We start from the raw sequence: 1,153,433 nt of genomic DNA, 5'->3' as shown, positions 1-1,153,433 counted from the left end.
CCAGTCCACCATGGTGGCAAAGGTGTGATGGCAAGAGCCTGAGGCTGCATTCTCACTTCAGAGTAGATCAGGAACCAAAAGGAAAGATTAATCAAGGTGATCAGCTTTCTTTCTTTCTTTTTTGTGTTCAGCCTGGGAACTCAGCCAGGCTGAGGGTGGGGTTGATCCTCTCAGTTCTGTCTGGAAATACCCACACCTGAATATGCCTCACTAATGCCCAAGGGAGTTTTAGCCAATCAAGTTGACTAAATAATGCATATCTTTAAAGTTTAGATTCTTTATAGAGTGGAGTGTGTGTGTGTGTGTGTGTGTGTGTGTGTGTGTGTGTGTGTGTGTGTGTGTGTGTGTGTGTGTGTGAAAGCTTTGAAAGATGAGCAGTGAGAAACAAAAACCACTTCAGTCAGCACCTATATTCTATTAAGGCAATTAATCAAACACATACTTTGTCAACTTCCCCTTGGTTTATTTTGTTTTATGACTCTATTATTATTTCATCAACACAATAAAATGAATTAATCTCCATCATGTACAAAACGCTTGGGTGACAGACTAAAGGAACTTAGCTGCCTGTGCCTATCTTGGGGCCCCAATCAATCATCATGCAGATTGAATTATTTTTAACTGTGATGCATTCATTAGTCCTTATTGGAAACATTTTAATGCATTATAGGATTTCCTATACTGTTGGAATTCAGATCTGTCACTCAGCATGAACTTACTCAGCAGCTCCAGTGCCATGCATTAGCGGCCACCTCTAATAGAATATGAAAATTTTATATTCATATCAGAAACTGATAATGAAATAAGCTACACTGACATGCAATCTTGTAACTGATTTGAGAAAGGCACACTTGGAAACTTAGAAGGATTTTTCAAATCTAGAAATAATACAAGAGGAAACCTTTGGATTTTTAAGAGGATAATATACAACTTGGATGGATGAATTTACTGTTAATATTGATAACCCAGTAGGTGGTGGGTGATTCCAAGGAAATAGCATTTTTCTAGATACCACGTGGCTGGTGCATATATGAACTTATAGAGACTGTGACTGCATATGTAAACCTACACAAGTTCAAGTCAGACAAGTTCTGAGAATGGGGAAGAGGTAGTAGGCACAAAAAACCACCCCTTGTCAAGAAGCTATTCACACTGATGGTTGCTGAGAGAAGGAAAATCCATCTTTTTCCCACTAGAGCGGCACTGGGTACACTCTGGAGCAGAACCAACGCTAAGGAGTAGTTGGCCAACAGAAAACATACTGCATGTTTTTTTGTGCTATTTTGGGGGGTTCGTTTTGTTCTTAAGAGTCAGAAAGAACATAAATTTGGGCGCCTGAGAAAAGTCAGTTTCTGGAAGGAGTTGATAGAGAAGAAAGAATATAATTAAATACATATTGCAGGTAAAAATTAAAAAAAAACTACAAAAAGAAGATGGTTATACATGCATTCACAAAGGATTTCATTAATGTTCATTTCTTGAGGTTTCTCAGATGAGTGAGTTTTTTTTTTTTCGAAGAAATTCAGAGCAAGAATCATCCTGCAAATGACAGATGCTCATGAAAATATCTATACTAAAATGTAATACTGAGCATCAATTAGGATATGAACAAAAATTAGTCTCTGAAACCCTGGAGAGCGTCAAAACATGTGCCTGTTGACAATGTGCTTTAATCTAGTTAAGAGCTTCCTTTTGCAAGTTTTACTTGTGAATGGTTCTTTTCCCTGCATGTACATCTGTGCACTGCATATGGGCTTTGTGCATGTGGAGGCCAGAAGAGGGTACCAGATCCCCAGGATCTAGTGTTATACACAGTTATGAACCACCATATGGGTGCTGGAAATTTGACTTGGGTCCTTTGGAAGAACATCAAAGTGCTCTAAACTGTTGATCCATTTCATTTCTTCAGCCCCATTTGAGATGATTCTCATGAAAATCAAGTAAAGTTAATATTAAGTCAGTATATGAAAAGTTCCTGAATATTGGATAGGGAATGAACCATTAATCAAACACAGAAAAGGAAGAGTGGGAATGCAGTGTGTGCTTAAGGGATTCTATAGATCCATGCATCATCACACATATCCAGAAGTTAAGATGAAAACTACTGCAATCTTAACAAAGTGTTGTGCAAGGATTTATAAGTGGTTTTACACATGGTCCCATCTCTTGTAGGATTAAATGTTAATCTTAGACATTCTACTAAACATTACCCTGTATGAAAATCCTAGTTGCAAGAAACATGATATTTCTTAGTTCTTCTTTTAAATAACCCTGTTTGTTCTAGGAAAACTTTGGACCACTAGTCTGGTCCATGTGTCATCTTGGATCAATTACCTTATTTTAGCGAGCTTCAACTTTCCCATATGAATAAGAGGGGAGTTAGATGTTCTTTCAGATTCATTGTATGTTTTAGCATCTTTGTGATATGTACAGAACTGGTATCAGAAAGCCCTGCTTGACCCACTTTTTGATTCATGGATCTGTCTTTAGCATTGTTTAGCACAAGGTATTCATCCATGCTGCCAGGACAGAGTATGAAGTAAAGAGAAATGGCTTATTCTGGTTAATTATTTAGGTGTAAATAATTAATATTCTTTGCATTTTACTATCAACTTGAAGTTGTTGGATGCCAAGTGACATTAATGAAGAAGAAGCATCATGAGATTAGAGGAAAAGATGCCAATAAAACATTTTCTGTGTACAGCCAAGTAGAATAAGGGGACAGAGGGTTAGATAAAAGGAGGGACAGTGATATAGTACTTCAGTTCTCACATTTCTAAAGAAATACTATAATTGAGAATTCTCTGCACGGATTTATCCCATGATAAATTCATGTTGTTGAGAAACAGTCAATAACAGCAATATTCACTGTGCACCGTATAGCTCATTATGAAACAGAAGCGTTTGGTTTTGTTTTATTTTCCCCAAAATTAACCCTCTGCAGAAAAGAGCCATGTGAAAGTGGCAGCAAGGAGAACTCCTCTGAAAAGAAGTGCTTTCCTGTAAAATGCCTTAGAAAGGCTAGTAGCTGGCTCTGGCACTCAGAAAGTGAAAATGAACCTATGACACACTACAGAGGTTCTCAAAACTAAAGACGTGCACTTAAGAATGAAGTGTGCTGAATGCTTCATGTACAATTGAGTCTAGACTAGAATGTATCTAGCACAGAGCTGACTGGCAGAGAAATGTCACATTATCAGGACAACAGAAATCTGTGCTGGGCCTTTATGTCATCAAATAATAAAAGATTAAAGGGCTGCCTTAGAAAGAAAAGCACTTACACATATATACCCATATATCCACATGTATCCATGTGCAGTGAAATTGGGTACCCAATTTTCCTGAAGTGGTTATCTCTATGATTATGATGTGTAAATAAGAGATCTTAAATAATTTTTGAATCTCTAGTAATGAAATATACTTTCATCCCAAAAGTTGTTATAATGATAAGCCTAGGTGAACTAGGGTAACTATTTATCTTTAACCAAACCATGTTGTCAAGTGCTTTATACACATTATGATAATACATATAACCTACTGACATAGTCAAACTTATCACAATTCAGAATAAGAAATATAGGACTCAAGAAGTCAGAGACCTCTACTCAAGTTTTACATTCACCAGGAGCATGAGCCATCTCTCCATGATTACAAATAGTGTGAGGCATTGCTACACCATTAGTAAGGGTAATGGCAGCAACAATAATACAAGACTGAACTTGAGAAGCTGAGAAGACAATGTTTCATGCCAATAAAGGTGAGAGAAATTGTCCCAAAGATGTATGTTCTTTTAGCAAGTTGCCATATTTTGGAAAGGCTATCCTGTGTCTACATTACTATCAAGGGTGCAAGACACAGCACACTGATAAAGAGACGTTTGATAGCAGGACACTGAGGTATGGAAAAGACATAGATCAATGGAATAAAGACCCCACCATCAGGCTGTATAACATTAACATGCATGAGTTTTGTATATGAAAAATGCAACCTCTTGTTTTAAATGAGAAAGGAGCTGTTACTCATAAATAGAGACAGAAAAAATGAGTAGTAATTTGGAGAAATATAAGGCCTAGGTTCACATTAGAGAATAAATTTTAAATGGATTGCATATCTAAAAGCAAGAAACATGATCATGTAAGTACCGTCGTAAAACATGGCTGTTTTTTCTTCAATAATATCACAGAAAAAAAGTTACTTAAGTATGATCAGAAATTTAAAGATAATATAAGAGTGATGAACGTGATTGTGTACTACATTTTAATGAGAGTCTCTAAATCTCACTATCCACAAACTGAAAAGTGCCCCAGGAAACTTGGAGAAAGTATTTGAACTTGACTCCATAATAGTGTTCACCCCAATGACATGTGCATTTATAAAACTCTTACAAATGAAAGCAAAACGACCAAAATCTTGATAGAAAAATGAGGGAATGCAGAAACAGACCCTTCACAAAATAAAAGATAGCTAGCCTTAAATATGTAAGTATATATTACATATCACTTGTAATTGCATAAAAGCAAATCAAAATTATATTCAAAGTATCACCTATCAGACTGGCAAAATGTTTTTTCAAATCTGACTGTATTCTGGTGTGAGGTTTTGTGAACAAACTGTTATATTTTTGTGGAAATGCAAAACTAAGTAAACCAAATGATAGCAAATATGTGGAAGACTGGTTCACTCCTACATTACTTACAGGAGTGTAAAGTAGTATAGCTACTTGGAGAAACATTTTGGTGGCTTTTTTTAAACCATTACCTACTCTTGTGCTTCTGGGCTCCTCCCACATAAATAAAACATCCCTTTTCCCCTCCATTTATAAACACACACACAGTGAGAAAGAGCAAAAGAGCAAAAGAGCAACATTTCTTCAAATTCCAGTCAACATCAGAAATTCATAGTGATATAATACCATCAAAAGGAAAGAGCAAAATATATATATTATTTTGTGTGTGTGTACATGCATGTGTGTATATAAATGTACATGCACACATATACATAGATAGAGAGAAAGAAAAATGACCTAGTTGATGCCATGTAGCTTCTGAAACTCCTAAGAAAACAAAGTGCTGGAGGAATCTTTTGTTTGACATTCGGTTTTGATTGCTGTTGTTTGCACGAAGTGCATTACCCTTGTTTTTCTTCTAAAGAGGTGATGAATCCATGGGAACTCCCAGTTAAACTCAGTGTGCTGGCTGGTTGCCAGGAGGGAATGACTATGACACCAGAGTTTGAAACTTTGTAAGTTTAGCAAAGATATTTTTTAGCAAAGTATTTTTGCTAATCTCATGTGACACATTTCTTCAAATTCCAGTCCACACCAGAAATTCATAGTGATATAATACCATCAAAAGGAAGACACAGGAAGACTACAGGTGACATGATTGTCTGCATTCAACATCTAAGAAGTCTACAAAATAAATACAAGTAATGAACCTGTAATGAATTCAGATACATTACAGGGAACATGATAAACATACAGAAGTAAATCAATAAGAGGTCAATATGCTAGCACTAAACTGTGAACACTCTGGCTAAAAGCTCACTGAAATCTATGAGCTCAAGAAACAAATAAGTGAAAATTTAAAATAAACTAAGTCTGTAATTTGTATGCTGACAACCTACAGTGTTGACGAATGAAGCAAAAAGATACATGTTGGAAGTCTCAATGTTATGAAGCTTTCTATTCTCCCCCAAACTAATATCCAAGTTTACTATAATGCCTACCAGAACACTAGCAAAATACTTCATAGATTTTAACTTGACTATTCTAGATTTCATATAGAGATGCAAAGGGAATTAGATAGAGAAAGCTACTTTGGAAGAGCGTTAAAAACAGCAGTAGCAGCAAAATCTATACATGTTGTCGAAGGATAGAGTCATCAAAGGGATAAAATGGAGGACTCAGGACTAGTCCTACACTAAAATGACAACCAATTTTTGGCTATGTGAAAATGCATTTTAATGAAAGACTTCCTTGCTCAGAAGAGATGGAATGACAGACAATTAATGTCAAACTGTTATTATACCACAGACAACCTGCTAACCCCAAATGACTTATGGACTTCAACTAAATACATACACATTTCTGTACTCAGTATTCTGGAGCAGAGATGTGAATTTAAGCTACATAGTAAATACAAGTCCAGGCCTGGCTACCTAGCTATATCCAGTCAAATATGTATTCATATGTATATAAGTATACATATATACATACATATGTATTTGTTCTGGTGTCTAGAATATGTAAACAACTCTCAAGAATGCAAAGGTAAAATACTCTTAATAGAAAATGGGCAAAAGACACAAACAGATGTCTTACTGAAAATGTACTCATGAAATAAGCCTAGTAATAATTGGTGTACAACTCAGTCATAGGGTATTTGCCTGACAAGTGTAAGACTATAGGTGAGATCCTCAATATGCAAAACAAATAAACACAAACAAAAAGCACAAAAAGAAAAACATTTAAACTATACCTAGTGATGATTTTCATCTTTTTAATTGTATTTGTTTGTGGTTGTGAGTGTGGGTGTATGTGTCCTACATCACACATGTGGAGGTTAAAGGTCAACTTTGTGAAGTTTGTTCTCTTCTTCTGCTTTGGCCCATTTTCTGGGGAGACTGTGTCTAGGTTGCCAGGCTTACACTGCAAACACCTTTACCTGCTCAGACATCTCAAGGGTCCCATAAAGAAACTTAAAACTACAAAGAGCTGTTATTACATGTCTGTCACTAAAGAATGGTGAGAATAGTCAATGCTGTGAATAGATGAAAATAGAGGCTCTCTCCTAGTATACATGTCAGAATGTGGATGGTACAGCCACTTTGAGCAGCAGTTTGACCCAAGTGCTTTTCCACTTGGGGACACTTCTTTCATATACATACAAATGGATGCACATAGCAGAGCTTTTATAAGGACATTTGTGTCAGTTTGATTCTTTAAGGCCCAGGGAAAACATTATTGAGCTGACAAAATCATGGACAGTATAAGTGCTTTCATGTTGGTTAAGATGCAGATAGGTGGGAAGATGTGGGCATAAGAGGGCAAAGGCAGGGGTGCTTGGATTCAAAGAATGTCCCGTATCCTGGTTGTATCAAATGCCAGCATCCTGGTGGTCCCTGGAATTTGGAGATACTGCAGAACTGAATGAAGTTAAGGTTTTTTTAGGGAAACTATGATGTCTAAGAAAGAAGAAAAAAAACAACAAACAAAACCAAAACCTTTGTCTTAGATCTAATCTCAAACCAGAAAAAATATAGTGAAGTTTGAAGGTTATAGGTTAGATGATTTTAACACCCATTTCCTGATTTGGAAGAATCTGTGTGAAAGTTACAGGACTTTATGGGTGCAGCTTTCTACCTTCCTGTGAGTTTAACAATTTTCTAAAATAAAAGTATAAGAAAATTCAAATGTCTGTGAATTATAAATTGTGTTAGACAAATTGATGAGAAAATAGACTTGTTTCATATTGCTTGATGTTTTCCTTTTTATTGTTCTCAGTGTGGCAGACTTAGTGGCAGAGATGGCAAGTGACCATGGAGGTCAATTAAAAGTGAGGAGTGGCCATCTGAACTTTTGTTTTCATTAGTTATGTATATTGTTTCATTTTATTACATAGTCATGTATGATACATTATACATACAACAAAGAATCATGTTTTGAAACAAGTTTTGTAAGCTCATAAACATTTTGAACTAAGATCTACTACAATGTGCAGCCCCTTTCTACCTATTCAAGAGGTTGTCTTTTCTTAAAAAAGGAAACGTTCCAACCAAGTAGGGGGCTGCTGTGACAGGAGAAGGCTGTGGCCTTTTAGTATCTCCTGGCCTGACAGTAGGAGAATCAGGTCCCCTCCACCTGTCATCCCTCCACTTTGGTTTCATTTATTTTTCCATCCTGCTTCTCAGTTCCAGGGCAACAGCAGCTAAAGCTATTCCATCTCCAGCTGCAGTCAGAGCGGCATAAATATTAGTGATAATTGTATGGTACAGTAATTGCAAATAGTGGTGATTAATTCTTACAATAATAGCTGTCCTAAGAACAATTGATTTCCCTTCCAGCCATGCCCAGGTTTCCCATGAGAAAGCTTTCAAACAGTTATTATTTTTAGTTTAAACTTTAGGGAGAAAAGGGAAGTTGAAAAGAATCATGATTACTTTGGAGTTGTCAGCACTGGTTCTTCATTTGTAGGAGGGGCAAGGGCATCCACGTGTCTGCATGTAAAAGGAATGACCGTGCTCACCAGAAAAATCAGTCTGATTCAGAAAGTAGCAAAAGCCACCACTTGCCAAGTGTGGTTCACACAAGCATGGCCACAAAAGTTTCCTTAACATTGAGATGACCAAGTGAAGGAAATTCTTACCTATGCACTAATTTCCTTTTGTGCAAGTCTTATCCAGTATTTTTTGTGTGTTTGTTTATTTTTCGATACAGGGTTTCTCTGTGGCTTTTGGAGGCTGTCCTGGAACTAGCTCTTGTGGACCAGGCTGGTCTCGAACTCACAGAGATCCACCTGCCTCTGCCTCCCGAGTGCTGGGATTAAAGGCGTGCCAGTATTTTTGAAGTCTTTATGATGTAGCTATCTAAGTAACATCTTCATTTAATGTTTGCTAATGGATAGGAATATGAGGTGGTAAGTTGCCTCATTCAGACCATTGAAGGAGTGTTGGAACTGGAATTTATGATTAGGTAGTCACAACTGATATTTTTACAATCCAATTGAGAAGCTAGACTAAAATTTTAGGGCTAGTTGCTTCCTCCCTTTCCCCCGCTGCACAGCTCCCTACTTTTTGACTAATCCCCTATTTGCCAATACCATATACACTGTATCATCCTGGCTTCAGTACTCAGTGAATGCCTTTCAATTCATAGGCAAGTTTAACTGTGTTTAAAAGCCACTGAACAGGAGGACACAATTTATTAATTAGCTGTGGTCAAATCTTATCATCAAAGAGAATCATTGAGTTTTCAGTAGTATGTATTTGAATACATAAGTCAGTGTTCAGGGAATATTAGCCTTCTATCTATCCTTATGTACCTGTGCTTACAAAAAGAAAGATATTCAGAAGGGAAACTTGTTTTCCTCGGGTTCTTTAAGACTAAAGATACCATGAAGGCAAATGTCCTATGTCCCTTTTATCCCTCTATTTTATCGGCTAGTGCATTGTTGGGTACAACACTTACAACACTGAGCTGAGGTTGCTGCTCTTATTTTTGTTTCATAGCTCAGGTGAGCATAGAACTTGCCATCCTCCTGCCTCAGCCTTTTGAATGCTGGCCACAATTACAGGCATGCTTCAGTGTTCCTTGTTCAATCTCAATAAATGTTGAATGAGCACATGAATGGAGCATGTGCTCATATTTTCCCCAGATGTTTCAGGATTACTGATGCTGGGATATCAGCATGGGACTGATCCAGACCCCAGGAACATGGGTTTCAGTGAGGAGAACTCGGAAATCTACGGGACTTCCTGTATTAGTTCAGTACTTATCTCTAGCATAGGTATGGATTTTGGGAGCCCAATCCACATACAGGGATACTCCCTGAGTCAAGACACATGGGGTGGGCCTAGGCCCTATCTCAAAGGATATGATAGACTCTGATGACCCCCTATGGAAGGCCTCACCCTCCCTGGGGAGCAGAAAGGTTATGTGATAGATAGGGTTTTAGTTGGGGGGGGTGGTAGGGGAGGAGGGGAGGGAGTTGGAACTTGGATTTACATGTAAAACAATCTTGTTTCTTTTTTTTTGGTTTTTCGAGACAGGGTTTCCCTGTGGTTTTGGAGGCTCTCCTGGAACTAGCTCTTGTAGACCAGGCTGGTCTCGAACACACAGAGACCCGCCTGCCTCTGCCTCCTGAGTGTTGGGATTAAAGGCATGCGCCACCACTGCCCAGCCTTGTTTCTAATTCAAATAAAAAATAAAATACTTAAAAAAAACAAAAAAAATTTAAAAAGGATTAAAAAAAAAGCCTCAGGATTATCGATGCTGGATTTCTTGGCTGCCATACTAATCTTACAGAACTATATGCCCCAGGAAGAGAGGGTTTTGACTTCTATCAATTACCTACCATTGCATTTTGAAGATGTTTGTTATTTCAGTTTCTCAGTGTTGAGAACATTTGGGGTCTTTCTGAGGGGAGCTTGTTGGGAAGTAGGGGCTCGGTGGGAAGAAGGGAGACAAAGAAAAAAGACAATGAGAGGGACATGATCAAAGTACATTTTATATGTGTATATATATATGAGAGAGATAGATCATATATGTTAAACTATGAGTGAATAAATTTTTGAAAGTGACTCTGTATGGTTGAAGTCTTAGGGTTTTATGCCAAGAGTCAGGGATGTTGGACAACGCTAATGTTTGCTAAGGATCAAGAGGAGCTAGAAGTTGTACGTCCAATTCATATGGCTTTGAATAGGTCAGTTCCTTGCTTCTGCTTCTATACCATATGAGCTTCTGTAAACCTCACAGCATGCCTTTTTCTGTGATAAGTAGTCTGAAAAAGATAGAGGTCTTGGGTAAGCAGCAAGACACACAAAATAGTAGCATCAGCCTTTCATTGCATAATCTTGAAATGTTAAGTCATGAGTATTGGCCATAAAGACTGACATAAAACAATGGATAATGTAGTCACCACAGAAGAATGAGTGTCTGGAGGAAGCAGGGCCATCTTGGAATCTAGCTACCATAAAATGATGAAACATCTCAGACTGTTCTCTATTTCAGGGATATGTGGCATGTTGCTGTCAAATCATTTCAGGGTGAGAACGGTGCTCTTTTAAAAGAACAGAACCATCTCAAGTTTGAGAGCCTCTATAGCCAACCTTATACATAACTCTGTTTACCACTCATCTTAAATGTAAGATTGGGGAGTGTCAAGGACAATTAGTAAGTAAACAACAGAAGGAGTCTAATATTGTATTGGAGAGATGGTTCAGTGATTAAGACTGCTTACTTCTCTTATAGAAGATCTGGGTTCACTTCCTAGTATCCACATGGGATGGCTCACAATGTCCTGTAACTCCAACTCCAGGGACCTAACACTCTTTTTACAGATTCCATAGATACTGCACCAATATACACACACAACACACACCCATACACATAATTAAAAACATAAAAATAAAATCTTTTTAGAAACAAGGGTAATATAGAGATGAGACAGGGAGATAAGAAAACCAACTCAGTGAGACAGAAATATTCGATCAACTACCAAGCTTTGGTTTCCTCTGAGCAGGGACAGCTTCCACTTCCATCAGGAGGTGAGAGGACCAGCTTGGCAGTGTGAAACAGGTAGTAAGGGAGGTTGGTACATTAGTAGGGTGAGTTTATAACTTGTGGTCCAAACCAGGACACTGTTTAGAACAAAACTAGGTGCTATTAATAACTATGCCAAGATAACACTCACAAACTGTGGATGTCCAATATTACCTTAAACATATTCACCCTGGAAATTAGAGCTATTTATTTTGGGCCACTTTTACTACGAGGAACTTAGAATAGGTGAGTTTTGTAAACAATGCCTTGAAACTTGCTTTTTATGCTGTCCACATGACTATCTTATCCATGAAAAATAAGAGAGCATAGGATGAAGCAGGCATCACAGTGAGCTGTCTCCTGACAAAAACATAGCCTTTTGGGGGAGGATTGATTTCTAAAGATGTTGTCTAAGAATTCAGGCTTCTCTCAAGGAAATTACCCATCATTAGGGATTTGAGAAAATCCTTTACTGCAATTTCCCTTATATGAGTAGCACATAGAAGATCTGTTTAATTTTGCAAAACTTCCTTTCGTATGCATCTAATTAAAATATCTTTTTAGTCCATCATGTTGTGTTCATGTTAATTGAATAGAACAAAATTTAATGGCTCTCTATTAGATTTTCCTATTTAATGTCATAGGCATCCATTGATTTTTTTAATTAGAGATTTTTGTTAATGGATTTTCACAAATTAAAGTCTGCCTAATAACTAGCATTTCTCTGGACGCTCTCTGGATACTTGCTGGGAATTTGGCAAGACCACATGAGTGCATATTGGAGAGCGTGCCTTTTCAATGTTAGCTTCCTACAGAAGTCTAAAATGCAATTAGAAATCCTGCTGATAAACTTTGTTGCTCCATGGCTTTTTCCTTCTCTTGCAAATAATCACAAGCTACTTACAGAGAAACTGTATAAATAGTAACATTCACTTGCACCCAAACACTGACTATCTGGCCTCCTTCATGGGAGCCCGAGTGAGTTGTCATAACTCTGGGTGGAAAGCCACATGACTCATTTTCTGGCTACACTGATGATAAGGAATTGTAGCAGGCTCTGTTTTGGGCCACCAACCAGACCCCAAATAAAGACATGGATTCTTATCAGTAATAAATGCTAGGCCTTCTATTATGCTTGTCCCACCAGCTCTTATAATTTAATTTAACCTGTTTCTCTTCATCTGCATTTGGCCTCAGGTCTTTTTACCTTTCTTTGATTTTGTGTGTGTTACTTTTCCTGTTTCTTCTGTGTCTAGCTGGCTGGCAGCTACCTGACTGATTGGACCTGGGTTTCTCCATCCCTTTTTCCTTCATCTCTCTTCTCAAGCCTAGATTTCTCCTCTTATTTATTTTCTTTGCCTACCAGCCCCGCCTATCCCTTCACTGCCTGCCTATTGGCCATTTAGGTTTGTATTAGGCCTATTAGGTATCTTAGGCAGGTAAAGCAACATATTTTTACACTGTCAAACAAATGCAGCATAAACAAATATAGCACATCTTTACATAGTTAAAGTAATATTCTGCAATATAAACACATATAACACATCTTTATGTAATTAAAGTAATATTCCACAATATTTCCCCCTCTTGTCTCAATAAAAAGGTTTTACATAATAAAACTATATACAAAAGGGAGAAGAGGAGGGATGAGGAGGACAGGAGAGAGCAGAAAGGTTGAGTTGGGGGAAGAATAGACGAGAGCAAGATAAGAGATACCATAATAGAGGGAGACATTATAGATTTAAAGAGAATTCAGGCACTAGGGAAATGTCTGGAGAGCTACAAAGATGACACCAACTAACAATCTATGCAACAGAGGAGAGGCTACTTTAAATGCCCTCCCCTGATAATGAGATTGAAGACTAAATTATATCCCATCCTATAGCCTGCATCCAGCAGCTGGTGGAAGTAGAAGCAGACACCCACAGCTAAACACTGAACTGAACTGGAATCCAGTTGCAGAGAGGAGTGATGAGCAAAGGGGTAAAGACCAGGCAGGTGAAACCCACAGAAATAGCTGACCTGAACAAGGGAAAGCTGTTGGTTCCCAGACTGATAGCTGGGATACCAGCATGGGACCGATCCAGACCCCAGGAACATAGGTGTCAGTGAGGGGACCTTAGAAATCTATGGGTCCCTTGTAGTAGATCAGTACATATCCCTAGCATAGGAATCGTCTTTGGGAGCCCATCCCATATAGAAGGATACTCCCTGAGCCTAGACACATGGGATGGGTCTAGGCCCTTTCCCAAAGGCTATGACAGACACAGAAGACCCCCTATGAAAGGCCTCACCCTCCCTGGTGAGCAGAAAGGGTATGGATAGGTAGGGTATTAGTTGGGGGGGCAGGGGTGGAGGGGAGGGAGAGGGAACTGGAATTGACATGTAAAACAATCTTGCTTCTAATTCAAATAAAAATTCAAAAAAACTATATACAATAAGAACAATTATCAATTCAGAATTATATTTACAATATGTAGTCCATTTGTATTTGGAAAATTCAGAGAAAATACTCCATTACATATCCTATTTTGATGAGTCCAAACTTTTGTACCTAATCTACCTTCTATCATAACTAAGGAAAACTGTAACTATAGATGTAAATAGACATTTCCTGTCCTGATCACCCGGTCCCAAATAACCAGAAGCTCCTTCCTTCCTTCCTTCCTTCCTTCCTTCCTTCCTTCCTTCCTTCCTTCCTTCCTTCCTTTTTAATGTACTTACTTTGACAGGAAATGAGCTCACATTTCTGTTGGGACCCATTGTTATTGACTCTATTCTATTTTGACTTAAGGCCAGAGAGTTCAAACCTATTCTTGCTCCTCAGGGCTAAACAACAGTAACTTAAACAAGAGCAGAAACTTATGTGTAGCATGTTATAACAAAAATAACCATAAATTTGAATCAATACACAAAAATTTGTACTAATGTATTTGAGAATAGTTGCTTTTAAGTTTAAAATAGATTTAATAATCTACCCTTTTATCCTATGATTTCCCATATTCCCCTATTTCTTTTCATAAAGAGATTCATTAATCTAACCTCCCTTGCTTAAGTTTCTTCCCTGCCATGATCAATAACAATTTGCACCCCCCAAATGATGACAAATATCCCTTACCCACTGAATGACCAAACCCTACCCACCCCACTTCTTGGGAATGTGAGTGTTGAGTTCCCTAGACTGTTTCCTGTTGTCTGAGGGTGATGACATTTTTCGGGGACCCTGAGCAAATTGAGATAATGGTCAAGTCTTGGGAAAATTTGTATCATTTGTTGTCCAATCTCAGAACTATTCCCATGCAGAGGAATCAGCATATATGTCACCTGTATGGTAGTCTTTCTGGTTTATTTGTTTATGTCTGTAGCCAAGATTTTCAGGTGCCCCCTGATCAAACCTCATCTCTATTAACCTGGAAGGAATCCACAGCCATTTGTTTCCCAACAAAAGCATATTCTCTTCCTCAATGCAATACCTTTGCTGGCTTTCATTTTTAAAGTTAAGACATCCTAAAATATCTAGGTTGGTTTTTCAGCCTCCCTTTTACAATACCATGTCTCTCAGCATCTGCTGTTCATTTATCAGCATTCAAAAAATTCAAAGTCAATGCTATAATTAAATAAAAATGTGCCTGAAGAGAGAAAGATGCCACGTGACAGAGTTCAGGTGGAGGGGTTTTTTTATTAGGGAAAGAGATCATAAAAAAAGGGAAAGGAAAAGGGAGGAGACCAGCCTCCAGGGACAGGAGAAGTGTGAAAGAGGAGAGGCAGAGAGAGAGACACAGAGAGAGAGACAGACAGACACAGAGAGACAGACACAGAGAGACAGACACAGAGAGACAGACACGGAGACACACGGAGAGACATGGAGAGACACGGAGGAGGGAAAGACACGGAGGAGGGAGAGACAGGGAAACATGGAGGGGGGAGAGACTGAGGAGGATGGGAGGTGGGCAGGGCCCTTTTTAAAGGGAACATAGTGAGTCTACACAGGTGATGCTCTTGGGCTGCAGCTGAGGGCATACTCTGTCAGAACTCCAAGGACAGGCCAATATTAGATGCCTGAATACTAACAACAGGACCCAACTTCCTGTGTATTTCCCAACTTTATGAGGCTTTTTTCCTTATATTACCTCAATCCCTTTTTAAATACTTCCTTATTTTTAAACTATTTTTGCCTATGACTGTCTATACCCATTCCTTTTCTTTCTTAAGCCTGTACACATTTTAAGCACATGGTACCTGTTTAGAGGGGGTTTTTGTTCCATTTAGACCCATCTTTACTGCATGTCTCTAGCCTTTTCGGACTGTTTGAGCCAAACCTGAAATTACTAAGCAGCATTTAGGCCCTCTGACTCCAATGTAGCTCTGCCCCCTCCTTGGGTCCCTGAAAGCTGAGCCTTGAGCCCCTTTAAGAGTTTAACTAGGTGCTGTATTTAACCACCCCAGCTCTAGGAGGCTGGTGCCCATACTGTGGCAGGCAGAAGGAAAGAAGAAAGATGCTAAAGACATTGATTCTGTTAGAATTGAACTGATGACTAGAGAGATTTAAGCAATATCGATGAAAATGGAGAAACAAGGCTAGTGGGTGACTTCTGTAGCCATTTTTGGAATTTTCCATGGCCATAGGAAAATAAAAGCCTTTTATCCTGGCCTATAATATGGGAGTGATGGCTAACAGGGAAGGGGAGAATATAGGAGCAGTGAATTATGTTTCATGTTTCTTATAGAATAGACTTGGCATACAAGTGATAGGAAGGTCCTGTGTATTCCCAGAGGAGATACAGAGAAATTGAGAGCAATGATGGATAAGACAAAGCCTGATTCAGGAAAAGATGCAATTCTGACTGAGACCTTAAGAGGCCAATGACAATGACACTAACACTCTTCAGAGCTTAGATACTGCTTTGGGCATCAACGGTACTAGAAGAGAAAACTAAAATGGTTTGGTTACCTCAAATAGATACCCAGGAATGATATAGAGGAAACCTAGGTAATGTATAGATCTTCCTTATGCTCCTCAACTAACATGAAACCTGAGTTTCCCTCTGACATCAAGAAGCCACTTAGATGAAATACAATGGGATTAAATCTAAAAGACTAACCAATCTTAGTGGCAGCTACCTTTACTTCTTCACCAGTTACACTTGGGAAAATGACTTTCCATAGAATGAGGATGAAACCTGGAGGAATAATTTACATATTACAGAAAAGATAACAAAATTATTATCGGAAAAACCCCAGCAGGGTGGGGTTTGTCGCAAGAAATCTCTTGTGTAAAGTAAAATGATACTAATATCATTTTTTTTTTACATTTAAGTTGTTTCTTGAGAACACATGGAATCATAGTACATGGCTGCATGGTTTTGTGTGTTCCTTTCAACAAGCTAAAATCCCTTGGACTTGAGAGCTATAATGCAGATAGTTTGCATGTAACTCTGGCTTGGTTCACAACTGAGCACAGTGGGTGCCTAAGAATACTTGTCGAAAGCTGCCTTGGGTTCCAAAGAAAGAGAATGCACCTCTCTAGAATTTTCTCACAGCCAATTAAAGAAAAGATAATTTCACACTGTATGGAGTTCTTTTTGGATCCATATCCTTCCCTCACAGCTGTTTCCCTGCTGAGAACTGGCTGGGGAATCAGAATTGGGCTCATTGCAGCCTCCTCTGACTGTGTTTAACCCAGGGAGCAGCTTGAAAACAAGACAGGCCAATTAGTAGTGCATCTAATTTTTGTAATTTCCAAAACCTTCCATCACAGTGAGTCTATTATAGGAAAATTAACCTGTAGTGGCTGAAATCATTCTGTGTGGAGTTTAGCCACGGGCAGAAAACAAAACTGAGATTCACACAAGAAGCTCAGAGCTCTCCCTTTCAAACGACTGTGAGAAAAGTCAGCCAAAATGGGAAAACTTTGTTATTTCACTGACTCTCCCAATGCTTTGGATGGCTGGGGACAAGCATAAGCAAGGGAGGCCACACAATGGGATTGGCTTGGAGGTACTGTTTGTTACTCAGTGGGCTTGAGCAAATGGGCATGGAGGAAGAGAATCAGATAAAGTGAGAATGAAAATATCTTCTACAGCAAAATCTGGTCCAGGAAGGGTCATAATTGAATATTTCAATGGATGAATAAATATTTGAGGTTGGTGTCTGATAATGTAGTTGATACACTCTTAGAGTCAAGGGTAATATTATTCTTTAATAAATCAGATTTTAAGTTAAACGTTGGTGATATATACTGTTGCTATTTTTGTTTAAATTACATTTATTTATTGTGTGTGCATACATGTGTGTATGTGTGCATGCATACGTTGTGTGTGTGTGAGAGAGAGTGTGTGTTTGTGTGCATGCCATAATACTTACCTTGTGGTCTGAGAACAGCTTTTGGAAGGGTGGGAGTTCTATCCCTCCACTGTGTGAGTTCCAGTCACCTAAGTCAGTTCATCAGGCTTGGAAGCTGGCACCTATACTCACTAAAGTTATCTCTCTACACAAGTTATTATTCTTTATTAAGAGAGAGTAGTAACTGATGAAATTATTGTACAAATCTGTGATACCAGGGGCTGGAGAGATGGCTCAGAGGTTAAGAGCACTGGCTGTTCTTCCAGAGGTCCTGAGTTCAATTCCCAGCAACCACATGATGGCTCACAACTATCTGTAATGAAAACTGCTGCAAGGATATATGCATACAGAACACTGTCTACATAATAAACAAATAAATCTAAAATAATCTGTGATACTTATTTTTTAAAGCAGCCCATTCTGTGACAGCTCACTAGGAAAAAGGAAGATCTCAGTAATGAGCAAAACCTCTGATGAGTCCATCTTGAGACAGCCATGGGGAGTATATCCTTCTCTTCTCACCAGAGCTTCAGTTGTGGGGACATGGTACTTTCTTCAATCCTGTCAGCTTGTCTCTACTGAGTAGCCTTCTCAGTGAAACCCAGTGACTAAACACGATCTTTTGTTTTGGGGCTATAGCCAATGATTAATGAGAATCTTTATAAATGAAAGCATGAAAATAGTTCTGGGAGAATGCATTCTGGGTACCCATAGTCATGTGTGGAGATAGGACACACAACAGTTTATAGAATTCACAATTTCTTTCTAGAATTCATGAAGCAGGACATTAAAAAGTACAGATTTTCAACTTCAATGGGCACTCAAAGGCACTGAAGAACTGGTATTTGCTTCAGTACTGGCAAGTGAACTCTGACCTTCATGAACACTAGGCAAATGTTCTACAGAGCTACACCCACAACCAGAACGGCATTGGAACAAAGCAGCTTTGGATACAGAAGGTCTGTTATAGGTCTGGGTTATGTGTTGTGAGCACACTTAAAGGTGGTGATGCTGCTGCTGGCTCACACTCCACAGCTAGCAAAGAATGAGCCAGTGCCACACTCACTCAGAATCCAAAATTAACCTGAGAGAGCTCAGTCTCTCTACACCCTTCCTTGCTGTCTGTGTAAGTAACATAAATGTCAACTAAAGTGCACTCAACTCAAGTTGCAAACAGTTGTGGTTCTTCATGGGAGTTGTGGTTCTGTGTGGGAGTGAAAACTAAACACACCCTTTACCAAGTGGTGAGGAGTTCTGGGATCCTGATTTAGGATAAGATCAGCTGGAGGTCTGATGTTCAGGAATGTGGTTTTGCCTTTTAAAAGGCACTGGTAGAATGCTACTGAGATGGGTCTTAGTCAGAGGCCTGTCAGAAAATGCTTCTAAGTGGCTTTTCTAAGAAGAGCAAATAGTTATCCCTTTCTAATTTGTCTTTACTCAAAGTTTTCACACAGTGTCATGTATTTTAGCCTGTGAACAAGTACTTCAGTATTGTCAAGCCTTATATCCAGGTTCTGACAGAAAAACATAAACATGCAGCAGGGCTGATCATCCTGCTGGATCAATAGGATCAGCTAAGCTACAGACATGTGATCAAGGACTGGGAGTTGCAAATCAGAGTCCTTTTCTGAAAGAATTAGAGCACGAATCACTCCATGAAAACAATTTTAGTTAGTAAATCCAGACAGCTGGGACTTATTAAATGAGCATTCAAAGGCTATACCTTTGTTGTGAGTTATACCTTGTGAGTGACCATTGATGATTACGATGATGATTGATGATGATGGTGATGATGCAAAGAAAACTGGTCTGAAGAAAAATTAAATTGACCTCAATATTATTCAGAAATAAACTCCATGATTCACAGAAAACTTCATGTATTATGATTAGATGATTGTATCTCATGCCTGTATGTTTACCTCAAATAACAGATTATGGGGCTTGGATTGTAACTCAGTAGTAGAATACTTGCTCACAGTATGAAGGCCTAGGCTTGATGGTCATTAATTCAAAACAGTAAAATAAAACAAGAAAAATATACAAGATGGTAAAACAGCAAAAAAAATGGTTTAGACATAGTTATTGTCTAAAGCTTTAGACTTGGTGTTATGATAAAGCACATGGGAGACCTTGGTGGATTCCATGGTTGGTGACGTTGACTGAGGCAGAGGGACAAACATGCCAGGCAGGCAGAGCTTAGTGAGAAGTTTTACTAGAAAGGGGAGGGAAGGAGGAAGGAAAGAGAAAAAGGTAAAGAGACACAGAAACAGAGAGGACAGAATAGAAGAGGGAGACTGGGGAACAGTGGGAAAGAGAGTGGGAAAGAGAGCATAAGCAGGTGGGGGTTCTCTTTCTTTTAAAGGGTTCCTTTGCAACCGCATGCAGACCAGTAGTCAGGGAATCCTGGGCTGATCAGAAGACGGACTGAGTGCATTCTGCCAGGTGACAGGAGCAGGCCAGCATAATGCCTGAATCCTCACACTTGTAAAGGGAATTCTATCAGCGACCAGATAGACCACAGCTAATACTCTAGGTCTGCAGGTGCTTTGTTGCTATTCTTTAGTGATTAGAAAACTGTGTGGAGAAACCTCATGGAACTAAGAAGAAAAGGAGAGGGAGAAAAAGGGGGGGAGGAAAAGGTAAGCATGGTGGGCCATACCTATACATTTATAATACCAAGGCATGAGGTCACCAGTGCACACCCAGCTTTGGCTACATAGTGAGCATCTAAGAATGGGGGAAGGTGGGTGGGAAGACAGACAGGAAGGAGGAGATATACTGGTTATAAATTTAAAGTATGTTCAACAAGACACTGCAGAAAAACAAATTTAAAAATATAACACATTACTCCTAAAAATTTAAGAGATACAGTCTCCACAGAGCAAGAGATAATAAAGCATAAGATTGATATTTCATATGAAAAGGAGGCTTGCTGAGAACTACATGTAATTTTGAAAATGGAAAATTAAAGGAGAATTTTTAAAAGCTACAACTGTAACAGCAGATTTAATGTCATCCTCAAAGAGATTATTTGAACATATGAATTAAATCAGAGTGATGGAGGCAAACTTGAAAATAATTCAGAATTCCCCCAAAATAAAAATAAAAATAAAAATGAGGCGATTTATATTGAAGAGAAAGAATAGCATCCTTATGAATAGACAACTGGTGTTTGTGAGGATGAGAACAAATCAAAGAGGAGCAGTAATTTTAAGATGGTATAGACAAAATCTCTCTGACACTGAATCAAATCACAGTCATGAAAATTAAAAATATTCCGGAAGTACATGTGCCAATATAAATAGAAGACTACCTTCCACATTAAACCTACAGAAAATTTTTTGCTTCAAAGCATAAAGAAACCTCCAAATTCTATATTTACTATTTTTGTAGCTGAACAAAGTGCTCCAAAACTTAAACCAGTAGCCACATTCTAATACCCAAATTCTAGGAGTTTGGGGTTTGGGAGTGATGATGGAGCAAGTGCATGAAGACAATGAATGACCTGCATTTATTAACCTTCATCAACTGTGAGGACATATCTTAATGACAACTACTGCAGAGAGAAGAAAGAGGACCTGAAGTTCTGGAGGCAGAAAGACAGAGAACTGAGCAGGGGTTTCTATGGGACCCCAAGGAAGGATCAAGGATCTTTACTATTGTTTTTGTTTTTTACATGGAATATGGGGGAGCAGAATGGGACTTTGTGCTTTGTCATTTCTTGGATGCAAAAGTTAGGAGACTTTTATCCATCATTGCTACTTGCTGGAAATTCAAGTTTCATATAAAATGAAGTAGTCATCAGTTTAGTTCTTGCATTTGACAGCTAGAAGATGAATGATTGGAAGCTGGAATCACCTGAAAGCTTTGTTAGTTATACATCTGACACTTCAAGAGACTGTGAGAGAATGGACAGCAGGCTAGACTCTGGGCTGTTGGTGGGGCATGGCTTCCTCACAACATGGCAGCCTCAGGATGGTTAGACTTTCGTATACCACAAATTGAGGTCCAAGTGTTGGGTTTCTGAGTCAAGTAAAGGGAAATTCCATTTCCTTCTGTGAGCTATTTTTGGGTGCTATGTAGTTGAGCTCCTACTATATCTTAGGGCTCCCATAAGTCATAAGCCTAGATGGACTCTGAGAGGAACAGGATGCCCAACTTTTGAATGAAGAATATCAAAGAATGTGTGACCTTTTGAAAAAGAACCTAAAGTAGCAATTTCAATTAATAATTATTACAAAAGGTCTCTGACTAAAGATGGGGTTAAATCTCAACAAAGCCACTAAAAATGGAAAACACACTTTAATGTTGAATGTTACTGAATATTGTTGACTTTGCAACACAGCACACCATTGATAGGGAATGTCCTTCTGTGTATATATTTATCTTATTGGTTGTTGAATAAAGCACTGTTGGCCAATAGGGAAGCAAGATAGGTGGGACTAGGAGTCGAGGAGAATTCTGGGAAATGTAGTAAAGATAAGTCACCACGTGATCCAGGCAGGAAGTGACATACCAGGCAGACTCAGAATATAAGCAGAGACAAGCCAGGAAATCACTCTTTTCTACTCTCTCTTCTCTGTGGAGATGCTGGGAAGATGCGACGTAGACCCCAACAGAGTAAGAGGCCTGGACCTTATCTCCAGTAAGATAAGGCCACTTGGAAATACTTACATTATTAGAAACAGGTTAATAATTAAGAATGATCTAACAAGTAAGAAGCCCTAGACATTGGCCAGAAGCACAGTAACAGAGTTTCTGTGTGTTTTTTGGGGGCTGGAAAATTGGCAATGGGACCCAGGTGGGAATCCCATAACACACCATTGTTTCTCCTTGTCAACATGGGCCCAAGTAGGAGCTTCACTTCATTGATACTGCCCAGAACTGCTAGGGAGTATCACACTGTATGTTGACAACATGAATTAAAGGCTCAACTCATAATTTGAAGTCTGGTTTCGACTGACTACATAGTTCCCTTACAGCATTATAAAGGAAAAAAAATCCTAAGTTGAAACATTTCATGAAATATACATATGTTTTAATGAATGGAAAATATTATTCCTACTTAAGTAGAAATCCTAGATATTTGTGAAATTGCAGCCCCAAGAGTTGGGTATGACATCTACGTCAAGTCCAGGTAACCATGAAACTTCTTAAGTATGGCAAGTATGGCATGTACTTTCTTTCCTATAGAAGATTTTTGAACTCTTCTTAATGATATACTCAGTAGCCAAACACTGCCGGGTTAGGTATGAGATACTGTGGATAGTCCCCTTCAAAATAGGACAAAGGTAGCTTACATAGCAATCACAGTTCCATACCAGTTAAAGAGTGAGCTGTAAATGAATTGATTATTCTCTAAACAGGGCTCTGTTATAATCTTTGGAAGTTGTATTAAGAATCTGTCAAGAGACAGAACACACACACACACACACACACACACACACAGAGAGAGAGAGAGAGAGAGAGAGAGAGAGAGAGAGAGAGAGAGAGAGACAGAGACAGAGAGAGACAGAGAGAGAGAGAGAGAGAGACAGAGAGAAAGAAAGAGAGAGGATATATATATATATATATATATATATATATATATATATATATATATGGAAGGGAGAGAGAGACAGAGAGAGACACAGAATTGTTATATATATGTGGACTGGAAAGTTCAATATCTACAAAACAAAGGAATAAATGTTGTGGTATTGAGTGCATGGGCAATCTAAAGATAGAACTTATTGCTTGGGGGGGGGTTATTTAAAAAAGATTTGTTTTTTGTTTTTCTCTTGAGAGTTTCAACTGATTGGAGACAGCCTCCCCTAAACTGTAGAAGTTAATACTCTTTCCTCATGAACAGCAGATTTGTGTTCTTCACATACAAAAGAAATATCACATCCTCTTCCAGACTGGTACTTGACTGAGAACTGGGACATCATCTCTAGTGGATACATAAAATTAATTAGCACGTTGTACTTCTGTCTCTCATTTCTAACCCGAGTCATCCTTTCTCCAAGAAAAGTTTACACATGAATTGTCTTACAGGAGAGATGCAGAAATTTACATATGTTTTAGGTTTTACATTGCTTGCCCTCCTGTCTCTGTTGGGTTTTCCTTTCCCTGTAGTGTAAAAGCTAACTATTGAAAGAAAGTATTCTCTGCACTATTCTACGTGTGCAGCCTGAGTGAACTGATTCCATCCTCATAATAACAGTATGTGTAAGAATAGTTACTATCGCTTTAGGGAAGAAAACTAAGGGGAATGGGGAGTACCCAATAACACCAAACAGCCCTGTTCAGCAGAGATAGGCTTGTACAGACTTGTAGGAACTACTCAGTATTTGATACATGTGAATGAATGTTCCCATAAAGGGCAAGCACAGTTTCTCTCAGTCCACAGTGACAGAACAGTAATGCTTTCATTTTTTTAAAACAATGTTTAATGAATGTGGCATGAAACAGACATGTATCATCTCTAGTTAGAACTTTTGAAAATGCCACAGAAGAGAGAGCTTGGTGAGCTGTGGGTTGTCTTGCCAGGTGATGCCTGGGGAGGGATAGCCAAAGATGGAACCCTCAAATAGCCGAATGAAGATTCTTGGCAGTTTCCAAATGCTGTTGTGAGTTGTTTATTAGTGCATTTTCATATCCAGGTCACTGGACATTCCCCTGCATTGTCAGTGGAGTTTTAAAAAAGTAATTGCACACCAGGAAGGAGAAAGTGCTGACCTTTAAAGAGGATTTCTGTCCTTTGACTTTCTCTCTTGTTGGACACACCCCCTTTGATTTCTCTGTTCATCCTTTTCATTGTTCCCTATTCTATTTGTTGTAAAAAAAATTAGAAAGACATATTATTTTCTTTTTCTTATTTCCCCAAACCTGACACTAGAGCATGACTAAGTCAAGCATAAAGGAACAAACAGACAAGAGAGGAAACACAGGTATGGTGGGAAGTCAGAGATCTTCAGACCTGCCCCAGATTCCAAAGCATGTTCTCACTGCTTGGTTGGCCAGATATGAGGCCAGATCTGATCCTGCTAACTAGTCATTTGTCTGGACATATGTGACAAACCATTGCTGCTTTAGATCCAGATTAGGTATATGAAAGAATGTCCAGAAAGTATCTGCCAGAAAAGGGAATGGATTCAGGCTAATATTTGGTTTCTTGGAGAGGGCATGGAAAAAGTCAGAGAGCAAGTATGTTTGTGTAAGATCAAATATATGAGACAGAATAAAAAATTAGGAAGATATAAGTCTGATCCAGGGACTATCAGGGTTGACACACTTGCTTGGACACATCTGCAAATATTCCTCACCTTCCATTTCCTCAGCATTGCTTCTTGCTAGCCCCTCTATATAAACTGGAAGCCAATGCTGAGCCAGCATGTGTGTGATGATGTACTGTGGAACTCTCCTGAGGGTTATCATTTGGAATGAATCAAGCTGGAATACTTGGGAAAACAGCAACTAAATGCCACATGGAAAGTTGCTGCCTAATTATCCCAGGAATACTGATCAGCTTGCCAGATGCAAATTTTGTATTTGAGATTTTTATTGAATTTTGTAAGTCAAAGGATGGGGCTTTCTACCTTGATGGGTTGTGGCTGATTAACTACAGAAGCACAGGTGGGTAACAACTGGTCAACTCCCTTCTGCATTCAATTAGAATCCTCCTGCTTCCCAGCTGTGTTAATTTTTCAAACAGTTTATTCCATCACTGTGGCCATGGGGCTCATTGCACTGAGGAAGAAATGAAGATAAAAATAGATAGAAGACTAGAGGATGATAAGTTAAAAATGTTGGGCAAGACAATCTCCATGAAGACTGTGTTGTTGAGTCTGGATGTGGGGCAGAATGTCAGTGATTTTCAAATGTGCATATTTTACAGCATTCCGTGTGCATCCATGTGTATGCATGCCCACTGTATACATACATTGCACATATGTACACATACTTCCTTTTCTTTTTTAGTCTGCAGTATTTTATTCTCTTTTTCTACCCTTTAAAGAAATGTGCAAACGCTGGTTGCAAACCAGTTAGAACTCAATTACAAGTCTTGATCCTCAATTAAAATTTTAGGAAAGAAAGAAAAAGTTGTTCCGGCTCCTGGTATTTCCAAGCTTCATTAAAACCCCACGTGAGTGATGGAAACTGTTCTCTAACAATACCTGCAGCCCCAAGTGCTAATTAGAAAGGGTCAGGCTAGAATCAGATAACACAGCAGGACAGAGACAGCAGCAAGAATGTGCAGCAGTATTTGCTGAGGAGGCAACCCTGGCAGCAGAAAGTGATCCCTGGCAAGTGCATTAGGTCTAAAATGATACCAGCTTCCAAGGGTATTCTACTCCACAAATGTAACTGCTGGCTCTGCTTGTAAGACTCCTGGGCGTGAATCCCCTCCCTATCATCCTGCCAAGGCCCTGAGACCAGTAGGGTTCTTGGGAGGAGAGGCGACCCTATGTTCCATGCCAGCCATGGCTATTAATTTTCTCACCACCAGGCTGAGTTAGGCACCATTACTTTTCATGACATCCTTTTACTTTAGTCAAATGTGCGGTACAGTTTCTGGCTTGTCAGCCACCATGCATCTATTGTCAAGAATAGTCATCAATTACTCTAGAGCTCAAAACAATGTTAAATACTCTAGATAATGATAACATTCAGGAAAGTGATAAACTCCCAGAAAAAGAGGAGGCATGGTGAAGAAATGAAGGGAGAGAGGTAGAATAGTACAGCACATGAAAGTATTTGGATGGATGCCTTCGTATTAGAACATGGAGTCAAATATATCACTGCGTCTAACATCCCTTAAGAAGAGATGGTACTTGATCTTACTTGGATGAATGGGGCTTTTGGGAGGCTGACCTACATTTCCTGATGTGAGTGGGTGGGAAGGACTCAAAATCACTTGGGCTAAAGAATGTCCTTTCCCTGATATTCACATAGGCAAATCACACTTGGCATCCCAGAAGTCACAGCAGTTCAGCCTCATTTGGCATTGTACTCCTACACTCAGAATGCTTCTGGAAGCACAAGGAAGCATCTGAAAGAAACACATTTCATGAGAAATTTTCTAGAATAGCTGCTTTGTTAGACAATCAATTCCATTTGGCACTAAGATTGAGGTGGAGAAAGGGAGGGAGGGAGGGAGGGAGGGAGGGAGGGAGGGAGAGAGAGAGAGAGAGAGAGAGAGAGAGAGAGAGAGAGAGAGAGAGAGAGAGAGAGAGATGGAAATTGGTAGGAAGACTTAAGATACATCACAGAAGGAGGCAAAAAAACCTAAGATGCTTGCTTAAGGATAATGAGGGCTACAGGCTTGATTAAAAATCCATGCTTCACATTGCTGCTTCTGCCCCTTCCCTCCTCCCCTCTCCTGCGTATCACTATTCGTGCTGCATCCACACCTGACAGATTTGGACTTTGTTCCTCATTGGCTCAGACATGACCTCTTTTCACAGGGTTCATCTCTGTGAGCTCTCTATAAAATCAACTTGGTGTTTTATGATTGTTACTTAGTGTTTCATGTAAGAAAGTTTTCTATTTATCAGGAGAAACTGCTTTTTTTTTTTTTTTTTTTTTTTTTCCTGAGGTTTGGGAAATGCTCCCTGGAAGAGGAACCCTTTGCCAGGTGCTAATTGCATTCCTATTGTATTTTGCCTTCCTGTTTCCCTCACTAGGGGAGAGAGAGGAAGGGAGGTGGGGGGCATTTGAAGATAATTGAACAAGGTGAAAATGAATGCTCATTAAATTCCAGAATACAGGAGGGCTCATTTCATAGGAGAGGGCCGTAAATATGACTTTTAATGAAGTTATGACATGGCGGCCAATAAAAGTCATTTACTCTGCAGTATTACAGTTAATTATACACAGCTGGAGCCATTTATGGCTTGTCCCTTGTTAACTTTGCCTGCCTGCATGTTAACCCTTGCAGCATGAAGTCAGCCAGGAAGAAGGCAGTTTTACAATATTCTCATTATTTCTTAAAGTAATTCCAATCACAGCCACAGGTTTCAACCTTCATTTCTAGAAACGTGGCTATCCTGAAAGCAAAGGAACCCTGCTTTGAGTCATTCTTTGTCCTAGAGTAGGAAAGGGTAGCCTTACTCACTGACCAAAAACTGTTATAGTGTCTGTTAGGTTGTGATTCTTGTTACTTAATTTTCTCTCTTCAGCTTTCAACCTCACCATGTACAGTACTCAGTAGTGGCTTCTGTGTTACCCTTCTACCTCTGTCTACATTGTGACAAAATGCCTGAGGGGGAAAAGATAATTTTGACTCCTGGACACTTGGCTCAATTGTTATGTTCTTACTTTGGAGTAGAACCTTGTAGGAGAGAACCCATGTTGAAACAAAGCAGCTAACATCAGGTTAGCCGAGAAACAGAGATAAAGGAAGGGGTTAGGGATAATATATAACCCTTGCAGTCATAGCTGCAGTCACCTATTTCCTATAACTGGCTCCTTCTGTGAATAGCCCCTAATACTATGAGCTGAACAGTGAGTTAGTCCATTGATAAGGTTAGAGGCCTTGTGATTCATGAACCTTTTAACAGCTCTGGCTCTGAACATGGTTGCCCTAGGAAATAAGCATATAGTAAATGAGCCTCTAGGGATCTTCTAGACAGACTGAGGAGGCCATATCAGTACTACACAAGCATTTTTCTCAAGCCCACTCTGGATCTTAGGATGAACTATCGTGTATGGGGATGACAATCTTGCAGGGTCCGTTTTTGAATTATTTTTGGCTTATAAACTCTGTGCTGCTACATGGGCCTAGCTCAAAGGCTAAGCAAGCTATGAGAACCAAGCCAGGAGGTAGCACTCCTCCTTGGCCTCTGTGTCAGTTTCTACCTTCTGGTTCCTGCCCTGAGTTCTTGCCCTGAATTCTTTGGGTGGTGGATTTATAAGCCATAAAGGAGAAAGCAATTCTTTCCTCCCAAGTTGCTTTTGATCAAAGTGTTTTATCACAACAATACAAATTCCAAGACTGTAATCACATATTCCTACATGTGGTTCAAACCTAAACAAGACAACTCTTTCAAATAGATTAAAAAAAAAAAGAAATTTCCCCCACTTGACCAAGATTTCAATATTCAATTTAACATACAATTTGCAGATTTTTCTGAGCATGACTCAGGAATATCTTTGTCTAACTCTGGAGAGTAAACATTAAAACATATTACATTTGATGGACAGAGGGGAGGAACAGAATTCTTTATGTGTTCAATGCTCTGGGTTTTTAGGCAAACCTCTGTCAACTCAGAAAAAGACAAGCTGTGCTGACAATGGAAGACTGTTAGAATAAGAAACACAGTTGTGCTAATGCATACCAGACATAAAGAAACGGTCAAGAAAATGCCCTCCTTCAATACACTCTTGGTAAGTAAAAGCAGGATTATTATACCTGGATATTCATTTATGCAATACAGCCCTTGAATTAGACATGATTGCTAGCTATAGCTTAAAACTTAACATCATGTGTCCTTCTGATTTTTCCTCAAATAAATAAAAGATTTATACCAAACTGCATATTCTATATGGAATGCCATCTTAGTTTTCATTTCTGAAATTTCTGCTTTGAATTTACATAGATTATCACAGTTTTCATAGACTATTTAAGGTTAAAAACTTACATAATATACAACTAATTGAATTATAATCATTAGTGTCTTCCTAAAGGGTACTTATTTGTGAACCACAGACAATACTTCAAAGTGTCGGGGATTGTTTCTAACACTTGTTCTGCCTGAATGAATTCAAACATCACTTCCTTAATGAAATGTCTTGGTGCATATGTAACAATGTTGTTCTTTCACTTCAAGTGCCAATTCATTGTGGGAAAGTTATTTTGAGTTTTATGTTATGTATGTTAAAGTATGAAGCAAGCTCTCCCAGGAACTGATAATTATCCCATTTTTTCCAGGATCTCCTAAATATGCTGTTGCTTCCAGACAGCAGGAAGTAATTTTAACAACATGACACCCACATTCCCAAGAGGTGGAGTGGACAGTTTTTGGTAATTCAGTGGGTTATGGATATTTGTCATCATTTAGGGTGGTTGGTTACATGTTGTTATTGGTAATGGTAAGGATAAAAGCTGAACAAAGGAGATTAGATTCAGGGATATTGATCTGGAAAACATGGGGGGCATATAGAAATGATAGGATAACAGGGTAGATTATTGAATCTACTTATAAATCAAAAAAGCAACTACTAGTCTTAAATATTTTATATTGTATGGATTTTTGTATATTGATACAAATTTGAGATTATTTTGTTATAGTGCATATGTTTCCACTCTTAAGATAATTTTGTATATTGATATGAATTTAAGGGTATTATTTTTAGAACATACTGTATATAAATTTCTACTCTTGTTTAAAGTATTTTACCTATTCAGCTTATTTAACAGCATAGTGTAAGTTTCTAGTCCTAGAAAGTTATTACAAACTATTTAGGATAATAAAGAAATGCAGGCTATTAGTTACTCACCTATTACAATCAAATGGTCAAACAGAGATATATTTTAGATAGAAAAGTGGTCTTCAAGTACCTCAGAGAGCTACAGAATATAGCACTTAAGATGTTTTAATAACATAAGGTCTTTTTTTTTATGACAATGAGACATGCCTACTTCTGGCAGCACTGATCTACTTCAGAGAAGATGACCGACAACGAAGAAACTCCATATGGAGGTTACTTTCTTCATGGCAAAATTTAGCCACTAGGCAAGAAACTGTCCTAGCCTTGACTGCTGACAATATGCTGTCCAAATTGGATAAGCAGGACACACAAAAGAAGGTGAGTGCCAAACTTTACCAAGACAAGGCAGGACAGTACTTCAAAAGTCCTGCTTCACAGAAAAGTATGTCAGATATTCTAGTCCTGGAGGCTAAAGATGGATGCCCCAAAGTTACAGAGGAATCTTGGGTGAATATAAGGTAGCCAGCTGTTTCTGTCATTTAATTTTTGGAAGTTGTTTGCTCTGCATTTCTGTTTACTCAGGTAATTTTATATTTTTGTCATGTCTCTGATGGAGTTGAGTTTCAGAAAGAAACTTCTAAAAGAGGTGTAAAGTGTATAAGATTGAAAGACATAAAAAGATAGTTTGTGGTTGGTAATGCAAGTTAGGATAGAAAGTGAATTAGGCACAACACTTTTTGACTTACCAAGATAGGATAGATAATGAAATATTTTCTTTCTATTTGTCAAATGCAAATGGGCTGGGTATTATTAATATAATTCTTGCCTGTATATATTTGTATATAAGTTGCACTTATTGTATATAGTTTTACTATATTAAATCCTTCTCTTTTTACTTAGACAAAAGGGGGAAATGTGTGATATTTTCATTGTGTTCTGACAGATAAAGCTTGTGTGAAATTAGAGGGCTAGCCACTAGTTAAGCATATAGGTCTGGAAGTCTGGAGAGAGAATAGAAAGGAAATGATAAGGCAGGACAGAGACAGGATCTCATCCCTTTTGGGAGAGAAGAATGGAAGAAATAGAAAGGGACTGTGACTCTCTCTGTTTCTTTGATCTTTCAAGTTTTTTCCTGGCTATCTGACTCCTGGTTTTTATTGATATGATTAACTAGATTTATGTTTTAAAAGTATTTATAGTTTTGCTCAAAATACATATTTATAGGTATGTTGAAATTATTACACAAAGGAAATTTGTAAATGATGAACAAATTGAAAAAATTATTTTGTCAGTTGTGACAACACACATCAAAAATCATTAATGACTATATTACTTTGACAAAGGAATGTACTGCACAGGCTCAGATATTTGAAAACTTGGTCTCCAGTTGGTGGCAATGTCTAGGGACATGCAAGTAGTGTGGTAATGCTAGAAAAAGCATCAGTAGGGGCAAGGTTTCAAGCTTCTCCCCATTTTCAAGTTTTCTTTGTCTGCTTTGTGGTTGCATTTGAAGGTATGAGCTCTTAGCCTCCTGGTCTGGCTACCATGCTGGCCAACTCTGTTGAATTCTTAACCTCTTGGAACACTAAGACAAAGTAACCTCTGTCTCTATAAGTTGCTTTTGTTTATAGCATTTTATTATATACAAAGGCATTGTGTGTAATTTGTATATAGTAACCATCATGAAACATATGTTTATAAAGACTGTAATTTAACTTGTGTGTGATACTTTGTTGATTTTCAACAGGCTCAGTTTTATTTTAATTGAGCTATACTTTATAAATGGCCCATTGTAAATATATAATTTAATGACTTTTCGAAATGCATACTCATGCAAGTTTTTCCCATAAGCAAGAGGTTATCTCCAGTGATTTCCCCCCCAAATCCTTGTGCCCCTATGCAGCAATTATCTGGACTACCTGGCTGTAGGTAACTGCTGATAGGCTTCTGAACTATGGGTTTCTCATTCTTGTCTAGAATTTCATCTGTTTTGGTTGATACAGCATGCAGTATTCTATGTCTTGACTTTTGTTACAGAGCATAGTTTGAATTTTGGGATGTATCTAATTGTTTTCTCATTAAGTAGTAGTAGTAGTAGTAGTAGTAGTAGTAGTAGTAGTAGTAGTATCAGAACATACTGATATGGAAGTATGTTCTTTCTCCTCTTGATGGGCTTTTTAATTGTTAACGATTTTGTTTGCCTTAAATAAACATTCACTGGGAATTTAATCCAAGTCTTTAAGTCTTGTGGTAAAGACTGTTTTAAGTTGCCAAAAATGTAATTGGGTGTGAGTGTGTTGGTCTTCTTCTTCTTCTTCTTCTTCTTCTTCTTCTTCTTCTTCTTCTTCTTCTTCTTCTTCTTCTTCTTCTTCTTCTTCTTCTTCTCTCTTCCTCTTCCTCTTCCTCTTCTTCTTCCTCTTCTTCTTCTTCTTCCTCTTCCCTTCCCCTTCCTCCTCCTCTTCCTCTCCCTCCTCCTCCTCCTCTTCTTCTTCTTCCCCTTCCCTTCCCCTTCCTCCTCCTCCTCCTCTTCCTCCTCCTCCTCCTCTTCCTCTTCTTTTTTGTTCCTTTTAGGGGAAAAACTTATAATACATGAATGAGTATAGCCATTGTGTATTTTTTGCATCAGACTCTCATTGTGTCAAGCATCATGAAGTAGTTACATGTTATATTATCCCACAAAGGGTTCTACTAATGTTCGTTTCTTCATTGTTGGTTACTGAGATGAACCAACTGCAACCATTAGGTTTTACTATCAATGATTTTACTATCAAGTGATTCCTGATTTGCCCTCAGGACTCTGCCACAAACTTAAGGTTAGAAGTGACCTTTTATAGAAGAAACTTCACAACAATCATAGCTTCTTTAACAATATACACTAGATACTTTGACACCTGAGTGTAGTAAATACTCTGATGCTTCAAGATGCTGTCTTCACCAATTTAGGCTCTCTTGAATAGACTAACAAAAGATATGGCTATTTTTTGTTTAGCTAGTTGGTGTGTTTTGAAACAGTAGGTGGGTGGAGAGGAAGGAGGTAGGGGGAGAAGAAGGAAAGGGGGGAGGAGAACAAGAGGCCTGAGAGAGGGGAGGGATAGAGTAGGACAAGAAAGGAGATGCCTTGATAGAGGGAGACAGTACAGGTATGTAGAGAGGTCTGGCACAGGGGAAATGTTAGGGGATCCACAGGGATGACCCCAACTAAGAATCCAAGCAGAGATTGGTAGAGAAAATGCTATTGATGCACTTCCCTATAATGAGATTAGTGTCTTCCTTGGTTACCATTCCTAAAGCCTTCATCCAGCAGCTGTTCGAAGCAGAGACAGGCACCCACAGCTGAGTACTGAACCATACCCCTGGAATCCAATTGTGGAGAGGGAGGAGGGATGAGCAAAGAAGCCAAGACTGTGCTGCAGAAACCCGAAGAAACAGTTGACCTGACCTAGTGAGAGCATGGAGACCCTAGTCATAAAGCTGCAGAAACAGCATTGGACTGAACCAAGCCCTCTGAATGCGGGTGCCAGCTAGGAGGCCAAGACAGTCTATGGGACCTCTAACAGTGGAGCCAGTCTTTATCTCTAGAGCACAAATAGATTTTGGGAGCCCATTCCCTATGAAGGGATACTATTGCGGCCCAGATATAGCAAGGAGAGCCTAGGCTCTCCCCCAAACCATATGACAGACTTTGAAGGTACCTGGTGGAGGGCTTCACTATCCCTGGGGAGGAGTTTGGGGATGGGTTGGGGGGGTTGGTGGGGAACATGGGAGGATGGAAGGGTGAGGGATTGGAGGGGATGGATATGTAAATATGAGTAGTAATTAAAGAATTTAAATAAAAATAAAGTAAAAAAAAAGAAAAAAAGAAACAGTGTCTCACCCTGTAGCAAAGGCTATTCTTGATGTTGGTGATCTTTCTATCTCATCCTCCTGCATACTGGGGTTACAGACATACCTGGTAGAGATACAAATTCTACTTTTCTCTGCTTTAGACTCAATGACCAGGAAACTTTCAGCCTCCAGATGTAGGTGACAAGTTGACACAAAGCTTCAAAGAGTAAGAAAGACAGTTTATTGGACAGCTTCTATCAAAGCATTCCCAGGTCACTTTTCCTGTTACTTTTATCCACCTTGCTTTAGTTTCTCTAATCTAATTAAAGAAATGTCTTGGGGCAGTTCTATCACACTTGTTTTTAGTGATCATAAAGGTCAGGAAGAGCTTTCAATAAGGGAAGAATTAGAACCTGCCTGGACTAACTATAAAACTGATCCTAGAAAGCATTTCCTTCCAACCAGGTGTGTGAACACTGTCCTGTCAGATATACATGTCCTGCTAGCTGATGGAATAGGCATAGAAATCAAGGGGAATCAAACTACTTAGGCAGAATGTCTGGTGGTGTTCTTTTGTTTAAGTTAGAAACACGCTAGATGGAACCAGTGCGATGGAACATGAACCAGGAGATACATTAATCATAGAATTTATTACAGGTGTGTGTGAGGGGAGTGAGAGGGGGAGAAGAGAGAGAGAGGAAGGGAGAGAGAGAGAGAGACAGAGACAGAGACAGAGATGAAGAGAGTAAGAGGAAGAGAGCAAAGGGGAAGGGACAAACGTGGAGCTGCTCACTTAAAAGGGGAAACATGCACATGCCTGCTGAGTCCTTATACAGCTCCATAACTAGTGATGTAGTCATGACATGGCCACACAACACAGGTCTCTTTGAGCTGCCTAAGAATCTGCCTGAATGTTGTGTGCATGTCCTACCCATTGTCAGGGTCTGGTGTCAGCATAAGGCCGAGGTTCCAACATCTGGGATGCTAGCTATAATCCTTACAATCCTTTGAAACAACTGTCACACTGTCATTAGCTTAAGCAGTGGTGACTTGAACACCCCCTCCCTAAGTGGAGCTCTTCATATCTTTCCATTTTACATCCTGACCTAATACTTCCTATCCTTATGATGATTTCTAAGGGAAACTAAATTGTTCTTTGATTTAGGAGGCTATCGATCTTCACAGAGGTGCAGTGTGAATGCCAACACATGAACACTCTATTCAGTGACTAGAAAAGGAAGCTGATTGCCCTTCTCAGACTCAGGAGAAATGGTGTTATGTGGAATCTGCAGTAAATGCAGAAAAACCCTGATACTGACCCCAGCCCTCAGATCACCTTGCCAGTGCTTTGTGTTCATGGCTCCCCAATTTTTAGGACCTGGCATCTCCCTGCTAGAGAGCTGCCTAAGCTGTCAGAATTACATGACTGTGGAACTGAAGAGCCTAGCTGATTATGTCCTTCCAATGGCAATTCTTCATTCCTGATTTCATCTGCAGCTACAAGGGCTCCCAATCCCCATCTGGGCAATTCTGAACAGTATCTTCCTTCATTTGGAACACTTCTTTGAAGGATTGAAGTAAGTCGAATCTGGACCTTAAGTTCATCTCCCTCACTTGCTTTCTCTCAGTCATTTCCAGGTCTCCCTTACTCATTATCCTGACTGCTTTTTCCAGGACTATTTAATCATGTCACATTAAGACAGTATCTCCCTATCCCTGCTTCAATTCTTATCACCCCAGCTTCCCTAGAATCTGACTTCATTATTCTTCCCTGTTCCATGGTCCAGTGTCAGCTCCTTCTTGAAAGAGGAGATGGTTCAGCTTTTCTGTCCTCTCCAGTATCCTCAGATATAATCATTTCATGTCCAAGGAAAGGCCAGGTTTTACTGATTTCAGATAATGAAAGATGGAATCTGGATCCAGGTTGGGAGAAGCAACTTCATCAAGTCTAATTCAGTCTTTCCACATAAAAATTGTATAGAGATTAAATTGCCCCCAAAGATGTCTAAAAACTAGCTCCTGTGAACAGAGAAAACCTCTCTTTTTTCTCTATTTTGAAACACCAAGAGAGAGCACAGCCTAGCTTTATATGGTGAAAAACCATGTTTATAAAGACGTGTTTAATCCTGGTCCTGGAGAGAAAACAAAACAAAAATATGGCATTATAAACTTACATGACTTTCACCAAACCTTGATTTGTAGCTGACAAATGCATAGAGTCCATTTTGATCCCTTTATGTCCATTATGAGTATGGACTGGAGGCATATGTGTTTCTTCATGGTGAAGTAAAGAGTTGTTTTTGTACCACCACTGGAATTCAAAACCTTAATGGAGAAACTGCTGAGTGATAGGGAAGAATTATGTACAGACACACTGAGGAGTGGAGTATCTTAAAAATAGCTTTTTTCCCCCTTCATGTTTTTGGTGCACTAACAAAGTGAAAGTCATTCTGACCACTAATCCTCAGGGTATAAAAGTTGTATTTTTACCAATATGAAAGATTGGGTTGAAACAGTGCCAACCCCTACCAGTTAATCTGAAAATTATAGAGATGCTAATAAATCTAATCCTGAAAACAATTTATTTTATTTTCAAAAGTCCCCTGCCAGCTCCCAATATTGTCCATAAATAGCTTTTACTAAGATAATCTGATTAAGATTTTACTATAGTTTCAGAAGAAATACATATCCCCTGTTCTTATCACCAGTAAGACAAGCATTTCAAACTGCGGGTCCCCCAACCCACACTCACAGTTTGGGAGAGGATTTCACTAATCAACCCAATTTTCAATAGGCTAATCTCTTGCCCTTCATGGAAGCTAGCCATGGCCAAGAGTTATTGTCCCCCACTCAAAAGAAGTAAGTAGAAAGCATCATGTGAAACTTCCAAGAAAACTTGCAAGAGAGAGACTAGTTGGTGGTGTCCCTTTCATTTTTACTTCCTTCCTTTGTGGTTGGATTATAGATGCTTGCACTGTATGGCCATGACTCTGCCCTATGGTGGCAATCGAAAGAGGACATATAGGATGTCAGAGATGTCACACTTAATAGACAGGAAATGTGAGCTGGTGCTTGATGATTTTGTGGAGAGAAAATGAACCCCTCGAATGTGCCACCATTTAATTTTGCTTTGCATTTGAATTTCTTTTTTCCCACAGCAGAACATATATTTCTTATCCATATAGCCAGATACTATTTGTTCAACCTTTGCTCTGCTGCTGTGGTTTGAACATGGCTTGTTCCCTAGGAAACATTATTGAAGCTTAGCCACACCAGTGTGGTAGTGGAGGGCTTAGTAGAAGGTGTTAGGCTCAGGGAGGCAGAATCCTTGTGAGTGAATAAATACCATTGTCCAGGGACTGGTTACAGTGAGAGCAGGTTGGTGTGAAGCAAGCTTACCCTGTAGGTTCTTCTCTACACATGCTCCATGTTTCTACTGATCTCTACCATAATTTCATGGGGCAGGAATCCATAATTAGAAGCTAAACATGTGTTTTAGGACCTCCTGAAACAATTATCCAAACAATTTTCTGTATATATTATGTAGTCCTAGGTATTCAATAAGATCAATAGAAAATAGGCTAGGAATCTAGAGTCTTAAAAAGTTATGCATTCTTTATCTACCTCTGCCCAATATAATACCCATCGGCATTTCCATGCTTCATGTCATATAATGAAAATAATGTACTGAGAAATAGTAGAGTCTTTAAATCTCTACAGTCCATAATTCTGACACCCACATCAGGTTGATTTCTATGTGTCAACACATTCTTTTGCATAATGGCATCATGGAAGGGAGGGATCAACAGAATTTATTTTAGGAAAATATTCTTTTATATAAACACAGTTTTTAAACTATATTTTAATGGTAAAAGAATGGTAGACCAGATAGCCACCTGGAGAACAAAGGTTAAGCTTTGCAACTGAAATAAGAGTGGCTTAAAATAAGAATTATGGTGCCTCCCTAAACACTATGCTTCTATGCAATATTTTCCCTTGTTTCTCACTTTCTTCAAAATCCCATGCATCTTTCAAACATTTTTATCTCACTAGTCCTGTTCATGTTTGCCTCTGTTTCTAGAATTAACTCCTTACAATAGCTGGTGTCTGTATTTAGGTGATATTGATATGGGAGGATTAGTCAGGAGTATTTCTTTCAACATTTGTGGATAATGGGACCAGGAAAAAGGCCAAGAGCTTAAAGTTCTGCAAGTGTTCACTCAAATGCAGAATCTGAGGAAATTATTCTGTGGCTGCTGTGCCATGCAGGAGAGCCCCGTGCTTCAACATAGGCAGTTTGATATGCCGTCTGTTCTGAGGAGCCTGGATTACTCCATCTGTTCCTGGCTTTCAGAAACCTGAAGTGAAGAAAATAACAGGAAAAAAAAAACTATGAAAAACGACCCTGGTTCTGGAATTGCAATAAGTCAGCATGAATTCCTGAATTGTCTCTGCTGTCCAGATGCAGAAACCCTGGGCTTTCCTGTTGAGAGAAAGAGAGAGGCAACATCCAGAGTTTGCTCTGAGGATTTTGATTTTATTCTATTTTTATATAATACTTTGTATTTATACTTTGGAAATTTTATACATGCATATAATATATTTTGATCATATCCATCCACACATCTCCCCTATAACTCTGCTGAATCTTCTATCATGGCCCCATTGCAAAGTCATGGCCTCCCTCCCTCCTTGCCTTCCTTCCTTCCTTCCTTCCTTCCTTCCTTCCTTCCTTCCTTCCTTCCTTCCTTTCTTCCTTCCTTCCTTCCTTCCTTTCTTTTTTCCTTCCTTTCTCACTCACTGTCTTCCTCCCTCCTTCCCTCTCCCTCCCTCTCTTCCCACTCCCTCCTTCCTTCTCTTCCACATTTCCTTCTTTCTTTTCTTTCTTACTCATTAGTCAGTTAGTGCAGTTAAAATATGGGTGTGGAGCTAGAGCATGGATAACCTACTGGTGGACATGCCCCAAAGAAAAGTTACTCTTCCTTCTCCGCCAGCCATCAACTGCTAATACTCTTCAGTTCTTAAGGCCTCATCTCTCGCACACCCCTGCTGGCCTTCTGGTTGGCTTGATCCTGTGCTGGTTACCACAGCTGCTGTGAGGTCATGAATACAATAGTAGTTGTCATGTCCAGAAGACATTTCACAGGACTCTTCTACACCCACCAACTCTTAATTTCTTCTGTCTCCCTTTTCATATGTTCTCCAAATCTTTGGCAAGTGATGAAGGGGATGGCCCAGATGCCCTATTTAGGACTGAGCACTCACAATCAGTTATTCTCAGGACAGGGACTTGTTATAAATCTCTGTGTTAACTGTTGTCTACAGCAAAAAAGCTCTGCTCAAGATTGACCACAACATGAATATATGGGTATAAATATTTACCCAAGATGTTTAACTATATGACCATTTAGCAAAGCAACAATAGCATGCTCCTTACTGAGGCCTATGACCTCTCCAGCCATGAACTTTTGATTAGATTAATAGTACTAGGCATGAATTCCCTTCTGTGGAAGTGGCCTTGAATATAATCAGAAAGCAGCTGCCCCCAATGATAGTCATGCCACTATTGCACCACTGGGCACATCTTGCCTGGGAAGTTTGGTATTATACAAGATGCAGATTTGAGTAAACCCACTGATAACTTTTCTCCTCCAGTGGGCCGCCATAGCACCCTTTAGCAATATGAAATCCAGAAAGATGACTGGTAGTTTCCAGGTCAATTTTACCTTGAGTTCTCCATACCCTGCAACCAAAATGTGTAGTGCCTTCTGCAATAATGTCTCACTATCTAGCTATCTATGATGGGCAATCAAGATCGACTGCATGACCTTTATGTTGTCCATTTACCTTGCAGAAAGATTTTTCCCTGCTCAGACTTGTCTAAACTAATACAGACTTAAGATTATGAATTATCATTAGAGATATTTCCCAGTCTTTCTGATGTGTTGCACATTTGTCAGAGAAAAGGTAGATTTTACCTTTGTTTGTTTCTCTCCTTTCTTACTGGCAGTAGAGATGATAGAAGCTCATTTTTATGTTCAGTGATAATCTCAGTTTTATACAGGAATGTCAGTTCTAGGCTCCTATCCAGTCTCCAGTCACCTGAATTTGAAGCTCTGAAGTCCTTGCAGGTGATGATCCATGGGTACCTGTTGCATAGTAAGCACTCTGTTAAAATCTCTGTCTCTGTCTCTGTCTCTCTCTTCCTCTCTGTCTGTCTCTCTCTGTCTCTGTCTCTCTTTGTGTATGTGTGCATGTGTGTGTATAGAATTTATAGAATGAGTTGGTAAATAACCATGGGTTCTATGCTTATTTTCTATTGTTGAAACAGATAACCAAAGACTTCATCATGTACATCTATAGAAATTTATTTTGGTTTAGATGGCAGACCTAATCCTCAGTGGGTTTGAATCCAGGCACAGACAGGACTTGATTCTTTCAGAATGCTTTAGGGAAGAGGCTATTTACCTATAATTTCCAAATTCTTGATGTTTGTGGTCCTCTTCCATAGTTTTAAAGCCAATGACTATTTAGAAGTTGGGAAAGAGAAAGGCAAATGTAATGCCTCATGTTCTTTTAGTGTCCTCTCCCCACCTCTCCTTTCCACCTCATCTCTTTTCCTGACGCCATACAAAATACACAGATTCCAAGATACAAGCTCTCAGAGAATTTAGGAGGACAAAGAAATATCATTTACAAGAGTCAAGCAGCTTCTTGAGTCAGTGAAAAAAGTCAGGGAATTAAATAGGTGATTTTCAGAAATTCTGAGTGCGAAAGATATGGTAGGAGTCAGAGGCTTAACAATTATATGGGTTGTAGAAACAAGATCCAGTTGAATTGGAGGTTTTATGCTAATCACAATTGTAGGGAAACTTACAGTATTTTAAACAAAGAGCTGTCCACATATTCAATACACTGACCTTACTTACTAGTAGAAATTACATAATATTTATTAGACCTTAAGCTATCTTAAGTTTATCTTTTTGTCTCAACTTTCCACCTCTGTATTTCCACCTACTAGATCACACAGACTGTTCCACATCATGGTGATTTTGAAATGTACACAGAAGAGGAAGAAGCCTTACAGGACGGAGTCACAAAATGAATTTAATTTGCCTTTCTGTTATCTAAGTGAGATGACCATCTTTAAGAGGAAAAAAATGCACCTGTAATGTACCTTGTTCTATACTTTACACTACGAAGTTTCCAGAACTTGATAATGCTAGCTGAGCATACCCAGAATTATTCCTGGCCAGTTTTTAACTTTTCAAATGTTTCATGGCCTTGAGCAAGAATGCCCAAAGTCCATATGCCACCTTCTTAATTTCTGACCTCAGATTGAACATGCTCAGGAATGAATCTACTACACACAAACCTTGCTATATGAAAGTGTATGGGTACTCCAAATGAAATCCTCACACTGTCTTTACTCAGGGAGGGCATCACTTTTGAAATAGCTATATGTCCTATGTCCTCCTTACCTGCTGTAGGCAATACATCTTTCCCCACCCTTCTGTGACTTGCAATTGCATTCAAATGCAAATCTGCCATATTTACTCATACTGCAGGGTCTTTTGCAGGTGGCATCTGAACATGTATGTACACTGGGCATATTTGTGATCCCCTTGGTTTTTCTGACTGAGTTTGCTCAGAAAGTACATTATATAGAATATACATCTTTACACCATAGTCAATGTTATAACTTCTAGGAATGAACCTGCCCATTCTCTTAGGGGATAAATAATTCACTCAATCCCTTTATCTTCATCTGGACCCTGTCCCAGGGATGAAAGCCAGGACTATGCTTTTGGGATTCCCCAGCAGCCATCATACATCACAGGCTGTAAACTCAAAGAGCTCTATGTAAACTAGGCTACAAGCTTTCTCTGTTGATTTGGTGAAAGAAAAGAACCTTCCTTTCTTTCTCCTCAAGGATAAAATGACACAAATAAGCTACCACCTATCCCCAGTCAGCCTCTTTTCCCTTTTTCATTTTGATTACCCTCATTCCCTTGCATGTTAGTAAGGAATTTCATAGTAAACTTAACCCTGCTCTCTACAATTATCTAGTTCCATGCAGTGGTCTCACAATTCATTTTGGTACCTGATATTCATAATCTCAAACTATGCATTAATTATTTTTGCTACTTCATTGTAGGAATATGAGGAAGCTTATAGGAAGTCTACTACAGTTGTACTTTGAGTCTATGAATTTAACTGGTTGCCCATGTTTAGAAATTCCTTAATGTTTTAAAGACAGTTCTTAACCAAACAGAATGTCTTTCTTTCATCTTACATTTCCCTCTGTTTGTTAGTGTCTGTGTACATCTGAATTTAATTTTGGCTTAGTGCTTTTGGTGATTCATCAAGCTTGGTCTGTTAAATTCCCAGTTTGGCTTGAAAGCAAGTAAACAAAATCCCCAAGTACCTGTTCCCAGGTAGAACGGAGACCCCATGAGCATGGGAGACACAGGCAGTGACTTTTGTGAACATCTTGGTGAGTTGGTGTGTGCTTCCTGTGAACTTACAACATGGAGACTTTCATAGTGGCAATAAAAAGCCTGAAACAGCCTCATTTTCCTCCTCTTCCTCAGACAAAATGTCCCCAAGCACTTCACCTAATTAACTTGGAACTTGCTGGCTGTGGAGATATTTTTCCTTTCCTTTAACTGCTAATGAAGTCTAGAATCTCAAAGTTTCTTTTTTCCTAGAGTCTTGTAATCATTAATTATGAGCCCTGTATTCTCCTTGTTATTTTGAACTTTATCAAGTGCACAGTAGAACTTACCCCCTTCCCATCTAGAACCAACTCCCAATTTCCTAATTTTTTCTGCCAGCTCATTCAGGACTAATAGGGACATCAATAAAACTAGAAATGATTATGAAAACAGATAAATGTATTTGGGGACATGAGGACAAATTTGAGAGCATAATATATCATTGCTTCAGAAAAATACAAGCCCACATATCCCTTACTGTTTGAGACATAGTAATCTGAATGTTGCAGAGCAGAAACATCATTCAAGTGTAAGACACAGAAAATAATTAATTCAGATGCATGACGGATACATGGTTCAGCATTCACATACTCATGTATTTAACTAGTATTATTGAGCCAGCTTTTATGGGTCAAGTACGTGCTTGACACCAAACAGGCAAAATGAGCAAGCGTATGATGAAGATTGTTTGCTTTTGAAAATATTCTTGCTATGTAGCCCTCATTGGCCTTGAAGTAGCCACCTTCTTGACTTAACTTACATAGTGATAGCACTATAGGAGTATGCTTCCACAGCTATTTGGGTATCTCTGGCTTCATCTCAGTGATCACATACTGCTTTTGAGGTAAGTTGGGTGTCCCTGAGTTGCTCAGGCAAAGAAATCAGTATTTTTATCTGTATTTGTGTCACATGGGCTTTTTCTGGTTTGAAAATGTGTTGTTGCCAAATTTTCTTACTAAAGAAAAGGGGTTGTACTAGTGGACATATTAATGCATGGTGAAATACAGTTATTTTGCAAATACATGAAGTAAAATTGAAGACAAACACAGCAAAAATCTCAATGACATGTAATAGATTAGTATTTCCTTTAGATATTCTTTAGTCCTTGTCATTAGAATTACTAAGAAACACAAAGCTGGGCTCTACTCACAGAGATTTTCAAGCTGTCTCTGTGTTATAAGGTTTAAATAATGCATTGCTCATCTTTAAATTTCATAAATACCCCTGATAGACTTTAGAGACAGGAAATATTAAACACCTCCAATCTGGATTTAGGGTAGCTTATGGTGTATTAAACAACCAGCACCCACTTCCTGTTAATTCTGTACTATTATTTCATAGGACATCTGGGAGGTCATAAATGAAGATATTTCAATGAAACTTGTTTAGTTAGACATTTAGTTTTTTTCCCTCTGTGTTGCTTCAGTACATACAACAGTTCTTTGTAATTTGAGAACTGGAACTTTCCCATGCCAGTCATGTGTGTGTGTGCACTTTCTCTCAAATGACCATCACATTATATCTGTGTTCTGAGATATGAAAATGATCTTCCCTTAAGGAGGAGCCTCTAAGGACATGCTGTCATGTGTAACCTGCAACATATTTTCTGACTGGCACATTTTACTTGCCATGTCCTTTGAAGTATGAACATGAAAGTAGAAAATAAGATATAAAAAGCAGCATTAGCAAATAATTCAAATATGTCATTAAAAAATTAGCTATGTTCTGGAATTCAGAGTATTACTTTTTTAGGTTGCTTATCCAGGATCCATCTCCTCTCTAAGTTGTGCCATTTTTAATGTTTGTTTTTGGTTCATTTTTGTTGATATCACAAGGTGAGACAAACAGCTACATTTCCCTTTATATATTACAGGAAATTAGTTCATTAAAATATAATTTATTTAAAGATGTGAGGAGGGAAAAAATACATCCAACAAGATCATAAGACATTTTAAACCCAGAAGTTGTAACTCTGAGAACAAGACTTTCCCTGAGTGAACTGGGAGGGCTTACTCAACTTGAGTCACATCTGATTAGTCAGATAAGAATAACAGCATCTTTGTGGGTCAGAATATGATTTTGAAAAGCTTACCAGTGAGATTCTCATGAAAATGTTATTTGGACCTATTTGAAGGATCTGTTGCATTATGAAGAATTGGTTTTTTTTAAACATCTTGAAAGTATAATGGAGCTAGAATGGTAGAACAGAAGCCAGCCTGGCCAGTATTTCACTGGCAAAGCTTCATAGGCACTGTACATCTTCCTGATAAAAACCGTATGTGTTTCTATTGAATTACATTTATGTTGTCAGGTACTATACTAAGTATTACTCAATAACCAGTAGTGAGTCAAAACCACCATATTACCCTGGAGTAAATGATCCTTGGGTGACCTGCTATACAGTACCTCAGTAGAACATTAAAAAGACATCCTACTTATCTTTGTACCTGACTCATATTTTGAACCACATTTTTCTTAGAAGTAAAGATAACAGTTTCAAAGTAGCATACCCTAGAAGCTTTGAAGACAGATTTCACGTGGCTTTGATGAGACCACAGTTGTTCTCATTGTATGGCTATAAAGATGAATAAATGTGCTGTTGAAACCAGGAATCTATCACAACTTTCCAATATGGAAACCTTCTGACTCTCCTTGGGCAAAGTAAGTTTGTGTCTCAGAAAATTTAAACTTCCAAGTTCCTTAAAACCAGCTTTAATTGCTTTTCTACTCTCTTGATCATGGTCCATGCTATTTCCTATTTTGGAGAAGTAGCAATAGCAATATTTGAGTCAAACTGGAATGCTTCTCTGTGGCCACTTGTGGGATTCCTTCCACATTCTTCTCTCATGAACCTCTCCTTGGGCATTCAGAAATCCAGGAAATAATGAACATTCCTTCCAGTTCTTTGACAAAGGAAGGGGTAATTTTTTTTCCAAATACTTCAGCAGCATTTATTTTTTAGGTAGGGGAAGTAAACCTTGTTTGCAAGTTGCCCAGCTCCTTGAAGATAGGGCTGACAAAGTGAATCCTGTTGTTGACATTGTGTTTCTGTACCGTCTCCTTGAGATTACTTAGAAGTCAGAGAAGTCCTTAAACATATGTTCCTCTCATACTGAGGGAATCACTTGATATTGGGGTCACCTCTACAGAATGCAGATATTGAATTTAGGGAATATTTTGAAGTGGGGTAACAAACTTGAAATCTATTTTCTAGTAAAAGATAAAGAAAATAGAGAATCAAACCTTTTGGAACAGAGTCAAAGCCGAGTCTTAATGTTGCCAGTCTGCAGGTGTGTTATTACATCTCATGGTGGCATTGTAATTTTCTCCAATTTGCTAACGAAGACTAATTATCCAAATAATTCAGTCTGACTATCTCCTCTTGACCACTGCAAAATCTCCCTGCTGTTCCTCAAAGCTCTGTTTGTTCCCCATTTCTTCCCCTGTTTTAAACCCCTCACTGTTTTGAGTGCCTTTTATTTAAAGAGAAATTGGATACCTACTGTGTAAATTTCTGCAGGGAGTCTTTTAATGTAGACTGTTGCAATTTTCTTCAGGAATATGCTAATAATTGCAATGGCTAGGGACTTGGACTTTGTTATCTACAGAGGAAGAATTATGTAGAAAAAAGAAAACCTCAACTTTCTATACCAATAAAGAGAAAAAGAGTAACAAGGTGGGGATGATGAAATTATTTGTAAAATACAGGCTAGAAATAGTCATGCACCAGCAGTTAGCAATTGTGGCCACTGGTCTTCATGCAGTCTCCTAGGAGAAGCCAACCAGAAGGGAAGAGAGTGAATTTTGTTCCCATGGGGCAACAAGGTAGAATTCAGCCATCTATAGCCATGGCAACTGTCATATTACAATTCCTGGGAGCAGAAATGTGATACAGTGTCCTTTGTTGTTGTGTTTGAATGGCAACTGCACCTTCCGAAAACACTGGTTGTAATTGGCATAAGGAGTTGTGTTTTATGCTTTTTCTTAGGTGAAAAGTTCAAAGGTAAATATCGTAGTCATTCCTCAGGGAAGAAATATCCTGGAAGTAAATGTATTTATCTAAGAATCAATTTGCAGTGAAATGATGTGTTCACATAAGGAAGAGCCCCATCCTCCAGTCACTTCATAAGTGAGGCTCTTAAATGAACCTAGCATTCTCTGTACTCCAAACTCATTTCTAAGCAGGAAGTCAATGGCCACAGGTTGCCCTTGGACTGACCTTTTGGCACAAAATTCTGAGCACACAGTCACATCAAAAACTTATTTCAACCAATATAAAAGGGAAAAAAGGTTCTTTTTCAGAATCTAACTGTGCAATGAGACAAAATGATTATTTGCAGATGCTGATGTAAAAATTGAGGTGTTGAAAGGGGAGGAGTACCCTGGCAGGACCTAGAAATTTTTCCATTCCAAGCTTATGGGTTTAGGTTGGTCTTTTGGAATTCTGGTTTTGATGTTGCTGCAAGATTTGTTTATTTTCCCCCTATGACCAACTAAAATGTAACATGACCTCTGTTGGGCTATGATTTTATTTAATTAGGGAAACTTTTCCTCTCTAATTTCTTAAATAACCCTGTGTTGATTAAGAAGTATGTTGATCAGGGCTGGGAAAATGATTGAGTCAATACAGTGATTGTATTGCAAGCCTGATGACCTCAATTCCAATACAAGGCACCCATGGGAAAGTCAATAATCCCAGTGCTGGGGTAGCAGAGACAGATCTTTAGAGCTTGCTGGTCAACCATCTAGATTCAAGGAGAAAATCTATCTTTCAAAACAAGGTGGAAGTTATTGAAAATGCTTGGTATCAACCACTGACTGCCACATACATAGTGCACAGTGCACATACACCTCTGCACAGGAACACATATGCATACAACACACACATGCACACACACACACACACACACACACACACACACACACACACACACACACAGTGTTCAGTTTCTAAGTCTTTGTGTAATTTCATTGGCTGTATATTTCTGCTTTTATTCTACCATCATTTGATAAGATATAAGAAATTTTTAACTTAAAAAACAAAAAAACAAAACTAAACAAAAAATCGGTTCCAGGAGTTATGTGTGTTAATTCCTCTTATTTTGTTGATTTTGTGGTATTTGTTATTCCTTTACTTCTCTTTTGCTTAGCTACTATTCTAATGTAGTTTATTCTTTCCCAGAGTCTCATAGATTTTTAGAAAACATTTTCTCACCAGTTTTATGACTCTTTCCTGAGTCTTATGTAGAGATGATTCAGTGATAATGAACTTCTTTAGTCTGTTTTTGTCATGGAAATTATTTTTGTCCTTAAATTGTGATGGGCTGTTTTGCCATCTATACTAGTTTGCCTTGCAATTGTTGATTTTCAGAGCTTGAAATACAAACCCTCTTGGCCTTTGAAATATCCATGGAGAAATATGCCCTTAAAATATGTACCCTTAGGAACATACCCTTTTCCTGGATTTACATTTCTTGCTTACAACTTTCAATGAATTTTATTCATTCCATGTGTTTAATATTTTGACTATAATTTGGTATGAAGAGGTGCATATTTTGGGCATGTCTTTTTGTTTCTAAATATCTCCTATAAGTTGTATGAGACTATCTTTCTCTCAATTATAGAAAATTACTTCTATGATTATATTAAAATATTTTATATGCCTTTATCTTGAATTTCTTCTATATCCATGATTTGTCAATTTGTTTCTTTCTATAGGTTACATACACTTTGAGTGTTCTAGTGATACCTTCATATTAATTTATTTTTGTCATTGTCTAACTGTTTCAATTCTTCTGTCTTATCTTCAGTCCCCAATATTATGTATCCCCCTGATCATTTCTATAGGTAAGGATTTCCATGAAACTTTGTCTTACTGAATTTTTTTTGTTTTAGTATTTCAATTACCATTTTTTAGTATTTCTAACTCTTTATGAATTTCATTCTCACATCGTATGTTGAGTTCATTTTAAATTCAGTGTTTGTAGGAATTATCTCAGTACTTTGTGCATTTTTTGATAACTTGGAACATATTTATAATCATTCTTTTGAATCCTTGTATTCTCCCTGCCAGTGGAAATGGTTGCAATGTTGAAGGGAATCTAGGTTTCAGTATAGATAAGAAATATTTCTCAGCAAGACCTTTTTATTGCTACTCTGTGTTCAGTTCCCAATATTTTCTAAATGTAAAATATTGTCCACAAAAAATAATCATTGTCGTAGGCCCACTAGTAACAGTCATATTACTCTTTCAGCTTGTTAGAGACTGAGATATTATTTTTCTAGATTGATAAATAGTTTATACTATGTATGGAATTGTTTTGCTTCCCTTAAGTTCTGATCATTACTTGATGTTGATTGACTTTATTTTTAATTTCTAGTAATATGACTGGTTTTAAGTGGTCTTTTGTAGCCTTTTTATTTGTCTCACTATTGATAAGTTTGGACATTCTTGTGAGAAATGCTTAGCAACATGCCCTGTCCTGTGAATCATTGTCCCAAGACTGTTTATTCTCAACCCATTTTTTCCTCAAGGTACTGCAACAATTGTTCTCTCTAAATCTATTGTCCATACATGTTATATGTCTCTAGGCTCACTGTTATGTTTTCATTTCATTTTGTGTTTTCCCATAACAGTATTGTATATATCTTAATATCCATTAGAGCAAATCTCATTCCTTTGCCCTTTTAATAGAGTTTCTCACCATTTTTGTAACATTAATCTTTTCAAATAAGATTGCTAAACTCTTCCCACCTCTGTTGTTATTTTGATTAGAATTGAATTACAATGCTGGAACAATTTGATGAGAATTCACATTCCTAAAACTATTTTTTCTTATTAATGTGCAGAACGTGCATGTACTATGGTTCCTATTTATTAAATGCTTTGAAAAAAGCATTCTCCAATATAATTTCCAAAATGCAAATTTTGTACATGAACTGCTTAGTTCCCTCCTAGTTTACCTTCTTTGTATTTGAAACCAATTTAAGAGACAAGTTTTAGTAATTACTTTCGTAAACGCACCCAATTGCAATTTTTTTCTTTGTAAGTAAATGGATTCTTCAGAATTGCTTCAGTTTCATAGAAAACGTGGATAGCACATAGTGTTCTCATAAATATTATACCCAATTTCCTCTATCATTCATTTCCTACATTATTATAATATGAAATTGTAATTAATGAACTTATACTGATAAATTACTATTAACTGGAAATCGGACTTTATTAAAATTCCCATAGATTTTACCCAACCTGATCTGTCAGTTTTAGGACTGCACTAGGGTGCCACATTGCATCTAGTCATTGCCTTTTTGACAGTCCAACTGGCCCTGAAATTTTCTAAGAGTTTGCTTTTTTGTTGACCTTGGCAGTTTTGAAGTTTATTGTTAGGGATTTTGTGAAGGAATCAATTAATATTTGTTTGGTATTTTTCTTGTTCCAGTGAGGAGTTTAGGGAAATGGGATCACAAAGTAAAGGACCATTTTTAACCCTTTGTATCAAAGCTGCATTGTTTGGAATTCAACTTGTGTCCCCTGTCTAAGGCAGTGCCCAGGAGAGTTCACTACTATAAAGTCACATTTCCCAGCCACATTCCCATGCCATACTTTCTGTAATAATATGCAGAGTATGATCCATAAATCCTCCACAGGAGGGAGTAACTATGCACACCCTAAGCCTGAGGCAATGAGAGATGTGCTCTGCCTTGAGGGTGAGGTAGATACATGAACTAGTTAGAATTCTGAACAAGTTCGTCTCCCTCCATTTATTTATTTGTTTAACCATTTTCTTACTGTAACCTTACTGACTGCTTGATTTCTGCTTTTAGTTAATCTAAAGCTTCTGTCTTCTATTGCAGTGTTTTTGGCTCTTGGAACTTGGTTGTCTACCATGTCCTTCTGACATACCCCATCAGTGCCACCTTTTAAAACCATTGTTTCTGCTTGAGTATGGTCTTGGCAATGGACTACTCAAAGATATTGATTGACAGTCAGCTACTGAGATAAAATCTTTTAGTAATTCAAATAATTTGTTTTTTCCCCCATAACCATGTTACCTACAAATAATGGCAGGTTATGTTTCTTTCAGATGATTAGAAATCTTCTACCCTTAACTTTTCTTGTTTGCTTGTTTTCACTTCAGTAGGACCTCCAGTGTGATTCTAAGCTGAAGTGATAATGAGCACAGTTGACTTTCTTGTTAGTGCAGGTAACAAATATATTGTTTTACTGTTGAGTATGTTGTTTTCCTGTTTCTTTCTAAATGCCCTTCACCTGGCTTAGAAGATTTCCTTCTAGCCTTAGTTTGCTGCCTATAAAACAGTGTGGCTGGGAAAAGTGTTGGAGTCAGTGTCAAACCAATGCCTCAAGGGACCTGGGAGTCCTTGGCTAAGAGATGCTGGTGCAGGCTCCTTCTTTGACATGTTGGTCTGTCTTTGGGGGCTACAAAGCAAGAGAAGGCCCACAGGCAAATTTGACAGGTCTAGCCGGAGTATGCAAAGGGGAACATGAGGGTATGTGATCATCAATTTTATCTGCTGCAATGCAGAGCTTCCATTTTGTTACTTTGCTATACATAAATACTGAGTTCATTTAGGAAAGGGTATCAGTTGATTGATGTCTTAGGTTTTCTGCTGCAATATGGTGCTTTTGGTGAGTAAATTGTTAATTGGTCTGTAGTTATTACATGATCTTATATTCTTTGGATGAACATGTTTAAACATTTTCTGATGGGGGAAGTCCTTCTGTGTATATGTTTGTCTTATTGGTTGATAAATAAAGCATTTTTGGCCAATAGGAAAGCAAGATAGGAGGGTCTAGGAGTCAAGGATGATTTTGGGAAAGGTAGTACAGAGGAGAGTCGCCATGTGATCCCAGCAAGATAGGACACTAATGCTGGTATCCTCGATAAGTCTTTATAAAATTATAGATTAATGGTTATGGTTGATAATTAAGACAGAGCTTGCATATAAATCCTAGTCATTGGCCATGAAGAGAGGGAGGAATGAAGAACGAAGGGGTCTGTACCAGGTTGGAGAAACCCACAGAAACAGTTGGCCTGAAAAAGGGAAAGCATGTCGACCCCAGATACTCTTTGGGAGGCCAGTACGGGACTAATCAGCCCCATCGGGGATGGCCCTGCACTCCTGGGAGCCTCCGGAGGTGGACTGGCTTTTTGCCCTGTTGTATGTGGGGGACTTCGAGAGCCCATCCCACTTGAAGGGATGCACTCTGTCTCTGAACACATGGGGAGGGTCCCAGGCCCAGCACAGGAAGATTTGGTGGACTTGGTGGAGCCCCGGTTGGGGGCCCTACCCTGCCTGGGGAGTGGTGGGTGGATAGGTGGGGGGTAGGTTGGAGGTGGGGGAGAAGGAATGGGGGTAAGGGGAGGGAGAAGGAGAGGGAGAGGGGAATTATATGTGAAACAAGCCTGTTCCCTAACTTGAATTAATAAAAAAAAAAAGAAGATTGTACTTAATATAAGACTCTGTGTGTTATTTTGGGGCCCTAATGTGGCAGTGGAAATCAGGTGGCTGGTGGAAAGACTTATTGTTACAATTTTCACATCTGTATTTATAGAATGAGGTCAGTTATTTGTGGTCGTTTTCATATCACATGTTTTAGGTTTTGTATCAAGCTTATAGCAAGTCCAACCTTACTGTTAGGACTGGTACATTTTAAGTTCATGACCATTGCAGCCATTTAGTGTTTTCCTTATGTCCTGAAGATAGTGACATGCATAATTGCATTGGGCTAAGATGTCTTATGGATATGGGTGATAGGATCTGAAGTCATCATATAGGCATTAGACCCAAAAGCATCAGTGTGAAAGAACATGTACCTGTGATGATGATTTTTTAAAAAAGAATGTGTGGTTAGTTAGATGTTGATATCTTTTTCTTTAGAGAATCTATTCTTATTTAAAATTTCTTTCTCATAAAGCTCTAAATTTTTGGAGCTAGGGACATTGGCTCAGCAGTTAAGAATGCTTTCTCTGCAATCAGGAAAACAAGACTTTAGATACCAGCACCCACGTAACCAGCTGGATGTATTAGGCAGGGTTCTCCAAAGGACCAAAATGGTAAAAGAGCAAACAGATACAAAGCCAATTTTCTTTCATCCATGTTCTCTTATCTGGTCTACTACCATAGGTGCTGCCCACAATTTAGGTGGATCTTCTTGTTTCAAATAATCTGTTCAAGGAAAGACCTCACAGGAATATCTAGCAATGTTTAGTAAACTAGATGCAGTCAAGTCAATGACCAAAGCCATCACATCTGGGATGCCTCAAAACATCTCTAACCCCAATTCAGGGGGTGAAGACAGGAAGACCACCAAGGCTTGTGGATTTCTTTCTAGCCTTGCTGAAGAAAGTTTTGGATTAATGGAGAGATCTTGTCTCAATGGAATAGATGGAGAATGATAGAAGAGGACAATGGGCATCCTTTTCTGGCTTCCTGGATTGTATACAGGTATGCACACCTGAAGACACATATCCATAAAAAATGGATTTTTAAAAAATTTAAATAATCTTCCAAATTGATGTGGGACCACTTATTTCCTTGCTTTTTCCAAACCCAAACCTACATCATCACTCACCCTTTTAAATTATTACTGTAATTTAAAATTGTCTGATGAACAAGTACATGTGACACACTGAGCCATGCCAAACACTTTCTGGGGACAGTGTGCGCCATGTGCTCTTTGGCCTTAAACCAGCTGCTGAGTGTCCATATGGGGTGCCACCATGCATAAAGCACACTCATCCCTACAGCTCTACTTAGGGCACACTCACAGTGACAGTACTGTTAGTTAGCACAAGGGCACACTTGCCTGCTGTTGTGTTCCATAATCTTACTTTGATTTGTACTCAAGAATCTGTCCTTCTAATAATTGACCAGACTCTAAGGTATCTGTCTCATCCTGCAGACACTTAGAAACCTCCATTGCCTTGAAAGATGTAATGCTCAGAAAACTGTGCTCAAAGGGATGCACCAAAGCATATCTCAAGAAGAAAAGGGGTGGGGTGTGTCTCAAAGCACTGGCTGGTGGTATATGACACAAATAGGATTTATTCTGGCATACTCAGTTTCTTCCTTCTCTAGGTTATATAAAAGAGAACACATGTGTGTAACCTTCTTGGCACTGGTCTCTAAGAATGCTGAGACAAAGCTCTACCATGGATACAGAGATAGGAGGGAACTCGAAGGCAAAGAGAGACAGAGTGTATTGTTACAGAGCTGACTGCAGTTGTCTAAGGGGTTGATAATTCATTTCCTGGCATGAAAAAAAAAAGAATTGAATAATTGGGAAAGACAGGGGACCAAGCCATGGGAAAATACAGCTTTATACATTTGGGAAGGGGAAGCCTAAGGCTTGAATTTCTCTAAACAGATTCTGGCTTGGATGTTTTATAGGGCCCCTGTGTCCTTCCCATTTCTCTATTTGTCCTCTTTAGGTACCCAACCCTATGTTCTTCCTCTGTTTCTTCTGGAAATGTTTGCTGGTGACTAAAAGCAACCATCTCAGGGATCCCCTTTCTCTCCTATAGGCTACCCATGTCCCTCTAATTTTCTGATGGCTACCTATATCACACCATTTCAACCCCAGGTTCAGACTGGCAATTCACTTCTGATGATAACCACTTGGATTCGGTATGGAAAGATTTGATCTTATGGTCAAGACTATATTACCTTCAGATTCTAGCCATATGTGGGGTCCCAAGACTATACTTCTGACAAACTGGAAAATAATTCAGGGATTTTAACTATGACTTCATATTTAATCACTTTCTAGAATGACCCACAATATGACAGTTTTATTAATTAAGTACACACATAGGCTGAGATGTAAGAGAAAGTGTAGCGCTTCCATGACCTATCCTGTGGTACTTACGCTTGTCATTCCCATTGGTAACAGTCTGACACCAAGCAGGATGTTCTATGGTGAAATGCCATTAAATAGCAAATGACTGATTAAATCATTAATTATGTAACTTGACTCATAGTTTAGTCTCCTTCCTTCTCTGGAGGTACAAAGGTCCCACTTTCCTAGCCTCCAATCATGATTTTTAACCTCATGGTGACAAGCCCCATCCTTCAGCAATCTAGGAGCTTACCATGAATGTGCATAAAAGTCATTTATATACTTGTGGAAATCTTAGGGCTTTTGGAACTCTGCCGTGGGCTGGAGGACAATGATCACATAGAGACTATGTTATACTATTCAGGGAACACAGAAGTGTGGGGAAGCAAGTATGTGTTATACCATCAAACAACTATGTATTATTGCTGCCTCTGAAGTCTTAAGTAATGGATGAAGCTAATAGTGGGGTCCAAAGAAGTCTCCTTGGGGTCAAGAACACACAGTGTGGTGTTTAAGAGCCTCTGACAATCATTCCAAGAAGAGCTTGCACAACCCTGAAAGCATCCCATTTCTGATTCCCAATTTGCATTTACTTTTCTCTTTCTTAGAAATTTCCTGCTTCTGGCTTTTGCTTTAATGCTATAATTGGTTGAAACAGATTGAAAAACTGTATGAGCCCATTAGACCCTTAATCACCTGTTAAAGATGAGAGCCACCAGTGAGGGACAACGGTGTTTAATTCCTTGAGGGGAACTAATTGAAAATCTCTTTTAAATCTATGCCCTAGTAGACTCAGTGAAGATGCTGAACACAGAAAGCTCAAGCCTAGACATGAGAAATAGTAACATACTCATAGATGAGTTAGGAGGAAGAAAGAAGCCACCTGCTGAAGGGACTAAGGGGTTCAAGTCCAGATCAGTGGATTTCTTTCCTTGTAGAGACCTGTATATGTAGTGAATGTTCAGAACAAGAAGAACTGTGCAAATGTAGGGAAACATTATCATAATTGCTTCTGGCATAGAAATATTTTAGCTAATGTTATTTTAATAAGAGTTTCTGTCAAGGTGGTGAAAGGCAAATCATATAAAGCAAAATTTTCCTCTAATATTCTCTGATTTAATGCTTCTTGGATTATTTCGCCAGACACTTGGAAGCCCCCTGAGCAATCTGTCAGGTCACTGTGACCATTGTTCCGCCCTAGATATAATAGTGGTTTACTCTCTCTGCCAGATATTGCACTAAACATTATAGGCTACAGGAGGATGTAAAGTGGCACTCTCTGGCCTCGAACGGGTTACAGTTTGAATGGGGTCATCCGAATCCAAAAAGCTGACAACAAATTCAAGGCAGCATGGTATCTGAGTTGAAAGTATGTAAGTGCGAAAGTCAGAACTCCAGACTCTAAAGAGATAAGAAATATCAGTTCCTGGAGCAGTAGCACTAGGACAGACATTTACAAATGTCTGGCAGAGTACAGAAGACCCTTATTGAATGGAACTGTCTATGATGGAAGTACTATCCTTAACTACACTGTTACACTGTTTACAAAAAGCATAGAATTATTTGTGACAGAGCCAAGAGTCAGAGCAGAGGAGGAGAGTACCAAAAAGTTACGAAATAAAATATGTAAATATCATGAAGTTTTACTGATAAGAATACTATGAGAAAAGTAATCATTTGAAGAACAATAGAAATTATCAGCTTTGGGAATACTTTCTATTCTTCCTCCCAAACTAGCATCAGTTTTTAAATGGGATCCCTAGAGCAACAGCATAAGTAATAGCTGGGAAAAACTAGAAATATAACCTTCCATATTGCCTTCTGTACCTATCATGCTACTTCTCTGGGGAAGGGTCCAACACAGTGTATTCTGACAAGCTTGGGCAGATGATTGTGGTGAATGATAAAGTTTGAACATGGTAGCATTGTTTAGTCATCGTGGTCTTGCTTTCTTGTTTTTCTTCCTTCTTTGGTCCTATCCAATCCCTTATTCTCGAGTTTTCTGTCTTTGCCAACCTTGCTTTCAACTAAAAACTTATTATAAAGAAGGTAACAGTGTAGTTAAGGATAGTACTTCCATCATAGACAGTTCCATTCAATAAGGGTCTTCTGTACCCTGCCAGCCCACTCTGTCTCACAGGGAAGAATGGGTCTCCTCTTCAGATACTTATCCCTATTTATTCCTGGGTCCATTCCACCATAAAGCCCCCCACCATGCTGTGGTGCTCTCTTCTCTCCCAGGTGTCTATTTGTCTATTCTTCCCTATTGTAGTTTCTCCTTAGGAACATGGTGGTCTTTTCTTAGTGGAGGTTGAAGATTTGGTATATTTGGTATTTAATACAGTATGGTCAAGGACTGAGCCATATAAGCAAATAACAGAACAAATCAAACCCAACAGAAATCTTGCTTATATGTTTTCCCCTGAAAATAGTTGCTTTCTCTTTTTTTTTTGTTTTTGATATAAAAAAAACCATATGATCTCAGGAAAATAAATCTTCTGCCAAAGTTCACTGTTAAACATTTACCATATCTAAACCTACTTGAACTTTTCATGTTCATAATTATTTTTAATGCTTTCTGTATTTAAGTTAGGCCTGTTATTGATTTCTAGAATGCTACTGAATCTTGGATTACTTATGTATCTTTCTTGTCTTAGTCATGTTTCTTTAAAGAAACAGAATTGGTGTGTGTGTGTGTGTGTGTGTGTGTGTGTAGGAAATTTATTAGGCTAGTTTACAGGATGCCACTTGAGTAGTCCAACAATGGTTGTCTCATACTGGAAAGACTGAGTCAGGTGGTGGCTCAGGCTACCGGGCTGGAGTCTTGGAGGCTTTCTGGGGAGATGCCAATCTGAATCACAAAGAAGTTTCCTGACTCCTCAGCAGGCACAAGGGAATGCTTCCTTCTTCCACTTAATTACCTGGTCAGTCTGCAGAATTTCTGGCTAGATCTGGGGTAGACCTTTCTGCTCTAAATAATCTGATTAAGAAAATCCCTCATATATTTTTGGTTGTGAGCCTAGCCTTTAATGACTGAGCCATCTCTCCAGCCATTATAAGTTTCAAGAGAAATCTTGCACTAGGGAAATGTCCGGAGATCTACAAGGATGACCCCAACTAACAATCTAAGCAATAGTCTAGAGGCTACCTTAATGCCCTTCTCCTATAATGAGATTGATGACTACCTTAAATGTCACCCTAGAGCCTTCTTCCAGTAGCTGATGGAAGTAGAAGCAGGCACCCACAGCTAAACACTGAGCTGAACTCTGAAATCCAGTTGCAGAGAGGGAGGAGTGATGAGCAAAGTGGTCAAGACCAGGTTGGAGAAACCCACAGAAACAGCTGACCTGAACAATGGGGACCTCATTGACCCCAGACTGATAGCTCGGAAACCAGCATAGGACCAACCCAGGCCCCTTGAACATGGGTGTCAGTTAGGAGTCATGGACAATCTATGGGACCTCTGGTAGTGGATAAGTATTTATCCCTAGTGTATGAATGGGCTTTGGGAGCCCATTCCACATAGAGGGGATGCTGTCTCAGCCTAGACACATGGGGAAGGGCCTAGGCCCTGCGCCAAATGATGTGACAGACATTGATGATCCCCCATGGAAGGCCTCACCTTCCCTGGGAAGCAGCTAGGGGTTGGGATGGAGGTAGGTGGGGGCATGGAGAATGGGAGGGATAGGAAACAGGGATTGATATGTAAAACAAGATTGTTTCTAATCTAAATTTTTAAAAAAGAAAAACATAAAAATCCCTCATGGGGGTGCCAGCAGCTTGGGTTTTAGTTGACTCCAGATGTAGTCAAGTTGACAAACAAGATTAATCATCACAGGTCTTGCTTATCTGTCCATTAAGAAGCTATAATTGTAATGGGTCACTGATTGACACAGGTACCTTGGATGGGCTCAGTCAGTGACCATACTGTATTAAATGCCCAATACATAAAATCTTCAACTTCCATTAAAAAACCCAAATTTTGTTGTTGTTACTTGGACATTTGTGTACCCCCACAATGGAGCCTCTATCCTCAAATAATTTTTTACATTTTGATTGATAGCATCTGCTTTAATACAGTGTGTCAAAAATTTGAAAATCATTTCTATGCCATTCATTCTCCCAAATCTCCATATTAATCTTATAATTATGCTCCATAAATTTAAAGTCATAATTTTTGTAAATCATGGTTTATTCAGTTGCACATATGAAAACAGCATGGTAGATTATATTGACTCATGAGAACACATGTACACACGAACTCACAAGTACTCATAACCAGAAATCAATAAAAACCAAAGACCAGTTACTGAACTTACTAAATTCGAAGTATACATGTATTTAGTGGGTTTATAGACACAAAAAGGATTAAAAATATGATTACAAAGCAATCAATAATTCAACTATGTTGTTAAATATCTGTAATCCTGGCTATATGGGATGCTGAAGTAGGAAGATAGCAACTACAAGGCTGTGGTGATGACAGAGTGAACTTAATGTCTGGGCAACTTAGTGAGCTCCTCTGTCAAAATAAAAGGTAAAATGAGTATTTGATTAGAGGTACAGCTCTTACTTTGCATTGATACTCTACATTCAACTTCTAGCACCATAAATATATAGAAACTGCAAAACTACTAAGATTGCCAAGTAGTTATTGAAATTAAATAAATAAAACTTCTATAAATTAAACATATAGTTAAACCCAAAACTTCAAGAGAAGAGTGACAGAATAGTAGGCATTTCCAAAGAGATTATTTAAGAATTGGGGCTGGAGAGATGGCTCAGAGGTTAAGAGCACTAGCTTTTCTTCCAGAGGTCCTGAGTTCAATTCTCAGCAACCACATGATGGCTCACAACCATCTATAATGAGACCTGGTGCTCTCTTCTGGCCTGCAGGTATACATGCAATAAATACATCTTAGGAAGTGGAATACATTTTTGAGTACATTCCCAAGACTGAAGATGGATAATAAGAAAAACATTCAAACGATTTAAAGAATGACTAACTTATATGCCATCCTATAGCCTTCATCCAGCAGCTGGTGGAAGTAGAAGCAGACACCCACAAATAATCACAGAACTGAACTGGAACCCAGATTCAGAGAAGGATGAGTGAAGAGCACAGGGGTCCAGACCAGAACTTTTGCTCCCCAGACTGATAGCTGGAATACCAGCATGGGACTGATACAGACCCCAGGAACATGGGTTTCTGTGCAGAAACCTCGTAAATCTACAGGACCTCCTGTAGTAGCTCAGTATTTATCCCTAGCATAGGTGTGGACTTTGGGAGCCCATTCCATATAGAGGAGTACTCCCTGAGCCAAGACACTTGGGGGGTGGGCCTAGGCCCTATCTCCAAAGATAAGATAGACTCTGATGACACCCTATGGAAGGCCTCACCATCCAGGGGGAGCAGAAAGGATATGTGATAGATAGGGTTTTAGTTGCAGGGGCAGGAGTGGGGTGGGGAGGGTGGAGGTAGGGGAGGACAGGAGGGAGAAGGGAACTGGGATTGTCATGTAAAACAATCCTGTTTCTAATTCAAATAAAAAAAAGCTTAAAAAATGAAACATACAGAAAGGCCTATTACATTTTTGATTGAACTCTACATGGACATGGAGAGATGAAGTGGAATGGGGATCAGGCAGTATTTTAACACACCATTGAAAAGGCTAACTTTTAAGAACTAGAATTTTTAGATTCAATGACTTTAAAAATAGAGTAGAAGTTAAATATCATAGTTTCATAGTACCAAAAAAAATCTAATTTTCACAGTGATTAGACACAAAGATGAATTGCCTCCCTAGGAGGAATTAGAGTCACATGATTCTTAGTGAAAACATGCCTAAGTTCAACATCTAAGATTCAGTGTACTTTGGTGTTTTTCCTTCAGCTGTCTAGCTTTATCCCCCCTTGTCAACTGTCACCTGGCTTAGGTTCCCTCTTACACTTCTGTCCAGTTCTCTGCCTGTATTAGTTACTTTTGCTCCAAATCAGTATCACAACTGAACTTTAAGCACCACTTAATCAATAAAAAATTAGCTAAGCCCAGATAATGCAGGCAGACATACAAATACCCATTCACGGCAGGCATGCCAAAAATTTTTATCAAAATACTCAACCAAAAGACAAATTATAAATATTCAAATCAATACATAAGAACAGAAACAACAAGAAAACCTAGTACTGTGTGTGTCCCCCAAATTACTAACCACATAGGAATTGTCCCCAGTGAGACCCATTTAGTTAGATTTCCAGACAAAATATTCAAAAGAAAATGATAAATATGTTCAATAATTCAAATACTACACAGATAAATGTCAGAATGAACTTAAAGTGGACAAGAATAAACACTTGAATGATTTCCAAGAGAACATAACTAAAATAAATTAAAGGCAGAAAAACAAAATTCAATAGAAATGAAAATTTTGTAGAAAAGCCAAACTAGAATGAAGCTAGAAATGAAAAATTCAGTGAGTCAATAAAATATATCATATGGAGGAAAGAATTCTTGAAGACAAGATAGAGGAATTGGAGATAATTAGTTCAAGAAAATATTATTGTAAAAACCTCATAAATAGAATATGTGAGATGTTTGAGGTACCATGAGAAAACCAAACCTATGAATTATGGACAAAGGGGAAGAATTATATGACAAAGGCATAGAAAAAATTTTCAGTAAGACCACAGAAGAAAATTCTCAAATCTAGAGGATTTTTGCATCTATATTCATCAGGGAGATTGGACTTTTATACTGTTGGTTTGTATTTGTAATGTCTTTATCTGGTTTTGATATCAGGGTAATACTGGTCATAAAGAGTTTGGAAGCTTTCCTTCTGTCCTATTTTAATTTACTGTTGCTGTGATAAATATTGACCAAAACTAGTTGTGGGGAGAAAAGAGTTTAGTTTATAGACTATTATGAGGGATACCATTGATGGTAGATATCCTTCTGTATGCTGTGAATATATGTGTCTCTTATTGGTTGACAAATAAAGCTATTTTGGCTAATGGGCAGGCAGGATTTATCCAGGTGGGAAATCTAAACAGAGATAGAGAAATATATTAGGCAGAGTCAAGGAGAAGCCATGTAGCTATCAAGGAAGTAAGAGGCCTGGGTATCACTGGTAAGTCAAGACTATGTGGAAACACACAGATTAATAAAAATGGGTTAGAGAGATAGCCAATATGAAGCCTGAGCCATCAGCCAAACAGTTTATAATAAATATAGGCCTCTGTGTGTTTATTTGGGACTAAATGGCTTTGGGACCAGCCAGGACAGAAACTTTGTCTACATACCATGGCAGGAACTCAAACCAATAATCTGTAGACATGAATTAAAAAAGGCTATGGAGAAATGCTGCTTACTGGCTTGTACCTCATGGTTTGCTCAACTACATTTATTATACAACTCAGAACCACTTGCCCAGGGGTGGTACTACCCACAATGGGCTGGTCCCTCCCTCTCCCATCCTATATGGACCTTTAAGCAAGAAAATGCCCTACAGACTTGCATATAGTCCAATTTGATGGAAACAATCCCTCATTTTATATTTCCTCTTCCCAGATGATTCTACTTGGTATCAAGTTGACAAAAAATTTCACCCCCAGACCTTCCCTTTTAGTTTATGACATGCTTTAAATAGTGTTGGTATTAGCTATTCTTTGACATTCTGGTAAAATTACATAGTGAATCCATCTAGTCAAGGATATTTTTAACGCAGAACATGTTTTGTTACTGCGTCAATCTCATTGCTGTTTATAAATATATTCAGAATTTGAAATTTAATCCTGCTTTAATTTTAATTTGTTATTTCATGTATATCTAGAAATTTATTTATTTCTTTTAAGTTTCCAATCTATTAAATATAGGCTTGTAAGGAATGTTGCCATGATTAAAAAAAAATATTGGCGTCCACTGTGATATCTTGATTTTCATCTCTAGTTCTATTAATTTGGGTCTTTTATCTCTTGTTTTGATTAAATTGTGTTTGATTAAATTTTGTTTATCTTTTTTAAAAGAATCAGCTTTTGTTTTTATTAATTGTTGGTTTTGTTTTTATTTTGTGAATTTCTGCCCTGATTTTGATTAATTTTTCCAATTATTTGAAGTTTGTTTAGTTTTTCCAAGGCCTCGAGGAATTATCATTAATTAATTTAAAATGTCTCTATCTCTTTCTCTCTCTTGCCTAGTCATTTATCAATATAAATTTCTTAGGATTACCTTATTGTGCCCCATACATTCTGATATGTTGCATCTTCATTTACTTTTTAAATTTCTTACTGATTTCTTCCCAGACATAGTTCACATTCAGTAGTGTATTGCATAGTCTTCATGAGTTTGTGTATTTTGTCTAGTTTCTATGCTGTTGCTATCCACCTTTATTCCAGATAGAATGCAGGATATCATTTCAATTTTCTTATATATGATTATACTTGCTTTGTGTCACATTATATGACTGAATTTTAGATAAAGTTTAGGGGCTGTTGATTAGAATGAGTATTCTTAGGGTCTGTCTGAAATGCTCTGTGAATATTTGTTAGGTCCATTTGATTTATGATGTTATTTAACTTTAGGGTTTTTTTTTCTGGCATAGGAAGAAATTGGTGAGAGTGGGGTTAAAGCCATTTGCAATCACTGGGTTGGGATTAATCTGTGGCTTTACATTTAGCAGTATTTTATGAAATTTAGTATATATATATATATATATATATATATATATATATATATATATATATTGTAATCTCCTCTTAAGGGGGAGTTCCAATGATTAGTATGAATTAATCTTTTTTCTTCTGACTATTTTTGATTTGGAATCTATTATATCAGACATTAGAATAGCTACATCTACTTGTTTCTTAGTTTCGTTTGCTTGGAATATCTTTATCCTTTTACTCAGTGGTGGTGTCTGTATTGATGGTGAGGTGTATTTTGGAGACAGTGAAAAGATGGGTTCTGTTTTCTAATCCAATCTACTTGTCTGTATCTCTTCATTAAGGAATCTAGAATTTTACTATTGAATAACATATATTAATTCTTGTTTCATTTTGTTTGTGTGTGTTTTTCTTAAACCTCTTTTAATTAGATGTTCTAGGATTATATATTTAGTATCTTTGACTTCCTAGACATGTTTATTCTTGTCTTTAAACTGAAGTAATCCATACAATAATTGCTTTAGAGCTGGCCTATTGGTAATAAGTTCCATTAGTCTATTTTTCCATGGGTACTTTTTATCTCTCCAATTTAATGGATTTTGTGGCTTAGGTAATAGTTTGGGTTTGAAGTTATGTTTTTTTTTTCTTTTCTTTCTTTCTTTTGCTTGGAATATATATATATATTTTATATATAAATTATATATATATAATTAAAATATATATATATATATAATATATTTAATATATAATATATTAAAATTAAAATATATATAAAATATATAATATATATAATATATATATACATATATATATATATATTTTTTTTTTTGGCCCAATGACTTTAAGTATTTCTGCAGAATATCTGGGTGACACTCTGATGGACTTGCATTTGTAGGTGAGTTGGCCCTTTTCTCTTGACGTTTTCAATACTTTTTCTTTTTCCTGTGTTTACAATGTTTTAAATATAATATTTTGTGGGTATTTCTTTTTTTAACAATCTACTTGTATTTTATAGGATTTTTGTACCTAGCTGGGCATCTTTCTTTATTTGGAAAGTTTTGTTATATGATTTATTTTATAAATATAAATATCTATGTCTTTGGTATGGAGTATTAGTTCTTCTATGTCTATAATTTGAACATTTTGTTTTTTATGACTGTATAGTCATATTATTTAAGAAAAAGGTAATTGTTCTTTACTGAATGGTCTAATTTCTCTATGTTGTCTTCCAGCCTCAGCCTCGGTTTTCCATTTTCTATAGGTTCTTTTTTTATTTCTATATTTTAGTTTTTGGTGAGGTCTCCATTGAGCTTTTAACTGGGCTTATTGGGTTTTACATTTGTAGCATCATTTCACTTTAGTTTTACTTCAGCAATTCTCTTTATTGAATTCTATTTCCACGTCTTGGATTGACTTCCTTATTTCATTCTACTATAAGTTTTTATTCTCTTAGAGTGCATTCCTATTATCTTGAAGTTGTTTGGGCATAATTATAATTATTCTTTAAAGTTTTTTGGCTGGAATGTCTTCAAATTGTTCCCATTAGTAGCCATTACTATGGGTTAGTAGTTTTTTTTTGAAAACAAGTTCCCTTCGACTTTCATAATATTTTTGTTTTTATGCCCATCTAGAGTTAGTTTATTAGTTGAGATTTTCTTTTATATTTTTTTATATTTGAGTTCCCCCTTTTTCTTTCAGTGGACCACGTCACCCTGCTTTTTTTTTTTTGCTGTCGTGTCTGGATCGGCATCTCCCCTATGATGTGCCTTTGGTGCCCCAACAAGCAACTATTCATCTAATTCTGCACACTCATTGCTGTCAAGAAAACACATTGTTCACCCTGCCTTGCATGTGCTGCTTTGAATTATCTTTCCGTTTTACCACTTGCTGGAAAAACTGCATCTCAGCAGTGCTTCAGGTCCCATGGGAAAGACATCCATCAACACAGACCTGGTTTTCCCCTCAGGTGTCTGTCCATTCTGGTGCCAGTTATTAAGCCTCATAGGTTCCTATTCATCAAAATCATGCCCCTTTCTGCAGTGCATATTCAGCAGAACGCCAGGGAAGGGCAGCTGCATGAGAAATGTGCAAATTAGCCAGGTTATTCTTATTCAAAAGAGCCCCAAATGCAAAGGCATGTTTTGGAGTTTTAAATAAAACCTATTCTTGACTTACTAGAAGCTCCATGCTAATCCTCCATGTTATTAATTGTCTAGAGAAGTAGAAAGGTTAATGGTGAGGAGAGAAGGCTAGATGTGGCCTAATGGAGAGGACTCAGCAGAGAAGGATGTGTAAGCCTTTGTTTATCTGTGTATCCTTCTCCATAGTATGACTAACTCATTCAAAATAAATGTAAATGCTAAAATGTCTACACAATTTCTAGACTCACGTGCCTTTTGTCATTATTATTACTTTTGTATTCATATGCACATGTTTGCAATGGAAGTTAAACAGAAGTGGGCAGTTTAACAGAAGATTAGATTTGGCTTTTGATTCCTAATAGAATTGGATAGTTTTCCATAGGAAAATGTTCTCAGCAAGAATACAAGATGGAAGAACCTTTGCACGTATTGCTCTGTCACATTAGAACTACACAGCTAGGGCTGGTAACTCTCAATTAGCAGGTCATCATGTGCAAAGTTAAAAATTACTGGTTTTAGCATTCAGAAGAAAGTGCAATTTTTTTTTTTTTTTTTTTTTTTTTTTTTGTAAACCTAACATGAACTAGTTTTAAGGGACTCAGGGCAGGACTAGGACTTTCTAGAAAACTGAGGAACTGAAAGTTGCTTCTTTTTCTGGGAAATGGTGACTGTTGCTTTTTAAAGCTAAAGCCTTTTTGGTCCAAAGAAAATTACCTTAATAAATAAGCAGATAAGCACTGGCCACAGTTCCTGGCTTCCCTTTGATTGACAAGGTGAAGGAGCATAGACAATACACAGGGGGTTTTCAGTGCTTGTAGGAGTTTCCCTGGGAGATGGGCAAGTACAACAAAGACAGATGTGTGTATTATTCCCATCTTCATGTAGCCTGATATTCTGCCATTGGAATCGAGGTGCATGATTTGGAGATTATATTGTCTTTATTACGTTCCTATAAAGGCCCAGATACTGACAACACATGAAAGTGTTTCCTGAGAGATTCACTGATGGTCATATGTAGCTGAATCTCCATGACTATTCTCAATTTGGGTATAGATATAATTTGCAGTGGAACGTGTGTGTGTGTGTGTGTGTGTGTGTGTGTGTGTGTGTGTGTGTGTGTGTGTGCCTGTGTCTGTACATGTGCTGTAATTCTGTGATGACTCAGAAATAAACATAATATTTACAAACAAAGGCTGTGAGAGATTTAAATTTGATAATTTTAATCTGGATTACATCCATAAAGGTTAAATGAGTATTTCTTGAATGTGATCTTGTATCCTTTCTCCTAGAACATAGTCTCTGTTAGGACAGACACCATGCTGGCCCCGCCCCCTGATGATGGGCAGGGCATGCACAGGGGCTGCTAGGCCATCACTTCACTCATCACACATTACAGACCTGTGTGAGGACTATTTGCATGCGTAGAACCTCAGTGCATATTCACTGTCTTCCCTTTAAAAGTTCCAACTACCCCCTACACTTCTGTCTTTTCTTGGGTTGACTGACAATCCATCCCCATCTCTCCCCACTTTTTCAATAAAACTCGGCGTGAGTTGTTGGTCCGCAGTTTCGTATTTCATCACCAATAGCTGCAGCAGAAATCTAACAGTCTCTGCCCTGAGATTATTTTCTTCTCTGCATTCTGTTGCTTGAAAATAAACAATGGATGAGATAAAGCTGTTGACTTTTCAGACCTTGAAAGCTGAGGGCATAGAATTAGGACAATCTTTTTCCTTATTCCTTGATTTTAGTGAGAAATATGTAGGAAGGCAGCATATCAAAGCTGAAGGTCGTGGAGTGTATTAAAGGATCCCTGGCTCTATTTGTGTATTTGATTTCCCTGTTATCTATCTCTTCCTTAATACAGTAGAACACTCACTAAACATTATTGCTCATGCTTGTGCAAACAATGCAGATATGAACGTAATCTTGGTGTTCTCTTTGGGCAGTGTTGGCAGATGACCTTTATACTAAGGGCCTCTTGTAGACTATCACTTGTTAAATTACACTGTACTCCATGGAGAAGGAGACAGCTTACTGTCTGAAAAGTGAAGATTTCTCTGATCTCTAGCATTTTCCTGATTCAAAGGAATGGTCCTTGAGTACTCACAGTTTGCTGGACTCTTAGCCCTGTGGGGGCCAGGGGGTCAGGAGCTCCTGCTTCTACTCAATGACAACCAGCACCTGTGAAGCTCCTTTCTCAGCCCACTGCTTCTTGTCTTTTTCATATTCTCGGCAGGTTTTTCTGGCCCCGGTACTTCAACTCAGCAAGAAAATTATAACCCACATTTCTGTGGATTCTAACTGCAGAGGTGTTTCAGGTCGGAGGTTTCCAGAGGGAAGAAGTTCCAGAAATTAAGGAGTAAATCCAGGGCACTTTGCTTTTAGAAGGAAAGCTTTCATGGTAATGGTCACATTTAGAATGTACATGGTACAACATGTTGGTGTGCAGGCAGACATGGTGCTGAAGAAGAAACTGAGAGTCCTCCAGGAAGTGGTCTGAGACACTGGGTATGGATTGAGCGTATATGAGACATTAAAGCCCGCCTCCATAGCAGCATACTTCCTCCAATAAGGCCACACCACTCTAACAAAGCCACACCTCCTAATAGTGCTGCTCCCTTTTGGGGCCATTTTCTTTCAAACCACCACAGTAGGATATTAGTAGCAGATATTTTCCCCCTAGGGCCCATGTTCTATATAATACCTGCCATTTGACTTTATCATCAGTGTTAGATATTTGTTCCATCTCATGGAGCAGGCCTTAAATACAAAAATAATAAAAAAAAACAACAACAAAAAACTGCTGGATATTCCTATGACATATGTGACATCTTTGCACCAGTGTGTATATCTTATAGGCAGGTCACTATTGTAGTAACACAGGAATTGTAGCTGAATGACATTGATGATTACTTTTCTCTTGCAGTAGCATGGCACGTATAGCACCTTCCAGTGCTATGAACACGATTCAGTAGGGGTGAAGCTTATAGTTGAACACTAGCTTGGTTTCTCCATGTTCTATGACATAAGTATGTGGTATCTTCAATAATAGGGATTTACCTATTGTCAGGTTGCAGAGGGTAACCGATAGTTTTGGGAATAGTTTAGGAGATTTGTGGGACCACTTTGGCTAGTGACTCAAAAAGATGCAATACATTCCTGGTACTGGAGGATTTATTGGTAGCATATGAGGTCTAGCTGGGTATTACCTCACCTATTATGAAATGACTGCATTTAAATTCCTTTTATATATTTTGTGAAACATTACAATAGTAGTTTTCCATATGACTTTTTAGTGTTACTTATTTCTTCCCACCTGCTCTCTACTAATTATAGACATGTTCATACAGACATAGACAAACATAGGTTTGATATAAACCATGCCTGTTTTCTTCAAGCAAGCTATCATGGATGGACACACACACACACACACACACACACACACACACACACACACACACACACACACACACAGAGATCTTTCCATAAATCATCTAAATTAATTTTGGAAATGCTGGTTTTTAATTTTTTGCTCAGTATGAAACCCTACTATCTAATGGATATCTGAATAGGAGCAAGGCTGCACACTACATTCCTGGCTACTCCTGGATAGCAACATGTTAAAAACAAAAATAAAAACTAATCCAAAACCAGAAGTAGAGGAGCAGCAGGCATCTGGGTTTCTAAATGTGCTTGGATTCCAAGATGCCTTGTTTTGATGTAGCCTCAGGAGACTCAGAGATGATGTATTTTTCAGCCTGATGCTTGAGATGGGTTGTTTGCTTTGGTTTTGTTCAGGGTTTTGGTTTTACATGGTAGGCATTTTTTTGCTCTTGTCTGAGGAAACAAAAGTATAAAAGTTGCAGAAAGTCAACACTGAGGCTTGGAATCAAGAGAAAGGCTATAAGTTTCCTAGGCAACCCACAGGTCTGAAGATGCAATTTTGACAGAAAACCACAAAATGGCTTTGTGTCTTTTCTCCTGAACACAATATATCACCTTCTGAGTTATAATCTTCCTACTAAAAATGGAATCTTTATTATATTTAAGCCAGTGTTTGCTTAAATAAAAAACTACATATGCATGATATTTAGTTCAGGAATTCATGTAGTCCTTTTTGTAATGCTTGTTGGAAAAACAACATTCTGACTTCTCCCCTTTTCCAGTTCCCTAAAGGCAGCAAGATTCAACTCTTCTTGCAGATGGTCTTGAAATTATCTTTTATTTCTGAAGAAAATTCTAGTTTTTTATTTTAATTGACTCATTATTGTGAAAAATTAGCTTTTGTTTCCCACCCTTACTTATCTCAACTACTGGCACAGCCTCCACTCTCTAGGTGCTTTCACACCCTGGCTGCCACATTATGGTGTGGGACTAGATCAATATTGGGACAGACGTACCACAACTAATTGTAATTTTCATACAATATGTTTTCCTTCTCTGGACCTAATAATCAATTTGCTTTTCTTCCTATGTTCCTTGGTTTCCTCCTTTTCCAGTCAATGATTGAAACTGAACCTCTCATCTGGGGGTATAACTCTCTTTACAGTATGCCCAACCCATTAGCCATTCCACCACGGTCTCAGTTGGAAGATCTCTCTCCTGGAGTATCTCTATGGATTCTCACACGATAGTCTCCAGTTGTTATCTTGAACACAGCTTCATTATCATCTTGGTAATTTCTTATCTTTCTCATTGTCCTGCATTTTTCCTTTGTTGGTCCCCCTCCTACCTTTTAGGCTTATTTTTTTAATCGTTCATATTATTTGAATGCATCTTGTGGTCCCTTCTTGTCAGAATGCTTTGGCAGTCAATTGTTGAAGCAGGGTGCCTAAAGCTGGTTTTATTCCACCTTCACATTTACTTGCTAGCTCCTCTGTATAAATTGGCCACAACTCCTATGATATAATCCATAGTCAAAACCCAAAATGGGGAGAGGAATCATGTTTCTTCCACAAGAAATATTTAGAAGCCTTATGATCTCAAGAGATTTATTTTCCTCAAATAGAAAGGGGGGTATTCTGGCTGTGGTAAACATTATGGCCAAGAGCAACTTGGGAAGGAAAGGTTTTATTTGGCTTGCAGGTTAGAGTCTATCATTCATTATAAGAAGTCTAGGTAGAAACTCAACTAAGGATCCAGAGGAACTGGAGAGAGCCTGGAGGAAGCCTGCTTACTGATTTGCTTAGTCATCTTATACAGCCCAGACCATTTTGCCTATGGATGGCACTGGGCACAGTGCATTAGGCAATATGCATACATACATACATACATACATACATACATACATACATACATACATAAATTATAAATTAACAAATGCCTCACACATCTATTGGATATGGGCATTTCCTTAGCTGATGTTCTTTCTTCACAGGTGACTGTAGATTTGTGCCAAATCAACAGTGGAAGCTGAATATGACAGGGCTAAATAATTGGAAAGAAATATTACTTCTGAACCGATGGAGTTAAAAGAAAGGTTTGCATACACTTATGTAGACACACACACACACACACACACACACACACACACACACACACACACACACACACACACACACACACACGAAATAGATTTTTCTTTCATACAGTACATCTTGACCACAGTTTCTTCTCCCTCACTCCTCTACCTAGCAGGGGAGATACCATGATCAGGTATACTTTACTTGAAAATCTATTTTTCTTTCTTTTTTAAATTCTTTACCCATGTAGAACCGAGATTAAATGTAGGCCATGCTAGACAAGCATTCTATCACTAAGATATATCCCCAGTCATCTTTATATTTTATTTTGAGACAAGATCTCACTAAGGTATCCAGCCCAGATGTAAATACACTCTGTAGCCTTGATGAATATTGAATTTGCAATCCTCCTGTCTCAGCTCCCGAGTAGCTTGCATCATGGAGCCTGGTTCTTTAGCTTGTTTTCTGAGAGCTCTTCCAAAAATAATGAAATGAATACAAAGCACCACATATTTACATCTGTATTCACTTGGATTTTTACTGTGGCTGCCCTATTTGCTATCACAGTGTCATAGGGATATGTCTGCAGAGTAGAAACAGACTCTCTGAACATTTGGCATAAATAATCAAGGACAAAAACTACTAGCAGAGACCTTAAGATCAATTATAACCCCTAAATCACGCATTGAAGTTCAGAGTATTCATATTTTAAATAGGAATACTGATGATTAATTTACAAAAATGTTCTGAGAATACAAGAGCATAATATATTCAAAGAAACATAGCCAAGTTTCTGATTTACTGCATTACCTTCCTCATAAAAATTAAATATAAGCTTCCATAGATAATTCATCAATGGGGTTCAACTTTATAGACTAATAACTAAGTGCTACATGTACTATCCCCAAACATCACTTATTAGCGACACTGTTACCTGTAAGCTAAATGCATGCATTCTTATTTATAATGTGCATGCTTGTTGTTAATTCATATAAGCACATATTAGTAGCAAAGCTAAATAAAATGTTGACCTAAGGATTTTTGGTTAAGACATGGTCTCCTAAAACTGTCATGAACATTGAGCTCATACTTATTTTCAGTTGGATCATCACTGGGAGTGAGTGGGGCAGCCCCACTGTCTTGTGACACAGCACTTAGTCTATTATGTGCTGCTGATCTAATGGGGGACTTGCAGAGGTGCTAGAAATTATAGAGTAGTGGTTCTCTATGGTACAAACTAATACTGTATGATTTTTGAACAGATCCCATCATAGAATGCAGTTAGATTTAATTGTTGGAATCTATAGAAGTCAACTTTGGTGAGATTATCATCTCCTAAAATTTTGAGTTTAGAAAACTTAAGTTTTGACCTCTGAAGATATGTGGACAGACAGCAAAAGAAGCCCCTCCCACAGTAGTCTGGTAATAGTGCAGGTAAATAATGCCTGATAGTGCACTCATGGTTCTTGTTACTCCTTGTACTTTCCCCCAAGAGAGCTGTATTTCTTGGGTGGGAATGAGGAAGCCTGTTATTTACAGCTCATAATCTCCATGAAACACCTTCAATAGATCTAAACTCTATTCCTTGATGCAGAGATACTCTCTTTCCATCTCTCAGTTATTTTTTCTCTAAAGTAATTCATATTGTTTCCTATTTTGTGACATTTATCTCTAACCTTGAAATGATTGTAAATAATACAAAACTGAGCTGCATAAAATCCACATTCAAGTCAGGATCAAAAATCCCTTACCCTTAACATTTTTCTTCCTAATAGAAACCAATGCTTGCAGTTCTTGGGGGAAAAATTATGTCAGTGAAACCTTAAAATATATTAGCTTTTGATAAATGAATCTCCAAAGCTTCCAATGTTTATTATTATTTAATCTAGCCCATTGAAGATGAATATTTGTTTCTCTTGGTGTGCATAGAAAGGCATTAAATAGCCCTCAAGGACTGTGGGTTTGAGTTCTGTGCTTGTTTTACTTTCCTGGGGCTACTGTAACAAATGACCCCAAGTCAGAAGGCTTAAAACAACAAAAAATTAATTTCTCTCACCGTAGAGGCCGAAAGTCTGAAGTCAAGTGGATATTCATCCCTTTCCAGAACCCTGAGGTCCATGTAAGTTCTGGTGGCTACCAGAATTTCTTGGCTTTCTCTACTCTGCGTCTCCCTTTTCTCCATTTTCCTGTCTCTTTTCCTGTTTCTTCTTTTTCTTTTTCCTTTCTACCCTTTCTTCACTCCCATATAATTTTTACTCTCCATGTTTCTCTTGTCTTCTCTACTTTCTCGTATCTCCTATCTTGCAATGCCCTATGCCCCAGGTCTTCTCTTTCTCTGTGCCACCTTTATGCCATTTCAGTTTTTCTCAAAATTCCCCCTCTTCCTCTCTCACAAGGATGCATATGATCACATTAGGTCAACCTGAAAAATCCGGGTTAATTTCTTTTGCTCAACCCTGTCTGTACACATTTCCTCCTGACATGAAAAACAGGAATATGATTTTTTAAGGTGGCATTTGTTCTTCTATGGACTTAAATTTTTGTAATGTGAACATAGTTTGATAGGCCATTAATTCTACCATTATTAGTCTATAGGCAACAACTTACTCAAACCCTATTTTATTACTTCCAACTTGTATGGAAATATTTTTTCAACACTATAAATCAGTCTGTTGGCTAGTTTGCCTATTAGGTAATATTTCAGTTCCTTTTAAGTGCTGGCTATCCATCCTTCATCCAGTAACTGATGGAAGCAGATGCAGAGATACACAGCCAAGCCCTGTGCTGAGCTCTGGGAGTCCAGTTGAAGAGAGGAAGAAGAGATTATATGGGCAAGATTATGGGGGAGTGTCAAGATCATGAGGGGGAAACCCACAGAAACAGCTTGTGGGAGCTTGTGGACTCTGGACCAACAGCTGGGGAGTTGGTATGGGACTGACCTAGGCCTCTGTATGTGGGTGACAGTTGTATAGGTTGGTTTTTTGTGGGGTTCATAGTAGTGGGACAAGAACCTGTCCCTGAAGCATGAAATGGCACCTTGGAAGCTATTCCTTATGGTGGGATGCCTTGCCCAGCCTTGATGCAAGGGAGAGGAGCTTGGTCCTGTCTCAACCTGATATGCAGTGCTTTGTTGACTCCTATGAGAGGCCTTACCCCTTCTGAATGGAGACAGAGAAGTTTATGGGAATAGGTAGAAGGGGGCATGGGGAGGGGGGAACAGGAAGAGAGGAGGGAAGGAAACTATGGTTGGTATGTAAAATAAATGAATAAATAAAACACCTGCCTCACTTTAGCTCCAGAAGAGACAGTAGTGTAGAAAAAAGTACTTGATATCCTCCATTTTTTCTTTGCATAATGTTATATTTTGTTTTAAAAGATAACACTTTTATTATAATCTCTGTGAGAGAGTATAGGTGTTGGATTCAAAATCAACTCAGTTACACAAAGACTTGGGATGCTGATGAAGGAAACCTGAGGGTGTATTAAACTATATAGTGATACTGTGTGTTCATGCATGCACATGCACACACATGTGGGATGATGATGTCAATGGGAAGCACCAACTTAGTGAAATTTGTTGGTTACAAATATATATATTGATGTTGCCTGTTGCCTTTCTCCCCAGTGGAGCATCAGCTCTTCCTTCCCCATGGAGGTTGGAAAGCACCCAAATTCAGAGTGATTATTTCCTTAATGTCTGCCCTATTCTGGTTTGTACTGGTCACTCCACTGACCTGCCCTTCCTGCCCTTCTGCTTTCCCTGCCCTTGAAAAATTTCTTGCCCCTTTTCTGTAGGTGCATGCCATTTAGAAGTACTACACAATTTTGCCTGCATTTAAATCAGAGGAACTGCTCATTTGTGCCTTTTTTTAGAAAATAATAATTTTAAAAAGGTCATCATACATGTGAACTTTCAGAGCAGAAACCTGATCACAGGCTTTGTTATATATATGTATCATGTGAAGATGTTTAAAATGTGAATTCTTGGCCCTACTCCAAATATTTAGATTCCTTTGGCCCAGTGCCAGAATGTTTATAGATTTCCCTGATATGATAAATATTGTCTCGTTTAACATTCTAATTTGATAATTTAAAAAATTTTCTTTATTTTTCCTCTGTTCTCTTACTTTCAAGTAGAAGCTCTTTCCTTTCAGAAGCTTTAAGAAGGTATAAAGCAAGATGAAGGTAGGAATAAAATGATTTCTCTCACTAGCTTTTGTTTCTATACAACTTACTTGGTAGGCTACAGGAACTTGAAATAATCATTCCCTTTTTAAAGATGAGGTAGGAAACCCAAGAGGGAAATATCTACAAGGACTTTATAGATTGATGATCACATAACATAGATAGCTTTGCCAAGATTGCTCAAGTCCTCTAATGTGGGGAGAAATCAAGAAAGAGTCATAAGACTTTTGGGTTCAAGGTATGCTTGAATGGCCCATGTGTTCACACAATGTAAGTAAGTGGACAGGAGCCAGATATCAGCTGTCCCTCTGTCCTGATACAGAGGTGACTCACAAGCTCCCAGTTTTCTGTGCCACAAGAGGTCAAGAAAAATGTCTTGTACCAACCGTAGGGAGGATTCTTCCCTTACAAAGAGACAATGTAAGGTCACACACAGTGAGTGGCCAGGCTTAGATTCAAGGAATGGGGGGAAGGGGCCTACCTCCATGTGTCTGTGCTCCTCTTTATAGCCAGGGGAAGTGTTTTAAATGGATGACATTTGTGATTCACCATCTTCAAGGTTGAGAACTCTGAGATCAAAGTGCTTGGCAATTCAGTCCCTGGTGAGGCTTCTCTTTCTGCTTTGTCTTCAAATGTGGCAGAGGAAGGGAGAGAAGGGAGAGGAAGAAGGAGAGAGTAGAAAGGGAAAAGGGGAGAGATGACAGGGGAGAGGGAGGGAAAGTGCCCAGTTCAGTTTCTTTGTTTCTTAAAAGGGTGCTAATACATTCTGTTAAGAGTTCTATTCTCCTGACTTTATATCAAACCTAATTACCTCACAATGGTCTTCTCTTCTAATGTTAACGTGATAGATTGGGGTTTCAACATGTGAATGTGGGGAATGTACAAACATTTGGTGCTTCACAAAGTTAGACCCTGTAATCTGCACTGAAAAATGAAATTTAAAGCAATCATATGCATAATAATCACTTAGATGTAATCTGACTCAGCTAAGATGGTCCACTGAGATGTGTGCATCCCCCACTAGAAAGTCTCACAGACCAGTGTTATGTGATTCCAACACAATTTGCTACAGATAAGCTACATGCACAGGTCAGTGGCTGCCATCAGGAGCCAAGCAGTAATCATGTCCTGAAAGTTTCTTTTCCTTTGGAGATTCTGACCCGGACTTCATTCCATCCACCATCAGTGTCAAATTAATTTCTATGGGGGTAGAAGGCAAGGGAAGATGCAAGGAGCCTGCCTGGAAGCTATTTGTTCTACAGCTAAAAAATCAAACAGGTGGGGACAAGATAAAGAAGGAAGATGGAAAAGGAAGAGAATGTCTCTGAACTCTAGAACCAACTGCAAAGAGGGAGCCTGTGTGGAGGGTTCCCTGATGCTGCCAGCAAGTGTATTGTAGTGAGGCAGTTTTGAGTCAAATGAAGCTCAATGTGCCTATTTAATCTCAGGTGCTGCTTATTAAAAAGCATTCTTCTTGCCTTTGTATCACAGCAAGGGCTTCTCCCTGCATCTAATCTCCCACCAGTGTGCAGAGCCATTTCACAGAGCAGAGTAGAGATTAAAACTGGACTCAGAGGAAAGAAATGAAACCTAGAAGCTCAAAGTCAGGCTGGGCACATAGAAATACAGCAGGTGAGGTCCTGGCAGCGTGCCTTACTTCACCGTGAGCTCTGTGCTCCAGGCATGGCATGGAATAGCAATTAAGTCCTTGAAATCAATGGATTGCTATGCTTCAACTGACTTACTTTAAACACAGAAGTGAATTTCAGCACAATTAAGGTAATATCCATAAGATGATGGCGTCTCACTTATCTGAGTTCCTCCCAAGCAGAGGCAAAACCTGTATCCCATCCTGGTACTAAGGCTTAGTCTTTGACTTCATCTCTGTCCAGAGGATGTTGTCTGTGGCTCCTTCTCTCCCTATACAACAGGAGAAAGATTGTCTCTAAGTTCACTGATGAATGAAAGTATAGTACCAGTAGGAAAAAGCTGACTATAGGAAAGTAACAAAGTGGCTACTTGAGTTTATGATGGAAAGAACAGAGTATTGGAGGTGAGAAAAATGCTTGCCCAAGTCAGGAGAAGAAAAGAGAGGAAGACTGATAAAATCCTATCTAGACCAGATTGTCAGGCTGGATTTCAGTATTTTAGAGCTAGAACAGACCTATGAAGCTTGTAACTTGTATGATGAGCTAAGCAGGGAAACATTCTTCTGAGTGAGTTGCAGAGAACACTCCTTTAGAGCTGTAGCAAAGACTCCACTCTAGATTAAATTTGCTTTTCTATTAATTTCTGTAGCTCAGATGGTCTGGATTTCACCCTGTGAAAAGCTACATTAAAGTATTAGGGACTTCTTCCAGATTACAACTGAATATGAGAAACAAACAAATAAACAAAAACCAAAATTAACCCAATAAGGTCTGACATTGTATGTTTTTCATGTACTGTTTTCTCCAGGCAATGGTTCAGAACAGAACCTGAGACCCCATGGATGACTACTTCCAGAAGTCATTTTCTATCAGTGTGTCATGGCTGATAGATGGTATAGAGCCACTCTTAAAGGTCATAATGCCTTTTGGACAAGGGAGGGGGAAAGAGATGGAAGTCTTGATTTTTTCAATAGATCTCTTTCCTTCCTGCCTTTTATCCAATTCCCCTTGGTAGATTTGAGATAGGATTTGTCCACTGGAGCCAGCATTCCCTTAACTTCTTGAGAAATATGAACTGCCTTGATCCTGGGGCTGTGTAGAGAGGACTGTTGTTTGCAAAACCAACCTGGATAGCTTGGTTTTGTTTTAATGGCATCTTTTTCATCCTCAATCTAGAAGTCTGTCATAAAAAGCTCCTATAAATTACTGACAGCTCTTCCATTTTACCACCTCCAGCCTTCCTGCTGTGATATAGGGCCCATAAATCTTGTCAGGATACATCTCACCACACTCAGGGCTTGTACAGCCTCTTGCATGCTCTTCTGCATTGTGCATTCCCTCCACCTATTTGGCGGTAGGTGGCTCAGCCACAATAGAAGTTGGACTGCAGCAGAGTTTAATCAAACCTGGTGGGGACCATGAAGATGGATGGGATTTGAGACCTAGGGTTAAGGGAGGGGAGGCAGAAAAACAAGGTCAGCAGCAATTAAATCTCCAAGGAGCTAAGTATTTCAGAACCTGGGATTGGTTAGGAATGTGTGTGTGTGTGTGTGTGTGTGTGTGTGTGTGTGTGTGTGTGTGTGTGTGTGTGTGTGTGTGTATACACTTTGTGCTGACACACAGAAGCTCAAAGGAGAAGACTTGCTCAGCATTTATATTCCTCCATGTCTAATTTGAAATAGAAACAGAAGGAGGAGGAGGAGAGAATAATCTAAGTCCTGGGCCAAACTCTGTGGTGTGGAATGAATCAAGATTTTAACTGTTGTTTAAGAAGCAGTACACATCAGATGAGTCCATTCCATATAAATTCACAGTGCAACATTCCTGTTTTCTCACTATGAAAATGACCATCATGTGCGAGAATTTGCGAACTCTCACCCAATTCAAAACACAATGAAGAAGCACACTAAAAAATGATACGTCATAATAAAAATAAATAAATGCAGCTGTTTCCTAGGGAGGGTGCATATGTTCATGGCTGCACTCTGCAGTTGCAGCTGTCTGGCTTCTCAACTCTGGACCAGCCAAGATGACCTCACACATTTCTTTCCTGTCTTGCTCTTGTTTTTCAGACAGAACATGATCTGGTGCCATACAACACATTTTTTTTTTTTTCCCGAGTGAGAGGACAGAGACTAGAGGTGTCATGGCACCGAATTCCTTGACTAGCTTGAGCCTTTGCTCTATTTTTCTGTTGAATTGAAGAACAATAGATGAAGGGCCTACAAGTGTGGTGGGTAGTCAGGAGGTGGTCTCAGTACAACTCTCACCTCAAAGAGATAGGAGAGAGTTTATTCTGGAGACAACTAAGAGTGGCCATGGCTTGTGAACATAGGTTTGGGTTGCTTGAAATTCCATATCTGACACTGTAAAAATTTCATGAAGTTTTTATAGTTACAGAACAACAAGAACAAAAGCCCCACAAGTCCAGATATTTCTCAAATGCATTGTTGGACATATAAGGGTTACAGTAAAGGGGGGAATTTTGTCTATTGTCCTCAGATGGTTTGTGATGTTATTCTTAGCTTTGGGAATGGTGGAAGCTGAGGGTCACTTTATACATTCCTAAAAAGATTTTCTAATTGCCACAAAGATGCTGAGTTACACACTGAGTTAAACAATTAATGGCCACTTCATGGGCTAAAATAGCCCATGATAATTTGGCTTTGGACCTACAAAATTCTAGTTCTCCTCAATCATCCAGGTTTGAAATAGCTGTGGATATTTTTTATGTGAAACTTGCTTTACAGTGCTTGCTGTTGATGAAATATCACATTTTGTGTGTACCGAGACAAAATAGTGTCCTACACCCCATGATGTCAGGCAGGTCTTTCTTAGGATCTGATAGAGAAGAGTGAGCAAGAAAGCAGTCAATCTCCATGAGAGAGAGAGGTAGTGTGTGAAGTCACTAAGGAATAAGTCTTTGTATCATATAAAATTAATTTGCCATCATCATCCAGGTCTGACTTTTATTCACTGTGTCCTCTATCTGACATAAAAGTTACATGCGACATATGCCGTAATTATTATAACAAGTTAAGATAAACAAGACCACAGTATGGCCTAAAGATGTAAAGGTAGAAAATAAGGTTAGCAGACATTTTAACCAACAACTAAAAATCCTATTTTAAACAAGTTGAGCAGATGTTTATTTTTGTAGCTACAGATATTTATACTTTGAGATGTGTTTTATTTAATGTTTAGCATTTAAATCATTTATCTTTTAACTTAAAATTTTAATTTTAATCTTCAAGCTTTACATTCGGTTTTCTGTTTAGTCAGTTTGATTTTATATCTATCACTCATGAGGAAAGGCTAGTTCTAATTTTAAGAAGTTTTCATCTTCCATATTTCAATTACTTTAGCTTTGTAGAAAATATGATCTATTGTGTTATCTTGGTATTGTTTTTGAGTTTGGGGAAGTAAATTGAAAGTCATATTGTACAACAAATTGAAAATACCTTAGTACTACTTTAACTTTTAACTTTTTTTCTCTTAAAACAAATATTATTAGTAACAAGGAGTAAATGAGAGGCCAGACATGTTGGAGATTAGGATTTATAGGTTTGTGGATATAACAATATATTTGTTATTTTATAATTACAAAGGGAAATGGGACCCCAATAGGAGTCACTTTGTAATACCGTGTGTATTCTGTGTGTGTGCATGTGTGTGGTCTGTGTGTGTGTGCACTCTGCATATGCATGTGTATATTTGCTCTCTCTTCCTCCCTCCCTCCCTCCCTCCATTCCTCCCTCCCTCCCTCCCTCCCTCCCTTCCTCCCTCTCTTCTCTGTCTCTGTCTCTCTGTCTCTCTGTCTCTCTCTCTCAGTGTGTGTGTGTGTGTGTGTGTGTGTGTGTGTGTGTGTTTGCCTGCTGAGACCAGAACAGGGTCTTAGATTACCTGGGTGAAAGGCAATTATGAGTCTTCTGAAATGGCTGCTGGAAACCATATTCTGAGTCATCTCTCCTGTTCCTGTAATTACTTCTTATTGGCAAAATATTAATGCTGTTTAATTATCTTTTTAAATACTGGCTAAGTTTACTATAGGACACTGGCTTGTATATGATTTTTAACATTGGAGAGTAACTTTTAACACATAACTGAGATCATTCAAATCTTTAGGCATCTTTTTAAGGAACTTTTATTCTTCTCTCATACATTACATCTCAAATATAGTTTCCCCTACCTCCACTCCTTTAAGTCCTTCCCCACAGCTCCCCTTTCCCCCAGATAAACTCCTCCTCTGCTATTCTAGCACTGGGCTACATCTCCAGGCCTCTCAAAATATCCATGTTGTATCTTCCCTGATCTTTTCTGCTAATCTTCTCTTCTGCCATAGTCCTCTCTGCCTGTTTGTTTTCTTTGACTAACCATTGATATGTATCTAATAACTATAGCTTTAATCTTTCATTTCAAACACACAGCATAATTTTTTCATGTTTGAAAAAAAATTAGAGCGCAAAGGCTAAATCCTGATTGATACTTGGTTATCTCAATGAATCTTTACAGGTTGGAAACTATTCCCAGGCACTAATACATTACTAGCACCTACTAGCATGGTACAATGACCAGGGATACATAGCCTTACAGAGTAACTGGCTCACAAAGGCTAAAATCTATCTGGCCCTTAATAGAAAAAAAAAAGCTGTTAACTACTGATACAAAATTGGGTTGCTCTCTTTGCTTAACAAGTTCAAATTTAGGTAGATTTGGCTATGTTCAGATTTATACATCTGACCCACAATGAAGTGGTCATTATGGTGTGTCATCACTGAGTTTAAAGAGAAGGAAAACACCTCTAAAAAATAAGAAGAAAATGAAAAGGGCATTGATCGTCACCTTCTCATTCGGAATAAACTCCTCTCTTTTATCTTTACTGTGTTCTTTGGGAACTTATGATAGTTCACTGATTTCTGTTAAAATAAAAACTAGGTATCATTGCACAGCTTCTAAAGTTTTCCTCATATCTATATAATGTGATGAGGATGTACAGGTTCCTTTGCTTCTTGTTCATTATAAACCAGACACAGATGACAGACTTCTGTGGCTCAGTAACTGGAAATACAGGGAGAAGAGAAAGATGGGCAGATGAAGTTATAGCCTGTGGGATAGTCACTCCCACAGGGCAGTCACACAGTTGAGTGCTCAGGGCTTTTAGGAGCATGCTGACTGATGACTGAGCAGGAGATAGTAACTGGGAAAACCCCTGAAATATCTATATAAGCAATGGAAGAGAAAGCCCAAGATTGCCTTCCCTGTCTCCTAAATAATCCACTTCACTTAGCTCACAAGGACTGAAACTCAAGTATGAAGTAGTCTTCTCTCTGTGCAGAGTAAGCAAAAGCCCTGAGATGTGCCAGCTATGCAGGAGTCATGCTCAGATTCATGGGGATTCTTTATGGTGCTAGAGTCTTACAGAGAATGTGGCTGTTCCCAAAGGATTCTATAGTTTGTTCCTCCCCTCTGTTTCTTTCTGATTATCATTTCTTTCTGGAAATGCACCCATCAAACCCTTATTTCTACAACTCACTCCTTCAGTTACTGTTTTAAACCTCACATCCTACCCTGGGACTTCCTGCACTATGTTACTTTCTTCTTCCTCCTGTTTTCTTCTCAATTTTCCCAAGGAAGTTAGGCTCATCATGAAGGTGCTAAGTGCATAATTATGTAGACAAAGGGAAACACATTCTTGTTTCATGGAATGCAGAAATTTGTTGCTGGGTAAACTAGTCTACCTTCAGAAGCTAGAAATATCATCAGTATCCCAAGCATAAATGACATCCAGCTTACATCCACTCATCCTTAGACAGTGCATGGGGGTGAAATAGCTTAAGCTCATGCCTGGCATGGAAGGAATAGCTTTAGTTACTTTATGCCTTTTGGTGGTGGTCAGGGATGACTGTAAGGAGGATGGGTTACTTATTTGTTGTAATATATGCCACTCTTGAAAACGCTTCATATTCACTAATCACCTAAAATCCTACTTGGCATTATAAACTATTAAAGATGTCTATAGAGGCACCTTGATCTCTACAGACATAGCCTGCTCACCCCCAAATTCAGTGAATAGCATAAAACTGGATATTGGGTAACTGACATGAGTGACCAATTGTGTCTAGTAAGGAATCCAGAATGGACATTGACAGGCCTCTGCAAGTACATTCTGGATACTATGTAACCAAATAATAATAATGAGTATTGATATTTCTTTATCTTTAAAGGGGGAGGGGAACAAATGCCACAGGAGGCATAGTTTATGAGGACTAAATTATGAAGTAACATATAGAAGCAGTTACTGCAATGAATTTTTTCTGAGCACGGTACCTGGCTTTGAGAGGGTGCTTAATAAGTGTTAGCTAATATTGTTCAGTTTCCATGTTGACATGATCTGGAAGTGCTTTATTTTGGCACATTTTTAATGTATGAACATATATGACAAATGTATAGGGAAAGTTGCAGATCCAAATTATCCCAAATCAATATCTCCACATGGCATTTATTTCATAGGTGTCTGGCTTGTGATTTGTGGGAATCTGGGCAGTGGGAAGGCAGTTTGCATTGTGAGGTTTTCTTTACCCCACGGAAAGTGATCCCGACTATCCATTCTTTGCCCTTTCTTTGTGTTATGTTTCTTGTGGTGTTTGCAGTGTCTCTGTGAAGGGATTGTTTCCTGTGGATTCACCTGGATGTCCAGTTCCTTCTTTTGCAAAGCAACATTACTGCAGAAGCAGCAACACTTTATTTGTTCCTTTGTGAATGTGCTTCCGTCCTATGTCTTGAAGTCCATTTGCATAATTAAGAGCCAGTCAACATAAGGAGACTACTTGGCTAACAGTCTCCATCATGCTGCAGAGGTGCTCTGCCTCCTTATGGATGGGGCATTGAACTAGCTGCATCCATGATGCCACTGCTCCCTAGCAATCTATCTGAAATAGTTCATATTACTGAGCCATTTACCCAGTATGCAAAGCATTATGAATCAAGGTTATTTCCCATTGACTTTTACATTTTAATGGTATTCACAGCTATGACTTAAAAATGACTGATTTATTCTTACTCTTTCTCTACATTCCCTTTGGAGTACATTTAATATGGAAAGGGAGAGCACAGGTCTGAAGATTCCTCATAGCTAAACTCATCAGAGCATGCCTCCATTTCTGGTGTCAGTTGCTCTAAGTGTGAGCTTCTGATTGATGTGATCTTTGTTTGAGATCAGGCAGACTATGGGCTCAGCCAATCAAATGTGCTTAGCGTGACTAGAGTGACTCAGGTCAAACATCATATTGCTAGGAACAAAAGCTCTGCCAACTTGTCCCAGGGACCTTATTTCTAACTGGTGTCCTTCTTTGCTGTGCAATCATTGGATACTTTTACAGGTTTACAAAAAAATATTGTCACTCAAGGCTTCCTACAAGAATGCTTCCTATTTCTGCAGTCATGTGCATGCCTACTGTTGTCCCTCCACTTATTTCCCAAGCTTTCTCCTAGCAGAACACAGTGTCTCTGGCCTTTATTAGACAGAACCCATTTGTCACTGGGAGAGATTCCTTAATATTTTTTCATTAGTCAAGCACATAGTAATGATATTACCAAGATCAGATGTTTGGATAGTGTTTCCTCTTCAAATATATGAATTAAGATGACTGAAAACACCATTTAGCAGCTATTTTCTGGAATTTCAGTAACCTCTGGGGTTATTTCTAAAGCCATGTCTTTGGCTCATTAGCCTTCCCAAGAGAGCGGCACACACAAAATCAACCAATAACAGTTGCACTTGAATTAGTCTACTGTGTCATGTTCATTTGTTCAGAGATATTCGTATTTTAACATCAATATTCTGCCACATGATTTATGGTTAGGTAATTTCTAGAACTAATATACTTTTGATATGATTCCAGGGAGTCAGAGACCCAGAAAGGAGGAGATATATCTGGAAATACTGTTACAACCTATGAGAGATATGTGTGATTTCTATTAGGTCATCCTGTTATACTCCTTCCTACTTAGATACATGTACCAAAGAAGGCATCCAAAGCTGCTTAACTTTTCATTTATATCCTGGCATGGATTCATATGGCCTGTGACAAACATATTCCATGAGTTAGTTGACCAATTATGTTCTCACTAACCCAGTATGGAAGGATGTGGTTAGAAGTATAATCTTTGTTTGTATAATGAGAGGAAGGAAAACCAATAGTCATTCAATTATGCCCAAAAATAACCTTGTAGAGGGAATTGAAATCATGACATTGTGATTTTTAGCCCAAGGGAATCTGGTACCTGAGAAGATTCCTCTAGAATAGTGGTTCTCTATCGGTGGGTTGCCTAAAACAACCAGAAAACACAGATATTTACATTGCTTTGGCTATGATCTTAATTATAGTGGTTTGCTGGCCACTGATGTGGATCAGTCACACATGTGATGGACACTTTCCTTTCTGGTTCTCCTATGGATCCCTTATGTCCTCAGGTGTCATGATCCCTGTCTCCATGGCTCAGGCTTATCCCGACTCATGGTCCTCAAGTAACCACTGCTTCTATAGGTACAGGCTTATTTCTAGAACCCTTTTCCATTCACCCAGAATTGAATGTTGATTTTGTTCACAGGTTTATCTTTATACCTCTCTCCCCTCAGTATACGCTCTCTCTGGATGACTTCACAGGACTTTGAACTCCAGTGATTTCCAAAGCTACAATCTGATCCCAGCTTCACTCTCATGTATCAGGCCCATTATCTATCCTTTCCCTTCATGGAGGTGGCAAGGCAGGTAGTCTATTCCAGAGGATACCTTCTTTATTGCACAAAAAATTCAGAGAGTCAAAAGGGACTTACAGATTGGTTCCAATGGTTCTGTTCTGTGTCATTGAGAGGCTTTCCTGGTAATACAGAAGCAGCTCAGCTCTGTACTTGAAAAGCATTCTGTATTGGATCTCCTCATTATTTCCATGTTATGTCTCTGCCCTTTCTTAAATCTCATCTCCAACCAATCTCATCTTCAAACTGAACCAGAGAAGAAAACCCAGTTACAATTGTCCTCTGGAGGCTCCGTAGATCTAAGTTCCTCAAAATAGAACATGAACATCACAATGCATAGCTCACTTGGCAATGTGTGTCACTCCTCAATCTCACTTTAATGCCTTTTTTGTTGTTTTGTTTTTGTTTTTTTGAGACAGGGTTTCTCTTTGTAGCTTTGGAGCCTATCCTGGCACTCACTCTGTAGACCAGGCTGGCCTTGAACTCACAGAGATCTGCCTGCCTCTGCCTCCCAAGTGCTGGGATTAAAGGCATGTGCTACCAATGTCCAGCCTACTTCAATGACTTTGTAGGTTCAAAAGCCTAGTCTAGGTGGAGACAATTAAATAAATGAAATAACTTATAGTTCTTGGCATTCTAATGTATAATTTCCTATGATTCTTCCCATGACTCAGAAAGTATTTAAGAATAACCCACCATTTTAATTAGCTCTGGATTCTGACATTTTTGGAGCTATTTAAACTTGACAGTTATTAGTGCCTTTTCATTGAATGAGCATTGCAGTAGAAAGATCAATTCGGTATTTATTAGTAATTATTGGAAAGAGGAGATGACATCCAGTCCTATCACATGTATCTCCAGTAGCTAGCAGTGCTGCTTAAAAGGGGAATGCTAGTGGATCTCACTCTCAGCATATGCAAATGATTTCACTCCTTTCTCCACTATGGTCCTCCTGTGTAATTCACTCACAGCTATTGCCCAAGTAGAAGCATCTTTGTTTCATTTGCTGTGTCTATTTTTTTCCTATACAGTGTTTCTCCCTTTGCCTTTGCTTTAACTCTGCCCCATACAAAGTAGCTGATGATTGTTGTTTAAGAGCAACCAGAATCCAACAAATGATGGTTTAGTGCTAAGTGCTTTGTATGTACTATTTCATTTCATGTTCATGGTCCAGCTGTGGATGGAGTAGGCATTATCATGCTCATCTTAAAAATTTATGAACTAGTGCTAAGAGAACTGGAATTTCTGCTCAGACCAGGTAGGTAGGAGGGGACAACTCTTAGATGAAATCTGTCTAACCCTGTTTTATTTCAGTATTTGATGTCTAATTGTTCTGTAATGCTTTGTCAGTGGCCTCTATGCTTGCTGCTTTTTCTTTTCACCATCTTTTCTCCATGTGGTTGCCAAATGAATTTTTCAAGGGTAGAGTAAAATAGCTACTACATACAAGACCCTCCTTGCCACCATCTTTTGTCTGTTTCCAGAAGAGCTGTTTGTTTTCTTACAGCATTGCTCTCTCCATTTGTTAAATTATTTATCATGCTATTCTAATATTTGTAGATGATATTTTCAGATACTAGTTCCCCCCCCACACAAGCTTTGTTTTCCATTACATCATTTGTCTCTTTCCTATTCACTAAGGTGAGTGGCCTTCATTCACCACTCCCCATACATGATGAGTAACAGAGAACATAGGAACAAAAGGTTCCATTTCTAGGCTTTGATTTTGAAAATACCAGACTGCTGTAGAGAAGCGAAGAGCACAGGAATTGCACAGAAAAGCTGTAGAGCCATCTGAAGAGCAATGTCTGGCTCTTCTTTCTCTAACTAGATAAGCATGTGAGGTGCTCTTCAGAACTGGTAAGCTGGCAAAAACAATGGATAAGGGAAGTCGACAGTAGGTCTTTCTTATTCATTTCCCCAGACCTCTCAGAGTTGCCCAAGGAACCCTTTATGTAGCAAATGAGTGTAACTTAGTCTACTCCTTCTTCTCTTATGTTGAGGCCACCAGTCACAGGTACTATTCCAAGTGCTATGAATAAAGCAATGAACTAAATAGGAAATCTATTTGTGACAGGGGTTACAAATTCTCTAGCAGCCCCCTGAGTAATTTTTGCTGGTATGACATTTTCAGAGACCTATATGCCTCTAGCCTACATCTCAGAGAATAACTTTGTTACACAAAAGGCTTTTGCCTTCCATTTTGAATTTTGCATAGGGTTAGTCACATATCTGTATCTTCAGGTGTAGGAAGCTGCATATGTGGCTTTCTTTCTGGAGCACATATTCTTGACATTGAAACTTCTAATCTTAGTGCTTTTGGTGAACTAAGCCAGTGGTTCTCAATCTTCCTAATGCTATGACTCTTTAATACTATCTCCTGTGTTCTGGTGACCTCTAACCATAAAATTATTTTGTTATTACTTCATAACTATAATTTTGCTACTGATGTGCAGGATATCAGATATATGATCACCAAATAGGTCATGACCCACAGGTTGAGAACCACTGAACTAAACAGATTTGAGATTTCTTAGATCACCAAAATTAACTTACAATTTTACCTTTAATATATCTGTTTCCTCTTTTATGGTCCACTGATATTTGAGGGGAAAATATCCTGGCTACGTCTTCAGCATTTTGCTTATAAATCTCCTTAACTGATTAGTGTTCTTATGTTTTAAGCTGTTGAACTTTTTCTACTATAAACATTGATTTTCTTTCCTCTAGCTGCCAAAGCCAAGATTCTTTTGTATCTTCTGATCCTCACCTACAGAGCTTCCAACACCTATATTTCTATGAATAGAACTTTGGAAGCAATCTAGGATTTTATAATGATGTTTTTAATGTGCACACAGTTTCAGTCTATCACCCACTTTTAAAGTTTTAGAAACCTGTTATAGCTGAGCTCCATTTCTGATATTACAGTTTTTGTTAGATTAGTCTTGGGATTTAAATATGAAATATCCCATTTAGGCTCTTTTATTGGGATCTTGGTTTCCATATGGTAGACTGTTGACAGGTTATTGGATCCTGGTATCACTGACCTAAGCATCTATTGATGGCCTGTTAGGATCATGTTACTATTTGGAGATAATACAAACTAGGATTGGAGGCCTGGTTGGATGAAGTAGGTCACCAGGAGCTTGTAGTTGGAGACTGTATCTTGCCTTGGCCATTTCCTCTATTTCTTGTTGCTTACTGTCTGGTATGAGATGAGCAGCCTCCCCCAAATGCACTATTCACAATGATGTGCTGCTACTCCACAGGCTTAGAAGTAATGGAGCCATAAGCAATGAGATGAGACCTCTGTAGCTGTAGTTAAAAGAAAAAATACCCCCTTCAATTGTTTATTGCAGGCACATTGTCAGAACAGAACAAATCTTTTAGGAAGTTACTATAACAAATCACCAAAATGCAGTGACACATTATAAGGAATACACACAATTCTTTGGGGGCTAAAAGTAAATATCAATAATGTTACATTCCTTTATGGAAACTCAAAGAGATACAATATTTTCTTCTATTATAATTCCTCAAGTCTACCTACATTTGTTAATTCATGACCTACTCCCACTATCAAAACCACCAACAGTCAAGTATTTCTTACATTCCATCACTATGACAGTTATTTCCCTATTTGTATTATTCATTTTTGTCATTGCAACAAAATATTAGAGAAATAAACTTAAGGGAGGAAAGATTTATTTTGAGTTGCATATTCAGATGTTATAATTACCATTCAATTGGCTCCACTATTTTCTTTTTGACCATGTTAAGATAGACTATAATAGCAAAAGGGTATGGAAGGAAAAAATGCCTACCTCATGGGATCCAGAATGCAGAAAGAGACAAGGGGGAAGGGGCTGTGGAGAAGACACACTCATGAATGGCATGGCCCTAGCAACACGCTTCCTCCAATAGGCTTCCACAATTTACCATTACTTTTAATGTTTTAGTCAATTATGAATCTATCAGTGGATTGATCCATCAATTAAGTCAGAGCCCTGATGATACAGTCACTTTTCAACTTCCCAATCTAGTAATTAGGTTCTAAGCCTTTGGCATGATCATTCAAGGGACCATTGTGATACATTAAATTCATCTGGATAATGTAACATAATTTCTCTGTTTTGATTAAGTGAATAGTAATTTAATTCCTGATTCCTTATATTCATGTGTTCTAGGAATTAGGAGGGTTCAGAATTCTGCTTACCACAAACCATCTCATTGATGACTCCAATTTGCAACCATGATTTATGCATTTTATTAGGAGAATTCCTACTGATTTTGAATCCAGAATGGCCATTTCGTTTCTCTTTGAATAAACACAACTTTGTTTTAAGATGGTAAGTTTACATAAAGACTAGACCAGTTTTGTTGTAGAATATCCTGTGCTCTGCCCATGAGTGACGATTTTCTCATTATTAGATTCAGGTTAAATATTTGTGGAAGAGCATGTCTCATCTCAGCAGTTGTATTTTAGTTCAGCATATCACCATCATCAGTGCTGGGTTAGATTACTTTGTTGTGGTGGACTTCCTTCATTTTGCTACAGAGTCATACTTGCCCTTGAATGAATAAATAATTGGGAAAATAAAACTTTACACTCTTGTAAACATCCCCTTTTCTCTATAAAATATTCACATCATGATTGTAACGTATAGGGTGACCATTTCACAAATCAATGTGTCATGCTAAAAGTTTTAAAATTGGTGACAATCACTTAATTTCTAGAGAATTCCAGATAATTTTGTTTTATGGAATTCTTCTGTGAAAGACACCATATTATAGCCTCACATTTTTTGAAAATTACTATGGCCTTGTGCTACAATATAAATTACAACACACACACACACACACACACACACGTATACATATAATACATAAGTTATTATTAACTTAAACCTCGAGTAGATGATGATGGTATGAAGGCTAGAAGGAAGCACATATGTATACGTGTGTGTGTGTGTGTGTGTGTGTGTGTGTGTGTGTGTGTGTGTGTGTGGCTGTTCCCTAATTATGTCCTATGTGCTCAAAATCACTCTTGCAACAAATGTTCTAAAGATTTCTTTTCAATGTTATCTGTAATTTTTCTCTAAGAAGTCCTATATGAGCATAGATGCAATTGCTGTTTTGAAATAGAGATATACTTCTGTGAGCATTCAAATGTTTGGAAGTTTTCTGTTTTCATTCTATCAGCTCTAATCTGACCTCACTGATCAACCAAATCAATGACTTCAATAAAACCTGTCAATTATTATTAGCATTTCCATTAAAGAAATTTCATCACCACAGGACCTCAGTTTAGTTCAAAGATCCCACATTAAATGAAAACAAAGATTCCAAGTTTGGTGGTGCATGCTTGTGATCTCATACTGAGGAGGCAGAGGTGGGAGTATGCCTATAGCTCATTGGTGATCTAGATTAGCCTACTCATCAAATTTCAGGAAGAAAGAGATACTGTTTGAAGCAAGCAAACAAGTAAAATGATGGCTACTATTTGAGGCACAACACTTCCTTTGACTCACTCCTAAACAAATAAGAAATCACATGCATATGAAGCTAACATTCTGTGAAAATATGGATACACACACACACACACACACACACACACACACACACACACACACATATATATATAAACCCATATATATGAATATATGTAGATAATATAAATGAATGTGTAAGATAGATTATTTTATAAAGACAAATAGTAAGTGTATTTACAAATAATCTTCATCTAACTCTCATACATTAATTTGATAAGTTGAAGGAGAGGAAGAATAATAATAAAGGACCAGTGAAGATGATGTAGCCAAAAAATGTTGATCAAATTATGAGACTGGACCTGGCTATGGAAGAATTAGAATTATTCCTGCAGATGTATATGGTGTTAATGTTTTCACAAAGCACCATAGCACTTGGCCAAGCAAGTTATTATTAACTTAAACCTCGAGTAGATGATGATGGTATGAAGGATAGAAGGAAGCACAATTGAATCCTGGATGGAACGTGAGCCCTCTGGCTTAGGCAAGGGGCAGAGTTTATAACCAGACCAGGAACATACATACTTCAAACCCCCACATGGAGATGTTGTGTACATTTCCCTCTGGGAACTGGGGTTTTCTTGTTGTGTTCATATCCGAACAATTATACCTTGCCCAAATCAAAATGAGAAATAGTTTAACTTCCCATGAAGTTACCACTGCTTTCACCCTCAGTATATAAGGTGACACTACCATAATTAGAATGCCCAAGCTGAAAATCAACTCTCAGAAACTGAAAGAACTCTAGATCCTCATTGGCTTCAGAGTTCTGAACTCAGGAACACCAGTTTTTTCTGCATTCCTGAGAGAATGCTATTAACATTTACTCTCAAGAGCTAGTTTTTTTTTCCATGTTGATAGAAATAAAGTACAACTACCAAATAAACAAAAACAATAGCATTTAAGATGGCTCTAGGATAAATTGAATAAATAAATAAATTGAATAAATAAATGTTCATTGTAGTGTTTTAGATTCCAAAAGAAGATTTCAGTTAAGTAAAAATTAAACTTATAAAGGGAATTTGGATTGTGCCCAGAACAAAATAGAGACTGTATTGGCATATGCTTCTCAGAGAAAAGTTAGAATTTTGAAAAAAACTTCATAGCTCATTTAACACCCTTTGGACTTCCAGGGTCTGGGGATTCCATAGTTCTGTTCAATAACAAGCTTTCAAATGACAGGGACTATGTTTTATTTATGCTTATATTTCTATTTTTCATGGTAGGAGTTGATAACCTGAAGACACTCAATTAATTAATAGTTTTGAGTAAATAAACCAATGAATGTATAACTATGTTAAATGAAAGAATAGATAATATAAAATAATTTTCTAAACTCAACTAATTATTTTAGAATACATATTGCACATTAGCTGTAATAGAAAACTATTCTTAATTATTCAGGCTTTTATCTTCCCATTAAAGCAGAACAAAGCATGTCTTCATTTCAATAATTAATTCCACCAACATAATAACTCAACTGCTTCAGTGAGTTTGATGACACAGGAACAACCCAGCTTTGACTTTGTGGAGTAAGAAAGTACACAACTTCTCATTGAAAAGAAACTTCAAACACATTGACAGTGGCCCTAAGAGGAAAGAAAATCTTTGCAATAGTAAACACTAAGAACAACTATGTTTAAATATTGAATAGCTGGGTACTTGGCTTTGATTGCTAAATCTATACCTAAGTTGTGTGACTGTCTGATATCCTCCTCCAGGGATCTAAAGACCTGGGTTTCATAGGAATTAAGCAGTAATCTCAAGAGACTAAGTTTTCATTAATCAAAAGAACTGGAAGGCTCTCAATACATTCAGGGACAGTAGACATGGGTAGGCTTCTGCTGTTATGGTGACATCTCCTTTTGATGCTGTTTGTATATTGTAAAAACTGAACGGATGCAATTAAACTCTAGAGAGACTAATTTGGGCCATATCTGTTTCAATAAGGACCTATAGCACATGATTTATGTTTATTTTTAATGCCTAGATTTCTGCTCAGTGTAAAATGCCAAGTCAGCTAGACACATATCTTCCCTTTCTCCCTCCAGCAAGCTTTGCACGTTGGTGACTTGGCTATAAATCCAAAGACTTTCACGTTATATTGGGCATTGTATTTACACTGCACTGTTAATTCTAGAATTATGACTTCATCTGGATGAAGAGAACTCTGACAGTGAGTAGAGGTAATGCTTCTATGATGGATGTCAGTTCTGCTATGAGAGCTCAGCAGGACATGGGCATGGACTATTGTCTAGCTGAAAAACACGAAGATCACTATGTGGACCACATTAGTATTTCTATACATGACTGGCCTTTTCAATTTCCATTTCCTACAAATGGGAAACAATATACTAAGGACAGGCTGACTGATGCTTCTAGGAGTGCTCCAGACAGCATTCACTTCTATCCAGAGTGCAGTATTAGAATCTGCCAAGCACTGGTGTCAGTTTTAATCCAACAGAGAAAAAATGTTTTTGTTTATTATGAAGCCTGAAGCACAGCCAGCAAGGGTGGTGATTCAATTACAAAACATTTCTAAGCAAAGAGAAATAGCATTTGTCTTGTGGAGGAATGGATTATGGATTCCTCTCTGAATGTAATGGAGAGGACATGGAGGGAAGCATGAAATTAAATCTGTTCAGACCTTGACTTCTAAGTGTGGTAGAGTCATGACTGGGCTCTTAAGTTTGTCTTTCAGGGAACCTTGTCCTTCTGTTGGCTTCTTCTGAGATCCTGGCTCTGTATCTGAGGGACACATAGACACAGTTACAAAAAACAGGGAAACAGCCCAATAACTTATACTTAAGGTTTAACTTGTTTCAAGATGATGCCAGCATTTTTTAGGTTCTACACAACACAGTTCTGTGCAGATTCAGCCAGGTTAGACTGTCACATGCCTTTAAGTATTTAGCTAGGCTTCAAATTCCATTAAAAAATGTCAACACTTTAACCTCATATCCATTTCATATCCTTCTCATAAAAGCAACTGAATGGAAAGAGAAGAGATTAAATGTGTAGAGTTCACAGTCTGTCCTCTACTCTCAAACCATCCTAGTTTCTTTTGATGTGACCATGATAAAATACTCCTGACAAAAGCCAGTTGTGGAAGATAGGATTTATTCTGGCTCACAGTTCAAGAGGACAGCTCAAGAGCAAGGATGTTAAGGCACCAGGGGCTTGAGACAGCTAGTTACATCAGACACAGACAGTCAGGAAGTAGAAACTAGTAAATATATGCTACTCACCACTTCCCTCTCGCCATGTTTGTGGTCCAGAATCCTGGCCTGTGTAGAGTATGCCCAAAGTATACAGGTTGTCCTATCCTGATTAACATAGTGAAGATGATCCCCCACAGGCATGGCCAGATGCATCTCTCAGGTGATTATGGAGTCTGTCCATTGAGAATTAACACTGACCATCATAAAAACTCACTGTTTGTTTTGTAAGCATTGGGCACTGTGTGTTTATATTTTTTGTGGTCTGTAACTACAACCATAATGTGAACACTATGAGGTAAATTGATAATAGACCTGCAGATGATGCCTGATGATCCCTGCTTCTTGGTATTCCCATAGAAGACAGTCCAGTCACACACTGTACCAGACTACTCCATACCTAATAGGATGAAAGAGGAATGACCCATCACCTCCAAGAGTAGGTTATGAAAGATGATGGCTTCTGACTTGATTTTTTTCTCATGCCCTCTGCAGCCTTAGTTGTATTTGGCACCAGTGGATACCAGCTAGCAAGAACTAAGTAGCCATATTGGAGAGGATCAAATGCAAAGACCTAATGCTTCCCACTGCTAGTCACATGAGTGAACTTGGTAGCCAGTCCTCTTGCCCTTCAAATTGTCTATAGTTCATCACATCATCCTGGGCTGGGTCTAGGCCCTTCCCCATGTGTCCAGGGCAAGAGTGCATCCCTTCACGTGGGATGGGCTCTCAAAATCCCTTCTTACACCAGGGAAAAATACTAATCCACTACCAGGGGCTCCCTGCAGAGGCCTCCTCATTGACATCCATGTACAGGGGTCTGGATCAGTTCTGTACTGGCCTCCCAGACAGCATCTGAGGTCAATCTGTTCTTCCTTTGTTCAGGCCAGCTGTTTCTGTGGTTTTCACCAGCCTGGTACCAACCCCTTCGATATTCATTCCTCCCTCTCTGCAACTAAGTTCCAGAGTTCAGTTCAGTGTATATCTGTGGATGTCTGCTTCTGCTTCCATCAGCCACTGGATGAGGGCTCTAGGATGGCATAAAGAGAAGTCATCAATCTCATTTTAGGGGAAGGGCATTTAGGTTATCCTTTCCACCATTGCCTGTATTGTCAGTTCGTATCATCCCTGTAGATCTCGGGAAATATGGGGTGGGGGGTAGGTTGGGTGTTGGGGAGGAGTTGTGGGGGTAAGGGGAGAGAGAGGGAGAAGGGATTGACATGTGAAACAAGCTTGTTCCTAATTTGAACTAATAAAAAATTTTAAAAAGTACAAAAAAAAAACAACAAAAAATGTGAGGAAAAATTACATTTGATTTTAAATATTCACTAAACATCTCAATAAGTATAAATACAAAAAATTATCTATAGTTATCACCAGACACTTGACTTGAATCTTGTAAAGGACTCAAGTGATATAATTTACCAGAGCTGTCTCTGGATTCTTACTTTCAGTCAGTTAGAAAAGCAATGAGTTTAATTATTAGGTATACTTTAGTGGGTACAGTGGTAGGTCAACAGGAGTTGATTTAATATTATGTCCACTTAGCAGCCCTAGTTATGGCTATTTTTTCAGTTCTGAGGATTGGAAGCAGGGTGTCATGCATGTAGGCAAGTTCTGTGACACTGAGCTCAAGTTATGTAATTTATCACAAAGTTATCAATTATCTACATCTAATATCTTAAGTTAGGAAAAGAGAGCTAGAGGAAAGGAAAAATCCCCTATTAATAAAATCCGTAGTTGTTGGCAGCCATAAAAATACTTGGTGTTACCAACATCAGTGCAGTTTGCTGCCTGTTAGTACCTGAGTATCAGCCTCATCTTTGCATCTTTATGGGCTCCATTTCTTAAGACAGAGATTGACTCCAACTCACTATTCTTTCTCTCCTTACAAAGCGAATGTTGGGGAAACTATTTTTAAAATATGTTGTAAGTATATCATACAGGCAATTTTATCTCTAATCTTTAAAAACACACTGATCAAGGAAGACAATTACAGACCAGTGTCTTTAAAGGGATAATTTCAGTAACTTCATAATTTTCTCCTGGTTTCTCAGCTTCAACAGCATCAGGAAGCCAGGCACCTTATACTTTTAAGGGGAAGTATACCACACCTCTCTCATTCCAGCCTCTATTGAGATATCTAAAGGCATTCATCCTCTAGCTATTAATCATCTTTCTACACAGGCTCCCTATCCTACTGGACAATATGAAAGCAGATATTCTGTACTTCCTAATATGTCCCCACCGAGTAGTGTGCAGCTGTGATGGTATCCTAATGGGCAGACTTTGACTTCAGTCAATGTCCTTATTGCAAGGATTAATGATGGTTTTGTTGTGCATGGCTATTGAGTAGTCATAACCCTTGCCCCAGATCTGTCACTACCCAGCCAAAGGTCATTTGTCTCTGGATCATATGACATATTATTTCAATCCCTATTTTCACAAGCATGATCAAATTCACACTTCTTTATACTTTCATTGCATTTGCCCAATCATTCTCTCTTGGATCATCCCATCAATCTATTTTCTCTACTCCCTCATATGAGCTATGAAGTAAGAAATAACATAGTTGTGACTGAACCAATTGCAGTCCCATAGGCTGTGATCTAAAAAGCTGGTTCAGCACCTGGCTCCATCTTCAGCATTCTTAGGAACTCCAGTATGTGTCCCTAGCCATCTTTCTCCCTTGTAGACAGAGTTGTTTTTTTTTTTTAATTAGGACTTCATGCTCCACAAATAACCTCGCAAATACTTATTATTAATTATAAATGTTCAGCTGATAGCTTAGGCTTGTTACTAATTAGCTCTTACAACTTAAATTAACTGATATTTCTTATCTATGCTCTACCACATGGAGGTACCTTTCTTCAGCATGGCGTGTTCATCTTCTGCTTCCTCTGCATAATGCTGGTAACTCTATCTTCCTTCTTCTCAGCATTCTCTCAGTTCAGTTTCACTTTCCTGCTGAAACTCTTCCTGCCTAGGTATTTGCCATTCAGCACCACATCTTCACAGTGTACAAAAGAGTTTTTCCACAGCACTCCCTTTTTTATGGTGGTTACTCAGAAACCTCTAAAACATTTTGCCTGGTTTATCTTTTTTCTCTTTCCTTAAACCTATGTTTCTTATAGTTCAAGTATGATTTTGTAAAGGATAAACACAAGCTACAACACAAAGAACTTTGTATACCATTTAAGTAGATAGAGCAAGTATTTCTACAAGTGAGTAATCATGAGAAAATATGAGATGAAATCACATAAATAATATGTCATAGAGATCACTGTTCAATTTACTTTTAAGAAACAGCATTTAGGTGAAAATTATTTTACCTGAGTATTAAACTGTGATTTATTTTCCTGAAATGAATTGGATAATTTACTAAGACATTAAGAGGCATTATTAATATTTTAATAATGTAATTCGTAATAAGCTAAGTTTTAAACCTATTGATATAATAATAAAATATCACAAAAACCAAGAAATGAAAAAGATAAAACATCTAAGTCCTAAGTACTAAAAATGTAAACATGCAGAAGTTAAAAGAATATGACAAGAAACATGACATACTAAGCATGTCTATTTAAATATTAAGGTTTTGGCTTCTATAGCTAGCTTGCATCTGTATTTGCTGAACATTTTGCATAAAATATATATGAATATTTCAACATTGTACTGGTCAGGGTTCTCAAGGGAATGGTAACAACAAAGTGCACGTATGAAAAGAGAATGTATTATATTGGCTTAGATAATACAGTTGGGTAATCCAATAAATTCTGTCTTATACTAGAAAGAACAGTAACCTCATTATTGCTGTGTCTACATGGCTGGATGCTTCAACTTTCCTAATCTGTCACTCAAGGCTTACTTAAAGGATTCCTGGATGGCTGTTGATCACTCAAAATCCAAATAATCTGGATTCTGATATAAGCAATAGAATACAGCACCAGAAGTGTAGAATAGATCAGTGGTTTTCAACCTGTGTGTGGCAATCCCTTAGGGGTCAAATGACCCTTTCACAGGAGTCACCTAGGACCCTCCTATATAACAGATGTTTTCATTACAATTCATAACAGTAGAAAAATTACAGTCATGAAGTAACAGTGGAAATAATTTTTGTGGTTGAGGGTCACACAAGGAACTGTGATAAAGGGTTGCAGCATTAGGAAGGTTGAGAAACACGGGAATAGATGAACTTGTCAACAAGAATGAAGAGAAGCAAACAAAACCTCCAAAATTAGTCTTCTAACTCCTTTTATCTGGGCTGCTACCAAAAGATACCAACCACATTTATAGTAGTTCTTCTCACTTCTAGTAAGGAGATCAAGAAAATCCCTCACAGGAGTCCTCAGGAGCTTACCTTTTACTTGATTGTGATCCAGTTGACTTTACACCCATTATTAACTGCCACCTGTATCTCCTAAAATAAGTACACATTCAGGCAGAATCAGGGTTTCTTTGTCACACCAAAGAAAATGAAGGATGTTCTGACAGCAACTAATATTCGATCCTCATTTAATTTTCCCAACATGTTTTCCAAGGCTATTACCATTGCTGCTTTATTCGAACAAGAGCCTTTGAAGCCACATTTTATTTCCATATGTATTTTATTTATTCAGTTACTTCTGATATGAAATTGTTCCTACCTTTTTTGTTTCTATACATTGACTTCTTATAAATGGCACAGAGTTGACTTAGAGAGTTCATCACAGTCCTTTGCAATGTAGTTGTTTTCTTGCAGTGGCCCTTACATTGCTTGTCTGACTCTTTGTGTAATGTGTTAAAAGCAAGAGCTAAAAGGGTAGATGCAGTATAATGTTTTGGAGGTGTGAGAAGACTTCATAGGTGATTCTGTGTCATTGTACTGATACAGAGGTTTCCTACTAAAAACTTGCTTAAAAGTTAGGCATGATGTCTATACCTATAGTCCTAGCACTTGGGAGACTGAGGCAGGATGATCAAAACTTTGAGCCTGGGCTATACAGTGAGACTCTTTCAAAAACTATCTGATTAACCAACTTAATGATAAAATAAACTTGCTTTCTTGAGTAAATAAAAGCAGGTATCTTCACAGCAAGGCAGATTTTTGTTATGTTGGCTCAGAACTCACCTCTGAGATCATACCTTTTCCAGGGCAGCATATAACACATTTTCTGAGAACATTTACATAGGAAGTTTGACCATTCTTTCTTGATTCTATAAAGCCATTGGAAATTTCAGGGTAGTGGTTTTCTAAGCCAAAATTCTTTTACTTTTTATACACTGTTCTATTGAGAAGAACTTTCTTTCTGTAACCCCCGCCCCCACACACACACACGCACGCACGCACGCACGCACACACACACAGGAGTGTTTGCCTATAGGTGTGTACTACATGTATGACTGTTGCCTCCAGACACCAGAAGAGGGCATGAGATCCCCTACAAGCTGAGTTATAGCTGGTTGTGAGCTGCCAGGTGCTAAACTAAACCCAGATTCTCTGCAAGGTCATCAAGTTATCTTAACTTCTGAATTATCTCCCATTCTTTTATTTAATCTTATTTGGTGGTTTCTAGGTACTTGCAGCAGCTTCAGACTACTTCAGATTGTCCTACAGTTGGTGATTATTAATTTCTCCAAGTTAGAACCTGTGATTTTGGGGACATGTCTCCCTATTCCTTTGAAAATTTCTTTAGTTTTTGATCATTACAATTTGTATCTTGATTGATGATTGATGTAGGAGAGCCCAGCACAGGAGGCAGGTAGACCTGGGTTATTGTATAAGAAAGCAAGATAAGCATGATCAGGAGAGCAAGCCAGAAAACAGAGTACCTCCATGGTTTCCATTTTGACTTCCTGCTTTGACTTTCCTCAGTGATGGACTGTGTCTGGGAAATGCAAGCCAAATAAATTACTTCTTCCTAAAGTTGCTTTTAGCCATTGTATTTGTCACAGCCACAGCATGAAATCAGAAAATTATTAATTCTTCTTGAAAAATTGGTTAACTCAATCATTAAAGCCATCTGGATCTAAGCTTCTCTTTTTTTTTACTATATTTCAATTGCTTCTCTCTATCTAGTATAACTATTACTTGTATTTTGAGCATGTAAATAATAAGCCAAGCATAGGCCTTCTTCAATATACTTCAAGCTACATTTTTTCTCTACTATATTACCTTTAAAGTCATGATTAAATATAGAGATATTGGAATAAGCCTAATCACTAAACAACTATGGTTTTGTCAAAAATAATCTATCAAACATTGTAGTTATGTACTATCCACAGGAGAGTGGGGTAGACCAACTCGTATCCCAAGAAAGATGACTCTAATACCATAACATGAGAACTGTAAAACTAAATCAGGAAGGGTATGAGAGTCTCAGTTAAGCTTATCTTCTAGGGAAAGAGTTAAGGTGCCATCATCCTGTGTCAGGGTAATTAAAAAACAAACAAACACAAAACAAACAAAAAACATAAGAGATGAGGCCAAAGCCATGAATTCCAGTATAATTACAATCTGATACAATGATTTGTTGCTGTTCCTCCCAAAGTGGGCTCTCCGGAAGATGGCATCTGTACACAGTATTCAAAGTCTAGAAATTCAAGAGTTTGGAGGAGCCTCTGTGGTGAGCATGACTGGTAACTGAATCAGATTCTCAAGGATAGAGTCAATGAATGAGCACAAGTAAGAGAAAAATATAAAGATGAGCTAATATAACATACCTGGAGAAGTAGTACAGTATTTAGTTTCTTAAAAGATCATAGTATATAAAACATACCACCACTACTATATAGCTAATTCCTGAATGCATATGCTACCCATGTCAGAAATGATATGCTCTGAAAAGAAAATATTAAAAGTTTATAAGAGGTATCATTAATACGGGGTTGGTGGCACACGCCTTTAATCCCAGCACTCGGGAGGCAGAGGCAGGTGGATCTCTGTGAGTTCGAGGCCAGCCTGGTCTCCAGAGCGAGTGCCAGGATAGGCTCCAAAGCTACACAGAGAAACAACCCTGTCTTGAAAAAACAAAAAAGAGGTATCATTAATGAAACAAGAGTTGGGAAGATGATTACATTTTCTGGGTGCAGTCAGTAAGCAGGGAATTCACCTGTCATGTTTTTATGGATAACAACAATAGATGAAGGCTGGTGTGGAAAGACACAAATGGTATGGTGAACATGCCAGTGACATCAAGTTGAAGACTTAAGTGTTGTGGCAGGACAAGAATATCAGGCTTTCTGTGACACTGTGATAGTGTTACTTGGGGTACCTGGGGCTTTGGTTATGAATCTCCATAAGAATCATTTTAGGAATCAATTTTTAATTTATTGTTATTCCATCTTTAATACGACTTTTAAGTTGTTATCTCTATTAAACACATTTATCCAGGAAAACAAAATCAATGGGGGAGGGCTCATGAAAGGACCAGGAATTAGCTTGCAAAACCTTAGAATTCCCATTAGCTACTTACACAGATTGAAGTCAGCGGAAAGCCAGTGGGTTTAGTTTCTATCTTTGGACCTTGAAGCCTGAGAAATCAAAGGCTTCCCAGTACACTTTACCAGTGAGAGGGTATAAGAAAACTAACATGGCAGTTTGAATAAAACCAGACATAGTGAATTGCTTCTTCCCCTGTCGTTTTTTTTTTTTTTTTTTTTTTTTTTTTTTTTTTTTGACCGCATTTTGGATCTCCAAGTCTTATGTGATATCCACCTACACAGAAAAGGGAAAATTGCTTTACTCAATTCATCAATTCAAATGCTAATCTCACCTCAAAATACCCTCATAGACACATTCAGCAATAATGTTTAATATAGAGCTTGGCACCCAATGAGTCAGGCAATTTGACACACAAATTTGGCATCAAGCTGTCAGTTCTTCATCTACAAATATTTATCTCAGAGAAACAGAAAATCAAGTAGTACAACAAATGGATTTTGTTTTCAAATTCAGGAAAAAGGCTTTACCTGAAGACATCAAAATACCCTAAATCATGGAAATTTTTGATTTATTAGGACCTGGTAATGTTGGATCACACAATTCTGGCAAGAAACTGTAGTGTTCACAGCAAAATAAAAGGAAGGAGAGAGGTGATTTCTTTGCAAACCAACAGGGACAGGTAGTTACCATAGCTACCCCATCATTCTTGTTGTCAATGCCTTATCTTCCAGAACTTCCTTCAGAGAGAGACTATCTGGTGGCTTCTCACATTAACATCATTTAACTCATATTCAATGTACAGTCTTCCTTTTCTTAAGTGCCTAAACTTGCCACAGATCTTGTTTGGATTGGTCCCTTCTCCAGGTTGGGTTATAGGAAAGGGAGGGTCGTTAAAAACTTAAGATATAGGTAAGCAGAAGCAAGGGGGATATAAGATCTGAACATGCTGGCTGTTGTGGTATAGGCAAAAATAGATCAGTGTTTGTCATCTGTAGAAAAGTACTTGTAGATAGACAATTCCATCTGTGTACAGGAGTGATAAAAGCGTGAGGTTGAAGCACTGCGGAGATAGGAGCACTGTCAGAAACAAGTTCTCCTTTCACTGTCCAAAACTACTAGAAAGAAAACAGAGTGAAATTGTCAAAAAAGGAAGACCTACAGAGATGGCAGGGACCCATCTTTAGGCAAGAGAGAGGAAGATTTCAAATCAAGACCAAGCAATCTGGGCTTGTTGGACTCAGGTCATTATACAGATACAGAAGCAATGAGCCGATGTTGCTTCAAGACAGGGAAATGGTCATTAAAGCAGGGAGCAGTTACCAATAGGAAAACAAATTTTACTATAGAAGAGGACCTATAAGAAAGAGAGTTGGCATAATCCTGTTTGACTTATCAGCATTTATCATGTACCATTGTGCTTTATGAATTTAGGATGGATCAAATCCACAATTTGTAGTCTAGTCAAAATGGTGGATGAAGGATATATGAAACCAGAAAACAAATGCGCCATACAGTTGAAACATACCAAACCTAATGCACCAGACATGATAGTCAAGAGGTTTGACCCAAGTTAAAGGACACACAGTGCTTCTAAAATAGAAGCAGTGATCCTAGTACCAAGAACTTTGTAAATTGTTGCAAAGCATGTGTCCAATCTGGATCAATCATGTCTGATCATCTGAAAGACCACATAATACTTTTATCCCTTAAGTGATTCTTCCTGAGAAAACTTAACTGGAGTGAAACTTTAAAAAGTTCCCAAACAAATATTGAGCTAAGAACCATGTTGATGTTTTGCTTTAAACCTACTTTGACCTCCTTCTAAAGTCTGTTTCCTTCCTTTAAGCCTCAATGGCTTTCAGAGTACACAACTTTGTGGCCATTCTGTTTGCCACCCCTGTGATATGTAATCATCATATTGATAGGAGGTCAGGGCATGTGACTTGCATAGAGTAGATCTTAAATGCTATGTCATTGAGCAGGAAGACAATTGGCATGGAGATCGGAAGGTTTTGGCTAACTTATCGACATACTGTTATTCCCAACTATGTCCTTGGATGAGCCTTTAAAAAACATTCTGCATCTCTGTTTCATTTATATTAGATGGTGCAAATACTTTCTACTTTTGGATCTCATTGGAATTCTATTAGAGTTAATGAAGTAATATGGTCTTGCATTACCCACAGGCTTCTCTAGTCAGACACTATGGGAAAGAAAACTCACTTTAAATCATTTTACTTTCCCTCTTTTTCCATAGGGAGGAATAGTGGGGATAAATGTTCAAGCTGATATTTTAAGCATATTTTAAAATGGCTACATTAATAGAAGTAAAACAACTTAAGCATCTGGAAAGAAAAGAGCTCTGCATACTTGGGGGTGATAATGATGCTGATAATGATAATGAGGAATTTTAATAACAATAAATTGGAGTGAATTCTATTCAACTTAGTTGTGGGAAGTAACAGCTCAAGGACATTAAGTTCTCTCAAAGGTTAGCTTCAATATGTAAATTGTTTATGGTTTTATTGATCTCATACACCAGAAACATGTAGATGTATCAATACTGTATCTTGATGTCCACATAGGAAAATGTGCCTTCTAATGGGGAGGATCAGAAGGTCTTTAAGCTAGCTGTTGGCATTGCATGTTTTGTTTCTTGTACTCTATTGTCCTGGGATACATATGTACACTTTCTTAGATGAATGTGAAAACCATAACTTTAACTATAAAAACAAATCACCAGGATTTATTTATTTACTTTTTACAGTCACAGTTGATTGCATTCTACCTAAGAAAGTACTATCTAGGCAGGGGCTATAAAACCCAAAACCCACAGTGCTGTAAATTGTATTCCTAAACATAGACACAACTGTCAGAACTAAAGTCTTTGCATATTTAATAATGAAGACACGAAGCAAAACTAAAGTTGGTCAAAATCAGAGTTGTGGAAACTGAGCTTATGGAAACTCGGGCCGGGGCGGGCGGGAGCCATCAGTGCCCGGATGCAAAGCTATGGGCAGTGGAAGAGGTAAACAGAAACAGGGTCCCCAAGAAAGACAGTTTATGTGAGCCTTGCCAGCCACTTCCAAAACACCTGCCCTAGCTCAGCATGTTATCCATAGACGCTGATGTCATCACAGGGACGCTGCACCATGAAATGTCCCACCGAACTTCTGGGGAAATAGTTTGTGCTCCTACGAAGGATAGGAGCTTTGGGTAGCATTCTTCCTGAATTGGGCGTTGTTCTGATGTACAGGCAATTGTATGCTTACATGCAGAAATTTCCACTGATCTTTTCCTGGAGTCAGGTAAAGAATAATCTGTAATTGTTTTAGATTTAGAGAATTTTTCAATACAATACTTTAAATTTTTCTGAGAATTTAATGCATGTATGCAATGTATTTTCATGATATCCATGCTCCATCTCACTCTCCAAGTTCTCCCAATGTCCCTCAGTGTTCTTGAACTTTTTTAGGGGGGCATTATTCATTGCTGCTTTATTCACCATAACTGAGAAACTGAATCATCTAGATGCCCACCCACTGAGCAATGGATAATTAAAATGTAGGATATATGTACACATAAACAGCTGTATAGAAAAAATATTAAAAAAATGCAGGCAAATAGATGGAAATGGAAATAACTATCCCGAATGAGGTGATCCATACCTACAAGCGCAAATGGCAAGTGTTCTCTGTCATATTTGGATCTTAGCTTTGAATATACAGATTTGTTTGTCCAACTTGGAGGACGTTTAGACTCCAGGAAACTAGAAACAATGTGGGGGAAAGCAGGGAGAAATATCCTAAAGCAAATGGGGTAATAGAGCAGAACTCACATGAATGTGGGAAGGTACTGGTAATGGCAAGGAGGTTTGAGCAGGGAGAAAGATCGGAGGGTGATTTTACTTTCTCTTTTTGACAGGTCTCAAAGTAAGTAGCCCAGGCCATCCTTGAACTTGCTATTCTGCTGCTTCAGGTTCTAGTGTTGGTAGGATTAATTCCTGTACCACAGGGCCTGGCTTTTGAAACTTCTTTGAAGTACTTTTTCAACAGGACACTTAGGAAATGTAGCACACACTCTTCTTTTTCTCTTTGTGGTTGGTTGACCACCCACCCCCTCTTTATTCTCTCCTCTCTGCTCTGTTCTTGCTTCTTCCTGTGTCCTCTCCTCCAACCTGTAATAAACTTTATGTTTAGTGTAAAAAAAGAAAGAAAATGTAGCTCTCAATGTATGATTATTTTATTTGTAGTTGTATTACAAACACTCATTACCACAGTATTGTAACACATACTAGAAAATGTACTACGATATGACACTTCAAAATGTGAAGTAGAAAAAAATGAAAAAAATTAAAATATATTTTTTGCTAATTTTAACTTCTAGGAAAGAAATTCCTATTTTTCCAAGAAGATAATATTGATGACTTATTTTAAACTTGGTGTAATCTAATTGAACATGGTAGATATTATTATCTATCTTTATTTTATTGGATTTTTGTGAAAGACAGGGATTTCAACAGGGTCTAACTATGTACTTCAATCTGACCTACAATGCTGACAAGGCTTGCTTTGAAGTCAACATTCTCCTGCCTCAGCCACCTGTGCAATAGGTTTATGGATGTGCTCTACAGTGTCTATTTCTGTCTTTAATTTTTATTATAGACAATAGAGCTTTATTTTAAGGATAAAAATGCTACTCCTCTGTTTGCTGACATTTTTCACTATTGCATTTTTGTTTTCTTTTTTTCTCTTTCTCCCTCTGCATGATTTATAGAGATTTGAACCTCCCTTTTATGGTTGTTAGTTCAGATAATCTAGATAATATAGCCAATAAATCATTAACCTGTCTTTGTGTGCATTGCAATAACTACAACAAATAAAAGCACACATGGCAAATGGTATTGTTTTCCATCCTATCACCTTCTCTTACCAACTTCTGGGGACTCCTGACCTTACTTATTCAAGTCATGGCAGGGAGTATGGTTATAAATTAAAAACGTACTTGTTTGGGTAAGTGGAGGGAAGACTGTGAGACTAGGCTTAGCGTGGACTGCCTAGCCAGAAATATGTTCTCAAAAGCTTATGCAGATATGGAGAAAGTGACTTTATCATACTCCAGACTCACTTCTTTCTCATGTTGAACTTGATAAATGAAGTTTAAAGTAGTTTCTTCCTGTACCAGGCAAGAGCATCTTCAGCGCTTCACCTTCTCCACTTCAGAGGCAGGCATAAACTTATTTAACAGGAGATATAATACCATCTCTACAAGAATTGTTTGTGAAAAGTGGTGCTAATTCTCTTTCTGTCAATAAGAGCAATTAGAATTCAGTAAGGAAGCTTATTAGCTAAAGTGGCTCCATGGTCAACTCTTTACAAAGCTAAAGATCCAATTTTTCCTGCTTAGCAAATACAGAGTTTCTCAGTTGATGCCTATTTGTTAGACTCTCAGCTAAGCCTCATGGGGTCCTTAAGAGCAGCTGGGACATCTTTTGCTTTCTCCATTCTTGACTCTACTGGTCCAATCTGAAAGTCCTATATTGACCTCTGCTTGTAGAATCAGGGAAGTCTAAAGAACTTGGGGTGATGTAGTGAGGGGAAGAGCAAGCTTTAGAAACCTCCTCAAAGGAGAACAAAAGGATAAGCCATTGCCTGAAGCCCCATGCTACCACAGACTCGTCTCTCAACACCACTGTGTTTAAAGGAAACAACTGAGCCATCTGGTGCCTTTTATGTTTCCGTCCTTAAAAAGAAAAGCGACTTTGAATGATCCCAGTCAGTAAAGAAAGGTCAAGTGGAACCACCATGGTGCATTTGTTCCGGGGAGTCTTTTCCCTTCCATACAGAACAAGGTAAAGGAGCCAGTTGTGACTGCCACACAGTGGTTCCTTAATTGAGTCTTCCATCTTCACAGAACCAGATGAGAGAGTCACTTAAAAGGAATACATTCAAAACGATGTGCAGTTTCAGAACAAATTTTCCATACCACCTAAAAGTGGACTCCTTGGAATGCTGTCTCTGTCTCAGCCACACTGGGTCCTTTCTAATTCTGGCCAAAGAATGTTGTTTGGAGTGGAGATCCTGTGTTGAAGTGACCTTTGCCAATGCACTGTGAATGATAAGGTCTCTCACATGAGCATGGTGTCCATAGTTGCATTTTTTGCATTTCCTTGTCTCTGTTAAGTAAGAGCACAGTGTAGTCAGGGGCTGGAAATGTTATGTACAGGTTTCTGGGAATTCCACAGCATGGTCAGATTCTGGAAGTGTTATATACAGATATCTGGGCATTCCTAGGTGACATGGGACTGAAACAGAAGCAGCAATTGTGATGCCAGGTGATAAATGAAGGTTGTCCAAACAAAATGAACAAAGATCCAGAAGATCTAGAGTTGCCAGAGCACCCTCAATAAGAAGTTTGTACAGAATGGTGATGGGGAATGTACTGTGTATGTTTATCTTATTGATTGTTAAATAAAATACTATTTGGCCAATGAGACAGCAAGTTAGACGGGAGTAGGAGTCAAAGAGGATTCTGGGAAATGTAGTAGAGAAGTGTTGATCCAGGCAGGAAGTGACATAGCAAGGAGACTCATATTTAAAGAAGGAGAAACAGGAAGTGTCCCTCTTTTCCCCTCTGTTCCTGCTCCAGCAGCACAATGTGATCCACTGGCAAGGAGGGATGCCAATAAGGCATCCAATAAGACAAGTCTTATAAAATATATAGATGTAGATAGTTAAGACTGAGCGAACAGATGAGAATCCTAGTCATTGGCCAAGCAGCATTGTACCTAATACAAGTTTCTGTGTATTCATTTGGGCCCTAACTCAGGCGGGCGGCTGGCATAAAGCTCACACGTGGCAGTGAGGCTCAGGCGGCTTTTGGTGGAAAGATTTATCATAACAGAATGGTGAAGAACAGAATGACCTATTATACAGTGAGTGTCCTACTTAGATTCCCATTGCTGTGATAAGCACCATGACCAAAAGCAACTCAGGGAGGAAAGGATTTATTTAGCTTATGTATCCAGAGAAACAGTCCATTTAGGGAAGCCAGTACAGTAAAGCTCCCCTAAAACAATATGAAACAAAACAAAAAGGATAATGTGAATTTTAGCAAATTGGTACTGAAGTCTAGTTCTTTTTAAGAATGACATAAAGGGGCAGGGTCCACAGCTCAGTGGTAGGGTGGCAATAGGGTAGGATGTTTAGTAGCAATCCTTAAGCCAAGATGTAACTACCAAAGGTGTCCATGGATATGACCTAACCTCTGGAAGTCAAAGTAACCCTTTTGGCATGGGGAAATGGTTCAGTGAGTAAGAACATTGTCTGTGCAAGCATGAGGACCTAAACTGAATCCACAAAAAATCTGGCCATAACTGTGCTCAAGTCTACACCCCAGAGTCAAAGGGAAGAGGAGAGAGAATGGCTGGAGCTTGCTTGCTGCAAGATTAATTTCAGGTACAGTGAGAGACTCTAACTCAAGGGAATAAGGTGGAGAATGATAGCACAGGCACTTGATGTCTTCACACATGGTCACAGGGACCTTCAAACACATGCACATACATTATTGAGAAATAACACACAGGCACACTCAAACACAGCCTCTCTCTCACATGCACACACAAAGCATCCCTCCTGAGATTCACTGATATATAGAAATTAGTGAAGACTGCAATTGTAAATTATGAGGAAAAACATAAAACACTATTTTTGTTTGCATTTAAGCATTTGATTAAAAACTAATTAGCTCTACAATGTAAAAATTACTAGGAATGTATCATAGGATTTTCAGCATATGCAAAAGCAAAATATTTGAGAATAGTACAAAGTAGACTATGTTGTATTAAGTATCTTTTTTGTAATACACAGAAGCATCAAAAATATTGAAACAAATATAAATAGCATTAAGTATTTACATTATGTGAACAACCAGGCAGTAAGGCAAAGTAGACAATAGGAAAAAGCCCATGAGTGCTGGCAGTACTATAGTTAGTAGACACGAATTTAAGAGTAAATTTTACAGGGAATGTGGAAATAGCACCACCAGTGAAGTTTTTGGCTTGCATGTACAGGATTTGAGTTTGAGTCCCCAAACCCACTTAAATAATCGGGCATGGTGGCAAGTTTGTAATCCCAGCTCTGGAGAGGCAGAAACAAGCAGCAGGCTTATGCTCATTAGCCAGTCAGCCCAGCCTAATGGGGTAGCTCGAGGTCAATAAGAGGTTGCCCCCAAAATAAGGTCAATGGCTTCCTTATGAAATGACACCTAAGGTGGTTCTCTGTCTCCCATAGCACTAAGCCAGTGTATACATGTGCATATACATCCTCTCAAACATGTGTGAATCTACACACACACACACACACACACACACACACACACACACACACACACACAAACACACACAAATATAGTCTATGAACATGTTAATGAGACCTAAAAACCTATTCCAAGTTGATATACTGGTGAAAGTAAAGATGATATGTAAGGTTAAATGAAATGAAGGCCAAAGTAAAATGCTCAGACTTAAAGTATGAAGTGAAACTATGGAAAACATAGAAAGAACTTAAAATCTTGAGGAAGCCTATAGATTTTATGTCAGTATATTCTGGAGGGGAGGCAAAGGAGAATAGTACTACATATGCAGCACCCGATCAAATAGTGATCCAGTAAAAAAAAAAAAAATGCACCCTGCCTCAAGAATAAGAACTGTAATAAATATCAGTAAGTGAATTTAGAAAATTTCCAATGAAAGAATAGAAATACTAGAGAATAATAAAGAAAATTGAAATTATCCAAACCATATGCAAAAAAAACCATTACAATTGTCCAAATGAAAAAACTTTAGGCCTAGCCTGAATGTTTTAGTGAGTTCTTTTCTAAGAACTATTTTTATTTGTATTGTTTTTATGTATGTGTCTGTGTAATGTATACCATGTGTGCATGGAGTTCTGATGAGAGTCAGAATTGAGTATCAGATCCTTGGAGCTGGAGTTATAGGAAGTGTACAAAAATCCAAATTAATTCATTGATAGTCATACTTGTGATATAACATAAAATTATGGAGCAGAAATGAAGAGAAGTATAAAAACATTCTATAAAATTTTTCTAAACTACATAAAAGAGAATCTGAAAGAACAATATTTCACAATAGAAAAGGGTGATTGTTTTCAAACACAGCTACAAGAGTAGCTAAGCAGTATAGAAAAAAACAGAGGTCAGCGTAACACATCCTTTTCGTGAATGGGTCATTTGTTTGAAACATGCAAGGGAGTGGATTGTCACAGTCAGGTTATAAAACCTAAGTACCACAAAGGTGAAATGACAAAAATGCGAACATGAAAATCAACATTGCTACATTATCACAAATCAGTAAACATCAAAAAAATATACTGCAACTTTTATACTGAATTAATCTAGATTTATTTTATGCTTGTGATTTTAAGGAAGATACAATTCTATGTTTTCCTTTAAATGGGTGACTGTAAGATTGCTGTTTTTGTAGGGAAAATTTCATGAGGAGTAAATTTAATTGTATTCAAAATTTAGTTGCCTTACTAAAACAAGTTAGTTTTGAAACCTCCCCCAATACATATTGTCATTTCTCTGTTAATGATCTGTTTAAGAGGACTCCTGACTTGTGAAAAGCTGCTTCATGTTCAGGTACATGGAGACAGATATGAGAAATGATTTGTGTCATAATCATACGCAGTAGCCATGCACCAAAATCTCTCTAACGGGCAAAGTGAGGCATGGGGTAGGGGCTGTTTTCCACTTCACTTTGAGGAAAAACTTACAACAAACCATTCAGTGAGGCTCACCTGACCTTCCTATTGAATCACGGAACGAAGAAACATAAATCAAGGCTGACAAGGCTCAGTCTCTCTCCTCAGAGCTTTGAAAATAATAATATATCATCCTCTAACTGCATAACGTGCGTCCTCTGCATGTTGTTCCTCATCATGTTGGCAAAAGGTCCCTCTATTTAAAAAAAACCTTTATTATTCCAGTTGGATGTAATTCTCATGCCAGGAAAACAGTATCAGATTCATATTAAAGAGGAGATTATTTTGTACAGGGACTTGCCAGAAAAAGAGTTGGAGATGAATGATGCTCCAGCTCCCTGTGCTCTGCTAATGAAAATTCTAGTATGTAGCCAGATGTTTTATTGGGGAAGAGAATCAAGAGAAGCATAAATTGTCCTGCCACTCAACTGAATACTGAAGCTGAAATTAGAGTGATTCACAATGAACATAATTGGATGGAACATTTATCTTTAAGGGAAAAACAAGGAGAGAGATGTCTACTGTCCCCGTATCTTCATTTTTTTTCCCTCTGAAAAAGCAAAAGCTGTATTTGTGAGAATCTGAGACATCCTGTCCTTGTGACAGAAATATCTAATGCTACAAAGTTTTCCATTATAGGGTCTACTCCTCTTCACTAATGATGGGATTTTAATCTCAGGTGGGCAATATGGTGGCTTAAAAATATGAACACACAGGTGGAAAGCTAAGTCTACTTTGAAGCAAGATGTTCATGTGACTATCATGGCATGTGTGATATAGGTGGTATCCTGCCTCCTCTTTCTCTATAGTACTTTCTCTCCCATCCACCCTCCCTGCTTATCTAGGAAGGAAATGTAATGTTATAGGTGGGTCATCATCCCCTGAGACTGTAACAACTTAAACCTTCAGATAGCTGCACAGAAAGAGAAGATTTTGCAAAAGCAAACTTAACTTCTGCTATAATGAGCTACTTTGTGTCAGACTTTTGTACACTTAGAACAATGTAAAAATAATTGTTTTTCATTTTTAATTAATTCTTTGAGATTTGAAAATCGTGTATTTTGATCATATTCACCACCAACTCCTGCCATTAGCTCCTCTCAGAGACATTCCTACCTCCCTATTCCCCTTCCAATCTTCATGTACTTATATATTTTTTAAAAGAAATAACTAAATCCAATTTGTGATCCCCACATGCTTCTAGATATGGTCCCACGCATTGGGAAGGGGTCAACCAAGCATGGGAAATATTCTTATTGAAAATGGATTCTCCCATCTCCAGAAACAATCGATTATCTAGAGCTCATAAAACTCTCCTCATTCCAGGCTAAAATGTTTACTAGTTTCATCTTATACATATCTTGTGCGGGGAACTAGAACTGTGAGTTCATGCACAAAATGGTTTTGGAATGTCCAGAAGCTACTCTCGAACTCTGGTACCCCCAGATCTCTGGCTCTTGCATCCCCATGATATTACCCAAGCCTTGCAAAAAGATATTGTGATACAGATTTCCCATTGTGGTTGAGGTTTTCCTCTGCACTTTGTCCTATTGTGCTTTCCTGCATTAGTCACTATGCACTACACAAAGACAATTTCCCTGGTGAGGTAAAAGAACTGCACTAATCGGTATGTATAGAGATACAAATTTAGAGGGCAGTTTGATACTATCTCCACTCAGCAGAGTTGTAGATTCAACCCTTAGGCCTCTGAATACCCCAAGCATGGGTTATTGGCCAGATTTACTTGGCTCGCCATGTGTTTCCTCATGTTGAGACTCAAGTCCAATCAGAAAGGAACTGATTACCTCTATAACATTTGTACCAATATTGAAGCTATAGGGATATATTACAATGCTGGTCATTAATGAAGTTCATGAGATATGTAGATAGGTAAGACTGTTAATGACTTCTTTTTATCTCAGTAACCTTCATAAGCACCTTCCAGTTCTATAGAAGCTAGCCAGCGGGGAATAAACTTTTTGGTCAATACCAAATTGATTTTCCCATGGATTGTGACCAAAGAGTGTGGTGTCTTCAGTAATAGGATGATACCATCAGGTTCTAGTGGGAAATCAAGAGCAATGTCAATAGCCTGTATGGTTTTGAGAGTCTCCAAGACCTTTCTAACCAACAATGAGAGGGTAGGTATCTCATACCAAGTACCACTCTTTTTCATTTGGTGCCTTATGCATTTTGGGATGAGCATAATCCTAAAATAATTATTTTAAAAGGGGGAAAACGTATGGCTTTAGTAAAATTGCCAGAACTGACTCCACCATATGGCAGATTCATTTTATTTTTCCCGAATTAACCAGTATTTATATTTTTAATGTTTAATGTGTTTATTCAACTTGTAGACTGGAAAGGTTGGAGAGCAAACATGTCTCTAAGATTTTGAACATGAGTAAGCTATAGAGGAAGAATTCTACTAGACTTCTATCATTGCCCTAACCATGGAAGTTTTCTTGGTGCTTCTCCGTTTCTGACATATTGTGCTATGTGAAGATAGGTGATTTGGATATGACAAAGTGATGCATCTGAGGCATTCTTAATCATAACAGCTTTTGATCTTTCTGTAGAGTGCCTGTATGGCACATCTTGCATTGTAAAGATCTCTGGGGCATGCAGGGTTTCCCAATTGAGCTAACTTTTACTGGGCTGCTTTTCCTAAATACTTATATTTAACTATTATTTTCACATGCCTGTTCCTTATGTCTAACTGCATAGATTAGGATCCTGCTCAAATACTTTTCATGTTTTAAATGGGTTGTTTGCTCTCTCATTGTTGTGTTTTGAAGTTCTTTATGTATGTTGGCAAAGATTCTGTCATCAGATATCCTTCACTGATATTTTTCTTCTAACTGGTGACTCCTCTTTCTTTATACAGTATGTTTAACAGAACAGACATTTGTAACTTTAGTGAAGTCAAGATTAAAATCATCAATCATGCCTTTAGTATTATATGTGATGAGTCATTTCCATATCCCAGCTCTTTTAGCATTTGGCTTATCTTGTCTTATATGGGTTTTATAGCTTTGTGTTATAAACTTAGAAACATGATAAATTTTCATTTGATTTCTGTGAAGGGCATAGATCTGTGTTTAGGACCCTATTTTTCACATGTGGATGTATAACTGTTTAAGCACTATTTATTAGGAAAGACTATCTTTTCTCCATGATACCTTTGTCAAGATCACTTGTCTTTGCCTCAGGGTTCCTATTCTGTTCTACTGACCCGGTTCTCTACTCCTTTACAAATAATATAGTACTTTGATTACTGTTGCTTTACAAAAAAACCTGTAAGTTGAGTTATTTCAGCTCTTTCAACATTGTACTGGATATTTTGTTCAATTATATCTCCCTAAAACTACTAGAATTGGCTCTCTGAGTTTTCATTGAGTTTATCTTGAATCTATAGATCAAGTTGGAAAGATTTGACATCATAATAATGCTGAATCTTTCTAGCTATGAACATGAGATGCTCTTCATGCATTTAGCTCTTTCTTGTTTTACCTCATCATGATTTAACTTTCTTCATCTAAATGTTCTACATGTTCTTAACTTTATGCTTACTCACATTTTTCATGTGGTAATGTAAATGATACTGAGTTTTATTTAAAACTACCCTAGTTGTTGCTGACATCGAAGAAAGAAATTATTTGTATTTTAACTTTGTATCCTACATACTTTCTATAATTGTTTATTGGTTCCAGAAGTTGGCTTGTAGATTCTTTCAAATTTTCTACACTAATAATTATGCAACTATAGATAATGAAAGTTACAGTTTTCTGGCCACCCTGTAGTAACTTTGTATGTAATCAGAGAAGAGAACTAGATATTGAGGACTGAGGTAAGTTTGTTTCATAATTAGGGAAATCATTTTATTATTCTTCAAATGTGAAATTAAGACATTGGACTACACAGATACTAAGCTACCTTCAACTTTACTATGACACATTTATATGTGACTATACTCTCCTAACATTCATTTTTCTTTTGAAGAATGCATGGGCCTTGGACAGAGTTTCTAGGAACTTATACTTTTCTATTGCTGGAAAGAGTCACTACCATTTGTGTTCCTCAGGTTATCTGACAGCTTCCCAGAGAAGGCTAACATAGTGAATGAATAACAGACCATCACAATGATAAGAATGTATCCATAAGCTTTTACTTCCCATGTTTCATGGATTATGAACACCTTAGTTTGAGTATACAAAGAATGTAATGGGTAATATTCATCTAAGAATGTTTCAGAGTGTAACAATTTAGGTGTAAGTTCCAGTGAAGACCTTTACACAAACAGACTTTAAGAAAGAGACAACCAGGCATATTTATTAAAGCTGTGATTTGATTGTTAATCCAAATTTGACTGAGCTGATGGCTAATTCCCGGTCTATAACATGGACACTTGTAGTCATAGGACACTTTCTAATTTCCCAAGTACTAGAAGAATTAGCTAGATATACACACCCAATCCCATTACAGGGAACTTCAATCTGAGTTGTAACAATGTCTTAAAAGTACTTAGTTCTAGTCTGGCTTGAAGTCTCAAAAGTTCAACAGTGTAAAACTTCCCATGAAGAATCTACACAGTCCAATCTCCCCACTAATATATTGTTTTTCTGAGATGATAATGGTATAAATCATACTCAGTTGAGCTACTTATTATTTATTTTTAAAAACTATATTTATTTTACACCCACATCACATTCTCTCCCTTCTCTCCTCCCAGTCTCCCCCTGCATGTCCCCACCCTCTCCTCCCCCGTTTATATTCTGAAAAGGGCAAGCATCTCATAGATATCAACAAAACATGGCATATAAAATTTCAGTATGACTAAGCACATCCCCTCTTATTAAGGCTGGGCAAGGTAAGGAAGTATGAGGAACAAGGTCCCAAGAGCAGAAAAAAGAGTCAAAGATACCCTTTCTCCCACTGTTAGGAGTCACAGGAGAAGATCAAGATACTATAACATATATGCCGAGTGCCTAAGTCAGTACCATGGTTGTCAGTTCAGCCCAGGTTAGTTGGTTCTGTGGGTTTTCTTGTGGTGCCCTTGATCACCCTGGTTCCCACAATCCTTCCTCCCTCTCTTCCACAGAAGCTCTTCATAATTTGTGGCTGTGGGTCTCTGTATCTGTTGCATCAGTTACTGGATGAAGCTACTCTGATGACAATTAAGCTAGGAAGCAATTACGTTTCTCTTTATAGGTCTGGGTTACCTCACTCAGAATGATTTTTTTTCTAGTTCCATTAATTTGCTTGCAAATTTCTTGATGTTACTGTGTTTAACAGCTAAGTAATACTCCATTGTGTAATGGACCACATTTTCTTGATTTATTCTTCAGTTGAGGGACATCTAGGTTGTCTCTAGTTTCAGAAAATTCTCAACAGAAGAATCTCAAATGGCTGAAAAATACTTAAAGAAATGTGCAGCATCCTTAGCCATCAAATGGCTTAGCAAATCAAAATGACTCTGAGATTCCATCTTATACCTGTCAGAATGGCTAAGATAAAACACACAAATGACAGCTCATGATGGTGAGGATGTGGAGCAAGGGGAACACTCCTCCATTGCTGGTGGGAGTACAAACTTGTATAGCTACTTTGAAAATCAATATGGTGGTTTCTCAGAAGTCTCCATCCCAGGCAGTTGTTAGCTGACTTCTATTGCTGAACCAGTTTGCATTCTTGACTTCTAAGAAAGCAGAGCTTTCCCTTTGCTTTTTAGCTTTCTTGATCCAGCAACTGGCAAGAATTTCAACTTGCCTACCCCACTATTTTCTCCCCCAAACACCAATAAATTTACCTTCTAGTTTCCTTCTGAGTCTGCTCTTAAATTCTTTTTGGTGAACCAAAAACCTGCAAAAAGGACCCTTTTTGTGTTTGAGTTACAGTTGGAGCTGGAAAATGTTCTAATTCCTTGAGCAGTAAATGGCAGGACTCTTAAATTACCATATCTATTATTCCTGTCAATTTTATTTAGCATAAATTGGTTTTGTAATAATTTCTCTCTCTCAGGCAGATTTATCAGTTTTAAGATCTCAGAATTTTCTTATTTCTCAATCTACATTTTGTGAACTGAATTTCCTTCAGGTTAACGAGGTTTGAGATCATGTATAGCTCGCTGTTTGAAGGATACTCTGAATGGACAGAAGGTAGTATAACAAGTCCTACTTTCACTGAGCTGCTTGGGTCCTTTGGCACCTAGTAAGTAGTCTTTGATTTGTGTGTCTAGTTTAGTGTGTGTGTGTGTGTGTGTGTGTGTGTGTGTGTGTGTGAGAGAGAGAGAGAGAGAGAGAGAGAGAGAGAGAGAGAGAGAGAGAGAGGAGACTGGGGTTGCTATCTTTAATTTGTGCTATTATCTGTAGACCTCTGTCTCTAATTAAACCCTGAAACTGGAAAGAAGCTTGCATATATATCTTTAGAGTATTTAGAACTGTATTTATGCAACCATTTCTAGGAGACATTATTTCAGAGGATAGCCTGCTAATCTATCTCTTCCTCCTCTTATGCCATGTTCTCTGAGCCACAGATTCAGGACTTCTGATGTAGGTGTGAAAGACTCAAGACCTCAGGAAGGGAGAAGTGCTTTGAAGGAAACTACTTTCGATTCTGTGTTTGATAATAATGCCAATTGAACTTGCAAGTATTTGAAATCAGTTGATTTTTTTTCTAGGTGATTTTCCTCCACAAATGTTCATGGAGAGGAAACCTAATGTTGTAGAAACGAAGGTTGTCATTAAGATCCAATCAGGAAACTTTGATATTAACATCTCAGAAAAGAACCTTGGAGGAATTAAATATTACTTCACAAATATAGAGGAATTTTGTAAACCATCCTCAGCAGATACTGGAAGAATAAGATTTGTCACCCTAAATGAAGAACTGTGATGACACAAGGATAGACTAAAATCCCTTATATTTTCTCAAACCTTAAAAGCTGACTTTCAAGATCTACAATTTTCTTAAGTCTGCTTTAATTCAATATGTGGACAATTTTCTTCTGTGGACTTATGATGCTTGTTTCAAAGACCCAACCTTATTAAAGTGCTGTGTTAGAAAAGGCTATCAAGTATCAGAAGAGAAAATGTAACTTTTTAGGGCCAAGGAGCTATACAATCCCTGGGAGGCAGACAGATAGGGAAAGGGACCATAGACAGATAATCAAGATAACAAACTCTAGCCTCTTCCTTGTTCTCCTGATATGAGACAAAGGCCTGACAGATGTTTTCTTCTACTAGCATGGCCACCATATACCTGACAGTCTAGGCTGGTCTAATATGTTTAAGGTCAGATCTGAACATGTTTACCTAAAGCTTTGGGCCTATCAGCATCAGTTTCTTTGTTTAAATTGACCAGTTCTAAATTAGGGGATGAAGTCTAATCCCAGGCCACCAAAACCACTTGAAACTCCTAGCTTTCCAGGGCAAACATGAACTTGTCCCATCTGTGCCTTGAAGGGAATATTTCTGTTGGTGTACTTTGTGTTCTCTCTCTCTCTCTCTCTCTCTCTCTCTCTCTCTCTCTCTCTCTCTCTGTAGCTCATATATGCTCATGTGCTTCTTTAATGATGCTTGTAACCTTTCGCTATCTGATATGTATGAGATGCTTTTCCTGACTTTTAATTCTTTAATTAGCAGAGGACATTAACATGAACAAGACCCCTAGACACTAACACTTTATTGTTAGGAAGTTAAATAGATCATACAGTGCTCTGATGGATTATTTATAAATCCTGGCTAAACTATTGTTATTAGAAAACTTCTTACTGATTCCAAATCATTGATTAACTGCCAAACCATTAAGACAAGAACAGAAAGACACAATGAGTTAAAACATTAGGAAACCATGTTAAATGGACTGGAGAGTTGGCTCAGCAGTTAAGAGTGACTTCTCTACACTGACCAGTGCTAGAGTTTATACCCCAGTAGCCCTATAAAAAACAATGTCCTTGAAAGCACCAGTAACCCCACTCCCAAGGGCAGTGGAACCATGAGGATCTTTAGAGATTTCTAGTTTCCAATCTAGCTGAGATATTGTAGCCCCAAGTTCAGGAAGACTCTCCTTTAAAGGAAAGACAATCACATGATGTCCTCTTCTGGACTCCAAGTTCCCCTCAAAGGCATGCTCACTCCCACACACAAATACCCATCGCTCTCACAAACACACATACACATGAATAAATAATGGTATATTGAAGCAACCCTCTCCTTAAGAACACTCAAATCACTTCCTTTTGTGATGGTTTTTGTTGTTCATATGAAAAAGGAAATGTATTGAAAATATTGTCTGCTAATGTACAGGAAGGCTTCTGGTGTACTTGTATCTGCATTTAGACCCAGTGGCTAGAGGGCATCATCTTTTGCCTGACAGCCATCTCTTCTGTTGTTGTCAACTAAGCACAGGTGAAGATTCCTTTACTATTACATAATCTGCCCCATCAGTGGGAGACCTCCAGTCTGGTACAGACAGGATCTATATCTATGCTATAGAGAACACTGTCAGGAGGAAGCAATGTAGAACAGTTTTGTTTATTAGGAAAAGATGATAGAGAGAGGGAATGTAAAGTTTAGATGTAAACATGGGCATTCAGGGAATGAAAGCATGTGTGAGAGTGAGATGAAGACAAAAGAAGCTATTATTTGTAAATGCTTCTTGGCTGGGGTTGAGACCTTGTGCCTACTTCTCCTGGGACTTTGCTTGGCTTGAGATTGTGTGCGTCTTATTTGTGTATACTCATAGTCTCTGTGAGTTTCATGTGTGTATTCATTCCTTTGTGTCTGTATGATGCTTTTTCTTTAAAATTGTCTACCACTGCTGGCTTGTACAGTCTTTCTTCTCTCCCATGTAGATCCCAGAGCTTTGAGGGGTGGGGGTGATGAAGATATCCCTTTCAAGGCTGAGCATGCCAAAGTCTCTTAGTCTCTGTACACTGTCCAGCTGTGGCTCTCAAGGTTAATTAACATCCACTTCAAGAAGAAGCTTTGCTGATGAGGGTTGAGAGATAATACTTATCTCTATGAATGATGATATGTCATCAGGAGTCGTTTTAGTTAACAATAGCTGCATATATGAATTTGTGGACTTTGAATTTCCATTGCTAAAAGGATGGGTTTCACATTCAGGCTCAAAGATTAGGCAAAAATTTACAATTAAGAACTTGTTTATTTCTCTTACCTTAAGTATGTTTTAAATGGAATTCATACACATTCTGGCCTTAAACAAGTGTCCTGGTTTGCTTTGAAATAATCTTCCTAAGAAAGCTGGTGGAACAAGAATTATTATTTCATAGGGAATCTTATCTGTTTTTGTCAGTTGTGTTGAAATTTTTGGCTCATCTAACAAGGAGCACAAACGAGATACCAGGGTGAAGGTCTTCTCCTCTTTTCATGGGTTGCCAATCTTCTCTGCCTTTCTGGTTTGCCAGAATTCTATAAAACATTCGTTCCAATGGTGTCATTCTGAGTACTACTGAGAAAACTCAGTCCAGGTGACAGCTTTATTTTAATCTTCAGACAGTTCCTTAATGTTGTCCAACTCCTAATCCTGTTACAGTTCTTCCTGAACTTGACTGCTACATGAAAACAAATATGACTGCTTACTAGTAACAAATATACTTCTTTCTCCCTTAAATGTACCATAAAATGCCTATTGGAAATACAGACATATTTATTATGGAATTGAGGGAGGATAGAGTCCAATGAGATGGCTCAGTGGGTAAGCATGCTTGCCACCCATCCTAATGACCAGAGTTTGACTCCCAGAACCCATATGATGCAGAAAGAGAAATGACTCACCTGCTTTGACCTTCAGATATGCATTGTGGCACATGGCTGCACACATACATTCATGCACACATATGCACATACACACATATGCAGACTCGTATATAATAAATAAATAGCATAAAAAACTTGCTTAGAAAGCTGAGGAATATACAAGGCCACTTGTACTCTTGATATAATCAATGGGGATGATTCACATGAGATTAAAACTGCTCAACTGGTTGAACTCATAGCTTCAACTAGAACATGCTATTCAACAAACCTCAAACAGTTAAAATGTGTATGGGGGCTGCTACGTATTTGGAGTAGTTACTTTTTCAGTACACAACAAAATGTCAAACTAGAGCATCTTAAAGAAAGAAGGATTTGGCTCAGGCTTTCCACAGCCTATCATGGCAGGGAAGGTACTGCAGCTGGCCCACTCTGTCTGTGGTGGTGGCTCCAGGCTAGCTTCTGCTCGTGTCGTGGCTTACAGCATTGCTTCTTCACAACTTGGTGTATCAGAAAGCTGACCATGAAACCACAAACAGGCCTAAGCTGAAATTCTCAAGGCCTGTCCCCGCTAGCCTATTCCAACAGCTGGTATCCTTATCCCAAAGTAGTTGTTATAATCTCCCAAAGAATCACCAATGTTTCACAGGATAGTCCATTAAATACATGAGCCTATGAGGGACATTTTACTTTCATAGAAAAGACTATGCAAAGATGATTTTCAATCTCCATAGGTCTACCTATTGAAAATAGATTTCAGAATTTTAAGATGTTATGTATATACCCAAACTCTTAGGATTATAGCAGGTAAGTAAGTATCTAAGGATGGAGATAAATACTTTTTTTAAAAAAAATTGAAATCATTTATTTATTTTTTTTGTTCATTTAAAAAAATTACATTCCAATCCCAGTTTCAATCTCCTTCCTTTCCTCCCAAACACTCCACTCCACCCCTTCTCCCATCTGCTCCATGGAGAGGTTAAGCCACCCCCCCATGAAGTCTACAAAGTCTGTCCTATCATCTGGTTGAGGCAGGACCAAGGTACCTCTCCACCCCCATACCCCTGTGTCTAGGCTGGGCAAGGTAGGAATAAATTCTTATCCTAAGTTACAAACGGATTGTTGTTTCTTTGGTTTCCACTAAAAGTCTCCCTTAGAGAGAATGGCCTTAGGACACTTCTTGTGCTGTATGTGTTGCCCAGCAGCATGCTTCTGCCTGGGATCTACCATCTGTGATGTAAGCGTGAGTATCACATGCAACAAAACTGCTGCCTGCTATTTGTACTTCCTCCCCTGTGACTGGAAACTGAGTAGTTTAGCCTGTCACATTAAAATTGAATCAGTTTGTGAATGAGCATACTGTAGAAGTACATTTTGTTTCTTTGTTTTTTGAGACAGGGTTTCTCTGTGTAGCTTTGGAGCCTATCCTGACACTCACTCTGTAGAACAGGCTGGCCCCAAACTCATAGAGATCTGTCTTCCTCTGCCTCCTGAGTGCTGGAATTAAAGGCATGTGCCACCAGTACCTAGCTGGAAGTACATTCTGATCTGAATGAACTTTCTGAACAAAATTCCATGTTTCATTTCCTTTGTATGGAAGAGCATCACTTTGGGACTTCTGTATACTTTCATACCTGGTGATAGTAAGTTTTGGCACTATTTTTTTAAAAAAATCTTGCTTATTTTGGCTTTGTCTTCATCAAAGATGTAAGCAGCCCATTGTGTTTTGTTATTAAATAATGAACAACTATTAAACTTCTATAACATTTCAAAATAAATGTTGAAGCAAAGGGTAATGATTTGGGTGGTGAAGCAGTAAACAGACCTATGGTTCTGTGCCTGAGAGAATCCTCTATCGTCAGTTATGCCTTCTCAGTGCCTCTCTCTAGTTCTTCCTTCTAGATTGAACTTCATGTAAAGAGCTTTAGTAGGGCTATAATTTCAAGACATTCACTTTGAAAATGACAGCAACAAACAATGGGACAAAACGCTGGAAGATGTAACATTGGGTGGAATTTATAACATACAGCTATAATAAACATATTTTACTCCATCACCTCAGTCCTTTCAATAAAAAAGCATTTCCTATTTATTTAGGTCATTCTTATTTGTTAATTAACTATGAACTTGCAGCAAAAAAATGGAAAATATAGATTTAATGCTTCATAGTATATTGCTTTTATATGGAGATATCGTGAGATCTTAGGTGCATTATACTTCTCAAGCTACTTAATTTTTTAAAATCTGCTATACCTTAGTAGACATGGGGAAGTTATTTTGTAATCATTTTATTTCCCATCTTCTGAAATCTTAGGAACTTGATTTAGAATGTTTTTCATGGGCAATTATTGCCTTTTTCTTCCTCCTTCAGTACTCTGTGAAGCTTAAAATGTACGGCCATTTAAACCCTTGAGTTTCAGAGACCCCGTAATTCAGAACTGTGGGTTTAGAATTTTTCTTAAAAGTAGAACCAATTAACAGAATGCCAATAATTTTTTTGTGGGGGGATAACTGTTTTCAGCAGATGTCTGAGAATAATAGTGGACTGAAATCACACAGTAGTTAATTACCTGCAAATATAAAATTAGGTAGAAAACAATTTTCTCTAAATTTATCTGTGTGAATAAGTACTTATCATGTGCATACCTCAGAGCAAAAAACGTGCTAGAGAAAAATAGCAGTGTGTTTTTCTTAAAGATAAACTAACCACACGGGAAACATTAATAATGTAACTGGAAGAAGTTCAAAGTTCATATTCTGCCAAAAGTCATTAGATCTAAATAAGTCAATGAATGCTATATAGCAAATTAAGCAAATGGCAAGGAGTAATTTTCCCTGAAATAAGGGGCTATTAACAACCAGCATATGCTATCAGCAAAAGACTCCAGAAATACTATTTAAAGTAATGTGCAGGTTGCCCAGTGATTACATTTTTTTATTTCCCATTCCTACTCAAGAGGATTATTTTTAATTAAAATAATACACAGTGTCCAATTTAGCTTGACACACCATAGAGAAAGTTTGGTTGGTTGTTTATATTTGTTTATTTGGACTGGGATTTTGCCCTTTCTTTCTCACTTTTTCATGATCACAACTGCAAGGAATTTACTATGCTAACAAAATGAAGAGGAGAAATAGAAAGCCAGGTTGGCTTTGTTTTCTTTATTTGTGTTTTTATACCTCTGAGGAATTTTATTGTATTCACATCAATTGATGCAAGAGGAACAAACCCTGTTTCTCATGCCTAAAACTAGCTTTGGGATTTTATTTATCTGGAAAACAAAGGCAATGCTCCCCTTGTCTCATAATTGGTCGTGTTCTGCTACTGCAAACTCGTTCACTCATTCACTCATCAAGCCATTTGCTAAGCAGCAGTTCCCAGGTTTGCCAATTTTACAGTCACTAAGGATAATCCAGTTGATCAAGTGGACAAAAGCCCTCAGGTTCCTGTCACTTACCTTCTAATCTGGGGAATGCATATTGTTGATTACCAAGAATGTCAGACAGTGAAAGTGCTAAAATGAAAACAGAAGGGCAATGGGGAGTGAGGCAACAAGGCAATGCATACTGCTAACCAGTTGTATGTTCAAGGCCAGCCTCTTCTGGGCCTCATGGTACTGTGTAAGAGATTCCTTTCTGTCAAAGATAGAAGGGTATGAATTTAAGCCCCAATAATATGCAGTATGTTATTGAAAACAAGTATTCTGCAGAAACTAGAATTTCCTATTCATTTTCCATAATCAGGATTGCCCTGACTCTCCAGGGGCTCTTTAAGAGAAGGGGATCTTAATTTGGAGGGCTCGGGTCTTTGTTTCAATTTGGTCTTGTGAGTGTCCTGTCTCTCACTTCATACGGGTTTGAAGGCACAGCAGAATGACCTCTTTTTGAGTCCTTTCTCCTACAGGTCTATCCATCTATCTCACTGTAAGGGACTTATTAGTGATGTTATAATAGACAGTAATGTTCTTTAAACCCTCAGAAGAATCTTCAAACCCTATGCCTCAGTGGCTGTTTTCTGGAGTCTTCGATTTTCTGTCTTTTCTCCAGGTCTCTTCTCTGTTGTTCTTATCCCATGTACAAAAAAACAGTGATAGCAACAATGACAGCAGCAACAAAAACTTTCTCAAGACTAACTTCAATATCCCATGACATGAAAAAGCCATTTCAACTTGTCATCTATATTCTTTCTTCTCTTTCTTCACTCACATTGCCACACTCACATACATGGGTATGTCCTGTTAAATTGATCCTGTATGGAGTGGACTGTGTTAAGATCCCCAGAAGCCTAAGAATGGGAAAATGTATATATCTCCATCAATTTACTTAGGAACTCTGAGGTATACACAATATATAGAAGTGTTAGCCCAATTTTTTCAATGTAGACAAATGGCTGAATATAATAAAGAAACAGAATCTCTACCCCCCAAATTCTAGATGCATTCCCTAACCTCTCAGTCACAGAAATATAAATACTTCATTAAGTTAAATGTACTCACTGGTCCAGATTTCTTGAAGACTTTGTTTACATATACTTGCAATCTAATGAGAGCCTTTGCACTAGTTCAATTATTTGTTTCTGTGCTAGAATACTAATATAAGCATTAAGGGAGGAGTATAGATAGTTTCAGAGGATACATCATAGAAGGAACATAAGGCAGAATCCCTTCGTGTTCTTGTGGGAACTAAAACATGGACCAGAAGCAGTTAGGGGATAATACACTCCTAAGGAGATACCTCAGTCTTGTAGTTCCTTCAGGTGTGCCCTATGGACTCTGTAGCTCATGAAACAGTGTCATAAGCTGGGGAGTGATTGTTAAAACATCTGAGCTTGTGGGAGGAATTTCAACTTTTGGCTGTAATATCCTGTAACTATAAAATTAAACTATACACTTGCAGGGCACAGTGGCATAGAATAGTCATTCTCATTTCTAAGGAGAGGAGTGGTTCCGTAGATAGAGTAAGACTGATGCTCAGCAGGGCAGCATTGAATCCTGTAGATCCTTGTCTGACACCTGGCTCATATGGTCAGGTGATGCAACCTCCAAAGGTTTGGGGAGCCCATCCTATGCCCTTGCCTTTTCAGATTTCTGCTCCTGGCCTGTGGAATTTCTTACATCCTGACATGTGGTGTCTAACTTCCTTAGGTTTGTAAATGCATATTAGGATTTACCCAGCTAGCTTCATTCATCATCTTCTCAAGGTCTTCCTACAGAGAACTTAACACTGAAGTATATTGACTGCCCTATATGTCTTCTCTTGTAACCCAGGTAGCAGCTCCATGACTATTTCATTCCTTTAGCCTACAACTCTGTAAACCCAGCAGCAGCTCAAACAGTAATCTGTCTTCCTTTGTACATGGCTACAATGATTGCTGAGTGTCTGAATGGCCAAAAGCAGAGAAACATTTCCCTATATGGTTCTTTGTAAACAGGAGCTTTCACCTCAAAGCAATGTCTTTCTAATAAGCTAAAACCTTGATACATTTGAGGCAGAACTGGATCAAGAACACTCAAATATATAAAACTACAGGGGCCATTCTCATCCTAACCACCACCTTAACAGCAATGGCAACTGAGATTATTAAATGAGATTTTGATTTAATAATATATAAATATATATAAATATACTTCCTCAGTGTATTTAGTGTTACTTGTATGTACATGACTTCAGGGTTGACCAGTTGGTATTGGATAAACAACAGAGGGCTCATTTCTGGACAAGACTATTCTACTCTCAGCATTCCTTAGTTGCCATGGATCTTTCTTTGGGGTGGGGCCCTGTGAGATTGTCTCCTTTCCTTGTTAACTTGTCTAATGGCCTTGAACTTGTCCAGGTATTGTTTAGGCAGCCATATTGTTGAGATATCATGGATGATGTTTCCCTGTCATTTCTAAGATACATAACCTCACAGTAGATTTCCTGGGCTCTTAAATTCTTTCTGCCCCCTCTTCAACAATGTTCCCTGAGCAATAGTTGACAAGCATATTTTTAAAAATTCTTAATTCTTAAAAATTGTGTTAATTATACTGTAATTTCAAAAAAATAAAAAATAATTTAATATTCATACATTAATATAATGTCTGGATCAAATCCATCCCTATCACCTCCCCTCCATTCCCTTTTCTATCCTCCCACTTTTTTCCCCTTACATCTTCAGTTTTATACATGTATACAATGAAACACTGTGGTGATATCTTGCCTTCTCAGGTACCAGGGATGTATGTGACTAATAAAAAATTAAGCAAATCTAAAAACATCTAAAATAAAAGACAATTTTTATTGAAACATAAAAGAACATGTTAACAGATGAACGCAGTCAAAAGGCAATCATTAAACAAATGAATGAAAAGCAACAGTAATTAACAAATATTTAGACAATACAAAAATTTGAACTATATAAAATAGCAATGCCTACTGTGTGAGAGGAAACAAGACAATAAACAAAGTCTATTGCTTGCTAAATTTGAACACCATATGAAGCATGACACAAAACAGAAAATGCAGAAGTGGGGGAAAATTTGAAGGAGGATACAAGAAATTCACAAGAAAAGAAAAGAAAGAAGGAAATGTCAACCACAGTATGAGCTATACTATATACAGGACAGTGAACAAGTACAGAAATTTTAGTGGCTTGCATGATGGTGGGCAGACAGCAGAGAGAGAGATAAAGCCTGTACTTACTGTTTATGGAGGCCAAAGGTTGATGTTGAAAGTGTCTTTGTTTCTCTCTGTTGCTCCCTATCATGTTTTTGAGACAAGGTCCCTCACTAATTGACTAGAGTCTATGGCCAGCAAACCCAAGAGATCTATTCTGTGCCAACTCATCTTTAAGCTCGGCCACATGCACCCTCCTTTTCATGAGGGTGGTAGGAATCCAAATTAACCTTACATGTGTCTGACAACAACTTCACCAACTGAGTTATGCCTCTAGCCTAATTAATACAATATTTGTTCCATTCACCAGAGTTCACACAAATGGAAAAAGAAGACTTAAATGTCAAATGATGCAAAACAAATGGCAGACAAATCTTAGCCAGAAAACAAAATATTGTGGAGTTCCATTCATTTTGCAAAATACTCGTTAGACCCATACTATTAAAAGCAAGAAATCAAGTCAAAATGTCAAAATGTTCAAGTTTTACTTGATCATATATGTTAATTCTCAGTACTATATCTTTATTTATTTAAAAACATATGGAAATTCTAATGTTATGATGGAAAGTTTTAAACTCAGGAGAATCATACGAACCATTTGTTCTATGCTCATCTTTAGTTTTCTGTTGACTGCTGGATGAATCTCATTTTGGGGAATTGTGTTTAATCCTTTGTTCATCATGCAGTTTGTCTTTAGTGCTCTACAAAATATTCATTTCACTGTTCTCCATCATGTGTCAGAAAAATAGTTTGTTTAGAATTAACTGTTCAGAGTAATTAATTTAAGCCAATTGTGGCATACCTGTTCTTCTCCCTGTTGTAGCTGGCTTAATTAGCAGAGATTTGAAGCAATGAATATCCTTCAGTCCCTTGTGCCTAGGGATATTTCATTCTTAGTTGTTCCAGAGAGCACAGTAAATGCCCATTATCCATGGGATTTCAGTTATCTATAATAAACTTCAATATAAAAATATTGCATAGATTTTTTTTTAGAAAATGTGTTTTGAGTGGCATGATAAAAATCTCAGAACTTCTCACTTTTACTGTCCAACCTTAGATGACATTTCTTTTACCTAGTGTATTCAAGCCATTATCTGCTACACACCTGATGGTGGGTATCAGTAAAGGTGGTATGATACTACATGTGTTCAAGTAACTTGTTCTACTTAAAATTTTCCAAAAGTAGAAGAGCAATAAATCAGACAATTGGGATATGTCAATGAGAAGCTGCAAAATGCTTCCTTTGAGTTAAAAAAAATGAAGTTCTCAATAGGGAAATAAAACTAAACAAAAACACATACAAATAAATAATGTTTTCATCCTTATCATCACAAACAAAAAGCAATGAAAAACACAACCTGAAGTAGTTCAAACCATAAGAATTTCTTTCTTCTTCTTCTTTTTGTTTTTTTAGTTCAAATTAGGACCAAGCTTGCTTCACATGTCAATCCCTTCTCCCTCTCCCTCCCCTCCCACTCAAGCCCCAAGCCCAGCACCTCCTCCCCCTCTGCTCCTCAGGGAGGGTAGGGCCCTCCAAGGGGGCTCCCCACATTCTATCACATCATCGTGGGCTGGGCCTAGGCCCTCCACCATGTGTCATGCCAAGAGAGCATCCCTTCACATGGGATGGGCTCTCAAAGTCCCTTCTTACACCAGGGAATAATACTGATCCATTACTAGGGGCCCCCTAGAGTGCTGAGGCCTCTTCCTTGACATCCAGGTTCAGGGGTCTGCATCAGTCCCATGCTGGCCTTCCAGATAGCAGTCTGGGGTCAATGGTGCTCCCCTTGTTCAGGCCAGCTGTTTCTGTGGGATTCACCAGCCTGGTCCTGACCCCTTTGATCGTCATTCCTCCCTCTCTGCAACTGGGTTCCAGAGTTCAGTTCATATAAGCAAACTTCCAATGTGCTTTCTTAAGCTTTAGCTGCTGTCTCATTCTCTCTACATTTTCCAAACCTATGGTTATCTTTCTTCATGGATTTCAGTAAATGATGGGAAGATCTGTGGCCACATGACTTCTCATTCACATCTTTTTTGTTTGTTTACATATTTTATTTTCTTTTTTATATATTTGAATTACAAACAAGATTGAATTACATGAGGATCCCAGTTCCCTTTTCCCTCCCTTCCTCCTCTACCACCCCGCCAACTAAAATCCTACCTATCATATGTCCTTTCTTCTAATCTACACCTGACTCAAAATTTCTGCTTCCTTGTGACCTCTGCATCCTTCCTTTTCTTCCCTTCTCACTCTCTGGAAGAGGGGGGAGGAAGCTACATATTTTATTTTCGAAGCAATTTGAGGTAGGTAGGAAAGAGGCAGCCATGTCAGTATATGTAAGGAGAAAAAATCAACATTATACAGGCACCCTTATTCACATCTTATCACATAAATGTTCAAAGTGCTTCACAACACAGGATACAGATAGTTCAGTTTGTATAGATAAGCATGCAAAAAAGCCATATACAGGGCCTATTTTTATCTTGCCTTAGTCATTTACCGGGACTCCAGGAACATACCAACCTACAGATAAAGGGGACTATTGTCTTACTGTTTGGGATGTTTGTTCAAAAACAAATGTTTCACAATTTGATTGTAATCCAGTTATACAAGTGAAAATATGGTTTTGAAAATTTCCACTTGTCTTTAAACTTCCTTTTTCAAAATTAAGGGATCAGATACAGGATTTATGAAACATGGAAGTTACATAACTTTTGGTATTCCTTTAAAAAAACCTACAATTACAAAAAAGTAGATATTAAACAATCAAAAAGTAATCACAGCAATTCAGGTATTGTGACACATGTTTTTAATCCTAGCACGTAGAAAGCTGAGAAAGGGAATTTTGCCTTTGAGGATGGCTTAAATTATTGGCAAGTTCCAGTCCGGCTTGAGCAATGTCACCTGACCATGTCTCTCAAAACCAAGCATCAGTCTTGTAGCTCATTAGTAAAGTTTTTTTCCTTGCAAATGCAAGGCCCTGGGGTTGACTATCAGTTCTTCCAAAAATTAAAATAACAAAAGTAAACCAGTGAACCACAAACAAAACACATGAATAAGCCCCTGATAATTTCTTCGTATTTTGCAACATTTTATATAGACTAGAAATTAATTTATAATTCAATCATTTTTATAACTTGCTTAGTTAAAATATATACTTCATTGCTGAAAATTTACATTCAGAAAATGTAAGGCTGCCATCACAGATAAATTCCCAGTTAAAGATTTGAGCTTATCAAGCATAAGAATTCTCCTAAGTTTTAATTTACTGAATTCCCTTTTCCCCTAGTATGGGAGTGTGTATGTGTATTTTTAATTATAAATGGCATATTAACAAGTATATCTCCAGTGGGAGAGAACTGCTTTGACCAAGAGTTAGTGAAAACCAAATCTCCTTTATATTTTGTGTTTATGAGAATTGGAAGAATATTACACAAGCAGGCTTCTAGTGCTATAATTTCCAAGATGTTTTGTTTCTATGCACAAAGGTTATTAAATGTTACCTAAATATATGCTAACTAAACTAAATCTGACTTAAGTATATTCCTCCAGGAATATGAATTAAAAAATCTCAGCCAACCTAACACTCCCTGACATAGAAAAATGAGGCAGATGAAAGTCTAGACAGGAGATGGTAACATGAATGACAGCCTGGAAGGAATTCTGTGTAGGAACAGACAACTATTTTAGTGTTGGGGGAAAAGGCTGGGATGGTTAAGTACTAATAAAACTTTATTGATAAAACAGTCAGTAGACAAAACTTACCTTCCCTTGATGGTAACCAACCCAGCTGAAATAGCATGCCAGTGTGTATTTCATATGAATTTCTAACAAATTAACACATTTAAAGACACCTGAAGGAGAATGAGTCAGAGCACTATGAAAACCTAATCTGATCATCATGAAGAAAGTCCTCTTCTGAATACAATGGTTTTCCTTTCCTGTTTTTGTGACATTTGTTTCCCATTAGGTGTTTACAACCTTTTCTGCAAGAGGCACAAAGACTCCTTCTCTTTCTTTCAATAAGAGTCAATATGCTTTTTTCCTATTAGTCCTTGCAGGTTATTGTTTTGAATAGCATGCTTGGATATATATTTTTACAATATTTAAAATACCTGGAAATATCTATTGAATAATTTATCTCTGAACAGATTTTAATTGTCAGTGCTATCATAATATTGAATATTGAGCAATGATTTGATTCTTTTCCTTCCTTTTGATAATATTTCTCAAATTTTTCAACACTGAATAATTTTCCCAAAAGTATTAAAGACTTAGGTTAGCTTTAAGACTCTCTGTGATTGTTGTATCTTCAATAAACAGAGTATTTTTAATCCTTCATACAATTTTGAATTAGTTCTTAATGTGCAAAGAGCTGCTGGATTTTATACACTGATTATGTAAAGACCATGTTATAGCTCTGTAGTGTTCTTCATTCTTTTGAAGTTTCATGATAGATGTTTGTCATCTGCAATAAATACTAAATCACTTGATTTCCACTTTGATGTTTTGCTTTGGCATTAGGGTTATTTGAACTTGTTGGTTATTGGGATAACACAAAAAGAAGGCCCAATTGTGTAGGATAATGTATAAAGACTGGACTATCCTAGTCCATACTTCTTTGGTATTACTAGTCAGAATTCATCTGTAAATTATGATTGACATTTTTTAGCTGAAGAATCTTTTTAGTACCATTTAAACACACATGACTCAAGATGAACACTATACTACATTTTATTAGATGTGCCTTGAACTCTTAAACCTGTTTGCATTCCATGATCTTTTTTTATCCCTTGAATATATTTCACAAGAATTTGTCTGTAAAGCCTAGTTGTTTCTTTTGATTTTCTTATTGTACTTATATCTTTCTTTATAATTTTCTTCTTTCTATGGGATTACTTTTCAATTGAAATTCAATTGAAAGGCAATTTCAACATGATCTTCAAATTAAATTATTCTTATTTATTTATCACTTTACACAAAAATTATTCAATATAGCACATTTCATTACAGTTTTAGTTTATAATAGTCTTAGTTTTGTTTTTCTAATTTATTCTTTGTTTACTATTGTTTATTTTCAATTTTATTTGATATTAAATTATTTAGCTATATGAAATTAATTTGCATGCTTAAAACTATGACATCTATACTTTACTTTTAATTGAATGCCTTCAGTTGCACATTACTAGAGTCTTCCAATGTCTGGCATATATGTCATCCATATTTTCTAATTTCCATATATGACATTCAATGTTTTCCATTTTTTCTAATATATACTCCTATTTTCAAATGCTCTTTGTATATGTGAACATGTATGTATTCTGTGCCTACTGTGATTTCTATATTCACTTATACATCAGTCTCTCTACCCTTGACACTTTGAAAGAGTTTAATTCCCTCTCCTCTTACTCAGTCAGTGGAAACTGACAAAGTTCTCTGTGCTCATTCCTGTTTCTGTGGTACCTCAGGCTTTAAATCTTAGAACCATATCCAAAGATAATATAGCTTCTCTCAACCTGGTTGCCTAAAATGTAACCTGTAGAACAAAGCATACAGGAAGATTGGAACAGAAGTGCTGAACACTTACATGTAAATCCTGAGACTGGGGGGTTATTTGCTTGGGTTTCATCCATAAATTTGTGTTAGTTTACACCACAGTAACCCCCACATTTCAAAAACTCACATAGCAAGAGGGGTATATGCTTGGTTTATGTAATACACACAGCAGTGGAGTTTTACATAGGACTCAGGATAAATGACCCATCCTATGAGTCTGAGATAAGGGTGAAGCTGAAGCAGAGGGGAAAGAATAGCTGGCAGTGTGAATAACTGCTCAAACAAGATGAGGATGCCAGACAACACCCATGGTACCTCTACTCGTAGCACCTTGACCAAATAGCATACTGTAGAACCAAGTTGACTGCCGCTTCTATCAGGAAAGGTACAAGAAAGTAAGAGCTGTCAAGGAAGGCAGCAGATACACTTACAACAATAAACTCTAACATGTGCAACACAAACTATTCTGTCCTGACCAGTATTTGTCACTTTTCATTTCTGGTTGATATGCCAGTTTTGGAGAGAAACATCCCTGCAGTGTGATGGACTATTTTTTTCTGAGATTGGATTGGTCTGTCTCTATCTATTTGAAAACAATGTTTCAAAGTATATACCTATTTTACAGCATATCTTATGGTGTTTGTAATTGGGAGGTATATTGGGGAATGTTGCTTTAAAATTCTTCTTACATTTGATTTTCTATAATAATAGAATTGCAAAGATATTATTTAGTTTCACCAGCATAGTTTTTAAATATTTTAAATTTGAGTGTGTATGTGTGTGTGTGTGCGTGTGCGTGTGTGTGTGTGTGTGTGTGTGTGTGTGTGTGTGTGTGTGTGTATGTGTGTATGTGTGTGTGTGTGTGTGAAGTAATGACACAGTAGCCAACATCTCTGTAACTGGCCTTAAGACACACTCAACAAGAAGGAGGCCATGCCTGGTACTGAAAAGCTAAGTTAACTACTCAGTGCTAGTGAAATTATGGTTATTGGAGTAGAATTTATAACCACTTCTTTACTAAATGAGCATAATGACTAGCAACAATCTATCAATATTTGTCCTTATAGCACAAATAAGTGTGGTCCTCACCACCACCAAGAAACTTATCTTTGTGACATACAGAGGTCATCACAGAAAACCACAACCAACCAAAATGCAGAGTTTCAGAGCCCAGTCCCAGATGATACATCTATGCAACATCCTATATCTAAGGTTCAGGAACATTGCAGAAGGGGAGGCAAGGTGCAAAGAGCCAGAGGATTAGGGAATTTGGTGTGAGATTGTGTCTTCTAGAATATCAGAGGCTACTTCTATAGGGTTTCACCAATATGACTAGCCACGTGTGAGCTGAACAAGAACCAATGAACATGCCAACTGGACAATGAAAAATCCTCAAGGCCTCAGGCCTACACAAAGAACTATAGGCAATCTAGGAAAGCTGGGAGCAGGAGTAGTGATCTTCCCAGGGAAGAGCACAACAATTGGTTGTCCAGTGCCAAATGGTCCTCCCTGAAAACACGAATTCAGGTAGCATTATATGAACTGAGCAGGTTATATTCAGGAATATATACATATATGCATATTCATACATGAATGCTATAACAATTAGGAAAAGAATTTGAAGGAGAATGGGGAGGAGTGTATGAGATAGTTTGGAGGGAGGAAAGAGAAGGGGAGAATATTGTAATTAAATTGAAATCTCAAACATAAAAGAATTTTAAAAAGCAAAAGGAGAGGCAATAAGAGAAAGTAACTGTAGGTGCTTGTCAATTGACAAGTAATAATATATTGTCTTATTATAACATGCTGCATACAATTATTTCTATTTAGAATAATTTCTCTCTGTATCAGAATATGCTATTTTCCATTCTTATAATGGAATTATCTTCAAGGCACCCACACAACTATAATTACCACATTTTCTTCACCCTTATCTCATCTTCTCTCTCACTTCACAGTTTCTTTTGCCCCAAAGTTCCCTGTGATATTTTGGGGAGCAGTCATTTAAATCCACTTAAAATTTTTGTCTTAATTCTAATTTTGTTGTATATGGATTTGTGTTTTCTCTGTGTGTATACCTGCATGCCCCATGTGTCCATGTCCCTAAGCAGGCCACAAGAGGGCATCAGATCTTCTGCAACAGGCGTTAACAGATGGTTGTGAGCTACCAAGTGAGTGATTGAATCAAACCCAGCTAGTGCTCTAATTACTGAGGACTAGCTGGCTCTCAATTTAAAAAATTCAAATTAACATAAAAGGTTAGAGGAGGGTGTGAGGGTATTTATCTTGACTTGTTTTAAATAATGACAATCATCATCATCTAAAACTGGTTTATTTGTATTAATAAGTACCTTCATAATCATTTATTTTCCTTATCATGAACACTCTAGGAAGTCATGATGCTGTATAAGAACAAAGGAAACACTGGCTGAAGTGAGTACTGTTGTTAGTGAAATGACATGAGCATTAAATCTTTCCTATATTTTAGTTCATTTATTTTTTAAATGTGATACTTTTGCTAATTCTTTGAGAGTTACATAAATATATGAAATATATTTTATTGTTTTCATTCTATACTCCTCATCCTAATTCCTTGTATACCCATCTTCCATTACCCAAACCATCCTCAAGTTCTTGATATCTTGTTTTGTTTGCTTCTCCTTTTCATTGATTTTGTATAATGCACCAAGTCGAGTTTCTGCTGTTTAGGTATTTGTGGGTATGCAAGGGGCCATCCACTAGAGCCTGGTCAACATACTGGAGGCTACCCAATTAAAAATAACTTGATTATTTCTACTCTGGTAGTCACCCATGGTCAGCCAGTGGTGTGTGTTCCTTGTCCTCCACACACCCAACCACCATTTGGGAATGTTGATTAGGTTGATTTTACGAGGGCCTTGTGCAGCAATCACAGATGCTGTGAATTCCCGAGTGTAGTAATCCAGTCTTCCCTTACCTGTTGCTCTGCAGTCTTCATATTCCCACCCTCATGATGATCCCTCAGCCTGTAGAGAATGGTGGACCCATTTATGGATGAGCCCTTCACAGACTCTTATTCTCTGCTCTTTGCTCAGTTGTGAGTTTCTGTGTTAACTACTAGCCACTGTCCAAAACATCTCTGATGAGGACGGCACTAACCTGTGGATATAAAGATATGATTTAGAGTCAAGTATGATGGTACTTTAGCAAATTAAAAGTAGTAGTTTCACTCCTGGGGCCTATGAGTTCCCAAGCCATGGTTTCTTGACCGGATTTACAATATAGGCAAGAGCTTCCTCCTGTGCGGTAGGCCTTAAATCAAATCAGAATGTGTTTAATTACTCACATAAAATGCATACAATTATTGCCCCCAATGGGCATATCTAGCCTAGTGGGCCATATTGTAGCTCAAATTGCTCACAATTGACTAAGACCTTTGATCACTCTTCTCCCACAGCAGCCTTGTACAGTACATATCAGGGTTGTGAAAGTTAGCAAGCAGAGAGGAAGCTTCCTGGTCAATGCCAACTTGATTTCCCCATATTCTGTAGCCAAAGTGTGTGGTGTCTTCTGGTACAGGACCTTAGCCCCAAGTTGTGGTAGGCAACAAAGTGCAATGACAACAGTATGTATATTTGTTTTGGTTTTCTAGGATACCCCTAAAGAACTTGATGGCAGATATCCTATATCTGTCACTTGGCTTTTTATTTGGCAAGGTATGGTGTATGGCTTCTGGAGGAGGTTTATCACCTTCTGTAGGATAACTTCAATTAAACTCTTTTGTGTGTCTCAATATATATATATATTTGCATATATATGCAAATATATATGAGTCTTTGAAGTAATAGACATATTACTTCAAATAGACACATGGCTTTTTCAAACATCCTTTGTGTTAGTTATCCCTCCCCCATCTACTTCTCTGCCTCTTCCTTCCATCTGTTTCTCCTCTTAGAACTACTTTTCAATAATTTCAACCCTCTCCCCTTCATCTTCCCTAAGTTCTAATTAACATCTTTATTCTGTCTCCCCTCTAATGACACCTCTCTAGTTTCTACAGGTATGACAAGTTAAACACACAAATCTAAAGTGACATTTGTCTTTCTGGGTCTGTGTTATTCCACTTAATTCCAGCTCCATTAATTTACCATCCAATTGCATAATTTAATTTTTACCTTACAACTAAACAAAATTTTGCAGTATGCAGGTACCACAATTTCATATACATTTATTATTTGATAGTTGTCTGCTCTCTTTTCAGTCCTTTTCCTTAAAATGGGTGTCTTATTTGTTTATCGTTCTGCAGTCTAGATGCTTGAGTGTTTTCAGTTTTCTGTTTTGAATGAAGTATTCATGCATCCACTGTATGGCTGCCTTTGTATTCAGACATTCCTTTAACCATCTTTTAATCATGGGAAGTATTTGTTGCAATCATGGCTGTAGGGAGCTGTCCCTGCATTCTCCATTACAAGATGGCGCCTGCATCCGGCAGGCACCGAATGTAAACAAGTTAATGCGCGCAGGCCCTGGGTAACTTTCCATTCCTTGATCTCTGCCTATTCCGTGGCGTCATATGGTCCGATGAGCTACAGCCAATCATGGGGTAACACGTCCAAAGCGGCGGTTGCCAGCCTTTATTAGGGGACAGGATTCTTGGCTCGGGGTCTCTGCTCTGGTAAGCTTATGCTCTCCTCTCAAGACGCATTAAAGCTTTACTGCAGAAGGATCCGAATGTCCTGTGTGGTTCTTGCCAGCAAGACTATCGCGCGGGACACATGGCAGATAGTTTTGCCAGGTATATTTAACAAATTGTGACATTTCAGCCCTGGGAATAAAAACAATCCAAGCCCTTCTTGCTTTTAGAGTTTAACTTGAAAGCCAGCATTTGTTTGTGACTTGGTCCTTCCTTATCTTTTGCATCAGTGAACATACTTTTTCCTCTGTGCATTCAATGTTAAACTATAATATGAAAGTCCAGTCCTAAACATCTGGTGTTCTTTGTGCCTCTTGTATCTAATGAGCTGCTCTTTCCCTAAATTTCGAAAATTTTCTTCTATGACTTTATTAAAAACATTTACTGTGACTTTTATGTGAAATTCCTCTCTTTATATGCTTATCATTCATAGTTTTTTTCATTTTAATGCAGTCTCAAAAACATTGAATGTTTCAATCATGCATTAAAAAAGATTGACCTTGACTGAATAATCCAACTCTTCCACTTTCCATCATACTCGGATACTCAATCTTTCCCATGTTGTATTCTATTGGTAAGGTATTTCACTGAATCTTTTATTTGACCTATTTTATTTTTCATTTCTGTCATCATTTTGGTTCACCTTTCTTTCAGTATTACTATCTCTTTATAAAATTCTACTTTCATTTCATAAATAAACTTTCTCATTTTTCATACTTCTCTGTATTCTCTTTGGAAATATTTGAATCTTCTCTGAGTTATTTTACCATATTCACAATCATTCATTTTAATTCTGCATCTGAAATTTTATCTAAATCATTTTGATTTGGGGACTTTACTGTGGCATTAATGATTTAAGGAAGAAACAAGCTGTCTTGGTTTTCATTTTACTTGCTTCTTTTTACACTGAAGTGTGTCTATATGGGTTTTGATCACTGGTTACGATGTTGCTGTTGTGTATTCAAAATGTCCCTCTTCTTTTGGTAGATGTATTAGTTGTGTTCCAGAGAGAATAGGTTGAAACACAGTTGTGGGTGATGTTTCCAACAGACTGTTTGATACAGGAACCAGGCTTTATCTCCATTTCACCTGGAGGGCTGAGAACTGTCTACAACAGCAGTGACAGTCTAGTAGCTCAACTGCTCTGATAATAGAGTAGCAAATGGCTATATAATAATTTTAAGTATCAATTGAATTAGGTAATAAATGGACCCTGACAGTTCTATAAATAATAATGCTATTTGATAAGTGGTTGTATAACATGGATATACCTAAGTCTTACAAGAAGGGTCACATACTTCAGTAGTTTTAGGTGTTACTGATTCAGGACAACTCAGCCCCCATATAAATTTCACTCAGTCATTTCTCCAAGTCCTTCCACAAGTATACCACATTTGGCATATCTTTTTTGTTGTTGTTGTTTATTTGGGTTTCCCTCCCTCTCTTCCTTCCTTTTATTCCTTCCTTCATTTTATTCTTCCTTTCCCCTTTACTTTCTTCCCCTCCTTCCTTTCTTTAATTACTTCCTTTCTTTTCTTTGTGTTTTGAAACAGGGTCTTAAGCAGGAGAGTCTTAGTAATGTTGAATTCTTGTTCCTTCTGTCTCCATCTACCAGGTGCTGGGATTACAAGTATATGCCAGCATGCCTGGACTCATATTTATACTTAAATAGTCTTTTTCTAAAAGTGCCCATCTTAGCTGGGCAGTGGTGACACACACCTTTAATCTTAGCACTCTGGAGGCAGAGGCAGGCAGATCTTTGTGAGTTCGAGGCCAAGCCTGGATGAGCTCCAGAAGGAACACACAAACAAAAAAGTCCCAGCATTTTGAAGCTGTAGGAATAACTCACATTTTCCCCCAAATTCACAATCTACCAGGATGGAGATACAATAGCCACGAGAGGGCTGTCTTCTAAGCTTTTGAGCCCATTGTTTCCACAAAGAATTATGGTGCATATCCCTCTTTCCACTTCTAATCTGTGCTTTTAAAAAATAATCATTGAATCAATTGTAGAATCCTGTTTCCTCATGAATTAATACATGTTTACAAGTTTTTGTTTTTTTGCATGACAGTCATGACTGATATTCTAACACATATCACAAAGGAGGCTGCCAAGTATGACTGTGAACAAGTGTATTTGGAAGTCTTAGATGGAGAAGATCCAAATTTCAAGGCCATCCTGAACTAACTATACAGGGAAACTAAGGTCATCTTGGCTATAAAGAGAGACCCTATTTTCAAAATAAGTATAGTAGCAACAACAACAAAACCTATAGTAGCTATCTCTCAAAATCTTGTCTCTATACATGAAGAAACATTAGTTGGCTAGAACTAACTTACCTAGCTATACCTTTCAGGACTAGGCAGTGCAAAGCATGTATATTCTTTAACTTTACCACAGAGGTCTTCAGAAGGGTGTCTGGGCTTGCTTTGACCCTTCCTTCTAGAAGTAGCAGATTAGACCCTTTGAGACTTCTGTTTTAAGAAGAAATGGCTCAGAAATCCTTGCACTACTCATTTCTCTTGTATACATACCTTTTTACTTCCTTTCTAAATTCTCTTTACCCCAATTCAATTTTGGTACATTTTCTGGTTAGGTCATTTTACATGTTGGACCTTGCCTGAAAGTGGTGCTGAATATAAGCCCTAGTTCAAGGTTGTAAAACATGGGAGCTTATCTCTGCAGGTAGCTGACTCCTATGCCAGAAATAATAGCACAGAGGAAAAGTATCATCTTCCAACCATAACAATATTTCAGGCACTATTGTGATGGCTATTCCTGGTTGTCAGTTTGACCACATCTGAATTAACTAAAGCCTAAATCAGTAAGTGCACCTGTGAGGGTTTTTCTTAATTGGATCACTTGAAGTGAGGAGACCTACTTCTAATCTGGATCTTTAATGGGAAGATCTACCATTAATCTGGGCATTACTTTCTGGTGGCAGCCTATATAAAAAAAAAACATGGAAGAAGGAAGCTTTACTCTTTGCCTACTTGCTCTTACTAGCAAGTTAATTCCTTCATTGGCATTAGTGCCTACTTATTCAGGATTCTAGCATTTACTGAAGTCCAGATGAAACAACCAGGCTCCTGGACTGAACAGCCACTGAATTCTTGGACTTTCTGTTGGCAGACAGCCATTGTTGGACTAGCTGAATCACAGACTGTAAGCCACTCTAACAAATCCCCTTTAAATATACATTCTATCATTTTTTTTCTTCTTTAGAACCCTGACTCTTACAACTATCCAGAAAAGAAGAAATATTCTGGATAAAGAACTAAAATACATGATGTTTTCCTTTTCTTAATTTCTTAAATTGAAAATAGTTTCTTCTCAGTATTTGGCTCCCAGTTCTGAAAATGGAACCTTCTTTCTATGCTTTGGAAATTCCAGTTCCTCCTTCCATTTTTAGTGCCCTTTGACAAAGTCTGGTGAAAAGCACATCTACCAAACTGTTGCTCTTTAATTCTTGAGTGTAACTATTTACTACCCAGTCTGAACATGTTCCTTGTGTTAATTCACTGGGCCGAAGGAACTATATACTCAAGTAATTGTATTGTGAAAGCATTTTGAAACTCCCAATATTAACCATTCTCATCCCACCCCCTGCCCGTCACCTCCTTCCCTGTCTTCTTTCTTCCTTTTTCTTCCCACTCCACTCAAATTCCCACTCTCTCATTCTCCTTTATTGACTTTTCCCATTATGTGACACCAAACTTACCTAACCACCACCAAAAAAGAAAGAAAATATATTCTCTCATACAATACATCCTAACCACAGGCACCCCTCCCCTCTCTCCTCCTGCTCAGTTGATTCAGTGGGTCATGTTCTCATCGGGTTCCCCATCCCCTCCAGCTCCTACAGTCTTTCCTCCCCCTCTTATGCATGGCCCTCTAATCTCTTAGGGAAGGGACCCAATGGAAACCTTAATTTAGACTCTCTCTCTCTCTGTCTCTCTGTCTCTCTGTCTCTCTGTCTCTCTGTCTCTGTCTCTCTCTCTCTCTCTCTCTCTCTCTCTCTCTCTCCCTCTCTCTCCCTCTCTCCCTGTATGATGACTGACTGTAGGTCTTTGTACCTGCTCTCATCTGATGTGGAGAAAGACTCTTTGATGACAACTACAGAATATCATTAGAAATATGATAGCTGAAGACAACTTCTACTTGGCTCGTTTAATGTAGAGAAGATGAGCTGGCATGGGCTTGGAGCCTTCACCCCTACATTCTAGTCTCTTTGGCACAAGAAGGAACACTGCAGGATATGGAAGGAGAAACCTGTATACCAACACAGCCATAAAACCTTCCACCTATAATCTCTCCTGCCAGCAGGAGGTCTTGGGGAAATGGTGGCACAGAGCTTGAGGGAATGACCAGCCAATATCTGATTTAACTTGAGGCTCACTCCACAATACTAGACTTTTTATTCCAAAATTTTCATGCCAAAACTTGTAAAATGAGGGTATAATCATATGAAACCTACTTTATCTTACAAAGTTTAATTTACAGCTGGACCTAAGCCCTTCATAATAGAGTGAAATAAAGCTAACCATTATATTAAACACAGGGTGTGGCAGTTCTGACAAAAATAATTATTATGTAATTATTATGGCAAACATTCTCCAATCTACTAAATTGAACTCAGGATGTACCCCCACATAATAGTCACAATACTGCACAAGGCTTTTACTATCAACTAGCTGTTTATTAATAAGTTAACTACTTAGTTTGATCCACCCATCATGGAAAGAGGAAGGATCAATTTTGCAATTAATTTTTCTTCAGCCCTAAAACATCATGATACAATCTGTGCTTTTGGTATTACTCTCAAGGCTTTAGTCTACTAGCAATAAGGACTTAAAGTTCAAAATAACTCTTCTCCAGTGTAATTCAAAGAGGCAAGTGAAGTTCATTTGGATGAAAATCCAAAGCAAGTGATCAAAAGAGCACAAATTAAAGTTGATTACATTTCCCTTTTTGCATCCTTGAAGGTATAGATAATTCATTATAAGCCCCAAATTAACAGCTTTCTGTTTCTAGCATATCACCTCAAGCATTGATGTTTTTTTTAATTGAATTTAAATTATGTATACAAATTTAAAATACAGAATGGTACATATTTAAAATACACTAGATACATAACAAATATAGTGTAGCTAGAATAAGGGAAGTTATTTCCCCAAAAGACACAGCAAATGGCCAATGTCTATAGTGATTAAAAATAAGCAAAAGTATAATTTTTATATTAGTAGTCTGGATAGTGGGGAGGAGTGATGATAATGTTGGTGTTGATAGTAGTGATGATGGTGACGGTATGAAAATAATGATGGTGAGAATGATTTTTGCTCTTTGACCCAGATGCTGGAGACACAAACACACTGGTCTTATGAGCACCATAAACTGTCTACCTGGGATTGGTGGTATTTTTTTCAGTTGTTCATCATATTTCAATAAGATACTTTAAATGTATGAGTTATATTGATCTATTTCTTAAGATTATCACAATGAATAAGTATCCATATTATTATTTATTCATGAATGATTTCAACACAAATAATTTAATCATTTATCATCTATATATTATGATTGATATTTCATACTGTCTTTTAAAATAATGCAATTTTAATTTTTTGTTTTAAAATTTTTCATTAAAAATTGGTATTTTTCATATAACATATTCTGATTATGACTTCCCTACCCAACCTCCTCCCAGACCCTCCCTACTTCCCCTCCCACCCAAATATATACCTTTGCTTTTTTCACATTTGGATATAAATGGTCATATAAAATAATAAGATAAAATTAAATTTAAAAATAAAATAATAAGATTAAAAATAAACCAGAATAGACAATACAAATAGAAAAGAAAAACATAGCAAAAGCTTACAACAAACATACACACACACACACAGAGAGAGAGAGAGAGAGAGAGAGAGAGAGAGAGAGAGAGAGAGAAAACATAAAAACACACAAGACTAGAAACCACAATATATACACAAAGGACCTGTAGGGTTAAATAATAAGGTGTTCTGAAACAAAGAACCTCAACAGATGTCTTTGAGTTCATTGTGTTTTGGCCATCTACTGCTGGGCATGGGGCTTAGGCTTAATAGTGGTTTGTATGTCCTGTGAGACTATGTTGGAGAAAGTTAATTTTTAATTTGTGAGGGGTTATCAATTGGAGATAGCTTCTGTGGTAGGAATGGAGTTTGTGTCCACTTCTCCTCTCAGCAGTGCTACCCGTTCTGGCCCATGCTTGTACAGATCCTATGTATATGGCCACAGTCTCTGAATTTATATGTGTACCAGCTCTGCTGTGTCAAGAGAGCCTTGATTCCTTGTTGTCCTTCATTCCCTCTGGCTTTTACACTCTTTCTGCCCCTTCTTCAACAGATATTCTCCGAGTCCTGAGGGAAAGGATTTAATGGAGACATCCCATTCATGGCTGAGTGTTCCAAGGTCTCTCTCTACACATTGCCCAGGTATGGGTCTCTGTATTTGTTCATATGTGCTGTAAGAAGAGTCTCTGAAGATGTTTGAGCAAGGCACTAATCTATGAGTATAACATGATGTTTTCAGGAGTTACTTTATTGCTAAGTTCCTTTAGCAAAACCGTAGTATTTCGTTTTCCCCTAGGTCACTGGTCTATCTAGTCTCAGGAACATAGCTACCTTAGCAGTGTCTGGAAAGGGTTTCATCTTATGGAGTGGGCCTTATTTCCAATCAGATATTGATTGGTTAGCCCTACACTCTTTGTCTCACAATTGCACTAGCATACTTTTCAGGCAGGTCACCATTGTAGAACAAAGGATTAGCAGCCTTGGACCCTTTTCAGTACCCAATCTTTCTAGGCTATCATTAGTCAACTTGAATACTAGAAACAAGTTTTACCAGGAACCCCCCTAGTGGCCACACCTAGCAGAGACTCACAACTATCACTACCTACAAGGCAATCCGCAGGTACCACAGTCTCCTAAGATCCAGAGAAGGCAACAGAAACCAAGGGACAAAACAGTCAATCAAATGAGATCACAGGGTGGTTCTCTAGGATAAGATTCCCTGGGCTGCAAAGTCAGCATGAAGTAGCATGGGAAAGACTACATCGTCCATTTTCCCTGGTTAAAATGCTAAGTCAGAAGGAACTTCCTTGCATGGGGATGCCAATATCTCTCACTCCCTGATGGGGGCTCTAGGGAGACAGCAATTCCATGATTGGAATTTCCAAAAAAGAAAATGGGGAAATGAAGGGACCAGCTCCCCATTTCGGCAGCCATGACAGTAACATATTCTCGCCATGACCTTGTCCTAGTCACTAGAAGTCAGAGGCCTGCCTCATGGCAAGGAACAAATTAGAAGTTAGCTGGTGACGCTATGCTTTATGGCTCTGGGTGTGCTTTATGGACAAGCGCACAGCAATGACGCACAGAGCATAGCAACCACCCTGGGAGGGCCTATGGGCCATAACAACAAATTGGCCAATCAACACAGGGCAAGCCCTTCAAGCCTGGAGGCACACCAATCCTGAGCCTGTGCATACCCCTAGACACTCCCCTTACGCTGCTCTACAAGGTCTCTCAGCAGGTGGTTCGAGCTGACTTTGCTAGCCATTTGCCATGGCGGGTGGGTGAAAGACCCATGCTAACATGGGGTTAGCTCGTTAAATAACAATGAAGCCTCATGCAGTTTGCATCAAGAAAAAAAAAAAAAAAAAAAAAAAAAAAGGATTTCCTGGGCTGCCAAAAGATAAAATGTCTGCACACTAAGTAAAATTTATAATCTTCTTTGAGATTCTCAATATTGTAATGGGGGGAGGTGAGGCACTACCCGAGGTCTTACACATACAAGCTTTAAGATGGGCTCCTTGTTACTTTACTGTAAAATACCCATATAAGATAGGAGGGCTAACTCCATGTCTGAAGCCTTACAAACAATGTTAATGGTGCTGAAATTCTTGCTTCTCAACTGGAGAAAGGCTTAAAAACTCTGGGCAAGGGTCTCCTTTCCTTCTCATTCTCCACAATTCTGTTTTTTATCTTTCCTTGGTGGATAGATTTACTTTTTTTTTTCCTTCTTTATAACTGTCTACATACTTTAAATTTTCTATTTGGAACAGAAATTCATTTTTTTTTAATTTTTAAAAATTAAAATTTCTATAAGAGAAAATAAATTAACAAAGAATTACCTTAAGAGGAAATATTTCCTTAATTAGGAGAATTTTGTGTGTGGTAGACAGATGGTAGGAAGCTGCTGAGACTAATTTGCTTTTCAAGGTGAAAAATCCCATTCTGCCTTTTCTTCTGGTAGCTACAGAATTTCTGCAAAAAATATTGCACTGGCATATAAGACCATGTTGCTTTTGGTGCTCATTAATTTTTGTTCCACCACAGAACATTTGTAGATTTTTAAAAATGAAATTATTCCTTTTTAACCATAATTTTTATTATTTAGACTTCTTTTAAGTTTTATTTTTTAATTGCACATGCATGCTTAACAAAATTTTCAACATCAGGAAACCCAAAAAACTCATGACCCTCAAATTGCTTTTTCCCCAAACAAAACATTATTGATTTTTATAATACGTAGTTTGTGTTTTTAAAAATATTTATGCATTATATTTTATTATTTCTTTGAGATTTTTGTATAAATGGTTTTGACAATATTCAGTCTCTCACTAACCTACCTAGCCAACTTTATGTCCCACTGTTTTTCTTTTACTCATGAAGTATGATTTCTGTTGCCAATATATTCACAGAAGCATCACTTTCCACTGGAGCTTGGTTGAGCTACCAGTGGCAACATTCTTCAACAAAAGTGACACTCTCCCAGCAGCAATGAGTTGCTTATCACTTTGCCTGGGGTAGGACTTCCTCTCCCCTTCCCATACTGGGATTTGGTCTGTCTTGAACTTGCTTACATGGGTTCATGTGTCCTGCCACAACTGCTTTGAGTTTGCATGAGCAAGTGATGTGTTGTGTCTAAAAACACTGTTTCCTTGCATTCATTCTCTGCCTCTGGGTATTACAGATTTTCATGTCCTCTTTTAAAATGATCCTATGCCTTGAGAGAAAGGTGTACACATTCCATTTAAGGCTAAGAATTCTTATTTTCTACACCTTGGTCAGAGTTTTGTTTCTGTGCTAATCACAATCTACTGAAAATAGAAGCTTCTCTGGTAAAGATTGGGTGATGCATTCTTCTATGAGTATAACAATAAGTCATTAAGAACCAGTTTAATATTAAGTCCATTCAGCAGAATAAGAACAATCAGGTCTCCTGAATATGATGGATAAGAAAGAAAGTGGGGAATACATGTGAACTCATGGTATGGCATAGGACATTCTGAACAACACTCCAAAAGCACAGGAATAAAGGCAAACAATTAATAAATGGTACCTAATGATACCCAAAAGCTTATGCAAAGCAAAGGGCACCATCATTCATGTGAAGAGGAACCCTAAAGAATCTTTAGAGGGAAAACCTTTAATCTTAACAGTTTCATAGGATTAGTATCTAGAATTAAAAAAAGCTAAAGTAACTAAACATCAAGAAAACAAATAATTCAATTAAAAATCAAGTGTGGAGCTAAACAGAGGGTTCTTCACAGATGAAATACAAATGACTGGGAAATATTTACTTTTAATTTTTAACACTCTTAACCAATTGGGAAATGTAAATTAAAACTACTCTGAGATTTCAACATATTTTAATAAGAATAGCTACAATTTAAAAAATGATGACAAATGCTGGCATGGATGCAGGAAAATGGAAATACTTATTCATTGTTGGGGTTGCAAACTGGTGCAGCCTTTTTGGAAGTCAGTGTGCAGGTAAAAAAAAAAACAATAAACATGATCCAGCTACACCACTCTTGGGCATAAACCCAAAGGACTCTATATCTACTATAGAAATAATTGTTCATCCATGTTCACTGTCTATTCACAATAGCTAGGGATTGTAAATAGCCTGCATGTCCACTAATAGATTAGTAGATAGTGAAAATGTGGTATAATTATACAATCAATATTACTCAGCTATAAAAAAATGGAATGGAATTCATGGGTAGATGGATGGAGGTGGAAACAACCATTCTGAATGGGGTAACCCTGACTCAAAAAGACAAGCATCACATGTTTTCTCTCATTCATAGATGTTAGCTTTGAATCTTTAGCTATGTGTGCTTCATTGGACACACCCAAAGAGGTTAGAAAATTAGCAAGAGGATTTCAAGGCTGGAGAGATAGAATGCAGTGGTATAAAATGTTAATGCCTATTAATGGAATAGGAAGTGTTATTAGGGTCACTGATGGGAGGGCAGAGAAGAGGAAAAATAAAGGGAGGGATAAATAACTCTAAAGACTCTTGGAAAAAGCCATGCAAGCGTACCTACTACTGTAGATGCTTCCTACAGTGTGTGTGTGTGTGTGTGTGTGTGTGTGTAAGGAATTACAATGTAGTTATCGCATAATGGAACAACAATGACCCTACTGGATACCACATACTAACATTCTTGGCTCAGTTCGTCCAGTTCATTCATATTGACACTGCCTATAATCCTTTCTTTATATGTGACACAATTTTTTTCCTGAGAGTTGGAGATGGCTTATTTTCATATCTGTTGAGAGGAGTCCCAGATACTAACAACACTTATTGATAACTGTGTTGGGCTAGGCTGATACTAAAAATTTTACTGTTCAACCATTTAAGCATCTCAGTATAGATGAAATATAAAAATTATGAGAGCCTACTAAAAATTATCTGTATTCCCTATTGGTCACTTCTCTTTTCCTTAAATTTTCTCCTTTTTCTTTTCCTTTCTCTTTTCTTCATGTCACCTGTAGATTACACATGTGACAAATCAACTCTTTGGTTGGATAACAATTAATGTGGTCCCAAGGAAACATTTGTTGGAAAGATCAACAAGAAAAAGAACTCATTAGAATAAGAATGGGAATTCTGTTTCTAGTGTATTGCTATGGGATACAGAGTACTAGGTTCTGGAGTTGTTATATCCGCAAGTAGTGTAACTATATGTATAAAAACATAGAACTCTTACTTACTATGAAGAATGGGCCATTTCTTTGAGCCCAGAAAATAAGCACTTTCTCCCACACATTCAGAATCCTGTCTGTCTTAGAAACTTAATTAATGTACTAAGTGTAAGAATGTGGCAACCAGGGAAAAGTAAAAGTTTTCTTTTTTAATGAAAATCAGGAACTGAATAGATGACTCCATCTATACAGTGCTCGCTTTGTGAACATGAACCTCTCAGTTTGGTCTTCAGTACCACATTAAAAAAATGAGAAGAATGGGTCCTGTAACCATAGTTCTGGTGAGGTGGACACAGGAGGATTTCTGGTTCTCACTGCTCAGAAAGACTGACCTTATGGATGAGCCTCAAACCAGCACTTATATCCTGTGGAACAAAACTCTACATTATCTCTGGCCTCCACATGTGTGCAAACCCTAATGCAAGCACACTCTCATTCATATGTACAGAAACACACCTACAGATGCATATACACATGCATGCCCCCACATGAATACATATATACATACATACAAAATAAAAATAAAATTATTTATGAAGGGGACATCTTCTGGGCATAGAGTTGCTTCTCTTGCATCAAGAAATAATAGCGGTAATGATACTAATAGTAACCATAGTGATAGTATAACTATAAACTCTTGGTTATTTGCACATACTAAGCTATTTTAAAACATCGATATTTCCATTGAAACCAACATTGGTGACTTTTATCATGCTCATCCTGCAACTTAAAAAAGTTAAATATGCACAAAGGTTCATTAATTTGTCCAAAGTCATGCATAAGAAAGAAGTGGCAGAGCTGCTTGTGATTCAAACTCAACCAGTCAATAACTCATCGGTGTTACACTTAGAAGAATCAGGGAACAAGTAAAAAGTGAACACTTTCCTATTGGTCTCATGAACCCATATGAGCTTTGTCTGAAGTAGAAGCTGCTCCACCACACTCACAAAAAGTTCTCCATTGCTATTCTACAACTGTAGCCTCAGAGGGTATGCCTGTTCAAGTTTATGGGATCCAGATTGTCTATATACTGAATTCTGTCCTTATGTAACTATATGGTAAATGCCAATTTACTATTAGAAACACCTCCTTCACTCACTGAAGGTTACAAAGAATAGTTTCCAATGGGATGCCAGTTATGTGTGAAGCTAAGAGAGTCAAGTATTCATGTCGGGGAAATTAGGCTATATAGTATTGTGCTGTGGCTGATGTTCTGCACCTCACAGCTGAAATTGCAAGACTTTGGGTTAAACCCCTTCTCCTGGTAGATGTGTAGTATTTGAGTTCCTGTTCTAAACACCATCTGACTCCTGTTTATTTAGATCATGAATATGGAACTATCTTGAGAGGAAAGAAATGTGGAAAGACATCTGCAGATGACTATGGCAATATTTGAGGTCATGCTTCTTCAGCTTTAATGTACCTGTGCATCATCTGTGGATCTTATTAATATGCACAGATTCTGACTTCACAGGTGTGGCGGATTGCAAATACCACCCCGTTCTTTATATCCCCTTGTACCTGTGTGCTTTTCAGAATGACCTTGACGTCCTTCTTTATGGGGAATAAACTCTTTTTGTCATCTACTTCACTTTTTAATGTTCTGTGACTAACTGTGACCCATAGAAGAGGTTGAATTCTTGTCTAATTATGACACGTTTGGGCCATTTCCTCTTTTGTAATTTTATAGTTATTGTGTGTTAAGTTGAAGATAGACTGATGGAGAATAAGAGACTACATAAAGCATGATTCATGTATAGAAGCAGAACATCCTAGTACACCTGATGTGAACTGTAGAAGATGCATTGCAGAAGCCAGGCAAGGTTAAAGGTTAGAGGATCCTCCAATCCTTTCTTTAACAGTGAAAAATTGCTAGCATCATAACACACTTGGTTTGTGGTAGTTAACTGATACAGTAGGACTGAAGTAGGAGCTGGTATTTCCCATCTCTAAGGTCTGAAGTGAAGCTAATGTGTCTGTTTGTGGGCAATCCTGAGAGTTAAGTCTCTGGGACACAGGGTGGAAACTAGACAGCCCACGAACCAAATTTCATATGTTGACTGGTTTTGTATGACTATACTTGGAATAATAGTTTTTATACTCTCAGAGGGATGAGATGGGGGAGGAATGAGGCAAAGAAAAGAGGAGGGACTCTTATGAAAGCATGTTCTTGATTGAAGAGTGATGGAGAAGCACTTGGTCTACTATGGGCAGTGCTGTTTCAGGTCAGGTGGCCTGAGGGTACATAAGAAAACAAGTTGCACTAATCAGTAGGCAATGTGCTTCCATTGTCTCTGCTTCAGTGACTGCCTCTAGGTTCTTGCCTGGATTCCTGCCCTGACTCCCCTCAATGGTGGTCTGTGATCTGGAATTGGAAGACAAATAAAGTCCTTCCTCTTCAAGTCAGTTTTGATCAAGGTCTTTATCACAGCAAACAGCAAAGTAAAACAAGTACATAGTCTGATAGTCTGAAAAACACCCACATACTATTGGAAACTGAAGAGAAAGAGTTTATCCTACTCTGTTCTTGTGTGGATGAAGGATCTTTTACCCTATAAGACAAGAATAGACTTTTAATCTTTAAATAGACTCTGGTTTGTATATTCCATTTTACATATCATGAACATGTGAGCTTGCTCAATGAATTTTAGATGTCAGAGCATATGAGTGGTCAATCAGTCCAAACAGCAGTGAATGAGTGGAATGGATTTCCCAGACTGAAATTCTGCAAGACAGTTTCTCTCTCCAAACCCTTATGTTGAGAGAAATGGGAAGCAGTTTCTTCAATGACATCTGCACAGCAGTACTCCAACCCCCTTTATGTCCCAAAGGGCACAATGGGAAGAACTATCCTAAGAAGTTGAGTGCGTCTAAAGTGGCCCTCCTATTAGATTTTAATATTTCCTTGAAATATTTCCCAAAGCCTCCTCTCCTATTATGAAATGCTGTCTATAGTGTTAGAGCTATAGGAGAGGTAAAGGCCAGATCAGAAATCAAGTGAAGGAGTGTCTCCTCACTGCATAAAACAGCAAAGGAGTTGAGGCACACAGTGGTAAATTTTGAAGTGTGTGTGAATGTTCACACACACACACACACAGACACACATGTATGCACATACACACACTTGCATACATACACTTATGCACGCGCGCGGGCGCGCGTGCACACACACACACACACACACACACACACACACACACACACACACACACACACACACACAGTAGTTCTTTAATCTTCTCAGCTGATTGGGTTCCATAGCTCCCTACAGGGAACCCAAACCACAAATCCTCAAGTCTCTTTACTTTTTTTAAATGGCATAGTGTTTGTATATAACCCAAACACATTTTTCCATTTACTTTAAGTCACTTACAGATTGCTTTTAATGTATAATGCAATGTAATACAGTAGTACCATATTTAGAGAATTATTTTAGAATAAAATTATACATATGTAGTACAGTAACCTTATTTTTTCCTAAATAAGTTCTATGTACAGTTGGATAAATTGACCAATGCAGAACCTGTGAGTACAGAGTGCCAACTCACACAGTTTTCCATACATGCGAAGTCTGGAAAACTGAAACTCTGACTCAATGCTCAGCAAATGTTCTCATTAAAACAAATTCACATAAGCACCATGGAAGAAGAAGGTGGCTTAAAATAAGAAGCTGCATCAACTCCCCTCACCTACACAAGGGAGTCACCTTGGCTCCTGCCTCCCAGGCTTGCATAAGTTTTAATTGTGTACACTCTTATCACCTCCCTGCCTCCCAGACATTCTAGTGGATGTCACTAAATCCTTGCTTTCCTCATCCTTGTGCTGTGAAAATACACTGTATTTTCCCTGAGCCTTGAGAAATTGCCTTTTTAAAAGCAGCGTTAAAAGCTTTGGTCTGTCCTTAGATAATGCCTAAATAATCATCTGCTTCTTGACCATGAGGTTGTCATCCCTGAATGGTGTAGCACAGGACTGCCCCACCTGGCTCTTTCTTGGGCTGTTTAGTGAGTATGAAGTGGGTTGCTCATAATATCTCCCCATCCTGTCCCAAGCTGGCTTGTCAACAATCACAGAATACTAAACATTGATACTAGTCTTCCCTGTTTAATTGGCTTGGGTGACCTATAAGTCAGTAACATCATTACATTGGATAAAAGATGGATAGTGCCTATACTCCTTACTGTGGAGGAATGTCTTCTCCCTCAGAAAAAGTACCCAGAGAAAATTCATTAGTGAGCATGCTTGTCAGGAGAGGGGAGCAAAGGGATCATGATGTGGAGCACTCTAGTCCCCATGGAAACAAGCATCATAACATGACCATCTTCTTTGGCTCTGTGCTTTTAGAGAATTTCATTCCTAACACAGCTTCAAAATTCTCTGGGAGGAAATCTGGAACTAATTTATGTACATTGTGGGCTTCTTCAGTTCTCCAAAGTTCAAAGCAAGCTGAGCAAAGCAGAAGCACAGATTAAGCATTTGGTGAAGCATGGGGGTAAATATGAATCTGTCTCTCCTCCCGGAGCAACGATTTCTTACTGTATGGAAGGCTAAATCAAGCATAAGTCTGAGATTCTGGACTTGAAAATCTGATCGTCTGGCAGCTTTCCCACTCTTATTTGGGTCTCTGCCACTTGCCTCCCACCACTACAGTTAAGAGCACCAGGTCCCTTCCTAGCATGTGATTTTCACCAGTCATTTCCCTCCAGTTGAGAACATCTCTTACCATTCATTTCTATTTCAAAGTTCTGTCTCATCAGCATCATAGATTTAACACATGGACCTTTAAAAAGTCCAAATGCTTATAGAAATATGCTTATACCTATGGAAATGTAAGAAAATATACCATTGTCTCTGTTTTTCACAGTCTTGCTGCCCATAGCCAAAGCTATTCTCAGCAATTTGTGTATATCCTCACAACATCTCTGCCTATGTAATCACAGGCACGCATGAGCGTGTGTGTGTGTGTGTGTGCGCGCGCGCGCGCGCACACACACACACACACACAGAGAGAGAGAGAGAGAGAGAGAGAGAGAGAGAGAGAGAGAAGAGACAACAGACACACACAACACACACAACACACACACACACACACACACACACACACACACAAACACTCATACCCCACATCATGCATGGTGGCTCTCCTTAGTCAATTGGATAACTTACCCCTGGAGCCCTGGCTGGGCAATCCATCGAAATTTGTGAACGCCTGGTTCTGTGAGAGATTTTTTTCCTCTAAAAATAAAGGGGAGAACAATGGAGAAAAACACTAGACATAAACCTCTGGTTTTAATTTGCCTATGCACACACATACACATGTAAATATCTACAAAGACTCCATGCTTCCCAACACATAGATGCACAGATACAAAAACAAGAGAATCCTGTGCCATACATTTATTTTACTCCATAAAGTAAAAATACTATACCAAGATACAAGAGACCTATTGCATTCTTTCCCAGTATTGTGAGCATCACATAATGTATTTAAAATGTGTTTTCCTTAATTTTAAAATAAATTAAATGGTCATTCTAAAATATTGCAAAAATAAGAAAAGGATTAAAATATGAATTAGCTATGTCTTTTCCCTCTTAATATTCTTAATTCAAATTTTCAGAAATTAATAATGTCAATATTATCTTTTAAAATTGCTGTTGGTAAAGATATACACACGGTGTGATTAAACTAACAGAAAATGACATGTAATCCTACTTCATTAAATGTATCACCTAAAGAAAAATTTGAGTAAAGAGTAAAGACCAAATAAATCACCTTCACATTTCTATTTTTACAAAAAAAAGCCTTTTATATCCTAGGGAAGCTGGAATATCAAAATTCTCACCAACTTCATCTGAAGGTACAGCCAGCCTACTGGCTGTGACATGTGCCAGCTCATAGTCTGCAGAAGACTAATCTTCTAGAAATGAAGTGATTCTGTATGTTGAAGGTGTTTCACATCTGTGTGCATTTACTGTTCTGAAATTACGGCTTCTAAGTCCTAGGACCCTGGAACTGCTTCCCAAGCCCCAGGTCATACTTTTAGCCATCTATTTTCTTGGATTTTTCTCCCAGTATTCCAATCTTAAAAACAACACAGTTTCTAGAAATTCTAAGGGATTTTTTTTTGCTTTCAGAGTGAATATTTTAGTAAAAAATTCTAGAAACAAAATCTTTTTTGTAAACACTTTGATGAAATTAAATGTTTTTGTGAAATGTCTATCAGAATTGAATGATATATTTTCTTTTTTAAGGAATTTCTTTTTCAAGTCTAGATTCACTGCACTATCAATTTCAAATGGTTTTGCATGTAAGTATTTCTCCTCCTACTGAGTTTTATGATGAAACTCTCAAGCAACTAATGAGAATCCTTCTGTATAATAAGTTGCACACAGGAACCTGAAAATCTGAAGAAGGGAATTTTATGACTTAGCTATTAGGAAAACATCATAGCATTATATTAATTAGTAAATAATACATAATTGAATCATGACATTATAGTATTATATTAATTACATTATTATAACTTTCTCATCTTCAGAATTATAAAAACTATTGAAAATGTGATACAGTAAAAGTATCTGTCATAGAAATTTAAATATTAATTTGGTTTTGTAGTTATTTCCTGTTTGACCACAGGTTGGATCAATCTTACATTTCACAGAAACAGCAAAGAATCTGTGAAATGAAGAATGAATAAAGAAATGGGATAGATCCACACTCTTTGCCTATTTATTAGTCATCCACTAAAATGCATAGAATCATGTTAATTTGTGACAACATAGATAGAGCATGAGGACCCAACAATAAACAAAGTAAACCAAGCACATAGAGACAAGAGCCTCATGACCACAATTTACATTTCCATACTTATCTCACTGAGAGGAGATTGGCAGTTTCCAGAACTAAGGAGCTAGCAGAGATGCAGGGATGGGGAAAGGCTGATAATTTGGAACTGAGTAGTCAGTTAGAAGCAGCAAAAGCTAGAGCCCTGGTGTGCCAGTGCATAGTAGGTTGACTACAGGAGCAGTGATGAGTGTTTTAAGAATCTAGAAGACAGAATTTGGGATTTTTCACCATAAAAATTACATATGTTTTAGAACATGGGTCTGTGTAAACTGACTTAAGGAATTCATGAATGTATCAAAATATCCCACTGTACCCAATGAATAATTTTTAAATAAATGCAATTAATAAAATAAAAATAAATCAAATTATCATTTCATGAAGTTATTTAGGAAAGGCTATTAGTCAAAGTGCAACCCAGTTGCAGCAGGAAGACCCCAGGATTTTGGAGGTTGTCTGTAACTAGAGACAACAGCTGTCAAGAACAGCAACAGCACAGGACTTGAGCAGTTCTGAGCTTGGGAGACGATCTGTGTGGGTTGTACAGGGTGGAGCCAGAGAAATGACCCAGACACTCTGAAGGCACCCAGAAGATGGTGAATGAATCCAAGACATTGGATAGTAAGTTATTTACACTATAGGAATTTGGTTTTGATTTGATTGTGACGGTACCCTGGTTCTTCCATCGTGGAATAAGAACGTATTTTATTAATGTTTTATTTTACCAGCACCCACAGTTATGAGATATATTAGAGGGTGTATGGATGCTTTAAGGAGACTGAACTTTTAAATTGTGAATTTTTAAAGGCTATGTGACTTCTAAAATTTGTAATAGTTTAATATTGTACTAATAATATATGATCTTGAGAACAAAAATAATGGAAAGGCTTTGATTTGATAAGTGATATGTTTGTATGACAAGTTGACATGTTAGGACATAACATAGAGGGATTCACCAGTAGATTTTCATCTTATTGACTGAAGGTTGGCCCTGGCAATTTGTAACAATTCAGACAAATCTTATTTGCAAGAATTTGGATACTAAAACCCACTTTGAATATTAACCATGCAGGGACTATTTTAGGAAAAATTAAAAATATGTTTAAGAAGACAAACAACATTTCTGTACATAACTTAATTAGATCTAAATATAAGCATCACACTATATGCAAAAAATAAAATGTTACTCCGATAGTCTAGAGCTGGATGCCAATGGCCACAATTCATCATTTTTGAGTATGTGAATGTAAGTTAAATAAACCTAAATGCAGGTGAAACTGTTCTGTAGTTTAAATAGTTCAGTAATTTAAATCAATTTCCCTTATTAGTGCAAATTAGTTTTGCAAGTAAATATGATTTTATGCCTCCCTACAATACACATAAGCACCACAACACAGCAGTCTCAGGGTAAATTGCTGATCACAGTTATATAATGTGGTCCCAGTGTTGTAAGGACTTTCAAGGAACATGGCAAGGACACAGATTGTTACAGGTGCTTTTCACTAGCTTCCTGTTAGGCTTCAGCTTTCTTGTGTTCTTTATACTTCTTCTCTCTCCAACACTTATTTATACATCTTCATGGAGACAAATGACTACACTACTTCCTGCCACTCCTACAAAATGTGTTTGGGGAAAAATTCTCATCCCCTAGTGTATTAATCAGCTTTCCATCGCAATCACAAAGTATCTAGAGGAATTAATCTATAGAAAAGAAAAGGCAGATTTTTTGCCTCATTCTTCTGTAGGTTGCAGGCATAGTTAAGGGAGTTCCATTGCTTGGTTCTGTGAATCATTAGGTCACAGTGGGAACATGTGGAGAGATAATGTAAGTGCCTGACAAACCAGGTGCCAAAGAGGCTGAGGAAAAGACTGAGTTGCTGCAGTTATCTTTAGGGATATGCCTCCAGGGACCTAAGGACCTCCCATAAGACTCTTCTTCTAAGAGGCCCACAGTAACTCTTAGTATCACCCCTTTCACACACATCACCTCCCAGTATCACCACTTTTATATGTTGAATGGGGGTCATTCTACATCCAAACTGGAGCACTCAGTTTGGAACACAAGTAATAAAAATAATTAATATTTATCAGGTGTGGCATACTGTTTCAACACCTTAATCAACTAATTTAATCATGAGAATCCTATGCAGTTACCATCATATTAGTTGAGGTATATGGTGAAACAACAGATAATTTAGAGAAGTCACTTTCAAATAAAGCCAGAATCAGCTTAGAACCAAAGTGGTCCAGCTCAAGAAGCTGCATTTTTATAGATTACCTTCATCCTTCTTCTAAATATCATTCCCAAGTATGACACATTCATTTAGAAAGGAGGTCACAATAATCCATTTTATGCAACAGTTATGTATGATCAGAGGTGTAAAGGTTCTTGATCAAATATTCTCAGTATCTCAAATGATGCTGTTTAGAAATGAGATTGGAATTTGAATTGCTGGGCTCTGTAAAACAGAGGCACTTTTCAATGTGGGAGGGACTCATCCAAGTCAATAGAAGTCTAAACAGAACAAAAGGATGGACCAAAGAGAGCTCTTCCCGCTGCTTGATGATTCTTGAGACAATTTCAAGTTCTGTTACATTTAAGATCTGAAACCAACACCATAAGCTCTCCTGACCTCCAGGCTGCAGATTTCTGAGCTTCCCTGGCTCCAAAGATCATGCAGCTGATTCTTAATACATGCATATTCGTAAGTATCCATGTATCTATATACAGGTAGCATCATATACCATATAAGACTTATATGTATATGTTTAAATAGTTCTTCATATAAATCCATAGACCCAGAGAGACTACAAAACAAGGAAGGCCCAAAGAGGGATGCATGTATTTCTCTTGGAAGTGGAAATAGAAGAGATCTCCTGGGTAAACTTGGGGTAAAGGCAGGAAGGGCCTGGCGGGGGGGGGGGAGTTATAAAGAGACACATATATGCATTTGCATACATATATACGTGAATGAATAACTTTATATCTACCCCATTGATTTTGTTTCTCTGAAGATCTTTGATTAAAACAAGGATGCATGGTGCTTGAGAGATGGCACAGTGGCTACAATGACCTTTTACTCTTGTAGAGGATATAGGCTCAATTCTGAGCACCTCCATCGTAGTTCATGATCATCTGTTATTCCAGTTTCTGCTCACCTCACATGGTTTTCTAAACTCAAGCCCGGGCATTCATGAGCTACACACACACACACACACACACACACACACACACACACACACACACACACACACACACGAACACACAGACACATAAAATAAATTCACTTAACTGAGTATTAGTTTTCCAAGTTTTAAATTATATAGTAATGCATATAGTAAAACTACAAGCTTTTTAAAAATAAATTGAACCACATTATTAGTGCCATTTATGTTGAATCATCCCTACTTTGCTGGGATGAAACCTACATGATACTGGTGGATGATAATTTTTTATGTGTACCTAGATTTGGTTTGTAAGTATTTTATTGAGAATTAAAATATCTATATTTATAAAGGAAATTGGTCTGTAACTCTTTTTCCTTCTTTGGTCTTTATATGGTTTGGGTATCAGGGGATGGATTGGTTAATGTTCCTTCTATTTTTCTATAATTTGAAGAGTTTTGCACTAACTCTTTTTTGAATGTCTGGTAGAATTCTGCACTAAAACCATTTAGTCCTGGGCGTTTTGTTTGTTTGTTTGTTTGAGTGGGGGGTCATTTAGTAACTGCTCCTGTTTCATAAGAGGATATAAGTGTGTCTAAATTGCTTATCTACTCTTAATTTAAATTTGGTAAGTGGTTTGTATCAAGAAAATTATTTATCCCCCTTGAGATGTTCCAATTTAGTAGTATACAGTTTTTAAAAGTATGTCTTTGTGATTATCTGGATTTCCTTAGTGTCTGTTCTTATTTCCTCTTTTTCATCTCTAGTCTTATTAATTTGGATATTCTCTCTCCACCTGTTAGTTCATTTGGCTAAGAGTTTGTCAATCTTACTGATTTCCTCAAGGAGCCAACCCATTGTTTCACTGATTCATTGTTTTTGTTTGTTTGCTTGCTTGCTTTCTTGTTTCTATCTTATTGACTTCAGCTCTGAGTTTGATTCCTTCTTGTTGGCTACTCAATTTGGGGTGTGATTTTTCTTCTTTTTAGGTGTGCTGTTAAGTTACTAGTATTAGATTTTTCCAATTTTTTATGTATGCACTTAGTGCTGTGAACTTGCCTCTTAAAACCACTTTGTGGTTTTTAAATTTACATGTGTTATGTATTCATTTTCATTCAGTAAAAATGGCCATCCTACCAAAAACAATATACAGATTCAATGCAAGCACCATCAAAATCCCAGAACAGTTCTTTACAAATATTGGAAGGGCGATTTCCAGCTTCATATGGGGACACAAAAAAACTAGGATAGCAAAAAAAAAAAAAAACCTGAAAAAAATCCTGAATAATAAAGTAATTGCTGGAGGTATCAGCATTCATTCCTAACCTCAAATTATACTATACAGAGTTATAGTAATAAAAGCAGCATGGTATTGGCACAAACCCAAACATGTTGATCTAGAATTTAGTTGAAGACTGAGAAATAAAGTCATAGATCTATGGACACCTGTTTTTTATGAAGAACCCAGAAATATACACTGGAAAAAAGACAACATCTTCAACAAAATTGTTCTAATCAAACTGGATGTCTGCTTCTGGAAGAATCTAAATAGATCCATAGTTATCACAAAACTCAACTGCAAATGGATCAAAGACTTCAACATAAAATGAGATACTCTGAAACTAATAGAAGAGAAATTAAGGATAGCCTTGAACTTGTCAGCACAAGAAAGACATTCTGAACACCATTAGCACAGGCATGTTCATCAACAATTCATAAATGGGACCTCATGAAACCAAAAAGCTTCGGTATAGAAAAAGACACTGTTGTTCTGTCAGAATGAGATAAAACGAATCTCAAATAAAGAAATGTTCATTGTCACTAGTCACCAGGGGGAATGCAAATCAAACTTCTTTGAGATTCATTTTATACCCACAAGAATGGTTAAGATCAATAAAACAAATGAAAAGCCCATATTGGTGAGGTTGTGGAGTAGGAACAGCACTTCTCCATTGCTGGTGGGACTGCAATATTGTATAGCCACTATGGAAACAGTGCAATAGTTCCTTTGGAAGACAGAAAAACACTCTACCTCAGGTTCTAGCTGTACTATTCTTGGGCATTTTACCTATAGGATGCTTCATCCTGCCACAGAGACATGCTCAACCATGTTCATTGTGTTTATTCACAATTGTCAGATGTTGGATACAACCTAGATGTCCCTCAACAGATGAATGGATAAAGAATATATATATATATATTATATATATATATATATATATATATATGAAAATTACTCAGAACTTAAGAAAATAAAATTCAAAGGTAAATGGATAGAACTAGAAAAAATTATCCTGAGTGAGATAACCCAGTACAAAAGGACAAATATGATATGTATTCTCTTAAAAGTGAACATTAGCTGTTAAGTCAGTAATGACCAAGCTACATTCTATAGACAGAGGTTAAGTATAAAGTAGGAAATACGGGGAACAGATAGACCTCCCCTAAAATAGGATATATAGATATGGATGAAATGAGAGTGGTTTGAATGGGAAGATTGTGTGGGGAGGGAGAGAGATGAGTAGGAAAGGTACAAAATGCAGGGACAGACAGCAAATTAACGGCCCTTTTAGGGGTCATAGAAGCTTCTCACAATACATACATACAAGAAGGCAATCTAAATGAAATCATCAAATATTGGAGAAGACAGAGTCTCAGCTGGACATTTCTTGTCACCAAAATAAAGCTTCCAGTACCTGGATTATGATATATCTAAGTGAATTGCTGGCCAAAGGGGTATCATGGAAACACTCAAACCCCCAAGCTGTTGCCAAGATTACAAATTGCTATACACAAACTGTCAGCAAGACCCCATTGCTGAAGGCAACACTTACACAACTCATTGAACATGGAGAGTTTAATCTGGAGCTTACATCTAGCCTTTATCCCTAAGTGCCCTATGCCTTTGGTACAAGAAGGTACTATGCAGGTTACCAATGACGAAACATAGAGACAAACCCAACCACAAGCCGTTTGATCTACAATGGTGTCCTGCCTGAAAGATATGCTAATGCAATGATGGTAACAAATCTTGGGAGAGTAAACAACCAATGTCTGATTTGACTTAAGTCCCACTCCACAAGAATGAACCCATACCTGACACTGGTTGGATGACCAAGAACCAGGGAACTAGTATAAAACCAAATAATGCTCTTCTAAAAAACACACACAAACAAAAGATGTAGCAATAAAATGACACCTAATGACATTCTGCTATATCCATAGACTACTGTCTTACTCTACCATCATCAGAGCAGCTTCTTCCTGTAGCCAATGGGAACAAATATAGGGACACACAGCCAGAAATTATGTAGCAAGTGAGAGACCTTAGAACACTCATCCCTAAATGGAATATCTTCCATCAGCTTCCCCTCAGAGTTCAAGGAACCGCTGTTAAAGAGGAGCTGGAAAGAGCTTAAAAACCAAAGGGGATAAAGGATACCAAGGAACCAAGGTCCTAGACAGATCTGTATCATATGGGATTCCAGAGGTGAAGGGAGAAGTGGACACAAGCCCCCATTCTTAACAAGAAGCAGTGAAAATTGTGTTTTTGTCCAAAGAAATCCATTGGGAAAACAAACTGCTCTTAAGGGTATGCTGCATGCCCACCAGTAGATGGCCAATAGAAATTAAACTCAATGGTACCTTTGTAGGTTCCTTGTTTCATTATGTCATGTTAGAGTTTTTCCCTTATTTTATTTCATTTCATTTATTGATTTTTTCTTAACCCTACAGGTACTTTTTTTGGTATATGTTATCACTTCCAGTTTGGTGTTTTCATGTGATTCCAGAGTGTTCAGTGGGTGGGTCTCTGCATTTATATCTGTTTCTTGGGCATTTTCTTGGGCTGGTTTCTTCTGTTTTGTCCTTTTCTGAAGTGGTAGTTTTTGTTTTATCTTATTATTATCCCTTAGAAACCTATTTTTTAATGAGAGACAGAAAGGGGTTGATCTAGATGATAGGGGAGGTGAGGAGGAGTAGAGGGAGGGAGAACCAAAATTAAGATTTGTGAGAAAATAATCTGTTTTTAATAAAAGAAAAGTAAAATAAAATACTAAAAGGCAAAATTGTATGGGAAGATACATAAAAATGAGCATAGGATATATTGTAAAGAATTCATCATATCTCAGAGTCAACTCGGTTATATTTTGGATGTTCTGAGAAATTGTAGCAGCAGTCCAAATAACTTGCAACCATTGCACAGCACCCCTCTCCACACTCTGTCCCCTCTGTTCCCATGATCACTTGGTGTCTAAGCTTCAGTTTGTGTCCCTCCTTAGATTCTGTTTATTTTCTCCTTTTGGTTTATTTTAAAGGCATTAGAACTAACTTTGATTCGCATTTCTATTAGTACGTATCATGCTTGTTGAATTCTCTTTAAAGTTTTCCCTTCCCCATATTAAATGACGTTCTTTTCCAATTCTGATTGTGTGGTTTCATAAATATTAATCTAGGACTGGGCTTAGTTGCTGTCTTAAGCGTTTTGCAGATTGTGGGGAGAAATAACATAGAACTAGTGCCTTTACTGATGCCAAGATTTGCAGCCAGGCATGAGAAGCAACGTGTGTAGCTTTAAGAAGACTGCACACTTGTTTATAAGAGAGCTCTGGGGTTGGAGTCTGCCTTCTGCTCTTAGGAACCCTTAGCAGGTGACAAATATGATAATTGTCTTTGAGTGCATCTGGAAATGGATCTGCAAATGAGGAAAATTGCAAAAATAGAAAAAATAGTTTAATTTTCAATAAAGTTTGCAGCAGGTTAGTTAACAATGTCAGTCACTCATTATTTCAGAGGCAGGGGAGGAAATGCAATTGTGGAATACAACTGTGGACTGTATCGGGATGCTATCATCAAGCCCAGCATGACTTTTATTGTTTGGATAAAGCACAGTGCTATGCTCTGCAGCCTAATCAACTCTGGAGTACAATTCAGTGACTTCTATTCCCAGCTGCTCTTTGTTTAACATGAAAGCCCAGCCACCAGTATTTGAGTTCCAAGCTTGTGACTTTCTGTGTGTTTAAACATTTTTAAAATTACGTGTTCTTTTTAAAGCATAGAACAGAAGCTTAAGGGTGAGCCCCTGGCTATCAACCCCTCTTCTTTATGTAAGGGTTTGATGGATAGAGAGAGGCAGGGCATGTGCTTGAAGGCCAGGTGTAGGTAGACTCACAGGAAAAGGATCACAGTACAGAATCCACTCTCACATCATGTACTGTTCCCTCCTGTTTTGTTTGCAAAGCGCCTGCTATGATTAGACATGAGAGTCCCCTGTAGATTCATGTGTTTGAATACTCAGTCTCCAACTGAGAACACTGTTTTGGGATGTCGTGGGGTCTTCAGGAGTGGTGCCTCACTGGAGGAAATCAGTCTCCAGATTCAGGTCTTATTTGTTACTGGTGAGTCTTACAATAAAAATATAGTGTCTATACACAATAGAATTCTACATGTGTTAGTACATTGTATGCAGATGAAATGGATGTAACAACAAGGGCAGTTGTTCCTTGCTCTCAGGTCATAATAAAATATATGGTAATAATTGAATATTAGAAAATGAACACAGCTCCAGAAAGAAAATGTGATGTGTTCTCTTTTCTTTGTGTATCCCAGCTCCAAATCTTTAGATAAGAGCATAGAACTTGAAATAAGCCCTGAAGCCTTGGAGTCACAGGAGACCAAAAAGGAAAGGATCTCCAGGGAGGGGTAGTAGGACATGGGTGCTGTGAAGGAAGTAATGGGGAAAATGGAGTGAGGAACTTAACAGGGGAAGGCTAGTTTAGAAAAGAGGGCCTAGGAAAGTAGAGACAAATAACACTATGAATATTTGAAAAGCCACAGGGAAACATTATTTAATAAGCTTAGTTAAAATATAAGTATCTCAATGTGAAACACAAAACACTGAAGTTTCTAGAAGAAAACATATGATACCCACTAAAGGTAACAGCATAGGAAAGGACTACCTGGATAGGACATTATTTGGTCAGTAATTGAAGGCCAGAATTGACAAATGCAAATTCAAAAAACTAAAGAGCTTCTATGTGGCAAAGGAAACAATTGAATGAGGAAGAAGTGCACTGAGTAACAGAGGTTCTTTGCCACCTATACATCTTATAGAGGATTAATAGCCACAATATAAAAAGACCACAACAAACAAAGAATCAAGAAAACAAATCACCCAATTAAAAAGTAGGCCATTTATCTGAACAAATAGCTCTTCAAAGAAGAAATAAAAATGGTGAAGAAATATATAGATGAGTTTAAAGTTATACATGATGTGATTATATTCCCCCAGGAGTCATAGATTATCTAATAAAAAAAGCAGTGGTGCCAAATTACTCCCTTTGAGTTGTTGGTCAGGAGAGTCTCTTAGGCTCATCAAGCAACATAGGGTATTGCCATTATCTCTGGTTGCTTCAGAGAATGAGAAGGTAAGACTCTATTGCTGAGAACACACACACACACTTCAGATGCAGGACTTGGAGGAATTAAGCTGAAGCTAGCCTGGAATCCTCATATCAAAAGACTAGCCTTTACAATATCAAAATGTATAAGCTGCTGATAAAGGAAATTAGTAGTCCAAAACAACTTTAAATCCTATGAACTACAACAATGCCCAGGATGACATGATATGCCCCCAGTGGTACAATGGTCAAACTTTAACTTGGAGGTAACCCACATTTGTCTAATTGGACTTAAGGCCCACTCAATAGGAGGGATTTGTGTCTGGTACTGAACACCTAGAGAAATACCTATAGCTTTTCTATATCCTATAGGAAAACCTATTATTTCTCTAAACTAGTATGATTTTTTAATGACATTCTAAACACTTATTCATATAGCCACAGATTAATGTAGCTCTCACCCTCATCAAAGATGGAAAGCAGCAGATGGAAAGCATTGCAGAATGTCACAGCTGTCCAATATGCGACTGTGCTGTGCCTACCACCACATGGTGCATCTACAATGTAACCCTTACACCTTTCGATTAGGGAAAATTTAGGAATATGGGGTAGAAAAATTGTATGAGTCAGAGAACCAGGATGGCTACTGTGAAATAGCATCTTCTAGATAGGGTAGGGAAGCTGCTTCCAGTGAAATCTCAACAATATGATTTCCTAAGCAGGAATTTCTGAATGCTAATACCAGCCAATACATCAACATGGACAAGTGAAACTTCACAAAGCCCCACCTCTAGATGAAGACCTAAAGGGTAACCAATGGCTGCTAAGAGAGGAAGAAGTAGTGTCTTCAGCAGCATGCCCCCTGATAGATTAACCTATCAAAGCAGTCAGCTCTAAGTACATGTACATGTGAGTAACACTAAAGGTGTGTGTGTGTGTGTGTGTATTTAAATATATATATATATATATTTAAATAATATTTAAGGGAGAGACCGTGAATTTGACAGTAAGTTGGGAGTGTGAAAGACTTAGAGGGGAAGGTATGGAACTGATGTAAATATAATACATACAGGATTCTCAAAAATTAAAAAAGGATATGCATTTATAAATATTGAGTTTTATTGTTTAGTATTTGTAGGTTATTGGGCCACATTGCCCGGAGTGCCAGAAAAGACAGAACAAAAGGGAGGGAGGAAAAATTGAAAACTCTTGCAATAGGCCAAGTAAATGCTGAGTTAAATGAGATCTGGGAGAGCAATGGTTCAGATGGAGAGAAGGAGAAAGGGAACAGAAGGTGAGATTTAGGGGTTATGACAACTGAAATGGGGGTATAAAGCTTAAGAGGAATGAAGATAGCTTTTGTAATTTCAGGAACAGAATTTCTGCTTTCCAATTTGGGGATGATGCTGAGCAAATCCTGTTACCAAATGGCAATGGAGAACATTTCTGAGTGCTATTTCCTAGAAGTTCAGGTCTAAAGTTTCATGAGTATGTGTCAGTACCGCACAGCCAAGGACCGACTGCCCTGAGTTAAGACACTGCCTCTTAGCTCTAAATACATCCTCCTAAACTGTGGCTCATGAAGTTCAGGCTACAATGCTATAGACTTCATTTTGCTTTTGCCACCTGACTCCAATCTAGTCAGGATTGGAAAGACAGAAATAAAGGCAGAAAAGGAATAAGAGTCTGTTTCTTCCAGATTTTTGTGTTCAGTTTGGGTACTTAGCAGTTAGTCCTTCACATGTCCCTTGGCTTCAGTTTTAATATCTAGCCTCTATCTATTGTGTACTTATTTCCTCCAGAAGTGGTCTCACTCTGCTCCCTGAAAAGTTAAGAGCACAAGCTTGAATATACTTCCTTTTCAAAGATCCAGATACTAGCACTGCTGTATGCTATACATCATAACCTGGTGGTGTTGCTCCATCAAAAGCCTGGGAATCAGCTCTTCAGCATTTCTCCTCTGAACTTCAAGCCTCAGAGAACTCAGGTCTCCTGGAGTCAGACCCTGAGCTGGAAACTGCTGCCTGAGGTTGCTGGAAACCAAGTACGTATTCATTTACTGTTTTGTTATATTCTGTTCGAGGTGACAACTCAGATTAAATAGGTAACTCCAGCAAACCTTTGCCTTTACGTGTAGAATGGGAAGACAGAAGAGTTGAGCTGATAATTTGATACTGATAATTGTCCATCAAACCTATCTCCAGACTCAGTACAGCTTGATTGACATGTTTGATTTTACCATGCTATGAAAGAAATTGGACATTGAATAAAAGCCATATTTCAGATTTTGAAGCATGATTTTTTTGTCCTGCAATGCTTTCTCTTTCACTGGTAGAACAGAACACCTTTGATGAACCATAGCAATAATTAACCAGGACATCCTGAGCCAACAGGACTGACAATCTATAGTGATTCATGCTGCTCAGACATGCTTTCCAGTAAGTAAGAAAATATCCAGTGTATGTTTTACTTATAGTGTATTCAGCAAAGTATGGGTTTGCCTGGATGTATTCCACCATAAGCTGCGGATTTGTGGTCATCAAAACTTTCCAATGTTTCAATAATTTAGATTTCCTAAGATTCTTGGACAGAAAACATACTCTCACAAATTCTTTAGCATTAGTCAGATGTTTTCCACTTTCAATACTAAATAAACACTATGAACTTATTAACTTTGTGCACATGCACAGTCTATGTCACTGATTTCTTACACTGACCAAGCTTCATGATTTTGAATTACTAAGAGAAAGAATGGAGGAAAAGCCAGGTGGTGGTGGTAGATGTCTTTAATTCCAGCACTCAGGAGGCAGAGCCAGATGGATCTCTGTGAGATTGAGGCCAGCCTGGTCTACAAGAGCGAGTTCCAGGATAACCTCCGAAGCTACAGATAAACCCTTTCTCACCCCCCCAAAAAAAAACAAGAATGGAAGAAAAACAAGAGGTGGAGAAAGGTGGAAAAGAGTCTTCAGTTTGAGGGAATAACAAAAGTTGCTAGTTGCTTGCTCAGAATGTTTTTTCTCTATTACTATGCAAAAGAACTGTAGCTTTATTTATACTACTAACAACATTCTGAGCTCCATACACCTAGAGTATTGTTGGATGGTGGATAAGAACAAATTAGATAGATGTTGATTATGACTTTTGGGAAGCATCATTAGAAGGGACAGGGTCTAACAGGAACACACAATATGGTGGTTTGGATGAGCCCCCCTCCATTGTCTTGGGCACTTGAATACCCAGTTGTTGGTGTTGTTTAGGTAGACATAGAGAGTGTGGATTTGCTGGAGGAAGTATGGCAATGGTGACTGGTTTTAAGAGTTTGAAAACTCACTCCATTTCTATGTTCATTCTCTCTGCTTCCTCCTGTAGTAGTTCAAAATATGATCCCCTGGCTTCCTGCTCCAGGTAGCATCCCTTACACTTGTTGGCATCTCTCCCTACTATGATGTACTCTTGTCTCTTGGGAACTATAGACCAAATAAAACGTTGTTCAACAGGTTGTCTTTCATGCTGTGTTGTTACAGCAATAGAAAAGTAACTATACAAGAGTTGGTACCAAGATTGTGGGGGTATTGCTGTGTTAGGCTTGACCAAGTTGTTTTTTGGGAAAAGTGTGGAAGAGTATGGACTAAGAAAGCTGTTGAAATTTTAATAGGTTTAATGGGACTTAATAGAAGCCTGGTGGACAGTACATTGAGAAATTCAGACTTCAGAGACTCATCAAGAAATTTTAGAGCAATTAGTTCTAGCAGTGAGGGTAATGGCCATCCTGGCTATAATTTGGCCACCTTCTACTTTTGTGCTGAGAATTGCATAAGGCTAAATTTTAAAGTAGATTAATTTCTTTGGAATCCAATGGAATACATTGGAATAAACTTCAAGACAGCTTATATTGATTCTGCCATGATGTTATTTAGAATCACTCTTCTCTGGCCCTACAATAAAAGCAGCAAATAGGATCAAAATACAAAATGCATAGTTTTCAGAGAAAAAGACACTGGTGATCCTCATGTTACAACCAAGGCTTATGCTGAAAGAGAGATTTACAATTATTATGAAGCTTCAGGCTATTAAATAGAGGCCTCAGGAACCACAATGGAATAGAGGAAAGGGTGACCTTAGGGTAACACCATCACCATCACCACCACCTCTGGCTGTAATTCCAACTTGAGAATGTAAAAGATCTAAAGTCTTTCCCACTCCTAAAATGCACACACAAAACTGCTCCTAGTATAGTTCAAACACAATAGAGTCCATCCCCAGAAGGCAGCTGAACTTGAATGTTATCCATGTGGGGGTGGCTTCAGAATAACTAAGGGTGCAAGAGTAAATAAATGAGTTATGAAATCTTCCTCTACAGTTTCAGAGAGCTTTGGAAGCCAGGAAATGGCTGGTAGAAGAGTCTCTGCATGAGGTGTGAAGTTGAGGTCTAGACTGCATTGAAGACCCCAAGATGTTGGAAATACCAGAGGTATAGTACATCTGCCAAGGAGAGCTGATTACAGGGATTGGAACCAGCCCAAGAGAGAGAAGCATGTGACTGGTGTAAAGTTCAGAAAGAATGATCTGAGCATTTTTGGCAATGGACATGAAGCTATAGGATTTGGCATTTGCCTTGCTGGGACTTAATCTTGCTTTGGTCCAGTTTTTTTTTCTCATTATACACCCGTTCTTTCTTTTTTGAATGGTGATTCTGTGCCATTGTATGTGGGAGGTGTGTAACTTGGGTTTTTCTTTTATGGGGGTTGCAATTAAGATTGTCTTGAGTTTTGAAATAAGTTTGGACTTTGGACCTTGAATGAGTGTTGGGACTCTAAAAGGATATGGGGAATTTTGAAACCAGAACTCACATTTTGCATTATGATATACCCATGATACTATTTGGGGACCATCATATGAATATTTGGTCCCCAATGGGGGAAGGCTTAGGAGGTATGGCCTTTCTGGAGGAAGTTTGGCACTGGAGGACACACTTTGATAGTTGAAAGATCCATGACATTTATAGTTCACTCTCTGCTTCTACCTTGTAGTTCAAGATATGAGCCCTAGCTTCTTTCATCTGCCACCATGCCCATCACTTGCTGGCATGTGTCTCCACCATGATGGACACAGATTCGTTTAGAACTTTAAGTCTAAATAAGCCCTTCCTTCTGTAAGTTGCCTTGATCATGGTGTTTTATCACAACAATAGAAAAGTAACTAATACATAAGTACATTTGCATTTTCTCCTTTCAGCTTTCTAATGCACAGTGGCTGGAGGCCTAGGAATAATGATAGACTATTAGGTAACTTTAAAGATTATGACACAGAAAGAGACAGGAGTCTAGACTGATCGCTACAGTTGCCATAGCTGAGTGGTGGTGGCACACACCTTTAATCCCAGCAGAGACAGGAGAATCTCCATGAGTTCAAGGCCAGCCTGGTCTACAGAGCAAGTTCTAGGAGAGGCTCCAAAAGCTACAGAGAAACCCTGTCTCCAAAAAAAAAAAAAAAAACAGGAAATAAATAAAGTTGCTACATAGACACCCAAACTCCTTTCCTCTATTTAGGCTTCTCTGCATGCAAGAAAAATAGACTTCTACCATGCTTATGCAGCACTTTCACTAAGAGAATATAATACAATGCAAAGTGACATAAATCAGCCTTTTTCTACTTAGTAACACTGATATAACACTTATTTTACATACTATTAAGTATATATTAATAAACTTTGATACCACATAAACACATCAAAGATATAATACTAGATAAAGCTAAAAATTCATTTTATATAAAGAGATGTATGAGTTTTAGCTGTTGAGTAATAATGTTAAAACACTTAAATTACAAGTTCTCAGATGTTTGCTAGTTTAGAAAACACTCTGTGGTGTGACACAAATGAGTTTTAAGGACAATATGTAAGAGGCCTACATGCTTGTCCTTTCAGTCTGTTCATTGCCCATACACATTGGCAGAATTCCTCCTAAGGATGAAACTCAGTGTCTTCAAAGTTTCACAAAGATATACTCACACTCAATTGATGATTGCTCAGCATAAAGGTCTTGGAAGCAGTGTCTTGCTCTGAACTGCTCTTGTCCTCCCTTTTCTCAGACTTCTTTTGGTTCTAATGCAAGACAGAAAAAAAGGATTTCTCTCCTTGCAAGTGGGCCAAAAGATCTAGACTGAATGGCTTCTGGTGCCGGTCCAAAAAAAAAAAATCCACAAAAATTCTCCTACAAGTTCCTCCTGACTTTCTGTGTGAGTGTTGATCATAAAGAAATTCTCACCTGCCTTGTTTGACTGTGGGTCATGAGACCCCAATTCCACCGAGTCCTGCTTATGTGCAGGAGAATGACATTCTACAACCGAGGGTCAAGAAGCAACTGGTCAGTCTTGGCTGTGTCCCCCATTCATTCTCATTAACATGTTCTGAGCCCCTTAGCGTGTCTGCCTTGCTGTCTTTATAAAACCATACAATAAGATGTTTCCTCTCTGTTTTACCTAATTTTTTTTTAGGTTTTATCTGTCTTTGAAATAATTGTTATATTAAAGTAATAAAACTAGTACAATGATATTAGGCAGAATATATGCATATAATACATATATATACACAATTATAAAATACAGAGGAATTGAATGTCAATGAAATTTACAATTTGAGATTCATAATAAACATGTGTTACCATGATAGCTAATATTTTTTATTCCCATTTTTCCTCTTTTCTTTTTATTAGAAAATTATTTTACATGTCAATCCCAGGTCCCTCTCCTCCCCTCCTCCCTTGCCCCTCCAACTAACCCTACCTATCCCATACCCTTTCTGCTCCCCAGAGAGTGAGGCCTTACAAAGGGGGTCTTCAAAGTCTGTCATATTCTTTAGGATAGGGCCTAGGCCAACCCTCCTTGTGTCTAGGCTCAGGGAGTATTCCTCCATGTGGGCTGGTCTCCCAAAGTCTATTACTATGCTAGGGATAAGTACTGATCCACTACAAGAGGCCCCATAGATTTCTGAGGTCTCCTCACTGACACCCACATTCAGGGGTTCTGGATCAGTCCCATACTGGTTTCCCAGCTATCAGTCTGGGGACCAAGAGTTCTTCCTTGTTCAGGTCAGCTATTTCTGTGGCTTTCACCAGCCTGGTATGGACCCATTTGCTCATCAGTCCTCTTTCTCTGCAACTGAATTTCAGTTCAGTTCAAGGTTTAGCTGTGGGTGTCTGCTTCTACTTCCACCAGCTGCTGGATAAAGGCTATGCTATGGCATATGAATGGCATCAGTCTCATTATCAGGAGAGGGCATTTAAGGTAGCCTCTCCTCTGTTACTTAGATTGTTAGTTGGTGTGATCTTTGTAGCTCTACAGACATTTCCCTAGTGCCTGATTTCTCTTTAAACCTAAAATGTCTCCTCTATGATATTATCTCTTATCTTGCTCTCTTCTGTTCTTCCCCCAACTCAACCTCTCTGCCCCATCATGTTTTCCTTATCCCTCTATTTCTCCCCTTTTCATTCTCTTGTTCCCTCTACCCTCCCCCCATGCTCCCAATTTTCTCAGGAGATCTTGTCCCTTTCCCCTTCTCCAGGGCACCATGTATGTCTTTTAGGGTCCTCCTTGTTTACCAGCCTCTCCAGCAGCATAGACTGCAGGCTGGCAATCCTTTATGTCTAAAATCCACAAAGAGTGAGTATTTGAATTAAAAAAGAAGATTGCTTTACATGTCAACCACAGTTCCCTCTCCCTCCCCTCCTCCCCTGCCACCCCCCCAAATAAAACCCTACCTATCCCATACTCTTTCTGCTCCCCAGGGAGGGTGAGACCTTCCATAGGGGAGTCTTCAGAGTCTGAAATATCCTTTGAGATAGGGCCTAGGCCCTCCCCTGTGTGTCTTGGCTCAGGGAGTATCCCTCTATGTGGAATGGGCTCCCAAATTCCATACCTATGCTAGGGATAAGTGCTGTTATACTACAGGAGACCCCAAGGATTTCCAAGGTCTCCTCACTGACACCCATGTTCATGGGGTCTGGATCAGGCCCATGCTGGTTTCCCAGCTATCACTCTGGGGACCAAGAGCTCCCCCTTGTTCAGATTAGCTGTTTCTGTGTGTTTCACTAGCCTGGTCTGGACTCCTCCTCTGCAACTGGATTCCAATTCAGTGTTTAGCTGTGGGTGTTTGCCTCTACTTCCACCAGCTGCTGGATGAAGACTATAGGATGGCATATAAGACAGTTATCAATCTGATTATCAGAGGAGAGCATTTGAGGTAGGTTCTCTTCTGTTGCTTAGATTGTTAGTTGGTGTCATCTTTGTAGATTTCCTGACATTTCCCAAGTGCCTGATTTCTCTTTAAACCTATACTGTCTCCCTCTATTATGGTATCGCTTAACTTGCTCTCCTCTATTCTTCCCCCAACTTAATCTTCCTGCTTCCTCCTCTCCTCCTCAATCCTCCTCTTCTCCCTTTTTCATTCTCCTAGTTCCATCCCCCCTCCTCCCATGCTCCCAATTTGCTCAGGAGATCTTGTCCCTTTCCCCTTCTCAGGGGGACCATGTATGTCTCTCTTAGAGTCATTCTTGGTTCCTACCTTCTCTGGTGGTGTGGATTGTAGGCTGGTAATTCTTTGCTCTATGTCTAAAATCCATATATGAGCAAGTACATACAATGTTCGTGTTTTTGTGATTTGGTTACCTCTCTCAGAATGGTTTCTTCTAGTTCCATCCATTTGCCTTCGAATTTCAAGTTTCCTTTTTTTTTTTTTTGGCTGAGTAGTACTCCATTGTGTAAATGTACCACATTTTTCTATCCATTATTTAGTTGAGGGGGATCTATGCTGCTATGAACATGGTTGAAAAGATGTCATTGTTGTATGAATGAGCTTCTTTTGGGTATATGCACAAGAGTGGAATTGCTGGGTCTTGTGGTAGACTCATTCCCATTTTACTGTGTAATTGTCAAACCGATTTCCAAAGTGGCTGTATGAGTTGACACTCCCACCAGCAATGGAGGAGTGTTCCCTTTTCTCCATATCATCTCCAACATAAACTGTCATTGGTGTTTTTGATTTTAGCCATTTTGGCAGGAATAAGATGGTATCTCAGAGTTCTTTTGATTTGCATTTCCATGATGGCTAAGGATGTTGAACACTTTCTTAAATATTTTTCAGCCATTTTAGATTACTCTATTGAGAATTGTCTATTTAGTTCTGTACCCCACTTTTTAATTGTATTGTTTGGTGTTTTGGAGACTAGGTTAGTGAATTGTTTGTATATTTTGGAAACCAACCCTCGATCAAATGTATGGTTGGTGAATACATTTTCCCAGTCTGTGGGCTGCCATTTTGTCTTGCTGACTGTGTCCTTTGCTTTACAGAAGCTTTACAGTTTCAGGAGGTCCCATTTATCAATTTTCAATCTCAGTGTCTATGCTACTGGTGTAATGTTCAGGAAGCAGTCTCCTGAACCAATTAATTCAAGGGTATTTCCCACTTTCTTCTAAGAGGTTCAGTGTGGCTAGATTTATGTTGAGGTCTTTGATCCATTTGGACTTAAGTTTTGTGCATGTCAATAGTCATGGATCTATCTGCAATCTTCTATATGCCAGCATTCAGTTATGCCAGCACAATTTGTTGAAGATGCTTTCTTTATTCCATGGTATAAATTTAGCTTCTTTGTCAAAAATCAGGTGTTCATATATTTGTGGGTTAATATCAGGGTTTTCAACTTCATTCCATTGCTCTATCTGTCTATTTTTGTGTCAATACCAAGCTGTTTTCAGGACTATAGCTCTATAATAGAGCTTGAAGTCAGGGATGGGGATGCCTCTGGATGTCCCTTTATTTTACATGGTTGTTTTGGCTATGCTTGGTCTTTTGTTTCTCCACATAAAGCTAAGAATTGTTCTTTCAAGGTCAGTGAAGAATTATGCTGGGATTTTGATGGGGATTGCATTGAATCTGTAGGTTGCTTTTGGCAAGATTGCCATTTTTACCATGTTGATCCTACTATCCAAGAACATGGGAGATCCTTCCATTTTTCTGATATCATCTTCAATTTCTATATTTAAAGACTCAAAATTATTACTGTACAGGTCTTTCACTTTTCTGGTTAGTGTTACCCCAAGATATTTTATGTTGTTTCTGGCAATTGTAAATGGTGATGTTTCTCTGATTTCTTTCTCAGTGCATTTATCATCTGTATATAGCAAGGCTGCTGATTTTTTTGAGTTAATCTTGTATCCTGCCACTTTGCTGAAGGAGTTTGTCAGGTATAGGAGTTCCCAGGTAGAGTTTTTCAGGTCACTTATGTAGACTGTCATATCATCTGCAAATAGTGAAAGTTTGACTTCTTCCTTTCCAATTTATATCCCCTTGATCTCCTTTTGTTGTCTTACTGCTCTAGCTAGAACTTCAAGGAAAATATTGAAGAAGTATAGAGAGTGGACAGCCTTGTTTTGTACCTGATTTTAGGGGAATCATATTGTATCTCTCCATTTATTTTGATGTTGGCTGTTGGTTTGCTGTATATTGCTTTTATTATGTTTAGGTATGTTCCTGTTAGCCCTGATGTCTCCAAGACCTTTATCATGAAGGGGTTTTAGATTTTGTCAAAGGGTTTCTCAGCATCTAGTGAGATGATCATGTGGTTTTTCTTTCTCAGTCTATTTCTATGGTAGATTACATTGATGGATTTTCATATGTTGAACCATCTTTGTCTCCCTGGGATGAAGCCTACTTGATCATGGTGGATGATTTCTCTGATGTGTCTTGGATTCGATTTGCCAGTGATTTATTGAGAATTTTTGCATCAAGGTTCATGGGGAATATTGATCTGTAGTTCTCTTTCGTAGTTATGTCTTTGTGTGGCTTGGGTATCAAGGTTATTGAAGCCTTGTAAAAAGAGTTTGGCAATGACCCTTCTGCTTCCATTGTGTGGAATACCTTCAAAGAATTGGTATTAGTTGTTCCTTGAATTTCTGGTAGAATTCTGCACTGAAGCCATGTTTTTTTTTTTTTTTTTTTTTTTTTTTGATTGGGAGACTTTTGTTGACTGCTTCTATTTCATTAGGGTTTATAGGTCTATTTAAGTTGCTTATCTGTACTTGATTTAATTTTGGTAAGTGAAATATATCCAGAAAAATGTCCATTTCCTTTAGATGTTTGAATTTTGAGGAATACAGGTTTTCGAAGTATGACCTGATGATTCTCTGGATTTCCTTTGTGTCTGTTGCTATGTCCCCCTTTCATTCCTGCTTTTATTAATTTCCATGTTCACTCTCTGTAGTTTGGCAAGTTTGGATAAAGGTTTGTCTGTCTTGTTGATCTTCTAGAAGAACCAACTCTTTGTTATATTGATTCTTTGTATTGTTCTCCTAGTTTCCACTTTATTGATATCAGCCCTCAATTTGCTTATTTCCTGGCATGTATTCCTCTGGGATGCATTGGTTTTGTTTTGTTCTAGAGATTTCAGTTGTGCTGTTAATTCTCTACTGTGACTATGCTCCAGTTTCTTCATGTGGGCACTTAGTGCTATGAACTTTCCTCTTAGCACTGCTTTCAAAGTGTCCCGAAAGTTTGAGTACATTGTATGCACATTCTCTTTGAATTATAGGAAATGTTTAATTTCTTTTATTATTTCTTCCTTGACCCAGGATTGGTGCAATTGGGTGTTATCAATTTCTATGTGTTTGTAGGTTTCCTGCAATTTGTGTTGTTGGATTCTAACTTTAAAGAATGGTGGTCTGATAAGATACAGGGGGTTATTTTTAATTTTTTTGTACCTGTTGAGGTTTGCTATGTTACCAAGTATGTGGTTGATTTTAGAGCAGGTTCCATGTGGCACTGAGAAGAAGGTATATTATTTTGTATTTGGTTAGAATGTTCTACAGATGTTTGTTAAACCCAATTGGGCTGTAACTTCTATTATTTCCTTTGTCTCTTTGTTAAGTTTCTGTATGGTGTTCCTGACTAGTGGTGAGACTGGGGTGTTGAAGTCTCCCACTATAAGTGTGTGAGGTTTTATATGTCATTTGAGTTTTAGTAATGTTTCTTTTATGAATGTGGATGCCTTTGTATTTGGGCCATAAATGTTCAGAATTGAGACTTCATCCTGATGGATTTCTCCTGTGATGAGTAGGAAGTGACCTCTTTCATCTCTTTTGCTTGATTTTAGTTGAAAGTCTAATTTGTTGGATACTAGGATTGCTACCCCTGCTTGTTTCTTGGGTCCATTTGATTGGAAAATCTTTCCCCAATGCTTAACTCATAGGTAACATCTGTCTTTGAAGTTGAGGTGTGTTTCTTGTATGCAGCAGAAGGATGGATTCTGTCTTCTTATCCATTGTGCTAGCCAGTGTCTTTTTATAGGCAATCTGAGACCATTAATATTGAGGGATATTAATGTCCATTGATTGTTCATTCTTTTTTTGTTTTGGATTTGTTGTTTTTGGTGGAATTGTGTGTGTGTTTCCACCCCATTTTTCTTTTGGCTGTTGGTAATGTGGGATTATCTATTGCCTATATTTTTCTGGTTGTAGTTAACTTCATTGGGTTGCCATTTTCCTTCCAGAACTTTCCTTCTGTAGGGCTGGATTGGTGGATATGTATTTTGTCATGGAATATCTTGTTTTCTCCATCTATATTGATTAAAAGCTTTGCAGGGTATAGTAGTCTGGGCTGGCATCCATGGTCTCTTAGTGTAGGTAGAATCCAGAACCTTCTGGCTTTCAGAATTTCCATGGAAAAGTCAGGGGTAATTTGATAGGTTTGCCTTTATATGTTACTTGACATTTTTCCTGTGCTGCTCTTAATATTCTTTCTTTATTCTGTGTGTTCAGAGTTTTGCTTATTATATTTCCAGGTTGGGAAAGTGTTCTTCTATGATTTTGTTGAATATGTTTTCTGTACCTTTGAGTTGTGTTTCTTCACCTTCTTTACCTATCATTCTTAGGTTTGGTCTTTCATAGTGTCCCATATTTCATGGATATTTTGTGTTAGGGATTTGTTGGACTTAAGATTTTCTTTGGTTGATTAGTCTATTTGTCCTAGTGTATTTTCAACTTCCATCTCTTATATTCTGTTGGTTATGCTTGCATCTGTAGTTCTTGATCATTTACCAAGCTTTTCTATTCCTAGCATTCCCTCAGATTGTGCTTTCTTTATTGTTTGTATTTCAGTTTTAGGTTTTGAACTGTTTCCTTGTATGATTTATTGATATCTTGTATTTTTTGGTTTTTTTCTTCCATTTCTTAAAGGATTTTCTCATATTCTCTTTGAGGCCCTCTATCATTTTCATGAAGATGCTTTTAAGGTATTCTCTTCTGCTTCATCTGTTTTCTGATGCTCAGGTCTTGCTGGTGTAGGATCCCTAGTCTCCTGTGTTGTCATATTGGTTTTTCTGTTGTTGAATGTGCTTTTATATTGTCATCCTTTCTTCTGTTGGGTGTAGAAGGAGACTTTTCCTCTCCTGGTGGGTACGGGACCATGGTTCCCTTCTGGTAGATGTAAATAGATCCAATACTCTGATGTCTCTCCTCTTGTCGTGGATGAAGGCAGGACTGGTAGTCTCTGGGTGTGTTGGATCCTGCCCAATTTGCATCCTGCAAGCAGCCCTATGGCCTCAGGTGTCCCCAATCAGGGCAGAGGAAGCCAGGCCAGAAATAGCCCCAAGCCTACCTAGTCCAGTGAATGGAGGCAGGATTCCCTAATTTTGTTTTTAATGTTTATTTCTGAAACAGGGTCTCAGTATGTTGGTCAGGCTGTCCTCACTCATAACAATCTAGTTTCCACCTCCCAGATGGTACACAATAGGCATATAGCCTTATATGTCTGCCTAGCATGGATCTTAGAGCCTCTAATCTAAAGGTTCCTTCATCAACATAACACTATGATCAAATACATTTGTTGTGGTTTATCCTGTGGCTAACCTGTCTTTTGTTAGTTTATTTCAGCAAACTCAGATGTAAAACCTTCAGAAGGAAAGTTTGGGCTTTGCTGAACCCCAGGAGCTGTTATTCCACTGGAGGAGTCTGCCATTTCTTTTCCTCCCCACTAGGGGAAGCGATGTGTTGACTTTGTCTTAATCTAGGTGGTTCTCTGACTCTTGAGAGACTCTCACAGTTAGTTCCCAGTCTAAGACTGAAACAATAATTTTCCTTCCTTTTGATGTGCTTTCCCCTCTTTAGCTCCATGAACCTTAAGGTTAAGATTCACATATGTCTCCCAAGACATCTCCACTGAAATAGCAGTCTCTGCAAGGATATTCTGTTCATCTACTCTTCTACTGTAAACTCTGGATATTAACTGTGGCTACTACCACTTTTTTGAATGATAATGGATAATTAAACTATGGAAGTAATGATTTCTAATAAGATATTGTATTATAGCTATCACTGCCCTTTGAAGACAGGGGATTATTTTTCTTGACTTAATGATTTAATGTAAGCAGATTATCTTTCTTTACAAAACATTACTGTAGCAGTTCCCCAGACCTTAGTGGGTCCCCAGAATTTAGCACAACTGATGCCATGATTGAAGCACTATTCAGACAATAAAAGTCAGATTGTAGCAGCACCACCTGTCTAAATGAAAACAAAGACCTAATCCATCAAAGTCCATAGTTCTGGGAAATTTTCTAAATGTACTACCCTTGCCTTCTGTAGTTCTGCTTCTGAATAGCTGTTCTTGTTAACTGAAGTATGTCAACACAGAACGTATTTTGGGGGCTTAAAAGCTCACCCTGAGAAAAGCTCGGGCTACACTGGGATTCCAATCACTCAGTGTAGTATCAGGCAAATAAAGGCTATCTATTGGCTTAAAGCCACATCCAAGCAGTCTGCTTTTTTTTGGACACTCCACAACAGTAACTAACATTTTGTGCCACTTCTTGTGTATAGGCTCTTAAATGCTTTTCATATGTCAGTTCATTTATTATTAACTCAATCCTACAAAGTAGGTATAATAAATTCTAAATTCCCAAGGTTTTATGTGGATAATAAATGATTGATTGAATATTCAACCACAGTTATCTTTAATGCAATGTATGTATTTGAACTAAGGATGCATCAGGCATTTTTTGTATTAGGTCCTGATTTAGTAGCCCAAAGATGGAGCAGAGATTATACATTTCTGACAAGCTCTCTGTTAGTGGCTGATAGGATTTCATTTTCAGCTCCTGGTACAGGTGATTTGGAGCTGCTTATGTGCCTCAGCTTCTCTGAGATACATGCTTTTCTTTATTAGATGTTGGGATTGACTTCTAACTCATCAGGAGATATGTAAAGTCCCTCTCTCAACATATGGCAGACTATCAGCTCAGGTCTGTTTCCCATCTAACTTTTTCCAACATCTTTCTTTGGTGCACCTGATCCACGATCTTTCTGACCCTGTACCCCATTGTCCAGCCTTTCATTCAAGCCTTGGCACTCAGTACTTACCTAATCTGGCAATCAAAGCTTTCCCTTTGATATTAGCTCACAGCACTTTTTAAACACTTGGCCTTTCAAATTAGGAGTTGTTGAGATGAGCCTCAATAGCATGGGTAGCAATTTGTTAATTTCAGATGACTCCCAGTAGAAGCACATACCTCTCTGTTTACAAATTTCCAAAATATATTGTATATAAATTATACCCACCCCCCAGCTCTCACAACACTCATAAACTGTCTGGGCATATTGCATAATTTTCATCATGAAAAACATTATCATTGAACCCATACCATGTGTGTTGTGAATATACCCTATGGAAGAGTGAGACAAAGAAACAGAGTCATGCACACACAGAGTTATTATCACACAAATAACAAAGGCTCATACTGAATACAAGTCTGTATGATAAGACACTCGAATTCTCATCAGGACTATGTTTGACTTATCATAAATTAGCATACCACATGAATCCTGAAGAGTAATTTATCCAAGTCTCTGAAGTAGGGGCTCATGCAAAAAAAAATTCCATTTGGAACTTTCTAAACCCCACTATACTCTCAGTCTCTCTCTCTCTCTCTCTCTCTCTCTCTCTCTCACACACACACACACACACATACAAGCACACACAAAATCACCTCTATTGAAACATAACTTTGCCAAATTTCTGAGCATACACTTTACCTTGTGTGTGTTGACACTGGGAGCTTAGGATGGGAGGGAGGAGGAAACTGGGGTTAGTATGCAAAATTTTAAAAAGATGGTTTAAAAACATTTAAAAAATCATGAGGTATAAAAGAACAACATAAAGGCAACTATATTTATGCAGATTTTGGAGGTAACAGAATCAAAATACAGTGAAAGAAAAGATAGCATGAAAAACAGTCAGAGAGACTTTAAATATAAATGAGTTAAATTAATGACAGACAGTACAATCATTAAAAGTCATAAATTCATTGATGGAGTAAGAAGACTTGACATAGAGTTATTACAAGGAGAAATTTGGGAAGAAAAAACAACTGAAGTTACCAAGAAATTCATCCAAGAAGAGAAAATGAGTGAAAATGGTAAAGTGTTATTAGCAGACCTAAAGTATGGCATAAGACAGTAGAATGTGTGCATTATTAAGTTTTAGAAATGCAGAGAGAAAATGAAGGAAGTGCAGTATTTGAAGAGATTACCAATTTTCTTCTTTTCTAGAATGGAAGATGCATTGATTCTCAAATTAAATAAGACTATTAAATTCTGTGCTCCCAGAAATGAATCCAGAAGAAAGGCAAAGAAACAGAGAAAATACCACAGAGGTGACTTCCAGGCAAAGATTTATCATCTGTGAGGTAACAGTAAGTTAGATAAGCTACAGACTTCACAGTTCAGTGGAAATGGGGATGTAACTAAATGGTACCCAACACATGCTAAGTGACCCAACTGCATACTCTTAAACCTACTCTCCGGCTGGCCTGTTACCTCAGGACAGATTGATACTACTGGGTTTCCAATAAAATTGAGATTTCTCTATTGAATTTGATTTCTGAATGATCATTTAGGACACATTTCAATAGGAAATATCATCCTTATCTTCTACCAAAATCTAGAGACAAATCAGAATTCCTTATCTCCAAAGATGTTATTTTCAAACTAGCATTGTCTAGTGTTTTAGTTTCTCCAATTTCCTGTTAGAGTTACATTACTGTATTTTTTCTAAGCTATTTTTCAGGTGCCTTTGGCCTTCTATTTATAAATTTTATGATTTATTATTATGGAAATAATCCTTCTGATTTAATTTCCCATTGAATTGCTCCCTAATATGATCAAGTCCAATGCAAGAAAAGAAATCAAGAGGTACTACTTCCCATGGCTGTTATAACCCTGAGAAGTGCATACACTCCAGTTTTGTCCTCATTTTATTTATTTATTTTCATTGTAAGCAGACTCAAATAATTTCAGTGGAAGTAGAAGGGGTATAAATAAACAGTCAAACATAGACAGCACAAATGAAAGAAAATGTAGAACAGCAAAATAAATCTCCCAAGCCGTTGAATTTTGAGTGGAAGGTCAGACATTGCATTGGTACATTTATAGGACATTTGCAGAGAGCCTGAGAATGCTCTGGAAATGTCAATGGTGGTCATGCGCTTGAAAACCTCATGTCAAATCAAGCTTAGTTGGATATTGCATTGTTTGGCTTTCAGTTCTTTGAACCAGACTTGACTGGGCTTTGAGATTCCATGTCAGGCTCAGAAAGCATCAAGCTCTCCAACCCAGGGTTTCACGAACAGTCCGTCTGATAATCCAGCCAGTTGAAGGCTATACCTGAATATTTAATAAGATGGCTAAATATTTAGTATTGGAGTTTGTCCCTGATGTAAATCAAAGAGGGACTTTTACTTCATAAAATATCTGTATTGCTTAGATTGATACTTGATTGAGCCACTCTGAAAATAACCCAGGAAATGGGCAGTTTCTGGCATGAGACAGACTTCTTCATAAATGAGGTGATAAGAGTGTGCAAATCATGTGACATCTACCTACTCAGTCATCATTGGTTTGAATTGATCTCCATCTATTCTGCCTATCTTGGTAAATCTCAGTTAAGGAAAACTGAGAAAGGAAAACTGAGTTAAGGAAAAATTTGGAAATTACAATGCATGCTGCCTGAGTGATTCAGTTAAATGTTTGCTTCACCTAATCTTGTTCATACTGAGAATTGAATTTCTTGAGATTGGCTAAGGTGAAGCCAACTGATCATAGTAAAATTCAATTAAATTACTAGTTTCACTGTAATTCATCTGTATGTTAACAACACCCCTCAGAACAATGACAGTTGGGGAATTGACATGAGAAAGAACAGAAACAAAGAAATAGCAAAAACAGCTACCAAACTCCTGAAAATGTCTAGTCATTCGCAGGAAAGACAAGATTGTCCTCACTTTATCAGTCTGTATGTATCCAATTTTGTTTTACATTTTACTGTTTCTTTTTAAAAAATAGTTTTCCTTTAATTTTAAGATTTGAATATAATTACATCTTTATCCCTTCCCTTTTCCCCCCTATACACTCCCATATACCCATGCTTCCCATTTTTCAGATTTATGGCAAATTTTAATTAATTGCTCTAGCATGCATGAATATATACATAAATATATAGTCCTAAATATAACCATCTCAGTCTGTATGTGAAGTGCATTATATTTTCAGCAAGAGGGTGTTACCTTCCTCATCTGTGGTGCAATCAAGACCAATATCAATAATAACAATGATGATGATAATAATAATCTGTATGTTTTGGAAGTCTATTTTTTAACCCTGACCAACAACTCAAAAGAAGACATCTTAAGGCTGGTGTTAGGGTATTAGTTAGAATCTCTTTGGCTCTTGGAGGGAGCATTGTCATCCCAGATCAGGATATTTCATTTAAACTATATTTATACCAAGACTTGCATGTATTATAGACATTCTTTATGACTTTTCAGACATCTTTGTTGTTACTTTGTGATCCTGTCTTCTTCTTTTGTGTTTATCTCTATGTAGAACCCCCTTTTTAACATTTCCCTTATCAGATCACTTGTGCTCTTCTCCCTCACCCCCTCCCTGGCAATGGTGCCTTTTTAACCTTCCTGGTTTCTTCAGTTACTCCAGGATATATAATCATATCTGACAATTTGGAGCTAGGAGCTTCCAATGAGAAAGTACATTCAATGTTACCTCACTCAGTATCATGTTTTTCTAGTTCCATTCATTTGACTTAAAAATTCATGATTTAATTTATTTTTACAGTTGAATAGAATTCCATTGTGTTCACATACCACATTTTCATGATCAGTTCATTGGTTGAGGAAATTTTAAGTTGTTTCCATTTTCTAGCTATTGTGAAATAGAGTAGCAATGAACATGACTGACTTTTAAAATTTGAGAAGTTGACTCAAGAACTACCTCCCATTTCCATTTCATTTCTATTTTTGGAAGATACTTAAAAGTATCCTTCCATACTCAGTGGATACTTGGGTTTGAAATTGCTTCCACAGTTCTGTGAGAGAAAGCAGACCTTATATGAAAGTAAAAAGAAATGATAATAATATCACCAAGCAGCATATGGAAATGAAGAGTCAGGGGACAGTCCATTCCACATTCTTCAGAGAACCCTGGGAAACCTACTGAAAGCAAGCTTCATCTATTTGTCCCACTGATATTAAAATGGATGCAACTGATAAATCATCAGAGCTATAGTATTAGCTCTTGATGGGGGATGTCCTGAATGCTGTGAGTATATGTTTCTGTTATTGATTGATGAATAAATGCTGATTGGCTAGTAGCCAGGCAGGAAAAATAGGTAGTGCTACCAAAATAGAATTCTGGGAAGGGGAAGACAAAGAGTCACCAGAGTGATGCTATGTAGCTGCCAAGGGAGCAAAAGGGCTGAGCATCAACAGTAAGTCAAGACAATTTGGAGATACATAGATTAATAGAAATGGGTTAATAATTAAGAGGGAGCTAGCCAATAAGAAGCCTGAGCCATTTACCAAACAGTTTATAATTAATATAAGCCTCTATGTGCTCATATAGGATGAGGGGCATTGGGACCAGGCTGGACAGAAAATCTGTCATTAAGCTCTCATTTCTACAATGGAATTTCTGACACAAATAGATAAAGGATTCATTTAACTCACTGATTTATAAGTTTCCTTTCATTTTGGTAGAGATGACCCATCAATACAGCTCACATCACAGAGGCCACAAAACAGAGGGAGGGAGAGAATATCTGGGTTTCTTCTTCCAATCTTTTTATTCCATGTGGGCCCTGAACTATGGTATTGTAACATCCACATTAAGGGCTTAGTCATTCATGCCCAGAAGGCCTCTAAACAAGTTGTGATTTTACCATTATTTAGGTATTTCTTAGGTAATCAAGTTAGCAATCAAGATTAACAATCATAGCCTTAGTAGTGCCTGTGAAGGAGGTCAGGGAAGATGTCTTAAGAATGTTAGAACCTCTTAAAATTTTTGGTTGTCCGCTGTGACCAGTAGGTGAAAAGGCTGTGATTGATAGAGGAGCCTAAAGGAGCCAGTGAAAGGTTGGCTTTTTTAATTTTTAATTTTAATTTTCTATTTTCTGTTGTGGGGGAAAGTTACAAGAGTTGAGGGTGGTTTGGAAGGACTGGGAAATGAGTGAGATTTGGGTACATGATATGAATTGTCTGCTTAGATTCAGGACCATGTTCCCAGTGTCGGTGAATTGGAGGAAGACTCAGAAACTGGTGCTGTAGGCCTGTAACAGCAGCTATTATGGAGCCTGAGACATAAAGATACAAGTTCAAGGCTTGCCTAAACTGCCTGGTAAGGCTTCATTTTAAAAAACAAACAAAAAAATAAAAGTGGGTGAGTAGAGCTCTGCTCCATTCTCAGTACTGAAAAAAGAATTGTGGGAGAAAAGCTTGAGGACACAATCACATTTTAAAGCCTACATTTTGTCCTGCAAGCAAAATATTTTTTCTGGATTCATCTCAACTCCTGTAAGGAATGCCTCATTTCTGCTATGCAAAATTGGCCCTTGATTGAAACAAGAGGTTAAAGAGCCCACTACTACCCGGGACTTCTGGCCACATAATCAGAGTTCTCAGTATTAGTAACCATCAAAAGTAGACTAGAATCAGCTTTGCTTTTCTTGTCCTTGCTCCTGAATTCAGGTCGTCTTGATCCATCTGCTCATAATAGTCTTCAACATAGGCTAAGACTCCCATATCCAGAAATTAGGTTTTGATTTTTTTCATCCTCATTGCTAAAGTTTTAGAACATGTCATGATTAGAAATGATAGTATTCTTTCTTCTCATTTCCTCATTTCCCCAGAAGCCAATGATTTCTTTGTTCTTTACATGTTGCTATAGTTCCTGAATTACTTTCTCTTTTTAGCAGCCTACAGTAAAATCTCAGCATGATTTTTAGTTCTGTCTCCATAATAACATATGCCTGGTCTTTAATCACTTTCCCCAGGCTATGAGAAAATCCATCATGGCCATCCTATTTGTTGCTCTGAGACCATCTTAATGTTTGTTGCCAAATTGTTCCATTTGACCTGGATAAAGATCCGCCTTTCTTTTTTCTGTTCCCCTGGCTTTCCTTGTACCTTATTTCTTAAGCCATTAAACATAACTCTCACCTCTGCTGAATCTATTTAGTGGGGTTTTGTTGTTTGTTTGTTTGTTTTTCTCCTTTCAGGGCTTTTTAACTTTCAGACTATCAATCCAGGCTCTGATGTAGCACTCATTTAGTATTCACTACTAGGAAATGTCAACTAGACCTGTGTAATACATTCATTCGAAAAGTCTTCCTGCATCCAAATCATATCCAGGCCACCTCCTAAAGGTTTGAAATACTCACCCAGAAGGGGAAGAGCTTGATGTCCCCCCAGAGTTCAATGTGGACCAGCTTAATGTACAAAAAGATTAGCATCTGCATTTTCAGTTTCATAACTACACTTACCTCTTTAACAGGATTGTTTCAGCCACCCAGGACCTCCAAACAGCTGTTGGGGTGTTAATTCCCAGTGATCTTTTCAAATGAGCAGCTAAGGCAATTTCTGAATGATCCTTTGGCGGTGGTTCCCTCCCTCTCATTACCACCTAAGATGGAGCTCAGAGAACTTACACTTGGGCCCAGTCCCTTGGGAGAAAGGCTCTTTGAGGTTCTTGAAGGGAACAGTGAGCTGATTGTGCTACTATTTGGAGATACCTGAGCTGTATCTGTTTTTCCCCCTCTGGAACATCCCATCTTGACTGCAGTTGCCCCTTTGTCCACTCCTCCTACCTCCCCTCTCCCCCAGATCCATTCTTCTTCCATTTCCCTTCAGAAAAGACCAGGCCTCCCAGGATAGCAATCAAGAGCAGGAAAATGAGTCAGAAACATCTTTGCTCTTACTGTTAGGAGTCCTATAAGAACATCAAGCTACACAACTATAATGCATAGCACAGACTCATGCAGGTACCATGGTTGCTGCTTCAGTCTTTGTGAGCCCCTGTGAGCCTGGCTTAGTTTATTCTGTGGGCTGTGTTCTCATAGCGCCCTTGACCCCTGTGGCTTCTAAAATCCTTCCTCCATACTCTTCCACAGATTCCCTGAGTTCCATCTAATGTTTGGCTGTGGGTCTCTACATGTGCTCCCATCAGTTGCTGGATGAAGCCTCTCTGATGATGACTGGGCCAGGCTCTAGTCCCAACTTTGAAACCCCATAATCCCATGACCTTCCTTATAGATTCCCCATAGATTCCTTATTGAGTCTCTGTTATTCAGAACTGATTTCTCTAAGTAAAGTACAGACCCAATTCACACGGCTTTTAATAGGCTGTGTATTGGACAGTTGTATTTAGGTACAATTGATTTCTGTATACAGACAAGCTCCATCCCTATGCTGGGTTACACACGTCTTTTTTTCAGACCTGGTCCATGGTATCTACAATAACCACCTGTCCTGCCAATCACTATTGGAATGGTATACAGGCTCTAAGCAGGAAGCATGCCTATGGAGGAAATATCTTCTGTTTGTGTGCTGTGTCTGGCTTTCTTTTGAGTGTGATGACAGTTAGTTCCTGTGCTTGAATGATGAACTCTGTCTGCACAAGAGCATTTCTGAAAGCCAGGCTTTGCTATAAATTTTGCTTAAGCTAAAATCCTACAACTCAACTAATTTCTGAAGTTTAAGTTTATCTTTCTTAGTGTGTGTATGTATGTATGTATGTATGTGCAGTGTCAGGAGAGAGGGGAAGGCAGAGAGACAGAGACACAGAGAGAGACAGAGGGATATCAAACGGAAAGTTAGCTCAGTCACTCAAACCAGTAACCCTTGTTCAGTCATTCACTGTTTTCCTAAGGGAAAGTGGCTTTGTTTTATTTTCATCTGATTCAAACCTGGTTTGAAATCCCTTGTGTTATAGTAATAATTAAATAACATTCACAATGACACTGAGACTAAGATTTTCCAAGTGGCTTTTATCATATAATAACCATGTACAGCCTGGGGTCATGGTCTCTGTGATCCTGTGACCAGGGCAAGTTCAAGTGTGCCCACACCTATTGCTCCCTAATTTCTAGAGTATTGCTAAAATAAAATCCTGTGGCTAAAAAAATCCAAAGACAGTTTTAAAGGGACAAAATCCTAGCAATTCCTTTTAAGCAGTTCCCATTTGCTACCAGTCATGATGCTGACTATACTAAAGAATATATACAGATATCTAGTCTAGTGGCACAGACCTACAATCACAACACTCAGAAAACCATGGTAAAAGGAAAATAAAGTGAAGACCAGCCTGGGCTATGTAGATTGTTGTATCAAAATAAAGTGTGGACTAATGATAAAACAATAATATTTTATAAAGATACAACATTTTTGGTTGTGAGCCTAGCCTTTAATGGCTGAGCCATCTCTCCAGCACAAAACAACTCTGAGATACCAGCTTATACTGGCCAGAATGGCTAAAATCAAAAACACCAATGACAGTCTATACTGGGGAGGATATAGAGAAAAAGGAGCACTCCTCCATTGCTGGTCAGAGTGCAAACTTGTACAACCACTTTGGAAATCAGTTTGGCAGTTTCTCAGGAAAATGGGAATCAGTCTACCTCCAGATCCAGCAATTCCTCTCTTGGGCATATACACAAAGAAGGATATATGTTCAACTATGTTCATAGCAGCACTGTTTGTCATAGCCAGAACCTGGAAGCAACCTAGATGCCCCTCAACTGAAGAATGGATAGAGAAAATGTGGTATATTTACACAGGGAGTACTACTCAGTAGAATCTTGAAATTTGCAGGCAAATGGATGGAACTAGAAGAAACCAACCTGAGTGAGGTAACCTAGTCACAAAAAGACAAATATGGCATGTACTCACCCATATATGAATTTTAGACATAGAGCAAGGGATTACCAGCCTACAGTTCACATCACCAAAGGAACTAGGAAACCAGGAGGACCCCAAGAGAAGAAGGTGTGGTCCCCCAGAGAAGGAGAAGGGGACAGGACCTCCTTAGCTAATTGGGAGCATGGGGGTAGGGGAGAGGGAGCTGGGAGAAAGAGAGGAGGAGAGGAGGAGGGGAGAGGAGGAAATGGGGATGCAGGAAGATTGAGTCCGGGGAAGAAAAGATGAGAGCAGGATGAGAGTTACCATAATAGAGGGAGCCATTATAGGTTCCAGGAAAGACCTGTCACTAGGGAGATTTCCAGAGATCTACAAGGATGACACCAAGAGGCAATCTAAGCAATAGTGGAGAGGCTACCCTAAATGTCCTTCCCCTATAATGAGACTGATGACCTACTTATATGACATCCTAGAGCCTTCGTCTAGTGGCTGATGGAAGCAGAGGCAGACACCCACAGATATACACTGAACTGAACTCGAACCCAGTTACAGAGAGGGAGGAATGATAAGCAATGATGTCAAGACCAGGCTGATGAAACCCACAGAAACACCTGATCTGAACAAGGGGGAGCACATGGGGTAGGGGAGGAAGGGATGGAGAGGGAGAAGAGATTGACATGTGAAGCAGGCTTGTTCCTAATTTGAACTAATAAAAATAATTTATTGGAAAAAGAAAATGGAGAATAAAAGATACAACATTTATGTGTGCTCTATATAAAACATGTAATTCTCACATTATACTGCTTCACACCAATTTAAATTAAAAAAAAATAAGTCTATACACCAACAAGTCCAATGTACCAGGAATGCAATGATTTCAGTCACATGTAGTGAAATAAGGGTGTGGCTCCTTGGCTAATCCAGGCCTGTGTGAACTTCCAGCTTCAGCAGGGCCTGGAAATGGTTGGGGACACCTGTTCATTACCCCACCTAAGAGCTGCAGAACTTACATGTGCATGTTAACAAGATTCTGTCCCAGAAGCTGATTGGAGAGCCCTGGTCTAGAGCCATGTTCTATGACAAATTCAAAAAAGCCTTTGTAATGTCACTGCTGGCCTCCTCTTTCCTCAGAGCTTCTCAGTTGGACCATTACTAGATCCTGGTCAGGAGAGTAAGAAATCACTAAGTCTGGGATAGCAAGTTAGAGCTGGTTTTCCTTGAGTCTGAGGAATCATTGTCTCTTTTTCCAGTGCTATTATTGCTGGAAAACAAAATTTAACACAGCTACACAAGTGCAGAGAGCAGACAGAAAGCACATTCAGTCACTCATTTCCTGTCCCTTCTGATTTGATGAGCTGCTCCAAAAAGCACACACCAGTATCTCTAAATTTTGAGGAGACCAAGGAGAGCTACAAATGGAGTCATTTTGCTGTCTGTGGATGATGGAATCTGCCAGATGGTTAAGGCTGAATTCTGTTTCATGTCTCAGGCCTCTAATACCTTGTGTGTGTTTGGTAAAATTTTCATGATAAAAAAATGTAGCATGATTTAAGAGTTGTGTGAATATGTCTTTTCACTGGGACTTTTGGTCTAGTCATGCTATGCGACAAAGAGTAGAAGCAAAACAAAGACTTCAAGCTGAAAAGACCATTGGTCTGGCTACCCAGAAACTGACATTGCTCTTGCGCATCCCTTTCCATTGTCCCCAAGCAGCATGAGCAGACTCACCCATGACACCAAAAATAGTAATAATACAAGGTAATCTACCAGTAACTCTTGTTCCATTCCTACAAAGGAACTGCTTTATAGGACTCAGGGACTCATCATGAAGCAAGGAACCTCATGTCTATTCCTCTGGTCACAAGAGGTATCACAAAAAATGATGGAACCACAGCCTTCCATAGCATCTGTAATTCTCCTGATTTTACTGTAAATATCCCTTCTCTTTACCTTTCTCGGTATGTGCACAGTTTGATATGGGAAGCACATTAAGAGTACAATGCTCATTCCATAATAAATAGTATTTGGAGAGATTCTAATTTGCTCATATTTAGTTTGGCATACCTAACAGACAGAGGATACAAGATAAAGACTTACCTCTGGTATAATGGTCAATTAAATAACTACCTTCATGTGAGAAATTTATCTTTGAAACTTACTTCTGAGTGACTACATTTGGATTCCACATTATTTATTATGGGGTGTTCTTTCATACAAGAGAGCTTGTAGGTTCAGAGACAGCAAGGTCAAGTTCCTGCTCCCTTAGTTCACACAGAGCAGTGGCATAGTGGTCTGGGACAGCCACACAAAATTGGCACTGGAGTGTCTGTCTTATACTAATATGGCTTAAACTAATTTCTTTGCATATGTATGGGAGCCTGAATTGAGCAGTTTTTCTGGTATGCATAATGAAATCAATAATACAGTTTCATCTAAATTTTAGAATCTAGGATCTTTTAAGTGAAATTCTCAAGTGCACTCCCCCTTACAGAACGCATACTTTGTCTACTTAATTGGATTTCCCTGCATGTCTACTTTCAATGGAAGGGATTCTTACATACTCTGCTTTCCATTGGGCAAGGTTTGTTAGGGCCAACCACAGTGACAATCAGCTGCCAACAGTCACTAACCACTATGGAGTCTAAAATGAATGCTAATGAAACACATGACAATATGCTTTGTTTAATATTGTGCAATGCCACACTGAGGAAACAAGGTTTCTCCTGTGACAAAGTTTTACCTCTCACATCTTTGCCTTTACCTCTTTGTTCCAGACACCCGGCAACTGTCCAAGTAGCAGAGAGTGGAAGATATGTGTCTACATTCAATTACTTAACGTGGAAGTCAGACACATTTTACCAGAGGTTATATTCTGTAAGAGTCTTTCATGTTTTGTCTTCCTGTATTCTGAAAAAAGCATAGATTAAAGGCTGCATCCCATTCTCCCCAAGCCGCTGTGTTTCATAGAATCCAAAGCCTCCTTGTGCTCTCCAACAGCTGCAGGGAAGCTGAGACAATGCTCTTCAATAAATAGTCTTTGTCTGGTGGTGCTGGCAGCAATGGCTCTAGAAAGACTACACAGGCAATATGCTCCAATGTATTCCCCCTTGGCACTTAGCCCTCCTACATACCATTTCCAAATTGTCATCTTTTCTAGTCTGTGCTTGCCAGATTTTCATTTCCCTGGGCCAGAGACATGAGGCATAAGCCTCTTTTACAGTCCCTGGGGCCCCTGCTTGTTCTAGCTTTGTGAACACTCACTTCCCAGAGAAGAGAATACTGTAGGGCTAATTCTCCATGGTTCAGAAGTAAATTGCCTCCCAGTATTCCCAAAGGCACGAGCTAGTCAGTCTTTCTCAATGTGAAAAAGGCATTGGGCAAAATAATAATATGTTGCAGACTCTCAGATCTTTCTAATAGTTTTGGTCATCTTATTGTCTACCTACTGTGACTGTCCACAGAATGACTTACTGAGAAAAAGATGCAGATGGAGTGAATTTGGGTGGCCCATATAGATTACTCAAGACCCTGTGGGCAAGAATGGACATCTGTCTTACCCAGAGGAAGAAAATGCTAATCTTTAGCCAAGGATGGTGCTATCTCTGGGCTTTGCTACACATGGTAAATTATCAGATAAGGAACTCCTGTCTGTGTCAATAATTTCAAAGACCACAGTCAGGCTTACAGTTTGTAAGATTTAGAAGTTTTAATACTTAAAACCATGGTTTAATTAAAGGAGAAGCAGAATGATTGAAAACTAGTAGGCCAGGAAATGGATGGTTGTGTACAGAAGAAACAAGGTACATACAAGCTTACTATTGTCCTTTCTTAGTGAGTGTGCTGAATCTGGAAGCCAACAAAGGCAAATATTGCCAAACAGGGAAAGTCAACAAGCTTTGGTATCTAAGGATTATAATGGGCAGTCATTTATACAAGCATGTGGCACATCTCTGATACAGACCATAAGCTACTCATGTTCCACCCCTCAGAGAAAAACAGACTTTAACAAAAATTCCCTTTTGTGAGCATCAATTATGTCTTATCAAATTGGTGCTACATGCCCCAAGGTCTTAGGCATAAAAAGAGGCATTGATTTCATGTGCTAAGGAAGAGGTAGACCTAAAACAGATATTTCTGGAAATGTACATGGTGTCAAAAACTCAGGCTGGCTCTGCATAACTCTTTCCCAGAAAAATAATGATTTTTTGTTAGATATCTGCACTGGAGATAGCACTTATATAGCATATATAACTATAGCATCTACATAAATATGGCTGACATTTATATGTGTTGGGTTAGAACAGGATATATACAATAATACAAGCAATTAACCCAGAAAGCCCCTGCACACTTGTTCAGGTTTTTATATTAACAATTATAGAAAGTACCTGTCTTACTATACTTCAACTTTCAATCTTTCAACTTTACCATGATGCAAAACCATACCTAAATGATCACTGTATTACTATTTGACTTTCACTATTCTATTCATCAAATTATATAAGCCATTCAGCCATTTATTATCAGGTAGACTTTGTGTTAGATGAGTTTTTCCAAGCAATGGCCAATTAGTGTAAATGTTCTGACTATATTTCAGACAGGCAAGGCCAAGTTAGGCAATTTGTTAGATGTATCAAATGTGTTTTCAAGCTAGGACATATTGAGGGCATGTATGTATATACAGTTGCATATACGTGTGTGGATATGCTTGTTGAAAGCAGAGATTAATTTCAGGTGCCTTTATCATTTTCCATCTTAATTTTGAGAAACAATTTCTTGCTAAACCTGGAGCTCACTGATTGGCTAGACTGGCTTCTTGTTTGAGTTGTTATCTTTAGTTTCATTAAAAATAATGTTAAATGAAATTGTGGTTGGGGTTAGGACTGACTTTCCAGCCATTTCTGAAATGACCCTAGGCTTACTTCTTCCATTTAAACCCACATATTTATGTGAACTGTTTTCAGTATTAATAATTTAAAAATCAAATTATTTGTCACCTCTGAAAAGCATTGTTGGTGCTCTATGACCTGCAGCCTCAAACATTCAGCTAAGACTTAAGTTTTTATGTAAAAACACATACAAACTTTTTATTAGTATATAAATTGCTTTAGAATTTACTAACTTATAAAATTATATTTATACCAAAGGGTTCTTTTCAAGTAGATGGTTTTGTAATTTATTATCAATAAACATTTTCTTTGTATAAATAATATATCTGCATGCATACATACACACACATACAGTACATACTCATACATACATACATACATACATACATACATACATACATACAACATGAGCACATCATATATGCATACATACATATATGCACACCCAGAGTTATAAAATCTTCTTAAGATAGATGGAAAGTGTAAATAGTTCTGATATCAAAATACATCCACTTTAGGTGAGTGGTCACTGATGGGGGAAGTGCTTCTGTGTATGTATTTGTCTTACTGGATGATAAATAAAGTACTGTTTGGTCAATGAGGCAACAAGTTAGGCAGGACTAGGAGTCAAGGAGGATTCTGGGAAATGTAGTAAAGAAGTGGTGATCCAGGCAGGAAGTAACATAGCAGGGAGACTGAAATATGAACAAGGGCAAGAAGGAAGTGGCCCTCTTTCTGCCTCCAGAGTTGCCATATGATCCACTGACAAGTGAGGATGCCAATGGAAGGTGTCTGATAAGATAAGTCTTATAAAATATATAGATTTATGAAAATTAAGACTGAGCTAACAGATGAGAATCTTAGTCATTGGCCAAGCAGCATTTATACCTAATATAAGTCTCTGTATGTTAATTGGGACCTTAACTCGGTGGGCAGAACTCAGGCAGCTGGCAGAAACCACCCATGTGGCTGTAGGGCTCAGGTGGCTTTTGGCAGAAAGATTTATCGCAACAGTTTACAAGCTTCAGTTTTCTTCTCATTTTTACCTTAGTCCTATTGACTTTTGCAACTCCTATTTTCCAAGTCTGCTTGTAGTTCACATTTAAGCTTCACAGAGGTTCTGGAGTCATGATGACAGTGGGGGTTTCTGTGTTACAAACCCCCAGTGAGGGTTCTTTTTCTGTTGGCTATTTTGTCACACATGTATTTGACCTCCCATCCCCAGTCAGATGCAGAGAGCCAAGAGATCCTTATCCTTATACTGCTGCCCTGATTAACTTGCCAGAAACATGGCCCTGCCCATTCCAGACCAGTTTTCTCCCTTCATCTTATTGTTTCCTTCCATTCCTTTGCTTTTAGTTTAGATCTCCATCTCCTAATCTCTAGGTGGAAGTTGGAATATTGATTGATATGCTGTCATTCTCTGTTAACATACCTGTACATTTCCTTTTAAGCACTGTTTTTTATTCATAAGATTTCAGTATGTTCTGTTTTTAATTTCATTCATCTCAAATTCTTTTATTTGTTGTGTGATTTGTTCTTTCATTTATTGATATTTTTAGAGATTGTGTTGATTAAGTTTCAAACATACTGTTTGGATATTGGCAAAACCAATCCATCTCATTTTTAGTTACTATTTTCCTGAAATATTTTTTATCCTTTCATTTTTAATATTTTTATACCTTAAGTCTCTTACTGATATCATGTATAATTGGATAAAATATTATCTAATCTGTCAACCTCTACATTTTGACTGGAGAATATATTCCATCTATAATTAATATAATTACTGACACAGAAGTAATTCTTACATTATTGTTTGTAAAATGTAATCATTAATTATCCAATTTATCCATTATATTTCAGCCTCTTCAAGTTAAGTTAATATTATCTATAGAAGTCACATTGATTCTGTTTTGTTCATTTTCCATTGTTTTCTTAGGAGTTGTCCTAGTGATTACAATTTTTAATAATTTAGTTTAATAGCAACTTATTCTTACTTGCATATAAAGATATAACATATTTAGGTGATATAAGTCACCTTAATAGCAATTTACTTTTAGTAGTGTCCACACATGTGCACTACAATTTATTTGCCAGACCAATGTTGTGCAATAGACCTTGGACACATTATCATCTTCTTCTTGATTAGTTTACCAGAAACTTGACCCTGGCATTCTAGCATGAGTTTCTCATATACTACTGTATCTTTTCCTTATGCTTTGTCACAAAGTATCATTTGTGACATTTATATTGTATAACCTTATAATTACTGGCTTTTATCATTTGGTTATTGCCTTTTATTCATTGAAGTGATTTAATATTGATTTTTTTGTTGCTTTTCATTCCAATTGGAAAAACCCTCTTCCATAGTTACTGTAAGTTAGATCAACCATTGAGAAACTTTCAGCCCTTGTTATTTCAGAGTATTGTTAAGTTTCTTTTACTCTTTGGTAATTGGCTTTGCTAGACATAGGAGTTTAAGAGATGGGACAATGCCTGATTAAAAATGCCTGAAATTTCTAATTTTCTTTGTTATAAGCTTGTCTCTGATTATAAAAACATTTTGTTTATGTTCAGCAGGTTTTCAGGAATTTGGGGCAGTTTATTCTCATAGTTTTGCTAGTCTCACTTGTTGCTTTTATGGTGTGATGGATCTTGAGTTCTCTTCTCCACTGCTCTTCCTAATGGAACCCATGACTTCTGTGCCATTTCTCAAGAGTGATTCTGCAGGTTTTATTGGAAAGCCTACCAACCATTGTGTCAGTATGAGAACTGATCAGGACTTTGGTGTTTGGACACTGGTGAGCCCAAGGCTTGTGCTGAAGTCTTGTGTGCAGTTGAGAAATTTGATCTATCAACAGAGCCTTAGTTATGCAAAAGAAATGGAGTCAGCAGCCTAGGGAAACAGTGCCAGAGATCATGTTAAACTCGGATATGGCTCATTTATATGTAGTCCCCTGAGTTGCAATATGGAGGATATGCCAAGGCAGTGAAAAGCTCCAGATGGTGGTTAATAAGATTGTCTGGGTTACTTGGAAGTCAAATATAGAGAGCAAAACAATGTCAGTACCTGAGAGGATATAAAGCAAAATAAGATTTAAAGTGAAAAACAGGTCAACTCAAGAATTTTAGGAATAGTTGATGGAAAAGGAGTGATAATTATTTATTTATATTTTCCAACATATCCAAATCCTTTGAATTTTAGGGTGCTTTATGCCACTAGTTTTATAGGTCACATTTATAATAATAAATTTTACTGCAAAAATGGTTTCTGGGCTTCTTTCTACTTTTTGTTGTTATTATTTTTAAACAGCATAATTTTAGAGATTTATGTATACAGCGAAATTGAAGGAAAAGTATAGAAAGTATCCACATACCTTCTGCCTCTACATAGGAGTATCCTGTTGTAATTTTACCTGTACCAGCATGACACATTTCATTTACCTGGGTACCCTTTGTTAGTGCAGAACTCTCCTCTCTCTCTAATTTGTATGTGGATTCAGCCTTCATGTTGTACATCCTCTAGTTTTGGGCAAAAATTAAATGGCATGCAGCACTATCCTAACAAATATTGTATTTTCACTGTTTTAAAGTCTGCATTTTACTATCTAGCCTGTTCTCTCCCAAACACCAAGAAACCAGCTATTTGTTACTGTCTGTGTAGTGTTACCTCCTTCACAATGTCACTGGTTGGGTTCATACTGTAGTATGCAATCTTATCACAATGCTTTATTTTACCCAATTTTCCTCTCTCTTAAAGGGTGATGGTTTGTTCCTATTTAGCATGGAATAACTGTCCCCTGTCTGGACATAGCACAGCTTATTCATCTATTTATCTAGTGAAGGATTATTTATTGCCACCAAGTTTTAGAAACTGTTGTTAAGTATGGAATTAATATCTCTGTAAACATTTTCATATTGAGTATGTTTTTACCTTATTTGTGCTATTCATGGGAAATAGCAATTTTATATTGTATGCTAACCATATGTTTAGTACTAGAAAACACAATCAAATTATCGTCCAAGGTGTCTGTAATATTTTACATTGCCACCATCAATGAGTGAAAATTATATTATCCTATAACCTTATCAGTGTTTATTGTTCTTGCTGTTATGGATTTTGTACATTCCAATAGTCAAATAATGTACTCCTGTGGCTATTTTCGTTAACACTGTCTGGTGCCATATGATACAGAACAAATCTTTGGATTTTTAGGCACATGGTTTATGTTTATTATGTTGAATTTTCAGTCATCTTTGCATACTGATAATTTCCCTTCATTAGATGTTTCATTTGTAAATACCTTCTTCTGGCCTGCTTGTCTTCTCATTCTATTGTTGATAACTTTATTCTTCAGCTAAAGAATGCAATTTATATATTTTGGAAATCAGCCCTCTGTCAGATGTGGGATTGGTGAATATCTTTTCCCATTCTGTGTCCTGCCATTTTGTTTTGTTGACTGTGTCCTTTGCCTTACAAAACCTTCTCAGTTTCAGGAGGTCCCATTTATTAATTGTAGATCTCAGTGTCTGTGATACTGGTGTTATGTTCTGGAAACAGTCTCCTGTACGGATTCATTCAAGGGTACCACCTACCTTCTCGTCTAAGAGGTTGAGTGTGGCTGGGTTTATGTTCAGGTCTTTGATCCATTTGGACTTACGTTATTTGCATGGCAATGGATATGGATCTATCTGTAGTCTTCCACATCCAGTTATGCCAGCACCATTTGTTGAAGATGCTTTTTTTATTTCATTGTATAGTTTTAGCTTCTTTGCCAAAAATCAGATGTTCCTAGGTGTGTGGGTTAATATCAGCATTTTCAATTTGATTCCTTTGGTCTACTTGTCTATTTTTGTGCCAATACCAAGGTGTTTTCAGGAAGAACTATAGCACTATAAGAGAAGTCTGGAATGGTGATGTCTCCAGATGTTACTTTATTGTACAGGATGATTTTGGCTATCCTGGGTCTTTTGTTTTTCCATATGAAGTTGAGAATTGTTCTTTCAAGGTCTGTGAAGAATTGTACTGGGATTTTGATGGGGATTGCCTTGAATCTACAGATTGCTTTTGGCAAGATTGCCATTTTTAATGCTTCCTATCCAAGAACATGGGAGATCTTTCCATTTTCTGATATACAAAGAACTCAAGAAGCTAGTCACCAAAACACCAACGAATCCAAATAAAAAGTGGGGTACAGAACTCAATAGAGAATTCTCCATGGAGGAATCTAAAATGGCTGAAAGACACTTAAAGTGCTCAACATCCTTAGCCATCAGGGAAATGCAAATCAAAACAACTCTGAGATATAATCTTACTCCTGTTAGAATGGCTAAAATAAAAAACACCAATAATTGCTTATGCTGGAGAGGATGTGGAGAAAGAGGAATACTCCTCCACTGCTAGTGGGAGTGCCAACTCGTACAGCCACTTTGGAAAGCAGTATGGTCATTTCCTCAGGAAAATGGGAATCAGTCTACCACAAGATCCAGCAATTTCACTCTTAAGCATATACCCAAAAGATGCATATCATACATCAAGAACATCTGCTCAACTGCGTTCATAGCAGCATTATTTGTAACAGCCAGAACCTAGAAGCAACCTAGATGACCCTCAACTAAAGAATGGATGGAGAAAATTTACACAATGGAGTACTACTCAGCAGAAAAACAAAACAAAACAATGGAATCTTGAAATTTGCAGGCAAATGGATGGAACTAGAAGAAACCATCCTGAGTGAGGTAACCCAGTCACAAAAGACAAACCAGGTTTGTACTCACATATGGATTTTAGACATAGAGCCAAGGATTACCAGCCTACAATCCACACCACCAGAGAAGCTAGTAAACAAGGAGGATCCTAAGAAAGACATGCATCGTCCCCCAGAGAAGGGGAAAGTGACAAGATCTCCTGAGCTATTTGGGATCATGGGGGGAAGGGAGTGGGAGTGAGAAGAAACAGAAGGGGAGAACAGGAGGGGAGAGGAAGACATGAGACAGCAGGAAGATTTAGTCAGGGGAAGAATTGAGGAGAGCAAGAAAAGAGGTAGCACAATAGAAGCAGCCATTATAGGTTTAAAGAGAATCTGGTCCTAGGGTAATGTCCAGCGATCTAAGGGTTTGACCCCAATTAACAATCTAAGCAGTAGTTGAGAGGCTACCTTAAATGTCCTCCTTCAATAATGAGATTGATGGCTACCTTATATGCAATCCTAGACTCTTCATCCAGTAGCTGATGGAAGCAGAGGCAGACACCCACAGCTAAACACTGAGCTGAACTCTGGGATCCAGTTGCCAAGAGGGAGGAATGATGAGAAAAGGGGTCAGAGCCAGACTGGAGAAACCCACAGGGACACTTGACCTGAAAAACGAGTTGTTCATGGACCCCAGACTGATAGCTGGGAAGCCAGCATAGTACTGTTCCAGACCCCCTATGCAAGCATGTCAGTTTGGATGTCTTGGCAACCTATGGGGCCTCTGGGATTGAATCAGTATTTATCCCTATTATAAGAATGGACTTTGGATGTCCTCTTCACATGGAGGGATACTCTCTCAGCCTAGACACATAGGGGAGGGTCTAGGCCCTGCTCCAAATGATATGACAGACTTTGAAGATTCCCCCATGGAAGTCCTCACCCTCCCTGGGGAGCAGAAAAGTGTTGGAATGGGGGTTGGGGTACAGGGGAGGAGGGAAGGGAGAGGGAACTGGGGTTGACATGTACAAGAAGCTTGTTTCTAATAAAATAAAATAAATGCAATTTATTAATTCTTTTACTCATCATGTCTTTTGGTAGTGTATATTAAAAAGACACCATCATCTTGGGTCATCTTGATTTTTATCATAAATTTTGTTAAGAGCTTTGAAAAAAACACTTTACATAATATCCACAATAAAGTTTTACTTAGTTTTTGTAAAATATGTAAAGTCTGTATTTAAATTATTTTAATGTGGATAGATGCTTATTCAAGTATCATCTGTTTCAAAGACTATCTTTTTTTTTTCTATTTTTTAAATTTAAATTAGAAACAACCACACAGAGGAATACTTCCTGAGCCAAGACACACAGGGGTGGGCCTAGGCCCTATCCCAAAGCATATGACAGACTCCGATGACACCCTATGGCTTCACCATCCAGGGGAAGCAGAAAGGATATGTGATAAGTAGGGTTTTAGTGGGGGGGAGGTGGAAGGGGAGGACGGGAGGGAAAAGGGAACTGGGATTGTCATGTAAACAATCTTGTTTCTAATTCAAATTAAAAAATTAACAAAAGAAAGATACAAAAATGTGCTTTAAAATAAAAAGTAAGATAAACCTGCCATCCTATAACCTTCATCCAACAGCTGGTGAAAGTAGAAGCAGACACCCACAACTAATCACTGAACTGATTTGAAATCCAGTAGCAGAGAAGGACTAGTGAAAAGCAAAGGGATCCAGACCAGGCTGGTGAAACCCACAGAAACAGCTGACCTGAGCATCAGGGAACTCTTGTTCCCCAGACTGATAGCTGGAATACCAGCTTGGGACTGATCCAAACCCCAGGAACATGGGTTTCTGTGAGGAAACCTCAGAAATCTATGGCACTTCCTGTAGAAGCCCAGTATTTACCCCTAGCATAGGTGTGGACTTTGGGAACCCATTCCATATAGAAGAATACTCCCTGAGCCAAGACACACGGGGGGGGGGGGGGGGGACGACTATGTAAGCCCTATCCCAAAGGATACAATAGACTCTGATGACACCCTATGGAAGGCCTCACCATCCATGGGGAGCAGAAATGATATGTGATAGGTAGGGTTTTAGTTGGGGGTTGTAGGGGAGGACAGGAGGAAGAAGGGAACTGGGATTGTCATGTAAAACAATCCTGTTTCTAATTCAAATAAAAAAAGTTGAAAAAAAAGAAACGGGGGGGGGGATAAATTAGAAACATGTTTGTTTTACATGTCAATCCCAGTTCCCTCTCCCACCTCCTCCTCCCCATCCCCCAGTAAAGACTTATTTTTTGCCATACAAATGGGCACAGTCATCTTCATCCAGCTCTGGGGAAGAGGGAAGAGGTGTGGTCAGGAGTGGTGCTGTGAGTTCAAGACCGGTCTGCAATAACATGGGTGACTTTGTCTCAAAATAACACAATTTAAAAACAAACAAAGCAAATCAAAAGTGCCTCAGCTTTATGCACAGCATTCCTTATGTTCATTTGTCAGAGATCAATTGAGTGTGATGACACAGGTCTTTGTAGTACTCTGTCCTATGCCAGTAACCACCAACCTATTCTTGTGACGATAGGTAATATTGATTACTAACACTTTACATTAACTCTTGTATCAGAGACTGGTGGCCCTCCAAATAAGTTCTTCTCCTTGAATTCTGTTTTGATTATTCTGAGTCCTTTGTCTCCATATAAACAATAGAATTAGTTTTTCAATATGTTCAAAATAACTTTCCGGGATTTTTATTCAATTCATAGGTCAGGTTGGGAATAGCTGACATCTACATGTTACTGAGTTGTGTTGCCTATGAACCAGTACTATCTTTGATTTCTGTCATCAGTCTTCAGGTTTTCCTCACACATACTTAGTGCATTTTACATGTGGTTGGATTTATGCATGGGTATTTCTTTTGGAAATTATCATAAGAGGGATACAGGTGCTCTGCCTCTTCAAACTGCTCACCCCCGACTCCATCTCATAGCAGGTTGGAGATGAGATTTTTACACTCCAGCTCAAGTAGGCCTTTGTAATTAAGGCTGATTTTGAACTCAATAATTCTACTGGGGACTTTCATATGCTGGGATTACACATGTGAGCCACACCCTGTTACAAACTGTGTTTTGTGATATAGTATTCACTATTGTTGTTGGGATCTAAGAGAATTGCAGACCTGTGGGCAGTGTTTGTCATTGAACCCAATCTTCTGGACAAGGAGAACATACAAGAGTTTCTAGCATGTTTTTCTCCTCCTCCTCCTCCTCCTCTTCCTCTCCCTCCTCCTCCTCCTCCTTCCTTATGTAGATCAAGATTGTCAGAGTGAAAGGCTTGGGTATTTCTCTACTCTCACATGGATCAGTAAATTGAGCTGGAATTTAGTGTTTAGTTTTTCATATAGGAATGGCTAAGGTTGTCTGGAGTTGAGTGTTTTCGCTCCCCCACAAGTCAGTTGAGTTCTGACAAATCCCCAACAGGTTAGCCTTGGTTTACCAGCTTCTCCTAGTTGTCAGCCTTGTTAAGAAGTGCAGAGCGCTCTGGAAAATTAAAAAATGGCTTCCCTTTCTCCTGCCATAAATAGAGACTTTTCTTCTTATTGACCATAGGAACCTGATTAACACAGTGGTGGAGAAATGGATGGGTTAACTGTATGATATCTCTTCTCCTGTAAATCTAAGAGAAATTTGCTTCTTTGAGTTGGCTTAACTTTTTTCTTCTTAGATTATGTCCATTGACTATCTTAAGAACCAAAGAGGAACAATACACACAAGCTTTTCCTACTTTTTTCCCCTGAAGTGGACACCTGATCTTATTTCTGTCTCTAAAACAGCTCCGTGGTCCTTTGATACTCCAACTCTGTTTTCCCTGTTTTCTAAGCTACTTGGCAGTGGAAGCATTTGGAATTAATTTCTGTGGCTGAAATAAAACTCTGAAACCATTTAAAATAGGTCTACCATGGTTCAAGAAAGGAAGAATAATTTTGGGTGGATCCAGCCAGTAGAATACGCAGCCTTTAATTCTAACTCACTAATCTTGAAAGGATCTTGCCCGGATTGTATCATTTACACCAGCTTCCCTGGATCCCTCTGCTGCAGGTTTGTCCCTCTCCCAGTGCTGTGCCATTGCCTCCATGTACTCTGACCCCAGAGACATTGTGAATAGTGTGAGCAGTGTGAGCTATGTCTTCTTAATATAATAGTTTCACAGTGCTAACTGTGCTTTAGGACTGTCAGTACCTCCTCAACTCTGCCAATGCATGTATGTCCCAGGGTCCAATTCCTCTTAACACTTCTTATAAAATTCATAAATATTTATTAAATATAAGAAGCAGGGCAGAGATGAGCTAGGTAATATAACACTTGCCTGCCATGAACAAAAATCTGAGTTCAATCTCCAGGATGCAAAAATAACATGAAAAGTAATGCAAGTAAAAACAACAAATGCTTCTTACTGTGTTTAATTTGATGCTTTCCCTAGATAACACAATGATCAGCTCAGAAATGTATTTTATTTTTTATCCAATAGATATATGCACATGTACATATACAAGTACTAATGAGGGAAATTTTCATGTGGCAATTTCTTAGCAATGACATGTTTTTCAAGATGAGGTTTTGTCATATGCCTTGAGGCAAGTAGTTAATAATTTAAAAGAAAGGGATCATTTTAAAATGTGTCCTCTTAAATATCACTGTATTCCCAAAAGCAGCATAACTTTCAGACTGAGAAGACTTGGGCTAACTTACACAAGGGTTTACAAATGGTCATTTCGGCCTCAAATCTACCTCCATCACCTGCACATACATAGTTATATCTCTAAGAACTGATGAATTCCTCTAGACCTTAACTTTTTATAGGGCAGCATCCTGAATTCAATGACATAGGAATTTCAGGGAAGCTTTTCTTGCAAAGAATATCATCCTGTGGCTTTTCTAAGAGCTAGTGAATAAACAATTTATGTCCTATCCCTGGAATAGGTTAAGCAAAATCTGATGGCATTTGGTGGTTCAAAGGTAAATGAACGGAGCCCTGTCCTGAACTGGACTCTAGCTAGCATCATGCAAAGGGAATAAACAAGTTAAGGCCCCAGTGGATGAGAGTGACTTTTATTGAATCTGTTGAAGTTATTTCTGAATGGCTACTCCAAAGGGAAGAATGATTTTATAGGACTATAACTTACATTAACTTACATATCATCTATAGCTATATGTATATCTGTGTCTATATCATATATATATATATATATATATATATATATATATATATATAGAGAGAGAGAGAGAGAGAGAGATGGGCGTTATATCAGATTGTAAGTTAAAAGATGTGAAAATGTGACTGGTGTAGATAAAGCATATCCTCCACTTGGAGATGACTGAGGCAACAGAAAAATCAGAATTGTGAGCCATGGAGAGCAAAAGCTACTGAACTGAACATAGGGATCCAAAATGTCACATACAACTAAATAAAATTAAATCTACAACTGCTCATCGAATGTATGAAACTAAAATAATGAAAGTAGAAGGATCATGTTTTGATGAAATCAGTCAATTTAAAAGACTTGTTAAAATAGCAGAGAATATTAAATAACAAATAAAATCTCATTTTTTAGGCAAAATGCAAAGAGATGTCACAAACCATGCCATAATTAAATGTTTGGTTATTAACCAAGGTACAATTTTCACTTAACCACCAGTTTCACTGGAGGAGTCATCTTGATGGTACAAAGAAATACCATTGGCCAGTTGAGGCCAGGCATCTGGCATTTCCTCCTTTGGTGGATGTTTGTAATTTTTTGCCCTAGGCTCTGACCTTCCTTAGTTTGGTTGATAGTCCCTTGGATTATACTCATAAGCTGGCCCTTAGGATCATATTTTGTTTGGATGTATATTTTTAACTTTTGGAATACTTTTGTTGCTTTTCTTCTAATAATTCATATATATACAGTGTACATTCTATTTATTCTCATCTCTACCCACTCTTTTTTCCTGTCTACCTCCACCATCCTCCCTTCCTACAGGTCCCCATACAATTCCTACATTTTGTTGTTTTGTTTTGTAACCCACTGATTTCAATCTGACCTTGCATGTGGCCACAAGTTTGGAACTGGTCATTGCTGCATAATGACCTCAGTGTTTGGTATACAACTGATGACAATGTGGATTTTGTAGTGGATTTTGTTTTCCTTTACAGAGCATTCAATTTCAGGAATCCTCTTTAGTTCTATAAATCTGCATTTTCCTATGAATACACCTGCTTATCCCAACTTTTCTGCCTTAAATTACAGTTCCATAAGCACCTGATCATGAAGTCACTGAAGATAAAGGAAGCCCAATAGTGTAGATGTGTCTGAAGGAGCATCATACAACACATAACTTCAGCAAGGAGAAGATCAACAAATTTAGGGGAAGCTTTACTGACACACAGTGGTTGGTCACTCAAGATCTTATGCCCCCTCACATTCCTGTAAATATGTAAGACAAAGCTAATATAAAGTGAGAGGAACCAAGAACTGAATGAAAGTGAAAGGAGCTACTCCCCGAAGCTTCATAGGAATCCTGAAAACTCAAATGCCAACTATGACCAAGAAATTTACACTTTTCAGGAGAAAAGACTCAAGGGACTAAGACTTAGTGAAGAAGGGGATACTTGGAGAAAACCTCTACATGTTATTCCATCCGTTTTTATGCTGGATGGTGTGTGTTGGTTGAACTTTTACAGGTTGGGAAAAGTTGGAATGTTTCACAATAATCTAGCTTACACATTTCTCTCAGTAGAGAGCATGGTTATTAAATCAGGTTTGTTGTTGCTGTGATAGTTATTTGTTATTATGTATTTTGCTCTCTCTCCACTCTACCTTGCTCTCTCTCTCTCTCTCTCTCTCTCTCTCTCTCTCTCTCTCTCTCTCTCTGTGTGTGTGTGTGTGTGTGTGTGTGAGTGTGTGTGTGAGTGCATGTGTGAGTGTGGTTAACTGTAATTCCTTTCATTAAAATTATAGGTCATGAATAGTCAGCCTACTTTAAGTTTTAAAACATGGAAAGAAATACATAAATTGGTAATTTTTAAGAAATTAAAACCTGAATTTAAGTTTTAAAAAGAGTCTAAAGTGCCTAGAAAATTAATATTAAAAAGTTTAGAGGTTATGGAACTAAAGCTAGCTTCTTAGAAATTAACTTATCTCAATTCCCTATTCTCATTTGCCATTTTCTTTTACTTTGTTACTTCATTCTTCATTCTTTTTCTCCTACCAGAACAAAATTCTGCATTTAAGGAGCAGATTCTTATGGCTTGCTTTATGATAAAACTTTCAGTAAGAAGATACCCTATACTATCTATACTCACTACACAAGAACTAGGTTAGGAATTTAGATTTGGGTTACATGAGGATTATTAGGATCCTCTTGGAAATGAGAAGAAAGAAAGAAAGAGAAAGAAAGATCAGATCACCTCATTAGTCTGCAAAACATAATTTTCTGAATTTCCATTAGAAGGCATCTCTATTTACAGTTGTATCTCAGAGATATAGAGACATAAACTTTTTTAAAAAACTTCTCTGACTCAAGGAAATTAGGATATGTTCATTCAAGCTAATGTTTAATATAACTGACTTTTGTGTGTCATTTTGAACGTAAAACAACATAGTTCATACTTTTATCTTCCCCAAACATAACAGAGTAGCAAAATCTGTGGCCACTTCATTTTATACTTTAAAGTTTGTTGTGTGATAAAATATTATTATTAATATGTCTAATTCAAAAAATGCATATATGTATACCAGCACATATATTTTTAATTAAAATTTTAACTACTACTTCTCTTTTTGAAGATTTGAGAAACAGGTTTTTCAAAGTCCTTATCTTGCTTAAGTCTAGGTAAGATTAAAACAGTTTAAAACAAAATTAGATTGCTAAAACGTTTCTTAATAGCTGCAGGCGATGCGATGTGTTTCTCACTCCATATGGGTTCTCTTTTGCAATGTGTTTGGAAAAATAACTTTATCTATGTGCCTTCAACTGTGAGACAGATGAAATAATGTAGGTACCTGCTCTTTAAATGGTTTCAGCCCCACTACAAAGATAAGCAGTGAACCAAAAATAAAATGATAAAAGTGTGGAGATAGAAACCCCTGTCTTCAGTCTGCTTTTGATTTTATTACAGATCAATGTGATATTATGCTTTTTAGTACAGTTTCTGAGTGCCTCTTGTAATAAGACAGGTCTGTAATGAATAATTTTCTTTAATGTGTTAAGAAAATACAGAAACATCTCCATGGTTTTTTTCTACTTTTATGTTGGTAAATATTTACATATTTAAGATTCAATGTGCATATTTTCAGTGCTTCAGATCTAGTGTCATTTGAAATATTACTATTTTATTAAGAAAGATAAGTCATTTCCTAAATGTAAAAGATAGGGTGGAACCAGTAAGTAAGATAAAGAAATATAAAGTCACAGGTATAAAATGTGTTTTTAGTAAAGAAAGTTAAGGAAAAAAATGCTTTTACAGAAGTAAAAAGTTTAAATTGTAAATTAGTTTTCTTTCAAGGTCAAAAAAGATTGCTCCAAGAAAGAAGTGAAAACTTGAAGGTTAAAAGCAAGCCATAAAAGGTTACAAAAGTGAAAATAAGAGAAAGATGACATTTAAATGACTAATTTGCCTATAATTAAAGGTTAGTAAAACTTTTAGGGCAAAAATTTAATACTCCAGTGTAAGATAGATATTGGTTTCTCTGTGTAGAACAATGAGATTTTCTTAGACTATTGATGTGCTTTTATTAACATTTGCCAAAAATAGTAGCTTGAGAACATGTATTTTACAGAATAAGCCATTTAAAACCTAGTGATTAGATGTTATTCAATTACTGAACTTGTATGTTCTCCCATTAGGTCAAAACCCTCAGTTGGTGGGCAGCTACCACCTAGGCAATCAGCACTTCAAACAGAATGTTGTTAAAATTAATAAGTCCAATTTGGGATATTCATGCAGAACTATGAAGTAATAGTGAAACTTTTTTTATTGGGCAAGTATTTAAATGTTTACAAAATTTGCCCCAATGGCTAATACTTTAATTGTGTGATTTGATCTTCAGTACTCTTTATCAGTGTTTAAATTAAAAAAACAAAACAAAACAAAAACAAAAGCATGACACTGATTAGTTCATACCATTCACTTCCTTAGCCAAAGATATTCCATTAGTTCTGAATCTAGCATCTACTACTTTGGGGAAGTTCTATTGTCTCCTTATAAATATGTATGGGGCATTCTTCAAATTAATTAATTAATGAGTTATAGGAAAGATTATATAAGCTCTCACTACTTTTTAAAGGGAGTTTTATACATAACTAAGAGTTCAAAGTTGTTTACACAGTATTTCCATAATGAGCTCTAGGGAAACAAAGAACTGAAAGAAAGAACAACAAAGGTGATTTCATCAATTGGAAAAAGACATTATATCATGATCTCCTTCAGCCTAGAGAGAAAGGACTGAACAAATATTTCTAACCACCTCCTGTGATACAAAACTTCAGAAGATATACACTTAGGTTTGTATTCCTCACTTCCAACTTCAGTCAACTTCAGAAAATACAAGTCCATGAACTTCAGTAAATCTGGGAACACTCATTTTCCACTACCTCAATAACTGAGTGCCTGAAATCATTGAACTCAAAATTCCCCTGACAATACTTTTACTAATTATTTCTTTTTACATACGTAACTGTTTTATTTTTTAGGTAATATAAAAATTGTCCATGATATTTGGGATTTTCATTTTTATATTTATGAATAATAAAGATGATACTAATTTGGATTTTAGTAAAGTGACCAGTGAAGATATATTATGTCTTTTGTTAATCATGTTTACAAGGAAGGATAAATAGAGTACAGTGTTATGGAAAGATAATAGAGAAACTAGGATGATTAAATAGGGAAAGCACTAGGATAGAAGGGTAAAGGAAGGAATATGGAGGAAGACACCTAAAACTAAAGGCCATTTGAAAAAAAAAACAAAACAAATGTAACCCTACTACTATATCGAATTCCTAAAATATATACATATATGAAAGGAAGCTACATGGAGAAACCAAATTATAGGGGAGCAATGCCCCAATTAGATGTTTACTGTCACCAACTAAAACCTTCACTATCAGTAAAGGGTTATATTTTGTTGAATAATTGGCCAAAATGGTCCTCCGAAAATCTTTCAAACACCACAGGCTATTGTCAAGGCTATTATCTTGCCAGTTTGATAATAAGTCCCTACTGTTGAAGACTATACTTTGATAGAGAAGTTGAGCTAGCTCCTAACTAACTATAAGCTCACTGACAGAGATTGTTAAACACCAACCTAGCTACAAATCCTGTGACCTAAAACAACTACCTGCCTATAAGCTATACTGGTACAGTAGTGGCACAAATGTTATGGGAGTTACCAACCACTTTTTGATTGAATTTAAGGCCCACTCCATGAAATGGAACCAATACCTAATACTGGTAAAGTGGGAAAGAATACCTGAGACTAGATAGGTCACAGACCTAGGAAAAAAACAAATACAACTGTTCTGCTAAGTAAACATAGCAATAAATTGATTCCTAATGACATACTGCTATACCCACAGATCAATGCCTTGCTCAACTCATATCATAGAAGTTCTTCTATAATTTATGGGAATTAACATAGAGGGCCACAACTGGACAATATGTAGAGAATGGGAGACTTTGGAATGTTCAATCTTAAATGGGATGTCCTTACAAACTTCCCCCCACCCCAGTGCTTGGGGGTTTATGTGGAAGAGGAGGCAGAAATATTTTAAGAGCCAGATATGATGGATAAATTCAAAGAAGCAGTGTCTTCTAGACACAACTTCCATATGTCCATATTAACTCACAGAAATTATGGCTGTATGCTTAAGACGTACACAGGTTCAAGACAGATGGGGGTCCCAGCACTGAGAGAGGGCACTGGACATGGGGCCCCACTCTAACCAAGAAGCTACATGCAATCACTCTGGCAAAGGGAAAATCAATTTTCTCCAATGATGTGTCATTGGATATATCAACCATACTCTAAGAGAGGCCCTATGCCCAGGAGTACATGGCCAACACAAAATGAATCCAATGGCATTTTTGAGGGTTTTTCATTTTGTTTTGTTTGGTTATTTTATTATCTTACTGAATTTTTAACTTGTTTGTTGGGATTTTTGTTTTGTGAAATTTGTTTGTTGGTAATATTTGTTTTATGGAAAGAAAGAAAGAAAGAAATGAAGGAAGGAAGAAAGAAAGAAAAAGAAAGAAGAAAGTTGAGTGGGTAGAGAGCTGGGGAAGATTTGAGAGGAGTTGAGGGAGAAGAAACTGTTTAAAGTATGGCTCATGAAAATAAAATTTGAATTAAAAAATAAAAATTAGTAAGTATATTTTCCAAAATGAATTCTGTTTTGTTGGTACCTCTACCTTCAAACTAAACTCTTAAAACCAACACGAACATTTTCCTACTGAAATAGTAGGGAAGAATATTAATTGATCTCAAAAAATTGGATTACTATGTTACTTTTATGTTAAAATATATTTTAATGATGCAATAAATTAAAGGATGAGGAGTGCTGTGGCATACTCAGACTCTTCACACCTTAATGTAGCATTGACTCCATTGTCTATTGTTAAAGATACCCAGAGATTTGGTTTGACTTTTTATATATAAATTATGCAAAATTTATAAATCTCTAGTGACAACTATATTCATGATAGTACATTTAAGTTTGATTTAAAAATTAAGTAATATTCACATTTTCAAAATGAAAAATAAATTAAGTGTGCTACAAAGTGATCCCGATAGGAGTTCCACTTTCTTTGCTTTTTATAAAAATAAAACTTTTAAAAAGATTTGGTAACATGCACAAAAGACATGAAATTCTGATTTGTCAACTAATCTGGCCTCTTGTCTCTATCCCTGTCAATAATATTTGGCACATAAAAAAGGACATTTTTGTTAAAAGGAATTTGATGTGTTATAATTATTATATTGTTATATTACTACTTTTCTGTGATTACTGTCTCAATTTGATATAACATCAAAACAATAGGACAAATTACTGTTCATTATAACAGTTATCAAAATTTTAGATATTAAACACAAATCTTTCCTAAAATTAGGAAACTAGTTAAAACTAGCTAATGAGGGTATTAGTATATTGGCCAAAAGAAAAAATAAAAGAACAAATTATGTACAATTCTTCAAACAGCAAATAAAATATTTCATAAAATGCAAGTAAAAATAGACAGAGGAGGAAACATATAGTGAACTTATTATAGTGAAAGAATATGATTTGGAGTAGGTTACAATGTGATTTCCCGCATCTGCTACCTGCAGTTCTTTAGGCCATGGTTCTTTCTTGATTATTTTAATATTAGGCATAGTTATCTTACTATATTTATATGTTGCAGATAAATAACATGTCAAATATATCAGGGGGAAAACACAAACCCTCAGACTGAGATCACAGTGGCTGATAAAATCTAAGAATTACAGGAATTTCTTCTTTAGTGGCTTTACTAAGGGGCTCCCCTGGGGACTTGCTTTCCTGCCTTCTAAGCTCATCAGATTCTAAAACCGAGGCTTCCAACACAGTGGGAAATAAAACAACATTTGATACCCACAAATACAAAATGTGACGCTTGGCCAGCAGAGGAATCTGCAAATTCCCTCGGAGGATATTGGGAATCATCAAATTTACTAGAGTCTACAAGTCTGGTTGAACAATTAGACATGATTAAACAAGGGGTTGTGCTGAATTCAGATGCTGAATCTTTTTGAGCTGTCATTAGCCTCTTTAGTAGCTATTCATTACCTATCCCTGTATTTGACCTAATATCTGTGGGACTATATAATGAAAGCTCCTTGGAATATATAAACAGACTTCTACCTACCACCAATCCAAAGGCTAAGAGTATCACCAGGTCAAATTTGAAACCTATGGCCATTTCTCTGTTTTGATACAGTCTATGGATTAATGATTTTCTTTGTTCTGTTACTATCAAAAAACTTCATATAATTTTTACTATGTTGGATCTGATATTTTATGTCCATGTTCCCAGGCAATGGTCACTCATTTTGGCTTCAGAATCAACTGTCTCTTATTTCCTCTGAAGAGAAAGCTGTATTTCTGTGTATTGTGTATAGTTAACTCACTGTATATTTCATAGTATCTTAAAAATCAAATACCCTAGAAAAACTGAAATAATTCTTTGATTCCTCTTTTTTATTACAACTACTTTTATAAAGAGACTGGTGGACTATATCACAGTGAGAAATCACTTGTCTATTTCCTCCCTGGAGTTGGCTACAAACAGGTTGGTATTGGCATTTTGGCAGCCTGGTTAAGCTGAGAGACTTCTATTTTCTTACTAAGCAGCACACTTTGGCTGTGTCTCCATGACAACAGCATGGTCCTGGGTAAGTTGCTGGATTTCCATAATGTCCAGTGACTTACAGGAACAGCTCTTTTGTTGTTTGATTTTAATGGCTCCTTTAAGATTATATATAAAATCTGTATTTCTGAGATAAATTAATTTCTTAATTGTGTCATGACAATGGACTAATTTTGTTTATTGATAAATTAGCTGCCCTAGTCATGAGCATATATTTTTCACTTGGATGAAATGGCTGCATTTCTGTGGACAGATTACTAAGTGAGGTTTTGAAGCATGGTTGTAGCTCAGTAACAGAATGTTTTCCTACTTTCTGGGTAGAGTCATGAGTTCAACACACTGGACTAACATTAATTATAAATGAGTATGTGGAATTTTTCTTCTTTTCTAGTTCACTCTTCCCTCATTTTCTCCAAATCTCTGAAGAGAATTTGAGCTAATAGCCATATAACTACTTGTTAATGTATCAAGTTCTCAGTAATATAACTAAATTTTAATCAACATGCATGGACAATGGATGTGAAAGAATCATCTAATTGCCTTCTTATTTTGCTTTTCATAGATGGTTAAAATAAAATATCATGTGCTGGTTGAACATTGCATCTTAATGAATTTTAATATGCAAAATCCTTTTGGAGAGTTTTAAAAATCATTCTTTTAATTACGAAGATCAGCTTGAAGCAAAGGATTTGAAAAACTTTGCCAACAGGGAAAAAATAGTATTCTAGAAAAAGCCAAAGTAAAGTGTTTTGACTTTATTTCTCTTCTGTTAAACTCATGGCAGTACTATGCTGGCAATTACCATCTTTAGAGTCAAAACTTTAAGAATCACTAAATACCAGCTAATCAGCTGCATTGTGCAATTCACTAAGGGAGATTTAAAGCCCAAATGAAGAGGAGAAAATCAAGAAACTCGTAACCTCTCAAAGATCAGTACATATGAAAAAATTTTGATGGGATTGGAGAACAGAATAAAATAAGTAACCACAGCCATTTCTTCATCTAAAACATTTTTCCAATATTGAGTTTGAATAATACTAATTTAATTTGATAGAATCATTCTCTGGTCTCTCCAAAAAGGCATATTACCTGCATATATGCAATATCTTTCTTGAAATTTAAAAAAAGTCAGGGTAGTTTGAAATTGCAATAACATTATCAATATCTTAATATATACTGTAAAATATTGTTTGTTAATACTTTAATAAAAGTAAAATATTTAAAGCACTCCTACTGAATTATGTCTGTGTATAGATAGTAGCCTTTTGGAAGTAACCCTTCCTCCTGCTTTCCCCATGTATATGATCTATAAAGAGTTTAACTTGCTATTATATTCCAGTCATCAGAGAAACACATATAGAACAAAAGCTGAGGCATATCATATGGTTTGGATTTATTCTTTAGTTCAAATTATTTTAGTTCTTCAGAATCCATACATTAGTATATTTATATCATTTCTTCCCCTCCCTCTGCACCCACCCTCTAACTACTTCTGCATCACTCCCATCCCATCAGATTCATTGTCATTGTGCTAAAACAGTCAGACAGGGCGTTCTCATTGACATTCACTCCCTTCCTTACATAAGAACTTGTTTACATTTGAACCTATTAATTCACCAGGAAAATTTTGTCAATCATTCATAATGAGAACATTTCCCCAAAGATGTACTATTCTCTTTGTCCTTGAAGCAAGAAAACAAATGATCACCCACAGGTGCATCACTGATTGATTTTGTTTTTGAGCTTAAGGAACAATACAGGGTCGCTGCCTCATAATGTTTATGTGATTTTCTAACTTTCTGACAATGTCCCAGAAAGACGATTGCTTAAGGTAACAGACCACCAACTCATTGTCAATTTGTCACTGTGACAAATGTCTACCCCTTTTCTTCCTTTGCCCTAAAATGATTATTTTGAAAGGTACTTTAAGAATTTCTTGTCACTCCCCATCAGCAAAGTTCTAGCTTTTAATTGATTTTAATAATTTCATAATTGCCTACCTTTAAACATAAAATTAATAATTGTCATCAAGGAATGTAGTCAAAATATGTCATTCATTATCTATGCAACTTTAGAGAAATATATTACTATGATCTTCATTTGTGTATAGCATAATCACGACATTAATGATTCGGGAGATATATGCTCCCCTACTTCCTCCAAGAAGAGATTCCCCCAACCAAAGTTCACAACTGCAAATGGTGCTAGAACAAGGAATAATTGTGATAAAATTTGAAATAGAAATGACACTTGGGTATACAAAAACCAGAGGTTTTACAAGATACTTTGGCACATACAGCTAAGGAAACACTGTGGAAGATGAGGCAGAAAGATTGTAGACCTAGAGAATCAAGAGGCTTTCTGTGAGATTGTGTGTCCTAGTAACATCAGTTCTATCCATAATGTCTTGCCAACATGACTGAACAAGGTGATATCAATGGATATATCAAAGAGGATGGGGAAAGAGCAGGAGGCTTCAACCCTACACAAAGAACTATAGGAACATGGAAAAGGCTAGGAGTGAGAGAAGAGGTTTTCCCCAGGGCAGAGCACACCAATTGATTGTCAAGTGCTAAATGGTTAGCCCTGAAAGCATACACACAGGTAGCATTATTCATATCAAACAGGTTCTGTTTGGGAATATGTATGTATATGCGAATACATATATACATACAGTAACAATTAATGATAAATGAGTCCATGAATTTAAAGGAGATTGGGGAGGTGTATATGGAAGGTTTTAGAGTGAAGAAAGGGAAGGGGGAAATATTATAATTAAAATATAAAGACAAAAATAAAATAAAAGTACACAGATGAGCTGGAACTTTGACTGGGGGATTCCTTTGGATGTTATTTCAAACCCTGTGTGCTCTGATTATGAATATTCAAGTGTATAGAGGTTCTGTGAACAAACACCATGGGAAACAAAGTCCTAGCACTTGGTAAAAGTTCAAGAAAGCCAGAGATGAAGAAATGCATTCAAATAATATCTATTGCTTTTTGTGTTACTGACTAGCCATTGTTTGTAAGCTAGAGAACAGAGAGAAATTAGAAAAAGGAACTGGATGCCATTACAGAAACCTGACTGGGAACACCCTAAAATAATAAACTCAGTTTGGTGACTCATAGAGAATAAAACATTTCGAGGAGTGGGAAACTGGAAAAGGAAGTACTGAATGTATAAATGTATGTACAGCCAGAAGAGGCAACAGCTGCATCCCTCATAAACAGTTTGTGAGATGTAGTTGCTATTTGTAGCAGCCCCATGTTGCAGTGGCAATCTGTATTAGCCCACATTTGGGGGTTTTTGTCTGATTCAGCCAACTTGCCTGGTTCGCATCTGAGAAGGGGAGTATGGATTGAGAAACGGCAGGTAAAGACACTCAGGAAAAAAATAGAGGCAGAGAATAGAGTCAGAAGGATAGTCCAGTGAATACAGATTTCCCCAAGTTTATTCTTCAACATTCTAACATACCTAGCCCAAAAAGGGTAAAAAGACAAGAGATTTCCTTATCATGATACAAGGAACAAATAGACTTACTTCCTTAATTTTCCAAACATCCAGTAGGATTAAATCTCCCATTGTCTGACCTCGAGGGTTAAGAGTAACTACACCTTAGAACAAGTCTCCTGTTATTTAGATAAGACTTCAACAACTTAGACCAAACATCCTACAGTAACCACACCTTAGACCTTTAGGTTTTATGACTTTAACCTTGGAAGAGTAGGGATAGTTTGAACTCTCTGACCTTAATTAAATATGAACTGAAGCCATTTTTATAGACCCCAACACTGAGAGGCTGTGACAGCACTGAGTATAAAGTGTGTTCAGGTATCACTGCCTGGCTGCCCTGAGAAGTAAGCATCTGTCTCATACTCAATACCTCTCTGTCCTGAATGGAACCAATCTCCCAGCAAGCCCAGTGCTAGCATTTCTGAAGCATGGTGAAAGGAAGAGTTTTCCACTTTATGATTCTGTTCCTAGTGTCACCTACCTGTAGTTTGGTTAGCTCAGGAATGAGCATGTGATCCAAGACAGTATGCTAATGTGAGTCTTGGCATTTAAAATACTAGTTTCTTTATTTATTTTGACATTTTGAAATAAATGCCCCATTCTCTGAAGTCAATTCTCTAGACAGTACTCCAAAGTACTTCTTACTATGTATAATCCATCCACATGAGTCAAAGCTCCAAGTTTGCTCTGGGGTCATTCTGCATGAGCTAAATGACAGTACCTGCAGCACTTATCTGAACTGCAGATGGTAGATGGCATTATGCCACAGTTTTGCAACTAGTCCTTGCTCAAAATTACAGGGGATATTAATCTTACTTTTCATTTCTACAATGTCCCTTCTTTATTCCCCATGTCATAGTTTATACCTCTTGTGACTCTTTTTGAATTTGCTGAAGTTTAGCAATTTACCATTTTAGCAACTTTAGTGAAGGCAAATCCCATAATGAATTTTATTATTGCTAACTTACCAATCCCCTCTAAACTGTTTAGAGCTAGAACATACTCCTGCATTGGTCAATGGCTTCTCTATGGTTCAAATAAGACATTATTTTATTACCATTCAGAAGATACATAATTTGTTACAAACCAAAGAAGTGTTTACCCCAAGACTTGACAGTCACAATGTGTCTACTGAAATTAGTTTGGTTTAGTATACTGCATGGTGACCATAATCATAATAATAGCAGCATGACCTCTTATTCTTTATAAACCTCATGAGTCTAACTAAGCACATCATGGCCTCTTGTCTAATGACCTATTTTTAGAATAAATATGATCTGATAATATTTGATAAAAATGATTTACAAATATAGCTCTATGGACTTCACTGGAAACTTGATCAAGTCCATTATAAAATGATTACTGAAATTGCAACATCAAATCATCATCACAATTCAGTTCACATAGAAACACATTTACATTTACGGAGTGTCAGCTGGGTACAGTGCACATAACTTAATACTGTGAATGGTGCAGTGGTAAACAAGCCCTGACACTCGTCACTCTGAAGTTTAAAGCACAAAGCTGACACCTTCCATTTACTAGCCAATAAAAATGCTGAGAAAATCTTGGATGAACAGAATAAAGACCCATGAAAAGAAAGAAGCAATTTTCTTTAGATACAAAGAGAAAGGTGTAGTTAATTATGTTAGTGGAATTTGGTAGGAGTTCTTTAAGGGCATTAGAAAATAATTATTAAGGAAGAAAGGGTGAAGGAAGCCATGAGAACAAAAGAACCAAAGCTATCTTCCAGAAATTTATTATGGGATTTGCCTTCACTAGAGTTGCTATAATGATGTCAACTGATCAAAACAGTGAGTTATCAAGACACACTCTTATTTCACCTTTAGCTTCTATACTAGTTTTGAGGTAGCCTTGATCATGGCCAGAAAAATCAAAACTGCACATAAGAATTAATGGCACCTCATTGGTTATAGAAGTTAAACTTGTTATGAAAATTTTAAAATACATGCCAATGGGGATTTCTTGGAGCCACAAACTACATTGCCTTTCATCCCTTGCAAGTCAAGTCAAAAAAGTGCCTTGACACACCTACCTGTGACATCCAAGCCTGCTTACCTCAGTAACTTCATCTCAATCACTCCCCATGCAACTGTTACCTTCCAAATTCTCAAACTCCTGTGCCAATGATATTATGTTGTAGATTTCATGATTCTGCCTGTGTTGGTGTGTTCTGTCTTGGGGGCAAATCTGTTTTTTTTCCGTTTTCCATCTATTTGTCTGTTTGTCACAGCTTAAGAATCACCTCTTTGTGTAATAAGTACCCTAAGAGACACCTGCCTAGATTATTTGGGTATTAAAAGGTTGAGTGGCTTTTGTCATGCTTAGTTTATTGGCATGGGTCACCCTCCAGGCCATGTAATCCTTCAAGATCAGATATGCATGTTATTTTTATTATTTGCTTAGTGGTATAGAAATAGTGAATACATAGCACTTATTTCTCAATCCTAGCTTTTCTCACAACAGACAGCAATAATCCACCCCATTACTCCATACTGAGCCCTTTCTCAAAATCCTTCTCATCCTAATTCTCCAGGAGGATGTTGTCAATCATTCAGAACTGGCACACAAATCCTTGTGTCATTTGCCATTAATAGGCTCTAAATCCTCAATGAATAATGGATAAAGCAAAGATCGTCTCTTGTTTTCCCAATGCCATACTGGAAGCTGGTATAATCAATGTGTGCTATGATCAGGCCATCTTGCTATATCATTTAGATAGCACATGATATAATTCTCACAGTAATTTGTTTGTGATATATATATATATATATATATATATATATATATATATATATATCCTTATTTCCCCCAGCTCTAAACACATTCAAAAAAGCTAAGACATGTGTCTAAAGCTTCAATGATTATGAACTTTAGCTATTTGACCCCTGACTATAGTCTTATTTTCTACAAAATTTAATTAGTTTGCCAAAAACTTCTAGATGAATGTGGCAGCACATGTCTTTAATCCCAGCACTGGGAAGACAAAGGCATATAGATCTCTGTGAGTTCTAGAAGTCAGGGCTAAGTAGTAAGACTAAAAGAACCGATGAGAAACAACAGGTTATAGACAGTTATGCCAGAAAATTCCAAGTCACTCATCTGCCACTACTCACACCCTCTGGCAGCCTAAATGGGTAATCACTGGTAGAAACAGATGGATCAGTTCAGCATCAATGAAGTGAGGAGGATGGCAGAGCTGACCATGCACAATACCTAGAAGTAGGTCCATTGAAAGCAAATCTCAGCATCATGTGAACTCTGACTGAGAAAGTTGGAAAGTGACTTTTCTTACTACACACGTTCTATTCTACTGAACTTCTCTCTCTTTACATAATTGTCACCAACACTTTACTTGTAATCATCCATTCATTCATAATGCTGTATTTAGCCTCCACATATTCTCTGTCACCTGTCATTCCTATGTGATCCTGATCCCATCCAATTGCATCCTTTATCCCTGATGTTGATGATGATATGTCCTGATAGCTCACTGTGAGAGCTGCACATAGGAACCAAGACCCCCTCTACTTTACTGTTATAATTATGAAGAAATAAAGAAGTGAAAAATAAATTAAGAAATAACTACACACAGAGTATGAGCTGTAGTCACAAGAAGGTTACATTATCACAGAAACTTTACTTCCACATGGTCACTTCCCATCTATAGAGAGCTAAGATAAAAATATGAAGATTTCTTGGCATTATATTACTGTATGTCTGAAATAATGGAACAGAAAGAAAAAGTGTCTACTGCCAAGAAGAAAGCATGCTTCCATTCTCCAGCAGGTGTCTCTTCAGGCTCAGTCATTTCTAGCTTCTGTAAAAGGCCATCTCTGAAGGAGGAAGCTCAACCCAGAGGAAGCCTTCCTGCTGTCAGGGAGGCCGGCCTTGTTACATACCAGAGCAGAGAAGACAGACACAGCATCCAGAAAACTCTTTGATGTGTGCAAAGTGAGCACAGTCTAAGCATGCGCCTTTTGGAATCAGAATTCATGAATGATAATTATCAGATTACTTGTTTTCTTTGAAACGTTCATTTCCATCTCCAGCTAAAACAAAGCTCCTTGCATCTCACACTGGCTGCTTTTGTACACAGATGATGGTATTCTGCCAACTATTGCCACTGTCACAGAATGCCTGGCAGAGCAACATAAAGGAAGAGAGACTTGTTTGGTTCTCAGTTTCTGGGGCTAGCCGTCCATCATGTGGATGGATGCTGGCATGGTGGCTGAGATAGTTCCTGTAATATAATTAATACAAAGCCAGGGACAGATATTGAGGTTTAAGCTAAAAGATCAGAGAAGCAAAGCAGCCAAGCCCTAGAGACCTCTCATCTTTACCAATGCTCAGACCTAAGGTGTGACTGTGTCCTCTGATTGCATCTCCAAACTGCATTGCTCCCGACAAGTCTCTGACTACAATCCTAGACTGCAGTGATCTCCTCAATGTGTCTAGAGTCTAATTGCCTAAGACTGACTTCTCTTTTTCCTTATTTCCTAAACATTCCTGTCTCCACCTCCCTTGTTCTGGGATTAAAAACCTATGATCCTGAGAGCTGAGATCACCTTTGTGTGAGCTGCTTCTCTGTAGGACTAGATCAATTTTGTGTAGGTCAGTGTGGCCTTGAACTAACAGAGATTCGCCTGGCTTTGTCTCCTGAGTCCTGGGTTTAAAGGCGTGTATCACCACCACCTAGCTTCTATGGCTAACTGGTATGGATACTGGAATTAAAGGTGTGTATCACCACTGCCTGGTCTCTATGGCTTGCGGTTATCTTTGTATTCTACCCCTCAGGCAAGCTTTACTAAATCATAAATAATATATTGCCACAGGTTCCACCCATGGCAGTGGAAGCTTGTGCCCTGACTTGGTCCCATCTTGATGGATCAGTAATCAGAGAGCTCAGGAAGCACCAGAAATCGGTGCACCATTCAAGACCCACTCCCAGAAATCCCAAGTGTGTGATCTCAGCCACAGGATACCACAAATCTTCAAAACATTGCTGGCAGCTGGACACCAACTGTTCAAATGCATGCTGAATGACCCCTTGTGAAGAATGTTTCAGACTCAAACACACTGGGGTGGCTTATTAGGGTAGTCTCTTCTAACCCATGCTTTCTGTGACTTAGGGCTACTTAAGGCAAGCTACAGTCCAAAACACTGGATGAAAATGCTCAGAAATAAATAACTCATACATTTTACACTGTGTACCATCCTGCATAGTGTGATGGAATTTCACTCAGGATGTGAGTCATCTCCTTGTCAGATATCTACAGCTAAATACTTTTGCTAAGCAATTCTTCCTGTCACCTTGGCTATCAGACCCACTGTCACAGTATCACACAGCTGAGGTTTAAAGAACTCAGACTTTACTTAATTATGGACCCAAAGTGTCAGAGGAGTCCATGATGCTGGGAGCAAAGTATTTGTTTTTAAAGTAATAAAATAAAACTTTTCCATTTAAGAAAAGATGATTGTGTCCAAAGTGGATAATTATACTACTGCTGCTCACCTCTTACCTTGTTGAACTTATGAATTAAATATTATCGTAGGTAGGTTTCTATATGGGAAATAACACATACTATAGTGAGGTTTCATGTATATACTGGGAGTTGTGGAATATCTTTTTGACAAGGGAGAAGTATTATATTCTTAAACATTCATTTATTGGAAACTTTGCATTTGAAATGAAACCAAATCACTAGTAATTGCATAGCACTGACTTTGCAGTTCTCCTCAGCTTCCATTAATGCACTTGGAATAGCAAGAATTCATGAGCTTTGACCAAAACTGTCAATCTGAGGGTCCATCATATTCACCAAGGACAAACTACTTTGTGATTTCAGCAAACTGGACACACTACCCACATGCTTCTGGACCTGGGTTTTGGGGCTAGCCCAGTAAAAGCAGCAGCAGCTTGTGGATAAATAGCCATGGGATTTCAGCAACAGAATTTGTCATAAGTAGGTCCACCTGTCATAGAGCTCATTCATCTACAACACATTGTTGTTTCCTTTTAGGATTTCCTGGATTTGTATTAGCACTGTTTTTTTTTTTTCTATCAATGGGGCTTTGTGTATGCCCAAAGCTATAACCATGATCTGTAAGTGAGATCAAGTGCAGCTTTGTCCTGGGTACTATATATCTTCTATGGATGATCTTACTTAAATAGAAAGATGTAGCAAGCATTGCAGGTCACAATTATACCAGTCTCCATTCCCTTTGAGCCCATGGAATCTGATGAGCTCAGTCATTGTGTTGTCTCTCAATCAGATGGTCAAATTTAACGGGCCATTCTAGTGTGAGTATGGAAGGCCAAAAAGACCAATAGAAATTTGGGCAGTAAAGAGTGTCTTAATGGGGCTTTGGAGTGTAATGAGAATTCCATTAGGAAGTGGGCTGGAGGTTGCTGACACTATCTGCTGGCAAAGAATTTGTTTTCTTTACAAGTCTTGAAATTCTGAGTAAGGCTGAATTCAAAATAAAATTATGAAGTTGTTTAGCAACTGGAATTTCAAGCCAGCAGAACATCCAGACGACACCATGGTTAGTGCTCACTTCTCTTCGTGAAAGAGCAGTGTTACACCCCTGGAAGATCAGGTCCCCAGGATCTCAGCCCAGGACAGAAGTCACCCCAATCACCAGGCAGAGTTGAAAGCATGATGCAAACAGCACGAGGCTTTATTATAGTTGTTTAATGAGCAAATCCCATGTTAGCTCAGGTCTTTCATCCACCCACCATGGCAGATGGCTAGGAAAGACGGCTCGAAGCATCTGCATAGAGATCTTATAGGGCAGCATAAGGGGAGTGTCTAGGGATACACACAGGCTCAGGATTGGTGTGTCTCCAGGCTAGGACACCTGTGTTGATTGGTCAACTAGTTGTTATCGCCCATAGGCCCTCCCAGGGTGGTTGCTATGCTCTGCACTGTCATTGCTGTGCACTTTTCCAAAAAGCACACCCAGAGCCGTAAAGCATAGCACCACCAGCTAACTTCTGATTGGTTCATTGCCACAAGGCAGGCATCTAACCTCTTAGTGACCAAGACAAGGTCAGGCAATTATGTGTTTGGCTGTTATGGCTGCTGAAATGGGGAGCTGGTCCCTTCAGCAGGAAGGGATGAAAATTGTATTTTGTTGGAAAAGGGAATGTAAACAAATTGAAAATTGCAGACATGTGGTTGTGGAATAACAGTTGTAATGCTTAAAGAGATTAGCATCAAAGATAAAGCCAGTGCAGAGCACTGGTACAGTGTTCTGCTCTGGGGACACTGGAATAGTGTTCCCACACTGAGACTATAGGAAGTTCCCACCTTTCAGTGGCCCCATCTTATGAAAATGAAAGTTCCTGGGAAAGAAGAGATTCTGAACTGAACATCAGACCAAAAACAACTGAAGAGTTTCAGTCGCCAAGGTGCACAGAAACCATTACATTGAGATAAATGTGGGTCAGACTACATCTCAAGCAGCAGATCTTGGCATCATCCACATGATGCAGACATAGAAAATGCAAAAGTTTCAGGGCAATGGAGATTTATATCAGGTTGTGAAGCCAACATGGCTAGACAACGTGTGGCAGTATGAAAATCACTGAAAAGAGGTTCTTTTTTTCTCTTTTTCTTCTTTCTTTCTTTCTTTCTTTCTTTCTTTCTTCCTTTTATTTATTTATTTTTTGGTTGTTTCAAGACAGGGTTTCTCTGTGTAGCTTTGTAGACCAGGCTGGCCTGTAACTCACAGAGATCGACCTGCCTCTGTCTTCCAAATGCTGGAGTTAAAGGCATGTGCCACCACCACCTGCCCTTCATGTTGCCATTTGGTAAAGATTTGAAAGTGAAGCTTAAGCTGCAATGGAGACGCTGGGGTACTGGAGATGGCAGGGCTAGAGGATGTTCAATGAGGCAAGCTGCAGACATGGAATGTTACCATCCCATGAGAGAGGCTGTGTGCTCTGCAGATGCAGATGACCAAATTGGAGGAATAGATTGACCAAGCACTTAGGACATTGGAGGAGCCCAGGCAGTATCACCAAGAGACCCAGAAGTCAAACATGGTGCTAAAGGATTGGATGTTAGCTCAATCATTTCTTGCTATGCCGTACTCCTTTTTGGAATGTGAATATATTCCCCCATGGTTCTATAAATGTTTTCAACTCCATCTTTGCTCCTACCCTGTTCTATCCTCTTTCTCTGCACCACTGAGAGAACTGCATCCTCTCTATTTTGCATTCCAATAACAGCCAGATAACTGTTCCTCCTGGTCTGGCTGCACTAGTAACTAGTATCCCCATGGGAGCAAAAACTGACATTGCATAATGGAAGTAGGCATTTGTTTGTTTGTTTATTTATTTATTACACAAGAGCAAAATTTTAGAGTTTATCTTGAGTCTCAGAAGAGTATTCAGCTTTCCGAGTTTTGAACAATGTTAGAACTTCTGAGGTTTGGGGAACTCTTGGAGATGACCTCAATACATTTTGTATTATTGGGTAGTGATACGCCCTACAGGACCGGGGGTGGGATGATAAGGTTAAAAGTACTGCATTGAGCATCAATGTGAAAAGGGGGCAAGTTTAATGGTTAATGACACATTATATCCCTTCAAACTGTAAGCCAAGACAGTGTTTTCTCCCCTTACATTTTTTCTTGTTAAGTATTTGGTCACAGAAATAAGAAAGGTAATTAACAAGAGTTTGGTAGAAGCATCATAAACCTTAACAACTTTTGTTTAACTTGTGTGTGGGGTAAGTAGGGAAGAAAGATGTGAAGCAAAAAGGGATATGGGCTGAGAATTCTGGGGCTCAGTTAACATAGATGAATTAATTATTCAGGAGTCACTAAAATCAGAATAACCTCTAACCTGTAGTAGAGTTTTAAGGAACCTAATCAATATATATTGAATCAGCCGGCTTCCTGTGAGGCTTGTTTTCCTAAGCATAAATTGATATCTGCTGATACTATGTTGCCATGATTGTGACCTACAATGTGTTCTAGGGACTAGTCACCAGCTATCTGATCACCCTCATTTGCACCATCTAGTCATTAAATATCCTGGGAATACTTTAAATCTAGCTTTCATTGACAAATTAACTACAAACTCCATACTACCTCAGCACCTCAGTTTGGGGTAGGATAGGCAGGAAAGAAGGGGAAGGGAGGAGAGGAGACAAAAAGAGGGGAAAGGAGAGGAGGGGAGGGTGTAAGAAAGAAAAGTGGATAAAGGTGTGTTTCTCTGTGAATTTCCTCGATAATTCTGAAGCTGATTGTGCCTTAATTGCTGTTTGATGGCTAGCAGTGCAAATTGCAGAGAAGAACAGCAAGGGCTTAGGAAACAAATTCTGGTTCAGAAGCTCGAACTATGAGAACTAGCCAGATAGTCAGTAGTGAATGCAAGCTTCTTTCTTTTATGTTGTGAAAAACACTACACATATCCTTTTTTAGTCATTTCTTCCCTTGGGAAAGTGACTGCCACAGGCTCCCTGTTGAAAAAGCTTATCACTAATTCATTTATGTCCTTTAACAATGGAAACCACTTTTCACACACCGAAGTGAATTTGCCACATTATAACTCAATCATCAACTAGGACAATTTTCTTTCTGCCTCACTTGAAAAATAAAATTTAAATTTTTTTCAATTTTGTTGCAGCATAAGACTCTGTGAGCTTTTCTGTTCCCCTTTTTAGCACTAAAAAGATGTTCCTCTCACTTTAAAAAATATCTAGCATGTTCTACAAAATTCCTCCCATACCTTTACTAATTTATAAACAAAGTACAGGCATCTCCGAAGGCATTAACCCCAAAACTGTTTAGTTTGTGGAAAGGAATAAATAATAAAGAGAAGTAGGAAACAAGTGGAAATGAAGATAACCTCCAGGCTCTCTGTGAACTCTTACTTTGCTTGTTCTAGTTTTTCCTCTCTCACATCTATGTGTAAATATGGCTAAGAATATATTACCTAATGATACCTTTTATTTCTTTTTTCTAAGCAAGATGATGTCACAACAATCATTTAATAGAAGGAGAACAACAGTTCTTACACAATTAAATATTGGTTGTTGAAAGGGGCTATGAGTAGTTAAATCTACTATGCTATCTTTGCCAAACTGTATAAGCAACAAGTGTACAAAGTGGAAAATTCCGGGTCTTTGTGTAGAAGTGTGCTGCAGGTATTATGCCAAAGCTCTGCTGACCAATTGTAAGTGACTGATTGGCCCAATGGGTCTGGAGTTAGAGAGGAAGATCCAAATACCCCCCCAAAAGCCCAGTTCAACTCTTGTTGGAGTCCATGTCTCCAGAAGTAACTGGGCTTTGTATTGAAAAATATGGCCTCCAACTTCAATTTATACTTGCATTGCCTAAGGAGATTGTATCCATTGTCTAGTTGCATGGTCTTAATCAAGCTTAATCTCAACATGTTTACAAGTCTTCAGGTGCTAAATAAAGACTAAAAGGTCACCATGTTATCACTCAATGTACAACCAAATAACATTTACATTGTAGCAGAAAGTATGCAAAGACAGGATCTGGAGTCCATTAGAGTAGCCTGGGAGATGCTTGGGCTTCACCGATCAGAACTTTGCAGGTGATACATGTCACACCATATGTCTATTCCTGATGAGGGTGAGGGAATGGAACTTCCTGTCACTACACAATCTTGCCATTTCTGTAGGAGCACATTCATTCACACAAGTGAGAAACTGGGGCTGGATACTCTCATGTCAGCTGAGGTCACATTTTGTCATGGAATGATTTTTCCCCTGCTTACCAACCTCTGCTGTTCACTTACCAGAGCTTTAGGAATCACATAATTGTGGGTAACAGCATGCTATCTGTTCTTCTTGTGTAGTCAAATGTCAATCAAATCATAATCTAAAGCACGATTCCATTCACAGAGTCATCCACAGCCATTCCTTTATACTCATGACAAAGTGATTAGATACCCCACCTTGTTATTAAAGCCTAAATGGTATCCTTATCTCTGAGAATACTTCTTGTACATAAACTAACAAGTTTTTGAGAGCCAAGTTCTTTGCTTTGTGTATTTTTATATTGTATGTACACAAGCATGACTGTATGTGTGTATATGTGAGTGCATGTGCATTTCTATGTAGTTCAAACTCCAGCCTAAAGACTGGGAAGAAGCAGACCCAATCCACAAGAACAGTCAATAATCATAGATTATGTGGTGTGCACTTCCCAAGGATGTCACATAAAATTTGCCATCACTGATGCTACCCCGTGTTCTGTTTCTATAACTACAGTGTGATATAGCAGCTTGTGGAGCCCAGCAGCCCATCTCATCACATCCCAAATGGAGCATGCTGAGTCTGTTATTGGAAAGAGCCTATTGGCTTTCTGTCCTCAGGGCAAGTTGCTCACTAGCATTAATTGGACAAGGAAGAAGCTCATGGATCTTTACTGGTGAAGGGTGTGTATTTTTTAATCAGACAAGGATCAGCTCCCAGAAGAGGCTTTTAATTCAACAGCATCTAAAGATAACATAGCTACATGTAATGTGGTGGACGATCCTAGCTGAGTACACTACTTCAGTGCTGTATAACTGGTAGATACGGAACAAGGGACTGATAGAAGAACAGAAAAGTGGAACAATTATTATTGTGAAGCTAGTTCTCAGGACTTCACTTAGGAATTTTCAGACAGATAACCAGCTTTTTGCAGCTGACTGCTCTGGCTCCAGGATGAGAGATGCCAAATTGTTCCAAACAGTGGAGTACAGGTTTTAAGATCCTAAGAGAACTACCAGCTTTGGACTCCATTTGAAAAGCTCAGGTTGCCTTCAGAGCTCCCCAAATATTCTCTTGATTGATATGGGATATCTACCTTGAATTTACTAAGAGCTTCAGTAGAAATGCCACCATCTTTTAAGGTTCTCTATTCAGTCTCCCAGGAAATGAGTCCATACTACTTGAATTCCCTCAGCTCCCTCCTCATAATAACAAACTGATCTGCATCCAGACTTCTTCCCTTCCTTCATTGTCCTAGTTTCTCCATTTCTAGCATCTCTCTTAGCTGGAAAATTTCTCCTATATTCTTTGTTTTCCCCTTCCAAATAACAAAAGTAACAGTATAAAAGAGACACTACCTAACTTTATCATAGCTCCACTCTCCTTGTCTCAGAGGTGAGCTCAACAAGAGTATTTGGAAGGCTATGAGATGAAGAGGGTTAAGTAACCTGAAGTTATTATCAGGGTTAATACTAGTATCAAAACTCAAGGGACATCTTTCAGTCACCCAAGTTTCTCTTTTCTAAACATGTTTCCTGCGTTTTTGATCTAGAAGTGGCCTGCTATAACAGTACACTGGTTTTCTCACATCCCTAAGCCTCCTCTTCTAACTGTCTTCTGAAGCTCTTCAGCTTGCCAATTAATTCATCATGGTCCTATGACTCTGTCAATATTTTCAACTCCATCTTCAGTTTTAACCCAATCCCTCCACCTTGCTCCAGCACGACTGACTTAATTTAGTCCTTCAACATGTCTATTTTGCATTCTAGCCACAGCTTCCTAACTGTTTCTCCTGCTCTGGCTGCACTAATAGGCCTTTGATGGCAAAGATGTGGCCCATTCCCCTGACAGCCACAGTTATTTTGACAATGGAGAAAAATTTATTTCTCTGAAAACTGAATCTTCTCCTGACTCTTATTTCCATGAAACCCACAAAGCTTTTCCAATACTAGATTGCATGGTGGGGCCAAATGTGTTTTGAAAGTGAGGAAATGACAGCAGACAGGTCTTTTGGAAGCTGTCTCTAACATAATAGCAGCCAAAAGAGACAATTACAAGAGTTTAGTTTAACAATTTTAATTGGTTTTATGTCCTATTCTATTTCTGGGCAACACTGTATTACATAAAACAGAGTAAATGTTCTCATGGACATGTGGAAGATGATGATGATTCAGTGAGAGAAATGTTAAGAAATGAAACAAACCCCCAAAAGCAGCCTGGTCATTTCCAAGTCACTTTCTTTGTGGCTGACACTGGGAGGCATTGCTAGGGAAGTAATTGAATTTTTATATCGACTTAAGTCAGATTGGAGCATCTGTGTAAGAACTTCAGAGAGGAGAGATCATCTTAAGATTGATGCTAGGCCATGTAAAGTTATCCCATTAGTTTAAAATAATGATGTAATTTACATTAACCTAATCATAGCCTTTGCTCCTGCTAGCATGCAGATAGACACCATGTCCAAAGTCTCTCTCTCTCTCTCTCTCTCTCTCTCTCTCTCTCTGAATACTCTTCATATGGTAATATGTGTTCTCTCCTAAGGAAAGTGTGAGCTTTGGTCACTGTTGTTGAAGTTTATGAGTTGTCTCCTTTATCTTGCAGTACACTACCTATGATTCTGCTGTGACCCATAAGTTCCCCAGGAGCCTGAGCTCACCCATCTAACCAGCCTTTGACATTTCCAGCCAAACTGTGACATTCATAACTATTTACTATCACCAAAATGCTCTCTATGCTCTTTCTTCCTAACATGTTTGACTTACATTTGTGAGTGTGGGTGGATGAGCTCAACACAGAAGTGAGAATATGAGACAAAAGACCCAGGGAAAAATCCCTATGAAATAATCTCAATTAAGAGTATCAAAGAAGAAACAATGTAGAAAAAGAAAGAACAGTAAAATCTAGTAGATTAAAAAATGTTATAGAAAACACCAAAGGAGAAAAATTATAATGTGTGTGTTATTTATGTGTGTGTTAATGCATGTATATCATTGTGTAGAATGTCTGTATGTATATATGTATAGGTACTTATGTGTGCATATATGTGTATAGATAGGTGTGTTTGTGTGTGTGTGTATGTGTGTGTGTGTGTGTGTGTGTGTGTGTGTGTGTGTGTGTGTGTGTATTTGTGCACATGTTTTATGTCATTTTCTTTGGAGGTTCTGTGGGAAGAGTAGAGACCAAGGAAAGGGAATGCATTTAATATCATAAAGGTAATTAGTACTTTCTTTCAAACATCAAAAAAACACAGAAAAGTCAATGAGACCCCAGCAGAAATGACTCTATGTAGTGACTCTATTAATTTAGCCTGGGATACTTGTTTCAGCTCAGTAGAGCAGGATGGTAATCAGCCTGCTGGATTGAGTAAATCAGATGGAGTGAGTGAAGCAAAGATAGTCTCCTGCCTCATGAGCCCAGGAACTGGGATCAGTGACTAAGAGCTAAGGCATAATTGTGTACTGAAGTTTTGTGTGGATATGAATATGAAATACCAGCCTTTTAGGAGCTGAAAACCAAGAGCAATCACCATCAGGAAGATAAAAACACAAGAGTGTCTTTGACCTTTATCACAGCTGCCCATGGGGACCAGGTGGACATCTTCTGCTTCAGCAGATGGCCAGTGTTAAGACTGAAGCAATCAGACATCTGAGTCAGTGCCCTTTAGCTTGAAGTCACTTTCATACATTTGAATGATCCAGGAAGAGGTGTATAACCTCTATAAATGAAACCTTGTATAAATGAAGAATATTAAAATTGCTGCCTTCTCCATTTGTCTCTATGTTTTCTCCTTTGTGCCTTTGTGTGGTAGCTCTTGGTTTTATCTCTTTCTCCTTTTGGAAGTTCCAACTATACCATGTCTCAATGTGTTCCTTTAGTTTTGTTTCTACCTGGCTAACTTGTTCAAAACCTTAGCTGGGCATGTTGGTGCATACCTGTAGTAGATACTGAGGCAGGATGGTTGATTAGAGTTTGAGACCAGCCTGTGATACTTAATGAATACTAGGGTATCCTGAGCTACATTGTGAGGCCCTGTCTCAAAAATATAAAATCTATAGTTTTTACCTGGTATTTTTTGACAGGATTTTTGAGGCTAACAGAATCTTGATTTTTCTTGACACTTATAGACTGTTTTCTTGCTTAAAATTAGAAGTTTTACATAGTTCTCTGTTAGCAGCAAAATTTTAACCCACTTTCAATACTCATTGGCCTAGCATTGATTTTTATTCTCTCTCTAGATATTTCTACATATGCTACCTTCATCTAAACCAATCAAGTCCCATCTACTAGGTTCTTTTTCTCTTCTTATTCACACAGTTCTCCTCACTGTCTCATATCCTATTTATCCTAGGAGACATTATCTTCTCTGCCTAGAAACTTGTTTCTATGCATTTCTGGAGACATGTATCATACCCTGCTTTGTGTTACAGAACTGTGTATGTTTCATTTCCCAACCAGAAGAGACAGCTATTAGCCTAATGCCATCCATATAGCAAAACTAAAGAAATAGTGAATGAATAACAACAGGAAAGGTGTAGTAATAAACTATTTTAATAGATCCACAGAAGGTTCTTAAGCAGTCAGCTTATTTATAATATCTAGATATTTATTGGTAGTAGCAGCAATGTTGCATGTGGAACCCAAGATCTTAGGCTCCAGCATGCTAAACACATGTATGGCAGCACCCTTCACCTGGAGCATGTGACCTTTAAAGACCTGTCACCAAATTAACCCTTAAAAAAAATAGAAATGTGGTTGGAAGCAGAGAATAGAATGGAGCCAACCCTGATGAGGACCGTGTCAATCAATTAGATGGAATATGATGTGAATGGAGTTGAAATTCCAGAGTTAGTAATCTACATACCTAACATCTGGCTTTAGTCCATTCAAGCTTCAAACTTGCAAAGCAGTCTCCTACCCAATGAAAAAAATGAATTTCTACAAGCACAAACTTTTCCCCAAGAGCAAAATGTTTCCTATATAAAGAGGGTCACAATTGCCAGGAGCTGTGTAGCCTAGTCTTGGATCAGCATATGACTACCCATCCCAGCGTTTCTTCAGGGCATGGCACCTGTGGAAACAGACTCTCACTTGGCAAGGACCAGTAATCCATGGGACAGCATAAAAATTTGTAAAATTCATGAAGCTTGTAGGCTCTTTTTTTCTCTCATTATATTGGTGATTCTTTGGACGGCTTTTAGTTTTACTTTGTCACTCACACATGCAGCATCTATAATTTTCCCTGGAAATTATTTTCCTGTTTAAATATTTTCCCCTAAGATTCATCATGGGGTTAATGCTTTTTGAATCTCTTATCTGGAGTTACTAACTACAACTCCTAATCCAGGGAACTTTTCTGACTCAATAGAGATAGATACATATGAGAGATTGAGAAATAGCACCCTCTTGTAGAAAAGGGAACTGTATAAAAATATATCTTGCATACATGAAAGAATTGTCTGGGTTTGAATATTGTTCTTAAAGCATTGTGCCGGTGACTATTACTTTTAACTTTGTAACAACAAGTAGATGCCTGCTGACATAAGTACTGCAAGAACAGGGTGTGTCTGGCTCAATTTTCAGTTAAGCCTGCAAAAATGCTGAACTCAATGTCTAGAATAAAGTTTTGCGGGGGGTGGGAGTAGCACCTGTTAAACTGATGCCTCAAAGATCCAAGAGACCTCCCAAGGAGAGCCACATTCTGGTTGTTGAAGTGCTATGAGAACCTTGAATGTGGAAATACATGTAGGAAACACCTAAAGAGAATGATTGGCATTAAGGAAATACCCCAATTAAAGCATAGGAAAAAGTGGGTCACTCACGAGCCAACCTCTTGCTTTCCAGCAAGAAAGAGTACACACATCTGAAGATCAGGTTCCCACATGTTTTCGGGAGAAACCCAGAGGGCCAACACCATGGCCTCATCCCCCAAATCCTCCAGATTGTCAGTCTTAACCTTAAGCACCTGGTGAGCAATATTGATTTTAATGGCCTCTCCTGAGGCTCCTTATGGTGGAAGGGTAAGTTCCCCATTCTATTAATGGCAGGAGACATAGACAAGAACAAACACAGACAACAACAAAAACAGGGAGTGTGTCGGGCCTAAGTGAAGTAGATGTTCCTACCTAACTCATCAGAGATACCAGACAGGCACAAAGAAAAAGACAGAAAAGAAGGAGGGTCCCCACGCTTACCTTCACAAGGACCAAAGACATGAAACACGAAGGGGACAACTCACTGGACTAGTCACCGAAGAGGGGTCACCGAAATGCACAGTAAGCATGAAGAGGAGTCCAAAAGGGGGCTGATAGAAAAAGAGAAAGTGTACCGACTAGGATCCATCCTCCAATGCATCACGGGCAACAAAAGGCAAAGATCAGGGCCCAAAAAACAGCCTTGAGAGAATAGACCTTGATTCAAATGGGATTGAGGCCCATGCCAGCATGGAATCCATGAACCCCAACTCTAGGCACCAGGTGTTGCATGACTCTGCTGGGACACCCCTTGGGGGAGGGGGTGAGAAGATGCAGCAAGTTACATAGCTTGCTGCAGGCTCATTTATTAAGGAAGTTAGGCCTGCCTTTATACTTTCTCCGAAGGTCTCATTGACTCAGGTGGTGACTCTGCTACGTTGTCCTTTCCTCATTGGTGTCTCTGGTCAGGCGTCTCTTTGTCAGTAGTCTCTGGGTATAGAGTCAGGCTAGGCTCAGGGAGGAAATGCCTGCTGAGTATGCTTGTACAGTCTGGCCTGGGCACCTGTGGCTTGGCTAGGCTGGCAGGCAATTTCTTCTACAGGAAGGTGTATTGGGAAAGCATAAAGGAGCACAATGGGGGCTTTTATAATGATCTTGATGTATTCCTTAAATTCTGATGTATTTTTTCTTTTCTTTTCTTTTTTTTTTTTGAGACAGGGTTTCTCTGTGTAGCTTTGGAGCCTATCCTGGCACTCGCTCTGGAGACCAGGCTGGCCTCCAACTCAGAGAGATCTGCCTGCCTCTGCCTCTGCCTCTGCCTCCCTGAGATTAAAGGTGTGCACCACCAATGCCTAGCTCTGATGTATTTCTTAAAGTCAAAAATAGAAGCCAATAATAAGGCTGTTCATGTAACCCTGATAAGAAAACCTCTGTTTAAATATAAATAAAGACAGCCTGAGCTATTTCAGGGTCACTTGAATATAATATACTTGGTAGTCAGTTTTCCTTACATTGATGCCTTCCCCATCTCAGGACCTGAACCCCATCTGAGGCTAGACCCCAACAACAGTAGTTTCAACTTGCAAACATTACAGCTTATTATACTTGGGGCAGGTTTTGAAGTAGAAGAGTCAAGAAATAGCTGTTATTCTAATAGCTGCTTGGAAGTTGGTGAGTTAGGAGGAGACCTCCCCACCCCGCTGCAAAGAAAATTAGAAACCGATACCTTTCAGAGAGGTTTGTCGGGGTGTTGAGTGTCATGAAAATCTAGAAGAGAAGTTTGTAATCAGGCTCTGGTCCTTTTCCTCAATTGAATGTAGTGTTGCATGTTGCATTCTTTCATCACAGCATATCATAATTTCAAGGAAATACTGGGATGGAAACATTATCAAGAAGTTTATTGTCAAGATGGTTAGGCCAGACTGACAGAACATGGAGTGTGGCTCAAAACAATTATACAACTACAGAGAAGATGCATGGAAGCACAGATCTGTTGTTTTGTTTTGTTTTAATTTACCAGGAATTTTCTCCTCAAAGTAAATGGCATGGGTTATGGCTTAATTAATTGATAAGAGGTTGGTTGCTGAATAAGCATCGAAAAAGGTGTCACTAGAATTTGGAAATTCCCCAAGTATGTGACCTCGTTTGTCAGAAACAAAACAAAACAAAACAAAACCTGCTGTAAGTGAGCCAAAGAAAGGACATTGAAGGGGGCAGAAAAATCCAGGATGCAACGATCAGGTCTCCTTGGTGTACAGTGCATTTCAAAGTAACTAATGTTTCAAAATCACTTTGTAGTGAAATTGTGTCCACTTCTTGTCTCTTCCTGTTCCATATGAGTTTGTGATGATATATTGATTCCAGAGCCAGCTTGAAATTCGATGATGTTGACCCTCCAGTTGCAGGGTAGGGGGTGCATTTCTCCTGAGTTGTCCTAACTGGTGTAGACTTCCAATGTGTGATCTGTCACCTGGGTGACTGGTCCTTGAAGGACATGAGGAAATAAGTTTGAGGAAAAGGGAGTGAGGATGGGCAAAGGGAGGCGAAGAGACCTTTCTCGTTTCAGAGGTGAATTGAGTTCCAGGCCTGGGTTAGCAGTTGTCTATCAAATTCTGTCCAACCCCTTTTCAAAGTCAAACATTTTCAATTGAACAGCCCAGACAACTCAGGCACATGTTTGAAGCTAGAGCTCAGCTCAGGGTTCCAATCCTACACTGACAAGCACTGCCGGAATGATTACCCAGCCTCCATTCATTCCGTGGCTTGTGAATGTGATATTGATCAGGCAAGCAGAAGGCCTCAGGGAGTTTCCTTTCTAATTTCAGAAAACTTTGGTCCTGAATAATTGGAAGCAGGGAGTGTACGAAGCAAAAGACAGAAAGAACAACTAACCAGATGCCGCAGAGAAAATACAGAGCACCTAAACACCAAAATAAAATGCATGGAAAATGCTAGCCCAATGATGTGTGCTTACAGAGCAAATGCAGTTTTATTACTTTCAGCTGCATGTGGTAACGTTGAAATAGAGTAGCTTCTGTTAGATGACAACTGTTTCTGCTCTAATGAACAAATAAGATGGATGTCTTCCAAAAGCTTCAATTTTCATGGAGACACAATGGCATAATTTTGAAATGCTTTTTGATCTTCAGTAGGGTGAAAGCTAACACTTATTAAGTCAATACTAAACACTGAGGCCCGTGTTAGATAATTCCTTATGTGTCACCTCCTTTGGTTACATGCAAAATTATGAAGTATATTTAATATTCCTGTTTCTTTGTTTCTTTCTGATGAGAAGAATGAGTTTGGGGAGGAAAAATAAAGTGTCCAAATTTATACAATAAGAAAGTGATGGAGCACCAATGGGAACTTTGCACCAGAGAAACCCTGTCTCCAAAACAAACAAACGAAAAAAAGAAGTAGACTATGTTTAACCACATGCATACATGTTTCTTATATTAAAAAACAACAAAAACATAGGAGCTAGAACCCAACTTTGTAGTAGACAATAAGATTGAATAGTTCCACAAATAATGTATATAATAAATGTTTTACAGAAGAAAGTTTAAAAATTCCAGTTTGTTAAACTGTCACTAATCCTTAAAAAATTTTAATGCTTTTAGAATTCTTTAGAATTATTTTTAAAGTCAATATGTGTCCTAGATGAAAGAATATCAGTAAATGACATATTTTTAAGCACCATATAAGAATTTGAATACCTTTTAGGTTACAGTTTTTAAACTGAAATAAATATACTGTAATAAATGCAATGGTCAACCCCTTGCACTGTGACCATTGCACAGTCTAGCTGGGAGAACAAGATATTGATGTATCTACTTAAAGCAAAACTGAAACATAAAGAAACTTTCTACATATTTTATACAAGAAAATTGACTAGTATTCTATAATTAAATTTAACCTGATAAATAACTTTGGCTTTGTTTCAGTTTTTCCTTGAAACCATATTCCAATAATGTATAAAATTAACCCCCTTTGATATCTAGAAGAATGGGCACAAACATACAATTTGAAGTCATAGGGAAAGGTCATCCTTTTTTCTTGTCTTGACAAGGCATTCTACATATTTTGAAAGTATAAAAAGATAAATTACCATCAATATATTTTATAATGAGAATACCACCCTAGGGTTTAATCAACTTTATCCTTGCTAGCATAATGGATCTTAGTACTTATTGGTAAGTGTAACTGAAAATGAATTGGGTATTTAATTTAGGTAACAAATTAAGTTTCATCTTTTGAGGACATGTTTTCTTTCTTAGAAATAGGTAAAATTGTACAGACTTCTGATGATTAGGAATATTCTAAAGACTTTGCAATGTGCTCCGAGGACAGCTTGAAAGAAGGGAAACAAATGCACAGTTATTCCATGATACTGCAAGTGCTGGGGTGGAACCCAGAACCTCACATGGACAAGAACAGTGTTAGACCATGGAGCTAACTATAGGTCCAGCAATGTGTTTTGATAAAGAAGAGATTTCCTGGGCTACTCTTGGGAAAGGACAACTTGCCTTTGTCAGTTATAACCTCACATGTAATCCAGTCCTTACCCTGAAATGTCACCCAAGTCTGTAGTCATTGAAGGCTAAACGAATGAGACTTTATTATTTCCATTAAGCAAAAATTATCTTCTCCCAGGCCTTGATTCACTTTCTAATGAGCACAGACAGTAGAAAAACTTCTTTGGTTCAGAGATTTTTCAAAATCGCCCCTTATGTTACCCACTATGCCTTTCAATCAATCGTTTGCTAAATATTTCCTCTTGCTTTTGTTAATCCAATTCAACAAATGCATCTATGCTTACAAAGAAGAAAATAGTTACACTGCGCAATTATCTGGCTTGCTGGCTGATGCAGAAACCCTTCACAAATAATTCAATAATTCAGGCACTGAAGTGGATATTTTAGCCAGTGCTTTTAAACCAGGCTAGCTATCACATGTTATGTATGCATACAGGATTTTCTCTGTGTTTAATGCTGTAAATCAGTGGAAAATGAAAAGAGTTCCTAGGTGTAGTGCAGATAAAAAGAAGGCAAAAGCAATTTTGCTTCTGCATTTCCCTTCTCAGGGCTTTAAAGTTTCTGATGACTAATCTGCTGTGGAAAGTTCCTGTCCTTGATTTTCTCCTGTTATCTTGAGGACAGGTGTTCCAGGAGACCTACTCTTTCTAAATCTAACATTTCAATGGATAAGCAAATATTGTAGAGGCTGGGAAATCAACCAAACAAAAACTTGCTTTCACCATTCCTCCCCAGAAAAACAAATATCAATAGTATATTAAAGAACAAGGTGTTTTCTGGAATATTATTTTAACTATGCAAAGATGTGTTACATTTGTTTATGTTGTGGAATATCAATTATGGGAAAGTGTTTTACATTTGTTTTTACTGCCTTTGTTAACTATATGAATATGTGTTACATTGGTTTATATTGTATTTGTTTAATTATGTAAAGATGAGTCAATTTGCCTTCCTAAGGCACATGTTTGGTCTAATGAAATCTCACTGGCCACTAGCTAGGCAATAGAGGATAGGCAGGGCTGATGGGCAGAAAGAATAAGTAGGAGAGAGGAGAGGAGAGAAAAAATGAGAAGAAAATAAGGGAGAAAGAGAGGGATATATCTGGGGCTAGATACCGTACAGCTGCCAGAAGCAGGAAAGTAAGATAGAAAGAGAGAGAGAGAGAGAGAGAGAGAGGGGGGGGGGGAAGGAAGGAAGGAAGGAAGGAAGGAAGGAAGGAAGGAAGGAAGGAGGGAAGGAAGGAAGAAGGAAGGCTGGAAAGATGGAAAGAAAGAAAGATAAAAATCGCTAAGGCAAAATATAGATAAAGAGAAACAGATTAAAATAAGATCTAAGATATGGTGAAGCATTCATAACTAATAATAAGTCCCTGAATCATGATTTGGAAGCTTGTTGGTGGCCTACAAGAAAGCCTGGGGCAAAGATGGGTTAGGTAGCACCTTCTGTGCCATTGAGCCATCTGGAACAACAGTCCCAGGTCAAGGAGAAATCATAACACGTTATTGCCAATTTCTATGGTGCATTGCTGTGTATGTTTGCAGATACAGTACAAAAATGCCAAATTCATGGTTGGGCCTAGAGTTGATGAAAAAGTAACCAAGGGGTAGGTCTGGAGGTAAAGTTGTAAAATAAAATGAAAGAGCAGTAAATGTTCCCACCTCTCTAGAAAGTAACTCAGCCGTCCCTCTTTCTTCTAACACACTGAGTGGCATGCTGCCTCCAGTTCATTATACTCCTTTGAACAAGTCCTCTGGAGCATGGGCATAGACGCCCCTAGGAATTGGTACCAAGCAGGATGCTGGGCCTCTCATATCAACTCCTCTGTAAGCCTAGGACAGGGCAAGCAACAGCCTTTCTACTGGACTTTATTGAGGATAAGCAAGGACATCACAAACTATAAAGACAATTTAACCACCATGCCCCAATCAGACGCACATCTCAATTGTTAATATATCCATGGGATTTTAGTGACCATATGACTTTTACAATATCATTACAAATATTCTCATAAAAAGTAAATAACCATGATTCCAAAGTGCTTAGTTGCCTCTTGTGAATTGAATTAAATAAGCACACAGACAAGAATAAGGCCAAAAAATTGCTCTCTTGACCCTTGTTAATGGATTAGAGTGTAGTCTAGGGACACCAAAGAGAACTGTGCTGGGGACACTGGCTTAAATTTTTGGTGTCCTTGGAGTCATAGAAAGGAAAGATCACCTTGAACAACTCTCTGCAGGGATTTCCTGTTGCCATCCCTCCAGCTTCTGGTTGGAATGTCCAAAGGTGTTTGAAACTCACTACCCCTTTTGTGTCTCAAATGCCCTCAACACCCACGGGCTCCCAGGGTCCCCTTCCTTTGGTCCTGTATTGTTCCTCAGGGCTGTCTCATTTTATTCCTCAACAGATGGCAGTTTTTAAGGATGTGCACAGTAATTCAAAATCTCCTCTACTAAGTCCTATCTATGCACTTGTGCTTTTTCAACTCTATTCACTGTTGTTGTGCTTGTTCTACAGTTGAAATTTGAGTAAATATGCAAGCAACTCTGTAGCATGAATCCTAATTGGTCTTAATAATAAAAACTAGAAGTCAGATAATAGGGGTAAATACTGAATGATCAGAGAGACAAAGAAGCAAGCCACATGTTACTTCTTTCCTAGCCAGCTCCTTGGCCAGAAAAGGGGCATGCTCCTGTCTCTACCCAAATTCCTCTCTCTCCACCCACCCATATCACTCCTGTTTCTTCTTTTCCAGTGCTGGGATTAAAGGCATAGGCCTCTCAAGTACTGGGATCAAAGACATGAGATCCCAGGTGTTGGGATTAAAGGTGTGTGCCACCACTGCCTGACCTCTATAACTAATAGCTCGCTCTGCACATCTCAAGGCAAGCTTTACTTGTTAGACAACAAACAAAATATCTCCACACAACTTTTTTTTAGTCCAGGTTAAGAAATCAACAATTATTAAAAACACTCACCCATCTATTATTGGCAAGTATCAGCTGCTACCAGGAGAACCCAATAGTGACTCAGCATCTGTCAGAGAGACAAATATAGACACACAAACTTATGAAAGAAAACACCACTCTAGGGTATGTGAACTTATCCAGGGGAGCTCAAGTTGGCATAAAACAGTAGTTCTCATTCTTTTAATGCTGTGATCCTAATACAGTTCTTCATGTTGTAGTTACTACAAACATATTATTTTGTTGCTCTTCCATAACTATAATTTCACTACTGTTACTCATTGTAACATAAATATCTGATATGCAGGATATCTGATATGTGATCCCCTGTAAAATGTCATTTGCCCCCCCCCAAGGGTTAAACCACAGGTTGAAAACTACTGGCACAGAAGCACATGGATGAGACTGTATCTTTTTTTGTTGCTTGCTTGTTTGATAAAGAGCTTTGAAACCTACAGAATAAAAGATAGGATCTTCAGCATTAAGGAAAAAATAGGCTTGCTTTTATTTACTCAATACTTTGTTTGTTATGTTTTATATAGAAGACACTATTCTAGGCACTCGGGGGAAAAGACGTAAACCACATTACTAGAATTCTGTATATACCAGTTTAATAGCAAAGAAAATAAAATTTAATGAATATCACAGAGGAAAGAGCTCACAATTCACATGTGTAATTTAGGAGGAGAGGATAGAAAATTACTGATTGCTGCTTTGCATGTGTGACTTGTGCTAGAGGATTCCAAAGAAACTGTCTGCTGAGGACATCTAGCAAGAGCACACACCAGCGGAGAGGAGGGTTTTCCCTGAAGGGAGTTGATATTCAATCTGTCTGCTCCTCTGAAATGAAACAGAAGCTGGGAAATAAAGATTCATGATAGGAAGATGAAGGGAAATTACTTCCTCTCACCCTGTCTCCATTGAGCCTCAACTGGTAGAAACATGGAAAAGATAACGCAAGCTTGTGGGTGCCAAGCAGTCCTAAGGCACAACATCCCACTCACCGGTGCTTTGGTTTAAATATGGAATGTTTCCTTCATCTCCACATGTTAAAACTTGAACCAGCACTGGCACTGCTTTAGGGAGTATGAAACACTTTAGATGATAAAGTCTTGTTGGAAGAACAGGTTCTTCGTTGCAGGTCCCCTTGGGTATTGCTTATTTCTTCGGCCCCTTCTATATCTCCCACTGCCTCTTGCCTACCATACAGTGAGTCACTTTACTCCAATATGTTTCCAGTGTGCTTTTCTCCTTCACCACAAGTCCAGAAGCAGCAGGACCAAAAACTGTGCACTGAAACCTCTGAAACTCTGGGATCAACACAAAGCTTTCCACTGGGCATGATGTTCTGATTAACATTAACCCAGACAGGAGGTAGCTTCAGGGAATCCTCTAGGGGTAACCATGTTTGGTAATAGAGGTGGCATTCTGTCTCCTAGGAACAGCCTCCTCTAACATCCAGACTTGTTGTATAAACACATCTCTTACTAAATGTTCACATACTCATTTCCTTTTGGGTAAGAATATAGTCAGAATTTAACTGCATTAAATATGATACTCAAGACTAGCATGTCAAAGTAGTGGCCTCTAATCTTCTGAACCAGAGAGCTTTAGCTACACTAGGGGTACATTTGGTAAATACTATATTTTCTTTTAGATTGACATTGGTGATGGATGCTATGGCATTGTTTAAGTTAGGTAAATGCTCTATCCCTGGCCTACATCCCCTTTGGATCCTTATTTTGTGACAGGGCCCTCACTAAGTTAGCCAGAATGAGCCTAGTACTCACTCTGTACCTTGAAATTGTAATCTTCCTGCCCCAGCCTCCAGAGTAGCTGGTAATGTACAAGGTCTCATCCTAAAACATAACAATTATGTGATCCAAAATGCCATCAGTGACCCTCCTCTATGGTAGGCAATGTCTCTACCCAAACCTTAAAGATGTATGACCCAAGCTTGTGTGGAAGGCCAGGCTGGTCATCTAGAACCAAGTGAAGTTATTGACAGGAGAAGTGACTAAACATATTGAATGAACATGTATGATTTACTATGGACAAAATGAGTTCATGAAGTGGAAATAAAAACACAAAGGGGTGTTTGTTAAACCTATGAAAAATATTGGGCAGAACAATGCAAAAGGAAGCAAAGGCTTTGGCTCATGGCTTTGGGAATTTCCTCTCTCAGCCTGTTGCTATGAGCCAGGTTTAGGGCCAGACATCAAGGAGGTGGTACTACCTGATCAAACAGAATGTCTTTTCCCCAATCTGCAGGGAGCAAAGAGCAGGATGCAAAGGAGGAAGTTAGGGAAGGACAGGCCTTATGTCCACATACCGCTGACCTATTTCCTCCAGCTCGGAGCCACCTCTTATTGCTAATGCAACCATCTTATAAATCCATCAAGGGACTAATTCATTCCCTAGCTCACAACCTTAGGCTGCATTTAATCAATCAGTGGGGGAATTTTGAATTGGAACCATAGCCAAAGCAAAGACTCTCCTATCATCCCGGGGCCTCCAGGAATCATGAAAAGCTCCTGCTACCCTCTCCAGAAGCAGGATCAACTCCTAGGTTCTGAAAATCATATCCAAGTATCAAAGAACAAAACCTACTGGAGTACTACTGCTACAAACCCTGATACAGAGAGGTTTTTAGGACAAAATTCCGTGACATTCTGCCTAGAGTCATACAATTTTCACTGTCCTGTATGTGTGAAGTGAGAGAACTTTCCCCATACCTCAGTGTATGGATTCATGGCTCAGAATTGAAATTTTTTATTCTCCCATGCCTCCACCTTAGCCAGCCATCAGTTTACCATTTTTCTGAAATTTTAATACTCTCCACCTGGCATGTCTGATTCTACAATGATTTTAAAACTCCATTTCTCTGAGCCTTTGGTACTGACTTGGCATCCATCAATGCCCATGTTTTCTGCTGTTTCTACACAATAGACAATTGAGAGGGTGATACTACAGTGTCACCCGCTTCCTTTATCACTGTGAGGATGACTCTGGTGTGGTCTTGCCCCAGTTGGCATGTTGCCTTATTTCTGTGTCCTGCACTACAGTTACAGATCTATACATTGCACTGTGTAGTAAGCAGGATTAGGCCTCATATAAATTAAAATGCAAAAAATGTGGGGTTTTATAGTTACAATTTTGCAGCAGCAACAAAATGTAACAAATCAGTTGTTTATAATAATGTTTCACCATGTTTTTATGATTAAAAATATGTCCCCATTCAGATTTTTCAAAGATGACCTTCAAAGTTGTGCCTGAGAACCATGGAGAATTAAAGAGCTAAGTCCAAGTCATCTTCCTGCATCTTAACAAGTCATCCTGTGGACACTTTATGTGTTGGCAAGCTAAGACTTTCCTCGTCTTCCAGACTGGCTTGTTGATGTGGATAAACTCAGTGCTTGAAAATGCAATTTGAAATAGGAAAAAAAAAGCCAAAGAGAATATGGAAGAATGGTTTATTAAGAATGTATTATATTCCGTGCTAATGTCAATATAAATGCAAAGTAAAAACCCAGCTGGACTTGAATGCCTTGGAAAGATTCTGTAATTCTTCAGAATTTCATTAATCTAGTCACAAATAACTGGGCTGCTCCGTATGACTACCCCACCCCCATGTGCCCACCTTCGTTCATTGCTCATTTTAAATAGTTTTAATGGCTTTGGAAGTATTCATGAATTCCAGTTGCTTCACTCTCCTAATCATGTTGTCGGCTTAAAATTCACATTTAATTAACCTCTTCACCCAAGGCATAAATCAATAATAAAACTCCAAAATGCTTACCATACCAATAGTGATTTCCATGTGGAGGGAAACTGTTGAAAATTAGACATTCAGATGCCTGAAGAAAAGTGGAGAACTAGAGGTGTGGAGTATAAAAAAAGGTGTGAACTAAGAAAAAAGCAGTGTTGGATTTAAGAGAGAATATTCACTTATTTAGTCTTCAGTGACAGCTATGTCTTTAGTTTAGGTTGGGAGAATGTCTTAATCTAGAAAAAATAGAGGCAATATGCTACTGAAATAGGGCTTAAATTCTTAGAAGTACGTGATTTTAAAAAAAGTGTTTGTAAGAAAAGGAAAGAAGGTTATGTGAACTGACAAATCTAATTTGAATTGTACCAGGGACGTACTCGCCATATGACCAGAAGTATGTACACCAACACCTACAAGAATTGATTTCCTTGCCTATCAAGTGGAAATGCAGTTTAATTACATGAACAAGACATTTCAAAGGTCAAAGGTCTATTGATGCATACACACACACACACACACACACACACACACACACACACACACACACACACGGAGAAGCATAGAGAACAGTTCTTAACTATATTCAAACCAGGTTTACTTTTCTCAGAGAACTGATCACATCAAAGTCTTCCTCCTGCTTGGTTGAAGGACTCCATTCATTCACACTGGGATGCACTTATAAAGGTGTAATTTACATATCAGGAATTATACCCATATCATGAATACAATTAATTCAAGGACTGCTAGGAGATTTAAAGGGGTATTAAACCATCACTGTGGCATGTTTCTGACACTGGTTTCTACTGCATTCCCATCCACACCTCCTGTTTCAGCAACAGTTTATCTGCTTCCTTTCTCTATCTTTGTGTTTATATTTTTGTGGACTTTTAAATAAATAGAATCATACAATATTGGCATTAAGGCTGGCTGATATCATTCAGAATATTGTTTTTGAAATTCTCTCATGTTGAAGTATGCCTTAACAATTTATTTCTTTGTATATTGAACAATATTTCATTATCTTGATGTAGCATATTTCTCCATCTTTTATCAAGTGACACATACTTTGTTTTGAATTTGAGAGCATTATGAGAAATATTGCTTTGCATATTTGAATAGAATTTTTGAACCTTATTATCATATTATTTTGGGGTGTAATTGCTGGAGTGTATATTGTTTATTCTTAAACCTTTAATAAAAAAGAACTGTTTCAATATAATTCTACTATTTATATGACTACCAATACCATTAATTAGTATACTAACTAGTGTTTGGTACTGCAGTCCTTTTTTTTTTTAAACAATTTCCTTGTTGCTTCTTTCGAAATATCACATTATGCACCTCAAACCTGCTCATAAGCCAATCCTCTATATCTGCCCCTCACCCCTGTAGTGTCCCCCACAAAATAAAATTTAAAAAACTATCAATGAAAAACAAAACAAAAAACCACTCTGTCCATCCATCTCCCGTGCCTCTCCAATGTCTCTTTTTTCCAGTGCAGTGGCGTTCCCATCTGCAATCATTTTGACCAAGCACAACCTGTCAACTGGGTACAGGTGTGGACTGCTGTGGAGTGTTTAGTATTCTCCTAGAGACCAATGCTAATGAGCTCCTATTCTTGTACTTACTGGGTCATAAAGACACACACTATATGAATTGTCTATTCAAATGTTTTGCCTGTAGTTTTAGTCATCTGACTGAAGTTACATGTTTCTCACATATTCTAAACCCAAGTTCTTTAAAAAGATACATAATATGAGCACTCACTGAAGCACCTTTGATTCATCACATATTTGAGTTTCAATTAGCATATATATATATATATATATATATATATATATATTTATATAAAAAGAGCAATAATGACAATATGTTATGCATCAATAGCAGCAACAGCTTTTCCAGGTTCTGCAGTCATTTGAACAAATCCAAGGTGTTTCAGTGAGTGCTCACCTGTGCATGCAAATTTGATTTCATCTTTAGTAAGTGGTAAAGTTATATGCTTGCCAAAAAAAAAAAAATAAGTGACACACTGGAAGACAAATGTCACACAATTTCAATTTTATGCATAACCTAGAAATGATCAACTTATGGGAAGAGAGAGCAGAATTGTGGCTATTAGGCTTCAATGTGGGTCTTTTAACAATGAGGAAACGATTGGTTTAAGGATATAAAACTGCAGTTGGACAAGAGGCATGGACTCTGTGAAGTCTTGAGGTCTACTGAGAGCATGATAAATATGGTTGATAACAATATGCTATATTTTAAAAGTTGTGAGATAGTATACTTTAAATGTTTTCTAAACAAAAATGATGAATATGTGTGATATAACATGTTAATTGGTTTAATTTATCCATGCCATTGTGAACATACTGTATTGTGTATCATAATTGTGCATGACTTTATTTATGAGCTAATGGAAAAAAGATACATAATATGTAAGATATAAAATACATATTTTTTATAAGATATATAAAGATATACAATTTAAATATATAATATAAGATATATATTAGGATATATAATTTTAAAAAACAAAGATATATAATATATAAATTTATATAATTTATATATTATAAGATATATAATATGTAAAGAAAATATTCTTTCAGACCATGTGAATTGCTCTTATGTCAATAAAAAAATTTTAAATTTCTTTACTCCATTAACATTGTTTTCATGTCTAGATGGTGTTGTTACTTTTATATTTGAGATATCTTTGCTTTATTAAAGCTACTAAAATTGTCTAGTTTTCTTCTAAAATTCACCTTAAAAATGTTTTTACATTTAGCTCCACGATACATTTTAACTGATTTTTTGCTAATGGTTAAGAATCCAGTTCGGGACTTCTTAAGAGACTAGGACAAGGATGGCATGCAGTAGAAAAAATAGAGTGGATCCTGAGGATTTAAGAGCCAGCATCCCAAAGCCCAAGCTGGGCATAGCCTTCCCCATTCATTGTCAACACCACTTCTGAACATCACACCAGTAGCACAGACACTGAGATCGACAATTAATAAATGGGACCTCCTGACACTGAGAAGCTTCTGTAAGGCAAATGACACAGTCAACAAAACAAAACAGCAGCCCATGGATTGGGAAAAGATATTCACCAACCCCACATCAGATACAGGGCTGATTTCCAAAATATACAAAGAACTCAAGAAGCTAGTCTCCAAAACACCAAATAATCCAATTAAAAAGTGGGGAACAAAACTAAATAGAGAATTCTCAATGGAGGAATCTAAAATGGCTGAAAGACACATAGGAAAGTGCTCAGCATACTTAGCCATCATGGAAATGCAAATCAGAACAACTTTGAGATATCATCTTACTCCTGTCACAACGGCTAAAATCAAAAGCACCAATGATAGTTTATGCTAGCTAGGATGTGGACAAAGGGGAACAATCCTTCACTGTTGGTGGGAGTGCCAACTCATGCAGACACTTTGGAAATCATTATGGCAGTTCCTCAGGAAAAATGGGAATCAGTCTACCACAAAATCCAGCCATTCCACTCTTAAAGATACAACAAGGGCACCTGCTCAACTATGTTCATAACAGCATTATTTATAATAGCCAGAACCTGGAAGCAACCTAGATGACCCTCAACTAAAGAATGGATGGAGAAAATGTGGTACATTTACACAATGGAGTATTACTCAATGGGAAAAAAAACAATGGAATCTTGAAATTTGAAGGCAAATGGATGGAACTAGAAGAAACCATCCCGAGTCACAAAAATATAAACATGGTATGTACTCACACATATATGAATTTTAGACATAGAGCAAAGGAGTACTAGCCCTCAATCCACACCATCAGAGAAGCTAGGAAACAAGGAGGACCCTAAGAGAGGCATGCATGGTCCTCTGGAGAAGGGAAAGGGACAAGATCTCATGAACTAATTAGGAGCATGGGGGAAGGAGGGAGGGGGAGAACAGGAGGGGAGAGGAAGACATGAGAGAGCAGGAAGATCTAGTCAGGGGAAGAATTGAGGAGAGCAAGAAAAGAGATACCATAATAGAGGGAACCATTATAGGTTTAAAGAGAATTCTGGCTCTAGGGAAATGTCTGTCCTGTGTGATCGTCTCGCCAGCAAGAATGACACAGGACACTCGGATCCTTCTGCAGTAAAGCTTTAATGCATCTTGAGAGACAGATGATCAGCTTCCGATTAGGGAGACCCCGAGCCAAGAATCCCGTCCCCTTATAAAGGCTCATAAGCTCCGAGCAGTGGGTGTACAGCTGGGATAGGTGGATGACTCATCACCCTATATGAAGCCACGGGAGAGGCAATACTAGGCAAGTGGAAAAACACTGGGCACATGCACACCAACGTTGTTTACTTGATCCGGCAGTGGATGTCAGCACCATCTTGTAATGGCGAATGTGAGTGCGGCTCCTCACAAATGTCCAGAGATCTATGAGTTTGACCCCAACTAACAATCTAAACAGTGATTGAGAAGCTAGCTACCTTAAATGCCCTTCTATGATAATTAAATTGATGGCTACCTTATAAACCATTGTACAACCTTCATCTAATGGCTGCTGGAAGCAGAGGCAGACACCCACAGCTAAACACTGAGCTGAACTATGGAATCCAGTTGCAGAGAGGGTGTAGTGATGAGCAAAGGGGTCAGAACCAGACTGGAGAAACTGACAGGGATAGATGATCTGAACAAGGGGTTGCTCATAGACCCCATACTGATAGCTGGAAACCAGCATAGGACTATTCCAGACACCCTGAGTGAGCATGTCAGTTTGGAGGTTTGGGCAATCTATGGGGCCTCTGGTAGTGGATCAGTATTTTTTATTATTTTTTATTAGTTCAATTTAGAAACAAGCTTGCTTCACATGACACTTCCTTCTCCCTCTTCCTCCCCTCCTCGTAGACTCCATCAGTCCCCCACCTTATCCTCCCTCTGCTCCCCAGGGAGGGTAAGGCCTCTATGCTGAGAAAGCATCGACTTTGGGAGCCCTCTCCATATGGAGGGATACTCTCTCAACCTACACACACAGGGGAGGGTGTAGGCCCTGCTCCAAATGATATGAAAGACTTTGAAGATCACCCATGGAAGGTCTCTCCTTCCCTGGGAATCAGAATGGGGTTGGGATTGGACAGCAGGCAGAGGAGGAGGGAGGGTCAGGGAACTGGGATTGACATATAAAAGAAGCTTGTTTATAATAAAATAAAATAAAAACATCACTGATGGTCATTGCAAAGCCTTTTGGGATCTCCTGGCCTAGGGACTGTGAGTAGATCTACCTGTCCACTGCTGACCAAACCATCCAGAGACTGCTGATATTGTGATGCTAGTCCTGCCCCCACTCAAAAGTCTCCCAACACAAAATAGCCCAGGGTCAAATAGTTTCAGTGCAGAATTCTACCATAAATTTGAAGAAGAGCTACTACCAATTCTTCTCAAGTATTCAACACAATAGAACCCCAGGGTCATTGACAAACTCATTTTTATGAGGCTTTAATTACCTTAGTACCCAAGTCACACAAAGACACAACTAAGAAAGAAGTCTACAGACCAATATCCCTCATGAATATTGATGCAGGAATATTCAGTAAAATACCTGCAAATCAAATCCAAGCAAGCATCAGAAAAATCATCCACCATGATCAGGTAGGCTCCATCCTAGGGATGCAGGGATGGTTCAACATACAAAAATCCATCAATGTAATCCACCACATAAACAAACTGAAAAAGAAAAACCACATGATCATCTTACTAGATGTTGAAAAAGCCTTTAACAAAACTCCAACACCTCTTCATGATAAAGGTCTTGGAGAGATCAGGAATAACAGGAACATACCTAAACATGGTAAAAGCGATATACAGCAAACCAACAGGCAACATTAAACTAAATGGAAGAAACTCAACTCAATCCCTCTAAAATCAGGAACAAGACAAGGCTGTCCACTCTCTCCATATCTCTTCAATATTGTACTTGAAGTGCTAGCTAGTGCAATAAGACAACAAAAGGAGATCAAGGAGCTATAAATTGGAAAGGAAGAAGTAAAACTTTCACTATTTGCTGATGATATGATGGCTTACATTATTGGACCCAAAAACTCTAGCATGGAACTCCAGCAACTGAAAACACCTTCAGCAAAAGTGGCAGGCTACATGATTAATTAAAAAAAATCAGTGGCCCTACTATATACATATGATAAATGGACTGAGAAAGAAATCAGAGAAACATCACCCTTTACAATAGCCACAAACAACATAAAATATCTTGGGGAATACTAACCAAACACATGAAAGACCTGTATAGCAAGAACTTTGAATCTTTAAAGAAAGAAATTAAAGAATATACCAAACAATGGGAAGATCTCCCATACTCTTGGATAGGTAGGATCAACATAGTAAAAATGGCAATCTTGCCAAAAGCAATCTATAGATTCAATGCAATCCCCATCAAAATCCCAGTACAATTCTTTATAGACATTGAAAGAACAATTCTCAACTTCATATGGAAAAACAAAAGATGCAGGATAGCCAAAACCACCCTGTGCAATAAAAGAACATCTGGAGGCATTACCATTCCTGACTTCCATTATAGAGCTATAGTCCTGAAAACAGCTTGGTAATGGCACAAACACTAATAGGTAGACCAATGGAATTTAATTGAAAACCCTGATATTAACCCACCCACCTAGAAATACCTGATTTTTGACAAAGAGCCTAAAATTATACAATGGAAAAAAGAAAGCATCTTCAACAAATGTTGCTAGCATGGCATGTAAAAGACTACAGATAGGTCCATTATCTATTGCCATGCACAAAATTGCAGTTCGAATGGATCAAAGACCTCAACATAAATCCAGACACCCTGAACTTCTTAGAAGAGAAAGTGGGAAGTACCATTGAAATAATTGGTACAAGAGACTGCTTCCTGAACATAAAACCAGTAGCACAGACACTGAGATTGACAATTAATTAATGGGACCTCCTGAAATTGAGAAGCTTCTGTAAGGCAAAGGACACAGTCAACAAGACAAAACAACAACACACAGAATGGAAAAAGATATTCAGCAACCCCACATCTGAGAGACAGATGATTTCCAAAATATACAATTAACTCAAGAAGCTAGTCACCAAAACACCAAATAATCCAATTAAAAAGTGGGGTAAAGAGGTTAATAGGGAATTCTCAATAGAGGAATATAAGGTGGCTGAAAGACACATAAGAAAGTGCTAAACATCCTTAGCCATCAGGGAAATGCAAATCAAAACAACTCTGAGATACCATATTACTCCTGTCAGAATGGCTAAAATAAAAACACCAATGACAGTTTATGCTGGAGAGGATTCGGAGAAAGGGGAACACTCCACTGTTGGTAGGAGTCTCAACTTGTACAGTCCCTTGGGAAATCAGTATGGCAGTTGCTCAGGAAAATGGGAATCAGTCTACCACAAAATCCAGCAATTCACTCTTAGGCATATACACAAAAGATGCACATTCATACAAGGACATCTGTTCAACTATGTTCATAGCAGTATTTTTGTAATAGCCAGAACCTGGCAGCAACCTAGATGCCCCTCAACTGAAGAATGGATAAAGAAAATGTGGTACATTTACTAATGTACTAATCAGCAGAAGAAAAAAAAAAACAATGGAATCTTGAAATTCACAGGCAAATGAATGGAACTATAGCAAACCATCCTGAGTGAGGTAACCCACTCACAAAAAGACAAACATGGTATTTGCTCTCTCACATATGGAATTTAGAAATAGCCAAGGATTATCAGTTTACAATTCACACTGCCAGAGAAACTAGGAAACAAGGAGGACACTAAGAGAGACATACATTTCCCCTGGAGAAGGGGAAAGGGACAAGATCTCCTGAGCAAATTGGGAGCATGGGGGGTGGTATTGGGAGAAACAGAAGGGCAGAAGAAGAGGGGAGAGGAGGACATGAGGGAGCAGGAAGATCTAGTCAGGAGAAGAATAGAGGATAGCAAGAAAAGAGATACCATAATAGAGGGAGCCATTACAGATTTATAGGTTTAAAGAGAAATCTTTCACTAGGGAAATGTTTAGATATCTACAAGGATGACCTGACTAACAATCTAAGCAATAGTGGAGAGGCTACCTTAAATGCCCTTCTTCAATAATAAGATTGATGACTACCTTATATACCATCCTAGAGCCTTCATCCTGTAGCTGATGGAAGCAGAAGCAGAAGCAGACACCCACAGCTAAACACTGAGCTTATTTCCTGGATTTCAGTTGCAGAGAGGGAGGAGTGATGAGCAAAGTGGCCAAGACCAGGTTGGAGAGACCACAGAAACAGCTGATCTGAACAAGAGGGAGCTCATGGATCCCAGACTGATAGAGGGGAAACCAGAATAAGACTGACCCAAACCCCCTTATCGTGGGTATCAGGTAGGAGGCCTGGACAATCTATAGGGCTCTATCAGTGGATCAGTATTTATCCCTAGTACACTAATGGACTCTGGGAGCCCATTCCACATAGAGGATACTCTCTCAGCATAGACACATGGGCGACTGTCTAGGCCCTGCTCCAAATGATCCACTATGGAATGCCTCACCTTCTCTGGGGCGCTGAAAGGTGATGGGATAGGGAGTTGGTGGAGAGAGGGGAGGAGGACAAGGAGAGGGAATGGGATTGACATGTAAGAAAAGCTTGTTTCTTATTTAAATTAAAAAGGAAAACAACTAAGTTCATTTCTCATGTGTTTCCACATATATGTATATATATAATTACAAGTTTTTTTGTTAAAGAAAAAAACTTTTTGTTGAGATTTTGGTTTAGATTAAACTGAGTCTACAGATAAATTTGGGAGGAATTTCCATGTTAAAAGCATTATCTCATCTATGACACAACTTCCATCCTTTTTTTTTTTTTTAGTGCTCAGTTGAGTGATGCTTTCTTCAGTTACAATAAAGATTTCTAAGTTAAATTGCTGTATTTTTCCCTACACTTTTTTCATGATTTTTTTTCCCTACACTTTTTTCATGATTTTTATCGGTGAATTCTAGACAAAACCATTTCATGATCAAATAGCTTATAAAAATGTATAACAAATCTAGAAATGATAAGATGTAAAATGGGAAGGGGACAAAATAGATTCTCTGGTGCCATTGCCTATCACACGGTAGGTGACAAGTTTATCCTCTCAGAAGCACCATTTGGTGAGCAGAACAGTTTTTCACCAGTTTGTTGTGACAGGAGATGATCTTCTTGTTACAGGAACAGGTATTGTGTTGATTCTTTTCTTGAGCCCTTTTGCTGTATGGGAATCCCAATGCCAGAGGAGCTAGCAAGTTGTCACGATAGGAAAGAAGGCACTGGGTATGAGAAATTACAGTCAAAAGACATTACTTACAGAGCCCTAAGCTTGGGAATGGGGTACCTTTAATGGGAGCACCTCTTTGGTTTCCCATAGGCAAGAATGGAAAGTCTGAAGGGAGGAAAGAAAAGAACAGTGAGACAGGCATCAGCAAAACACATGAAGGAATAGAGAGAGTATGAGCACTTTAAAATTCTAGGGCAAACTTCTGAATCTTCCACCCCACTGGAGGTGTTGAGGGAAAATAGAAAGCTGAGTATGCTAGGTGGGAAAATGCTTCTCGTACTTAATCTCTGACCACTGCTTGGACCACTGGATGTGAAGTTTTGCTGGTGCATCGACAGCAGTCTTAGCTATTGTATCCTTGTTTCAATGTTTTTTAAAATGATAGCATATGTTTATAAACAGAATGTTAAACTGAACATTCTAAAGTGGTACATGGCAGGAGGGGATCAGTTTCTTTGATGTGGACAGACACTGGTTAAGCCAAATGCTTTTTTTAAAAGACTGTTAAAAAATAATTTCTAGATGGGTGTTGTGGCATTCACCTTTAATCCCAGTATTTGGGAGGCAGAGGCAGGCAGAGCTCTGAGTTCAAGGCCAGTCTGGTCTACAAAGTGAGTTCCAGAAGATCCAGGGCTTCACAGAGAAACCCTATTTCAAAAAAAATTAAACAAAAAGCCACAACATAAAAATAATTTCTTTGATAAAGCTAACATGCACAATTTTTGTATAATTTTCAAAATTTCTACTTTTATACAAACTGCCATTAAACTGGAGATCATATGCTTTACTTCAACTTCCAGACTTAGTATAATTTCAGATTCCCATTTTTATTTCTGGTAGGTTATCATTGAGTTCTGATCCTATTATTGTACATTTTCTCATTCTTCCTAAATTTACTTCATTTGTGCATTAAATTACCATGACATTTTTATGCCTTCGTTTTCTTTAAAATAGTTATTATGTAGTAACACCTGATGAAGATACCACATACTCTGGTTGAAGGATGGAAACATCAGCTTGGTAAGGAAGCTTCCTCCCTGCTTGACAGCTTTCATAGTACAGAAAGGTGTTTGTTAGGTTGTTGGAGGAGAAAAGTCAGTCCTACTTAGCTTCGAACCCTGCAAAGGAATGGTAACGACCAGTGTGGTAAGTAAGATATGCCTATGAATACAATCTTGGTCTGAATGTTATGGGTGCATCTAACTGCCTTCTGATTGGATATGAAGGCTGATCCATAAGAGGGGTTGTAAGCCTGGTACTATAAACATCATCAAGAAACCATGACTGAATAGCTCATATATCCCATGGATGAACCCACTACTACTATTAGTTTTCTAAATATCCAAAGTGTCAAACTACCCTCTAAATTTGTTTTTTTTATACTTATAAATTAATGCAGGTCTCAGGTCTCATCAGAGATGTTTCTTTGTGCATTAGATGACAGTTGTCTTAGTTGTTCTTTTATTGTGATACAACATTCTAACCAAAAGCAAGTTTGGGGAGAAAAGAGTTTTTTTCATCTCCTAGTTCCCTGTCAAAGTCTGTCACTGAGGAAGTTCAGGACAGGAACTCACAGCAGGAATGGAACCTTGGTGTAGGAATTTAAGCAGAAGCCATGAAGGAACACTGCTTACTGGCTTGTATCCATGGCTCTCTCAGCCTGCTTTTTTTTTATGACAATATAGAGCCAGCTGCCCAGGGGTGGTACCACCCACAACTGGCTCTACCTTCCCATATCACATAATATATCAAAAAAGAAATGACTTATAGACTTGCTTACAGGCCAATCTGATGGAGATATTTTCTCAGCTGAGGTTCCCTTTCCCCAGGTGACTCTTGTTTGAGTCAGCCTGACCAAAAACCAAAATAAAACAGAACAAAACCTAGCCTGTGTAGCAGTTAAAGCAGAGACAACTAACTGGTCAAAGCACAAAGAATGGCTATTGTAAAGGGTGATGTTTCTCTGATTTTTTTCTCAGCCCTCTTATTTGTCTGTATAAATGTCCACAGATCTACAAGGATGATACCAACTAACCATCTAAGCAACAGTGGAGAGGCTGCCTTAAATGCCCTCCCCTGATAACGAGATTGATGACTAATTTATATACCATCCCAGAGCCTTCATCCAGCAGCTGATGGGAGTAGAAGCAGATACTCACAACTAAAAACTGAACTGAATTGGAATCCAGTTGCAGAGAAGGAGGAGTGATGAGCAAGGGGGTCAAGATCATGCTAGTGAAACCCACAGAAACAGCTGACCTGAACAAGAGGGAGATCTTAGCCCCCAGACTGATCACTGGGAAAAGAGCATGGAACTGATCCAGACCCATAAATGTGGGTGTCAGTGAGGAGGCCTCTGAAATATATGGGGGCTCTTGTAGTAGATCAATACTTATCCCTAACATAGGAATGGACTTTGGGATCCCATTTCACATAGAGGTATATTCCCTCAGCCTAGACACTTGGGGGAAGGCCTATGTCCTATTACAAAGGAAATTACAGACTCTAAAGATGCCCTCCCCATGGAAGGCCTCATTCTCCCTGGGGAGCAGAAATGGTATTGGATAGGTAGGGTGTTAGTGGGGGGCAAGGGAGGAGGGCAGGGAGAGGGAATGGGGATTGACATGTAAAACAATCTTGTTTCTAATTTAAATAAAAAAATTTTAAAAAGCACAAAGAATGGAATGCTCACCCCCAAGTAAGACATCCATATCCCCCCACTTCCCCTCAGGGAATATCTGGAAAGGGGAAGTGAAAAGACTGTAAGAGCCCTAGGTTAGGGAACACTCTAGTGCAACAGTGTATTACAAACATGTAATTGCAACATGTGATGCAAACAGATGTGATTGCCCACATAAAACTCACATAGGATTAAGTCAGTCAACATTCTAGCCTAGAGAAGAAGGGAGGACTTCCCAAGTCCACACTTCTAATTAAGGATCTATGAACAGTTGATGGCTTCTTGGGGTGAAAGAGTCAGTTTTAAGCGTGTGCTTCTGGTAGGACTGCTCTGGTGGATGGTTCCATACCCATGAGTCTATTGTCAGCAGAACTCACTGAATTATTAAAAGAAAGGAGGATACTAAATTGAGAGGATGAAGAGGAGTTGGCAGTAGATATGGGAGTAGTTAGAGGAAGGATTAGAAGATGAATATTATCAAAATATATTATATGCATGTGTCAAATCCTCAAACAATTTAAATACTGTATTTGAAAACCTATATGAAATAATGAGTAAGAATGATTTGCATTAGGACAGAATAACTAGAATCAGATTCACATTCTTAACTGAAACAACTAGGAAACTAGTGGGGATGTGGCAGGGGATGGAACACAGTGGTTGTCAAACATTGAATTGTAGGCAGTTCTGGCCTGTGAAAGGAGAAAATAAAAAGGTATAAACACAAATGTTATTCATCTTGTTGTTTACAGGTGGAAGCATATTAGGGTTTGCCCCTCAATGGTCACCAAAGAGACTGGCATCAGAGGTGAAGAGGTCAAACCCACCTAGAATGTGTGAATGTTATAGAGGGGGAACTGAAAAGAGAGAGAAGAGCAGCACCCCTACTCAGGCTAAAAAATGACTGTTCGAGACAATGGAAATAACCACGGGAAACATTAGGGGCAGTGAATCATAATTTCATGTGGGCTAGATTCATTGAGCATCCCATCAGACAAAATGGAATGGCTTTTTAATACACAAGTCTAAAGGTAGTGCTCTAAGGAGACATCATTCCTAGCCCATAGGATCTTGAATTCCCTCTAAGCAAACTTAAAGAAGGCATGTGAAGCATTCAAACTGACATCAGTATTTTATCTGCACCAGAGAAAAATGTACAACATCATTTAAAGCAATAAGAAAAAACAGATCCCCCAAAATATATAATCCACAATGGCTGATTTCCAAAAGGAAATTACCAGATGTTACAACAAGCAGAAAAAATATTATACAGCAGAAAAATCAGTCAATATAAGCTGACACAGGAATTACAGTGATGATAAATTTAACAGGTGCGGATGTTAAAGTAACTATCACAGATATGCTCAAGATGTAAAAAAATCTATGCAATAAATATGATTAAAATAGAAATAAATGACCAAAAAAGATTCATATAAAACCTTTATTAAGTTATAATACGGTATTTGAAATCAAGAATACATTCAGTGGAATTACAAGTAGACTACACACTAGCTGTGTTTAACAATGATTAGACAAAAATGACTTCCTATATACTGAAGTTTGGCAAACTGTGAGGAATAAACATAAAGAAAGCAATGTTAAAATACAACCTGACCAAATTGTGCAATAAGTTGTAGCCAAGGTAAGTAATAAAAGTGATAAAGGAGTAAACAAAGCTCAAAAGGCAATGTTCAAAAGGCATCAATAAAGTTCAAAAGTCAAGGATGATAGATACTGCCCTTAATCTAAGAGAACTAGAGATAACAGAGACATTTAAAATGATTCAAGAGAAGAAGCAAAACAACACACCAATCTAAAACTTATATATGGTGAAAATATCTTCAAAGTTAGAGGCGAAAAAAACTATTCTTAGAGACATGAAAGGTGAGCAAATCTACTGTTAGCTGGTTGGCCCTACAAGACACACTGAAAGAATTGTTTTCTGGGAAAAGCATATACCCAAAGCAATGGGAAACACTGGTAAGCAAACACAAAACTTATTTTCTCATTGCTTGATCTCTATAAAAATACTGACTGCTTAAAGGTGGGGGGGTGCTAATCCATTTGTGGAGAGTTGTAATGTTATTTAGAGGTAGACAGTATGGAGAAAAGAAAAAAAAGTTTTCTACCAACTTAAGTCTTAGGAGCATGAGCCCACATATTAACTGCGAGAGAGTAAAAGTGCTATGGGCTGGGAATCAAACACTGACTTCATCAGAAAGGAAGTGATAAGCATATGAAAGTGGTAAATGTAAAATAGTGAAATTACAGAAAAAATATGATGTTTGGGCTATTTGTTATCCCATTTGTACGGGTGGACCCCTTCCTACCCGTAAGGGATTTATGCAGTCATTTTTTAAATCTGTGCTGTGCTTATAGTCAGATTAAAGACATCCCCAAAGTAAAGCTTCTCTGTGTGTGTGTGGTATGCTATGTGTGAGTGTGGTTACATGGATGTGTGCATGTGTTCTATGCATGCGTAAGTTGCATGCACATGTATTTATGTACACACCCATGCATACGCATACACCTGCATATGCACCAGTGTAGGCTAGAGGTCAATGTTGGATTTCTTTTTGTTTTGCTTTCTGTGGTACATTTTGACCCTCCAGGTACATTTGTTGTTTTACTCCCATTTGAAAATTCCCATTTGATTTTTTAAATGAGTTTTATTCACTCTTGTGGAGGAAAAAGCTAAAAAAAAACATAAATCAACAAATCTAAATGTCTTGCTCCTTATCCCAGACCTCAGATCAATAACTTAAGTTCTTATGCTTTGTTTTAGGATACAATGGTCCAAATAAGAATAGGTCACCTTCTCAAGTCAGATGTCTCCATCTGGTTTTGCCAGTAGAATATGCTATCTGGAACTGTACAGTTCATATTTAACAGTAATTCTGTTGGCCTATGATTGTGGGTACTGAGAAGATGCAGGTTCAAGTATCAATTGTCAATGAAGGCCTTCTTGCAATAGTATGAGATGTAGAAGTTGGAAGGTCAAGAGAGGCCAGGAAAGTTCTAGAATGCTCTTTTATGCAGAAAGCACTCCTATAACAATGACATTGATCCACTCAGATTGACAGATTCTTGGTGGCATAACTTCTCTTAAAGGACTTGTCTCTAAATTCTGTTACTTTGTTACTTAAACCGTAGATTTCAGAGGTGACCAATATTCCAATAATATCAATATCTTTTTATCTTCCTACGAGGGTTACAAGTGAAATCTCAGAACTATTTCCTTGACTTTTGCGTTTAATGGATTGGTCTCAAGTCCTTGGATAATTCTGGGTGATTGAAAATCTAAATCTATAATCCAAAGTTTATATTTTTGAGACTGTAAAGAAAGTATTACAAAAGGGGGTTCTGAGCCCTGTCTTCTATTATCAGGTTAGGTTAAACAATGATATGTTGGTGAACTTTAGGGCAAACTAAATTGTGCTAGCAGCATTGTGTTTTTTAAAGCAGAAACTTTATGGGAATGTTGGGAATCATCTCACGGCCAAGAGCTTAAACTAGAAGGAAATACACTGGTGTTTATCCACTTGTGATGGGAGTTTGTAGTTTTTGTAGGTATGAGGTGAGGTCAAACTGAAATGGAAGTTTAGAGAAGCTAGCCTGCAATGCAATCAATAAAGGCATTTCTTGCAATTCCCTTCTCATTAGAAAAAAGAGACATTGAGAATTCAGACATAGAGAATGATGGCTGTGTCTTACCAGTGACCACACATTTTTGTTGCTGTTCATGTAGATTGAGGAGGTGAATTTTAGATCTCTTACACACACCACACGAATTGGTGAGTGATTCTCACAACCTTAATATGGCATAGAATATTTCAAATAATATCAATAGCTTTTTATCTTCTTACAAGGGTTACAAGTGAAATCTCAGAGCTGTTTCCTTGACTTTTGCATTTAATGGATTGGTCTCAAGTCCTTGGATAATTCTTGATGGTTGAAATCTAAATCTATAATCCAAAGTTTATATTTGTGAGCCTTTAAAGAAAGTTATGAGTGACTCTCACAACCTTAATATGGCATAGAATATTTCTATTGAAACTAACAGAAAAACAAGATTAGTATTTTGAGTAAATGATGAACCTAATTAATCCAGAAGTAGACAGTAAGACTTCATGGGTTGGAACTGGGATTGTCATGTAAATCAATCTTGTTTCTAATTCAAATAAAAAATGACAAAAATAAAAAATAAATAAATGATTAGTTTGGGAATTGACATCAAATCATAGAAGTGAAACTTGTTTTTTTGTTGTTGTTTTGCATAGCTCCACTGACTTTAGCTCCATTTCTATTTTCTCTATTAATGTTTTAATTGATTTGGATGTTACCAGTCAGACCTAGGGTTTTAGGATCCAGAGTCAGCCCCTGTAGCCTAAGTATCTATCCCCACTGTTATATTAGGTACACCTGGAATTTAGAGGGTGTATGTTCAGACTGAATACACTGATGAAGGATGGTGAAAGATAATTGTGCCTTTTTTCTTTTTTTCTTATTTTCTTTGCTTTTTGTTTACTTATTTTTGAGACAGGTTTTCTCTTTGTAACATCTCTGTCTGTCCTGAAAATCACACTGTAGACAAGACAGGCCTCAAACTCAGAGATCCACCTGCCTCTGCCTCCTGAGTTCTGGGATTAAAGATGTGTGCTACCACTATCGGGCTGTTCTTTATTTTTTCATGGTTATTGAATTTCATCTTTTATTACTCCTTTTAATTTTTGAGATTCTAATAGAAGTACATCTTTTCCCCTTTTCTCTATCCAAACACTCTTACATGTCCCTCCTTGCTCTCTTTCAAATTCATGGCCTCTTTTTTCATTAATTATTCTTACACACATCTCTGTGTGTGTGTGTGTGTGTGTGTGTGTGTGTGTGTGTGTGTGTGTGTGTGTGTGTGTGTGTGACTAAATACAACCTGATGTTTATCAGCTTACAAAGTGATGAGTTTCATTCTGGCATATTCACTCAAAAACTCTGCTTGTTATCTTCCTTTCCTATTTTCCCCCCTCATCTTCTAGCTCAGCAGATATTCTGGTTTTCACATACATACATACATACATATATACATACATACATACATACACACACACACACACACACACACACACACACACACACACACACCATACCAAACCTTGCAAATTTCAATACCAAAACAAAAACAAAGTTGTAAATCAATACATGGGATAATGGAACTGAACAGAAAGTTTTCCGAGAGAGAGAGAGAGAGAGAGAGAGAGAGAGAGAGAGAGAGAGAGAGAGAGAGAGAGAGAGGGGAGGAGGGAGGGAGAAAGAAATGAAAGAAAGAAGGAAGATGAATGGCTAGTAAATATTTTTAAATTTTTCAGTATCTTAAGCCATCAGGGAAATTAAAATGCAAACTACTTCACTTTCTAGACAGAATGACAATCATCAAGAAAACAAATGCTGGTGAGTTCTAGTTCTAGTGTTTCCTCCTCCCAACACTTCCCAGAGTCTCTCCATCTCCCAACCCACCCAAATCCACATCCTTTCACTTTCTCATTTGAATACAAATAGGCATCTAATGACTAGGTAGCTAGATACATAGATATATAGACAGACAGACAGACAGTTAGAAGATATAGCAAAAGCAAACAAACCAGAATAGAAGAAAACAAACAACAGAGACAAAGAAACCACACAAGAAATACATGCAAATACTGAGACACACACCTTTGCACACATAGACAACCCATAAAAGCAAAATGAAAATAATAATATTGAGCAAAAATCTGTAAGGAAAAATTGCTCTGACAAAACATCATGAGATTAAAATAATCTAAAAATACCATAGATTTCATTTTGTGTTGGTCATCTACTGCTGGGCATAGGGCCTGTCCTTAAGTACGGTTTGTGTACCCAGTGAGACTCCAGGAGAGAAAACTATTTTTTCCTTTGGGAGCAGTTATCAACTGGAGATAGCTCCTGGGTTAGGGATGGGGGTTTGTGTCTATTCCCATCTCAGCACTGGGACCCCATGGGGCTTAGACCTGTGCAAGTCTTGTGCATTCTGTCACAGTCTCTGTGAGTTCATATGTGTATTTTTTCTGTTGTGTCTAGTATTTCCTTGGTATTTTCTATCCCCTCTTGATCTTACAATTTTTCCATCTTCTCTCCTGAAGTGTTCCCTCAGCTGTGAGGGGGGAGGCTTTGATGGAGACTGAGTGTTGCAATGTATCTCACTCTGCACATTCCAGTTTTATGCCTCAGCTTTTGTTCCCATTTATTTCAGGAAGAAGCTTCTCTAGTGATGGGTATAACAAAATGCTGTTCAGAGTCATTTTATAGCTATGTTCCTTTAGCAGAACAGTAATACTTTGTTTTCCCTAGGTCCATGTCCTGTCTAGTCTCAGGTTCTTAACTGCCCGAGCACTTTTGGGCATGGATTTTATATCATGGATGGAGCCTTAATTCTACTCAGATAGTGGTTGGTTACTCTCACAATTTTGTGCCACTGTTGAACTGGAGTATTTTGCAAGCAGGTCATCATTGTATATTACAGGTTTTGTAACTGTGTTGGTCATTATTTTCTCCTCCAGTAAAAGTTACTTCCTAGAATTCTTAATCACTGATAGAATATGAAAAATGTTAGGATCTAATTTAAAAAGCCATAAAATAGCTCAAAACAACTGAATTAGAATCTGGTAACTCATGTAAGCATGCGATCTTTTTCTGCTGAAATATATATTTTATGTCTACAGTTGTTAGGAATAATAAAAGAAAGACTATTCTTGTTTACAAAAAATGTCTTGATTATATATCACAGATAGTGAGGGCATTGGTATATCTACAGAAATCCCATGTACTTTCTGACATACATATGTTAATGTTTCCCCACACAAAAATGTCACGAAAAATTTTAAGCCTTTCTTGTTATTTGGCAGTATTTTGCACATAATTCAGCTTATCCTAAATAATTTTAAACTTTCCTATTCCAGGGTGAAATGAACAAATCCCTTCAGAGCTCCTAGCGGCTTCTGGGAAACCTAAATTCAATAGAGATCAGAATTTTATTTAGGAATAAAGTTGGGAGCAAAATATCATAAGATGCTCAAAATTTCAAAATGTTGGAATACTTGATTAAAGATGATTACATGTAGCTGTGAGTCAATAATTATTTATTTAAATGAAGCAACAAAGAAAAACTTTAAAGGCAAATATAAAAGATGATCTGATTATAAAAGAGCATACCTTTTTCAATGGTGGGAACATTCCAGTCTCTTAAATAGCCAAGGACAAGGTAATGTCCAATAAGAATGGGGAGCAATTCTGGGAAGACATCAGTTTCTTTGGTTAATTTCTCACAGAGTAGAGATCTCTTATTATTAAAAAAATTAATAGATAAAGAAAAATTTGTTATTTTAATAAACAGAAAATCCTAAATTTGGTTTTCTATGTAGTTACTGCTAATTTGAAATTTCATTGAAAAGTTTATAAATAAATAAATATAATTTTGACTAGCTGTATTGAAGCAATACAAAATTGCTCTTCCTCTACTTGTCTACAACTTTCTACATCCTTGAAGAGTTTCATTTCACATTTTCTGCCATTTTTCATTCTGAAATAGCCAGTCATTTTGCTTCAGGACAAAATTATTCTGCTTTATCCTTCACAAAATGCAAACAGTATTTCTTGCATACACTACATGCAGTCCTTTTCCTTCACTGTCATTTCTGATAGTTTTATTTACATATGTTGGAGGGGTGCGTGTGTGATGTGTAAAATTTACCATTTATAACTTTTCTCATCCCCAAAAGTTAGAAAATGGATAACTAGAATCATCTGTCAAATTCTAGCATTTTATAACAAACTAGCAAATTTTATAAGTATTGCATGTCACAACTTTTAGAAATATATGATTCCCAGTGCAAATAAAAACAGCATGTTTAATAAAAGAGACACAGCCTTAGTATTTTTGGCACTGTGAAGCAACAAGAACCCCAAAGCAAACAAAATTATAAATTTATAATACTTATTATTTAGATATTACCTATATATTAATGAGTATCTATTACTTTATTTGAGTTCATTTACCTCTGAACTTACAATCTACCAGAAAGATAATGTGAGGAATTTGTTTTAGGCACACTTACAGAATTTAATATTGGTTAAATGAAATTTGTGAAGATGATATTTTATTGAAATGACATGTATAATTTCTGTAATCTTAAATGGCTAGTAAACATAAGTTTTTATTTTGGCATGCTAAATGCAGAAAAGATAAAAACGAATTTTCAAGCTAACTATTGTTAACTTAGAAAACACAGCTTTTTAAAATTAACTAATATAAAACTTTTCTAATGTATCAAAGAATTACACAAATCAAATTAATGTAAAAACATATGTATTAGTTTCCATACTTACTAGATTTTCTGGATACTGTATATAAGTACTTATTTTCCTATATATAGATTAAAATTCTATAGGGAAATTTATAAACTAATTTGACAACATCACATATACCTACATACATACACACATATCCTAACAGGTAGATGAAAACAGCTTATAGCTCTGTCTAAACTTTTCTTCATGATCAATGCAGACATGAATCCAATAATGCAAAACAAAACTCGTTATTTATTTACATAAACACAGACTCTCATCTCTGCCCCACTTTCTGTTTTCTTTCACGTTGTGTTTCTGGCTTATGGGACAAGTTGTTACCTGTTCAATTTGTATGACAAAGCTTTCCACCACAATTTATTGAGGAGATGGTGAAGTTGAAGGATTTCTTTTACACTGACATATTTGAGGCTGTGAAATAAATTTAGCCCCGGTGCTAAGCATACCTCCCAATTGCCTTCTTTTACCTAGACACACTATCCAGGCTTTTTCTATAAGGCTTTTCTTTTCAGCTTTAGGTTCGTGCTTTTGAATGTTCTGTAGGAGACCTAACTGGGGCAAAGGGTGTAAGGTCAAGAAAGTGACATCAAGTGAATGAAAGGCTTCAGTCATCATCACTTATTGGAGATCTGAGCTCCTTTTAGTGGCTTCATATTTTTGTTGACAAAATAATTTTAAAACTGACTCAGTAAGAAGTTGGAGGATCATTTTACTAGAGTTTGGGAGAAAACACAGGGCTGGCAAGCTGTAAATCTTGGCAGTTGCTATGGAGGAAAGAAAGAAAGAATTTTTTGTGTTAGGGGCCAAAAACAGCAGGCAGATCCAGCAATGGAGATCAACAAGTGACTGCATTGGGTTTGGGAGAGAGATCTTCACAAAAGGCTGTCAGGATAAGCCTGGTTATGGCTTTCAACCTTTTCTACAAGAGACAGAAAGGTAAAGGTAACGTTACACTTCTTTTGGTTACAACTCTGAAAATTAGAAGCATTTATTAAAAAGTATTATTGCCATCTTCTAAACCTGTTTTTAGTTGAATCAATATTCTCAAGGCTCAGTCTTCAGGCCAGAGAATTGACAAGTCGAGCTGTATTTCAAAGAAGAGGAGCTAGGAGGTACTGCTTTGGGTGGTGTGGAATGTTGTTTCACTACTACAGTCAGAAGCACAACTCAGATTCTATTCTTTTTATGAAGAGCAAGTCATTTTCCTATAATGGGTCTTTAGAAGGTCCTACTGTCTCCACATTTTCACATGGCATTTTAATCCCAAGGAGGGATAATTATGAAGCTTCTCTTCTTATGGAAAGCGGAGGTGGTGTTCAAAGCAGATTAAGAGGGATTGATCCAGCTTCCAATGCCTCAGCAGCTCGAAATATTTGTATAATTGCCTACCACAGAGAGATTCCCATAAGAGGAACAGGACAGGACATAGAGGCCTTAAAATAACTGACTAATGGGCTAACCATCCATCTTAGTTTCTTTTCCCATTACTGTGATAAAATACTCTGACAAAAGCAACTTAAGAGTAAAGGGTTTATTCCGGTTCATAGTTCAAATGTACAGACCATATTGGTGTGGAAATCAAGGAGGAACCAGCTGACCATATCACATCACAATCGTGGTGAAGGATTACAGCCAGGAATGAATGGTGCATAGTGGTCAGGTCTTCCTTCTTTAATGAATGTATTCAAGACAATCCCCCACAGGCTTTCTTAGAGGCCCAGCTCCCAAGTGATATACTAAATTCTTTCAAGCTGACAATTAAAACTATCCATCACAATATAATTGTCAACTTGATACCCCAAACATCATTTTAAGCCATAACCTTTACCCCTTGTCCCCATAATCTCATGGCCATGTTAAAAAATAAAGTGCATTCAGTCTAATTTTCAAAGTCTCCATAGTCTTCAACAGTCCCTAGACTTTAAAAGTTCATAGTCTGTTAACTGTATTCTTCTATGAATAGAAGTTACATACTTCCAACTTGTAATAATACACAGTAAACATCCATTTCTATTGCAAAAGAGAAGAACCCAGGTATAGAAAAGAATGACCAGATCAAAGCAAGACCAAAGCCATTAGGGAAACAACACATCCTGCAGCTCAATGGCTAGAATCTGGCACTTTTATGATATTTATTGGGCTCTAAATGGTTTAGGTAGCTCCATGCTTCCAATTCTGCTACCTGCAGTACATATAGATTCTCTCTTAGACCAGCTCCCCCCTACCCTCATACTCACTGCTTTCTTCAGCAGTCATCTCCAATATCCTGGAGTTTCCATTATGACTTATACTTCATCCTCACAACTTCATAAAATAGCTCCTGGGGGTTTGTTACATGGACTCCAACACACACACACACACACACACACACACACACACACACACACACACACACACACTTACTTCTTGGCCTCAACTTCTTTCTGAAGCAATGAATCATCATTCCCAGCCACCATCCATCTAAACCACTTCAGCTGTACAAAGTCATTACGCACTATCCAGAGAGTTCAGAGTTACAAATCAGCTTAAAACCTATAGAGAGGAAAGAGGAGGCTTCCCTGGGAAAACCAGTGGTTGCAGGAAAGAGAGCAGCCTAAGTGTATAACTTAGAGATTTGTGACATCTGTCTGTGAAAATTTTCAATTGTAGTAGTTTGTCTCTGCCCTGGTGGTGAATCTCTCCTGGAAAAGTTTAAGTCAGCTGTACTCATAGAAGGTTCTTTCAGTTGATGAAAAAGCTGTGAGAAGCTTTGTTTGCATCTGCCATATCTCAGATATAATCCCTTCAATTATGTTGTTAAGAGCATGAATTGAATTAGGCATGGTAGCACACGCCTTGACCTGGTTGGCTATCTAATTAATTAATTAATTAATTAATCTATCTATTTCTTTATTTTTGTCAACTAGATGAAATCTAGAGTTATCTTGGGGGAAAGGAACCTCAAGTGAGAAAATGTTTTCATCACATTGCCTATAGGCAAGCCTGTAGAGTACTTTCTGGATTAATGTGGGCAGGAGCACCCAGTACAATGGGGGTGGTGTCACTCTTGGGAAGGCAGTCCTGGGTGCTATATCAAAGCAGGCTGAGCAAGCTATGACAAGTGAGCCTGCAAGCAGCGTTCCTTTATGACTTGTGTTTCAGTTTCTGCCTCTAGCTTCCTGGCTTGCGTTCTTGACCCAGCTTCCCTTAGTGATGGACTGTTATCTGTAAGTATAAGATGAAATAAAATGTTTCCTCTCCAAATTGCTTTTAGTCATGATCTTTATCCCATCAATAGAAACCAAACTGAGGCACCCCTGTAACCCTAACACTCATGAGTATTGTGAATTGTTGTGAACTGCAGTTTGGGCAACATAATGTGTTCAAGGTCAGATTGAGCAGCCCAATCAGAAAGAAAGAAAGACAAAGAGAATGGAGAACAGAAAGGGAAACAAGAAAACAGGGAGAAAGTAAGTTTTGAACCATAAAACAAACATCTATATATAAAGCCAAGTGGTCTAACTAACAATGCTACTAGTGGAAACAAATAAAATCATACCAAGTACTCATCTGTTCTGACAAAAGCTAGATCAGGAGGAAAAAGAAATAACAAGTGAGCAGATAGAAGGCAAGTAGCAATATGATATAGATGACATGAGCCAAAAGAATTTATGACTTGGACTTCATCATAATAAAACCTTACATTTTCAATGATGCAGCAAAAATCAAATATAAACTACTAACCAGAAAAAATGACAAAATATTTCTCCATAACAGGAATGTATCCAGAACACGAAAAGAGCACTTAAACTCAACAAAATAAAAAAAGCACTCATATTTGGAAATGAACCTCATGTAGGAACAGAAACATGGTTGAAAGACAGACCAATGACAAAGTGTTCATCATTACTCCTGAGAGAAATGAAAGTTGGCCTAAAACATAAAGGTATGAACAAAAAGTAAAATGACGTCTTACTGCACACTTTGGGTTAATCAGGGAGACATAAGATTCAATGTGAATCTTCACATATTGCTATCGAAAGGGCAAAATGGAAGAGCCATTTTGAGAAGTGACTTGCCAGTATCATAAATTTCAGGGTAACCTTACGAAATCCAGTCATCATACTCCTAGAGAATTAACCCAAGGAGATGAAAGCATATGTTGCCACAGCTGTGCTGTTCATAGTAGCTTTAAAAACTATAAACAGTCAAATCAGTTCAATGCCTATCACCTACTGAATGAAAAAAATGACTGGAATATGCATGCAACAGAATGCTAGTTGTAGATTCTGCATGCATCTCTAAAGCATTATTCTAAAGGAGAAATACATAATGCATCCACACTGACACAGACTTTATAAATCCACTTATGAAATGCCAGAGAAGTTAAACTCCAGTGATAGGGAGCAGATTAATCATTGTCAGGATCTTTATACTGGAGAGGAGACTGACTAAGGAGAATATCAGTGGAATTCGGGATGATGGAAAGGTCCTACACCTTTATAGTGGTACTTAATATCTGGAAGAATGATCAGACTCCTGGCATGGAATTCTTAGAGTTGGTGGTAGTTTCAGTATTTAATTTATGTTTACATAAAACTGACTTTCAAAAAATTACTTAGCATCTACTGCATCCTAGGCTTTGTGTTAAATATTGCAATGATCAAGCCACACTTACTCTGTGTAGTCTAGTTGGAAAAATATAGAACAAATTTATTAATTGCAGCACATAATATATGATGTAACATTAATAGATATACGTTTGTGACTTTTAACAATATGGACAAAATTACTAAATTAAAGAGTTAGGATGGAAAAGCACATGTCTCTACCTCACCACTAAGATCTGTGAATATCATTATATCTGCTCATGTCATATACTCTATAAAGGCAAAGAAGTCTGTACACTGGACTTAAAAAACACGGTTAAAATTCCATTTCTAATTTTCTGTGTACCTTTAGTACTCCTGTATTTTATTCCCACCTTCAATTCCTGTACTATGATAGACACTGTTATAAATATGTCTTTTCCTATAACTAGCACTCACGGTCAAATTTAGAACACTTTTAGACTCTTTTTGAGGTCCTTGCTTGCTCGTTGATTATTTATTGGTGTTTTGACATTTCTAGAAGATGATCCTGTCACCCTATAGAGAAACTAACTGTATGGTGAAATCAAAAGTGTCATTGTTTCATGCAGGAAGTGTTTGGGATGAGCAGTTTTTACTCTGTCAGCTTCATTTGTGAGAGAGCTAATTTAGGTAGCATTTGTAAGCACTCCCATGGTGAAGCATGCCTTTGTGAGAGAGGTAAATATGAATACCCTGCCCTTGGAGAAGCTACTGAACTTTTTCAAATTGTTTCACTGCAGGGAAAACATAATTTTCATTGGGAGTATGTTGAGCCCTAAATTGAATGGGTACATAACTTTCTGAATCTCCTCTGTACTTTTGTATAAGAAAGAAAGGCTTTTGTGAATTGACCTTAGAAGGCACTTTTTTATATGATAACAATTAATGAAAATTAACAATCAAGCTAATGAAACTGATAATTAAAAGCCATCTTCGATTTTAATTAGACAGGAAAGTGTTGACATGAAATAGTATGGAAAGCTGTTTGGAAGCTGAAGGTCTGCTGTTCCTTGGCAGAGGGTGATGACTACTCAGGCAGAGAGCAACTGCACCCATCATGAGCCAGACTACAAATGGGAATGTCTCTTCTATTGCCTCCTGTCTTCACATATCAGTGGGAAAGAAAATTACACACTGACTGGATATGGGATTTTTTTTTTCTCAAAAATAGGGTGTTGTGATCTGAATATTTGTGATACCACAAACAATACATATTAAAATACTAATCCCCACATTGACATTTTCAGCAGGTGAGGCCTTAGGAGATGATTAGATCACGAAGGAAGATGATTAAATCATGAAGTCGGTTAGTGACTTTCTAAAGTGGCCACTGGCTACTTGCTTACCATTACACCATAGGAGGAAGGACAAAATAAGAAGGTGCCATCTTTGAAACTATAGAGCAGGTTTCCCTCTAGACATCAAATCAGCTGGCACCTTGATCTTTTCTCCAGCCTCCAGGACAATGAAAAAATGAGTTTCTGTTACTTGATAAGCTGTCTAGTCTTTGACACTTCATTATAGACAGATGGATGAATCTCACTGGGCCAATCCAATGAGTTTCCCCTGCCACTGCGATTTTTCTCTTACCAGTTCTAAAATTTTTAACTTCTGATTTTTAATTTGACTTCCTGATAGTAGCTCTCAGCTGGTTTGATTCCAAACTCATAGTAGAGCAGAATTGGGTATGTACCAAATTCTGAGGGGGTGATGGAATATAACCTTTGAAAGGCTGGTACAGACAAGTCACAAATGTCCTTCGCTTGAGCTTCCCTCTTTAACCCACAAAGAGCAATTTGAGTCTCTCAGTCCTTCTTAACCATTGCTCTGCTAATGGTTTGCTCTTGAACCCTTTATTCCACTGAAGTAATATTTCAAAGTTTTCCAGGACCCATCCTAAGCAAAAGGAGTAAGGGGAGTTGCAAGCCCTTCTCAGCCTTTTATTTTAATTTCTCCAGTAAAACTATTCTATTTATTTTTAATTGGATGATATTTTTGGATCATCTGGCATTTTGTCTTCCCTCAGATCACCATGTACAGGTAACAGTTCTAACTCTAAGTGATGGAGGGCATGTCTTTAAGCTGGACTCTCTGTTTCTGGGTGGTGAGTTGATGGTACAGAGAAGGTCACTGATGCCAAAAGACCTAAATTTGACTCCTTGTTTTACTGGCCTCACTTTAAAAGCTTCTTTGAACATGCCCTGTTCTGCTTAGTGATCAGGTAAACTATATACACAGTGTAGGGCAGTGTGTATCTATACTCAGCTGCCTTCCCAAGTTCATTTCAGCACTATCAGGACATGAGGTGACCTTGATGTTGGGATTCAAACGAGTTCATTTCCACTATCTCACCATTTCTGATCCACTGTCTAGAGGAGTATGATGTTGATATTCATCTTCTAAGACACAGCCCTCCTCTGTAAATACTCTAGATGATGGCCATTTCCCCTGTGCTATTTCCACTGTTACTGTTTTTATATGCTATTTTACAGAATTAGAGTAAAAGGAAGTGGTCAATTCGCTTTTACCAAAATGAAAGCACTCATTCCTGGGTCACATATTAGAGGACCAAATGATTCCCAGAGCATCATGTTTCTAAAAATTTTTTCAGAGTGCCCATGTGAAGTGTCAACAGCTAAGGAGTTACATAGTCACCATGGAAGTATTTTTTAATGTAGTTTTTCTTTGTAATAACATGGGGCAGAGTTTTACTTGCAATCATTTTGGATTTATTAAAATAATTAAAGAAAACTTGACAAAGGATTACAGAGAATTCCTGTATGCATTCACCCATTTCAGATTCCCCTACTTACATTACTATGAAGCATTGTCAAAACAGAAAGGAACACCTATGTTTAATCAAACTCCAGGTTTCTGAAACGTTTAGTTTTCCACTAATGTTATGTTTAATTTTCTCAAGTCCAGTTTCTTACTGTAGCAGCTCCCTGTATTATACTTCTTTCCTTCTGATGCAACATTCTTTCTCAAATTTATACTCAGTTATTGTTTGTGATGGCTAGCTTTTGTGATTATTAACTTAACATAGTCTACAGGCAGCTAGGGAGAAAGTCTTAATGATGAATGAGCTAGATCAGGTTGGCCTATAGGCATGTCTGTGAGGGATTATCTTAATTATTAACTTACGTAGGAAATCCTAGGACTGTTTCCTAAGCAGGACCCTATATACTGTGAGACAAGAATGTAAGCAAGCAAACATTTTGTTTTCTTAACTGTGGATGTGATAAATCTCTACTTCAAACTCCTGGCCCTGTGACTTTTTCTGAAGTGATGGACTGTAACCTGAACTGTAACCTGAAGTGAGCCCCTTTCTCTCCTATGTTGCTTGTAAAACAGTTTTCACCCTCAGTTTAGGTTTTCTTTATTGATTCTATTTCCATTATCAAGCCTTAAAGGGATTTGTAAATGATTGTGGTGATGATGATGATGAGTTACATCCCAACCATAGTTCCACAGCTTCCACATCCTCCTCTTCTCCATTCCCTGCCCCATTTCCCCTCTGCCTCTCATCCACTCCTCCTCCATTTCTGTTCAGAAAAGGTCAGGTCTTCCACGGATATCAACCAAATGTGGCATATAAAGACTCAGTAAGATTAGTTACCTCCCTTCATATTAAGGCTGGACAAGGCAGCCCAATATGAGGAATAGTGTCCCAAAGCCAGAAAAAAAGTCAGAGACAGACCCTGCTCTTACTATTAGGGGTTCCATAAGAGGACCAAGCTATACAACTGGAGTATAGATGCAGAGTTCCTAGGTTGGTCCCATGCAGGCTCCCTGGCTGCCAATTCTGTCTCTATGAGCCCTTATAAACCTGAGTAAGCTGATTCTGTGGGTCTTTTAGCCCTCTGGCTCCTGCATTCCCCCCCCCCCGCCGCCACTTCCATGAGCTCCACCTAATGTTTGGCTGTGGGTTTCTGCATCTGTTTCCATCAGTTGATGGATAACACCTTTCTGATGACAATTAGACTAGGTACCGATCTGTGAGTATAGCAGAATATCATTAGGTGTTATTTCATTTTTTTCCAGTTGTGTTTGATTTCATTTTTTCCAGTTGTGTTTGGTTCTCTCCTAGGTCTCTGGGCTATCCAGCCTCTAGTGTCATAAGAGGAGGCTTCATCTGGTTTTCAGGGAGTTGGCCTCGCCTATGGTGGGGTAGGAGGCTTCCAGTAGATGTTAGGGCTGGGATGAGGAGTGGAGGAATGGTTGAGGTTATTTATGCTGAGTGGGTGTTGTAGGTTGGGGTGTGTGGCTACCTGGTTTTCTGGGAGCTGATCTGGCTATGGTGGAGTAGAAGGCTTCCACCAGTGGTCTGGGTTGAGATAGCCTCCTATGTTTCTTTTTGTTAGGATGTTTTATCAAGACAACAGAAGTGAAACTATAATAGTAAAATTTTGTCTAATTTCAGCTAGCTTGGTTCTACTGTACATTGCTTGCTGTTTTGATTTTCTCTGCAGCTAGTACACCTTTTTCTAGTAGTTATTTTATTTTTCTGGATTAGCTATCTATTCTTAGATGGATATATATATGTATGTATATATGTTTTTCATTTAGCTTTGGCAGCAAAGAGAACATGAGAATGTAAGCCTCTTCCTTATTTCCGCCTGTGTTCTTTCAGAATAAAAAAAACAGGCTAAATTTTCCTGAACTAAAAAAACAGCTGAATATTTTCTAAAAATCAATAGAGTGAAGCCACAGTATCAACAGTGAAACATAAGAATGCTTTTGATATTTAATGCCCTGATATGTTAGTCATTCTGTCTTTTTTCCCCCAAATTGGAGCCTTTCTTTTTTGATATATTTTTATTTAAATTCTTTAATTACTACTCATATTTACATATCCATCTCCCGCATCCCCTTGGCCTCCCATCCTCCCATGTTCCCCACCAACACCTCTCCACCCCCCAACTCCTCCCCAGGGATAGTGTCTTTTCTATACCCTAAAGATTGTCCTTATGGCCACAGCCTTTAAAGAGCAAAGTTCTTTAGCCCTCATAGAATAACAGGAAGGGGTATATTGACTAGTCTGGGTAATTATGATGTATGATGAACGATTTTGCTTGGAAGGTCATTCTTGCCAAAATAACCAAGGATGAGATACCAGAATTTTCTTTCTAACATGTGTATAAGCAACAGCATTTAATTGCTTTTTATTTTATTTATTTTGAGCCTATGTATCATAGAACCAATTCTGGCTTCAAAATCCTTACATAACTAAAGAAGTTGGCCTTGAACTCCTGATCTCCTTGCCTCTACCTCTCAGTTGCCTTTTAAAAGTGCCTTTGAATATAACTTTTACTTCCTCGCTAAACAATGTCAGTTGACAGTCACTCAGTTCCTTATGAATATTAAAAGAAGGAAGGAAATTATTTTTGAGAAGATACAAGTTTATGTTCATGGAAAATGAAACAAGTTGTGATGAGAATTCATTTTTAACTGAAAAAACAGGAAGAAAATTAAATTATAACTTTTAAAAACTATTCACTATAGTTCTGTAGCCTTACAAGGTTACACAGAGAAAACATCCAGCTAAAACTGAGACTTATAGTATAGTTTATTAGTGAGCCATTTTGGCTTAATTTGAGTTTGAGTTTAATGTTGCTGCATAGTAAGTTTAGATCCTACTGACAAGAAACTAAAATTTCCAATATGGATTAGACTGAAATTTAACTAATACTGCTATGAAATAAATTATTTTCTCAATAAATTAACACTATAAAGAGACTTTTATATAAACCTTTAACCCAATAAATGAGAACAACTTGATTTTGAATAGTGACCAAGTCAACATATTGAGGCCAAAACAAGAAAATGCTGTTTGTCCACCATGTGCTTCCAATTCGCTCTGGTAAACTGCATTCTTTCTTTTCTTGAAAAGTGGGTTCTCTTAATGATAATCAGCTATGATTTGATCCTCTTCCATCACACTTGATTATGAACAACATTTCCAGTTGTTAAGATATAAATATTTTCACAAATGACTCCAATATATGCACCTACCTATCCCTATGGTATGAGAACAACCAGCCATGCAGTGCTTTTCTGAAATTACATACTGACCTTTCTAATCTTCCTTGCAAAGAATGAACTAGCCATGTGCTCACAGGTATACCTTGCTGCTATGCACCTATACCTCTTGTGCTCAGACAGAAAGAAGGGATAGAGAAGACATTTATATGTTATTATAAAGTTGATCATAGCAACTGTCCCAGTTTTAGTTCCTGGATGAGTGATGCTTCCACAGGTCATATTGGGAAAGATTCATCCCTGGAAGTTTCTTCAAAATTAGCAATTCTTCTGATTTTTTTTCAGTCACATTTTCAACTGAGCATTATATGCTATTTGTTACTTGCTCTGTTGGCTCAGAGCCACAATTGTTCTCAGCAACTTTACAGCCTCAATTTCTTCTACCCATTTCTTGATCCATTTATCCCCGGAGATCCCTTACACTATGACTTTGTCATCTCCCAGTTTGTTGGGACTAAGCTAGCTCATGGCTGAGATCATGTCAAAACATAATCTAATGTCAGACTTCTCTTTAAATAGACTATCAGAATATAAAGATATTTTCTTCTAGATTCTCCATGGGGCTGTTATACATAGTAATTATATGAATTAAAATACTTAACATGTATACATAGTTTTAAAAATCACATTCGATATTTGAAATATATACTTCATCATGCTTAAACAACAAGAAATAAAATCTAAATACTGTAACCCTAAGTGAAAATTTCAGTGGTGTTTTTATTTGTTATACCTCATTAGACTGCAACATAAAAATCAATATTTTGACAGAAATAAGTGTCAATATGTTTTAATTTAGCCATAGATAGGTCAAAGGAATCATTGCTAATATCCAAATGAGCTACTAGAACACAATTATTAGCTGTATTTTGTTTGCTTTATCTTATTCATTGTAGGTATGTAGCAAGGCTGCAATGACTATGCTTCAACTGTGAACGGTGATGTTATTGCCCACATCATCACTGTATAATATTTGATTTAAACTGAGTTCAATTCCACACTTTCTTAGAATACTATCCCATGTGGGTAGTGCCATCCCGGGGTAGTGGTCCTAGGATCTATACAAAAGCAGTTGTGCAATCCATGATGAGCAAGCTAGTAAGCATCCTCCTCCATGTCTTTGCATGTGCTCCTGCCTTCAGGTTCCAGCTCTGTGAGATCCTGCCCTCACTGCTTTTAATAATGAACTGTTATATAGAACTATATCAAGAGATTATCCATAGTCTGTAAGGTTAAGATATCTTTATTCAGATAAACACCAGCCAAGTACAAGCCAGACTGTGCCAGGGGCAGCAAGGCAGCCAGGCCAGAGAGAAGGTGCTCCCATGTGCCTTGCAGCCCTTTAAAAACCTATCATGTGTCATCCTGACCTCACCTTGACAGGCATGGTCAGGCACACCTGTAGCCATCCCTTAGGAGGCTTGGTTAAGGTGTCTCCCTACATAGAACTGTGAGTGAAACAAACTCATTCTTCTCCAAGATGCTTTTGGTTATGGTGTTTCATCACAGAAATAGCAACACTGACTATGACATAGATCAACTTGTGACCTTCTCACTGACTTTTTGATATTCCTATTCTTTTCACTGGGTCTATAGTCGTACTATCTAGCTTTAATAGAAGAAATAATATAGAGGAAAAAGAACACTGATCTTAACAAAAATAATATCCCAAACATTATATTCACTATAGAAATATTTGGCATTCATTTATCAACCCAGTAATGTTCCAGAATTTATCATTTCTTTACTCCTGCACTGTAGTCATCAATAGCAATTACTTTACTTTCAGTAGGTTACATGTGGATGAGATTTGAGCTTTATTGTTTTTTTTAAATGTGGCTCATAAGCTCAAATTTCCTATCAATCATAGTTGTATTTTGCTTCTTCTTATTTAGAAGCCTCCCTGCTATGTAAATCAATGTTTTCTATTATTTATTTCACTTAAAAGGAACAAAATAGTCCAACTTATTACATTCATTGAACCACAGTGTATCTTGACAGAGCCATCATCAAAGGCAGTATCACTAATCAACTATGAAAGAGGTTGCTAACTTGAATATTAACTTAATACTTTTTATGTAGTATTTACTTGTCCATATCACAGTAACTTATAAAGGGTGATCTCTGGAGAGAGCAAAATGATTCTGAGTAATTAAAGGTATGATGTATAAAGTTAAAGTCGGTGTATCTTTCTCGTATAATTGAGTTCCATTACATCTCATAGATTATAGCTTTACTACATGCAAATGAGGATTGAGTAGATTAATGTAGATCTCAAAAGTTCTTGGCTTTATGTATTTCCTATGAACTTCAATGAATGACATTTAACTGCTAATGTGAAAGCTCTAGAAGGGAATTGAAACTGCATTTATATTCCTAACTTCATATAGTTTCCAGCCATAAAGAAAAGGTCATTGTCTCTAACCAAGTCCTCGGTTTGAGGTGGGAAACATGTGGAGAATAAAATGGCTTTCTGAGCTAACTGGACCATGCACCTGAAAGGATAGATGTAATGGGATACCCTGGATTCTTTGATTCTTTGCTTTGCAAATCCTTTAATTTTTCAATAAGTCTAGCTGGAATCTGCACAATTTGGTGATGCCCTTTTAAAAAGTCTGGTTTCTCAAAGGACCAACACTTTCTGTAATCTGCCCTCATACTTCAAAGATCCCTCTCTCTCTTCTCTCTCTCTCTCTCTCTCTCTCTCTCTCTCTCTCTCTCCTCCTTTTCTCCCTCCCTCCCTCCCTTCCTCCATGCTCTCACTCTCTCCCTCTCTTGTTCTCTCAGTTTCTCACTCTCTCCTTTTTAGATGCTAGGGATTGATGAGGAAGACCTTATGCATGCTCTGTCACTAGAGGAGACTCTATCAAAAGTTTTTTTGTAGATGAGGTGAAGATATTGACTTCCAGAAAACAATGTGTATAAGGGTATAGACAAAGTGAGGATAGGAATCTATTAAAACTAAGGTCACAGTATGTAACTAGCTAAAAGACATCTCTGTATTCCCTGCTCCTTCATTTATGGTTGAAGAGGTTGTGCTTCAAAGCTCAGTGCAGATCTGTAACACAGGATCTGTAGATGTCCCAGAGACTAAAACAATAGAATAGTTTGGGCACATACTTATTTGAACAGGAAGCAGATTTACATTTAAGAAAACATGAGTTTCCAATTACTAAATGGAAGTGTTTATGCTACTAAAAGACTCCATAAACAGTATTATTCTTAAACCATAATGTACTGTTAAAAGGTGGCATGAAATTAGGGGCCTCAGGGTCAGGAAAGGATATGTGGTTAGCCCCAACAGCCAATAAGCATATGCATTCATGCATGTACGATACCTACTCCTGACAGTCTGATTAGGCATGGATCTTAATACATTTGATCTTTTGAGGGCCTCTGTTTTATCAATAGTAAAATGAAGAAGTATGCCACTATTAAGGACAATTGCTCACAATCACTGTTATTCTGAGTTATTCTATTCTAAATAGAAGCTCATCATTAAAGCCCCCTCCCCTGTTAATGCTTTAATTCTTTGACTAATGCAAAAAAAATAACTTGAAGAATATCAAGTCAGGACATCATGCAAAATAGGTCTCAGGCAGAATAGGCAAAGAAAATTGTTTAGTTGTTTATGTGTTTTGACTATTACCATCTCAAACATTATAGAGGTACAGTAGGGATTTTTGAAATCTTATGTGACTTTTCCTGAGGAAACATAAACATATCTTTCCCTCTCACACAGGGCACCAGTGAAAGACCCAAGAAAAGGTTCCATCCAAGTTTCACTTGATGAACCAAAATATGTATTGGGGTAACTTGCTGCAGTGTGGGTGAGGGGCTACTGAGAGATGTATAGGTTATTCAGAAGCAGTTCCAACACAGATTTCACCCTGGCATGGAAGACAGCTCATGAATGTGCAGTATGAGGCTTTTTGTACAGCTTTCATGCAACTCTACCACTGCAGGTCCTCTTGTTCAGCAATTGCTTACTATTTATGGAATCATGGGGAGGGGTTTCATGAATAGTGTAAATTTCTCTTCTTCCTGAGTCTCAGGAGTTTCCTTTGCTTCCTGTGTCCAACAAACTCTCCTTCTCCCTCTAAGAGAGTTGTGGTAGTTTGAGTGTAATTGGCCCCCATAAGTTCATAGGGAGTGGCACATAAATGAGAAAATGTGCCTTTTGCTTCTAAAGACCTTTGTAGTATCCAGCAGTTTTACACCTTCATAGGAATATTGGACTTTAAAGTCTTTCCATGTAAAAACAACAGTAAAAATCCAGTTATCTTAATAGTGACAGAAGAAACAATGAAATACCAATTCTTTAAGAAGGATAAGGGCTAGTTTCATGAGCAAAAATGTAGTCATACAGTTTTATGCTCAGAAATATTTACCAAGGAACTTGTTGAATAGTTAGTGCTGCCTTATCCCATCCAAGTTTTTCTGTTAGTCATTTAAGTTTTAGGTGTATATTTAAAGCCACATGGATCTAGAGCATGGGTATCTGGGTATATATTGAATAAGGCAGAAAATGACTCCTACATTTAGTAATGTATAAAATAATAAAGGGTAATATTCAATGTTTCTTTGGTGAGGACACATGCAGCACACATTCTTACTTTCTTAAGAAATGAATGATTGTTGATAAATTAATTCGTAAAATAGGATTGCAAACTTAAAGTTCTCAGAAGTATTATATAGTATAATTGCCACCTTATTATGCAGATAACACAGCCTTATTTTATAGGTCAATAGCTTGGTTATAAGTCAATAGCTCATTCTAGTGTTAATGCTTTAGGTTCATTCCTTCTTTTTTCCTATAATTGGCAAGTTGACAATACACTTCATGCATTTGAAAAATATATACCAAACTGTTTATTAACTAGTATGTTTAAAATCATTTAGCCTCTATAGATCATATGAAAATGAGCAATCCCAGTTCTTTTTGACAAACTGGTGTTCTAAAGTATATTTTACTATTTAGTATCAAGCTTCACAGCCCCCAGAACAATGACATGCACAAAATAAACACTGAGCAAACAGCCATTCTTAAAAAAATAATAAGAGTTAATCAATATAACACTGGGCATTTTCAGCTTTCTTCTGGTGATTCTTTAACTCATTTATATTGTAGTTGTGCAACAATGCAAATTTGGGGTCAAAGATCTTTAAATTAATTTTGCACGTCTGTCACTCACTATCTTTGCACTTTAGATAAATTTAGTCCTATGCCTGTATGAAGGCTCTTGTTACTGTGTCACTGAAGAAGGGATGGACCATCTCTGAGGTAACATTTGCTTGATTATTCCTACCCTTGGGTAACACCAGCTTCCCAGTAATGAAGACATACTTGATCACTAACATCTTTTTCTTTTACTAAAATTCATATTATATTTCAAACATAAATATCTAAAAACAGATTTTTTCCAACTATTCTAATTTTAAGGAATTTGATATAAGATTGAAGGTTATATAAATTGCGTTAGTTCCAGAATGTTAGTACGCTTTCACCTTTTTATTATTTGAAGTTCTTATTTTAAGGTGATAATTTTGTGTCAGGTCATAACTAACACAATGTGAAATGGACATATAAATTATCTTTCCTGTAGTAATCAGTCAGCTACACCAAGTTCCTGATGTCTAATATGGGCAAAGCCTCCCACTCAGCATTAGAATAATTACATTTCTACTTATATTTAAATAACTTACCAATATCCATGTCTAGGTGCTATGCAATGAATCACTGTCTGAGAAAATATAATATAGCTAAGACTCTTTAATAGTGGGTCACTTCTATTGCTTTTTTTTTACCAAATAAAGTTAATTTTTGTCAAAGACATTACCTTTAAGGAGCTTGTTGGAGGATTTTAAGTTCCTAGAATGCATATATTTCCTTTTTCTGATTTATGTAAGTTTAATACATTTATGTCCTCTGTAGAATCCCTACCTCATATGGATGTGGATCATTGCTTTTATAATGCCTACAGCCTTCAGAAAGGATGCCTGTTTTGGAACATAGCAGATATTTATTAGGACATTGAAGGGACCTTTCCAGCTTGTCAACATAAACCAGCAACCATATACTTAGAAGAAAAAATAAAAGATGAAGTTAGTTCCCCCATACTGGTTGGTACTTGTATAATGAACACTGAATCCAACTGTAGTTCTCCATCCTCTGTTCTCTTTTATAAAATGAAGAGAAAAAAACCGTGGGATTGACTTCTCAGGGAGGCAATCATGATGCACATTCTAAAGGTAGAGGAATTTTAGCTGATATTAACACCTTTCTTCATTCTTACCATAAAATTTATAAAGTTAAAGTAAGTAAAATTCTTTGGCTGTAGTATTTTTTATGAAGTTGGAGTCCCTGTTTTTATTAATTTTAGGAACATCTCCGAAGGACACATCCAAAATAGAGAATAAGATCTACAGATTAATCAAACTTAAATGAACTTATGAGCAAAGTTAAAGGCTTTTGTGCAATGGAACTCAACATAAGTCCCTCACTTTGTAAATCCTGGTGAATGTCCAACACACAGAAGGTTAAGCCCTGGTCTTTGGTTTGGCATATTATCTTTCTCTGATCTGACATTTGGACTAACTTCACTGATCTGCAAAGATTCCATTTCCCTCTTGGAGGATTAGGTGAATCGCCTCCTGTCCACGAGGAGAGCACACCATTAATACACCCCACACGTGCTTACTTACATGATGTGTCCTGACAGCAGCTGCATCCAAGGCTGATGCTCAGACACTGGTCATTGCTGAACATATGAGTGTCCAAAGTGGAGAGTTTTGAACATTGTCCAAATTTTTATCTCCTATAGATGAAAGAGAATAAAATCATATCTCCCCAGAGCATATAAAGCAAAGTGGGATTGGAGAATCATACTCTTTTTTCATCTTTATTTTTTAAGTTTTGAAATTAATATATAGTTACATCATTTCTCCCTTCCCTTTTTCTCCCTCCATTCCCACATATGCCTCTTTTGCTTCTCTGTAAGTTTCTTGCTTTTTTTAAACACATACACACACACACACACACACACACACACACACACACACACACACACACACACGCAAGCACACACAGAGAGACAGAGAGAGGGACAGAGAGAACTTGTTTTGTCTGTTTAGTGTTACTTATATGTATATTCATATATGCTTTCAGGACTGATTAATTAGCATTTGATAGCCAATTAAGGGGCTCATCCTGAGAAAGATTATTCTCCCACTTTCTGAATCACTTGGTTGCCTATAGTTCTTTCTTTATGGGTAGTGTTCCCTAAGATTTCCCCCTTATCGGGTTAGCAAGTCTACTGATGTCACAATTGTTTGGAACTTATTTAGGCAGTCACATCGTTGAGGTACCATGGGTGAAACTTCTCTGTCATTTTTTGGAAACAGTATCACAGTACATTTTCTAGTCCCCTCCCTGTCCCTTACAATCTTTGCAGTTCCTTCTGAGTCTTAGGCATAGAAATTGTGTTGTAGATACATCCACTGGGGATATAACCATAATCTTAAAGGAAAGATATGTGGTCTGTATGACTAGATGAAAGATTTGAGAATATATGACGAGAGTAAATAGGCCATTCAGAGAGAACTTGGGGCTCACCAATATCTAGCATTTATGAATCCACACAGTGGGTCTTGTCCTTCTGGCTCTTTAAGTGTATCTTAGACTCAATTGCTGTTTAGCTCAAAGTCAAGCTTTAAGTTGTACATCAGTGAAAGCAGATGTCAGCAAACATTGTCCTGTGAACCAAATCTGGCTCACTGCTGATTGTGTAAAGTTTTATTAGAACACAGCCATGAGCAATTATTTAAACACCAGCTGTAGCTGCTTTAGGGCTAAATGCAGATCTGATTTGTTATGATAAGGACCTCAAAGCCAACACTACCTAAATTATTTCCTGCTGGGTGTTAATGGAAAAAAATTTAAAAGAAGATTCTGAACAACAGCTGAAGGTTCAGTGGTAACACTACATTTGCAAACTCGAAGGCATTTGCTGACTCAAAAAGCCAATACCGATCCTCTACCTCACTTACACTTCTTCATTGACTGAAACAGCATTTCAAACCCAGACCATTTTCTCATTTTCACTCTGAAAAGAGAACTCTGTGCAGCACGTCAGGGAAGAAAACAAATAACCCAGCAGGAAGGAATCTGCCAAACAGTTCATTTGACTCCATTACTTTTCTCCACATGAGTGGTCTCAAAAGTCTGAGTCTAGCATGGACAACTGCTTCCCATGTTCTTTACAGATCACAGCCAGCCATGCAGAAAGGAGTCACCACCAAATTCGTCAGTGCACAAGTTCTCATTTCAGTGATCTCTCTCTCTCTCTCTCTCTCTCTCTCTCTCTCTCTCTCTCTCTCTCTCTCCCTCTATCCTTCTCATCTATTATCTATCTATCTATCTATCTATCTATCTATCTATCTATCTATCTATCTATCTATCTATCTATCCTCTGTCTCTATCTACCATCTATCTATCTTCTATCATCTCTTTCTAACCCTCCCTCTCCCCCACTCTTTCTCTCTCTCCTTATCTATCTATCTATCTATCTATCTATCTATCTATCTATCTATAAATCATCTCTCCCCTGTCTCTATCTATCATCTATTTATCTTTTATCATCTATTTCTCTCCCTCCTTCCCTCCTTCCCTCCCTCCCTCCTTCCCTCTCTCCCTCCTCCCCACCTCTGTTCTCTCTGTCCTGCACATGCACAATGATAGCCTGAGTGGACTACAGATTCTTCACTCATTTTTCAAGTCCTCTCAGGTACTGACCACCAGCTGGCAAAAGTGACAGATGATTCTAACTTTCAACAGATGCCATTCTGACCTCAAAGATAATGGAAATGACAAATAATAACTTTGTAATTACCTTAACTTCAAGCAAAACAGAAGCTGAAAAATAACCAGATGAAAACTACAGGGAACATGTGAGACTGGCTTCCACATTAAGCATGTTTAAATGTCCCCCGTGCTGAGTAGCTCAGGAGCTGTGCCAAGAAAGCAGGGAAGGCAGCCCAATATGCACCCAACCATAAATCTTCTTGGCCCCATGATAAACAAACAAGATTTCAGCATCTGCATGCACAGCTGACGAGAGCTGGAGAAATGAAGATTAAATGGGAACCAAGGCAACATAGAAGTTTTACAGTACCTTGGGTTATGAAAGTCCTCTAATTAAAAATACATTTTACATGTTCATATTTTATTCTCTTCTGTTTCTGAGACCAGCCCATGAGAAGAAACACTAGCAAAGACCTTAAAAGATATATGAAATTTTAATTCAGGGACTTTTGCTTTGGTGAGGCTGTTGGTTCAAGGATGTTCTGAGAGTTAACTCTGATCTTGACCAACCTGAGCTCCATGCACTGGGGAGAATACAGGGATTTCTGAGCACAGTGAGACCTCACTTGGAAGCATCTGGAATGAATCCTTGAATAACTTCAGAGATGAGATGTGACTTAGTGCTGGTTGTCCTTGTTTGGGGTAGTTGTTACTGTTAATAGTTTGACTAAAATTCTTGATTATGACAGTTACTTCTGGACTGAGACCAACCAATCTCTAAGTAGAAAAGAATTGTTAATTTTAATGACTAATTTCATGTGTTAAACTGTCTAGGTCATATAAAGTGTACAGATTTGATGAAATATTACCCTTAAGTATTTCTTAGAGAGTGCTATTTTTAATTAAATTAACTTTAAATTAATAGCTTAAGTACACTGTCCTCTCTAACACCACTGCTTCTGCACTTATGACCTAATAGCCCGAGTAGAACAAAGTAAGTGACTGTTACCTCAGTAAGAGAAACCTCCTTCCCTATGGTCTTCAAACTAGGAGATCAGTATTATTTCTCCCCTCTGATAATAACAGAGACATGAAACCCCTTCCTCAGCCAGCCAAATGAATGACCTCTGTGCAAGGATCCCACTGTTGAGTCTTGTGGGCCTCTACCAGTGTCCATGAGCCAATTCCCTGCAATATATTTCTTTACATGGATGATCTCCCTGTTGGTTTCTTTAATCTGGAGGACCATTGCTAAACTATAAAATCTGCCCTGGTGTCTTACATGGAAGTGATAACAGAAATTAGATTGTGGGAAATTATCTGTTACCTCCCTTCATTGACACTAATTATTTCCTTCATAATTACTTAGTGCTTAGAAAGACCACTGTTACACTCATCTTTATCAGGGCAAACACTACTATTGATCTACCGAAGTAATTTTGAGTTTTCCACCACATACTCACTATTTACTAACTGTCCCCGAGCCCATCTGTATGCCACACAAAGTGTGGTAACAGATTCCTCTAGACACAGAGTAGGAAGACAGCCTCCATTCACAGCACTAACTCCAACTATCAAAACCTTTCAGTTGGGGCAGATGATCACCTCAGACTAGGTAAGGAGCATGCATGAAGACAGTCAAGACACAGAATGGAGAAGACACTTTCATGTTGGATTGTGTGTCGTGGTTTGACACTATGCAAGGATATTGAGTGTGGGGCATATGAAGTCTTCATTTAAATGAATTGTTCAATGAACCAGGTTGTAAATAGTTGGGGAAGGCGTGGTCCAGGGTTTTCCAGAAATTGGAGCAAAGTCACACTGGCAAAAGATGTTGCTTATCTGGCGATGGGAATCTGTACCAGGTATATGGAGCTTAGGGCAGCAGAAAGCTAAAACAAAGGTTATTCTTTATAAAGAGAATTTCATGGGTCACTAAGCTGCCATCTGGCCAGCATGCTGACCCAGTGTTCCACTTCTGGTCTTCCAGCAAGCAATAAATTATGTGCATCACACTGGATTTGCTTTGCATGTCCCACACCTCACATTTTATATTCTCTCTCCTTCATCAGCAGTAACACAAAAAGCTGCTGGCCTCAGCATATATTATCTTGTTAACAAGGTTTTCCTTTCAGCTCGACCTCTTCACAACTCAGTTCTTGATGCTGACTGCTAAAATGGCTTGATGTCCAGATGCACACCCAACATCTGACTCAGGAGCTCTGAAGTCTGTGTCCACAACGTGGAAACACACTGGCAGTTGTGATGATGATTTATGTGTAGCACAATGCCTTGAATAGTGATAGCTCTCATATGTGGAAAAGGTCCCACATACTAAGTATTTTGGCAAGTTCTCTATATGTTATCTCACAGAAGTCTTCAGATCACAGAAAAATCACTGAGCCACAAAGAAATTATGACAACTTTTCAAATTTTGCAGTTAAGATTGAAGCCCAGATTTTTAAACATGGCTCCAAAATTCATGAACTTCTTTACTCTGGAATCCTTTTTGAAAAATAAACAAAAAATATAAATATGAAAATGTAGCACACTTTTACTAGTTACTTTTCTTCAAGCTGTGAATTTTAATAAGAACCACACAGAACTTGGTTTTGTTTTCTCTACAGAATGAAAGCACATCTGTGGAAGAGCACACTTCTGGTACTTTTAATCACATAACCTCTAAAAACAACAAAACTGAAAACATTGTATCTCTTTTATATGTTAAAAGACCATCTAGATTTCCTAATAAAATGTTTAAATGCCTGTCTGAAAGTGTAGCTTCAAATATTTTGTAAATGAAAACATTCTTCTCCACCCTCCTTCTGTTAAAGGGTCTCACACATAACCAATTGGAATCTGAAACCTAGGGTCCTCCTCTCTCTGTCTCCTGGGAGCTTGAATCAGAGGTATACCCTACTGTGTTACCTATCAAGTCACACAAAGATTCACCAGTATAATAATTAGCAAAATTTTTAACAAATAAGAGGCTTTATTAAATACTTGCCAGGACCATGGATAGCCATATCTGAAACTCATGCTCAGATTCTGTCCTGAATAACATTAGACAGGGCTTATAAAGTCAAAAGTCACAAGGGTATGAACTTCCTGCATTTGTACAATCAAAGGCAGTCACACATTCTGATACACTCCCTTCCTATACACTTACTGCCTACGTGTTATCAAACACACAGCTTGTGTAACTGGAACAACCTAGCTTATTTACTGAAGTGGAAATACTTGGCTTGTTATCTTACATGAACAGTCCCCATAATTCCAGGAAGTTATCTGTCCTTGGGCTGGCAGTAGTAGAGCTGGCAGGTTAGAGACATTTTGTTTTTTGGATCTTAAGCACAGTACTTTGAACTTAAAATATAACATTAGCCATCACAACTGTGACCACATAAACATGGATTTTTTAAATAGAACTTTTCTGTAACCATTTACTGTAAATTCCTCATTTCTCTTCTAGTTACTGTGTAGTTACTTTGTGGTTTTCCATCATTTAATTTTTAATTAATGTCTGAATCCAAACTGTTTCTGTAATATACAGCACACAATTCAATCTTGCTTTTAAAACTCTGCTCTGGTATTAGAGATGTAGCTCATAGCATGGCCTGGAATGGAAGCATCCCTGAGTTCAAGTCCCCATACTGCAAGAAAAAAAATGAATAAAAAAAATCTTTCATGGAAGTACACGCATAAAATCCCAGCACTCAGGAGGCAGAGATAAGAGAATTGTGAGTTCACAGCCATCCTGGCCTGGAGAGGTAGATCCTGTCTCAAAAAACAAACAAACAAAAACAAATAAACACATCTCAAAAATAAAACAAAGTCTCCACTATTGTCAGAGATTTGGGCTGCACTCTTCACATGTTCAAACTTGGTGTAACTGTCAATATGGCAGAACTTTTTTTTCTGATACATTTTCTCAATGCTTCATGCTGTTTTTACTTTTCCTTCCTGCCTACTCTCCCCTTATCCCCACTCTGCATCAGTATATTTTAGTCATCCATTTAAGTACTTTCATTGTCCAGTTTAAGTACTATTATTTGAGTCAACTTTTAGATTAGTTTTTGCTAGGAGTTATAACATGCATGCATCATGGACTTACTACATCTTCAGAGTAACACTGATCTAATTCTAGAAAGTGTAGCTTCGGTAATACAAAAGATGAGGTCCTCTGAGCTCTGTCATCATACTGCATTGTACTGGCACTGAGTTACATTTATGTGTGCTATGAACATGGTAGGAACCATCACTTTAAATAGCCCTATGAATAATTTAAGAAATCAGTTCTACATACATACATACATACATACATACATACATACAGGAAGGGATAAGGAAGAAGGGAGGGAGAGAAGGAGGGAGGGAGGAAGACAGGAGTGAGAAGGGTAAAATAGAGACAATTTCACACTACATATTTATCATTTCTCAGCTCGTTCTGTCTACGTGAGTCAACACCTAGTTTTATTTTCCTTGCATCTAAAAGAATTTCTTATAGAGCAGATATTCTAGCAAGAGAATCCCTGCATTTCTGTATATTAGAAGTGCCCTTATTTTGGCTTCTTTTTTTGGTAAGATCATTTTGCTAGGAAAAGAATTCTTGACTGGCAGCTTGTGAACTATAATCAGACCCTGAGCAACAGTTCTCTAGGAAGTGCAGTCCATGGAAACCTGTTTGCTATGAAGTACCCATGGTGCAGCAGAATTGGAAACACTGGCTTCTTCCCGGTGGGGATTCTCAACATCTGTTGGAAGCTAATGTGCCTTCAATAAGAACAGGGCAGAGCCTGCCATTTCCAGAATTCTTTTGAATATAAAGAACTTTTTCCATTGACTGTCTCACTTTGCTAATGCTCTAAAACTGTGTAACTGTGTTAATCTGGCAAGGATAGGCAAACTAAGGCACAAAAAGGTAAAGGATGTAGTATGATGAGTAAAGTAAAGGCACTGTGAAAATCAGAGCAGGGTGATCACACCTCCAAAATACTCCCAGGAGCCACAGTAGCAGCAAGATACTGTAGAAAAAAGTATTCTTTCAATGGCATGTGTGGCATTTATGGATATTTGAGAGGTGTGCTGCAATTTCTCTGAGGCTGGTTTATCTTGTTGTTTCTGTTAACCACTGCCCTGCATTTAATGACACAGCTTGTCTGGGGATTTGGAACTTGATCTTCATCTTAAAACACACAGATGTTTCACTGTTACAGTTCTAATCACATTAAAAATATTCTACAACTTAAACATTCCTACTTTATAATTACATTTTGAGTGAAGCATTATCAGGGCATCCTGCAAGTTTGGCTAACACAAACCTAATTCGGTTTTATTACCAACCCCAGGAAGGGTTTAACTCTAAAAGGATAAAATATATTTCTGGATCTGTAGATCATTTAAAATACTTAGTTGCTAGATTTTATGTACCATATACAAGAAAGAAAAAACAAGCACTTTGCATATATTTTAAAGTTTATAGCTTGGTTCTCTTATGGGATGCCAAACAGTGGGAACAGGGGCTGTTCCCAACTCTTTTTCTGGATTTTTGGACCCTTCCCATACTGGGTCCCCTTGCCCAGCCTTAATACAAAAGGAGTTACTTAATCTTACTGTAACTTGATATGCTATGTTTTGTTGATAGTCATGGGAGACCTGCCCTTTTCTAAACAGAAAGAGAGGAGGAGTTCATTGTGGGCTAGGAATAGGATGTGGTGTGTGGGGAGGGACTGGGAAGGGAGGAGGGAGGAGGGAGGAAAAACTGTGACTAGGATATAAAATTAATAAATAAATTTGAATAAATAAATAAAGTGGAGAAAAAAGAAAACAGATAATCAGAAATTCTATTTCCTCTCTTATGAAATGGGCAAGGAATAGCAAAGTTAAGAGGCAGAGATGTAGTCTGGGAGGCAATTGCAGAAAATCCAAGCACACAAACAAATGTACCTGAAAACAAAGTATAAAAAGCTTCCTCAGAAAAGAAACTAGACCATGTCTCCTATAGGATTATAATGATTTTTTACTGAGGTTCCTATATACATCATTTATCCTTACAATAATCCTATAAGTTACATAATATGAATTATCAACATTATAAAAATGAGAAAACTAAGCTAGAAAAGATTAAATAGTATGCTTAAGACACCCTATAAGTCTTATCAGACTTTACACCTAAGCTTCTAACCACCATTCCACCTGTGGGGAACAATTGGCAAAGATGACTTCATTTCTTTAAGCCTTAATTAGCCTCCAACCCTATTCCCAATGAGCTCCATTTGTGAACTTCTTTGTAGAGTTCAGTTTTGGCAAGAATCTTGCTGAGTCAGGTTAGGAAATGTTCCCTTTTTGATAACTCTGTGGTTCTCTTTCATCACTGGTAGTTCCCAGATGATGTGTGCTATATTGTCTCATCTTCAGTAAGATTCCCAATCAAGCCAGAATCCTCCCACAGATGACACATGCCTCTAATGAGTTTCTAGCCACCAGTACCCCTGATAACAGCAATGACTTGCTTCTTGGATATACTAGGTTGAAATGTCTCCAAAGGCTCATGTTTTGAGGGCTTGTTAACCAGCTGTTGGTGTCATTTGGGGTCGTAGACACTATAGGACAGTGGTTCTCAAACTGTGGGTCATAACCCCTTTGTGGTAGAACAACCTTTCTACAGCAGTCACCTAAGACCATCGAAAAACACCGATATTTATGTTACAATTCATGACATTAACAAAATTACAGTTATGAAGTAGTTGGAAAAATAATGTTATGGTTGGGGTCACCACAACATGAAGAACTGTATTTAAAAGTGACAGCATTAAGAAGGTTGAGAATCACTGTTCTAGAAGATAGGGCTTGGATAGCAGACTTTTAAAGGTGATAACCTGGCTTCAGGTTATCTGTTTCCTAATTCCTGATCCAACACAATGTAATTATACTCTATCACACACTCCTAAAACCATGCTTGCCTGACCTGATGGGCTACAGTTCTCTAACTGCATGAGCCAAAATCAATTGTTTCTTCTTTAAATATCTTAAGGCAAGTATTGTGATTACAACAATTCAGAAGTAATGCTCATGGGTATAAACCCCACTTATTCTCATTATGTTTGGGATTAGTCCCAGTTGTATACTAGTCTACATTCCCCTGATGCATTAATTCTTTTGAATTTTAGTTAAAAGATAATTACATCATTCCTCATTCCATTTTCTCCCTCCAACCATACATATATACATGTGTGTGTGGGGGTATATATATATATATATATATATATATATATATATATATATATATATATATATATATGACTACAACATGGTTAGTCTGTTTAGTGTTACTTATCTGTGCATGATTTGAGGACTGATTGGGGGCTCATCCATGAGATAGAATAGTTTTCTATCTCTCAGAAGTCATTGCCTGTGTTAGCATGTCTTTTGGTCTTAATGTTTGGATGTTGATTAGGCACTTATATTATTATGGTAGCATGGGGCATAGCTACCCTGTCATTTCTAGGAGGTACAGTACCACTAGCAGATTTCTTGGTCCTGTGGCATCTTACTGATCTTTGTGAGATTTATTTTTGTTTTCTTGTGTGTGGGGTGTCTGTTTGCCACATGTGAGGGTGCCCACAGAAGCCAGAAGAAGACATTTGATCTCCTAGAGCTGGAGTTATAGATAGTTTTCAGTTGTCTGATCTGATGCTGGGTACCAAACTGGCTCCTATGGAAGAGCAGCAAGCAGTTTGACCCTCTGTGCCATTTCTCCAGCCCTTGCAGTATGTGTTAAAATAACACCCACCATTGCTGCTTTAACTCTTCTGCCTCTGGATTCTCTAACTGCACTCATCAGTGTGTCTCAGAGCATGTCACTTCTCTTTTGACTATGGTTTCTGTGTGAGTGTGTGTATGTGTTTCTCTTGTGCTTTTTATTTTTGTTTGTTTCATTTTATTTTGTTTTTTTTTGTTTGCCTGATTGTTTTCTAAAAAGAGAGAAAAAGAAAGAAGGCATGGCATTGGATGGGTGTAGAAGGTATGGGATGAGGTAAAGGAAGCAAAACTGTAGTCAGAATATATTGTATGAAAAATGTTTTCAATTTTAGAGAAGAGATATGGTGTTAAGAGACTGTAAACACAGCAACCTACATTCTTGACAATTCATCAAGCCCAGTAAGATAGCCAGCTTCCTTCCCAGACACCACTGGTACATAAATACCCCTCTGTGTCTTCAGTCTGTATATGTCCTTTCCCCCAGTACCTCCATCACCATTTGTTTCTTCCCTCACTTGATTCTATTTACACAACTGTGTCCTCACTCTAGAAACTGCTCCTTCTGAGGGCAGGGGTGTACATGCACACATGTGTATGTCCTTGTTGAAGGCAGAGGTCCATAAGACCTATACTCTTCACTTGCTCTCTATTTTTTCAATCTGTTTTTATTTTAAAACAAGGTTTTCTCATTTTACATACTAATCCTAGTTTCCACCCCCTCCTCTTCTCCTGTTTTCCAGGGTCTCACTTAATCTGGCACTCATCAATTCATCTAGGCTAACTGGCCATTGAGTTCCAGGGAATGCCATTGTCCCTAGTTCCTAAGTACTGTGTTTATAGATATATGTCACAACACTCAACTAATATATGAGTACTGGAGCACCAAATTGAAGTCCTTATTCTTCTGTAGCTAACACTTTACCAACTAAGCCACCTCTCATGTGCAACTCTTCTTAATGTTTGCATTACCCCTGACCATTAACATACTGTGTTTCGACTATGTATCACATAGGCTTTTAGTGCAATCCTTTATCTTCAAGAAAGAGTTGTATAAGCTGTGGATGTCCCACCCTGTTCCTGGACAAAATTATAAGTGCTAAGAACTTTTTCTGGCTAGGACCAATAACTCTTTTTTCCCCATTTTTTAAAATTTCATTTTACATTCCAACCATAGTTCTCCATCCCACCCCTTTGTCTCCTTTTACCATGCTAACCTCCCCACTTGCCCACCTCCAGTCCATTTAACTCTTATAGTATACTTATTCTAATACTTCCATCCAACAGCTCCTAACAGTAACTGGTGGGAGTTGATATCTACTTATTTCAGTTACCACTTTCCCTCCAGTGACAAAGTGCTGAAGCAAGTGCTTTGTGTAGACTCTCAGTATCCCCCTAGCTCAGCAGTTCTCAAGTTCGAGTGGGTCCCAAAGGCCACTATGTGCAGGGTTTCTGTTTCAGCCATTCTAGAACTGGACCCAAAATATGCAGAGCCCTGGGATGCTGGTGCTGGCCAACCAAGAATATCATTCTGACTTTGCTCCAGGTATCCCCATACTAACTCATGTTTTAGATTCCCTACATCACTTACCTTTCTCTTCCTCATCTGCTTTCTCACTGGTTGTTTCTTGGAATCATCTCCTGAGAAAACTACTCAACAACAAATTATTTGGAGCACTGTTTGGATGGGTAGACCAACTAAGACAAACACTAAGAAGATGGCTGTACTTGCCATGATACATGTGGAATCTTTTGCTTAGCGAGATCAGGCCATGTCTCGTGAGAAACATAGTTGGTAAGATCTTTTCATTTATTTTCATGTGATAATCTATGGCATGATTCTTTCCCCCATAGAAGCAGTCCTCCAATATCAGTAGAATTAAAGCAATAACATTTATCAGTATCTCATAAGAATTTGCATCAGGAACAACTTGCTTTGTTTGGTAGATGCAAATATATCAGTGTTTCAAGTTTTAAGATATGGGCATGAAAGGGTGAGAGGATTTATATAAGTGCCTGATCACAACCAAGAAGTGGGATGGGTTCAGGTCAGCACAGACACCATGGTCTCCTAGAAGCACTCTATAAACTGTGAGGACAGCCTGGATAAGCTCACAGATGCTTGGCAGTTCAAGACTAAGAATCATAATTCACCTTACTGGACTCAGTTATATCCAAATGGCTGTTATCACCTTGACAGTTTGATTCACTATTTTACATTTTATATTGTATGTATGTATCTTGTCTCTCATATATGTACCTCCATCAGTTTTGCTGTATCTCTATTTTTCTTTCCTCTTTTTCTTTGTGGATGAGAGTTTTTTTTCTCCTCATACAGAACAAAGCTTATGCTGGGCCTTTTGAGTAGTTTTATGATTCAATCACTCAGCTCATTCAACAGCCTTGTCAAAAATGTAGAGATGGTTGAATACTCAGAGCTCAAAATCAGACAGGAATCTGGCTTCACAGATCAGTCAATCACTCAATACCCAGGCACCCAGAGAGAAGTCTATATAACAGGAAAATAATATGTAATTGTGTGAACAATTCACTTTATTAGTTTCCTCAGGGTTATGTTCTTCCCGTTTATAGCAGTAAAAAAAAAGAAAAAAATCAGAAAACTATGTGCAATTTTCATAACTTACTATGTAATAAATTTGAATTTTGTACTCTGCTAAAAAAATAAAGTGAACATTAAGTTCAACTTGATTTATTTTTAATTAATTTCAGCAATGTTGGAATGAACTAAGTTTTGAGTTTGGGAATTAGAAAAGCACCTAGAATGATATAAAAGGTAAAAATATGGAAGTTTTACATGTGTCAAGTAAAATGTCAGTGTCACTTGCACAGAAAAAAGAGATACCTTTAAACCAGTGGCATGCAGTTCTCATCACCCTGCCTCCAGAGGATGCCCTAAGAATTACAGTAAGTTCTTGTGCTAGAAAATATTGCTTCTACTACTGCTACCAAAAACAAAACAAAACAAAACAAAACAAAACAAGTCCAACTCCTATGGTACTTATTGCCAGAGTTGGGCTTCATGGATATTTTACCAGTTTAACCTGAAAAGAGCAAAGGATGTATCCTAGAGCTTTAGAGTATTAGTTTATATACAGTTTCTCCCTATTGATGCTTGATCTCCTCCTAGGCTGTGGGGAACTAGTGAAATACTGAGTGAATGTGTTTTGTTTGATATGGTCATGGCCATATGGGAGACCAAAGACTCAGATACATGGGAAACTGGCGAAAACCTTACCCCTGGGTCAAGCTCCTAGGGATGGAAAAGCCATCCTCTGACCTGAGTGTGAATGTTGCCAGTTTGTGCAATGACCAGTGTGTACAAAATCTACCAACTGCATCCTCTTCCCAGATGTTTACAGTCTGAGCCTGCTCATCTACAGAGATCTACAGCCAAGCCTAGTTAACATCTCCCTTTGTGTTGTACCTAATACATCTACTGATGTTCCTTCTAGTTTGCTGCAAGCTCTTTATCAGAGTACACACAGTCTACCTGACCACAGCATTTTTGTACATGTTTCTAACTTTCTGTTCTCTCTCCATTGCCTCATTACTTCTAGTTGGGTTTCCAGACTCAAGTTATCTAGCCCCAGACCATGTATGTGCTTCAGCCACCAGATCTCTAGAAGGCTGACTTGTAGACACTGATGGAGTCCCTCTGTCCCACCCAGTGACCACACCACCCTCACCCTGTAAGAGTTTCTAGGTATGGATGATTGTAAGATCAAGTAGAGTCTTAATCCCTAAAACCTCAGATGTAGTGAGAGTGTGTGCCCGGGACTATGTGATTTTATGTGACAGAGGAGATTTTTGAGAGGTAATTAGGATCACCAATCAGTTGAGTTTGTGTGATCAAGAAAGAAAGAATATATGAGTATGATAAAAATAATCAGTCACATGGGCGTTTTTTTTTTTAAAGTGGTGAGTTTTACCTGTATAGAAACAGAAGTCAGAGATGTTTTTTTAAAGTACAGCAAAGATTTAAGGCTCTTCCATCCCTGTACTGAAAGGGGTGCTGGCAAGCAAAACAACCTATGGCTGGCTTTGGAATTAGATAGCAGCCCAAACCTGATTTATATTTTTATTAATTAAATCTTTTCATTTATTTTACATCCTAACCTCAGTTTTACCTCCCCCCTCTCCTCATGCTTCCTACCTCCTCCTTCCCATCTTGCTTCCTAACCCCATCCACTCCTCCTCTGTTTCTTTCTGCCTCAGAAAGAAGTAGGCCTTCCATGGTTTTTAACAACGCAGGACATATCAAGTTTAGGTAGGACTAAGCTCCTTCCTTTGTACACTGGCTGGGTGAGGCAATGTAGTATAAGGAATAGGTTCCCAAAAGCCAGCCCAAGCATTAAGGACAGGCCCTTATCCCACTGCTAAGAGTCCCTCAAATAGAACAAGCTAGGCAACTGTCAACACACATGTAGAGGGCCTAGGTAGGTCCCATTCAGACTCCTTAGCTGTTGGTCCAGAGTCTACAAACTTCTATGAGCCAGCTTAGTTGTTTCTGTGGGTTTCCTTGTGATGACCTTGGTCCCCCTCATTCGTACAATCCTTTCTCCCTCTCCTCTATAGGATTCCTGGAGCTTGGCCCAGTGCTTGACTGTGGATCTCTGCATTTGTTTCTATCAGTCAGTGGATGAAGGTTCTCTGCTAACAATTAGGGGAGTCACCAATCTGATTACAGAAGACCAGTTCAGGTACCCTCTCCACAATATATTGCTAGGAGTCATAGCTAGGGCCATCCTTATGGATTTCTGGGAGTTTCCCTGGGCATCAGGTTTCTCCTGAAATGCCCACTCCTATCAAGACATATCTTTCATAACTCTCTCCCTCCATTCTGTCCCCAACCTGCCCAACATGGTCCCTCATATCCCCATCCCCTTGATCCCCCCACCCCCAGTTTGCCCAGGAGATCTCTTCTATTTCCTCTTCCCAAGGAAATTCATGAGTCCCTCTTTGGACGTTTCTAGTTACTTAGCCTCTCTGGGTCTGTGGATTGTAGCATGGTTTTCCTTTACAGTTAATATCAACTTATGAGTGAGTACATAGCATGTTTGTCTTTCTGGGTCTGGGTTACCTTAATCTGGGTGTTTTTATTTTCCTAGTTCCATCCATTTGCCTGTACATTTCATGATGTCATTTTTTTTCAGCTAAGTAATATTTTATTGTGTAAATGTACCACATTTTTTAATCCGTTCTTTGGTTGAAGGGCATCTAGGTTGTTTCAGGTTCTGGCTATTATAAATAAATCTTCTATGAGCATAGGTGAGCAAGTCTCCTTGTGGTATGATTGAGCATCCTTTGGGCATATGCCAAAGATTGGTATATCTGGGTCTTGAGGTAAATTGATTCCCAAGTTTTCTGAGAAACCACAATATCAGTTTCCAAAGTGGCTGTATAAGTTTGCACTCCTAACAGCAGTGGAGGAGTGTTCTCCTTACTCCACACCCTCTCCAATATAAATTGTCATTTGTGTTTTTGATCTTAGCCATTCTGCCAGGTGTAAGATGGTATCTCAGAGTTCTCTTGATTTGCATTTCCCTGAGAGCTCAGGATGTTGAGAAATTCCTTAAATGTCTTTTAGCCATTTAAGATTCTTCTGTTGAGAATCCATTGTTTAGATCAGTATCCCATTTTTAACTAGATTATTGGGTATTTTGATGTCTAGTTTCTTGAGTTCTTTATACATTTTGAGCTCAGCCCTCTGTCAGATGTGGGGTTGGTGAAGACCTTTTCCCATTCTGCAGACTGCCATTTTGTCTTACTAACAGTGTTCTTTGCCTTTCAGAAAAATTCTACCAGAGAGCTCCTACAGGTGATAAACACCTTCAGCGATATGGATACAAGATTAACTAAAAAAAAGTAAGTAGCCCTCTTACATACAAATCATATATGATTTATACAGAAACAAGTGGAATAGTCTTGGAAAGTGAGTTCCTCATAGAGCCTCTGGGAGAATCCACCTAACCAATACATTTTTTTCACCTTTTAAGACCTTAATCAAGTCAAGCTGGCTTCCAGGCCCTTTACTGTGAGCTAATAAGAGTATTGTTTGAAACAGATAGTTGCTTGTTTTACAACAATACAAAGTTATCCATCTCCATTCTCTTTAAACTGTACTCACAATTGTTGTTTTAAACAGAACGGTGGTTACTTGAAATTAATGTTTGCTTAATTACATTGCTCAGACTACTGCTCTCCCTATTTAGATAAACTTACACACAGTACTTTTAGATGAACTCCCATGGCAAGGCTGAATAGCTTCAAAAGTGGTAGCATTTGTAATACTGTTAAGTAAAGGTAATGAACTGCTCGACATAAACATGTCATAATGCCACCGTGTTCTAAATCAAGTCCCTGTCTTGTCTCATCTGTGTCAATCATGTATGTTTGGTGTAAGAGACTTAAAAACTTAAGAGAAATAGTATACAGATATTGAAGTATTTGAGGTTCTTTGTATTGTTTTGTTTCTCCTTGTAGTGCAAAGAATTGAATCCAGGGCCTTGTTCTTGTTTGTAAGTGCTGTAGCATCATGTGGTTGAGCTATTACACTAAAGGTACCCTAATACTCTGTTCCTTTGAGGTCCAAGAACTTTCTAGAAAGAACATGAAGAGACAGCACATACAAAATCTTGACTTTTACCTCCGTGTTTCAAGATCTTAATCTGGTTATTGTGTTGTCTTATCCAAATATTAGAAGGAGATCTTTAGGCTCCAGAAAAATAATATTTCCAGAGAAATAATGGTGGTGAATAAGTAGGACAAGGAAGAAGGAAGGACTTGGGCAGCTTTGCACAAGCAGCCATTTTGTGGAATCCTCCAAAGGAGGATTGAGTGCTTACAAAAGCTCAATTTTCTGCTCTGACACCTGCTGACCACTCACCACCCAACACCAGGCAGTCTTTACTGGCAATAGATACTAACGCTCATACCACTAGATATAAATTCAAATTCCTCCCTTGAAGCAACTCAGTTATCTAGGAAAAAATAATAAATCAACTATCCATACACAATAAATGAAATTTTAGTCAAGACCTGCATTATTATTTTATGTTTAATCCTCAATGAAGCAACATTAATTTCACCTTTTTAAAAATTTGATGTCATTCATCCAGGAGACTCTTAAACACAGCTTGTTACCAACGATTATTTATGTTCTTTTTCTGAACAGCACCTAATAACTGCTAATTAAGTCTTTTGTAGCCTGACTCTGAACTAATTAGGGTTAATTGAGCCTGTGTGTACATTAGCTGTTCTAGCTCTTGTCCTGATAATCAGTTTTTTTTTTTTTGAGCCCATTGAATATTTAGTCTATTTGCTTGGACTTCTCTCTACTGGACACTCTGCTACAGCCTTTTTCATCTCTTAATGGGAAGCAACAGGCCACCCCTACGTGACTAACACCTGTTATGTAGAACAGCCGAGGCATGTCACAGAGAAACAAGCTTCTGAAGAATGGACAAGCAACAGGATTGCTGGCACATTATTTCAACTTTTAAGTTTTAACCTTATGGCTATCTCTTTGTGGAGAATGAACATTTCATTTCTGCCATTTCTGAGGTTCTGTGTTCACACACCTCAGACTGCCTAAGTTTCCATCAGTGAGTCTCTGTCTTGGCTGTCTGACTGTTTGGCAGTAATGATTTAGGTTTGGGGTGACTGCAGTAGGAGGTCAGGCATAATTCCTTCACCATGGCTAACACATTCCACAGTAATTGTGACTTCTTTTGTACTGTTTCAGACAATCAACAAGAAACTTGCTTGGAAATTCCAATAAAAGATTTGATTACTTAACAAGGAATTCAATTGTTCAACTGCCTTAACTGTAAAACAGTGCTAAAATAAATTTTAAAATGCACTTACTAGTTTTTAGAGACAATTAAGTTAATAATTCAAAGGCCCTTTTTAACCTCTATCAACAAAGAGAAAAATTCTCTAATCCTACCAATATAGATAACTATTGAACAATTTTCAAGTCTTTATCTATTTAGGCAGAACATAGAATGATTAACTGGTCACACTATAGATGAAACGGTATTTCTTTCTTTTTTTTAACTTTTGATGGGGAGCTAGAGAGGTCAGCCTGGAAACAAAGAGCCTTCTCATCATCCTCTTTTTTTCTTTTTTGAATTTTCCATTTATTGATCAGGCATAGGAATGTAAAAATGCTTAGGTTATACAGTAGCTAAGTGTGAATATTGCTTTTGGTTTATTGCCTAATTTACTTCCCAGAAATGTTACTCACAGCTGGATGGAAAGGGTATTTTGGAGTTTATACAAGTATACCATACTGCAAGTCTGCTGGAGATACAAAGGAAGATGCCTTTTTGGAGCTTGAACTAAAAAGCAAGCAGCAAAAACCATTAAAGGAGGTGGGGTCCTGATGCAGAGTAGAGAAGAGGAGGAGAAACATCTTTGAGGACATAGAATGCCTTCATGGACTGGGTCCTAAAGATGTTCTATCCTTGGACAGTGAAAACCTGTGTTTCATCTTAAATGCATTCCAGAGGTGTTTGTTGAAAAAAATGAGGGCTGAAGATGAGTTAGAAAATGAACACCTCCTAAAAGATAGCACATGATACAGTTAACATCTTTACCTAATTTATTTGCGTTCATCTCTGCATATGATTATGCTAGGCATTTCCTTAATTTTATAGCTTTGAGTTTAGTAATTGGTGAAGTTTTAGCCATGTAATCTAAAACTCTCCCTTTAAGAGTGATGAAAGAACAGATTATGGAGGTCAAATAATAGACCCAAGCTGATTTGAGCCTACTAAAATCCAAATGGAGGTGTTCCCTGTTGGTGGATATTTTGAGCTCTGAAATTCTGTGCATGGACAGCAGCAGCAGCAGCATCACTTACCTGCTGCAAAGCCATAAACATTATTAGAAATCTTGTCGGAGTCACTCTGCAGAGGGGTCAGGTAAGCAGAGGGGTCAGGTAAACAAGTACACATATCCAAGATGGACTTCACCTTCATCCCTTAAGTAAAGGCAGCTTGGCTATTCCTCTTCAGAAGGTCAGCTTCATGGTCTAGTCCTTGGTTTTTCCTCATTCCCTACTTTGGAAAGCTTGTCAAAAAGGAAAGAAGCAGCCCAAGGGATCATTCTCATGACGTTAGTTACCTCTGTTTGAATATTGATTTCTTTCTTAAGATAGAAAGGAAACTGGTTGTTCTATCTGGTTGAGCAAGTTTTCCTGGAACTTGAGCATGCACAGTTATAGAAAAGACTAAACGCAAAAAGCTACCTGGGAGTCCCTGGGAGTGGTGGAGACAGACAGAGACAGTGTATGAGCTTGTGAGTATGTGAGTATGAACGTGTGTATGTATGCATATGAATGGACATTTAAATGTGTATGTGAGTGTGTGTGAATATGAGTTTTTGTGTATGTGTGTGTGTGAGTATGAGTGCATGAGTGTATATGTGTGAGTACATACACAAGTATATGTATATGAGTGTGTGAGTGTACACATATGAATGTGATGGCATATATGTGTGTATGTATGTGTGTGTGTGTGTGTGGTGGTAGGGGAAAAGATGATTGAGTACAAAGTTTGTTTTCTAGCATTTGACAGAAGATGAGAACTTAATGTTGCTTGTATTATGGTGGACTGAATTGTAAGCATGCACTCTGAATGAATACACACAGAACATAAGTAGCATTCCATTAAACAACAGATTCCTAATAGATATTTCCTATCCTATAAAATTTACATAAGTGTTCAAGGAAAAGTATTCATTGCAAAACTTTTAATTATAAAAGAAGGCTCCCTTTAAAAATGTATCTACATGCACCCATGCTATAAAAGCTCCAAAAATGATACATGTGAGCTTATAACTTTTCACAGATAATTTGATTTTCTTTGAGATATGATTCAAAATTAATCAATAAATTTAGTACTTAATTTATTACCACAGAATTTTCTGAAACTTTGTGTCAATAGTTTTAAGCCAGCAGGTCTTTTATATGCATTAAAGAAATAATACCAACAATTGGCAGCATATTAGAATAATCTCTAATTAGTACAGTAGCCATGGAAAGAATAGAATCTCTAATTGTGGCCTGAAAAACTGCAGTTTAAAGCAAGCACACCACTGTTCAGATTTATGCTCATACTAATCTAGTCGATGTCAGGGTTTATTTCATAATGGGGATTTTATGATTCAGGAAAACAGCTATGATGGCTGAGAATAAGTTAAATGGATTTTTGTCCCAAGAATGGTTCCAGAGAATGATGTGAGCACATACTGCCATGTTTCCCAGGGAATTCATTCATTTCTTTCCATTGGAGCTCCCTGCCTTCTAGCAGATGAATATTGCTAACAATTTTTGATTTTTGTGGTTTTATTACTATTAGGCACAATGCTGGAGGGAAAGGTGTATGCAGAATACTGATAATTAAAGTTAATCAAGTAGTTCACGGACTCACTCTTTGTTCTTTCTTTACCAGTAGAGGACCATTGATGTGATTGTAACTCAAAATTTAATTTAAGAAGTGAATGAGTGAAGACACAAGAGTTCTTTTAGTCACAGCTCCCAATAGGACACAGAGCAAGCCAGGCAGCACAGGAAATGCCTTCCCAGCTGTGAGGTAGAAAGACAACCCTGTAGTTTCCTTGGAAAGCAAAGAAGGAGACAGGGGTCAAGTCTGAGTAAGCTGAGGATTTGATTATTTGGAATAATATTGGCAGACTCTTGGTTAAAGACGTAGCCTCTGTTTGTTACTACCTGACCCCTAGGAGCTAGGATGGGGTCATATTGACTTGGAGCATGGTTTCGTGGAGTTAGCTGGAGAAAGGCTTTGTGGTCATTGTCCTGCACAAGTGATAGGCATGTTAACAGGGAAGCCTTTTCCTGTCTCCAGGAAGAAGCTACTTCTGAGAAGCACACTCCCTCCTAGATCACCTAAACCTCTTGGGTGTAGAAGTCTTATATAATTTCGGAAGTTGAAATGCTAGTAATATGGATACCAATCATTTTTCCCATACTGTACCAGGCTTTTTCTTTAGGCCACCAACCAGCTCCCACATCATGACACAGAGACTTATTATTAGTTTTGAATGCTCGGCCTTAGCTTGACTCATTCTGCTTGCTCTTTTAACTTAAATTAAACTGTTTCTCTTTATCTACCTTTTGCCTTGGGGCTTACTACCTTTCTTAGTTCTGTATATCTTACTTTCATGGCTTCTTTATGTCTGGATGGCTGGTGTCTGCATAGCTTCTTGTTCTGGGTGTCCCTTGTTCTTTCTACCTTTTATCTTTTCTCCTTTTTGAGCCTAGATTTCTCCTGCTGTTTATTCCCTCTGTCTAGCTATTGGCTGTTCAGCTCTATATTAGACCAATCAGGTGCCTTAGGCAGGCAAAGTGAAACTGATACAACACATCTTTATATAATTAAACACATATCCTTACATCATTAAACAAATTCAGCATAAACAAAAGTAACACACCTTTACACAGTTAAAGTAATGCTTCACAGCAAAAACAAATATAACCCACCTTTGCCTAGTTAAATTAATATTCCACAACAGCATACTTTTAAATTTAAGTATTAACAGCTTCAAAAGGAGGAACATTAAGGGAGGGATAAGCTGAAATGGGAAGCAATGGGGTATCATTAAGTACCATTCAAATACCTCTAAGTATGTTATAAACATATTTTCAACATTTAAATAAAACCTGAGGGGATATGTTGTATGTGAGCATCACATAGCTGTGTACTCATCTGCATGCATGTGTGTAACAGTGTTTAAACATGTTGTGGTATCAAGCCACTGCTTAGAGACTTGTCTTTCTTCTATGTAGTCTCTGTGTAACCATCCCGCTTAGAAACATGTCCATGCATCTATGTATATGCACACACACACATACACACCAAAGATACACACAACTTCAAGAAGAATGTGAAAGTTCTAAATCCAAATACGTCTTAGAGTTTACAGCTGAGAACAGACATGGGTGAGACAATAATTTTGCTGAGGCCTTGAACTCTGTATTTGAAGGACTGAATTCAAGCTACATCCTTTTCTTGCTTCTCCGTCTTCCTCATTCTTTCTTACCTGACATTTCTCCTCCCACCTTTTGTTTTGCATTACTTTCTTTGAAAAACCAGTATTAAACTCAGTACAGTAAGCTGCCTCCCCACTGGACTAATAATGAAAAGATAATCACTATTCTGGTAGAGCGCAAGTATTACTAAAAAGCATCAGTCTGCTGTAACAGGAATGTGAATCAGGTGTGGTGAAGCTGATCTATGTGTGTACAAACAACTGTGAGGTCTAGTGTCAGGGAAGATTCCAAAAACAAGGTGGTCCTCTCTCATCTTCAGGAATGCATCCCTAGAGCATCAATGGGTGCCTTGAAAAGTGGATAACAGTGGCTTCTACCCAAACTACAGTGTTTCCTATGAACACATACCTATAGGAAGCTGTAATTTATAAATTAGGCACAGTAAGATTGTATACCTCTGAGTGCACTGTAAATATATTGCCCAATATTTAAATAAAACACCAGAGGATATATGTGAATATCAGATATCTGCTGTACACATATCTTCACACATGCGTATACCAATTTGTTAGTGTTTAAATATGTTCTGAGTTTAGATTTAAGTAACTTTAATAAAATATAGCAATTCCAATACACTATAAGTAATATACCACAGAAGTTATGTGAAGGTAGTTAAGTCTCCAAATATCTAAGGGTTAGGCAACATCTGTACCATGTTTACCCTGACCAAAGAAATAGTTGAAATCCTTGGCAGGATGAAACTTGGTAGAAAATTATGGAAGCTCAAGTGTTAGTAAAAACCATCAGTGTTCTGAAAGAGGAATATGTATCAGACATGATAAAGTTGGTCTATGTGTATACAAAGAAGGAAGCAAAGAGAACAGCATATTCCAACTATCACAGGGGAGTCCAGGAGATAGTGTATCCTCTATTCCACTTAAGGTGCTGATGTGTTTTGTTTAGTTCTAAAATTTCCAACCATAGTTACATCAGGTAAATGAAGCCATGAAAAGCAAAACCATGAAAAATAAGAAACTATTAAATCCACAGAGGAAGAAAAGCCGGGCAGGGTGAGTACCTGATAGGCAGACAACAGAGGCAAAGATCTTCCACAATGAGAATCCATGGGCAGAGCCAAAGAGAAAACTATTGCCTATACAGAAATGGACATGGTTAAAGTACCACAGCTTGGGGATTGTGAAAAAAAATAAGGTAAATTCCAGATCTTGAAGGACCTTGCTTGCCATGCTTTGTACAGTTCATATTTCGTCCTGTTTCAACAATGCTAATTGAGAACTTATTCTAAACAGCGTCTTAAAATTTGGGGGAAATTGAAAATAAATGGGGTACCCAAAGTCTTCTTACATTCTAGAAAGCACAATGGTGAATTGATACATAACATTAAGCTGGTGGTGATACATGGAATGTGATATGAGTGCTAGCTCCAACAGGACAATGAAAAAAAGCCCCGGGAAAAAAAAAAAGAAAGAAAACAAGGGTTTAAGAACATTCAGAGAAGCCGGGCATTGGTGGCGCATTCCTTTAATCCCAGCACTCAGGAGGCAGAGACAGGCAGGTCTCTATGAGTTCAACGCCAGCCTGATCTCCAGAGCCAGTGCCAGGATAGGCTCCAAAGCTACACAGAGAAACCCTGTCTCGAATAACAAAAAACAAACAAACAAACAAAACATTTTGACATGCCAGAAGGAGGTGAGAGGAAAGGACATTTTGTCAGCCAAGGCAGAGATGAACTCCCAGTGTTAGAGATAACTAGGAAAAGCACAGTTATGACCTAAATGCATCAATGGTGAAGTGCAATAATGGTGAAGAGCAATAATGGTGAAGAATGAACAGACCTAGGCTTCACCTGTCTGTGTAACTATATAGGTAAAAATAGGATGCCTTCAACATTTTCCTCCTAGAGTTACATTAGCTCTTTGGAGTCTTTTGTAGTTGCATTCAAAGCTTAGGCTTTTGCCCCATTTATGGGGTTTTACTAGATTACACTAATACTTCATGAGGTAAAATAGATTGTTAATACTAATTCATACAACCCATGAGCATGAACTCTTTCTACATATATGTGACTTCTTCCACTTACATTCACCAATGTTTTGTTCTTTTTAATGCACAGGCCACTAACTTTGATAGTACATGTATTCCTAAGTATTCTACTGAAGTTTGTTTTGTGACAGCACACTTTTGGGAATTATGAAAAGTAAGGTAACATGATTTATGTTTGCAAAAGATGACTTTGATGTTTTGTTCTGCAAATACATACATCTGTCAAAATTCATAAGCATAGAAAAAACATAATATATGAATGCATTACTGTATGTTGACTACATCCCCAAAATAGCTTTAAAGGGTAATTTTTCCTGCTGTATTGTCAAATAGAAGTGGCAGCTTGGCCCCCTTCATTTTTTTCCTTAAGATCAGTTTAGTGTCTCTGAAAACTGACAAGAGATACAGTCAGTTGTACTCTTGTGAAAATGAAGTCAAAGAAAAGAATATTGGATCTGAAAATAGAAAATATGACTGTGCTACTGTCAGTGTCCATGCATGAAATGATGAAGGCCAGAATTTACTCATTTGGAGGAAGACATCAAGTCAAAGATCCTCCAGATACATAGAGATGGCATGATTTGGTCAAATCAATGAGATAGATATTATAGTGAAGGTAATGACTTGAGGTACATAATTCTGTTTGCAATATATTGAGTTTGTGGTGTTTAGGAATTACAGAAGTGGAAATGACTTCTTCATAACTAACATTATAGGTTCAAATACTTGGCTGTCATGGAATTTTCCATATGTAAATCTGTGAGTGTTAACAAGGAACACTAAGATTATGATATGACTGTTAACATCTGAGGATGTTTTTACAATATCAAGACAAGTTTGCCATTTGAAGGAATGGATACTCCTTTCCATAGCATAAATCAAAGATGTCTGCACTAAGCTATTATTCTATTCTCAGTGGTAAACTAGATAGTATGTTGATGACTATCTTACATGTAATTGTCTCTTCTTGGGATGATATCACATGAAACTCTTGCCAGAGTTAATATGCCCTTAAAATCTATTAAGTCTCAATGCTATCTTATGGAGTTGTCATTCATTATTTTTAAAAAAATATTGTCTGGTGTTGGTTTATTTTTGCACATTTTGTATTACTGTTGAATTCTAGGGTGTTCCTTAGATTTTTCTGAAACTGATATACAAGTTCTGTATTATCCTTTGATGCAAGAATTTACATAAGTATAATAGCCAATTTATTAAAAGGTTCAATGAAAAGAAAAACTCATGAATACAGAACAAAGCAAAAGCTGCTGCTGATCCAGACACTCCTGATCCTGCCTCTCCACCACCTGATGTCCCACCATGCCAAGCATAAGCCAAAGTAAGAGAACAAGAATAAGCTTCCACTCCAGTTTATCAGTTGACAATGCCACACTCTAAAGCTTGTCGTCCCAAGACTATTGGTGGAATGAGTTCTCACAACAATCCTTGGTTTGTGAACTTGATAAAGAATTCACTGTTGTGATTGAGTTCTATTATATGACACAGCTGGCCTTAACATAAAAATATTATCCAAGAAGGCCTGGCCTAAAAAGACGGAAATTGTTAAAAATTGGAAACCTTTCTGTGGAACAGTATGAAGTCATAGGAATATGCTTTGCTTTCCTGAAAAAATACAGTGTGGTAACTGTGTACTGTCTATGGTGGATCTCATGACAGCCTGCAGACAGCCTCCAGCTGCCGAAAGCAGCATTGACCAGTAGTTAACAAAAATCGAGACCTAGTTCTACAATTCAATGTCTATGTAGCTTCCATGCATAGAAGAACCCAAGATTGAGAAGAGATCTACAACCCAAACCAACACCTTGTTTTTGGTCCTGTGAAACTCCAAGTCTCACTGTGCCTTGGCTTCTGAACTGCAGACACTCAGAGATAAATGGATGTTGTCTTAAGCTGCTACACTGGTGACAGTTTGTTATTCAGCAGTAGGAAGTTAGGATGCAATATTTAACAACTCCATGCTGAGAATCAAGGGGGTTGAATAGCATGGCATAGTGCTTAATGCTGCTAAATGGAACAGTAAAGATTGCAAACCCAGTACCCAAACTCCAGATCCCCAGCTTCCTTCTGGTAGTTTAACCAAAAAGCACCAGGAATTAGCATGCATGAGACCCCAACTACAGCTTAGCACTCTCACTAGAGAATTCTCTTCTCTGCCTGTTAGCTGTTTCATCTGCTCCTATCTACAATACAGAGCATACCTCCTGTAGGGCATTTACTTATCTGGTTCCCAAGCAAACTATGAACACTAACTATCTCATGTACCTATTCATCTCTGACCGCTAAGACTGCCTAACAGAGGTGGGAGGATAAAATGGAGTCTTATTTTTAGTAACTGAACTGAAACCCTGATTTATTTCACCTTATTTGTGCTTTTGGGGTGCTATCCTCATGAACTGAATTCTGGGAGAGTTGTTCTACTGGAATCATGAGACATGCAGTTATGGCATAAGCCACTGCATGCTCACCTTGGCTGGAATTCTTTTATGTTCAACAAATTGGGCAACTTGAGAAACTCTCCTCTGTCCTTACAAAAGGTCTTAATGACTACTTGTGCATGAATAGCTATGTATTTCAGCTATTTTGTACTGCACATAATCTTTTTAAGTATCCATTTTTATCAATAATAATATAAAGATAATCTTTGGCCATTATATTCTTTGTGTTATAGATTAATATAGTTATGTTTTATGGAAATGCTGTAAAGATCAATTATAAAATAATAAATATGTGCGGGCTCATACTTAGAATGCTATTAGATTGGTTACAAGTTAGTTATCTGTAAAGAGAAAATTTTTAGATATTTGTAGCTTTAAGCATGTAATCACTGATAAAAATGGTGAGAAACTAAATGCATTTTCTCACTGTTAAATCTCTCTCTTCTTATATGTATGTTCACATGTAAACATATATATCTGCATGCATACACAATTACAAATACATGCCTAAAAGGGGGGAGGGGATTTTTCAGCTTCTACAAAACCATTACCCTCATTAATGACTAAAAGAAAGAAGAGAAATGAATGAGGGTGTTTTGAAGAGTTACTTAAAGACATTTTTATGCATTGGATAGCATTGGGCAGCATTATGGTTTTTCTTGGAGCCACAAAAAGATTATGCAAACAGAAACCCACAAGGAATAGAAACACATTAGAATTTATACTCCTAAATTGTTCACTATGTAAATGAAGCTTTCAAATATATATGTTTTATGGAAATTGATGTCTTATATTTATTACTCAGGTCCCAGATTAAAATTGGAACCACACTGATTAGGTAACAGTACAAATCAATTCCCATGGAGAGAAGCAATAACAATACATCAAAATACAAATGTTCTGATTAAACATGTTGATGCATGAGGAGAAAGAAGATGTGTGCTTTTCTTGACTCTGATTTTGAATGCTAGTCATGTCCCTCCTTATTCTCCCTAAAACAATAGGCTGAAAGGAAGCAAGGTGACTGGTTACGACACTTCCTATTTCAGAGAACACATTGGTAGAAAAAGGAGGGAGAGAAAGATCTGGGCTCCTTTCCCATGAATTAAATATCAAATCATGGGAAGCTTATGTCACTGAATATGGCAACACTTTAAAGGCAACAATCAATGAGGCATTCAGCCCAGGAGAAGGCAGAAAAGCAAACAGGCTGCACGAATGGGCTATGCTGTGTTCAGGTTTCTCTTCCTCCAGCTCTTTCAGACTTGGGTGGGGGAACTGAGAGAAGAAATAGATCATCCTAGAGAGTGAAATATTTTCTATTCTGTTTACTCAGGACAAAGACTTAATGAAGATAGACAGCATCTCAGATACTACTGAAAACATTTGTCCAAGGCAAAGAAAATATTTTATTAAAAGATGGCATAAAGGACAAACTTAAATCCTCATGCTTTGGGGGCTCGAGTTTCTAGAAGTATAATGTTTAAGCCTTCCACAGGAGCATCCTTACAGAAACTAAATTAAAGGCCATGCCTCAAAAATTTGAGGCAAGAAATCCTTATATGAATATATACAGTGACTCTGAAAGGAAGATGGAACAAGATGGAAAATCAACAACTAAGTTTGTAAAATCAGCAAAAGCTCCTTTAGTATGTTGTTCTTATTCAGACCATCCCTGAAGGTACCTTTCTAGAGAGTCATGACTGCTTAGAGATGAACTGATCAAGTATTTTCTTCTACTTACTGCTGTATTTATAGTACAGTCCAAATTTCGTATCAACAGTATTTTTTCAAGTTCTTCTTTTACTAAGATGAGTATATTGACTATTCATTTCACTTGGGGATGATTTGGATTCAGCTATTTTTGTCCATATGTCAACTGTGCCCACAAGTATTGCTCCAGTACACCAAGAGAGTATCCCTTTGTCACATGTGCATCTTAAGTGTCAACATATACTAGAACAGAGAAAAGAAACACTGTACTTTCTATCTGAAGGCTTACACTATACTGTGAATTAGATCTCGTAGCCTCAGAGCATTGCCATTCCATTTGGATGCTACCAAGTGGTACAAAAATACTTGTTTCCAACTCACTAGTCTTTGAGTCTAATATGGAGGAAATGTTTGATTGGATCAAAACATGTGGGTATGACTGCCCTGATGGCTCCATTTATAAATGAGTGAAAATTAAGCACAGGGTACTGTGTTAGAAGGAGGTTGAAGTGAACCTCTGAAGAAGCTATAGTTCAGCAATGGAGACAGTGCAAGTCAATAATACCCTTATATTATTAGTAATATTAACATTGCTAAGAAGATAAAGAAAGCACATCAAGAGTTCTGTTAAGTCACTGATGGGTATTTTTTTTTTTTTTACTAATACAATGTTAGCATTGCTTAAGGATGGAGTTGAAAAGATCTCTAAGGTCATCAACTCACCTGTAACAAGGACTATGTTCTCCTCAATGCCCAGCTGGCTTCATAGCAGAATAATTGTCACTCCAGGTCCTGAAGATCTCAGTCATCACTCTGTCCCAGCTGACTTCCCACTTAGGTCCTGCAGACCCTGAGATCTGTTGGGAGATTTTTTTTTCACTACACACTTTGGCACATTTTCTGTCCACACTCCTCTATGTACCAGCATACAGACTGCTTTCAGTTTTTTTGTTTCATTGTATTCCTGCAGCTAGCTCCCACAGAAAATCACAGCACCTTCCTGAGGCAAGTAGCACAGGATTTGGTCATCCAAAGTGGATAACCTTTTCTTATATGCATGTCAGTGTAGAGGAAGTGAAGGGCAGTCAATACATCATGAACCAAGACATAAAAGGAGAAAGCAGGTATATTGTTTTGCACTTTGGTCGGAGCATAGAAACATGAAGGACAAATGTGGGACAGAATATTGTGCAAAGAATGTTAGGGCCAAAATGGGAGATTTAAATTTTTTAAGACATGAGGACTTATTTTTATTAACAATGGAAACCCATAAAAGACTGGAGACCAGAGGTTAGAACGTCAGAGCTACTCCAAGATAAAAGAAATATGTTAGTTATGTGCTGGTTAGAGTATAAAAAGAAAGGGAAGAAAAGTTACAGCAATAAAAATTGTTCTTCAAGGAATATGATGGTCTGAATCAAGACTACATAGATTGTATGGAGGGTATTCACCATCATTGTCTCAAAGAAACAGATATATGCTACCAACTTCAGCTTTTGTTTCCCATAACCTAACCTAGTAGAATGTACTATAAACATTGCAGGAAGTAGGTTAGAGAGGATTGCAGAGTGGACACCAAGCTGCAAGAGAAAGAAAGTGATTATGCCCAGGCTATGAAAGACATTGCCCTGGACAACTGAGAAGTAGATGATGTACCAACTTGTAGAATCAGGGCTTCAAAGAAGGATGTTGGCAAGGGCAAAGTCAAAGACAAAAACAGAAGCACCAGACTACCCAGCTTCCCTAGAGGATCCCCTCTGGATATAGCTGAGGCAAACTCAATGACACCTGAGTAAGAGAGAAACATGTCTTGTCAATACAGATCTCTGAAGATGAGATTCCTCCAGGAACCCCTCATCATGGATACTTGAAATTGCATGTGGTAAGACTTACAGTAGCATGACAGGAGATAATAGACATACCAAGCCTGAGTTTCTTGCCAATGTACATGCAATAAGCCCTAGAAGAGAAATTTGATTGATTTTGAGAAAATATGGAAATATACTATTTATCACCCACCTGGATTTGTGTATTAAAACTTAGAGATTCTTAACAGCTTATACATTTTAGTATGTAGGGCATATAGCATACCATGTGCTAAGAAATCTGTACTCAATAAGTGTGAGAATATAAATAAAAGATGAAATTTAAGAAGAGTACAATTTATAAAATCAACCCCTTTCTCTATAGAAGATAATAGATGTATTTGTCTATGTTCTGATAATTACTTATTCTTGCCCGAGTGTCTTATTTCTTTGTTGTGAAAATTACATTATCAGAACTCCCACAGATAAAATCCTGTTTGCTCATCTGGAAGTTCCTGGGTTTTTTCCCTTTTTCTATTTGTTTTACTTTTAAAAAATTACAGCAAGTGTAATATTGTTCATAGAATTAAATCCCAAGAGCTAACAATTATTTCATTTAGTTATAACACTAGCTGAGAGGAAAACTAGAGTAAATAACACAATAAAGGAAAAAGCAAAAGAAAATTTAATTAAGGCTTAGCAGTGACACACAACTAATTTTTAAAGATCAGGCACTTTCTTGCTCTCCTTGTCTGTTTATATCCTCTGGTAATAACTATTGCAATCAAGTGACATCAAATTGATTCTATATACCGAAGATATTTGTTTATTGACATGACAATGTTACATAAAATCAACCTACTCATTCATTCCCATGCAGTGAAACATGCAGGAAATACCAAAATGTGGTCCTGCTGAAAATGCTCTCTCTGCTCACCTATCCATTTTTCTGTTGACGAATGCCCATATAAAGGGACTGGGCATTTGCCAACAGAAAAATCACTTCTGCCACAGTGAATTGATACCTCCTATTAAATACTGAATGAGAAGCTAGGATTGTGTATGGAAAGTCTTTTTGAAACCAATTCCACTGACCCCAGAAAACAGAAGTCACCTTAATCTGGCCAGCAGCAAGTAACCTCTCCTAGGGACACAGAACTAAGTTATATGATAGTAAAGGAGGAGGCACAACAGTGTTTCTGAAGGATCAAAGCTTGAATCTGGAAATGGTCAAGAACTGGGGAAGGTTCCCCCAGGTGGTCTTACATGTCTGAGTTTACCACATTGCTTATGCAGTCATGCTTGTCTACTTGTCTGCTCTGTTCCCCTGTGTCCAAAACAAATTGCAGAAAAGAATTAAGGTAATTTCATTTAGGATATTGCAATGAAGAAAATGTCTACTAATGGGGAACACCTCCAAAATGTAGAAAGAAGTATGGGATTATATAAAAGAAGGGAATCATCAAGAAAGACTGGTAGTAGGCATGCTCACAGAACATGCAAGGGTATGTAGGTCCTATTTGGCTAGCTGTTTTCTCTAAAACAAAATAATTGTGGAAGTGTCTCAAGATCTCAACTCTTGATTAACATTTTCAGTGTGGAGAGGGTTATGAAGGACCTTAAAGGTCAGGTTATTCTAACAGTACAACATCTAGCAAAGACTTGGATAAGGGGATCATGGCCACAAAGATCCTTGGCTTCTCATGAATATGTGAGCCTGGGGATGATCTGTAAAACATTAAAAGTGAAGAAAATGCAAAAATAAGTGATTCTTACTTAGAAGGTAACTGCAATCACCATAGTGTATTTTCCTGAAAACAAATTATTGTGAGAGTAAAGAGAAAGTGGTGTGTGTGTGTGTGTGTGTGTGTGTGTGTGTGTGTGTGTGTGTGTGTGTATGTGTGTGTGATAGGATCGGATATTGGTAAATTGTTGATTCTATAAATATACCTAATTTGTATCTACTGAAAATTTTGTGAAATGACAAAAAGCATATTAAAAAGTCAAAATGAATTTCAAGAAAACATGCCAGGGACAATTTTAAGGAATTCCTGCAGGGGTGGTGGGATCAGATGACAATGCATCAGTTCATTAAAATAACAATGAGTTTGTATTTTACCAAAAGTCTTTACTTTAGGAAGATAAGGGTGATTGGTATTAGGCATTATACTAATATATTTCACTAAAAAAATAAACAGTAGAAGCTGAAAGATATTTCATCAAAATGTTCAATTACCAGTCTCTGAAATTTCATAATGAACTAAGAATAAAGGAAATCATCCCAAACGTGTTTAACAGTATCTTTTAGAAGACTTTAGTATATGTCATTCTTAATATTAACTACTGAGAAAGTTCCCAGTATGACAGGATAACAAATTGTCTTATGGTTTTCATTTTCCCAAATTGCTTTGATTTCTCTGGTAGGCCCCAACTAATATGTAGCAGGAATTGAGGTGCTTAGTTTAGTGCAATTTAATTAAAAATACAATAAGACCCAATAATTTAATAGTTTCACTAGATACAAGTTATTGTCGATTCTATGAAATATTTACTCAATCCTTTTGGGATTTTGCTTCTTCAACTTTGAGATTTTAGTTTGTTTTCTTTTTCTCTAGCTCTTGAGATAGCAGCTAGAGAATGAGAAGATTTTCAGCAACTGTGTGACACTACAAACAAAGGTTCCTCTTGGTTTCAGATGAGCTCTGAGGCACCCATGATGTGCCATGGATGTGTTCATTCTGATCTTGTCTCCATTCAAACTATGCTCCTTGGCTGTGGGTTCTGTTTGCAGAATCATGTCCACGAGTGTTCGTATAGCTCTCTTTTTGTTAGGTATCTCTCTCTGAGTGCACTCTCTACCCTTCTTGGTTCCTGGATTAAGATGCCTATCCCTCAGCTTCTCACCCTACCACTATAGTTCTTGGAAATGCTTTCTATATCTTAGCTGCACCCTTGGGCAACACTATAGCTGGAAAACCCTAGAAATCCATAACTCCTGGATGATTCTGTCTCTATTAAATCAAACTGCCCAGACTATGATTCTTGTTGCTGAAGTCCAGCCTACAACAGAGTAGATGGAGAATCATTGAGAATCTATGTTCCTTTTTAATAATTTATTTATTCTTTTAAATTTCATTTTACATTCCAACACAGTTCTTCCTCCCACTCCTCCTTCTGCCCTCCCTTACCTTCCTCTGCCTGCCCACCTAATCTACTCCTCCTCAAAGGTAAGGACTCTCATGGAGAGTGAACAATCAAGAACCAGGCCTAGCTCTGGAATACAGCTGAAGAGACAGAGGAGGGAGCATATGAACAAGGGAGGTCAAGATCATGATGGAGAAATCTAAAGAGACAGCTGAACCAAGCTTGTGGAAACTCATGAATTCTAGACCAATAGCAGTAGAGACTCCAGGGGACCAAACTAGGCTCTCCATATGTAGGAAAAGGTTAATAAATCAGGGGCTGGGAAACACATTAAACAGAATTTAATTGGATAATTCAGGTGGAGGTGGCAAAGGCAAGGAAAGGGTGGTGAAATGAGAGAGGAGGGAGGAGAGAGGGGAGGGAGGGAAGAAGAGAGGGAGGGAGAATGATGAGATGAGGCATTTTTGCTCCAGTGGTTAAGGGTGGTTTCTTAAGAAGGGTTTTAGCTGAGACCTGATTGATACAAAGAAAGCAGACTGACAACAGATGGAGAAAGGGCTATGCAAGTAGTAGAATCACAAGGACAAAGTAAAGGATGCTTCCACAAATTTCCTTGGCAGCTGGACTGATATGACCTATTTGAAAGGCCATCTGGTGGTGTCTGTCAGAATATGCACACTCGGTGACCCAAAAGTTTTAACTCCCAGTGTATATCCTGCTGGAAAAGTGGACAAAACATATGCAAATGGGGCTTTATAATGTAATTTTCATAATAGGAAAAAATAGAAGCAACCTAGCAGTGGTAGAAAAAGCAAACAAAAAAAATGTCTTTGGCCCAAAATCTGAGACATCAGTCACTAATTAAAATCAAAAAAACAAAAAAACAAAACAAAACAAACAAACAAACAAAAAAAAAAAAACAAAACCAGGATAAGTCAGTGCACAGCCTGCAGGAAGTAGGCTGAAAAAAAATCCAGGTTTCTAGCTCTTGGAGTTCAGGGAAAATAACTAGCACCAATGGACCTTATCTGCTGACTTTCCTATAACAGGCCACTTACCAGGAATGAGGCAAGCTGGGAGTGTTGTTGAGTCCACAACCAACCCCAAACTAACTTCAGTGCCACTTGTTCACAAGCCCTATTTGTTAGTGGATTGCTATGGAGAACCTATGTGGGAGACTAGTCCAATTTTCAATTCCAGTTTTAGGTTCTATGAGTGAAATCTGAGAAAAGCTAGCCATACAAGATGAGCAGAGACACCAAGAGTATGGGGATAACCAAATAACTGTAGTGAAGAAAAGCCAAGGCCTGATAATAAAGAGCTGGTCAAGAGTGGTTTCAAATTCCCAAGTGAGAAGACAGAGATCACAACTGAGGTAAAAACTGATCAATCCAGCTGAGACATACATGAGCCAGCTAGTTCATGAGGATGATATGAAACCACTGGAAGAGCATTTCCATCATGAATACCAGCATATAGCTCTCATTAGCTGGCTAAGGAAAAAAGAAATGCACAAGCACAGTGAAAATCACTTCCCTTAGTAGGAGCCAGTATGTGGTAACTATGCTCACTAATGTGGTGATATATTATTTATGATTTATTAATGCTTTCCTCAGGATTCAGAAAGCAAAGTCAGCCTCAAGCTATAGAGATCAGGCAGTGGTGGCAAACCTTTAATTCCAGAACTCAGGATGGAGAGGCAGACAGATAGTTCAAGGCCACCATGTCATACACAATAGTGAAGAATAACAGAGCTCATGCCTGATCACAGCACCTGGGATCACAAGCCTTTAATCCAACATTAGGGAGCCATATAAGACAGGAGCAAAGTTTCAGAGCTGCGATTCATTCCCCAGTCACACTGAAGATAGGAAAACATTGAAGCCTTAGTATTCTCCAGCCATGATGAGGAGAGGCAGCAGTCTGAGGTTTGGTGGATCCAGGATCGCCTTTCAGTCTGAGATAGAGTGAGAGCTAGTGCCAGACTGGTTTGCTTTTCTGATCTTCCATTTGAAGCTTGAACCCTCAACCCCAAAATCTGTCTCTGGGTCTTTCATTTTTCCTTCTACACACTAAAGCTCTTTAGTGATGACCAAATAACACTGAGGTACCAAAAACCTTTTTTCTTCCCACAGAGCCCCTCACTCATTTCCCCACAAAAGCACAAATGTTAAACTGTGATAATGGGGGAATCTTCTAAGAAGTAGAGGTGTGGGTTCTCTTGTTAAACCCCTAAGCACAGTGTTATATATACTGTGACCAAACCAAGAGAACATTACCACAACTGACCTGTGTGAAATGAAGCCCTTCATACCCAACAGTATTCCTCAGAGTAAAGTTTAAGAGATGGTTTTTACAACCACTTTATTAACTTTATTAAATAAACACAAACCAGGCAGGGCACATCTGGAAGCAACAAAAGAGAAGGATGCATCATTCAAGACCTTGATAGAATGTTAGATAGAAGGCAAGGAGTTCCTTGGAGAGTGCTCCAGGAGGATGCTAACAGAATCCTTGCAGCCTTCTACCACTCTCTACTGTGTAGAGAACCAAGAGGTGGGGGTAGAATAGCTGCCTGCTGCCAGAGCTTCCTGCTGGCCTTTGTCACAAGGGCAGGTGTATTGACTGGTTTAGTCTTTGTTCATGTGACTTAGTTTGTGCTCAGTCTCAGAAGACTGCACACTTCTCCCTCAGTGGAGTGGATTTACTAAGAGTCACATAACAACTCTCAGAAGTGTCTTCTAGCCAATCAATATGCTGAAAGGCTGCGAAACAGGCGGTAGCCATCGCAGCATGTCCAATGTCTTTGTATTTTCACTTTTACATTTGCTAAAGGTCAGAGACTATATTTATCTCCACCAGACATACATGGATATGGAAAAGAGACTCTTTGTGAGCACACTGCTTGAAACAGCATGGAGTGTGGAAAGGTTTCCTCTGGCTGCTGGAAAGTTTACATGAAGCACATTACACATTTATATGCTCCATTCCATCAAAAGATTCCAAAATACTTAAACAACTTTAATTAAGTTGCTCTAGCATCGCTTAGGAGCAAATCGATATTTTTCATACTACTTGTTATAGGCTAGGGAAATAAGCCCTGGCCCCCTAGCTCAGATTTAACATTCATTCCGTGAAATATGGAAAAATCTTCTTGAATATATTTAATTACAAGAGAGTGAGTTTTTTCCTGTTAATGTACCTTATGTTTTCTCCTCAGAAATATGGGGTCGAGGGGAGCAGTCGCTGAATAAGAAATATGAGAAAATAAGATTTGGAGAAGCCTGGGTATTCAAAGCAAAAACAAACACATTTTCATCTCTCAGCATCATGGGAGGATATTTGGTGTCGGCTTTTATTTTTTACTGTGTAAACAAAACAAGTACTTGTCCTATTTTCAGGACCTCCTCCCAAAAGGTAAAAATTCTTCATCCATAAAGGCAACAGAATCAACATCATACCCCATGCTCTATGATGAGTCTTCAGGAGGCTTCAGAATGGTTCCCTTACAACCCTGGGAAGCATGAAGGAGGACATTGACATTCCCTCCCATTCCTTTGTCAGGTAGTTGAGTTCTCTGTGGTTTAGGAATGAAAGTAGACACCCTCTGCTCACAAAGGGCCTACCTATCCAATTGGACTTCTGCTGTGGCCAGTAGAAGCTCAGCTGTATGCAGAATGTCAGGGGGGTAGGGAAAGGCAGGTTGGCCTGCTCATGGGTGTGTTGGGGACCCAGGAGAAAAAGTAATCTAGGAGAAAAATGCAAGTAAGACACTCACATCTCCACCTGGGGGCTGATGTAGGGAACAGATTGCTGTAATAACAGGCACACATCCACCACCTTCCTCAATTCACCCTGGAGACTGATTCAAACTCCAGAATTGGAGGTGTTTTGCTCTTAAAGTGAAATGCATGAGCAAGCAGCTCTCCCACAGTGGCTTTGGGAAGCTAGCCCTTTCTTGCTGGGAAAAGCGTTAAACATGAAAGCATTCCAAGCAAGCAGTATGTGGACTTGCACTTGACTAACAGCTTCACTAAAGTTGAATGATCACTGTTGATTTGCATGCTCTGCCCAGGGCACAAAGAGAGGAGAAATGGTAGTCCTTTGACATGATCAACTGACAATTTAGGATTATACCCAGTTTAGTATTATACTCATGCTTAACCTTATCATCGAATTTTTATCCCAGAATTCTCTAAGATAGAGACCATAGAGAGCAGTATCCAAGAGGAGGTTGGTATCATTCTCAGTGCATCTGCATTACCAGAGCAAAGGAAGAGTGCAGCTTTCTCACCTGTGTGTACAGGTGTGATGGGATGAGTTGATAGCAGGGACAACAGAGGACAGATTTTTCTTTTCTGACCAGGAAAAGGAATCAACATTGTGTTTCCACTTGGTCTACTCTGCAAGACACTAGAAAAACCAAGTCTGTTCTCACTTGGTACAAGAGAATACATTTATGAACATGATCCCATCAAAAGGCATGCAATCAGATCTGCACACACTAGCTGGCTGTTTTATGACCCAATTTAATTCTTACATTATCTACCTTAAGAATACCAGACACCACAGTTCAAGAGCTCAGAAGAAAGACTGCTTTCCCCTTCAAATGTCCCTTTTAAGCCCACGGTTGTGACTCATCCTTCTCACCAACTGGCTGTTGGGTATCCCACAACCCTTCTCAATGCACTTAATTTGCTAGGATGCTAATAGAAGTCAGGAAAAATGGTACTTATGATTGTCTTTTATTATAAAGAAGATTGCACAGGATACAGATGTGCCAGATATGCAGATAGATGCATATGGTAAGCAAAGTGAGGACAGTGTGAGGCTTCCTGCCCTCCCTGGACTCCATGCTCCAGAAATCTTTATGTGCTCAGCAGTCTAGAAACCTAGAATCTCTATGAATAGATTCCTCTGGGCCATACACAGTCACAATTGAATAAATCACTGGCTGTCAGTAATCAATTCAGATTCTTTTACATTTTATTTTTTGAAACTTTCATACATGAGCAATATATCTACAACTGTTTCATACCTCCTTTTGCCCATTCCAATTCTTCCTGCTCTTTTCTAATATTCAGATCTCTTATTTAATTATATTTATTATATAATATATAATTATATATATTTATTATATAATATATAATTTATTAATAATATTATATTAATATATATATATTATATATCAAGAGAGACATGCATATAGACAGACACCATACACACACATGTACAAACACACACAGAGAGACAGAGACAGAGAGAGAGAGAGAGAGAGAGAGAGAGAGAGAGAGAGAGAGAGAGACTCATACAACCTATTGAGCCCATTTACCTTTGCTTACATGTACATGTTTCCAGAGACCATTTGGGAATGGATCTCCTATGAACACATTCATTTCTTGAGGCAACTGATTCCTGTTTCTCATCAGCCATTGACCTATAACTCTTCATCTTCATCTAGGGGACACAATCTCTCAACAGGTGTTCTGAGACTCTGGTTCTTACAATCTTTCCGCCCCTCTTCTGGAATTTTTCCTGGGCTTAGAGGTTTAGGGGTCAGTTGCATGATGTGCTGGTTAGGATTAGATACCCCAATGTGACTAATCCATACATTTGACCAGCTATATAACAGTTGTAAGAATCTTCATCTGTTGCAAAATGGAGCTTTATTTTTTAATGAGTGGTGAGAACTACATTTACAATGTGTGCATAAGGATAGATTTTTTTTTTAAAAAAAAAGATATGCTGACAAGAATAAGCAGAAAGAGAAATCCTCCATGACTGTTGGTAGGATCACAAATCGATGCAGGTACTGTGGAAATCAGTGCAAAAAAACCTTAAAGTAAACCTACCACATGATCCAGCTATACCACTTCTGGTATATGCCCAAGGAACTCAACATCCCACTGCACAAATACTTGCTTAGTTGTGTTCATTTTCTTTCTCTTCACAATTGTTAGGAAATGGATAAAGTCTAAATGCCCTTCACCTGATAAATGGATAATGAAAATATGGGATAGATACACAATAGTATTTTGCCTACTGTAAATGAAATGATGAAACTTGCAGGCAAATGTATGGAACTTGAAAATACTATGAGTGAGTTAAACCAGACGCAGAAATGTCACAATTCTTTTTGTCATATATGAATCCTAGCCCTGAATCTTTAGATGTGAGTTTATAACTTGCAGAGACCTAACTGCAGAAACCAGGAAAGTGAAAAGGGACCAGGGGTACAAGTGTGGGAGGAGGCCTAGAGTAGGGAATGACAGGACATGGATGCTATGAGGGGTGGAATGGAAAAGGAGGGAGGGCTTTAATTTGGATGGGGATAGGGATAGCAATATAAGTGGCATTCAAGTTATCAAGGGGGGGGTACCACAATCAGTACTGCCACTCAGCTGTAAAGTCTGTTAATCGAAACATGACTGACATGGCAAGGTATCCCCAATGATGCAATCATGGCACTTTTAGCTTGTGGGTAACCAACCAACCAACCAACCAACTAGCCAACCAGGTGTGATTAGACTTAAGGCCTGCTAAACAGGAAGGAATCTGTTCCTGGTACTGTAAACCTAGTCAATTACGTGTAGCTAAAGAAAATAAACTCAAGAAGAAAACCTACTACTTACTGCCAGTTGCAACTGAACTTTTAATCTCACCCCTTCCTCACTGTCAAGAGATGGAGTCAAACAGCCTAAACCTTGTAATCAATTCCCCATTCACAGTCTATCTAGGAGCCACCAATCACCAGTCATCTCATTAGCATAACAAAAACAGCTATCACTCTCTAGAAAGTTTAGGAATTTAAGAGACATCTGCCAGAAACCAGAGGCTGACTTCAAATATGTAGTTCTTATTTTATCAGAGTATCATATTTACACATAGAATAATCATGTATCCTGGTTAATACTTTTTTTCTTATGCAATAATGGTCCCATGAATCTACACAATATCTATTAGGATGATCGTGTGCGTGCATGCGTGTGTGTGTGTGTGTGTGTGTGTGTGTGTGTGTGTGTGTGTGTGTGATTAGAGAGAGAATGGCTGTATTAAAGAAGGAAGGCAGTCATAATGAGTGGAAAGAAAGTAGGGATAGGAAATGAAGCTATTTTCTCACAATACTCTGGACATCCTAGTATGTATACTGAAATAGAGTGCCAGGTATAAGGATTCAGACTTCATCTATACCCCTGCAACCAAGCTTGAATACCAGCAGATCTAAATACTAAACAATTGTGGGAATGAACCCCACATATGTCAGAAACAATCAGTAGTATAAACACTAGAGAACATCATATCCTTATCTTATCTTATACGGCTTCTCATGTAAACCCCATGTCTTCAAATACATATTACTGGGTTTGAGTTTCTCCCAATCATGACTCATGGGGCTACAAAGTCAGAACTAATTTGATTTAGAATAATTAAATAATGTGACATTTCTTACTGCCAGGTGCAGAGGTGGAAATTCCTATGACTGTACCAGAAGTTAGGGGCTTCTGTTTGACTCACTGAAGTAATTAGTATGCAGGTGGTTGTTGAGTCTGGGGCCAGGTGGTGGGATCAAAATTTTTTATTTCCTTCAGTAAGCATGTAAGTTTGGAGTTTTTAGTGGACTGGGATTTCTTCAGAGGTTCGTAAGTTGAGTGGGAAAAAATGAAGGGAACTGGCCATAGAAGCCTACAGAAGTACTGCAGGGTCATTAACTTACTCAATTGATTCCACAAATATTTACTAAGCACCATTAACTCTTCCATGACTCTTTAGAGTATCTTCAGAGTCAATTATTTCAATACCATACTAAGCCTCTCTGAGGAATACACCTTGTCTTCCGGGGAAGAGTCACTTATGGCAGAGAGGCCTCATCAGGAGTGATTGGGGGATTACAAATAAATCAAGGGACTTCTAATCACTTGGGCTAAGGGTTTCATCAAAGACAGAGTGGCTGACATACAAAAAGCAAGTATCTATTTAGGATGAATTGAATTAAAATGAGTAGCTATTATAGAATAATGTCCGTGGCAATGACAGATTTAAACAAATTCTCTAATTAATTCATGTCCCGTCCCTTTCTACAAAGAATGTAAGAACAAAATGGTAGAAGCAAGGTGGGGCAGTAAGATACCTGGAGAGAATACATATCCATCTCTTATAAACTGCTTCCTTATTTGGGTGTAAGGATGAAAGAGGTATGTAACTGCCATAGGACACTTTTAGCCTTGATATAATAAAGACATCAGGAAGATGTCTTTATTATGGAGAAAACCATGTTCACACTAAGATATCTGGGTGCTTGTATCAGACTAAGGTTCATGAGTCAATGGACCAATGGAAGGGTTTAAAGTCCTGCCTGCTATTTCTCAGTTGAGTATCCTGAATGGGACAACTATACAATTTGGAGTTATGAATGACTATGAACCATTCATAGGACTTTATAGGTTTATAGTCCTGGTTTTAGGCTTGAATAGAACGATGAATTTTTATTCCTAATTATGTGCTCACTTCTGCAATCCTGACATATCAATTAAAGCTATTGGACTTGTTCCTTTTGTTTTTTTGAGACAGTGTTTTCCTGTGTAGCTTTGGAGGCTGTCTTGTAGACCAGGTTGGTCTCAAACTCACTGAGATCTGCCTGGCTCTGCCTCCTGAGTGATTGGATTAAAGGCGTGAGCCACCACTGCCTGGCTCTGGACTTGTTCTTTTATCCAAATTGATATGTTGTTGGATGCTTGTCAAAGACCATGTCACTGTAACAACAATAATAATCACCAGACAACCCTAGACTTCAAGGAACACAGTGAACCATCCCTCTCCCATCAACAGAGAGACTCTCTGGCATTAGTCCTGAGTGGTTACCCAGGAGTTAATTGGACAAGTCCTCTGTTTCATTTACTGAAGGCACCAAAGAGCCATCAAAAGGAAAGTGACCTCCAGCTGCAGTCAGGTTTAGGTAGACTCACACCACTGACCTTGAATTGGAAGCAACAGCTATATACTATCTTCTCTCTGACAGGCTCCAGGGCTCATGGCACATCACTGATTTAAGCCTTGCAGCTGTTAGATTAAAAATGTTTGTGCTATCACTAAAGTCCCCTTGTCCTTGCCCCCTTCCCCAAATAATTATCAGTTACAGCACAGATATTAAAACTGTGCTTTAAAAAATTGAAATACAGTTCTAAAAACAGGCCATATAAATGCAGAATTAATTGCTGTATATGCTTCAAATTACCAAGAGGCTTTATTTTATTTCTGTCACAGTAGAAAGTGCTTCATCAGGGGGAATTCATGTGGAGATCCAGCCATGTCCTAGTTATTTTTTGTTTAATATGCTTAAGATGTTTAATTATTTTTGATTAATTCATTTACCATTAAAGTGCCCAAAGACGTTGCCATGTTCTGTACTGTGTGGTATAGCAGTGGATTTGCTGTGTGGGCTCCTTGAAAGAGTCAATGTCAAAACCTAGTAATAAGGGTCAAATCATATTTTGATGAAAACTCTGGCTCCATTACTTACCAGTTGTGTTAATTTAGATATTAAACAACTCAAAGCTATGTTTTCATCATGTGAAAAATAATGAATTTGACTTCACAGGGTATTATGAGAATTAAATGAGAATATGAACCATTTAGAGCTGTAGCTGGTCCAGGCATGCACTCAACAAATGGTAATTATGGTTATTATTGTTCTGTGGCAGTGTGAAGTGTACTACATTCGAAAGTAAAATATGTGCAGTCATCATTGCTTATCCCTCAGGTAGTTGTGGACCTCTTGAGATAAGCTTGAGTCTTACCTTATTAGGTTAAACTGAAAGAAATCAAAGTAGAAAAAGATGTTAAATTGGCCTGGATTACCTTTGGAGTTTAGCTCATTTTTAGACTTACATTAATATCCCTAAACAATATTTAATATTTGTGAAAATGTTTTTTTAATCTCTATGGACACTCTTGCACCCAATTCATCTTCCACACAAAGTGAGAATTCTTCTGAGACTCCCGCAGCTGAAGGCTTTATCCTTCCCCTCTGGCATGTCTCAAGAAATAAACCCATCAGGACAAGACAGCTGAGAACATGGGGGGAACGCATAGAATGAAATACCAGGCCAAGAAAAGACCCCGGTGATCCATGAGACCTCTCCCACAAACAAGAAAGCTGAGTGGTCAAAGCCACACAGGAAGGTAAAATGGCAGGCTAGCAGGACCCAAGAGACCTAATGCAACTTCACCCTTGTTAGTCTTCCTTGCTGTCTTAGCTTGCTGTTTGTTTCAGTTTAGCAGTTTCTTAAGTGAGGGAGAATAGTTAAAATTCTGCAGGGTTAGGGAGAAAACTGGCATCAAGGGAAAAACCCCAGGAATCCAAAAAGGTGATTCCAGCTAAGACTCCTAGTAATTGTGGAGAGGGTGCTTGAACTGACCATCTACTGTAATCAATTGGTGACTAACCTAATTGTCATCAGAGATACTCTATCCAGTAACTGATGGAAGCAGATGAAGAGATGCACAGCTACTCACTGGGCTGAGCTCCAGGAGTCTTGCTGAAGAAAGGGAAGCGGGATTGTATGAGTCAGGGCAGTCAGGATAGAGAACCCATAGAGACAGCTGACCTGAGCTCATGGACTCTGGATCAACAGATAGGGAGCTTGCATGGGACCAACCTAGGCCCTCTGCATGTGTATGACAGTTGTGTAGCCTGTTCTGTTTGTAAGGTCCCTAGCAGTGAGATCAGGACATGTCCCTGGCAGTTAGATGGTTTTGGGGAACCTGTTCCCCATTCTGGGTTGACGCAAGTAGAGGAACTGTGTCCTGCCTCAAGTTGATATGCCATGCTTTTTTTAAGCCAGTGGGAAAACTGGCCCTTAGTGGATGGCCAGGCAGATAGGTGGGAAATGGCAGGGGGGCATGAGAGGAAAGGGAGGAGGGGAAACTGTGGTCAGTACATAAAATAAATGAAAAGAATTCTTTGAAGATCTTGGCAGTAGCTTAAGAAATGTAGAAATTAAATGAAAATGTCATTGCCTTTGGACTGACTACCAGTGTATAAGTGTCCCCAGAAAGAAGAGAGAAGAGGTGCTAATTAGAGACTCTTATTGGGCAGCCAGCACCATGCTGCCTGCCATGTGCTTTCAAGGCACCCTACATTATAGGCTTCACTAATCTGCATCTAAAAACTCAAGAAAACTCCCACCAGGGAAGGAAGCCTTTGGTGATGTTATACATCTGCTAATGAATATCTCCACAGATGCTAAGTGGTGGCCACCCATTTTGCCTCAATTATCATAGTGTTTGAAAATTACCTTCTAGTGCCATTGGCTGAGTGATCTGATGCAGTGTTAAGCTCCCACAATGTGACACTCTTTTGGGGTAGTCCATGTGTATATCCTTCAGCTTTACTAATTATGCTGCTGTGATTTCCCACATCATGCTGTGTTGCAGCAGGTTCTAGAAGGAGGAAAGTAGAGCTCCTTCATAGAAGCACACCACACAGCTACAACAAAGTGAGTTATGTACACTGATTACTTTCTTTAAAGCTGTTCCTCTGGCAGAGTAGCAAGTGCTCTTAAACATGTTGAACTTTGTGGGTACTCTAGATTCCCCATGCAAGAGCTCAGACTATCAGATCCAAGATTTTTCTGTGTTCATATATCTGTCATTTTTCATTATTTCATTACCCCTAGGCATGTTCCAGCACCAATGCATACAAGAACATGTAGCAGGTTGTCTGTTAAAAGACACACACACACACACACACACACACACACACACACACACACACACACAAAATATAACAATATGGTTGCTCAAACAAGATGTGAATAATGGCAACATTAATTGATATGCCAACACATATGGAGAACCTTCACAGCCCTCTACCCCAGATGAAGAAATACCAATAATTAATTGCTACTAAGAGAGGGAAATAAGTCTTCTCTAGGGACAAGCTCCCTGATAAGTTATCGAACCTGAAGCACAAAACAGATACACATATGAGCAACATTAAATGGAATCAATCATCAGGGTGTATTTATGTATACACACATGTACATGTAACTAGAATAATAAAGAAGATGAGGTCCTGAATTTGACAGGAAGTAAGGGAAAGGTTAAAAGGAGAAGAAGGAAGGGGAGAAGTGATGAATATGATATTCTCAAATCTTTAATAGTAAGATTTTGTCTCCGAGCAACATAAGAATCTATATACACAAAGTCTCAGCAACATGACTACATAAACAAGAACTAAACAAGGATAACAATAGACATGCTAAGAACTTTCAGTCTGTAAAGAAAGAAATTAAAGAAGATACCAGAAAATGGAAAGATCTCTCATGCTCTTGGATAGGTAAGATCAACATAGTAAAAATGGCAATCTTGCCAAAAGTAATCTACAGATTCAATGTAATCCCCATCAAAACCCCAGGACAATTCTTCACAGACCTTGAAACAACCCTGTACAATAAAGGAACATCTGGAGGCATCAACATCCCTGACTTCAAGTTCTATTATAGAGCTATAGTCCTGAAAACAGTTTGATATTAGCAAAAAAATAAACAGGTAGACCAATGGAATCAAATTGAAGACACTGATATTAACTCACACACCTACAAACACCTGATTTTTGACAAAGAAGCTAAAATTATACAATGGGAAAAAGAAAGCATCTTCAACAAATGTTGCTGGCATAACTGGATGCTGGCATGTAGAAGACTACAGATAGATCTATATCTATCACCATGCACAAAACTTAAGTCCATATGGATCAAAGACCTCAAAATAAATCCAGCCACGCTGAACTTCTTAGAAGAGAAAGTGGGAAGTACCCTTGAAACAATTGGCACAGGAGACCTTTTCCTGAACATAACACCAGTAGCACAGACACTGAGACTGACAATTAATAAATGGGACCTCCTGAAACTGAGAAGCTTCTGTAAGGCAAAGGACAGAGTAAACAAGACAAAATGGCAGCCCACAGACTGGGAAAAGATATTCACCAACCCCACATCTGACAGATGGCTTATCACCAAAATTTACAATGAACTCAAGAAGCTAGTCATCAAAACACCAAATAATACCATTAAAAAGTAGTGTACAGAACTAAATAGAGAATTCTCAATAGAGAAATCTAAAATGGCTGATAGACACTTAAGAAATTGCTCAACATCCTTAGCCATCATGGAAATGCAAATCAAAACAATTCTGAGACACCATCTTACACCTGTCAGAATGGGTAAAATCAAAAACACCAATGACAGTTTATGTTAGAGAGGATGTGGAGAAAGGGGAACACTCCTCCACTGTTGGTGAGAGTGCCAAGTCAGTACAGCCACTTTGGAAATCATTATGGCAGTTCCTCAGGAAAATGGGAATCAGTACCACAAGATTCAGCAATTCCACTGTTAGGCATATACCCCAAAGATGCACATTCATCCAACAGGACATGTATTCAATCATGTTCATAGCAGCATTATTTGTAAAAGACAGAACCTGAAAGCAACCTAGATGCCCCTCAACTGAAGATTGGATAGAGAAAATGTGGTACATTTACACAGTGGAGTACTACTACTCAATGGGAAAAAAAAAAAAAAAAACAGAAACTTGAAATTCTCAGGCAAATGGATGGAACTAGAAGAAACCATCCCGAGTAAGGTAACACAGTCACAAAAATACAAATATGGTATGTACTCACTCAAATATAGATTTTAGACATAGAACAAAGGAGTTCCAGCCTACAATCCACACTACCAGAAATTCCAGGAAACAAGAAATACCCTAAGAGAGACATACGTGGTCCTCCATAGAAGGGGAAAGAGACAATATCTCCTGAGCAAATTGGGAGCCTCAGAGGAGGGGAGAGGGAGTTAGGTGAAAGGGAAGGGGAGGAGGGGAGAGCAGGATATGAAGGAGCAGTAAGGTTGAGTTTGGGGAAGAATAAAATATATCAAGAAAAGAGATACCATAATAGAGGGAGTCATTATAGGTTTAAAGAGAAATCTGGAAAGCAAGAAATAATAATTATGCTATAAATTCAAAAATATAAATGTAAGAAAAAATAAAAATAAATTTTATTTAGCAAAATTAAAGTTTCTAAAATTTCCAAAAACAATTTCAAAATATCTGGAATTCAGTCAAATATCATCCTATTTGACAACAGGAAAAATATGAAATGAATACAAATGTTCATTGGTGGATAAAAGGATAATGAAATTGTGGTATATATACCACAGAGTACTGTAAGACCCTTGGAAAGCTGAGGCTTCCAGAATCTTAGCCCAGGACCACGGCCACCCCAATCACGGAATGAAGGCGAAAGCTTGATGCAAATTGCATGAGGCTTTATTGTTGTTTAACGAGCTAACCCCATGTTAGCTCGGGTCTTTGACCCACCCACCATGGCAGATGGCTAGCAAAGACAGTTTGAAGCCTCTGTGTACAGATCTTTATAGGGCAGCATAAGAGGAGTGTCTAGGGGTATGCACAAGTTCAGGATTGGTGTGTCTCCAGGCTTGGAGAGTTTGCCCTGTGTTGATTGGTCAACTGGTTGTTATGGCCCATAGGCCCTCCCAGGGTGGTTGCTATACTCTCTATGCCATTGTTGTGTGCTTGTCTGTAAAGTACACCAAGAGCCATAAAGCACAGCGCCACCAGCTAACTTCTGATTGGTTCCTTGTCACGAGGCAGGCATCTGACTTTCTAGTGACTAAGACAAGGTCATAGAGCACGTGTTCGGTCTTTATGGTTGCCAAAAGGGAAGCTGGTCCCTTCAGTACTATTGACTATCCTATAGAATAAGAAAATCCTATTCTTTGTTATAAACATAGATAAATCTGTAATAATAGATTAATTTAAAGAAAATGGGCTCCTGCACAAAACTTAAGTCAAAATGGACCAAAGACCTCAACATAAACCCAGCCACACTGAACCTATTAGAAGATAAAGGGGGAAATAACTTTGGATTAATTGGAACAGGAGACTGCTTCCTGAACATAACACCAGTAGCACAGACACTGAGATCAACAATTAATAAATGGGACCTCCTGAAACTGAGAAGCTTCTGTAAGGCAAAGGACACAGTCAGCAAGACAAAATGGCAGCCCACAAACTGGGAAAAGATATTCACCAACCCCAATTCTGACAAAGGGCTGATCTCCAAAATATACAAAGAACTCCAAAAGCTAGTCTCCAAACACCAAACAACCCAATTCAAAAGTGGGATATAGAACTAAATAGAGAATAGAGAACTAAATAGAGGAATCTAAAATGAGGAACTAAATAGAGGAATCTAAAATGGCTGAAAGACACATAAGAAAGTGTCAACATCCTTAGCCATCAGGGAAATGCAAATCAAAACAACTCTGAAATAACATCTTACTCCTGTCAGAATGGCTAAAATAAAAAACACCAATGACAGTTTATGCTGGAGAGGATGTGGAGAAAGGGGAACACTCCTCTACTGCTAGAGGGAGCACCAACTTGTACAGTCACTTTGGAAATCAGTATGGTGACTCCTCAAAAAAATGGGAATCAGTCTACCACAAGATCCAGCAATTCCACTCTTAGGCATATACCCAAAAGAAGCACATTCATACAACAAGGACATATGTTCAATGATGTTCATAACAGCCCTATTTGTAATAGCCAGAAACTGGAAGCAGCCTAGATTTCCCTCAACCAAAGAATGGATAGAGAAAATGTAGTACATTTACACAATGTAGTATTACTCAAAGGAAAAAAAACAAACAATGGAATCTTGAAATTTGCAGGAAAATGGATGGAACTAGAAGAATCCATTCTGATCGAGGTAACCAATCACAAAAAGACAAACATGATATGTACTCACTCATATGTGGATTTTAGGTATAGAGTAAAGGATTACCAGTCTACAATCCACACTGCCAGAGAAACTAGTAAACAAGGAGGTCCTTAAAAGAGACAAACATTGTCCCCTGGAGAAGGGGAAAGGGTCAGGATCCCCTGAGCAAATTGAGAGCATGGGAAGAGGGGGGAGGGAGCTATGAGAATGAGAAGGGAAGAAGAGGAAGGATTCAGAGGTCATGAGGGAGCAGAAAGTTTGAGTCAGGTGAAGAATTGAAGAAAGGGTAGGTGATAGGTAGGGTTTTAGTTGTGGGGGTTGTAGGGGAAGACTGGAGGGAGAAGGAAACTAGGATTGTCATATAAATCAATCTTGTTTCTAATTCAAATAAAAAATGGAAAAAAGTGTTATACAAACTAAAAAAAATAAAGAAAATTGGCGCAAAAATACAATATTTCACAATCTCACTAATATTGTTTACAAAAACAACATTGAACTCATGCAAGTATAGAGCAGAGTGGCATTACAGGAATATGAAATTTCCCTTCACTAGGACTGAGTTGAGAAGTTGCATTGCATGCACAACATGCTATCTGCATGTGAGGATGTTGTCTTCTTCAAAATTGAGAAGCATTCTCATAAAAATGTGACAACCATATAAGGTAAAGCAAATTAAATCTTAATGTAGTCAGACAATTAATGGCTGACTACAATGAATAATCATGACTGTGGTATGAACATAATGAGTACCAGTTTTAAAACAAGTACATAATAAATTGATGGAAATTAGTCAGCTAAAAAAAAATCTGTCAGATTTCACAAGGAACAAAAATTATGACCTACAACAATATGAAACCAATCAGGTAAAACAAACTACCAAATGTACTAGTTTATGGAATTCAATGACAAGGCTGTATAAGCAATTATCATAAATATACTCCACATTACCAACAGAATAGAAGAAGAGATGGATATGATGTTAAGAAAATTGGAATATCTAAATGGAACCCAAGGGAAACATTGGGAGATTGCAAATGAGATATCTAAGATAAGAAAGTGTGCCCTGGATAATCAACAGCAGAGAAATTTTAGTACATTTAGGCAACAATAGAATTTACCTAAGGGAAACAGAAAAACAGCAAGACAGAACAAGCAGGTCAATGACATACAGGACTGCATCACATGATTAACATGGGTGTTGGTAAGAAAGAAGTGAAAGGCATAAAGAAAAGATGATGTCATGTTTCCCCAATTTCTCAGAACGTGGAACCTACTAAACTAAGAACACAATAAGCATAAAAGACAATAAGTAAACATCATAACTATATTGCTGACAATGTGATGGGAAAATCTGATGGTTATCTGGAAAAAAAGAACAAACTAATTACAAAGGACCAAAGGAAAAATTTCACTGTATATCAACTAAGAAATATGACAGCATCCTCAGATATTAGGAGAAAAATAGTGGTTGATCTATCCAGAATTCTATATTAATCAAAGATAGCTTTTGAAAGTGTAGGCAAAGATATTTTTCCTGATAAACTAAAGCTGAGAAAATTTATCTCTAGAAGGAATGTACTATAAAAATTCAAGAAATTTCTTCAGGTTTAGAAAAATAATACCAGTTATATTTGGATCTATTCAAAGGAATGGATTCTCAGAAACCTATTTAGTTTTTAAAGTTTCTGCTATATTTAATCTCTTTCAAATGTAACTGACAGCTTAAAAAAATCAGTAGTGCTGCACAATGGGATACAAACACAGTGAAGCATTACAACATTTTTTAAAGCATGTCTTAAATTAGTTACACTGTTGGGCACAAATCTTTTGATGATACATGAAGTTATAACATTTTCTTCATAGATAGACTATAATAAGCTAAAGATGTGTGTTGTAATGATCAGAACAACTACTAAAGAGTAGCAGAAAATGAGACAATAATGGAAAAGGAAATAATGGAAATAGCAGAAATCGATAAAATAGGAAATGCAAAACTGATAGACAATACCACACTTCATTCAGTGTCTTTAACCTGACTAATAAAATTGAAAACACTCCCTGGACTGATCAAAATATAGTAGAAACAATTTCAGATGAGAATGCAGGAGGTCTTCACGTTTAAATTCTTTAAACGTCAGAAATATAATCAGAGACTGTATGAATCACTTTATGGAAAATATAGATATCATTGAAGACAAGAAAAAAATTATGTAAAGGGGACGTAGTATCAAAACCTGCTAAAAAGAAATAAATGAATAGTCTTTTTATCTAATTTAAAAATTAATATAAGAGCTTTTAAAAGTTCCATATTAAAACTCCACAGTCAAATAGCATACTTGTTGGGTTTTCACACTTAAGGAAGAGACATCAATTACATGATGAAACTTCCTTGCCTGATTTTATGAGACTAACACTACCATATACTAAAGGTTGATGAAAATATTGCAGTGAAAGAAAATACAGGCCAATGTGCTTTGTAAATATAGAAGCATAAGTCCATCATATAATTTAGCCCAGCAAATCCAAGAACACATGTATCATTGGCATCAGAGAACTATTCCAGGAATGTGAAGTTGGTCTAATATTTAGAAATTATCTTTCATTCTGTTGGCAATCAAGAATGAACATCTTTAGGTCCAATGCGAGGCTGAGTCTGAAAATTGAGCAAAGAGTAATTGAGAAAAATGCCGGATGCCAACCTGTGACCTCCACATGCATCTAAATGCACAAATGCATACAAACTTTTAATCTAGGATATATTTTTACTTCCCCACATACAAAATGAACAACTATATGATGATTTCAAGAGAGAGAATATGATGCAATTTGGTGCACATTCACAATAATTTCAGTAGACTGGAAATGGAACTTGTTGAAAGACAAAAAAAGTAAATCTGTAGAAAGATGTGGTTAATACTGCAATTAATGATGAAATATTGTTATTTCTCTGTAAAAAAGTAAGTAAGCATGAATCTTCTTAATAACTTCTATTCAAAATTATCCTAATATTCTTGAGACAGATAAATAACAACAAAATCAGAATGCTCACATGTCAGAAAGGAAGCAACAAAATGCTTTTTTTCTGATTACAGAGTTGTATACTTAATATTGCAATCAATCTACTCAAAAACAAGTAGAAATGATAAGAACATTTAGCATCTGTGCATATGGTATTGATGTATACAACATATCATGTTTGCTGTTTGGCATAGAAAATCTTTTGGTCACAAACATTGATGCCACACTAATGTCAAGTTTCTATAACAGTTGTCCTAGAATTTACTCTTAAATTTTGTGTCTCTCTCATGGGCTGGCACCAGCCTGCAGACTAACATCTAAATGTCACTAATCCTTTAAAAGTAAAGAAAAGTTTGCTTTTATTTGGTTGAACCTAGTATGTAGTGGAGTCTGTGCTGAATTAAAATCCAGACACTCTGCCCCTCAGAATCAGAAACCAATTCCCTATGCCTGTTTTTAAAAGGTTGTGTTTGACATGTGATTTGGGGGTTCTCAAAATGAGAAAGGTTTAGTGTCAATAATAGGACCTCCAGCACACTATGAAAGAAAAGACATGAACATATCATGAACAAGTTCTGTAACATATGGTGAAATTTTATTGCATCTATGGAATGAAGGAACGAAAATTGGAGAAATTGTGATGATTACAAAGATCTGAATGATGGCTGTGTTTGAATTCTATAGACAAGCAAAACAGCAGCAAAACCCATTGCTGGTAATGGTTAGCTTTTACTGATGAGAAGTGCACATTCCATTTATCAGGAAATGAATTTCTATTAAACCTCAGATTAAAGAGGCAAAGAGCTTATCTTATGTCCTCCCAGGATTTTAACTGCAGTGACACCTATATTTTGATTTTCAATTTTGAATATTCGAATGCATATGAAGTTTGTGGCTAAAGTCCCAAGACTAATGTTCATGCATAGATTGACTATGGTAGATATAGAAGCATTCCAATTGGCAACAGAAGGCCATTATAAAACAGATAATACATACACAAAGCTAGAACATGCCTACAAGACACAACAGTTCTTTCCCTAATTCATGTGACTTCCCTAAAAATGGGAATCTTAAGATGCAGTTTTAACTGTAAATCAAGTATTCTTCCCATTGTGACATAATGTCTCACTGTCCAGAGAGTCTCTGCTCCTGCTATAATCACTATATGGAATTAAGGAACCCAAAGGATAATCTCTAAGACAGAACTATAGGTTTAATCTACACATAGAAGTCTCTCTTGTTATGAAGGAAATCCCGAGGACAAGTTACATAGATGTCTACTTAAAGAGCATAGAGGGAGATTGTGTGTGTGTGTGTGTGTGTGTGTGTGTGTGTGTGTGTGTGTTAGACAGACAGAGAAAGGGGTGGGGAGTGGGAGAAATGGAGCAGTGGTGATCAATGAAAACACAACAAACCATCATTGCAGGGATTAACTAAGTCTGAACCCATAGAATATAACTAATACTACACCCAGTCTAGTTCTTATTAACTATAGCATGCTTTCGTTTAGGCCACTGTCAATCTCCCAAATCATGGCATGGAAACTTTTGATTAGTTTTGAATGCTTGGCCTTAGCTTACCTTTTATTTTATTATGTTTCTCTTCATCTACATTTCTGTATGTCATATTTTCACTGCTTTTTGCATCTGGCTGGCTGGAAGCTTGCCTAGCTTTTGGCCTGGCCTTTCCCTTTCTTTCTCCTTCATTCTCTTGGTTCCTTCTCCTCTCTCTTCTTTGCTCTTCTACTTCTCTCAGCCTCTTCTGCCTAGCTTTTGACCACTCGGCTTTTATTAGACCAATCAGGTGCCTTAGGCAGGCAAGGTGAAACAAATGTGTTACATCTTTACATAATTAAACAAATACAGCACAAACAAATGTAACAATTCTCTACAACATTAACAAAGGCAGCAGAAACAAATGTAACACATCTCTACATCATTAACAAAGGCAGTCCATATCTGGTCAATCAAACCCTGGAATTGTTTACTTTATAATAAAATTCCATTTATATCTATAATTAATTACTATGTGCCTGACAGTACAACAGGTTCTGTGTTTATGTTAACTGCCTTTAATCACCACAACCCCAATGCAAGGCTTATTTAAGTACATGTAGTAATTTCTTCAGCCACTTAGATACAACAAAGAGCTAAGACTCAAACATCAGGTAACTTTTCTTCAAATCCCACTCACAGTTTTGTTTTGTGAACTGTTCACATGAATGAGTGTGTGGCAATAACCCCTTGAGAGAAGACTCCTTATTTAGCTGTATTATATAGCATAGGAGCTGCCTAATACAAAGTCCTCAGTGAACATTTGTTGATTGAATGCTGAAAGGCATATTTTCCCTATGCATTCATTATCATCTGTGAGGAGCCGCACTCACATTAGCCATTACAAGATGGCGCTGACATCCACTGCCGGATCAAGTAAACAACGTTGGTGCACATGTGCCAAGTGTTTTTCCACTTGCCTAGTCTTGCCTCTCCCGTGGCATCATATAGGTTGATGAGTCCTCCACCTATCCCAGCTGTACACGCATTGCTCGGAGCTTATGAGCCTTTATAAGGGGACGGGATTCTTGACTCGGGGTCTCCCTAATCAGAAGCTGATCATCTGTCTCTCAAGATGCATTAAAGCTTTACTGCAGAAGGATCAGAGTGTCCTGTGTCGTTCTTGCTGGTGAGACGATCGAGCGGGACATCTGGTGCCGAAACCCAGGAACTTGTTGACATCGCCGGTGCCGCGGGAGACCCCTCAGAGGATGGGGCGGATTCAGAACTGCAGGGAGATAAGTTCGGAGAGGTATGCTTAGTCCTGATACCCCTTTTTTTGACTTTGGCCTTAATTTGTCACCACCGTGGGATGGGTCAGTAGAAGCCCTAACTCTAGTCTTGATTATTCTTCTTTTGTTCATATTGGTCTTACCCCAGGTAGCCGCCAGCATAAAGGGCTCTTCACAATCGATAGTCCCAGCCTTGCAAACGGTTCTAAAACAGAGAGACCTAAGAATTGCTCCCCGAAAACTCCAAAATTTTGTGAAGGAGGTGGATAGAGTGGCGCCATGGTATGCCTGTTCCGGGTCCCTTACCGTGGCCTCCTGGAACAAATTAGGTAGAGATCTAGATAAAAAGCACATGGAAGGGGATCTTCATCTAGGTACTAAGGCCATATGGAAATTAATTAAAAACTGTCTAGAGGATGAGGCTTGCCGTCCCTCGGTAGCAGAGAGTAAAGAAATGCTTGAAGAGGTACAGGATAGTATGTCAGAAACCGAACGAGATGAGAGATTGGGAGTTCAAAAAAGGAAGGACATGTCTAAGAAAAAGGGGCCCTCCCCAGGATACAAAAAAGGGGGGAGAGAAGAAAGGGGATGACCAGTCACACCCCGGTAAATTTAAGAGAAATAAAGACTCAAAACCTAGTCTCTACCCTAAGGTGGAACTAGAGGCCTTGGAGCTGAGCAGCTCAGACTCTGAGATTTTAGACTCTAGCGAGGAAGCAGAGCTAGAGGAGGAGGCAGAACGATATGAAGAGGACAGATACCACCCCGATAGATATCGGCTGCCAAAAGTGAAAGCAAATATGAGGCCACCGCCTGTTAATCCAGTGGGTGTACTTCCATCAGCACCCCCATTATATGAGTCACAACAAAAATTTGGTACCGACTCCTTTTTACCATTAGAGGAGCGGAGGAAACTGAAGATGGCTTTCCCAGTCTTTGTCAGGGGAAAAGGCTGCGCATGTGATCCAACACTGCTTGGAGCCCTGGGGTGCCTGGGGAAAGCCTCATATCCTAAAAACAGATAATGGGCCGGCTTATACCTCTCAAAAGTTCCGGCACTTCTGCAGACAGATGGAGGTTACCCATCTGACTGGCCTACCTTATAACCCTCAAGGACAAGGCATTGTGGAACGTGCCCATCGCACGCTTAAGTCTTATTTAATCAAACAAAAGGAGGGAATGGGAGCATCCTTACCCTCGGTGCCAAGAGTTGCAATATCCATGGCACTCTTTACCCTTAATTTTCTAAACATTGACGCTCAGGGCCATACTGTGGCCGAGCACCACACCTCAGAACCTGAAAGGCCAAAGGAAATGGTAAAATGGAAAGATATCTTGACTGGTCTTTGGAGAGGCCTGGATCCTATTCTCATAAGATCCAGGGGAGCTATATGTGTTTTTCCACAGGACGAAGAGAATCCTCTGTGGATCCCCGGAAAGACTCACCCGAAGAGCCCCTTCGGACCCTCAAAAGTTGAAACTCCAAAAAGATGAAGATCGGGTGGATGTGGAAGATTCTGCTCATCTGCCTAATGGTTCCTAGTAACATGGGGGAACTGTGGTGGGCTATTATGTCCACATTCCCCCTGCCAATGCCAGTTATGCATAATGCCCAGGTCTTTCCCAAATTCTTTACAACTAGCAGGGAATTGGGATTGGCCTTCCTGCCTCTTGATCCTCAAATTGAGAGTTTTCAAGAAGAAAGGGTTCTAATGCTGGAAGGAAGCCTATGTTTTACTCTGATCGCTTCCCTGAAAGAAAGACATAACTGTATCATGCTATATAATCAATCAGCAGCATGGCTGGGGTCAGCTACTTGGGGAGAAACCTCAGATATTGCTGCAAATGCCACTGTCCTCTATGGACGGTGGCCCAGCCAAACCAGCACATCTCCGCTGCCTCGGCAGCCAAGAATGGCCCCCTTTTGTTCAAGTTTACTTACTGAGGAGATGACTCTCCCATGGACAGGGTGCCAGGCGAGACATTCAACTTGTTCAGTAGATGGATATTTTTCCTTCTCCCCTCAAATTAGTCGGGAGTTCAATGAGACCTTCCCAGGCTCTTCCTGGATTTCATCAGCAGTTTCTTATTTTAAGGAATGGGTGGGGGTGGGACTTTTTGGCACAATTCTCTGCAGTGGTGTGGTGTTTATGCTTTGGACTGTGTGTAGACTCAAAACCCAAACAAAAAAAAGATAAGGTAGTGGTTGCGCAGGCACTCGCTGCCCTAGAGAATGGAATCTCCCCCGGCATTTGGCTAAGCATGTTGAAGCAATAGGTCGCCGACTGCTCAGCTCCTGCACCTCCGGAGGCTTGACCTCATTGCACGGAATAGAGTGAGCAAGGTTTGGCAGGCCAAAAGAGTTGCAAGGTTAAGCACTGCACAGAAAGGGCCTGCGGCTTTTCTTGTGACTCTTCTGGGAGATATGTCATCTTGCATAAAGGTTATATGTCATAATGCCCTTCCCCCAGAAAAAGACATAAGGATGGGTCTGGGCCTGCTCTGGACACAAAGTCTGGAGTCCTGCTCAAGACAAGGTCTGCATCCAGTTTTGGGGAGTTGACCTCTATCTCCACTCTGCATTTGGCTGGCCTATAGCCTCTGTGTTTCTATATAATTATATAGGGGGAGATGTGAGGAGCCGCACTCACATTCGCCATTACAAGATGGCGCTGACATCCGCTGCCGGATCAAGTAAACAACATTGGTGCACATGTGCCAGGTGTTTTTCCACTTGCCTAGTCTTGCCTCTCCCATGGCATCATATAGGGTGATGAGTCCTCCACCTATCCCAGCTGTACACACATTGCTTGGAGCTTATGAGCCTTTATAAGGGGACGGGATTCTTGGCTCGGGGTCTCCCTAATCAGAAGCTGATCATCTGTCTCTCAAGATGCATTAAAGCTTTACTGCAGAAGGATCAGAGTGTCCTGTGTCTTTCTTGCTGTCGAGACGATCGCACGGGACATCGCGAGGGACAATCATCTATGTGCTTCTTTTTTTCCCCCCAAGAGATTATTTTTTACTAGTTCAAATTAGAAACCAGGCTGCTTCACATGGCAATCCCTTCTCCCTCTCCCCCCACCCAGCCCCCAAAAGCCTCTCACCTCATCCCCACTTTTCTCCCCAGGGAGTGTAAGGCCCTATGGGGTTCCCCAAGTCGGCCATATCATCCTGGGCAGGGCCTAGGCCTTCCCCCATGTGTCCAGGCTGAGAGAGCATCCCTCTATGTGGAATGGACTCCCAAAGTCCTTCTTATGTCAGGGATAAACACTGATCCACTATAAGGGTCCCCATAGAGTTCTGGGGCCTCCTCATTTACATCCATGTTGAGGGGTCAGGATCAGTACCATGCTGGCCTCCATGTCTACATCCTGAGACACTACACTACTGTGAGTTGCTTGAATAAAGGAATGCATTACACCACATCCCCACCTCTCAATTTTGCTTGGACTCACACTCTTTTAGGATTATAAATGTATTACTACTTATCACAAACCTTTAAAGACTATGAGCTGTTTTCATCATCTGCACTGGGTAATACAAGACTTGGCACAAAGTAGACACTTAGAATAAAAATAAAATACTGTTTGTATTGCTCCTTTTGCTGACTCAAGATCAAAAAGTATAGATTTTTTAAGTAGACTGTACAGAAAGCTTGGTACCATTTGCTCAGTACCTATAGTCTATCCCTTCAAGGGAAGCACATGTTTGGCTGTGGAGGTTTGAATGCTGTTCCACATGGACTGGCATAAATGATATGCCAGAGACATAAGACATTCTGCCAGGTTACAGCCACTGTGCTTCCTTGCAGTGACTGTTCCAGAAAAAGACATACCTGTTCCCTAAAGCTGGTGGGGACCAGCATGCTGGTGAGTGAGGAGAACTGACATTTTCTGTCTGGAAATTAGAGGTTTTGGCATCCTTGGGAAAGAAATGATGTGGCCTTTTAGTGCCTGTAAGTATGGCTGCCAAATGTCTTTCCCCTTGAAACAGAAACCATGCTCAAGTCTAGATAATTACCACTGAGCTGTGCCAAGCCCACAAATCCTTCTCAGCCAAGCAGCCCCATGGGGAGTTGAAATTTCCATTTATAATCGTTTACCTTCAGAAACAGCTAGTTTTCAAAGCCAGCTTCATGCATATAACCTTGGGGTTACATCTGATTGAGGCTCCACCTAGCAGTGTCAGCATAGGAAACATGCATAAGAGAGGAAGATGTTTCTTGATGTAATTTAACAGAGGATGCTTGGAGAGGAAACAGTGAAGCAGGAGAATAGCAGACTACTAGAAGTAAGTCAGCCTTTGGAGGACCACGCAGCCTGTGTATCCCTAATCCCCAAAATGAGCAAGCTGTTTTCATTTGATCCCTAGAGATTCTCGGAGACTCAAGAGAGAGACACAGTTCTAGAGTCCATCTGCTCTTCATTGTCCATTTAAGCAGAATCCAAACATACCAATGAGAAAATATTTAGCCAAGCAACAGAAGTAGCCAAGACCAATAATTCAAATAAAATAATAATTTACTAAAATGCAGATTAAGTTGCCTGACTTGTCATCTGATAATCTAACCAGTGATCAAAAACATTCAGTAGTATTATTCATGTCTGATTAATTCAGAATAAGTCCTCTGCTGTTTCAGATCCTATGGCTTATAAATTCAGAGTCATTAATTAACTGCCAATGCTTTAAGCTTCTACTTATTTTGCTTCCTGGGGAAATTCATGTCACTATTTGTAGTTTTCTCTAATCTTCATCCAACAGGACAAGAAGCTTCACATTAGCAATAACTGATTGTATTATATATGGTGGAGGAGTGGATGCTGGCAAATTAGGTGTAGACAGAGAACAGAGAAATGCTAGAATTTCTGACAGTACACGGGGAAGCTAGTTGCCCCTCCCTCCTTCCTTAAGTGGTACAAGGTTAATAGATTACTGCCAAAGCTTTTAAGAATGTTAAGAAACAGCATTCCAGCTGCTCTAGTCAGAAAGGAAAGCCATGAGTCTTGTCAAGTCCTTTTGCTACTTCACAGCATAAAGCTGTCACTTCATTAATTAGATGAGCAAGTTGCCACTCGACTCCTGTGTGCTCACTCTTCATCACTGATCTTTGTCAATTTGGGCAATAAAACAGCAATTTAATAATCCCCCCTTACACATTAGTAACTGTTTTATGATGGAATTTCAGTTTCCTAGTGGCATTTGATTAATCAATCTGAGGAGGCTTTAAATAGATATATTAGGAGTTTAATTAAAAGGCAGTCTGCAACGATACTAACAGTAAGAAGGACAGAGCTGAAAGAAAACAAGTTCACATGGTTATGGGATAAAATTAAACATACTAGGCCAGTGGTAGATGAAAAGCAGTGGGCAGACTTCCTCTGGGTACCAAAGAACTCATGCATAGTTTAGGTTTAGGTTTATATTCTCCCACCTACCAGCATCTCTCTTCCCATTGTAAACAGTGACCCCAGTGACTCAGATGCCTCCTTGAGAATCCTGGGTAGTGTACCTGGTGAGAGCCATTCTTGTGTCTCTTTGCAGTGAAGACTTACACATTTTTCACTGAAGAGATTTTGGAAATGACCTGGTACCTTTCCTGTGAAAGCATTAAACAAGAACACTCTGGGAACTATAGGTATTAACAGAACAACAACAATCACTGGTTTCCTCTTAGATTCATTCTTAGATAAAGAGTAGCAAGATGAAACAGAAAGTGCCCAGTTCTAGATCTGCTATGAGATATAACAAACAGCCATCCAATCGATTTACTCTTCAGCCATGCCATCCATCAGACAACAATTTTTTATCTGTTCTTCTTCTGTTTTCTCAGTTTCAAGAACTCTAATACCTTTTCCATTTAAAACACCTTTTACCTCCATCCTAGGACCTAACACCTCTCTTCCTTCTTTTGGTATAATTTGGCAAATACTTTGAAGTCTTCAGAGTCATTGTCTTCAGGACTCATGGTCTAAGGAAATGTGGGTCTAAATCAATGTGGTTCACACAGGTAATTCCAGTGCTTGGGAGGCTGGATAAAGAGGATGAGAATTCAAGGCCACCTAGTGAGCTGTAGATGATCCTCAGCTATACAAGACTCTGTCTCCAAAGAGGTGAAAAAGGACATGCAGGGTATAGATTTTCTGATGAAGTTAACTTGAGAATCCTAAACTAAACTATATAATTTATAAGACCAAAATCCTTGGATAGGAGTGGGAGAATCTTTTGAATCAAAAAAATAGAGGTAAGGAAAAGAAAGTCCATGAAGAGGAAGGAGTGACATATGGGAGGGTTAGGAGGAAGGTAACCGAAGGTGGAACACAAAGCATTATGTTATAATCTCAGAAATATATAAAAATAGCTTTAAGAACTATAAGGTCTATATTGACAGGCAAATCTGTTAGCCACTGAATGGGAAATAAATAATTTCCTTAAACTTCTAAATTGGCATATATCTCAGTGAATTTGACTTTGTGCTTATCCAGGCACACATGTCCTTCCACAGTACTTCTTACTGAAGTAACTGTCCTTTCTTGTCATCCTCACATGCTACCTTAAGCTCAAGTAGTGTTATTAACATCAACAATTTTTCTTTGTGAGATGAATTCTTTCTCATTCCAATATTATATATCCTAAAGAGTCAGTGACTGGCAATTCCTTACAATTGTATGTGTTATAAACTTTTCAGTTTACAACTTATATTTTCATTTTCCCATTTCTTTGAGAATTTTCTTTATTATCAAGAGTTTTCCTTTTAAAACAAGTAAATTTGTATATATCTTCTTTAGAAAAAGTTTCATGCTCCTATATCATCTCTATTGCCTAGCAAAAATGTTAAGTTTTACTTTTGCTGTTGAATGACCAGTGCCTCAGAAGTTGTTTCTCCTGATGTGACATGCACATCTGATTACCTGGTCAGCAGACAAAGGTCAGGAAGTGCAGTGCAAGGCTTGAAAAACAAGAAATAAAACCATCATTACAAATAGATGAATGTTGTTGTTCACTTAAAGAGAGACAGAAGGGACATTGCCAAACTCTTTTTAAGAGGCTACAATCACTTTGATACCCAAGCCACACCAAGATAAACCTAAAAAAGAGAACTACAAACCAATATCCCTCATGAACATCGATGCAAAAATACTCAACAAAATATCGGCGAATTGAATCCAAGAAAACATCAGAAAAATCACCAACTACCATCAAGTAGGCTTCATCCTAGGGATGCAAGGATGATTCAATATATGAAAATCCATCAATGTAATCTAGCATATAAACAAACTGCAAAAGAAAAACTACATGATCATTTCACTAGATGCTGAAAAAGCCTTTGACAAAATCCAACATACCTTCATGATAAAGATCTTGGAGAGAACAGGAATAACAGGAACATATCTAACCATGATAAAAGCAATATACACCAAACCAACAAACAACATCAAACTAAATGTAGAGAAACTCAAAGCGATTCCTCTAAAATCAGGAACAAGACAAGGCTGTCCACTCTCTCCATATTGCATCAATATTGTACTTGTCGTTCTAGCTAGAGCAATAAGACAAGAAAAGGAGATCAAAGGGATAAAAATTGGAAAGGAAGAAATCAAACTTTCACTATTTGCAGATGATATGATCGTCTACATAAGTGACCCAAAAAACTCTACCAGGGAACTCCTATCGCTAATAAACACTTTCAGCAAAGTAGCAGGATACAAAATTAATTCAAAAAAATAAGTAGTCCTACTATATACAGATGATAAATGCAATGAGAAAGAAATCAGAGAAACATCACCCTTCACAATATCCACAAGCAACATAAAATATCTTGGGGTAATGCTAACCAAGAAAGTGAAAGATCTATACCGTAAGAAATTTGAGTCATTAAAGAAAGAAATTAAAGAAGATACCAGAAAATGGAAAGGTCTCCCATGCTCTTGGATAGGCAGAACCAACATAGTAAAAATGGCAATCTTGCCAAAAGTAATCTACAGATTCAATGCAATCTCCATCAAAATCCCAACACAGTTCTTCACAGACCTTGAAAGAACAATATTCAACTTCATATGGAATAACAAAATCCCAGGATAGCCAAAACAACTCTATACAATAAAGGATCTTCTGGAGGCATCACCATCCCTGACTTCAAGCTCTATTATAGAGTCATAGTTCTGAAAACAGCTTGATATTGGCACAAAAATAGACAGACCAATGGAATCGAATTGAAAACCCTGATATTAACCCACACACCTAGGAACACCTTATTTTTGACAAAGATGCTAAATCTGTACAATGGAAAAACGATAGCATCTTCAACAAATGGTGCTGGCACAACTGCATTCGGACATGCAGAAGATTGCAGATAGATCCATGTCTGTCACCATGCACAAAACTTAAGTGCAAATGGAACAAAGATCTCAACATAAATCCAGCCACACTGAATCTTCTAGAATAAAATTGGGAGATACCCTTGAACAAATTGGCACAGGAGACCGCTTCCTGAACATTATACCAGCAGCACAGACATTGAGATCTGCAATTAATTTATTGGACCTCCTGAAACTGAGAAGCTTCTTTATATAAGGCAAAGGACACAGTCAATAAGACAAAATGACAGCCCACAGAATGGTAAAAGATCTTCACCAACCCCACATCTGACTGAGGGCTGATTTCCAAAATATACAAGGAACTCAAGAAGCTAGCCACCAAAACACCAAACAATGAAATTAAAAAGTAGGGTGCAGAACTAAATAGAGAATTCTCAACAGAGGTATCTGAAATGGCTGAAAGACACTTAAGAAAGTGCTCAAAATCTTGGCCATCAGAGACATGCAACTCAAAACAACTCTGAGATATGGTCTTACACTGGCCAAAATGGCTAAAATAAAAAACACCAATGGCAATCTATGCTGGAGAGGATGTGGAGAAAAAGGAACACTCCTCCATTGCTGGCCGGAGTGAAAACTTGTAAGACCACTTCTGAAATCAGTTCGACGGTTGCTCAGAAAAATGGGAATCAGTCTACCTCAGGATTCAGCAATTCTTCTCTTGGGCATATACCCAAATAATGCACATTCATACAACAAGAACATATGTTCAACTATGTTCATAGCAGCATTGTTTGTAATAGCCAGAATCTGGAAGCAACCTAGATGCCCCTCAACTGAAGAATGGATAGAGAAAATGTACATTTATACAATGGAGTACTACTCAGCAGAAAAAAGCAATGGAATCTTGAAATTCACAGGCAAATGGATGGAACTAGAAGAAACCATCCTGAGCGAGATAACCCAGTCACAAAAAGACAAACATGGTATGTACTCACCCATATAAGAATTTTAGACATAGAGCAAAGGATTACCAGCCTACAATCCTCTTCACCAAAGAAACTAGGAAACAAGAAGGACTCTAAGAGAAAAATGCAAGGACCCCAGAGAATGGGAAGGGGCAGGTTCTTCTAAGCTAATTGGGAGCATGAGAGTAGGGGATAGGGAGCTGCCAGAATGACAGGAGGAGAAGAGAAGGGGAGAGGAGGAAATGGAGGAGCAGAAATGTTGATTTGGGGGGAAGAATAGAGGCAAGAAGGATGAGAGATACCATATCAGAGAGAGCCATTATAGGTCTGAGGAGAGATCTGGCACTAGGGAGATTTCCAGAGATCTACAAGGATGGCACGAGCTGACAATCTAGGCAATGGTGGAGAGGATAACCTAAATTTCCATTCCCTATAATGAGACATGACTACTTTTTATGCGATCCTACAGCCCTCATCCAGTGGCTGATGGAAGAAGAGGCAAACATTCACAGATATACACTGAACTGAACTCTGGAACCTAGTTGCAGCGAGGGAGGAATGAAGATCAAAGGGGTTGGTACCAGGCTAGTGTAACCCACAGAATCAGCTGGCCTGAACAAGTGGGAGCACTTCGACCCCAGACTGCTGTCTGGGTGGCCAGCATGGGACTGAATCAGACCCCTGAACATGGATGTCAATGAGGAGGCCTCAGCACTCTAGGGGGGCCCTGGTAGTGGATTAGTATTTTTCCCTGGTGTAAGAAGGGACTATGAGAGTCCATCCCACGAGAAGGGATGAACTCTTGGCCTGGAAACATGGGGAGGGCCTAGGCCCAGCCCAGGATGATGTGGCTTAATTTGGGGAGCCCTGAAGAAGGCCCTACCCTGCCTGGAGAGTGAAGGGTGCATAGCGTGGAGGACAGGTGGGGGATTGGGGGGGAGGGCTGGGGGAAGGGAGGGGAAACTGATTGACATGTGAAGCAAGCTTGTTCCTAATTTGAACAAAAAAAACTAACAAAAAAGAGGGGCCTACACAATCAACAAATAACTGACATAAAATACTTTAGAGAACATATTACATAAATTATACATACAGGTAATAGAGCTGAAGCCTCTGAAATGAATAGTATATAAAGATTTTTTTGTGTGTTCCTATAGATCCATAATAAATGATAAGACAATATAAATGTTCAAATAGTCACAAAACAAGCAAAACTGAAAAATACTTAAGAGTAAATCTTACCAAAGTTATGTAAGGATCCAAGAGAAAGAGATTTAAAAAATTTCACTCAGATATCATAGAAAAAGCAAAAATAACTGGAGGGAAAATCATGTTTGTAATATAATCATACCAAGAGGTGTCAAATCAACCCAAGCTGTTTTACAAATACAGTGAAACGCCAATAAAATTCTCACTGCTTTTTCTATGCTGATTAATAAATTTCTTAAAATATATGAAGGTTAAGACTACATGAGGCATGTTTAAGGTCAGGTATTAGAGGAGACAGGCCTTGACTTCCATTTATGAAAACCTGTGCATCATAATATTACTACATCATCAAACATAACACACTAATTTATACTATATGTAACACACATAAACAATAGCATATTAACTAACATGAACACAAGAACAGACAAATTGACAAATGGCATAGACTAGGGAATACATCCAGAGGGCAGCTCTGGCCCTGGAGAGATGAGTCAATGGTTAAGAGCACTCAGTAGCTACTTTTGAAGAGGATGCAGACTCAGTCCCAGCACTCACCTGTTAATTCACAACTCTAGCTCCAGAGAGTGGGATGCCTTCTTCTGGGCTCCATGTGTTCCAGGCGCACACATAGTGCACATACACACATGCAAGCAAAACACTGATCACATAAAACTGTTTTTTAAAGAAGGGAAATGCACAAGGTGATTTTCAAAAGAAGACAAAATGGTTTAGGGAAATCAGTGGAAACTACTAATTAGAATGGACATAGAACTGGGTGGGGAGTTACAGTGTATGCAGGCAGCAATTGATTTAATGTCATTTATTTTTGGTTGGAAGCATAGCCTTTAACAGCTGAGCCATCTCTGCAGGCCTAATTTAATGTCATTTTTATAATCAATTGTTGTTTATTAAAGTCATATGCCCAAGCACTGAAGTTTGACTTCATTAAAAATGTCCACTAGAAGTCTATTTTGGGTAGATCCTAAATACTAGAAGGAGGCTAAATTAAGGTCTCTTGGGGACATATGCTTTAGTAACAATAGGTGGGGCAGTTACAACTTCCCCTTGGAAAAGGATGATTCTAGTTAAATGGAAGATCTTGGGTCAGTGAGTGCAATATGAAGGTTAAGAGTAAAGTTGAGCTCAGAGACAAAAAAGAAAAAGAAAAGAAAAGAAGAGTGCCAGTTATAGCAGTCCGACTCTATCTTCCCACAAGAAATATCAAGTAAGGTTCACAAGGTCCATCTTGGTTAGCTTAGCTGAAGCATTCATATATCCTGGTCTGCCTTTGCCTCACAGTGGTTAATAAAAGCATGGCTCATTTGCTTGAGCCCACATTTAAGTGCATTTCCAGCAAGCCTATTCATCACTGAGACGGCAGTCTCTCTCTTCACTTGTGAAAATTAACTCCTTGTAGTCTCAGTATCCGAAAGCCAGTTCCCATTTATTTGTTTCAGACTGTAGTGTTACCCAGATAGAATTTTATATATTGCCCATGGAAGCACTCATTTTAACATTCCTTCACGGGTATTTATTAAGGTCTCTCTTCAAGGCTTCCTAGATAGACCCCAGTTGTAGTAAATGCCGCAAAGATTTTCTGTTCTTATCACCTGTTCAAATTCACTTTGCTTATTTCATAATCTACTGCAGTTCTTTAGACTCCTATTTATTGATTTGTTTTCTGCTGTTGACCCAAACCCTCATCGTTAATGTAGGGTTTGTATTACTGCAACATTTTACTGTTTGCATCAAATGAAACTGAAATTCCTCTTCATTCCCATCCTACACTTTAGGATAATGTTTTTAGATTACACCCTAAAATTGGAGCCTTGGCATCCCACCCTAGGGGTTACTCAAGTGGCTGAGTGCCCTGTGGTCTAGGGAACAGATCACATGTCCCTCTGTATTATAAACCTTCAAAATGTACAGAGCTTTGGGAGGGAAAATATTCACAATGAGGACTTTGAAAGTGTCTTAATTAAGGGTTTCTTGCTACATAACCCCCTCTGTCCTAGAACTCACTATGTAGACATGGTTGGCCTTGAACTCACAGAGATCTGCCTGCATCTTTCACCCTAGTGCTGGAATTAAAGGTGTGTGCCACCACATTCAGCTAAATTAGGGTTTCTAGTGTAGTGATTAAAATGCCTCACACAAAGCAACTTGAGAAGAAAAGATCTTACTTCAGTTTACAATTTTCAGGTCGTATTCCATCACTGAGGGAATTCAGGGCAAGAACTCAATGCAAGAACCTGGAAGCTCGGAAGGACCCAGAAACTATGGAAGAGTACTACTTACTTACTCTCTGTGGCTTGTTCAGTCTGCTTTCTTGTAGTACCCATGACCACCAGCCCAGGCATGGTACTGCCCACAGTGAGTTGTGCCCTTCCAAAATAGTCATCAATCAAGAAAATTCCCCACAGGGCAATCTGGTAGGGGTGTTTTCTCAACTGAATTTTCTTCTTCCTAAATAACTCTAGCTTATGTCAAATTGGCATAATACTAGCCAGCACAGAAATCAATCCAAGTTAGCAAGTGCCACATCTCAGCCTACTCAAACATAGTCAATTATATTCTACTTCAACTACTTGGTTTCATGCCACTTCTTATGAAATGCCATCACTTAACTCAGGTATTGGATAAGATTTCAGCATCTGTTGTAGAATTACGGGAAAGTCATTTTAACCGATCTCAAGATTTGGAGTCCCTTCCCTCACACTGGGAATGTACAGTGATTAATACTTGTTCCACGAGTATGACATTTGCAGATACTTTAAGGAAAATCAACATTAGATTCTGCCCTGCATGTTTCTCTTGTTAAATTAGGACTCCATGGGAGCTGATCTGCCACATTCAAGAATCATTTCTGTATCAGTCATTGTCCTGGAAAAGAGATGGGATGGTTCCACTGAAACAACTTAATAAAGAAATTATTTGTAAACCCTAAACTAACTACAGTGTGCAGAGGCAAGCATTTACAGGGTTAATTCACTGAGAAGCAGAAAGGCAAGCAGCCATAAGAAACAAGAGTGTTAAGCTTTATGCAGCATGTTGGCTGATCTTTATTGAAGAGGAAAGCTCAATAGTAGTGTTCCTGTGAGGAGGTCATTACCCCAGTCACAAATACCCCCTAACCTCTGGCTCCGTAGAAATGTTACCCATCGGAAAAAAAAGCAAAACCAATGAAAGAGTACTTCTCTTTGTCAATAACAAGCAGTTTACCAAGGTGAGAATGAAGGAGTAGAGGAGGGAACACATCCCAGGAATGAAAGGAAGACATACAGTTCATTGTCTGGGGCTCACATGGATTGTTTCAGGAAAAAGACTAAACAAAATAAGTCTGAATTGGGAACAACAGAAGAGATGATGCAATTCAAGTATAGAATTCTCAAAAAGTTTCTTTTTAAACATTCTAAAAAATGTAGACAGAGAGCCCATCATGGTGAAAACAGAACCATTGACACATAAACACATAATTTACTATGTGACCAAGTGTTCTAAACCAAACCAAATAAACACACAATGTGGAAGAGAGCAAGTTACAGTAGGTGAGTGCCAAGCCCTTTCAGAGAGCAGAGTCAGGAAAGTTTGGAGGGATTAGCATGTGACTAGAAACAGCTATAGAAATACATCCCGAAGGGCTGGGGTGAAGGTTATTCCCGGCAGAGAAGTTTACACATGTAAGTGAGTGAAGTCAGGACTAAGATTGAGATGGTTAATGAACAGGCAGGGTGGGAAGAGACTAAATCATCACAGTATGGCTTGCATGTGTGCTTAGAGATGACCACTTGGGGCTGGATCACCTGTCAGGGAACTCATCTGTGGAGAAGACCGATTCTACCTCTCTCAGCAGCCACTAATTAGCTGTCTGTAGCTGTTCATGTGTGGGTGGAGCTCTGTGAGTGTTCTCTCATCCACACTGGTCTGTCAGACAGTGTTATCATTGTCCTGTTCTTATTTAGGAGATCATACTGCTGAGATTTTACAGGTGACTCTTCCCTGTCATATATAGAAGACACTATCTCACAGAAGACTCTGTTTATACCTAAGTTCTCAGTATGTAGAACACTACTGACTCCTAGTACATCTTCAGCAAATATATTAAAAAAATAAAATATTGAGCCTATTGTACCAGGTCCCTATATTCAATTATAATCAAACTATTATGAGACCTGGTTATTCTTTATGTATAAAATCTTTTTAATTCTATTCTATGATACAAAAAATGAACAATAAGTAATTTTAATAAAACAAAAAAATCCAAGTTATGTTAGAATTTAAATATTAAAAAACGCCAATCATAATAATGCCCAAGGTTTCAATATCACTGATTACTTGGTTCATTCTTTTATATTGTCCAATTTAATCTTCATAACAATCCTTTATCATTATCTTCATTTCACATATAAAAATGAAAACTAAATGGGTCTAAGGGACTTGAACAAGTTCAAGCTTCTAAGAAATGTCAAAGGAGATGAGAGAATAGAACCTATGTTTATATAAGGTTTCATCATGGTTTGCTCATTAGCGCTCAGTCCCTATTTTCACCTGAATACTTCCCATTTGTGTCATGCCAGTCCAGCACAAAAATAAAGTTGAAATTGACATCCATGGTTCATATGATAAAAATATATGTTCTCCTTAGAAGTCAAATTGTAATTTGCAAAAAAAAACCCCAAAAAACAAAAAACAAAACAAAACAAAAAAACCTACTTTCTGACTCTCTAACCCTGACATTGAGCAAGAAGGGCAGCTTGGCTCTGCAAATTCAGTGCTCATTATGCAGGGGTACTGCATGGGTGTCAGGTAGAGTAGACCTGTTGGTGGTGATAGTGGCCATTGTGAACTCTGCTTAGTGGAAAGAGAAACAGGCAGAACAAGAGGCCAATGAATTAAGACAAAAGGGCTATGAATGTATAGTTTAGGGATATTTCATAAGGTTTGACATGAATTTTGCTTCTATAGTAGAACATTGGAATTTGAATTTTTTTCTATTTGTAGAATCAGTTTTCAAATTATTATATTCTAAGTATTTACTGTATAAGCTTGGGTTTTCTATCTTTTAAAAATTTTGAAGCTAGAAGAGTTGGTAGTTGACTATGTAAATTTGTGAAACATAAGACAAGGACTGTTTATTTGCCATGTTCCCTGAAATTTGCCCATAAATATTTCTCTTTCTGCATTGCCCTTCACATTGTTTTCCTGACTTCAATATGTATTTAAGTTGTGATGTCAGACTTTGGTATGACCAGCAATTTGAAACAAGTGTGACAGAGGAGTTAGTCACCATGGAGACAAAGTGGCATAGATAAGTTGCGGTAACCTGTAGACACAAACCATGCATCACTCGTGTATATAAAAAGTTTCCTTGAAAAGAGTATTGTTAATAATCACATTGCATAGGACAGATTGGTGATCTAAGAGGAGTTTATATCAATCCTTATCAGATAAACTTATCAACTCCTTACAGATAAAAAAAAAAACTTGCAGTAAATGGCAGATGACAGAGACCAACATACAGAGAATATGTGACTGCAGAGTGTTCAGCCCTAAATATCTATACCATTCTGCCCCTCAACAAGGCTCTGGGACTATTATGGAAGAGGGAGAAGAAAGATGGTAAAAGACATGGGATGACTATAAGGAAACTGTTTTATGGACCTAACATGGCAGTTACATAATTTAGCTCACAATGTTGGTGGCAGTATGCACAAAACCTGTGTGAACTCAAGCCAATGAAATCCCAGCATGGAGGTGGACATAGGTACAAAGTCCCACCTCCACCTGGGAAACTATCAGTGAATGATAGCTTGTAAGAGAAGAAGAACTAGTTTCCTTCAAGGGCATGTCCACTAGCAGGTTACCCAAACTGCAGAGCAGGCTCTACAGCAGTGAGTATTTGAACAGCATAAACTTGACGGGAGAAGAAAGAGGACACAAGTTATTTTCTAAGCTCATTTCTAAGATAAAAATTTGTTTCTTCTCATGCAATTTCTCTTCTGGTTATTTCTACAATTTGGAAAGGTAAGGTCATCCTCAGATTTTTCTTTTCTTTTTTTTTGGGGGGGGTGGATTGCAGATTCTATTCAGCTAATCAGTCATCAGGTTTTACAAACTGTATCATCAATGTGCCTCAAATGAGTTTCCTACACTCACACGGAATTATAGTCTTGGAAAGTAACTGTGCTTATTATTCTGCTCACAGGTTCTGCCTCCTCGCCCATCCTAAGTACTGCTTAAATGAGCTGCTTCAGGCTTGATTTTGCCATTCTTCTGTTTAAAACTGTTCAATGATTCCATTTCATCTTCAGAGTAGGTCCAAGCATTGACATTATTTAAAATGTCATTTAAAAACATTGTATGTTTTATCACATTTATGGTTCTAAAATACCATATTGACATGTAAGACCTGTTTACGCATGTATGGAATAAAAATACAAGTGATGTCAGGTAGATGTCTCAGTGGGTACAAGCACTTGCTAATGTGAGTCTAATTCCTGGATTCCACACCAAAAAGGAGAGAGTCACAACAACAACAACAACAGTAAATAATAATAAACAATGAGTAATCTTTTACCTCATTAGCAGAGTCAATAGGTAGCACATCTATCTCATTAAATGTAGAAGTAATATTGTCTAAGGGAAAAACAGGAACTAACAAGAGTAGGTATAAACTGAATGTTTAAATGACAAAAGTGTATAAAATAAAATGACATTTTAAGTTATATAATTCTCAAGCCAGTACCCCACTTATGTCTTAAGTACCATGAACAATGTCAATCTAAATAAATACCACACTTTTCAGAGTATCCTGCATTATATGCAGCCATTTTTGTGAGTAAATACCTCACATGTATTTGTTCAAATATGTGACTTATATTAAAAGCATGTTAATGCTCACGTCTATGATGGAGCTTCTATGATGCTTCTTCCTCCAGGGAGTAGGATCAGATCCTTCATTTCCCATTCTCAGACCTGATGTCTGCATTCATAGCCAGTCAGATAGACATAGGCAATCAAGTGTTGTTGGTCTGGTGCCTTTGAATCATGAACCAAGTTTCCCATGATACTGGGTACATGGCAACCATTCAGAAGGCAAATTTCTGAGACTGGGAAGTTGCCTGATTAACTTTTTCTGCCACTTCTGGGCACCAAATTATTTATTTCAGCAGGCAGGGAACACTGGCTAGTATTTTAAATTAATACTTAAAAATTATAAATTTGGAAACATGATACCATAAAGCAATTTATTAAAAACAACTAAGTTCCTTTCCTAAAATGAGATGACATGAAAACAAATTACTTCTACATAACTACTTTAAAAATGATGTGGTTTTGTCATCAGCTTCTATTTCCTTTTCATAAAGCACTAGTTTTAATGTATCTAATAGCAAGGACAAAGGGACATCTTTTTGGTGGAGCCCATTTCTTCATGATGATCCATGCTCTCATTCCACCAAAACTGGTCTTCTTAGATGTATTGCTTCTTACTTACAAACTGAAAGAACCACTTCAAGGATTTGGGCCCTTTTCTGAATAGTTCTTGAAGTGGCTTGTCAGCCTGTAGACTTCACCCCAGCCTCATGATGGGTATGACTCTTCTAATAAGACTGGAATTCTTTCATCCTGCCTTTTATGTTCTATTATCTCTACTTTGATTTACATGCAATGATGCTGGGATGTGGTTTTAAGCCATCTTAGAAAGATATATTTTTCCTCTCCTGCTAGAAATGGGAACTGAAAATTGATCTTCCTTCCTGTTTACAGCCCATGAAGTTTCTTGCATTCTATCATAAAAATCGTGACTCAGAAAATTACTCCTTAATCACGTCATGCTTAGTTCAGTGATTTCCAAAAACCTTCATGTTGATGAAGCATATCAGAGTTGCCTAGGAACCAGGTTAAAATTAACACTTCTAGGCCTGAACTCATTCTTTCACAGCATCTCCATGATGGATGTATTTTATACAAGAATGAAGGCAGTCCTGACTAACCTGGTATGAGGATTTTGGAATGCACAAAGACAACTATGGACCTAATGTCAGTAGTATTCCCTACTTCCTGAACATAAGAGATACTATTGAATAGTTAACAACATAAAAAGACCAAGCAAAAAACACTTTTGAGACTTTGAGAACTCTGTCTATACTCAGGGGTAATATTGCCATCTGAAAAACTAAGGCAGAGAAGACTCATGCAGTAGTTGACTGTAATAGACAACAGCAAGTCAGCACATTTATAGTGACAACTGAAAAAAGTTAGACATAGTTTAAGGACTCACACATTTTAAGGCAGAAAGAGCATGGAAGCAATGAGGATTCAATAATTTAAAACTCTAGAAGGGGTCAGCATCTTCCATATCTGGACCATATTGGAATGCCATACCTAGGAGCATTTGCCAATATTGATGTGAGCTAAGGTTGATACTGAAAGCCAATTTGAGGGAAAATTAGAAACTAGTAAAATTTTAGAGATTTGTTTTATATGACTAGTATATTAGCCGGGTATTAGTACCTATGTAAAAATACATAAAAATGAAACAGAGATAGAAAAAGAGGACTAAAGAAAATGAGTGTAACAGACTTGATATGTTAAAAAAATCAAAGAAAAAAATAAAAAATCTGTTTCTAAGTATATAGACTTGGGCTTATACCAAGAGAGCAGAGCCACATTAAAAGAGGATTATTGCTAAGCATTTTCCAGAAATGAATGGCAAGTATCAACTGTCCAACTTCTTTTTTTAAGTGTAATTAGATGATTATAATTTAACTTAGGTTAAAAAAGAAAGAAAAAAAACCTCCATGATTTTTTTTCTTTTTTAGTTTCAGCCTAAATCTTCAAATCACTGAGTTACTTATCATTTTTCTTAGTGTGGGAAGACTTTCCTTGGCCTCTTCCCTACTTGGAAAGTGGACCTTGGACTTCTGTCCTTACTGTCTAATTTCTTAATTAGATTGGTTAAGCAACAAGTAATGAGTTTTCCTGGAGCATTTCCATGTCATTATACTTTGTTCAAATGCAGTCTCTTTCCCTGTTGCCATACTTCATCCCTGTTACCTACATCTTGCTGGTATCCTACCTCCTCCCAAAAACAAAATACCAATTTAACACATGAGGTGTCCAATAGTGCAATAGTGACATAGCTCTTGTGGGGTAACTTACAGTGTACTAATTGGGTTTGGAGACCATTTCAGAGAGGGGAATGTCATTTCACTTCTGTAATCTTGGTCAAAAACTTATGACTGAGGAGGCCATAGGTCCTAGTGGAGAACCTGCAAAATATTGTTTGATTTGGTTGGGCTATCATGTTCCCTTCTAATATTTTACCCATGGGCCTCTGTCAGCTTTTGTCAGAGAAGCTTCTTTTTAAAGTAGGGAATCAAAACTGAGACGCCTAATTGGCCAAAGAGCTAAGAATAAGAAACTGAGTCCACAAGCCTAAATAGGACATCTTTATTAGTCCCATTGACACCAAGGCCTAGGAAACATCACAGAAAAGGAAGCAGAAAAAATGTAAGAGCCAGAGACTAGGGGAAGTACTATGGTATTACATCTCTTTTAACATGGCATGGCCATTCCATTCACCAACCCATAGCATCTGTAGTCACCCACAGAACACCTGTAAAATATCAAGCCAGCATAGATGGAGTAGATGATCTCCAGGGCTCACTCTTTACTAAGGAGCTATTGACAATTTAAACTTATGAAGGAAGACAGAATCATTCCTTTTGAGGATCTGGTCACACTCCCTGCACCTGCTTTGTGTTCCTGAATATGGTTAGACTGGATAGTTATTGTCTTGAGCTAAAAATTATTCATTTTTTCCTTTCAAATACATATTTGTTGGAAAGCTATGTGCATCCTCCCCTCAGCTCTTTGACTGAAACTTACAGTGTGAATGTTGGTTTCTTCATTGCTATGCTTGTGAAAATATTTTCACCAGTGGATGGCTCCACACCCATACACATAGGGCCATCACTAACTGGACTTAGTGGGTTTTCAATTTTAATTAATTAATTATAAAGACATGAAGTTGAGAGAAGGGCAAGTGGGAAATATGGAAGGCATTGTAAGTTGGAAATATGTAGATATGAATATATTTCAATGTATGTCTGTGTGAAATTCTCAAAATGTAAACATTTTTAAATGCTGCTCAAATAGTATCTAGCAGAGATATTCTTTTTAAAATAGGGTAAAATGAAGATGTTTTTAGACAAGGTATTTTGATAAGAGCAAACCTGACACAAATGAAAATGAGCACAGGGAAGAACTTTTCAAATGAACAGTAACTGATCTCAGATACAAAAAGTTACTGTGGAAGAAGGAATAAAGAATATGGGCATACATAAATGCAAAGGAATATTGCTTTTACAAAATAATAATTTAATCTTTAATGGGGTTTAAACTTAAAGTAGAATTAAAATGTATCAGCACTATGTGGAAGAAAGATTTTTAAAGAATTTAAAATAGTGTTGAGAATATGGAAAAACATCTGTTGTTTGTATTAGGCTGTAATCAGGCAAAGATACACAAAATCTCCAGGAGACTGATAAAAATAAATGTATCTGGCAAGACAACAAAAAATAAAATATTTAGATTCATTAAAAGAAATAAGGAGGGCTGAGGAACTTTCTGAAGGGGTAAGAAGGCTTGTGTGAAAATGAGGGTCTGAGTTCATATCACCAGCACTCATGTAAAAGTCAGGCATGGCCATATATGCCTATAATCCCAGCACTTGGAAAATGAGAATAGGTCGACTCTAAGAGCTAATTGACCAGCTGGTCTAAACAAAACAGTGATCTTTGGGTTCTGGGAGAGACCTTGCCTCAGTAAGATGAAATGGAGCACAACAGAGGGGGACACCATGAACTCCTCCTCTGGTTCCCACATATCCATCCATACATACATATACACAAACAAACACAAACACATAAAAACATGCATAAAACAATCACACACACACAAGAAAGTAGGAAGTTGTTTTTTAAAACAACAAAAAGTTCACATAGAAAGTGTCTGTTGTGTATGAATGAGGACCTGTGTTTGGGTCCCCAGCACCCACATCAAAAGCAGAATGGGGCAGCAGGTTTTGGTGGAGGTATGGCAGAGATAGGGATAGCTGGAGATCATTGGCTACCCAGACCACCTAAGTTTATGTGTTTCTGGTTCAGTGAGAAGCACTGTCTCAAAAATATAAGGTAAAAGAAATGCCTAAGAAAAGTATGCCTACCCAAAATTTGGTGGATGAATATCCAAAGCATATTTGGATATTCTTGTTCATAAAAGACACAACGTGGAAACAACATGAAGGGTACACTATAGAGTTATCACTGATTTGCAACAGAGATAACAAAGAATCAAAGTGATGCACTCAACATACTCAACTGTCATTCTGCCCTCAACAATGGCATTTTCAAGTATACATAAAATCATGGAACTTTTATGAACATAAAGTTAAAAGTAGTAAAGCAATTGAAAATGTTCCTATTTCTTACTGTATATTTCCTAGTGATTAAAATACAACCTCAGAAATCTTATTTTGAGGAAATAAAGGAATACATTGCTGTTCTAAAAATTATCACAAGAAAAACTAAAACATAGTTTAGGAAAATGTGATGAAAAAATAATAATGAGGAAGCCAATATCCACAATGTGAGTTTCAATCAAAAGGCTAAGAGGAGGATGCTCATTGCTTTTCAATGAATATTTAAGAAGGCTGAAAATGGAATGAATTTTGCTTAAGATACAACAGATCCAATCTGACTATACTGAAAGAACACAAAAGAGTAGAAGGGAAACAGCAGAGAAGTTGGTGGGAGACATATGTATACCAAAGAAAAGCCTCAAAGCACAAATAAGTTCTCTCAAATAAATACAAAGTTCATAAAATCCTAAAAGTAGTTAATCAAGAAAATATAGGGGCACAGTTATCAATAGAAAGAATTAGAGTGGTCGCTATTTCAGTGACTCATTTCAGTGGTGGAAAGAATATCATAACAAAAAATAAAGAAAGAAACTTAAACAATACTCTTGACTACACAGACAGACCAGCAGGCTTGGTTTCTTTTCTTTCCTTTTTTTCTTTAAGTAAGTAAAATCAATGAACCATTACATAAACTAAGAAAACAGAGAAAGCCAAAGTAAACAAGAAGTGAAAAGGGAGACTTGTCCTTAATGAAATATTAGGAAATTTAATTCAAAGGCACATTAGAATTTGAGAATCAGACCTTTTTCCAGGATGATTCAGAATGTGCAAATCAGTGTGACATCAACAGGGAAATAGAGACCACATGATCACTGCAATGGATGCTTCTAAAGGGTGTTAGAAAATGTTGACATCCTTCCTGAAAATAGAAGACTCAACAAAATACATATACAGAGAATTTATCATAATAAAGGCTGGACCATTTAAGAGTCAGCAGACCTTCTTTTATACATAACTCACCCTACTTGAACTCCAGCAATGCTTTACACTCACAACAGTGTGCTATTTATTAAAATACAGCCACAAATGAGAATCTAAATATGCACAAATGAGGGCACATAAACATCTACAGCCTCATAGTCACAACTACTACAGTAAAGAGAAGTGTCAAAAAAAGCAGTGGACATTCCTGGAAACATAGCATAGGTTATCTCCATACCCTTTGCAGCATGCAACTTTGGGTAGGGGAGAGGCATAAGCATAGGGATCCATCTTGTACACCCTTCAGTGTCTACAACACACTGCCTCATCTAGTTGTGTTCACTCTTGTGAGATCTACAGAGAAAGTAAGAGCCTTTGGCTGGAATTTGGTATTTCAAGAAACATCATCAACAGAAATATTTTCTTTAAAAAGTTCTACATAAAAGTGGAAGAGAGTTTATGAGATATTAGTAAAGTACTTATTCTACAGGAATGAGGAGCTGAGTTCAGTTCCTAGAATTCCTGACCTAAGAAAAGAAGGTGTGATGGTGCATGCTTGTAATTCCAATGATGGGGAAGTAGGAACACAGGTCTAGTCAGACAGTAAGCCTTGTCTACTTGATGAAAACACACACACACACACACACACACACACACACACACACACACACACACACACACACACGAAAGAGATCCAACCCAATCAATGCAGAAACATCAACAAATATCTGACTCCTCAAACATTTAGAATACTCTAGCAACTGACTCTCCAAAAAATAATGAAATAGATATAATTCTAGGTAAAGAATTGAAAAGAATTTTTTATTTCCATTTTTTTATGATTACTACATGGTGTATGATCACCTCTAAAGATTTGCAGCTATGAACCATAAATGAGAAAGAACACGTAGAAATTGTCTTTCTTAGTCTAGGTTACCAAACAGTATAAAAATTTGTAGTTCCATCCATTTACCTGCAAATTTCACATTCTTTATATACATTTATATTAGTTATATTTATATATAACTGAATGCAGTTCCAGTGCTTTGTGTCAGATTTTTATCTGTTCAACATTTAATAGGCATTTAAGTTTTTCATTTCTCTTAGCTATTGTGAAGAAAACAACAATGAACATGGCTCAGCAAATATCTGAGGAGTAGGATGTTGAATCATTTGGTTTTATGCCAAAAAGTAGTACAGCTGGGCCATACGAAAGATTTATTTTTGGTTTTTTTGAGAATTTGCACATTGACTTCTGTAGTTGCTATGCCAGTTTGCAGTCCTACCATTAGTGAATAGTGTCTTCTTTTCCCACAGTTCCTCTAACATTTGTTATAGGTTGTTTGATAAAATCTAAGTTGTTTTAATTTGTATATCCTTAATTGACAAGGATGATGATTACCTTTTCAGATATGTTGCAATCATTTTAAGATAACAAAATTATTTTTAATGATTCATAAGATTTAATTTGTTTATTAATACCAGTATGAATTGTTTCTCCCCAGTCAAAGTATAATTTCATTCTGGTTCAAAATTTCTCTGTGCTAAATTTTTTGTAAGCATTTTTGTTTCTTCTATTCAGATCTCTCTCTCTCTCTCTCTCTCTCTCTCTCTCTCCTCTTTGTCTCTCTCTCTCTTTTATATCTATCAGCCGTTTTTAATCATATTATTTGTTTTCTTCACTCTTTGGTTTGTTGTTGTATTTTTAAGTTATTTATATACTCTGGATATTCTTTCTCCATGATATAGAGCTGGTAAAATTTACTGCCATTCTGTGGGCTTCCTATTTACACAAATGATTGTTTCCTTAGCTGTGTGGAAGGTTTTTTATTTTATGAACTCTCATTTGTCAGTGGTTTGCCTTAATTCTTGGCTAATGACTTTCTAGTCAGAAAGTTCACTTGCAGGATACAGCCTGTGTTTTTTTTTTTTTCCCATAAGATTCGGGGTTTTGGGTTTCACCTTGAGGTGTTTTAAACATTTATAGTAGATTTTTGTTGATGATGATGGAATCAGTCTAGTTTCATTCTTCCTTATGTAGATATTTAGGTTTCTCAGCACCACTACCAAAGATCCTTCTTTTCACCATTGTAAGTTTTGTCATCTTTGTGAGATATCAGGTGGCCATGAATTTGAAAAAAGAACAAAGGAGTATGTGAAAACATTTGGAGGAAAGAAAGGGAGAGGAAATGATATAATTATATTAATCTCAAAAATATTTTTAAAAAATAATAAACTGGAAAGTCAGTAGAGTAGAATGAGACCCCTCTCTCTCTCTTGTGTTATATAAAAATCAACTCCATGTTGATTAGATGCCTTAATGTAAAGTCTGAAACTACTACAGGAAAGAAAGAGAAACATCTCAAGTTAGTCTCAGTGGGTGCTTTTTTCAAAAGAATTCTAACAGTTCAGGAAATATTATAAAGAACTGACAAATGGCTTTGCATCAAACTAAAAGTCATTTGTACAACAAAGGAAGCAATGGAGTGAAGAAACAACTTACAGAAAAAGTAGGCGAACTTTGCCAATCATTCACCGGAGAGGAGATGAGTATACAGATTATTAATTGAGACATTAAAATAACAATTTAAAACTCTTGAAGACCAAAGGGCAAATAATCCAATCTACAAATGTGCAAATGAACTACAGATACATTTTTCAAAAGAAATGTAAACACCCACAAAATATTAAAATCATTCAACATCTTTAGCCATCAGGGGAAAATACAAATCACAACTACGCTGGGATTTCGCTTCACTCCAGTCACAATAATGATATAAAATGACTGTTGAACAAGCGGTAAGAGGAAGAGAAATCTGCTCACCACTCATGAAAATGTTAACTTATTGTGGCCATTATGAAAAGAAGTATGGGCTTCCCCTGAAAATAAAACCACAGATGTTCTATCTACACCACCATTAGGTGTACACCCAAAGGAATCAAAATATGGATACACCACAGATGCATGCACACCCATGTACAAGTCAGCACTATTCATGATAGACAAATCATAAAATGCCCTTGAACATGAGATTTTTCTGCTTTTACCTTCAGGGTCCTAGGATTATAGATGTTTGCTTTCATATCTGACTTAACAAATAATATAAGGAGAATATAATAAGCTTGCTTCCAACAAATTATTTTCCCATATTTTATAGCCCCATTATATATGATTAAGTGTATGTTGAACTGATACAATGGAATATATCTCAGTTTTCTAAATATCAAACTTTGTATTTATTTAAGATATTAATAAATATATGTATCAGAATCATCCTGTGCCCAATTCTGCCTACTTCAAAACACTAAATGAAGAGTGAGTGAATATATAAAATGGTTCCAATGCCTGACCTTCTGTAAATGAAGGCAAGTGATCCACATGGATACAATTCAGTCCTTACTCCATCTAGGTCTTTCTTATCCTGCTCTTCCCAGATGAACAATAGTGACTATCTTGGTAACTCGATCAGGTGATTTGAACCTCATTTTCTGAACTTTATTGATCAACAAAGTACTCATGAGATAGTAACTTGACAAAATTACCAAGAATCAGAGTCAGGACTCTAAATACAACCTGTCTGCCCTAGTGGTAGGGCTTTTCTTAAAATGGTGCTTGGTCCCTGTCTATTGCCAATCCACAGTGACTTCAATCCAGTTCCTATGCTCATAAGACCATCATGATCAAGGGAAAAAGAAATTCTCCTAGGATCAATGGCCAAAGAAAAAAGGATCCTTGAATGAGGAAGATCAAAAAGGCTTTCCAGAAGATGGTCCTTGCTCTAACCATAGGGAAGCATCTAGTAATGCTGCAAGGGTTGAAATAAACTGATCAGGTGAATGAAAAAGGAAGGACATGCCATGAAGAGAGAATATTGGTCAGTGCTCAGAAGGGTCGGCATGCTTGTGTCATAGTACAGAATAAAAGGCTATGAACATCCAAGTGAGGAGTATAGATCCACCCACAGTATGGGCTGGGGCAGAAAAGACTCCTCAAAGATGGCTCAAAGGAATGCATTATTCTGAGGGTAGATGTGTCTCCATCACCCAGCTGTGCACTGTGGTTATACCAAGTTGCTGGACACTAAAGACTCATAAGGCTTCCTGTCTCTGTTGTGGAATGGGAAGTCTGAAGGAAAAAAAAAATGTTGAGTGTGTTTAGTTATTCCCTGCTTAAGGGACAAACCTACAATTTCAAACTTATTCTAGGCCTCTGTAAAGACCACAAAGTTGCCTGTGCTGGCTCCATTCATCATGGCTACATGAGTATACTGCTAACAGACAACAATCTGAAGTTGGTACCCAGATACCATTTACCCAAACTTATCATAAACACTATAAACCTAGGCATGGGGTGGGGCAGGGTGGGTTGTCTATTTATAGCCACTGGCTCCAGGATCTGATATCTGATGTACTGGAAATCTAATCCATTCTCACATAGGTCACATGTCCTTTCATGGAGCAAGCCATATTGGGTTCAATGGACAAGATCTAGTTTCCATCTTATTCCCAGTCTTGTTCTAGAACAATTTTCCAAGTAGTGCCAGATGCTAGACTGCTGGTTTCAATACAAAAATAAAGATCTGTTAGGTAACATTCATTTTCTAAGGAACAGGGACATGGAAAGAAACTAGAGTTGACAATAGTGCCCAAAATAGCCCTCTACATGATTGGAGTAGAAAAAAAGACTCTATCAGAAATGACTTGGGGTGTTTGTTTATTTATTTATTTGTTTTTATGCATACATGCATGTGTTTTGTGACTGTATAATATGTAGTTTTGGGTGCATGCAAATGTCATAAGAAGGTATTGGATCCCTTGAAGGTAGAGTTATAATTGGTTCTATGTTGTCTATTGTGAGTGCTGAGAGCCAACCTCTGGCACTTTGGTAGAGTGGCAAAGGCTCTTAACCAAAACATTATAAAATGCAATTTAAACAATAACACATACTTAAATTTAGATCAGTTAAGGAAAAGAAAATGACCCAACATATTTGGAATCCTTTTGTCCTTCTCTTCAGGTGCAGCCACTATCTTACATTTTGGTAATATTTATTGTTTTGATAATATATGTATCTTATCTATTCTTAAATAATATAGTGATTTTTTTGTGTTGTTTGCTGATTTTTCTGTTAGGATTCAGTAAACCTGTTTGAAGACTTATTTGTAGTTTTAGTGACATTGAGATAAAAGAAGCAAAGAAATTCTGACATTTGTAAGAATGTATATTAACCTGAATAAGTTTTTGCTGGGTGAAACAAGCAGATACAGAAAGAAGACTATTTCATGAGCTTACTTCAGGATCATTCTTCATAGAATTTGAAATGGTCAAACTCACAGAAACATAAAATAAAATAGTGATACCAGAGTCTGAGCGTGATGAACCCAGATATTGCTGAAAAGGGTGGGAAATTCTGTAAATGCCCAAAAGCTAATGCATAGCATGGTTTCTGGGACATGATGGTGAACAAATAACCTTCTAATAGAGAAGGTCTCAAGGGTTCTCATGATCAAAATAAATAAAAACAGAAAAAGGAAGGAAGAAAGAGATAACAATAAAGGTGTAATTGACTTAGCTTTGCTGATAATTTTACCAAGTATGTGTGAATAAATCAAGTTGTAGATCTTTAAGGGTTATGTTTTTCTTATGTGACCTCAGCAAAGCAGGTAAAAGTTTTTATTTTTTTATTTTTTTCTCTCTTTTTATTATTATTAATTCAAGTTAGGGAACAGGCTTGTTTCACATGTAATTCCCCTCTCCCTCTCCCTCTCCCTCCCCTTACCCCCATTCCTTCTCCCCCACCTCCAACCTACCCCCCACCCCATCCACCCACCACTCCCCAGGCAGGGTAGGGCCCCCAACCGGGGCTCCACCAAGTCCACCAAATCTTCCTGTGCTGGGCCTGGGTCCCTCCCCATGTGTTCAGAGACAGAGTGCATCCCTTCAAGTGGGATGGGGTCTCGAAGTCCCCCACATACACCAGGGCAAAAAGCCAAGTCATCTCCGGAGGCTCCCAGGAGTGCAGGGACCTCCCCGATGGCATCCATGATCAGGGGGCTGGATTAGTCCCGTACTGGCCTCCCAAAGAGCATCTGGGGTCGATATGCTTTCCCTTTTTCAGGCCAACTGTTTATGTGGGTTTCTCCAACCTGGTACAGACCCCTTCGTTCTTCATTCCTCCCTCTCTTCAACTAGGTTCCAGAATTCAGCTCAGTGTATTTCTGTGTATGTCTGTCTCTGCTTCCATCAGTCACTGGATGAGGACTCTAGGATAGCATAGAGAGTAGTCATCACTCTCATTCTAGGGGAGGGGCTGTTAGGCCATCCTCTCCTCCACTGCCCGGACTGACAGATCGTGTCATCCTTATAGGTCTCTGGAGATCTTTCTAGTTCCAGATCTCTTCTTGGACCTATAGTGGCTTCCTCTGATATGGTATCTCTCATCCTGCTCTCTCTCCTCTATTCTTCCCCCAACTCAATATATCTGCTCCTCCATTTCTTCTCCTCTCCTCTTCTTCTTGTACTCTTATTGTGGCAGCACCCACTCCCCTACCCTCATGCTCTCAATTAGCTCGGGAGTTTATGCCACTTCCCATTCCTGGGGTCCATTTATCCCTTAGAGTCATTCATGATTTCTAGTTTCTTTGGGGAAGAGGATTATAGGCTGGTAAACCTTTGCTCTATGTCTAAAAATCATATATGAGTGAGTACATACCATGTTTGTCTTTTTGTGATTGGGTTACCTCACTCAGGATGGTTTCTTCTAGTTCCATCCATTTGCCTGCGAATTTCAAGATTCCATTGCATTTTTCTGCTGAGTAGTACTCCATTGTATAAATGTACCACATTTTCTCTTTCCATTCTTCAGTTGAGGGGCATCTAGGTTGCTTCCAGGTTCTGGCTATTACAAACAATGCTGCTATGAACATGGTTGAACATATGTCCTTGTTGTATGGACATGCAGTATTTGGGTATATACCCAAGAGAGGAATGGCTGGATCTTGAGGTAGATTGATTCCCATTTTTCTGAGCAACCACCATACTGATTTCCAAAGTGGTCTTACAAGTTCACACTCCCACCAGCAATGGAGGAGTGTTCCTTCTTCTCCGCAACCTCTCCAGCATAGGTTGTCATTGGTATTTTTGATTTTAGCCATTCTGACAGGTGTGAGGTGGTATCTCAGAGTTGTTTTGAGTTGCATTTCTCTGATGGCCAAGGATTTTGAGCACTTTCTTAAGTGTCTTTCAGCCATTTCAGATTCCTCTGTTGAAAAATCTCTGTTTAGTTCTGCACCCCACTTTTTAATTTCATTGTATGGTGTTTTGGTGGCTAGCTTCTTGAGCTCCTTGTATATTTTGGAAATCAGTCCTCTGTCAGATGTGGGGCTGGTGAAGATCTTTTCCCATTCTGTGGGTGGTCATTTTGTCTTACTGACTGTGTCCTTTGCCTTACAGAAGCTTCTCAGTTTCAGGAGGTCCCATTTATTGATTGCAGACCTCAGTGTCTGTGCTTCTGGCGTGATGTTCAGGAATCGTTCTCCTGTGCCAATTTGTTCAAGGGTTGTTCCCACTTTCTCTTCTAGAAGATTCAGTGTGGCTGGATTTATGGAGAGATCTTTGATCCATTTGCACTTAAGTTTCGTGCATGGTGACAGGTATGGATCAATCTGCAATTTTCTGCATGTCCGAATCCAATTGTGCCAGCACCATTTGTTGAAGATGCTATCTTTTTTCCATTGTATGGATTTAGCACCTTTGTCAAAAATAAGGTGTTCGTAGGTGAGTGGATTAATATCGGGGTCTTCAATGCGATTCCATTGGTCTATGTGTCTATTCTTGTGCCAATACCAAGCTGTTTTCAGAACTATGGCTCTATAGTAGAGCTTGAAGTCAGGGATGGTGATGCCTCCAGAAGATCTTTTACTGTAAAGAGCTGTTTTGGCTATCCTGGGTTTTTTATTTTTCCATATAAAGTTGAGTATTGTTCTTTCAATGTCTGTGAAAAACTGTGTTGGGATTTTGATAGGGATTGCGTTGAATCTGTAGATTGCTTTTGGTAGGATTGCCATTTTTACTATGTTAATTCTGCCTATCCAAGAGCATGGGAGATCTTTCCACTTTCTGGTATCTTCTTTAATTTCTTTCTTTAAAGTCTCAAAGTTCTTATTGTACAGATCTTTCACTTTTTTGGTTAGTGTTACCCCAAGATATTTTATGTTGCTTGTGGATATTGTGAAAGGTGATGTTTCCATGATTTCTTTCTCATTGAGTTTATCATCTGTATACAGTAGGGCTACAGATTTTTTTGAGTTAATTTTGTATCCTGCTACCTTGCTGAAGGTGTTTATCAGCTGTATGAGTTTCCTGGTAGAGTTTTTCGGGTCACTTATGTAGACTATCATGTCATCTGCAAATAGTGAAAGTTTAACTTCGTCCTTTCCAATTTGTATCCCTTTGATCTCCTGTTCTTGTCTTATTGCTCTAGCTAGAACTTCAAGTACAATATTGAAGAGGTATGGAGAGAGTGGACATCCTTGTCTTGTTCCTGATTTTAGAGGAAAAGCTTCGAGTTTCTCTCCATTTAGTTTGATGTTGGCTATTGGTTTGGTGTATATCATGTTTATCATGTTTAGATATGTTCCTGTTATTCCTGTTCTCTCCAAGATCTTTATCATGAAGGGATGTTGGATTTTGTCAAAGGCTTTTTCAGCATCTAGTGAGATGATCATGTGGTTTTTCTTTTTCAGTTTGTTTATATGGTGGATTACATTAATGGTTTTTTTGTATGTTGAACCATCCTTGCATTCCTGGGATGAAGCCTACTTGATCGTGGTGGATGATTTTTCTGATATGTTCTTGGATTCGATTCGCCAATATTTTATTGAGTATTTTAGCATCAATGTTCATGAGGGATATAGGTCTGTAGTTCTCTTTCTTAATCTTATCTTTGTGTGGCTTGGGTATCAAAGTGATTGTAGCCTCATAGAACGAGTTTGGCAATATCCCATCTGCTTCTGTTGTGCGGAACAGTTTGAGGAGTACTGGAATTAGCTCTTCTTTGAATTTCTGGTAGAATTCTGCAGTGAAGCCATCAGGCCCTGGGCTTTTTTTGGTTGGGAGGCTTTTGATTACTGCTTCTATCTCATTAGGGGTTATAGGTCAATTTAAACTGTTTATCTGATCTTGATTTAATTTTGGTAAGTGATATTTATCCAGAAAGCTGTCCATTTCCTTTAGATTTTCCAATTTTGTGGAATACAGGTTTTCAAAGTATGACCTAAAGATTCTCTGGATTTCCTCAGTGTCCGTTGTTATATCCCCCTTTTCATTTCTGATTTTGTTAATTAGCATGCTCTCTCTCTGCCTTTTGATTAGTTTGGCTAGAGGTTTGTCTATCTTGTTGATCTTCTCAAAGAACCAACTCTTTGTTTCATTGATTCTTTGTACTGTTTTCCTAGTTTCTACTTTGTTGATTTCGGCTCTCAGGTTGATTATTTCTTGGCGTCTACTCCTCCTTGGTGTGTTTGCTTCTTTTTGCTCTAAAGCTTTCAGTTGTTCTGTCAATTCTCTAATGTGACTTTCCTCCAGTTTCTTCATGTGAGCACTTAGTGCTATGAACTTCCCTCTTAGCACTGCTTTCAGGGTGTCCCATAAGTTCGGGTATGTTGTGTCCACATTCTCATTAAATTCTAGGAAGTCTTTAATTTCTTTTTTTATTTCTTCTTCAACCCAGGAATGGTGCAATTGGGAGTTATTCATTTTCCACGCAAATGTAGGTTTTCTGCAATTCATATTGCTGTTGAATTCCAGCTTTAATGCATGGTGGTCTGATAAGATACAGGGGGTTATTTCAATACTTTTGTAACTGTGGAGGTTTTCTTTGCTGCCAACTATGTGGTCAATTTTTGAGAAGGTTCCATGTGGCGCTGAGAAGAAGGTATATTCTTTTGTGTTTGGATGGAATGTTCTATAGATATCTGTTAAACCCAGTTGGGTCATAACTTCTTTCAGATCCTTTGTTTCTTTGTTAAGTTTCTGTCTAGTGGTTCTGTCCAATGGTGTAAGGGGGGTGTTGAAGTCTCCTACTATAAGTGTGTGTGGTTTTATGTGTGGTTTGAGCTTTAGTAATGTTTCTTTCACAAATGTGGGTGCCTTCGTATTTGGAGCATAGATGTTCAGGATTGAGATTTCATCTTGATGGACTTTTCCTGTGATGAGTAAGAAATGCCCTTCTTCATCTCTTTTGATTGATTTTAGTTTAAAGTCCAATTTGTTAGATATTAGGATTGCTACACCGGCTTGTTTCTTGAGGCCATTTGATTGGAAAATCTTTTCCCATCCTTTTACTCTGAGGTATCGCCTGTCTTTGAAGTTGAGGTGTGTTTCTTGTAAACAGCAGAAGGATGGATTCTGTCTTCGTATCCATTCTGTTAGCCTATATCTTTTTATGGGTAAATTAAGACCATTGACATTTAGGGATATTAATGTCCATTGTTCGTTGGTTCTTGTTTGTTTTGGATTTATTGTTGGTGGTGTCATTGTGTGTGGATTTTGCCCTCCTGCTTCTTTTTGTGTTTGGCAAAATTAGATTATCTATTGCCTGTGTTCTTGTGCATGTATTTATGTTCCTTGGGTTGGAGTTTTCCTTCCAGAACCTTCTGTAGTGCTGTAAGCCATTCTTTTTGATCCTCATAGTAACAAAAGATAACATTAACATTGTTAATAAATTTGTACTAGTTATATTTGAAAATTTGAATGATATGAGAAAATTTCTTAAAAATAAAAACTGAAAGCTGACAGAGAAAATTAATATATGAATAGTTTTATATTTAATAAGGAAATAATTCTTTTACAAAACCCTTTTTACAAGTGAATTAATTTGTGGAATGAATTAAACTAATCTTGAGAGAAATATAGGAAAATAGTGAACATTTTGCCTCTATTAGGCTAACATAACCTCAACCTATAACTTTTCAAATATATAAAAAAAGAAAAATTATAACTTTTTATCATGTAATTTATAGATGCAAAAATCTCTGACAAATTAAAAATGCCAGAATAGGTCTTAGAGTTCCTATTGTTCTGATCTAGCATAATGAATCCCTTGTCAACTTCACACACAAACACATCACTACCCAGCTAGTACCCTTCCTTTCTCATTTGTCCCCAAGATATCATTCTAATATTAATTTCACAGCACAAAACCTGGCTCCTTTTAAAAGTCTCAGACTTTCCTTTTTGAAAATTATAAACAAGCTTCTTTTTTACATGCTGATCCCAGTTTCCTCTCCATCCCCTCTTCCCCTGTTCTCCAGCCCCATCCCCACCCCTTTCTACTCCCCAGGGAGGGTGAGAACTTGCATGGGGGATCCTCAAAGTTTGTCACATCATTTGGAGCAGGGCCTAGACCCTCCCCTGTGTGTCTAGGCTGAGACAGGATCCCTCCATGTGAAGAGGACACCCAAAGTCCATTAGTATACTGGGGATAAATACTGATCCACTCCCAGAGGCCCCGTAGATTGCCCAGACCTCCATACCTACATCCTCGCTCAAGGCTTCTGGAACAGTCCTGTGCTGGTTTCCCAGCTATCAGTCTGGGGTCCATGAGTAACCCCTTGTTTAGGTCAGCTGTCCCTGTAGGTTTCTCCAGTCTGGTTTTGACCCTTTTGCTCATCACTCCTCCCTCTCTGTAACTAGATTCCAGAGTTCAGCTCAGTGTTTAGCTGTGGGTATCTGCCTCTGCTTCCATCAGCTACTAGATAAAGACTCTAGGACAGGATATAAGGTAGTCATCAATCTCATTATTGGAGAAGGGCATTTAAGGTAGACTCTCAACTACTGCTTATATTGTTAGTTGTGGTCAAACTCCTAGATCTCTGGACATTTCCCTAGTGCCAGAATTCTCTTTAAACCTATAATGGCTCCCTCTATTGTGGTATCTCTTTTCTTGCTCTCAATTCTTCCCCTGACTAAATCTTCCTGCTCTCTCATGACCTCCTCTCCCCTCCTCTTCTCCCCCTCTCTTTTTTCTAGCTCACTCTACCCTCCCCCCAAGCTCCCAATTAGTTCAGGAGGTCTTGTCCCTTTCCCCTTCTGTATTCCCTGTAATGGATTAACAACCCAGGACATCAGTCTTCAGGCCCCCACACTGTCTTTGCCAGAATGAATGGTGGAGTGTCCATAGACAAGTAAGCATGCATCTGGTGATATCATGTTGAGTCCTAACCATCTTTGGTATTTCCTGAAGTCTTGTATTAAACTTGCTAAATGTTTAGATTTCTAAGAAATGGTTTTGTTTAATAGGTTTGTTTTGCTTGTTTTTAAAGAGATTTGTAAAGCAGACAAGATTGGGCATATCTAGGCAGAAATAGAGTTCCCATATAATCTGCCTTAAGTTCCTTCTACTAAAATTATATTGTGAACAAAAAGTACACTATAGGACTGCCATATTGAAGAGAGTACAGTAGAGTTATGACCATCTGGTTTTTAATTAATGAAACAATTTGAGTTTTACTCCTGTTAACAAGATGTTGGCTTTGTGCTTGTATACATTACCATAACTTTTAAAAATTCATGCTCGTCAACTTGGATAGCTGTATATGAAAGAATGAAACTTGATCCTTATCTCTCAGTCTACTCAAAATTCACCATCAAGGGGGCTCAAGGGCCTCAACATAAGACCTGACTCCTTGAAACTGTTAGAGGATAAAGTAAAGAACATACTTGAACGTCTACACAGAATAGGATTTCCTGAACAGGAATCCAATAGCACTGGTACTAAGAGAAACAGTTAACAAATGCTCAGGAAACTAAAGTAGCATTTAGACATCAAAGAATAGCATCATTTGAGTCAAGAGGCAGCAAACCAATATTTTTTTTAAAAACCAAATCTACACCTGATAGAGGGCTAGTATCTAGAATATACAAAGAACTCAAAAGCTAAGCATCAAGAAAACAATCAGTCCAATTTTTAAAACTCTATATAAGTGACAGCAATGCCCTCACAGGATAACACAGGCAAATAAAATCTCAGAACCATGAATGGGTTAATCTTTTGGTGTTACTGGTAAGATCTCACCAACCTCCAAATATTACAGATTATTGCCAATGTTACTGGCTACCCTCCAGAATGTGATAGTAAGATTCCATTGCTGAAGACACTACAAATCTTATAAAGACAAGCATAAAGAACAAACATATGTCAGATATCAAGACTCAACATAAAATTCTTAAGAGTGGAAATCTAAAGTGTGCAGAATAGAACCCAGGACTATGTGAATACCCAGGGACAAAACAATTTTGCTTTAGTTAGAAATCCCTATAGTCCCAGCACTTGGTAGGCTGAGAAAGAAGGACTTCTATAATTTTCAATCAAGCCTGAGCTTCATAGTTGTCTTGTAGGAGAGCCTGGGCTATAGAATGAGACTCTTTCTTTCTAAAAAAAAGGTAATGGAAGAAAGGAAAAGCAGTGAAATATTACAATAGTTCTGTAATAAAATAATACTTGGTATATAAATAATAGCAATAGTGCCTTGGCATATAAATTTCTAGCAATAGTGCCTGCACTGACAGGGTTGAGCAGAAAAAGCCAATTAAACCTGCTTGTACTTCAGAATTCAGAATCATGCCACAGACAAGAATGTAATGGACAGAAGACACAGAAAATGGCCATGCTACATTGATAATATTGATTTTTCACAGCTGAGCTCAGGTCCTACCATTGTATCAAACTCAAAGCTGAGGACTTATGCTAGGGGTGCATCTTGGCATGCAAATTCAATAAAAGTTAAACCAATATCATGTTAAATGAATTTAAAGCAATCTAAAGGATTAAATCTCAAAGTCACTGTAATTCAGAAGCAACTGTAAACGTTTAAATAGTCACAGACTGAATGAAATTTGAACTCGTATATTTATATAGGCAGTTGAAAAAAACTTTATAAGAATCTAGTGTCCTAATATTGTGATGGATGACCAGATTAATTTTCACAATCCCTTTACTCAAGGCATTTATAGTGTTCAAGACAGTACAAATCCATTAGTGTCATTAAAAGATCCAATATAATAAAAGGAGTCTGATAAATAAAATAAATAAGTATAGGATCTTCTATTCAAGGGTGGAAAGAGAGAAAGCCCTTGGGCAGAGGGTATTATAACCACACTGATAGCTTGGTGAAATTTCACCAGCTAAAAGCAAAGAAACTTTGTAAATTTAGGCTTTTTTATTTCTGTTTTCACATAATTTATTATCAGCAATAATAGTTGATAGCATAACATTTTCTTGCAGTTTTGATGTCACCCCCTTTTTCCTATCCCACTTATATGTTTCAGATTTATAATGCTTCCTATTGAACCACTATAGTTGAATACACAGCACCCAACTTTTCTCCTCAGATATCTTTCCTAGTATATTCAAGTCCATATTCTTTATCATTACTTGTCCAAATTTACACCAGGTCCAAATTTTACCAGTAAGATGGTATATACCATATTGTACCCAGTTCCATGTCTTTAACCATTTAAGTGATCAGACATAGTAACTGATCAGTTGAAATTATAAATATTCAACAATTTTGATCACTGTAGCTCTAAAAATGGATTATATGTTAAGGTTTATATATTTTTATTGCTTGATTTTGATGTGTAGAATTCCATCAGTCCAACCTCCAGGGAGACATAGCCTCTCCACTATGGCTTTAAACTGGGACTGCCTGATTCTTGCTTCTGATGATGACATCTACTTCCTCTATTCTTGACACTTTCTAAGTGGACTTAATTCTAGTCCTTGGATATTTGTCATCTTAGTTGTGGTTATGATGTACAATATCCCCTACTGGCACATGTGTATAAATATCTGGGTTGGTATGCTGTTTGGAGAGGCTGTACGACCTTCAGACATAGGCATAGATGCCTGATGTAGGCCACAAGAGGTGGACTATATTGCTCTTTTTTCATGTTTAAAATAACATATCTTTTACTCAAACAAGCATGTGTTGACAATTTCATTAATGTCTTGAGGTATAAGAGGTCAATGTTTTTATTGGATGCAATTAACAGATCATGACTCAGAAATGACTGTCTGTTAAATTAGCCATTGGAGATCTGCTTGGTGTGAACCAGCATGTCCTCTTTATATCTATCACATTTGATGCAAGATTTTTTTTTAAAAAAAGCATGAACAAACAATTCCCTTTCAATACACACAAAGGCTGAGTCAGAATGAAGTATCATATTCATAGACTGCTGTGGTTGAATGGCTTTGGGAAGAAGGCCTGCACTTGATCAGAATTCTTGGCTTAGAAAGGCTGCCAGTGTTTAATCCAAAATATTTTGAAGGGGGATACTTGGTGGGAGAGAATTTGCTTGGCGTGCACAAGGTCTCATGTTTGATTTTCAGCACTGCCAAAGTAGCAATACAACAGTATTTGCCAAAATATTCTGAGCATTCTAATATCTTATTTTGTAAAAATCCATCAGCAGAGAACCAGAAAGATAAGCAGGCTTGCCCACAGCCAACAAGCAGGCTCAAAATATTATGAATCTTGACTCAAAACAATACTCCCCTGAAACTGAGAGTACAAATCTACTCTTACAATTTGTTTTCTCATTATTCACATTCTTAACCCTGAAAGGGAAGAATCAAGTGGCTGGAATAATTCATTTCAGGTTTTTATTTCAGAACAGAAACACCTTGTGTCACATGGTTTGTAAACCTCATCGATCATTGAGAAGGAAATGCCTTCAGTCTCAGTCAACACGTTTTGTGAGAAACTGAGCATTAAATCATGTTTCCTTCTGCAGCTTGTATTCAGCTATATTAACAGATAAACTGGACCTAAAGTTTATACATGTATAATCATTTACTTTTATCATTCATTCCATTCGATCACTTAACAAATATACTTTGGGAATACTCAGTGATATTACAGTTTGGGTTTCAGTGATAGGGCAATGAACAAGAAAGCTATGTTTCCAGTTTTCTAGATACTTTAAAACATCGGTGGAGGTCATACATAGATAAGACATGAATAACTGACAAAAATACCTGCAGTAAATACTATAAATGAAGCCATTGAGATGCCTCAGTGACTGTTAAAGTGAAAGAATGCTGTGTATGATCATGTGTGATTTGTACAATGCAACTTCAGGAAGAGCTGCTAGTGTTATGGATGCTGCAGAAGTATTGCAAAGAGAACATTCTGGCAGATGACAATGAAATACTGTTTTCAAACAAACTTTATACTAAGGCTATTTTCTGAAAGAGGAGAGCAAAGTCTTGAAAAAGTGATGTTTTTTTCCTCCAGTTTGCCCAAGGCACCATGGGAACTAATAAATGTCTTGTGTAGCAGAAGTAAAATTTTAGATGCCTGTCAGGTGAGACCACTTGCATGGAGCAACATGTCCATTAAGGCCCATTAATGGTAGATCAGCTGGTCATTTGGAGAATGTTTTCTTGTGTGGCATTGTATTGTAATGGTGACAAATCATGATGCTCTTCATAAAGGAACATAACTTCCTTCACACTTTGTTCTTTGAATACTGTTTGTTCCCTCTGATGATGAAGATATAATCACCCTTTCCCCTCCAGCACACAGTTACAGAGGTTTTCATCGAGGTTAGGAATGTAATCTTGGGCTGCAGTAATCGAATTGACTAACCTTATTAACAAGATAGACTGAATATCTTGTAATTTGACCTAAATGTGTCAATCAGAGAACCCCCACTTGGCGTATCCATCCCTTCTCTCTTCCTTCCTTCCTGTGCACCAGGTTCTTTACATCCGACTATCAAACAGAGTTAGTACACCTTGTTCTCAATGTCATTATGACAATAATAACTACTAACATTTGGAAATACTGAATAAAATGTCAAGGACTATATGAAGAGATTTGATAAGCTTAACTGCTTAAACTTTACATTAATCGAGACCAGGTATTTTACTCAATTTATGGAGTAATCAGAGGCTTATTTTACCATTCGATGTGGTTTTTTCTTGGCTTGACACAAGTAGAGATGTCTGGAAGAGGGAAACTCAATAGAGAAAATGCCTCCATCAGATTGCAAGTCTGTAGGGCATTTTCTTGATTATTTAGGTGGTGAGGCCCAGGCCACTGTGGCAAGTGCCATCTCTGGGTCCTGAGTTGTATGATGAAGCAAGCAGAATAATCCAGTAGCCAACATTCCTGCATGCCTCTGCTTCAGTTCCTGCTTTTAGGTTTCTGCCTTGGCTTCCCCTGATGGACTATAACAAGCAAGTGAATTAAACTTTTACTTTTCAAGTTGCCTTCAGTCTTGGTATCTTGTAACAGCAACAGAAAGCCAATTAGTAAATATATCAAAAAGGTGTTTTAGTTTTAATTTAAGTATCCAGGCTCCAGAAGCCATACTCAACATTTAGTGATACCCTATCCATAGAAAAGCTTCAGGAACGTTCTCTATCCTAAGAATCAAAATGGTGTGGTGATGGTAGAATTTGTTAAGTGAAAATTCCTACTCCAGGTTCTCTTAACAATGCTAAGAGAACGCGTCCCATCCTTTTGGAGGTACCTTGTACTCCTCTGTACTTATTTGCCTAGGTTACTCACCTTCTTGATTATAGAAAAAAAGTCTCCATGTTCCTTATTTCTTACAATGAAATATTCTTCATAATCTCCTAGAAGAGTCTAAAAGCAAGTAAAGGGAAGGGCAGGGCACGCCTAAAAGTTTCTTAATGTATCTACACCCGCACTTCCTATAGGATTCTAGTGTAATTCCTTAACCACCTGAAGCATAAGAGGGAAAGATTATCAAGTAACCAGAAAGCAAGTTTTCCCTTCTCATAGACCACAAAAAATTGCTAGAGTGTCTAAAGTATTGTGTGGCTGATGATTCCACAAATTTGTAAACCTCAAGCAAAAGAAAAATTTACATCATGCCATTAATATGATAAAAAGACAATTCAAAGCAAGAGAGTATTTAGACATGTCATTTTATTAAGCATCATAAACTGCTGTGTTATAGGCACAGCGGAACCAATAAAGCATTAATATAGCATCATGCAATAGCCAAGAGCAGAATAACAACCAGTTTTGATCAAGAACAGGTGTGAGCACAAAGCAAAAAGCAAATTGTCCAATTAATGAGAACACAGTTAAACACTCTTGTCTATCAGTAGGTAATAAATCATAGTATCCCAGTGGGGAAAGCTATAATTCCATAAAAAAAAGTGCAGTGATTGCACAACGCTCTGTAGTAAATCTTTTGTCAGCCTCATTTTGGTACCTCTGTCCCCAAGCTAACAGGTATTCTGTGTGTCCAGCCCCTAATCAATGCCCAGGAAGGACTATTTCAGTGAGCATATTAATGGTTCACACATCAGACTGTATAACACCAGGAAGTCAGTGGCTCATGCTGACTGGTGTAATGGGGCAAGCACAGGAAATTGCAGTGGAACTGCATAGATGTTCAAGGGAAGCCAAGGAAAATTAATAGTCACTCCAGAAAATATGCAGCCAGACACTTTCAATCTTTTAAATTAACATTGGAATTTATTTTCCCAGACAAATGTGCTCCCTGAGTCTCTATGGCTGAAACTTCCTCTCCATCTCAGCTAAACTCCAAAACAAGCAAGCCCAGCAAAATCAAACTTGAAAAATCTAGAATGTAAAATATGGTAGCTGGGCATGGTCTCTGTGTCTGCAAACAAGGCACTTCTTAGTCTGTGACAGGAGGTAGCAAAGTGTTTGAAGCCAGCTTAGGTTTCATAGTGAGTGTCCTTCCAGCCTGGTCAGTCTCTCTCTCTCTCTCTCTCTCTCTCTCTCTCTCTCTCTCTCTCTCTCTCTCTCTCTCTTCTCTGTCTCTCTTTGTGTGTGTCTGTGTGTGTGTTCATGTATGTGTGTGTGTGTGTGTGTGTGTGTGTGTGTGTGTGTGCGCGCGCGCGCACACGCATGCACATGCGCACGTGCGCGCACATGCACACCCACAAGTGCAAAGTAAAATAAAGCTGAAGTGCCAAAGTGCAACTAACTGAGATAACATGTAAGTGCATTTCTTTTCCTCTCAAATGTATAATATTCACTCAGTTTTCCATTTCTCCAACTGTAAATTTAATGTGATTGCTTAAATGCTGCCCAGACTCTGGGACACATCTTTACCTGACTTGAGGGCCATATATGAATATTCAATGAAGTAACTACTCACTAGTTCAACAGCAAGGTCAGTCTTATTAGTGAGTTTTTTCATATTGTTGCTATATGAGTTGGGGTAGCTCTATATAGCCAGTGTGTCCTGTCAAACTCAGGCTCCTCCTACCTCAGTCTTCTAAGGGCTATATTCTAGGCAGGCTGCCATTCCCAGCTTTCCACTTGTTCTTTTTTTTAAACCATATTAACAAGTTCAATATCCGACTCTCTTTGTGCCGCCTGATTGTAATTATTGAGTTGGCACGCGCCTTAAACACCTGTGTAAAGTGGCTTGATTTCTGTCTCTGAGCTTTAATTTCTCCAATATTTTAAATTTCTACCTATGCTACCATCTTCTTTGTGGGTACCTGTTTATGCAATGTGTGACTTGACCTGTGAAGGTTTTTCCTTCCTAGCATTAACAATTTTCTTGCTTTTCATTGAAATACTTGTCCTTTCCTTTCAAATACTCACTGAGCACCTATTCTGAATGGAGTCTAGAAAGAGAAAAGGGAAAAAATGCCCAACCTTAAAATCTAGGGGAGTTGGCATTTGAATATAAATCGAATTCACCCCTAATTAACCCTTTAATTCACAAGATCTCATGTTTCAGTCCCTAATCTATGCCTATCAGGCTAGAAGGCATCAAGCTGAGACTCTACAAGGATACAAAATATACTACTTAAAACTGGAGCCCACAAGCTGGGCAGTGGGTGGTGCACATCTTTAATCCCAGGACTCAGGGGCAGAGGCAGGTGAATCTCTGTGAGTTTGAGACCAGCCTGGTCTACAAGAGCTAGTTCCAGGACAGCCTTCAAAGCCACAGAGAAACCCTGTCTCAGAAAAAGAAAAACTGAAGCTCACAGTGTAACAGGTCCTTATGCCTACTGTTCTCCACATTGCTACTGATTTGACTTAAATTGGTTAGGTTTACAATATCATAGCGAACACTTCATACTTCTGTTAACATCTGAATTAAGGAACACTGTTTATTATTTTGTTGATGGATGCTCATGCTTGACCCCCAAAATTGTGTGTGTGTGTGTGTGTGTATGTGTGTGTACATGCATGTATGTGTGTATGGAGAGGGGAACATCAGTGAAGGTAGTGAAGCCAGAGGTTGACATTCAGGATGGCTTTCTCTAGCATTCTCCACCATGTTGTTTGAAACAGGGTCTCTTATTGAACCTGATGATAAGAACAGAAGATAGAAAATGTCCAGTCATATAGGAGAGAAGATGCTGAAAATGAAATAGGGTGGCCTTGTTGGAGTAGGTGTGGTCTTGTTGGAGGAAGTGTGTCACTGTGGAGATGGGCTTTGAGGTTCAAGCAGTTCACTTTGCTGCCTGTAGATCAAGATGTAGAACTCTCAGCTACCTCTCAAGCACCGTGTTTGCCTTCATATTGCCATACCTCCCACCATCACAATAATGGATTAAACCTCTGAAACTGTAAGCCAACCCAAATTAAATATTTTCCTTTATAAGAGTTGCCATGGTCATGGTGTCTCCTCATAATAGAAACCCCAAGGCATTTTTATAGTTGCTTTGGGCAAGATTGCCATTTTTACTATGTTGATCCTACCTATCCAAGAGCATGGGAGATCTTTCCATTTTCTGGTATCTTCTTTAATTTCTTTCTTTAGAGACTCAAAATTCTTACCATATAGGTCTTTCACTTTTTTTGGTTAGTGTTACCCCGAGGTATTTCATGTTGTTTGTGGCAATTGTAAAGGGTGATGTTTCTCTGATTTCTTTCTCCACCACTGTGTCATCGGTATATAGTAGGGCTACAGATTTTTTTGAGTTAATTTTGTATCCAGCCACTTTCCTAAAGGTGTTTATCAGCTGTAGGCGTTCCCTGGTAGAGTTTTTTGGTCACTAATGTAGACTATGATATCATCTACAAATAGTGAGAGATTGACTTCTTCCTTTCCAAAATGTATTCCCCTAATCTCCTTTTGTTGTCTTATTGTAATAGCTAGAACTTCAAGGACAATATTGAAAAGGTATGGAGAGAGTGGATAACCTTGTCTTGTCCCCAATTTTAGAGGAATTGGATTGAGTTTCTCTCCATTTAATTTGATGTTGGCTTTCGGCTTGCTGTATATTACTTTTATTATGTTGAGATATGTTCCTGTTATCCCTGATTTCTCCAAGACCTCTATCATGAAGGTGTGTTGGATTTTGTCAAAGGCTTTTTCAGCATCTAGTGAGATGATCATGTGTTTTTTCCTCCAGGCTGTTTATATGGCAGATTATATTGATGCATTTTTCTATGTTGAATCATCCTTGTATCCCTGGGATGAAGCCTACTTGATCATGGTTGCTGATTTCTCTGATGTGTTCTTGGAATTGATTTGCCAGCATTTTATTGAGAATTTTTACATCAATGTTCATGAGTGATATTGGTCTATAGTTCTCTTTCTTATTTTCGTCTTTGTGTGGATTGGGTATCAAGGTTATTGTACCCTTGTAAAAAGAGTTTGGCAATGTCCCTTCTGCTTTTATTGTGTGGAACAATTTGAAGAGTATTGGTATTATCTATTAGAAGATAAAGTGGGAAATACCCTTGAATTAATTGGTACAGGAGTCTGCTTCCTGAACAATACACCAGTAGAACAGCCACTGAGGTCAACAATTGATAAATGGGACCTCCTGAAACTGAGAAGCTTCTATAAGGCAAAGGACACACTCAGCAACACAAAGCGGCAGCCCACAAACTGGAAAAAGATATTCACCAACCCCACATCTGACAGAGGTCTGATATCCAAAATATACAAAGAACTCAAGAATCTAGTCTCCAAAAAACCAAACAATACAATTAAAAAGTGGGATACAGAGTAAAGAACTAAATAGACAATTCTCAATAGAGGAATCTAAAATGGATGAAAGACACATAAGAATGTGTCCAACATCCTTAGCCATTAGGGAAATGCAAATCAAAACAACTCTGAGATACCATCTTACTCCTGTCAGAATGGTCAAAATCAAAAACACCAATGACAGTTCATGCTGGAGAGGATGTGGAGAAAGGGGAACACTTTTCCACTGCTGGCGGGAGTGCCAACTTGTACAGCCACTTTGGAAATCAGTGTGGTGACTCCTCAAGAAGATGGGGATGAATCAACCACAAGATCCAGCAATTCCACTCTTAGGCATTTACCCAAAACAAGCACATTCATACAACAAGGACATCAATTCAACGATGTTAATAGCAGCAATATTTGTAATAGCCAGAAACTAGAAGCAGCCTAGATGCCCCTCAACCGAAGAATGGATAGAGAAAATGTGGTACATTTACACAATGGAGTAGTACTCAGCGGAAAAAAACAGTGGGATCTTGAAATTTGCAGGAAAATGGATGGAACTAGAAGAAACCATTCTGAGCACAGTAACGAAATCACAAAAAGACAAACATGGTATGTACTCACTCATATGCAGATTTTAGACATACAATAAAGGATTACCAGCCTACAATCCACACTGCCAGACAAGCTAGTAAATAAGGAAGACCCTAAGAGAGTCATACATGGTCCTCTGGGGAAGGGGAAAGGGTCAAGATTTGCTGAGCAAATTGGGAGCTTAGGAAGATGGGGGGAGCTAGGAGAATGAGAAGGGGAGAAGAAGAGGGATGTAGAGGTCATGAGGGAGTAGAAAGATTGAGTCAAGCTAAGAATGGAAGATAACAAGAATGGAGATTCCATAATAGACAGAGACATTTTACGTTACAGAGAATTCAGGCACTAGGGATATGTCTGGAGACCTACAGAGATGACACCAGCTAACAATCTAAGCAACAGAGGAGAGGCTACCTAAAATGCCCTCAACGGAAAATGAGATTGATGACTGACGTATATGCCACCTGATAGCCCTCATCCAGCAGCTGGTGGAAGTAGAAGCAGAAACCCACAACTAATCACCCAACTGAACTGGAACCCAGATGCAGAGAAGGACAAGTGAAGAGCTAAGGGGTCCAGACCAGGCTGGTGAAAACAGCAGAAACAGCTGAACTGAATATCGGGGAACTCTTGCTCCCCAGACTGATAGCTGGGATACCAGCATGGGACTGATCCAGACCCCAGGAACATGATTTTCAGTGAGGAGACCCCGGAAATCTATGAGATCTCCTGTAGTAGTTCAGTACTTATCCCTAGCCTAGGTGTGGAGTTTGGGAGCCCATTCCATATAGAGGAATACTCTCTTAGCCAGGACACATGGGGTGTGGGCCTAGGCCCTATCCCAAAGGATATGAAAGAATCTGATGACACGCTATGGAAGGCCTCACAATCCAGGGGGAGCAGAAAGGATATGTGATAAGTAGGGTTTTAGTTGGGGCGGGTGGCAGGGGAAGAAGGGAGGGAGAAGAGAACTTGGTTTGTCATGTAAAACAATCCTGTTTCTAATTCAAATTAAAAAAAATTCTGAAAAAAAAAAAGAATTTCACAGTCCTAACAGAGAAACAAATAAGCAAGTGGCAGTATGTACAAAATTTGTTGACTGGAAGAATCTGCCTGATGAAGATATTATTTCCTTCCAGGTAGTATATGCAAGTTTGATGCAATTCTATCAAACATCTATCAAAATATAGGCAGCACTATTTTTATATGCAGAAGCTATACTGAAATTTAAATGGAAAAGCAGAGAAACTAGAATAGCTAAAGCAGTTTTTAAGAAGAAAATTAAAGTGGGAACAATCTAGTCTCAAGACTTATTATATAAGTGCAAGATTGCAATGGTTTGAAAGAAAATGGCCCCCAAAGGAATCATACTATTTGGAGGTGTGGCCTTGTTGGAGGAAGGGTGTCACTGTGGGGGAAGGCTGTTAGGTCTCTTTTCCTCAAACTTCCCTCTGTGTGACAGTCAGTTGACTTCCCCTTGCCTCCAAGATATAGCAGTGTCAGCTCCAGCACCACATCTGCCTGCATGCCACCATGATGATAATGGACTAAACCCCTGAAACTGTAAGTGAGCCCCCTCAATTAAATGTTTTCTTGTTACAATAAATCTTTCTGCCAAAAGCTGCAGAGACCCACCACCACGTGTGTGTTCTATGCCAGCCGCCCGCCCAAATTAGGGCCCAAATTAGGGCCTAAATTAGGGCCCAAATTAATACACAGAAACCTGTATTAGGTTCAAATGCTGCTTGGCCAATGACTAGGATTCTCATCTGTTAGCTCAGTCTTAATTATCATAAATCTATATATTTTATAAGACTTAACTTATAGAGGATGCCTTTCAGTGGTGCCCTCTCTTGCCAGTGGCTCACATCCTGCCGCTGGAGGAGGCAAAGTGGAAAGGGGACACTTCATGTTTCTCCTTGCTTAAATATGAGTCTCCTTGCTATGCCACTTCCTTCCTGGAACACCACTTTTCTACTACATTTCTCAGAATCCTCTTTGACTCCTAGTCCCTTCTAACTTGCTGCCTCATTGGCCAAACAGAACTTTATTAAACAATCAATAAGAGAAACATACACAGAAGTACTTCCCCCATTGTTTTCTTTCTAAGATTTTCTATGGTCATGGTGCCTCTTCACAGCAATGAAAACTCTAACTAAGACACATATCATGATTGTGTGATATGATAAGTTGTTTTATGCTATTTTTTAAAATTGTTTAAATTTTTTAAAGACATGTTCTCATTATGTAACCCTGTCTGCCCTAAGAATGGTCCCCAGAGGAATCTGGAGGCAGAACAAAGCATCCAGGAAAGGCCACAATTCCTGTCTTGCACCTCCACACTGCAGTAGAGAGGTGAGTGCTGGGGCCTCCACCAGCATATCTTTCCCTCTTCCAGTCCCCTGACCTGCAGCTGCCACTCCTTTCCTGCCACCAAATCCCCCAGAGGGACCTGGAGACAGAACAAAGCATCCAGCATCAGATACCATTCCTGTTTTGCCCCTCCACCCTCCCCTAGAAAGAGAGGGGGGACCTGGAGGTAGAACAAAGCATCCAGCATCTGCCACCATTCTTGTCTTGCCCCTGTGCCCTCCAGGAGAGAGGAGAGGATATATATGTGAACCCATACCCACCAGAAGAGAGAGAGACCTCACCTGTACTCACTGGAAGAAGAGATGGGAAGATGAGAGTATAAGAACATATTCAACAACAGAAAGACTTATATGACATCACCAGAGTCTAGGGATTCTACACCAGCAAGACCTGAACATCCCAAAGCAGATAGAATAGAAGAGAATGGTCTTAAAAACAACCTTATGAAAATGATAGAGGTACTCAAAGAGGATATGAGAAAATCCCTTAAAGAAATGGAAAAAAACAAATAAAAAATGCAAGAAATCAACAAATCTCTTAAAGAAAGCAAGGAAAGCCAAGAAAAAAAAAAAACAGAAGAAGGAAACAAATCAAACAATTCAAGTCCTGAAAACTGAAATAGAGACAATAAAGAAAACACAAATTGAGGGAATGCTGGAAATAGAAAAGCTGAATAAATGCTCAGGAACAACAGATGCAAGCATAACCAATATAATAAAAGACATGGAAGATAGAATCTCAGGTGTTGAATATAAACTAGGGGAAATAAATTCATCAACCAAAGAAAATATCAAATCCAACAAATACTTAAGACAAAATATCCAGGAAATATGGGACACCATGAGAAGACCAAAACTAAGAATAATAGGTATAGAAGAAGGCAAAGAAGCCCAGCACAAAGACGCAGAAAACAAATTCAACAAAATCATAGGAGAGAAAATTTCCCAACCTGAAGAAGGACATGCCTACAAAAGTACAAGAATCTTAGAGAACACCAAATAGACAGGACCAAAAGAAAAAAGTCCCCTCACCACATAATAGTCAAAACACCAAACATACAGAATAAAGAAAGAATATTAAGAGCAGCAAAGAAGAACGGCCACGTAACATATAAAGGCAGACCTCTCAGAATTACATTTGACTTCTCCATGGAAACTCTGAAAGCCAGAAGATCCTGGATAGATGTTCTACAAACACTAGAGACCACAGCTGCCAGCCCAGACTACTATACCCAGCAAAACTCTCAATAACTATAGATGGCGCAAACAAGATATTCCATGACAAAACCAGATTTACACAATGCATATCCACAAACACAACCCTACAGAAAGTTCTGGAAGGAACACTCCAATCTAAGGAAGTTAACTACACTCATAAAAATTTAGGCAATAGACAATTCCACTTTATGAAAAGCCAGAAAAGGGGAAAGACAAACACAAATTATTACCACCCAAAACAAATTCAAAACAAACAAGAATCAACAATCAATGATCCTTAATATCCCTCAATATCAATGGTCTTAATCACCTATATAAAAAAAATCACAGGCTAACAGACTGCATACAAACACAGAATCTATCCTTCTGCTGTATACAAGAAAGACCTATCAACTTCAAAGACAGATGTTACTTCAGAATTAAGGGTTGGGAAAAGATTTTCCAATCAAATGGCTCTAAGAAGCAAGGTGGTAAAGCTATCCTAATATCTAACAAATTAGACTTCAAACTAAAATTAATAAAAAGAAATGAAGAAGGTCAATTCTCATTAATCACAGGAAAAATACATCAAGATGAAGTCTCAATTCTGAACATCCATGCACCAAATACAAACGCAACCACATTGTAAATGGAACATTACTAAAACTCAAATAACACATTAAACTACACACACTTTTCTTGGGATACATTAACACCCCACTCTCACCACTGGACAGAATTACCAGACAGAAACTTAACAAAGAAACAACAACAAAAAAAAACTAACAGAAGTTATGACACAAATGGTTTTAACAGACATGTATAGACATGTAACAGACATGTATATTCCATCCAAACACAAAAGAATATACCTTCTTCTCAGCACCACATGGAACCTTCTCTAAAATCGACCACATACTCGGCAATAAAGCAAACCCCAACAGATAAAACAAAAAAGGAATAACCCTCTGTATCTTATCAGACCACCATGGCTTAAAATTAGAATTCAAAAACAACTCAAATTTCAGAAACCCTACAATTTATGAAAATTGAACAATGCTCAACTGTATCACTCCTGGGTAAAGGAAGAAATAAAGAAATCAAAGTCTTCCTAGAATTCAATGAAAATGAAGGCACAAAACACCCAAACCTGTGGGACATTCTGAAAGCAGTGATAAAAGGAAAGTTCATACACTAATTGACCTCATGTAGAAACTGGAGAATAGCCACAATAGAGAATTAACAGAATACCTGAAAGCCCTAGAACAAAAAGAAGCAAACTCATCCAGTAGGAGAAGACACCAGGAAATAATCAAATTGGGAGCTGAAATCAATAAAGTAGAAACAAAGAAAACAATACAAAGAATCAATGAAACAAAGAGTTAGTTCCTTGAGAAACTCAACAAGATAGACAAAACTTTATTCAGCCTAACCAAAAGGCAGACAGAGAACATGCAAATCAACAAAATCAGAAATGAAGAGGGGGGCATGACAACAGACACTGAGGAAATCCAGAGAATCATCAGATGATGCTTTGAAAATCTGTACTCCACAAAACTGGAACATTTAAAGGAAATGAACATTCTTGATAGGTATAACTTACCAAAATTAAATCAAGAACAGATAAGCAAATAAATAGACCTATAACCCCTAACAAAATAGAAGCAGTCACCAAAAGTCTCCCAACCAAAAATATCCCAGGGCCAGTTGGCTTCACTGCAGAATTGTCCCAGAAATTCAAAGAAGTGCTAATACTAATACTCCTCAAAATTTTCAACACAGTAGAAGCAGAAGGATCATTGCTAAACTCTTTTTGTAAGGCTACAATTACCTTAGTAGCCAAACCACAAAAAGACACAACTAAGAAAGAGAACTACAGACTAATCTCCTTCATGAACACTGATGCAGAAATACTCAATAAAATACTGGCAAATCAAATCCAGGAAAACATCAGAGAAATCACCCACCATGATCAAGTAGGCTTCATCCCAGGGATGCAAGGATGGTTCGACATATGTAAATCTATCAATGTAATCCACCACATAAACCAACTGAAAAAGAAAAACCACATGATCATCTCACTAGATGCTGAAAAAGCCTTTGACAAAATTCAAAACCCCTTCATGATAAAGGTCTTGGAGAGATCAGGGATAACAGCAATATACCTACACATAATAAAGGCTGTATACAGCAAAGTGACAACCAACATCAAACTAAATGGAGAGAAACTCAATGTGATTCCTCTAAAACCAGGAACAAGACAAGGCTGCCCACTCTCTCCATATCTCTTCAATATTGTACTTGATGCTCTTGCTAGAGAAATAAGACAACAAAAGGAGATCAAGGGGATAAAATTGGAAAGGAAGAAGTAAAACCTTCACTGTTTGCAGATGATATAATAATTTACATAAGTGACCCAAAAAAATTCTATCAGGTAACTCCTACAGCTGATAAACACCTTCAGCAAAGTGGTACGATACAAGATTAACTCAGAAAAATCACTGGCCCTACTATATATAGACAATAAAGGGCTGAGAAAGAAATCAGAGAAACATTACCCTTTTCAATAGCCACAAAAAAACCCATAAAATATCTTGGGGTAACTCTAACCAAACAGGCGAAAGACCTGTATGACAAGAACTGATGGGGAAAGTACTTCTGTGTATGTTTATCTTATTGATTGCTGAATAAAATACTGTTTGGCCAATGAGACAGCAAGTTAGATGGAAGTAGGAGTCAAAGAGGATTCTGGGAGATGTAGTAGAGAAGTGATGGTCCAGGCAGGAAGTGACATAGCAAGAAGACTCATATTTGAGCGAGGAGAAATGGGAAGTTCCTTCTTTTCCCCTCTGCTCCTGTTCCAGCGACACAATGTGATCCACCAGCAAGGATGAATGCCATAAGGCATCTGATAAGATAAGTCTTATAACATATATAGATTTATGATAGTTAAGACTGAGCTAACAGATAAGAATCTTAGTCATTGACCAAGCAGCTTTGAACCTAATACAAGTTTCTGTGTATTCATTTGGGCCTAACTCGGCCAGGCAGATGGCGGAAAGCTTACACGTGGTGGTGGGGCTCAGCAGCTTTTGGCAGAAAGATTTATTGTAACAGAATGGTGTAAGAAGTGGGATGACTCCATGCCCCAAGGTTCCCAGAGAAAGAGGTAAACCTGCCACCACAGCTTGCCCTGTCGGGCCACTGAGCAGCATGGGAGCAGTTTCCATATGCTCTCAATGTCCCCGTGCTTCTGGGGTTTAGACTCGGCACTACCAAGATGATAAAGACAGATCCAGATGAATAAAAACCTCTAAAGTTTTACACTACATTTAAAAATATATGTAGGCTTGTGACAGAAAAAAAAAAAAAAAACAGGAGGAAATAGAGTAGCTGGTTGTGGTGGCCAACGCCGGTAGGATTTGCTAAAGGAAGCAGAGGCAGGCAGATTTCCACAGAGAAACCCTGTCTCAGAAAAAAGAAAGAAAGAAAGAAAGAAAGAAAGTAAAAATAAAGTAATAAAAAAGCCACATAAAGATAAAAATACACAGAGAATCTGGATACTATATGTCATATTGTTGTCTTTAAATTGTTTGATTGCCGAGGAAAGAATTACTGCTGCTAAAATACATTTGATTATAAATGCTGCTCAATTAATTCAACTTGTACATTTTAAAAATACTTTGACTTCAAAATTTAAGTCTAAAGACAGGCTACTTAGAAATAAAGGTTTTACTTATATTTCCACAGAAAATCAAAAGCTGTGGGTTCCTTCCAGACTAATATGGTTTGATCAAGCAAGACCCCCTAAAGCTGAGATGATACAGCCTTACAGACTACAAAAACAAGGACTTGGTCAGGTTTGTATGTTTTATCACGATCCCTATGGTATATGAACATCGTCCCCAAACAGCAGGAAACAGTTTAGAAAGAACGATGCCGATATTCCCAAATATTTTTTATAAATGTTTGTTTTCATTTAAATGGGGTTAGTTATAAATGATAATGAGCATAGTCAATCTCTTTTTAAAGAAAGAAAAGGGGAATAGGATATAGGAATGAGTACTTTGCCTTGGTATAGATTTTCATTTATTGATACAACTTTAAAGTCAATTTTGTGATATGTATATGTTTCCTCTTGTTTAGATATTATGTTTATGCAGATCTTTTACCTATAATAGTCAAAACTTATAATTAGTTTAGTTAGGTTTTCTAGACATACAGAGATGTATTTGAGATGGTTAGGTATTCTTCAAACCTTTCAAAGACCTATAGAAATATGGCATTTAAATGGTTTAGGGTTTATCTTGGCAGTGAGACACAACTGCTCTTGGCACTCCAATTACATCATAAAGGAGGATGGGCATCGAATAAACTCATTATGGAGTTTGCTTTCAACATGGCAAGTTTAGCCATTTGGGCAAGAAACTGCTCTTGCCTGGACTGTTTGTTGCTGTATAAACTGGACATACAGGATCCACAAAAAAGTGACTGCTGAACTTACAAAACAAGACAGTACTAAAGAGTTCCTGTTGAAATGGAGACATGTGCCAGACACACTATGGCCTATGGGCTGAAGATGGATGCCCCAACTTTACAGAGAAACTTTGGGTGACTGTCCAGGTAGCAAGATGTCTCTGCCGAATCTAGAGTTTATATATTATCCTTCTGTGGTCTTTGATAGAGTTAATGACAGTTATGGTTATAGTTTTCTTCAGTTATTATAAAAGATAAGTTACCCTTCTTTTTATTTAGACAGAAAAAAGGAGATGATGGGGGAAGTACTTTTGTGCATGTTTATCTTATTGATTGTTAAATAAAATACTGTTTGGCCAATGAGACAGCAAGCTAGACGGAACTAGGAGTCAAAGAGGATTCTGGGAGATGTAGTAGAGAAGTGATGGTCCAGGCAGGAAGTGACATAGCAAGAAGACTCATATTTGAGCGAGGAGAAATGGGAAGTTCCTTCTTTTCCCCTCTGCTCCTGTTCCAGCGACACATGTGATCCACCAGCAAGGATGGACGCCATAAGGCATCCGATAAGATAAGTCTTATAACATATATAGATTTATGATAGTTAAGACTGAGCTAACAGATAAGAATCTTAGTCATTGGCCAAGCAGTTTTGAACCTAATACAAGTTTCTGTGTATTCATTTGGGCCTAACTCGGGCAGGCAGATGGCAAAAAGCTTACACGTGGTGGTGGGGCTCAGCAGCTTTTGGCAGAAAGATTTATCATAACAAAGAACTTTGAGTCAACAAAGAAAGAATAAATTGGGAGCATGGGGGAGGGTGGTAGGAGAAAGAGGAGGGGAGAAGAGGATGGGGGATGAGAACATGTGGGGTCAGGAAGATTGAGTGGGCAGATGAATAGAGGAGAGCAAGAAAAGAGACACATCTATAAAGGAAGCCATTGTAGGTTTAAAGAGAAATCTGGCACTATGGAAATTTTCAGAGATCTACAAGGTTGGCCCCATCTAACAATCTAAGCAATAGTGGAGAGGCTACCTTAAATGTCCTTCTCTGACAATGAGATTGATGACTACCTTATATGTCATCCTAGAGTGTTCATCCTGTATCTGATGGAAGCAGAAGCAGACACCCACAGCTAAACACTGAGCTGAACTGCTGGAATCCAGTTGCAGAGAGGGCGGAGTGATGAGCAAAGGGTAAAGACCGGCCTGGAGAAACCTACAGAAACAGGTGACCTGAACATGGATGGGGTTGTTCATGGACCCCAGACTGATAACTGGTGAACCAACACCGAACCAAACGAGGCTTCCTGAATGTGGGTGTCAGCTAGGATCACTGGGCAGTCTATGGGGCCTCTGGCAGTGAAACCAGGATGTATCCCTAATGTAGAAACAGACTTCAGGAGCCCATTTACCATGAAAGGATATTATCTTAGCCTAGATACACAGGGGAGGGCCTAGGCCCTGACCCAAATGACTGGACAGATTTTTGATGATCCCTCATGGAAGGCCTCACTCCTGGAGCGTGGATGGGGGGATTGGTAGGGCAATGGGAGGATGGGAGTAGAGGGAACTGGGATTTATATTTAAAATAAGATTGTTTCTAATTTAAATAAAATTTATTTTAAAAGAAAAGGCATGGTCTCATTATGTAGCTCTGTCTGCCCTAAAACTCACTATGTAGACCAGGTTGGCCTGAACTTACAAAATTCTATTTGCCTCTGCATAGAGTGCTAGTATTAAAGACTATGTGTCAAATTCTAAATGGAAATTGATTTTAGGGTGATACATTTTGTGTCTTTAGTGTAGTCTCAGAACCTTATCCATAATTAACATATTTGAATAAAACCCTCAGAAAATTATTAGATACAGACAGGATATTGAATTTTGACTCTGAGCAGACTTTTTTGTAAGCATGGATAAATTAGAAGTGTTGGCAATTAGGGGTATATTACAAACAGCACATACATATATTTTATTAAATTACCTCCACACATTTAAAGAAAATGTCTACTCTCCTAAGCTCTCCAGTGTAGCATTTGTTAACTTCATCCAGTGTATTGAATAAGTTTATTGTAGATACTGTCCTAAATATTAATAATTAGGAACATAAGCATGTCTATATTGAGAATGATTATGCAAGTCAGTGGTAACAAAACAGAAGTTTATCTGACAGTGAAGACTCACTGGTTCTCTTTGTACTCTATTGTTTTCTTTAATTTAGTGTCAATGTAATTCATGAAATAAATTATCAATTGTAAAATGTCAAAGAAGTATGATATGTACACAGAAAATGTAATTAAATAATCTAGAAACAGCACACCAAAGTATGGCATGCTGACACTCTCAAAGCGACCAAAGTCATTCAGTGGGACAAGAGCCTTGTCAACAAACTATGCTTGACATTTCAGTTCTTGCACAGACTTCCCTTCATGAAGGACCACAGCTTCGGGCTGAAATAAACACTCCCCCCCCAAGTTGCTTTTGATCATGGTGTTTATCACAGAATAGAAAGCAAGCTAAGACTTCAGTAAAAAGTTAAATTAATGGAGCAGTGGCTCAGTGGTTGAACTTTTATTTGACATGTAGATATGAAGCCCTAAATCCAACCAACACATTACTGAAAATAATTGATTTGAAATAGATTGCATAAATAAAGGTAGAATTATAACACTGTTACAAAGAACATGTAGGAGATCCTCAGATATCAGCTAGACAAAATAATCTTGACCTTCACACTTAAAGGACAAAACCAAACAAGGAAATAACAATGTGGTGTTTCCTCATTAATGACCTTTATTTTTGAAAAGCTGTTGGAAAGAAGAAAACAACAAATTACAGACTGTGAGAAAAATAATCTGTAACTCTGTCAGTGTTATCTGACAAACAACTAATACCTAGAATTTATTTTAAAATTAAAATCTTAATGTGTCCACATAAACATTCCATTCAGCAAAATAAGCAAAATATGGAGGTTTCTATTCCAATAATGTAGACATACAGATAACAAGCATAAAGATAGCTCAAAATCATTTAGCTATCAAAGAATTCAAATGAAAATTAATAACATCACACAGCTTGCCGAAGACTAAAACAAAGTATAGTGAGTACATCAAGTGTTGGAGCAGGTGGTGAAAGACTGATTCATTTGAACAGTGTGGCTCTCAGTGCTAAACATTTTGGACATTCTGGAAACAGTTGGCATTTTCTTTAAATATTTTGTTTTTCAGTTTTGTTATCTTGCATGGCTGTTGGCTTCTCTTGGTTCAATAAAGCTTCTGTGTCAACACTGCAGGGCAGGTAGCTAAGCCACAGAATTCATTTTCTCACAGCCATGGAGACCGAAATTCCGAGATCAAAGTATCAGTTGGTTTGATTTGCTCCTGCTATTCTTGACATTCCCATGGCTCTCTCTGTCTGTCTTGTGTGTGTCCTCTTCTCAAAACCCACTGATCATATTCATCCTTAAGCCCTATTTTAACTTTAAGTGCAAGCAACTTCTAAGGTACTGGAGTTAGAATTTCAATTAAGACTTTTAGAAGAAAATTCAGACATAACATGAAGTTTTGCTTTCTCAAAGGATTCTTCATATAATTGTCTTGATTTCTCCCAAAGGCTAATACAATGTTTATGAAATAAGGGGTTTCTACTTAGAAACCAAGTGGTAAACTCCTTAGCATTTATCTGGAAAAATAAAAATGCATCATTATATGAACTTGCACACAAATGTTGAAAGCTTCTTTAATTGTCACAACAAAGATGCCCTTCATTGAGTGAACAATAATGAGCCTGCCTAACTTGATGTGCCATCTCTGTGCAAGCCTATGGGAGGCCTTCTTCTTACTGAATAGAGATGGAGGAGGAGTGAGTGGATAAGAGAGTGGTAGACAGGAAAGGGGAGAGGATGGAAGGAGAGGAGGGAAGGGAAACTGTTTTGTAAAATAAATGAAAATGTTATTTAAATTTAAAAAATGTATTAAAAATAATGAGACAGCTGTACCAAAACAAAACAAAAACAAAAACAAAAAACTCACTTCTCATATAGAAAAGGAAACAAGTTGATAGTACAATGACCTATATAATTCTTCACAGAATTATGTGGAACCAACCAAAAATAATCCAATTTCAAATAATTACATAATCTTTGAGTCCATTACATTAATCTTAAAGTGACAGAATTGTAGAAATGGAGAATAGATCAGTGGTTGCCAGAAGGCCTGCAGGGGTGGACTTGCAGTGTTCAGTATCTTGCCTGAGTCAAAATCTGTGTCTTGGTTGTCATTTCCTAATGCTTTTAAATAAATTATTAGTGGGGAGAAGAGACAACTAGATACAGGATACATGGGGAATTTCTTTGTATTTCTTACAAATGCACTTTAATCTATAATTTTCTCAAATAACAAGCTTAGTTTTAAAAGGAACTATAAAATCACTGACACCAAAAGTGCAAGCTCTTCAATGTACAGAATGCAAAATCACACATATTTCAAAATCCCTGCCTGGGCTGGGGATTAGAAACACAAAAAGAAGAATTAGGGAAGCAAGGACAAACCCTAAAGGGCACAGGCAAGGTTAGAAGGAGGAACAGAGTGAATAAGTAAAGGGACAGAAGACTTCAAATGGCTGTCTCAAATCAGCAAAGCCCTGTACCCTCCACTACAGTGATTGGAGTATTTGCCTTACTGAACAGACCCGAGGGAAAAGGCAGAAAATATTACTTTTTAAAAAAATTCAACTTATTGCTGAGATTTGGGGAAATGAGATTTGGCATAATCTAGAATTGAAAGCATCCACCACCATTACTCTCTGCAAATGGAAAAATTCAACAAAGCGCCTCAGTGAAGAGGTAACAAGATTCAGCATGTGCTGTGACTAAGAATAAAAAATAAAGGCTGTTGCAACTGTAACTATTTCCCTGAAACGTCATTGCAAAATCTGAGCAGAAATAAAGTTTCTATTTTAGACTGCTGGAGTATGAATTTAGACCTCATGTAGAAACACTACTTAAAAAGAAACAAATGGGACACAAACTCAGGACACATCTTCTTTTTCACAAGGAGGGTAATTTGATTCTAAGTACACACCAAATGCCTCTGTGAAAACTAACACTATGTATCTAGAAAACTAGTTTATTTTTGCACCATGTCTTGGCATTTTAGGACCAGAATATGATAATCATAGTGCCTTGCCCTCTTACAGAAAGAGAGAGAGGGGGGGGAGGGAGAGGGAGAGGGAGAGGGGGAGAAAGAGGGAGAGGGAGAGGGAGAGGGAGAGGGAGAGAGCTCTTGGGTGTTCAGTTTTATGTACCAACTTGGCAGAACCACAGGACACAGATGTTTGGTCAAGCATTATTCTGGATGTTTCTGTGAAGATATTTTTATACGACATTAATATTTGAATCAATAGATTTTGAGCAAAGGAGATTATCAACCATTAAAGGGGTGAGCCTCAGCCAATCAATTAAAGGTCTGAGTAAAAGAACAGAAAAATCACCTCCTTTGTGGACAGGGAAGTTCTTATCTCTAGACTCAAGCAACATCATGGTCCACCCTGATTCCAACCTGCTGGCCTCTCCTGTATGTGAGACAAGCATTGAGTAACAGTGAGATATGTTCTGAGAAATGTGTCCTTTAGCAATTCCATCATTGTGTGAACAGCAGTAGTCAATTTTCCCCAACTCCGGGTGGTACAGCCCATCACACACCTGGTTACTAACCTCTACAACATGTGATACTATAGACAACATAATACAATAGCAACACTTCTGTTTAGGGTCTAGATGGCTCTGAAGAGACACCGTGACTACAACTCTCATAAAGGAAAACATTCAACTGGGGCTGGCTTACATTATCAGAGATCTAGTCCATTATCATCATGGTGGGACATGGTGGTACACAGGCAGATACGGTGCTAGAGAAGTAGCTGAAAGTCCTATATCTTGCAGGCAAGAGGAAGTAAACTGTCTCATTGGATGTGGCTTATGAGACCTCAAAGCCCACCTCCACAGTGACACATTTCCTCCAATGAGGCCATACCTATTCCAAGAAGGTCATACCTACTCCAACAAAGCCACACCTCCTAACAGTATTATTACCTTTGGGGGCCATTTTCTTTCAAACCACCACAATGTTTAAACATAGATACAGTAATAATATTGTTGCAAGATAAAAATCTGTAAGCAAAGCTTGTAAGGGAACCCACCATGCACAAAGCTCAGGAGAGCCAGTGAGTGAATGAATGGTAATTGACTATGAAGGCGACAGTCACCACCATGCTCTGCTCTAGGCTCTATAGACACCATATACACAGGGTAGATTAAACTCATAATACATAGTACTTCAATAGCAGATTAACTGTATCTTCATATTCTAGATTGTTTTCTGTTGCAGTGATATACACTGTGACCAGAAGCAACTTAGAAAGAAAGGGTGATTCAGTTTTTAGTTTACAGTCCATCCAGGGAAGGAAGGAAGGAAGCTGATGGCAGAGACCACAGAGGAGCACTGCTGCTGGTTTGCTTCCAGGCTCCTGGTTATCTACCTTTTTTATATAAACCAGCCAACCTGCCAAGAAGTACTACCTTCCACAGTGAGCTGGCTCACTTCACACAAATCAGCACATATGCCCACTGGCCAATCTGATGGAGGTGATTCCTCAACTGATGTTCCCTCTCCCTGGTTGTCTCTCATTTGGCCCATTTGACAAAAACTCAATGGCATGCCACATTTAACATATTTCATTTTATATACATTATTTCTTTACCTTTTGGGCTTTTAAACAATCAGTTTAAAACAAACACATGTACACTTCAACATACAATGTATTTTTTCAATAAACTTTTTGTTTCAAAATAAATTACTTTATTTTTGTCAAAAGATAATAAGATAGGCATACATATATTAATTAACTTTGTCCCATCAACAGGGGCACAATCTTCAATGTCACCAGCTGCCACCTCTCCTTTCCCACTGGCAAATATTCAGAGACACACATGGGGCTGCCGCCTTCTACATTAGCAAAGCCTGCTTCTGGACTACAGCCTACTGGATCTGCATGAGGCTATTTGAAAGTTAACATGTTTTAATGAATTTGGCAGTACACTGTAAATTGTGCTAGAATATAGACAAAAATAAAAATTGGCAACATACTTATTATCATCATCATCAAGTATTGCAGCTGTCCAACAATGATTGGATAAAAAAGATGTGGAGTGCATATACAATGAAATACTATCCACCCATAACAAAGACTAAAAGTCCTGTCATTTACAAAAACATGGGTGGAATGGAGGTTCATTGTCTTAAGTGAAATAAGAAAGGCACAGAAAGACAAGGGCTTTCATGACAGCACTCAAAACAGGACTCTAGCAAGCCAATCTGATAGAAATTGAGAGTATAATGAAGTTGGAAATAGAATGGTACTTACAGAGGATGAGAAGAGTTTGCTGATAGTGATGGGGAAATGGTTGGGTAATAAATATTAAGTCACAATTAGATAGAAGCAAGAAGTTCTGCAGTGCTAATGCCTAGTAGGGTGATTGTTGGGGGTGATAGTGAACTGCATAACTCACAATGTTAGAAGAAAGACATTCGAAAACTTTTAACAAGATTAATAGCACTGTTTTGAGGCAAGGAATATGTTTAAGCTTATCAAACCCTACATAATATATGCCTAATATCAGAACAATGTCAATTAAAATGTGAAAAGCCCAATTTTAGTCAGATTCCTCTTGTGGCATAAGCTTATCAAGCACAAGGATTGGCAGGGAAATATGTATGCTGGCCTGAAGAACCTCCTCTAAAGAACTCTGAAAGAGAAAACAAAATGGCAAAGGCTGACCAAACCCTGTAGAGATACAGTACATTAGCTAGGACAAGTTCATTGCTGTCACCATAGAGCTTCCGTAGACTTGCATCTTTAGGACAACATGTTTGGACGTTTTGTCATCGAAGTCATGGTTGTATTTATTATTCATGCCCATTTTCAACAAGTTGAATCTCAGCTGATTGGTTTGATATCTTAAAATCTGCTGTGATAATTCTGAGATGCAGTTATAAGTGTTATTCTAGATCACATCTGAGCAACATTATTGCTAGGACTATTAAACAGGCCATGGCCTTAATTTCCACAGTGCTGGTACTGGCATGCAATCTCAGTGTGTCCCCCAAAACTTCACATGCTAAAATTTAATCCCCACAATGAGGTACTCAGGAGAAAATCTTACTCCAATTGGATTTAGAGGCGAGGATTTGGGAAGAGAATAGAATTAGGTAATTGTCATCAGGGCCATGTCACTCTGAATTAATTCCAGTAAGCCAGAAAGGTACAGACTAGAAAAAAACACAGGCACATGCTTTCCCTGTCTCTGGAAATGGAATTCTCTGAATCATTTTGGAACTCTTCCAGTAGCAAGCTCCCATGGAATATGGCTCCTTTAGACTAGACCCATGAACCAAAGTAAACTTTAGGAACTTATTCTGTGTTAGTAGAAACAATTTGATACATAGAAAATTGGTGACAGACTAACACAGATGAATTTATTTTCAAAGATATAAACACCAATTTAATTTTACAATAGATGAAACTTGTGGAAATAAAAAGCCAATAAGAGTTCACAGAACTAAAAAAGAAGACAGGGGAAAAGAAAATACCACGGAATGCACATGAGTGACTTTTAGCTGGCAACTCAGTATCTCTCAAAAACATGAGTGACAGCATTATAATGGTTGTACTACCAGTTCCATTATAACATTCTCGGACTGCCATCATATACACAGTGCATAACCATGTATAGATACATTACTATATATGCATGAATGTACACATATACACTCATGTGTATGCACACACAAAAATGGTTCTTTCTCTGGAATAAAGATTTTTGTACTGAGATTTAGTATTAGAACTTGGCAGTTGGAGAGTTTTTAGAGAAACAGAATGTTAATGGTGGGTCATATGAATTGGTTCTGGGGCTTCTAGGATTTCAGTGGAAGTAGAATACATTGCTTCTCTGATCTAATTAGATTTAAATGAACCAGCTATATTTCCAGGAGTAATAGAAGTGCATATAGTCTATTTTAGGATGTAGCAAGAGGGATATAGGACATAGAATCATTAGATACTCCTATTCAATGACTTAAAAATTTGCAAGCTGGTTTGGGTGTCTATAGACATGATAGCTCTGAATATATTTGTCAAACTAAGTAGTGTAAAGTGAAATGGGCTGGTTACTCTTAATTTCACTGGTCAAACTGAGGAGACATTGGAATGAGCTCAAGGAATCAGTTTCTGGCCAAGTGCTCTATAAATGATTTGAAACTGTATTTGCCTTCCCTACAAAGAGACTCAGATCTGTAACCACTGGAATTGAGCCTGTAAAGCAAAACAACAGAATTTTATCATCCATGTAGCTGAATTAAAGCACAAAATGAACCCTGTCTTGAAAAACCAAAAAAAAAAAAATCCTCTGTGGGAGTCTAAATTTAAGGTGTATGTATGTATGTGATGTGTGGTGTGTGTGTGTGTGTGAGAGAGAGAGAGAGAGAGAGGGAGAGAGAGAGAGGGAGGGAGGGGAGGGAGGGAGGGAGGGAGGAGAGAGAGAGAGAGAGAGAGAGAGAGAGAGAGAGAGAGAGAGAGAGAGAGAGAGTGTGATATAGCAGGAGTAGAGTCCTGTGAAAGTGAACCAGTTTCCCCTACAACTTCCTGTACCTTCAGGGGCAGTATGACCCTCTTTTGTATATACCACTCTACTGGATAATGTAGCATTGCTATGTATACCTGATCATTAGCTCTTGGTGGGCAAGCTACATCCTACTGATGATGAACAACTTCAGCAGGTAAGTAATTTCATGACTTGTGGCATAACAGTGATCTCCAGTGAGGCCAGTAGCAGTCCAAATCTGCTTCTCAAATGGAAAGTAGCTGTTTACAAAGGATAATGCGGCTCTGCTCCAGAATCCTAAAGGATTCTTCTGTGCTACTGACAGATAAGTCCCTGGGGTCTATGTGGCAGAATAACTTGTGTGGTCACTGGGACTTGAGAATTTTAGGTACTGACCAGGGACAGTTATAAACTTTACTTCATTTATTTCTCAGTGAATGGTTATGGTCATTTAATATCTTGTATCTTTATAATACATAATTTTCCTCCTTTTGCTTAGCATTTAATTGTTTCAGGAAATAAAGTAACCCCAATGGCTATTACTCCATTGTGGTCAGCAGAAAGGGGTGACTTCTATGTTATCTTGATTGTTAATGTGGTTAGGGAATGGCTTTGGACTTAACAGTAAGCCATGGGGCTTTTCCTACATTATAAGGTAGAAGAAAGAAAACTGGACTTGATGGCAAAGTGTGGCTGAACACAGACTCAACATCTGTTCATCAAACACGACAGCCTATCTCATCAAAGATCCTTCTGGAAGCTCCTTCTTCATACTATGCAAGGAGCATGCACACCAGCTCGTTTCTACCTTGGAAGTTTCACAAGTGTGCTCCATTAGTCCTTGAATCCTCAAATTCCAGAGATGTATCACTTTCTCTTACAAGTTTTTGAGTCACTTTTACCTATCTTAAAACTAAAAGTTCTCAAAGAATATACTATTTGCTAGTCTTCGATGGCTAAATATACTCTTGGCCTTGTTTTGTGAAACCTAAAGCGAAGTCATAAGCCAGGAGTCAGGAAACTAGTCTCCCAACACCTTCATGTATTCTGCACAGTCCATCCTATAGCCATGTAAGCATGACTTACAAGATCATCTTACTTTCTTGATTTCATTCTAATGTGTTGAACAAACGAATGGTTCTTTTTATATGAGCATTTGAGAATATGTGAGTGAGTATGTGATCACTTCTGTAAATTGCCATCCAGAATACACAGCTCTTGTCCTTACTACCTAAATAGCATGAGCTTGTGGTCATTTCATTTCATTCTAGTTGTTTATTAAATAAATAAGGCTTTCTCTAACAATCAAGTATCATGTGCAATGTTAATTTGTTTTCTCATTTTCCTTCATTTTAAGTAATTTCTCCTAGCTTCTTAGAAATCAGTACATCCTCCAACATTCTCTAACATACACATGTATGTATTCTCTTTCTTATGTATACAGACTTTTTAAAAATCTTGTGTATGAGTGTTTTGCATACTTAACTGCCTGATGACATGGAGGTCAGAACTGGACAGAGAATCCCCTGTAATTGGGGTTATGGGTGGCTGTGAGCCTCCATGTGGGTCCTGGGAATCCAGTCCATATCTTCTGTAGGAGCTGTAAGTGTTCTTAACCACTAAGCTATCTCTCCTGCCTCCAACCTCCTTAATACCTTTTAATTATTATGAATATGCATCTCTGTGTATACTAAATGCTAAATGCACAAGAATTTCCACTATTGCCACACAATGCCAAGCATGTCAAGAATGAACTGTAACTGATTGAATCATTACCTTCATTTATTACTTTCCTCTAAACACTGTCAAAAACGAAAAGATGTGTTAAAAATCCCCTATTACTATTGTTCTGTCCAATTTTCTGAACACATTTAAAAGCATTTTTGAGGGTGTGCTTATTCTACTTTAATCTGGTGTGTGGAGGTTCATTACAGTTATGTCTTCATTGAGAACTTTTTCATCAAAATGAAATCACCATCTTTGTCCATTTACTGCTTTGGGAAATTGATTTTATTTTGATGCATGTGGCCACTTTGCTGTTCTTTGCTGTTGGCATTGCATGATTAATCTTTGTCTGAAATTTTAACTTTTTATTGAAATTCCTTAACAGTTGTTTCTTGTAAAAACATATGACTTTTGTGGTTTGGCTATTATAACTCATTTGAGATTTTTCAGCTGTACAGGGTGACATATCATAAATACTTCTTAAGCTTTGGGTATTTCATGCTTCCATTTCCTTTAGTATAAGGTATCTGATTTAAAATTTTCCTTTATTTCCATTATTTTTCATTTTCCTAATAAATTGGTAGTAGACATATGGGATTAATAGTGAATATTTTCAAATGTCATACATTCAAAAATCATAGACCATTTCAACAAATCAGTGTAATAAAGGAAATAACTTAGTTCCCCCTATAAGTAAGTAAGAAAAAACACAACCTATGTTCTCTGGACACTGAGTCCTTACACATATATGAGGCAATCTGATGGAGAACTAGGCAATGATGAAATTTACTTCATAAATCTCCTCTATCAGAAATTACTTCTGATATTTTGACTATGATGTCATCCGATTTACAAATTGCTTAGTATTAACTCTATCTTTAATTGGTTTCAAGTTTTGTCCAGATTTTATACTGGGGAAAAAGAAACCCAAAACTATAGTATTCTCATTTTTTAGTTCTTTGTTTTCACTTGTTTCTAAGATATTTGGAAGATGCCTTTGAAGATCTTTCTTCACAGTGTGGAGAGCTGCGATGCACCGCGCCTTAAAGATGGCGCCAGTTTCCAGTTTCCACCTTCCACCATCCCGAGGGTGAGCGCTCTCTGGAATAAACAACTCCTTATTTGGCTTGGTCTAAGATTCAAACTTGCATCAGCAAATGCGAGCCTATCCACCTTAGCCACGTGGTGTTCTGGGGTTGGCTGGCAAGAGTGCTTTTAAGCTGTGGGCTGGCTTTCCCGGGGTCATAAGATTGTTTAAGTTTCCTAAGTAAACTGCTTAAGGAAGAGTCTCAGCATTGCGTCTTCCTTGCTGGTCGAGGTGGTCGCGACACACAGGACCATAATATATATGTGTAGCAGATGTTCAAATGGCCTCTTCCTCCTGGGTTTTAGGAATACCTGATGTTCAAGTCTGTAAGGTCAAGGTGTGCTCGCTTGTGTGTCTGTGTTCATGAAGAAGTGTGGTTTGATCTAGAAATAGGGCTTTGGAGTTAAGACTTCATCTGTGCTACCCACAGTTGTAGACTCAGTCATTACTGGTCACTTAAAAATATGGCTTTAGAATATTGTTTTTGTTCACTTTAATTCATTAGTTTAAACAAAAAATATTTCTATATGATGGTAACTACCATACTGGAAAAAAGTCTTCAGTGTTCCAAGATAGTGAGGGACAAATACCATACTGTGATTTATCTTGCTTGCCCATTTAAAAATAAGTTAGCCTTCCTAATCAATTATTTCCACTCTAAGCAACTGCATATACCCCAGGTTACTTCAGATCTCACAGACCTGGAATCTCACTGAATCCTCTTGGATTCATTTCAGCAACTGCTGATTGTCCCTCCCCGTGGATCACTAGTGGAACTTCCTGTTTTGTTTTGCTGGTTGTCTTCTTCCCAGCTGCTCCTGTCTCATGCTGTAAGTCTGGAGCTTTTTTTTCTCTGCCACCCCTATTAATGAATTGAGTGAGGGAAGGGCTAGAGCCTTGTTTTACCCTGACATTTTCTTTCCAGAATAGTTGGCACTTTTTAAAAGATGAGGTGAGTTGGTCTGGAAGCTGGGATGTTTAGATGCCATTTATTAAGATGTGGAAGAGTAAGAAAAAAAAATTTCTAGGGGAAAGGAAATCAAATGGCCCTGTTTGTACATGACACATTTAGAGATCTTTGATTATAATGTGCCTGGGATTCATTCCAGACCTTTGTAGTTCTAAAGTTGATGAGTGAATACATAGAATTAAGGGCATTAGTGAAACATGCCCTCTAAGAAGAAATAGTAAAGAGGTAAAGAAAGCCCTCAACATCTCAGTGATTACACTTTAGAAGGAAGAGAAAGAATCTGCAAAGGAGATAAAACGGGAGGGAATTGTGAAGCAAGAGAAAAATTAATCGAGCTATATGGAATTCAAGAAAAGAAAGATTTGTGTTGGAGCTGCTAAGAGGCTAAGCAAATGATGATTCTGAACTTGCAACCACACAAGCCGATTGTGATCTTGACAAGTGTAATTCCACTTAAATCATAGTGTTGAATGCGAATGAAGGGACGTTGAAAAAATGTCGAGAGTTAATTTAAAATGAAGAAAGATAAAGATGAAATTGACCAAGTAGGGATAGTCTATATAGACAGTGATTCCACAGTGGGGAGGAAGGCAAAGTAGGAAAGGAAAACTGCTAAGCAGAGGGTAAGGTAGAGCTAGGTAGGAAGAATGGGTTCTAATGTTCTGTTCCCCATGGTGGTAGCTATTGTGAATATGAATTTATTTTCTACTTTATGATAGCTAAAAGAGACATTATAGTTCACATCACGAAGTTCATATATACTCAGGATGCTGGATATACTAATTAGGTTGATTTGTCCATTCCAAAATATATGCATGTTTTAGAACATCATTTCATATTACTTAAGTACATACAGTTAGTCTTTGCCATTTAAAAATAAAGTAAAACTTCAAGAAGCTTTGACTGCCATGGAGGCTAATGAATATGACAACAGCGCATAAGGAACACAGGAATTAAAGGAAGCTTTTAAAAGGTATGAATTGCTTAGAACAATTTATCCACAGATCCTGATGACCTGTGAATAAAGGTAAATAAGTGAAAGAGAATATCAAGGCATTCTAAAGAGAGACTGTCTTCAAGAGTGACCTTCTGGGGAAAGAGAGAAGAACCAGGATCCAGAGCACAAACAAGGGATTCAATTTTATAAGCTACTGTTAAAGAGGATTGTAGAAGACAATGAATACATGCTTGTTTATAGCCTTACTGAGAGAGTTTAGACCACCAACTCATCTTTCCCCATTAGCAACTGAAATAAAGATGATTACATGCTCCAGTCAGCCACCAATGTTGGGAGCCAAAGATCTCAGGACTTGGCATGAGACCCTAGGCCATGCTTGGCTGGCCACATAGTTATGTATTAACCTTTACATAACAGCTCCTTAGAACTTCAGCTCAAGAAAAGAAACAGCTTGACCCAGTCCTCCACCTTACTTCCAACAGCAGGTTCAGTCACCTAGGCAACCCTTCCTGGACCTCTTACTCATGAACTCTTTACAATGCCAAACATCCTCTCTTTGTGGTTTCCTAATATCCTGCCTACATTAGCATCTGGCACACAAACAACCCATTCTACCCTTCCCCATATCCTGGTCTGCTAACTATATAAGCTAGCCTGAGAAAAATAAAGTTTGTCACTTGATCAGAATCCTATATTGTGATCATTCTTTCTGTGTCTCTTGTCCCCATTCCCTATCCCTGACTCTCTTGCCCCAGGCTGACTCTCTTGCCCCAATCCTATGGGCTGGGACAACTGACACCCAACATGGGGCTCGACAGAGTTGGGGATCTGGGAACTTCAGAGCTCATTAGAGGGACAGCCCCATCCATACAGTGAGGCAACCTCATCAAGATCGATTGTGAGCCTCGGTCGGAAGAAGACCCAGCATCCTGCCCAGCACTTGAGACTTTTGGTTCATGAGCACCACCTATGTGGAAAAGGTGAGTAATGGGACAAGCATTTAGCAAGGAAGATTTATATCTTTCTGGGATCAAAGAATCCCTCAAGATGCGGGGAAAAATGGGTTAAGAAAAAACAATTGAGAAAATTCTTCCTTTTTATTGGGGATCTCTGTCCCTGGTTTTCCCAAGAAGGGACCATAAGTGAGAAAAAATGGGCTGGGGTTGGCAACTGCCTCCAAGAGTTGATCATCTGACAACATGGCAGATCAGATGGGTTCATAAGACATGAAATGCAACAATACAGTGTGGGACAGGGCCAGGTTAGGGAAGGATCACTAGTGAAAAGCCCATGTTAGGTTGGTTTAAAAAGTAAAAGAAAGAAAGCTTCACATGATCTTCTTAATGCTATTAAGTTTGAAACTGCAAGTGCTTCTTTGCTTGTGCACCTGGCTTGCAGATCCATGGCGAGTTCATCTACTGAGTGGCCAATGGTGGGGGAGAATTCAACATTCTCCTTGTCAATTCCTGGGGAATGCTGGGAAGTTAGTTACAAGTGAGATCATGGAATTAGAGAGGTAAAGGTTGACAGTGATACTAAGCTGGCTTTACAATGCAGGAAGGTAAGGAGATGTGGATGTCAGGAGGGATTCCTATTATGAGACTTTTGGGCCTGAAAAAACCCCTGTCCAAATCTCCGCTCTTGGCGTTTCCACTTTTGCTTTGAAATGGCAACCAAGTTCCCTGTCCTTCAGCCGAAGCCTCCTATGGGAAGGAGGACTCGGGAGATGAAAACCCTTACACTCCTGCCCCCTCAGGAGGAGAAACCTCTCCTACACAACCCCCAGATAACTCAACGTCCAGGCAGGACACCAATCCTCCATCCGAGACCTCTTCTTCTTGCCTTCCAGGTCCGGATCAATCCATTCTACACACCTCCTGAAAAAGACTGCTGACTATATAAGCTAGCCTGAGAAAAATAAAGTTTGCCACTTGATCAGAATCCTGTCTTGTGGTCATTCTTTCTGAGTCTCTTGTCCCCATTCATTATCCCCGACTCTCTTGCCCCAGGTTGACGTTCCATGGGTTGGGACACATCAGTACTATCATAACTTTATAAAAATGAAATAAAGTCATAGAATGACTAAAACAGTCAGATTTGCCCCTGCTACTTGGTTGGCAAGACCATGCATTGCAACTTTTTTCTGGAGGACAAATGTCGTGATTTGGGTAGTAAGCAGTAAAACCCAGTCAGCAGCTGGATTATATTTATAGCTAATCACCCACAGAGTATGCACCTGCTACAGCATCATTTCTCATAAGTATTATAAAAGCTCATTTGCTTTATTGATAAGAATTTGAGGTGCCATTCATTTGTTTTAAATGTGTAAAAGAAAGGAAATCTCACACAGACACACAGTGTGGAAGAAAACACAATGCCAACGAATACAGAATAATAATGAACAATTGTCCAAAAATGCCAGAGAACAAGAAAACAGTGTGTCTTGGATGCCACATTTTTATATTTTTTCAGATATACATTTTTGTGTTATTTTCAGAGATGTTCCCTGGATTTAAGTCAGGCCGGCCTTGCTGGTTGACACTGACATATCCCCATAGATACATCTGACAGCCATTGCCCACCAATCATCAGTTTATAGTAATATTTATGAACATCTCTGAATTTGATCACACAGTAAGGGAGACATATAGGAGAAGGAAAAGCAATATCAGCTGTGAAACAACACTCTATTTTTTCCATATTTCTTCGATGTAAAGTCAAGAATTAAGTGAACATACTAAAGGGAGGAAGTGGCTGCCATTATGAAGGAGTGAACTGTGTTATATTTAAGGAAAACTTCAAGAAGTGTCACATGGGACAGGATTTTTCTGTCATTAAAATGAAGTGTCATTTTAGGTTTCCTCCTACATATGTCAATTTAATTATAAAACAGATTTTATACATCAGAAACAATAATGGGGTACTGGATGAGTGGGTGTGGGTGTGTGTGTGCATGCATGTGTAATTTTTAAATATTCAACATGAAGATTTTTGCACTCCAGAGAATTAATCAAACTGTCAGATCCAAGACCAAAAACTGAGAAGCACACCCAGTGGTGTGTCATGGTAACTTAGCAACCAGAGCTGAAGAGGGTAAGACATATTGCTGTCATTTCCTAATATTTAAGATTGTGTACCTTATACACTCCTTGGCCCCCACATATACACCCACATTCTGACCCCTCCTAGGTTGTAGTTCACTAAATTATATCTTTTATATTTTTATTGATGCACAACAATTTCTATTTGGGAGACAGTGAAAATCACTTCCTGGACACTGAACTGTAGAGCACTTGTGGATCCTTCATTGGCCAAGACTAAGTCTTTTGCACATCACAGGTGATTCCAACTGGACTCATAACCATGTAGAAGCTTAGCAACTCCTTAATTTAAGTACACACCTAGTCGCTTAGCCAGTTCCATGACAGGCTCTGAACAGCAAGTTCTTCTGTCAAAATTCCAGTTTTAGAGCAGTCCATGTATGGGTATCAGCACAGGATCTTCCCATAGTGGGTTTAAGTTCTCTATTTAGGGCAAAGAAATTAAGCCCTAAATATACAAAGTAGATCTTCATCTTGATCCCTGGGAAACATGCATAAATGAATTGTTCACAAACAAAGGAAAATGAGGCATTGTTTGAGCCATTAGCAATGTACCAAATAACCCAAATATCCTTGAATTAGTAAGAAGATAAAGGGTATTCATCACAATGCTTTCATCTTTGACCAGCCATGTTGAGTATTCTTCATAGTGGACTCTTATAAGGCAAGAGGTTTGTCAATGTGAAGTCAGAGGTGAAATAGCACCAAGTCATTCCAGCATTCCTCTGTGTTGCTTTTAAAAACATGTGTTACCTGGAGCCTGATGTAACTGGTGGCCATTTCTTTTTCTCCCGTGTGAAGTGTTAATAGTCACACTACAGAGATACTGTTCTCCTGGTAGAGTTCCATTGTCATTTTTGTTTGTCATTCCACTTTTGTTCCATTGTCAATTGTTGCTGGGGCTACTTTATACCTTCCATCTCAGGTGTGGACATGTGATTATTTATTTAGGAAGCATTAACTGGAATTAATGCTTTGGAACAGTTCCCCATGCTAAGAAAGGAATAGGTTATATTTTTTACCATCAGAGATCTCAAATAGATTACCTTCATAATACAAAATATTGCACATCAACACAGGACTGTACTTTCTCTGAGTCTCATTACCTTTAACCTTCAAATATCGATCCTAGGTCATACCAATAATTCTGCCTGGTCTCTATGTTAGAGCTGTCTGAGTGAGAGGTGCCTAAACCTGGACTGTGGTAAACAATCATCTGAAGAAGAACAAATATTTTACTTCTTTTTTCAGAGAAAGGAAAAGAATTCTAAATAAGATGGTATTTGAACATTATCATTCCTATCATACTTTCCAAATCTGTGTGTGTGTGAGAGAGAGAGAGGGGGGGCAAGGAAGGGAGGGAGAAAGAGAGAGAGAGAGAGAGAGAGAGAGAGAGAGAGAGAGAGAGAGAGAGAGTAGCTTAGAAGAGATGGAGGAGTTGCAGGAGTTTACCACACACATTAATTGTGACATCCTCACTGCTTCTGGGCTGCTACAATGTAACACAGTATACATTTTCTAACATCAGTATATTAATAAGCTATGTATCTAAATTCAACTAACCATCAAAATTGGACACCGTAATATATTCCTGAATAAAGTCAGAACTGATTAAAGACAGCAGTGCAACAAGTAAACAAAAAGTATCTGATAGAGTTAACAAGCGCCCCTTCTCCATCTTCTCTACAAGCTTTACATGGGGAAAACAAGGGCAATGTAAGGGCTCTTAAAAAAATACTGGGATTTTCAGAAATTGCATTAAAAGTATTTTTGAATATGTATGTGTATTTACTCTTAATTAATATAAATTGTGCTCTCTATTGAACTCCAGCCTAAATGCTTTTCATTCTTATTATATGACCTAATATCTTGTTTATATTATATAATATCTGTGTATTTGGCTGAGCCACATACTTAAATCTTTGTCCTGTAACCCACAAGGACATATCCTAGAGCAATATGCTGTAAGAAATGAGAAACTTTCTCTTCTGCCAAACTTTCTTATGCCTGCTGCTCTTGGAAGCAGAAAATGCTCTATAAATGCAGATATAAAAACAACAGCTGCCCTTGTCCAAGTTCCTATCACCTGTGACCTGGTTTTCCAAATCTCTGTGATGTCTGGACCCTTGTTTCCCAGCAAGAGCCATAACTAACTGCTTTCAAGAGACTCTATGCAGGTCTGTTTGCAAACTGTACCCAGTATGCCCATTAGGCGGACATCTGGCATGGGGACCACTGCACAGCATCCTCCTGGACCTTCCATCTGAGGCAGAAACCAACTGTCTTTTGTCAGAATTTGTCTGAAGACACAGAGGTCAGCCTTCATTGGGATAAATGGACTTGTTTCTGACAAGATTTGAACAGAAAATATTTGGGGGATGGCGGGTGGCCTGAGGCTGATTCAGTTTTCTGGAGAAAGGCAACAACTATAGTAATGTATTGATTGTCTTTGTAAAAAAAGTATTGCAAGGGGTGAGCATGATTGTGTATGACTGTATGGGGGTAGGAGGGGCAGATGAGCATGTAATTAATACCCCAAACTACACTACCACTAATTTATTCTTCAATGATTCCCATGCTCCTTCATCTCCATTTTAGTGTCTTTTAAACAGAGGGATTTTTTCCCCAAGAGACAACATGGACTTCCAGTCTATTTCACTATCATTTGTACTTGCTCTTTGCTAGAGTCATTTATTGAAGCTACTTCCTGACCTTTTGAGTAAAATCAATACTCCTGGTGCTAAATTGGAAATATTGAGTAAAGATGCCTCTGTAACTCAAAGAGAAAATCTGCAGCTATTCACTGTGTATTTTGGAGAAATTAGAAAGCCTTTGCTTACATTTTAAGGCCCTTAAAAGCTAAAACATTGTAATGAAAGAATTATTTAAATCAGGGTATTATTGTTATTAATGATCTCCAACTCAGTGTTTAAAACAACATCTATTGATTTAGTTTATATTTCTGAAGGTTGGAAATGTGGGATGATTTCATTATTTAGTCCTTTTGGCCATGGCTGGATGCCCTATATAGCCAAACACATGTCAACTAAGGCTAACTACTAAATGTCACCTGACTGTCGCATGTAGTGATTGTGAGAGTGGGCTTCATTTCTTTCATCTTCTAGCAAACTTGCCCAAATATGTGCATGAGCTTCCAAAGGTCTAAAAAATCCAGTAGTGACCTTGACTTTGAACAAGCCACCAGGGTTCAATTCACAAGGTCAGGAACCTCACTTAGTGATTTCATGGAAGGTTCTACATATTGGCCTAGAAGAGGTATTACTACCAACAATAGTCATTTTGCAATCAAACTCACTAATCATGATAGACACCACTTGTTTGATAACTTGCACACATTTCACCAATTTCCACAACTTAACCCTTATGTTCTAGTTTCAGAGTTGGTAATACTGAAGCTTAAGGACCCTAAGTGACTTGTCCACAATCAAGTATTAGAATCTGACCAACTTGCCTTGAACCAGATTTGTGTGACCCAAATCTTTTCATTTAACTTTTATTGCATGCTTTTCTATTTTCATACTTTCAAATTATTTTATTCAATAACAGTATTTCCTTTCCTCTTGGTTCAAAATCTCTTACAATTCTACTAATCCAATATGTTTAATTCATTCCTGTTTTTTCAAATAAAAGGAAACTGACATGGCTGAATTTTTTTCAAGAACAGAACACACTTTATCATTCAAATATTAACTACTCTTGATTCACTTAATAGTAAAGACATTTATTGGGATGGAAATGGAAGCCATTGTTAGAATCTACTCTTCACCCAGGGCTTTGACACTGAGTATCACCTCCATAAAACAAAATAAGGGATCTCCAGAGATAATTCAGTTGGTAAAGTGTTTGCTGCCCAAGCAGGAGAACTTGACTTTGAATCCCTAGTACTCATGTAAAAACGTGGACATAGCAGTGAACAGCTGTAATCCTAGCACATGTGTGCTGAGACAGAAACATCTCTGGAGCTTTCTGCCCATTCCATCTAGCCCATCAACATGGTCTAGGTTTGGTAAGAGACTCTGTCTCAAAATGTGGGCTGCAGGGGCTGGAGTTGTGACTCAGAGGGTAAGAGCACTTCCTGGCATTTCAGAAGGCACAAATTTAGTTCTTAGAACCCTTGTTGGTGTCTCACAACCACTTGTAACTCATGCTCTAGGGGGAGGGAATGTCTTCCCATGCTGGATTGTGGGGATACTCATACACATATAGCACATATTTACACACACACACACACACACACACACACACACACACACACACACACACAAATAAATAATTAATAAATAAATAAATATTTAAAAATTAAAATGGAGCTAATTGGGGAAGACACTCTGGTTCTCTGGTTTCCACATGCATGCACATATGTGTGCATATCAATGTTCATAATTAGACAGGTACACACATTCAAGTGAAAATAAATAAAATAACACATTTTAATTATCTAATCCTTAGTATAGTGGAAACTGAGGGAGGAGGTCAGGAGGAAGAATGGTACTCAGAGACAATAAGACATAAACAGGAGGAAGAAAGCAAAGATGGGGAATGTGCAAGAATCGATGATAATGTTGGTAGCTTCTTGCACTTTGATTCTTGCTGGGAAGATCCTGCAGGGTCCAGGAAATAAGAGCATATGTGTCCCAAGGCCCCTGAATGTTTTTCGTTGGATCATCACTTTTTCATTGCTAGATTTCTGTACTTGCAACCTAAAGGTTTTGGAGTTGAAAGCATTGTGTATGAAATAATCTATACCTTTTAATTACATCATAATGACATCTGAAGCAAGGGTCTCTCCCATGGAGCTGGGTCCTCCTGTTTACAAAAATTTAATACTTTCCAGTTTTCAACTCCCTAGTCTTTTTAAGTATATGATTGCTCCATGTGGCTACAAACAGGAATGCCTGTCTTCATGCTCCTGACTCCCCTTAAGAGCAGCTTTGGCTTTCACTCCTAATGTTCTGTCCTTGTCTCTAGCAAAATGTAGGAGAGACCTGTATAGGCGTTTCACTCTTTTCCTGATTACCATGATTGTCATTTCCTTTTAATTAGTTAAAGTTCTTGGAGACAGAGGCATGTCTCAACCCCATAAAAAATCATCTGATATTCATGACATCTTTTCCTCATATCTGGTGGCACAAGGGAACAAGTTGAAGGAAGTCCTCCTGGTTTAGGTGTTGCATTTAAGGAGACATTGACTCAACAGCTTTGGGCTAGGTTTCAAGACAAAGATTTCATTCCTTGCTGTGGATTTTCTTGCTACTTTTTATAAGAAGAATAAAACCTGAGCATTCCAGATGAATTCATGAGCCCAGGATAAGGGCACAAAGAGGTTATAGTTGGTGAACTGCTCTGCAAGGTGCAGAGCACAAAGAATTGCCATGCTCAGCAGATACTGATCACTCATCACATTGTTGAACTTGTGAGCAGTGCTCAGGACCAGAAACTGTTTAATATCGGTGTGATGGATTTGTGCTTGGAGCAGATCCCAACCAGGAATGAGAGCCTTAGCAGACTTCTAGAATATTCAGTGTCCCGAGGAATATGAAGAAATGCTCAAAGAGTACTTGTCAGGTGCTCTTTGAGTTCTTACTACTCAGACCCTGATAATGCTGAGCTCTCCACCATCTTTGGATTAGGCATTTCAAATATACAGCTTACTTCCACCATCTGGTACTCTCTAACAGGGCATCAGGCTATTAACTGATAGATAGTTGGAAATGCTTGTTCTAAGTTCTATGTTAATGCTGTCCAAAAAATAAATGCTTAGTTGTTAATGACTGCCATGATAATAATTATTACTGTACTATTTTACTAACTCCACTATAAGAAAGAACAGATCCAGAAGCTTAAATAGCTGCTGGAAGTTAGAGTTTGAAAACCAGGGTGTCTGAGATTTTATTTCATTTAGGGTTGTCTCTCTGTCTTGTTTGGCCTTTGTTGTATCCTCTCTACAGTCTTTCCTTCATAAGCTAATGCCACTTTTGTCTCTAGAAACATCCAAATATCTCTGGTTCCAGTCATTCAGTCCACCCTTCAAACCTCATTTTAACCTAAACACCCCCTTCAAAGAGAAATGCAAATGCAGTTACCTTCTGTGTTATTGGGGACACAATTCAGTCCATAAAAATCTTCATTCTTCACTTCTGCCACACCACACGTGACATTAATTACTTTATATGAATTTAGTTCAGAATTTCTCAAACTCAACACTATGGACATTTGTAGCATGTAATGTCTTGGGGAAGGGGGAATTATATATCAGAAACCATCTTGTGTGATTAATATGTTTGATACCATTACTGTATTCTACCTGTTAGAGGCCAGAAGGGCCTATTCCCCAGGTATGGCAATGGAAATTGTCTGAAGACATTGTCACACACCCACACTTTCTTTAAGGAACAAACTTCCCTAATGAGAAACAATGATTAAGTGTAATCTTAGACAGATTATTTCAGGTTAACTTTTATTATCACCATTCGGTAAAGGAAGTCACTATAATTAAGAAAGGTTGAAGGACTGACAGTGAGTGACCTCTAGAAAGCAGATGAAGCTAAGTGACTGAGTGGCAGTAAGTAGTGCCACAGTGGTGTGGGAGGGATCCTTTCCTAACTCTGGGAGAACATCTTTACTTCCCCACCATGAAGCCCAAGACTTGATTAACTTTATCCTCACATACCAATAAATGTTGCATTGCCCATAAAAACAGTCAGCCCTATTATAAATCCAACACCGGTATTTAATTCCTTGACCTTCCATGTCAGAGATTCCCAGAAGCAAGCTACCTGCTCTGCAAAGTGTCTCCTTTTTATTGGCTCTAAATTTACCATCTGATCACTCTGCAGCTCCTATACTCATCCTGTCATGGACAACATAAAACAAGAACTGCTCCAGAGACCTTCGTGTTGTGGAACATCTTAATCTATCCAATTCTCACTGTTCCCTCTGTTTCAACTCTTCCATGTGGTGATGAATCTCCTGGTAAAGGTGCAGGATGTTGTTATTTTTTTAAATTCAGAGTCAAAACTAATGAAAGAAAAAAAATCCTCATTTCAACTGAGACTGAATCTTCAAGACCTTACAAAATATCTAATCCCCATTGTTCCTGGCTACAGCCTTTTAAAGATGTCATTTCCAAAAGAATGAACTTTGGAGAGGGTTTTTTTTTTAATTCCACAAAAGACTACAAATAGAACTGCTATTTGTTTATAAATATGTATTTTAAGTGGTGTGTAATAGCAACTTATCCCTAGGCCTTCTTTGTTGCAAAGACTCATTGTCCAGAAATATTTATTTCTCTTTTCTTGCACTGTAGTTTTATTATAAATTTAACAGGGAAGGGAAGATGTAATGGTCAATGTGCCCTGGATGCATCTATACCTGCACTGTTTAACTAAAAGCTTTTGTTTCTTTCTGAAGAGATGCAGAGAGAGTCTTGTGTGCCACAAATCACAAAGTCACTTTTACCAGGGAGCCCCCATTCCATATCTCAGGTGGGTACTGGCTATAAAGTAATACTGTGAACCACTGGTCTATGTTAAAGAAAACCTGTTTTGTTGCATTGGGTTTCTTAGAAGATAAAGGTTTTATCATTCTTCTTTGGTAATCTTATGTCCTGTATATATGCCCTCATCCAAGTAAATTCCTCATCTCCCATATCCTTCCCTAATTTTCATACACAATTTTAGTTTTTAGTTCCTGCCTCAGTTGCTTCTACTGTGCTTTTGAGGCCAGGTCAGTTTTCCAGTCAATATGCTCTCATGGCACCTCAGCATTTTCTCTTGATGCTTGGCTTATAATCATTCCAAAAACTGTTCCTCTTCTTAAAGGACTTTGTGCTTCACAGTTGGGGCTGATGCCTCATGATCTTCATGCCCCAATATCAAACAAAACATGTGTGACATATCATGGCATATCACCTGGACTTCTCAGTGCCTAGGAGGATGGCTAGGTCATTCCTCTGAGTACGCAGACAGTAAAACTGGTCCATGTGCGAAAGCACTGATGCTTTCCTTGCTCTGTCATTAGCCTGGCAAGCCAGGCATGTCACTGACAATAAGCTTTAATTATACTATTCTGAAAATGATAATAGCTTCAGGGACTTCAGGGAAAATATTTCTTTAACATCCATGGTCACAGCAACAAGAAAACTATGTCATGGAAGTTATAGAACAATAATTTGGTTTGAAATAATTTTTCTTGATAACAGTAATGATAAGGAATGTTGTCATCTAAGTCAGTCAACATGGAAACAGTCTAGCAGTTCTCATAAATACCAAAATCCTCATAGCAGAAGTTATTTGTCTTTGTTTTACAAAGAGGAGCAGAGGGTGTGTGTGTGTGTGTGTGTGTGTGTGTGTGTGTGTGTGTGTGTGTGTGTGTTTAGAGATCAACTTTGTGTGTCACTCCTTAGATTTCATCTTATTTGTCTTTTGAAGCAGGGTGATAGATGTATAACCTGTTTTCTGCTCAGAAGGCTGGGAGTTAAGGTGGCTAATAGCCTGGTGACATTTGTAAGATCTGTGTGGCTGAGACCTACCATATCCTTCCTAAGACTCTTATATCACGAGCTAGTTTTTCTCAGTCAGTCTATAGAACCTATCTTTATTGAAGATGTCCCATGTACTTTACAAAGAGTTTCAATGTCATCATGTCTTAATCTTTGATGTGCATGCAGGATTTAGTTATTTATCACCAGAAAAATATCACCAAATTGTGCTTAAATATGCCTAAAAATAAAGGGCTGAGGATCAAACTCTTGAAGTTGGAACCAACATCAGCTACTAAGTTGTGTTGAAAGAACTACCTTCTTGTCTCCCATGGATTGCTACTGGCTGACTATGGCAGTCACAGAGACCCTACATCCAAGAAAGATACCATGATAGAAATAGTGTAAATCTAGAGAGAGACAGGTTATGTGGAAATCCAGGAATCATAGGGAAAGTGAGGATTTGCGGTGCTGGTTTTTGTAGGTTCATGAGTTGGAGCTGAACTGTCAAAAGGAATGCCTTTTTTCCCACCTATTGACCTTCTATCTAGAGTCACCAGACTGAGTAAAATACCTTGCTAGAATTTGGGTTAAGTCGTCATCACTAAATTTAATAGAGTAATGACAAATTCATGGCATTGAGATGTCCCCGTCAGCACTCAAATTCCCAGATACAATCAAAACTCATTTTGCTTCTCTGTTATCTGGCTGTTTCCTAAATCCTTTTGAGAGAAGCTGTGACTTTTAGAATAACTTGTTGGATGGTGAAATAAATAGAATTTCTTTGAGGAATACTCCCAATCCTGAGTATTAAATTAAATTAAATCTAAACTCAGAGTTAGGTATGGCTGCTAGCAAAAGCAAAGTAGTGTAAAGCTATGTGGTGTGGCTGGTGCATGTGATTTTTGCACTGGGGTATCTGAGACAGGAAGATCGTTGATTGTTCATGAGTTCCCTAGGCTAGTGAGATCCAGACATTTCTGGATGACAGCTAAGACCCTGCTTAAATTAAAAAATAAATAAATAAATAAATAAATAAATAAATAAATAAAATTAGCCTTACAGAAAGAACAGAGGAATGGTCGTAAGTCCTGTGATTGTAGCAGCAACAGCTAGGTAAGTTCCAAAATTGGTCTGTTTTGCCCAGCATGTAAACAAAACAATGTTTGTTACATTTGTAGGTTAAGTGTACCAGTGTTCCTGAGTGCTGGTCAATGGAATGGGTGTAAAGGAAACATTTTTCACTGCTAACCCTAGTTCATATTCATCTCATTATACAAAGAGTAATAAATATTTCCTTGTTTGCCCTCCCAGCTGATACACTGTACTTATAGCCTCTTTTGTTCATAACATTCTGAGCATATGTCCAGGTCATGGTAATGGCCTAGTCAACCCACTTTTATACAGTTCCTTGAATTCCAATCATTACTCTACAGCAGTGAACCATTCTCAAGGCCACAATCTGTCATTGTCTCATGGTGCTAAGTTCCACTGCTTCCTTTCTTTCCATACTTTCTAAAACCTTATGGTATGTATTGAAGTTCTTATTGAATCATCTTTTTTACACTTCAGGACAAACCTAAATTTTATTGCTTTCTCATCTGACAAAATGACTTTCTTATAGATAAACATTTCTGTGCACTCCCCAGTTTCTTAAGAAAGTCCCTTTTTTACATGACTGAACACTAAACTTACCTTCACAATGCACTTGGAGTTCCCAGATCATTGTAATGGGTTTTATGCTGACAACACTTTTCTCTGTCTTGTCCAGGGCTGAAAGTACAGCTAGACACTCTGCTCTTCTTGGCAGCCATTTAATTCACATCAAATGCCTAATATGTGTTTGCTCCTTCTTCAAAACAATTTTTCTTTTCCTTGAAACTATTACCATATCTCACCAGCCTTGTGCTCAAGACAAAAATAATCTCATCTCTTCTGCACAGAACAAAAGCAATGTTACTAGCTTCCAACAGACACAGACTCTTCCAATTCACCATTCTTTAGCTACAAAGTCATCCAAAGCATTTGGCATCACATTTTATTCCATGACATCTCATTGGACAAAACTTTATTTATTTTCAATTCTGATTATACTTTCCAATAGGGTTTTATAATTCATTGAGTAACTAAATGAAGCAGCCAATGAGTAATTAAAATCATAGTATCAAAAGAGTAATTGGATATTTTAATATTACAAAGACTCATAAAGATTTTCTGCAGTTATGCTTAAGAATAGAGCAAAGCTAAATACTAAATCCTTTTGACATTGTAAGATTAGTAAGAGCACTTAGCTTGCTGTTGCATTGAGTCATTTATGACTGCATGAGACACTTTTCTAATCTTGACTCTGCTACTGTCTATCATTGGCTCTCTAGACTTCAATAATTTCATCTGAAAATGAGGGCTCTGATAGTCACTAATTTCTCTAGCTCTAAAAATGTGATTCTTTTATTCCCTTGTCACTGTAGCAAATTGAAAGCTAAAACTGAGGAATTTGTTATAGAACACATGAAATGGGTGATGGAACAAAATACTTACAGGGGATTCTAGAAAGGAAGACACTACCAAGAATGCACTGGGCATGATATATTGAGTTTCTGATATCATTTTGTCTGGGTCCAGTTATTGTGGGAGGCATGGCAACTTGAGGTCCAGACATCATTTTATGTGCTCTTTTGTTTAACATTAAGGTCATCAGTATATAGATATATTTAGACAAATACACATATTAGGAAGTGCATGTGACATATATAAAGGATGTACTTTTCATTTTTGGTATTTAGAGACAAGGTTTCTTTGTGTAACAGTACTGGCTGTCCTGGAACTCACTGTGTCGACCAGACTGGCTTCAAACTCACAGAGATCCACCTGCCTCGACCTGCCAGGTGCTGAGATTAAAGGTGTGTGCCACCACTGCCTGGCTCATGTGACTCCTATAAAAGATGTACTTTTATGTTTTAGGCCAAGAGAATACTTTTAAAAAAGGTTTTACACAGTGACATGCCATTTCCCTTAAGCAGTACCAATAGTTTGACAATAGTAAATGCAGAGAAACCACTGAGTTTTCCAATAATTTACAATGAATTGTCTAACAGTATGAATTATTTATTTTGAGTATGAAAGCTCTTAATTCACTGTAGTTAATCACTTTTTAATTGCAGCCAAGTAACATGAAGGAAAGAGCTAAGGAGGGGCACAGTCACTGTCTTCTAATTCTCCGAGAGTATTAATTGATGTTCCCACCCACCACAGACTGAAAACCTGATTTTAATTATTACTTGTAAAACTTGTTGCATTTCTTTCTGTCACTTTGTCTATGCTGATGCTCCATATTAAGCCATAGAGAAACAGATAGAGTGTTTCATGTGTGATTACTAAAGAGCTCTAACATTAGCAGAAGGGCTCAAATAAACATCTTTGCTTCTTCCTTGTGGTTTTTGTGACCTTCAGCAAGTTCTAAGATTGGTAGTACATTTAGTGACAAACTAAATGAGAAAGAAGCTATTTTAACTATATGTATAAACATATATGTTCTAGGTAATAGTCTTGAATCACAAACTCAACTCAACACAACTTCTGTACAATGCAATGAAGAATGATATGCTCTTTGTTGAATAAAAGACCAGGAGTTAGGAAATCACAGGGTCTGTAGATTTAGAGTATCTTACAAAATCAAGATGGATAGTTCCATTCCTGTGTGAGTAGCTTATTGTAGAGGGATATAATCCTCCCTGGGCACCTAAAAAGGAATCCTAAACCCTGCCTTTCCACAAGGAAAGTAAGATGAGAATGGATTAGTCTGTACCCACAGGAAGCAAAGTGTGTCAGTATCCTATAGATGTCAGACAAACATGGCTGTCCACTTGCCATTTGTCAACTCCATCACTGCTTACTAAAAATGATTGTTTAAAAGCAGAGGCAGAAGAAATGAGTAACATCACAGGGGAAAGACAGGCTGGTGCCTAGTCAATGACCTTTTGAATGATTTAGATTTTCTATCAGTATCAACATTTAGCTCATAGTGGCTTAGTAGACATGGAGTTTCTAATGCTTTGCAAATGACAGAGCTACCTTCCTTAATATATAAATGGCCAAACTTGAACAAGTGTGAAATAGGTAGTTCCAGATACTTGCAAACTGCACTTCATTAAATATCACATGCACTGATCAGAGCTCTCACCAATTATGGAAGGCTAAAAGGGGGAGAGGCAAAGCAAACACTCTTAAAAGGAGACATAACAATTCTTTCCCTCTAGGACCACAAAAGGGGTTTTCGTGTGGATTCACCTTTTGTTCACTTGCAAAAACATTTGTATCACCACTGAGGTGTTTCTGTCAAATTTCTATGAGCCATGTATTTCAAAAAAATCTGTAAAATTACCCCAACCTCACCGTTTCAGCCCCATGTGATATGAAGCACGAAGTAAACACCAAAACAATTTCCAGTTTTTTTCTTCCCTAACAAGCAAGAAAACCTATTTTCATACCTGAATATTCTGTTGTAATGTGTGCAATTTTGTAGTCCCGCTGGAAAGAATATTTTCCTCTTTGTACAAAGACATAACAGATGCAATTAGAGGATATTATATTGTCACATGCATCAAAGGAACAGAGTTACTATTAAATCTTCCACATGGCACTCAGACAGAAAGGCAGCCAAGAGAAATGGCATTCACCCAGACCCTTTTCACCTTTCAACCCCAGGGACCTCCTTATATCTGTGGGAAGGCTTTAGCAGAAGTTGAGTGTAGAGTGGGTCATAAATTGTCAGGGGAGCTGAGGGAGGGCCGGTCACTCCTGTTTCTTTAAATACTTGGTGAAGTGTAGGTTTCTCTTGCTTTGTTGATTCTCCAGTTAGCGTAGGTATGGGAAGGGCAGGTTTGATTGATGAGACAGCCCATTTGAGACTGCAGACAATGGCAGGTGATGATGCAGAATAACAATGACTCAAAAATAGACCATATACAATCACTTGCAAATCTTGATTACAGTCAGGGCAACTATGAATGACTCAGATTTGGAGGTGGCACAGTGGTGCATCCTCTGTAGGGTCATCAACTGCCAATCTTCATTGTATTAATATTCTAGATCTTATACTCATTCACATGAAAAAGTAATGAAACTTCAAAACAATGTAATTACATTACAATACAACTAAACCCGCCTGTTCAGAGACTCCCTGTCCTTCGGATAATGCTTCGTGTCATTCAACAAGACATGCTTTTATGCTCCATTAGATATTTTAAAAAGAAAATGAAACAAAAGCACAGAGAAATCACAATGCCTATAGAAGTATTCTGATGGATGGTTCTCAAGTCCCCAAATATACAGTTCCTGCTTAGAACTTTCTCCTCTATGAATGGAAACAGAAGCCGATTTGAAAACAGTTTGTTCTAGCTCTGAATCAACTTATGTCCCCAAATGTATTGTTGAATCTATTAAGCATCTATTATAAGTCAGATACTTTACATATGGCATTCATTAATGTAGAAAACAAATTATCTATTAGGTGCCAGAGACTGTTCAGGGTACCAATGATATAACAGCAAACAAGCCCAACAGACACTTTGACTCAAGGAACTTCCCTAGTATTTGTGTAAGATTACCAATGAACATAGAAATATATAGCTAAAGACAAATGCTCAACTTGATCCATACTATGATGAGAACCAACTGAACATTCCAAGTGAATTGAGCAGCCTTCATGTATAAAACAAGCCTTAGGCATTTTTAGAAGACAGAAATGAACAACAAAGCCCTTGCACTCCAGCAGATGGCAGAAGCATAACAAAACACAAATTATCTACCATTTTGTGCTAAAGTATTATGCATATGACTAATCACAAAATTTTATGTGGAAGCTCAGTTTATATGTCATTATTTGACTAGTGTGTGGTGACCAGTTAGGGAGTTATTTCCATAGATTCAATGAATGAGAATGACAACATGAACTTGACCTGTAGCAGCAGGAATGGAGAATGGGGATGTTCTGTGCTCAGTAAACAGATAACAGGCCCATAGGTAGAAGGTAAATCCAAGAAGGAAAGAACAAAACTATACTGAGGAGAGAGGACACCTACTGACCTTAGAGTACATTACAGGCAGTGGTTATAATTAAAGAGGAATCTGTTGATGATTTGATCACCATTCCTAACTGAGAATGCTTCAATTTTCTGTGTTAGATATGAGAGGTTTCCTTTATTTGAAGGACAGAGAGGTGAGGCAGAAGTCTTGAAGAAAATGCCAAGGGAATGGATTGTCTGATGAGAACAAATAAGAAAAAAACCTTAAAGTCATTGCAAGTTTCACCTACTGTGGATTTGTAAGAACATTAAAAGATCTATTTGGCTAATTGATATCCACCAATCCCAAGCAGCCAGTAAGGTTAAAAAGAAAACAACAGTGGATTGATAAATGAAAGGAATAGGGGAAATACTGTAGTTACATGTTATTGAAGCACTTATAAGCATGCCACTGAGGTGATAGAGGTAGTGTAGGCTAGGTAAATAAATAAAGGAGATAAGAGGTGCTGATGGTCTGGAAGGCAGTGGAAAGGTCAAAGGGCCCTTAGCTCTCTGTAGCCAGAGAACCTGGAGTGAGGACATGATGAATAGAAGCTAAGATTATGCAGCATGGCATTTGGTTGAGGGCTCTGATTTGATATAGTTCTGATTTCTGGATGGTGATGGGAATTAAGATGGAAATATGTACTGCTTGGGGGTAAACTCTTTAGAGTAGAACAAATAAAGTTGAGAATATCATGTTGGGATGATCAAAACTACACATTGAAGTCATTTGTGATTTTGTACAAGATAGAATTAATTGTTGCGCCTTTGGGGGAAGAAAGAGTTCTTGCAAAAATGACTAGCAAAGGATAGGAAATCAGTGAACTTGTTTATTCTGAGCTGTAGATAGCAGCACTATCCATGAAGGCAAGGGATGCATACATTTGAGAGTATGTTATGCCTTTGAATGCGAGAGACCTGTAACTTGCAATGGTACACTATCTACTTGACAGTGTTAGGTGACATGGAATAGATGAGGGATTCTAAAGATGTACCTAAGTTAATCAGTTAACTTAAGAATTTAAAAGGGAACTTATAATGTGTTGCTCCAACTTGTTAGGTAAGTCATTAGAAGAAGACCTAGCTGTTGATCACAGATGTTAGTCAATCTTCTGTCTGTGAGAAGATACTTGAGAAAAGCCACTTAGAGGGAAGAGTTATTAATTTGGGTTCATGTTTCTAGAGGCCTGCATCCATAGTGGTAGGGAGGGTGTGGCAGAACAGAGCATTTCTCATCAAAGATGCAGGACAGACGAATGGCTGTTCTTGAAGGCTTTCTCCTTTTTCTCCTTATTCCAATTGTACTCCAGTCTATGGAACGGTGTTCCCTACATTCAGAATAGGTTTACCCTCCTTTACTTCTTCTGCTCAAGAAATAACCCTACAGACCATACCCAGGGACACTCTTCACTAATCATCTCTGAGACACAGCACAAGCTAATCAAGTTAACAAGATTAGCCATCAGAAAAGAGGTCACAAAATGTCCTTCTGTTGGCCTATAAGCACCCAAAAGCTGTGGTTTGTATTATTGGTTAAGAAGAGGAACTTGGAAGCAGTTGGGTTTTCCCTCTACAATCACAAAGAAATCAATTCTGCCAATCAGTCACCACATGGAATTGGAAAAGGATCCCAATCCAATATAAGACACCATTTCTGGCTGATGCTTTAATTGTAGCCTTGTGTAATCCTGAACAGCAACACAGCTAAACTGATGACCCATGGAAACTGTGAGGAATTAAGTGCCAACAACTATGCCACAATGGGGAACCAAAAGCCTTCACTTAAGTATACCACCTTAGGTTAAAAGACTAACGTGTTACTGTAAATCTTGTACAGAATTCTACTTAAATATTTTCCAGTTTTTTTATTCTGCTTTGAACTTGTATTCACAGGAACAAATATGAGAGGGTTTCTAATTTAGGACTGTGGATTGGAATGAGAGCAGCAGGCTGTGCAGTAGGTGGATATAGAACAATGGGATGGAACTCAGTCTAATTCTCATTACTCCTACTCTCCTGAGTCAACCTGTCTGTGTGGAACAGGAACAAAGGAAGCAGGAGCGTCCAGCCAGAAGGGCTGGATGTTCTGACAATCAACACCCTAGGAAGGAGGCTGGGCTAGGAAAGAAAAAAAGAAAAGCTTGAAGAAGCAGAGTATGAATGCAAATAAACATGGAGAAAAGGGAGAATCAGCTCTCTGGCTGCTTTAGTAATACACATGATAGTTTTGGGTATTCATCTTATTAAAATAAAGTCTCTTGCCAATGGATAGGGAAGAATGTTTCCAACCAGCAAGCAATGGCAATGTAGAACTCTTTCATCCTGAATTCTGCCATTGCAAGGAGCATTCAAAAATTCCAAGACACCATATAGGTCTACATAAACATGTCATCTACTTAACTTTATTACATCTACTGACTTCATTATAAATGAACAAGAACAACAACAAAAACAAGCAGGCATGAAACAAGAAAACAAAGCAAAATAAAGCTATTCTGTAATGTGCAAATTTATATCACTTCTCCCTACATAAAACATATTTAATGTTTCACTTCTCCTCTAAAAATAAACCTCAAAACCAGAATTCAAACCTTTATGAAATTCCTAAGTACTTGAGGCTAAATTATGTGTAATACTTTGGGACATGGTTAACGATTAGTTAAACACACCACAGAGCATTTTAAAGTAGACAGCGATTCAGTAAGCCACAGGAATGTGTGGAGCTTATGATTTATTATTTATACTTGAGCTTCTAAAATAAAGGGATTTTCAGTTCCAGGCATATTCTCTTTTCTTCCAGGGTCCATGGTTATGAGGAGAGGGAAGGTGGAGCTGATTATCAATTCAAGGTGGGGGAAATGTCTTTATTAAACTCCAAATACCCAGATGGCCCATTCAGTAAAACAGGAATCCAACCAATGGTCAAAAATATGACATTTTAGTGTTATATATAGCTTGAGGGTGATTCACATATTCAAAATGCATAATAAAAACACAATCAAATTATCCATTTAACAAGCATTTTATACATATATGTGTATATAGTGTTTAAAACTTTCATTCAAAGTGAAGTATCTTGAATTATCTTTCACACAAAGATGAATCAATCCTTTACCCTTTACCTTCTATACTTATAGATGCTACTTGACTTTGGCTTTATCAAAAGACCTTCCCCAGGTAAGGACTCATGTAAGGTATGTAGAATTAGTAGCAATATTTCAATATGACTTTAGAATTCTTTGTTACCAAAATGAAAATGACTTGTCAGTAAGTCTACAATTCCCATGTTTGTCAAAAAAAATCAATTGATCATTTTAGACTTTTCTGGCAACTATTGTTTTACATACCCTTTAATCATCTCTTTCCTGTTTGGACTCCCTCCAATGTGCAGCATCTATTTTGGCATGCTGAGTGAAAATTGGTGCAGTGTGCTGTGAAGGTCTTGGCCAGTTTTGAATAGCATAGTTTCTGTGTCTTATTAAAACCAGAGTCATCGACAGTGAGTCCTTTCAAGCTCAAGAGTAGCTCAAGTGCAGCTGGATGAACCCTTTTAAAAGGAGAGAAGGGAAAGTGAGGAATCTGCTCGCTGGCCACAAGAAGCTGCTGAACATTCCTAGAACGTCATTAGCTCTCTAGACATCTCTGACAATGTTAGCTCATAGAAAAAGCACCTTCAGCAGAGTGTTTATTTATAGACTCTCCTTCAATAAAGTGACACAGGGCCCTCAAATGCTGCTCCAATCACCACATGATGAACTGCAAGTTAGATGAGCCCATGGCACTTCTGATTCTGATATTAACTCCAAAGAATCACTTCAGACATGTGTATCTGCTTCCTCCAAACTGTAGATAAATCAAATAACGGGTGTTTGACTTAGAATTTAGAGATGATCTCCAGCATGATTTTGTTCCTGGTAGATACAGTCATCAGCTGGAATTTTCTGAAGCAAAGTAATTAAGCTGCACAGGAGTACAGCATCCCAGCCTGAGGGGAGAAAGGATCCCAATTACTGAGGGCTTTGCATGTATTTTTACTCATCTCTAATGGTCTTCTGCATGCATTGCATATTGTCATGGTTAAAAACAAAATCCAACACAAGTTGTTTACATTCCTTTAAGATTCCATTGTCAGACCGTGGAATTGAAAAGAATCCTTGATTTAAATATTGCAGCAGTATTGGAGTTTTCAGAGGGTGATTACGGGTGGGAATTGTATCTGAGCCGTTTTCCCCAAACAAGTTCTCCGCTGCAGGCCACTTAAGTGCAGTTAATTCATTAGAACAAGAACTTGAGTTAAATACATTAGCAGTGAACTGCTCATCTGTAATAAGGCTGACACTTGCTGGTTATTTCTTGCATAGTTATTATTCAACATATACTCCAGAGTCCTGGCTACAGGAAAGTGAAACAAAGAGGAAGTCAGTTGCCATTGATCCTTTAGTGTCTGGGCTTAGGAATCTTCTTCCATGGCACCTGCCTATGTTAAATATCTCACTGTGGATGCCTCAGAGGCAGGCCATGGTTGGAACACATTGAGCATCTTTGAATATCACCAGCTCATTCTGAGAAGACTGGAGGTCTAGAGGAACTTCAGTAGAGAAAATGCATCTGTCAACTAACATGTAGAAAGTCTGTAGTGCATTTTCATGATTGATGGTTAGTGTGGGTAGGCCCATCCCACAGAAAGGGTGGGGACACTCCTGGGCCAGTCATCTTGAGTTGTATAAGAAAGCAGGCTGAGCAAGCCATGAGGAGTAAACCAGTGAGCAGCACTTCTCTATGGCCTCTGCCTTGTTCCTGCCTCCGGCTTCCTGTCTCAGCTTCCATCAGTGGACTGTGAGCCAGTAAGCCTTTCCTCCCACACTTTTTGGGTCAGTATTTTATCAGAACAATAGAAATCAAACTAAGACATAGGCTCTGAGAGACCAGGAATTATTTTCTGCTCAGTCCTCAGTGTCAAGACCAGGAACTGATGCATGCTGACTACTCAGAATTTACTAGATGACTGAATCAACTCTCATTTTTGTGCATTGAAAAATACTAATGCATCTTCAGAGGTCCAGAAAGCTTCATTTGAATACCAGTTCTGAAAATTTTTAGTTATGTGACCTTGGGCCAGTCCAAGATCATTTGAGAATTAAATTACTTCATTTTTCAAATGGGGATCACAAATCTTAAAATCAGGATTGGTTAGTTTGGTGAATGCAAGTGTCAAGTCCCTTTTGATAATATGTGTTAAGAACAGTACTTCCTCCAATGAATTGCATTGGTGTTACTGTAGATGATCTCTAACTTATGGCAATTTAACTTAATGGTTGTATTTTCTGGACACTTGCATGAGACCATTGGGTAGTTATTTTTCATAATAGTGATACACAGTGTGATGTTCTGGTGCACAGTGCCCATCTGTGACTAGTGTAAATGTGTTTCAGCATCTTTAAGGCAGGCAAGGCTGAGTTATAATGTTAGTGAGGCCATGCAATTTTGACAATGATATTTTCACTTTACAAAGGATGTATAAGAGCATAATGCCAGCCAAAATTTGAGGTCCTCTATATTAGGACATAGAGGTAGATAATGTTACCCCAGTAGTGGTCAGAATTTTTTTAGATTGTGAGAGAATCTACATCATGGGTTCAGTGTGGCTGGTCTCAAGTAAGAACCAAAATTCTTGTGTTTGGATTATTCATCTAGAACAACTGAATGCCTAGGTCAACAGTGGTAGTTGTAATGTGACAAAAGATGGAAATTGGTCTCATAAGTGGTGCCAGCAAGTGTCATGAGGCACTGAGCAGCCCTTCTTCCCACAGAGTTACACTTTACACTCAAGTTGCCAAGGGCATTGCTGTGTAATTCTTTTAGAGTTTTTTGTTTGTTTGTTTATTTGTTTCATTTTGATTTGGTTTGGTTTTCTCCTAAATCTAGCATTGTCTTCTTTACTCTATATTTGTACTTGAGTTATGACATTAAATCCTGTCTTAGAATGTATGGTCCAGGCCCCACGTAAACCATCAACATGGATGTAACATAAGGCCCATACATCTCTTGGGCAGCCTTTTGAATTGTTTGTAGTTGGTTTCAGTCCCTAGTATAATGTTATTGATGGATAGAGCTGCCAAGTCAAAAGGGCTGAAGTTCAGCATTATCGGTTGAGAATTAATTTAATTTGTTTCACGTGGGAAAGTAAAAGCATCATTATTTTGTTCCTAATATTTGTAGAGTGTATTAAAGATATTCATGAACTTTTATGTGCCTGTGGGCCTACTGGTCCCTTCAGTACAGTTCCTATTAAGGAAGTACATTTTATAAAATTATAAATAATTTTATGAAATGCTAAACTTCATCTGTGTTATACAGAAATTGTTGAATGAGGTATTTTATATCCTGGCCATCAGTTTATTAAGTTCGTGAAATTTAGGATTCTGTCCTCACCATTGTGGTCACACTTCATGTGTCTTACACATGTGAGTAAAATGGGGTGCTAAGAAGACACAATGTGTAAGCATATAATCTCTGGTGGTGGAAAATCAGGGAAGACAGGAGCCCAAATGCCTCTGGGTCTGTTATTGCATGCTGTCTTCCAGCCCAATATTATCATCCTACAAAGTGTTGAAACCTAAAGCAGACAAACAGGAGTGACAGCCTTAGGAACTGCTGAAACTAAATCTGTAAATATTTTCTATAAAAATGAGGAACAAAACCAAAGATTCTCCTGTGGTTTACACACACATTTTATATATATATATATATATATATATATATATATATATATATATATAGAGAGAAGAGAGAGAGAGAGAGAGAGAGAGAGAGAGAGAGAGAGGTAAACATGGTAAACATGTAACAACTACCACTGAGGTCTGAAAACCAATTCTTTCTGTCTCTAGGACATGGCAGCAGCTTTCCACCAGCCCATCTATGCTTCTCTTCTACTTTAGCCTCACACAGTCTATTCTCAGTACACAATGCATTGTGTTCCTGTTTTCTATGAGACAGTTTATGCCATTCTTCCATTTTGTATAGTTTTGTTTTATAAGTGACTCAGATGGTTCTGTGTGGTCTGATTTTGTCTCTTTCATGACCTCATCCCTTACAGTTCTCCTTTCTGCACAGTATGATCCAGATCCAGCTACATCTTCTGCAGCTCTTACACACACACACACACACACACACACACACACACACACACACACACACACACACACAAGGTGGCATGCACACACAGGTGCGCACACACAGGCACACCCACAGTCACTTGCACATGCACCAAGCATGCTGTCCTCAGTACCTCATCCTACTAACAAATATTTTATTCTAAGATCCCCATATGATTTGTTCTCTCTCCAGTGTTATATTCCCAGTGATGCCTAATTTTCCTTAAACTGTTTCACTGGTAGTCTTAAATCATCTTTCTTGCACTTTTTCTCCTTTGCTATTACAACATCATCTAACAAACTATCCATCCCATTTATTTCAGAAGGACACAACTTTCAAAGTGTTTTCATTATCACCTATAATCACACATTGTTCGTATCCAGCACCACCTCTAACACTCAGCAGTAAGCCAAGGAATAGTCATTCCTGCCTTCCTTTTTATCTTTCTGGGATGCTTTCTCCTCTCCCTCTCCAGACTATATGAATCTTGTACTAACTGCCTTATCTTCACTAATCAAGACATGGTTACTGAAAGCCCGTTTTCACCAACTCAGCATTGCACTGATCACCCTTACTTTGAGTTCTCTCCTCTCCTGATTCTAGACCAGGTAATAATATTATGCCTGGCTCTGAGCTTTGTCTTCTTTCATCTCCTTCATATGCTCATCTCTTGCTTTTTCAAATAATCCTTCAGGAACTGGATTCACTTTCTCCTCTCTGAATGCTTTTGAATCCTCTGCACTTCCACAGTGTGCAATTTATACATTGTTAATTCACGAACAACTATTAACCCATGGAAATAAACTTCTGAGCCCCGCGCATCTGACAAAATATTCTACTTCAGAGAAATGCAATGTTTTTGTAAAGGGCATATGATTGCTTTCTATTTGTACAGTAATAAGTTCTAGGAAGAAACAGCTGAGCTACATGAGGAACTCTGTTCTGATACTCGCACAGTTATTATATTCTCTTTAGAAAATGAAATCCACTTTTCCACATGGGAAGGAAATCCTAAGATGCTAAAAAAATCTTAAAAAGCTCCACACTTGCCATGATACTCTAAATTATTTCAGAACATGTAAGGCATTATAAAACACTGCAATTTATATGCTGCTGCAAGTGTCTCTCAAAGCATTTGCCAATTAGTTCATTTCTGAGTGTCCTTCTAGTATTCCTGAAGGTAAGAAAAAATGCCTGTTATCTGCAAGCTGTGTGTAAGATAATATCAAAATCAATCATGTCAGCTAAATATGACCATAAGAACAGTTCTATATTTTCTGATATTTTGTAATGTTTGTGATTTCATCAAGTTATTATATAAAGAATTATGCACATAGATTAGTCCTTATGCAAATTTAACTTAATCCTCTGCATTTTATTCTGAATTAATCTGCTTAACATATCGTGACTCATATTTTCCTCAAGGGTGACATAGATTGTAGCTGCTTACATTAGTTCATCCTTGTCTCTCTCCTCTTATTTGAGACATGCCATTTACATCTTTTGGATTCAAATCTATCTTTTTATGTTGTTAAAGGCATACTTATACACACAAATTCTAAACACAAAGTTAAAATTAACATGTTCACAACAATAATTTTCTTCTTAAAACAAGAAAGTTAGTATTTCAACAAAGCAGAATAGTCTCCCAAATATACTCTGTAGTACAAATAATATAATCCCAGAGAGATTTTGTTCAAGCTGAAGATCAGAGACGCTACAAGAGAGCTCTTACCTCTACCAAGACTGGGGCAATCCTCAATGTGGCTGGAGACTAATTGCTCTGACTAACACCGTGCTCCAATCTTATATACCTCTCTAATTCTGGGATTAAAGGTGTGCACCACCACTGCCCAGCTTCCATGGCTAACTAGTATGGCTGCTGGGGTTAAGGGTGTGTGCCACCACTGCCTGGCCTCTATGGCTGTGGCTAGCTTTGCATTCTGATCTCAAGGCAAGCTTTATTAGATCACAAACAATGTATCACCACAATACTTACATTGAATTAACACTGCCATCGTATAGCATCCAACTCTAATTAAGAGAAATTCATAAACTCAAATAGAGCTTACTTTATCATTTCTGACCCCCTAAAGAAAACATTACATACACAATTATTTAAAATCTTTTGTAATTTTCTATTTTAAGCATCTTCAAGAACATATGTATAATATGAGCGATATCTTTCACATAAGTCAATTTTGGTATTATCTCAGAAGGAAAAGTAAACTTATGGCTTTGCTTTTGGTTTTTATTGGCTCTATTGTAAAACTGTGGTTCTCACCCTACCTAATGCCTAGACCGTTTAATACGGGTTCCTCGGGATGTGGTGACCCCAACCATAAAGTTACTTTCATTGCTGCTATATAGGTGTAATTTGCTACTGTTATGAATTATATTATACATATCTGATATGCATGCTAGATGATAATGTGGGGGGTCATGACCCACAGGTTAAGAATCACTGTCATAAAGCCTCCTGGTAAGTTGTAGTATTCATCACCTGGACTAGAAAATACACACCATGGTCTCAGATTAGCAGGGCTTCAAGAGCAGTCTGACCCATGTGTCTATGATGTCACCTTGTTTACTCCTAATCAACAGATCTCCTGTGGAAATCGTTCTGTTCTTATTGCTGCTGTAACCAATTACTGAAAGTTTAGCGGCTTAATGTCCTGTAGATCTGTGGGTCAGGAATCTGAATGAATCTTAGGGAACTCAAGTCAAAGTTGGACAGTGCTACATTTCTTCTAAAGACTAAGGAAGATTTGTTACTTGTCTTTGAAGCTTCTAGATGTTTTTCCACCTGTATTCCTTGACTTGTGGCCTCTTCTAGTAATGATACCACTGATGCCTCTTTGAGGACTCTGTTACCAGTGGGCCAACATAGGTGGCTCAGGTTAAATGTGCTCATTTTACTGTTTCTAACTTTATCGCAGCTGTAGAGTTCCTCTGGCTATCTAATGAAGTATAATATGCACAGATTTCAAACACTGGGGTAAAGGCATTATTCTACTTACCACTGGTAATGTTCTCAGGTAAAGGGGGAGGGGACATAACAATGAAGGGCTTTTTAAAATAGTAGTATTACACTGTGCTTAAGAGCATGGACTCTGGTACCAGGTTACTTAATGTCAAATCCAAACAATATCAGTTAATTGCTGTGGAATGCTGAACAAATTATTCAAACTCTGCTACACATTTTTTTAATCTGTAAAAGCAGAAACATTAGCAATTCATTCTTCCTATTATTCTGAAGACTTACTAAATGCATGCATGTGAAGGAACTTAGAATAATTCCTATATTTGCTGTTACTTACAGTCATCATTGTCTGGAGAATATCAATTCAATCCAGACATTTTACTGATAAACAGAAAAATTTGCACAAGTATCACAATTCAAAACTCATCCCATTCAGATCCTTCTGTACCATTGAACCAATGTGATATGGGACAATGTTCTTGTTCACTGTAAAGATTTGTCATTGGCATTAGTTTAATAAAACATTGATTGGCTAGTAGCTAGGCAAGAAGTATAAATGGGACTACCAGACTAGGAGAATTCTGGGAAGAGGCAAGGTAGAGAAATGGTCGCCATCCAGATGCAGAGGAAGCAAGATGAGAATGCCTTATTGAAACAATGTACTAAGCCATGTGGCTAAACATGGGTTAATTTGTTAGAATAAGACTGAGCAATAGGCAAAACAGCTTATAATTAATATAAGCCTCTGTGTGTTTATTTGGGACTAACCAGCTGCAGGACAGGGCAGGACAGAATGTTCTGTTTACACCAATGTTTCTGTGGCTTCAGAATGTAAAGCCAGCTACTATTCTTAATGGTGAGAATTACTAATTATCTTGGCAATGCTTTCAACAGCTAAGAGCATTCTTGTTTTAGTAAAGGAATCCGGTGAACATAGTTTTGTTTTCTGAACATGTTATAGTTTGTTAGGTTCAGAAAACATTCTGTGAAGGACAAGTGTTTTGACAAGGTCTCAAAAGTTTGAGGACACCCAGAGACCAAACACATAAGAGGATTGATGTTTCCTGGGCTTCAGGTCCAGGTTATCACATATTCCACTTTTTAAATGATTGCATAACTTTAAGTATCTAATGTCAGGGTACTCAAAGTTTACACTTATTAACAGGTTCAGTGTTACTAATGTTCTAATTTACTCTCTAGTGCAACCACTTCATTTCCTCACCAGATAACCATTAGAATGACCACATTGAATGCAACCTTCAAGAACCCAAGACCTGATATTTTTTATTATAAGAAATATTTTTCTGGGTCCTGATTTTAAAATATACTTACAAATCGTCACAGTCCAGGACCATGATTATAATAGTATGTGTTTCTTGTCTATTGCTATGCTCATTTTACCTCCCTCTATCCCCTAGTGAATTTTGTAGAATTTTTTTAACTGATACGCCAAATATCAAACATCAAGAGTTCAGCCAAGGCCAAGTTGCTCTGTCTCTCTGGTGAAATTAAGATTTCCTATTAAGAAGTAATACCTCCCTCCTTTCCTAGCTTAAAAAAAGGAATTGTGAAGTTGAAGTACTAAAAAGAAACATTGAGACTATTTGAGCAAAAGTTTTCATCTTAATAAACTGTCTAATAAAGCTGTCTAATAAACCCAAAGGAAAATTTTAAATAAGCAAATATGATTAGTGTAATTAATTAATGTAATTAATCTTAGGATCCTGAGAATAATTCAACAAATTTTGTTTGCTTGCTTGTTTTGTTGTAGACCCAAATATTCCGTTGCAAATTCAATGTGATTGCATTTACCCTAAGCTCTTTCCTTTCAATGTTAGATTCTTCAGGAAAATGCAACAAATGTTTGTCATCTGTTCGGCAGGACTTGATGGCTACTGCACCCTTTCTCCAAATCATTTGTGTTGTCATGTTGTTGCCAGAGGTAGATGGCCTTGTGATCTTAACATAGTTTCAATGGCTATTCTACAGGAAGAGTATGCATATCCCTAAGAGTTTGTGTATCACTGCTTATTACATTGCTAAGCTTCAACTTCCCAATTTTCTGATTTGAGTGTCAAAACTTAAAAAAAAAACATTCAGTTTTCAAAGAAAATAAAATGAATTCTCTTCCTACAACCATCTCTACTATTGTGTTCCTGGTGACATCTTGGATAAGCCATTTTAATATTATATTTGCCTCCATCCTGTATAAAAACAGGACAGCAACACAGACAAAAAAAAATTGTCATTGTAAAACAATGGTAGGCTTTGCCTGAGCTGTTAATTGTCAGCATATTATCTCTGATTTCCAGTTAGGAGGATCTCCTTCGGGATGGCATCCCTGTGTGCTTCCCACTATTGGCTGACTTCTTGCAAACTATGTACTTGTCTAGTCTTTCATCAAGTCATCAGCTATGAAGCTGTTCTGTACCTCTGCATTGCAACTCTTCTAAAGTTTTATCTATTTTTTCTTTCTTCTTCAACACATGATTAGCCCTAAACCTACTGAGTCCTGCTGAGTGCCTGCTTTGTCATAGGAGATTTCAGAGAGGGTCTTACAGTACTCAACTAACCCTGTGAAGGAGATGCTACTTCGTTATTATTTCAATGGTGACCAGGACCCAGCAATATTCAGGGAGTTGCCTAAAGTAATTCAATGGAAGTGTCTATGCCACTAAGCTCCTCAGAATGTTTAGAAGACCACGGGTGTTCAATCAAGGATATGGACTCTGAGAGACCCAACACTTTAAGCTATCTTTGGCCTCATTTTGACTGACAGAAGTTAATATCATGATGCTTTTGAAACAATCCCTGCCTTTATTACTAATGAAAAAACAAACAAACAAGGCTAGTATTTGTTCTTCATTCTCATTTTATACAGATTCTTATTGTTTACTTTAAAAAAAAAAAGCATCCAAAAATAAGTTGTAAAGGCCATAGAAAACAATAACTGTACATATTCTCATGAAGTGCTTTAGAAGACAGCAGCTAAAAGGTGAATTGAAAGCCAATCCTACAATGTGATTTTTCCCAGCCAGCATCTATAACAAGAGTCTATGCTCAGAATTCAGTATCCTAATTACTTTCTTAAATCCCTAGCCTAAAAGGGAAACTAAGACAGTTACATATGAGGCTCAGCCATTAAGTAGTCTAAATCAGCTGTTTTCCTGATTCCAGTGTTAACAGTCACAGAGTAACTTCATCTATTGAAGGGTTAGCATGGAAGCTTCCATCAAGAACAATGGAAAAGCATCTGTGAACTCAATAAAGACAGCTTCTTTGCCATCTAAAATTAAAAGAAAAACCTCACATGCACTCAGATGGATCACCATGTGGACAAAACCTGTAGTCACTTGTTCCAGTTTCCTTCCACTTCTTTGGTCACAATTTACTCTTTTCTGCTGCTTTCTCTGTCTTCATCACTGTCCATGTTGTTAAAATGCCCACACCCCTTCTCCTAATACTAGTCAAGCTCTTAGATGCAGTTCCCAGGTCATGGTTATAAAAACCATTGGAACATTTATAACTCCCAAATTACTCTCTCCAGCCACATTCCTGAACATCACACTTGTTCTCTTATCTACTCACCATATTCTCTTGTATTGACTTTGGTTATGTCATTCTTAATGAATCTTAACTGAAGTTCCTGATCTCCTACTAGTTCAAATGTTCTGTGTCACCATGTACCCTGCTACCCATACTTAACATAATGAGATGTTCATTCATCTCTAAAGTATACCTATAAATTTGGAGGGCTCCTTTATTCTTCCCTTTTTATCACAGCGCACAGCTGATCACAAGCAAATACCATTGACTCATCTTCAACATGTATTCAGAATCTATTCTTCTTTTCCTGTGCTATAATCTAATCACCAAGTCATTGAGCAGGAACACTTATTGAAATTCCTGTAAGAACTTCCTAAAACCCACTGCTTCAGTCCTGAATCCACTGGTGTCTATCCTCAAAAAAGTAGCCAGACCATCCTGTTAAAATATAACTAAGGTTATGTCACAACTACTAAAACATCTTCTAGTTCTTTCATGTCTCAAAGCAAAAGAACAGGTTCCGGGTTGATATGCTCACCTCTCCCTGTTAACTTTTAAGCTTATCTCATCCCACACTTCTTGTCACTGCTATCCAGTCACAGGAGTTTTCTTGATAACCCTAAACATTCTAGGAACTGGTCTCTTTACAGCCCTGCCTGAAATATTTCTCCCAGCGTCACACAGCAAACCCCCTCATCTCTTCTTCACCTGTATATTCTGCTCAATGTAAGCATGGTTTTCTGGGCATCTATATAAATGTGTAACCTCTATCTGCACTCCCATACACTCCCTTTGCTATGCCACCTGCCTGCTTTATTTCTCCCATAGCACTTCTGTCCATCTGGCACACTGAGAACTCTTAACTGATTCTGCATATGGAGTTCTGCTCCCATGAGTGTATGCATGCCCCAGTGAAGACAAAGGCTTTCACTGTTCATTCACTTTTATATTCCAGCAATCAGCACAGTGCCCTGGACATTATAGGAATTTAATTATATTGTTAGATATTGATTACAGGATGTCTATTTTTTAAACAATAGTTGATGAGGACTCTAAATTTATATTTCATCAGGTTCTTCATGTTTGTATTAGCCGTGATTTTATCCACTGAATACTCAGCACATGTTTTCAATTATCTGTTCTATACTATTTACTGTAAGATATCAGGGATATTTACTGTATATAAAGACATGTTCTTTTATTTTCTTACAAAATACATAGGAGAAACAGACATTAGTAGTGTAAGCCCATAGAAATTATTGTATGAGTATATGTGAACTAAGTGTATTGTATAAGTAAAGATAGATTTTCAGAATGCTCAAATCACTGAAAATATGTTGAAGTGCTTGATATGTTTATAGTATTTTAAAATTTTATTTGAAGTGAGACCAAAACGTTGACTACTGAAGTCATTTCAGATATAAGAAATGTGAAGTATCCAATGGTCTGTGGGAGGGGAGGTGATGGAACAAGACAGAGACCCATGAGACTCAAGTGGCACATAGACTCTGGGAGGAAGAATACTGCAGTAAGAGGACAGATGTTTGCAGAAAGCTTTACAGAACATTTTGAGGACTTGGTTTTTATCCTAAGAATAATGGGGGAACCCTCATTACTCAAGGAGGAAGAATAACTACCATTTTACATTCTGAGGAAATGTATTCAGAATATGGTAGGACAAAGGATTGAGGAAGAATTTGACTATATGTGGGGACACTATTTTAAGTTCATAGGAATGGAATCATATTGTTAGTTATGATTAACATATGTTTCCATATGGGGATGATTTATGGCACTTCTCAGGAAAAACAAAATTGAAATCCCATGGGGGGGGATGAATCACTCAGGAGTTCTGTTAAACAATAAAAAGTCCCACAATCCATTAGCAAGCAGAACAGAAATATCTGGCAGCAGGATTCCACCTGTAGGGGCAGGACAAGCTGAGATTGGAGCTACTATGGGAGCCCAGAAAAGAAGGGGCAAAGTTTAATCATCTGGCTTGCACATGGCATTTTAAGTGCCATTCTGCTCATCAGAACAAATTGTCCCTACCAATTAAAACTATCAACAAATGGATTTATGAAGAATCCTCCATGTACTTTACCCCAAATTTAGGTGCTGAGTCCTTTATCTACAATTTTGAGTGACATATGACTGAAGCAGGGTTAGTAACCTTGCTAGAAAACACAAGTCCTATTATTTGAGTATTTTCTTTTTTTTTCGTTTTTATATTTTTATTAGTTCAAATTAAGAACAAGCTTGTTTCACATGTCAATCCCTTCTCCCTCTTCTTCCCCATATCCACACCCCTCCTAACCCCCCCACGTACCCCGTACCCCATCCACCCTCCACTCCCCAAGCAGGGTAGGGCCCTCCACAGGCGCTCCGAAAAGTCCACCACATCTTCCTGGGCTGGGCCTAGGCCCGTCCCCGTCCCCATGTGTCCAGGACAAGAGTGCATCCCTTCACGTGGGATGGGCTCTCAAAGTCCTTTCTTACACGAGGAAAAAATACTAATCCACAACCAGGGACCCCCTAGAGTGCAGAGGTCTCCTCATTGATATCCATGGTTAGGGGTCTGGATCAGTCCTGTACTGGCCTCCCAGACAGCATCTGGGGTCGCTGTGTTCCCCCCTGTTCATGCCAGCTGTTTCTGTGGGTTTCACCAGCCTGGTACCAACCCATTCCCTCTTCATTCCTCCCTCTCTGCAACTACATTCCAGAGTTCAGTTCAGTGTATATCTGTGGATGTCTGTCTCTGCTTCCATCAGCCACTGGATGAGGGCTCTAGGATGGCATAAAAAGAAGTCATCAATCTCATTTTTATGGGAAGGGTATTAAGGTTATCCTCTCCATGATTGCCTGGATTGTCAGATTGTGTCATCCTTGTGGAACTCTGGAAATCTCCCTAGTGCCAGATCTCTCCTCGGACCTATTATGGTCCCTCTCATATGGTATCTCTCATGCTGCTCTCTCTCTCCTCTATTCTTCCCCCAACTCAATATTTCTGCTCCTCCATTTCCTCTCCTCCACTCCTCATCTCCTGCTCTCACTGTGGCAGCTCCCGCTCCCCTACCCTCATGCTCCCAATTAGTTCAGGAGTTCATGTCACTTGTCATTCCTGGGGTCCATTCATTTATCACTTAAAGTCCTTCATGTTTCCAAGTTTCTTTGGTGAAGAGGATTATAGGTTGGTAATACTTTGCTCTATGTCTAAAATTCATGTATGAGTGAGTACATAACATGTTTGCCTTTTTGTGACTGGGTTACCTCACTCAGGATGGTTTCTTCTAGTTCCATCCATTTGCCTGGGAATTTCAAGATTCCATTGCTTTTTTCTGCTGAGTAGTACTCCATTGTATAAATGTACCACATTTTCTCTATTCATTCTTCAGTTGAGGGGCATCTAGGTTGTTTCCAGGTTCTGGCTATTACAAACCATGCTGCTATGAACATGGTTGAACATATATCCTTTTTGTATGAATGTGCATTATTTGGGTATATACCCAAGAGAGGAATGGCTAGATCTTGAGGTAGACTGATTCCCATTTTTCTGAGCAACCACCATGCTGATTTCCAGAGTGGTCTTACAAGTTTGCACTCCCACCAGCAATGGAGGAGTGTTCCTTTTTCTCCACTTCCTCTCCAGCATAGATTATCATTGGTATTTTTTATTTTAGCCATTCTGACAGGTGTGAGGTGTTATCTCAGAGTTGTTTTGAGTTGCATTTCTCTGATGGCCAAGGATTTTGAGCACTTTCTTAAGTGTCTTTCAGCCATTTCAGATTCCTCTGTTGATTATTTTCTATTTAATTTTGCACCCCACTTGTTAATTTTATTGTTTGGTGTTTTGGTGGCTTGCTTCTTGAGATCCTTGTATATTTTGGAAATCAGCCCTCTGTCAGATGTGGGGTCAGTGAGTACTTTCTAACAAAGTATTTCTGGTATATTATATTGTGTGAATATTTGCTATGGACTACAATAAACAGAAGATGTGCAAAGAAGAGAAAGTCAAAAACCATCAAGAAACCACATTTGTGAAAACAGCATAAACTTCAGAGGAAAACCACCATCAGGACAAGTGGGTATACTCTTACCATTGGCACAATATAAATAAATAAATTGAATTTATATGAAGCATCTTATACCTCAGCTTCGAAATGATTTTGGACAATTTCATTAAAATTTGAATATTGAGGAGCAAGGGAAGAAGTGTTTCTGTCTTTGCAATATTTGTCGTGAAAGAAAAGCAAAGCTACTGGATGGCCCAGATGATGCTTTAGCTTTTATAATGTTGGCTCTATGAATAACTTTTAATTGTTAAATGGTTACTTTTCATATTTCAAGTTTTATATTTGTTTCCATTTATGTATGTGTATCTGTGTATACACATCACAAGTTCAGGTACCAACAGAAAAGGGTATTGGATCTCCTGGAAGTGTAATTAGAGGGTTTGTGAGCCACCCAATATGGGTGCTAGGAACCAAACTCTGGAAAAGCTGCAAACACTCTTAACCATTCAGCCAAATTCCAGCCCCAGAGTTCAATTTTTAAAGGATCCTTCTTTGGCATTTATTTTGTGTTCAGTGTGTCTGTTTTTATCCTTTCCTATTAACAGATGCCTTTACCAGACAGCTATCACTTTTTTATGTAACTAAAATATAAAATCTTGTCACAATTATCTTAATTTTACAGAACACTTATAAACTTAGTATTTTCCATCCCAGAAAACTATACACTACATATGACTGTGACAATCATTAGATATGCAAATATTATTAAAATGACAGTGTCCTTCATAAAGTACATAAGGAGAAGATTGTAAAAGACAGATGATTTCAGAATTTCCAAAGAAGTAACAAACATTCTGACTTCTTATTCTGAAATACTGAAGACTGCTTCCCGGAAAAATGTTAACTTAGTACCAAAAGACATCAAGACAGAGAAATGCAGGGAATATGCGTAAAATGAACCACAGGAACTATAGATAGCTTGGGACTGGCACAGAGAAGAGCAGCAAGAACAGACTCTGAGCTTCTGAGTTTTGAGGAGGTGGGTGCAAGTTATTTAGATGGAGGCCACTGGAAAATTCCAGGGAGTATAGAAGAATAATCATACAGGAGGAAACCCAGGTATTCTATAGATCACTGTCGCCAGAACCCAGGGAAGGAAGAAGGTCTCAAGGGTGTGTGGGGTGTGTGTGTGCTGAGCTCACAATACCTATTTTTAATATCCCAAATAAGGTGGTATGTAAGACATTGGCTCTGAGGAGGCAGGAGCTCAGAGAAATATGGGCCCAAGAAACAGTCTAAGAGTCAGTGACAGGCTGGGGTACTTGAATTCATGGCTATGGAAGAGACTACAGATGTAGATGAGATCTACAGGCAGCCTAATAGGTAACATTTCTTTCTGCCACACACACCTGTGCTCACATATTATAGTCAATCATGAATTTTCAGCCAACTGATATTATAATTATTAAGAGAAATGGGAAGAATGTCAAACTCTCTTTGGCATCTTAGAAATATTGAGGATGACAGGAAAGCAATTGGAATTTTCTGTCTGTCAAATTTTATTCAAAAGGCCACACGCTCAGTGAAACCTTTGACATTATGGTGGACTCTCAGCCTTTTGAATTTAATAATGCTATATTTTGCTGTTCTCATGTTTCATGCAGTGCTCCATTATTCAATATATTATGTTTATCATATTGCACCTACTAAACAATAGGCATCTTAAATAGACATCTGTACCTACCATAACACCTACCACTATTTCTTCTACATTTTATGCCTTGTAGAAGAAAATCTGCACAGGGTGTTGGTGTTGCACACCTTTAATCCCAGCACTCAGAAGGCAGAGGCAGGCAGATCTCTGTGAGTTCAAGACCAGCCTGGTCTACAAGAGCTAGTTCCAGAGCAGCCTCCAAAGCCACAGAGAAACCCTGTCTCAAAAAAACAGAAAAAAATAAAACAAAATAAAATAAAATAAAAATAAGAAAGTCTCTTGTATAACCATATATCCTCAAATAAATAATAAACTAACAGTAGGTAATGTTCCCTTTATTATTATTTTGTTTTCTGCTTATTCCAGTGTTTTGCATATAATTGATGTTTCACAAATGAATTATTTTTTTCCTTATTTTTTTTTTAAGACATGATTTCTCTGTCCGTAGTCCTGGCTGTCCTGGAGCTCTCTCTGTAGATCAGGCTGGCCTTGATCTCACAAAGATCTGCCTGCCTCTGCCTCCTGAGTGCTGGGATTAAAGGCCTGTGCCACCATTGCCTGGCTCATAAGTGAATTATTGATTGATGAATTCAGAGGATTTTTTCAACCTTTAGCATGTTATTTTTATATCCATTGTTGGCATTTACTAATTGTAAATGGTGATGGATTCCAGAAAGATATTTTAATCTTACCATGTCAAGTATTTTGCCCACATTTATCCCGTATCTTCCATTTTCTCTCATACCCTATCCTAGGAATTTTACGTCTAACTTTGTGACACAGATGCAGACATGTTTTTGTCTGTATAAAATCTAGGATCCACCATGAAAAACAAAAGTGCTTCTTCCTGTCTGACATATTTTTCATATCTTGAGGTCCAGTTGTACCCATTTCCTGAAAGAAACATACATTAATTTTGCATGGCTGAACAAAACGCTTTTATTATTAACATGTTTTCCTACTCCATTCATTGCCTGTGCCAACTACATAACATGGCAGAGTGAGCACATTATTTTAAGAAATTGTATTTTTTCCAGTTGAAAATATAGCGGGGGAGGGCACTTGACATGCATATTTTGTTTTTAGCAATACAAAATTAAATATCCAAATGCATTAGCTATCAACAAGTACAGAAAAAATATTTGCCTTCTTTATTTCTTGTCTCATAAAAATAAGATATTGTTTTATAAAATACTTGACTCTCTGAAAAGAATTCCATGTCCCTGGAATCCCATGATTCAACACCTTATGGTAATTCTCAATTAATTAATTAACAATTAATTCCTTTGATTATTTTTTAAAGTAGACTTTGGATGTATTTACATATGAATTACATATGTACATTCCAATACACATGGTTATTTATATTCTAATATGATTGTTATTTAAAGCAATACTTCATAAACATTAATTAAATGTAACAAAAGTGTGAGGGTTTGAATGAGATTGGTCCCCAAAGGCTTACATGTTGGAATGTTTGGTCCCCAGGTAATAGAATGTTTAGAAAGGATTAAGAGATGTAGCCTTGTAGCCTTGCTAAAGGAGCTGTGTCACTACAGATAGGCTTTGAGGTTTCAAAAGCCCATGCCAGACCCAGTCTCTCATGCACTTACAAACTCTCTCTCTCTCTCTCTCTCTCTCTCTCTCTCTGCAACTTGCAGATCAGATTTAAGCTCTCAGCTATTTCTTCAGCACGGTGACTGCCTATGGCCATGCTGCCACCATGATGATCATGGAGTAACAGTCTGAAACTCCAAGAAAGTCCCCAATTAAATGCTTTTTTAAAATAAATTACCTGGTCATGATATATCTTTAATTAAATAGAACAATAACTAAAACAAGGGCTATGCTTCAAGGTACGTACCTTTAATCCCACTCTTAAGATGCTGAAACTTTAACAATATGAAATTAATGTAGTTTGGACTACATAGAGAAATTCTTCCTCAAAATAAAGCAAAACAAAATACATTTAGGATCACATACACCACATATAATTCTACACACGATTTAAAAGTTCACTGTTATAACTAGTGGTAATAATCAATGCATGATCACAAAAACATAATATAATGAATATTCAGGCAAAACAACTTGCCTTATGTTTTTATTTTTAAATACCACTTTAAGTATAATGCTAAAATGATCTGAATATGGTATATAAGAATAACAAATTGCTGAGAAAATGATGATATTCAGTACCAAAGTTAAATAGCAAAACAAATCAAAGTCCTATTTTTTATCTTACAGAAATTTAAAATACAACCAAAGCCTAGGTACACAGTGGTATGATCTTAAAGTCATAAAACTAATCCAGTGAACTAGTGATAACTGCCTCTTCCAAGCTTACTAACAAGTTAGACATTCATTCCTACCAGAAGCAATCTTCCTGGGACACACTCTTTCTCACATTTGTACTGTTTCACTCATCATCCTGTAAGACCAGAAAACATGCATACGTATACATTCCTATGTACACATATGTGAATTCATATTGTATAAATGTAAAACCTATAATGAAAACAAACATGCACAAATTATAAATCATAGTCACCAAGAACAAGATAGCTACAGTAAGTTCAAGAACCTGTAGATACTGATGTTCTTGGAGGTGGGAGTAGACAGTGTTAAAATAACTTTATTAAACATATTTAAAATTTTGTATTACATTCATGTTTCTATATTGTGTGTTCACATGTGTGTGTAAGCAACCTTCATTTCACAGTGTGTGTGTGTGTGTGTGTGTGTGTGTGTGTGTGTGTGTGTGTGTGTGTAGGTCACAGGGCAGCTTGTAGGAATCGGTTCTCTGTTTCTACCATGGTTTAGGGATCAACAGACTTGGCAACAGGTACATTTAACAGCTCAGCCATCTTACCAGACTATGAAATATATTTTTGAAATTTCTAAATTGTGGGTTGACTGTAGTTTGGAAATCATACTCTGGTGAAATCTACAAATATTTATCAAGCCCACAAATAAAAAGTATATACATTTTTCCCTGAAGGTTGGGGCCTAATTCCACTGCAAATGTCAATTAGATAAGGAGGCTCCCTGTTTTGCTTTCATTTAAAAGCTTCCATAGTAGAACAACCATTTTCTTACAAAATTTGGGCTCTCCTCAAGTCTCACTCTGGTAGATAGTGAGATGATTGTAGGGCTATGCAGAACAGGTCATTCAGCAAGACTCGTGACTATGACTCTTCCATTGGGAAGAAGACAGCCCGGGGTAAGCCCCTGACTGTGTGGAAATAACCGTCTGCCATGCTTATCCCAGCAACAGATTAGCTGCATCACTTTTAATTATCTCAGCTCCACTGCAATGAAGAAGTGCCTCTTGCTTTTTGCACACAGAAACCATCCAGGCTGACAACTCCTCAATGCCTTAGCAGGACTCTCCAGCCCCTGGAGATACCCAGTCATATACAATGAACTGTAATGGATCCAGCTGCTAAACTAAGCCTGATAATCCCAGCCCTGGAGGCTCCCAATGCTGGTGAGGCATGGAGTAATTCTACTTGGACCTTATTTTAGCATTTGCTGCTGGAAGAAAATCGTCTTCAATTATCATCTATGTTTAAAAGGACCCATGTCCACTCACCTTAGCCCCCTCATCTGTATACATGAAACAGAAGACACACGTGTACATGTATTATTCCTGGTCTAAGTAGAGATTCCCTACATTATAAAGCAAATAAATGCCATGAGGCTGAATCTGAACAAAGGATGCTTACACTGGGATAGAGGGATTTAAGCTGACAACTTAAAACAAAGAAAACAAAAACAAAAACAAAATATCTTCATTGCATTTGGTAGATATATTTTGAGGACTATATCTTCCCTCCTTCATTTCTATCATCCAGTTATCCACCCCTTATATATTCCACCAGCATCTACAGAGATCTCACAGACCTGGCTGTGACCCAGACCTGTAAGATTACAAGACTGGCTCTCTATGGACATTACAACATGATCAATTCACAGAACGCCACCTGGACTGAAGTGAGGCTTCACATTTTCCATTTGTAAAAAAAACTGTGGCCTCACTCCTGAAGGCCTGTACTCTGGTTTTTATGAAAAATACAATTACCAAGTGGTGCAGTGTCTCCTGACCAGCATACTCACTCCACTGATCCCTGGGAAGCCATATCATTGCTTTAAGGATGCTTTCTAAATGCACAAGGCAGCAAGCTATCTGATTTTAAACCCACAAGTACCACACTCTCAGACCCCATCCTCATAGCAAAGATAGTGAATACAAATGCTTCAGGAAACAGCCAGCTCGGTCAAGCCATTGGGCAGTTTTCTGCCTAGTTAGTTCTATGAGTCATTGATAACAGCAGCCTCAATGGTGCCTCTTTTCTAGGTTTCTTTTAAAGGCTAATCAAAATAGCCACTTTTTTCCTTATCAAATTCAAACATATTAGTAATTTTATGTCCCAAACAATGGCTGATCCCTGGAAATATCCTATACTCTGATGTGATTCCTGAACACTTTTTTTTTGGTCATACATGACAAATGAAAAGGCACTTCTCAGAGAAATATGATTTTCAAAGTTTGTGAGTGTCTTAGTCTAGAGTTTATTGCTGTGAATTGATGCCATGACCATGGCAACTCATAAAGGAATGCATTTATGGTTGGCTTATAGCTCAGACTCAGTATCAGTATGGCAGGAAGCATGATGCCAAGCAGGCCCACATGGTGCTGGAGAGGTAGCTTAGAGTTCTACATCTGGATCCTTAAGCAGCAAGAAGAGTTAGACATCAGATGCAGACCATACATCCACCACCATCCTGTTTTTTTTAGAAACCTTCAATGGCTTACCTAAACAATGATCTTTCTGTAGTGACAACTTCCTTTGTATTTTACATAGAATAACCATGTTATGTGTACTGATTTGGGAGCAGCTTCGTACACATGACACAATTATTTTAGGATTTGACTTTACTGTTGTATGGACTTTCATCTTTTGTTGTTAAGTGAATTGCATGCAATTGCACATACATATAGTAGTTTAATTGTTTGCTTGTTGAGGGATATTTGGAATATTTTCAATTTTTACCTCTTATGAAAACTCTGCTGTCCTATAAGTTTTCACATTCTAAGGAAAACTATCCAGCATAGCAAGTGATATTTTAGATGTCTGCCTAAGAATTTTAAGAAAATGCTGAACTTTTCTAAAGTCACCAACAGAATGTATAGCTTCTAGTTACTGAAAGTCATTGCTACAATTTAGTATGACGAGAACATGAGTTTATCTATTCCTACACATATGTAGCGATATCGCATTATAGATTTTGTTTTACTTTTAATCCCATAAATATTAATAATATGCCCCACACAATTAGATATTTACTCTATATTGTTTGGATATTGCATATATTTGTGTCTTTAATATTGTTATTGGGCTCTGGTTTTCTTATTGCTATGTGTTGAGTTCTTTAAGTAATTTAGATACATGATTAGAAAACCTCCAGTTACATTCAACAAAATCTAGCATGTAAATTTGTTGTTTTAATGGATAATTTGTCTGCTCATATCTAAAATTCTTTTTTCCAATTGCTTTATGCATTTATTAACTATAATTAATGCAGTAAGGAGGGGTCAAAAAGCTTGCAGGCTAAACAATCTCACAAGACACAATTCAGGGGAAAGGAAAGACTGATATTTATCAACCATATCTTAGGCACTTGGTGGACACATTGCTGGAGGAGGTGGGCCTCTAATTCCTGGTGGTGGTGGGCTCATTCCTGGAGAGGGCATGCCTATAGGAGTACCTCGAGCAGGCAGAATGCCAATTGGTGGGCCCGTGGGTGGTCTCATACCAGGTGGAGGAGCCATAACTCCTGGAGGTAGGATTGCTCTGCCTACAGGTGGGGGAGGTGTTCCACACCCTGTTGGGTACTGTGTTGGAGCTCCAGAAATGCTGGCAGTACCTCTTTCCTGTGGAGTTATGACCTGCTGGGATGGACCTCCAACTCTTCAGACATGACCTACTAATCTGGCAAGAACTTGTGGAATAGGTACACCAGCTGATACTCCTCTGCCAGCTGCCCTCCCAACCCCAGGGCCACCTGCAGCACCAGCAAGTGGCACAGGAGCAGTACTAGTGTCTTTAGGAGGAGGACCCTCCACAGTCATGGATACCAAGTTCTCTCCACGTAGCAAGACTGGACCCAAATCCCGCTTTTCTTCATGCTCTGACTGTTTTGCATTCTTTGGCTTGATCTTCCTGAACTCATCTCAATTACAAAGTATCAGATTCATCTGCATGTTGAAAGCCTTAAAAGTGCCAATGAAGATTCTTCCATCTTGCAGGATACATCTCATTCTCTAGTCAATGTGCTGCAGCATCTTGCTGCTCTAACCCACAGTCATGATTTCTGGTCCACAATAGCTGCTTAACAGTGAAATTTCAAGATCCTTAATATTTGGGGGAAGGCTGTTTTCCTTGATTTCCACCTGCTCGATGTTTCAATACTGCTATAACCACTTCTTGGTGTCTCAGCTTAAAAATGCCTGTCTCAGTTCTGCCTGGAAATCCACCACAGGAACAGTGCTGCTGTTGCTGAGAATGTCGTGGGTACAGGTGGCATTCTTGGTTGCTCAGTGAGGCAGTCCTTCTGCATTTGACCTGGAAATACACCTCAGGCACATGCTATTCAGTAGTTCTTCTCAGGTGTAAGCGATTCCTTGCTTGCTCCATCACATTGCAAATCGCTCCTCAAAACCAAGGGCCAGACATCTCCAGCTTCCTCTTTGCTCTATGCTCCATATATAATATTCTTGTTTAATTCAGCCTTATAAAGATTTTTTTCTTCTGTGAACTCTTCCATAAACATCATAGTTGTGAATCTGAGATCTTTTTTAATATCAATTTAATTAACTTTTGTGTATTTGTGAAATATAAGTCAATGTCATTTTTTACTTTATTTGTTGTCCTTTATTTTTATCTTTATCTTTTCTTTCTTTAGTGCTTTTATTAACATATAATAATTACACATAATAATTGTACATAATAATTATATATTTTCTTTATGAAATTTTCACAGATGTTCATATTATATTTTAACCATATTAAGCCCTATTAGCCTCTTGTCCCCCTCTCATTCCAACTAGTTCTCTTTCTAGCTATGTTCCTTTCTAATTTCCTATGTTTGTGTGTGAGTGTGTGTGTATGAGTGTGTGTGTGTGTGTGTGTGTGTGTGTGTGTGTGGTGTGTGTATGAGTGTGTGTGTCCAAATGAGTTCATTAGAGTGATTTAAAATAGTATGTATGGGTAAGGTTGTGTTTTGTTCACAGGAGAATAGGCAACTTATCAGTGGCTACATCACTAAAGAAAATATAACTTCTAACTCATGAACACTTAGCACCGTGTAAGCCCTTAAAAAGAGTGTGCTTATATAAGCTTCCCTCCTTCCATTACAACATGGTAAGAGAGAGGCACAGTTTTGTGTGGCTCTCATGACAGTAATCACTGCTTCCTTGAGTTCAATAGCACAACAGTTATATCATTCCCAGAAGACAGCATTCCATACTACCTTTTTTTCTGCCCATTTTTCTCTGATGTTCCATGAGCTTGAAAGGAGTGTCATAGATGTCCCACTTATGGTTGGTCATTCTGTAGTCATCTACTTTCTGTACTTTGACCACTTAGGCATCTCTGAGTCACAGCTGACCTGAACAGGAAGAAGCTTCTCTGGTGACAACTGACAGCAGTTTTAGTCCATTGCCTTAAACATAGTTATTTAGAAGACAATTTGCTGTTTTGCTAAGTGGACATGATGTGCACCTGTCAAATTGTCATTTCTTTCTTTCTTTTTTTCATATAACCATTCAGTAATGAAGGGCTTCATTTCTCCTCAGATTACATCTGTAGTTTGGTTGAAAAGGAGCTGCTATCCACATGTGTATTTGATTATCAGCTCTGCAATATGCTTTCTTGATCAGTGTCTGCTTTACGAACCCTACTGCCTTGTTTTGATGACTGGCTTTCTGATTCTTATAGTCAGGTATAGTCACTCTTTTATATTTGTTCTTTGTAAAGCTGTTTGGCATATGATACATCTTCCATTTTTGCATGATTCCAGAATCTAGATACTATTTTCTTGATTGACTTGTACTCATTCTATTTTGGTCATAAAACATAGTTTGTTTGAGTTGAATTGTTTTGATTTTTGAGACTTATTTTATAGACCAGGATATTGTCTGCCTTGATAAATATGTCCTGTTTGTTGGAAAATACATGCATTATTCTGAATGAAATGTTGGTGAAATGCAATTCAATAAAGTTTCCTGCAAGCTTGTTCAAATCTACATCTCTACTGATATTTTAATGTGTTCATTCTATAAACTACTCAGTGGCTACTGAATCCCTCATGGAAACTGTGAGTTGTACTTTAACTTTTTTGTAGAATTGGTGGCTTTGGTTCATATTTTTCATAGGTTAGCTATTAGACAGACATTCAGGAATATTACATTCTCTTGATGAATTGATTCCTTTGTCTTTATAATATAATCTTTGCCGATAGCTATCTTCTTCCCTCTGATATCTTTATTCTCGGATCCTCTATTTTATACTTTGTATATTTAGATTTTGTTAAATTCCTTTGAGGTAGTAAAATCATTGAACCTTGTTCTTTTTCTTTTGATGATCCTAACTGACATCTATTGCCTTTTAAATTGTGTGTATAGACCTCCTATGTTCAATGTGATTAATCGTATGAATGAAGCAAATGTAATGTGTTTCTGTTTCCTACTTATCCGATCTAATCTTTGTTCCCTTCCCCCTCCACTTAAGATTTTTTTACTTTATGCAAGGATTTTACTTATAATTTATATTTTACTTTAGTATTTGTGTAGGACTTAATATATATCTAATATATCTCTGTCTACCTGCAGGTGATATATTTTACTTACAAATGGTATAATATTCCTACAAATAATATAATAGTCACCTAATTACATAATCCTTTTTCCTCTCCTGGATTTTATACTATTATAATAGAATATTTTAATTATATATAAATTATAAACTAAACACTATGCTGTTATTTAGCTTTAAAAAATTAAATTACCCTTTAAATATTTTTATATAGTTGTATGCTCTTTACACTTTGAAAGCCTTTACACATCTGTACAATGTATACTGTTCACATCCACCCACCACTGCCTCCTTCCAACTTCCCTTAGGTGCCACCTCCTGTTGCTCTCTCAACTCCTGGTCTTCAATTTTTCATTGTTATCAATAACCCTGAGTCCAATTAGTGCTGCTTACATGCACATGAATGTGAGGTCAGCCTCTTAGGAATGAACAGCCTATCACCCATGTCCCCCAAAGAGAGTGACAGGCCTTGCCTCAATAACCATCTATTGCCAATAACTCTTCCACTACAGGTGGTGTGTAGGAGCCTCCTCTTCCATTCATGCTGGAATTTTTACCAGCTTCATCTTATGCAGGTCATACACAAGTAACTATAGTTGCTCTGTGCAACAGCCATGTCATGTCTAGAGGGCAGTATTTCATAGCTCTCCTATCCATCTGTCAGCTCTTGTATACTTCCACTCCCCAACCCTAACCCCTTCCACAAATTTCTCTAAGCCTTATATGATGGGAGATTAATATATATGACTCATCTGCAACTAAGCACTCAGTGTTATCTATACTCAGCACCTTGATCAGTTATGAATCTGCAGTAACCATTACCCACGATAAAAAAAGATGTTTCTCTGTCCAAAATCTACAGCAGCACAGACCTATTAATGTGAACAGAAATGTTTAGGATACAGTTTGGAAAAATGACTCTTTAGCAAAACAAAAACAATGCATTTCCCCTAGGAAATATAATCTCCCAGTCATGGGATTTGGACCATATTTACAGTACAGGCATAAAATGCATCCTTTGGTGCAAACCCCATTTCCAATCAGAAAGTGGTTGGTTAACTGCATAACGGTCATCCTACTATTGAACCAGTGGGCATTTGTTGCCTGTTAGATTGGCACTGTACCACAGAGTCCAACTCAGAGTAAGACTATTAATATTTTGATACCTGAATAGCCTGTATAGTGCCTTCTGGAAAAATGCAAGCTATCTTAGAGAGAGAGAACTTTCTTGTCAATTGTACATAGATTATGCTCAGCACTCAAAGTGAGTGGCACTTAAGCAATAGCATCTTCCTGACTAGTTATAATAGACAACCAAGAGGTATGCTCATGTGCTTTGGATTCTTCTAGAGCCTCCCTCACAAATAACTCATAATGAGTATGCTCATGCCTGGAATTAAGATTTTTTTACTTAATAACATACCTCTTTCTATGCCTGGATGACATCATTCAGATTTTTTTTTTCAGTTTCAGCCATTCATTTTCAAATGTCATTATTTCATTTTATTTATAGCTGAAAAATATCCCATTGTGTATATTTATCATATTGTCTGGAATGTTTTTTGCTCTTTTGTCTTTTTGATGGGGCCTGCTAGCCAGCTCCCAAGTAAATCACACATGGAGGCTTATTCATATTAATAAGGGTCTGGCCTTAGCTTGGCTTGCTGCTGGCCTGCTTTTCTTATCTTAAATTAACCCATCTGCCTTTTTCCTCTGGGTTTTTATCTCTCTTACTTCTGTGTTCCTTTTGTTTCCGTCTTTCCCCATGTCTAGCTGTGTAAATGGGTGGCTGGCCCCGAAGTCCTCCTCTCCTTGTTTTTTTGCTCTCTTTCTTATCTTCCTTGTTTTCCCTTCTATTTTCCTGCTATATACATGTTTCCCTTTTTCCATATTCGTGACACCATTTCTTGTCATTTTGGTTTCTGACCTTGACAATTCTGACTGGTGTGAACTAGAATATTAAAGTCATTTTATTATATAATTCCCTAAAAGTTGAGGATGTTTAACACTTTTATAAGTGTTTGTAACTATTTTCATTTCTTTGTCTGATTTTTTTTTTGGTTTTTTCAAGACAGTGTTTCTCTGTGTAGCTTTGGAGCCTATCCTGGCACTCTCTCTGGAGACCAGGCTGGCCTCGAACTCACAGAGATCCGCCTGCCTCTGCCTCCCAAGTGCTGGGATTAAAGGCATGCACCACCAATGCCCGGCTTCTTTGTCTGATTTTTTAAGTAGCTTATCTCTTAGATTGGTTTGCTTGGGGTATTGGATTTGGAGGAGAGAAAGGAGAGTGAAGTTCCAAAGGTCACCTACCTGCATCCCTGTCCAGCATGACTGGTAGGTTCCCAGGGAATGCTTGCCTTAATAAACGTAATTCAAATAAGTAGAGACCAAAACAGAAACCACATGATCATTAGAAGTAGGAAAGGTCTTTGAAATAACTAAAATCCCTTCACAATAAAAGTCTTAGAGAATTGAGGTTACTGGGACATAGCTCATGACCTTTTGAATAAATCTCTATTTAAACCTACTTTTAAAAATAAACTTTCTAGGAAATATACATCCAAATATACAAAATGTGCTTAAATGAACTTAACCTACAATGATGTGGCAATGTCTTTACTACATACCAGAGGCTAAAAAGTTAAAAGTCCAGTGCCATGGTCATTCTCAGATTTAGTTAGTACTTTGTAGTTAATGTCATATTTTTCTTTTTGGATTCTGTTAAGATTTCTTCTTGTCCCCAACTTTCTGGGGTTTGGCTATGATCAGCCTGGATATTTAATTCATGTTTCTGGTGCTTGGTGCTCATTAAGCTGCTTAGATTGATAGATTGTATAGTTTTAATAAAAGCTTGAAAATTTCAGCCATTATTCTCTTTTCCTTGCCTACCCACCAGCCTTCATCCCTTTGAAAGGCTTTAATTATATTTATATTGGGCTGCCTAAAATGTTTTCAGAGTAAAAAGATACTTTAGTTCTCTCCCCTCAATGCTCCAGGTATATTTTAGCATATTTTATGTTTTTAATTGAAATGGAATTATATCACTTGCCTGTACCTTCCTCCATCTATTCTTTCTCAAGCCCATCACAACCCCCTATTCTCAAGGCAATAGCCTCTTTTTGGTTGACTATTACTGTTACATAGATACACATTTGTATTGGCATATTGTATGCACAGATATATACACAACTTGCTGAGTCTGTTTTGTTGCATGCATATTGTTTGGGGGATGACTATCCTGTACTGGACAATCAATAAGTGGGCTCATCCCGGGGAGAGGCTAATTCTCAGTGTCCCAAGTGTCTCTTAAGCAAGTGAGGCCATCACAGAAAACCCCAACTGGATGCAATGCAGAGACCAACAGTACTTCAGTTTTGAGAATTTCTCTTATTGCATCTTTAGGGGTTTTAGTAATTTCTCTTTGATGTCAAGCTAACCACTAATCTTGTCCTGTATTCTTTTCCTCTAACAACTTAAAATTTCCAATCTAGAAATTCAACATGGGCATTGGTTTTTGTCTTCTATAACACTATTCTTGAACTTCTGTGGTATAATTATTATGACTGTCTTAATGCTGATTGCATAAATTCTGAAACTTAGAACAGTGTGTTCTGGGAAGTTCTCTTTTGATGTGATGTGATGTCCTTGCTCTTACTTTTTGCAGGCTCTGCAATGTCTTATTGGACTGGAACTATTACTTGCATATTTTATATGCTAGATATTTGCTGTTATTAGTAGAAATAAGGCTATGCTTTGCTCTAAAGTACAAATAGAACAAATGGTCTACTTGGAATAAGTATAATTATTTTTATTAATTTAAGACTTACAAAACTGAACCAAATCACTGCTCACTTTGTTCCACTGTTGAAGATAAACTCTTTTGCATATTACTGTTGTTGCCAGTGTGCATGGCTGAAATGGGCACTATGCCTATCTCTGACTGCAGGACTATAATTTTCCGTTAGTCTTTCCAAACTTGCCTTGTTTTCAGTACATGTTCCTACTGAATATTTAATGGAAGCTCTCTTCAATCTTTCTTTTCTGTTACTAACCCTTTCTTTTTCCTAACCCTTGTCTTGTTCCCTAATTTCCTTTATCATGTCAGACTTGAAAGTCTGTCTCTTCAATTCTAGGATTTCCCCCATGCTTTTCCTTGTTTTCTCTTTAATACCTTAGCCTGCAAGCTTTTCCAGTGGAAAGTTGTCTTTTCATAGGTTTTGTTCATTTTTTTTATTATTTCATGCAAGAGTCTAACTATGATTTTTGTCACTATCTCTTCACTAAAAGCATAGATATTGACATTTATTTACTTATTTAATTCTTCATAACAAAAATAACAGGAAGAAACAAACTAGGTCCTGAGCAGTTTCCCCTGCTATAAACAAGATCTAACAATTGTGTGCATGGCTTGTACTTTCCAAGTCATGCTTCTACTAAGTACCACAGATAGACTCTAGGGGAAGATTTTCTGACTGGAAGCATCCCTCCTCTGTGTCTTTTCAGGTCATTTCATTGTGAGGAGTTATATTTACAAAAGACCAAGGCAACTGTAACCTCAAATAACCTTCCATTGTGTGGCACACATTAACCAAAAGACTGAAAAACAGGAAACATGTGCTCCAGAAATAACACTAAAATTGAACACATCCAATGTTCATGATATTGGGTTTAACAATCTGAAATCAGTTATTCCTTAGTAAAATTTCATACAACTAAATCCATGATTAAATCTAACATTATCACAACCTTTTACATTATTTTATTATGACATGTTGCAAACACACCAAAACAGGAATGTTACAAAAAGTATTGTTATGGATGAGCAATGGTGTCATATGCCTTTAATCCTAGCACTCGAGAGGCAGAGGCAGGCTGATCTCTGAGTTCCAGGCTACCCTGCTCTACATAGTGAATTCCAGGACAGTCAGGACTACACAGAGAAATCCCCATCTCAAAACAAAAACCAAAAAATTATAGACATCTCTCAGCTAGTAGGATATTATATTAGTGATGATACATGTTTCTTTGATATTTTTTAAAGGTACAAAAGTATGGTGGGGTCATGTGATTCAATCTCTCAATGTCCCTATCATCTAGGAAGCTTCAGAAATTATTTTCTGTACATTTAGAGCTCATTAATGGAATACTAATTTGCCTTTACCTTAGGAAAGCATAATCAATACGCAGTGGGCTTGGGTCCATTGTTCCACTCAGCTGTTCTTTCATTAAAATATATCCCTATGGTAGTTTAATTAGATTCTACTCAAAAGTCCAAACAGCCTTTGAACATTTTATCTTTAAGGTGAGAAGATAAGCAAAACTAATCTTGGGGGCTTATTAGTGACCCAATACCTTCCTCAAATTGATAAAAACCACTTCATATCCCAAGACAAAGAATCAAATCCATTCATATGAGCTTGCACAATTGATGTGGCAGTTAGCTTGCTTAGTCTTAATCTCTTTTATCTCTCCTATTCAGTCTTCAGTATACATTGGTGGAACTGACTACATCTTTGGGATTTTTTATTAGTGTGTGTTAATCATATATAATGAATTTCATCATGATATCTTCATACATGCATATAAAGTATTTTACATATTTATTCTCTGTTACCCTTTCTTGTCCCCCTCCCACTCTTGTCATTTCCCTACCTCTTCCCAACTCTGATAGTTAAGAAAAAAATCATTGACAATGTTTAAAAAAGTCCAGTAGTTAGGTTGGTCAGTGGCTATAAAGTAAAACTATTCACATAGAAAAATACGAACTGCACAAATGCCAGTTAAAAAAAAAGCTGGATGTCAGGCATTGGTGGCGCACTGCTTTAATCCTAGCACTTGGCAGCAGAGGCTGTGAACTCTGTGAGTTCGAAGCCAGCCTGCTCTACAGAGTGAGTGCCAGGATAGGCTCCAAAGCTACACAGAGAAACCCTGTCTTGGAAAAAAAGTAAAATTACAGATGGATGTTTCAAAGGTTTAGTATGTATTTTGAATATACACATATATGTATTGAAGTTATAATATATCATTTCTCCACTCTCTTTCCTCCCTTAAAGCCCTTCCATGTACCCCTCCTTGCTGTTATATATACGTGTGTGTGTGTGTGTGTGTGTGTGTGTGTGTGTGTGTGTGTGTGTCTATATACATAAATACAACCCTCAGGGCTGACCATTTGGTATTGAATAACCAATTGGTGTGGTCTTCTCTGGAGAAGACTATCTCTTCCCTTCTCAGAATTCCTTAGGAACCTGTAGTGGTTTGTGTTGGCTTGAGACCTCATGAGCTTTCCCCTGTCCACATTAGTGAGTCAGGTCGTATTGGTGAGATTTTATGAGTACAACTTCTAACACTATTAAGAATACAAACTCAAGAAAACTCCCTGTTCTTCCGGAATTGTGGTACAGTGTTTTGGGTTACCCTGCTCAGACACCCCTTGGGGGAGGGGGTGAGAACATGCAGAACCAACAACTCAGCACTGGGAGTCAGTGAGTAGCAGAGTGTGCTGCAGACTCCAGATCAGCAGTCTTACCCTTAAGGCAGGCACCTGGTAACCAATACTGATTTTAATGCCCTCAGCTGAGACTTCTTACAGTGGGAGGGTAAGTTCCCCATTCTTTTAATGGCAGGAGACATAGACAAGAACAAATCTAAAACAAAGACAGACTCAAACAAACACAGGAAGTGTTTCAGACCTAAGTGTAGTAGATGTTCCTACCTAATGCGCCAAGGATACCAGACCCACACAAAGGAAAAGACAGAAAAAAAGGAGGGTTCCCATACTCAACTTCACGAGGACTAAGCACACGAAACACGAAGAGGCCAGCTCACCGAATGAGTCACCAAAGTGGGGGCACCAAAACACGCAGCAAGCATGAAAAGGAATCCAAGAGGGTGCTGATAGAGAAAGTGAAAGTGCACCCCCAGCATCAAAAGGCAAGGATCAGGGCCCAAACAAAAAATATCCATAGCAATAAAAAAAAGAATATATCCTGACTCAAGGAGGGTTGAGACCCCCATGCCTGTGCGGGATCCAGGAGCCCCACATCTAGGTGCCAGATGTTGCCGGTGACCCTGTTCCGACACCCCCTGGGGAAGAGGGTGAGGAGACTCAGGCACTGGGAGTAGTGAGTAGCAGTGCACGCTACAGGCTCAATTATTAAGGAAGTTAGACCTGCTTTTATACCCCTCCCAAGGTCCCATTGGCTCAGGAGGCTGACTCTACTGCATTGCCCTTTCCTCATTGGTTTATCTGAGTCAGCTGTCTCTTTGTCAGCAGTCTCTGGTGATGCAGTCTTGGCTCAGGGAGGAAGTTCCTGCTGAGCATGCTCATGCAGGCTGCCCTGGGTACCTGTGGCTTGAGTGGGCTGGCCACGGTTTCTCCTACAGTATAGATGTATCTGTTTGGACTGGGCTCCAGTTCTGGATTTTCATTGCTTGTGGTTTTCTGTAATGGTCTCAGTCTGTTACAAAAAAATGTTCCTAGTTCATGGGTGGGGATTACACTTACCTGTGAGTATAAGACAAATGCCTAGAATGTAGTTAGGATTACGCTAGTTTAGTAAAGTGGTGGTTGTAGGTTCTCTTCCAAGACTCATGACTTCACTAACCCTGAATAGTTGTCTAGGTTTCCAGTATCAGCATGACTTCCCTCTTATTGAGCTGGTCTTAAGTCCAATAGAGAGCTGTTGGTGACGCAAGGTTTGTGTGACACTACTGCACCCTTTGGGTTTTCATGCCATGCTGACTGTTTTTGTGGTTTATAGGCATCATGGATAGATGGACTGTTGGTTGCTTCACTCTGGAAGCTTCATGGTGCCTTCTGGTACCATAAAGGGTAGTTCTCAATGAGAAAGTTTTCATGTGATTTCTAACTCAGGGATTTCTGAGCCTTGCATTTGAAATGCATGTGGTCCTTGGCAAAAGGGACTTGCCTTCAATCTCTGGGGGCCAACCAAGAGCAATAACAATTGCCTGCAATGTGTCAAGAGGTTTGCTTGGACAACCCTTACCAACCACACAAAAGAGGGCATCTCATGCTCTTTTTTTTTTTTAAATCCAGATTGTCTTTGGCTCTGGGCGGGGGGGGGGGGGGGGGGGGGGGGGGGGACGGACGGACATGACACGACTGTCATAACTTAAATAATTTACATAATTTAAACTATGTAACTTTTAGTAACATCTACCCCTGGTAAATGAATGGGTCGAATGTTTGTTTCTTTGTCTAATTATGATTAAAGTTCACACAACTCTTTCCTCTGTACAAGTAGCCATTTGAAGGATGCCAACCCAGACTACAATATCCAGCAAAACTTTCAATACAATAAATGGAGAAAACAAGATATTCTATGACAAAACCAGATTTAAACTTGATTCTTTTTCAATGCTTTCCTTGCCAAAAAAAGCCCAAATTTCCACTGTGATTAAAACAATTTTGAAGTCAGAAAGTAAAAGAATTGACTTTCAAAGTACAGACAGACAAAGCAAGATAATTGACTACTTGTGTTCAAATGACCACTTTTTAAGTAGATGAGGGAGGGGGACAGCAGTTTCTACAAAACACTAAGATGACCTGAAAACAGCCAAATTGGTATCACCAGACTTCTCGGTTTTGTTTTTGTCAGAATAACTTTTACAACAGAAATGATTGCGATCTTCCTTTGCTCTCTGAAGATTTTGTAGGTGGGTGTTTCCATGCTTGCAATTGTAAATGAATTGTACCTTGGCGTAAGTGGAAAGCTTTCATTTGGAAAGTGATTTGATGTACATCAAGACTTGCTGATCCAGGAAGTTAGTCGAAAAATAAATAGTCCTAAGTAATGTACTGACAGCGAAGCTCCTAAGATCTGAGTCAAACGATCTCATTCCCCAAATATCATGTGATATTTCTCTTTTATTCTCTGGCTCACTCTCACTTGTGCAACTGATATCACTAGTATTCACAACTCCTTGACTCTACCACCTCTTTGCCTCTTGTGCTTGTCTTTTCCTTCTCACCTGTCTAAATCTGATGGTCTCACATGGTGTTTTATCCCTCCCCAGCTTCAATATTTTTCTTTAGTGTATCTCAGACCTAGATTTCAGGGGAGAGGCATTCATCCACTGAGACAATAAGGCTGTCATTGACTCACAACTGAATCTCTTCCCTTGGAATTGCACCTCCACTAAACAAAGCTGATTTGCTTACAGTCCTGACCCTGCTCAAGAAGCAGTTATATCAATGACTGGTAAGGACATCTCTACAGACAGATACTAGCTTTGTACTTCTAGTGAGATATTAGAGGACTGTGTTATAATCACATGGCATGTCTCCTTTCTTTCAGCCTCCCCTTCTATCTTTAATACCTTCTCCAGGTTTATTCCCCAGCTTGTTGTCTTACAAAATGTCTGCATGCATGTCTCACAAAACACACATACACTTCAGAGTCTAGAGCAGAGAATGGGTCCTAAGTGGGTGGCCTAAGAAGTTGTGCTCAAAGCGAATTCTGAAGTCAGATTTTGGATTTAGATCATATGTCTCTAAGCTGGCAACAAGAACAACACCATTGGTGGGCTCAGAGTCACAACTTGGCAGGTAGCAATGGTATAGTTTTGAAATTCCTCCTGCTAGTACACTGAGATGGGTCATCCATGAAAGAGAGTACACAAACAGTAGTTGAGAGATGTAAGAAAATATAGATTATTAAAAATATAAGATTTGATGCTACATATTTTTTAAATCATCCTAGAAGGATAATAGAAAAGCCTGATTAATCTTCAGTTTAAGGCAAATTATGGAAAATCTTCCTCTGCCACTTGCAAAGAGTCTTTAATCTAAAGAAGCTGGAGATCAAAGACAGCTGGTTATCAGGCCCAGGACTTTAGTGACAGTGACAGATAATATAAAGTAGAGTTCTGAAAACTTGGAGAGTCTGCTGCACTATGATTAGCACCTTCAAAGGTAAGTAATGTTATTTTGAGACTTGAGAACACATAAGACTTTGAAATTTTGGAACATTCAGATTTTCCATGAACATTCTGATTTACTAGGGTGGCCGTATCATCCCCGACAAAAGTTGTTATTCATGGTTTACTTGACTGACCTAGATTGTTGGGAGAATCTATTTTCTTGTAAACATGGGATTCAATAATTTATTTTTCATAATTAGCTACATGTAGCTCCTCACTGTGTGAGGACATCTGTGTGTCCAAAGATGGTTTTCAATGTGGAAGCCTGGCCTACCAAGACCAGCAATAATTTCCCAAGTGCACTCTCTTCAGGATCAGGTGTAGTGGCACAGACCTGTAAGTGCCAGCACTTGAAAGACAGAGGAAGGAATAGCACACATTTCTGATGTCAATTACTCCCTGCAGCAAGTTCTTCTGTGAAACTTACCTAATGCAGTCTGTTCCCTTCTCCATGGTTTTCCTCAAACAGCAATGTTTACTGTTTTAAAATTCATGACCACAAACCTTAGTGCTGCCCAGAAATCTCATGATACTGACTTTGTTTACTTGTTCACTTCATACTTACATGCTACATCCTACCTTCGTTCTTGCTTTTCAACACCCTCCTCTTCATTCTCACTTCCATGTGAGGACATTATTTCTTACTTTAATGAGAAAATGCAAGTGCTAAGAATAGAACTTCCACATACTCCCACCATCTCACCTAGGCACCAGCCCATGTTTGTACCTATTAGAATTCATAGCATTTGCATGCCTGGAAAGGGCTATTTCCTCCACAAGTGAAATCTTATTGTAGGCACTGATTCCTCAAGGACATTACTTGAGACATTCTACTTCAGTCCCGTGCATAATATTTTTTGCCTCTCTGCTAGGTTTTCTCCATTCACATACAGATATGATGCATTGTGCTCTCTTGTCCCTCTTGACATCACATTATCACACAGTCCCTGTTTTGCTTTCTAATCTTAAGACACCCTTCCAAAATGATCATTTCTAAAGAGTGATGTAGCCTTATTGTATGGACCTAAAAAAAGAACCTAAAGGGAAGAAGTGAGCAAGGAATACAGAAAACTCTTCTGTTGATCTTATGGTGATATATTAATAATTATCTAGAATTATCTGGTAGCTTGTCCACTTTGCTTCTCTGATCTTCAGTGGCTTTATTAGATCATAATTAATATATCACCACAGGATCTTTTGTCTTCTGTATTCATTCCTTTGTTTTTCCCTTTATGTTATTTCTTACACACTAAAGTAAGAATACTGCCTTATCTATGCTGTAGAAAATTTCATAGGGGAGGGGCATCATCACTGACATTCCTGTTACTAAATGCAACAGAAACGGATATTCCTAGCATGCCCAAGCTTTTGGGAAATACCAGTGGCTCACAACCAATGAGTCACCACCCCACAGGGTTGCACATCAGATATTAACATTCCAATTCATAACAGTGGCAAAATTACAGTTATGAATTAACAATAAAATAATTTTATGGCTGGGGATCACCACAATATGAGGAACTGTATTAAAGGGTGGCAGCATTAGGAAGTTTGAGAGCTGCTTGGTATAGACAGTTATCTCTTTCTTGAAGCATTTCAATTAACTTGCTTTCAAGGTTTTATATTGTAGCAGCCAAGGATCAGATTCTATTATAAAAGAATAGAACTGACACAATGAATGCACAAACGTGTCTCTATAAATGTTGGAAATTATTAGTTTAACTTACATAAGAAGGTCTGGATAGCCTCGCAATGGCTATCATGTACTGGAGAGACAAATAATCCAGTAGGGATTCAATCTGCAGAGATGGATGTCCCACCAGGTCCAATCCAAAGGCCTGAGAACTCTGGGAGAACTGTTTTTATTCAGTCTACATTGAAAGTCTAAAGAAACTTTTTTTAATATGAATGAAGGAAAGCAATAGCAATAGAATAGATGAATTTGCTGGGAAGACAGAATAAAAACAGGCAAAGAGCAAACTTCCTCATTTCTAATCTGGGTTGCCACGTACAGGATGGGTCTTGCTGTTTCAAAAAATTTGATCAAGAGAGAGCATCACAATAGTGTTTAACAGCTTTCATATTAGTTGACTTCAAATACAATCAAGTTGAAGATCAAGATTAGCCATGGAATATATGATCACAGATGCCCTGTTTCAGTGGATAGTGCCTCCATCTCTTTTATCCATCTCCTGTCATATTTGTTGTGTTTGGACACTAGAGTTTCATCCTTTGGCCTCTTCATTTCTCTTCTCTGTTAAGGCTTCTTTCTCATCACAAGTCCATGTTTCCATGTGGCTCCCAAAATTGCACAAATGTAATAGTTGTTGCACATATATTTTATCCACAGTTTTCCTCAGAGCCACAGACTTGAACATAAAACTGTATTTGCAACATCTTCAGGTTTTGTTAATATAATACTACTTTTAAATAGAATTTGTACTTGTTCTTTGAAAATTTCCTATACATATACAATTACTTTTGATCATATCCATCCCCCTATTTCCCTTCTACAGCTCCCCACATATTTTTTAACAACGTATAAAACTCTAAAACTTCATACCATCTTCTTTTATCCTACTTTATATAATTAGTGATTTCCATGTGTACACGTGTGTAGGGTCATCCCCTACCACATGGATAATCTACTAACAACTACAGCACCTTCCACCCCTGAAAATGACTCCTCCCTCCTCCAGCTGCCATCAACTACCAATAGTTCCTCAGTTAGGAATGGGGCTTTATGAGTCCTTCCCTCATCCATATTGGAATGTTGACTGGTTTGATCTTATGCAGGTCACCATAGCTGGTGTGAGTTCCATAAATGGATGAATTAGTGACTTAACAAAAGTAAATTCTTCTGTTTCTTGAGTCACAAATCAGAAAAGGCAAATGGAAAATAAACAGAGAAGGATTGAGTGGATCAATAAGAATGGTGAAATAAACAGGGTACAAGGACCATGGGAGCTATTCCTACACCAGAAGGATTGAGGTGGGAATCGGATGACAGTATGTTCAGTGTCTGGTAGATGAAGCAACTCAACAGAAGTGAACTTCTGTAAAAGAAATCTGCCACTCAGGAGCAGCCTACCATAGGAAAAGAAATATCAATCCTCAATGTCCTCTTGCCCTTCTGTCTCTTAGTGATAATACTTCTGCTGGCCAAGACCAATTGCAAGTTGGGGATAGGGAAGCCTTTCAGAGAGCCCCTTTGTGGCCAAAAGTCAAGCATACAACAGGGTAGGGGATATCAGGTATATTTGCTTTGCTCATTGTCACTCACGGCTTCTTATGGACTTCAAAGATCAAAAGACCTGTTCTAACATCAGCATACATTTGTTGTAGAAGATAAATTCCATTTATGCTAGAAACTGTGTGTCTATAACTCCCATTTCCCATTGTCTTTTAGCATTTATTTCTAGCCTTTTAAAATAGAAATATTCACTCTTTGGAAGGCTTAGATTTTTTTTTTACTTTGAATCACTATAGAAAGATTGTTTTCCTCAAATCAAATGCTAACCTTTAAGAGAATGTCTAAAGGCTACATTTTTTTGGCCTGTTCTATTTAGGTGACTAGAAGAAATAGCATTGAAATTTGCTAAAGGCGTCTTCGGAAATTTTTTGAAATGAGTCTTCTTTTTTTTTTAACAAATGGAAGCAGAGTAAAATCAAAGGAGCTGAAGCAACAGCCCTGCTGTGGAAAGATAAAGCTCAGCTCTGGTTAAAAATAGCATCTATAACTGCTGATGAGAAGGAAGCACATCTGGTACAGAGAATGTATTTATCAGGTGATACTTTGGAGAAGGTGCCTGAAGCATTTATGACACAGTGACAGTGCCAGCATGGTGATGCCCCTAAGAAGCTAAAATGAGAAATGGGCAGAGTCTATTGCTTACTTTCTTTAGAGTGAAATGTGAATAGACTTACTGGCTATATGTCCTCTAAGAGTGGGACTTTCTACTTGTCACAGGGGCTTCCCCTCCCTTCCTTGCGACTTTCCTTTTAAAGGGATGGAAGAGGGAGGGAAAAGAAGAAAGTGAGATGTGTGATAGGAAATGTCATGCTGAAACCCTTTGCTTTGTGTGCTAACTGAAAGATCAATTTAAATGGGTCTTTAAAGGAAACACAAATCTAAAAGGAATGTGTAATTAATGGATCAACACAAGACTAGAGAAGAGGAACCAATCATTGGAAGGATTCAATTCTGAAGGCAAAAAGTTCTACAAACTCAGAGGGGATATCATGATAGGATTGGATAATAAGTCTAAAATGTTCTTTAATTTACAAGTATTGAATGAAGGCAGCTCTGCTTTTGTGCCTTGGCATGCATTCACAAAGGGAAATTCCTACCTTAGTCAGATATGCCATGACTCTTTTTGTAGTTAAAGTAACATGCAGAAGTTCCAGGGATAGGACATGGTTTTCCTTAGTAGCCACAGTACGACTATGGAGAGAAAGAAGAATTTAAAAATGATAAACAGTTTTTCATACAAACATCAGAGCCACAAGAGAGAGATTATTTAACTTCAGGACCTCACAGAGACATGCAATAAAGATAGTGAGCATAAGGAGAATAACACTTCCTTAAGGCCTGACAAACCTGAGGAGGAAAGCAGAGCTCAGCAATAGACCTGCATTATCAAGGGCTATTTGATTTTTCACAAAAAATTCAAAGCATCCTAATAGAAAAGGAACGTCTTTTCAAGAAATGATGCTGTAGAAATTTCATATAGAAAAAGTAAAACCCCTGTCTCACATTCTATACCATAATCTATTGAGCCAGATCCTGGACCTAGACATAATAGCCATGGGTATAAATTGAGACTAGAGAGATGGTTCAATAGTTAAGAGCATTTGAAAGGCAGTTATGAAGACCAGAGATCAAAGCACCCCTATAACTAGTCAGGTGTCCTGTGCATTCCTGTAACCCAAGATCAAAGTGGGTGGAGAAAAAGGATTGCTGCTGAGAAAGTATAAATCCCAGATACAAAGAGAGACTTCGCCTCAAAGTAATAAGTAGAGAGTAAAAGAGAACGACACATAACTGATACCTTCTTCTGGTTTCTTTATGTACATGCAAGCATACATGCATGAACACACATACATACATACATACATACATACATACATACATACATACATACATACCAGAGTTATACAAATCAATCAATCAATAAATAAAATTTAAAGCTATAAAACTTCCAGAATATGGTCAAGGGAAATACCATGATGACTTTGACTAGGCAAAAGATTCTTAGATCAGGGAAAGTTATAAATATACACTGAAAAATGACAAACTGACATTCATCAAAAATGTAAAATTTTCCATAGAATGATGTCATTTAGAAAGGGAATAATCAGGCCACAGACCAAGAGAAGATATTAGCAAAATGAACATTTAATACTAGAACATACCCAGTACTACAACTTAACAGAAAGACAAACACCCTAATTACAAAGAGTTGAATATATCATTCACAGGAGAAGACATACAAATGGCTAAGAAGCACAGGAAAAAGTCTCCAGCTCCATTAGTCATCAGAGAGATGAAAATTAAAGTCTCAGTGGCACAGCACCACACACCCACAAAGCTAGCTAAAATTAAATTTACTGAAAACACCAAATGTTGGTAAGAATGTAGAAAACTTGGAATTCACATATATCATTGGTGAGACTCCAAAATGACACAATTACTCTGAGGAAAGCCTGGCAATGACTTATAGGACTAAATATCTGCCCAAAGTATGACAGTAATTTCACTCCTAGGCATTTACCAAAGAAAATGAAAATGAAATGCACACTCACAGAAAAACATGAACAGATTTTTTACAGTGCTGGAGCTAAAACAATGTAGGGCAATGTGTTCAACCATTGACCCTTATCATAAGCTTGAAAGAGAACATAGGGTAAAGCTGTGTTTCTAATGACCTCAGATAGAAAATCCCATATGTCTATCTGCAGGGGAATGGAGAAACTCAAACTGACATAGTAGGGCATAATAACTGTGCATGTAGCTACCAAGCACCCACACTACAGTGTTTTCCATATGTGCACGACTAAGACTCAAGTAAGTGATTGTTCAAGAACACACCACTATGTAAAAGACACATAAAGGAAGGTATCTGTCTAATTTACTGCTTCTAAACTTCTTACTTGATAAAAAATCTAATTAATGACTCTTAGAAATAACAATTAGTCTCAAAACTAAAGAAAAATTATTTTTTACATTACAAAATAAAAATCAAGGAAGCTGCATTATAACAACATACATGAAGTATGTGCAAGGAAGGTTGTGTTTCAACCCTAGGTCCATAAGTAGATCAAATAATATAAGCAAAACAAGCAAGTAAAGCAGACTTACACAGAGAGAATATGCTGTATTCACTGATGCTTTTGGCTTGTGATGGGATTGGATCCTTCAAGTTCATCCTATATCAAAATGCAGTGAATGTGATTAACCCCAAAAACATAACAGCTCAGCAACTCTCTCACTGTAGTACGTTAGATGCCTGTCCTGGTGATCATATGGCTAACTGGTGCTTCTGACTCATTGCTGCCCAGCATCCAGAGAAAGTATCACATCACAAGACAGGAAAAATTCAAAGTTCAAAAATTTTTATACTGAATATTATTTTCACACCATGATAAAAAGTGGCAAGTCAAGGTTGGCAACATTGTTCAGTAGGTAATGACACGAGACTGCAAGTCTGGCAATCTGAATTTTACATCTGGAATCACATAAAGCTAGAATAAGTGAACCAACTCCACAAAGTTTCCCTCTCACAAATGTCCATGGTATGGTTATCCACACACAAGCATCATGGACATACAGATTTATAATAAGGTTTTTTAATATTAAAAGAAAATGGTAAGTCATATAGTCCAGTTATACTGTTCCTAGGCATATACCCAAGGACTTGATATCCTACTACAGACACACTTACTCAGCTATGTTCTTCGCTACCCTAGTCACGATAGCTAGTTTAGATGCCATCAGCTAGTGAACTGATGATGAAAACATGGCACATATACATAATGGAATTATATTCAGATATAAAGAAAATGAAATTGTAAAATATAAAGAAAATGAATGGAATTTGAAAATATTATATTGAGTGAGTTAACCAAGGTCCAGAAAGACAAATGCTGAATGTTATCTGTCATATGTGGATCCAAGGTTTGTTTGTTCAGCTTGCAGTACCTAAAGACCAGGAAGCCAGGAGGGATGGAGATATGTCTTAGGGAGGAAGGATAGTAGGTCACATCGGTGATATGAAAGAAGAGAGGAAATGATTCTGAGCATTCTAGCTTAAGGTAGGGATAGGGAGGTGGCATGAGAAAAAACAAAGTACTAGAGAGGTGGCTTAACTAAAATGCATATGTTTATAAAGGCTATGTGGAAATTAGTTTACAAAATGTATATTTCTATGAGAGAATATGCAGTTTCTAAGACATTCATATAAATAGCACCAGTTCCTGGCTTTTAGGCTCCTATTCCAATTTCTTCTTGGTCCTAATTTGTGACATTCATCAGATGCCCTAATGCCATTAGATGCTAGTTCTTTCCCACAACTTCCCTTCCCTTTACTTGATCTATATTTAATGAAACTTTTCCAGGATAGGATACATTTAAGGATGCTAACTCACATAAACCCAACTATCAGTGGTCACATGAACAAACATGTCTGTGTGTTGTTCATGCTACACACCTACTTTGAGTTAACTAGAATTCTTCTTTTTGGATCACATCCTTCATCAACCACTGGCAAACCACCAAGAGAGGATGCATGAAAAACTATGAAGAACTTGCACATTCATGTCTGATCCCATTTCATGGGTAAAGGAAGATATACAACCACATTGAGCCCAACAGGGTTGGGAAAGCAGGTGCTGAAATTTTGTGAATGTGAATCCAATCTGTCATGAGAACTATTTTTTGTATTTCTCCATAAAATATCTCTAAAGTTAATGTATAAAATATAGCTGGTTTACAATAGATTTTTAACTCACTGTGATTTGTGTCCTTTAGATAAGGTTTTTGCCCTTAGAAAGTTGTTTGCAAAGCACTATAATGTATTCATTAATTCATTTGGATATACAGAGTGACTGCTATATGCCAAGCAGGACCCAGAAATAAAGGTAAAAACAGGACAGACATCAATCCTGCACATGGGAATACATAGAGAAAAATGAATGAGAAATACCAACAAATGGGTGATGACAATGTCTGCTTTGATGCTTGAGACAGAAAAGGCACTGGGTGCTTAGAAGCATGGGAGAGATAGGAGAGGAATGTAATTTAAATCTGGGGCAGGTACAGTATTTCCTATGGAAAGTAGTATTGACTGAAGCCAAACAAATAAGAAAGACTTCACCAGGCAAAGAGCAGAAATGAAAGACAGTTGTGTGGGCAGAGGGTCAGCAAATCTGCAGATCCAGCCACAAAGACAAGAAAAAGTCAAGGACCTACAAGAAGGGAAAAGGTAGGAAAAGAAGCTGTAAGATGTAGTAAGGAAATGAAGTTGTATCCTAAGATGGGAAAAGGCACCCTTCAAACATATGCATACCAGTAACATTATACGATTGAGCCTGTAGTAGTATATAAATGTGTAATATATATCATATATCATATATCATATATCATATATGAGGGGAAGGGGACAACATGGAAGGAGTTGGAGGAAGGGGAGGGGAAAAATGATGTAATTATTTTATAATCTTGAAAATTAAAAATGTTGTAATAAATAGAGATCCCTAAGGACACTGTTTATTGCTAGATGACCTATGGTTAAAGCCCTATGTTGACTGGTTAATTCTTCCCTGTGCCATCCCATACAGCTGTGCTTAATTTAAAAAAAAATTCCTATGTTAACTAAGCTGACTTTTCTTTATCTCTCATCATACATGGTCTGCAACCACAAACTATACTTAATTTAGAGAAAGAAAACTGAATTCAAAATCATGTCTTCTTCAAAATGCAAAGTGGATCACTTAGCTTCTCTGTAAAGCATTATTAGAACAAGTAAACAGCTTTAATATATATATTTTATACATATTATTGAAGGTGTTCCTGTGAGGGTTTCAATAACAAAAGACAAAAGATCTGACACATTCTACTTGCAGAAAAGCGCTATATTCGCACTGCATGATCAGAAGTACCATGTAGATACATTTTACCAACAACCTCACTGACAAACAGAACACACGCAGTGATCTCCAGATACCACTTTATGAACTAAATGGAACTGGTCTTCCTTTATATGGGTAATAGAGTAAAGCAGGCACCTGTGGGAGACTTGATTACTCTAACCCAGGGGCCATTTCTGAATGCTGAATTTAGGCAATCTACACACATTGTCCTTTCCCAGTTTGGGCTGGACTTTCCAATTTGCATTTCAAATTCAAAATGTCAGGCCTAATACTCCTTGTGCATCTCTGAGGGCATGACATGGCCTTTATAACTAAATGTTAAAACATAACTGGAGCCTGATAGTTGCAATTCCATTTTAGAATCCCCGGTGCTGTCAAAAGCACTATGTAATATGCTGTCAAGCCAAGTTGGCCAAACTACACAAACTCCAGCATCCTTTTTAGATATTATTCTTAGAATAAGGACCATCTCCTAGCTACTTCCTGTCTCATAGCACTGGGACCAGCATAGTCAAAATTTCATCTCTGCTCATTTATGTCACCAGAGAATTCTCCAGAGGATGTAGTGAGGCACACAAGACAGAAGTTGCTCAAACTCATTTTTCATTGTAGTTCATCTGTTTTTCAAATAAAGCAGGCATCTCTGGTGTAATGGAAAACTGTCCTAAAAGTAGGTAGAATGGGACATCTGGGAAGACTGACCTTCCATGATCTACAATAGTCTGCTTGGTTGGAAACACTGTGAAGATGAGGAATTCAGGATAAAGTTAGCTCAGGGACTCAAGAGTAGCAGAAATATTCAGCAGATGGTATGTCCATGAACAAACATGGTAATATATGTCTGTAATCCCAGCACTTGGGAGGCTAAGGCAGGAATTCAAAGACAACTTGAGGTGCTTAGTGAGTTTCAGGCCAGCCTGAATGACATAGCAAGACCATGCCATCGAATTAAGCCATGTGAAAACTGTAATAATAATTATTGTATGATCCAGTGGATTTTCTCATTGTGTATACTATAAAAAAGTTACCAATAAGAGAATGAATAGAGGATGACAAAACTATTTTGTCAATAAACTAATGAATATTAAATGTAGGTGAAAGAGAAAACAAAAGAAGTTATAGTTTCTCACAGAGGAAATAACAATACAATGTGTGTGGGTGGGTGTGGGGGGGAGTGTGCTGGCTAGTCTTATGTCAATCTGACCCAATCTATAGTCATCTGAGAAGAGGAAATGTCAATAAACAAATTCCTCCAGAAGATCCAGCTGTAGACAAATGTTAGGGCATTTTCTTAATTAGTGATTGATGTAGGAGGGCCTAGTCCATTGTGGGTGGTGAAATCCCTAGTCTGGAGGTCCTCTGTTTCGAAGAAAGCAGGTGGAGAAAGCCATGATGATCAAACCAGTAATCAGCATGCCTCCATGGCCTCTGCATCAGCTCCTGTCTGCAGGATTCTGACCTGCTTGAGGTCCTGCCCTGATTCCCTTCCATGATGAACAAGGACATGGAAGTGTAAGCCAAATAAAACCTTCCTCTCCAACTGGCTTCGGGTGTGGTGTTTCATTACAGTGATTGTAAACCCAACTAAGACAGGGAAGCAACTGCACAGGTGGGCGGGGGTTGGGGGGTAACTGCCTTTTGGTTGACTTAAAAATAGCTTAGTTCAGATCTCCAAGATACAGGTAAAAAGTCAGATCCAGTATCACATATCTGTAATGTCAGCATCCCTTTGGTGATACAGTAGACTGAGAAAATTGCCCAGAAGCTCAATGGCCAGTTAATTTGGAATATGCAGTAAAGGCACAGAAACAGTAAGAAAGATGAGATTGTCTGGGAGAAAGACCCATTCTCTGACCTTCACATGCATGATATATGTACACACACACACACACACACACACACACGGGTAGAAGGGAAAGAGGGAAGGAGAGAGAGAGGGAGGATAAAGTGTGATTTAAAGCATGATTAGGATTAAAAGGCAACCAGGATTTGGAGGTTTAAGTTCTACAGGGGAAACAGCTGAATAAGTGGCTTTCCGTCAAAGATATTTTCCAAGGTCCAGAGTAGCAGAGAGCCCAGGGATCAGTCAGTGGTTTAGTAGTTAGGACACTTACCAGAACTTTTGGCAGCATTGTAGAAATGGGGTAGTAAAAATACTCTGCAGAATCCACAATGTCTGGGACTAATGTCAACCCCTCAGGTGGAGACCAAGTAGACCATATGTCACTATAAGGACAGCCAAACGTAGGGCTCATTGGCAAGCTAGTGTAGCCCAATCAATGGGTATCAGGTTCAGTGAGTGGTCCTGTCACAAAAAATGAAGATGGAGAGAGATTAATCACAGATACCTGATGTCAGATTCACAACTTTCATTTGTGCATTCACACACACACACACACACACACACACACACACACACACACACACACACCTATACTAGCAAGTATTAATATACAGCACATACATACAACAGATGTACAAAAAATAAGTATAAGGCCAAACAAAGTTTTAGAATACAATCAATTATATGATACTTGTAAGAATTAAGCCTTAAATATACTTTTAAACAAGAAATTAGAAAGATTGTAACATTAATAAAAATAGTGTGCATGAATAGTATAGAAAGCAGACTTCAAAAATAGAAATGATTGGTGGAAATGTCTGGTTCACCCAAAGGATGAACCTTATTGAGATAGGATAGGCTGAGCTTTGGGCCACTGTCAAGTTACTCCAAGACCCAATCACCAAGTTACAATTTATTAACATTGGTTTCTATAGATATCAGCTTCTGTTTCAACTGCCTGATAAATACCCCAAGGGCAGAAACCCTATTCACTATTACGTAGCTATGATCTGCATTGGAACAAGGACAGCACAGGAATCCAATCCCTACTTTTAACTAAAATGGATCAGTGGCTTGATGAACAGTTGGGAGTTTGGTCTTCAGAAAAGCAGTATGTTCCCCTGTATTCCAGTTGTGGAGAGGGAAGAGGGATGAGCAAAGAAGCTAAGACGGTGCTGCAGAAACAGTTGTCCTGGGCTAGTGAGAGCATGGAGACCCTAGTCATATAGCTGGGGAAACAGCATTGGACCAAACCAAGCCCTCTGAATGTGGGTGCCAGCTAGGAGGCCAAGACAGTCTGTGGGACCTCTAACAGTGAAGCCAGTCTTTAATTCTAGAGCACAAATGGACTTTGGGAGCCCATTCCCTATGAAGGGATACTATGACAGCCCAGATACAGCAAGGAGGGCCTAGGCCCTCCCCAAAACGATATGACAGACTTTGAAGGTCCCTTGTAGAGGGCCTCACTGTCTCTGGGGAGGAGTTTGGGGAGGTCAGGAGGCTGGCGGGGGAACATGGGAGGCTGGGAGGGTGAGGGAATGGGGGTGGATGTGTAAATATGAGTAGTAATTAAAGAATTTAAATTAAAAAAATATATAAAAAGCAGTATGTTTTCTATACCTGATAACAAGAGTATCTTAATTCTGAACAATGCTTGCATTGTATAGGGGTTTTTAATCTGGTAATACATTCTAATGGTGTAAGTAAGAAGTATCAGAGTCATCCAAGTTATAAAAGTAAAACAGTAAGTTGAAATAATTATAGTTATCCACTGTTAGGCATTGCCTTGTGCCCTGTGCCTGATCCAGCTGACTCTCTACTAACTTCATTTGCCTCTGATTTTTACATTTCAACACATCTGTAGCCACCTGACATCTCAGGTAGTACTAAACCATATGTTCACTATGTTCTTTTTCTGTAGTCTATGCCTGTTATAAGGTTTAATTAGTAAGTCAGACACAATAAGAGATTACTAATACTACTGATAAAATAGAACAATATTTATGGTGTAATAAAGTTTATAGCATCATTATTCCTGTACTCTAAAGCCACTGTTACATAATAGTAGAGTTAGTTGAAAAAAATCACTGTGGTACTGTGACAATCACACTGGTAACAACCAACAGCTGAGATAGTAACAAGTGGGTAAGGAATACAGGATAGACATACTGGACAGAGGGATGAATCCTGTTGCAGACTGGAAGGAACAAAATGACTGAAGACCTCACTATGAGATTAAATATTAGCAACTTTTTGAGTATTTTCATTTACTAATTTCATGATGTGGTTGATTTAGGAGACTGATGCCTCAAATTGTAAATCCTCTGATTTATATTATATACAACATTAAGATCTTCAAAGGAAAATGGGTAGTTGGAAGGGCAGGGATGTAAAACTCTGGGTTCTCTGACAACAAGATGCCCTCAGTTTTTCACAATATCTTCAAACAGTTACTTTGGTTCAACTTAACTAGTTCTGTTTCTATTGTTTCCCTGATACCAACTTCTTAGTTCTTCCATTGCTTAGACCTGAGATGTTCCAAGACGGTGGCCAAACAGAAACAATTTCTACAATCATTTCTCTTCCCAGTAGCCCTTAATTCTGCCATTTCCTATGATGTCCTTGTGAGCATGTTCCATAACCTATCACATTCATTGTCTATGCTTTCAAATGAAGCAGCTCAAAAAAAAATCAAATCAAATCAAATCAAGATGTTCTTTAGGAAGTCTATGGAAATAGCATTGTTCTGTAGGACATTTAAAATCCCTGGCATCTGCTCCGTTTTCATTTTTGCACAGAAAACTACCTGATTCCAAATCATAAATACACTCTACCTTCCTGCAGACCTATAATTGAGTTACTTTAGTTTCCCTGGCAACCAGCACGATTAATTAGAATACTTGAGCATGGTAAGTTTATAGATGCAGAAAATATTTCATGTATAAATAGTGCAATCTGTTTATGCTCACAGGAATTTTCACCCTTGGTTGAGAAGCAGGGTTCCTTTCCCCCATTTGTGTGGATTAATCACACCCTCATAAACTATAAATAATATTCAGAAATTAATGTTGACCCCTTCAGCAAAATTCTCCAGTCCTGGCACTCTTTGGGTGGTTGTTGCCCTGAGGTCCTGGGTCTCTGCTTGGTAAAGCGCAGCTGGGTTCACATTATAAATCTTGACAATACTGATGATAGCATCACGGAGCCACAAAAGCCCCTCTTCTCTTCAAGTAATCTTAAAGGACAGATGCATAAGAACACTTGTGCAAAAACTGGTTTCTCTTTGTGATAAGGTTTTCACTAAACCAAAAGAAGATCATCAATTTGTTTCAGAAAATATCCTGCAGACAATTAATATCAGTTTCACATAGAAAATGAGACATGGGACTATCATATGTTGGGTATTTACTCAATAGATCAGTCATGAATCCTGGTATTTCACAGGTACCAGCCCTTTTAATCAGCATGGTTGAATACTATTGGGACTGTGAACTTCATATTTGAGATGTGAAACTGAGACCTTGGAAATTTAAATAAATTGGTCAGATTTATATCGTTTGGAGTTGAAAGCTGTATTGAGATAAAAAACCTAGGCATCCACACATCTGCCTAGGCTGTCATCATCAGAGGGAAGAACAGCCCAGTCTCTTGGTTTGCACAGACTCCAGCCCCACCCATCTGCTGATACAGGTGAAATGGGGTGATGCTTTCAATCCATCCTCTTTGCTGAAGTATGCTTGCTTTTTGCTGATGTTTTCAAAAGCTATACCCAAAATTTTGTACTGCTTCTCAAGAAGTAACTGGCAGTTCTATTTATTAATTGTTGGTCTCAGTGTCTGTGCTACTGGTATTATATTCAGAAAGTGGCCTCCTATGCCTATGTGTTCAAGGGTACTTCCCACTTTCTCGCCTAGGAGGTTCAGTGTAGCTTGATTTTTGTTGAGGTCTTTGAACCATTTGGACTTAAGTTTTGTGCATAATAATAGATATTGATCTATTTTCATTTTCTACATGTTAGAATCTAGTTATGCCAGCACCATTTGTTGAAGATGCTTTCTTTCTTCCATTGTATAATTTTAGCTTCTTTATCAAAAATCAGGTGTTCACAGGTACATGAGTTAATATCAGAGTCTTCAATTCAATTCCATTGGCCTACCTGTCTATTTTTATGCCAATGAATCAAGCTGTTCATTACTATAGCTCTACAGCAGAGCTTGAAGTCATGGGTGGTGATGCCTCTGGAAGTTCCTTTATTATACAGGATTATTTTTGCTGTCCTGAGCTTTTTGTTTTTCAACATGAAGCTAAGTATTGTTCTTTCGAGATCTATGAAGAATTGTGGTGGGATTTTGGTGGGGATTGCATTGAATTCTTTTGGTAAGATTGCCATTTTTAGTATGTTGATACTACCTATTCAAGAGCATGGGGGAATCTTTCCATTTTCTAATATCTTCTTTAACTTCTTTCTTTAAAGACCCTAAGAGAAACATACTTGGACCTCCCTGAGAAGGAGAAATAGACAAGATCTCCTAATTAAACTGAGCAAATTGGGAGTGCAGGGAGAGGAGGGAGGGTGGTAGAGGAGTGGGTAGTGGAAAAGGGGAGGGGGAGAACATTAGGGATCAGGAAGGTTGAGTTGGGGGAAGGACAGAGAAGGAGAGCAAGGAAAGTGATGCCTTGATAGAGGGAGCCATTGTGGGGTTAACGAGAAACCTGCCCCTGAGAAATTCTCAGGAATCCACAAGGATGACCTCAGCTAAGAATCTAAGCAATTAGTGGAGAAGGTAAATTAACTGCCATCCCCTATATTCAGGTAGATGACTACCTTAATTGCCATCATAGAGCCTTCATCCTGTAATGAATGGAAGCAGATGAGATTCACAACTAAGCACTCAGCCAAATGCCTGGAATTCAGTTGTAGAGAGGTTGGAATGATAACATGAGCAAAGGGGTCAAGACCATGATGAGAGACCCACAGAAACAGCTGACCCAAACAAGTGGGAGCTCACTGACTCCAGACTTACAGCTGGGGAACCTGCATGGTGCCAAGTAGGGCCCCCTGAATTTGGTGACAATTATGTGGCTTCGACAATTTATAGACAGTTTATGGGGCTTTTGGCAGTGGAACCAGTATATATCTCTAGGGCATGAGCTGGCTTTTTGGAGCCCATTCCTTATAGAGGGATACCTTGCTCAACCTAGAAGCTGGGATGACGGGTAGGGGGTTAGGGGGTCGGGGAGGGGGTCGGGCTGGGTCCTGCCTCAAATGATGTGACAGACTTTGATGGTTCCCCAATGGGAGACCTCTCACTCTCTGAGGGGTGAATGGGGGCAGGGTAGAGACAGTGTGGAGGATTAAGAAGAAGGGAGGGAGGGAGAACTGGGATTGTTATATAAAATAAGATTGTTTAAAAAAATTTTAAAAGTAAAAGAAATAACTGGCAATACATGTAGGTGAGTCTCCTGTCCCCAGACTGGGTTGTAACGGGACATTTCCCAGGTACTAAAGCTCTTTGACAGTCTGGCTGTGAACCCAGGGAAGGACCAGTTTTCAATGCTAGAACAGATAATAGCACATGTTGCCACTGCGATATTTATAGCTGGCAAAAAGCTCTGGGTACCACACTTAGGAATTACATCATGATACCCTTTGGTAAGACTATATTTTCTAAGATTACACTATTTCCTTCCAAGAACCATGAAAAATAATAATAACTACAGAAATTTACCTTATCCCATCCTTGACTCAGTTATCATAGCCCTGGTAAGTAATAGATACTTTTAGCTATTATGTCAGTAATTCACATATTGAAACTTGGACAAAGATTACAAGGATGTTTGATTAACAGTCCTGATTATGACCAGTTCCCAATGTCACTGTTCCCCTCTCATGTACTTGTGATAGTAAGTGATAGATTCATACAGTCTATCCATCTACTTAAGTCTATTTGTTTTACATCCCAATATCCATTTTCCGGAGAAGTCACACTAAAGATATTCATGATCTTAGCTAAAGATTGGCAGATGTTGTTAGACTAGGAAGTACATTCATAACATTTTAGATGCTATTTCCAATGCACAAATATTGTTTGTATTTCATTACATCAGAATACTTTTTAGAATTTAAGACAGATACTTGCCTTGAAGTTTATCTACACTGGCTTGTTAAGAACACAGAAAGGTCTAAAGGTTGACCTTATTAAACATGACTTACTACTTACAGAATATATTCAGTGGACAAGATTGCTGGCATTTTGGTCTCTGTTCCTCCTATTTTTAGGTCTGTACTTCATTATTTTCTTCCTTCTTTCCTTCTCTCCTTCCTTCCTCCCTTCTCTCTGTCTTTTACCTTTTCAACCTCTCCTTTCTTTTATCCCTTCATTCCTTTATTTTTCCTTCTCTTCATTCTCCTTCCATCTTTCCCTTACTTCTTTCTTTCTCTTGCCCATCCCTTGTGCATGGAATAGAATTGTTCTTTTTATCCCTTTCCTTTCTAGCCATCTCAGACTCACCCATCCCTGCATCTGTCCAGATAGGAGTGCTGTAAAAAACAGCTAGCCATTCATATTCTAGGGCTGAAAATACTCTCTTGGGTTAATGGATATTAGAGTTGAAGCCTTAATAACATTTCCCTAGACACGAGTATTATCAAATTTGCACTTCTATATTCCTGGACAGAAAATTAGAAATCTCACTCAAGACATTTATGAACTTTCCTCTAAACTTAAAGACCATAGTCAGGGTCTCACAGTATTCATAGTTTAATATTCAATGTAAGCCAAGAAGATATGAGAGGTCAATTCATCTTGTGAGATTAAACTTTCAACATCAAGCCAGGTAGTAGTGGCATATGCCTTTAATCCCAGCACTTAGGCAGTGGCAGGTTGATCTCTGAGTTTAAGGCCAACCAGGTCTACAGAGAGAGGCCCAGGACATCCAGGGATAAACAGAGAAACCCTGTCTCAAAAACAAAAACAGAACAACGACAACAAAAACAAACAATAAGTAAAATACCAACATCATTAATATACTGCTAAATATTTATTTTCTGGAAATTTAAAAAATATATTTGAGAAATTAACCTGTTGAATTAATGTGGCCAGTATGTTTTCATATAACTACATGAAACCTAATTGTGTTGTGAAAGATTGAACTCATGCAGAAAGAATTCATTTATTGCTTGGGAGATTAAGAGTTGCTGACATCGTGATAGAAAACAATTAAAGCAGTTGTGAATGCCAGTCTTCTTCTGCCAACGGTTCATGTGTCCTATTTGATGACATAGGAACAATGCCAAGGGAAAATGATCATTGTCTGTAACATCAATGTCTGTGGCATTAGAGTGATGGAAATTTCTAAGTCATAGCTTTCTGGTTAGAGCAAAAATTTTAAATATATTGTCAGAATTGTCACAAAGGCTCATGCCTAAATGCTTTAGGAAAAGTTTAGATGATCAAAAATCTCCCCTTTTTGTCTTGGCGGTGAAGTATTTGGTCTTTACTGTTGCTTGTCTTATCTTCACTTTGAATGAAATCCCTCAGTCCTTTTAGCCTGTTTTTTGGTGACACCTTTCAATTTTATTGGCTTTCATAAGTAGTTATTAAAAAGCATTTTGCCTTGTTTCTTTATACCTAATTCATCCCCTTAAATATTTTATCTCCTTTAGATGGTAGGTCCCAAACCTGTAGCTATAAAATATTTCAGATTTTTTAAACAAATTTCCTTATATTGTTCATTTACAAGTTGTAGCTCTGGAAAAAGGAACCAAGTTAGACTTGGGGCTCAAGGAATTAATAATGTAAATGTTTAATCTAGAGTCAACTGATATCCAGTGTATGCTCAGTTCAGAAAAAAAAATATCCCTGATAGACGAAAGTAGACTTAGTAGACTTCCTAGGGAAGGCCTTATCCTTTCCGTGGAACAGATATGAGGAGGTGGGGGAAGTGGAGTGAGTGGGGGGAAAGAAGGGAGGGGGATCTGGGATTGGAATGTAAAAAATAAACTAATAAAAATATGTTGACGCTTCCTTCCCTCTCCGCCTCCCTGACCTCTCCTGAGCCCTACTCCTGCCCAGTGTCCCCATCACCCCAGGATCTCTCTGGGCCTGTGGCTGCATAGAGTGGACCCTCCTGCATAGAGTAGACCCACCCAGACAGGAAGGAACTCCTTGAGTCCGGGAATACCTCAATCTTCCTTCCCCCTCAGCTGCCCCAACCTCTCCTGAGTGAGGAGACTACCAGGAGAGGCAAGACCATACATATCTGCAGACATTGAAGTCTTGGCCCACACACACCACCAGGTGACAAGAGCAGATAGAGAGATCCCACCTGTATCCACTGGAAGAAGAGATGGAAAGAAGGCATAATAAGTACACACTCAGCAGAAAGACCAATATGACACCACCAGAACCTAGGGACTCCAAACAGCTAGATCTGAACAGCACAACACAGAGGAAGAAGAAGAAGAGACAGACCTAAAAATCTACTTCATGAAGAAGTTTGAGACGCTTAAAGAGGAAACAAGAAAATCTCTTAAAGAAATAGAAAAAGCTTTCTGCTGACTGACCCAGGAACTAGGTGAGTGAGTCTCTACCCTTACCCAACTCCCTCCCAAAACATCACTCACCCAGACCCCCCCCCCCAGCCTGAGCCTGCAAGCTTGAGGTAGACACACCCAGGCAGGGAGGAGCTCCCTGCTCCCTGAATCTGGTAGCACCCCACTCTTCCATTCCGCCGACTGACCCAGGAACTAGGTGAGTGAGTCTCTGCCCTTACCCAACTCCCAACCAAACCATCACTCACCTCGACCTCTCTGGGCCTGCGTCTGCCTGCTTGAGGTAGACACAGATAAACAAGGAGGAGCTCCCTGAATCTGGAAATACCCCACTCTTCCATCTCTTTATGCCAACCGATCCACAAGGAGTGAGGAGACTACAAGGAGAGGCAAAACCATCCAGAGTTGTGGACATTGAATTCCAGGCCCCCACAAACCACTGGGTCACAAAAGGAGATAGAGAGATCCCACCTGCACCCACTAAAAGAAGAGATGGGAAGAAGACAGAATAAGATTTCACTCAACAACAGAAAGACCAATATGACACCACCAGAATCTAGGGACTCCACTCCAGCAAGATCTGAAAAGCCCAACACAGAGCATGAAGATGAGATGGACCTCAAAAATTATCTCAGGACAATGATAGAGACCTTTAAAAAGGAAACAAGAAAATCACTTAAAGAAATAGAAGAAAAAGCAAACAAAAAAATTACATGAAATGGAGGAAAAGACAAACCAAAAAATTCAAGAAATAAACAAATCTCTTAAATAATCTAAAGAAACCCACGAAAAAACATCCAAACAAGTGAAGGAAGTTCTTGAAACTCAAAGCATGAAAGCTGAAATAGACACAATAAAGAAAACATAGAATGAGACGATGCTGGAAATGGAAAGGCTGGATAAATGATCAGGAACTAACGATGTGATTATAACCAATAGAATTCAAGAGATGGAAGAGAGAATCTCAGCTATTGAAGACTCACTAGAGGATATACATTCATCAACCAAAGAAAACCTCAAGTCCAACAAATCCCTAATACAAAATATCCAGAAAATATGGGACACTGTAAAAAAGACCAAACCTAAGAATAATAGGTGTAGAAGAAGGTGAAGAAATACTGCTTCAAACAGAAAACATATTCAACAAAATCATAGAAGAAAACTTCCCCAACCTACAGAAGGATATGCCTATGAAAGTACAAGAAGCTTACAGGACACCAAACAGACTGGACCACAAAAAGAAGTCCCCCCGACACATAATAATCAAAACACCAAATCTACAGAATAAAGAGAAAATATTAAGAGCAGCAAAGGAAAAAGGCCAAGTAACATATAAAGGCAAACCAATCAGAATCACACCCGACTTCTCAATGGAAACTCTGAAAGCCAGAAGGTCCTGGATAGATGTCCTACAAACACTAAGGGAACATGGATGCTAACACAGACTACTGTACCCAGCAAAGCTTTCAATCACTGTAGATGGAGAAGACAAGATATTCCATGACAAAACCAAATTTAAACAATAAATATCCACAAATCCAGCACTACAGAAAGTCCTAGAGGGAAAACTACAACCCAACAAAGACAACTACACTCACAAAAACATAGGTAATAGATAATCCAAATTTAACAAACAGGAAAAGAAACAGGAGGGCGAAATCCACACACAATGACACCACCAAGAATAAATCTAAAACAAACAAGAACCAAGAACCAAAGGACATTTATATCCCTCAATGTCAATGGTCTTAACCTGCCTATAAAAGATACAGGTTAACAGAATGGATACGAACACAGAATCCATCCTTCTGCTGTATACAAGAAACACACCTCAACTTCAGAGACAGCATTACCTCAGAGTAAAAGGTTGGGAAAAGATTTTCCAATCAAATGGACCCAAGAAACAAGCTGATGTAGCAATCCTAATATCTAACAAATTAGACTTTAAACTAAAATCAATCAAAAGAGATGAAGAAGGGCATTTCATACTCATCACAGGAAAAGTCCATCAAGATAAAGTCTCAATCCTGAACTTCTATGCCCCAAATGTGAAGGCACCCACATTTGTAAAAAATATTACTAAAGCTCAAACCACACATAAAACCACAATCGCTTATAGTAGGAGACTTCAACACCACTCGTTTTTTCCATTCATTTATTTAGCTCATAAATAAAGTCATGCACAATTATGACACATAATACAGTATGTTCACAATGGCATGGCAACACCACTCTTTCACCACTAGACAGGACCACCAGACAGAAACTTAACAAAGAAACAAAGGGTCTAACAGAAGTTATGACCCAGTTGGGATTAACAGACATCTATAGAAAATCCCATCCAAACACAAAAGAATATACCTTCTTCTCAGCACCACATGGAACCTTCTCTAAAACTGACCACATACTTGGCAATATAGCCAACCTCAACAGATACAAAAAATTTGAAATAACTCCCTGTATCCTATTAGATTATAAGATTATAATAAAGATTAGAATTCAACAGCATTACAAATTGCAGAAAACCTACAAGTCATGGTAATTGAATAACCCACACAATTGCACTATTCTTGGGTCGAGGAAGAAATAAAAAGTGAAATTAAAGACTTCCTAGAATTTAATAAAAATGTAGACACAACATACCCAAACTTGTGGGACACTCTGAAGGTAGTGCTAAGAGGAAAGTTTATAGCACTAAGTGCCCACATGAAGAAACTGGAGAAAAGTCACACGAGAGAATTGACAGAAGAACCGAAAGCTTTAGAACAAAAAGAGGCAAACTCACCATGGAGGAGTAGACACAGGAAATAATCAAACTGAAGGCTGAAATTAATAAAGTAGAAGCTAGGAAAACATTACAGAGAATCAATGAAACAAAGAGTTGGTTCTTTGAGAAGATCAACAAAATAAACAAACCTCTATCCAAACTAACAAAAAGGCAGAGAGAGGGCATGCTAATTAACAAAATCAGAAATGAAAGGGACACTGAGGAAATCCAGAGAATCATCAGGTCATACTTTGAAAACCTGTACTCCACAAAATTCGAAAATGTAAAGGAAATGGAAAATTTTCTGAATAGATATCACTTACCAAAATTAGACCAATAACGGATAAGCAGTTTAAATCAACCTATAACCCCTAATGAAATAGAAGCAGTCATCAAAAGCCTTCTGAACAAAAAAAGCCCAGGGCCAGATGGCTTCACTGCAGAATTCTACCAGAAATTCAAACAAGAGCTTATACCAACACTCCTCAAATTGTTTCACAAAATAGAAGCAGGAGGGACATTGCCAAACTCTTTTTACCAAGACACACAAAGGCACAACTAAAAAACAGAACTACAGACCAATATCCCTCATTAATATCAAAGCAAAAATACTCAAAATATTGGCAAATCAAATCCAAGAACACATCAGAAAAATCATCCACCATGATAAAGTAGGCTTCATTCCAGGGATTCAAGGATGGTTCAACATAGAAAAATCCATTAATGTAATCCACCATATAAACAAACTGAAAAGGAAAAACCACATGATCATCTCACTAGATGCTGAAAAAGCCTATGACAAAATCCAGCATCCCTTCATGATAAAGATCTTGGAGAGAACAGGAATAACAGGAACATATCTAAATATGATAAAAAGTAATATATAGCAAACCAACAGCCAACATCAAACTAAATGGAGAGAAACTCAGAGCAATCCTTATAAAATCAGGAACAAGATAAGGCTGTCCAGTCTCTTCATATCTCTTCAATATTGTACTTGAAGTCCTAGCTAGAGCAATAAGACAACAAAAAGAGATCAAGGGAATACAAATTGGAAAGGAAGAAGTCAAACTTTCACTATTTGCAGATAATATGATTGTCTACATTACTGACCCGAAAAACTCTACCAGGGAACTACTACAGATGATAAACACCTTAAGCAAGGTAGCAGGATACAAAATTAACTCAAAAAATCTGTAGCCCTACTATATACAGATGATAAATAGAATGAAAAAGAAATCAGAGAACCATCACCCTTCACAAAATCCACAAACAACATAAAATATCCTCGGAAATGCTAACCAAAAAAGTGAAAGATCTGTAGAGCAAGAACTTCGAGTCTTTAAAGAAAGAAATTAAAGAAGTTACCAGAAAATGGAAAGATCTCCCATGTCCTTTGATAGGTAAAATCAACATACTAAAAATGGCAATCTTGCCAAAAGCAATTTATAGATTCAATGCAATCCACATCAAAATCCCAACACAGTTCTTCACAGACCTTGAAAGAACACTACTCAACTTTATATGGAAAAACAAAAAACCCAGGATAGCCAAAACAACCCTGTACAATAAAGGAACCTCTGGAGGCATCAACATCCCTGACTTCAAGTTCTATTATAGAGCCATAGTCCTGAAAACAGCTTGCTATTGGCACAAGAATAGACAGATAGACCAATGGAATTGAATTGAACATCCTGATATTAACCCACACACCTATAAACACCTGATTTTCGACAAATATGCTAATCTATACAATGGAAAAAATATAGCATCTTCAACAAATGTCAACAACTGGATTCGGACATGCAGAGGACTGCAGATAGAACCATATCTGTCACCATGCACAAAACTTAAGTCCAAATGGATCAAAGATCTCAACATAAATCCAGCCACACTGAACCTTCTAGAAGAGAAAGTGGGAGATACCCTTGAACGTATTGGTACAGGAGACCACTCCCTGAATATAACACCAGTACCACACACATTGAGATCTATAATTAATAAATGGGACCTCCTTAAACTGAGAATCTTCTGTAAGGCAAACGACACAGTCAGCAAGACAAAACGGCAGCCCACAGAATGGGGAAAGATCTTCACCAACCCCACATCTGACAGAGGGCTGATCTCCAAAATATAATGAACTCAAGAAGCTAGCCACCAAAACACCAATCAGTGAAATTAAAAAGTGGGGCACAGAACTAAATAGAAAATTCTCAACAGAAGAATCTAAAATGGCTGAAAGACATTTAAGAAAGTGTTCAAAATCCTTAGCCATTGGAGAAATGTAACTCAAAACAACTCTGAGATACCATCTTACACCATCCAGAATGGCTAAAATCAAAAACACCAATGGCAATCTATGCTGGAGAGGATATGGAGAAAAATGAACACTCCTCTGTTGCTGGTGGGAGTGCAAACTTGTAAGACCACCCTGGAAATCAGTATGGTGGTTGGTCAGGAAAATGGGAATCAGTCTACCTCAAGATCCAGCAATTCCTCTCTTGGGCATATACTCAAATAATGCACATTCATACAACAAGGACATATGTTCAACCATGTTCAGAGCAGTGTTGTTCATAATAGCCAAACCCTCAACTGAAGAATGTGGTACATTTACACAATGGAGTACTACTCAGCAAAAAAAAAAAAAAAAAAAAAAAAAAAAAAAAAAAAAAAAAAAGGAATCTTGAAATTCGCAGGCAAATGGATGGAACTAGAAGAAACCATCCTGAGTGAGGTAACCCAGTCACAAAAAGAGAAACATGGTATGTAAACACTCATATATGAATTTTAGACATAGAACAAAGGATTACCAGCCTATAATCCTCTTTACCAAAGGAACTAGGAATCAAGAAGGGAAAAATGTATGGTCCCTGGTAAATGGGATGGGCCAGGATCTCCTAAGCTAATTCAGAGCATAAGGGTAGGGGAGAGGGTGCTGGCAGAATGTGAGAAGGAGAAGAGGATGGGAGAGGAGGAAATGGAGGAGCAGAAAGGTTGAGTTGGGGGACGAATAGAAGAGATCAGGATGAGAGATATCATAACAGAGGGAGCCATTATAGGTCCGAGGAGAGATCTGGCACTAGGGAGATTTCCAGAGATCTACAAGGATGACACGAACTGACAATCTAGGCAATGGTGGAGAGGCTACCCTAAATGCCCTTCCCCTATAATGACACTGATGACTATATGCCATCCTAGAGCCCTCATCCAATGGCTGATGGCAGCAGAGGCAGACACCCACAGCTATACACTGAACTGAACTCTGGAACCCAGTTTCAGAGAGGGAGAAATGAGGATCAAAGGGGTTGGGACCAGGCTGGTGAATCCCACAGAAACAGCTGACCTGAACAAGGGGAGCACATGGCCCCCAGTCTGCTATCTGGGAGGCCATCATGAGACTGATCCAGACCCCTGAAAGTGGATGTCAACGAGGAGGCCTATGTACCCTATGGGGCCTCTGGTAGTGGATCAATCAGTATTTTTCCCTGGTGTAAGAAGGGACTTTGAGAGCCCATCCTATGGGAAGGGATGCTCTCTCTTCTGGACACATGGGGGAGGGCATAGGCCTGGCCCAGGATGATGTTGTGGAATTTGGGGAGCCCCCATGGAGGGCCCTACCCTATATGGGGAGCAAAAGGGGGGAGGGGGAAAGGAGCTGGTGGGGGGTTATCGGGGAGAGGGAGAAGGGATTGTCATGTGAAACTAATTTTGTAAAAAGAAAAAATATGTTGACACTGTAAATAAGACAAATTATGCTAAAGTACTTTGAAAAAACAGTTTGTTTAAAAAAAAATTCCCTTGCCAGGCGTTGGGCACTTGGGAGGCAGAGGCAGGTGGATCTCTGTGAATTTGAGGCCAGTCTGGTCTCCAGAGGGAGTGCCAGGATAGGCTCCAAAGCTACACAGAGAAACCCTGTCTCGAAAAAAAAAAAAAAAAAAATCCCTGATAATCTATTTAGGGAAGAGCAGGGTTCCTGAAACAATAGCAACTCTATTCATTACATAAGGGGTAGAACTGTGGCTCCAGATGCAACTCAAGTTCTCTGGCCCCAAGTTTATCCAAATTAATAATAACATCCTTTTTGTAAACAGTATCAGGTTATCTTTTTCTCTTTTTTCAGTGGTTTTAAATGTGATACCTCACAGAGTTCCAAAGTCTTAGCATCATATGAGGAGCATTCTTTCCCTCTTCTGCTTTGGTTTTTCAGAGAGACCAAGAGAACAGAACCTCAAGACAAGAGGCAAGAACATTGGCTCCGACAGTCCATCTCACAGCTGCAGTTCCACAGGGAGCCAAGGCAGAGCTGGATTCTCTGCCTAAACAAGAAAGATAACTTTCTTTCTAACTCTACCTTTCATGGGAGACAGCTTTGTTTTAAAAACCATTCCACTGATGTTTTCATATTTTTTTCCAGTAAGCACAACTAATCTCTAAATCATGGATCTCCTAACCCAGTCCAGTAGAACAGAAAAAGAACTGGAGTGAGGCATTTCCTCATCCTTCACCTTACCCAAAGCTTTGCAGAAAGATGTGATCTCCCTCATTTGTCAATTTTGTATCCCTCTTGTAGGCTCAGAGTCCTTAAACACTGCAATTTTTTACCAAGTTTCTGGTCTATGGTTATAATAGATAGATCCCAGTTACACCAAAAATAAAAATTCAAATTCCATCACCTGAAAAACAGAACATTCTCTAGATGCTTTTAAATAACAATTTTTTTTACCACCAATTCAAGAGAAATATCAGAATCCAGAACCTGATCATGTTGTTACCTAAAGAATTCCTTTTGCTTTTGCTAGGAAGAGTTTTCTATTATTTTTAATACAATCTTACTTTACATACCAATCCCAGTTCCCTCTCCCTCCTGTCCTTCCATCTCCCCTACCTTCTCCCCACCTCACCCCCTCCACTCCTCCTAAAGAATTCTTTAAGCACAATGGGGTAGCATAATGATCAGAGCACTATGAAGAGGGTTGGTCCCATGCAAAGAGGGAGACAGTAGACCAAGAATAGGAATTCCGTAATCTCAGTTTCCACTCTTGGAAGGAAAGAGAAATAGCTGTGCCTTAGAAGCAGATCAATCAGTCTATATTGTAAAAGAATGGCAGGAGCCCACTTACTGACTCATGTGCACAAATGGAGATTTCTAGTCTTTTACAAGTAGCCCCTAGAGAAGCTGTGATACTCAACCTGCATCATGACATACTGGAAAAGCAGCAATGAGGATGGAACTTATGATCACTGGTAAGAACTCCTGCCCACACCAGAATAGTTTGGTATCAATATCAGAATTGCAGCACTTTATGTCCTTATTTTGTTTGTTGCTGTGGCAGACACCATGACTCAAAACAACTCCAGGGAGGGGAAGCTTAGTTTCAGCTTACATGTTACAATCTGTCATCGAGGGAAGTCAGGTCAAGAACACAAAGAGGAACTTGAAACAGAAACCATGGAGTAATACTGCTTGATGGCTTGAATAATCTCATGTTTAGCTAGTTTTCTTGTATGGTTTTCTTATGGTGCTGCCCAACCCTGGGCTGGATACTCTTACATCAATTAACAGTGAAGACAACCCCCACATCCTCCCCACACACAGATATAACTACAGGCCACTCTGATACAGGCAATTCCTTAGACAGTTCTAGACTGTGTCAAGTGGACTCTCACAGCTAACTTGGTCACATACTCTTGGTCTATACCATCATTCAACATTAAATTCTGATCCATTTCTGCATCATTATATGTTTATTCCAAAGTCGTTCGTTCTAACATCTTGGAATGACAATAAGCTTGGGTGTCACTACACTCCTTAGAAAGTATTGATTAGAAGTCCAATGTTGCTGAGATGAAAGAGAGTAATAAATGTTGCCTTTTATGTTATGCTGGTCAGTGCATGGTGCTTGAGGAGTAGGAAGATCATGAGATAGAGAACATCAAGATTGAGCTGGAGATGCTTCTGGGAAAAGTTTCCTCCTTTGCTCACTTCCTGTGAGCATCACTTTCACCTGAGTCCCCTCTCCACTAGTCTAATGGAGTCTGACCATTCATACCCAGTGAAAAATGACTTATAAGCCCAATGTAATTCCAAAGCCTTTGAATACTTAGCATTCATGTTGTAATAACCTTGGAAAGTACTAAAGATAGCATGGTGCATACTTCATCCAAGACTACACAGAGTACTCTTCTCTCTGAAGAGGGAACTAAAACTGCAAGAGTATTGTCACACAACACAATGTATGGAAGATGTTTGGCCAGACTATGTCTATAGGCATGCAACCTCTCTTTTTTCTTGCTATTGCTTTAATCCTCCCAATCAAGGCATTCTTTGGCAAGATGGAAGCCATAAAGGAAGCAAGTTTTTTCTGCCCATTGTGACAACAACAGACCACACAAAGATATACTGTGTACACATGAAATTGTAGAGGAAGAAATAAAAGATATTTTAGAGAAATAAAAATAATAACCACATCTTTGAAGGTTAAAAAAATACTTTGTTGAAAAAGTGTGGTCACTCCATATGTATTTGCTTTGGCCAATTACAGAACTGCAAAGCTGTGTGCTATGGATCAGAGTTCAAAGGCCTTGCTATCTTCCAGCATTTCCTTCTTATTTGTTCACATTACTTGGCTTAAATTACCAAAGTACTCTTGCCTCAGATCCCCATTCTTTTTTGTTATTGTTGTTTTGTGTTTGTTCATCATAGTTGTTACCAAAAGCACAGAGCATAGATAAACTAGCTAAGAAATCCTTCCTGAACCAAACAAAACAAATGGTTCAGCACTGTGGAAACAGATGCTCATTTGCCTAGTGAAAGCTCCCAAAAACAAGGTTCCAGTGCATCATCATAGAGTGCCTGAGCAGAGGGCAAAAGGGTACCTGCTGACAGCCAATGAGGCCATTTCCATCCATCTGGACAGGTGATGATGTGATGCTTTCGATGGCGGAAGACAGAAGTACTGTCCATATGGCAGGCATAGCACACGGTAACCCATCAACACTGCAGAGAGAAGCAGAAACCAGAGACTTCCTCCATCAGAACTCTACACTGGTCAATCTGATTCACATGCACATGTACAGACACAGCTCCAAGGCATACAGTTCTGTGAGCATGAACACACACACACACACACACACACACACACACACACACACACACACACACCACCACCAACAACAACAACAACAACAACAACAACAACAACAACAACAACTTGTCAGCAATATCCACTTACACCTAACATACTTCAAAATTTAAGATAACACATGAGAAACATGTCTACTGTCTAAAACCTGGCAACATTCCTCTCAGTTTACACCCTTGGAAAGGATGCATTTTAAAGATTTTATAACCCACATAGAGACATTTGTAAGGAACAGGTGGCTAGAAGCAGATTGTCCAGTGTCATCTGTCCATTAGGTAAATGGGTATCAAGCCTCTAAGCATTTTTAAGGTGAGAGAAAATTGAAACAGAGAAACCATCAAGATCCTCTAACCAAACCAGTGAATGAAACAGCAATCCTCCTGTGATCACTTACAAAAGAACATTTGTACATTAGACTTCCTTCACCATGCTGAATGCCATTGCCTGAGAGGTATTCCACAATTTGCTTTAGCTATTTAATTCCACCTCAGTATAAATTGAGCTCCATTCCTGACATTCATTAACACCCACATATCCATTCATCTTTGTCCCTTTTTTGCTTCAGGAACCAACCTTGCATTGCAAAGATAAAAGAAAAAAAAAGGAAGCATACACAGAGCCCATAAAGACCTGCTGATAGAGTGATAGATCTTCTTTAAACACTGGGGCATTACAGGGTTTTATGAAGCAGTAAAACTTTCTCCAGGCATGAGAAGTGCAGGCTGACAGAACCCATTTTATCTATAAGGCATTAAAGTGCCACATCGGACAAGCATAATAGAAGGGAAAAATAATAATTTCAGGAACAGCAGCTAACTCCTCGAGCGGAAAGGCTCAGACCAAGAGATACCTAATGATGTTCAAGAGTGCTGAGGAGAGGCTGGGCCTGTGTGTATTCCAGAGCTTTCAATTGGGACAACTTGGCTGCTACCTTGCCTTCCATTTCATTGCAAAAATCTGTAAGAAAAAAATCAATTCCATAAAGACTTTTTGGAAGTAAAAGTTTAGATACTACAAGATAAAAAAAGATCTCTTTTGTCCCATCCTATCTCATTGCCATCACTGTAGCAGCAACAAAGGTTCCCATACACACTTCCTGAGTGTCTACTGTGTACAAAACAAGGCCCCGTGCTGTGTTTATAGGGAAAGACAGACTATGAGAACAGGAAACAAAGTAAGCTACTTACATATTTATCATGATCACGTGAAAGAAATAAATGAAGATGCTATGATACTTAGGCAGGAGGGAGGGATAAGGGGAAAGGAACCTTTGGGCCAGGCGATTCAAGGAAAGTATTTTGAGAAGTAACAGGACACAATGTAGACAAAGGCTCAGGCTCTGTAGTCTCCTTGTGGAATCTCCACTGTTGGATTCACCTTGCTTCTGTAATTTTGGCAATCTGGCTTAGAAACTACTACAGTTAGAGAGATGTTTGCCCTACTTTAACAGAAATGCATTCTAAGTACTTTTTATTACATTGTGGGGCTCTAGCCTTTATTGGTACTGCTTGCTTCTGTGTTCATCCAACTTCCTGCATTGCTTGATTCAAACACCCATCCTCTTTCCAGCTTTAGTAAAGGAACTGAAAAATGATTACTACCTCATCAGCAAGCCTTCTGTTCCTCAGATGAGTGTATTGTCTTCTTTTCATCTTCAAGCCCTGGCTATATTTGTCCTTGCTTCTCAATTGATCCCATGGGTGACATCTCCAGTCTTCTTTCTGGCTATTTGTAACCATTCTATTTGGACAAAGTATGAGCATGCACTCCTTGACAAAACCTCAAGCAGGTAAGAGTCTGTGGAAAGATAAGATCATATTCAAAACTTCCAATAAGAGAATTGTATAGTACAGCAGCAGATCATATACTGTTTCCTTTGACACGTGATACAGTTTTTTGTTTTTTATTTTTTTGAGGTTTTTTGTTGTTGTTGTTGTTGTTGTTGGCTCAACTAGATTTAGAGATATGTATGAGATTAGGAAATCACAACCCTGTGGCAGAATTTAGAGAAACAATTTGATCGAGAGGCTATACCTAATCAATGATTTAATCTGTTGACAGATTTAATTTTCAGATAAAATATTTGTGACATGGTGGAACTAAGACTTGGGGCATAGTTAGAGGAAGTGGATCAGTAGGGAAATGGCTTTGGATTGTGTATCTTGGCTTTTGATATCTGGCTTGTCTATCTGGTTCTTTCCTGTTACTCTCCTCTCCTTCCTGGTTGTCATGCATCCACAGGTGACAAATATTCTACCTTGCCTCTGGCTCAAAGCATTGGATCCAGCTGAGCCAAAGTAAGTCCTTCTTCCCTAGAGTTATTTGTGTGTTAGAGCTATTTTGTGATAGCAACCATCTACTAGATTTGCCTGGACTGGGGAAGTGTTTACTCAGAACTTGCCTTTATCATTTTATTTCGGAAATTTAACCCCACAATATTAACTGACCTTTAATTGCCTTGGAAACTAGTTCCCCAACCACCAAACAGCAACATAGCTCCTTGTGCTTGTTATAAAGAGAAAAGCTATGTCTATTCATTCTCTGTCTCTGTCTCTCTCTTTGTCTCTCTCTGTGTCTCTGTCTCTGTCTCTCTTTCTGAGTGCTGGAGCTGTTAGCACAATCATATATAGCAACTTAAATTATCATATATACCTGGTAATCCCAGACATAGACAGTATATAAATACCATTCATATAGAACTTAAGTAGGTACATGTGAAATGTAAAACTATTTGGGGTAATAATATATAACTTAACTTTATATATTACTTTGCTTCATTTATTGCATGTCCAATATGTATCCCTACTAATTTTCTCAATGCATTTCTGAGCACATAGTAGATATTCTCCAAATATTATATAGCATAACTTTCTTTCCTTAGTTTTGTTGATCTTGAGCAAATCAGGTGCAATAGGCTCATGAAAGACCTTTTTTCCTGCTTGGAAATTATAGTATAAATTAATGTGTTAGTATAAGAATAAACACTTGATTATTTTAAGTTTATTACCTATGACATGATAACAGCCCACTCTGAAACTCTCCAGGAGGCATTGTATCAGACAGTGTAACTTGATTGTTCTATTCACATGACAAATATGGGCTGGATATAGCCAGGGATCACCAAATTAAATGCATAGCTTTTACCTGTCCTAGTACCCAATTAGACATCTAGCGTGACTCATTCTTCTCTGAAACAGTGTGTGGGTCTTGATATTGCCAGACAGTGTGAGTGTGACATCCACCCACACTGATTCCATCTCTGTCCACTGTGGGGGCAGCTGCCCTGGTATCAGCTGATGGAAGTGTTGCCATAGTTCAGAATAAACTATTTTTTAGTGCTTGTATTGATCCCTGCATCACTTAGCTGATTTTGAATTTTTTACACTGTGTTTTTGTTTGTTACAAAGTATATATATTTCAGGTTTTTCTATACTAAACATATCACTGAGAAGTATACACTATAACACATTCATTTATAAAATTAAAACCATCAATTTGATATATAAACCATTTGGCTTTGCACTGGCATAAAAAATTGCTTACAATTTAGATTTAATTTTCCCCCTTTCTTAGACTTTCTTTGTCACATGGAAGAAAATTTGGGCCTTACATTTTTTAATCGACTATTTTACTTAATCATAAGCATGTCACGGTCTCTGTTTGAATGTTTACATACTTTGAATAGAATCTAACATCTATTGAGCATATGTTAAAAAAAAAACAGATACTATGTCGTGAAAAGATTTTCCTTACTCTTTCTTATTTTTAATTAGTACTTACAATTTTACCTATGTCTAGAGAGTAGTGATGGTTTACTACATGTGTACAATGAGTACTGATGATATCAAAAAGATCATTCCATTTCCTCACTCTTTTTTTCACGGAAACAATTCTAAGCATAGCATGTGCTTTAGTCATGTGTCCCTCACACCCTCTCTACTCCCCGTCTTCACCCTTTAGCTAGTCTCCTCCTTTCCCTCAGTTTCTCTTCTCATTTTGTTGCTGCAATCACCATCTCCTAGTCAAACACTCCAGAGAATTCTAAATGATGTGTAAAGTGAACATCTGTCCTCGGCAAGCTGGGCACATCTGCATCCATTAATTTTTCATCATTTCTGCAAGTCAGGGATCAGACACTCACAATGTGTTAATGTCAGGGCAGCCTCTGAAGTGGACCTTGTAGTTACTTCTGAAAGAGAACATGAAGCCCATGGAGAGTCTACCACCCATTCTCAGTGAGAGAAAGAAAACAGTGTTTTCAAAGATTCGCCCCTTCCAGGGGGGTGAAAATAAAGAATGAGCTTGCTGCTTATTACTCCCAGAATACTCATCTTTTCTCCTATATGTCTGCTTAAAATAAGAGAGCTTAAAAGCTCTGTCTGCTACTGTGTTCCCAAATGTGATAAGCAATGACCTTTTCTGATTTTTCTTTCACCTTCTATCACAACAGCTTACCAACCATTATCCTTTTTCCACTGTGGGTTTCTCAGCCTTTCATGCATTGCTGCATCTTTTTGCTTTTCATTCCAAGAAAGGAAAACAATGATCTAACGCTGCCAACTCCTCTTAGCCATGCAGCTGGCTCAGATTTTCTGTTGTTTTTTCTTTTCTTCTGTCATTTGGGGTTGGGTACATGATAGGGAAACACCTTAAACAAGACAGATAACCATGACCTCTGTATGTGGCCTGCAGGAGGAGCAAGGGTTTGCTCTGGGAGGGATAGGGACCCTATACAAACACTGTCGTCTTATTCTACAGAAACAAACTGTACTCAGAAGCACTGCCTTGCTTAATTACCAATCTCATGGTGTGTTAAATATCTAAAAATAACTATCCATTGTCCTTTACTGAGAGTTGAAATCACAGCAGGAGGCCCATGAAGAGAGGAGATGCTTTTAAAACTTGGATAGTTTCCCAGGACTTTTTTTTTTTTTAAGATTTCTACTTTCCAAAAATACAAGGTAACTTCAAAGATTTCCCAAGCTCTTTTAAGGGTTGGAGAGAGCAAGTTGGCATGTTCTCTGCCCCTTAGGACACAAGGCTTTCTGGTTTTCTCCCCCACTTGGTAGCCCTTGTAAGCATTTTGTTAACAGAGAGGTGGGAGTTCTAAGTTCAGCAGTCATCAACATAAACCTTGAAACCCAGGATAAAAAAAAATAAGTTTGGGGGGAGCCAGGTTTTCTTGAAACATCCCCATTATTAGAAGCCATTACTGCTTTGTGGAAACATTTCATCTAGTCTCATTTCTTCCTTAAATAAAATTGCCTGGCTACTTTCCAGAGTGCTGTAAACTACTGCCAAGGGCAGCAACAGCAGCAGCAGCAGCCATGGCAATTACATGGTAGGCACCTCCAGTTCGGGGCTTTGCTTCTTTTAGCTGGTAGAGTAGTATTCTTTATTACTCAAGAATATTAATGGTATGGTCACTGTGTCACCCTGTGACCTTTCTATACGTGACTATACCCTGCTTTGGTCATGTACATCCCACAGTCTATCTTAAGTATTACAAAATGTCCATCTGTTTCTGAGGCATACTCTTGGATACAAGTAGAACCAAAGACAGTTGTGTCCTAGCTATGGATAGCAGTCTAAAGTTTACAAAACACTTTCCTATCTATATGAAATACATTCCTCTCAACTCTAGGTTACACAAGTACAATGGACACTGACAATCCAGGGAGACAAACTTGCCCATGCTCTTTTTTTAATGTTCAGTTGAGGAGCTAGTATTTACCTAATACTCTACCAGGTGTTGTGGCAACATTTTACAGGCACTGCCTCATTTAAGCCCTAGAAATGAGATAGCCTGTACTGTATTCAAGCCCAGTTCTCCCCTCTGTCATTCTCTATGAAGTGACATAGCGTATAGCTTCTAACAAGTATCACCTGTGGAAACAAAAATCCAGGTTTTTGATACAGAGCCTTGAGAACCAGGATGCACCACATATGATGGGATCATGGTGGGCAATGGGAAGACCAGTCAGAACTTTATGACCCAGGGGCAGCTGCTGAACCCTTGGCCCAGACTCTGATTCTCAGCCTCATTATGTGACCAGCTGTAAACACATCACTGTCCAAGACTTCACGGCTGGCTTCCTGTTCTGGGGAAATGGGCTCCAGCTTCTGCTCTGTGGATGCAGATGGATAACAATTTAGAACACTCAAAAAAGGTTTGGTTTTTGGACTTGCAGGAAGTGGCAACTCACTTGGTAGTCCTGGGTATAAGTCATTTATCTTGTCTTTGGTTCTACAGGCAGTAATTTCTAGAACCAGACAGTGTACAATTTAAGAATGTATTGATTTTTTTTCTACCTACTGATTTATCCAGAAAGGAACTGTTCAGGTTACAGAGTGAGCGTAACCTCTCTCAGTGTGAAATAATGCATAAATAAAAGTAGCTTCCCAGTTCTTAGAAAATAAGCATACACTCACTGCAGTGAGACCCTAAATATTAAGATCTATGGTAGAGAAATTTTATAAGATGTGTCCAGAGCCTTGAAAGTTCATGTTTTTTCTCAGCAATATGCCCTCTAGGAAAACAGTATAGGAAAGTATTGTACAAATAGATTTATGAACTCAGTTAAAAGTCACATATCAACATATAGTTTTACACCAAATTGTAGAGGTTTTGAATTATTGAGATGTCATTTAGACACTTTGAATAACACATATTTACAGTACATAACTTATTTAGGTTTGATTTACATTTATACCTATGGCACCATCAGAAGAATCAAAAAGAAAAATAATTCCATCACCTCTAAGCTTTTTCATGACTTTTGGAATCCATCCTCCATCTTTCTCTGTCCACAAACAATTGCCATCACTTTAAAGTACTTATTGGGATGGCAAGATGGCTCCATGGGTCAAAGAGCTTGTTGAACAAGCTTTGTGACCTTAGTTTGATCCTGGAGGCCATAGTGGAAGGAAAGAATTGATTTTTCAGTGTTGTTCTCTCACTTCTACATGTACACAGGGCACACACACTTGCTCTCCTATACACACACATGTACGATAATAATGATAATAATGAACAGATTAACAATATAAAAATAAACCAAGTACTGTGTATTCTATAGGGATTTATGTAGGGAGAGTTGTACATTACATATCATTTTGTATGTATTTTGTAATTTTGAGATTCATTCATGAAGCATATATCTACATTGTGTTTCTTTTAAATTGTTGAATGTTTCTGAATTGTAAGGAAATGCCTTGTCTTGCTTACTTACTTTTATTGCTAATAAATATTTGGTTTATTTTTAGTCTATATCATTATAAATAAATTGCAATAAACATTCATATACTAAAATTTCTCTGGGGTAATAGTTCCACTCTGTTTAGAAAGTATCTAAGCAGAATTTTAGATGTAACAAATAATAAGTATATTTAGCTCATTAGATGAAAATTTTAACTACCTCAATAAACAATGAGTGAACCAAAAATGCTGTCTCCAAATGAGACACTATGTAATATTGCTTAACCTAAAATGCGTATTCTGAGGATTTTGATGAAGTTCAACATGCCTTCATGATAAAAACAACAACAACAAAAAAATTAAAGCAATTAGTAGTTGATAGAACCAAAATCAAATTTTAAAACAGTTGTAAATGAAAACGTTTATAATCAACATTATACTAAGTAGGGTAAAACAAATGCCCTCTACAGTCTGGAATGAGACAAACAAGCCCACTTTTTCCATTATTACTCAATACATTTCTGGGGCTTTAACTAAAGCCGTAGGACAAAGGAAATATATATAAAAGACACAAGTAGGAATAAGTCAAATGGCCTCTATTCGCAGAACACATAGCCCTACACTTAAAAGATCCTATGGATTCCACCTAAAACTTTCAACAAAGTTGTAGGATACAAAATCAGCATAAAGAAATCAGTGGTGGTGCACACCTTTAATCCCAGCACTTGGGAGGCAGGAGGATCTCTGTAAGTTCGAGGCCAGCCTGGTATACAGAGCAAGTGCCAGGATAGGCTCCAAAGCCACACAGAGAAATCCTGTCTCGAAACAAACAAACAAACAAAAAAGACATCAGTAGCTTTTTCTAAGTACCAATAATAAGCATTGGGAAGTGTATCCCTTTCACCACAGCTTAAAAATATAAAGTGCATAGGAATAGACTTTACCAAGAAGTTAAAGATCTGTACAATGGAAATTTCAAGACACTGAAAAATAATTATTGAAGGAGATACTAGACAATGGAGTTCTGACTTCTATGCTCCTGGACTGGCAGAATTAATATTGTGAAAATGCCTGTATTACCCAAAGAAATATATAGATTCACTGTCATCCCCATCAAATTCCAATAACATTCTTTACAAAATTAAAAAAAAAAAAAGCCTAAAACTTACATAGAAACACTAAGAATTGAGTATAGCCAAAGCAATTTGAAGCAGGATAGCAACAAAACTCAAGTGATACTCCAGAGGCATAATGACAAAGAAATCACAGTACAGACACACAGAAAAGGTGTATACTGATGCAACAGAGAGCCCAGATATAATCTTACATAGATATGAACACTTAATAGTGGAAAAGCAATCCAAAGCACACTTTGAAGATTAAGACAGCCTTTTCAACAAATGGTACTATCAAACTTGATTTCCACTTGCAAGGGAATGAGATGTGATCCACATCTCCCACAATATGCATAAGTCAATTCAAAATGGATTAATGCCCATATTTAACACTGAAACTTCTATGATAAAATATCAGGACAACTCTTCAAGTCATAAATGAGAAAGAAGATTCTGAGTTGTACTACAATAGCACAAGAGGTAACATCAACACAAGATGGCATGGCATTAAGAACCTTCTATATGACCAAGGAGGTTGTCACAAATGTAAAGACAGCCTACATGATAGGACAAAACCCTTCCCAGCTATTCTTCAAGTGGAGGATTACTATCTAGAATTCATAAAGAACTGCAAATATTCAACACCAAATCCCACAAAATTGCTGATCAAAATTGCTGGCACATTGGCCAATAAATATTTTTAAAGTGTTCAATATCATTAACCATCTGGGAAATGCAAATAAAAATGGCATGGAGATTCCATTTCATCCCAGTCAGAATGGCTACCGTCAAGAAAAACAAGTGGTAATGTAAAATGTAATGTAATGTAAAATCACTATGAAAACCAGTATGAAGGCTCGCTCTAGTTCATGGTGATCAACTTGACGCAAGGTAGAAGAGAGAACCTTTAAATTAAGAAGGAATCTCAATTAAGAAAATGCACCCACCAAATTGGCCTGTGCACTAACCTGTGCTCCCTTTTCTTGACTGGTGATTGATGTGGGAGGGCCCATACTGTGGTCACTGTTACATTGGGCTGGTGGTCATGGGTGCTATAAAAAAGCAAACTGGGAAAGCCATTATAGCAATCTAGTAAGCAGCACCCCTCCATGGCCTCTGTGTCCACTGATGCCTCCAAGTTCCTGCCCTGTTTCAGTTCTTTCCCTGCCTTCACTCAGTGATGGATTGTTATAAGGAACTGCAAGCTGAAACAAACCCTTTACCTCCCCGATGTTCTTTTATAGCAGCAACAGAAATCCCCAAACAGAATTTCTCAAAAGTTTAAAAATATGGTCCAGGGAGATGGTTCCATGATTAAGGGCACATACTGACTGCTCTATAGAGGATACAAGTTTGCTTCCCATCATACACATCTCATTGGGCAGCTGACAACTACCTGGAACAGCCTCTTCTGTACTCCATTAGTTCTATCCTCACATGCACAAACCCACACACATATACACACAATTAAAACTAAAAATAAATTCTTTGAAATAATTAAGAATAAAATAACCATATGACCAAGCCATATCACCCCTGAGTAAGTTTCCAGGTCTCTGGGACTCTGGAACCTACTACAGACACACTTGTACATCCTTACCTCTTGCTGCTTTATTCTTTGTTACAAGTGTAGTATTTGAATGAGAATGGCCCTTGTGTTTGAAAGTTTGGTTCTCAGTTTCTGGAACTGTTTGGGAAGGAGTTAGGAGGTGTGTCTGTCCTGGTTGGATGAGGTGCAACACTAAGGTGGGCTTTGAGCTTTCAAAAGCCTACTCCATCCCAGTTGGCTCTCTATCTGCTTCTTGCTTGTGGATCAGGTGCAAACTCTTGGCTACTTTCTTCAACACCATGCTTGCCTGCCTGCTGCTGTGCTCCCTTCCTTGATGGTCATGGACTCATGATCTGAAATTTTAGCCAAGCCCCAGATTAAATGCTTTCGTTAAACTTGTCTTGGTCATGATGTTTTATCATAACAATAGAAAAATAACTAAGACAATGAGGAAATGGAATCTGCCTAAAGGTATGACGGCTGATGAATGGATAATGAAAATATTACTTACACAGTGGAATTTAATCCAGCCAGAAAGAAAAGATAAAATTATGAAATTTACAGAAAAATGGATGGATCCAAAACAGTATTACATTAAGCAAGATAACCCAAATTCAGAAAATCAAATACCACATGTTCTTTCTCATATGCAGATGGTAATAGTTTTTTATGATGGGATGTCATGGATTATGAAACTAGAAAAGGGACAAGGGGGTTTGTAAGACTGTGTGGGAGAAACAGAACACATGTGACATGAAAGCAGGGGAAACTAATGAAGCTGGACGGGCATAGGAGGGGCATGGGGATATGAGTGACAGGAAGATCGAAAATACGTTTGAAGATGCATCATGAACCCTAATCCTTTGTATGCTAGTTTAAAAAGTAAACAGCAAAATACAGCAAAATACATAAACACATTTTTTTGTTCCCACGAGGCTTCAACTAAAGAACTACAGGTAACTAAAGAATGGTGAGACTGGGAGAAATAGTTTTCCCCAGGGTAGAACACACCAGTTGTTTATCCAATACCAGATAGCCAGTCTTGAAAACAAACATACAAGTAACATCATACAGACAGAGAAGGGTGTGTTTATTTATTTAGGAATATATGTATATAACAATTAGAGAAAATAAAGGTCTTGTGTTTGAAAGAAAGCAAGGAAGGCTATATGGGAGTGGTTCTGGGAAGAATGGGAAGAGGATAATGATGTAATTGTATTATAATCTCAAAAAATAAAAGTAAAAAATGTTTCTGTGTATTTGATTTTGATTATTTTTTTAAATAACTGTGTCACTAGTTCACTTCACACATTCTTTACACACAGGTGCTTAAGGAGAAAAACTGTGTGGATGAATGCTATGAAGGCATTGTTCTGAGGTGCATTTATGCTGCCATGAGCAATCCCAGGGACATGAGCAGGACAGTGCCTGGGTTCTCCTTAGTCTATAACTTTAAAGGATAAGGAATGTTTTTCTTGCTGTAGAACTTTTCTTCCTTAATGCTACTGTCTTCTGCTCTGACCCATCTGCAATAGACAACTTCAATGAGTAAATAGTGGGCTCCACTCTGAGACCTAAGATTTTCAAGGTGTTGCTATGAAGGTCTAGCTTGTTTGAGCTTGTGACAGCTCTTTTCTCAGGTTCCTGCACTGCCCTTCTTTTAACTAAAGGTTTGTCCTTAACCTTCACAGTAGAACATGAATGACTAGCCATGACTAGATATGGAATTCACATAGCAGCCAATAATCAAACACAGCCATCTGCCTTCTTCCCAAACATCACTTCCCTTTTCACAGCACTTGTATAGTCTGCTTTACTTGCTCTAGTCAAATCTGTATCATGCATGAGTCCATCTATTTTTTGAAACCAAAATTCTTACTGTTCTACTGCCATGACAAAATACCACTACCAAGGCAATTTATAGTAGATGCATTTGATTCGACGCTTGCTTACAGTTTCATGATCATCATGGTGGGAAGCATGGCAGCAGGCAACAGGCAGGCAGGCAGGCATGGCACTGGAGAGCTAAGAGCTCTCACTGATCTATAACTTGTAGAAAGGAAGTAAATCTGGACCTAGCATGGGCTTTTGAAAACTCAAGTCTCACCCCTAGTAACACACCTTCTCCAACAAGGGCATACATCCTAGTCCTTCATAAACAGTCCACCAAATGGGGACAAAAATGTTCTAACATATGATCCTATAGAGACTGTTCTTAATCAAATATCCATAATCCAATCACTGGTCCCATAGGCTTGTAGCCATATCATAGTGCAAAATTCATTTAGTACAACTTCAAAAGTCCACATAGTCTTTCACAATCTCAACACTGTTTTAAAGTCCAAAATATCTTGTGAGACACAAGGCAATCTTACTGTAATTCTGTATAAAATCAAAAAGCGATTTACATACTTCAACATAGGAAGACAGACATAATGAGGAAATACTAGGCCAAAGCAAGACCAAAAATCTAATAGGGCCAACTCCAAATTGTGTGCATCATGCCTGATGTCAAAGAATGCATTAGATGGCTCTTCAAATCTTCTCCTTGCAGCTATGCTGACCGCAACACACTTATCTTTCTCTCTCTTGGGCTGGTTCCATATCCTGTCTGTCCCTCTCCTTGGCTGGTATCCCATGGCTTCAGCATCTCCAACAGCGTCAGGCTTCACCTTCACAACTTCATGCAATGAACTGTCTGGGCATCCATTCAGTACTCTCAATGCCATGTGCTTTGCCTCAGTGGCTTTTCTTAACTACTCCTGTATCTTTCTTGAAAAAGCCAGAACCACAATATCAAAACTGTTTGGTTCTGCTGTCTGCTAGGGCTGACATCTGGCCATTTATAAAATATCACTAATGAACTGATTTCATTAAATGTCTTCAGATCTAAGGTTCTTCATGAGGTCCCTATTGTCACCTGTTAATAGTCCCTTTGATACTTACTTACCTGATGTGGATAGTAAGCAGATATCTATCTAGTTTTCTCTAGGAATTTGCTCTACAAAATTAAAAATGTCTTCTTCCTTCTAGCCAAGTAAAAGAGACAGGTACCAAAATCTCTACATGCCATGTGATCCTTGGTATGAATGTTCCTGTTTCTAGTAGGGGGTATAACTTCTCTGGACATTATTGTCAGACATAAAATCTTATAATTGTAAGATAATTAGTTAGCATACAATGGGAATCTAAAATTCAAAGGATGGTCATCACAGCCTCAGCTCTAATCATCACTAATATTTCTTCTGATTCTACAAAACAGTAACACCAAAAAAGGCCATGTGATCCCTACTCTTCTTCAACAGGGAAGTCCTAAACACAAGCAAATGAAATCCTTCAGAATGGTCACAGAGCAGGTCTATGCTTTGTTCCAAAGGGTGTATCTTTACTAGACACAAACCAATCAAGGATGTTTTCCATGAAAGTCTAAAACACAGTTAAGGTTTTACACAACACACTGGGAAGAAATGCAAGAAACCATAAAGAATTGTCCCCCAACAATATCTTGTTTCTGTCTTCCTGCTTCTGGAAAAATTTCCCATGAGCATGCCACACCAGCATCTACTTCAATAAATCAGGCCAACTAAGGCTAGGGCCAGAAGATACCAGGAACTGCACAGCAAATAGAGTGAGGTCAACTTACAGTAATGGTTTCATCGAGCTAAAAACTATCCAGGTCTACTTGAGAAAATCCAATGTGTTTCCTTTTAATGTCTTTGTCCCTCAACCTGGGATACCAATCCAGGACCTGCAGTGTGTATTAGCATATGGATAGACTCCTTTTACTATTGAAGAAATCAGAGCAATTTCCTCTTCCATAACACTTACCACTGAATTGAGGCTATAAAGAATTCCATTTGGAGTAAGGTTGGTGTCACTGATGACTTCAGCTCATGCTGAGGCAAATTTTATGTCATTATTTTCTATTTGGACATTATATACAAAACTGTCTATTGTGCAAATAACTATCTATTGAGTGCTCAAGTAAGATGAGACAATTATCTCCTCAGGAGGTTTCCCCCCTGCAGTGGTTTGAATAAGAATGGCCCTCATAGGCTCATATATTTGAATGCTTAGTCACCAGGGAGTGGAACTCTTTGAAGGAATTAGAAATATTCAAAATTGTGGTTTTGTTGGAGAAAGTGAGTCACTGGGGGTGGGCTTTCAGGCCAGGTCTCTCTCTCTCTCTCTCTCTCTCTCTCTCTCTCTCTCTCTCTCTCTCCATATATATATATATATATATATATATATATATATATATATATATATATTCTCTCTCTTTCTCTCCCTCTCTCTGGTGTGTGTGTGTGTGTGTGTGTGTGTGTGTCTGTCTGTCTGTCTGTCTGTCTGTCTGTCTGTCTCTGTGTATGTGTGTTGTCTGTCTCTATGTCTCTGCCTCTCTCTGTGTGTTTCTGTCTCTGTATCTGTGTGTCTGTCTCTAGGACTGCCTCTCTCTCTCTTCTCTCTCTCTCTCTCTCTCTCTCTCTCTCTCTCTGTGTGTGTGTGTGTGTGTGTGTGTGTGTGTGTGTGTGTCTTGAGGATCAAGATATAGCCTATGGTATCTCTTCATAGGTATAAAATAGTGACTGAGACAACTCCTAAATATTCAAAAAGAGTCTATTTGGGTACTTTAATAGTCACATGATATATTGTTGGTATCTCCCTAGAATTTTAAAGGTCTTAAAATCACCAGGAAGATGCAAGCCACAAAATTTTGGGAATCAGATAAATGAATGAAAATGTGGCTTTCTGACTAGAAGTAATCCTGGGAGCTCATACACTCCAGAAAATAGTGGAAAAGCTTTACAATTGTCAAGGCCCCCAGAGTGAAGCCAACATCAGTATGGCAGGGACACTGGCAATGCCTCCAGCATGTCATCTCAATTATCCAGGTCAGTAGGAACAATTATTTTTGATTGTTTGTCTGGCCTTTCATGTGTATCCACCACATTCTAGGTACCATCCTTTTGTCCCCTAGAATCACTGAGAACAGACAGAGATGGCAGGAAGAGGGCTAAAAGCCATGCACTGATGCTTCTGACAGATTTACCAGCCAGATTATGAAGCAAAACTCTATGAAGTAAGTGATCAAACCCCAGTAATAATAAATGTATGATCAGCACACTACACAAGGTCAGTAGGCCATAGTGAGTACTTAGTTAAATTTAAGATACATCATTTGGGAGATCCAAAACTGGCATTTTCCTTCATTGGAAATGGCCAAGGAGTCTGTCTGAGAGTAGAAATGGCAAATATCCACTGTCAAAAATCTCTGGCATCCTCAAGGCCCCAAGACACCACACATACAGCAATGTGATTGCTGTTTGCATCCCAGTACCATAAGATATCACCTGTCTCCCATATATACTCAGAACCGTTGTCTGAGGAGATGAAATGATAAAGAGAGAAGGATCTTTCCATAAATTTAGCAGAGATCCACACTGTACCTTCAAACTTTGACCCATATGGGGCTCCCTAGAGGACTCTGCAAGCAGAGTCTTAATGTCTTTGACCCTATCAATCAATCAGAATATCCTAGCACTGAGACAGAATTAAATATGAATCTCCTAAATTCCCTTTTGGCTAAAGTGTTATTCAGAGTTGTGTCATATAAGTTAGATTAGGGTTGCCAAAGAAATATCATCATGCCTAAAATCAGAGATGAATCCAAAGTTTTCTAGAATGCATGTAACTTTTTTAAACTATCATAATGGTATGCTTTGAGTAACTGAGAGTTGGACTCTCTCTGGGAAGTTATGAAATAGCCAAACTAAACTACTTATGAGGGCACGAAACCAGGCGGAGAGGCAGATGGAAAATCTTCCTGAACCAATCTTGAGGTCATTTCAACCTCATTAAGGCAGACAGTCATAGATTGTAGTGAAGGGACCAGCTTCCCATTTCAGCAGCCATAACAGCTGAACACGTACTTGCCTGACCTTGCCTTGGTCACTAGGAAGCCAGATGCCTGCCCCTTTTGGCAGCCATGACAGTAACACGTGCTTGCCCTGACCTTGTCTTGGTCACTAGCAGGTCAGATGCCTGCCTCGTGGCAAGGAACCAATCATAAGTTAGCTGGTGGTGCTATGCTTTGTGGCTGTTGGTGTGCTTTACAGACAAGTGCACAGCAATGATGCGCAGAACATAGCAACCACCCTGGGAAGGTCTATGGACCATAACAACCAGTTGACCAATCAACACAGGGAAAACCCTCCAAGCCTAGAGGCACACCAATCCCCTTATGCTGCCCTATAAGATCTCTATGCAGACCCTTCACAGCGTCTTTCCTAGCCATCCAACATGGTGGGTGGATGAAAGACCTGAGCTAACATGGAGTTAGCTCGTTAAACAACTACAATAAAGCCTCATGCTGTTTACATCAAGTTTCTGCCTCTGCATGGTGATTGGGGTGGCCGAGGTCCTGGGCTGAGATCCTGGGGGCCTGAGCCTTCAGGGGTCTTTCAGTAGAAATGTGGACAGTCCGTCAATGCCTGAACTCGAAGCCTGTTTAGTGTTTGTTGCAATGAAATCTATAGAATTGTGCCACATTTACAGCCTAAAAGTGGCCTGCAAAATTGAAAACTTGACATGATTAGCTTCCCAGGCTAGAATGGTATAACCACAGATAGAAACTGTTGTCAGCAACAGAATCTTCTGTGCCTAGACTAAGGTAGTTGACATCTGTTGGGTCTTAGTGTCTTTCCCTGTACTGAAAGTTCACAAGCAACATGGTATTAACAGAAAGCCCTGACCACAGGTACCCACATATGTAGTACACCAGGTTCAGTGCACAGCTTCAAACAGGGCTTTCCATCCTCTCCAAAGAATGCATAAATCTTCTCCAAAGAGTGTGGTGAGTTGGCAGGTCTCTAATTATTCAACTAGCAGAGCAAACAGCTAGACTGCTTGGAAACAGCTTAAAAGCAGTGACTACATAAGGAATTTAATGATGGCAGGAAGGGAGGAATCAGAAGTGTGAGAACAGCTTTTGTATACAAACCACCGGATGTGGAGGGAGCAGGCACCCTCAGGCATGAACTTTACACATTGCCACATCACCAAGCCCAGCTATGCAATGAGCTCTTGTGTCTTGGCAGAAGGTGGTGGATTACAGGGTGGAGCTCCTTCACGTGGAACAGCAGACATTGTGTTTCTGGTAAACTGAGCTCAAGCTGAAGTCAGGCCTGTGACACTAGAGTATACCATTTCCAGCAGAAAGGAGTCTTTGCTGACCCTCAAACCTTTTCTGTGAGTGTAAACTTAGATCTGAGATTAAAAGAAAAAGTCCATCCGTCATTGAAAAAATGAACTCAACTGAAATTTTTGGTTTCCATAGGTCTAGTAATTTACCTCAAATTAAATCCTTAGAAAGTCCTCCATGTCTCTTATGGTCTTAACTTTAAGTTGTAATGATGATGTTTGGCCAGCAGGTGTCGGAGGTGTATCACCAAAGCAAGTCTAAGGACTGACTTGTTTTAATGTTGTCTAATCTTTGGATACTAAGTAAAAGCTCAAACAAACAAAACCTAATGGATTGTTAAAGGGAAAGGGGGGAAAAGAACAACCTGTGTGCAAGAATTTTCAACCACCAATCAGGACTGAAGCTGTGTGCTGTGGGTGCTTGGCGGATACAAAGCCATTAACTGGTTTGGATATGTCGGCTCTGGGAAGTCTCAAGGTCTGGGAGTGTGTCCCTTTGTCTAAATAAAAGCTGGGTGAAGCCACCATATTGAAAGAAAAAGTTTTTAGGGATTGTATAAACCAGCAACACTGGATGGAGGGGAGTGAGTCAGACATGGCCTGCTTGTCTGAGAGAGCTCACGGCCAGGTAGGTGGCAGTATGTAAATAAAGTTCTTAATTGGTCTAGATGATAACAAGCTGGAGTCAAATATAAAGGGAAATACTGAGAGATCAGAGAGAAGGAGCAAGCCACAGCTCACCTTAGTCCCTGAGCGTCTCAACATAAATGAGAACAATTTCCTGTTTCTCCCTGCCCTGTTTCTGCAGAAACAGGATATCCTGTTTCTGCCCAGCTACCTCACTTCCTGTCTGTTTGTACAGACCTCCAGACCTCTATGGTTAGCTAGTGGCGGGCTCCATTCTCTGACCTCCAGACAGGCTTTATTTGTACAAGAAAAATATCACCACACGCAAGAGCTCATTAGCTAGCTCGAAGCTGTTTACCTTAAAGGAAGCAATGTGTCCGGATTTCAAGGGGCTTGCCCAAATAGAAGCTAGTTCCTTTTTTGAGAAGCTCCAATGTTTAAAATAAAGGGATCCCAACATAAACATATTTACTTATGTGTAGTTTTTTCTATTTATGATTCTGTCAACATGTAAAACATCAAGTCTTATTGTACGTGTACACATTTCTAGGGCTGACCACTTGATATTCGATAACCAATCAAGAGGCTAATTTTGGTAAAGTCCAATTCTTTCTTTCTCAGCAGCTCTTAGCTTGTTTATCTAGGGATAGGGTCCTGTGATGGCTCTTCATGTTTTTCATTTAACTACAAACAAAATTATCTAAAACCAACACAGTTGTGTACCCCTATGAGGGATTTTTTTTTCTTAAATAAATCATTTGACATAGGAAGAGGCAATTTTAATCCTCATCTTTTCAGGTGGAAAGAGCCACCTTTAATCTGGACCACACCTCCAGTTGGAAGTCTATATAAAAGGGCATGGAAAAAGGAAGCTTGCTCTCTTTGTCTGCTGGCTCTCACTCTCCCTGGACTTCCTTCACTGGTATGAGAGCCTTCTTCTTCAGAATTCCAGTGTATACTGAAGAATTGCTGAGATATTCCACCTCATGAACTGAATAACTACTGGATTCTTTTTTTTCTTTTCTTTCTTTCTTTCTTTCTTTCTTTCTTTCTTTCTTTCTTTCCTTCTTTCTTTTTTTGTTTTTTGTTTTGTTTTTGTTTTTGTTTTTCGAGACAGGGTTTCTCTGTGTAGCTTTGGAGCCTATCCTGGCACTCGCTCTGGAGACCAGGCTGGCCTCAAACTCACAGAGATCCACCTGCCTCTGCCTTCCAAGTGCTGGGATTAAAGGCGTGGGCCACCAACGCCAGGGTCACTACTGGATTCTTATATCTTCAGTTGGTAAAGAGCCATTATTAGACCGGCTGGACCAAGAATATTCTAACAAATTCCATATATATTTCTCTATGGCAACCTGACCAAACCAGGCCCCTTGAGGTTTCCCCCACCTGTGATAGGTTGTCAACTGTTGTTAGAATTGTTCAGGTCTTGATTAGGCTGTTATCTTGTTGAGATTTCATTGGTGTAGTTTCTTGGTGTAGCTAGAAGGCACCCACAACAGCAGGCTTCCTGGTTCTTCTGCTCTTATAATAACCATCATTTCCTTTTTTTGTCTTTCATATTTTACTTTCTCTTTGGGGCTTTCCTCAAGTTTTGTTTTAAATTATATTTACAACACTGGGGCTTGAGTTTAGGGCTTAACTTAAGCTAGATCTGTGTTCTGACACTGAGCTACATCCCCTCTCTTGAATTTTCAAGACATGCCTTTGCTATGTAGCCTAATCTATCCTTCTATGTCAACATCCTGATTTCTCAGATTACAGAAATATGAGCAAAATCTTGACTCAGGATGTAGCTTGGTAGGTAAAGCTCCTGCCTGGCATGAATGGATCCATAGGTTCTATGGTGGGTTTAAATAAAATGCCCCCATAGGCTCATAGCTTAGAATGCTTACTCATCAGGTAGTGGCACTCTTTGAGAAAGATTAGATGAGGCCTTGGAGGAACTGTGTCACTGGAGGTGGGCTTTGAGGTTTCAGTAGTTCCTGCTGCCTGCAGATTCAGATGTAGAACTCACAGTTTCTCCTCCAGCACCATGTCTGACTTCTTCTTAACTTAGTTCTATTCCCATTGAGTGTCTATTGGGTCTTGTGTGTGTCAACAGCTTAGTTAACCTGAATTTTGAAAGAAGCACTGTATCATGTGAGCCTGACAGAGTCCTTCACAGCAGAGAGTAAAATTAGAAGTAATTCATTTAGGAAGCATTCAATTAAACATGCCCTTCCTGTCCCAGTACCAACACATAAGCACACACATTATAACAATAAAATAAAACAAAACACATACTCCCCATGCTTAAAAGGCAAGGTGAGTAAAGGAAAACTTCTGTACTGAGCCACTTTGCCTATTTAAAGGAATATCAATTCATATTTTCTCTGCTCTTTGCTTTGCTTTTACCACTATGGTCTTCTGGGAAACCCAATTGCTTTGCCAGTACACTTTGCAATGCCTTGGTCCATCTCTACATGCTTTGATCTGAGAACTACACAAGAGAGGTTTGAGATTGAGTGAGGAAGCAAGGATGGACCTCGAGTTACATACCTTACTCACCTTCAGAAAAAAGCAGTAATAAGCAAATGCAACCTGTTTTCCTCCACTTTTGACAACATCACCACGAGAGTTACAGGCAAAACAGCAGCAAAGAGCTTGCCTCATCTGCCAACTGTTCCGCGTCTTAAGGGAATGTGTTGATTCTCCATGTGAACTCAGCTGTTGTGCAGATATATGAGCCTTGTTTCTAATCCCAGCACTTACTGCCTTCGCTGCAGCACTGCATTCCCTACAGCCATCACAATCTGCACTCTGCCAAGGGGCACCATTGTCTCCTTTCTTCCCCTTATTTTACTAAGGGTAAAGAGAAAGAGCCTGCCATTTATCATGAATATTTGGATTTCTTGCCTCCTTTTCATAGTTTAGCCCAGAAGACATGGATCAACTCAGGATTGCTGATTGGATGATTATTTCCTGGGCTCAAAGGTTTTCACCTAACGATAATGTGGTATTTCATTAATTCACTCCTACTGTTCCATAGACCTGGAAAGATAGCACTTATATTTTACATTACATTGGTAGAGAAAGGTTGTAGTATGTAAATAATTTGGTTTTCTCTCTAAAAGCAATTAGTTAAAACATTTTGATGATGACAGAATGGAAAGTGGTTTGTATTGCAAATCCTTTTACTGGAACTTTCCTGCTCAGGTATCAAACCTGTCTACTATTTCTAATCAAAATATTTTGGCACCTTCAATCTATTTTAGTTTCCTGTTTTTCATATTTAACATATCCCAGGATTACTTTAATTTCTTTCTGGCCCCAAGCCCTTTTAAAAGTAAAGAATAAGAATAGAAACATTCTAGGATAGTTTCTTCTGTCCTGCTGAAAGAAATGAAAGGAAATCTGTGTGAAGGTTCTAAATGATGATGTTGGCTGATTTGAGCCACTGAAGAGGCACACTTGATGAGTAATAGTGCAACCAACACAAAAGATTACCTTGGAAGGTAATCTGTCACCTTCCAAGACTATTCAGATGTCCTCTGGCCAGCTCAGGTTGTCTGTCTTGGAGGATATTAGACATCTGTGCTACATTTCCAATGGTTTCATTGGTTGCCAAGGAATATTCCTCCCCTAAATCTGCTTCTCATTCTCCTGGTGTCTGTTGTCTTCTCACATTTCATTTGCTGCCCAGAAAATGAAGCAATGGAGATGCCAAGGAGGACCTGACCAGAGGTATGCTGTGGGACCACTTACTAGATTGGAATGAGAAGACACATGAGACACACACTTCATCCCCTTTCTCTGCAACACAGACGCTTCCTGAGCCTGTGTACACTGAGCTTCTCTCTGTTACCAAGTACTAATACATGTACTGCTCTAATGGTTCATTGGTTATTTTGGAAGAGCCAGGCAGCATGTTCAATACAGATTAACACTCTTCATTTCTCTTCTCCCCCAACTCATGTTACTCATACATACAATTGATACAGAACGTTTTTACTTTTATTGAAGATGAATGTTTTTACTTCACATAATATGTCCTGATTATAGTTTCCCATTCCTCTGCTCCTCACAGTGCCTCAGTGCTTCCCCACCCATCCAGATCCACGCCCTTTCTGTCTCTTATTAGAAAACAAACTGGCTTCTAAGGGATAATATTAAAATAAAATTAAATGAAATTTTAAAATATATAATAAGATAAAAAACAAAAACTTACATATTGGAATAGGACAAAACAAACAGAAGGAAATGAGCCCAAAAAAGGGAACAAGAAACAGAAAAATGTACATAAAAGCACAAAACTGTAAGCCATAATATATATCCAAAGGCCTGTAGAGTAAAAAGAGAGAATATATATATATATATAAAAACAATAGGATCAAAAATAGAAAGGCCTGTCATGAATTATAAGACAAGGACTCTCAAAAATGCCTTTGAGTTCTTTTTCTGTTGGCCTTCTATTCCTAGGCATGCACCCTAACCTTAATAATAGTTTGTTTCCCCACAGAGACTTAAAATTTTCAACATTTTGAGAAAATTTCAGATATAAAGGAAGTGTACAGTACAATAAGACCAACCACTTAGTAGTCCTAGGAGTTTTTTAAAGAAATAATTTATTTACCTTCTCATGACTTTCCACACCTCCTTGAAAGAACTTACAGGAAGATGCGTCCATTTCACTTATCACCAAGCCTGCCAATTTGTTTGAGCTTCTCAATATCCCCAAACCTGAGACTGTGTTAACTAGAGAAATACTGACTAGAGTACTAGACGCCTTTAGAAATCATATGTCTTACACTGTATTAACCAAGGAATGGACATAAAATGCATATATTACTAACATGAAGGTTATTAAAACTGCAAGATATTTTAAGTGCCTATTGTGCAAATGTTGAACTCATCATTATACATTTTAGTCCCTAGATTGTTGACCAATTATTTGTAGAAATAATTTTCACTGTTGAGTGTCAAAGCTAGCCCCTTTCTCTGAGCATCATATATCTAGATGGCTGCATTTATACACACAAGTCTACATCTAATCAGGGCCAACAGTCATGGCAACATGCCCAGCCATCACAGTTAAAGACCCTCAGCATTGCCACCTTGCCTACCTTTGACATTTATTTGGTTAAAGGAAGCCTGAAACTATAGACCAATTAAGAACCTATTTCTCAGATCCTGAAACAGCAACTATTAGGACTTATTGAATTTTAAAATGCTATTCTAGTTCTTTGATATAATCTATTGATTTGGTGTTTCTCAGTTTGTTCCTACATCCTACTCTGTTTTTGCCTTCACCTAAGTTGGTGAGCTTATGTGAAATTTAGACACTCTGGCACATTGGGAAGTGATTGATTTCACAAACTTTCATCTCTGAAAATCCAGCCTCTGTAATAAAATGGCATGAAAGAGGCTTACAGACATTATCTCTAGCCTGAACATATTACCTGCTTCTCAGTCATCATTAGCACCAAAGAAGAACTGGTGGATTTTCAGGGATCCTAAGAAAAGAAAGTGATAAGGCGACAAACACTTTCACTCTTTAGACTTGAAGAACACTACCCCCCTTAAATAGCATCTTTTCCATCCGGGCCCCAAAGACAAACACAGAATGTTTCTCTCTTATATGAGTCCCTGCTATTCTTCATTGGAATCCCAAAGCAGTAAGTTCTAATATGTATAAAAGTAAGCCTCAGAAGCAAGGTAGATGCCTTTGATGGCCTTGCCAGTGAGAGTGAGGACAAGCAGGCAAAAAGCAAAAGCTTACTTCTAACATGCCCTTTTATGTAGGCTGCCACCAGAAGGTGTGGCCCAGATTTGGGGTGGGTCTTCCCACCTCAGGTGATGCGATCAAGAAAATCCTTCTCTGGTGTGCTCAGACACTTGGGTTTGAATTGATTCCAGGTGTTGTCAAGTTGACAACCAAGATTAGTCATCACAGAACCCTAACTTTACATATTTTGTTTTATATGCTTAACATAGTGTAAATATGGATGTCAGAAAATTAGTGTGCAGGATACATTCAGAGGGGGATGATAGTGGAACATAGGTTAAATGAAAGTAGAGATGGAAATTACTGGGGGAAAGCTGATGGTAGAGTAATGAGGATGGACAAATAAGGGGCAAGAAAGGGGGCAATGCAAAGACTTAACAAAAATGAGGTGTGTGCACAAAGAAGCTACTTAGAAATGTTTGATTTTTTTAATTCCAAATAAGAAAATACAAGAGTAAATAGTAGAATATATGTTATATGAAAGAACAAAGGAGAACACTTAAACAAATGCTGGTTTAAGCCACAAGGAAGAAAGAGAGGTGGAAGAAAGCAAGAGTATGATATGGGTTAACCAAATTAAGGATGTATTATGAAATCTTATAAATCTCACTGGATTGTACATTAATTAAAATATTTATTGTTCAAGAAAGTTTTGCATGTGTAGCATTTTGACCAAGTCCCCTCCTCATTCTATCTGCTCCAACTCCTCCCCACCACCACATTATTTCCTCCCAACTTCATGCGCTCCTTTCTCTTTATTGCCCACTGAGACCACTCCGTGCTGCCATGGGCCACCTACTGGAGCATGGGTAGCAGATTAAGAGTAATATCCTCAAGAAAACTGACTCTCCAGCAGCCAGCAGCCAGCAGCCAGCAATTGTCAATGGCTCCTCAGTTGGGATGAACTTCATGCCTACCTCCCTACTCCATGTGGGATTTTTGTCTGGCTTCATCTTGCACAGGTCTGGTGCATGTTGTCACATCCACTGTGAGTTCATTTGTGTAATTACCCTGCCGTCACCTGTTCATTTCAGAGTCATCGTCATCAGAGTCATCTGCTCCTTCTGGATTACTCCCAGTCATTCCACCACTTCTGTAATGATATTTGAGCCTCCAGAGGAGGAGTTGTGATATAGATGACCCATTCAGAGATGAGCACTTCTTGATATCTTACTCTTTGAACCTAAACCAGCTGTGGGCCTGATGAAGGTTGAAAGATTCATTAATCTATGAGTATTGTCTGACCTAGCTGACTAGTCCCATTAGAACCTGAGAAGGGTAGTGTGGATTGAGGGGGGGGGATCTAAAGACAAAAGATAGTGTTGGGAGGGCATCCAGTGAATACTGTGATCTGCCCTAAGTTTATTGCTCAAAGTTCTTTTATACTACAATCAGAGAGGGGGAGAAGACAAGAGATTCCTTTACCAATGATACAAGGAACAAACAGATGAAATTACCTCTTTAGTACCCGTAACATAAAGTAATAGCACCCTGATCTAAGAATTTTGTTGTCTAGGCAAGACATCCAGTGACTACACCTCAGGCTAAAATTCCTGTTGTTTAACCTTGAGAGAGCATGAGTAGGTTAAACTCTCTTACCTTAAGTCAAGATGGAATGGAGTCAATTCTGAGGACTCCCACAAAGTATTAAGATAAATCATTTGGAATCTATTTAACAATATTTTCTTCTATTAAAATAATAGTAGTTCATTCTTCCCCAAGGTCTATAATTTATCTAGCAAACAGTTCTTGGCCTTAATAGCATTGCTAGCCCTATGTTCTATTCTGTAGAGTGGGATTAAATTCAATCAGAAAGTAACTGGTTAATTCTCTAATACTTGTTTCACTACTGCATCAATCCCCTGCTTGGTTAGTCATTACTATAGCTCATGTAGCTCTCAGCTAGATACAACTGATAACTGCTTTGATTCTCAGCTGGTGGCCACAGCACCTATAGGAACTATGAACTCTAGCCAGTAAGATGAAGCTTCCAGGTCAGTCTCAGTTTGATTTTTCTATGTTCCATGACTCAAGTGCATGGTGTCTTCAGCAATAAGGAGTCAGCATCAAGTTCTGAAGAGAAACCAAGAACACTAACAATAGTTTTTAATGTTTGAGGATCTGTGGGGCACCATTGACCAGTAACTCCAAAAGACATAACCCATGTGGCTTTTGATTTGAAGGTGTATGGTGTTTAGGAGAGAAAGTATTCTTCAATTATAGAGCAACTCCATTGGAAAGAAACAAAAAATAGAGAGAAGGAGGGGCTGGGGAAAAACAGCAGAAGGAGGGGGGAGGAGTAAGAAGGATAGAAATCTTCCTGGTTTTCCCACATCATACATGACAAGCCCTGTGTGACATTGCACTCAAGCATTTCCTTAAAGCACTGGGCTTGTATTGATGAAACTAATGCCTTGCAACCAATCCTTTGAATGCAGATGGATTTCTACTGCGGAGTTCAGCAGATTTGTTAGGAAGAAACTTAGGGTGTTATGAGTTTCACCTATCAGCATTTCTTTAATTAGTAGCAGAAATATGACAATTTTTCTTTCAGCTCCTCAGTTAAAAGGGGAATTCAAATTATAAAGTCAGAAATATAACCTAGATTTTAACTAAATGCTAATGCTTTGTCTACAAGGTAATTCCAAAGAGGTGATGTTAGCAGGCATTCCGTTTCTTAATCTGATGAAGAAATGGCTCTCGGAGCCTCTCCAGAGATTCTATACTATTTCATAACTGCTCCATCCTCATTCATCAATATTCATGGATGTATCTGCAATTCTTAAGACACTGAGCAAAACCCTGTTGGTGAGGAGAGAAAAAAATAAGACAGGTCTTGTAAGGGAAGTATTATGCAGGAATTAAAAATACCTTCAGGAACACTCCATTCCCACTCCAGTCCTGGTGTTTCCCGCCATGTGATCAGACTCTCCTGGCACTGCATGGAGCTCTTTGCAATGGAAGCATTCAGCTTCCCCTCCTCAATATTCCCAACACGTTACTACAATGCTAAATTGATTGTGATAATCTAATTTTTGTATGTGTGTGTTAATTGCTAATGGTTTTTAGAGTTTAATGTGTTCTCCCTCTTAGGCACTTTCACACTTCCCTTTTTACAGGAGCTTCCTGAGCTTTAATTCTGGAGAGAAGCCTAACGTTCTATGATACTGTTTCCTGCAGTTAATAGAATATCAGCGCTCACTCATCATCTCATGTTCAGCACTTTCCATGAAGAGCAATCTCTTCCTACCTTCCCCTTCTTAAAACGTGAAAAATCAGCAATGGCTCCTTTAAATGATTCTGCCACCATTCTTCTATGCTGAGGTATACTGTTCAGATGGCAGCCCTTGAACAAACAGACCCTGTTAGCACAACTGGCTGAAGCACAGATGTATTTTGTCACCTTAACTACACTGACAGGTAAGAAGGGCCAGATGAATGGTACAGACATCTCAGCGGGAATGTGAAAAGACAATGGTGCAGACATCCCAGTGGGAAAGTGAAAACACACCATTAGAAGACCTGGATTCAAAAACAAGAGGACTCAGAAGCATTCACTCCCTCATTTCCCTGACCAAAATATTGCTACAGCCAGGGTTAGAAAAATCTCCAGGGGCTCCTTCCTGGTTGCATGCTTCCCAGTACCACCTCTTTTCTTCCTTGTTCCCTCAATTCTGACAGCAAAAATAAATAAATAAATAAATAAATAAATAAATAAATAAATAAATAAATTTAAAAATCTTGAAAAAAAAACAAAACAAACAAACACCTCTCCTTGTTAAAATGCAGAAATTTAGGACTGGCTTTTGCAGGCCTGGTGATTTTTTTTTCCAAAGAAATAATCTGCAAATACTTGGGAAGGTCATTTTTTTTCTCTAAATCACTCTCTTCGGAAGTTCATTGTACAGAACACTTTAGTGGCCTGGTGTGCACAGAAGACAATGTTTTGTCAATATCTGTCCCTTTCTAAGTAACTGTGGAGCCATCTGGCCGGTAGTAAACAGGTTCGGCGTTAACTGATGGCAGTAAGGAAACCTCTGAGTTAGAAATTAATTTTATACCTGAATAATGGCATGGAAATGATAATCGATGGGATAAAAATGAGTAGTATTGGATAAGCTTGGGAAACAGTCCATGCTTACAGATGTAGAGGGTCCTAGGCACTCACTCAGATCAGAGATCCAATTGCTGTCACATTATGTTGTAGTTTATGGATCCTGGTTGGAGGTAGAAATGGCAGCCCACTGATCATAAATTCCACAGTCTTCCCTTAATGACCTTAATGGGTTGCTATTATTTTACTGTGCTATCATTCAAAAAGAGCCCATCTGGTATTCATGAATATAGGCAGAGGGGGGTAGGCTTCCACAGTTATAAATGCAAGGAAAGGATCATCTCAGTTCAGGTAAAAGTTTTTCCTTCAATGAGTTTACAAGATTCCCTTGATATGTGAACCAACCCAAAGGTTCAGAATTAGGGACTTATTAATAAAATTATTATTTTTTGCATTAAGAGTTTTCATAAATATTTATCAAATTCAAGGATTTTGAAAGATGTTGAAGTAACAAACATTTAATGCAAATCATACATGTTCCACAATCTCTACCATCTATTATAAGAAAATCTGTGTCAACCAGCACACACATTGAATATAAGAAGTTACTAGCATAATGGATATTGCTGGCATGGTGAAGAGTGGGGAAGGAAGAAAGGGGAAAAATGAGGTTGTAAACTGATGAGCTAGCCCGGTAACAAAGTGGACATAAGTCTTACCAGAGACCCTCTGAGGTGATCACTTTTCAGAAATGTCCATACCATAGGGGTTGTTGATTAGCACTTATCTTCTAATGCTTGCGATTTGATGTGGAGACCTGGCACATAGGCCTATCCTAGATGAATCAAGTATACTTACACAGCCAGAGTATACCCTGAGGCAGAAAGCTGCTGAAAGCCATCAGGGCATAGAACTGCCTCCAGGGTAAACCAAGGGAATCTGGGCAAAGGACAGATAGAATATGCTTGAAGGAGAATGGATTTGATGCCTTCTAAGGTGCCTTAAATGCCTGGACCCAGATTTGGCAGACAGGGGTGATGTTGAATGACAATACTTTACATCTGCAGAACTTTCTACAATCAGCACTGGAGAGCACAACGAGAGGTGCTAAGAAGATGGATAAAATTAGGATTTCTTTTTCATTCTCAAGCCTGATCCTTGGTCAGAGATGCAGTGGCAAGATATTTGCCTAGAAGAATATTCATGAGAAAAAAAATCATTGACGTTTCAGGAAGTGAGAGGTACAGGGTAAATCCAGGAAAGGGTTTGGGAGAACTGTTACTGTTGTGAATCAATTAGCCATCAACACTATAGAGAAGTAGATAAGACAGAGAAAATCATGGCCCAGAAATGTCTGTATGGGAGTCAGGGAAAGTGATGTTGATTCACTGAGGATACAGTGTGCATGGGACACTGAAAGCATGGCTATGAAACCCTTGGGAAGTATACAGAATAGCTAAGGGCCCTGTAATTTATTGTGCATGCATCCTAGAGATCACCACTTTAACCTCTGGAACCACTGGATCACTAGACACATTAAAACCGAAAATCAAATCAGGCCTACTGCTTCCTCCTTGACTATGCTAGCCACTATGCCTGTGTTTCTTCATATCAGAATTTCTTGCAGCCCTGTTGTTCTTAAAGAAGATGACTGTGTGCAGTTTAAGTAACCCCCCGTCCCCTGCAGAGACTCAAAGGTTTGAATTCTTGGTACCCAGTTGGTAAACTGTTTGTGAAAGATTAGGAGATGTGGCCTTATTGGAGGAGGTGTGTCACTGGGGGTGGGCTTTGAAGTTTCAAAAGCCTATGATTCCAGTTCTCTCCCTCTCTCTCTCTCTCTCTCTCTCTCTCTCTCTCTCTCTCTCTCTCTCTCTCTCTATCTCCTCTTTCTCTCTCATTCTCTGCCTCCCTCCATCCATCCATCCATCCATCCCTCCTCCTTTCCCCCCTCCCTCTCTTCCTTGTTCTTTCGGAGCCAATGTTAGCTCTCAGCTACTATTTCAAACCTATGTCATGCCTGCCTTGCTGCTGTCATACCCTCTGCCATAATGATCACAAACTGCAAACTTGGGAAACATGGAGCTCCAGCAAAGGTTGTCTTTTATAAGTTACCTGAGTCATGATGTCTCTTCACAGCAGTAGAAAAGTGACTAAGACAACTGGATGACTTCTTTTTCTAACATTACTATAGTTTTCTGCTATGATAGTTATGAAAATATTGAGGACAAATATCCCAATAAAGTAAGCTATGAGGGCTTTTGATGTCAAATATTCTAATAAACTGAGCTCCGTGAACTGTTTAGTTTCTCAGTGCATAAATAAGTTGTGTTTACACAATGCTTATGCTGCAGTATATAAGTGGATATAGACACATTGTGTCTAAAAATAATGCATTCTTTAATTTGAAGAATATGTTACTGCTAAAATGGTAATACTCATCTGAGATATTGGGAAAGGAAACCTGATAGGCTAGCTTGAAGCATGTTGCCATGAACCTGCAACCTATAGAAAAAAAAGTGCAATGCTTACAAAGGGCAAAAAAGCAAAGCACAGTAAAATAAAGTATGTCTACACAGGTCTCGCTTAAACCACAAAATAATATAGAAATCCTTTTCTTTAAAAATGGTGTCTATGGTTAGTAGAATTGTTTTCTACATTTTATTTTTTCATCTCTAACATTTTCCTGCAAGCAAATATATGCCCTTGGGAAGAGTTTTGAGAGTACTTTAAAAAGTCATTTTTCAATCTTGTTTTCATATAATGGCAAAGGTGACTTTTTAAATTCAAATTTAGTTCCATCTCAATGAGTTTTTGATTTTGAGACAATGCTAGTAATTGGTTATTTCTGTGGATGTATTATATATGGTTTATAGGTTGCACACATAACCCACCTGTAATGGCTAATTCTGATTATTGACAGGTTTGAGGATCGCCTACAGACAAGCCTCTGGGCCTGGCTGTGGGTGGTGGTTATCCTGATTAAAGTGACTTTGGGGGAACATCCACTCTAAAGGGAAGAGGCACCATTCCCAGGGCTCAGGTCCTGGTCTGCATCAAAGAAAGGAAGCTAGATGAATAAGCCAAGAACATTCCCCATTCTCTTCTCTCTGACTGTAGACTCACCACCACCTGCTTCAAGCTCCCATAACCTTGACCATTCTGCTGTTATGGACTTTACCTTAAACTTTGAACTACAATATACTCTTCCTTTCTTACATTGCTCTTGTCAGATATTTTATTGTAGCAAAAGAAAAATAAGTAGGACAGTACTCAACCTTCTCAACAGTTCTTCACCTGTTGCTCCTGGAACTCTGTAGTCAATACAGGATGCCTTCAGGTAAAAGGTTGTCTGGTTTCATACAGAAGCCAAGAGTATGTTCTAATGCTAAGCATAAAATGAGGTTTCGGTTCAAACTATCTTAAATTCAATATATCATTATGACTACCATTTTGATTTCTCACATTTTAGAGAAACCTATGTTCCCATTGGCAAGTTATTAACAATTAACCATCATATTTAGGGTGGGATACTCTAATGTTAATAAAAAGCCTTCACAGGAAAGGCCAATGAACCCTACAAAATCAGTCATTCATAAGAAGCCATTGGTTTCTTTCTCTGAAATATTTATGAATGATAAAACTATTTTGACAAGGCCAAGGTCAATATGGAGGCTGTTTCTTACAACATGACATGGTTTCATAAAATTTCCTGGGTAAAGTTATGAGAAGGTAGAAGGCCATCTTGGAAGATGTGTTGTAATGTATTAAGAGTTATTCTTTATGCAGGTACCTGGGTGTTTCTCCCATGTAAGAATGCCCATCAGAATGGTGAGTACACTTAGGAACAATCTTCAGCATTTTGGTTTTTTGGAGGCAGGTTTCACTGTTTCCCAGGCTGGCTTTCCAATCCTCCTGCCTCACCCTCTGGCATGCTAGGGCTACAGTGTGAATGACCATTCTCAGCTTATCATTTTGCCTTCTATTTTTAATACAAAAAATCCTAATCCTCCTGTGATCAAACAGATGTAATGCCAACTGACTAGGGTGTGTTATTTAGTGCAACCACAGCAGAGACCCTGGGTGGTTAAATTAAGGACATGCTCATGATGAGCTGACTGAGTTGAGGTCCCTACCTTGGGAATTGCTTTCTAAACAGCTTTCCACAGAATCTGTATAAAATTAGCTCATGTGTTCTGCCAGCATTGTGAACACCAAAGTGGGCTTAGTCACACAGCCTCCACTTGGCAGCTTTTGATGTTTTCTGTAACCTAGATTTCTGTGCATGCAAGCAGAGATCCAGAAAGAAGTCATTCATACCTGGTGTGAACTCTCAGTGTGATTTGATGCTGATCCCAACAAAACCCCCACCTCCACAGATCCTACCACAAAAGGTCAAGTCAATGAGATCTTAGTGTTGAGTGAGAAACAGATCTATTTACTTCATTTGCATATCATCCCCTAAGATAGAATATGCAAATGCTACTGGGAGCCAGTTAAGTTTTGGAGTCTGTCTCAACTTGTTTGAAATTGCTTCATGACGTTTACCTGCATGACTACTTGAATGCCTGGAATGTAAGAAGAAATAAAAATATTATATGATTTGATATTTAGATTAATAGTGTCACTAAGCTCCTGTGAATTTAGACTAGCTAGGCAGAAGCAAGATATACAGAATATCAAAATATTCAATGTTATTCTAAGTGCATATGTAACATATTATATAATGAAATCTTCCAACTAGGAGCTGTGAAGTACTGTATTTGTAAAATTAATGGAACTGTGTATTTTTAGTGTTAATGACATTCCAATAATCCTTATTCAAGTGATTTCAGAATACATGGAAACAATCAATTGCCTTGAGGTTTGGAGGACAATGATTGGTCTGCTTCTGTTAAAAGCTTGTAGAAAGAACCATTATTTTCCCCAGATGATGCAGAATGTCTAAATAATAGTCCCATTCAAGAGCTCACAGATTTCAAATTAATACAGCTAGAATGTAGTAAAGCACATATCCAGTCTCCAAGGTGATTTGTTTCCAGAGAATTACAGGCTGAATTGCATCAAGAGAAAACTTAATAATTTGGTAGTGTAAACTTCTGCTCTGGTGAAGAGAAAGTTTGGGAACGTGGACATGTGCAAACTCCGAGATGTTTACACCACATTCCTCCAGGTGTTGCTCACCTTTCCCAACTCTGAGGTCCTCCTCCCCCAGAAAGCTAGCTCCTCTACCATTTTCAGAGGTTTCCCATTTAGAATCTTTTTGAAAAAATAAAACAACAACAAAATCATCTTTATTTTCTTCCAACACATATGCCATGATTATGACCTCCCATGCTGCCCAGGAACATCACACCCATCCCTTCCACATCATGCTGAATATTCTCCACAGTCTTGGAGTTATTCTCATCCTGTCAGTTATCCACTGAAAGCCCTCAGTGGTGCCAGAGGATGGCATATTCCTGAATGAGTGGTGAGTGAACACTGACTGAGAAACATGGTTTACTATTTCACTGGAAAGCAAAACAAACAAGCAAACAAACAAAAACACTTCATTTGTCCCTGTGAGTTTTCTTCTGTTAATATTTCACTTGCTGGAATGAGAAGCCTGCACATCTCAGGACAACAGGGAGCATAAAACAAAAACGTAGACATGAATGGCCTCTGAGAAGAGTAAATGTCTGAATGCATGCATTTAGTCCTACTAATTTTTCCTACATGGCTTGATGGCATCTTTGCTCCACATACTTCTGGAAGTCCCAGGTTTTCCAGGCTATGAAATAAAATGCACAGTGACACACTTCCTTCATGGGTCCTTCATTTCTGTTCTATCGCAGAAGAAGCTGAAGTCAGACACACTTAGCCCCTGTGAAACCGTTACTATCCTTTTGTACAATTACTGTGTTTGCAGGTTTTGTAATTCTCTCTTGGCATTTGACATTTTACTTGGTACTCTGGATCCAATTTTTGTGTGTAAATCAATTCAATTTCAGCTCACCATCAGCCTCTTGAAGCGAGCCTTAAAACACCAGGCTTCAAAGTCGCTTTCCCTCCACGACTTCTCTCTTTGTTTGGTATTTTCAACAGTCATCTGGTCTCTTTGGCAGTCACCACATAAAACAAATGTGAAAGGCCATAAGGAAATATTCCAAGATGCCTTTTGCAAACCTGATTTTCTGAGACCTTTCTGAGCCCCATGTAAATAAAGCATGCACTAACAAAAGCTTAGTTGCTGATTATAGTATATTAGCTGAATTCTCTGTGGACTTCTCTGTTAGGCTGAACTCTGATTTGATTAGGTGCAGGAGAACCCATGATATTAAGGATGCCTAAAATGGATGGAGTCCTGCTGCATAAGAACCAATATGAAGAAAGAATACAAAACAAGGTGAAAAATAAAGGGGAAAATGGCCTAGGGGTCAATGACAAAAAGTATTCAGAAGATTGAAATGAGGGACGATAATTAGGAAAATGCATCTACCAATGTCCACGTTGAATATCCCTCCATCTCCAAGAACAACTAAGGCTGTGTCCTGAGTTCACTACCAGTCTGATTTTCAGTCCTCTTCACTGAACAGAGATTCTTTGCCCACAGCTGACAAATACTAATAAAATAATACAGTATTGCTAACACTGTGTTTGTGAATTAGCATGTGCAAGCTTTGCATTTGCAGTAAGACTCAGGGTAGCTCATTCAGATTTAGAATTTATTGAAAGTCAAACACTTAACCTTTGCTCCCTTCTCTGCCTCACATAGACGTGTTTAGTAATTGGGCAGCACCATCAATACAATGCATGTTTAGACTCTCTTAATGGGTAATTTCTGTAGTTGCTGTTGGTACTTTGCATTACATTACAAAGGAAATGACAATGTATGAATTGTAGATGGAGCCTTGGCAGAGGACATGAAATGTGATGTTTTTTAAAGCAAAAACAGGAGTTAAGTCCTTCTGCACTATTTCAAAATGGCATAAGTCAGTCCATTAAATTATACGTTTATTCTTATTTCTATTATATGCTAAGCTCATTCCCTCATACCCTTCACCCTCCTTACCCTCATTTAATCCCCTTATACCACCACACAATTTTACTTCTGCTTTCAAAGACATGTGATTGTATTTATCTGCATAAAATCTAAGACTCACAAATGAAAGAAAATATATTTGTCTTTCTGAAAATGACTTAATTTACTTACTACAATTATTTCTACTTGAATCCTTTTCCTGAAAAACATTAGTTCCCTCTTCTTTTTGTCTGAAAACAAGTTCCATTGTGTATTTATGTCACATTTTCTTTATTTTTCTTTCTGCTGAACATCTAGATTTGTTCTGTAATTTAGCTATTGTGAATAGGGTTGCAATAAACATTGATGTGATATATATATATATATATATATATATATATATATATATATATATTCTTTGTTCATTGTGTTTGGATGATAACATTAAATGCAGTGCAGTGATAAACAATTACCATTATGGTGAAGCAAGTATATTACTCCCTAAAAATATTATTGACAGTTGTTCTAGCTTACTATTCATGAGAATGTCATGAAGAACAAAGAAACTGAAACCAATGAGCAGAGGAAGGAGGAGAGAGAGAGAGAGCCAACAGAGCTGCATTATAAAATATAATCTACATCACAACAGGAGAACATTAATTTAGAAGAAAATTAGTCAGGTTCTGTTAACAGAATAATGAATGGTTTCCAAGGTTTACCATATCAAAAAGCCCTAATTGTGCTCATTAATTTCCAGCTCAATGTTATTGTGGGAAAACTAAATGTGAACAAAGCAATAATCTACCCCATATCCTCAGAACCCTTCGCAAATGCATGCTATCCATTACCTGTACTTCAGAATGGCTTGTCTTAATTACTCTCCAATATGATGAATATAAGGCCCTTAAAATGATGAAGAAATGTGTTGAGTTTTAGTAGGATTGGGGGAGTCTCCATTGGGAAAAATGGAGAAAATATACATATAACCCTTATAGGCAAGGTAAAGCAAAAAACAAAGTGGTGTGTTGAAAATGTTAGCTCACATAGTATCTCTTTAAGTCTAGAGAGGCCCATGTGTGAATAGGAACCCAGGCTCTCACTGAAAATAATCCAACAGAAAATAAAGCAACCCAAATGGTAATTTGGAAACACATAGAGGAAGTATCCTGATGAATGGCTGGTGTTTTCCATCCTCAAACTGGTTGTTTATGCTTTATTCATCAGTCTCAATATTGATGTCTGTGTTCTAAAGGAAATAAGTTTCTCTGTTACAATTTTTCATTTTTAATAATATTAGTTCAAACTTATCCAGTGCCTTTTATTCCATTAGCTCCAAGCACTTTGCAAACCACTAATGAATTAGCCTTCCTGACACTGCAGCTATGCAGAAGGCATCCTACCCATTTTCACAGTGAAATGCTTCACGTCTGGCAGCACAAGCCATTAAAGAGTAGCCATGAGTGTTTAAAAACATACTTCATCATTTGAGAACTTCCCAGTTGGTCTCTTTCTTCACAGAAAAATCTGGGGCATTAAGAATCTTAATGTAATCTCCCATATAATATCACTATTAGACTCAGTCTATACTGCTTTTGTCTGTCCACCATCAGAAAATCAATCTATCCATAGTTACAGAAGCCCTCAACTGGAGGACAAAGAAAAAAAGGCGAGATGACCTCAAGCCAGTCTCCTACCTGCAGGCATCTTCTTTATCCTCTCACCATTGAAAAGGAACAAGTCAGGGGACAAAGTCACTTCTCCAAACTGAGTACCTCCCCAGTAGCATCACCCACTAAGCAGTAAGAGAAAACAATGACCACGCAGAAGAGCAGAGCTTCTGGTCTGTTTAAGTTCCACCTGATCTATCTGGAGAACCCCATCCTGAATATATTCTCTTGGGATTGTAAGCACAAAAGGAATTACAGGAATTGGGTGGTCTCACTTTTAACAATCAAATAGCATCTTAAAATACTTCAATACTTACCATTTCTAGAATTTTAGTTTTGAAGCTTTTCATCCATGGTAAAGGAAGACTTTTGTATGTTCTGTGTCAACTGGATTGACCAGGGTAAAAACATATAAAAGAATCATTACATTATCATCTAAACTGGCCTTCTATAATTGCCATATTTAAGATCTCCAGTGTATGTTACCACCACTATAACAATTACAAACTATTTTGAATTTTGTAAATTTATTTTTAATCATGTATATTGATCTTGGTGTATATAGTCTGTCATGGACACATGTGGATGGCCACAGAGGCCAAAAGAGGGTGGCATATTCCCTGGTGCTACAGTTATAAGCAGTTGTGAACCATCTGGTAGGAGTGAGCCATCTGCTAAGAACCATATTCTGGTCTTGGGGGAAAGTCACAAGTACCATTAACTACTGAGCCATCTCTCTATCTCCCCAAATATTAAAAAGAGGCCTATGTCCCAAATGACATAATTATGGATCCATGAATCTTAAAATGGCAATATACCATAGACAAGAATTAGAGTGAGAGAAGAGCCTTATAGAAATGTCAGAGGTCATATTTCTGCATGCTATGAAATGGAGCATTAGAGACAACATGACCAAGAAGTTCCAGCAGGAAAATACAACACACTGGAATCTTCCAAGATGGAACTGTTCACAGTATTACAGAAATACAAATTCTTAAATTATCACCCATTATCGTGGTCCCAGAGCAGTGCAAAAACATTCTCAAGTCATGTGTAAGCCACTTCAGGATTCTACCAGCACATACAAACAATATCGGAAAGTATCTATTATGTAGCTTTCCTGAACTGAAGAAGAGCCCACCACAGAGACTGGCCTACTTCCTAGGCATCCACACCATTGTAGTTACTCTCCACTAACACCAGATGGCCTTCCTCAGCCAAGCGTTCCCCTTAGGTTTTGTTTGTTTGCTTGTTTGTTTTTGTTATTTTGTTTTTTTTAAAAAAAGAGTGACAAATACTCATAAATGAGTGTTGAAGATCTTACTGCATGTAGTTTGGTTACATGCACTTTCAGATAGGCATGTCAGCTGCCTTAAGAAGTATAGAAAAGAAGACGGCCTGCTGAAGCTTTAACCGGCTCCGCATATGAGTGGAGAAGGACACTGTTGCACCACGGATAATCATAATTTCCTTGGGAAACAGAAAACTAGAGGTCACTCTTTTAACTTGAGACATGAAGATCGATGAGGTAGACATTAAGTTCATGATTAGTAAAAGACAATGAAAGGGCACAAAAGCATTTGAGGTAATAGGGATGACTCAGACCTCAGACACCTAAGGGGGGATCAAATAAAACATAAAATAATGAGAACACCAGTGTATATCATTTCTCATTTTCCTCGTGAAATTGCCTATCAAAAAAGGGTCAATATCAGGCCCCAAGCAAACCTTCTTAAAACCTCAGATTAAAAATGTCCAAATGACCCCTATTCTTTCTGATTTTTTTTTTTTTCATTTTTTGTCAGTGTCGGGGGAAAGAACCAGGAATCTTTGTTTGAGTGCTCTAACACTGAGCCATATCTGCGGCCCAACTTCTTAGAGATTTTATTGCTCAAGTGCTCTCGCTTTGTTCTACTGTTTGCTTGTCACATTCTCTGGAGTGTATTCACTTGTAATAGTTCACTTGAGGTGGTAAGCATATGTAATAGATGTTTGTATAGCTGTCACTCAAAAGCAACACAAATAATCAAAGCACATTAAGGCACAGATACTGGGTGAATTTCCCTTGCAAAGTTACCAATTATGCTGCAGCAGAACAAAGATCCAGCCTCGAAGAACCCATGAGATGCATGTTCCTCGTTACTATCGACATGTTAAACTAGGTGTTCCAGATGTCTACTCAGTTGTAGCATACAGTTAAAAACAATGTCCCTAATGGCTTTCTGTCAGTGACAACAGTTACTGCTTTTAGTTTGGATGATGTGTATCACTTTAAAAGTAAATTGATTAAGCCAAGCATAATGGACCACACCTTTAATCCCAGCACTCAGGAGGCAGAGGCAGGTGATCTCCTGAATTTGAAGCCAGACTCTTCTACAGAGAAAGTTCCAGAAAAGCCAAGACTACACAGAGAAACACTATCTCAAAAAAGAAAAGGACAAAAAACCCAAAGAAATACCAACCCCCCCCAAAAAAGATGAATTACCCAAAAGAAAAAATTAAATGTATATTTTGATGGCACTAAATTTGTTCTCCAAGTGTAAATTTTGTCTCTTCAACGATATTGGCTTCCAGCTTACAAAGGTCTTTGCTCCTCATATTCATGTGCTTAATGAAGTATCACAATAAATGTTATAGGTACCTGTTATCTCCTCATCTGGAGGGCTCAGATGGCCACTGAGTATAGTTTTCTTATGTCTATATCTCCCCCAAGTTTGAACACATCATATTTTTTTATTAGGTTGGGATAAAGAAAGAAGAAAGAATGAGAAAAGTGGGGTGTTAAATTAACTTGCTGCCTTTTTTACATTAAATCATGTTTTGTGGCATAGGGTATTAGTCAGAATGTGAATAAGATTACACTGTTAAATAAGATTACACTGCAAAAGAGACAGAATTCAGCTTCCTATTAGGGCCTTTGGGGTCCACATTGAGGGCTGAGTATTGTGGTCAAATAGAGGCTTTGCTTTTACCAAGCATGACCTGTGAATATAGCCCATCCCATGCCCACTTTATGATGATGGAATAGCGTGATGTATGAATCAGAAATCCTACTTTAGATTTTAAATTTTTATCATTCCCTAGCCTACGATATTCTCTGCAAAGGTGGGCAGTGGCAGCAAGCCACAGCTGCCAGGCAGCCATGCTGTTGTGAGGGGAAGCAGCCACTACTCTAAGAGACGCTAAGATGTTCAGTGGACTAGATATGATAATTACACTTTCACCTTACAAGATTTTAAACTTATGATGGGAACCTTAGGTGATAACATCATGGCATTGGCCCAACTGTACATATGCATTTCCTCATAACACACTTGCCTCTAAGATCTGGAAATTCTTCTTCAACCTGTCTGATCTACCTGCACAAATATCTCCAATTTTCCAAAGATGCGCTCTGGGCCCCATAAGGGGGAGTTCCACCCATGCATCTGCTCCACCTGGCAAGCACAGGAGAGATGGAATGGAGGCTGGCATGGAGAAAGGTTGATGGGACTCCAACAGCTGCTTCTTCACTTCCTTTCTCTGCAGGCAAAAGTTGCCTGAGAGCAGGCTAGGAGTGGGAAACCTCAGAAGAATTACTGTTGCATGTCCCCCAAGAAGAGATCTCTCTAATTTTAGAAAGAGCAGGAGAAGCTAAGCTTTGGAGAATCTTGCTTGTTTCCTTGACACATGGTTTCAGAGTATAGGTCAAAAGAAGAATGCTGCATTCTTGGGCCTAGATTTGATATGAGGTATGCTTTGTATTCTTTCTGTGGTCCAAGATGGACAAGAGTATCCTCGTCTATTATTTCTCATATTCGAGAATTGCATGCACCAGGCCAGAATCTGCATTTTCACATTGTTTCCTCATCTCTATTTCTACCTCACACATTTTTTTTTTTTACAAATAGTTTTAAAAATTTATCAGTGACTTCTTCCAAACACAGCTTTGCCATCTTTTTGTTCTTCTTTCTCCTTTACATCTGTACTTGTGGTTCGATGGGAGAGCCCTACGTGGTATGCACAACATCGCCAGCACTGCAAGACAAAGATGAGTTTTGATTTGCTTCTGAGCTGTATATCACCCAATGACTTCTCCAGATTTTCTTTTCTAATCAAAACAACAAGTATGCCCTCTTTGGAAATGTTTAAAGCATAGCTATGAATCCACTCTGTGGTGGAAACACTGGATAACCAAGTGCCTGAACCTTCTGCTTGGTGGGGGTATGGTAAGATCAGATTATTATCCGGTCAGTTGCACACATTTTTTTTTCTGACCAGCAGTGTCAGAGCATTCATTCTTTCTTTGATCCAGGCAAAGCAGGGAGGCATTGTTGCATGTCTTTTTCTACCTGTTATACGGCTATGCAGGGTATCTCATGGTTAAATGGCTATCTGATACTTGCTGGAAGGTTTATTTCAGATACTCACTGACCACTGACATTCCTTTTTCCCCAAGTGCCCATTCCAGCTCTTTGGCCATTGTCTCTGGGCTGAAAGAAAGTCTGTTACATTTCTGACAGAAGCCCCTGGTGTCTGTGTGTGCAGCGAAATATTTTCCTTCTCTCTGTCTCATCTATTTCCCCCACTGTTTATGAAATATCTTTTTATGAATAGGCATTTGCACCTTCAAATGGATCATTTTATTAATAATTTTCTTTATGGCTAGATTTGGGGTTTGTTTGTTTGTTTGTTTGCTTTTGTGTTTTGTCTCTCTTGAATGAAATTCACCTCCTTCCCAGTGTTTTCAGTTCCTTCTCCCTCCCTCTGCTTCAGAGAAGAGTGGGTTTGGCAGGCGCCTGGAGGCTGCTAGTTCAACCTTGCTTCAACAGTGTAAATCATGCTTAGAACAGCTTCGGTGGCAGAAGTGTCCCATCATTTTATTGGTATGACGGCATTGTAATGTGTTCTTATCGCTTGTAGACGTGTAGCTTTCTGGTTGAAGGCAAAACCCTTGGTTGAAAAACCATCAGTAAAACATTGGTTTAAAGACAAAAAACATGAAAATCTTGGCTATTCCCTAGATAAAGTGATAAAGCACAAAAGTGACAGGGTTGTAATAGTGATATTAAGTGTTATTCAGCTTTATTCGGGAAGTTGAAATGTTCCTGTAAGCTAGCAAATTAAAAATATTTTTATTACATTCCAGTCATAAAGAGGTTAAAAAAATAAAACTAGGGTAACAAAATTGCTAAGGCATGGTCAAAATATCTCATCATTCACCATCTCTCTGCATGCTCTCTGTCACAAAAATGTAGACTTCTCTTAATACTATGGTTTTGGATTTTAATAAACCTGATTGAGGGCTTCCTGCTAAATGATAGCTACCACTTGCTTGCTGGGATGAATATTCTAAGTCCCTCTTAGCTATGCTCTATCTTTGTACCATGATTAATGCTTACCCTTGGGCTCAAAATGCCCAATCAGATTGCCAAGGCTTGTAGGCACAAATCAGGAAAATGCTGCCACAAATCATTCTCCCCAAATAAAAAGGTCAACTGGTATTAAATTAGTTCATTTACAGAACTCATTGAAATTAGCAGCATGTTCTTAAATTGCTTCTTGATTGAGGACATTTGCCTCATTAATTCTAAACAACCTGAGAAGACTATTAAAGTCTTAGAGGGGAAAAAAATGACCAGACAAGATGCACAATACATATTACCTCAAGGTAAATGCAACTCACAAAATATGTGGAACCAAGCACAAAGCCGCAACGAGCAAGTGCTACTTCTGCATTCTCCCATGGAAGTCCTTACCAGTCTCTCATATATAAATACATTTCAAATCAAGGCTTATGTACATAGCTAATCATTTATTTGTGTGCTCATCTTTGCATCAAGGAAATATTTCCTGAAACACAAAAAGCCACAAATTCTTTCTTCTGTGGTTCTGCTTTATTAATGTTTAAGTAATTTCCCTGAGAACCTATCTGCAACTTCTCTTTGACCAATGCATATGATCTCTAAGTATGAAGAGTCTAGACTTTCTTGAGAAGGTCAAGCTCTGACTCACTTCTAGGAATTTTCAGTGGCTTCTCCTGGACTTCCTCGACTCAGGCTAATTTTTGCTCATCTTTTAGAAGCCATGTACCCTTTCCTCTGGAAAGCCATTCCTGACTTAGATAATGTTCCTCCTGACCAGCATTGATGCTTCTCAAATGATGTATTGACATGGTCATCTGCTGATTTCTCTCCACCATTTATTTTAAATTGGATATACAGAGACTTTAATTTCAGTTTGTTCCTGGGATCTCAAATGAGTTAGATAAGTGATCCACCCCAGGCTAGATCTCTGACATAAGATGATGGTTTGTATCTTATTTTGAATAAGATACAAAAAAAAAAGAATCCAGAAAAGACAGGCCCACTATAGGGCAGTAGTTTGGTAATGGTAAGATGGGGTTTTGTATATAGTTTTATTTCTCTTGTGACATTGGAGGCCAGATAAATTTCCCTGAATGAAGAAAGGAAGTTCAGGAAAGAGCTGGCCAGGACCTTGGTAGGAAAATAATTAATGACTAGTACTTATGAGACTGAACAAAAGAATGCACCCTCTTTTGGAGGACAGAATGGTATCCTGGTAGAGCCTGACCTCAATGGTCAGTTCAGTATTTTACTAGAGGATAATCAGATGATAATTCATGTAATAAAGTAGGTTACCAAAAGGCTCCACTAACGAAGGTTTTGAGGAGAACTGTGTTTATTTGGATTCACCAGTAAGTCTGGTATGCTGGAAGGGGGAGAGCAGAAGTCTATACATTTGAACATCAAGAGATGGTATATGGGATTTGGGTAAGAAAAAGAGGATACAGCAATAGGAGAAGCAGATATGAGCAACTATCTGAAGAAAGAAGTTCTATATGCTCATTTGCTTACAAAATACTCTTCAGAAATGTACTGTCTACTTCCTACTATGGGTCAGATTTTATAGTGGATACTAGATAGTAATTAGATAAACAAAATAACTGCCTGCTTTTTGACCCTTTCATTCATGTGAGAGAGAAAAAAAGCATTAAAGAGGTAGCACTACAATTGCTTTGTGAAAGTTCTATATCGAAAATAGGTAAGAGTGGCAGGTTGAACAAGCTCTAATCCTGACAGCAGAAACCTGAAAGAGAAGAACTCCTGTATCTTAAGATGCAGGATGGTGAGGATGATGGAGGACACAAACAATAATGCCCCAAAGAATCCAGAAAAGACAGGCCCACTATAGGGCAGTAGTTTGGTAATGGTAAGATGGGGTTTTGTATATAGTTTTATTTCTCTTGTGACATTGGAGGCCAGATAAATTTCCCTGAATGAAGAAAGGAAGGAAGTTCAGGAAAGAGCTTGCTGCCAGAGGTTGAAGAGCAATGAGAATTTGTGGAAAGAAAAGGAGAGTTCATTTTGTTCTTTGGGCTTGAGTCATAGGAAATTATGTCAGAAGTGAAAATTGAGGCCAAATTGTAGTCAGCATTGGTCATAAAGTCTCAGTATGCCTGCTCTTTGGCTTCTGGCTGCCACATTGTAGATGCAGGGGAAGAAAAAATTAGGTACTTCCTGAGAAAAACTTAAATAGAAGAGACTAAATTTTTTATTCATTTTTGGTTCTGCTGGGAAAAGGGACAGGCACTTAGTCTTTATAGTGTTTCTCTACTGATGAGAGAATAAATTCTTATATGAAATACAATCCTAGAACAAATGTTTCTTACAAATGCAATAGAGCATTAACAATGGACAGACTGACCCTTATCATCAGTCCATCACAGAGGATCTGAGAGTCCTGTAACACAGATGGCTGGGACAGAAGGGAGAGAATGTTTCATTGAGTCACTTCCTGACATGGATCCCAGGAGCACAACTGGGAGAGAGATCCTCTGCAGGATGAACAAGACCAGGCCTTGGATACTGCTGCAGTCTGGCACTAAAAACAGCTCCTAAGTCCTGTCTCTTTCCATTTGTACAAAGGAATCATTTGATTGGCTCAATGTATATTTTAAATTGTGAATACTATGAGATCATTGCGTCCTGCTCCAGCACAGCCTTCAAGCAGTCATGTTTTGATCGTGACCTTCCATAGTATCCAGGTCAAAGAATGTGAATTATCTTACAGTAACTCAGTGTTCCTCCCCAACTTGGTGTCGTGTTCTTTTTCATCTTATCATGATGTTACATGGATTATGAAGCACACTCATCAGCATTTACTATTGGATGGGAACCTGGATTGAATGAAGGTGGGAGTGTGTTTGTATTCTCATATTTATCAACCTCTAGTTACCACTAGCTATAGTGTCTAGTATCTTCAGGGGCCAATCTGTGGTCTTCCTAGGTGTCTCTTCTTTGCTGCTATTCTCTCACTATGTTGTATTCTTCGAGGACTCTCTTGGGTGTGTCTATCCTGAATACACAAAACAGCACACCACTACAGATTAATGAAATTATTCTAATGTCCTTGTTCCTAAAATTCAAATAAAGGAAAACCAGCCACAATCCCAATTAACATTTTGTTTCCAAGTTGTCCTTAGCCTGAGTTGACACTTTCGCTGGAAGAATGGCAAGGCAAGCAAATGAACCATATGCTTTAGGGAGGACTGAGTGCAAGATCATGTTAGAAATAAGTTTCGGATTACAAAGAAAGAGACCAGCACTCCAACTGAGGTATTTGGACAAGTCCGGTACACTCCAAAGAGTGAGCACATAAAAACAGGAAGTACATTTGACTTTATTCTAACTCAGATGGTGGCTATGCCTTTCCCATTGGCTTGGGTCCAACCTCACAATCTTATTCAACTGGCTAGTCTGAGAAGAAATGGCACACTAGAACTAAAGGAGTCATCACTCCAAGGAAAAGAAGGCCCCAGGCTATCAAATTCCTAGATAGAGCAGGGGACCTTTGGGAAGACATTTACATAAAGCATTTAAATAAAAGTCTTACAAGTTGAAGAATATAAAAGGATTTTAATTTTTAGTCCTAAATATGTTTTAAAGTATTTGATAGAAGAGTCTTATTTGATTTTTTAAAAAGATTAATTTGATTTATTTCTATGAATGCCTACATAGATGTATGTACACCAGGTGCTCATGGAATTCAGAAAATGTTGACTTTCCTGGAGATAGAGTTACAGATGGTTGTGAACCACCATGTGAATGCTGGGAATTGAACTCAGGTCCTCTTCAAGAGCAACCAGTGTCATTAACAACTGAGCGTTCTCTCCAACCCCTATTAGTATTTCTAAAAATTAGTGACCTCTAAGGCTACACAAAGGGACACACATTCTGCATAGCAAAATGTAAAAGCCATTCAAGGGAGAGTTTCATTAATGGTGCCTCACCATCCTTTCTGTTTACCTCCTCCATCCCAAACATGCTTGAACTTTTTTTAAAGAAAAATGTATCTAAAGGTTCTTTTATGTCAAACTACATAGTTTCAACCCTAGAGAAGTCTTAATGCAAAAATCTCATGTGCTCAAGTTGACTTATTAATTTAGCCCCAAATTTCAATTTCAGACAGCCTGAGGCTAGCCTCACAAGCTACCAATGCTCTCATCATCCAAAAGCCCTCTGCACCCCCTGTAACCTTTGGCCAACTCATTACCCTCTTTTGCATAAATATGAACACTGAATAAATGAGTTTGAGAGAGAAATAGAGCAAAGCAATTCACGAGACTGCAGTGAGGGGGTTCTTTCTTCTGCTACCCCCAACTTGATGACAAACTGGTTAGCATAACACGAGTGCCAAGACAATTAGTGGGGATGCTCTTTATGGCTGCAGAATTTCCAGAACATCTTAAAAAAAATTTCCACCTGACACAGTGTTCCAAGGTTACTTTTTATAATGAGCTTCTGTGTGTGAAATATTAATTTTGACACATAAAAATGGAATCCCTGCTAATAGGGAGGCCCAGTGTGGTTGTCCAAATCTTATTTTTATTATTTGAATTCTTAATTTTTATATGCATGTCATGTGGTCTAGAGACAAAAAGCATGCCAACAAATTCTGGAGAATCAAATTTAAAATGTTCAGACCAGTTCACCCCAAGGTTTCATCACAGTAGGGTTTCACACATCCGCTGAGGGAGTCATTCTTTCTGAGAGCAATGTCCTTCTGTCCCTAAAGTCCACAGTTACCTTTGTAAATAATTGGAAAGAGAGGAATCCTGCCCTCAGCTGATATCTAGTCAACTAAAAGGTAAATTATCAGAGACAGTTGAAAGGGAACAGTAACAACAAACTATGAAATCATCATTGTGATTAGTGTTGTAGCCCATACCTATAATCCCAATGCTCTGGCTATAATCTGAGGTAGGAGGATCATGAGTTTGAGGACAGCTGTAACACCAGTTCTAATAGGCTTAATAATAAAATATAAGAGTCGGATATAGGGAGAAATGCTAGGATCAGAGAGAAGGTGCAAGCCATAGCCACCTTTACTTCAGTAGCTTCCCAGCAGAAAAGAGAGGGAGTTCTGTTTCCTTCTGCCTATATTCCTTTCTCTAGCCAGCCATCTCACTTCCTTTCTGTCTGCACAGACCTCCAGATCTCTATGGGTAGCTAGTGGCAAGCTCCACCCTCTAATCAGATACACTTTATTTATACAAACAAGATATCACGACAGGCAGTCTAGCAGATTTGTTAAAAAAAAAGCAATACAAAAGAAAAGGAAAAGAGAGAGAGAAATAGAGCAATTGGAATCCATTTCTCTAAGAAAGAAACATGAGCATGGACAGTAGATCAGGTGGTAGAGTGTTCATCTTGCAAACCTGAGGACCTAAATTTGATCCCCAGAACCTACAATAAAATAAAATAAATCCATTCCTGTTGGCACATGCTTATAATTCTAGAGCTGGGGAAACAGTCAGATCCCCAAGTTTCTCTGGCCAATCAGCCTAGTCAACTGTGAGTTCCAGGGCAATGAGAGACTATCTAAAAAATGTAAAATAAAATGAGACAGCACCTGAGTAATAACAACAAAGCTTATTTTTAGTTTAGTAGCATCTACTGCAGTGTCTCTAGCTGCTGGTTCTAGCCTACACACACATGCACATTCACATGTCTACACAAGCACCCCACACACACACACACACAAGACTAAGTAATATATTCACATTTTATCTCCTTTAAGTGGTCATGGACATCACCTTTGCCATCCTCGTTCTGTGATCCCCGGCTGCAATAGGGGTACCAACAACTTTCACTGAAGTCAAGATAGGACTTTCATGTAGGAAGCAAAAGAGTCAATCTCTTTGTCATGGACAAGCTCTCTACCCATCCCCTATACCTCCTCAGAGACAAAGACACTAATCATTGACCACTGGCAGTAGAAACCATGTGTGAGATTAATCAAACCTTAGTTCATCCTTGAGACTGGGAATAGATCCACCTTCACTGAGATAGAGTCTACTTGTACTTCAAAAACTGGAGACCAGTAATCCAAGAACATTAGAAGGATTTCAATAAGCAACTATCTCATCCTGTCAGCCCCACAGAGCAGATGATGTGATTCTTGCACTGAGGCTATAAGCAAGTTCTTTTTTCCACTGATAACTGAACTGGGTCCTAGTAACTCAACCCATATCTACAATAGCCCGCAGTAAACTCCTAGAGGATCTTGATTTTTGATACCCAGACTTTCTGTCCCGAGTTTACCATCCTTGTCAATGCTTAGAGTACAATATCAACCACTAGGCTCACTAGGCACAGGAACATTCCCCTAAATTATACTATAGAACATCTAGAAAATGACTGTTCCTGAATCCATCTCCATATATACATTATCACTTATAAATATTGTAAGGAAGTAATCATTTTACCATCAAAGAATAGACACTGAAAATTAAGCAAGGGGGGAAGAAAGGAGCTTGGTCTTACTAATTTTGCTTTAGAGGAAAGATCCAACAAGAGATCTAACACAGATTTGTGCCTTTTTTCCCCTGCAACTCCAGAGGGAATCTAGCAGCAATCAGGGGTTCCACAGTGACTACATGTACTATGGTGGCTCTAGTTTCTTGTTCTAGTTTTTGCTGCTAGTCACCAAGTCAGGCTACATACCTGTTTTACCTTGTACAATTAGTTACCTTCAAGGCAAGTTACCATAGCTTCATTTTTTTTTTCCAGAAAAAGACAATGAAAAGGAGAAACTCAGCTGACAGGACCAATGGTAGAGTAGTTCTCTACTGGGTGGGGGATTGATATCCAAGCCTGTAAGCTCCCAATTCCCCTCTTCCCAACACTTTCTTCTCTGTCACTTTTCCCCCTAGTAAGGGTAGGGAGAGTAGTGAAGAAGAAAATAGGGTCAATATCAATGTTTATCTTAGGGTTTCTATAACTGTGAAGAGACTCCTTGACCATAATAACTCTTAAAAAGGAAAAGATTTCATTGGGGCTGGCTTATAGTTTGAGGTTTAGTCCATATCTCCATGGTGAGAAGAATGGGCATATCTAGGCAGACATGGTATTGGAGAAGGAGCTGAGAGTTCTAAATCTTGATCCACAGTCAGTAGAAGTAGACTGTGTCACTAGGCCTAGCTTAAGCATAGGAAATCTCAAAGCCCACCTCCACAGTAACATACTTCCTCCAACAAGGCCACACCTTATTTGAACCATTCACCATGGACCAAATATTCAAACACATAGGTCTAAGTGAGGCTATTCCTATTCAAACCACAATACTCTTCCCAATTATGAAGTTAATAGAAATTCTCAAAAAGCAAGTCCCTAAATCTGCCTCTCATCTGGAGACTGAGGGATGAGATAATTGGGGATTTGGGACTAAATATCAAGTAGGCATACCTTCAGACTTGGAGTACTAATGGAAATCCACTTTTAGAGATTTAATTAATGTGTGTGTGTGTGTGTGTGTGTGTGTGTGTGTGTGTGTGTGTGTGTGTGTGTGTGTGTAGTGCCTGAGTGAGTCTATGTGTTCCACAGAGGCCCCCAGAAGCCAGAAGATGGTACAGGTTCTCCTGGAGTTGGCGTTACAAGGATCCGTGAGTGCCTTTCTTAGGTGCTGGGATCTGAACCCCAGTCTCTGGAACAACAGTTAGCACTCTAAAGCACTGATCCATCTCTCCTGTCCCTTGATGGGAATAATTTTAAATTGGAAGAAGATACTATTCAAAATTATGTTTGACAAGAAATATAAACATGGCTTGTCCTGGGGAACTGAGTTCTATGGTTGCTTGGACTGTAAGCCATAGAAATAATAGCTTATGAAAGACAACACCCAGTGGGAACAAAAGCAAGCAATATTCACTCTAGCTTCTGGTGTCTCTGTTCAATTTGTTTGCTCCACGCCCAGCTCTAGCAAACTATTACTCCTTCTGCTCCATATACAAATCTGGATTGCCTTTAGAAAGTGCAACTCCCTTTATACAACTTAGGTTGGGGGTGGAACAGGGCTGGGCCTCTTTATTCCAGTACATCTTATTTATCTGCCCTTCTCAGCTCAGGAGCCTCATTTTCTTGGCCAAGCTTTTAGGTATGGAAGGTTCTGGAAGAGCTATCTAGTGAGAAGAGCTTCTCCACTAAAACCGCAGTGAGGTAAAGCATCAGAGATTGAGTGTAATCTTAAGGGCCGTGTCCAGGCTGGTTTGCCCTCTGTGCCCTCTGGGGAAAGCCCTCCAGCAGAAACACTGGCACCTGTGCCTGGAAGGAGAGTGTCGAGATGTTTGTGCCACTTTACAGATTTGTGTGGGACTATTTGGGGGAGTTTAAGGACTCCAGCTGGAGAAGAACAGGCCAGGAACCCCCATCAGCAGATGCAGGTGGATTTCGGAGAACGCAGCTGCAACTTTCTCTTTTTATTTTCTGATTGTATGAGAAAAGGAGCCGCATCTGCCTCCCGGTTTCTGGGCTGAAGAAAAGGGCAGAAAAGGAAATGTTCTGCCACTTTTCTCTTCCAGGAAACACTGGAGGAAATCAAGGGTGGCAGCGCCGGAGTGTGACTCTGCATCAGACTTCCGAGGGTGGAAATTGCCGGTGTCCAAGGGCAGAGTCATGATTGGCCTCTGGTCATTTTCACCCCTGTAAAGGCACTTGGCATCTCGGATTCACACCAGCCCTGCCTGTGGGGAAGTCATGTGTTGATTGAAGCAGTCTGAGCCCAGCGATTCGGAGGGCCATAAAAACAAACCGAGAATCCTGACCAGACCCTGCCTGTGGCGCCATATGCTGCTTCCCTGCCACTCAGCTTCTGATTGAGGAGGAGGTGGCTCCAGGAGCCAGGGCGGCAGGAGGGAGGATTGCAGGTGCTCCAAATTAGGAATAATTCAGCAGATTAGCCTAATGAAGTCAAAAAGTTAATTTGTAGCTGCCAGCTGTTGAACAGAACGTTACAGAGTGCCACAGCCCTATGCAGGCCAGTGCAGGGAACGCAAAGGCAGAGATAGTCAAGCAGAGGACTTTGAGGAAATACCTGCAAAGGTGTCATCTGAGAGAAACTCATCAGCAGCCAGGTGGCCTCATGGAAGAAAAGGTCATAGAGATAATGACTGTGGGTAACCTGGGCTTGGGGGAATGGATATCTTTGCTTAGTACTGGAGCTAATCCCCGGTTTAGAACAGAGTTGTCTGTGGGTGGAAGCTTGTAGGCGCCTTCAGCACACGGGTAATAAAGTGAATGATAGTTCTGAACTCTCCCAACCTCCCTCACTTTTGTTTTTCTTTTCTTTTCTTTTTTTTTCTTTTTTTTTTTTTTTTTTTGGTTTTTCGAGACAAGGTTCTGGCTGTTTTTCAGATCTGTAAGTTTAGCTAGCTCATGTCCTCCTGCATACACTGGGGAAGTAAACACTCTGAGACAAAAGCAAACTTTGGATTGGCCTGCTGGCAGGAGTATAACTTCCTCCCTCCAGAGCCCAGGGTTGGATCCTGCATAATGTGCACTTTTAAGGCACCAGCAGTGACTATCTACCTGTAACTCTTCCTGAACACTGTCCTGCATGTCACCTTTTGTAGTTAGGGCTTTATTGCTGTGAAGAAACACTGTGACCATGGCAGCGCTTATAAAGGAAAACATTTAATTGATGCTCTTACAGTTTCAGAAGTTTAGTTCATTATCATTATGACATGAAGCATGGCAACTCGAAGGCAGACATGATGGTGGAGAAGGAACTGAGAATTCTACATCTTGATCCACAGTCCATAGAAGTAGACTGTGCCACTAGGCCTAGCTTGAGCATATAAGACCTCAAAGCCTACCTCCACAGTGATACACTGCCTCCAATGAGCCATACCTACTCCAACAAGACCATACCTCCTAATAGTGCCACTCGCTATGGACCAAACATTCCAACACAAGAGTCTATGGGGGACATTCCTATGCAAACCACCACGCCACCAAATGCATTCAGCATTTTTACTCTGAAGACAAGCTGAGAGGAATGAGAAGGTATGGAAGCACAATGTGCTTCAGGAAGCCTACAGGACAAACTAATGAATGAAACCTGACTTTACCTATGAAGAATTGCTCTAAATCCACAGATAATTCCTGCACTGCCTTCAATAGACATCAATCCTACAGCTTGTCTCACAGTGTTGTGTTCATGTGGCCATGTCTGCCCTTCCAAATATTTCATATTCTCTCGTCCAGACAGATTCTTGTGCTGGGAAATAAAGCAAAACCTACATATCTAAATAGAAAACTACAGAATGAATTAAAAGCTGCTCTCTAGATGGGGGCTATCCTAGTCAACCCCACTTTTCCATTGTCCTGCCCTCACATATGGAAATCTGTTCACAGCACATGTTGGGACACATAATCATTTCCCCCAACTTCTTTAATTGCCTTCTCTTCTTCCCTGCCCTGAACATTCCTCATGTTGCAACTTATTCAAATGCTTATTTAACTGGTAGACTATCTCTGGACCAACTTTGGCTCTTAACCTTAGTAAAGACAACTACTTCTATTAGATTAGAGACTGGTCATATACAAAAGATTAGCCCCTTGATTGTTGGAAAGTTATATAATGTGTGGTTATAAAATTGGGGCTTAATATCCAGCTGGTAATTATGTCTATAATCAGCTACTCTGTGGAGTGATTTAGGGACTGGGTAAATGAACTGTTGATGCTGTAGAGGGTTTTCCTCTGGCACTAGAGACTCCACCAGCTGTACTGTCTGTAATGGCAACTACAAGTTTGGTACCATGCAGATATTGCCAGGCACTTGGCATGGAGCAGTTTGTTATGTCTTCCCTGCAGCTCTGTGATGCTGATCTCCTCATGTAAACAATGGGGATAACAGTCTCTCTCTCTCTCTCTTTGTTTTTCCTTTTTAAATCAGGGGAAATGAGGTTTTCAGAAAGTGTGTTAGATTTCTGTCAGTATATAAAATATCCAAGATGATACCTTACCAAGAGACAAAATTTACTTTAACTGGAAGTTTTGGCGGCTCCAGCTGGTAATTGGCCCATTTATTCGGGTCTTTTGTGAGGGGGCATGTGATAGAGGAAGCAGGTGGCCCAGCAAAGGCCACCTCCTGTAGCAGAGAGGAAAGATGGGGTGGAGAGGGAGGGAACAGAGTCCCACAATCCTCTAGAGGACAAGTACTAAGTCACAGGAAGGCTTTTCCTTATGCCTCATCTCCTAAAGGCTTCATCATCTCCAAATAGATTCACACTAGAGAAGATGCTTTTATCAGGGATACTGACCTGGGGGACCATTCACACTCCAGACTTTAACAGAGAGGTTAAGTGAATTAATTGCTCCTGTTACCCAGCTTGCAAAACTAGGTAGTTATTGCTTGAGCCCAAGACCAACTGGATCCTAAAATTTATTTTGTCTGAGCTTCTCATCAAAAGCCAGGATTCCCATCCCTGGGGCAAGAGAGATAGCTAGGAAAATGTGATAATTGCTGTAACCTAATTCAAAATTCCTAGATAAACAGAGGTCCTTCATCATCACTGTGTCCTTCTTTTGTGCAAATTTCACTATGTGATAGTCATGTAGCCTTAAAAGTCAAGATATGTGAATGCACATCCAATTCATGTGGCAACCAAATGATGTCACAAAACAACTCATAAAGTAATTTTTACTGTAAGTAGATGGGGTTACAAAACTGGAGCCATCAGATGACCTGGTACTTCGTAGAATGAAAGCCACACAGGCTGTTGTAGCCATAGGCAGATTGCCATTTGGCACTCAGCTGATCCTTTCTCTGTGCACTATGCAGTGGCAGTAACATAACAGAACTGAAATGGTAACTAATACTGGCAAAATTTGTTTGTAAATAGAAGTGGATGCTGTAGCAAGTACTAAGATTACTGGAATCTTTAATTAAGTAAGACAACTTTACAACATGAAAGTTCATTAAAACTTGCAATCAGGAATTGATTGGTAGCAGTTTTGATTAAGTGTTGTGGTCCAATTAGCTGGAACTAGTTGACATGGCCTTAAAGTTATTAAAACTGATTTATAAAACATTATTAAAAATTAATATTTTCTGTATTACTGAAGCAAAAATATTGAAAAAGATTAAATACACGTCCAGACTTGAGGCTTCATTGTTTAATCATTAAACCAAACATTACAAATTATAATCACTCAAAATAGTGTTGTGTATCATATTATTTAAATTAATGGTTTTGAGTTTTATTGAATTTTGCAGTGTTGTTTTATATTGAATTTTTAAACTTGCTTTGTGTTTTCATGAGTTATAAACATAAGAAATATATTAAATTACATACTAATAAATATTAAATAGCACTTTGATAAAATAATGGAAAAAATGTTCAGAGCTTAGAAAACTTTTATTCTCACTTTAAAATCTCCATTACCTGTCAACTCAGAAAGAATATGCAGGTTGTATTATGTCCCTTAGGGAAAAACAATTAAACATTGAAATCTAAGCCTTAAAAATGAAACAAATTGAAAAAGTTGTAATTAAATAGATATCATGGACCAGGTTAATATCCTGGTTAGAAAAGGTACACTTTTATTTATTTTTAAGTAGGTCCAATGATAGGAACAGAATTTATTATGAGAGAAACACAGCCTTTGATGAGAAGATACACTTAGGGAGACAGATAGGTAAGAAATGTAAATAAAAAGATTGATTTTCAAAACATTGATGATAGTATCTTCAACAAAAAACATTAATTTTTGTATTGCCTTTTTGAAATGTTATTCACTGTTCATTTATTTTTAGTAAGTCGTTTCTGCCATGAAAAAAAATTAGCAACATATAAGGTACAAAAAATAGTTCCTCATTTCATGTTTATTAATTAAGATCATATTTGTATGGTTCGAACAATAGATAGAAAGGATCACTGGATGTCAAAATTGCTTTGGAAGACTGAGGGAACTTATTTTTCAATTTTGCATTTTCATAATATTTCTTAGGCAGCTATGAAAACATTTATTTTAAGGAGGGAAAATAAGAGGGAAAGGAGGAAGAAAGAATGGAGAAAATGGGGCTCGAACCTGTATTCCAGATCAGCTTCTCAAACTTTTAAGTCCAAAGTGCCCTTCCCAAATTAATAATGTTCTTTTAAGAAGGAAGTGTGGGGACCTCTCCTAGAGGTGTCAGACTGAGCATATGTCATAGCACACAGGTGTCAATGCTCCCTTTCATTCAGGAGCTTATACTGTAGCAAAGAGAGATAATGAACCATTAACAGGCAGGTTAGACTAGGATGAGCATCTCTTATCCCAAAGACTGATGTTTCCCAAATCCACAAACTGTTTAAACATCAGTGGAAAATTCCATGCCACAAGTAGAACATCCCACACTTAAACTAGAGGTTGCAATAAAGACGCAGGTACATTGAAGACACTGGATAGAATTACTTCAAACTGTATATGTGAGAAAATTAAATGAATTTCATGTTTGGATTCAGGGCCCATCTATCCCTCAAGGCATTTTATCATGTGCATTCAAATATTCCTCATCTGCAATCCAAAGACCTTCTGATCCCATGTATTTTGCATAAAGTACACTGCTTTTATCATATAAAATAGAATGGGGGGAGGCTCAGGAATAAAGAAAAGAGAGTATTTAACTGTAATTGGGCACTCACATAGGGCTCATAAAATGTTAGAAAGGTGAAGAGGTAAGGTGACTGTTAGAAGAAAGGAGGAGGGTTTGGGGTGGGAGGAAGAAGAAGAGGAAGAAGGAGGAGGTGGTGGGGAAGGATGTTTCCAGACGAGTAGAAAACAGAAATTGAAAAGGAATGGCTTATACAGAGGAATTGGTGAATTCTTACAGGCCACGGTTAGAACTTTACTATTGGCTACAAGAGAAAAGGCCAGGCCCTGCTGCTGGGAGCAGTGACCTGTAGTCACAAATCTTAGCAGAATAGTTCTAGCTCCTGTGTTAATACGGCATGAGAAAGATCTGGTTGGTACAGGATGCTGTAAAGAGTTTATCATGGGGAACCAAGAAGGCACAGAGATCTATTGTCTTTGGAAATTTGAAAAGAGATAGATTTTATTTGTTAGTCTACTGTTAGGCCTGAAAGGAGGTGGGAGAAGGTATCTAGAAGGATTCAAAAGCAGCCAATGCTGCATGGGTTGGATCTGTGCAGGGATAAAACCTTTGACTTAGGGAGACACAGCCAGGCACATGGACCTTGCAGTACAAACCCCATATTTGCTCATGTTTTGCTAATGCTCCCTGTTGACTGCACTGCTGTGAAATGAAAGGAAAATCCTTGCCATACTCCACATGTAAGCACACAGCTTATAGTTTGTGTCTCTAGAACAACTTTCCCTAAAACACACCCATAAGCATTCATTTTCTCATTATCAACAGCTGCTGTCACACTACAATGAAAAAGCTGCTTTGTTGCAACAGAAGCCCGTATGCCTGTAAAGATTTAAATATTCAGCACTGTCCCTTTATTGACCTGTGACATAACACCTTATTTGTGTCCAGGGCATATGGTAAAACTTATAAAGGATAGCATATAGGGTAGGGCAAATCAAATAGAAGCTGTCAGGCATGAGGTGATGGGGTCATATGTGGTTTCCAACACAGTGCACATTCTATCTCAGCAAGCACTTCAGAGTGACTGAAAAGCCATGTGTACTCTAATGTTGCTGGTGAAACATTCTATAAGTGTCACATATAAGTGCATATTACTAGGGGAGAATAGGGAGTGACTGAGTTCTGGAGTTATTTTGAATGTCAGATTTCTAGTGAAAAAACAATAAAAAAGAGGCAGAAAACTCAAAATAGAGCCTTCATTAAGAATCCCACGGTAGCCAGGTGGTGGAGGTACACACCTTTAATCCCAGCACTCGGGAGGCAGAGGCAGGAGGACCTCTGTGAGTTCAAGGCCAGCCTGGTCTACAAAGCTACACAGAGAAACCCTGTCATGAAAAATCAAAAAAAAAAAAATGCCATGGTAGTTCAAATGATCCTGTGTGAAAGACAAAATTCCATGAATGCTTAGCCTTCCTATCTAACCAATTTTTACATATGTATGTGTATGCATGTATATAATACAGAATTTGCCCACAGTCTGAGAAAATTGCACCCTTAGATAGAGAAAATAAATAAATTGAAGTTTGGTGTCATGCTGTTTGAGTTTGCACAGAAAACCAAGTGGACAGCCCATGCCCACAGTGTAGGCTGCAGTGCATGTGAGTCTGGACTGGTATTAGCAATGAGCACATAGCAGTTACCGCAAAGGAAAGCCAGCTAGTCAAACTTCCTGCCTAACCTTTGTGGACTCTCTCCTTCTCCAGATCATCAATTCACACTCACCAGTCATGTATGAAACTGTCCAAGCCTCTCATCCCAAGAACCCAAGTGGGAGAAAGTGATTGCTGCTATTTCACCTGTGCCCTGCAAGCTGGATGCATGGTGAGAAGTCAGCAGTACTGCTCGGGGTCCAGCTGCTTGGGCTAGTGTTGAAAAACGTCGAATTATCAAATCGCCCATTTCTGCTCAATTGCTCTAATTTATTATGCCAGGCATTCTGAATGCTGATGAAAGCTACCTTCCATGCCAGACCATGTCACTCTACTTTATGATCTTATTAAAATCTCAGCATTTCTTAGCTCAGTGACAATGAGTGGAGAGGGGGACAGCTGTCCTCCTGCCTCCAGTGTGGTTCATACAGCTGCCCTGTCATTGCTAACGGCTGAATGATTTAGGCCACATGAGCAGCCAAGGGGTGATATTTTTATACCCATGACAGGATTATATAACACGGAGAAAGGCCATTAGTGAATACAAAGGGATGAGCAGCAGGAAAGCAGGTGAGAAATGGGCAAGTAAATCTTTGGATCTGTCTGACTCTTCATAATAAAATGCCCTTCGAGTTTAGATTTAATGAGCTGGTTATCTGACCACAGGGGCAGTAGAAGCTGGGGCTCAACTCCCAGCATTTCTCAAGAAACCCCCAATCACAAATAGGAGAGAGGCATAGGTGATAGTGGAAGCTCCCAAACTTTCACTATACATAACAATGTAGCCAGAAGTAGCCTGCTGGGAACAATTAGCATCCCTTGGGTCTCCCTACTTGTAAGTGGAAGCAAACCCAGGAGTTCAAGTTTCTGCCCCAGATAGGACTCAAGCCAAGAAACTGTACTTAGAGTGTGGATGTGCTTGTCAGTTTTTGTCTCCTTGTCACTGAAATGGAAATAACTCTATTCTGATAGTTCCATATGGTGGGAGATATTTGACAGAAGGACCTAAAGCCATGTCACCCAGAGTGTTGGTGTGGGAATACCAAAAGCGCAGTTCTCCATCTCAACATTGGTATTTAATATTGGCTGTGAGAATCACTCTATGGATGCTTTCAGAAGGAAAAATACCACTGTCATTTTCTATTTAATAAACACATGCATTTGCTTTCCTCATGTGCATGATATATTTGCAGAAGTGTTTCAATTTTATATTTATGTCTATGTATGAATCATTGTGTTTCAGATATCTGTGTTTAGATTGTAGAAAAAACATTATCCTTTATTTCTGCTGAAGCTTGTATTAAGTAAAGTTATTTGTGTTGCATGTGCAATGTCATATACATTCATACATATATATGAATATATATATACATATATATATATATATGTATATATATATATATATTTAATGTCCTCCCAAGCTTAACAGCTAATGAGTCCTAAGTCAAATTCCTGTGGTGGCAATACCCTTTATCCTCGGTACTGATAATGCCTGACCTACTGCAGAATGACCCCTGTCATGGGATTGTTCCTGGAAATCTCAGGAGAGAGGAGATGGAATTTGCTTCAAGTTTGTCTGGGGCACCAAGCTGTTCTGGGTTATACTTGCCAATCCATTAGCCTTGGTACACCTGAGTTGATGACTTTTACAACTGCTTCAGGTGGGTGATGCTGACTGTGATGGTTTGAATAAAAATGGCCTCAAGAAACCAACACGGTGTGGCACTGTTAGAAGGTGTGGTCTTTTTGGCAAGGGTGTGACTTTGGTGGAGGAGGTGTGTCACCATGGGAGTGGGCTTTGAGTTTTCAGGTGCTCAAGCCAGGCCCAGTATCTCACAATCTTTTCCTTCTGCCTTCAAATCTGGTTGCAGAACTCCCCGTTACCTCTCCAGCACCATGTCTTCCCACCAGATGACAATAGACTAAACCTCTGAACTGTAAGATAGCCCCAATGAAATGTTTTTCTTTATAAGAGTTGCCATGGTCATGGTGCCTCTTCACAGCAATAGAAACCCTAACTCCCCAGCCATCTATAGACTTTCTTTGCAGACCTCTGGATATCTTTGCTCATGTCTATTCAGAAATCCCTGCATCTTCTTGCTTATCTATCTCAGGCTTGTATATCTGCTGCTTCCATTCTCTTCCCCACCATCTCAGTTTTAATTGCATGTGTGAAGCCCATTGTTACAGTAGGTATCCCTCAGCACAGGGACTTTCCACTGCTCGGAAAAATACAGTTCTTAAGATTTAATGCCCACATCTCTCCTCCCAAGAGTCACCCTCAGTGGCTGAAATGGAGTACACTCAGGCACAACTCCAGTGCACTGAAGGGCTAAGTTGAGGGGAAGTGCATTTCTATTGTTGAGCTAATATACTTTCTTCTTTTTGCCAATGCGCTGCCTCAAAGCCTTTTGTCCCTGCAGCCTGGTTGCCAACAGGGTCTATTCAGTTCCTTACACACACATATGAATCACAGTGGGGTGGTACAAGATTATATTCTTACCTCTGGCTTCTCAATACAGGCAAATCATGGAATGTGCTTGTTCTTTGTGGTGATGGTTTAAAACATGTGCATTTATTTTTCCCTTTGAAAACTAGATTGAGCTGTATGTAGCTGGAACCTCAACTAGATGGACATCGGGGTTAGAGGAACGCAAATTAACAGAGCATGTGAGTTAGGAACTGCTAGCCCTAAAGATCAACTGACTCATTGGGACACTCATTAAATAATACACTAAGATCCAAGCCAACAGGGGAAATGTTATAAGACTAGATCATGATGTCAGTCTAATGATCATGTCAATATTGACCATGGAAAGGCTGTATTCTCACATTTATTATATATTTATCAAAGATAGAAGAAAATAAGTAAAAAAAGAAAAAGAAAAAGAAAAAGAAAACTCTGGTGAAATAGCTCAGTTGGTAAAGTGCCTGCCAAAATCACGTATAAAGAACTGAGTGTGGTATCTCACATATGTAATTCCAACACTGGGGAGGTAGAGATCTATAGATGCCTAGAGCACACTGGTCAGAAAAACCTATCCTACTCAAAGACAGATCCTGTCAAAAATAAGATATCTTTAGTTACCCACAATACATGATGGAACTCTATTGCTAAAGATACCAAACATTTTGGCTCTATGATACAGAGAAATCAATTTCAAATAGATCAGGAAACTTCCTCCCTGATGGGTACCAGAAGGTGCTATGAGGGCTGCTGGGTGAGAAAAGACATCAAACTGATCTCACTTTAACAATGGACTTTAAATGCTGCTACACCAACCTGACAAGTAAGATGTACCTGCTGGTGCAATAATGGTGTAACTGTAATGTGGTAACTAACTACTTTCTGGTTCGATTTAAGGCCTGCTCCACAAAAGAAAATCAATATCTAGTACTTTAATCCTGATCAAAAGCCTATGGATAGAGAGGCCACAGCCCCTACTATAGAAACCGGTATCATTATTTTCCTAAATGGTCATGTTGTTAAATGTCTTCTATTTATGTTTGTGCCTATTGTGGTAACTTGAATGACAAATGTCCCATAAGCTCGTGTAACTGAACACTTGGTTCCCAGTCACTGGTACTGCTCAAAGTTATTATGGAAGCTTTAAGAGGTGTGGTCTTGCTGGGGAAGCATGATACCAGGGGTGAGCTTTGAGAATTTATAACATTGCCTTACTTCCACTTTCATGGCTTCATGTTTACAGTTGAAGATGTGATCTCTCCACTCCCTATCTTGAATATCTGCTTCCATATCTCTACCACCATTATGGAACAACCCCCCCCCTTTCTGTATCCAAAAACCATGATCAACTCTTTCTTCCATAATTTGCTTTTGGTCATGGTGTTTTACCACCACAACAGAAAAGTGACAAAAATACCCATAGGGCTAGGCATGGTGGCATATGCCTTTCATCCCAGCACTCGGGAGACAGAGGCAGAAGGAACTCTATTGGGTTAGAGGCCATCCAGGTCTATAAGTTATAAGACAGCCAGGACTATATAGAGATATGCTGTCTCAAACAACAATAACAAAAACTTTTCATAGATCTGGGCTGCTCTCAACCTTTGCCAGACAAGCTTGGTCATTGGAACTTAGTCTTTGTAGTGGGCAACAGTCAATGCAGAGTTGTGATTAATCAAAGTGCCTGGAAGAGGAGATGGAGTACTCAGCTCCAAGTAGGACATCTTTATCAACTTCCACACTTACCAAGGCTCAGGGAACACTGTAGGGGAGGAAGCACAACTAATGTTAAGAGCTGGGGGATGGGGAGGAACATTCTGTGGTGCTCTTTTCTGGACTACTATACCCAGAGAGTCACAACATTTGTCATTGCCTGCACAAGATCAAGCAAGCAGAAATTTCAGCATAGATGGATGAGGTGATCTCGTGTTCTTGATGTGGGAAACTTGTTCACACTGACACTCTGAGACTGTCAATAAAGTTAAACTATGAATCAGAGGGTAGAGTCAACATTCAGCTGACCAGAATTAACCATAGAGAAGTTGGAGGACCCAGGGAGCCAGATAGAGAGATGTACAGGAAGTAGTAAGGTGGGATTTAGAGAATTGAAGCCTTTTTGATCTGAGAAACATGGAGGGTAGATTCAGCCAATCAGTCCTCTACTGGTCTTTGGATTTGTCAGGTTTTTATCCCAATTTCTGACTCTTGAGCTTTTATTAATTGAATAATTTAGATAAACACATCATGTTCCACCAATTGATGAAGAGCTACTGATACTTGATAGCTGCCCAAGGAAGGAGAATCATGCCTATTTCAGGTATTCCCATGCTCTGGTGGCAGCCCTATACCCATGCACATATGAGCTACACTAATTGAATTTAGAGTGTCATGGCTTGAACAAAAATGGTCCCCATAGGCTCATATGTTTGAATACATGGTCTCCAATGACAGACAGTTTGGAAAGGATTAGAAGATGTGGCTTTGTTAGGGAGGGTGTGTCACAGAGGCAGGCTTTCTTTGAAGTTCAAAAAGAATGGTAGTGTTCCCCATGTATCTTTCTGTTTTCTGCTTGAGACCTAAAATATGATCTCTCAACAATTCCTGCCACCATTCCATCTGACTCTCTAAAACCATAAACCCAGTTAATTGCTTTCTTTAATAATTTCCTTTGGCCATGGTGATTATGTTTTCACCTCACAGCAATAGAAATGTAACTGAGGCAGTAGGTTATTTTTAAAAAATAAGTAACAAAAAGAAAGATAGGATGGAAGTAGGCATATTGGAGAGGCTATGGGGAATTTGGAGGTGAGAATCATGGAATGGATATGATCATATTTCATGTATTCTTGCATGAAATTCTCAAGAACAAAGAAAAATTGTAATTGAAAGAAGGTGGATGATTGCTGAGGATGACTCAGAGGTTAACCTCTGCCCTCCACGTACATGTGCACACAAATGCACATATTTCCACATGAACACGCATGAAATGAGACCATAAGAAATCCTGCTACCAATTCTCTTCCTGCCTTTCCATTTGAATTAATATACATCTGAAGGCCCCTACACAGATGGCTGGAAAGCAAGACGGTTTTAATATTAGAATCTTTTAGGTTTTTTCTTCTATTTGCTCACTACTGGAAATAACAGTGCTTCAGAAGGTGACAGCAGGATACTTCTTGAATTCTTACTCAGCAGGTTCAAACCAAATCCCCCTTGATCCATTTCAACAGCTCCTCTCTGGGTGACTTTCTATGTGCAGGCACAGATTTGCATTTGTCCATCATTATTGCCTTTCACCTGTGGGAAAACCCTTCAAAGAGAAGCGAGGTTAATAGTAATGGTCTTTAAAGGCAACACATATTTATTGTGTATTCCAAGAGATAAGAGGCTGGTTGCTTTTTCACACCTAAGCAATGCTGTCTGTTTTGCTGGGTGGCTCAGCAGTTCATAAATGCACTGTAAACTGAGCACAGTGGATCTGGAAGAAAGAGCCAGCTTCTTCAAAGTCACTCACTGCCAGTCCTTTTCTTGGCTCTTCTGCACCAATACCTTGCTAGTGCCTTAGAGGAAGATATTAGGAATAGCCAGTCACATTCTCATGCTGAAATTCAACATGTGCTTACTGTCAAATGTTGACACATTTTACCAACCTTAGTTCTTCCTCTTTCTTCCTTCTTTCCCTTCCCCTCAATTCCCTTCCCTTCCTGTCCCCTTCCTTTCTCCCTTCCTTTATTTTTCTTGACACTTATTGTTATATAGCTCAGAGTGGCTCAAACTCACAATCCTTCTGCCTCAGCCTCCTGAGACCTAGGATCAGAGCCCATGTTTCCCTGAATGTAATTTCAAAAATCATAATGAGAATTTAATGACCAGTAGAAGAAAACAGTTTTAAAATGTGTCATATTGTCAATATAGACGTGGGAAGATGTTTTGAGGGAAGTGGAGAAAGATGTTGTTCTTCCTTCATATTATCTGTAGAAGCTCCCATCTTCCTTTCAAACAGTAAGGTATTGTGACCCGGAATGGAAGAGATGGGCTATGACTGTGACAAGATTGACAAGACCTTTCCTCATTTGGCAGGAAATGTTTGAGGGCTATTGAATAATGTAGAGACTCCAGTTTTCTCATTTGTGTGGAATGAAAGTACAAGTGATAATCATTCCAATCTTACAGAACCATTGTGAAGACTAAATTCTATAATTTATGTAACATTGGTTTCAGAATATCTCACACTTAATTATCATCCCATACATGTTTATCAGTCCTGTGTTATTTAGAATTGCTTTCAGGAATGAGTAAAATTTCACACCTATAGTGTGCAGTATCCTGATGGAGAAGAGCAGACCCCCCCACCCCACACACACACACTTCACAGAAGTTCCACTTACAGCTAACACACAGGGAAGGATGCTGCAGCCCTTGGCACTGAGCCTTGCACTCAAGTGCTCAATAGCTGAGTGACTTCACTGCTGTTGTTAGAAAAGCCCCCATCACTGGAATGCCAAGTGAGAGACAAGCCCTGGTTTTTATGCAGATGTTTATTGGGTTGCATAGAAGGCATGGGTTTTCACTTTAAATGTTTTTCTCCCCAGAATAGAGAAATGAAGCTTGACAAAATTGGGGCTTGCAATGCTATCCTATGGGCAACTGTTCATTTCATTTTCCCCAAAGGACAGCCAGAGACGCTGGATTCTCCTCAGATATAAAACTTAACCGGAGAAGAAGCAAGAAATCCAACTCATTTTCCTCTCCCTCATTTAATACCAATACTGGTTATAATCACCAGGATCAAGCCCTACACATCAAGAATCAGCTTCCAGGAAATGTCAGCCATCTATAACAAAAGAACAGTGTTTTCCTACGAGGAGGAATCCAAGGAAACAAAAACCAGAATGCCATGTCAACTATTCTGTTTGAAACTGTCTCCAGGGTTTCTCCTGCCATCTTCATATGCTACAAACACTGAGCTTTTTTTTTTTTATCTTTGAATCTTTCAGGTACTTGGCCTTTTGGTCCTGCAAGTTTTTTATTTACTGGAAAGTTTTAATTTCTTAAAAACAGCAATGCAGTGAGGAAGCAGCGAGGATCTCTTTAAGGTTTAAAGCATTCCAGTCTCAGGCAAGTTAAACCTTAGCTCTGTGATATCATCTCTAAGGAACTATATTTGTATTCTGTAGCCCAATTAACCTTACCTAGAAATGGAGCCTTTGACTGCACCCAGTGTATTGCATTATTGTATAGAGGGTTTTGGTGTGTCTTAATGGAAAAACAACAATAACAAACAACAACAAAAAACAACCTACCTTGCATTTGAAGCACCTGTGGCAATTTTTATGCTAGGATTTGTGTTAATTATGCCTGTGAATAACTTGGAAGACATGAGGCTTTACTGTTAGGTTAAAGATGCCATTTACCCAGTGTTGTGTGTATGTCTGTGTCTGTGTTGTTTGCAAGTAGTTTTAGAATAAACTGTCATATTCATGGTGACTTAGAAGTGTGAGGATAAGAATTTAATTCTGTCTCCATATAATAAGGAGATATAATAGTTATAATAAAACAATTAGCTTATGAGTTATCATGTTTGTGTTATATACACTCTAGACAACAAATATTTCAAATAGGAAAAGTAAAGCAGGGTGTCATCCGTATTGATTGCATCCTATCATAAGAGTGGAAGCTAAGAATCCAGCATGCCCTTCTGTGCTGCACTACTTCATGTGCATCTCAGGAGATGACAGTAACAGATGGCTCTTAAATATTTTCTCATTTTCTGTCAGGTGTGTTGTGTGTGTGTGTGTGTGTGTGTGTGTGTGTGTGTGTGTGTGTGTGTGTGTGTGTGTGTGTGTGCATGCACAGAGGTGCATGTGCACATATATGCATGTTCATTGGAGACCAGAAGACAACCTCAGTGTTCACTCTGGAGCACCTTCTCCTTTCTTTGAGACAGAATCTGTCATTGGCCTGGAGGTTACCAATTAGGCTAGACTGGCTGACCAGTGAACCACAGGGATGCCTATATTGTCACTTCTCCTGTTCCAAAAATTTCAAGTGTGCTACCACAGTTACTACCTAAAAAATAATTGAAATTGATTAATTTTGTTCTTTGACAATTTCATCCATTTATGTAACATATTCTGACTATGTCTTTATACTGTGTCTCATTTTCATTCCATCTGTATCACACACACACACACCCCACATTGCTGTTATTCACTTTCCCAGGTTTATGATTTCTAGTATGTTTTTGGCCTGTTTAATCAGGGCATCTCTGTGACCACTGGTCTGGAATTATCCATTAGGCCCTGCTAGGGTTGCCAGTGAGTACACAATTAAATGAAATGACTTCTCATTCTCCCTAATTCTATAAGTAGCGAATGGTTCATCAATGAGAGGCAGGCACCTAGAGGTCCTCCTGCATTTAGATTATATCCATCCCACCTTCATGCTTCTTCTCCAACTCCTCCCAGTTCCCGGACTCCCATACACACCATCCCGGTTTCATGTTTTATTTGTTTTAATAAACCACTGAGTCCTTCCCAATTACCAACCCTCGATGCTCCCCAACATTATGGTAAGGACCACTCTACTCTCAGTTGCTATGAGGTCAATGATGTTCCACAAGTAGGTGGGCATGTGACATTTGTATTTCTGAACCTGTTTTATTTAATTTAACATAAAATCTTTTGGTTCCATCCAATTTGTCACAAATGACAGAATCTCATTTGTGTTAATGGCTAGATAGTACTCTATTGTGCATTTATATGCCACATTTTCTTTAGTATTCCATCAGTTAGTGAGCATTTATTCTGTTTACATTTATTGACTATTGTTAGCAAACTGCAATAAACATAAGGTGTAGCTATTTATTGACATGCCTGTTTCATTTCTTTCTGATAGTAGCGAGTAGACCAAACTGTAGTCCTATCTTTATTTTTATATTTTTAGTAAACTTTGCAATTTTTTTATCATATGCACTAATTTACATTTCTAATAATGGTGTCCAAGTGTCATCTTTCCTCCTCATTCTGGGCAACATTTGTTATCTTTTGTTGGTATGATTATAGCCATGGTAACTGGTATGAGGTAATATTTCATTGTTCTTCCATCAGTGTTGTTGAGGTTTTTCTTTGTTTTCTTCATAACAGTGGGTTATTTGAACTTCATTTGTAAAGAATAGATAGTTAGAAGCCTTGCTCATTTAAGACTGGATTATTTTTTCTCTTCCTTTTGTTAAGTCTGAGCTCCTAATGTAGATGCCTATTAACCTCTTACTGACATGTGGAAGGCAGATACTTTTTTTACCTTGTGGAATGTCTCTTTATTCTCTTGTTTCCTTTACAGAAATGTTTTGGTAATGTTACATGCCATTTTGTTGTTGTTTTATTGCTTATGCTTTGGGGACTGTATCCAAGAAGGCACTGTCTCCATCAAAACCACACAGATTTCCCACTGTGGGAAAATATCCAGCAGTATCTTCTCGATCTCTAGAGTTTCTCTGGTGTGCAAAACAAGACCATGGGCCTGTAATTAATTAAGAAGACCCGAGAAGGAAAAATCAGGTTTTAATACCATTCTGCAAAAAGAGACATGGCAATAGAAAAGACCTTTTAAAAAAAAAGCTGGTGTGTTCACTTGGTGAACACAGTATGGAGTGTGGTCTTTAAAGTCCCCTGATAGAGAGTCCCTTGCCTTCTTTTTTCTATAAGCTGGTCCTGCAGAAGGAGAATCTTCCTGCTCTTCTAACGTAGCTCCTTCCCAAAGTGTCCATCCTGTGTTTTCAGGATAGAAAGTTTTATTTGATGAATATTTTGAGGTTGCCTTTTCTCATCCTGGCTATGGTCAGGTAGAAGACTGCCTGCGAGTTCCCATCTCTCTGAGTTCTGAGATAACCAGGCGCCAGCCACAACCCTGGAGAGGTGGCTCTAGTGCCCTTGCTTCTCTGTGACTCTTTGATGATTTCTACACATAAGTCATGCTTAAAATGGGACATGATGACTTTTGTGGCTTCTTAGTTCCTGTGATCTCCATGGAAAGAATTCAGAAGAGACACTAGAACATTGTGTAGAAAACAGAGGATTTGTTACAAGGTAAAGGGGAACACACTTAGGGAGGAAGAAGACACAATGGCTGAAGATGCCTTAGTACTGACCCATGCTTTAGGGATGTTCATATTATTTCTAAAGTCTCTAGAACAGGAAGTAGAGTAAGTCTGCCTATGTGACAGGATGTAAAATAAATAAATAAAATATTTTTTAAAAAAGACTAAAAATTATTCTCCTTCTTGGAATAGTATAGACCAAGAACAAGTCCAGTTAAGCATTTTCTTCATGCCCTGTATCATCCATCTGTCCCTGTGGTCTGTGGTTTGCTTTATGAAGACTGTCTGCTGTCTGTCTGTTGTGAGTGACTGATGTCTGTCTGTCCCTAACCAAAGGTTTTGATCTGTACTTATGGAACAGCATAGCAAACATGGTGTGGGAAAAGAAGGAGGGTTATTTTTCACAGAAATTTATAACAGAGTTTTACAGGGAAAGAAATTACTTAACTGACCCCGGCTGACCCAGAATAGCACTCAAAAGCACAAACAGACGTTATAAACCCATATATATGTTACTGTCAACATTTATGGTGGATATTTGTTTTCTTTAAGGTTGCGTTCAACATATTGGCTGCTTTCAACAAATGATTACCGCAACACACACATTATTCTGGGTCTGGACCATGGAGGAGTACACAAGTTAAATTTAAAGCTGAGTGTTTAACTTAGGTTATAAAAAGCTCATTTCAAGGGAAATCCAAGGCATAGCAAGGTTGGTTGCACTGTTTTCCTAAAGATGGGTTAAAGTTAAATGGGTTGAATATACCATAGGGAAATACATTGAATATGTAGTTTTAAATTGCCTCAAGGCATATTATTCACTTGGCTGCAAGGTTAGGCAAAAGGTCTGTTTCCGAAGGCAAGATGTATTTTCAGAAAAACCTATTCCCAAATGCAGCTTTCCCTGAGGGACAGTTTCCTGCCTAGGTGATTGACAGGCTATTTGGATTAATTCTTACACATGGCAGGGGGCTGGGGGGAGGATGATACGTCTTTATTTTCAACAGGAAACCTTCTGATCTGTGGTATTCTTTAGTTTCTCAGAAGTTCAAAATGTTATATCTCTGTCTGAAGCCTGAACTTAGATACTATCCTTTGGTCACTATCAAGAGACCTGTCGTTTCCATTCTGGGTTTACAAGCTGCTTATTATGAGAGAAGGATCCCTCTTCAGTGATTTTCAAACTTGCTAACATCTAACTAGCTAGCAGAAGATTGTCTGTGACCAGTCAAACGTTCAACTCTTCAATACATTTTATTTATTTATTTTTAAGTGGTAGGAGATAAGGTCAAATTTTATTGCTATGGGAGTCATTTCCCTAACACTATTTATTGAAAAGACTGTCCTTTTCCTCATTTTGTACTTTTGGAATCTTTGTTAAAAACAAAACAAAACAAACAAAAACAAGGATATGAATGCATGGATTTATTCATAAACCTCTTCTTTTTCTGTTCATACATCCATGTGTCTTTCTTTATGTTAAAACTATGCTGTTTTGGTGAGTTCATTTTTGTATTGTATTTTGAAATTAGAGAGTGTACCATCTACAACTTTGTTTTTTTTTTTTTTATCTTCAAATCTGCTTTAGCTCTTCAACTTCTTTGTGATTTCACTTTTTGTTTCTTATGGCCCATAGTCATAGCAACAAAATATGCAGAGAAATATAGTGTTGATTAGGTAGATGTTTATGGTAATGATGCTATTAAAATTCCCTGCATAAAAACATGCCAAGGTCACTAGAACCCAGCTACCATTCTCCTGCTCCCCACACCACACAACAATATGTAGTCTTGGGGTAGGGGTTTGCTAGGGGTGAGGACTCTCCAGGGGAGCAGCTTTCTTGAGTCATCATCCATGCTTGTGTGAGACTTTTATTGATGTTTTAATGCCTTTGAATTAGCTAAGCTCAACCCACTGGTTCTGTGGTGAATCCTAACAAATTCACTGGTTTGCCACACTGGACTAACAGAAATCTTTTCTCCTTTGTTTTTCTTTTCTCTCTTGTACTTTTTTTGTGTGTGTGTGTTTTGTTTTTGTGGTCTATTTTATGTGAATAGTGTTCAAGCATCCAGGCCATCCAAACCCTTAAGCATATAAGGCATAGCAAGTGTGGAAGTGTAGAGAGCTGTGTTTGTGGGGCTGCTATTGGGGCTAGTCGAGCAGCCCCAGGTTTGTACCTGAGAGAGGGAGTGTTAAAGAAAGGGTAGCTATAGACAGTAAAGGAAAGATGAAGACATAGGATAGTGTCAGGAAGGCAGATTCAGTTAATACTGATTGCCATGAGTTTATTTTTCACTACTCTTATATACCTTAACCAAAAAGGGGAACATGGTAACATGTATATGGAGCAAACAGACTTTTCTTCCTCTTTTCTCCACACCTTAGATTCAACTTCTTGCTACCTGGCCTTGAGTGTCAGGAGTAACCACACCTTAAACCAGGTCTGCTGTTATTTAGAATAAGACAGTCAAGGCTAAGATCCAAGATCCTACTGTAGCCACACTTTTGACTTGCTGAGGACAGTTTTGAACTCTCTGCCCTTGAGCCAAGATGGAGTACAGCCACCTCATGGGCACCAACATGGGAGTAACACTTAGGCCATTATAGTCTTGGGGCCAGGGTATCTGACTCCAGGTCACAGATTCACCTAGCCCTACTTCTAAACTCCGAGAAATAGACTTTGTCACTGAACCTGCCTTGTTTCCCTGATTTCCTGTGCTCTGACACACAACATCTGTCACATGTTAACAAAGCCTACTTCTTTTAGTACAGTACTTTTCCTTCCCCTGGGATCTGCAGAAGTAGACACCAGAGTTTATCTAGTAAGATAAAGCTCTCTCTTTGGACCCCACTGCATTTGCTCCTTCTTTGTTAGTGAAGGGACCAGCTCCCCATTTCGGCAGCCATAACAGACAAACACGTGCTTGTCTGACCTTGTCTTTGTCACTAAGGTCAGATGCCTGCCTTGTGGTGAGGAACCAATCAGAAGTTAGCTGGTGGTGCTATGCTTTGTGGCTCTGGGTGTGCTTTAGAGACAAGTACACAGCAATGATGTGCAGAGCATAGCAACCATCCTGGGAGGGCCTATGGGCCATAAAAACCAGTTGACCAATCAACACAGGGCAAACCCTCCAAGCCTGGAGGCACAACAATCCTGAGCCTGTTCATACCCCTAAACACTCCCCTTATGCTGCCCTATAAGATCTCTATGCAGACACTTCGAGCTGTCTTTCCTAGTCATCTGCCATGGTGGATGGATGGAAGGCCCGAGCTAACATGGGGTTAGCTCCTTAAACAACAATAAAACCTCATGCAGTTTGCATCAAGGTTTCGAATCCACCTGGTGATTGGGGTGACCTCGGTCTTGGGCTAAGATCCTGGAGACCTGAGCTTCCAGGAGTCTTACAGTTAGTAAGTCCCTTACTGATAGACAACTCAGTGTCCTCCCAAACACCTATCATCTCTCCCTTCTTAGAGCCTAACAAATAGACATTTCTATCACCCTAAGAAAAGCAACTAACATACTCATGTGATGGCTTTGTACAATTAAATAATATTAACTCAAAAATTTCTATGAGGGTGACCCTAGCTAAGAATCCTAGCAAAGGGGTATATGGAATCCGAACTGTCCATCTCCTATAACCAGACAATACTTCCAGTGGAAGGACTGAGACACCAACCCAGCCACAAAACCTTCCATCTACGATTTGTCCTGCCTAAAAGATGTGTTGCAATAAAGGTGACACAGACATTTTAGGAATGACCAACCAATGACTGACCCATCTGAGAGCCATACCATGAGAGGGAGCTCACCCCTGAGGGACAGGACCCAGAGGCAGAATATCCTACAGACACAGAATAGAACCAAACACAACTGGAAAAGAAAAAAATGAAATGATTCAGTCTATATTTATACATTGGTGCCTAGCCCAACTGTCATCAGAGAGGCTTCACCCAGCAACTGATGTAAACAGATGTAGAGACCACAGCCAAACATTAGGCTGGGCACAGGGGATTCTGTAGAAGAAAGGAGGAAGGATTGTAGAGGTCAGCGGGGTCAAGGACATCGCAAGAAAACCCAAGAACCAGCTAACCTGGGCTCATATGGGCTTACAGAGACTGAGCTGTCAACCAGGGAGCCTACATGGGACTGCCCTCTGTATATAAATTACAGCTGTGTAATTTGGGCTTGCTCCTAATAGTGGGAGCAGGGGCTGTCTCTGACTCTCTTGCCTGTTTACAGGACCCTTTCTTCCTACTGGATTGCCTTGTATAGACTTAACAGAAGAGGAGATGCCTAGTCTTACTGCAACTTGATATGCCATGGCTGGCTACTATCCATGGGAGGACTGTCTTTTTCTAAAGAGAAACAGGAAGAGTAATGGATAGGGGAGGGCACTGGAGGTAGTGGGAAGGACTGGGAGGAGAGGATGGAGGGGAAACAGTGATTGGGATGTAAAAACAAAACAAACAATAAAACCCCCAAATTTCTGTTGGTGTTATGTAATTTTGAATTCCACTTCCTTGTTTTAATTTTGTTGTAGTCATATTAAATGGAAGTTTTTAATTCAGACTTCATTTCAAGTGTGTCAGGCTAGTTACTTTCTTGCTATTGAATTTTCTGTTTTCGATGCTTATATTATATGCTAGTGGTTTTTGTCTATCACATTGTGCCTTTTATCTTTCCAGGAGTCACTTGACCCTGATACTTCCTTCTTTACATCGATGTGACCTTCCAGTTCCTTGCTCTAATCTAGTCCTACTGAGCTGTCACTAAGGTAAATGGGAATCAGCCTACTCCCTTCTCTGGCTGGGGATTTTGTCTGTGGCTTGTCATTCTTGCCTCAATGTTAACCTCCTCCGAGGCTTGTTCTTGTTCAGATAGTTTGTATGTTGGATTCTAGCCATCTGTTAAGCACTCAAAATGCTTAGTGAACAGTTCATTCTGCTGGCTTATTTTCCTTTTGACACCTATGATTTAGTATTGCAATGTTAGTTAATTGCTATCCAATAATAAGATTCCCAGGAATCATAGGTTTACCACTGAAGAAACTGAACATTTTAAAAATTCTAACCAGAATCTTATTTACATTTCATGACCCAGGTGATGGTATAAATCGGTCAAAAATACTAAGTAGATTTTGAAGGGTTATTTCCAAATAAGTTTCCTTGCATGGGGAGTGATGGGGGGGGAAATCTGGAAATGGGCACCAGAAGTTAAAATGAATCTTAGAAAAATAACAAATCCTAGGTACATGCACCACACATCTGGCTTACTAAGGGAGCCTTAGTCAGTGCTAATTATCTCCCGTCAGTTCCAGAACTACATGAACCCACTTAATTTTACCACTCGACTAATTATCACTTGACTAATCTTTGAAAACATCTCATAATAATTGATGTGACAGGACAGCAATCTGTATCTATCTCATTTATAGATTAGCATCACATTAATGAAAATTACTCCTTGTGCTGGAGAGATGACTCAGTGGGTAAAGAGACTGTCCTATGAGCATGAGGCTCTGAGGGTGGATTCCGAGCACCTCCTCAGTCTATGAGGATGTAGCCTCAGACAGTCTAGAGAGAAGGCTGAATGGGTAAAAGCACTAGATGGAATACCTTTGAACCTATGGCAGAATGGACAGTTCGGATTCCATATACCCCTTAAAAAATTATTAACAATCTGATGCTGAAAGCCTAGATAATTCATTGCAAGTTCCAAGATGATGGTCCATGTAGGAAAACTAAAGAAACTGGACCCTGGCATCCAGGAAGAATGGTAGTAATTGCAGCAGCAACAACAAAGTGGATACACATACCAGCAATCTCCAAAGGCAGGATGGCAAAAAGCAACACCTTTTACTCTGTGCCTTCTTACTTATGGGTCTTTGCTGGAAACTGCCACCCACACCTACAGAGAATCTTTTATGTTCAATTAATTACCCAGGAAATACCCTTACAGGCCCAGCCAGAGACAAGTCTCTTAGTCAATGCAATTGAGTTGACAATCATATAACTAAAGCAGGAATCCAATCATTATGGTTTACAAATCCTTTGTATTTCATGCAAGTTAATTTTGTCTCAGCAAACATGCTACTTGCTCAGGGAACTTGTTTCATATTCTGTCTGTATTGCCAAAAAATAAAACTTGCAAAGAGATGATTTTATTGAAAGATATGACTATTTGCATAGCTCATGTCTCTTGGGTGTTCCCTATCTGGTCCTTAAAAGGTGTTTTTTGTTTGTTTGTTTGTTTTGTTTTGTTTCAATTCATACCAGAGATTTATGATAGATGATTTGATACTTGCTTACTTGTGTTTCTGGTTTCTGGTTCCATGTAATTTTTAGACAATTTATCTTTCTTGCTGCTACTTCAGCTGTGACCCGTCTCATCTCCCACAGCCTGAAGTAATGTTACATCATTGATCTGACTTAGATTGAATCTCCTAAGTGTCAGGAGAAAAAACCTACTCATAATATGTTTTCAATCAAGTTTAAAACTTGTTATAATCCCAAAGTAGACCATGCAACTAAGATGATAATAATTTTAAGTGCATTTGTGAAAGTATGGCATTGAATCTGGTGGGAGAGTTGTGAAAATATCAAAGAGCACAACACAGCTCATTTTTAGCCTTCCACAGAATTTTTGTAGATATATGGACATTAATGATTGGTGACATGTCTTCCATCTTCCATTGTGCAGTTTAAAGTGAACAAATGGATGCTGCAAAGGGTGTTTCATTTCAGTTAGTCATTTGTATCAGTTATAGTTCTGTTCCTTCGATAAAATAACACAACACAAAGCACGTAGGTGAAAAAGGTTTATTACTGTTAAAGCAATAGAGGGATAGGGTCCACAGTAGTGAGTAAGGCATGGCAACAGTTAATGTAGCAATGCTGACAAGAGCAAGAAGCTGACTGCTGGTCATACTTTCCTCCACAAACAGGAAGCAGAAAGAAAGGGAACAGGAAGTGAAGCATGGCTATAAAACCCACAAGGCCCCACTTCAGTTATTTACTTCCCTCTAAAGATTGCAACAACATCTTTAAACAGTGCCACCAACTGGGGACCAAGTATATAAATAGATGAGCCTATGGGGGCTTTTTCTCACTCAAATCACCAGGATGTTCTACCGGGAACTACCTGTGCCCTGCACTTGTTTTTCTTTTTAGACCATGCTGTACTGGGTACACTGTAGTATTCCTTTTATTCTAATACCTTTTGTTTTGTCAAGGTAAATTATGCTTTTTAAATTTTAAAAGTTACAAGACAAACAGTAATGATTAAAATTTAATGCTTAAAGATAATTATTTCTTCTGTTTCTTATTGGTGTTTAAATACTTTGACAATCTCACACATTCACTACCTATCACCCTTTCCCATTGCCCCCCGACCCTCACCCATGAAATTCTTGCAGCCTTCATCTGCTTTGATGTCTTTTGTGTGAGACATACGGAGTTTAATTAAGGTTCCTCCCTTGAGAGTCTACCCTACTTTTTCTTAAATTGCTATGGAAATCAGTTTTAGTAATCCCCCCATCTGTATACATTTTCTTAGATATTTTTCCTGCTTTGAATTATTTCTATAGGAACGAGAATTGAGGACAGAGGAAATAACTGAGTTGGAAGACTGCTTGCCCCAGAAGTGTGAGGACCTGAGTTTGATGGCCAGGGGGCCTGGAGAGAACACTAGCTGCTGTTTCACAGGACCTTGGTTCAATTCCCAGCACTCACAAAGTAGATCTAATGTCCTCTTCTGATTGCTGTAGGCACTGCATGTACAATGAAGGCAAAACATCTAAACACATTACAGTTAGCAAAATTTAAATTAAAAAAAATATTAATGTGTGCCTGGGTGTTGTGTGATGTTTTTGCTCTTTACTCTTTTGGCTCTTTGAGGGGCCCACCAACCAGCTCCCAAATACATCACACACGGAAACTTATTCTTACTTATGAATGCCCAGCCTTAGCTTGGCTTGTTTTGTTTTTTGCCAGCTTTTCTTAAATTATCTCATCTATGGTCTCTGGGCTTTTATCTTTCTCTACTCCTGTATACTTTTTCTCTCCTTCTTACTCTGTGTCTGTATTGTAGCTGGGTGGCTGGGTGGCTGGGTGGCTGGGTGGCTGGGTGGCTGGGTGGCTGGGTGGCTGGGTGGCTGGGTGGCTGGTGGCTGGGTGGCTGTGTAGCTGTGTAGCTGTATAGCTAGGTGGTGGCCCACGAAGTCCTCCTCCTTTCTTTCTCCTTGACAGATCCTTTACCCTCCCAGATGTTTCCTCATATTTACCCTCTCTGCTTGCCAGCCCCATCTATTCCTCTCTCCTGCCTCAACATTGGCCATTCAGCTATTTATTAGACCATCAGGTGTTTTAGATGGGCACAGTAACACAGCTTCACAGAGTTAAACAAATGCAACATAAACAAAAGTAACACACCTTAAAATAATATTACCCAACACCTGGGTAAAGTGGCACACATTTCTCATACAAGCACTGGGGCAACACACGCACGTGTTGTGTGTGTGTGTATGTGTGTGTAAAATCAGGTCAATCCTGGGGTTCATTATCCAGTTAGCTAGTCTAATCAGAAATTCCCAGAACATAATGAGAGACACTGTCTCAAAAACAAAACAAGAAAACAAAGGTGGTTATCTCTTAAGGAACCACACACCTCTGGCCTCTACAACATCTAAATATGTGTAATGTACCTGCACAATATGCAGAAAAACATAAAAGTAATAATTCAGTATCTTTAGATACTGAACTCAAACATCTCACATACATAAATATGTGTGCATAAACCACAGCAATATTTGCTCATTAAAAAACCCAGTTTCTCAACTTTTACTTCCCTTTGTTATCTGTATATCACTCGCAAATGGATCTCCACATTCTTTAACAGAAATAAAAATACCCTTTAAGTTGCCTCAAACACATCAGGCTTTCTGTACTTCTTCAGTTTTATTTTCTTACTGGAAACACTACTAGCTGAACCCATAGCCTATGCGTTCTAACTTTAATTGCTTTCTAAGCTTGAAGATCAACAGATTTCCTAGAACTATCTTAATCCACCGTCTTGGGGATTATATATCTCCAGTATTTGAATGAAGCAAGGATTTCATTCTTTTTTTTTCCATGCACATCATTTACTTTGACTACATTCATTCTTATTATCCCTCTCTGTGCTACCTACTGCTGCTTTTCACTTCCTCTTCTCACATGGTCCCACTTCTATTTTCATGTGCTGTGGTTTGGTCTGTATGGTTTGATGTGATGTGTATATGCTTGGATATAAGGAAAAGGAATCCTTATACACTGTTGGTGGTGCCATAAACCAACACAGCAGAAATCATTGACAGAGATATCTATCTGACATTCCACATATGAGGAAGAAAACATTCAATATTTTTCTTTCTGGATTTGGTGTATCTTTTCCAATATGATGACCTCTACTCCATCCATTTTCTGCCATGAGATAATTGCATTTTTCTTAATGATTGAATTAATTTCACTGTATGTATATACCACTTTGTTTATCCATTTAGCTATTGGTGTACACTTAGTAGAATGCTATAACTTGGCTACTGTAACATTGCTGTAACAAATGTGGAAAATTCAGTAGCTCTAGTGTGAAGGTTTAGTACTTGTTGTTTTTATAAATGGTAGCTATTCTGAGAGAAGTGAGATGAAATTTCAATGTAGCTTTTGCTTGCATTTCCCTGGTGGCTAAGGATTTTGAGTATTTATTTCTCCATGTGTCTTTTAACATACAGTCTTTTGAGAACTGTATGTAAGTTTCTTTGACTCTTTTTAAAATTAGATTGCTTATTTTCTTGGTGCTTTTTTTTCTTTCTAGTTCTTTGTATTTTATTGATATTGGCCTCTTTCAGATTGTATTTTACCCAATTGACTAGTCTAAAATGAATTGGTACACACTTAGTGGAGGAAGGGGAAAAGGCCACTGCTCTAAGGAGAGAAGGGTGCTTGCACCAGGTCATCAAATTCCTGGAACAGAGCCGTGGACCTTTGTGTAAACCAAGGTCTTACCGGGTAGGGAGGATTAAAATGTCTGCATAAAAGTCTTACAAAGTGAGGAAAACAAAAAGATCTTAATTCCTTGGCCAAAACATAAGTTTTATAGTATTTGATAGAAAAGACTCATGTTTCATATTTCTTCCAATAAGACTAAGAACTCTAACAGGACATCAGCTTCCTGAGTAGCCCCATGTCTTCCCATCTGAGATTTGGGCATCTGCTGCCATGGCTTCCAGGCCATGATGGACTCTTATTCCTCTGGAACCTTAAGACAAGAAACCTGTCTTCTAGAAGTTGTGTGGCCATGGTAAGTAACTCAGTCACTTAATTTTCTTATATTATCTCATCAATTTTCTTACCTTTGTTCACTTTGGGGGCTATTTTCCTCATCCATTAAATAGATATTACACATACATCCATGCAATTATTTTGAAGTTTCAATTTGGTTTTTAGGTTCTCTTCTCAGAAAATTCTTTTTTATTCTCTAAACACCAATAATTAAAAAACAAAAACAAACAAACAAAAAAGAAACTAATCGAATCTTTGTTGTTTTGTAGGTAGGTTTTGTATCCATGTAAGAATGTCAGAAACCAATCTGTGGTATGGTAGATGTGGTAGGGTTGTCTGTGTTATAATTTAAAAATGGCAGGAGAGAGAGAGAGACTCCATGAGACAGAGGTCATGTGGAGGGTTTATTGGGGGAAGATAATGGAGAAAAGGAAGGGACAAGCCCCTGGAGACAGGAGCAGTGGAAGAGAAAAGAGACGGGAGGCAGGTGGGGCCGCCATTTATGAAAGGATGCAGCACATGTGCTTAACTATATAGTGGCTGATGTCAGGACCCTGAGCAGGCTCTAGTACGGCTTGAGTACTGGCAAGCGCATGTGCAGAGGATGAGCAACCCCTCCAGGTCCCCAAGAAGCGGGCCAGCATAATGCTTATATGCCAACAGTCTGTTACACTCTCGTGTAGCCCACACTGTCCCCAGCTTACTGTATAGCCCAGGAATACTTGAACTTCTGAGCCTCACTTGCCTGAGTGAGGCAATCCTTGGTGCTAGGATTTCAGGTGGGCTACTACACCTGGTTTGTGCTATGCTGGGGGTAGAATCTAGTGCTTCCTGCATGCTAGGCAGAAATTAGCCTCTGTCTCCTTTGGTTTTTAGATTTACTCTTAACTTCTTCTTCTCTTATGATTTTTACCCATTTGCTTTCTCTTGCTCATCCTTTTGGAATTCTGCTATCTTTTTATAGTAGAGGCTTTCCTCAAATATCTGGCTACCATGCACTTGTATTTGAAGACGAGTGATTAAAAAACAAAACAAAAACAACCACAAAGTCCTTGGTGGACCCAGCTTGCCAACAGGAATCCTCATGTGGGAGGCCAGATTATCCTTGCCTTTTTTCATAAACAATCCAAATGTCAGCGCTGGAAGATCTTTCCCTTGGGCTTGCTCATTTTCTCACAATAGAGTGACAAAAGCTTGCAGGGGACAAGTAGGGGAGGGATGGGGTTGTTGCTGTAGACATCTGCTCTCACTCTCATGGGGTCTGAGCATGAAACACACTCTTTTCCGAAATTGTACCTAAACTCCCTCTCTGCTTGTTGGTGTAAGATTTTCCAATGCAAAGTCCCCCTTTCATTAAGGGCACCAGCAACCATGAAGTGTGCTGCCTAGCCTCCAGGTCCATGGTTGTTTATTCTCTGCTGTGTCACTTCAGTTCGTCTCTGCTTAGTTCAACTTCTTCCCCCTTTATTCTGTCTTCCTGCTCTCGTCCTTGCAGGCTAACGGTCTTTGCTATCATTGGGATCAGGAGCTACAAAGTTTAATATGCATTTCAATTGCAAAAATATTCCCTGTTTTAGTTTTGTCTCAATTATATAATGAATATTTAAAGGGAACTATGGCAGGCATCAAGAAAACATAAAGTAAATTGTATACGCTGCTGCTTTGATCAATTCAGCCATCTCTGTTCTTTCCTCTCTAATCTTTTTTTCCTTTGGCCTTGCATTCAATATGTATCTGAGGATGACCTAGAAATTCTGATCCTTCTGTCTCTACTTCCTGAATACTGGGATTATAGGTGTAGGAGTTCGTAGTACTGAAAAATCAAACTTGGTGCTTCATGAAGACTAAGTGAGCACCCTACTTCCTGACCTACATCCCCAGGCTCCTCTCTACATCTTACTATTATTATTATTTTCTTATGAAGTAATGGGTTTCACTATGGCAACTTCATACATATATGACATGATACTTTGTTCCCTTCTTCAACTCTCCTCTGCCCATTCTTTCCTTTTCTCCAGTTACTTCATTTAAAAAAAATTAAAGTATCACAAAAATTGAGGCAAAGCCTCTTTCAAATTCAGTTTAGTTCATTTTAATCCTCAAAAGTAATTATTGCTACCATATTATTTACTATATATGATAACAGTTTGTGCTTATTTTTTATTGTATATGCATGCAGCCCTAACTATGTGATTGCATTGGGGATTGTTGGGATTCTGTGTAAACACTGATACACGGATCAGGAAGTCCCTGCAGCTCTGTGTTGCTCAGCACACTTTCTGCGTGTTTAAGTATGTTGGTGAATTCAGTGTCACTGCTGTAAGCCATTCTGTGCTTATTCCATAGTATTTACTGTTATCTACTTTCGAGTAAAAGCCACTGATGAATACCGATGATGTCTTAAAATTCATTATATTTCACCTCCACAAGGAAGCAACAGTTTTAAGGGGACGTGTCAGCCACACCTGGATCCTAACCCACATTCCTTTACTGGCTGTGTGATTTTGACTCAGCAGGTTGCTTAGTTTCTCAGACTGCTAGCAATTATACTATTTATATACTAGCAGTACTGATCTTATGCTGCTGTGAGGGTTAATTTAGGTGTACCCACAGAATGCAGTCAGTACTTGATAAAAGCAGATAGTCAAATAATGGAGCCATGGCGATTACTCCATTGCACAATGGTCAATGGTTCAACAGCTCACAGAGCCATAGAATTAGTGGTTGAAGTATCTTAGGATGCTTGAATTTTATTTGCAAAAGCCTCTCCAAATAGTCATCTAGCTTCTGCCTGACCATCTTCAGTGACTTGCAATTCTAAGAATGTCTGTCCCAGTTTTGGACAGCTCTGGGAAAATTATGCTTACTATAAAAGAAGGAATAAAAAAAGGCCTCTCCCTGTCGATTTTACAAAATTGGCCCTACTTCTAGCTAGCACTTGGGACCAGACAGAACAAGTCTAATCCCTCTTCCATATGACAGACTTTCAAATATTTGAAGACAAATATCTAGTCCCCATGAGTCTAATTATATTGAAAATTGAAAAAAAATAGTATAGAAAGGGAAGGAAGGGAATTGTACATGTCAGTGATGGATGAGGCCTCACATATTGAAACAAGTAGGGAAAGGCACAGACAAGTACCTCAGAACTCCTCTTTCTATGGGTTTGTACAAAATGAAAAGCTGTTGCTGGAACCTCCTTTGAGCAGATTTTGTAAGTGCAGCCGAATTTTCTATTACTGCCTTTTAGGGACCTGCCTTGATGGTCTTAACATAAGTGCTACCAAACGGACTGGGAAATAATCTTTAAACATATCTTATAAAGAGAGTCTTTATTGTAATCTATTGTACTTTAAGCCCAGAATGGATAATAATAGAAGGGGATGCTCTGGTTTTACAAGGCAATAATGTGGTGACTGAGCAGTCAAGCTTTATTGAGAGGCAGACTGTGGATAAGTTTATCCCAGAAAAGCTCTATCTAACATTAGCAGTCATACTAACATGTACTTCTACATTCTCTCTTGAGTGTGGCCATGACTGTGACTTCCACCATTTTGTTCAGATCTTCATTCAAACCTCTTTCTTTTCATTTTTGCATTGGTTGAGACTGAGGCCAGGATTTCACACAGGCTAAGCAAATGTTCTACCTCTGAAGTGTGCTGTCAAACCCCTGAAACCAGTTTCTAAAAGTGCCCAGAGACTAAGCGCAATGGCGGGCACCTGTATTCCTTGCTACAGGGGAGCAGTGGCTGATGGATCACTTGAGTTCAGGCATTTAAAACAAGCATGGGCATTGCTGTAGAGAGACCTAGTTTAAGAAGGGGGGAGGGGACAAAAAGAAAGAAAGAAAAGTAAAAGGTAACAACAGTGACATAATGCCTGCTCACTGGAAGAAAATCACGAAGACCTGAACTTCTGATTAAGCCGTCTTCCTTCCCAGGTTGTGTAGACACTCTGAGCCTGCCTATTTCCTGCACGATTTCAGTGAATCTTATTATGAGATCTAGACAAGTAATTCCTCCTTAGGGTCTGTAATGGGAGGCTAGGGTTGGTATTAGAGAGCTGATGTCCTTAGGCTAGGTTTTGCCTCTTGCACTGCTCACAAGCTAAGGACAGCACTTCCATTTTTCAGTGGCTCTCTCTCTCTCTCTCTCTCTGTGTGTGTGTGTGTGTGTGTGTGTGTGTGTGTGTGTGTAGAGTGATAATTTTATAAAATCATATTGAAGGTGTTAAATTCTCCCACTTCACAAGTGAGTTTAGGTTTCAGTTCTCTGAGAAGGGCAAAAGGTGTTTCTCTCACAAAGGGCCATTTATCCACAATGCCCTTTCATTCATGGTCAAGGGAGAGAACAAACACAGGGCCTAAGTCAGCCTCAGAGTGTCTCAAGCACAAAACCAGCAGCCCCCTTCTGAGTCATGTCCAGACTTGCCAAAGCTTGTACAAATATGTTCAAAAATGATAAGGGTAAACTACAATATTAAACCTAATAATTAGTGTATTAAATGTGTACTAATGTAACTACTGCTTGCTTAACCAATCATATTTGAGATGACCTAATTAATTGTTCCTACAATTCCCTTAGCTATGATCCTGCATGCTCATCTCAGTGTAGTCTCTGTTTTGTATAGGTGAATGCCCCCACATGGATGCTGGAATATTAATAAACTCTCTTCACTATTATATAATATTTGGGTCTGGGGTCTCCCTTAAGCATTTTCTCAGACCCTACATTATTAAATTCAATTTTACATTTCCACAATAACATCTTATTGCCACACAACCACACTTGCTGGTCTGGTGGTAGTCTGTGGTTATTTGCTGATTGTCACAGTTCGGTTTCAACTGAGTTCTTTCAGTTCACTAAACCCAATCTGCTACTTTCTTATCTTCTCTAAACTACTTCATTCAATCTTAGATTGAGTGATGAAGACCCATTAAGTGTGAGGAACTAAGAATCTTAGTCTCAAAGGAGAGGAGAACTCTGATGCAAGTTCAGGAGGGAAAGATATCAAAAACAGAAAGACAAAAAAAGGGTCAAAAAGGAAGTTTGACCCTATACAGATATGTTTCAGTGGTGATCATAGATCAATTTACAAAAGCTTTTAAAGTTTCTCTAAAAGCTCATGCCAGTTTTGGTAATCTCCATGAAAACTATGCTTCCTTGTAAAGGAGAAAATGTCTTCCTACAGTTACTACAGAATTGGTCTTAGATCTACCACAGGGAACAAGACAGGACAGGTCTAATTTGTCTTTCATGTGACAGACTTTCAAATATCTGAAAGCAAATATCAAGCCCTCCTGAGTCTAATTATACCTAAAGTGGGAAAAATAGGGAAGAAAGGAAAATAGGGGGATTGATACTTGTCAGTGATGGATGAAGTCTACCACACTGGAATTGTAACAGTTTTTTTTCTTACTTCTACAGGCTAACCACTGCACCACAGCTATATAAAGTAATCCTTTGGTAATGCCAGGATTGACAAGGACTGATATAGAGACAAGGATGGAGGTTGTAAGAGAGATCATGTGACTTCTATCTCACTTTGTAGCTTTTACCATGGAATCACAGATGTTGACAGCAAAAAAAGGAAGGAAAAACTGCTCAGGAAAATGTAAATGAAAAACACTACAGAAGTGAGAGTTGAGAGATGATGCCAAACAGGAGGGTCCCAGAAGATTTCCAAGGCACACATGTATTGTCAAGGAAAATATCTGAACCTGGACAAAAGCCGTGCAAGTAACTTTTCAGTGAAGTAATAGGGGTGTCTAGCTGACCTTTTGGGGATTCTCTGATCCCATGGGCCTGTGCTCCTTTGACTGACCTCTTTTGACTTGGTTACCCTGGTGTGCAGTAGATGTTAAATTATAGAAACTTGGAAGGAATTCAGAATACTTCCAGTCCACAGCAAGGCAAGTGATTTTTACTAGCTGTAACTGATTTCAACTTCCTCTATTAATTTATTGTTTTCTGTTGTGTCTTCTTTCTCTCCCAAAGCCCATCACCAGGTCACCTCTACCTCCTGAATGGTAACCTTCATAGGCCTCTGGACATGCACCTATCTCCCATTCATGTCAACTGAAAAACTCTCCTGTGGAGCCTCAAGAATCAGCAAAATGAAGAATGTATGGAGAAAATGTATTACATTTAAACAATGGAGTATTACTCAGAAGAAAAAAAAAAACAATGAAATCTTGAAATTGCAGGCAAATGGATGGAACAGAAAGAAACTATCCTGAGAGTGGTAACACAGTACCCAAAAGACAAGCATGGTATGTACTCACTCATATATTGATATTAGACATAGAGCAAAGGACTAGCAGTCAACAATCCACACTTTCAGAGAAGCTAGGGAACAAGGAGGACCCTAAGAGAGAGGTAAATGGTCCCCTAAAGAAGGGGAAAGGGACAAGAACTCCTGAGAAAGTTGGGAGCACATGGTAAAAAAGAGAGGGAGGGAGGAAAAAATGAAGAGGAGAAGAGGAGTAGGGAAGAAAACAAGAAAGATCAGGAAGACTGAGTCATGGGAGGAATAGAGTAGAGCATGAAAAGAGATACCTTAATAGAGGGAGACAGTATAGTTTTAAAGAGAAATCTGGCACAAGGAAATGTTCAGATATCCACAAAGATGACCCCAACTAAGAACCTAGGCAGTAGTGCAGAGGCTGCCTTTGATGCCCTTCCCCTATACTAAGATTGATGACTACCTTAATTGCCATCCTAGAGCCATCATTCAGTAATTGATGGAAGCAGAAGCAGGCACCCACAGCTAATCTCTGAGTCATATTACTGGAATCCAGTTGTAGAGACCAAGTAGGGATGAGCAAAGCAATCAAGACTGTACTGGAGAAACCTACAGAAACAAATGACCTGACCTAGTGAGATCACAGGGACCTCAGTTGTAAAGATGGGGAAACAGCATTGTACCTAACCAAGCCCTCTGAATGTGGGTGCCTGTTAGGAGGCCTTGGCAGTCTATGGGACCTCTAACAGTGGAATCAGTAATCATCCCTACTGCACAAATGGACTTTGGAAGCCCATTCCCTATGGAGGGATACTATTTCAGGCCAGATATATGGAGTAGGGTGTAGGCCCTCCCCCAAATGATGTGACAGACTTTGATGATTTTTCCATGGAAGGCCTCACTGTCCTTGGGAAATTGGTGGACGCGGGGTTGGGAGTTTGGTAGGGGGCATGGGAGTATGGGAGAGGGAACAGGGGAATTAATATGTAAAATGATTGTTTCTAAATAAAAAATTAAATAAATGACAAAAAAGAATCAGCAAAATGCCTTATATCCTCACTTGTATTGTTCAGTGTTTCCTTCTTGCTTTTTTTTTTCTGAACTTCTCTCTCTTTTCCTTAATCTGTTGTGCTTTTAAGTAGCTACTATTTCTCTCATTTTTTTCTTGCCCCTGGAGATGGGGTGAAGAGAGAGCTTGTAGGTTCAAGATACCTTTATTCAGATAAATACCAGCCAAATGCATGCCATAGCGTGCCAGCAGCAGCCAAGCAGCCTCAAAGGTGTGGGCAGGCACACCTGTAGCCAGCCTCTAATAAGCATGGCTTACTGTCCCCTACAGTGGGGTAAAGTTCTCCTTCCTTCTCATTGCTGCTTACAGACTGCCCATCCTTTCTCTACCCCAATATTTTTTATTTCTGGTGCTGCTATTTTGAAAGATTCTGCCCACCACCTGTTCCAGTTGCAGTCATCTACGGATACCTGCATTCTCCTTGTTCACAGGGAGTTTCTGCTTCTTTGACATTCCAGTCAACACATTGCTCTTTTATTTTATTTTATGTGTATACATGTGTTCTTGTGCTTGCAGATCTATATGGGAGAACTTTGGGTGTTGTTCCCCAAGGTGCTGTCGCCTTGTATATTGAGAGAGGGTTTGTCACATGCAGGCTCAACTACCTAGCCATTGAGCCTCAATGGCTCTCATCCATTGGTCTCTCACTTTCCAGCACTGTGTTTATAAATTCATTTACTCATGCTGGCTTCCTTAAAATTGTGGGTTCTGAGAGTTAGTTATATGCCCAGTCCTTTAATTTTTGCAAATTTCAGTTTACATGGAGATGCTTCTTCTACTCCTCCTCCTTCCTTCGATATTTGATTCTACAGTGACTTGGTTTTCATTCCACACAAACTCTTTCCCATCACCACTTCATAAATCAGTGGCTCTCATCTGCAGACAGCTTAGTTCTCTAAAGGATATTTGGTGATTTCTAGGGGTGTATCTAGTAGATGCTTCTGGTATATAGAGGCCAGCAATGCTGTTGAAGACCCCTCAGAGCTCAGGACAGCTTCGTTCAATGGTATGTCAATAGGACAGAGGAATTCTGGAAAGCCTTTGTGTTTACAGCAAATAGTCCCTACACAATTTTAGTATCAGGCATCTTAATTTCTGAATACCATTCTCAAAAGAAATGAAAATGAATCCAACAAATCTATCTTCCTCATACAATAAAACCCTCAAAAGAATGGACTGGGCTTGGCTTTCTTTCAAAAGAATGGACTGAGCTTGGCTTCCTTGCCTTTCCCCATTTAAATATATTCTACTCTAGTACTCCATCTAAACTGATCTTTAATAATTTAAAGAAATATATACCTGATGAACTAGAGGGACATCATGAATGCTTACACAGATGGACATTTTAGCATTACCTGCCAGAGCTCATCAAGCACTTCTTTGTGAACTTGTCTTCCATTTTCTTGGCTCACAACATCCTCAAAATCCTCTCACCTGAGTGGTCACACTTCCCAGTCTCTTCCGATTTCTTCTGATCAGTGAAGGTCATAATCTTCAAGTTCCCCAGGGATTGATGACAATGTGTTTCCATTCTTTTAATACCATCAGTTGTTCTTTGTGCTTCACAATCACATATATTACTATGGATTTCAAATTTCCTATTAGATGTCTAATAGGTATTTTGAACTGGACAAGGAACCAAACTCTTGGTTCTTACCTTTTTGTAAATATCCATTGGCCAAATTCTGCCATAATAATGTCATCTCAGAGTCCCTTTCCCAACATCTATCTGTTTCATGGAGAAGTTCTGTCAGCCCTACCCTTCAGAGTGTATTGATGATATTTACATCTGATCACTGCTCCTGTAATTACCAATAGCTGGGCTCTCCTGGGGATTTCTTCAGTAGCGCCTCTTACGAATCATTCCCTTCTTCACTTAGGATGTACACTAGTCACTCTCTGTTCCTGCTGATGTCATTCAATACCAGCAGTATCTGTTCACATCACACAGCATAAGCCACAGCCATAGAGAAACACACATGGTCTGTTCTCTTCTTCTCCAAGCCCATCTTTAACTCTCAGTAACAAAACTCCATCTGCACTGATTTCACTACTCCTTGAGTAGATCCAGCATTTGGCCATCTCAAGGCCATGTAGAGGTCTTTTCTGCTGCCCTGCATCCTCTTCTTATTTCTTTCTTATCTGTTTATTTAGTGAGAAGCTACCTTCTTAGTGAGGCCTTGTGGGATACTTCTGTTTTAAAATATCATGGAGCCATGCCCTGCAAGCTCTATTCTTCCTCCTAGCCTATTTCTCCCTTACCCTTTATTTCTCTTCTTTACTTTCTCTCATAACACAAAAGTGAAATACTTGCAAAATTAGGATGTTTAGTTCACTGCTGTATTCCCATTGCCTATCCTTTAATATTTATTGTGTACATAGTAAATATTATTTTAAAATAAACTCAAAGGTTGGGTAAAGCAGGAAAAAAACAGAAGGCACAATTAAATTGTGAAATGAATTTCCTTATTGGCAAAGATTTCAAAAGAGAGTAACAGGAAATAACTAGAGTTCCATAAGAGCTGGGAAGAGACACAAGAGCTTGCATATTTTTCAGTGATGATAAATACATGGCTGATTTGGGGTTTTTGTATAATTTTACTTATGACATTGCTAGGAATATATGCATATTGATAATCTTTCCCAAAGTATTTGGAATTTTAGGAGAGAAATTGAGAGAAGAAATGGTTTCTGGTCTTGCACATTTTAGCACAATCATTCAACTGTGGGATAGAAGGAGATGAAGGAGCAAGTAGTCATCACCTAGAAGTTTGTATGTACATTTCTTAAAAGCTGGTCTATAATAACTAAATTCTGACTTCTTATTTATGCATTAACAGCTAATGTGATATTTTCATTTTATTACAAATTAAAGTAGCTCTTACTAAAATAAAAATAATTTTCCAATTTAATTCTTGTCCTAGGATATTGTTGATGCTGATTTTGTAGATGGGAAAACCACAAAAATATAAATGTGTTCTTTGAGAGCAAAGAGCAGAGCACTCCATCTGCCTGGGCAGCTTTGTATTTGTAACTGGATTTCAACATTCCCAGGAAGGAAAGGACACATTGGATTTTGCTTCAAGCCTACAGAGAGCAGGATCATTTGACACAAGTTATTTAATTGCTTCTAAAGATGCCTCCAGCCTTTTGTTTTTAAAGTAGTCTTTGTGAGGTTTAGCAAAGAATTGATAACTCCTTGTCAGTCTAAGGATAAATTCTAACCAATAATAGAGAAATGCAATTTAGCATTCACAGGCCAGAAATAAAATGCTAAAGATGTTGGTATGGGCTTATAATGTTTGGATGCATGAAGTTTTGCTATATATTAAAAGAAAAAAAAAGGCAACTATATGAGGGAACAGAAACTGATGGTAACCTGGGTTAAAATAATTCAGGGTAGAAGATATAGTTTATCTTTTGTATGTCTTTAACAAACACTAAAATCTCAGAATTGAACTTCAAGATGTCATTTCGTGCTCATTAAGTAGGTGGCAGTTGATAAAAACTTTAGAAAATTTAAATTAGTAGCCTTGGATGAGTGATCAGTCAGTGTGTGAGCATAACTTCATTTTTCTTAGTTCTTCTATGTGTAAACTGATTCAAATAATAGTGGTGGCTTCATGTGATCACCAGAAGGTTAAAGGAATAAATCCATGTGAAAGACCAGCTTGTGGAATATACTGACTCAACTAGTTATTGTACTATAAGAGGACTCACCATGAAAAGACCTCTGTCAATCAGCTTTTCCTCAATAGCAAAGCACAGAATCATCTCCTACTGACACAACACTGAATTCAGGAACATGCGACTCTAAGAAATGTGTGCACTGTAGAATTAGAGTAGTCTCTCTTGAATGAAATTCTTGTTAATATGTTATCAACATTCTTTTCTGTTCCAGTGCTGTTCTCCCTTTGTTTTGTGTGACAAATTCTTTCTGATGGAGAAATGAAAGCCATGACCCACATTCTCCAGCATTTCCTGTAACTGTTTTATTGGTTGTGATTTGATTTTGTAGCCATTCACATCAAGGGTTGGATTCTATTTTCCTTCCATGTGTACATGCTGAGTTTGTGAGGCCAATGCAGTAATGCATGAGTTTCAAAAGACTTAGCACTCTTGTCTCAGATCTTGAAGATCCAAAAATGCATAAGAATAAAAAATGGTAGTTATTTCCAGCTACAAATAATGGAATTTGGTATACAATGTTACAGACATTGTATACCGATGTATACAATGTATAGACAATGTTACTAGACATAGGTATAGTATTAAATCATATCTAAATCTTGGTTCAATGGTAAATTATATAAGTAACTTCTGTAACTTTGTAACCTGCAGTGTTTTTCTTTCTTAATATTCCATGCTTGCCAATTTTGTGGCATTTGCTACTTGATGCTATGTAATCTCTTGATTTGAGAGTCAGTGAGTCAATAGAGATTGAGTCAATATCATTCAATAACCTTCAAGGACATCATTTATGGATGCCCTTTTTATAGTGGAGAAGTCTGGAAGGTGATGGTGCTCAGACAGCTCATTGTTGGATTTATGTACAAATTCAATTTTGGGATCTTCAGTTAGCTGAAAACCAGGAAGTGGTCAACTCATTGCTCAAGTAATGAGGATATGCAAGAATGCTATATTTTAAATGTTTACATTTGTCTTGGTGATAGATACACTTTAAATATGCATTTGTCCCACCAGTGACCTCTCTAAATTCTCCTCTAAAGTCATTCTATGGCTACCTAATTTATGTTTTCCACAGTCAGAACTCAACAAGGACAGATGCTTAGTTTTGTATATATGTTTTCATGTTTACATAAGTGCAGGTACATGAATGTAAGTGTGTGCAAATATTTATGTGTGTATGAAGGCCAGAGGATCTTGGGTATGGTTTCTCATCCATCAGCTGGAATAATAAATGAACCACAATACCTTTTTTTGTAGCACCTGGAAATTGAACTCAGGTTCTCATGCCTGCAAGATGTTATTGTCAGTCTTGATCAATTACTTCATTCTTAATGAACTTAATAGAACTATCCCTTTTTAAAAGTGAAGAATTTCTTGTTGAATGTCATGGATCCAGAGAATGGCAGATTCAACAGCCAAGGTCACATATGTGGAGAATGGTGGACTCAATTACTATCCAAACCCGTCTGGTTTCAGACTCTTTCAGCTAAATATTCTTCAAAGTGTGTTTAAAGTTCGATGGAGATGAATGCTCAATCCCCCTTTGTAAGTGACATGTAGGAATAGGAGCTCTACCTGTCTTTTCTCTTTTACTTATCAAACTGTGAAGGATGAAAAATTCAAATTACTGCTCCTCTACATGAAACAGAAATGTTAAATATCATGCTTATTATCAATGCTACAAGCTGTAAATAGTATAATCATTTGAGTGAATAGGTAAGTTGTCATAATCAAATATTCACACATATCAGCTGTATAGGCAAAGCCCACACTAACTGAATCCATTCACAATTAGAATTGGTTCACACAACTACGGCAAAGCACTGATTTCATAGCAATCTAATAGGTTTTGCTGGCCTACTAGCTACCTTTGGAAGCTATGATGTACAAAGAACTACTTCCCAGCAATCTGAATCATGGGTTGTCTTAGTGTGTGTGTGTGGGGGGGGATCTGAGAAATAGAAATGTAAGCCTAACCTTTTTGGACCATGTAGTTCTCCCTCATGCATTGTCTGATGGGCTTGTGGTGGGGTGGTAAAAGGATGAATGTCCTCACTGTGTCTGTGAGTAGCTCCAAAGTTTTCTTCTGATCAATGTGAGACGATGTAGGCAGAGCTTTACTGCTGATTTTAAATATTTAAGCTTCAGAAAGAAGGGGAGATGATTTCAACTAACTCAAAACTGGGAGAATCAGTGATAAAAAAAGATAAAAGTAAGCCAAATTTTCAGGATTTTCTGGACAGTTAAAACAACTACATTTAACTTGAGTTGGCCCAAACAAATTTTAGCTAGAAGAATAGTGTGAGCAACACAGAGATTGAGATGAGATTAATGCAGATCAGGTTAAACCTAGAATAAATTATTCAAAATAATGAATTAGATTTTCCCATAAAATTTGTCCAGTTAGCAGCCAGGTATGTTTGTACATACTTCTAATCCCAGCACTTGAAAAACTGAAGCAGGAAGATTGCTCACAGCTTCAGAGCCAACTTGGACTTTGTGTCAAAAGGAGTGGAGGATGAGAAAAAAAAGAAAGAAAAGTTTGTGTGTGTGTGTGTGTTAATGGCTTTGGAGAAACTACTGGTTTAAGTCACTTTTTAAAAATCTTCTTTTAGAGAGTCACCAATTACTTTAAATAAGTTAGAAAATAATTTTGAGTAGACCATATTATTTCAACTCATATCAACTCTATAAGATTTCATATTAAATGCCTAGGTAATTTTCCATATTCTAAACTTTATTGAAAAGAGAATCAGGCAGTCAAATGTGGTTGAAATGTCTAACATTCTACATATTTTCCTACTACCTTTCCATAAATGATTCTACATATTGTCTTACTGTTTTAACACTGCAAGGCAGAAAATGTTTAATATATTTTTAAAGATGTTTAAAAGATATGTGCATTTATGCACAGGTGTCTGTAATTATACATGCATGAGGGTACCCTTGCAAGCTGGGACAGGGAGTTGGGGTCCCTAGAGCTGGAGTTATAGACAGTTGTGAGTCCCCTGCAGTGGCTGTTGGGAACAGAACCCGGGTCCTCTGGAACAAGAACACATACACTTAGTCATGGAGCCATCTTTTCAGCTTGAGGAGTGCATTCTATAGTGTATAAAGGTACACATTTGGGGGTGTGCAAAGGGCATTTCTGTTATGGTTAGCCTATTATTACCTCGGCATATCTAAAGCTGCTCCCTAACAAAGGAGTGTGTGTTTGTGTGTGTGCATAACCACATGTGTGCAAGTGTGTATTTAGGTGACTTTTGATTCTTAGAAGATAATGTATTTGATTCAAATGGCTCATAGTGTTTTTTTGAGGCCAGAGGGAGAAGTGAGTTTAGAGGATTTGAAAACTGTCCTTGAGGAGAACATCCCAACACCTGCTAGGATATGAAAGAGTCCTCACTGAGATTTCAAAGTCCCACTCATGGAGCATATCCTAAAATGTCAATAAAAGACTCTTTATTCATAAATAACTGATAAGCAGTAATTTATGCCTGTACATTTATCTTGAAAAGTCGATAACCATCCATTTTTTTTTTTGCAAACTCTACATAAAACATCCAAACGGGCCATTTTGCTCAGTACAATATAACATAGCTGTTTGGCATTACCAAATATATATGTATATATATTTATAGATATGTACATGTGCTGAAAAAGAAATCACTGCGTCCTTCTCTAAGGAGTCCATCCAAGTATTTACTGTACAACATTCAGAATTTACACTGATAATACAAGGCACAAAAAGTGTGGTATGAAGCCAAGGCCATGCTTTTCTTAGACCCTCTCCTCTGGCTTGTTCATTCTTCCAGCTTCATGTCCAAGCTAGTGTTCAGCTCTGCTTTAGATATTATTTCATAGTTTTTGGCTTTGAACACACCAAATAAATGTTGAGAGTAGTATGAGTTTGAAAAAAAATTGAATAATTTGAAAGAACACCCCTATGTACCTTCCCAAAATAAAAAGACCAAAAATGAAATATGTTTTAAATTCTTCCATATAGAAGGAGGGAAAAACATCACTCATGTTTCCGACTTTGGGCTAGGAAAATGGGCCAGTATTCCTCTGCCTGCTTGGGTTTACAATATTTCTAGGTCATGATTTCCTGGAGTGTGTGTATCAAACAGACCTAATTATGAAGAATGGAAATTCTGTTCTTCATCCAGTGTGGAGAAGGAGACAGCTGTTTTCCTGACTGGGGAATTCTGACACTTGGGTATCTCCCCCTTTATCGAGAAGGTTTCTATGGGAGCAGGAAGCATCTCTGAGAGGCTTTATGGGGGGTTTCTTTACTCAGCTTTTCTCCCAGGAGGCCCTGAGGGCTCTAGCCAGATGACTCTCCCTCTTACCACTCCCCATGCTTGCTAATGAAGGAATATTAGAGTTGCTGCTTCCACATTTGTGCAGAATGCCTGTGTCTCATGAAAGGATGTCATGGCATGACATTCGGCTTACATAGTTCCCTTCAATGTCACTTTCATCAGAACCCCAATTAGATCACCATCAACTAGAAATGTATCAGATTTTAAGGTTATTGAACAACTTCCTCAATTGTGGAATTTAGGTATGAATCATGCTTGAGTTAGGCAGAATTTTTTTTTAAGAGTTAGCCAAATTTGAGACAAAAGGGCATATTCATTATGCCTATGCCTTTTGTGAAAGTCTCTGACACATATTTCCATTCAGTTAAAGAAAGACATTACCAAATTCACTTATATATAGTAGAATCTACGGTATAACTTTGTGGAAAATGATACAACTCCTATTGAACTTGATAATGGTCAGGGCAGGGAGAATTTTAGGCTTAGGCCTAGCTAGGATGCTTACGACCCTTTTTATCTTTGGATTCAGATGCATGGTAGGTTCAAAGACATGAAGTTGAAATGTTACTGTCTTAGGCTCACTTTGTGAGGACACTCCAAATCCATGATCTTCACAGCAAAAAGGAAAAAGCAATGAGTAGCTGCTTCAAAAACCACAATTATTCTATGCGAGATAAACTTCCTACTTCAGATCACAGTACTACACACTAGTGACTAATAGCCAGGCCTGGTGCCATCCCCATTGATCCTCAGAAAATAATGACAGTCGACAAATTGCCATTTTAGTTTTGTTGGTGACCCTGTAGTGGGGATGTGAAGAGTCCACGGTAGACACTGGCTCTCCTAGAGTTGCTTCAGGAAAAGATACCACATGCTGTCAATACAGCCAAACAGCTTTGTCACCTCAGCTTTTGAAAGAGTTTGGAAAAGAAAAACACAAAATATGCAACACATCTAAGATTAGTAACATTTTCACTTTTGTGACATTTGACAAAATACATTTTTGCTTGTAGTTCAGGAAAATTCTATGCGGACAAAACAGTGGCAACTACAGAAACGATGGCCATTCAACTGCTGGCAGAAAGCATCAATGCTCAAATACAGTGCTATGACAATGAACACCAAAGGGCTAATAAAATGTTGTCACCTTTGATAAGCCCACATTTTTGCTCTCCCAGGTGCTGTGGCTGTCACCTGTAGTCCAGGCAATGGGAGTTACTAAGGATTCAGGCTTTGCAAATGCTTCATGAGAGACAGAATGAAAAGGGGCCACATAGTGGGCCATAGAGGCACATTTCTCAGCTCCTTCCTCATTTTTGCTGGAATAAAGACCTCAGAGAATGCTGCCTTTAACATGTTTGATCGCTCTATCATTCAACACATTTTCAGAGGCCAGAAAGACCAAGAAATCAAAAACAAAGTGTCTGAAAGGAAAAAAAATAAAAACAACATATCCCAAAGATTTTGTTAACATTCTGAAAAGTCACAGGTAAATTCGGTGAAAGTGTATAAAACCATTCATGACATTTTAATTTGTTACCTTTGCTTCTCATGTTTGATAGTTAGAGGTTTTGTTGTGGAAAAAAATTACTGCAATAAATCCAGATACTTTACTCCAAAGAGAACCCTGTGTGATTTGACTTAATAGTCCTTCTCCTAGCTAAATGAAAGAAAAAAATAACAGGACAACAGCAGTTTGAGATAAAAATAATAAAAAAAATAAGAGAAAAGTTCCTCTCTTTAAAGGGAGCTCTATCAATTCCTTTGAATCTCATACAAAAAGGCCAATAAAATTTTTGTGGGAGTACATCTGAGTTTTATGAGTCTGCCTGCACTGGTAAATGCAGTTTGCGTTTAAATCCACAGAACAAGCTTCTTAAAGGACGTTAATGTAAAATGCTATGACTATATATGTGATGTTGTAATGAGCATAAATTAACTTTATGATGATCTAGTCTGGCAAAACTGTGGATCACACCATTTTGGTGGCATAAATTTAATTCATGTTTTAAGTATGATTATTAGACTTAATATCTCTGAGCACTGAGAAATTTGGCATTAAGTAGGATATTTTTGTAAAAATTTTATGTAATTTATCAAGTATTTAAGGCCACTTTTAGTTTTTGCTTCATCTTGTACTAAGACAGTGACACTCTGAAATTCAGTGCCTAGAGTAATGAGTAAGTTTCCTCCAAGTGGGACATTTGTGTTGTGACAGGTGAAGATAATGGAAAAGCTTGAGGTCATAGTGAATCATACTTTCAAGTGTGAGCTAAGATGGTGTGACCTGCAGACCCTCTCCCAACACATATAATCCCTTAGTCTGAAAATCTCACAAACCAGGTTCTCTTTGAAATTTCATTGTAAAAAACATTACACAACCCTGACATGCAAAGACTGCAGAATTTAACATATTTATTTCAAAATCCTGTGTAGCATCCTAGCAGAAATAAGAGAGATGTAAAGAAAGAAACACAAAAAGTCAAGGTGAATCTCACAGGGTTATAGACTGGATGTGAGGTGGTTTGTGTTAAATTCCCCCTTATTACTGCATGTGATACTATTCTCAAGTGCACTTAAAAACACAGGCCAAAAAAGAAACAAAACACGAATCCTGAAACCAACGGGGGAACTGCAGACACTTTAGGATCAACATTTATGTTGTTCATGTTACCTCATCTTAAAATGTCCTACATAGATGGCAGGAAAGTACTCACAACTTTTATCTGTTTATAATATTATAAAAAAGTTTTAAAAATCTACAAAGAACATTTGTAGGCTCACGAAACAGATAAACAATTATAAGGCCAATTGGGAGGGAGAGAAGAGAAATGGATAGGGCAGGAAATTAAAACAGAAATCTTCCAAATGGACATTAATATACGATCTCTCTAGAATGTGTTGCAAATAGCTTATTACCTAACAGGGGATGCAGATTCCATCTGCATTCAGTCCTGCCACTCATCACCTGTCTGATTTGTTACTTATCACCTATTTCCATCTCTCTTTTTTTCAAAAAACTTGGTAGTTATGTCAAGCAGTTTTATGATTTTATGCTCTTTCTCTTTCTTCTTCACAAGGATGAATAAATAAGTTGAGAATACTAGGGAAAAGGTGTTCTCCGGGTCCAGATATGGGATTCTGAGTAGGTTTGACAGTTCTAAGTTGATTTGTTTCTTTACTAGAATAAGCCTTTGGTTCCTGAGCAAAGCAATATGGGTTGTTTTGATTTGCACATGACAAAGTCTTCTCTGTAATATAGGTGACCAGATATATCACATATTATTTAGATAAAATGGCAAACACATTCAAGAGTTCTTCAATGTCTTATCCATGGGATCATAACTTCAACCTGTCTTTAGGTCTTTTCCACTTGGAAAGAGATTGAAAACATTTATTTTCAAACAAAGGATCCATAAAAACAAAAGCATAGTCATATCCTCATTACCAAGGATTCTCATTTCTCCTATTTCTGACCATTGTTTTTCAAATGTAGTCAGCCTCAAAGTTGCTAAGTAGCTGCCTGGAGTTGAATGTAGGTGTCTGTCTAATTGGGCTGTTCTCATTGAGGACAGTTACTGAAAGCATCCCCCAGAAGATGAATATATCTGTTTATCTTTAGTTTCCCAGGGTTATTGGTCAAAATGTCATCAGATACAAAAGTGTAGGAAAGCATAAGATGAAGCTCACAAATAATCTACAACAACACTGCTTTATATTAATAAAAGTCATAAAATGAGAGCTATGAGCTAACAGTACTAAGAAGAAAGTCTATACTGTGAGGCCAGGCAGTCAGAGCCCAACGTTCCTCTGCATGTGGTTCCTAGGACAGTGTGGTAGGGTATTCTGTTCCTTGGATGCATTTACTCAAGTCCTACTCAGAAATACTATCAGGTAAGTTTCCAGAAGGTGACAGCAGATGTCATGTCCTAAAGCTCCATTGAGACACACTGTGATGACATACTATAAAAGATTAGAAGAGTCCAGAATCTGGATGGAAAAACATAGTAAAACATACCTCTTATAGGAAAAATATCAGAGAACTTGGGTTAACACCTATGCATTTCCTAAAATCAGGCTTGCTCAAAGTCTGGGACATCTGCTGTCTATATATTTTCCTAGACCTGGGACAACCTCTCCTGTCTCCACTCCATAAAGTGAGCTGAGTTCTAACAGCACTCTGGGATTTGAGTAGTTTGGTTGGGAACAGAAGTTGCTCCACTCTGTGAGTTAGGAGAAATATGTATCCATGTTGAAATGTATAACCATGTTCCTTACTTCCTCCATACTGCAATCTATCAGGATGGGAGGAGAAATGAGTCTTGTTTCTAGGGAGAAAATGAAGGTGAGGTACCAAATACTAGTTTGAGATCTATCTTGCTTTTCAATGTTGTCCCAATTAAATGACTCATATAATAAGTGCTGGTGTGATGTACTCAGATTTTAAATTCTAAATTCCCTACCCAACACTGGTGACATCATACTAATAGGTTGGCAATCTGGTTTCACTTCTGAAAGCTATTCTTAACCACAATTTCCAACATCCTAGATGCTAGTTGGTTGGAAACTGAAAATCTGGTATCAGAATCAGCTGGCCTTGTAGGGGAATTCATTCCAAAGCTGTTTCCAAACATGCACTTAATCTCTGCCTTCCGAGCTTAGTGTAGTGTATCTATTTTTCAGAACTACTCTTATCTACAGTTACTTCACCTCTCCCCTCAGTAGTCCAAATATGAGGAGTATATCCAATGTTAACCTGTGTGTAGACCCAGAGGAGATTGCAGGGTCTTCTTTTTTCCCCCCACTATTAACATGTTTTACCTACATCGAACTCATTTTCTTCAACCAGGGATTTTCACTGACTCTCAATAAAGGTTAAATTTCCCCAAATGCTACTGTGCAGAAATCTGCCTCTTCTTCCTCAGTTGAAGCCACTTGCCCTGAGGCTAGCCATCACTAGTGCTGCCTCAAGAGAGGAAACAGGTTAGAGTCCATTTTGCCTGCTGTAGTTGAAGTCAGCTTCCTCAAGCTGGGACTCTGTGATGTTTGATAGTTTTGTGTGTGTCCTCCCAATCTCTTCAAGGGCACAGGCGAGTGAGTCAAGATCCCCATCCTGCTGGTGACGAGCTTCCCAGAGGTTCAAAATGACAGCAGAGGGGCTACTTTGTGTAGCAAAATACGATAAATTCCTAGATAGAAATAAGCAAGAGGTAAATAAATGGAAAGGATGAGACAGATGATCACTGTAAAGGAATTGAAAGAACTTTCGAGGTTTGTTTATTTATATTTCTATGTGTATGCCCACTTTCACTTGTACAGCACAAGCATTCAGGTGCCCCAATAAGCCAGAAGAGTATGGCAAATCTCCTGGAACTATAGTTACAGGCAGTTGGGTGCTGCCACGTGGGGATGGGAACTGAACCAAAATAATCTATAATAATAACACTAAGTCCCTCTAACTGCTAAGCCATATCACCAGCCCCTAAAATGAACTTTATAAGAGCAATAAACAGTGACAGAAAGTTCCATAAAGGCATGCCTGAGGCATTCTGGTTTGTATCCCAACACTCAACTACAGCTATATGCTAGAATGATGCCTGTGGCTTTCCTTTTTGGGTCTTGCCTTGGTTCTTGTCTTTCTTAAGCTGCATGTATAAACATGTATGTATGATTCCCTCCTGATTGTTTTCTTAAGATGTTCTTTTACACTAGTTTATATGATGAGGAAAACTCATTCCTTTTTGTTTTTTTCAAATATTTGACTCTCCATCTCCTCCACAAATATAAGGCCTGCCAAGGTTTTGTCTTCAGTTTCTGACCACCCATTCTTTGGTGCTAAATGTGTAGCTCCCATTTTTTTTGGCTAATTGAGCTGTTTATTGGGTTTATTATAGCCTTAGGGGTTGTTGCAATTATACATCTATCTACCACTTCAAACTCAGTGCATCAATTCTCAACTGAATGCCTTGGAATTGTTAACTATAAGCACCAGTATTTATTCTTCTTCTTCTAATCCCTTACATTAGGATGTTCCATTATGACCCTTGCTCTTCCATGTTTCTTCAGTTGATAAACTCACCAGCTTCTCCCTTCTACTCCCAGATACAGACTTCATTTACATCTCAGCACCTCAGAATTTGTATTACAGCAAAGAACTTGGAACTCTGTATCCAAAAATGAATGCTGCCTTCCTACATTCTATTTATCAAGTCACAATAAATGGCTATCATCGTCTGGCCCCATTGAAGCTATGTAGATCACACACACACACACACAAACACACACACACACACACACACACACACACACACACACACACACACACACACACACTTCCCTTTCATCTAATACCTCTACTCTCTCTACTTTCTTGACTACAAAATGCTGAAAGCTAAAGATCATATTGAATCATTTCCAGAATCTGCCATGGCATTTATCATAATAGAGTGACAGGTATTTATTCAACATCCATTAGCTGACATCAACTGAGTAATTGATTCTTACATGTCTTTTGTAGATGATATAGTGTCCTCAGTGGATGAAAAGAAACAAAACCCAACCTTTTAGACAATAACTTTGCTTTGATGAGGACTAAGACAACACAAAGAATTAAAGGTCACTGTTTTTCATAGGGAATTTTACAGTAAGGACAGAAATGTCATCCATGATGAAATTTTAGTGTTTTGAAAAGATTTTGCAGAGCCATTCCTATTTTAAAGATAGTAAAACATTCTACCAGCCTTCCCAGCAGATGAATACAAAGTGGAATCCTGTAAGGGGCACTGTACAAGAGAAGATGAGCTTTCAATCATCTATGACTACTTACAGGAAACACACACACACACACACACACATTTACAGTCAACTGGTTGTCAAATGGCATAAATAGCAGGATTTTTACATATACCTTTTACCAAAAACCATTTTAACCAACAAAGGGAGAAGGCCAGCTCAGGAATATCGACACAAGTCTCTAGTTTCTTTCAATATTTTCTTGTCTTATTCTGTCTGCCCCTCTCCCTCACCTTCCCTCCCATGCACCTACCCCACACAGCCCTTCCATGGTAACAGGAACAGCAAACCTGCTGGAGTACTTAATGGGATTCTTGTTCCTTTGATTTGAACATTGGTACTTTTTCATGTGTGGGGGAAGATGTTTCTAGAAGTTGCTGGATCTTACAATATCCCCCTTCCTAAGACTAGGGTGGTACAGAACTAGAAGGTATAGTGGGAAAACAGGCACGCCTAGAGGCCAGGCTTCAGTAGACTCTGGCTAGCTGGTGTGACTATGTCTTTCCATATCAGTTAACAGCTTCTGGAAGGAATAAAAATCTTTATGATCTTTATTCTTGTTAAAAAGCAAAACTCAGAGGCTGCGCTGTGGCTCAGTGGTAGAGGTCTAGTCTAGCCCTGGACCGGATCCCTTGCATCCCTTTTTCTACAAACAAAATATAATATGTAACTAATAGAGCAATATCAGCACTCCATTTTACTAAGGGATGCTGCTGCTTTGTATTTTCTGTTAAACAACATTAGACATTTGTACTGTGACTGGAATCATAAAGATCTCAGTGTAGTACATGATGTATTTCAGAAGTTGACAAACCTACAAAAACTAGATAGTAAATAGTTTTGGCTTTGTGGTTCACAGACAACCTCTCCAACTGCACCCTACCATGGCACTACAAGAGCAGACAGAGACAATGTTCACGTGAATGATGGCTGTGTTCCTATAAACTTTATGGAGTAAAGCTGAAATTTGATTGTCACGTCCTTTCCACCTTTCTCACAACATTACTCTTGTGGCATTTTCCCTCCTTGATATATTTATAGATGAAACAACTATTCTTAGCTTGTGACAGACAGTGAAAGGACCAGATTTGCCCTGGAGCCATTGTATTGCCTCTGTCCAGTGCTCTTATGACTTAACTAGATGTCCAAAGCTGGAGCCATTCCAAAGAAACTAAGACCAAACCTCTTTCCTTGTGTTTCATTTGAAAATATTATCTAGATGTCCAAGCTGAGCCCCAAGGTAGACAATCTGACTGCAAACTCAAAGACATTGATCCTTTTACATGTTTAGGGATCTTTGGCACTTGAAGAGGAAAGCTGTAATAACTAAATAGTGAAAATCCTCAAGCTTATGGGTTTCAGGTGGCAAATCTTGGTCCCAGTCAGTTTTAAAAATACCCAGGAGCCCATGGTGGGTAGGAGTTCTGGATACACAGCCCAGAAAAAACAAGTAGACTAGACGATGACTTCTGTCAGCTGCATGGCTCTGGGAAACCCGTGAATGTTCTGATTTAGGGTAGGCATCCAGGGCTAAAGAAACTGAATGTCTAAAGGAGCCAAAAATAAAACTCTCAGTTGGCACAGATCTGTGAACATACTGTAGCAAGTGACATGTGTTTCCTCAAATAACTTTTAGACTCATTCTTTGAATTTACACAAACACACTCAGTATAACATATAAATTCTAAGTTTCCATTCATTTTAGTAGCTATAGGATCGTATCAGTCTTAATCATATGCTCTGCCTTGTCCTTAACAGGCATTCAATTAAAGGGTATTTACTTGTCTATAACAGAAAAAAAACTGTAAAAAACTAAACTAAACTCTTATTGCAACAGGCTGTTCCTAAAAGATCATGATGTTGTTTTATGGGGTGCATATATGCAAATGCAATGTTATTTTTTTAAACGTGGTAGGCCATATATACAACTGGTTCTCTCCATACTTTTTAAAAATTTTTTCAGATCCCAAGATATGATTCCCACTTTTCTTCACAATAACTCTGATGCATTTGGGGACCAGCTGATAAAAACAGAAATTTAGCAAACATTACCAGTAAAAAGTGGAAATCATCTTGATTTTAAGCTATTTCCCAAGTCAGTCAATGGTTCCCTCTCCACTCTCTGTGTGTCTGTCTCCCTCCATCCCCTGTCCATTCCTCTCTCTGAAATGAAGAAGACTAACCATTACTCCAAATTAAAAATTCTAAATATTCAAAATATAGCTGAAAACAACTAATTTTCTTTCCCTACAGAAAAATTTAGAGATCCAGGGTTTTTATTATGCTCATTTAAGAGACTGCAGATTGTTAATCTATGTACTAAACTTCAGAGAACCTTGTGCCATAGTTTTTTCAAATTCTGTCCAACTGAAGTAATTTAAATAACAAAGATTATTTTGGGTGGTACCTCACAGTAATTTCTCATCTACCATGCATATGTCATCTACCATGAAACAGAAGGTCTAACCACTGAATTTCAAGGTTGACTTTAGAATCTTGAAGGTTTTCAGTTCAAGTCATTTTCCCAGAACTCTAGACTCAAATGGCTTGGTCCTTATTGGGACGGTTACTGAGTATGCACAGAAAAACTATAAGATACTGGAAACTAAGGGTCACACTAAGATAAAACACATTTATCTATATAAGTTCATGAGGTAGTGATGGCTTATTAAATTTAAGTTAGTCATGAATCTCATTATCAGGGGAGGGCGTTTAAGGTAGACTCTCCTCTGTTGCTTAGATTGTTAGTTGGTGGCATCCTTGTAAATCTCCAGACATTTCCCTAGTGCCTGATTTCTCTTTAAACCAATAATGGTTCCTTCTATTATGGTATCTCTTACCTTGCTCCCCTCTATTCTTCCCCCCAACTCAACCTTCCTGCTCACTTTTGTCCTCTTCACCCCTCCTCTTCTCCCCTCCTCATTCTCCTAGCTCTCTCTCCCCTTCCCCCATGCTCCCAATTTGCTCAGGAGATCTTGTCCCTTTCCCTTTCTCCGGGGGACCATTTATGTCTCTCTAACTTACATGCCATCTTAGAGCCTTCATCCAGCAGCTGATGGAAGTAGAAGCAGACACTCACAGCTAAACACTGAACTGAACTGAAATCCAGTTGCAAAGAAGGAGGAGTGATGAGCAAAGGGATACAGACCAGGGTGGTGAAACCCACAGAAACAGCTGACCTGAACAATGGGGAGCTCCTGGTCCCCAGACTGATAGCTTGGAAACCAGCATGGGATTGATCCAGACCCCTTGAATGTGGGTGTCATTGAGGTGGTCTCAGAAATCAATGGGGCCTCTTGTAGTAGATCAGTACTTATCCCTAGCATATAATGGACTTTGGGAGCCCATTCCACATAGAGGGATACTCCCTCAGCCTAGACACACAGGGGAGGGCCTAGGCCCTATCCCAAAGGATATGACAAACTCTGAAGACCCCTCCATGGAAGGCCTCACCCTCCTGGGGGAGCAGAAAGGTTATGGGATAGGTAGGGTGTAAGTGGGGAGCGAGAAGGGGAAGAGGGGAGGGAGAGGGAATTGGGATTGATATGTAAAACAATCTTGTTTCTAATTTAAATAAAAATGGAAATAAAATAAAATTTAATTTAATTTGTGTTTTGTTGAGCATTTCAGTTTTCTCTACAACCCCGTTCCTTATTTTTCTTCTGTGATTAATTTCATCTTTTAGACTTCCTCATGACCTAGCTATGTTTATAATCTGGAGCTTTCTATAGTCTGGGTCACACCTTCTGCTGGAAGCCTTTATAAGGGAAGTCTCCTATCTGAGGGCATCTGAGCCCTAGGGAATGTTCTGAAGACCTATCAAGGACACACTTTACTTCCTGAAACACTCCCCCCCCAACCAGCAGGCAACAAAGCTTTCCCTTTACTCAGTTAGAGCTAGGCTACAGGGGGCCAATATACCTCCTCCCTCAAAAGGTGTCAGCTATTCCTATGATAAATGTGCCAATGAATTTTATTCTAACATACAGCAGGGGTCCACATTTGGGATGCAGCCAAATATCGTCAGCACTAGAGACTCTTTTACTAGGTATAGGGCATAATTTCATTAAGGATTTGGGCTTCTACCCAACACTGTCAACTAATTGCATCTGTAACCCCAAAGGCAGCAAGTTTGTTTACATTCTGAAAAAAATGTATATATAAATCAAACCTTTTTTTGCTATTAAAAATATCTTCTTTCTGAAGGGTTTACCAGTTAGAAAAAGTGAAAAGTAAGTTGAGCTGTCTACAGTAAATTAGAAAACATTGTTTCTAGAACAGTGCATAATCCTACTATACAGTATGGAACAGGGAATTGAAACACAGTACTAATGAAACAATATTAGTATCTCTGCTATCATCCTAATTGTCTCATTTAATGAAAGCCTCTTATGTGACCCAAAGCAACCCTCCACACAGTTCTTTAAATGCAAATAGAAGAGAAAAGCCATTCTTACTGAATAACAGTAATTGGATACATCATAACCATTTGCTCTACTCATCAAGCTTCCATCTCAGAATTTGAAGCTAGCTGGGAACTCAACAAACTGCAAAGCCACTGTCAAGGTAAAGCTAGTGAGGATTTTGCCTACTGCTACCCCTAAGTGAGCAAGAGGCAGGCCATGGCTTCATGTGAAAGGGAGATAGATGGCCACTGACGGGAAGGCTGAGGACAGCTGAAGGCATGCTCAGATCCACCATGCTGCTTTGAACATCCTGGCCCTTCCCAGAGCTCCTTTCTATCTATTCAGTCACCTGCTCCTGGATAGAAAACCAGAAGGGACCTTCACTCTTTGGATAACATGTGGGGAGCCCCTGGGCCTCGAAGTCTCTGTGAACTGCCAAATGAGAACACAGCTAGTTACAGTCTGTTTCCAAAGCTCCAGTTTTATTCCTCCTGGGATACACAAGACATTTTCTGGCTTTTGGAAATGGAACAATGACAAAGACCACCAAATCAAAATCTGCACTTTGCTTTGAATTGGAATACCCATGGTGGGGAAAAATATTCAAAGTCAATTTTCTTCTTTAGTCACCTTGAGGCATTTCTGAGAACCCTGAGGGCAAAGTATGACTGGGGTTTATTCCAAGAGAAAAGCATGCGGCACAGGTCCTCAGTGAGGGAAGGGTAAAACCGTTAGACCTCTCACTTTGCAGACTTCTTGGTGTGAGCTTCAGCAAGGCATCACTCATCACTGAGAGGAAAGCTAGTCCAAGGGGCACTGTGACAAATAAGGTGAAATCACTGTGACTCACTGTTGCAAACCCTAGAGACAGCATCTCCAGACATGGCCATAGTTAGCATTTGCAGTATAGTTCTCACTGGTCCTTGGGAAAGTATTACTCAAGCTGTCTGTGGGGCTCTGCTATGCCCACTTTTCAGAAAAGCATCATGTTTAAAGAGAGAATCTTGTTTCTTCCAAGATCAAAACAAAACAAAAACAAACAAACAAACAAACAAAAACCCCAAACCTGGCACCAACTCTTTTATCACACCTTGGCACTAACAGTGGGAGTGCAAGATCATAAATAGCTTCCTTTCCATATTGCCTTCAGGATGGACACCTGCCACTTACAATCCGTATACAGCTTGTTCATGGCTAAACCTGTCCCAGGGCTGCCTCTTTTCTGCTCCATATCAGCAGGCAGTTTCATGAGTCGTTGACTCCAGCCGAAATGAAGCCCAAATACCCAGCACTCTGCTGTGTTAGGCCCCTCTGGCCTCATGGGCTTTTCAGATTTTATATCCTGAGTAAGTCTACCAGGCTAGAACCAGAAAATTTGGTTTAAACTTCATTGTATGTCACCTCCAGGGACCTACATAATGCTATTGCCCTGTGCATTAATTCTCCTAGATGTCATGAAGAGGTTTTTTATTTTTATTTTTTATTTGGAAATGGCAGTCTTAAAGGTAAGGACGTGCTTTCTGGCTTCAAGCCTCAGACCCCAGAAAGCTCTGTCTGGTGCCATCACAGTAAAGTTCCAAGCAGGAATGAGACAGAAACTGCTGTTCGCTATGCATCCTGGACTCATCTTTGTGCATCCCCCTTGCCCTCCCTTCTTCACCTCCCAGGCCTGCTTTGGAACTTTGCCACCTCTGAGAATTCTCAGCGGTTCTTCTGCCACATGAGCAGGCTGCCTTATGACTCCCTGGGTCACTTCCCTCCACCCTCTGGCCATTTTACTACACTGATGCTTCCAATTAAGAGGGTGGACAAAGGAAATGACAAGATACGACCTCAATGTGAGGAGATTCTGCTTCTCATTAAAGGTCCTGCTGAAAGCTGTGGAGGTACAAAAACAATATGTCACTGTGCCATTTATCAGCCACAAGGCTGGAGGACTTTCATTAGTTCTCAACTTTTACAGCATCACCCATGAACCCCACACCTGAGACACATTTGATCTGTTTGAACTAGATGACTAACAAGAAATATGTTTCTCTGGCATTGCTGCCAAATTTTCAAATAAGTCTACTATTAGGGAAGGCCTTGGGAAAGACAGTTAATAAGATGTAATTTTCTTCTACTTTGGCTGTTTCCCCTCTATTCATCCAGCCATATCACATGCATCTGTTCCCATAGCAACAGAGTAAAGCTTTGGTCTCACAAGAGTTTCCTGAATGTGGAAATCACAAGGCCTTATAGACTCTGGAACATCTAGTCACAAGCTTCACATACTAAGACATACAGGAAAAGACAGCTTGTTTTCTGGCTTTTTTTTTGTTAATATTCATTTTCAAAAAATCCTTTGATCCCTGTTTGTGTCAGTTCTACTTCCAAGGAGGCAGAATGTCATGGTCCAAGTAGTGTCTTGTGGAAGGATTCATAGCATTTATTCAGAGGTTATTTATTGAATTTCTCCTAGGTTGACAGCCTTATCTATACATGCTTAATGGTAATTTATAAGTAAGTATCATAGAAGGCTAGAGAGATGGCTCAGAGATTAAGAGCACTGGCTATTCTTCCAGAGGTCCTGAGCTCAATTCCCAGCAGCCACATGGGGGCTCACAAACATCTATAATGAGACATGGTACCCTCTTCTGGGGTGCAGACTGAATACTGTATACACAATAAATAAATAAATAAATAAATAAATAAATAAATAAATCTTTAAAAAATAAGTATCATAAAATGCAAAGGAATATGTCAATTTGGATATGGTGGAATTCTAAGCCTCTGAAACACTACTTTTATCCAGTGCTACCTGCATATTGACAATTGTACATTTCCTGTGTTTCAGATTTAAACACTTTATAGTTATTCCTAACTATGTGAGAGTTAAATCAGTAACCCTGGTATTGCATAATAGGAAATGGATTTCATTCCACCTCTGTCATACATGTTTCTCTGCATGAAGGATGATGTACATTTCTGGTACTCCATGTGGTCTCATTGAGAATGGCTCCAACAGGCTCCTATGCTTGAATGCTGGGTCCCTACTTCATGGAACTGTTTGTGAATGACTAGAAAGTATGGCCTTGTTGGAGTGGGTGTGGCATTCTTTGAGGAGGTGTGTCACTGGGGGTGGCCTTTGATATTTCAAAAGTGCATTCTAGGCCCAGTGTTGCTGTGTACAAATTCCAGATGGGATATGAGTTCTCAGCTCCTGCTCCAGCACCATGTTGCCTAACTGCTGCCACGCTCTGTGCCATGATGATCGATGATCATGGACTAACCCTCTGAAACTGTAGCCAAACCCTCTAACTAAATGCTTTCTTTTGAAAGTTACCTTGGCCATGGTGTCTCTTTACAGAATAATAGGACAGTAACTAATATAATATTCTACATGAAAATATAAAAGGAACTTGGCCATTTCTGCAAAGTGAGACTGAGCCTCATGAGCCAAGGTGGTTGTAAGTGTTCTTATTCTGTGTCTCTGGATAGTTTAGCACCCATGTCAGCACTAGACTCAGTAGCACCTGCCTCCTTGAAGGAGGATGGAAGCAGAGCTAGGGGCGAATCCTCTGTTCCTGTTGATGTCTTGACAAGAGCAACAAAGTCCTAAGGAATCTTTCCTCAATGAGGAGGGAGTGCAGTTAAGTCAGGGCTCTGGGAACGGCAGACTGAGGGGAAATGCGGGGCACAGTCAGGCTTGCTCTGGGTGGACATTTTTATATTTTTTTTCCTGGCAGATTCACATTGCAGAGACTGAAAGCTGAGCAGTGGTTGAGTTGTTGGCAACAGATCCTACATTACCTAACTAGTTCCTTTCTGTTCCTTTGCAGAAAGTGTGCTGACCCTAGTTGAAATCATTCACTTCACAGTTAGGCTTTTGAAGATCAAAGCTGGAGAACAAAGAGGAAGGTAGGAAATATTGCCTGATGAACTGAATATGTTATCTGTAATATTTTAAGAAAGAAGTAGATTATACACATCCATGCTTTTCTCAATTGGTATTCATCCTGGCAATGTCAAGGTGAAGAGTGAACATTTGCTGAAAGTGTTCTGGGCAGTATGTTGGAAAATTTCCACAAAATAGGTATTTGAATTACCTATGTCAAGGCTGTTTAGGCTGTCCTGGAGATCAGGCATTATGGGAAAACAAGCAAGTCAAGAGGCTCATGACCCTAGACACTGGAAGGCAGCTAACTCCAGCATGGACGATTGATGTTCATTAGTGTCTGGGCATAAAAGATGCTAAATGTAGTCCCCAGCTTGATTTGCAATCTCCCTACAGTGTGGGGTCAGAAATCCATGACTTTGGAGCCACACCCTCTAGGTCTTATGTCTACTGTAAATGGAGACAGAACAGAGCTGGAGCACCCACACGTTCTCTCTATAAATCAGTTGAAGTACACAGGTTTGCATGGGGACTCTGGGGCAAGGCAACTATCTGTTTGCTAAATGATAATTTAAAAATCATACCTTTCATAATTAGAATAGAGACTTAATATACAATCTATTCTACATGGCCTATGACTACAAGAAAAACTTGAGGATGTAAGTAACATGCTCACATAGACTGGAACTGGCTACATTACCTGGGCTGCAGAGCAAACTTGAGTCCCTGCTAAGCAAGCATCCTCTCCTCCCATCTCTTCTTCTTTCTTCCCCCTCCCCTTCCCTCCATTCCTGTCCCCTCCTCTCCTCCCTTCTTTCTTTTTCTCCCCCCTCTAGCCTTCAACAAAATTTATTTTCTGGGTCTGTTTTTCATTTTGTGTCCGTGTTGATCAGAAAGTGAACTTGACATAGTTGTGTTCATGGATGAAAAGTAAGAAATCTCTCCTCTTTCAAACTTGCTAAGTTTGAAAGCTCTCAAAGCTATTGTTTTTCCTGAACATGCATATTTTAACTTTGTTATTTCCAGTATAGCCTCTGCCTTTTCAAAAAGGGTATCTATTCTTTTGGGACTTGCCTATTTGCTGTAAATTCATTTTCCTCTGGCAACAGTGCCTCCTTCAGATTTCTGGTTGGATCCTTCATTTGTGGATTCTGGATCCATTCTGAAGCAGGGAGGAATATTCTGTCTTTTTTGACAGACACATACTCTCCCTTTCAGATTAAAAAAAGTCAGGCATGTTGTCTGTGAAAATAAGGAGAAAAGGTGAGAATGGAAGGGCAATCCAAGCAGTAAGAAAATAAGGCTTTGTCCAAAAAGAAAAACAAAACAAAACAAAACAAAACAAATCGATAGTACCAAAGGAAAGAGAAATCAGAGTGACTGGTAGAATCCACTCTGATCAGCTTATTTTGGGGGTATACAGGGAGTCATGGTGAGGAGAGTTTTGATTTCCCAAGGCCTTATCCCCAAGAGTCATCCTAAACCCAGCACAATCCTATATTCCACCATTCACTGGTGCTGCTCTGGGAAGCTCAACAGTGTCCCTGCTCCTCTGAGATAAAGGAGCAGAGGTCTCTCTGCTCTAGTCAGCTCTAGGACAGGACAGCAGCTAACCCATGCAATAAAGAGCACAGTCACTTTTTGCATGATACTATTTGGGTGGTGGCATGAAGATAACTTCCTGTTCACTTAGTGGCAGATCTAAAAGTTGTTCTGAAATGACCTCTATAGTGTATGCAGGCACCCATTTTTGCAGACAGAGTATGTCCCCATTAGGGGCTAAGCAGTTCCTACAATTATCTGATGGGGAGAGAACATACAAGGTATTTGTTGCCCCGAGTGTATGTACCATTGTAAGCTATGTTCTAATAATTCACCAGGACGACACAGTCTAGGCTTCTATTTGAATAACCCAAATAGAAAAGATGGACCCTGGGCCAGAACCAATGTAGGGCTTTATGGTAATGTGCCCTGAGGCATAGTGAGATGGTTATAGACACTTGACACATTGATACTATAGCTGGACTCCATACAAAAATGAACTAAAGAAATCCACCAAGTTACCCATGCCCCAGCTCACTTTATTTTTCAGGGTCTGCTAAGTCAAACCATTTGCAAAATTGTCCCCAATTACCTATTGATGCTGTTTTTCTGTGCTAACATCTGCCAGTCCTTGCCTTTGGCGTTGGGGGTATCAAACGTAGCACAGATCCTCTGTCTGATGGAATAGGGAATTTTGAAGGCTTTTGGGCCAGTCTGTGCAGGAAAAGTACTGTCCTCCTGTGCGAAGAAAGTGATGGTTTCTCGTTCACTCTATAAACAAGATAAGTGATGCATGATCAGATCCAAAGAAAAGCACGGCTGACATTTTTGTATTTGTGAAAAATCTGTGTTAACACACATGCTCAAAACACATACATAAAACACACTGACAGGTTCCCTTAGCTTTCAAGATTTTAAGGTCCTTCTTTAGTGGCCCATCAGTCATGCCCTAAAGATTTACAGTAGCTACTTCCACAGGTATCTCATAGGTCACCAGGTCCTAGTATCCTGCCTCATCTAGTAAGGGCAGAATTGGGTGGTTTTTATTTTATTTTATTTTATTTTTTAAGGATTTCAGAGATAGATGAGAATTAGTATGAAGAAGCTGGTGACAGATTTGGGTTCAGTATGAAGAATGACCCTCTGATAGTCATTGAGACCAAAGATGAATGGGCTGATCAAAGCAGCAGTCTGGGAAGCTGTAAGGGAAGACTGTATGTTAATGCTACAAAAGTTTCTTCTATTCCCTAGTCCTAAAGCTGTATGACACTATGATAAATCTTGGTTTTGATTTAAGTGCCCTCAGTGAGACAGACTCTGCCACAGACAAACCTTCTTTGAGCTGTGTGCAGCAGTGTGCTGGCTAGAAGGCTACTTCGCATGCTCTCTGCCCACCTTCTTATAGTGGACACTGTCCAGTCAGGATTTGCTATGTCAGTGCATCACAACTGTTAGGTCACCATATCCAAAATGAAGCCACAACGATATCAGTCAGGTTGCAGCCATGGCTGATAGGATCATATGGACTAATAGAATCTTAAGAATTCACAAATATCTGGTGGAATGAAGCCCATGATTATTATAAGCCATAAAATAAAAAAGATACTGCTGTCATAATTAAAGTACCTAAGAAAATGGCTTCCATTTAACTACCCCACCGTGGGTCTAAACTAACTAGGTAGCCTTTGAAAGGAGAAAAGGCTAAGTCTCCTGGAAAGTATCCTCTCTCTCTCTCTCTCTCTCTCTCTCTCTCTCTCTCTCTCTCTCTCTTCTTCCCTCCCTTACCTTTCTCCTTCATTCTTTGCCCCCAACTCTTTTGATTGTACTGAGTATTTAATTCAGGGCCTTGTGGAAAGTAGGTAAATACCAATAAGATGCAGCTCCAGACTTGGAGGCATCTCTTACTGCTCTGGAAGATGGACAATGCCCATGCTATGAATTACCTATAAAGGAGATGTGTAGCTATGAGATCAGAATAACCTGTGGCCTATGGCCATCACAGGGAATGGGGACTTGTGTCACATAGGATAAGGATCTGAGTTGTAGCAACAACGTGAATAAGCTTGGTTCAGTTAGTGAGACCCTGATCAGAGAGCATAGCTATGCCATGTTTGAACTTTTGGCTTAACAATAATAAGATTTCTTTATGCTGCTAAATTGGTGGTAGCCTGTTATATTAAAGAGAAAAGTAAATCAAGGAGTGGTGAAGGACTGGTAATGAGGCTTTAAACCCCACTCAGCCAGCATTTGTGTGGCAGACTGCATCCCTCTTCATGGCAGCACATGGTTTGTTAACGTTCTAAATCCTGTACTGATTTCTTCATCACTTGTGACCTTTTTTGTCTTTCTACTGTGGGCACCACAGCCATTGTGACCCTCTTCAGACAGCTCCATGTGTGTAAAACTGTAAGAAGTGGGTGTGGTAAGTTTTCTAAAAAATCTGTCAGCTAAAAGTCTGGCTGATAGAGGGTTTTATTAATGTTTGGCAATGTGTTTTACTTTTCCCATTATCATTGGGCATGGTGACATGGCTTGGGTGTTGAAAACCCAGGATGCATATCTTAGATGTTTGAAGAGAGAACAGCTTTATGGCCAAATGTGAGCATAAGGTACTGCATCTCACATTCTTGTTATCATTTTAGTTCTACTGACTGGTTTCAGTTCTGTTTACATACTACATTATAGAACAATCTTATTCAGTTCTGTTACATACTACATTACTGAGCAATCTTATTTACTTCTGTTGCTACATTATAGAATGATCTTACACAGATTCTTTCAGTGTTGGTGTTTGGCATGGTCTAATAACAAAAGCAGTTTTTAAATCAGGAAATTTTAAATGTCTCTGCAGCAGGACTCTCTTCTCCCTTATAACTCTTGGGGCTATATATTCTCCCACCTAAGCTTCCTAATGAGACTTCCTGCAATACAGACTCTCCAGACAGTATAAAAGCCCATAAAAGCCACCTACATAATATGTAACACACCCGAAACTGCAAGCTGGATGTCCTAGTAACCACACTAGTTCCTACTTTTCTGCTTCAAAACAAACTTGAAATACATAGAGCAGAGGGGTTATGAAAGATCCTGTGAGGGTGATACACTATGCTATGCTTTGGGATTTATATGAAGGAGAGTCTTCATGGAAGAAGCGTTTGAGTTGTCCTTGAAGAATTGGTAGGCATAGACTGAATAGACTTTGGGCAGATAGGTACTTATTCCAGGCAGAGTGGACAATTCTGTTCTGATATATTGGATGGTTATAAAATAAACCAACTCAGCTTCTTACTGCATAAAATAAGTTACAAGTAGACATTATTTTTTATCATGGTTTGTAAAATTTCTTTTAGCCTCTAAAATGCAAATCAAGAGGGAATAGCTTCCTTATATATTTTTCTGACTTGAGGACTACAGCTGAAAGGAAGAGAGAAGGGAGAGGAGCCCGAAGAGGAATGAAAAAGAAAAAGAAATTTACTCAAGTCAACACAGAAGTCTTCTGTGTGAAATAGCACCAACAGTTATTAACTGAGGGAAAGGTGGCTTGAAAGAAGAAAACAAAGGCCCAGGCTAAATAATTACAAAAGAAAAAATTAACTGTGGATAATGTTATGCTTCCTTGAATTGCTTGGAATAATAGAATCTTGGGCTAGGAATGTATCTTGGTTGGTAGAGTACTCGACTAGCATGTATAAGGCCCTGTGTTCTGAAAAAGAAGGAAGTGTGTGTGTGTGTGTGTGTGTGTGTGTGTGTGTGTGTGTGTGTGTGTGTGTGTGTATGTATGTGTGTGTGTTCATGAGGGCTGGAGAAAGGTGTAGATATTAGGTATTTTTAACTACATGAGTGCTGGGGATCTGAGATTGGATCCTCATGCTTCACAGCCAGCATGTGACCAACTGAACAGTCACCTACAAACTGCACAGTCTTCAACACCAAACAACAACAACAACAAAAATCAGACCATATCTCAAACTGTGCTGAGACTAGTTAGTATAGTTTAATCCCCAAGAATCTCTTGGCATGAGAAAAGGCACTTTGAAGTAGAAAATGAAGCAGGAGAAAGTGGTTTTCCTTTGAAGGTGAATAAAATATATGAGGTTGATTCTAAAAATAAGCATTTTAACATTTATTACACTTTAATAAGTGGATCCATTTCACTCTTAAAATTTCCAAACTTAAATATTTCCCTTCTACCAGGGTGGCACTTTATGTAACATTTATGATGCATCCTAAAACACATCTGAACCAAGTAATAAGAATGCTGTAGGTACATCCCATTCTCTGAGTGTTTAAATTAAATATGCAGAGGAACAGTAGATTTTCATGCTCTGTACATCTGAGATAAGCGGCTGCTACCCAGCTAGCATAGGGAGTTGTAAATCACTGAGAGATTCTGAGTACTCTATTTTATAGCAGACAAATTATCCCCCAACTCCCACTACTTTTGGAGGAAAGATAAGAGAATTGCTTAAAGGGAAAATTGTAACATGCAAGATTCTCATTTAAGTCATTTCTACCCAAAACTGTCTTCAATAATATTATATTAGGAAAAAATGATGGGATAAATTATGTGAGGGTTCTTTCCTGTTCCTTAGAGTGTTCCCGGCTACAGGTTTTAGATGGATGACAGTGTTGATTTGACAGAGCATCGGTTGGCAGCAGTCATTAGGTAATTCAACAGGATTGTATCTAAGAGGAAGGAATTCACTGACTAACACAATTCTGGCCACATAAATTTTAAGAAGGTATACTATGTTGGTTTAAAGCCTTTTATTTTAAGGGTCATTGCTAAGATAGTATTTATTTGGAAATCATTTAGACAAGACACATGAAGGGAAATGGCAGATGTAACATTGAGCCACTGAGCGTTTAGATTCAATGTCTTCAATGAGTATGATCACTACATTGACTTAGACATTTAACTCACATACATACCACAAACACACATGCTTATATCCCTCATGACTACTGTCAAATACAGGAAGTTGTGACATTAGGAAGACCCATTCAAGGAAGACAAAGAATGAAAATCCTGAGCTGAAACACATAGGGACTTTGGGAACAAGATTAAGAAAATAAACGACATATATCAAAAGCTACAAAAGCCCTATATTTTCATCACTGTATTCAATCAATAAGCCCTAGAGGCTAACATCCTACACTCCAAAAGTCAGTGTTTCTAGACTGGTTACCAGAAAGTGCCAGCCACATTCAAAACTGGTTTATGATTCTAAAGTCATTCATGTCTAGAATATCACCTTCCTCTTCCCCAAAAATCAGCTTCTGATCACTGTCCATATTTAGCCCTTTGCTTCAACCTTTACTATGAAAGCTAAGTCAATTTTAGGAAAAGACAACAGGTGTTATTGATTATAGGGTTCCTCCTTTCCACAGATATTGGAAAGAGTTGCAGGGATAGTTCAATGGTGAAATTATTAGAAGATAAGTTTCACATGTAGGATATAGATTCTTTTCTTGAGAATCTACAGAATGACAAACTCCATCACCCAAATATTGACGTTTTATGTTTTCTTCTTTTGTGTGTTGGCATATATGCAGATACTTCTATTTTTGTGGGTGTGTCTATGTATTGAGGCCAGAGGACAATCTTGAATAATATTTCTTTTCAGGAATTATCTGCTTCGTGTTTTATTGAAACAGATTCTCCTATTGGATCTAGAGCTTACCAACTAGGGTAGTGGGGTAGTAAGTTCCATAGGTCTATATATCTCTGCCTCTCCAGGACTGGGATTAGAAGCACACAGCATCACACTTTTTTTTGGAAGCTATGTGGTTTCTGGGGAGTGATCTCAGGGCATCATGCTTGTACAGAAAGCTCTTTAAAGACTGAGATATCTCCATAGTTCTGCCTTCTTTTTTGACAAAGGGGTTTCTCAATTGTTACACCACTCCATTTATGCACTTAATAACAAAATTACTGGTGTTGGGATGTTTGCCAACTGTGTCTGAGCTACCAAGTTGAAGACTTGCATGATGGGTTACAATGAGCCTCATTTGAGGTCCTGAAATAACATAATATTTAAGTAAAGACTTTGAGCCTGAAGTCGGGTCTCTCACTTTCGCCTCTCACTAGCTCAATTTCCTTAGACAAGAAGGGTGACTTCTTTGAGGTTTTATATCACAGACAATTGTGAGTGCAGTAAGATTTAATCCACAGAGCAATGATGGTTACATGACAAATGTGAAACAAATGAAACAGAGCCTGAAATACAGGGGCTTTCAAATGTTATTAGTCATCTTCTAACACAGAAAATGCTAATAAATTAGACATGCCTAAGATGCACTGGGCCTGGGTCAAATTCCTGCAGTAATACTTTAAGCAATTAATAAACCAATCCTTGACAGCATGAAAAGAGCAGTAAAGCATCTAAAAGCAGAAGGCTGTGAACTAATTATTACCAGCCAACATTTATGATACTATTTTGATACTTGTTTCCAGTATCCAGAGATACTGTGAGGCTTGTCTTCTTGATAGCTCAATGTCAATGTAAACTCTGAATCATTAGTTAGAAAAGATGTCAGCCACAAAAGGTAGGGAGGATTGGGCTTCTTGGCTAATGTTCCTTTGATGTATTTCATCAAGCAATCACAAAAAAGTATTAGGGCATACTGACTCTCTTATTTTGTTCATTTTAAATTTCCTGTATTAGCAGTTGATTCCCAGAATCCAGATGTATCATAAAAACAGGGTCTTCAAACATAGAATCCTTTAGTTGACCTGTTAACAGACATGTCAGGTAATCCACATCCGATGCCTCTTTCTTCTGCCTTTTGATGGGTGTGCTTGAAAATTAGGTGTTTTTCAGTTTTCTCTTTTGTTTTCATTTTAAAAATCTATGGCAGGGGAGGCATAGGTCCCAGAGGGAAACTTATTACTGTTGTTTAGCCAGGTTGTCATGGTGACAAACCGCATTCTAAATAGTGATGCTTCTAACCATAGACAAATGGTACTTAATCAGGAAAAACGTCTATTTGCAGTGAATGGTAGTAAATGCAGACTCATGAATGCTTAAGATGGTGAGGATGAGTGATAGAGATGAGTGCCCATCCCTAAATGGAGCATTTGTACTGTTCCCTCTAAGGTGCAGGGATCTCCCAAAGGTAATTGAAAGAATGTAAGAACTGGAAAATGGCAAGAAGGGCTATGAAATGATATAGCCATTACAGACATATCTCACATTAGTTGCAGTTGCCTGTGCAGACCCTGCACAAGACTGGGGCCATCAACTGCCAATCATAGATTGGGCAGGGACTATAGAGCACTACTCCTACTTGCTAAACTATTGGTTACTGATGGGTTCTGGGAGACATGTAACTATTTTCAGGTGTGTAACTACTGATGAACCCTCTACACTCTAGTGGACAGTTCCAAACCTGTGGTCAAAGAGAAGGTTCTGGATAAAATCAGTGGGTCACAAATGAACAAACAAAAGGACGTGGATATGAGGAAGGGACTTGGTGGGGAGGGGATGGCAGGAGTGGGAGGGAATTAGAGTTAGAGAAATGAGAGTTAGCAGCATGCTTTGCATCAGTTTCTCAACCTGTAGGTTGCAACCACCCAAAAGACCACATATCAGATATCCTGCATATCATAAATTTACATGACACTTCTTAACAGTAGAAAAATTAGAGTTGTGAAATAGCAATGAAATAATTTTATGGCTGGGGGTCATCACAACATGAGGAACTGTGTTAAACAGTTTCATCATTAGGAAGGTTGAGAACCACCACATTATATACATATAAGCAGTTGTCCACAAATTTAATGAATTAAAAAAAACTAGAAACAAAAATAAAACACATCATCTAACTTCAGGATGAACTATTAATAAAAGGTTACAGTCTAAGAAAAATAAGTTTCATATAACGTTTGTTCGTATTTTATCTTAAAATGTACTGCATTAAATATGCCAGGATTTTTCATGAAAGAGATTCTAAAAATACCCTGCCCAGATTTCTGGATGTATATTCTCCATCAAAGTTGCTTTAGCACTAAATGCTAATTGGCAATAATGAATGCAAATAGCACACGTCAGTTAAGACAGCTATCAATTGTAAGACATGATCCTTGGGAAAGCTATCCAGTCCTCAGAAAAAGCTATTTGGGGAATTAGCAATACTCACTTTGCATAAACAATGAGTTGAAATGAAAATGCAAAGAAGGGATAATGCATTACAGTCATACACATTTGAAGGAAGAAAACTTGAAATTGAGTTTTAGGTATGTTGTAGATATGTTAAATCTCCAGACAAGAATAAATTGTTTAATATATCATTAATATTTATATGTTCACAAATATATATGTTCAAACAGAGGGTCACAAAACAAACAAACAAAAAGACATGGATATGGGAAAGGGACTTGGTGGGGAGGGGCTCCAAATTTGAAGAACACAAGGCAACAGTATCCTAAGAACCAGTTGAACAATAACCCAGTAGCCTCTGAATCTCCACTGCTATGCTGATCCACACATGTCAGCAGGTATCCCAGGCTTACTGTGAATTAGGAAACTGGCCTTCCTCCTTTCCCAAATGTCCCTCTACAGAGCCTTGAGTAAGTTCTTAGAGAGGTTGAGGTTCCCAATCCAGTGTGAATCTTGGTTCAATTCTGTGCCTGGGAAAGTTGGATTTTCCTCATTGGAAATGAGAGGCAAGAGCCTACATTTCCAAGTTCACAAGAATAGTACAGCCATGACATGTATGCAACCTTTATTCCTACTGTCCCTTAGGAAGGGACTCAAAGGAACCACATCCAAGACTTACCTCTAGGATGGATGTCTGCACTTGGAGGATCTGTTCATGGCCTTTGAGCTGCCTGATGCAGATTTTGCAGGACAGCTGGGTGGTGGTGGGGGTGTAGCGCTCCAGGGAGAAGGCACAGTGCAAGGGCTGCCGGTTGCTGCTCCACACTCGGGAGAAGGGGACTTCCTGAAGTAAGGGGTGAGAAGAGAGGAGAGGGAGTGAAGAACAGAGCTCTGCTTCATGGAACCAGAACAGGAGAGACTTAATCACAACAATTATGATGATGATGATGATTGTAACAAAGATAATTGCCTAAGTGACTTTGGTGGAATTATAGAACTAATGTTTCAGCATATGCCAGGCAGCACAGAAGTAATTAATGTCAATTCCGATTGATAACATTTGAATTCCTAAGCCATGCCACAAGAACTTAGATTACACACACACACACACACACACACACACACACACACACACACACACACAGCCACACACACACACACACACACACACACACACACACACAATTAGAATGAACACCATTAAAATTTAACCCTTTTCCCACTAAAATTTACCTTCCTTTGAAGGCTCCTATAGTCCATCCTTCTGCATAAGCCAGGAGTACATGTCATCTTCTCATTTAATTGAGAATTATACTGAGGAATTGAATGAGCACAACTAGGTGCCCACACCACACACTCATGCATATTTGTGGAGGGACAAACATTGCCAATGTATATGATACAACTGTACACAATCCAGAGAGGGACACTAACACAGTTGGCATCCAGAGAGAACAGCTATCTAATCACATATGCATGGTCATGTATAAGGTAAGTGGCCAAACAGTACAATATAAATGAGAACTGATAACAATTTAGATTTTGTCTCATCTTCAGTGACTGATGGAACTCTGTAGAAAATGTAGGTTTTATTAAACAAAAATGTGAATTACTACTTTTCCCTAATAGTACCTGGAACTTTCTGACAAAGGCATTTTTACCATTTGTTCTTATTTTGTTTTTATGAATTTGAAAAGTATCTCCTTCCTAGTCAAATGTGGCTCGGGACCATGGATGCCCAGCTTCTAACAACTCTCACCATCACTTTTATTTCCTCTCTTTATCACCTCATTAATTTTCTCCTTTATTGCTAAAAAATATATTTTTCTGCCATGCTGAAGCTGAAAGGTGGCAAGAGATGTATGAAGTCTGGAAGCTGGCGACTCCAAAGTGTGCCTGGTGATAGGCCTGCAGTGTGTTATCAGACCAAGGCCCCAATTATAATTATTCACTTTGAGGAATTGTTTATTCCTGAGCTCTAGTGTTCACACTTATTTATATAGTTTGCTTTCCAATTTTCTCTAAAATCTATATAGATATAGATCTAAATTTTGGATCGTGTTTTGAGTGACTGTCCTCTAAGCCAAGCAAGTGCCATCAATGGATGTTTAGCTCTGCAAAAGATTCATTCCAGCTGGGCTGGTTGACTGTTCACATCTCCTCATAGTGGGATAGGAAGGGTCATGAGATCCTTACCTACATATCCAACTGCTTCCTTCTATAGCTGTATACAGCTCTGCCTTAATTGTATGTGCTCAGGAAGGAAACAAGGCCACGGAAGACTAGGGGAAGAAAGGTCCATTGATTTAGCTATGGGGAAGCCCTCATCACTTCTGGGTTAAGGTTTTCTAGGTGTAATCTCCTGGGGTGTGGAGAACCCCAAACCCTGTAAGAATTATCTCACCTATGTTCTATAAGGAAATCCAATGAATATTGACTGGTCCCAAAGATTGATGTTTAGTCGAATAGTGCTTCTATCTGCCATTGGGATCTTAGGAACAGGAGAAGATGTTGCTTACGTCTCCCTTGGAGAAGGGATTTTAGCAACAGATACTCTCTGGAGAAAGTATAAAGTATAAATGGATTTCAGATTTTTAGATTGTTCTGTGCTTAAAGGAGAGATAAGAAGCTTTGGAGAAGATTAGAGGTCAAAGTGAATCATTCACAATTACCAGCCATCTCAGCAAGAAATATAACAGCTATGTAGGGCTTTTGTTTTCTTGTACTTTTCTTAATCCTGAGCCAAAGAAGTCAGTAGACTTTCCTCCAAAGACTCACAGAGGGATCAGAGGAGGTATGACAGTGATTTTTAGCATTTCACAGTTCCTCCTCCCGGGCCTTCTCCCATTCTGCAATCCATGGGTTACTCTTACTTCATGCTTCAGCCTCCTACACATCTCCCTTTGCCCACTGAACTCAATCCCATCTGCTTGCACATGACCAACTGTCATCTCCTTTTGCAAGGCTCTAATAACTACATCTCTGGCATTTATCTCATCATCAGTCCCTGACACTGTGGTCCTGAGGCACTCTAGAAGATGCAACTTGGCATTTACTTCTCAGGCATTTTTACTACCTCTCTTCCATGGTCATTTAGCAAACTTTCCTAAATCCATTAAACTTCATTGGAGTTGATTGAAGTACAGTCTCACACTCTTTCTGCCTCTAGTCTCTACCAGACAAGTAGGGTGTGGGTCCTCCAGGAGGGTCAAATGGAAGTTAGTTGATTGGCATCCATCAGGCCACAGCCTCAGGATCTCTCACCTCTAGTCATGAGAGACTCTGATGTGACCATTACATAGGGGCTTGGCCCTTATCCCATGATTCCTTTGCTTGATGGTTCACCGCAGATGCCAATGCCTCACATTTTCAAACCCTTGGCCTTCCCAGGCCTCAGTCACTTTATGCCCTGCCCCTACACTCTAGGTTCTCATTCTAATAATCTTTCAAATTAAATTTCTCCTCTTCACCAGTTGATTTTATAGAGTTACTTTGTATGTCTCCTCCAGAAAAATTAACTACAACACAGAATTGTGGGGTTAACCAGTGCATTTTATTTGATGGAACAACTTAAATTTCAGTCATTGCAGCATAATGTAAGCACTTGGCTTTCAGGGTTAGACAGAGTCTAAACCTACCCCTCAAGAAAAATCTTCATTTTCTGCTATGGATTGGGATCCTTGGTAATACTCAATTTTCTTAAACAGTGGTCCTGACCACTTTGAAAGTGCCTCCTGTGATATCACTTGCTACATTTCCTGTAGTTTTCCCCCAAACACTAGACCATAGGAGATTAATACCCTCCGCAGAGATAGTCTTTCTTTGAACAGACACAAGCATCAGCATAGAATGTCTCCTCTTCCTTCTCTCTATGCCACCGCACAAAATACAAACACTTTTAAATCTGCTTTAAAAAAATAGCACTGAAGGAAGAGGTCTTCACTGTTGACCTGAATAGCAGCTGCCAATAGTGTTCAACAAAACATTTAAAAATAATAGAACTGGAAGCACTGTGATTAGTGTATTTTCAGTGCAATTGTTTTTGCTTTCATTTATCCCCCAAAATAAAGGGGGGAATCCACCATCTCCCCCAAACAAAACAAAAACAAATCACCAACAATGCTCACTGAGCTGAGAGAAATTGCACAGAAATTGCGCAGAGGACAAAGTGTAGCAAAGCCATGTGTGGATAAAGAATTCCGGAAATGTTTTCATTCTGGTCCCTATTATAATTAGGTTCCTAGCAGATGGAGAGAATGCAAATCATATCCTAGCAGGAGATAGACACTGACTTCTGGAAGATTCATTGCATGTTGCAAAGACAGCTGTCTTTATCCCAGGGACATGACAACCTGACTTTGTGCTTTATGGTTTCTAAATAAATAAAGAATTGCTGCCATAAAGCTTACCACAGCTTTCAAACCCAGAGCCAAAGACAAAAGGAAATTATAATGTAAGAAGCTTTAGATCCCATGACCTGTTGGGAGCAGGGCTATTTAGTTACCTCCCAGCTAGGGCAAGGATGGGGGTGGATGGCAGCAGAAGTGGATCTCTAATTATGTCTTGAAGCATGGGCAGAAAACATGGAACAATGAGTTATTTGGGAATGCTAGCATTATGGGTAGAGTGTTTTCTTTAAACTAAGGGGCCTTCTGATGGCCTCTCCATTCTCTCATACAGAAGTAGTATGGCATTCTATGTGATGTAGCACTCCAGTACCTGGTTAGAAATCAAAATGATCCTCTTAAACACAGGCCTCATCTCCTCAGAGCTCAGGACACAGACCTAACTCATGCTGTTTTAAAACAACTCATCATGTAGCAGTTGCTACCTAGCAGGAAGATATTTTGAACCCCTCTCTTTGGCTTGGCAATTCCATTTCCTAGAACAAAACAGTATGCCATCTTGGAATGTGTGCCAATTGCAACATATCAACTCATAGACTGCCAATTTGCCATTGGAAGATGACAAACAGATAGTAATAGAACCTCTAGTTTCCTATGCTTTGGGCTAGAAGATGACAGGGAAATTTAGTGGTGGAGAAAAGAGCACATTTCAGGACTGGCATGATTTTCTGTTTCTGCAACATCTCTCTGAGATAACCAGAGAGAGCAGGAGAGGTCCTGTTATTTCCTAATTACTAAGCCCTACTGAATACACTTTCTCTATTATCCAAGCCAAGTTTTTCAATACACACAATGATCCACATGAGATTAAATCAGGTTGACCACAAATCCAACCCAAAGTGCTTTGATCTAATGTCTGGAACAAATATAACATGGCCATTAAGCCCTCCACAATACTCACTTGTACAATTGGTGGGACTTGGCAATGGCATAGGCAAAGATTAGCGGTAAGGATTGTGGAAAGAAAGGAAGAGCAGAGTGGAAAGTCATTTTGGGTTAGAAAAATGAATTGGAAATGAAGACTTGGTGGCAAGCCTCCTGCCATTGAGAAAACAAAACCATTTCTCAACCTTCCAAGAAGCTTCTTAAATGAGGCTCAATTACAGAAGGCAAATATTAATACATGTTCACAACCTCCATGGATTCCAACCCTTGCTAGTAGTAAAGCGTGTTGGAGTCCTTGCATTTCAGTGCTCTATGGCTCTGGCCAGTGCTGTTGCATTCTGGGAGGTCTGCAGGTACCTGACCCACTGCTCCTCTTTTGCTCAGTGTATTCCTTCTATGTCTCTGGTTCTGGAATTACTACCTAAGAGCTTACAATGGAATGGCTCTTTCTTCCTTGTGATTTTTTTTTCAGTCTTTAAGCATTGAATTTAGTAGTTACATTGGACTTAGTGACTTTTGTCAGACACAGTGCAAAAAGGCCCTTACAACCTATAAAGATTATATAAAGGCATTCACACAGTTAGCAAGACTTGTCTTAACAATACTCTGGGACTCAACCTGGAACAGTAACTCTGAAACTGCCTACTGGAAAGCAAAGACACTTAAGTCTTGAGTGTCACCCACGTCACATTGGTTCAAGAATCTTCTATCAGAAAATCTGTTGACTGACAAATAGAAGGGCGGGGGAATTGGGGCCCTGAGAGATGTTCCTGTCACTCTGAATGTTTGAATCTACTAAAACGGTATAGGGAGGAATGGCTTCCAAAAAGTAAGACTTATAAGACTTAAATGGGACAATAGAGACTTATATCCAATTTTTGAATTTCTGCATTTTACAAGTTGGGCACATTGGCAGCCCAACTTTTTCTATCATGGAATGTCTGTGTTTTCTGTTTGCTTTCTGGTTGGTTCCCATTCTGAATAACTATATGCCAGTGTAATGAGTGTGTGTGTGTGTGTGTGTGTGTGTGTGTGTGTGTGTGTGTGTGTAAGAGAGATAGAGAGAGAGTATATGTGAAATATGAATGTGTATGTATGAGTATGTGTGTATTTAATAAATACTTCGAGAATGGAAAGATTAAACAGACTCACATGATTCTGCACCTACACTTCCAGGTGTGTGAAAATGTCCTGAAGTTACAGATCAACATGGGTCTGCCAGAAACTACTGCAGGGTTTAGGAATGTCCTGTCATTTGAAGCAAAGGTGACCTGTTTATGACAACATGAGGGAATTCTCAGTCTTTGATATCAGGATCACACACTTCTCAGATAATCTTTTTATGGCAAGCATAACTGAATCACCCTGAGATGTTAAAAAAGTCTTATTAGGAGACATATGTATGCTAATATATAAATATCTTTATGTATTTATAAAAGGGCTCCAGGGAGGCTTCCTCTTGCCTTTGCTTTCTGACTAGGGATATCTTCTCATCCTGCTCATTGCATTTGGCAGCCAGCACTTCACAGATGAAGGGTAACATCTTTGTTCTCAGCCACAGCTATCACTCAAAATCATCACCCTGAGATCTTCCACTTCTTCACTGCTGACTGTGATTAAAACAATGTCTCACAATGATTGATCTTAATAAAAACAACACACAGTCCTTATTCTTAAGTGGTCAGATTTCTATCTTAAACCTACACTGATCAATTCAAACAGAGGAAGGGAGTGACACATAACCTGAGATGCAGGAACTTTTTTATCTATTTCCGAGACACCTCTGAATTTAGGATAGTATTTTCCACTCAAACTGTTATATCTCCCAGAGTTTGGAGGTGCAATCCATACAGAAAAGCTCCTCCCAGGGTGTTGGATACAGCAAAGCTCTTCCTGTGAGAGCCCCTTTGGCTGATACCTGGCATGCAGTGAACGGTTTGATCCTCCAGAGGAATGGAGGGATGTCAAGGACAGAGATCTGAAGACTGAAGGTATTCCCTTTGAAATGCAGCAGCTTCGGTTCTTCCAGGAGCTGGCCGCCTTGGTGCCGTTCATCAGAAACCACTTCCTGTAGGAGCAGGAAAGAAAAGGAAGAACGACATTGAAGCCTACAGCTTCTTGTACACTACTGTGCATACTCTGACACAAACACACACTTCCCTAGACAGATAGAGCCCCAGATTTGGGATTGAAAGCTTCTGAATAATAGGGGTCTAATCACCAAGAGTCAACCGTTCTTTCTTGCTTATGTGATGTATGTCTGTTTATATGTATTTATTTGTTGGGGTATGGATATGCATGTGTGGGGGTGAGCAAAAAGTTTGCAAGAATCAATTCTATCATTTCAACATGTGAATTCTGGTCATCAGGCTTGGTGGCCAGTACCATTACCTGCTGAGCCATCTTGTTGGTCCTTGTTGAATTTATTTATCTTATATTAGTGTACATTCCTTATACAAAAATCATGATATTTTATACATGTATACTATGTACTTTAATCACAACAATCCCATTACCCTGCTTTCCCTCTTCCTTTCAAAGGTCCCCTCTTCTCACATAGGCTCCTTTTCTACTTTTCTTATTTTTTAAACTCTAGAAATTACATGACAATTCATGATTCTTATGAATCTATATTATCCTCTTTAGTTTCATCCATTTATTAATCATTATGGCTGAATACTCCTCCCCCTCTAGACTTTATCTATTGAGCCATTGATTAACATCTAGGCTGATTCCTAAGTATGTAGCTGTGAACAGTGTTGAACTGAACAAGGCCATGTAGGTACCTTTGTGTTATGCCGGCTTTGATTTCTTCATGAGTATTACTCTTGGATTAAATAGTATATATTTAATTTTTTTGCAGAACCTCTGAACTGATTTTCATAATGGCTTACATTTCCTCCAGCAGTGTGTGGCAGGGCTCCCTCTGCGTCTATCCACTTGAGCCAGCATATGTTATTTATTTTGTTGATGGTATTCCTTCTGGCTGCTTTTTAAACTAACTGGAATGTTCCTTAAACTGAAACTCCTCCTAGCTCCCAAGCTGACTGTACTACCATTGAGTTTCTAGGAGTGTATGGGTTTCATTTGGATGTGACATTACCCTGGGACTAGCAGCACACACAGGACTGCACTTCACAATACAGATGGACAAGGTGTTCTACTGCAATTCCTCACTATGACAGGCATTATCTAACATTCATCTTTGGCTCAAAATAAATGTTCTAGAGTGTGTGTTTATTTGGAGCATTCATAAGAGTTTTTAAGCCAAAAAGGCTAGGAAAAATAAGTATTTTTTTATAATTATCAAGTTAGCTTGATTTCAGAAACAAGAAGTCAAATTTCCAAGGTAAACACTCCTTTATGTTTCACTGAGAGATCATTATAATTACACTCATGACAAACAAAGCCCACACAGGTTCTACTGAGCAAACACTTAATTGCTTCTGAACTTATTGTGACCAGAATTACATTGATAGGGCAGGTGGAACAGTTAGATAGATACATATTCTGAAAAATATTAAATTACTGCTGAGGTAAGATTATAGATGAGAGTCATCCCCAGGTCCATTTGTAGAATCACCCTTGACTTACATATTCCTTCCAGAGGCAGGAGAAATGCCAGGCCATACAGCCTTTATGTATTATAGTCTCCAAGAAGCTATAGTTGGAAGAAGTGCAGCAAGTGGATGGATAAGTACAACTTGCCTTTCAGTTATTAGAGTCTAAAAACAGCCCCATAGAGTATCTATATCTTGCCTTGAGATATAAGGACAAATCTTTTTAAGGTTCTAGGAATTTGAGGTGTCAGAACTGCACATACTTGTCAAATATTCTAATGCAGATTTAACCACTGTCTTTAAAAATGTTTTATTTTGAAACAGGATATCACTAAGTTCCCTGGGCTGGCCTGAATTCATGATTCTTCTGACTCAATCTCCCACGTAGTTATACATGTGATCTGTATAACCTGACTGTAGAATGGCAATTATAAAAATGTTTATAGCTTTTATCTTTGAGATGTTGGCTGGTTAACTTTTTATCAACTTGAGATAAGCTAGGGTCATCTGGAAGAGGGTCCCTGAATTGAGAAAATGACTCCATCACATTGACCTGTGGGGAAGATTGTGGAACATTTTCTTAATTAATGATTGATATGGAAGGGTCCAGTTCACTGTAGGCAATGCTGTTCTTGGGTATGTGGTCCTGGGGTATATGAAAAAGAAAACTGAGCTATTCATGGGTACCAAGTCAGCTAGCAGCATTCCTTTGGGGACTCGGCTTCAGTTTCTGACTCCAGGTTCATTGCTTGAGTTTGATGACTTCCCTTTGTGATGGACTATGACTGAGACAATTAAGCCAAATAAACCCTTTCCTCTTCAAATAGCTTTTGGCTCCTGTGTTATTTTTAGTCACAGCAACAGAAAGCAAACTAGGACAAGTATATTGTGGAAAGGTTGCTCCTGTAACATGTCAGGATAAAAAGTCTGAGCTCCATTCCATGCTCTGCAGCTCTGTCTTCTTGCTTGTGTGAGGAGCCTTTCTTGGGATCTGTACACCAGTGGTACTCTTGCTATAAACATGAGGATGTTCTCTTTCCTTACTGCCCAGCACAGTGATCATGAACCATGTTGACTACTGAAACCCTTGAAATGTGGTATTTGTGACCAAGGCACTCTATTTTTAAATAATTAAATATATCTGTGTGACTAACAAATACTGTATCAGGCAGAGACTTCATATAACATACACACCACAAACATCACACACATATACAACATAAACATGCACAACAATACACAGCACAGATATACAACAAACACAATACAGATTCAGCACACACACACACACATAATGCAGAGAGAACTTGTAAAATATAGGTGTAGTTATTTAAAATCATCATGTAGTAATAGGTATATTTTTAAATGTCATGCTGTAGGCTTCTTAATTTAAATATGAGTACAATTATGTTTTGTCTTTTAGCTTACTGATTTTCAAAAACCAGCAATTAACATTATTGCCTAGTCTTTGGCAAATATTAAGTAATTAGATCAATTCTGAAATAAGGTAATTATTAAATGAAAAGGCCCAATCATGAACTAATCTTTATTTACATATTTATAAATGTATTGCTGACTTTAGAGTCAAAGAAATAAAATCCCCAGTACAAAGAATTTTAAAATAAGATATTTTGACCTTGTCAGAGAAGTGTGATCCTGAGTGGAGTACTAAATGATATTCTTAAGAGCTGTGGGGTTTTGTTTTGCTTGTTTGTTAATTTTTCAATATGGTTTTGATATTTATCCCAGCATGGCTTTGAACTAAGGATTCTCCTGTCTCAGCCTATAGAGTGATGATGATATTACAAACATATGCCACTGCAACCAAGTGTACATGGATGTGTGAAGCAGTCATTCATACATGCCTCTACTGAACACATTTTGAATCATCTACGTGGACACTGTTGCCTGACATTCACTCCATTTTGCCTCCTGTTAAATCTCTCCTCCTGGTGAAATGATTCTGTTACTGGGACAGGAAGGTCTGTCTCTGTCTCTATGTATATAAAATGGACGGTGGTTTTACCCAGCCTTCAACTTCTTCATTTCACACTCGGGCCTGCAAACCTTCCAGCTCTTGAAGCTGCAGGCAGGAGAAACCTGCACAGTGTGGCTGTCTGAGCTCTTCACGTTGATTTAATGAGACAGCCAGCAATATTCAGGTATGCTTCAGGGATACTAACAGAGGCAGACTGAATTTACATATTTATGAGACAAAACTGTTTGAACTTACACACACAAATACACACATACACATCGTGTTGCTGTGGTGTTTTCCTTTAAATGCTTTACATGAACAATATTTCCCAAGGTTGCATTATTGATAAACATAAGAACTACATCTGGAGGAAATCCTTTGAAATTAGGTTCTAAATCCACATTAATGCCAAATAAGTAATGAGTACCGAGAGATACTGAATATAAGTGCTGAGTGCCAGGAAGGGGAAAAATGAGTTGTTTTTCCTTTACATCCTGAGATGAAGATACAAGATTTATTTTTTTTTTTGAAGATACAAGATTTTAATTCCTTGCTTTCCTCATGTCAAACTTGTGTGTGTGTGTGTGTGTGTGTGTGTGTGTGTGTGTGTGTGTGTGTGTGCACACTCAAATGAGCTTGTTGTGTATGTCACTATGCCATGAAATATAGTAACAAAACCCGGTCTTAAAATGTGCTGCTTTGAAAATGTATCTTGAATCCTCAGCCTTGAGTCTGATGCATCCAAGGAGGCAGAGGCTCAGTAAGGAGGCCCAAAATGGCTCCTTCTGCCATTGCAGAGGAGGCACAGGGAGGAGAGAACTCCCTTGGCCTTTCTTAGCTCACTCCTTTGTCACCTCCAGGAAACTGACATTTTGTATTTGTTAGCAGCACTCCTGAGTTGGTCTAATTTTTTTATGACATCAGTTGCAGATGTCTTTATCAGAACAGATATTAAAACATCTAAGCTTACATTAAAATACATCTTAGGCAGTGAGATGGCTGTTTTGTTTGTGCCATTTGAAGACATTTCTGTTTCCACCCAGTATAGCCCAGAAAAACTAGAATGAAGCAGGGAAGCCCTGCAATCAGGATAAAGGTAGGGAGATGGGTTGTCTGTTTACTCAACTTCTTCAAATGGAATAATAGTTGATGGAATCACTGTATTGTTTGGCCATAATCAGGTGTTATCATACAGGTAGATTTTTTCTGGGAGCTCATTCTCTTGCAAAATCTTCTAGCATCTAAGTGTTTTATGGGACAGAACTTCCCAGTGAGATATGAATGAGAAAAAAAAGATGTAACCTTCCCCTACAACAGCCTTCCTTCTTGGTGAAGAGCCAAGCTCTAGCTGAGCGCATATTTGTTATCATTTCTTTGAGATGCAATAAATACAACAGTTGTCACAAACGTGTCCTAACTATGATAAACATTTCATTATAGTGATAGTTGAAACAAATTCTAAGATGGGCACTATCTGCCGAAATGTTCCATGAAAAATTCTATACTAATTTCTATAAACATAAATTGTATTAAACATGCCAAAAATATGCATCAGAGAAAAGACAGCTTTTCAACCACTGTTGCTGAAAATCTCAGACATTCACATATCCCTATCCATCACCCTGTGCAAAAATCAGCCCTAGGACCACTAAATTGGCTTAGTGAGTAAAGGCCTTTGCCATCAAGCCTGATGACTTGAATCTGATCCCCAGGACCCACATGGTGGAAGAAGAAACCAACTCCTATAAAGAGTCTTTTGATGTCCACACACATACTGCTCACACATATGGCAAAGTCTACCCTACCCAACCCCACCACTATTAAATAAACAATGTAACGCAACACCAACTCCAAATGGATTAAAGACTTTTAGGTTTGAAATGTAAAAACTGTTACAAGGAAAATTAGAGAAAACACTTGCAAAGATTTCCTGAATAGGACTCCAGTCACTCAGGAAGCAATATTAACAATTGCCAGCTGAGGTATCATGGAATTAAAAAGTCTTCTTCACAGTTGAAAGACAGAGTTCATTGATTGAAGGGACAGTCTATAGAATGTGAGAAAACCTTTGCCAGTTATGTTCTTGACAGGAGATTAATATCAAGTCCATTCAAAAAGCTCAAAAAAACCCAAGCAAGGTGAAAAACAACTCAAAACAATCCAATCAATAAATAGGCTGAAGACCTGAACAAATAGCTCTTAAAAGATGAAGTGCAAATAGCTAATTAACATGGACACCTGGTCAAACTCACTAGCCATCTAGAAATGAAAATTCAAAGCATGCTGAGGTCCCATCTCACCCAGTCAGAATGATAGTCATTAATAAAATGAACAAGAAATTCTTCAAGTCTGTGGACAAAGAAAATCTTACATCCTGTTGGTAGAAATGGAAACTAGTCTAGCCATGATCAGAATCAGTATAGAAATTTCTCAAAATACTAATAGTTGATCTATCATATGACCTAGCTATACTACTTTTGGGGATTTACCCAAAGGGTTCTAAGTCAACATATCCCAATGATACTTCCGCATTAATGTTTCTTGCAGCGCTATTCACAATAGTTGAATTATAGGAGCAACCCAGGTATTCCATATAAAGGAACTATGAAGAAAATTATATACATACACAATGGACTTTGTTTCATGCTTTTTAATTTTTTAGCTGTAGAGAACAAAGTGATGTTGTTTGCAGAAAAACAGATCCAACTAGAGATTATCTTAAGTGAATTAAATCAGTCTTAGAAAGACAAATACAGTATTCTGTTTCATTTGTGGATTCTAAATTGCTTTTGTTGGAGGTATTTTTTATCACAGCTACAGAAAATAAACTAAGAGAAGGTCTAATGGGAGTAGGTGGAGGTGTGAGATGGGGAATATTAAGGGAATCTGTATGTTTAGGTTATGCTCAGTATCACTATAGACTTGTATGAAAATGCCCTTGTGTTAAACAGGTCTATGTACAGTGAATATATGCAATGAAAATCATAAAAGTCGTAACAGTTAACATCTATTATCATGAATACATGAATATGTGAATATTTCCCAGCACTCTATATATTTTTTTAACAGCTTGTACTACATAAAGTTAGAAACTAAACTGGTAATTAGCAAAAACCAGAATGCCGTTGTTTTATTTTTAGTTTCATGACTTATTAATAGTCTTGGACAGGGTACAAATCAAGTATTTTTCTGTGTATGTGGGGGGAATACTGTGAAGGTGACAGAAAATAAGTCAACGATATACACAGTCTTTTTTAGCTCATACCACTTTAGCTGATATTAGCCATGAAGTGTTTTAGAGGCTCAAGCAGTGAATTGTTGAAACTTTCTTAAAATGGAACAGTTTTAATGGGTTAGTAACTATAAATAAATATCACATATAAAACCATAAAAATAAAACCCAGATGATTTAAGATATTAAAGTTATACCAATTATTATCTGTGGAAAGCTCTGAACACATTATGTAGCAAGATAAAAATACTGAACATGGCTACCTAACAGAAAAAGAAAGAAAAGAGGGAGGAAGGGGGAGAAAGGGAGAAGAGAAGGAAGGAAGAAAAGACAAAACTAGAAGGCTATATTCTGAGTGAAGAAGTCTCTTTTCAGAAATGCTTAGAGTTAATGTTTTATTCTATACACGATTCAAAAAAGTTATGCATTCCAGGTTGAGGATCTCTCAGAAACACAGAAGGGACATGTGGCCTCTGCTGCTCATGACAGCTATCACAACACTGTCCAATAGCAAGTGCTGCCAACTATTACTTGAAAATCTCCTTTATCTTATGAAATTAGAGGGATAAGGGGCCACTAGTATAAAAAGATTTAATGAGAGAGGTTCAGGGATATATATACTGAGAAACATTTCCCTGAAGCCAAGCTAAAGTTTTACTGACGTAGGCATACTTCTGAATAATGCAATAAGGATACTTGGATTCCACAGGGAGAGAATAATATTTTCCTTAGTACCAAGAAGGGCAGATGGACAGCAGGAATAGATAGTAAATTAGAAGCTGGGCTTAGCATGTTTTTAGGACTTTCCTTGCAAAGCATATCTCTGCAAACAATTGAGTTGTTGCAAAATCTGGTTACATCCAAGGGAATGAAGATAGATTATTGAAAAGTAGCAGGGATAAACTTTCTAGGAAAATGTCTATCTTACTAGTGCATACATAAGTAGTGAGACTACTGTTCCAAGGAAAATCCATGCTGGTTGAGGGCTGACTTTGATGGTAATGAATGAATGCAGTAATCAGTAGATTATCCACAAGGGACTGGAGTTCTTTACTACATCTTCAACACCTAGATGAGTTGCTAAACATCATCTAGTTGGAATCCTTGGAGCATTTAGACAACTGTTTAGAGTATGTAGTAATTCCAACATGTACTTCTCTGGTTAGTTATTCATTCTTTGTTTTTGAATCCCAAATATTTTTCTCTTATAAAGAATTCTCCTTTGAGGGATGGGAGGGAGGGTAAATGAAGAGCATAAAATAACAATTGTAAGATGGGTATTAATGCTTCATTGGACCTCTACACAAAATTTCACATGGGGAGTTAAGATTAATTGTGACCTTCACAATGACTTGCATTCCTTACAAGGTAGGCAGGGAAGAAGGTTTAGAAATGCAGGATGTCATGGTGTCACCTCTTGGCTTATGTTCAGGATTCAGGTCCTTGCATCTCTTCTATTGGTAAACATGAGTTTTCTAGCTCAGTGTCTTAAAACCTAGTTACTGAGAGAATGTTCTGCATAATGGACTTAATGATCCAGGACTGGAATAGCAGGGATCTGGAATGAGGTGTGTCAGGAGAGCTATGCTATTTATATATGAGCAAAGCTTCCACATGCTGCTCTGCATTATCCTTGCTGCTATTAATAAACCACACTCTTCAGGAGTATCTAATTTAGGATGAATATTACATGATTAAAAGCACCAAAAATGGAAAAGAACATTGAGCTACCTCTGCCCTAATAGTCCATTGTCAGACTATGTCCAGGAAACTATATAACTGCTTGGTGTTAGGTATGATTTATCATTGTTGTTTCCTAATTCCATCATTCAGTAGACTCAGGCAATTTCTGACTGCTTTTTCAACACCAAATAATTCTCTGTTCTGTGCTTTATGCCATTCCCTTTCTTGACCAGGTATCTCTGTCTCTTGCTCTTAAATGTTATTCTTTCATAAGGCTTTGCAAAGTGTTCTCAAAAATTCTTCTCCCACATTTGTATCACATTTACATTTATTTTCTGAATTATGATTGTACTTTGAGATGGTTTCACAATTTAGTAGACAGTATTTTCAGTGCTCATGAATTCAATCTATTCCCCTTCTTCAGTGCCAATTGTCTCGTCTCCCCTTCTACATAGGACACACAGTAACATAACTCTTGTTCAAAGTGATGTGTATTGTTTTTCCCCAAGTTTTCACTGAAGAACCTTCTACTAATACTGGTGTTTAGTAAGCTGTGGTGGTTTGAATGAGAAGTGTCTCCCATAGGCTCATGTATTTGAACATTTTTCCCCAGTTGGTTGCACTGTTAGGGGAGGTTATAGAACCATGGTGGAGTTTGCTAAAACAGATGTATCACTGAGAATAGGCTTTGATGGTTTATAGCCTTGCCTGATTTCTTATTTACTTTCTTTGCTTCCTGGGTATAGATGGAAATATAACCAGCCAGCTTCCTGCTTCTGCTGCCATAGCATGTGGTCCCTGCCATAATAGACTCTATCCCTTTGGAGCCAGGAGCCAAAATAAACCTATTTTAACCATAAATTCCTTTTGGTCATAATAATTTTCCACAGCAAGAGAAAAGGAACTAATACATATAGTCATAATATCTATGGCACCAAAGTAAACAAACAAACCAAATCACAATTATCACAAAAAGACCGACCTGAAATGCACAGGGAGTATTGTCCACACAGTAAACTCTCAGGTTGTAATCCAAGGAGTTACAGGACATGCAGCCAAACACAGCCACTTTGAGCTGCTTTACAGCACAGTCTGTGATTGGCTCTCCTGTGAGGGCATATGTTCCAAAGCTATCAAGTAGCACATGGCAGGCAAAAGGATCCAAAAGGCAGTAACAGGATGTGGATTCATCTTCCACTGACATCACTTCCTGTTAGAGAAAGATGTTTTCAATTCTTCCAGTTTGAAAATACCATAGGGCTCAACAGTGTAGAGAAATATAAATAAATAAACTTTTCAGAATATTTTATTGTCTTAAATATCAATGTTAAATTGTTGTTTTCTATTAAAGTAAGTGCTGAAAGCAAGAATGCATGAAATGGTTATGTGCAGTGTGATGTCCATTTTAATAGGAACAATAACAAAACATTGCTTTGAAATTTCAATTTCTAGTTAATTGTTCAATACCAGTTTTTTAAAAAGTTAAGCCTTAACCTCAATAAGCAAACTTACATTATTACTGCTTTTTTTCAAAGATCTATATCTGAAAACTTTCTAAAACACCCTTCAGTTGATGTTTATTTTCATTCCAACACTTTATCCTCTTTCATTTCACTGCAATGATTCACAGGGGACCATTAAATAAATGACTTGGATAAGATGTACTAGAATATTTCACCCTCTCTGATAAGAACTTAGGCATGTGTAACCAGTTTGGTGGAGCATAAATACAACACCATCTGGATGGAGAAGATTGTGAGGAAAAGCTGAGAAATAAAGTGGTAAAAATCAAGGAAAACTAAACACAAGGGAAAGGAAACTACAACATGACCCCTCTACATATTGGCTAGCCCCCGAATATTCTCCTGCCACAGCACCAGGACCCAATATGTAATAGGATACTTTCTAGAACTCAGAAAATGCACTATCTCAAGATATAGCTAGGTCCAGCATATGTATTCTATTGCAACAACTGTGTCTTTTCTCCTAGAGAACTATGATTTTCTATTATTCCTTTTGCCTGAAATACCTCCTGGGAGGCAAGATCCCAGGACTTGCATATGCAGGTCACAGTGTTCCAATAAGATAATTCACCTGGTTTCATGCAAACTGACTTCAGATAGACATAAAGAATTCTCTTTCAGACAGGCAAATCAGAGCTTTCACTTAAAATAGTAATTCAGCTGCAATCTTTCTTGGGAGTGACTGTCTCTTTGGTTGTTAGCCTCCTATTATATATTCTCATTCTCTCATTCTTTTTCCTTGTCTCTGATATATATATATATATATATATATATATATATATATTCACATTTATTTATTTACACAGGAATCAGTAGTGATTATCTTCCATGTATTTTCTGGTGCCATAAACATATATTAAACACCTGGTGCGTTCCTGATACTTTGAAGCAGATACTTTGAAGCTTAGCTTATCTTCCTTGAGCTACATCCTTATTGGCACAGAGTAATGTCATCTCAGAAAAGGACATGGCCTAGGGGGGAGTCTGGAATCTCTTAAAGCAGGTACATAGTGTGTGCATTTCTGCAGGCAATTACAACTGAGTTCTCAGACCAAACAATGACCCTGGATTATATCTTGCCTCTCTTTTCCATTATTACATGAAAAGGCTAGCAAACACCTAGAGGACTATATAAAATGCATACCGCAACCACTTGGCAGATAGCAAATATTCACCAGTTTCACAACCAACTCATCATAATAAGAATGGTGAAAATTAAATCTAAAGCATCCATACAACCTGAATACCATTTTTAAAAATACAAAAACGACGCAGCATCTCACCTCCCATTTTCCCTGCTGTGTCCTCTTCTTCAAGTGGATGTTCCAGTGCTCTGAGCTGACATCTGCACAGTGAGGGATGGTCAGTGCAAAGGGAGTTGTGACAAGCATATCTGGAGGACCACAGGTGACTTCAGGACTCAGGAGTACCTCAGATCCATCTGACTGCAGGCTTCACAGATGAGGAAGAAGACAGAGAGGTGTGTGAAGGATGAAGGACTTGGAATGAGAACTTAATTACAGATGGGGATAGTCTACAAGCACAGTGAAATCCCTCTGTATAATGACCTGGAGAATATAGCCTCAGACTGTCCAGGCATCCAGATTGACTGTGGTTAGTTCTCAACTGATGTCACTAACAAAGCAACAAAGTGACAACCAGTCCTTTGGAAACATAGGAAGGTCTTGAAGAACCCTAAAATGCACCCTAGTAGCTAACCCCAGCTGACAAATTATCATTCTCGTTAACATACTCCTCAATTATCATTCTCATTAGTATATTCCTATTGGTGATAAATCCCAAGAATCAACAGACCTGACTTACTTGGTTGTCTTACCATCAGTTTCCTTTCCCCAAACAACATATTCAATAATATTTTAGTTCTAGTAAATGATGAAACAAGTTACTATGCATAAAAATACTACCTTGGGTATATACAAATTAGACATAATTATTCTGCTCTAAAAACATTTATTTCTGTAATGTACAACCATATCAGTTTTATAATATTTTTACCCTGACAGTGGAAAGCTATAAGTGTATATAATCATATACATGATAGCTAATTTTCAACTCTATTACAAATCCTAAATTAAAGTCGTTTCACCCAAATGTGGAGTTGAGATTTTCCTGTGTTGTGAATTACTTACAATGGAAATGCTATTGTAGAACAGACAAACCCATGTGAAATTTCAGTAAATGTGTCATAGTTTATTGACTCCCTCTGTTTCATTCTATAGCTCCCTTCACACTACCCATATTGGGAATGGAACACAGGGTCACTAAGTCTTACTCCACACATTGTCTTTATTCAGTTTTCCCCAAGAAATGAAAAGAAGATGAAGTTTACATAATAACAATCAGTAAAAGTAGCATAATAGGAAGCCCGTTTAATTTCTTCCAACTCTCTTACCCATTCTGTGAGCTTCCACTTATAAGAAATATAGTGATATAATCAATGAAGTAATTGCAGACACACAGATGAACAATGCATGCTGAGATCTAGGCCAGATAAATACCACCGAAGCTTCAAGTCTCCACTTGGGAAGATATTCAAATGTGTCATCCTGGATCCCCAGAGCAAGCTCCTGACAGCATTATGTTGGAATTTGGTTTTCAAAGATAAAGTTGGTTTCATGGTCTTGAGTAGGCTAATTCTTAGGAGTTCACCTAAAAGCTATTTCTAAGTCATTGTTGTTCACATTCACTGACCTGCCTCAAATTCTACATGGCCACACTTGAGTTTGGTGTCTACAGTTTTCTGTTGCAATAAACTCAGGATATATAACAGCAGAATTACCCTACATCAACTACATCCAAGACAAAACTGAACACAATCACCTGGTCACCTTCCCTTCTCAAGAAGCACTAGTCATGCTTTCAAAAAGATTATTTTTCCAAAATGCCTGAAGTTGACAGTTCTTTCTCTACATATAAAGCATATGTTAAGCTGAGAGTGCCCCTTCCTTTACATTTGAGCAGCAAGGGAGATTGCAAAGCTGCATTAGCAGTAGCAATCACACTTTGGAAAGCCCAGAACAATACACTCAAGGTTTGAAATACATGTGAAACTCAAGTGTTTGCTCCCAGCACACAGGGTTGGCCCATTGTGTGAATGGCTGCCAACAACTATTAGAGAAGGTTAAGCACTTTTTTTATATAATTGCTATCTATATTCATCATGGACAGGAAAAGCAGGGCTGTTTATGAGTGACCGATGACAATCTCTCCTAAAAGAACTATTTAATTGCTTTCAGAGAATCATCCCCCTCATTGAACATATTGTTCAAACATATGGGAATTGGGGGAATTATTTAATGCCAAATGAACTGAAATCAGTTAATTAGAGGAACTCGAACACTCACTGTGAATAGCAAGACTCCTGTCAGTCTTAATGGATCCAGGACCAGCACTCACAGCCACAGTGTCGTGAGTATTAAAGTGCTTGGGCTTTGCATTAAGTGGTCCTTGGACCCCACTGTAAGTATAAAGTCAATAAATCAAAGTTTACATGTAATCCTTCTTCTTGAAAACAGTGACTGTAGATATTGGTATCTCTCTTGTGATGGAACAAAACTTAATCTCTCCATTCCTCTTTCCATCTGCAGTAATAATTTGCCCCTTTCTCTAACTGTCTATTCTTGGCAATCAGGGAGATTTACAAATATTAATTAAAAGCCTTCACACACCTGAGAAGTCATGCAATTTCTGTATAAGGTCACAGAGATGTCAGTCCAAGGGATGGCAGTTGAACCACTCTAAATCTTGGATTTATGGTTCCTGTGGTCTGTGAGGAGACCATCTTTCTTGGCTATCACCATAAAGAGATTTCTGACCAAATTTCTGGCTCTTGTGACATCCCAAGAAAATATGAGGATAAAGAACATGTTCCAGGTTGAGTCACAGATAATAACTGAGAACATTTAAGGACAGGACTAGGGAGACAAACATTTAATTGAGTGTGGACAAAGATGAAGATTTGTAAGAAAAGCTTGGATGGCATTTGCATTTTCTCACATTGCATAATATATGACAAGGCAGGATTTGTGTCCTTGCTGGAAGAAAAGACACACATTTTTCTTCTAAAATTGCTGTAAGCTAATAATAACTTCAACTATTAATGGTGATAGCTTCAGAACCATAGTATGAACTAGTTCACTGCATCTCACACCCAAGTATGCTTCCCAGATTGAAAAGCCTTATTGCCTGGGACCTTTGTTACATAACTCTTACATTGTTCTCCATCTATATATACACATACATACATTTATAGGCACATGCATATATGGATATAATTTAGATCTTCTTTATGTAAAGATGATTTGAGATTTGGGTCTTATGTCTAGAGGAACTTTGCTATCTGAGATAGCACTTTTATCTGGTAACTCATCAATGTACCAACCAATATAAGCTTTAATAAAAAGTTCACAGCGTTAGGAATATACACTATGAGTTTAAGGACAGAGTTTAAGGAACTCTGTCCACAATGCTGGTCTTCCTGATCTGTCTTTGTCTTCCAGTCTACTCTTGACTCAGCCAGTTTGCTGTGACCTCAAGGAATTGGGGCTACTTTAGCTGCTTTGCAGTGCTAGGCATTGCCTGAAAATCGTGTCCTCCAGACAGTCACAGGACTCCCTGTCCTGTTAAGGTCTTTGTGGAAATGGCATCCACTAATGAGGCACTCCTTGGCCATGCCTTGATAATTGGAACATTTCCTACACCAAGGACTGACCTTTGCTTTTCTTTTGCTCAGTGCCTTCTAATGGACTATCCTTTTTGCTCATTTGTTCTTGTGTCATCTCTAAGCTGAGATCTACTCCCCACAAGGCAGGAGATTTAAACAATGCTCTGCTCATTATTGTATTCTTAGTGTCCAACCATACTGATGGTAAATACTCAAATATTTGTTGAAAAGAACACAGAAGCTTGAATTGGGGCTACTGTTGATCAAATCTGAAACATTTTGAGACTCAAAGTAAATAAAAGTAGAATGTAGAATAACACACCAAGCTACATAAGAATGCACAAGAAGGAAAAGTTGGAAAAACAAAAGACTAAGGATAGGAAACCACCACTTAGAAATTAGCCACAGGGTCTTTTGTAGCCATCCGCCATGGTGGATGGATGAAAGACCCAAGCTAACATGGGGTTAGCTCGGTAAACAACAATAAAGCGTTGTGCAGTTTGCATCAAAAAAAAAAAAAGAAAGAAAGAAATTAGCCACAGTAATTCTTGATCAAACCTAGAATTAGAAATGATATAAACCTACTGGAGGGAAGTATGAGTTCTATAGAATAATATAGATTCAAAGCACTTACCATGAGGTACTTGCAAATTACAAAAGGCAACTATTGCATCACATGGGTGATTTTCCACATACAACTTGACACAAGTTGTCAACCTTAATGTTGTCAGTAGTGGACAGAATTGACAGAACATACCCTGAGATGGCCTACAGAGCAGAGAACTCAGAATCCCCTCTTGACCAATCTCAAAGTGCACAACTTGTATTTCTTCACTGGTAAACATGAGGGGAAGCTAGCCAGTCAATTGACATAGTACAACATAGTCATCCTGCGGGCTTAATTGTCACTGCTACAAGATTTAAAGGCAGAATGACTTCAAACACATGACAATCAAATACAAGGAAATATCTTGGGTTTTCATTTGCCCATGAAGAGCCTTATTCTGATAAAAGGTGAAATAAATATAAATTTTGTTCAGAAGGCAATAGTATGTTATCAGTGCTAATTGTCTGACTTTGATAAACATGTGGTCACAAAAGATAACTTGCAGCTTTGGAGTTAAATATGCTGACACATTTGGGTTAAAGCGGCATCTTGTTCACAAAGGTTATAAACCTTTTGTTTATGTGTACATGTACGCATTTTACTCATTTGAATAAACATGTAGGTAGAGAATACAGCAAAGGTAATACAATTAACCCTTACAAATTAATTTTTCATTAAATTGGAAAATGTATTCAAATTTTTTAAATGCTGAAATTAAATGAGTGAATGGAAATAGGAGACTCAGGGAGAAAGTTTTTCAGAATTCTGTTTCATGAAACATGAGCTGGATGGAGACTGAGGTACTACAAGTGTGTTGCTTGTTTGGTGGAGTAGCATTCCCCTTGCCTATCTGCACAGCTGCGCCAACATTGATGACCTTGGCAGGAATGGGGTAGCAGCTGAGACATTGTGTTTTTAACTCAACAGTCACTTATCTGATGCTCAACTTGTAAAAGATCATTTTCTTCAAGCCCAAACTGCCAGTTTCAAATTCTGAGATGAGGTTTTCATTGTTGTTGCCTGCCCTGCCGTGCCTGGTAATCAACATTCCTGTCTTTCTCCTTATGGCCTAGATTATAGATTAATAGGGGTTTGATCACCTTTATCCGAAGTATCATTCTGGAATCCAGACAGGAGAGTAATGATAGTTTTACTATGTTAGGCCCTTGGTCAATACATAATTAAATCATATTTTAATGGAACAGACATAAGAGGTAGATAGGTATCAGCTGTAGTACTAAAACTAGACCCCTGAAAGCAAGGCTGCTTCAGCCTTTCAGAGTTTTCAACTGCCAAGAAATACTATTCTCACTGCCTTTTATTAAAACACACATTCTAACCCAGGGTACTAAAATTACTTAGGTGGTGCAAAACCCTTGAAGGTTTCAGGTTTGTTGTTTTGTTTGTCTTTGCTTTGTTGTTGTTGTTGTCCTGCTTTGACCACAGATTAGCATTCCCCAGAAAGTAACATTCTAGAACTGCCATGAGATGGGCTCTTTTTTTTTTTTTTTTTTTTTTTTTTTTTTTTTTTTTTTTTTTTGGTTTTTTTGTTTTTCGAGACAGGGTTTCCCTGTGGCTTTGGAGGCTGTCCTGGAACTAGTTCTTGTAGACCAGGCTGGTCTTGAACTCACAGAGATCCGCCTGCATCTGCCTCCCAAGTGCTGGGATTAAAGGCGTGTGCCACCACTGCTTGTCGAGATGTGCTCTTTAAAGCTAGCCTTTCTCACTTGATTGTCTAAAATCATTAACACTGGTGATGAAAACTTTTCCCCACCACTCCTATGCAGGTTGTGAAAAGCAAGCACCCAAAAAGAAATTTTAGGTGGTGAGGAGCTAGAGAGAGGAGAAAATGGACAAATCGCCTATTGGTTACAGCAGATTCCACACTTTTTATCTTCAAGAGGTTCTAAAACAGTAATGTGGCTCAGAATTTCTTTGGCAGCAGTGAAGTAAATTCTACAATTCTACATTAGTGGATACCTCCAATAAAGGCTCTTTTCAGTGTTTGTAGAAGAGGGATAGGAATTCCTGCTTCTTTTATGTACAAGGCATCTCTGGCACAAACATTAAAAAATTATGTTGTTCTTAAGAAAATATTCAAAGAAACCCTGCATCTAAGATGGACTTAGGCTTCTGACAAATACTAGGAAGGCTTCCGAAATGGGATTTAGATGCTGGTCAAGTTTAATGCATGGTGTTAAGACCTCTGACTCTGCTGCTACTCTTAACAACATTCCACTGGAGCCGATTTTTTTATATCTTCACTTTGTAAGCAGCATCTATTCATAAGTAGGGATGTCAGGTTGGAGGTTGATTAGCAATGATTGGAAATAATGCCACAGCTCATCAAGCCATTGTATTCCATTAGTTGGGAAGCACAGATTGAGAACTGGATTGAAACAGCCCCCAGGCACAATTCACGAGGGACCAAAGTGCATCTTTACCATTCAAGGGTTTAAAGATTTGGGTCACCCACATGGTATTATCTAAAATAGGATCACAGGAAGGAGACAGCACAAAGGGGAATGTGGTGAGAGGAGAATGAGATGCACTCTGGAAGGAGTATCTGAGCTCCTTGAAATGGAGCAATACCACACTGAGAGAGATTAAACTGTTTGCATATGTTAAACGGCTTTAGTTTACACACACATTCGTAGGGTGTTTACCAATTAATATACTAAAGGAAGCACAAATCATGTGCAAATCACCAGTTCCTAGACACAATTTAAGGCTCATCTTTCATGCAGTGTTGGGCTTTTTAGAAGTAAATGATGCCTGGCTGTGAAGGAGTGAGGGGAGAGGGAGAGGGGCTGATCTATGCATCATGCTGCTGTGACAGTTTTTAATATCTAGTAAGTTGTTTATTCATTTACATTTTGAATGGGGAAACAGCTTTCTCTGGAGGAAATGTGAATCTTATTTCATTTTAGTCAGGGAAGACCTATGGAGAAATCAGATCCAGTGTCTTCCATGCTTAGATGCAGGGATGCTTCTGGGTGAGAGAGGAGACAAAGCCAATGTCACGTGTCAACTTTGAGGCAGAATTGGGAAGGGAATCTACTACCTTATTAGTGCTGTGTGTGTGTGTGTGTGTGAGTGTATGTGCGTTGGTATTTTGTGTGGGGTAGTGGTGGGAGGGAGTTGTTCTGTGGGGCATATTTTTCGAGTCTGGAATTTTATTTTAGGAAACTCTAGTGATTAGATGCCAGGGCTTCATGCGCTGAATGTCTGAACTAATTACCTCATCCCTAAACCTGGGGTTGTAAGCAAATTCTGGCACAAGAGTTGTCACACCAGAGAAAGCCTTGGGAAGATAGAATATTAGGGTTTGTACAGTGGTTAAATTTGGGTTTTTGTTCCATTATTTCTATAGCACAAACAAATTGGCTTAAAACAAGCTTTTCTAACAGGTCTCAATAGTAGAGATCCCATTAAGCTAAAGGATTTCTTGGCCTTTTACAGCTGTAGGGTTCTGGTATGTCTTGAGGCAAGGCCTCTCCTTCCATCTGTTAGCCAGCAGCAAGACAGTCTCAGATCCCCCTGATTCTGTCATTCCTGCCTCCTCCTCCTCCTCCTCCTCCTCCTCCTCCTCCTCCTCCTCCTCATCCTCCTCCTCATCCTCCTCCTCTTCCTCTTCCTCTCTCCTCCTCCTCCTCCTCCTCCTTCTTCTTCTTCTTTTCAAGACAGGGTTTCTCTGTGTAGCTTTGGAGCCTATCCTGGCACTCACTCTGGAGACCAGGCTGGCCTCGAACTCACAGAGATCTGCCTGCCTCTGCCTCCTGAGCGCTGGGATTAAAGGCGTGTACAACCAACGCCCAACCATTCCTGCCTTCTTAAGACCCTTCCTTCATTGTACTCTCCTTTATAGTTTGGAGTATCTGTGCTTCTCAACTCATTAACGTTATTCACATCAGAGGAATCCCTTGACACAGGAAAGACCATGCCCAAGTCCTGGAAGCAGTATGAGGCATCTTCAGGGAGCCATTCTGTTATGGTTGAACCATTTTGTATGTTGGCATCCTCTATTCCTGCTAGTGTCCTTCATTAGCACCCAGGTATGGCATAACTAACCAAGGTGTTGCTCATTATTAGGGTTTCAAAGCTGCAGCTGCTGGAGGCTCTACTACACTATACAAAGAGGTACTCGTGTGTACCTGTAACCTTATGGGGACTTGGTGGGGTCTGGTGGTTTAGCTTAAAGACTGTACCCAGGTGGCTAGTGGTTGGATGGTTCATGTCTTCCAAGGGCTCTGTGGATGTCGTCACAGCATGGAGGTAGACTTACTGAGAGCTAGTGTCTTCTCCTGGCATTTTTATTAGACTATAACTATGTGAAGTGGAAAGGATGATATATATTAAATATCTTAATAGGACAGGTTATTTCTACTTCCAGCATGGGCAATAAAAGAGATGGCCATACAAATAAAAATAATTACAGTATGTGGTGCATGCTCACAATGTGCAATCAAACCCATGAACCGGTGACTTTCCCCTTATTGAGTTAAGATGTACTTTCCACTTCGCTCTATTAACAGCATTCAAAACCATTGTTATCTTGTCAATGGCATCTTTAATTAAAGACTCCCCTGGACCACTCTAATCACTTCCCATTGTGAGCTCACTTGGGCTTCAAATGCACTTTGATTAAAATGATGGCAATTTGTATTAAGGTGTGCATGTAGGCTGAGGGGGTGTGAAGTAGAAAAGAAAGGAGGGCTGGATTTTGGGGGACAGTCTTTCCTGAAAAGAAGCAAATCTTAAAATGACAATTGATGTATGAATTTTTCTCTCTTTTTCACCTTTTTTCTGTACTTCGTTTTGGCATTATATTCCAATATAAATGACTTCATGAAAAAAACTCATCTTGATTTTACTGGGGAAAAGAGTATAATCTTCCACTAAAGGTGCATTAACCCCTCTAGTCCATTAAGATACTATTTGATAAATTGCTCCTTTTATTACAACGCATGGGAAGGTAGCCGAAAAGAATGAATAGAGCTCCCAAATGGCAGCAATTTGCTCCTCCAGTACTGGCAGAGTCCTGTTCTGTTATGTTACTTAGGGATCACCTTTCCTCAGTGGTTCCCTAGCCTCATTGTAGAGTTAATTAATGCCAAATCTCTCAGAAAGGATAGGGACATGCCATCCATTTGATGCATCCAGTAACAGTGTTCTGAAACTCATTAAAGCAACACAGTGAATTCAAACCCAGTGAGCCCTGAGCAAAGAGGACCAAGGACAGTTATTCATTTTCATCTATCACTGGCAAGCAAAGAAAGCCTCGGAGCGAACAGGGATTCAGCATGTTCAAGGTGACCCAAGCCACCTGTCCTGCCAGAGTAGTCCCTCATCTTCTAGTCCAAATGTCAGTGCACCAGGATTCCACTGTTTGGAATCATACAGTAGACTTCCGAGGTATAAGGGACAGACTGGAGAATCATTAGAAATGGTGGTAAGCTTGAAAGCATTGGAGGGAATTTATTTTATTTTTATAAGGGCCTTGAGAGTGAACTACTAATATTTTCAATGTAATTGAAGTGGAAAAAAGCCCAGAAGTGTGGTGGTATAATGCAGACAACTAAAGCAACCAGAGAACATCTGTTGTTTATGCAATAAAAAACTTAGGGCTGTAGGTGGAGGTGGTGGTTTTAGTCAGTTAAATTCTTACTGTGCAAGCATGAGAACTTGAGATCAGATCCAAAGCACGCATGTTAAAAAAAAAAAAACTAGGTATAATGGCATTAACCTGTAATCTCAAAACTAAGGAGTTAGAGTCATGAAGATGCCAGGAGCTTATAGGATAGCCTGGCTAGCAGAATTAGTGAGCTTCTGGGTTCCATGAGAGATACTGTTTCAAAAAACAAGGCAGTGAACAAATGAAAAAGACACCAAGTATTGATGTCTGGGCTTGACATGCAATGACATATATGTATACATATACACACATACACAGGAACATGTATACATATGAACTCAACACATACGCATAAATCAGAACTGGGTCTTCCTGGCAGTATATGTATGCAGTACCAGCTACTATTGAGGCTAAGGCAAGATCATTTAAAATCAAAGTATACTTGGTCTACAGAATAGGTTCACGGTCCATCTGGATAATTAGTGACAGCCTATCTCAAAATGAAAAATAAAAAGAATGTTCGAGATGTAGCTCAGTGGTAGAGCATTTCTATCGCACAATCTAGGCTCTAGATTTGAACTCGTATCACCACATAATGAGTAAGGAAGTTGATGAATAAGTAAGTGGTATTTTACAGTTTTCACTGGACTTCTTATATAGGAAGTTGTTGTATTATCTTCATCCAAATCACAAAAGAGCAAACAATATGTAACATTTTAGGTCTAGAGAAAGAGAGTGATTTGCTCACGGTTACCCTGGCTCTTGACAGGACTAACTAGAGCCCAAGCAGTTTGAATTTCTGTACTCCCCTCAGTCTACCATGTCATTTCTTCTCTGACAATTCTTTACTTTTCATGCAATGTCAATGCCTAAGTTGGCAATAAAACCTTGACAAGTGCTGCTTGTCATTAGTATGTTTCAGTTAGCTCCATGATAGCAGGCAGATTCTTACCTAGAAAGGCAGGATATTTCACCTTGAATGGAGCAGGGAAGCAGTTTATGTTCCCCAGATCCTTACCTCATGCTAGTAATTCAGAATCCTGCCATACCTTCTGGCCCTGAGTATGAACCAAAGTTTCACTTTACTAGGTTAGTCCTTCAACCCCAACCCCTGCTGCTGCCATGATTATGTTTGAGTTTAGTTCTACACTTTATCCTTTATAGATTTTATTCTCTCTTTCTCTCTCTCTCTTTCTGTCTCTCTCTCCTTTCATATTTTGCTGTAAGGCAAAGAGCTATGCTTATTCCCTGGAAAGACATCCAAAGTTGTTCCTAGAGCAACTGTTGTCAGAAACTCTGAGGTGACCTTCAGCTGGTACATCTCTCTCTGCTAAATAATCATCCTGTCCCAAGCCAGAGTTCTGGGAAATATCTTCAACCCTTTCATCTCTACACACACACACACACACACTTTCCCCTGGTCTCTCTTATCCCTCTCTCTTGACTCCAATGTAGATTTTAGTGAAGGGGATCAAAAATGTTCACGATTAGAAACAATGACACTCAATTGTAGAGAGACTATAATTTATTGTCCAAGCTGCCACTGTTTGGAGGGAGAAAAAAGACACTACTAATAACTCCACAAGGAGGGTACTTGGATGATACAGGCTTGCACTTTGGCAATGAAGATGAGGCAGTAGTTGAGGCCTGTGAAAGTGACCCATGCCAGGTTTCCCAAATCTAAAGCCTCATCAGTCCTTACCATCAAATCAACTGGAGGTAGAATTCACATTTATATATCCCTCCCCATCCTTCCTCCTTTAGGATTTTACTTTGCTTTGATTTTAAGATGCACAGCAATTATGTCTACATCTGTGCATGTGTACAAACACCTTGAACACATGTGTGATGGGCATTTTTGATTGTCAACTTGATGGCATTAAGAAATACATAGGTGATTAGTGAGGAACAGTTCTCCTTGCGTGTTTCTGTGAGGCCATTTTCAGGGACAATTTAACAGTGAGTATATGCAGCAGAAGGCCTCTCTGACACTTTGTCTGCATAGAAAGGGAGATACTGTCCCCATGGATTTCTACAAACCTATGCCCTATCTGTTCTCGTAGGAAGGAAACAGAGAACATACATCTTTTTATTTAATCATCTGTGGCAAGGTTGTGATGGTTTTCTTAGCTGACTTACAATGGTTTTAAAGACAAGAATCATTACTGGGCCCATTGTTGATGAGCTAGATGAGCAGTGGTTTTAAAACCTCATAGTGACAGTGGGTGTGTATGACCATCTTGCCAACAGTTGTCTGTAAGCACCAACGATCTCCTGTGGCCCCTATTGGCTGCAGCTCCTCTGAGAACACTGCAGTGGCCTGGTAAAGCTGTGGCCTTCATCTCAGAGTCAGGGTTCATCTCACTTCTTGGGAATATGGGGCCTGGGAATTATCCCTCTTCCCTTGGCTTTGCAACTGTCCTGGTTACTTTTTGTGTCAAATTGACATAAGCTATAATTATCTGGGAAGAGGAATCTCAATTAAGAAAATGTTTCCATTAAATTACTGGTAGGCAAGTCTTGATTAATGATAGATGTGGGAGGACCTGGCTTACTGAGGGCAGTGCCATACCTGGGCAAGGTGATCCTGGATGGTACAGGGAAAACGAGCTGAGCAAGCCAGGGGTAGCAACCAGTAAGCAATGTTCCACTATGGTCTTGGTTTCAGTCCCTGCCCTGACGTCCCGCAATAATCGACAGTGACCTGAGAGTTGTAATACAGAAAAAACTTTCTTCCCCAATTTGCTTTTGGATATGATCTTTGTCACAGCAATAGAGAGCAAACTAGGAGAGCTGCCTGTCCTGTATTCCCAAAGGGTTTCCCTTGGATCCTAGTAGCTTGGAACTGGTAAAGAAACTGGTATGCAATGAGAACAGCTATCAATGCCATTTCCCTATAAATAATTTTAATTTTATAGCCAATTCCCTTGGGTCTTTGGAGAGTGCAAGAAAAAATATTTTGGAGATTATGTTTCTCTAAAATGTGTTTTTTTTTCTGTCTCTCTTAGTGCATTCTTGTTTCAACAGGAAAGGAGGAGACAATTTGAATGTATGGGAGGGGTTTTGGGGTGCACTAGATGAGTTAGGGTACAGGAAAGTAGGGAACTGGCCTTGATATTATGAGTGGCTAATCTCTGAAATCAAATGTTGGGGTAGTTGACAATAACCTTCTAATCAGCTTCTGAGCCCTATAAGTTCCTCAGCTACAGGAGAAACAAACAAACAAACCCAACAAACCCACTGGGTCCCAAATACTTCTGTGTTGCATAACTAGAACCTTTCTCTTCCACCTCCTATCTATGCTTTCATAAACTCTCCTTGGTCTATAGTACTGAACACACTGTATGCTTCATAATTACTGACTGAACTGCTTTCACAACAGCAATCGTGGAAACTATTCTACACGTCCACAGCATTTTGCCATGAGATGTTTCTGTTTTATTTCCCCCTATAAACAGAGACATAGCTTTATGTGAGTTTGAATCCAAAGTAGCCAAAAACACACACATACCTACACACATTTGTAAAGCTGTTAATAGTATGACAGAAGCTTATCTTGGGAAAGAAAGTCCATCTTTCTTTCTCAGAATTCCAGAGATCCTTCTGCCTTCTTAGCGTTTGATGTCATTTCACACTCTGCTATTAAAACCAATACCCACTATCTATGCATCTTTTAAAAAGTGTTCCAAATGATCTAGATTTCTACCTTCCCAAACTTTGTGCCTATTAGGTAGACTATATCAACACACACACACACACACACACACACACACACACACACACACACACACACACACACATATATATATATATATATATATATATATATATTCATAGGAAACAAAATGGTTGAAATATCCCATCTGTGCTGCACCCAAATGCCAAAATATTTGTCCTTTTGTAAAGCCGTCAGCAAGATCACTTACATTTCCAGTGCTGTTCTAAGCATTTGGTCTGGGTTATCCACATGACAGTGTAATTGGAAAAAGAAATGAATGTTTGCCTTTGGTTTCATTTTATTGCTTCTCAGAAGAAAGCTCCCCATAATAATTTTCTGGTCCAGTTCTCTACTCTCTAGCCATTGGTGGGGTGGGCTGCAGAGAGCTGGGTGAGGAGGAGTGGTCTAATGTGACATACAATGTTCTTATTGTAGGGTGGTCGGAAAGGGCCACAGCATGGAATCCTTTTATTTGGATACCTGAATTAAACTTTTATAAAATGTTTAGAAATGGGTTAATCTATAAAGGATGAAATCTACTTCCTCCACACCAATGATACCTGAAAAAACATAAAACAAAACCAACCACTGAAAATCTCAGCCCAAACATTTTGAATGACAATGTAGAAACTGAGGTGAGCTTATCTGAGACCCAGTGCTTGAGTCCCATGTGCACAGAGCCACTAAGTCTTGCCTGTGGGCAAGGCGATGTGCATCCTCCATCTGGAAACCAGAGGCTGATCATCAGAAGGCCCAATATTGCTGCCATTCACTTTCTAGGGACCACTCTAGTCCCTGTTCCTGAGGTCATTCCATCCTGGTTTGTGAATGGGATGCTGCATGAAGCTAGTTACCCATCTGCAGCATGGTTGCAGTGTAGTTGGAAGAAAGACATGTAAAGCAGTGCTGAGGCCAGAGTGACTTTAACTAGGGACAAACCTTTAGGTCTAGCCACTCTGTAAGACTATCCCCTTGCACCCACGCAGGAGCACACACACACACACACACACACACACACACACACACACACACACACACCCCTCCATGTACAGCCATCAGGAAAGTTCCCTAGAGCGAAAGATACCTCTAAGTCCCCTTTCTCATCTGTTTCAGACAGGACTCGGTGAAATCTTCAGAAAGCCACCCCCCCAATTCCTCCTTGTCTTTAAGTCTGTCCTTATGATGCATTAAGTACCTACTCTATTTTCATCATTTCTAGGACTCTTTTTTAGTGCAATTCTACACAGTGAATACTCCTAACCTGAAAACCCCAAATTAGAAATGCTTCAACCCTGAAACTTTCTGAGGGATGTGCTAGTTTGAAAAAGAATGGCCCCTATAGACACCTTTGAATACTTGTTCCCCAGTTGATGTACCTCTTGGGGGAAGGATTCGAAGGTGTGACCTTTGTGGAGAAGGTTTATCACCTTGTATTATCAGGCAGTAGTGGCAGCAGAGGTAGGCAGGCTTAGGGGCTTCAAAATCATCCTGTTATCCTCATTTCTGCCTCAGCTTACAGTTTATATGTGAGTCATCAGCTGTTGCTGTAACCCTCATCACCTGCTGTCTACCAAACCATCATCCCAGACACATATGCACATAAATCACACATGCATACACCAACACACACACACACACACACACACACACACACACACACACACACACGCATACACACAAAGTATGAGAGTAGAGTCATGTGAGATTCCTTTAATAGAAGGGCTGTTTTGTGTCTTTAATTCCCTATACACAACCATAGAAACCAGGCAGCAAGCTTAGAGTAATCTTGTCAGAATTCTACACTGGGGATGACACTGACAGAGGGGTAATAGAAATGCATGGTAAGGTGGAAGGCATGGTAGGTACACATCTAAATATAGCATAAAGATGATTGTAAGATCCTGCTGTATTCTGTGTAGGGAAGTTGTAGCATCAATAAATCCAATTCTCACACCCCAAAGCAGAAGGGATGGGATGAAATGAAGCGGGGCAGTACACCCCTGCTCTGTGCTGGATTTAGAAGCAAGTTCAAGCTGACAGATGGATGGAATAAAATGAAAATGGGTTTTCAAGTGATATTACAAAGGAAGACGCTACAATGGCCTTTTTCTGATTAGTCAGAAGATTAAAAGCTAAAGAACACAGATCTAAAGCAGCTTCTTGGCTTAGACAGAAAAATTCATCCCAGCTTAACAAACGAACAAACAAACAAACAAAAAAGGAAGCAGAAAGGCATTTCCTACTTTTAGCATTTAGCAAATAGTTCAATGTCACTCAAAGGGGAGTGAGGATTGCCAAGGAAGTAGAACAGCCTGCAGCCCAGAGTGACCACTCCATCAGGACACAGCATACAGGAAACATTGGCAGGTTACAATAGGAACATGTGCTTTTTGCCATTCTATATTCCTGCAGTCCAATAGATAGGAAAACACATAGCTCACAGATGTAAAATCTTAGAGAAACCATTCCTATCTATATCCACGCCTCTAGATAGCAGTAAAAAACATAGTCTAGATACAGAAGAACAAGTCCAATTGGTTCTCATGGAACTTAAAAAGCAAAAGGTAGCCCACACAGAGTGACCTCATTAAGTCAACCTGCATTCAAGGCTATTAGATTCTGGAAGTTCATAGGCAGTTTTCCCTCTCATCTTAAAATTGCAGGGTTCCAATGTAATCATTCCTCTCCAATATTTTTGATCATTTTAAGTCTTCATATAGTTGATGCTTGTTGGCACATTTCCTTTTCTGACCTCTTAAGAAGAGAGAGCTTCCAGAAACAGATAGGCATGGAAGTGAGCTATAAATTAGATATCTTGGAAAACTGTGAATCATCCCTAGGCAGGCTCTCATATAATGAGGTGGAGGACTTTGGGGATGGGTTTGAAGGGAAGAAGCTGAGAGTCAGAAGATCGATTACAATGAAGGGAAAGGATGGGGAAGATGGAGTTGGCAGAAGCCCACGACTCAGGGAAGTTTGACTGGTTCTACCTTATTCAGTAAGTACTCTGGAATCTCACCTTCCACATTTGTAGACAATAAACCTCAGATCAGGAATATACCATCTGTACTGAACATGGGAAGAGTTTTAATCTTGGGACAATATGGCATCGGGAATTATCAGTAATTTACAGGTGATGGAAAGCATGATGTGCATAGGTTAAATGCATATACTGTGACCCTTGAGTATCTTGGGATTTTGGTGTCTTTGTAGGGTCCTGGAAGCAATCCTCTGTGGATGCTGAAGGATGACTCCACTTGACTTTTAGGGGATTACAAATTTAAAAGCATACAGGTAGCAGACAGGTACCTCATTCTAAGTAGCTAACTTATCTGAGATCGTGTGGAAACTCTTCAAGGATCTCTGTGTTCTTTGTGCTGGGGATGCAGCTCATTGGGTATGCACTTGCTTAGCATTCTTGAATACCTGGTTTGAAGCCTGGTATTGGATGCCAAAACAAAGCTAACTTCTCTGAGTCTGTTTCCAAGAGCTTTCAGCTGCAGTTCCTTGAGCCACCAACACCTTGGCAAGGTGTAGGTCCAGAACCGATTTCTCCACAACTGAAGATATGATATAAGTGCCCATCAGAGCACAGCTACACCTAAATCCCTTGAGAGAGTTACCAATATCCAGCTAGCAGAAAATTGTCTTGCATTCTTCTTAAACCCCATAGAATAGCTAGTTAGAACCACTGGGAACCCTTCTGTATAAATCACTATCAAAAATCTGTTTCAACCATCTGTTTCTCTGGCTCTTTTTTCTTTTCGGTGTTTTTCTTTCATGTATTCCATACTAACAACAACAACAGAAAAATCTATTTTAAAATAACCAAGATGTTATGACTAAAAGTGCCAGAGGTATGTATCCAGTTTATGAGACAAATTGCTTTCTAAAGAGTAGCTAGCTTTATATTCTGTGAAAGAAGGCAACATTTCTGCAAATATTATAGTCGCAGTAAAAAAAAAATAACCAACTACTTTCATTAAAAAGAGTATGTGACAAGATTTGTATTTGTTCTTGTAATTGAATTTAATGCTGTTGAAATTTGTCAGACCTGGAAACTATCGAAGACCACATTTTTTTCCTACCCTTAGAAAATTGTCTAAGAAACTGTCTCCCAGCTTGTAAGGAGCAGGTCTTCTGATGAACCTAAAGAGTTATGATTTCATCATTTGTTGACTCCACACAGTGCTTTGCACCAAGTAGCACTTGCAAAAGTAATTTTATTTTGTTGGCAGGGGAGACTGTGGGGCAGTTTAAGCATAGTTCCTGCTTATGCAGCTTTCTATTGTTGCTCACTTGGTGCCCTCAGTTTAGATGCCAATAACCTTAAGATGTAATGCAGGACTGCTCTTTCCTTTATAGTCACTGCTTCATCCTCAGACTTCCTTGTCTCATTTGAACAATAAATTCAGATTTTCTTTAGAAGTCCCACTGGATATTCAAGGTATGATTAATATGCTAGCTTTCTAGGTCTCTCACCTTGGTTCACCTTGGTTGATTGACATATAAATCTCCCAAGAATTCTCCTCTGGGATGGCGCCATGAGGTATGAGCAGACTCACCCCTAAGACAGAAGAAGCCAAGAGGTCATTCAGAGATATCCCAATTATCTTGAAACATGCTATTTGGGCACCTTATAGATGTCCACACAAAGGATTTTCCCCTGCTGATTTATGATTTTATAAATAACAAACCTTGAAGACCTCTAAAAAGCATGAGGAAGACCTTGCTCTATATCAACAGCCAAAAGAGAGCATATTCAATGTTCATTTTTACCTGAAATCTTGCCAGCATTATTCAGTTCCCTTAAAAGACTGGCTGTCCTAAGGCCAGATACTACCAAATATACCCGAGCCAATAAGACTTTATTAGTCTACCAATTAACTTTCTCCAAACTTAAAAAAATGTAGTTATATATCTTGTTCTTATTTCCAGAAAAGGTGTCTGAGATTATGGGTAAGTTAATGCTTTGCTTGAACTTGGAATGAAATTGTCTTACAATCAACATCTAGAAGTAAATTAAGGAATACACTTTGTGAATTACCACATCTTTTTCAAAGGAATTAGGAAAAGTACCATGTATCTGACATGTTTTGGAATCTTCTGGGTCAATGTGCAATTGATGTGACTTTAAATTTGTAAACAGCAGCTAAGAAGCATCAAAGGGGTGACAGTGACTTAACCATGCCCAAGTCTATGTCATGGTGAAGCCACACCAATGCATCTGAAATGTCCCCAATTTCCTATTTATGGTTATGAAGAAAACACTTTACTGTGAACCAACAGAGACATCTGGAAAAAGCTGGTATTCTCTTTAATTTATTTTTCCTTTATAAAAAGAAATGAACTAGAGAAATAGTAAGAGCATCATCACACAAAACAAAATCTCTGGGCATCCTCCTATGTTTGGAATCATGCAGCTTTCACCCTTATTCCCTTTGTTATAGATAATTGCAGCGTAAGCTTACAGGTTGCTGTTGACAAGCTTCTTCTTTCTGTGTGCCAGCAGCAGCAGAGTCAAGGAATGTGAGACTTACTGAGAATCCACTCATTTGTGATTTACCTGTACATCATTATTCAGTAACATACTAGAAATCATCAATATCTCACTAGAAGTAAGCATGGGGCTCATTAAAATCCTGTTCACGGCTTTTCAGTAAGAAGATACATTTACATTCTGCACCTTCACGTCAACAGTAGGATAACTGTAGTTGACATGCTGTGGACTTCCAATCAGATACCCCTGCCATTTGCTATTCTTCCTTAATTGTAACTGCCAAATGGCATGGTCTTCATTATCGGTATCCCTTCCTGATACTGAACAGACTGTAACTTGGGATATTCAGGATGTTCATATGTTACTTAGAACCTATGCCCTAGGTATTCAGCCTTATCTTAGTTTGACCTTTGTCTTTCTATTGCCTTTTCTTTAGCGCCTCTATGTTGTGATTACAAAGAAATACTAAGATTTATCTGTAGAAACTCAGTAGACATCGAACAAACCTATCAGCAGTATGAAAATGTATGCAAAGGATTCAAAACTCTTAGTATAAAACCAGGCTCTGAGTTATGTTGTTTTGTGTAGACCATCACTGCCCAGGGCTGTGTGAGCCTATCACATCCCATTTGTTTCAAGTAAGCTTAATCCCTATGTTTAGATTCAAGCATTATCCACATTATTTCTAAATTCAACCTCAATCAAGAAGTTCTCTCATTAGCTCTTTAATTTTTTTTCACTCTCCTTCAATCATAAATTATACTAGCCTTCAAATATACTTCCTACTCACAAATCTGTTGCACAGGGAGGTTGAAGACAGTTAATCACAAGAACAAAGTTCATAGGGCAGGGGACATTAGGGTGTTAGTGGCAAGTTGCAGATTATGTAAAACAAAACACAGTGGAAAGGTTGTATGCCTACAGTCCCTTAAAGAAGTCTCCATTTGCAACATGTCATTCACCAGTTATCTTTGATTTAAAAAAATGCAGCTCCCCAACACCACCTGCTACTCTGACAGTTTTTATTTTTAAATTGGGTGTGACAACAGAACCACCTGTCTGAGTTTCTTCCTTCATATTTTGCATAATAAATTATTTCCAGAGTGCAGTGCCTGGCAATTTGGGATTGATGGCATTAGAGCAGTCTAATTTCTGTGCCATGCTTTCTGTACACTTCACTTCCCTGGGGCATAGTTTGCATTTATGCCCTGCAAATAACAAGGAAAATGTTTCAATTCCCCACACTTATTTTTCCTAAAACTCATTTGGCAGCTTCAATCTTGTCCAGTGCTTCCCATCAGGAGACTTGAAAACATCCTCATGGTAGTCTGGGTGGGAATGGCTGACAAGCGATCAGAGTTTTGCTTTGTAATAGAAATGTTCCTCAAAGAGAGGCAAGGGAAAAGATACATCTTTTGTTCATTGTGGTTTTCCTTTCTGTATTTCTTTGATGAAAATTAAGCAAATATGGGAAATGAATGTTTTGTTCTTGGCAGTCACTCAATGTATGTAAATAGAGACATATATGCATCCTGTACACATATTCCCCAACAAACAAGGATAAGAACCTGGGGGAGGATCTAAGATAAAGGCATGGTGACTCACTGGCTTCAAATGACTCCGATTTCACCTCCTAGTCTTTGGTAGGACAAGGGTTGCATGTTCATGTTTCTTTACAAAAATGTATGATAAATATGGCTGACTACTTCCTTCTACAAGGAGTCTCCTATTGGTCAGTTATCCCCCAGAGCTACAAGTTAGAGCAATATCATGTATTGATACTCAGATGGGACATTCAAACAAATTGAAACCAAAAATTCTAGTGTGCCCTAAATCACTGGCAAGGAAAGACTGGAGAGCATCATTGTTATTAGGCCTGCAGGAGAGGCCATTTTTAAGAAGTAAGTATATTCTGAAACAGTGTGTGAGAGAATACAACCAGTATTGGGGAGAGCAAGGCAATATCTGTCAAGTTAAAAGCAAGTTGAGTTTCACATCACTAAACCACCAGACTTATCAGGTACACTTACCAGGTAAGGTAGATGCTCTCATACTCTGAGACTCACCTGTCACAGACTTCACTTTATGGAAAAAAATGGTGGTCATTTCTACTCCTTGGTTTTATACTTAATTTCTGTGTAAGAACATGGCCAGATGCAATGGTCCTGTCCTTCTCAGCCATCAACATCCACCTGTGACCCATCACACTATCTAGGTCTCATGGCTTAGGACTCAGAGGAGAAACCAATCACTTTATCCTCTACTTAGGTTTCATGCAGCAACCCTGAAGACCAATCTACAGCTAAGATACCATTTTTAAAGCTATCTATGCCAGGGATCTAAAATATCCAGTCCAAATATCCATAAAACCTTTTCTTTTAAAACTCAAAGGAGGGAAACACATATTTAGAAATTAATTGTACATAAGACATAGGCCTGGAACTTATGTTTGGATTTCAAAGAATAGTAATGCAAATATCCATCATCATTGCTTGCCAAGAACCAATGTAATGATAACTTAAAAAGGGTCATTGTCATGGAGAGTGCTCATTGGCCAGAAAATGAGATATGTGAATGTTCTTGCCCTAAATTGGCAGGATAAGCAAGACACTTGTCAGTTGTAGCAAATTGTGTTTGTTTCCTCCCTACCATGCCCTAGGAAACATATTCCAAAGGATCTCAAATCTGGAAGCCCACCTATACTGCCTGAGAAAATATGGCTACCAACTGCATCAACACATGGTGTTCTGTCCCTACAGGCACAGAGAAGGCTAGGCCCTATTTCAGCTGTACATTCGAGCTGTATGTACACCAAGTATAGCCACAACCCCTGCTGCTCACCCAAACATGAATCTAATGGATATTATTGCAAATTTATAAAACATATTTACACAAACAGGGAAAATATGCAAACACACACTTACCACCCACCTGTATTTGGCATTACTAAGCGCCCCCCTAAATGGCCAAAGACACCAGTTGTTCTCAGCTCTGTTCTTGTGGGCAGTGATGACAGATTTTGGATGTATGGTGTTTTGTTTCTGGGATGCATTGTACTAAAGCCACGGTTGTTTCCATGGGGAAAAGTCCCAGAGTGATTCTTGCCATGGTACTCGGCTCTCTCAGGTACTCCTAGGGAAACCATGAATGAGCTTTGGACTTTGACCTTGATGTCAGATAGAGGGTTGAAGAGTGAGGACTCTGTCATGAGCTCCTTGTCCAGCGGATCCTGCAGACATATGGGCCCACTGTATGTCCGACTCACTGTCAAGTCTGGTTGCATGGCAGGATTCAGGAGGAGAGAGTTTCCTGGTAAGAAAAAAATTGATCTGTCACTCAGACACTAAAAGACACCCCCATTACTCTTTTGTAGTTGCCTCTATTAATGGGTGATTTCCCTGCAGGAGTGTTGGGTTCTCTGATTGGCAGCAGCTGTCCCTACCCAGATGGAGCCGCTCATTAATGCCTGGGAATGGGAGACCTCTGGCCTCCCAGGTCATTTTCTGAGTGCTGTGGACCCCACTCCTTCATATCCAGAGCTCTTTGCATGCCTTCTTTTCAAGGTAAGTAATTCTGACACTGGATAGGGCAAGTGCCTGAGGTACTGTTTATATGGTTATTTTAATTGGCAAACAGAAAAAAGAAAAAAAAAGTAAAAAAGAAACCAGAGAGATGTTTTGCAATACAGTTTGGAGCAAAATAACATCTGTTCCTTTTAAATAGCAATAGATGCCACACTGTGGTGACTCTCAGCATTGCTTACATGAGCCCAAAGAGGCTATAGAAAATTCCTGGTGGAATTCTGAGTGGTTCCTGGAGCTGGCGTGGAGGGTTGCTTTGAAGCAAATAGTTCTGGGGACTTTACCAATCACTGTGTCTGAGGAGCCAATGTATGTTACTCTTCAAGGGAATAAATGCTCCAGCAGAGACTGGTATGGGTTGTACATGGGAAACATCTAGAAACGTAACCTTTCTGGCTTAAAACAAACGAGCAAAACAATCTTCATAAAAACAGGAGAAATTGGACCAGGACTTTAATCATCTGTTGGGTTCACCATTTTTCCCCAAGCAAAATATTAAAAAGAAGCCCGTGATATGTTCTTGTGATGAAGTAATCTCATTTATTAGTAAATAACAGATCAACCCTCACTCTCCAGCCTCCCACCCATATCAGTTCGTCAATATGACAGCTCAAATTGAATCCCAAATCATATTAAACAATTTCCCTTTGGGACATGAGCAAAAATGTTTCAATTATGATACTTTTGAAAACATTTCAGTTCTAGGCTGTACTGTATTAGTCTCTACTGTTTTTCTAGTTACTTAATTTATAAGAGCTTCAAGAGGGAACCTATCAACTTGACTTTTCCAACACCTTGTTGGGATGTGCTAAGAACCAAGAATCACAGAGAAAATAAACAAGATGAGAGAATGCAGCTCTAATGGCCCTTTGATGGTGGCCTTTCTCCATCTTTCGGCTCTTATGTTGAGATGCAGCTACCATCAAATTGTCCCATTTAACAGAAACACACTGAGTTCCATAGATGATGACCTTGCTCTTATCTGTGGTCTTTCCAAGTTAAAAAGTGGGACTGAAGAACAAATCACATTTGAAAACAGTTTGAAACACTGGTTTCCATGGTGGAGACTTCAAAAAATCATGTCCCCAAATCTCCTAGCAATTTGATCACAAACCCCTAACTTTTGAAGCTTAATTTTTGGCTACTATTAAAGACTCACCTAGCTTATGAGAAAAATAATTTTTGAATTATAGATAGCATAGATGTTCAACATACCTGGTCATAGAAGTATGTATAAGGCTAGGGTTGTGGCACAACATTATAAAGCTTGCCTAGCACGTGTGAAGTCCTATCATCCATCATTAGAAACACACACACACACACACACACACACACACACACACACACACACACACACACACACACACATACACACACACACAGTGGGGGGTGGGACACAGAGAGATGCTCAGAAAAAACACACACACTTATATGCATAAGTTTACAGTTAAAAATGTTGGCTGTCAACTTGATTGAAGCCTGATTAGGATCAATTACCCTCCCCCATACACTTCTGGTTACCTCTATCTTCTCTTTAGAAACCATCTTTTTCCCATTTAATATAGGAATGGTATTTTGTCTATATGTTTATCCTTTTAATTTCACTCCATTCCTCCCTTCTATCTTCTTATCTGTCTACTTACTTCACAGTGCTAGGCATTGAACCCAGGGCCTTACACCTCCTGATCCAGTATTCTACCACACTATAGTGGGTGATAATTGTGATGGTTAGTTTTAATTTAACAGTCAACTTGACATAACATAGACTCTCCTGAAAAGAGAGTCTTGGTGAGGGACTATCTAGATCAGAGTGACCTGTGGGCATGTCTGTGGGGAACTGTCTGGATCATGTTAACTGACAATGAAGAACATGTTCACTGTGGCAGAATAATTCCTTGGGTTTGGGTCTTGAATAAGAGTGGAGAAAGTGGGCCTGGCACAAAGAAGACCACAAGCATTCATTTCTCTCTGCTATAGACTGTGGACACGATGAGCTGCTTCCGATTCTGACCTTGACTTCTTAGCAATGATGAAATTGTCATCTGTAATTGTATGCCAAATAAACCCTCTTTCCCTTGAGTTTCATTTCTTTGAGGTATTTTGTTACAATTTCATTGCAGAAATGAATCTAGGACACCACTCACCTGAACATTCTTACTGTTCCCCTGCCTGGGTTACTAGATATGTGTTCATGAGAATATCATCTTCAAGACAGTGGAGGGGAAAGTCACAGTCAATAAAAATAAAGTTCATTGTCAATGGATATGGGGAGAGTAGCAGTTACCAAAAGATATGTTATCTTCTATCATGAGATTGATGAGATTTTTAGCCAAAAGTAAACAGGATGATCAGGTGATCTGATAAAGTGATCCTTTCAGAGATTCATAATAAAAACAACATTCTGAGATGCCTCTCCATAAGGAGATGTGCCCAACTTATATAAATCACTGTTCCCCAAACATGTTCAGGTGAGGTTACTGCCGACCTCTTATATCTGCTGCTTGCTGTTCCACAGCACATGCTAACATCCCTTGATCAGAGGACACGTGACCATCCAGTGATATATTGAGAATATGAGCTCTTCCCAAATGCCAAGGGCTTTCCCGTGTTATTCTAGGCAAACTTGATTTCACAAGAACATTATGAGGAGGATGTGGATGTGAGCATTCTCATTTTATAGTTGTGAAACAATGTTTCAGAATAACAACTGTCTTGCTTCATACTCTCACATAACTGTCTTTAAAGCATGAGAACTTGTTCGTAATACCGGCTTAACACAGAGGTTCCCAGCTTCAAAAGCCAAGAGATTGGAAGCCTATCTCTCCTAGTCATGTCTCAGTTGCTGTTCTAGCAGGTTTGGGTTTCTGCTTCAGCAGCTTGTCTACCCACCAGATACTGAGCACCAAAACTGCTGAACCTGTGGGATAGGCAATTTCCATACAATGGGTAGAAATAAACCGGACGACGTAGCTGATGAGGCACAAGGTAGAAAATGTCATCCTTTCAAGAGAGACAGTTTCTTTTTTACTAATATTAAAACAAAGTAAATCTCATTCCAGCCTTGAATTCTGGAGCAGGTTTGGTTCATCATAGAGAATTAAATGACTATGTTTTGACAAAAAGCATTTCTGTGCATTAACATGAAAAATGTTTCTTCCCCTACAACAAATGATTGGTTGGACTTGGCAATAGCTGAAAGTCATTTATGCTAGAATTTCATTTTGTCATTGTCTAACTGACCCCTCAGCTATCTTTAAGATCCTTTTCACTTATTTGAAATGTAAGAGATTATTAAAAATGTAGTAAAGGTATTTGGGATGTTGTGGTCTAGGGCTGTTCCCGCAGTATTTTAGTTAATGAAATGAAACATATAAACAAAAATCAGGTTTCTTCAAAAAAAAAGTCAGATAATTTGAGAACAGTAATTCATTAAGTACTCTGTATATCAAAGGTTGAACTACTTTGCCGAAATGTTACCAATAATAAATTGAGACCCATGCATCCTCACAGTTTCTGAGAAGATCATCTTATCAAATTTGGTGTTTCAATGAATGGAAACAATTTGGTAGCGGCTCCCAGTACCAAGAGCTACCTTCACACAGGGCCAAGCACATGGGGACACCTGTGTGAGTGAAGCCCATGGTCCTAAGGATAAGGTGTTGGAGGAACTATGCCGCTGACCTTGACGAACTGTTTTGAAGTTGAAGGTCTGGAAGCCACCTGTCAATGCAGAAGAGTCGATGACATCCACGCCGTAGTCACTGTGACTCCGTCTGTAGAGAGTGACACCAATGACCAGGACTGCAACGGCCACGACGGCTGCACCCAAGCCCGAGTACAAGGCAATGTCGCTGGCATTCTCAATGCCTGAAAGACACAAGAGAAGTCCTAAGTGGCTAACAGGGGCTCAAGCCATAGAGCCACCCCAGGACATTACATGATATGCTTTCGGAGTCTGGAGCCTACTGCTCAGATCACACAGGAAGCTAGCTACAATTTAGATTCTCATTTACATAACAGTCATGTTTCTAAAATCTCTTATATAAATCAGTGCAAGGCTAGTCAAATATCTTAACTGTGTTACGGTAGCTTACCATGTAATAGACTTGGAGAAAATCAATTTTTCAAGGAATATAACATTTTTCTAATAAGAACAGACAACTCCTTAACTTAGTTAAAGAAGCCATAGTTACCTGGAATATTTTTTATATTGTATTTTTATTTGAGGGAAAACAGACTCACACAAAAGACAAAGAAAAGGTGGCTTCTCTGCTCATGTACGGACTGGGGCACATGCATTGGCACAAAGCTGTCTAGGGTAAGATGCTAACATGGTATGTGAGTTAAAGAGAAGAGATCAGAGTTTACAAATAGGTCAACTTTGATATTCATATTCAGAGTCAGAGCACAGAAATAACCTTGGTTTTGCATATGTAATCATCACGAGAGCAATTTTATGTGATACATGAATATCTTGTTGTCAAGGGCTCTTGTGTCTGGTAAATGTTTTCTGATACCAAGTCAATGGTAGACTCTAGTACTTCATTAGGGGGCTGTTCTCTCAGAGGGCACATGCTGTTTCTCTCATACCTCTCCTACTCCATCCTATTGAATGCATGGGCAAAGCAAAAATAAAAACGTTAGCTTAATTTTAGGATGTGGAGGTCTCCCCAACCCCCAGGATATGCTACAACTGAATTCCCATTCTATTATAGATACATATTGGGTGTGGCTCATCCCAGAAGCAGATTGATAATGGTTATTATAACTCAACATAGGAGAATTATCTGAAACAAGGTAATTCTAAAAGAGGCATCATCTGAAAGTGTGTGGAAATGGAAGGTGGCAAGAACTAACTATATAATTAATTTCCCAACAGATTATGCAGTAAGTACACATAATGGGTCCAAAATAATTATTCTGTCACCCAGTGTTGGGCTGAGGGCAAAAAAAGAAGCACATCATATATTTACCTTGTAATTGCATAACACTTACTATGCATTTCCCATACCCTAAAAAATGGTACTTATCAAATGGGTAATGCTAGTCACACAAGTATAAAGTGAATTTATTTCCAGCGAAGTTAGTGAGCCATAAAATAAGGTGCTCCCAAATTAAAGAGAGGATGAGGCGATCAAGCGGGACCAAATCAGCAATAGTGCAGGAAACACTTAAAAATAATGGCCAAATAGGAGCACAGACAACAGAAGGAGTCAGGGTTGAAAGTTCAGAAGTTCCACAGACACATTTTATAAGCAAAGCATTGTGAAGATGCACCATGCAACGGGGTATGATTCAAAGCTTCTTTCTAATTCCAGATTGGGGGCTGGCAGACCTGCTGCTCTCACCACCCAGACCTGCGGGCACAATGAATCACATCTCCCCTGCAGAATTCTTCTGGAGGAACAAGGAGGCATCCACCAACCTGATTATGCTCCCATCCCCGGGTTTCCTTGGAGGGAAGAGTGATACTCAGGGCAGAGAGTGCACTGAGCACAGCAGACACATCATACCAGGGCACAGTGAACAGACTGTGGATTGAGACCAGTCAGCTCTTTTCCTTCCTTGCATATTGCTGAGCGATGATATCACCATTGAAAAGGTACTTCTGGGGAGCACACACCTTAGTAAAGTGTACATGCAGGGAAGCAGCCTGGCTATATACTGACTGTAACTGCTTCACCACCGAGCTTGTAAAGCAGAGATAAAGGCATTCTTAGAGTTCCAGGCACTGAAACAGAGAGCCAGAAGCCAAGGACCAGGGAGATTGCCAAGGACCAGGGAAAAAACAAACAAAAAACCCTGCATGAGCTCAAAATAGAAATCACTGGATATTAGCACAGCGAGACAAAAGACAGAGGCAAGGGAAAGCTACCTTCCTCTCCCAGATTCCTATTTTGGCTCTTGATATACTAGTAGGCAGAATTATCGTCGTTCTGATTCTTTCCCACTAGATTAAGGTTATGAATAAAAAATTTGCAGAATTGTCTGACTTAAGTTACAAGAACAAAATATGACATTAAAATTACTTCATGTGAGTAAAGGGAGCAGAGAGATGGCTTGATGCTACGAATTCTCTTGGAGAAGACCTGAGAGTTTGGTTCTCAGCATCCATATAGGACATCTCACAATTTCCTAAAACTCCACCACCAGGGCATCTCATACCCTTTTCCGGCCTGTGTGTGCACCTGCATTCATAAGCACAAACCAACGCTAAGACATCCATGTAAGCATAATTAAAAATAAATCCTGAAAAATTCTGACCAAAGGGACTTTGGCTAGGGTGGGGAGAAGAGACAGGTAGACTTGCAGGTGACCATTGGCTCCTGTGAACTCACAACTTTGTCATGAGTTTGCATGAAGTTTACACACAGTTCACATTCTCAATTACAGTTATTGTTCAAAAGTCAGATGGTGACAGAATCCTGATATTTCAGGTTCACCCTTGATATTATATGAAAATACTCCAAGCCACATTTTATATCTCAGGGGTTTTAACCCAAAATCCTTAACCACAGCCCAAATACTTCTAAATTTGAGCTTCCATGTTTCTTCTTCATTCTCTTCACTGCTGTCTTCTTTTTTTAAGTTTACCTGCTTGTGCTGTACATTATTTTTCCCCATATGATACTTCTTTTTAATATTTCTAAGCGCATAGAGTGACTTTCCCTATAGATTTCTGGGTAGATAATAGAGATTTTCTTTTTGTGCTCAGGGCTGAGCTCACAATGACCAAAGGTTTAGTCCCATGCTTTCTATGCTAGCTTCCTAGTAGGAAAAAGTTACGTTCATGTGTATGAGTGTCTGTGGTACAGCTACACTCCCAAGGTAACATGCAGAATTACCATATGCAAGTATATTCAGTCCAATGGATGCTCATGCAGAGGGCAGTGGCTTGGCTAAGGGGAAGTGGCTATTCCTGTGAGGGGAACTGTGGGAACACATGACTGCAGAGCATATCATAGTCACTTTCCAGGACTCGTAGCTGCCTCCACATCCACTTGCTGTGTTTGTCCTCCTAACCTGTCACTGCATTGTCGCTTACATTCAGTCATACTTGACTGACCTATCAGGTGGGTACTGCTAACAAAAGGCTCTGTGTAGTGTTTAATGTAATATACATGCCTCCACTAGTATCTGCCTATCTTTAACTACCCACTTGCCAAGTGCGAGCCTAAGGTCCTCCTCTCTGGAATGACTCTGTCCTGGGTGGCTCAGTCAACTGTGCTTGACTATAAGCTTTAGAACATACAGGGCTTTTGGTTCCCAAAATGCATTTTGGACTGTACTTTTGATAGTTATCTGGATGATAGTTGGGTTACTCTTCCTAAGTGCTTTCAACTCCTCACAAATAGTACTATCTGTATAATTTCCCACAGAACCTTGCTAATCACTGTACACAACTATTTATGGCTTGTTTGCTTGGTCTCAAATTAAAGGAGGACATAGTAAGGAAACCAGAGTCTTGGGGTGATATTTAGCATCTCTGCTTAATTAATTCCCTTTCCTATGGACAGTAGTGGTGCTTGCCTTTAATCCTGGCACTTGGGAGTCAAAGGCAGGTGGATATCTGTGAGTTTGAGACCATCCTGGTCTATAGAGCTAGTTCTGGGATAGCCAGGACTACTACACAGTCTGGAATAAAAAACAAAACAAAACAACAACAACAACAACAAAAAGAATTTTCTTTCCCTTTCCATTTGTACATGTGTGTTTATAACTATTGGTCTTCTCATAGACACAGAATTACTGATTTGCTAGCTCAAAGAGACCCTGAATGAAAGCATTGGTTGAGCAGAGCTGCTCTGCCTTTGTGGGCACAGGATGCTGGGCCTTTCTATTTCATAAGCAAGGCTTTGCATACCATCAATACCATTCTGTTACTGTTGTCTTTCCTGTTCTCTTCATCCCTACTTTACTAAGTCTCAAAAGCTTTAGGAAGAGCATGGAAGGCTCCAGGATATCTGAGAGAGAGAGAAAAAAGTTAGGTATAATTTTCATCTACAGACAGATCAAAAAACAACCAAAACACCTGACTAAGATACTTATTACTTCCAAGTTATGAAGAAAGCATAGAGATATGTATGAACGCAGTGAAAAGCACCCACAGATGAATGTCCAAAGAGAAATAGGGAGTGGGCAATAGGTCATTGGAAAGGAAAGGACAACATTTACTTCTTTGTGATGGGATAGTAAGGGGTTGTTCAAGAAGAAACTAGGCCCACAGTAAGCACTCAGTGAGCATACATTCAAGAGAAAGTTAATACTCAAAGCCTCTTGCCATCTCTAACAGTAATAAAAAGGGAGGAAGTGACCTTCTATTAAAGCAATTGGATTTCTGGTTGGATACTAAAATTACCTTTCCTAAAATGAGGGTTGTTTAAAAAACATCTATATTTCTGAGGCAGATTGTGAAATTTCCTTTCAGGAAGTCTCTAAAATACCAGCTGGATTCTATAACAGTCTGTAATTGTTTTATTTTTATTTTTATTTATCAGAGTTGGCTGGTGGAATAACTGACTTTTCAAAGCCCCCTTTTAGAAACAAACTTGACAGCTTTATAAATGACAGCCCTCTCTAGTTATCTGCAGTAACCAATGCCCTGATAACTCAAGCCAGAGCTGTTTACTTCATCTGTCCCATGTGTTAGTATTCAGTCATCTGTACTGGTGGGTGCCTGGGGTTCCCACAGGATATGCCCTCAGCTGCAGCCACTAAGAGCACCACCTGTGCATATTTACTATGTACCCCTTTAAAAGGGCCCTGCCCACCTCCCATCCTTCTCGCTCTCTCTTTGTCCTTCTCTGTCTGTTTCCCCCTCACCTTCTCCCCCTCTCTCTCCTGCTGCTCCTGTCTCTAGAGGCTGGTCTCCCCCCTTCTCTTTCCCCCTTTTATGATCTCTTTCCCTAATAAAAAACCCCTGTGCTTGAACCCTGTCAGGTGGTGTCTTTCTCTCGAATGCTGCCTTTCTTAACTTATAACACCATGTTTCCTAGTTCTAATGTGAAAGGAATATTAATTTTCTTGCTAATGGAACATTAACTCAATTCACATGTTACAAATTGAACATACATCACATTTAACATACTGCAGACTGGAACCTATCCTTAGGACTCCAGCTACAAAGGCTTGATATAGCAGCATGGTGAGTACCTTTCTAACCAGGCTATTCTGCTTCATCTCCTAGTGGGTGGGTGTCCTGGGGTAACCACTACTGCCATTTGTAGAAAAATCAGGTAAACAAACTTGAATTGCTAATGTAAGCTAATGTAAGCAGCAGTGAACTGCTAAGCAATCCACCTTAAGAAAATATGCAGAAAGGGAAGCCAGGGAGAAGTAAAACAAATGGAAGCCACAAGAGCCAAATTCTGAGCCAGAATACTACAGAAAGTCAACCAATGGTTACCCCAGGAAGCAGCTTCAGCACAGCCAGTTTTGGTGGCACACAGACTTTACTAGAATATTTCACAAGTTACTGGTAGGGTTGTTTATTCTGCTGTTATCAAGAAGCAATAAGAATTTCCTTTAACTTGTCAGAAAATATCTTTGAAATTGGTCAGCTATGGCCAACCATGGTAATCAATGTCAGTTCTACTTGCAATCCTCAGCAACTCTTGACTTAACTGCCAATCAATGTCTCCATTTTTCTAGTGTTCCACCTTTGAAAACCTCATTCTTGTTATTGTAGCTGCTGGTTTTCATTATAACGAATGGCAATAGAGGCAAGTATCAAACAGTGCTCAGTGTATACCAGGTATCATTCTAGCATTTTATACCTCGTATTAACTCCAATGACATTGTGCAAATGTCCTCACTTACGGGTGTAAAAATGGCAAGAAGATGAAGACATGCTTGCCCCAAGCCTCATGATCAGTGAGTGGCAGAGTTGAGAATGAGTCCTATGTGGGTTGTCAGCAGTGTCATTATTTTGGTCTTATCCTCCACCAGCTCACTTCTGTTCTAATCACACTCCCTGACCACCTCTAGATAGAAGGAGGTACTCAGAAACCAGCACTAACCCTGTGCTCAGATCTCTGAAGACTGCACATATGATTTCAGTCTCAAAAATCTGAGATAGAGATTTTATTCCCTACTTTACTCATGGGCTTGGGGGACCAGTGCCTTACCTGTGACTTCATAATGAGAAAACAGCAAAGCCCAGGTCTTATCATACAGCCACCTTCAGTTGCTAACTGCTAACCCTGATTGCTGTGTTCTTTCCTCATATCTCTTATCTTCTACACTGGAACCCAAGTTATCCTGCCCTGCTAGATTAGAGGAAATCATAACTCTTGTAGCTATCATCAGAAATCAGATGCTATGCAAACTCCCCAGGGTTTTCCTTGCAGCTCAAGCATCATGTCACATTGCCAAATAGCATCATCATCACAACATTCACCCTGTAGTCTTTCCCTGTCTCCAAGACCCCCTAATTCTCATCTATCGTCCTTTTTGTTGACAACACAAAGGCCATCTTATATGAACTCCAGTATGCTTCAAAACAGCTGTTTGGGTATGCAGTTTCTTTCTCCATTCCTAGTTCCCTATGTCAGGCCTGCTCTGACTTAGTCCCTTCCTTCCTCCACAGAGACATGGCTTTATGTTTATTACTCCTTTAGCCTTGTGTTTTCCTTGTCTTCTCTGACAGTGGCATCTTGTCCCTTGCCTATGGTGTAGTCTAGTTCCTCTAATCACCTCTCTGCATACCCCTTCCTCCCCTCACTTTGATCAGCTTATCAGGGACAACTCTGTCTTTGCTTCTCCTGGAATCCTAGCTCTTTATTGAATGACTTCTAGCATTTTAAAACACTAGCATCTATTAATATACTCTTCACGATGTCACTGACCAATTATTTCTAATTAATATTTCTTTTAAGTAGAAATAGCACATGTGCAAGAAAAAAAGACTTAGGAGTATAAAAATTTATACTATGCCAGGAAAATATTTTTCCTCCAGTTACTTCTCTTTAACTAACTGCTGCATAGTACCTCATGATTCCTTTCAGGGAAAGGACTGCAGATATCCACCATTTGCTTGTCTTTTGTATTCTAGACCCTAAAGGCTCCATGTGATCCATGCTTGTGTGTATATCCTAGTTTTTCAAAATGCAAGGTATCAAACCCACAGCTCCTTATCAGAATTCATTGCCTTCCTTTATCACAATTGCCTAGTTGATAGGCAGGCTGTAAGATAACCAAGTCCCTCTGCTATATCATGTCATTTCTTTTACCCTTTCATGTCTGTCTCCCCACCAAAGGCCCTGTTTGACTTCGAAGTTCACCTGCAACTTCATCAGCAGTGAGAGTATCTGCCTTTACCACGGCTCTGCAGTGAGACAAAGCAATCTGAGGCCCCTTACAGAGCATGCCATCCCCTTCAGCTTGATTCCCCAGTTTTTCTTACCTGCTCCTCAGTTGCTGTTTATTAAAGAACCCATATTCTCTGGGTCGTAGGCACAGGCTATAAAGTTCCATTATCATTCCATTATTTCCATTATTTCCCTTTTCAGTCCCTCTAATTGGACAATGACTTACAATCGGACAGTGCCAACTACTCCCTGGGTCCTGTCCAGTCTCGGGCAAACGTCTGTCAATCTTCTCTGAAGACCTACATCCATGTCTTCTTCCTGTTTGCTGGACACAATTACCTTCACTGTGCACTGATCTCTCACATTTGTCATCTGATTAAAGCGTTTGTCATTCTTACTTCATTGGACATTTTCTTCTCATGAATTCTCTTTTTCTAGTAATGACACCACCATTGACCAGTCTTAAGTTATAAAAATCATCTTTGATGTTGTTTTGGCTCACTCACTGTCTTCTCACTCATATCCTTCCTCATACATGTGTCCATGATTCTGTAATGTCTGTTATTACTTATTTCCAATGAAAGGCATTTCTACTGATGCACACATTGCGCAACCCCATCTGCCTGCTACTCGGTACTCCCTATCCCTGTCCTAGTCATTGATCACATGGAAATATAAAGTGCTCTTCTGGCATCATCACTCACAGACCTTCCAATTGCTGGCTTCTATGTACCAAGTCTGTTCCCAGGTGGATGCCCTGCAGTGTTCTGCCCCAACCTATATAGCACCTTCTTTCGCCTCCTTCCCAATCACATACACCACACTCTCTCCAAATCTCTAGAGTTTCTCCTCATAACTTTCCACTCTTGAAGAAAGAGCTTATTTTACAATGCATGCTTCAATACTACCTGCTCTTCTGAGACTGGCAATAAAAGCCATATAATTTATGAACCATTTAGGCATGTGTCAGTTTTCTTTTTAGTATGGATGCTAGATGTAATGAATGAAAATATAGAACTTGCTGGGAGTACTGGTGCCTGTCTTTAATCCTGGCCCCCATGAGGAACCCAGATGGAGCTCTGTGAGTTTAAGGACAGCCTACTCTGCATAGTAAGTTCTAGGCCAAGCAGGACTACAACTTTTAGAACCTGCCTCAAAAAATATAAAACTAATCTAAATTTTCAGTTCAATAATTACCAATATTAGCACAAGTAATTTCCATGTAGTATTTATCTCCAACTTAGTTACACTAGAAATTTTTTATTAGGTGTTTACACAAAATTCAAGTTTAAGTAAAGGGTCCTATATTTTAACTGATAATTCTATCTTTGAACTGCAAAAGTATCAAACTTTTACTAATGGGAGAGACACAAGGTAAAAGAGCTAAAGAATGGGATTTGAACTCTAACTTTTGAGAAAATTTCTTTACCTTAGGTACTTTATTCTTCTGACCATTGAAGACATGAAATCTATAAATTTCAGTGCACTGGGGAGAGAGTGATTGTGGATTCACAGTTTTAGTGAGTACACTGGTGCACTGGTCTACCACCTGTTCTTTGAGTCTTTGTTTGGTTCTGGGGCATTTAATGAACAAATCCCATTATTTCCATTAAGGATAGACCCAGTGAAATCATTGAAAATGGTAGTAAGGAAAAGCATAAACTTTGCCAGAAATCAGACAGTAAAAAAAAAAGTCGGAAATGCTAAGAAAATTACAAATGTTACACACATATATGTGCTGAATTGATTTAGAGGAAGAATGATTGTGAAGGACAAAGCAAATCATGCAATTTGTGGAAAGTGCTGTACTTATGTAATTGAAAATAATCAGCACAGGATGAAGAAAAATGATGGACAAATAAGGGAGAAAATGTTTTAGTGTGTAGCTAGAATAGTACCAATGCTACTAGCCTCATGCTAACTTAAAAGGGCCTAGAAATCTGTTAGGATTTAAAGGAATGTGCCAAAGACAATTCTGTCAGTTGAAAATGCTATTCATGTCTATAGCCCAAGGCAAAATGACCAGGTATTGAGCCTAAACTAGGGATATTTGAAGAAACCTTATATAAATCCACTAGTGTGTAAGATAATTAAAATACTATGGATATGTGTGTGTGCCTGTGTCTACATAAAAGTCCCCTGCTTGAGTGTGCTGCTCACAGAAGACATGGATTTTTAAATGAAAATCTCAGTGCCAGTGACAGGATACCTCCTTACTTGTGGTCAAGAAGACTCCATGGGCACCCAAAATAACACAAACTATTGCTATTGCTCTTGCTTGCTCACTATAACTAGATAGTAAAACCCCATTGGTTGCAGAATATAAAGAAATTAGCCTTGATTGACTAGGAAACTTCCTTTGTGATCCCTCACTTATATAGTTCCAGAAGGTTCTGTGTAGACTGCTGTGGGGCAAAAAAAAACATCACTGGTCTTTTCCAGCATTAGACCGTTGCCTCCCAGGCAAGATAGGCCCAGTGGTATAAAGGTGGCATAATGGTTATGAAGGTAAGCAACTGCTTTCCAATTAGATGAAAGGTCCACACCAGAGGAGGGATTCTGGGCCTGTTACTGTAAACCTGGTTAAAAGCTGATGGTTGGGAAAGGCCTAGGCCCTAGGAGGAAACTTATTATTGTTATTTTGGTAAATGATCATGCTGTCAAACTTTATTCTAAATATTTATGCTTGCAACCATTAGATTTGTGTTGCTCTCAACTACAATCATGGAAACTTTTTTTTTATATATATTTTTTGTAGTGAGTTGCCGTTAATACAAAGACTCATAACAATTGAAACTGCCAAGCAGTTGAAGAACAGTATACATCAATCTCCCCCTATCTAAGGCTCAGAAACATGACAAAAGAAAGGCTAGAAAAAATTTAAGAGCTGGCAGACATGGAGGAGAGTTGTGAAATGCTGGCTTCTGGATGTGATGTGGATTTTGCATATATCAACTCACAGCAGCTATGGTTACCTGCATGAGACCTGCCTAAGATCAAAACAGTCAAAATTCCAGCATGGATTGGGGAGGCCCCACACTCAGTGGAACAGCTGCATTTAATGGTAGCTGAGTGAGTGATAGCCATTCCCCTTTGAGAATGTGGCTGCTGTCAGGCTGCCCACGACCCAGTGGGTTGTCCTATACCCATGAGCATATGGGCAGAACTCACTGGCATAGATATGATTAAGATATACTGTATAAATATATGAAAATTTCAATGAACAAATAAAACATATTTTAAAGTAAAAAAAAAACACAATTTAAAAAGAAAACCTTGGGTGGCTCAGACACAAACATCAAAAATTTAAAATAATATATATATATATATATATATATATATATATATATATATATATAGTTTAAAAAGAAAACCTGGGATGGGTTGGACACAAACAACAACACCCAGAATGAAACATAAAGTGTATTTTAACTACCAGATATATTATGGCATGTGTGACAGCAGTAATGAAAATATAGTAGAAAGAGGGGAATGGTTAAATTCTGGATTATAGGAGCAGTTAAACCCAGGCATTGTAGCAGAGGGATTACAGGTCTAGCAGAAGTAATGGTTAGGCTTCAAATTAAGGGAGGAGCAATTAAGCATATTAAGAGTTAATTAGAAGGAAAGTTCTTAGGTACAAATGATAGAAATATAAGGCACCAATAAGCCCAAATGCCAGTGGTTACTTGTGCTTTACTTTGGTGAATGGTAGGGCTGTGCTGTAAGCCAGGAAACTAAATAGCAGATTGTTACTGGTCAAATGAAACTGCTGGGCTTCAGGGGTTGCTAGTGAGCTCTTGAAGAGGATTCAACAGTCAGGAGATCTGCTGGGAACATAAGCTCAGAAAAGCTCAGCCAAGCTGACTTAAGGAAACATTAAGTATGGGAAGATGACTGAACATTTCTGCTAGGAAGATGGCTTGACTTTGTCACCCACAAACCCAGCTTTTTTATTTTTATTATTTGGGGCCTTATAAGGCTATTTTCATGCAGATATATCATATACTTTGAACATATCTCCCTCACCGTTTGTCTCTCAGATAGTTTTGCCTCTACTTTCCTGTCTTCAGTATATATATATATATATATATATATATATATATATATATATATATTCCCAGAAGTCTGGGAACATTTTCTTTTTCTTTTGATCTTCTTTCTACTGCAGTGACTCTGACCTCACTTACATCTAAGTATTGCTGCCCTCCCAGGCCTGATCCTCAGCTCTTCTTTATTCATATTCTTAATGCATTGATCTCAACCTACCTGCTGGCTTTAAATATCATGTTGGCACTGACAAACAAACAAATACACATGACTAGCCAGGACATTTCTCTGCCTTATAGGTACTCATGGGTATTCAGCATCCTAGTCAAATCTCCATTATGCACTTAATAGAACTCTCAAGCTCAAGTCAGGGCTCTCCTTTCAAAATCATTCATCAAGTTTTCCCAATCTTAGTAATGGCAACCATGTCCTTCCTATGCATAGTGCCACATTTAGAATCATCCAAAAGCATCTTTCTTTTTTCACACTAATCTATCATCAAACCCTTGGGGTTCAAAATATAACTTTCTTTTTAAAATGTTGCTATTGTCCATCCAGCCTAAGCCATGAACATCTTGAACCTAGATTATTCTAACAGTGTAGCCATAATAAAGATTACTATTGTAATGGATCATTGTAACAGATATTCTTTCTTCTGCTCTGGTTCCCTATGGGTTTACACTTGACACTGTAGTTGCAGTGCATCTTTGAAAATATTAGGCCATATCATTCTGCAGAATAAAAGCCCTCCATGACTTTCCACTTCCTTTGGAGTCAAGGTCAATGTCATCATGATGGCCTATGATGCAATGGAGTTTCCCCTCTTCCCTCACGTCTGTGGCCTTAACTAATAGTACTCACCTTCTTGTAACTTTACTGTGTATAACCCTGCCTTTGCACATCTCTCCCAGAGCTTGTAAGCAAGTTCTCACCTCAGAGCCTTCACCTTCTGCTGGTCCACTGACTTGGGTACTCACCTCCAGGGGCCCCAGACCTGTGCTTCCTTGATTATTCAGTGTTTCCTGAAATGCAACTTAGTATTTTTTCTCTGAATATTTTATTCAAAAGACAACCTTCCCTCCAAGCCTGCCCCAGGTCCTCACCCTACTTTATTTCTCTTCATAACATGCCACATCTTTGACAAGCACTTGGTGCATTTTCTGCCACTCATATTTATTCCATCTCTCTTCACTGAACTGGGAACTTTATGAAGCCTATAATGTGTTGTGCTTAGAGCACATTCTCCACTCATATCTTAGCACATAGTGAGGACTCATAAGGAACTGTGGCATGATTGCATGGAAATGACTGAGTAGAAATGGAGGGGAGCCAGTGAAGGAGAGATTTGTTACAGCGCAGAAGAGGCAAACAGGATGGTTTTTGGATACAAAGAAAACAGGTGGTGAGCAAGACAGAGCCTAAGTTTCTGACACAAATCACTGGCCTGATGGTCAACTGTTTACTAAAACGGAGAAGATAATGGGAGAGATGGACTAAAGATAGGGGCAGAGAGGGATAAATTTAATTTTGAAGTTGGAACTAAGGTTTCCTAGAGATATTCAACTGAAGATGTCTCTGAGGCAACTGGAACCATTAATTTCATTCATGGAAAGCATTCAGTTCTTTCTCCCTCCCTCCCTTCCTTCCTTCCTTCCTTCCTTCCTTCCTTCCTTCCTTCCTTCCTTCATTGCTTCCTTCCTTCCTCTCCCTCCCCCTCTCAAGATTCACTTATTTTTATTTTACCTGTGTGTTTCCGTGTGTGTGTGTGTGTGTGTGTGTGTGTGTGTGTGTGTGTGTGTGTGTGTGTTCCATATGTATGCAGTGCCTCACAAAGATGGCCTTAGATTACTGGGAATGGGAGTTACAGGTGGTTTCTGAGCTACCATGTGGATGCTGGGAACTGAACCTGGGTCCTCTGGAAGAATGGCCAGTGCTCTTAACTCCTGAGCCATCTCTCCAGCCCTGTAAGCACTCAATTCTATAAAGACAGAACAGCTGTGTAGAAGGGCACTGGAGAGAGATCAGAGCACAGAACCATTTTCTAGGGTAATGCTGCAGCCTGTCAATGCACTTCTGTGGTGAAATCCCTGATCCAGCAACCCCTTCAAGAGTTTCCAGCCATTCAGAGAACTCCATCCCCCAAGCCTCCAAGGAGGCTCATTGTCAGAATGCAACCATTTTTCAGTTTGACTCTGGGGGTTCATGCTTGCCATTCAGAACCTACTATATTTTACTGCACCTCCTGACATTGTTACACAACATTTATTGAAAGCACATTTGATGGTAATGAAGTTTCTATTAACTATGATTAAATCTCATAAAGCACCTGAAGATAATTTAAGATGTGCAGAAGCAGAAAATGAAACATTCGGTTTAGTACATTAGGAAACGTAATTGATTAAATTATCTCATTTACAATAAGTGCTTTCATGAGCTATGCAGTGTGCATATTTTCCCCAGTTTGTCATTATGATTTGCCAACACATATCTTAAGACTTCACTTTCTTTTTGTACCTCCCTGCAACTCAAAGCTAGCTCATTCGTGTGTCTGTTCTAGAGATCGTTGTAGAAAACTCAATGTGAATGATGTAGTCTACCCACCAGGACTTGTGGAAGATGATGTGTACCACTATATATAGGAACAGGTTGTTTCTCAATTATCTTCATAATTGACTTTGATTTTGCATCAGTGATGATTCATGCCGCCTTAAACCCAGCCCCACTTTCACTGAACGAGTAGCCTGAATTTGTGTAATACTCTTCTAACCATGCAGCTCACAGAACCCTGACTGGATTCCTCTGGGAGCTTTTTGCAATCACATTGATTCTGGTACAGTTTTATTTTTAGGGAAATCACAAATTAAAACAGCTTAAGCGATTCTGCTGCAGTATCCAGCAATTAAGCATGGTGCTTAGGAGCGAGAACCCCAAGCAAAAATGAATTCAGGAGTCCCTACAGACAAGGAATAGCTTCTGTGGGGTTTATGGCTGAAAGTACAGATGTAACCAAATTAGAAAGGCACAGGACTCACAAACTAAGCATGAAATTAATTTTTAAAATGCATTTATAAATAATCTTCATGTTGGTTACCACACAGATACCCATGATCTTGTCAGACGCTACACCCAAACTGGGGGGCAAGTGCATGCATGAGTTGAAGAGGAAGCAGAGAGTCCAGCTATCCCAGATACCTCCCTGAGAGTCAGGACATAAGCATGAGCTGTATATTAAAAGCCAAGTTTCCTTCTCTCAAGATGTGATCATGCCAACACACACACACACACACACACACACACACACACACACACAATGCTGAGTTCCTCCCAACTCAGTCTTCAAAAGCAAATTTGCATGGAACCAAAAGTACTCCACTTTGGTGCCAATGGTTCCTTTACATGTAGCTGGCAGCAGCAGATAAAGACACTGAGGACGAAGTTTTTGTTTTGCAGAACTCTCAGATTCTACGTTAGTGGCCTCGATATACTACAGGGTGCCTGTAGCAACAGAGTGGAACAGGGACAAAATGCCTGGAGTTTCCTCTCAGGCCTTCTGATACCTACCCCTAGGTACCTATTTCTGTCTATCCTCTAAGGTCTTGATTATATTTTTAAAAGACGTTAGCAAATAAAAGCTGTTAACTCTGCTGTTGTAGATTTAAATGATCAGAAGTCATTCATCTTGTACTAAATGAGAGAAACTGGACGCAGACAGGTTTTCCAAGCATTACATTCGAAAGCAGCTAAACAACATTCTACCTCTGGTCTTGATGTCAGCTGTATGGTTCTTGCCGCATAGCTTGACATTCCTTAGTATGCTCTCCCTATCTCTGAGTCCATGCAATGACTTAACACAATAACATGTCAATTGATCTCAGGAGTATCCCCCATCATAGATTCTAAGTCATTTGATTTTCTGTAAGTAGGATACACTTATTAAGTTCCCATGATTCTCCAAGATTCTGACCCTTTGATCTCCCACCCCCAAAAGTCTAAGACTATGGTGCACTAACTGAGTGCATAATGGATTCACTTGGGGGAGCTCTGAAAAATAAAGATTTCGGGGTTCTAATCCCTGCCCCCTGAAACTCCCAATTTTTAAAAGGTCTCCAGGTTATCCTAATTGCAGTCAAAGCTGAGAGACACAGTGCCAAATGCCAAGCTTCCAACCATTTAAGCCATGCTCCATTCTTTAAATCCCCTGGATGCAAAACAGAAATAATGCAAAGGCTTCTTCAGGAAGCAAGCCTGTAGCTAGTGAACTGAAGCCAACACCAACACTCAGCTTGGACTTATTTCACTGTGAAGTGCTGCCTCCTAATCTTCTTAGTTACCATGGATGCCACAGCAGGTGAGGCTCTGGGTCAGCATCTCCAGAACCCTTCCTTCCCTGCCTCTTCCTGAAGGGGCGAGGAGCCAGGCGCTTGTGTCCACAAGGCTGCTTTCATGCATGTGTGTACTGACAAATATTTATTAATTTTAATGCTATAAATCTCTCCAGAAATAAGAATCCTAGACGACATTTGCAGAGAAATGGACTTATAGGCAGAAAAAAAAATCAAGAAGAGAGATTTACTTTTGCTTTATGGGAGGGGAAGGGTGTGCATATTTCTTTTTGATTTAAACCTCTGATATGCAACTCCAAACTCAATGAGAAAAGGCCCCGAAAGCCCCAGGTCTGTCAGAGGACTTCACTTCTGCTTAGCTCCTGAACAAATACAACAGTAAGGCAGCAAATATGAGAATAAATTATATTCACAAGAGGAAAAATAACTTACTTTGGGGTTTTATTTCATGAAGAGGTTTTTTATCTAAAAGAAAGAGAAAGAGAAAGTTGCATTTAATAAATTTACATGGTGCAGACATATTCCCTGTATTACTTTGTATAGACCTCTATAAATGATACATTTTTCTCCGATTTGCAGGCAATATGGATTATGGGGCCCACATTTTCCTTTTGCATTCTAATTTTTTATTTGCCTCTTTTTGAATTATTTCCATATGATGATTATTTTATTTAAGAATATATTTTCTCTCCAGTTTGCTAGCATATTTTTCTCTGTTGCTTCTGCTCGATTCTTATCTGCATGATAAGTACAAGGAGCTTGCTGCCTGCTCTTTTTAATGCCCAGTGAGCAGCCTGCTCGGGTAAGAGATGCCATTTCACTATACATGAAGACAGAAAAATGAACCAGGGAATAAATATTTAAAGGGACCCTGCATTGGTTTGCAGTAATCATGGTCTAGATGTAAACTTCCAAACTGCCTGTTGAGCTGTTCCCTGGGGCTATGGATGTGGTGGTGTGAGCATTTTGGATTTGGGTTTTTGTTTCCTCTTCCTTAATCTGTTTAAATGTGTGTTGTTTCTCTAGGTGAAGATGGTGTCATTGTATATGCAGCAAGTTGGTGGGATGTGGCAGTGAAAGGAAGAGACATTCATCTGAACCTCAGAGGTGAGACTCCACTAAGGCATTTGTGACAGTTCTCCTCAAGGCTCTCTGTCCACCAATCACTATCTGGTCCTGTCTCCCACCAGCATCTAATTCTGAATCTCACACTGACTTTGGTGCCTGTGTCTTACTTAGGTTTGCCCAGGGCCCCTTTTCCTCCTGTTATTGGTTCCACCTCAGGCTAAACACCACCGTACTGTAGAAGACAGATGAGCACTTTCCAGACACCAGGTCAAGATGCTAGGATCCAACACTTCACAGAGCCTCCTACATTCATGGGGGTGTCTGTACCTCATGGGGATGTAGACACAGACTACAGAGGTCAAGGTCATTGGTGATCATTCACCAAGTCACAGTGCTGGAGCTGTGAGAGGCTACCCTCTATAGACTGCCTCTCTATGAGCCTAAAGATGGCCACACAGAGGGAGGCTTTCATTGTGGGTTAAGGTTTTAACAGAGTCAAAACCAGCACACTACACATTTTAGAACATAAACATTCATAAACATTATCTGACTGACTGAATAGTAACCTCTCCCAGGCAATAGGCTGCCGTGGCCAGTTTGCCTAGGAATCTCAGCCAACTAAACACATTTCTGAATTTCATATTGATTTTGACAGGAAACTCTTAAAGCACATAAATGCAGTATGCTTCAAATATGGCTTTCCTGTGTTTAGCTGTCTGACCTGAGATGGAGGTAAATTTACAAGTGGGATGCAAACCAGCTTCCTGTAGATGGATCATTTAATAGTGGAGAGAATGAGGCAGCCACAGGTACTGTCTTCAAAATGAACAGTTTCTGGGATGACAACGTATTATTTGTATTGACATGTTCATGGAGGGTCTCCAAGTTTCTAAGAACACTGGCATGACCCTCACCGCACAGACTAGACACATTTCCCTGAAAGCAGGTGGCAGCTGAGAAGTCCAGATGCTACTGCTCTCAACAATTAGAAGGCGACTACTTTGGCGGGTAGAGCCAAGCTTCTGGTTTTCTTATTGCAAGGAATATGAAAGCATTCTGTACAGGTACCTAGAGCCTGGCAGGGCAGGGATAAGATGCCTGAAAGTGATGCATTGCCACAGCCACAAGAGGAGATGGGGGACATCTGTTTAGAACTCTGCCTAACCGTATTTTCTCTTCTAAACCACGGGAATGGGGATTAAATCAGGGAACAAAATGAAATGACCAGAAAAAATGGATGGAGCCTCAGAATAACTTGTTGATAGCCAAGCTATAAGAAAAACAGGGTGGTGGAATTCTAGTGGGAAATATGAGTGAATGTGGCTGAGACGTCAAGGGTTAAGGTCTGAAGACAGACACTGCCACAAGTGCACACAAGGCAGGGACCCTGCCTTTCCCTCCCACCCAGCTCTGGTTCCAAAGTATTTAGCCATGTGGCACTGTGCAGATAGACTTGGGGTCTGAACTCAACTTGATGTTTAAGGGTTCCACATCCTGTCAGTGTGACTTCAATGTTCTCACAGTGAAACAGGCATAGTAACACCCTCAAAGTTTGGTATTCAGGAGTAAGCAGGATACATACAGGGTCATGAACACAGAGTAAGCACAGGTTTGGCTTAATAACTGCAGTAAATGGTGGTCGATGAAGTAATTTCAAACTATGATGATGGTTAGGAGCCCATGAACTCATGATGCTTATTTGTGTTTCTGCTGGGAGACAGGTCACAATGGCAGGTCAGGAACTGTACTGATTGGGGTGAGGGGTACATGAGTGACAGTTAAACTAGTGTCTACTACAGTGAGACCAAACTAAGTCAGAGCTTAGTTTCTTGATGTGCAGAAATTTGCTATGGACCTTTGCCTCCATCCACCATCCTTAACCTTTAGAAGGGCAAAGGAAGATGTGGGAACAAAAGCCATTCATAATGGTCTCCTGCTGCAGTGTAAAAGGCCCATAGGGCCACTGTTCTGCCAGCCAGCGTGGCTTCTGCTTCAACTTCCATCTTGCAGAAATAGCTGCGAAGCTCTGGAGCCCAAAGACATTAGTACCCTGGCATTAGCATCCAAATTGGATTCTGCTGTGTTTTGTGTGAGAATACCTTGAAAGGAACCTGCCATGGCACAGCGTTTTCCTCAGTTAAACACTAAATTTGACTTAGGCCCTCTGTGTGCCCTAGAGAAGGCCATCTAGTTACTTCTCCAACTTTGAATGCTTGGCCCACTCCACACTGTTGTTTTATTCTGTTTGCATAATCATTCTCTCAGAAAGCTCAAGGCCATGAAACAACTTGGCCTTGGTCAACCAAATCCTCTCCACTTTAATTTCCCCCTCTCCAAAGGCCGCATTCAAATGGCCCCCTAGTAAATTAGTCCATTAGGGCCATGGTTCTTAATGTTGGCTGCACATTAGAATCACCCGGGGAGCTTTTAGACTAAACACCCATGCCTGGGCCCCACTCCAAGAGGTCCTGATTAATTGAGGTTTGTGTTTTTTGTGATTACTACTACTTCCTGGCAAGAGACCAGGGGCTGTGTGTGGTCAACTCCAGTTAGTCTCTGCTGCCCTATGGGACTGTGCAGTGGCAGCATACAGACAGGTCTAGGAAGTAGGTTTTCTGTTTGACAAGTATTGAAATAGTGCAATTTTGAGCCAGTAGCAGCTAAGCAGCAGTTTTGGGAAATCACAGTCACTTCTCAAGGTCTGCCTTAAGCCCTGGGAGGGTGAAAGGATGGAAGGGGATAGCTGATACCTAATTGTAACTCTGCTTTATTTACAAGGAATTTTTAACAGTGTCTTAAACTGATTTTTACGTATATGAATTAAATATGCATATGTATGCTTACATGTGTGGTAGCATGAAAATACAGGAAATTGCCAGTTATATTATCATTTTCACATAAGAAAATCATAGCTTATTGTTCTGCTTTCTGCCTTTATTATTATTATTATTTACTGTAATGTAAATAAGGCTTTGTGACTCCTACCCCCCACATGCAATATATATATATATATATATATATATATTATATATATAATGTGTGTGTGTGTGTGCGTGCATATGTGTATAAAGTTGTGTATGTGAATGAAAGGGAAGAAAGGGAGGGATGAGATGAAATGGGGGAGGAGAGGAAAGGAGGGATGGAAGATGGAAGAGAAAAGGGAGGGAAGGAGAGATGGGATATGAGAAGTGGAGGGGAGTGGGAAGGGAAGGGAGCTCTTTACTTTTTACTTTTGGTGATGATTCTTTCTCTTCTACCTTCCTTTAGTCTTTGTTTCTTTTCTTCCATCTAGGTTCCCAAAGCATTTCCATGGAATCCATTGTTTCAGAAAGTTATTTATAAAGCCACCCACTGGCACATAGCCCCTTTTGGAAACCAAAGGCTATTCTTATGCAACTCACAGGCTGGGGACTAGAGAGAACAGGCCTGAGGAGTCAGCACACTTGGACAAATGGACTCCAATCCAACCCTACAATTCTTTGGATGCCATGGACTAAGACTCTATGACACCTGCCCCTCCTTTCCAAACACTGAATAAATGTTTGTTCCCAGTGTCTGCAGCATGGCTTCTGAGATGCATAAGGTCACTAAGGTATACAACATGAGGTACAGTAGCTCTTTCCCCAGACTGCAATTCAAGCGTGTCACCATTGTTAACACTTAACCTTCATTTCTTTCATTTTATTTCCAGAGACTATTTTCATTTCTTTCTTTGTGATTTCATTCCTTGAAACATTTTTCTGTCCCCAAAATATGCATACTAACTCTTTTATTATAACTTACTGTTACGATAAATCTTTCCGCCAAAAGCCGCCCAAGCCCCCCCACCACGTGTTAGGATAGTGTATATACCTAGTTAGGGATAGCTTCCTATTGTTTATGGTTGGGATTGGAAGGAGGTGTTCAGGCTTGGACACCTCTTTCAGATGACTTTAGGGTTTAGTTAAAATATATAGGATGTGAAATAAGCAGATTGTTGTATCTTCTTATATTTCACCTTTATGATTGTTAGTTTTGGATACTTTACACTGTTAAGTCTTAAGCCTCTTTTAGACTAAAAGGGGAATTGTAGGGGAAGCTGTAGCCATGCCTACTTAAGGGCTGGCTACAGGTGTGTCAGACCACGTCTGCGAGGGCATGGTCAGGGTAACTTAGAGTGAGAGGCAGTCAGGTGGCTGGGCGCTTTCGGTTTCGCTTTTCGGCTTGCTGTATAGACTGCTGCCACACCAGCTGGCTAGGTCTCTCTGTAAGTAAGGCTTTTCCCTATTAAATACCCTTATATTTCTACTTGGCTCCCGTATTAGTAATTTCCCAGTTTAACTTACTTTAGCCATTTTTCAAATTCACATTGTTCAGTTGACAGAATGTGGAATAATCTGACTTTTTTTGCCCATACACTGGCTGTTTCCTTGTTTGTTACAACAGCTTCTAGCCTCAACAAGCAATATTTACTCCTGATCCTCTGCTGCTCAGACCATAGCCAACTGTTCTGCTTTCATGGTCCCACCACAGCAAATACAAATTCACTCCTAGAGATCATCAACTAAATTCATGTAACTGTGGGATAATCTATTAACTCCCAGCCCCATTTAAAGCTTTGGTCCATGGTATTGCTTCTCTTTGGGATACTCTTTCCCACTCCAATATCCCAGAAAAGCCTCTTGCCTCACAGATGCAGATCTTGACATCTCTGGTGATTACTTTATTAGCATATATCGTTTCCTGTTCTGGACAGTTTGTTTTACTTTATAGTCAGTAAAACACAAAGAAAGAATAAAAGCAAAGCAAAACATCAAAACCCCAACACTAATGATTCACCCCCTCTTAGCATACCTTCCTTCTCTCTCTCTTTTTATTTTAGAAGCAATCTTATTTTCATATCAATCGCCCCATTCCCTGGCCCTCCCATCCTCCCATGCTCCCCACTGACTTCCCCAACACCCCTTGCCCACTCCCCAATGACACTGAGGCCCTCTAGGGGGTACCATCAAGGTCAGTCACATCATTTGGGGGAGGGCCTAGGTCCTCTTTCTCTGCAATTGTATCCTCCTTAGGGAATGGGCTCCCAAAGTCTATTTGTGCACTAGGAATAAACACTGGCTCCACTGTTAGAGGTCCCATAGACTGCCCTGGCCTCCTAGCTGGCACCCACATTCAGAGGGCTTGGTTTGGTACAATGCTGGTTCCGTGCTCTCACTATGTCAGGTCAACTGTTTCTGTGGGTTTCTCCAGCACAGTCTTTGCTCCTTTGCTCATCCCTCCTCCCTCTCCACAACTGGATTCCAGGAGTATGACTCAGTGTTTAGCTGTGGGTGTCTGTTTCTCCTTCAATACCCTACAAATTTTATGTGTTTTGATTTTATACATTTTAAACTCCTGTAATCCCTGTCATTTTCAGGTCCCTAGAATGTACCATGTTAGAAGGTGATGAGTATACTGAGTTTATGCAGCATTGCAACTGTAGATTCACAGCAAGAATCATATGGAGAGAGCTGGGGAAATCACTCAGTGGGGGAAATCACCCTGAACAAGTGCAAACTAAGTTTGCATCCCCAGCACCACATATATATTGGCTGGGCTGGTGGCACACCTGCAATTCCAGAATGTCAGCTACAGAGAGATTAGCCAGCCAGAATAAATAAATTAGTCAAATGGATGGGATGAGCTTCAGCTTCAAGTGAGAGACCCTGCCTCAATAAATTAAATGGAGAGTGATCCAGGATGATACTTGATTTAATATTGGGCCTACACACACACACACACACACACACACACACACACACACACACACACACACACAGAGAGAGAGAGAGAGAGAGAGAGAGAGAGAGAGAGAGAGAGAAACAGAGAGAGAGAAACAGAGAGAGAGAAACAGAGAGAGAGAAACAGAGAGAGAGAAACAGAGAGAGAGAGAGCATATGACAGACACACAAATGCAAACCAGAACAAATCACTCAAAGAGGCTGATTAAAAGTCACTTTATTATTTGAAAATAGGGGGAAGAGGCTTACGTTATTGATTATCATTATTTTTCATTTATTCATCTATTGCCTCTTTCCCCATAGCTAGAAATAATTAACAGCCAGTTTTATGTCCTCTAAATGCAACCCCAGACTGCAGGAAGTTCCAGGGCCTTCCTGATGGCCTATTTAAGTGCTACAGATAAAAAAAAATCAGACCAACTTGAGGCCTGCTTTAAAGTGACCACTGCAAGGTGCCTGAGTGTAGTAGACACTGACTTGACAGGTGAGGCTTCTGGCTCCTGCGTGTTCAAAGAAATACAGCTATCATTATTTATGTACTCTCTAAACCTGTTCAGTGAGGAAAATGCAGAACAGAAGAGTGGGAGACACAGCCCTTCTTACCTATCATGTATGTGTGTGTATTTGTGTGTGTGCACGCATGCATGAATGTATGAGTGCATGCATACATTCCTGTATGTGTCTCTCATTTTGCTTTCCTGATAGGTCAGGGAGAGCCACATATACAGCCTATCACAATCCGGCTCAAAGCTTTCCTCTCTTTTCCACTCCTGCCAGCTTCCCAGCCTATGTTGCATCATGAGATCTACTGTCTTTTTGAAATACCACCTGCACATGTCCGGTAAATACAAAAAAGAAAAGAACCATCTAGGATCTTCCAGATGATGCCCTCTAGATAATCACCAACTTCCCCGGGAATTCTGGTTGATTATTGAAATTCTGGGGACAAGTGGAAAAAAAAATTCTACCTGCTTGACCTCTTCGGCATCAGTAAGTGAAAAACAGTTCGGTTGGTTGACATCTTCTATCTAGGATTTGTTCCAGATCCCATCATACTAATTAGGTGGTGTCCAGAGAGCACCACCACAGACAGCTCATGCATGTCACATCTGATGATAATGGTTCCAGCATTGCTCTCGGCTCTAGCTCATGATTAGTGTTCATTTAGGAGGCACTGTTTCTTTCCCTTCCTTTTTTCCCCAAATACTATATCTAAGAAAAATAAGTATCTTTAATGACTATTCTTACAGGTGGAGTTTCTATGTTTCATTTTGAGCTAAATCACATTTCTGGACTTCATGTCAACCTAGGTTTTATTTTTACTGACATATAATTGTACTTAGCTTTGTGGTATAATGTGGTTTTAATATGTCCTTGCCTTGTACAGGGTGCATTATGGGATACACTCACCATTTCTTTGACGTCAGAAGATTCAAAATCCTCTCTTTTAGCTATTTGGAAACAGCACATTTTTGCTGGCGATAACCAATTATCAGACCCCTTTCTTCCTCTCTACCTATAACATGGTGTATGTAGACCATGTATGCAGCTCTCTACTGCCCACAGCTTGTGGTAACTATTTTGTGGCATACACACACACACACACACACACACACACACACACACACACAATCAAATACTACTCAGCCATTAAAAGGGTGAAATATTTGTCACTAGCAGCAATAGATGAACCTGGAGATCACTGTGTTCACTGAACAAAGCCAGGAACAGAAAGTCGGATGGTCTATAACTTCATTCATGTAAAACATATTAGCTTCCATAGTGCTGTCTCCTTTCCTGGTGAGTCTGTGCTTAGTGTTGTTTCTGTGATGACATTTATCTTCTAGGAATGCTGTAAAGCCTTTCCAGAATTTCCACAAACCCTTCTGCTCAAAACCACTTTCAAAGTAACAAAATGCAGGTTGTCACCTCTGTTCTCAGGGAAGACACATGCTGAACTCTCCAGTTTGGGCCAGGGATGCTTTGTCTTGCTACGCTTTCATTTGTCTGCAACAAATGTCTGCACACATTCAAATGTGCACACAGGCTGATATAGAGCTGAGTGGGGACAGTATTGGGCTAGCATGCAAAATACCTTGCATAATATCCTCAGCACTGCAAAAGACTGATCAGGCAAATCACCAAACAAATGGAAGAAGATGTCCAGAGCAAATGATAGTGTAAGACATGTGATATCCAGATATTTTAAGTATTTTTCAATATCCTAGCAAAATCAGCACATTAAAAATGCCATAACTGTATTGTCATGTTTGTTTCAGGGTTTTTCCCAATAACAAAGATACAGAAACAATTTAAATGCCCACTATTAAATAGATACAGAAAATGTAGTGGGCAGATTGTGATATATGATACACATATAAGTAGTGTATCATATAGAATATTGTTCAAACATTGCAGAACAGTTCCTGTCATTAACAATAGCATGTAAGGACTTGGGAGACAATATTCTAAGTGAAATAAGCTGGACACAAGAAGACAAATACCACATGGCCACATTTCCATGTGGAATCTCAAAATGCCAAACTCAAAACTGGAGAGTAAAGTGTTGCTGCTGGACCTAGTGGTGAGGCAAGGGCTAGTGGAGATGCTTGATAAATACAAAGTTTCATTTCAGTTAGATCAGGAAATTCTGGAAATAAATGTCCAGCTTTGTGACTACAGTCGATGTTATCCTGTACACTTAAAATTTTCTCAGAGGGCGGATCTTATGAGAGGTGCTAAATATGCTAATTAACTAGTGATCGAAAGCATTCATGTAGCAAAAAGTCAGGCTGTATTATGAAAATGTAAACATCTTTTAACTGTCAACTTCATCTCAGCAAAATTGGATGAAATAAATCCTATCTTGGACTCTCAGCTTAAATGTAGGCTTATGGTAGTCACCTAGTCACCTACTGTGCCAAAGGTTATCCTTTAGTTGTTGGACAGGGTAAGTCTGGAATGGAGTGGATAGTGGTGAAAGGCTATAATGACTTATCAACTACTTAGAAAATAACTGTTGCTAGCCATATGTGGGTGATGGAACCTGGCCCACAATGAACTTCCTCAAGAGAAACTATAATCTGAAGATCTGTGTTCAAAGCACCCTCCCATCCTTCCAGACTCCCATCCCCTTTAGAGATTTTTTGAAGCCATCCATTTTGCCTTAACTTTCCTAGGGGTGTGATTGCAGGTTGGTTCCATCAAGACCCATCCATCTTGTTCTTGAAGCTTCTCCACTCTTCCTGTTAGCCACAAATTCTCTTACTGTTGAAAATCAATCTGCCATTCCCCTTAGTTCATCACCAAGAAGAGGAACTGAATAGAACAAGTACTCTATAAATATTTGTGGACTAACTTAATGCTAAGCCTTTAATTTCAGTGACACCAGAAGTAGTAAAAAGGCCAATTCCACACATTTCCCAATTTTATGCATTCTTAGGACATGGCAGCTTTCTAATGATGGTGTATAGAGGGATTCTAAGAAAACTGAATAACACAATTGAGTCTGGTGTCCTCTTTCATTGGTACAGAGCAATTTATTTCTTAGTTAAAAGTTGTCCTGTCTCATTATGAGCTAAATAAATGAATGGAAAAATAAGTTGTCCTGTCTCTGTCCTGTCTCTGTGTAATGGCCTCTCAAGTGGTTAACTGTGTGGTAAACTTCTCAAAATAACATGAAATCCCTGAATCCTGAAATTTCCATATTACCTATGTGTTTGTATACACACTCACATATGTGAGATCAATATCAAAGATCTAAAATCATACTGATTTCAACTTTCAGACCTTTGATGGAACTTAAACATCACTGTGTGCTTGTTTTATGGGGTATGATATTATGAGTTTTGCCCATGGTCACAGCTGATTAACAAAGCATCTAAACTGATACCATGGATTTTTGACTCCTATCTCAGGGATATTAACTATTTCTTGTATTTTTCTAAGTGATATTGGTAATTTTCCATTCCATCTAATACTAACATTGTTGTGCACTGAACACCTGAGACTATGGGCATCTCTTTTTGTGTATGTGATGACATCATCATTCTAGGGAAAGTGTATGGCCAGTGAAGGAAACTAGTCATGATCCTGGCATCCTCAGTTCCTGGCTCAGTTCTCAGTTCTTTTAAAGACACACATGTATTTAATATGTAATTTAAGGAGAGAAGGTGGAAACAAGACACAAGGTGTCCCTGATCTTGATTAATTCTCTTTGTTCAGCACACCCTGGAGGCCACTGAATTTTGTGCCAGAGTAGATGGCTCAGTTTTAAATCACCTCCATGATTGGGTTCTTGCCATTATTTTTATAGCCCAACAAGTCTGTGGGTGCAGTTATTAAATCTTTCTTTAGTCCAGATGAATATTTCTCAATCCAGAGTTTTGTGCAATTGAATCTTGAACTAATTACACCATAAATTTAGAATTTGTAATTAATAGAACTGATTCTTTGTATGACCAGTGTAGATGCTGGAAACTTCCCTAATAGAAAAGGAACATGGTTATCAGCAGCTACTCAAGCAAACTCCTATTAGTCATAAAACAAAACAAACAAACAAAAACAATACACAAACAAATAAATAAAAACCATCCTGAATGATAATCTATAGGTATTGTGATATAAAATCACAGATGATCCTGACTGTTTGGGGATAGGGACGACCCTGAAGCTCAGCAGCCTCACAAGTGTAACTGGTTGATTTGGCCTCTCCTCCCATATGAAAGGAGTTTTGAGTTTATGTTGATGAATGTGTTTGCTTTATACATGTGCTTTGCTTTCAACTTGTTAGAAAACAGGTGCTTCTGATGAGTCTGCAAACCAGTGCCTTTGTCTGCTGGTATAGTGGGGACTGACATTCCTGCTTACGGATCAGCCAGGTTGGTGGGAAGCCTTCTTCTTTCTCCTGAGCATTCCCTTCAACATCATAAAATGACAGAGTCACCTGATATCCTATGAGGGAACACATCCTCAGGCCAAATTACAGTAAGAAAATTGAGAGACCTTCATTTAGAGGCCTGCCAGAAGTGCTGTGGAAGGGTGTATTTTAAAAGTTCTCACAAACTTCAAACTGACAGTATCACCAAATTATGACTACTCAGAACAGGTTTGAGTAAAGAACATATGTGTGTACTCTCACACACTTTTTTTTTTTTTGGTTTTTAGAGAGAGGGTTTCTCTGTGTAGCGTTGGATCCTATCCTGGCACTCTATCTGCAGACCAGGCTGTCCTGGAACTCACAGAGATCTGCCTGCCTCTGCCTCCGGACTGCTGGGATTAAAGGTGTGAACCACCAACGCCGGCTCACACACTTTAATGACAAGTATGTCTCATTTTATTAGAATCATGCTAACCTGATACATTAGGAAATATTTAAATGAAATACTTAAATGCCACAATTTTATATCTTTTGAAGAGCAGGGAAAATAATATATATATATATATATATATATATATATATATATATATATATGTATATTTTCTGGCCACAAGAATCCCTTTATTAAAAATCATGTACACAGGGTGCAGTTGTTTTACTATTAATAAAAATGAAGTGTTTAATATGGGCAGCATGTACCTTCCAGGGGCAGCATCTTCTCAAGATGAAGTCTAATAATGTAATAATTTATGTTTAGAGATGAATACATTTAGGCTTAGGAAAAATAAGAAACTGGCTCAGAGTAGTTCTGTTTATAGGTTCAATCATAATTAGAGTTCAATCAATCCGGCCAGAGTGCCTGGATTCATAAACCTGTCCCTTAGCTTTGGGATGTACGTTTACAATGTAGAGAGAGTATATTCTTTCATTGATCCCAAACCTAAATTCAGGCCATTTCTAGTCATTTGGAAAGAGAATGATTAGTTTCAACTCATAATCACAGAAGACCTTGGAAGGCTCTTATCTGTGCTTCTGGATGCCTTTGGTCAGTTCCCTCCTTGCTTCCTCACCTCTGGAAGCTGGTCCTTTCCACCTTCCTACAATCTCCAGTTCAGAGTCAGGGCTCTGACAGTACCTGTTGGGAAGGCCACATGTGAAAGCTTTCTCTTTTCTTTCCAGTGAACTTACATATAATCGACTCCTGGGTTCTATGACAAACATTTAAATCTTTGCCAGGATTGTATTTCCTTATTATGCATCCTTCCAGACCTGTTCTTGTTTTTTTAGTTTATTTTTTTAGATACCGTCATAGTTTCTTGTTTTTGTCAATTTCCTATAAGTAACCTGGTTTGTGAATACAGTCATCTTACTCTCCAGCTGCCCCAAATTAATTTCTGAGTCCATTCTCTTTATATTTCAGGTTTAACTTTGATTCTTCTCATGATAGGAAGAATTTTTTTGTTTGTTTTGTTTGTTTGTTTGTTTGTTTTTGTTTTTGTTTTTTGAGACAGGGTTTCTCTGTGTAGCTTTGGAGCCTATCCTGGCACTCGCTCTGGAGACTAGGCTGGCCTGGAACTCACAGAGATCTGCCTGCTTCTGCCTCCCGAGTGCTGGGATTAAAGGTGTGCACAACCAATGCCCAGCTGATAGGAAGAAATTTAATGATATGAGTTCAAGGCAAAGAAACTTCCAAACATTCTTGCTAAAGTACCACAGAGCATGCCCTGCCTAATCCCAGGACAAGTTTGTGGGAGAATGGGAAAAGCCATCATAACATTCTATGGAGGAGTGGGTAGGAATAGGTGAAAGTAGATAGAAAGAGAAACCAGGAAATGCAATTCTCAGCTGGGCTAGTCTGTCAGGGTATCTTATAGGCAGCATAGATCCATGGGGAAATAAAGAAAGGCAGGTGACCAATGGAAAATGCCCTGGTGACAACATGCCTTTTAATTGTTTCAGAGCTAGTTGATAAAGAGGGAGAGACCTTTGAAAGCACATATCAGCCATGGTCCAGTGGATGAAGGCCAGTCCTTATTGGACAGGGGATTACATGCCAAAACAAACCGACATCTTTTTCCTTATGAAAACGGCAAAATTGTAAAGTATGTAGTGGGTCGATAACAAAGGGAGGAAGTCCTATTGTCATTCATTGCATATGGTTTATCTATCTATCTGTCTGTCATTTATTTATTTATGTATTTATGTATTTATGTATTTATGTATTTATGTATTTATTATCTTTCCTATGCTCAGTTCCACCCAGGATATGGCATACAAGTGAAAGGTTTTTTTTTGTTTTTTTTTTTTTTTTTTTTTTTTTTTTTTTGGTTTTTCGGGACAATGTTTCTCTGTGTAGCTTTGGAGCCTATTCTGGCACTCGCTCTGGAGACCAGGCTGGCCTTGAACTCACAAAGATCTGCCTGCCTCTGCCTCCCGAGTGCTGGGATTAAAGGCGTGCAACACCAATACTCGGCCGCACAAGTGAAAGTTGAAAAAAAAAAGTTTTGGCTTTGTAGGATTTAAAGGAATACTTCCATTCTGACACAGGAGGATCACAGTGTTTTCACTTTAAATTAAACCCAATGGAAACTTGAGTCTTGAGTTGATGAACTAATCTTCTTATGGGGAGGAATGTCACAATGTTTCCTGGGGTATATGGGAGATGTTACTAATCTGCCCACTGACTGCCAATGTGTCCAAATCTTCATCCTTCTGACTCCTGTGCTTGCAACCTTACACCCACAGGCACTGTGCAGTACACACAAAGGCAACTGTCAATTAATCAACTGTTAGGCAGGAAGGCAAATTACCAAGTCCTTCTTCAAAAGTCAGCAGTGTTAATGTGAGTCACTGCTGGATTTTTACTTGTTCTCAGCATAGGAGATGGAGTCTAAGCCATCATGCAAGCACCCTAGGCTAGCATTCCACCACTGAGACCTAGCTTCTTTGTACTATACACAGAACTGTACTATTTCTTTCAATTTTCAAACAAATTGGGAAGAATTTGTAAGCAGTAGGCTACTTGATGGCCATCTAAGAGTAAATTATGTTAAGGTCATTATCTTGGTGTTGCCATTTTCATGTCTTTGCTATGGAGACTTCATGCAGGTATTAAGCAGTTATGTAGTGTACCCTGTTCTGAAATTTAAGCTCAGCTAACAACAACTATAGTTCCACTATTATTCCTGAATCTTTGCCCACAGAAAGAGATAGATGAGTTTGGCATTGGAAAAAAGAGACATCTGTCTGTTATAATCTTATAAGAAAAATAGGTGTTCCATATAAACCACTGGCAAAAGAGGAGGTTTTACAAAAGAAAGTTATAGCTGCTTCAGATGCTCTGAGCTATTCTAGAATAAAATGTCTTTCATTCAGTGCCCTAAGAAATAAAGGGAAGGCTGGTAATTGCTGTAATAGATAACAATAAGGCCAGAGAAAATTCTTACCAAAGCAACTATTATTGTCATGCCATTACAGCTCCACCTTTTCAGGAGTTTCCTCAAGTTGTTTAAGTGGATGGCTCAATAAAAAAAGTGGTTATGTTATTATTAGCTGGGGCTTGGGAATGTTTATTTGAACCACTCTTGTAGGGATGCCATTATGTTTAATGTGGCATCTATTCAGACTTTCCTTATCAATGTGCCTATCAGAAATGAAAACAAATCACCATTTAACTCAATTGTCCTTTTCTAAGCTGTGATTATTGAGTTGACCTATGCTCTGTCTTCACAAGAAGGACAGATTAGTTTGCAGGTAGCACTGCCTTCAAGCTTTCTTCTCTGTACATCCCCAGTGGCATTTTTCCGGCTTTAGTCCACACCACACATCTAGAGGTTAATCCTTCTGAAGCAGATCCATTTAATCTTCTCAAGCCCAAACCCTCCATTTCCTTTTTACTGGAATCAAAAGTCACAGAGAAGGTGGCTCCCATTCCCAGGGATCAATCTAAACACACCGGTTACTTAGTCCTGGCTGTGATTCTCAAAACATAGAAGATGTGTTGAGAAGATGAAAGGATGCTGGTAAGACAGCTACAAAGTTCTGTTTAAGCTCAGAAAGCATGCCATACAAGTCCCCCTTTCTTGCCAGTCATGCCCATGATGACCTCTCTTCCCTGAAATGGCAATTTTCAACCATGAAAAGATTGGATGTCCAGTTTATGCTTGAAATGGATTCACCTCTACTTGGCTAAAACTGTTCAGTGTTACTTCCCCCAGTCTTGGGACATTTAGTCTCTTGCTGAGAGCATTTAGGTGTGGTCATCTAGGACAGCATGACTTTAAGTTTCTGTGATTCAGACACAAGTGACCAAGCAACAATCATACCCAAATATTAAAGCAATCATTCAGAGCTGGCAGCTCCATCTGGAGGAGAAAAAGAGCCCCTGGGATAACAGGAGATTCAGATACCTTGTTGAAAGCTAAGTAAAATCAAATCATTGAAGGTCATCCAAGAGCTGAACAATGCCATTGTCAAACTTCCAAAAAGAAGGAGCCACAGGGTCATGTTTGGCACATAGGGAAAAAAATTAGTATGAAGGAAATTCCCACATGGCAATATGACCTAGATCCCTCCACAAAGGTGCTGTTTTGCAAAGTTGTTGCCAAATGCTATTTTAATCAAAGCCAGCCTGCCTTGGTGCAACCCTGAGAGCTCAGCTATTTCACCAAAAGCACTATGAAAGAGTAGCATGGAGTAATATTGATGTCATTCAACTGGGCTGCTTCCCACTGCTTCTCACAAAGACAGTGAAATGGTACTCATTCTGTCTAGCAAGACAGAATAGGTCCTGCTGTTCTGAACAGCCAACCCTTTCCAACTGATATGCAGCTCATTCTCCCCTACGGTCACTCACTTCCCCATTTTGTTTTTACACTGAAAATATTGATCACCATAGTCCTCACAGTCCTGATATTTCAGATATACTAATACACATATATGAAGATATGAGATGTTGGAAACAGTCAACCCTTTGTGGAATGAAGACACTGAATGTCAGGAGAAAGGCTCATCTTGCATTTTCAATTCACAGGGAATTGAACATTTTGCCTTCCTCAAAAGTTGAGAACAATGTAAGCCTAGGTGTCTTTCTGGCTTTTTTATTTTCATTAGATCAAGATGCAAATTGGGTAATCAGGAAGCTGTCTCTGTATGATTAAATCTACACACTGCCGGTGTCCAGGGAAAGGGTTTGTGCAATCAATAAATTACCCAAAGCCACTGTCTGAATTATGGCCAAGAAATAAAAGGCTACTTCTTAAAATATTCCCAAGTACATACACATTTATGATGAGTCATTTTATGTGTTCACTTCACTTAAATTGTCATGGATCTCCAGGTATCTGGGTTGCTTTATTCTAGACACTTGTATGAGAGTGTTGGTGGTGACAGTAACTTTGGAATCTGGACACTGATTAAAGCACATGAAACAAAGTTTTAACAGGAATAGTCCTTACACAGTCAGTTAAATCTTACAAAGAAAAACTAAACTAAACTAAAAAAGGAAGGCTGAGTCTACCAGAAGTGATAGAGAATTGCCCTCTCAGACTGTTTCTGAACTGAAGTGCTAGCTCTTCCTTCCCTTTGGCCTTTAACCTGTGACATCTTATTGGTTCTGTAGCAGTCAGTCAATCACTGGGGTTGACACTGGGATAGTGACTGAGATTTCTGGGCTTGTCAGCCTTCAAATATTCAATTAACTTTTGCTTTCTTACTTCCATTTCCTTCCCTTCAAGCCTTCCCTATCTTTCCCTAACCACCCTTTCCTCTTCATTTATTTATTTGTTTAATTTTTCTTTATTTTTGGTATTTTATGACAGGGTCTCCCTCTGTAGTCTACATTAGTAATGGCCTCTTACTGACACTTGGCCCCAGAGGCTAGAATCACATGTGTGATCTTCCTGCTTTAATCTATCGGGAGAATATTGACTACTCTGCCAGCTCAGATTTAAGGTGGGATCTACTCTTAGCAGTTTACTAGCAATGCTGATCATTCCTTTTAGCCTTAAACAGTACTCTTCCCCAGCTGGTAAATAAGCATGAATCGCCACACAAATACAAGCAATATTTATACACAAAATAACCTTTCTTTCTTACATTAAGAGCTAAGCACTGTCTTCCATGCATAACTCTCAGATTACATCCTAGACACCTAAGCCTAAAGTGATATTATTCAAGTCCAATATATGATTTATAAGAAAGCTTATTACTATAGCTATCCAAAATCCATCCATAATCCAAATAGCTACAGAGGCATCCTCTTTTAGAAGGCATATGAAATCCTTAATCCTAATTGTATCACTTGAAAAACATGTCCACAATGTGAAACAGCAGTCACACCTTTAAGCCACAATTCAGAAAAGTTTAGTGGTATTTAAGGGCTGTCAGAAACACATTTCCTTAACCATCTTACTATTGAGTGTGTGCAGAAGTAGATGGCTGGTGTGCACTTAATGGAGAGCACAGAAGTTTCAACATTGAACTTTCTGGCTACATTATTTGTGATCATCACCCCTTGCATTGGCTATGATATGTGCAGGTGCTAGATAATCATATCACTGAGTAAAGGCAATGTGGGTATTAATGTGTTAATTTTAATGAATTAGCCATTTTAAACAATGCACAAAACATGAAGATTTATTCTGAAAATGATATACTTAGCATGTGCTTGCCTTCGAGAGCACCCAGTTATATGAGTGCAAAGAAATGGATCCAACCAAAATATTTCCTTCACAGTGTTATTTTTCCTAATGGACAGTAGCATACACAAAGTGATTGCAACCTACTCAGTTGTGATGTTTCCTTGCTGAATATCAGGCAAGGACTCTTCAAGGAAGCAACCCAGTTCTCGAGAGCATGAATGGCCCCAGTTTAAGGAACTAGAGAATATCAACGTAGTTTAGTTCATGTGAATGAGAATTATTTGAGTATATACTCTCTTCCATGAACAATTCAGAGGTATCCCATCAACATATGGCTAATAACTGAATGCTAATAACTGAAAATAGATATAAGTTTTGGTACTTATAGAAAAATAGTTAAGTGAGGTGTCCAGAGTTACAATGTGAATAAAAGTAAGCACTATATTAAAAGTGTTTTCTCCTTGATGGAAAAATATCTTTCATGCGTTCCATACCTAGGCAGAGAGACACCTGGAAGTAGTAACTGTGTGGTATCAGAAATAAAACACAGGCCTGGGAGTGTAGAGATGATCATTCCATTCTCTGCTCTACCAGACCAATGTGAGACAAAACCTCTACTATCAGGGGTCATTCACCCTCCCTCCAACACTGGCCAGATACAGTTGCAATGTGTTTCCCTTGCTAGAAAACCTTAGAGACCAAAAGATGTATAAAGAACTTTAAAGTTTTGTCATGGGCTTCAGAGATACAAATCCATAGTAATCAGTATCAGGGTTTCACTTAAAAGTGGTTGCTTCTAAAAGTCTCAGATTTTAAAAATTCTTTCTTTGGAAATATTATCTTTGTAGGCTGTAATAAAGTATTTGAAATCACCCCATCTGGCCTTATGATATAGTCCAGTAATAGAGAATTTTTCATGCATTTACAAGGTCCTAGTTTCCATCTCCAGCACATCAAAAAATTTTAAAAAATTACCATTTTTCCGGTACCAAAAAATGTGCCCATGCAATTTTCAGCCCTTTATACATATTTGTTTTCATTTCTGATGATTGGTTTTCTGCTGTTTTACTAAACCCAGCTAATGATTGGGATTCTTCTAGAAACATATGGATATATGCACATCAGCCACAGATACTGAAGACATCAAATAGATGGTGTTACCTAGAATGCAGAGACCATCTGTGCAGTTTTCAGATTCCTGGCTGAGACCTTCACAGAACTTGCCCCCATTTCTTGGGGGTGGAGCTGTGCACTCACGAATACGGAGATGTTCACACTCTGGGCTGCAGACTGACCATTCACTCCACACTTCCCAGCTGCCATCCACTTCAAAGGAAAATGACAGAGGCCACTCTTAGCAGGACTTGGCAACTATTGGGAGACTTGCACCACAGTTTAAACAGACCACCAACCTAGTAAAACCAAACTGAGAGATCAGGATATCTTTACTCTCCAGTTTCTTTTCCAATTAAAGCTATAACAGGATAAGACACATGTTTGAATTTAGGTAAACACTTGAGTGATTGGTGTCTTTAAGTTGGCTAATAATGGCATTGTCCATTCTTTCCCATTCTGTCTTACCCAAGAACATCACTGATGGACATGTAGCTAAATGCAGTACCATGGGATGTAGTGTGGGCTTACAGTTTAGAGTAGTAAATATAGTAGACTGACTTTAAGTCCCCAAATCCCCTAAACAATAAAAGTTAAACCCACATGAACTGATAGTGTTAAATGAAAACAGGTCAGTGAAACCCCAAGATGGCAGAACCTACAGAAATAGAATTTCTTGGGTCATAGATTGCTGCTGTACATTGAAATGAGCAGACTGAACTTAATTCCATTAAATATCAGCCCAAGAGACCAGGACAGATGTTTGAGGCAATTGCCCCATTACCTCCTAGGAATAGTTTTCACCATGCTTATGTAGGTTAAGATTTTGCAAGTTTTAATCTAAACCAATTAGTGCAAAATAGGGAAAAAAATTAAAAAAGTACTAAATGTGGCCCCAAAAAGTCTGAGTCCAAGTCTTGGTTTTGTAAACTTGTTAGCAGAGAAAGTAAGTCATGTGGCTTCAGTTTTCCATTCTGTCATCTGGGGACAATAAAGTCACAATGGAGAGATAAATGGTATGGCATGTATGAAAATGTCCTCACAGTACCTGGCACATAGTAAGCACTCAATAAATGTTTGTGAAATACAAGGGCAAATTAAACTGAATACAGGCTGTTGGTCAGAGTCTCACCTTAGCTTCTAGAGAAACTCAAATTGAGAATTTAAAGACATGACACTCTGGTCCCAGGGCCTTGGAATTAAACTTGTGTGGTGCATATGAAACTGGGAGCAGGTATGCCCTCTGTGAGAGAACATGCTTTCCATAAAGAAAGCCACTTTCCATCTCACATGGTTCTCGTTGTATTAGCTGGGTTACAGCCAGGAAGAGACAACAAAAGAACTGATAGGAGACACATTCCATTATTGAGATCTTCTGCTATTTGGAAAGAAAGGCACTTGCAGGCCAGGTGTAAATACACACCAGTGCGATGGACAATCTCTGCCAATTGTATTGTAAAGAAATACCAAGCTGAAACTGAGTAAAGGTCAAGTTGTGGATAGTTGCTTTTTTGCTTGAAGGCAAGTCACACAATCCCTGAATACTGTACTCAAATACATGCCATCAAGTGGGAAAATCAAGGGGAGAAGGTGGTGGCTTAGTCCAACAAACAATGCTACCACAAGCTTTGCATAGAGGAGTTCCCCCCATGTTCTCGCCATTACAGTGAATTCAGTATCAGCACCTCGGATAGAAGCAATAGTCTAGGACCTTGGACCAGCGTGACTTTGGAAGGGTGCATTGCTTGCTGCACAGCAGCTTAATAGTATTGGCGGATTAGAAGAAGAAGGGAATCTGTGTATATCTCACCAGGACAAAGAGCAGTGCAGGTTATTTTCTGCACTGACATTCCCTCACAAAAGGCCCCACCATTGAGAGGAGCGGGGTTGGTGCAGGTCCGGGAACGTTTCTGCCATCCTCTACCACAGCGAACATTGCAGGCTGACCACTCTGTCCAGGAAGACCAGCCTCCATTCACTGAGAGACAAAAATGGGAGGGGAGAAAAAAAGGAGAGAGGTTTGTACTGATTGCCTACTATGTGCAAGCCACTGTGCCAGGTGCTGTGAGTCAGGGATTTGGGGAAGAAGAGATGGTGCCGAGTCCGTCCCATTTACTGCTCTGCTGTGAGCCAGCGGTGGTCCTCATTCTTCTACCCTTCTGTAAGAGGAACCTAGAGAGTTGTCTTTGCAGGGAACTATTAAAAACTGGAACAACTCATCATCAGATCTCTAAAGTACTTGACAATCCAGAGTATAAGAAGAAAATATCAGCATCTGAATTTCTATTACTTTTAAGTGCTTCAAAAATAATTCCCAGGGCTCCTCTATTGTGGCAAGAAATGTCTTAGCTTAAATAGCTAGGAAATGCTCTAATACAATGCCCAAGATCATCAGCAAACAACAATATTTTTTTTGGTGCATCTCATCTGGTTTGAGGAGAGGAATTGATTACCAGAATGTCTGTGAAGATATGGGTGGGGGGCATCTGAGTTTGTGAAGGATGGGGAGCTAAAATTGCTCACTATGATGCTTTCAAAATATAAACACCATGAAAAGAAAAATAAAACCACTATTTTATTATTTTAAGAGAGAGATTGCAAATACCACTGGCTGTCTCACAACAGTGCAAGATTGAATGGACCAGCAAACACATTTATAGGGTTAGGGATGTTTTCTCACCTGGCACAGGAGTGAGGTGGGACAGCACTGCAGTGAATGACCCAGGTGCCTCTTAGCTCTTGGAATGGAAATTGTAATATAGTACACCGATCCCTATATTTCTGTTTTAGCCCTCCCTATCCCTTCCTGACCTTTGGGCTGATCTTACCATAGACCACCACGGTTGCTGATAGGCTCCTCCTCTTGGCCACGATATTGGCTGCCATACAGGTGTAATTTCCTGAGTCTGAGAGCCGGGCTTGCCTGATGATCAGGTTATGGTCAGCCCTGGTGTCAATGTTCTCATCCTGTTCAGAGTCAATTGGTTCCTCATTTTTCAGCCATTCCACCTACAGGCAGTAAAGAATGTCTGTAAGTTATCACAAGAATAAACTCTCTTCCAGGAGTAGAAGGTGTGCATCTGTGATATGTTGGGAGAAAAACACAGATATAACACACAGAGGTGTGGTGAACACTGCTGTGTATTTCACATCCTGCCTGCTTACTGAGTAAATCTGGCTCTATTTAAGAAATAGACACTCAAGTTAACAAACTGAGAGTAGAAAAAAAAAAAAACCCTCAAATATTCTAATGACTTTGACCCATTTTATAAAAAGGTAACAGAGCAGAAATGACTACAATTAGGTTATTTCTTTTTGTTAGAAATCTGGTGATGATAATGATAATGATGATGATGATGATGATGCAATGACGATGATGATGCTATTTCAAATCTGGGCAATGTAACTTAGAAAAGTCAACAGACATATGTTGGATTTGTACTTTGTGTTAAGAGAATATTTTACTGGGCAAAATTTCAAGTCCATGTATTTTCACTTAAGTTTTAATAGATGCCTGATAATATAACCAATCTGAAGAAATACAGTTTGAGAAAAATCATAGAATAAAACATCTTTCTCTCAAAATTACCCAGAGTTGGAGATTATCCTCATGGATTACTTCTCCAAAGGTTCAATAGATCTCATCTAGGTTTTGGAAGGGGCATTAATTCCACTCCTGTTCTACTGTTACTCTGCTTTCATTTCCTGGGACACATGTGGAAGACATAGGTGGAAGTTTTCTATTCCCTATTCTTCTCCAGTGCAGGTATACCACACCACACTTAGTTCCTAGGTCATCAAGTATGATGGTAGAAACATTTTGTTTGCCACAATTCATTCTTCCCCAATGAAGGCACACAGCCCTTAGTAACTCTAGGACATCAAGCATGATTGGGGAAGGATTCTGTTCCACTTTCCTTATTCTTCCCCTATGTAGGTACACGGTATTTTAGTTACTAGGTCAATAAGCATGGTGGTTTGCCATGGTTGAACAATTTACCTTCCCCCTTTGTCCTCTGCTCTACATCAAAACCCCTTCACCGTCTTGTGACAATATGGCCACATATGACATTTAGTTCAGGTTATCAGCATATGTAAAAACACAGTAATCTGACAAATGTATGGAGACTGTAACTTATAGAATCGGGATTCCCAAGATTTGGAGAACTGTGTGTGTGTGTGTGTGTGTGTGTGTGTGTGTGTGTGTGTGAGAGAGAGAGAGAGAGAGAGAGAGAGAGAGAGAGAGAGAGAGAGAGGAGAAAGAAAGAGAAAGAGACATTTGAGTTAATCCTCTAATGGCAGTGAGTATGCTAACAAGATCACAGAGAGTATGTTGCACAAGGGATATTCTGTTTTGCTTGGCCCACGATTAGCATAGCTAATTGAGAGTTGGTGTTAGCATAAGATGCTTCATTTGATTTTGTTTTAAAACACATTTATAATCAGTAAGTTGTATTTGTCATATAACTGTTCAACACAGCAAAGGTGTGACAGTCTCTATGAAAAGGAAGTTTTTTTACCAGAGGAAAAGTTAATCATGGTCCTTCAATATTTTCCTAAGTATTGCCCATTCATGAATGTTCAGATACCAAAAAATACCATCATCTAAAAGTAACCCAACAAGGAAGCAATTGAGAAAGGAAAACAATGCTAAATGGCAAAAGAAGAGACCTTGGAGCTCTAGAAGAATGGATAGAGATCTGCAACATCATGAGCTACACAGACCATTGAAGTACATTGAAGTACTAACCCCATGAATCCCTGCAGCATCCCCATAGTCCATCCTGGAGAGCCACCAATTATTAAGGAGTATGGCTCTATTAAACAACACAGTGTAGAGAATCTCCCTTTATAATACATCTCAATATTAGTCTATGACCCAATGTCTTTAATTTCCCACTGGCATAGTGGGTTTCACAGCCACTTCATTATCCATATACAAAGTGATAAAAACATTGAATGAACACCAGAGATTATATTGAAGGCTAGGTCAACACATTTTCCCAACCAAGAGGGCAAATTCCTTTCAAAGTCTTACTTTGAATGGCAAGACATAAATTAGGAAAGGAATCCATATCCTCAACAAAATCCGAGTCCAAGTAACAGAGACACCAACCTCTGAGATGACTCCTTCCTTCATGATAGAGAGATTTAGTGATTTCTAAATCACTCTCATGCCTAACTCATTGCATACAACAAAATAGTCAACAAAGTATGTCAGAGCTACACTCTTCTTCCACTCGCCCAGCTCAGAAATTCTGCTGGGAAGTACCTGTTAACTAGTCAGCTCCTGAACTTTGCTATTGGTGGTGTTTAGGAAGCCCTTTCTGCATGTTGTTCCCTGTCTCCATATTATTTTTACACAGATGGGTAGAGCTAGGGAAACCCTGTCCCTGTCTATACACAAATTAATTCTTGAACACAGAGTCCTGTGAACAGTGGTCTCGGAGACAGAACCTAAGATCCCCTGTGTCTGGGAAGCAAAGACAGCATTATTGAATAAGTGACACAGAGGAATTCAAAGCATATCATCAAGTAGAGAGCTATCTGCAGATTTAAAATCTAAAGAAAAGAACAAGCACAAATGAAATAAACTAGGCCAACTGTACTATAAATTTAATGGAAAAATGGTCAATATGGACAATATGAGGAAAATAATATAAATGAGCTGAACCCTCCTTTAACTTGATTAGAATTCACTAAGTAAACATGGTGTGAAGACAAATATGTAGCCCCTTAAAGAATTAAAACTGAGATGTAAATGACAATTAAACAGTATGCATTCTGTATCGCTAGTAATAAGTTAAGTAATAATATAACTTTCCTGGACTACGGATATAGCTCAGTTGATATGCTGTTTGCCTTGTAAACTTGAGGACCTGAGTTCCATCACCAGAGCCCACCTATGAAAAAGCCAGTGTTGGGGGTGCAAGCATGGAATCTCAGGGTTAGGCCTGATGAGGCACTGGTTCCCTAAACTCCTTTGTCAGCCAGTCAAGCCTACTTGGCAAGTTCCAAGCCTGTAAGACATTCTGCCTCCAGAGATTATGAATGGCTCCTGAAGAATGGTACCCAAGGTTGTTGTCCACTGCCATTAGTTCTCACACATGCGCATGCACTGGCCCCCAACACACACATGTATATGTGTGTGCACACATAGAGACACACACATACACACACACACACACACACACACACACACACACACACACACACACACACACACACTTTTCTCCTAAAAACAAACATTGCCACACAGTCTTTATTATCTGGATTCTTTGGTTTTTCACTGGGACATCACCACAGGGAAGTTTACCTTATACTTCCTTATTCCTTCCTCATTGCCTCTAGAAATCCTGAAGCAGCCTGATGACTCAATGGTCTACTACTACTTCTGTCCCTGCCTCTACCCTGGATTCTGCCTCATAGACCAGATGCTCTCACTTTGCAGAGAGAAATCAGTCAGTGTGTTCACTTCTTCTCCAAATGAGGAACCCCTTCTGTGGTTTGGATTCTATCTGCTCCCCACATGAGTTCTTCCAATCACATTTCACCTCAGCTTACCTACTCCTCTGTAGTTACACTAAGACTTCAACTTCTTCTAGAAACTCAAGTCAAGTCCCTTCCTGACCTAGAGGCCAATCCCTGAGGCACCCATGGCCCCACTGACTTGATATTCTGGACTCAGATCACATGCAATATTCTTTGAGATGTCTTACCCAGCTGTGCTTTCTAAACAATGAGTTGCCATCACTCTATTGTGCTATAACTTTCCCCTAAATGTATCCACACTGGATAGTCCTAAAAATAGCAATGTCGTTATCTATCATATTGTTTTTTCAGTATATGCCTAGGAATTTTCCAAAACAAAGCATTATGGATTGCCTTACTTAGGACTACTATTACTGTGATAAAAGACCAAGACCTAAAGCAACTCGGGAGGGATAGTTTATTTCAGTTTACAACTCTCAGGTCACACTCTATCACTGAGAACAGTCAAGGTAGATACTCAAGGCAGAAACTAAACTAGAAGCTATGTAGAAACACAGTTTACTTGCTTCTATGGCTTGTTCATCTCTCCCTTCCTCTCTCTCTGTTTTCTTTCCTTTTTTTCTTTTGACACAGGGTCTCTCTACATAGCCCTGGCTGTCATGGAACTCACAATGTAGATTAGGCTGGCCTTGAACTCTCAGAGATTCTCCTGTCTTTGCTTCCTGAATGCTGTGATTAAAGGCATGTGACATGATGCCCAGCTTTCAGTTGTTTTCTTATACAACTCAGGATCACTTGTCCAGGGTCAGCACCACTCACAATGGACTTGGCTCTCCCACATCAATCAAACAATAAAATGCCCAACAATTCCCTATAGATCAGTCTTATGGAAGCACTTTCTCAATTGAGAGTCTCTCTTCCCAAATGATTTTACCTATGTCAACTTGGCATAAAACTAACCAACACAGGAATAGAGATAGAAATTTGATAATAGGAAATTTTTTGTTGTTGTTGTTGTTAGAAAAGGGAAGGAAGAAAATAAGAAATAGGAAAGGGAGGGAGGGAAATCATGAAAACTAATCATGAGTTAGAAACTCAACTTAGCATTATATAGACATTAAAACAAACATGAAAGTTAAAATACAAAACTATAGGTTGAGTGTTACAGATTTGTAAAGTGAAAACCCAGTAACAAACATACACATGCTTAAAAAGATCAGAATTGTAGTATATGCGTATTTAAGATCTTAGTGGTTATGTTCTTTTCCTACTGGGAGTTGAGGCACATTGGAGAAAAAGCATTTATAATGTGCAGGAAAAAAAGCCAACTTGGTTATAAAACATCTCCTTGAGTTATCACGAAGCATAGCAACTTTCACCTTTATATTTGGCCAAAGAATGTTTCTTCAGTGCAAAGCTTCTCTGAAAAGCCAAAATTAAAAAAAAAAATGGGTAAATGAGGAAGATCTCGAGACCGGCAGAGAGGGGAGGGAGTCTTAGCAGCAGATCTATAGCCCTTGAACTAAAAACATGAGGCCATGCCAGGCCACCTTCTTTGTGTCCCATGGGAGGGAATTCTCCTCCTGCTTTATGTGTTGTAATACAGCCCCTGGAGATGTCCCATGCACAATCTCAGCCACCACCACACACTGGACTTGCTAATCATTCCACCAACTTAGCCACCCACACGTGTGTACACATGCTTTAGGTATTTGTACACATTCTTTTACACTGGTTATTAATGGTGCCAAGACTGAAGTACATCAATAAACTGTGTCTATAAATAATCCTCACATTAGTGCATTTCTAAAAGTAGAGCCTTTTATTAGTAACCTAATAGTTTATCCATTTAACAGATGGCAGGATCTTTAGTAAGAAATCAGTTTGCTATTTTCTGGGCTTATAAAGTTGACACATTGTATTAGATTTATGGTTTTGTCACTTAGAGAAACTTTAAAACATTTTTGATGAGTTAAGTGCTCCTAATATAAAAAAATAACCCCCCACACACATCATGCACACATGCATTCATACTCTTCAGTAGCAAACTCTACTATCCTGGGGCTTAGGCAGCACAATAAATTAATGCAGTGCTTCTGGGTGCAAGACACAAATACATTGCCTGTGTATTAAGAGATTGCTCCATTTCCAAAGATGAGCTGACTCCCATTTTTCTTTTAAAAATGTGGCACTTTCAGTCTCCCTTTGTTGTACTACTTTTGCTGGAAATATTGGCCTTTCTTTAAAAGAAAAAAAAAAGGTGTTAATAGAATAAAAATTCAAATGATTTCATTTTCGCTTAAAAATGTCTTTTGCCTTTAATATATTATACAGAACTCTTCAGACTAACAGGATATTCAGTCTCCATGACAAGAATTATGCGTAAGTGGTAAGTGGAATCCGAGGAGAGATGTAGACCGAGAGACTTGTTTAAATAAACCCTTGCTAGTTAGGGGATGATTGCTATCACAATGAGAAAAGACAAAGCTAAGGATTTCTTACAGGAGTCATGTGACAAAGCATGAACCATAGCAAGATACAGGTTAGACCCTCATCTCCACAAAACTACAGTGTGGTGTCCAACCTGAGCTCTCTAGTCAGCATCAGCACAGAGGAGCTTGGCATCCTCTGATGACAGTTTTCCCCTTGCATTGGCCTCCCTGGTCTCCATATGTGTGCTGGTACACAGGTGTCTTGCTGTTAGCTGTGATTTCTCATGTAAGGACCAGAGAGTATCATAGAGTTTAGGAACCTCTGGACATTACTGTGATTCAAGAAATTCCTTTGTGAGAAGTTGCTAGAGCTGGAAGTGGCTACTTACACTCTTCACAAAAGGATATGAATTTTCTCTCTATCATTGATGATCAACACATTGACACCTGAGGCTCACAGACATTTACATCAGTGATCCAGATGACTTCCTGCTGGTAGGTCATATTTTCAACAGAGAGGCTTAACATTTCTAAAGGTTGTTGGCGTCTGGCTCTCATCCTGAAGAGAGATAATTCTTTATCTGATTTCTGCTTCTTGCTTCAGATGGACAGCTTTGCTTAGGAACATGTGAAGAAACTAGTTACTTAGGGGTAATGAGCCTATGGGTCTGCAGGATGCCTGCATTCATTAGCACAGTGTTATGTACAGATGGTCTGCCATTTGTCGATTTTTCCAGTTTATAAACAAATCTGGAAACACAGACCATTGAAGACAATTAAATTTCTTTCCAGAAAGCTAGGTCCTGATCTGCCGTTGGTAGGCAGCTGGAGAATGGAAGGGTTTTCCTCCCCAGTAGATGCCATGATATACAATCAGGTGTGGAGGGATATTCCTGTGGAAGAAGGGAGGAAGGATGCTTTGAGGGAGGATGTCTTATCTGAAACAAGGGTAACCTGTAATACTTGGATGCATTGCATTGCTAGTTGTCACTCACTCTGACCTTTTACTAAGCACAGCTATATATGGACACACATGAAGCATAATGTTCACTGTCATCTGACAGCACACCAGCATCCTCATGCATGCAGTGGGAGTGGTATTGGTTTGGTTCCAAAACCAAAAGACACCAGGAATAGAAGATGGCACAGGATGGATGTTTCCATGCAGAACCCAAACCACATGATCTTTAAATTCTAAGTGGTACCAACCTGGAAATCTTTCTTGTCCCTCACTCAGAAAATACCACAGGGATCATTCCTTGATGCCATCTACCAGGAGCACTTTCCCTCAATCTCATATCCTTTCTTGGAACTGGTCAAGGGTCATAGGAATTACTCATATATTTAACAGGTGCAATCTAAGGAGCTTCAAAAATTCTTTCCTTCAGCACCTGTGACTGTTTTCTTTTTTCTCTACTCACTGCCAAGCTCCTTCATAAACAATTTTAAAATCTTACATCAGTCCAAGAAAAAGGTATTTTGTATATATTAGTCACAAGCACAGATAGGAGATAGAAAGGGGACATTTTAATTGATATATTTGGGAAGTCACTAGTATTTTAAATGGCTACATGTTTCTTCATATTATATTTCATTTATTTATTCTAGGTATGAGCTAGATAAGAGTAATAAATGCGCCTTCAACTATGATCAAAAATAGGCACAGCAAAAAATTGCTGAAGTTTAGAGACAAGGGTATGTCGCTATACATGTGTAGAATCAGGAAGAGACTGGAAGGCCACGGCAGCTCACAGCACAGCTCCTTTCTGCCCTACTAACCTCCAAACTTGTCTGTGAGTTCATCATGTTACAAAAAACAAGTATGACTGGCTTTCCATGCAGCAACAGAGAGGAGGAAGGAGAAGGTATCTACCTCCTGAGCAGCTAGTCTGAGATGTACACAGTGATAGGAGTAGAGACAGAGGGGCCAGAAGAAGTAAAGTCAGAGGTTATAGGAACAAAGAGGAAGCTATAGCACTCTTCTACCACAGGACATTGGTCTAGTCAAGTCTATGCACTTAGTCACACTATTACTTTTTGTGGAACAGATATTTTTAGCTTGATGCCAATAGATCTAGTCTTGCTTGGGCAATGATCATGTGCTACTCTTTTAATCACAATTATGTGTGATTATATATATATATATAATCACTGGGCAAGTGATCTACCATGGGGTTACATTCTGACTTCTTGTGCTTTGTATTTTGACAAGGGTCTCTGTTTTAGTTAGAGTTTCTATTGCTGTGAAGATGATCAGTATTCTTATAATGAAAAACATGTAATTGAGGTGGCGCTTACAATTTAGGAGGTTTAGTCCATTATCATGGAGTGGACCATGGTGACTGGGAATATGGTTTGCAGGCAGACATGGTACTGGAGTATTCTACATCTTGATCCAAAGGCAACAGGAAGTAGACTGTTTCACTGGGCATGTCTTGAGCATATATAAGACTTCAAAGCCTACATTCAAAGTGACACACTTCCTCCAACAAAACCACACCTACTCCAACAAGGCCACACTTCCTAATAGTTCCATTCCCTTTGAGGGCCCATTTTCTTTCAAACCATCACCATCTCATTTTGTAGCTCAAATTGGGTTTGAACTCTCAAACCTCTTGCCTGCCTTCCAGGTGCTGGAATTAAAGCTTTGTGCCATGCAATCATTGTTTCCCTAGTTATGTGACCGAAATTCCTTTTAAATATTTATGTTTATGCCCACAGACAAGTGCTATTGTCAGCCTGGGACAAAGAAGACTTAATGGGGATTCTTATCTGATCAAAGTACCAAGAATAAGTGACTGTTGAGCACTGAGCCCCAAAACAGGACATCTGTGTCACCCACCAACCAGAGTCCTGGGGACATTACAGAAGAGAGGGCAAAACTATGTAAGGACCAGATGACAGGGAAGTGTCATCTGGTCATTGCAATCATAAACATACAGAAACAAATGGACACATACAAGATATACAAGATTGGGCCCTTCTACACTCCATCCTGGATAGAGGAGGCAATCATCAGACCCCATGCTCTTCTGAGGAGCTATTGACCACTAATGATTGATGTGGGAAGGGATGTCATTTACTCAGTCATGTGGCCACTAAGAACTAGTTGGAAAGAAAGGGTTCTGAGAAAAGAAAGGGGATAACAGACTCTAATGGGTATGATTATAATCACAATACATGCATGTATGTATGAAGCTGTCAAAATTCAAAAAAGAGGAAAAGGTCAAAAAGGAATGAAAAAAAATAAAAAGAACAGCCAAATGCACATGATCCACCCATGCTATATACCAATGTTGTCAGGCTGCTTAGAAGGTGACTTGAATTGACATGAGGACATTACTGAAATCTAGTGTATGCAAGAATAGCTACTGGCACCTCTCCAAGTTATCTGGAGTTTTATTTTGCTTTTTGGCAATGAGTAGAGATGAATGGAACATATAGCCCATGGAATTATGCTATAATGATGCAGTTCAGAACCTTAACATATATTTATACAGACCAACTGTACCTAAGCCAATAGGCGACCTATGAACACATTCTGTTCTTTCCCTTGTCGCAGACAAGAACACAGTTCTGAAGAGAAGGGAGCTATGTTGTGGCCATTAAAAAAGGGAGAAGACATCACAGGTTCTTATTGCCTTTGTTTTCACAGTCTGATGCATTATCTTGCTTGATCCCTATAACAACTGGAAAGGAGACAAAAAAATTTTCTATTTTGTCTTCCTTTTGGTTTATCAAAGGTTTCATGCATGGAATTAGGAGTCTTCATACATTTTGTCTACTGTGAGGCATTTGCCATTTTTCTTGGGCGTTTGTAGTCATCTTTTGAAGTACTGCTTTCTAATATTTTCTGTAATCTGATATTGCATTGTCACATACATTTTAGCTGGGACTCAGCAATCTCCTGAGGGACAAGCCTGTGCTCACAATGGAACACACCATCCTCTAAGGTTGGTTGAGACCATCACTTGCTCTGTGACTTGTGAGTTATGCATTAGCTGTCTTTCAAGTTATTTCCCATAGTGCTACTTGCTCCTCATGTGTGACCTTTTCCTTACAGGCTGGACAGATTGATTGTAAAGCCACCTAACCTGAAGTTTCTTCCATTTAGTTCTACATACCTCTTTATGCATCACAAAAGGAAGTAGGAATGTGGCTTCACTATCAACCCACAGAAGCAGTCCCAGACAAGTGACAGAGACTTAAGGAGCTCAGCCAGAGCACACTCATGGATGCTCAGGAAGATGATTGACAGGAGCCACAGAATCCTGAGCCAGTTGTGAAATACCACATTCTCATGGGCTGTAACTCCTGTCAAATCCACTGTTCTTTTGTTTCCCAGACTCAGGTACAACATTGGGCATGGCTTTGTGCTATTTAAAAAAACTCTGTTTTATAAGCCCATCTTCATATCCTGCTTACTTAGATGGTTAATTGTCACCAGTGAGGAATGGAACATCTGAAGTACTCACAAAAATGATGCCCAGAGAAAAGGAGAATGTCATGCAGATGCACTACAAATAGAAGGTCAGGCAAGACAGGTAATCAGAGGATGCTTGTAAATAATGTCTTTGCCACCATTGTTTTATTTCTATATTATCCAGTGTGGTGGATCTTGTCTTCAATAATTCTACCTGTGCTTGCTGTCATCTATACAGATACATTCTACATGTCTAGTCCTTCTTACCCCTTCCCACTCAAAAGCTGCCAAGCTCCATCTCCCTAGTGCTCTAAGCAATGTTCTGGTTTGAATGTGACATATCCTCCGTGTGTTTGAATCCTCAGACCCAGCTGAGATTGTGGGATCACTTAAATATGGTACTTTGATGGTGGACACAGTGAGATAGGAGCCAGCCTTTGAGGGTTAGAATCTGGCCTTCATGTTAAGCCTTCTGCTTCAGCATCTGCCAAGGTATGAACAAACCACCCTGCAAGCTCCCATTGCCTCAGGCCAAAACATTCCCACAGCTACCACTGCTCAGTTACAAAGGACAGAAACTTTCAGCTTTGCCTCTCTTAGGTGTTTTGTCACAGTGATTAAAAAAGTCACTGGTTTACAGAATTGTGTCCCATTCATTGGAAAGCATTACTTGGGAGTGGAGATAACTAACATGGATACAGAGCTGTCATTCAGAAGGAGAAAGTCCTGTATCTACATTCATACCTCGCTTTATAATCTCAGGATTGTCAAAGGGCTTTCGGGTGAGAGGATATTAACTGAGAGGTCCCCTTTCTTGTCCCTCCTTATTATACAGCCGATTCACGGGGGCTCAGAAAATACCCATTTTATTACTGATTAAAGCAAAGAGATTCTAAATGTTCATACACAAAGTGGGTTGTATAGCCCACACAAAGTTACATACAACTAGATAATGATAAACAAGCAGGCAGCACCCCATTTACACAGAGGCACACCAAAACCCTGTTCCATTCAGTCATAGTGCAAGGCTATTCTGGAAATAATCTATGTGGGAAATGCAGGGACAGGTACCGATTAGCACAGCTCCATATATTGTGTGGCAAAGGATAAATTAGCATAGTTTTGAGTTTTTTCCAATGACAGAAGGCAATGATCAGAGGTCAGCTCACTGCATTACCACAATGAAAACAGCAAAGAGTACCCCTGTGCAGACATGTGACTCTGAGTTAATGATGCTTAAAGAGGGTAAGGCTCGACGCTCATTCCTTTTCTGTTCTTTTGATGATTATACATTCCAGACAAGTTTGCTTTTAGCCAATATATTCAGTTACCACTAAAGAAAAAAACTACACACTGTCAGAAGGAATATCATGCCCAGTATAATAGCACAGCTTCAAAACAACCAGATTCAAACTCTCGAGTAGTGCATGAATAGTTTATGTATACCAGTAGTGGTTCAGAGAGAGCTATTAAGGTTTAGACAGGAGTCCATGTCACCTCTGGTGTTCATTCCAGAAATAGATTACAAACAGTTCTACAGGCCTGTGCCTCAGCTTGTTGTTACAGGTTCCAAAAAGAAATTCTCTGTGAAGCTCTGTCCTGCTGTCTTGAAGTGGTAGAACTCCGTGCCCCTAGAACTTGCTTCATAAGCATAACTAGGACAGACAAACCCACAATTAGACAAGTGCAAGGCAAACTGAGATGTACTTTGTGCAGAGGCAACAGATTATGTATCCAAATGGTATAGCAAAAAAAAAAAAAAAGAAAAAATCCAGTTTCATTTAATTTATCTAATCTGCCCAACAACTAAAGACAAAAAAAACCAAACAAACAAACAAAAAAAAAAACTAGAGATAAATTTCCAAGATCACAGATCAATGAGACAAGGTATTTTTTTTGAAACTAACATGATTATCTTATTATTGAAAAGGATGGTAGAATAAATGGAATTGTGAGAGTAGATAAAATCAGAGGGGAAGGGGAAAAAGGAAAGAGAGCCTGACATTTCACTTGGTAGGCTACTATGTGTTAGACTATTCTTAAAGAGGGGGAACAGAGGGATCCCAACAGAGAGATCACCAACAGAGTATGTCAGTAATCCAAGGGAGAACTTATGGTGGTGAGCTAAGGATGTGTATACAGTAGAAAACCTAGATCACAATTTAGCTGCTCAGATGGAATTGATAGAAACATATTTCATTTGTTTTGGGATTTCAGAAGCAGAGAGCCAAAAGTTGAGCTGTACTAGTTAAAATTGGTTGAATTTATCAGCCTTGTCTCTAACATACAGAAAATATCCTACAATCAATAAGAAATTGATATTTGAATTGAACTATGTACTTGAATAGAATATTTGTCAAATGCAAAAGTAAGTGTGAGGAGTCATCCAAGCAATAGTGAACACAAAATTACAAATTGTTAGCTCATAAAATGGCAAAATTGAATTAATCCATCATGTCACCAAAGGTATAAAGAAATAAAAGTTTCATTCTTCTCTGATAGCATTCTATGTGATAGTTAATACTGTGAACTTGACAGGATCTAGAGTCACCTAGGAGACAAACCTCTGGAGATGCTTATAAAGGATTATTCAGATTAGGCTAGACTCTGGGCATACCCACACCTGATTATTTAGAATAGGTTAATTAAGATGGGAAGAGCTACAACCTTCATTGTGGGTCATACTATTCTGGGGTGTGAGGTCCTGAACTGAATAGTAACTAGAAAATCAGCCAAGAACAAACATTCTTCTTGCTTATACTTTTGATCAGTGCCTGCCTCACACTTCTGCTCCCATATCTTGCCTGTCATGATCCACTTCTTGAACTGTGAGTCAAACTATACCCTTCCTTCTTTTAGGTTCTATGGTCAGGTATGTTATAATGACAAGAAATGAAACTAAGATAGTTTATTTTAAAATATTCCATGCATTAAATGACCTTGCATGTTTTACAAGAAATAAACACACTTTGAAAACCTATAGAACCCCACTGTTTTCAGTAGAATAACCGTTACTATCAAGAGATATTATATGTATACTATGATATTATTCACAACTTTGTTATTAATAATGAAGTGAATGAAAACAACCTATGTTTTGTCAATCATTAAGTTAACATATGTCATGCTTGCTCAATGGAATGGAGCATTGCCTTCAAAAAGAACAATGCACATTTTAATTAAATGGGACATCTTAATGAGACAACACTAAGCAAAACAGAAAGCTCATTTTTATTGTCCCTGCATAAAAGCACACTCACACAGATATCAAGAAATCAGTTCATCAAATATTGTTTTGGATTTTTTCCAACTTTTTTTTATTTGAATTAGAAACAGGATTGTTTTACATGAAAATCCCAGTTCCCTTCTCCTACCCATCCACCCCTACCACCACCACCCCCACTAAAACCCTATCTATCACATATCCTTTCTGCTCCCCCTGGATGGTGAGGCCTTCCATAGGGTGTCATCAGTGTCTATTGTATCCTTTAGGATAGAGCCTAGGCCCACCCCCGTGTGTCTTGGCTCAGGGAGTATTCCTCTATGTGGAATGGGCTCCCAAAATCCACACCTATGCTAGGGATAAGTACTGAACTTCTACAGGAGGTCCCATAGATTTCTGAGGTTTCCTCACAGAAACCCATGTTCCTGGGGTCTGGATCAGTCCCATGCTATTGTTCCAGTTATCAGTCTGGGGAGCAAGAGTTCTCAGATGTTCAGGTCAGCTGTTTCTGTGGGTTTCACCAGCCTGGTCTGGACCCCTGTGTTCTTCACTCTTTCTTCTCTGCATCTGGGTTCCAGTTCAGTTTCGTGATTAGTTGTGGGTGTCTGCTTCTACTTCCACCAGCTGCTGGATAAAGGCTATAGGATGGCATATAAGTCAGTCATCGATCTCATAATCAGGGGAGGGCATTTAAGGTAGCCTTTCCTCTGTTGCTTAGATTGTTAGCTGGTGTCATCTTTGTAGATCTCCAGACATTTCCATAGTGTCTGATTTCTCTGTAAACCAAAAATGTCTCCCTCTATTATGATATATCCATTCCTGTTATCATCTATTCTTCCCCTGACTCAAACTTTCTGCTCCCTCATGTTCTCTGCATCCCCTTCTTCTCCCCTTCTCATTCCTCTAGCTCCCTCCCCCGCTCTTCCCATGCTCCCAATTTGCTCAGCAGATCTTGATCCTCTCCCCTTCTTCAGGGGATCATGTATGTTTCTCTTAGGGTCCTCCTTGATTATTAGCTTCTTTGGTAGTGTGGATTGTAGCCTGATAATCCTTACTCTATGTCTAAAATTCACATATGAGTGAGTACATACCATGTTTGTCTTTTTGCGAATACCCTTTTTTGGGGGAGACATAACGTTTTGGATTTTTATGAGGTAATTTTCCTCTTGTAGGATCATAGATTGCCCCTATTTTCTGCATGAGGTTTTCATAAAAATATCTCTGGCTTTCCAAATTACAGGAATGGCTACAAGCTTGTAGGCCCCTTTGCGGGTTGGTGCAGACTGTCAACAGAAGTGAATTGTCAGTTCCAGGTCTGGTTACTTAGTTTTGTGTGTTATACTCTTCTAGACTTCATCCTTTTGTTATAACAATATACATCCAAGGTTTCCAAGACTTACTACTACTTTGGAACTACACTGGCAGCATCACTGAAACAGGATGCTTGGCTGGTACCTAATGGCCAAAAAGCACAGGAAATACATTATCTGTTTCTTTAAGGCAGTAAGATTTCTAGGCTCTTTGCTCCTTTGTCATAATCTAGCTTGTCCTATTTTCTACAACCTGTATGTTTATAAGTAGATAAAAGGCCACTTTCATTATACAACAAATACAGGGTCCCAAGTTTGGAAAAAAACTTTCTATTATTCCTAGCCTTTAAGAATAGTAAACAAATTATTGTATATTGCTTATACATTTGTTTCTTCAACTAATACATAAACTAGAAAACAATCCATTTGGTAGATGACTAGAAACCTAAACGACTGTCCCAAGCTGCATTTTATATTCACAGCTATTCTTGCATGGCTGTTTCAGACAACTCCCTGATTCTTAAAAAATCAATCAGGCACAATGAGCCTGTGTCAGAACAATGGGCTCTGCATCCAAGGAGGGAAATGCAATGAACCTACATTGCTTTGACAGGTCATCCACACTTCAGCTGACCATGCAATTTCATTACCAGGACTGGGTTTTTCATTTCTGGTTTTATTGTTTAAATAACATAGGTTGTTCCATGGGTTACAAACATTCCAAGAGGGATCTGGAGAGAGGTGACTTTGCATATGCAACCTGTTTTCACTGGGGGAGGTGTTTCCACTGCTCACTTTAATCAGTCTGGTCAATTAAACTGGATGGTTTCCTATTTGTTTTCATCTAGTTTACCCCCCTCCTCTTTGCATTTTTCTTTTTGTGGGCTATCTCAGAGATGCTATTCAGGCTTCACAACACTACTGGGAATGTTTAAAAAATAAACTAAATTGCCTTTGTGATTTTCTTTCTTAAAAAAAAAGGAGTTTCTGAAAATTAGATTTCTCAACTGCCTCCACTCCACAACCCCCTCCTTCCTTTTTAATTTAGGTTTTGGGGAAAATTCATAGTGAGCTGGGGGAGGGGGCTTTCAGTTTGATTGTAAAGCACATACATTAGGATTACAGAAATTGTTCATGAAAACAGCATTTGTTTGCATATTTCAGGTGTGAGGCAACAATCTTATAGGTCAAACTATAAAATAACTTCACAGTTCTTGAGTTAACATGAGGCCATTTTGCCCTTTGACTATATCTGATTTTCCATTGTAGTCAATAAGCAAGCAGAGTGCAGAGGCATCAGAAGTATCGCATCAGGGATGTCAGCACCCTGGACTCAGCAATCAATCCTCTCTAGATGTGAGATAACACTGGAGCTGGTTTCATATACAGAAGGTCAGCATGCTGCCTGCTGCTAACTATGCATTTGCTTTTGGTCTATTCTTTTCCACTTAAAAGTCACACTCTTCCTAAAGAAGCAAAAATTATCAGGAGGCATTCTACCCAGTATTTTCAAACTAATCATCTTTTTATTCACCTGCAAATTCTGGTGTAAACAAGACACATCCAAATATGTTCACTGGAGGCTTTTTTTTAATCATTTAACTAAGTGCCTGGTAACTGGGATAAAAGAAAGGCTTTGCATTGTAGAATAGTTATGATTGAATTTGCTCCCTCTTTTCAATAAAATTCATTGCATTTCTTCCTTTCCCCTCTCTTCCTTATCTTTATACACACCTGCTACACCACTCACATGCCTCCTTCACCAGCATCACCCTCAGCACCAGAGTGAGCCACACCTGCAGACCAGAACAATAAGGAGAATGCATACCCCCTTTGTTTCCCAGTGGGATTTCAACTTGCCAGTTATACTCACATTACCTCGAGGACAAAAGGCTCAGACCATCAAATGGACCAGGCGGCCATTGCAATCAATGTGATGACTGGTCCAGTACTCTACCACTGCAGAAATGTGAGTTGATTGGATCTGTTTTCAGAGTTCTATTAATGGAAATAAGGTCAGAAAGAAAGCTTGGCCAGGAAGTACAAAAAGATCAAATAATGATTTTCTACCTGACATTGGGCTGTCTAGGGTGGAAAGGTGTCAGTTGCTCTCCTGCTTGAATGATGTGTCTGGTATTGAGCAGAAGCCCCCACTTGCATCTACTTGTAGTTGATTTGCACATGCTGCTGCTGGTCCTAAGCAGTTCCCCTAATGATTGCCTTGGGAATGCATGGGGGAAAAAGCCTTGCCTCTCCAGCAAGCTTGCATTGAACATTTATGGCTTCTTTTCCATTTTAAAGTTGTTATTTTTATCCTGGTCTTGTTTGGGCTGAAGCATTAGTGGAAGTGTGATGAATGTACTTAGCGAGGCCTGGCATAACCTGCTCTGAGGTCTGCATCTTGCTCTCTCCCTTATGGTGAAGAGCTGCAATGTACTGTGTTTTTCTCTTTTCCTCTAAGTGTCTATTTTTCTTTCAAACAAGACTCGCCTCTTAAAGCTCTTATTTTTTTACACAAATCATAGGCTGGGTGTGTTGGTGCACTTTCTGATCCACGTGCCTGCAATCCTGTCCAACCCTGGAAGCAGTGCAGTATCACCAGAGGGCATCAACTGCTTTAGGAATGACTGTAAAGTCAGGAAGACACAGGGGTTGCCTGTACCACTCAGTCTGGCCTGTAAGATGGACTACACAGATGGGCTGCCAGACCCACATCTTATAGAGGACTAGGTTTCACCAAAATAACTCTAAAAAGACTATGTATGATTTTTGTAAGCTTTATATCCTATGCCTCTTTGCTATGAAGAAACACAAGAGGTATAAGGAATCATACTTCCTGTACAGTTAATACAGGGGAAATGCTGAATTTGACATGCACCCAGGAGATCAATCAGTCCCAGAAACAAAAATCCACCATCAGAGACTATGAGAAGATAATGTTGGCATTATGATACTAGACCCTTGGCCATAAAAACTGGAGTGGCTGCACAGAAGCTTCAGTGGCTAAGAGGAGGTGGAATGTATTCTTCAGGCTAGGAGACATGCAGTTCTCTTTAATGGATCCAAGACAAGAAACCTGCAGAGTGAGAAATTAGAAATCAACCTAGTAGACACACTGTTAGTTATTTGTTTATTAAATGATACTTGCTTCATCTGTGACTGATGGTTGCAGGGAAGTGGAAAAATGCTGTAAGATCCAGACACACATCTGGTCTCCTGGCTGACAGGGGCTGACATCCTTACCACTCAAGGCAGTTAGATTCCTCCATGGTGCCCATCTATCCCCAGTCCTGAGGGGAGACTGACCCAGGAATCTGACTCTAGGGTCATCCCAGATGAGAGGGGGAGGAACCTGAGCATGTAGTATACAGCAAAGTCAGGCAGGAAGAAAAGCTAGCCATAACAAAGATATTACAACAGTGAGCATCATTTTTATTTCCTTGCTTTCCACAAACTCGACAAACACAGAAATCCCAAACAACATCAAGAACTCCTGAAGTACTACAACTGACTTGACTAATACCACTAGGTTTAGAAGCAGCCCAGGGGTTCTCTGTTCTCCCCAAAAGAGGTTTCTTTTTTTAGTTACTGGAAATGGGCAATGGACACTCTGCACTAATATTTACCCCAAAGCTCCTCAACATCAAGGAAGTCTGGAAACCTTTTCCAATTGAAGCAACACAGGGTAGATAGCATTGCCTCCCTAGTTAAGTAGAAATGAATTTACATGTCAGTACTCCTTGATGCTTATGTTTTGAAATAGGGTCTTATGTAGCCTAGGTTGGCCTTGAACTCACTGTCTTCCTGTCTCTGCCATATGAGTGCCAGGATTACAGACATAAGCTACCACAGCTGGCTTTACAAGTTAGTGGTTAATGTTTGTATTCACTGTGGACTCTCAAATTATGATCAAAAGTTCTAAATAAACACCTCAGGCCTGGAGCATGGTGGCTTGTGCTAAACTCAGTTCATTGAAGAAGAAAAATTAGAAGCCAAGCAAAGTTGGGCATTAAGGAGTTGGTTGTTATTAGCTCCAGTTTGCTACAAGCAGATAGCCTCAGGGGAGAGAATCCATCTATTCCCATACCTCCCCCTGGTTTACTAGTCCCCTGGTATTATTCTATATAGATGGATCACAGTATGCGCAGAGCTTTGCTCCCCTCTGGCTGCCTTCTTTCCCACTTCCCCTGTTTTACAATGTAAACTAACTCCCAGCAGAATCGGAATGATGAAGGGGGATCTTTGATTCTGCATACATTACAGGGATCAGCAGCTAAATGCTGGGTGATAAACACCATCAACACATAGACTGCACCAGGAGGAAATGATCTTTAATGGAGTTGCTCTTACAAGAATCTGCATGGGGCAACTCTAAATACTGTGGTTCCTGTTACAGATCACACGCCACTAATGCATGAATATTAAAGAAGAAAACAGCAAAGAAGTGAACAAGAGCCAGTAGAAGGAGCTACCAAAAAAACAAAACAAAAACCAAAAAGACCTACATCCTTAGCTTTCCTGCCTTTCACTGGGCCAGCTCTAGGCAAACCACAACAGACAAAATCTTTCATCCTAAATCCATCCATCCTTCCACCCATGCTGCCTTATCCATATGCTACTTAATCACCTCCTGTCAACTTCTGCCAACAAGGATCAGAGCTAAAAATAATATTTGGAGAATATATATCTGATATTGCCCCTGGATATTTGTAGTTTAATGGGAGTGGGGGGAAAGGCTGAGTCTAAAGCATGACTCTTCCCCTAATAGCACTGCAGGCAAAACCAGGCAAATGAAGGTAAGGTAAAGCTTGGGAATTTATTCATATCCTGTAAGTAGATTTCTTGATGCATGCTAGTTCTTTTCTTTTTGATTAATGGCTAATGGCTCTCTGTTGATTCCCTTCCCTTCTAAGAATGGGAGGTGTTAGTGAATGGTCAGAGGGAGTACCTTACAGCTTGGGTGTATCAAGGCTATCAGCATTGATGCAGTGTACTCTCAACCATCCGGTGGTGCCATTTACAAGTCATTCCTATTCAATATATACTTTCTATGGAGATAAAACCCAGCTACGCTCCTATCATTCTCAAGATGAGGCACATGATCTTGCTTCTGTAGCCACAAGGGCAAGTATGTACATGTGCTGGCAGTAGGATCTTGAAGATTCATGTTAAAGAAGGGACAGAAAAGCTGAGTTGCTGCAAGGCAGTCAGCAGCCAGCATAAATGGTAACAGAGATGGAGCTGAAACTCCAGCACACCGTATAGCATCACCTGCTCTTCTAGTTTTATCTTGTTCAAGTTTGTCATGATCAGAATGTTGTCATCAGAGTAACAACAGACATAAATCTTCATTTCATAGAACTGATCACATACCTAAGCAAAGAGGAGGCCACTCTATCTACTGTGTTGTCTAAACTAATCCATTGAGGGATCTTGAGTCGTTTAATCAGAGTGCTGTCATTTGGTGTGGGTAAGCATATTTTCCCTTCATTAGATTTAATATATAATCTCATTATAGAAATATGACACTCTGCACTAACTCTCAACTCATAAATCAGCTTCTAGTTCTGGTTCCTGGGGTTCAAGAATGGAAAAAAAATGTAGTGACAAAGTGTGGTAAAATTGCATAGCACAACATTATGTTAGCCGTTCAGAAGCACTATCCTGTCATACATGTCTCATCTGAATCTTTGACTTTTCCCAGTACTGTTTGCATGTGGACTATTGTGCTAAATGCTAGTGTCATATGCAGTCAGACTTTTAAAATGCATGTAAGTCATGAACCATTCCCAAAGATCACTTCCTAACTTTTACCCATCATATGGCCTACTCACTCCCTCCCTCCCTCCCACCCTCCCTACCTCCCTGCCTCCCTCCCTCCCTTCTTTTTCTCTATTCCTTCTTTCCAGCTAGTTAATGTTATGCAACATCAGGACATTTATAGACTACCAACATAGTTATCTATTTAGGGAGCACTTGCAACATGGCTTGTACTTTTCTGGCTTTAGATAGTATAAGAAAGAACAGTAGACACATCCCTTGACTTTAAAGGTAGCACAAAGTGGGAGGAAAGACTGTTTTATTAATACAAATAAAAGAGGTTCTCTATATATACTCTAGGAAACATACAGTTAAAAGGCACCTCTCAGGAAACATCTATTGCTCAGATGCTATGCATCTGCTTGAGTATTTAAATCAGATTCAAAGGTAGTCATCACAACATAGATACTGTTTGTCCATTGCACAACCTTTGACACAATATTAATTAGTGAAGCCATACGATAAATATTTCAACTAGAAAACATGAAATGAACCCAAGGTAATGTGAAGTGTATGAAGGATTAGAAAGCTGTGAGACAAACATTTATTAGTGCACATATAATTTTGTGTTGTTTACCTATATAAAATAAATATGACCCTGTCTTAACAAAACACTTACTTTAACAGTTTTGTTTTGCTATGGGTCTCTGAAAGCATTGCATTAATTTTTATTTTATTTAGATGGTTCTGATTGGGTATTCAATTTGCAAAACAATCTTCTGAAGATTATGAATTCACTGGTTCAGATCTCAAACTCATAGATGATCTTCTACTATTAAAATCCTATAAAAATCATAAGACTACCAGTTTGGACCAAGTGTTGGTGACTTCTAGGGGTTCTAATTTACAACAATAACCTGGCCACTCAGACTTCTTAGCCAGGATTTAAGTTCCATACCTGTGCAAATAGAAAGTAGTGTAAATGCATTGTCATTATGAATCTCATCTGGTTCATGGTTCCAAAAGAAGCTAATCAAGACTAGCACCAAACAGTTCTCGTGAATTTCATACTTTGACCATGTCTTTGTAGACTAAAACAGCGATTATAAATAAAATGATTACCTTATAGAAAAAGTAAATTATTGTGGTAAATGATAAATATGGCTCCAGAATCTGAAAATTAACACTTATCTTTATATGTATGTGTGTATGTGTATATATGTGCTCACAGAGAGAGAGAGAGAAAAACAAAACCCTAAAAACATGTCAGAAAATACACAAGTGAAAGACCTTTAAATAAAAAGCCCAAACAAAGCAATATAAGACAAAATTGTACCAACTAACCACTTAGTCCATTGTGTGTTGGACACCTACTGTTGGGTATGCAGTCCGCCCTTAAATGTGGTTTACATACCCAGTGAGACTCCATTAGAGAAAGAGTGTCATTCTCAAAGCCACCCCAATATTCCTATATTCATAAAAGAAAATAACTATGTCTTTTAAATGATAATGTATTTAAATACCCCATAACCCTCTCTGTCAGTATGGATGCTCACAGATCTATTTCACTAAGCTTTCTTTCTGAATTCTAACTGGGAAAGCCTAACTTTTCCTTTTCCTTCTTTCTATGTACTTTCTTTCTCTCCCCTCTCCCCATGTGTGAAGACACCATTCCCCAAGCAGCTGCTCACAGAAAGCATGCCCTTTTCTCTTCATCTTGTCCATCTCTCTCTCCTCCAGGCAGCTGCTGAGATCGCCAGTTTGCCTGCCCTAAAATTTTTCTCTCAAACCCCAACAGGATTATCCTGGAGTTTCTGAGTTTATTATTATTTTTTAAATCTACATGACTAAGAACTTGTAAAAGGTATTCGTGTACCCTGCTAACAGTCATACTGCAGTAATAAAGACAAGAGGATGGCATGAAGTGTCCTGCCAAACATACAGCCTATGCAATGAAGCGGCCTGCACTGTAGCAGTTACAAAAGGCCAAGAGCAAAGCCAGTCAGCTTTGCCCAGAGAGAAGCACAAGGCACTGCCAATCAGCTGAGAGACAGATGGCAGAGGCATGGATGTGATCCAGGCCTTCTTTCCTCAAATGAAGAAGCATGCTACTGTGGAGAGAGGAGGTGATGTCTAGGTCACACAAAAGTAGCCAAAAATTAGCATAGTCTCTTTGCTGAACAAAGAAAGGTTTAATATAGTTCCCAGCTTAAGTATCATCAAGTGAAAACTCAGATAACATTTCCTATAAATATATGACATATATATATATATATATATATATATATATATATATATATATATCTTTATAGTGCTTGTTTGGTTTCTCTGTGTAGCTTTGGAGCTTGTCCTGGAACTCACTCTGTAGACCAAGCTGGCCTCGAACTCACAGAGATCCACCTGTCTTTGCCCCCCAAGTGCTGAAATTAAAGGCATGCACCACCACCTCCCAGTGGTCATTTTTTACTGTGCCTATGAGTGGGTTTGTGTATGCTTGTGGAGATGCATATGGAAGCCACAGTTACTACATCCCCTGGAGAGAGAATTATGGGCATTGTAAGGCACCTGCCATGAATGTTAGGAACTGAACTGAGGTCCTGTGCAAGAACATTATGCATTGGTAGTCAATGAGCCATTTCTCAATCTCGTAGTTTAAAATACCTTTCCCCCAAATTACTCTCAATTAAACTGGAAGCGCCTTAAAGAAGGGAAATTTGCCTTTGTTATCTTTAATGTCTATTTGCATTTGTCCGGAAATGTCATTATTGAAATGATGAGGTGAGATTTTTCCAGTGAATACACACAGACATGATGAATGCTACTCTAATATATCAACTGAAAAGAGGAGCTAGAGAAAGTTACAAAGCCCTTTGTGTCCCTATATGCTCCTTAAATGCCAATTAAATACTCTAAAGAAATAGGCGTTTGCCCAATGTCACCAACTGAAGGGACAATGTGTTATGAATGCTTGTTATATATAACAAAGGAATGTCATCTCAGAAAAAATAGATGGTAATATTTGTTGGCTACCATTCATGTAATAATTGGCTAAAACCAGATGACACTGAAAAACTTAATTATAGAAAGAAATATGCCTTGAGCATTTTTAGGACCCATGTAAAACAAGTTATAATCCAATAAACCCTAAAAACACCCTTTCCAAAACAGGCTGGGAAAAATTAATTCTGTAATAGTGTTACTATCTTATGAGGAGAAAGAAAACTGAATGGTTGACTTTCATAAGCACATGTATTTCACATGTCCACATATTTCCATGGAATGTCTTGATATTGTAGCACCTTTAAGGCTCTCAGGTCACAGGAGGTTACAGATGTCACAAATTTGGGAGCTGTCTAGCTCAATGATTTTTTTTCCATCTAAGAAAACTGTGGTGGAGGAGTAACAAAGGTCACTTGAAATCACACAACTAATTTGTAGTTTCTGGGCTGACAAATAATTGGTTAACCACTCACACTATGGAAAGAGCTTCCAAGTTCTGAATATAAGAAAAAAATAGAAAAATAATACATGGGAGTGTTGGTTGTAGATATGTGATGGCATAGATGTGAAGAGAGTAACTGCATCCCAGACAGAAAAGATAAAACCTCAAGAACATGGCAAGGCTGTTAATGAAAACATGCAATAAGAGGTCTGGAATCTCCAGGGGTCATCTGAGTGATCTTAAAAGCCAGAACCTCCTAATTGATATCTTGTAATCCTCAGGGGAATGGGTCATGGACAAAAAACAGGGGATAAAACCCTTCCCCCAAGTTCAATTCAAGATCAGCTTAGGTACCACTGTAAAATGCCAGGATCAACAAAGGCCAGAACCTCACAAAGATGAATAAGAGGCATATACTCATAGTGAAAGAGAAACAAATAGTCCTCAGAAAAATTGGTTTTAGTTAAAGTTGACATTAAGTGGAAAAGAAAAACAATAACAACAACAAAACAAACCAGAAGTTTATCCTGAGTTAAACTTTATACAAAGTCCATTTTCTGAAAGGTAAGTCCATTTCTAAAAGAATTCACACAGCAGCGAAACTGGAGAAAAAAATATGGAGGTGTCAGGACACCTCACAAAAGTAATTAACAAGCCAATTCTATAGAGAGTGATTCTAGAAGCATACGTATTTTTAGCTATTTTCCCCATCAATGTGACCACATATAAACAAGAAGCACCATAAAGAAAGGGGGATTTATTTTGGCTCATAGTTTGAAGTTTAGTTTTGCCCATAGTTTGAAGGTACAGTTCATCATGGTGGAGGAGGCATGGGGGGTATGAGCTTGTGGCACCAGGTCAGAGTGCATCTGCAGGAAAGAAACAGAAAGTGCTTGCTCATTGTCAGCTTCCTTTCTCCTTTTAAAGCATTTTAGGACCCCAACTAATAGAATGATGCTGTCCCATTCCAGTTCAATGAACCCAATCTAGACAGTCCCTCAAAGATATGCCTCAAGCTTTTATCTCCTAGGTAGTTCTCCATCTTGTGAAGTCAATGATCAATATTAACTACCATAATTGACTATAAAGATTTCCAGCAGATGGATTTCAATAAACACCAGCTTGCTACATACAAAAGAAACTTGCCAAGTACATAAAGAAACACTTTAAATGTTCTCATAAATGATAGACAAAGGATCTGATTTTCAGAGACTGATGGCACAATAATGAACTGGAGAAGAATATAAAACAGTTTCCCTGTTTTAAATCAAGATGTAAGGAATTATAACACACGCTAAGCAGGGCAATAGACATCTATAATTGTAGCATTTGAAAGACTGACACTTCAAGGCTAGCTTGGGCTATGGAATGAGTTCAAGAGTAGCTTAGACTACATAGTTTAATGAATTAAAGTTGGCCTATTAAAAACTAACCAATAATTCATAAAACTTCAGATCTTCTAGAAATAAAAGTATAATGTTTAAAATATAAATGAATAAAACTCAAAATATCCAAGCCACAGTTGTGAAGTTTGTGAGCATAAGAACAATCAAGAGTAGCACTGAGGTAGAGTAATACTCAGGCAGAAAAAGATGGCCTACTGTATTAAGGGGTGAGACCCAAAAAGAAGTAGTGTGTGAGGGTCTAGTATAGTTATTCTTAGTATGGACCAGCAACAAGAAACATCATCATTTCCTAGAGTAAAATGGAGACTGACCACACTGTAGCAATGAGCATTATCATGAACCCTCATGCAGATTCCTTCAGTCTGTACTTTGAGAAGTATTAATCTCATTTAACTTCAGCCTGGGTTATGACACAGCATATGTAAATGATTCAAGTAGTAACAATGAACAATTAACTTAAAATTACTGTAATTATGACTTAACTTCAGATTTAGGAATCTATGGATAGCTTCAACTGGATAAGTAAAAGGAAACTGTCATTATACAGATAGTAAAGAACACCAAAGACAAAAATAAGATCATAAAAGGTACAGTAGAAAATTCAGGTCATAGTCAATAGAGTTCAAAAGAATATAGCCTGGAGAGAAGTCAGACTGGGTCAGAGTATGAGAACATTTAAGAGGACAGTCCATACCACACAGGCATCCATATGCATACTTTGGAAAACTGTAGTGCTTCCTTGAATGACAACCAGATAGAAAATTAGGAAAACAATTTTAATCTAATAATTGCTCCCCAAGGAGAACAAGCTACCAATCTGGAAATAGCTTTTATACTGCCACATGAATACCAATATTCATTTCGCCAGAGTGAATTCCACAGAGTTGAGAAGCTGGTTACTGTGGACAGAAACACAGAGGGAAAGAGAAAAATCTTCATTTTTCCTAAGTAGTACAATTAGCACTGTGTTAATACAGGGACTAAAAACAGTACAGATGGAAATGTCTTTCTTTTCCTTTGCTAAAATGACTTTTAAAACTTGACTCTGATGTGTTCTTGGATTCAATTTGCCAGTATTTTATTGAGAATTTTTGCATAGATAATTCTCAATAGAGGAATCTAAAATGGCTGAAAGACACATAAGAAAGTGTTCAACAACCTTAGCCATCAGGGAAATGCAAATCAAAACAACTCTGAGATACCATCTTACTCCTGTTAGAATGGCTAAAATAAAAAAACACCAATGACAGTTTATGCTGGAGAGGATGTGGAGAAAGGGGAACACTTCTCCACTGCTGGTGGGAGTGCCAACTTGTACAGCCACTTTGGAAATCAGTATGGTGACTCTTCAAAAAAATGGGAATCAGTCTACCACAAGATCCAGCAATTCCACTCTTAGGCATACACCCAAAAGAAGCACATTCATACAACAAGGACATCTGTTCAATGATCTTCATAGCAGCACTATTTGCAATAGCCAGAAACTGGAAGCAGCCTAGATGCCCCTCAACCAAAGAATGGATAGAGAAAAGTGGTACATTTACACAATGGAGTACTACTCAGCAGGAAAAAACAAAAAACAAAAAACAAAAAACAAAAAAAAAACAAAAAAAACAATGGAAACTTGAAATTTGCAGGAAAATGGATGGAACTAGAAGAAACCATTCTGAGCAAGGTAACCCAATCACAAAAAGACAAACATGATATGTACTCACTCATATGTGGTTTTTAGACCTAGAGTAAAGGATTACCACCCTACAATCCATACTGTCAGAGAAACTAGTAAACAAGGAGGTCCCTAAAAGAGACAAGCATTGTCCCCTGGAGAAGGGGAAAGGGTCAGGATCCCCTGAGCAAATTGAGAGCATGGGAAGAGGGGGAAGGGATCTATGAGAATGAGAAGGGAAGAAGAGGAAGGATGCAGAGGTTGAGTCAGGTCAAGAATAGAAGAAATGGTATGTGATAGGTAGTGTTTTAGTTGGGGGGTGGTAGAGGAGGAGGGGAGGGAGAAGGGAACTGGGATTGTCATGTAAATCAATCTTGTTTCTAATTCAAATAAATAAATGATAAAAATTTCCAAAATGTCATTCTAGCATTGGAAAAAAAAAAACTTGACTCTGAGAAGTGGGTGAATGTTTTAGCAAGCTTTTGTGACCTTGTTGACCCTCCAAATTTAGGCATATTTCATCTGCATAAGAGATTATTCAAACCTTTTGCTGCATTGAGGATCAAAGCATGTACTTCCCATTTCTGACTCAATTGGATGTCTCATAACAAATAAAGGTATGTGCAAAGTCTGCCACCTAAGCCATCTTTGTGAGCATGTACCAGGGAAATCCCTATACTCCACACCAGTAAACACAGACAGGAATGGAACATGTCATTGTGTGAATAAGTTCAAAGTCTGGACACAAATCAATGCTAGGGATTGAACCTAGTCAAAGCCAAACATTACTGAACAAAAGAATGGCCACAAACACAGAATAAAAAGAGGCATATATTATGAGACCACACATCAATTAAAATTATCCACATCAACATGGCTGAATCTTAAACATATAAAACTGTAGAGAATATGCAAGACATAGTACCCAAGACTGAACAACATATTGATTAGGGATGTGTTGTACGAAGTGTAAGAGTAGAAAACAAGCTATTAAGGATATGTAGTAATGAACACTGCTGGGCAATTGTCTCTACAGTAGGATATGAAGTTCTTTGAAAAAAATATGTATGTGCTGAGGAGTTGGATGAATAGCTGGATTCATGTGTTAATATTTTAGTCCTTTTCAGAATTCTCCACACTGATTTCTATGGTGGCTATACCAGATTACATACACACCAACAATGAAGGAGGGTTCCCCTTCACCCATATACTTGCCAGTATCTATTGTATGTTGTTTCATTGAAAGTAATAATTCAAACTGGATGAAAAGAAAATCTATATGTAGTTCTAATTTACATATCCCTAATTTCTAAGCTTGTTGAGCACTTTTTGAGATATTTCTTAGACATTTTTGTTGCCACTTTTGAGAAGTCTTTGTTCAGATCGACAGCCCAAGTTTTAAGGTGGGTTGTTTGTTTCCTTGATTCTGTGTTCTCGGTATATTCTGGATATTAATCCTCTCTTAGAAGTAGCTGGCATCTGGGTCAAGGAAGAAATAAAAAAAAAGTTAAAGACTTCCTAGAATTTAATGTGAATGAAGACACAACATACCCAAACTTTGGGACACTTTGAAAGCAGTGCCAATAGGAAAGTTCATAGCACTAAGTGCCCACATGAAGAAACTGGAGAATAGTCACACTAGAGATTAACAGTGCAACTGAAAGCTCTAGGAAAAAGGAAGAAAACTCATCCTAGAGGAATAAACCCCAGGAAATAATCAAACTAGGAAAATATTACAAAGACTCAATAAAACAAAGAGTTGGTTCTTCAAGAAAATCAACAAGATAGACAAACCTCTATCCAAAATAACCAGAAGGCAGAGGGAGAGCATGCTAATTAACAAAATCAGAAATGAAAAAGGGGTCATAACAAAGGACACTGAGGAAATCCAAAGAATCATCAGGTCATACTTTGAAAACCTGTCCTCCACAAAATTTGAAAATCTAAAGAAAATGGACAATTTTTTGGATAGATATCACTTACCAAAATTAAATCAAGAACAGATAAGCAATTTAAACAGACCTATTACCCCTATTGAAATAGAAGCAGTCATCAAAAGTTTACCAACCAAAAAAAGCCCAGGGCCAAATGGTTTCAGTGAAGAATTCTACCAAAAATTCAAAGAAGAGCTAATATCATTACTCCTCAAATTATTCCACACAATAGCAGCAGATGGGACATTGCCAAATTCTTTTTATGAGGCTACAATTTCCTTCGTACCCAAGCCATACAAAGTTACAAATAAGAAAAAAACAGAGCAATATCCCTCATGAACATTGATGCAAAAATACTCAATAAAATATCGGCAAACCGAATCCAAGAACATAACAGAAAAATCATCCACCATGATCAAGTAGGCTTCATCTAGCCTGGACTAGACTTCTAGGGTGGGACCAAAGTTCTAATTCAGGTTCTATATATGCATGCTATGTATCAATTGTGTATTCAGCAGTGCTTTTGTAATTTTAAAATTTTTATTTTACATGTATGTGTATGCCTGTATGTATGTCTGTATAATACATGCATGCTTCATACCCTCTGAGGCTAGAAGAGAACATTGGATCTCATGGAACTGAAGTTACAGATGGTTGTGAACACTGTGTAGATCTTGGAATTGAACCTGCATCCTCCGGAAGAATAACAAATACTCTTAACCACTGAGCCATTTCTCTAACCCCCTATATGAGTGTTTCTATATAACTATATGTTATGTTTCAGCCATATTTTATCACTACTATCTATAAGTGTTATTTTATGAACTCATCCATCACTACTGGGAAACAGAACATCATGGCAGTTTTGATTTTTATCACTTTACCCATTTTTGACTCATTATGTTTATTTGTATTATCTCTTTGAAAATTATTTTGTCTTATACTTTAATGAAGGCACAAGTATTGCACATATTCACAGGGAACAGAAAGTTAAATGTATAAATATGTAAAATATGTAATCTCTTCAGGGTAAGATGTTCATTCTTAAACATTTAATCATCTCTATACATTGTGTGTGTCAACAAAGTCTCATCTATCATTTCTTCATAAAGCATACAACAAAGTGCTATAAACTACTCTAATAATTATGTATACTGAATATGTACACTGATTATTTTGGCTATCATTGTGAAGTATAAGTATATATACAGCGTGTATACTATAGTAACCATTATAAGAAGCTCTATATAAAGCACATGTGTGAATCACTTGATATAAGTTACCTGAGCAGTCTTACTCTTGTGTATGCATATGTGTGGGTATACATACATACATGGCTATCTGCATATACCCTCACATCCAGCCAGAGTTGACTATATTTATACACTGGAAAAGTATAAATATACATATATTTTATGCAAATATAAAAATACTGTGTATCTTAGCTCCTCATCTAGGGACATCTTGAACTCATGCTTATTCCATTCTATCATGTAACAGAATAGATGGAGAAGGCAGGATACAGACCACATAAATATCTCACTCTTTCAGATAAGCACATAAAGGACATTATATGAGCAGAGTTTGTTACACAATCAGAAAGCCAAACACTAATCAAACTACTGATAATATTAGATTTTGAAGGCACCTAACAGGACAAATACAAATATGCATATTTCTTTTAAAGTATCTTATACTCATTGAAAATCATGATAGTTGGCCAAGAGCTTCTCAGTCATAGTAAGGCAAATTGTAGCTTGTAGGCTCCTTTCAAGTGAGTGTTGGTATAGACCTCTACTGATGAGTACCATCTGCCATGATAGGATGGCTTCACATGGCTAATAATAGCTCCAGAAAGAAAACGACAACAACAAAATACAGCTATGTTGGTTCAAGACTCTTCATGATATACATGAAGATGGTGATAGTGGGGAATAGAAGCCAGAGACTTAGCCATCATTGTATACACTAAGTTCCTGGTCCTATACTAGCTATACCTGTCTATGCCAAGTCCTGGTACTGTGGGATAAATTTTCAGTTGTGGGTTAAATGTTGCTTTCTTTACTCAGCTATCTAGGGTACACTGTTCCCTTTTAGAAATATTTTCACCACCATTGTTGGACTCTGATTACAAATGTGATCATGGCAACATGACAAAGCTTTTTCATTAGGAACCTAAGCTCAAGGATCTTCTAAATCTTTGCATGCGACTGACATGCAGTTCCATCTCCTTTTGATTGCTTTTGTTCTTGATGTTGTATTGCCTCCGTAGGCCTTGTGCAGGTGTTTATAATTTTATAGTTGGATTAGTCAGTGTTATGCATTTCAGATTATAATCTTTAGGCTGTAGAGTAGATATTTAACTTGTCCAATACAGTTCCTTGCTACAACATCAAGTGGAAGCATAATGAACTCCATTTGTCAATGACATGACTACATTATCAGATCCAAGCTTGAATATTACCAAGAACTCACATTTCAACTTGTCTCACTATTGGTTGCAGAAGTAGTTGAGGATATTCATTGTTTTATTTTTTCAGGCAGGAAATTGTGAAAGCTGGTACATTTGTCCCACTTGCTAATGATGTCAACAATGTAAGAAGAACATTATTGAAAAGTACAACACTCTGGAAATAAAGGTAGGCCACATAATTACATAGTCATTTCATACCTAAGAGAATGAGTAAAAGTTTATAATGGAAGATGGAACTATGTAAAGAAGCATGAATTTTGCTGTTACAAGAGAAAACCTCATACATGCATCCCTTCTTGCAGATGCTATACAGTCATTACTATTTGAAGAGGACTCAGCTGTCTAGGGTACACTGTTCTCTTTTCAGTGAGGCACAACATAGGTATCCATTGACATCAATGTGACTTTTTGCTAAAATTGCTTCTCTTCACTATATTCTGGGGAATGGGCAGCAAGCTACACGATTGTAAGGAATACTACATTATTTTGGTTGCTGACTTGGGAAGTAAAGAAGCCAAAAATGCCTAGTATTGCTGTCTGAAATGCTCTCTGAGCTAATTCCACAGATTTAGATCAAATGATAGAGTCCCAACCATTGTCTATAAATTTGTCTTCATTTATAATTAACCAGGAAGTGACTTCACATTGCCAATAGATAAAAGTGTTCAAAGAACAATAGTAGATAAGAATGTGGGCGATTGTATTTTCATATTATCTGCTAAGATGCCATCAGTCCCTAGAGCATAAATTTCAAAGATTAGAATCTAGACAGTAATCACAGAAAACTAATGCCACAAGCCATGAAACTCCCCCTTGGATAGCTCCTATTCCCCGGTATAAAGATTAAGCATTAAAAAGATCAGTAACAGTAAGAAATACATGCAATACTTGTATAATGCTGAAGGTTCCAAAGACACATAATTATATAAACTCTCTCTCTCTCTCTCTCTCTCTCTCTCTCTCTCTCTCTCTCTCACACACACACACACACACACACACACACACACACTTTAGAGGATCTCAGGGCCAGGATTTTTAATAGTAACAAAGCATCTTGATAAATGTACCATGTCCCCAGGTAATAAATTGTTTTCCTCTCTGGCTTGTGTGGTCCTTATTCTTGATTACAGCAGCAAGTTGAATATTTCCACACTATGTCTAAAAGTAATGGAGTTTATATGTGATTATGTTCAGAGTTATAGCTAAGCAGGGAGCCTCACATAGAAGGCATTTTCTTTTGATGAACAGTTACTCTCATAGAGTGTGTTTTTTGTTTGTTTATAAGGTTCAGGTGAAGCCAAACAGATAGAAACATCATTAAGATGTGCTAATGAATCATCCTCTTACTTGTGCTGAGAACAAGTGTTTGAACTCAATGCTGCTTCTATGTTTAAAGCAATACAATTATTGGTGAACAAATGTGTTACATTTAGCTGGTAGGGCTGCATGAATACTAACTACAAGCAAGTAAGCATGCACCGAGTCTGTTATTCTTGGAAATACAGTATATCACTGGCAACATTCTATTGTTGAGAAAGAAAATACACTTTCATATTGTTATATCAAGTCACAGTTTTTCTTTGAGAATTAACACAGTTCTTCCTCACTGATATCATGTATACTGTAAGGAATATTAAAATACAGAACAAAGTATCAGCATTGATCTCATAACTCAAGAGTAAAAATTGTTATCATTTTAGTGATTATCCTTCATAACTTGCAAGCTTTAATGTACACATAGAACTGTCATTGGCATTAGATTTGGAGATTATTTTCTAGACTCTAAGGAACTGATGAGATCTCATCAGATAATATGAAATACAATTACCTGCATTCTTATCTACAATTGCTCTTTGAACACATTATTTACTGGCAATGTGTAGTCAACTTCCTGCTTACTTATAAATGAAGACAAATTAGAAATATGTATAGGCGATGGTAGAGGTGGATCTACAAATACAAGTTCTGATCTTTAAGAATATAAAGCTATCATTCAAAGTTTCACCCTAGGACATTACAAATATTAACCATGAAATGGCTTTACAATACTGAGTACAAGTTGAGTGTTCCTTGCCTGAAAATCCAAATACTGGAATATTTTAAATGTCAGTGCTCCAAAGGCTTAGATTTTGAAGCATCCCAAGTGTTACAGTTTAAGGATGTGCAACCAGGTAATGTTCATGCAATTGTTCCCTAGTCCTTTGATCTCAAGTAACTCAGAAAACAGATACCCAGCTTCTTCTCTTTCATGACTGTGTAGAAACAAGGAAAGTGTAAAATATCTACATTACAGATGCCATCAACAAAAGCATAGCAAGAGTGGGCTGATTTTAGTCTCAAACCTAGTGTAATGCTTGATATATAGTAAGTAGCCAGGAAGTGATCACTGATAAATCACATGTCAGTGCCTTGTGTTATATATTTGAAATTACTATAGTCATTCCTTGCAGTTATTTCATGCCACAGATTTTGTAATTCCATCATCAAGGGATACTACAACTAAAACACCCACCCCTATGTATGTGTATGTTCATGTGTGTACACATGTATATTTATTCTTTACAATAATATCTTTCTTATCAAGGACCAATGGTCTTAAGGCAAAAAGTTACTTCAGTAAGCAACTGCTCTAAATTTAGTGTGTGTGTGTGTGTGTGTGTGTGTATGTGTGTGTGTGTGTGTGTATGTCTGTTGATGGAAATTTCTGACACCAAAAAAAAAAAAATTGGTATTTCCATGATTTCTTGTGGAGTCCCACCGGTTGGGCATACATGTGAGGAGCCACAACTTTTCAAGATGAATAGAAAGAGCATTTGCATGGACAGAAAATGATATGGACTCTTTAATACAGTACACAGTACGAGATGCTCATTATTGATGATGATGGACCCTACCTAGGAGAATTTCAGAAAGAACATCCTTGATGCTCAGTTGTTATCCATGATATAATTACCCCAGATGCTTCAACACTGAACATGATGATGTTAGATTGTTGAGCCAGAATCTGTGTGTGATCGTTTCCACCCTGTAGACTTACAGTGAGCTTTACATCTCAAGGGTTACAAATATCTGGGGGTAACAGACAGACAGGGGAGCAACTGAATCTTTACCAATCAACCACAGTGAGTATAAACTTGGCTTCCTGTTCAGTAACATCAGCTACATAAATGAAAACACAAAGTTTATATTAAATGCCTCAATTATTACAGATCCAACTGTCTTGTGGAAATTTCAATTTTTTATTTCTTTGTTAATTAGCATAAGTCATTCCTTTCCCTACTTACTTAAAGGATAGAGAGAGCAGAGATCTTGATCCAATACAAGTCTTAACTCAAAAAGCTTATAAATGTGACTACTAGACAACGATTTAAATGCCTAGCATATGCTAGATACATTATTTTGTGTAGGGACAACCTTGGAATAGGCACAGGGAAGCTGTGAGCAGATGATTATGCTAGTGAGAAGTGGTTGGTAGCTCAACATTCAAACGCCTTTACTCCTTGCTTCTTAATTTCAGGCATGACAAGGAGCTTTTTCTGAATTTAGGAAAAGATGAGTGTCTTGGATAATTGGACTGATGATAGTGTTTTGTTCTTTATTTCTACTTTAATTTTTTACCTTACATTTAAAAATTGACATGTCAATTTTATCAGCGTGCACACGTGTGTGTGTGAGTGTGTGTGTGTGAGTGTGTGTGTGTGTGTGTGTGTGTGAGTGTGTGTGTGTGTGTGTGTGTGTGTGTGTGTGTGTGTGTGTGCGCGCGCGCGCGCGCGCGCGCGCGCGCGCGTGCATGTCTCATGCAGCATTTGCTTTTCTGGTGTTTTTGGAGGCCAGAAAAGGGTATCAGATCCTCTGAAATTAAAAAGGTTGTGAGCTGTCACATGGATGTTGGTCTAATACTGTTCAAGGAAAGATACCAGATTTGAATCAGACAGAAAGAATAAAAACATGCCTTGTAACCAAATAGGAAAAAAAAAAGCAGTTTGCAATTATTTCAAAAAAATGTGTCTACAGTGTATTTAGTGCATCATTAAAATGTCTTATAGGTCTTTAATGTCTCATTAAAATTAAATCTGTACCTGTCAAAAAGGAGTACTTCCCAGTAATCTTTAGTGTATAGACTAATTAAATTTAGCGAACACCTTAAGATTAGCCAGGAACCGAGCAAGGAAAACAATCTGTTGATATGCTACCTCCCCTAATTAATTATACAGGTGTCATGAACTGATTTGAACTTAGCAGGGTTGAGACAGCACCATTAACCAGTACCATATAGATTATTACAAAAGGTATAAACTCAGGTCAAAGCCTGAGTTTAATGCTGGATGTACAAAGTACAGCTTGTCCATTGTCCAGATGTGTAAGAAAGTAATTTAAAAAATCAAATAACAAAAAACATCCTAAAACATTGCACTGAATTGTTCCTCTGATTTTATAGAGACAGGAAACGTGATGTAGAACGTTGCCTTGGTAAAACATGTGCAAAGAGAAAAGATTCATTGAACAAAACAGAGAAACCAAAACTCCAAACCTCTAGATCTCAGAACCTGAGACGTAGCTGCTTTTTGCATTAGCATCCGGGCCCACACAGTCTATGACCAATTTTCCATTTATGGAATGAGGCCACAGACAGCATCCATGTTGATGTTAGTAGCTCTCATATTAATAAGAATGGTGCTTTGTGACTTCCCCGTCTTTCTTGATCATAACTGCAAAATAATCTGGAAGTGAAGCCTTGCTCTCTGAAGTAACTCAGCGACTGTGGGAACCTCCTAGGTCTCTGACAGAATATGTAAGCTGCTGAGTGGTGTTGCACCATGAATCCATATCTCAGCATTTTCCTTCTGACAGCATACCTAGGACTCCTTAGAGGATTTTGGGGGTATCTGGTGGGACACAGTGTCACTACAAGACCAAGACTAAGACTGTGAAAACTTGGTTCCTATGAGTTGTGCCAACCTGTTACATTCAGATCTTTTTACAACCTTAAGAGAGCAGGGATGATTTGCTGTTAGAATTTATGAACCTGAAGTTAGAAATGTCTGTCTACCTAGAGGTCCACATTCTAATTTTCCCATGACATCCTGGAACAGAAACATTTTTTCCCCCCGTAGGCTCTATCACTGGAGTTCATGACTTGAAACTCAGTTTTCATGTTCTTTCCTTTCCACTTGTGAAATGACATAGAATCAGAATCATTTTGTATTTTATGGATGGTGGTTAGCATAGGTACATCAATGCCTGTCATAAAATATTTAGAATTGTGAAATATGACTCAATCTCCAAATCAGGTTTTCATTGCTTTTATAGTCGAGGTCATATGTATTCTCTCTAAGGGAGGATAATGATACCCTAGAAGGACATAAAAGAAAATAACACAGACTTGATCAGTGACCCCTGATTTCCCAAGTATCAGACTAGGTTTTTACCCTGTTTAGCATAAACCACAATTCTGTTGGTTTTGGGAGGAAAGTATAATATTGCTTAGTAAATTTGCCTTTAAAAAATAAATTTGCCTTTTTATCAAGTAAGGAAATGCATAGGAACACAAGAATAGTCTTATTTCCATTGCTGTGATTTCCATAAGTGGGAGATACCTTTCTCCTTGGAAAATAATCTAAATGAAACTAACTTAGATTTCATTAATGTTTCCCTTAATCCATTTACAGTTCTGGGCTTTGGTTGGTCTCAAATCTAATCCAACTTCATATCGCAAGGACAGTATGTATTAAAAGTAGAAATAAACCATGAAAAAAGACATGCTATAGGTTGTGAAAGTTAAGAAATGAGAAGTAAGCCGGAATTGGTGGCACACACCTTAATCCTGGCACTCGGGAGGCAGAGGCAGGAGGATCTCTGTGAGTTCAAAGCCAGCCTGGTCTACAGAGTGAGTGCCAGTACAGGTTCCAAAGTCACACAGAGAAACCCTGTTTTAAAAAAAGAAACAAGAAGTGGAGACAATGGGAAAGGAGTGAGACAGGAACTGCTGATTTTTCAGGGACTGTGGTCTGATATTAAACATCTCCCACAGACTCACTGAATGCTTAGTCCACAAATGAGGATGGCATTTTGGGAGATCCTGGGAACTTTGGAAGATGGAGCCTCATTGGAGGTGATATGTCACAGGGAACCAAATTTTGGGAATATGTTATTCCTGGCTCCCTCCTGTCCTGTTTTCTACTCCCTTCTCCAAACAAGGTAAAGATCATTTATCTGCTACCAATGTGATGCTCTCCCCAAGTTGATAGAGCCAAGCAACTATGAACAAAAATATCTGAAATGGAGCCCAAACAAACTTTTCCTCTTTCAATACTTCTGGATATTTTATACTAGTGATGGAAAAAAGTAACTAATGCAAGGATGGAATATATTAACAGGAAGAATTTTCCTCAAGAATGTACTTCACAAGTATTTTCTCTTATAGACGGACCTGGGCACATTTAAAAATTTACAGTCTATTAAATAGGAACTTTAAAGCAGATAGAAATTCAAATGACAAAATAGTTAAGATCAGAAACGTGAAAAGCCACTCTGGATTTTCAGGTTTGTTAGCTTTTAGAAGACATAATTATTGGAATCAGAGCAATTTTATCCTTCAACTCCAGTATCTTCCCTGGCTGCCTTCCTCATAGTAGGCCTCTGATGATGGGAAATGCCTGTGATTCATAAATTCCTGCTCACAGAGAGTTGCTCCTGACAGTTTCTCACATTTCCCTAACATCAAACTCTAGACTCCAAATTTATGCTACTCCACCTCATCAAATATTATATCTAGGAAGTAAAGAGTAGTTTTGACCATATTGTAATTCTTAGTTTTATTCTGTGAGTACATGACTACTTAAAGGAGTATATTCATTTGTTCTCTAATATTGAGTATGGCACATTATAGCAGTTAGGTTATAAGTAGTTGAAGGGCGAGGAGCTATGGTGACTCCTATCTTATGTAACTGTTCTGATTTTAATCTTGTTCTGTATAATGCCTTGTTGATTGGTAATAGTAAAGTTGAGCTCTTGACTCCTCAGCACTGGTGTTACAGGCATGAGCCATCAACCCAGGATACTTCTTTGGGTGCTGGGCACTCACATCCTCCTGATTGTAGAGCAGGCACTTAACCCAGTGAGCCATCTCACTTGTCTCATGTACATCTTATTGATTCTGTGCCTAAGACTTGTCTCAGGATTAAATTTTATTCCTTACCTTATAGATAACAACCAACCACACACAAAGATTAACAAAGATATGAAAGATTCTTCTAGTTGCTATTCCTGCAGCCAAAATGAACCTCTAAGTACAAGATACTATAACAGGAATTGGATTCTTATTCAAGTAATGATTTTTGACCTAACAAGATTTCACATCATCCACTACATCAATTCTAGTTGATTCCATTACCATCTCTGTGAGAGCACTGCATTTAAGCAACTATATATTATGATTCATCGCTATGAGAAATGCATTCTGCAAAAATGTAGAAAAAGTAAGTAAAATGTCTTCTGTCTTGGCTGCGAATGAACAAGAAAGTTCTTATAAATGCTCGTACTTATTTTCACGGAGATTAAAAAATGAACCAATTGGAATGTGTTGCTCCTAGAATAAAAATGCAGAGTTTTTTCCAATGTTTTCCTCTCTGTCCTTCTTGAGACACAGAGAACCTTTGGGAGACTGCTGCTCTGTAGTGAGGGCTGAGAGTGACAGCTGGTCTGGAATTAGAATCACAATAGGCTGAGAAGGTCCCTTGTGTCATGCTTCCACTGGTGATGGGGATTATAAAGCAGGCTCAGCAAAAATTAAGTTCAAAAAGCAGCTCTTGAATACAATCAAAGGCCAAGCATCTCCTGAAAGCATCCTCATTAGGAGGCAAGCATGAAGAAGCCCTCTCCTTGGAAATGGAGCCCAGCATTTCCCCTTTGATTTAAATGTGAAAAAAATTCCAATTAACAACAGGAGATGCCAGCACCAATACAGTAGGCTGGATTCTCTTGTTAAGATTTTCTTCACAGTGTGTTTATTTCATCATGATAGCTTAATATGCTGATACTATACAATCCTAGACTATCCCAAACTAATTAGAGATGCCATAACTCATAGCCTTCCCTAAAATGGCCTCATTATCACCGGCTCCCTCTCAATATGACAGAGGTTTAATAAAGACTAAAGAGATATTCCACAGTTATATTGAAATTTTTAAGTAAAAGTACATATAAACCAGTTTATTCCAAGCACTTAGGAACTTTATCTTCCATATGACACCCAAAATAAGATTATCACTTTTACAACTATTATCATAACTAGTTTTTGGTGTTGGGGTGTAACCCAGGTCCTTAATTTCACATGGTAGGCAAGTGAATACTTTTGAATACCACTGAATACATCTCAGCCCAAACATTTATTATTTTATTATAGTTTTTTTTGTTTTTGACATTATTAATACAGCATTTCTCCCTTTCCTTTCTTCCCTCCAAACTCATGTTTGCTTTCTTGTTATCTTTCAAATTCATGGCCTATTTCTGTAATTGTTTAATAATTCTCATAATTCTCATAGATATTTGTTTATGTATGCATATGTATTCCTGAATTTATAAATACAACCTCCTCAGTCTGTATAATTATATATATATATATGTTTTACCATTTGGTATTAGAAAACCAATTGCTATGCTCTTTCTTGGGGAAGACTATTTTGCCTAATCATAGTAGCATTCCTTAGTGATCTGCAGTTCTTTATCTAGGGCTGAGGCCTCATGAGCTTTATCCTTTCAAAGATTAGCATGTATGTTGGTATCATTTTTGCTTAGGTCATATTTAAGAAGTCATGTTAGTGATATTTAACTGTGTAGTTTTTCTGATACCAAGAATTTAATTGCCTAAATATTTATTTTTAAGCTATTTACATATGTACATGCCCATGTTGTACATCCATGTATTTGTGATTGTTCATACCTACAAAGTCAACATGAAGGTGTCATATCCCTTTTAGCTACAGCTATGGGCAAATGTAGTATGTCCTACATTGGTACTAGGAACCAAACTCAAGTGCTCTGCAAGAGTAGTATATGTTCTTAGTACTGACTTATCTCTCCAGTTGCAAGAATATAATTTTTGAATGGCAAGACAATGATACTTCTTCAATATAGGCTATATTTATACCTTAATTTTGAAGAAAATATGTGGTCATAAAAATGACTTAAATTCATTCAATGTTACCAAATGGCTTCTGGATGGAATATATAAACCATGTGTGCTAATGATTAGGAACTACTACAGAAGATGAACAGTTGAATCTGAACATGGAGAAACAATAGCAATATTAGCACTGCATTTTCTGTGTTAGTTACTTCCCACTATTGTGGTAAAACACTATAGCCAAAAGAGCTAATGTAAGAAATAGTTTACTTTCTGCTTATAGTTGCAGAAGAAGTCATAATGACAGCAGGGAGCTATGTATCAGAGAGCCAAAACAGGAGGTTGGGAGATTACATTTTTATTAAAATGAGGCTATGAACTCTCAAAGCCCACCCCCAGTGACTTACATTGTCCTGCAAGCTTCTAAGTCTCAGGATCCAAAACCTCCTCATACAGTACCAGCAACTTGGCACCAAGTATTCAAATACATATATCTATGGTGGACAAGTTTCTTTCAAATCACCACATGCTTTAACATAAGCAAGTTGACATTCCACTGGCCACATTTCAGTCATTTCTTTTTCACTGGTTTAATTAGGAATAGGTGATCAGTGTTATCCAGCATAAGTCAGTATGTCTGCAGGACAGACTTCAGATAGACATGAAGGATTGGTTTCTCTGGGTAATGGAATCTGTACTGCTAGCTTTTACTTTGTATCTACTGTTACAATATAGAACAATGTTGCTGTGATCTTTCACATTGTTACAAGGGTGACTTTCATGAGTTGAGTGACAAGGAATGCAGCCAGATTCTCCAATATTTTTGGATGTCAAGATATAAGAGGTCACATGAGCATGGGTAGGAATGACATGCCCTTGAGCTCTGTTGGGGGCTCCATATTGGCAGATAGTTTTCCCTCATTGGAGATGACAGCATGTACTTCATGAATTTCTGTCACTGTAACAATAACACTAAGACAAGTTAGATTTATTTGGATTCATGGTTTCAAAGCTTCCAATCCATGATCATCTGAGACTTGGGCAAAGTTGTAACATTGTGGTGGGAAACATGAAGTGGAACAATGATGCCTGCTTCAAGCAAACTGGTATGTGGAGTAAAATAAGGGCCAAGACATAGTCCTCACTGAGGAGGGTCAGGTGTACACTGACCTCTGGGCAGAGCAATGTGCCATTAGGAGTTATTTCATTGCCATGTTCCTTTAGCAGAAAAACAGTAGTAGACTTTCTCTTAAGTACATTAACTGTCTAATCTTAGATTCTAGTTTGCCTTATCAGTGGCAGATATGGGTCCCATCTCATGGAAGGGGCCTAAAATCCAATCAAAAGTGGTTGTCACTTCAGAACATTATGTGCCACTATTGTGCCAGTGTATCTTGCTGGCAGATCACCTGCAGGGTGATATGATGACTACTTTTCTCCCCTGGTAGCATGAAAAGTAACTTCCAGCACCATGAACACTAGTCAGTAGGGGTGAGGTTTCTATTTGGGTATCAGTGCTATTTCTCCATGTTCAATAACAACAGTAAGAGGTGTCTTCACACTATTCAGTCATCATCAGAGAAGCTTCTTGCTGTAGACAATAATTAGCACAGAGACCTGCAACCAGACAATATGTAGAGAACAAGAAATTTTGGAGCATTTGGCTCTAAATGGGATTTCCCACCAAGGGTTAGGAATCTAGACTAAAGTAGTGAAAGGATTACATGAAGAGGTAGATAATTCCAAAATACCAGAGTCTTTCAGACACAACAGAGCTGATACAAGTACAGTCTCACAGAGGCTAGTACAGCATGCACAAGACTCAGTTCTCACCCTATTCCAATAATGCCATAAATTTTATGTCCTTTTTTGGTATAAAAAGACAAATCTAACAGTGGATTCATCAGTAGGTTAGGCCAAAGTCTTCATTGTCCAATTATTCCTTGAAGCCCATCAGTTGGTAAGCAGACCTTGAATACAGGAGATTTGAATTTCAGATTTGAGCTTTGACAGAATGCCAGCAAGGACCTGTCATCTGTTCCATGGACAGGATTCCTCATACACTAACTCTATCAGTGGTTTTCCCAGAAAGACTCACTGCCTTCAATGAGGGGACAGGGTCTGCCCATCAGCATCTGGAAAAACAACTGGTGGGTAGCTCTACTTGTACAGAGTATATGGAGAACTAAGATTCTTACCAAACACAGTGTAAATCACAGTGTTACCACATGAGAAAGAATGCCTGGACCCCAAATGCTATCTGGGCTGATGTCCAGATAACCTGGGCTAAATTAAAAGCAGGTAACACATACTGGTTTAATTTGATGTCATTTACTGTCAGCTCTGTGACTAATGCTCAGTTACTAAAACTTCTATGGACAGGCACAAAACCCATTGTTACATGCTGTCTACTTTTTCTTCCTCGCTATGAAACTGATTTGCACAAGCATGTTTAGAACAAATCAATAGTTCCTGTATAATTCCAAGCAAGCACAACAGAAAATTGGGCAATAGGCAATGAGGACTCTAAGTGCCTGCCTTGGGGTTTACATCCCATAACTCCAGCCCCAAACAAGAGCTTTCAGGGTTTCTGATTCTTCCAAAACTGAGTTTCCTGACTTGTGCCCTCCATGGTTTCAATAATTTGATATCAATGAGGGATGAATTGATATCCCCTGCTAAGCATGCCCGTGTGAGCCCAAGAGAGGGTTGGTTACAGCATAATATTCTATTGTCTTGATGAGGAAGAACAAGAACTAATGGCAAACATAACTCTCTCTCTCCTTCTCCTTTCCATATGATTTTTGATCTTCAATTTCTACATACATAATAACCTTATTGTATATGTGTCTTTTATTGTTAGCCGGCTCAAATCTTTTTGTGAAAGCTGGCAGCGTATAAATTACAAATAAATAAAAGCCACACTGAAGAACCCTTTCCTACATGCATCATGTGCTATTTATAGCAGGTTTCACAGAGGCCTCATCAATGAACTGCCACCAGTCAGTGTTGTTAAAATGATTTCTTACAACTAAGGAGCATTATCATGCTTTCCAAGCAAGCAAGGCAATGAGTTATTATAACTTCTGCTCAACTTCTTATTAAGAGTGGAACCTCCTCAGAGCCGGGGCTGGTTTCCTGCAGAGGAAAGAGACCTTGGTGGAATAACAGGAAAAGAAGGCAACAAACATGCAATGGGTTAAGGGGAAAATGTCCACCCCTTCCAACATCATCAGATTCTTCTTGAACCAGTAGGAGGGTGACAGCAACAGCAATATCACTTTACCACTGAACCCTAAAAGAAATGAGGAGTAAGTCAGGGAAAAGAAAGAATCCATGATAGTTTCCCCCAAGTTAGATGCAAATGATGATGCATACTGAAGAACATACAGAGGAAAATATTAGTGAAATCTTCTAAAAAGTTAGTATGCAGTTTGTATAACTTTGTCGGGAAACCACGAGAGAGGAAAACAACCTTACAAATTGGTCCCTTACTTACCTTATAATTGCACAAAAAGCACTTGAAAATCAATACATGCCACAGCATTGTCTGTTTTTCCCTGTGCATCAGTATTCGTAACCTTTCAAAACTAAATAACTTGCCTCTCTGTTCACTAGAACTCAGTATAATTCTGCTAAATGTTCTTAATTCCATCAAATGGATGTACTTAGGTCACCAGAGGCCTAGTAAATGAAATCACAAAGCTCTAACAGAGGCAGTGCACACCACCTGCAAATCTCCCATTAGAAGATGTGCTTCACTCCAGTGTTTCCATTAGGCAACCTTTGTTTGCTTCTCCTGTGCACATTGCCTTGTGTAGTTTACAGTTTATCACAGAACTGAAAATGTGCTAGCTACCTGTTTTCTTTGGGAAGGCAACTTCCATCTTTACTTGTCTTGGTTGGACAGGAATTTTATAAATTCCAGAAAATGCTTAGGAATGCTATGCAAACAAAATGACCAAAGTTTCATATTATTTAGGAGTGGACAACATGCTATCCACAGATGCCTAATTTAAAAATTTAACACTCACATAGGGATGGGTATTATCTCAATTTAAGTTTAAAATCTTAAGATCACATGACTCAATGTATCCTAGCTACAAATTAAATGCCATGTGTATAGGGGTGCTGATTGATTTGATTAGCATCTTTGTGTGCTTTTCTACAAATTTACATGAATGGGCTGTCAGAACTGAGTTTCCATCTTATACATACAGATAATTAAGAATAAAATTATTAATGAATAATATCACACACAATAGGGTACAGGCTCTACTTCATTCCTGATTATGGAAGAGAAGCAAAAAGGAAATGTTCCCAAGCACACCAACTGACAGAAAATTGTATTTAGTCTGCTCTACTGGTAGTCATAGAATCCATAGATTCAACTAATTATGAATTGAAAATATTCAGGACAAAACTTCATTTTTACTGAACATGTAGAGACATCTTCCTTGTTATTCTCTAAACTCTCTATTAACTAGTAATGTAGCCATTGCATTCTATGGCCATTATTAAAAATATAGAGGTTTAAAGTAGGCAGGGTTGTACATATATTATATGCAAACACTATACTATTTTAGTAAGGAAGTTGGGCATCTATAGGTTTTAGGACTTTGGTGACAGGGGTTCAAGAACCAATCCTCCACAAAAATTGAAGGGAACTACTTGGTACCTAGAAAGTTAGAAGCATGAGTTAGCACAACTCTTCTTTATGAGGCTGGGGCTAAATTAAATGGATATAACCCAAAGAGGAAGACACTGCATGGATTGGCTTTTTGTAGAAATGTTGGACAGGAAGGAGAGTTTGCATGAAGAAATAGGTTCTCTGGTGATGTGAATGAGGTTGGTCTCCACAGGCTCATACATTTATTTATTTTTTTTTATCTCTAGTTGGTGAACTGTTTAAGGAGGATTAGAAAGTGTGACTTTGTTGGAGGAGATATGTCATTATGGGTTGAATTTGAGGTTTTAAAAGTCCATGCCAGGCCCAGTGTCATGCTTACTCTGCCTTCTCAGCTACTGCTCCAAACACCATGCCTGTCTTCCTGCCACCAAGCTTTCTACTACGATGATCATGAACTAACCCTCTGAAAATGTAAGCAAGCCCCGAAGAACCTCCCCAGTTGAAGATTTCACTCTTTAAGTTGCTTTAGTTATGGTGTCTCTTCACAGCAGTAGAATGGTACCCAAGAAAAGCCCTTAATGATCTACCATCAAGAGTACAAACTGAGATGGCTGGAGGAGGTTAATTCATATATACATACTCGCATGAGTCATCCAAGTCTCTCCTTCTTGTCTTAGCTTCATTAGCCTGAAATGTTAAAAACAAAACGCAAAAAAGGAGCCAACAAACAAATGAGATAAGCATAGTACTCTTGTGGATCTGAGTTAGCAGAGCAAGGTCAAAGACTGACCTATGCTTGAACGTGGGTACTTTCCAAAAGCTCACAAGAAAAAGCAATGATAGAAAAGCCTTGTCTTCAGAGATGTGATATTCCAGACAGACTCTCATTTCCCTCCTTCCCTCTGAATGTATCTACAACAATAAGGGATGGAGACTTGTTGGTTCTTTGATTCTTTTAGAAAAGGGGTGACCTGAATTGGAAGACAATCAGATGGATTTGAGGTCAAATCACACTGGCTCTTCAGGAATCCTAGGCCTCCTTACTCAGCCTTTGTAACAATGGTAATCACAGTCAGTCACAAAGAAGAGATTTTTATGTCATTCCATGTAATGGGCAAAATAAAAGCAGCTATTTCAGCTCCAGGTTAGAAAAGAATCAATGCCTTGTTAAGAAGATTCATTTTCTAAATACTGCAGGATTTTGCACTTCAGCCTCAACAAGGAAACCTGAGTGGAAAAGAGGCAAATTCATCCCATGTAGAAAGAATGGGAACTTGGCTGCCCCAAATGAATGCAAGTCCAGTGACACAGGTTACAAACCTGACACTGGTTTCATGTCACATGAAGATGTAATAGTTCAATTATGGCTTCTTCTTGGTCTCAAGTGCAAGGGAGTTCCAATTGCTCTATGGGAATGCCATTGATTTTTGTGCTGGAGCTGGAAAGTACGGCATGGCTTTTATCAGAAGCCCAAAGGATAATGCAAAATGCAAGATAAACACGCATAGTGCAGATGTCTACATGCATCCCAGTTAGAAATCCATCTAGTTTTTCTGGCTAATATGAGATCATAATTAATAAAAAAAGAACCAAGACAAAGTAACATTACAATAGGCTTTGAAAGAGGATAGTGACAGTGGGATGCAGAAGTAGGCTTTGGGATGCAGATATTTGCCAATAATTCTTTTATTCTTTCCTTTTTTTTATTTTTGAGACAGGGTTACTCTATGTATCCCTGGCTACCCTGGAACTCTCTGAAGCCCAGGCTGGCCTCAAACTCAGAGATCTGCCAACTTTGCCTCCCAAGTGCTGGAATTAAAGGTGTGCCCAATCACATCCAGACAAGCCAATAATTCTTGCATGTAGCCACATAACAGTCCCATGTATTATCAAAATCCATGCCTTCATATTTGCAGGCAAGGAACCTATGTACCAAGAGGCAAATATGCATATTTCCTAATAAGTTAAAACAAAAGTAAGTCCTTTATTTACCTGCTCTGTTTATACTACCTGCCACAGAAGTGAACACCTTAGGTCTTTTTCTGCTTCAATATACTCATATTTCAATTTTTACATGTCCTGTGGTGACAATACAAATGAGGCTTGACGTCTAACAAAGAGAGAGAACTGAGTCAACACCTTTCTAATAACAGCCTTTTAGAGATGCCCAGCAGTGCATGCTACAGCTCAAAGAACCTTTGACCAGGAGTCTGAGGAGCTATGTGAGTTTGGATCAATTTGAAGGCTTCCCCAAGTCTTGTATAACCTTAAAAATGCCATATCAAGGAGAAATTATTTTTTAAAGATTTATTTTATAATTATGTGTAATGGGGGAAGTGCTTCTGTGTATGTGTTTGTCTTATTGGATGATAAATAAAGTACTGTTTGGCCAATGAGGCAGCAAGTTAGGCGGGACTAGGAGTCAAGGAGGATTCTGGGAAATATAGTAAACAAGTGGTGACCCAGGCAGGAAGTGATGTAGCAGGGAGATAAGCAGCATTTGTACCTAATATAAGTCTCTCTGTGTTACTTGGGACCTTAACATGGTGGCAGGCAGAACTTGGGAGGCCAGGCAAAAAGCGCCCATGTGGCAGCAGGATTTGGATGACTTTGGAGTAAAGACTTATTGTTACATATGTGGATGTGAAGGTAGGAATCTGCTGAAGCCAGATGAGTTTTGCATGGCATCTCCCTGTAGCTGGAGTTACTACATGCAGCTACAAGCTAACTTTTGTGAATATTAACAACTAAACTTTGGTCCTCTTCAAGAGTAGTACATATACTTACCCACTGAGCCATCTCTCCAGCCCCAAATCAAATGATTTCTAAGACTTCCAGCTCAATAACTGTGTGTTCATGGTGAAGAAGAAAGCAATCCAGTGTTTAGAAACTGCTCTTATCTCCAGGTGATGATTGATGGTCCACACCCATTGGTGTCAATGTACATTATCTTGTATCCTTAAAGCTCCTAATTATTTCCATGTGTGTGAGAACTCCAGCTTACAGTAAAATAATGGGCTATGGAATCTTAAGACAGAGTTTTTTTTTCTTCTCATAGCCATTCTACTTCTCAATGGATATTTTCATGTTATGGTTTGAATGCGAAACACCTCCCATCAACTGAAGTTTTGAATGCTCGGTCCTCTGCTGCAATGCTATCTGAAGAAAGTTTTGGATATTTCAGGAGGTACAGCCTAGCTGGAGGAAGCAGAGGAGGGTGCTTGAATATTATACCTGTCCTGGAATTGGTTCCCCTTTCTAGTTCTGGGCAGCTGTGAAATGAGAAGTCCTTCCTCACCATGCTCTTCTGCCATGATGCTCTTGCTTCACATGAGACCCAAAAATATTGGAGCCACCTGGCATGGACCTAAACATCTGAAAGCTGAGACCTGCCCCCAAAAAATCCTGTAACCTTCACTTTGGTCCCTGTACATGTGTCCCTGTGATGAGAGTCTAGCCAATCTACTTTGGTAGTACTACTTTAACTAGTAAGACTCATTAGATCAGGGAAGATCTGCTCCTCTCTAGGAATCACTAGATAGAGGGGAAATGGTGAGATGATGCAGTTCTAAGCTTGTTGAGAAATAATGGAACTTTATTCCAAGAGGAGAATTTGCAATGTAGCCTGTAGAGAGAGACAGGTCCTTGTCCCACATGCTTCCCTGTTTCATCCCTGACCCGACACATACTACAACAAAGCAGAGCACCTCTATTTTCAGACACAGCCCACAGTAGGCAATTCAACCCATGGCAGAAACATTACACTACCCAGGCAGTCAGTTTTCTAGGATCACACTCTTCGCTGTTCAAACGAGGACCTGAGAAGTTCTGCAGAACAAAAATTAAGTTGTATATTAATGGGCCATGTGATTGAAATAGAATCCATGACAGGTGATCTAGTGAGCATTTCCATTGCTGTGATAAGAGCTCTGACCAAAAGCAACCTGGGGAGGTTAAAGTTTATTTCATCTTATACATTACTATCTAACATGAAGAACGCCCAATGTAGGAATTCACAGCAGGAGCTTAAAGCGGAAACCTTAGAGGAATGTTGCTTACTGGCTTTGTCCAAAACTCATATTCAGCACCCATTGGGATAGCACCACCCACAGTGGAAGGAGTCCTCCTACATTAATCAGTAATTAAGAAAAGTATCACACAGACATTCCCACGGGCCACCTGGAGGTAATTCTTCAAATGGGTTTCACTCTTCCTAGGCATGTTAACTTGACAACAAAACTAACCAGGATACCAGGTAATTCCACCACAAATGACATTCATTGCCTATCAAGCTACAGGATGTTTCGTGTGAAAGTCTCAGAACTTAGCTGTTGTTAGGAAGTCTCATGAACTTATTTCATCTCATCTGTCATTTTAGTTCAGAAAATGACTCAAATAAAGCCTCTTTACATATGTAAGTATCTATGAAATATTTCAAGGTAAAATAAAAAAGTTTCCAAGTAAAAGATATAAAATAGTAAAAGTAGGAAATGAAAAGACACAAATCTCCTCAAAGAGGTTACACAGTATAAAATCTTGAATTAATCAAGGAGGAGCTAGTTCCCAGTATCTCTGATAGCAAGCTTTCCTTTTTCCCCATCTACCTTCTTTTAGAACCTATAAAACTTATTTTGTATCATCTTATCCCTAAGAATTGTACATATAATTAATATCTGAAAAACATTAATATCAGAGTAGTTTTAAAAAGACAATTACTTTCTAAGTTGCAGTTTTAAGTTGTAACACTACAGGTAAAGCAAGAGAACGCATATATTTTTAAGATCCTGAAGTACAAATAATTTTCCTTGTTAACATAATTTAAGTCAGGATTTCTTTTCTTAGTGAATGACATCTTAAAATGCAAAAATAGCTTTCAAAAGTGCCATATACAATCAGTCATGTTTCTAGGGGAGACGGCATCTTCAAGTCTATGAAGTTTTATCTGTCACACACTCAACAATGCACACCTTTCAAAGACAATGAAACAACAGTGAGTGGACAATGAAGGTAAGTACAGAAGGAAGAGAGTTAGCAACTTTTAAATAATACACCAATGTCACGTTACAAGAGAGGATGGCATCTGGAGTCTTCTGCGTTGATGAATATTTGAAAATCTTGGGTCATTTTCCATAGAAACAAATGGCCGAATTTAGAGATGTCTGCATTCTCAGACAGAGAAGACCCATCTAATATAAATTATTTACCAGGGCAAAGACTACATGACTGCTATGAAGGAAACTATGACAAACTAATATACACTAAAGGTGCCTGGAATGTACTCATACTCTACAGGCCCAGTCTCCTGTCTCCACAAGGTCAACATTGAATCAAACAAATTAGAGCAGAAATCATATGATTAATTAAGTCCAGTGATTATGTCTGAACATTACTGGCCAAAATGTGTGAGTCTGCTTTAAAGGTCTTTGGGTTGTCCTGGAAGATGAGGATGAACCATTTGAAAATGCCAGGAACTGCAGTGCTTTGATGGGAAGATAGCAAGCTACTTCTCCCTGCTTCTGTAGAAGTTCTAAAGCACCAGGTAGCAGTTTCATTTGCATCTGTGCTTAATATAGCAAGATTAATAAATCTGCCTTTTAACTAATTCATAGTCGTCAGGTGTGAACAGTATCAGTTCCTATGGATGTTGAGCTAGTAGTCCTAAGTTATAGATACTGAATGTTTACCAAGGTGTAGTTGAAGAGTCATTTTCTCTGCCAGGTAGTAACTTTCCCACACTCACACAACAACCCAGCATTATAGGCTTTTAGAAAACAGACATACCACTCCTAACTGCCAACAAGCTGCATGTCTTGGAAGAAAGTAGAAGCAAGCACAAACCAGCAAGGAAGTTTCACAGACAGATTTGGGTTGCACATGGAGATGGAGGTTTGCTGGTTGGTATTATCCAGAAAATGTTTGAACTTATACAAAGAAATAATGAAAGAGCTCTTTGGCTGAAGCTCTGAGGAGGCCTGGATAATACATATTCCCAGCCTGTGCTCCAGGGAAAGAAATAGCAACACAGCAAGTGGAAATTGTACCTTGCTAGCTCTGCTTTAATCATTTTCAAGCACTCGTATCTTGCAGACAGCTTTGAACCCAAATGAGCTGAAGGCTACATGTGCCCAGCTATAAACGCAACACCTTACAGAATCTAATTAATCATTTTCATTCATTTTTTCTTAGCCTGGGAGCATGGTTTCCATGGTTTACCAAGCACGATAATCACATATATGCACATAGCTAATCAGAGAGCTAAATTCTAAGGGGAGGCTATACTTTAATCTTTTGGTTATAATTACAGTTTGAAACTAAGACCCAAACAAAAAATAGATGGCTAATTTTTCTGATTTTCTAAGATATCATGACTATTACACTCAGATTTTTAAGGTATTTTGAAAATAATTTAGAACTTACACATTGAAACTATCTTATACACTGATAGTTTTCTTACTTTGCATAAAACAAAACAACAACAAAACCCTAACCTGAATAGCCTCAGGGAGGAAAAGAAAACCACGTGGTACTTTGCAGACACAATGAAACAGGAGGTCAGATGCCCCTCACCTGCATACACTTCTCATTAGCATTAACCAGAATGCTACACATATATCAAGAGGAAAAAAGACCCCACAGGTTTTAAACCACAGTTGAAAGACAGCCCTGCTTTCTGCCAAGGAGCAATTTAATTAAACTCTTATTTATTGCTATTCCCTCCAGTTTCATAGGTTTCCAAGTACAGCCGCTGCCGCCGTGTTTGCTTATTACAAAAGCAGCCTTGGTTACTTTCAGCGGGTTTTCAGATCAATAATCACTGAGACATATATTGCATACTCTGACTTGAGCATTGAAATCAGTGTGTCCTAAATGAAAAATGAAACACACTTATTGTATTTGTAACTAATGTTCCTTAAAAGTAAAGCAAATATTGATATTCTAGGCACACATAAAAACCAAGATCTATAACTAAGTGTGTAAAATGCACACTGCGCACATTTAATAATCATATTCCATTTTCAATAACGGGAAACAAGGTACAATGACTACAATAATTCACCAGCCCCCTTTTCCCCTCAGCAAGCAGCACATTGTTTTATTAGAATATAGCAATCCTGCCATATTACATTTTACAGTATGTGTATAAGAGCTGTAAATACACTACCCATCTAAAATAGGAAACAGCAGCTCCAGCTTCCTCAATAGTTGCAAGTTGGCGTTTTATGTGAATTTCACATTTTGTTGATGTGCTTGCAATGAAGTCACTACTGCCCAGAAGAAAAATTATTTTACATTTCCATTAAAAGCCACAGTAGTAAATAAACCACAGAGTTTATGTAGATATCCACGAAAACATTGAGGGGAGCTCATTAAACTGCCAAAGCCCATGTTAAACAATTGATAAAGGAGCACCTATAAGGCACATTTCTAGGAAGTTTTTTCAAGTGATAGAGTTTTAAAGATATTTTATAATACTGTACCAACCTCTGCAGAACAGTCAAAAATAAAGTGAAGTTTATGTTTGTCAGTAAAGCAACCACACAGCCCATCACTACAGAACACCTTGCCAGAGCTCAAATGAAATGGTGAGATTGGCAAGGATATAAAAGGCTGGAGATGGGAGTTCACACAGAATGCTGGGTAAGCAGACACACCAGTGCACATACACACATCCTGACTCAGAATACACATGGAGTAGATTACAATAATTAATGGGTGATAAATAATAATTAACACCCCTATAATTGAGAAGGGCTCTCTTTTAAAGACTGAATTAACAAGGTGGTTTATAGGCAGCGACATCTATGTGATGTGACTCACAATGGCTGGCTTGCTGTAGAGAGGGGAAAAACCATAGCAATTTGTTAATTTAGAGAGACACTGTGAATCATTTGGAGATGTTCATTTAGTTCATCCTTCGGAAAATAGAGTTTCCGAATAATAAGTGAATTATTGTGAATAATTATTGTGAAATAAGTGAAAAGAAAGAAGGGAAAGTGTTTGTATCCCATGAGAATGCACCCTATTTGTGCATTTGTGCATACCTCTTTTCATTATCACTTTCACTTCTGTAAGTGAGGATGTGGGCTTAGATATAAGAGAAGAGTTTGTCCAAGAGCAATGGCCACCAAAGCAGAGTTTGGATTCCTGTCTGTTGATTCCAGAGTTCAAGTCCTTTGAGGATGATGTGCAAGTGAAATGCAAGACTACTACATTGATCAGAGGCTGTGCAAACTGTGATTCAATGATTAATGACCTCCATCTTAAAGGCCAGCCAACTTTATTCACAGCCCTCCTGTCACACACAGGGCTGGCATTTGAATGGGCTTCCCAGCATGTTCTATGGCTATGTGCACATCCTCAGATACTTCATTTCCCAGTGTAGCTTTGAAGAGAAATGGGAGAGGATTTCTCTCCCACTATGCTGATATCATTGCAAACACACAAACAGAACAGAGTGAAAGCTATTCCTGAATGCTAGAAATAGGCATAGGAATTGATGAAAGAGGCTTCTCCTCTCATCACAGATACCAGTAAACACTTTTCTCCAATCTGCGAGCATTACATGCACAAAGATGATGGCATTTTAAATTGGTATTTCTTTCATAATGTACATGATCTGCAATGACCTTTAAGCTTTGTAGAGAAGTAGGAAAAATAAACAACATAATGAATTTATTATAAATGTAGATTTACTTTAAATTTGTCATTATGATATTTTAAGGCACTGTTAGTGGTCCTATTCTAATTGAATAATGGTTGTTGAACAAAGCAATCTTTATTATAAAGTCCTTTCCTGGGAAAGGAATGAGAACTTGGTAGCACTTGGCTAGTTCCTTGCCTTATGGAGGAGAAGGACATCTTACTGTATTATGAAATCCAGAAGTCAGGGGGACATTTACCATATAAAAGTCAAAAAAAGGAAGAGCAATAGCATAAGCTTACAAATGTGTAGCTAGAGTAAATAAATGGAGAAGGCAAAGAAGAGGACTCTAAAGGAAGAGAGGGGAGAAAAACAATTTTGGCAAAGACTCTGGCATAAGGGAATAATGAAGTCATCACAAAAAATAATAAAAATAAAATAAAATGTACGCCTCGGGTGTTCAGAGCACATTCTCTGCTCCTGCGCCCAAAGTAATAGAGATTTTACTCAGGCAAAGAAAGTAATAAGGACAAACAAACATAAAAAACGAGTCAGAGTCTGACACAATAATGTACTGACCAAGTGCTTCCCGACTTAGCTTAGGATTGGGCTGATGGCCACCATGGGAACTCAGCAACAGCTATCAGATCAGACAGCGAGAAGAAATTACCATCTGAGAGGCATGGCAAAGTGATAATTTATCCTTTTTGCTGACTCTATCACTTGGGCCTGGGATCCATTAGTCATATTGATTCTAGATCTTCCACCTTGACTCGTACAGAGCACTTCCAATGACAAAATCAAGTTGTTCACATTCTTCATTGTTTTACTTTGAAAGTAAATGGAGTTGTCACTGAGCAAACAAGCCCCTAGCAGTTGCTCTATCCCCAAAGCTGAGAAAGATCATGATCACAGGTGAAGAATGCACTTGCCCTGCCTGGATGCACTAAACTCTTCCAAGTTAACAGAAGCAGATATGAAGGTGGACAACAATCATTTGAGGAAGAAGGAATACTGCACATGAATTGGAACACACTGAGCCTCAACAACCAGGTGCCAGGTACGAATAGCACCAGGGCAGAGCTATTTCCCTGTGCTCAGTGATGGAGTACTTACTCACTTAGCATGCACCAGGCATTGAATTTGATCCCAGACCTTGCTCCTCTCTTTACTCCCTAATGGATTTATTATCTACCACTACTTCTAACCAAAAACAGTTGATGTCCCATGAACCAAAGGAATCATATAAAGAAATTTCCCATCTTAGTTACATGCAAAACACTATTGTGCAGCATTACCTTAGTTTTAAAAGAAGACACCAGTTCAGAGAGGAAGGCACTGAGACAATAAGACTGCTAGTAGGAGCTTGAACTGCACCTGGCTGATTCTATGGTCCCTCTCTCTCTGCCTAACTCTGCCTTTAAAAAATATTTTTAATTGAAATAGAATTACATTACTTTCTCATCTCTCTTTCCTTTAGCTCATCCCAGTTACCCTACTTCAAGCCTCTCCCATGATCCCCCCACTCAAGTTGATATCCTCTTTCTCTTTGATTATTATTGTTAAACACACACACACACACACACACACACACACACACACACACACACTATGTGTATACAAATGGATATAGATACAAACTACTGATTTCACACCTTGCCTCTTTCAAAGAGATGTCGCTCACCATGTTGCCTATGTTGGTCTCAAGTCCTTGGGCTCAAGTGATGCTCCCACCTCATCCTCCACAATAGCTGATACTTCAGGAACATGTCAACTCATTTGGCTTAATATCTGAGTTTTTAAAAGTTCAGAACTATAACCTAAAACCTGAACGATTTTAAGAGTCTCCCCAGTTGTCTTTTGGCCTCTTTGACTTTTACACAGGAAAAATAGTAGTGTCTCTGGAACCCAGGTCTCCTCAACACATGCTCTCATTAAGTACAGCCATTGGATTCATTGGTCCCTCTTAGTTTTTTGTTGTTGTTTTTGTTTTTTGTGAAGACTGAGGTATATGCTCTGGGCAAATGCTCTGTTCTTCACTGTGTAACTATTGGTTCTTTGTGGAAAACTGTCGATGCAAAAACTGTCTGTGTTCATTTGCTCTGCAGGACCACTTCCTGATATGATTCATATTCACTATAAGCATTCTGTTCCAGAACATTTTTAAGTACCAGTTCAAGGACAGAGCTGCAGCTTGTAGTTGTCCAATGTGGGTCTTGCTTGTTTGTTTTTGTCACATGAAGCCAGTGGACCACCTTGGAGTAGGAGCATAGCACTGACAGTGATTATGCTCTGGGGAGAACATACCCCTTTCTGACACATTGTGCTTCTCACTTCCTCCTCATTTAGTTCTCATACAGATCCAACTCACCCTTTGCATTATAGCTTATTCCTATGTAATAGATATAACTTTTTGATCAATAACAAATTGAGCACATTCATTCTCATTTGAATGTATCATTTGACATTGCCTCAACATATTTTTTTCTGAGTATATATTAGGCATCAGATACTCAGCAAAGGCTTAGGGACAGCCTATGAAGAGGTGACTATAACATTGTACCCACTGACTTCAAGTTATCACAGGCCAGTGGAATATGTCACAGGCCAAGGATTAATGCTGAGCTCTATCCAACATAAAGGAGTAAACCCAAACTATATAGCAGTCATGATATTAGACACAGTGTACTGCATATTCCCTCTTCTCCTATCTCCTCCTACCTTTCTTTGTTTTTGACAAACATGGTCTAATGTAGCCTATTCTGTCCTCAATTATATTGTGTATCAGAGGGTGACTTAGAACCTGTATACCTCTTGTCTTTACCTCCCTATGTGCCATCATGCCTATGTTCATGTATGCTAGTGGAAAACCCAGGGATGTGTGGATAACAGGCAAATATAATACACAATGAGCTAAAACTCCAGACATTCTACAACCTCTCTCTCTCCAAAGACAGCATTCTACAACTGAGTTACTTTCCCATCTTTATAGCATCAGAATAAAACTCTAAACTCTCTGAAAATGAATGGCTCTGCCAGAGATTCAACAACAGATGTTTGGCAATGTCTGGACACAGTTTTGGATAATTATGCTTGGATTGGCTAGGGCACTGCTGGTTTAATAACATTAAAATGTAGTTAGAGGCCAAAGATGCTGTACAATGGTTTATACTGACCAGGGCTTCCCCTAAACCAAGAAGTAGCCCACAAAATATGCCAGTATTATTAAGGTTGACAATGCTCCAGCGTATTCTTTTTTTCTTTGTGTTTGCTTGTTTGTTACATGAGCCAGGGTCAATGATCAACTGATGAGTACCAAAAAGGATGGGGACTATCTTTTATAGAAGTTGTCCTTGGTTGCCTCAGCAACACATAATTGCTACAATAGCCAAGGAATTAACAGAAAACAGGAAACTGAGGCACAAAATCTGAAAAATAAGAGCATAAGTTGAACAGATAGTGAAGCGAGTCAGAGCTAAATTTCCTGCTTTAATGACGGTAAATGAAAGAAACTGTAACAAAAGCATTTTAAATGTAGGTAGTGAGATTAACCATTTATAAGGGTGTGAGGGAGCCTGGCAGAATAAACCCAAGAGAGCAATACATACAGCATAAAGCAGATGCACAATGTAGCTCAGACAATGGGGTGAGGGTCTGATGTGGGCAGAAATTCTCTTCACACAATAAGACACTGGAGTGGTCTGCCATGCTGTTGGTACCAAAGGAGCACTGAGAGGATGGCATCATTATGTGGCTGAAAGGATCCTGCTGCATGGAAACAATAATGACGGCACTCCACCAGCCTCTCTCTGCCCTGGGCACAGGTTTCAGTGAAAGAGTCTAACGACTCAATGTAGCCCTAGAAGCCTGGGTCTCCTCTATGGCTCTAATAGGATCAAAGGCTTGGGGAAATGGGAGGCTCCCTGTGTCCTCAGAGCAGAATGTGGAGCAAGTGCAGAGAAAAGAAGGACACCTTCAAAGGCTCTATCAGAGTTCTGGGAGTCTGCACCGAATGTAGAGGGGAAGAGCTCATTCAAGGGCATCAGAGGATATAAAGATTGGTGACCCTCTCACCAGCTGCAATGTTTGTTCTGAGTCAGACAGGTGCACACCCATTAGCAGTGCAGAACAGATAAAGTAGAGACTAGACAACGAAGCTCAGAGGCAGTGGCAGCGGGGCTGAGGCTGGGACATGCTGCCCTAGGTCAGGAGTACAAAGCAGCCACAGGCCTACCTAGCCTTCCATCTGCTCCACAGGACTGGGGCGGCAGACCCAACTAAAGAACTTCAAAAGACACAATACTGCTTGCTGTGGTTTGGGCGGGAAGTTGGCGGTCACAGCATTTGTGTGCTACTTTCTAGGTTACTCCTAAAAGTGCTATACTCACTTTTTATTCTCATTCTTGAGCTTTTAATGCAAATTTGAAATGATTAATAAAATCATTTTTGAATTTTACTTCCAACAATAATATTAAGACCTCTAAACCAACTTAAGTCTTCCTACCAGCTTGCTACTTAGTCTAACTCACTTCTAGTTCTGGAAGTGAGAAACAACATTGTCCTTGAAACAAACACAGGGACAAACAAGTCCACCAGGAAGTCAACTCTCTGATGCACATGTCTCCATGTCTCTTTAGCATCTGAGAATCACTCCAAGCTTTCAGCACAGCAGATTCTCTGATCTTGCCCCGGTCTGCTCCCTTACACATTTACTCTAGCAGTTCTATAGGCCATCAAAAAATGAAACTAAAAATGAATAGTACTCCTAACAAATCACATCACTTCACACTTATGTGATTTCTCCTCTCATTACATATAACCGGGTCAACACAATGGGCTTATAATCAGTCTTCCATAACATGCATGAGAATGCTATTCTGAGAAGTCTTGGCCAATAGAAATAGATTTATCTCTTCTATCCTACTGTTACTATGTTTATATATAACACTCCCGGTCAGATTAATTTTTTAAGATATTATTCTTAATTATGTATATGTGTTTGATATATATATATATTATATATATATATATATATATATATATATATATGCCTTCACAGGCCAAAGAAAGGGCAGAGCCTCTGGAGCTGGAGTTACAAGTATGTGTGAGCTGCCTGAAGTAGGTACTAAGAACTGAACTCAGAACCTCTGCAAAAGCAGTACACACTTTAACCACTAAGCCATCTCTCCAGCCCTATTTACATATTTATCTCATTCATTTGATACTTGAACTGATTAAGAACAGAGAAAGTATCTCATTCATTGCCAAATACTTGGAGGCAAAGAACTCATTTATTAAATAAAATGAAATCTGTGATGATAAGAATTACAGTGTCAGGAACCACCACATAACTGGCTATGGACATTCATTAATCCAAACTCTGATACTGCAAATGGAGAACAAACCAGCATCAGAGAGAAATGTTGGGTTGTATGATGCTAAGAATCTACTAGTGGCATTTATATATCTGTACAATTTCATCTCTTACATGGTGATTTCCTGGCACATAGGATGTGACAATAGCCAGTACAGGACTGCACCAAAAACTATACTTGAAGTAAAATGGAACCAGGGATCTTACATTGTGGGGGAATTCTTCAAAGGTTCTCATCCTCAGTCTCAGTTACTCTAGCTATAAAAAAGTTGGTGCAAAGAGCTAAATAGAACTTTCCACATTAAGAGCTTAGTAGATAGGCTGGTTTGTAGTCCTCGAACAACAATGGCCATCACTACTGAGGATTGCATCACTCTGGTAGATCATAGCATCAAAGAGACTATTACATATTACATAAGCAAATTCAGCCTTTGTCAGCATCCATATCTATACTCTCCCTACTGGGTGTGTTAACTTCCTCCTTGTTCTCTTATTCCTAGTAACATGCCTCCAGCACCATTCCACAATTCCTAAATTCTTGGACCAAGTTCAGGAGAACGTGAGTTCTAAAGGGAGACAAACATTTTTCTGCACAAATGTATAAATAGCTCATTACCATGGCACACTGTATTCCTTCTAAATGTACCCAGATACTGTGACTAAGGCATTTCAGACAGCACAGAGATGACAATATTGAAGGGCAGGACTAGACGAGCCATCCCAATATATAGTTCTTATAATAAGCACAGTGCCAGCTACTGTCAGTGACAGTACAATGTAGGTAGATTCTTGTGCCCACTGCAGTACCCACCATTACAGCCTCTAAGATCGATCTTCAAGTGAACCAGTTGAGCCAGCATGTCAACAATCAGCTCAACATCCTGTAGACAGAAACGGAGGTTTAAGCTGTCACTGTGACTATCCAGGGTCAGTGCTGGTGGTTCATAGAGTCTCGGGAATACTGCACATAACTAATAAATACATCCATAGAGAATCAGTCAGGGAATAGACAGCCAGATCTGCAAGCCAATATGGAATCAACAATGAAAAGAACAGTTCCAATTCAGTTAAAGCAGAGCCAAGAGAGACTGGGTTATATTTAAATCAAAATTCACCACAGCAGGGGATTATCAGCTGTTCAGCTTTGAGTGTTGGATGTTTTTCTTGGAAAGTTAACTGATAGAGCCAAGTGAGTCTGAGTTACATGTGAAGTGAGCTGTGCAGTTGCTTGGCTGGGATGGTATGCCTGTAATCTGTGGGGTGGAAGCCACTGCAATTTGTACAAACCAAAGCCTAGGGACTTGCAGTAAGTCACTTTATCACTTGATGTGCTTACTGTGGCACTGAATCTAGGTGGCTCCCAGGGAAGATCACAACCCTGTAAGATTTTACAGAGCCCAGAGAACTCGAGAGCTTGTGGTATAATGAAAGGCCACCTAGGATTCCTTCAGCAGCAGGTTCTGGAATTATAGCCTACCTGTAATAAGATCAGCTGGATGCATCTCAATAGCACCTGCAGGCAGGTGCTTATTCTGCAGGTGTCTAAGCCACCCATGAAGGAAAAATGGGCACACTCTATTTTACTGGCAGTTACGTGAAAAGATGTCCATAGGGCTAGTGCTCATTATTGTCACCCACAATTAAATAAAAGCAAAAGGCAGTAGCTGCAGGTATCATGTCTTCCAGAGCAGATTGTAGAGAGAGAGCAATGAGGACCCGAGGACCCCATGGCAAAGGACTGCCAGGAGAGATGGTGTGCTTGTGGTTGCTTATTTCCATTTTAATGATCTGAGAAACACAGGCAGCCTGCATTTGCAAAGAGAATCAGGGTGGTGTGGAGTGTGCTGCCTAGAAACATTAAAACCAGTGCTGTCTCAGCAGGACCAGGATGCAGCTCTTGATTCACACCCATGGAACATTACTGCTGAGTTACAGATCTGTTGCTGTGCATGAGGAGGCCTCCTGGGCTGCTCTTACTTCTGCATAATTCAAGATATAAAGACTGTTTATTGCTGCTAAACTGTGTACGAAGACCTAGGATAGAGAAATAGTTCTCCACCTTCATTATGAAAATCTAGGGAAGAAAGGGCGTTTGCTTTCTTTATGAATGGCTTTAAAAATATTGATTGGTTGGTTGTGAGCTCTCTGGATGGCTATTAAAGCATGCTCCATGCCCATCCCTGGCACTAAGTAACCCTGCCCTGCCATCCCTACAACCCCAAGGCAGGCACATTCCAGGGTCATAAAATTACAGAAATAATTGCCAATGGAGCAATTAGGCTTAGCCCTTGAATCATGAATATGAGCAATAGAATATAGGTATTTAATATTTTTCTTCTCCTGTGGTATTAGCGATCACATGAAGAATCTGGTACATGCTAGGCAAGGGTTCTTTCTACTCCTGAACTGTACCACAGTCCAATATGATAGAAGCAACACAGTCTTCTACATGTGCATACATATTCATCCTTTTGCCAGTGTTTTGTTTTCCAAGGCTTTAGTTACTCATGCTCAAGTGTAACTCAAAAATATTAAATGGACAACTCCAGAAATAAATATTCCCTAAATTTTAAACTAAGTGATGAAAGATTGGCGTTCCAACTGTGTCCTGAATAAAAAGTAAAGCACTGTGTCCAGGGTATCCACGTTGTATATGCTGCCTTCTCATTCATCACTCAGTCATCCAATCAGCTATCAGATCCACCATCACAGGAGTGTGGCGCTACTGTTTAAGTTAACCATTATTTTACTTACTAACAGATCCAAAGCACTGGGGTAGTGATGTTGACAATTTGGATGTGCCAAAGAGAAGTCATTGGGCACACTTCTTTCAAGTGAAAAGGTAAAACGCTCTCAACGAAATAGGAAAAGAAAATAATGAATGATGAGGTCACTAAGATCTATTGTCAAATAAGTGGGGTTTTTTTTGAGAAAGAAAACAAGACCATTTTTATATATATTTTTACAACTCCCTGTTGTTAAGATTGTTCGAATTTATTATTAGTTGTTTCTGCTAATCTCTTGCCAAGTCTAATTTACAAACTTAGTTATGTATGTATAGGAAAAAAATTATATACAGGATTTGGAAATACATGCCTAAAGACAACCACTGGGATCAGGCCACTGTGGACAAGGAGGGCTGGAGGGATTATCTTATGTATATTGTTTAGCTATTTACCTATAACTACACTTTGAGCCAGGCAAAGACAGGTAAGCAGTCTACCTAGTTGATGCATAGGATGGAATGTCTGTCCAACAAAGAGGCTCTTTCAGGTAGAGGCTCTGAAGCTAAGATGTCCAATGCTGACTCCAATACTGTCTTACGCAGTAAACATGTGCTTGAGTAATTGCCTAATACCTTGTAAACTTGTAAGTTTCCTTATCTATAAACCTGACAGCCTCCCTCTGAGAGCTGTTGGGAAGATTAGTGTACACAGGAAATACAGGTGAGCTGTACTGTAGTGTTCCAGGGAGTATACACAGACAGCAGCCTTAATCTTCAAATTAAAAATTCAAAAAGCTCCAAAATATAAAACATTTTTGTGGACTGGGCCACACATGCTGTGTAAATGATGTGCCACTGAGCTATTTCCAGACACCCAACTAGAGGACTTTATGAACAATGGCATGACAAGCAAAAATTAGTAAAGATAATGTACAAAATTATCTTAGGCTATAAGATAAATATGAAATGTAAGTGATTTTCATATTTAACTTGGTTTCTATCTCCATTATATCTCATTACATATGTCCAATAATAATAATGAAAATATTAAATAAATAAATAAATAAATAAACCCAAACATTTAAAATCTGAAACATTTCTGGTTTCAAGCATTTTGGATGAAGGAATCTCCTGCTGTCCAAACTAAATTTATTATTCTACAAAGCAGAGATGCCACTATATATACCTAGCTTTAAGGATCAAAGGAACATATATAAGTAAAACATAAACTTTAAAGTTCTACTGAATTTTAAAAGTTTATTACTGTATGTAAAATGTGGCAGTAATTCATCTGCTTGGCCTTATCTATGCACATGTTTGTTATTATCTACTGAGTGGGTGGGAGGGGTTACTGAAAACAGTGGTTTTTACTTTGCATCCCCAAGGGATATTACTTTGAGAAACTGACACATCAGGATGAAAAATTAAATGCAATAGTTAGAATATAATGAAAAAAGTATTCAAATCAATATGTTATAAAAACCTACAGAGGAAAGAAGAAAGTGCTTGAGTGATTCACACTCGTTAAATTACATATTTCTATAAAAGACCAATGGAGTGTTATACTGATTCAAAGTATCCTCCAAAGGCTGATGTGTTGAAGGCTTGATTGACAGACTATTTAGAGGTGGGACCTTGCGAAAGCTATAGCATTGAAACATACTGCCCGAATGGATGGATTAATACATTGCCAGATTAACCATCTTGAGGCTGTGGAGACTCTGGAAGTTTGAGTCTGACTGGAGGAAAGGAGTCATGGAGAGCATGACTTTGAAACCAGCAGCCTACTCTAGTATACACTCCAGCTGACACACTGTTCTGTGTCACTGTAGGATCATGGCAATGAGGCTAATAGACAGCTGAATAGGAGCCAAAATCAATTCAAATCATTTCAGGTTTTGTTCAGGTTGTTTGTGTCTGGTTTCTGTCGCAGTGACTAATGAATGGCCCACACAGTGTTCATTGGGATGGGTAGAGAAGACCTAGGATGCTGGTAGGTAAGAATCCATCCAAAATTGTATAAATCAGAGGTGGGCAGGAGGACAAAGGCACTGGAGTAACAAGACACACATGGGGCACAGGGAGAGCAGCCAAGAGAAAGAAGCACATGGGAACAAAGAAGGTGGGATGGGTAGATCTGACTGTGGCTCCTGTAGAGCTCAAGGAAAGGGATGCCAGAGCAGCAATCTTTGGCTTGACTCCTTGACTATGATGACTGTCATCCTAACCACCATGTTTAAGCTCCCCTCCCCCAGAAATCTAAAACAAGAAGGAAAGCAAAAAGAGCTTCAAAACATCAAGATTCAAGTGCCTGGTGTTTTCTTTAGCAAGGGGAGTTTCAGCCCAGATGTGGAAGTCAGTGAGGCAACTGGTTTTGGGTGAGGATTTGTCTAGTGTTGAGGGTATTTGGGCTCCAGACACTCACTTTTCAAATAACTTACTTTAACCTTATGTTCCCATCTCTCTTAGAGCAGCAGATTTTTTCCAGTACTGTTTACAGAGGAGCAATTTCTTGGCACTTAATTACTAGTATTTAACCAATTCAACATTCTCTTTCCTTTTAAGTCCATTAGGTTTCTATTACGATACTATATACTCTAATAAAACTGTGGTTTTCTTCACAGGTCCTCATTGTCAATTTCCTCAAAGCAAAGTTTATCGGGACTATTAGACATTCTCTGTGCTTTGGCTGCACCAAATTATATTAATTATTTATACCTGAGGCTTACTGCTTCAGAAATATGGGCACCTCACTTCACACGTCTCCAGTCAATTATTGAGTCTTATTTTTCTTAAAAAATCCTCATTTTATAGTCTGTTTGATTGAGGTTAAACACAATAGTCTGGCAACTCTAGTCATAAAAAGCCCAGTATCATAGTTTCTCTTCTGTGTTTTATACTGAAGACCACATTAGTAACAAAGGAAACTTTCATTTAGAGTATTCATACAGGTGATAAGATCAAGGGGATCCTCACTTGCAAATGGTTGGGTGCCAGTCTGAGCAGAATTATAAAGATAATGGGAACCCACAGATAATGCCCAGGTCTTTACTTATATCCATCAGGGATAATGAGAAATATGAAAAGGGTCATGGGTTTTCAGTATATCACCCCCTAATTTCATAAGGAAATGAGAGATATGCAGCAATTAGCCTTTGATCAAGAGACTTGTGTTTCTCCAAACTCCTCCTACTGGTGGCACTCTTAAAGGAATGAGACAGGACACAGAGTTAAATGCTCAGGTTCTTTGTTATGATCATCAAAACATCATAACAAAGTCCTCTTTTGAAAAGGACTTCACTTCAGAACTTTAGACATTCCCAGAAGCTTCAGGAGGACTAAAGAGGCAGGCTAGGCTGCTATCCAGACAGAAGCAAGAAGCAATCACACCTTGGGGTAAGTCCAGTTGGCAATACGAAGCAGTTCGAATACATGGCAATTATCACAGCCAGGAGATTTGGAAGAGTTACCTAGATTTGCCTAGATCTTTGAAAAGCTGGGCATGTAGGCCACATTATTAAGAGGGGAACTCCATCCCATGTCAGTACTTCTCCATCTCACCCTCCACAAAACACCTGATTAAGAGCTGACCACAAAAGTGACTAGATGACCACTTTTGTGAATTTTATTTCAGATCAGTGAAACTTAAAATGAAATCCCCAATCAATAGCAAAACTTGGCAAACAACCAAGGACATTGTGATTAATAAGACTTCATAAGCCATTCTTGATTTCTAGAAGGGCAGCTAGAAGACAGTTTCCTTTCTTTAAGCCCTTTCCATCCCACCAAACCTTAGTCTGGTGTCTAATACCTGCCTAGCTTAACCGGGCTTTATCAAAAAGAACTAGTTCATTCTGTTCATGGTGATGAGTCAATGGCAGGCCCTGCTTGGGGCTGGGCCCAAATTAGAAATCCTCCTCCTCAACTCACATTGATGTCAAGGCTTCAACAAGGCTCTTGACCTTGAATTTTCTAATTCCAATATCATTTTTGACTCCTTGCTGAGATTAACAAACAAAAATAGTTCCTGGCAGGCAGCAGCTCGGGGCTAGAATCTGTCTGCTGCTTACCTTTAGAGTCTTAATTCTCAAAGACGTTGAATTATTTTGAGAAGGCTGTTTACCTTGATGTGGGCAGAATTAGCCCCAGACACTAAGCCTTTATGGCAAGTTTTATTGTCCAAGGCAAATATAACCTGTTAAGATTTATAGGCTTTATTAACAGCAATAACCATTTTATAGCCAGCATCAGTAAATCAGGGTTTATTGAGAACTCTACAATTTTAATCTGTAGAAAACCATTAAAATGTCGGATTTTCATTGGACATAATTTCTAACTTTTATGAAAGATAGATTTTTCATTTAATTGGGCAGTATAAAAAAAGTGCAGTGTGGGATAATGCATTGTTTTTGAAAAGAGCAAATTGGTTTTAATGAAACAACAAGTGTTCATCACTAAAGTTGCTATCTTTAGTTCCAACTGCCCCAAGGTTAATGTTAGGAGTATTTTCAATGTTTATGTATGCTCTAATACATTCAGCAATTAGGATGAAATCTTGAAATCTGGGACAACTTGAGTTATAGGTTTTCTTTTCAGGTATTTGGTAAGAACTATGTATGGGCAATGTCATCATTTCATTCAAGTCAGGTCTAAATAAGTCTGGTCACAACATTCAAGTTTACATTAAGCAATGGCTGAAAGGTGTTTTATGAACAATGCCATCCCTAATATATTGCAGGGGAGGGGTAGTAAACAATGTTTCCTTCATCAGTAAACAGTTCATTTCTCCATGGGCTACATAACAAACAAAGGAAGCAGGGAGTTTTTCAAGGTGCCCTTCTATTGGGAAATGCCGAGTCGGTAGCATCTTAGAATGAGGGGTCTCTCAGTAGCCTTCATTAATGCTCAAAACTGTATTGCAGGAAACTGAAGCTTTGATCTTGTTCCCTGACTATGGCGGGGCTCTACTTCCCTGTCTGAGACTCAAGGATTCCTTAAGTTTTAAAAGCAATGAAGTGGGGACTGAGGAGACAGGTTGTTAGACAAAGTTCTTGCCATTTAAGTGTGAGGAATGGAGTTCCATGCATAGAACCTATATAAAAAGAACCTGGGTTGGTGGCACAAGCACTTGTAATTCCAGAGCTTAGGGAGGTAGAGATAAGGAGATCTCTGGGGCTTACTGACCAGCAAGTCTACTTAGAAGAGGAGGAGAGATCCTGCCTCAAAAAACAAAGCAGACAGTACCTGAGGAACAAACATCCCAAGGTTGATCCCTGGTCTCTATGTACATATATGTAGATTTGCATACACATATAAACACATGCACATACAAATCAATAATAAAATCCAAATAAAAAGAGGAAGAACCATAGAAATCAACAATATCTACCATTAATTTTGTTTTAGAAATTGCACCAAATGTTTCACAATTTTTTTTTTCCTTTTGACTCCTAGAAATCCTACAAAGAAATACTGTTTTTTTTTTCCCGGTGAGGGTTCTGAGCTTAAGGGTAGCTGATGACCTGCCATAGCAGTCTGTCAGCATGACAAAGCCAAGAGAGCATTTGACTCCAAGGGCCATCATGTCTCCCATTGCTTTACCATGCTGAGAGTCTTTGATCTGTCCTAGCATTTCCACAGCACATCTATGAACACTTGGGTAATAACCTTCTGATCCAGACTTCACATTGTGCCCCTGAGAGCAAAGCTGAGTCTTTTCTGACAACTCATCTTGTCAAGAGCATGGCAAAACAGGAAAAACAACAATAAGCATGGAAGTCACTCTATACATTCTTCTCTTTCAAAGCTTGTTCAAGCTAGCCTGGGGCATTCAACTCCTTCCTACATCCCATGATATCATCAGCCAATCTCCTTGTACTGAGGAAGGTTTCTACCATGTAGTATTTCAGGCTCCTTGGCCCTCAGTTCCAGAGCCTCCATCTCTCTGTATTTTGCTCTTTGATTGACTACCAGGTTATTGTTTCAGAGACATACAGCATGCACAGCAGATCTAGGGTCATGGGTACAATGTCCAGGAACACAATAGGTAGATTTCTTCTCATTGACCCAGGGCTTCAGAAAGGCTTAGGGAAACCTCCTAACTATATGGCATAGAAAACAAACAAAGAAAAACAACAATAACAACAAAAGAAACCCAGAGAAAAGTAGAAAAATTAGCAAAAAAATTATTATGGAAAGGACAACTCAGCTCTGAACTTTTTGGTTAGTATGAAGTCTTTTCTAGTAATCTGAAAGATCTGACCCAGTTATAATAAGAGAGTCTTGAAAATCCTGTACCATTCTAGTAATTCAAAATCTTTTCTGCAGCTTAAACACAGTGTTTGGAATAAGAGAGTACTCCATAGATAGAACTTTATAGTTTTATACAAACCACATATTTTGATCAAGTTGATGAGTTGGTTGCTAAGACTATCTTGCAGAGAAATGTCATTGTATTAATCCATGTCTTCTGGAAATAAGACTTATCCATACCCCAGAAGTGAGTTGTAGTAAACCCAGTGGGAGACTACCTAAGCCACTGAGGGATAAATCCATGTGATATACCAGTGTCCCTGACAGCAAATTCCCCTTCAGTGAAGACATCATATGCCTGGCAGTGGGCTCAGGACAGGAACCTAGTGGTGGTGTGGAATAGCCCATGGCCTGCTGTGGGTCAGTAACTGTAGTTGTTTGAATGAGAGCGGCCCCCATTGGCTCATAGATTTGAATACCTGGTCACCAGAAGTGAAACTATTTGAAAGGATTAGGAGGCACGGAATTCTTGGGTGAACTGTGTCACTGGGGGTAGGCTTTGAAGGTTCAAAAACACATTCCAAGCCCAATGTCTCTCTTTCTTCCTGTATTCTGTAGATGTAGAACTCTTGGCTACTTCTCTAGCACCATGTCTAGCTGCATGCTGCCTTGGTCTCCACAAGATGACAATGGACGTAAACGCCTGAAAACAAGCAAGTCCCAGTTAACAGTTTTTCTTTTAGAGGAGTTGCTGTGGAAATGTTGTTTCTTCACAGCAACACAATACTAAAACAATAACTATGACAATATTTTGCAATGTTAATCATGTGACCGGCCAGTTTCTAAACACAGTACTTAGTAACTGACATACTGTAGAGCTCACCATTGGACCATCCCTTTATAATGTGGTCAACAAGTACACTCTCTGATCTGAGGACCCCTCAACCGACACTGGCAGAGATGTCCACTCTGGGAGACAACAGCAGTTCTGATATACAGACACAGTTACTATTTTTTTCCCTTTGTCCTCAACTTTCTTCTCCCACTCTCCCTTCCATATAAAAATGCAGACATATGAGACAATAACATCTATCAGTGTTACACTAATGAAAGTCAAGGAGCTCTGAGTGCTGGTGCTCAGAATCCTATAGTCAACTGCCATTCCCATCATAAGTCAAGGGGAAAGCTTCCCTACATCGAGGTGTTGCTAGAAATAATGGCATGGGCTGTGCAGCAGTCTGCTTACCCACAGTGCAACAGAAACTTCCCCATAGACACCTCCAATACAAAACCAAGGATACAAAAGCTCTGGCCTCCTTAGCCTAGAATCTGTTTGTAATCAGCCTCCAGTCCCCATTGCTTCTTAAAACAGACCTGTAACTAGTTTCAGCTGGCTTAACTCTGAAATATACTTCACAAACAGTATATTATTCTACAAAAGGTAGAACGTACACTGAGCAGAATAATGATTCCATTTCTCTTTTTATTTGGAAGTTGAGACTTTACAAATTTTTGTGACCCATAAAATTATTACAAGGCTATAGTGGATTGTAGCCTAACATAGTCCACTGGGTGGTGTTTCTATAAACACAGGAGTATTCAGATCCCCAGAGACAATCAAAGGAGGGTGCATGCAGGTAGAAGCAGAGATTGAAGAGATGTGTCCACAAGCCAAAGAAATCAGGACTGTTTGTAAGTAGCAGAAGTTAGAAGACAAACCTAGGAAAAATTCCCAGGAGAAAGTGACCTGCCAACTTGGACTTCCCACTCCTACCTCTAGAACTATGACAGAAAAATACTGTCATTTTAAGCTTTCTGGATTGTGGTTATTTGTGGGGAAAATTAGTTAAGGAAGTGAATTACCTATGGTTTTCAATGGACAAGAAAGTAAGTACCATACAATAAATGCGTATTTTCCTTCTTTTATTTCTCTTACCTCTTCTAAGTATTCTTTTTACTGATATTGAATAGCCATGCTATTCTCATTGGGAAGGGAGAAAATGCACTGAGCCAATGGATACACCTTATTTTACTTGAAGGACAGGGCGTTAAGTAAGGAAGATGTAGGGGTATGCTTTGAAGACTTGAGTTAAATCTAATATGACCAGACAGGGAAGCTGCTTGCTCCTAATGGCAGCCTCCTGCACAATAATCCTCCACCAAGCCTGCACAGCATGGAATCCTGCATTATCTAGGAAGGTACTGTAGTGATGTGTGCAGGTGTGTGTGTGTGTGTGTGTGCTACACTTTGTTTGGGGATCTTACCTTATTAGATTATGTACCCTGTATGGTTCTCTTTATTTTCCTCTTTTAATCAATACCTTCCAAATATAGATGGGGAATGTTCTAGTCATTTGGTAGTACCCAGTACTGAACAAAAAAGGAAAAAACAACAAATCTACTCACAAGTATGACAGATCCTCTAATAGTCATTGGCAGAGTCAAGAATCAAGGCCTCTCATATTCACAAATATTGAGCATCTTGGTATAAGAACTTTTGAGTCTTTGTGGATTAACTTCTTTCTTGACAAATAAAATGTATATATTTGCCAAATGTTCTAATGAGTACACTTCAAGTCTATTATACCAACTTTCAAGAACACAATTATTGTTATTAATTGCAGTAGCCATGCTGCAAAACAGAGATTTTGAGCCTATTCCTCTCAAATTGAATCCTGTACCCTTTGACCTCCTAACAATGCTTGGTAGTGACTACTCTATGGTGAGATTTATGTTTCTTGGTCTCTACAGGAAAGTAAGATCATACATTGCTAGTCATCTTATTCCTTGTTCATTTCATGTGCTAGAGAGGCTCACAATGTTGTTAGGAATAGAATGACATACTTTCTAAAGGATGAGGAGTACTGATACCACATTACACTGACCATATTGCCTTTCTCTGTTCATCTGCTGACAGACACAGGCTAATTCTGTACCCTGGCTTCCATAACTAGTGTTCAGTAAACAAAGAGGTATAACTTTGTAGGTATCATGAATTCATTTATTTACCTCTCTACAACCAGTATGCGAGGAATCCATTTTCTCCATATCTTTACCATCATTTCTCACCTTACATAATTTTGATAATAGCCACATGAGTACATTTCATAGTATGGTAACACACAGATGGGTAACATATACAAATGACCTCCTTGTACAAGTTCAGTTCCAGTAGGGCAACAGAAAACAAGCAAGGCCAATACAGTGTGAGCAACAAAAGTTAAAGAGAAAAAAGAAGGGCAAGGGGCTGAGGAGTGGAATTGTAGAGGGTTGGGGGTGACATTTTCCAAAGCGTCCACAGCAAGTGAAAATTTGTGTGAGTCCTAAATGAAGATTGGTTGAGACTGCCACTGCTGAACCCAGCCTGTGTGAGGGACCAGAGGTCAAAGTATGGCTGGCACATCTGGGGAAATGTGAGGAAGAAGGTGTGGCTAAGAACAGTATATACAAAACAGTGGATGTGATAACAGAAGGCCTGTTTTTCTGGACTTTGTAAGGCACAAAAGTACACATTTCCCACAAGCACTTCAGAGACTACTAGAAGATTTGGGAGAGAGACCATATCTGGCTGGGGGGCTTTGTAAGGTCATTGATCTGAACATTGGTTTTCCTGCCTCTCAAAGGCCAAGGCTGTGCCAGGGAAATAAGTAACTTTGCCCCTAGCCATAAAAATTGACTCCTATACATCTAAATACACAACTTCTTTCTGGCAAATTGCTAACAGAGAGCATTAGCCTCTTTCCCACCGGGGCCTACCTCCTGTTTGGGGGGGGGTCTGCAGAGGCTACATGCATCTGTACTGTTAATGTAAAGTGAAATTCCCAAAGGTGGGCAAAGGGGCTGCACGGAAGGATGATTTTCCAGGCAGACCTGTGGGAATACATCCTAAGAAAGATGACATAGTCTCCCAGGGATGGAGTGCTCTGCCTAGGAGAATGGACACACACATTGTGGAATATAAGAAAGTGGCAGAAGATTAATATCATTTTCTTCTACATTAAGTAAAAATTTAAAAATAAGCATTTTCATTTCTAATTATTTCATATCATGCATGGTGTGCTCACTTCAATTTTCAAGTCCGTTTACTTCATTTCTGTGAACCATCTGAGCCTGAGGAGCATCCATCCAGCAGGATTTCTGCCTAAATACGCAAGTGTGTGTGTGTGTGTGTGTGTGTGTGTGTGTGTGTGTGTGTGTATGTTCACTCTTTCTCTTCCTTTGTTCTTTCCCAGTACAAATAAGAGAGATAACAGACATTTCTAATTTTCTTTTTCTTGGTTTCTGTTTTTCTTCTTTAAAGTCTTTCTACTTCTCACTGAAGGAACTACAGGTTCCTGGCTTCATACAGAAGAGCCATGGCTGGAACAGTTACTGCTGAATACAGGATAATGATATACATTTTCTTAAAACTCCTATGAAGGATAGCCTGCATGCTCGCTCTTAAGTTTATTCCCAGTAATTATATTACTAGTCAATTGGGACATGTGTTAAGAGTGACCCAAAGGATTCAAAAACCCTCAAGTGTGACCGTAGAGCACTACTGGTCACACTCACTTTTGTTTCACAGAATGCTGAGGGCAGTGGTCTAGGAAACACATCTGGAGTCCAAAGCCATGGTGACTCTGGATTCTAGATGCTACATAGTGGCTCTTCTACATACCATATAGCCATGGTACCAGGATACAGACAGTAACATACCAAATGCTCAGAAGATGCTTAGTCTGGAAGCATATGAAGAATGAATAGACACTACCCCTTCCCATTCATAGGCAATTACCATACATGCATCTTTTAATGCACAGTTGTGACCCACAGCTACTGTACAAATAGGAAGTCCTGATTGAACTCAGGACAGATGACACAAGACCTGTCCTCACAATCAAGGCCATAGTCTATTGAGACTGCCTACCAAGACCTGTGTGTCAACCGGAATGTTGACAAGAGATATGTTTAGAACCCAGCTTTCCCTGCCATGATTTCTTCATTATGTCTTGCAAGGAAGACCAGACAGAAAGAATTCCGGGCCTATGTTCTTTCTCCCCTCTTGGCCACACTGGCTTCTGTCCTCTCACTGAGGACAGACAGGCCTTACTCCTTAGAGTCCTTCTTACCTCTGCTGCAGGGACTCCCTCTGGTGGGCGGCAGTGCAACACGATCATGCCTTCAATAGGAACCTCCCTGCCTTGTGGATCTTGTTCAAAGTTTTTCCGTAAATCTGCAAAGAAGCACAAGATATGTGTATGCCACTTCGAGATAGGACTGTCATTACTCACATGTGGCCCCAATCCAATAAAACAGCAAGCTTTATGTCAAAAGTTAGATACACACAAATATGTCACTTTCTGACACTTCGGAGTATTGTTTTCCAATACTCATAAATGTATCTGAAATATACCTTAACAAAATGGTTTCACCACTTTATATTGATATGAAGGAAGAAAAACCACTAGGAGAGCAGAAAAATTCATAATTTCATGAGCATTTGCCAGCATTATCTGTTCAGCATCTGATGAAACACTTGGTGTAATAAATAACCTTCCATAGCCATTATGAAGTTGAGATCCACATGATTTTTTTGTTGTTGTTCACTGAAGAATACATTATTAATCTGTAACCTCTGTCATTCCCTTAACCCTCTGGGGAGCTGTAGAAGACAGTAATAGAGTGAGATCACCTATTAGTCTTTTTATTTGTAACCAGGGAGAAAGGGCCATAGCCATTCACAACAAAATCCATAACCTATCCAACCAGATATATAATTAAGAAATGCAAGGCCCTCTAGTCAAGCAGCCATGCTGGGTATGTGGGCAGTGCCCTTCACACAGGGCTCCGGGCACTTTGCAAACAAGCTGCACTATTAACCTTTTACACATGGAGAGGTGACACTTGTGGAGGTTAATTGGCTTGCCAGTGGTCACAGAACGCATCAGTGCCAGTGAGAGGGTAAAATTCACTCTGCTTCATGACACTCAGCCTGACTGCCAACCAGCAGGGCCTTCTCAGGGAAGAGGACAGTGCAGCAGGGAGAGCGCCAGCTTCATTTGCATAGCTTTCTACTCTACCATTTTAAAGGGCAGGCAGCTGGCCTTGGCTCCTAGGGAGGTGTCAGGACAACCCTCTGATGATCTTCCTGAACAAGGCAATTCTTGCTGTCACCTGGATGCACAAGACAGTGGAGCCAAGACAGGTTGTTTACAATTCTTCCTCCATGAAAGGCATTTCCTCCTCCCTCCCTGACAATGTATTTTTCTTCAAATTGAGTATCTCAAATTACAGGCTGTGGATTTATTGATTTAATTTTCTTCAGTGCTTACAATAACATGAAATATGTCCTCTGTAAAGAGCAGAGCTCCAGAATCAGTTACATCTTTATAAATTGTATAAATACATTAAACTTGCTTTTAGCAAGTCAAAAACACCCGATGAATAACTAGTTCAGCCATGCACATATTCACTTCGCTCAGAATGCTTTCTCTCCCATAGACAACAAGCATCTGTATATTCAGAGGACTTTTTAATGTGTCTGGGATATAAAGGATCTGCCTTCTCATTCTCTGCAATCTGGAATTGAGTTCTAGAGGCAGCTTCCTTGTATTCAAGGTCTTTAAATTGCCCTATTCATCAGAGTTCCTGACTCTGAGGGTGATGGGCTCACAAAACTGCCAGTAAAAGCAAGGTGCAAAGGGAGTGAATACACTTAGAATTGGAAGTCTGTTTACTGCACAATCCACAACAGGACATGTTTTGCTGTCACTCAAGGGAGTGCTGAGCCAAAACTCTTTCAAGAAGAGCCTTATTGTTCAGAATTATATGGAAACTTGTATACAGAAACCAAAGTGAGTTCAATAGCCAAGATGCCAGGTGGTAATGGAGAGAGTTGTCATATGGATGGCATGTTTACTGTATTGTCTTCCCCACTGCTTCCCACCTCCTTGGCCAATTTATCTGCCAAGAGGAGTCTCACCCAGTGGTGGCAAATGATCATCTGAGTTTTGCTAACATTAATTTTCTGTGTTTAAACAAAAAAATATGATACTAGGAATTTCAATATAATCTGATTTTGGTTCTTGTCTTTACCCTGTACAAATGAAAATGGTAATTGTGGTGTTTGAATAGGAATGGCCCCCAAAAATGCATGTGTTTGAATGCTTGGCTTATAGGGAGGGGCACTATTATTATTAAGGAGGTATGGCCTTGTTATAGGAAGTGTGTAGGGGTGGGCTTTGAGGTCTCATATTCTCAAGCTATGCCGAGTATGGCTCACAGTCTCTTTCTGCTGCCTACAGATCAAAATGAAGAATTCTCAGTTCCTCCATCATGACCATGTTTTCCTAAACACTGCCATAATGATAATGGTCTAAACCTCTAAAACTGTAAGCCACCCCCATTAAAATGTTTTCCTTTATAAATGTTGCATTGTCACAGTGTCTCTTCATGTCAATAAAGCCCTAACTATGACAGTAATAAATGGTTACCTTTACTTTATACTAACTACATCAGCAGGGAGAAAGACAGCCTTAATGAGGTCATATTTCCTCTAATGGAGTACCCTGCACTGACACTGGGATCTGTTCATTTCCTAGAAACAAATAGGGGCGATCTCTAATATATTTAATATGGAAGAATAAGATCCAAGCGAGGACCAAACTATATTGTTTCCCCATCCCACTTGGAACCACTTGAAGAGCCACCAGGATGTGCATTTATCACTAAATACAGAGGAGCGCAGGGAAAGGGCAGAGAAAGCCTATAAGGCTCAATCCATCAGTAATAACAGGTACCCCATCAGGAGCTTGATATCACTTCGAATAAGAAACCCCTTGACTTTATTTAGAGTTACTATTCCATCCCAAGTCTGGGAGGAAGTTGCATCTGTGAAGCTTTAAAAGTAAGGGGGTCCACATATAAACCCCAGCTAGTCCCTGAACATACTCAAAATTACAGAAATAAACTGTTTGCTATAGCAGCAATTCCTCCTGTTCTAGTTATGACTTTCGCCCCAGGCCATACAAATTCATTAGTTTATGAATAGTCAATCTAAGCAACAGCAATCTTTCTAGATCTAGAAAGAAACACACAGGGAACTACACAAGTTCTAACAACAGGCAACACATCCCCAGACAAGGAAAATGAATTTCAGCACAAAATAAGGAAACTGTAGAACTGAAGGACCAGGAGTTTCAGAAGCAAGATTAGTCTTCGCGAATTTCTGACTCAAGTTCTGTGACACCAAAATCAAACAACCAAGAAGCTAAAATAGGGTGTTGTGGTACATTAACATTTGAGATCAAGCAATTGTGTTTGAATCTACCATGGCACTATGAACACCTTCATTCAATAAATGTCTTAAATTCTCTTTTCCTAATTTCTGCACCTGTAATAGGATAATAATTCTTACTTATATAGCTTTTTTATTTTTAATGTCAGGGTCTCAGTATGTAGCCCTGGTTGGCATTCTCTATGTGGACCAGGATAACACTGGACTCACAGAGAGCCAGCTGCCTCTGCTTCCCAAATTCTCAGACTAAAGGCATTAGCAACTATACCTGACTACACAAAGCTTTTATAAAGATTAAATATTAATACACAAAACAACTTTCCCAAGCATAATGGCTATACAACATGGTTAAGGTCTTATATGTTACTACATCCCATGATAAAGCTATGATGATTAATATGGGATGATTTTTATCATAAGTCAGATACAAATTAATTATAAAGTGGAGCATTTTTCAAAGGCACTCAAATAAAAAGTATAATTTAGTACATGATGAATTAAGTGGGAAAGGTATTAAAATGAGTCATTGCCTTTCTGAAGAAAAAAAAAACAGATCTATGCCTTGCTTTATAAGAAAATAGATGCCATGTTAATAAAAACAATTTAACAGGAAACCACAGCAGTAATAAAATATCTAGAGAACCTGAAATGGGGGATTTCTTTTAACTTGAAGAACAAGCCATTATGATTGATAGGTATTATTTACTTAAAAATTGTTTTCCCAAAAATATTGTAAACAAAATACTATGCAGTCAATGACCATAGTAAGTTAAAAAATTCATATAAAACACAATGAAAATTATAGATACTCTGAGATAAAATGGCAAAGGGGTTGGAAAAGACACAAATAGCTAAAGATAATTAATGGGTCAGTATCAATAGTTTATTACAGAAATTCTAGCCTAGCAACGATCAAGACATCTCTTCTCCTTCTCTATGTTAACAAGTTTTATTCAGTTCTTTATTTTAATTCCCAGGTTGGAAATGAAATCAGGCTGGGATAGTCTTGAATATTGCTAGAAGAAAAGGCCAGGTGTATGTGAAGAACAAGTTGTAAATGGAGCAAATTATTTTTGAAGGTCCAATTATATGGGAAGTATCTGATAAATAGATGAATTATATGTAGTCCATCATGGAACATTATTTGGCAATAAAAGCAAAATGTTAATTCATGCGATGACATGGCTAAATTTTAAATGCATAATTTATATTAATTGAATGTAGACATTCACCACAGGCTATATATTGCATGATTCCTTTTATATGAAATAGCCACAATAGGTGGTAATGTCAAACACTGAGTAAACAGGTTAGAAGTCAGCTGTGGCTGAAGATGAATGAGGGAAGAAGACTAATAATAACCTTTTGGTTAATATATAAAAAAATAAATTTCCCTGGATGATGGCTATAGATCCGTGACTATACTCACAACTATTGATTTCTATATTTAAGAGAATCACATGTTCTCTGGATATTTCAGTAATACTACAATTTTTAAAGTTTCACGGTACAACTCTATAATTCTACAAGTACAGCTATGAAAATGATTAGAGAACTATGTGGGAAAAAGTATGTAGGCTGAAAGTACCTCAAACACTGGCTGAATCACAGGTATTAACGTGAATATTTAATAATGTGGGAATAGTTAACATTATTTAGTGCATTCACACAATGGAATACTATGCAGACAATTAAAGACTAGAAGTTCATGGTATTTAAGATTTAAGTTATAGACAATGAAATGCTAAGCAAGATAGTATAATGCATTAGAATCTCAATCATAAATGTTATATGTTTATTTTATTTTTATTTATTTATTTATTTATTTATTTATTTATTTATTTTGGTTTTTCGAGACAGGGTTTCTCTGTAGCTTTGGAGGCTGTCCTGGAACTAGCTCTTGTTGACCAGGCAAGTCTCGAACTCATAGAGATGTGCCTACCTCTGCCTCCTGAGTGCTGCGATTAAAGGCGTGAGCCAACAAGCCTGGCTATATGTTTATTTTTATTAGAAGAAAATCACTAGGCAAATATGTACTTGTTAGAGAATATACCTACCTCCATATGATAGTGCAGAAGTGAAAATTAAAACTTTTTTGGATAGCTCTTCCCTGTATGTGACATCAGTGTTCAGAAAATGTGCCATAGGCACTTTCGTTCACTCACTGTTGAACAGGGAGTGGACTCTGTCAAACAGTGATGGAGGTGATATACAACATCCTGGCCCACCTACTGCACATGCTCTCTCAGTAAAGGTAGACAGGAAACAAGCAGTGATGAGGATGAATGATGAGTAAGAGGCAGCAAAGAAAGAAGTTCCTCACATGTAGCACACTGACTTAGCTGAGTGCCCTGATGAACGTTTCATGGAGAAGTATTAAGCTGAAAGCTCACCATCTTGTAGAAAAAACTCTGTATTTAATTTATAGTTTCTGATGTTCACTAATTTAAAGCATGGTTCTCCAGGGTTGGGGAGATGTCTCAGGCATCAAGTGCTTGGCCTTGAAAGTGGGAGGACCCAAACACTGGCCTATAGAATGCACATGACATGCCAGACAAGGGGGACAAGTTTATAACCCCAGAGGCAATAAGATGGAAGGGAGAGATAGCAAACTAGCCTATACTGCTTGGCGAAGTTCCAGGTAATCTAGAAAGCCTGTCTCAAATCAAAGGTAGAAGACACAAAGTGGACATTACCTTTGGTTATTCTCTGACTTCTACACATGTGTATGCTTGAACCCACATAAACATGGATGAGCATGCACACTTGTGCACACACACACACACACACACACACACACACACTTACTTCATTATCACCTCCCTTTTAGCATTATCTTCATATTCTTTATTTCTAATGTCTAAAAATCATTTTCTTTACTACTTCTCTTGAGTTGGAGAAGGAAACTCTTCTAATGGACATTTCTTCTATCAGTATTTATTGATAAGATGGAACCTGAATGGATTTCTACCCTTTGATCTTATCATAGTCATATCTCAGATAACAATCATATTATTCTATTCAAAGGAAAATAACTGAACCACATATATGATGTACAACATTAAGTATTTTAGTTGTGATTGAAGAAGATAAAACTCTATCACTTGTAAATAGCAAATTATTTGAGACTACTCTCTCTGTTATGGGAAAAATCCCAAAATAATTTTTTTAACATTTCAAATTTTTCTTCTCAATGATTTTGTCTGTCATTAATTATGTTTATTTGTGTCTGTGTTTGGCAAAAATTCGGGGATGATCAGATACATTCATAGAAAACACTAGGAAAACAAGCTCATTCTTTTCAGAGTCCCCACAGCTTGTCTGTACTGTACAGGAGTTAGGGCAGAAGAACACACTGTTTCAAGTTATTGCACCTAGTTTCACTCTCACCAGATTTATCAAAGAAAGAAGCTCAAATTACATAGCCTTCAAAACTTAGTGAACTGTGAATTCAAGCTCTCCTCCAATTCAAATCTGGCAGTGGGGCTGGGGAAAAACTTTTCATCTGTTTGGCCTACTGTCATATCACTATGTTTTGCTTTGAATGCATGATGTTCCCTCCCCAAGGCTCATGTCTTTGAATATCTGGTCCCAAGCCAGTGGTACTGTCTGGGAAAGATGTGAGATCTTTAGGGTAGAGGACTGAAATGTAGAGCTTGAGATTTATAGCTCAAATTTCTCACTGATTCCTGATTCCAGAGATAATTGGACCTCAGCCACCATGCTGTCCCTGCCTTAAAAAAGAGCTAAAATAAATCCATCTCTAGGAATTTTGTTTCAGCAAAGTAGGTAATACACTCTGCTACCTGGAATGGCGTATTCTGTCTCTTGATGAATATTTGTTGAATAGCAAGATGAATTACTTAAGTTATTTATGTTTCCATTTTAGCTCATGTCACCTGATAACTTCCTCAGAAGTTAAGAGGATGAAGAAAACATGGGCAGATATGATGAACACAAGAACATTATTAAAATGATGTACTTATCCACTGTCTTCTTCACATAAAGTACAAGTGTGTGTGACATTCCCATGTGTGACATTATCTGTATAAACCAATTCACTGAGTTCTCTAGTTCTGTAACTTTACCCTGTCACTCTGTTACCCTGTTCATTTCTACAGTAGAATATCAACAAGGCTCAAGATGACAAGAACCAAAGTATGAGGTAGGGAAGAGGAGCAGGAGGTGAGGAAGCCAGGCACATGGCTTGGTTATAAATCATATAATCAGCAAGAGTCATCTAGAGTCAGCAGTACCTGCCCTAAAGTGGCATATTTCAGCTGGGCCATAGGACACAACAGCCACCCTTTCATTGCCCCATGCCATTTTTGGCCTTTATCTCATTTCCTTTCAGGCTACTATGTTAGAAAAGTCATTGTAGCACACGAAAATCAATAAAAATTCAATTCCGAATAATAGTTCTCTTCTGCTCAGCAACACCAGGGAGTTATCGGCTCATTCAATGTTCTGGCAGCTAATGCAATGAAATAAAAATAATTTACTCATTCAAACCAAATCATCCAGTGAAAAATCATAGACATTTTTTAATAGTCATAGTCAAAGCCATTTGTTAAGATGCAGGAGGATGACATAGTGTCCCATTAGTTGTCCAACTACACTGGTTTCAAATCAAGTTTGAATTTTTCCCACTGTGTTTTTTCAGAAGGAACAACAAACCACATTTGTCATACATAAAAAGAATTTGTAACTCAGCCAAATGCAGGTCATTTGTTGTAATAAAAGGTCTGATTCAAACACATAGCAAATGCGAGGCAGAAAATGGCAGTCAGGGCCGAGTGCCTCTATTGAGTTCTGTCTCAGCCTTTTGGTCCTAAACAGTAATGGCCTGAGAAGTCAGTTACTGACTAGTTCCCCAGAGAAGCATATGAAAAGCACCCTACCAGGTGACAGGACACTATCTGTGCCTCTTTGGCCAACTTGGCTAAGAACTTTCTGCTTTGTTTCAGATTCTGATGACTCACATTTATACCAGGCTATTCCCACTATTCCCACTATTCCCGCTATTTCTACTATTCAGGTCATCTTGTCTTGGGTTTAATCCTGGCTCTTAGGAGTCCTTGAGTAACAGCTGGCCATAAAACAGACTTCCACACAGAGATTCTTATACATCAGACACATAGATGAGACATTTTCTCCCCTCTGTTCCTGAGTATTACATCTATAACTAACTCCTTCGAGCAAACATTGTAGCAACATTAGAAGGCCAGTTCTGCTACAGATGAGCCAACATGGTATTCTTCATGTGACTTCCTCCCTCAGATCATAATAGTATCCTGACTATGCTTACTGACACCCTATGATGTTTGGCCAGTGCAAAGAGTCCCAGCACATAGAGTCTTCTCAAGACTGAAACCATGACCATAAAATAACTTTGGGGCTATGAGATACTTTGTGCCCTGTAATCCTACTGGAAAATGGCTGTCATTCATAAAACATTTTAAAACTAGCATTGTCTGTCATTACTATCTCTACTAGTAGCACAGGATACTAAGTAGCAATGGCAGTGCAGGATTTGCCAGTGGTAGGGACAATGGTGGTGGCCTAGAGACAGCTGCCAGTTTGTGAAAGCACTTTGAGAACTTAACCTGTATGCTCCCAGCAAAGCACATTGCACTGTGTTTGGCTTCTCTTGTTTACAAGAACAAACAAACAAATAAACAAAAAAAAACAACAAAGATGAATTCAGAAGTCATCAAATCCCTGACAATCAGGAAGCTAGGAATCTTAATTATGGAACTGAAACAGGCAGAAATCAATATATTTTAAGCTGTGACTTCAATGAAAGAAACCATTTTAAGAGAGCAATATCTCAAGAAAGAGAATGAGATAATGACCATACAAGGCAGTGAAGAGATCCAGCATCACTCAATCATCTGGTTTACTACTAAGTCCTTTAGCACACATTTTCTGTTATTCTCCACACCCCAGTCAGTCTGCTGTCAGGATTCTGTCAGGATGAACTCAACTTATCCATGGCTGTGAATGCCCACTTCTCTTGTGCTTTGCACTTTTTATTATCAGTACCAATTACTTCTTTTTAGCATCAGGTCATACCCAGTCAAGCAATAGAGTTTAAATTCAGGGTTTTTTATTCTTCATGAATGACATTCCCTAATGGGGAATGTATGTAGCTGCCTGTGGCTACATATTCTTGGTCGTATGTGTAAATGTGGTGTGTGGTGTACAACATGACCAATGTGACTGAAGAAACACTTAGCACTACTTCCCCAAGAAAGGAGCTACAAGTAGGAGTACTACACAAAAAAAGCACATGGATTAAGGATTTCTTCTGTTTGCATTGTCATCAAGAGGTAAAGAGTGGCTTTCCAAGTCTTGAGAATATTGATTATTTTGGTCAGTACAGGAATGATAGCTGAAGTTTCATTGAATTATAGTAAAGCGTTTCAACAATCCTGGACAGAAAAATATATGAAAATCTTCAGAAGTTATTAGGTGAAAATGTAACATGTTTTAAGGTTTTAAATAAAATAGATATAAGTAATGAAATATCTGATATAATCTTTTATAATGCCCCATGGAATGTTATAGGGAGAAGTAATCTATAAATCCCATAGTCTACATGTTAGTATGGCTGCTCTTTTTGCAATGCTAATGGGAAAATTGAGTTCTAGGTGAATACAGATAACCAGAAAATCAAAGTAATTTTGATGAAAGAAGACAAAAAAATCAGATACAGTGGCAAAATCAACAGCTTTTCTGGGCTGTTCAATGCCAAGCAATACGTGCAGAGTTCATTTTTCTCCTGATGGGGGAAGTGCTTCTGTGTATGTGTTTGTCTTATTGTATGATAAATAAAGTACTGTTTGGCCAATGAGGCAGCAAGTTAGGCAGGACTAGGAGTCAAGGAGGGTTCTGGGAAATGTAGTAAAGAAGTGGTAATCCAGGCAGGAAGTGACATAACAGGGAGACTCATATGTAAGCAAGGGAAAGAAGGAAGTCATTGCCTTCTCTCTTCTTCCTGGTCTCTGCTCTGCAGTTACCATGTGATCCACAGGCAAGAGAGGGTGCCAGCAGAAAGTGTCCTCTATACGTCTTACAAAATATATAGAATTATGATAATTAATACTGAGCTATCAGATGATAAATCCTAGTATTGAGCCAAGCAGCATTTGTACCCAATATAAGTTTCTGTGTATTATTTGGGGCCCTAACTCCTCGGGCAGAACTTGGGTGGCTGTTGGTGGAAAGTGCCCAAATGGCAGTGGGACTCCGGTGGATGGAGTAAAGACTTACTGTTACATTCTCCTGTTAGAATTCCCAACTTGAAGGTGCTTTATTGGTACTTACAAGCACTGGCTTGCAGCTTGACATCTTGATGAGCACTCCAATACACAATAAAGACCCTGGTTGATGCAACCAAATTTTTAAGAATGACAGAGACATGAAGAATCATTCCTGACTCCTCTGTAGCCCTCCACAGGAAATTTAGAAATTTAGTAATTAGAAAGCTATGAACTTGCTATAGTGGATGAGGAAATCGACTGGATCTTGGTGGACCTACTATGGACCATTCTCTTAGAGAAAATCGAGTCTCCCCTTCCCCAAAGCCATTAGGTGTCCACAGCTCCTTGGTTGGTGTGATGACTAATGAGCTCTTCCTGCCTTGATGGTTGACTGTTGACTGGCTTGATCTTGTACAGTACTTATGCAGGCAATCACAGCTTCTGTGAGTTCTTGAGAGCAATGATCTAGTCATGTTCAAAAGACAGTGTTTTACTCTGGCCCTTTCAAAACTCTGGTCCTTAAAATCTTATTTTCCTCCTTCTGCAATGGTCCTTGAGCCCTGGGTGAGGGGTAGCATAGATAGCTAACTTGAAGTTTAAAAATTGTATTCAGGTTTTTGTGTAGGAAATGGAACTTAGGGCAGTAGAGTGGAAGTGGGGAAAAGAGAAGGCAGAGTAGAACAACACTGATTATAAGATAGATCTATACTATGTTTTGAAGGTATATTTATCTAGACTTGTTGCTGAATAGTGTGTGATAAACAGAAAGAATAGTCAAATATAGTTTCCATGTCTTATTAAAAGTGTGTGAGAAGCTATTACTGAAGCAAGAAGACTGGGACATTAATGTGTTTATGGCAACATGGGAGAAAAGAATATTGAGTATGAAACATATTAAGTATCAAAGTAAAAATATAATACAGGTAGGTATGGAGATGTTGGAGAGGATATAGAGTATTAAGATTGAAGATAATCAGTTCAAAAACAGGACTTAAAGGCATGGAGGGGAGGACTCTGCTGGGGAGGACTTTGCCAGGGAGTACTTGTGGCTTATGCTGTGAAGGTGGCCCAAGAAGGAGTCCCTGAATACCACACCAACTAGAGGTGATAAGAAAGGAGTCTACCCAGGAAACTCATGTGATCAGTAGGAAAAAGTAAGGCCAAAGAATACAAAATCACAAAGAGTTCCTGTCCATCCTACCAAGGATTATGATTTCAATGGTTCTGAGAAGAGCTGAGTGACCTTAATTTCTGGGTTTCTCATGTGAGTATCATCTATGGTGGGTCTCAGCAGTCAGTAGAGTTTGAGTTGGTTGACTGAGCCCAGAACTCAAGTTCAGGTCTTCTGATTTGATTTCTCCATTCCTGTTTTGTTCCTATTCCTACTCTGCAAATGTTCACAAAGAAAGTGCTTCAAGTCTTCATTTCTGCATTAGAGTGACCCTGAAATGGTTACCTCCAGGCATGCTCTAGGTCTTCCCTACATAGTCCAATTTTTGAAAGAGTCATCCATCTCTGTCCTCTGTACTTTGCATCATCCTCCTAATTCCTAGATCTACACATCAAATATCACTTCTCTCATTCATTGTCCAGAATCGATTGCAGATGTCATGTCGAAGCTAATAGACACATTTAAAATCATCCCATAGCCTTTAGATAACACTGAGATCTTGACCATTTGTTCCTCATAACCAACTCCACATTGTCATGGACTACTTGCCTCCTCTCCTGCTTTTACATTTACCTTCCACATGGACTTCTCTGTTTCTTTCTCCCCCCTCCTCTCCTGGAATTTCATTCATTCCTCACCATCCTTTCTATTCCCACCAGCAGTTTGAGAGCTAGAGAAAACATTGAATGGAAAAGTACTTTAGGTATTCCTGCTAAAATCTGTTGCTCCCGTATTTCCTAATCACTTATGTTCCAAAGACTCCAGCTTATGACTGATGTTTATCCTATATCATGATCTTCAGGCTCAAAAGTACAATGGAATGAGTAAAAACAGCCCATTGATTCTTACATGGGTCATCATATCTTCAGATACTATGATCAAACACTGAACTCGATATTTTCTTCCTGAAACATATCTTCCAGAAAGATATTTTCTTTCTGCTGTATTCATAATTATACTTAATAGAAGAACTAGAAATTTGGTTACTTAAGCCAGAAACCTAGAACATCTCATATCGAGTGAATCTAAAATTCCTACTTTATCTCACCAGCTTCATATTTCAGCAGACACTTGCTGGTGTTAATGTCCCTTCAAGAATCACTTTGCAGATACATCCTTAGTCTTCCCCAAGAATTATGTTTCTTAGTAATTCAAGAAGTGTGTCTTGGGCCTCTGAGATCAGCAGCTGTCCTGGTAGGTTTCGCATGTACTCATGAATCTATCAGTAGCCATGCACCACTGACAATCCTTATTTAGAAGTGTGTTTCTTTCATTACACTGAAAAGTCTTCAAAAGAAGGGACAATATTTTGTTCTTAGGATGCCTAGAACATCCAGGCTACTGAATTATTCACAGATACTCAATTCTTCCCTTAAGATAGCAACCCTCTGCTCTTTAGGAAATTTCTGGAATGCAATCCTGTCATTCCCTACTTAGGTAGAAAAATGTGACCCTAACCTCAGAAAAATCCCTAGGCACAAAAAGTATGCAAAGTTTAAGAGAATTTCTTTCTGTTGTTTTTATTTGCTTGTTGTTTTTCAATTTTTTGGTTTATCAGAAAATTTATTTAATGGAAAGTTTGAGTATTGATTGAAGTAAAATCTATATTCCATTTGCCAATAAAGCTTTACTGAAGTTCTTATAGAAATAGCTATCTTCAAGCAATTCAAGGTGAATTTCACTAAAGGGACAGCAGACTGAATTAACCTGTGACTACAATAAAAGGCAGTGACTATGTTTCTGCAAATTCTTCTTGGTATATTAATGACTAGCAATGAATAGCATAAAAGAACATTATCTGGGAAAATTTTATTTCTTCCTAACACATTTATTTTCAATAGACCCTATCTTTAAGGTTGTCACTCTTAAGCACATAAACTTGTGTGTTAAGAAAAGTAGAACAATTTCCATCAGTATTGTTTGCACTCTAGCCTGTGTAGCCAATTGGTGAGCTCCAAGAATAGAGAAAAACCTAAAGATTCTTTTGTCTTTGCTTCCCTAATTCTGGATTATGGGTTTATACCTCCAGGCTCAGCTTTTACTGGTGTTGCTGGGTATCTGAACTCCAGTTTCCATGCTTGTGTAACATTTGCTTTAGCCAGAAGTAATTCCCCCAGCTGCTTCCTTGAGCTATTCATAATCAATGTGAATTCTTATTTAATGAGTTGTAATTCTTTACTACCATTTATTTCTATGCTCAAATTATTCAGGCAGAGAGCTCCCTTCTGTGTTGCTGCTTTTATTTTGTACAATGAAAAAATTCTGCTGAGGGACATTAGATGAAATAACTGACCATTATGTTTCCAAACTCTATGTCACAGAGGAAGAAAGAAGACTGAAGGCTCACTTGGATTATAAGAAGCCAAGGAGGCTTCCTGCCCACCCAACTGTAACATGAGAACTAGAGCTATGTTACAAAACAATATTTCTGCACATTGGCAGAGAGCGAATAGTTATTTAAATTGGGTAATAGTATTCTATCAAAGATTTCTTAGAATTACACTATAGTTATGTCATAAAATGTACTTAGTAAGGAAAATGAAGGGAGAGCTGGTACTGTAGAAAATAATTCCACAAATGTCTGCATCATAATATATATATATATATATATATATATATATATATATAACTAAATGACAGTGTGTACAATATAGATTATAAAAATTATAATTGAACTGAAGAATTCATGTTGCCACCTACACCAAAGCTATTGTGAATCCACAGCTCTAGGTTTTTGCATGACTTTGATAAACAGCTCTACTATAAGGTTAGTTAGGCAAACATTCGGACATACGGTTTTCTTTTATATGATGTAATCACATTAACAGGTGACTGTAGGATTACTGTTTTATTCTTTTTATCACAATTTTAAAGTGAAATCCTACTTATTAAATGTATCTACTTTAGAACTGCTTCACAGGATGGATTGGCAGTAGCTCCACCATATCATATTTGCCATGGACTGAATGCTCTATGCCACCTGAGTCAAAAAGTACAAAACAGTCTAATGATGTACTTCTCAAAATACATACCACTGTTGAGTGGGACAAGACCATACAAATAAACACAGAAAGAGTAGTACCAATAACCAGGGTCAGTGTCACCACTAAGATTCTCAGTAAATTTCTTAAGGAAATTCCATATCTATTATGTCAAAAATTTGTTTGAAATAGATAGGGATTAATGTTGACTTTGTACTCCGTTTATCTTGATGACCTATAACCTGTGTTAACCTTCAGAGTGCTGGGATAACAGGCTATTTGTTGACTGCACAGGATAGAATGTAGGACCTCTTGAATGCTAGGCAAGCACTCTATCAGTAGAGCAACACCCTTCACTCTTGCTATCTCAAAATGCATAAATAACCCTACTATCCTCTATCTTATCTAGAAATCTAACACAACTATATATTCTCAAATGTCACTGTCAGACACATGTGCCTTGCTTCTCCATGTGAAGCACACAGGGAGCTGATGGAGCAGGAATACTCATCCACCATTGGTGATGTCTATTTCCCAGCCCTACTCAATATTTGTGACCCAGTGATACTGCTGCTTGCTTTGTAGCAAAATCAGTCCTGTTAAAAATTCCTGTATGATACAATTTGAGGGTTTCCCAAGGTTTCCAAGGCAAGTTATTTCCTTTTTTATACAACTGCTACATATATGAACTAATTTTTCAGAGCTGGCTTCACAGGTGTTATGTTCCATGTAACTGTGCAGGGCTCCATGCATGATTTAATAGACTGCTTTTATATTTCAAACTCTTTTAAACACAGAACTCTGTTCATTATGCACTGGGGCTCAGAGAGTATGCTCCCAGATATGATTCTGTAAGCCTACATGGTACCTTTGTGTAACCCTGATGCTCATTTACCACAGGGCTTGGCAGGAAAACAACATTTGCATGCTTTCAGGTGGATACAACCCCATCCCTTGGTGTGCAGACTAGCTACTGGACTGCAGATGTATTTCAGCAATCTCTTCCCATGACTAGATGGCTTTATGTAGTTTACAGCATTATCCAGAGGCTAAGACTCTCATATGCTTCAATAATATCCTATAAGTTAATATGAGTTTGTAGGAAAAGATTGACCTTTTGAAGAAAAGCATAATATTGTCACTCTTAACATTAGGGATATTCTTCCATGGAAAGAGAAAATAAGGTTTCAAACTTATATGCAGTTTATACTAGGTATTGAAGGCTAGTATCCACACATAGGTGTATGTTGCCAGAGAGTACTGGAGCAGAGAAAGCAGTGTAGCCCACTGAGGTCAGACATGTAAGTCACAGGGTATCTTGGTGGTGATGCTTCATCACCTCATCTCCCCTTTGAACTCACTTTTTTACAATGTTCATGACTAGTAGTCAGCTCCAGACAAGGGAAGCCAAAGATGATTCTTCCAAGATCTTAATAGCTATAGGTTCACAAGTAAGCCAGAGAGCTGGGCCTCATCAGAATCACCAACCAACAGGTTTTGCAAGGGTGGCGTTACTGTTCAACAAGATATCCATGCTGGGCAGTGGTGGCACATATCTTTAATTCCAGCACTTGGGAAGCAGAGGCAAGCAGACATCTGTGAGTTAGAGGCCAGCCTGGTCTACAGAGCTATTTCCAGGACAGCCAGGGCTGCTACACAGAAAAATCTTCTCTCGGGGAAAAAAAAAAAAAAAAAGATATCCACTACAAAGGTGATATATAATGCCTGTAAGAGACTGAGAAGTAAAAATAAACAACAACTAAATAAATAAATAAAGGTAATAATGCAGGACCTTATAGGCAATTTATAGTTCAAAAAGAGAAATGAATTTACAAATAAATTAAAAGTGGCTATAATTGTAGAGATCATGAAAATGGTCTAAAAATGCTGCGGGAGACAGAGATGGATATTTCGATTTGTGGAATTTGGAAGCTGGAGAAACTACAGAATAGGGGTTTTGATGTCCAAATTGGCCCCTGAAGCTGGTGCGGTCAGCAGGGTTATGAGATCCATTAAGCTGGGTTCTGTGAATAAGTCAGTAAATATGATAGTCCTCGGATAGAGGCATAAGGTAAGAATGAAGAGTCAGCCATGGGGAGATGGGGCTAAGCACAGGCAAAGGAAAGACAGGGAAAGCAAGACTCACATGTCTGAACCTAAGCATTTGCATCCAAGAATCCTAGTTAGTAGTTCTCAACCTTCCTAAAACTGCAACCTTTTGATGTAGTTCCTCATGTTGTGGTGACACCCAAACATAAAACTATTTCTACTTCATAACTATAACTTTAGTATGGTTATGAACCATAATGTAAATACCTGATATGCAGGAGATCTGATATGTGACCCCTGTGAAAGGTTATTAAATCCCCAAGGGGGTCATGACCCCTTTGAGAACTACTGTTCCAAGTAGTACTACTCATTCAGGTGGAATTCATTACACTTGTGAGGATGTCCTGGGAAATGACCAGCATAAGTGGTTACATCTGAAAGGTATACAAACAATTATTTATCCTACATTTAATTTTGCAGGCAGGAAGCAAGGAGCACTGACAGTCCTCAGCATATGAAATTACTTATTTAAGCAAGGAAGCTGAGATGCACAACTGCAACAACTTAGTGTCTTATTTTCCTTTGATTTTCAAAAGGAAACCACCCCAAAAGCAGAGGGAAATAATACTGTTTTCACTATGGCATGTAAGAATAGAACGCCCCATGGCTGTAAATGAGATTTTCTAATTTCTTCATTCATTCCTAGCACAATTGTATAGAAATTTTAGAAATATCACCCAAAAAATCATATTTACATTATATTCAGCGTGTATCAAATTATGTTTTTTTTTAAATTAACAAAATAGTGTTTTCCTATTGTATGTTCTTCCAAGTGACTAACTTGCTAGAACAGGCTCAATTATACAATAGCAATATTTCCTTCATTTCCCAGTTCCAAATTAGGAAAAGTATCCAAGTGTCAAGAAGGGTTTGCTTGACCAAGGGTTTAATTGGACAGGCATACCGTCTTATCAGCAGATGAAGGAGAGAAAGAAAAACAAGGAATAAAAGATAGTGTTAAGCCGCCAAATGTTCACCCATGAAAATAAACAACTACGAATAATTGAGTATTCCTGGTTTTGACAATGGTCCAGCAGCAGATGCCACAGCGTGCTGTCTTCTCCAGCCCAGCTGAACCAGACGGATGAGGGAGGGCCTGTGGGAGTTGTTCCCTAGAGACGGACTTCTGCCAGCTTGGTGGGGGGGGAGGTCAATGTAGGCTGTCTTTATTTATCTATTTTTTACCTTTCTAAACTCACTTTGCTAAGTGGGTCTCAGCTATTTCCAGCCCCCAGTAGTTGATGGCCAGCCAACTTCTCCCTGTTATAACAGAGTGATTACAGGAAAACAGGATGGATGGCAGGCACACTGGCTCCCAAAACAAAGTGTGTACACACTAGAACTTCACCATGAGGAGGTTCACAACTGACTCATAAATGAAAGAGAGGGGAAAACAACAGTCACTTTCCTCAAGAAACCACTCAAATGCCCATAAGGGTTCCTATTACAATTCTCAAGTTTCTAGTTTGCAGAAAACAATTCACAGGGCTTAGCAATAAGAATCATAAGGGATTAGGAATGGAGAGATGTCTCAGTGGTTAAGAACACTTGCTGCTCATCCAAAGGACCCGGGGTCAATTCCCATGCACCCACATAGCATCTCACAACTATCTGTAACTTCAGTTCCAGGGGATCTGACACTTTCACACCAATGCACATAAAATGAATTTAAATAAACTTTTTTTTAAATAAAGGATACTTAAGGGAGTACAATGGATGGACAGAGGAGCTCTGTTATACTTTGCTAGGTGACCTTACCCTTTACTCAAGTTGTCTACCTTTTTGCAACAAGTTGAACATAGAAGGCATATAAAATGATAAATAGGTAAATTAAAAACTGCTCAAACAGTGCTCCATAAAGGTATTCTCGGTTTTGTTATTCAAAATACAGGGTATAAACCAAATAGCACAACCCAAGTTTAAGAAGATCATTTTAAATTCCCCATTAGAGACCTTATGGGTTTCCTGAATTACTTGAACTGAAATTGCAGTATTATATGAGGACCATGTTGGCTTATGATTGACATGATGGTACATGACTGACATTTTGGGAATAGTATTCCTAGGCAACACATCCCAATGATATCCTGTTCACTGAATCACAAAATCCTTAACAATATGTACAAATGCCTGGGCCTTTTCCATAGTCTAGTCCCAAGGATCTACTGTAGAAGGCACTTCTCTGAATTTGTAACTTTTACCCCAAGAGGATCCATTTTGAGGAACATATGAGTCATAAAAATAAACTGAAAAATTTTCTTACCATTCCTTTTTTTAATTAAACAATCTTTAAGTGATATCATCCAGAGAGCCTCCTGATGCTTGCAAAGAGATTAGTAACCATGATCATATCAAGATGCTCCTGTCAATACATCCCTCAGCTCAATGTCCCAATTGCCTTGGAGCTTTTGCCCAATGCAATTTAATATTTGTTAAATCCGTAATGGCTCATTGGCTCAATGCAGGAAGCATAAGGAGCTCAGATGTTGAAATAGAACCATTTACTGAATACCATAAAAATGATAGTGAATTGTAAAGTCTCTTCAGATGATGATTCTCACGTTCATAAACTGCATTCATCTATCAATGATTATTTAGCACATTAAAATGCCTCTATTACTTAAAAAACAATCTTAAAAAGAAGAAACATTGTAACAATTAGATCTAATTTGCCTATTCATTTATTGAGACTGAAGACTATCCTCATGTGCAATGTGCTATTTGCTAAGAAGTACTTAACACATAAAAGTCAGAACTCTTCTTTCTCAATCTAATAAAAAGGGAAAATTATTTTTAAAGTGTTTTTCCTGGGAGCAAATAAAACATCCAAGTAAGATCCTGAAGGCACCCCCACATACACTTTTGATGCCACTACACTAGTTAAATTTCAATTTACATTTTAATGCACATTGGTCCCCAAGTCAAATTCAATATTTAATGACAAATCATGTCTTGGCTTGCATAAATAATTTTAAATAAATTAAAGAGTCTCTAGCTTGCTACATACAAAGAAATTAAAAATATGTTACAAACACTCTGAGAGAACATATTAAATTAGTTATATAATGTGGGCTATAATGATATTCTGACAATTTTTGCCTGAAAAAATATTCATATACAAATGAGCTTATAATATAAAAAGGACAAATACTTTTATTAAATCTCAAGAGAGAATCCAAGGATTATTATCAGAAAAGGATTTCAGGAGTCTGCAAAGGTCAAATGATTAAAAGAAAAGTGACAGAATATGAAGTGCCTTTTCCATTATTAATATTCTCTATTCTCTGATTCTATCCTGTTTAGAAGAGCTGAATAGTAAAGGCTAACCTAGAATACCCATTCAATTAAATTCACCAAAGACCATCCAATGCATGTAATAGTTCTGGAGAAGATCAGGGATGCCACAAGTCAGCAGGTGATGGTTGAAGAATGATCAGTGAATCAGCTAGTTTAAATAATTAGTATTTGTGAGTTCCATGACATAAACACCGATTCACATATGGGGATATTGAGAGCCAGGAAAATGAACTATGCTGTCCACCTGTACAAAACAAAAATGAAGCAGAACAGAAATGCAAATGGAGCAGGGGTGTAGCCTCTAGGCTCTTCTCTCCTGTTCAAAAATTGTAGACTGCATGAGTGGGGCTCTGTGTCAGAAAGGCAGGGTTGACACAGGGAATAACTAAGTATTTGGAAGGATGAAGTGGAATGTGTGCAGTCAAGGTGATGGGAAATTAGAATATGTGGGTTTGAGACATTCTTTGATGAATTTTATGAACAAAAACATGGGGTTCTAACAGGAACCTGGCAATCAGGCATTAAATGTAGAAGAGTGAAGATAGAAGACAACAGGGGTGGACAGATAAGGGTGACTATATGTGTAGTAGTTCAAAGATTAGATGACATCCACCCCTGAGAAGAAGGGTAAGGCAAGGAGGTGGTGGGGGATGGAGCTCAGAAGAAAGAAATTGAGTGAGCCATTGTTGAAATCTGTCATGTTGTTTCCTCCACTCTGTTTGGATTGAGCACTATACCTTGCCTTGACTAGGGTTGAATGTTCTGGTTGTCCTGATTGAGGCCACCTAGGGAACACAGAACTGGACTTATTAGGAGACACATGTACAACCTCTCTCAGTTGACCTGCTACTTAAAAGTCATAAAATACTGGTTGGCTAACTTTAATTAAATAAATACCTACAGGAAAAATATTTCCCAAGGCTCTCATACTGAATATGGCTTATGAGGTGACCTCTTTTTGGTCTACGAGGACCCACATGGCACCCAGGAGAGGCCTCCCAAATCACCAGTATTGTGAAGGTGAAATGCATATTTTAAGAGGAAGATTTCATTTCTGAGGAAACATAAATGTCTCTGCAAATAGCAGTTCACTCCTATTCTTAATCCCTAAACCATCAACATGTGCCATAAAGAATTCCTTCAGTCCTCAGATAAATCCCTCTTGTTCCATAATCTTTACGGCACTCTAAAAACAGAATTTGAATAAAACAACAATAACCATATCTGCATCTCTGCCCTGCCTGCACCTCTCAGTTCCGATCTAGAAGATTCTTTTTTATAGACCTAGGCATAAAAATGAGGTGTCTTAGGATCTACAGAGGTAAGGTAATGGGAATGGGTGGGATAATAATGGAAATGGGTGGGATAAAGACACTTAAAGGAGGAGAGGTTTGTATATTCACAAATCATATTTAGATTATAAAGACACTGATGCTGAAATATGACAGAGAAATCTTTGACTCCCCCCAGAAAAGCGGTTTTCTTCCTTTCTTGTTTCCTCATCACTTTTCAACTATGCTTTAAAAAAAAAACATGGGTCAAACAAATGCAGCTTTAAAACCCATTTCTGTGTTTTAAGATTCACAGAGAAGAGATTTAACAGCAGGCTATAAAAATCCCTTTAATATCTTTAATGCCTTGTTCTTACAGATTGGCTGGAAAGTAGGATAAATAGTCATTGCTTGGCTCTGCCCATGTGCAGCCCCTGAGTGTCATCATGGATGGGCAGAAGTGGAGTCCATTTGTGTGGGCTTCTTATTTTCTGGAACATGTTATCCTTGCATTGTTAAGACATTAGAGTTCTGTAAATTCTGGCAGAATCTATTAGACAAAATGATTTGCTGATTGCCCTCTGGAGAAAATGATCAAACATTTCAAATGATATTTTAAACATTAAATTCATTTGAGATGGTCAAGTTCATCTTGATTCACTCTCACCTACATTCTGCAGAAGCCTGGGACATCACCAATGACCTCTTCAACTGTATTTAACACTTGTCCATACTCCTAAGATCCAAAGTCACACCCAAAAGTACTTACAGGCTATTCGCACAGAAGCTTTCCTACTCTTGGATGTTCCCAGGTGGCTCCATGCCACACACTGGCACCAATAGTCCTCTGGCCCATGGAAGTCCTCCACCTGCTGCCTGGTGACATTGATGAACACTTCCCGGACCTTCAAGCCTGATGCAGAGAGAGAGAACATTAGGTGAGGCCACTGTATTTCTCAATCATGAAGTTAAGGTTAGCTAGACCTTTTCTTTTTAATTAAACAATTCTGTTTTTAATCAAGGCCAGGTTTTAATTACCGTGACAGTAATATATTACTGCTAATTAAATTCCCTGGGCTGAGTAGGCTGTAAAATGCATACACAAAGTATTATCAGCCAATGCAGTGCCATGCAATAGAACAACATTCCTATGACATTAACCTGGTGCTATCAGTCTTTGTACAAAATGTACTATGGGAAATGTACACCAAAGGTAATGTCTAGAACTTAATTGTCTCTACAAACTCAGCTCAGGGACACAGTGTCAAGTTGTTCTTAGAGTGATTTCAGGGTTTTGTAGCCAAGGAAGTGTCACTGTAATAGTGTGGCTTGAAAGAAAAAGGTAATATGTGTATGAGATAGTATAAACTGGCCAGGATTCCAAGAAATGGCCCAAACAGTGGTATCAAAGCAGAGCCTGTGGGATTCAAAGCAAAGAGACAGGCTATCTAGGAAGTAGACATGTTAATATAGGTCTAACAGGCCTGGCAGAGGACCAAGGAAAGCTCACATAGTATTAGCATGAGTGGATTCAGGGCAGGTGTAGAAACAGAAAAAAAAGATACATGTGTGAGTTGGGAGAAAGCTGAAGACTTTAAACCTTTCAGTGAGTTTTTATGAATTTGCATTTTCCTTCTAATATTTAGAAATATGATTGGTACTTCTAATTGGGAGTAAAAGCATCTTCATGCTTCTGACCAATGACCACTGGGGTCCTTCTTTGGGAAGGTCAGCTGCTCTTAGTGGAGTGCCAGGGGTGAAATCAGTTAATAACAAACAAGGGGGTCTCTGAAGGTCACATGCCCTTCTGTTGGTAGACACTAGCTGACACTGAACTTCCCTATAGAAATGGTTAGTCAAAGCTTTGGTATGAGAGCCCAGCATCACAAGAAACTCTAGCTCTTCACTCACTGTATCTGCACACCACCCAAAGATGGACTATGCTCTTCTATCTCCATGATGTTAACAAAACCCATGACTTAGAGAGAGACAGACATCTGTCAACATCCACAGCTTATAGATGGAGGAGCTGGTGGGTTGTTTTCCCTGCTTCTGCATTACAAACCAACACTATGGCCTTTCACAATGAAACAACTGTCCCTGTACTGCATTTCTTGTTCTTAGTTATATAAATAAGATGAACATGTGGAAGAATTGAAGAAAAATTAAATGCCCAATTTGGATTTCTCCCTTTAAATTCCAAAGGAATCCAGGCAGCAAATTTGCCTTGTCCTATCATCTTCTGTTTTGAAGTTAGGGGATTTGAAGTGGATTTGGGTGACAGGGGAGATAGGGGAACTGGAAGGAGTGGAGGGAGAAGAAACTGTAATCAGAATGTACTGTATGGGAGAAGAATCTAATGTCAGTATTAACAAAGGAGAGAAAGTAGCAAAAAAGCAACCTCAAGATAAAACAAACAAACAACCCCCCCAAAAGAAATCCATCAAAATGATTCAAAGGCTGTGGATGGAAGAAGTAAACTACAGGCCTGCCACTGATGGTGGTAAGGTTTAAACAATAAGAAAGAATAGATATATATTAGTCACATGGGGGAAAGCATCCTGGCCACAAAATCAATAACATATTATCCATAATAAGTGATGAGAGACGGTTATGGACACATAGATCATCATCTATAAATTGAGGTAAGTTTCTCATGGTTGGAGAAGGAACCACACAGAATTCCTCTCCATGTCTACTGACAATCCACATTTCTTCTCTTGGAAAGTTTCTATACATTACATTTTCCTTTTTAAAGACTTGAGTTCTACAATCTGTGGTATTCTCAAAAGCAAAGAACCATTAACTTTGAGAGGTGATGTTACTGTTGCATTTACACCATCCTTGCACATAAATAAAGGGCTGGGTCTATACCTCAAGTGATGCTATTTGCCTAATATGTGGCAAGCCCAAGTCCCATTCCAGCAGTGAATAAAGAAAACATAGTAGGGCCAGGGCATGGAAGTGGAAGAGTTGGTTAGGAAAAAGGAAAAAAGAACAGTACATGGAAAACAAAGTATATTTAAAAACAAACAAAAAACCAACCAAACAAATACTACAAACTGTTTCCTTAGCAAGTGGCAAGGAGTAGGTAACACATACTGTTACAGGGAGTTGAGGAGTTGGAGAATAAGAGTAAGGTGATAGAGAAGAGGACTTGCTTACATCTTGTTATTCATTTTAAGACAAATGGATGATCTGTTTTCAAGATTAAGTAGAGAAGAAAGGGTCATACCAATGTAACAGGTGAGAGAAGGAGCAGTGGTAGCCTGCTATGGCCCTGCTTCAGAGACACTTACTGAGACAGAACACACCATCCTTTGTAAAGTATGTCCCTCATCCTGTATACACTGGTGGTGGGAATGTAAGTTACTGCAGCCAATATGGAAATCAGTATGCAGGCTTTTCATAAACAGAACTAATATATAATTCAGCTATACCATTCTTGGATATATACCCAAAGGAATTAAACTCAGCTTGCAATGGAGAAAGCTATACCTCTGTGTTCACTGTGGCACTATTTATAGTAGCTGTCATGAAATTAGCCTAGGTAATCACCAACAGATGAATGGAAAAACAACATGTGCTATACATTCACAATACACTATTATCTAGCCATTAAGAACAAAATGATGTTATTTACTTAGAAGATAATGGATGGAACTGGATATCATCATATTAAACAAACTGCCAAACACAACATACAAATAGATAAGTAGATGAGGATGAGGGAAGTAAATGGAAGAAAGGTGATGAGGGAGTGAAGGTAGGTGAATATGGTCAAATAGCACAATGTGCCTACAAAACAAGTCACAAAACTCCATTATTTTGTATAAAAATATATCTAACATTTTAGAAGCAGCATGTGACTATCTTGAAAGGTAAAAATATGGTCAGGCCGCTCTTCCATTCTCACCCTCTCCATCTTGTGAGTCTATCTAATCCATTTCTGAATGGCTCAGAGAGGTCAATATCTAAGTCAGAGAACAGGGAGTACATACATCCAAACCAACAGTTTGCTAAATAAATTAAAATTTATTTTAATTAAGTGTGGTTAGACATGCAGACATGGAAATGACTGTCATGAAGGAAGAAATTTACACAGCTAGCAATAAACAGTCACAGAATGCTATATTCAGCCACACAGGGAAGCAAGTGCCAGGGCAAACAGAAAGCAGGAAGGGGTAAGGAAACAGAACAAGATTGGTTGCCATGAGAGGGAACTGAAAAGTCAGAGTGGTAAAACCCAGAGTTGGATAATTTAAATAATGTTTGCAGGTCCTGGTGACACAATGGTTACCTAGCTCATCTCTAGTTGTTGCTTAGTACTGGGATTAGAACAGGTAGCAGTGGCCTGGAGCACAAGGGCTATATCAAGGATGTGCATAGAGTCTGGATTAATTTGCAAATACAGGCACAGTTACAGAGCAGTAACCATAGGAGCAACAAGATCTGAAACCTGACTGACTGTTACACCCAGAGACATTTACAGGGTTCTTAGGAAGAAGAAAGAGAAAACAAGTCCTCACCACCATGGAGAGCAGACTTATGTTGCTCTATTTCTATCACTCTTTGTCGAGTTACACACAAGATCAAGAGGAAAAGCCTTAAGTTGTGAATTCAACATCAGCACAGTTCAGCAGTAGCATCCACTTCAGATGCTCTTCAAGGTGCCACAAAGAAAAGCCAACACAAATCATCTGCTCCTGAATGCAGTGTAGTCTCCCAATCAGCACCATCAATGTGGCAGGTCACAAAAATGATTTCCTTCAAGCATGAAGTTTTTGGTTGATCAGATAATCCCTTCTAAGAGAAATATCATACAGTATTTTCCCCAAAAGAACAAAATAATGCTATTTTAATACGGCATTTTTGTCAAAAAGAAGAACAGTCTTTACCAAATCGTCAGTTCTTTTGTAATACACACACACACACTTACATAAACAGACAGTAAACGTGCACATATGTGAATCTGCATCCACACATGGGAAACGTCGGCAAAGCTTCTTTCTCTATTTATGGGAACTGCTCCTACCATCTCCACTGAAGTTCACCCATCTGTGTTGCAAGCAGACATAGCTATCTACTTTTTTATCTCCAGAGATAGTAGCTAACTTGATGGCGGGAAATGTTATAAAGGTAAAAAAGTTCCAGACTACTAAAAGATGGCAACGCATAAAGAAGAGTAGCATTGTACCCAGGAACTTGCATGACCCTTAAGAATGGAAAAGCCAAATACTCTAAAACCACTGTGCAAATTATGCCCATCAGCTTTCACTACGGAGCAGAGTCTCACAGAATATAAACATAAAACTATGGTACTGATATGCTAATAAGCTTTCCAAGCTCTGGGACGGTTTAGTTGTGGATCGACTAATGTTGGCAGCAAATGAATAATTGCTCTGCATGTTCTAAACATAACAGAGCAGCACAGAACTTCATCATTTGTCAGCTTTATTTGTTTAAATGAGAAAAATGCTGACAGCAGTAACTGCTATAATCCCCTTATTTATCAGATAGGCAAACACTAGTTACTTTTAACAGGTTTAATCCTGTGGGGAAACAAAAAGTTAGAGAATTTTCAAACTAATTGAAGGTAGATATTTCAAAATTCAAGGCAGAGAAATGTACAAGTGAAGGGGGGGAACAGTGAAAAGGAAAGAATTAAAATGATTTATATTTGGCAAATTTTCAATAAACGGGCTACACAGCCTTACTGTAATATCCAAAGTTGGTACATAGAACATAAAGAATCCCAAAGTAGTATTTAACATTCAGAGCCATGCCAACAACAGCCTGATGCCTACTAACAGCTGTCCTACTGCCTTTTATCTACAGCTCATTATCACAGTTGCACAAAGCCCATCACTAGCATCCTGCCTTGGTTATTGTTGCAGCCAGTTCTTGGATGCACCTGGTGATGGGCACTTGGGGAGGGATTCCACACAGTTCTCAAGTGCCTCACCACCCTCACAGCTTTCCTCCTCTCACTTGAAGTTCTCTGGAGTAGGATGCTCAGCTTATTATACAGAGTAAGCACATCCCAGGAGAAAGATAGGATCCTTCTTTGTCCTTTAATATATTTTCATTTTCCAAACCACATGAAAGTGACAATTGCCTAGTAACCTTGATTTGAGTGGCATTATTTTTTCTTGTGGGGTACTCTAGATCTGTCTTTTTAGCCACATTCCATATAGTCTATGCTTTACTTTCCAGAAGACAATGTTTCATAATTATGTGGAGACTAACCAGGTGAATGATTATTTTGCTTTCTGTAAAAAAAATTCCAAAGGGTCATAGCAAAACAATTTTCTGAATAACAAGGCTTTGCTCAGCCCTTAGAGGGAACTCTGCTCTTCAGACAGACAGCTTTTGCTCTGAGGTGGCCACACCTTCTACCTCCATATTCTGAGCAGTCAGTAAACCATCCATTCTCCAGGAAGAATGGCCTTCATCACTTACATAAGATAAAACTTTTTAATTTTTCATTTATGGGTCCAAGATTAGAGTCTCAAAATGTGCATGATCAATAGAAACTTTCTCCATATTTTGAATAATCACTCATTACCATTTTTTAGTATTATAATGGTGCTGTGCCCTTTACCTTTACTAATGATATTATATCAAGGCTTTAAAAATAATTTTGTTTTAAGCATCATAATATAAGAAATTAATCAAAGATGCTCTAAAAGCCAGTGGCAGATATTGACTTGAGGAACAAACAGATGGAGTGCCCCATCCATACCTGCCCTTGTGACAAGTGCTGAGAGAATCATGTCAAGCATCCTATAAGGACTGCTGTCATCAATGTGCTGCCAGGTGAAATGACAACCTACTTTATGCTTCGGCACCGATTCAGTGTGGCATCTTTTATGACATCAGAACTCCAGAATATTTCAAGATTATGCTGGGAGGAAGAAAAGGCTTTTTGAAGGTCTGAGTACCATTTTCCCTCAGTTTTGAAGGCTCCAAATACAGTCTTTGTGAAGCTTAGTTTGTACATCAGGGTTTTACTATTCAGGAAGAATGAATGGATCTCCCATGTATTTCAAATTACAAATCTCCTGGTAAAAATGTCATGAAAATGTAATTTCATATCTTGGTTGAACTTAGCTGTCTTCAGGACAGTTTGCTACTAAAAATAGTAAATTAATTATGGATAATTAAAAGGTAGAAATATATTTTACTGGTAGATGATTAATTAGGGCTAAATGTCTTTTTCCTCTTTATCCTAGCAACAAGATTGAAATATATTCAGACAAAATGGAAAAAAAAACCCTCTGTCCTTTGAATGTGTGTGTACATTATTTTCAAGGAATGCTCTTTGTTTCCTTGTGTTAATAAGCACGTCCTTATTCTGCAGAAGTACTACAAGTTCAGACTTAAGTACAGAAACAAAGAATACACCCAAGCTCTCCAGTTTCTTCCACACCAGAGATTAGAAGTAATCATCTTAGAGGTGTCTGGCAGAGGCAAGCAAATTAATTTGATAGTGCTGTCTGATAATAGCAAGAAGCAGAAACTTCAGAGACAGAAATGGGCCTGGTGGGGTCACTTAGAGGATACCACTTCATAGGTGACTCACTTCTTTATCATATTATATTCTGACCAATAGGATCATGATTCTAATGCCCTAGTCAATGATTTTTCTCTTCCTACATCCATGAAAATCACCTCTTTGTAGTCTAAGTTCACAACACATATTATTTGATAAGTGTTAGCTGTGCTAATATGCAAATAGTATACTTAATCAATGAAGTCAAATAATTAATTAATCTATTGTCTTTTTGGAACTGTCAAAGTGTGACAGTAGATTTTTGAATCATCAGATGACGCTAAGTTTTTTAAAAAGGTTTTAAAATGTCACATTTTTAAAAAAATCATTTTAAGGCTAAAGTTGCTGTATTTCCAAGTACTAGGCTAAACAAGTCTTATGTATTAAGTTCTTTAACCTTCAAAGAAGTGATGGTAGATGTTTTTATGACTCCATTTTATTCCAGGAGAAATATGAAGGGTAGCTATGAGACACACCATCTAATGGAGAGCTGTGTTAATGGAGATCTACATTCCAAACACATCTAAGTATCATCTAACATCCACACCCACCCTCTTATCCATAATGATATCTTCACTATTTGTGTTTCATTTTGTTTGAGATCTTTTTATTTCAAACTTCAAATTAAAAAGAAAATAGAACTTAATGTCATATGAACAGAAAAGACTGAAAAACTATGCAAAAATCATTGCTCAAGAATTTAGATTCTGAAAGAAGGCAGAAAGAGGAAGATTACAGATTCAGAAGATCATAGGCTACAGAACAAGCTCCAGGAGATGCTGTCCAAAGTAGTTTTGGGCCAGTGTTAGGAACTAAGGACCTGCTTCTAGCACTGTCAGAGATAGATTGGAGGGAAACTGTATCCAAACTTTTTTGTTGTTGTAGAAAAGGTTAAATTAGACACTAGAGACATGTCTTCTGTTACATGTTATGGATGGAATTCACAATGATTGTCTACAAACCTTTTAAGAATGTGTCAGTCTTCTCTGGGAAGCAGTGATGAACAAGATCAAGTACAGAGTGTTGAGTGTTTTATAAAAGTGATCTCTAAACCCACAGATGTCAGAAAAAACACTCCAGAGATTGATTATTTGTATGTTCTGTGGGCTAAAACTTATGCTTCCCTAAGGCAACTTGGTGATTTGTGACTTATTGAAGGCAACTGCACATTGATGATTTTCCTGGAAGATACTGTATTCAAATTCTTATCACCAGCTCAAAGAAGTTCTGAGATACAAACTCAAAGATTTAATACACTTTCATACCTCCTCTTCTGCCTTTTCCCAATGCAATCCATTAAGAGTTTATCCCAAGAGAAAAGCTCCAGGTGTATAAAAAGCAGTAACATAGTGCATTGCCTGGAATGATATTCTTGAAAAAGAAAAAAAAGTTTGCCAAGTTGAGACGTTTTCCAGACTCACTACAATACAAAGCATTTCACACTATCAAGTTTGATACCTCTTGGGCCAAATAAGTAGGAACCACAAAACATTATTTAAAAACAAAACAAAAGAAAACCTACAACAACAACAAAAAACCTCTTGGTTTTTACTGAGCAATAAAGAAATGGTTTAGCTTATTGGTAACATAAATTTCCCACAAACAACATAACGTTGATTGTGAAAATGAAGATGTGTGGTGCTTCCTGGTATTGGTGTTTGTGGTGTTGTGTGGCATATGTACACACGATATACTAAGGTTCTTAATTCCTGCATTACTTGAATGTACCACCGATTTCACAGAGGCGTTTGATTCCTGGGTTGGGATTGCTCCTATACTAGAAGCTTCCAGATGTTAGCAGAAGCAAAACACAAAGATGAAGAGTCCCATATTTCCAAATGAAATGAGGCAGAACAAATGAGAGAGGATCCCTTGGCTCATGCAGAGAACTGAGAGTATATGTTACTAAGAGGTATAGCCATGTCCGTGAAAACACAGTAACTCATGTCAAATAAATTGTACTTTTGCAGGAAAGAACTCTAGCTCAGGGTTTCCAAGCTAAATTGCATGAAAACACACAATCCTTTTTCTTCTTATTTGAGCAGTTAGATGACGGGTCCAAATTACCAGAAAGACCAAAGGCAGTTTGCAACTTTTAACAACTAAAAGGATTTGTTGCTCGCAATTCAGAAACACAAAAGATCCAATGCCTACTCTCAGTGATATCAGGTCCTATGCATTCCCATCATGCCCTTGAAGAAAGAAGGCCCATAGGTCAAAAAAACAAAAAAAAAAGGTGTATCAATTCTAATACTTCAGAATTGGGAAACATGTTCAAAAACAGTTCAAGAGTGACTTTCTACAAGTTTTAACAGAACATGGACCTTTCCTGCTATGCCTCTGGTCAAATGGTGTCTCTTGTGCTTGACTCTCAGTACTAGTCAGTCTTGCTGGATTGTAAAGTATTATTTTACAGATCTCATCAAAAGTCATTAAGTCTGCACAGGTAGTCCACTTGCAGCATCTCCTTCTTGTGGAGAACCCTGGGGAGATAGTGCATCTTCCACTTTTCTTTTTTTCTTCCATTCTTAAAATTAAATTAGAAACAAGATTGTTTTACATGTCAATCCCAGTTCCCTCTCCCTCCCTGCCTCCCCTGCCCCCGACTAACACTCTACCTATCCCATACCATTTCTGCTCCCTAGGGAGAATGAGGCCTTCCATGGGGGGCGGTCTTCAGAGTCTGTCATATCCTTTGGGATAGGGCCTAGGCCCACTCCCTTGTGTCTAGGCTCAGGGAGTATCTCTCCATGTGGGATTGGCCCCAAAGTCCATTCCTATGCTAGGGATAAGTATTGATCCACTACAAGGGGCCCCATAGATTTCCAAGGTCTCCTCACCGACACCCATATTCAGGGGGTCTGGATCAGTCCCATGCTGGTTTCCCAGCTATCACTCTGGGGACCAAGAGATCTCCCTTGTTCAGGTCAGCCGTTTCTGTGGGTTTCACCAGCCTGGTGTTGCCCAATTTGCTCATCACTCCTTCTTCTCTGCAACTGGATACCAGTTCAGATCAGTGTCTAGCTATGGGTATCTGCTTCTGCTTCCACCAGCTGCTAGATGAAGGCTCTAGGATGGCATATAAGTTAGTCATCAATCTCATCATCAGGGGAGGGCATTTAAGGTAGCCTCTCCACTGTTGCTTAGATGGTTAGCTGGTGTCTTTTTTGTAGCTCTCCAGACATTTCCCTAGTGCCTGATTTCTCTTTAAAACTATACTGGCTCCCTCTATGATGGTATCTCTTATTTTGCTCTTCTCTGTTCTTCCCCTTTCCTGCTCCTTTATGTCCTCCTCACTCCTCCTCTTTTTCCCTTCTCATTCTCCTAGCTCCCTCTGCCTGTGGCAATTTTGTTTCTAAGCTTAATTTGAAGATATTTGGACTAAATATCTACATGCTTCTTGCTACTTTTCACACCTTTCTAGTATTAACACAGGGCTGCGGAGACATGATTGCAGGGTGTGGCAAATGGAAATTTTCATCAACAACACATGAAAATATTTAAAAATAAATAGTTATTTCCTATAGATTTAACCAAAATGACTTGGAAAAAATATTGTGTTTATTAAATCTCTTTCAAAGAAGTAAATGTTAGGATTTAAATTCCTTTACATTGGCATATAAATGACACAATCTTTCCTGATTTTGTTTGTTTTTTTGTTTTGTTTTTTGAATTTGTGTTCTGCACGGTAACTTTGAAATATATGAGTTTTATGGGAATAAGAAAAGAATGATAGGACAAATTTTTTATTTAGAAGAAAACATAATCAACAGTGTTTCTACAAGACAAGGATTAGCCCCACAATGCTAGTAAAATTGAAAGGGGGAAATAATAAAAAAACAGAATGCTGTGAAATTACAAAAGGATGCACTACTAAATTGACTTGCAGTGTGTACCAAGAGGCTATTAAATGGGAATAAATGTAAGATTTCAAAGCAGTGGTATAAAAATGTTGGATCACTTGACAAAATTTCTCCTTACATTGAAGAAGCTTATACAATGTAGGGAATGGATACCTCAGAATGTGTCATACAGCCCCACTGAGATGCTGGCCCCATTGGTCATAACAATGTTTCATAATCCACTGACATTTGTAGGCCACCATTTATGTGCTAGGTATACCTCTGGTAATGCTCCCATATCTAAGTGTCCTTCTGCAAAATTGTCATTCTAAAGGTCTGTATTGTCTCTGTCCCAACTATTACCAACAAGTTTATTTAATAAGGACTCATACATCCCAAATTTGGGAATATGAAATATAAAAATTACATATATTTTTTCCTTTAACTTTGATTATGACAAAGCTTTGTTTCAAGGAAACTAACTCTGCCTAACAATATATGAAACTTGACACAGAATAAGAAACTGCCCTTGAGGAGATCTTTGATGTAGTCAGGAATACCAAATCACAGTAGAGTATATATGACACATTACACTTGGAGAACAAAAACCTAAGCAAATTCATGATGAAAAACTATGACTCATGTATGGAATTCACCCTACTATTATAAAGACAATGTATACGTATTTTGATTAGAAGGATATATGAATATATAGAGAAAATGGCTCATAGTGTTGAAGAATACACCAGAAGTGAACATAGTATTTATATCTAGTTGTAGTTATATCACCAATACCTGTACCTCTTGGACCCAGACACTTAGATATAAAGCTGTTATATGATCCCCAAGATGCCCTTCTATTCCTGATTTACATCCCAGAATTCTAGCAAGCATGCTATGGTCTTGAGAGACACATATCCAAGGCAGGCAGTTTTCTCCTGCTACTCTCATCAAATCCCAAAAGAAAAGGGATCTAAAACACTTCTGGGCTACCAGCCAGAATGCTACATTTTTAATCCATTTATCCCAAGTTAATTAATTGCATGAGGATAATACCCCCTTCCTTCTTCATCCCCCCCCTCTCATGAGTGCATGTTTGTGTGTGTGTGTGTGTGTGTGTGTGTGTGTGTGTGTGTGTGTGTGTGAGCCCATGCACATGTGTGCGCGCATGTTTCCATTCTTGTCCTTTCCCAGGCACAGACAAAATATTACCTGAAGATCATTTTAAGCAAACTGCTCTTCTCCTTTGTAACTCTGCATACCCCAGTCGATCCTCTGTCAGATATGGCTCTCTCTTCCTCTAGATTCTGATGACAAGTTCTTAGATGCTTTTCTTATTTGCACATCCCTTTGCCTTGACAAATCATTCATCTATATACTTTCATTCCTTACTGATAATTGCCCAATGTACTCATGTGCCTTTGAACTCTGTCAACACTTTCCTGGAAGAACAACCATCTCTGGATTATTCTGGTCAATGTAATTTGGGTTGATTATATTGCCCTTCTAGAAAAAGGTTAGTTGATATTAATCTGTCTCCATTAATTTATTTATCCAATTAACTCTGAAGTCCTATGTTATTCAGTAGTCCTAAAATAGCTATTAAAGTCTTCTTACAGTGGCATCCAGGTCCTACTCAAGCATCCAGCATCTCTTTCTTACCCAAGTTATCCAAGTCTCCAAATTTCCACATTTTTGCTTCTCCTTGCCATTTCCAAACTTTCTGCAGGATTACTCCTGAAAAATGCATTCTAGTCATTGCACTTTTGTGTTGCAACATAATCATGTCCACTAAAACATGAGTGGAGACCTCATCCCAATGGCCTTTGAGACCTTCTACATTGTTTTCTCAATTAGCTGCTATTCTCCTACACTATCAAGGTTGCATTTCAAAAAAGGAAATTTCTATTTATTTATCAACTTACTTATTTATTGGGTTTTTGAGGCAGGGTTTCTCTATGTGTAGCTCTAGCTGTCTTGGAACTGACTATAGACCAGGATGGCCTTGAACTCATAGAGATCTGCCTGCCTCTGCCTCCTGAGTTCTGGGATTAAAGGCATTCACCACCATTGCCCAGCCAAACTCAATTTCTTACTGTGCACACATGAAGCTTTTGTACTTTGGCTAATGCTAATAAAATTTCCAGTGGGTATTCTATGAATCCACAGTGCCATATACATCTCTTTAAACATCTAAACTTTATACATTATTTGATAGAATATTTGTCTTGTTCTTTCCATATGCTTACAGAACATCCATCTAAGCTGTATCTTTCCTATCATTAAGTATTTTGAAAGGTCTAAAATGTACTGACTACCAGTGTCATATTTAACACAATGTCATCTGAAACTTTCTAATTATACCGAGGACTTCTGACTTATTTAAAATCTAATATATGGTTAACTGACCAAATCAGGACTCATAAAAAAAGAATAATCTAGGGTCAGTACAAACTGAAACTTGTTTGAGGAGGAAATAAAGTTCAAAAGCATATATGATTTTTTGTTATATTCTGAGATTTAAATTTTAACTTTTTTATAAAAATGTAAGCTTAAATTTTATTCATTGATTTCTTTTTTATTAATATTGATTCTTCACTCATACAGTACATCCCAACCACAGTTTCCAATTTCTTCTACTCTGTCCAGCCCCCCCACCTTCCTTCTTCCCCAGATCCATTCCCCCTCCATTTCCCTTCAGAAAAGAGCAGGCCTCCAAGAGACAACAACCAAACACAACAAAACAGGATAAAAGCAGACAAGGCAAAAGCCCTCATTCTGAGGCTGAACAATACAACCCAATACCTATTGTGGAAAACAGTGTCAAGACCAGGCAAAAGAACTCTGTAAAGGTGTGCTGGAAAGACAGCTTAGTGGTTAAGGTTGCTTACTGCTCTCAGAGAGGACCCTGGTTTGGTTCTCAGAATCCACATGGTGGTTCACAACCATCCTTAACTCCAGTTTCAGAGGATCTGATACCCTCTTTTGACCTAATACAAGCACTTCATGTACATTTAAGTTCTCTTTGCGTCTCCAAATTCTTATCTGTTAGAAGTCAATAATCTTATGTATCCCAATAAATGACTGTAAATACAGAAATAATACCTAGATATTATTTATCTAGATAAGGCCTCCATGGCTTGAGTTATCAGTAAATCTTATCTGTGTGTGGTCAGATTCCCATCATTTATCAGCAAAATTAGCCATACTAATAAATATGACTCTAAAATCCACTCATATTGAAAGCCCCTAGAATGCTTTGCTCTAGTTTTGTATATATCACTATTGAACTATCAAAACAACTTAAAAAAACATCCCACACAAACCAACAGCTGTGGAGAATAAGGACATTAGAGTAACATCCAGGAGGAAAGATAAAAGTAATTGAAATGATGCTATTTAAAATGGCTTTGATGAAAGATTTAATATTTCTTTCAAAATTATTTAGAATTTGTAAATTGGAAACAGCAACTGTCTGGTTTTATTTCTAATGGGAATATGAACTTCATAGAATGTTTGAAGTTATACAGAGCATGAAAAATGGCTCTCAACTGCACTGGAATAAACAACAAAGGGGCCTGTCAGGTTGCTGAAAGATGAGATCATTTGTCCTATATGCCTAAAATGATGTAATGTTTAACTTCATCCACATAAGCAAATGGCATGTGGCTTAACCCCCACACCCTTAAGTTACAAGGTGAGCCTCTGAGGAGGTGCCTCGGGTGCCTTTCTTCTGTTTGCTGCACCTCTTACCTGAGCTCTCATCCAAACTTTCCTCTGAGACATGCTCATTCTGATGGACCCACTCTCCGTTGCACTTGAAGAATATCTGCATGGCTGGTCTTGCTTTGCATCGGAGAGCAATAGGGTTACTCTTGATGATGTAGGCATCTTCAGGCTCCTCTACGAAATGAGGCAGTGTTCCAGGGGCTGATGGGATGGAATCGGGAAGAACTTCACTATTGTCGGTTCCTGGAAAATCGAAGAGGACATCAGAACACAGCCTGAAGCAAGGGCTCAAGAATCACATCACAATGATGAATCCACACCAGCTCAAAAAAAAAAAAAAAAACTGAACTGAAACACTGTCAATACAGCATGATTGTTAGATTTGCTTAAGGGGTTATCTTCTAAAAGTTTGCCTAGAAAAATTTGGAACCTTCAGGGGGTGCATGTACATATTGCTGAATAAACGAAAACTATGAATGTAAGAACTCTCAAATTCAATTAGAATCTGAGTGTCTGAGGAAAGAACTGAGATAAGTAACAATGGGACTAATCTCTAATTTATTCATTTAAGTGGTTACCTCATAGTGAGGATTGCAAGCTGCCTCAAACCAAGAGAGTATAAGCAAGATTTGCCAATGAGATAAATCAAACATAATAATAGCTTGATTCCCCTAAACATGACTGTTGTCTGCTAAATATGTCAATTAAGGGGGGAGGCAGCATTAAATAAAGAGTATAAGATAACAGAAGCTTTGAAGAGGAGGGGCTAATTTCTATGTGAGCAACTAGAAGTAATAAAAATTCATAAAACAAGTACTCAAAAAGGGGCAAGTATTTTAATTCATGAAATTACAATATAGTCATTGATTATATACATACACATATAATCAAACTACAAGAGGAGACAGCCTTTCCAGAATCTAGAATAGAATATCAGAAGGTGTGTGTGTGTGTGTGTGTGTGTGTGTGTGTGTGTGTGTGTGTTGTGTGTGTGTGATGTATTAAACTATATTTACAATGATTTTCATAAAATAGATCATATATTAATTTACTTTATTACTGACTGTTCATGCCAATTTCCATTTTCAATAAATACCAAGTCCCCTCAGGCTTTTGTAAATCCATACATTAGAGGAAATGATAAAGGTATTAAAAGATTTTTTATGGACATCAAATGCTGATACTCCCACAAGGGGCTTGAGCTCTGTTCAAAGTAATTCATTGCTCATGAAAGGGTAATTCATAGGAATACATAGCATTCCCCCACCTAGGGTGGGAGCATGAATGAATAGACACAGAGATATATTTAACCCATACATTCTGCCTGCTCACAATGTACGAATATTTGAAGGAACTGTGAAGGAGATGTTACAATCTCTAAGCAAATATTGAGAAGACATTTGTAAAATGGCAAAAGTGGAGGAGACTATACAATAAATCAAGTTTTAAATATCTAACACACAAACAGGGAGATCTAAAAACTATTAGGTTTCCCCCATTCCATTTTATTAGATGTCCTTCAGATAAAGAAAAAAGTTGAGCCTTCATCAGAGATAGGGAGCAGGGGAGTACATGAAGAAGCCTGAAGGTAAATGTTCTGGCTATGCACAGACTCTTTTAAGTATCAGTAGATCTTAATGTTTAGAGGAGACAGAAAAGTAAGGGAGATTGTAATATATAATCTCAGATATTATTGAATCATTGCTCAATTCATGTCTTACATAAAAAAGAAAAATGCTAGGATCTTTTAATATACAAAATAAAACAACTGATTTTTAAGAGTAGTAGTTAGAGATCTAAACTTGAGAGATCACAAGTATAGATTTGTGTATTTCTATTATTTATGAGCATTCATCAACAAGTATTTGAAGCAAATGACAGTGGGGTGTAAGTTATTTCCCTTTACCCCTTGCTTTGTACAGAGGGAAATCTAGAGGTGTTGTTTGACCTTGTCTGCCCTTTGAGTGACTCCCAATCATCCCCGTTTTTCATTTCTCATTTGACCATGTTCTATTCCTGAGACAAGAAAAACCAGCCATGTTAACTTCTTCCAGCAGATGTCTTGGTGTCCCAGCTGTCTGTCTGCCTTCTTAGATGCACAGGACAAAGGGGCTATCTTCCTTCTTACTTCCCAAGATGAACCTCATGATCAGCCCTAAATTTTTGGAACAAAATACTTTAGGAACTTACTAGGGGGTTCTTCAAGGAAAAGGGAAGGAGCTGGGAAGATGGCTCAGTTAATAAAAATGCTTGCTAGGCAAGCATGAGGATCTGAGTTCAATGCCTAAAACCCACCTAAAAGTGCCACACATTTGTAATTTGCAGACAGACAGATTTCTAACTAGCTGGCTCTAAATCAGTGAGCTCCAAAGTACTGAGAAACCCTCTCCCAGGAAACAAAACAAATGGCTCCTTAGGAATAATACATGGTTGACTACTGGCCTCTACAAATAGGCATAAATGCAATGCACTCATACTTGCACTCATACAAGATTGCACATTCCCATATAATATGTACACACAAAACTGGGGAAGGAAAGAAAATGATGAGGAACATGAAAGTAAGTAGGAATTGTTTTAGGGTCTTAGAAGTTTATTGATTTTGTTCTTTGTGAGGGTGGGATAGCCCATTTCTTTATCAAATCAATATAGTTCTATGGAAACTAAATCAATGCATTTGTGGTTCAAAGCAAATCTATTTTCCATCTTGCTACATCTTCTACTACTTTTTTGTGTCAGAGAAAAATTATTAAGATCTTATATGCCAAATACTGGCAACAAATCCCAGCCAATTGCTTTCCTCAACATCCTTTTTATGGTAAATGCTGGAAGTCATGCTTCTTTGTTGACACTCTTAATGGTAAGACACTGGTCTAGCCAAAGAGCCACAAACAGAAACTTCTGAATATCCCTTTATGTCTCTGATAAAAGCTGTGGTTTTTACCAGCCCCTCCTCCTTTCACTTCCCGTGGGGAAGGTCACAAGGAAAATCAAGGAGGAACACAGAGGTCTGAACAAAAATGGCTAACAGCTCATCCAACACCAGCAGACACCATCCCCAGAAACAGAAGACAGCATTTTGAAAGCTACTGAGTTATATTTTGTTATCTTTTATGATAAGCTAAGAAACTTGGAAACTATGTGGGAAGAAAGCAAAACAAAGACCTGCTTAGTTTACAGGTTGAGTATAGGTGATGTTGCAAGACTCTTAAGAGCTCAATCATTGAGACCGATTTCCCAAGTGGGATAGTCTTTCTCTGTCCCTCCAGTCAGCTCCCAAATCATGAAACAGAGTCTTGTTTTTAACCATGAAAATTCAGTCAATAGTTTAGGCTTGATTTTATCTACCTCTTATAACTCAAATTAACTCATTGTTATTAATCTACATTCTTTCATGTGACTCAGTTATCTTTACTCTGTAATGCCCATTTTGCTTCCTCTCCATGGTTGGTGACTCTAGCTTTCTTCTTCCCAGAGCTCTCTCTGTCCAGAAGTCCTTACTATTCTTTCTGCCTAGATATTGGCCATTTAGCTTTTTATTAAACCAATCACAGTGACATATATTTACACAGTATAATTAATCAAATATCTCATAGCAAATTACTCTAATTTGCATTTGCAAGAATGCTTGTCTGAGTCATGCAGCAAGAAAATGGTAGACTCAGAATTTGAACTCAGAAATTCAGCTCCAACCAATTATATTTCAATTTCAGTTCAATCTCATATTGTTATTTAGTGTTTGCCAGGCTTAGGGGGACTGCATACAATTTACAGAATCTAAAGAAGAAGATATGAAAGCAGACATTATCTATGTGTCCCTCAACATTGCCATCAACGATGACACTTATCCTGTCAGTTGATCAGGGAGTAAAAGTCATGATGCTGTTACAGGCACAGTTGAGAGAAGGGTATAAGAAAAATAATCAAGGGAAAAGCAAGTAATAATCCATATGTATTCAACTTATGATTTGTTCTCACCAAACCTAGAGATAATGCAGTCAGGAGCTGGTGCAGCTAAATGACAGAGCACTCACTCAACACAGATAAGGCCTTGAATTCTCTTCCTGTCTTCACACATATTTACATACACCTCACCCTGTGAGAATAATATTATGAAGATATTTCCAACTTATCATATGGAAACAAATACTCCTTTTTTAAGCAGAAATATTTAAGAATCAAGTTCCAATTAAAACATAAGGAATATTGCTAAAATTTTGGTAAGCCTCAGAATAGGGCTGGGGCAATGGCATTATCATTGTAGCATCTGTTTGTCTTGTATCATCAGTGGCCTTGAGATATACTCACTTAGCAATGCTTGCCTAACATGCATGAAGCATGAAGCCCTGTCTTGATCCCTGGTACTACTATACTGAGTGTGTTCATTCACACACATGTGTTATTTAAGCCCTGGGGAGCGAGATTCTGGAAGATCAGACCTTTAAAGACATCCTTAGCAAAATAATGAGTTTGAGGCCAGCCTGAGATACGTGACACCCTGTCTTAAAATATAAAATAAGGTAATAGAATTGGACACAAACCAGGCCAGAGATATCACAAACCAGGACTAATGAAACACAGGAACACTATCTATGGATTATATGTACAGTGGAGCTTTGTGAAGGTGAAGAAATTCTAAACTGTTTTCATTTCTTTTCCTTGAAATGTGATTACATTTAAATATGCTTCATATTTCCTCATCTATCTCTAAATCATGCTTGTTTTTAAACCATACTAGTATTAGTTTCAATCACATCTTGGTAATGTCACCTGAGTCATCTGGCTGAGGTTCTGTTTTCTTATTATTTTTTTTTAGTTCAAAGTAGATATAATTATTTATAAAAATATGATCCAACATAAATCACTATCAGCTCAGTGATATATATAAATAATACAACTTTTCCCTATGTATACATGTCTTAGCTTAAAAAAAACCCTCTTTTGTTGACAAATTTTTTCATACAATATATTTTGATCATGCTTTCCCCTCCTCTCATTCTTCCCAGATCATCCCCACCTCCTTCCTACCCAAGTTTATGCTCTCTTTTTCTCAAAACAAACAATACAACAACAACAAAAACAAGGAAGATGTAAAGAAATACTCCACTCTCAAAACCACAAAAATGAAAATCAAAATAAACAAACCAATGACAAATAAGACAAAAAGTGCCCAAACAAAGCAAAATTTGCACAAGTACCATGAATTAATTTTGTGCTGTTCATCTATTCCTGGGCAAGTGATTGCCCCAGGTGTGGTTAATATCATAGTCAGCTTTTAGTTGCTGTGACAAACATTTGAGAGAAGCAGTCTAACCTTAGAAGTTTACATCCAAGGTTCTCTGGATACCTAACTGAGATCAAGACAAAATACCATGGTAGCCGGAGTGGGTGCTAGAGGAGACTGCACATCTCATGTACCTGAAAGGGGTTAGGGGGAACAGAAATACCCTATGTCATATCTCTAAAGGACCTAATTTCTTTAGGTACCTTCTAAAGTTTCTAGTTTCTATCAAAGAATTGTCATCATCAGTTGGGGTCCAAGAATTCAACACAAGGCAAAGTAGGGCATTTCATAGTTAAAATCATAGTGCTATAAACATGTTTTCTCACCTTTAACACCTTTCTTACTTGCTTTTCTTTCTGTGTTTTCCTTCCCCCATATCATTTAAGAGTGCACATCTCATATAGTCTTAAGCACATTCATAGTGTGGGACAACTCATCTCTGGCATGATTTTCCTGTTGTAAGACTGATACTTTGTACTTTCTGTACAATTTTGATCCCCCATCTTTCCATATTTCTATTTACACCATTCTCCCTGCCTCTATAGATATGTCTTTCTAAAGCATCCCGTACACATGGAATCATATAGCCTTTGATCTCTGGTAACTATACTGTTTCAGTTCTTCTTCTTTTCTTTTTTAAAATTAATTTATTTTTTACATTCCACTGTTTTCTCATTCTTAACAATGTTCTTTGAAAGCAAAAATGAGATGACATGTATAAAAAATCTTATAAATAATTAAATGTTACATAAATATTACGTGTTGATTCTATCACTTTTAAAAATATAAAAATGTATATTTTATATGTGTAGGTGTTTTGCCTGCAGATATGTTTGTGTACCATGTACATCTTTGGTACCTGAGGAGGCCAGAAGAAAGCATAGGGTCCAATGGAGTCACAGATGGTTCTGAGTCAACATGTACATAAAGGGTACCAAAACCCCAGTCCTCTGAAATAGCAGCTAGTGCTCTCAAAAACTGGGACATCTCTCCAGCTCCACTTACATCAATTTCATCATAACCATCATCAGAAAAGGAAAGAAAATTAAAATTATATTCCACTCATGTCAATTACTGAGCGTATCCAGATGATTATGTTTTAAATTTGTAAATAGCATTTTAGTTTTCTTTGTAAACAGCCTTAGAATTCAGGAATTTGTACTGGCCTGCCCTTGGGTCTCTGACAGGATACACCCTCAGCTGCAGCCACTAAGAGCATCAACTTTTCATATTCACTACCTTGCCTTTTAAAAGGTCTCTCCCCACCTCCCATCTCTCTCTCTTTCTATCTATCCCTCTGTCTTTCTGTCCCCCCTCTTTTCTTCTCTGTCCATTCCTCTGCCCTCCTGTTTCTCCATCCTGTCCCAAGGCCAGTCTCCTCCCTCTCCTCCCCCCTTTTTACTATCTCTTTCCCCTAATAAAAATCCCCTCTATGTGAACTCTTTTGCTAGCATCTTTCTCATAATGCTTTTTTTTTTAAAAAAAATTACAACAAACAATATTTCAGTTTTCATCTCAGAATCTTCATAGGATTATTGCTTATATGATGGAGGATGTCCTTCTATATAAATGTTTCTCTTATTGGTTGATAAATAAAACACAGTTTGGCCAATGAAGCAGAATGACAGGTGGTACTAGGAGATGAAAATTCTCTGGTAGGCAGAGGCCCATCAGAGATGGACACCATGTAGGCCACCAAAGGAGTAATAGTAAGCCAAGACCATGTAGAAATACATAGATTAGTAGTTATGGGATAATAATTAAGACAGGGCTAGCCAGTAAGAAGTCTTAGTCATGTTTGCATCCAGTTATGCCAGCACCATTTGTTGAAGATGTTGTCTTTGTTCCAGAGTATATATTTGGATTGTTTGTCAAAAATCGGGTGTTCAAACTTAAGTCAAAATGGATCAAAGACCTCAACATAAACCCAGCCACACTGAACCTACTTGACGATAAAGTGGAAAATACCCTTGAATTAATTGGTACAGGAGACCACTTCCTGAACATAACAACAGTAGCACAGACACTGAGATCAACAATTAATAAATGGGACCTCTTGAAACTGAGAAGCTTCTGTAAGGCAAAGGACATAGTCAGCAAGACAAAACAACAGCCCATAGACTGGGAAAAGATATTCACCAACCCCACATCTGACAGAGGGCTTATCTTCAAAATATACAAAGAATTCAAGAAGCTATTCTCGAAAACACCAAACAATCCAATTGAAAAATGGGGTACAGAACTAAATAGAGAATTCTCAATAGAGGAATCTAAAATGGTTGAAAGACACATGAGAAAGTGTTCAACATCCTTAGTCATCAGGGAAATGCAAATCTAAACAAGTCTGAGATTCCATCTTACTCCTGTCAGAATGGCTAAAATCAAAAATACCAATGACAGTTTATGCTGGAGAGGATGCGGAGAAAGAGGAACACTCCTCCACTGCTGGAGGGAGTGCCAACTTGTACAGTCACTGTGGAAATCAGTATGGTGACTCCCCAAGAAAATGGGATCTTGTCTACCACAAGATCCAGCAATTCCACTCCTAGGCATATACCTAAAAGAAGCACATTCATATAACAAGGACATATGTTCAACCATGTTCATAGCAGAATTATTTGTAATGGTCAGAAACTGGAAGCAGCCTTGATGCCCCTCAACCGAAGAATGGATAGAGAAATTGTGGTACATTTACACAATGGAGTACTACTCAGCAGAAAAAAAAAACAATGGAATCTTGAAATTTGCAGGAAAATGGATGGAACTCAAAGAAACCATTCTGAGCGAGGTAACCCAATCACAAAAAGACAAACATGATATGTACTCACTCATATGTGGACCTGCTTTATGATACATAGTAGTGACCATGCTTTATCAGAGCTGTTTTTAATGATGTTGCTCAGAATGGTTTCCTCCCAGATGATGATTGAGAAGCTAAATTAAAAAAAAAATGGTGCCAAGTACCACAAGAGTAACAGAACTGTGCTGCTTTCTGGGATTTTGTTTTTTATTTTGTTGTTGTTGTTGTTTGTTTCTTTTTTTTCGTTTTTTTTTTGTTTTTTGGTGTTTTTTAATGGAGTGTGCTGGATGTCTCTACAATTTTGTTCAAATGACTGCAGAACCTGGAAAAGCTGTTGCTGTTATTGATGCATAACATATTGCCATTATTGGTATATATATATATATATATATATATATATATATAATATATATATAGTGTTTCAGTGAGTGCTCACCTGTGTATGCAAATTTCATTTCATCTTTAGTAAGTAGTAAAGTTATATGCTTGCAAAAAAAATAAGTGACACACTGGAAGACAAATGTCACACAATTTCAATTTATGTGTAACCTAGAAACGATGAACTTATGGTAACAGAGAGAATTGTGGCTATTAGGCTTCAATGTGGGTCTTTTAACAATGGGGAAACGATTGGTTTAAGGATATAAAACTGCAGTTGGACAAGAGGCATGGACTCTGTAATGTCTTGAGGTCTACTGAGAGCATGATACATATGGTTGATAACAATATGCTATATTTTAAAAGTTGTGAGATAGTATACTTTAAGTGTTCTCAAAACAAAAATGATCAATATGTGTGATATAACATGTTAATTGGTTTAATTTAGCCATGACATTGTGAACATACTGTGTTATGTATCATAATTGTGCATGACTTTATTTATGAGCTAAATAAATGAATGGAATAAAAGAAGTCTTATTCATTGGACAATAGTTTTATAATTAATATGTCTCTGTGTATATATTTGTGGTTGAGACAGCTGTGGGGCCAAGCTGGTGGGAAAAACCTGCCACAACACTGAAAGAATTTTCTTATCCTTTGCTACTTATATATATCCACATAAATATAACTCTTTTAAGTAAAAATAAAAACTCAGAAAACACACAGTGAAGCATCTAGTAAATACACAGTGTTACAACATATCAGGCTCAAAGGGGCCCAGCAAATTCTTGATAAGCACAATGGATATCCTGTTGGTCATATCCCAAAACTATTGGCTTCCCTATACAAACATAAGTAAGAGATTTTATGAGATTAAGAACCCCTTTCATAATAGGAAGAAAAATTTAAATTATGAATAAATAGATCTCATCTAAAGTGTAAAAAAATGAAAAAAAGAAAAATGAAGGACATAATATATACAATCTCACTCTCCAGAGAAAATTGTTTAATGCCTTAAAAAACTCAAACCTATTTGCAAAGGTTATCTAATAATATTGTTTTGTTTCAAACTACTCTGTAAACCAGAACAAATAGATGAATATTTATAACAATATTCCAAAAGAACCCCTTTCTCTGATATATTGAATTTATCAAACTACCTTAGAATGAACTTTAAATCCTCTCCATGGTTTGCAATTATATTGGACATTGTCAATATGCAAACCATAGCAGAAAGCCATACTAGGAACACCAGGTTACATAATTCAAAGGACAATATAACAGGGTAGGGTTTTCACTTTTGTTTATGTAAATGTGACTTGCTTCCATAGAGCTAATCAGATAGAGACAGCCAGAATTTTACATACCAAATATTCAATACAATTTATGAAATGACTTCTTCTAGGCCCCAATCCAATATTAATTTTTTACAAGATCAATTTATTTTTATTTTATGTGTATGAGTGTTTTACTTGCATGCATGAAAGTATAGTGTGTGTGTTCCTGATGTTAGTGGAGTTCTGAGGAGGGCATCAGAACCTCTGGAACTGGAGTTACAGGCAGGGTCTGAGTGGTCCCACATTCTCCGAAGAGCAGCAAGGGCTCTTACTACTGAGCCATCTGTTCAGTCAGATTGTTGTTCCTACTTTTAGTTTTTAATTCATAAACCAGTCTGCTGTCTTCTCATGATCTAATTAAAGTGGAAATGATGTGAATGAGTGCATCTGGGTGACTTCTGCATGGCATTGCAGCTAATTTCATTCACTGCCAGCCCAACATACTGTTTCATTGAACAGATCCTCAACTCTGATGAATGCAAGGAGGTCACCAAAGCCATTTATCAGTTACTAATGTGAGTAAATTCAAATTTAGAGTTTATAAAGATATGGTCACAATTCCCCAATCAGCACACTATCTCTTAATTTATTCAAAAATATATTTCTTCAAAAGACATCTATGGGCATTCATATCAAGATCAATCATTGGTCTAGGTTCTGAAGATTGAAATGAAGACATAGTAAGTTTTTATAATTACCTCATAAAGGAGAGGCAATGAGAAAGAACTGCAAAAACAATGAGAATGCTAACTGTAGTTGTACACTCCATGAATCAATGATGAATTAAATAAGTCTGCTTTAATGAAAATTCAGAAAAGAATTCATTCCAAGTGGTTTGCAAGACTCATCATCACTTCAGATAAGTAAACAGAAGAAAGGTGAGAAAATATATTAACTGGTTACTGCTCTCTCTGCATGGCTGTGTGCAGCTGACTTGCATGCAACTTCATCTATATACCTAGTGGGACTCGGAGAGAAGGTTTTGCTTTCAACTTATTGCCATGTTGTTTTATATCTGCCACTTTTTAAGGGAGAGGCCATTCATAGTTATGGAAAAATGTTGTTTTAATGTAACATTGAGTGACAGAAAAACCAAACAATCAACAGCATTCATATATTTTTTTTTCTTGGAAAATTACCTTTCAAGCAGAGCTTTTTGCTTTATGTTCTGTGTACTAATACAGCAGGGACTTTCAATCTTATAATGACAAAATGAAGCAAAAGAGAGAAAGATGAAGTGTAAGGAACAAACACTCAGTTCCCATTGATATAAATCTGCTTCCATCAGAGGTCAGGTCATATGATATAAAGTCAAATTTTGGACACTGAGTCCCAAAGTTTGACAATTAACCCCAGGATGAAGCGAGTGAAACATGCCCCATTGACATGGGAAAAATAAAGTAGTGCGTGTTCTTAGATCAAATCTGGCACACCAGCTTTATTTTAGAAGACTTCTAAAAACCACAGTTGACGTCATTTGTCAAAGATGCCCTTGATGCAGATCCACTGCTAAAATCTTTCTACAAACAACTGATATAAAAATTTCTGCACTTTGCAGAACCAACCTTCTGATGGTGTGATATGAAGTATAAGGATGATATTGAGAAAATCTGCCCAGACAATAATGATTGTTTTTAGCAAAATCAAGTATAGTAGTTAATATTTGATGATATGGTTTGTACCAAAAATTATGATATACCATATGACAGTAAATAACACAAGAGTAGCTTTCAATATTTATGTAGCTACTTCCAGGAAATGGTTATCATTGTCTATTGTGCTTCTCCATCTTTACATCACTAACTTCAGTGATTCTCTCCCAACCATCATTCAGACTTAGCATCAGCCCTTTATCCACTTCTCTTCCTGCTCACCACCATCATTGTCTTTAGTTACTGTCGTTGCAGTAATTATCTCCTCTCATCATTACAGTTGGTCTTCTGTTAATCCTCCTATATCTTGCAAAGCAGCATGAACTGTGCAAAGTGCAACTCAAACACACCCCTCTTTCTTTATATACTACCACCTTTCTGTTAACAATCTTATTTTCCAACATAACTGATCAGGTCTTTCAGGATTGGATTCTTGCTGATAGATCCTGCATTGTGCCCAAAGGTTCTCAAGTTGATGGTCAAATCAGTCTTCACCAAATGAAAACTATAGAGACAGTTTCAGTTCTTTTGGGGATTTAATCACACTTAAACTCTACCCTGTAAATATATTTTTCCTTCTTCCCAGAATATTAATTAACTTTATGTTGGTTAATTTTCATTCATGAATTTCACTTTCAGATTAGTTGAGCATCTTTAAGTGATGCTCTACCTGAACTTCAAAAATTCTGTATTAGCTCCATCACTGGTATCTTTCTTCTACTATCTTTACACTACTCTTTAATTATTCATATGTATCACTGCATCTTCCTCCAGTCTAGTCAATAGGCTCTGTGAAAGCAAAGAATGTGGGAATGGCGTTCATTATTTATATCCCCAGTGGCCAAACTGCTCTGAAACTCAACACAAGTTTGTTGAATACATTTTAAAAATTATAAATAAACAAATAAATGGAAAATGAGGAAACCTTTAGACCATCATCACTGGAATACAAGGTATTAAGAAGAAATGACACACTGCTTACTTTATTTCCAAGAATACCATAAAATTTCACAGACCACATCCAAATAGTAATTCTGAATTTTCTTTATTCTCACTAGCTTTAACCATGGTCATTTTGGGATGTATAATAATTAATATGTAAAAGCAAAAATAATCATGTAATAAACTCTTGACTACATGCTACATAAAAGAGTAAAACATCTATCAATGGTTATCATTTACTTTCTTTTGAATGTTGGAAAATTTTTATCAATAAATGTTCTTTTTCATATTTTTGAATATATGTATCTTTACAGCCTAAAAAAATTGAGAATGTGATTTGACACCTGACAGCACAAACACCTTGCTATATTATCTCCTCCTATCTGTCCATTAACCATCTGTTACTATATTTAAAAACAAAAAGGAAATCTATGTTATCACATTATCACAATTAGGAGTTCAGGTGCTCTGTCACAGAATTTTTAACAGATTTCTAGTTCTATACAAAAAGAATGTTCTATACAAAGAACACTATAAATCCCTTAAAAAGAAATCAATGTCTTATATGGATATTTTGAAAAAAATGTCTGCCTGGCATTCCTTAATGAGATGTCCTTCTTGGCACAACAAAGTTATTTCTGAAAAGTCACCTAAGATGTCTCTATGACAATGGAGGTTTGATGCTCATAAGAAATCCTTTAATTTCTTTGTTATTTTTCTGAAAACACAGACACAGTTGAACCTTCTGGGATATGGTATTCTGTAAAAACTGACAGTAGTGCATGGCACTAGTGTCCAATAATAGAAGCTGTGTCCTGATTTGACAGTTATATGATTGGAATGGAGAACATGTACAATAGAAGTGGCTTAATTTCTTTACTTTCCTTTACAAATTATGCTAGATGCCATAAGAAACAGATTAATGCCAACTGGTATTGTAAAAAATAATACTCCTCTTTCTAACATCTTTTATCAATATGAAGCCAGGTTACAGTGGGAATGTAGGCTTTGGACTTAATAGTTATTATTTAATTCAGACTCTCTTAGTAGTTTTGAGATCTTGGGTAAGATTCCTAACCTTAGCCTTTATGTTCTCCCAGGGAAATAGAATCATTTATCCTGTATACTCTTGTGAACATTTTATGCATGTAACTAGAAATGAACTCAGATATTGTAGGCTGTATGGTGGGCATTCATCTCTAATAGGAATTAACACTAGCACATTAATCATTAAAGGCAAATGAAGAGATGGGTGAATGGTGAAGGGTGGATTATAAGTAGAGCTGCATCCTGTAAATTATTGCTTTGTTTGTGGAAAAGAAAATGTGAAAGCCCAGTCTACTCAGGAGCACTCTGCAGGTGGAAAAAATGCTACTTGTTCCTTAAAAAAGTAATATCTAATCCAATAACCCAATGGCCAATCCTGAAGCCCTGTGTGCTCTTAGAAAATGAAGGCTACTTGCATCTGCTGTAATGTGTTCAGTCAAGAGCTTTCAGTGCATCCTTTGAGTTCCTACACTTGTACCTTGAGAACGTGGCATTTGACTTACAGAGCATTCAAACAAAAAGTTGTAAGAATAACACCAACAAGAGGCCTCCCACATACTCTGGTAGCTTAGTATTAGCTAATGTGTGTAATTGCACTGGGGTGAGGTCAGATACGCAGAGTGTCAGCAAGAAAAATGAAGGTAAAAGAGCACTCTAATAGAGCAAGTTTAATTGCATTATGTGATTTAATTATTTAGCTATCTCAGCACCCTTCCTCCATGTAGAAATGAGTATGAATCAGACAATCATGTGCACATTGCCTGGCCATTACAGTGTGCCATTTATCACCAATAGGTTGGTAGCCTGCAGGTTATCTCTTAACTCATAGCAAGCACTTAATTTTGTTGGCATTCAGGGTCTGGGTCAGGAGATCAGTAATGACCTGTGTTACTACTGAACAGTTTTTGAAATTAAAAGAAACAGCTAGCACTAGTTTGTACTTTGAGGGAAGATATTAAACCATCAATCTAATGGGCCAATGTGCCCCAGGAGGAACGAGAATTTCGCTAACATCTAGAGGTGACTTTCAGAACAAATGTGTAGTAAGGCCAGAGAACCCACAGATTACCTTGTTAAGTGTGGACCTGTTATATAAGCAGGAAGAAGCAAAAATAATGTATGTTGATATGGTTGCACTGTTTTGTCTCTCAAATTTATTTTTTATTGTGACCCAATGCTCTCCTGATCAAATGAAGTTCTTGTGGTCATTCCCAATATTAAATTAGAGAAATAATGACTGTACAAAATTCTCAGGTATCACTACTCAAGAGTGAGACTGGATACTGTCCAAACATGGTTCTATATTAATATGTAAGCTTAGTTACTTGGTCTTTATTTTCAAATAATTGAGAACTAGATAGCAAATGAAAGACCAATGACAGAATTCTGGCTGACCCCAGAAGAGGTTTAGGTGCTCTCATTTAACATTAGAAATGAGTGTGATTACATAGGGAGTCTGTACTTACATATGGAGACTATAACACAGCAGGCAGACCCTAAGACCTACTGTTTAGACAACACTCAAAGTTAGTAGTGGGCTATAGTACAACAGTGTAGAATAGAGGTGGGGGCCAGATGGTCTGCGATTCCTTTCTCAAGCTAAACCATGACACAGATGTGGCCCTGTGAATGCAGAAAACTACGAGAGCTAGACAAATGCTAGGGGGAATGTTTTCCAGGGCAAAGCAAAGAAAGATCTCAAATAAGGGGGTAAAGACAGTTTCCAGGGAAGTGCTGAGGGAGGAATTCAGAAGAGGGATCCAAGATACTGTTTGATCAAGTTTTGCTTGCAATGCTAAATCTAGTAGCCTGCTAAATAACATATAAACAGCAGTGGGAAAAATAAAAATGGTTCATTCTTGAAGTAAATCCAGAGTCTTGTGTCTCTATCTACCATTCCCCTCCTTCCCAGGTGCCTTCGATGTCCCAAGCTGTGCATCCTCAAACACAGATAAAAAGAATAAGTAGATCACCTAGGGGATAAAAACTCTGGAGATATGGTATCTAACCATTTCATACCTGTAAAACAATTTCTGGGATGAAAAACAGAGAAAAAAATTTTAGCAGAGTCTTAGTAAAAAATTATTGGATAATATGAACTGAACTTTATGAATTGGGAGTCCAGCATCCAAAAGACCAATTTTCAGAGGTGTGACCTCTAGGACAGGACCAGGTCATGGGGATGACTGTCTCAGCAATTGGGATAGGGCCCTCACAGGAAGATTTAAGAGAGCATCCTATTTATCTGTGTCCTCCACAACTGAGGATAATAGAAGATGGCAATCTGCAAGACAGCTAGCAGGGTCTGTCAGTGACCCTTCTGACCTATTGTTCTTCGACACCGAAGCTTCTAGACAATAGGAGATACATTGCTGTTTAAGGTCAAGGTGACTAAGGATATTACATCCATGTTTTGGGAAAAAAATCTTTACATAATAAACACACAAACCTTTGCTTTATATATTTATATGTAATTTTCATCACAAATAAATAACCCAAAGGACAGTAACCCTACTTGCTTATCTGCCATAAAAGCAAGCAAGGGGTGCTTCTGGGGACACTTGGGGTAAGAAATAAGGGAAGACCCTAGAAGGAACAATTGGGAAAGGGAGGAGGGCAATGTAATGAAGGGCTCAGGAATCAGCATAGTATTGACTATGTAAAATATCAGAGTACAACTTACAAGTTGTCTTCTAATTCTGTTTTCATTTTTATTTTATGTGTATGGGTGATTTTTCTGCTTGTATATCTGCATACCACACGCATGCCTGGTGCTTATGAAGGCCAGAAGAGGGCATCATAAACTTTATAATTGGAGCTACAGAAAACTGTGAGTGGCAGTATGAGTGGTAGGGACCAAACACAGGTCCCCCAGAAGAGCAGAAAATACTATTAACCACTGAACCATATTGCTAGCCTCAGTTGTTTCTCTTTCACTGATTATTTTTCCAGGTGCTACTCCAATACAGAGTGAAATCTAGTATAAGATGCAACAAAAGCAGAAGTGAAAGCAGACTGATGACAGATACAAATAATTCCAGATAAATTCATTCAAGGGGACAGAGAAAACCATACAGTTCCTGAAGCAGGGGGAGTAATTTGACATCAGGAGGTAAGAGACATCAATACACAACGCTGTAGGGGAACCTGTAGCCACGCCTGCTTAGGGGCTGGCTACAGGTCTGCCTGACCACACCTGTGAGGATGTGGTCAGGGTGACGTAGAGTGAGAGGTTCAGGGCTTCATTTCACTTTCGTTTTTCACATTTTCGGCTTGAGGTACAGACTGTTGCCACGCCGGCTGGCTAGGTCACTCTGTAAGTAAGGCTTTTCCCTATTAAATACCCTTTTATTTCTACCTGGCTCCATATTGGTAATTTCCCACTTTATCTGGTTGTCAGGAGTAGGATATTGGAAACCTACACCCAATTTGGGACAGGTTGTGGGTTCCACCAGGCCTGCGGCCTAGGCCGGGAAAGTGCCCTCTCTCCACAAGTGCTCCTGCCTCCCAGCCAACCCGCTGCAGCTGAGCTGCTCCACCCAGCTTGGAGACTCACACAGACCTCCTATGGTTTTACCACCATGCTCTCAGGACCAGCTCAGACTGTGGCCTAAGGGCGCCTGGAGGCCTCCAGCCCTTGAACCAAGTAGGCCTCTGGAGTAGGGCTCGGCTTTCAGCAGGGTCCATGCAGTGGCCTTAAAGCAGCACCTTAATTTAGTGGTTGTGGCCGAAAGGCCGGATACTCTCTAAGATAAGCACAACTGCTTTTGTGACCTCTCTCCACAGCTGCCACAGACCACTGCCAAAAGCTTTGGACTAACTGAACACCTGTGCCACCAGCTGGTCAAAGATAGTTACTGCATCTGGAATAGAAATCAGGTAAATTTATGGCAGAATATTTATTATTTGCTAAAATTAGTAATATTTTTGCTTATTACATGAATTCAATGTTTGAGGAGGATGCTAATCCACCAATTACCAGTCTATATACCGTAATGGCAGTTAGCTTGCTGGTACAAATAATATTACTAGCCAGAGGACCAGGAATAGGGATAAGGATAACCTCACCACCTAATTACAGGAAATAACAGCTTTACACAATGAGGTTTTCGAGAACAGATTAGGTCAGACCACAATTGTGCAGCAAGTGGAACAGAAATCAGATAATAAGCTTGGTTCTGTGTCCAATATGCTAAAAACAGAGCTGTCTGTTACCCAAGATGAGATGCTGCATATTTATGATAAGATAAACACAGAGAGATCCTCCATGTCTGAGGCCTTAGAGTCTAGGCTGTCAGAAGACCATGACAAGCTAAAGAATATCTGTAGCCAGCTAGAAACTCAGATAGGCAATGCTACCCAGCAACTAAATGCAAAGGTACAAAGTACCCAGGATAGGGTTGAAGAATTGGACAATGTCATTCAATCAATTATTGAAGCATCCAAGGTAGCAGATCACAAATTTGAGTCTAGATTCGAATGTTTGGAAGATAATTTACAGTACAGGGCTGACAGATTATATAGGTCCATACGGTCGATTGCTGAGGACTCAATATGAGCAAATCATGACCTCGAATCTAGACTCCAATACCTAGAAGGCAGTTTCCATACCACCCAGATGCTGCCTAAGGATGATCGTATTAAAGATGTAGAAAAATGTGTAGAGGAACAGTTAGAGCCATTTACAGATTCACTAACATGCTTGGAATCTTTTATGATTAAGGAGATTGAAACTTTTCATAAGGATATCATCACTAGGCTTAAAGATCATTGGGATGCCTCAGAAGCAGAATCACTCCAATCTGAGGCACCTACTATACCCAGGTATTATGACTATACCTCTAAGGTTGTTACTCATACACCATTAGTATACCCAGATACCATGGTAGAAAAGCCAGCTTCTAAGAAACACCCTCATGGACGGATGGCTTATGAATGGCAACATATACAGCTGAAGGATCTTAACAATATTAAAGAATCAGTTGTCTCATATGGTCTCCATAGCTCATATGTAAAACAGCTATTATATTCATGGGCAACCTTTAACAGGGTGACACCCACAGATTGGGAACAATTGGTAGCAGCTGTACTTGAGAATTCATGCCAAATCCAGTGGAAGGCATTAGTAAGGGAAGAGGCAAAGCTCCTTGAGCGTCAGGGCATAAAGGAAGGTTTTGAAGCTCCTATAGATAAGCTTCTTGGTCAGGGTATTTATGCTGACCCACAGGTTCAGGCTGAATATGATGAAGATATACTAACTCTATGCAGGAAAGCAGCATTAAATGCCTGGGATAAGGTTCGTGAGCCAGGACATGTGTTATGTTGGAGTAGGGGTTTTGCATTGGTTTCTACAGGAGAAGAAAAACTTTGGATACCATCAAATTTGATCAAGATTCAAGGGGAAAAGGAAAAACCTCTCGACAAGGACAAATGACAGGAATTCTACTAAGGTATATCTCATAAACTAAATAGAAACCTCCTTAAAAGGGAAGTGTTTTGCTTTTATCTTCACAGGAAAACTCATTTCCAAAAGGCAATGGGTAGATGCTTAAGAAGAAAAGGTAGTTATAACCATCAAACAAAAGGAAAATGCCATATAGTAAACTTAACAGCTGTCTCTCAGAGAACTCTATTTCTCTTTATTTCCTAGTCCCTATTCAATTAAACCAATGCTGGATTTAGAGGGGATTTGGCTTTCCTCCTCTAAAATCCAAGCACATTATTTAACTAAACTTTAGAGTTTCTGTATCATATCAAGAAGCCAATTGATGTAATACAAAATAAAAGAAGAATTTGGGGACTGTCTTTGTCTTTTCTTGGATCTTTCTTTCAGGGTGTACACCCTCTCATAATTGTTATGCTCCCAAGGTTGCATTCCCCAGCATGTGTACATACACAAGTAAACATTTCTCTGCTGTTTATGTTTGAGTCCCACACAGCCAATGAAGACCTGCCTGATGGCAATCCCTGGACACCCTGGAAAGAAAATGGGCCACACCTCCTAGACTGCACTGGATCCAACTGACACTCCCACCAGAGCTTCTGGTACTGTCTTCAATCAAGTTGAGGATTTCAAGCAAGATCTTCAATCAAGTGAATCCCACCTAACATGGAATGGATACAATCCATTCTGACTTTCACTATACTAACATTTTCTTCCTACAGGAGCCCACAAGGCTATCATAGTCCCATTTAAGCAGAAAGTAACTTGGAGGATGCTATGCCCCCTTTCCCCATTGTTGTCATTTAGGATAGTGTATATACCTAATTAGGGATAGCTTCCTATTGTTTATGGTTGGGATTGGAAGGAGGTGTTCAGGCTTGGACACCTCTTTCAGATGACTTTAGGATTTAATTAAAATAGATAGTTAGGATGTGACATAAGCAGATTGTGGTATCTTCTTATATTTCACCTTTATGATTGTTAATTTTGGATACTTTACACTGTTAAGTTTTAATCCTCTTTTAGACTAATAGGGGAATTTTAGGGGAACCTGTAGCCACACCTGCTTAGAGGCTGGCTACAGGTCTGCCTGACCACGCCTGCGAGGGCGTGGTCAGGGTGATGTAGAGTGAGAGGTTCAGGGCTGCATTTCACTTTTGTTTTTCATCTTTTTGGCTTGAGGTACAGACTGCTGCCACGCCGGCTGGCTAGGTCACTCTGTAAGTAAGGCTTTTCTCTATTAAGTACCCTTATATTTCTACCTGGCTCTGTATTGTTAATTTTCCACTTTGCAACCCCATTGAAAGAGATTTGTAAACCACATGCTACATTTTAACTTGTTCGGGAAGGATGGAGAGGTCTAAATACTCATAGGAGACCATTGTAGATAAACATTTATCATTCCTTATTAATTCGATTTTATTAGATAATGAAAAATTTTCTTCAGGCAAGAAAAAACAATTGTTTTAAATTTTAAATTCTGGTAGATGATTCTTGAGAGATTAAAATGTAAGCACTGTAAAAACAAAATATGTAGCCCTGGCCTCCCACTAGTCCTGGCTAAAACAATTACCACACTGGCAGAAGAATCCACCACTGTAGGGATCCACTTAGTTTTCCATCACATACATGGGGCCAGAGTATGTATTAGGGAACCAAGAGAAATTGATGAGGTGGTTCACTAACACATTATAACTCCAGCATCCAAGGACTAGGGAGCCACTTTCTGAAGAATGTTTTGCTTTTCCTGTGACTGCAGGATACACCACCAACTTCAAAGATAAATGTGGACCCTGGGATTAGTTGAAGGTCTGGGCTTGTTGCAAATGAGACTGTTTTTTTTTTTTCTATTAGAGGGAAGAATACACCAGACTTCAGTTAATTAATTATATGTCAGAACATTTCCTCAATTGACAACTATAGACTTGAAGGTAAAATTACTAGAACACAGTCGGGCTTTCTTGCCATGTTTTAGGAAACGATTCAAGTGCTGGGCCATTGTCATACTTCAGTGATTCACAAAAGCATGTAAAGCTTAATGAGCCAAATATGAGGATAATTATCCAAGTTATATTTGGGAAACCCACAAAATAACAGACAGTGTTTGCAGACTTTATGAACATTCCACTGCAGAGAGAAAAAAGGAGATATTCTTTTTAAATAGCTGAGCTGACTTCACTATAACTAAATATCTTTGAAGTAACATGTTCCTATTCTACCCAATTAAAAGCAAAGTTAAAAAGTTGACAGAACACTCTCCTGTTTTCAGAGGTTCAAAAAGGGATTTTAATTGCTACAGTGTACTTGATCCACATGCCCCTCTCTTGAGTAGCCACACCTATCACTGCCTAAAATCTATCTCCTTAGAGAAGGGGGTCTTTTGAGGGATGGTGCTGGATTATTAATCACTACTCCAGAGAAGCCCTTTGTATTGTAAATTTGAATGAAAATGGGACTTAAAAGACAAACATGGCTGAAGAAATACTTGTGCAGATCAAATTAGGATGCTGATTATGCCAGATTAGCAGATCACAAAGTTCATTATAAGTTGGTGAGTATTATCAATCAAGTTGATTTGAAGCCTTCAGCATAAGGGTGCAATTCAGTATTACACTGTACAGGGGTTGATTTGATAAACATTGAAGAGTATTTGGTATCTGCCAAGGGAAACCTGACAAGAACTCTGTTATGCAGTCCTCTAATTGGAACCACTGAACTTTAGTGTTCTAGATTTATGTAGACAGTGTATGTGCCTATCAACATCCATGTGGTTTGTCTGCATTTATGCAGTTAATTATATCTTCTAATAGAACACAGTCTACCACATAATACCAAGATTCAAGTGAAAAACAAAACAAACAAAAAAACTTTAAAGGTCACACATTTAAACCCAAAGTTTCCTGAAACTATTTTTTTCACGGGGGATGAAATGTACTCTCTGCACAAATATCTCATGGCAAAAATATCTGAGGACATTTCCAGAAGTGTTGAGATGACAAGCTCATTGTGAGCATCTACCCAAATTCCAGGAGCTTGGTGAAGGTTCCTGATCACAGGGTGACAGAAGCATGCCCCTTCAAGGGAGTTAAGATCCTGCCCCACAGGACAGTTCATCAGGGGCTGGGGGATTATATTTGGACCAGATTGCTGCCAACTGGGAATATACCTTAGCAGGAATGGTACTCCTCAAATGAGGTTACAGACATCAAGGTATAAAGGGGAGGTTCATTATGCCTCATCAATTATTTATCCTGAAAACATTCTCAGAGCAGACTGTTTTAAATATTTACTTTAGAATTAACTGAAACCACGGAATTAGCAGGGTTTTATGGAATTCTGACCAAACAAAACATCCAGGGAAGATTATGGGACAGAAGACTAAAAATGGACACTTTCAGCTCTTGTTCTCTTGCCATTGACTCAGCTGTTGATTCACAGTTTTATGTTATTCATGTGATTGGGTATGCTATTAAGTCATACTTTTATGGAATTCATGCCACTGGCTGAGTTATACTTTTATGTCATTCATGCCATTCTGTAATAATGGATAGCCCTATATCATAGAGCTTTTCATGCTTTTCTACTAATAAGAAACATCTTGCTACATAAATGTCTTCATTGGATAGAAGATTTATCTTAATGTCCACAGAGTTAAAGAGCATTTGCAATGTAGGAAAACATATTTAACAGTAGTAGTCCAATATTCATTTTCAAAAAGTAGTTGGTCTAATCTACTATGTTGTTTTGTCCTTTCCCCCACATTTTAAATGTATTCTATTTATTCTCTCTGGAAGATCAGGGGATCTTTATTTTCAGAGAATAAAATTGTATTGTCATCTTTTTCTAATATAAAACACTTAAGGATTATCTAACCACCGACTCACTGATATTCTGGGTATGCTATGTGCTGTCACTCTGTGGTGTCATCCTTTGTCTCTCCCTAGCAATCTCTCCAGGAAACTAATCACGTGAACACAGATTGTTCCCTTAACACAAGATGCAGAAGTAAAGAGAGTCACATTCAGTGGTCATTGTGAAGTATTGGTGGCTTGATGCTTTCATCATAGCTGGAGATAAAACATCATAATAGAAAACAGTCATTCCCAGAACCTCCCATCTCTAAAGTTACCTGTGATACCCTCCCAGAACCTCCATGGTGACACCCCAATTGCATGCTGTTGCTACTTTTCCTTGTTTACATGACACTCACTTCCTCCTTACCATCTATGGTGTAACCTATGAGAATGTAACCCTAGACAGCATAGTATTGAATTTTCTAAAATAACCATTGCAGAATGGCTGCATTTCTTTCTTTTCCCCACCCTCTTCCTAGCCTTATTCCTTTTTTTAAAAAACATCACATGACATTAAATTTATTCATTTTAGAGCATACAATTAAATAGTCTTATACTAGTCAGAGCGGTCAGCTACCATCAGAGTACAAGTTTAGAACATTCTCCTCTCCTCCGACAAAGAAATCCTGAGCCCACTACCAGTTGCTGTGCTATGATAGTGCCTGAAAACCATTAATCTACATTTTGTATATGAATTCACTAATTCTGGACTTTTCATATAAATGGAATCATGTAAAATGCCATCAATTTGTACTACTGTCATTGAATATGATGCTTTCAAGTTTTGTCTAATTTATAGAATGCCTTGTTGCCTTATCCCCATTTATTGCAAAGCAGTTCTCCATTGTGTAGGTGTGATACAGTTTATCCATTTATGATGATGGAATTTAGGACCACTTCCTATTAGAAGTGTGGGAAACATTTCAATGTCATTTCTTTTGACAGGGTCACAGTGAACTTGTCCTTACAGGCAGATTGTAAATGTGTGTGATGATGTTGGAAGAGGACCTTTGGGCATTTTCCTCCTTTTTAGATAGTGAAAAAGGAAAAAGATGAGGTGTAGGCCACAAGTAGAATGTACCCATTAAGAGTCAATAGAACCCTGATGGCTAATACCCAGTTTCCCTTTATTATGTTCATGTATAAACAGTGCTACTGCTTGTAGACATGGGATGGAATGTTTTCTCCTGGGAGGCTATCACAGTACATGCAATCTTTCAAAATTCCATGGAGTCCTCTAAATTATTTCTTTGGTATCATAAAATAGTAGTCTGATGTTGTGAAGTTTGTAGTTTGAATACCAAGAAGTATTGGTGCTATGAACACCCATGAACATATTTTTTTGTGTGAATGTGTTTTCATTTTATCATAAAACACAGGAGTGAAATTGCTAAGTCATAGTGTAGCTATATGTTTAATTTTAAGGAAGAAACAAACTCTTTTTTTCCCTAAAGTGGATACCTCTTTTTACATTTCCACCAGCACTGTACTATATCCTTGAGAACACTTGTTGTTATCTGTCTTTTTATTACAGCCAGCCGGGTATGTGAGAACTTAGCTTGGCTTTGACTAATATTTCTTAAGTAATCAATAATGCCATGTGGACCATTTACATTCTTTTGATTTATCTTTAAATTCAGTAGTGACTTTGAAATTCAGCTTTCCCCAAACATGGGATTGGAGCCCAAATATTTTGTTTTTCTGTAGAAGCTCTGAGTACATACCATGACTTACATGTTTATCCTGTTAATGCACTTTTAGTTTGCTTACCTTTTTGTTTTTCAACTAGAAACCATGTTTTGAACATTCTCTACATGTCTTCTAGTACATTTTTAATAAACCATTTCCTTTACCATCAACTAAATGTCTAAGTAGCAAATACTGACCTAGTACAACATTTCAAAAAGCAAGTGTCCATCCTAGCGTGCTATATACTATTCTAGCCAACTAGTATTGCTTATGCACACCTGAGCTTGTCATAATATGAATGAGGCCAGTTAAACACAAGGTTCCAATACAGTTTCCTAACTAAAGGATGGTTATATTCATGTTTGTATAGAAGCATAAATACAGAAACTAACATATAAAATGATGCAGCAATCTTGACAGCTCGTGTTTTTAAATTTTCTATTTTATGTATGAGTTCTCTACTTGCCAGAAGAGGGCATCAGATCCTGCTACACATAGTTATAAGCCAACATGTGGGTCCTAGGAACTGAACTCAGAACCTCTGGAAGAGCAGCCTGTGCACTTAACTGATGAGTCAAAGGATGCCTTCCCCCCTCCCCCTAGTTTTAAGTTTCAAAAATTACAGTATGGGTAAAATGTGGTATATACTCACTCATATGTGGATTTTAGACATAGAGTAAAGGATTACCAGCCTACAGTCCACACTGCCAGAGAAGCTAGTAAACAAGGAGGACCCTAAGAGAGACATACATGGTCCCCTGGAGAAGGAGAAGGGACAAGATCCCCTGAGCAAATTGGGAGCAAGGGAGGTGGGGGGAGGGAGGTAGGAGAATGAGAAGGGGAGAAGAGAAGGGGTGAGGAGGACATGAGGGAGCAGAAAGGTTGAGTCAGGGAAGAATAGAAGAAAACAAGAAAGAAGATACCATAATAGAGACATTTTAGGTTTAAAGAGAAATCAGGCACTAGGGAAATGTCTGAAGATCTACAAAGATGACACCAACTAACAATCTAAGCAACAGAGGGGAGGCTACCTTAAATACCCTCCCCTGATAATGAGATTGATGACTGTCTTATATGCCATGAAATAAAATCACCTTCAGTCACAGGCAGAGAGGTACATGACATGCAATTGTAGTTTTAGCCCATGTTTCCTTAGAAGCCCATATGTTAAAGGTTTCCTTCAACTGAACAGTTTGGTAGCAATGTCCCTTAATTGGGGACATCCTAAATACCCAATACTATGTAACACATAAATACAAGAAGCATGTTTAATATTTTCCAGAGTAAAATGGAAAATGATGTCTACTCTCTATTATTGGCATGACTAACAAACCTCGAATTTCTAGAAGCTGCAGTTCAGGAACTCTGTTTCATCTATTCATGTGGTTTAGTTCAAACCCATGTGTCAAAAGGATATCTGTACATGTGTAAGAATCGGTCACAAAGCAGTGTAGGACATGTGACTTATGTGATTATGTGCATCTGCAAAAATATAAACATAATATGCAAGGATACTAAACTATGGAGGAGAGCTATTTTGAGAAAGATGTGGAAAGAGAAGACACACATAAAAAGCAAGGAAGAAAATGAACTTTGATGTTGTTTTATATAGTGATGACTTCTCTGTTAAAAGTACATCAAGGGCAGGATATAGCTCAGTCCTAGAGTGCTTGTGTGGTAAGTAGGAATGCCTGGGTTCTGTAGTAGATACTATAAAATATAAAAGAGCAGAGAAAGTAAATAGGAAACCAGGCCATTTGATATTTGGAGAAGAAACAGAAACATCAGGGTTAGAAATAGGAACAAAAGTACCAGTTTTCTCTATTTTAAACACTCTGTAAAGGCATGATTATTTCATTGCAACTAAATATTTATCTTCCTCCCTCAATGTCCCTCCTGAAGCCCTCACTCTCATTGGGTGTGTATAATTTCAGCACCCAGAGGCAGGACAAATGTAACTTAGAGGCCAGTCTGAGACACATGCCTAGTTCCAAGATGGCCTGGACGTACTGTTTCCCAAAACTGAAAAAAAAAAAGACAAAAAGAGATTCCTGCCTTAGATATGATATTATAGGGAGACAGGGCCTTGATTAGCAGTTGATTAGGTCAGGTGCTCCAAGAATGAAGCAGGGAGACCTAATGGAATAAGAGGGTCCCTTTTTCAGGGTATTGCACTGAGTCATTCAGCAGTCAGCAGAAGTGGGATATCCTTATTTCTTGATCTTGGAATTCCAGCCTCCATACAACATTCAACACGAATTTCTGTTGTTTTAACAGCTGAAAAATGGTATTTTATATCAACCCAAGCAACCAAGTTAGCCATCATTGCCAATTCAATCTACTGAACTGCAATGGTTCCAGTCAAAATCAAAATAAAGCACAGTGAGAAAGTGTACCTGGTACATCACACTTTGTGTGATAACACATATACCCCCACTCTTCAAAAGTCCAAAGGTACACCCCAATTGCTCACAAGTCCTAGTTACACCCAACTGTTCACAAGCCTAAGGTGCTGCAGGACCCAAAGTCAAATCCGGCAACATGATTTCCAGCTGTAATGTATAGCACAGGTTTTCACAATAATTAGGAAATATATCTACCCATCATGGGTCCACCTCCAATTTTACCTCCCTCATTTAAGAGCAAAGGGAAATAGTGAAGAAAATCACACCAGATCTCAGCTGTCCAGTATTGGCACTTATTTTGCTTCAGAACTGGCATCTCACAGTAAGGGGCGATTCCTAGCACTTCCATTGTTTTATCCTTATGCATCTGTCCCCACATACTGAAATAGCATTCCTTTAATCTATAGATTATATACATTTGTTCCTCATATCTGACATAATACCTAGAATACCAATATCCAAATGCTCAAATTCCTTATAGAAAATGATGTGTAAGTTGTATGTAACCTTTGCACATGCATATGTTACCTGTCTACATATTTAAAAAATCAGTGTAAATGCCATGCCAATAGTTGTTAGACTTCAGAGAATGATGACAAAGGGAAAGTGTCTGCACATGTTTTATACTGATACAGTTTACTGTCAATATGATTTTCCTGAAGTTGGCTACATCTATGGGTGAGAAGCTCCTGATGTGGACACCCTCATAATTCTCCCAGCTGCCTGAGACAGACACTGAAGTACCTTTAAAAAAACAAAAAATACATGGATTAACATATTTGGTGTTGGGGAGAATAGTCATAAACAGAAGATCTCAGAAAGGAAGGAAAAGAAAGGGAACAAATATCTAGAAACTGCAAAGAGATAGATAACGTAGTACCTTATGTCAGTTATTTTTAGGCAGAGAACAATGAATTCAGGCTTCTTCCAGGTGGTGGGAGTGTGGAGAGGGGTGGAGGAGGAATGCACATTTTTGAGTAAGGCACTGGTATTTAGCCACACCAACATCTGTGTTGAGATGGGAGGAACCCAGAGGCTGAACCTGAATACTGAAGGATAAGGCCTGGGCAGGTTTGAGATGGGCAGTCAGGTCTGTGAGGAATGGAAGGGTGTACTTCCCCTGTTTCTTTCTTCTCTAAGGTGGGTGTTGTGAAGTGAAAGCTGCATGGCTTCTGTGGGTTAATGACACAGTGCCGCACAAATTATGATAAAAACTTCTGGATAACTACTAAAAGCCTCAGCATAGACACAAGCCTTTGGTATTGATGACTTAAATGAGAAGCCAGGTGACAGGAACTGCAACATACACAAAAGGCTAATGGAGGCAGAGCAAATTTTCATGAGAAAAATAGACAAATTAGTTTGAAGCAAGTCTATTATTTCCACATTAAAGAGACCATGGCAACATTGCTCTTCAAGACAGAGCCTGTCTTCTTCAAGATTTGTATTCAGCTGATAGGGAAAAAAAAACATAAAAAGGCCATGAAGAAAAGTGACAAAGTGGTTGCAGTTCAGAAAGGATGCCCTTGTTTCTTGGTGTGTGTTTCATGAAAGGCCTTAGCAGGAGATTATTAATTTCTGCACTGGATACTGATATTCAAGCAAAACTTGACCAACACAGAGAATAAGAAGTGGCATGCAAAAAACAAAAAATGAGAGATGAGATGACTGTCAAGGAATATTCAGGGGACAGGAGATAGACTGTGTGTAGAATATACATGGGATAGGATAAAGAGAAAGAAGCCACAGGGAGGCATCACAATCCAGGGATGTGACTATGAGCACAAGAAGGCCCTCCCTTGCTCTGAGCCAGCTGAAGGATCCTAATGTGTGTGGTGAAATCCATGCTTCAGGAACATTCTTCTGACACCAGCAATATTATTATTACTTATGATGCCCATAAAGTGTTCAAAGAAACAAGGAAGAGAAACAGTTTTATATTTACTCTGACAGTTTAAAAGGTTGCTGCCATTATGCATGGATTTTTTGAAATGTTATTTGTTGATTGCACTGAATAGGCTGGCCCTGTGGTAACAAACTACACAGGAAATAGAAAACTCAAGGGGGGCAGTCAATTACTAGGACCTGAAGCAAATGACAGTTTCATCTATACCCATGCACTAGTGCTCCTTTCTTTTTCCTTTTTTGTTGTACCATTTACCAAGATCAACAGCAATAATTTCAGATAATTAATTGAGATCCTAAGCAAGGCTGTGAGAGTCTTGTCGAACAGGAGAACACAGTTACAGCATAACAGATGAAAGCTATCATTTGCCGTGCTGCAGATTCATAACCAAGTGCCTGTTTATTTGTATGGCCAAAGCTGGTCTTTCAGAAATTGCCCAGCCCGCTGGAAATCCATCCCAAGTTTCATAGACACTTTCAATAGCAGTTTCCTTAGACCCTCACACTTTGGAAGGATCCAGAGTATAAACTTTCAGAGGCAGCATCATAATCCTTCTCATCAAATATTTGGGCGACAGGTGGAAAATTGTTCTGCCAGCTGAAGAAGACAAAATCCATTCCTTCTGGCAATTTTCTGCAATGAAAACTCCAGAAATGAATGTGCAATAACTTGTGGAAATAAATTTCAAATATTATCACACAAAAGCAGTGTGCTCAAAATCTCTAACTGTAAGCTAACTCCTGCCGATCTGAATTTTAAAATGCTGATTTGTCGTTATGTTTGAAATGCCACTAAGGGATGGAAAAATATTTCAAGTTATAGAATGCGAGGGAAAATGCTAAATTCTAACAAAGGAGAACAGTGCTGAAGACTCATTCTGGGTAGCAGCATCCTTTGGGGCAGGATATAAGGACCAAAGAATCCTTTGTACAGGGTCATATCCTTAGACCAGGAAGTTGCACACAGACCTGCTTGCAGATCTGTGCTGAGGCCTAGATTATTCTTGGATGACTGCACCAACTTCCATGTTCTTTCTGAAGCAGAGATGAAATATTCTGACATTTCTATGGGTTTTAATAAAAGATTTTCTTAAAATCTCTCATTTGCTCATTCACTCACTCCATTAGAAGCCTGAAAGATGGGTAGATGGTGATATGGGGAGGCTTCAAGGATTTGCTGCAAATTAATGATGGAGAGAAGACTGCACTCTAACAGGCTAGATCTGCATTCCTGCTTGTGAACTGTTTACTCATTCTTTCCTGTACAGGGTGCCTGCACATCAGAGTATGTACAATTGCTAAGACAGATAATGGATCCCACGGTGGTACTAGTGAGGAATAGGGATCTATTGAAACATAATCATACAGAACAACTTAATTAAATCTACTGTCTTTATTTGGAGGATGTTTTCTTTCATGTTCATCAACAGATTTCTCGAGTGGCTTATGTGTACAATGATAACCAATTGCTTCTAATTTCCTTACTTGGATTTCTTTAAAAATCCATTAGTGAAGTGTATTTCTATAACAGCCTTAAAATGTTAAGCAAATAAATGATATAAACAAAATAGCTTGTTCAACATATCATTTGATTTTTTTAGAAAGTCTCCATCTTACGTATTTTATCTACCATTCAAAATTCTCAATGAGGGGTAAGGGTTTATTTGGCTTATACTTCCATATGGCTGTTCATCGCTGAAGGAAGTCAGGAAAGGAACCCAAAGTGGGTAGGAACCTGGAGGCAGGAGCTGATGCAAAGACCTTGGAAGGATACTACTTATTGAATTGCTCCCCTAACCCCCATGACTTGCTCAGCCTTCTTTCTCTTAGAACCCAGAACCACCAGCCCAGGTGTGGCACCAAGTACAATAGGCAGGGGCCTCCCCCATCCATCATTAAGGAAGAAAATTCCCTACATGCTTGCCTAGAGTCTGATCTGATGGAGACATTTTCTCTTCTCTCAAATGACTTTAACTTGTGCCAAGTTGGCATAAAGCACACAAACACACACACACACACACACACACACACACACACACACACACACACACACACACACAGAGCATTTATATTCTATAGTACTGGGTTCCTTGTGTCAGGTCAGGTGACAGCTGGAAAAATTAATGAAGGAAAACAACAACCATAGGCACTGACCCTGACCTTTAAATAGCTGGCACATTTTAAAGGAAGTAACCCATAGTCACATCTTTCATATCTAAAGAGCAGACTGGATGAGGAGAGACAAAAAGAAAGCACAGAGATGGCAACATTGCTGAGAGGGGGGAATACAGCTTATCTGAGCATAGTAAGGGAAATGTCCATGAAGGCAAAGAGTAGGAGAGCAGAGGAATAAAAATGCTGGGGATCCAGGCAATAACTCATCAAGCACAGAGAATAGCAGAGTCTGGAGGTGATGGATTACCCAGGGACCTGGAGAAAGTCAATGGTGATGAAAGGTATGGGTATGGAAGCAAAGGAGAGATAGGAAAATGAAAGTAAGAAAGGGGAAATGCCAGTATACATGTTGGGTCTTACAGGACACTGAACAATACTTGTCAATCTGAGTAAGAAGGTAAACCTTGGAGGTTGAGTGAGGAAGAGTCCTTGATTCATTGAGATGTACACTGGAAGCCCAGTTGAGTGACCTCTAATCTTCTTCTTCCTCACATCCTTGTCTACTGGCCTTTTCTATTCCAAAGCACAATTGCATTCTAACGCTCTTGCTTCTGTACTTATTAATTTGCATCAATATTTACTTTCTCCCACCTCTTCTGATATATCAGACAAGCATAGGCAAGAGGCATCTTTCATGTGCTCAGGGAGGAACCTCAAGCTCCTTGTAGCACTGCTGGGACAAATCAGGTTGTGGTGGTTTGAAAGAAAATGGGTCACAAAGGCAGTGGAACTATTAGCAAGTGGCTTTGTTGGAGGAAGTGTGTCACTATGGAGGCTTATAGGTCTCTTTCTCGTGCTTCCTTCGGTGTAACTTTCAGTAGACTTCTTATTACCTATAAGATGTGGGATTCTCAGTTACACTTTCAATACCATGTCTGCTTGCATATTGCCTAGCTCCCCATCATGAGGATAATGGACAGAACCTCTGAAACTGTAAGCTGCCACCTCAATTAAATGTTTTCCCTTATGAGAGTTGTCATGGACATGGTGTCTCTTCAAATCAATAGAAAGCACAGCTAAGACACAGGTACATGACAAAGTGTAATCCTTGCTGTTTTTTTTTTCCCAAGTGACTATAGCAAATCTGGATAACACCCCCAAAGAAGACAGCTCTAGGCAGTGTCTATGTTTTGAATGATGAAGGGAAATCTTGAAAGACTGGAACTAAACAGACAGAGTAGGTTGTTAACCACCAGGTTTGTAAATTAGAAAAAACAAAGAGTTAAAATAATAAATCTCACGTCTGAAAGAAATACTTATAGCCAACATTATACTAGAAGGGAGAAAGACTGAGAGCCTGACCTCTCAAATTTGAAGCAAGAAAAGGATGCATACTTCAAAACTCTTACTTACTTCCTGAACACTATAAGACAACAGATAACAAGACAAGAGAAAGACATGATGGGATGAAAATAGGAACAAAAACAAGTCCAAGTATCCCTATATGCAGATGGAATGACTATACTTAGAAGACCACCAGAAAACTGTTAGATCTAATAAATACTTCAAGTTCCAGGTTATAAAAATCAACATACAGAAATAAGTAGCTTTTATAAATACCAATAATGAGCATCCATAAAACAGAAATTAGGAGAAATAACCCATTTGTAATAGCTAAAAAAATAAAGTACAGAGGAATAAAGCTAACAAAATAAGTGAAAGACCACCACAATGAAAACTTTAAGTCACTATTAAAAGAAAGATGAAAGATAACTAGACTCTGCTCCTGGATTATCAGTATTTATATTGTGAAAATGGCTATATTAATAAAATTTGTTGACAGATTCAATGCAATTCCCATCAAAACTCTAATGTTATCTTTTCATCAAATCATTACAAATAATCAAAGAATTCAAATGGAAATACAAAAGGTCATGATGGATAGGCAAAAAAAGTTAAGGAAAAAAAATTGATGAAGTAACATACCTTATCTTTGATTATACTTCACAGCTATAGTGACAACCAGACATACAGGCTAATGGTCCAGAATACGGAACCTCAAAACAAACCCAATACAGCCATGGCCACCTAATTTTTGATGCAAAAATCAAAAACATATATTGTAAACAAAAACACGAACTCCAAACTAATCAACAAATGAGGCTGGAAAAGCTTGATATTCCTCTGTAAAAGAATGGAAATATATCTGTCTTTCATCCTGTACACAAATCACTTCCAAGTGAATCAAAGGCCTTGATTTAAAACCTGAAATCCTAAGCCTGCTAGAGAAAAACAGAAAATACCCTTAAAATATAGATACAGACAAGAACTGTCTGAAAAGGCTCCAAAAGCATAGAAAATAGTGCTGGGAATTAAGGAATGAGACTACATAGAATTATTCCTGCACAGCAAAGATGCTATGAGTTAAACTAAAAATCAGCCTACTGAATAGGGGAAAAAATCTTTGCAGCTCTACCTCAGATAGGAGCCAATATTCAGAATTCATATAAGAACAATTAAAATTAAATACCAAAGAAACAGAACTGCCAATCAAAAATGGGCTGATAAAATGAAGAGGCATTTATCTAAACAAGAAATGCAATGGCCAATACAGATTAGTAAACTCTAGTCATCAAGGAAATGCAACCTCAATTCTTTTGAGCAACCATCACAGACTAGTAGTCAGAATGTCTATCAGGAACCCCGACCAAAAAGAAATTACTGGTGAGGATGTGGTGAAAGAGGAGCCCTTATTCACTGATAATGGGAGTACAAACCAGCAACGCCATTACAGATATCTGAATAACCCCAGCTACACCATTCCTGGGCATCTACCCAAAGGATTATATATTCTATAACACAGATACTTGCAAACCCATGTTTATTGCTATTCCATTTACAATAGCAAGGACAGGGAACAAATCACAAGCTCCACCATTAGGTAGGTGAATGCATAAGAAAAATATGGCTCCTACGTTTGAGTTTTACTCAAAATAAAGTAAAACTATGAAATCTGGAAGAAAATGCATGGATCTGGAAACCATTAAGCAAGGGGACATTATCTATAAAAAAACCCTCACATTTTCTTTCTCATATGCAGATCTTAGCTTGTACTGTGAATATATATGCATATAAATATGAGTACAGTCTTAAAACCAGAAAGTGACCTAATAATTTCCAAGGGAAGGAAAATACTTTAAAACCTTCTAGTTTTTATACATTTATTTATTCAATGTGTATGTGTTTGTGTGTTTACATGTGAAAGTAAGTTAAAGTACAAATAAGACTCCTGAAGAAGAGGCTCTTATAGCTTGATACAAAAGCCTGCTTTTCTAGCACTTCAAATACCTTCATTCTAAATAGATTTCATGGATCCCCAGGTACAATCTATTTAATAGTGCTGTTTTCTTGGGATGGACCTATGACACAAAAAGTAAATACATACACACACACACACACACACACACACACACACACACACACACACACCCCTTGAAGGTGTTTTACCAGAGTATAGCCTACAGTGGTTTATATCCTAATAGTGCAATCTGTTGATGTGTTTTATGAGTATGATGTTGGGTTAGAATCATAGTATCTCAGACTTCAAATGAAATTAAATATTAAAAAATCATTTGGTTTTTTGAACCCTGTCAACATGTCACTCATCTTCTTACTGACCCCACAATGACAGTACCTCATGTTACTTCTAAAGAATATCTGGTCAAACTGAAGGAACATCAGCAACTTCTGGTATTGTATAACCTGGTCAACTATGGGGTTGAACAATTGGGGCAATCAAATTTGAGGTTGAACTTTTGGGGTTTAGACCCCCATGTTGTTTGCTGAAGGATGAATTCTACAGTAGCCTTCTGTATTCCTCTAGTCCTGTCGTCTCTTCTCTTACTGTTAACATAGGCATTGACATAGCATGTCCATATCAGATTGTTGTAAAAATTATGGCTTCAGCCTTGTCAAAAAGTTACATAACTGCCCAAACACAGAAAATTCCAGTTACATGTGTGAGGCACAGATTTGGAGCTACAATGAATTAGCCATCAGACAAGTTTATTAAACCTAATCAAGACTTGACTTGAGACTTTGTAGCATGGCATGGTGTTATGATATTGGAAGAATGCATGAACAAGGAACTGTGTTTGTCTGATTTGGCAGTAGATTCTGTGAATCCCTTTTGAGAGGGAAAGTCCCAGAAAGTCTGAGAGTTCTGAGAGTTATCAGTATCTTTCTGATTAGGGAAGAACAAAAGTTGATTAAATCAAGTCTTGTTACTTGGACTCCTGTAAATGGAGGCTTTGGTATATAATTGCCCTCTTCTTTAATTAGACAAAATTAGTAAATGTTACTGTACATTTGTTCCTGTCAAGAGTCAATTAATAATTTACATGTGACATTATATAAATACCAGACATTGATTTATGTGTGTCATCTTTAGTAACATCAATTTTCCTCTTAAGTCCTTGATGGTGGTAAGAGTGCAGAGCAGCAGGAAATGTGTCCAGAGGAATTTTCCTGTATCTGGAGGAGCCACAGTCTTTCAATTTATCCCAGCTTAATGACTGACTGTGTGTCTCATAAGTATGGCAAAGATGAATTGCTGAGTGTTGTGGTTTGGCTCTGAAATTCCCCCATAGGTTCATGTATTAAACATACAGTCTCTACCTGAAAACTCCACTTTGGAAAGGATAGGCTCTTAGAAGTTGCCCTGGCTGGAAAAAGTGTGTCACTTGCAGTGGGCTTCCTAAAGCTGTACCTAATTCTGATTCAAGTTCAGTGCTTCCTGCTTCCTGGGCCACAGCTATGTGAAGAATCCCCAGGTTCTTTGTTGTTGTTGTTGTTTGTTTTTGTATTTTGATACTGATGTTACAAAACCTTTTGCCACTGATACATGTTTTCAGAGTGACAATGCCTTTCTCAGCTCTTGATGGGCTTAGTTGAGGGTCAGGGAAGGGAGGGGTAATCCAGGTCCCAGAAAAAATGGACAGCCCTGACTCCACTCAATCTTCCTGCTCCCTCTTGTTCTCCTCTTCCCTCCTTTTCTTCCCTTCTCTTTCTCCTAAGTCACTCTACCCTCCCCCCATACTTCCAATAGCTCAGAAGATCTTGTCCATTCTCCCAAGGACAATGCATATCTCTCTTAGGGTCCTCCTTATTTTTTAACTTCTCTGGTGGTATAGATTGTAGGCTGGTAATCCTTTGCTCTATGTCTAAAATCCACATATTAGTGAGAACATACCATATTTTTTTTTGTGACTGGGTTACTTCACTCAGGATGGTTTCTTCTAGTTCCATCCATTTGCCTGTGACTTTCAAGATTCCATTGTTTTTTTTTTTTTTCTACTGAGTAGTACTCCATTGTGTAAATGTACCACATTTTCTTTATCCATTCTTCAGTTGAGAGGCATCTAGGTTTCTTCCAGGTTATGGCTATTACAAATAATGCTGCTATGAAGATAGTTGAACAAATGTCCTTGTTAAGGAGAGCAAGAAAAGAGATACCATAATAGAGGGAGTCATTATAGGTTTGAAGAGAAATATAGCACTAAAAAAATGTCCAGAGATCTACAAGAATGACCACAACTAACAATATAAGCAATAGATGAGAGGCTATCTTAAAAGCCCTTCTCCCATAATGAGATTGATGACTACCTTATATGACATCCTAGATCCTTCATCCAGTAACTGATGGAAGCAGAAACAGACACTCACAGTTAAACACTGAGCTGAACTGGAATCCAGGTGCAGAGAGCAGGGAGTAATGAGCAAAGGGGTTAAGACCAGGCTATAGATTCCCACAAAAATAGCTGACCTGAACAAAGAGGAGCTCATGGACCCCCAAACTGATAGCTGGGAAAACAGCATAAGAGTGTTCTAGACCCCCTGAAGGAGGATGTCAGTTTGGAGGCCTAGGCAGTCTATGGGGGCTCTAGTTGTGGATCAGTATTTAACCCTAGCATACAAATGGACTTTGGGAGCCCACTCCACATAGAGGGATACTCTCTCAGCCTAGAAACATGGGGGAGGGTCTAGGCCCAGCTCCAAATGATATGATGGACTTTTAAGATCCCCCAGGGAAGACCTTACAGTCCTGGGGAGGAGAAAGGGGATGGGTTTGGATAGGGGGTGTGTTGGGGGGCAGAAGAGGAGGGGAGGGAGAGGGAACTGGGATTGACATGTAAAACAAGCTTGTTTCTAATTTAAATTAAAAAAAAAAACTGGACAGCCACTGAAGCCACTCAAAGATGATGACCTTCAGGTTCTTGTCTCACAAATTTGAAGAATAAAAACCACACACTAAGGTGGTAAACTGCAGAAAAAACATATTTTATTAGAGGCAGCTTAAGGGGAAAAAAAGCCAGAGCTCCTCTACAGCAGAGGTGTACGCCCTATCCCTAGGAGTGGATGCTATAGAAGTTATAGACCGGAGGCCTTTTTAGGACTTATAGCACAAAGTTGGGAGAGTTATAGGGAGGGATTTACCTAGACAATCTAGGTGGCCCAACTACACGGTGTTCAGGTGCCTTCTCTCTGTCTCTGTCACTTCCTCACATCTAACTGAAGTGGGAGATAACAAGGAACCAGGAACCAGAACACTCTCTGGCATCCCTTGTCTCTAGCAGAGACATTCAAGCTGCTTCTCTGGGTTCCCTGCACCATATGACCAGTTTCCATCTCCTATTCTCACCATCACACCTTCCACACAGAGATAGGCTATTCTCATCATCACACCTTCCACACTGAAATGGACTATTCTCACCACCACACCTTCCACACTGGGATGGACAATTCTCACCATCACACCTCCCACATCAAGTAGTTGAGCCTGTAGCTTGAGGAGGCTATGAAACATTGTAAGTTCAAGGACAGTCTTGACTAGTAGTATGTGAGATGTTTAAAACACACACATACCCCCACACACATACACACATTAAACAAACAAACAAACACAGAACAACAGGATGCAACAAAGTCCAAACAGGGTGAGAACTGAGCATCAATCTAACATGAAGGTCCAAGAACTTCCAAATCATATGAACAAATATGAAACTGTCCATATCTGTAATACTCCTGAGACTGTCACTATTAAGTGTAAATACATGTTCACCAAGGAAGAACAATAAAGTGCCATGACTGCCATCATGGTATTTCAGGTCTAGTCACGTCCCATGAAAGCACAGCTTTTGCAACTTACTTGGTCCTAAATGCTGGGCCCTGACTTTCTTTGCGCTTGGACTATTCTGTCTATGTCTGAAACCCACAAATATTTCTCCACATGCTAATTGATGTTGCCATTGGTATCCAGTTCCTTAAAGAAGACAGAGTTCCCCCTCAAAGGGTATATACCAGATGTTTGTTCCTGCAGGTGTCAATTAAGAGGTGTTAACCCTTGAGGAGTTTAGGGCTTGGATAAGGATATCAGATGGGAGAGGACTGCCCTGGATGAGACTGGCACTATCACAGGGAATGCGGCCATTCTTGGAAAGAGTAGGGCTGTACCCTCTGCTGCTCCCTGGCTTCCTGTTCCAGAAGGCAATCACACTCTTGCATGTGAATCTGCCTTGTGAAAACAATCTATGACTGCTAGCTTCAGAATCCCTCTTCCAATCACAATCCATACAATGATGCAATCAGTGCTCTCAGACTCCTCAACAGATGTGTGCCCCACCCAAAGCAAGCAAGCCTATGAATCATGTGCCAGAGCTGTGGAAGCAAAAGCATCTTGAAATTTTGCTTCTGATTTTCTGACAGAAATTCTGGGCTGCATAAGCCTTTGAACTTATCTCTGGTGCTGAAGGCTATTCTAAACCCCTGGTAAATATTATTTTACATCATCTCTCTCCTTTTGGAGACAAAGCCTCTCTAATATCCTCTTTGAAGAGGATCTGCAATTGGTGTGCCAAAGATAATAACTCTACTTTCATTTTGCCACCCACTGAGTAGAAAGAGAAGAGGTTATTAGCTATTGTGAGGTGAAGGAGGGTATGCTACTGGTGAATGCAAGACCAAAATAAAAAAAAAAAAAACAGAGAGAAAGAGATGCACTCAACAAGAAAGACTGGGCAATGTGATGGCAGGAGCCACTGCTGCAATTTTGACACCCTAAGGAAAGCCACTCTAAGGAGATGATCAAGACGACAAAATCAGAACATGCAAGTAAAAAGTACCTGAGCTTCTAATACCTCCACTGAAGTGCAGAATTAGACATTTCTATCCTAGCAAATGGTGAATGTTTTTATGGTTTAGGCCATTTCACCTAGAGCCCCCACCCCCATTCCCAAAGTTGAAAGACATGATAATAGAAAATAATGACAGCATCTAGATTCTACTGTTTGGATCTTAAATGTCCCACATATGGTCCCTGTCTTGAAGCTTGGACACTAGCATGTAGTACTACCAAGAAGTGAGAAAATTTTCAAAGGCCAGGGCCTAGTTGAAGAATTGGGGGTGGGGAGTGTACTTGTAGGAGATAATGGGCTTCTGGCTGCTGGTTTTGTTTCTTAACCTCCATCAACCGAGAATATTGCACTACCATGTATCTTCAACATGATGGATTGCCTTACCACAGGCCCAAAGGCAGCAAAGCCAACTGACTATTGACTAAGATTCCTACTGTGAGCCAACATAAAATTCATGTTTTCTTTTTAAGCAGGTAATTTCAGGTATTAGTTATAGTAACCCCAAGCTGAATACCATAAAATAACTGATGAGAAGTTTCTCAGGATCAAGTATCTATTAGACACCCTTTAGTGTATTAACTTGAGTGCTCTGATGGTCCCAAGACAGTTAAGAAGTTGCACTCAGAGGTATGGGTACCAGCTCTATTTGCCCAGCAGGGAGCCTAGTGGGCATTCAATCAAGACAGTCTGACTCTAGAGCCATCCACCAGGCTCTGACTCAATCTGATATGGTGATATTGGGCTTTGATTTCAAAATAAGGCCATCTCCATAGTTTACAAAAAGAAGCTGGTGTGGAAAATGGTGGTGATTTTACATCAGTGGTGAATTTCTCCACCTGCTTCCTACAGTACAGGTATCTTTTCACCCACAGAATTTGCTAGCTCTCACCCCCCTCCCCAGTCTTTCACCACAACCTTCCAATAGAATCTGTACCATGTCCATCCTACCACATCCTGACTCCAGTGGTGCTGTCTTGCTGTCTTAGAGGGCAGCATGCTAGCCAATACTCAGACCCTCTGAGGTACATTCTTTCAAGCCTACTTAGTAGAGAAGCTGCTGGCCAATGAGTCATATTAGGACATACTTTATTCTGTTCTTAAAGTCACTCCCATAATTTCCTGACATTCTCACCATTTTCATGTGATTTGATCCAAGTCTGACATGCTCTTGTGGTTTGTAAGTCTACACAATCTAGGATAATAGCTTTTTCTCTCAAGTACAACTGGGCATCACAGAGTCACAATTCTTCAGAGGACAGAGTTCTTACACTTGCCATAGCATTATGATAACTATAGTGCCAATGTCTAATACTTTCTGGTATTCCCATGTTGAGTTCAGAGACAATGCATAGGTACCTGAAGACCTGCCATCAGGCCCCCAAAGCCCTAGAGCTAAGGACTATTATTTTTTTCCTATTAAAAGAAAAAAAGTGGAAGCTTAAGTAACATAGTTTTGTCAATAGTAATTCAGGATTTGAGCCAGGATTCGGTCCAGAGTTTATGATTCTCATATTACTGTAGAACCCTGATGAAGCAAGAGCCTCCATTCAGATTATCAGTGACTACTGGGGACCCCAGAACGGTATCCTGTGCCACCCCCTTCCTTTTCTGCATTTTCTCTAGCTACTAATACCTATAGTTCATTCATATCCCCCAAACCTGGCATTCAATTCAAGGGTAAAGACATGGAGATCATCTTCATTGCTGCATAGATTTCTTTCTTCTAACTGAATTCATGCACATTAAATTCCAGCAGCTAGCATGTAAAGATGGAGGTTGAACAATGTGCCCTTTTGCATCCCAACTTTTGTGGATTACTATCTCACCACACACAAGAAGCCACTAGGAATCCTCCTCTTTGATGAGGGATACCAGTAGGCAACAACAGGAGTAGAGATTAACATTCTAACTCCCTTCCCATTAAGGAAACTTCCCGCACAGGGTTTAACCCTGGTAATTAACAAAAATTCATACTACTAATTACTCTTTGCCTCTCCAAGAGAGAATACAAATGCATGCCTAACAAGTTCAATCTCTCAGTCCTGAGTTGGCACAGGGCCATATCCACTGAGGAACATTGCCAGCTTTGTCATATTGGGGCAGGAGATCTCCTGAATGGGAGTTTTGGTGTCTGGTACAATTTCCAGATCCAGCCATAGGAATGCCTCATGTTCCCTAGGACCTTGTTGAAATGAAGGTTTTGTTTTTTGAAACTCAGTTGTAGCATGGGACTTGATAGTTTACATTTCTAGTTAATTCCAAAGCAATCCTGACACTCATAGTTGGTAGGTTGCACTTGAATGGCAACTAGCTTAAGCACAGTTTTCTTGTCTGTTAAAAGCTGAATGTGGTATTATCTGGACTGTAGAGCCTCTGAGATGAGTTGAGAGAAGCATGTTCAGTCAGTCCTGCACCCACAGTTCATGGAACTCTAAGCTCCCTGTAGCAGGCACTGGAAGTAGCCACAAAGAACAAAGCATCCTCAGCATGTGCAGTCTTGTTATAATTATTCCCCACACAACACAAGGTAACAATGACTCCCACAGCATCTACACCACACTATGTGTTCTCACTCAAACTAGAGGTTTTTTTAAGGTACACATGAAGGAGTACACAGATGTGTGCATTGACGTGAACATCCTCTGGTTTTGTTACCTACTGGAAGTCCTGGAACCAGGTTTCTATAGGCACCATGAGCTGTCTGTGAATTGCTTACTGCAGAGCTCCTGGAGTTCTGAGCTGCTCTTGAGATTCCTTACATCATACAGTATCAGAAGTGCTCAGACTCAGGGAACTTCTACCTCCAACCAACATAGAGTAGTGGTAAGGGCAGTCCCCAAACATGGTTATTCCCCTCTGGAGATGGAATAGCTACAGAGAGCTGCAGAATAAAGGAACAAGGAGAGAAAGGAAAGATGGAGGGATAGAGGGCAGAGGTGCGGGAATGAGGGAGGGAGACAGGCTTTGGTTGTAAGGAAGGAAGGAAGGTCCATTTGATCTGAACTCTCTGTTCTAACAGATACCAGACACTGAGACTATCAACCCTGCCACTTAGGAAATGCCAGGGGATGCGCACCTTAGTGAGATGGCATAGAAATTAAGGAGCACTTTCTGTAAAACATGTTCATAAATAGTTATAAGAGACTAACACGTTTATATCCATATGTTCAAAAAACTCCAGTAGCAGAAGTCTTTTTTGCCAACTTTTGAAAAGACTAATGTCATCTATAGCTCCATGGAGATTCATATTTTATTTTGTATATATTTACAAATATTCCTATTTTACATATTATGTATAATGTGAGTTGTCACAACAATCCAGATCACAGTTGTTTAATGGTAAAGTAAACAAAGTGTGAACTAAAGTTCCTGGTGTGGGGGTGGAAGGCTAGTGGATGGAGAAAAGATGCACCCATGTTAAAGATTCTGTGAGCTCCTTGAGGACTGATTAAAAATCTTGAGACTGTGCAGGGCTCTCAGGATGCAGGTCCACAGCTTTAGGTAGAATCTTCTGTCCCTCCTGCCAGCTCTATTTATTGCACAACACAGCCAACTATCCTGTACTATCATCTAACCTCCCAAAACCCAACCCAGGTTGACCTCTCATTTTTGTGAGTACATTGTAAATCCTTTGGGGTGTATTAACTAGTTTCTGCCAATCCAGAGGCCAAAAATGCCATCTGGTAGTATCTAAGACCTACAGCACATATATAACATGCTTTGCTAAAAACCCCATAGCTGACCTATGTGTTTTTAAAGGAACCTTGATCATGAATTCCTTTTCTTTTACTAGGAGGAAAACTTCATAAAACTACTACATGCTGAAGCATGATATTCGCTGTAAGCTAAACACATGTTTCCACTATAGTTATCCATATTTGGCTCCAGAATAAACTTTTCTTTTTCAGTTTTGTATGAGAGTTATATGTTTTGTGGCAACAGAGGGAAACTATATTGGACCAATAGCAACCAGTTCTTGGACATACAGGTAGTTCTGTTTGCCATCACATTAGGCAAGGATCCAAATTAAATTTGTTCCTGAGTGAAATCCCAGGGCAAGGTGTCTGTGTGGCTCATAGGTGTCCCACCCTCATTAGATGCAGTTTAGTGTTTCTAAGAAAGAAACACTTTCTTCCAAACCCCTTATCCCAATTGCCAAAGATGAGTACCATGTTTGGACTTTCCCTTACCCTCTGGCTTCTTTCTGCCTTTTTGTTGTTGTTAAAGATTCACACTGTTCAGTCCTGGGAGGCTCAGGGTGTGATTTATTTCTTGACAAATGTTCCTCTGCCCTTGCACAGAGATTTCAACCGAGAAGGGGAACACTTGGTTCAGGTGATCACAGGGACTTTCCCTTGAATTGGAGCTTATTTCTACCTTTTCTTAAAACAGTGGCTTCCTTCACTTCTGGGCTTGCCTCTTGTGATCTGCAGTTGACAGCTTCATCCTCTTTAGGATTTCTACTGTTTCAATACAAAAGAAAACCAGGGAAACGAAGCCTGAAGAGGAGGGGCTTGTAGAAGACACTCAGAGCGGTCTTTCTGTGGTTGACCTCCACAGAACAGCCCCTGAGATGAAGGACTTCTCATAAGAATTTATCTCTGACACTAGGCTCTTCTATATAAATGGGTTTATTTTGATTGTCTCCATAGTCTTATTCCCTGAGCTGTGTAACAATCCACTGAGTGGTTTTCTCTGGGAATCTCATCAGAAACCCTCATTTACAGGGAAAGGACACAAACCTAGTGGCTCTTGATTTAACTCTGTCAGGTTATAAGTCCATCAAGGAAATCTGGAGAGCATATCTTGTTTATCCCACCTTATGAGAATAAAAGCACTACCATAATTTTGAGCCAAATTTAATGCAAGCTTTAATTAAATACTGGCCAGGATGATGGACTCTAGCCAAATCCATTCCAGGGTCCCCAGAAAAATGGAAACAAGTTAACACTAACCAGGTGCTTATGAACACAAACCCAGACAGCTACATACTTTCTGCCTTTGTCCAATGCCAGCACGCATATATCCTGAAAAACTTCCTGCCCATGAACCTCCCACCTGCATATCATCAAGCACACCTGGTGCCATGGGTCAACCAAACTTGTTTAGGGAAGTGGAAACATGTGGCCCATTATCAAGGTCTTCAAAGAATTGTTCTGGGATTTTGGTGGGGATTGCCATGAATATGTAGATGGCTTTTGGCAAGATTGCCATTTTTACTACGTTGATCCTATCTTTCCAAGAGCATGGGAGATCTTTCCATTTTCTGGTACCTTCTTTAATTTCTTTCTTTAAAGACTCAAAGTTCTGGTCATACATGTCTTTCACCTGTTTGGTTAGAGTTACCCAATATATTTTATGTTGTTTGTGGCTGTTGTGAAGGGGTGATGTTTCTCTGATTTCTTTCTCAGCCCATTTAGCTTCTGTTTATAATAGGGCTACTGATGTTTTTTGAGTTAATCTTGTATCCTGCCACTTTGCTGAAGGGGTTTATCAGCTATAGGACTTCCCTGGTAGGGAACAGGCTCCCAAAGTCTGTGTACTAGGGATAAATTCCATAGCTAGAGGTACCATAGACAGTCCAGGCATCCCAACTGACACCCACATTCGGGAGGCTGGTTGTGACTGATGCTGGTTCCCCAGCTGTCAGACTGATGTCGATTTGCTCCCCATTGCTCAGGTCAGCTGTTTTTGTGGGTTTCCTCAGCATGACCTTGACTCCTTTGCTCATCACTCCTCCCTCTCTACAACTGGATTCCAGGAGTTCAGCTCAGGATGTGAACTTTAAAGAACAGTTATAAACATACTTAAGGAGTTCAAAGATTTCAGAGAATTTGTATAAACACCTGCAGGAAACTCAAGAGAACATGAACTGATTAAAGTCAAAGAAAGTACAAATGGCTGAATGAAGTACTGAAAGCATAGGCTATGAAAACTGAATTCAATAAAAAGAAATGCCAAAGAATATAAAAACTGAACTGAAAAGAGAAAATCAAAAAAATGTATAGTTAGAAAACATCATCAACAGAATGAATCATATGCAGGATATAATATCATGGCATGAAGATAAAATAGAGGAATTAGATCACTCATTCAAAGAAAATGCTAAACTAAACAAAACCTCATGAACAGAATATTCAAGAACTGGGTCATACCATGAGAACCACAAATAATAAAATCTATGAATTAAGGACATAGAAGAAAATAATTCTAGACCAAAGGCACAGAATATATCTTCTAAAATTGAAATAAAGAGATGCCTATCAGTTACAATAAGCACACAGAACACCAAGGAGATAAAACAAGAAAAGTAATGCCTCATGTCATAAAAGCACATCTTTCAATAAACCAATTTTGTTTAAAAAAATAAAAGCTTATCATTCAATAAACCCTCTGAATATCAATGGACTTACCCTGCCCCCCCCAAAACAAAACAAACTTGATGAGTAGATTAGAAAACAGAATTAATGAAATGGAAAGAAATATTCAAAGTAATACAAAAAATCATTAATACAAATATTTGCTTCTTTATAAACATAAAGGAACTTAATGAAATATTTGCCAAATTAGCTAAGAAGAAAAAAGATCCAAGTTAACAAAATTAGAGATGAACAGGCTAACATCACAATGTTTTCCAGGAATCCAGAACACTGTAAGTACATAATTTAAAAGCCTATATTTCACTAATTGTAAGACCTAAAAGAAATGGATGTTTTCTAGATATATTACTCACTAAAGTTAAACCAAGATAAAATCAATAATTTTTTACATAGAAAGGAAAGGTATTAACATTAATAAAACTATATATGATAAGAAAAATTATCAAGTAAGAATTACATTAACAATGTCCAGTACAAGTGTATTCGGCAAATTCAGAGAAAAAACTCCATTATCTATCCTCTATTAATGAGTCCAATGTTTTGCAATAAATTTACTTTCTATCATGACTGAGAAAAGCTGTAACTATAACTATCTAGTCTTCAACCCCATCAAGGATCTGATAAGGATAAAATATTACCTGAGTTAGCAGGAAGTGCAGACCAAGCAACTTCCAAAACTATGAGAAATGACAGAAACAGCTGACATCCATCTTCAGCCTACAGGCCTAGAATATCTGACAGACTTTCCTGTAAAACAGGAATTTTGAAGAACTGGCTTACCTTGTCTTGGCAAAGTTCAGCAGTTGCCTTCTTTTATGTCCTACTTGTCCAATTTGGACAGTATATTGTCAAAAGTTGAAGCAAGGGCAGTTTCTTTGCCCAGTGGCTAACTTTGCCACAAATTAAAGCAAACTACATATGGGGTTTCTTTGACATCTATCATCATCTTTTGTAGTAAATTGGTGCTTCCAGGAGTGGGGGTATGAGGGAGGGGCCTGGTGGTGGTTTGGGGGAAGGGAGAAAGACGAAGAAGGGATTGCCATGTGAAGCAGCCTTGTTTCTAATTTGAACTAATAAAAAATAATCTCTTGGGGAAAAAAGCTATTTAGAACAATAATGAAATACAGATTAGTTGTTAGTCATCTATAACAATCAAACTTATAGTCATGTATGTATGTTAAAGTCAAACACAGACGTATTTTAAATAGATAGATGGTCTTCAAACACTTCAGAGACCTACAGACTATGGAATTTAAGATGTTTTTAATAACATAGGACTTTTCATGACAGTGAGAATCAATAATTTATACAGACCAATAACAAGCAAGTTATTGAAGTGATAATAAAAGAGCCTCCCAAATTAAAAATAGCTCAGCTCCCAATAGATTCCCAGAAGAATTCTCCTAAACATGTAAAGAAGTACAAGCACTACTTCTCCAAATACTCCATAAAACAGACACAGGAGTACTTCCCACCTCCTTCTTCACAGCTACTATTACTCTGATACCCAAAACAGTTTAAACCATAACTTAAGATCAATATTCTTGATGAAAGCAAGTGTGAAAATTTTCAGTAAAGTGTTGCAAACCAAATGACCATTATAAAAACATCATTCACTTTAATCAAGAAGGCTTTATGCCAGAGATGCAGGGATGGTTTGACCTATACAAACAAATACATTGTAATAAATCATATAGATGGACTTACTGAAAGAAATTACACAATTAACTCAACAGATGAAGCAAAGTTTACCTTTGATAAAAATCTAACAGCCTTTCTTGATAAATGTTCTAGAGAGAATAGGGGTAGGGGGAATATAAGTCAACATGACAAATGCGTAAATCTGCATGAACTATGAATATTGCTTTTTCTCTTACATGTTAATCTAGCCTCTGTTACAGGGGCCTCAGCCACAAGAAAGGATGATTGAGATAAGTGAATTTTCCCTCCCTATAGGTATGTATCAAATACTGCACTAAAAGAAAGAAGCCAGGCATAGAAAACACATATTACCATTTATTTGAAATGTGGGGAAAACAAGTATCTGTGGATTGGCTACTTCCTAGAGTGTGAGAGGGGAGGGTAGCATGTTTGTGAAGGGCTATGTTACTTTTTGGTGTTCTGGATAATTTGAAACAAGACTGTGATGATGGCAGAGCATGTACTTCTAAACTACTAAAATTTTGAGGTCTACAATGGAAACAGATAAGAGTTATGCCATTCAGATTATACCTAAATATAATAGCTAAGTGAAGACATGCTTGCTTCCTTCTTTTCTGTCCTCACCCTCCATTTTTAACTCCTCCAAGAGGTCCACATCAGATTTTGAAGAGAGTTTTCCAGTATTCAAGTTTTTGCTGTCTTCCTCCTCTTTAGTGCCAATGAGTATTGTCTTGTCCTAATTATTTTAATGTTCTGTATTTTTTTCAAAGTCATTGGTGAATCTTCACTATTCAAAGTCATGTCCTCCAAAATGCCATCTTTTCAATGACCTCCCCATTGTTTCTGCCCCCTTTCACAAGCAATTCCTGCCACAGCCAGAGAGGTATTTTCTGGTAAAATTCTTTGCAGAAGGAAGACCACACTCCTTAAACAGATCTAAAGGTCCCATCAGCTTCCCAGCCACTTGTCTGTGATTTTCCTCCCAACTGTCTTTACACTTTTCCTTCTAACTCTACATGTAATTTCTCAGAAAGGAATTATTGAGATCCATCAGTCACATTCAGCCATAGTGATGACAGCTCTCAGAAAAGCACAGTTATTGCATGTAGGAAACAAGCTCCATTTTTTTTCTAACCATGTAGTGTTGTGGGGACATGGGGACCCTTATGCACATTTCCTGTCACATAGACACTGATGTCAGACAGTGAATATCCTGCTCATTTTTAGTAGGTTTTTATCTTCAGCACGTGGACATGACTATAACTTAGTGTTTAGAGAACAGATTTTCTGCTAGTAAAACTTCAATATCTTTATATTTTAATATATATATATATATATATATATATATATATATATATATCTTTTATTAGTAAACAAATCAATCCTTTCTTTGCCTAGGAGTGTAATTCATTTGTAGAGAAATTAATTAGCATACACAATGACCTACAGCAACACAGAGACAAAAATGATAATGAATAAATAAAGAAATGAATTTCTTTCTTAAAGGAAGAGTCAAAGTCTAGGGCATTTGCTACTACTAATCTGTATGTCTATGAAATAGTCATTGTTATTGATGAATACACCTGTCTTTGAAATGATCCATTTACCTATTTACCTCTTACACAGATGAACTGAGGGCATAAATGAATGGTAGCTATTCCCTTGAGAGAGCCAGTGAACCATACCAAATGGAACAGGGCAAGTCACACACACACACACACACACACACACACACACACACACACACACACACAAACACACACACACACCTTGACAAGAAATTACCTACACCTTACTTTCTGACTGACTTATTTAATGAAAAGTTTCTGCCAGACAAATAAAAAGGTTCCTATTTCTCCAAAACCCTGCTATGAATCAGGTATCTTGACGTACTTTCTTATCTCTAACTACACCAGCTTCCCCAGTGCTGGATTTCTGAGGTCTGTCAGCACCTCTGGCAAGTCCACAGTCCTCATCCTCCCTTTCTCCCTTGATTAGAAAGAAGCTCCAGCCATCACTTGGCAATGAGGCTACCTGTCAAGCTTTGAGGCAGAGCCTCAAAGGGTCTGAGGAGAGAGAGCGAGAGCAAGGGAGAGCGAGGGAGAGCGAGGGAGAGAGAGAGAGAGAGAGAGAGAGAGAGAGAGAGAGAGAGAGAGAGAGAGAGAGAGCACCTGCCCATCCTCAGGGCCCCAAGCCAGAGCATTTATTGCACATATACACACAGGAAAAAATCTGAAGCAGCAGACAGAAAAGATGTCAAAGCCATGTTTGGGAATGTCTTCTATCACAGATGCAAAATATGAGCAGTATTGGGGCCAAAACTTGCAACACCAGTGACAGGTGAAGAACTGAACTAATGAAAGATTTTGTAAGATTTATCTGACAAATTGAAATATTAAAAGAAGGGATTATTCTGGATAATTAAATCTGAATAAATGTTCCAAACACCTGACTCCATCTTCAAAAGTTGTAGGCTTTAAGCTTAGATTCCTTTCCATGTATATACATAGTTTTAGTGGACAATCCTGGAATAACATGTCATTCTCTGTCTTTCTTTTATGAAACCAACTTTGTGTAGAAATTCTTAATGATATATCTGTAAAATCAATGTAACAATGCTTGTTTCTTTTTCATAGGATATTTTGCAGCATAACAAAACACTCTAGAATCAGAAAAGGCACTAAGATTTCTAGCAAAGTAGTAGCATGTCAATAATCCTAATATAAATAAGATAAAATAAATATGAGAAAGTATTATTGATTTGAGAATATCAGCATATGTAATAGAGTATCTTTTTTTTCTTTCGAAGCATCATGAATTAAATCTTGAGGTTGATGTGAAGAAATGTCGAAGATTTAATTAGACACTCAGAATAGCATCATTTATTGGTTTTAACTATATCACTGTCAATCATCTAATAAGATAAGTAAACTGTATATTTATTTAGAGTTAGAGAGGAAAGCTTACTGAAATGATGAGAATTCTGAAGGACAGGAAGGATATGAAAGACCGTGACCTTGGTTATGTATGTGGCATGCACTGTGGTAGCTGCATCTGGCTACTCACGTAGAAAGTTATAAAATCCATTTTGGCTCTACACAAATGTGAGCTGTTTGAAAGCAGAAGGGGTAAAGTTCAAATGTGCTTCAAAATAATTAGATGGGTTCCTTTAGAAATATCAATCATTCTCTGTAATTTTCATCTCTGATATATTCTAGAGAAAACTAGAACTGTTGCTTCCCTTATTACAATGAAGATAATTTATCAAGTAATAAGGTATCCATTTAAGCCCATCACAAAGAATTACACAAGCCAAATTGAAGATAGAGAAATGATGGTATATGTTTAAATTTTTAATACTTGCCAAATTCTCAGTGCGAATTATTTTATTTCATATTTGTAAAAATGATTTTTTTAAACAAATCCCCATTGAGGACTTGGAGTTTTTGTTTGTTTGCTATATTTTGTTTTGTGATCCAAATAACCTAAAGTCACCTTTAAACTAGTTGTCAACTAGAAAAGAAAATTCAAGAATAAAAAAGACAAGATTGCTGGGCAGTGGTACACATGACTTTAATCTCAGCACTTGGGAGGCAGAGGCAGGGAGATCTCTGTGAGTTCGATACCAGCTGGTCCACAGAGTGAGTTCCAGAACAAGCTCCAAATCTGCAGAGAAACCCTGTCTTGAAAGGGCAAAAACATAAAAAATAATAATAAAAAAAAAACAGGACAAATGACATAAAAGATTGCCATCCAGTTTTAAAGCAGTCATCCCCAGGCCTTCTGTGCCACAACATTTCTGTAACACACACACACACACACACACACACACACACACACACACACACACACATTCTCCCAGGGAGATGGATCACATGCTACTGCTCTCTGGACTAGGAGCAGATGCTTAAGTACAAAGCAAACTGTTTTCTATGCTGGCATCACTGAAGCAAATCACAATTGTTAATGAAATTAAAGTATGGATAAGAGAAAATTTAAAGTGCCATTATGCATCCAACAGCTTGAGGGACCCATGATCTCAATCACTAATGACCAACTCCAGCTTTTTCTCCATTAGAAATGCAAATGCAAGAGAGGCTTCTGTTCCCTCCACATCCTTGTGCCTTCCCCAGAACTGACAGACAGAGCTTGCTCAACCAACAGTCAGTCTTCTTGACTTACACCCTGTCTCAATTAAAACTCAAGCTCTGAAGCTAACTGGGCTGTGTTTTAGTTTCAGTTTCTAGAGAAAGGGTAAAAGCTCTATGGCAGTTAAGTGTCTTGAGCCCCCTTTGTGGTCCAGGCTGACATCAAACTTGCAGGACTCCTCTGGTTTCTGATCCGGAATGCTGCATTTAAAGACATGTATCACTGGAAGGGCTGTTTATTCAACCTAAACTAAAGCTCATTTGGTGCTTATGGAAGTATCAATGAGGGAATACTGATTGAACTTTAGCCTGAGAAAAGGCAGAAACATTTTTTTAAAGCTCAGTGTTCAGGAAACAATTAAACATCGATGGATAATGACCTCTTTGAGTCATTCTGCAGTGTTTGCGATGCTAAGCTATATAACAAACATGAGTTAAACTATGCTCTTCTCCTATTATAGGTCTATAGAAGTGTCAAGGAGGAAACATGCAGAGATAAAATGCTGAGGATAAAGAGATATGTAAATAAGCATTTCTGTATAATCGAATCCAGTCATATGCATGGTAGAAAGACAATATGTCTGACATACAAAGTGCTGAGAGTGGGGTACATAGGAAAACACTGCTTAAAACAGAAGCAGCATAGGCCGAGCTGGGGCAAAGTCTGACTGGAGGACGTATATGTCACACAGCACCATTTTGTCAACTCCTAAAGAGCACTCAAGAAGGCTGCAAATGCAGTCTGGAGGATTTCAAGCTGTGGGCCTTTTCTCACAGAAAAAGAAATCATTTCTAAAGATGTGCTTATTTACTTTCTGGAGTATATTTTCAAGTGTTGTATTAACAGAGATGAAGGAAAATAACATCAGGGCTCCCTGTGTCATGAAACACATTAAACCACAGCTTTTTAGATGGATTAAAACCAAAGATAAAGGGATGTCTCTTTTAAAGTTGAGTATAAATGACCAAAGAAGGGAATACTAGGTGATGCAAATCTTAAAGTTGTGCTAAAGATCCACATCTCTCTGTTCAATAATGTTATTATCCATAGTAAGTACATGATCACAAATCCTCTCAAAAAAGCATGTACATTTCACTTTCCAAAGACTTCTAAGATGGTGATGAGAGCTCACTTAGAAAGATGGTCTTGAATGACACCTATTGTAGAAATGCTCCCATTGCGCAATGGCCTCAACTAAATGTTTAGAAGGCAGATATACTTGCCACTGATTGAGAACATATTGCTATAATCCATGTACAAAGAATTAGGCTTGAAACCACATCCTATGGGTATCTACTCACAGCTAATACCAATCCAATTATCAAAACAGAAGTCCATTAAAGCATAAGGAAAAAGCAAGTTAAAATAGAATAAAGGAATGCCACAGGTGAGTAAATAAAAAGGAACAGTCCTAGCATTGAGAACAATTCATAAAAACATTGCAAAACTATTCCCAAACATCCAAGACAGAAAATAATTTGAGGCAATCTGGGTATGTATCTGTGATTTAACCTTGCAGTGCTCTGACACCACTCACTTTCAGTGTCCAGTATCATTATGATGCTGAAAATGGTCCTCAAATACCTCAAATAATTCTGTTCATTGCCACTGTTGGGCTCTCTAAGTTAAGGTATCACAGAACATGTATAGAGACACTTGTTTCAGAGACGTTGGCTTTCTCAAAAATTCTGTGGCATAAATTTTCGATATCCTTAATAAGTCAAAATAAATTGAGCATTTTTAAATTCATGTTTCTGACACCTCCCAAATGAGAGAAAATGAATCTGCTAAATTTGGTAATAATTGGTTATTTCAAGAAAAAATGAAGCTAAGAATTTTAAAAATTAAACACTAAAATAGTATAGCTCTGTGTCAATGGTGTATTCTTTTCCCTTGAGTTATAGCTCAGCAAAGCTGAAGTTTATGTGCCAATGACATTCACATTCTGTCTGTCTCTCTCCATCTTTCTGTCCATCCCCCCACATCTGTATGTTTATTAACTCTGGAAATAAAAACCATTGGCAATAAAACACATTCATCACCTGTAGCTTTTCATGGAACTGTCCATAAAACTTTGGTTGAATCTCTGTGGGGTGTTGGTTCATTATTGCAGTTGGGTTAGAATCATCTAGACTGTGGAATTCACATATTGTGGTACCTCTAGAGCATCATGTTTACAGGAGTAGACAGCAGGGATACAGTAAACTCTTTAATAAATGAATACTTTAGAGAGATCCAATTGGAAATAGTTTTTCCCATTTACTGGTTTGTTATGCTGCTCTAAGAAAAATCTTTGAGGCTGGGTAACTTAAGAGATTTTTTTCCCTCTCAGTTTTTTTGTATGGGTAAAAATCATCCAAGTATGGGCCACTGCAGACTTTCAAAAAGTTCCCTGGATCACAAGTATGTGTCTAGTTATCCTTAACATTCTTCTATGAGATGAATTTTTCATTTCTTTACCAATCAGGATATTAGCTGTTGGAATTGATTAGGTATAGTCCGACAGACTCATGCTTAACTTTAGAACACCTTTTACAAGCTCTGCCGCAAGACACAATCACATTCTGAGGTGCTGAACATTGTAAATAAAACAGGCAATTTGGGGACGGATTTGACTGAGCCTAAGGCCCTATATTATGCATACTCCCAAATCCATATTTATATTACATGCAAAATGTGTCTATCCACAAACCCCAGTGCCTTAGAAAATTCCAGCATTGGCTCTGAATGTTAGCTCTCCTCAAAATATCTAATTCAAGTGTGGGTAGGAACTGAGGTATGATTCATTCTGAAGTGAAATTCCTCTCCAGCTGTGTATCTATGAAAACCTGACAAGTTAACTGCTTCCAAAGAAGGCACAAGATACATTCCATTTTCAAGAGGGAGAAAGAAGAAGGCAAAGAAATTCCAGAGATCTGAGACCAACAGGGTAAGTTCTTTCAGATCTTGAAGCTCAAGAATCAGCATCTTTGGCTGGATTCTCTATCCTCTGGGTTCCTGGATTGTTAATTCTAGGAAGCCATCTTGTCTACAATATTTGGGGGACACAATCTTTGGGGGCTTAACATTCTAAGGGAAACTAGGCAGAGGAGAGATCTAATTACCCACAGTGCAGATATCTGTAGTGGTTTAAATAGGAAAGGCCCCTATAGGCTCAAATGTTTGAAATCTTAGTCATCAGGGAGGGACCTTGTATATCACTAGGGGTGGGCTTTGAGGTTTCAGAAGACCAAGTCAGGCCCAGTGGTTCTATCCCTTCCTACTATCTGTGGATTCAGAACTCTCAGCTACTTCTCCAGCACCATGTCTGCCTACATACCACCGTGCTCCTGGCCATGATGCCAATAAATTAAACTTCTGAAACTATAAGCAAGCACCAATTAAATGCTTTGCTTTATAAGAGTTGCCATAGTCATGATGTCTTTTCATAGCAACAGAACACTGACTAAGATAATATCCAACATTGACATTTGCACACTATGCACAATCACATATATGCCCATACACATATGCAAATCAAATGCAAATACACATGCACATCACACACACCTGAATTATGATTCTTATCTAAGACTCCATTGGGATTTAATCATAGGGACCATTTCAAAGGAAGGCATCTCTAGTTCCAAATTTTCTGGAATCTTCCTTAAGTAGAAAATTTAAAATGTGATGCTTTTACATGGACAAACAGTGCTACTTAATTCATTGAATTATGTATTCATTTTGTCTACCCCCCTAGTTTTAAAGATAGACATATTCTTTAATCTTATTTCCTTTCCCAATTCTCTTGTGACATGTCACAGGCATCCTGACTGGCAAAGACTTTGATCTTATGGAGCAAACCAGTAAGGCCCTAGGATTAAAATAAAATCAAGTAAAATGCTAGCAATAATTTTTCTATTATACTTTGACACTTAAGTTTAATTTTTTCAGATTTAAATATTCTTACATTTTCCTTGGAGGAAAAGAGATCAAAGATGATTTTTGTACTTTTCAGAAGAAGAAGCTTGGGCAGATTTCAGATCCTTCATTGGGATCATCTGATTCAGTATCAGCACCGTCATTGATCTTCTTTAGCTCAAAGTCATCACACAGGGCCCCTGGATACATGTTCCAGGGACAGATCCCATCAGAGGGTATGAGCTGGCTGGATCCACTGCAGGAGTCATCAGCCATATGGGAACATAATAGCAATAAGCATGCACTTCTCACACAGACCAGAAATGGCTTTTACATCCACTCAGGCTAATTAGGAAATTACTGAAAATATTTCCCATATTTAAAACAGCAGCCCTCCTCATTGATATGCCACTCTCTCCTTATATGGCACCCCAGCTATGAATCAAAGCTGAATAATAATCCATCACTGTCAAAGGTAAATTACTGCTGGATAAAAAAAAAAATCACCATGACATTTGCAGTCAGCTAGTTCCCTGTGGAATCCTCAAGTTAGAGAAAAGGATACATGGAATCAGCACTGCAGTGGGACATCTTGGAAGGGGAGTCATATGCCACTTAAGCCTAAAATACCAGTGCAAACAAGAGGCCCTACTAAGGAAACATTCCCCCATGTCTGCCATAGTTTTACATGTATTATTTTATGTGATGTATATAACAATGTTGACTTTCTGATCAAGTTTGTTGTATAGTTCAGAAAGCTATACCTCAGCAAATGGAACACTGTACTCAGGCTCAATGTTAGTTAAATGGGGGATGGAACCAAAATAGCAAGGGCTACCCGACATCAAAGTCTAGGACACCTTTAGTGTCCCACTCTTTGCAGGCTGCTTGGCTGCCTGGAGTTATTACTATGTGCATCATCAGTGTGTGTTAACATCATGGATATGATACATTAGTCACATAAAGCCTTCAATGCCTCAGTTTGTACCATCATACACTATGGTTCTGAGGCAAGAGAAAGCTAAGGGTTCAAGACACTAAGAAACTAAAGAGCTTCTTAACAAACAATGGTTCTCCAGGAGGCCATAGTAGCAAGGTATAAGCCAGCCATGCAAAGGATGGATGATGGGAAAGCAGACATGAAGGAAACAAGGGTCTGTTGAAGGTGGGGGTTCTAGCTTGAATGGCCAGCTAATCATGCTGGAGTCCAAAGGCTAGACTAGGTAGAGCAGAAGCTAGACACTGGATCCTTGGGTCAGGAAAGGAACAAATAGGTGATGTGGGGTGCAGCTGTTAGCTTACTTATTTATTCATTGCCTTTTCCAACTTAACAGGCTTTTGACAATGAGCTTGACACGATGTCTGCCTGATGGATGCAAATATGCACAATTCATTACAGGCAGTGAAGGAAGAGCTCAGGTTCCCCTTAAGAGTCATTTTCTAGATATGATTAAATTATAAATGGAAGCTGGGTCTCTGGGGACAGCCAGTCAGTTGTCCTGTTTATAAGCCCCTCCTCTTAACCTCACCCATAAAAGCAACATGAACTTCCTGTAGCCACTTACTCCAGTAGTGCCGTATTCACCACACTCTGAGATCCTGATGTAAGAAAAGCTATTCCTGAAGAAACACCTAGAAAATCAGATAATGAAATCACATATGTGTTTTTGAGAGTTATCCTAACTATATACAGATGTAACCATAGCTCCTGAGAATCACATTCTCAAATCAGTTTTAAGTACCTAGCCCATGGTGACTTGGCTGAGAAGAAACACAACTTAGTTTCCCTTATGACTTAAACTTGAGCTGAGTGTTTGGGCTTCTCTGTTCATAGGAAGTCCAATGTGAAACAACCAACCATATTCTAATTAGAAGAGGTGAAACAAGTTAGAGAAATCTATGCTACTTTCCTCTTCCTCTGATAAAAGCAACCCTAAACTGTGCTTCAGGAAAACTTGCATGGCTCAATATACATAGCTTCTGACTGAGTCCCCTGCCCCTACACACACACCCTCAGCTTATGCCTGAGAAATGAAGTCTGAACAAATTGTGTACCTGTGTGAGTTGGATTTGTGCTTTTGCTTTTGTTGTTGTTTTAATCACTGTATATAAAAAATAGAGAAAAACACTGAGATGGGTAAAGATCACAAAGTCTGATAATCTGAGTCCAGTCCCCAGGACCCACATAGTAGAAGGATAGAACTGAGTGCTGCAACTCATCCTCTGGCACACACACACACACACACACACACAATCACATTTCCACACAAAAAAGTAACCAAACAAATATTAAAAAGCAAAATAAAGGGAAAATCCCATAAAGGGGGAAGCAGTTGTGCCCAGTAAGTTCTCAAAGGGGGAATTGTCTTTAGCTTTCCCTGTCAGCTGTTAGCATGAAATCGAAGCTGTTCGCACCAGCATTTGCCCTTACCCTCACTTAGAAATGACCAGCTGCTTTGCTCATTCCTGAGACTGAACAAAAATGGAAATATAGATTTCCATATACATTGGGAAAATATATATTCAGTCAAACTATAAGCTAATGTGTCAATTCATTGCCATTTTCTTTCAATTTCTCCCTATCTTCAAAGTCAGAATCTTAGTCTATTTCCTTTATGATTATATGTCTAATATCTACTACTCGTGCTTCAGGTAAATAAGTCCACAAAACAAACAAACATTTCTGGATGTGGTTGCACATCACTGTAAACTCAGCTACATAGTTGTCTGAGGCAGGAGGATTGCACGTTTTAGGCCCATCTGGACAACTTAAGGCCCTGTCTTGACAAAAAGGTATAAAATAATATGTTCTTTTGTTGGGTCTCATGTTGACAACTGGTTCCAATTCTACAGTTCCAGGTTAAGGAGATGGTTCAATGTTCCCAGAACTAGCTAGCATGGTGGCAAAGTGAGTTGAAGGTCTATTATACAAACACCAGAGAGTAAGCAAGCAAAGCTATGATGTGCCCTTGATGTATTTACAAATTATTATGCTCAAGAGAAACAAGATTTAAACAAGAGGCAAAAAAATGAAGAAAACTCTACATACAGCAATGGAAGGCACAATTTAATCCCACATGGAAGTAGAAGGGGGTCACACTCTAAACTACTTTTAAGACTAAAGACTGATATGAGACAGAAGAACAGATCACATCTGAACCACAGTTCCCAGTAGGCCCCTGGGTTGGTAAAAAAGACAGATTATGTCATCTGAGAATTCTGTGTTTAGTGACTTCATCCTGTTTTCCACCTTGAATAAACACATTCAGACTTATGTGTTTCAGAGTAACATATACAAACTAGGTTCTAACTGCTTACCATGACATATGGAGGATATATTTGATGGGGGAAGACAAAAGCATATAATTATGTTTAAAGCCATAAATATTTTATCGAGGATGGTGAAAGCATGTATAATTAGAAATAAAGAACAGGGGAGGAATAATCCAAGAACACACTCCTGTGATTAATTAGTTATAGGAGTGAAGGGGTTAAAAGGCTATGGGAAGGACTGCATGAGTTTCCACAAACCAAACCAAACCCATACAGACACAATAATAAACAATTTTTTTAAAAGGTACACTAAGATACCAACATCAAGGCACATAAAATAATTGAAGAAATCTCCCTCTGTCTTCTTCTTCCCCCAGCCTTGCTTTCTCTGCATGGGCCAGAGGTAGATATTTAGTAACTTTCTTCCGGAAACCAAATTAGCTAGCATGGTTGGAGATCAAGCCCCAGGGATCTTTTGTATTGGCTTTCCCCATGAGAGGATTACTGGTTTGTTGTGCCATGGCTGGGTTTTTATGGGGGCACTGGGAACACAAAGGCAGGTATGTGTGACAGTTAGTTTACAAACTGAGCTATCTATCCAATCCCAATGATTCTGCATGTTTAAACACAAGAGAAAACTAGCTTCAGAAGAAAAACTCTATTATTTTGAAATAAAATAGTCAATGTGAAATAAAATATGAATGGATGTCCAAATATCCATCATAGATGAGACATGAGTCTCAGATTCATTGGGAGACTGGTACTCAAGAAGTGCTATAATTTACTTCATGAAAAGGAGGAGTGGAAACAGGAGGAAGAGGGGAAAAGAAAGAGGATAATGAGAAACAGCCAGTCAGGGAAAGGAGAAGCAGGAGAAGAGAAAAGAGAATGAGGAGGAAAAACAGGAGAAGGTTGGGGTGGGGAGAGGAAGGAAGCCAGGGTTTGTCAGGGACAGGGAAGAATGAACTGCAACAGCCTTGTTAGACCATAGCCTCAGGCAACAGAGAAACATGTAATTTTTTCTTTTGCACATATTATCTCTATCAAATTGGTCAATCTTAACAGCTAGCATTTATTGTGTGTTCTTTCTGTACCAGACCATGTTTAAAGTGCTCATGAACAGTGGAGTTGGCAAGGGAGAAGAAGGTAAGGTCAACTTGATTGTCTACCCATAAGGAAACAATTTAAAAACCATGGTAATGGCCTGGCAGAGGTGGCACATGCCTTCAATCACAGCACTTGGGAATATTCTTTTTATAGGACTGAGCGGTGCATTCATGTACATTTTGTCAGTGGGGGCTCCACAGTCCTAGAACTGACATCTTTGTCCCAGTAATTAAACATGAAGAATAACAATCATTGATTTCCTATTGCTTTACAATTCTTTTCTAATAAAAGAAAATTAGGGCCAACAAGAAGGTTCACTGGATAAAGGTGCTTGTCATTAAGCCTGGCAATGTGAGTCTGACCTCTAAGACCCACATAGTAGAAGGAATGAACCAACTCCCACTAGAAGATGTTCTATGATCTCCACATGTGTTCTTTGGATTACACACACACACACACACACACACACAGAGAGAGAGAGAGAGAGAGAGAGAGAGAGAGAGAGAGAGAGAGAGAGAGAGACTGTAAAAGGAAAGAGAATACCATCCTGAGAAAACTGAAGAAGCAAATCTGATATAAGCGAATGTATGTGAAACTCCAGGTGACTTTTTTCGTCCAGTGTATAAAAAGTAGACTTCCCGGTATACAGAATCCACAGACTGAGCTGTAGGTCCATGGATACTCAATGAAGCAGGACTAATTATACACACAACACACAGCAGCCCCATCTAGAAGTGGATTCTGTATACCACATCCCTATATCTGAGCACCAAAGTTAACATCTATTTAAGTCTTCCATTCTAAAGAAGACATCAACTAAAGACTTGCCCTTTATTTCATGTAGGAATTGTTTTGAAACCTTCTTCTCTAATGCCCAGTTTGAAATGTAATTTAAATAAATTCAATAGCTAAGGGACAGGTGCTGTGGTGTAATTCAACCAACAGTGCCTAAAATCCCTCATGATCTAATTAAAAGTTAGAGAATGTTACACTTGAGTATTTACATCCTCGTATTCCTCACACTTGATCAAAAAGTGTAGATGTTTAATGCTATTAACACATTTCACTACCACCAATTTAGATCTGATATTCAAAAGTATTTAAAATACAATGTAAAATCCAAACTAAGGATGAGAACACAGGGCAGATTTCTCCTCACTGAGACACATAAACTGGAACAACAACAACAACAACAACAACAAACAACAACAACAAAACAACAGAAAATGCTTGAAACTGTGTTCCCTTTCCAAAAATAATTATCAACAAGACAGTGAGGGCTGGGTCAATACACATAATTTTAAATAGGAAAATTAGTGAGAACACATATGGACAGCTAAATTTGCTTGAATATTTTTTTTCAGGATATTAGTGTACACTATACAATGATAGGCTCACTTTTCACATGTGCTACATTTTCCCAGGAAGAATTTTTCATGTTGAGGTAAAGGCTACTTAGCTCCCAACATTGAAAGCAGTAAAAATAGTATAACACCTGGAGATGCATGGATTATGAATCTACATATGATTTCCCTGCTTAAAATGAAATCATCTACTGGTTAACATAAAGACCTCCATCGATCTGTATTAGTTATGCCTGGTCCTGAGCATAAAATCCAAAATTCCTTGTAAATATTTACTTTCACTTATAAGGATCCTCCCCAGTGATAACTTCCTACACAAATGATTACCATTTAGGAACAAATATTAAAAACAAAACTCAACGAAAGTGGTAATTACTTTATTCTGCTGAGATCACCAGCAAGCATTCAAGACACTATGAATATTACATAATTGTTATAAGTTTTGCTTTGAATCCAGCTATAACCAGAGTGTTAATTAATGACAAAAAGCACAGAATAAAAACACACAACTATGATATGGGGCTATTAGACTCCAGAGAAAATTGCGATTTATACTATTTTCTTCCATTTCACACTATTTACTAAATGTATCCTGCGAGTTAGAATATTCACAATTCCTTTATAAATATACAAGTTCAAGAATTTATTCTGGCAGAGAAAAATAACATCATTAGCAGAGGCATCTTTACATGAGATGCTCCTGTGATGAACCACGGATGAGGCTTATGCCAAGGTTGTGTGGTATAGATGGGAATTCCACAGGTCAATTCCTTGATGATCTGTGATTGTGAACTAAAGGAAGAACAAAAAAAAAAAAAAAGAAAAAGAGTTAAAGTGAAAGAGTACACCCAGGGCTTAAGCAGGGTGTGCAATAGGAACAATTATAGGAAATTCTTAAGGTAATACAAGATAGAGAGAAGCCACACTCTGAATTTTGAGTATATTAAAAATCAGATTGTGGAAAAATTTCAGAATTAAATGAAATGGAACATGAAAACAGACCAGTGATTTTTTTAAAAAAAAAATTATTTATTTATTATGTCTTCTGCTTGCATGCCAGCAGAGGGCACCAGATCTCATTCAAGGTAGTTGTGAGCCACTTTGTGGTTGCTGGGAATTGAACTCAGGACCTCTTGGAAGAACAGTCAGTGCTCTTAACCGCTGAGCCATCTCTCCAGCCCCCAGACCACTGATTTTTTTTTTAGCACAAAGAAAATTACCTACAGAGATTACCAGAGGTCTCTCTTTAAGTGCACTAATATCAGATAAAAACAAAAGGTTCATGAGCAGGGCTGCATGGAAAATGCACTGGACGTCGCAGAACATTCCTGTAGAAATGGCCAGAGGAATGTGAGAACACAAAGTCAGATGGACGGGGAACGGGGTGGGTCTGGAAGTAGTTGAGAAGGTGAGTATGATAAAAAAAATACATGGTATTAATTCTAAAGGAGTTAATATTGAAATTTTTATGAAAAGTAAAGAGAATGTCAAACAAAATGATACTCTATTAACTGTGTATTCGAAGACTATGAAGTAGGCAAGATTACAAAAGAATTGGTAGACAGGAAAGTTGAAAACAGAATACCATTGTTATAGATATTTTACCTACAAACACACAAACACACACACACACACACACACACACACACACACACACACACACACACACACACACCATTCCTATGTGGCCAACTCTGTGTACATGTGAATAGTTGTTTGTTTCTCAAAGCTATGGGGCTACTAGGCTTATAAACAAAATTATTTCAGTTTAAAGAAACAGTACTCTTTGTTCTGGGTGAGTGCTAAGTAGTGTGCAGTGGTTGGAGGAATGTGAGGGATTGGCTCAACACTGGGGACACCTTGGCAATGTTGTTGTTACAGCAGAGAATTAGACTAACAAAACCCTTCACTTTATTTGGAACTCATCCTGTAAAATATGTCTGGATTCTTCACTATTAATAATTTATTAAGTTGGTAGTTTCCCATGGTCTTCCCTATCCCATCATCTCAAGATGGCCTTATTCATCCTGTTCCCAATTTCAACACCTTCTTTCATTCTTTCCACAATGTCAACTAAACTTGGCACCTTCCCTAGATTGAGGTCATCAGCTTATTCATTTCTTGAAAGTTCTGTCACCTACTGTCAGGGTAATCATATTTAAAGAAACAGTGTGTTCTACAATTGACAACTCGAGTATTATTTTCACTTTCTATTTTATTTGGTTCACTGCTCCATTAGTCTACTAAGACATGGACTACGGTTTGTCTCTGTGACATGTTTGTTACATGCTTGAACACACATGGAAACTCTGGCTTCCATTTTATGGTTGTATTTAATCAGTGCCTTCCTTCCCAGTATCATGATATTCCATCTTTTTCATTTCTACCCCATGGATTCCATGCTAGGACTAGTAACATGCCTTGGAAGTCTGGGTCTGTATCTATCTCAGAAAGTTAGCATTCTTCTACCTTTATGAAAGTCATTTTTCTCTATTGTACGTCCAGAAAGTTCTCAATTCAGAGATAATGAGCTAAGAGTACTTTCCCTGCTCCTGGACCAATGAACTTCATGATGGCAGAGCCTCTGTACCCCCTGTATCTCTTCCCCCCACAAAGTTACCTACTTCCTATAAGCATTCTTCCACCATTGTCAGACTGTGCCTCAGTTTCCAGAAAAATGCATGGCCAGAGCTCATCTGGTTGGTGAGTTGCCAGGTTATTTTACATTGAGAAAAATGTTCTGCAAGGCCTGTCATTTCCCCTCACTTTTCAAAACCAGTCCTTCCTCTGATGTTCTCCTACTCTACCATTCATTCCAGATTAAGATCATCTATTAATACCTTTCCTTTGCCACCCACTCACATCTCAGGAATCATCACAGTTAGTTTCTGCTGTTCTCTCATTCAAGAGAGGCTCTTGGTAAAGCCCTGAAATCCTGCACAAGCAGCTTCCTCTATTAGGGACTCTCCCACCTTTGGCAATAACAGATTTTCTTGAGAAGCTCTTCCAATCTAAATACACAAAGCTCAAATCCTTTGCAGTACTACACTGGATTTGACTTCTGAAATCTGATTAACTAGAAATTTAATTTAAAATCTAAGTCTTGACATCTATATTCACAACAACAGTTTCACCTGTCCAGAGCAGAATTCCAAAAAGAAGACTTGTTTTCTGTTAATTTATGTAGCTATTTATGGCTTGCTGTAAAGGACAATAATGCATCAATCCATCTCAATGTAATGGCAGCTTCCTCTTTTAATAACTCTGTAGGCCGTTAGATACTTAGATAAGTACCACATTCTACAATAGCCATCAGGCAAAAGATGTCTCTACCCATATGACTTAGTTTAATTCATTAAGAAAAACATTCAAAAGTGGTCATGGGCTGCTGCACTGCAATAACACTGCCAGATCTCAGAATAGTAATTGTCTTAACTACTAAAGATGAAAGGAACAAGGGAAGACATTAATAAGTGAAAGATATAAAACACCAGAAAATGATAAAACAAAAGTTGCATGTTTGTACTGCTTTTTCTTTGATAGGAACTACTTTAAAGCCCACTGGGTCAGTTAATATAGAAAAAAAAAAAAACAGTGTTTGTTTTTTCACCATTTTCACTCATATTGATTTGTAAGACATTATATTCATTTGAGTAATAAGATGCTTCATTCAGTGTTTTCTGAGCATTCTGTAGTGCTTTCCACTTGCAGAGATGAGGCTGTACTGTGGTTGATTCCTTAATTCTCTATTTCAGTGGACTCTTCCAATTAAATCTTCTGTTGTTTAAATAAACTGAGGTGGCTATTAGAAATTCTCCCGGAATGTTTATTATCTACTGACTGGTGAGGGATAAGGTACTAGAATACTCCTCCAAACAGGGAATTATTCACAGGTGAGCTTAGCTCATGTGTCTGGGTGAGCATGTTTTCACCATAATCACACCAAAAATGCCAGGCCTCTGTGGGTTCACAACCCTGTACATAGGTGTGCCTTATTGTAAGTCAGCACCATCCCAGCATGGGGCTCTCTGTACTAAGCACATGTGTGTTTGTCATCCTTCACTAGCCAGCCCAGGAGCTCATTAATCCACATCCTACAGGAAACAAGGGAATATGCAGGAAAGGCAAGAAGCACAATCAGTGTTTCATTTTGTTAAAAAAGGATTTGTTTTTCTATTATGTTTACAGCTGTTTTGACTGTACAAATGTCTATGCACCTTCTACATAGTGTCTGAGGAAGTGGGAAAAGGGTATGGAGATGCATGGGATTCCTGGGAAGAGGAGTTCCAGAGAGTTGTCAGATGCCAAGTGGGTGTAGGAATCAAATCTGGGTCATCTGGAAGAACAGTGGGCACACTTAAACTCTGAGCCATGTCTCCAGCCCTAAATGCTTTTTAATATTAAATTTTCACATGAGTTACATGCGATGTTGTAGGAAAAAAATCATATGTAGAAAAAAAACCCTCCAAAACATCCTATTGTGTTTTCAAACCAATTTATTCAGACCTGTGCAAGTGTGCATTTAAGTTAGTTGTAATTAGTTCATATGCTTGTCTCCTTGATGATAGTTGTATTTATTTGCTCTCTATTTGTAGCACCTGACTAAATGTTTGTTCACAATACTTTTCACAAACTATTCAAATTCTGATTGTGAATTCATTCTGAGAGAAAATGATTGGAAATAAAAATTTTAAATTATTTTCTGAAATTAATTACTTGTTCAGCATTTCATTGTTGATACCCCAAAACAAGTCAGGGCTTACCAAGGACAGGGTAACACATTCCAGGAGATCAAAAACTTTTGACATCTTTACCTTTATCCCTATTGTAACCAGAAAATGCTTCAGCTGTATAACTAAAGTTCTTCTAGTATTGCATCCATTCTGCTCCTGTTATAAGATACAAACCCTATGATATATGTTGAAAACAAGCCTGCTTTGGGGCTGAAAATTTCATACAGATCTTTGGGTCTTCTTAGAAATGGGTTGCAGTTTTCTTTAAATGTCCTTCTTTAGTCAAAAGGAAATTTTATACAGATTTATAATACCCACCTCCCTTATTATTTGTCAAGACAACTGTATCATTAGTACTATCAGGCTTCTAAAAGATGGAGAAATTAATACACAAATAATGTATAATCAATATGCCAAAGCAGGATACCTAATCAAGGTTGCACATGACCTCCTCAGAAAAGGACTGCACAGACTTGTGGTTAGTGGGGACAGACAGCATTTTGGTGAACCCCAGATCCTCAGCTTTGGTTCTGAGTGAATACTGAATATTCTCCAAAACATATATATGGTGTTTTCTGTGTACTGCTCCAATTGCTTGAACTTGCAAAGCAGTATACTAGGCAAGAGTCTTTGTCCCCATTGAAACATGAGGGAAATGAGATTCAGAGAGGCTAAGTAGATTGGCGAGGTATAAGTCAATCGGTGGTTGAGTTCCTGATTTTAAACAATGAACACAAAACCCTGCTGATAATTGGAAGCTTCTCTCCATGCAGGTCAGATAACTGGTGCTTCTCAATCTTGCTTTCTCTTTGATTAGCACAGGAGAGTGTCTCCTGTCACATCACTACAGCCTGCTTTCCTTGCAGAATAAGAACAGATAATTCCACATCACCACTGCCTCCCTCCATAGCTCCCACCTTCTTCAAGGGTGCTTGGGCCATTTCTCGATTCAAGTAGCATAGACTTTCCATTTCTCCAGTTCTTCTACCCCTTTAGCTTTCTTCTAATACACCTATTAATACAACAAGGTAAAGAGAGGAATCCTAATTAAAAAGCCATCAGCACTGTCCCATAGAAATCACACTTTCTTTGTCAGGAGCTGTATGCAGTGATACTGTGTACTGTTTTTAGGAGAGTTGGGAAAAGTTGACTCCAATTACTTTGCAAGATTCAAGGTTCCAGACGAATTTGCTGACACTGGTTAGTAGATAAGCTGGTCAATGCTGGAAACAGTTCCGGGTTTTGAAATAAATTTACAAAATGGGGAATCTTGACCTCCATAATTATGCATTAATATGATAATTAAAGTAGATAGATGACACAGACAACTGTACTGCTAACATGGCCTGCCAGGTTCATGGGGACTGCCTATCTATTTTGTTCAGATGAGACTCCTAAACACTTGGTCCCTTGAGTGGTACTATTGGAAGGTACTGAAAATCTTAAGATCTTTGGACTCCAGGACATTTCAGAACACTGGAGGCATCTTAAAGGTGATGGTAATGCCCTCATCTCTCTTTTCATCTGCTTCTTGGCTGTAGAATCCCAAACAAATGGAAGCTATAAAACCATAGGATGGAAGCTACAGAAACATAAAGCAAATGCAGTCTTTCCTAGTTTTATTTTTTAACCTTAAGTTTTTTTTTTCACTATAGTAATGAGTAATACATATTGTCCCTTTATAGAGAAAAAGAAAAAATAAAAGACCAAAATCCACACTGAGTTCTTTTATCCAACACAAACAATAATTGGCATTGTCAGAGCTCTGGTTTAAAAAATCCCTAATTGATCCAAAAGACAAGACAAAAAACTTTGTCTTGTTACTTTCCTATCCTCACATGTCTGAGTCTTCTGTGTCACATGTCACAGTGTTGTTTATCACATCACTATTTGACAAATCCAACACCACAAACACCCATGCAACAGAGGTTTCTTTACTTTTACAGTCTTAGTGCTAACCTGGTTTGACTTGAGGGATTAACCCAATTAAAGGCAACAGAAGAAAAATGACTGTTTTAATAATAATGCAAACTTTATAAGTCCTTCCGCAGGAATAATGGGGTTCAATTTGCATTTTCTTAAGGGAACTTTTAAAGTTTTCATAAAAGGAATCATTTGTACATCCACCTTTATTTACTTTTTTTTTTTTAATTTAGATACAGTTTCTCTTTGTAGGCCAAGCTGGCCTAGAACACATGAACCTCCTGCCTGGGACTCTTCAGTGCTAGGATAACAGGTGTATGCCACCATCCCCATCTGACTTTGTATATATCCTTATTATATCATACAATACAAATATCTGTGAGAAAAGAATTATGATGGTGATTCACTATGATGTATCAACAACCTTCTCCTACCAAGCAATAATAATTAACAGTATTATAGAATAAAGCTTTGATCATCTGAAATGGACAACAATGACAGAGCTCATACAAGGTAACATTTTTTTATATGGACTACACTTAAGCCCCCACCTCTAACATCTGCCCACCTAGAAGTTCTACCTTTGACTTGTCATATACACTTAATGGAGTCAATTCTTCCCTTGAACTTACAAGTTCTTAAAATATTTAGAGGCAGACATTGACAGACTCTTCAAAAACAATTGTGGTGTTTTGTGTGCCTGTCAGAGTTTGTTTATGGTATGGATCTTCAGATTTAAAATAATGGTACTGGGTAACTGTGTACATGAGTGCTGAATAGCTAAGAGGATGGATCTGACAATCTCATGTATTTCAGCTGAATTTAAATTATCTTCCACCCTGCCTTCAGAGCTTAATTTGTGCTTTCAAACTGTCAATCCACCTACTTTGAAACCAACTAACTCAGTATGTCCACACACCTCCCACTATCTCTTCTCATTTTCCCAGAGTGCTTGTTGAATATAGCACAGAGAAGTGCACAGGTAGCTTAATCTGGGTTTTCAGAAGGCACTGGAAATTACAGAAGAATTTTAGATGATGCAAGGACAAGCGGTACCTTGGACAGGGTCCTGTTTGACTTTAACATTTAAAATTGATTGGCATGAAAAAGCAGAGGAAGATATCACAAGCTAAATTCATAGACACCTATCTTAAACCAGCTTGGAATTTCAGTTCGTATCAGAGAGTGTCCTTGACTGTAAGTTTTTAATCTAACACAGTGTCTCAACCTTCCTAATGCTGTGACTGTTTAATGCAGTTCCTTATGTTATAGTGACCACCAACCATAAAATTATCTTTGCTGCTACCTCATAACTGTAATTTTGCTACTGTTGTGAATCTTAATTTAAACATGTGTGTTTTTCCTGATTGTCCTAGGTGACACCTATGAAAGGGAATTTAACCCACACAGGCATCATGACATACAAATTGAGAACTGCTCATCTAACAGAAAGTAAAATTAATTTGCAGCAAGACAGTGTACCCTCCTTCTCCCTACTCTTGTTTAAAGGAACTCAGAAAATGTAACACACTGTGCAGTTACTCTTAAGGCAACACCATCATATCCCCAGCCAATGTACAAGGCAACAATACCATCATACCCCCAGCCAATGTTCAAGGCAACAATACCATCATATCCCCAGTCAATGCTCAAGGCAACAATACCATTATATCTCCAGCCAAAGCACAAAGCAACAACACCATCATATCCATGACCAAGGCTGCTCTGGAGAAACAATCATTTTGTTTTGTAAAGTCCTATGAGAAGCTGAGCCTGGTGACACATGTGTCACACCAACTTTAGGGCTGCAGGACAGGGATATTTTGTGTTTGAGATCAGTGTAAGATATGTATCAAAAGCTTTTCTGAAACAAACTCATTAAAAGATCTGTGACCTCAATAAATGGCTTTTGTGTAAACATGTTTGTGTGTAAATTTCTACTTTTACATGGCCAGCATTTAATGTATAAAATGTAAAAAGGGTTTAAAAAATCCTAAATTGTGATTATAAACAAAGGTTTATTGAAAACAAAAGTTTTTATTTTCAAAATTGAATTTCCATCTTAAAATGGGGGGGGGGTCAAAGAACAGGTCTCAGGGGATAATAGACCATATTTCTCAAAGGAAACACCTCCATCTTGTGGGCATTTAAGGCTCATGTAATTCCCATCAGCTCCATTGTGCTACATTTTTAACAGTTCTGGTTCAAATGGCATTCATTAGTCTGAATGGCAGGATCTGGTGTTAACTATTGTAGGATTATGCAATAACAAAATATGAGTTCTATTTCCTGGGCACTAATAACACAATGGTTGGCGCACATGTACACACAAGAACCTAAAATGAGATACTAAAGTCACTGCAGGACATAGGACTTAGCTGAGAATGGTAGAGTGTGAAGAGATGAACTTTGCCTACAGGAATCTGAAAAGCCTTAGAGTAGATAAGTTTAATAATTTGGACTTTGAGGTCTTTATAGGAGTGAATATGAGTAGGACAAATATTCTAAATGTTGCAATTAGCATGAATCAAAAGATGAAAAATGGTCATCTTAGTCTCCTATTAGTGATGTAACAATTTTAATGCCTTAGCATACTGTCGTGGGATATTTGTTCACTGTGTGAAAATGTATTGCAGGGATCATTGTAAAAAAAATGCTGAACAACCAATAGCTAGACAGGAGATGTAGGTGGAACTTCCAGGTAGAGAGAGAGAAAGCAGGAGGTGAATCTAGGCATGCAAGAGATGCCAGGACACACAGGAGAAGCAGGATGGGCAGTAAATTACAGAATATAGGTTAATAAAAATATGGGTTAATTTAAGTTGTTAATAGCAAGTGGGACAAGCCTAAGCTAAGACTGAGTTTTCATAATAAGTCTCCGTGTTGGTATTTGGGAGATGCCCATGCAAAGAAAGACTCATTGCAGCATACAAATTTATTATCTTATCATTCTGAATTTCAGAGCCTGACACAGGTAGCAGTGAGCTATAGCAAAGTATTAGCAAAACTGACTACTTCCTGGAATCTCTAGGTGACTGTTTAGTTCTCTTGCCTTTTCCAGTGCTTGAAGCCAGTTACATATAGCATAAGGAAAAGGCAGGCCCTTCTACCATCCTCAAAGTCAGAGATGGTTGAATAGGAGGTTAAAGTTCCCTGACATCAATTTATCTTCTCACACAGGAATGTCCTCCTTTGTCTCTCCTCCTCTGTATCCATGCTTTATTTTTAAATGATCCTGTGTTCCCACTGGACCCACCCAAGTAATGAGGGCATGGCTGCATGCTAAACTCATCTCAATAGCATTCTCCATTCTACACTCCATGAGCAAATTTACTCACTTTTCTGGAGCTTAGGATAGACATGGTGGATGCTTTTTTGTTTATCATGATGAGAGAACATAATAGTAAGAGAATGGTAAGCATGTAAGTCATCATATAAAAAAATAAATTCATGTGCACAGCATATGAGGGGAGATACAATTAGTTATGTGATATCTGAGACCTGTCCCTGTTTTTCAAAACAGAGAAAGATTAGTTGACTTTGCCACATAGCTGCAGTTCTCCCATCCAAGCACTAACCAGGTCCAGCCCTGCTTATCTTCCAAGATCAGATGAGACTGGGCACATTCAGGGTGGTATGGCCATAGACAAAGCAGCAGTTCTCAACAAAAGAGAATCCCAGTGGGTCATGTATCAGATATTCTGCATTATGATTCATAAGAGTAGCAAAACTACAGTTATAGAAAAGCAACAAAATAATATGATGGTTGGGGTCTCAACAACATGAGGAACTGTATTAAAGTGTTGCAGCATTGGGAAGGCTAAGAACCATTGCTACAAAGGATATAATACTGACAAAAATTATTAAAGTAGATAGGATATATCTTCAAAGTAGGTGACAGATTAGAAGAAGATAGCCAACTAGGTGATTATTGATATGTCCACACCCTCTTGGCAATTTTCCTAAAGAAGAGTCAAGTGTGGAAAATGTTGTTAAGGTGAAGTAGGTAAGATCTTAGCTGTTCAGGATTCTAGAGGATATAGAAGATTTCATTGTACTCAAATTTCAATCATGGGGGAAGATGCTGTTATCAGCACTTGAGAACACAGCCACTATTACCCAGATGGAGGGAGATGGTCAGGCGCAGGATAAAGGTGGGTTTACTTAAAATTATAGGAGTCAACAAGATCAACTAGGAAGGTTAAATGAAATATGAAAGTAAACAGTAAAGGATTGACCTTCAAAGGCTGCCTCCATTTAAAGGGCAACTAAAGGGAGGGATGGGACAATGATAAAAGGCTAAGAAAATCAAAGATGACTAGGGACAGCAAAAAGAAAGGAGGGAAGGAGTTCAAATAAAGCTACAGAATGTCTACAATACCACCCCACACAAATTGCAAATACACTTGGCACCAAATACTACAGAAATTCAGTTCTACAAAGGGTTTATTCTATATTCAGTAATGCCACACACTCCTAGCATACAGGTACAAAACTAATAGAATAGGAATCACTACTCATCTATTGTCCAATAAACTGGTACAAGCCTGATACAAGATTGTGTAGATAACTAAGCATGTAGTCACCAAAGCACTGTAATAGCCATCTTTGTCTAAGATCTTTATATTTAGTTGCATAATCAAATGTGTTTTGAACTTATACAATACCCACCTGCTCTTCATGGTGATGGAGATTCCTCTATAGCCACATACATGCAAATATCCTTACAGATTGCTGTTGAAAGGATGTAATGCATCCAGCTATCATTATGATCTTTCTAAAGATGAATTTCATGAAGAAGGCATCACTAACTTCTGGGAGCCTATCCATCCATAAGGCATAGAGCAGGAGGCAAACCAAGTATTCTAGCTGTAGGTCTTGTGTCTTTCTCATGCTACATAATATTTATCATTTGATAAAATAATGACTGTCTATGGCCATGCCAACCCGAATGCATCCCATCTCATCTGAGAAAGTGATGTCTTTTTAAATGAGTTGGGTTTCCTCTTTAGTTTATGGACTACAGAGATTTAGATAAATGCTCATACTTACCTCCAAATTTTCTCTCCTCTAAAAAATTTCTCAGAAGTCTATAGCTACACCAACAAATGAAAAACATCCAAGAGCTCAGCATGGATGAGAATAGCAAGAACACAGAAAGGATGTGATCTGTGTGGCAGAAATGGGACATAAGGTCAGTCTGTGGGAATAAATCTGGCTATAGGGAACAGACACAAATCCATCTAGAGGTACTATTAATCAGTATGCAAGTGCAGTGCTTCCAGGAATGAAAGGTGTGTTAGGAGCACAGATCCAAGCTACAGACAATAGAGACAGGTTTTTCAAGAATTAAATAAGAGTAGTCAGCATCCTACTTCTTTAAGTAAGCACTGATAATGCACAAGCCCTTTGAAGTGTGAGATAGAGGCAGCTGCTGCTCTAAAAGAGGAGAGCAAGAAGCTGACATCCAGAGGACTGAGATCCAGAGATGGATAAGGACCAGATTTTCCTTGTGAAATTCTGTAATCTACTCCTTGGCACCCACATCAGGGTAAAGGATAGCAAAACTCAAGTTGTTTGTTCCATCTATATTTTTTGGGCCAACTGATTCTCCTAAGCTAGAAAAGACAACTAGTTTACCTTGGAATGACATTCCCTTACCTTTTTTGCTGAAGATGTGAAGATGTGATTCAACTGTGGGGAATTCCAGGAAAAATTACATAAAAATGGAATAAATAAATTTAACCTTTTCAGTTTTAAAATATTCTAATTATAATTAGTATTTTATATATACCATTTGTCTTGTTTGAGAGATTTTAGGATACATTCTTTAGTATTATAACTCTTTAGTATTATAACTTAAAATCATTCATCACAGGGTATCCTTAAAACTATAAATTTAATGAATCTCTTTTCTAGATTTGTAAATAACAGTGAAATATGCATAAATTATAAGATTGACCATATTTTAAATTTAATACATGAGATATATATTATTTAAGTACACGAATATTTGTATTTGTTGAACAATTTAAGAACTTAAAAAGAAAACAGACTATATCAAATTTATAAGTTCATTTAAAAATACTGAAGCAATTTAATTAACTAGGTTGATTAAAAAGGAAAAAAAACTCTTTAAAGTGATTGCTAAAGCTGCTAGGTTTAGTAAAAGAATAATTATACTTGTAAATTGAATTTAAAGGCTTAAGAAAGAACTGGGCATTTGAATTTGCAACTTTAATAAATTGAATATTAAAATGAAAATAGCCTTTAAATAATCTTTTCTAAGGACCAAAGGCACTTTTAAGGACATCAAAAAGCTTACACAGATAGCATAGAGATTCCTAGTGTGTGTGTGTCTCCTCATCTGTTATGAAAGGCCTGGATTACAGGACCTCCCAAAGCTTCCAGTTCTTGACTTTTGAAGAGATTGCATCACCTGCTGGGCAGCTTATTAGTTTACACATCACTGGTCTTATTTTCAACATTGTACATAGGGTAACCCAGTATAATTTTGATTCTTATAATAGAACAATGGCTATGACCTTAAGCATATTGCTTTTCTAAGAGTGCTCTCCATCCTTTTCCTGGAGAGGCTGACTCCCCAGGTATTAATGGGGATGCTGTGATGCTGGGGAGCACTAATGAAGTAGTGTCAAGATATCTCATGTCTACAAGAGTATTTGAAGAAGAGTGTTCTCTTGTTTCCTTGTATGATGCTAAATGGTATGCAGGGACCATGTTCAAGGGGTGGGATAGAAACACTTCTTCCCCAGCCAGACTGCTATTGCTATTATTTTGTGTTGCCATCAATTAATATCCTATATGTTGGATTTTTCACCTTTCCTGAGTTATGGATGGCCTTCCATCAACTGTACACAAGCTCCCCAACTTCTAATCCCAGAATTGTGCTAGTCAAGCCTTCTGCTCATTACATGATATCATCAAAGTAGGAAAGTTTTAACACTCACAATGCAGGGGTGTGGGATCTAAATATGGATAGGAAACATGGGAAGAAAAGGCTCTGGATGTACTCATAGAAACAACGGACATGGGCTTTTCAGAAAAATGCTGTGTTTCAAGTAGATTTGCTCAACTCCTCATGTACCACCACCCCCACTAAAGGCCATAGTACAAGGGAGCTTTATGATCACTCCCAGTGTTAGCAGCACTTTAGCCTACATCTAGGAGTCTGGATTGTCTGATCCTGCACTTTTTATGCTTCACACATCAGTACCACATAGAACAGTCCCTAGAACAATATAATCTTCATTTTCCTAAATGTAAACATCAAATGATAAGAAAATAGCCAGTGACCCATTTATGAGCTAATAAAACCACCCAGACTTTTCTTCCTATTCTGTTTTCCAAATAAATAGACAACTGGATGGAAAGACAAAAGCCAAAAACTATTGGTGATGGTGGGGACAAATGAGCCTCTAAATTTGATGAAGGGCAGAGAAAGGGCGAATGCCTAGAATGGGATATAGAAATGGTGAAAACATCCAGAAAGGGACAAGCAAGACAAACTGTCTCCATGTGCGTGCAAAGGCTCCAAGCAGCTTGCAGATCTTTAGAGAACTAAGCATCACATTCTAAACAAAAGGGGCAAAGATGCAGGCCTAATAAATAAAACATGCCCTCAAAAATCAATGAATAAAAATTAATTGGAGCTGTGGTTAGTAAGGTGGCCACTGCACATCACTGCACTTCCTCAGTTTAAAACCTACCTACCCAGGGGATCTGGAGTAATTTGATGAAGACTTGTGTGTTGCGGAGGTTTTGTGGTCCTGGTGTGATTTCAAGTTAACAAGTCCAGGTTTTGCATTTCATCTTACAGACTCTGTACTGATTCCTGATAGGGAGTTTGCTCTAGCCTACATTTCCATGAGGAATCCTGATGTTAAACTCTATTGTGGTATCTCTCAAGCTGTCAAGAAGGTGTCCCTAAGGAGATGATAACCTCTTGTTGGCAAAGCAAGCCTGGGGAACTTTATGACAAAGAGAATTCTTTTCTCTATATAACTCAGCAAGCAACAGAGCCAAGAGTTGGCAGCTTACAGCCCAATTAATCGGATTAATTTTTTGGGGAATAAATAGAATGAGATAATCAAAGTTGGTAAATGTGGGCTCTATGCATATTAGAGTCATCTTATTTCATTTCTTTCTATTGAAAATTCCAGATTATTTAGGGATTGGCTCTTCTGTTCTAATGTACTGGCTGACACTCTTGAGTGTTGTGTTTGTCCAGTGGTGAGGGTATGTGAGGTTAAATCCTGCAGCATAGAACCCTGCAGTTAAATTGTACTTATGTAAAGGCCACATCAGTTCTAAAAATACATAATGAGCCATGTCCGTGCACATGTTTCTCAGTTACAGAAGGGCTGTCCGACGGCAGAAACCCAAGCTAAAAATATATAAAACAACATGTTAGAAATCAAAACAGGAGGCTCATTAGTAAAGAGGAAGAGTCCAGATTTGAATCAAGATATTTCCCCACTTGACAGGTAGTACAAGCTGCCATTACCTTGCCCCATAACAAATCCATGGTTTAAAAACAAAGAAACAAACAAACATGTCCTTCTCCTAATACAATGAATAATGTATTGGGATGGTGGCAGGTTTGGAAGAACTGTGCGGGAGATTGTGGGGGCTGTGTATGTTGTTAATTCTTTCCTGTCTGATACATGCCACGACCTTCAGCTTTCTGATATGAACATTTGGCCTCAAATGTCAAAAGCCTGTGCGCCCAGCCCAGCCAATTCAGTTGTGTATGATTGGATTCACCACATATTCCAGAATTAATGTGTGTTCAGCAGGCAGTTATACTTCAATAACATTTCAACATGAAAGAAAAATGGGGCCAGAAATTTAAAAATTGAAATGTTATTAGACTGTTTTCCCTTCTTATTGGCAATACTATCATTTATGTTTAAAGGTTTAAGGTTACATGTTTCTCCTGAAGTAGGGTTTCATGTGGCATAGGCTGCCCTCAAACTTTTCATGTAGCTGGTTGGCTCCTCTATTAAGGCCTTCTCTCATCCTATTCACTGAAAAGAGCTAGATACATCAGTTATTAATACATCAATTGATAACTTTACCTGAGCTAATATATCAACTCAAAACCATCCAAACCACTCCCTCAATGTGCATATGGAAGTGGAGGCAAAAATGAAAAGGGAGGAAAGAGGTGCAAAAATTGGGTGGAAGAAGTTGTGCTTATATTTAGTAATAGAAAGGCACTATTAGGTACTAACATAGAAATAAGAATTTGTGGTATGCTCTTGCTCAGTAGAGTGACCACACAAATGATTAGAGCACTTCCCAAAAGCTAGAATTAAGAATGATTTTGCCATAAGTAGTGATGTTTGACTGACAAGTTTAAGTTCATAATATAACTTATACCTATATTGAAAACCACAGGGGATGGCAGTAATATGTTTTTTAAAATGTTTTGTGTCAATTAAAATAAATAACAAATTTTATAAATTTATTTATTTTATATCCTGGTCACAGTTTTCCCTCCCTCCTCTCCTCCTTGTCCCTGTCAACCCTCTCTCTGCCCCCCACCACTGCCAATTCATTCCTTCTACATTTCTGTTTGAGAAAGTCAGTTCTCCCATGAATTTCAACAAGATATATCAAGTTGCAGTAAAGTTGGTAAACATTACAATGAAGAGAGGGCTCCACATGTAAGAGCAGTGGCTTCTTCTCCAGAGGACTGAGGTTCAGTTCCCAGAATCCACATGGCAACTTCCAGACATCTGTAACTCCAGTTTCAGGACTCTCATGCTCTTCTGACCTCTACTGGTGCATATGCCACAGACATACAAGCAGACAAAATAGTCATACACATAAAATGCTAATAAATTTAAAAATACTACCTCTTTTATTTAGATAAGAGGTAGTATTAAGTGTGACAACCAATGATGTATACATAGCTACGGTAGCTACATTGGTCTTGAAAAGGCTTCTGGTCACACTGTACTTCACTGCTTACCACTGGCTCACCTCCACTTTAGATATGCACAATGAGTTTCTCATACCTGAGGGTTCAACTCTTGATTCATCTGTTTCCAATCATCTGGCAGGCTATCTCACAAAGAGCAGCTCTATGGTTTTCCTTGGTGACAAAACTCAGAGTTCTCCATACCAGCCTTATTCTGTTACTTGTTTTCCTGTAGATGTTATTAACTAAAGAATCTGTGTTAGGGTAAAGAGGGACTGAGACCTATAGCCAACAGGTCAGTTCCAAAGGCTCCAGGAAATTATAGTGCTATTCTAACTACCAAGAACGGTGAGCCGTGAGAGGCCAGGAAGTAACAGGCTGCTCATCATCAGTGGTGCTCCTCTGTAAAGCAAGCCCAAGCATTCATTTGAACTGACTTATGGAAGGTAATACTGGGCCTACTATAAGTTTGAGAAAGATACTGGTGGTTATTCTGTGGCTGGAAAACATAACACAGCTGTATGGCAAGTGAGCTTCCACCTCAATAGAACAAGAAAGGTGTCTACATTGCAGCAACCACTACAAAGATTGCTCTCAGTTCACTATAGATCAGCTCATTCCATAAAGGTGCAGCCTGCTGCGCGTAACATGGTCTTAAATAGGTCTGCAGAAGAACTTTCTTAAAAACTTACAAAAGGTTTCTGGATAGGTGAGTTCCTGCAGAAGTTTCAATATCATGGTTTTGGGAGCTTTATCATTTACAAGTAACCCCTGAGCAATTACAAGGTAGGTAATTGTTCACTATGAGGAATGAGGGATGGGAGACTAAAGAAGATGCCATCAGTATCTTCTGCTAAGGGATTCAGGGAATAAGAATCCGGAAGCTTATAAAAACAACAGAGAACTATGTATGCTCAGTTTGCATACCTTCCTTGTAAATTGTAGATACCAGGAAACTATTCGTGATCTTTCTCTAAACTACTCACAGTGAGCAACCACATACATACATAAAAGTTACACCCAAGTCAAATGGACAGTTGCATCCTAAGTCATGAATGACTCATGTTCAATCATAATGGAACTTAGTAAGTAATGGGACTCATCAGAACTACCAAGGTATTTTCAATACCTTGGAAATGCCAAATGCTACACCTAAAAATTTCTGCTAGGTACAGACAGGCCTTGTCCTTGGGAAAATTAATAAATTGATAAATTGCTCACAGAATTTATAAGATGTTAAATTTCAGCTTTTAAGCCTCTATTATGATATTTAAAAAAAACTTTCACATATCCTGATACCAAAGAATCTTTCCAATCATAATAAGGATCAGAAAATATCAGTTAACTAATAATTTTGAATGCTAAGCAAATGACATTGAAAGAAAAAGGTAGGAACCATATGCCAGTCATTTTATAGGTTAAATTAATTTTCAAATTAACCACAATAAATGTCAGGTGGTAAAGGATCCTGAGAACCTTATGATAGGTTTTCAGGAACTTTTTCTTCAGACCTACTAATATTACCCCAACAATAGAATGGTAAAATGAGACCCCATTGGAGCAAATAAGAAACTCTCAATAAACCACCTTAAAAAGTATCTGAGTCAAGACCAAAGTTTCTAGGTGACCTTCTCTACAACAAGGGGTCATGGTGTTAGCTGGGCCTAGGCTGCTGCATAGGGCCATGTCTGACTGAGTATATGGCTCAGCAGAAGCCAAGGTCTGAGTTGACACCCTGCCCATGGTTCCTGTACTACTGAGGGCTGTACAGATGCCCTGAGTTTTGGAAGCCACCTGAGACCATGTTGATGTTCAAGGGCCATGCTGCACCTGGGGACATACTGGGTAGCATGTGCTGCCTTTGGGCCCATGGAATAGCCCAAGCTACTGCTGAGAGCCTTGTCTGGGTCTGTGTTTCTGTTGTAGTTGGGGTCTGTAATGATGCCAATGGCCTGTGTTCCCACATGGTGTCTTTGGAATCATGTGTATTGAAATTAGAAGGGCATGCTGAGCTGGCACTACCCCTTACTGGCCTTAGGAGAACTAGCCTTGCCCCTCCCTGGACATGACAGAAGAACTGGCCCTGCCCCCCCATGAGAGACCTGCTCCTCTTTCCCTGCCCCACTCAAAAGAGAAGAGATGGCCCTACCCGTCACCACGCGCATGGAAGAGTTGGCCCTGATATCATGGGCCAAAGAGAGTTGGCTCGGCCAACTGCCTGAAGGGTGTGGTCCCAGTGGCCTAGCTGACCAGACCCACATCCTGGGCCCTAGGTTGGCCCACTCTAACAGGTACCCCAGACCTTCAGTAGCTCATGAAGTGACTGGTCCTACAGAAAGATAACCATAGGATAACCATGACTTGAGGAAACAGCAAGATATCCAAGAGGCATGATGATGGTGTGACAGAGACCTTGAACCAGACCAATTACTCATTGCAATGAACATTTTGTGTGGGGGGCTGGGGAACACTGCTGCATCCTGTGCCACTAAAATGAATGAAGTGTTGGAGATAAAGAGGAGTGAGGTGGGTTTTTTGGTTGTTTTATTTTGTTTTTAATAGATTTGGGGGGTTTCTTTTGGGGTTAGGGGAAGATATGGAGGGGTTTGGAGGTAAGTGGAGTTGGGGTGCATGATGTGAAATTCCTGAAGAATCAGTGAAGAATTATGTTATAATATTATAATGTTAAAAAATATAATAAAACAGATCAAGAGGTTGTGCAATTTTTTATAAGCAATATAGCCAGAGACATTCTATGGATTATATATCATGTTATATATCATATTATATATTATATTATATTATATATCTCTTCAGTGGATCTCATAATTACTAAAAAGGTGATTCAACATCCATCCCTTAAAGTAAATTACTACATAGTAATTGCTCAATAGTTACCTCTGAATGAGAAAGCTAACTCAGTGGAGCTAGGCAAGATCTGTCTGTACCTATCATGAATTTTTCATCATAGAACTTATCATTTCCAGGGAATATGGTGAAAATACTCACTCCTTTCCTAATATAGCAGAAAATGTCACCAAAGGAGCCCATTGTAAGGCACATGATCCTATGTAACAAGGCAAGGCACATAAACATTAATTTGCTTATGACCTTTAATACATACTCTGGTAGAGAGGTCAGTTACATCTACAACTTCTACTCCCATTCATCATCATGATTAGGTGGGCCTGTCTCATCTAGTCCTATTGGCCTGTCTAGAAAAAGTGATTCTAAAAACACATGGAAAGAAAAACTTCCTGATATACTGAGTGGGAATCACCTTTTCTCTCCAGACTTTTATCTCCAGAAGGAGATAATGCCAGTATAGAGGTAAGAGCTAAGACCTGCATCCACAATGATGAGCCCATTCTATACAAGTCCATGTATAGTCTGGAGCTTCCCATGCAACCACAGTGCGGGTCTCAGAGGGTGTGCCCACTACCTAATAGTTTGAAACAACACCACCCATGAATACCAATTCTTGATTTTATGTCAGAAATTCTGGAGGTGGAATTTGCTATCTGTATTTTAACATGCCTTTTAGATATCTGTGATAACACTTTCAAATTTGAGACCTACCCCAAAAGAGAACAGTTTAGCAACTCAGATACAATGTAAGAATGAGGTTACAAGCTACTGAAATTCTAGGCAATGTTCTAATGAAATCAATTCTAGACTGTAGACTTAGAAACAAATTCATTTCTTCGGATACACAGACACACTTGCATACAAGAAATATCCTTTAAAATGCAGTCTAACTTCACTGTTAAAAAAGTGCAACCAAAACAAAAACCCAAGGTGTGAGAAAAGATACAAAGTTTGTATGTGTATTTCACATCACCCATAGTACCGATGTGTACAACATTAGAATATCCACTTCTAAGTGAATTTATAAATACATTTATAAGTACATTTATAATTCAGTTATTTTATATCTGGAAGCAGCACAACACAGCCCATACAGAGAAGACAGACAGGCTGATACAGCACATGCCGTGTCCTACTTATAGTGATTCTTCTCCTGGAACAAACCTAAAGTATCCACAGAGCATAAAAATATCCTTCTGCTGGACTGCCAACAACATGAGTACAAGAAGCTAGACTAATTATTGGGGACAAATGTTTGTTACATAAAGAGAGAGAGAGCCACTGAAAGGGATATTTTCTTCTGAAATCTAGATATGAACTTCTAGAGAACTTGTCCTGTGTCATGAAAGCCAGTACAAAAGCACCAACAATCCCTTCCAGTGAGGGACACAGACAGAAATTTCTTCTGCCATCTTAGAGTATTTGAATGGGGTCTGCATATAAAACTCACATATCAGCAGTAGGAAAACTAAGATGTTTACTGTTTCAAATTTTATATGCTCTGAGGGGGGAAAAGAAAGCTCGGAGAAGCAGCTAAGTTTGAGAGTTGATCTACCATTTGAACACAGGACAATGCACTGTGGAACACTGAATAGACAAAGAAAATGGGGTTGGCCTTCTAGAAGCAACAATCTATAGTCAAATAAAAAATGCACACAAGAAACTATGAGGTGATATGGTATCATCATGTTAACCATTAGCACAGATCCCACCCAAGACCTGGCTCCCCTGTGATAGGACTTGTTTTTCCAATGCAGGAAAGGGAGGAGGGTAACTTCACAAAGCAGAATTTAAACATTTTGTAGCAGAAGAGGGCGGGGAGGTAGTTTTCTGCTTACTTTGCCTGAATCACCATCAACTCAAAAGAATTCTTACACTGAGGAGACAGTGCACTTGGGAGTGGTCCATGCGAATCTAGTTTCTAGGCAGACGTTATCTTCATGTGTGTTTCTGTGTGGTGCATTCCTGTGCATGAAGGTCTGCAATTCCCAATCCCTCAGCTGGGCACTGTGTGGGCAGTGATCTTGCATCTGCAGCTTTAACTCTGTGCACCTGCTGCATGGAATAACAGAGGGCAAAGTGGGCATATGTACAGAATGGAAGCCCAGATGGGAAGTTACAAAATGAGGAACTCCAGGAACCTTCAGTTGGTAGTAAGATGTACCATGCAACTAAAGCAAATCCTGGTGACTCTCATGCTGATTTTAGCCTGCTGATGCCATTCCGACATTATAAGTCATGGGAAAAGTAAAAAAAAAAAAAAAAAAAGGTAACTCAGAAAAATCCAAACCAGCCATTTTTACCAAGTGTGGGCAGAAGGATAATTTTACACCAGAGCTAAAGGAAGATGAGGGATGTCCTGGTAGGCAGGAGAGTAGGAGGGTGGCAGATGTCTTACTCTGCCTTTTAGAAACACGTGTTTCAGAGTAGAGTCCTGAATCTCTACCCCCTCGAGATGCAAGGCAGCCAAGAGGCCTGCAAGAGAGAATGCAGATAAACATAGAACTGGGCCAAACACAATTAGGAGAAGAAATTAACAGAAAATGCCAGAGGACTTTAGCTTCATTTTTGCCCTGTTCCCTTGACAATACATTTTGAAATAAATGTTAAAGAAACAAAATTATTCTCTGATTTGTTCATGTTTTGCCTACTTTCTGGACTATGTAGTCAGACTGGCCCCAATATGTGCTGCAAATTGCCACTATTTAGATTGCTATCACCATGGGATAGCACACGTTTAAGCTTTCCTGGGAAATGCCACAGACTTTCAAATTAAATTTGCCTTAGATTTCCTTTTTAGCAAAGCTACTTTTGAAGCCCCTTAAAATACAATGCATTTGCTCATAAATCCCAAGTCTCCATTTGATGGAATTTGGTATACAGATGGGCAAACTCACAATGATCAAAAAAGAACTGTGGGATTCTGGGACAAAAATTCACTACCATCAGTGATACTGGTAACAGGGACAGAAATTCTGAGGTTAGGAAGAAAAAAGTATCTTTGTGACATTCAAGGCCAGATACCAAACAGATTTCCCTACTTTCCAATGAAGACACTGGATTTTCACAAAAAGGAGGCTGTGGATACTCTACAGAATTTTGCATTCATGTTCAAATCAGAAGCCTGCAGGATAAACACATTAGTTAATTTACCACTATCACACACTAAACAGATTTTTTTTTGAACTCTACCATCAATTTGTTCTAATACTAAAGGCCCCTGCAGTAAAAAGATACAAAAATATTCTAAGTAAACTAATGCATCCTGAAGCTCCTGGATCAGAATACTAATGCCTCCATCTAAGAGGCCATAAGTCTGTTATCTTTCCATCAGAAACCTTTTGCATGAGTCCATTTGGACAATAAATACCTGTGGATCAGGAACAGACAGGAATATCCATTTATTTCTTGATGTGATGTCCTCCTTTGTCCACATGTGTTGTGCAAATTCATCAGCAAGGCTGATTTTGTGCTTTAAGTCAATGGATTTGGAGAAAGCCTCTATGTCTGTGTCCCTTTGTGGCCGCATTATGATAACTAGGAGAGCAGCATGTGTGGCTGAGTGTTTGATGCTGATAGACATTAGAACTTTCTTCCCTGTGCATGCACACACTATTGGCCTTAAATATTGGTTCCTGCAATGTTGAATCACATACTAATCCATCAAATGTTTGTTGATCATGATGTACTTGATACTGGATCAGGGTGCTCTGCAGTCAACAGTTTGCACCCTTGATAGAGAGCTCACCATACACACAAAGTCCATTTTTATGTCTCCTTTCATGAAGCAAATGGTATGAACTACCATTCCTTACTGGGAATGGGCTTCAAGGTAAGAGGTGTAGGACCCATCCCATGATGTGTTAGGGACTTCACAAAACAAAGACATACTTTAATGTTACATGAAGAAAATTTTCAAAACAGGGGACTTCTGTTTCCTTCTCCAAATATTCAGGGTATAGAGGAGCATGAAGTTTTTGGTGAGTAACCAACCAAGAGAGAGCAAATACACAAACCCTAATAGTATCTACAAGGTTTGACTATTTTAATGACTAAATGTATTAAATGTATACAATAAGCCTCAAAACATGACTGATACCCAGTCACTATTTGATGAGGTTTTACTAATACATCAACTAATCCCTTAGTCTTCTCACTAGGTAACTATATTTTATAAAAGGTCCTTAGTTTCTTATTGACAAAAGGCAGGTTATTTTCAGAAAGTACTGAGGCTAAAGTATATTCCATGAACAAATATACCCTCTAGGAAAGGAAGATAATAATAGTATCTGTGCTATAAGACACAGAAAATCAATTACTTTATTATGAGACACGTTCAAAAAAAATCTTGCTTTTCTCAAATTCTGAGCTCAAAAACTCAGTTCATGGCTGGAGAGATATACCATGGGTCTCTTGTAGGACAAGAATTAGTACCTGAGTTCAGATCTCCAGCACCCACACAAAAGCAGCCATGGTGGCATGCATCTGAAGACCTAAAACTGGAGAGGGGTGGGTAGAAACAGGCAGACACAAGGGGTTTACTGGACAGGCAGTCTAGCTGAAACAATGAACTCCAGGTTCTCAGAGAGACTATGTCTCAAAATACAATTGATGGAAAGTTCACTGACATCAACCTGTGGCCCCTATATGCTCAGACATGGGCATGCACAATCCTACAAATTCATGTGCATACCTGCACAATCTATCCACAAATTCAATTCAGATATTATATCCATATTAATAGTATGAATGTTCAGAACAAAAATTTTTGCTGTCCACAGCAGGAAAACACAGGCAAGAAAATGATTGGTTGTATCACTAAGGATTACATTCTGACTTGGCTAAAGATAACATAAAACACACATTGAGAGCTCATGAATGAGCTGGTATTTGTACTGAGTCCTGGATACTTCCAGTGGCAGAACAGACTGGATAGAGTATTTCTATCCAGAGAAATAGTCTAAGGTGAGAGAGAAAATAGGGTTATATATAAATGCGTGACTTGATAAAGGAAATTGCAGCAGTTCAACTGAGTACACAGCAACCTAGAAGATGATGTCCTTTTGTCTTTATATGAACCCTGTTCTGAAAATGAGAAGGGCTCCACTGAGGTAGGCTGAGAAGGCTTAAGGAAGCACAGAATTCAGCCTGCAATCACTCCCAGGTTCTCTGAAAGTGCAGGCCATCAAGAAGCATTAACCTAGAATACCAGTGACTTCAAGGAGTTTAATGCTAGTGTTCCCTACATAGGATTGGAATATAGACCATTACTTAATAATAATAAGCTAGGATCATTTAGCCTCTCTGTAGTTACATTTACAATCATCAGTTTTTAAGGCAACTAGAATAACTACTCCCTGGGATAAACATTTTCCCCAAGATAATCTTAAAAACACTTTTCCCCCAGCATGTTGCAAGCCCTAGGTTTGATCCCACTCACATAAATCAAAACATTCTTTACATTCCCCAGCTAAGGAAAATCAACACACTTGTCCCCCTTACACTATTGCTCTAAAGCTGTATATTAATGCACAGTGCTGACAACAGGGTGTTGGTGACAGGAGTTACAAGAATTTCTGAAGTCAACCCAATCCCCTTCTCTTTTAAATATAAATTTTAACTTCAGGGCGCCATGATCATTAAACTACATGGTTTTCTAATAGATGACATAATATATTGCTGTTGTGGGTCAACAGTTATGCCAGAAACAAACGGGGAAGTAGAAGTCTAGGAGGCTCTATATTCTTGCAGTAGATACAAAAATCAGAGGACATTTTCAGGGAAAATTTGAGAGCATTTGAGCAGGAGGGAGGGCATTATTTCCTGTTTCCTGGAAGAACAATACCTTCTTACAGTTCTCCCATGACAGGCTCCTCAGCAGAATGGTAGCAAGTAGCTGCAACAGAAAATAATGGGAGAAAAACAGTGCTAGATTTTTTTTCTAAGAATCTCCAGCATTCAGTGACTGTGAGAATGAATAATAAATGTCCTTGGGTAATTTTTCTCTATCTGCAATCCATCTTCCTGTGAGATCCACAAGTGTGCTCACCAAAGCTGGTAATTTACTGGCACTGTTGCTTATGCAGCACATATTTAAGTACTTCAAATATCATTTAAATCTGAGACTATGTCCTAAAAAACGGCAACCTCCACACCCTTTGATAGAAGAAGCCATAGACATGGTCAATTTTAATGACTTTAAGGGTATAAAGATAATGCTTATCAATAGACAGGAACAAGGATTCAGCACCTGTGCTCACCAAGGACAGCACCCTTGATGAACTGGTAATAATTTGGCAGTCAGAAACTCTCAAGTAAAGTTGATCTCTTTCCACCTTGTGGTTTGCTCTTATGCAAAAGATGGCCACAGTAAATGGCACAATTTTCTATGTAAACAAAGACTTGAAACAGACAAACATTTAATGGACATCAATTCAGTAGGAATTTGGTATGTATTCATAAATTTAGTCATAAGCATTTCCTACATATTTATATGTACTAAATAGTCTTTCCAGTTTTTTGATGTATGGCTTTAAGCAACTTGTTTCATTTCTGTGCTACTGTGAAATGTACGTCTACCTACTCCATAGAATTTATCCAAATTAAAAAGACCACTTACACCCATGGCACAAAAGCATCTGGACCATCATGTTTTGTTTTAGCTCTGTGGATAATGGTAAGGAGGATGATGTAGACATGAGAGATGCTGTGCTCAGTGTAAGTCACACAAGCAACAAAGAGTACCCACATGAGGTACAAGAGATACTGCTCATGAAGTCATGAAAAGCAGCTTGGATAGAGATTCGTTCCAATTTCCTCTTAAGGAGAAACTCACAGGTCACCGGGATTAGTGGGGGGGGGGGTTGGGAAGGACTGGAGTTAAATGGATCACTACAAACATCATTTAAGGTAATAAGCACCTGATAGGTAGACATAGTTAGATTTCCAATATCAAGTAGCAGATTTAAAAAGTCAATAATAATATTAATATCCTTGGCATTTACAACATGAAAAGAAGATACAAGAACCAGAAACTATTAAGAAGTCAAAAAAGTCTGGAGGTCAAGACAAGTTGAATGACAACCATGCAACAGGTTGTCCACAACATGTCAAACTCAATTACTCCAATAAGGTCTTTCAAATAATTGAAAGAAATGATGGAATTTGTGAATAAATGACAGTGGATTAGTGTTATAACTGAATTTTTCTTTAATACTGAAAAATTGAATCTATGTCTAGTATCAAATTAAATAAATTCACAAGTGGTTATAAAAATAAGTATAAAAATTAAATTCATGAAGTAGCTACATGAAGTGTTAAGTGAATTTGTATTTGATCTTGAGAAGTTGGCTCTTTTAAAGTAAACATGCTGTATTATGTGAATTACATCTCAATGTTTTACAAAAAACAAACTCTTTTCAAATATAATAAGCTATACATACCACTAAAACTTCTATGAATTGGATGCAGAAAAAAGTTTGTAGGAACTAAGGGGAAAAAATACCAAAAAAATATTCACAATATTGAACTAAATACTAGAAAATTGCAAAATAGCAACCACAGTAGCTATTACAAACTAGATTTTTTCACACTTTCATGTATTTTCCAAAATTTCTAAACTAACCTTTGATTACTTTTAAGTGACATTTCTTCTTTTCTTTTCTTTTCCTTTCTTTCTTCTTTCCTTGCTTTTCTTACTCCAACCATTTCTTTTTTTCCAACTTTTTAAATTTGAATTAGAAACAGGATTGCTTTACATGACAATCCCAGTTCCCTTCTCCCACCCGTCCTCTCCTACCTACCCCCCCAACCAAAATCCTATCTATCACATATCCTTTCGGGCTCCCCCTGGATGGTGAGGCCTCCTATAGGGTGTCATCAGTGTCTATTGTATCCTTTGGGATAGGGCCTAGGCCCACCCCTGTGTGTCTTGGCTCAGGGAGTATTCCTCTATATGGAATGGGCTCTCAAAGTCCACACCTATGCTAGGGATAAGTACTGAACTTCTACAGGAGGTCCCATAGATTTCTGAGGTTTCCTCACAGAAACCCATGTTCCGGGGGTCTGGATCAGTCCTATGCTATCGGTCTGGTGAGCAAGGGTTCCTGGAGGTTCAGGTCAGCTGTTTCTGTGGGTTTCACCAGCCTGGTCTGGACCCCTGTGCTCTTCACTCTTCCTTCTCTGCATCTGGGTTCCAGTTCAGTTCAGTGATTAGTTGTGGGTGTCTGCTTCTACTTCCACCAGCTGCTGGATGAAGGCTATAGGATGACATATAAGTCAGTCATCAATCTCATAATCAGGGGAGGGCATTTAAGGTAGCCTCTGCTCCATTGCTTAGATTATTAGCTGGTGTCATCTTTGTAGACCTCCAGACATTTCCCTAGTTCCAGGTTTCTCTGTAAACCAAAAATGTCTCCCTCTTTTATGATATCTCCATTCTTGTTATCATCTATTCTTCCCCTGACTCAAACTTTCTGCTCCCTCATGTCCTCTGCATCCCTCTTCTTCTCCCCTTATCATTCTTCTAGCTCTCCCCACCCAACTTGTACAGCCACTTTGGAAATCAGTATGGTGACTCCTCAAAAAAATGGGAATCAGTCTACCACAAGATCCAGCAATTCCACTCTTAGGTATATACCCAAAAGAAGCACATTCATACAACAAGGACATCTGTTCAATGATGTTTACAGAAGCACTATTTGTAATAGCCAGAAACTGGAAGCAGCCTAGATGCCCCTCAACCAAAGACTGGATAGAGAAAATGTGGTACATTTACACAATGGAGTACTACTCAGCAGAGAAAAACAATGGAATCTTGAAATTTTCAGGAAAATGGATGGATCTAGAAGCAACCATTCTGAGCGAGGTAACCTAATCACAAAAAGACACCATGGTATGTACTCACTCATATGAGGATTTTAGACATAGAGTAAGGATTACTAGCCTACAATCCACACTGCCAAAGAAGCTAATAAACAAGGAGGACCCTAACAGAAACATACATGGTCCCCTGGAGAAGGGGAGAGGGTCAAGATTTAAGTGACTTATTAAGTAAGAATTTACTAAGTAAGATTAAGGAAGAATCAAGACTTGAAGCAGATACAACTAAGTGAATGTAGAGTGATGCTCTCAAACATCCTTGTGCATCAAATTCCCTAGGATACGTTGCTGGGTCCCACCCTAGCAATTTCTGATTCCATTCAACTGGGTACAACTTGACTATATAGAGAGAACAGACTGGATTTTATCATTGAAGTGTTTACAGTCATTTTCCAAATGGAAAATAATATTCCTCCCTAAAATTTAGAATTAAAAAATGTTATCAGGAGTTCATAGAAAATTTTGAGATCCAGAAATTTCTGCTGAGTTACTAGGGTCCACACTTAAAATTATTATGCAATAAATAGAGCCATGTGCTCTAACTTTTTTACTGTTTCAGGTGTGTGATTAGTCTGCTACTAAAGTTTGCTTTCCCCATCTGCAGTGTAAGAAAAATAAAGGCACACAATACTATTATCAGGCACACAATAGCATCAAGACAATGCTTAAAAGAACTAACTTTAGTAAAGAGTTCAGAGAAGCACTTATTTCATAGTAAATATACACTATTATTTTGGCAAGAACAAGAAGTTATCACTGTTCATATTTGCTAAAAATATCAAATTACAGTGGGAAATTTCTTTTCCCATAGTCTGAAACTCATATTGATTAAGTTGTTAAGCCGTGTTTAATTCTTTGATAATTATTTGTCATGAAGTCTTTACAAACCTCAAAATAGAATTCTGTGGTCAGTGAAGGATAAAGAAAGTGGCCTGAAAGCACTTCCTAGTAATAATTAGAAGATGACATGAGAGACAGGAAGGGAGTAAGGTTGCCCTCAGCAGCAAACCAAAGAAAGAATAAGGACTGAGGTACACACCACCTGGTCAAATCAAGTATTTTACATGGAAGTGATAAAAGGTAACTTTGGGCTGAAGAAAAAACACAGCCTACATGGAAGGAAATCCTGTAGTTTATTATCTAAACAGAAACACATTAAAAATAGAGCACAGAAGGTGCTAGAAACAATTACAATAGGACAAAGGCAAAAGTGATGAGGTTATATTTGCAGTTTTCCACTTTCAAATATCAAGATAATTAATTACCTTCTTCACTAGTCAAAAGAGGTAAGTGGTAAGTCTTATGAGAAACCTGGGATGCCAGTGCCAGTAGGAATGGAAACTGGACTGTCATATGCAGAGCCCATATGAACATGTTTTTATATTGCTGTTATCACTTCCTCGGGTCAGGAAGGCTTAAGGCAAGAGTTTCTTGCTTCTGAATTAATCTGAAGGTTAATGAATCTGGAGAAAGTACATGCATGTCTATATGCACAGATATGTGTGTATGCATACACACACACACACTCCCTTAAATACATAGGCACTTAATAATTGTAGTCCTTATAAAGGGAAAAAAATGAGGTTCTTTGAAAAAAACTAGAGAGAAGCACATGCAATAATGAGTTGATCCCCAATGGCAAGCTTTAAATGTTCAGCGTGACTTTAGCTTGAACATGTTTTCAGTATGAAAGGGATTGAAGAAGGGGGGACTGGGGCTGCAACAGAGCTGCACTGAATTGCATCAAGGAAGAATTGATGTGAGGAAGCTGATGGTTCTTTAGTTGTGATGTCAAGTTCAGTCACTGTCAGGATGGATATAAAACCGTTCCTCTCCAATGCCTATTCACAGTAAATGAGTAATATTAAATTGAATTGTCTTAATATTCCATATCACATCACATAAAATGTATTTATGAAGTGAATGATTAGCAAGAACAAGAAAAATTATAAATCATTGTATTTCAGCTGAATAGATAGAGAGCAGAAACAAAGCTTTAGACCATTGGTTCTCAACGTTACTAATGCTGTATCCCTTCAATATAGTTCCTCATGTTGTGGTGACACCCAACCATAAAATTATTTCATTTCTACTTCGCAACAATAATTTTGATAATGCTATGTGTCAACTGGAAATATTTGATATGCAACCCTCAAAGGGGCCATGACCCTCAGGTTGAGAACTGCTGTTCTAGATTCAATCCCTAGCACCATTTAAATTGGGTGTGATAGATGTTTCTGTAACACCAGAACTTGGAGGGTCAACAGAAGGATTATATTTAAGATTATCCTTAGTGACACAGAAAATATGAAACCAGTCCAGACTAAAGACACTGTCTCAACCAACCAACCAATAAGAAAGTGATTTTTTTTATATTTCTCTGTTAAGAATGCTTACATATAGGAGACAATTTCTAGTTTTACTACTGTTATAAGATAAGCTAATTCTTCTATAACATAATGCATTCAGATACAGTTACATGTTAAGTTTCATATGCTAATCAAATTATACATTATACCTCAGGTATTCATTTTATGATAAATCAGGCCTCCAAGAAATATGAAAGATCATTTATTAAAAACTAAAACATCACATTTACAATCCCATCTTTTTTTTAAATGAGCATTCTTTTGTAGTGTGAAGCAGTTACCATGAGCTGGCAAATACCTGAAATAGAATAGAGCAAAACTAAATACTCATTCAGTTTTGGTTGAAAGTCAGAATCTACTGTTGGATAATCAAGACAGAACCAAACCCATCAGCATCTGCTGTATCAAGCTGCTTCAAGATGAAGTCCACTCATGTCTTGTGCTCAGTGCCTACTGTGTGTTTACATTCACATCTCCTTCTCACCAGTTATCATTTCTTCCTCTCTAATAACATTAGCTTCTGTAGTTGGCTTATAAGTGCTGGCAGAGATGAAGTGGAGACCCTGACTCTCCCTTGAATCACCTTGATGCTTTTCCCAGACAATGAACTCCCTCTCAAAAACTTCGAACTAGCTCACGGCTACAGAAGTCTCTGTAGTCCCTAACAGAGAAAACATCTTAGTACATATTTACATGATTGTTAAAAAGAGTATTATACGTGTTAAACAGGTGCGCTGGAACCACCCAGAGCAAGCTTCCAGAATAAGCTCCGGAGGCACAGTTTAAAGAAAAGCTACAAACGCAGGCATACAGAGTTCAAATCAGAAGAAAGTTCCGTCATCCCTAATTGCTACCTGTAAACCTAGGGAGGGCATCATCCTCATCTTTAAATAGTATCATGGTATTTGTAACTTATCATAAATTTTATCTGAGGCAATGGGATGTGTATGGCATGGATATGTGTGTGTTAACATAAGAGTTTTAATCTGTAAACACAGATAATTCCTTGTCTTAGTTGTGTTGGGTCTTAGGTCTTCTAAAATTCACAGCAGCTACAACAAATGCTTCAACTATCCTTTTTTCTGGTCAGCAAGAGCAGCTTTATCAATATGACTGATTGGTGAACTTATTTTTCCTTGATGAATTTTGTGATGCTCAAATATGAAATACAATACATACAATCAAGGGTTAATTATCCCTCACTCAGAATGCTTGGTAACAGACTGCTCCAGATGTCAGTCATTCTTAAGTTTTAGAATATCTGTACATCCAGTTGAGTACCCCTAATCCAAATATCTAACCTGTTGTAAAATATGAAACATGTAAACATTTTATTAGCACTCAAAAATATTTGGATTATAAATCATTTTAGAGTTAAGATTTTTGGAAAAATAATGCTTACATATGCTCTCTCAGGATATAGCTATATAAACAGACTGACAGATGATCAATATGGAGTATACAGTCTACACAAAAACTACACCTTGAGATGGATCTTGTTTCAGATTTTAAATTCATGACTCCAAAAGAGACTGGTTAGAAATGCTGGTAATAAAGTGATATTTTTGTTGTAGCTGTTTGTTTTCCTTGTGAAACAGGATTCTCTCTATATAGCTGTCCTGAAACGAATTATGTAGACTAGGTTGGTCTCAAACTCTGAGATTTGTCTGCATCTCCTTCCACAGTGCTGGGATTAATGGCATGCACCTCTGTACCCAATGAAATTGCTTTTGTCTCAAGGGTAACTACTGAGCTATGTAAAGTCAATCCTGATAAATGGCAGGGGTGGAATATTTCAAGAGCACCTCTGAGTGCCTTTGTTTCCTAGCATTGTTTAAGATTTGCTACCTTTCAATGGCAAATATTTGTGTTTGCAGCAAAATTATACCAGAAATAAACTTTAGAGTACGAAGTGGGAGTTACACAAGAAGACATACAGACTTCACCAATAATTGTCAGTTCCCAACAAGAATCAGGAAAAACAAAACAAAACAAAACAAAACAAACAATAACAAAAATCCCACTACAGAGAAATCTAGTAATCATGAAGATTAGAACTTAGTGTTAATTAAGCTATTTTCTTTTTTTCTTTAAAATTATTTTTCATTTTACATACCAACCACAGAATTCCATTTCTCCCCTTTTCCTGCCTCCCCTGCCTCCCTCAATTACTACCCCCCATCCATTCCTCATAGGGGGTAAGGCTTTCCTTGGGGAGTGAACAAAGTATGATTTACCAAGCTGAGGCAGGACCAAGTCCCTTCCTGCATCAAGGCTGATTAAGGTATCCTATTATAGAGAATTGGCTCCAAAAAGCCAGTTCATGTCCCTGGGATAGGTTCTGTGGCCATCATGAGGTCTCCTCCCTCAACAGATCAAGTTTCTAATAAATAAACATCTTTATATTTTGCAAGAACATATAAGATATGCAGTGTTTTGTAACCTTGTGCATAAAGAGTAGTAAAATTACTCATCTATGCACAAGCATACAGGTCCTAGATTCAGAACCCTATTGGAAAACTGCAGGATACCTCATCTAATCTCTCCAATCATTTCTGATTCTTCTTGGCTATTGGCTTCCTTCACCTTAGATAGATATGATGGCCTATACAGAACACAGTATTTATTCTTTCTTCTTCAGAAATACGGTTCAGTGCAGACTCTTCAGCCAACATCTTCTCACTGATCTCTTCATGTTCCCATAAACTCAAATTGACGCCGCATTCCTGGCCTACATTCTATTATACTAAGTAGATGTCAATCACCAGCATCCACCCTCACAGCAAATTTCACAACTGAAGGAGTCCCCAAGGAGGTGTGGAGGAAAAACTGGCATACTTTATGTAAAATGACAACACTGTAAACCTACTGATAAGGCTTGGATCCAGCCTTATAGATTTTAAGTCAAGGCCTATGATACCAGCAGGAGACTTCAAGTCCACAAGACCTGCAATCTTCTATAAAAGCCAAACTTTATTAAAAAGGAGACTCTTACTAAATATCCCTTAAGGCAGCCTGTAAAATCTGAGCCCCACTGAATCCCAGAACTTTACAATCTAGTCATGGAGGTAAGATCGCCACAGACATTGCCAATCAATATATATAAAATACAGGAATCAGAAACAACATTAGTTGGATAAGAATAGCAACCATTAATCAATGAAACTACACAAATTAATTTGTGACAAATGTTTTCTCTACAGAGCTCTGCAGGGAAGATAAAAGTTGCCCAGAGCCACTGGCATTCACACGTCGCTGTCCAGGTGCATTAATATTCCTTATCTAAAAACAAAGGAAAGGAGAGATCAAGGGAGGGTTTGGAAAAGGCAGTCAAGTAAAAGTGTGTGCCTCTAGGTAAGGCAGATTTCTGATACACAAAGGGGGCATATCTACTAGGAAAGCACTTCTAGATGCAGGATTTATTTCTCTTGTTGAACTGGTACTCAAAGTTTCAAAGAGATTCTAATAGAGAAAACACACACACACACACACACACACACACACACACACACACACACACACACACACACACACACTTAAAATCCCTGTCCCACCTCCATAAGGCAGTTGTCCTGAAAAGCTGCCAGAGTAGATGTATTCTCTGAAAAACGCAAGCAGACTTGCTTTGGAAGACTGCACTTACTAACAGTGATTTGTGGTCCAGTGATGTGCTCCTACGATGCACTGGGGACTTTCAAATGAGAACATCCACACACATCCAGAGGGCTTTTAGGATCTCAGATAAGCCCAGATTGAGATAGGGAGTTTCTTACCTATAAAGAATCATTTCTCCACAACAAAAGGATGTAGTTAGTTAGAGGCCCCAGGGGCTCACTGCTAAGGCTCAGCAGCACAGGTCACTGGAGTGATAGAGTTGAACTTGAGGACAACTTTGGAAAGAAACATTTAGGCCAGCTGGAGGGCACTGACTCTGAAAATGTTTATTTTCTGATGTGTATTTTTTGGGTAGCACCTCTGTACAAGCATTCTCACAAATTCAAACAATTTTCTGATGTCCTTTAGTTAAAAGACATCCTTTAAATGGGAACTATATCATGGAGAGGGTGGGATACTGTTGGATTAGGAATGCCCTACAGAAGCATGCATATGGCAAACTGCTAGGAAAAGAAATCTATAACTACAAGATAGTAGTGTACCCTGGAAAGACTTAACAACTCAACACAATCATATGCTTAGGAGATCTCTCTCTCTCTCTCTCTCTCTCTCTCTCTCTCTCTCTCTCTCTCTCTCTCTCTCATATATATATATATATATATAATATATATATATATATATATATATATATGTCCTAATTACTCCTTTTACAGATAGGGAAAATGAAGCCTAAGAAATTAGAATGGTGGTGTCCCCTAGCTGCCAGGAACTTCTGGAAAATAAGCATCTGTTATGTGACAGACAGGGTGTTCTATACCAGACACTGGATCCCAAACTTGCCCATGTAGTTAAACAGTCAGAATCTGTTGCTTTTGGAAGAAAAGCATGAAATATTGATACCGTGCAATCCCCCAAGTTGTCATCTGCTGCTGCTCAAGGGAAGGCAGGCCACAGCAAATACCAAAGAGTGCAAACTGTCAACTCTGACTAACCTTAGAAATTTATTCCCACAAATTAAGAATAAGTATATTTTATATTGGAGTTTTAGGAATGGTATACAATGGTTCTGAGGATATGTCTCCATCAGAAAAATGCTTGCAATTGTAGGGGCTTCTAGTTTGAATCCTCAGCATATGAAAAACTGGGTGTGGTTGTGCATGCTAGTTCTTAGGTGGTTCATCCTAGTGCTGAAGTTGCAGACAAGGATCCCAGGCACTCACTGGGAAGATACCGAATCAGTGATCTCCAGACACAGGAATGACTCTAAAAAAGATGCCGAGCAATTGAGGACACCCAGGTTGACCTCTGGTCTCTATACACAAAGGGCTCAGGTGCAGTTTTAGAAATATGTGTATACACAAACATTTAGACATACATACCAGACACGCACTCACACAGACACACACATACATACGTACACAAGGCACACACACTCATGCACATACTGCACTCTCATATACACACACACAAGGGATATATATATGGACACACAGCACACAAACACTGTACTCATAAAGACACATACATACATACATACATACATACATACATACATACACAGAGCACACAAATGCACACATATAGCACTCACACAGACACACTCACACTCACATACAAGGCACACATAGACACACAGCACACAAACACATACACAGCACTCACAGACATATACACACAGCACACAAACACTGTACTCACACATACATATACATACATACATACATACATACATACATACAGCACACAAACACACACACAGAATACACACAGAGACATACTCACACATACAAGGCACACATAAACATATAGCACACAAACACACACACACATAGCATTCACAGACATACACACAGCGCACACACACATACATACACACACACATACATACATACATGCACACACACACACACACACACACACACACACATACACTCACACACACAAATCAGCTTGTGTGTGGACCCAGAAGGGTGATGACTACTTATTCACAGCTCAATAGGTACCTGTCATTGTTTTAAGTACTGTTCAAACCTATCATGCACTCTGTGAGGTAGGGATTATTGTTCACATTATAAGACCGGGACAGAGGGGCTGAAAAGCTGAGATAGTTTAAATAACTTGCCCAAGGTCACACAAGCTTGCAAAATCAATACTTGAGCCAGAGCTGTCTGATTTATCAGGTCATATTTCCAGTCCTGGAATCTACCTCTTGCAGAACAAAGACTGTTTTATCCCACTTACAGGCTTAGCATGAATGTCTAGAAACCCAGGCTTGACCTCAATGCTATCTGACATTTGACAACAGCCCCCTATTCTGTTTCTGGTAAGTGGGCCCTGAGGAATGCTCCCTGGTCTCAGGTAAGCAAATAGCTCTTCTTCTCTGGACTGTGGTCTGTACAATGCATGCTCTTAATCATATAGGTTTAGCTTGAAAACAAACCTTATTATTTGAAGTCTTGGTAGAAACATTGTCAAAAAAAATGCCCTGAAGCCAGAATTAACATAAGCCAGCCATTAAAGGTCCTTTATATTGTTTTCTGAACAAACACACACACACACACACACACACACACACACACACACATAAAAACACACACACACGGACTGGAGAATAACTCAGGAAACACATATCAGAATAAAAGACACAGTTCCCAAGACACACAGCATTAATTGCAGAATTTTACGCAGAAAAACCTCATTTTACAACAGCTGTCCACCATCAAATTTAATAGTACCCCATTAAGTACTTAAAACCCACCTGAGTATAAATGATAGATTTCAGGGTTATCCTAAGACTGTACTACTGAAGCAACTTAAGATACTCTACAAATGCAATCTTTCTCCTTAAAAAAAATGGTTAAATTAACTTCCCATTGGCGGTAGCCCAAGCCTTCAATCCCAGCATGTGGGAGGCAAAAGCAGAGACAGGAAGATCTCTGAGTTGGAGGACAGTCTGGTCTACAGAGTAAGTTCCAGCACATCCAGGACTACACAATGAGTTCCTGTCTAGACCATCTTTCCCCTTGTCAAACAGGTCGATAATGAAGATTAAGCAACACATTATTTTGGGTTTGACCAAAACATGATGACTTTCAGAAAAATACCTACCATCATGCCATATGTTTAAATTTACATAATGGGAATGAGATATATAATATCCAACCTAATGATACCATGATTTGCCCATTAGAGTAACTGAGTATAAGAATGAGTTTCCATCAAAAAAGGCAATACATTTATTGTTTTTTAAATATCACTAATGAATATATATATTCAATATCTAGAAATGCTCCTTCCTTTATTCAAAGGGAGAATCACACACCAACAAGTACCCAATAGGTCACGGAAATGATTCCAGCTGGGGTTCTGGTACTGTGTACTTTTCTGTCTTTTAATTCGACAATGTAGAGTTGAATTCCTACTGTCATTTTCAGGCTATAGTGCCTCAAGCCTTTGACAGGTTCTAGTACTTCTGACACCAAATCTATGCATCCTATTTTGTCTTATTTATAATTTCTTTGGAAATGTTTATTTAAATTTGTAGAGAGACATAATCTTAAGAATGTCTCGATGAAACCATCAATCATCTACACAGTGTGTCAGTGTTAGAAAATACCAGAAACTTAAAAAAAATTCTCTGAAAATTTCATACATGTATATAGTGAAATATACTCATAACCACTCCCATTTTACACACACCACTCCCCCAGATGACCAATTCAACTCACTCCCAACTTCATGTCATTTAAAAAAAAAATAAGTCTCAAAGACAAAGTAGTGCTCCCTGTGTGTGCATGGTTATGGTATCACATTACAGAAACTTTGTTAAGTAAATATGTCTTGTGCCCTTAGTGGTAGTTCAGAGGGCCTTGGCTATGGTGGCAAACAACTCCAATCTCAGTAATCTGAGTGAATAAGGCAGAAAGATCATGAATTTGAGACTACACTGGGACACATAGCTGAAACCTGGACTCAAAACAAAAAATAGAAAAAAATATCTAATTTTTTTCTAATTGGGAGCCCTTGGGTATTATCTTAGGGTGAAATATTTGCCAACTACCCTAGTTGCTTCTCTGTTGCTGTGGCAAAACATTGTGGGGGGAGATAAGAGGTTTATATGACTTATAGATTACAATCCATGATTAAGTGAAGCCAAGGGAGGGACCTGGGGGCAGGAGCAGAAACACAAATCAATGGAGGAAAGCTGTTTACTGCCTTGTTCAGCAACTTTCCTTATAATGACCAGTCCTCCCTGCCTAGGGATGTCACCACACACAGTTGACTCCTACATGGATTTGTAGTTAAGAAAATGCCCCACAGACATGCTAAGAAGGCCGATGTGATGAAAGCAAATTCTCAGTCGTGGTTCTTTCTTCCCAGGTATGTGAAGTTGACAATAAAGCTAACTATGGCACCTACCATGAGCACCTACCTTTGGTCAGTTCCCATGACGGGAATTGAAATATTTAGAAACACTTCTATGAAATTTAATTTTGTATTTTACCATAGTCAAATTCTAAAAAGATTTTTAAATTCCCAAGCCTACATTGTTCTTATTCTTAAACTTAAGTCATGTAACCCTATTTATATATATATATATAAGAACTTACTTTTCACAGCATGCTTTCCTTTTATTGAAAACTTTCACTACACATTTAAATATCTCCTATAGTCATTGCATTTCTCATTATTGTAACAAAATATCTGATAGAGATGCTTATTTCATTCGTATTTCCAGGAGAATAGTCTGTCACGGCAGTAACAGTATTGTTACTGAACTATAACGATCATGCTTTCTATATTTTAAAAAGTCATAATTAGAAAGCAGGACCAGTGAACCATCTCCAACAGCAATGCTTCCTAGGGCAAAGTTATCATGATCTTTTAAAACAGTGATGCAGACTAGGAACAAAGAGTTCAAATACATATACCTTTGAGGACATTTACATCCAATTCAATATATCTTCTGAATATTTTTGGAGTTATAATATAATTATATTCCCCCTTCCTTTTCCTTCCTCCGTCCCATGACCCCAACCCTTGCCATCTCTCAAATTCATAATATATATATATATATATATATATATATATATATATATTATATTCAAGTTGCTCAATCTATATGTTAGATGCATATGATTTCAGGACTTTCTGTTTGCTAGTGGTATTCCTGGAGGAAGAGTATTTCTCCATTTCTCAGTATCCCTCAGTTGCCTAGGGTGAAGGCCTCCTGAGGTTTCCCCCTCCCATGTTAGCAGGTCTACTGGTGTCATCCTTATGCAGGTCTTACTCAGGAGTCATACTGATGACACTTGATGGGAAAATTTTCTCTCTGCATCATTACAGAAAACTACAACTGATCAAAATGCAGAGAACAAGAAATTGTGTGATAGCCAATCCCGATGATACTTTTAAAACATGATTCCTTCACCCAAGAATCAGGGATCATTTCGGAAGGGTCAGAAAGATTCTGAGATCCTTAGAAACACTATTCTGTGAGAACTTGTCCCCTAGAAATCTTGAAATATTTTAAACTCCATTGACACATCTGATATTCTAAATACTTTAATAGGTTCTCTGGGAGACATCAATATAATCAAGTTATACCAAATCAAATACATTTAAATTGTGATGTGAAGAAATGCAAAATTTATAAATGAGTGTTCTAATAATGTTTACAGGATTATTAAAACTCAGCTGACAATCACAGTTCTAACTTAATTATTCAAATTACAAAATCTAAAATGGAATCATCGCATTATCTATTTTGAAAGAGTCAAATATTCCCAAACATTGCAATTACAGTATTTTAAATTCTTGGCACTATAAATATTAGCAAATGGATTCAAATTTTGGTCATGCTTCGTGACCAAACATTCTGAGAGAATGATAAATGCTTGCTAATAAAAAATATTTATTTTTGATCATATGTAACCTTCCCTCAATCCTTTAGCTGCTTTTCCTGTGCTATATAACTCATAAAGGGTCAGAAATTCAGCTAAGTATTTGTCTGTATTCTTAACAGTTACCTTCAGAGAAAACTCTAAACATTATAGCTTGTCAAACATGCTACAATTCTAAGAATTTAATGTCTGCTACCTGAAGTTCTATGTTTACAGTTAATTTCCCCAATCTGATTCCACCTTTCTTTGGCCCTTGGCTGTATTTCCATGCTATATCCATGAAAACAATTCACATGTATTTTCAAATTATTTTAAATGCTTAAAATATGACATCTCCTGTGGGCTATGGTTATCACAGTGGTTCCATCATATTTGGACACTCCTTCCAAGCCCATCTACCTGCTGTCATTTAGATGGAGTCACTCAAAAGCTCATGTATCAAAGACTAAGTCCCCAGCTTGTGGCGCCACTGAGAGGAAAATGGATCATGGAAGTTCAAACTTCATCAGTTGTTCAGTCCATTCATGAGCTCATACTGAAGGAGTTATTAGAAGGAACTGCTTGGTCCCTAAAGATGTGTTGTTGTCTCTGGGTCCTTCTTGCCTTTCTTACCCGCATGTGGTTAGGTGCAAGTTTCCACATCTTACTATTATGATTTGAGCTGGCCTCTTTTGAGTCAGCTTTCTTAGCTATTTTCTTTATAATATGAAGCTGGTCAACACAAGCCTATGTTCTCTTCTTAGGACCTGGGGTGTGAAATCATTTGCCTTATCATACCAATCACATTTTAGCCAGTGCTTTTATTTACAATCTCCCTCAGAAAGGATAGGAATAAACAGCTGGACATTACTTGTAAGGACAGAAATCTTTAGATAGTGATATAAAGTAAAACTGCTTTTCAAAAGTGTTTACACTGGATGTGAATCAGAATTAATTGTTCATAATATTCTTGGATCAATCAATTCAGACCCCTTAGGAAGCTTCTAAACAATGGTACAGGTTTACTCATCAGTATTCATATACAAAATACCACAAGAATTTGAAGAAATCACCATACAAACAAAGTTTTTGTACCTTAATCCAGAGAACCAATCCCCTTTCAGAAATACAGACCCAAATACCCCACAATTTTTCCACTGTAAAGATATTTAATATAATTTTGTAAGTTTAGCACTGACAATTGAAAAATGAATAGTGAGGTATACAGATTAGAATAGGGCTGGAGCAAAACAAATATTTACACACAAACACACACACACACACACACACACACACACACACACCCATGCACACATGCACACATGCACAATGCTCACACACACTCTGATGACAGACAAAAGGCACTGCCTCATCAATAAAAGACAGGAGCAATACCCTGCATCTGCCATTTGCAAGAAGAAAATTACTCTAAAATCATAAACCATACTGTTACTCTGGGTTTGTTTCCTTTTTTTTACAAAAGAGCAACAAGCAAATGCACTGCACATCTAAGTAAAATCTTTAGAAGGAGACTGTCTTGTTTGTTGTTACTTCAACATGATTTCTTAAAATTAAAATAAATAAATAAATAAGATTACTCCCTTTAACTTCAGATTTTATGACCAGCCAGAAATAATTTTATTTTGAAATGTTTGTGAGGCAATGATTGAAATTTCTAAAGTACTGAAGGAGAACCACAATTCTTTTCTTTTAATCTTTTTTTTTATTAGTTCAAATTAGGAACAAGCTTGTTTCACATGTCAATCCCTTCTCCCTCTCCCTCCCCTCCCCACACTCCTCTCCCCCTATCCCCGACCCAGCCCCCACAATTCTTATGAGTGGAGTTTGTTGTATTGTCACTAAAATGGTGCCACATCTATTTCCATAGTAAAACTCATGAGGTTAATTAGATTTAGTGTACTCTTGGCTCTCAACAAAGGTTACAATTCTTACTTTCCCAAATTAATTGACTTAGAACTTCCTAAATCAATAGCCTTAGTGTCTCATTCCCACACTAACTAAATACACTCTTTCCTTAGCATCTAAAAATGCAAGATGAAAATTCGAATTACATTCTAAATAAAGTGAAAATTATAGAGCACATTGTAGTCCCTTCCAAGAGGACTTTCAACTGCCAGGTTCCACCCACAGGACACTCCAACTGCCTTAACTGCTGGGCCTAGCCCCCACCCTATCACTCTATAAGTTATAGAGTTATAGCCCAATCTCTGGACATAAAATCCCACCAATCTCCACCCTGGAAAGCTCCACTCTGAAAAGGTCCACCCTCCCTCCCCAAGAAATAGTGTCCAGTTCTTGGCTATTTCTTGCGCAAGCAGAGGCAGCAACCCTCCTGGGATTTTTTTCCCCCTCCCAATAAATCTCTTGTGTGAGGTTTGTTGTACTTTATCACTTAGAGTACTGAAAGTCAGAGTCATCATGATAGTAACCTAAATGAAGAAGCTTCAGTTGTATAAATTGGGACATGTGAATAACTACCATGTCATGAACTTGTACAATAGAATCTCTTACGTGGTTTTTTGTTTGTTTTTTTTTGTTTTGTATTTTCATTAATCTTATGGCCTCTAAAATAATATAAGAGTTACTGATGAAGCTGAGTATAGGGACACAAGCCTTTGAAACTCAGTACTCAGGAGTCTGAGGCAGAAGTATTGTGACTCCAGGCTCTCCAAGACTACATAGTTAGAACCTGTCTCCAACAAAAAATGAACATTCCTAAACAAAATTGGAGATACTTTTACTAAACTTTTAGTATCCCTAACCTACTCATGATAGGCTCCCCCTTCCCTGGATTAGAGCAGCCAATGTAGAAATTCAGTTCTCTTAGAGAAATATGCCATATGAAATGGATTTTTCATCTAAGTCTTTGTAGTAAGAATTACAGCCAAGGAGGATAAGTCTGTTAGCTTTGAGAGTGGGCACTAGAAATTAGGTTAAGTAATTACTTTCTTAATACAAGTACTCAAACTCCTAATACATTACAGAACTATTAAGTGTCATGATATATGATATGTGAAGCATAGAATTTTACGTCTAGATAGATCACATATAATTTGTGGGCATCCAGTTCTTTCCTGTGTGTTTCAAACTTTGTACCTGTGTAACAAGGTGAAACATTCTTGAGAAGAGTCTCAGAATTAATTGTTCTTAGCACTGCAAAAATTGCCTTGGACTTGAAAGCAGTTGAAGATCAAAAAGTGATCAGACAAAGCAGTCATCTGTCTAGCAAAACAAATTGAGGTTTTAGAATCTTTCTTCATATGTAATCAAGAAAATGAAAAAAAAAACAGAAACAAAAACATGATTTCAATGCAAGCGAGATAAGGAGTTCTGATACTTGTATGAAGAATGACCTACTTCTTCGGGACTTCCCACAATCAAACATTTTTTATTCAGGCAATTACCACTAAACTTATAATATCAACTTTAAAGAACTATGATTTAATCCCAACATTCTCTAATCCAATGGATTCTGACTCTGTCAAAATGGTTGCTGGAATTTTTGAGCACCCTGAACAGTACAAAAGGCCAAGTATTTGGCAAAAAGAGCAGTTCCCAGATCCCATGATTTAGAGAATTCTGTCAAAAATGTATTGCACCATTAAAACCAGGAGAATTGAAAAAATATTTTGGGTTATAAGAGCAGCTTAAATTTTCACTTTATTTCTGTTTTTCAGTTTTTGTGTACATGTGTTATATTGTATGTACACATGAGAGCTTGTCCCCATAGATTCCAGAAGAGGGTGTGTAGCTCTTGGGACTGGAGAGACAAGTGATTGTTACAATGTGCCTGACCTGGGTACCAGGAAACGAATTCTTCTGATATTCTGTAAGAGGAGCTAGCACTCATGACTGCTGAGTCACCTCTCCCGTCTCTATTTCAACTATTTTCCTATTTTCAAACCTGTTGCTTCCCATATAGTCTATGATACAATTTATAATAATTGCTGTTTTATAAAGAAGTGAACTGAGATGAAATAATTTGTCTTGGTCTAAACCATTGATACACTGTAAAAACAGTACCCTAAGTCCAACATTCTGATGGCTGAGCCACTAATTTCAATCATATCTCTGTGACACATAAAAAGTTCCATCTAAAATCAATATGCTTTTAAAGATAAAGACATAAGCATCATTTTAATATTCTATTCAAAGTTAATCTTAATGAACTTATAAATAAAGCCATTTACTTTCCCTTAACAAGCATTATTATTGTTAAGACTAGCTTAATATTACTCTGAAATAAAGCAAAATTTATTTTGTCAAATGGCAAGTTGTATTAAGTCTGGAAACAATATGCATATTATTGCAATAACAGGAGCAAGTGAATTTTGAAATATTATATAAAAAATACCACAGAACTTCTTTTATAATCAGAAATTTTAAATTTCTGAACTTCATAGAAAAATTTTAGCATATATTTACAACCATTTGTGATTACTTTCTAATTAATAGATTGCTTAAGATTTTATTTTCAAGTTTTCTGCCAATAATCTGCTGTGTTTAAAGCTATTATGTCTTCCCAAAGGAAAGTTCAAAGAGTATATTTTTCTGTATTACTCTTCTTAGAATTGTATTTTGTAAGTCTGAGAAATATTCATTTTCTACAACTAATTGTCTTGAAAATATGCTAAAGATTGTAGTATGACTCTGATTTTCAACCAGTATAGTGGAATATCTGAAGGCCACTGACTTATTCAGAAAAAAAGAAGATATAATCTGACTCACAGTTTTGGATCCTTTATTGTATCACTGTGTACATATGATACAGATGCATGTTATAGCACAAGCATGGAGAACACTGCTCACTCAAGGCCTAGATACATTAAAGTAGAGATGGACAAGATGTTACAAACCCCTTCCAAAACATAGCCATGGACATAGCTTAAAGACAATCCAACTGGTACCCGTTTATTAAAGGTTACCACTTGCCATTTAGCAACACCCTGAAGACCAAATATTTAACAACACATGTAGCAAACCTGAGGAGATTCAGTTTTGAACTTCCTTTTCTTCTCTTTCTAATATGAATTAAACAAGCAATAAGTAAATCTAAAAATTATTATAAGGTTGTGCATATTTCAAAACTGCCACCTCTAGTCATGGTGTTCAAATGAATAATTAATGGTCAGAGTAACCAGGTCAGGACATCAACAAATGAAGTTTCTATTCATCACAGATATCATTGTTTATGTTTTATGGGATATTCCAGTAACTAAATTTAAAAAAATAGCAACAAAAACTATAGTAGTTTCCTGTCTTTTGTCTTCATCCAGCAGTTTACAAAAGTAAAATAAAATAAAATAAAATCCCTGATTATTTCATAATTTCTTATTACAACTTTTCATTGACTGTAAAAGAGGTAGACACACCAACACAGGTAAAACCAGATACAGCACAGCATAAGCAATGTCTCTTCTCTAACTTGTATATATTTATGCTCACTGTGATACTCAAGACAATGTAAAACACAGGTCTTGCGATCAAGTAGCTCTTTCCCTCATCTATTGCTGTTACTATGCTGCACCTTGAGGAAAATCATACAGCTCTGTAGAAGACAAACATTGAAAGGAGTTACCTACAAAATCCTCATTACAGTGAAGGAAACAGAAGTGAAACCAGGTGTGCAGCAAGGGCAAATTTTAACTTCTGCATTTGGAAAATGTTACTCAAGTAAAAATAAATTTAGACTCTAGAGTGGGAGGTAAAAAAACAACAACAAATAACAATAATTAGAATGGATTAATATTGGGGCAAAACCCACAAAAGTGTACTAAGAAAGATTTAGGAGTCAGATTCTTCAATGCTGTAGTGTCAGCATATATCCAAGAACACCATTTAAATGTCTGTCATTCATTTTGGAGGCCATTACCTATGGAGAGATACCTTGCTCAGCCCAGATAGGAGTGGGGGAGGCTTGATCCTGCCCCAAATGATGTGATTTGACAGACTTTGATGAGTCCCCATGGGAGGTTTCACCCTCTGTGAGGAGTAGATGAGGGGTGGGAGAAGTTGTGGGAGGGGCATGGAGAGGACAGGAGGGGGAGGGAACTTAAAAAATGAGATTGTTTTAAAAACAAAGAAGTTCAAAAACTGTCTGTCATCATATAAAAATTATACTATGATAATATTAATAGAATGGAAAAAGTACCACTTTATGCCTTGTAGAGAAAGCTTATGTCACTCATTTCCCGAGGAGCATTCACAACTTGAAACGCTAATATACCATAAATGTAGAATGGCACTGGATTCAGAATGTTAGGAGATTTCTGACATACATACATAAGATATTAAGACTGACACTATACATGAAAATTGGGCTTGAACAAAGCCACACACATCTCAACTGTATAGATAAAACTCTAATCTAGTGACACTTTCATTATTCACCAAAATCTGACAATAAGAATTACAGATTTCTGGGGATAACCCAGTTCATGTTTTACAACCTCCAGGTCAGAATCCTAACACAACTAGGCTTTATGGTTGCTCAGGCTCCTAACTTTCAATGCCCATCACTCCTGAGTTACATAAGAAAAGGATAAAGGGTAATGATAACAGCATTGAGGGAGAAGAAAGCCCATTTTTAAGCTGACAGTCAACTACAATGTGTGTTTTATACAATGTAAATGAGGCAGAAAATAGGCAACAGATTTAGTGTTCATTACCACCATATTTTCCATTTAACCAGCATACTGAGGCAAGGCTTTTAAGAAATGTACTGACTTCAGTTTAGTAGCACTTCTGATTTTCTCACTGACTAATCAATTAGTATATTAGATTTCTTAGCAAACTGCTGACTTCTTTCTCCATGAACTACTTGCAGAATATTTAAAGGCTTAAGTTTTTGTGGAAAAAAAAAGTCTAGAAAGCCTTCACTGAAGTTCAGTTGTTGGGTCTTGCTGTGATTTTGTTATCGTTGTTGCTCCTTTATTTCATTTCCAATGTATTTTTTACTAATACAGACATTTTTTGTTTGCTTGTCTCCATTTGAGTCACATCACAAAACATTAATAGATCATCTACACTTGTCAAATATCAAGACTAATTTATGAATTAAAGTCAATCACAGTCACTCAGATAATACCTAGAGGGTACCGAAGAACTCTAGATAGAAGGGTAGAATCTATTCATTCTTTAGGACAGCAGGATTAACAATGTTATCTGACCTGCCCTGGAGTATTTCAGACTTGTTCCTGTGAAGGAGGCATTAAACACTTAAGCCATATTCCTAACTTAATTATGAATTGAGAGTCTGAAAAATACATCTACAACCCAATATGACTTTCATCTCATTCATATATATCAAATGTTGGGCTTCCCTATCATCAGTTTGTACAGAAAAAAAAGCTGCCATTAGAAATAGTAGACACAACTCTATAATACAACCACATGATCACCATCAATGACCACAGCATCAATGTACTGGAAACATATGCATACACCCAACTTTCTAAAACAGGGTGGCTTGCAGTGTTGTCAGCAAGAATAAACAAACACATTCTACAAGTTTGCAACTGATAAATAAGCATCACAGACACAGCCATATGTTTACCCATTTGCAGAGTACCCATGAGGGAAACACTACCAGAGAACCTAGGATAAGTCACTTCAACTTGTTCATTACCAGGAATGGGTAGGGATCATAGATACAGCACCAAGATCGGGGACGAAAAGTTTGTAACTGAAAGTCCCTTTTGTGTTTCATAAATGAGGGTAGACAAAGATACCTGCCTATTTACAATACATTCTGTGAAAATACATGAGAAATTCTTTCATGGAACAAAACAGCTCAATAAATTGAATCCCATACAGCCATGGTGTGAAAAATCCCTGGACTCTTTATGTTGGTTCACTATCTATGGAAAGGCTAAGCAATGTAGACACCGAAAGCTGTGGTTATCTGCCTGTGCCTGCACCTGGGTCTATGTATAGACCTGTGTGTGTCCTCAGCAAGCCTGTATGTGCAATAGAATAAAGAAAAAGGGAGGTGCTCAGATAAACACAGGCAAGGACAGGCTCTACATTTCCATCATGCCAGCATCTCTTTACCAGGTGACTTCACCTAGCAGATTGGAGAGAACAATTCAAAAGCAAAGAACAAAACTGAACTCTGGATAGTGTATCCAGCTTAAAATTGGACACCTCCAATCCCATCACATGGTGTCTTATCAAAGCAAGAGGAATAAATCAAGCAAGATGTATTTTGCCCTTAGTGGAGCCAAGTGATTGCAAAAATCAACTCGTTCATCATCTTCCATCACTGAGAAATTTAGTAAATAGTAGCTGAACAGGGGTCAATCAATGTGTTTAAATAATACCTTGGCTCCTACTTGCTGTGCTTTTAATTTGGTAAATAAATGCCCTCCACTGGGCATGCACCCTAGAGTCTAAGCAAGGACGTGGATTAAGCACTCTGTAGCACTGCAGAACTGAATGCATCTCAGAGGTCTAGCTAACTATAAAGGTCCTGGAACATTCAGCCCAAATCACCCTGCTGTTTAATTTCAAACATTAAAAGGGGGCATGTGAGGGCAATAAAACTTTGAAGTTAAAAATACAACTTTCAAAAATAGTTTTAAGCTACTACCTGAACAAATAACATATATAGAGAGAAATATATTTTTATATATGTTAAGAAACAGAAGCAAAAAGCTGTCCCTAATTCTATTGCCTAACCTCAGAGTAAGTCTCCTAGTGTCTCTCTAGAAAGTACCAACTAGCAATAGATGCAACTTAAGCTCCTCTAACTTGGTTTCATAGCTTTAATCCCAGCATTCAGGAAGCAGAAGCTGGTAAGATCTCTGTGAGTTCAAGGCCAGACTGGACTAAATAACAAGTTTGAGGCCAGCCCATGGTTATTACATGAATCATGAAAGTTAAATTCTCCAGTACTGTTTTTTTTTTTTTTGTATATTTATATCCATTTCCTCTAAAAACCTGTATGAATTTATGCTGGTCTTAATATATTTATAGTCATGCATTTGTCCATTATGTCACATGAAATAAAGAGGATTAGAACCCTCTTTCAGGAGTAACATGGAACAGAATTCTGAGTCTTCAGCTTGAAGGAAAGAATGTTGGTGGGTTTCATGGCAGATGAAAGAACCACAACAGAGTTTTCAAACACTTGCAGATTGTCAGCTTAGATGTTACACACACCCTCAAAGAACTAGATTCAAGGAATAAACATGTGTGGAAATTAAAGTTAGAAGGTGCTGTTTATACCTGAAACTGGCTGTCACAGGAACTGTGGCAAAGACTTGTCATTGGTGGCATTGCAAAATTAACATCCCAGTTAACATGCCAAGCTATCAAAACATCAGTCAAAATTACATTAGGGCTGAAAATGCAATGCATTCAGGCTCTGCTTGATTTTCAGAGTTTTGAAAGAGGCCATTGGTATCTAATAAAATAATAGACCCCAAAATCAAGGGGTGCCGATGCATTTCCCCTTCAGGGCAGAGAAGTAAGGATGGTTGTGGAGGGATGGTGGAACAGATTACGTGAGCTAGTAAATAAAAGAAAGCCAATGGTTTCCAGGGAGGAGAATTAGGACACTTAAGAGACACATTGTCCTTGAGCAAGTCAGTCTGACCTGTACTACAGCTCTGTTTGCTTTCCTAGAAACACTGACTAAATTGTGGCCATGCTTTGGATGTCACCACAATCCTGAGGTGACAGGGTACAAGGAGCACAGTAGTGTTTTCACCTTGGGTGTCTCAGAGGCTGTACACATCAGCATTTACCAACTTTTGTGTCTGAATAAACAGAAGCATCAGGAAGCAAAAAGGAAGTTAAGGGGGTAATGCATTTAGCTAGAGGCAGACACAGACTGTTCCTAAATTTCTGAGTTTTTCCTGACTGGGTTTCTCCAAAGAGAATCCTCCAGTGACAGGCTTTAGAAAGAAGAGCAACTCTAAGAGTATTATTTCCCCCAAAGACACCTCTACCAGAGAAGTGACTTCACCTCTGTTTTTCTTTTTAATCTTTAATAATATTCTGGAGATCACATTAAAACTACAGGTTTGTTATTCTTTCCTCAATTGCAAGCATGGGTTTTCCTTCATCCAGTGCAGCAGCCTGGATGCATCATTGAGCATCTGAAATGTGGTTAGCCCAACGAGGCACACACTCTATCAAATACACACCGGATTTCCTAAATAATTTAGTTCTAAAGAGAGAATGTCAAATATTTGTCATATATTAAAATGGCATTTTAGATAGATCAAACTAAAAAAAATACATCGTTAAAATACATTTTCTGTTTTCTTTTAATGTTTTAATGTGGCTCAAAAATTTAAGATATTTATGGTGGGTCATGGATATCCTAACACTCATCCAACAAATGTCCAGTGTGCCCACACATTTTCTCACCTGACTTATTATTCACACAACAGTATCTGAAGGAAGCTGCTGTCCAAGCTCCCTCAGACAAACTGCTTACAGCTTGTGAGTCATTATGGTTAGTTTATACCTTAACTTACTCCAGCTCATTTTAAATCTTTCAGTTTCAGCATAGGTCAAAAGGAGTTACCTTCAAAATTGCATTAGAAACAATGCTACCTTCTTTTCTTGTTTGAGATATTTTCCAAAGATCTCTCCCCATCCCTAAATGTGGCCTCTGTTAAAATATACTTCTGATTACCAATTGGAAGATCACAGGACTGCAACATGACAGACTAATAGAACTGTGAATTTTAGACAAAGACTATTAAACTAATGTATATCAATCATATTTTCCAAATTATAAAAGAGATAAAAGATAATATAACTCATATATGCCTGGCATGACATTTAAATGAGATTATTTCTATAAAGTAACTGGTATATAAAAAAGCCTAATTGACAAGTGACTGGTTTATTCTATCCTCCATTGTTTTAAGTAATGCTAAACTACATCCTCATTTTCATTCATATAAAATCTGCATTAGTTTTGGTTGAAGGTGAAAAAATAATTCTCTGTGTGTATGCTATTGAAGTCTGTGAGGAAACTGAAGAAATGCCACCCTTTATCATTTTGAAGTGAGCAGGGACTTCTGTGTATTTGTGACTGAATTCACTAATCCATGAAAAATGACAACTATGTACCTAGACGTTTAAAGACAAATGGAAAATAATGTCCCTTTAAAGCACAGTCAAACTCTCACACCCAGGAAGATAAAGATATTTAAAAAATCAACCAATCAACAACAACAAAAAAATGACAACCATAAAAATGGCCTCCCATAGACATTAGTCCTCTGCAACTGATTTCTAAGCACTACAGGATTTTGCTAAGCACACTCTTTCTCTTTTCCATTTGTAGAGAGTATTATTAACAGCAGTCATTTCCTGCAAAACCCTCCCATGAAGGGACCGTATTACAACCTGCAACAATTGGTAACAGGAAAGTATGAAGGGGCTCTCTATCCCAGTGTTCAACTATTCATGAGAGAGAGAGGAGAGAGAGAGAGAGAGAGAGAGAGAGAGAGAGAGAGAGAGAGAGAGAGAGAGAGAGAGATTGAATTCCTGCAGACTTCATATCTTCAAATAACAAAAACTACTTGTTGGAAAGTTGTTGTCTTGATATAGTGAGACAAATATCAGGTATCTTCTGTCAACACTGAAAATACTTTTCTTCATAAATAATATCAACTATGGAATATCAACAGATATATCACCTTTAAACTTTGTTTTAAATAATTGCATTATGCAAATGATGCATACAACCAATTTTACTACACCTGGTCACAGACCGAAATGCAGAATTCTACTACATGTTCAGAGCTACATGTTCAAACATGTTCCTGGCTGCTGTATTCACAATAGACAGAAAATGGAATCTCCCTAGCTTTCTATTAATTGATGAATAGATAATGGAAATGTAAAACAAATACACAATGGAATTTTATTCTGCTGAAAAGAAAAAAATGAAGTGATGAAACATGCATGCAAACAGATAGAATTGAGAAAAATATACTGAACAAGGCAACACAGGCTCTGAGAGACAAACACAGCATGTTCTCTCTCATATGTGGATCATATCTTCCATCTTTAGATTAGTGATTGAACATAGACTACTTACAGAAATGAGAAAACCAGATAGACATATTAAAGGTGGGAGATACTAGAACATAGGTGATAAGCAGCAGGAAGAAGGCATGATGGGGGGTAGAGGCCTAATTGTGGAGGGGATCAGTGGGTTGCAAGGAGACTGAAGAAAGAATAACTATCACAAAGCATTTTTGATAAGGCCATATGAAAACCAGTTTTCTAAACATCCTGTATTTTTTAAATAGAGTTTAATTGGAGTTTTCCTATATAAAGCTGTAATGTTCCTCCCAGAAGCTATAGGTTATCAATCAAAAAATCCAGTTTCAAATGTGGAATAGAATCCTTAAAGTTGTTGGACAGAGGGGTCACATGCATCCCCCACAAAAAATACTCTACAGACTTGCCACTTATACTGTTTTTGTGTATCAACTTGATACAAGCTAGAGTCAGCAGAGAAGGAGCCTCAGCTGAAGAAATACCCCACTTGAGATCCAGCTAGTCCATGGTGGGTGGTGCCATCCCTGGGCTGTTGGTCCTGGATTCTGTATGAAGTTGGGCTTTGCAAGCCATGGGAAGCAAGCCAGTAAGCACCCCCGTCCTTCAGCTCCTGCTTCTGGGACCTTGCCCTGTTTGAGTTCCTGTCTTGACTTCCTTTGGTGATTGAACACCAATGTTTAAGTGCAAGCCAAATAAACCCTTTCCTCCCTAACTTGATTTTTGGTCATGGTGCTTTGTCACAGCAATAAAAGCTCTAAGACATCATTGTTCTTGTTCACTCAAAATAATTTAATGGTAAGACATTTTTGCTGATGACCCACATACTTTGATCACAGGATATGGAAAAACCAAGCTGGTACTGACCTGGAAATTTCCTCAGTGATGTCTAGCTTTCATAGTACTAGAAGGTGATAGCTGGCTACTATGGATAATAGTTATCATAGTTTTACCCCACTGTGTTTCCTGTCGGCTATAATGACAAGTCTACTGTCAGTACTCATGAGTAGAACAGTGACATACATGTATAGGAGTAACCAATCACATACTGACTGAGGAAGCACTGTCAGGAAGGAACTATTTTTTTTTTCCATTTTTTATTTGAATTAGAAACAAGATTGGTTTAAATGTCAATCCCAGTTCCCTCTCTTCCTCCCCTCCTCCCCTGCCCCCCCCAACTAAAACCCCACCTATCACATACCCTTTCTGCTCCCCAGGAGGGTGAGGCCTTCCATAGGGGGTCTTCATAGTCTGTCATATCCTTTGGGATAGGGCCTAGGCCCACCCCTTTGTGGAATGAACTCCCAGAGTCCATTCCTATGCTAGGGATAAGTACTTATCTACTACAAGAGGCCCGATAGATTTCCTAAGTATCCTCACTGATACCCAGGTTGAGGGGATCTGGATCATTTCCATGCTGGTTTCCCAGTTATCAGTCTGGGGAACAAAAGCTCCCCCTTGTTCAGGTCATCTGTTTCTGTGGGTTTCACCAGCCTGGTCTGGACTGACAGGACAGAACATTATACCTCATACCAGAAAAAATGGTCAAGAACCCAGAGCTGGCAAGATTAGAAGCCTTATGAAAGAATCTACTACTATTATTTTGCTAAATGGATATAGCATCAAGCTAACTTCTATTAATTCTTTCTTTCTTTTTGGTTTTTTGAAACAGGGTTTCTCTGTGTAGCTTTGGAGCCTATCCAGGCACTTGCTCTGGAGACCAGGCTGGCCTCGAACTCACAGAGATCCACCTACCTCTGCCTCCCAAGTGCTGGGATTACAGGTGTGCACCAACAATGCCGGCTCTATTAATTATTCTTAAGCCCATTGTGTGTGACAAAACTTTTCCTGGGGAGATACAATGCACACATCTACTCACTGTTCATAGGGATCCCCCATCAGACCAATGTTTAATTACCACCAAAATAACCAATGATTTTTATTAGGGTTATTTACAGAAGTGTGTGTGAGGATTTAAATAGAAGCATAAATGATTTAAAGACAGCTGCATCACTAAAGTCCAGTCCAGCACAGGTGACAATTCACAAAAGCTGGAAAACCTGTCACATACAGCTCAGCCTGCAGGCAGTTCATTAGGTTTGTGACTATTGGCCACATAGTCTTCTTTGCAGCTTGGTTTCTCTGAGAGTAACTCTCTGCAGCTTTATTGTTTACTCTGGGAGGGAGGAGTATGGTGAATCTTGTCAGTTGTAGGAACTTCCTGGGGATATTTTGAGCTGTGTATCTCCCTGACTAAGGAACTTCCAGGCTGGACAGATGTTTCAATTTAGGTGAAAACTGTTACATAACACCCATACATTAGTGTAGGTCTCAACTTTCATCAGTGAATCTTCTTTTGCAGGGGACAGCAGTAAATAAGAGATTCACAACTGGTTAAAGTAAAGAGCATATGTGACTGTGGAGTGCTCAGCCCTGAAGTGGATAACTGTATCACATCCTCTTCCTATAAGGCTCAGGGAACTTCATGGAAGACTAAAGGAAAAAATTTAAGAGTCTTAGGCTAGGAATGACTGCAATGAAACAATGCCTTGTGGACATGGCAGGGCAAAACCCATGAGGTCATAGAACCTATGGTTGCCCTGAACAAGAGCTGCACAAAATTTAACTAGTTGCTATTGCAGTGTGGATGGAGAAAGGGACTCAGAACCCCCAACTTCTAGCTCAGGAACTACTAGCAGTTAATGGCTGATGGGGGTGAGATAGTCAATCTCTCCCAGGGTGGTGGCCCTAAAAAGGCACCCATGTTCCAGGAGACAGCCTACCCTATACTCATGTGCATATGGGTATCACTAATTGTACTCAGTGTGCAACTGATAAAAAAGAAAGTTCATGAATTTTAGAGACCTGAGACACAGTTGGGAAAGTTTGATAGGATGTCAGGGAGTGGCAGAATGCTGTTGGACCTGTCAAAGAGTAGGGAATGAATATAATTTTTAAAATATAATATATATATATGTATAAAATTCTCAAACAAATATTTAAAAGAAGATAAAACAAAGTAATTGAGAGCAACCTAATCCTGGAGGATAAGACTTCTAGAATATACTGCTTCTGTTTCTCCCAAATGTTTACATGTGTTTGTAGTCAAACATATACAAAAATATGTATTCATATACATATGCATAAGTATATATGTATATATATGATATTATTTATGGCTGCTAAAATACATGTCCATGAGAAGTAGAGAATCAACACTGAATTGCTGCACATCACATCCTAACACAATGTTTAGGATGTATACAATATTAGAACCAAATGATAAATGGGTAAATCACAAGCAATCTCTTAACACTTAAGAATGACTGAAAAGTTTCTACAAATAAGCTCTTATGTTCTGATCTCCTCAGCAGAGTTCCGGTATGTTCGGCAAAAACACCAGAGCTTTCCTCCCTAAATTGTGTTTATTCCCCAAAACTGAGGAGTACACTCTTTCCTGCTACAATGCCAGAAACTGAGGGACATCTGGATACAACCCAGGTGACCCTGATAGAGTAGAGGCATTATCTTCAGCCTGGGCCATGGCAGACATGCAAGTAGACATTACTGGTCCCTAAATGGCAAATCCTATACCTTTTTCTACTCCCCTTTGGAGTGGATAACACAGTGAAGCACATTCAGATGAAGACTGGTGGCATAACCTTTCCTGAGAGGATAGATATGGGTAAGAGGCAGTAAGTGGTGATGAGTCCTTAGCCAGAGGTGTGAGAGAAGGAATTAATGAAGTGAAGAAAAGGATCACTTTTCCCAACTATCATTTTAGTCAAAGCCTCTAAAAATGCCAGAACACAGTCCTCACACAGAATTTATGATCTGATCTCTATTATCAAGTATGAGATACTTTGTAAATTTTCATTTATTTATTTATTTATTTATTTATTTATTTATTTTTATTCATTCACTCATTCAATAAATTTAGATCTCTAGGGTCTACCCTTCCACTATGGCTGGGGTGGGGCAGAATGTGTTATTGTCAAATTTACTGAAGTTATGATCTTTTAGAAAAAAAATCATGTTAATAATAGAGCTTAAATAATAGGGCCTCTGAAAGATTTCTCCAAGCACTCATATTCTAAATTGTAGGCTAGGCAGGGAGGGAGAGAAGGCAAGCAGAATCTCTGGCGCCCTGGAGGGATCCACATTGTCTGAAATGGACATTCTGGTCTATTCTTCAGCTGTGGTTTCCACACTCGAAACTGTATTCAAATAAAAACAGGTAGCAGGCACTTTATCCTGAGTTTTATTTTCATGTCTTCCTACAAGACATACATAAGGCAGCTCAGACAGAACCACATGGGTGAAGTTCCTTCAGAAACTGCCAGGAAGGAGTCCAGAGAGGAGAAACAGGCAGAAAGGGACAATGGTGTGCTGCTTATTCAAATGAGAAGCTTCTTAGGACACAAGATCTTGTGCTTTAATCTCCAATCAGGCAGATATGTATGAGGTTTGTGAGTGTACTGAATTACATACACATTATTAAAACCTCTACAGCTCCTCCAGGAGCTTCTTTAATTTCATATCCTCTTGTTAAAAAAGAAGAAAAAGAAAAAAAATAAGTTACTCACATGATTCTTCTTCATTATGACCACAAAGATGTGAAGGCTTGCTCCCTGTGGGAAGTCCAGTTGGTGGCTTAATTGGCATCACTTGTGATACCAGAGCCTCTGGCTGCTGGGAAGCCCATGTGTGATTCCTGCCATGCTCACTGCTAGGTGGCTAGGCCACTTAGGAAGTGCAGTGCTTTAAAGAGACATGCTAATGAACTGATTTATTTTGATACTTGGGGCTGTGTTTTGGAAACCATGTAGAGCTGAGATTCCTTCTATTAAGAGGTTTCATGAAGATTTCTATCTGTTTCTACTACTATGAGATTTCAGAGTCTCAATGCCTTACAGAAGGGAGTGACTGACCCATAGATTCTCTAGCTATCTGTGTTCATAACCAAATTTTCAAATATTAATGCTCTCTTCTATCACTGTATTGTTCCAACAGGAAGGCATGTAGTTAGAGGGATTTACACTAAATCATACATAATACACCATAGGAACAAAGGGAAGCGTAGGATGTGCCAGAGTCTTCACTAGAGAACTAGCCCCTACATTGTTAGGAATGGGTATAACATGACACTACTGATGATACATGCTGAATATAGCAATGGGGCTTTCCTGGATAAGGTCTTCCCAATTAATACCTAGTGTTTCTTGTTTCTGCATCATAATCTAAATCTCAACAAGACTTTTAGTATAGTTTCCTTAAACAGTCTAGCTTGGTACTTATTCTAAGCTTTACTGGAATTGGCTATGTAGCCTAGATTTCCCTCTGATACACAATCCACCTATCTCAGCTTCCCAGATGCTACTATTACAGGAAAAAAACACAAACTCATACTGAAATGGAGCTTTGGCGTGTATTTTGGAGTTAAATACTTTTGTGAGCACAGCATGTTCTCCCAGTGGGCTACACCTCTAGTATTGATCTATCATTTAAAGACTGTGAAGCAACAGGCTGAAAAGTCTACTTCAGTGGAGATAATTTTTTATTCAGTGAGCTTGAATCCAGAATCTATATCTTAAGGAAAAGATGGACTGCATCAATGACTTTGAAATCATCAATAACAGACACTTGGATGGCAAGAATATGCTAAAAATGTCTTTACATGTCATGTATGAAGCAAGCTTTTGGCACCTGCTCATGCAGTGAAAGGCTGGCAGAAATCCTTTAGATCCATAAGAGAACAGGGTTAGACTCTAATATCAACCACTCCTTGGGGGCTGAGAAATGGCTATGAAAAACTGAAGGTGGCTAAATTTATGATTAAATAACTGAGTATATTTCTCAATACTATGATGAAGATTTCTGAGCTGCAAGAGGCCAAAAGAAATAGCACACTTTAAAAAAATCAAATAAAGCAATACTTAAAACCAACTAGCTAGAAGGTAGCTTTATCTTTTTTCCACTCTCAGCCCTTCCCCTGCAAGGGGCTTGGGGTGTAAATGAGGATCACTTGTGGCTTTCAAAGAGAAATGAATGCACTCACCTGCTTAAACCGGCTCATTGAAGCACTGCTCAGCCAAGTTGAAATGAGCACAGTTAAAATCTGGAAATTGGAGTTAGAAGTCCCATTGTCTTCGGGCCACTGATTTACTGTGTGACACATATACTATGCCTCTGCTGCCCCCACATCTGTGAATCTATGATAATGATTCTTTCCTTGGTCTGATTAGAAATATGGATGCAAAAATATCCCATGCCCAGGGTAACTCTTTGACAATTGCTTTTAAAATGTAGAGACAGCTTCCATTTCAACCGGAAAGTTTAATAACCCGAAAGGTGAGTAATGTCATAATAAATAAATGTATGCAAAGACATTAGCATGTTTAAAAGAGAAAATTTATTTGTGTAACAACTAGACTCCTGTCACTTTCTTAAATTTTGTATGTTTGACCTGTTACTTCCAGCAAATCACAATGAAGTGCTGCACTGCTTGTTCATCCCATGTTATATTGCTTTTCTGCACACTAGCCTTTTTCAAATGGCTCTTTTGGAGAAAATAAATCATCTGTACAGCTCAGTTCTTAGCCACATCAATCCTACTTAAAATATATATCCAGCCTAATCCAAATACCCAAACTCATCCTTTCTCACTGGATTTGATGTGAGAACTGCTCTGTAGATCTTTCTGCAAACAAGACCTCAGGAGTGAGTTCCCAACTACATATCCTATGCCCAAAGGTTGACAACAAAGAGTGTTCAGATACCAAGTACTTTCTCAATGGTAATTATGCTTGTGGCTTAATCATGGATGGTAAGTATTCTCCACTGCTGCAATATGTTTGTACCCTGCTTCTCAGATGCAGATTGTCAGCAACAAATGCTAAGCTGCATGTGGAATGCTACATTAGTAATCTGGGCCATGCCCATTTTCATCTCTTCTGGATGGGAAATCTCAGAAAATATGCCTGACTGTACTCTTACAATGATAAAAAGGAGTATCTGGAAGTCAAGGGCTTATTCAAACTCATCAAAGTTAAAGAGAGAAAAGCCATGTCTTTTTCCTCACATATTCACTCAGTTGGGCTCATTAAGGGTCATCCTTAGACGTGTAACAACATGTACACACATTGCCTAAACATATACAGATGTATGACTAAAATAAAAGCCAGATGTAAAGGAGCTCTCAATCATTCATTTTAAGTTTTAAAACAATCAGCTCAGAGCCTGTGAAATGACTCAGCTGGTAAGGATTCTTGATGCTAAGCCTGATGACCTGAGAGCAATCCCTAGAACCTACCTGGTGGAAGAACAAAACCTATTTAAACATGTTGCAGGCTGTCCTCTGATCTCCACATCTATACCATGGGATGTGGGCTTGTGTATAAACACCCACCCCCATACACACCCCACTACAGACATACACTAAATAAAAATTAATTAATGAATTAATAAATTAAAAGAAATAAGGACTCACTGAAATACAATGTGAACCAAGCATATACTCTTTCTTGGGTTTGTTTCTCTTTATCTTGTCTCTTTACTATTCTTGAAATCTAGATTTTCATTGTTACTTAGTAACTTCGTCAGTTCCGTGTTACTGCCATGAAAACCTGAGATAATTAACTTATAAAGAAAAAAATATTTGGGCTTATAATTTTAAAGATTTTTAACCTATAATCACCTAGCTCAATTTCTGTGTGTTTAGGGTGAGGAAGGCCATCTCAGAGTGTCTTAGTTAGAGTTTCCATTGCTGTGAAGAGACAGACACCATGACCACAGCAACTCTTAAAAAGGAAAACATTTAATTGGGGCTCCTTTACAGTTTAGAAGTTTAGTCCATTATTGTTGTGGTTGGACATATTGGTGTGCTGGCAGACATGATGTTGGAGAAGTAGCTGAATGTCTTACATTTTGCAAGCAACAGGCAGTGGACTGTCATGCTGGGCAGTATTCTGAGCATATATGAGACCATAAAGCCTGCATCCAAAATGACACACTTCCTCCAACAAGACTACCCCTACTCCAACTAAGTCACACATCCCAATAGTGCCACTCTCTTTGGTGGCCATTTTCTTTCAAACCTCCACAGAGAAGGACCGGATCATTCACTGCAAGATCAGGGTTCAAAGGGAAAGAGCAAAAAGACTCCACTATCCAACAAAACCCCTTGTGTTAATCCTTTTCATGACTTAAATATTCACAGGAGATGCTACTTCCTTGCCATGTTATAAAGATCCCACTTGACCATACTTCTTAATATGCATTCAAGATGAAGAATAAATCTCAACATGGGTTTTGGAAGAGACAATCTGTATCCAAATTATAACATTACTCCATAGTATTTCACTTTTATGGTCAATAAAATAGTTCAAGATTTTAGGTAAATTCCTAGAAAATAGAGACCTATAAAATGAAACAGCATGACCTTTGTAAATAACATATTTTGGGGCATTTTCATGTTAAAACAAGGTGCAAGTAATTTTGAATTAAAAACCAGGAAAATTGCACAAACAGGAGTGACTGGCAATTCAAAGAAGCTACCTCCCTTGTCTTATAGGAATAACCTTAAATAACACATGATATGCACTTATTGGTTCTTCCATAAACAAAGTTAAACAAAAAACTAAGTTATACAGATGGCTGTCCAGTTAGAGGGTCCAGAAATTTTATACCCAACCCTGAATCTATATAAGAATCACCTGCTGAAGGTGCTATTGCACTAACCATTTAGAAAATCCAGTAAGTAAATTTATGGGGGGGGGGTTGGAAAGAGCTCTCGCATATCATGTAGTAGAATTCTGTACTTTTTGGAGTATCCACATAAGGCAGCTGAAAAATGCCAATAACTTCATTACAATGGCATTGAGTGACCTCCTCTCCTCTCTGCAGGGACTGCACACATGTAGTGAACATACAGACAGGCAAGCACACAAACACATACAGATAAATAAAAATAAAATTCAAACCAAACATTCTACACCTTGGGGATTGTGTTTTATATTACTATAATTTCAGAAACAAGATATGAAATGTTAGGAGGGAATCTGCAACTACTTTTTTGTAATGACCCAAGGAGAAGCGAAATCTAAGTAGAATCCACAAATATTTTTTATCATAATATATTCAATTAGGTGCTAGACTTCCTCTTCAAAACAATTATGACTTGTGGTTTTCAAAGAAGTCAGCTGCAGGTAAGCCAAGGAATTCCCTGGGTAAACTTATGCCTCTAGAAGTCTGGGATTGTACTGCATGGTATTTTTTATTAAATGATGACACAGAGACAGACATAGATTCAGACAAACAAACAGACAGACAGACAGACACTGACTCCTATGGAGGGGAGAGTAAAAACAAAACACAAAAGAGTCTTTATATTAAAGACTGTACAGATATTTCTACTCTCAATGTTATAGCTGAAAAGGGAGTTAAGTTTGCTAAAACTAAGGGCACATGAAGAGTTGAAGATAATCTAATTAAAAATAAAAGAGCTAGTGGTGTACCAGGACCAAATAATTTCTTCCAAGTTTTGAAACCTCAGTCCAGATGAAACAGCCTTCAGTCTGTGGGAAAAATGTAACAAAATTTCAAGAACACAATAGTTTTCAAGAAGCACAATTTTCATTGAAATTGTGGTCTTCTAATGTTTGGTATTTAAATACCCCTTTTGAAAAGCTCAAGTACTGGCGGCTGGGGATATATCTCAGTGGGTAGAGCTCCTGCATGCATAAAGCCCTGGGTTAAATAACATCGATGTACAAACCAACAAGGTGGTGCATGCCTGTGATACCAGGACACAGGTGACAGAGCAGGAGGATCAGCAAGCTTCTGTTTAAATAGAAAAATGAGAGAACAAATATCAATATAGAATATAGGTTTAGATTTTCTTTTTAAAAATTTTATTTATTCACTATTTATGGGGCAAGGCAAGATGCACGCTTGCCCAAGTGCAGATGTGGAGGTCAGAGGACAACTTTTGGAGCTGCTTCTCTCCTTCCATCACATAGTCATAGTATCAAGCTCAGGTACCAGGTACATAGGCTTAATGAAAGAAGTGGCAAAACTGATATCAGTATTGCATTTTCTTTAAGTTTTAGACTTAGAAACAAGGAACTGAATAATTATATTTGACCAATTTCTTAATAGATAAATTTCAAGGGTAACAAGGACATATAAAATACAAAAAGGGGGACTGGAGAGATGGCTCAGAGGTTAAAAGCACTGGCTGCTCTTCCAGAGGTCATGAATTCAATTCCAGCAACCACATGGTGGCTTACAACCATCCATTATGAGATCTGGTGCCCCCTTCTGGTATGCAGATATACATGGAAGCAGAATGTTGTATACATAATAAATAAATAAAATCTTTTTAAAAAATACTAAAAGGGAAAACTATACTCCAAGAACAGACTATGAGATATCTACCTAACAACAAACTATCATTATACATCTAAAATCTTATGACAGCCGAACACGTGCACAAGGCACAATAGAAGAATCTCAGAGCACACAAGAAAAGACAAAACACATTGTTCCTGGTTTTGAATGACTTATCACCACCATTTTCTTCCAAGGATTTCAGGTTCTTGGGTGAGAAGACTACCAAAATTTTGAGCAGAGGTCTTCTGTAGAAATGGGTATAGTAGGGTCAATTAAATTTACAACAGGTCTCAACCTTGATATCCATTCAAAATGACCTACAGAACATAAGAAAGAAAAGTACCAAAGTGTACATGATCATTACATCACATTCTAGTAAAGAACTGGGGACACTTATGGTAGGCCTAGGGCCTAGAGTCTGTTCTTCCTTCTTCCTTCTTCCTCCCTTCCTCCTTCCTTTCATTCTAAGCTCTTATGATGACTGTAATGTGCAGCCAGCATCAAGACCCATTGAAGCAACACTGATGCTCTATATAAGTCTGTTCTACAGAAAATTTGTAGACCTATTCTCCTAAAAGGGAAAGAAATCCCTGTGCTATCAATTTAAGAGAGAGAATAAAATGGTCATGATTTCTTAGGCCAGCCTCCACTTCTCACAGACATTTACAAAGAGCACAGCAGCTTATGAAGCTGAATGGATGATTTGAAGAATTCAGAATAAGGACACGGGGCTTTGAACACTCTTCCAAGTTCCCTGGGTACAGATACCCTTCATCAAGATGAAATTGTCTACTTGCACATTTTTTTTCATTGAACTTGGTGACAGGAAGTCAAAGGGCAATCATCATCACCATCATTGACTGTCGTCCTCATCACCAGCCCATTGAATAAGAGCCTGTCGGAGGCAGGGTGATGGGTGTTATTTTTACATTCAGAATAGTTCTATGAAAGGATCCTAGTAGCATCTGGCCCCTGGCTATATTCTTAATGAGTTTAAGAGGACAGTGAACAAACAGCTGCATGTTTTAGATTTTTTTATCCAAAGTCTGTTGAAACCTTGGCCTCCAGATGCCTGTCTCCAGTTTGCTCAAGACTACAAAAAAGAGCACACACATGAAAACACACTCACAAAACACCTAATCAGGAAACCTGACAGGGGTATTGTCAGAGACAGAAGCTGCCAGGGCATAGGACCTAACACATACACATTCTTGTTGCCTTGACTGCACAGTGAAATTTGTGGTTGCCCCACCAAGTGAGCAAACCAGGACTGGTGATCTTTGTGCAAAGCTCCTGACACTAATTCAATACTTGGTGTATTTGTAGTCACTCACTGTTAATAAGATACTACCTTGACAGTGGCATTCGATGCAACTAGGGTATTTCAGATCCTGAAAAAGAATTCAGCAGAACTGTCCATGAGCAACAGCTCTCTCTCTCTCTCTCTCTCTCTCTCTCTCTCTCTCTCTCTCTCTCTCTCTCTCTCTTTCTCTCTCTCTCTGGAAAATCTGTTTTCCTCCCAAAAGACTTCTTGGGAGCTGGAGCAGTCATACTGTGCATGATAAATAGCAAAGTGCCATGGTGGTCCTCACCCCAGATAACAAACGTCATCCTAACAGGGGCAACCCAGCTGTGTGGCGAGATGCATGGGAAACCTCTCTGTGTTTCATCTCATTGAGAGAACTTTTTACTAAGGCTCAAGGAAACTGTTTCCATGTGCTGACTCACCTCTGCCAAAATTTCCATTCCAAAAAAACCAAGACACTATTTTTGCCCTATTAAAAATAATAATACCCTGGCAGGGATAGACTATTCTGCCCAAAGTCCTAAAAAACCTGTGGACGTTGGCTATAGAAGTGTGATTATTTGAGCTCAAAGCTCAATGACTTTCTTTACTTATATGTGAAAAGCTAGATAATAAGATCAGTGGACATCCACAGTCCACTGGGTCAGCCCTCAAGTTGCTGTCAAACCATTTGTTTTTACTCAGTGCAATGGTGCTTATATTTTTAGCATAAGATCCTCTCAGAAGAGCTAATACCACCAACATGCACAGAGAATTTTATCCCCATTACTGTCAGTGCAGGTGACTTAAATTTGTTCTTAAATAGTGCCCAACTGAGGATGCTAAAAATAAGACAGATGCTAGGGGTTCAAGGAAGCTAACTGCCACCCCTCACACTCCACCCCCCTAAAGAACCCCAAAGAAATACCTACAGCATTTACAGTGAAGTAGAAATTAAGTAGAACAAGTGAATTTACAAAAGGCTGCTGAGACATCAGCAAAGGAGTCATTAACAATCAAATCAGAGGACTACACTGGGTCTGTTCATTGACTGGATTCATCCACAGCCAGGCAAGGATTGAGAAGCGACTCAGAAGCCCTGCCCCTCATGGCTGAACTGTTACCTATGGGTAGACTCAGGAAAAACAGGACACACTCTCTTTTTATAGTTGGATACCCAATAGTGACCACACCAGGCTCCAATGGACAGTCCCAATCCAATGGTCACACAGATGCACTAGCTTATATTAAGCAGGTCATAAAACAAAAGCAAAGGTTATGAATATGGGGAAACAGGGAGGAAGGAAGGAGAATGATAGGAATGGGATGGAGACAAAAATTTAAGGAGAAAGTAGAATAAATCATATTCATATATGAAATTGTCAAAGAACTAAGAAGGGAAAGCAGGCAAACAGGCGATAAGTAACAACACACAATAAATTGTTTTTCTTTTCCTGTTTTGTTGTTGTTCTTTGAGACGGGGATTTTTCTATGTAGCACTGGTCAGCCAGGAACTCATTCTGTAGACAAGACTGGCATTGCTATCAGTGATCTGCCTGTCATGCTTCCAGAATGCCTCCACTGCCCAGCTAATAAGTTGGTTATCAAGGAGAGACATACTATTCATTATGAAAGACTAGCTCCTCCCACCCTTAGTGGTGTGACAGTGAGAAGAGAAATGACCAGACACTCATACACAGCATTCAAACCCTTGCCAGTGGAAAGATCTTTAATGCGTCTTGCCCTTTTTTGGGTACTCCAAATGCACCATAAATACCATCCCACAGAGCTCCTGCTCTGTGACAGTCATAAATGAGAAAGAAATAATACTGTGATACTCAGGTTAGCAATGGTACTTGTAGCCTTGAGTAAAGCTCATGCATTTCATGTTTGGAATTGTTGTTGCTGCTGTGTTTGCTTGCTTGTTACTTGTTAGTTTTTGTTTTGTTTTGTTTCATGGTGTGCTTGATTCACTGAAGGAATTAGAAAACCAACAAGCTTAAATAACTTATCCTGCTCTCAGAATGGCCTTCTGTCTACCCAGAGATGCAATATACATTTTACTCCAAGATGAAAGCAAACATATGAAGCCCTGAAGTATCTCAACAGATGCCCGTATCACTATGGGGAAACAGCTGGAACAGTGTGGTCCTACACCAAAGTTTTCAGTGCATTTGTCTCGCCTGCCTGCCAATGTTTTCTGCCTGGATTCCAAGAATAACATAAAATAAAATGCTGGCAGTAGAGGCAGAATTGCTGAGAGTTTCTCATTTGGGGAAAGGGCTTTGAGATATCTTTCCCTCAAATCAAATATTGAAGCTCAGATAAAGTCCAGGCACATTTCTCACTGTAGCATGCAGAAGAAATGAAAACACAGTTCCCATAGAAACATGTAATCCAGCTTGAAAGGGATCTGAAGAGACGGTCACTGGGAGCCCATCCTAAGAATCAGAAGATGGAGACTCTATTTTTCTTCAGCACCAATTTGTTGTGCAACCTCGGGCAAGTTACATAATCTCTTTGAGGCCGTTTTCTCGTCATTGTGGTCATGATACGAGGTTTTCAAATATCTCTGCAGAGTTCAGTTCAACCTGAGTGGCTCTACTTTTTATCTGTTTTGACTGCATATCTGTGTGAGATTTGCTTTGAAAAACAGGTACCCTGACTTCAAAAAATAACTGCTTTTGATAGGCATGGGAAGACATAGTCTGGCAATCTTTCTATGCTATAATACTCAGACTGCATTAGAAGCAAACAGTCTCTCTCCAACTTTGCTGCTGGGGTGGGAGCTGGAGCAAGGGCAGAGCTTCATGGAAAATGGACTATGCTGTACTCTGCCTAACATGAACTATTTATTTCTATTATTCGAAGAATAAAGAAACCCGACATAGTCAACAAGTAGTCCATTGGGCAGTTTAGCTCAGTAATGAGTGGCCCAATAAGTTCCTCTGATAGCCTCCTTTGTTTTTCTGCCCAAAGGAGAATATATATATATATATATATATATATATATATATATATATATATATAATATACCCTTCAAGGTATACCTAAGTGAAAAGTATATAAGAGAAAACCAAGATCAATGGTATCATCACTAATCAAATACATTACCCAGTAAATATTTACTGAATGCTTATTATATTCCAGGTGGTATTTACTTTTGGCATTAGTAAGTTTTTCTCAAGTTCTACAAAAGATAAAACAAAAAAATCAATTATAGGCAAACTCAAATCTAAGCAGCCCATTAGTTACTGTGCTTGTGGCTGAAAATGCTCATTATTTCATCAGTAATTTTTGTTTGTATGCTGCAGTGCTGGGAATTGAACTCAGCCTCTCGAATGCTAAGCCAGCACTCTACCACTGAGCAATACCCTAAGTGGCTCTTCCCCCATGTGCAAAGGATGTAACCAGAGCCTCATTAAGTATTAAGTATTCCTCTACCATTGTACTAAATAACTTGGTCCTCACTTGTTAGTTTCAAAGGTCACTTTTGCTCAATTATATCCTACATTTGCTGAAGATAAAATCACAATCTGAGCAACTTTGGCAGCATCCTCAAGCTGGTTACAAGACTGAATGTAAACGCAAAGGCTCTAAGTAGTTAAGAATTCAGAAGTATAACACTGGAAGACACATACATATCAAGTCTCAAGATTCAATGACATTTTTCTAGAAAATTTGGTGTTGGTGAAATGGCAGTGACACAGAGAAATGCAGCACAAAAAGAAGCCAAAACTTAGACCTATACAAACATACCTACAGTATTTAAAATGCAAAGGTAGGTATGTATTTAGAATAAACACACACACACACACACACACACACACACACACACACACACACACACACACACACATCACAGCAGTTAATGAGAAAGAGAGCAAGGATAATACATGGAATGGTTTGGAGGAAGAAAAGGAAAGGGGATAATGATGTAACAGTTTCAAAACATAGGATAATTTTTTTAAAAAGCATAAAATAAGGAAGTAATAGTGTGCTAACAACAGGATATTCTAGGCAAAGGAAATTAAGATGCATAAATTACACCTTATACAAAAATTAACTCAAAGATTGATCAAAGATTTCAGCATAGAACAGAAAACTACAGATAGCTGTGGAATTAAACAAGGCATGAAGGTGTGAGGGGGGAATCCTGGTGATACCATGTTTAATGATATATGGTCTATGTCCACATCAAGAACATAATAGTAAAAGAAAAATCAAATAGTTTAGACTTTGTAAAAATTAAAAAAATATGAGTCTTGAAAATAAAATGCTAAGAAAATGTAAAGATGAGACATAAAATAGAAAATGCTTTTAAATCACATGTCCAATAAACTCTTGTATATGAACACATAAAGAATTCATGAAACTCTACTGTTGGAGATTAAAAGACCAGAACCTCCTACTCTGACAGGGCAGTGGATTTGAACACACCCAACACTGCGGAAAATGCAGCAGTGCTACACACACACATATCATCAGCATCAATTGACACAGTGAGATGTCAGAGTCCAGGTCAGAGAAGTCAATTGAAAAGAAGCACAGCCAAAAGAAAAGGATTTGTAGAGCAAGAACCTCAGACTTGTGAGAGAATGAAACAGGGAGAGTAATGTTTGGAAGACAGGTTACAAGGAGTTTGGGTTTTTTTTGTTTCATGATTACTGTCATTTAATGTTAGCATATATTAAGTACACAGCTTTGACTTCCCATTTTTAGATACAGTTACACAAGAAAATGAAAGTTTACATCTACATAGAAATGGTATGGGAACTTTTAAAGCAACTTTATTCACAATAGCCTAATGATAGAAAAAAATGCAAGTATGTTCCAATGATTATTAAATAACAAATTGTAATCCACACAATAAAATACTATTCAGAATCAAATATGAATAAATTGTTGATAAATTCAACAAGAACAAAAAAAATCACAAAGGCATTATATGAAAGAAGCCAGATTTGGAAGAGCTGCATGTTAGGTTTTATAATTCTGTAGAGAAAGTATTTTGGAGAATGCCAAACTACAGGTTTAGCAATTTTCAGTGGCTAAGAATGGTGGAATTGGGTCACTACAGAGACAGGAGTGGGGAAGGCAGAACTGCTATGTATTGTGAAGGTTGTACACTTGTAAAAATAATTCATATGTTGGTCATGGTGGCACATGATGAGAACCCTGGCATTCAGGAGGTTCAGAGAAAAGGATCATGAGTTCAAGAATAGCCTGGGCTACATACGAATTCTAGGCTAACATGAACTAAATAGTGAGACATTTGTAAGGGTGAGGGGGGTTACTTTAAGAAACTATATAATTTAAGAAATTATAGCCATATATACATGATAGCTTTTGTGTGTTTGTGTTTGTGTTTGTGTGTGTCATTTTTTTTGTTTGGTTTTAGCTTTTTAAATTTTGTCTCTTTCACTACCTGTGATGATATTGTGGCATATCACCTAAAGTTTCAGAGGTAAACGTGAGCTTTACATTGTAGTAATATTAAAATATTCAACAGGAAAAAAAAACTGCCAAGTTAATATATTGTTCCGTCTTGCTTCAATACCATTGCCTCCCCCACACACTGAGCAAGGTAGACTCTCTTGCATCCTGCCAGTCATGGCTGCACATGCAGGAACCCTTAGCAGGAAGCAGCAGCTTACAGCCTCAGTTTCTCATGTAGCCATCCTATGACAGGAAGAAATGGCCCCCACAAGGGAAGGCTCCACAATGTTCCACCTGTCATTTCCATTTTACATTTTGCCAGGGAATAAAGAGTCTGTCATTTCCAACTTAGATGTGAGTATTCCTTTTTTGTCATTCCCATGTCATACTTTTAAGCAGAAGCATAAATAAAATGAAAGACATTTCAGAATCACAGGCCAGTTACAGCAGATGATGAAGAATGAAAATGGCTACTCTAAGTTCAGCTGCTGAATGAACTGCACAAAAGTCCTAGGCAGAAACCACCACAGGCCAACATTTTCAAAATAGCTGGACTTATTTCAAACATCAGAATTTTTCAGTGTTTTCATAAGAATATTTGTCCTGGTCTTAAAAAAAAGAAGGGATTTTGAGAGCCCATCCCCTGTGAAGGGATGTTCTCTTGACCTGGACACATGGGGAAGGGCCCAGGATGATGTTGTAGACTTTGGGGAACCCCTTTTGAGGGCCTTACCCTGCCTGAGGAATGGAGGGGGGTGGCTAGGGGCAGGTGGGATGTTGGGAGGGGGAAGGGAAGGAGAGGGAGAAAAGATTGACATCTGAAGCAAGCTTGTTCCTAATTTGAACTAATAAAAGAAAATAAAAGAATATTTCTCCTGAAATGATGAGAGTGATAACAAGCTTTCTATAATAGAAATTATATACTTTTAAGAAATAAACTGTATTTACTATAGTTGTATGCATATGGTATGGGGCTAGGCACATGCATATCACAGGACACGTCCTGGTGTACTTGAGTGAGGTATCTAGAGACTGAACTCAGATCTATCAATGGGTGAACTACATCTCTGGCTCAAGAGTTGATTCTAAATACAATACAAGTGGAGGGGAAAAACTCAGATAGGCTTTCATTTTAAAATGAGTTACTTTTACAGTGTGACTTTTTGTACAATGGAGAAAAGAACCAAATGCAGTGGTGGTGGTGGTGTGTGTGTGTGTCTCTCAAAGAATATCCCTGGACAATTAAAAATATTTGATGCCAAGCAAATGTTTCAATGAAAAGTATTTACTTGGAAATCTCTACCTCTCACTTGAAGCATCAGCTAGCCATAGTTCAGCCGTACCTGAAACTATCAAATGGAAAAATCACAGGATAAACTGTTCCTATTATAAATGTGCTTTTCTGAGTAATGTGATGCCATCTTATATAATCTGGTTCTGAAATGCATCACATTGTATATACGAGCTGCTGGCTAGTCACTTAGTGGTCACAAGGATATGCTTGACTGTCCTGGTGTCACAGAACTTGCCTGGGTTCTGGTAACCCTTTTGTTACTTAAGAGTGGCCCAAACAGGAAAAGTAGTGATATCAATACATCTGATACCTCAAAGAGAAGCCATAATATGTTCCCTAATTAAAAATTGCTAACAGTATTTTTACTTAATAAAGAATAATAATCACAGGTAAAGATTTTAATATTTCTAGTAAGACTGCAGAAAGTGTGAAGGAAAATAAATTCATGCTCATTTTGCTATCACACTTCAAATCACAAGGCACTGCCAGAGTGCATAAGTGCTTACTTACAATAGAAAAGTATATATGCAGGTACAGGACAAAGCAAAGTATATGTAGGATTTGTGCAGTCCAAAGTTGAAGAACTAAGCCAGTCTGATGCCTTTAATACCAGGACTCAGAAAGCAAAAGGGGAGGATCTCTGAGTTTGAAGTCAACCTGATTTACGTAGCAGATTCAGGGACAGCCAAAGTGACATAGTGAGACTATTTAAAAGAAACACACACAAACAAAGAACTCACTGGTAATCTTGAGATGCATCCACTCCAGATTAACAGGTAGGATGAGTGACTACTACATTAATGTTTATATATAACTGATTATGTGTGGGGACACACACACACACACACACACACACACACACACACACACACAGAGTCAGATATATATATATATATATATATATATATATATATATATATATAGTGAAATTATGGAAGTTTGGAACTTCATCAAATTGCTGGAATACAAAGTGTGTGTGCCATCATCTAGCATGTTGGTTGCACTAGTTCTACTTTTAATCTTCAATTCTCAAATCACAGTCATATCCCCAAGGAACCTAAGCCATGGGGGACATAGCAGTGCATACCTGTAATCTAAGCCCTCTCTCCAGAAATCAGAGGGAAGCACAGTCCTAAGTTGAAAGGCAGTTTGAGTTGAGCTAAGTAGCAAGATCCTGTGTCAAAAAGAAAAAAACATGAGACCTTCTTGTTAATTTTCCCCTTCTCTGCTCCCATAACTCTCTCCCACTGTACCAGATTTTCTCTGCAAAATATATAATGATAGTGAAGGCAAAACAAGTACTATCTTTTGTCCTTTAGAGTTTTTTTATATTGACTTGTTTAATATCAATTTTACAATGGGGATCCCCTACACAATAGGGATAAAGTACAACCCAAGAAAATTAAATAAAAAGTTCAGTCACTTAGAATGAGATGGAATTTATGACATTAAGTAATATGATAAATCATAGAAAAATCTATTTTGTTAAAAAACTTGCATAAAAACATAGTTCCTACAAAAGTACTATTTTGTTGTATAAAATATGCATAATTTATCAATGTCTCTCTTCATAAACAGTAAAAATAATTAAGATTGAGCAATAATAATAATAATCATTTGTGGGTTCAGTGAGCAACAGACACTACTGAAGAATTTTCAGGTATTATTTTCTTAAAAATTGCATTATTATTCTCAGTGCTATGACAACATACCCAATAAGTACCTGAAATAATTAAGGAAAGGAGGGTTTATTTCAGCTCATACTTTGAAGACATAGGCCTTCATGTTGGCCAAAGTATGAACAGCTAGCCACATTTCACCCACTGTAAAGAAGCAGGGAGGTGAATGCTGAAGCTCACCTCGCACTTTAGTTTTTATTCAGTCAAGGACCACAGTCTACATCATGGTGTATTCCACTGCACTGTGGGTCTTCCCTGCCTCCTTCTTTCTGTAAACACCCTCATAAAACCACCCACAAGTATGCGTCCATGGTGACTATTATGGACCCAGTCCTTGTTAACTAGACGTTCAAATCCACCAAATTAAGCCACAGCAGTTTATTCTAAGCCCCAAGGTCTCATTTCAATCTCAGAATCAAAAATACATTCATTCCATCTCTAAAAGTACCCTTGACCTTTAACTGCCTGAAGCCCAAAGTCTCTTCTGAGATTCAAGGCAATTTGTTAATTGTGAGTGCCCCCCCAAAGCAAAAACACTTCAAAAATACAATGTCACAGTGTAAACTTTTCCATTCCACAGGCATAAATGGAAATGAGATATAGCTTAGCAACACAACCTGAAATGTGATGTAAGTGGAAGAAATGAAAGAACAAAAGGTTTTTAAACACATCACATCTTTTTACTCCATAGTTACTATCAAGGAATTTCATATTAATGTTGAGAATTCTCAGACTCGGTTAATTTTACATTGTCCTTCCTCATAGTCCAGTTAAATATACAAGCCTAGAACAGAAGTAAATCTTTGAGTTACATGTGCCAGTGAACTACAGATATATAGATCTGCTTTTATGTACTTCACAGGTGGAGAAATGCCTGGGCAAACATTTGCCAAGGACCTCATTCCCTGCACCTGAATTGGATGGTACACAATCACCTCTAACTCCAAATCATGGGATTCAGCACCCTCTTATTCATGGGCACCTCTATGCATGTGGAATAAAGAATATAGGTAAACACACACACACACACACACACACACACACACACACACACACACACACACACACCATGAAAATATAACATATAGTCATAATATTTCTCTGCAGGAGAGAAGTTCTAAAAGTTGGTAAGAGTTAGAACTGAAAATGAAGATGGATGTTATAAAAATCAATCAACTGTGATAATGTAATTTCAAAGCTTGTTAAGAATAGCTGTGAATATAAAATATCAACTCCTAAAAACAGTTGAACATGAGGGAACTCTCATTACCAAATGAACACACATCTTGATGGAAACAAAGAATGTTGGGGATTTTTTTCTTACACTTCTTTCCCATTTAGCATTGTTTTAAATATTCCAATTATCAAACTCATACTTCCATCACCAGGTTAGCTTTCTATACAGTTGAAAGCCAGCTGGAGCAGTTACACCTGAGGTGATGTGTAAACTGACAGGCTCATACTATACTTTTTAGATTTGACCTAGCTAGAGAATTATAGAACAATAAATATATTAATTGGGATATAAAGATAATTTTCATTGGAAGCCAATCCACTCTTCTTCTAAACCATCTGGTATCTATAATTCACTGTACCAGTCACCTCCTCCAACTCCCAACAGAGTGATTATGGTTGCTCTCTGTTTCCCTACTGACATACAATAACTTGGACTAAGATTTCTGCTAGTGCTTGTCTCCTTATACAAAGAAAAGCATTTTAGTTTTTGTTTCCAAACATGTTGTACATCCCTTTAAAATGTTTAATGTTTTTCTAACTGCTTTTAAATGCACATTTTATTATTAAGATAACAGAATAGTCCAAAGGCTGGTATTAAGTATCTGTATTTGTAGAAAAGTTTATTTAGGCACTAAGAGCCTAGTGGATGGAGTCACCTTGGCCACGATTATTAAAGCCATGCTTATTAAAGGTGAATGTGAGTAAAAATCAGATGAAAATATTGTTAACATGAAGATTCTAGTTTAGTATTGTTCTTGAGTGGTCTTAAAATAATCTATTTGGAATAACTTCCTAATGTCAACCCTGCTGGTGTCAGTTCAGAATGAGCAGCAGAAGCAGACTGACATGTAAATTTGAGTCTTCAAGTCCACTTTCCTCAAAGCTGCCACCTATTCCTCCGCTTCTTCCTCAGACATGCTGCTCAATGGTAAATGACACTTTCTCAACCTCTTCCCAACAAGAAGTCTATTTGCCCAGAAATCTGACAGTGCTGAGCAATGCTCTCTTTAGCCATCACCCCACATTTTCTTCTTTTCTAACAGACCTTCCAGAAGTTAACATCTATGAGAATGGTAATTTTCAGGACAAGAGGGTACAGAGACTCCATGTCCTATTACAGGCTGTCTCTGGCCACTGGGAGGGAGTCATGGCTAGAGACAGGAACACCATCTGCAGGACCTCAGGCTGGCAGAACAAGTACAGGCAGAGCATGCCAACGCCTACACTGTCACATTGTCATCCCTACACAGCAACACAAGTGTTGGCAGATGATGAATCCCTGGGGGGGAGCAAGACAGTATCCATGGATAGATTAGGGCAAACTGACTGACTGGATTCAGGTCTAACTATTCAGAGCTCAGGAGAGAAGACGGCCAGGGTGTTGCTTTCCTTTTAATAATACCCCATATTTTCTTGCTATAGGTGAAATCCATGCTGTGATGCTCAGCCATTTCCATAAGTGTTCGGTGTCCAAGGAGGTGTCCTACAAGTAGCAGATGTGAAACAATGGTAGGGTTGTGATTGGATACAGAACTAACCCCCTCCAGCTTACTGACTGCACAGAGTAAGCAGCTGCCCCAATGTGTGAACACACATCTCTTTATAGATGGGAAATCATGAATGTAACTTTACCTATATGACATAAATGTAGCATTGGTGTGGAATTAGGGACCAGAGAGAGACAGCATAATGAGATCGCCTGACCTAATAAATAAGGGAAGCAGTAGGCAAAAGTCATAAAAACAAGTAGAAGTTAGCAGAAACTGTCTACACCTCTCAGGACTCTATAGTGTGTGTCCTGCAAGAACTTAGCAAGATATGACAGCAATACTGAAAAGGAAGAAAGATAGGACTATGTGGCAAAACAGGTGTTCTCATCCAAGGCTGGAGCTGCCCTTGGAATGGACATTGGACCATGAGATTCTGAGGTGAGGACAGTTATACAGAAAGTCCCAGGGGCAAACACAGGATGGAGTGGTGGACGTTGCAGCACACTGTCCACAGTCCCACAAGACTTGGAGTAATCAAACTTACACTGTACTCTGGAGGCAAATAAGAAAAGAAAGTAAGATAATAGTCAGAATTGTTAGAAGACTAAACAGTAGAAAAAGGAACAGGATTCTAAGGCAGAATTCTAATGCTTCTGATACTTGAAGGTTGGGGTGGGAGGCTATTGTCTAACACATAAAATAGCCTGTCACCAAGAAGAAGAGCAGAGAGAGAAGACAAATCTCCTAGTGCATTTTGAAAGCATAAATTTTGCATAACTTTCACATTCTAAAAGAAAAAAAGAAGATAGCAATGACTGAACAAATCAGATAAAAATCTTTCTTTGCTCTAAGACATCCAGCAGACTCCTTCCAGGTCAGGTTTCAACATTCACAAGAATGGCAGCATGACCCAGTGAGATACAGAGACAGAGAATGGAGCACAAAAGTAAGCAAGCAATATCTGACCACAGAATACACAGTAAGTAAGGCTTTCCAAGTAAAATACATCATTTGTGGGCAGAAGTTGTTTTTTTTTTTTTAATCAATGCTCCTTGCATTCCAGTGAGAAAGCCAAGGGCCAGTATGATGGTTCAGCAGGTGCACTTGCTGCCAAGTCTGAAGACTTAAATTCAATCCCTAGACCCACTTGGTGCAAGGCTGTTAACAGTTTCCTCCAAGTGGCCCTCTACATTACACATGCCTACATGGAATGTGCATGCATCTGCATACACACATATGCACAAAGTTAATGACTAATATATTTCAAAGAATGAAACAAACAAACAGAAAGTACAGCCTATGAGTTGTTTTTGAATTTGAACTCCGGTGTTATGAGCCTGCAGAGGACCTAGTAGTGCTGTGCTTTCCTGTAGCCCTGGGCCTGCTGAACCCCTTTTACCTCAGACAAAACTAGGAATAAGAATAGAACATGCCCAATATCACCATCTTATTCAATTTTTTAAGATTGTTGTTATTTGGAGGGCTTGAATAGGTCTGCAAGCAGAGATGAGGTATCCAGCTACTCTGAGAGCCTCCACGCTCAACTGTCTGCTGCATCTCTCCCAGCTGCTCTCATTTTTCTCATCTCTATCTTTCTTAAGGCTAAATGGACTATTTTCCTTTAAATGATGATCATTTAACTTCTCCTATAAGAAGGATACAGTTGGCTTGGGCTGGCATTAGTAAAATTACATAATACTGGAGTATATTTCTTCAGATTTCAGAGAATGTTGTGAAAATATGTGGTATGATTGTTGCTAGGACACCACAGAGTCTGAGTGTCCACTGGAGGCATTTCTGTTGCTCCTGATCAGTAGCCATGTGTCCTGGCTATGGTATGCAGGCAACACAACTGAATAGCATGTAAACACAATAGCCTCCAAATCAGGGGGCAGTGGTGGTGAGGAACTCTCCACTCTTGTTTTGTCAGTCCTTCACAGACAATGGAAGGATGGAAGTAGAAAGCGAAGACTGCAGTAAATCCTGAGTGTGGTGGTGGGATGTCTTGGACAAAGTTGATTTCATTAACTGTTCAAATGACACCTTTCAGTCAGTCCTATAAAAATGGCCCCAGAGCTTCCAGGTTGTTACTGTAGTGGCCTGAGGAAAACACGGTCAGCAAAAGAGAGAGGTGGGCTTGGTTTTATTAACCAAAACTGAAACTGAGACTCGTGATGATGCCTCTCATCAAAGAATGAAGGCCAGTGAAAAAGAAATGATTCATTTTACAATATTTTACTGAAATTTTGTTAGGTATGATCCAAGGCAACAAAATAGGGAAGCACAGAAGTAAGTATCTCTCTTCAAATTTGGCTTTCAATCCAACAATGTGTAACTAGAATATGCAACAAGCAATTACGGTGAGTGTGTTAAGTGTAAATATATGAAAAATATATTTAGTTTTATAAATTAGGTTTTCTTGATTTATCAGCATGTTTTGTTTCATTTGGGTTTTTGAGTTTGCTTTCCCTCTGTTCAAAGAAGATGCTCAACTAAAAGTGGCTTTAATCACAAGAATATATAGTATTTCTCACAGACAACTGCTGGGAGCTGGGTATTGGGTGCTGGGTTCTGGGTTCTTCTAAGGCAAGGGCAACTACCCAGTGAGGTGATTAACGGCCCAGTTTTTATCATGCTTGTACTCAGCCATCATCAGGTATACATTTTCAGAGCCCCAAAAGGCTTCCACTCCTGCAGTTATCACAAGGTATTTTACCCTCAATAAATGTTTCTATCAGAAAGGAGAGATTTCCAGAAGTTTACCAGCATTTATAATCTGCTGCCAACTTTCCCTTTCCCATCATGCCTCGGTGAACTTTCCTGTCTCCAGTGTCTTACAAGCTGAGTGTAGCATTTCACTACTATAGTCCAGGGTAGCTCTGCTGACCTACAGGAATCCTAGTGAGAATGGACTGTGGCCATGCCAGGTTTTCACAATTCAAACTCAACTCCTATTGGATTAAGTTCAATGAAAATTCTTTATTCTGTAAAAGTGCCTCCATTCTAATTGTTACTTCTTCTCTTTCCAATTAAAGAGACAGGAGTGTCAAATACACTAAGTTTTGACATATACCTGCAGGTAGGTCTGTCATGCCCCAGATGAGGAGACAGACTTAAAGATGGAAAACTACCTACAGTGCTTGGTTACTGTTGTGCACGCTCTTTGAGCAATGCAAGACAGAAGCATGACAGCAATGCAGCCAAGTTGCTTTGATCCTCAACGCAGAATATGCATAAGAACACAGATTTTTGAAGCAGAGAAACAAGCTTAGACATGACAGGGGAAACCCCCAGAATTTAGAGGAGCTGGGCTTGAATTGGGATGATGTAGGGTGTGACAAGAAGCTGGACAGTGTCATGGCACAATTCACACAAATGAGCTAGAACATGTCCAGGACTGCTGAAATGAGAGGTGAAGCAAGGCACAGCACCTGACATATGTCACCACAACACTAGCCATGGGAGAAGTGTCTGAGAAGTGCAGCCCATATAATCCCACTCTATCTGGGAAACAAGATGGGGATGTTGCATATTATACACAGTTGTACAGATCAAAGTTACTACTGGCCAGCAGTTATCCTTTTAAAACTGTCTTTGCAAAGTCTGTCAGTGATTGATGTCTTGAACTCCCATTTCATGAGGTCTTCCACCATCGCCTGAACTGGCAATATCTCCATGGCTAATCTGGCATACAAACAGAATAGCTTCATTTGAACTGAGGCTTTCTATATGGGGATCTGGGATTTTGGTACCAGTCCAGTTAGATCTCTAGGCTCCAAATCTATGCCAACCTTCTTGAGTTGGCAGCACTTCACATACTCTGCCATAAAGATTGAATGTGAATCTGGTGGGAATGGAGTCTTGGCAGTACTTGGCATTCCCAGGCTTTGTGCATGTGCTTCTTACCCTTGTGAATTTCTCTCTGCTGACTTTTGGTATAATATATCTTGACAATTGGATCCAACTCTATTCTGAGTTCTGGGAGTCCTCCTGTTGAATGATCAAAATCCAGGGAGCTCATGGCACAGTGACCAAGATGGAATATAAAGGCTTCTAATTGAAATTATGATAGCAAAAGCAAGACAGAAAGAGTTCAAAGCAAAGAGCAACTGCCAGAGGGACCTGATTCCAGAAAATCTTTAGTCCATTCACACCAAATAGTAACTACTCTCTGAATAAACATTTATAGGAGTCATATCATAGAGATTGCTTCTTAGTTCCTTTCCCTAAGAAGATAGAGTCACCATGAGAGAGAAAGAAATTACTAGGAAAAATGTTTCATCAATATTCAAATAGGCAAAACAATCAAGTATGAGTGGCACAGCTGTGGGATACACAAAACATGCAGGATTGTGACAAAAGGATATATTGAGACCAAATAACATATGCAGAAAAATGTCAGAGGCTGAAAAACAGCTAGCACATGTTTTGCTGAAGTAAAAGGTGTTTTCTCCTTTGAGAAAAAGGGAATGTTAGCCACCGTGTACTAATTCTTGGTAGGCATGAGGCCTACCAAGCACAGAGACATAGATATTAACAGTGCAGTGTGATAATAACAATAAATATGTTGATATTCTGTGACCTCTATAGTATCTCAAATGAGTTATGCTCTCATACCTAATTTAAATAAACTTTTAGAAAAAATGTTTAACTACAACATACAATTTTAGCAGAACAGGCATAAGAGAATCCAAAACAAATTTAAATAATCATAACACTGATTTATCCCCATCATCTCCATGCTGGATTTCTTTTCCATTTGATCCTGAAAGAGCAGTTAAAATGCTCCTACTGTCCACGCAGTTAAAACATTCCTGTCCTTTCAGTATCAGTTCTCAAATCCCCACTGGATTGAGTCCTTTGCCTATAATGACCATGTCTTCAAGAAGCAACAATTATCTCATCTTTATTTTATGATTTAGTATAGTCATCAGCCACATAATTACTCAATGCGTAGTGTTGGATAACAGCAGACCCCCCTGAAAATAGAAGTAGCCCTTGCACCTTAACATGGTAAATGCTTTCACTGATCATAAATGTTAATTTCCTAAATATATAGATTAAGGAAAAATCAGACTTGCCAGACACTCCATTTCTACCATTGTTTCTATTAGTAGATTCTCCCCATTCCTCTTCATAGTAGAAATACAACAGTATCACCAAATGGCACTTAACATAATGTATATGCACCCAAAATCCATGCTGTTAGTACTGAGTCTGCACTTTCAGACCTCTGTAGTGACTGCCCAAATCAAGAAACGTAAATATACTACAAGTTGAATTTTGCCATTTTGCAACTTCCCACAACAGCATATGTTCACTAGGAATGTACAGCTTTTGTAAAGTATTTAACTTAATTTGTTTGATATATATTTACATAATTTCCAATTCTAGCCATATAAATAATTTTGTAACAAATGATTGTATATATAATCTCATTTGCCATAACTGCTTATGAAACACAAACCTTAATGCCTCTTCCAATTTCTATGAATCTATCTTCTGAGTGCTAAGCCAAAGGACACCACCACCCCATACCAGCCCTATTTCCAGATCCAATGAGCTAATGGTAGTGAAGTGATTTGCTAAAAATAAATGTAAACTCCAAAGGTTGAGGAAAAAAAAGAGAAAATCAAAAGAAAATAAGAAATAATGAGAAAAAAATAGGGAGCCAAGCAGAGAGGAGAAAGAAGTAAAGCGTAAGATATTTCTATTCAAGATGGACCCATTCCTCCTAGCCTTTCACCACAACAAAAGTTTTCAACTAAAACCACCCTTAAGAGCTGGGAGTGGAAGCTTATGCCTGTAACTGTAGCAAGCACTCTGGAAGCTGAGGTAGGAAGCATCATCATGACTTTGAAGTCAGACTGCATTATAGACTAAGAAGGTCTCTCAAAGCAGAAAATATAACGCCAATCAGCCTTAGGAGCAACTGTAAGCTGGTTATCAAAACCTCATACAAAATTCCACAGAAAACACATTGTTTAACCCATAGAGTGCAACTGTTTTCCTCCTCCCTAAAATCATGCCTTACACGGGGGCAAAAAATTAATTATAAAGTGTTGAGTGGCTTCATTCACATTTACTTAGCTGGAAGCCATTCAGGTCATGAAGGAGAAGGGAATAGTCACCTGTGAATCCCAAGTGCCCTTCATCCTCATTCAGGTGCTGAGCAGGACACCCAGAGGCATGCATGCTGCTATTGGGCACTTCCCAACATCATAGACTAGCCTGCTGACTATTTATTGGATGAGTACTTTCTACAGTGTGGCAAAGAGAAGGGAGGATTGCCAGGGCATGTAAAGCATCCCTAAAAATTGTCCATGTGACAGCATTAGAAGAATGAGATGAACACAAGACACTGCTCATCCAAGACAACTGAAACAGTACTCTGTTGAGTGAGACATTCTATTACAGAAAAACAAACAAACAAATTTGACTCTCTGCTATTATTTCCTTTTAAATAATCACCTGCTGTCAGTTTCCCATGAGCTCTTGGATCTAACTGACCCACAGTGAACAGAATAGGACTTCTGAAAACACAACACAAAAGAGACTAAAGAAAGAACAAAATGCAGAGTGTTCTCAATTGATCCCAGTGATACCTATCCTTTTCCCAATTCTTTTCATTTCCTATACACTGACAAATAAACATTAGTGAGTCATTTGAACCACACGGTGATTCTGCCAGGCAAAATTTGAGAGAAAAGAAAAAATAAGGCTTTCTAAATTTCTGGGAATACATGTTCTATGTGCTAAACTAAAAAACACCTCCCCAGAAAAAACATGTGTCTTTTTAAAATACCAAACTGTGTTATTGGATTGAACATGCAGATAAATATAAGGTTCAAAATGGACTCTTTGGCTTATACTACACAGAAGCAAAAGATGATAAGAAAGAGAATTCCTGTGGATCTCCCAGGACAGTAGACAGCAGGACTTTCTTCCACTGTGTGACCTCATGCTTAACAACTTATGGCTAAACTAATAACTGGCCATAGCAGAATCACTTCTGTTTTCTTCCCATATGCCATCAGGAAGACTCCACCACCTGGACCACAGGGCATAGAGTAGTCTCTATGCATAATTGTCCTTCAGATCCCATCCCCTTCAGAAATGCCTGCTCACAGGTCACATATGAAAGCACAGGGACACAGACTCACAGGGCCTCAAAAAGTGTTACATATCAACAGCATTGCCACTCAGTGTTCTCTTTCAAGTTTATTGTTTTCACTCTAGACTCAGGCTGCTAAGGATAGTATATTGTTGTATTAGCCTGACCAGTTCAGATGACAATGAAGAAGAATTTAATCCATTACCTCAAATTATACCCATCATTTGAAATGGGGTTTTTGTTAGTGAGTACAGGCTTTTAAGCCATAAAGAGAAATGAATGAGAATTTTTTAATGGAATACATGTATCAGTTAGTTTAGAGAGAGTTTCCCAAGACTAATAAAAATATCAGCATATTTATTAAAACACAGAAATGATTTCTTATATTTTTGGTTGTGAGCCTAGCCTTTAACAGCTGAGCCATCTCTCCAGCCCTACAGAAATGATTTCTTTTAGATCTGTTTGCTCAACACAAAGGAAGATTTTGCTTTAAACATACACTTTTTAAAGGGCTGGCATGATGACTTGGCAGGTAAAGTCACTTGCTGACAAGCCACATGACTTGAGTTCAAATCTCCAAGCCTACATGATGGAAGCAGAAACCTGACTGACCCAAAATTTCCTTTGACTTTTATATTCAACCAGTGGCATGCATGTGCACATAAACAATAAAGAAATAAATACATATTAAATGTTCTTATGCAGTTTTTAATCTATTTGGTAAAGACTTTGTTTCTCTCTTGGAATTTCAGTTTTCATTTTTGTTTTTATTACGTTGTAACCAAGACTGAAAAGGCTGTCTTAGTTCTGAAAAGAAATAATAATTATGTCACATATGATAACACTAACAGTATTAAGTGACAGTGATGACAATTTGTCAGTGACTTACAGAAATCCTCAATTATATTTTATTTTAACACATAGTTGTAGCCGGTACTCTCTTAGTAGGCAATGGCCTGGTGTGCACAACTGCATCTGGAATATCACACACACACACACACACACACACACACACACACACACACACACACACACGCACACACGCTCACACATACACACATGCACCCACACTCACACACTCACACACACACTCACACACTTACAAACAATCACTCACATACACTCACTCACACACTTACTCACACACAGTCACAATACACACTCACACACTCACCCACACACACACACTCACACTCACTCACACATACACTAACACACACACACACACCCCACACACTTTCTCATTTCATTTACTTCTTACTGCTTCTATGTATTGTACTACAAGATTGACTATTTTATCAGTCAGAACATAAACTTCTAGAATTCAATTAAGGAGGTGAACCATGGTCACAGAATTCTTTTTTACAATGCAAGATAGTTTTCAGTCTTGGTGGTGTATATTTAATCATGCCAAGAAAGGGGAGGCAAGTTGTGATTTAAGTTGTAGTATTATTTTCTGAGCATTACAAAACAGAAAGGAGACTAATGTAGAAAGAAAGAGGTTAAGCAGTGGGCCCCAGAATTCTCATCATAGTGTGGTGGTCTTTTTCCAAGTGCAAAGTATGATGGGGTCTTTACTACTCAAAGCTTATGAGGGAACCCAAGGTATCTATAGCCTTGAACTTCTCAGACACACAGAGCGCCCATCTCTACTTCACTTTTTCAAAACCCCTGGATGATTTCCTTGACTCTTAAAATCTTGTAATCATGAGACAGCTTTTTGTTTTCAGAAGGAAAAGACTATTTATCAGTAGCAATCAAAATAATATTGATCTTTACAATCCTACAAGTCTGGTAGACAATGAGGGAGAATATGACCTTCAGTTAGAAGCCAAAAGGTAGACCCCAAGTGTCTAATCACTTTTAAATTTCCACAATTGTTCTAATTTAAACATCAATGTGGAAAACTAAGAATCTTGTATCCACCCAGTTCAAAATTACAAGAACACTACTCCCTACAGTGACTCTGAAATCACTTCTCTACTCAAAAGTCCATGAAATATAAAAAGCAACCACAATGATCTTAAAGGGATTCAGCATGAAAGACCACACTAAGAAGCTCTACAGCCACAGAAAGAAAGGTGCATTAATTTACTAAGTGAAGGAACCCTGGCTGAAAGCACATTTTTCCATCTCTAAAAGCTAACTCCCTTGCAGTTGCCCAAATTTTACCTCTGAAGATATTTAGCTCAAATACAATCTGGAACAAATTCAGTCAATTCAAAATCAGACAAACAAAAGATAATGACTAGTTAGGAAAACAGCAGGCTCGAATTGTGATAGCTTGGACTAGCTCTCATACATCTGTACAACCACACAACACAGAGAACAGATGCTGGCATTGAAGTAAGATGGCTCAAGATCCCGACCATCAACAGTGTTGGTTATGAGGCAGGAAAAGGACAGCTGGGAAGCTCATGGCATCATAATCCAAATGCTATTCAATTCTTGATGCATACTTCCTAGACCTCAGGCCTGCATCTAAGTTCATATACTCACTAACATGGATAACACAATCATCATGGTCAGCCTTGTCTTACACAGAGAGAACTGTAGATATGCCAGGTAAGGAGCTATCCAATGTTAAAAAAAATACCAGCCACACAGCAGACAAGCACAAGTCAAGGCTCCTCATACTGAATCTCCACTCTGTATGTCCCCTGTTCTTTGGCTGATGAAAGCATTAATGCATCTGTAAAGAACTTTGAAGCATTGACAAAGGAGGAAGCAATTCGGTCAGGGGTAGAAATTCCTTTAGAGAAAAAGGTCTCAGGCTACAGCATTCTGACACTGTACATCAGGAGGGCTTAGAGGACCTAAAATTTGAATTTGTAATAAGTACTCTAAGATGTGATGCCCCACCGAAGCAGAGGGGAAATTCTTTCCTTTTCACCATCCATCATCTACAAATGAAAATAATCCTGTTTCAGTCTACAATCTGAATGTCTCTGCTCCTGTTCAAGCTTTAAGTGCCCTCACCATCCCCTTCAAACAAAGGTTAAGGAGAAAACAAAGGTGGGGAGACAGAAATAGAGACAGAGACAGATAACAGACACACAGGGGGGGGGAGGAAAAAGGAGGGAGTAAGGGAGGGAGGGAGGGAGAGAGAGAGGGAGGGAGGGGGAGAAAGCATGTGCACAGACTAGCTCCATCTATATCATTTTCTACCAAGTCTTTGGAAAAAGCACAAAACAAAAACAGGTCAGCTCCAATCGGCCTTTCCCAAAGTCTCAGATTTAGTCATTTCTTATGTTTAAATTTAATGTGGAAAGCCTGCTGCATGCCACTTTTGATAACAAATAACCCAGGAAACTCTTCAATGCCATTTCTTCAATTATATTTTCTTTACTGCTCAAACAAGATAAATGGGGGGAATCCAAACAATTTTTCATAGGTCAGAGCTTTGGTGCACCTGGTGCACATGGAGTTTGGTTAACAATCTAGCGATAGCTCTTCAGAAAATACAACCTCGGCAGTTTTTTCCCCTTCTCAGGCTTTTAGTCGATTTCCCTTTCACAGCACTGAGCCCCAGTTTAAGAAAAAAAATTAACAGAAGAAATCATTCAATCCTCCAGTTAAAAAAAAAACAATGAGGTAGTATTGTTACAAAGGGAAGCAATCGATTTGCAGGCTTTCAGGGCTGAGTGATTTCCTTAGGTAAATTGTGGTACACACTTTCAATTGTGATTATATAGGTATGTGTGTGCATGTGTGCACATGTATATGCGTGTGTGTGTGTGTGTGTGTGTGTGTGTGTGTGTGTGTGTGTGTGTGTGTGTGTGTGTGTGTGTGTGCCTACATATGCCCTTGTGCTTCTGGAAGAAGTATGCAACATATTTCTGTTCTTAGATAACATTGTGAATAATCACTTATTGGAAATTCATCTTTAAAATTCAGAACTTGTTGTTTTGATAGATTTGGATGATCTGAATCAAAAAACCATGGCAACTGACCCTTATACATTTCCCCCTTTGAATTTTTCTGAAGAAAAAGTCATGAGAAAGGAAAAAATAGAGATAATTACTTAGGAATGAAGGTTAGGATTTCAAATGGAGAATAATCTTTGGAATTTTGACCACATACAAGTATTTTGTGCCTGCTAAAATAGTATAACACATGGCTTAGAAATCATATTAGATGAGATAATAAGGCAATGAATGGCAAACCTAAAATTGATGCTGTATGTGATTCTGCCAGAAGTTATTGTGAGCCAGATGTGGTGACACAAGATGTAATTCAACTACTAGGGAGACTAACATAGGAGTATTATAAGTTCAAGACTATCCTGGTTAACTTAGGGAGAACCTGTCTTGAGATAAAATGCAAAACAAATGAGATAGATATAGCTTCAGTGGAAAAGCACTTGCCTAACTAGACCTAGCATTAGAAAAACCTTGTTGTCCACCCATAGTAACTACCATAGCAGAGTCTAGTGTATCATAAAAATATAGACTTTTCAACTGGGAAGATGGCATTACTGATCTTCATTTCCCTGCCTGTATCAGAAGTGCATCTCTGCTGCTATTTGTTGGAAAGAAACAGCAAGAGGTACTGGAAGACAAAGCAACATTTAAAGGTCTACCTATCAGGACATCATGTCCATGGAAAGACTGGGGACATGCAGGTTTCATGGTGTGCAAGAATCTAACTAGTTGCTATAACAGTTTGTGTATGGAATGACAACTTGGACAAACTGAAAGGAATTCTGTACTTGGGAAGGCAATAATTTATCACTTAGACCATTGCAAAGTGGGCCAGATGAGAAACTAGAAACTAAGCCATAAAGACTCATTCCCATGCCCTTGGGGGTTTGGAGGTTAAACCAAACATAATGATGAATAATATGAATTTATAAACTTTCATAGGAAATCCAAGAGAAATTCAGTGCAGAATTTATACAAGGCAGTAGCTTTTTCTCATGATCTCCTTCCACTGAGTACCAACATTACCTGAATGTCACTTAGGGAGTGTCCTCACACACCGAGGAGAAGATCTGGTCTTGCTTTCCTACCTCAACAGTACTTCCTAAAAGCTCCCACCATGCAAGGTAAGAGTTTCCCATGTGCACCCTCACATACTGCTGCCAGGCTGCAATAATTTCTCCTAAAAAGGCAAACCTTGAGTCATACTAAGTCAGGGAACATACATTAGGTATCTAAACTTCCTTTTCAGGGAAAATATTTTTCCTTCACCCTGCCAAGGTAAAGATTAGAGTGTGTGTGTGTGTGTGTGTGTGTGTGTGTGTGTGTGTGTGTGTGTGTGTGTGTGTGTGTGTGTCTCACCTGGCCATTACTGAGAACCTTGTGTAAATGTGGGCCATCCAGTTCTTTGTCCCAGTTCAGGTTTACACAGCTCCCACCATCTATAACTTTGATTAAGAGCTTTGTCTTTCATGAGCTAGGAGAAAGTGTTGGGGCAAGCAGACATGTTCCACACTACACAGGTGAAGATCAGAAAGCTCCTTCAGGGAGTTGATTTTGTCAAAGTAGACAGTGAAATCACAACTGGCATTCAAGTTAAACTGGAATAAGGAGAAAATTACATGTATGACACGAAATGTCTGAATGTGCACAGTCATAGACATCCACATTTATAGCATTAAACCCAGTAGTCACTAAGACTTTGTTCTGTGTGCACAACCTCTCCCAAACCCTGTGAAATAAAGCTAATTATCAATTATTTTCTTAGACCATATTATTCTTATGTTGCTATTTTCTCATTATCACATATAACATGCATGTGACAGGCATGGTTTTGTTAATAAAGAAACTAGAGTATTTCAATGCAAAATAAAATATCACAAATGAAACAAGTGTTAATCTATAATTGACTTACAGGTAGCACATCTAACCTCCTTTTTCATTACCTGTTCCTCTGCACAAGCACAGACCACACTCATTCCTCCTGTGTTTTTGTAATCATATTATACACAATAACTGAAGATCTCTACCTCCCAAGTCATCTTTTAAGCCTCTGCTGAATGACTGCTTTCCCCTAAAAGACTCTCAGACATTACTCAGTTGTTTATTTACTAAATGAAAGGAATGGATACTTAATTATCTGAGTATAATAACATGTCTCATTTTTATTCCATAGTTGTAACCCTGGCACCTTAAGGCATGGTGTGATCTAATTGCCACAATATATGACCTTTAACAAGGATATTTAACTGGAACACTTGTCTAAGACATATACTGAAGAAAAACATGGCATAGAACAGTAAAAACAACACTGTATCCAAAATAAAAGGACAGGGGCTGAGGATATAGAACAGTATAACACACTTAGATAGCCTGTGCCCCAGCACCACATTAACTATCTAAACACACACACACACACACACACACACACACACACACACACACACACACACACACAGACACACACACAAACACACACACCACACAACACACACACACACACACAAACACACAGGTGCCTGGTCTGAGCTGTTCCTTCACTCATAGTGATCTGCTATAGATTTTTTAACATTTATCATCATTGCAATGAAGTTTCATGATCCAAAAATCAGTGTTAAACTTAACGATATATTTGTGTGTGTTGCTGAAAGGAAGGCCTTCCATAAAGTGTCCCTGGTTCTCTGGCCATCACTAGCCATAATAACTAACTCTCCTACGTCATTTGAGGGAGTGTCTTAAGAAAGACGATTTTCAACACCTGGCATTTGCTAAGCCTCTACATAGAATTCTTGGAACTTACAGCTAAAAGTAGATAACAGTTTTTTCCAAAATACTGGCACTATCTATAATGTAGAGAAATAACTGTGATAAAAATTGTAAAAGTGAAACACAATTTTCACAAAAGCATCAAAGAAGCCGTTTCAGCCAAAAGTCACCAGGAACCTGGCCAACCAACCACTCCCTAAACTAGCAGATGGTAAGGTGGGGGCTGAGAGCGCCCTTACTAGATCTGACAGTAAAAACTCAGTCCACACCACTCACCACATATCTACAGAGAAAATGTTGCCTTTGCCAGATTCTTACTCAGCTCCCAAAACGCACTGCCAATGAAATATTAGCAGTTTCTCAAGATAATGTGAAAGAGAAAGTTCTTTACCAGGAATCTTAAAGATGAATGAAAAAAAAGTATTGTTTTAATAAATAACTTTAAAGTACAAAATCACCCAAAAATATAAATATAAATTATATATATATATATATATATATATATATATATACATATATTATAAAAGGGACATTGCTATTCACTCCTGGGTAAGCTGAGGGCCCTGAAGGAGTTACTAAGTCACTAGAAAAAGGTGACGAGCCAAGCCTTTCCATCTCTCCAACATTCCTTTCTTTTTTGGCTAAGGACATCAGAGACACCTAAAGGCGGATGAGAAATGCAGTTGTCTGACTTGAGTTCCATATGAAAACCTGTCACCAGGTGCTGTAGGGGAAAACACAGAACCTTCAACTCTAGCCTTTGAGATGCCTTTTAGTTCACCTTGACAGATTTTTATCTCCAGTTTCACACAATCATAAAGAACCCCCTTAAGGTCATTTGAGATTACTTTATGTTCTGTCTATTGTGTCTATGTTTGGGGACACTTGTAACTTAAGGGTAAAATTCCACTGAAATAACCCATAATTGGAAGGAATTTTGCAAAAGACAAATGAAAATGAACACTTTCAAAACACCACAACCGTCACTTCAGGTATTATCCCACAACATTCAAGGAGGTTTAACTGGCATCATTGCTATACCAAATCCACTCACCATCAAAGAAATGGAAACAATAAGAAGTATAAACTTTAGGTCAAGACAAAGCAACAAGAGAGAAGGAAGCACATATGTGGGATGTCCACACAGCCAGATGTGCAAAGCATGGGGCCACATATGTGTCATGATAGAGACCTTATGCTGAAAAGCCAAAGAAGCAAAACTTCATAACTCATGGTGCTATGGTGACATGGCAGGGCTAAAAATTTAAGTGCCATCTAAACTAATGAAAGTGCTTCAGATTGGAAAAACAAAGATGCATGAGATTATGCCTTCTAATGACTACTTAATGAAACTTAAAAGAATTAAATTAAATAAATTAAATTTATTAAATTAATCACTAAGTAAGAATAGTTAAAACACATCATCACAGCCCACAGCTGAGTCCTGCAAAAGGCCACACAGTAAAGCTGGTGGCTCTCAGGGAAGCCCAGTCACTGAGTAAAAGAAATTGGGTGATGCAGTGACTGGAAGGGTCCTGTTAACACAGCTAGTGCATTCCTCTCCAAGCAAAATTCCTACTATAAATCATCTAGAATCCAGGCCCTGGAAGAGGTAGAGGTAAAAAGAACAAGATAAATTATTTTGACTCTAAAGGCAAAAATTTAAGTGTCATTTGCTCCATAAAATCTTTCTAGATTGTCCCAGGTGACCCACGTGGATCTCATTCAAATTCCCAGGCATTTTCATTTCCATTCATTTGGAACATTTAAGAGACTGTTTTTTAATGCCAGTTATCACAGGCATTTGACTGAATGATGAATTTGACTGCATCAATATTTCTTCCTGGAAAATGATTACACACACACACACACACACACACACACACACACAGAGAGAGAGAGAGAGAGAGAGAGAGAGAGAGAGAGAGAGCTTTGCCTCTATCCACACTATTTTACACAATTCCTTCCTTTTCCTCACCATTCAGTGAACATTCCTAGTTGTTGAGAATGTAATATTTAGAGCCCAGAGCCAAAGAAGGAAAGTCAGATCCTATGATGTATGACGTAAAAAAAAAAAAAACTTGTCTTCAGGGTTTCATTCTAAAGTAAAATTTGCTATAGAGTTAAGGACCTTGAATGCAGTGCATGACCACCATCATTTCAGGAATACTGCACACTGATTAATTAAGCACTGCTTTAATTCTCAGCACATACCATTCCCAACTCTAAAACCCAAGATAGTTACCTAATTCATAGTTTCATACAAGCTTTCCTCCTTCTGCTTTAAGAATGCAAGTTCAACAAAGAATTATTCTCCAGTTTGTATATAAAAGCTAGGGTCTAAATAGCATAAAATATAGTAAAAATAAAATAAACATTAGAAGTCATACCTAAAGAACCTTTTATGCAAAATGTTGTCTTCTTTAAAAAAATATGTCTCATAAAGGAAAGTTATTCCTTCAAACATGTTCCATATTTAACCAGTTCAACCACACACACAACACACACACACACACAAACACACACACACACACACACACACACACACACACACACACACACACACACACACTGTATTCTTTTTTTATTACATATGGAAATACATGTCAAGGTCTCAGCATCTGTCCCTTCCACATTCAGATGCTGAAGTACTAATATTCCATGAGCTAGGGTGAGGATGTATATAACATTGTGAGCCATTAAGCTGATGACGACATGAGGGTTAGGTCCTTAGGACAGGGTTGGTATTTTTGTACGGTCTTTTGCCTTCCTCCATTTCTCCCCTTCCCTTCTCTCCTTCTCTTCATTTGACCTTGTTCATCCTTTCTATCCCTTTCCCATCCTTCCATTCTCAGAGTAGAGGCCATATGCACAAACAGCATTCTTTGTGGGGTATCTAAAAGAGAAGAGGTCTCAGAACAAAAGCCTCCTTGATGGTCAGTACCTTTATCCCTGGCATTCCAGGACCCACAAAATGTGGGAAGTAAAGTTATATTCTTCAGAGTCCCTTTTATAGGATTAATTACATCAGTCTGAAAAATCTAAAGTAGCATGATTGACTTACCTGATTCCTTCTTAGAAATACATTATTAAACACAAAGTTGTCACTATGCCAATGCCACAGAATGTGCTTAGACAGACAAGATGGCTACAACCTCACAAACAAAATGTTAGGGGACCACTGCTCAGTGTGCATCCTGAAGACTTATGAAATGCCATGAGACAGTGAATGATTGTAGGTAATATAAAAGGTGTGTGTGTGTGTGTGTGTGTGTGTTAAGCAAGTCTTATATTTGAATGGAGTTTTTCCGGCAGTCAGGAAAGCCAACTGTATAGTGATTCAATATTCTCTTTGTTGTTCTCCATGTGAACTTTATGTAAATATGAACTGTGGTTTCACTTTTTTTCTTAGTAAGAAAGTTAGTAAACACTTTCAGGAATCACAATCCTGAGAGACTTGAGATGAGAGCCTTTGAAACAGAGATTCATCCAAAAGATGGGTCTGGCAAGGAAATTCTGAGCTGGCTGCATAATGAGAGTGAAGGAAACACAACACAATTATTCTAGTGAAGAGATCATGAAGAATAAAGGCCAAGGGCAAAGGATCTGAAGATAATGGAAGGAAGAGATGTGACAGTTATAGATACAATCAGATCAACTAGATTTAGTAACTTCCTTTTAAGGTAAGAAGAAAAGTACAAAAAGAAGACCTCTGCCTTAGGGGACAGTAGTGAAGCTGCCATGTCCTTTACACAAAGGGGAAAGACCATCATGCTGGAATCATTGGATGGGTGGGAAGCTAGCTGATATATTGCTAAATAATGTTTGGAGTTAGAGTGAATGGAAAGAATGCTCATGGGGGAGGGTCCTTATTCCATATCACTCTGACCACTCAAATCATCCACGATCACTTATCACATAAGTAGGCCCCAGTGAGGTGACTTTTAGTCTGTCCTCACTTAGAGAGATAACAGTTCTACTGTTATATTCCTGCTTATCCCATCACCAATTTGTGAAATGAACATAAATGACCACCTTGGACCTACGAAGGAGCTCTAAAAATAAGGCAAGAGAATTTCCTGCTATCATTCTTTCTAATACTCTCCAGATAATCAAGGGTACCCATTGAACCACATCCACACCATATATGCACCTGCAAAAGCCAAAGACAGCACCTTTTGTTTTTCACCAGTGCACATGAAGTGTAATGGGAAGGCAATGACTAGGAGTGCTATGGCAATCGCTTCACTGCATGACAGTTCCCGAAAACACCTGCTCCTAGTTCTGTCTGCTTCAGTGCCCTGTTATCTCCCAGCACCTTTACAACCCAGGTGTAGTCTCTAGTGCTTCCTTACCCAATATGGCAGATTAAGTTAAGAAATTAATGCATGATGATTCAGGCACCATGTCCTGGCTATTTAATACTATCCAGAAGGATTGAAAGTCAGAGACCAAGCCAGGATCAGACAAGTGCAGCCAAAAAAATGGACACTGTGCACCACAGTCAAAACAGCTTGAAGATCAGACAATTCACACTTGTAGTAGGAGATATCCCATAGAGGGGAATATGGCAAAACCATGGGGTTAGTCAGAGTCTTGGATATAGGAAAAGCTATGGGCTAATCCTCAGAATCCCAATCTAAATTAATATTCATGGTCACGTGTTGGAGCTGGTCTCCATCAAGAAGACCAGGCAACAGCCTTTATCACAAAAAGTGCCCCTAAGGCAAACAGCATCTGAAGATCTGACTAGTGATGGTGAGGACAACAGCTTGTACTTCAGCATTATGTAAAGCAGTCAAGATTGAGATGATTCAGAAACCTTGCCTGACTATTCAGAATTAGGGCAGCATCCTATAAGATTCTTCTGCTCTGCTTGGAGCCCATCTAGGAGGCTGGCTGCATATAGATAGGTCTTTAAATCAAAAAGAAATTCATTAAGGATTATATATATTATACTGTCAGAGGGCTGTCAGGAAACACTGGAGGCAAGCAGATAGGGAAAGATGTGAGGAAGCTCACATGCATACCCTGTCAGTCCAGTTTTGAAAAACACAAAGGTTTTGGGTCTACAAGTGGGCAGGAAGTGAGGGACCACCACAAAGTATCCCAGAGTGATGTGTTATGATTCAATCACTGAGTATCAAAGAGAGAAGCTCAAAGTCAGCAAAGAGCCCAGAAGACTTGTAATGTTTTAATATGAAGAGCATAAAAAATAAACCCCTAAATGCAAAAGAAAAAAGTGTGAATATAACTGAAATGGACCCCTTTCTTGGGAGGAAGATTGTGGGCTCAAAGGCCATTGAGAAATTCAGAAGAACACATTTTAAAAGCCCACATACAGCAGCTTTGCTCAGGTTTTCAGAAAGTGACCTAGGATGTCACAGGGTCCCAGTTGTATGCACATATATAATAGGCTTCCTATGCTTCACCCAGAGAAGGCTCTAATACCTACCATCACTGTTCTGTGTAAACACAGAGAAACCAGAGGAACAAGGGCTGATGAATCAAAGGAATTCATGCTGGTCCTGCAGTCTGGTGGCCAGTTCTTAATATATTCCCAAGTTGCTCAGTAGGAAGCTTGGGTCAGCAGACTGGAAAGTGGCATGGTGAGCTTTCCCTCTGAGCCGCAATTACAGAGACAACTCTGCTTTAATAACCACAAAACTGGGACCTGCAGAGACACAGTACTCACTCTGCCCTTGTGCCACCTGCTGTGCCCTACTGGAAGCCTTGCTCAGCCATTGCTGGGCTTCTGGAAGGTAACTTACAAATGCAGATCTGAGGCTTGTGCTTTCACAGCACAGAACATACACAGATACTCCTGCCATTAAGTCTCATAGCTATAATGCAGGCAAGGGGCAGCACATCCAGAATCATGTGGCATGCTTGAAGTGCTTTTGTGATGAAGGCCTGCAGTGTTCCATAGAGCCACACAAAGAAATGTTGGGCATCAGGATGCTATGATCATCTGAACACAAGACAGTGATGTGCTACCTACAGAGGTAGTGGAAATACCACAGATGCAACATAAACACAAAATAAATGCATGAGAAAAAGTAAAATCAAAGAGCAACCAAAGATTAACCAGGGCAAATCAAAAAGAAGTGATACCCAGTATAAGCTGGCCAAGGACATGGGTCTGAGAAGGTAAGATATGAAATTGTACACAGAGGATGGTTTTGTGGACCAAAGGTTAGTGGGAGGGTCTATCCTCTTCATTAAATCCAGTAGGTCTTCTATAGGCTCTGCAGTCAAAGTTGAAAACAACGGTGGGTGAACAGTATTCAAAGAAAAGAATGCATCTGTATTGAACATGTAGATGCTTTTTACTGTGTCATTATTCCACACACAATACAGCATTACAACTATAAATGGCATTTGCACTGCTCTATGTTTGTGCATCACAGTGAGTTGAAGTGGGTGTATGCAAATGTTATACTGTATCTGTACTAGGGACTGGAGCATTGCAGATTTTTGTCTCAAACCAATTCTCTAATGGAAAGGGTACTTCAGGATCTATATTTTATTCTGTAGGAATACTGTCCATCCCATTATTGAAATTATAAGCTAGGATTTTAGGTAAATGTCTTTCAGGAGTTGCTTATAACCCATGCATGCCCCTCTCCATTTCTGATGTTGATGTTCACATGCTGACATGTGTGAAGAAATGCAATGCACCAGTTTGAATCTGATGTGATGCAGTTTCCTAAAAGAGGTATCATTCAGTATGCTTACCTTATCCACTAAAGAGCTCTAGGAGAGCATATTTTATTTCTTTTTATTATTTATTGCTTTTTCAGGACAGGATTTCTTTGTATAACAGCACTGGTTGTCCTGAAACTCACTCTGTAGACCAGGCTGGCCTCGAACTCAGAGATCCACTTGCTTCTGACTCCTGAGTACTAGGGTTAAAGGCATGTGCCACAACCGCCCAGCTTTATTTCCTTTTCATAACCTCAATTTTACTTTAGATAGAAAATGGCAAACTACTGTGTGTGATTAAAAATGTACAATGACACAATTTTGCAGTACAGTGAGATCCAGAGTATAATTGGCCCAAACCATCTTCTTGAAACATCTCAGATTTCTTCCATGAATCAGGAAGTAGGAAAGTACAAGGAGGTGCTTTGATTAGACCTGGAGTTGTACTTATAAAGGCAAATCTAAAAATGAGCTGCATTTGGTACTTAACATATTGCCTTGGGCTCCTGCTCTACAGGGATTAAAAATATAACTATTCTCTTCAAAACCACAAATGAACTAATGGAACAAGTCCAATTGCCCAGCAATTCCTCTACAGCTTTAGGAACTGCAGACACCACAAAATTCAGCTGAATCAATAGTTTGGATTACAAAAGAAAATTCTCAATGACCTTTATTTATTCTATTGCTTTCTCTAAAATGTTGGTGATTTCCACCAAATAGAATGTGACTTTTAAAATTAAATATGGATTGTAAAGTCAATGTCATTCATCTTATTTGTTGCTATTGTTGTGATATGAGGATCAGTCTGTCATCATTTTATGTCATTCATGTTTAATTTTGGTATATATGTCTTCTGCTTTGTTAGCTAATGTATTAACCACTTTTGATTTCCACTTGTGAATTTTGTCATGATGGTTCTCCAACACCCTATTTCTGCCACAGAACCAGCAGGTGTGACAATTATAAGGTGTGCAACATTATAAGTTATATATTTTATTGTCCACATAATTATCCTAGATCTTTTAACAGAGTATTGCTAACAAAAAATTTGACTTCAAATACTTTGTGATTCTTATGTACAAAGACTTGTATAGAGAACAAACCTCCAAAGCATTTCCCCTCACTTCTCCATGGGGAAAGTATTAAATGAACCAGATATAGGGTTTAATTTTTCAAGTCCTGATTATAGTTTAAATATTTCCCCTTTAAAACCATCTCATTAAGTTCAACTTTATATTACCAACTATAGTAAGCTAATCTGAAAACAATTATTAGAAATCACCATTTTCACTATGCCTGACTGGAAGTAACAGCTATAAGTAACTGGAGATGAAGTTTGTCATAATGTGTGCAAGACCTTCCATGCTATCTCTAGTACAATCCAAGAAACAATAACTACAAAAGTAAATAAAAAGAGAAAGTGTTGTCAACTTATAAGCCATGTTTTCATTTTCTTGGGAGATTCAGGTATGTGAGAAAATAGATCTGCCAGTTAATATATTTGCTTTTATTTTAGTATATGGGTATTTTGACTGCATGTATTTCTGTGAACCAATTGCATGCCTATGCCCATAGAGGCTCAAAGAAGGTATTGGATTCCATGGACCTGGAGTTAACAGATGGTTGTGAGCTGCAATATGGAGTTGGGAATTGAACTATGGTACTCTGGAAAAGAAGCCAGTGCTACTAACAGCTAAGTCATCTTTCCAGCCTTTTAAAATTTATAGCCTTCTTCATTAAAACCAAGTATTTGGGTTGGCAATTCAGGCTAGTACCAGAAATGCTGTCAATCCACTAGGCTCTACTAGGTTTGATTCCCATCACTTGGGGATGACTGAGACTCAAAACTCTCAGTCAAAACTTAAGCTTTTAATTGTTGCCTATTACACAACCTCTGTAATGCCTTTTGTTTTGTAAAAGTTGGTAGTTAAAAAAATATCACAAGTTGAGCTAGATGGACTGATAGATCACTTGACCTGGGTTTGGTTTCCAGTACCTGCATGGCACATCACGGTTATCTAAAACTTCCAAGGCCTCCTTCTGACCTTCATTGGCTTTAGGCATGTATACGGTACACATAACATATATGCAGGCAAAATAATCATACATAGAAAATGAAAATAAATATGAAGATTTTTAAATTGCCATCAATTCAGCTTCAGTCCTGTGGGGTCTGAATGAGACCCACATAAACATCTGCAGCTCTTCAAGAAAGGGGGGAAAGGCTAAGCATAAACAAAACAACAATATAGTGTATCACTCTGAGACAGAAACAAATAAACATTTAGAGCCATAGTGACAGTTAACATGGTTAACAAAATGTTAAATCCTAAACGCCTCCATTAATTTGGGTTCTATGAGCCAAACCCAGACCAACACAAAGAACCCCTTCTTTGCAAACAAAGACTGAACATTCTCTAATGTGGATACCACATCCAAACAATACCTCTGAAGACAATTTCTTATATTAATTTTCCATCCTTTTGCAAATATGTTTTGTAAAAACATTTTCCATTTTCTTTCTTTCACCTTCATCTAACAAGTACAACTTTAGGTGTCCAACATCACATCAACATCATTGGGCTGGGCACCCCAGATAAACTCTATTAGACAACATGTACTTTCTGTCATCACTGAAGTATATTATGTCTGGCATTAAATGGCTAAGGACCATTTCTGGCAAAAGCAAAGCCAAGATACAATGGTAATCTCTCCAATTGAAATGCGGTATCATCAATACACACATTTAGGATGCACATAAAACTACTAGGATGTCACCCCTAAGCCCACCTGACTCTCAGCAAAGCTACTGCTATTTTTTAAGCAAATAAATCTTTTTTAAAGCTCTTTAAACTCATACATTCCCTTAGCCACTTATATATCTCCATGAAACAAAATGATTCCAACCCACTTCAGAAAAAATATTAATCATAATTAATCATATAAAATGTGATGATAAGTTTATGAACCTGAATTTTGAGGTATCTGTAAGGCTTGAACTTTCAAATTAGGAACAACCACACACAGCTGACTCTAGTACTTGTCTCAGTTCCCTGTGCCTTTCCAGTGAAATCAATCCTAAGTGCATTGCTGACATCAAAATGACAATATCATTTGCCTTAACAAGAGACTCCTTGGATGCATGAACTGTCTGCATTATTGCACCAGAGACAGTAATTAAACCTTCACCAGTTCATGCACATGTCCCAGTGCACAAGCACTCAGGCTATTATGTGATGCTTATTAGCTTTTCTCTGTGTTAAGAGAATAGGCCTGGCAGGGGAAGGATGAATAAGTCTTGTTTTATTGCTACAGGTATTTCAAAATGAATCTCTACTGTATGTGGCATGGGTAACTTCTCCCGGGGTGTCTGAAATCATTCAGTAAGCACCACATGGTGCAGTAATGTCACCCTGCAGTGGGGCACCAATAACTCACCATCTGTTTCACTTCATATTTGTTTAAAAAGCTAAACTGTATTGATACGTGGCACTATCACTCAATGTTCTTCCATCAGGATCGGCTGTGCACTGGTGTATTTATTCTATTTTACATGTGAAGGTCACTGAAGAAAGAAGGAGGGTTATCATATTCAACTTAGTGTGTAGGAATGGAGTCAAGTGGGCACCAGAAACAATTCTATTTACATGAACTGTAAATCAAACAAGGCCCATCCCAGGACAAACTAGGCTTGTAGCACTGATTAGGTTGGCCAATGGGGCCAGCATTCAAACAACTAAGAATCATTTGACCCATGAAGAAACTGAGGTTGCATTCTTTTTTTTATTATGATTTTTATTTTGAGATAGGCTTCAATATATAGCACAGAACTTACTTAGTATCAAGAACTTACTATGAAGCCCAAACAGGATTTTCTCAAACATACTATCTTCCTGCCTCTGACGCTTTAGTTGTAGGATCACAGGCATGCACAATGATGCTTCACTCATGTTTCTACTCTTAAGCTTCAACGTAAGATAGGAAGGAATAATTCATGGTATATAAACCAACTGTATTGTTATCCCAGATATTGTAAAATCCAGATATTTAATCTAGTATCAGAGTACCAAAAATCAAGATGAGGCAAATCTGTAAATCTTGCCAGGTCATTACCAAATGATGAGGATGGGAGATAAAAATGAAATAAAATAGTTAGCCTGGGTTCAAAGCTAATATTCAATATCCAAAGAGATGATAAAATTAGAATGCCATAACTCTATCACAAACAGAAAACTCTTCTATATTCATACACATTTTTAAAGAATGGCAACATTTAGATTTTCATTAAGAAAGAATGTATATTGTCTTTAACTCTAAATATCCTGCTTTGGGAATATAAATATACAAAATAAATGAAGCTAGGAAGACTAAAAACAACAAAATAAATACCTGTAGGAAGATTATGATATAAGACACCACAAATCAACCGGGTTGGGGTGGAGCAGAATAAAGACCTAGACCAATAGTTCTTCCAAACAAACTTCCATAGTGATGACAGCTGAGCATGCATAATCACAGAGCACAAATCAAATTTCTCTTACCAAACTCTGAATAACAGACCTCCATCAATATCACTGTCTCCCACAGCAGGTGTTGACTAGACAAAGACTTGACTTTGATCCAGAAGCTTTGATGAGTTTTATGTCTTCAACAACCCCTTCACCACCTCTGAATGTTTGAAAAGCATCATGTCAGCCCAACATATGCCAAAATACAGATTATCATGAGGTGCTAGCAATGTAATGCTTAATAAGTCTCAGTAGGAAGTGTTAACACTGTTTTACTGATCTAGGTTACCAGGTGCTGAAGTGATGAAGACAGTCATGCCATGGTAAGACAGCAGGAAGCAGAAATAAGAAACCATATTCATTGCAATGCACCCTATCCTACACTTGAAAAATTAAAAAATGAACTTTGCCCAAAATGTTTGGACAAGTGCTTTATAAGTACTTCCACAAAACCCAGTCCTAAGTTTCTTTGGGCAGGGCCAGAGAGGCTATTTTAACAATTGGTAACCTCATTTATCCTATCTGTTCCAGGAATACAGTGCTACCATCATGCTAGAACCATGATCCCTTGTACTGTGACTAAACGTTGGAACTTGTTCACATTAGCAGCAGGCTGGGTCTGGTGCCATACGCAGCTGCCATGTGCACTGCATTTCCATAGCTAAAAGTTACTTTCATTACTTGATTCCATTTTTTCTAACTAACAGGAAATAAAAAAGCTGACAGACGGTTAAAAATATATATACCACTCTAAACAGCACAAATAAATACAAGTGAACCATAAAAGTCTTGAAAGAATTACATTTTTTCAACAACAGTTTTAATTCTAAGCACTCAATATCCCCATTAAATCTCCTAGACACAATTACATTGACAGGGCTTTATACATTTCAAAGGAATATGACAGAAGACTTAGTTAAATGTTATATTAAAGATTCATTGTAAATTAAATATTAAAAAGTATTCAACAGATCCAAATGTGGTTCAAATCCATCTGTCACTACAAACTATTTTTTCTTTTTTTGCATTGCCATATGCTGGGCACAGCACACATGCCTTTTCTGATTTCTTATTTGGAATCCTTCCTTGGAAGTGAGTGGCCATAGTTAATACATGGCACTCATCCTGCTCTACAATAGTATCACCTCACTGACACAGTTCCCTGGATTCAAGGTATGATGACCACAGGTGTAATTTAATAAGACAAAATCATTTCCCTAAAACATATGTTAGGGTTCTTAGAAATGACATGTGGAAGTTTCCTGGATGATTTAGCCTGAAGTAGTAAGAAATATGAAGAAAAGCAGAAAGGGAAACTCATTTCTAATACTCTTCAGATTGGGGGGATATAAGGAGGGCAGAAATACAGAAGTTAAAACAGAGAAAACTGTAGCCTGAGAGGCTACAGTTTGAGAGGCTAAATTCTGTATGAGAGGCTAAATTCTCCTTATACCTCTGACATTCTGACTGATGATACAAAGGTACTATGATCAGATTGTGTCTCCAAGATTCACATTGACATTTATCTTCAAGGTCACTTTCCCATGGTACTGAGAAGATACTCAGGAAATCATTGGTATTAAAGAGTTCCTGAGAGTGAGGCCTTCATGATTGTCTCAGCATCTTTATAGGAAGAGTTAGAAAGCCCGGTGTGAGCACCTCATGTGATGAGGCATCTACCATGCACTAATGTAGCATGAAGCCCTCCCAAGACACTAAGGAGACATGAGCTTGTGAGGCCAAGAACTACTACCTAAATGAGCCAGTGTTCTTCATAAATTTCCTGGTCTTCACATCCAGTTATAGCAATGTGAAATGGACCGAGTCACAAGGAAAGCATAAGAGAATCTCTAATATAATCTTTGCCAGACAATAGTGCAGAAGACATAGGTCTTCTTGCTATAGTCTACTATAAGAAAAATAAAGAAGAAAATGTATTCAGGAAGACACAACCTATCAACATGGCAGCTTATCTTTAGGGTTGCCTCTGGAAAAGTTTTATGCAGAAAAAAATAATCCAGGAATACAAAGTAACCTCCAAAGGACATATCTGTGGGTGGACACAGCCAACTATATAAACTATACTTCCGATACTGCTACATAATGGAGACCATGGAGACATGAAATGGACTAAAGCCTTCATGGCACTAATAAGAAGCATTCACACAAGTGCTGTCAACCAACACATCCACTGGCCATCTCTGTTTCCCACCTAACAACACAATTTCTTTTGTTTTGGTCATTCCACTCAACATTGTGCAGAGGCTGAGAATGCAAAGACACTGTTATATGAAGCCCAGAGGGTTTTCAACTGCTAAGAAGCTCACACTTGCCAAGCATGGTAGCTTATATCTGCAAACCAAGAACCATGACTTCCAGGAGTTTGGCGCTACCTTGGGCTACATAATCAATACCAGGCTAGCCATGGTTAAATAACAAGACTCTGCCTCAAAGCAACCAAACAAACAAAAGAAAAAGAAGAGCTGAGAAAAAAAGAAAATGCAAGGTCATTTATATTACAGCATGCTAATACTAGCAGCAGCATTCTGAACCTCAAACTCATCAATAAAATAGGATTAAAATAGGATAAAATGTATTATCTACAATGTTATCTATGTTATAACACACATGTGTTTATCTCAGACTAACAAGATAATACAGAGTGGATAGCTTTAACAACAAAAGGTAATGTTATGGATCTGGAAGTTACTAGTTGAAGATTAGGATTCTGACCACCCCTACATACTATCCCATTAGGAATCATGAATTTAACATATAAATATCATATTGTGGGCCAAAAAGAACCTCAGTTTATTGAAATTGTAATGCATATTTTACATTATATAATAACCCATAGGTATTAATGTTGTCTTGCATGTAAGTTAAATATCTTAATTTATGTTAAATTCATATAAAATGACTTTATCTTGAATGTCACATGTGTGACATGATACCATGATTTTGAAATCTTTAGGAATTTGTCTTTAACAGAGAGCACATGCTGAAGTTCTCAACAATTAACTAAATTTATCAGAATACAATTAGAATAGTTTAAAACAAAGTGGATAAAAAATAGAAATAAATATTGCACATCTTGACACCTAGAAACTGAATGAGGTGTTCTGATAGAAATGTTCTTTTCTGCCTTTCCTCAGTATCTCTAATTGAAGAAAATAAATTTTCCAAATAATGTTTTAAATCTAAGCAATAACTGTTTTTTTTTAATTGTACCAATTTTTTGTCTCACTAGACATTTGGATTGTCACTTAATGAACATGATGTGCTGGGTTTGTTCCATGAATTGATAAAGAAATAATGGTACCTACAGACAATGAAATTTTATACAGGCATGAAGAACAATGAAGCTATAACATTTACAGGGAAAAAAATGCAGCACAGGGTGGTTATGCTAAGCAAAATAGGCCAGAGCTAGAAAAACAAATGCTATATTTTCTCTCATACACAGAATGAAATTGTGTGTGTGTGTGTGTGTGTGTGTGTGTGTGTGTGTGTGTGTGTATGCACACTTGTGTAATAAGAAGGTAAAAGGGAGACAATGAGGAGCAAGGATCTGGAGAGAGAAGAGTGTGTGGAAGAGACAGTCACAGAGCATGTGTGACATGTAAGCAAAAGGGGAACTACTTTAATACAAGAAGACCAATAAGAAAGTGGCAGAGATCGAGGCTGGATTGATGGCTCAACAGGTAATAGAGATACTTACCTTTAAGCCTGCCAACCAGAATTTGACCCCTGGAATTGATGTGGTTGAAGAGGAGAACATACTCCTGTTCTCAAGAAATACTCTGTGACATGAACACATAAAGACACACATGCAAACACATAAATAATTGTGTGTACATAAAAGCAACGTTTACAAAGAAAGAGGCAGTGGAGATGAGAGTGCAGTAGAGGTAAAGAGACAAATCAGTGAAGTATAGAGATGGAAGCTTCGAAAATGTCATTAATGAAACCTGTGCCACTTAGTTTTCAATGTCAACTTGACACAGCCTAGAGTCACCCGGGAAGGGGAAACATCAGTTGAAGAACTTGACAGATCAAACTGGCCTGTGGCTGTTTCTGTGAGGGTTGAAGCAACCAGGCCCAGCCCACTATGAGTGGAGCTATCCCTAGGTCTGTATTGCCTAAGAAAGCTACCTGGACATGAGCATGTGGGCAAGTGCATAAGCAGTATTCCTCCATGGTTTATGCTTCAGGGCTGTCCCTGACTTCCATTGGTAATTAACTGTTACCTGGAACTGAGAGTGGAAACAAAGGCTTTTCTCCCCTAAATTGCAACAGAAAGTAAACTAGAACAATACTTATCTAGTTTTGTATGCTAACTTTTAAAAGTATTTTTAAATACTTTACAAGCTCAAGGTAAGAATAAGGTAGGACTACGCCTGTGCTTGCAGACAGACTTTATGAGGAATCGGCTTGCTAATAAATTTCAAAAGGAAGGGAGGAGAAAGACCTGGAGACAGCAGAGAAACAAACGAGGCAGAGCAAGGCAGACACAAAGGGCATTGCAAATGACTTATGTAGTAGCAACCTTTTGTTCTGTCCCACTCCACATGACAGAATGATTTACTGGTTTGGCTTATTTAGTAGAACAAGCTAAAGCTAAGCCAAGCCTGTAGAGGCAAACTTCAAGTCTCCTGCAGCCCGAAGTACTGTCATCGTATATCCGCTCTTCCTGTTTTGTTTTAAGAATGTCTCTGATTAATGATAAATTTTATTTCACTTTTTACACTACCCTTTTTTATATTTCCTGTTTGCAGCTGTTACACAAACAAAAAAATAGGTGTTTTAGATTTTTCAGAGTTGTGATATGTTATCAAATGGTTCAGTTATGTTTTTCAATAATTACAAATAATCCCCCTTGGAGGAAACTGTAGAGTGCAGCATTCTCACATCTACATACTGATTCCACAAGCAAGATTGCCCATGGAGGACTAAGCTTCCTGGTTTGGTCACAGGAATATCTGAAATCCCTTTCTATTTCATCCCCTCTCTCATTCTTTCCATCCTGGATGAAATGAGAAAACTGAAATGAAGGACACACAAGTAGATCAGAGAGGAAAGAACAAGAACTGCGCAGCCCTTCTCTGTAGCAGAAGAGAGGAACAACCATGCTCTAGAAGAACAGACTTTGGGAGAAGACAGAACACTTGGCAATTCCTTTAGAAGCACTCCTCACCAAATCCTCTGGGACCTACCATGGGGAGGATGTGACAGGTTTCATCATAGCTTCTGCAAGAGCCTGCTGCGCCATCTGAAGTCAAAAGATCTGCAGGATGTTCTCACTTGGCCAAATTATAACCACTCTAGGCATGTCAAACAGCTACACATTTGAAATTATTTTATTAATCTTTTCCTACTTGGAGTTATACAAAAGAAGACTACACTACACTAATAATCTCTATTATGACATGAGCTAAGAAAATAATTTCCACTAATGTTAGGTAATTAAGCTTTTCATCAAGTTGTCTATCATATGACGAAAAATGTGCAATGAATCTTAAAAAATGATGGTAATGGTGTCTCATAGCATTTTTCCTTTCATCATTTTAACATATTACCAATTATAGTCATAGTCTTGAAATTTCTATGGTAAAAGAACCCAGATTTCTACATTGTCTAGCACCCAAAACTATTGAGTTGTTGGTAAATTGATGCACTCCACAAATGCACTTTGGGTAGTTAATACTGGGATAGTTACATGTGATGATAGACAGATAAACACAGTTTGTGCATGCCAAAACCATCACAGAATGGGTATGTGGGGGAGATAAAGAGACACATAAATTTTTGTTTTCTAAATTATACTGATAAAATAGATACAAGACAAAAGTTTAACCATTTCTGACAACTGAGAGGAAAACTTGGTAATGTACATCTTGGTTTAGACCTGAGGATTGGGCATATTTATCAAAGTAAGTGGAGGTGTGTGTGTGTGTGTGTGTGTGTGTGTGTGTGTGTGTGTGTGTGTGTGTGTTGAAGGTTAAGAAAAAGTGTGTCCAAGTGAAGTGTGAGTGCAAAATCATTGAGTGCAAAGGGAATGTGTACCTGTGTGGCTTTTGGCATCCTTATGTCTCTGGTTTAGAAAATAGTATTAAATTAATTTTATTAATTTAAAATGGAATTTAATTCCAAGTATGCCTACTGCTTGACTAAACTTCTCTAGAGCCCATGACACCACTGTTATCTTCCCCCATTCCTTCACATTCCATCCATATTCCTAAGACTTTGAAGACACAATATAAGAAAGGAATTGGATTTGATGTTTTGATTACTGCTTTGGTTTTGTTTATTATAGCTGGAGATTTAGTTCCTGTTACTACTTGATATTTTGTTTCTCTACCCCAAAACACATGTTCTTTCCTACAGTAATTATCATTGAAAACAGGTTTCCTGCATTGTCACATGATCACTCAAATCCATTTTCCTCAAAAATGTACACTCAGAACTATACCTAACAAAAGCTGTGCTCCAGCAGCGACAACTATCAACTCTACTTACCTGGAATTCTACAGAACTTCATGACATTCTTGTCCATGTTTCCCAGTGACTGGTGAATGGAGAAGTAGTACTTGTTATTCTTGGCGTGAGTTCCAAAACCTTCTGTCTCCCCCACACCAGCAATTGTAACTTGTAAGCATGCTATGCGGCACACCTATACTTTTTGCAGTGATGGGGATTAGACTACAAACTGAGATGCTGAACTGTTCACCCTCCAGGGAGAGAATTCCAGGCAGCAACAATGGTAGGGAGATTGTCAGAGGCACGTTACCTTCTCTAGCTGAATCCTTTCCTCAAAGATACCAACAGGGCCATGCACTTCTCCACTGTTTCCATGAGCCAGTTTGCTGGGATTATCTCCATGTGAGGACTTCTCTTATTCCTTCTTTTATAGCAACATAGTGTCTCATTTTGGATGGAAAACAGCCAATTCAACCCCACCCATGTAGGCACTGCACTGAATTAACTTCCATGTATTACTATTACTACCAATGCTGGCAATGCAAAATCCACTTGTGAACATTCATTTCCTATTGTAGAGAGTGAGGAAGGAGTACATAAAAATACCCTAAAGACCAGGGCGGAGCTCAGTAGTAAACCATGAGTTTAACATGTATGAGGCTCTGGGTTCTATATAAAGAATTAGAAACCTCACATCAGCCCAAGTACATTAAACTGAAACAGAGGAAGCCTGAACATGGCAATAATAAGACTGCTTTACAGCACTGAAGAAAATGATAACTGAGCAAAAATAATGAAAAGGAAGAAGCAGGGTTATAGGAGAAAAGATCTAGGAAGGAACATTTCTTTGAGTATAACTTCTTCATACATTTCTGAGTTTAGGCCTAGAGTAATGTTTGGTGTACTGGGTCATATATAATTAAAATAAGGATAGAATGATGGTCTTCAACCACTCAAAAATAAAACCACTGTATTATAAATCAACATCCTAACCACATCAAATGCAGAGGAACCTAGAAAACTGCTAGAGTTTGGCAGTCACATGCCCTCCACATGGCCTTATCAAAGTATTGGCTGCCAGCTTGTGTACCTACTGAAAGGCACTAGAGCTTTGGGAAGTAGGGTTTGGTGGATGAGAGAGGAAGAATGCCCTCACAAGTGGTATTAGGGTGCCTATCATCTTCCGTATCAACCCTGGCCACTATCAAGCTCAACAGACTCTTTCCATACATGTTTCTGCTGGGGAAAGTATGCTACCACAGGTCACAAGGCCACAGAGCAAAAGCAATCATGGACCGAAACCTCTCAAACAGAAAAAAATAAGCCTTTCCTCCCTAGGATGCATAACTCAGGTATTTTTTCTACCCTAACCTTAGAAACACTGTTACAGTTGATGGCAAAAGACAAAAAGAATTGCCTTCAAACAGCAGGCTTGCTTTCCTAAAGCTCAGCAATACCTTTTCAATTCCTTGACTGACCAAGAAAGTATGCATATAAGATAAGCCAACTTCCCTATGGAACACAGAACAGAAAAGAGAGAGATTCCCATGTGCTACAACTGAAAGAGAGGTGTTGCTATGAATTTAGAGATTCCATGGGTTTATACTGATAGAAAGTAGAACTAGACAGTGTGCACATGGGTTTCTGCCTAGGTTTGCACAAATTTATTCTAGTTTTGTTTATTAGCAGGTTCTGGAACAGTAGCAGACCAGTAGTAAGAACAAACTTAATGCCTGCCCTCTGGTTCGGGATTCTACATACTCTCAGTCTATGATAAAAGGAATGAAGACACCCTTGCAAAAATGTCCTAATTTCAAGGCCAGGGTGAGCAAAGCAGCTGGTAAGCCTGGCATGTCTGTAAAACAGAACTATATCATTTGAAAGAAAATGGATGGAACTAGAGATCATTTTAAGTTAAATGAGCCAAATTTAGAAAGGCTAATAACATGTTTTCTTACAATACAACATCTAAATTTTGAATACACATTAAAAGTAAAAGGGGACAAATTGAGGAATGAGGGAAGAGGGGATAAAGATAAGAGAAGGTGAAGGATATAGGTAGAGTCAGATTTTGTTGCAATCATGTATAAAGATGTCATGATGGAACCCATCATTTTGTGAAGATAGTGTATACTAATAACTTCTTGACAAAAGGCAGGAAAGATGATTTATTGAAGCAGAACCCCAATTAAATCCCAGATCCCCTACATTCTGGTTTAAAATGCCATTGATTAAGTCATAGCACATTAAATCTTACTTAATATCTGCAAATACCCATCAACTCCTGCCTCATTCAAACCATTATCATAATCCTCACAGGCATGCTAGCTTGGCATCCATTAAATTTATTTTCCTTCTTAAAAAATGAGCCTAAATGTGTTTCTTGTGTTAGAGGGTATATATTTTTAAAATATTTTGAAAGCAATTCAAATAAAAATTAAACTGTATAAAGTAACAGCAGTTCTGCCATGGTGTTTCAGTCATCCTGTTTTTGCCAATGTGAGTGACCAATGTGAGTAAACACAGTAGGAGTTTTAAACTGGATACTCTCAGTATCTGTAGCTTGAAGTTTTTTGTTTTTGTTTTTGTTTTTTTTTTACTTTATTTAATTATTTATTTAAACTTTTTTTTATTTGAATTAGAAACAGGATTGTTTTACATGACAATCCCAGTTCCCTTCTCCCTCCTGTCCTCCCCTACCACTGACCCCCCCAACTAAAACCCTACCTATCACTTGTCCTTTCTGCTCCCTCTGGATGGTGAGGCCTTCAATAGGGCGTCATCCGAGTCTATCATATCCTTTGGGATAGGGCCTAGGCCCACCCCAGTGTGTCTTGGCTCAGAGAGTATTCCTCTATGTGAAATGGGTTCCCAAAGACCACACCTATGCTAGGGATAAGTACTGAACTACTACAGGAGGTCCCGTAGATTTCCGAGGTTTCCACACCGAAGACCATGTTCCTGGGGTCTGGATGTTTTTTAAAGGATATATTTTTAACTTGATGTCAGCTCTTGAATACATATTCCAATGAAGACAGGGAGAGTTTTCATCTCCCACCATGTCCATATAGTCCTCCATGACCATGAAATTTGTCCTCATGAGCCAAAATTAACTGATGAAATACACATACACTTGACTTGTCCCAAGGTAATAGTGACAATTCAGACACATGGAACAGAGAAGGCAGTGTTGTTACCAAGTAACCAATGTAACCCATCCACAGAACGCTCAACAAGTCAGATCTTAGAATTCTGTAACATACTCCACAAAGAAAGGGATATGCCTAACTTCACATTCAGCCAATCAGTGGCTCTACACTGAGGTCAGGCTCCATGTCTTCAATGACTCATTCTGTGAAGTCCAGAAAAAGGTGCATAAGAGAAAAAAGTGCTGGGGCAAGTTCAGGACAGAGATTATAAGATTAAAGCACCCTATAGAACTTCTCAATATGAGTTACAAGAATTCACTAAATCAGGGAAGGCTATTCACATTTGCATGCAAAAGGAACAGGAATCAACATTGAGGTTGGGTGTTGGGATTAGGTTTATCATTTTTATGATGAAACACCACTAACCAAAGCAGCTTGGGGAGAAAAGGGTTTATTTATTTATACTTCCATATATAGTCTATCCTGGAAGGAAGTCAGAGCAGAAACCCAAACACAGCAGGAAAGTGGAGGCAGGAGCTAATGCAGAGACCATAGAGAGTGCTGTTTGCTGGGCTGACCCTTGTAGCATGTTCACCCTGCCTTCTTATTGCACCCCAGCTCTGGGGTATCCCCACCCACAATTGGCTGAGCCCTCCCACATCAACTGCTAACTAAGAAAATATACAACAGGCTTGCCTATAGCTTGATTTTATGGGGGCATTTTCTCAACCGAGGTTTTCTCTTCTCAGATGATTTTAGTCTGTGTCAAGTTGACATAAAACTAGGCAGGACAGTGGAGTGAGGATCTTAAGAAACCTTGCATTCACCTGGAAGGGAATTCTGTGACTTCAGACAAAGGCATCCAGAATATAGAGGGAGATAGTTTATAGCAGAATGACATAAAACACCCTTTAGGACAGACCATGTTCCCAATGCATCATTATTTGATCTTGCACACTAAGAATAATTTCAACCAACTCAGAGGAAAGAAGGAAGCAGTTACAAGCCAGCTAATAGACAGAGGCTCTCTGACAACCCTTACACTTGAGCTTTTACAATACCATGATAATTTATGCTCATAATTTAGATGCAATTGCATATTTTAATCACCATGTGCTATCTTTAGCAACCAAGACATTAAATTTACCAAAATTGGTCACATGCCAAGGATTCACAGTATTGTCACAAGTGACTGTCACAAAATCCAGTCTTCATAGAGACTTCAATCATGCTGTAACTGTCCACAAGTATACATACACAAGATATATGTGTAAACAGTTCTTATCATTGGTTTGGCAAGCACACGAAAGCTAGGACTTTGGAAAGGATTTTTGTCTTAAGAGATTTTAAAATCCACATACACAAATGTCAAAGAAACCACAAGGCTCAGATTTTGCTAAATGAGAATGTGTAACAAGCCAAAAATGACAGGACATGCCGGTAATCCTAACACTCAGAGACTGAGACAGGGGGCTTATACATTTGAGCTTCTTGAGCCACATAGCAAAACCATGTCTAAATAAAGAAAGAAGAAGAAGAAGAAGAGAGAGAGAGAGAGAGAGAGAGAGAGAGAGAGAGAGAGAGAGAGAGAGAGAGAGAGAATAGAGAAAGACACCTAAACAACAACAGAAACAAGCATTCACATATATGAGTCTATGGGGGTCATTCTCACTCAAACCACCATAGGGAGTATTAACTGGAACCTGGACCTTACTAATTAGGCAACGTTAGACTGGGTGACCAATGGACTTGGATCTAGCTATTTCTACCTACACAAAACTGGGGATATATAAGCAAGCACCACTAGGCTTGATATTTTACCTGGGGACCAAGGCAAGATTTTCATGTATGGGTGGCAACCACTTTATCAATTAACTCACTTTCCAGGAACCTCTTTAAGACCAAGTCTCAACAAGTTTCCCAAAGAAGCTTTGAAGGTGATCTACCAGCTTTGGCTTCCTAAGCAGCTGAGATGACAGCCCTAAGGAGTGACCGTCAGTCGGTATAGACTTTCTTGAGAGATAATACATACTGGACTGTGATGTATACAGGTGGTATAAAGGAACAGGACACTAAAATTCTGACTTAATATATGAAAGTACAGAGTCAAGAGAAAAAACTTTCTCCTTTCCTGAACCGGTTATGAAAATTGGGAGATGTTATAAGTTGTAGTATCCCTCATTCTAGAACTGCTCAGGAATTACCCTCATTTCCTAGATTAAAGGGCTATTCAGATGGTGAAAAGCAATGAAAGGAACAAAAGAAAGGAGGAGAGGCTACTTTCTGGTTAGGAAAATGCAAGTTGCAAAGGCAAACAGGTAAAATTGCTGGAGTCAAAGAATCACTAGCTAAGGTGACTATCCTAAGAACTGTCTATTCACCTAGTGATCCTCACATATTAAGGAAGCACCAACCACTGTTTGAGGGATAGTCTTGTGATACTTAACCCCAGCCCCTCTTGCTCACTTCCAGTCCAAGAAAAGAAACCAGCACACATGCCAACCCAACACAGCAATATGCAGTAACATTTTTTATGGAGGGAAGAAGATAGTGGGGAAAACATGCACTCTTGGTAGATCAAAAGGCAGATATCTTTGAAGGAACTGTTCTCCAGGATGAAACCAACAAAGTATCAAGAGTTAGAGTAAAAAGGGTAAGGAGGGCTAGCGAAAAAGGTATGAATCTGAGTTTGACTCGCAGGACTTAACACAGTTGGAGGAGAGAACTGACTCTTCCAAGTTTTCCTCTGACATCCCTAAGCATGCCTTGGCATATACATGCATGCAATGGTACACATAGTTGTATGTGTGCATATGTACACACACACACACACACACACACACACACACACACACACTAAACACAGCTGTAATTAGGGGAGAGAAGATTTATATAGGCAGTTCATTATGAACAAATGCATGAAGAAAAATGGCAATAATCTAAATTTATTATGCAAGTAAGAGTGGGGGACATAGTTGAAATAACACATGTGAAGAGGAACAAGGTCAAAGAGTCTAGTTCTGCTGGTAATGGACCCATTATTTAAAAAAAATTAGCGAGGAAATCATTTCATCAGATTTTTTTAAAATTTAGAATAGTCATTTTATCTTTAATGTAAAAAAAGAACTAGAGCAAAGATATACAAAAAGTCTAATAGGAGGCTGTGGATATACAATGCATGAACAAGTAAGTATTAAACTGGAAGTAGTAGGGGCAAGCACAGACCAAAGCTGGGTGTGCTCACAAGAGAGACCCTTTAATCATTATTCATTCATATAGGTAACATGCTTAGTGCACATCCCATTCCTGAAGATCCTTGTTCTTAGAAATTAGAGCTAGTAAAATGCAGAGCTAGCCTCAAACACTGTTGACTGGGCAGGTTTCCATGCATTGTGCCAGAATAATAAAATACCCGAGACTAGATCAGACATAAAGAGGACACATTTGTTTCTTAGCACTGCTGAGTCCAGGGCATCCAAGATTCAGGTACCATAGATAACTTCCTTGCCTGGTAATGGTCTGCTCCCCAAGCACCTAGCACAGAGATGTATGCCCCAGGCATGCTGACCATGTGTGTGGCATAGCAGGGAGAAAGTCAACTGAGATGGGTTAGTTATCTTGCAACTTAAAGTCACAATCCAGTCATCTTGATGGCTGAGTCACTTTCTGCCTCTCGGCACTGTTAGGCTGTCAGTTACTTAATGGGGGACTATTTCACAGGAAAGGCAAGAGCAGAAGTGAAGGTGAATCCTGTGGTCTTGTTAATATGCACTATATAGGCCTAATGTAAAAATAAACATGTTCTAAAATACTAAACTCTCGAGTGTGGGAGAAGTTAATGAAGCCTTAGGGAGAATTTTGTCATTTTAATTGGTGGGGGCGGAGGGACCTACAGGAAGCTATGCAAGTACCCCCTCCAGAAACTGAAATCTGAAGCTCTTTTGGAGGAAAGCACTCTCAGTTTAGAGTGACCCAGTCTTGTGAGGGTCTGTGAGGATATCTGGGTGTCAGATGCATCAAGAATGAAGATCAAGAATTCACAGGGATTTCAGGAAAGAAAAAGAAGCCAGATTTGATAAAAAGTGAAGGCTACGGGGTCTGCCATGATAAAGAGGGGCAATAGAAGCTGAGCCAATACAGTCCTTTCCTTGGCAGATGCTTCCTCACAAGATAAACAAGATGAAGTAGGGTGACCTACAGGCAGGAGAAGCCAATTGCTAAGAGAGAGAAATGAACATGTGGGGTTTCCACAAAATGCTGAGATTTAATTTTCCCAGTATATTCATAGGACATTTCTTAAATCCTTTCATAGAAAGGAACTAGGGTGTGGTGAAATTAGTCAGAAGTTAATTGGCCCACTACCTATCTAGAGGTGGGGTCTGTGTCCTCCCTTTGACTCTGAGAAGACTCTGGATGCATGGCACTATGGATGGTGGCAGAAGAGACTCTGTGCCACTAAGTCACTAAACAACTCTCATTTTCTTATGTCATGACAACAAAGGCCAATGGAAGACTTGTGATGAGCTTGACACCACCATGCTGCATACAATGGTTCTTTTAAGCTAACATGTGCAGTTATGGACTAAAGGATAACTGGAAAAAAAAGTTTTAAGTGAACTAAGAAGACAAGGTTAGTTTTTGAGAGACGTCAGTACTTAATTACATTTATGGTTTGGTATGAACATCTCTTATATAACTGTGTGAGAAAATAGGTAGATAATATACATATTAAGCAAAATGAAATCATGTATACATAATGAAAAGGCACAGCTCAGTTGCCTTGAAAATACATCCAGAGATGCTGGGGTACAGAGAGGACCTCTCTGTTCGCATCTCATAAGATGCCAACCATAAGTGCTTATTAACAATGATGTCATAAATATAATTCCCACATGATCCTTTGCAGGGACTATATGTCCCTCACATTTGAACACTGTTTCTGCTTTGCTTAATAGATCAAATAGTACAGGATGGGACTGGGGAGACCATATAGCTATTAAAAAAAATGACCTGTTTGCCATCATATATTTCTTTGCAGTTTGATACCAGATAAATACTTTAAGGCAATAAAAACAAAACAAATAGAATTCTGTAATTCCAATAAATTTTCTTATGTTCAATACAAGAATCTCTTGCCAAATATTATCCAAAACAAACTACTACAAGCAGTCATATTAAGATGTTGTGCAATTGCATTTTAAATATGGATTTCATTGACTTTCTGGCTTAGTAATATATTCACATTATTCAAACTCTAAGCTTTGTAAAGAGGAGAAGGAAAAGTCAACCCCCAGATGCCTCTCATTCCACTCAACACTCTCCCCAGGAGGAAAAACTAGTATAAATTTCCTGTATATCTTTTGAGAAACATTTTCTTCAATATAACCAAAATGAATGCATATTGGCTTTCATGAACATAATATTCAAATGTCTAGGTGCTATCCATCTAAATATATCTACATTTTATTTATAAAGGGTGAATGACCTTGGTGTCATTTACCAAAAGGTAAATGACAAAGGGTGAAGTACCTTGGTGTCACTTTACCATTTTCCACACAGTTATTATATGTTTCCTTTCTCAATATATTTTTGCTATTATCAATAGTAATGCATACAGACACATCCTACTTTTAGACTAATGATATGCACCATAGTGCTCTCCCTTGAACCAGTACTTCCTGACAAACACCAAGACACCTGAATCTGTGTCCCTTAATGATAATGCTCCTCCTTCTTTGCCAAATTCTACTACTCAATACAGAAAGCATTTCCACAATGTGAAACCTGCAGATCAAAAGGCATATAGGTCATGATTTAGCTAATTTCAACTGTCTGTCAATTTCAACTACGCAGAACTAAAGTTACATTCCTAAAGAAAATGAATGATTTTTATCATTAGAGATGAGAACAGCTATATTAAGTATATACACTTTTGTCAGTAAAGGGTGGTTTGCACGTGTTTTATTTCATAATTTACTGTTCACTATCCATGCTTAAGAGCCACTCATGCTGACTGTACTGTGAATATCAAATCAAATCTTTTCTCTCTACTTCTCTCCTGAGCTGTTGGTCTTTGTCGTATCAGTTTTCTTATGAATTATTTATTTTATAGACAATGGCCCTCTGGCTGTGACAGGAATTCCAAAATGTACTTTTTGGAATAGCTTCCTAAACTTGTTGATTGGTGATTTTTGCTGTGAGACATTTTTAAATGCACTTGAACTCATTGACCCTTTTCAAGAACTCCTAAATTTCTACTCACAGTTGTGAGACCCAGACTTATGATTAACTTAGTTTTAAGTGCTTTATGCTCCATTCAAGTAACACCAGTATTGGTTACGTGACATTGTTAAGAAGCACTATCGTGAAGAAAATCTTTATGTCATAAATGGCTAATTTATTTCCAGCAATATTTGAATCATCCATCATTTCTCTACTGCAATAAAAACAATTTCTTTCTTTTAAATCAACAGTTAAAATTTATGTACCATTTATTTTATTTTGGTAGCATTGCCATTGCTTTATAATCATATTATGCAATAAATAGTTGATAAGAAAACCTGAAAATAAATTGATTAATCAAATCAACCAAAAATCATTAGAAATCCGAGATCACCATTGCTTCCTATGTGTATCTTTCCAGAGGTGTATTCTTATGTATTTATGTGTAACCTTTAAAAAAAACTTGCGTTCCATTGTAAAAATTTCACTTTATAACATTCTGTGTCTCTCAATCGAAAGAAAGTAAGTTCCTATGTGTGGCTGAACCATAAAGAAAACATGATTAGAAAAATGTAAAAAAAAATATTCGCAATATTCAAATATCTGAAAAAAGAAACTTTCCTAATTCCATTTTCATTAAACTTAGTGTTATTAGGCTACTGCCTTCCATGAAAAATGGAATGTACAGGAAAAATAATGTGTCTAATTTTCCAAATATTGATAACACAAACCTGCAAGCCCAGTTATAGTTCCATCTCACTTCCTTTGTAAAACTAAAAAAGGGTTTAGATAATCGCCAATGACTACAAGTCTGGGGACAATGATTACAACCAATACTCTTCTTTCATATTCATTAATATTCCTAACTACCTAGTGCTTAATAATGACATTTCTGTTTTTAATTTTCATCAAAAGTAAAATCATTTCAAAATGTATTTATAAAACATATAGTTGTGTATTTGTATTATTTTCTCTGATTTCTTATGAACTTTTAATGTTTAGAATATATGTGCCAATTTAAGAGACAATTAATTCCTATTGATAAACTACTCTGTAAGTAAATTTGTATGAAGGTCCAGGCAATCCCCCATGCTTATCTGCCACAGCCATGCAACACCACCAGTAGTCATTATCAAATCTTAACTGTTATTCCCAGAAAAAGGTATAATTTACATTTTTTATTTCTGCCAATAATTTTAAAAATTAACTAAAGCCTTCATTATTTGTAATTCTGTGAACAAATGAACTATGAACATGAATATGTTTACAATAAGAACAGCCTAATGACTGCCTACTAGGTTTGAGACTATGAAATTAGTAAAATTCATGCCCTGATATATTATCTCAGGGATAAGAATACTTAAGGGTTAATGTGCAGAATAATCACATTATTTCTAATATCTTGATGAACAGATTGGGTAGTATGGCATGAAATACTTTAGAGGCAAGAAACAATTTAGAGGCAAGAAGGGGGCAAGTATAATGCTGGTTGCCCTCGCCATAACCCATGAGAGTTAAACATATACTCTCATCACTCATTCTACCCACCTCTAAAAAGCACAACTAAATGTGTACTTCATATTCTGAGCTTGTTTACATACAATTACTGCAAATATTACAATTTTTCATCTATAAATTTACCTCCAACTTAAAAAAAAAAAAACTAGTGTTTTAAAAGTTCATGGCAAGTAGGGGCCAGATGGGTAGGGGGGAATTGATTACTAGTGTTATTCCAGATAACAATGAGTCAGTCACAAGATTTCAAAGTGGGATCACCAGGGTCTATAAGATGACTCAGTGGGCACTATGATACACAAGCATCAGGGCATATATGTCACACATCCACATGCATGCACCTGCACAGGCACATACACAGATACACATCTACCTCTGTTTAAAGATAGCAAAGATAACTTCACTGTAAATAACAGGTACCACTCAAGATGTATCTGTTTGAAAGAGTTTTTAAATTAATTTTCAGGATATTTCCCACTAAATTGAACATAAACAAAACTCACTTAATGAAGTAAGAGATTGTGATGAAAACTAAAACAATCTGAAGTGCTTGAATGGTCATGAAAGAAGAGAGTGCACAGATTGGAAATCCAAATGAATGCAAAAACATAGAGCATGTTTGCACACAGCTTCCTAAACGCGATGCTGTCAGGTTCCCCACTCAATGAATTTGAGTTTGGCTGTTTCTAGATAATTATGCACAAATGACAAGCATCAGAACAAGTCTAAACTAGTTTTTGTGTCACTATCAATGAGAAACAGGTTTTGAAATTTGAAAAAGGAAAGGACTGACTAGAAGACCTTATTCCTTCAGCACTCTCTGAGCATTTGAGGTTTGCACACATTTTGACACTTAAAAATATTTTAGTTGGGGATTGATGGAGGACTCCTGCCACAGCATGGATTTGGAGTTTGGAGGAGAACCTGCAGTAGTAGGTTTTCTGCTTCCACCATGTAAGCGCCCAGGGTCAAACTGAGATGGCAAGCACACTTGGTGGCAAGCACCTTTACTTACTGAGCCATCTCACTGCCTTGTTTTGTGTATGTTTAACTTATTAATAAAAATAGTTAATGCATTTAACATATACTTAGTGCCATCTTTGTGTGATGTACCTTAAACATACGTGTAAATATAACAAAGACAACACCTCATGGATGAATGGGTTAATAGGACCCTCAGATGACTGTTCTCTCCCTATCCATCTACTGTTATATGTTCCTGAACCACAACTCCATTAGAAAACCTGCTACAAATGATCTTCAGAGTGAAAACATCTGAATTTCATCCAAGTGTCTTTCTGTTTTATATATGATGAACCTGTAAACAGTCTGTACACATCATCTGGTACACATATGCAAGTCTTTCTAAGACAATTGTTAGAAATATGGACACCCAGACTCTCTGATGTCCAAATAAGAAACACTAATTACTTGATAATAGAAAAATGGAACATAACTCCACTTTAGGTTTACAGAGAAATCAGGCACTAGGGAAAGGTCTGGAGATCTACAAAGATGACACCAGTTAACAATCTAAGCAACAGAGGAGAGGCTACCTTAAATGCCCTCCCCTGATAATGAGATTGATGACTGTCTTATATGTCATCCTATAGCCTTCATCCAGCAGCTGGTGGAAGTAGAAGCAGCACCCCCCTCCAACTAATCACTGAACTGAACTGGAATCCAGTTGCAGAGAAGAACGAGTGATGAGCAAAAGGGCTCCAGACCAGGCTGGTGAAACCCACAGAAACAGCTGACCTGAACAATGGGGAGCTCTTGGTCTCCAGACTGATAGCTGGGATACCAGCATGAGACTTATCCAGACCCTAGGAACATGGGCTTCAGTGAGGAGACCTCGAAAATCTATGGGACCTCCTGTAATAGTTCATTACTTATCCTTAGCATAGGTATGGACTTTGGGAGCCCATTCCACATAGAGGGATACTCCCTGAACCAAGACACACACTCACTGGGGTAGGCCTAGGCTCTATCCCAAAGGATATGATAGATTCTGATTACCCCCCCAATGGAAGGCCTCACCCTCCCAGGGGAGCAGAAAGGATATGTAATAGGTAGGGTTTTAGTTGGGCAGAGGTGGTAGGGGAGGAGGGGAGGGAGAGGTAACTGGGATTGACATATAAACAATCTTGTTTCTAACTCAAATAAAAAAAATCTGAGAAAAAAAAAAAAGAAAAATGGAACATAATTTTTCCACTGCATTTTTCTTATCCTGATGGCATGAAACCAGTGGTCCCTAAACTCCCAGTACCTTAGTGTATAAGAAGTAGGAATATAGGCCTCTATTAGATAGGAATCTTGTATGCATTGTGGCTGTACACTCACAGAAATCCAAGTGTCAGTTTCATTATCATAGTTGATATCACTGTAGCTCTCAGCCCTCCTCAAAGAAGCTTCTTTGTACAGGAGATGGAGACCATTAAAAGAAGCTTCAAATGGTCAGAATATAGAGAACAACTGCCTGTAGAGTGCTCACCCACAATTAATACATCTATAAAGTAACCTCTGTACCGAAGGCTTCGAGAGCTCATGGAAGAGAGTGCAGAAAGCTTGTAAGAGACAGAGGCCCAAGACATCTGCTGAGAGACAGCATCTTCTACATATGATGAAGAAGCTGCACACATGAACTCTCAAAACCATGCTTGCATGAACAGAATCTAAAAAATAACACCAACAACTAATATGTCAATGTGGATAGGAGATCTCAGAAAGCTCCATCCCTTGATGAAGTGCTACAGACAATTAATGACTGCTGAAAGAGGGAGAATGAATCTTCTCCAGGTAGGACCTCCTTGATAGATTATTTAATTCCAAGTAGTCATTTCTAAACACCTGTACATATGAGAAAGACTGAAGAAGCTTAGCAGATTGTATTTATAAGTATGCATGTGTTATTGTGTGGTAGAGCAAACACACACACACACACACACACACACACACACACACATGTAACAATAATAATTAAAGAATAAAAAGCATGAAGTTGATAAGGAGGGTGATCTGGACATGAAGGGAAGTGGAAAGAAAAGAGTAAAAAATTATGTCAATATAGTACTCATAAATAAAATTCTCGAAAAATAAAATATAATAATTAAAAATAAACTTCCATACCTGCACCTTTGAGTACATAATTTTTGTTCCAAATTTAGGCACAAACCATTTTACTGAACACTGAATAAGTAATGGTGATTTTGAGGAAACACTACTAAAAGATAGATACATATTAAGTGGGAAGTCTTCCACAGAATATACTTTATGTAAAAATGCCTAAAATATAGGAAATTATAAATTATATAAAACTTCTAAAATATTTATGAAGTATTTTCTCAGAAATATCAATGGGATGTGTGGTAGATAACACTACAGGTATTAGGCTCTGGGTTCAGTCCTTGGAGAGACTACCACTAAAAACAAGGGACTAACAAAACTCCTTACCAGTGACAAAATGGGTGTTGACAGTTTATAATCAGAATTCTTTTTTTAAAACCATGTACCTGCCACTCTAGTGTTTCCTGTGAATGAGACTTTACAGAGAAAATCAGCAGTAATATTAGTGGAGGTGATCGTCATGTGGCTGTGTGAAGTATGCTAGCGTGTGGAAGATATGCATAATGTGGCAAAACCAATCTTTTCTAACTGGCTCTCTCCTGATATTACACAATTCTGTATGGATGAAGGTGCAGACAAAATGCAGCTTAACGAAAGATAAAGGTTGTCAACATTCCTTCACAGAATTTCATACTGCACATGTTGCCAACATCCTTTCACTTGGTTACATGGTCCACATAGCCACTGCACTTGCAAAAGTTGCTATCTGTGAAGCTTCAACGCAGTACCAAAAAATATCTTAAGGATCTGAAAAGATTATTAAGACAGCCCTTCCTTTGTCAGGAACACATCAGAGTGGGACCAGATTCTCATGATAGATGGGCACCAAAGTAGACACACCTTGGCAAATTGGATGAGCTAGCAGATGGGAGAACCACATGTTTCCTATTAAGGTAAATTTTAAGAGATTCAGCAAACATTGAAACAATATCGTGGATTTTTTAGTAAATTTTTCCTTCAGAATAATATCTCCTTCTCACAAAGAGGCATTTTTGACTATATTAATAAGTTTATTTCATTCTTTATAAACACAGTCACTACTTTCAAATTGCCCAATGTCTTATGTATAATACTGGTCAATGGCAGTGTCTGAAGCTGGTATCAGCAAAGGCTCTTGGGAGTTGTTTCTAACTTTTCAGATTCTAAAGTGTTTCAGAAATTATCTGAATAGCTCAGATATAAAGTACATTCCCAGCACAGCAACTTGAGGTTTAGAATATACACATCTTCAACTTTGTTAGATAAGGGGGGAAAAAGAAAGAAAAATTTCCAGACAGTTCATTTGAAGCACTAAGGGAAAATATTTCCTTTCCTATAGAGCCTTCAATTTCTGAAATCATCATAATTTTTAATGTTGGTCATTCTGATGGCCAAGAAAGATTTCTATACTTTAAAATTCCTAATCTAACTCCCTGGAGCCTCTACTGATTCTTTCATGTAGACACAAAGCAGTAAATAGCATTTATATGTTTCTTCTGCAGAGACAGTGAGGTAAATGTTGCTTCTTAATGTTCCCATCTTGATCAGTAGAGCTTATTAGCATTCAAAAGCATTGGACAAGTTTCTGCTACCCTGCCTGGCTACATTACATACACTCATATTTGTTCTCCTTTGCCACATTTTTTCACAACTTGTTCTTTTCATGATACATTTTTTTTTAAAAAAAATGGAATTTTTTAAAAAATTACTTACAGACTAATACACAGAATGATTTTGCTCAGCTTAAAAAAGACAACACTAATAATATGGGAATTTAAATCAATTTAATATTTGCACACAAAATTGAAAACATAAAAAACAAGATGTCAGTGTTGGCTGCATCAGTGGAAGGGTGGCCAAAAAGTAGGGAGTGGGGCAGAACAATCGGCTTTGCTTTTAATCCTTGTGTATTGCTTTGTTTCAGTTGATAAGAGGCATCTCACTGCTGTAATCTACGAAAATCCAAAGACAGAAATATGACATGAAGCTTTGTATTTCCCCTTTGTACTTAGCTGCATTATGTTTTCAATGCTCCTAAGCATACTTCCTTAGGCTTATTTATGCAACATTATTAGCCATATAGAATAAATAAATTGCAACTAAATTCTACAATGTTCAATTTTATCTCAGTGGAACATTCCACAGATCTGTAGCTATTATTCGAGCATTAATAATTAAGAATATTAGCATAAAGTTCAAGGTAAACTGATCTGGGGGTCCAATTTACTTTCTATCATTCCAACACATTATCTTATCAAGGCTCCCAGGAATGGCCTTAACAAAAAAGTATCTTTTGGAGTTTTATCAACTTTGTATGATACTACTCAATGTTTCCAACAAAACTCTAACCTAACAATACCCCATGCTGGAACGGATGGGCTCTAAGCAAGAAGCTGAAACCAGTTATATCCTTAATACCGCATAAAGAATGCAAGTTAGCTGTAATGAGGGACTTAGAGATATGCATCCAACAATCATACTATGGCTGAGAATACAGCACACATAGTAAAGGTCACTAAATACTGAGAGAACACCAAAACTCCTATCACCCATGAGCCTTTTAATTGCAGTTGTTACAACTGCTTATAATACCGAAAACAAAAAAAAATTTCTCTAAGGTGTTATCCACGAGCAATAAACTATACAATATAGAACAAGTGTGTGGTAGGGTATTTCCCATGATCAGAGATATTCAGTAACACAGACATCTAATGATGCACTCTTGAAACACATCACATTGACAAGTGACATGTGAAAGTTTTTTTAAGCATCCATTAACAGTACTTGGCAAATACCATGTGTGCACTAAGAATGCAAGCAATGTTCTTTTCAAAATGGCAACAAAATCTGTATTAGGAATCAAACTACCAAGGGATAATGGATAGGTATATATGTCCTATAAACCCCACTATATGAATAGAATGACTACCAGTTCATGACCTACCATAGCTGCTGTTCCTGGGGTTGAACTCTGTTTTGGCACACTGTCACAAAGAACCTAGTTCTGCTCCAAATGAACCAATTATTTTAGCCTGCTAATTGATATGGTCTCTTGACCACATTTATCTTAGAAGAGTCCAAGATCATTTTACAAATTATTGGTTGTTTCTCACTATCTTTTTAATTGGGATAAGCATTTCTCTTTCTTACTTGTTTAATTTTATTCCAATGTTTGCTAAGCTTCAGTGACCCTAAAGAATAGCAGCCATTGTAGGCTAACAGGTACATCATCTTGTCTGCATAGTTGCATAGTGCTCCACTCACAAGTTTCAATATGATTTTACAGAAGCACACACAGAAAGAGAAAACCACTGCCTTGTATACCAACTTCTAACACAAGGGACAGTAGAAGGAACACAATAATACGCACATGCTAAAGATTAATAAAGGCTTACTACCTGATCAAAAGAACCAATGACTAATGTTGTAAAACTGATACTAATATTTAGAGCAATAACATCCTATGCTCAGTAGAAGTAAAACTGACTATATTGTATATCCAAAGACATGCTATAAAATTTCTAATTTTAGTTGTCTCAAATGCTATATATTTGAGCTTAAAAACTATTGATTAGCCTGGCAGTGGTGGTGCATGTGTTTTATCCCAGCACTCGGGAGGAAGAAGCAGGCAGATCTCCGTGAGTTCAGGGCCATCCTGGTCTACAGAGCGAGATGCATGACAGACTCCAAAGCTACATAGAGAAACCCTGCCTCGAAACTTCCTCTACCCCCAAAAAATGTTGATTAGAATAAATGTATATGTCAAATAGGCAAAAAACTATAGACATATGTACATGCATATACCCTATATGCATGCATACATCGTGTGTGTGTGTGTGTGTGTGTGTGTGTGTGTGTGTGTGTGTGTGTGTGTGTGTGTGACGTTTTTATTGGAACACTGTTTCCATTCCATTGTGGTTTCTTTCCTGAAAATGTTCATTGACAAGTTACTTTAATATTATTTTTCCATTTTGCTCTGAAAGTTAAACCTTTCCTAACTATAGTCCATGTGGTGACTATGCAGCTATGCATAAGGGAAAAAAAGAAAAAATAATTACCCAAACCTTTGAGTATGGAAGTCAATACTGATATATCATATATCACCAAAGGTTTACACTAGCTCTCCTTAAGGTTCCTGGAGAAAGTTTGGGCAGTCCTAACCAGTTTCCTTGACATTTCAACAAATTTATGTTTAATTAGCTCCCATTCATAGTCTTGAATTTAAGAAATAGAAGGCTGCTTAAACAGAGTTCTTGGGGGTAGAACCCAACTTTGCTCAATCACAATTACTTAGCTTCTACTCATAGAATGGCCTACATCCTCTAAACTAGAGTTCATTTCTCTTTTGCCCAGGGAAAAAGAAAACAAACATCAAGGAAAGCAGAGCATCTTTGAGCTCTAAGGGCAGTGGGGGATGTGGGGTAGGACATACAATTTCACCCTCACTGATTTCATCAGCTACATATGACTTAGGAGCCCTCCAAAGAGAACATACGTGACCTGGAAGTTAAGGATGACCAGGGACCACCAGCAATGAAGCATGCCGATCTTTGTTTTTCAACTGGTGGGGGAATATTCCTTACAAAAAGATGACTCCGCCATTTAACTTCTAACATTTTTCCCCTGTCAGGTCTCTATTAGAATAATAAAATCCCTGTTCCTTACTTTGGACATTATCCATTTTATTAGGCACTTTCATGCATGAGATTTTATTCAGTGTCTGAAGTTTAAAAAAAAAAAATCTAATGTGTTTCGTATCCTCTAAATTTTTGTGAGCATGCAGAACATTTAAAATAAAAGTTTATAGCCAAGTCCCAAAGATGTAGCCCTGGCATATTACACTTCTGAGCACACAGCTGTGCTAACTCTTCCACCACTGGCAGCCTGCTTAAGACCATGCTTACTTTCCTGAATGAAAGTCACTACTCTAAATGAAATAGAAGTGACATGACAGACAGCTTGCTGGCATTGAAACTGGTATCTAAATGTCCTCACAGCCAAATGCAGAAGGATTCTCATTCATTGAAAAGATTTGCATGGCAAGAAGGCCTGCTACAAGGTTGTTGTGTTTTTTTTTTTTTTCCCCTGGGTCCCTTGGGAAAGCCTCCCATTTTTCATCAGGCATCTCTTGCTCAAATTTCTGCTGTTTTTGTGTTAGCTATTTTCTCTTTTGATACAAGTAAAGAGGTCATGGAAAATTCCTGAAGAAACTCATTAAGTGAAGCCACAGCAGGTCAGGAACAAATGTAGACATGAAATGCAAACAGCATTGACTGTTACAATCAAATGTAATTAGATTATAAACCTTGTTTTCAGCTTACATATGGAGGAAAAAAATGTTCATTTTTCAGTAAATATCTATGATTTACAAAATGCAAAAGTTAATATATAGATTAAACTTTGCCATATCTGAAACATAAAAGGTAATTGAGCTGGCCTCTTAATCTTCTTGGCATTTACTACTGCATACCCATTAAACAATGGGCTAGTAACACGCGTTGATAACAATTTTCTACACACAAGTGCACTTAAAGAGGCATCAATTCTTTCCTAGCATGTTAAACACTCACAAAATGAGGGGATCAGTTCACATTTCCTACACTTTACTTTTCTTAAATAAATTTTCTACCTGTTAATTGTAGCATGATTTGACCCAAATACCACACACTTCTTTATTCCCCATGTTAAAACTTTATGCTACTGAAAGATAAAATATAAATGGTTTGAAACATCTGAATTTGAAATAACCATTCAGAAAAGCAAAAACCACTGAACAGTAAACCTCTTTATGAGACTGTGGTACTTGGAGATGAATTGTAAATGGGGAAGGGTAGATTGCTTTGATTTAGAAAATTGTTACCATTAAACAGTTTACAAAGAGCCTACTGCTTCTGCATCATAATCTTCAATGTATCAAAGTCAGCATTTCACAATATTTAAAGCACTCCCAACTTCCTCATAAATAACATTTATATGCTGCACAGGTACTCAGTACTATAGGTAATATAGTATGATCATCTGAACCAATGTTCATGAACCTGAAATAAAGATGGATAAAGAGGCCAATAATGTCTCAATGTAGAATCAAAACCAGGCCACCTTAGCAACATATTTGGCTCAATACTCAAAGCCACTGTGTTACCTGGTGTGTTGAAAACAGATCAGGAAACAAGCTTGGCCTGGTTTAAACAATAGCATCTTGTTGCTGTGCAACAATTCAGGACAAACAGGTGGCCCATGGCCTGGCACTGCCATTTGTTCTTCTTTGGCTGCTTTATATTGGAAGAGGTCTCTTCCACTCCTACAGACAACCTGACTGTCATTTTACTCTTTTTTCACCTGTTCATTCCCAATAGAGACATGTCAAGTCACTGTATTGCATGAGAATCAGTCACTGGACAAGGCCTTCTTTGAAATTCTCAGTGTTTGTCTGAAAATCTTATATAACATTAAGATCAAACCTTACTGAAATCCATGTATACATTGATAATTTTCAGCTGCTAAATTATAAAAGCCTGTCCCCTCAGTAGAATTACAAAACAAATAAAAATTGCTTTACATTAAAAAAACAGACTTCCAGATGAATCTCCTTAATATTGAGGAACTAAATAAGAAATGATGGAACCAAGACAGCAATTACATCTGAGTGGCTATGGTTGGAGCATGAAAACCACTGAGCAACAAGCAACGACTCTTGTGGAAAAGAAGATTATTTTTAATTTGTTCACAGAAAACACAATTTCCCAAGCATCATACATGAGAAAGCTTAATATATTAAAGAAAAAAGTGGCAAGATGGGAAATAGCTCTAACAAATGGCTACACTGTTTTATTCCTTAAATAGAAGCTAAAAATCATTCAAGAAATTCAAAATAGTATTAATGCAAAAATAGTATTAATGAAAACATTGGGGGGTTAAGGGAATCCATAATTGGCCTAACCAGATAAGCAAAATTGAAATAATATGGTGACCTCAAAAAAATCTGAGGCACTAGCTAAAAACAATAGTTATATTTCTGGAATATAACCTGGAATCAAGCATCTAAACACTTCAAAAGTATGACCTCTGAACTAGTAATCACACTTCTGAGAGCTCTTCTGAGAAACCCATCAAAATGACAATCAAAAGCAAGCTGAACACTGTATAGTAGGAAAAAAAAACGTAGAAATACTACACATATCAAGTCATAGAACACTCGACAAATACATTTTAATTTTAATTGAATCTAAACATTTAATAATGATGATGACTGGGCCTATACAATTATTTAAAGGAAAAGTACATCACTTAATTTGAGGCTCACACACGGTCCCAAAAAACTGAGGTGTGCTGTGAACATCCATTTTCTGGAGCACATGTGTTATATTGATGTATTTCCTTTTTCCTACCCTCACTCCATCTTCTTCTGGATGTCAGACTCCTAAACGTATGACTCTGCAATGTCTTCCTCTCTTGAGCCTTACGAGGAGTGAATCAGCTTGTCCTGCATTAGCATTTCTTATTAATGTAAACATAGAAATAAAAGACTAAAGAGTGGGATGATATTGCACTACAGTTGACCTGAATTTATTTTTAGTAGGACATTTTAATTTAGGAGAAATTGTCAAAAAATATTCAGAACTCACCCCAATACATGACACATACAGACAGAACAAATGAGGACATATCAGAGGTGAATTATTACCATAGACAGAGACTAACAAAAGGCCAAAGCAAGGACAGCACACGAGTCCAACTGGGTGAGCCGATGATTTTTATTGTAATATTGTTTTATTGTGTTTTGTTAAAGGAATATGCATCAGTGATTACTTGTAGGAGCAGATATGACTCAAAGACAGCTGCATCATCAAAGCCTACTCCAGTATGGGTGACAGCTCATGAAACCAGAAACATGAAGCGTATTGCACAGCCTGCAAGCATCCTAACAGGTTGGAGCATCTTTCCAGGCAGCTCTATTGCTTGAATCCTTTTCCAGGCAGCCCAGATGCTTCTTTGGAGAGGATTATAAGCACTGCTTATATCTCATATGGGATTGAAGAGAGAGAAGCCACATTTTCAGGAACTTCCTGAATCTATTCAGTTGAGTACTGCCCATAACTCTAGCTCCAGAGGATCTGGTGCCCTCTTCTGGTTTCTGTGGGTACCTGCACACATGCGGCACACACAGATACACATAAACAGAGTAAGTCTGGAAACAAAAATTATTGTCATATTTGTTCTCAAAGCAAGTTCAGATCTACTTTGGACTTTAGGATGGTAGAAAAGGTCTGAATTCTGACCTAACTTACTAAATTTTAAATTATTTATAGGATTCCTACCTGTGAACTCTACTGGGACCAACAAATTCCATGAAGTGCCTGTTCAAACAGGAAGTAAGTGGTGGAGAATCAATTCAGTGAATCACTGTTAAACTTTTCAGCATGTTACAAGATTGACAGCAAAAAGCACTGAAGACAGGAAAAGAAAAACTATACCCAGCAGTTTTAGTGGTAGGAAGGATGACATTTAGTAGTCTATATTTTTCCCTGTTCTCCAAAATGTAAAGCTATTGAAAAAAAGAAAAAAAAAACATAGTTATTGCATAAGCCATCTCTATAAAATTTTAATGCTTTGGACTAATAAAGCTGAATTAATTAAGAATGTCCCATTTCTAAAATATATTAGCTGGCTGCTGCATGTTTCACTATCAATTTCATTTACACAAAGTATGTGTCACATCTATGACCACCAGTTAATAAGATATTTGCTATTAGTTATTTCTCCTGTCAAAGATGTGTCTCTGCTACCTAATTTACATAATTATTAAGCATCTTGCTTTTCTGAGTACTTGTACAAAGGTTATATAAAGATAACAAACTAAAGATGTTTCAAGATGTTCAAAGAGAAGAGGAAAAAGTAGGGTTGATGACTGCCAGAATGTTAAATGACCACTTTATTCCTTAAATTCAGCCCCTCGAAAAGCAGAATGTCTTCCCTGCCCCCTATTTAAGTTTAAGCTTTCCTGCTTAATATGCTATTACTTGCAAAGCCAACAGAGTGATAAGACAAGAAAGAAATAAGAAGCATGAGTGTGGCTCAGAGGTAGAGTACTACCATGAAATGTCCTGAGTTCTGGGTTCAATCCCCAGGCCAACACGAGAAAGGGGAGATAGTAAAATTAGAATCCATGCAATTATACCGAAAGACAACTATTTTAATTACATTTTGCCATTCTTTCCTCCTAGTGAGTGTGTTTAGACATTTTTCTTGCATTTAACAGTATCGATTGTTTATAAAGATAAATTCTAGATTATCATTATGAATTATCCTGACATGACTTATACTTCGTGAAATATGTTTGCTTTAAGTGCTATAGCTTCTAAAAATGAAAGAAAATTGTGACTTAAATAGAGAAACATTAATCATGGTAGGTAAATATTACATGTAACTACTATTGCAACATTCACTGGTCACTATCTGTCTCTATGTTAAAAAATCAGCTTGTAAATTAGGACAGATAAGGACCATAGAGTGATATTTTCCTGAAGATAACTTCTAACTTCAAGTCGGGAGAATAAAATGAATATTTTTGGACAAAACATTTCTCACCTACCTAACATACATTTCAAGTTTTAGTCCCTACACCAGGGACCAAGACACCATAATAAAAAGCAAGTTGAGGAAGAAAGGGTTTTTGGCTCATAGGATACAGAGCATCTCAAGAAGCCAAAGCTAGAACACATGGAGGAGCACAGCTTACTAGCTTGCTCCCTTCTGGCTGAGATATCTTTCTCATACATTCAGGTTCACCTGCCTAGAGAGGACACCCTCAACAGTGTGCCCTGTATCAATTAGCAATAAAGAAGATGCCTTACAGACACATGACCACAGGCCAATCTGAAAAGGACAATTCTTCAGTTGGAGTTCCTGCCTTCCAGGTGACTCTACATATCAAGTTGACAGTTGAAGCTAGCAGTGGCATTATACTGCTTTTCAACACTGACGAACAAATACATCACTTTAAACATACCCTTTTGTTTCTTGTTTGTCCCTATGATCTCATATTGGCATCATAAAATACAGTACAACTAGGTGAGTCCTGCAGGCTTTAAAAGATTCCAATGTTTTAAGAAGTTCAAGTTCTTTAAAAATCCAAAGCCTCTTCACTGTAGGCTCCCATAAAACTCAAAATAAGTTACACATCTTTTTATTCCAGAAGGCAGGATAAGTGCACAATACAATCACATCAGAGAAAAAACAAATTCCAGCACCATAAACACCTTAGTTCCCAATGTCTTGGACTTGCTCATGATCTTCTTAGTCCCAAAGGGCTTGGGGCAGCTCCATGTCTGCTCTGCAACTCACAGCATACACAGTTTTTCTTGCAGGTTTATGTCAACCACACTCCACAACTGCTGCTGTCTTTTGGTGAGTATCCCACAGTCCAATATTCTGGGATATACATTGCAACTGAGGTTTCAACTTCACTCATACCCTCTCCTGCCTCTCTTGTCACACTTCAACCCTACCATATTATGGCAAGCCTCTGCTCTTTCCACAATTCCTTCAATCAAGTGTCTCCACAGCAACAGGGACTACAACTTTTGCCCAATCCCAGCCAGAAGCAAGCCTGCATGTGTCTGTAGTGGATCTGCAGAGGACTTTCTAGGGATTCTGAAATAGATCACAGTGATCACAGAGTGAGTTCACAATAGACCCACATCAGGCCCTTGGAGCCCGGTTTCTAGCAGAAAGTCTCTATGGTCATCAAGACAGTGGGTATGTAGCATCATATTTGCTCGGGACGCAGATCACTTGGCTCTTGAGTCAACTCTAGGGAATCAAATGCTATGTTTAAGCAGATTATCATGTTATGTTACTTTATGTTACATTAACATACAACAAAGAAAGTGGTATTGTTTAAATGAATCAATTACTGAACATACCATGGATTTTAAGCGGTCATACCTGTCAATCATTATTTTTGGCTCAGGATAAGGGATCAAAAGAAAGAAACAAAAACCTAACAATTATATAATTGATAATTTGAGGGAAACTGTCTTTCAATTCTATGCAAATTTCTATGCCTTAATGTAAATCATTACTTTGTGAAATAATCATGTGAAAGGAGTTTGGCAATGCTCCTTCTGTTTCTATTGTGTCAAGAAGCCACAAGGATAACCCCAGCTAAGACTCCTAGCAATAGTAGAGAGGATGCCTGTAATCAGATTGATGAATACCCCAACCATCATCATAAAACCCTCATTGAGTAATTGATGGAACCAGACCCAAAGATCTTCAACCAAGCACCAGGTTGAGTTCCAGGAGTCCAGTCAAAGACAAGGAGGAAAGAATATATGAGCAAAGGAGGTTAAGATAATGATGTAAAAATGTACAGAGACAGCTGAACCAAACTCAGGGAAACTCATGAACTCTAGACCAACATCTATGGAGACACCAGGGGATCGAACTAGGCCCTCTGTATGTGGGAAACAGCTATGAAGCTTGGACTATCTGAGGGGCTTCTGACAGTAGGATCAGTATCTATCCCTAGTACAAGAGCTAGCTTGTTGGGGCCCATTCCCTATGGTAGATGCCATGCTCAGTCTTAATGCATGGGAGAGGGGCTTGGCACTGCCCCAACCTATTGTGCCAGACTTTTTGACTCCTCATGGGAGCCCTTACCTGTGAGGAGGAGTGGACTGGTGGTGGGCTGGGGGAGGGGGAGTGCATCAGGAGGAGGGGTGCAGGAGGAGGGGTGCAGGAGGAGGGGTGGGAGGGAGAACTGTGATTGTAATGTAAAATGAATTTTTTTTATTTTTTGGTTTTTTGAGGGTTTCTCTGTGTAGCTTTGGAGCCTATCCAGGCACTTGCTCTGGACACCAGGCTGGCCTCGAACTCACAGAGATCTGCCTGCCTCTGCCTCCCGAGTGCTGGGATTAAAGGCGTGCACCACCAACATCCAGTGTAAAATGAAATTTAAAAGAATAAATGAATTATTTAATAAAGGAATCATGTAAAATTACATAGGAAACAGCACTACTGAATGAGTCCATGGATAAAATGTTGGAGGGGGGCAACTCAATTTGAGTTTAAAAGATCAGTTTTCATTTTAATTGATGCAGTTCTGTTTTATTTGAGACTGGATGGTTCACAATTTGCTACAGAGCTCTAGATGGCTTTTAATGCATGATCCTTACCTTAGTTTTCCCACTGCTTGGAGTACAACTCTGCCATATTTAGCTACTTTAAAAGTGCGCTGCTACCATGAACATTGCACTATCATTTTAATACTGTTATTCACATTCAGTAAACACTTCAAAGCAATGAGAAGTAAAGGCAAATTAATTTTTTGCTGTATGCCAATCAATTTGGATAATGAAGAAGTGAAATAATATACCAAACACAAATGTTGAATAATTTATGCCCATGACAGTAATAACTAAAATATGATTGCCAAGTTGCAAATTTTGAGATTAAATCAACAATGGACCTTCTTGGCTATCTGATTTGGCTTTTGTTTTTCTTTGTTCCTTTCATTGAAAAAGCAAAGAATAGAGTTTCTCTATAAATAAATTTACACAAAATGAGGCTCATAGTTTTTTGTAAAAAGATGACTAGAAGTTGAGTTTGTTTGAGACAAAACATTCTAGCAACTTACCAAAGGCAGCAAAATTCAACATGGGCTTTGTACCAAAACAGAATGCTAAGAGGCACTGCCCATGGATAGGGCATACTCTTTCAGCTCTGAAGAAAAGTTGATTGCTTTCCTGAGGGCTGCAGGTGAAGTCAATACATGAACACTGTCCCGACGGACCAACTCAATAGGCTAAATGCAAAAGTAAAATGTCAGCACCCACCAGACATTCTTTCCCTACCTCAGAAGGGAAAGAAAATGTTGTATTAAAAGGCAAGATCTAAAGAATGATTTGACACAAGGGTTCCATTCCCTCTGCCTCCCAGAAACTTTAATACCAGGTTTTAATTGAAAAGGCTCAACAAAGATCTTGAAAATTGGTTTTACAAATGATCTCTTGAACCCTTCTAGGTAAGTAGGTTATGGCATCAAAGATGAATTTATTGATGACAGTAAAGTCTCTTCAAGTGTGTATCTAAAAAAAAAAAACCCACAAAATTAAGATCACCCAGCAGCTAAGTTCTGTGATGTATTATACCAGAATTTATCAGCACTGCAGGATTTCTAAATCATTACCCCTATGTTGGGGTCAGCATTCTAAATGGTACTCTGGGGAATGTGGCTATGTGTAGAAATAAATAAATATGAAAACATAAAAGAGTATGGGGGAGTTAGTGGGAGGCATTACTCACTGACATCTGCTCATCCATCTGCAGCCAAAAAGCAGATGAAAACGAAGGGCAATACAGTTCTCTCCACACCAACCAGCACTACATGGAAAACTAAACAGTAGAACTACAATGGGAGAGGAAGCAATCATCCTGTCCTTGTGGCTGTCCATGATGCCTGCTTGAAATTTCATCTCTTTTGGAGATGGCCCTTCTTCAAGCACTGTTCCACAGAGGGATAGTGCCCACGCAGATCCAGGCTACTGCCATACCAACTAAGGGAGGTCCACTAAGGTGATAGCCTGTGGTGTTATCTGGAATACCAAAATGGCAGCAGAACTCCCAAACACTCATTAAGACTTCTTTCACTACAGAGGCCTGAAGACACTCCACCTCTCCTTAAGCAACCATAAGAATTCTCTGTGGGCATAATTACCCATGAGCTCTGCATGATGTTCAGATTTCATGGAGTGCTGGAATGGCTAAGTGTCTTATCACATAATATGTCATAGAACCACGGGATTTCTGAGCCCTAGGGCAACTGTTGAAAGCAACAGGCAGGTTAGCTTTCTCCCTGGACCTCATTCTGCAATTACTACACACCAAAAAATAAAACTGCACTTTCTTTACCTTTTTTCTTCTTCCATTGACTCCCCATATAAGAAAAGATTATTAAACACTTTCCTTTTAAGTTTTAAGTTAAAACACTGTGGAGTTTTAACATATGAAGTATTCAACATTTAAATCTCTCATGTCAATCTATGATGTATATACTTATTAACTAACATCCATGCACACGAATCTTAACCCAAGTGTTAGGTCAAAAGCCTTGGTTCTAGCAGCCCAATAGTTCAGCCTTAGCTACCTATCCAAGACTAGCCTCAGACCCTTATCTGAGTGCACCAAGTAAATAGACAAGGACTGTTGAAATGCAGAGAAAGGAGATTTCATACATTCAAGTAGTGAAGCCAAACTAGTAAGGAAATCCAGGAACCCCAGGTCTGTTCTCTGGGATAATATGATGGACCTTTAATTTAAATACGGTAAGAATTATGGCAGAGGTGAGTGCTGTGCATAATTAAACAGTTCTGCCTATCACTGTCCTACTTGTCAATCTGCAGGGTGTTCAATAAAAGTAGTTCATCCTACTCATCAAGTGAAAGAACTAACTAAGCTTTAACCCATGATGCACTCCAGGTTAAAGCTTCACAGTTGTCCTCCTTTGGGAGTGGTCTGTCTTACATACAAATCTATTTTTAGAATTCAAGGTTTAGGACAAAGACTTATCCTTGTGCCTTCCTCGTGAGAGGAGAATGAGAAAGGTTAGGTATCCATAGTTTGTAGACATTCCTCGATTGATTAACAAGCTGAATGCTTCTTTTCTTGTTCTGATAAAGAATAATTTAAGCAAGAAAGGGTTTCTCTTGGCTCACAAATAAAGAGTTTAACATAACTGTCACATTGTATCAACAATCAGGAAAAGGGGGGCATGAAAGCTGCCACTTAGCTAGCTTCCTCTTTTTTTTTTTTCTTGTTTTTTCCAGACAGGGTTTCTCTGTGTATCTTTGGAGGTTTTCCTGGCACTCTCTCTGGAGACCAGGACTAATTTTTTTCTTTTAGCAGTTTTTTTTTTTTTTTAATGTGACAGTGTTACAACTAAATGTGGAATTTTGGTTGTTCCACTGTTTTGCAGTATGATGAAATAATTATTTTTCATAGGAATAGATTTCCCTCACAACTAAAGAGTAGATGGTGTCAAGATGCCTTGGTAGGTTATTTGGAGACCTGAGTTTGGTACCTGGATCATACAGTGGAATGAGAGAAAATACTAACAAAATTGTTCTTGTAACCACATATATCTAATGGTATGGACGCATGTACACACACACACACACACACACAGAGAGAGAGAGAGAGAGAGAGAGAGAGAGAGAGGAGACAGAGAGAGAGGGAGAGTGCATAAATGCATAAAACAAAAATATGCTTCTTTAAATGAAGTAGTGTTTAGACAATTCAGTACTGAAATTTTCAAAAGCTTTAAACTTGGTATTAAAAAGTAATTGAAATTGAAATGAATGACTACAATAAACAAGGCACAGTGACAATGAAACTGCTTTCCTGAGTCAAATCATTTAATTTTTCCAAAATATAGCTGCCTAAGTATTAACTAAGGGGTTGAGTGACTGACAGAATCACAAGCTACTGTTAGTACAAGACACAACTTAAATGCAGAGAATCACATACTCATAGCATGTGACCCAACTCTTCTACCCCTGGCTAATTATGCATAACTCTGAAAATATGGCCACACAAAAACATGCAGGGAAGGTTCACGGCAGTTTTATTGGTAAATCAGTATAAATAACTAAATAAAGCGTAGAAACAATCCAAATGTCCATCAGTACTTCATGAAGGAGAATCACTACCTCATACACACAATGAAGAATACAAGTATACTAAGATGAAACAACATGAATGACACTGGAAAACAAGCTAACTTATAAAAACTATCCTACACAGTAAAAATGAGTGTCACATGATTTCATTTACATAATTTTCAATGAAATGCCATCTCATCCAGACTGCTACAAAGGCAATCAAAGACTGGCCAGGGACAAACTAGGGAATATAGGTGAGGTAGATTCAAATAGATAAAGAAGAAACTTTGAATATGGGGGATAGTTCATTAATTTGATTATGATATTAATTTCACAAGTGACAATCTTGTTCAAAATTCATCAAACTTGGCACTGTTAAGTTGTGCTCTTTATTACACATTAGTTATACCTAGGTTTTATAGGTTTAGGCAGTTCAAATCCAAAGTTTTTGCCCTTCACCAACAAGAGCACAGTGCCTCTGGTATAACAAAAAGGCCTACTTAGAAAATGCAGCACACTGATTTTAATTCAATGTTGCTTTAATGTTACATCATTCACTTTACTACTTAAGATATCAAGAGACAATGGATCCTATTTAACTCTATACACCATTTTTACCCTATAAGATATAAAGGACCCACTGATATGGTTCTAATTAGTGACTGCTAGCTCCTAAGGGACCACTTTACTTTTGAGCAATTTACCTGGGCACAGAATGGCCCACAGAACTGCAGGATATTCATTGAAACTTCTTAGCCTTCTTCAGCTATCCCTGATCACTGAAATTGACTTTGATCACCTAGATGGGTCTGTTTTTCATCTATCCTTTTCATCTACTTTCTTTACTGTCTGCTATTTCAGTATCTTTGGTTGTAAAGTTAAATAAAACGATAAGCATATGTAGTATGCAAAAAACAACAGACATACTATCCAAAAGGATGTGTGCAGAAAGGTTTTATTTTTTTAATTTTATAAATTTTAATTAGAAAGAAGATTATTTAAATGTTAATCCCAGGTCCCTTTCCCTCCCCTCCTCCCCTGCCCCCCCCCAACTAACCCCCTACCTATCCCATACCATTTCTGCTCCCCAGGGAGGGTGAGGCCTTCCATAGGGGGTCTTTAGAGTCTGTCATATCCTATGTGATAGGGCCTAGGCCCACTCCCTTGTGTCTAGGCTCAGGGAGTATACCTCCATGTGGGATGGGCTCCCAAAGTCCATTCCTATGTTAGGGATAAGTACCAATCCACTACAAAGGTCCCCATAGATTTCTGAGGTCTCCTCACTGACACCCTTATTCAGGGAGCCTGGATCAGTCCCATGCTGGTTTCCCAGCTATCAGTCTGGGAACCAAGAGCTCATCAGGCACCAGGGAAATGTCTGGAGCGCTACAAAGATGACACGACTAACAATCTAAGCAACAGAAGAGAGGCTACCTTAAATGTCCTTCCCTGATAATGAGATTGATGACTAACTTATATGCCACCCATCAGCCCTCATCCAGCAGCTGGAAGTAGAAGCAGACATCCACAGCTAAACCTTGAAGTGACCTGAAATCCAGTTGCAGAGAAGGAGGACGGATGAGCAAAGGTGTCCATACCAGGCTGGTGAAACCCACAGAAACAGCTGACCTGAATAAGGGAATGTTTTTAACTTTTCGCCATAAACTGTAAAACACTCTGATAGAATTGTGTTATTTACATTGATGGCTAATTCACTTAGAGTACCTAAGATTAAATTTGGAACTTTTTAAAAATTTCTGGACCTTAAAATTAGACAATACTCTACATGTGTTACAGTATTAATTACTGCAGTTTCTTTTAAGTATCAAAAAAAAAAAAAACACTTCACATTCTAAACTTAGTTGTTAGTAGCACATTAATTCCCAAATCATGATTAGAACCAATAGTAAGTTTTTAACTTTTAAAAAATAAAGGTGAAACATTTGTGGGTTACATCCATAAAACAGTACATCAAAATCAAATATGGATGCAGAAAATGCCCATGTAAGAAAGACATCCGACGCCAAAATAAGAGGTGGGGAGACAGATGGGTATGTAAAGTGCTTAGTGCATACACTTGAGAACCTATGTTCAGATTCACAGTGACTACATAAAAAGATAAAGGCCGGTGCAAGAGCACATGCCTGTATTCCTGGGTCTGGAGGTAGAGAAAAAGACGGAAGCCTGCCCCCTCCACACACACACACCAGGGCATTTATGCCCAGGCAGTCTAGAAAACCTTGGGAATTCCTGGTTCAATAAGAGACTCTGGACTCATAAAATTAGGTGGAAATTGGCTGAAGAAGACGCCCAACATCAAACTCTGGTCTGTACATGAGACTACACCTCCATGTCCACCAGCAAATACATTAGACAAAGCTACAATCCATCTTGGATCTGAAAGTATCTTATTCATGATGACTTCACACTGGAATCATGTTCATCTCCCCAGAGTGGCTCAAAATTTTAGTGGTTAGTCCTTGGTGAGAATTTTATGCTTACCATACTCAGTGAGACTGGGTGTTTACCTACCACCTGGTTAATATTGGGGTGATGTGATGGTTAATCTTTATGGTCAACCTGAATGGATTTGGAAGCACAAATGGATACTTGGGTCTGTGAGAGAGTTTTTAGAGGCTGGAACTGAAGATGGAAAAAGAACCAGTGTTAATGATAGAGCACCAATATTCATCACTCTCTGCCTCCTGATATGGATATAATGTGTCCAGCTGCCCCATATTACTCCACATCCCTTCCTCACCATGAGAGACTGCATCTCTCTGAACTTTGAGCCAAAAGAAACCTTAAGTTATTTTTTTCCAGGTATATGTCAAATAATTGGAAAAAATAATACAGTTGATGACCTGGAACTTATATCATCCTTCCCAGTTCAGAACTCCAACTAGGTCTACTTCCTTTCTCCTTTCAAACCCACTGTACTTTTTGCATAGGTTGGCAAAGGCTGTCCAGCTACTTAAATTCTTACCTAAAACTGAATTTAATCTAGAACTTTGTTCTGTCTTAATCATGACTAGGCTGTACTATATTTAGGGTTTATTTATATAACAAGATTTGTTCATTATTAATATTTTGCCCCTTGAATTTTCTTGTGGTGCTAGGAATCAATCAGTCATGTGTATTAATGTAATTCTCGTGTATTATATACATCTGCGTATGCAGTGTACTTGTGCCTATGGAGGTCAGTGGTCAATACTGGCACCTTCCTCAGTTGTCCTTCATCAACTATTTTTTACTTATGGAGTAGGGTCTCCTCATCAAACAAATCATTATATTCAGCCTGCCTTTTAGTATGTTTAAGCTTGAATCTGGATGTTTACAGTTATCCCTCAATAGAATTCCCTTGCCAAGGAATTCTGATATCTGAACATCCTGGACAGTGCAAGGTGGGGCATTCTAAAGTTACAAGAGTTTACTATGTTTGAGTAAGAAGAAAGAAAGTGGGATGGAAATGATCACTACAGACTCTAAGATCTTAAGACCAAGGCACAGGCTGAATTTTCAGTGCTGACCCTTAAATCTCAAGCCCACACCACAACCTGGACTCTGCAGCATATGCATTGCTGTCCTTTGCCAAGAAAAGGGCAAAGGAAACCTCTTTTACTGCTCACTTGAGATACCATAAAGTAAGACAGCTGGCAAGTGTCCACAGTTAGCAACAGTGCAGCAGACTTCAGGCCTGAGTTGGGACACACCTTCCTTCACTCTATCTGGCACTCTGACTCCATTCAGTTCACTTTCACTTCTTCATGAGAACTGGTTCACACCCCACCCCCACAAAAAAGGAACAATAAAAAGATTGTGAGTCAGAGAAACCCTCAAAGGCTGGGCCAAGGTTACTAGTGCTACATCTTGTATTTGATATGTCCTCTAAATGTGCTGGGGGTGAGGGGCAGTTAATGGTGCTAATGCTGGTCCTTGAGGATGTGGGACGTACTGGGAAGAGTCAGATCATTGCAGGTGTGTCCTTGAAGTCAATATCTGGCCCTGGCTCCTTTTTGTCTGTGTTTTGCTTTTAGCTACCATCTGAGCAGACAGAAAGCTAACACCTACATTGACTGATAATGCAGACTGACTGCTTGCTCTCTCATTAACCACCAGCCCAGCACAGGAGCAGGGCAAATGATGTCACAGAGGAGAGCACAACACTAGGATGCATTCTTATCTTGCCCCTTGGTCTTCAGGAAAACACTTTGATACTCTGTGGCACTACCAACTGCATCCCTGAACAGAAAACAGTTCAGCCTGGGGAACTCACCCTGCAGAGGCTAGGGTTTCAAAATTCTCTGCAGGCCAGACACCCCCTCAGGAGGCAGCCAGCACTGTCATAAACTTGGAGTTTTCTTTATTTTCATGGTCTTGGGACTGAATTGTGTCTTTAATTTTTACTGGCTCATTGGACTTAAAGCATGCCTAGTAGCATTTCAAATATTTCAAGTGTCTACAGTGTCTTATAAATCTCTCCTATTGTGTTCTCTCCTCCCTGTTTCTCGGTAGCCCTCCCCCTACTACTTCTCTGTCTCTCTCACCCTTCTCTTCTTTCTAAATATCTGTCTTTAGTTCTGATTCTTGAAAAACTCCCCCTTGGATAAAAAAAACAAAACAAAACAAAACAAAAAACACAATTCTCATAACACAACAGCAGCAAAAATTGGCCTAAAATCATCTCAATCTAGTAAACAACAAACAAACAAACATCATCAGAAACCCTCTGCAGCCCAGAAAACACTTAAAAGGAAATTAGGCTGCATTCTGTTTCTGGTCCCCTGGGGCAAATGCTTCACACTGTGACAGTGCACTTCACTTATACAATCATTTTTAAACTCACTTATCACTTCATCCACATTTTGTAGAATACAGGGAAGAATGCACTTGAAAAGCAAAGCGCTGTGCATTAAGGAGGCCTGTCATGGTTCAGGCCCAGTTCAATTTTATAGGTTTTTATGGCAGCCCCCAGCTATGCTGCGTATGGTAATCAAAGCCAGGCTCCTTCATATCATCTTATGTATATTTCAGATTTCCAAACTCCGGGGTTAGAAACCTAAATGTATTTTGTTTTTCAAACACTCTGAAAAATGATAGTGGCCCTGCAAAAGCCTATCTAGATTGGATCTAAATGGAATTACGCCAGTGCTGCAGGACGGAAGATCAACTGGAATAATGCAGTAGCTATTTGCCCAGGACTGCAGAGCATCAGCTACCAGCTCAGATTTCTGCTTCCAGCCACTACTCCTGTTCTCCCACTTAGGTAATCACTTAGAGGTAATTAACCCTCATTCATTCTACAGAGGAAGAAAATGGGAGTCACTCAAACCCTTGTCTGTTCACTGTAAGTCATTTGTTTCCACAAAAAAAAAATCTTTTTCTTTAAGTCAGTAGAGATTTCCTGAACACAACCTTAGACAATGGGAGCATACTACATATAGTTTAGGGTTAAGGAAGAGGGCTCTGTAGTCAGAGGAATCACAATTTTGTATCCAGTTTTGCCCCTTGAGAACTACATGGTATCAGCCCACTTCTTAGTGACTAAAACTTTGGAGAAATCACTGATAGTTTTCTCCTTTCTACATGTGATTAATTCACAGACCTCCACCCAGGGGCCACTGTGTGGTTTAAAGAAGGTACCATGATTGAAGTTCTTAGCATAGTACTTAAATTTGTAGGAATCCATTCAAGAGCAATTAATATGACAATGATAGCTGCTTCCAATGAAATGCCCCTACTTTCTCAGGCACTGGACGCTTCCATTCTAGGAACAAGCTGAGAAGCCATGAATAGCAATAAAGTCAATACAGGAAGCCCATGGTCAGCCTAGGGCTGAGAATTCTGTGCAGCCATGAATTAGATGGAGGATGCTGGATCCCAGGGGAAAACAGGGCTGGGTCCCAATGACAGATTTGTATGGGTTTTCAGTTTTTGTTTTGTTTTCATTTTTAAGACTCTCTAGTGAATTACTTTTATTACAAACTAGTCGGGGTCTGATATGTGGAAATAGACTCCAAAAGGAGGAATGAGACAATGGCAATGGGGGGGTGATACCTTTATCTAGAACAGGAATAACTGTTCATTATTCCTTTTGCTGCCAGAACTGATGTTGAATTTTCCTATTCACCACTTTCCAAATACAAGCAAGCTCAATAGAAGAAATGGAATGTCCTCTATCTACATTGATTTCCTATGTTAAAAGTTATCTTTTTTATTTTTTTTACTTTTGTTAATCAGAAATATGGCTAGGTGTGGTGGCCTCTGCCTTCCAATCCAGCAGCATTCCAGGAGCAGGTGAATGTCTGTGAGTTTCAGGCAAATCTGCTTTACAAGGCAAGTTCGGGGCCAGCCAGAGCTGCATAGTTTAAACACTATTTCAAAAGTAAAAATAAAATAAAAAACAACAAAGGCTAGAGAGATGTCTCAATGGTAAAGAGAACATAAAGCTTTTCCAGAGGGCCCAAGCACCCCAGTTTGATTCCCAGCACTCCAGAGTCAGGAGTGTTAGCATTCAGGTACAACTTGGCCCCACCTCTTGGGTCACATGGCAAGCAGTACCATGGCTCTTAATAGATGTGCAAAAGGTCCCTTTAAGAGACCAGCTCTGCCAGCCAACTCCTTCTTACTCTCCCTGCTGTTCCCCTGAAGAGGCAGTCAGCTCTTTTCCTGTCTCCCTTCCTTCCTCCCTCCCTCCCTTTCTTCCTTATTTCCTTCCTTCTTTCCTTCCTTCCTTCCTTCCTTCTTTCCTTCCTTTCTCACCCCTCCCTCCTTCCTTCTCTTTCTCTGTCTCTCCCTCTGCTCTCTCTCTCCTCTCTTCCATTCCTTTCCCCAAGCCCTTCCTTTACCCCGATAAAACCTTGCAAAGTAAGCTCTGTCTACATGGTGTGGTTTGTCTCTCACCTGCTGTGGGTGGGGATTCCCACCAAGCTCCCTCTTAGGCCATATCATAACAAAGAGGTTCACAGGTGACTGAAACTCCAGGTCCAGATTCACAGCCTCTGGCCTCTACAGCACCTACACACATGACATGCACATAACCCCCACACAGATGCACTAATTTAAAATATATATTTTTAAATCACAAGGATGTAGTATTTCTATACAGTAGGAAAATCATAAGAGCTCTAGAAACCACAGGAAGGTGGACAAAAATGAGACTTGACACTTAGTTTCAAAATCAAATCCAGGCTCTGACTCTGAGAACAGCTTTTAACCTCTGAACACAATTTCCTGCACACAGGAGGAACAATCAAAATTGACTTCATAAGAACCATAAAATGAGGATTAGTGAATGTTACACATGCCAAAGATTAAGAAGACTAAAGGAAAAAGCCTATTCACAATTTTTTTAATAGTGGAAAATCACAGCACACACACACACACACACACACACACACACACACACACACACACACACACACTCACTAGTATCTCAGGAAACATGATTGGATTAGACACAAATTCAGGAGTGTGTTGTTTTAAACCAGGTTGAGGGTAGAGAAATGGATATATATGTGTGTGTTCCAGGAAGAAGCAAAAATAGCTTCCAAAATGTATTAGGAAAGAAACAGCTCACCTCAGCAGTAATATGCTGAATGACACTCCTGTGGCCCCAAGACCAAGTGCAGCTCCTGATGCAGGCTGATACCTCAGAAGAGGGAACTTACACTTTGGACCAATCTGACTTTATTAAGTTTATATATGATGGCTGAACCAGTGTATTAAAATTCTTTCTCAAATTCAAGTCTTACCTGCTTTGGGGACTGCTATGTAACATCAAGAGACCTCATACTAACTAAAGTTTATAAGAAAGAAGATCTGTGGGTGTATTTTAGAAGTGTAATTTCAATAATTACTATAGTGGGAAGGAAAAAATGAGTTTGAGCCCATGCCTTGATGATTGGAATGATTTGTTCACAGAGTATATTGAGCTGATGTTCTTGCCTGGAAGTGAATACTAGGCATCTTCTCAATCAAAACCCAAACCCTGCCATTAATGATTATTTCACTTTATTTCCTACTAGAAGACACAAGTGCTTTGTCTGAGGAACAGAACTGCCATTGACTTTGAAGTCTGTGATTGAAAGGACTTAACCCAACAGTCAGTGGTTCCTCAAAGGGATTAGTAAATAGCACTAAAAAGACATTAGATCTAAACTGGATATGGTGGTGCTTGTTTGTAATCCTGGCATTTAGAAGGTAGAGGTGAAAGGATCAGAAATTCAAGGTCATCCTCATTTACATGGACAGTTAAGGATATATAGACTCCATCTCAAAAAAGGAAGAAAAAAAATCTGTTATCCGATGACATGCTTAAGATACTGTTTTCCCCATGATTTAAATTCATTTACAGATACACCCATACACAGACCCAGCATGGTGGTTGAACCTTGAATTCAGAATTTGTCTAATTCTCACACCAAAAGGGGATGAGACAGGCAGATCAATCATGACTTCTAAGCCAACCTTGGGCAATATCATGAGACCCTATCTCCGAAAGACACAAAAATAAACACACAGCACACAGATTGCATAAGGATTTCATCAACTATTTTCATGGCATAGGAGCCTCCTGGATATTTGATGATATTACTACACTCAAAGGAATGAAAGCATGCTGGCATTTAAACATGCAAATATCAATGCAGACCTTTCCTTGGCCCAATTTCACAGTTAAAATAAAGAGCCCACACATCTTTTGTTGGCTGTTTCTCTAAGGCCAGTATCCAGCAGCTGTCACCTCAGGCACCCAAATCTCTGGGTTCACACTTCCAATAAATGATTCTTGCAACATTGTACTTGTGAAACCAACTGACCAGCTGGGTTCTTAGAACTGTAACTCAGGTTGTCACCTTCAATCCATCATCATGCACCAGAAGAGCCTTGGCTAGATAACCACAGCCTGAACCTGGGTCAGAAAGAGCAGTTGCAGTCAATTAAGCAGGCTAGGATCACCTGCCCAAGCTCTAGACAGTGTTCAACAGAGATACCTGTGCAGAAATGAACATGTAAAGATGTCTGTGACATGGTGGAGGGGTCCTGTTCAGCACCTCATGTGGTCACAGATGTCAGGACTAGGGCCATGGTCCCCTGACCATTTACCGACTAAGTGACAGTCCTTCTATACTGGGGGTTTTATCTTAAATCTTGGTGTGTCAAATTGATACAGGGCATGTATACATATGTGATTAGGCAAACACATAATTTGAGAATCAGTCATGCAGAAAAAAAAATGACCATGCCTGAACAAACAGCATGGCTATAATAATCATTTGCAAAGGCCATTGGGCCCATGTAAAAATGAACTGGTCTGATTTACATAGTTGCAAGTGTGCTCATCTCTGTTGAAACATCCTTTGGGAAACATGGTTTAGAAAATATTATTATGTTTAGCTGTGGCAGAGCTCAGTGGGCGTCTAATTCTAACAGATCCCTTCTGTTAATCTTTCTGCCGAGGTGCTAAGGTAATACACCCTTCATGCCTTGCCCTTCTTAAGATACATGGCTGGCCACCTTCACTAATTCAGACAAATCTCTCCCCAGTAAGCCAGTCCATTTGGGGGCAATGCTCATTAAAGCTCCACCACAGCTAAATTTCACAACAAATTAAAGGTGATACTACATCAGGGATCCATCTCTTCCTTTCAAATCAAACACAAGTTTATACTGGCCACCAACCCAGGGCTCCATTTTGCACTCTGCCCTCTGCTTGTGCCCTGGGGACTCTTAGTGTGTTGTACCTCATGTCTTCTCCACTGGAAACCCTGTTCTCTGGGCTCTGGAAGCTTTTCTGCTTCTTTATGACAAACTGGACCATCCTCACTTTGCCTTTAAAAATGTGTCTTTTGATTCTGACCTTCTTCTTTGACCTCTCCTTCTCTGCCAGCCTTCGTTTTCCCTGTTCAGCTTCTGGTGTGCTCCTGCACTATGTTGCTGTATAAAGGGTTACTCATAAGATCAAGAAAATGGCTCTGAGGATGGAAGGTGACCTAAGGCACATGAACAAACATCCCTTCTGCAACATTCCCATTGAGAGGACAGCCTGTGTATGCCTGAACAGCTCCATGATGAGATTTCTCCTGTTCTTCCAGTGTGAGAATCAGGTGCAAAAGCACTCATATCTTGAACCTAATTCCTTAATGTTTTAATGTGCTAGTCCCATTTCTAACCCTTCAGGATAGATCAAAGTGGAGAATACCAGGAACATAGAATTCTAAGGGCAAAAATCCAGTTTTGATATCATGGTATTTGCTGAACAGACATGTGTATAATACTCAGGCTTTAGGAGCTTCATTTTCTAAATTACAAGATATGATTCTTGGTAGTATAAACATATTATTCAAAAACCCACATGGCCTAGGAAACAAGAGACATCAGTTAACTGTTCTTCTTTTCCCATTTGCCCTTTGTTCCCAGGAGATTAGCCTCAGATACATGTTGTGCTATGCTGGGTCCCATAAAGTCACCAGGAGTCAAATTTCTTAAAGCTCCTGGTGACACTTCTGAACAAGTTTTAACTGACTATTTTTAGCATGCTTCTCAGAAAGGCATATGCACCTCATGGATTATTCCCCTTTCAGTCCTTGTCCCAACAAGAAAAAAAAACTTGAGGAAAGAAGGATTTATTTTGGTTCACAGGGTGAGGGTACACTTCTTCACAGCAAGGAAGCCATGGTGGCAATGGGAATTGTGACAAGAAGGGTAAGGAATGACTTACTCACATCATAACAGATGAGGAAACATTGATGAACAAGGACAGGCTACAACCTACTAGAGGTCTGGAATCCTAAATTTCCATACCCTTTCAAAAAGCAGCACTGGTGGAGATTGGGTGTTCAAACCCATGAGTCTAGGAGAGTACTCCATTCAAACTACAACACTTCCTTTGTGTCCAGGCCATCATGCTACACCATTGCTCCTTTGATGGTAACTCTGTTTCTGGGAATACATTTCATGTTGTCCTCACTGATTCCGGCAGCCTAGGCTGGATGAAAACACATCTGCCCAGGTCTGCTTTCCCCTCCTTCTACCTGACACATAATTACACAATTGCAGGTCTTTTCATTCTTTCCTCCTTGATAATTCTTACTTCTAGTTCTGGAAATTCAATCTGTCTTTGACATAAAACCATTGCTTGGACCTTGACCAGTTCTCAATGCTCTCAGCATTTACCCTAGATATGTCTAAGAAGCATTACTGATTGAAGCACCTTTTAAAATAATCACCAGAATTTTTCTCTTAGTGTAAATGCTTTAAAGATTGGTTATTAAACTTAACTGGTTAATCATTAACCACCAAGCTATAGGTTCTTTTTTTCCAATATCTTAACATCTTTTTTTTCTTTTTTTATTAGAAAGAAGATTATTTTACATGTTAATCCCAGGTCCCTTTCCCTCTCCTCCTCCCCTGCCCCCCCCAACTAACCCCTACCTATCCCATACCATTTCTGCTCCCCAGGGAGGGTGAGACCTTCCATAGGGGGTCTTCAGAGTCTGTCATATCCTTTGGGATAGGGTCTAGGCCCACTCCCTTGTGTCTAGGCTCAGGGAGTATCCTGCCATGTGGGATGGGCTCCTAACTTATATTCCTATGCTAGGGATAAGTACTGATCCACTACAAAGGGTGCCATAGATTTCCAAGGTCTCCTCACTGACACCCACAGTCAGGGGGTCTGGATCAGTCTCATGCTGGTTTCCCAGCTATCAGTCTGGGGACCAAGAGCTCTCCCTTGTTCAGGTCAGCTGTTCCTGTGGGTTTCACCAGCATGGTATCTACCCCTTTTCTCATCAGTCCTTCTTCTCTGCATCTGGATTTCAGTTCAGTTCAAGGTTTAGCTGTGGGTGTCTGCTTCTACTTCCACCAGCTGCTGAATGAAGGCTATACTATGGCATATGAATAATCATTAATCTCATTATCAGAAGAGGGCATTTAAGGTAGACTCTCCTCTGTTGCTTAGATTCTTTATTTACTGATAAAAATGGCTTTGCCGTTTTCCCTAATGTCTCTAAGAGCTACCCCTGAGAACATTCATGCTTTCAGGTTTTGGTGGTTGAAAGTGATTGACTTCATCTGCCAAAGTTCATTTCTAAGTTGAGAGACATGAGTAACTGTCACACAGTTGTGGTGCTGGAGGATACATAGTTGTTGATGGGCCCTGGCACAGGCCGGAGATATGCATCCTACCTTAGTATTCTTTTTCCCAATGCCAATGACAGGGGGAAAAAACAGGCCAAGAATAGTCCTCGGAGAAAGAAAGCTGTTTCACAAACACTGTCTTGGGACAGGTGTAGGCTGTCTTGCACAGCATAGAGAGCTAATTAGGTTTTATTTTCTCTAACAAGCAAGTTGCTAATTTGATAGGAAAATTCAAGTGAATTTACAGCTTCCTTTTATCGTGTAAAAATTATTTTCATTTAGCAACGCTCAGCTCACACTGAATATTAGTTTTAAATTTTGATTGACAAAATGTCTCTTACTTGGTAACCATCATAACCAAATTTCATCAGTAGAAGGGATATAAAAGAAATCAACAAGTTGCTGAAAGAACCTATGAGAAGGACATATAAAAAGGACCCAATAACGCAAGCAATGGGAATTAATATTTGTCCGGTATTTTAGAATTAAGAAATATTTGTGTATGGCCTACAGTGCCCACTTTATGGGCTCTGTAGCAGCATGAAACCAAGATATGGAAGCTATGCAGTGAGCAAGAGATTGACAAATGGCTTCTCATCATTCCTGTTTGTTTCAAGGTGTCTGGCATGCCTGCCACATAAGTCCATTTCAGTTTTCTCTCCCAGTATTTCCTTATCCCTGCACTTGCCTCTGCCTACCATTGTCACAAAAATATTAGAGATCTCCTTACATTTTTATTGATGGCCAAAATTTTACCAGAGAACCAGTTAAGAAACACCATCAGGATAATCACCAAAAAGAGCAGTTGCATTACAGCTGGAATAGTTAAATTCTCAATGAACATGCAGTCAATGAGTTGATGACAGAATGACTCATTTGTATGCTTGCTCAGAACCTATATGCAGGAAGCATGTTCTGAAGAACCATAAATGAAAATAAAAAACCAACAGAGAGCACAATGAAGGTGAAGACTTTGCCATAAGTCATCTTTGCACAATTGTTAAATGTATGCAGAGTCTAATTGGCTAGATTATGAAGAAATTCTACTTGGACAATGATTCAGTTCAATCATTCAGCAGAACATTGGGTACTTTCATAGCTGTCCTTCAGTTTACTTATCACTAACAGAGATAAGGGTACCTGTTCCTGTGTGATAGTTCTAAGGAAACTTGTATTAATTTAATAATATTAATGGACTCAATGTAAACCTCATGTAAGTGTTTGCATTTAGTAATAACAATATTTCTATGGTCTAACAAAATGTTTTAGGTATATATCTGCTAAAGAAATAAATGAAACTTGGAATCATTTACAAGAAACTTAAAAGGTATTTTCAGGAATGACTAAACAGTTACTGGGCAGACACTATACAAGTGGCTCAAGAGTGGTGGGTCAACACAACTATACACACAAACACGCAGTTCTTACCTTAAAGGGACGAGACAGATTATTCTGGAACCAAATATGACTGGCCTTGCCCAGGAACAAACACTGAGGTTACCACAAACTCCATGTTCTCCTGTGACAGCAGTTTCATTAAGTTGTAATGAGTAATAGAGCAAAGTAGTAAGTCAACATATGTTCAAATACATTGAATGAGTTACAGTAGAGTAGGGTGATCTCTGCTATAGGCTTCAGAGTTTATCTTTTCATGTTCTTAGCTTTTGGAGCTGGAGGTCTAGTCTGACATTATCAAGAAATTACCTAACAGTTACACTGATGGGAAGTGGACTCAAAGGCCATTTAATGTGGAGGGAACATTTAAGGAGGATAAACATACTGGTGGTGGTTTGTAATTAAGCTATGACCCTGCAACATCCCCTCTCCAAAATTATCGAAGTCCTAAGCAGTCAATAGGCTTTTGAAGGTGGAGCCTGTCTTCAGGAACCTTCCTTTACATAACAGAAACAAAGGCAGATTCAGAAGCCACCTCTCTGTGGAAGACATTGGTCATTCTACTGAGTCAAAACAGTGATTTCATTAACTTATAATGCTCCATGTTTCAAAAGGACCAATGAGATAGAGTCTTTTAAAGCTTTTTGGGTGTAAGAATGCAAAGTGGGAGAATCAAACCATAAACGTTTGCTACATATCAGAAATGGAATTGCTGTATTACTCAAAAGATAGCCACACTTACTCACAGGTAGCTAACTTACCTTCCCCACAAATAGCACCCAATTCCTTTCTGATAAGGTCATATCAGTCCTACTGTTAAAAGGGAAAGCCTGAGCAGAACCCAGGGCTTAAAATGTAGTCAAATCCACATAGAGGTATACTCCCTGAGCCAAGACACACAGGGGTGGGCCTAGGCCCTATCCCAAAGGATATGACAGACCCTGAGGACCCCCTATGGAAGGCCTCCCGGTCCCTGGTGAGCAGAAAGGTTATGTGATAGGGCTTTAGTTGGGGGGGGGGGTAGACAGGGGAGGAGGGGAGGGAGAGGGAACTGTGATTGATATATAAAGCAATCTTGTTTCTAATTCAAATAAAAAATGGAAAAAAATAATTAAAATTAAAAAAGCAGTCAACAGATATACCATCAAGAATGACATTGTACTTAATGCTTGCTGTTATAACTACATATTATATGGTAAAAAAAAGAGACTATGTGATTTGTCTCTTTAAACTTGTCAATCCAGCCTCTTCCCTCTTTGGAGGGTAGTAAACTCATCAAATCATTATAACGATTTAGAAAGATCATTAAAGAAATCGGAGGTACTGAGCCAAAACCTTATGCCATGATTAGGAAAAATTAGAAGCATTAAGTTACCTATAAATAGGAAATCAACATATTAACCTTTACTTTATTTAAAGAGGCAGACACAACATGCATTGCAAATGAGGGCCATTCGCATACACATAATGAAATCCTCTTCAAAAAGCAGGGGTTGAAAGCTGGATAAAAGCAGTTTCCCCTGGGGGAATCAAAAAATGTATTATGTGACAGCAATAGCTCCACACAGGCAAGGCCAGACTACTAGAAACAAAAGTATAGCCAAAGCAGAGTCTGTTCCCAGGAAGCCTAGATGGGGTGGGAAAGAACTAACATCATAGGAGACACTCCTGAAGACCCAACATTATTTCCTAACTTAACAGGTGTGCAGGGAAGTTTTTAAGCCCCACCTTGGTTTTTATTTTTTTCACATAAGAAATAAATTACTAAATCATAGATTTTGCATTATTGGAGGGATGCTTATAAGACAGAAGTCCCAGGTCCAGTTACTAGCTCCTGCTGATATAGGGGAAACTGGAAACAATAAGCTGATGTCATAAGGGATCTGCTTAGGAGATACTAAGTCACACAAAGTAGAATCTAACTAAACAAGTGTGCACAAGAAGAAGCCTTCTCACAACGGATATGTCAACAAAAAAGACTCTCACACCTAAGGCTTGGGGAACTTTGCAGGACTGGGGGTGGGAAGATTGTAAGAGCCAGAGAATCTCAGAGTTTGCTGTGAGATTGTTTCTCCTGGTAACATCAGAAGCTACAGCCATCAACTCTCACCAGTGACCACCCAAATGACAGCTGGACAAGGATGACATTGATGAACATTGAAAGTGCTTGAGGAAAAGCCCACACAAAGGACTATAGGCAACTGAAGAATGCTGGGAGTGATATAGGTTGTTTTCCCCAAAGAAGAGCACACTGGTTGGTTGTCCAGTGCCAAATGGTCAATCCTGAAAGCAAACAAGTAATATTATGCAGGCAGATTAAGCTGTACTTAGCAATATATATACACATATAACTATATGCATGCAATAACAATTAGAAAAGAGGCCATGATTTGAAAGTGAGACAGAGAGTAGAGGGGTATGCTATAAGGATTAGGGGGAGTTAAAGGAAGGGAGAAATATTGTAATTAAATTTCGTTCTCAAAAACTAAAATTATCCTTTATTTAACTCTAAAGTTCTCAAAGTGATTTCTTACTGATAAGGCATGTTAATTTTATAATGCTGCAACTAACTGGCTGTCCAAGAACTCTCTATGTAGACAGGGCTTGCCTTGAACTCACAGAAATCTGTCTATCTCTACCTCTGAGTATTGGGACTAAAGACTTACACTACCACACCAAGCATAAAACTGTTTCTTATCCTCAAAAAACTCTGAAAACTAGGTACCCATGATGGAGAGATGTCTCAGCTATTAGGTGTATGTATATTACCCAGAGGGCCAGAGTTCAGATCCCAGAATCTGCTAGTGACTGTAACTCCATTCCTAGGGGTATCTAAGGCTTCTGGACACCTACATTGACATCCACCTATCCACACAAATGCATAGATACATACACATAATTAAAAAGGATATTTTATTTTAAACAAAATAGATATTACAAAAAAGTCATAGATTGAGAAAGGCTTGCCTCAGGGAAAGCTCAAAGATTAAGTAAGAGTACATACTGCCCTAGCAAGGACCCAAAATTGGTTACTAGTATCCATGTCAGGTAACTCACCTTGTAACTGCTGAGGTCTACACTGCTGGTTTCTCTGGGTCAGAAGTTTTGAGACTAGACAGAGCTGCCATATACTACCATCTCAAGGTCTGCAGCAATCTTCCATAAGAAAACATAGCATCCATAATGACATGAGCTACTTCCCTTAACAGATGCCTTCTAGAGTCTCTGTATGTATGTATGTATGTATGTATGTATGTATGTATGTATGTATGTAGTAAGTTCTCTGTCTCTGTCTCTGTCTCTGTCTCTCTCTGTCTCTCTGTCTCTCTGTCTCTCTCTCTCTCTCTCTCTCTCTCTCTCTCTCTCTCTCTCTCTCTCTCTCTCTCTCCCTCTCCCTCTCCCCCCTCTCTCTTTCCATTAACTAAAACACCTACCCTCCACTGAACTCTGATTTTACTCAGAAACCTGGCTTCTCAGGTTGGTGGAGGCAAGAGAGAGTGTGTGAAATAGGTCGATACCCATCGACCTCCCTTGACTGATGGTGACAATTCTCATTATAAACTGATGGGCATTGTGCTTTCCTCTGGTCTCTTTCAAGTTTAGTTAATGTGATTCAGCAACCCTGGTTGAACACGTCCTGATACTGGCATAGTTTAATTTGGGGATGGCTAGGCTAAAAGTTATGCCTTTGACCAAAACAAATTCACCAAGATAGTTTCTTAACAATCTTTGTGGCCAGGGATGTCATCTGATTAATAGCTGATAACCAGAATGACCCAAATGGCCTTCTTTCAAACATTTATACAACCGCTTTAAGTCTTTGCAAGAAAAAAAAATAATGATATATATCAGCAAATAGACTTTATTTTTTATTTTAGCAGTAACAGGTATACCAATCTTCCTGTTACATATAATATTTGGGGGTAAATTAATCATCACTATTATGGGCTATTGAAATAGCACCTGATGATGGAAGATGCATTGACTGGGAACTAGAAAGTTGAGTTATTTCCATAACTCTGCACTAATTAGCTACACAACCTTGGGAAAAGATCATTTAACTGTCCCAAGCCTCGATATCTTTATCCATAAAATGGAGAACTTGAAATATATGTTGTCTGGGCTCCTGCAAAGGCCCTAGTATCCTCTCACTCTAAGTTGCGATGTTAGCTTATCCTCTAAAAGTCAGACCATTTATTTTGTGCTGAAATGACTTCATTTCTTTCAAATATTGGCTCTTGGCTGTCACGGTTGCTCTCCATGATTAAATGAATGTCCTCTGGTGGCTCTAGTATTGCCAACCCATCTGACAGAATATTTCCTGAAAATGCAAAGTGATATAAGCAATGAAAGGAACTACTGCGCACAGTGCCTGCATTATCCCTGACCTCACTCACCACACAGAATGAGGCTGGATAAAACCTTACCCAGCCTGAACAATTACATTCTCCAAAGAAGCCCTAATCATGTTCATTCAGGCTCTCACCAGCCCTCCCAGAAATCCAGAGCTTTGGGATCACTAAATTTCATTAACAAAAGCCCCCTTTTATTTCTGAATACCTAGGACAATATTTCTGATTTTTTTAAAATGCTGACCAGTCAACATTCTACAGAATATACATTCTCACCTTTTGAGGTAGTTTTGCAGATGGACAATCAATTGCCAGGGAATGTGTATTCTTACTTCTGGAAACAGAATGGGGAATATAACAAGTATATTCTTATGTTTCTTACATACCTGCACTGTCAACTCCTACCATTTATTACATCACAGAAAAATCATTTTCCTTTGCTACTTACCATTTATTGTAAAATAGTGAGATAATTGCATTTCCAAAAATGTGTGACATATGCACTATTCTAGTTTTCCTTAAGAACACATAGTGTTCCTTATGAACACCTCATCCATACACTTGCATTTATGTGAACAATTTTATCATGAGTATGTCCTTAATTGAAATGAAACCATCTTTTAATTCAATTGTCACTGCCTCAGATCAGGCTTCCTTTGGTAATCCTCTCAGCTCATGTGCTGACTGGCTGACTGGTCAGTGCATTACCAGTCTTTCTCTGCTATAATCCATTTTCCACCATGCAGCTCAACCGATGTTTCTAGGCTGTCAAGCTGATAATGTCAATCTTCTGATCACTGTGCTTCAGGGGGTCTCTAGAGCCCCAGAAAAATATATCCATCCCCTTCCCTCCCTCAGAATCACTGAAGCATACATGTTCTCATTTTCTCTCTCTCTCCCTTTCTCCCCCCTCTATCTTTCTTGACCACCCCCACCACATACCCATCCTCCTTCCCTCATTAGTACATATTAACAGATTTCTCTGTGACATTTATATACACAGCATGCAAACTTGTTATATTTTATAATATACTCCATCCCATCATCATTTTCCTACTAGCTTCTACTCATCCATTTGTCTTTCCAATTAGTTCTTTCTTTTAGTTTCATATTCTCTCTTCCCTGAATCCCCTCCATACTTTTTGCTTGCATTCTCTACATCAAGATTCCATGTCATAGAGAACATACAGTTCTTATCTTTCAAAGTCTGGCTTACTTTAATAAACACAAAGATTTTCAGTCCCATTTATTTTCTTGTAAATGGTAGAGATTATATTTCTATGGCTAAACAATGCTCTATTGTGTGTATGTATGATGTCGATATCTAGATATAGATGTGTGCATATATACATAAATGTGTACACATGTAAATATATCTCTGTGTGTGCATGTATAAATGTACCACATTTCTTCATCCATTCATCTATTAATGGTCTGGTATGTGGATTCCCCTAACTTGGCTATTGTGAATAGTTCTGAAATGAATATGGGTATGCAGAATCTCTATCGTTTCATGAAATTAATTCCCTTGGTAATACTCAGAAGAATGTTAAAAATGAATCATATATAGTATTTGGTCCTATTTTGAGATTTGTGAGGATTCTTCATATTGATTTTCATAGTGAGTGGACTAGGTAACATCTCCACCAGCAGTCTATTAGGGTTTCATTTTCCATAAATTCTCCACAACATTTGGTATAATTTGTTGTCCAGATGATGCCTATTCTGACTGGGGTAACATGGAATCTCAGTATCTCAGTGTAGTTTGCTGTTAAGACAATTGCTCTTGTCATTTCAGTCTCTACTATACACTCATACCTCACACTAACAAGATAAAGGGACTTGCCAAAAAACCTGATGACCCAAGTTCCACACCCAGAACCACATGATGGGAGGAAACATCCTACTACTCCTGAACGTTTCCCTGTGACCTTCACAGCGGTATCCGGCATACTTGCACTCAAACATAAAAAACAAAATTAGAACTTTAAACAACTTCACAATTGATCAAGGTGGAATAACACTGTCTTTAATCTCAGTAGGAGTTTACCTAACCTTCTTAACTGAACTCTGTCCTCTTCTGTAGTTATTTCTTGATACCACTGCATTGTGCTCAATATACCTGCTGTGAATGCACAAGGACTTTATTTACCTCACAGAATCAATTCTATACTACACTGTCATTTTCCCTGAAAACTGCTTCTCCATATCACCTTTCTGGTAATAGACACATCACTATGACACAAGGTCTTTTACAGCCACCACTCCTTACTGGATAAGTCAACCCCATTCAATCAACCAGCATTGATAATTAAAACAAAACCAAGAAGTTTCAAGGTTCAAAATATGTTTAACTACACTTCTGTTAACTCTAGAACATTTGATTATTTGACATTTTTTTAAAAAGCTACAAGATTGTGTGTGTGTGTGTGTGTGTGTGTGTGTGTGTGTGTGTGTGTGTGTGTGTGTGTGTTTGTGTCTATAGTTAATGCCTTTGTTAATTTCAACCATTGTAACACTTATTTGCCTAGCTTGGAATTCTTTTATTTTTGTTATGTGACTTCAGCTTTCTGGGAATAGATGCCAGCTGTTTTTCCTCTACTACTCTTTACTATGTAAGTCAACCCTGATGGGTCAGGATGACTTAGAGTGAGACTTTCAGGGGACTGCATTTTCTCTTTCGGTTTCACTTTTGGGCTTTTGTACAGACCACTGCCACACCAGTTGGCTAGGTTGCTCTGTAAGTAAGGCTTTTCCCTATTAAATACCCTTATATTTCTACTTGACTCTGTATTGGTAATTTCCCACTATACAACCCCATCTAACCAAACAGCATTGATCAATCAAAATAAAACGAGGAAGTTTCAGAGTTCAAGTTGTTTTTAACCACATTTCTGTATGCCTTGAACATTTGGTTGTTTGACATTTTTTAAAGAATAAGCTAAAATATTGTGTGCAGTGTGCATGTGTGTGTGTGTGTGTGTGTGTGTGTGTGTGTGTGTGTGTGTGTGTGTTTAATGAATGTCTTTATTTATTTCAATGACTGTTTAACTTAATTGCCTGGCTTCAGATTCTTTTATTGTATTGTGTGGTTTGTTGGGTTTTTTTTGCATGTTTGTTTTTACATATATTCACTATTAACATTAGCCAACCCTTCTAAAATGGGGGTCACTTACACAATAGGCATAGGCATGTTCACCATATTCCCATGTGGTGTAAATATTGGACAGAATTGGCAAAATTAGTGTAGTTGTGTTTGTTACTCTACCACCCCACAGCACCAATCATGGTTTTACATGTGAAATTGTAATTCTACTTGATAAAGTTCATGTTGCGTCATTCTGATCAAAAGCATGATGGAAGAATTTATATACTCAGGAAAGTTGTTCCATAGTTAAGCTATCTAATGACTTTCCACAAATGACTGGCTTTGAAATGAATGGCTTTTAGTTAACACATTATGATGGTTAGTGACCACCCTGCTTTTTCTCAGCAGTCCAAAGCCATCTGCTTACCAGTTTTGACTAGAAATTTTTTGGAAAAGAGCTATCATAATCTACTATTTTCAGAATCCAAATGTTCCATCAATTTAGAAAATTAGGACAGCATTTCCAATCTCCTAACACCTGTCTTATGTTCAATGAAGCATCAAAACAAATGTAACCATACTTAACTTCAGTGCATTCATTCCTATTAACCAGAGTTTAAAATACCAACTGTGGCTAACTTGTCTAATCTCTTCCTGTGTGATTAATACTGTTCTAGGAATAAGATAAGAATATTTGATGTTAGAAGTATTCTTATTAGGATAATAGTATTATTTTCATGTAACACATGAAGAAACTGGAGCCGAAAAGAGTCAAGTCACATAGCATTTAAGTTACAGAGCCTGGAATTGGACCTAGGCAGACCTAAGCCCTAACCTATGTTCATACTCTTAACTATCTAGACGAAACCTAAGATCATCTCTGATACCAGTATAATTTGTCTTCTGCCATGATTCCCACTGAAAAGATACCCACAGAAGGTAATAAATAGTTGTCTATTGCTAGCTTGAGAGGTTTTTGCATTTTCATTCTTCAGGTAATCACAAACTTCCACATGGAATGCAATTATTATCATAATTTTGTATCACAGTCTACATAGTATATTCAATTTCCTTGTGACAGCTCAGCACTCAAGTGCAGGACCACTAAAATAAATCGCCATATTAAAGAAGATAATTATAGCAAGTGGCAAAAGAAATATGGCCTTGAACTCTATCCTTCTGGATATTTGAACTGATGCTATTTTTAGTTTTGTTTCTGTGTGTGGAGGTTTGGAAATTACATGAGCATTCACTATTTGTCCTTAAGAAATGTAGTCCATATTGTAAATATAACCCAGGTGAACTCTAATAAGATAACCGCAGGCTACTACCATAGTCATGAAGTTTCCCTTTACGTAGACATACCACTGCATCTGAAGTGACTGCTGCATTCCAACAACCTGTTGAACTATTTTGTAATGTGGTCACCCAGCTGTCTGCCAGAGGACCATCTATCCATAATACAGAACTATCAAGAAACAGACATACTGACAGGCTGGATACCCTAGTTGGAGAAGGACACAGGCAAGATAATGTGACAGCTCAGATTATAGAGCAGTGAGTAACTACAAAGCAACTGGGATAGCTCATTGCAAGTTTGTGTTGGACAGTTGCCCTATGTTTGGAGAGTCTATTGTAAGATTATTATCCTGTGTTAAAAATTAAGTACAATATGATCGAACTAGGCCCCCTGAATATGGGTGACATTTGGGGAGTAGGGCAGTTTTGGGGGCTACTGGTATTGGGACCACTATTTATCCCTGCATGAACCGGCTTTTTGGAAACCATTCCCTGTAGAGGTACATCTTGCTCAGCTTAGATACAGGGTGGAGGGCCTGGGTTCTGTCCCAAATGATGTGACAGACTTTAGTGATTTCCCCATAGAAGACCATATCCTCTCTGAGGGGTGGATGGGAGTGGGGGTATGTTGGAGGGAGTAGAAGGATGGGAGGAAGAGGAAACTAGAATTGGTATGTAACTTTAAATTTAATATAGTTAAAATACATTAAAAAATTAAGTCAAAACAGAAGGAAAAATTCAACATGAACTCAATACTTCCTCTAGTTTGAGTGAATCCATGCTAGGCTCTAAAATCCCTCACAGGAAAGCTGGTGTCACTGGAGTGTCTAAGTCTTTGAAGATGCTAATCAGTTATTATGAAGCCTATTCAATATGTCAGAATTCATTTTGAAATATTATCCAGTGTGATGAACCCATCCTCATTCCCATCAAAAGATCTCTATATCCGATTTCCATATCTAATAATTCTTAGTTGCACAGATGAAGCCAGACTACCCTGTGTTCTTCTCTTATCTAATAGGAGAACATACAGGAAGGCACTTCCTAGTACCTAGGGCATTAAAGCCTACAATCATCAAGGAAAAAAAATGATGATTTTCTTAAAGTCTTGGCAGAAAATAAATCTTGAAATTGATATTTAAATGGCTGGCTTGACTACAGAGGTAATTTCCAACATTTTCAATGGTAATGCAGGCTACAGGCAACACAAGCACAATTACAGATTTGACACTTATGTCAACCTAGATGAACATTTTGGGGATGACTCCAAGCTGCACTGGATCCTGCCACAAGAGGTGTTTTTTCAAAGCTAGGTTACAGTGAAGCATCACAGTGATTTATGGTACTTGTGACAGCATTCAATTAAAATGTTCTAAACTGATTTTAATTAATTGGAAAACAATGTTAGTTTGGGAAACATGGCTTTACCTCGGAGGATGAAATCCTGATTGAATGAAGTACAGCACTAGCATCAAAGCTCAGAATTAAACAATAGAAGGAATTGTTTTTCCTTAATGTGGGGGTTCTCCTTTCCCTTTTATTACTGTAGGAAATAGATGGAAATATATTAAACCACGTGAAGTCCAGGAACATCAATAAAAAGATTTCAGAAATGACAAATTAAAATAAACCCCATCAGTATTTCTCAAGGAGACTTGGCATAGGTTGCCTTGGAAATGGCTTTGGTCTGATCTCTCTCCCTCCTTACTTTGCCCAATCCTGAGAACACTTGTCTTGCAAGTTGATGCTGGAGATGACTCCTACTATGTTTTAAATTTTACCCAGTTTGCATATCTGAATCAAACCATCACTCAAGCATCAGAAACAAAGTATATACCCACTTTTCACTGAAGGAAACACTGATCCCTCCTCAATCTATCAGCTTATTCTGTGGAAAGCATTACATACATTATTTTATTAGTATTCATAACACTCCTATGTAGGAGGGTTTTTTTATTCATACTTTAAAGATGAAAAATAAAATGTTTTTCTAGAGTACAGTAGTTTGGCCAACCATAGTTCTATAAACTCATATCTGTTCACCCTAAGTATAACTTTAGTCTATTGTGTTATATATCAGATGTACTACTAGTCAGCCTTCCACTTCTATGGCAACTGCAACTGCCTGAGATAATTATCTTATGCAGCAAAATATTCATGTTGGCTCTTTGTTTTAGAAGACTTTGTCCATAGATGTTTAACCTTGTTGATTTGGAGCCTGTGGTGAGGCAACACACATGGCAGGGAGCTCATGGCAAAACAAATGCTCTCTCCTCATGGCAACCATGAAAGGAAGGAGCAGTATTTCTATTACCCACATGATCTGCCCACTTCCAATGACCTAAAACTTCTTACTAGCCACTGCCAATTAGAGATCCCACCATTTTCCCATAGCATCAAGCTGAGAATCAATTCTTCAACTTTTTCAAGATCCAAACTACAGGAACATATAATCCAAAATCAAATTACAACACACTTTTGTACAAATCATATCATCTCTAGTCATGTTTATCTTAATTGTCATTCTGTAAGGTTTGCAAGATGATGAATTCACCTAAAAATTCATTACTCAGAAGAAATCCCTGTGACTAAATGACATGCAACCAGATTCTCCTAGATCCGGCTCACACTTCCATATTTCTACATATGTCTATCATCATACCACCGTTTGTAGATGCTGAAATATTCAACTCTCTAATACACATCCTGCCTCATTTCTCCTACCTCTCCTCTTTTCATAAATCTACATCCTCCTCGACTGTGTTGATTAGCTTTATGTCAACATGCTACAACCATTGGGAAGAGTGACTTTCAGTGGAGAAAATGCCTCCATGAAGATAGCTTATAGGAAATTCTGTAGAGTATTTTCTACATTAGTGACTGATGTGGAAGGGTCAAGCCTACCATGTCTGGTGCTAAGCCTACTGTCCTCTAATGAGAAAACAATCTTACACTTTCTTCCAAATTTTAACTTTTAGGAAACACTATGTCAAGGGTTTTATAAGAATCTAAATGGGGAGGGAGAAGGGAACTGGGATTGTCATGAAATTCAATCTTGTTTGTAATTCCAATAAAAATAAAAAATAAACTACAAAAAAAGAATCTAAATGGTATATTCAAATGTTCTGAAACTGTCAGCATCCTCTAGTGCAGTGGAAGCAAATCAAAACCAAGTATCAAAATGTTACATGAGGTCCCATATAAAATATCTGTAGAAAATGATGGAGACCCTGAATTTAAGGTTTCAGTCCACCATGTCCAGACAGCACTCTGAGCATGGAAAAAAAATAGAGGCATCCCTTTCCAGCAGGGCTCCCTCCCTACCTGGACAGTGTCTCTGGACTCTGAGGCCTGGCCCTATCTGGAAGCTGTCAGTAAGCCTGGATGCCTCAAGTATGACCTTTTGCAGAGATCCCTGCAGATAGTCTCCCCTTGCTGCTCATATGATGCTTAGGTATTGTGCTCCAGACATATGGTAGGACCATGCCGTCAAACCCAAATTAGATAATGCCCCAGCTGATGTCTTTATCCTATATATGTCTCCTCACTATGAAATGAAGCTGAGCTGCCTCACTGAGGCTTCCTCCCAAAAAGCCATTTCCATTCATATTCACAGCAATCAGAACACTGTTCCTGGTTTATGTTTCCCTCCTCCCTCTAGGACCAGACTGTTAGGATAGTTAAAGACAATGTTATACCTTGGATTCTGGGGGAAAAGTAGTGTGAAATTTGAATTAAGATTGTAATTTAGTTGATAGTAATATATAGTACTAAATTTCTTAGCTTTGGTACCTATACTATGTCAGTTAATGAGCATATGAAGGAAGAGCAGATGAAGAGCAGCAGCACATGGGTGGATGCTCTTCACAGGGTACTCACCTGAGAATTTTATTTTTAAGCACTTCAACTATGTGTTTTTATTGTGGTTTCCTCTTTTAGGATATAGGTTATCCTGGCTTGGTTTTGGGCAACTTGACAAAAAGCCAGAGGTATCTGGTAAAAAGGAACTTCATTTGCTTTAAGTCCTTCTTACAGATTAGCTGTTGGCAAGTCTGCAGTGTATTGCCATGGCTGATGGTGGGTGTGGGTGGGCCTATCCCACAGCAGGGGTTGGGAACACTCTTGGGCAAGAGGTCCTGAGCTGTACAAGAAAGCAGGCTGAGTAACCCACGTGGAGCAAACCAACAAGCAGCACTCCTACATGGTCCCTGCTTAAATCCCTACCTTGATTTCCTCCCTGATTTCCTTCAAAGATGGACTGTGATGTAAAATAACCAAAACAAACCCTTTCCTCTTCAAGGTGTGTTTTGTCATGGGGTGTCAATACAGCTATAAAAACCTTTTCTAAGATTTCATCCATCTACCCATTTTATCTCTCTCTGCTGCAACCACTGATAGCACAGGTTTCTTGTCCTGTAGGTCTTCCAGTTGTTACTCTTCCAGTAAAATATCCAAACATCCATGGCCTGAAAGCATCACTACCGATCTATGAATCTATAAATCAGGGCTCTATTAGCAACTCCAGTGTAAACATCAACCATGTGTTCACTGAAGTTGAAGCTCAACTTCCCAGAATTGTCATTTTTTATGTATCAATATTGATCGAGCTCTCTCCTTCCTCCTAGCAGATGGCAGACCTGAGAACTGTAACATAGCTGAAGAGAGTCAAACACATTATCGTTCACTGTCAGGCCCTGGAGAATATTATGAGGGCCAAAGTTTTTACTTCAAAAATAAGTAATTGGAATTGACAGCAGAAGTGTAAATAGCACCCTGATGTACAAATTTATTAATTCAACTTCCCTGTAGTGGTTGTTAAGTCAGAACTGTGGTCATAAAACCTGTCCATGTGCCTGCAGTGTCCCTGCAGGAATGTCCTTGGATTCATGTAACAAAATTTTGTAGCGAGTGAGAACAGCTTTATGGTGACTAATAAGAATGAGGCTAAAAAAATAAAAAATAAATAAATTTAAAACAGAATGGGGCTTTACCTATGTGACATAATACTTTGTTGAATTACTGGCTGATATAATTACTTCTGATGGACCCATGGTATGCATAAGTCCAGTGTTGTAAAAGCCTGAGTTATCTAAGCTATCTATCTATACATATGTACAGCCATGTATATCCTTGTATGGGTAAAGCTTAAAAGAGACACCTCAACTGCTTACATCAAATACATTTTCTTCTTTTTAAGCAAAAATATAGAAAGCATCATCATCAAAGCTTTCCGAAAAAGATGTCTGTGTAACAAATTAAAGGTAGATTACCACAGGCCTCAGCACATACCTTCAATATCTCGACATAGATCAATAAGTAGAGCTTTCACTTTCATACATTTCAAATGAAAACTGCAGAAACGCCCTGTCCAGTCTTTTCCATTGCAATCAATGTTGCCCTTCTGACATTGAATCAATATTAATTGTAAAGTCCCTGTATGGCATTTCCATATGCATGTGGAGGAATACAAGGTCAATTTTATCCCACAGTATTTTTTCCTCATCTACCCCAAAGACTATGCAAGTGAAAATGCAAGGTTAATTAAACCAGGTACACTGCAAATGATGATGCATTGCCTGCCTTTCTTTTCTATTTCAAACTCTATCATTTACATCTAAGGCAATTTAAATGATTTTACACTCACCAAGACTTATTTTTCCCATACCCATCACTTCTTACTGTCTTGAACCAGTCTTCTCTAACCAAAGCATAACCTTCACTCTTGTCATTGGTCCATTAGTAACTGGCCCCAATCAAGAGACAGTCTTGCTACCAGCTCATAGAATCCTGAAGATACCTTCTGCTTAGTTTAATAATGCCCCTTCCCCTGAACTCCTGGGTAAAACACAAAATCTGGAATCAAGGACATCAGTCAGAGGGGGACTCTCATCCCATTGCCATGTAATCACTTACAATGATAACGAGTCACTGAGAAACACATTATTTACCTCAAATCAGTCCTGTGCTTAGATTCTAAATGAACACATGGGATCCACTATTATTTTATTTCCCCAACTGTGAAGACATCCGTACTAACACAATCTGAGATTTGCCAAATTGTCTTTCAACTTGAAATCTCAAATGGCAAACTAAATACAACCACCAAAACCTCAACAAAACAGAAAGAGACTAATTCATCACTGGAGTCTCCAGCTTCCTGATAAAACTAATTCCACATGCAGTGGAAATGCAGACAATCACACAAGGTCTAGCCATGTTGAAAGTTCAGTTCAGCCTCCACAGACACAGTGAACATCAGGGTCAGGTTTCAGAGATGATTCACTGTGGATACGATATTTCCAACGAGGATTTTTGTCTCCAGTTCCCCAGTAAGATCTAAAGCAATCATTTTCCAGAGATAGGTAGTGAGAGTTTGTAACTAACAAACTCTCATTGAGAGTTTGTAACTAACAAACTCTCATTGAATTTCACTGAGGATTTTAAAATGTAGGCAATTCAGAAAAGTTACTCAGATAAATTGCTTTTAGACACCACAGGTTTTCTTCTCACTTTATCTTAATAGATATTTTTGTAAGATTCAGGGCAAGAAGGGAAGCCAAAGAAAAATTTGAAAGCAGAAAGGATATATGAAAGGTAAGGTTTTAGTTGGGGGGGGGACGGGAGGGGAGGAGGGGAGGGAGACCACGTAAAACATTCTTGTTTCTAATTCAAATTAAAAAAAAAGATATGATAGGAGTTATATCTCTCACTTTAAAATACAACTAAAGGCTGTGGAAAGGCAAAGAGGGAAAATGCTATGCAAACAGGAGAACCTGAGTTTAGATATCCAGATGATACAGGAAACCACTGCAGACAGATGCATATATGTTACAACAACATGGGATAGGGTGGGTAGCAGATAGGTATGGGGACACAGACACACAGACAGACTCACTCTCCAGCTAGTACACCTCTAGTTTGGTCAAAATTCCTACTTCAAGAACTAAGGTGGAGAAAAATAGGGTATTACAATTATGTCATCTTCTAGCCTCCACACATGCAGGTACATGTGAGAGCACAGATATTATATACACAGTTACTAAAATTAAATTTACAGGATTTCATTTGAAATCTGAAAACATAACTGTCAACCTGGAGAAAATGAAAGCATCCAGTGGGTATTTTCAACCAAGTGCCTTTAGGTGAGAATATATTTTAGCAATCTCACAAACAAAAACAAACACTGTAGAACTTACCACAATTTCTGAATTTCATAACTTTGTATTTTTCATCTAAATGAGTCATTCAGTTACACTGCTGTGACTGGAATCAGCTTGTACAGTTTGCAGGTTCAGCAAAGAACTAAACATTTAATTGTTTTTATACAGAAGAACTGTTAGTTATGGTAAATTTATCACATGAAACAATACAGGGAGTTGTGATAAATATCTGTGTTGAAAGGGGAAACACCATTATGATATCTGTATGTATACATATATGTACATTCACACACATATTCACAAAGAGAGAGATGGGGAAAGAGAGAAAAGAGGGGGAGAAGAAGAGAGAGAGAATAGGAGTGTGAGAGTTAGAACCACAGAGAACACTCCCAGAGTCATGGTATTCAAGTGGCTTATTCACAATTTGACAAGCCCAGGTGCCCTCTTCAAGGGTGGGCTCCTGGATCTGCTATAGAAGGGAAAGATGTTCTTCATGGAAAGCCCTACAGACAAAGGGAAATCCACTTAGCTCTCTGAAGCTCCCAGGCACAACTGAATTCCTTGAGGTAGCCCCAAGAGATCACATCTTTACATTCAATTACAACCAGCCTGTAGCCTGCATCTCACATTCCTAGTCCTCACACCCAGAGTCATAGGGGACAAATACAACCCTACTCTTTTGTCCTCAAATGTGTGATGACATCCACCAAAGCTTGAGTAAGCAAAATGAACAGGCTGAAATGTCCCACTTCTTAAGATGACCTTCAAAGTAAAACTGGATGATCATGGAGAAGCAATCATCACTGGCCCCACTTCAGTTCTTCAGCCTAAAATAATAGAATACATTTCTGTGGCTTTCAAACTAATATAAATGAATATAATAACTTCCTTTTGTTTGTGGCCGATTACATTATATTACAACAGCACGACTTCCAGGGCTAGCATGCAAAAGTAATTTATTTTTCTCCCACATCTGTAACTATTTGGGAGAGCAGCTAAGTCTTCATAATTATGCTGCAGACACAGTAAATAGAGCAAACGCAATAGGTCACACTGCAACTATAGTTCAGTGAGAGAACAATTATTTTACCCCATATAATTTGCATCGAACATTTCATATAGGAAACTAAAGAAGAAAACAACACTGGCTTAGAAAATTACTGCAGTCTTTTAATAATCACTCTTCTTATTTTTTATTTGTGTTAAACAGATTTTCTCAAAGAAACAGGAATACACACACACACACACACACACACACACACACACACACACACACACACGTAAATGGCATGCCTGAACAATTTTCATTAAGAATTCATTTCCTTTCAGGTTGTAATTCATTTTACTTTGTCTGACACAGATTAAGTTATTATCAAATTAACTAAAATTGCTGCCATGTCACTCAATTTTCCTTCTTCCCCTTTTTTTTTCCTTTCCCCTCTGCAAAACAATCTGCCATCACAAAAAGAGTACCCCAACTTAAGAAACAGAGTTTTTCTTTCAACAGATTTTTTCCTTAAAGAAAAACCTATTAAAAATGCAAATGATATTGAAAAAGAACACACACAAGCAGCTGTGTGTAAAGAGGACAATCTTGCAAAAAATGTAAGGGCAATGTATTTGTGTTTTCTAAATTATTATTAATGAAAATATGAAACATCAAAATGTTTTTCAAGATGATGAAGGGACAAAAGAACGGAGGCCGTGCCTATTCCCCTGACACCCAAAAGATTTTGTCTAGAAGTCTCTTTGTTTTAAAAGTTAGAGCTCTTCCTGGGGAGATCAATGTGAGTCCCATGAGAAATGCAGTCTAATAGCCTTTGTATTTTTAACAAGGAAGAGCCCCAGATGTAAAAACAAAATTAAAAGCACTATGAAAAGGACACACAAATCAGACTGTTAATGAGGAAGCCAGGGAGCCCTGGTGAAACCCAACAAGCCTCCAGAGGAAAGGATTTAAGCTGACCCTTTGCATTTTCATTCCATCTCACTAGGGTGATGTTGAAGATTAGCAACTCAGCCTGAGAAATGTGGGGCTCATTGCACTCTGAGGTCAGCCTCTTCCACCAGGCCTATAAAATGGCAGCCAGGTGATGGCCATTGAGTAGAGGCATTCTTCCCAGCCCAGCCATTTAGGGATAATTATTGGAAGGCTCAGCAGCATGAACTCTCATCACTAACAAACCTGATAAGCAATAGAACTGTCACACAAGGAGTCAGAGTTGAAATCATGAAGGGTTGCTTGTGTGAGTTAAGAAACCAGTTTCAGCACTGCTGGCCTGTGTGGACTTGGATCATTCACTTGGATTTCTAAACTCAAATAGTCTGGCCTCAGCCACCTATGGTCAGTGAGCATGTCAAATGCAGCAAATGTAATTGAGAAGTAGAACTTCACACTTTATATTATGGCAAATAATTAAAATTTAAATTTAGAAGTAGATATTTTCCTTGGTTATTGGGGAAATTCCTCAACCATGTTGGATCAAATAGAGCATGTTATTTGATTATTTCCAATGAACTTTCAATCAACTGCAAACACAGAAGGAATGGATATTGCCAATGAAGGGTTAGGATTTGTTGTGGGTTGAATGAGAAAGGCCCTTTTAGGCTCATGCATTTGAGCACTTGGTCCCCAGCAGGGGGTGCTTTTGGGGAGATTATGGAAACATTAGGAGGTGAAGCCTTGTGGACTTAAGATTTTACTGCCCACTCTGTCCTCCAGCTGGTGCCAGAGCCTCAGGTGAGTCTGGGCGCTGCTCAGCCCCTGAATCTCCCCCATAAACCCCTGCTGGATTCTACCTAAGCACTCCTGGACAAGAGTGGACCTGCTCAGACCAGAAGGCCCACCCTGAGTCTGGACACACCTCACCCTCTGACCTCCGGCTGGCACCCCAAACTCAGACCAGAAGGACCACCCTGAGTCCCGACCCAACTCACGCTTGTCCACCCACTGCCCTCTGCCCTCCAGCTGCTGCCTTAGCCTGAGCCCTCCGCCTGCCACCTGAAAGAGGGAGAGACCCCACCTACACCCACAGGAAGAAGAGATGGGAAGAAGACAGAGTAAGAACATGCTCAACCACAGAAAGACCAATATGACACCACCAGAATCTAGGAAGTCCACACCAGCAAGATGTGAAAAGCACAAAACAGAGGATGAAGAAGAGATGGACCTCAAAAAGTATCTTAGGAAGATGATAGAGACCTTTAAAGAGGAAATGAGAAAATCCCTTAAAGAAATAGAAGAAAAAAACAAGCAAAAAATTGCATGACATGGAGGAAAAGACAAACCAAAAACTTCAAGAAATAAAAAAAAAAAAATCCCTTAAAGAATGTAAAGAAAGCCAAGAAAAAACAACCAAACAAGTGAAGGAAACAATTCAAACAGTTCACTGTTTGAAAGCACAATTAGAAACAATAAAGAAAACACAGAATGAGGAGATGCTGGAAATAGAAAAGCTAGGTAAACGATCAGGAACCACTGATGTAAGCATAACCAAAAGAATACAAGAGATGGAAGAGAGAATCTCAGGTGTTAAAGACTCACTAGAGGATATACAGTCATCGACCAAAGAAAATCTCAAGTCCAACAAATCCCTAACACAAAATATCCAGGAAATATGGGACACCGTGAAAAGACCAAACCTAAGAATAACAGGTATAGAAGAAGGTGAAGAAATTCAGCTCAAAGGTTCAGAAAACTTATTCAACAAAATCATTGAAGAAAACTTCTCCAACATAAAGAAGGATATGCCTATGAAAGTACAAGAAGCTTACAGAACACGAAATAGATTGGACTACAAAAAGAAGTCCCCTCACCACGTAATAAAAACACCAAAGTTACAGAATAAAGAAAAAATATTGAGAGAAGCAAAAGAAAAAGGCCAAGTAACATACAAAGGCAAACCTATCTGAATTACACCCGACTTCTCAATGGAAACTTTGAAAGCCAGAAGATCATGCATAGATGTTCTACAAAATCTAAGGGAACAAGGATGTCAGCAAAGACTACTATCCAGCAAAGCTTTCAATCACTATAGATGGAGAAAACAAGATATTCCATGACAAAAACAGATTTATATACACAAATCCAGCCCTACAGAAATTAATGGAAGGAAAACTCCAATGTAATGAAGATACCTACACTCAAAAAACCATAGGCAATAGATAATCCCACTTTACCAAATACCAAAAAAAGTGGGGAAATCCACACACAATAACACCACCAACAACAATTCCAAAACAAACAAGAATCAATAATCAATGGTCATTAATATCCCTCAATGACAATGGTCTGAACTAGCCTATAAAAAGATACAGGTTAACAAAATGGATTTGAAGACAGAATCCATTTTTTCTGCTGCATACAAGAAACACATCTCAAATTCAAAAACAGATGGTATCTCAAAATAAATGGTTGGGAAGAGATTTTCCAATTAAATGGACACAAGAAACAAGCTGGTGTAGCTATCCTAATATCTAACAAATTAGACTTCAAACTAAAATCAATCAAAAGAGATAAAGAAGGGCATTTCATACTTATCACAGGAAAAGTCCATCAAGATGAAGTTTAAATCCTGAACATCTATGCCCTAAATGCAAAGGCACCCACATTTGTAAAAGAAACATTAGTAAAGCTCAAATCACACATAGAACCTCACATACTTATAGTAGGAGACTTCAACACTCCACTAGATAGGACCACCAGGCAGAAAATTAACAAAGAAACAAAATAACTAACAGATGTTGTTACCCAATTGAGTTTAAAAGATATCTGTAGAACATTCTACCCGAACACAAAAGAATACACCTTCTTCTCAGCACCACATGGAACCTTCTCTAAAATTGACCACATACTCGGCAATGTAGCAGTCTTACACATATACAAAAAAATGGAATAACCCCCTGTATCTTATCAGACCACCATGCTTTAAAATTAGAATTCAACAACACAAATTGCAGAAATCCTACAAACTAATGGAAATTAAATAATGCAAAATTGAACCATTCCTGGGTCAAGAAAGAAATAAAAAAAAAAGAAATTAAAGACTTCCTAGAATTCAATGAGAATGAAGACACAACATATCCACACTTATGGGACACTTTGAAAACAGTGCTAGAAGGAAAGTTCATAGCACTAAATGCCCACATGAAGAAAATGGAGAATAGACACACTAGAGAATTAAGAGCCCAACTGAAAGCTCTAGAACAAAAGGAAGCAAACACTCCCCAGAGGACTAGAAATAATAAAACTGAGGGCTGAAATCAATAAAGTAGAAACTAGGAAAACACTACAAAGACTCAATGAAACAAAGAGTTGGTTCTTTGAGAAAGACAACAAGATAGACAAACCTTTATCCAAACTAACCAAAACGCAGAGACAGACATGCTAATTGACAAAATCAGAAATCAAAAGGTGGACATAACAACAGACACTGAAGAAATCCAGAGAATAATTAGGTCATATTTTGAAAAACTGTACTCCACAAAATTTGAAAATCTAAAGGAAATGGGCAATTTTTAGATGGATATAAGTTACCAAAATTTAATCAAGAACAGATAAGCAAGTTAAACAGACCTATAACCCCTAATGAAATTGAGGCAGTCATCAAAAATCTACCAACCAAAAAAAGCCCAGGCCCAGATGGATTCACTGCAGAAATCTAACAGAAATTCAACGGAGAGATAATACTAGTACTCCTCAAATTGTTTCACACAATAGCAGCAGAAGGGATATTGCCAAGCTCCTTCTATAAGGCTAAAATTACCTTGGTACCCAAGCCACACAAAGACAAAATGAAAAAAGAGAATTACAGACCAATATCCCTCATGAACATCGACGCAAAAATATTCAACACAATACTGGCAAGTTGAATCCAAAAACACATCAGAGAAATCATCCGCCATGATCAAGTTGGCTTAATCCCTGGAATGCAGGGATATTCAACATATGAAAATCCATCAATGTAATATACCAGATAAACAAAGTGAAAAAGAAAAATCACATGATTATCTCAATAGATGCTGAAAAAGCCTTTGACAAAATCCAACATCCCTTCATGATAAAGGCATTGGAGAGATCAGGAATAACAGGAACATTCCTAAACATGATAAAAGCAATATACAGCAAACCAACAGCCAACATCAAACTAAATAGAGAGAAACTAAAGGCTATTCCTCTAAAATCATGAACAAGACAAGGCTGTCCACTCTCTCCATATCTCTTCAATATTGTACTTGAAGTCCTAGCTAGAGCAATAAGAAAACAAAAGGAGATCAAGTGGATACCAATTGCCAAGGAAGAAGTCAAACTTTCACTATTTGCAGATAATATGATAGTTTACATAAGAGCCCTGAAAAACTCTACCATGGAACTACTACAGTTGATAAAAACCTCCAGCAAAGTGGCAGGATACAAGATTAACTGAAAAAAATCAGTAGCCCTACTATATGCAGAAGATAAACGTGCTGAGGAAGAAATCAGAGAAACATCACCCTTTACAATAGCAAATAACAACATAAAATATCTTGGGGTAACAGTAACCAAAAATGAGAAAGACCTGTAGAGTATGAACTTAAGAGTCTTTAAAGAAAGAACTTAAAGAAGATACCAGAAAATGGAAGGATAGCCCATGCTCTTGGATAGGTATATCCAACATAGTAAAAATGGCAATCATGACAAAAGCAATCTACAGATTCAATGCAATTACCATCAAAATCCCAACACAATTCTTCACAGACCTTAAAAGAATAATACTCAACTTCATATGGAAAACCAAAAAGCCCAGGATAGCCAAAACAACCCTGTAAAGGAACTTCAGGAGGCATCACCATGCCTGACTTCAAGCTCTATTATAAAGCCATAGTCCTGAAAACAGCTTGGTACTGGCACAAAAATAGACAGGTTGACCAATGGAAGTGAATTGAAAACCCTGATATTAACCCACACACCTATGAACACCTGATTTTTGGCAAAGAAGCTAAATTTATACAATGGAAAAAGAAAGCATCTTCAACAAGTGGTGCTGGCATGACTGGATTCAGACATGGATTGCAGATTGGCCATATCTATCGCCATGCACTAAATTCAAAACTTAAATTCAAATGGATCAAAGACCTCAACATAAATTCAGCCACACTGAATCTCCTAGAAGAGAAGATAGGTGGCATTCTTGAACAAATTGGTACAGGAGACTGCTTTCTGAACATAACACCAGTAGCTCAAACATTGGGCTACTGTATACAGTAAACTCAAGAAGCTAGCCACCAAAACACCCAACAAAGCAATTAAAAGATGGAGTGCAGAACTAGAGAATTCTCAACAGAGGAATCCAAAATGGTTGAAAGACACTTGAGAAAGTGCTCAACATCCTTAGACAGCAGGGAAATGTAACTCAAAACCACTCTGAGATACCACCTTACTCCTGTCCGAAAGGCTAAAATCAATAACACCACTGACAATGTATGCTGGAGAGGATGTGGAGAAAGAACCCTCCTCCAAAGCTGGCAGGAGTGCAAACTTGTACAGACACTTTTGAAATCACTATGGTGGTTTCTCAAGAAAATGTGAATCAGTCTACCTAAAGATCCAGAAATTCCTCTCTTGGGCATATACCCAAAGAATGCACACTCTTACAGTAGGGACATATGTTCAACTATGTTCATAGCAGCATTATTTTTAATATCCATAACCTGGAAACAACCTAGATGCCCCTCAACTGAAGAATGGAAAGAGAAAATGTGGTATATTTACACAACCGAATACTACTCAGCAGGAAAACACAATGGAATCTTGAAATTCTCAGGCAAATTGATGGAACTAGAAGAAACCATCCTCAGTGAGGTAACCTAATCACAAAAAGATAAACATGGTATGTACTCACTCATTTTTGATTTTTAGACATAGAGCACAGGATCACTAGCCTACATTCTACACTGCCAGAGGAGCTAGGAAACAAGGAGTACCCCAAGAGAAAATTGCATACTCCCTCGAAGAAGGGGATGAGGACAAGAACCCCTGATCAAATTGGAGGCCAGGGGCAGGAAGAGGAAGTAGAGTCTTCATCCAGTTGTCCAAAGCAGAAATAGACACCCTTAGCTAAACACTGAACCATACTACTGGAATTCAATTGTGGAGAGGGCAGAGGGGTGAGCAAAGGAGCCAAGATGGGGATGGAGAGACCTGCAGAAACAAGTGGACCTGACCTACTAATAGAATGGAGACCCTAGTCATAAAGCTGGGGAAACAGCATTGGACTAAACCAAACCCTCTGAATGTGGGTACCAGCTAGGAGCCCAAGACACTCTACGGCTCCTCTGACAGCGGAGAGAAGCTGTCTTTATCCCTAGAGCACAAATAGACTTTGGGAGCCCATTCCCTATGGAGGGATACTATTGCAGCCCAGATACAGCAAGGAGGGTTAGGACCCTCCCCCAAACAATATGGCAGACTTAGAAGGTCCTTGGTAGAGGGCTTCACTCTCCCTGGAGAGGAGTGGGGGGAGGGAGTGGGTTGGGTTGGGTTGGGTTGGGTGGGGAACATGGGAGGAGGGGAGGGAAAGGGAATGGGGGATGGATATGTAAATATGAGTAATTAAAAATATTAAATATTAAAAAAGGTTTTACAGGCCATCCCCACACTGCATCTGTTTTTAACAGTAAGCCAAAATAAACTCTCTCTTCTCTGACTTAAGGGTGTTTTATCATAGCAACAGACAACTACTACAAGCACCTGAAGTGAACTGCTCTCTGAAAAAAATAGGCATTGACTTCAAATACTTACTAACAAAATAAAAGAATTAAAAACCTTTGTGTCGATTATAGGTTGAATAATATTTTAGTTAAGATTAATTTTAAAATCATAAATATTACCCAGCATAAAGTATGTTTCTACATTTTTCAATAATGGCTTCGGGAAATTTTTAATTACATTTAAGAGTGATATTTGTGGCTTGTCTTATGTTTCTTTCAGTCAGTGCTGAGCTGAACCTTGGTTTCTTTGTCTGCAAAATGTGTGGATAATTACTATGTTCTAGGAGTTTCTGAAATAAAAAGGCACACACATCACTCATTTCTTCCAGTGTCCCTCATGCCATTTAATAAATGGTCTTTTAGAGACAAGCTGTCATATATCTCAGACTGGGCCCATACTACCTAGCCAAAGATGACCTTGAACTTCTGGTCCTCCTGTCTCTAAATGGTAAGTGCTTATATTACAAGTATATTTACCACATGGCCAATAGAGTGCTGGTAAGGCTCAACCCATGACTACTTACATGCTAGGCATGTGCTGTACCAACATTCCCAGCCAAAGTAGTCATTTCTACTAATATCATATGACCAATTACAGGATTCTGAGGAATATTTAATAGCTCATAATCCTAATAGTCCAAAATTTTAACATCATTAACTTTTCTGCTTCTTTGTTAATATTTTATGACATAAGATTCATCTGATTAAATAATAACTAAAATGATGCATTGTTCTCATCTCTACTACCAGACCTTAACCCAAATCCCCCAGAATATTTGTAGAATTCTCTCTCTCTCTCTCTCTCTCTCTCTCTCTCTCTCTCTCTCTCTCTCTCTCTCTCTCTCTCTCTCATTAGTTTCCAAAATCTACTTTGTTTAAATAAGCTTACAATAAATCTCCTGGCATAAGACACTCTGTAAGTTTCATCCAGACCTACTAAGTTGGGCTGAATAGCGTTATCATTCTCACCTCTTCATGGTTTATTTCTCTGCCTGCCATACACTTTCAGGGACCACCTAAAATAAATGTTCAGCCTTCAAACAATGGGAATGGTATCTTGCTTAACTGTGAAGCTCCAATGATTCCATGAGTTTCCAATGGATGAAAATTAATAAATAACACATGAAAATAACATTTCCCTTCTTTCAAAATCAGACTTTTCTCTCATTTCTTCTGATCTTACAATTGAAGGAGGCTCCAGTACTCACATTTATTACTGAAAAATACACATCCCCCAACTTCCTGATAATCCTTGGGAATATCTTCTATTTCTACTACTTTGTTTTAATTGGGCATGAATATTTGAACACTCCTCTGTGTAAACAAACATTTAAAAAGCACATACATTTATTTACTTAGCAACATATATGTTATAAATATATGTATGTTTCAATAATTAATTTCCTAAAAGAGGCTGAAAGAAAGAGAATGAAGAGGGGTATATGAGAGGTATTGGAGAGAGAGAAATGATTTAACTACATTATAATCTTAAAAATAATTTTTAAAAGCAAATAAAAATATGTAGCATTGAAGTACATCTTCAATCTAACAAAAAGTTAGGTAATTGAAATAATTTGAGTAGATGTTCACTTTGTGTTTTCTGCTGTTCCACAGCAACCCTTTCCTGACCCATCTTATTAGGGCACCATGCCTTTGAACTAAGAAAGATGGACTGCCTCTTTTCTATAGTAGAATGGATAAAAACAAACACTCAAAGGAAAACAGACTTTTGATATCTTATTCAGCTATTCCCTGAGCCTTGGGGGAGGAGGGAAGGGGGTAATACAGATGTTCTATTTATGGCTTAGCATTCCACAGCAATTAAATTTAAATGGTTAGCAGTCTCTGCAGTCATCATTGACCACTGCAGAAAAGAAACTTCTCTGAACAAAACTGACAGCGACATTAATCTATGGACATAAACATAGTTATGTAAGAGGCAATCTGACAGTTACAATATGTCCACTTAACAAAACAATGGAGGAACTTTCCCACTAGAGCTTATGACCTCCCCAGCCATAGGATTCTAACTTGGTCAACTATATCAGACATGATTGCCTTCTTATGAAGTGGACATCAATTTCAAACAGAAAGTGGGTAATAACCCCCCTAACAGAGTTGCCACTATTGTATCTTTCACTGTGAGAGTGAGCCATCAGAAAGGAAGCTTCCAGCACACTCCCAGCAATAGATTGCTCTATGTCCTGAGACTAAGGCATGGTGGCTTTAGCAATAAGGTCTTACTATCTAGTTCTGTTGTAAAACCATCCGCAGTGGCAATAGCCTGTTCATTAAGAGCAGAAGGAAGGTGGTGAGTGGTGTCAGTGTGGAATGCTGACTTCCATTACATCATCATTGCACTTGAACTCATAGCAGTTGTAATTACCTGCATAACCTCTGTTCAAGCCTAGACCTGTCAACATCTTCCACAGAAGGGTAAGCACTCTGAAGCTCCTACTCCTCCCTGAGGGATTATATGAAGTTAATAGTCAATAAAGAAGGGAGAAACATTTCCTTCAGTGGTAGCCACTGTTAAAAAAGGTCCCAAAGGTTCCTATAAACACAACTGCTGAAACCCACAGGATCATACACACAAAAAGACATGAAAGTAGAAGGGGGAGATAATTGAGAAGAGGAATGTGGTTATCAGAAGAGTGGGTGAAGAATCAAAACGATAACAGAAAACAGGAGAACGAGCCTTCCTCAGGGCTGAGTCCCCTAATAGGTTAGCTAATACCAAGTTGTCAGTCCTGGAATTATATACACACAAGCAGCACTAAACAGACTCAGCAGATTATATTTAGACATTTATATATTAATACATGCATATATGTGTGTGATAATAAATAAAAAGAGTCCATGAATTTGAGATAGAGCAAGTCTGGGGAAGGGGGGTGGTGGAAGTTAAAGGGAGGAAAATGAGGAAGAGAAATAGTTGTAATATTATTTTAATTTGAAAACTGAATGATGATAGCCAGCTATCAACATTATTTATTTAAGGTAACTGGATGAATATGATCAAAATCCATTCTATACAATTATGAATGTCATAATGAAACCTATTACTATTTATAATTAATAGATACTAAGAAAAACATTACAGATACCCCAAAATATATTTAGAAGAGCATCAGTAAACTGGGCAAGAAACACCTAAGTGGGTCACATGTGGCTCCTCAGACACTAGGTAGGAGCGAGGCATGTAAGGTACTCTGCTTATATACAGAGTCTAGACCAACGACAGAAAATGCTGCCCAGTGGAGTTCAAGGTCAGCTACAGTATTACACTGAGGGGCAGCATCACTGAGACTGGCCAGAAAGAGTTAAAAGTACTGACTGTGGAGAGATGGAGGTCACTGACTGAAGAGCAGGTTCATGATCTCTATTTCAGATTCCAAAACTACAACTAAGAGATAATAAAGAAGCCTTCCACCCTATGACTCCATCAATGAAAAGTCATGGGATCCCAACAAGTTTGAGTGAGTCAGAGACTTCAATATTCCTAACATTCTGCTCAATGGGGTTGTTGAGTCATGCCTAATTTAATAAATTTAAAAAAGTGAAAGACACAGCAGCTGAAAGATGACAATCAGTGAATCCAGTGCAATCCTCTGTTGTAATTTAATCATGGCAAAGCAAGAGGAATGGCCACCACAGGCAAGAAAGGAATTCAGTTTAGGTCCAGTGGGACAGGACCCACTGTGGAAATACCACAGAGCTTCTGATGTAAAATCAAGGCCTGCAATGGCCTCAGCCAACCAAACAATCTCCCAAAGAGATGTGATCCCACCTCTGTCTTATGCTGCTCACATCACTTAAAATGAAGTTACAAACCACTGGATACAAACACCATTGCAAGGGTATCTCTATGGTCCCACTCATATAAACCCTGTTATCCTGGTGTCTAGAGTTCTTTGAGGCTGGGAGAACTGTTGAAGGCTATGATTCAGAACAGGCTCTTTTATTGTAAATGAATCCAATAGCCAAGAAGTACTTTATGTGCATCTATGAGGACTTTCATAGAAAAAGGAAGTGCTTCAAACTACTTGCTTTGGAGAGAAGCATTAGAAAGACTTGAAGAGATAAGCACCTGTGGATACACTTTGCTATGTTAGCTAGATCATCCCAGTTACATTCATCTGAATGTAGACAAATATTAAGTGTCTTGCTGACAGACTTTATATGTGCATTTATTTCTCCATGACTTACAGAAGTTCTCTTTTTATATATAAATACAAGTATGTGTATATGCATACACATGTTCTAGAAGTCTGAGTGAAGGTGGACATACAAGTGCCATGGTGTGCTTATTGAAGTCAGAGGACATCATAGGTGTCTATTCTTGCCTTCTTCCTTTAGACAGTGTCCCTGTTGTTGCTGTCGTTGGTTATTGTACACACCAAGGTAGCTCTTACATGCTTCTAGAGTCCATACTCTTGGTTGGGATCTCAATGCAACAATAAAAGAATCACAGACATGTGCACCCAACCCCAGCTTGACTTGGTCCCTGGGTATCCATGCTCAGGTTCTGAACCTTCCTCAAAAAGAACTTTATCCCCAGAACCATCTTCCTAGCCCTCCCTATAAAAACATTATTTGCATATGTGACCTGAAATGACTTTTATTTCTTTATTTAAAACTTCTTTATTGAATCTTTCGGGGTTTCACATCAGGCACCACAATTCTGTTCATCTCCTGATCCCCCCATACCCCCCTCATCCCTGCTGCACCACCTCCCTCACAAAAGAAAACAAAGTAAACAAACAAACAAAATCAAGAGAACAATAACCTTCTCCAAAATAAACCCAAACAGAACAAAAACCAAACCAGGAACAGAAAGCTCTCTATTTCTCCTCTCCTGCCTCTCCATCAACCCTTCATCCATCCTGGTGGCATTGGAGGCATTAGGATATCATATAGTACACCCCTCTATCCCATCAGCTTGACTGGCAAATGTTCATTTCAACGAGTCATTGGTCTGACTAAAGGCCTCTGGTTTTTCGAATATCATCCTCACTGGATCCTCACCAGAGCTCTTCTGGGGTATCCTGTGGCTGCCCCAAGACTTGGAGATTTTTCAGTATCATTTCACAGAACTAGTTCCATCACCAGCTCCTAGATGGGTAGATGATAGGGTGGGTCATCCCAAGGCTCAGTTGTGGGCTGGGTATTAGCAGAGCAGGTCAGATGCAACCACTGAGTCATGCCTTGGGTGTGGATTAAGTTTCCCTACATGCATGCCCTCAGGGTAGGTTCATCCTCACCTATGGTGAGGGGTGGGGGCCTGTAACCTGAAAAATTGAAACCCAGAGACAGATATTAGGGTTCAAGCTTCAAGCTGAAAATCAGAGAAGCAAAGCAGCCAGCCACTAGCTCTTACCTCTACCTCAGACTAAGGGTTGATCCTGTCTCTATGAGCTCTCCACCAAGCCACTCAACGTGGCCGGAGACTAAATCTTTAAGAATATGCTTCTTCCTTATATACCTCTCTCTCCCAGCCATATAACTCCTGTCTCCACCTCTCTAGTGCTGGGATTAAAGCTGTGTGATCCCAAGTGCTGGGATCAAAGGCATGAGCTCGGTTACTCTTCGTTATTGTAGGCCATGATGGACTTGAACTCAAAGAGATCCATCAACCTGTCTCCTAAATCTTGGGATTAAAGGTGTGTGCCACAACTGACTAAGGCTCTATAGCTTGCTAGTATGGTTGCTGGGATTAAAGGTGTGTATCGCCATTGCATGACCTCTATGGCTTATTGCTAACTTTGCTTTCTGAAACCTCAGACAGCTTTAATAAATGGTAAATACTATATCACCACAGGGACCCACTCTCCTTAGTGCAGAGGCCAGCTCTCTTGTTGTAGTGGCCAGCTAGAGGTAAGACCAGCTTTCCCAGGGCCGTTAAGGACAGGACTGGCTAAGCATAGCCCTGAAATTTCATCTAGCATGGTTGCTAAGGACTCCTGAGGTGACACTGGCCACAGGCATCAACACAGACTCCAGCTGTGACTGCACCATGGACCCAAACACAGCCCTTGGCAGCAGCTTGGGCCCGAATAATATCTTGGCTCTGGGTGGAAAGTGGGAATGGTTCAGCCAGCCATGTGGTTCAGCCATACACACCACCAGACACCACCAAGGTCTCAGGTGGTGGCCCCATGTGACCTGGGCCACATGGGCCTCTATGTGACCATTATTGGCAATGTGGAAGTCAGACTTCAGCTTAGACCTCAGCCAAGGTAGGGCCACCCCAGCAGCGGCTGGATCAGTATGTCACCACTGCCCCCAGCAGCAGTATGGCTCTGAGACACTAACTGGCCATTGATCTTGGGTGTCTACATGGCCTTTGATGGTAACAGGAACATTGGACATCAGTACAGACCTGGCTACAGTAGGGCCATGGACCTTGACATGGCCCTCATCTGTAGCTCAGGCCCAGATGTCACCATGTCACTGAATAGCAGTACATACCACTTAGATCTGCATGCATCCTGGTCCTTGGACACCAACCTGGACTCAGGTTTGGGCCTGGCTTCTTAATGGTGCTCTGTGGCAATCGGAGCCACACACGTAAATCTAGACCCTGGCAGCTACAGGGTCATGGACCTAGACATGGCCCTTTGCAGCAGTCTAGGCCTGGATGACACCCTGACCTGGGTGGTAGCACAAGGGCACCTGACTCCACTCAAGTCACAGGTTCCAAGCCAGATCCAGTGTTTGTCTGGGCTCTTGAGTCAACCTGTGGCATAGAGTTCAACCGGCTACAGTTGTGCGACAGACATGACTTTCCAAAAGTACATTCATTTATTATGTTTGTATGTATATGTGTGGGTGAATGCACATCATAAGCATAGAATCAGAGGATGATTTGCATGTGGGTCCTCAGGATCCAACTCAGGGCATCAGTCTTGACCTCCAGGGCTTTTTCTGACTCAACAAACTCACTGACTCCTGAACTTATTTTTATATTTAGGAAAACTGGCTCTAAGGGATCTATTAATAGCAATATTATTTTGTAGTTGACTTTGAAGAATGTACATTGGCATATTTGCTAAATGACCTTAGAATGTTTTATACTTGTACAAGTAAATGGTAAAAAGAATTAGTCTACAATCAGTCTACAATCCACACCACCAGAGAAGCTAGGAAACAAGGAGGACCCTAAGAGAGATATACCTGGTCCTCTGGAGAAGGGGAAAGAGACAAGATCTCCTGAGCAAATTGGGAGCATGGGGGAGGGGAGAGGAAATTAGGAGTGGAGAAGAGGAGGGGAGAAGAGGATATGAGGGAGCTGAAAGATTGAGTCAGGGGAAGAATAGAGGAGAGCAAGAAAAGAGATACAATAATAGAGGGAGCTGTTATAGGTTTAAAGAGAAATTTGGTACTAGGGAAATGTTCATAGATCTACAAGGATGACTCCAACTAACAATCTAAGCAATAGTGGAGATGCTACTTTAAATGCCCTTCTCCCATAATGAGATTGATGACTACCTTATATGCCATCCTAGAGCCTTCATCTAGAAGCTGATAAAAGCAGAAGCAGACATCCACAGGTAAACACTGAGCTGAACTCCTGGAATCCAGTTTCAGAGAGGGAGGAGTGATAAGCAAAGGGGTCAAGACCAGGCTGGAGAGACCCACAGAAACAGATGACCTGAAAAAGGGAGAGCCCATGGCCCCCAGACTGATTGCTGGGAAATCAGCATAGGACTGTTCTATAGCCCCTGAATGTGGATGTCAGTTTGGAGGTCTGGGCAATCTATGGGGCCTCTGGTAGATCAGTATTTATCCCTAGTACACGAATGGACTTTGGGAGTCCACTCCACATATAGGGATACTCTCTCAGCCTGGAAACACAGGAGATGGTCTAAGCTCTGGTCCAAATGATATGACAGACTTTGAAGATCCCCTATGGAAGGCCTCACCCTCCCTGGAGAGTAGAAAGGGGATAGGATAGGGAGTCAGTGGGGTCCAAAGGAAGAGAGGAGGGAGAGGGAACTGGGATTGACATGTAAAACAAGCATGTTTCTAATTTAAATAAAAAATCTTTTTAAAAAAGATTTTGTACCATTATTTCTGTCAGCAAAAATATATTTAACTGAGGAGGATATATTGGAGGGGAGAGGTGAGGGTGAATAAGATTATACTTCATTGTACACATGTATGAAATTCTCCAAGAGCAAAAACATATAATGAATAAATAAAAATGGCTAACAAGTACATGGAAAGATGCTTAAGATCACCATCATTTAGAGGAACACAAGCCACACTAGGGTGTTACCTGGAACCTTTATAAGGAAGGCTGCTAAGAAAAGGGCAAATCAGGATTGATGTGGGTAATTAGGTGAAGAAAAAGGGAATGCTAAGCATAGTAGTAAGAAAGTCCACCCATCCAACCACTCTAGAAGACAGTTACAGGAGGAGCCCATCAACAAATAAAGATAACTCCCTGTTAGGCAGCCATCTCCTTCCTGTGTATCTGTACTAAAGAACTGAAATTAATGTCTCAAAAACATGTGTGGTCCATGTGCACTTCACGTTATTCACAATAGCCAAGATAAGAAAGTTACCTACTGGGCCATCAGCAAATCAAAAATAAAAAAATATGGCACATACATGAAAGAGGATTTCATCCATAAAATGAGGAAAAGACTACCATTAATGACAATACATATTAATCTACAGAGTTTCATGCTATTTAAAATATCCAGATGGGAAAGACCATGGCAGGTCAAAGATCAAATTATCAGTTATCTGATATACAAACTCATGATATTCAGTTCACCTCACTGTGGCTATAGCTAGTCATACTGCATTTCACATTTAAAAGGTATTAAGATCATATTATGGACTCAGCATACATATATGATGGATGTCACTGTCCCGAATGTAATAAAGATTTATTTCACAAGGTGGAGGTGTGTCCATGATTGTGTCAAATTATTTAGTATTCCTTACACAGATACTGTCTTGTCATTTCTATTTCAATGAAGTTGGAGAAAGGATAAAATAGAGTGTAAAGCAATGATTTCAAGTTGCTTTATTACCAGCTAAGAGCTTTGACCAACTTCCAAAATCACAGGGCTTCCACAATTAGAACAAAATTTTCCACTAGAAATGAATTAATAACTGAAGTCCCGAATGTGCAGCATACACTAATCCTGGTTTTTAAAATCCCTAATGGGCTTTGTAGCAGTGCAATTTGGCAAAGTGAGTAAAATCCTCACATAATAGATAAAGGTAATTAGAGATGCAGAACCAATTCTTTTTAAATGCCCTGCATGCAATTTGGACCCTTTAGTTCCTTCTTCAGAAATGGGGAAAATGGTGAAGGGGAGAAATGCTAGGAATCAAGAGACAATCTTGCTGCAGCAAGCAAAAGGGATCTGGGACTTGAACAATGCAACAACTCCCTCTACCTACTTTGATTTTCTGAAATTTCTCAAAAAACTAGTGACAGTACAGTTAAATCTATACCTTTAGAAAGTGTCTAACTTCAGTTTGTGTTGCCAACACCTAGAGACAAATGACAACCAGGAACTTAGGGAAATCTGTAGAAACATGTCTTAGGGAAAAGGTATCTTTTAAAGCAAAGCCACAGACATCTTTTTCTATATATCATGGAAATCATTTTCAGGGAGTACAGGTTTTCTTTAGCATCTGAGAAAACTCTGGTTTACATACAAAGTAAGTGACCACTTAGCCTTCCAACTGAACCTCATCTTTAGAGTAAATGTGTCCTTCTGGGCATTCCTATAATTGTCAGCTGAAACTCAACAATGCCAGAGACAGAAACAGAAGAAATGAAGCATGGGGTTGGTGAGATAGACCTCAGTTGTTCCTGAGATATGGGCACTTGGTAGAGCTTCTTGGGCTTCAAACTTCATCCTTTTTGGAAAGTGATGCAAGGAGTGGTTCAACAGATGGAGAGGAAAATAAGGCAATGGACATGACTACGTCCTGGTCATGGTCTTGGGCAGCACATCCATCCTTTGTGGTATCTACCAAAGCATGTCACCTCCTTAGCCTGATCTCTTTTCTGTAGGGCTGAAGACCCATCAGAAAGCCTCTATTGCTCAAAATGTATATGGCAAACCATGCATTCAACACATGGGACACTCTAAGGCCCTGGTGCCTTACTTTACCACAGACAGAAGTTTCACAGTAGCTCTTACTTTCAACTCCTCCAGAGAAGAGACTCGGAAAGCCAGTCTTAGCATGTAAAATATGGGGCTTTCTATGTCCACATGCTTTTACTTTTTTAACAGACTACATTAAAAGTTGGGTGGGGGCAAGTCAAAGCCTATGAGAAGCAGAGTCATCATAAAAGTCATCCCCTGCCTCATAATATATGTATATATATTAGAAACAGAACACAAAATTCCATCATATCTAAGTACTGTTGAGCCCCAAAGCAAATCTTCAGATTCCCAGGTCAGTGCTTTCATATTGCACTCCTGTTGAGTGCAGCTGGACTTCCTCTAGCAAGCTCAAGAGGACCACACAGATCCTGAGTTAAACACAACTGATCCTCAAAATACTGAGGACATTCCAAGAAATCGGTAGAGACATTTCCTTATGGCCTTTTATTTAAAATATCTGGCTGGTTGAATTTTGTGGCCATTATACAACAAACTCCTTAATGTATTTGCTTCCAATCTTATGAGCAATTACAGGAGCTCAGTTCTCTCTGGAGTTCTGGGTATTGGCTTGGGATTAAGTCCAAAGCCCAAAGCCCTCTCCCCAAGGGTGTCCAGAAGCTAACCATTGCCTATATCTCTTTTATGTATATATTTATTTGTGTAGTGTGTGTATGCACATTCATATGTGTTTATTGTACATTCATATGAGGGTGGGCACAGACCCATATTCATGCATGAAGAGGTCAGAAGAAGTTGGGCATCTTCCTCTATCACTCTCCACCACAGTCCCTTGAGACAGGGTCTGTCACTGAACTCAAAGTCCATATCAATGCATGGCTGCAACTCCAAGGATCTACCAGTCTACAACCTCTAATTCTGGGGTTATAGGCACCAATAGCCATGTCCAGATTTTTAGGTAGGTGCTAGAATTTGAACTCATGTCCCCGTGCTTGCACAGTACTCCTACCCACCAAGTGATTTCACCAGCCTTGGTTGTCTCTTTTAATAACTGCTGTGAAACACCTTCTAGTCACACTCTCTTAAAGCCTTGAGTGTTTTATATATTTGACAGATAGTGAAATACAAACCTCTTTCTGATGATAATACCTTTTAACAGTTGTCAAGGATGATTTAACAGAGGGCTATAGCAATGAAAGAATCCCAATGGAGTTTTCATCTTTATATAAATTTTGGGGCACCATGAATAATAATTATATTTATTTTCCTCCCTAAAAATGACATGATCCCTAAGCTGTGACTTAACAATTTTGCTTCAACTTTTACTTTTCAAATTTATACCCTCATAGAAAAGTCCCCAACTATGTCATCCCAGGACTGTCACCTCTATGGCCTCCGGGTTGCCCTAGAAAGAAATGAAACTGCTTAGAGCAATGTTAGATTCATGGTGGAGGGAGTGGATCCCTGAGTTTCTAGTCCCTGGCAAGGTTAAAGTTGTCTTTTCTTCTCTGCCCATAAAACATCCTTTCCTGAACCTCAGTAAGAAGCGTCTTGTGAAGGCTACGATTATTTTTCTCAACATTTTGTGATTTGGGTCTGCTTATTCCAAATCCATGAGTAAATATAATTAATCTATCAAGTTGATTACTTCATTTTTTCATAATAGCAAAATAATGCAACCAAGAAGAGTACACTGAATGCTTCCCAGATTTGTCTATCATCTATGGTGGAGAACATTTTATTTACGGATTCCTACAACCCTAGAAATTGAAATTACACAAAGCTCCATCTGAAACCAATTACTACAGCCAAACAAACCTGGAGTCAGGCATTGAGAGCATCCATCATCTTCCCTATGACACAAGGCATCCTACCACAAATGGTATAACCCTCCCAGGGAAACATAGTGACAGGTGTTTTCCTGTAGATAAACTGACTCTGTCCTGCAAGGAATGGGCAGGAGGAATCCACAGGCTTTTTCTTCATCTGTGAACCTAACAATAAAAACACCATGATCCCCAAGCAATTTTATATATGTGAAGTTAAATTCTGGTGTTGGGTTTTATAAAAGTGAAGGTCCTATGATCATACATAGGTTGCCATTGTACGGCATTATAAACTCAAAAAAGAAAAGAAAAAGAACAACAACAAAAAAAAAGAAGAAGAAACAAGGGTGTCACTGAATAGCAAATACATGTGTTAGCTATTAGTACAGTATTGCCAAGTCATCTAGAATAATGTATTTTGTAATCTATGCTCAAAAATGGCCTTAAGGGAAAGCAGCATCCTCCAGGTTAAAAGTGGCAGGCAGACTAAAGTAGCTTCATGTAACTCAAAGAGAGGATTCTTTTATATCTGCATTGTATTCTGCAATATTTTTACTACTTCCAAGTCAGAAAACGGATGCTATTTATTTGCCAGAGATAACTGGCACAGATAAATCTTAGAATGTCAGTTGGTAACACATCTCTAGTCCATTGCATTAAACCTGGGATGTATATGGGTGTAGCTGATGGGGAGGAGGAGGGGGATATTGTTGCCATTCTTGTGTAAAATGTACCATTTACAAAAGCAGTAAATTGCTTAAACATTTAATTAAAAGGGTGTTTTGTAACCTGTATGTTTGTAAAGATACACATTTGTTATACATTTAATAAAAGCCACTTATATAGGCTCTATGAGTCTGTAATTGTTTTATGTGCATAATTTCTAATCTGTATGATTACTTCAGCAAAAATGTACATGAGTATAATACACTTTAATAGAGTTTTATGCATTGCACTTTTATCTTTTTCCATTTATTCACAGATATAGCCTACGCTTAGGTTTCAGTTGGAATTCTCCTTTAAATCGTTTCTCAATTTAACATGAATCCATCCTAAAATACTGTCATTGGAAACTATTGCTGCTAGAAGCATTTATATTGGTGGTTTGACTGGTCCTGGTACTCAGTGACTCCAAGTAAAAAGGCCCTGAACTTAGCGGGGATAGAATTATCCTGGGAACTTTTAAGAAATACTAACATTATGGTCCCATTCTAGTCACTGGAAAGAAAATCTCTGATGATGGGACCAAGCAATCAGCATTGCGGAGTTTCTGCTGTGGGCTCACATATGACTTCACCTCACCATCTCACCTACAGAGATGCTGAATGCATCCCCTCTTAACACATTTTTTACAGAGAAAACAAACTGACAGATTCTGTCTCTATTGCACAGCTGAGAAACTGTTCCTTATATCTGTATGCTAGGGGACCAAGGAAGCTAACAGACAAAAACATTCTGTGAAAAAAGAAAAAGCACATGTAAGAGCAATTGTTTTGAAATTAAAAACTGTTTTCAGCTGGGCATGGGGAGCTCATACTTTTAATGCCAGCACTCAGAATGCAGAGGGAGGAGAGAAAAATCCCTGGGGATTTGAAGCAGGTCTGGTCTACATGGCCAGTACCAGGACAGCTTTTTTTTTTTTTTTTTTTTTTTTTTTTTTTTTGCTTTAATGTGTTAAAACCATCAACACTTTCCTCAAATATATGTGTACTGACTTAAAAGTTCAACTTTGTTTCAGACCCTTAAATCCGCAGATTGGCTCCATACCCCTTGTCTCAGTCATTTGCTAGCTGCAGACTGTCCATTCCTCGTGAAAGGCATTTTCTTATTCTTCACAACTTTCCAACAGGTGAGAACTCCTGTACATGAACTCTAATCATTAAAAATTCCTGGTCCTTCCTGAAACTGAGACACTTCTGTAAGGCAAAGGACATAGTCAGCAAGACAAAACAGCAGCCCACAAACTGGGAAAAGATATTCACCAACCCCACATCTGACAAAGGACTGATATCCAAAATATACAAAGAACTCAAGAAGCTAGTTTCCAAAACTCCAAACAATCCAATTAAAAAGTGGGGTACCGAACTAAATAGACAATTCTCAATAGAGGAATCTAAAATGGCTGAAAGATACATAAAAAAGTATTCAACACCCTTAGCCATCAGGGACATGCAAATCAAAACAACTCTGAGATAGCAACTTACTCCTGTCAGAATGGCCAAAGTCAAAAACACCAATGACAGTTTATGCTGGAAAGGATATGGAGAAAGGGGAACACTTCTCCACTGCTGTGGGAGTGCCAACTTGTACAGCCACTTTGGAAATCAGTATGGCGACTCCTCAAGAAAATGGAAATCAGTCTACCACAAGATCCAGCAATTCCACACTTAGGCATATACCCCAAAGAAGCACATTCTACCATGAAAAACATGGTAATGCTTCCATGTATGAAACCTTGCACCAACAAGGAATGTCTTGTGGAGACTTAACTGAGTCAGAAAATGAAACACCAGGATCAGTGTATTGCAAGTGTTCCATGGCGTTTTTACCCAGAGCAGCTGACTCTAAACTGGCAAATACTGTTGCTCCAAAGCAGAAATCAAGAAACATTGGTTTATGTCTGTACTGATTTCATACAGTGCTAATCATATACCAATGCACATGTAGGCAGTACTAACAGGGTGCAATGCATCCTTTGTTTGACATGAAGTTAAGAGAAAAAAATGAGGACTGGGGGTCAGATTCATGGAGGAAGTTGGAGGACATGGTGCATGCTAGATATGATTAAGATATTGCATACATGAAATTTTCAAAAAGTATATTTAAAACACATCTTTAAGAGCATGGGGTAAAAAAATGGATGACAGATTTACCTTGAGGATTCTGGTGCCAAATCAAAAACCTGGAATCCATGCCAACTTCAATAATAGCATATCACTATTCATACAAAGTTTGAGACAGTACAAAAACCTAAAACTTCTCTCTGGAAGCCCTCACACGTTGCTAAAGAGACCTTAGAAAAACTTAAAATTTTCCTGGTAACTCTAGAAGTTGATATCAAGGATAGTCAAAGAATTATTTAGCATAACTTTGGTTTGTAATTCCCCATAAGAAAAGCTTGTATATTATATCTATCTCATTTCCAACTAGATTTAGCAATAAAAATTTTCAAGGACAGGAAAACTTGCAAAGTTGCCTAAATATCCCAGTAGGCATGCAAGCCTGGAGCAAGCCTTCATGTGGAAAGTCAACAGCAGTATCCAGAATGTGGCTTCTGTTTCTAGGGAATGTCCAAGTGAGACAATTATGACTAACTACTTTTCAACTTAGCAACAAGTTTTTCAGTCTAAATTCACAGGTATGGATCTTTGACAGGACATCCTCACCCCTTCAAAGTGCATGCAAAAGGGAGATGGCCAACAAAATGACTGTACTATGAACAGAGCATTGAAAGCCAACAGAATATGAGAAAATGAACTGTTAGTGCTGAGTTCCTGAACTTCCGTCATGGCAGAGAATTAGAGGGGCAATGTGGGAGGGTGGTAGCAGAGAGAAGCGCTTGCCCGCAGCAAGAAGAATCCACGGAGTTATGATCACAGGGCACATCTGAGGCACAGCAAGGCTCGGTGAGGTGGTGATGATCCAAGTGAATCCTGGGGTGGGGATCACAAAGAGAAGATTCTGTGCCTGGGATGATGAGTGAAATGATCAAGCTGAGAGCTGTAATGAGCTGGGAGGCAGGCCCTCCCACATAGACTTTAAACAAACAGCATTGGAACTTCATCTCATAGGCAATGGCAAAACACAGAGAATATGAGCAGAAGACAGGCATTATCAGGGTAGAGCACTGGTAGAAAGAATCTGAGCACCAAGGATGGAATAAACTGATCAAGGGAAAAGTCTGTAACAGAGAAGGTTGCTTAAATGTCACAGCTGAGATGAAAATCAAGACAAAACTAAAAGTGAGGAGAACAAAACAATACTAACTTGAAATTGGCATATTTGTAATTTCTATGCAATTTTTTGAGGAGGAAGCAAACATTCCTCCGAGTATTCCCAAAACTTCATGAGCTCCATCCCCTAAATGGAGAACAGATTCACCTTCACATTGCCCTATGTATTCATATAACACATACCCATCACCACAAATACACAATCTTAGCCATAAACCACAATTTCAGAGAACATGTAAGTACAAGGAAAAATAGCAATAATAAGCTAGATCTAATCTATCTCCTGTGATAAGATGGACTTTTTTATGAAACATAGCAATTTTAAATAGTTAGACTTCACTAAAGTCTTTACAAAATTAATTTTTCACAGATATGTGAAAGAATGGAGATATTGAAAGTAAACCTCCATGAAGACCATTTTGTTGTTTTCTACAAGGTCACACTATGCAGCCCTTGCTAACTGAAAAGTTGCTATGTAGACCACACTGGCATCAAACTCACAGAAATCTCCTACCTCTACCTTTGAGTCCTAGTAATAAGGGTAAGTGCTAGTATTAAAATTGTCCTTGGAAGACAAGTTTCTATACATATTGGTATATGTTTATTCTTCAAAGGCGTGGTTGAAACATTATCCATGTTTCTACCATTTCAGTTCCCAGCATCCAGAATTTTTCTTTATCAACCACTTTAAATCTATATAATCTGTTTTCTGTTTAGGCTTAATTTTTCTCTGCTATTTGGAAGTGAGAGCTCGTGTGTCTATGAGAGACCCACTAGGAACTTCAGACTGAGCTTTTTATTCCTGTGTCTCTGTATGAAACAAAGCTCAGGGATTTCTTAATTACCAAAGCATGATGTGTGTACCTGGTGGTAGCTGGGATGGATGAAGAAGGGAAAGAAGTGATAATGTTCCTTGAAGTTCCTTGCAGTAATGTCCTGATCATCAGCTGGTCATGGGGGAATGATTGGAGCCTGTGTTCATTAATCAACACAGTGACCTACTACAGAAAACACATGGTGACACGCACTCTCTTCATTGCAAAGGGTCAGTCAGTACACTTGGGAGTAATTTGCCACCATATAAAATTCATATTATTTTATGTTCTCTGAAAATTGTACAAGTTCATCATTCTATCTTAGTACCAACTGGTTCATAGTCTCAACATCATCTCTCCCCAATTCAAATAAAAACATACCAAGTAAGGGTAGAACAATTAGTGAAGTCCCAAATATCCTTTTTGAATTAACCTTCTTGTAAAAACACCTAGTGAAGATGACTCAACTCTGCCACTTGAGACACTACTTACAAAATGACTGAGGACACAGGCACTGAATGTAGACAGCATCACCAAGCTTCAGGATACCCTCATCTTTCTCATTCCAACTCTGCAAGAGAGAACCTGATAGAGCACTCCTATCACTTGAGTTAGAAATCAGAGCATGGAGCCTGAAGTATAGCAAAACTCGATTTCATAAAGACTGTGGATCCTAGATCTTTATCAGGGTAGATAAGCATTCAATTACTGATAGCAATAACTGGATAGCATCATACTAAACATTCTTTTTTCCCCAACTTTTTTTATTTGAATTAGAAACAGGATTGTTTTACATGACAATCTCAGTTCCCTTTTCCCACCTGTCCTCCCCTATACCCCCAACTAAAACCTTATCTGTCACATATCTTTTCTGCTTCCCCTGGATGGTGAGGCCTTCCATAGGGTGTCATCAGAATCTTTCATATCCTTTGGGATAGGGCCTAGGCCCACCCCCATGTGTCTTGGCTCAGGGAGTATTCCTCTATATGGAATAGGCTCCCAAAGACCACACCTATGGCTAGGGATAAATACTGGGCTTCTACAGGAGGTGCCATAGATTTCTGAGGTTTCCTCACAGAAACCCATGTTCCTGGGGACTGGATAAGTCCCATGCTGGTATTTCAGCTATCAGACTGAGGAGCAAGAATTCCCGGATGTTCAGGTCATCTGTTTCTGTGGGTTTCACCAGCCTGTTCTGGACCTCTGTACTCTTCACTGGTCCTTCTCTGCATCTGGGTTCCAGTAGAGATCGGTGATTAGTTATGGGCGTCTGCTTCTACTTCCACCAGCTGGTGGATGAAGGTCTATAAGTCAGTCATCAATCTCATAATCAGGGGAGGGCATTTAAGGTAGCCTCTCCTCCTTTGCTGAGGTAGTTAGCTGGTGTCATCTTTGTAGATCTCCAGACATTTCCCTAGTGCCTGATTTCTCTGTAAACCAAAAATGTCTCCCTCTATTATGATATTCTTGTTATCTTGTATTCTTCCCCTGATTCATACTTTCTGCTCCCTCATGTCCTCGGCATCCCTCTTCTTCTCCCCTTCTCATTCTCCTAGCTTCCCTCCCCCCTCTTCCCGTGCTCCCAATTTGCTCAGCAGATGAGGAATCTAAAATGGCTGAAAGACACATAAGAAAGTGTTCAACATCCTTAGCCATCAGGGAAATGCAAATCAAAAGAGATACCATCTTACTCCTGACAGAATGGCCAAAATCAAAAACACCAATGACAGTTCATGTTGAAGAGAATGTGGACAAAGGGGAACACTTCTCCACTGCTGTGGGAGTGTCAACTTGTATAGCCACTTTGGAAATCAGTATGGTGACTCCTCAAAAAAATGGGAATCAGTCTACCACAAGATCCAGCAATTCCACTCTTAGGCATATACCCAAAAGAAGCACATTCATACAACAAGGACATATGTTCAACGATGTTCATAGCAGAACTATTTGTAATAGCCAGAAACTGGAAGCAGCCTAGATGCCTCTCAACCAAAGAATCGATAGAGAAAATGTGGTTACATTTACATAATTGAGTACTACTCAGCGGAAAAAAAACAATGGAATCTTGAAATTTTCAGGAAAATGGATGGATCTAGAAGAAACCATTCTGAGCGATGTAATCCAAATGCAAAAATACAAACATGATATATACTCACTCATATGCGGATTTTAGATATAGAATAAGGATTACCAGCCTACAATACACACTGCCAAAGAAGCTAATAAACAAGGAGGTCCCTAAGAGAGACATACATGGTGCCCTGGAGAAGGGGAGAGGTTCAAGATCTAAACATTCTTTTTAAACACTTGGTGCATTGTTTTCTATAAGCATTTTTAAAATTTTTAAATGGCTCAAAAGTTTCACATATATACTACATACAATCAGATATTACATATATGTATATAAAACGCACCCTATTTAAAAACATATTTTGGTATTATGGAACAAAAAAAAAAGACATACAGTAGATGTCCATCAGTGTGACAACACAATATAGAATGACTGTGGGATGAGGATGCCTGTAGACCAAATGCATAGCATGGCACCTATAGTTGATAACACTGTGCTATATATTGAAAGGTTTTAAGAAAACATGATTCAAATGCTATCACCATATACAAAAAGATAACTGTGTGGAGATGGCTATTGCCATTGGCTGGACAGCATTGAGCATTTTTACTGTATACACACCAATCAAAATATCATGCTGTGCACTTGAAATATATACAGTTTTCATTTTAAAAGAAACAAATTTATATCCAATGAAATATTTGATTCTTGTGAAACACAAACTTTAGCATGAGAAATTCTAAGCTCTGCATTCTGAAGTCTACTGAAATGACTAACAGCTAAATTCAGTGTTCTTGAAAAGGAAATCAGAAAAATGGCAGGGGGCATGTTAACTGAGGATGGGAGAGGAAGGCAATACCAGAGGAAAGAGAGGAAGGAGGGACAATGAGGATATTTTAAAAAACATAGGAAGTTATTAGTTTATGTTTAGCTAAAAATATATATAAATGCATACATACACATGTTTAATACAATTTAATAAAGCAAACACATTAATTGGTAGCAATTATATTCATATTAAATTATAACATAATTACATTATATTAGAAATATAATTATATTCATATAATATTAATATATTTGATATATATTACATATAATATATACATTTTTAATGATAACATATGGGTGATAATGCTACCCTAAAACTCATAAACCTTTTAACAAAATGCCCAGTAGTAGGCTCAGAAAGCTTACTTTCAAGTTATTGGTCAAGTTAGCTTAGGAGAATCCCAAAACAATAGAGGCTATTGTCATTGACCACATTTGTTTGCCAGAACTTGAAGGTAAGACTCTATTGCTGAAGACACCACACCCTGGACACACACTTCCAAGAATTGAGCTAGAATTGACATAGAAGGCGCCTCCTGGGGAGTAACAATTTTCTAAGTTTCCCAAGGTGTTATGCAAACTGATAAGGGCATAGAACAATCAGTAGACCTATATTACTCTAAAGTTTTCAAACCACAATGATGCCCAGCATAGCAAGATAGCTCCAAGGGTGCAGGAATGGTCCTCACCCTTCTGGGAGTAACAAACAGCCATCAAACTGGACTTAAGAACACCTAATAGAAGATAATTCGTGTTTAGTACTGTTATCTTGCCAATTATCCATGATTGATGTGGCTATGGAGCCTAAAGGAGAAACTACTATTATCTTCCCTAAACTAGTAAGAATTCTAACTGCATTTGACACATTTAGCCTGCTACCCACATAAAGTGTAGTTCTAACCCCTCATCAAAAAAGCATCTTTTCATGGTAGATAGAGATCATTACAGAAATTCATAACTGGTAGGATCCAGGGAAAAACTTACCATTGGGTGCACAACCCCAACTGATGCATATCCAATATATCCCTTACACTTAACACTCAGGGAACAACAAAGAAGAGAGAAAGGAGAGATTGCAGAAGACAGAGGAGCAGGAGACACAAGAGATCAGTGTCTTCTCAACATAACAGGGAAGCTACTTCCATGAAACCACAATATAGTCACCTACACAAGACCAACATGATGACATTACTAGTTGATAGGCCAAAATGTATGGTGAGGTCTCCCAAGACCCCATCTCTACATGAAGAGCCATAGACAATTGTTGCTGAGAGAGGAAGATTGGGTGTTCTCCAGAGACAAGCCCCTAGTATGGTAACCAATCCCAAGTGGTCAGCCCTAATGACATATACATATGAGCAACATTAGGACTGAACAGATTGGTGTGTGTGTGTGTGTGTGTGTGTGTGTGTGTGTGTGTGTGTAGTGTATGTAACAACAACTAATGTAGAATAGGTCATGAATAAAATAAAATGAATCTCTTCATATTTTTCACCCTACAGTGAACCCATGGATATTTGGCAATATGAGATGCAAGCCCTGAACATGGAGCACATACAGAACTCATTGCTAGAGTAAGCCTGGATTACATTGGCCTCATTAATGGCAACCACTTAGAAGATCTTAACTTTGTTACAATAAATATAGAAAGACAAGTGATAAACAAGTCAAGCAACCTGAGCTCTTCCTTTGGTTCTGTTACCAAAGCCCAAGCTCTTGACCCTCTTAAAACTTTCCCTCTTTCATTAAAGACACCAATTTGACGAGCATGCAATCTCATCTCTGAAAGGCAGCATGGCAATTGTCACCCTCTGGAAGACACAGGCATTTCCTCCCATATATGAGCAAAAGTTTGAAAAAGCAAAATGTGTATCTTCTTAAGAAAGACAACAGTATATGAGAGAACTTATTTTGAATGTGTTATTTTAATTGAACTCTAAAGGATACTCACTCTATCCCTGAAAAAAGGAGAGGACCATGAGAGGAAGAAAGGGAAAGATGGGAGGACATCCTACATAATGAGAGCCCACAATAAACTCACTAGAAAGCATTCAGCCTTGTGGAAGAAGCTACTCAGTAAAAGTTTCAGAAAAGTGTCCCAAGACTGGGCTAGGCATGAAGACCAGATGATTAAAGAGGAAAAACAGCAATGGAGACTGTCACAAGCAGTGGATATAAAGCACAGTAGTAAAAGAAATGACATAGCAGAGTTGGTAAGGAATTTTATTTAAAAGTTTCCTTGGGAAGCCAGGTATGGTGGTATACATCATTAATCCCAGCACTTGAGAGACTGAGGCAGGAGGATATCTGTGAATTCAAGAACATCCTGACCTAAAAAGCAAGTTTCAGGCCAGTCACAAACTAAGGAACAAGATAGATAAATAGATAGATAGATAGATAGATGTCTTCTAAAAGAAGCAAAATTGGTGTACTTGTCTTTTAAGAAAAAAAAGGAAAATAAAAAAATTGTCCTTCAGCAAACTAATCACTTCAGTATTAATTTATTAATTTCAAGCGAGAGATAAGTGCCCTAAACACCATTATGCAAATCTCCCCACACCTAGATTATGCATTTTTACAGATCTATGAGAGACACTATTGTAATTTAGAAGACTGCTTACTGAATGTGAAACAAAAACAATGGAAAGAGCTGGAGAATCAAAACTAGTGGGATCAGGTCTAAGTTGTTAGAATACTGGTATCACAACACAACATGTACAGCCATTATCAGAAATGCCTACCTTGGGGCTGTGGTGATGTATTAGTTGGTAAAAAGCTTGCCACTCAAGTATGAGCATCCAAATCTGGATCCCCAGAACCCACATAGATGTCTCTTAGCTCCTATGGCCACAGATCTCTGAACTTGGAGAGCATTTATCTGAAATTGGCAAGGTCACATGGGGTCCGTGCACTTCTGCTGTATATGCATTGGGAATCCAGCTGATACTCTGATGGGTTATTTATTAGCTATGTTAATGCAATCAATCAGCTTCCAGCCAAACCTTGCTGGCCCAGAAGCAATTCTGGCTTTGGAGGCATATATGGGCAGAGGGTGTAGAGGAAAGAACAATGAAACTTCCACATATATGATCTTTGATCCACTATATGTCAATATGCAACTTAACACTCCAAGGGCAAGTTCCTGCTTTAGAGTTCTGTTACTGAGAGGGAAATCTGTAGAGCTCCCTGTCATGAGAACTTCCTCAGAGGACCTGAAAAATTTATTAAAAGGGTAATTAAACAGATGTAGATTGAAACCTTCACAAGCCTGTCAATAAAACATACACACTTTATCTTCAATTTCCATGAATCATTAATAAGAAATTGATCCAATATTAAGCCACCAAGGAAACCTTATATCTCTACTTCCTTTCTTCCAAAATCTAGGATCAGAACAAAGACCCATCTACTTTTTTCTATGAAATGCTCCAAATCCCTTAGAAATGTCAAATGATTTTATTTATAAAATGGAAGTGGTACAGTTAGAAAAAAAATCTAAGCTATAAATGAAAACCTATTTAGACTAAAGATACATCAAATTAAAGCAAATTTTAGCAAGCGGCCTATGAGGGCCTGTGAGTACCTGTGCTATTCCAAGCCCCAAGAGGTAAGTGTCACAATGCCCAATTTACCAATAAGGAAACTGAAGATTCTGTATTTACCTCCACATCATTCCACAAGTAAACAAGGAAGATGGGCTCAGGGTCCTCATTCATCACACTGAAAATCCCACACAGCTTCCAGGAATGAAGATTAATTAAATAAATTTAATTACATGAAACTGATATAAAGGTAAACCAAGAGAAAATACAGCTAGGAAAACAAATAGAAAAATTTAAATATGTTGCCTGGAGAAAATGTGCTCTGTAGGAAAGTCTTTTTGGCCTTATGTTTCGAAGTGTTGGTCCTGATTTATATTTATGAAACTAGGTTTTCCAACACTTGGTCTAAAATTAGGACACACTAATGTGTAACAGCTGGTGACATCTGTCATAATGTTTGATCCTAAGTGGTAGATTTATTCTAGCCTCTGACTTTTAGAGGAGGGGTAGATAGAAAGCCAGTAGGCAGTGGAACAGAATATAGACAGATATAGTCCAAACAGAATGGTTAAGAGAAGGGAGATCTGTGGTCCCTTTCATCAGTCACAAATCAAATACCTTCTCAGATAGATGACATTTTAAAATGCTCTTAATAGTATATTAAGTCACATTGCCTACTAATGTCCTCTGGCTATAAGTGCCTGTGTGTGTGTGTGTGTGTGTGTGTGTGTGTGTGTGTGTGTGTGTGTGTGTGTGTGTGTGTATTAAGAATCTATATGCAGAACTTCAGACACAGACATTAGTTTTTTAGTAAGTTGACACCTGTGCCTGGGGGTGGCGTTGCATAAGGCAATGAGTTAATTTTACCAGACACTGCCAGCAAATGACAACTTGGAGCATTACCACACAGCAATGGGATTTGCAGATTGTCATAAAAGCTTAGCATGAATGCACAAGTTCACTATCTTTCATGTTGGATATATACATGTGCATGTGCACACAGACACACAGACACACACACATAAACAAACACACACACACACACACACACACACACACACATGTTCTGCAAATCAGGAGTGTTGATCTTCAACAAATATTTGCAGTTCAAGCAGGTCGCAGACACAGTCCAGTCAAAGAATCATTTTCTCACCCTTCTGAGACAGTTTAGCTTCTTAGGACTAGATAGCCTCTGTGCTTAGCTTCTGCAAAGGGTTCTTAAGACAAATCCTTCTCTAGAGATTTGCTAAATCATCTGAAGAAACCATTTCACTCTTGGCTTTTCACCCTGACAGTTCTTTCCCACTGTGATGTCTTTAAACACTTGCATTCACACTTTAGCGGTAGGAACTATACATTATGATATCTATGAAAATTTTACTCCTTAAATGCCACCCGGTAACCAGCCAGCTCTTTTGAACTTTACAAAGACAAGATTTGAGATTCTCAAATGTTAAAATGAGCTCCATTCAAAACATAATTATGCACAGTCACTTGAAGTAGACAAATGAGTCCTCATTCCTGAGAACATTTTTCAAAGAAGCAACAAAAAAAGAAAAAAAAAAACTGAATTGATACTAATATAAAAATTCCATAAAAGGCATAAAATGATCCTAGGACACCTATGAGAAAACTAAATGCTGTGTGTTATAAAGCTTATCTTTTTCCCAGGGTTGTATACCCAATTAATGAGCAAAGGTATTAAATTCATATTTATTCAACTTTTCCAAGCTATCTAAACACATGCTGAGAGTTTTCGGACCCAAGTTTACATTGGAAAAGCAACAAATTTATGTAAGCCAATAAACACCCCTCCTGAAATGGTTGTGAATGGAAATAAAGTACTGAAATTAAATCTGAATATGTTTGCTGTGTTTCAGCCATTAGTGTTCGCTAACATCCCTGAGATAGAATATTTCAGAAATTCCTCTTCTGGGGATCCCCCTAAAAATACACATGTTTCAGGAATTATGTACTACCGCATTATGGCAGAATTCAGTCTGACACACAACTCAGTGGTTTGACAATCTAAGTCCTGAAGGGCCTTGTTTTAAACTATTCCATCACATCAAGATCCACTGTAAAGACAAGTATTAGTTACTTTCAGACAAAATATCCAACATAGTTACCTAGTGGGAGGAAGAGATAGATATTGACTTATGTGTTCAGAAATGTCGACAAACAGTTGTGTGGCTCATTTCCTGAGCAGGCCTTAGGAGAGAAGAGCATATGCCAGGAGCTATTCACTTTCTGGTCATTTAGGAAGCAGATCAGGAACCCAGGGTCTACCCGGAATTTTCTAGGAACCATCCTCCGTCACTAATCAGTCCCTACCTCCTAAATGTTTCAGTCTTGCAGAATAGCACCACTAACTAAGAAACAAACACTCAAAAGAGGAGCTTGTGCAGCATTTCTGAGTCAAACTGTAATACCACCAGGATACAAAGTTAGAGGAAGTTGCTTCAGTACTGAAATCACACTACCTGAAGCCATCCTGAAGCATCTACCTGTTTCTTCACAATCCCATAGTGTTATAACTAGTGCAACAAAATAATCCAAAAATACATGTTATCCCATGCCTATGATTTATGTTTTTCTAAGCTGGCTATACCTGGTTAATTTAAGAAGTCATATTCATTTTGGTTTCCTGTGCTCAGGCTTTGAAGACTTAAGGTTGACAGAAAAACCTTTCTACTCCAAACGTAGTGTAGTTAATGTCATGAATGAATGTCATGTGTTAAGACTGATTCATTTCCATCTTTTGGACAAAAACACCTTCCTCACCAACAGGAATATTGGGGCTGACAGTACTCAGTTGTCCTCCCCAATATTGAGTCCTCCCCTTTTGGAACTGTAGATATGACAGAGTTCCTCAGACTAACTAATTCTGAGAGTCTTCCCCAATGTTCTTTAGATAAAAGGGTCAACCAGCCTAAATGTAGTAAGTGGGTCACACAAACAATGTAGCATACTACTCAATTCTGCAAACCTCAGAAGCTCACATGGCCATTCTCTCTGTTTCGTACTGATCTATGCATGCACTAGCTTTTTCTCATGCTAAGGACTAAAATTCTGTTTTGAAGGGGAAATGGTGATACAACATGGAGTCATGAATGACCTTAAACTGGAAAATTTGGCAGAGTTTTGTGGGGCCCCTGAGTCTACTAACAGGCCCCTGAGTGCATTGAGGAGCCCCTGTGCATCCAGGGCACAGATTAGAAACAATTCTTAGACAGAAAAAATAATCACACTCCAAATCACTTTCTCCCAGTTAATAGGTCAGGTCAGGTAACTATTTCCCTCCCCTAGAGAGTTGATTTCCTGGGTGTGTCCCAGTAAACATCCCATACCAGTTTATATCTCAGAGTCTATGTCCCAGGAAATCCAACTAGGGCAGGTCACTTTAAATGAAAAAAACAAAAATTGTAAAAACTTAAATACCTCAACTAGTCAACCAAATATATATTTTAGGTTGTATTTATTTCTTAAACATCATCTTGCAGTTTTGTTTAGACTGCATAAACACATAGTATTTCAACCTCACAATTTTTGTATGTGAAAACCCAACGATTTTAAAAACAGCACAGCATTATTTTCATTCCACAGCTGCTGTGTTCTCTAGAGTTTATGCTAGTGGTGGTCAGAGTGACCAGATGGCATATACCTAACAAAGGCTATACTGCATGCTCAGCAAAGAGCATCTTCCAGCCTTATTGTGTTTGCAAAGATATTCTCATCTACAGCAGGGACAGGAGACTTTTTTTAAACATATCAATCCAAATGGAATCCCTGTGATAGAAACCTTTCCTTATCCCAGTATCTACCAGAGTACCCATCAAATTACTACCAAGCAGTATCCCTTTAATAAAAGAAAAAGATTATGCAGAACTCAGCTTCTAGAGTCCCTTTAAGGATGGTGATTTCGCTGCAATGTGATTAGACAACAGAATTCCATCAATTCCTTTAAAATAGTAGTCATAATGATGATATATATGTATTTTAGTAACAGAACTCACTTAAAGAGTGGTGCTATGCTGATGAGAAATGCTAGAAGTCCATGCCCAGCATTACTGCTATATATTCATAATGTTCCAATGGGGCACATTTCAATGTTTAATGTTAAAGGAATAAATACCAATTTTTTATTGCAGTCACATGTACAGTGCCATAAGTTGGCAACTGAAAGAAATGACTGCTTATAAATTTACTGTACATTATTAGCATTGTTTTAAGTGACCATGGAGCAGGTGTCTGCTAGAGACTTGTACAAAGCAAAGAGGTTCATAAAAATAAAAATGAACAGTGAAGCTCTATCTTAGATCTTATAATTTAAGACCCAACAGAACACAACAGAACACAGCCTATTTGAGTAATAGGCTGAAATGCATTACCCACTGCTATAAAGATAATTGTGCAGTCTATCAATTTGCCTTAATGACTAACAAAGACAGTATGTTGTGTTATTACTTTTGTTTTCAAAGCTATAACCCCCTCAAAAGTCAAAAGCTGGGTAAATGGGGATTCTTAAGGGCTTGGAGTAGTCAGAATCAGGAAAGGAGTTTTTCGTGGTATTGGAGTTACTTCCCTGTTACTTCCCTTAAAAACAGATAGCCATTGGCCAAATTAAATGTCTGAATTGAGTGGAAGTAGGTGGAACACCCATCTAGAACCCAATTCTGCAACTGCATTCAATCTGATTTCTGAAACCAGAGATACAGCTGAATACCACATAATGAGGTTACCCAGCCACATTCAATGATACAGTAGATGACTTTTTAAAACAAAACAGGGAAGTACATGAAAAAACTATGGAGAATTTCAGATGGATGGAAACTGGGCTAAATCTCAGAAGTGAGGGAAAGGATTCTCTCTCAATTTCCTCCATTTCTTTCTCTTCTTCCTCAATTTCCCCAGTTGAACCAAAAAGGACACATTAATACAACAAAGTGTCTTCACCAGGTGTGATGATTTGGAAACGGTTTATGTGTATCCCCCAAGTCCTATATGCTTAAGCTTGGTCTCTTATGTCAACACTGAGAGGTACTGGAACAGGAAAGAAGTAGAGACAGCTGGGAGGCAATTTTGCCACGGTCAAAAGGGATAAGGTGGGTCATGGGACTAGATTTGTTAGCACAGAATGGGAATTTAGGAAGCACACATTCAGCAACCTCAGATGTCTGTTGGTTTCTTGTCTCACCATGTGATCTTTGCATCTCACACAGACTCCCACCATGATACATAATAAATAGGTCATGTGATGTTGCTAGATGGTGCCATGATTATGTACCTGCCCAACTGTGAGATAAACACAGTTTCCTGCCTGGGCACGGTTGCATAAGACTTTGATCCCAGCACTTAGGAGGCAGAGGAAGAGGCAGAGGCAGACAGAGAGGCAGGCAAATTTCTAGAAATTCATGGCCAGCCTGGTCTACATAGAGTTCCAAACCAGTTGGGGCTGCATACTGAGAACTGTCTCAAAGCAAAAACTAGACACACACACACACACACACACACACACACACACACACACACAGAGAGAGAGAGAGAGAGAGAGAGAGGAGAGGAGGGAGGAGGAGGAGGGAGGGAGGGAGGGAGGGAGGGAGGGAGGGAGACGGAGACAGAGACAGAGACACAAAGAGGGACTTCAGTGGTCTCAAGGTGGCACCAAACATGCAGTTTTAAATGTAGACCAGCCCTTCAGTTTCACTGACCTGAATCTGAACCTCCTTACTGAGTGTGACCTTAAACTTGTGACTAGCTCCCCATAGAGTTGGTTTCCAGCAGGACCTGCCTTAGTGACCTCAGGTTGGGTGAAACAACTGGCTAATGCATTGACCAGGGACTCATACATAAACCAGGGTTGGTCCTACAGTACCATTACAGTGGGAGAACAAATGGTAAAAGGATTTTACCTTATGTCAAACAGCAGTGGTTAACCACTGGAAACAGACATTGTTCACAGCATAAAGGCCACCTTAGTTTGGTAAGTGCACTCCAATGTTCCTACGATAATCAAATCACCTCACAGAACATTTCTCAGATGAAACTCCATGATCACTTGCAACTAGATTGAAAGTTCCTGAAAACTTTGCTATTTAAACCAATTTCAAATAGGTTTATAAAATTCTGTTTCTATGCTTTTTAAGTGACTAGACCTGAGAGTTCCAGGGAATACAAATTGTATTTGGTAATATCAATCAGGCTTTGAAGGCCATCATCCCCAAAGTCCGCTTTAAAATATGTTCTATGTTAAAGAAGTTCAAAGGTCACTGTTTCTAGTTTATTGCTGTAACTAAAGTCATGAGGTATACTTTTAATAATAAATGCCAGTTAGAAACTTAATGATCCTCCTTTGCTGAGAACTGTCTCAAAGCGAACCACAGTTCACCTAAAGGACATTTTGTCCTTGTTGCCATTTTATACGTGGTTCTGATAACTCTTCCCCAGGGAAGCTCAGCATCCAACACTGGGTCCTTAACTCAGTTTTCCTGCAACACTAACTGTCCTCCAGTTTCTTTGGGGGACTTTTGGGGGATGCTTCCCTCAGAACTTCCTTCAGAGCCTACATGAGAAGGGGACCTATACAAACAAGTCCCTTGCAGGTTCGGTGTCATCCAACCTGAGGGAGTTTCAGTGTCACTGAATTATGTATCATATATGAGCAATAACTGTCCTTGTTTACTCCAGCAGCAGCCATTCCAGTCACTTCCAAGCTTTCAGGTCCTTCCTGCTGATGCCCCAAACGCCATGCACAACCATTAGTATTACATTATGCTAAACTCCTGATCCACAGAACCCATAAATATAATAAAACAGTAGGGCCACTAAGTTTGTGACAGTTTGATATAATAGTAATTTCAGCCATTATGTACTTCACTGGTGGGACACAGTCTAAGCAAGAGCATGGGCTTGAACAGACTTAAATTTCTGTACTTTAATTTAACCATTTGGTCAACTACCAGGCAGAATAGACACTTCATCCTTCAAATCTCAACAGTATTTACTGTATGTTTTCCAGTGATATTTGTCAACAAAGGAAACCACTTCAATTGAATACCATGTTTGTACCATATGATTTCATTTATTTTTCCAAGAAAAAGGAGAGAGCTTTTCTTCCAACTTAATACAACCAATTATCTTTTGGTATAGGAGACTTCATACAAGCTTCTGTGCATTTATTGTCAAATTTTGTGAAATTATATTAACTAGTAGAATCAATGGTGATTTCTACTATTGAGGAAAGTAAACCTTTCTCAATGTTTTATAATGGAAACTTGAATTATTCACAGTCAAACATATAAAATTAGCCCTCATATACCCATAAACTAACTTCAGTAATTATCAGAATGTAGCCCATATTTTTAGCAACATCTCCCAAATGCCCAAGGTATTTGGTATTGATGCTATTCCCAGACAGCACATCTCTTCTATGTATATATTTCTAGAATAAGGATCAACAGATTGCAACCTGCAGGTTAAATCCAGCCTGCTGCCTGATTTTATAGTAGTTTTATTGGAATCTAGTAGATACTGATATGCTAAGGGATTTTCCATAACCACTTCCCCCAGCAATATTTTGGGCAGCTGTAACAGAATACACATGACCTGCAACATCTAATGTTTTTAGTATTCAACCCTTTTATTAAACAAACAAACAAACAAACAGAAAACAATATAACCTTGCAATTCCTGTTCTAAATATCCAGTACCTTTGGTAAGGAGGTTGCATTATATTCCTTGCAAAAAGGTCCATATCTAAATTGGGTAATAATCAAGATTAGTTAGTTTCAAATTATTAAAAGCTGATATAACTATGGGTAACATTTATTTCTAACTTCAGAGAAAACAGGGTTATTTTGAAATGACAGAGCTGATATTATGTCAAACATGACCTAATTATTATTGCTTTCCTCCCAATATAGTAAAAACAGTACATATTCAGACCTAGAATATAATCTCTTCTTGTGCTTTCATATATTTGCCTTATTTAAACTGTTTACAAGGGACTGTGTCTTCAAAAATACACAAACACACACACACACACACACACACACACACACACACACACACACAGACACACTTCCTTTCTGTCCATTCTACATTATCCAGAAACAAGCAGCCATCACCTAGTTGTCCATTGTACACTCTCTGGGCAGCATCAGGCCCAGTCCTCATATGGAGAACTCATGCACCACAGGATGGTCCTGCCAATAACCTTGGTAAGTCCAATAGTCAATTGCCAGTTTACACTAAAAGAATGCTTTTACATCTTTTAGATTAAAAATTATATACTTGACAAAGCCTTGTGTGCACATATGGACAATCTTTTTTAAATACTTAAAATATTTCACATAATAGAGTCTATTGCACCTGAACTGCTGAGAGAGATCTATTGCAAGCTCCACTCTAAAGGACTGCAGTTGTTCAAACCTTATGTGTTTGTATAAATACATCAGCAGTGCCCAAGCAAACAGATCAATGACTGATAAACTCCAGCTTGTGCTGTCAATTTGGTCGTTAATTTCTACAGCTAGATACCTAAGACCCTGTTCTCACCCTCCACATGTCTCCTGTTTCTTTGAAATTACCTGGCATCTATGATTGGGTTTTTCATCAACCAAACACTGGCTGACATCTCAATCTCAGTGAAAGGTTGCATGTATAGGGAACACATTTTGAAGGGAAGAATGAATTTCCCAAAATAAATAATAGCACCAATAATAAAAAATCTGTGAATAATAAATCATATTTTTGTATCAGTTTTGTCACACGGGAATTTATATTCAATACTGTAAGTGGATGGTTATACTCTCATTTGTCCATTAAGGAATGTTGCAGGTGTGGAATCTGCCTAAAACCACAAAGCAAGTCAGAAGTCAGATAGAATCATGGTGGCAGTGGGGTTGGGGGGCAGAAAACAATTTAACTACCTGATTCCAGTTCCTCAAGTCAGGTCAATTAATATGCATTCTCATATCTACTATAGCTCTTCCAAGGCCACAAATACTCTTAAGATAAAATTGTAGCTCATTGTAACTACTCTAAATGAAAAACTTATTATTATTCTTTGAAAGCTATTAGCAATATTCCTCTGAATGAATGCACTCCTCTCAATTATTTTAATGGAAAAAGGCAATATTTTGGTTAAAATTTGACAAAATATGTTTTATATTTTAAGGAATAGCTTTAGAGGAGAGGAACTCCTCTAAACATTTACAGTGCTGGCCACTTCTATAAGGAACTCAGAAAAATGAGGAGGAGGAGTATGGTCATCAACCTAACAGGTGGCATAAGCTTGTGTCTCAGACCAAAAGCATGCACAGAACACTGAAAATGTTGAGCTGTAGACTTTGAGTTTTTATAGATGATTTATAGTTGATGTAAAGTATAGAAAAAAGAGCAGTCAATGAAAATGGGAGCCAGGGAGATGGTTTATCAGTGAATAAAGGTGCTTGACACCAAGCCTGGCTGCCTAAGTCCCATCCCCAGGGTCCCACATGGTGCAAGAAGGGAACTAAACACTACAAGTTGTCCTTTGACCCCCACATGTGTACTGAGCAACCCCTCATGCACACGCAAAATTAATTCAAGGTTTGCTTAAAATAATGGAAGTAGGATGGTAGACCAGGGTAAAATTTTATTGTTAATGAGTATGTGCTTAATTTAGAAGGCATCAGAGAACACTTGATTTTCACAAGCAACATGATCTGAAGATGATTTGAACAATGATATATATGAGTACTAAGCTTGTATCTTGAATATAACCCACAGTCCATGTGTTGAAAGGTTGTTCCTCAGGAGTGTGCAGTTCCAGGTAATGGACTTTTATATTTGTGGGGGATCCTAGTGGAGAAAGTCAGGACACTGTGGGTATTGCTAAAGGGATAAAAGGACACCAGGCTCCCCTCCCTTATCTTCCCAGTTACTATGAGGTGGAAAGACTTTGGTTGTAACATTCTCCTGAAAGCAACAGGTCCAACCCAAAAGGTCAGGTGATCAACTATAGGCTAACCACTGAAACATGACCCAGAACACTCCACACATTTCATTTTTCTTCTATCTTGTCACTGTGATAGAAATATAACTGATGAGAAGCAGCCAAATCTTGTTCAAGTATGTTAAGATTTTGTTTTAAATTACATTTCCATCTATAAGTTGCTTATGAAAATACCGCAATTATTTTAAGGAACAGTTGCTAGATGAGGAAACCTCAGTATGAGGAAGAAACTTCAGTGAGAAATGGAACTGGAATCTAAGCTCTTCCACATCCATTCCCAGAGATGCTGACTCTCAGCCTTGATGAAACCCTCCTCGTTATGTCAATGCAGCCTCTTCTGTGGGAAATCATCTATTTCGAACTTAACACCTGTTTTTGAGGATGTTTGGGAAGTTGATTGTCATCACCATTTCAATCTGATATAAATGAGTTCTGTTGTTAGGCAAATTTTTAAGCCATATGGTCCACAAAAGGCCAAATAGTTAAGAAATTAAAGTTCTCCATTGGGAAAAGCTTTAGATAATTTTTAATCATTTAATACGTATTAAGTCAAGCATGACCCTAGTTCCTAGATGCTCACCAATATAAATTTGTGCCAAGTAGAAACAAGGAGAAATGGCACTGGAAAAAATGAAGCTGTCACTTAGAGATGGGTTCCAGAGCTTAATGGCCTAAAGTTTACATTATAAATGGAGAACCTACTCGTGATGAACATTCTTTATCACCAAGGAACCATCCATAGCTGTGAAGAAAATATTCTTAACATTGTCCCACTGCCCAGAAGCATCATGAAGGGGCCTTTTCCATGCTGTCTCTTGGTGGCCTTATTCACAGGAGTCAATAAAAAGAGATCATGAAACACAAAAGACTATTATGACCAAAGCTATAGGTCCCCAGCCCCAAATGTACTGGGTAGCATCAGACATATTCTTGCTAGAGATGTATTGGTTTTCAAAATAAACTCGAGTGTAATTGCAAATTATCTCCCTCCCAGGGTTACTAGGGCAATGAAACTTCCAAATGTTTCATATCATTAAAATAGAACTGAATACCCAACAATGCAGAGCACTTAAGACTCTTCTCATTAGAAATAAAAAACAAGCCTGGAAAACATTTTCTCTCCATCACAGAACAAGTGTCCATACACAGAACCAGCTATGTGCCCGCATGGAACTCACGTAAACTCACTTTTAGTCCTGATCTAATAGAAAGAGTATTACAAAGATGAGTACTGAGGGCCTCCACTGGGGACTGGCAAGGCTGACTCTGGCATAATAAACTGCTGTTTACCTTTTGGATTCTATTTATGCCACATGCACATTGTTCATCATTATTAAATGATCCTTTTTTATCTTTCTATGACAGTTACATATTTTAACAGGTGACAGTTTGCCTTTATAAGCAGCAAAACACTGGTTTATTAGTATGCTTGTGTGGCATAAAATAGAGTTCATTTTTTACTGAAATAACTGGAGGAAAGAAACATCAATTGTGCAGGGTTCTGAATAGCTCAATGTGGGTATAGAAGGTACCAGCAATAAATTAAGATAGGTTTGCCTTATTTATGAGTCTTAGGTATTCCTTCACAGTTGCTACTGTGCATGAATTTTAAGCGGCCCTTTGATGAGGGGACTCATCTGAAGAAGCACCATAAACTCGTGAATAGTTTCACAATTAATCACTTCTCTGCCATAAACTCAAGAGATAGAATCCAATGACTCAACACTCAGAACACTGTGCCTGGCTCCTGACCATAGTGATGCTGGAGGGATAAGAAAGAGAGATGGAGGGGGAGGAGGAAGGAAAAGAGAGAGGGAGAGATTATGCTGTTACTGAGTCACAGAAATGACAAAATCCATTTCTTATTCAAAGTGGAGAGGCTGGGAAATCCCAAGACACTCCTAGAAAGAGCCAGCAGTGCCCCTGGGGTCTCCTGGGACAAGATCTAGGGCAATCATCAGTTTACCGCTTAAGCTATACCTGCTTAAGAAGAAGACAATACTCCTGACAGATGCCTTTTTTAGAGTGAGAGCCACCAAAGACCCCACAGGCTGTTGTTCATATTTATATTTAATAATAAGTATAAACAAAAACCTCTTACACATAATAGCTATGTGCTTTGCAGAGGAGGCAAACAGCCCATCTCCAAAAAGAATGCAGCATCTGGTGCTGCTGAAGAAGCCCAAGTTAGTACATCATCTCTACAGCTGCTTGTAGTAAGCACCTCATTGGGTAAAATATGGTACTCTTGAATGATGGACGGCTGCAGAGGTATCTGCTGTATGAATAGGTATGGTGAGGACTGAGATAATGTGCCTGGCGGTGGCTCAGTTATTTGTTTCATACCTGACAGCTGAGCCATTCTGTCTGTATTTCCAAGGAGACATAACTATACCTGTCACTCTAAAGGCAAAACTCACTCAGGAATAACACCAGCAAGTTTCTGATGGTGATAGTTTTATTTATCAGGAATTAGATATGTGGCCAATCAGCGCACAAGATAGGGAGCATTTGTTTTCTCAATTAAAATGGGGGGGCACTTTCTCGTTCATATTTTAGCAGGTGACTGGGGAAAATTGTATAGACTATTTCATTGCCAGCAAGTAAAAGGAGAAAAAATAAGACTGTATTAAACAAGGAGCTGTCTGGCTCTGTGAATATGCACCTAGCCTTGCCCTCCTGCCCTTGTTCCCTCATCCACCTGCTCCGCAGAGGCATCCACACACATGGGCCTGGATAATGTGTCTTATGCATGCTTTCATTACAGTACTCAAAGAAAGAGAGAGAGAGGGGGAAAAAGATCAGTCAGCTTTTTGCACTCCTCTGGAGAACTAAAGTTGCCTCTGCCCTTTGAAAATATGAAAGCCCTTGAATGATTTTGTATTTTCAAAGGGTAAAAGTGCTAAAGAGCACTCCTCTATTTCAGGGAGGAGGAAAGAACAGAAATCAGCCTGCCTAAAGTGTTCACTTGGAAAAGGTAAAAATGAGCTATGGATGTGAGAAGCTACCTACAATAATATACAGAGCACTTTTGGAGTCCGTGCCTGGAAAACAACACCAGGCACTTGCCTGCACACCACACTGCAAGGTGTTGGCTGCTGGTGGAACCAATTATTTTACAAATGATGGTCCTGATGAGGAATGGCTGGCCAGCATTCACTACTACCCTGGACAATATGGTGATGTGGGTAAAACTGTTACTCCACTCCCCAAATGCCTTTCTAACCAAGGCCCAGATACATGCTCTAACTGTACTAACAATGTGTCCTTGGGAGAGCATTCTCTCCCTCTGTCTGGTTCACAATTTTTCTTCAAAGTATTGGCTGCCCACCCCATCAAGAATGACTACATAGAAAGGATTTGGACCAATGATTTCTCCTGGGGATCCTCATCCTTAACCTTTACCATGGTATAGATGGTTGTCTTCAGGCAATTATAATTTTTTTTTTTGAAATAGAAACAAGATTGTTTTATATGTCAATCCCAGTTCCCACTCCTTCCCCTCCTCCACTACTACCCTTTACCAACTAATACCCTAACTATAACATATCCTTTCTGCTCCCCAGGGGAGCATCAAAGTCTATCATAACCTTTGGGATAGGTCCTAGGCCCACCCCAGTGTGTCTTGGCTCAGGGAGCAACCCTGTATGTGGACTGGGCTCCCAAAGTTCACACCTGTGGTGAAAGACCCCCGACCTCTAAGGGCCTCAGGATCCCAAGGAGCCCCCAAGAATCAGAAACCAGACCAAGAGCTGCAAAAGCAAGAGGGTTTATTGAACGAATGCGCATTCGGGTGTCAGCAATATCGGGAAAGCTGTACACCCCAGCATGGGATGCAAAATCTTTATATAGGAAAAAAAAAACACAGATCAGCATACAGGCAAGGGGCACAAAGTGATTGATTACAAAATATGATCTCATGTTAGAGTGGTCACCTAGGTGTGACCTGCTTTTCTACAAAGGAAAAAGCACAGAAGTACCCTGAAAAGTCCTTGATTGTCTGTTGGCCAGCCAGGTGTGACCCAAAGAAGGTTGTCTTGGCAATTGCCCCTGTCTATATCATAGGATGTACCCGGGGCCAAATTCCTTGTAATGGGCCAAGGCCTGTGGGAAACTTTTTCTCTCTGTGAACTAAAATCTTTCAATGTTAGGGATAAGTACTGAACTACTACAGGAGGTCCCGTAGATTTCCGAGGTCTCCTCACTGAAACTCACATTCTGGGGTCTGGATCAGTCCCATGTTGGTATCTGAGATATCAGTCTGGGGAACAAGAGCTCCCAGTTGTTCAGGTCAGTAAATGTATATATATATATATATATATATATATATATATATATATATATATATAGAGAGAGAGAGAGAGAGAGAGAGAGAGAAGCAGGGTAAGAGTATTCCTTAATGGGACTTCCTTTTACTATCAGCTCTTGAAAGTTCTCTATCTCCCATTATTCCCTCCCTAAATCATCACTTCAATCAGTCAACAATGCCTTTAATAAACAAACTTCCTAGTTTGACGAGGGGGTCTTAGCTATGCTGTCAATATTTCCCTGAAACACTACACTCTCTCCTTTCCTCCACCATCATAAAAAGTCTATACATGTATCCCTCATACTCCTTGGATCTTTGATAGCAGCAGTGGATGCTGTTATTTCGAGTTCCCAGTTTTTACACAGTGTTTCAGTACAGTAGCAGAAATTCAGAAACACACTGTATACCAAAAGCTTTTAAGGATTTTAATCCACTTTGTCTTTATGGTATCTCAATGCAATAGGCAGTATTGGTAATCCAATTCTTCAGGAATGAAGACCCTAGAGAAGTTAGGTAATTTTCCTACAAACTCATGGGTAACAGTTACTCATTTGATCAGTCTTTCGACCCCATATTTTACAATCCTTTATCACTGCCTCTTTCAAAATTAACACATTACTGTAGCTTAAATATTTTGGGTGACTCTAGAATTCTGTTTAAAATTAATCCTTAACACAACAGTATTAAAAGAGATGTAAAGGATGGTTAGGCCTTGAGACCATTGTTCTAGCAGGTGTGATCAGTCCCTATACAGGGATTACTGAAGTATTTTACCATATGTCATCCTTTGAGGTAGGTGGCAGGGACAGACAGCAAGCCCTCACCATGACTAATGCCTCAACTCAAACTGACCAGTCTCCACAACTATAAGTTGCAACTTTTATTCTGTTATCCAGTCATTTTTATTGGATTGGTTTAGTTTACATACTGTTTCTATAACCACACATCTGAGAGAATCAACCTTAAGATAGGCAGGGTTTTGGGGGGCTCATGCTTTTAGGGATTTCTATGGTTAGTCTGTTCCATTGCCTCTGAGCCTGGAGTGAGACAGCATAGCAGCACAGGGAGCAAGCTACTCACAGTATGGTAACCAAGAAATGAAGGCCCACAGCATCTTCAGAGCTGTACCCCCCACTGACATAAAATACCCCAATAGACTCTACAAACATTAGATACTGTCCCAGTTTCTTTTTAAGTGTTTTATTTAAATTAGAAACAAGCTTGTTTTGCATGTCAATCCCACTTCCCTCTCCCTCCCCTCCTCCCCTGCACCAAACCAACCCCCTATCCCATCCCCTTTCTGCTCCCCAGGGAGCATGAGCCCTTCCATGGGGGATCTTCAAAGTGTGTCCTATCATTTGGAGCAGGCACTAAACCATCCCCCATGTGTCTAGGTTGAGAGAGCATCCCTCGAGGTGGAGTGGGATCCCAAAATCCATGCCTGTATTATGGATAAATACTGATCTACCAACAGAGGCTCCATAGATTGCCCAGACCTCCAAACTGACATCCTAATTCAGGGGCTCTGTAATAGTCCTATGATGGCTTCCCAAGAATCAGTCTGGGATCCATGAGCAACCCCTTGTTCAGGTCAGCTGTCTCTGTTGGTTTCTCCATCCTAGTCTTGACCCCGTGGCTCATCACTCATTCTTCTCTGCAACTGGATTCTAGAGTTCAGCTCAGTGTTACAGCTGTGGGTGTCTGCTTCTGCTTCCATCAGCTACTGGATGATGGCTCTAGAATGGCATATTAGGTAGTCATCAATCTCAGTAACATGGAAGGACATTTAAGGTAGCCTCTCTACTATTGCTTAGATTGTTAGTTGGGGTCATCCTTGTAGATCTCTGGACATTTCCCTAGTGCCAGATTTATCTTTAAACCTATAACGGCTCCATTATAGTATCTCTTTTCTTGCTCTCCTCTATACTTCCCCTGACTCTATCTTTTTGCTCTCTCATGTCTTTTTCTCCCCTTCTTTTTCTCCTAACTCCCTCTCCCCTCCCCCATACTTCCAATTAGTTCAGGAGATTGTGTCCCTTTCCCCTTCTCCAGGGGACGATGTATGTCTCTCTTAGGGTCCTCCTTGTTTTGTAGCTTCTCTAGTGGTATAGACTGTAGGCTGGTAATCCTTTGCTGTATGTCTAAAATCCATATATGAATGAGTACATACTATGTTTGTCTTTTTGTAACTGGGTTACCTCACCCCGAATGGTTTCTTCTAGTTCTATTCATTTGCCTTCGAATTTCAGGATTCCTTTTTTCTTCCTACTCCATTGTGTAAATATACCACATTTTCTCCATCAGTTCTTCAGTTGAGGGGTCTCTAGGTTGCTCTATTACAAATAATGCTGCTATGAACATGCTATGAACAGATGTCCTTGTTGTATGAATGTGCTTCTTTTGGGTATATGCCTAAGAGTGTAATTGCTGGATCTTGTGGTAGACTGATTCCCCTTTTCCTGAGGAACTGCCATACTGATTTCCAAAGTGGCTGCATGAGTTAGCACTCCCAACAGCTGTGGAGTGTTCCTCTTTGTCCACATCCTCTCCAGCATAAACTGTCATCATTTTTTTTTTTTATTTTAGCCATTCTGACAGGAGTAAGATGGTATCTCAGAGTTGTTTTGAGTTGCATTTCCCTGATGGCTAAGGATGTTGAGCACTTTCTTATGTGTCTTTCAGCCATTTTAGAATCCTATTGAGAATTCTCTATTTAGCTCTGTACCCCACTTTTTAATTGAATTATTTGGTGTTTTGGTGACTAACTCTTGAGTTCTTTGTATATTTTGGAGATCAGCCCTCTGTCAGATGTGGGGTTGGTGAATATCTTTTCCCAGTCTGTAGGCTATTTTGTCTTGGTGACTGTGTCCTTTGTCTTACAGAAGCTTCTTAATTTCAGAAGGCCCCATTTATTAATTGTCAATCTCAGTGTCTGTGCTATTGCTATTATGTTCAGGAAGCGATCTCCTGTACCAATTTATTTGAGGGTACCACCTACTTTCTCTTTTAAGAGGTTCAGTGTGGCTAGATTTATGTTGAGGTCTTTGATCCATTTGGACTTAAGTTTTATGCCTGGCAATAGATAATGGATCTGTCTACAGTCTTCTACATGCCAGCATCCAGTTATGCCTGCACCATTTGTTAAAGATACTTTCTTTTTTCATTGAATAATTTTAGCTTCTTTGTCAAAAATCAAGTGTCCGTAGGTGTGTGGGTTAATATCAGGCTTTTCCGTTTGATTCCATTGGTCTACCTGTCTATTTTTGTGCCAATACCAAGCTATTTTTAGGACTATAGTTCTATAGTAGAGCTTGAAGTCAGGGATGGTAATACCTCCTGAGCATAGGCCTGTTTCTGGCCCACTGTACTAGTTCTTAACCAATACATCTAGCAGAAATAAGTGGTAAGAATTTATTTGACCCATTGTTTCAAAGGACACAAACTATCACTGCCCAATGCCTTGATTCTCGACAGCAGGACCTGTGGTTGCAGCTTCTTCTGTATTGATAGACCAGGAAATAGAGAATGAGAAGAGGAAATAGACTGTAATCCTCAAAGGTCATTCTCAAACGACCCATCTCTACAAGCCAGGCCCCACAACCTTCCAAACAATGTCACTACCTGGGATCAGTTCTTCCAAACCACAAGACTGTAGGGCACACTTCAGATTTTCACGGTACCACCACTTCAGAAATGCTCTATCACCTTCCAGTGTCCCTACGCTAAGGACCACAATTTTAATAAGTGGACTTTGAGGGGACACTTAAACAAACCAGAGCTGTTAACAGTGATGGAATAGACTGAGATGCATATTCAGACAATATGCTTTTCAACAATGCTTTTTAGATTTCTATTTTAATTTAGATACATTTTAAACAGTTTGTTATGATTTGGGGAAAACAGTTATTTTCAATTTTGCTTTCTTCTTTATTTGTTGCACCCCAATTACTATGTCATTGAACAGTAATGTTTACTCTATGCCAACATGTATTGGATTGTATAACTTGTTTTGATGTCACATGGGTTTAATGTTAAGGTATTTCCTTCAATCCCATAGGAGACTTTGGATGTGGGACATTTGAATGTTGTTGGAACTGGGATTTTTGAAGTTGGACTAGATACAATGTGCATTATGAAATGTTTATGAACTTCTGGTGGCTATCAGTGGAATGCTATAAGTGAAACGTGAAATGTTTTGGTTCCAACTGGTTACTGTTTCTTGGGATGTTGTAGACCCTTTGGAAAGTATAGACTAGCTTAAGGAAGTAGATCAATGGGGATCGGCCTTGAGAGTAATAGCCCTGGCTTGCTTCTGATCTGCAGTATGCTTCTGTGATTGTCAAGATGTAAGTAAGGACACAAAGCTGGAGAGGTGGCTTAGTGATTAATACTATTGAATGATTTTTGCATAAGACCTGAATTCTGTTTCCAGCACCCATGTTAAGTGGATTGTAATTGCCTGTTACTGCAGCTCCAAGGCATCTGAAGCTCTCTTCTGGAATTCATGAGAATCTACACTTATATACATATTAGAAAACTACCAAAATCTTTAAAGTATAAGGACATGAAGAGTCCTAGCCACATGTTTCTGATACTGTGGAGCTGCTTGCTGCCATGCCTTCCTAGCCACAAAGGACCATATTCTCTCAAATTGTGAGCCAAAATAGATCATCATTTGAGTAATTGAGTTTTTGTTGTTGTTTTTGTTTGCTTGCTTGATTAATGATTGATTGTTTGGCCAAGGGTTTGGGCACAGCAACTTGAAAGTAATTAGTAAGATGGGGAAGTGGGGATTTGAACCTAGGAAAGTTCAACTCCATCACATACATTCTTCCTCAGCATCATGTGAGAGTGCATTCTAACATCATAATGAAGGTGTAGGCTTCCCCCAATTCTTTAGCTATATAAATTCTTGTAGAGCCAGCTATTATCAATTCTCCGATGTAGCTTTCTTCAGCCTTGTCTTAAATAGTGGATTAGGATAGGAGTTCCCTGAGCAAATATAAGTTGAAACCCATCATTCTTGTCTTTTTGCTTTTCCATTATCTCTGGTATAACATCTATAAAGTCTACAATAACCTCTCTTCCCCACTTTGGTGCCTCAGAATCACAGGAATCATAGATTATGGGTTTCTGAACATTGATTGGCTAGCAAGTCTCTTGGTCTCAGTTGGCTAGTGGCTAGATTCCAGTTCTCACAGTCTCTGCAGTTACCGGATGTTTTCTACGTTCCCAGATATCTTAAGATTGAAATGACAATTGTAAGATTTCTTCCATGACATACATGTTATGTATAACGTGACCTTGCTCCGGGCAAAGATTGCACATGCATTAACCAGTATGAACTAATATTAGGTAGTAATGGGAATTATAGGCCAAATTATGACTTTGGGTAACCTGCATTTCTAACTGCACTTTATTGTCTGAGTTTTAACCCATTGGTTGAAATTGCAGCAAGGGAATTAAAATGTGTTTAGCACATACTTAGGCCCTGTGATAGCCAGATCAGACCCTACTTTATTTAATTACAAATGAGAGAAAAAATAACCCAACAAGGATAACACCAAACTATTGCTCCATGCCCACCATCTGTATTCCAAAGGGCTTGTGTAGCTCTATTCTTCCAATTCTGTTGTCTATAGCAACTGTGGCCTCTCTCTTAGGCCATCTCCACTTAGTGTCACAAGTTTTGCTTAGTGTAGGCCCAAGTATCTGGCATCAACAGTAACCTAGAATCTCTACTGGAACTTGGGTTTCATACTGAGGCATGAGCTCCATGTAGAAAATCTGAACCTACTAAGGTTCCCTGGCCTCAACAAGTTTCTGGTACCTAGGTACAGGCCTCTAAGAACCACTGTCAGATACCTTGTAAGACTACAGAATCAGAACCATGCAAATGAACAGTTCCTCTGCCATCTGGAGAAGCAGCCTGGTACCTTCACCACAGACTCAATGTGGCCTTTGTTTGCCTTTATATAGATATATATATATGAGAGAGAGAGAGGGGGGGGGTCCACAAAAGATAATCACATTATGAAGCCAGAATGCCTTAATTTAGTTAAAGTGTTCCAAAATGAAGATTCAAAAACAAGTTCATGTCACACAGGCACTTTAAAGGAAATGAAACCATATTCAATTTCCAACATAGGTGAGTAGCTATAAAGCTTCAATTATTTTCTATGTGTGTATTTATACATGCATATGTACACAAAATAAACTGGGAATAGAAAGGTTGCTGATATAATTCTAGAGGCCTTCAACTCAGAGCTAGAGAAATGGATGAATTGAGCCCTTCATCACATTAAGTTGCAGCTTGTCACTTTGCCAAATACCTATACATACACATGTGTGTGTGTGTGTGTGTGTGTGTGTTGTGCACAGTTTCTAGATTTTATTTTCTATTTCTTAATTACTTCAATTTCATTTTATTAATAAATCAATTTTTAAATGTGAAAAGGGACTTGGCAAAGACTACTAGGTTTAACTGTAATTAAATTTGCCTATCAAATTTGTTAATGTTTACTTCCATCTGAGTCCAAGAAAAAGTAGGTGATACATATGAAGTCATAGCTAATACAAGATTATGCCAACGTTCTTGCATACAACCCTAAATTTTCTAAGCACATGCTTGCCAATTCATCTATATCTACAAGAGACACAAGCATTCCTACTTCTAAATTTCACACTCATTTTGATGCTGAAAAAAAATCACACACTCAGCACACCAGATTTTAAAAACTATGCCTCAAAGGTGTCTTGGCAATGATTGAAATGAACAAAAACCTGAGTTCAGACTATCATACCCTATCTTCATCTAGGCAAACAAGTAAAGATGTGAGTGTGTGTGTCTTACTGGCTCACTTCACAGAAGCACCACCTATGCCTTGCCTTGCCTGAGGTTCCTGCTGTGAACTTGGGCATTAAAACAGGCATGACCTCTGGCTCTGGACAAGGGCTGCCTACAAATGTACTGTACTTTCACAGCCACATCTCCAAAGGCACAAAATAGGTAGGATACTAAGCTTTTGGTACAAAGAATGTCCTGAGGCCGGGCGTTGGTGGCACATGCCTTTAATCCCAGCACTTGGGAGGCAGAGGCAGGCAGATCTCTGTGAGTTCAAGGCCAGCCTGGTCTACAGAGCGAGTGCCAGGATAGGCTCCAAAGCTATACAGAGAAATCCTGTCTCGAAAGACCAAAAAAAAAAAAAAAAGAATGTTCTGACCCAACAAGAACTCCAAAGACCAGTACTTGCTTCTGTTCTGAGACAGCCAGTTGCTTTTCTTCTATTGGTGAAAGACAGTTGAACAGCAGTCCTGTATGTATATCCTTTATTTTCAGATTTCTTAGAATAAGTGTGCAAGATTTTAGAATTCAGAAATACTTCATCTAGGGCTCAGCTATTGGAGAAGAACGAGTCATGAGTCTACTCAAAGCTCATGGAATGAAAAACCCTACCTCATGAGAAGGTTGCTGCAAGCAGGATGTTTGACTGGCTTAGCTCTGGTCATTCCACACCTGGAATTCCCAACCTTGTGAGTTCAATCACAGTCCCAGCATACCTTTTTTATTCTGCAAAACTTCCCTAACTAGGGCCTCTGAATACATCTCTCAAGTCCTTTAGATAAATTAGACTACTGTGACAAGAGCTAATTTTTCAAGTGTACTTATCTCACAGGTTTGTTTTATTAGGGAAAGACAGCACCACCATTTTCCCCAAATGAACACACATTTAAGCAGTGTGCTGGCTGATCAGATTTACAAGCTTACTTGGAGTTTTTGGTTCTTTGCTGGTATGGGTTTTACATATAGAATACCTTGGAAACCTACCTTATAGCAAGTAAACGTGGACTGCGCCAGTCTGGTGCAGCAGCAGAACAGCTACCTAGATAGGCGATATATCAGGTACATCATTCCATAGAATTTAAAGTCTACTGCTGGGAAGGCATATGGACAGTGGCACGTGGCAACTTCTCTGCTGGGGAAATCAGAGCACAGAGGTGCAAGTCCATGCTATGGTTGTACAATGCCAGCCGTTGGGATGTCAAATGAACCTCGTTCTTGTTTAAGAGACATGATTAAGGGTCTTGGTCCTATTACGTATTTGTCTCTTCAGTTGGTTTTCCAGTATCTTCTTCCTAGTGCCTCACACTTCTGGGTAGAGGTATAATAAGTCAACCATTTGCTCATCAAATGGAGAGTCAAGGGCTTTCTGGAATAAGGTCAGGGGGAGGGAAGGGGAGAAGCCAGGTTTCTACCAAGCTGTGTCACTTGAACATTACATCTAAATCCTATAAATTATAGCAAGTATGGATGGGGCGATATGATGAGCTGCATAATTTCAAAATCATTTCAATTTCATTTCAGTGATTTATGAGCTACTCTCCAGGTAGAAGACACCATATTTTATATTATCCTTGAGGGGATCAATAATAAAGAAAATACCATGGTTATTTTCAGTAGTTTACAGTACAATAAGAAACAAAAAACAATGAAAGATGCCCAAACAAAAGCACAAAATCAAGGGGATAGACAAAGCACAAACTTAATAGAACTAAGAAAGCCTTGTAGTCATGAGGCATGAAGAGGGTATTTGGAGGAGCAGTAGAAATCAAGCCAAGAGAGGTTACTGAGAAACATGTAAAGCCAGACTAACTGCTCCTGAATAAAGAATGCTTCATAAACTACAAATGTGGCATTATAATCACTAGGGAAAGGTATAAATATGAATGGCCAAAATGCAAATACATGGACAAAAACATCAGTATCATTAATGTAATTTAGGAATGATTTCCTAGGCACAACACAAAAATACAATGTGATCTATAACACTGGTTACATGCAAAATTCTAGTCCATGAGAAGACAACAGATAATTTCATTTTATTCAGCACCAGAGAGGCTGAAGCAGGAACATGAGTTTGAGCCCAACCAGGCCTTCATGAACAGTATCATGCCAGCCTAAGTTACAAAATAAGAGATTATATCAAAAAATTCAAATTGGAAGGAGGAATTGCAATCACATATATACCTCAAGGAGATGCTCATGGGCATCTATCCCCAAATAGGGCATTTCCACTTCATGACCATATGATATGACATGTTCAATAAAAACTGTCAGTTTGGATTCAGAATGTTGGTTTTCCTGTGGGCTGTGATGTGTGGTACAATGATTTCCCATGATTCCAGTTTCCCATGTGAGCAAGAGAGTGAACAGGACCCCCCAGCATACTGTCTTACTAGGCTCTGGTGTTGCGGAAGGCTAAGTGCTTTAATTCCACTTTAAACATACGGTTCTTTCAAGTTATGGTGTTTTTATCTGCATTTATGCAACATTAGTGCCAGGGTATCTCTATGTCCACAGCAACACACACTGAAAACATCCCTGAGTCAGAGACAACACATACATGGTAACTAAAAACAAGGAAAATTATTAACTTCATTAGCAAACATGGAGAAGAAAGTTAATTGCATACATAGAAACAAATGACTAACCACTGTGTGTGAAAATCAACCTAATTGTGCCCTAAAGTCCAAATATGGAAGGAACATTAGACATATACTGTGTTAGCATCACAAGTATTCCTGCCATTTGGCTGAACACTGTACTCCAGGGAAGCAAGCCAGCTATATTACATACAGGAACACAGACAAGACATAATCTTGGATTAAAAAACTAATTGCTGGAAAATATGGAGACTATCTTCTGTAATACAATGTAAGCAAATCTTAAAAGTAGACAATCAACTAAGTGTATATATGTGCTTGCAAATCTTAACAGCAAGCATGAACTTCAAGGCTGGCACCACTAAGAACAAGAGGTATAGGCTAAAGAACCAATGAAAGACATTGATTATGGTCTGATTTTAATTGTAGTGTTAACTGCACAGACACCTGTCAAACCTAATACATTTAAAAATCCATATTCATTCAGATGCAACAATAAATCACAGAATGTTTTCCAGATTCCACATGCTACCATATATATGTCCCTTGGACAATTAGACTAGTACAACTACATTCACCCATTCCTAAGTATGATTGCTTAGTACTTCCTTGCTGGGGGCTGCAGTCTAATTCCTGACTGTATGTTAATGTCTCTATCCCCATGGTGGCACTGTTGGGAGCTTCTGGAACCTTTAAGCTGTGGAACCTTTTGGGAGGCCCTGAGACCACTGTCCTTGGCCCTCAGGGAACTGGGTAGTTATGATCCTGTTGTTCTGAGCTGCCTAACCCAGACACCCCCCATCATAGACTACAGCCTTTAAACCTATAATTCAAAGGCTTCTCTTTGTAAGTCAATTACTTCAGGCATGACATTGTAGCAATGGAAATGTTGTACATGGGCTAAGAATCCTTAGAAGGGCTTGTGTGTTTATGTGTGTGTCAGAGGTCTCCATTTGTGGGCCCTGCACTACCGTCCATCCCCAATCCTTTGTTCTTAAGCCTCCTGGCTTATTATACAAAGCTCTCACATAGCCTTACCCTTTAACAAATACCTCAGTTTTTCCAACCCAATAGGAAAGTCCGAGGACCCCTTCTAATGTCAAGTATCAGTCAGGTCATTTGAAATTGGGAGAAGAGAGAACTGGCTACTGTTGCAGGTGGGTAGTGATCAGTAGAAGTCCCCTGAATCTCCTCACAGACACCTGTCTGACTTGTTTTCTTCCCAATCCCAAAGTTGATCCATGTCTATATTTACACACTTTGAGTTTCTACGTTTATAAACGTTAAGTCTGTGACTTTTGATCTTCGGCTCCCAAATCAAGAATCAGCTAAGTACCTTAGTAGAGAATGGTCTTGCCCCTGCTGAATTGATGACTATATCACTGAGATCCAGGCAGTGAATTCAGCTGACTGCTAACATTGAAGTCAAATTGTTGCTCTTTAGAATTTAAAATCACTCACGTATATTTTCTATTAGGCAACATTACATTATAAACAGCTCAGCTTTCGATCTAGTACATTTCATGAAACTGATAATAAGCACGCTTCAAACAGCTTGGTTTTTAGCTTACAGAACAAAAATGAACACCACACACAGCAGGCATCTGTCTGTGATGCTCCAACTTAACCCTGGGTGGCACTACTGCACATGTTTGCTCCTCTACAAGTTTAAAAACACTGCTTTGGGTGACAAAAGGGATTTTTTGAGTTAAAACCTGCCCACCACTTCCAGAAGAAAGATCCTTCACTGATAACTGCTAAATATAGCCAAACTGAATATTCTGACACCTAATCTCCAAGAATCGGAAGTTTTCAACACCCCCTGTGTCTAACACTTTCTCAGCAAGGTGGCATCCACATGAATAATCATCATGAGGTTTTGAAGTACCAGTACAATGTATGGTGACACTCAGCAAGCTATTGTGCCCTTCAGAGATGCAGTATTCAACACTGAAATCAAGACAATAGGATTACAGGGGAAGAAATAAGACAACTAAACTTTTAATATGATACCCAGCCAGTCTCTCTGGAGGCTGGTCTGTGTTTTTTTTTTTTTTTTAAGGATCTCATTAATACGACACTGCCAACATCAGAAGCTTTCTTCAGGGGTACGTAAAGCAAGTTGCACAAAAAAGGCACCACCTAGTGCCTATTGTAGTTTTTGCTCTATTATTCTCAACTCTTTTGGCTTTTTGGGGTTTAGGTCTTTTGAGGTGCCTGCCACCCAGCTCTAAAATAACTCACATATGGAGGCTTATTTTTCAGGTTATGAATGCCCAGTCTTAGCTTGGCTTGTTTCTTGCCAGCTTTATTTAACTTAAATTATTCCATCTACCTTTTCCCTCTGAATTTTATCTTTATTATTTCTGTATATCTTACTTTTTTTCTTACTCCATGGCTGGCTGGGTGGCTGGGTGGCTGTTCTCTTCTTGCTTCTCCTCTTTCTCATTTTTTTCTTCTATTTATCCTCTCTGCCTGCCAGCCCTGCCTATTCCTCTCCTCTATCCAGATATTGGCCATTCAAGGATGCATTAGACCACCAGGTGTTTTAGACAGGCACAGTAACACAGTTTCACAGAGTTAAACAAATACAGCATAAACAAAAGCCACACTTCTTAAAATAATATTCCCCAACAAGTGTCCTCTCAAGTGAGCAACATAAACACTTACTGAAGCAAGGGCCACCTCACCAGCAGATAACCTAGGCTCAGAAGGCCATTTAGACAGATGAATCTGACCTTTCCACGTGTGAAAGCCCAGGCTTAAACAAGGAACATTCAGGAATTAGTAAGAATTGGGGGGCTTGTAGCAAAAGGCTCTCTAAAAATAATTTCCTTTGGATAAGCTACAAGGTTAGTTGTTCCAATTCACAGCACTAATGTCACATAAATTAGTGGAAACGAGGTGAATATGTTCTGTTTTGTATGAATAGATTCTTTTCAAAATAATTATGTGCATGAGATATTTAGACTCTGCTACTGGATTCATATTCAACAAATGTATTAGCAAGAATACAGAAGCTTAAGTCTAGCTCTAAATTTCTTCCAAACACAAAACAATCTGTCAAGCAAACATCTTTAATAATGTCAGCTTTCCTAACACTGCACTAACTCATGTCCTTCAAATCGTATTGCCATCTTGCAGTGATTGAGAATGAAGACTAGGTATAGCTTACTTCAAAGAAATTTCAGAAAAATATAAACATTAAATAAAAGGAAAACATCCTTTGACAAGAGGAAAAATAATCAATAGTCTTTAGTCTTCTGGTGTCATTCTCTTGAAATTCTTTGTGCTTTTATTGATCACAGGCAGCAAGGACAACAGTAAGGAAATGAAGGTCTGGGTTCATGGCAGGAAAGGTATGCAAACCCAGACAAGCCAGGCTGCTTTCTTTCTCAAGATCCTGCTTGTTCATGTGTAAACAGCAGGCTTTGCCCTAGAGAGATACTTTCCACATTGAAATTTTGTAACGTTTTTGAAAATGGTATGAGAAGACACATAGTGTTCAAATCAGTGCTTATCAATTATTAAGTAAAGGTCACTTCAGAGTTGGATGTACTCAGAGGTAGAACACTTGTCTATCATGCAGGAGGCCATGAGTTCCACACTCAGCAAAGGAAAACATAAACTAAAAGGTCATCTCTAAGCTTTACTTCTTCCAGGAAACAAAGCTACTTCCCACATAGAGAAAAGGTGTTACATGTCCACTCTGGTCCTTTTCATTGATTTCAGATGGTCTGGAAAACTGAGAAATCATAGCCTTTGACCCTTGTGTCAATGTTTAGTAAACTAATTTAAGATTTCAATTAAGGAACATTAATATAAAATTCCATATATCTGATTTCTTCTTAAAATACCAACCTAGCAGGACTTGGCCTACACACTCACAAGAACAGCCAAGTGGGACCTCACCTTTTTATGTGTTTTCTAGTGGGTCTGCTTCTGCTCAGCCCACAGAGATTAGGCACCTGTTATGCAAAGCATTCAACACCAGAAGCACTTTCAGTTTTAGAGTTGTTAACATTTGGGGACATTTGCAAAAGCATTACTGGCTGAGGTCCCTAATACAAAAATTTAATGCTTTAGACATGAGAACATTTGTGATTCAGACTTTTGGGATTAGGATGTTCAACCTGTAGGTAGACACATTCAATAACAGATACCAATTTAAGAGTAATCAAAACATAAATGTCTTTTATCTTTGGTGTATTCCCGAAGAATGCATAAGCTCAAGGCAAAAGCATCATCTCCATAGCCCCATTAACTTGTCTTACAAATTTATTCCAAGAATATTTCATTAAAGGTTTTGATATATACTTAAAATTCCAAAGGACGTCTTATGAAATGATCACATTACTGTGAATAAGTGGTCCTGGAAGCAAAAGGTGGCATCATGTAATGGTAAAGCAGAAAGGAACCAAAAGGATTGAGTCAGTTCTTCTGATTTTGAAAAATGAGAATGAAAAAGTAATGTATGGAACTGTACTGTTAGCCACGTTTTGTTTTGGCAAGACACTTGACAGGAACAACTTAGAAAAGACTGATTTTGCCCTGCTTCGAAATCTGGCAAAGATCAAGTAAACCATCCCAGCTCACGGTTTTAGGGCTTTTCAGCACATGGTCAACTGTCACCACTTTACAGACTGTAGGGAGGCAGAATGCCACAATGACAAGAAAGTGAGGTAATCAGAGAGCAGAGAGAGACAGAGAATATAATATGAGAGGAGTGTGTATGTGTGTGTAGGAAATATCCTTCAAAGGCATACCCCAACATTCCTCCAATCAGTACCTACCTTAGGCACTTTCCAATCCCTTCCACTGAGCCTATCAATCGATTTTTGAATATACCAAACAATTAGACCACTGATTAGGTCAAAGCCCTCATGATCCAGTCACTTCAGTAGTGCCATCTCTGAAGAAATGGTTTGAAATTAAGCATCAAAAGACAGGAGCCATTTGGAAGAATATTTTCTATCCAAACTCTAATAGGTAGCTATAGTCTTGACCTTCCAGTCTACTGTATTAGAACAACATGAAGGAAGCCTGGGCTTTAGAAATAGTAAAAAGGCAAGAAAAACTAGAGATGAGGGCTAGATGTAAAAGTAAAAGTGCCATTATGTAGACAATGACTTTCGAGTCAAAAATGTGACTGTATCTTAAGCTTAAGTGTTATTAATGCCACTTAAACTAATGGCATAGAACTTTGATAATATATGTTTGAAATGATGATGATATATGACATTCCAGTAATCTATAATATACACAGAAATATCCATGCATTGCAGCACTTAGCACCTTGACAATTATTAATAATTAGCTGTACAACTGTCTCCCCCAACACATAGGATATAGCAGCATTGTCTTTTCACAATGACATCCAGGGGCTGACATGCATCTCAGGCTAACTGCTAAAGTTTAGAACACATCATGTGGATTTATTTTTGCTCAAAAGATAACAAAATAAATTAATGGCAGATCTTTAAGTTGACATGTTTCTTTAGAGCAAACCCCAAGCACTTCCCATCCCACCCACACATCTCACACCAGCAAAATCTGTGAACCTCCTGATTGCTTTTTTCCCCTTTTTTTAAGGGAAACAACTTTGGAAAAGTACAGATGCAAACTTCAGAAAACTTTTCTGACTTTCGATGGGAGTTCTAAGGTCTGCTACTCACATGACAGATACAAGTACTTTACAGATGCTGTACATGGCTCCCTCCAAAAGGCTTGCAATGAAATCACTATTTATCTAGAATGAAAATTTACTTTGGAAAATGTATAATCTTCCTTACCTTCCTAAAGATGGGTTAAATAATTATTAAAGACATTTATGAAAAATGTTACTGGAAGTCTAATTATACTGTGCCACTAAATTCCTTTCAAACACAAGATAGGAGATTTTGACCTCATTAGGTGATAAAAATGCAAGGGGGAACACATACACTCAAAATTAATAATAATGACAAAGTATTTAGATTACTACACTATTGCTGAACTTACTTCAATTCTGAATATATGTGTACATATGCTTATTGTGCATGTGCATGCATGTGTACATGTGTTTGAGTGTGTAAGTTTCTATGTGTTTTTTTCTCTCTCTCTCCCTGTGTGTGTATATGCATGTGTGTGAGTGTGTGTCCAGGTGTGTGTGTGTGTGTCCAGGTGTGTGTGTGTGTGTGTGTGTGTGTGTGTGTGCATGTGTGTGTACCGGTGTTTGTGTGCATATGTGTGAGAGTGTTTCTCTCTCTCCCTGTGTGTGTATGCATGTGTGTGAGTGTGTGTACAGATGTGTGTGCATGTGTATATACAGATGCGTGTGTGCATGTGTGTGAGTGTGTGTACAGGGGGGCATGAGAACGTGCATGTATGTGACTCTGTGTACAGGTATGTGTGTGTACATGCGCGTGAGTGTGTTAGGAATAGAACCAAGGGCTTTGTGCTAAAGCATTCTATCATTGATCTATATCCCCCAGCCTAATCTGCTGAAATTTAAGATGATGAGGTTTCTTAGCAACCTCCTAAAATGATTTTACTTACCAGTTACTCTATGTTTCAGTGTTCTAGTTTTAATACAGTCACTTCTGTACTTTCCCTCAGTCTCCCCATACATTTCTTATTGCTTTTTCTCTAGAAGAAGCCATTTCTGTTTAAAACCACAAGAAGCCTAACACCACAGACCAGGAAGGTCAAGTAGACATGTGGAAGAATTTCCATTCATTTAATTTTCATTCTTTCTCCATGTTCAAAGCAGCCCCCCCACACACACACCCACAGACCAACTATAATATGAGCAGAAGTACTCTATCATCCAACTTCAGTCCAATCAATCTATCTGGTAATAAAATAGAATTAAATGATAATGTAGTTGAAAAAGCTCTGACACCAACTCAAGATCCAAATTCTCTATATCCTGCTGGTAGTAGGCCTGTAACTGGGCTGGCGATGGTAGTGGTGGTGCTGATCTGTTCAGTGTGAAGATAGGGAGGAACCTAAAAATGGTCATACTGTGAAATACTCCCTGTAAGACTTCTGTATATCTGAACCTAGAAGAAAAAAGTTGTAGAATTCCAATCACAGTGGGTGACTATACTTCATAACATCCTATTATGTATCTGTTGAAGAAACTAGATGATAGAAATTTGAAGCTACAAAAACACAAAGAAATGATATAAAGATGGAAATCCTAATTGTGCTAATTTGATATACATTGAAATTTTACCTCAGGCCATGAATGTGTACCATGACTAACAGTTAAACAAATTAAATCAAACTAAAATTTTCAAATCTCATATAAATACATTATAATCCAAAAGAGACATTCATGATGACATGTGTTACCCCTAATTATCTTTCTTGAAGTCTAAAGATGCAGATTTTATAATAAACTATTGTGGAGGTAAATACCTAAAAATCACTCACTGCTATTTCATTCTTACTCTGCAAGTAAAGTAGAAGTAGCATAGTAAGGTTACAGTGAGAAAGACCACTGTGCTGAAGAACAATCCACTACCAGGTGACAGAAGGCAATGGTGAGCAATACTGGCCTGGAGCAAGACAGACAGACAAAGAGGCCTTGGTCCTGTATCATGTTGTAACAACAGCAACCTGAGCCTCTGGAGAGCTTCAGTAGCCCAAGTGGACATGGCTAGTTTTTTTTTTAATTGTTTTTCTTCTACCACTTACTTCTCTAATTACCCAGAATTCCAAATGACTCTGAAGTATAGAGAAATTCAGTCAAGAGAACACAATAAATTGAAGGAGTTCTGAAGAGGGCTAGAAAGGCTTCTTAAGAAACATGACACTGGGAACACTGAAAATTCTGGGAAAGTCAATTTCCTCTTTATTACAAGAAATTAATGAGATTCAGACCTCAGACCGCTAATTATTTCAAAATAAAATCCAGGACATAGAATGGTGTCCATGAATGTCTATTCGTTTATAAGTTGCCTTGTGTCTATCTGATCAACACTGACATTTGTGTTTCTCTACCCTCCGGGACTCTTTCTTCAGTCTTGTATTGAAGCGTTCTTCACACTTGCTTGCTAATAAAAAACAAATTCAGCACCATAAAGGATCATCAGCAGTGGTCTGTGGACAGGACCATCTAGGAGCTTGCTGGAAATGCAGACTCTCAGCCCCCTCCTCAGGTTACTAAATCAGAATGCCTTTTAACAGGATTTATTGTTATTCAAATGTTATTCATTTGAAAAGCAATGATTTGTGAGTTCCAAACATTACCCTGTAGCATTTATAACCCATGATCCTATGGCTCCCTCTCCTTCCCCAGTAAATCTACTGAATTAAATTTAAATAAAGACAATAACTGTGTAGTAAGTACTGTCCTAGCAGAACCCATCAAAGGCACGCAGGCAACTCTAAGAAGTTACCACGAATTTGATTCAAAGAAAATTGTATTTACTATTTAGTCAATTTGTTTTGTTAGTGTATTCCTAAAAATCTGTGAATAAGGCTACAGGGCTGTAGCTATCCTCCTGATGGCTGGGCCCTTGAGTTATTCAACATGATTTCTTCGGTATGGCCTCTGGGTCCACCTATATTTTATATCTGCTGGTCAGCAACCTACCTTCTGAACTGTCTAAGATGGATGTCACATTTTCTGACTTCTCTGGCTGAGACACCACAGCATTTAATTCAGGTGACAACATGGCACCTATAAAGTTTGACTTTAGTTCCCACAGGTCAAAATGACAGTTTCCAACCTGATCCCTCTTATACTTATGATGCAGTGTTGAAGTCATGTGATAACTTACAGAGGTCTCTTTTAGGAGATAAAGATTCATTTGAAGTTTATAAAACAGAATTTGGGGCCATAAAATCAATACAGTTGTCCGCCATATATACCTGTTCTGTATCAGTTGCTCAACAAATTGCACATCAACACATTAGAAAAAATACTAATGTATTTTATTGCTGTATTTTATTGTTGCCTAACCAACTCTGCAAACCCAACTTTTACAAGAGTACCCTAAGTTTCTACATAGTTTTTGTATGTTTTAGGAATTAAGACACCCAGAGATCACGTATGCAGGAAGACATGCATGTTATATATGATTGCTATACCAGTTTTTAAAAAGGAAGCATGGAGTGTTTCAGTCCAGACACAAGGGATCACTGCATGTGCACTAACTAAAATACATTATTGAACCTCCCTTGAAAGACAGGTTTCTACTTGTTAGGGTCTTTATTCAGGAAACCATGGCAAAAGCTGGGCATCAAAGCAAACCTTGAGCCTACAAGACAGCTCAATGAGTAAATGTGCACCTAGTGATCCAAGTTAAATCCCACATAAAAGAAAAGGAGAGAAATGACCACAATCTTGTCTCTGGTCTACACATACACAGTGTTGCATGCACATCAATGTAATATAAATAACACACACACACACACACACACACACACACACACACACACACTACATACTAGAAAAAATTTTATAACCTGTAGGGTAGGTAAAATATAATATGAGAGACAAAATACAGGTTTGGTCATCTGTATTCCAAAAATCATAATCTACAAAACTCCAACATCAGGAATTTTAAGATCACCTACCTTATGCCACATTGCAAAATTTGACGACATGGGTCTAGTGAAAGCCAAGCCACACTAAAAATGATGTATAAATTACCTTCAGACACCAGATAGTCTGTAGGTGAAACATAAATGAAACCTGGTTAGACTGAAGTCCCTTTCCAATACACCTTATTTATATATAAGTCAAAGTCCAAGATCTGAGAAATTACTGAATCAAAATACTCCCAAATATATCTCCTAACAGATATTCAACCTCCCTGCAGGATTCCATATCAGCCCCATAAATACAGCCTGACTATTTCTATCTCTGAGTTCTAGCTCCCTGTAGTGGGAGTAAGGCAGACAGCAGCAGTGAGCTGAGCTGAGAAGTCTTGGTGTACATAGCACCACAGACATACCCACTTCTAAAAGAGAATTTCCAAACCAAAACAGAGTTAGCAGTGCAGTGCAGATAGAATCACCCAAAATGAATACATTAACATCCGCCTAATTTGGAAAATTATCTACGTGTAGCATGTGTGCACAAAATAAGGCCATACGATGCAATGTGGCACAAACAATTAAAAGTTCCTTTCAAAGTGGAAATGCAAAATAGAACGAATATCTATTTTCTATAAATGAATCTAGCCATCTGCCTTGCAAAAGCAGCAGCAGCAGGAGTACCCAAAACAGCAGAAACAGCAGCCTCTCGTGTTAACAATCTATTCTCAAATCTCATGCTCCACATTTCCCCGGCAAACAAGGCTAAAAATACAAGACATGCAACAAATAGTCTTTTGGGATCTGCCATTCCATGGATGGTGTATTCAATCAGAGTAATATTTTCTGTTGACACTCAAGACTGAAGAAGAAAAAAAAAGCAAGCTATCATATTAGAAAGTGGTATTCAGCATTTTAAGCGTGACTCCAATCCCAAAGTGTAGTAAACTGAATGCTGTAAGAGTGCTGTTTTCATACAACATAAATCTTCTAGATTTATCTGAATATATTCACAGATATATTTAAGCTACTTCAAATTCCTCTATAATTCTTGATAGTTATGAAGATATCATTTTAGCACTTTTGTCAACAAAATGCAAGGGACCACTTATTTTCAGCATAGCTTAGCTACTCTATATATTGTAAGCTCTTAAGTCAGACTGACTGGGTTTAAGATCTTGCACATCCTAACTCCTCCATGGTCTTGGGTTTTTATTTAACCCTAATGATCCTCTCTTCCTAGCTTACAAATGACAACACTTACCACAATGAGTCATTCTAAGGAATAAATGAACTGATGTGAGTAACATTCATAATAATTAGTGGTACATACTGAGTAATATCAAAATCACTACGTATCCAATATGCAAAAATGCCTTCTTTCAAAGAATAGCCAGAATACTGAGGGCAAATGATGTTCTCAGGCCAACAGTGTAGAAAATGAAAGATAAAGGACAGAGATAGCTTACTGAGTGTGGATCTCCAATGTCCACTTAAAAGTGGGGTTCCTAAAGTAGGACACTCTGTATCCCCAGCACTGGGGAGACAGAGACAGGACATCACTGGTGCCTGGTGGCTAGCCATCCTGGCCAATTAATGAGCTCCAGGTTCAGTGAGAAACTCCATGACAAAATATAAGATGAGAGGGCCAGCAAGATGGCTCAGTTGGTAAAGGTGCTTGCCACCAAGCCTGATGACGTGAGTCAACCCCTGGGTCTCACAGGGTGGAAAGAGGAGAACACTTCTGCATGTTTTCCTCTGACCCCAATATAGGCACCATGACACACACACATTAGCCCCTCTTAGACAGGGAGAGAGAGAGAGAGAGAGAGAGAGAGAGAGAGAGAGAGAGAGAGAGAATAAGTAAATGTAATTTTAAAATTAAAAATAATAAGATGGGGAGTGATTAAAGGAAGACACCATGTTAACCTCTTGTCTCTACATGCAAGAACATTCACACATACAAAGGGATGAATAAGCATGTGTCTTTTACATGACCTATGTGACTTAGGGTGGATGAGTTTCCATCAGTGTTCTCCTTTGTAGTTAGGTTATGACAGCATCAGAATGGGCGGAATGGAGATGATGGATAGTGTCACTCAGGAGGCATTGCCTGGGGTAAAGACAATCAGGGTTGAGGGCAAAGGTATACTCCAGAGAGATAGAGAGAGAGAGAGCATGCATTCCAACCTTTTCATGACCAGGGCACCCCACACCAATCTACTACTTCCTTAAGGCAGCAATGTTTGGAGTCAATTCTCATACATGTGAATTGGATCTGTACTCTAATGTTTAAAAACGAAACAAGCTAGGCAGTAGAGAAAGATATCAAATAGCTACCATCTCCCAAGAAGCCAATTATTCATAAAATTCCTTGTTGGTAATGTCTTAAAATGGGTATTGTATTCTGGGAAAGAAAAATAAACAAATAAATAAATGAAACACAAGTTTGCAAGTCACCTAGGAAAGAATAACAAATGGAATCTTACATTCACCATGAAGGTAGGACAAGATCTACCCGACAGATCCTGTCAGTCCCAAGAGCACCAAGGGAGAACCCTTGGGACTGGCTGGGCTTCCTAGCCTTCAGAGCACAATCTCAAGAAGGAGACTCATCCATGCAGCACTCACAGAGTGAGGAAGTACATAAAGAGTTCAGGTGCTTTCACAGCCTTCATGAGATAAGTCAAAGCGATTAATCTCCTCTTTAGAATTGAGAGACTTAAAAGATCTCTTGAGTAGAGAGTACTTTGTCAGGCAGGAAGAGAAGGTGCCACAGGGCTACTCAAGCCAAGAGCACACAGTTGGAATCAGAAAAGTCCTGGCAGGAAGTTGGGAGGGTAGAGGGCAATTTACCCTTATTTTTATGATATTTCATTTGTTTTGAAACACAGGAACAAAGGGAGATAAACAAAAGGTTCTCAAATAACATTAAGAAAGTACCAACAGGTATAAGAAATGAAGAGAAATACATGTGAGCATGTGTAAGATATGACCCTTCATGTCTATAATATAAATGTATACATTCTTTGCTGTAAGTGTACCTTTCTAGTTATCAGAAGCAAATGTCATCTTCTAGCTTGTTTAATGACATGATCTCTTCTGCACATGACCTAGTGGAAATCACAAATTTATCAGCAGCACTCTCTTCTAAGAATAAAATGAATCAGTATGACATGGTGTGGATTCAATTAGCACTCGGCAGGTCACAAGTAACTTTTAAAACATCCTTTGTCTAAGTTAAAGTGTCAAAACATATAATAATTATGGTATCAGGGTGCTATCCTCAGACTTTACCAGAAGAAATACAGCTTTCTCTCTGAAGGCATAAGCTTTGATTAGCAAGGCAGAAACCCAAATGGCATTCTGTATCAGTGATGTTTCCTATGTGTAGTCCCTTGTCCCAAGTGGATTCCTTACTGAGAATACTTGAAACTAATCATCCAAAATTATCCTCAGATTTTCAGAGTTTTTTAAATTTTTATTTTAGATATAGAAGCAAAGAGAAGTTAGAGGGAAAAGAGATGCTACCACCATCATGGAAATAGACATATGGTAAATACTGTAAAAACAATGCTGCAGAATCTCATACACTCTATGCCACCAAAGCAAGTAGTTTAAGTCTCTATTGTTCACTAACTTATAACATCTTGGATCAAACCCACAAGAGAAATCTTTCATGGACTATGGTTATGTATCAGTGGAAGAGCACTTGCTCGGCATGCACCAGGCACTCAGTCCAATCCCCCAGCACCACAAAAGGAAAAAGTCATCAGAATTATAAACTATTGACTTAAAAATACAGAAATCACCTATAGAACCAATCAACCATACACAGCACAGTGAAACTGCTAAGCAAGGACGCTACACAAGTCCACAGCATCCTAGTTTGAATGCATCCTACCTTGCTGAAATGATAGAACTCAATATGGAAAACACCTCTGATTTGATTTGAAAACTTCTATTGTGCCCACCCATCCAAGCTAGGTGCAGAAGAATCCATGGGTTTTGTAGCCTGTTTAATGCGCATTTCTTGAAGTAGCTCTGAAAGCTACTAAAGGTGAATGGAAATATGATAAGAGAAGCACTACTCAGATTTACTGCTCCAAGTGTCTTGGGCATCTCTATGGTCTGTGCAAAACATTTGTTGAAAATAAGCCTGCAGAGTGTACAGTATGTTTTCCAGGAGACCCTTACAGAACAGCTTGCAGACAAGAGGTGCTAGCCTTGGTTTCACAGCCAGAAAAACTCCATCCATGAGGCTGCTGGCATGTTCCCACCTCTTGTTTTGAGCTGGCTTAAAGACAACTCCACACACCAAATTCCAAGGGTCAGTACCTGGAGTCAGTCACCATGAGCTATCCCTCCCACACTGTGAACATTAAGTAGAAACTCAGACATTTCGATCCATGTGAAGGAAAGGGGGACATCCATTCCTCCCCACCCGCCCATAGTATATTAAAAAAGAAAGAAAGAAAAAAAAAAGAAAAGAAAAAAACACTCGGAGTTGCCTGGGCAGTGAGGCAGTCTTCAGTTCTCCGTAGTAAATTAAATGGCTGAAGCCCGTGCTTCTTCCAGCAAGAGAAAGAAACATGCCTCACTGTAACAGTATGTGGGAATCACTGAAGCTCGTTTTTTTTTTTTAAGGCTTTCCTGATTTTTATTTTTTAAATAAACCTGCTCCGTTTAAAAAAAAATAAGTTCAGGAAATGAAATGCAAACAGGCACAGAATAGGCTCATATAACTGAAAACCTCCAACCACCCTTTAAATTCTTCTTTCCAGGCAGTATAACTGCTCTTAACACCGCTAGCTTCTATAAAAATGAGATTATACCAGTTCTTGGGAACGTTGTCAACCCTTCCAAAGGCCTCACGGCTACCAAGAATACGTTCAGGAGACAGGGGAGAAGGTGAGGTGGATAGCTCGGTGCCACCTCTTGCTAGACAAGCATTAGGTAAAACGTTTAATGCAATTATATATTCTAAGCCCGCTGGATGGCATGCAGTAAAGAAGAAAGGTAAAGAAGGGCAGGGAGTGAGAAGCTTCTGGATTATTTCAAAGGTAGTCACGGCACCGGGGCTGTGTGAAACTGCCTGTGATCCGCTTCAAAACAGGTCCGTGGGGTGTATCTTTAAGTTGATGCTCTGCTGGAGTGCAGCGGATACAGGAAAAAAAAAAAAAAAAGAAAAAAGAAAAAAAAAAAAAGAACGAGGTAGGGGGAGCAGGGGTCCTGAGCTTATGAGAAGCCTAGATCTCCCTACTGCCCAGGGAGACCGCCCCCCCCCCCCCAGCTTCCTAGCTGGAGTAAGCACCGAGTAGGGAGAGGAAGAGCCCAGAGTGGAGCCTCTGGCCAACTGCTTATCCGGCTGGGCACTGCAGGCGCTGTTAAACCCTGGGGTTACACACAGCTCCCCAGAGCTCCTGCATCGACACCGCCTCTGTGAAGCAAAGCCAGCGCTGGCTCAGAGCCAGAGCTAGGGTCGCCCATGGGGTACTGGGCTTGGCGCAGAGCTAAGTGACCAGCTCCGCTGCTTCCCCTGAAAGGGACGGGGGGGGGTGGGGGGATGGAGCGCAGTCTCTATTGGAGTCGCCTGCCTCTTTCCCTATGTATTCCCTAAGATCATTGAGGGAGCCCACCCAGGAACGAGCTCGCCCAAGAAGGAAAAGTGAAGAGGACCGGACCGAGGCCAGCGAGGATGTGGTGAAGACAAGCTATCCAGCCTGCAGCAAATAGGGAGCGTTCGAAACACCGAACAGGTACTGACTGAAACTCAAGGGTAGGGGCCCGGGTCACAGCAACCTGTAGGATTGAGGCAGACAGCAAACTTGGATGGGAAGGCAGTGGTCCCCTGGAGCTCCTCCACCCGCTTCCCACCGAGTCGCGCTTCGCACACCGAGAGAAGCCAGCACAACTTGGGAAGCCCATGGTGAAGGTACGAGTCCCGCTCCTCCTCCGTCCGCTCCTCTGAGCGCCGCCGTCCACCTAGCGCTTACCTCGGGCAGCCGCGGCCCCCGCCGCCCAGAAACAGAGTCCTAGCCAAGGGAGCCATCGACGCGCTCCGCAGCCGCCGCCCGCAGCCGCCGTCCCCATGCTCCTAGCTCCGCTCTGGATCCGCTCCTCTTTCTCGGGAGTCCGCGAGGCACGACCGCGGGGGACCACCACCAGTAGGTTCCCCCGGGGGTGGTGGATCTGCGGTGAGTCTGTCTTTTGCACCGCCGTTCCCTATGGAGCTGGGACATCCGATGGGCCGCGGGACAGGGCGCGCGTCCCCATTGCCTCCTGCGGCGCCGCCCGCCGTCCCCGCTGAGAGGACCGCAGCCCCAGCTTCTCTTAGGGTCCGGGACTAGCAAGCTGAGCCAGGAGACCGCATCGCTAATGAGCCCCCGGGCCGCCCCTCGTGGCGGCGACCAATCAGCTGCGCCGGGGCGGGGTAGAGGGTGGGGCCGAGCACAGGCGACGCAGGTGAGCCCGCAGCCGCCACACGTGCAGACGCAGCCTCCCCGCTGCAGAGGGCTCCGCGCGTGCGGGAAAGCAGCGCGCCGGCCCGAGCACAGAGGCCTGAGGCGAGGACGCGCGTCCGCAAGCGAGCTGTGTGGAGCAGCCTCTTGGAGGCGAGCGCCCAGCGGCGGGATGGAGGCGCCTGGCTGACTAACTCTTCAGGGTGACAAAAGCTTCCAGGAAACCAAGGTTTCACTCAACTTTGAGTCTTGACTCTGCTGTTTCCACTTTTTAAACGGCAAACGGATACAAGATGAAATAACACCATGAACCGTTACTGCGGCTGTGCTATGGTCCAAAGTGAACATTAAAGAATTGGGCGGGGGGTGGGGGGGGCGGGCTCTGAGGGTGCTTGTGCAAGTATGGGATCAAGTTTTGTTTTGCTTTGTTTTAGGAAAGCAAAAACTCCTCATATTCCTTTTTTTTTTTTTTTCTGTTTTAGATGTCACTTTCTGAATCTCCAGAGTTCTCAAAAGTTGCCTCATTGCTGGTCACTTATATTTTTGTCAATTTTAATCCATGCCCTGGAAAATGCCTTTCTAGTAAGCAAAGGGAAAGTAAAAATAAGAAATGCTCAAAGTCTTCAGAGAAGAAAAAGACCAAAAGAAAAAAAAAAGCCAAACAAACAAAAACACTTTTCTTGGAAGGGCCTCAAAATTGCTTTTTGCCATCTGGAGCAGGCTACTGTTTCTGGCAAACCCCTTCCCCAAGACAGTTGGCTTCCTGTCCAGGGCTCCACAATAAGACCAAGGCTTTCTGTCTGAAGTAGTCAAAATGCCCCCAGGACTCAGCTGGTCAGAAACCTGGGTCCTCACTTCAAGGGTAGTATCCATAGTGAAGAAAAACTTGGCTTGGAAGACAGCATTGCCAACTATTCCTCAATGGCTATCAAGCTCAGTATTGACAGATGCACAAACCAAACAAACATATCTCCCCAAAGTGCTGCCTGCTCCCAAACACCTCTGCATGGAGAATAAAGAGTTTAAGGTGAGGTGATTGTTGTGGATGAGGTAATTGTATTAACTTCCTTTGTGCTAAAGACAAAGAGGATGATAGATTGATTAGCTGATAAGCACATAGACCATCCACCCCTCTGAGGACAACAGGCTTGTGAATGTCAGTGAAAGGAACTGAATTTTCCTACAGAGCTCTTGTTGCTCAATAACAGGTTTGGGTCCTGGGCAAGAAAACCAAGCTCTGGGGAATGGATACTTCAAAGCACAGACTGATGTGGGGCTGGCAGGGGACTCCAAATCTCTTTAGAATCTTGGTAAATGAGGGGTGTGTCCTTTTCTTCTGAGAAGGTGAATTGAAAATTAATCTACCAAATATGCTTCACCTGCCTCCCAGAGACTACTCATTCATCGCTTGCCTTTCTGTATTCCTCAAGACTATGTGGCAGTCCTGTTACAAATGAGGATTTGTAAATTTTTTTTGAGGAAAATAGTTAGATTTCCAGGATTCTCTTACCATACTTAATTCTTAACTATTGTCCCTACAGGGAGCAAAGTAAAATCAGTTTATTGTGGGAAAGAGTCTGAGAAGCTAATTTTATATTAATAATTCCAGCAAAAAAAATGATGAATGACAGAGGAGGAAAGCAAATTACCTTTGGACAAAGTCTAGTCCCAGGATCAGGTCTTCATGCATATTTTTAAAGAAGACTGTACAAGGCAGGTATATTATCACAATCTGAAGGAAAGAACAGTGAAGTTGACTTTAGAAGTAAATTTCCCAAGGCCCATGTAAGTAAGTGGTTGTTGAACCTCAAGAGCAAGAAGAATAATATCCATTTTATGTAATTCTAAACTCAAAGTGCAAGCCACAGGCCTGTCTGTTCAGTGAGGTTTATTTAGTTACTGTCTGAACTTGAAGTATACCTTCAGTATTACCTAAGTTTCCCACACCCTATATTCTATACTACATATAAATTATGTTGTACACTCAAATTTCCTGTATTCATTTAACTTCAGATATTTTAAAACATGCACAACTGTTCCATTTGTATAAATAACCATATCTCTTTGGACAAAACAGTTGAGCAGTTGCCACTCAGGGTTAGTTCCTCTGTCCAAGCAGCAGCAGCATAGAATGTAAGGACCTGGGCTTATGAGATGCATCATGGGTAAACATGCTTGCAAAATAAGCTTGTCCACTTGAGCTTTACCAGGGATCCAGTAGGAGGAGAACACCTATTCTCAAAATGTGTTCTCTGACAACTACAAGCATGACTTAAACACCTTGAATTTACATGCACATGGGCGCCCGCACAGACACACACACACACACACACACACACACCATAAAGAAGAAAAAGAAGGGAGGAAGAGAGGAGAAAGATGGCAACTACCCTGATACAAAGGGACTCAAATCCTCATAGCCAAGATCTGGCTGGCTTAGAGCAGACAAATCAGCAATCCCCTCCCCACCGCCCCACCCCAGTTTCCTCAACTGCAAACTGATGGTTTGCAACCAATTCAATCTTACAAACAGTTCCATCTAAAAATCATCAGTTTTTGGCTCTGGTGTATCATGATTTTGAATACAAGTTACTCAAATGTGTTAGGAATTAAGCTGTGTCTTCCGGAACTGAAATAACTATTTAACAAATTCATTGTGTTCCAGAAAGATTATTTTGGATTGTAGCTAAGCTATAATATTAACTATAGCTCAGTATGTCTTACTAGGATCAGGCTGCTGTAGCAAAATACCAAAGAGTGATTAGCTACTAAATAATAGAAATTTATTTCTCACAGCTATGGGTGCTAGACAACCCAAGATTAAAGTGCTTTTGGATTCAGTGTCTACTGAGGACCCATTTCCTGATGGTGACCTGTCACCTGTCACCATCCCACAGAGGAAAGGTGAAGGTAAGACCTCTTTTATAAAGTGTGAAGTGGGTGAAAGGCAAACAGTAAGACCAAAACTAATATTAATTTAAGGAAGAGAGTTGGTAAAATATTAGTTTTACATTTTTGCTCTTTGAGTTGATGATGCTAATTTTCTAATAGTTCATTCACAAAGGAAACAGATATGAAATTTTGAGTCCTACCATACTTGTATGACCTCTACTTCCAAAAAGTAACAATAAAAAAAAAAATGATGTGACCCTCACTAAAACAGATAGCTCTTCAATATGGAGAGATTTGCCTTCCACATGCATGCATTTTCATAGTCATTGTATTATAATTCTCTAATGTCTTATTTTCTCTGTTAGTTTATTGAAAACACTGTGCAAATGTGACCTGAGGGAGGAAAGGCTTTATTTGCCTTGTAGGTTATTTATACTCCTTCAACTAGAAAAACCAAACCAGGATCATCAGGAAATAGGAGTTAGGAATGGAAGCAGTCATGAAGGAAGCTGCTTACTGGCCTGCTCCTCATGGCCTCTTCATCCTTCTTTACTATACAAATCAGGCATTGCCCTCTGTGAACTGGACCCTTCCATGTCAACCATGAATGAATAAAATGCCCCTAGGACTTGCCCAAAGACCAATCAAAGGAGGCAATGCTTCAACTGATGTTCCTGTCTCTCTGGTGAAGTTTGCATCAAGTTGATAAACCCTTCTCAGCACAGTTAGGAAGCGTTCTCTGTGTGTTTGGGAAAACCATATTTAAGCAGTCTGCTTGGTGTAAGTAGCAGAACTCTAATAAAAGTGAATAAAGTAGCAATAGTCAACCTAAGTAAGGGAAACCTCCTATCTGATGCATAAGGAGGATGGGAAGTTTACAGTTCATGGGAAGGCTTGCCAAAGATGTGGCCATCTCTTTTGGATTCCCAGGTAACAATTATATTTGTGGAGGTGACATTATTCTTTATGACAATGGGTATAGGGATTGTATTTTTAATGTAGATTACTGAAAAATAACATTAACACTCAAAAAAGAAAAATAATTACTTTTGACATGAAAGCATTCAAAATGAAGGGGCAGGGTCTTTTTGTTGTTGTTAATTTTTTTTTTTTTTGCTGCTTGAAACAGTGGTTTATACTCTCTTGGGATCAGCATGTGACTCATTTAAAGCATAAACAAAGGCAAAATTCTGAAGCCTGTGAGATGAAGACCTTTTAGATACAGCTGAAAAGAAGAAAGAGGCTGAGGACCACAGAAGAGCTTTCTGGAAGAAGAGCTGAAAATGTCACATGATGTGTATCTGTGCCAGAATTTACTTGACCTATGGAGTGAGTAAGTAATCTGAGTTGTAATGAATGTTAGAATTAATCTTTCTGAGGACTTAAAATAAGTTTCTTCTCTTGGACATGGGTCAAGGGCCAGTATCTTCATACCTTTATGATACAATATTGCAGCTTCTACCCCTTGAAATTGTCCACTGTTTCTGAAGACCCAACTAACATCTATTTCTAGCTCTGCAAATGCTGGATGTTTGTGATAAAAGCCATTGTCTCTATTAATCATACAATTATGCTAATGCTTGTGAGAAAACTAAAAATGAACTGGACAAAAGGGCAACAGCTGGCAACTTCAATTGGTGAACTTGGCAATACAATTAAATGAGATATTTTACACATCTCCCCTGGGAATACTGCATGCAAGTCATTTCCCATGATAGTCTTGTTCAATCAGAGTGGCACAATTCAGAAATGCATGCAAGTTACTGTGAGCGTGCTGCCATTTATTCAACACGGTGTGCTCACAGCCCGGCACCTGATTCATGAACATGCTGGCAAGCAGAGGAGCGAAGTGGGTGTTAAAAGCTGTGAGTAGTTCACATGGGATGTTCTGACTGTGTACAATAATCCAGGTTAACAACCTTCCCTGTAAAAGGCAATATAGGGTCGTTTGTTAAGTAAACTCTCTCTCCCTCTCACAGAGAAAATTAGAGAAGTCTATTTTAGAGACTGGGCTATGAAGCAGCAATAAAGTGCAAAAGCCCAAATGCATTCGTTTAAAAAGGGCAGCAGGGCACGAAGATAAGGCTCCTACTAAACAGGATTTTCCTGACACTGCAAGTGTGCCTTCCTACTTGCACCCTGGGAATCCTCCTTGCACTCCAGCTTCCCAGAGCTCCAGCCAGAGCCCTTGACACAGATGAATGAAAAGAACTTAAAAATAATCATAAGAACACAAGTCTTTGGCAGTAAAATTAATGTGTTAGTGCTTTCAAAATAATAAACTTGGATGAGAAAAGACAGTATGTGGCAGCTAATAGAAGATGCAGCCTTTGATGTCAGAGGAACAGGCAACCTTTGAATGATATGACTTTGGCCTTTGGTATCAGAAAGGCAACAATTTCCACATCTCATCACTTGGTGGCCTTTGTGGCAGCTCAGGAGGACCAGCCTGATATTGTACCTTACTGGAAGGAAAATGAGCAGGATATTTACTGTTAAATGGAAGCTGCCAAAGCTGTTTGATGTATGTATTTATGTTGAGTTCTTATTCCTTAGGGCTGTCTCTGTTCCTTCTTTGTTTATCATCAATTCATTCATTCATCTACCCATTCATTCATTTATTCATTCACTTTTAGTCTGCTCTGCTAACACTGTGCCTCCTGGTGGATAGTCAGAATAAGGGAGGATAACATAAAAAATACCAATTATTATAATATTTATTTATTAATTCAAAGATAAGTACACAGAACATGAAACGCTAAACATTGCATGCATTCATGAATCCTCCACTAGCCACACAGTTATCTCCAAGTATAGGAATGAAAGTCTAGGGAGATGATGGCCCTGTAGATTCTGCTCTGAAACAAAACACAAGCTAAAATTGTAAAAATCAAAGTCCTCATCCCTTCATTAATAGCATGAAATCCCTGGATCCTTATCTGAAGACAACCAATCAAAGCAATCTGTTAGAGTAAAGGCAAGGTCATATGTCCAATTTCCAGTCTATGAACATGGAAAGTCCCAGTGAGTATGTCTTTACAGTGAAGCTGCCTATCTTACTCTGTCCAAAGGGCTGAAAAACTAATGTGTACCAGAGTGTTTGAACATCAAATTTGATGGAGTAGAATGTATGGCTTGATTAAGACAGAAAAGGAAAATATAAATAAAAAAGAGAAAGAACGTTATAAATAAGTAAATAAACAAATAATTTAGAACTTTAAAGAGTAAAATACAGCAAATACTGTGAGTGTGGCCCATACAGATTTGGTAAGCAGACTGTACCACCATCCAAATATAACACACTTTACTTGTTACATGCACTTGTAAAAATCCCATCTGGAACATAGCAAGAGAAGAACAGAATAGTTTCCTAGAATATAAAGTAAGAATCACAGGTCATATACATCCCTTTAATCTACAAGCCTTTCCATATACATCCCTTCCCATCTACAACGCTTTCCATATACATCACTTTTCATTTACAACTCTTTCCATATACATCCCTTCCCATTTACAAGCCTTTCTGTATACATCTCTTTTCATTTACAACCCTTTTCATGTACATCTCTTTCCATATCCAACCCTTTCCATTTGTGTATGTTTTTGTTTTCCCCCTTTTCCCCTTCTCTTCAATTAATTTCTATTCTGAATTCAGACATTACTAGATACTCCACAAGATTCTGAAAAGAATGACATCTTTCAGAGACCCTTTAAAGTGGCACTTAATACCATTACTTGATTAATAATTGAAGATCTACAAGTAGAAGATGCCAGTTTATCAAAAAGGAATCTTTTTCCAGTTTTTAAATAAAGCTTTTCCTTTTCTGGCTTCTAACCTTTACCTGTTCCTCTTTCTACATAGGTATAGTGGGGGAAATGTAATTTTCTGTATTTTAAGGTTCAGGCAATTGATTTAAAAACATTAATTAGTAAATGGCTGGCATGCATTTTGAAAGAAAAAGATTTACTTTGCATGTTAAGTATCATTTTACTGAAAATAAAAATTAAGAAACTTTCATCTGCAATTTAATTCAGCCACATATTCTGCTAATCTTGTCAGCTATAAGGATTACTCAATTCCAATTCAAGTACCAACTTTAGAGATAGTTTGGCATCAGAGTGGAGGTGATAGGGATCACTACAAGGCTGTGGTCATTGGTATCTGGAGAGAAGATAATTCTCACAGAAATGCTTTGTGATTGCTTTGATTCCTATGGACTTAAACTAATGACAGTGTATCCTGTGCTGAGAAGAGAGAATCCTTACCTTACACATACACATATACATCCACTGGGTAGATGTATCATTTATTTCATATTAATGAAAAAGTCATAGATGCAGACACAGATATATGTGTGTATAACTGGTGTGTGTGTTTGTGTCTGTAAACGTGGAGAACTGAGATATTTGAATGTATTCTTTAAAACTCTGGGTATAAGGATCTGACATCTGCATTACCTCTGCTCCTTAGCAAATGGAGCATTCGTCCTACTATTAACATGGAAGAATGAGAGACAACAAGTAGAAAAAGAATTTTTAACTTTTGTTGCTGACTTAAAACCAAGATGACTAGCTTTGTGCATCAAAGAAAACAACTTCTAAGCAGTGGATAATCTGTATGCTTTCTGGACTCTGGCAAGGAAAAGGTGAGAATCGGAATCATTCAACGTCACAGGAAATAGCTGGCCCTTTACCAGATAGCAAACCAAAGCCAATTCTCTGACTCCAGACAGAGACTGGGGTGGAATAATCCAAGTTAATAGTAGAGCCTGCTAGTTAGGGAAGTACAAATCATAAGGTTACCACTTCATCACTGGAAGGTGAAACTAATTAGAAACTGTTTCAAGGTCTGAGTATCACTTCTTGCAACAATATAACCACATGGGGGTCCTCAAAGACCCATATAAAGCCTAATTTTACACTTGGGGCCCTAGGATTAGCTCAAGATAACTGCTAATCTGTACAAAGGAGAAATCTAGTTACAAAAGAATGAAGATAATAGAGGTGGGTTATAGAAAAGGCACTCCAGTCCTCACAATAACCATATTAATCAATATCCTAGGACACTCCAATCTGACTTAAAAATAGATCAAAATAAAACCAGCATCTGAATGTCAATCCACATCATAGAAGATAACACATCTTAGAAGATTTACTTGGAATGCTCTAAACATGAGGAACTACATTCACTAAAGGATGAATAATAAAGTTGAATAAACTGAAATGAAACAAATATTAACATTAGAAAAATGTAGAAATTTTGAGAATGAATAATGTGGTCATTGAAACAAATAGCACAAGGCTCGAAACTGACAGACCTGAAGATAGTAACAGTTAATAATGACCGAGATGTCAGAATACAGGAAACGCAATTACAGTTTTAAACATGTAAGAGAAATGAGAAATTTTAAGAATAGATTATTAGGATACTATGAAACACATCCAAAGAGCTAAAGAGGAGGAAATTTTAGAGAAATAAATTTTACAGTGTAGAAATGGGAAAATGTCTAATATTGAAGCTGAGATGTTTGTACTGCTAAAAGTGTGCTCAAATACTAAGATATAGTATATAGAAAAGAATTGCATATTGGCACATCATAGTAATATGACAATATAAGGGATTTTTTTACCAAATACATGTTACCTCAAAAATAAGAGATGACTATATATTCTTTCATTGCACTTACATAGATGTCTAAAGCTCAGGGAATGATGTCATCAAATTACCCTTATGAAACAACTACCAATATGAAATTTACCCAACTAAACTTAAAGTAAAATTTTCTAATAACTTTTTTATTGACTCGTTGGAAGTTTCTCATCATGCAACCCAATTCTGTTCACCTCAAGGTCAACCCTGTCCTCCACTCATTCCTGCCATTCTGCCCTCCCACACAAGGAAACACATCAAAGCAAGCAAGCAAGCAAACAAAAGCAAAAGAAAAAAATTAGCAAAAACAAAAACCACCACAACATAAAAATCTCTTTGATTATCTTTCTCCTGCTTTTCCAACACCTCTTTATTCATCCTGGTAGCAATGGAGGCTTCAGTGTGCCCTATAGTATACCTTTGTCCCATCAGTTTTACTGGCAAATGTCTATTACAATGAGTAACTGGTCTGGTTCAAGACCTCCTGTTTCTGGTACACCTTCATTACTGGATCCTCACTGGAATTCCTCTGGGATATCCTGTGGTTGCCACATATTTTGGAGATCTTGAGGATATTGTTCCAGAGGACAATTGCCTTCATCAGCTCCAGCAGGTACTAGATTGGGTAGATGTTAGGGTGGGTCAACTCAAGGCCTGGCTCTGGGCCTGGATAGTAGCCAGGCTGGTCATTCCAAATGTTAAAGTCTTTTCACCCATGAAAGGTTAATATTCTTCACCAAATATAAATAAAAATATTACTAATACAATTATGGAAACTTCAATAGTAAACTAAAAAAATCAAAACTGTCATTTTTCTAGATTCAATACTTAAAAATATAACCATTAAAATTATGAATTGATTTAGTATCAAAGGTTACCATAGACAGATAAAGTTATGTGAATGATAATTCCTAAGAAATAGGAAAATGAATGCATGAAAAAAGCAAACAAATATATATATATATATATATATATATATAATATATATTACTGTTTCTCTACTTTGATAAATTTATTTTATAAGTCCAGATAGAAATACATCAATATAATTTATACAAGATTTTCAGTGAGGCTTTTTTTGTTTTGTTTTGTTTGCTTTGGGGTAGATTGTTAATTTTTTTCTTGATTTTGAGACAGGGTCTCATTATGTAGCTCTGGCTGTCCTGGAATTCACCAAGTAGACCAGGCTGTTCTTGAACTCACAAACACCTGCCTGTCTTTGCCTCCTGAGTTTTGGTACTAAAAATGTGAACCAACACACCTGGATAGATAGTCACTATTTCTAATGTAAAGTAAAATGACAAAATAATCAAGTCTTTTCAGATTTCATATGACTACTAATTTAAGTAAGAAATTAAACAAGTTGTACTTCATTCATATTGTGGAATATTATATAACTATTGAAAATATTCTATCATTGTATATAGTGGTCTCCTTTTAGTAAAACCAAATGAAATATATAAATTATGTGTATGTTTCAAAAACAGAAACATAGAAAAAGCAGGCAGATGTTTGAATAGAACAAGATTAACAACTACATTTACATCATTCTTCCAGAAAAAAAAGAGCACTATTTGTTTTAAAATCTAAGTTCCACAAAAATCCTGAGAAAAAATTTAAATGATAAATTCAGTAAAATTCAAATACTTAGATATATAACATATACAAAAGCCCTACATGAATACAGAAATGAAAACTTAATTGGAGAAAATAGATCAAACACAGACATATGTATGTGAGTGAATGTGTGTATGTGTTAGTCGAGACTACTATAAACAGACACCAGATTTACATAGTTTATAAGCAACCAAAATTTATCTCTTACAGTTCTGGAGAATGAGTAGAACAAGGTCAAGGAATTGATATCACAAGGCCATCATGAGTTGATGATCCTATGCTTAGTTGATACAAATCGCTCCTTTCAGTGTGTTCTCACATAGTAGGAAGAGGAGCAAGTGGTCTCAGTACTCTTAACACAATTGAAATCTCACGGAGAGCTCTAACTTCATGTCAGTCAGTACTAATTGACTGCATAAGACCCCATGTCTTCATTCTTTCACATTACAGAGTATGGATTGCAGCATATGGATCGGTAAGCAGTGGGCAAGGCATTTAGTCTGTTGCAGCAACACTTTGATATTCAGAATGCAAAAATAGTTCAATCCTGAAAAACTTATAAACCATTTTATGCATACCATCTTTTAACTCCTGGACCATAACTCAAGAGTGTATCCTCAGACCTAAGACATTTCCTTACAAAGAGAAAGGGTATACCCACAACCTGCTCTGCTGTTTTGCTTTATTTCATAGTTTCATTCCCTGTTAAAGACTTCATCTCTGCCTTTGTATTGTGATTAGACTAAGCTCTCATAGATCTTTGGTCACAGTCCCATCTTTTGATGGCAAAGCCCCCAAGATGTTTAATTTGCCTCAAGAAGGGAATACAGACAGATTATCATCCTGCATCAATTGCAGGACAAGCACTAACAGGATTTGGGTACTGAGGTCCACTACTGAGGGATCCTGGTCTCTTTCTTCTCTCTTTGAGAAAATAAAAGAAATCTTGCTCCACAGAGTAATGGCAAGAGTTATGTTTCTCTTATAGCCACAAACTATGGCATGGGTTGACATTCTAGGACCACTGTTCCTGGTAGAAGGAGACCCCAGCCCTTGACATAAAACAGGTGCAACTTGATCAATAAAAAATAAAGCAGTTTAACTGCCACAACCTAGCAGTCATCTCAAGAGAAAAAAAAAAAAAAACCATTGGCAACATTTTGCATTTATTTATGACTAAAAATTACTCTACTATAAAAGTAGGACATTCTTATGACTGACAGCTATTCCAAACACAGAGTCCGAGCCAAATAAAGAAATACACATCATTCTCATTAGAACTGTGAATGGACTAGAATGCAATCACTCTAATTATTTAACAAGATTCTGGATGACTCAGCCAGTGTAATACATTGTTTAGGAAATTATAGTTAGCAAAAATGAGACCAGTGCATAAATATGTTAAGAATGTATGATTTTTCTACTTAGAAAACTCCAGAACTTTCCCAGGCATGGTGAATCATGCTTGTAATACAGCATTTAGGGTACTGAAGCAGAAAATCATCCACAGGTTATAGGCCCACCTGAGATGCATAGTAAGTTCCTGGCTACCTTTGATTACAGAGTGAGACCCCACTGAGAGAGAGACATAGAGACATAGAGAGAAACAGAGACAGAGAGAAAGGGAAGGGTTGAGTGACAGTGGGAGGAAGGGAGGATATTACAGAACACTTCTCTAAAAATCTTCAATTGTAATCTGAAGACATTGTTTTTTTTTTTTTTTTTTTTTTGTAGCAGCTGAAGAAAAAAAACTTAGGAAAGCCATATAAAATATTACCAAAGTTTTTTTTTTTTTTTTTTTTTTTTTTTTTTTTTTTTTTTTTTTTTTTTTTTTTTTGTGTGTGTGTGTATGTACTACCAGGATCTTTTAAAATTAAGGAGAGAATGCAGAGGCCAAAAACAAAGACCTGAGACTAGAAGAACAAGCTTACTCTGAAGCTATGAATGTCCTCAGAAATTTAATGAAATCTATAACCTACAGGCTTGTGCTTTACTGCTGCCTTTGTATACTGGACAAACATGGACATCCACTAAAAAATACAATAATCTGAATTTAGATCTGCATGCTAACCTGAGACTTAGGTTAAAAAAAAAATCAAGGCCAGTAAGATAATTCAGTGGGAAAAGTTGCCGCCATCCTCCAAGTCTGAAGACCTAAGTTCCATCCCTTGACCACTCATGATGGAATGAAAGAACAGACTCCCACAGGCTGTCAGTTGACACACACTTCCTTGGATAATAAGATGATGAGCAGTGATATTCAAGTACAAGCAAAATAGACCTTTTTCTTCCACCACCAAAAATAAGCCTTTCAAATGTATTTAAATAAAAATAATAGAAGACATGGAGCATGAAAAGAGACAGGAGACAAAATTTACATAAACAGAAGAGCTGTGTAGACCACTTTACCCAGGGAAGCTGAACAACTTTCTTCTTTTCAATGGTCTCAGAATTCAGGACAAAATTAGCAGACAGGCTGTCTCATTCAAACCACTACACAGGTGTTATTCACAAAATGTGTTTGGTTAACATGGCTGTCAAAAGCAAATGGAAACAGAAGCATGGCATCATTTCTGCAAGTGGAACAGAGAAAAAAAAACAGAATACAATCTGAATCAGGGACATCTTATCTTCCTTATCTTGCTGGGCTGTAAGAAGCAAAAAGTACTTCAGAGAATTCCCCCACTTCTGCAGAAAACAAACTTCTGCCTATGTGGTCACTAAGTGTCTGTGAGTCTTGCCTTTAAAAAGCAAAGCTTAAAATTAGATAAAGTGAGTCATTTCGGGGAACTGAAATGGGGGAAGGAGTGATAACAGAAGAAGACAAATTGGGGAGAGTATAAGAATAAGAACTAGAAAGTCTGTCCTCGCCTGACATTATTCCTGTACCAACCGCCCAGCATTATTGGTGAGGAAAATAATTATATCTGCACAAGAACCATCAAAAATCTTGACAGGTTTGTCCAGATGGTGAAATCCTGGAGCCTTATCAGCTGTGAAGTGGTAAACTTGATAAGGATGAATAGCAATGCATAACAAAGACAAACCCCAGGGGACTGTATTGACTAATACAGTGAGTGTAAACCTCACCTGTACTGGTAGAGGACAGATACCATAGCTTAATTCAAGACAAGACATTGAACAAACAAAACCTGGTGGAAAACCCAGAAACTAATATAAATATTACTGTACTATAAATCTCCAGTTAAAAACAAACTCTGGAAACATGAAAACAAACATGATCTACAATAATGAAAACAGGTCAATAGAGACTGACAGCACTTCAGCTTTACTGAGCAGAGGAGGCTATCAATGAGCTTTGTGAATTTATTCAAAGAAAAAAAGACAAATATATTTTTAAAAAGTGAAGGATGTGTGATGGTTTGGCTCTGTAAAGGAGAAATTGAATTTCATGGAAGAAACTACTAGGAGTGTAGCTAAGAAGATAAAGCTGTCTATCTTGGATAGAACAACACATTGAGAGAGTGAGTGTCTTGACAGTGTTTTAATGTGAATGACTTCGACCTCAGACTCAGAAATAGCCGACAATACATCCATCTGTAATTAAATGCCCACATAAGTTGAAAGTGAAAAGCAAAGAATGGGCTTTGTGTAGCAGACTAATCAAAAGACATCAAATAGCTATATTTATATTAGGCAACATAGGTTTTGAGAAAACAAAACAAAACAAAAAACTATTGAAAACAGTATGATGCATTTAAAAAACTAAACCACTTTGACTTCATTCATACTAGCTAGCATGAGGAGAAATAACCATTTTGGTAAATTTGGGAGAAAGAAACTGACATTCAATTTATGGCATGGCTACAGAGAAAATCACTGCTCCTTTACTGTCAGGATAACTTCTTACTCTTGTGGACTGACTTCTTACCCAAATATAAGAGTTTATTACTAGTAACTTGACTGAATGGAATTGGCTGCCTTGTAACATCAAGCCATTAGGAAGCAAACAAGAATACTCTACTGTTGCAATAAAATAAGCATAACTAAATCAACAAATGTATGCATTGCTGTGAGAATAGTACTCATGATAGACTAGTGATTGGAAGACCCCATTTCATAGGCATAGTTTGATATGATGTCAAAATTGGGAGAGGAAGGAGACAGTCAGGGATTCATACAATACATAAAATACATTATCAACACAAAACCATGTAAGGGTGTTTCCTCTATGTAATCAGGGTTGTCTAATAGAATCATCTATCCTGGTCATTTTAGAACTTGACAATTCATTGGCAAGTTTTTCATTTCACAGATTCCCTTTCCTTGAACAAGCTCTAATATTAGCAAACTACAAAAAAGTGCATGCATAAAATGATCCTGCAGTTTAAAAATATTTATTAAAAATATTTCTTATAATGGCCAATCAAAAAATATATGTTACCCTTCTGATGAAAATAGTGAGCTAGAGTGTTTTCCAACTTGATACTAATTTCCTAAGGGGACATGGGGCTTCCTGTTACATGCTCTCAAAGATAATCATCACTTTGTGTAAAAGTATACTTATATCAATTATATCCATTAACATGAAACATAAGTATGTTTCTATAAAAGCACTTTATACTACAATGACAGTATTTATAATTTTAGTACAAGCATAAACTACTTACATGTTCTTATTTTGTATGTTAGGTCAATGTGGTTTTCTCTCAGCTTGAAGCAATTGGGTTGTTAATTGTTGGAACAGTGTCAAAGAATGAACACAATTGTGCATTATTGCACTTAACTGAGCTCTCTCTCTCTCTCTCTCTCTCTATATATATATATATATATATATATATATATATATATATATATCCAACATTGTGGTTCATAAAATACAGAAAAACAATTTTGAAAAATTGACCAGTTTTTTTGTTTTTTTTTTTTTTTTAGCACAATACAGGCAACAGCACAATCATCTAGGTGTCTTCACAATAACAGTGGCACAAATAAGACATGTTCACAAAAATAAATATAAGGACAGAACTTCAAATTCAAAGAAACAAGTCAGAGCAGAGCCAACTGGTAAAAATAATTTAAATAAGTCTTATTATGTGTGATTCTTTGTGTAAGAACATTCCACTTCTGAGAAGTGTGAACTACACATCAAGAAGTAAGAGGGAGAAAGAGGGAAATGTGGCGACTCTGAAAGTGACTTGTGTATATCTGGTGTTCAGTGAGCATGCTAGCTATGTAGACAAAGAAGCTTAGGTACTGCCAAGTTGGAAGCGACTTCAGGAACAAAATAGAATTATATTTGTGCTGTAGACAAAACATCGTTTGTGCAATGACATAGAGGATTCATAATTCCACTAACTGTGCATCTTTCAGTTAAACTAACATAGTTGCTTTGAATCTGTAGAACAAATATGACATTCCTTGAGTAGAAGACATCTGCTTAGTGATAGTTTTTTTCTCTCTGAATATAGTTATTGAATTACGAGCATGTAATTAATTAAATGAAGAAAAGCATCCCAAAGCAATCAAAGAGCTGAATAATATAACAAAAATGCCAGTGTACTGACTGCCTATCAGAAATTCACCCAATGTATGTATAGATGTGTTTATATGCATATATATGTGTGTGTGTGTGTGTGTGTGTGTGTGTGTGTGTGTGTGTGTGTGTGTGTGTGTGTAATGTGTATGTTTGAGAGAGGGACAAATCTGTGCCTAGACTGTTTCTTTTCTTTTCTCATTTTAGAGTGAGGGGCAGCACCTGGTAAGCTTTTTTCAGTGAAAACTTCAGGTAGCACTTCAAAGTAACTAGAGTCATAAATGCCTACCTTGAGTGAAATCATCACTTAGTATTGTCTTTTTTTATTGGTCCCAACTGATATGATCTATATATTCCCCTTCAGAATCTCATTATGTGATTCAAATAAGACAAGAGGGCAAAGTTCTGACAAAATATTCCATGAGTGTGCATGCCTCTCTGGTGAACAGACACAAATGCTGATGTAAAGCTTGTCAAAATGGTGAATGACCCAAGTGCTGTAAGAGCAGAAGGAGTGAGCGCCATAGGTCTCTGGGCAGATTTCTCTTTGTCTGTTTTGGGGTTACTCTACCCCAGGATCCTAAGGATGGGAGTAGGGATGGGCTGTGTTTGAATTCAGGTAACAGACCCCAGCTCACACCTTGGTTTATAAGTTTCCCCAAATAAAACTGCCTCCACATTTGAAGAGTGTCTCAAATGACTGCAACATGGTGAAAGCTCTCCTGATGCTAGTCTATCATGGGGGGAGTGGCAGGCAATGACAACAGACACTCTGCAAATCTTCCTTTTTAAACACAAACCTCATAGCCCTTTAGGTTTCCTGAACAGTTCATTAAAAGGCAAGGTATTAAAACAGACATAAATTGACAACCAGAAACTTAAAGAAATCAAATACTTGGGACTTTGAGTTTATAGCTTAATTTTTCTTATTAAAAATACTTATTAAATATGCAATACTGTGCTATGGAAGTAATTGTCCAATATAAAAATTGGCATCCTAATTGGGAGGGGGGAAAATTATTTGAAAAGAAATATGTAAATTATTTAGTAATAATTGTTAGTGTCTGACAGAAGCACTTTGTTTTGTGAAGATGTAAATTAAAGTATCCAAACTATCTGGAGGTGCTGATATAGCCTAGAGGTAGATATGCAGGGCATGCACTGTGCTTGGGGTTCAAAAACTAGTTATTTTGGTGAAGAAGATGGAATCCATAGATTTATGTGTGGAACTGACATTTCAGGGATAAAGAAATCTTCCTTTGGGGGCTGTCAAGATGGCTCGGGTTATAAAGACTCTACTAAGCATGACCCAAGTGGGATTCACACAGTAGAAGTAGTGAACTTACACACACACACACACACACACACACACACACACACGCACGCACATACGCACGCACACACAAATATAATTTTAAAAGACTTCATTTTAAATATTTTAAATAAGAATAAGATGCTTATCCACCTCCCAAAGTTTCTTTTGTTAGCAGTTAGAGATACACTTATTTGTATAAATAAGTAAATGTAGATGAGTATCAGTAGAAGCATCAGTTGGATTCTGGGTTTAAGAACTCCAAAAAATATAAGAGCAGCACTTCCTTCTCAGGTCACCTCTGAAAGTGGAGTTCGCTGTGGCAGATGGCTGACTTTGGTATCTGTGAGCTAAGTGAACAGTTTAGTACTAGGAAAGAATGAAAGATGATTTTGAATCACTATATTTAGCTGAGATGGGAACTGATAGATTTCATCTCATCAGAAAAATCATTTTTTTCTTTATAATAATCTTAAAATACAACTTTGTATATGAGGATTGACATTTTTGAAAGAAGATAAGGTGTTTATTAAAAAGAAATAGCTTTCATTAGTACACATTATATTTTGATTTATCTACAGTTTTCCTTAATGACTTGCTTAGAAATTAGAAGACCTTCTGTCCCCTCTCCTGCCTGGTGATGTGAACTCAGTTCCTCTTTCTTCATAAAGAAATGAGGGAGGTGTGTGTGTGTGTGTGTGTGTGTGTGTGTGTGTGTGTGTGTGTGTGTGTGTGTGTGTTGGTTATATAAGCATGAGAAAAACCTAAAGAATTATTTTAACTGAAATCCACAGAGAGGAAAGTCTTAGGAAAAGTATATAACAAGTGTAGTTTTTCAGCCAATTTGTACTTTTTAAATTGATGGCTAGCACAAGCAGGCTCATTCTCATTTTTCTGTATTGCTTTGCATGATACTAAGAACAAGATTATTTAAAAATAACCCATACTGCATCCTTCCAGTGATTTAGACAAAAGACCAGCTGGGACAGTTATTAGTTGGAGTCTTTCTTAAAGTTAAAGAATTTCATTTAAGGTCTGCTACCTATGGTACTCATGGGATTTACTCATGAGCAACAAAACTTCCAAAGTCTCCAGGTCTTAACAGTAGGCATTTCCAGGAAATTCCTGCAAAGTCCTAGTACCTAATCTGTCAGACACACTGCAACAAACATATAGAAAAGCTGGTTTTGTGTGGACTGAGCTTGTACTGATAGAGGGCACCAACTTCAGTACAACTAGGAACTCTGTGAATTCATTGCACAGTACATGGATGAGGAGTTAGCTAATCATAGTAGGAAGTGTCTATAGTGGATTGATCTAAGGTTGCAGTCATCCAGAAGGAAAAAGCTGCAGTTGCTAATTTTTTTTGAATACACTGCCAACACCACAGCCAATTCCTAGCCTGTTCAGAGGAAGGCTTTGCCAATTTCCATGGGTCTTAGGCCTTGGGGTCCTTTCTAAAAACACACATTCACTCCGGTCTACTCCTGGTCTTCTCAATTCCTCATACTCTTGGAATCCAAGCTGTCACTGAAAATGCTGCTCTTTTGCTTGGTGTGTAGAAGGGAGGTCATGGCCCAGGAAGTTGATCCTTGGAAAGGTCATCCTACATAAGGTATCTTGCCTGGAGTTTTGATTGTAGAAAGAAATCAGTGGGGACCCCATTACTATTTTTCTTTTAATTACCTCATCCTGGTAAAATGAGCCAAGTTTTGCATAAAATGTAGACATGCATGGTTACAAGAGCCAAAAAAAGTCTAAAGCCTATAGGCAACTATTTTTTTTTTTTTTTACTTCCCGATATATGTAGTGAGGTATACTAATGATGTTAGCACAGGAGGCTAAGACAGAATATTAAATCTAAGGTTAGCTAGATCCATAGAAAAATCCTATTGACTTCTTTTGCTTGTTTGTTTTTTGTTTTTGTTCTTGTGTTTGTTTGTGTGTTTTTTGTTTGTTTGTTTTCGAAACAGGGATTCTCTGTAGCTTTGGAGTGCCTCTGTCTCCCAAGTTCTGAGATTAAAGGCATGTGCCACGACCACCTGGCTAACCCTATTTATCTTTTTAAAAAATATTTGTTTTAGATATAAGTCAAATGACTCTTCTGGCACATAGATTTCCTCTTGAAGCTGCCGTACAAGCAGCTATCAGAATGGCTCAAATACCTGAAAGCAGTTCTGAGATTAGATGCTTATGGAGTAGAGGAACCACTAACAGGAGGTGACTCTTGGTGACTCCAAAACCATCTCATCTTTAACCCAGAGAAGGTTGCATTAGAAGTGGACAGACTGACAGGGGTGAGGAGACGTAGAGGAGCTGATTTTCTGAGTGAATCACACTGGATCTTCAAAGTCAACATGGTGCCCATTCCATAGTTCCAATTATCTTTCCTGACTAAGGAAAGACTTCAACATTTATTTTTACTGTAGCCTGAGTTAACATGCAGACTATCTAAGATTTTACGTAGCTTAATTGTTTACAAAGCTCTTACATGCCTGTTACTACTTATAACACTCATAAAAATATTAACTCAAGTATTCACCTGAGAAACACACTAAATGGCCAGAATTATAAACAAATTATAAATTATGTTCTGATTATTGTTATAACCACTTATTTACTGGTTTATTCTATCCTTCTACCCAACCATTCACTCATCAAATCACCTGTCTCTCTGTCTCTATCTGACAGTTCACTCCATAAAATAATGATGAGTTGAATGCCTAACATGCTGGAGTTCTCAAACCAAATCAGATTATGTCATTGTGTTAGGATGGGATTATAAACAAGAAGAAAGCCATCATGGGAAGGTTTGCTTCCAAACACCAGCATTGGTACACTAACATTATAGCTGCTGTTCATAACCAAGACAGTAGTGAGATCATAATTGTGATCATCAATGGAATGAGGTACATGAGCCAAGTTAGTGTCCATGAAATGAGAACTTAGCTTGGTAGAAAAGAATGCATTCCAAAGGAAGAGGGAATAGTTTTGGTAAAGGTTTTAACGAGGGAAGGACATGGGCTGAGCAAATTTGAAACCAAAACCAAAAGCACTGACAGGAAGCTTGATCAGTGATCATCTGTTTAACACAGAGTTAAGACATGAAAGAAAGTGCACATAAACATTTTAAGAGAAATACTTGATGAGTTCATCTTCTTAGTCTCTGTCTGGTGCTTAGCAGTGTTGGTCTCACACCAGAATTTCTTGCATCCTATGCCAAAATCTTAGTGTTTAGTAACACTATTGTAATCTTTCATTAGATTTATTTCTCAGCACACACTATGAACTCCTAATAGCAACAGAGTATCAGCAATAATATGATTACTGAAAATAGATAATTTTTAATTTCATGGTTTGTTTCCCTTAGGACCTATTCCACTATGACTATATAGCAAATTACTAGGTTTTGAAGTCTCTTGAAGCATTTCCTTTCCAAATGGTTATGCCAAAGACTGAATTACAGGGCTTGGGGTGTCACTAAGCAATTCAGAACCTGCTTGTCAAATGTAAGGCCCATGGTTTCATTCCCAGTGCCCAACATCCCACCAATTACATAATTACAGTTATTTCACTGTATTTTATTTCTAGGACCATTTTATAAAATTTAATTTTGTTTTATAATTATATATGATATGCATGTGATTTTGAAATCAATTTATAACAAATGTATTTGAAGAAATTTGGCTTGGTCATTTTTTGTGAGCTTCATCTGTCTTTAGCCTACCTTGAAGATTTAAGTAAGCAAATAAATATCTATGCATGCAGGTATGTACACATATACACAGACATTCATGCACACCACCCACATATGTATTGTTCTTCTTAGATAATTGATAGCTCTATTGAGAATGCTTTTGTTATTTGTAGTAATGTGACATCTAAGAAAACAACTGACTCAGCGGAAGCTGCCTCGGGTAGCATGTAGGTCCTATACTGACAAGATGTGTCTGGAAAACAAAGCTGAGGTTCAACACATGAAACTGTGAGTGTGTCATTCTACATCTCTTCATTAATGAACTGCTTAATTTCTATTTACTTGCTCTTCTTCATTTGTGGTTAAAATGATTCTTTGATTTTCCCTGAGTTGAGTTAGGCATTTCTCTTTGGAATTCTGGTAGAGTTTTTCCAAGTTGTTGAACAAACATGCTGCAGAATTTGCACTCAACACACAAACACACACACACACACACACACACACACACACACACACACCCCTTGCACAAGAAGACCTTGTCTTTCCAATATAGAAGTTTAGAAACACTGTTAACTCTTTTGTTATTTTTTTCAATTTAATACACAGATTTTGCATTTAACTGAGTCCGTATCTGTGAAACTGGATTATTCTATTTCACTGTGGATTACTGTTCAATTTAAGCCAGTCTTCTGTTGCCTGTGTTCTGGAATTAGAAAAATGAAGCCAGATCTGTCCCTGGAGGGAAAACTGTGGCCATTTTCCATGTTGTGTATTCCTTTTTATTTAGACAATGTATTATCTTTCAATTCTGTCATGAAAATTAATGCTTCCCCTTCACTTAGGACAAAATACAATTTCAGGTTCTTTTGATCACACTAAGTTTGAGGAATGGAGATGGCTTTAAGCAGATGAAACTAATATATGCTAATGAATTTTCTCATTCATTCAACAGTGAATGTTTCCTAGTCTGGTAGGTGTTTGGGTGTTGAGGATTGAGAAGAGAACCTGGGGGCAAAGGATGGGGAGTCTCCTGGAGTGATACTGTGCTATTAAGCACAGGCCTGGCTGAATCACAAGTGTGGAGTGAATATAGAAACTAGAGGAATGAAGCCCTGTGAAAACATGCAGTTCATTTGAACATGTGAATCAGTAAATCTGCCTAATAACTCATGGTTGAGGAGCTCACAGGCCCCGGGAGTGAACCTACCACTATTATTCTGTGATGTGGTCGTGCTATCAAACTGCCTCTAAATCTCCATTTCTTCATCCATACATTAGTGTACCTCTCAGACCTCAACACTTAAGTTTCTTTGTGCACTGGGCTCTGGTGAGTGCAGAGACTCACATCTTGTCAAGGTGAAGAGAACAGGTGGTTGTGGAGAGCTCACCCTCAAATGGGTTATTATAGTGGGAAATTACCAATACTGAGTCAGGTAGAAATATAAGGTGACACCAGATATAGTGGGAAATTACCAATACTGAGTCAGGTAGAAATCTAAGGGTATTTAATAGGGAAAAGCCTTACTTACAGAGCGACCAAGCCAGCCGGCGTGGCAGCAGTCTGTACCGCCAGCAGCAAAGTGAAACTGAAAGCACAAACAAAGTCCCACTATGTCACTCTGACCACGCCCTCACAAGCTGGTCAGGCACACCTGGAGCCAGCCCCTAAGTAGGCATGGCTATAGCTTCCCCACAGGTTATCTCTGTCACACCCTCGCCTCAAGGTTCAGGCATCCTTTAGGAAAAAGGGCAGAAAGTTTGTGAGAGCCAGAGGTCAGGGGTCCCAGAGTGAAACAATGTCTTCTAGATATAACAGGCCTGACTGCGGCACCCATAAACTCACAGTATCTGTGGTTGTCTATAGAAGACTTGCCCAAGATCAAGCCAGGAAACATTCTTGTGTGGTGGAGGATGGGGTTCATGAGCCTCCGCTCCTACCTGAGGTCTATGGACAGGTGATGGCTTCTGGGTGAAGAGAAGTCAGTTTTCTTTAAGGGGCTGGCTCCTGATAGCTTGGCGATGCTTCAGAGAATGGCCTAACACCCAGGAGGATTTGGGCAGGACAAATTAGAATCAATGGGTTTTAAAAAAGAGAAAAAAAGACACATGAAGTTTTGGTGTAGATGGGGAAGAAGAACCTGGGGAACTGGAAGAAGGTAAATGTGATCAAAACACATTGCATGAAATTGTCAAATAATTTTTTTAAATGTCAATAAAAAGTCTCTCCAAAAGTAAAAAAGAATTCAATTTAACATCATTTTATACTATTCAAATTCAAATAACAAATACAAACAGAATATAATAATAATAATAATAATAATTTACTTAGAAAAAAACGCTTGCTCTCTCTAAACATCAGTCAAATCCATGACAGACAGGTATAGTGGCCTATGCTTGTAATCCTGGGAGTGAGAATTCAAGGCCACCTTGAGCTGCTTTCAAGATTCTGGTGTGTGTGTGTGTGTGTGTGTGTGTGTGTGTGTGTGTGTGTCTGTGTGTGTGTGTAATGAACTAATCAGCATTTGATTTAGCCAAAGCATTTTACACAGTTATCAAGTAAAAGTTGGTATATTAATAGCATTAATCTTCATAGTTTTGTCCTCATGAGATCATTGGTGACCTTGAGATTAACTGCAGATATTTATGTGGGAAGTAGGAATGGTGAGGAAGCAGAAGGGCTTATGTAATTTATCTCATGCCCTTACTCATGTAATATTTATTACTCTTTTAACAAGTTTAAATGTGTGGAAAAGAAACAGAATGGTAGAGTGGAGATATAGCAAGACTAAGAGAAGACTTGGAGTTGGAATATACTTCATTTTCAAGTGTTTGACTTTTTTCTTTGGGCCTACAATTAAATATTATATCTGGTATTTATATTTGGATCAAAATAAATATGAAAGTGAAGTAATTTCCCCATCACCAAGATCACACTCACTGATTTAGTGGGAGGCCCCTATGTGTTGATTTCTTTTATAGTTTCATGTTTTTTTCCTTCTGCAAAGATATATGCATGCTGTGCATTATATCTACAGTTTAACTTTTTAAAAGATCCCCGGTATTTAAAAGTTTGCAATATGAGGCCATTGCCATCATAATCATGCTTAGTATCTATGAGATACCCACTAGAAGAACTTAAAAATTTATTAATTTATTAATATACTCTTATTCATCTTCCTTTCTGTCTTTCATTACTCCCTGATATGGCATGTCCTTCTGTATGCTGTGAATATGTTGCTTTTATTGGTTAATAAATAAAGCTGTTTCAGCCAATGGCCAGATAGAATTTGGCTATGCAGGAAATCCAAACAAAGATGCAGAAAGAAAGAAGGCAGAGTCAAGGAAACGCCATGTATCCACCAAAGGTATAACATGCCAGAGCATTACCAGCAAACTTCAGCCTCACAGCAATACATAGATTAATAGAAATAAGTTAACTTATAAGAGAGAGCTAGCCAAACAATTGTAATCAATGTTAAGCCTCAGAGTGTTATTTCATAAGCGGCCATGGTAACTGATGGGCGGGACAGTAGGAATCATACTACAACTCCTCTCTAGTCAACTTCCTCAATTTTATTTTCCTCAATTTTTGCTGTTTTATTCTTTAATTTTAAAACATTGTTGTAATTATTTATAATGATGTGCATATGTATAAGTAGTTTTTTTAGTGTGAGCATGTGAATAAAGTGCCTCTAGATGTCAGAAGGGGCTGTCAGATTCCCTGCAACTGAAGTTATGGGAGGTTGTGGCCCTTCTGACTTAGGTGCTAGGAATTGAACTCTGGCCCTCTCCTGGAGCAGCAAGTACACCTGAGCATCTCTCCATCCTCCTACTGTCATATTTACCTATGATTTCTATTGGATTTACTATCACTATTTATCCTTTGTATCTTGATGTTGATGAGACATTGACAATTTACTTCACATAGTATCAAACCACTTTGCATTTCCATTCTATTCTGCATCCATTCTCATAGATATTTTGATATCAGTTATAGAAAAAATATACATTGGTTGCTCATCAGCAGACTTTTGATAACCTTTCCCTAGTTATCTTTGTTTGGATAAAATTCTTGTTAATCAATTTTTAAAGAGGAACTTATGGAAAAAGTATTTTCTGTGTTTTGTTGTTGTTGTTGTTTCAAACTATTTGCACATAGTGTTTACATATGTCTTTTTGTATTTTATTTTTTACTAGATATAAAATACACAATTCACATTCTTTTCATTTTTACTATTTCTTCATGTAGTGGTGTCTCTCAATCTTTGGACATTGGGTACTGGGATAGAAAGAAAAATATGATCTTATATTGATATAGTGGGGATGTATATTAGTTACCTTTCTGATAAATGCCATGACCAAATGCAATTTGAAAAAAGAACATATTTAAGTTTATGGTCCCAGAGGGATAAAGTCTATCATGGTGAGGAATGCATGGTATGGTGGCAGAAGGAGAAAGTGGGCAGATAACATCTCATCTGCACACAAAGAACAGAAAAGGAAGAGCAGCAAGTGGGTGGGACTATAAATTCCCAGACCCCATTCCCAACGATGTACTTGTCCAGCAAGGCTGCACTTCCTTAAGGTTCCATAACCCCATTAAATAGTGCCTACAACAGGGGACCAAGTGTTCAAATACCTGAGTCTATGGGGGTATTTCTCATTCAAACAGCTACAAGACTGTCTTTATTTGCATGCAGAAGTGTTTTTGTTGTTGTCTTATAAATCTTTCATTATCTTTAACATCCAATAATTTTAGAAATTATACAGTGCACACTTTATTGTCCTGTTTAATTTTCTTAGAGAAAAAAAATGTAGATTCAAGGCTTCATTATCTTAAAAATAAATCATTCCATTTCACCTTAAAATATTGGTTTGTGTGGTGATATTTTGTTTGGGTTGTAACAAATAAAGCTTGTCTGAAAATCAGAGTGCAGAGCTATCTACACTAGTTAGCCATAGAGGTCAGGCAAATGATGGCACACACATTTAATCCAAGCATCCAAGAGACAGAGAAAAATGGATTTCTGTTATTTCAAGGCTACCCTGGACTACACTAAATTGATCCAGTCCTAAAGAGAAACAGAGCCAGCTGGTGGTTGCTCCCACCTTTAATCCCAGTACTTTCAAGACACACATCTTTAATCTGAACACTAGGGAGGTGGAGACAGGAAGGGATATGGCTGGGTGGAGAGAGGAACATAAAGTGGGGTGACATACGAGCTCATGACATTCCATCTGAGCATTCATTCAGAGGATTAGTAGAGACATGATCACCCCTTTGGTCTGAGGATTCAGTAGAGGTGTGAACCAGTGGCTGGCTGCTCTGCTTCTCTGATCTTTCAGCATTAACCCCTATATCTGACTCTGGGTTTTATTATTAAGACCAATTAGAAATTGAGCTACAGCTTTGTTTAATTACTTTTATATTTTTAAGGACCCAAATGTGAAGATTTTCTATGAAGTGGTCATCATTGAGTCCAAAGACCACCTTTCCTAGGTCCAGTGAATCTGCGTAGGATTCTATTCATTTTTCTCATTTCTAACTACTTTGGTCCTTGTATAGTTACTGGTAGTAACAGCAGCTGCTCTTACATTCTCTCCAGTCATCTTCATTTCTCTAGTCCATCACTTCATTTTCTTCTCTCAGTGTTATGTTAGCTCATGTTTCAGTCTTGACTGCTGAGTGACCATTTCCCCCTTGAGCTCTTATTTTTTGGTTTTGCCGTCTTCCTTCTTGTGCTGATTGTTTCATAACTCATTTTAACGGTGGGATTTTGAGCAAAATTTTCAGCTACAACTTGACAATATTTTCCCAGGACTTCTCTTGTTGGAAAGTTTTACTGCTGTTTCTCACATTTTTAATAGTACTTTTGTGTGAATTCTCTGCCACTGTTCTTTTATGACTCAAGGTTAAATGGATTAAGTTTTCAAGACCTGGTATTTGCAGTTTTCCCTGGCAGGTAAAGCTGGCAATGTGTGAGGCAAGAAAAAGTATTTCCCACTTACCTTTCTATTTTCTGTTGCCTGAGAAGTCCCCAGCTCAGACTCGAAGTAAAAGATTCCCTGAGATCTATCCCAAAAATGCCTTTTCAGATCTGTAGCACTCTGGCACCTCCTGGCATTTTTCTTGGCTGTTGCATCCATCTGTGCCTCTGGATTCCCTCAGTTCTGGATTCAGTAGCTCTCATTCCAGTTTTGTCTCTCAGGGTGGATCCATTAGTGTCAGAAAGTTACTTTTTGTCATTTCTTCCATGGGTTTTGTTTTCCTGTGACCCCCACACACACATTGCTTTGCTTACTGTCCAAGTTTAACTTTATCCTGATGCTAAAGGCAGATGAGGACACTAGCAGAAAAGTCCTAGGCTTTAGGTAAGATGAAGACAGTTGTGAGATCCCTCAACAGCATGCCAATGAGACAATTGAAGAGCACATTAGAAACAGTGTACAACCACATGTGGGATTCATCTCTGTGTTTAAAGAATGCATCACATTAACCTGATGGAAACTTTACTTTCAGCTCCAAAGATGCAGGACTTGAGAAATTTGACATCCCTTCATCATTAACAATAACAACTACAAAAGGAAAAACTAGGTGCAGAGAGAATGAACTACAGCACAATGAAGTCCATATGTGTACACAGTACACAGTAAAATTTAGATTTAACAGTTTTTCTACTAATACCATTAACAAGACCAGAATGACTCCTTTATTATTTCTATCCAATACTGTCCTAGAAGCAATACATGAGCTGAAACTGACCTGAATGCCTCCTCCCAGAGACTAGGTTTCATGATACCAGAAGGCACGCACCATGGAAGCTTCCAAACAAAGGCAACAAACAGTCCTGCCCAACTGTGATGCCTATGAACCACAGCATCAGTCAGCATGGCACAATAACCCTAAAGATGCAGTTGAAGCACACATACCTTGGTGGTAATCAATAACTCTCTAATTGGACTTCAGAACTACTCAGCAAGAGGGAAACCATGTGTAGTACTGAAAACTTAGCTAACTACTTAGGGCTAGTGAAGTCGTGATTATTGGAGGAAAATCTACAATCACTAACTTACTAAACTAGCATAATCCATAACAGCAATCTATAAAGAGTTGTCTTTATACCCATAGATGAGTGTAATCTTTGTTACTCATCAACAAAACTTCTCTTTGCAACAGATGGAAACCAATACAGAAAACCAGTACAGAGTCATGGAGGCCAGTCCCAATGGATAAATCTAGAAAACATTCTGGCACCTAAGGCTCAGGGAACTTTGTAAAAGAGTAGGCAGAAAGATTATAAGAGCCAGAGGATCAGGGAGATCACTGTGAAATTGTGTCTCCTGGTAATGTCAGAAGGCACACCTAAAATCTGACCAGCACGACTGTGCAAATGTGAACTAAACCAGAGCAACATCCATTAACATGGCAAAGTGGGTGAGGTAGAGACCACAAGGTCTCAACTCTACAAGTGGAATTATAGGCAGCTGAGGAAAGCTGGAACTGGGAGGGGAGGCCTTCCCCAGGGAAGAGCATACAATTTGTTTGTGCAGTACCAAATGTTCAGCCCTGAAAACAAACATACATTTAACATCTTATGGACTGATGTTATATAATAGATTATATTTAGGAATATGTGATGTGTGTGTGTGTGTGTGTGTGTGTGTGTGTGTGTGTGTGTGTGTGTGTAAACATCCATGTGTGTAACAATTAACAATTGTTATCATAACAATTATTGATAAGAGAGGCCATGGATTTAAAGGAGGGGAGGCTATATGGGACAGTTTTGAGAAAGAAAGGGAAAAGAAACATGTTGTATGTTACATTATTTTTTTAAAGAGGAGAAAATTACCAGCATCTGTATCTAGAACAGAAAGAAGGAAATAGAATAGTATGTTTTTAGATAACATGATTTCATGAAGAACAACATTAAAGTTTGGACTAAAAAATCATACAAAATAAAAAAATCAGTAAAGACTGTGGATATACAAATCATTACCTTTTTATATAAAAATTCATACCTACAAAATGAAGGCAAAGGTAATTTATGATAGGAAGCATATTTAGCAAAAAAGTGAAGAAGTTGTGTAGGGAAATATATACCACATCTATGAAATAAATTAAACAGAAAGTTCCTCTGTTTTCATGCATTGAAAGAATTTGTCAAAATCCCCATACTCCCTCATATGATCTATAAATTCAATATGAACCCTAATAAAGCATCAATCTCTCTGTTTACAAAAATAGAGAAAAATAAAATTCATATGATATGGTGGTTTGAATGAGACATCCCTAATAAGCCTTGGGCATTTGAATACTTGGTCCCAAGTTGGTGGCTGTTTAGAGTCCATCAAGGAGTGTGTCCTTGCTCAGAATGTATGTCACTGGGTGTGAATGAGGTTTCAAAAGACTTGTGTTATTTTGTGTTAGCTCTCTCTCTGCTTTCTGTTTGTGGTCCTGGATATAAGTTCTCAACTGCTGCTCCTGCTGCCTGCTACCTGCTCTGCCATCATGGACACCAACCCTCTGGAAACCCAACATAAACATTCTATAAGTTAACCACAGGGATCAAATGGTAACTAATATGTCACCTAAGACTTCAATTAAACAAAGAAATAACAGGCAAAAAGGACTAAGAAGAACACACTATCTCATTTTAAAAATACAGTATATCTTTAGTAACCAAAACAGTATAGTACTAGCATGAAGATAGACATATATCCCCATGAAATAAAATAGATTATAGAAGTAAATCCATGCATTGCCAGTCAGTTGACACTACACAGAAGTTCCAAGGATGTACATTGGAGACTTCTTCAGTAAACACTATATCCACACTCAGGAAAAAGTAGGTCTTGGTGTAAATCATTTACCAAAGTCACCTTAAAATTGATTTTTAAAGAATTAAAGGTAAGAACTGGAAGTTTAAAAATATTAAAAGAAAGCAGGAAAAATCTTTCCAATATTGGTCTGGACAGTGTTTGTTTGCTTGTTTGTATTTTAATTAAAAATGTTCTCTTTGGTTATGGCCCCCAAACCAAAGGCAACAAAAATGGAACTGAATAGGACAGTGCCAAGAAAAACAACCAGTAGAGGGAAGACATAGCATATGGAATTGGAGGAAATATTTACAAAGTATAATTTGATAAGAAGTTGTTATCCACTCAGACAACTTAGAGGCTGGAAAATAACTCAATTAAAATGGGGAAAATATCAGTGAGAGTATTTCTGGAATAAAGATTTGCAAACTCCAACAACTACATAAAAAGATGTACAACATCTACATTAATCAGAAAAATGAAAAAGGGAGATACAATTTATACATTACGTTATGCCTGTCAGAATGACTATTATCAAAAAAAGGCAAAACTGAACAGGTGTTTTAGAAAAATGTAGACAAAGGGGGAAACCTGTACACTATTGATGGAAGTTGGTATAGTCATTATGAAAAACAGTATTGGGTGGCCTTGATAAACTAATTAGGCCCTCTGCATGTGGGTGACAGTTGTGTAGCTTCGTCTGTTTGAGAGACCCCTAGCAGTGGGACCAGAATCTATGAGCTGTCTTTTCATATCCATATAGTGGGATGCCTTGCTCAGCCTTGATGCAACAGGGAGGGGCTTGGTCCTGTCTCACCTTAACATGGACTTTGTTGACTCAGTCTCACATTCATGACATTGTTCTAACAACAGTGAAGATAAGTAATCAAATGTTCAAAGTGACTCTTGATGGAAGAATAAAAATTTGTAAAATCATTCATGTACAGATACATAATACAACATTATTCAGTCATTAAAAATAAGTAAATCTAGAATTTGTGTTAAAATGGATGATACTGGAGGATGCTATATGAAATGAAATGTTACTGCTTGAGACTATAGATGAAGGTACTGGGGAATTAGCCCAAAGATGCTATACACTTAGGTTGAATGCAAAGTTCTGGAGATCTGGTGAGTATCATACTGTGTTGCATATTTGAAATTTGCCTTCAGTATGTACAGCCAAATTGAAAGCTATTTGAGCTGATGGATACATTAATTAGGTCTATTGTAGTACTCATTTTCACAGTGGAAACCATAGTGCCATGCAATATATATATATATATATATATATATATATATATATATATATATAGAAACATTATTGTCATTTATGCAGCAATAAAAATTGATTCTTAAGAGAGTCAAGACTGCCCTGCCAGTAGTACCCAGCCTTTAAGATGGGAGAGGGGAAGGACTGCTCTGAGAAGACAGGAAGTGTGTGCTTGCAAGGGATAAGGATTAAGAATAAAAATTAATATCAAATGGGCTAGAATTCCTTTACAAAGTAAAGAAAATTCACTCCTTTGGGATTAAAGTTATGGAGGTGTCTGACAAGAGGTGTTACAACAGAAATTTGGAATCAACAACTTTGGGGTAATAAAGATATTAACAAATTATAAATCAGACAAAAGGAGAAACTTGAGGAGGGAAAAACAGTACAAAAACAGTACAAAATTCCTGTAACATCAGGAAATTAGAGAGATAGTTGAGCTCTTAAAAGTGCTTGCAGCTGTTTCAGAGAACCCAGGTTTGGTTCCCAGAACCCACATGACATTTCCCAACCATTTATAACTCCAGTTCCAGGGACTTGTTTTTCTCTCTGGCCTCTGTGGGCACTACATGCACTTGGTGCACTTATATGCTGGCAAACATACATAAAATACAAATAAATACGCTATTTTTTTAAAGATGGTGTAGGAGAAAAGATAGTGTTCATGGGTAGAAGACAGAGTGCACAATATTTTAGGATGCTAATTTGAAATGATGGCACAAAGCTTGCTGGTGTCTTAGGAATCTATCTTTAATTACAGCTCTTGCCATGAACATTTAGTTGTTTACATTTGATTCAACTATCTGACACACTAATGCACTTTGCCAAGTATAGGAGTAAATTAAATTACATGCTACCTTCATAGTTATAATATCCACATAAGTATTATCATGAAGTCCTAAGTGGTCTATAATATATGGTGCATGATATTGAGTTCATTACTTAGTTAAGTGATCAGATTTATCTCAACATGAAAATAAAATAAGGGATGCAAGTATTTTATGACAAAAGAATCAGTTCATGTGAAAAATGTTGCCTAGTCCTTTTCCATTTAAATATCTTAACCTGACTTAAGCTGAATAGAACCAGTGCCCCATGCCTATCAGTCAGCAAATGCTGATTTTATGGTGGTGGTGGTGGTGGTGGTGGTGGTGGTGGTGGTGGTGGTGGTGGTGGTGTGTGTGTGTGTGTGTGTGTGTGTGTGTGTGTGTGTGTGTGTGTGTGTGTGTGTTTATGTCACACATTTCTAAGTAAGTTTTAGCTTCTCTTTCTGGAATTGTGCAAGCTTTCATTCAATAATATATATTTCATGTAAACTGTGATGAAATCGTTAGCTTTGCATTCCTAAAATAGCACAAATCAGACAGTACAAAGTGAAGCAATGCCAGAATGTCTAAATCATAAACTAACTCAGAGAGAGGATAAGCAGTATATTCTGTATAGAAATACCCCCCACAACAACAGTACAAACTCCCAAACTACCATGAGTACCATCTCAGCTATCTCCACCACCACACCCCCCTCCACTACCAACACCACACCACAACAACCACCACCACCATCTCTCCGCTAGCTCTACCAACACAACACCACCACACCACCACTCCACCACCATCTCCAATATCTCCCTTCCTCCTCCTCCACCACCACCACCATCACCACCTCCACCACAACAAAAACCAAACCACCTAAACATAGAGCTCATATGTTTCTGTAAGGGCACTGGCTGCCAAACCACACAATCAGAGTTCAATTCCCAGAACCCATATGATGATAGAAGAAAACAAACTCCAGCAATTTTTCCTCTTACTTCTATAGGTTTACCCTATTAGAAGAACATTCACATAAATCCATGGTCACAAAAACACAAATCAAAAAAAAAATACTCTTAAGAAAAACAGGAAAATACACTCAAAAACTGAGGAAGGTACATGGAGAAAGTGCTGATCAGGGGAAAGATGTAGAAGCACTGCATCTTTGTAAGAAAAAATGTAGGAATCGTTGCTAAGAACAGTTGAAATTAAACTGTTTTTGGTTTTTTGAGACAGGGTTTCTCTGTGTAGCTTTGGAACCTATCCTGGCACTCACTCTATAGACCAGGCTGGCCTCGAACTCACAGAGATACACCTGCCTCTGCTTCCCAAATACTGGGATTAAAGGCATGCAACACCAATGCCCAGTGAAATTAAACTCTTAAGCGAGGGACTCGATTGCTTAAAGAAGTGACACAAACCCTTATATATAGTATTTCACTTGTAAGGTGACAGATAAACATTTCACCTTCTTGATATTCCTTTGTCCTAACCATGTCATGACTCATGTTCAAGGGAAGAGATTCATCATTAATGACATGTTCACTCTTATCTTTTGATAAATCTGGCATAATACAGAAAGTAAAAGTCTGAATTCACTGTCTTCTACATGGCATCTCTTGGATGACACATTTTATAAGGCAAAGTTCTGCTTCTTCTCTCTTGTGTTAATCAAACATGTAAAAGTTGGAAAACATTGGCATCTTACTCTGACAGTTAAGGCCATGCTATAATAATGCTTCATAGATAGCAGATATATAAGCATGAGAAATGAAAGTCTGGGCATAGTGGATGCTGGGCAGGTGAGTATAGAAAACATTATAGATAGCTCCTAACAATGACACTTGAGGCTGTATTCTGGCTCCCATGTGTACAACTATGGCAGTGAATAACTGATACGAAATCCATAAGGTTAGAATATATATATATATATATATATATATATATATATATATTGGTTTTTTGAGACAGTGCTTCTCTGAATAGCTTTGGATCCTATCCTGGCACTCGCTCTGGAGACCATGCTGGCCTTGAACTCACAGATATCTGCCTCCTTCTGCCTCTCCAGTGCTGGGATTAAAGGAGTATGCCACCAATACCCAGCAAGGATAACTTTTAATAGATAAATAGCAACTTACAGCAAGCCAGAGTGTGCCAAAGCAGCAAGGCGAGAGCACTGCCATGCACCTTGTTTGTCCCTTAAAAACCTCTCCCACATCACCTTGACCACTCCCTGATGTATATGGTCAGGCACACCTGTAGCCAGTACTTATTAGTTGTGGTTATGGCTTCTCCCTAGATACCTCCATGTGCACACACAATCAAGAACACACACACACACACACACACACACACACACACACACACACACACACACACAAAGACAACAATCAGCTGGCTCCTGGATTGTGAGACTGTTTACTGCTGTTGTTTTGGTATATACCAGGCTAGAATACACAGGAAAGTGATGAGCAGGTTGATATACATATTGGACCACATATTTTCCCCCACACTCTTTTGGTTAATATTTCTGCAAGTACCTGACATAGAAAGTTGTTTGGAGTTTCAAAAGTAAGGAGAGAGATAATGGCAATAGTGGCAGGATTTTAAGAAATCTGTAACATTTTATTCTTGCTTAAGAAAACAAAGGAAATCAAATAAAAGGTAATTCCTGCCTCTCAGAGAGGCAATTTAACAGCTTGACTATGGCAAATTGTGGCTTTACAGGGAAATATTTCAGATTCATACATTACAAGGAAGTTACAAAGGTAGTCCTTAAGACATCTTATATACTGTTTTGCACATCACTTTTGTTTTTTTAAAACGGGTTGGAGAGAGAGAGAGAGAGAGAGAGAGAGAGAGAGAGAGAGAGAGAGAAGGAGGGAGGGAGGGGAGGGCGGGAGAAGTCTTCAGATCCTCCATGGGAAAAAAGTCCAAGTAGAGAGATTACACATAATACACAAGATGCAGAGAGAGAAATAATTTAGGAGCTTTTAGAAAGTCATTTTTCACTATTCACATACATACTTATTCCTTCACCAGTTGAAATTGTTTTTATGCAATTGTGAGTCATAGAAAAATATTTATTCAATAAATAAAAGCTCTCGTGGCATAATAAAGCACGGCCACCTACATAATGAAAATGTAAGGAAGAAAGAGAAGAAAGGTGCTGCAGAAAAATCACTTGCCTTGTGAGCCTGGGCTTTCCAGCATAGATTCTGGAGCCACATTTGTGAATTCTGATTTTGACGCTAATTCTATCCATCACTGGCAAGGCATGGCAATGCTTTTAACCCTTTTTCTTTATCCATATAAAGGGAAGGCCAATAGCATCTACTTTATTTGGCTATCATAAAAGTGAAATGTACAAGATATGTTAAGTACATAAGTAAAGGCAAAGTACATATTTGTTCTCATTATTACTGTGTTACTCACAAATGCCATCATGGGATAAGCCTCATGAACAGGTGATTCAGCTCCAATCTCATTGTTTCTAAATCACAGAAGCTGCAAGGATCTAGCAAGATTTTTTTCTCTACCAGGTAACAAATAATTAAAACATAAGTTAGCAAAATAACTACTAAAATACATGATAACTAGTAGTAAATTACTAACTAAAGTATAATACTATATAACATATTTTATTAATTACCATATATAAGTAATCACTGATTTTTCCTGGTGGTTAAAATTTCATTGCCTTAAATTTTTATCATTTAATACATTCACATTTTATACTTTTTTCACATGTTTTTTATTTGAATTAGAAACACGATTGTTTTACATGTCAGTCCCAGTTCCCTCTCCCTCCCCTCCTCCCCTACCACCCCTGCCAACTAAAACCCTATCTATCACAAATCATTTCTGCTCCCCAGGGAGGGTGAGGGCTTCCATGGGGGTCATCAGAGTCTATCATATCTTTTGGGATAGGGCCTAGGGCCATCCCTGTATGTCTTGGTTCAGGGAGTATCCCTCTATGTGGAGTGGGCTACCAAAGTCCACACCTATGCTAGGGATAAGTACTGAACTACTACAGGAGAAATGAATTTGTGTATCCCATGCCTATTTACAGTAAAACAACCCCAAATCCAAGTCAACATTTTAGAATCCACAGAAGGCAAGTGGTTCACCTGACAGTGAGACATGGAATAGATGAAGAGACTCTCTTGACATGTTATCTGGGTCACAGATCAGTAAGCATTATGAAAGAGAGAAAAAAAGACCTCCTCGAGTGAATGAAGGTAAAAGGGTTAGGTTTCTATTACTGCAATTAAACACCATGACCAAAAAGCAAGTTGGGAAGGAACTGGTTTATTTGGCCTTACATTACACATTGTAGTTCATCAATGGAAGAAGTCAGGACAGGAATTCAAAGAAAGCAGGAACCTGGAGGCAGGAGTTGAAGGAGAGCTATGGAGGAGTGCTGTTGTGGTCTTGCTCCTCTTGGCTTGCTCAACCTGATTTCTTATAGAACCCAGGACAACCAGCCATCAATCATTAATTAAGAAAATGCCCTACAGGCTTGCCTAGAGCTTGATCTTATAGAGGCATTATCTTCATTGAGCATCCCTTCACTCTGATGACTTTAGCTTGTGTCAAGTTGACATAAAACTACCAAGTGCAGGTGGTTGTACAGTGGCAGATTGGGGTCTTGCCAGGTTGTTTCTATTTTTTGCTTCTGAAGCAACAGATTCTTAGGAAAATCAAAAATTACATGAAAGTCCTCAAATCAGCAACCTGTGATATCCAGTCAGATCCATGGGAGTAACAGTCATGGCTTTGCTGATAGGATGGACTCATGTCTATGTAAAAGCTGGTGGCAGGTTAGTGGTATGTGAGGAGCTGAACATCATTTGAGACCCCAAATTCATATGCTCAACTCTATTTCCCAGTGTGACTGTATTTGGTCAAAGGAGGAGGTAATGCATGTTACAAGAGAAGGTTCTAAATCTGTTAATCCTGGGGTCCTTCTGAGGAGAAGTGACATTCGAGTCTCTTTCCACCACAGCAGGACACTGAAAGCGAAGTCTGTCTGCTAGGGAGGTGGGACACTAACAGGAGTGGAATCAGCCAGCACTTTGATTTTGGGCTTATTAGCTACACAATCTTTGAGATGAGTTTCTGTTATTTATGGCATCCTAGGCTGACAATATAGTGAGCACACAGGTGGTGAGCCAGACAGTTTGAGCTCAGAGTTTGTAATTACAAGCTGTGTGACCTTGGCAAGGCATATAATTCTATGAGCTCTGTTTGCCTGTGAAATGTATAATGTGATCTTTCCTTATAGAATGTTTCAAACATTAGCTGAGATCCTTTTTGTAAAACACCTGGCCCAGTGCAGATACTCATTTATTCATGTACTAGAAACCACTTCTCATGCATCTATGTGTCAATGCAGACAGAAAGATGAATAAGAAATACATATTCTGTGAACACAGAGAACCAATTCTTGACTCTGTGGAGAAATGCATGTCTTTGCACTATTACTAAAGGAATTTTGTGAATGAATCTCACCTGGTGGCAGGGAGTCATAGCTGGCATGTCATGTTTGAGAAATTTCCTATGGAAATCACTGAAGCATTCATTAGAGTCCATAAAATGAATGGGACCCCCCAAGAAAGAAGGGTACAAACTAACTACTATCTTACCTGTGTAGAAACCAACCTTAGCTATCTTAGAAGGTAACAGTGATGATTAGCTAAGATACGTTTTTATGTAATCCTGGTTCCTTCAGACTTAAAAAGCATTGCCTTGCTACACTGCCAGAGATTTTTTGTCATATTGAAAGCCAATTAGGAATAAACTATGTCCAGGAAACGTGTTGAATGTGCTTTTTGCCATTTCCATTGGATTCACTGACATGTTCCTCTCCCACAGGCTCAGAGACAGGCTGCTGTCCTCTGTCCTGGGCCAGACAGCCCCTCTCCTTCCATACCCCTTTACAGAGTATCTTTAGTTCATTTATGTTTTTAAGTTTGTATGAGGAAAATCTCGTCTCTTGCACTGGATGCCCCCACCCCCATTCCATGGTGCTTTAGGAAGCAATGGAAACTCTTTCTGTTACAGATTCTATTTCCAAAATACTGTTTTTATAAGTGAGGTGCAAAAGGAATGAGATGGAGAATATAGTCTTTTGTAGGTACAAACATTTATAGAAATGCTCAAACAGGACCCCATGTCAACATGAGTCAGGCTCGTTGAGTGCTTACTGTCAGGGGCCCTGGATTAAGTGGCCCTGTGGGTTACTAACATGGTCCTATGGGGTAGGAATATTATTAGTGTCATGTTAAGGTGAACAATAGAAATTTGGAGAGGTGAAGTGGGTAGGTGCTGAAGCTCATCTGAACACAGGCAAACAGGACACAGAACACAGTATTCAGTTGGTAACTGGCCAGCAAATTGTACCTTCTTCATCTAAGTCTCCATTTCCAGGCCTTTAGAAGAGGAACCTTTAAGTGGCTTTATATGGAAGAACATTGTAACATGTCCTATCTATATATCAGACAGTTTTTATGGAACTGCTTTTACACATTAATATTAGGTGATAAATAGAAAGATCTATTTTGAAACATTTGAGGCTTGTTTTATGATTCAAAACATTTTACCATGTTTCCTTCAGCATCATTCACAATAATCATATAGTAAAACCAGCATAAGTAGCCACCAGTGTGTGAAAGAATAAAGAAGATGTGGTAGATGTACCTAACAGGCAATATTAAATCTTAAGAAGAATGAGATAATGTTGGTTACAGGAAATGGGTGGAACTTGATATGACTGTGTTAAGGAAGCTAAACTAAACTCAGAAAAATGAGTATTACATGCTTTATCTCATATAAAGAATACATAAAAAGAGAAAAGAAAGGGAACGTGATAGATAAGTGTGTATAACAGAGCTGAGTTAGCCATAGATATCTTGTATATATGTAAAAAAAAAACAGCATGAAGTTTATAAAATTGATATTGTACATATTTATATATGTGAAAAATGATAAACTAAAAATCAAACAAGCCCTTAAACCATATTTTCTCTTTACCCAATATTTTCCATAAAATGAGGAGGAAGAGCTGGGAACCAAGTGCTACTTGTACATGACATTGGCACCAAATTAAGAAGAGGCAGAGTTGGGGCTCTGTCTGCTTACATTGGGTATGGGTGGGAGTGTCTGGGTGGGAGACATGACTTGCTTGTTGCTTTAGAAAAAAACATTTCATTACCTCTCTAGAATACTGAGATCTGAGCAAGATGAGAAAGAAAAGGCACCTATCTCTAGCCTGCTTTTCCCGCTGTAAAATACCCTATGCTCTAGCATGGCATTAATTCTTTGAGAAAACGTAATGAACTGTCTTACTTTTAGGACTTGTAACCCCAAAGACACCGTGTACTCTTAATCCATCTATTTGTTACAATTTCTTATTGCTATGATGAGATGGCTGATGAGGCAATTTAAAGAATGATGTTAGTTTACAGTTCAAGGGTGTAGTCTATCAGGGCAGGAAAGTTATGCTGGGAGATGCTTGAGAAAGATAGTCACATGGCATCCACAGTCAAGAAGCAGAGAGATGGATGCTGGTGCTTTGCTCTCTTCCTTATTTTTATTCCGTCTGGGACCCCAACCCAAATGGTGCCACCCACACTTAGTATGAGTCTTTCCATCTCAATTAACCTAAACCTTTGTCTCCTTGTGATCCTAGATCCTGTCAACTTGACAGTCAATGTTAATCCTTACTCTCCATAACAAGCTATATTATGCAAAGCTCATGGAATGTATATCTGGGGAGCAGCTTTGTAGACAGTGAACACAGTTCTTTTTCCCAAACTTGCAGGGTCAATGTCGTAGCAGAAGGCACATAAATCACTCACAAAGAGGACAACTAAATGTGGCAATGAGCCTGGATTATCCTGAGCTAGAGGGGTAATTCTGCCTAATGAAGAAGACTATGTCTTAGATCTTTGTGCTTAACAGCATACACAGACAACAGGGCAGGGGTGCTTGTTAATATTGGTAGCTTTCCTCAGTGTTCAGAGCTTAAGTGAAATATTGGCCTTATTATCAGCAAAGGGTAGGGCATTGTTGAGTGTGCCACAGTGCAAAAACCATGAGAATTTGTCTCAGTGGTGATAATGATGACACATGTCCCCAAGTGAGCACTATTTGTGGGTGAGGAGGGACTATTACTGTCATCATTTCTTCCTCATCAAAGGCTTACTACAAACTGTCATACGGAGTAGTGACTGAGCCCCACCCCCTATCCTGCCAGGACCAAATATGATTTTGCCCAGACTGAGATGAGTGGAAGCTCTCCCCAGGGGTCTCAAGCCAGTAAAGAGCTTTGATGCATTTCAGGCCGACAATGTGATTTTCTGCTGTTCTCCATGATGCCTCAGAGCTACTTCAGATCTTTGTCATATGCCAGCCCAGCAGGGACAAGCTATGGTCTCCTTGATTTCTTTCTTTGGAAAGCTCATATATCAGTCCCCCTGGAATATTTTCCGAGATTTTTGATTCTACATTGGCATGAGGGGAAGGGGAAGGGCTAAAGAACAGCATTGCAGTGGGTAATCCTAATTAAATGAAGCAACTGACCCCACAAGGTTGGCAACCAAGAATTTTGCGAATGGTAATAATAAATATTAGACAGTTTTGCATTTGTTGTAAGGATATTGTATGTTGTCTCATTCGAACTTGTGTATGAAGTACTATTACTTACACTTGTGTAGTGCTGTGTGTAAGTCTCATGGATACGTAGGTGGTAAATTTTGGAGAAACTGAAATCAGCTATTCTGGCTGCCTATATATTTTCTCAGGCCTTAAACGTTGCAGAAACTGGATTTATTTATTTATTATCTTGTTTGTTCTTGCTGCTGAGTTGGTAGTATCCCAATTTCTTCAAAGGTTTATAATTAGACCACACATTCTTTGTTTCTGTTGTTATTGCTTTGGTTTTGTTTGTTTGTTTGTTTTGTTTTGTTTTTGTTTTTCAAGACAGGGTTTCTCTGTGGCTTTGGAGGCTGTCCTGGAACTACCTCTTGTAGACCAGGCTGGTCTTGAACACAGAGATCTGCCTGCCTCTGCCTCCCAAGTGCTGGGATTAAAGGGGTGCGCCACCACTGCCCGGGTAGACCACACATTCTTATCATGCCCTCTAGGATATACTACTTATCAGGATGTAGTCATATTCAGGGAAAGTCGCGTTGAAATACTAGATCTGGCCTTATTATGGAATGATTGCTCATATTCTTTATAAAAGCAATTCTGTCCTCATAGACATTGCTGTCTGTGTTTGAGAGGCTGTCTAAAAAAAGCTTTATTATTGCAGCATGCTTCTGACAAGTAATGCACCATTGCCATCTCTTGTAATGGAGAGTAAGTTGATTTACTGCAAAGGATACCAAGCTAAAAGTCAGCATGCAGTTGGCGACTGCAATTTACTCTTCTCTGTTCTTCAGGTCTATTGCTTGGGTGCTTAGGACAAGAAAGTAACAAGCCTGTTTTTTTTTTTTTTTTTTTTTTTTTTCAATGGCAGGATGTAACCTGCTGAAAGTCAAACCTCACACAGTCTATAGTCATGAATCCTCTTGGCTGAGGATGAAGCTGAGAAAAATGAGGAATTGTTTGACTTAGCTGATTGAAACTGAAAAGGAAGCATTGGTGCCATCTATTGTAGAAGCAACACTGTTCAGATCTAATGGCAACAGCACTGAGTAGCAAGGTTGTGGCTGAGCCCCTTATGGCTTCACAGCTTGACAATGAAAGAAATACCTTCTCATCCTTTTATGCTGACACCATCTCCTACTCCCCCTGGAGAAGCAAATAATGACTTGGTGGTTTGGGAGAACTATGTACTGCATCCCAGTTGCCTTTCTCTCTTCTCAGTTGCTCAGACAACCTTAGCAGGGGCTTGATATTGACTCCATTACCTGCTGGCCTTCAGTAGACTTGTGATCTACTGATGAGTGCTGAGCTAATTCATGAGAGCAGCCAGCATCCTGTGTTTCCTTGCCTCTCATCTGTCGTGGACCAGGAATGGGTATACTACTCATCTCTGGAAGTCACATCAAGGCTTTATCTCTTTCTTCATTCTGTCAGGAGCCATTCATATCTTGCCCATTCAGGCAAATCTAACGTGTCAGTTATTCAAGGAAATTTGCTTGGATATATACTGGATCCCCTTTGTTTGTTTTCTTTGCCCTGATTCTGGGATAGCTCATCACTTAAGTTTGGTATCAATTAATTCTATCAGCTTTCATGGGTTTGATGCTTGCTTGGTGATAGTAAGAAATCCCTATGCCAGTCCAGAGACTGCAGAAACTCCTGGCTCATTATCTTTGACATGTTTCCTCTTTGCTCATCCTGTGATTCCTAAAGGAAATTAGATTGATTTATTTAGTAGAAACCCCCATTGTGGTTTTATAACCAACTAGATACATAAGAAATTATAAAGAATTTTGTTATGCTTTGGTGAGGCAGAATGTATGAAGGTGATAAGAACAGAATCCCTATTTGTGCAATCATAGCTAAGAGATATAGCAGACACTGCTGGCTCTCAGGCCATGTAGTACCCACATTTTCTTATGGAGGTATTTTCTTTATTACCATTTTTTTCCAGCTCAGCTCAACAAATATTTCTGAGTTCAAAGAATATGGCAGCTCTTGAGAGTCAAATAAATACATGGCCTTATCTTGATTCTCAGTGAGCTTCTGGGGTTAAGTGTAATCTGTAGGTGCCTTCAATAGATTGTTTCATTGAGATGGTCAAGTTTGCAAGGAATGCAAAGGGGATTTGTGAACATTTTCTGGGTAAGACACTACTTTTGCCTGTGGGAGTAAAGCAAAGGGGAAGATTGACAGAGCAAACAAAAATAGAGCAAGTTTTAGAACATGAACTTGAGGTATGCCAATTCCATGAGCATGATGTTAGTAGAGGGTGAAATGGGCAGCTGAAGGATGCCAAGGGTGTGTTATGAATGGACCATCACAGCAAGTCATGTCTTCAAAAACCGAGAAGGATGCTGTGGGCTTTAATATGCTCTTGTGCCCAGGAGCTTAGAGTCCGGTCAGTACCTGGGGGTAACACTGAATTACTCTGTATCAAGTCATATCTCTGGCTGGTGTCACAGAAAACTTCAGAAAATCCTATCCCTAATAATAAAGATATACCAATGAAAAACATGTCTGGGCACTATTTATGCACATTTTCCTAGGCAAAGATATCTGCTGTAGCTCTGGGAACAACTGAGATGCCTGTGAAGCTCCAACTCACAACAAATCTATCACATGGCTACACTGCCTAATTTATCATGGGTCTACTTTACTTGATTGATTTGGTCAGCATTAAGATGAACCCACTGTGAGTCCCATAGGAGCCTGCATCATTCCCTCTCCCCCACCTCTCCCTCCCTCCCTCCCCCTCCTCCCTCCTCCCTCCTCTCTCTCTCTCTCTCCTCCCTCCTCTCTCTCTCTCTCTCTCTCTCTCTCTCTCTCTCTCTGTGTGTGTGTGTGTGTGTGTGTATGTGTGTGTATAATCTGTGCTTGCTAGAGCAGTTTCTCATTGGCCTGTCCCTAAGATGAAGGTACAGTGGGAAACAAGATCCATAAAGTATGTATGAAGATCTAAACTTTGTAACACCACACCTAGCAAGCAGAGGGCAAAATTTGAAATGCTTTTTCAGGGCTGCACAAGACTCATCTCTCATTCTGTGCTGCCAGCAGAGCAAACCCTCAGTCAATTTAGCATTACGATCACCATGAAGGAAAGTATAACAGTCTCTTCTAATGAAATAATCCTTTCTTCCTGCCCTAATCAGCTGATTGGACTCTCTTCTAGGATTAAATAATAATGGTCATATAATCTAATAGGGTAAAAAGGAAATCAGTGGAGTATCTAGATAATGAAGAGTTATTACTGAAACCATTGCAATAAAATGTATCTGTCCTGCCTTATACAGATCAGGAATTTTAATATGTATATGCAGGGAAACATACAGGACATAGTTTTGAAGTAACCAAGGAAAATGTTCTGATAAATAAAATATATGCCATGCTGAACTATCTTAAATTCCTGTGTGTGGGGGGAAGCAACAATGTTGTAGAACTTAGGATACTTTCTTATAAGAAGGATGGTCAGAAATGCCAGATCACTGGGAATTTTCTCTCTTTCCCACTCCTAGTAACAAGGTTATATTTTAATTTGGTTATTAACCACATGGGTTGCAGCACATAGCTGTATTGTTATTAGTTAATATTGTTTCTTAATTGTTTTTTAACTCCTTTTCTGCTTGTGTGACAGATTGCATAGCGTAAGAGAAGTATATGAACTTAGGGAGAGAACAATTCACTTCCCATCTCATAGCTTTGCCAATGTGTGCAATTAGACCACTCTTCTCAATGCTCTTTTCTTTATCTGCAAAATACGAGTTGTGGTATCTATCTTTTAGGACGCTATTGCTATTGTGACAAAGAAATACAGTGCATTTATAATATCTAGCTGGTCATAGATAGTGTGGTTTAAATGTAAAATATCCACCATAGGCTTTGAATCACTTGGTCCCCAGCAGGTATCACTGTCTGGAAAGGTTATGGGGCATCCCTAGAAGAAGTGAGTCACTGAGGCAGACCTTGAGGCTTCAGAGCCTAGTCCTACTTCTGATTCAACTTCTGCTTCCTGAATGCAGCTGCAGTGTGACAAGCCAGCTTCTGCACTGTGCCTTTTATGCCCATTGCCCTGTCTTCCTCATCATTTTGAATATATTCCTTTGGGATTATAAACCAAAATAAACCATTTTTGCTTTGACTTATTTTTGTCAGGGCATTTTATCGCAGCCAAGACAAAGTAACTAAGATAGGTCCTCACTGAATGATTACAATTATATTTTAAATCTCTTCAAAATAATTTGGTGCCACATTGGCTCGGAGGATGTTCAATTACTTTGAGGTTGCCATGTTGTGAAGGAGTCCTGAAAGCATGGAGACAAAGTGAGAAAGGAAACAAACATACCCAAGCAGCCCTGGCTATGGCAGCTATTTCATCCTGGGCACCCCACACAGAGGACAAACATCTCTGGGTGACTCCAGCATGCTTATTTTTACCTATAGTTTAACAGCAGACTCCCCTCCTCCAAACAGAGCATATGGGAAAACCCAGACAACACCTACAACCCCAAAGAAAATAATGACATGCTATGTTATACTTAAGAAAAAGCCACAGTTTCCTATGAACCAGTGTTATTTATTGTATGCTTTTAATCTCCCTCTGCATCATGTACAGTCAGAATGCAAAGATGGGAAGGCCACATTTTAAAATTTTGTATGTGTATTTATCAATTAGTAGTATACCATAATCATAAATTGGTATAACAACATGCATATCTCAAAGCACTTAGATTTCATTCCATAAGTTCACAAACATTATTTTTGTCCAAGCATGTATAGTGGGGTGATCAGATGAACAGAAAATAGTGGCTCTCTGTACTGGCCAGATGACTCAAATTTTATTAGTGTGTGTTGCTTTAACAAGGGACCTGAGTTCAGTTGCCAGCATCCATCAGGTAGCTCACAACTTCCTGTAACTATAGATTGGATTTGAGGGGTTTGGCATCCTTTTCTGGACTAAGGTCACTTGAACACACATGACACTTAACTCACACACACACACACATGCACATAAATGAGAATAATAAAAATAAATCTTTAAAAACAGTGATTATTTATTGAGAGCACATGGCATAGGTTCACTAAACTCCAGCAACTCAGAAAAAACATGGTAAGAAATAAGTAATACAGGGTCTTTTTTATTTTAAAGATCCGTAGCTATATAGAAAAAGAGAGCTAAAGATATAGAAATTTTGGAGAAATTGCACGCAATTTTTTTTTCTAGGCTTGGACTTCCAGAAGAGGAAGCAAGCTGAGGCAAACAAGTATGTAAGGTTATACTCATTGCATATTCTGAGACAATGAATCTCTGTTATTTAAATGAGGCTTTGCTGACTCTCTTTTCTGTGAACAGCCACCCAACACAAATCTTGTCATCAGAGGTCAGAAATAAGAATGGATAACTCCTTCAAAAACAACCCTTCAAGTAGATTTAACAAAACAACAAAAAACCCTTGCTTCATGAAGGTATTTCTCCCAGTGCCGCTGAATAGAAATAAACATGTAGTGTTCAATTTTAATTCACTGAAAGCAGTGTACTATGTCTAGAGTGAATACCAGCAAAGGAGTGGAGGGCGGGAGCTGGTGGTGAGCTGCCTCTCTGGAGAAGCAGTGAGAATTAATCTTATTCAGCCCCTGTGGTGAGATTAAAGCAGAGTTGAGCACTGTGATAATGAAATGCAGAAGAGATGACAAAGCTGTATGCAGGACAGCAGAGCTTGAGGCAAGAAGCCATCATCAGGGAACACTAGAACCATGTAGAGCGATAAGGGAAACAGGTTCATAAAAAGCAGACCCCAGGGTCAGTGGGTGGACAAAGCCCTCTATCAAGACCATTTTCCAAAGGGCTGGGAGAGCTTTGAGATGCCCAATGGTTCCCTGGCAACTGTGAACTTGAGATGATGCAAAACAAACACAACCTCAACCTTTCCGTTGTCTAAGGAGCACATTGATGTCCAGTAAACTGGAAAGAGCCTTCAGGAACATGACTTGCATACTGCATAGCCAGGCAAAACCAACACCTAAGCCACCTAAGCACATCACATGACACTGTGAGGAGAATCTGAAGCTTGGGGACTAGGCCTGTGGGCACAACATGTGTGTAAATACTCATTGTTTGGATGACAAAGGTGATCTTCTGATGAGCATTTCAGGTCCCTTTCAGTGTCAAAATCATCACTGCTACTCTCAGATAGGCCCAGGGTTGTCTTACTGGAACAGATAGATAGATAGATAGATAGATAGATAGATAGATAGATAGATAGATAGATAGATAGATAGATAGTGGTGGTGGTGATGTGTGTTTGTGTGTGTATGTGTGTGTGTGTGTGTGTGTGTGTGTGTGTGTGTGTGTGTGTGTGTGCACGCGCGTGCGCACGAGCCTATACCAATTTCTCAGCTGTGTCACCCTCAACATATAGTCACAGGTTATTTAAATCTATAAATTTACCTGATGATCAACTTGTAGAATTAACTCCAGAATTTATTGCTGTAATAAATTTAGGAAAAATCCTTAATGAAATTAAGTCCTACAGAAAGTGATGGTTCCAATGCATAGGTAGGCAAGGGGTTAGTAAGAAGGGAACCAGAAATAATACGTAAACAAATGAGTTTATGTGGGCTGGGTTTTTGCAATTCCTGAGACAGAAGTAACATGCAAAGATTGACTCTTATACACATTTCACCTTAAAACCATGTGTGTTTAGAACCCAGAGAGATGGCTAAGGAATAAAGGCACTGGTTGCTCTACTGGAGGACTCATGTTCTATACCCAGAAACTATATGCCTAGCAATCCATCTCTAATTCCAATTTCAGAGATCCAATGCTTGTTTATGGCTTCTGTGGGCACTGAATATACATGGCGCACAGATATGCATGTGGACAAAACATGCAGAAAAATAAAATAACAAAGAACAAACCATGAAGAAAGCCATAAATTTATACATAACCACATACAAAACAACTGTTTTGTTCCTATCTTGTGTTTATTTATATGAGTGTGTGATATGTATGTGCAGATGATGCATGTATTTATAGATGATGTGTGTGTTTCAGTGTACAATATATATGGTGGTACAATATATTTGAGTGTATGGTGTATGTATATGAGTGAGGTGTGTGTTTGTGTGAATGTATGACATGTGTATATGTGTGTGCTGTGTATGAGTGTGGGCAAGTGTGTGCCCTAGCATGCAGCTGGTAGGGGGGTCTGTCCTTGACTTCCTCCTTGACTGAGAGGGGGTCTTTTGTTTTGCTGTTTAATGTACCAGGAAGGATGACTTTGGAGCATCCTGGGTTTCTTCTGTCACTGGTTCCTATCTCATCTCAGCAGTATCGGGATTGCAGTCCCATACTGAGGAGTCAAGCATTAATTGAATGTGTCTGCAGCATCCAGTTTAAGACCTTGTGCTTATGCACCAACTGAATTACCCACTGAGCAACCCCCAGCCTATTTCCTACTTTTTATATAACTCATTTACAATGCCACTATGCTATTCTCTTGTACTAATCTAAGAAGGGTATCATAGACACATGAGAATTGAGCTAGCTGTTACATATTGATTGCTCTATAGAATTTATTGTGTATAATTTCTAAGGTTCTTTTTCCATACATAATTTAAATTCATACTGAATGTACTGAGTTATGTGAGTCTGAGTTTTTGGGGTAAGGCACTGAGATTATGCTTATGTGTTGAATTGTTAAATTTTTGCCATTTGAGTCATGTGTATTTGTAGAAGGCTTACACAAAGATAGAGTTAAGAGTTAAGACACATTCCATGCTCTTGTTGCTAATATATGGGAAAATTGCAGGCAGCAAAGGGAAGATTTTTCATCATTCATGGTATGCTTTAAAATTCCATTCAGCTGGGTGATTAAGGGCCAGCTTCATGCTCGTTTTAGGCTCTGACGTTCAACATTGCTGTTTTTCTTTATCTTGGCATGTTCACAAAAAGAGTCTGATGATGCTTGAAGGAGAATAAAGTTCCTTCTGTTTTTCTCAGAATGAAAATGAATGTACTTATTAGTTTCTAAAAATTGTTTTACATTAACTGCCTTCCATTATTACTCATTAAAATATCTCTGCACTGCTGTTAAATACTGAAGCTTTGGGAATATAAAACAGTGCTTTTAAGGATTTTATATATCCCTTAAATGGTAATGAAGAATCCCAGTGCCAAGCTTTCTAGCTCTTTCAAGCCTGTACCTTTACTCATCTTGTGATGAGATGATGGATACAATAGAGAGAGGAGGCTTGATGGCAGCAGGTACATGATTGGGACCAGATTCTCCATGAGTTCCACCAGGTTTCCTTAGGTGACTTGAGATCAGTGATGGCTGTAACATGCTTATTATACAGAAGAGCAACATAATGTAGTAGAGAGCTCAGGTGTGGAGCAGGTGTCATTTCTTCCTTTTACCAGATGATCTCATCTTCTCATTGAGGACAAATAGTATTTCTTTAAACAGTGAAGTCCCAGGGAAGAAAAAAGCCACTGAAATACAGGAAGCCAGATAGGAGGGATGAGCCCACTCATCATCAAAGAAACCTTCAAGAATGCATTGCTTCATGAAGGTTGGGGACATCCATTTTCTGACTGCCTCAAATTCTTTAATTCTACCCAGGGAAGCTTGTAAGACTGGTAGAAAGCCGCTATTGCGCTATTAGAGGATGTGGGTGATGCACTGAGATGATAGATTTGGCCCTATTTCTAAACTTGATGTTTTTAAAGCAAAGACAATTATTTCAGTAATAATCTTCTAAATGGTTCAGCTTAGGACTGGACAGCCTGGATGACAGGAATCTGCTTGAACCAGGACGGTTGCTTTTGCTTGAAGCATTAAGGAAGAGAAAACAGAAAAGCTATGCACAGGATGGAAAATGTCACTTTATTACAGGCATCTGGACATCATAGGTCCCAGTGAAGGAGCTTTCCAGAACATGACCTGAGCACTCTCTCTCTCTTTCTGTATGTGTGTGTGTGTGTGTGTGTGTGTGTGTTATATTGTTATATGTGTGTATATGTTTTCAAAACCTGAATTCATAGAAGTGATCTGATTCTTTTCATCATCTGAAGACTTCCTAGTTCACACACAAAAAACAAGATTTTCTTAGTAAATTGATCTTGGACTTTCTCATTTGAAGTGTGAAAGAAGCCAACGGTATTATTTTCCCCTTAAATATGTGTGTTTGACTGTTTTGTTTCTTTTATTCCTTCTTCCCCAGATATAATAGGATCCCCTAACCTGCCCTTTAACTGTGAGAATTTCTCATGGCTGAGAATGAATTCTTGGAAAAAGCATTTGGGGGATCCAAAAATGTCACAGTATTCTTCTATGCCAACTGCAATTATTTTCCCTGTTGATTTTTCATCTTGGTGATCTATTTATCTAATACCAAGCTATCTTGTCAGGACACCCTGTACTGAGTTCAGTGACCGTGGGTTCCTCACACTCTGAGTTGGCTGGCTTCCTCTCTCCCTGGCTGAAGCCAGGCTTCATGCTGATCACCCTGCTGGCTCTTCTAGGAAAAGCTTGGGAAGTTTCTGAGCCTGCTAGTTTCAGGAGGCACACCCTGCAACACTCCTAAGGAGTGTCATCGTATTGATCATTGGCAGAAAGTAAGATAGGGTCTGCTTGTGAATGCCCATGAGAATAGAGAAGGAGTGTACTTTCCTGTAGAAATGAAACAGAATTCATGAGGAGGAGCAGACAGTGTTTGTTCTTGCTTGGCAATGTGTATAAGAAAAAGGCCTGTGCCTGATACTAGGCAGGGGCAATTTACAGTGAAGTTGGGTGGTGTGTGTGTGTGTGTGTGTGTGTGTGTGTCTTTGTGTGTGTGCACATGCATGCCCCAGGGAGAAAGACTTTGAGAGCATGAGAGGGAGATGAAAGAATTCACAGAGGCAAACCAATCAGTACAATGAGACATTGGGGAGTCAACAGTATGCACAGTCCCTTTCCTTCAGAATAAGCTGAAAACACACTTTCAACCCTCCATGGCCAAGTGAGGAGAGGTCCTTCCTGATGCTTCCAGAATAGGGCAGTTGGCCTCTAGGACAGGTTTTCTGTTACCTTGCAGGAGCTAAGAAGATATGCTGAAAACTCTTGGGCAAAGGAACCTGGGCTTTCCCTTGCCTGTGACTCGGGGACTCAGGCTGAAATCCCACTTGGTTACTACCTTGACATCTTCCCTGTAAGATGCCTACTGCATGGAGTCAGGCATCTGTCTCCTTGATGGTTCAAGATGCACTGGTCTTATCCTTAAGTTTTAACCTTAATGTTCTGTATTTGCAGTTTAATTTAGTCCTTTTTCTCGAGATTTTACCCCCATGTGAACTGCATTACCAGAGATAATTACTACTGCTCTGACTAGACTGGCCACAGTTAATTTCAAGAGCAATAGTACAAATATTCAGCTCCCCATATTTGGTCACATTGCAATAATATGTTGACAAAATACATATCTGCCAGGTCTCCCTCTGGATAGCTTTTCACAGTCTGGGAAGCCCCTTCCAGGGTCCACCTCTGGACATGAGAAGTCCCACACTACCCCTCACCTTCCAGCTCCAGACTGGCAGCAATTCTAGCTTAGCTGCAACGAGTCTCTAGGAGACAAGGGTTTATGGGCATATTTTCATACATTTTACTACCTGCAGGAAAGAAATCATTTTTCTCTCCAAGAGCAGACAGTTGTTTCTAGGCTTGATTTCCTGGTAATGAGGGTGAAGTGCATCTGGGTATGTGTGCATGTGGGAGTATTTGTGCCTCAGGATCCATGGTAGCTAGCAGGGCTGGTAGTTGAGTCTGGATAGTGGAAATGATACACAGAATGCTTTGCTAGGAGCGAGTAACGATTGTCTGCCAAACAAAGATTTTGAAGGGAATCAGTGCCCATTCTTGCATCACATATAGTTCCTAATATTGTTGTAACTTTAACTAGTCAGCCAATCCCCCTCTAGGACTTGTTTTGTGATTCTACCATGACAAGAGGAAGGGGAGCAAGCTGGTCACTAAAGGATGCTACAGAGGGCTTTTGAATGCCATGGACAACTTCTAGATGAAGATGAGGGGACAAAAATAGACAATGCCATGGTTGTTCCAGCAGACATTGCATCCAAAATAACTTAAATTCATACAGAACCAGCTAGTTACACATAAAGAAATGGTGTCTCAAATTCGTCACCTAGAAGGATGGAAAAGCAAAAGAGAGTACTCAGCTGAGGCACCAACTTAGAAGAAGAAATGGTGTAGCTGAGGATGGTGATCTGAGAACCTTGAAAGGGTCTTTGACAGTAATAACAGCAGCTGATCAAAGGAAACCTGTGCCACTTGGTGTTCTGACCATTGTACCTTGAGTTTAACCAGACTCACTAACAAAACTGCCTCCAATACTAAATTACAAGTGTGTTTTATCAATGGTCTGGATGGGGAACAAAGGTAACTCAAGTCTGATGGAAGCAGCCATGTCTTTAGTAATTGTACGATTTGATGACATGGTGTCTGGATTCTGGAAAGGAAGTCACTGCTCCCCTGAGGAATACAGTTAATATGTATGATATTTGTGGATCATCCATACTTAAATGCCTGCATTGCATCCATCTTCACTGCCTTCCCTGCTTCTTGTTATATCTGTCCTCAGCTTTAACTGGCTGTCACTCTGCTCTCTGAAAAGCTTGCAGCTTTACACTGCTATGTCTCTGCTCATGTCCTTCTTTGTGGATCTCCACATTCTGCTCACTGTTCAGTGCTTAGGTTCTCACTCCTCTCCTTGTTGATGGCATGCTCTCCATGGTGATCTGTTAATCTGGGTCTTTATCACTTGGTTACCAGGGATCATTTACTAGCCTTCATGCCTTTTCTTTTCAATTTGTATCTGGAATGTCTTCACAGTAGCCCTTGTGAGAAAGAGCTCATAGATTCTTTTATTTTACTTCCCCTAACATTGTTTTATATAATTTGTATGCAATGCTACATAATGGAATTAGCTTATGTGTAATCAACATATAAATGGGTAAAGAAAGCATGGTATGGAAGAGAAAAATCACCATATAAAAAACAATCCAGACTTGGACAAACATTACATTTTCTCATGTTCTCTCATATGTTTATGGATCCCCAATTATATGTATAACACACACACACACACACACACACACACACACACACACACCAGTCTTTCACATGCATATAGCATGATTATAAAAGCAGAACTGCCTGGGAGAAGGAAATACTTAGCAGGCCAGGGAAGGGAGAAAGGAGAGAACATAGGAGGTTGTATTGGGTGGTTTTGTGTGTCAAATTGACACAAGCTAGAGACATCAGAGGATGGATCCTAGGCTGAGGAAATGCCTCCCGGAGATCTAGCTGTAAGGCATTTTCTCATTTAGTTATCAATGGGGGAGGGCCCAGCCCATGTTGGATGGTGCTATCCCTAGGCTGGGTTCTATAAGAAGGTGGGTTGAGCAAGCAATGGGAAGCAAGCCAGTAAGCAGCTCCCCACATGGCCTCAGCATCAGCTCCTGTCTTCAAGATCCTGCCCTGTTTGAGATTCTGCCCTGACTTCCTTCAGTGGTGAACAGCAATGCTAAACAGTAAGGAAAATAAATCTTTCCTCCCCAACTTGCTTTATGGTCATGGTGTTTTGTTGCAGCAAAAGAAACCCTAACACAGTCAGGCGTTGGTTAATCCCAGCACTCGGGAGGCAGAGGCAGGTGGATCTCTGTGAGTTCAAGACCAGCCTGGTCTACAGAGTTCTAGGCTCCAAAGCCACAGAGAAACCCTGCCTCAGAAAACCAAATAAAAAAATAAATAAATAAAACAAACAAAACCCTAACACATGGGGATGCATGGGGTCCCAGTACAGGATCTGCCTGAATGAAAATCTCCTTACAAATCTTTTCACTACGTATACTGAACATGCACCAGCAAAAACAGAAAAGTCAACACACACAAGCACGCACGCACGCACGCACGCACAAATGCCCATTGGGGCTCATTGTATGAGAATGAGAAACTAAACTGAAGTCTACTTGATTTTTCTCCAGAGTTCTGCATGAGGCTCCTTCCTTCTTTCCTTCTTTCCTTCTTTCCTTCTTTCCTTCCTTCCTTTTTTCCTTCCTTCCTTTTTTCCTTCCTTCCTTCCTTCCTTCCTTCCTTCCTTCCTTCCTTCCTTCCTTCCTTCCTCTCTCTCTCTCTCTTCCTCCCTTCCTTCCTTTCTTTCTTCTTCTGCTGTAGGATCTAATCCTGGGTACCACATTGTACTGAGCCTTCATGTTCCTCAGTCATCAATAAGCTATGACTGGTTTCCAAGTCTCCTTTTGCTTGTAGGGTCTTGGCTCCTTCGGAAAGTTCCAGATAAATACCCTGGACTCTTCTTGGTTAAGTGCAGGTTTCCTGTGGTTGAATGGAAGGTATGTGTCTCTCCCACTCGTAAGGGGACTCTAACTTTCACCCCTATCCACCAAGGCCTGGTGGGTTTCTCCACTGAGCTACATGTTTTTGAAGTTTATTCATTTGTCAGGAACTCTTAAGTCCAAGTACATTTCAGGTGAGGGGAATTAGTGTGCCCCTGGAAGGAAGGAAGTACAAGGAGTTTGTGGGTATGAACTACAATTCCCAGTGGCAGTGTGTGCTGTGGTAGGGATTGCTGAGGCTTGTCCACCTCTGTGTTTATGATCTTTAGTATCTAGCTGTGGCCAGTGCAAGGCACTTCTTACTAACAGTGCTTTTTACTTCATTTCTAGATTCTTACCTTTAAAGATTCTCCTGTAGGAAAGAATCTAGACTGTACTGTAACCCAGTATTTTATTTCAGTGTTGATCACTGGAGCACTGGTTATTTTTTCTGTTTAATTTCATTATTTAAAAAATTCCTGCCACTTCAGTGTGCTCCACGATCATGTTGCGCTATTTTGAACCCTCTAGCATGCACAGAGTTTGCATCTCTGTTGTTGGAGAACATCACTTAGGAATCAAGTCCTAGGTGCTGTTGTGTCTGTTAGTACAACCTGATCCCTGCTTTGTGACAGTCTCAGTGTAAACTAGGAAGTATACATC

General features: G+C 38.6%; 1 protein-coding gene, 2 long non-coding RNA genes and 2 pseudogenes across 8 annotated transcripts; 2 read left to right on the top strand and 3 right to left on the bottom strand.

Moving 5' to 3' along the window:
• The first annotated feature begins 391,746 nt into the window (after positions 1 to 391,746).
• LOC118238651 lies at positions 391,747 to 397,716 on the top strand. Its single transcript, XR_004772376.1, has 2 exons — positions 391,747 to 391,800; positions 397,494 to 397,716. It is a non-coding gene; the product is annotated as an uncharacterized LOC118238651 (long non-coding RNA).
• A 6,052-nt stretch (positions 397,717 to 403,768) lies between these two features.
• LOC103160583 lies at positions 403,769 to 406,911 on the top strand. The gene is made up of 3 exons (XR_003481143.2): positions 403,769 to 403,872; positions 405,726 to 405,950; positions 406,820 to 406,911. It is a non-coding gene; the product is annotated as an uncharacterized LOC103160583 (long non-coding RNA).
• Positions 406,912 to 447,724: 40,813 nt separating this feature from the next.
• On the bottom strand, positions 447,725 to 448,420 carry LOC100763171 (annotated as a pseudogene).
• Positions 448,421 to 448,443: 23 nt separating this feature from the next.
• LOC100762881 lies at positions 448,444 to 448,748 on the bottom strand (annotated as a pseudogene).
• A 139,538-nt stretch (positions 448,749 to 588,286) lies between these two features.
• Unc5d (unc-5 netrin receptor D) lies at positions 588,287 to 1,098,790 on the bottom strand. 6 transcript variants are annotated; one of them, XM_035452950.1, is made up of 18 exons: positions 1,098,694 to 1,098,790; positions 801,008 to 801,226; positions 786,627 to 786,770; positions 764,597 to 764,700; positions 691,007 to 691,187; positions 689,989 to 690,156; positions 688,227 to 688,391; positions 669,148 to 669,180; positions 653,604 to 653,618; positions 652,695 to 652,880; positions 648,364 to 648,741; positions 644,415 to 644,499; positions 626,572 to 626,740; positions 624,748 to 624,975; positions 615,231 to 615,380; positions 608,701 to 608,865; positions 600,512 to 600,690; positions 588,287 to 588,491 (listed from the first exon to the last, which is right to left on the bottom strand). In XM_035452950.1, exons 1-18 carry the CDS (start codon positions 1,098,788 to 1,098,790, stop codon positions 588,287 to 588,289), a joined length of 2,871 nt encoding a protein of 956 aa, XP_035308841.1. The 6 variants fall into 6 exon arrangements, with proteins under 6 accessions (XP_035308841.1, XP_035308842.1, XP_035308843.1 ...); XM_035452951.1 differs by lacking the exon at positions 653,604 to 653,618; XM_035452952.1 differs by lacking the exon at positions 653,604 to 653,618 and having other exon boundaries at positions 652,734 to 652,880.
• Positions 1,098,791 to 1,153,433: the final 54,643 nt, after the last annotated feature.

Source organism: Cricetulus griseus (genome assembly GCF_003668045.3).
Source record: "Cricetulus griseus strain 17A/GY chromosome 1 unlocalized genomic scaffold, alternate assembly CriGri-PICRH-1.0 chr1_1, whole genome shotgun sequence".
Classification (NCBI taxonomy): Eukaryota; Metazoa; Chordata; class Mammalia; order Rodentia; family Cricetidae; genus Cricetulus; species Cricetulus griseus.
Note: the sequence above shows the minus strand (reverse complement) of the source record. Positions and strands in the feature narration are given on the sequence as shown.

Bases quoted from the DNA above. Each gene is read 5' to 3' on its own strand.
- Unc5d (XM_035452950.1), bottom strand. From the start codon at position 1,098,790: ATGGGGACGGCGGCTGCGGGCGGCGGCTGCGGAGCGCGTCGATGGCTC. The intron at 764,701-786,626 runs GTAAGTACTTTT...GCTTCTTTGCAG, and splicing joins AGCTTCTGTGCGAATAGCCT to ATTTACGGAAAAACTTTGAA. The intron at 648,742-652,694 runs GTCAGCGGCATA...TTTTCTTACCAG, and splicing joins CTTCAAAACAGTTCGTCAAG to GAAACTCTCTCCTCCTGAAT.